The sequence below is a fragment of the Pipistrellus hanaki genome, assembly GCF_964339955.1.
Source record: "Pipistrellus hanaki genome assembly, chromosome: 6".
In the NCBI taxonomy this organism is placed as follows: domain Eukaryota; kingdom Metazoa; phylum Chordata; class Mammalia; order Chiroptera; family Vespertilionidae; genus Pipistrellus; species Pipistrellus hanaki.
Genome location: NC_140508.1, coordinates 59,257,419 through 60,248,065, shown reverse-complemented (window position 1 = coordinate 60,248,065; position 990,647 = coordinate 59,257,419). Strand labels below are relative to the sequence as shown.

Here is a 990,647-nt window from a genome sequence, read left to right as displayed (position 1 = left end):
GTAGGCTGAGAAATCTAAGATCAAGGTGCTGGCAGATTCAGTGAAGATCCATTTCCTGGTTCACAGACAGCCAACTTCTCACTGCATCCTTTCATGGTGGAGGGAGCAAGGGAGCTTTCTGAGGTCTCCTTCATAAGGGCATTGCTCCCTTTCCTGAAGGCTCCTCTCTCCTAACCCAGCCACCTTCCGAAGGCCTCATCCCCAAATACCACCTCCCTGAGGATTAGGATTTAACATATGAATGGGGGTGGGTTCACAAACATTCAGTCTGTAGCAGCCATAACGAAGAGAAGCCATGGGGAAAAAAAAGGGCCTCAAGGAAATGGGAGCTGGTGAGTAGCAGGGTGGAAAAAACTGAGCAGAGAAGGAGGAACACAAGTGCCGAGTCATGAACTGGAAGACAACTGGGGTTACTCATGGCACCCCAGAGCTGCCACGGAGAGCTGCCGAGCCCAGAGGGGTCGCATCCTGTTCTGGCAGCACAGTACACTGAGTTATCATGAGCCCTCCCACAATAAGCAGCTGGAAATGCTAGGGAAAGCGTAACAAGCAATAATTTATACACAGCTGAACTCACACAAAAAAAGGAAAATTCCCCAGTGTCAGAAATGCATAAGATATTGAAAACCAGAGCAATTAGCACAAGGGTATGTGTCAAGCATTGTGGGGTAGGAGGGAGTGATGGAAGTTACCAGACACAGAAATAGGCCCTCGTAGCCAGAAGTGTGACAAAAAGCTTTCATGAATGCAACCAGGCAGCCCACTGAAGAGATGCACCCCAACTGATAGCAAACTAAATACCACCAGGGGCTGGGGATGGGGAGAGTTAACTTCTTTTCAGGACACCAGATGGTGGAAAACAAAATATCCTCTGAAGTATTAAAATACCCTAACCTATGCTCCACGCAAGTTTAATTTCCCATTGGCACAACCGATTTGGTACACAGCTTCACAAGTCAAAAACTAAGACTTAAATTTGGACCAATGATAGTATCAAGGCCTTTGGAAAAGACCAATGCAAAAATCTCACTAGAAGGACATGTCAACAAACTTCATGGAATTCTCACTAAGAGAAGCTCATAATAAAATGCACGTTGAGTGAGTGTCAGCGGATATGATGAACAGAAGGATTAGTAACACCAAGAACTGAAAACAACAGAGCAAACTGGAGGAGACTATGACTGTAAGATGGTTAAAGATCTAAAAGAAGGAACAGATGAGGAACAAAGAAATATTTTGAAAAAGAACATGCAAAGTTGTGTGTGTGTGTGTGTGTGTGTGTGTGTGTGTGTTTTAATCCTCACCAGAGGACATGCTTACATAGAGGGAGGGAGAGAGACTGAAAGAGAAAAACATAAATGTGAGAATCATTGATTGGCTGCTCTCCACGTGGGTCCTGACCTTGGATCAAATCCGCAACCAGGCACATACCCTGTCCGAGAATCAACCCACAACTCCTCGGTGCACAGGATGACATCGAACTGAGTCATTCCGGCTGGGCAGAAGTAAATTTTTTGAAATTCCAGAAATGAAAGGTAAACTCATAGAAATGAAAACTTACTGGATAACTAAAAGAGTAATTTGGGGGGGGGGGGGCCCTTAAAAAAATGAGAATTAGTAACTTGGACAAGAAATGAAGAAATTATCCAGAATATAGCACACTCCCACAGTGTTCCCCCAAGAGTGGTCGCTTACCCCCAGGGGTACGGGAAGAGTTTGGTGGGGGTACGCGTTGCACCGGAGTTTGGTGGGGATGTGCACTGCACCGTGCTTAGCTGCGCCTAATTCTACGTTCTCATGAGTACGAGGGGTACTCAGCGTTACGAAAATTATAGAAGGGATACACATATGTCAAAAGTTTGGGAAACACTGGCACAGAGTGAGAAAAAGATTTTTTAAAGAGGTTAGGTAAGATGGAGGATGGACGAAGAATGGCCAACATAAGAAGATCCCACTTGTGACTAATAGGCATTCTGGAAGAAATGCAGAAACGAGGGCGGAAACGATACCATTGTAATTAGCCGGTTATTAATAAGCATGGTCCCTCTGGGCAGCTTCCCGGGGAGGCTGCAAGCTTCGGGCTCCCCAGGGAACCGCCGGTCCACGCCCTGCAGATCACTGGGGAAAGGATCAACAAAAGGGAACCCGGGCGCCTGTGCAGTGACGTTGGGGTGATGTAAGGAAGGGGCTTGCCTGTCAGTCTAACCTGGGAACAAGGATAACTGGCTAGAGGACAGAATCACTGCAAGCGTGTGAAATCCTGAGGGCTTCGGTGATTAAGCTCCTAGCTACAACCCCGAGACAAAGTGCTCTCCCTCTCTTGTTCCTCTTGTTTTGCTCCTGCTTCCTTGCGTTTGTTTACTCCGTGACCGGCACTGGCCTGCCCCTGTGACCCGAGAAGCTGCGCGATGGACTGCCCTGGGAACACAAGCTGAGCTGGCCAGACGCTGGACTGGACTGTGCTTTCACAGGGAGCACAGACTCTGGGCAGTGGCTGTGATCTCAGCCTAGTGAAGTGCAGGGCGGGATGAAGGGAGATGGGACCCTGGAGGGAAACTCCCTTAATGTTACCTCATCAATAAAGTTTCCCATGATGCCTCAGTCCTCCCGCGGAGGCCTCAGGAAATTCTTGTTCCCGCAGCCCCCCGAGAAGCCCCACCAGGTGGGGACACAGAGGGTACCCACTGATAACAGAGAGAACAGAGACAGTAAACGGTTTTAATGGAGGCTACAGTAAGCCATTACAGCCCTGGCTGGTGTGGCTCCGTTGGTTGGAGTGTGTGCCATACACCAAAAGGCAGCAGTTCCATTCCTGGTCAAGGCACATGCCAGATTGCAGGTTTGATTCCCTCTCAAGTCAATTTTTAAAAATTTAGCCATTGTAAAGTGTAGAATTCAGTGGCATTTAGTACACTCACAATGTTGTACAACCATCACTTCTATCTAGTTCCAAACATTTTCATTATTCAAAAGGAAACCCCACACCCACTAAGCAGACCGCCCCCCTTCTCCGCTCTCCTCAGGCCCTGGAAACAACTAAGTTTTTTTCTGACTCCGTGGGTTTACCTAGCCTGGGTACTTCCTATAAATGAAATCATACATGTCTGACTCCTTTTACTTAGCCTATTTCTGAGGTTCATCCATATTACAGCGTGTGTCAGGGAGAAAGAAAATGTCTAAGACTGCAAAAGCAAGGAACTGTCGAACCTTAAACACCTGGCAGGCAACTGAGGTTGGGAAGCAAGAGAAGTAAGAACAACAGCAATCACTTAAGCCCGAGTGACTAAAAGGACAGTCACACCACTAACCAACCCAACGGGGCGCCAACGTCACTTGCAGTGATTCTGTCCTCTAGCCAGTTATCCTTGTTCCCAGGTTAGACTGACAGGCAAGCCCCTTCCTTACATCACCCCAACGTCACTGCACAGGCTGCCCCAGAAGGAGGGGCAGATGGAGCGAGGGAGATAAGTCTGTTTCTGACACACTGAGTTTGAAGTGCTAGGAGAAATCCGTCTTGGACAAGTCCGCCAGGCAGCTGAAAATAGTCTGCAGCTTAGGCGAGAACAGCCCCAGCAGAGGCTACAGAGATGAAGAGGTACAAACAGGCGCTGTCTCACTGCCTGAGGCCAAGAGGGACATACACTTCTGTCGCCTAGAGACACACACGCACTGTCCTTGCCTTTTTTTCAAAAGTTGATGCGTCCATTTACAAAACTTCAGAGGTGAACAGAAGCGAGCAAGGCTCAGGAGAGAGAAATATTATCCTCACTCTAGAGCAAAACTCAGGGCGTATTTTGTTCCGGCTTTCATAAAAAGAGCCCATTCATGGAGACCACTGTTGGCATTTGCCAATAAATACCTCCTCCACCACTTTTGAACCTTATCACGGGCTCCATCATTTTCTGCTTCCAGCATAGAATACCAGCGTCTAACCCTCCCTCAGGCTCCTTTCAGTTTTAGGGTTTATTTAGAACAGCGGTGTTCAGACTTTTTCATCTTGTGGCACACATAAACTAATTAATTAAATTCTGTGGCACACCAAAAATATATATTGTCAATCTGACCAAAAAATAGGTGTAATTTTGATTCATTTACAATGAAAATAATAGTAATAGTAATTATCTATGCTTTTTGCTCCAAAGTGACCTTCGGGGGGGAAAAATCAGTTGCCTATACTTTTATATAAGGATTTCTGGTACCAAAAATAAACCAATCAGATTCAATTTTATTATGTGGCATGACCAATACACATGCTGTGCCCCCAAAATGTATGCACACTGTAACAGCTGATAGCTCAATTTTAAAAATGAAACGTATTTTAATAAACACTACCTTTACAATAATTCAAAGTGTGTGTTTACATTTTTTTTGAGACACCCGATATTAATGGTTCAAGAGAGGATATTCACACTAGATAGCTATTGTGTTGGCTGCTGTCATTTTTTTACTTGGCAATCTGAGAGAAATGAGGTCAGTGCCCTGAATTGAACAGTCGGGCATTGAATGTCTTAAAAATTCTTACGGCACACCTGTTGAAAATCACTGGTTTACAAGTTTGGTGTGAATACACAGCCCCATCAGCCTGACTGTAACTCTGGAGGCAAAATACTTATTGTGTCCCCATTGAGCAACCCCTCTTCAAACAGCTTTCACCCACAAAGGAGGAGGAGCTGACCCCTCTACCTTCTCCCCTCATATCCAGCCTGAGCCTACATCACAGCTCTGAGGATCCTTACCTCACACTTGCCTGGTTCTGAATCTTTCCCCAAAGAGTTTTGATCCTTGACTGAAAGCCAAATACTTGCACAAGCCATCAAATATGTGCAAAAGAATTCTTGCTTGTTTGAAATATATATATACACACACTTAGGTGCATATAATTTATATATGTACACACAAATATACACACATCAAATTTATAAATTAAACTTCTAATTTGTTTTCTATACCCACAAGGTCAGGATCAAATCAGAAGTTTTGAGGGGAAAAACCCATTATGGCATACCTTCTAGTAAACTTAGACAAAGGAAAGAGAGGAAAGAAAACGACTAGAACAACAAGTCAGAGATAAAAGACCCACAATCAGAGGAAATTCCTCCGGTCCTGGGCTAAGTATGTGCGCAAGGTAAGAGGCAGGGGTGACCCAGAATGAGAGAACTTTGTCAGCATCTACCTCTTCCTCTGGGAAGCCCACTGAGTCCCCCGGGCAAGTTGTAGTCACTACAGCTCCACATCCTCAGCCTCCTTCACCCGCTCACCCAGCGAGTCTCCACGATGCCCGTGGGCCAGGCACTGTTCTAGGCACAGAGACCCCACAGTGAACCAAGAAACAAGCCCCCCACACCTACTGAGCTTGAGTTCTAGAGGGGCATTAGTGAAGGGGAGACAAAATAAAACACACAGCATTTTAGATAAGTGGTGACAGTATACATGTAATTTACACAAATCCATGATGTATCAGATGGGAAGGCAGACGGGGATGGCCAGGGTAGAGACAACACTTAATGTGTAAGTGTTGAGAGGAGGCTGGATGAGGAGAGATGTCAGCAGAGACCTGCAGGTGAGGGACTGAGCCACAAGTGGCTGGATCTCTGGAAAGAGACCGAATCTGGGGAGGGCGAGCTCGAGGCTGGCATGGCTGTGAGGAGAGGGGTTGGGGGAGGAATCAGAGGTTGCATCACTGGCTCCTTTGCTGTGATTTTTGTTATCTGTGTGCCACACTGAACTGTAAACACCTTGAGAGCAGGGCCTGTGCTGCCATACTCTCCTCTGCATGCCCCGTGCCTGGTACAGGGCCTGAATTAAGTTGGGTGGATGGATGGGAATGGATGGTGAATCAGGAAGCTTAGCCAAGGGAAAACTAACCTGCTAAGTCAGGCAGGTAATATGCTGGCTTTAACAATCATCTTTTTTAAAAACCATTATCTTAAAGCCTTCCCCAAGTTTTTTATTTCATCAACATGCAGAATATTTTCTAAGAAAATACTCAGCTTATAATAGCAATCAATAACAGAAGAGGATTTACATGACTTTATGCAAATGAGTATATCTTTATATTTATACACTTATATTTATATAAATTCATATATATTCATTTTCTAGACCACTTTGCGAGGACATAGTCACTCCACAAAAATTTTTAAAATTTACATTTAAATCACATTGGCCAAATAACAGATGTAGGTTGCATACTCATATTACCTATTGACCCAGGCAACCATAACGTATTTTCCAGCTTGTTGGAAGACTTTTGAGAAAAAAGTTACCACTTAATGTTGTATTTCAGTAACAGTGCGCAACATTTTGACCCATAAAAACAATTAATAGCCAGCTCATCTGAATGGAAAGTATTAAAAATAGCTTCAGACCAGCGTTCAACCAGGTTTTTCTGTAAAGGACCAGAGAGCAAACACCAGGTTTGTGAAAGCAACATACAGTCTTTGTCACATCGTTTTTCTTGCTTATTAGTTTACTTGGTGTGGTGGTGGCTGTTTTCCCATGCTATAAAAAAAATGTGAAAACCATTCTTACTTCCCAGGCCATGCATACAGGCCATAGTTTGCCAACCACTACTTTCAACCATAATGATAATGGGATACTTGGAGTCCCAACTTCCTCACAATTAAACCCAAAAGAGAAATCCCCGCACATTTCCGGATTACCTCTTTCAGCCTCTCCAGCTCATTTTGGAGGGCCTGTTTGGATATTTCCACTTCAATCATCTGCTGTCGGAGGGCTTCATTTTCATCTTCGGCTTTCGCACGCTTCTCCTCCACAGTTTCAAGTTCATGGTGCAATCGGACAGACACGTCTTTGGCTACCTGCAGAGATAGTCATCCGGGTATGAAGCTTTCTGAGCGTCAAGGCTGCATCCAAACGACTTTTGAGGCAGAATCATTAAGAGATACGGTATTTACACTGAAAAGCGAAGACCTTAGCAATGTTAACAAGCCGATTTTTACAGGTGGGTATTAGTTTAAAATGTGACGTCCACATTATGAGGAAGAATACAACTTTTATCTGAATTAAAGCGCCACTCTGGATAGCCCTTCTTCCTTATAGGATATTACCAAGAATGTTAATTCTGCTCAAGTGCAGAAGCTTTAAATGCTAAATTAGAAATAATAACAACACACAACCAATTTTTCTGTTCCCTAAGGTAATATTAAACCTATTTGGTAAAAAATATATAATAATTCCGTAGTGATGTTTAATGTAGTCAAGTTTTAAGCTATCTCCTATGGTAAAATATTTGAATATTAAAAGCAGCTAAACGTTTTTACTTTCTAAAAGGAAATGAGGAAGAGATTTTGCAAAAGAAATATATATCACCCTTATGTCACACTAAATGACATTTTTAAGTGTTTTATAAATTTTATAGAAGTACAAAGATCTTTTTTTGTTATCATAATGAAAAGGCTAAATGAGACTTCATAAGTACTCCCATAATAAGGAAGATATTATGCATAGTTCATCTCTTGATAAATGATTTGATAATTGGGTGTGAGAGAAGCCAGGATTTAAAGTCTGGGATTTATTCACCTCATTCCCATTTCTGTCACTGGTTCTCAAAGACACTTTAACAATTAGCTATGACCTTATTTCTCGCCAGTTAAACCATCACTACACTATTCAAGTCTCACTTGGGTTATGGTAATTTCAGGTTTTCTACATCCTAGAAACTTAACAATAAAAATGTTAAGTGATTATGGTCAACTTTTAAGAGTGGTCTTTGACTATAACTGAATTGATAAGAGATTTTTTAAAAAAATATTTCAGATCTTTAGAAGGAGTTTCTGTATCAAATTACCAGGTATTTATTATTTTTTGTTATAGATCTATTACTATGGTTTCTTATCTTTCTTTTTTATTATGCTTGAAGATCCCATTTCCTATGACAGATTTAAATCTTGGACCACCAAAGCCATATGAATCTTCGTTCGTAAAGTGAACAAAGATGTTCACGCTGAAGTCTGTTGGGAGAAACATGACCAGGACATTGAGACCACATGTAAGTGGGACCCGAGGGCTGCATTTTCAGATCTGCGACCCCGTCCACCCCAGCTCTTTCCGGGAAGCTCACGCCCCATCAGCCCCCTCCCTCACCTTTAAGTCCTGTTCCAGACTGCGGATGAGCTCGCCATCCACTTGGCCCGTCTCGGCCACTTTCAGGCTCTTCTGCTCGGCTTTCCTGAGGCGGTACTGCAGGATCCGGCAGTTTTTGTTAGCACGGTCCAGTTCTCGCCGGAGCTCCTGCAGCTGGTACACATCTTCCTCCAAATAACTGTCCCTCATCTCTTCCATCTCAGCCCGGAGTTCATCCAACTCATCCTGCACAAGCCAGACGGAGTAGAGTTATAAGCCGAGCACCTCAGAAAAAGGACCATGCGCCCCCTCCCCGCCTTGTGATACGAAACATGCACTACCTGCACACTTACCCCCGAGCCTATGTGACATGGCACAGAGACCTCTGGGCATCCTTACACGAGTGAATATCACCAGATGTCTGTTCAAATAGTATGGACCCAGAAACTAAAACCCAGCTGAATTGTTCATTGTGGCTCCTTAATATTTATTCCATTTCCAATACTCCCTTACATAATCATAATAATAAATGAAATATAATAGCTCTGCAGATAACTAAACTTTAGATTCAGACTGAACATTGATTCCATTTCTAAGGCACAATCCAGGTGTCAAAGGTGAGTCAGACAGACCTTGCCTTCAAAGCACATAAACTTTAGCGGGATTATAACTGTGACCTACCCTGGAATCATAGCATACCTGCCAAGGTCCCTAAAACACAAATCTCAGCACTAACCAGGGGTCTGACCGTCTAAAGATAAAACCTTTACATTCTATCAAATACACATTCGGTTTGCTTCCCCCCATTCACCTATCCTTTATACAACACCTCCATTTCACTTTGCTGTCAATATGGAGACCCTAAGAATACAGGAAACCCCCAGACAGTGTCCCTGCCTCCCCTCCACCCCTCCAATCCCACAGCCAATCCAGTGCTGTCAGCTCAACATCAAAATACCTCAGGGGCTCTCTTCCCAAGGACCACATTCTCCATCCCTCTCAAGGAGCTACTGCACACACAGGTAGATTCATCACATGGGACCCCCTGCCTCTCCTCACTCTCTCTTCTCCACAGTCCATTCTCGGCCCAGACTGCTATTCTTTTTTAAAAAAATATATTTTATTGATTTTTTTACAGAGAGGAAGGGAGAGAGATAGAAAGCCAGAAACATCGATGAGAGTAACATTGATCAGCTGCCTCTTGCACACCCGCACTGGGGACGTGCCCGCAACTCAGGTACATGCCCTTGACCGGAATCGAACCCGGGACCCTGGAGTCCGCAGGCCGACGCTCTATCCATTGAGCCAAACCGGTTTTGGCAAGACTGCTATCCTTTTAATATGGAACTCGGACCGCCTCCCGTACTCAAACCCCCATCACACCCAGAAATCCTCCCAAGGCCTCCCCAGAGCCTCTGGGCTCCCCTTTCTCTTGTCCCAGGAGGTAGAGAACTGCTCCAGGCCTTTCACCTGTTACGGCCTCTCCTTAAATCGCTCCTCCCAGCACTCTGTGAGGCTCTGTTCTCAGTATCTGAAGGACACCTAATGCATTCTCTGACCCCCTTCCCTCCCCAACCCACTGTCTCTCCTCCCTGACTTGCTCTACATTCTTCCACCTCTTATCACTGTCAATTTATCACCTGTCACCCACACTAAAAGGTAAGTTCCATGGCAGACACCTTGAGTATCTTGTTCCTCTTTGCATTCACAGCACCCAGAGGAGTGAGGCAGCCATACAGCAGGTCCTCAATAAATATGTGTGGAATGAATACACAACACGTAGAAAGACCGAATCATAATGATGACCAATATCAGACATAATTGCAGCTTTGCTTTGTTCCAATCCTATAACCTAATTTTTATATATATATATATATATATATATATATATATATATATATATATTTCTCAATCCCCTAGACAGGGCTGCAATATGTGAGATATAAATTCTATTGAAGTATTACTAAAGATTTTAATAAGGAACTATTTAGAAGGAGGGAGATTAAGGAAAGCATGCTAAGAATTTTCTTGATTTGTTTGATAATTGATAGTTTAAATGCCTCCAGAATAAGATACACTTAGTCATTCCCATTTGTTTTGTTCAATTAATATCGAAGCTCAAGAAAAGAAAGAAAAAAAAGAACTTTACAAAACTTCATCCTAAGTTGTCATTTCAGGTTCTGCCATTCATTTTGCTTCTGGATTCTCCCCACTCTTGCTAATCCCTGCATTTGTTCTTAAAACTAGGGATTTACTTCCAATAAAGCACAAGAGTTTCCCAATTTAAAGCTTCAGGTAGATAAGAAATTGAACAGAAAGAAGCCTCCTGGAGAGGGTAAGATTAAATACAAAAGTGTAAAAAAAAAAAAATACATTGGGAATCTTTATGGAAAAACAGATTGGCATAAACAGGGTGAAGACAGGTCTTCAGCCATCCTCAACAGTATGAGTGGTCTACTGGGAAGCATAGAGGTGCCATTGCTGTCCCTCAACCCCAGCGGGTACTGGTAGATTCTCCCCACTCTGTCCACACTACCCTAATCAAGAGAATGGCCTACATTGAACATACATGAACAGAATGGGCTTGCTGAGCTCTTCAGAGCTGGAAAACTCAGCTCTTTCAAGAAGGTTCTTGCCAACCTTCAGCAAAGAGGTTGTGAATGATGCCCACTCCCCACACTGAGGCTTGGAGGATGCAGTGCCCCTGACTCAGCCCATGCTGGAGGAGACCAACCACAGACCAAAAGCTTGAAGTGGGCCTTGTGGATGTCATCCTTTTGATAAAGAGAGTATCTTCAAAATCAAGGTCAAGTTTCACCCAGGTTCCATCCATGAATATGATGAGTCAGACTATGAAAGAGTCTAGTCTTTACCCTTGTGTCTAAGGACACTTAAAGATATTTGTGTCACTGGGTAGAACTAATAAAAAAATAGTTAAAAAATAATCACCATATGTATATACACACACACACACACACACACACACACACACACAGACAGACAAATATACAGTGTCTGTGGCCATTCAGTTCACAGAAGAATTGTTTATGACTGCTTTTCCATCTGGAAAGCTTATCCCTAAAAGCCAAAGTCACTAACGCTTGTCATCACTTGGTACTCAAACCAAAGTTTTTAAAATGTGATATAGTCATGAGAAGATATAAGATACAACTTCCAGGCATAAAAATGTTCTCGAATTTTCAGACTTTGTAATAGGAGAGCTCTCGTCGGCCTAATGTCATATGCTGGATGTGTGCTGGATGTGTTATATAGATGTGTAAACAACCAATGAAAGGCTAAAAAAACTATTTAACATGTTAAGCCCCCAGCCTGTTTTGTCTTCCAGACGGAAAGTATAGTGTCCAGTCACCGGTGACTGACAGGGCACTTAACATGTTAAGGGCCAGAAGAACCCACACCTCCAAACCATGGAATAGGCCAGATATAAACAGCTAATATTCATGGCATAAATAATTAACAACATTAATTGCACTGAGGCTAAATTAGGAAGAGACCATAATTTCATGTATTTGAATCATTACTTTTATAACTCATATTTTACCTAAATTTGTAGAATAGAAGACATTCTTTATTAAGCACTTTGCCTTCATTAGTAAGCCTACAATAAACCTTCCAGGAACATATTAATCAATCCCATTGGATAGACAAGAAAAGCAAACCCACACTGGTTGGCATGTCTGAAATTCCAGCTAATAAATGGAAGTTAGACTGCAAACCCAGACTGTCTGATTCCAAACACACGATCTTTCCAATAAATACTATAAATTATTTGCAAAAACCAGAACAAATGAAATAATAATAGGCTTCATATTGCACTTTTAAAAGCCCACCGTCAGTGTGAAATAACAAAAGCAGGCTAACAGTTAGAGCTTGACAATTGTCAGTGTGCACGTATATCCATTATCACAACTGGTCCTCAGAAAAACCTTGTAATGTGCAACAAAGATATTAAGACACCCCCTTTTTTAAATGAGGAATTTGCTATTCTAAAAGTTTAATGGCTTCCCAACACTAGTCTGTTTCAGAGATGGGATAAAGCCAGTGTTTAAACTCTTTTCTTGGCGCCTTGAAAAAAAGCAATTTTTCAGGTTCAGTGAAAAGGAGTTACCAAAAAAAAAAAAAAAGTAAATTATAAACCCTGTAAGCGGCAGCAGACATTTGGAAAGCAAAAACTGTGATTATTCAAATTAGGGTCATGGTGGATAGTGATTTTCAAACTAACTACATTAATTTTCTGACAGCACGCTCTAATTTGTATTAAAGAACCATAAGATGTCTGTCATTTAAATGTTTAAGAAAATCAAATCAAGCAGAACATACAATGTTTCTGGCAGATGTACGTTAGACATAGTAAGTAAAGTGAAAAATTGCTGTTTTGTTTATACACAGAAACATATTGCTCTTAATCAACAGCTTTGTATTAAATTAGCATCAGGTCTGTCAGATACTTGAATGTTAGATCATTATCTCATTGAAAAGCTCATCTAGTTTTCCAATTAATTTTTCAAATTTTATATAATATATAAAATGAAATCATGAAGTGGTATAAATCTCTTCAACTATCCCCCTGTGCCTACAGATAACAAATTGAGCCTATTTTCTATATAAATTAGAGTAATAACCAGATACCATCGGAGCACTAGAGTAAAGCAAGATTAAAATGAAATGTTTCAATGAAAACCTCTATGAGAATAGCTTTAGCCACAAATATAAAGTAAAACCCAAATCCGTGGTTTCTTAGTATAACCGATACAAATTCTTGATCATACAGATAATTTTACCCAAGTCAACATCTCCTTTAAACAGCCCCAAATCAATAACTACTATTGATTTAATAACCCCTCCTTAAATAGGCCCAATTTGGACAGGAGGAGGAGTCCTCTGGCTACTGTTGCAATAATTCCATCTTCTGGGAGTTGTAGACAGAAACTATTGTCTGTTGTGATACACAAATAAACCCGCCTCATTTCCCTCCGGACAGCTGTAGCTCAGAAGGCGGAGGGGCTGCTACCATTGTTTACCAAGTGATAGTTCACCCAGCAGCTGATGGGCTGTTGGCCCTGGCCTACATTATCTTGCCACCCAAGACTGTTACAGCCGCCCTTTCACAGAGCAAATAAAGAATGGATGTGGAAAGTGGGATGTCAGGAAAGAATAGGAATGCTGTCCACTTTAACCCTGCCCACGGAAAGGGAGGAGGAGCAGGGTCCAGAAGAGGGACGGAGGAGCTGATTGCACTTCAGAACTGCTGGGCCCTGCCTCGTGGTGTGCCCGCCGCTGGGCCATGCTGAGCACTCAGAACCCAGGCAGCCAAATCTAACAAAACCATTTCAGAGCCTGAAACTCAGGAGACAACCTCAAGTGAGGAAACAGAATGGTCAGATCGGATCAGTGCATCGTAAAAACAAACAAACAACAAAAAGACCTTCCCAGTCATCTCCCTTGGGAAGTTGTTCCTCTCAAAGAATTCAATGTTATTTGTCCTTGTAGCTAGCACTGGCTTCTTTTGTTTCAACCAAAAGTAATTCTTATGAAATGACAGAAAGCAGAGCAGAAAGAGGCAGCCCTTCCCCACACCGATCCTTGTTCATCCCACAGGACAGGGCATTTAGGAGCACACTCTTTGGGAGCAAGAGTGAGGGTGTTATGAGTGCACCACCTGTAAGGAAAAAGACATGTTCAAAATAGGCCAATAAACTCAGGGCGATTTAATCACCCTGAAAAGCTTGTGGAAACAGTGAACATAATTAATATGTTCACAAGGAGCAGGAAGGCTGCCTGATTATCTCAGAGCGCTCAAGCAGAAACACAGCGGTGGCAGACAGGTGGGCAGGGGAAACACACCAGCAATACTTCATAAAGGTCCTCCTTATGAAACATGCTTGGGTTTGGTTTGAGAAAGAAGCGAAGGCCTTTGGGTACCTTGAACTCAACTGTTTACCTTAATTTCTGAACACTTCCAAATACATTCAAGCTCACCAGAGGTAAAGGGACAACAAGAATGCTTCTCTGACTGTGTTCATGAAAAATGGATTGAGTGATTTTTTCATTTTTTCTTTGAGTCGCCTTGCTGCCCTTTGATGAAGGTAGTGAAAGAACAGAAAGCAGGGTCAAGGACAGCCCCACCCAGCACAACAGAAGGCATGCACTTCTCTGTTGACATTTGCTATTAAAAAAAAAAAAAAAATACAGCAGTCTGGCTAAAAAACAAGAGCATTCCACTTGAATTTTCTGATCAATAAGACATTCTCCTATGATTTTGTAGGCCTGATTTTTCTGCTTTGTTACCCCATCGTCATTCTAGCTCTGAAAGTGTGAGTCTTGTACAGTGACGATGGCAAAACTGACTTGGAAAAGAATGTAATAATATTGTCACATTTCTCCAGAATATAGTGAAGTACAATTTACAGGCTGCGTCTCTTCTTGTTGGATAACATTTGAACAGAGAAATGTTCTATCCCAGAGGTCAGCAAACTGCGGTTCACGAGCCACATGCGGCTCTTTGGCCCCTTGAGTGTGGCTCTTCCACAAAACACCACAGGCGAACGCACACCTACGGTGAAATTGAAACTTCGTGGCGCCTGCCCGGAAGTTGGTTTTCAACTCTCAAAAGAAATTTCAATCGTACTGTTGATATTTGCCTCTGTTGACTAATGAGTTTGCCAACCACTGCTCTATCCAATCACCACGGTTCTGGGCAGCGGTCCCTGGGAAAGCAGTAGATGCACTTTTACCCACCATCTTAAAGAGTGCTGCTGAGCAACAAGAACAACCAAAAGAGAAGTTCCAACTGTGCATGCTCTCAGTACCACGTGCAAAGGCATGCCTACTGCCTCTGCTCCATGAGGTCATGGATGCTCCCCTTGCAGATTTGCATTACGTGGGCGGGTTCGCTGACCTTTGGAAAAGTCTACCAGAATTGCTGTGTTTCTTCCCCAAAGTTGAACTATTGTCATTTACTCTTGGGAATGACCACACATGTGACTCACACATACATTTGCGAGTGTTCTTCTGTCTGCTCTCCTCCTTCGAACCACCTCTACCCACTTCTCTCTCCTGCTGGGAGAGCAAGGCTGGGAGATGGACTCAGGCATAGTGAACAGTTGGCCGTGACATTTGCTCCACAGGAAATGGAGACTGAGCATTTCCCACAAATGAAGCATTGCCAGTGGGACTTATGTGACCATTTGCACACAGGCGAGGGGAGAGATGATCGTTACGGCCCTTTCACCTAAAAAAGAAAATGGAGCCCCTAGGAAAGCTAAGCCCTGGGAGCACTTGGAGCTAATACAACTCCAAAGCAAGCAGTGAACTCTGAGAAAAGCAGCCTTGCTGGAAAGAGGATGCAGCCTGGTGCAGGGGACAGAGTAGAGACTTTGAAAGTGGCCCCACTTACTAGCGGTGTGACCTTGGGGAAGTCATGTAAGTGGCCTGGGGTTAGGATAAACATACCAACGACCATGCCCTATGTTGTTGTGAAGATTCACTAAAATATCAAATATACCAGACAAGACTCCAGGGTCAGACATACATTCCATTCACCGAGAAGTTAACAATGTGAAAAGATAAAGCAAATAGCCAGTTCCTTAGGAATGAACCCTGAAATGAGGTCAGACTGCTTATCTTAAAAACAGAGATACAATGAGTAATATATTTTCTTTAATGTTTTTTTTTCTTGTTTAGCAGTCATAATTTGCATAAGCATCATTTAACCAGAAACACAGAGGGTCAGGGATGATGTCCAGAGTTGGGGCTCAACCCTGAACAAGATCATCTTTCTCCCCCTTAGGGAGATGGCGTTTGTTGAAGATCTACCAGCGTGCTGCTTTGAGGGAGCCACGCAATATCGGAGCCCTTTCTCTTCCGCACCTCTGGATTTCACCCTGGCGTCTGTTACATAAGAGGAGGTGACAAAAGCAAATGCACTGTTTGAAACGCCTCACTCCAAGCCCTAATCTACTCTTTTCTCAGGTCTCTCCCCTGCCTCATTGTTACTTCTTTGCACAAGATAAAACAACTCCTGGGTTCAGCTGGTCAAGAGCAGCTCCTGATAAAAGGGTTAGCTTTGGAACACTCAGCAGTGAGCCGATTCCAGTTTGCACTGTACACTTCACCGCCATTCCTCCTCAAAGCCCACACCTTTGGTCCTGTGGACCAGAAACTGGGCCTCAGTCGGGCAGGTTCAGCATTTGCTCAGAAAACAGTGCAAATCACATAACCAACTGGTAAAAGAGGGCTGCCCAAGTGGTTTGGGAGGAGATGTATACCATCTTTAAACAGAAGCACGAATTCATTTGTATCACTGGAGCTCTTTTACTAACCTGAGGATTACAATAAATTAAAACCATTGTCTCATTATAACCAATTACTCTTATTTTTTCTTAAGGCACCGCACACCTCAATTATCTTAACCCCCACTCACCACCCTACACTGTCTAAGCCCACTGTTGTGCAGCACCAGCCAGCTCTCCTTCTCCGAGAAAACATGGATTCAGGTTCCGTGCCCAAAGGCTAGCAAGACCAAGAGGCCATTGCTCGCCAGCCTGGCCGGAACACACAGCAGAAGTTGCAATTCCCTCGAAAGTGCTGGCCTGTGGAGGGAATCAAGTGGCCTCTCCTGACACGGAAAACCGGCTCATGGATGTGGGGCCTGGGAAGCAAAGCACTGTTGTCCCTCAAAGCAGGCCCCATGTCAAGGACCTCTCTGCCTGTGTGTCTGAACCCGGAGGGAGACACAGGGCGTCTGATCTTCTGTGATAACAAGAGCCTGGCCCACCGCAGCCTTGGGAGCCAGACACACCGGAGGTGCGGGGACCAGAAGTCCTGGAGGAAGGATAACCCGCTCTCCCAGGTGAGGGTGGGGCTCCATGTGCATGCAGAGTGTGGGTTCCATGTGCATGCACACTGTGATGAAAACCGCTTCTCCCACAGCACACGGACAGGGGAAAGGGCATCCGGAGAGGGAAGGAAGCCAGACTTCCAGAAACAAGAAAAGCTAAGTGGATTGAGCACCTGCCCGGAGGACCCACAGGTCTTGTGGCTCCTTCCACAAGTTTTGGCTTCAGTTCCAAACACCCAGCGCGTTCGGGGCCAGGAAAGTGCGAGGCCAAAGAGGAAAGCGCTCATTAGGACCCAGGAGGCTGGGCTCCTGGCAGGCAGACCTCGGGGGTCCCCTCGGAAGCCCAGCGCGGCCGCCAGCTGCTCACCTTGAGATAGTCGTTCTCTGAGCGCAGCTCCTCCATCTCCCGCAGCAGCTCCTCCTCCTCCGCCGGGGCCGGGGCCGGCGGGGACTGCTCGCCCGGACCGGGCTCCTTGGGGGTCCCGGGCACCCCTCGCTCTGGCGGCGCGCGCCCCCCGGCATCTTCTGCCCCGCTGGGCCCCGGGGACCCCGCGGGGACCCTGCCCGGGCTGCTCCGGCCCCCGAGGAGAGCGCCGGCGGCGGCGGGGGGCGCGGCGAGGAGCGCGGGGGGCTCGGGGCTGAGCAGCGGCGCCCCCCGAGCGGCGGGGTTGGTCGCCGACACCACCCGCAGGGACTCCCGGTCGCTCGATCCCGTGCCGGACTCGGCGTCGCTGCCGGCGGCGGGGAGCAGGCGCTGCTCGTCCGACAGCGGTTCGGAGGGGCAGTCCGAGAGGTCCGAGCTGCTGTCCGTGTGGCTGATGCGCGCGCCGGGGGCGGCGGGGAGGCCGGCCGCGGGGGTCACGGCGAGGATCACCGCGGGGACCGGGGCGTGGGGGGCCTGGGGCCCCGCGGCGCGGGCTGGGAGCGCCCCGGGGCCGCCGCGCTTGGCTTTGCGGTTCTTGGCAGCGGCGCACGGGGGCTCGGCCCCCGGCGGCGGCGGCGGTCTCCCCGCCCGGGGCAGCGGGTCCGCGCGCGCCGCCCTCCTGGGGCCCGGAGTGGCCTTCGCCCCGCCCGCAGCCCTGGCCCCCGGCGGCGGCGGCTTCTCCTTCGCGCCGGGGGTCCCCGCGCTGCGCCGGGAGAGGCGGCCGGGCGCGGCCGGGGTCCCCGACGAGGGCGGCGCCTTGCCCGCCAAGCTGGGCGAGCGCGGGGCGGCGGGGGCCGGGGAGCGGCCGGAGGGGCGGGCGGCCGGGGCCGGGCCGGGCGCCGCGGGCCGGCCGTGCAGGTCCTGGAGGAACGGTCTGGCGGGCGAGGGAGCGCGATGCAGCCGCCGCCGCTCCGCCAGCGGGTGGAGGTGGTGGTGGTGGCGGGGGTGGTGCTGGCCGGGCGGCTGCGGCTTGGCGTCCGGAGCGCCGCCCGCGGGGCCGTTCAGCGTCTCCATGGCCGGGGCCCGGCCCGCGAGCGGCAGCTCGGGCGGCGGATGCTCCAGGTGGCGGCGGCGGCGGCGTGCAGCCTCCCCGCGCGCCGGCTCATCCCGGTCCCCCGCCCCGCCCGGCCTGCGCCCCGCGCCCCCGCACCCCCGGCCCGAGGCTCCCGCGGAGCTCGCCACCGCCTCGCGCTCTCCTTGCTGAGGTCACTGCCGCCGGGGCTCTCCGGGGACAGCGGCGCCGTGGCTTCCCGCCGCTCGCATCCCCGGGGCGCGGCGCTCCGGGCTGGCGGGGGAGCTCCGCGTCCTCGCACACCCCGCTCCTCCCGCGGCGGCGCTGGGGGCGCGCTGCCCGCGCCCGCGTACCGCTCCGGCTCCCGGCGGGCCGGCTCCCCTCCGCGCCCGCCGCTCCGGCAGCGAGACTCTGCACGCGCGCTCCCCGGCCTCCCGGCGCCCGAGCCCGGCCTCCCCGTGCGCATGCCCCGCCCGCGGCCAGCCCGGGGGGGGGGGGGGTAGGGGGCGGGGCCTCGCTCCCCTCGGCTGGCTCCGGGGCAGCGTTCCCCCCAGCCCTCTCCGCCCTGGGACCCTATTTGCTCTTTGAGTTCCTGAGACACAGCACCTGGTTCTGGGAAGGGAGGGCAATAGGAGAGGTGAAGTGGGGGGGAGGGTGCCGGCACCGACCGCTTGGGGGAGACTGGGAGTCCGGGAGGCGTGGGTCCCCCCCCCCCCCCTGCCCCCGTGGAGTGTGCCTTCGGGTACCTCCTTCCCTCGATTGACCAACGTCTGCCAGAGTCCCCTCCACCCAACCCCTGCCTCCCAGGACCCCTTGTTTAGCTCCCCCTGCATCAGTGTCCTCTCCACGTGGTGCCTGCACACCCCATGAAGGATGGCTGGTACCCGATGCAAACCGGGCACAGTGCTTCGTGGTTGGCACCCTCGGTGGCCTCCGGGGCTCCGAGGAGGAGAGTTGCTGTAGACATAAGAGAAGCAGCTCGCCAAGCTTGGGGTTCAGAAAGGGGAATCAAGTGTGTAGTTCCCGCTGCGAACCCAGACATTGTTTTATTTCAGCCTCATCACAAGTGGGCATTAGGGTTACCTGAGACTCCGAGGACACGCGTGCTGTGAAGTGCAAGTCCGTGCCTTAGCCAGACCTTAGCTGCATGGGGATTCACACCCAGGTCCACAGGCTTCTCGGTGCTACCTGTGTGTGTGAGATTAAAGGGAGCGAGTATGGGATCACACTGTGTAAAGTGTGAAGTGCTTGGCAAATACCATCAACACGGTTTTGGTCCCAGGCGTTGGGTGCTGGGCAGTGCTCAGGGCAATAATGATGGCTGCTAGGGTGGCCGCTTACCTGGCCTGGGAGACTGGAGCTTTCCTAGAAGCATGGTTGACCTTGCAGGTGAGTGAGTGCCTAGGACTTGCCGGAGTGGGGACTGCAGGTGAGATGACAGCCTCAATTTCGCCCCTGGATTTTGATCATTATCCCAGAGGCTGGGGCGGCCATGGAAGGATCCTGAGTATGCAGGGCTGATCTTATTTGCTTAGCAATGTCCCACTGAGGAGAGGGAGGCCGGGAGGGGAGTGGTTAGTGGCTGTGGCAGTAAGCACAGATGAGGAGCACGGGTAGTAGGGGTAGAAAAAAAAGGAGACAGACTTGTGAAAAGGAAAACAGACTTCAAAGTTTGTGATCTTATCCCACATAGCCACCTCCTTCAAAAGCCGCAGGATAAAAAATTTTTTTAAAAAAATCTTGTAAATCAAGAGAGCCATCCTCCCAGAAGACGTCCTGTCTGCTTTCTCCTCAGATCCCCAGGAGCTGCCCGGCCACCTCCTGCTGCTGAGCTCTGAGCACACTGAAACTTCGCTGTTTTGGCAGCTGTCTCGTGTTTTCTTGTGAATCGTTAATCTGGCAATTCCTCTAAATGTGTGACAGCTCACACAAAATGTAATCTGAACTGAATCTCCTTTGACACAATATTTAATAACCAAGCCATATATTTCAGAGAGTATTTGGGAGCAGGGGAGCGGACAGGGGGCAGGACATTGCTCATGACAATACTGTAGAAAGGCTTGAAAGGTGCCCAGCCACCGCGCCAGCCGCGACCAGCTCTCCCCTAGAGGGCGCTCTAACCCTCCCCTTCTAAGACTGGACAGTTAATCAGAAAGTGGCAGCTGTCAGTCAGTCCCCAGAGCACCACGGACCTGAACCCAGGGTCCAGGAACTTCACCTGGAACTTCCTCCAGAGACCCAGAGAGAGTGGGAAGGAGGTGGGAGAGGGGCAAAGGGAGTGAGAGAGAGACATCAATTGGTTACCTCCTGCATAAGTCCCGATGGGGCGGGGGTAAGAGGGAGGGGGGGTTGGTAGGGAGTAGAACCTGCAGCCCTGCTATGTGCCCCGGACCGAATTGAACCCGGACTGAAGAGCCCCTTGGGTAGGGTCTCACCAATGAACAAATGGGACAGAGTGCATAATAGGTGTTTTTAAAGTCACATGTGACAAAAGATTTGTGTGTGTGTGTGGTTCAATGAAGTTAGTCTACAGGGGGCTTGCTATTTAAAGGAGCCTTAAAATGCATTTTTTTTCCTTGGAAAATAATAAAATCCAGCACGGGTGTGCCTGTTTCAGTCTGTCTGTCCTCAAACCCACTCCTTGTCCTTTCCTCGCTCAGTTCTGTAGAAAGGGGAACAAACAATCCATAAAGGTTGTTTTTTCAGGTTACTGGGTCTGGCCGGTAGTAGGAGATTAGAGCACCAGGAGATCTGAGTGTAACAGCAAAGGAGAAACCAGGGTGTTTCTTACCTTATTTCTCTGCCTCAAGTGGCCACTTCAGAGTGGCTGGGTGTCCTTTATGGACTGGCTTATTGGGGTCCCAGCTCCCACTGGAGGGCCTGCTCCCTCAGGTAACTTTACCGCCACCTGCTGTCTCTCGGTGAGGGGCGAGAGTGGCTTTCTGTGGTTGCAGAGCCCTGGGATACTTTACCATCCCCTGTTTGGCTCTGGATTCCTCTCCACCTTTTCTTCATTGTAAGCCCTTTGTCATAAATACTGCTCTGTCCTCCAATATTCCAATTTTCTCACTCACTTGCTGAGGCCTAAGTGTAGGCCCAGGAAACTACATGCAACAGCTTAGTTTAAGAAGTAATTTGATATAACATATCCATGACTTCCTTGCCAAAGAGCAGGGTAGTATGGTGACAAGGACTGAGGCTTAGATACCAGGTAAGTATGGGTTCAAATCCTGCCCTTGGGGAAGATACTATTATCAACATCATCATTATAATTTAATACCAGTGGAATAGCCGAAACCGGTTTGGCTCATTGGACAGAGCGTCGGCCTGCGGACTGAAAGGTCCCAGGTTCGATTCCAGTCAAGGGCATGTACCTTGGTTGCAGGCACATCCCCAGTAGGGGGTATGCAGGAGGCAGCTGATCGATGTCTCTCTCTCTCGTCGATGTTTCTAACTCTCTATCCCTCTCCCTTCCTCTCTGTAAAAAATCAATAAAAATATATATTTTTAATACCAGTGGAATAATCTTCAATATTCTTTAAATGTGCCCAAATCAAATTTAGAGGGAGAGTTAGAAATCTAGTCTGAGTCTATATCTATGATAATAAAAGTGCAACATGCTAATTAGACTGGATGTCCTCCTGGATGACCTTCCTGACTTAGTTGGGGCTGCGAGGGAAGCCTGGGTCCCGGGTGCCAGAGGGAAGCCGGTGCTGGCAGCTGGGGGAGGGAAGGCCTACTCTTGCATGAATTTCGTGCATCGGGCCCCTAGTAGTTATATAAAAAAAAGAAATATGTATTTTTTTTTACTTCAACTCATAGAAAAATATGATTTAGGACTACACTTTACTGCTCTATACTCACAGGCAGAATTATATGCAGAATTTCTGCATCCTCAAAACCTTATCCAAGCCTAGGCACATATCTATTTGCCAGTTTTCCCCCTTATTTTAACACAAAAGCACATTTAGAATATAAGATGTTTCCTGTTTTAAATAATAAGAAATCATCCACTTTGAGAAGAATGCAAAGAAGGGATTTTTAACAGAACGGGCAATTTTTGGGGTGCTTCAGGAAAATTAGGGTTTACAAGGGACAAACTGAAATCAGGTGACCCTCCGGAGGTACATTCAACCCTAGGGGGAGTGGGTGCCTCCCAGATCTTCTTGTAGGGTTACAGCCAAAATGCCATATAGAACCTAAAGCAGGCCAGTCCTAGAAGGACCCTCTGACTCCTCCTCATAGCCAGATTGACAGCTGTGGTAGTGGTGGTGGTGATAATGACGAGGACTTCAGAGGCTCTTAAACCTTGAATACATTAAATCACCTTGTGAACCTGTTAAAAATGCAGATTCTATGGCCACATCTTTACATACAAAATAAGAGAGGTTTATATGGACAGAAAAAAAATAGAACAATGACTTATAGAAGGTTCCATAGCAGATAGTACTTATGAAATAAGCTTCCTGATTAATTCAGGAGATGGGACACTGCCTAAGATCACACATAAAAATACATTTTAATTATTACTTCTCTGTAAAATTATTGTCAAGAAAATTTTACCAATGAGGAGATAGAACCATGTTGGACACAATGATTGTTCAATTACCTTGGACAAAATAGCTTAGTCTTTCTGTGAATGCCATTTGAATTATCAACATGGAAATATTCATAGTAAATTGTGGGTCAGCTCTCTTCATTCTCTAACAAAATATACTCTAGACATATAAATGAATTTTAATAGAATTACTATAATGGAATTAATGTGACAAATGTTAGTTATGTATATTCTTGATTTCCCTATTAGGGCAGACTGTAGACAGTGAATCATGTTTTTAAGTGGCTCTAAGTATTATTGCTTAGAAGAAGTCCATTTCCTACTTACCTCTTTAAATATTACCCACAGAGTCTAAAAATTGAGAGCAGAAAGCATTTACAGTCCTCTCATTTGTCACCCTCTATTTAGGGAGCCCCGTGACTGATACCCACAGGTTGTTACTCTGAAGCAGTCCTCCCTTCTGTGATTAGGGTGATCTATATTTTATCACCCAAATCACAGAAATATTGAGAATGAAAGGGGGCACTATTTATACTTGCATGTGACAATAGGCATGAACTGAACCTGGGCAAGTACATTCCTCAAGGTAACACTGTCTCCAAAGGAATCCGACTGACTCATCTTTATATCTGCCTACACTAAGAATACATGAACTCCTTTCCCTTTGTTTAACTCTTTTAAAAATAATTGAAATAAAAGACTGTTAAAGAATATCTACAGCCCATTCATTACTCATTCATTTGTATATTTATTCATTTAAAGATTCTTTGTTGAACACCTTCTAAAATCTAGGCTATCTATAAATATTTAATATAGCAGAAATGAAAAACAAAACAAAGCATGGCATCTGACCTTATGAGACTTATAATCTTGTATAAAAATATTATGAGAAGGGAAAAAGCTGTCTCTGATACCCGTAGCTGGCCTCCACTATCACCGAGACCTCCATGTTCCTGGGAGCTGGCCTGCTCTCAAAGCTAGGCCCTGGCGCTCTCCCTTACACATAAACAATGTTACAGAACCTCAACATCCGACAAGGCCACTCTAGGACTGGGATGAGTCAAGACAAAAACAAGACCACTCCATAGTCTTGTTTGAACACAGACAAAACACAAACATTTTCTAAACTCCAGATAGGACCGAACATCCCTCCCTCACAGCTAAGTTGAGTGGCTGCTGCTTCCTATCAATTCCAGCATTAACCTTGCCCCTGTTGTCCCTCCTTTCAAATAAGATTTATTAGGAATCCATTCGTAGAACTACCGTTGCTTCCTGACAACACCTGATCCACAGCACAGCCCCGCCTCATTGAACCCTCCCCCAAATCCTCTAATGCAAGCCCAAATCCATGGCCTTTCTAACACCCTCTTACTGAGGGCCCCGTGGTGTCATTCTCCCTCACTGCCCTGAGCAATAAGTCTTACCAACTCTGCCGCAGATGTGTGTGCTCCTGGAGAGGTGATAATTATAACTGTCGGCACCACAAGGCAAGATGAAACGGAACATAACACCTGTTCTCTGTTTTACAAATATACGAGTATCTGAAACATAAGGTGTTTTTGTTTTGTTTTGTTTTGTTTGTTTTTGCTTTGATGGGTCTTGTTTCTCCTTGAAAAAAAAAACTGCATGATTATTGAAAAACATTATCTATATATTTAAAAGGCTATAAGTCTCTGAGTAGCTAAGCCACTTTATTAGCTGCCCAGTGGAGGGTGAGAGAAATGGTAGCTGGCTGGAAGAGGTTAATGGGGGGAAAGGAGGACCTATGTGATACTTTCCACAATAAGGATTAAAAGGGGGAAAAAATAGTTGCCCAGATCAAAGCCTACTTTGGGGATGATGCTGAATAGAAAACCTTTAGCTCCATGAATTGCTTTTGTTCTACAGTGAAGCAAGGACCTTATCTTTTGTACCAACACAATGTCATTTTCTACTGTAGGCTACAGCATTCAGCTAGTTCAGCACTCCCAAGTCCTCTCTGCCAAGCAACTGAATTTGTGTTTACTTCTATTTTCTCTGTAGGATGCTTCTCGAATACAATCAGGCAGCTACTAATGTGAGTTTGGAAATGTATCAAGTAATGAAAAATGAAATAATCATAGAAGCATAGAAAGAGGAGATTATATAAAAAGTCATTGCTTATTCAATGTTCCAAACATTCTGCGTTCCATTAATATAGAATTTGAAGCCTATAATTGTTTTTGTCCCTAAAAAGATAAGTGACGTGGAATGGAATGACTGTCTCCCGACGTGTAATTGCAAGTGCTCTGGAACGGAGTTGGCAGGTGGCCATCTTTCAAGGATGCTATAGAGAAGGTTCTTATCTGGCCAAGGGGTTGTCTCAAGTCTATAGTTGTATCCTTCCTCTCTTCTGTAGAGTGTAACCTTCGCTGGTACAGAGCCACAAGGCAGTACAGAAATCTGCACACAGTAGCTAGTTAGTGTATCTTTACGTGTTATATAACTAATATAACTCACCAGTGGAGCCAGTATGTGTCAAGAAGGAAGACAGCTAGGACTTTGCAGAATTGAAGAGCTGCCAAAGCTGCCATTGTTTCTATGATTTTTCCTTCTGGTCTTTATTCTTAATGACAAGAGTAATATCTTTGTCCTTTCTGGCACTTCGAATGTTCCACACGCTCCACAATAAGAGTTGTTTTTCTCTTTCTTTCCTTGCTCCTACTCTTAAAAGTTTCTACAGATGTATCATCACATTCAAGCGAGTTATTATTTAGAACAATTTAGAGTTGTCTTCTGCTTAAATCTCTTCTTTGGGATGACTACCTTCCATCTATTCACTGCAAGATTCTAGAATCTTAGACAACATTCTATCAAGTAGAACATTCTGGATTTCACCTTTGCCTTATTCACTGAAAATTATGGAGACCAAGGCTTTCTTTTATACTACTTCCACATATACATCCAGGGGGAGAAGAGGGAGTAGAAATATAGTTATCTTCTACCTTTTTCATATAAATATATATATATGTATATGTATATATATATGTATATGTATATATATGTATATATATGTGTATATATATGTATAAATATATTTTTTTTCAGAGAGGAAGGAAGAGGGAGAGCTAGAAACATCAATAGTGAGAGAGAATCATTGATCATCTGCCTCCTGCATGCCCCACACTGGGGATTAAGCCCACAACCTGGGCATGTGGCTTGACTGGGATGTGAACTGTGACCTCCTGGTTCATGTATTGACCCTCAACCGCTGAGCCATGCTAGCCAGACTCTTATACCTTTTTCAAATAAGAACTAATTTTAATCTAAAAGGATGGAGTGTAGAAAAATCACCACCAAAAGTAGCAGCAGTTAATACCTTCTAGATGCCTGGAACTTTTCAAAGTGAACTACAAAACAGATTTGTACCCTTTTAAAAATTTGTAAATTCAGGAACTGCTGAGAGCAGACAAGTGCTCCTATCAATTTTGAGGGTTGTGAAAAATGCAGGGAGTTCATAGTGTGTAATTTTTATATGAATTTTGTGTCTTGTGCCTCCTCTTGTGAAATGGATATAAAGATGCAATCGAGATGTAACTTTCTTAACTACCACTTGGTCCTTTCTGTGAAATGTTAAGATGCTCCAAACACTTGCATTTCAACTGGGAATCCACCAACCAAGTTTTCCTCCTGGGCAAAATAAATAAATAGGTAAATAAAAATAAAAATACTCAGCCAAGTTAAAACCATTTAAATGCGCAAAAGCTGACTGAAGTGGAAAACACAGATACTAAACAAATCGCCCTGATGTGTGAATGTAATTAATTCTCAACTACATAGAGTATTGAGACTCATCAGCTGCTTTTTTTTTTTTTTTTTTTTTTTTTTTTTTTTTTTTTTTTCATGGCCTCTGAAGACTGCTGATTGGGAAAATAACTCAGAGGTGCTCTATAACTCATTCTCTAAATGTTTGTTACCTTTCATTCATTCATAGACATTTTTTTTCATTTATTCTTTCAAATGACATTATTGAGACAGATCCTGAATATAAAAGATAAAAAGGCCTGTGCCCTGCTCTTGAGAAGTTTAGGAGGAAACAGACATTTTAAAAATTAAAATATTGAAGGAAAGTTGCTATACTAGCAGTAACCAGGGCCAGCTACATAATTTACAGGGCTCAGTGCAAAAGGAAAATGCAGGTTTCCTTGCTCAAACAGCAGGGGGAAAGATGTGATCAAGTATAGTCTAAAACAGGAATCTTTTCTGTTCATTCATGGTCTCTCCGTGCACTTGTCATAGTGTTTTTATTTGCTATTTAATATTGCTCTAACGAAAAAAAAACAACAAACCAAGATTTAAAAATAATTAGTATGAATTTTGCCATAATATAGTGAGCAGTGCCATTTTTAAATGCAACAAAATGAATCACAAAGTTACCCAATTTGTATTTTGAATCTCATTCATTTGTATGTATTTTGTTCTTGCCAGAACAGTGGAAATGCTGCCCCAAATTAATTCAACAGTTTTTATGTTGCCTCTTGATATTTGCACATTACCTATAACTAGTGGAGATTAATGTGTGAGGCCACGAATCATTGCTTTGTTATACTGATATCTCTGAGTCCGTGCCCACCAACCGTCTTCTGACAGTAGTTCAACTTCCTGTATAAATCTGTTTACAGGCAAAGTATGTGCTTGATAGTTCATTTGTGATCGGAGAATAATAAATAGATATTCTCTTTTGCAAATTAAAAAAAAAAAAAAAAACATAGAGGGAACATATTAGATCTGGCAAGGCTTTGTAGTGGAGATGGCAAATGAGCCTTATCAAATGGAATAATGGGTCCTAGATATTATTGGTCTCTCTGTTTTACAGATGAAGAAACAAAGGCACAAGATAAACAAGCAATCCCCCACCCTCACAACACTGAAGTGGCAGGGCCAGGCTTTGCAGGGAGAAGTGTTATGTCAGTGCTCACCCACCGCCCTCCTCGGAACCCCCTCCCAGCACAGCTGCTGCCCTCCCCACCCTGGGTGTCAGGCACCCATCAGAGCTGCTGTCGACCTTGCCTAAGGTGAAACGAAGCCCACTGGGAAGGATGCACAGAGGAGAGAGCTGCTGGAGAGGCAGCTGGAAGGGAAGAACCAGTCATCAGGCAGATGTCTTGCTTCTTCATGGGAAATTTCACGCTAGATAGCTGCCCTCTGGGTTCAAATAGCCAGGAGCATTTTTGGAACTTGCATTTACAAGTGAGATGATGGGTGGGAGGGGTGTTTTATATTGATCTGGAGTCGGAGGCTTTGGTAGTACATGGAGTTGCTACAGAAAGGGAGAGTTGTGCTCAAACTAATTCTACATACATTAATATTTGAAAAGGTGGAGAAGCGGTTTTTTAATTAAAAAATGGATTGGGGCCATGGAGTGTGAAGCAGCATGAACCCATGGGGTGATCTAAGAAAAAGCTGGCCTTGAGCTCCTGAAAGAACTCGTTATCTTTAGATCCCTTCAGAAGTTCAAATGTCCTAGGAGAATGTTTTTTGAGAGGATCAAAAAAGGGAAGCAATTAGATTCCTTGAGATGTGGGAAAACAGAACCTACTTGTGCATCTCCAGTGTTCGTTCATTGGCACTAATGTGTTTGCACCAGCCTCCCTTTGTGCTGCACAATGAATAAACAGTGGACAAGGGCCAGCCCACCAAAAATGCTCTGGAATTGTGTTTATGTGCTATCGGGTAAATGAGAAGCATGCCTTTGATCCATGCTTTCAAACACTGTATCTCAGTCTCAGATATTCATTGAGCACTGAGACAGTGTGATGGGATCAAATGCTGATTTAACAAGAGGGTTTAGGAAAGGCCTTGGTATGACAATAAGAGCATCTTAAATATTATACAAAAACTATGTTATCAAGGTATATTAGGCTGTGGATGGTGATGATGATGATGATGATGATGATGTATGTGTGTGTGTGTGTCATGGATTTAGACTTAGCTTATTAGGTCATGGACTTAAACATTTTCAGCTCCTTATCTTCCATGGCAGTTTTTCCACATTAATGATTGGGAAGAGTTGCCACAATTCCATTCTTCCTGTTTGTCTGTTTGGGAGGTCATTGAGGTTTCACTGGAGCTATGTTCTGTCCGAAGATTGACCTAAGGAGGAAGAAAAAGGATGGCCAAGACTATGCTCCTGAAATTCTAACAGGAAGGCACTTTTGGAGGACAGGAGCAGTCTCAGAAGAGAAGCCCCTTCTCTGTGCTTCTTTGTTAGTTTGGCTCCAGAAATTCCAGAAGGTTCAATTTTCTCCTTATCTTTCTTCTTCTCAAAGACTTCTGAGCTATCCATCAGAGAGTACTTTGTTATTGAGCATCTACTCTATACCAGGCATGGCCATCACCCATCTCCTCCACCATCACCCTATCTCAGTCCCTCAGCTCCACCCCTGCACACCAACCAAGCACCTCTGGATCATGACTGACTTCCAATTTCCTATCGCAGCATGCTTGGCCAGCTCCAGGGCAGACCACGGGGAACGGAGTGTCTAAAGTGAGCTTGCAGCATATTAATCCCACCATTTCTGTCTTTATCCTGCATGGACAACCAGGACAAGACTATAAAACTTTTAGGATAAGCCTAAGAGAGGCCCTGCTAGTTGCTGAGAAATTTCTTGAATAAGGGGAAATCTATCTATCTATCTATCTATCTATCTATCTATCTATCTATCATCTAGCTAGCTATATCTATCTATCTTTGTCTATTTTATGTAAACCTGAATGTTTATTTTTTGAATTAAGAACAGAGAATATACCACATCTATAGCTGTTAGATACACTCAAATGAAGGAGAAAATGGAAAAAACACACTTTTACACTTTTTGTTTCTGACTTATACTGTTCTTTGCTGGTTTAAGATTTGGCACACACTGCAAATACCTCATTTTGGGACCAGACTGATCTCAATGGAAACCTCAATGGGCCTCAGTGGATCTCTCCCTGCTAGCAGAGAGGGTCTGGGCATGTTATGACTTAGCTTACCTTATCTCTCGATGTTTACCCTTCTTCACCAATAGCATGGCAATAATAGTCCTAAAAATTCACCCAAAAGTTGTTGAGAGAATTAAATGAAATATTCATGTAAGGCCTTTCGTACATTCAAAGGACACAGAAAATGTCCAATGTGTCAGCCATGTGACCTTTGAGCAAGTCACTTAACCTCACAGGTTTTTCTCCAATTCTAAATCCTCTTTCCAAACAGCCCACATAGATGATAAAGTATTATAATTAGCATAGCAAACACCACCCTAATGCAGGCTAGCTCCTGCTTTCACTGCAATTACACTGTTTATATGTAAATGACACTCCAAGTCCCAGAACAGTCACTCAACCAAGAAAACAGTGTCTCATCTTATTGACATTTCTTTCCTCAGCAAACTCTTGTTCACTGAAAACACAAAGGTACACTTCTGACCTGCCCCTAAGGAGCTGACAAGGTTGACAAAAGGCAATTTGAAACCTGAAGATTTTTTTTTGTTGTTCAGTGATGGGACTAGAAATGACTCTGCACGTGACTAGTACCTTCCTTTAAGAGACGTGTGTTGTCTGGAAGAAGACTGTAGAAGCCTTACTCTTTGAATTTTATTTGGATGAACTATTGCATTTAGCTCTGAGGGCCATTTAAAGCTTTTAAAAACTGAAACGGTGTTTTAACTGACCTGAAATAATCACCATTAAGATGTGTGTGTGTGTGTGTGTGTGTGTGTGTGTGTGTGTGTGTGTGTCCAATAGAGATCTGCAGAGTCAGGAGGTTTTATTGAATGGGTCTTAGGATCTGCTCACTGACTTCATTTCCCACCAAACATCTGGATCAGCCTAGTTAAGGCTCATTCATCCAGCAAATAAATTTTGCCGAACACAGAGAATACAAAAATGACTAATCCTTATTTTAGCCCTCAAAGAGGCCTGTTAAGGAGCCAGTACATAAGCAAGGATAGCATATTATGCTGTGTCTGCATGAGGCAGGAAAGTAAGAAGCTAGAAAAACTCCTTGACAAGTGGAATGGGGAACGGAGGCAGATAGCTGAACAAACTGGTCAAGCAATGTACAGCCAGATAATAAGTCACAAGGTCTTATCTTCCCTAACCAAAGACACTTAGGAGCAAATGGTTTACACATTCTGGACCATGCAAGGGCAGACCCTCTTTGGTGACATTCTTTGAAGGTGAAATTGACCAGAGAATGATCCTGACCCTTTTACACACTCATTTTGATGAATCAGCATATTGAAAGACACACCTGGAAAGCTGATGAATAGTCTATTGAGATTCTCCCCTGAGATCTCCCCTAAATTTCCCACCATTAGAAAACAGATAAAATCCCTGAAGATAAAGGAAGGCAGGTACTTTTTCTCTCTTTCTCCTAAACTGTAAAGTTCTCCAAAAGAATTGCAACAGGGGGAGCAGCAGGCAGTGGCAGATTGTCCCTGGCCAACTCCCTGAACCGGTCTCCAAGGGCCTCTTTTCCTTGACTTTTTAATGAGCTGATAGCAGTCTGCCTTGGCTCACTTCTGTCACTGTGACTTTTACTTCTCAGTGAGTCCACACAGCCCATGTGGCTCACTTTTCCCCCACAATTTTTCTGGAGAGCCAAAGCAGAGCACCGCGTAGGCTTTTTCTTGATATTCCTTCTATCCTAAGCCCTTCCTCAGTTTTGCTGTGCCCAGCCTTCATAGATGTACTCTCAAAACCACCAGGACTTGTGTTGTGAAATCTTTCCTGCATGAAGTCAAGAACCCACACACTACAGCTGGCTAGAGGCTTGGTTCCTTTCCGATGACAAGAGAAGATGGGTGCTGCACTGGGACACATGGCTATCCCTTGACGAAGGTGGGAGGAGTTGGTGAGAAATGTAAAGAATGGTCTAGAAAGGAGGTGACCATTTTTGTCTTTTCCAAATCAGTGTTCCCCCAATTATTAAGGCTCCTTCCCTGCTCCTTATTCTAAAGAAAGATGCCCTTGCTATCTGTCAGTTTTGAGGCCTCCTGTCTGAGGATATGACAATACCCCAGACCAGTGGACAGCAAACTCATTAGTCAAGAGAGCCAAATATCAATAGTACAACGATTGAAATTTCTTTTGAGAGCCAAGTTTTTTAAACTTAAACTTCTTCTAATGCCACTTCTTCAAAATAGACTCACCCAGGCCTTGGTATTTTGTGGAAGAGCCACACTCAAGGGGCCAAAGAGCCACTGTGGCTCGTGAGATGTAGTTTGCTGACCATGGACCCAGACTGAATGTGTCAATGGGGAATCAGAGTGGCTAATAACTGCAAGAAAATCAGAGTTTTGCTGAGTTGCTTGGGCATGTTTCCTGAGAGGAGAGCTCAGCTGTGCCTACTCATTAACCTCCTCCTGAGTGGGGAAACCAGGGCCAACCAACAGCTTGGGTTGCCATGAGACAGGCAACAATTAGTCATGTTCCTTAAACAAAGCCCCACAGTCCACAGTGTAAAAAGGAGATAGTCTCTGTCTTCAGGATAATTTATTTGTTGGAACAAGACCACCTTTGAACCAGAAAGGAAAAGAATATGGAGCTCTAACTGGTTTGGCTAGGTGGATAGAGCATTGGCCTGCAGACTGAAGGGTCCAGGTTGTGGGCTCTGTCCCTAGCAGGAGGGTGTGCAGGAGGCAGCTGAGCAATGATTCTCTGTTATCATTGATGTTTCTCTTTCCTTCTACTTTCCTCTCTGGAAAAGAAGAAGAAGAAGAAGAAGAAGAAGAAGAAGAAGAAGAAGAAGAAGAAGAAGAAGAAGAAGAAAAAAAAAAAAAAAGAAAAGAATATGGAAAAGTAGTTTCTGGAAGAGTCCTCTCCACTTCCTTACAAGGCAACCCAAAGGTATCTTTAAAGGTATTTAACCTTCATGACCTCTGGAGTCCTCAGAGCCCTGGTTCTTAAATAGCCCACATACAAGGTACAAGCACCACTGGCGCTCAGGTTGCTGGGCTTCCCTCCCCCCCCCCCCCCCCCAGAGTTTCCTACTCAGTAGGTCTGGGGCGGGACTTGAGAATCTGCTTTTCTAGAAAGTACCCAAAGGAGACCATGTTCGATCACCACTGCCTCAGAGAATGATTGCCCTTGCTCAAGCAAAATTTCAGACAGGTATGAGATTTAGGGAAATCTTGCATGCAGAGGTAAAGACCTTTAGTAGAACAATACAATTTACTCTTGGTAGGGGCATTTTACAAGAAAAAACACCCAACTGATTGGGTGGTTGGAAGACAGGTTTTCCAGAACAAGTCTTAATCCCATTAAATTTTTATCATTAAGTTGTTTTAATTTTTAAAATCAAGAATGCTAATTTCCTCCCAGAAGAAGACTGAGAATTGCATCTCACATAATTAGGTTTCCTCCCAGACTGATGAGTCCTTCTGTAAAGCTGTAGATAGGTCCTGTGTCTTTAAGCAGAAAGAGGTATATGAAACTAATTTTACCATGGACTACTAACTGATATAAACAAAATTTCCTGGGGTATCTCATTAAAACAAAACTACATTAAAGAAAGAAAATGATATTTTTTGAGGATATGCTGCATATTATTTACACCAGGAATACAAGCCACTTAATATAAATAAAAAGTGGTTTTAATAAGGCCTCACCATCTACTTCCGCATGCCTCTAAAAAAGGAATGGTTTTGCTCCACATTGCACTAGAAAATCAGAGAGTTTTGCCTTCTCCACAGCAATGGCGTTCCTTGTCTCCACTTCTCCCCACAAGTTATCTGTCTTGTGGCTTTTCTTCTCACCAGGACTTTCTCTGCACGTGGGGTGGTCTCCTGCAGGGATGTCTTGGGCCAGGTGTGATCCATGTGAGGTTTCTGTTCTGCTCCCCACAGCTCCCTCCTTTCCTCACTACCTGTGTTCCAGAACTCCCAGGAGAAAAAAGCTGATTGACCGGCTTGGGCCAGGTGTCTGCCCTGACCCACTGGAGAGCAGCTGTCAGCTGCCGGTGCAATGGCCAGCCTGGCATCCCTGAGAGAGGAGTCGGGGTGGTGAGGCAATGATAGATGGGTGTCATTCAGCTATATGCAGAGGAGACCACATACATTGTCATACCTGTGTAAAACACTTGTCATACCTGTGTAAAACACTGGCCAGACACACAGTAAACACTAGGTAAGATTAGTTTTTTTTCCACCTCATTCTACTTCCTGCAAATTCGCCAGGGACTTAGGGCATTGGGTAGAGGTTTCTGGTTATCTCTGTCTAGCAGGATAGCTAGGTCAGATGGTCTTCTGAACCCTTGATCCAGCCCCTTACAAGCTGCACAACTAGCATCCTCTCAGGACTAGGGCACATTCTCAGCCCCTCCCATCCCCCAACCCCCTTGGAGGGGGCATCTTCAGGTCTGGGAGCTTAGGACACCAAGAAATAGGCACACACCTCTCCTTTTTCACACTCCAGAGAAGTGCTGACCATTTGTCAAAGATTTGTTTTTTTCCCCCAGAAAAGGTGGCAAATATTGTGGATGTGTAAAATTGTACCTTGATCTCAAGGGTCTAAACCATATTGTTAACTGTGATCCAAATGCTTGGTTGTATGTGTGCACTTAATCCACATATATGTTATTTTGTGCCAATTTATGCGGGCTGGGGGATGGAAACACGTGTAATCCCAGTAGAGACGATGGCTTTTATGAATTAGCATGAAGGGCTTAAAGAGGTGTGGCGCTACTGCAGTTCCTGCTTGGCAGGTTCACTTCTAGGGGATTGCTTTTCCTTTCTGCTCATCCCTTTGCTCCCCTCCCTTTCTTTCTTCTTCTTCTGTTTGTGAACTTAAATTTTACCAATATGTTTAGGGCTTTTTGTTTACACAAGTCATGTTTTTATTGGTAGCATTTTGACCCGTTATAACATGGGTCAAAATACTACCTGGGGATTCAGTGCCACAGTACAAGGTCACACAGGGCACTCTTGTCCCATTGTGTACACTCGCAGCCCCTCACTACGTGTCTTGGGTAAGGCAATGTTGGAGGGATGACAACACCCAAGGACAGGAACTCAGGGGTCTGTTTACCAGGGCAGAGGGCAGGTTCTGTGGGAACAGGCAGCCTGATTTATTTTAACTTCAAAGTACTTGCATTTCTTAAAAATATTTTTTTTTTTATTGATTTCAGAGTTTGAGAGAGCTAGAAACATGAATCATGAGAGAGAACCATTGATCAACTGCCTATTGCACGCCTCTCCCCCCCTCCCCCCCACTGGGGTGGAGGAGCCAGCTGTGCCCTCCGCTGTCCACCACTCACTCTGGGGCAGGACAAACCCTGACACCTCTGCACCTGCGGGTTCGCAGGTCTACAGTCAGGACGCAAACAGTACCCATCCTTAGGCCGTTGTCAGAATGAAGGGCTTTCCTGCATATGAAGTGTTTAGGATAGCTCCCGGTAGCTAACTGTGTTACCTGTTGTAAGAGAAAGGGAGCGAAAGTCCAGGAAACTAGTGCCAGAGAAATAATGGCTCAGAGCCCCCCTGGGACCCGCACTTTGCATACAGCTGGAACTCGGCTTCTCCCCAGAAGTCACTGAGCCAAGGAGCACACAATGGGGCAGAGAAAGGAGCCGCAGTTGCCAAAGGCACAGAATAAAGACTTACTCTGCTGACAAAAGCAGGGGACCCCTATTGTCCAAGCACACTCTGCCCCGCCCTTTACGAAATTAACATAGCTCCCTGGGAATCCCGAGTCTTTGTCCTCCTCTGGTCCAGTCTCTAGTTCAATGCTAATCTGTGGTCTCTCTGGGGACGGGGTGAAAAGAAAGGTGGTCCGAGTTAGAGACCAGTGGCCCTGTGCACAGTTACAAGCCAGAGATTGCATTATTATTATTATTTTTTAAATCACTTACAAAACAAAAATACGTGGCAGACTCCTCTTAATGGGAAGAAATGGGTGTGTTTTACCGTTTAAAAAAGCTCTTGCCGAGCAGGGCCAGCCAGAGCGGATTAGCTTTCTGTCCTCAGGAAAGGTCACCCGGAGACCAGCTGCAAATGCAAACGTGCAGCGAGAAAGGGCGCTGCCTCCAATCTCCACCAGCCAGCTGAGAACCAGTTTCCTAGGTGACAGCGGGTCCATTTTCCTGGGTAAAATCACAGAGAGAAGGAAGCAAAAACAAGAATGAGCCTGAGTGATGAGCTAACCCTCTTAACTAGGAAAGGCTGACCTCCAGCAGTCACTGAGGACTGCAGGCCGTATTCTGATCTGCTCTACCTCCAATCAATACCATCCATGGCAAGTTGGATTATTCACTGTGTATTATTCAATTTGTGTTGATAGGCAAAAAGAAGCACCCAACAGTGCCACTTGTGTTTTCACAACTGGGTTGCATTTGCTTTTTTTGTAGCAATTGATGCTGAATGCTCGTCACAATATGATAATGAAGTTTGAATGGTTGTAAAGACTTCTCTTTATCTCAGAATTAAAAAGAAATTTGTGCATGGAGGGGAGGGGGTTCCCCTCAGCCCAGCCTGCACCCTCTCCAATCGGGGACCCCTTGGGGGATGTCCTACTGCTGGTTTAGGCCCGATACCAGAAAGGCAAGTGCTGATCAACAGCTGCCACCCAGGCTACAGATCAGACCCTGCTTCTCTCTTCAGGCCTCTCTCTGGGCCTGATTCACAACCCTCTCAGCAGTCAGTGGGTCGCCACGGCAACCCAGCATGGACTGCAGGACTGACTTCTGGTTGGTCAAGCCTCTGGTTGTGACGGACCCAGGATTTTTATATATTAGGATAGGAATCTTCAATAACTTGTACATTTTTGGTTTAAAGGTTATCTATGTATTCTTCCATACATCTACACAGGAACACACAGATATACACAAGCACATTGTGTTAAAGACAAAAACCACAGATTGACAAATCGCTTAAAGCCAATTAAACCTTCAAATTTACTATTAACCTGCTCCAGCTGGTTTGGCTCAGTGGGTAGAGCATCAGTCTGTGGACTAAAGGGTCATGGGTTCAATTGAGGTCAAAGGTGCATGCCAAGGTTGTGGGCTTGATCCCCAGTAGGAGGCTTGCAGTAAGTAGCTGATCAATGATTCTTTCTCATCATTGATGTCTCCATCTCTCTGTCCTTCTCCCTTCCCCTCTGAATCAACAAAAATATATTTTAAAATATTTTTTTACTAGGAACCTGGTAGTGACTCATTTTGCAAAGGGAGGGAATTACCATCACTTTATTTGGTTTGGAGTTCACATATGGATTTTTCTTAGAGTACACAGGTCTCACAATATCTAAGGCAGTGGTTCTCAACCTTTCTAATGCTGTGATCCTTTAATACAGTTCCTCATGTTGTGGTGACCCCCAGCCATAAAATTATTTTTGTTGCTACTTCATAACTGTAATTTTGCTACTGTTATGAATCATAATGTAAATATCTGTGCTTTCCAATGGTCTTAGGCGACCCTGCTAGTGGTACTTAACCTGTGGGCTATGCAAAACTGTGAAGCTGGTCTGCATTGGCAAAAGGCAGGCAGTGTCTGGAGGGCAGGGAAGAGCTATGCAGAGTAGACAGAGAAAAATGTTTTCAGAGGGGCACTAAGTACTGAAACCAGCCTTGGAGTGGGAAATAGGATGTGAGGTTAAGAAGGAGGGAAGCATTGCAGACGTTCCTTTGAGCTGGGACCCAAAGAAACACAGGAGTCTGGGCCTTCATGACCACAGGGCCCTGGGCATGAGTGTCCTCCTCTGGAAAGTGGGCTGTGACACCTATCCGCAAGGCTCTCTGGAGGACTCGGTGACAAGAGAGTGGCCGAGGGCCAGGGAGGCACTGAGAGCACTCACAGCTGTGCTCAAGGAGGCTCCAATTCAGGCTCCAGCAAAGTCACATATTGTTCCTCTTCTGGAACGTCAGAATCATCCTCCAAGAGCTTCCATGTAGCCAATAATGAATCCTTGAAAGCCAAGAATGACCCCAGTTTCTCCTTGAGGAGAGGGGGCAGCACTTGAGGAGGGAGGGGAAGGTGCTGAAGAGTCAGAGGCATGGAGTGGCAGGAAAAGGGCTTGTAGGGCAGCTGGACAGCAAGAATCAAACCTGGCTTCTGCAAATTTGCCTGGCTTTCAGGAAACAGGCATTATTATTATTATTACTAGAGGCCTGGTGCATGAAATTTGTGCACTGGGGTAGGGGGGTTGTCCCTCAGCCCAGCCTGTACCTTCTCCAATCTGGGACTGCTGGCTCCTGAACACTTGCCTGCCTGGCTGCCTGATTGTCCCTAACCACCTCTGCCTGCCAGCCTGATATCCCCCTAACTGCTTCCCTGCCAGCCTGATTGATACCAAACTGCTCCCCTGCAGGCTGGATCATCCCCAACTGCCCTCCCCTGCAGTCTGGGTTGCCCCCAACTGCCCTCCCCAGCTGGCCATCTTGTGTTGACGTGGGGGCGGCCATCTTGTGATGCAAGGGAGTGAGGCTCAATTTGCATATTACCTCTTTATTATATAGGATTATTTTTTGGCAACAAATGAGGGAAATTTGAATACTCTAGCCAGTGCTTGTCTCAGGACCTTATATATGCTCTTATCCTCCTCAGATTCTCATTTTAGAGATGAAAGAACATTGAAGCTAAAGAAAATCCACTGAATTTTCCAAATTCCCAGTGAGTGAGCTACAGACTTAAATCTGAAATTGAAATCTGTTGGCGTTCAGGGGCTCCTCCCAGTCGCAGCCAGCGGATGTCAGGGGCTGAGCTGGCTTTTCGCATCCCCAGGCAGACAAGCTGCGTCACAGCCTCCCTCTCCAGTGGCTACTTCTCCCATTTGCATCCTGTGAGGACATTGAGTTTCCGTTTGAGCATGGCTATTAATATCAGCATCATTAGCAGCAAAGTCACACAGGCAAAGAATAAGTCCTTTTTTACTTCAGGCGTGTGAGTGCTCAGCCAGCGGCCGATCAATAGGGTTTTCTCGTTAATGTCAGCCTGCCGGCTGCTTCTGCAGCTGAGGTCACACGCAGGACCAGCGCAGGGGTGGCAGCTCAGACAGCCAGTCTCGCTTCCCAGCTGCCCCTCCTCCCGCCCCTGCCTCAGGGAGTGAGTTGGCTCTCCAGGAGACTAGGGCCAGAGATGTTTTGCTACAAGGTGGCTTATAAATGATTGTGGATTCCTCCATGTTGTGTTCAAGCTAGTTTATAGAGAAGCATCCAGGAGAGGAATTCCAGAGGGCTGACATAGGAACCTTTCCCTACTCAAAGCTGAAGAAATGGCAAGATGTTAAAAATACAATAAAAAAAAACTGCCTCTGCAAATGAGATACAAAATTTCTCTGTTTTCCTCCCCTCCAGTGTTCTCTTCCCTGCTCCCAGCCACTAAGACCAAGTGGGGATGGTCATTTCAGCTTAAGACATTCATTTTTGATTTTCAGTATTGGATTTTTTAAAAAATTGATTTTTAGAGAGAGATGAAGAAGGGGAGGGGGAGAGAGAGAGAGAGAGAGAGAGAGAGAGAGAGAGAGAGAGAGAGAGAAAAGAAGAAGAAGAAGAAGAAGAAGAAGAAGAAGGAGGAGGAGGAGGAGGAGGAGGAGGAGGAGGAGGAGGAGGAGGAGGAGGAGGAGGAGAAGGAGGAAGAGGAGGAGGAGGAAGAGGAGGAGGAGGAGGAGGAGGAGGAGGAGGAGGAGGAGGAGGAGGAGGAGAAGAAGAAGAAGAAGAAGAAGAAGAAGAAGAAGAAGAAGAGGAAGAAGAAGAAGAAGAAGAAGAAGAAGAAGAGGAAGAAGAAGAAAACATTCACTGGTTGCCTCCAGCATGTGTTCCTCCCGAGGATCTAACCCTCACTCTGTGTATGTGGCCAGGAATTGAACTGGCCACCTTCTGGTATATGGGACGATGTTCCCACCAGCTGAACCACCCTGGCCAGGGCTATTCTTGTTTTTCAAATAAGCCTATTCTGAAGACAGAATGGGGACTGATTTCCTTGCAGAGAAAATACAATACTTAATTTTCTGTGGACCCTCAGCAGACATAAACTTCCTAAGTTACTGCCAAGTCAGGTGACCACAGAGAGCTAGGCGGTCAGGAGCTGCTGGGACTTGGAGGGTACCTTACAGAGTTGTTTCTGAAATGCTGAAGGAGGGTCTGCTGGCTGGGCCAGAGCCCAGCCCACAGCAAGCACACACCTTGCAGTAGCTGACTCAGCAGGTTGCTAGTTGCCATGGCAACAGGACAGGTAAGCCCTCCCCCCCCCCCCCCCTGCCCTCCTTCTCCCATGGAGTTCTAAAGGAAGGGAGGTCAGGGGCAGCTGTTAAACTTGCCCTTGGGGCCATGGTGGGTCCATCAGTTTGGGAAAGAGCTTCAAGCGTATGTGAGACTCGCAGCATCACCCCCCCAACCCTCACAATGAATGAAAAAATCTTAAAATGGCGACGATGAAGAAAATGGCACAAATTGCAAATTGGAAAACTGCGGAAAAGGAAAGATAACAGTAAAAACCTGAAAGGAACCTGCTGCTGGACGTTAAAAATTAAGGTGTGCGAGAGTGAGAAAACAGTGTCACGGCGGAGTTGAAAACCCTGCCCAGGGAGAAAAGGCCAAGGGGAAAAGGAACAACTTGGACCTTTTGTGCCAAGGGAGACACGACGTGAGAGCCTGAGGTGCCTCCCTCAGCCTGCAGCCTGGGACAGGGAGTGACCGGGGAGGGGCAGGGGATGACCTTGGCAATGACAAAGCCAGGCTTTGGTTGGAAATGCAATTGCTGCAGCCGCCCTCGGCATCCAGGAACAAACCGATAGTTTTCTTTCAGGGCTGGTAGATGGCTAGAGGTTTTGCAGAGCCTTGAACTTAAAGTATTTCTTCCTATAAAAGTACACATTTCTTGTAATATGAACCTGGATTTAATTTAAGTGGCAATTCCATCCACTTAAATTATGCCAGGCCAAACAAACAAACAAACAAAAACAACAAAAGTCAGGCTGGTTTTGAGCAGGAATGATTTATGGTTAGTTAGGCCAAAGCAGCAGGTGTTCACAGTTCTTATCAAATCTGTTCTCCAAGTGACCACCCTTATCCATCTGGTGAGAGATAAGATACCCCATTGGGCCAGTCTGGGTGGGTACTCGGCTCTTACTGCTGAAATAGGAGGACTCCTGGCACATCCCGCAAGGAGCTGCCGAGCCAGGCATTATATTATAACCTGCCCCCAGCCTTCCTGACTGGTGAAGGTGTGGATGAAACGGCGAGGCCTGCATGGAGGGGCTTCCAAACTCAAAGACAGAAAGCAACCACATGAGATGGTCTACACATAAGTAAAAGCGAGTCATGGCAGGTAGTCATGTCCTGGACATGACTAGACAAAGTCATCTTTAACTAAGGGAGCCTATTGCCTTTTTGCATCTAAGATAACATACCTTTTAAATGTCAGAGTAATCTTTTCCAGACCCCTCCTGGCACACCTACGGTACCAGAGCACAAAACCAGAGAATCCCTCATTGTTATATTGTTCCCTGAATCCACCTCTGTGAGCCATTAATGTTAATTATTATCTTAAAAAACCACATAGGATACAGTAAGGATACCAAGGGCAGGCCTGGGGAGGGTTGGTGAACACAAATATTAGGCATGGGGAGGGAAAGTATCCTCTTTTTTTTTTTTTTTAAGAATAGTTTATAGATGTTTAGAGAGAGAGGTGGGAGAAGGAGGGAGGTGACCAGCTGTCCCCTGTACGCCTGCTATAAGGGATTGAGTTCACAACCTGGGCATGTGCCCTGACCCAGAATCGAACCAGCAACCTTCCTGTGCACAGGATGGCCCCAACCAACCAACTGAGCCACACTGACAAGGGCCATTTTTTTTTTTTCATTTTGAGAAAACTATTTACTTTATTCCAAATAGTATTCCAAATATGTGTTTTACAAACAATGTAAGAGAAATATGTATCTTATTTTACTTTTTATCCAATCCCAAGTATTTCCCTACTTTTCTTTCTCCTAACCCCTCCATCTACCACTGTTAAAAATAAGGTGAGCCCCCAAAATCAGGGGTCCTGGTAGAACACAAAGCATACTCGGGAGCCAGACAGCAAGGCAAATATGTTTACTTCTGCAGAAAGGTGCTTACCAACACAAAGTGTGCAGTCTGCTCAGGCTTTTATGCCTGACCAATGTCATCTGTCCCTCACTCTTGATTGGTCAGAGCTTAGGCTCACACTGCACAATTGGCTAATTTAAAGAAAAAAGGGAGGGGTTGACTGACCTTTGCCCTTTCAAAATGGTGGCCCCCAGGGCAGCTGCAAGTCATGTGAGCCAAAATGGCAGTTTGTCTAAACTTCCTTTTTCTTTTTTTTTTTTTTAACTCCCTTTTTGACAGAAAAGATTATTTGTTTATTCTCACACCTTTCTCCCTTCCTTCCTCTTTCTAAAATCAGTAAAAACATATCCTTCAGTGAGGATTAAAAAAATAAATAACTATTATTACAGTCTGTTTACTTCTTTCACTTCTTTATGCTTAAAAATCTTCAGCCTTCTGTTTAGAAAATTCACCTGAGTTCAAACTGAATTCAGTAGGTCTTCTCAAATTACTGTTAAAATGTAGGGCATAATTTTAAAGATTTATATTACTCTTCTAAATTATACTATATATATATAGTTTAATGTATATATAATGTGTGTATATATAGTATGCATATATAGTATATATATCTAATGATACATTTAAATTATATGTACCTTTTATACATAATAAAAAGCATAGGAATTGCACAATTTGTAAATACTCTAACCTGCAGTTTTTATCATTAGTGCTCTGGCTCCTCCTAATGGCCAGTTCGAATTACTGCAGAAGCACTTTGGTGATTGTTCAAGGACCACTGAAATATTTCATTGTATTGCAGTCAGATAATTTCCCAAAGGAATTGAGTAAAAAATAAATAAGTAGGAATTTAGGCTTATAATTTAAGCCCTTACTAAAGGTAATAATGGATTCCACAAGAGTTTTCCTAAGGTCGTTCCATGTTAGTTAAAGGCATGACATCAAAGCATTAAGAAAACAATTCCTAGAAGTCAAGAACATGGGTTTCTTTTTTCTTTCTTTAAATTTTTTAAAATTAATTTTAGAGAGGAAGGGAGAGGGAGAGATAGAAACATCAATGATGAGAGAGAATCGTTGATCAGCTGGGGATTGAGCCCGGTATGTGCCCTCGACCAGAATGAACATGGGACCCTTCAGTCCACAGGTCAAGCTCTATCCACGGAGCCAAACCAACTGGGGCAAGACCGTGGGTTTCTTTATTCAGCTCTCCTCTGAGCTATCCTGACCTGGGGAACAATACTAAAGAAAGGAACAGAGAGTGACTTTTGGACTCTATACCCCAGGATTTCTGATAATTGAAGAGCAACTGATATTTGAAGCTTGTGTTCAATTTTAACAGTTTGGAATATGGGTAATTTGTGTAGCAGATTAAGAACAACCCATATGTTTTAAAAGTGCCAAGCAGATGGTCGGGCTGCCTTCATTTTTTCTGAAAAATAAAAAGGTTATGAAAATGTTAGACTGAATGAATGATCACCCAGGCTGCTCCATCCAGCATCATTCTTGGTATTCCGTTGATGCACGATCACTGAATGCTTCTATTGGCTTTCTAATGGGATACGATAATTTGGGATTAGTCATGGGGAAGATGGAGAAGTGACGAAGGAACCAATATGTAAAGAGCCCAGGGTCAGATCATCAAGTTTCTCATTAAGTTTGATCACGTGAGAAATGACTGCTGAGCAGAAGTAGGAAGGATGGGAGTGGAAGACAGCCACACAACCATCAGCCGGCCTCCTGGGAAGAGATGCTGCACCGAGAAGGAAGCAGCAGCTACATGTTCCTATCAGTGGTGATGAACGAGGGACGGGCTGTTACATGCGGAGTAAGAAGTACATGCTGTGAAGGTTCCTACAAATGAAACGAATACATTTTAAAAAAAACCTCAAATAAACTTCAAGGTGATCTTGAAGAAAACAAAGACTGTGGCCACATGCTCATCCCCAATCAGCAGCAAACGGATGGAACTATCATGGTGGGCATGTCCACTCCATAGCTGCAGAGGGAGCCTGTCATGAAGCACCTGGCCATTCCCGACCTCAACAAACTGAAGGAAGTGAGATGAATGGGACAGAAGCCAAGAGGCCTGCCCCTGCCTAGGGAGCTTAGCACCTGAAAGACAAGCAGAGGAAGAGATGCTTACAAATATTCTGAGGACACTGACATCAGAGGCCACAGCAGCCGAAAGGAAGGAGAGATGCAAGAAAGAGAATGTGATTATTATTAATTTATTTATTACTTTAATTTAATTTTATTTATTTTTTAGGGTGGGGGTAAGGGGGAGAGATCAACCAAAGGACTTGTATGCATGCATATAAGCCTAACCAATGGACACAGACACTAGGGGGGTGAGGACATGAGTGGGGGTGGGGGGCAATGGAGGGATAAGGACACATATGTAATACCTTAATCAATAATATATGTATATATATTATATACAATATATATAAATTAATTGATTTCAGAGAGGAAGGGAGAGGGAGAGAGAAACATCATTGAGAGTCATTGATCGGCTGCCTCCTGTATGCCCCCTATTTGGGATCAAGCCCCAAAACTGGGCATGTGCCCTTGACTGGAATTGAACCCGGGACCCTTCAGACCACAGGCCATCATTCTATCTACTGAGCCAAACTGGGTATTGCTTATTTTATTAATTTACAGTTTACATTCAATATTATATTAGTTTCAGGTGTAGAGCATGGTGGTTAGACAATCACATAAAGTATTCTACAAAGTGTTCCACTGGTATTTCCAATACCCACCAGGCACCTTACTTAGTTATTACAATATCATTGACTATATTTCCTATGCTGTACTTTAGATCACCATGACTATTTTGTAACTAGCAATTTCTACTTCTCAATCCCTTCAGTCCCCTAGTCCCCCATCCCTTTGGTAACTAAGAACAATTAAGAAAAAAAAATTAACTGGTGACATTAGAATAAGGTCTGCACCTTAGTTAATAGTGTTGTACTAATGTCAATTTGCTGATTTTGATAATTTTATTATAGTTATATAAAATGTTATCATTAGGGAAACAAGGGGAAGAGTACATAGTAACTTGACTATTTTTGCAATTTCCTGTCAATCTAGAATTAATTGAAAATATAATGTTTAAAAATTTGCCACAGTAATATTAGGTCTAGTAATAATTAATGTCGTTTTCTAATACTTTTTTTTAAATCGAATTTATTTAAACAATACAACAAAATTTAATCAACAATATAGTTGCCGTTGTTTTCTACTACTTGTGCCCAACGCTCAGGAAGCATTTTAATCCCTCTGTTGTGAAATTCTTGTGATTTTGATGCAAAAAATTCGGTCCATGCATTTTTGAGGCATTCTTCATTATTAAATTTTTTTCCAAGAAGAAAGTTTTGCAAAGAACGAAACAAATGGTAATCGGAAGGGGCAATATCAGGAGAATATGCAGGTTGAGGGAGAACTTCCCATTCCAACTGGCGCAGTTTTTCAGCAGTGATTCTTGCAGTATGCGGTCGTGCGTTATCGTGGTGAAGAATTACGCCCTTCCGATTAATCAGCGCGGGTTCTTTTTCTCTTAAAGCTTGGGCTAACCATTCCAATTGGGCACTATACACTGCACTTGTAATGGTTTGGTTAGATGGTAAAAGTTCATAATGAAGAATTCCTTTAAAATTCCACCAAACACACAACATCACTTTTTTCGCATGCAAGTCAGGTTTTGGCGTGGGCTGGGGAGCCTCATTTTTGTCCAACCATTGAGGCCGCCTTTTCAAATTAACATACAGCACCCATTCTTCATCTGCTGTAACAATTTGCTCTAAAAACGGCAAACGGTTTTGACGAGAGAGGAGCGAACTGCAAATTGTGACTCTTTGATTACGGTTGTTGTCGGTCAACTCATGAGGAACCCATTTTCCAAACTTTTGGACTTTGCCAAGTGCACGCAATTGATTGGAAATTGTTTTTTGTGAACAATTTAAAGTTGTCGCAAGCTCTTGTTGGGTTATTTGAGGATTTTGCACCAAAAGAGCTTGAAGAGCTTCTTGATCAAAATTGGACACACGGCCTCGACCACTCTTGTCATCTAACGAAAAATTTCCCTCGCGAAATTTCTCAAACCAACGCTGGCATTTTCTGGCGCTAACTGCATCTTGACCAAGAGCACTACAGATGTTTTTTGCAGCCTCACTTGCTTTTCTTCCTAATTGGAACTCGTAAAGCATGCAGTGCCGAATATGCTCTTCATCCGCCATCTTCTTAGCCCTAGTTTTGCAACAAAAACCAAACCAAACACAAACTTTTTCAAGCAAAACTTGTTAATTGCACTTCACACGTTCTGTAGATACCACGTGTTTGAAGGTTATGTCAATACAAGTCAACGCCAAGCAAGATTTTAAACGAATGTTTAAAAACGACATTAATTATTACTAGACCCGATAGTTAATTACTGTGTACTAGCTATGTGCCAGAATTGTTACAGGAAGTGTACAGATACTCATGTAATCCTCACAACAACCCTATGAAGTAGTTAGCATCCAATATTATCCTCACTTCTCAAATAGAGAAACCCACCAAATGAGCACAGAGCTGGGAAACGGTCAGGCCAGGATTTTAACTGGTACAATCTGGCTTTAAGGACCATATTCCTGCCCACTATTGAGACAATCCGTACTGTTGCTCATGAGACAGTCTCATTTTGAGGGCCAGCTAGACACTGAGGGCTATTTCAGGGTTCCCTGGGCCCCAAAGACTCTCTCAGCGCCTTGGAGATGCATGCTGATGCTCATCCACCCACTGGGCTTTATTTAGCATGATGGGTTGTTGGTGACTTTGGCGAGCAGAGGAGCAGAGTCGTTGTGGTTAGGAGCCAGGCAGCAGTGAACTGAGAAATGACCTGAGGAGTGAGGGGAGATAGCAAGTGTGAAAGGATCCTTCAAAAAGGCTAGAGGAGAGGGTGGGCTCTAGCAGGGGGTCAGAGGAGAGCGTTCCCAACATGTGGAAATCGGAGCTAATTTAGGTCCAGGGAAGGGGCCTAAGCTAAGGGAACAACTTGAGCATACAGGAGCAAGAAGGGAGAAATCGGATGGACCACGTCTGGGGTGGCCAACAGGGACTTCCATCCAGGGCACACTTAGGGCAGTCATCCCCCGCGGTGCCTGATGCTGTGTGTGGTGGAGGCGGCATCTGAGAGTGAGCAGCAGCAGCAGGGCCGTGAGGAGATGGCCTGTTGTGTGAATGTCTCAGTTCTGTCCCAGCCTGGCGGGAGGCAGATAGATGCAAATGGAGGCCGGCCCTGCTATCTTTGGCTTCATTTTCTTTCTAAACCATTTGCTTACCTTATTTTATGATTCCCCTTCAGGTACCCAATGCCCTCCTGCTCCCAGTTCTCTCCTGCTCAATCCAAGGCAAGACCTAACATCCAGTTATTTGTGAATGACTGATTATAAATTGATGGGAACCCAAAGTTAGTTATACTGAAACCCTTTTTGAATTATGGATTAAAAAGCTGTTTTCTGAGTTAAATTTTAACAAGTTGGTTGTGGAGACCCTAAGGTAACCATGAGCTTAACTAGCTGACCATCTAGGGTAAAGCTGATGACCTCGTAAGGACAGACAGATCAAGGCGCAGAGACCATAGTCTTCCTCGGAGCCCAGAACTAGAGTCGGCCGAAGGGTAGCATTCTTTGTCTTTAAAAAAAATCTACGTTCTTCTTTAATATAATGGAATGCCAGAGTGTTTAATCACAAGCATTTGTTGAACTGTATTTGGAGTGGCATCAGAAAGGTTTACAATTTTTTTTTTTTTTTTAAAGAAAGAGATCTAGTAAAATTAGGGTTTTTATTGCTAAGCCCGTGGAACAGAGATAACTGGTTCACAAGTAGATCTTTAACCAGTTCATCCTTGCTAAAAATAGAAAGGCAGGTTTTCAGACCCCTTTTCAGTGACAATGCATTGGAATGAGACATGTTTTAGGTTTGTGTTTGCAGTCAGGCAGTTCAACATTTCCAGTGATTGCCTGTCACTCTCAGACGTTTACAAGAGGCAGCCAAGGGTGTAGGAAGCTGTAACTGATGGGGCCAGCCAGCAATGCATGCTTCACTATCTACAGTCCGCGCCTGCCAGCGGGTCCTTTAGGCTTTCGAATACACTGCTCCTCAGGTCTGCCTTGCCACCAGTCAATAGCCTACTCATTCCTGGAGGCCAAGGGAGAAGATGCCTCCACTTTCCAGTTTCCCCAACTGGCCTTGGCTCTACCTCCTCTGCTCCCCCAGCCTGGGCATCATCTGTTCTTTCATGACAGAAGCTCTGTCTTGTACTCCAGGTATGGGCCTGTTTCTGGCACTTGATGAACTTCTTTTTAAAAAATAATATATTTTTAATTCATTTCAGAGAGGAAGGGAGATGGAAGATAGAAACATCAATGATGAAAGAGAATAACTGTTCGGCTGCCTCCTGCATGCCCCACACTGGGATTGAGCCTGCAACCCGGGCATGTGCCCAAGAGTGGAATTGAACCTAGGACCCTTCAGTCTGCAGGCCAATGCTCTATCCATTGAGGCAAACAGACTAGGGCTTGATGAATTTCTTAAGGGCAGTGACTGGAGTATTTATCTTGGTTGTATCCCCTACAGCACCTAAACAAGGAGCCTTGAATAGAGCAACCATGCAATACATTTCAACTCTGTTGACTATATGTCATGTCCTGTCCAAATGTATCTGCAGTCTGTGGGCCTAGTTGTAACTTCCAGGCAATAAGTAATCTATATGACAAGCATTTTCTCTCTCCCTGGTCATGTCAGTCACTCATGAAGAAAACAAACAAACAAACAAACAAAAAAACAACTAATATTAGGCAGTTTGTTTTATAACTAGAAACAAATAAGACTAATCTCTTTGCTTTGTTGTCATCAACTAACATTCACTCCTCAATTACAAAATGCAGAACTTCAAAACCATTAAACTAAACTGCCTACCAACTTGAAATCATACTTTAAGATCTATATCTATATCTATCTATCTATCTATCTATCTATCTATCTATTTGTATATAACCCTGTTATATCCCCACTATATTCAAAGTCACCGAATCCACTATTAATTCTCCATGAAGGTGAGTTTCAACTAAGTTTATTATCAAGTTCACAGACTGAAAATATGATTTTTAGCTATAACAAAAAATCTCAGATCTTGGGGTGTTCAGGGGTTTTTATTTGTACTTCCTTGGATTTTGTTCCTCTCCTTCTACATGGATAATCAACATTCATTTTAAACCTCTATCTACTCACCTTGGTTTCTGAGAATGAGATGAAACACTAATCTAAGACAATTAGCTATAAAAACATAATGTATATTTACAATTGTTTAATGGAGTTCCCTTTAAAATTCAAGAGAAAAGACATTAAGTTTCAGCTTATCACACAATAGGCTATTTGGGGCCATGATATACATAAGACAGGCCACCAGTCATGAGAACCATACACAAAATTGCTATTGAATAGCCAGCCCCTAAAAAATTATAGAGGACAATAGTATAGAGACTAAAAATCCTAGTCCTACTGTCACAAAATCCTAATTAGAGAAAAAACATACAAGTACACTGGAAAAACCAGAGAACAAAAATGTAATCAAATTCAAAAGCCATATAAACCACACTACTACTTCTTGCAAAGCCCCACCTTTAATCCCCAAACTACTCTACTGAACAAGGTGGTACTTTTGTTAACACCACAGCCAACAGGCACTGATGCAGGAGCTAAGATTGAGTCTAAATATGAAACAGACCACAGATTACTGAACTAGCCACAAATGCCCATGGCAAACTTTTCTTTTCTTCTTAAACTCATCTTTGAGGATGTTTCCTGAGACCACTCCTGATACCAAGTACTCTAGTAGTCAGGAAAAAGTATCATTAACCTGTTAACCGGGGAGTTCCCTTTTTAATTACGCAACGTACAACGGGCGCATACTCTTTCACTAGGACGTGTCAGTACGTCATGCCCAGTGGACGTAATTTTATATTATTATTTTATTTATTTATACTTAATTAAAATAAATGAAATATATATTTTTTCATTTATTTATATATAAAGCACAAAGGAAAATACAAAATTACAAATAGAAAAGAATACCAACAAAAAAAATGAAAACATCAAATTAAAAAATTATAAATTTTACAATTATAAAGATTACAAAAAATATATACCGACCCTCTCAGGGCGCAACATATATTTCAAGGATGTATTCATATGTCCTACCCGTTCCCAATATTGTTTACATTTGACGTATTTATAGATCCCTCTCGGTTAACAGGTTAAAGAGGGATTAGATACAGAGAACTAGTCACGGAGTTGTTAAAATGCTAAACCGACAAAGGGAGAATACTAAGGTAACTCAGTGATCAACAACTAAAGGAAGCAAATGATACTCCTAGGGCTGGGGGACAAAAGGGGAGTGTTGCCAAAACGTAGGAGTGAAGGAGGATCCAGCATGCTGGCCTACGCTCTGAGGAGGGGTGTGGCATGGCAGGTGCTCAGATCTTGAGCTGGAGCAGGACCTGGAGGGGACATGGACTACAGAGAGCTAACAGGTGCCGGGATGGCCCGGATGTGTGGCAGGTAACACGCTGACCAGCTCCAATGCTCTGGTGTGTCCAGTGGGGTGCAGGGAAGCTGGAAGCTGGAGCAGGGGGTTCTATGGGAAGCTGGAAGCTGGAGCCAGCTGTATGTAGGGTGTTACCACAGGGGCTAACGGAAAGGAAAAATGGCAAGCAAATTTCTTCTTTTTCTCCTCCCCAGTCCTTGGTTTCTCCAATCAGCAGGTCTAAGAGGAAGAGCAGGAGGGCCTGGAAAATCCTTAGCCCCAACCCTGAGAGCAGACAGCAGAGCCTAGAGGTAGGCGTGGAGGTGAGATAACAGGTAAACAAACCATCGGCACAACCCACGGCTAACTGTTAGATGATAAAAGGTACAGACATCAGAAATTTTGTGCTCACTTTGGTGGCACATATACTAAAAATTTTTTTCTGGAGGACATTTTATGTATTTGACTATTTAAAAATGTACAATTCAGTGGCATTAGTACATCCACACTGTTGTGAAACTATCACCATCCTCCAGCTCCAGAAGTTTTTAATCTTCCCGAACTAAATCTCTGTGCCAATTAACCACTAATTCCTCACCACCTTTTAGCTATTATGAATAATGCTGTATGAACACAGGTGTATAAGTAGGTTTGTGTTACTGCTCTCAATTTGCAGGGGGGGATATACCCAAAAGCAGAAATGCTGGGTCATAATCTATCCTGTTAAATATTTTGAGAAACTACCAAATAATTTTTTCACAGTGAAGGGCACTGTATTTGTCTTATCTTAAACACTCAAAAGATTAAGAAGTGGAGTATATGAAAAATATTATCTGATATTCAAATTATAATTACATACACACACAGTAATAATTACACAATAAATGTGGCAACTCAACCATCATTCATAAATACAAAAGTTTATTTGTACTTCATTAGTGTAGAAAGACCACAATGCTTTTCATATCACAACACTCAAGACACGCCAAGTTATTCAAATACATAATTACTTATTTATCTCGACTAACAAAACAGTGCAGTTTAATAAAAGATATACCAAAGATAGAGTTCACAAATTCATTACCAGACCAAAAAGGAAAAAAAAAAGAAAAAAAAAAAAAGAACACAGTCTAGGATTAACAGGAATAAGCTTTATCATAAGGGAAAGTTTCATCATTATAAAGGTATAGAATGTTTAAGCAAATACGTGTATGTTCTTTGATATAGTAAAATGTATCTCTTTAAAATTCCTTTAAACAGGATTTGTTCAGGACAGCAGCGTTTTCTTTCTTTATTGGATCTTCATAGTTCTTAAAAGCATAAGGGATATCCACTCAGAAACTATGAGAGACTGCAGCCTCAGGACCAAGTCAAATCCTACCCTCTACCTAGTAATATTCTACCATTATATAACAATAAATAACCTTCCATGTCGGCTATGAATGAAGCTTCGCTTTGTGGTAGAAACACTCCCGATACTTTAAAAATTGCCACAGCTAGGGAAATGTCTTGTAAATAAAGAAAAAGCACTTAAGATGGCTTTTTTTTTTCTTCTTCAAAAAGTCTCTGGTTTTTATAAATTTTCTTTAAAACAGTAAGCAAAGCACCACGTTCTTTCTTCTTATCAGAATATCTTCTGTCCTCATAATATAATTAACAAGGACAATTATATTATTTATTTCAAGAAACATTATAACTTTCATTTCTCCCATTCTTCATATTAGAAGTACTAATACATGTCCCAGTGTATGCACACTAGACACTGGGATAATGAGTGAAATATAATAATTTGGAGGGATATATGTAATTGGTAACCAAAACTTACCCAGGATTGCATATTTGCATATTTACAAGTTAGTGTATAGCTCTGACCTGCATTACAAAGTGCGAAAGGAAATTTTCAGAATGATTGTAGTGCAGAATAGAACGTTTCCCCCTTTCTAGGAATCATTCCCACTTTGTCTCCAAGGTAGCAAATCAACAGCATCTGATGTGTGGTCTCGGTGGAGGCAATTCTGGTGGAATCTCAGGTTCTGGTTGTAAGGAGAGGATACTATTGGACAGCTCATTCCTTAAAATATCCAGGGGCATCTTCAGGACAAACAAAAGACAAAAACGCATTTTAACTACCCAATGTATAGGTAAGTGCTCTGCAAGTCGTACAATTATATAAGAGCAAAGTGTTTTTAAATAAAACTTTCTAATCATCAAAGTTTAATTAGACATTCAAATACTAAGCCAAAAGACAAAGCAGGTTCAGGATGCATCATGTCCCTTTATACCTGAGGAGGAAGAGACCAGACGGACCTCATAACCATGTCTTTTTCATGGCCCAGAATAACGGGAACTCAGTGCATTAATACATGAAAAAGCGGTTCTGCATTCTCAGGGGGTATAGCATCACTGAAGAAAGAAATAACCCTACTAATAAAACAGCCATTTTATTAGAAGCTTCTGAATTATGTTTGAACCGAGCAGATAACATGTAATAATAACACAGTTCTTACTAAAAAATCTCTGAATGTAAGCTTCAAGACGCCTGAAGAAATTGCTGCTGCTCAGTGAAGCTGCCTAGCAATTCTCCTGGTGCTCAGCATGAGAAAGGCTTTGGTGAAAGAATCAGGCTCCTGCTAGAGCAGAGCACAAGGACCAGGCTTCCCAGCTCAGATCCCTGCACATCCCCCTGTCTCCTCCATCTGTACCTAACTTAGTCCTTGTGGAAAACAGGAACAGAAAAAAAGCAAATGCCAGATAAACATGGCACACTGTCATGCCAGCGCCAGTCACTCCACCAAACTGTATTTAAGGCTAAGTAAATACACTGGACATTAACTCCAAGGATACTGAAGACCACAGGATGGAAGGGCTGCTGCGATTGCAGGCTTGATGCCTCTGGCTGAGTTAACAACTTCACCTGCTCCTTAAGCCTGAGAGAAACTACTGCATTTCCATTTCGAAATAATAAATCCTCAACCAAAAAATAATAAAGGAAACAGTATGTTTCCGATGAAAAACTTTTATGTAGATTTTTTTTTTTTTTTTTTTTTTTTTTTTTTTACCTTTTTCAGAATGTCATCAACAAGTTTCAGAAATATTTCATCCACGTTGAAGTTATCCTTGGCACTTGCTTCACAGAACCGCATCCCAGTTATCTGCTGTGCGAACTAAGGAAACAAGTTATTTTTCCTCTGTGTGGGGTGCGATGTGGTCTAATGTATGAATATGAGGCCAACGATGGGGGAATCAAACCTTCTGGGCTTCAACTATACGGGAAGGGGAGGACTAAAGGTTTGTTAAGGCCCCTGTATGCTTAATTGTAAGCTCCTAAGTGCAGCAAATTCTTACATTATAAGTAAATAACAAAACCTAGGGATACCATGACCTTCAATTTAAATTATGTGACCAAATTTCTAAAGTTGTAATGTATCTGATATTGAAAATGTGATTATCTCTAATTCTCCAAGAAGATTAATATATATTAGAGTGAGAGATAATCATGAAAGCAATTTTATGCTTTTAAAAAATACTTCTTTGTATATAGTGTCAGGTTAGATAATAATGCAGCATATACTAATGTTGTTTTTTTCCCTTCAATTTTAAAATGAATCTAAGGAAGTAAGATTGCTTAAAAAAAAAAAGCAAACATATGAGAAGGATATGATTGAGTGGCAACTGTATAATTATTTCATAATTTTTAAAAATTAGCAATTTGTTGAAAGGAAAACCATATCAATTGCTAACATACAAAGTGTGGGAAGTAACTTCTCTCTTCTGCCCCAGGGGTTTCTCTCACCTTTTCACCCTGCTGTCTGGTGATTTCTCTGTCCGTTTCACAGTCCAATTTATTGCCAACTAAGAGAAGTTCTGCATCTTCTGAAGCATACTGTAAAATTTTAAAAAAAGCTGCATTTCAAAAATGGGCATTATCATATGCTGACAGGAAATGTAAAACAATCCAATATTTTTCACTTATTTGTACATTCACTCTACAAATCTTTAAGCATCTTCTCTGTCCCAGGGAGACCTGGTTACTGTGGCATAGAAGACAGCTCAAAGACAGCTCACAGTGTTTTAGAAAGAAACGTGGTCATAGGTACTATGGCCAGTAATTCCTTAGAATCTACCTCAAGAAAATTATTCAAAATAACAGCAAAGCTTTGTATTTAAAAATGATCATTAATAAAAAAATGTAAAAATCCAACAAAATAGATAAAGAATGAAGTTAAGGTACGTAAAAGAATGAAGCCATTAAAAACAAACACACAGCCCGACCAGTGTGGCTCAATGGTTGAGCATCAACCTAGGATATAGGAGGCCAAAGTTTGATTCCTGGTCAGGGCACATGCCTAGACTTTGGCCTGATCCCTAATAGGGGGCATACAGGAGGCAGCCAATCAAAAATCCTCATCATTGGAGTTTCTATCTCTCTTTCCCTCTCTCTTCTCTCTGAAATCAGTAATATATATCAAAACAAACATGCTTTGGAAGAATAGTTAATGACATAGAAGGCCATCATAACAGAATATTTAGTGAAATAAGCAGGATGTAACATGGAATGAAGTATAAATTCAATTTGGTTTTTCAGGATGGCAGAACTACAGATTTGGGCTCCGAGTTCAAACAGCCCAGGATATCAGAATAAAAAATATAAAAATTCTGGTTTTATTACTTATAATAATAAAACTTTGATTATTGCAATATGGATTAAAGACCTTTATAATATAAAAGTATGATTCCTAAATGTTTTCTTTTATAAGGATTAACACCCATGAGCAAAGAGTTCATAATTGGAAAAAAAAAAAAAAAAAAAAAAAAAAGGCAACACTTACCTTATCAATCATCTTCATCCATTTTGGCAAATCATCAAATGTCTCCTTCTTAGTAATATCATATACTAATATGATCCCCTTGGCACTTCTGTAATAAGCTGAGGTAATGCTGTTGAATCTCTCTTGACCTGCTGTGTCCCTAAGAAATAGCAGCCAAAAAAAAATCAGTTCCCAAACCATAACCATAGTAAGTAACTCCATATTCCAACGCACACAGGGCGAGGGGTGGCCCCACCAGGCTGGCTCCTTCTAGTCACCAGGCCACTCCTCACGTCTGTGCATGTTCACTATTAGTGGGCATAGCTTTTCTGAGCTAGTTACATTCAAACAAAAACATAAAGGAATCCCAATGTCTTTCAAACCTATCTTTTGAAAATAGAAAAAAAAAAAAAAAAAAGAGCATTTTTATGGCAAAAAGTTGTAATAAAAAGAGGGAGAAGGCAGATCCCAGATAATTTAACTAAAGATGCTAAAATCTATATATAACAAAAATTTTAATTAAAAAACAACACTTTCCAACGTGAAAGCTCATGCAAAAATACCATCCTATATAATAAAAGGCTAATATGCAAATAGACTGAACGGCAGAACAACCAACCAGTTACCATGATGTGCCCACCGCAGCCTTGTGGCCCCCAGTTCCTTTCGAGGTGCATGAATTTGTGCACTGGGCCCCTAGTTAAATATAAAAGTGATTTCTGATTTCTTAACTCATACTCAAGTGACTCACTTAAGCTAACATTAGCTTCGGAATGAATTTTTTGACATTCAAGAATAAAATTATGAAAGCATGAGGTAACTTAATACTACAAATTACGTAAGTACACTTGACACACTTTTCTCCCCCACAAAGCCATAAACTTTGCTCTAGATTGATTCTAAATTTTTAATCGACTACACTGTGAGGAAAATTGTTTTGGAAGGAGTAAGAGAAATAGCAAAAATGAACAAGGAGTTAGGTGGTGGGCTGATATTCAACTTTTATTTTGTAGTCATAAAGTATTATGGTCAAGTCAGCTTTTTTAGGTATTTCACCTCTAACAATTGGTGTATTCATAGGTATAAATGCTGTTATTCCCCCAGTTTCCTCAAAGCCTGTCTGGGGTGCACAGTAGCTGTTCCTGGAAAGCTCTGCTCCAGCAGGCAGGCCCTGGGCATTCACTGTGGGTGCCAGGTACCTGGGCACCAGTCTTGCTTCTTTAGAGAACTCAGCCTTTCTGAAATGAGCTCAGTTTCTAAGGTGCAAAATGGTAGAAAGTTAACACCCTCTATGGGAGGCAGTCATCAACTAGGAGAAAACGAGGGATAATAATTTAAACTATTTAAGTCTAAAACTCTCCTTTAACCAATCTCAATGGCTAATATCTTATCTTGTTGATAGGAATACCCACTAATGAAAAATGCTATAGAACCCTTTTAAACAGAGTAAGTGATCAAAGGGAAAGAGGCGAGTTACCAAATAGCTTTACAGATACAGCAACGTTCATTATTCTCTGACTGCTACTTTGAAATCTAAGAACTATTTATTTTGCTGAAGTTGAGCACTTCAACGTGAGGAAGGACATAAGCACACTAGTAGTGTAGGGAAGCTGGCTGTGACCTAGTTTCTCCATCTAAGAAGCCAAAAACTGCTTGAGACAAATGTGGATCAGCAGAGCAGGGCTTCTGATGAGGGAAACAATGTCTCTAAAGATGGTGTAGAGTTTAGCTTTCCGCAAAGCCTACTGCTGGCATACGCCCAGGGGCCACGGTGGGTCACAGGGGCGTAAGCTGGGCAATGGAGTAACAACAATAAGGTTCCTCACTGCAAAGCTATTCAAAGCCTGTAGCATGACAGGTCTCAGTGGGAGAGTGTGCAACGCTTTCCTGGTCGAGGTGCAGCTTGTGGGGACTGTGTCCCTAAAACACCCCTTGGCAGAGGCTACAATTTATGGCTTCATCTAGATTGAACTCACCACCAATTAGTTCACATTTCTGATGTTATGCCAAGCAAATGAAACTCGTTGGGAAATTTATTTCACATAAAAAACAAAGCCATTTGCTTGGTTCCAGAGGACACAAGAATCCCATACTGTCCTTGACTGAAGGCCCGAGAGGCAAGGCCGGTCTGTTCTCGTCCACCAGGGTCCCCCCAGAGCGGCTGTCAATAACATGTGCTGACCAAAACATACGTTTAAAATGTAGAAAGTTAAATTCAGTTCAACAAGTATTTAAGTACCTACTCTATGCCAGCACAAAATACCAACACAAGTCTCTCTTTTCAAAAATTAGATAAGGTACCAATCTGATCATGCTTTTATCTTTCTATAAAGATGCAGAATCCTAGTATTGCCCCCTCTTTATCACCATGACCCCAAATTGTCACTGCAATGACAAAGAGCTGATTTCTAGAGATTTGCAGATTATTAATGCCAGCCAAATCATCATTTACTAACAGCTAGCATGTGATCTTACTATTATTTCTCTCTTTGCTTTTGGTGTAAATTAAAAAATTCCTACAATTCTGTTTCCCCAATTCGGTGATACAATGATGTTTTAAAAATTAAAAAATTCTCATCTATAATATTTAATATATCAATTGAAATGACACAATTACTAATTTGAAGGGCAGGAACCGATTTCAGTATGGTTGTGACCTAGTTTCTCCATGCCGGAGAATGCTCTTCCTCTTCCAAGCACAGAATGAAAGAAAAGGAGTTTGGTGTTAACAGAAGAACGCTGATGAAAACCAAATTCCCCAACAGTGGAGACTGGCACGATGACAGAATGAGTCTTACACAGAGCATTTTAATTCTATGTTTGCCTAAAGTAGGAGACAAATTTCATGGTCAAGTCCATCTCAACACAATGACTCTAAGTCACCATGTATAACTTCCAGGATAGCATTTGGATATAAACTATATTCTAGCAGAAACATTTTCATTTTAGTTATATTTTAAGCTCACACACACACACACACACACACACACACACACACTAGAGGTCTGGTGCATGAATTCGTGCACAGGTGGAGCCCAGCCGGCTGCCTCTATCAGGTCCAATCAGGCCGGGCCAGTTGGCCCTCCATTGGGGTGATGAACTCCTTTACCTTTTTCTTCTGGGAAGCTCTTTATCTGGTCTTCCATTCTAAAGGAGCTTTGCTGGTAGAGAAGGGCATGGCAAGAAATATTCAAAGTGAAGAAGAGCAAGGACCTGCAGCAAGGGTGACTTCCTTTTGAAAGGATGTGCTGCTCCAGAGAGAGGGTTCGGTCTCAGTGAAACCCAGGTCAGTCTTTGCATCGGGCAAACGGAATCGCTGAGGCCTATTTGAGAGTCCCAAAGGTTGGGAGCCTGATCTCAGATCAGTTAAAAACACGTTCGTGAAGGGATGTTATAGGTTCTCTCTCATCAAAAAGCCCTTGCGTGTCTGTGCTACACCCACGGGGTTGCTTTAACTGAAGCCTCCACCTGCAAGCCCACCTGCCTCCAGGAGCTGGGGGAAGTTGAAAGTAGCCGCATAGATGAGGCCGGTGCCAGGTGACCTGGCAAGTGCCAGCAGTTTGGCCGCCTGAGCCCCGGGCGCAGGGAGACGGGCTCTGACATCACCGCCGCAGAGGATTTGACGGCACTGGCAGTAGCTTCAGAGCTTACTGCTATTTTATTTTTATCTCCTTTTCCCTTTAAACCTCTCCAAGTTGTGTGTGTTAGAGAGGAGCAGCCTTGCAGCCTCCTCAGCAGAGAACATGCCTTCAAACTGGGTTCACATGCAGCTGGACAGAGTCCTGTTTAGAAACACGTGTGGGTTTTGCATTATTTGTGCAATTACTGATAAAGAGAGTTTTAGATTCTGGCAGGTAAATATGTTTCCTGCTTATCCACGAGGGCAGGGGGCCGAACGCAGTTCTTCACTCACAGGCCTCCATCCCAGGGAGGCGATGCAGGTGCCTGGCACACGGGGAATGTGGGGGTGGCAGGGGTGGGAGGGGGCCAGGGATCAGGGTCGGGCAGCAAACTCAGAACATGGCCATCCACGCCTTCTGTCTCAGTCCTGATCTTCCTGCTCCAGGTCTGTGGGGTCTTCCTCTTGAGGCAGATTCAGGCCTCTGCGGGATATGATGTTTATCACATGCCGTTTCTCCGTGTGGGTGATCAGCATGGGGGTGTTTCTGCATCAGGCTTCTTTTGGCATTGTGGTGGTGGTGGAGGACAGCATACAGGTGCAAACACAACCTGTGGAAACTCCTTGTTGAGCACCTTCTGTATACCTGGTGGGCATCTCCCCTCAGAAGGCGAGCCAACAGCTCAGTCCCGTGCTCCCTGTGTCCGAGACCAGCAGGTGTGTGTGTGTGGGGGGGTGGCGGTCAGGGGTGGGATGGCCAGGAGTGGGGCCATGGGAGGTTGGGGGGGAGCTGATCGAGGCGGTTCAGGCTGGTTGGCTGCTGCAGTGCACGTCATAGCCACCAGTTGTTCCTCAATAAAGGTCGCTGGGCTTTTATAATATATAGTTACATATGAAAGACTAATAAGTGTCTGACTGACGGATTGGTCTCTATGATGTGCACTAACCTCCAGGGGGCAGATGCTCAACGCAGGAACTGCCAAGGCGCAGTGATTGGCAGCGGCGGTTCTCAGGTGACGCACCTGAGCCAGAGAGGAGGGAGCCGATTCCTCGATTCCTCCTGGGGCCGTGTGATTCCACCTTCGGCCGAGGGCTATGTCGTTGCTGGTTTACTGCACACTTGCGTTTGCATTCCATACCCTGTACGACAGCAACTTTGCAGAGTGCCCTCTCGCACTCCAGGACCCCTCAGGGGATGTCTGAGCCAGAGGGACCGCGCTCACTCCGCAAACACCAGGGGGGACTGCCGGAGGTTGGCTCCGGGGCGTGTCCAGCCCATCATGCCCAGTCCTGCCCCACCAGTCACCTTCTAATTAATTTCCTTTTAATGTGCACGAATCTGTGCACCGGATCATTAATATACATATATGTAGAAACACTCTAAGTACAGAGATGTGAAAATGAGTTCTTTGAAGAACTGAAAAATGTGACCTAAAAATGTAACAATGACACCTGTAGCTTTGGGTACTTTAAACCTTCAAGAATCCACAGTAAATAACATTTTCTTAGATGGACTATACTCAGACATCATCAAGAAAAAAAATGCATTTCGTCTGACAACACCTCTCTGTGAAGGTCGACTGGCAGTGCTTGCAGGGAGTGACAGTGTACAAAAGCGGAGCGGGGCTATTATTAGCAGCGTCTCTGAAGAGCTCCTTCCAACCAAACCAGATCCTCCTATGCCCTCAACTGGTGACAGCAAAGTGACGACAACATGTCCTTGACAAAGCAGATTACAGCAGCAACAGCACAAGGACTGCTGCCGACACCAAAGCAAGCCACGTGTTACTTTAAGTAATGAAACAGGACTCCATTGCTTCCTTCCTACCTACTGGATAACAATAATGTATTTTCCAAGGAAAAGACAAGTCCTACTTCCTAACTGAATCACTGGGATATTCCCCATAGAAAACTTGCAATCATCCTTTCAATAGATTCAGTGAATCTTGTTTTTCCTCTTATATTCTTGACCGATGTTGTACAGTTTTGAAAATTTTGAGAACTAAGTCTGAGGAGTGATGAGCGAAGGAGAAGCAGAGAAGGAATTATTTGGGGAAATGCTTTTACACCCAAGAGAGAAGTGCTTTCATCAGGGTGCCCTGTGCATTGCTTGGAACTGTAATATCACATGTTTCCCCGTGGACTGGGATTCATAAGGCAGGGCCACCTACAACAGGCTCAAAGCCACTGGAGTGAGATCCAGAAGTATCCAATGTCACCGGCTCAGACTCAGCGAGCAGAGCTCCCAGGGGGCACAGGGCATTTGGACACACGCTGTAAAACAGATTACTACTGCCCAAGATGAAACTAAAGTATTAATACATTAATCAATATGTTTTAATCATGCCATCATTTAGACACTGCTGCCACCCACTAAGCGAGCTTCACAAACATTCTAACATTAGCTGTATATCTCCTTTGCGAGGCAATCTCCATCAGAAAGTGTCTCACCTACAGGCACTAGGTACAGAGGAGGTGTCAGAGACAGCAAGAGATTGCACAGCACTGCTGCTCGAGTCCATGTATTCTTCTAAATTCTCCCCGAACACGCCAGAGTTAGTTTCTTTCTTGAATCCTACTCGCTACACTAACTGTTGGGAACTTAGTCCAAGTTTTACCTTTATCGTCTGATCACTAGTTACAGGTGTTGGGTCTGAGCCCTTCAGTCTAGGGACTGGACCTTCTTGGATGCTGGGTCTTAGATGGAGAAGCCATGAGAAATTGTGGGTTTATAAGAAGGAGATGTCATTGCAGAAGTCAGTGGCCATAGCCTTCAGACAAAACAGTTCTTCAAGCAAGTCCATAGAACAGGCAGCCGTACATACACCGGCTGGTGAATAGATACATCGTCCCACTCATCAGCAGTAATAGCCTCTGTGCCTGCAGCAGCTTCTGAGCAACGCAAGTTGCCTCCAGACCTAGAGCTTTCCATAGCAATAGTACCTGAGCTCCCTGTCTCAGCAGCTTCTCTCAGCCTCTCTCCTCTCCAGCGCACCCCTCTGACCAACTCACTGGCTGGTTAACATGGCAGCTATTTCTGAGCTCTCTATAAGCTCTTGGCCTTACTTTGTAGCAGAATCAGCTCTTAGCTCCATCTCTCCCTCTCCTCTCTCTAGCTCACGTAATATAACATGTATATTATTTCCAGAGACAAAGAGGGCTTCATGCCAATAGTTACACCAATCATATTTTGGCTACAGAAGAGCATGCATGTGCAGTATACCGTGGGATTATTGTGCGTGTGTCCTTGCACCTGCTTATGGTATCTTAGCCTAGGCGCAGAGTGGCCTTGGACATTCATTGTATTGACAACAAGACGTTTGTGCTTTAATTGGCCTTGACTTACAGGTGAACATACTCCAAATACTTTTAAAGGTGGTCTTTACCTTAAAGAGCTTATAAAATTAAAAATAGCAGCTCATGTGAAAGATACTTTGTTGCCATTTCCAGAGTTCCAAAAAAATGGGCAACAAGATACAAAACAGTTTGTTGCATTTCTGATCATGGGCCCATCTAGTAAGAAATATGCGTTATTTGGGGTATCAAGTATTTAGGCTAGACTGTTAATGTTTCATAATTAAGTTAAAACACCTTAGAGTGGGTTATAAAGCCACAGATGGCCAAATAAAGATATTACCTCAGACACCTCCGATGGGCAAGCAATGCTGGTTCGGCTGCAGCTGTATCCCAGACAGGGACACGGATGAAGAATGAAGGCATGGCACTAACATTCAAGCATTAGGTGACCGATGATGCCACAGATGAGGCAGCAATTAACGTAGATGAAAGCAAACACACACATGGTGGACAAACACTCAGAGCTGAGGATGACCTGCCGAGAGGAGTTAGTAAGCTGAGTTCACTACAGCTGTGTCCTTAAAACAAAAGGGCATTCTCAGAACAGCTCAGCGGTGACTTTTAAACCAACACCAGACCTGATCCTCTCTCCACAGATCGGTTTCCTAATGCTCCCTGTGGGCTGCTGGGAGCCAGCAGAGTTCTTAGAGCTGACACAGTGGCAGCACAGCTGGTTTGGTCTCTCATATGCCTACACTGCGAGAAAGGGGCCGTGGATTCATTTCTAGTTGGCATTAATGAGGGCTTTCTTCATGTGGCATCAGCAGGATGTGGCCAGAAGGAGTGCGTGAGTCCCACGGCGATACCCACACTGTGCCACCAAGAAGAGTCCCTGAACTGCAGAGGTTATCTGGCTTGAAACTGTGTAAATCTGGTCGGAAACACACTGAACTTTCTTTGAATACTATCAAACAAAATAACTTTAAAAACATGAATTCAAGCATATTAGCAATCATTTTAGTGATGACAGTTTTGTCAAGTGATTTGAAAATAGAGACAAAGACTTCAAATTTACTATCACTGGCCTCCTGCTTTGCACAACTGCCCATGTGCACATGGGAGTATGAAATAAGCAGACTCTTCTAAATTCTCTCTCACTGTTCATTTTATTTAAACATGAGCAAAGGAGAGGAAAAGTAGGAGAGCAAACCAGCTCAAATGGTTAATTGTATTAGACAAGCGTATGGACTGTTAAACATGAATGGCAATTACAGGTACAGATTGTCCACTTACCAGATCTGTAGTCTGATTTTCTTTCCTCTTAGCTCTACAGTTTTTATTTTAAAGTCAACACCTGTAAATAAAACAAATTAAGATGAAAAAAAGATGCAATTTGTTAAAAAAAAAAATCCCACTTATACATTTAATATATTATTATCAGAAAAACAAAAACAACATGAATAGTAGCAACTGTCAAAAGGGAATCATGCCAGTATCTGTAAGCACCCAGTAATTCCACACTTCAACATACAACTGTAAGCCAACTGCTGCTATTTTATCCTAGTTATGCAGCATTTACTATTCATAATATAATTTAACAATTTTTAAATTTCTAATTACTATAATTTATTACTACCATAATTTAACATAAAAATCAGTTAAATTATATTTAATGATTACATCAATAAATGTTAACTGGGTGGAAATTCTTATATAGAACACTGGAAACAATCTTGATTTCAAACAGCCTTACTCTGAATTCACAAATTATTGTATTTAATTTTTTTAGCATTTGCACAAAATTTAGTTAATACCGAAACAGTACTTCTTTACTATATGGTCAATAGTGTGGAAGAGGAATTATTTTTTTAAATTTACACATAAAACAATTTTTATTTATTTCAATATTAACAAGCAAATCATCATGTACCACTGTCCCTTTCCAATTCAGATGATTTTTAAACCAAAGTTTTATTTGTGTAGGTTGCCATCTCAGTTATAGAAAACTTAAATATTTAAGACAGTATTTTTCACACAATTTTCAAAACTAAAAAAAAAAGTAAACCAAAGGAATGCTGGCTAAATTTGAGAACCAGAAACATATTTCCCACAGGAACTACTTCTCGCCTGCTCTGTAGGATGCAGGGTGCTCATGCTGCCTGACCTCCAATAAGCAGTGGGGGACACAAACGACCCCTGAGTGCCATGTGGCCACAGAGAGCAGGGACCCCTTCCCGGCTCTCCATTTCAGAGAACTGAAGCAGCACTTCTATGTCAGGTGATGTTCTTGAGGTGAAGGGAAAGGCACATGTCTGGCTTTTATAATTAGTAACACCCCGTGGACACCAATGTAATACCAGAAAACATGTTTACAGCCCTGCGCAGAGGTGGGGCAGTAGCCCTCATCTGTACAATACAGAGAAATTGCATGGATATAAAATGTCACAAGAAAACAAAGCTATTTGTAATCTCTTATACCAGATATAATTTCAAATGTCACCAAGTGAAAGCTGGTCAATTCAATTTCACTTTCGGTTCTGGAATAAATTTGCTTTCCAGAGTCAAATGACACTGAAACCACCTTAAAACGCGAAGCATGTTTGTGCATCAACAGTATCCTCAGAGTTCCTTAATGGCTCAACCCCAGGGGAAGAGTGTGGCTTAAAGTGATATTCTTCAAGGCACAAAAAGCAGCCTGGAGGTATCTGCTATGTTCTGACTTTAAACAGACAAAACAGTCTTCCTTACATTAGCATCAAGCTGGGACCTCGCTATGTAACTCTGTGATGGCAATTTATAAATTAAATTCGTGTTTTGTTACGACTACTATTGTTTTACTTTTATTTCCAGTTATTTTTATTTTTAAAGATTCAGGTAAGGGAACTAACTTTTAAAATACATGCCACAGCGGGTACTACTTTATCACACTTGTGAGCTCTACTTCAAATCAACTAAAAGAATCCTCTGAAACAAACAGCTAATGCAAATAATTTTTGTTTCGATTAGGCTGTTTTCTCTGCTAAGAATTGCTCTGAGCCTGAACATGTCAGACACTCTTTTTCAACCAACTTGAGTAATTTATCAACTTTAGCAGCCCTACACTAGGACTATTTTGTAAAAACAAAGTTCAATACGTAAAGTAAAAGGAAGATGTACTAATATTCAAAATCAAGAAGTAAGTGGTAAGGTTATGATAATTTAAACAAGAAAACAAAGTAGCCGAAACCGGTTTGGCTCAATGGAAAGAGCCTCGGCTTGGGGACTGAAGGGTCCCAGGTTCGATTCCGGTCAAGGGCATGTACCTTGGTTGCGGGCATATCCCCAGTAGGGGGTGTGCAAGAGGCAACTGATCAATGACTCTCTCTCATCAATGTTTCTAAATCTCTATCCCTCTCCCTTCCTCTCTGTACAAAATCAATAAAATATATTAAAAAAAGAAAAAGAAAAAGAAAACAAAGATGACAGTGAACATGGTTCATTATCTGTTTAGCCAAAATGAAAACTGTCTAGTTCAGTGGTTGGCAAACTCATTAGTCAAGAGAGCCAAATATCAACAATACAACGATTGAAATTTGAGAGTCGAAAACCGACTTCTGCGCATGGGCCACAAAGTTTCAATCGCACTGTACGTGCACCTGTATGTGGTATTTTGTGGAAGAGCCACACTCAAGGGGCCAAAGAGCTGCATGTGGCTTGCCAACCACTGGTCTAGTTTTAGTGAATAGATTGACGACAAAGGAACTAACAACAACAGAAAAATACCCAGGGCTAAACACAAAACTCCATAAAAGAAACAGCTGATTGAAAGGGTCTCCTCTCTTAGATGAAATATCCTTTACATCTAACAGACACACACTAGGTGGCTTGCAAAGAATTGGGAACTCACTCCAATTTAAGGCTTAGAAACACATCCTTGTTCAAAGCCTACGAGTAAACATTCTTAGAAACCTTCGTACATTAAGTCAAAGTATTTCTTAATGCTGTCTATTTATAATATTTACATGCTATAGAAATGGTAAAGATCCCTAATAAAAGGCAGCAAATCACTGAAGCCTTAAATATTCATATTATAATAGTTTGGAAGAACTTTCCTCTCACTAAGGAGGAATGCCTACAAACAATGCTTATAAACAAACAGGGACAAAAGGGGGAGCACCTTCATTTCCATCCACAGCACTTGCCCAAAACCCAGTTTTCTAAAGGTCTCCTGACTAACAGGAAGTGATCAGCCCTACTCCTCCATCAGCTGATGGGGACAGTCCCTGCCCTCAAAGAGCTTAGTCATACCGACCTAACCAACAAACACCCCAGGCACTTGGCAAAGAAACGCTTTTCCCTGCTGTTCTCTCTTGGACAGCCTCGTCTGCCCAGAATGTAGGTCCCAGTGATTCCTGTCTGAACCTTATGGCGGTCCCACCCTCACCCTCAATTCCTCATGTGCTCCCAGTTGTTGGCCTGAACTCTTTTAGCCCTTACCACCTTGCTCCTTCTTTGTTGGGGTCCTCTCTGAGGACACAGTCTTCGACTCCTGAAAGCCTAGGATAATGCCTGGCAACTCAATAAATCTGATGAGTGGAGCCCCTCCCGTAATCAAATGCTGGATATGTAAGGAGGAATGATGTTATTTGGGGGAAAAGTTAGGGAAATTCAGGACTTAGGATTTTAAAGCCCAAACAAACAAAACACTTTAGTAAAAAGAAGGGGCAACTGTCCTGTGTCTGGTGGGCAGAGCAGAGGGATTCTTACCATTCGTATTATTGATGTAAATCCTTAGTAGGGGTATCGAACTCAATCAGAGAAGGGGCCAAAATCTAAAATCCAGCCTAAATCGCGGGCCGAATGGTTTACTGAACAGTCATAAACTGACAATGTCATAAACTGACAGCGGAGTGCAGTGATGACAGCGCGGTGCGGGCCACATTGCAAGGCCTGGAGGGCTGGATTTGGCCCACGGGCCTTGTGTTTGACACATGTGCCTTAGAGGATGGAGCAGTCTTAATATACTCATGTGCTCCCCCTACATACAGCCATCCCAGGAATTATGGTAACTATTTATTCAGTTGCTTAGATGGGAGTGGTCCACTAAGGGTATTATTCTGACAATAGGAGCTTACCTTTCTTTCTTGTTTTAAACCCTCACTTGAGGATATGCTTTTATTAATTTTAGAGAGAGAAAGAGAAGCATTGATGTGAGAGACACATCGATTGGTTGCCTCACACACACACCGTGACCAGGGCTGGAAAACATACTTGCAACCCAGGAGCCTTGTCCGGGAATCAAACCTGAGACCCTTTGGTCCACATGTTGGTGCTCTAACCATTGAGCAACTGGCTAGGGCTGTCTTCTTCTTTTTTTTTTTTTTATCTCAATGACCTTTAATAGCAACAATAGTGGGCATTTGTCAAACATGCTGTGCCTGACATCCAACACATGAAATCCTGCAGCAACCCAACGAGAAATGCATTATCCTCATTTTGCAGAGGAAAACAGTAGAATGGAGAGAGGAAAAGGTGATTTGCATCAAGGTCATAGCACATGCTAGTTCAGTGGCAGATATTTGATTCAAAATTTGTAACATTGCCTACAAATGAAAGTCAAATGCTTAAAAAAAAGTGTGAAATGTTCTGTAAATGACCCAGAATCACCACATCAAGCTGTTGAAGAACAGAGCTTAACTTTGCAATTTGCTTTTTTCTTTGTGTTTGTCTTTCATAAACCTTAGCAATAGCATAAATAATTTGTATACTTAGTGTTGATAAAATTTCTAAGTTCCTCTCCCTTAAGGCAAAACATTTCCATAAACATTAGTGTATTTCTTTTGCTGGGCCACAGAAGTTACAAAAGGGAAAATAAAATAATAAACAGAAGCTTCTTCCTGCACATTCCTTTCCGGTAAAAGCTTAAAAAAAAAAAAAAAAAAAAGGCAGCCAAAATAACACCATGGTTCATGCCTATAATTACAGCTGAATGGATGTCCTCTCCTTTCTCTTCTCTGCCCGGTCCCACCATCAAAGATTTGATTTTGTCTTACTGAACACCTTCAGGAAATTGAAGGGTTTCAGACTTTGAAATATGCCTCAGTTCAAATAGTGGTTGCGATTTTAATGACACTTTATAATATCTATCTTAAATCTGTATAGCTTTTCTTCCAAGGATATATACCTTATAAAGTGTCGCCCAATTTTCGATGTAATATTTCTACCAAGGGAGAGTATTTCTAGCATTTTCACCAAGAGCGAGAAAATAAATTCAGAAATGCATAAAGGTCACATAATGTAAATTTATCATTAAAAAACAAGTCGCACCTAAGCCTGTTTGGCTCAGTGGATAGAGTGTCTGCCTGTGGACTAAAGGGTCACAGGTTCGATCCGGATGCCGAGGGAGGTTGGTCACTACCACCCACCCTCAGTTCCCCATCCCAGCCTGGAGCCTGGCCCCAATTGGGCAATGGGGGCCTGCCGGCCAGGGAAGAGACCTGGGAGGTTGGCTGCTGGTCCCTAGGAGGGAGCCAGTCCTTGGGCCCCCTGGGAAAGGGGCTCATCGCCGCCACCATCCCCAGTTCCCTGTCCCAGCCCGAAGCCTGGCCCTAATTGGGCGATGGGGGCCTGCTGGGCGGGGGGGGGGGGTGGGGGGGGTGGGGGTGGGGGTGGGGGTGGGGAGATTGCAGGAGATTGGCCAACAGGTCCTATTTGGTGATTGGGGTCTACGGAGCAGGAACAGCTCCTGTGTTGAGTGTCTGCCCCCTGGTGGTCAGTGTGTGGTGTGTGTCATAGTGATTGGTCATTCCATCATAACTGTCGCTTAGGCATATATATATATTATATTACTTAGTGAGTGTTCTTTTCTAGTGGATTTCTAATTTCTTGAGCACATTCTCAGCAATTTTCACTAAACATTCATGGATGGTTCTTGTAGGTAGTCACCAAGAAAGTGGTGCTTAATTCACTGCCAAAGCTACTTCTCTGGAATTCTGGTGGCTGTCTGGGGAAGGTGGGCCTCCTGGCTCTTGTCAGAGGGGAGTGCAGGGCTTTTCAGAATGAAACTACACAGCAACTGATAGACAGAGGCAACCTTAAGTGGCATCCAGTCACATACTGAGAAGGCCTTTCCTTTCTCTCTTTCACTCCTGCCTGTATTATCAGGCATTTCACTTACTAATATCACTAAGCAGAAATGGTCCCAGAGTCTTCCTCCTTAGAATTTAACATTGTTTCTTAATTCTGTTTATGTTTGTATTTTTTTAATGTTAAGTGGTACAAGTTTTCAATTTTTCAAAATTTTCCTACTTTCACTATTATGCATCTTCGATGAAATAGAAACTAAGTACTATAACTAAAATAGTCTGATGATTCTCAGAAGTAGATACCATTAAAATAGTAAAATAATTGCATGTCATTTAAAAATGCTTATCAGGCCTGAGGATATCAAAAATATATCCCAAGTTTAAGAACATCTGCCTCTCTTTCATTCCAGGTTGATATGCCTCCACTCCAGCACGTGAAGACTACAAGGAGACAGCCTTGCACTTGGCTGGAACACACACACAATGACACCACAAACTACATCAGGCAGGGACAGAAGAAAGAGCCCGAGGTCTTCAGAGAAGAGGCTTGGAGAAACTGTGGACCACCTGGGAGTCCATCAGAAGAGGCTGTGGACCACCTGGGAGTCCATCAGAACAGGTGAGTGGTTCCATGTCCATGAACCATCCTTTATAATAAAAGGCTAATATGCAAATCGGCCGAAACGTAGAACAACTGGTCACTGACACGCACTGACCACTAGGGGGCAGATATCAGGCTCACAGCTGGCAAGTGCAGCGGCAGAATTCTGCGTTATTAGGGAAATATTGCAAAGTGAAAATGAGGGATGCTGACTGGCTTAGACAGACTGCTCCTGCATCCGTAGGCCTTCCTCGGCTCACAGACCCTTATCAGAAAAAGCAGTCATTTTGACCTCTTGATGGGGGAAGGGGAAGGAGAGAGAGGAAGAATCTGGAAAATTAAAAACAAAAAACCCAGATATCAAATAATGGATCAGTAATATTTTCTTCTTATGCAAAAAGTATTATTAACTTTACTACTGTTTAGGTTGAGTCCATAAAAATATAAGTAGATTTTGTACTTTACACAGGCCATCTGTTTACATTTTACTTCCTATTCTCCTATGTATATTTCAGGATGCATCTCTAAAAGATAAGAATTATTTATTGGAGTGTTTCAGAATTTTGGCATCTGTAATATAAATTAGAAGGAGAAGGAAACATAACTGGCCTTTTGTAGGCCAGGTACATTAGATATTTTATCCCCACTAACTCCTGTACCAAAAGATAGAAAAAGGTATTTATTTATTTATTTATTTATTTATTTATTTATTTATTTATTACTTCCTTTTATAAGTGAGGAAAATGGAGTTAAAAGTCACTTGCCTAAAGACACACTGATAGCTGTGGTAGGGCTGGGACGTAAATCCAGGATTTTGGGCCCACTCTGAACTCCACACTCTTCCCCCAATATGCCACCCTGGGAGCTCCTAGAATGAGTAATGGCCAAGGAGAAGGCCAAGTGCTTTTCTTAAGAGAAAAATTAAGTGAAAAATTTGGTGGTAGGTGTGTTTCATTCTTTTTCAGTAACTGAGAACAGAGTTCTGCTGGGTAACATGCCGGAGTAACACAGCTCCTCGTTCAGAAGGGGCCTGTTCCTTCCCCTGAGAGCCGGTTCAGGGGGACTGAGGCTCTGGTGTTAAATTAAGCCTGGAAAACCAAGAGGGTTCTATTCATCAGCTATTTCCATCCTAGGTCTGCCTGAGGTGGAAATGCAGGTTGTTGTTTTGTAAGCTAAGAAGGCATTATGTAAGCACGAGAAACCAAGCAGTGGAGGCTGTCAGGTTTGGTGGGAAAATGTTTTCTATGGAATCTAGTGTTCTGTTAGGCCTGTGTTTTCTGATTTCAAAGGAGAAGCATTTAAAAAACAAACAAAAGAACCCCACAATCACATTCAATTAAGGGCACTATTTTAGATCTGTAGCTTTGGTTTTCCAAATATTTTCCCAATGTCAGAAATGTGCAACCACAGAACAAAGGAGAACAATCAATTTCTTCCTCTGCTGAATGCAACAGCACAGCACTTCAGCTCTTTTCTGACATTTTGTTATGACTGTTTCCATGACTCACCGCTTCTGAAAAGGACAAGCCAGGTGAGCAGGCCCCAGTGTTGCATCCAATAAATGGTGAGCAGAATGGCACCTGGGATGAATATGAACAGCCTCTCAGAAATAGCTGCTGACTACTGTACAGAGCTGTTTTCTTAGAACAATGTATGTGAAACCCAAGGCTGGAGAATAATTTGAACCTGTCAGAAGAACCAACTCTGCCTCCTCAAGCCAGTTCCAAGATCTGCACCAGATTGCTCCTGGCTGACTCCTCAGGCTGGAGGAGAGAAGCAATCTCTAAGAATCTGGATTTCTGTCATGCATAATGAAACCTTTCTTCCTCAGTGCCAGCGAACAGGGGAAGGCGGAGTGCACTTGAGCCAGGTCTTTAAATAGAGTTTCGTTCAACCTAAACAACCCCACTGCGATACATTTCCATACTTTCTTTGAAAGATAGCTCCATTATTTCACAAAAACAGTCACACTGCACAAGCCCATTAGTGTGCATTGACTAAGTCCATTAATAAACCTGACCACACAATACATGGCATAGGCTGGTATAAAAACTAAATGATAACCAAGAGCACTGGGTCCTTTCACACGCACATCTCCCTGAGCCATCATGTTACATCATTCTGGCAGGGAAGTGTTGGGCTTTCGCAGTGGGAATTCTCGACAACTTTTCCTAATTCTCTTTTAAGTGAAACACATAGGCTGATCAGCGATGGCTCGGAAGATTACATATAAACACAGAAGAGCAAACTAAAACAGTTTAAAATCTGAATCCCGTTGATGTTCATTCTTTGTTTTCTAAAACTCTCTAAGTTCCCAGAATAAAGTACGAGTAATCAATACTTGACTCTGGGAATAAAGTATTGACCACTCATACTTAACCAGCGGTTCCACTGCTTCTAGAAGTTGGCCAGACACTCGTGAACTGCATTTCATCTGTCATGTCTCCTGATAGGAGACATTCAAGGCCAGACCCAGAGAGAGCCATTTCTGCCAGGGATTTGTATCCACCTGTTTCTTGGACCCCTCAATTCGGCTTCCAGTCCTTGGTCCTGATAGCATGCGGCCAGCTGCACCACCAGGTTTCCCCAACCTAGGAACAGGACCTTCCTCTCAACACAGGACTCAAGAAAGATGCTTTCTCACAGGAGACACAGGACTACTGCCAGCAACTGGGTGAAACCAGGGTTTCAGTAAAGCGCCATCATCTTCTAAGACCAGCCCCTCTCAGGTGCCAGTCTGGAAAGTTTCACGCACTGCTACAAAATTAGAAAAATGAAGACGGAGTAGGGAGGGTCTCAGAACTTTTTAATTAGGATATTCTGAAATAAACTTTTTAATTAGGATATTCTGAATTTCTTAATTTGGGGAGAGACAACTTGATTTTAAATCTTTTTTAAACTGGCAATTTGTTTTTATTTTTATTAAATATCTTTACTTGGCAAAATAAAAGAACTGGCAATCCCTATGCTGGTCTCCAGCACTCTGGGGGAAATTTTACTGCCCAGGAAAACCAGAATTCTGGTTTTGATGACCCTACTCCTACTTTCTATTTAAAATGTCAAATCTTGGAAGATTTTTATAAATATGTAGAAGGCTTAAGATATGTAAATGAATGAATATTTAGATAAGGAATCCAATTCTTAGAGCATTATTTTAATACTCAGAAGACAGGTGAGGAAAGTAAGCTAAGGAACACAGAAAGAACGCTCTGTAGCCCTGCCCCTGACCACTTGCTGACCATGGTGCCACAGTGGCTAAGTTTATCTCTCTTATCTGTAAAATGGGGAAAACTTTCAGGACTGGTATGAGGATCATAAAGAGTGTACTTTTACTGATACATAGTAAATACTCAACAAATTGTAGCTATTACTAAAAGAATGCTGTATTTTATATGTAAAGACAACTAAATTACTTATCCAAAGCCTAAACAAAGAGCCCAGGCTCTTTAATCTTGCTCTAATGTTTTTTCTAGAATGCAATGTTCTTGAAGTGGGGGTGGGTTTTGCCTGATAAAACCATTTCAGTCAAAGCAAAATTAAGAGGTAGCAATGAAATAAAACGAAAGTTGACAAACATATAATTTTGTGGTTTTTTTTAAAACATTAGATAGTTGCAAATTTCTACAGCCAACTAGTTTCTTTTCCTATTTCTGAAACTTTAAAAAGCTGCTCCTGTACTTTTAAAAATCTGATATGCTAGCTATATCAGACTAAATAATTCAATTCCATAAATACAAGATACCATTATCCTATCCTATATAACAAAAGCCTAATATGCAATTGTCCCCTCGGGCAGTTGTTCCACTGGGAGACTAGGAGTTTGACCGCTTGCTATGACGTATGCTGACCACCAGGAGGCAGTGTTAAACATGGCAGGCATTGGCGATGTAGAGCTGGCAGTTGGTAAAAGTGGAGGTGGAGCAGGTGGTGCCAGACCAAGGTGGGTGCGAGCTGGGGCCCGACTGCCCCGCTGATGGAGCTAGGTGTGGGTGGCCGCCTGGCTCCCAGGCACTGAAGGAGCTGGGCAGCGCAGGGGTGGGGGGCCCCATCAACCGCCCTGCAGGCAGAATGGTAGAGCAGGTGAGAGGGCAGCACCAGGCCAAGGTGGGGTGCCAGGCGGGGCTGGGAGTGAAAGCTGGGGCCTGATCTCTGCAGGCCATCCCAAGAGACCCCGCTCTTGCATAAACTTGTACACCAGGCATCCAGTTTGAAAATAATCCTTCACTTGGACAATTTCCACTAAACAGTCAAATATTAAAAAGTCTTTTTAGCTTTTCATACCCTGGTGAATTTTCTGTCTTTAAACCAAGTCAATTTCTGATTTAAATTTTTTTTTTAAAAAAAATCAACATTTGCTCACTTAAAATAGCTTATTTAAAATCCCCAAGTCCTTCCACAATGCTCTTTTATAGGAAGTCCAGGGATCCTGATTCACTTTTAAAAGGCACTTTGGAGGCAGGCTCTTCTAGCCTGTGAATTACACAGGCCCCTTGGTCTGTGCACGCTCAGACTCCTCCCCCGTGGTGGGGCCACGGTCTTCTCCAGACTCTGCTGTCAGGAGCAGACCACGTCTGCAAGTCTGGACAGGTCGAGGGGAAAATGCTACGGTGGAGGAGAACCTTTCTCTGTGTGGAGCTGACTACATGGAGATGACAGTTGACAAGCTGGCCCCAGAAAGACCTATGAGCTAACTGCTCAGACAGCAGGCATTCAGGTGAGGCAATCACAATTCTACACCACACCCAACGCCACATTTAAATAGCATTTTTCTAAAGGAACTCTAGGAATGAATTTATATTTATGCATTCCAATGGGAAAGAAACTTCCCCTGACAAGTCCTCTCCTACCCAACTGGAGGGTCTTCCTCTACGTTCCTCAACTATTCTGTACGCATCTCGGCCGCTGCCCTATCAACCTGGACCATCGTTCCCCAGGGCTCTGGCCACATCTGGATAGACTATGTCCTGTTCACCGCTCAGTGCCCAGGGGACAGCATATCACCTGACACACAGTGTAAACGCTCAGTAAGTAATTTGATAAATGGAAGGAGAAAGCCACTCAGAAGCAGAGCTTAGAGAGAGAGGTTAATTAGCTTTCTTCGTGTCTTCACACGCCGGGTCAGAACAGAAACGATCACCTTTCTCTGAACTCCCCACAATTAATTAACATGCACCAAGCCAAGGACTATAGGCCATGTGTGCAAGAAACAAAAATGAGCAAGACAAGAATCCACGTACATAAGGGACCTCACAGTGTATGCGCACGTGTAGGTGTATGTACTTAGGATTGTTAAGGGGACAGAGGAACAAACTCCCTGGTCTCCTTACCTGCCACTTTCTCATTCCCAAATATCCTACGGAATCCTGCCCTATGAGTTTCACTGTCTTCACGCCAAGACTCCATTGCTATAGAATAAGATCCACCCTCTTCAGCATGGCATCCAGGTCTCGAAGATGCCACATTCCTAATGTTCCCAAGTCTTTCTCAGAATACAGGGGTGCTGCTCCACTACGGCCCCAGCTTAGAAAACCCTTCATCTCTCCTCTGCCTTAAAGCATACCTCTGCTCCTATCTCACCTCCATCCAGCCAAGCCCTGTTAGTCACCCACTAGTGCCTATGCTGATTTCGTAACACAGTATAGCTGTATTATCCTTCATTTATTTAAAACGAGAGGCCGGGTGCACAAAATTCGGGCAAGGGGCTCAGCCCTCACAGACCTGGCTTCGACCGAAGGTCGTCCAGCTGTCTGGTCTAATTAGCACATTATCCTTTTATTGTTATAGAAGACATATTTTTGTTGATTTTAGAGAGGGGGAAGAGGGATAGAAACATTGATGAAAACATCAATTGGCTGTCTCCTGTATGCCCCCTACTGGGGACAGAGCTGGAATCCTAGGCCTGTGCCCTGATTGGGAACAGAACCGGTGATCTCTTGGTTCATGGGTTGATGCTCAAACGCTGAGCCACACCAGCCGGGTTTATCTCTCATTTTTGCGTATTTTAAGTGTAGAATCATAAAAGATTGGTAATTCTGAATTGCTTTTAATTCAATTTCAGGTACTATACAGTAACAGTATAAACCCTCATTTAATAGTTTAATAAGTCCCAGTACTTTATATGATCCAAGATTAAATATATGAAACAGGTATAATTATGCTACAGAATTTTAAATAGCATGGTCCCAAGGCCAACACTTAAAAAACAAACAGGGTATAGAGAACACAAAAAATGATCCATTCCAAAGAAACATGAAGGGAAACAAATTCTCACAAAATGACAATACCAAGTTTGGGAATTACTTTCTTTTGTTACGGTAATTTAAAACAAATTCATCCCAAGTTGCATTGCCTTGGAACTGGCACTGGTTACAACACTAAATTTATACACAAGAATACAGAATACTTTTCATTCTGAATTTCAAACTTAAATATTACTCAATGTTCCTCGGACATCCCCTGGGGAAACCACTCGTTGCCTACCACTGAAGGTGAATACCCTTTACTTTGAAGAACCAGCTCTCTGTGGTTCGTTCCTCCGGCTTTGACAGCTCTTAAGGGGCTTTCCACCGAAATCTCTGCTACCCACACCGTCCCACGTGAAAGACCTCAATGCCAAGTCCTGCACATCTGACTTCATCAAAAAAATGTCCCTGCACTTTCAGTTTTAGGTCCCCAGGGCATTACACTTCCCGACCTGGAGAGCTACTGTATTTCCTTCATTGTTGTACTTCACCCACCGGGGTGGTGCTGGGTAACCTATCTCCTCCACTTCTGTCCCCGGGTTATTCGAGGTCACCAAGGAGTGGTGCGGCCGAAGTCCCTCTGCCCCGCATTTACGCTTAAAGAAATGGAGTGTAGTTGTAGTCCTTAGTCTCCACAGATCCTCCACAGGAAATATTAAGCGTCATCATTTCTGCACACCATAAAAGTGAGTTCAAACGTATAACATAAGCCTTGGCTCCCGGTGGGAGAACTCCTGGCGCGGTAAAGCGAAGGCACCAGCATCCGCTATCCTGGTGGATGACCACTTTAGGCCTCCGGCCAGGGGCCCAGCTTCAACCTCACTGCACTGTCCCCCCTGCAGCCCACCTCCCACCACCCCTTCCTCGGGCGAGTAACGTGAGGGTCCAGAGTTTCCGCAGAGATGCTCACCAAGGGCCCGAGGGCGGGACGGGACCGATGCATCACCCCAGCTCAGGACCGCCCTTTGGGGGTGCGGGCGGGGGCGCGGAGACGCCTGAGCTCCGTAACCCGCTCCCACCGGGACCTCGGGAGGGCCTGAGGGGTCTGTGCCGGGAGGAGAAGAGGCTCCCAGAGCAAGTCTGCGCGGAGCTACACCAAGTTCCTCCATCCGGCTCTGGGGATGGAATCGAGGGTTTCCATGGGTCCTCCAACCCCCTCCCATCCCCTTAGATGCTACCGACAGGCCCATCCGCCAAGTGCAAGCCCATCCAGTTGGAGAGGAAAAGCTCAGCGGAAAAGCGATGAGAAACGAGGCCGCCGGCGCAGTGAAGGGCACCAGCACCAGCCGGGGCCCTGGGGACCGAGGGGAGGCAGGAGAGCCCGGCCCCGGCGCGCCCGGCCGCGGAGCCCTGGCTTACCCACGGTGGACTTGCAGGCCTCGCAGAAGGTGTCGTCGGTGAAGCGCTCCATCAGGCTGGTCTTGCCCACGCCGCGGGAGCCGATGATGATGACCTGCAGCTTGAAGTCGGCCGGCCTGGGCGGCTGCTTCCTCCGGCGGCCCTGGCCCCCCGACAGCGCCGGGGAGCCCGTGCCCAGGCCGCCGCCGCCGACCCCTGCCCGCCTCTGCAGCGCGGCGCCCGGCTCCATGCACGCATACGGCCCCCGCTCGGCCCGCCGCCCGCCGCCGCCGCCGCCGCCCGCCCCCGGGCCGCGCGCCCCGGGCCCCGGCGCCCCCTCGGCCTCCGCCGCCGCCGCCGCGCGCCTGGGCTCGGCCCCGGGCTCGGCCCCGGGCTCGGCGGCCGCCCGCTCGAGCACCCCTGGCGGCCCGCGGGCCTCGCGCGGCAGCTGCGCCGCTGGTCGGCTGCCCGCGCCCGCGCCCAAGCCGCCGCTGCCGCCGCCGCCGCCGCCGCCGGGAGAGGAGGAAGGGAAACAGCTCCCCCGCAGCAGCGGCTGGAGCATTCCGGACGGGGAAGGGCAGGAAGCGCAGGCGCGGGGCGGCGGGTGGGAGTGGCGCGGGGCCCCGCGGCGGGCGGCAGGCCCGGCGCGCGCGCGCCCCCTGCTGGCGGGAGGACCGCTCGCCCTGCGCACCTCGTCCGCCCTTCACCTACTTTGCTTTCTCTGCTCCCACTGTTGTGTCCAGCTTGCCAGCTCTCTCTTCCCTCTCTTTTCTTTCCGTCGTCTGTTTCATCTTCTCCTTCTCTCCCATCTCCCCCCGCCCACCCACACACTTTCCTGTACACTTTTCCATTCCCTGCTCTCCCTGAGCACAGTCCTAAGACACCATGCCCATAGATTAGCCATCTCTCCCCCAAGCCTGTTACTCTCAAGATGAGTCTCCAGAATCGCTGCCGCCACTCATTGTTGTCGCTGCCAGGACGCTCGCAAGTCCCCGAGCCCCAGCCTCCGCCGTCACCCCCACCCCGGCCGACGCCCGCCTCCCCTGCAGACCTGCTCCCGCGCAGACCCCACTCACTGCTGGAAGCCCTGCGCTCTCCTCCTGGGAGGCCGACTTCATTCCTAGCCTGTGTGTCTTCCATTTCCCACAGGAAACACGAGAAATCGTTGTTTTTATTCCTAATTGCTGGCTCAATCAACGTTCGGAATTCCCCCCCCCCCACCCCGTTTAACTTTTAAAATAAGTGGGATGCTTCATTGGGGGAAGCGAGTGAGTTAGCTAGCACTCAAACAGTAGTAAGCTTTTCCAGATCGAAACTCCACAAATTTAGGAATTCTGGACTTGGGTATGTTCTGCCGTTTCTGTTCGAAAGGACTTAAGGACGCAGAAAATCGCTGCTCTGGTCCCCTGCCAGAGATTTGTTTAGCAAATTCCTCCGCGTTAACTTGAGCACCTCAGAACACAGGGTTCTGAATATGATAGGAGCTGGCACATTGGCCGAGGGTGATCGTGTAACCCACCCAAATTTCAGCTTTATTTAGAACTGGGTTTGGTAACGCAGAGTGCACGTGGATGTTCGCCTACCAATCGGATTTGTAAAAGTCTAGCCTTGCCCACAAAGCGCATTGGAAGTTCGCGTTTATAATTCTTAGCTTTCCAAAAACATCACAGTAGGGACCTTTTCGGTCGTTCTTGAGGTCATTTAAAATAAGATTCTTCTCATTATTTTAAGCACAAGCTCCATCACTTACAATCAGGGAACCATTCTCAGCTGTGCATTTCTCTGCTTTTCTTGCCATTGAACATTTTAAGGGGGGAAAACTCAACAAACAAAGCTATGCAACGTCTGGTATAAATAATAACTCACTGTGAAGTGTAAGGGATTGAAGAAACTGATTTATGCATGACTTTTGGGGATTACCATGATTTCACAAAGCAAGACACATCTGCTCAGGTAAGGTCAGGATTTTTTAATAAGGTCCATTCTGAATTGTAAATCCGCCTGTCCTAATAGGCAGATAGCTTGACATGGCTTGTGGGGCTGGATGCCCTCCTGCCCAGAATAAAATATCTTTCCCATAAAGTAGCTCTTCAGTTTCCTTCACCAGAGTGATCAACGGGTTAAATGGCAGAGGTTTGGGTAATACCTCCTAAGGGCACAACTAAAAAACCAAAGGTAGCCCAGATCATATACAAGAATCACCCAATGAATGAAACAACAAATTGATGTTTCTTTCTCTCCCCTCCCTCTCTCTTTCAAATAAATAATAATAATGCCAAATGTAATGCACTGCTTACACCAACCATCTGTCACTACCTTGTGGTCTAGTATATAGAACTATACTAGATATACAGTACAATCCAGCAAATATTTGCAAAATAATGAAAAACACTTTCACAGATACTCATATTGGTTTCTCTCGGGCTCTATCCTAAATCCAGATTATGAAATACAGGTGACACTCTGCCATCCTACTCCCCCTCCCCTACACCCACCTCGAATTCCTTCCTATCATTTTGCCAAGGCCCCCTCCCCCTTTTTTTTTTCTTTTTAAAATATATTTTATTGATTTTTTTACAGAGAGGAAGGGAGAGGGATAGAGAGTTAGAAACATCAATGACAGAGAAACATCAATCAGCTGCCTCCTGCACACTCCCTACTGGGGATGTGCCTGCAACCAAGGTACATGCCCTTGACCAGAATTGGACCTGGGACCCTTGAGTCCGAAGGCCAATGCTCTATCCACTGAGCCAAACCGGCTTCGGTCAAGCCCCCTTTCTTTATTATCACCTTAACACCACCATCACCACCTGTGACAGAGAAGTTGCAACGTTTACAAAAGACCCGAATTGAAAGAGGATGTAGAGTAAAAACAGAGTCAAGGACAGAATTCGGGATCACTGATACTAACAGAATAGGCAAAGGAAGAGGGGCTTCCTACGGGGAAGCGAGGAAGGAAGTCTCGAGATAATGGCGTCATGGGGAAACGGGAGGATTGTGGTTTACAAAGGAATGGCCAAAAGAGTCACACATTATATAATGGTCATATAAAAAAGCACAGGCACTACTCGCTTTACTTGGGCCATAACAATGAAGCTCAAAGGCTGAAAAATGACCTTCATAATCAATGGGACAAATATGATTGTTCCATGGCCTTTAACATTTTTGCCAAAACTTTGGCAACAGAACTGTAAGGTAATAAAGTAAGTGTATAAAGCAATGAAGAAAAAAAATAGTTAAACTAGGACATTAATGTAAAACAGCAGAACCATTGAGAACACAGGTGCATTATTTCTTTGCAGAAAACCTGGAGACTAGCTTGAGCAGGCAGGGCTTGTCTTCTTGCTGTATGACTTCCTCGGAGGAGCCGACTTCTTCTCTGTGCTGTTGTGAACTGTTTCCTCCTTTCTATTGATATTTTAAGTCTAGATCAGCCTCCAACGGTTTATTCTTTGAGCTTCCCGTGTTATGAAGCATCTCTGAGAGCTCATTTCATGTGAAATTTCTTGCTGGCACCACGTCCTCTGGCACCCTCCCTCTTTCGTCACAACCGCCTCGGCGCTGTGTGTGGCTAAGCTGGCCTTCACTGGGGTCCTGGTCCTCACCCCGAAAGCCACCAGTCCCTCAGCAGCCGCTTCCTCTGGAGCTCCACTTGCGTAGATTGGAATTTTACCTCCAGCATCGCCACTTCCTGTTTCTTTGCTTTACTTCACCTTCGTTGGCCAGTTTCCTCTTTTGACTATACTGTTTTTTACTTTTATTTTATTTTTTTACAGAGAGGAAGAGAGAGGGATAGAGAGTTAGAAACATCCATGAAAGAGAAACATGGATCAGCTGCCTTTTGCACACCCCGTACTGGGGATATGCCCGCAACCAAGGTACATGCCCTTGACCGGAATTGAACCTGGGACCTTTCAGTCCGCAGGCCGACGCTCTATCCACTGAGCCAAACCGGTTTCGGCTATTTTTATTTTTATTTTTATTTTTATAAAATGTCCTGTGAGGTTAGCAATGGGAGATGTGGAGGTGACGCAAGGACACACTTTGCTCTCTGTGTGGGAATTGAATAACACACCGTGACCAGTCACCCAGAGACTCGGAAAGAAGTGATGTTATAATAAAGAATCTGACTTTATTTTTTTATGTTCGGCACTGATATCTTTTAAGCCCCCACCTCTCTTCACCCCTTTGTGTCCCCCATCTGGGCAAGCTGACAGGGAAGCCTGGTGCTCCGCTTTTGGCACTGCTGGGAGAGTCAAACCATGCAGGCCCTTCTGGCCTCCCTGCAAACGCTCTCATCCAAGCCCCGCCCTTCAGCACAGTAAGCCCCTGAGCCAGACTCCATCCCTCTGCTCCTAAGCCATTTGGGAACTGGCTTGGGAGGTCCATCCTGTTCTCCCCAGAAAGCTTCCATTATGTTCGCAACAACCACACCCTCTTGACTTGTGCATGGCGTCATCGGGCTTGACATTCATCCTGAAATTTGGTGGAAGGCCATCCCATTCTTGTGTGTCCAGGACAGACATGGTGCTCACTGGTTAAGATGCACACACACCTGGTGTTTATGGAGTGATCTGGGGACTGAAGTCTGTACTTCATGCAATTACTCATAGTTAATACACCATGGTAAGGGGAATGTGAGCTGCTGGGGAGACGGTATTATTTAGCTACCCTGTGCTTAATTTGAAATCTCTGTTTACCAGAACCATGCAGAGAGAGGACTGTGTTGAAAAGCATTCATTACAATGAGGTGGGGAACCGATTGCATTATTCTTCTCTGCTAACAGAACTCTGAGATTTGTCCACATACTCAGACTGCTCTGTGAAGTCCTGTGCTGCAGGTAAAGCTCGCCCAAGCATCAGGACCAGGGTGGGAGGGGGAGGGGCGTGGTTTGTTTATGTCCGTCACTCAGATTCCAGATCCTTGTCAGCAGGGGGCTTTGGAAGAGGCATATGACTACACTCTGGTCAATGAGACATGCAGGAACATCTTTGGGAGACAGGCTGGGAAGGTCTGAGCTCCTCAAAAAAGACCTTTTCTGCCTCTGACTCTTCGTGTGAAGGGGATGATGCTTCTAGGAGTTGCTGCCATCTTGCCATCTGAGAGGAGATTAATAGACCTGTGCCTCTGATGTGGCTAGGAAGCCACCAAATCAACCACACCCCCTCGCCCCCACACCAAGGGACATCTTCCTAGGAAAGACAACACATTCTCTTGTTGTGTAAGCATTTGAGTTAGGCGTTTTCATATTTGAAGTGAAAGACTCCTAATAGATATAGGAATACATCCTTATGAATACGATGTTATGGAGATAAGCTTGAATCAGCCTTCATCTTTTTTTTTTTTTTAAAAAGACAGAACATTATTATTTATTTATTTATTTCCCCCATCACCTTTTATCCCTTCTCTGCCCTCTCCTAATCGTTTTTTAAGGAATGAGTTTTTGCAGACTTTGATACTTTAATCATCAGGAACACATTACCCGTGATGTGCCTGACAACTGGTCACACACACACACGTGCTCTGTGGGGCTGCAGTTCAGAAGGAAAGTCAGCAGATAGGAGAAGCCAGAAAAGAACGCCAAACTCAACATGTTTTGGCATTGGAAATGCTAAATGTTGGAAATCAAAGTAAGGTTCTGTTGGCTATGGAGACTGATATAAAAATGCATCATCTATAAGCTCAGACTGGATCCAGCTTTTGTGGGGCTTAAAGCTTTTTCAGCTTTGAGATCCCTCTTCAAGAAACTTCAACATTACAAATGCGAAACTATCAAGAACTGTGAAGGGTTTGAGATGTTATCTAATCTAACTTGCAAGCTAGCAAGTTAGCCTGCCCCAGTTTCATGGCTGCTGGCAGAAGGCAGAGGATCCTGGAGCAGAGTCTTGTTCCTGCCAAGGCACATTTTCCCCGGATTATTGGGTATAGCTGACATATAACACTCCAGTAGTCCAAGGTGTACAGCATAGTGATTTGGTATATGCATATATTGCCAAAGGATTATAGCAGTAAATTTAGTTAACATGAGTTGTCTCATATAGTTCTGATTTTTTTTTCTTGTGAAAAGAACATTTAAGATCTACTCTCTTAACAACTTTCAAATATACAACACAGTACAGTTAACTGTACTGTACATTACACCCCCAGGACTTATAACTGGAAGTTTGTGTCTTTTTATAAGTGAGATAATTCAGTACTTGTCTATTTCCGACTATTTCACTGAGTATAATGCCTCAAGGTCCATCCATGTTGTTGCAAATTGGCAGGATTTCCTTCTTTTAAAAGGCTGAATAATATTCCAGTGTGTGTGTGTGTATGTGTGTATCACGTTTTCTTAATTGGTGCATCCATCAATGGACACTTAGGTTGTTTCATGTAATGCTGCAATGAACATGGGTGCAGATATTTATTCATGACAGTGACTTCATTTCTTTTGGATAAATATCCAGAAGTGGAATTGCTGTTTCATATAGTTACATTTTTTATATTTTAAAGAACCTCCATACCTTTTTTTCTATAGAAGTTGCACCAGTTTACATTCCTTCCAACAGAGGAACACATAACACGTTTTATTAGTTTATTTTATTACTACATTATGCCACAGTGGGCACCATGAGCTTCATGTTCACCTCAGTTTCTTTTGTCCCCAAGTCCCACAGATGCTGTGGAGTGGCCCCGGGTGGATGCTGCACACTGCTGGAATTGCATTGCAGCTAGGAAACTTCAAGCGTGGGAAGCCCAGTCTTCAGTGGGGCTGCCAGGAAATTTATCGTGAGGGAGTCCTAGTCTATATTATACTGGTCAATAGACAAATCTCTCTGCCCTGAAGGGAGATGGGATCGCCATCTCCCAAAGTTGTTTATTTTACAAACATTCCTGAAAAGATCATCCTGGCCGTAGCCAGTTTTGCTCAGTCGTTAGAACACCAGCTTGTGTGCTAAAGGTTCCTAGGTTTGATTCCGGTCAAGGCACATACTTCTGTTGGAGATTTCCAGCCTTGGTAGGGGGCATGGAGGAGGCAACCAGTTATGTGTCTCTCTCACATCCGTGTTTCTCTCTGTTTCTCTTCCTTCCACTCTCTCAAAAAACCAATGGGAAAAAATATCCTCAGGTGAGGATTAAAAAATAAAATAAAATGAAATGTGCATGAGTGTTGGTATTTACATATAATTTTTTTTTTTAAAAGATCATCCTGAACTAAAGTTGTCAGTGTCCTGTTCACAGGTGTGCAGAAATATGAGCAGCCCATGGAGAATCGTCTCCCAACAAAAAGTAAGTAGAAAGTGAATGTTTCAAATGATAACAGAAATACACAATTTATAAATTTGAAAAAGCTAATAAAAGCTCTGAACATAATTTCAGTACTTGGTATTATTTTTAGTGGCAGGGTGTGGGGAAGGGGCAGCAGACGCCATGTCCAGCACTGTAGGTGGCATGAAGCAGCCCTGGTGCAGGCCAAGGAGTTGGACGGGGATGCTGGAGCAGAAGCAAAAAGAGGAGCAGAAGGAACTAGAGGAGCTGAAAGCCAAGCCCCCTGGGAAGGGCTCCTGGCCACAGGTGGAATTAAGAAATCTGACAAAAAGTGAGCTGTTCCTTGCATCTGGGCATTGGTGATCCCTAATTCCACTCCTGTTTTAACACCTGGATTCCCTGCCATACCTTGCCACCTACAGCTAGAATGGAGAGTTGTCTTGGAGGCTGTTGTACATTTAAGAATAAACTTTTACAAATAATAATCCTATATAATAAAATCCTAATATGCAAATCAACTGAACAGTGGAACGATTGGTCACTATGATGTGCACTGACCACCAGGGAAAGGCACTCAACGTAGGAGCTGCCCTCAGCCCACAGGTCCCAGGCTGGCCAAGGAGGGTGCCACGGGGCCCCCTCCCCCAATCGCCCTGCTGTCACTCCACAGGTCAGCCCTGATCGTTGGCCAGGCCTAGGTACCCTACCCATGCACAGATGCTGTGCATTAGGCCTCTAATCATCATCATCATCATCATCATCATCATCATGCAGTGGCTCATTTCTTTAGTTCTCCTCACTCTGACACTGTGACCTGCGCTGTGAGGCTAGAAAAAAACCCAGCCCAGAATCCTGCCAAACTGTGTTCTTTAGTTTTGTTCTGTCCTTAATAATGTGCTGCCTGGAATTTAACCAACTCATTTGGAAAAATAAAATTGCATTTATATTAATTAATTTCCTGGATCACTTCTGTAACTTTTTAAAAATTATATTTGTTGGCTACATACATTTGATTACATGACAATAATTTTGTAACATCGTCTTTTATGGAGAAAATTGAAATGCAGTCTTCCCTTTAGCATGGTCGTTGGAATTTTCAGCTAGGCCTCTCTCTGGTGTCAGTTCCATTGCTTATCTCTCGTTATCACGGTTTCCCAGTTCCAAGAAAAGGAAAAGGCTGTACTCTGCAGCCTCCAGAAAGAAAGAATATAAACTTATATTCTTTATTCTATTGCCAAGTTCCCAGGGAAGGCCCCTGATTGGCCTGGCGTGGATCCACGCTCCAGCCTTAGACCATTGATGAGGGACAATGCAAGGGGTGACATCAAAGAGCCTGGCCGTTTTCCGATGACCAGAGCCATCCGATGACCAGGGGCGGCCGACTCCAGGGAAGTTGGAAGTGCAGCCAGGCGGTTGGAATGGCGTGGGCCATGAGCTGGGAGACAAAATTACAGCTGTCTGCTTCCAGCAAAAAGAGGGGGAAAGCCTGTAATCACACCATATAAAAATAATTGTTGGGACATTTGAATACCTTTCTTGTTTTTCACTATTAAAGGACACTTTATGTTCACACTTTAAGATAGAAATAGTGCTAGGATTGTGTGGGTGTTTTAAGTTTTCTTTTAATATTTTTACCCAATTTCTAAATTCTCATACAAGTCTGCTTTTATTATCTGAAAAAATAAACTATTATTAAAAGGCAATAAGAGAGGTATTTCAGGAGACATCAAGTTTTTCAAAATATTTCTTTCTTCTGGACACTTGTAACCTTTGCATTAAACAGACATGATTCATGGGGTATCATTATGGAATACTTTTATTGTGTCTGTCACTGTAGCAAGAGCAAAGCATGTCACTATTCTTTTAAATTTACTCAATGGGGCTGGGGTTTTTTCTGTACCTATATGCCAACAAAATGGACAACCTGGATGAAATGGACAATTTCCTAGAAACATGCAATCTTCCAAAACTCAGTCAGGAAACATCAGAAAAACAGGATAGACTGAAAACAACTAATCAAATTGAAGTAATAGTAGTAATAATAATAATAATAATACTAAAAACTCCCAGCAAAATAAAGTCCTGGATTGGATGACTTCACAGGTGAACTTTACCAAACATTCAAAGAAGAACTAAAACGTATTATTTCCAAACTTCTCCAAAAATATTTAACAGGGAGAAGACTTCCAAACTCTTTTATGAGGCCAGCATTATCCTAATTCCAAAACCAGATAAAGACCCTACAAAGAAAGAAAATTATTGGCCAATATCCCTGATGAACATAGATGCTAAAATCCTCAACAAAATATTAGCAAACTAAATCTACATAAAAATGCATTCACCATGACCAAGTGGGGTTTATTCTGGGGATTCAAGGCAGGTATAATAACAGCAAATCAGTAAGTGTGATACATCACTTCAACAAAATGAAGGATAAAAATCATATGATCATATCAATAGGTGCAGAAATAATATTCGATAAAATCCAGCAGCCATTTAGGATAAAAACTCAGTGAGTGGGAATAGAGGGGTCATACCTCAACATACGAAAGGTCATACATAAAAAAACTATATCCAATGGGCAAAAACTGAAAACATTTTCCTTAAGATCAGGAACAGGACAGGGGTGTTCACTTCTACCCCTCTTATTCAACATAATGCTGGAAGCCCTGGCCATAGAGATCAGACAAGGAGAAATAAAAGCATTCAAATTTCAAAGGAGGAAATAAAACTGTTATTATTTGCAGATGTCATGATATTGTACATTAAAAAACCCTAGACTCACTCCACCAAAAAACTCCTAGATTTAATAAATGAATTCAGAAAAGTAGCAGGATACAAAATTAATATCCAGAAATAGGTGGCATTTTTATGAACTAATAACAAACTCTCTGAAAGAGATGCTGGAAAATAGTCCCATATACTATTGCAACAACAATAACAAAATAAGGTACCTAGGAATAAACTTAACTGGAGGTAAATGCCCTGTACTTGGAAAACTATAGGACACTGAAGAAAGAAATAGAAAAAGAGGCAAACAAGTGTTCATGGATTGAATGAATTAACATTATCAAAATGTTCATACTACCCAAAGCATTCTATAGATTCAACACAATTTCTATTAAAATACCAATGGCACATTTCACATATCTAGAACAAGTATTCTAAAAATTTACATGGAACCAAAAAGACCCCAAGTAGTCTCAGCAATGTTGAGAAAAAAAACAAACAAAGTTGAAGGGATCACAATATCTGATATCAAACTATACTACAAAACCACTGTAATCAAAACAATCTGGTACTGGCACAAGAATGAGCATATATATCAATGGAACAGGATAGAGAGTCCAAAAAAACAATTCATGCTTTTATGGTCAATTAATATTTGACAAAAGAGGCAACAGCATACAATGACACAAAAACATTTTATTTTTTTTTCAATAAAAGGTGTTGGGAAAATTAGACAGGTACAGGCAAAAAAAAAAAAAAAAAGAGAGAGAAGAAACTAGACCATCAACTTATATCATACACAAGAATAAACTCAAAATGGATAAAGGATTTAAATGTGAGTCACAAAACCATAAAAATCCTAGAAGAGAACATAGGCAGTGTAATCTGAGACATCTCTCATAGCAATATGTTTGTTGGTACATGTCCTTGGGCAAGGGAAACAAAGGAAAAAGAAGCAAATGGGACCACATGAAGCTAAAAAGTTTCTGCACAGCAAAAGACACCATCAATAAAATTAAAAGGAACCCTATGGTACTGGAGAAAATATTTGCTAAAGATTCATCTGACAAGTGGTTAATCTCCAAAATATATTATAAAAAGAACGAATACAGCTCAACACCAGAAAGATAAACAATCCAATTTAACAAAAAGGCAAAGGACCTGAACAGACACTTCTCCAAAGAGGACATACAGATGGCCAATGGACATATGAAAAAATGCTCAAGGCCGCTAATGAGAGAGATGCAAATTAAAACTATAATGAGATTTAGCTGAAGAACATACATGAGTAGTCCATGGACACAGGCAATCATGTGGGGAGGGGGCTGGATTGAGGAGGGCAAAGGAAGGGAAAATGGGGGACATGTGCAATAGTGTCAACAACACAAACTGTAAATAAAAAAATAAATAAGCCTTGATTCATCTCTCAATGCTGTTTTTTTGTTAGAAAATTTTAAAATGGAACCATTTTGTTCTCAGTACATCTATTCTTAAGCCCTAGACACACCTTAGAATTTTACATCACACTCTGCTTTGGAGTTAAAACTGGAAGTGACAATACCTTTAATTTATATAGCACTTTGGAGCTTAAAAAGGAGTGCTTCCAAATTGCTTATTTCTACACTCAATTGTTCGGAATTAGGAGACATAAAAGAACTCAAAGAACAAAGAGGGAGCCATGAATAATGTATCCCTCTGAGTACTTGCTCGCTTGCATGAAGGATTGTACAACTTTGGAAGATTTGTGCCTCAATTGAGATGACCGTTTTATTGTTGTTTCAAAAATCCTGGATTTATTCATTAATGGTTATGCTGCTAAAATAAATAAATAAATAAATAAATAAATAAATAAATAAATAGATAAAATCAGGTTTTTCTGTTCTTCCTTGAAAGGAGACATTCACACTTGAAGGTTAAACTCAACGATACTGTATTTCATATTGAACATGCTTGCTTGTGTTAATGGCGTGAAGTGACTGCTCTCCAGGCGATGCCGTCCTTCAGGGAATGTTTCTCACATGCTGCCCAAGCAGGGTGCTTGCAGGAAGATCAGAGCCTGAGCCACTTCTTCCCCAGACAGCACACGCTGCTTTTACCGCTGCCTCAGTTCCATTTCCACAGTCTAAGGTACTGTTCCCCACTGGGACTGTTCCCCACTGGGACTAGTCATTTTCTCTGGAATAAAGGTTTGTTAATGAGGGAACTAAGGCTGCTGCACACACACACACACACACACACACACACACACACACACGGCCAATTAAAAAAAAAAATTCTCTCTAGTCTTCTTTACCTTTTCCTCCCCACCACTGCCGATTCCTATCCTGTCTATTTTGTTCTCAACAACCATCCATTCAAACTTCAGCCCAGCTGAAGACGTCTATCCGAGCTTTTGCCTGGTGACTGAGCCTCTATTTTTCTCCCTGTTGGAAAAAAGCATCACAAATCAAGATCTGCCTTCTCTTCTGATTATCCTTCCTCCTGTGCCTGGGCAGGAAACACAGAAAGTCCCTTAAGCCCCACTGGACACCCCAGACGTGGTCCCTCACCACAGGAGCCACCAGCCTTTTTGAGGAAGTGGGCTAACCTTCATCTTTATCTCCTGATGACTTCTTCAGTTTCTCAGCTCTGACAACATATTTAGGAAATTGGGTGAGAGAAAATGGGTTTCTCTATCAGTAACGTGGGGCCTATGAAAATCTCTTCGTCCTGGCAGCCTGAGTGCTGGTACTGTATTCTTTCGTCTGCGTCAGGACAGACATCACCATCACCTGTCACCTCTAACCTGTGCCCAGGTGGACTCAAGCAAGCCTGAGTTAGCAGTACTGACTTCAGTACTTTTCCTGTCAGGGTTGCCACACATTTTTGTTGTTGTTGTTGTTGTTGTTGTTAATCCTCACCCGAGGATATTTTTTTTCATTGCTTTTCAGAGAGAGTGGAAAGGTGGGAGGGAGGGAGGGAGGGAAAAGGAGGGAGGAGGAGAGAGGGAGAGAGAGAGAGAGAGAGAGAGAGAGAGAGAAGAGAGAGAGAGAGAGAGAGAGAGAGAGAGAGAGAGAGAGAGAGAGAGAGAGAGAGAAAGAGAGAGAAAGAAACATTGATGTGAGAGAGACACATCAATTGGTTGTCTTCTGCATGTGCCCCCACTGGGGCCAGGGGTCGAACCTGCAACCCAGGTACATGCCCTTGACTGGGAATCAAACCCGTGACACTTAGGTGCACAGGCCACACTCTAACTGCTGAGTATACCGGCCTGAGTGCCACACCTTTGAATGTGACCTGGATCTTTTCATTCAATGTTGTTTTATCATTTAATTATTTAGCGTATGCAGCCAGCAGATGTTATGGAGACGTCTGTCTACCTGACACCCCTGTGTCAGCTGATAAGGGGGGTTTAGAGAAGGATTCCTGCCTCTAAAGACTGTCAATCCAGTAGAGAACATACCTCTCTCTGTATCTGCCTCCTAGCACGCCAAGAATTCAATGTATTGAATACCTCCGGAGCCACTTCAGGTCTTTCTGTTCCAACTGCAGCTGCAGCCATCTGCACAGCGCAGGCTCTGAACAGCCGGAAGGAGCAACCTGACAGCGTCTTGCCTCTTGACAGGCCCATGTCAACAGCCTCTCACTTCCTACCCCAGGGATTCTTGAATGTGGGCTTGGGCCCCTCCATGGGCACCTGCTTAGTACCTATGCATGTGTAACCAGGATGTACGGGAGTTAACTCTGGTAGGGTACCCTTGACCAATGGGCAACAGAAGCCTCCCCTTTTCATAGCCGGGCCAAGATAGTAAACCAGAAGCAATTCCACCTCTCGGGAGAGATTGCAGCCACTAGCACTGTTGTCAAGGACAAAAGATGTACAAGGTTGGGCCCCGCCATATTTTGTTCAATTCTCTGTTTGGTTCCTACACAATCTAGCTATATCATGGCAGAGGCCAGTGGGTTGCTGAAAATTACACAAATGGTAGCCAATGGCAATGGCTGTGATAGATAAATAAATAAATACATAGATGCCTTTACTTGTTTAGCAGATTAGCTCCTCTTTTGTCACCCGACATGCAGCTATTGATCTGGAAAATCAATTTCTCTCAATAGCCATCGATAAGAAGAATAAAATGCAACTGACTTTGATAGCGGTATACCAGTACTTTCTTGAGTGCTCCTATTCTTTTTTGATAATATAATCTATAGGATCATTGATTATCTTGACATTCCCCAAACCACCATGCTGGTCCACACTATTGATAATATTAATATTATGAAAATTAGACCTGGTGAGTATAAAGTGGCCAGAAACCTAGGTGCCCTAGTAAAATACAGTGTGGCCATGGGTGAGAGATCGATGGCATAAAGATGCAAGAATCTGCCACTTTGATAAAGATTTAGGGATCTAATGGTTTGGAGGAAAGAAGGGAAATCCCTTCTAAGTAAAAGGGGAAGTGGTTGCACCTTGCATCCAAAACCACTTTTTAAAGAAATGAAACATAAAGACAAGGCACTTGGTGCAATGGATTTTGGAGACAGCACATCACTTGGGAAAACTGCTCTGACCCACTCATTGGGTGACTCAGAAGGCTACCAGTTTTAAGTGGGTGTCAGAGCAAGAGAGGACTCCGAGGAGGTCCAGGCTACCTTCCATCAGGCCATTTTACCCAGCAGAGCTGATGCCCCTGGAGGTACCCATGGCGAGGGAGGGGGCTGTGTGGGAAGTCCTTGCAGTTCAGAAGTAATGTCATTCTGCAGGAAAGAAATACTCACCATTTGCTTTTTCAGATTTAAAAAATATTTATTTGAGAGGTGCTAATTTAATACATATGTTACTGAAATTCAACAATAATAGCAGTCATTTAGAATAGCAGTGTTCAAATACTTTGTTCTCAGGACTCTAGTGTACTTTTAAAATCTTTCTGAGCTCTAGCCCTGGCTGGTGTGGCACAGTTGGTTGGGTATCATCCTGTGCTCCAAAAAGTTGATTTAATTCATGGTCAGGGCACATATCGGGCTTTGAGCTCAATCCCTGGTAGGAGGTGTGCAGGAGGTAGTCCATCAATGTTTCTCTTTCTCTCTCCCTCTCCCTTCTTCTTCTCTCTCTAAAAAAATAAAAAGAAAAATTTCTGAGCTCTTTGATTTTGTTTATATCTGCTCATAGTCACCTATTAGAAATGTATATTTTTAAAATTAAATGTCTATCTTAAAAAATTTAAATCCACTGCATATTAATGCTTAATAAATCCACTACATGTTAACATATATAATATACATTTACAAAAATGATTTCCCAAAACAAAACAAAAGTTAGTGATAAGAGTAATGTGGTTTTACATTTATACAGAGGAGTCTCATATGTGCTTCTACATTCAGTTGATGGCAAGATACTTGCCATGTGAAATACTCTTGGTGTGCTGCCAGATCCTGTTAGAGACAGACTTCTGAACCAGAGGCACTAGTGCCCACATGACCAGAGCTGACCATCATGAGCTGGTATGAACAGACCGACCACATTATAAGCAAAGAAGATAATGCTACACTCAGGACGAGCCCACGCAAGCGTAGAAGACCCATATATTTCATCACATGGCCCCAAACCTCCTGCTAACAATCTCTGTGACAGCAATGCCTCTGCCCCAACTCAAATGTGTGGCTTAGTGGGGCTGGGGTGGGAAGGGTTCCTACCACTAGCTGGTGGAGGAGGAAAAAATTCAGGTTTTATTTACTGACTAGAGGCCTGATGCATGAAAATTTGTGCACTGTGGGGGGGCGGTGAGGGTAGTGTCCTTCAACCTGGCCTGCTCCCTCTCACAGTCCAGGAGCCCTCAGGGGATCTCCTACTGATGGCTTATGCCTGCTCCCTCTGTAGGAGGCGACAGGGCTGATCAGGGGAAGGCGCCGCCTCCATTACTCCGCTGCTGCTGCCACTGCCAGCTGCTGGCTTTGTCTGAAGGAAGTTTGGAAGACATCCGGTCTAATTAGCATATTACCCTTTTATTAGCATAGATGGTTTATCAGGATGGTTTGGTGCTAGCCATAAATGGATTGGTGCTACACGACAGCCCTGCTTAGGAGTGGCCTTTGGGACTGTGGTGACAGAAATCTGCCTGGTGGGCAGATCTGCAGGTACTAGTCTTCATGGCTCACTGGTGTGGAGAAGTCGTCAGAGGTAAAGGTATCTGACCACATTAGTTTACAATGTTTGCAATTCATGTAACTGGACCAGGATTAGGATCTTGGGCTTGAAAGGGCCAAGGGGAGGGTGGGGGGCTGTCAGAGAAACTTGAGGAATCCAAACTATGCAGGGAAACTGGAGTTCATTAAGATTACTAGTCAAGACCTGCCCAAATTCCAAATTTACTATGTAAAATAAAACTGGTACAGGGATAGTCAAATAAACGGGACAGGAAAACAACCCCAGGAGCATACACATGGACATTTGGTTTGTGAGTGACGTTCACTATAGGACCATGAGGGAAGGACTGTGTTTTAAAAAAGCAGACCTAAGACAACTGAGCATTTATATGGCCATACAATGAAATGAGATCTCCACCTCAGACTATCCGTCAAAATAAAATCCAGGCGGATTATAGACTTAAATGAAAAGACAAATTACAATGGCTTTTACAAGTTTGTTTGGGAGAAAATCTTCATGACCTCAGAAAGAAAGATTTCTTATACAAAACACAAAAAGCTCTGTGCATACAGAAAAAAAAAATAGATACTTTGACATTTAAAATGAAGAATTTCTCCATCCAGGATATCAATAAGGAAAGGAATACCCAATAGAAAATGGGCAAAAGGCTGAACAAACATTTTACAGGAGAGGTATTCAAAATGCCAATGATCTTATGAAAAGTGCTCAACCTCCCTGTTAATCAGTGAAATGCAAATTAAAACCACAATAAAATATCACGACACACTGTGTCAGATGGGCAAAAGTGAACTGAAACGGCAATGCCTTCTCTCTCATAAATTCAAACACACACGTCTCTGTTTCTTTATTCTGTCCCTTAGACTCTCTGTTTTACCTGCTAAAGAATAGATCTGCCTCCTGTTGGTGTGGGTGAGGGAGAGTTTCTATTGCGCAGAAGTGGGAAGGGGTTGTCAATTTTTAAAATTAAACATACAACCAGTTCTCATTTATCCTTCACATACACTGCAATTCCTGAGTCCTTTGGAGATTCCTCACTCTACAGTTGGCTCTCCATATCCATGGGTCCCACATCAGTGGATTTATTTAACCAATCATGGATAAACGTATTTGAAAAAATGATGCTACACGGTTGATGACATGTACTACAAAGAAGACTGGCCTACGGCAGTTTTGTCTGTGCGTCTGTATGAAACAGGTTTGTCTTTTTCTTGTCATTATTTCCTAAACAATACAATAGAACAACGATCTGCATAGTATTTACACTATATTAGGTATTATAAGTGACCTAGAAATGATTTAAAGTATATGGGAGGGCTGGCTGGCGTGGCTCAGTGGTTGAATTTGATTCCTGGTCTGGCCACATGCCCTGGTTATGGGCTTGATTCCCAGTGTGGGGTGTGCTGGAGACAGCCGATCAATGATTCTCTCATTATTGAAATTTCTATTTCTCTTTCCCTCTCTGTTCCTCTTTGAAATCAATATGAATATATGTTTTTAAATGTATAAATAAATAAATAAGTATATGGGAGGATGTGCTAATGCATGCCATTTTATATAAGGGCTTGAGCATGTAGATTTTTATTTGTGTGTGGGAGGAGGGGTGCCATGTAAGTAATCCCCCATGAATATGGAGGGATGACTGTATGTCAGGTTGCTTCTCAGCTTTCTATGTTGTTGGCTTAAGATTCAATTTCCTTGGGTTTACTGACTCATTTATCACTCTTCCATCTGCTCCGAGCATCCAAAATTTGTTGTCTCTCTTTTCATCCTTAAGGGATTATTCCTTTACACACACACACACACGCACACACACACACACACACACACACACCCCACCCTGTCTTCCTGCTTCTCATCAGGGCCAGGGATCAAGGTGAAAAGGAGAGTCCTATTCAGGAGCTTCCCTTCTGAGAGCTCTGCCTCAACAACTGTGTGGGTGAGAGTGGAGACAGGCTGACCAGGCCCCACCTCGTGTTCTCCAAAGCCAGATGCACCGGCAGATCCTTTGGCATCAGGAAAAATGAAACCGTTTCCGTCCACGAGGTGAAAAAATCTTGGAGAAAAGTCTAAAGGTATGAGAGTAAGAGTTACTAAAAAATAACTTCTCAGACACTGGAAATTTAGGTTTTGGGATCCAGGAATAGACACATTTGGGCATCAAATATGGTCTCCAGAACCTGGATTTCTGTGTGGTGCTGGGTAGGCCAGGTCTCAGCATCACAAATAAGAAATGCAGGGCAGGCCGCACTGGGGCCAAACAGAATCAGCAAAGAGGAGGCCATGTGCTCATTTTAGCAGAAGGAGGGTGGGATCATCCTTTCTGGCAAATGCATTTTCGTTTCTCTCCAAAAGGCCGAAAACATGTGTTCAGTGAAATGGAAATAAAATAAAGCAAAACAACATTAAACCTTCATTATCATCTTAGTGAGATTTCAGAAAGAAGAGAATATCTATATGTATACTAATTAATTCTCCTTTTCCCTTTTGCTTCCCCTCTCTCTAAAAATCAATAAAAATATTTAAAAAATCCAATCTGTGCACTAATCCCAGTAGGGGATTTATAAAATTTTGAAGATATTCACAGATTAGTACATTGGTCTGAAAGACAGCTTTTTGTGTAAAGCACAGATTTATTTAGATGGGTTAGATCAACAGGTTTTGATTATTGACTGTCCTTCATTAGTGAAGAATCACACATATTCTACACTTGTGGAATAAGCCACTTTTCTTCTACTCATCAAAAATTATCAACACATACTGTCTTTGTTAAAACAAGACACATTACTGCCATCTCCTGGAAAACTGTAATAATAATAATAATAATAATAACATAAATTGCCCATCTATGAAGTATAGAAAAATTTAATACTACCCCCAAAACCCACCTTAGTCAAGACGCCTCTCACGTGAACAGTGCTGCCCTTGGATTTGGTGTCCTTGTGCAGTGCACAGCTTGAACAAGTGTCCTCTTCGTTACCTTCTGGGTTCAATCATACAGATTTTTCTGTGTACCTTCCTTGTCCAAGGAGAACTCTGGGGAGGAACTTGAGTTTTCTCTCTGGTGATTAGCGGAGGGGATGGTGAAGGAGAAGTTCCTCATGTGGTGGTGACCCCCAACCATAAAATTATTTTCGTTGCTACTTCATAACTGTAATTTTGCTATTGTTAATGAATTGTAATGTAAATATCTGTGTTTTCCAATCGTCTTAGGCTCTACAGCAGCGACTCTCAACGTGTGTGTGTGTGTGTGTGTGTGTGTGTGTGTATGTGTGTGTGTGTGTGTGTGTGTGTGTGTATGTGTGTATGTGGTGGAATATAACTTTTTGAATGCTTTCAAAACCATCCTCTACCTATCTATTATAAGGGTGTCCATTAATACTCTTAACGTCTAACAGATACCGAATGTGGATGTGTAGAAAATCCTCACCACTCTGCTGGTTTTGTTATGCATAAAAAAATGCAGATCACACACTAGCTGATTTTGCTCAGTGGATAGAGCTCCAGCCCTCAGAACAAAGAGTCACAGGTCCAATTCCAGTCAAGAGGTCAAGGGACATATCTTGGTTGCAAGCTCCATCCCCGTCTCTGGTCAGGGCCTGGCCCTGGTTGGGGCTCATGCAAAGGCAACCAATTGATGTGTCTCTCTCATATCAATGTTTCTCTCTCTTTGTCTCTCCCCCTCCCTCCTACCCTCCTTAAAAACAAATGGGAAAATATCCTCAGGTGAAGATTAACAACAACATCAAAAAAAAAAATGCAAATCACAATGATTGCTAAGTGTGCTTTGACTCTTTCAGTTACGTAAAATCAAGCGTAAATGGTTGATATTCCAGGTTGAAAATGTTGACAGAAGAGCAGAATATTTAAGAGCTCTGTTTAGATGTTTTCAACTTGCTTAGTGTTAAAACATGATCTCTGAATAAATTTAAATTGTGCTTATCCCAACATGTCAGAAATTTCAAAGAAAATGGAAAATTTTTAGCAGAAAATTGCTTTGCTTTGTGGAATCTCCCACCACACCATAAATGAGGTATAAATAGTTTTCTAATTTAGGAAAAACAATGAGAAGATTTTGCTGCTGCTTGAGACAAGCAGTTTACCTACTCTTAAAGTAATTGGAATGCCTGATTGAAAACATCATAGTAGGAGAACACACAGCTCAGAGAATTTCTGGAATGCCAAATTAGAGCTACAAATAGAAGACGTGTGTATTGGGCTCTACATATCACTGGAAAGAAAGAGGTGTGATTTAAAAAGTGAAATAGCCCTGCTGGGGTAGCTCTGTTTTATTGGGCATCATCCCATGCACCAAAAGGTTGCCAGTTTGACTCCCATTCAGGGCACATGCCTAGGTTTTGGGCTTGATCCCCATAAGTGGCACGCAGGAGGCATATTTTGCTGTCACATTGATGCTTCTCTCTCTCTCTCTCTCTCTCTCTCTCTCTCTCTCTCTCTCTCTCTCTCTCTCTCTCTCTTTCTTTCCCTTTTTCTCTCTTTAAAAATCAGTTAAAAAATCTTTTTAAAACAGTGAAATAATGTGCAGCTGCTGCAACTGTTTAGGGTAATATCTCGGGGCCAAATCTCCTTTCTGCTAGGCCCAGCCCTCCGGAGGGAACTTCACCAGGGCCCCATGAGTGTGCACTTTGGCCTTATCCCAGATGAGGCTCTCCCTGACATGCTGAAGCCAGGTTGGGCCATGTCCATTCATAGCCCTATAGCTCACCAGCCTGCAAAGAGCAGACTAGCAGAACCGGTAGGTCTGTCAAGCACAGTTTCATTATGTCAAAGCCTTCCCCTCCTCCACCTCCTTAAGGGACAAATTACCACCGAACTCCTCCCCCCATGTTCCTCCTGGTGGAGCGACTGGACCCCGTAGAGCCCTGCCTGTAATTACTGTTTACTCCGGTTTCTGTGGCTCACCTCATTATAGTTCATCAACATCATGAAAGGGTCTCATATGCAACCAGAGACCAGGGGTGGAACAGACTCAGTTTGGACTCTGACTCACTGGGCTTCATTGGGTCCAACTCCAGTTGTGTCTGCTCTTGGCTTACCTCACTTCTGTGGTCACAGGAACACAAACCACTTCACAGTCACCGGGCATTGTCCCTGCCTTCGCGCCCTCTCTGCCACTGCCTCTCCCACCCCAACTCCGGCCAACCCGTATAGTTTTCCCTGAGCCTAATGAAATTATGTAATGCAGTAGATCACCCCCTGCCCTCAATACTGTTCATTAGCATCTATTCCACATATTTCGGTGCCTTTCTAAATAGTTTTATCCCCTCTGAAAAATTTCTGACTTTTAAAATTTCTCTGGTCTCTTCATCTTGTTTAACATTCTTTGTGTGTGTGTGTGTATGTGTGTGTGTGTGTGTGTGTGTATATATATATATATATATATATATATATATATATATATCGATATATTATATATATATTTCCCCCCCCCCCCCACTTACCTCTTATATCATTCTTTGTCATCAGAAAAATGCTGTGTTGTGCCTGTTAGAAGGAGACCTGTTGTTAAGGTCACTGTCTCAACACCAGGAAGTGCTGTGAGAGGGCCTTCTCCTCTCCTCAGAGTTATTCAGATAAAAAGACTCGTCATTGGTACTCACACTCAGACCAGGCTGTGCTCTGCCTGCTTTCCCAAAGTTTCTCTCTCTCATCGATGTTTCCCTTTCTCTCCCTCCCTTCCCTTCTCCTTAAAATCAATGAACATGTCCTCTGGTGAGGGTTAAAAAAAAAAAAGTGAGAGTAATTGATTATTTTTTCCCCCTGAATTAACTTAATCAACCAGCCATTAGGTATCCTAGATGTAACCTCTAAATTTACAAAATAAGTTCCACAAAATAAAAGGAGCCAGCTTTTCTACTCAGTAATCACAGGAATCACCCTCAGAGACAAGCATACTCATCCCACTATTAATGACTTCGAAGGACAAATTATACCCTGTGATTTGGAAAGAAAAAAGGAGACTGATTTCTTTTCAGCTCTTATTGAGACCACTGACTTACAATTCAATCATCCATTCCTGGTCAGGCACATGCCTGGGTTCCTGGCTTGATCAATCCCCAGTAAGGGTAGTACAGGAGGTTGATTTATGTTTCACTCTCACATTGGTGGTCTCTCTCTCTCTCTCTCTCTCCAAAACAAAACAAAACAAAACAAAACAAAACACTTAAGTTCCTGCCTGTTCTGCTCCAGGTTACAACAGGCAATGTTCCAGATTTTTCAAAATAGTACAGATTTCAGCCCCACATTAGAAATTCCAACATTTTAGCTTATATTTTTGTCACTTCTCATTCAGAGAAAGACCACAAAATCATTTGCGGATCATTGTCCCCCACCCCCAACCCCCAGTGCAGGTCATTGCTACTGATCATAGGTTCGGAGAGCAGAGAAGCTGGGGGTGGAGAACGGAGTGGAAAGGAGCAGGGCTGGAGGTGAGGGTAACTATGAGGAGGCTGCTGCAGCTTGCCAGGCTGGGAAGGAGGGTGGTCTGAACAATGGGAATGACAGTGGGGACTGAGAAACAGTAAAAGGTGTGTGAGAGATAGAGGAAGTGGACATGGTGACTGACATTGGATGTGGGGAGGGAAAAGAGTGGAGACTGATGCCTGCTGGGTTTTGGCCCTGAGCAGCAAAGTGGATGAAGATGCCCCTCCCACCAGAGGAGGAGTCAGGAACTAGTAAACAGGCAGGAAATTTCTCAGCTGAGTGCTAGCAGGCCAAACTATGCGTTGGCAAATATTTATGAGTGGTTCTACCTGCCAGGCACTGCTTAGAGAGAGGGCAGTTGGAGAGGTGCGATTCCAAGGCTGGGAAATATGGAGGCAAGAATTGTGTCTGGTGACCCAGGAGTCTAGAACAAATAAATTCTTCTGCTTAATAAATAAAATCTAGCTTTAATTGGCAGAAGAGCACTGTGGCCATGTGACAACATTGTTACAGCACCGCTTAACAAGCATATCAAGGAGAAAACAAAAGTCTGTCACATTAAAACAGCCTTTGGGAAATGCAGAAAAGTGAAGAAAAATTGATCCTCTACTAACTCTTGAAGCAGTCAGGGGAGCTATTATGTTCTCCATGTATAGACAGAAAAATCAGGGGTCAGATGAATCCAGGAGGAATCAAATGGCACGTTCAAAAATGGGAAATTTGAGGATCATACAATAAAGGGATTTCTAAAATAAAAATCCTCACCCTAGAATATTCTTTCCACTGATTTTATTTGAGAGAGTGGAAGAGAGAGAAAAATATTGATGTGAGAGAAACACATCAACTGGTTGCCTCCTGCATTCACCCTGACCCGGGCCAGGGCTTGGGAGGAGCCTGTGACAGAAATACGTGCCCTTGACCGGAATTGAACCCACAGGCTGAGGCTCTATCCACCAAGCCAAACTGACCAGGGCAATAAAGGGCAGGTGGAAAGCAACTTCTGGGAGCTGCAACCCTGCTTCAGTCTGAAGCTGCCAAGGAGGCAGTTAGAATCCAGAGCAGGGAGCCTTGTGTGGGTGCTGCCTGATAGGCGTTTAGCAGAAGGACTCAGCCAATCACAAGAATTTGTTCCGAAATACAAGCCCCACCTCCATCTCCTGGCCTTTGACCTATGTTAACCTCCCTTTCTTGGCTGAAACTAATCAGAAGCCAGACCAGGTATCAGTGGGGTGAGAACGTGCTGGTAGGCTGGACGGAAGACAGCCTGCAGAGATGGTTAAGTGATTTGCTTCAGGGAAAGATAGGAAGGAGCAGACACCAGATAAAAACTCAGGTCTTAACACTTAGTTAAATGTCTTTCTGGAGTAAATGAGGTGACCAGAGTGTGAATTCTCTGTGAGGATGAAAATGACAATGCATTGCTAAGGTGTATCTTGACATGGCTATTTAAGCCTCAAGAATTCAAAATGGAAAATGGCTTTAAGCAAGTGATAAAAAGAATGAACATGTGTAGCACAATAAGCAGATGGCCCATCATCTCATCCTCTTTTTAGGCTTTCATTAAAAAATTCAAAGTTATCAAAAGGATCTTTAATTGTATGTGTAGTTTTTATGGACAACAGAGGCAATCATTCTCTCCTAGCTGGCTTGCATCTGAAGAATATAGGCTGAGCCAGACCCTTAAGTCTTCCTGAGCATAAAAGGACTTAATGAGATCAAGGTCAGCTGCTGCAATTTCTACCTCAATGTGACTGGGGAGGAGGACTTACCCTAAAGCAAAATCTTGGGAATCTTGATTGATTCCAGAAAACTGAGGTTGAAACCTATTCTTTTCAAAGGGATTCCTATATGCCCTGGCTGGCTTGGCTCAGTGGATAGAGCATTGGCCTGTGGACTGAAGGGTCCCTGGTTCAATTCTGGTCAAGGGCACATGCCCAGGTTTCAGGCTCGATCCCTAGTAGGAGCTGTGCAAGAGGCAGCTGCTCCATGATTCTCTCTCATCATTGATGTTTCTATCTCTCTCTCCTCCCTTTGTTGCAGAAGACCAGAGAAAAACCAAGCACCCCTTTAGAGAAATGGAGTTACACGGTTTATTACGCTAGTGGACTCAGCAGAATAACTTCCCAAGTCTGAGCAAAGTAACATGCAGGGAGCTTCTATTTTATATCTTTCTGGTGTCGTTGTCCCTCAAATATGGACTATGCTTCCGGTCCTTTCGTGGGCTTTGTAAAAATGGCCCCAGGTTTTGGGGGTCTTGACACCATATCTAATGGTCTGGCCTGGTGCTAATACCCAACCCCCCCTAGGGCTATGCACTGTTCATAGTTTATGGCCTTGTGAAATGTGAGCATTTAGGTAACAGATCCTGCAAGACCAATTTCTGGGAAAGAGGCAGTGCTTTAGTTGTAGGTTATCAAAAATGTTCACTGGGCTTGCTGGCCCCCCAAAATATCAGGGTTACATTGGAATTAGTCTTCTCACCTTCCTCTCTGAAATCAATAAAAATATATTAAAGAACTAAATAAAGTAAAAGGATTCCTATATGTGTTCATGCACAAAAAATGATTTTTGGTGCAATTGACTCAATCCATAATTTTTGGGAGATGGTTGAGCCACTGAGAAAAAGACAAACAATAAAACACCAGGTTTCTGGACGGGATACAGTGGAAATGAAGACCAGGTCCGACGCCTTAGGCAAGATTTTTGATTAATCAGGACTTTATTCTCTTCTATAAAATGAGAAAAATGGCTGTTAGCCAATCTCACTAGCAGTTGTGAGGATCGAATAAGATCAGAGATGTGAGAATGTTATGAAAATTGCTTTAAGCCTAAAAAATGAAGATGCCAATTTTGTTCAGCCCAAAACATTTCCCCCAGAATGTATAGAAATATGCACTGCAAATCTGAAGTCCCTTTGATCCTCTCTCATACCGTACCAATAATTGAATCCAAGATTTAAAAGCCTGGTTCAAATGCAATCAATGGTATGCTTTATCTGTCAATGTCATTAATCTAGAATCATATTTTAAACAATAAGTCTTACTAATTCTTCTGAGTCCAAATTATTGCAGCCCATATGATATAAAAGTCTGAAGATGCAGAAACTGTTCACCAAGGTTAGTTTTGGAGCATGGTCAGCAAACTGCGGCTCTTTGTCCCCTTGAGTGTGGTTCTTCCACAAAAATACCATGGCCTGGGAGAGTCTATTTTGAAGAAGTGGCGTTAGAAGAAGTTTACATTTAGGAAATTTGGCTCTCAAAAGAAATTTCCATCATTGTCCTGGATATTTGGCTCTGTTGACGAATGGGTTTGCCGACCACTGGTTTAGGAGAAAGAAATGAAATTCAAGTTTAGATCCACCTGGCCCTGCTCGAGATGCTTCTGGAGCCAGTGGTACACATAAAGCAGCTGAACACTGGTGGGTGTACACCCTCACCCTGAGGTCTCCTTGGAACTGTAGTGCCATTGACGGGTCACTTCTACTCACCCATCACTGCTGGCACCATTAGCAGGAGATGGAGCACAATGAGGATGGGACATGAGTATGAGATATTGAGAGCTGGCAGAATGAGGATTAGGAGGTACTTCGTATCATAGTTAGTTTGAATACAGATAATAAACAAAGACATAACAAAGCTAAGCAAGGTTTCCACTGGAAACTCCACAATTGGAAATACTAATAGTCTTGTCCTGAGGTGAAGCCAAATCCATTTTTTTTTTTTTTTTTTTTTTTTTTTTTACTAACATTGCTTCCCGGAAGAGATCTTTCAGGAAGCTAAATTGTAAGCCGGCTGTAAATTCATGCCTAATATAATATGGCATTTCTTTTCTGCAAAGGAAAATAAAACCATTCAGTCCATGAGGAGATAGAGAGTGAATTGGAGTTTGCACAAATAAAGTCGTAAAATTAATGTTCGGTAAGAGACTGGCCTTTATGACAGCATATAAGAAAAGGCACCGATAATAAATTTGCTCCAAGGATAAACTACTTTTTTTCTACCAAAGCCCATCTGGCTGTCATCTTGAAATGAATATTTAGTAAGGGAATAAAATAAAAGCATTTCAAACCCACTGTAGGAATGTGTTTAAGTAGATGAGACAAAAAAATATAATAACAGATGATGAGATGGACTGGATGTTTAAAATATTAGAATAAATCATATTCCTTAGGAAGAATGCCTTAAGAATATGTGTTTGGCATCTAGTGCACAATGCTTCTTCAGATGTGAAGTCAGCGGAGTAGGAGATGACTAAGTTTTGAAAACGGGAGCGCTGCAGCTACTTCTGAAGGACCTCAATCCATTAAGATGCCCACCTGGATGATGTGCTAGAAGTTCTCTATGCACATGCCCCTGCATGCCTTCTCCATGTTGCCCATGGCACTACTCCAAGCCAATCACCTTGTTCACCTGGCACAAGTGACATCACCCAGACACAGAGGTGCAAAACGAGATGCCCACTGACATATTCCGGAACAGAGGGACTGTGCCGCTTAGGTGGTGTGCTGCTGCCACCCTGATCTTGCGCTTCCTCTGGCAAGCAGCACTGCCTCCTGGTGGTGTCTGTGGAACAGGCCTGGTCACCCTGGCCCTCCTGGAACTGGCCTCACCGTCCATGGATAGGAGCGCTCTCAGCACCGCTTCTTCCTCAGGACCTTCCATCCTAGCATCTCAGCGTTCTCTTGCCTTGACTCCATTCAAAGCCAATTAAAGACAATTCTTCTCTTCTCCCCAGCACCATGGGGGATTCTGCTGTGGAGATGAGGACTGTGTGCTGGAAGCAGGAAGGGCTGAGTGGGTCATGGGCCCCTGGGCACCAGGGATGGATGGACCAAATCAGCCAGGGTTTTCAATGCAACAGGATCTGCAACCAGCTGGAAGGAACTTCCCTACAGAACACTACCAGGGAAAAGTGCTCAGTAAGTATGTGTTGGTAGTTTTTTCTATTAACACAGCTCCCTCGCTCCCCTACTAAATTCCAAGCACCCACCAGGACCCATTTGATTCTCATTCAGAATAAACCCTTCTCCCTAACCTGCCCCCCTCCCCACTCTAATTCAGGCCTTAGCTCTCTCCCTTCTGCTATGAAATGGTCTCTGAGTCTGTAGGCACATCCCCTTCCCAAAGACTGCCGCAGATCGCATGTCAGTCCTGTGTTCAAAACCTCCACTAGTTTCTTGTCACCAGCCAGGATCAGGCTCTGGTGAGCCGGCTCCATTTCCTCCTGTGGCTGTGTCTCCCATGGCTCTCCCAGCACCAGGTCCCACCCCCACGAACACCTACACAACAGTTGCCTCTTAACGTGCCTTCTTTCCCCGTTCCATGCTTAGAACATGCTCTTCCCTCCCCTCAGACTGTCAGAAATCTCGGGATACTGTCTGTTCTGGGAGGACTTCTCTCCACCCAGCAATCCCACTGCTCTGTGCTTGCACGACGATTTTCTCAACTTCTGCCGTTGAAACCTTTGCAGTTTCTGAGAATCAGTTTCTGAACCCAAACCCATGGTCTGAAGAGGACAGTGTTGAGGCTGCTGTCCTGAAGAGTGAGGGGTGTTAGCACCCATGGCGGTGGCCGCATATAGGTTTATTGGGAGTTTTAGAAGGCAGGAGGACAGCTCCTAGTCCCATAGTCATGACACAGCAGCTATTCATGAAAAGCTGGCTGTGTTAAACCAGACTCAAGGGGCTTCCCCTCCCTGCCCCTTGATTTTCACAGTGTGGAAGGGAGCGGGAGAGACAGAGAAACATCAATGTGAGGGAGGTGCATTGATTGGTTGCCTCTCGCATGTGCCCTGATCTGGGCCAGGGATCAAACCTGCAATTAAGATATGTGCGCTTGCCTAAACCGGTTTGGCTCAATGGATAGAGCATCGGCTTGGGGGCTGAAAGGTCCCAGGTTCAATTCTGGTCAAGGGCATGTACCTTGGTTGTGGGCATAACCCCAGTAGGGGGTGTGCAAGAGGCAGCTGATCTCTCTCGTCAGTGTTTCTAACTCTCTATCTCTCTCCCTCTCTGTACAAAATCAATAAAAATAAATAAATAAATAAATAAATAAATAAGATATGTGCGCTTGACTGGAATCAAACCCAAGATCATTCAGTCCTTGGGCTGATGCTCTATCCACTGAGCCAAATCAGCTAGGGCAAGGAGCTGATTTTTTAAAAACATGAAACATTATAGGTAAATATATTTGCCTCCTTCCCCTTAAGGAGGAAAGGGAGAAAACTATTGAGATCTAGCCCCTGGATCTAATCAAAACCATTGTTCTAGTTAACATTTTGATTACATGAGCCAGTAACCACCACTACCACCACAACCACCCCCTTTGTTTCCCTCCCTCCCTCCTTCTCTCCGTCCTTCCCTCCCTCCCTCCCTCCCTCCTTTTCTTTCTTCCTTCCTTTGTTCCTTTTCTTTTTGTGTCAGTTCTGTTCATTTGTCTGGAAAGAAAAAAATCCTTTTTCCTTAATTATTAATTTCATGTAATGGTGGCATGTCATGTCATTAGAGTATTAGGGAAATAAAATGGCTACTCATCAGGTAGTCACTTGCAACTGAAAGAGTTTCTACTAATACATATGCCTCTCACCCCACTTAGGACAGACAGCTTCAGAGCTGACAACCGCTTGCATCTCCTTCTCTGATTGTGCCTGACAAGTTGTCGGTGCATAATGAATATTCAGCAACAGCAAAGCCATTTAATGTGTACCACTCAGAGTGAACCCTAATGTCAACAATAGACTTTGGGTCATGTGCTGATGTGTCAACTGTAACAAATACACCACTCTGCTGAGGGATATTGATAATGGGGGAGGTTGTGCATGTGTGAGGGCAGGGAGTACTAGTATATGGCTAGTATATGGGGAAAGCTCTGTAAGTTCCTGTCAAGTTTTCTGTGAACCTAAAACTGGCCTAAAAAATAAAGTCTTATAATAAAAAAAATAATGTTTATAAATTACAATCATTCTACTCTTAGAAATTTATTAGAAGGAAGTCAGGAGAGGTGTAAACAATAATACACACACACACACACACACACACACATAAATATATATTTTTTTCATTGCGCCATTATTATTTTTTAAAATATATTTTATTGATTTTTTACAGAGAGGAAGGGAGAGAGATAGAGAGCCAGAAACGTCGATGAGAGAGAAACACTGACCAGCCGCCTCCTGCATACCTCCTACCGGGGATGTGCCCGCAACCAATGTACATGCCCTTGACCGGAATCGAACCTGAGACCTTTCAGTCTGCAGACCGATGCTCTACCACTGAGCCAAACCGGTTTCAGCTGCTCATTATTTTTAACTGGAAAAATATATACCTAATGTGCAATAATCTGAGAATTTTAAGTACATGTTGGTATGACTATATGATGAAATACTATATAGACATTAAAAACCATGAGCAGACCATTACAACATAAAAGAAATCGTCCATGCTATATTAATGCAAAAATCAGAGGGCAGGGTTAACAATATGACCTCAGTATGGGATGTAGTATGCATGTGGTATGGAGCACACAGGCACCTACAGAAAGAGATATTGGAAATATGCACAGGAACTATTAATCATAGCTATCTCTAGGCGACACAATTGCAAGAGGTCTGTATTCCCTTTTGTAGTTTTCTGTATTGTTTCCATTTCATTTGACAATGAGCATGCACTATCTCTTTCTCCTAACCAATAAAGCTAGCCAAATTATTCTCCATTGCATTAGTAATTTATGTAGAGCTTATGATATTCTAGTTTGGCAACAAACTAAAATAATGCTAAGTGATATTACACAACAGAAGTTGATATTTAAAATAAAGCATACCTCAGTCATTTACAGTAAAAGCACACATTAATGTGTTGGTGGAAAGCCTGAAAATCCTCATTGTGGAGAGGGAAACTATGCATTATTCCGATGGACATACTACAGCTGAGGTTATTTTTAAATAAAGAGTAGCAGCAATACTTAGAGTAGAAAAAAAAAATCTCAGTTTTAATGTTGCATTGTTTTCAGTTACAAATGGTTAGTTGAGACTTAGTGAGAGGATTTTCCTGAGTTGGAACTTACCGGGTTGTGTTTTTTAAAAACATGCAATTTGAAAATTAAAATGATTTTGTTCATTTTAGTTTAGCGTTTTCAGAAATTCAATTGTTTAAGGTGAAAGTGTATGAGTAGGCACTGCATCTTCTTTTTAATCCTATGGTAGTTTCTAAATTTACTGCTAATATACAAAGAAGCTGGAAATTAGTCTGGTACCCAATGGGGCAGAAAACTGACTTCTCTTGATGAGAAACAGAAAGATATGAAAGCTGCCCAATGTTACATTACAAAATGAGCAAATTGCTTATTGTATGAGTTACTTATTTTGGACCTGTACTCACTGTTGTTTGGGTTTGCTGCATTTATTCACACTTTCTGCTGTTCACTGCATGTGGGCAAATTCACCATCAGCTGATGTTTGGTGCCTCCTGAAGGATTATTGAGGCACAAGTAACCTCCTGCAATTCTCTTCCTTAGAAACGATGATGTGTTCTATCATTAACTGTTTCCTCATGCTTCACTAACCCATTCCATCGTGGAATCAACGGTCAGACTGTTTTAAATCATATCCCCAGTGGTTTTAATAGAAATGTCTTTCTTTCAAAAATTCTTTCTTTGTGGTTTGGAGTCCCTTTAGATCAGCGATTTTTCAACTGGTGGGCCACAGCAGACACACTGGGTGTGCTGCAAGAACTTTTAAAACACGCAATACATGATTATTTAGTCAGGGGCATTGATTTCTTTCCCCTTAGATTGTCCAATAAAAAAATGACAACAGACAACACAACAATAGCTGTCCAATGTGAATGAATAAAAATTATGCTAATTTTCTGTTAAATCAGCAAAAAATCCTAATAAAGAGGGAATATGTTAATTGACGACTCCGCCCTCAAAGACGGCGGTGCCCACAGCTAACTGACTGACCTGCCCTCAAAGATGATGGCGTCCACAGCAACAAGATGGTGGCACCCAGTCCCCGCAGCCCCGCTGGGGCCTTGCTGCAAGCCTGCCTCCAGAGTCCCCCAGTCCCCTCAGTCCCCCAGCTGCCCAGGGTCATCCTGAGGTGCAGGCAAGCCTCGGCTGTCGGCTGACAGCTGCCCAGCTGCCCAGCTGCCCAGGGCCAGCCCCGAAGTGCAGGCAAGCCTCAGATGGAGGCTGCCCAACCGCCCAGGGCTGCCTGAGGCTCAGGTAACCAGGGCCGGCGGAGGCTTGTGCTGCCAGCAGTGGCAGCAGCAGAGGTGTGATGGGACCTCGCCTTCCCCTGATTGCCTGGCTGCCTCCTGCCTCTGAAGTCTCCCAGACTGTGAGAGAGAGCAGGCTGGGCTGAGGGACCCTCCTTCCAGTGCATGAATTTTCATGCACCGGGCCTCTAGTAGAATATACATTTTGGTGTGCCACAGAATTTTAGTGTTTAGTTCATTTGTGCCATGAGATGAAAAGGGTTGAAAATCACTGCTCTAGATTAGCTGGTCACAGTTCTTTCGTAGAGTAATTTCATGGTTTTAGCTAATAGTTGTGTTTGTCCCTACTCCAGAGCTGCAGGGAAAACATTTAAACAGGTTTTCTGTTGATTGGTTTGCCTTCTTTCAGAAATGCTGAGAGAACTGAAACGATCAGGGCCATTTTTCTCTGACCACTTGGGGCTCAGGCAGCGTGAAGCCATCTTCTCTTTTCTTTCCACTCTGTCTTCCCAGGTGATCATATAAGTTCTGAATTTAAGTACCGCCCCCTGTGGCTGTCCCCCCAGAGCACGCCTTTACCCTTGATTTCTCCTCTGAGATAGGAACCAACTTCTGTGGAGAGATGCCGCCCTAGACAAAGTGTCAGGTGAAGGGAAGGCTGTGGGGGTCCGTGGGGGCATGGGGGTTATTTTACTCTGTTTTCACTTCACAGAGGAACCTGGGACCAGGAAGGATTCCGGGTTATGTTACGTCGACTGGTACTTGGCATTTTCAGAGAACCTTTAGGTAGAGTTGTCTGACACGTGGCCACATTAACATGTCTGAGCAATCTCTTGATTTCCTCCCCGCTCCAAACCAGCTGTCTATTCTGTAGCTTTTCCTATGACACCACGAGTCCTCCAATTAAGCCAGAAACCAGGAATCAGACTGGATTCAGTTCTCCTTGCAAAATACGGCTCACATGTGCCCATTTCTGGCCATGGCCACCAGGGCCACCTCACCCAGGCTGCTGTCATCTAGGGTTTAGACCTCTACAGCAGCTTCCTTTAACTCTTGCCTGATGACAACCCATTTGCCAACAGACTGCAAAAGTGACCATCTTAAAGTGCAACTCAGGACCAAAGGGGACTGAACAGAAGGGCATCTCAAAGGCACAGAGCAAAGGCGATGGTGATTATGAAGGACCAAGGGGACCCTGGGAGATGGCAGGTTGACTGTGAGGAGCTGATGGGGCACAAAGTTGCAGCTGAGGGAGCCGGGCAGGTGTGTGGGGCCTCTCTCTGCAGCTCTCCTGTGCCTGTGATTGCTTTCGAGGGAGTCAGAGCTGGCAGTGGGGAAGGCTGGAGAAGGGGACTTAGGTTGTTGTTATAAGCCTTACAAGCCCTTCAGCTTTCTAAAGTGTTCATATACATAATACTCTGCTTAGAAGGGAGGAGAGGAAGAAAGAAAGAGGGAGGAGGGAAGGACCTGATTAATTAGTTCCTATTAAGATAATTATGATCCACAACAGTTTAACATATTACTGTTCCCAAGAGCACTTGCAGTTTTAAAGGTGACAAGAAAATCCATTTACACTATAACCCAAGAAAACGAACGAGGCCCCATAACGGGTGAATGGGGAATACACGCGGGAGGCATGTAACCGGAGGAGCTGCCCCAGCACCTCGCAAGCCACAAAGGGGACCATGGGTAGAAGAGGGAAGGCTGGAGAAAAAGGGTAAATGATTCCAGAAGGTGAGAGAACGAAGGATGCCCTATTAATTTTCACACCTCTAGAGCCTGGCGCACAGTGGGTGAGCGCTGAGAAGAAGGAGGTTTAGGGAAGGGGATTCAAGAATAGACAGAAAAAAGTTGGAAACTATGTTCGTTTACTTGTGTGTCCATGGTGTGTGTATGTGTGTGTTTGGGGCTGGGGGCAGCTACCTGTTATGAAAGGCCTGGGAATTCAAACTAGGAGCCAGAGGTTTTGCAGACTCACTGAGCACAGGATGATGATCTGGGGAGATTCCGAGTCCATCCCTAACTCATGCATCTGCTGAGAGGGTATGGGTACGGTAAGTCCTCTCAGATATTATTTGTGAAATTGCCAACGGGAACGTCCCTTTGGAAAGCAATGTGGTAATAGAGGCCTGTGAAAACGTTAATACCCTTTGATACAGTTCTTTTATTTTATTTCTGGGTCCGTATCCTGAAGCAATAATTATAAATCTAGACAGATTTCTGCACAAAGACTCACCCTGCAGGGACTTACGGCGGCAAGAAATAAGATATAATCCTGGTTTACATATTTGCTTCCTCTTTTTTGTGTGTCTTTAATAACAATGTAGATGTATATCTGTGTCTTTTGTCTATATGAGAATTGTTGCACTGTTATTAAAATGGTGTCTATAAAGAATTTGGTAACATGAAGATATGGGGTTAAATAATAGTAGGAAAATGAAACAATATATCTATTATTATCACAACCTATTTTTTTAAAAAACCTATATGACAAGACAGAACAACTGAAGGCAATACAATGGAATCTTAACAGCACTAGGTACATGAGTCATTTATTTTCTTTCTATATTTCTGCTTTTTTTTTTCTTCCAAACTTATGTAATAAACATGCATTGCTTTATAATTGGAAGTATAATAAATGTTCGCAAGCAAAACTCCTATAGCATTGACAGATTCCTAGCACAGAAATCAGGTAATATGCAACCTCCAGAAATATTCAAAGATTATAAGTCCTTAACATACTTAGCTACTTTTGTTTCTGAGCAATTATATCCAATCCTGGATTTTTAAAAAATTAATCACAAAATCCTTGTAATGGCCTTCTATCTACAGTTATTCTGCATATTCTCTGCTAGAAGTCTCAAGCTTATTCCAAGTGGGTTCAAGAAATTACTGTACGATTCCTTTTAAGTGACTTGATAAAGATTTTCATTAGATTTTCTCCAGGCTACACAGCGGCCATAATTAAAAAGCCCAGCTGTCACTCAAACCGGAACGCATCAGACCCAAAGGCCACGGAGCGTGTTGGCAGGCAGGAAAATGTCAGGCGGGGGGGAGGGAGGGCTATAGACACTGCATTCTGGAGAGCCGGCATTGACCGACACTGTTTGACAGAAACATTAAAACACGGAGAGATCTGACACATTCCGCTGAAATGTCTTTCCCAAAGGTGGAGCCAGCCGGGCTCCAGGCCTCGAGAACGGCTGAGAACTCTGAAATGTCTCATATCTGTTGTTACTGTTTTCTTGTCACTCAGAAAAGGCCACTGGCTTTTTCTCCTGGCCTCGCAGTCAATTGGCTGTGCAGGATCCGGGTAGATAGATGAATATGTCATTCCTACAGCTTTAGAGAGTTGCCAGGGCTCACATTCTTATCAGCTTCAAGCCTGCCCTCCTCTCTACCTGGCCTTTCCGTGTTAGTCACGCTCCCCTACTCAGAAAGGGTCTGCAAACACGCAAGCGCTGTGTGAAGGAACGGTTTCCATTGATTCCAAACGAGGTTTTGTCCCAAGCTGCATTTTAGCAGCGCTGAGACACTGAGGAGGCTGGGCACCCTGCATGTCCCTGCAACTGATACCGCAGGGAGCCACAAGGTGGCTCTGTCGCTACAGCAAAGGTTGTGTTACATCCCAGCCACTTTCCCTGTCAGGGGTTCTTCAGCTTGGGGCAAGCACTCACCAGGCCTGTAGGTGGCGCTGTGGATGGTGATAACTACCACCTCCTGGCTAAGTTCTAGAGCAGATTTTTCCTTCTTGAATGATTTCTTCATTTGATCCTTGGGTAACTTTAACGGACTAACAAACTGGATACTGACATTATATAAAAGCACACCTTTCAATAGACATTTTTAAACATGGCTATTCCAGGCACCACCATATTTTTCATACACATTTTGTTGAAATGGGGGAAAAGATGTGCTTAAATATAACAGGACTTTTTTTTTTTGTTTTTTTTTTGTTTTTTTGTTCTCATTGCACTTTTCAAAACGGGTTGGTTTCTGCTATTAAGGCAAGGAGCACATGGTTCCTTATAATCCCATTCAATTGAAAAGCACTAAATTCAAGGGCTCAAGGGACAAAGGCAGTGTATGAGGGCTCAGGTAGCTCTCTGTTCCACTTATGGAAAACAGCGTGTTCCAGAACAAACTAGGTGCAGTGCTGCGGTAACACAGCAGCCATGCTTGTGTGGGCTGTTCTTGGCCGAGGCACCTTTTCTCTAAGGCATGCTCTCCTAGCCCAGGAGGGCTGCAGAGCGTGAAGCATGAACCCAGGGTACTTTCAGGCTGAGGGGGTGGGTGAGCATCTCTGCAGTGGCTGTGATGAGAGAAGTTCTGAAAGGACCCATCAGACCCATCGTATCTTCTCCACCATCCTGCCCTGGCAATGACTTCCAGCAAGGTGTTCAGAGCCAGCTGAGAGAGGTGCAAGCTGGGAGCACCTTAGAATCACATCAAGTGGTTCATAGTGTAGGGTGGGGACAGAGTGATGTTTGAAAGCCCTCAGCCCCCGGACACCTCTCACCTTCCTGATGATTTTCTTACGCAGACAAGGTAAACAACCAATGGGTTCCTGAGCTAACGGGACAGTAGGTACTGGAGTAGGCGACACACCTGCCATCCTCCCCTTACCCCTAGCACCTTGCCAGTATTTGAGAGATTGCCCCACAGCGCCTTAGACCTTCTGGGAGGCAGAGGAAAGGATTTGTGCTAGCAGCTGGGGGTCCTTAGAGACAGGCAGGATAACTCCACAGGAAGTGTTGGACCCCATCCAGCCCTGAATGTGGGGCAAGGGAGAGACGGAAACAGCGCCAACGCCAGGATCCTCAGTGGATGAGATGCCTGCATTGGTGCTGCTGTGGCAAATCTCACCACTGCCCTGCAAGGTGAGTATAGCCCCGTTTACCACAGATGAAGATAAGCATTTCTTGATTCTCCGTTCTGCCCAGAGTCACAAGGAAGTAAGTGAGAGGTGAGGGCACAGCAGACAGGGAGGTCCCGGATGAAAGGAGGAGGGCGCCGGGGGCACAGACAGGTGGCGCTGTGACAGGCCAACCAGCAAAGAGGCCTGGGCTCCAGCAACACCCACCTCAGTGCACAGACTTAGAAGTAACCTGATCCCAGAGACCAGCGACCTCCACTGTGCCTGGAGCCAGGGCCTACTCCTATTATCCAGGTCCCCTTTTTACAGACGCAGAGACTGGGCCTCCATGAGGTTAAGTTGTTACAGAAAACCGAAGAAGAACAAAGCAGTACTTAGAGAGATGGAGTTACATTTATTACTCGAGGGTCCAGAGGAAAATGTATAATCTCAAATTCTGGGCCCCAACATGCAGGAATTCTCCCTATTTATATAATTTTACCTTCTTTGTCTCCCAAATATGGAGTGTTTCCGGCCCCCTTTTGCAAGTTCTTAAAGAGCCAGTGAGACCTCAACCAGAAGCCTGGCCTGGCGCCAGCACTGATAACCTTGTCTGGGGAAGGTTTAATTTACAGAGGCCAAATAGCAGGGTTGGAATTTCAAACAGCAGTTTTCATACAAGATGGATGCTTCACAGCCACTCCCCCAAGGTCTCACCAGGAGAGTAGTGGGGCCCGATTGGGGCTCCAGGCACCGCGTTGTGCTACTCCCTCCCTCCCAGGAGGACGCTGGGCTCTTTCCCCTCTGGGAGCCTTTCTCTTAACCCCTGGAACCTTTGCTTGCATACTCCTAGCACCCTCCACCTCTGCCTCTCCACCTGATGGCAACCTGCACCTGGACCCCACGCAGGGCCTCTAAGAGGAGCACCTGCCCACCCTGTACCCAGTGGACCACCGGGCCCAGAGGCAAGGTCAGCATCCACCTGCTCCCCAAGCTGCTTCTGAGGAATTACCAACCTCCCAGTTCAAAAACCTCTGCTCACAGAGCCTGACATTCACTTTTCTTTTTCACTTGCCTGCACCCCTTGTTGTTCTCACCAAGGCTCCTGCACTCTTTGATGACCCAACTCCCACATTCCCTGAGTGAGCTCACTGTCCCAGAATGACAAACCCACTCCCCAGCGTCCCTGTACCCTGAACGCCACTGACCGTGATTCCACATCAGCCACACACAATATCCCGGATCTTTCCAACTCTGCAGGTCTTAAACTCCATGGGTCCCTCTCAGATCCTTTAAGCCATTGATTCCCAAACTTTAGGGTATATCAGAGTCTCCCAGAGAATGGTAAAACACAGCTGGAGGGGGTTACACACTGTTGGAGAGAGTTACACACAGCTGGAGGGGGTTACACAGAACTGGAGGGGGTTACACAGAGCTGGTGGGGGTTACACACAGCTGGAGGGGGTTACACAGAGCTGGAGGGGGTTACACAGAGCTGGTGGGGGTTACACACAGCTGGAGGGGGTTACACACAGCTGGAGGGGGTTACACACAGCTGGAGGGGTTACACACAGCTGGAGGGGGTTACACACAGCTTGAGGGGGTTACACACTGCTGGAGGGGGTTACACACAGCCGGTAAGGTCTTACCCCCAGAGGTTTTCATTCAGGAGGTCTGGGATGGAGCCTGTGAGTTTGCATTTCCGAGAAGCAGCCAGGTGATGCTGTAGCTGCTGACACTTGAGAAGCTCTGCAGCAAGCTTTCAGCCCCGAGAGCATATTCCCATCACCTGGGAGCTGTACCAGCCAGCTCTGCCCACCCCTCCCCCGGCTAATTAAACCAGCATCTCTGGAGAAGGGGCATTCCTGCGCTTTAAAAACTCCCGGGGAATCTGAGGTACAGTCAGCTCTACGTGTCTCCACCCACATCTGTTTCCTCAGTCCTGGCCTTGCTCAGCAAAATCGCAATCCTCGATCAGCCCAACTTCCTGCTGTTTCTGCTTCTAAACCTGGGCTGCTGAGCTGGCACCATCAGGCGGATCCGGGCCATTTCAAGCGTAGTTTCTGGTCTCCGTTGGGTAATCAGCGCTGCTCAGCAGTCTTTGGATGGGTCCCTCGTCAGCTCTCTCTCAGTCCTCAGGACGCCACTCTCTCCCCCGGGCTCCTCGGGTCCCATTCCTCAGCAGCAGGACCCCACCAGGTGCGGAACCGCTGAGCCTCAGTTGTCCTGTCTGTCAGAGGCAACAACAACCACCTGGCATTGCGTGTTCCAAATGACGGCGCAATGGCAGGATCCGAGGAACTCACCGCAGTGTTGTCAGTGCTGGGTGATGGATGGTGGCTGTTGCTTATTCTCCATAAAGGGTTCCACCACCAGCTGAATAGCTCTGAGCCCCTCAGAGAGGCATTTACTAGTTACTCATTCACCCATCAACATACTTGAGAACCGAGAGATAAAAAATGGCGGCAGAGTAAGTGGATGCTGGACGAACATTCTCAAGTACCACATTACAGGAATTATTTAGCAAAAATAAAACATAATTCAAACTCACAGGCTGTTTTGGATGAATCCAGATACTTCTTTTTTCCTTGGGCCTTTGCTTTATTTCCCTGTTGCTTTGACTCTTGCCCTCAAAACACTCAACCTGATTTTCTGAGATGATGACCATGAGCTTGAAGATGCAAATAATCAGAACTAGGCTACCCTAGCTGACTAACTTGCACATTTGAAGATATAATATCACAGCCCGCAGTCTCTGATTAGTGTAATGAATCTAGTCTTCTGATGATGCTGAAGGAAAAGGTATTCCTGAGTGCAAAGGATGGTCAGGTTTTCATTACCTCCTGGAAGCTGGCGCCCATTGAGGAAGGCTGCAGCCAACTGAAGATTTCACCAACGAAGAAATGAGGTTTAAAATGACATGACACCATATTTGTGAACAAAGACTCCAGAAAAAGAAAACATAATACATAGCCCCACCCTCAAAATAAGTGCCTCCATTTTTATCAGCTCATTCCTGACCCACTTAGAAAGGTCCCTGAACAATAGGTAACTGCACTGGCCTCTTTCTCTGCTACTTAGTCTACTGCTGAAATAGACCTGGATGGCCAGAGTTGAACAAACTCAAAGTGCAAATATCATCCATCTAAGAGGAAAGCCAGAGAAGGGTGTGGGTTTTGTATCAGGAAAGAAGTAATTTTTAATGTAAAACACTGAATAGTGTTTCCTGACATATCGAAGCCGACCAGAACACACTACTTTGGTAAGAAACTCCAAAGAAATGGAAAATGAGCCCCCACCTTTTATCGAACAGCAGGACCCCACAGAACTGTGCTGGGAGAGCCACATCAGATGGGCTGAGACGTGAGCCAAAGGGAGGAGAGTGTCTGAGGGGGGTGTCAGCTGAGCAGAGACCAGCCCCGGTTTTTATAAAAGGCACATTACAGGGCTTTCCTGTTGGCCAGCCAGAGCATCAGTGGTGGCCGAGTTTCCCCGAGGCTTCAGGGCCCGCAGTGACTCATTTGATCCCTCAGATCTGCTGATGGGAACTCTCAGGCTGCCAGCCCTGGTCATGGGAATTGCCCATGTGGTTTCTTTGAGGATGGGAAGGCTCCTCAAGCTTGGCAAGTCCTACGGATGGCATGGGTCCACTAGAATAGTGGTATTTTTCCCTCTGGAGAGAACAGGGTTTTTGAAAATCATGCTCTGAAGCAATCTTCTTTAGACCCTGGGAAAGGATCCCTTCACAGATATAGAACAATGAGCCACCCTGCCAGTGCGTGCCTTCACTGCCTTCTATTCTGCGGACCATGTATTTAGCTAGACCTGCCCGTGTGCTGGCCACATGCGTTTTCTCACTTACTCCTCTGAACAAACCGGTGTCATGATCTGGATTAACAGACAAGGAAACTGAGGCTTTGAGAGGCCTCGTGGCTCAACCAGTGATGTGTAAACATGGAAAAATACACACTAAAACAAGATACCCGGATGTGCAGTCTTTTGTGCATTTCTGTGGTATAATATTTCTTCTGTGGCCAGTTTCAGGGTACCAAGAGTTTACCACTGGCTCACAGAACTCCTGCATTTTAACCATCAGCTCCCCAAGCCAAGGGAGCCAGCTCCAGTACAGCCCTCGCTGCAGCATGCAGGCACTTCTGAATAATCCTAGGGCCCACCACACTGCACTGCCCCTTACACAAACAGATGCGGGCTTGGTGAGGGCAAGGCCAATATTCAGAGCAGTTCCCTTGGATGTAGAGATGAAGGCTTAGTGATTCACTAATTCATAGAGCAAACATCCATTCTGTTTCTGCAGGTTCACCTGACAACCAAGGAGAACAGGATTTTATTTCCAGTGAGAGGATTTTGTCTCATGTAAGAATGACAGGTTTCAGTGCCTCATAGAGGGCACCCCTCAGCCAGCTACAATGATGCACAGCACAGGGGAACAGAGGAGACCCATCAATAAGCCCTCTCTATGCTATGTCTTAGCCACCTTCTCTCCCAAGGATGTGTTTTTATTGATTTTGAGAGGGAGGAGAGAGAGAACGAGAGAGAGAGAGAGAGAGAGAGAGAGAGAGAGAGAGAGAGAGAGAGAGAGAGAAACAATGACGTGAGAGAGAAACATCGACGGTTGCTTCCCACATGCACCCAAACATCGACGGTTGCTTCCCACATGCACCCCAACCCACATGCACCCCTTCCCACATGATTCCCAATTAGGGCACATACCTGGGTTGTAGGTTTAATCCTACAACCCAGGTATGTGCCCTAATTGGGAATCACACCTGCCACCTTTTGATGTTTGGGACAACACTTCAACCAACTGAGCCACCTGGCAGGGCATGCCTTTACTTCCTTCTATCCTGCCGTCCATGTGTTATTTTCTCCTTCACTCTATTAGTGTCCTCTCCCAGTGTTGAAGGCTTATCCTTCTATCCGACCCACTTTCCTTGGCAGGACTCATAGAATAAACCCTCTGAGCACCAAGCTCAGCATCTTGCACAAAGTATAAGCCCTAAAAATGGATTTGGACTTCAAAGTACACATACTTATTTCAACAGTGCACTTCTGGTTCTGACGGTGCCCCAGATGGTTTTGTGATGTTCTCAACTTTCCAGTTGAAAAGCACCATGCACAGAGAAGTCTCTCTCCATTGCAATTAGAGGCAGATCACAGCATGCAGAGATCGTCCTGGCCAGATGTGAGCTTGGGTCAAGGCAACTACAGTGTTTACAAGTCTCATGCCCAGGCCTGCCCCCCAGGCTCAGACGTCCTTCTTTAGGAAATACTCAGGTTAGAGTCCAAGTATTCTTTATGACAAAGCAATGTTCTGAAACTTGAAAGAAGTCTGCAGCAATGAGGACTGAAAAAAGCTGGGAGGCCCTGGCTGGTTTGGCTCAGTGGGTAGAGCGTTGGCCTGTGGACTGAAGGGTCTCAGGTTTGATTCCGGTCACGGGCACATGTCTTGGTTGTGTGCTTGATTCTGAATAGGGGGCATGCAGGAGGCAGCCAATCAATGATTCTCTCTCATCATCGATGTTTCTATCTCTCTCTCCCTCTCCTTTCCTCTCTGAAATCAATAAAAATATATTAAAAAAAAAAAAAAAAGCGCCAGGGATGGGGACTAGCAAAGCTCTGTAGATCAAGCATGTCAAACTCACAGCCCATGAGCCATATGCCTCATTTATTTGGTTCATGTTAGCCTTTGAGTTTGACATATTTGCTCTAGACCAGTGGTTGGCAAACTTATTAGTCAGCAGAGCCAAATATCAACAGTACAGCGATTGAAATTTCTTTTGAGAGCCCAATTTTTTAAACTTAAACTTTTTCTAACGCCATTTCTTCAAAATAGACTTGCCCAGGCAGTGGTATTTTGTGAAAGAGCCACACTCAAGGGGCCAAAGAGCCGCATGTGGCTTGAGAGTCACAGTTTGCCGACCACGGCTCTAGACCTTCTGCCAACTGCTAGCTCGAATGAGCCTGGTGTCAAGATAGGAGACCTGTTTAAAAAAAAAGTCAAGTGCCTGCAACTGGTCTCCGAGGAGATCAGGGCAGGGATTCCACTCCTGGATCAGAAGAGAGTCTGGGAAAGGGATGCAAACCTTGACATTGACTAAGCCCTGACACCCCTCTGTCTCTGTGGCCAAGCCCAGGCTGTGTGGGTTGATTTTTGCATCCTGTCTTACACAGAATATTCACATCCCTTCTTCTGCTCAGATGACGAGGCTGAGCCCATTTTGTTTTGGTGACGGCATCCAGAGTGGTGGCCAGGAGCACAGAGCTGAGAGCATAGATGCCAAAGCATGCTTGTCCAGGAGACACTGTGATTGGGGGAAGGTCAGTGAAGCCCACAGACCAGTGGGCTTTAGTGCAGTACAAGCAGCAGCACTTCCAGAGAGAGCCTGGCCTCAGATCCAGCAATGGTCACTCTCTCCCCAGCACTTTATTTGGCTCAGAGCCCAGCAGACAGAAACGTGAGAAAGACAGGTGTTTCCATGCACACCGAGTCTCCTGGGCATTTAGCAAACAGGATGGAGAAAGTGGCTGCAGCAGCCCTTCCTTAGGAAAGATTCAGGGCAGAGGAATTGAGGGCAAAGCGGAGCCGTTCTGTTCCCTGTTTGCTCTAGTTAATGTAGTTAGCCCACCCTGACCCCAAGAGGGAACTAAACTGGGTAAGACACGTCAGAGCTGGTGGGAAGGAACACACAGCTGCGAGTCCATTTGAGGTGACTATGACCCACTATCTAGTCCGTGTCCTGCCTGCCTCCGTCAGGGAAGCTGACAGGGCGCCTCCTGCAAGCTTCTAGTCCTTTCTGGAGAACCTTCAGGCTGTCGGTCTACACCCTGGTGATTCCACCTTTTCTTTAGCCAGCAGAGAAACAGATCCTCCGGGACCCCACTCCCCGCTTACTGCATCCCCTCCACTTTGAACGGAAAGGAGCACGTTCAGCGAAGAGCTCATCACCAGCGCTTCCCACAATCTGGAGTCACCTTAAAGCCATTAACGACCGTGCGGACCCGCTGCTGCGAGGTGTGTCCCTTTAAGAATAAAGTTATAGCTCTGCTCCCCGGCACAGGTTTCCAGGCCTGACGCTTTGCTTCTGGTGCCGTGAGAGTAAAGCCGCTGCACCCAGACCCGTGGCGGTCACATCCCCCGTGGCCTGCTCCCTGCAACCGTGTCCCTAATGTGTGCTCTGGGCAGAAAACTGCCCTGTTATCGCGAGGAGGCTGTTCCAGCGGTAATGCTAATATCCAGTGTGCTGGGAGGAACCGTTTAGTCGTTTCCCTGCAGGGCGTCCTTTCACCTGCTGTCCTATTTTACAGGCCACTTACAGCCCATTGCAATCGATAGACACATCAGCACGTTCTGCTGCAGCCAGGCACGTCGGCAATCCGGGAGGCGGGCTCCCACCGGTCCCCGGCATGGCGCATTAGGCAGGGGGCCAGCAGGTTCACATCCGAGAGAGCTCTCCATCTCATTAGTTTCTCCCCGTACAGCAGAAAGCATGGTCATCTAGGTTAGAGCAATCAGGGCAGAATTGCTTGCAACTGTAATGGGAGATGCACTAGATTTTGGAGACTTTTAGACAATGCCGTCCCGTGATCTGTTGAGTTTTAAAACAGAGCTAACGTGGGGAAGGAAAGGGAATTTCTCCAGCCCAAAGGTTCTGGTTCCTGTTACCGTGTTCTGAAAGGGAAGCCGAGGAATGCTTCTAGGTGTCCGCCTTAGATCGTCAGTAATCTCAAGGAAGCTCTTGGCTTAACAGCAACACAGAACACATTCCACACACACACACAAAAAAAATTAAAAATAAATAAATAAATAAATCAGAAAATATATTTTGCTCTGCCAAGAATCCTAATAGGAGCTTTAAAAGTCAAATAGGGGGGGAGGGGGGGGGCAGAAATCTTTTTATCTATAAGTTAAACTGGCCTGAGACTAATGCTGAAATGCCCATAAAGTGCCTGGACATAAATGGATGGACAAGGAATACACCGTTCCACAAGGCGATTATTGATCCTACCATTCACCTAATTTTCAGTGGGCCATTCATTTTCTTAACTGAAAGAAAGCTAGGGAACGAAACGGGTAGACGGCAGTTAGATTTAACATTCACGAACACAGTATTTGAGTTCAGTTCTGTTCAATGCATTGAGAATTTGTTAAATTTCAGTCACCGAGCAGGGCTTGAGATTGGTTCTTGAAGCCTCCTGGTTTATGGGTTGATGTGGGAAGGGTAAACAGACACTTAAAAACCTAACTTCAATAAAATGAAAACAGCGAGGACTCTCACTGGTGGCAGAGACAACGCCCTCAGGTGCTTAGCCCAGCTGGGTGGAGCCAGGTGTTGTGGGTCTCTGGAACTGACTGGGAGATCTAGGGTCTGGGGCTGGGTGAAAGAGTTCTGGAGAAATCTGCAGGGAGGAATAGAACTATGACTAGCTATGGGGAAAGTCACAACATCAAGATGAGACACCCACTATGCAACCGTGAGCTTGCCTTCCTCCTGATAGGAGCTTCTACCCTCAGGGATACAAGTGAACAGTTTAGAACAGTTTATCCCCACACAGCGACTTTGGAAGCAGTTGACCTTTGAGCTTTTGAAAAAGATGCAGGATTCCCTGGGCCTCTCTCTTAGGCCTTCCAGGCTCCTGGATGGGCTGTGAGTTGGGCTCTCTGTGTGAGGAGGTTGGTGGGTGGATGCACACCAGTCCAGGCTTGGCTTCCTTCTGCCTTCTCTCGGATGGCTTTCCTGCAGAGACAGCTCCTGGGATGCAAACCTCACCCTGGGAAGCCGGAAGGAAGGGGCCTGGGCCAAGGAGAGGCGATACCAGACCCGACTCACTACCCGGGGCTGCGAAGCACAGCAGACTGTCATGGGGCAGCCAGAATCCCAGAGGCCTGCTTTCTGCTTATTCCTCCCCATCAATCTCTAAATCCAATGACCACTAATATCCTCCATTGTGCCCTGTACTACTTCTCTGTTTGTCTGGTGGTGGGCATGCTGGTGCCCATGCGTTCCTTCTCAGCGCATGCCCAGTTCTGTTCAGGTTTCTGCCCGCCCACCTGGCAGGCCATGTGCTTAAGGGAAAGTCAGCCTAGTTGACCCAAGGGTCAGTGAGCGCCTCTTGCCTGGAACCATTGCCTCCTGGCCACTCAGTGGTTCAGAATGGCCAACAAGACTCCAGGGCACTTGAAGGAAAGAATCATCCTTGTTCTTAAGAGGAAGCCACAGGAAGCATGTTCCTTCTCCTTGAAGACTTAGCTAGGGGGTGAGGCCTGAATCCATGGCAGCCTCCCAGCTGATCAGCATCCCGGCTGAGTACAGGTCCCAGTGAGGCCACAAGGAGGCAGAGCCTGAAAACCCACAGGGTGGAGGGAGGCCAGAGCCTCTGCAGGTTTCTCTTTCCCTGATGTGGGCCAGTAAAACCCAGATATGGGTTAGGCTGATCCTAGGCTGCCAGCATTTTTTGCTACAAAGCATTCTAACAAAAGCCATCATTTGCTCACTGAGCCTGCCAGAGCTTCATTTCAGGTGTTGCCATTCGACTTACCTGAACCAGTCTGGCCTCCCATGCACCCTCCACACAGGGCCAGAGGGAGGCGCCAATGTGCACAAGTACACTGCCTCTCCCCTTCCCACAGCCACCTTGCCCACCTACAAAAGTGCAAGCTCTCCCAGTCTGTCCCCTGCCTCCAGCACCACCTGCCACCACCCAGCTTCTGCCAGGAAAGCTTGGGATGAACCCAGGCTGCAGGGTTCATCCTGGAATTCTGTCCACACTCACTGCTTGTGGGGTGACTACCTGTGCCCGCTTTCCCTGGCCTGAGAGCCTGGACAAGTGCCTCTTATTACTAATACCCAGAAAGCCCCGGACTATTAGGATGACTTGGTTGCCCTACCTCTCTGTCCCTCGAACCTCTAACACCAGGCTCAGAGGTCCCTTCTTCCATGGAGCCTGGATAGTGGCCGGCCAAAAATTCAAACACTTGTCTTTCTGATTCCCAAATCCCTTATCTTTCACTTCTTGAAAGATAATCATTTCAAATGACTTGCAATTTAAGATGAATTACACATTCTAACATACTTGAAATCCAGCCTCTTGATGAAAGGTATAGAATTACCCCAATTAGTGTTCTTGTGCTGGTTTTGTTTCTGAGAACTAGAGGAATGAAAGGAGATGCTGGAAGTAAATCTATGTTTAGAAAATCTTATACATTGGAAGGTGTTCAAAACTCCTTTATCATGGACTTAACTGTGGCCTTGCTCAAAATGTGGTCTGATTTTCACCATATTGTTAAATCCATCCATTTTCTGCGTGTTAAGGAAAAATGCTACATATTACAACTAGCAAGAGACCAGTGGGGTTGGTTCTCTGATTTACATATAGGCAACTCTGTGGTTGGTTGGCAACAGTCGTCTGCCCAGTAGTTCTAACACCTCCTAATTAGCAGAATGGTCATGCCACATCAGCAAGTTCTGTTTGCACGCCCCGACATGGTGACTGATGTCGGGGGTACAGGTCTATTAAAAAGCACCTGAGCTGTTGGCCAAGAAAATATAAGGACATAAATCACATGTTGCTTTACACAGAAATTGCATGTTAAAAATTTAATAGCTACACAGCCCTCCTTAAGTTTTCCATTACATGGTAAGAACATTCCCTCCTCCCAGCCAGCGGCTGCCTTCCCTAGAAGGGACTGGAGGTTTGTCTGTCCCATTCCCCTGAAGTGTGTAAAAATAGCAAAGGCCGTCAATAGTGATTGATTAATTTCAATAACGTAAATAATGACTGTAATTGCAATCGAGAGAAATGCTTACCTCTCTGATTAATCTGACCCTCTGGGCCACCATTAACACGTGCACATTAGAATGCTAATCAGGAGGTAAATGCAGTCTAGCTCTGCTGGTCTTCCCCAGCCCTGTCCCATGCTCTCCATTCTCCTTTTAGCTTGTGCATGCCACCCGGCGCTTCCCTCTATGGGATAGGAAACACTTCATCTTTGAAGCTGGCTCCTGTCTCAGAGCCATTCTAACTAGAGAAGCATCCTGGTTGCCCTTCAGTGTTGCTCTTGGTGATTTTTAAGCTCTGTGTGACCATCAGCAGGTGGGTGAGTTGGCTAACTGGCTGGATGGTTAGGCCCATTTTCCAGTGACTGGGTAGAGACACTAAAAGGTTAGGTGACAGCCCCAAACAGCCAGCAGGTGGGAGGCAATAACAGAAACAAATGTGTCCCTCCACATCCTACATTCTGGCTGAGTCTCTCTGATAATCCACTATAAGTGCACCGGGGCCACCTCCCCTGCTGACTGACTCTGCTGTCCCCTATCCAGGTCACCCTCAGGGCCCCTGGGCCACTCGATGACTCCTCTCACCCCCTCTACTTGCCACACCCAAGCGTGCAGAGCCACTGCTTTTGATCAGCCATTTGGAGCTTTTCAAGTGCCTCTTTCTATGACAGTGGGCAGGTCTGAAGGCCTGGGGACTGATCCTTAGGGCTGGTGATTCGGGCCCTTTGTCCTTCAGATCTGTGTCCCTACAGAACATGCATCTGTTGCTTCTTTCCCCACTAAGCCAGGCTCTGGCTGGCACTCTAGGGAGCTTACTTTCACAAGAGCTGACTCTACCTGGCAAAACTAGCCACAAAGTACCCTTCCCCACACACTCACACACATACTCATGCACTGTGTAAAAGTTCTCAAAATTTAAAAAGGACATTGTATCCTTTACCTTCACACCCCAAAACACAGAGAGTATCCTGAGTCTGCTCACCATTGTTCACTTCTGCTCCGAGGTCCGAGGCTGCAAGGTCGGCCTCCGTTATTATGTTATAAAATGAAAGAGAGTAATTTGATGGAAGAGTTTTCCAAGGTTGATGTTATTTATTTTCAGAGATTTGTATCTAGTATTTCTATTGGTAAATGGAGACATTATATATATATATATATATATATATATATATATATATATATATATATATGGGTTTATTCAAATGTGTTCAATATAACTTAGAGGACAGATGGATTCTTCTCAAAAACAAAGCCAATACAAGAACACTAATTGGGGTAATTCTATACCTTTCATCAAGAGGCAGGATTTTAAGCATGTCAGAATGTATAATTCATCTTAAATTGAAAGGCATTTGAAATGATTTTCTTTCAAGAAGTGACAGCCAGGATTTGCTTGCCCGAGGGGCCGCGTGGTCGCGCGGTCACTCCCAGCAGTGAGCCCCATTTCTCCTGCTATCACAGCGCCGACAAAGTGCCTCTCGGTTTTCGGCTGCACAGGCCGAATCCTCACTCAACCGCGGGGAAATGCCTATCGCATTGACATTTTCTTTTTGTTCCCATCAAGCCAACAAAAGACAATTTTTCAAGATCACACTTCTCTGTGCCTTAGATTCCATGTGTCAAATTGCAGTAATTTCTTAGAAGAGTCAAAAATAACTTGAGTGTGTTCTTTTTTTTTTTTCCTTTCTGGGCAATTACTAAACTTCAAATAGCCACTGGTGAATAGTCTCCCTCCCCATCCTCCTGTTAGATTAAAAAAAAAAAAAACCCCACAAAAAACAACCTTCAACTAGCAGGAAATATGACAACACATACTGCCTTTAAATTCAAGCAAAGAGAAAATCTATATTGTATATTTTATTCTGCCCACGGCTAAGGAAAATACATTAGCAAAAAAGGTATCTCCTATAAACGGACCATTTTTTCTTTCTTTTCCAAGTCTACCTTCTTGGGAAAGAAGTTATTTCCTCAGGGTCTCCTCAGATGACCACATCACACCCTGGACCAGCCTGAGCCAACCCCAGGCCCGGGATCACGGAGCCAGGCCCCCGTGTAGGCCTGGCCCTGGCCACAGGCAGCTGACTCCAGGACCTTAGTTCCAGGTGAGTGTAAGTTGAGTGTGGGTGTGTGTAAGTGGCAATTTAGATATTTTTCCTCTTAGTGGATGTTGCCCCATAGAGGAGTGTGCAAGGCTTGGTGAGAGGACAGGACTTGGTTTCAGCCACCACATACCTGTTGACCAGATGTCCTCCTACAGGGTCTACCTGCACAGTGCGAGAAGGCAGCCCCAAGGATGAAGCGCTCTGAAGAGTCTTCAAGAAACCGCCTCATTTGATTTGAGAGAGAAAAGTACTTCCTCTCTCCCGCAATGCCAGCAGTGTCTCTCTACATGGGTCCTTTTCTCTAATCTTTACATTACAACAACTCTCACCTTTGAAGTGGGTATTGAGCCAAGGACTGCAGAGTATAGTTTGTTCTTTTACTTTTTTTTGGAATGAGGAAGGTACGGAGACAGACACTCAATTTAACTTCCCGCTACACATGTTTATTATCTATTTGTTCTTTTCATTCTGAAGCTAGTCTTCCAGCTGACATTGTCTTGAATGCCTCCTCCTCCCCGCTTCTCTCAGCTGTTGCTTATGGCCTTGGAGAAAGAAATGGCTGTCACAGCATGGTGTATGCAGGTTTCTACTTTGAGCCCCAAAAGAAAGATAGGGAGGATGGAGTGGGCATGCTGGCTTAGGGAGAAGAGCGACTGGTGAAGAGACTCTACCTGTCTTGGACAGTGGAGAAGCTGCAGGCCATCAGATCTAAATGACAGCCACCTAGGAGAGGAATGCAGTGGCTGCTTTTTCCTGCTGTTAAAGTTCGTTAGAGAGAAACAGAAGTGACAGTCCATGCTCCAACCCTGCTGCTCTCATACCTGCATGAGAGGCTTGCTTCTGAGAGTCCAACAAGGATCTAGCAGCTGTGATGTCGATTTTACTGCCACTGGAAGCTACAAGCAATACAGAAAATTGTTAGGGTTGCCCTGGTTGGTGTGACTTAGTTGGTTGAGCTTCGAAGGGTCTTGTGCACCAAAGGGTCACTGGTTTGATTCCTGGTTAGGACACATACCCAGGTTGTGGGTTCTATCCCTGGTGGCCAGTTGGTGTTTTTTTTCTCTCTCTCTCCCTCTTCCTTCCTCTCTCTATAAATCTATAAAAAAATTTTTTAGGATTATGCTTTGTTCTATAAGTTAGTTTCTAAATAACTCTCCATATTGTAAATTGTGAATGAGATTTTTTTTTTTAGTTTCCCTTTCTGATAGTTCATTATTAGTGTATAAAAATGCAACTGATTTCTGAATATTTATTTTGTATCTTGCTACTTTACTGAATTTATCAGTTCTAGTAGTTTGTTTGTTTTTTTTTTTTTTTGGTGTGGAATCTTTAGGGTTATCTATATATAGTATCATATAACCTACAAATAGTGACAGATTTACTTCTTCCTTTCCAATTTAGATGCCTTTTATTTCCTTTTCTTGTCTGATTTCTGTAATTAGGACTTCTAGCAATATGTTGAATAAGAGAAGTGAAAATGGATATCCCTTAAGAAAAATGCATTTAGTTTTTTCCATTGATTATGATTGTTAGCTGTGAATTTGTTATAGATAGCCTTTATTATGTTGAGACTAGAGGCCCAGTGCATGAAATTCATGCATGAGCAGGGTCCCTAGTAACTGCTGGCTGCTGGCCAGGGCCTTCCTTAATTCCATGCCACCCCCTGGTGGTCAGCACATGTTATAGTGAATGATTGAACTCCCTGTCAGTCAAACTCCTAAGAGGACACTTTACATATTAGGCTTTTATATACATATAGACTAGAGGCCTGGTCACAAAATTTGTGCATGGGGAAGGGGGGTATCCCTCAGCCCAGCCCATACCCTCTCTAATCTGGGATCCCTCAGGGGATGTCTGACTGCTGGTTTAGGCCTGATCCCGGGGATAGGGCCTAAACCAATAGTCAGACATCCTTCTCACAATCCAGGACTGCTGGCTCCTAACTGCTCACCTGCCTGCCTGCCCGATCACCCCTAACTGTCTCTGCTTGCTGGCCTGGTTGCCTCTCATTGTCCCTCCCCCCCCCCCCCCCCCCCCGCCCCTGCCAGCCTGGTCGCCCCTTACTTCCCCCCTCAGCCAGCCTGGTTGCCCCAACTGCCCCCCTGCCAGCATGGTTGCCCCTCAGTGCCCCCCCTGCCAGCCTGGTTGCTACACGAAGCTTGCTGTTTGGTTGTGAGTGCGTCCTGACCAATTTGCATATTACCTTTTGCATATTACTTTATTCCCACTTTACTGAAGGTTTTATTCTTTTTCTTTTATCATAAATGGGTACTGGATTTTGTCAATTTTTTTCTGCATCTATTGATATGATCATATGATTTTTATCCTTCATCCTTTTTATGTGATATATCACATTAATTGATTTGTGGCTATTGTACCAGCCTTGCATCCTAGAATAAGTCCCACTTGGTCTTGGTGTCTGATCTATTGGTGAATTTGGTTTGCCAATATTTTGTGAAGGATTTTTGGCCTATAATTGGCCTATAATTTTCTTTCTTTATAGTGTCTTTGTCTGGTTTTGGAATTAGGAGAATGCAGCCTTATAAAATGAGCTTGGGAGTCTTCCCTCCTCTTGAATGTATTAGAATAGGTATTAGTTCTTCTTTGAATGTTTGGTAAAATTCAGCCATGAAACCATCTGGTTCAAAGCTTTTGTTCGTTGGGAGTTTTTTTTAATTTTAATTTTTTATTTTTTATTACTTCTTTAACTTTATTAGTTGCAATTGATCTGTTCAGATTTTCTGTTTCTTTTTGATTCAGTTTTGGGAGATTTGTACATTTCTAGAAATCGATCCATTTGTGGGTGTCTTTACAATCTATCCAAATATCAACCATATAGTGGTGGTACAAAGATTCAATGATAGAAAAAAAAAATGCAAAGGCCTGAGCACAGAGCTGGGCATATAGGATATGCAATAAGTTTTGGCCTTCCTCACCCATGACATTTTATCACCTTCGAAGGGGAGGACTCCACAAACCCCAACTTCACAGAACCTGCCGGCCAGGAGTGCTGCTGGGATTAATTAGATTTAAAATTGCCTGGTGAAACTCTCTTAGTTCTTTAGAGATATGCAGGATGTACATTTAAGGTGTTATGACATTATTATAGTTTTCCCATCCTGGCTGGGGCCGCAAAGTCAAGACTATCAAATATTATAGGCTTCTCATTCTATTTTTTTACTACGGGAGCACTGGATAATAAATTTAAATGGGAGAGTCTGAAAGTGAGACGACCTCTTTCCTACTAATTGTATCAATTGAGAATTCAGGTCTGAACCTTGAGAACTTTGTATCTTTTTCAAAGGAGGAGAATGACTTCATAGTTTGGGTCCATGCATAAGGGTTTTTGCGAAGGTGACAAAAATAGCCCGCAGAGCTGACCCCTCCTTGGGAAATGCTATTGAATGACATTTCATGGCGTTCAGTCTTAGCCGAACTAGACTTGTTTCTCCTATCTTTTTACATCGTGCCTAAGTCCGTATCTTTCTTTTTCTCATGTATTTCAAAACATGATTTTAAAATATTGAAGTAATGTTTCTTTTTCCTTTAAAAGATGTTTGTTCCAAGCTAAGAACCTAAGGCTCCTCCTCTCCCTCCATCCCCCCTCCCCCCAGCATTTAATCTATAATTTTGTAGGTTACACTCACTTGTAGATTTTTTAGAAAGTGCCTTTTATTCTGCTCTAAGTGTTAGAGCAATTTAGATTAATGGGCCTTGGACTCTTTGATACCCGTTTTTTTAAAGGCATTTCAAAATGCGTGGAAGACGACACCCTTTCATGTGTGATAAGTAAAAATCTTGGCAGATGAAAGACTTTTTTTCTTTTTCTTTTTGTTTTTGCACAAAAGAAATCTTCGGTACTGCAGAAAAACCGCAGAAGAGGAGAGCTCTTCATTATTGTGGTTTTCCCCTCCTCCCCGCCTCTACACCCTCCCTCGCCCAAACCTGCTTGAGAACTCAGCTGCGCGGGAGATGGGAAAGGATGCAGGGTGAGCCAGCTGCGTGGAGAGGGGGCAAGCGGAGGGCGAGGCTGATGTTCACCTTGGGCCTCCCCCAAGCGTTGCACCTCAGGCTCATCACTTGTTCCTGAAAAAATTGTTTTTACAGAGCCTGATATTCTCCTCCTGCTCCTTGCACCAGTGCATGACCACTCTGAGGACCAATGCTCTCTAGTCAAGATCGCGGCCCAGTTCCCCGGGTGTGTGTGTGTGTGTGTGTGTGTGTGTGTGTGTATGTGTGTGTGTGTGAGTTGGTTGTTAGTCGCCCTGAGCGGTGCGGACAGACCTTTGTCTCCCTGGTTCCTCAGCAGCAGCGCCATGAGCTGGGGCCACCGCTGTGCAGGGCAGGAGCGGTGCCCACAGTTGGCTTATTCACTCCCCTTTGAATAAGGACTATCAGGTCCCAGGACCCCACTGCATTTGAAGGGGGCTTAAGGGAGGCCCAGCGAGACTGCTGGCATAACTTCAGCTTGCTGTTCTGCCTGTCTGCTTGTCTGTCCGGTGGGAAGGAGGGGTAAAGGTGAGGAGGAAAAGGCCAAGAAATCACCCAGCTGTTTCCTGCAGTTGTTCGCCGCCTCGTTCTCGATAAGCAGCTCTGCACACAGGCGTGGCGCTGCTCAGCACTCTCCCGGCTTACTGCTCCCAAGGGTTTGACTTCCTTAGGCCATGCTGAGATGCTGAACTTTGGTTGATTTCAGGAGAATCAGGGATCTCAGACTGTGAGCCGTGGTCAGTTCCCTTGCTCTCAGATGGAGACACAGAGGGTCTGCTCCTGTCCTGGAGTCAGCCCCCCTGTAGTGACAGACCGGCTGACACCATGGGGTGTGAGGAAAGGACAGTGCAGGGCTGGCCACTCTCAGTGTTATCGAGCTTTATGACTGGAGTGGCTTGAGCACCCTTTTCCGTCCTGGGCTCAGGCCCACCCTGAATTGGCCTAATTCCACATGGAGTGTGAGGGCAGGGCTAGCAGACGCACAGGCTTCCTGAATGAGAAAGTCCTCGATTGCAGCTATTCTGCGGGGCCACTGGGCAGCACTGACGTATTATTAGGGAGCAAGCACACGTTTCTCATGTCAGTAGTGATGGTCAGCACCCCACGCATGCATTTGTCACTTCCTCCTTCTGCCCCGTGATATTCACTCATCACCTTCTTTGCATTTTCCTCTTTCTCTCTGAACTTGCTGCACAACAGAGGTGATGACAGGGGGAGTTTTTGGACCCATTTACCAAGAAATGGTGCAAAGCCCAGTGAATCTGTTTGGCTTTATCCCTTGCAAACATAACAGGCATTTTTATATTCAGAACCTGGACTTTCCCCAACTCCTTCCTCCCCCTCCCACTGATCCTTCCCCACAGGGAATGTTGCGGGTGCTGAAAAGGAGCCACATTTTCAGGCCTTGGCCTGGTGCCCCGAGGGCGAGGGTGGCCCTGGGTGGCCTTGGATAGGAGTGCTCCTGTGCAGGGGAGTGGGGGTGGGGGGACAATAATTTTGGAAAACAAGCCAGGGAAACCCAGAGCAGCACCTTTCCACTATGAGAGGGCTGGTTCCACAGCGACATGTTCCCGGCTTGCAGAGATGGGTGGGTGTGTGGGGGACATGCTGGTAACATGTTTATGAGGCATTGGGGCTGTGGACAGTAGAGACCTCGTGCAGCCCCTCCTCTCCTCTGTGGGGGGACGGAGCCTCACTCCCACGTTCTCCTCCTGCCAGGTGAGGTCAGCAGAATTCGAAAGATGTTCCCCCAAGATTCCCATCCGTGGTTATCCAACCGAACACTAATCTAGATACGGCTCTAATGGGCCTTTGCAGTTGCAATGAAATCAGCTGACTTTAAGATGGGAAGGTTATCCTGGATTTTCCAGATGGGGCCCATGTGACCCAGTGGGGCCCTTAAAAGCAGAGAAGTCTTTTTTCGGCTGGAGTCCACGAAATGTGGCGAAACAGGACAGGAGGAGAGATGAGGCGGATGGGTGGTCAATGAGATGCAAAGCTTGAGAGAGACTCATTTGCTCTTGCTGGCTCAAAAGGGGTCAGAGACCAGGGAAAGCGGCGGCCTCTGGAATCCGCATCACCTCTGGCTGCAGGCGGGGAAGCACCCAGGCCAGCCAGGAAACAGTCTTCCAATGACATGCAGTTGAGTTCTGGCAACAGACTAAGTGACCTTGGAGATGTGTTCTCCCCTAGTGCCTCCAGGGAAGGATAGCCACCGGAGACACTTTGCTTTTGGCCCTGTGAGAGCACTGGGGCACCTACACCACGCCTGGCACATGATAGACACTCAAAGGTCAGCCTGAAACGGCCTCATAGCCAGTCCAACCCAGTTTACCTCCATTGCGGGGGGAGGGAGCCCAGTTCTGGAGTGCGAGAGGGAGTTACCCTCCCGGCTCGGCCAAGTGAGGGTGGATTGGCCACAGGAGGTTTTGCTCCCTGCAAGACCCAGTGAGGCCCCTGCTCCACCCCACAGTCCATTCTTTCATTCCATCCCCCAACACCACCACTGTGCACGCAAGTGCCAGGCCACGTTAGAAGTAAGGTCGTCTGGGAATGAGAAACAGGTGGAAGGGTAGTCAGTGGGGAACAGCAGTCAATGTCAGAAATGGCAACAAGAGTGAGAGGTCACAGAATGGGAGGAGAGAAGGAGATGAGGAGGTAAAGGAGGAAGAGAAGGAAGGCCCGACAGGCAGCCACGACAGCCAGTGCTGCTCTGGGAAAGGCACCGTAAGTTCAACGGAATCCCTGGCGCCCACACCTGGTGGCCATGTCTCACTTAGGAGTGTCCATTGGACCCATCCTGTTCACCTCCGAGGCCCAGGGGACGGGCCACGTCTGTTCACTTCTCCTTGTCTCCTGATGTCTCTTCAGGGAGAACTTGTCATTGGCCATGGGCTCGGCCACGCCAGGGAGTTGAGGATGCCCGTCTGGGCCTGCACTTGGGGAAACTGAGGCTCTGATTTCCCTAATGAGCAATGTTAGGGAGGAGAAGGCTGGAAACAGCTTCTGGTCTTGTTCCTCGCACGTGAGCCATTACCTGAAGAAGTACTTTCCTTGCTTCCTTTTTTCTTTTGTCACTTAGAATCCTAATATATAAAAAGCCAGGGGCCATCACGAAGGAAACAACCAGATGGATGACTAAATAGCAGCCTGCACGGGGTGACCAGGCCGGCAGAGGGGAGCAGTTGCGGCAACCAGGCTGGTGGTGGTGGTGGGGGGTGACCAGGTTGGCAGGGGTGACAGTAAGGGGCAACCAGGCCTGCAAGGGGGGGGGGTGGGACGCAGTTAGGGGTGATCAGGCAGGCAGGTGAGCAGTTAGGAGCCAGCAGTCCCGGATTGTGAGAGGGATGTCTGAGTGCTGGGTTAGGCCCAGTCCCTGGGAGCGGCCTACCCCAGCAGTCAGACATCCCCCAAGGGGTCCAGGATTGGAGAGGGTGCAGGCTGGGATGAGGGTCCCCCTATGCACAAATTTCATGCACCGGGCCTCTAGTACAATTATAAGAGCAAATGTGGAATGCCAGCCACAGTTCTAGACTCCCTGCACATGTTAGTTCTTTTACTCCTCTGCACACCACTGTGTGGCAGCATGATGGTCATCCCTCTCCACAGAGGAGGTGGAGGCCCAGTGAGATGAAGGAGCCGTTAGGGTCACTCAGAGGGGGGCAGACTGGACTTCAAGCCTGCACTGCCTCCTATGCCCACCTGTGGGGCAGGTGCTCCATACGTAGGGACACGGCACCTGTGGCTTTGTTATTGTTAAGGCTGTTTACTGGTTTATTGAGATTTAATGAGTGGAAATAAACAATACTTTCATATAAACAATATTATCAGGTGATATATATTCAAAGCAGGATACTCAAACATTAACCATCTGCTGAGATACATCCCTTTGTGTGGGAATGTGATTGCCTCATTCTGTAATAGATTTACTGACAAAACCCATCAGACTGTACATACACAGTGGCTCTCCAGCTCTGGGCAGAGGCCTCCCCCTGGGTGAGGGAAGTGTGCTTTGTGGCATCAGGAGGCTGACAGACAGACAGGAACTGTAGAGGAGTGCTGGCCCAATGGCAGAGCTATGAGCGCGTCGTGCGCTGGCTGACAGAAGAGTTTATATATTGGTAAGTGTCCTTCCTAGAGGCTACAGTCGCTGGGCTCCTGCTCTTGCCCCCGCCCCAGCTCGTTCCCCCACCCTGAGGACCTGGATTTCAAATCACACCAGGACACCTTGATAACTGCTGAACACACACTACCTGCTGTAAGAGGTTCCTCAAAGCAGGCGACTTCATGACTGCGAAGGGGGCTGCCCATGCATCACCCCCAGGACAGCAGGCTGGGCCAGGGGGTGCCGGCTCCTGCTGTGGGGGCTGCACCCCACTCTGAAGGCTGAGGGGGTCAGAGCACTCAGCCTCCAAGCAGGGGCGTGAGCAACCTGTGGAGAGCAAAGAGAGGTCCCCCAGGGCTCTTCTCTCCTACCAAGGGCGGCAAACCGCGGCCAGACTGGGAGCTAGGGAAGTAGGTCCTGGGCCTCCTGCTTCCGGGTCCTGGACCTCTGTGCTTCCCTGAGAAAACGGACTCTCACTTCCTGTTGTGGACACCAAGACCAGGCTCGTGCTCTAACAGCGGGGTGGGGGACGGGGTGTGTGAGCTGCCCAGTGTTGAGTCTGTGAGGAGCCCTGGTACCCCAGGGCTTTATGGAGGAGCAGAGAACTCCTCCCTACATTTGATTTAGGAGAGAGACGATTTAGGGGTAGTCAATTTTTTATGTTATCATATTACAAGTTTGCCTCATTCAATGAGAAACCAATTACCAAAAAGATGCTGGGTGCTTATTACATGCCAAGCATCCTACTAGGCTCCCTGGGAAATTAAAAATGAACTCAGCATGTTCCCGACTGTGAGGAGTCCCAGGACGCACACATATGAACAGTGAAGACACACCACCAGCTGTGCACAGGCAATACACAGGGAAAGGTGGGAGTGTCTGCCCAGTGGCGGGTGGTGGAAGTTGCGAGGGGCAGGAGGTGATGGCCGGGGTGAGCTGGAGGACCTCCTGGAAGAGGTGGGACATCCATGCGCCTTGAGATGTGGGCAGGCTCTGTGCCCACTGTCGCTGGCCTCCTGCATCTGGGAGGGAACTGTGTGTTCTGCCCCTGACCCTGAAGGGCCTTTGGAGATGCTTTGTAAAAGCCCACGGTCGTTCTTGTGTTCCATGCCAGGTAAGTTCCACATACGGACATCTAGCTTCATATCATTGTCAAACCAGAGCGAGCATTGGCTTTACACAAGTATTTCAACCATGCTCTGTTTTGAAAATCTTTGATTTACAACTTTTGGGGGGAAAAACTAATTATCTGGAGCAGAGATAGACCGAAGGACTAACAATAGAGTTCAGGGGTGTCCATGGAATCAGAGAGTATTTGTGGAAGTGCATGCACCTTCTTCAATGGGACAGGGCTCAAAACTTTTTTAGAGTCTCCTAGGGATTGGTGGTCCTGAAAATGGCGAAGACTCCTTTCGTAGTTTGGAATTTTGTCTCTCTCTTGGCTGTTAGTACTCATGTTACTTTAGAAGGTTAACAGAATGTACTGAGGAGCCACAGTGGGATCTCCTGTCAATCACAGGGAGGCGCAACTTAGAAGGGGTTGAGGGAGAAAAAGGAAAACACAGGGATTGGAGCATAAGTCAAAACTGAGACTCTTGAGGCCAATACCAGCATTATTCCCAGTAGCCAAGAGGCGGAAACAAGCCGCATCCATCGGTAGATGAATACGCAAACAAAACGTGGCAAATGCACACAACGGAACATCATTTGGCCTTAAAAAGGAAGGAGGTTCTGACACATGCTCCAACATGGATCTTGAAGACGTTGTGCTGAGTGGAATAAGCCGGATAAAGAAAGGCAAATGCTGTATGATTCCCCTTCAATGAGGCACCCAGAGAAGTCAAAGTCATGGAGGTAGAAGGGGAATGGCGGTTGTCATGGGCAGGGGGAGGGGAGACTGAGTTGCTGTTAAAAGATGCAGATCTTCGCTCTAGCTGGTCTGGCTCAGTGGACAGAGCGTCCGCCCGTGGACTGAAGGGTCCCAGGTTCGATTCCAGTCAAGGGCATGTACCTTGGTTGTGGGCACATCCCCAATAGGGGGTGTGTAGGAGGCAGCTGATCCATGTTTCTCTCTTATCAATGTTTCCAACTTTCTATCCCTCTCCCTTCTTGTCTGTGAAAATCAATAAAACATATTTAAAAAAAATAAATGCAGACCTTCAATCTGGGAGGATGAAAAAGTTCTGGAGATGGTTGGTGATAGTGGTTGCTCAACAACATGATTGTATTTAACGCTACAGAACTGTACATTTAAAATGATTAAAATGGCCGAAACCGGTTTGGCTCAGTGGTAGAGCATTGCTCTGCGGACTGAAGGGTCCCGGGTTCGATTCCGGTCAAGGGCATGTACCTTGGTTGCGTGCAATCCCCAGTGGGGAGTGTGCAAGAGGCAGCTGGTCGATGCTTCTCTCTCATCGACGTTTCTAGCTCTCTGTCTCTCTCCCTTCCTCTCTGTAAAAAATCAATAAAAATATATTTAAAAATAAATAAATAAAATGATTAAAATGATACATTTTACCACAATAAATAGAATAAAACAAAGTAAAAAGACTCTAGAGGCCAATGTCAAACTTCCAGCATCCTGCACGCGTGTTGCCTGTGGATTACGAAGTTGGCTCTCAGCTTTTCAGCAGCCAAGTCTCAAGCGTTTTTCCTCGGAGAGGCAGGGGCTTACCTGACTTATGAAGCAAAACACTTTGTTATAATGGCCACTTAAGTACCGACAATTAAAACCGATACCTATTACACGGTCATTTAAACGCGTGACAATGTGCTAATGCTTTTATAAGCTAATGGGATAGGAAAGAGGTGAATTATGTTTAAACTGATCTATGTAATTTAAAATGAGGGTAATATCCGAGAAATTGGTGCTTTACCAAATAGATGGAGACACTGAGATAGTGTGAGGGAGACGGGGAGCCTTGGGTGGATGGACACAGACCCCTCATTAAATCAGCAGATGAGCCGAAAATCAAGCATGCTGCCTGGGGTTGGGAGGGAGAGCCAGTCCGTGGGTCACGCACACCCGAAATCCAATAGGTTTTCAGTGCCAGTGAAATCTCTTCAGCCTGGGGAAGGCTGCCCCTAACGTCTCTGTTTTGCTAACCAGCCAGGAGTGATGAGTCTGATGATCCTGGAAGGACGCAGAAGCCCGATCGCACAGGCTGGAGCCAACTGCCAGGACCACGCGGCTGCCCTGCTGGCCTGGACTCTCTGCTGGCCCGGCTCCAGCTGAGGTGCCTGAAGTGTGTGTGTGTGTGTGTGTGTGTGTGGGGGGGGGGGGGGGGGGTCCCCTGGGAATTGCTAGTCATATAGTCCTGGTCCCCAGCTGGCATCACCTCTTGGGGGAGTTCCACGCTGACTTCTCTTGTTGCCAGCTCACAATCCTTGGAGGTGGCAAGTGGGCTCGAAATGCCATCCTGAAGCAGCGTACCTGCTCTCCCAGCGAGGCCAGGGCGCTCCCTGTGCTCCTGCACTCTGCCCGACTCTCAGGAAAGGACCCCTCCATCTCCTCCAAGAGACGGCTTCCTGAATCCCCACCTCCCAGCTGGGCCCAGTGTGGTCCAGTGTATGCCTGGGACCGCTCAGTCAAAACACACACCTGCAGGTGCCATGACAAGGCCAAGGCAAGGGTTTCCCTGACTCACAGGCTCTGCATTCCACTGGCCTGTGGGTAGCAGGCCCCAACCTGCCACCCCTGGGCATCCCTCTAGGGAGCAGGCATGCGCCCCAATCCGTTCACCAGCCCCTGGAGCAGTGAGGCAGGAGGCCTCAGGCCCAGCACTCCCCCCAGGCCCGCACTTCTCCATTCTTCCCCAGGCTAGTGGGGAGAGAGGGGAGGGTGTGGGGATAGGGAGGAGGGAGCAGAGGGCAGCCCAGGCTGTGGGTGCAAGAGGGGAAGCTGCTACTCAACCTTTCCGCCCAGGCGGCCTCTGTGTGCTGCAGGGCTGTGGCCGGAGAGGGCAAAGCTGGGTGGTCTGGAGATGCCAGTCCTCTTTCCAGTGGCCAGGGGCTCTGCTCAGAGGCTCAGGAGCGCATGGGCACAGCTGTGTGCCTTTCCTTGTGGCGGGATCTGAGCTGGCCCGAGAAGCCCAGAGCAGCCTTTAACTCAGCTCCCATTCTGGGCACTTCTGAGTCTTTGCATCAGGGCTTGGGTATCCCATGGGGGAACTCAGTCCTCAGCAGTTTCTGTCTGGTCTGCTTTCTAAGGCCTCTCCGAGAGATGCTACAGCAAAGCGATTTTCTGGCCTTCGTCGCGTGTTCACAGGCTCACGGATGTGCCTGCGTTTCTCTTCATTCTGTGACGTAGCTGCACACCGTCCGTCTCCCACGTGGGAGTGAGTGAAAGGAGGCTCGAACACCCCGGGGTATGACTGCCAAGTCCAGATTATTCACAAGACTCAGGCTCCTTTTCAATAAGGGAGAAAAACGAAGGGAAGGAAAGGACCCGTGTATTTTCCAGAAATATGCCAGTTGCAAGGAAGCACCTGATTGAGTTGTCCAGATGAGGAAATTAAGACAGAGGTTGCCCAAGATCCAACAGCCAGGGAGCTGGTGGCTGTGGCTGGAACCCAGCAGGGTCGCTCCAGAGCTCAGACCCTCCAGTGAGGGCCTGTGGGGCCTGTGAGCACAGCTGGCTCTGAGTTCAAGTCCTGCAGCCGCCCTGTTGGCGACGGTGCTACATCAGGGAAGCCGCGTCCCCTTAGCCCCATCCCTAACAGGTTCTTTGCCTGGATATGAAACAGTCTCCCAGGATTGCTTTGGGGGAGGAAACGGTACAGCTGGCAAGGACAAATGACTCCAAATCATCTTTTCTACACCAGGAAGAAGGGGCAACTTTCAAAGGGTTCTTAATTAAGTTAGCCGTGGTAATTAAGTTTCCGCTCTATTATTTATATTAACATAGAGGGAAAAGGGGCATCTTAATGTTGCTTTAATGAACCAAGAGACAGCCTCCATGGCCTGCCAACCTGAGCATCTGCGCCCTGGAGGCATTATCTTTGTTTATGGCCCAGCAAGCTGCTCTCCCAGCTCAGGGCCTGGGGGCCTAGCTCGGGGTCTGGGGGCCCATCTCGGTCATGAAGACCGAGAGTCCACACTGGCAGGGCTGCCCCGAAGCAGCAATGAAGAGCAAGTTCTTTGTATGCCTGCCCCTTGTAGTTAGTAATGCCAATTAACGTGTTATTTACCACAATTTTTACTTTTCCCATGCGAAATCTCTTTTTGGTAGATAGGATTTCTTACATCTGATACCCGTGGTATCTGGATTTTACATTTGCATGGCTCTTGGTGTTACCCACCACACCGTCCCATTTCTTTATGTGGTGGCACATCCTTGCAGGAAACCAAGGAAAACCCTACTGTCAGCCGGTGGCCAGGCGGGAAGGGGCTGGCCAGGCAGGCCCCCAGGTGGCTGGGGGAGTTCAGCTTTATTTCCATCTGACAGGGGAGTGGGGCTTTAGAATACAGTCTCTGCTCTGTAATGGGAAGAGAACATAGAGCTGATCACCACCCTGTTCTTTTTCCAAACACACTTTATAAGCACCCAAAGACATCGAGTTTCTAAGATCACCTGCGATTTATTTAAATGGTGCACTGAAATTTCAACCACCAGAGAGGGCTGAGGGGGCTGCACTGTTCCTGTTACATGAGGGTGTTAAATGGTTGACCCCCTCCACCCCCATGATTAGGCAATCATAATAGAACTAGAGGCCTGGTGCATGAAATTTATGCACTGCGGGGTTGGGGGTCCCTCAGCCCAGCCTTCCCCCTCTCACATACCTGGGAACTCCCAGGGGATGTCCTATGGACAGCTTAGGCTGCAGTCTGGCCTTCCTCTGCGGGAGGCAACTGGCTGATCAGGGGAAGGTGCCACCCCCATCACTCTACTGCTGCTGCCACTGCCAGCCACTGCAGCTGCCAGTGTTTTCATAAACACAGACTCCAGTCCCTTCACCATGAAAAAAATGACAACTTTCATTAGGCATTTTTAAGATGTGTCTTTCATAGGCTATGACCTTCCTTCCTTCCTTCCTTCCTTCCTCACCTGAGGATATTTTCCCATTGATTTTTAGAGAATGTGGAAGAGAGGGGAAGACAGAGAGAAACATCAATGTGAGAGGGACACTTCGATTGGCTGCCTACTGCATGAGCCCTGACCTGAACCCTGGCCAGGGAGGAGCCTACAACCTAGGTACATACCCTTGACCAGAATCAAACCCAGATCCTGCAGTCCACAGGCTGAGGCTCTATCCACTGAGCCAACTAGCTAGGGCAGGACATGATATTTTTTAGCCCCTCCAGCAGCTGACCTTTATTTTTTCCTCCAGGAATGAAGTAAAAAAAAACATAGATCATCTCCTTGGATTCTTATTACCCAAGTTATCCAAGTGGCGTATTGGGAGCTTAGCCAATGAGCCGTCAGGAAAGATGTTTCCTCTTCAGCTCACACACAGAGGCAGGACAGCTGGTACACTGTGGCTGGAGCAGCCTCAGGCCCCCCTGTCGGTGTTGGCTCTGGAGTGGCCCCCTGTCAGTGTCTGCTCTGGAGTGACCCAAGCTGGTGCGGCAGCTCAGGCAAGCCCCCGTCTCTGTGTCCGCTCTGGGCCTCACCTGCATGCATAACCTCCTCCTGACCGGTCATGACTGTTACGGTGTCCCAGCCTAATTTGCATATTACCTCTTTTATATATAGATGACTCTGATAAGCTGCATCTTTATTTAGTGGGTTCCAGCTCAGCACTAGCACACTAATAAGAACTCAAAGTTCAAGGTGGGGTCAGAGACAGGGATCTGGACCAGCCCTTCCCTTGCAGAAGCTCCCCACCCTTCCTGAAGAAGGGAGGCATGGGAGAGAAGGCCCGCAGAGACAGGAAGCATTGGTCATAAGACCTATCATCCAGTCTATTTAGGGCCGATGCTCACATCTGCTGCCTGACGTGGGTGTTTCTTGAGGGACGGCATCCCACTGAGAGACACAGTGAGGGCCGGGGCGCTGTGGGCTGCAGTGAGCGGAAGGATTCAGGCTGGTCAGCATTGCTTAGCGTTTATACAAGCAAATGTTCTGTCACTGTTCTGTGAGTCATCTGCCTTTGCCACTTCATGCTGCTGGCAAAAAAGTAAAAACTCTGATTCCCATTTGAAATCTTAGGAAGGCAAACCTAAAACCCACGGGAGTTAATGCAGAGAGGAAATCTAAGGCTAGGGTTTCCTCTCCTCCCTTCCTCTCTCCTTCCTTCTCTCCCCCTCCCCTCCCCTTCTCTCCAAGTATTTATCAGGTATCCCATTGGTGTTACCTTAATTACTTGACGTTCAGTGTCCTAAAACGATTTAAAAATACATATATCTTCCTCAGTTATTTTAGTTGTTTCAGTTAGGAGGATAAACAGGCTCTTTGTTATTCTAGCATGTATGGGACTGGAAGTCACTCAGAGAATGGACTGGACATTTTCATAAATCCCAAGAATGAGGATGGCAGGAATAAAGCAGAGAAAGCTAGCAGTTAATGAAACTAAGGTTCCCAGCTGTAAGACGGCTCCATAACGAAACCTACTGTGGGGAGGATCTGCTGCCACTCGGGAAAGCGCCCTGCACGGTTTCTGGCACAGAACTGGTGTCTGATAAAGGTTGTCCCCACCAGCTACTGGTCGTCACTTAGCACAGCCCGGAACTCCGTTTATTCCTGGTGGAAGTTCACGGCCCAGCGTCTCCCTCCGACAGAGGTGGGGCCGGGCCCTGGACCTGCGCAGAGCAGAGCAGGCTGCCCGCAGTGATTTCCCTTTCCAGCAACTCTTTAGCTTAGTGTTTTGCTTAAGGGCACTCCGATCTCATAACCCTTAAAAAATGTTCCTTCAGCAAGTTTCAGGTGTGAACGATGCTTGGCGAGGACAGATATTACCCAGGGAACAGGTGAAAGAGAGGAGGAGGAGAGGGGGCTCCGAGTCAGAAAGTCTCCGCCCTGGAACTGCCTGCCCCCCAGGTGAGAATTCATGGCGCGGGCAGACTCTGGGCTGTGTTTTCTCAGCGCCAGGGGAGGCTCCCCGGATGGGCCTAGGTTTCTCACTGCCAAAAGTTCTGTCCCCAAAATTTTAACTCAACCTGCTCCAGGCAACAGTTTCCAAGTACAATCTCTCCGCCAGTGACCTGCAGGGACCGGAGCTGCTTCCGCCGGGCGCTGGGACGCTAGCAATACACCACGACTGGTCGCTGGTCTGTCTTTATTGAGCTGAGAATTCACACAAGGGAGCATCATACAGTCAGCCATTTCCTGGGCCTCATAAAAATGATTGTCACTCACTGCGCTTCACAAAAATTTCTTTTTAATGAATAAATAATTTGATGAAATCAAAAGTATTTACAATATAAACACGCGGAAAAGCTTTCGATCTGTGAATCTGATCGCTGAGCTTTGCACTTTTGGACTGAATTCCTCCCGAGCGTCTCCCTTAGAAACAATATAAATCTGATAGAAACAACAACTCATACAACATGTCTTTGTTCATTATATGTTTATCTGTTAGTCTTGGAAAGCTACATTAAGCTTATATTATGCAACATATTAAAATACAAATATTAACTAAAAATAATATATTATCATAATGCCAGGTAGCATTCTCCACGGAACAAAAAATGTACACTCAGCTGTAACAATAACAAAGGTTCACGGGTCACAAAATAATACCCCAAAGGTACAAATTCCTTCATAAGAATATAATTGTGCTCTTCAAGGCGCCAGCTGTCTGTGCTGCTCTAACAGGCGGGCGCCCAGGGGTACAGCCTCGGACGACCGTAGCTGTGTGTGCTTTCCGCCCGGCAGCAGCATCGCTAGGACGTGGGCAGTGCAAGCGGTTTTATACATCCTCTGGCTCTTAAAAAGAGCCAAATGCTGCAAAGCAAAATAAGCACATCTCGAGTCCTGATCTCATCTTCACAAACGCCTGGGGAGCTCTCGGCTTTGTGGGATGACAGGTCGGTCTGCAGGGCTGAGATGCCGTCAGCCAGAATTCAAGTATTCCAGGGCCACCTCGTAGCAGAACTTGTACTGGTCCTGGAACAGGGAAGGGAAAACACGTCAGCTCTGCGGTACCTGAACGCTGCTTCTAGTTAAGCAATGATGCCAGATGAGGGGTTTAATTGGAAGACGTCAAACTGAGAAGAAGGATCTGAATCGGCAATAAATGAGAAAGTCGTGGTTCTGAACCACAGATGTATCCACTGTTGGTATATGTTCCCACGAGGTCTGATGAAAGGTATTTTGATATCCACACTCACTAGAATTCCTGGGAAGTTCTAGATAACTGGAACACACATATATATGTGTTTGTCCATACATGCATGTTTACCTGTACATCAACATGCTGAGCACAAAGCAAGGGAAGATCACGAGGTAGAAGGGAAGATAATGAGTGCTGGAGGCAATGCCTCATGGCTTGCTCACAGAAGGCCCCAGTAAATAAACGTGGCTTCACTCCTGGCCCAGCTTAACCTTTGCTGTTCGGTCAGCTGGATTCCCTCCGTTTCATGAGGAGTTTTTAAGTACCTCTTAAGGACCAAGCACCTTGACCTGGGCTCTGACTTTGAGAAGTCCATGGTCCAATGAGGAGGATGAGACAAGCGACCCATGACAACCCATGAGGCAGAGCTGAGCAGGGCCCGTGAATGGTCCTCCAATGTGGAGGAGAGAGTGGAACCTCTTAGGGAAGATCTGGCGAGAGGCAGTAGGTAACAGGAGGGAGAGGGTGAGCTTGTAGAGCTGGGACAGGAGTTAATGTGCCTTGGTTTGCCCCAGACAGAACTGGCTTTTGCCTGTTGTCTGGGCATAAGCATTAGCAGCGTTCTCTTTTACTCTGAAAAGTGTCCCGGTGTGAGCGATTACATGACCATCCTAACTGGCATTAAGACAGGCATTCCAGGTAGACGTGACAGGATAAAGAAGGGCACCCTCTGGGAACCACATGCCAGCTCTCCATCAGGCAGTGACTTCATTTTTGTGAGCACTGCGCTCTCAGGTCATGGACTTGAGGTCCTGGCCCACGCACGTGGGGTCTCAGGTGGCGGGGAGGGCATCCAGCTCCTGTGTTGGTGCACAGTGCTGATGGATGCTCCCTGGGTGAGGCCTCTGAACAGAGCAGAGGGACCCAGGGGTTGAGGATGCAGCGGCCCAGTGTCGGGGGGCAGAGGGGCTGGCAATTGTAAGGCTCTCTTCACAGCTCAGGAAGAGGCAAACTTTTGTGAGTTCTGAGAGTCAACACCACTGTCTCATGGCTCAACACAATGGTCACAACCAAGGACATGGGTCTTTTATTTGCCAAATTCATTACAAATACATTTCTACCTTTTAAAAAAAACATGTCTCTGATTAGTCACTGCAATGTCCTTTTCCTCACCCATTATTTGTTCTCTAAAGGCCCCAACTAGTCCAACCTGTTTATTGGAAGACAAGAGCCAGCATACCAGTCTTTGGTGCAGAACCTGACATACAGTTGTGGGGGGGGTGGCACATGTTGGTCTTCTATGTAAATGATGACAAAGGACTCAGCAGCACTTTATACAGCTGAGCAAACAGGAAAGACTAGAGACCGGGGATTTCCAAGCACAGCCTCGGACCACAGAGAGTTTACAATCTAGAGATCATTTCCATACACTGACGGTGCCACAAGATCAAACACCAGTGGCAGCAACACCTGCCAGGATGGCTCACAGAAGAAGAGAAAGACAGGAACACACACTGGGGAGGATGTGGGGAAGCGGGAGCCCTCACACGCTGCTGGTGGGCATGCCAACTGGCATAGTCACTTTGGAAAGCAGTCTGGCCGCTCCTCAAAAGGCCGTAGAATCACTCTATAGTCCCAAGGAATATGCCCAAGAGAACTGAAAATAGTGTCTAAACAAATCCATGTGACTCACAACACAGTATTTTTAATTTCAGAATATTGAAAAGAAATCACTTGAATTTCAAAATTCTGATGTTGGCAGATCACTGAGCTGGCCTATTGGCTATAAAGTGCTCCAATGAGTTCTCTGTGTGTGTGTGTGTGTGTGTGTGTGTGTGTGTCATAGTGACACCCCTGTCCCCCCCCAATGAAATTCCCCAATGAAATTTTAAGAGATCCAATTTCTTATTGGATAAAACAGGATTTTGTACACACCTAATTGTGCAACTAACGCCAGTGCCTATTATGAACCCATTTCTTTTAACATGAAGATGTTAACATTTCTGGCCTCCAGGCACGCACTGGGAGGAAAGGGCTTTGGGCTCTGCTGCCAGGGGCTGCTGTGTAGGTCACGGAGGGGATGCTAATTTTCAAAATGAATTCTCTCTCTCTCATCTTCTCCCTCCCAACCAAGCGGTTAACCCCCACCGATCCTGTGACGACTGGCGTCTGAATCACAAAAATAAGAGGAAGGAGGGCAATCATCCTACATTGTTGCGTCCCCTCCCCGGAGCACCTTGGGAAATGCCTGAAATCTTCCTCCCATGGAAACTGATTTCATTTGATCACCAGGTTCAGGCCTGTCTTCCAAGGTTTCTCTCAACTCCCTTGCTTTTGAACAGTATAATTAAACCACAGGAGTGAGCCCTGTGCTTCAGGGGAAAAATGCTTATGCCTTGGTCCCCAGCTCTCCCGACTGGGGCGGCTTTGGCTGGCTTCGGGCACGAAGAAGGGATGTGAGTGGGGGTCTATCCTTGTGCAGGACGGTACCAGGGAGACCCGCTATTCCTCTCCAAGGCCCTACCCCACTGTCACTCCAGATCACATCTCTTGTTCCCGGGAAGAAAGTGACATCTGAAGAGGCACCTAAAAGTCAGGCTCTGTTTCAAAAGTCCCCACTCACTCTGAGGGCTCTGAGGCCGCCCTGCAGGGCCTGGGCTGTGCCTTTGTCACTCAGGCTGCTGTGTCTGAGGAACTGGGGGCCCTATGGGCAGCCTTCCACTTCAAACACCCCAGCCCTGCCTGCCTGGGGAGATTCAAAGAGAAGAGTCTGCTGGCTCATCTGCTGCAAAGCTCCCCTCTGGTGCTCCTGCTTTTTGAAACTGAGACAAGTTTCCTAGCTTCAGTTGATCCTGTGCTGACAGATCCTTCCGCGTGGAAAGAATCCTGACCGATGCCCCTGCCAGGAGGTGACAAAGTTCCCAGATTGGGTTCATTGTTCCCCGGGTCAATGGGGCAACCAGCCACCATGCCAAGGAGACCGCCCCCTCACCCCCCATAAGACAGCTGCGTGTCTCTGACAATGAGCGGGAAGGGTCCCTACTCTCATCTACATCTTTGAAAATGTATGGAGAACCTTCTGCCCGCAGAGCCCCAAGCAGTGTGTGTGGGTTCCCTCGTCAGCCCTGTGGGCATGTAGCCACAGCCTTCTCCAGGTTCCAGAGGGCAGCCAGGGCTGCCAGGATGGATGGCGGTCTGGGTACTGGGCAGAAATACCCAGTCACTCAGCAAATATTTATCGGGTACCCCCTTGGAGCTAGGAGCCCTGCTGATGCTGAGGGGGGTTGACCAGCCTCTGCCTCAAGGAGATCAGAGTCTTGGGCAGAGAGGGGACACAGGGCATCAACAGAGATTCCCCCAAATGCTTCCTTAAGATGCGGGAAAACCGACCCTGAGAGGACTTACGGAGAGGCTGCTCTCCAGGGCTGTGAGACTGGGCTGTGGGACAATGACTGGGCAGGCCTGAGAGAGGTGGAATGCCACTCAGACTGGCAGCCACAGCCGGCTGGGGCACAGCTCAGGGGCCTGAGTGCACATCTCTGATTCCTCACCTGAGTCCTATACCTTTCACTGCAACACACACACACACACACACACACACACACACACACACCCCTACATACTCCCACATCCACGTACATACACCTCGACCTCTACACACACCCACTCTCACATCCATACCTACACATACACATATGCACATATATCTGTACATACTGCATACCTATAACCACATCACACATCCACACATATACCTGTGTATACACACCCCTACATATATACCTATACATACCCCCCAGCTATTATCTATATACATACACCTACACATACACCTATGTACACCCCACATACCCACATCTATACACTCAAATGCGCCTATACCTACACACACAGCCCCACACCTATATCCCTACACATGCACAGCCCCTCACATACCCATGCCCACACATTCACATCCACTCATACACCTACCTTCACACCTCCACACAACACCTTTCAAATAGTCTGCTGATTTTACACAAGTTCACAGCATATCATATGTATGACTCTGAAGAGGAAAGAGGGCTGAACCTGGGTGGCCAGCTCTGCATTACAGGTGGGGGATACTGGCAGAGCTGGACCAAACAGGAGCTAGGGAGGTGGGCCTGGGCGGGCAGTCTGCTTGGCAGGAAAAGGAAGCCTGTCACCCAGCTGAACCCTGCTTCTCGCCTGCAGCCCTTTAGAGTCCCCAGGCCCCAGGCCAATTGGGTCTGAGTCTCTGGGGTGGGCTGCGGGATTGGAATGTCTAAAGTTCCCATTAAAGAGATGGAATGGCGGTTGCCAATGGTGGCTGAGGGGAGGGGGGAATGGGATGCTGTTGGTCAAGGGTATAAACTTCCAGTTATAAGAAGTTTGAGAATAGTTAGTAATACAGTATTACATACGTGCAAGTTGCTGAGACTAGGTATTCTCGACACACACACACACACACACACACACACACACACTGTATTAACTATGTGTCAATCACCTTGATCTTGGTAACTTTGGCCAAAGTTCCCACCACATCCCAGGCGATAATATATATCTCTAGGCAAGATCTGTCCCTGGAGGCTGTTTTTTTGCTAAAACAGAGCCCTAGAACTTCAAAAGCCCAAGTGAGGAGGACAAAGGTGAGAGGGGTGCTACTCGCTGAAGCACCCGTTTTCCCACAGCTATCAGGGCTTCAAAGGAGCTCAGTATTCAGGCTGTGGGGTCCCGCCTGCCCCTGGGACCCAGGCCTTTGGTTAGGACTGGAGGCTGGCGAAGCGGTAGATAATGTAGAAGCTGGGCTGAAGGGGGTGAGGGAAAGCACCCTGCTCCTCTGGGTAAAACACACACCTCACTGAGTGTTATAAATTATTTTGCTTCCTTGCAATCCATTGGCTTTTCTCCTGAGCCCCAAAACTAAGAATTTGAAGAAATAAATATTTTAGGGCTTCCTAGATCTCTCTTCAAAGTGCCATGCTTCAAAGCAGATGGATGGGTTTTCAAACTTGGAAGCAATTTGGAGAAATCAGGGCCTCAAAGGGAGGTAGAGACGGGACTCCCCTCTGCATGCTCCTCCATGCTGGCATGGAGGGGGCGGTGGTTTTGAATGGAGGGGACCTCTGTGGATTCAGCCTCCACATTTGATACATGAGCAGGTCTAGAGGGGCCCAGGCCAAGGCTCTCCCGACCCCATCCACCTGGCTCCCCCGTGCCAGCACAAGTGCACTCCAAAGCCTTCTGGCGCACACATCGCCGTTCCATGAAGATGCAGCTAAGAAGACTCCGCACTCTGTACGTTTCAATTGCGGGCACAATATCCAGTGCTTAGGAGAAACTCAGTCTCCGATGGCCTTTTATGCCCAATAGAATTGTAGCCGATTTTATCACCCTGACCTGAATTAATCCCCTTAGCCAATATATACACAGGTACAAGGACCACTCTCACAGAAATTGTACTTAAAGGCAAAAACAAACAAATGACAAGGGCCCTTATTTAGTTCAGGAAGCTTCAAGCCCACTGCCAAGAGCACTGTGACATTTTTTTGCCGGTCACCAGGTATTACCTTGCGAATATTCACTGTGGACAAACTTATCAGACATTCTTCTCAGGAAATTGCAAAACTGTCCTATTATTTCTCAGCCCTTGACTTTATCCTAAAGCTGGTCCCGACCCTCTGAGTTCTGGGCACGCAAGAATCCTGTTTTCTCTAGTCCAGTGGTCGGCAAACTCATGAGCCCACAGAGCCAAATATCAACAAATGTACAACGATTGACATTTCTTTCAAGAGCCACATTTTTAAAACTTAAACGTCTTCTAACGCCACTTCTTCCAAATAGACTCGCCCAGGCCATGGTATTTTGTGGAAGAGCCACACTCAAGGGGCCAAAGAGCCACATGTGGCTCGTGACCCGCAGTTTACCGACCGGGGCTCTACTCTAATCTTACACAATGACAGTAAGTAGTGAGTTGGGTCAGAGGCTCCCTTCTGGTCCAACCACCCAGGTCCCATTCATTTCGGGGAGAAGCAGCACCACTGATTTGGGAAAAGCCACCTTGCTTCTGCCCATAAAAATGTGAGAGTGATGTGAGTGATGGAAGCTGCAGCCAGAGCTTAGAGGAAAGGCCTGGGAGGATCTATCCTAATCCTCTGCTTAATGTAGGCTGCACACAGAGGGAAATGACTTTTTTTTTTTTAAAGCAAGGTCAGCTTTGCCCAGGTACCAACCAAAGTTTGGAAGGTACACATCTGTCCGTGAATCAGGGAGATCAAATACAAAATGAAGGCACAGCAAGTTTTAATTGATGCCTTTGTTTTCAGCCTCTGTCAGCCTTCTTGTCTGTGTTCAATCCAGGCCACTCCTGACTACCAGACTGCCCTCTGGTCACTTGCTTCCCAGGAGACTGAGAATTCTGTGGTGGGAGACCCTACCCTTCCCTCTGGTTCCAGTGACCATGGCAAACTCCTCAGCCTCTCGGCCCCTCCCCAGGAGATCTGTGACCCGTGAAAGGCGTTAGGAGTGTCACCTACTAGCTTCTAGCCGCCACCTCCTGCGTCTCACCCAACACTTCCCATAGCTACTTCAGGCAGGCTGCTGGCTGCCCCGTGCCCTGTGGACACCTGCACTATCAAGAACCACCATTCTCACCTCCACAGTTTCCAAAAAACACTTTCACGTACATCATCACGTGGGATCCCTTCTATAAGCCAATACATCCCTCGTTTACCCAACTCAGACCCAAGGGAGTAAAGTGTCTTTCTTGCCCAAGGAGACTTACATCGACAAGTTAGTCACTCTGTTGTTTCTCATCAGAGCATACACATTGACAAGTTGTCTGAGGCCATAACTTGAATCAATGGCAGAGCTGAGACTAGAATTTGGGTTTTCATGGGCTTCCCCAGGGCAGGAATGAGGGGAGCGGTGCGGGTGGCGACACACAGTCCTTCTTCCACAGAAGCCAATGTGATGCCTTCTGATGGCTGTGTGGGCCCGCACCTGGCCAAACAGGTGGCCTTGTACCAAACCCTCTGCCCTGCACCATGCTTCTTGGAAGCAGAACAGCTCATCCAACATGGGACACACCGCTGGGGAGACCAGATACTCTGGGGAGTGACTTGGATTCAGTGTCACAGGCCACTGTCATTACCCAGTTTCGTGTTCTGCTGTAATGAATGAGGGCAACGGCTACTTCCGCAACCTTATCGTAAATCTCAGCTCTCTCTTCAGTCTCTTTGTGATATTTAGAATGTTAACCCCCCTGCTCCAGCGCTGTGGCCTCTCTTCCTCCCTCTCCGCAGGCGCTCCTCCCCACCTCGGGATTAGTCCTTCTTTTCCTCCAGACCCTGCTTCTGCCCACAGAGGAGCACAAAGACCCAACCTGGAAGCTCGCTCCTCTAAGCTGGCTCGGCTGTTCTTGAGTCACAGTGGTTGGCATTTCAACAGCTCCACACACAAAAGAGAGATTTCACGAAACACTCTGCGAAAATAATTGCACGGAGTCCTTTGTTTCTCAACTCCTCTCTAATCCCTTTTCGCAGCGATGGCCACCATAATTAAGTGCAATATTCCGGTGTCAAACTAAATCCACAGCTTTGATAAATATTAGGCGATTAAGCTATTTATAAGATATGCAATTTGAAAAATCTGGCGTTTCACGTGCTATGATTATGTCTTCTCCTGAAGACTAAGTGCTTAGCCACACGGAAGCCTCTGCCAGGAGCGGGGATTAAATAAGGATGTTCACTTGTGAGTTTCAACTGTTTTCACATCTCAGATGCGCTGAGAGGAAGTCTCTCTCTGTGGCAAAGCGAAGAGGGAGAACAGCCTTTGCAAGTGGAGTGACCACATGATGTTTTCGAAACAATGAGCCTATCCCATTGTGATCAGTTTCCCTGCAGACCTGAGACTGGAGGCCTCCTCCTCCCGACCCAGCTACCCCCCCCCCCCCCCCCCCCCGCCGGCAGCGCCCCCTGCGGCGCGGAGGCCTACCAGCAGGTCCACCATGTTGGGCTTGTTGTTCCGCAGCGTCTTCACCGCGTGGAACACGTCCACGGTGCGCTGGTGCCGCAGCATTTCACACACGATGCTGATGGCGCAGAAGGTCCCGCTGCGGCCGCCCCCATTCCTGTGAGGACAGAAGCCAGAGAGTTGGACCTTTGTCTGCCTTACATCGCGCCCCTTAAACCCTGAGAACCCGTGGTGGTGCAGCTCCCGGCTGGGACCCTCCACCTGGGCCAACCTGCTAAGGAGAGGGGATGCAGCCCCTGCTGTGCTGGAGGCAGGAACTGGAACCCCTGTTCTCCCAGCCTCAACGCAGCCCTAGATGACAGAACTTACAATAATACAGCACCTTGTCAATTTCTACAGGGAGGGCCTAGCTCGGAGATGTTTCAATGATTCAGTGCTTCAGTTAAAACTGGTGACAAGTGTGGGTTCTGCTCTACGATGGACTTGGCCTTACAAATACCCAGTAGCATTCCATTATTTACTTCTAAGACGTAAGGGCTCTTTTTAAGTAAAGCTTTTAATTTTGAACTAAGTTTAGACCTACAACATTGCTGCAAAAAGAGCAGCGAGCGTCCCGCCCTCCCCCTCTGTGGGCTTCTTACATAGCTACTACCCATCATCAAGCCAGGAGGTTAATGCTGTGGCATGACTATTGCTACCCTGTGGGCCTCAGTCATGGCACCGGCTTTTGGATGCGTGTTCTTTTCCTGGTCCAGGATCCCGCCTTGCATTTCATTGTCATGTCTCCTTACTCTCCTCCCATCTGTGACTGCTCCTCCTTGTCTTTCTTGACCTTGGCACCTTTGAAGAAGACTGGTCAGTGATTTTTTTTTTTTTTTAAACCAAAACAGAGAATGTAGATGTGGAAAGTAGCCATGATCCCTATCCGTAATTGGAGAAGTCATTATGAAATACAAACTGTAGACTGACATTCATTTGGGTTTGTCTGATTTTTTTTTTTAATGATTGGAAATGGAGTTACACATTTTGGCAAGAAAAGCCACAGAAGGGGCTGTTGCATTCTTCAAGGGATTCATGTTGAACTCACAGCTGCTGCTGATACACCTGATCACTTATTAAGGTGGTAGGTGTCTGGCAGATTTATTTTCACTGTGTAGGTGTTACCTTTCTCTTTGTAATTAGTGAACATAATGGGAAAGATACTCTGGGATTACGCAAATATGTTGTTTCACCTCAAACTTTCACCTACTCATTTTAGCTTATATTGGCAGATCACATTGATGGATCCCGTCTGCAACAATGATTACTGTGGTGCTTGCCTAATTGATTTTCTACCTCCCTCTCTCCTTCAACATTCTTCTTCTCCCCTGTTTAAGATTGTTATTTAGCTTATTTTTTTTTATCATTTGTCAATTTAGACCTATTAATTCTATTTTATGAGCTAAAATCCAGTAGTCTACATATTTTGTTGCTGAAATTGTTCTAGCTCAGGCCACTAGCCGCTCCATCAGATTGCTTTCGTGTTCTTTCGGCAGTTTCTTTCTTCCTTTCTTTCTTTCTTTCTTTCTTTCTTTCTTTCTTTCTTTTTACAGAGAGGAAGAGAGAGGGATAGAGAGTTAGAAACATCGATGAGAGAGAATAATCGATCAGCTGCCTCTTGCACACTTCCTACTGGGGATGTGCCCGCAACCAAGGTACATGCCCTTGACCGAATCGAACCTGGGACCTTTCAGTCCGCAGACCCAACGACGCTCTATCCACTGAGCCAAACCGGTTTCGGCTTGACAGCTTCTGTCATTTTTTTTTTTTTTTGAGTATGTCCTTACTTTCTGCAACCACAGATGTTCCAGACTCATTCTATATGGTCCCTATACCAGCTCTAGAATCAACCAATCTAGGGATCTTTTAAAAAATAAATACAGGATCATTATTGCAGCTAACATTATTACACATTACTCTTTTAATGTAATCAAGTTTCTAGTCACTGTTTAAATTTCTCAGGAAATTTAAACAGTGACTACTACAAATAGTAGTTGTCTATTTCAAATCTACATCCAAGCAAAGTCCATGCATTGCATTTAGTTGAAATGTCTTGCAAATTTATTTTAATCTATAGTTTTCTTTTCATTCTCTCTTTTTTTCTTGGTAATTTATTTCTTGAGGACAAAGGGCCATTTTTCCGTAGAGAGCTCATGTTCTGGGTTGTTCTCATTCATTGTGTCTCTGAATATAATTTAACATGTTACTCTCTAATCCTGTATTTTCTATAAATTTGGAGTTAGTTTCATAAGAATTTTAATTTTTTTGGATAAGGATGCCTTATAAGTATACTGTCATTAGGAAGTAGGCACAGATATAAAATTGTTCCTTGATTTGTGATTTTAAGATTTATCATTGTGTTCAAATGTCAGCTTGATCAGTCCATTACTAAGTTTCAAAGCAGTTTTTAAAATAAAGTATAACATACCTTAAATTAAGTCCATGAATGCTAAGTATATATATCAGTTAATTTTTATAAATGCATATGCCATGTAAACACCATTCAGATAAAAATATAGACTATTATCAGCTCCTGAACCCCCTCTTACTCCTTCCTGTCAATACCATCAATACTCCAAAGATAATCTCTGTTCTCACTTTTATCATAAAAAATTTATTTTGGCCCTGGACTTGTGGCTGTTGGTTAAGCATCGTCTTGTGCACTAAAAGGTCACCAGTTCGATTCCGAGTCGATTCCACTTAATATTATCTGTGAGAGAATCATCCATATTGTATCAGTAATTTACTTTTTTTTATGTTGCTAAAAATAATTACATTGATTGGATATACTACTGTATAATTTATTTCTCTAACAGCTGATGAATGTTTGGCTGTTTCTAGTTTCCGGTACTATGAGTAAATCTGCTGTAAACATGCCTCATGGTTGCATATATGACTCACTTCTGTAGTCATGCCTAGGAGCAGAAGAACTCAGATAATGTATGTGCATTTAGCTTTAGTTAACAGCTCCAAAACAGCTATAGCATATTTACCTCCTACCAACAGCGTATGGGAGTTCCAGTTATTCCACAGCTTCACCAACACTTGGTATTTTAATTTATGTGTTTGTCTTCTAAATTCTAGACATTCTGTTGAGTATGCACTGCCATCCGACTCTGATTTTAATGTGTATTTTCCCGACAACAAATGGCACTTAAGACCTGTTCTATGCTTATCAGCCTCTTGGACATTCTTTTCTTTCTTTCTTTTTTAAATCAAGTTTTTGTCAAGTGTTATGCCCAAACAACCGGGCTGTCTAGCCTTTTCCTATTGACTTGCAGTAGTTCTTCATCATTCTGGCTATGAGTCCTTTGTCGGATGGATGTATCACAAAACTCTTTACCAGCTCCGTGTCTTGCTTTTGCACTCTGACTGGTGTTGTAGGTGAACTTAAATACTTAACTTCAATGAAATCCAACACATCAATGTTTCCTTCGTGGCTAGTGTTCTTTATCTTGTGTAACACATCTTTGGTAACCTCATGGTCATAAAGATTTACTCCTGGGAATGTCACTTCTTTTCTTCTTCACATTTTGGTCTACAATCCATCTGGATGTGATTTTTGTATATAGTGTGAGGAGAGACACCAGGTATGTAGGCAGTCTTTTCCCACTCCCTTGAAGTAGGTATGCTGCGGGATCTTTGTTGTACATCAGGTGACCCTGAGGTGTGGCTCAGTTCATGGATTTTCTCTTGTGTGCCATTAGTCTATTTTCTACCTTTGCACTGACACCACACTGCTTTTCCTCCATTAGCTTTTCACCCAGTGCTCTCAGCAACTGTCAGAGACATTGTCTAAATCCATCATTTTCATTAAGGATTGCAAAGTGGTGATATCTTACATTTCTTTTGGTTTTATTAGCTGGGAGATATGTATAAAGAAAAAAATCCCCTATTTGCTTATCGTGAGTATATGTGGCTTAAAGAACCATCCTTGGGCAGGGATGCTCTGCCCACAGCCATTAGGTGGCGCTACATTATGCTAAAACAATGTCCTTACCTCAGAATAATAGCAGGGAGCTGTTTGGATCAAAGCATTCTTTGCTGGCTTATACTGGAGGATACCAATTTAACCTAAAAGTCTCACAACTAAAAGTCTTAGATTTAGATTTAAAAGCCTAAACAACAATAAACATTCTCACCAGGCCTGTGTCTCTTGGCCACCCCAATGTTAAGAGAGCAAGAGGCAGCCCCATGGGAACCACAAGGACTTTGTAATGGAGAATGCCCTCCTCCCCCCAAAAAAGCAAGGTTTTTTTTTTCATCAGAAGAAGGGGAAGAACAGCGGATGTCCACCACCATCCACTACAGTTAGGTAACAGCCCTCTGTTTTAGATGTCACGTGGAAAGGTGACATAACTGCTTAGTTCTAGGGCCACAGCTGTGTCCCGGAAGGTCATAGTCGGTGGTTGTCTCTGAGGTACAGTGATGTAAGGGAACCTTGTATCTTCCCCTCAGGCTTGTCTAGTGCCTCAACTTCCCCCACTGTGACTTAGTCCTTTGTATTACGGCACTTGCCCTTGTAAGGAAGCTACTCATCAAATTCGGTACCATGCATTATGCTCCTAGTTCTAAATGCTGGCAGATGCTAGATGCAGAAATGGATATCTGCAAACTACTTTTAGGGTTTTTTTTTTTTTTTTTTTTAACTTAATAGATATAATACAAACTCTAACTAAAATGTTAATTTTCCTTGCCAGGATTGTATCAACTCACTCTGGTGACCCTCTGATCTTATTCTGATCAGAGGTTATATCTGGACTTGAAAGATATAAAAATGGGTCTGTGAGTTGTTCATCATTCCTTTTGGCATTTTCTTGGTAGAGATGTTTTTAATGAAGTGGGTCCATGAAAAGGAAGGAGAAAGTAGTAAAAGGTGATGGCTTATGAACAGCTTTTCCGGGGGCAAAGGATGAGGGTTAAGTGTGAGTAGGTTCATAAGGTTCTTTCCAAGGGAATACCAGTTTCCTACAGGCTGACAGGCCACATTTTGACTTGAGAGGCAAGGCAGAGTTCTAGGTGGTCACAAGGAGTCCTAGGGCCCTGAGTGGGAGTGGCATGGCATGAGATATGGGCAAAAGGTGGAGAGTAACCCAGGCCCTTAGCCAAGCTTTTAATTAGGGTTCGTGGGCCCAGAGTAAAACTTTATTTTCCCTTCAATTTGAGAGAGATCTCATTGTGTACTTCTAATGACATTCCACTGGATGAGACATAAGCTTAACACCTTAAGTTTCCACAAATTCTCTAAACATTTTCCCTAATTGCCATGACTTTCTAATTGCCTGCTCCATTAAGCCAATTCCAGCTGGCTGATTAGCTACATATCATCACCAATGAGAAAGTGCAGGTGAAAGTGCTTCGAAAAGCACGGAAGTCTCTTTTCAGCAGCTCTTCATTTTGGCCGAATGTTAAAATTACCTAGGAGTTTAAAAACACACCAATGTGTGGGCCTCACCCCCAGCGATTTTGATTGAATTTGGCTTGGGTGTGGCCAGGGCACAGACATTTCCCAAATGACTGTCAATGAGCAGCTAAGGTGGGAGTCACTGCTCTGTGGCAAAGGTCCTCCCATTTCAGCACCGGCTAAAACTGGTGGCCTGGAGACCACACTCTGGAGACAATGGCTCTAACCAAATCTTCCCAATGTATATATTCCCAGGCCAAAACCAAAATAAAACAACAAAAAACTCTCTTAAAACCACAAAGAAAACCCCCCACACAGTTCCTTTGGAGCTTCTGACATGATTTCCAATAGCATCACCCGCTATACTATTGTAGTATGATGGCAAGCTAGCCCTGATTTGTAGTATTGGCTGATTTCTGTGATGTAGATTCTTTCACTTGGATGGTTTATCAAGTAATCAACAGTTTAGAAAGTTCAACCAGCTCAAAAAGTCCCCCAAATGTTAACAACTGGATCTCAAGAGCTGGTAGGAGCCTACTGGGCTAACCCATGTTTTTTTTTTTTTTTTGGGGGGGGGGAGGGGAGGGGTTCCCAATCACAAGGTCGGGCTTGTTTTTATAGCAGTCACAGTCTGTGCAAATGCAGAATCAAAACATGCATATCTTGTTTTCTGCAAAGCAAACCAAACCTTCATCAAGTAGATCATCTTTCACTCACATCTACTTATTTCTTCCCCAACTGTAGTGAAACAAGAGAGAGTGAAATGGCAGGTAATGGAAGGTGGCTGGTCATTCCCAGACGCAGAGCGCTATCTCACACTTACAAGCAGTGCACAACCGTGCGGCCTTCCCCACCATTGTATTCCTCCTGCCACTTGTCCACTTGGCGAATGAGCTTCAAGAAGGAGCGCTTGGACACCGGCGTGTCTCTGTACATCGGCCAGCCCAGGAACTGGAATTGCTGCACCATCCGATATCCATCTTGGGGCTGGAGGATCAGGCAATAAGCAGGGAGTGAAAAAGAAAACAGGCATTATTTACTTTATTGAATTCCAGTGGGCAGGTTCCACCTACTTGGTCTTCTCATCAAAGGAGGGCAATATTAAAGGAGAGGCTGACCTATAAATAACAGAGGAAGCTTCTACTGGCCTGAGAGTTATGAGTTTTAATATTGAGGTGTTATAAAAAAACCAGGTGTTTGAAATGACAGACCAGGCAAATCAAAGTGAAGCCAAAGGCTTGCGATTTTGCAAAAACCAAGTGAAAAATAACACACAACACGAACATTGACCACGTTGTGTAGCAAATGGTAAAACCGCTCTACTTTAATTACAGGTAAATTACAGGTAGAGGATAAGTTACAATCAGGAGATGCTCGTGAGCTCAGGGTGTTATAGATTGCACTGCATTTCCTGTGAATATGATATGGTTTTGCTTATTGGTATGAATCTCCTGAGATACCAGTAGTTAATTAATCTTTACTCATAGTTAAATAGAATTGCACTATTCAAGAAAATGTTAGAAAAGGCTACCGTTTTAATCCACCATGGCTACACCATTGGCGCTACATGTTCCATGGCCCCCAGCAGTCTTGGACACAGGTGGTCACGCTTTTTTCATTGACACACTTTCTTCGTCTGGCTGTTCCTTGTCCCTGACTGCTCTCTCCCCTCTGTAGTGGCCTCCCCTTCTGATGGACTACGGCTCAGTCCATGGGTCCCTTTCGCTTTTGTCTCTTATTTGATGATTTCATGGCTTTAAATATTCCAGTAAGCCATCAATTCATATCTCCAGAGCAGACCTCTGTCCTCATAGATCCAAATGCCAACTCAATATTTCCTCATAGATGTCTAATGGTCATCTCAAACCTAGTATGCTTCAAATTGAACTCCTGACTCTCTCTCCATTTATGACCCTCTTCTCTCCTGAAATTGTCCTGTTTATATCCACCATCTTCCCTAAATTGGTTCATGTCAATTCCATCATTCTAGTTCTCAGAACCAAAATCTGGAGAGTCACCCTCAGCTCCCTAGAAGCCAAACTGCCAGCAAATCCTATCGATTCTGCTGTCAGAATATACCAGAATCTCTCTATTTCTTACTACCTCCAACTGCTACCACTCTGTCCTGCCATTGTCATTTCTCACCTAGACTGTTATGATCGTCTCCCGATGGACCTCTCTTAAAATCTGTTCTCAACACAGAAGCCAGAGTACTCCTTTTCTAAGGTAAATTATATCATGCGATTATTCTCAAACCATGTAATGGCTCCTGATTTCCTTCAGAGCAAATGCTCAAATCTTTGCAGTGGACTGCAAGACCCTGCATGATCCCTGCCATGCCTCACGGCTGCCTCTCCTAGTCCATTCCCTGCCATGCCTCACGGCTGCCTCTCCTAGTCCATGGTGATCATAGCTTACTGTGCTCAAGCCACATCAGCCTCTTTACTGTTCCAGAAACCCTCCCTCAGGGCCTTTGCACTGACCAGTACTTCTGCCTGGAAAGCTGACTCTGCAGAACATCGGATGGTTGCTCCCTCACTTCCATCAGGTGTTTGTTCACACTGTACATCTACTTAAGACAGAGCCTTGCTCTCCCTCCTGTTAATGCCCTAGCACTTTCTACATTTCAGATTTTTTTCTATAGCATTTATCAATTTCTAACATATCTCATTATGTCTAATATATCCATTATTTATTGTTTATCACCTCCTATTAAAATGTAAGTTTCATAAGGTCAGGGAGCTTTGTTTTGTTTACTGATATAGTCTATGATCCTGGAACAGCGACTGTCACAGAGTGGCACCCTAAATATGCAGTGAATGAGAAAATAATGAAACCCCAATGTGATATTGGCTGTGGTTCTTACTCTGGATGCATTATAAATACGGAATATCCTGCTGATGATGTCTTCTTCTAAATCAGCAGAAACAAATTCCACTTGGATCGGGCCATGTCTGTGAACTCCGTTCTCTGGCCAGTACTGTGGACACAACTGAATTCAAAACAAAGAAACACGAGGTTATTTTAAGAATAAGTTTACTCCAAGCAGTTTGGATATGGTCAGTATTGACATTCAGTGGGTCTTAATACATCCGTGATTCACTAAGTTTTATTTCCTTTCTCTCCCTTCAAGAAAGTAGACTTGCAGACTTTCTTGTTGGCTGATTCCTCAGCTCCACCTGTCCTTCTTCTAGTCCTTTTCCCTGCATTTTTTCAGAAAGCATAATTAAACTATGAGCAATTCTGTTTTCTAAGGACATGTGGATGCTATTTTACACATCCCATAGTAAGATTCCTTTTGCTGCTGACAGGAACTCTTACAAGGCCCTGGGAAGATGCCACTAGCTGCCATTAGAAGAGCTACGGTTCTTAAGATGACACACATACCTACAAACACCCAAATCTCCATCTTCCCCTGGGCTTGCTTTGCAATTTGTAATCACTTTGGGGAATAAGGTTATTCCGTGACAAGATACTGATAACAGCGTTGCATTGCATTCTTATGCTCTGGTCCAAACCCTCCCGCTCTGTTCTAGAAAACCTGGTGTAATAAGAGTAAATGCTTTACCTGGAGGTGGCTTTAATAAAAACCACAATTTCCTAGAGTCTCACACTCTAGCTTTGGTGACACTAGGTTACTGGAACTTTTGTATGAATAGGATATGATGCACAGTTCTAGTGGAGAAGTGCAGCTGGGCATGCTGTCTTATGAAACTGGGACTTTCATTCAGTGAGCCACCATTCTATTAGCCACAGTGTTAGAATACCCAAGATAGGTGAGAGAATACCCAAGATCTTTCCTTCTCACAAAGCTTTTCTAGCCCTAAGACTCCAAAAGGCATTTAAAGTTGGAAATTAAACTTCTTTTGGGACATGATATTCCAGTGACACACTGGGTAGTATCATGTAACTTTTATCTTTCTGATTTACCAGAGGGACAAATAGCTGTGATGAGACAAAAAAGAACTACTTCATTACTTTATAACCAGTTGCTATTGGGCTAAGAGCAGATGAAAAACATATCAGCTAATTTTAAGCAGAAGGAAGAACCACAACAAGAGAATCTACTAGCTGAATTTCCTTTCTGATGACTTATTTTCCAAAGGATCTTAGTGTCAAAGGTTGCAATTTATATATCTTGCATATAAATTGATTTATATGCAAGATAATTTTCAGTTAATGGCGGGTTGACCTAAAGAGCAATCTTCCTCCTTTATAAAGAAGTTAGAGGTTTGGACTTTATGATTAAGATTGAAAGTAAGGTAACTAAGAATACTTAATAGTATCTTAGAAAGTACATTTATTTATTTTTAAAATGTATATTATATTAGTTTCAGGTGTACAGTCCAGTGATTAGACAATATATAACACTAAGTGATTATCCAGAATAAAAATATGGTACCCAAGTTGGTGGGGCAGGGTCTAAGGGAATCACCAGGGCAGGGTGAACAGTCATAGCCAGGTTGATGGAAACTCAGATATGGCACCCCCTGCTGGTTCTGTGGGGGAAGGACTCAGAAAGGGAACAATGGCCTTTGCCAGCACTTCTGTCTGGGAGAAAGCTGCCCCTCCAGCTCTCATCTGATGCCAGACATTTTAGTTTCTACCCTTATGTCTCTGGTACTTTTCAAGGTACTGACAAAGCACTGGAGTTCAGAGGGAGAGAGACTGAGTAAGTCTGTGTGGGGCCTTTTAAGAGGAACTGCCTGGGACTCCAGCAGCCTCCATCACACTCAGCCACAATCCCTGCTGGTTTTTATAATCCAAAGCTATGGGGACTTCTCTTCCTGGCATTGGAACCCTGGGCTGGGAGGCCTGGTTTGGGGATGGAACCCCTTGTCCGTCAGGGGGAATCTCCATAGCCAAGATATTCCTCCTACTTTTTTTTTTTTAAAATATATTTTATTGACTTTTTTTACAGAGAGGAAGAGAGAGTTAGAAACATCGATGAGAGAGAATCATCGATCAGCTGCCTCTTGCACATCCATCCCCTACTGGGGATGTGCCCGCAACTAAGGTACATGCCCTTGACCGGAACCGAATCCGGGACTTTTCAGTCTGCAGGCTGATGCTCTATCCACTGAACCAAACTGGTTTCGGCTCCTCCTACTTTTTATCTTCTACATCTCTGCCCCTCCTACCAGTCTTGATGTGGCTTCTGTTTTTAAATAGTTAGTTGTAGGACTTTCATTGAGCTAGATTTCAGGTGGTTCTGAATAATGGTTATTGTGTAATTTAGTTGTATTTTTGATGTGGTTGTAGGAGGATGCGAGTAGAACATTTCCCTATACCTCTATCTTGACCAGCTGTTTATTTATTTTTAAATAATGCTCTCATGAAATCTTCCCTTCCTCACCAGCACTTCCCGGCAACAAGTTATAAAATTGCCTTATCAAACTATAGCATGCTAATATCTATTTTCTTTTTGATATCCAAATGTACCCACTGTTAAAATTAATAGTCATTGTGATAGGAAGCAGAGATGGTAATAAAATCCGAACATGCACAGTTGAACTGTTCTGCCCATTTTACTCCTGGCTGAGCTAGCTTTGCTTTTAGCTTGTTCTCTCAGTTCAAAACCAGATCAAAAGCTTGTCATTTATACCAAAGAAATATGAATGGCCTAGGCTGACATTTGGCTCTTGGCACACTGCATTCTGCACTTTGCCCAAGTAAACGATATATAAAATGGCTTAAATGGTGTATAACACATCCATGAACTGGACCTATAAATACTTAAAATAGTTGAGTGCTATTCTCGTACAATTGCAAAGCCTTTAAGTTCAAATGCTTAGTTTAGTGTTCTCTAAAAGACCGACTCCCAGGAGCCTCTTTTCTCTCACTCTGAAAATCAGCTCTGTCTGCTGAATGGAATTACTGTCTCTTTGTCTCTCCTCCCCTTGGCCAGGCAAGGCTTGGTTTCAGTCCAGACAGTTTGGGTTTAGAATGCAGCTTCGGAATTCAAACACTGCTGTTTAAAGAGAACACACAGAAATAACTAATGCCTGGCTCACTAATATGAACAAAACGGTACATCACTACATTTCAGGATTCACATTAGGGAGGGGGGAAAGAATGATTCTGAAGAGGGATCAAGCCCTTTATTCTAGAACTGTCTATGACTAAGGACTCCTGAATTAGGGAAATTTAACCTTGGACACTGTGCGTTAGAAAACCAGGATCCGTGGTTCTATTTTGAGTTGTGTCTTTGAAGCTCCCTTAGCTGCGACTGTGTTTTTAAATGGCTGCAATCTGTCCTCTGGAGGGGGCCAATGGGGGAAGACCTGAAACATTTAGCCTTCTTAAACAAAAAGGACTAGATGAGGACAAGGATTGTCATTATCATTTCATAAACATTCAGGCTACAGCTAATAATATAATCTAGTATCTCAAACATAATTAAAAACGTTACAGCATTAAAGAGAATTCCATATCATTTACGGCAGATTGATGGCAATAAAGTAGATTTTAGGAAGGGATGCTGAAATAGTCAGGCCTTTTTATCTTATTTATTTATTTTTTAAAAGAATTTGTCTCTATTAAATAGGAAATAAATTCAGTTCCAGAACAAGTTTTTTCTTAAAACACGCTAAGTTCAAGTTTAGCATAACTGTCTTGACAGTTAAGCCTGTGATTGGTATGGCTGTATCCTAAAGCAATAAATTCAGCTCCTAAATGGCCACTGTGCTAATGCTCGCCTGACAAGTCTCTTGAAGAAAATGTTTTTAAACCCCATTACTAATATCGAGTCATTACTGTCCATTCTATCTTTTTTTTATGTTTAAGAAGAGGAGCTATGAAAATGTCCCATTTATCATTCTGAGCTTCTCTTATCTTCCAGTCCCAGTTTTATTTCTTTTTAATATCTTTATCAAAGAGTTGACACAACTAATTGCTCTCCCTTAAAATTGACTGCCACAGCATCATGGTACTATCCCTGATGGGACTGAGAGCTGGGTTCGATGCTGACATCTACCACAGCTTCTGGCTTGCTTGCTCTGATTTTGGTGTTGTGGCATTCCTGTTCCTGTTCTACTCTGACTCTGCCCATTACCTTGATCTCCCTCCAGTCAGTATTTCCATCCTTTCTGACTCCATCTTGCCCTCTCACTTCCACCATCTGTAATTCCAGCCTGTCTTTGGGTTTCAGATGACTTTCTGCCCCAATCCCTAATTCCATCTGATTTTTAACGTTTGTGTTTCAGCATCTCCTGTTCTCAGTCCTCACCTGACTTTTGTGACCTGGCACTGGAGGCCACACTTTTCAATGTGCAAACAAAGCAAACACAGATTTAACCGTGGGCAAGAGCTCTGGCTGTAATAACTCATGAGTCTCACCTGGGCCGGATCCACATCATTCAGCATAACTACAGACGTGCAGTGATAATCCAGGACCAGCCTCCAGAAGTCTTTCACTGTGTTTGGCAAAGGATGCTGGGTGACTATAAAAGCGGAAGGCTGTTTATAGCTCTGCAAACACATAAGAAAGATCCAAATATATCAGAAAATATGAAGGGAAGAAGCTAAGGTTATTTTATATGCATACAAATTTGTGACATAAAACACTGAGCATATTTAACAACTGTTGAATTCTATCACCATTGTCAATGCCAAAACAGATTAAATATAAACTTATCTACAGAATAGTAATGATAAAATATTCTCACTTTGACATTAAGAACACAAGAGCATTTCATAAAATGTTTGCTGTCTCTAGTAGAAAAGCAATATTGGCCTTATACATAATCGGTCCCCCTGCCCCACTCTCCCCTCCCCCCTCCCCTGCCCGAGGAATAAGCTTTTGTCTTGTTTAGGGCAGTGGTCGGCAAACTCATTAGTCAACAGAGCCAAATATCAAGAGTACAATGACTGAAATTTTTTTTGAGAGCCAATTTTTTTTTAAACTTAAACTTCTTCTAATACCACTTCTTCAAAATAGACTCACCTTATTTGGTGGAAGAGCCACACTCAAGGGGCCAAAGAGCCACATGTGGCTCTCGAACGACAGTTTGCTGACCATGGGTCTAGGGCTTGGGAGTTGGATCTCAAAGAATTTAAAAAATTTAACCGTTTTTTGTCAGCAACTACTAGGAAGATAGCACATAAATGTTTTGCTCCCAGGCTGACCTTCAGTGTATTCATTGTTCAGTTCAATGCTTTACTTCTGTCTTAGGTCTAGCTTACTCCTTACTTAACTGATTTTTTTGGCTGTTTCCTTGACTAGGCTCTGAAAGAAGCATGGTACTGTCTCCTTATATGATGATGAATTTTTCCATCTCACTCTGTATTTCAATTTCTATTTTATATATTTTTGAAGCCATAATTTTAGTGTAGCACTGTTATTTCTTCTGAGTGCATCAAACATTATTTCTTATGAAATGACTCCATAAAATAAGTCATCCTATCTTTTTTAAAGTTACCTTTAAAGTCTTTTTTTTTTTTTTACCTTAAAGCCTATTTTGCTTGCTAACAATATAGCTACTTTCACTTCCTTTTAGCTAGAACATAATCATATATTTCTAGTTCTTCTTTTTCTTTCAAATTTTAGTATCCTTTTAGCCAATTCTCCTATATTATCAAGTAAGATTTTAATAATCCTTTTAATAAGGAAAATGTAAATTTATTTTAAAAATATGTGTAATTAAGCCTTGGACAGTGTGCTCAGTTAGTTGAGCATTGTCCCATGCACCAAAAGGTCTCAGGCTCAATTCCGTCAGGGCACATGCACCGATTGCGGGGTTGTAGGCTCAACCCCAAAGGCAGCAGACTGATGTTTTTCTCTCTCACATCGATGTTTCTCTCTCTCTCTCCCCCCTCCCTTTCTCTCTAAAATCAATAAAAACTCAATTAAAAACATGCATAATTAAAATAGCTCTGCTTTTCCTAAAAATCTTTCCTTGTCATGTATGTGTGCGATGGTGCTACTTATTTTTGCCAAAAAAGGATGTATATGCTTTTTACTGCTCTGGAGAGCCTCAAACAAGTTTTTACTGATATCACACCAACAGAATTAAAACTTCCATGTTAGCACTAAAAATATCCATTCACATTTCCCACCAATTGAATAGCAAATGCTCATTCAGTTAGAAGGAAACAGACTGACAGGAAGTAATGAGCTGTGTACTATCTGTACTGACAGGTGATTCCCCCCCCCCCCCCCCCATGTTAATTACTGCCTGAATTAGGAAGAAAGGGCACTAAAATAATGTTGCAAACCATATTATCCCACTTGAATTGCCGCAGTGACCTAAGAGCTGTCTCTTGCTCTCTGGCCAGCAGGTTAAAACTGCAAGTGCTCAGAGAGTAAATGGGACATGATTTATTTATCAGTACGTTAGGACTAGTGGTTTCCGAGAGATCAAGAATGTTTGCATCGACGGGAAAACATATATGGAGTCTGAAATGCACTTTTCAGAAAAAAATAGTTTCTGTCTTTAAAAAAACAACACCTCGAAGAGCAAGGGCAGATGAGTCTAAGGAGACCCAGGCTGCACTTAGTCACTTCCCAGTTGCTGCCCCTGGAGAAACATCTCCCCGTTTCCTTCCGAGGGGAGGTGGGTGGGCTTACATCCATGAGAGCGGCGTTGATGTAGTTGCTGCTCTCCCCGTCGATGGTGATGAGGAAAGGCAGGCAGCGGTCCGGAGGCAGGACGTCCATGCACCGGTTTTTCTCATGGTTCCGGGGCAGAAGCGCGATGCTACAGTCTTCCACACGCAGAGTTGGCGTGACCATGTTCAGGGTCTGTGTGACAGAATGCAGGCAGTGGAGAAGACACTGGATAGTACACCGTCTTAATGCAGACTGCAGCACAGCCAAGTTTCCTACAGCTGAGTACAAGATCAACCCCTCCTCCACCTCCGCCATCACCCCACTCACAGTTACATTTTTATTTCTCTTTCTCTCCTTGGATTTTGTCTATAGAGTGTGCCCATCAGACATAAGGACCATTAAGGGTAATGAGGGCTAGACATCTGGGCACTTGGGAGTAGAAGGTTGGGTAGAATTGGTCTAGAGCCAGGTACATTTAGACCAAATGTGAGGATGAGGAACTCTTGCCTGAATATAGTATCTTGCTTGTTTTCGCTGCACCCCGGGGCATTATGGGATTACCAGGTGTCTGCCTTTGAAGTGGGGAAATGGCACTGCCTTTGAAGTGGGGAAATACCAATGGTTCTCAAAAAGTAACTTTGCCCCCATGGGACACAGGCAATGCCCGCCCACATTTCTGGTTGTCACAACTGATGTGGCATCCAGTTGGTAGAGTCCAAGGATCCTACATGACAGCCCCACAGCAGAGAATTCCCCAAACCCAAATATCAACATTGCTGAGGTTCAGGAACCCTGTGCTGCCTCAATGATTCACGATCTGACTTAGATATATTTCTTGAGGAGCAAAGTCACAGCCACTCGCCTCTCCCTCTAGCGCGACTTACCCGGAACTCCTCCTTAATCTGGCTTGAATTTGTCTGTGGGTCCAGTTTGTTCATGTCATAATACAGAGACCGAACTTGGGAAGCAGGGATGGAGGTGTCTCCACAAAGACAGGCTTCTAGGATGGCGTCATGGATAAACACATATTGCTCCTGGTGAAGCAGAGGGGACTGGTTAGTAATGGAGAAACCAAGATGCCTGAGAGATTGAGGCAGAGAAAGAGGGAAGGCAGCCCCACGTGGTCAAGGAAATGGACCAGTGTTCTGAGGAGAAAGATCCCGTGTGAGGACCTGACAGCTGGGAGAGGGGTATTCCCCACGTGGCACACCTGGCATGGTTACTAAAAGGCCACACATGACAGCTTAATGGGAGAAAGAGACAAATGGGCTCAACCCGTTCACATGGAGTGATTAAAGTCTTATATGGACAGATTAAAACCAATCAGATGCTGATAAATGCTACAGCAAGCACTGTGATACTGTGGCTAAAGTACTTGGGTAATTCTGATCCCATGGGTTTGAAACTCAGTATTTCAGATGAGGAAATGAGCAGAATCTTATCCATCTATGATAAAAAAAAGAATTTGCTGACCAAATTAATAATGCAGAGAAGGTGAAGGGAAATTTGACATCACAGTGAAAAACCAGTTCTGAGCACTTAGAACTATTTACTTTGAAATATTAATGAATGTGATAATTACAAAACTCTTTATGTGTCCAGAGAAGGGCTCCTGTTTGTAGGTTACAAGTCCACAGTTTAAAGATGGGTCTTTAGACTGGCCAGCATAACTCAGTGGCAACCTATGAACCAGAAGGTCATGGTTCAATTCCTGATCATGGCATATGCCCAGGTTGCTGGCTCGATCTCCAGTGTGGGCATGCAGGAGGGAGCCAATCAATTATTCTTTCTCTTTTCACTGATGTTTCCATCTTTCTCTCCCTCTCCCTTCCTCTTACAGATAAAAAAAAAGTATTTTAAAAATATTAATAAGAATGGGTCCTCTAATTCAGAACTGGCACTGACTTTATCTACAATTACTTAACCATATTTATTATCAACTTTTAATTACTTGAGATGCAAACCAGTCTCATTACTTTTTACTTTAATTTCTATAAATAACCAGGACTCTTAATTCTCAAAACTGCCACTGCTATTCAACATCACCTCAAAAAAGAGGAGCAAGTGGGAAAATGGATAAGACAACATTTGATCAATTGTAAAGTACGTTAAAAATACATTATCGCCCTAGCCGGTTTGTTCAGTGGATAGTGTTAGCCTGCAGACTGAAGGGTTCCAGGTTTGATTCTGGTCAAGGGCACATGCCTTGGTTGCAGGCTTGATTCCCAGAAGGGGGCATGCAGGAGGCAGCCTATCAATGCTTCTCTCTCATAGATGTTTCTATCTCTCTCTCTCCCTCTCCCTTCCTCTCTGAAATCAATAAAAATTTATTTAAAAAACACATCATCATTATTATCTTTAAAACAAAGAATTCCTACTCTAAAGAGAAAAAGACCAGGAAAATAGCATTTAAAGTTTCTGCTATTATCACTTCTTGGCCTTTTGGCTAAGATCAAGTGTAAAGTTTCTGCTATTTTTCTTTGTTAGCTAAAAATAAATAAATAAATAAATAAACGAATAAATAAATAAATTAGGGTTTCCAGTGCCTTGTGTAAGCTTTATGCACAAAAAAAATGTACTGGATTGTTTTTAGTTCTTCTATTTTACAGATAATTTTCCAGGTGGCGAGTGTAATGCTTACTTAAAACAATCACATATTAGTAAAAAATATGAATTTCCTATGAGTAGGATCTAATTATTTTCCTCAAAAACTCAACTTCCTGATACACTTCGAATTCTAGTTGATGGAAGTACTGGTTGGTACATAGTGCTTCTATAAAATGGGCAAATTCCCATGATACTAAGTCATTGGGAGGAATTTTTAGGGACCAGGAAAGGAACAAAATGTACAGATATGACACTTGAATCATTTGGCAACTGCCTGGCTATTCTGAGGCGTGACCTTGCCCTGGTTACCAGCTAGTTTGAAGGCATAAGAAGAAGAAATGGAATTGGAAGCCTGAAGCGTTAATGCAGAGACTCCACTGGGCTCCTTGACCCGGACACTCGCGAAGATTTAGGCTCATGGCTATGGATTCCGTTACCTGCGAGACTTGTGGCCTTTGTGTTTGTTTATGAAAGGAAAAACAAAAGGAAGCAGGGAGGAAGGAAGAAAGGCTGCCAGGTGTATCACTTTTTCTTTTAGGGAGTTTAGGAGGGAGAATTGCCTGCGCTTCTTTTCTCCTTGGCTCTCTGGGGGATAGGGACACACCAGAGGCCCCAGGGGACCAGCTCAGTAGCTGATGGGGACCGATGGGGAGCACAGTACCTCCGTTTGCACCATGTTCACTCTCCGCGACCGCAGCTCCCGGACACAGTTATAGATGTCCACCACGCCTTCTCTTTCCGCCATGTCCAACATGATGTCGATAACGATGAAACAGCCGGTCCTCCCAGCACCAGCACTGAGTGGAGAGAGATGTCTATTAGAGGAGGAGAAGGACCCCTGTGTAGCTGCTTCTTTAAAAAAAAAAAAACTTATCGTATGATGGCGAGATTCACATCACCTCACATAAAATGAACCATTTAAAGTGTGTAACTCAGTGGCATTTCACACCTTCACAATGGTGTGCAACCTTCACCTCCACTGATTTCCAAAGCATTTTCCCCACCCAAAGGAGACCCACACCCACTGCCCTCTGTGCGTCCTCCCAGAGGCTCTGGGTGTGCTCCTCACCTGCAGTGCACCACCAACGGGCCTGAGTTGGGTGGGCTCTTCGATTTGACCTGCCGGACGAATCCCAGCAGCCCTGTGGCATGGTAAGGGACCCCGTGATCAGGCCAGCCAGTGAAGTGAAACTGTCTGATCTCTCGGATTTCATGAACGCCCCTCTGCCATTCCAAGTCAGCACAATGCAGGAAGAGAACAAAGGGAAACACATGATGAGCAACCAGGAGAGCCTCGGGTACCCCTCGGCAGTCAGAAAGTCTAGGGATAGAAACCTTGGGTCCCTGGGAAGAAGGTGATTCTTAAATGTTATACGCACTTTGAAAACCTTACCACAGGCAGGAAGGTACTCGGGTGGAAGGGGAGGTGATGTCTGGGGACAATACTAACTGACAGGTGCAATTCCAGCAAATGAATGGATGGATCTCTTTGAGTCCTTGAAATTCCTTTCTAAAAAGTAGATTCAATGAAGAGTTTGTGTGACACTTAGATCCTAAAGGTGAGGTGTGAGTTCACAGAGAAAGAGGCACAGAACAGGAACCTGTGTGTTCAAGAGATCAGCCACTAAAATACAAAATCCCTTGTTCTCTCTCCTCTATGTTCTGGTTCCTTTGTCTGGGGCCCTTGAGCAGTGTACACACTGTGGATGCGAAGAGAATGTCACTGGAAGAATGAATGAGGACTACTTTCCAACTACAATACATAGGCCAGAGAACTAATTTTCATTTGCCATTCATTTTGTTAGATTTCTCTTTTTTAATCTGGGTAAACAGTTAATCCATTCATCCATTCAGTGACCATCTGAGTGAATGCAATGCTTCCTTCAGGTATGACCCTAGGTGCTGGGGACACAGAGGTATTCAGACAGTGCCTCCTGTGTTCGGGTGTTGCAGCTGGCTTTTGGAAAACAGGTATGTAAGCAAATATATATTTGCTAAAATTCTTTGTTGGATCAGTAAGCTGAAGTGGGAGAGTTGCCTGCCACTGAAGTGAAGGGAAGGCAGAAGAAAAGAACCTTAAGGTTTTGTTTTGAAAAAACTTATTCTTGTTTTGAGAATATTTTAGTTGATATATATCCAACAATTTTTTTCCTAACCATGAGCCTATGTTATAAGACTGTGTCTTAAAACCAAAGTCTGTTTTGAAAACAACCATTACTTATAGAATCAAGGCTGGATGTAAATTTGAGGTTAAACTGAATTTTCTCCTGTCTCATTTAGTGACTATTTACCATTTCTGTGTTAATCCCTGAGTGTGGTTTTATTTATCATAACACTAAGAACTCACTAACCTTATCACATTTACCATCAGTCATTGTTCACACATACTTATGAGCAGAGAAATTCAGAATTTTATGTGCTTTGAAAGATTGGAAGAGGCCGACAATTATAGATTTTAAGATAAGACTTGCTTGCTGTAAGTGTATTAACATGTCTTAGTTTAATAACCCACAAAAGTTGAAGCTTTAGCTCTCTTTGAAAATCATGCTATTCTTTAATGCCGTTTAGGCATTAAGGTATTAAAACTATCAGAGAGTCATGAATAAAAATCAACACTGTTATCTGCTACAGATGCTCTGTGACCCCCAAAGTAACATTACAAGGTGGTTGGGAGCCCACACTCCTTATAGCTGACACTGTAGCCAGTCCCAAAGTCTCTATTAGAAGACAGAGGGTTGAGCTGGGTCACCCTCCAAATCCCTAGAGAGTTCCCCTAGCTTTAGGTGGTCAGTCGTGGTCCCACACAGTGGAAATGTCTATAATACATATTTATTTATTCCAAGGACCACTGAAGGGCATTTCCCCCCATATATTGATTTTCCTCTTAATTTTTATTTTTTGAGAACTTCCCCTTCTAGCTTTGTTAGATTTCAGCCCCAGCATTCCCAAGTCCCAAACTTCATCCATCATGAGATGGGCCCCCAACCGTTCTCTTTAAGACTCACTTTCAGAGCAAGATAAATGCCTTTTTCCCAAAAGAAACCTCCACCCTCTTCCATGTTCAAGATTAGCAAAGGGAATTGTTTCTGAGTCAGTTCATTTGGGGGGAGGGGGTGTTTGAATCGTGGATGTGATTAATGATCACAGTTACAAATACTTCCCAATTTGATTCCATTATATTTTTGTTTATTTTTCATTATAACAAGTATTAATGCAATATAAAAAAGTAATATTCACTTAATTTTTCCCATGTAATTTAATGGGAAAGAAGAACTCAAGATATACAATAAGTGCCTAGAACAAAGAATGCACTTAATAGATATCTGTGCATGCTTTGTCTTTGAGGCAGTCAGTTCATATTCCCACTGCCTTCTCTGAACCCCACACACCTCCTAGGTAGAGAGAATTTGGTAGCCATTATCAGCTTTCTTTCTGCCAGGTTAGACTGGGATAGATTCACCAGGCAGACGAGATCCACCGGGACTTTTAAGCTGTCTTCCTCCTGACACAGTGGGCACTTTACCTTACTTAATATCTGTTTAGCTTTGAGTCATTAGCTACATGGGAAAGGAAAGATGACAGTCCCATGCAAAACAGGGCTTCATCAGTTTCAGATTGCAATGTGTTTGCTTGTTCTGCAGAGTGGAGCCCAAATCCATTTTTCACCTTCAGTCCCTTGATGCAACATATTCTCAGAATTGCAGGGCTCGCACAGTATATGATTGACTGTTTCCCCTGCTTCTAATGAGAAAGTTTAAAATCCACAAGGAGTGCTCCGTAGAAGTGCTAATGATTTGTTTTCCTCAAAGTTTCCAATTGCCCAGTTGGAAAATCACAAACAGGTCATTTTAATTTCCCTTAGAGCCTAAAAAAGCTCCCCTTCCCTCCCTTCCACCACCTCTTCACTAGTTGTCTGGTGACTAAAATAACTGGGTATTTCTAAAACATTTCTGTGTACCTGGGGATGCTGGAGAGTATAATAAGAGGTTAAAAAAAGAGCAAGGAAACAAACAAACCCTTCCTTTAGCATCAGAGACACATTTTCAGCTTATTAGAGAGCTGACTACTGTTCAAAGAACTCTATGTTTAAGCGATGGCTTTGGATGATTTTTTTTAAAAAAGAAAAAATATTGAGGATCTTTTATCGCTGTTTTAATGTAATTCACGAGCGCTTTTGCTAAGAGCTGTTCAGAAATCCTCCCCCAAACCTGCTTAAGATGGGAAAAAAAAAATCGAAGTGTGAGGTTCAGAACTTGAAGAATTGAGGCAACTAGAACTCCACAATCTTTGAAGTCCCCAAGTCTCCTGCCTGCTTATTAAAAATGACAGGCTAAAAAAATAGTATTAGAAACAGACTAAAATAAAATCTTTTCAGTCTTGTGATTCTCTGACAAATATGAATTTGAAACCCAGAGAGGTAGTTCAAAACAGAAGAGTTAAATTAACCAATAAACAACTTCCTTAACACTGGTCTTGCTAACCCAAAAAGTACAAATATAGAGTAGAGGAGAAGGCCAAGAGCCAACTACCCAGCAGCCCACGGATAATCCAGGTCCTCTAAGAGGACCTGACAGTGTAAATGAGCACCAGCCTGCACTGAACAAATTCACAACAAAACTGCTCTGCCCAGTGTAACCGTGCAGGGCGGAGTTCTGGAGAAGCAGCTCTTGACACAAAGTCTGTGGACCCCAGACACGATATCATGTGTCCCCCTCATCGGAGGTAAGATGAGGACTGACTGGCAGGCAGAGTGTTTCTCAGCCACGTCACCTCCACTGTCCCACAGCCTACCTGTGACACTTCTCTGGGTGGACTGCAGTTTGCTTCACTTTGGGCCCTTCCCTATGTCAGCAGAAAGAGGGGGAATAAGGAAATTCCCTGTTATGCCCTACAGTGCTTCCCGGAGAAGCCCCATCCATGCACATGGGATGAGGCAGAGGAGAGCGAAGGCAGAGCATTCACCACCAGCAAGTACAAAAGGCTGAGACCAGTATGGGAGTGAGTATGAATGGGGTGTTGGTTCATGCAAGGGTGACCTAGGTTTCCAGGTAAGTCACTTCTACCTGGAAAATCCATCAGTCCATGTGAAACCAGAGGCCTGAAAAGCCTCAGGAAGCAGAGGGATTCCAGAAGGAGTTAGGACTTGGGTCTCAACTCATTACAGGAAACCCACATGGACATACAACATGAAGGCATTTATTAAACTGCCAGTGAATGGAGAGAGAGAGAGAGAGAGAGAGAGAGAGAGAGAGAGAGAGAGAGAGAGAGCGAGGGAGGGAGGGAGGGAGGGAGGGAGGGAGAGAGAGAGAGAGAGAGAGAGAGAGAGAGAGAGAGAGAGAGGGAAAGAAGAAGAAGAAGAAGAAGAAGAAGAAGAAGAAGAAGAAGAAGAAGAAGAAGAAGAAGAAGAAGAAGAAGAAGAAGGAGAAGAAGGAGAAGAAGGAGAAGAAGAAGAAGAAGAGAAAGAAGAAGAAGGAGAAGAAGAAGGAGGAGAAGAAGAAGGAGAAGCAGCAGTAGGAGCTGAACAATATCAACCAGGTTAAAAAGAAAAAGGAAACAGACAGGTAGGCATTATCTTTTGGTGTAACTGCAAAATATAGGCTCTTATGAAATGGGAATGATTTGCTTCAAAGATGGAACTGAGCTGTTACAGAATCAAAGGGCAAGATGCAATCTTGAGAAATTACTAGGTAGAGTCTACCTGCATTCAGGTGTGACCATGTACGGATTAGCTTAGTAAGTTAATAAGGCTAGCACCACTAATGTCTGGCCATGGCTTTTCAAAGTGTGCAGTGTGAAAACTTACCTTTTCAACAGCAAATGTTCTTATTACATATTCTGCCAGTAGTTCTGTTTCTATTAAGGTGACTTTAATGTCTTTATATATCTCTGTGTCATCTGGCCAGTATTTGCAGCATTTGACCTTTAGAAAACAAAAAAGGAAATAAAGGGTTTAGAGTTTATTTTGTAGTTTCCCAAATGATGGGTCACAGAATGATTTACAGGATAAAATTTGCATGAAGACCAGAAGTTAAGCTGCACACTACAGAGCAAGGTTTATTTTTTTAGATCATGTACGCTTTTCTTCTCTCCCCAGAAGAAGACAAAACGTGAGCTATAAAAGGAACAAAGCTAGGAAAATGGGTCTAAAGTTAACAGATCGTGTTTATACTGCAAATATCCCAGCTACATAACCATTCATTTCCTGTTTATCTCAACTTAGGGAATGGCCTGGAAAAATCAACTATAAAAGGTAGTTTGCAATATTTAGCTCCTCTGAATTTTAAATTACTTCCAATTTCAGGAATCGATTGAACATTTTTGAGACGGAGTGAGCAGGAAATAAAAGCCAACAGTAAGATCAGAATTAAAAAAATTTTTTTTTTCTGAGAAAGAAAGTAGCCATGTGTTTTTCCCAATTTAGAACTACAGGTTCATTTACATCCAAGTAAAGTCAATACACAAACCTTGGCAAAATCTGAACACAGTCTTTCCATATTATTGGAAGCCTCTAATCTGAGGATTTTTCAGGTGGAAGGAATTTGTTAGATTTGACTTCTCCAAGTAAGTTTTTTTGGGTCCTGTAGCTCTTGCAGACTTCAGCAAAAGCTTGGGATGAGGAAAGAGCAGGAGGAGTGAGCAGGAAATCAAAGCCAACAGTCAGATTAGATTTTTTTCCCCTGAAAAAGGAAGTAATTGTGTGGTTTTCCCAACTTAGAGTTACAGTCATCCAGGTGTCCTCTGGGCTCCGTCTGAGCCTCTGCGAGTCTGTGTTGCATTCCTGGCGGCTTCATCCATGCTTGTCACCACTCCTGTGCCTCTGGCCCCACTCTCCAAGTGCCGAATTCCATTTCTAACCTCTTTTGTGGGCATCTCTCTCGGAGGTCCTGCCAGCACCTCAAAGGCAATATGCCTAAAAGAGAATTCTTTGTCCCCCATCAGCTACACTCATGATTCCCTATGTTAACGAGGCTACAATTTCCCCAGTTACCCAGGCACAAAATCAGTGATTCCGTCTCTAAGACCCAACCAACTGCGAGGTGGAAGACATTTTTGAAATTCCTCTCCAATATGTTTTCCAACTTTTTATTCACTTTGCCATAATCTTGGTTTAGGATCTGGCAACTTCCCGCAGGAACATTCTATTCATACCAGCACCAGGAAAAACCTGCCAGAGGGTACAGCCAATGGCATTTACTTGCTCTGCTCAATAAGCATCTATTTCCAATAGAAATTACATGTAATAGAAGTTGCACGTGGACCTAGCATTTAAGGTACTTTTTCCTTTGGCCACAACTACTGGGCTTATCCTTAGCTTTTACTACTCTCCTTTCTAGCCACTATGTTCAGAGAGAAGTAATTTGCATGAACCCCAAACAGATCTCATGATCCAGATTCCTATCCATGCCATTCCTTCCGTTTAGAATGTTCTGCTCACACCCATACTCCCAGCTGAAAATTTTATCCTTTCCTCCCAGCTGAAAATTTTATCCTTTCTTCAAAGATTATCTCAAATGCCACACCGCTTCAAAGTCTAGATGTGAGTGTCTCTCTTTTTGGTCCTCTGATGAAATGTGCATATTTTACTAGAATGCTTGATACCTGCCTATTACATGCCACCATGTAAAGGCATCTTATTGCTTATTTCTGTAAATCCTGCAATATCTCACATCGTGTCCCATAGACACTGGATATCAATAGATAGGTGTAGAACTGAATTTTATGGAGACAATGATAGGGTCAGTGTAGGAAGGAAAATCCCAGATTGGGGAAGTTTACAAAAAGAAATATGGACTGAGGTGACCTCTCCCAGAATGCCAAGCACCTTGGTACTCTAATGCTTCCAGAGTGGTACCTGCTGGCTGTTATCTTAGCTGCTTCCTATGAAACTTCCTGGCTGCTGATTCAGTGAGGTTTTAGATAGGCCTTACTACCTTTACTTGGCAAGAGGTAGGCCAGACATACCAGGAGTTGCAGATATAGTGCAGCAGAAGACAAAGATAGTCTCTGCCTTCAATACATTTTTAGTTCCCATTTTTAGTCCCCCCTGCCTCACCCCCCACAATGGGAACATAATCTGTGACTTTACAAAGTATAAATACTTACACATATTATGGTTTACCCATAATATTTCAAAGATTTATATCTCAAATATTCCAGGATACGAGGGAGCTATAGCCAGGAGATCCAGAGGTTGCCCAAGGACCAGCCACGCCCGTATGGGTCAGATGCCACTGTTTTCTCCACAAAGAGAGTGAACTACGGAAAGAAACCTGATCTGCTCCAACACCCTTGGTCAGAGGCTAACTCAGGCCCCTGCCGGTTGCTCTATAATGAGCAGTAATTAGGAGAAAGGCAGCCTTGGGGTTGCTTCCTTCCAGAACCAGTTTGTGGACAGAGCCTTCTCCGGTGCGGAGCACCTGTGCAGGCGGACCCAGAAGAGGCGGACCAGCCACTTCCAACCCCGCCCTCTCCATCTCCTCTCCCGGAACATCCTGAAATGGTGCGCCGCATCTGTTTTTAGCCTACAAAAACCTTTCTAAATTGGGTTCCTTTTAGTATCTTTTCAACTGTTTGGATTTGTGTCAAGTTATAATTTTGCTTTTTAAAAAGAAAAAGAGGAGGAGGAGGAGGAGGAGGAGGATGAGGAGGAGGGGGAGGAGGAAAGTATGCTTCTTTCTGGATGCAGACTTTCCATGCCTGGCTGTGAAGACCAGTGGTTTTGTGGCACCTGTAGGAGCAGAACCAGACACTCCTCTCCTCAGATGGAGGCTGGGCTTGACTGCCTTCTGCAGCCCAGTGTTACCTGCACAAAGTCCAGGAGAGGCTGTGCCTCCACACACCCTAATCCTAAGGCAACAGACTTCAGCCCAGAAGGGAGGCTCTGACCAGGTTCAGTAGTGGGGTGCCCCGGAGCTGGGTCCATTGAGGCACCTGCTACCGAGCCCTGCTGTGTGCCTCACAATGGGAGGCTGCAGGGTAGCAGGATGTGGTCCCTGCCTCCAAAGGGGTCACTGTTGGCTTTAAAATGCACAAACATGAAACAGCACAGAAAGCAGAGTAACTGCAGGATTTCTGGCCTGAAAAAGTTCTCCAAGGTGGGAAATTTTAAACGGCAGCCCAGATGACCCCCAGGTACAGTAAGGTCAGATAACCCCTGGCCGGCTGGAGCTGGAGCTCCCCAGGCTGCAGCACATGACCGTGACCTTCAGAGCATTCTGACTGGCTAGAGCTGTGGTTGTCAGGCTTCAGCAGGCAGCAGAATGCTCTGCAGGGCATGTTACCACACCCCAGTGCCCACTCCAGGAGCACAGATTCGGTAGGTCTGAGGATGTGGGGCCCCGGGTTTGCATTTCAACCCAGCTGCCAGGTGATGCCGCTGGTCTTCGGACCTCACTTTGAATAGCAAGGACTCAGACAACACAACTGGACTGCAGAGTCTGGCCCTCCCTAAGGCTGATGTGAGCTCAAGCAAGTTACTCAGGTTTGCTTAAGGCTCTTCTTCTGTAAAGAGGGGGTGATTTTAGTTCTTACCTCAAAGTGATCTATGATTAAGTCAGGGGTTACCAAATTTGTCTGCACGCAGAATCACATAGGTGGGTGGGTGGGAGTGTATTAAATCCCAAAGCCCAGGACACACGCTAGGCCAATTAAATCATACGTTCTTGGGTGAGACAGAGGTGTCCATAGTTTCTTGTAGCTCCTCAGGCGACTCCCAAGAGCAGATGAGTTTGGGAACCACTGGATCAAGGGACACGATGCAATTAAAACATCTGCCCCAGTGTAAGTGCTCACACAATGGAAATTCTTATTCTTCTTAAAGGATAACTTTGTGATTGGGACTCTAGGTGGCCACAGAACTTCAGAGGGCTAGGGGCCACTAAGGGGGTGGAGACATGGAGCAGGGTTTTCTGGAGAAGGAAGAGGTTAACTGAGCATTGCAAACTGTGCATGGTTTATGGGAGAGGAGGGACCGCAACTGAAAATAAAACAAGGGGAAACTCCAACTTTCCCTCTAAACCAGTCGGCAAACTGTTGCTTACTAGCCACATGCGGCTCTTTGGCCCCTTGAGTGTGGCTCTTCCACAAAATACCACGGCCTGGGCGAGTCTATTTTGAAGAAGTGGCGTTAGAAGAAGTTTAAGTTAAAAAAAAAATTGGCTCTCAAAAGAAATTTCAATCGTTGTACTGTTGATATTGGGCTCTGTTAATTAATGAGTTTGCCGACGACTGGGTTAAACCTCTTTCCTGCAAGCCTTCTTCCAGGGGCTGAGAAGACTAGGGAGAGTGGCCAGAAGGTCTGTTCTCCCATTAGGGAGGTTTGAAGAGCATCCAGCAGAAATTAGGAAATGGTGTTTGCGATTTGTGGGGAGGAAATTCATATCAAGTGAAGCTGTGAGGCATCACAGAGACAGTCAGTTTCCAAACACTTGTTTTCAAGGTCATGACAACTGCCACACATTAGCCTTTAATGCTTGGATTTCACCACTTGGAATCACTGCATTTGCACAACCGGGGCCTCACTGAGTGGCTCAGGGAGCCAAGGGACAGGCTGAGAAAGGAGAGCTGGCTCTGGCCAGGGCTGCTCACCATCCCCTTCATTCCTTCCATTTCCCCAGGGTCCTCAAATGAAAAAACGAAAAGACAGGACCAGGGAGGGTGAGTGACTTGTTTCAGGGAATAAATTACTAGTGTGGAAGACCAGGTTGCAGGGCCAGGCATGGCTCCGAGCACTGGGCATTTTGGGAGGATGGCACTCAAGGTGTATCATCCTTTCTGCAATCTTGCTAAGGAACAGATGCTAAGCAGGAAGCCTTAAAATGACTTTAGCTTCCTCGCCTTTTTGGGGGTGAGAGTCAGTATGTGGGGTGGGGGAGAGAGAAGAGTAGAAGCACAGTGAAACCATCACTCATTTTTTTTTTTTTTTTTTTTTTTGTCACTGGTCATAAATTGCTGTTTCTGCTGGTGTCTCCCCTCCTCCCCCCATCACTAACTCCATCAGTTGCAGGGAGGAGCCTGGGGCAGATCGTGAAGATCTGTTTATGTGCAGGGGTCCAAAGACTCAGAAACCAAAGATTAAGAAGGATTAAGGAGCTGAATATTAGCTCTTTGGTTGGGGCCACCATAGTGTGATCTAATAAACATTACTTCCTCTAAAGGGGTAGAAGGGAGAGGGAGGGAAAGAAAGGCACTGTTAGGAGTTTTAATTCCTTAAGCGGTTTCTCTCTCTCTCTCTCTCTCTCTCTCTCTCTCTCTCTCTCTCTCTCTCTCTCTCTCTCTTTCTTTCTAAAAAGAGATACCCAGAAGGAGTGGCTACAGTTCTATTAATAGTTGTGTTCAGGAGCTGAGTACAGCGTTGATGGAGATACTGGATAGCAAGAGCAAAGAGGCTGTTTGCTACTAAGTAAAGTTACCCCAAGAACCCCAGCCAAGAGCAGCTGCCAGTGAGGTTTCCAAGAGAACAGATTTATTGTATCCAAACTCTTTTATTTTTTGCTGAGCTCTCACAGCAATAAAAACACTTCCTCTCTTACATATCCTGAAAATATAGACTGCTTTGGTCTCTGTGCATCTGTGCAATAAAGATGGAAGTGCATTTGCTCTTTTTTTCTTTTTCTAACTTTTGAGTCATACCCCTGAGCCTCAGTTTTGACATATATAATATGGGTGGCATCACTGATTTCTTAGGGAGGTTGTAGAGATTAAATGAGATAAGATGAATAAAGACTTTGTGTAAAGGCCTGGCTTATAATAGGTTTCCCAGCTCCTCCTTCCAAGCCTGTTTCATTTGGCCCTGGGGTCTCTCTTGGGCATCATCCTTGAAGCCTATTTCAAACTTGCACAAAATCAAGAACTTCTTCTAAAGGTCTGGATAGCTTGGATTTGGGAAAATGCCATAGAGCCCAAGTAAATCAGCTTCACACTACCAGGCTCCTGTTCCTGCTCCTGCCTGAAGTTTCTCCCACATGGTGTCTGGTTTTCTATCTGGTCTTCCAATTCCTATTGACTAATATTATTAATTGATGGACATATAATACTTCCCATATATACAATATATTGAATAATATTTATAATACACACAAGATCACATCCATCCTATATAATAAAAGCCTAAAGTGCTAAGTGTCCGGTCATCCATTCAACCAATCAAAGTGTAATATGCTAATGATATGCTAAGGCCTCTCAATCACTAGCTATGAAGTGCATTGACCACCAGGGGGCAGTCGACTGGTCGACCAGTAGCTATGATATGCACTGACAACCAAAGAGAACAGGCTCCCACTGGTAGGTAAGGGGTAGGTAAGCTTGCTGCTGGGGTCCAGCCTACTGGGACTGAGCAAGACAGGTTGGACATGCCCTGGAGTCCTCCTGTGGTCCTTGCCCATCTGGCCAACCTTCTGCTTCCCTCTCCAGCCCAGATTACGCACCGGTAGGGTCCTTTGGCCTGGCCTGTGCCCTCTCACAATCTGAGACCCCTCAGAAACTGTCAGAGAGCTGGTTTTGGCCCGATCCTGCAGGCCAGGCTGAGGGACCCTACCTGTGCATGAATCTATAATATTTATTTTCATTACTGCAAAGAAACATGCAGCCTGATGCCTCTTGTGGAATTTAAACATCATGGTACAGGCCACCCAAGAAGTTTATCTTGTTACTTTTCTCTCTCCTACCCAGGGAGGTCAGAGAGCATCAGCACTTCCAGGAAATACATTTATCTAGACAGCTGTTTCCCACCTCAGTCAATAGATTTGGCTTTGACTTTTAGCCATTCCTCAAACGTAAGTCCTCTTGCCAAGGGAGGGAGATTTGCCAACCACCGAGGACAATAAAACATGTGTCACGTATTCTAAAGATTATTCTGAAAGAAAAGTTTCAGAAATCTTTTGTGCAATGACAGCATTATTAGTATATGTAGATATATATTTCCTTAGGTACATCAGAGGGACTTAAGTGATAAGGGTGCAGTTTCTATCTTATGGCAGACAGCCTGAAGTGAAAAGTTATAAACCCCATGTTGGTTCTGAAATACCTATTTCCCCTTTACTTTTCACATTCCTTCTGTGGACAGTGTTCTCCACTGCATGGCATAGGTCTCCTTTAGCTTTTCCCTGGCGGACTCTGTTTCTTTTTAGTAAGTTCCAGCAGGTAATCCAGTGACATCCTTGGTCGTTACTTCATCTCATTACTATACTCACTCCTGGCTATGTGAGTGGTCCATTTCTGTAATCCAGCAGCACCCCCACCATTTTCCAATCAGGCTGCCCAAATGCATACTCTTTGATCCTGAGTTTTATAGGACGAGGAAGCAATCTAAGTACTGGACACCTTCTTATCAGGTGTGAAGAAGGCTCTTGGATTTTTCATCAGAGAAGTATCCAAATTCTCACATTCTCACTGCTAGAAACCCTGTCCCAGAGAAATGGGGCAGCTTACACCATAAGATGTGGTCCTACCCTGCTCTTCAACATATGGCAGAGACTTCCAGAAAAAACATTCTGAGGCAGGGAATTCTGTTTGCCTGTTAGCCTACCCAGTTAAATTCTTCTTTACTTAAATTCCTTAATTAGTGAAACTAGAGTAGGGATACTGATATCCTGCCACTTGGCTAATCTGAAAGGTGTTGTAAAAAGACTATAAAGCTACTTACTGGATTACTGTAACTCTTTGGCCCTCTTCTCCTGGGAAGCCCCAGCATTTTCTCACATACTTACTTAGCCAGATAGCCCCACGCCTTCAGGGAGAGGCAGAGCAAGGCCAAGGAAGTGAATTTAGCAGATTTGCAAAGTAGAGAAGGAAAAACAGAATTCCACACCAAGATGATACATCATTTATTGTTTTCCAACAAATTATTCAAGGAAATACCTATAGTGTGCAAAGTGAGGGGAAATTCTTCAATTTTCAAGAGCTCATGTGAGCAGAACAAAGAACATACCATATTGCATCCAATTACACCTCCAAGAAACTATTGATGTGTTCAGCCCGAGTGGGTCCCAGTGTGACCGGGGCTATGCTTTAAAAGCTCTCAGGCTATGGCACATTTGTCCCAGGTTCACCTGTCCATCTGCTACACATGTGGACCTCCTACTCTCTTAAGGGCTTTATAGACACTAGGGCAAGTGACCTCCTATATGCACCCCAAAGACAATGGCAGATAAAGTTAGAGGTGACAGAGTGGGACAACCGAGGATCCAAGCCCAGGCCAGTAAAACAGCAAATACACAGGAAGTCCAGATGGAGATGAACATGAGGATTTTTCTAGGGCCAGGCAACTGCGGCAAAGCAGCAAGAGTGTCTGAGGGCAAGCAGCAGGCCTTCCAATGGTGACCATAAAAGTGGGTGATCCATGGGTTCAGCTAGAGACTACTGCAGAGCTGACCTGCCTGCAGCTCAAAGCTACCTAGGAGCCAGGAGAGCATGGTCGGAGAAACACTTGTTATTCAGACCCGCAAATCTGCTTCGATGTTGCGATACCCCACCACTGTGGCACTATTAGAGATGGCTGATACGAAAGTGACAGATGACTTACAGCACATACAGAATTGTCTCTGGAGCCGATTTTATAATTCATCAATATTTGCGGGGAAATGACAGCTTTTTAAAAAAAACTGCCAAGAACTTAATGCATAAGGGTTCATTAGGTGGGCTAACTTTAAAGAGGTTTCCGTCATATCAAGCACAGCTGTAGTAACTTCACCCATACCCATAATGACCATGTTGTACATACACGTGTGACTTTAGATTCCAGTCTTTCACCCAATGAATCAGAAATCCAGGGAAGGAGAGTGCTCAACAGGAATTTCCCTTGTATAAAACATAAGGTGTTTCGTTAGCTCATGAGCTCTTTTGTAATTATTCTTCCAACTCTTTAGAAACAGTCACAGAACACTCTCTCATCCTTCCTATGTGTCCAGCCTTCTGGGAGTCACAGATGAAAGAACCTAGTCTTGACTCACAGAGGCCTGCAATCTGGGAGAATGAAATAATTCCCAAAGGTGTTTTGTCCCTTTTTGTTTGCAAACTGTAAGTCCTGCCTCTATATTTGGGTTGTAAATGTCTTGAAGGCAGGGATCCCCTCTTCTGTTTTTCTGGCCTTCACCGATAGAAGGTCAGAAGGTCACCTGATAGCTAGCTAACTAGTTTCATGTGTACCGGAAAAGCCATAGAGAAAGGAACAGACTCCAATGGGTTAAGGTCTCTAGCACTGACAACAGCAGTGAAACAAGAGGTGTGAGGAAAAGCTATGAGCCTGATGCTGTCTTCCCCTAGGAAATGCTTTACTTCACAGTAACAACTCATGCGGAATTCAGAAAAGGAGACAATGGTCTGCACTCAGAACAAATAGCACTTCCCTGTTCCCAACAAGGAAAGAGCATTTCTGAGTGCCCAAGGATGTGTGAGCAAGGGAGCTCAAGTATGTGTGTGATGCACATATATGGTAAGAACCTTTTATCAGGTACAGAAAATGTGGAAATTGGAAAGAATCTAGTCTGGTTACCCATGTGAGAAAATGTGAGGCAGGGGAATAATTAGCCTTAACAAATGCATGTATGTTACACACACACACCCACCACATTTATTTGCAAGGACACTATGAGAACATTTTGCAGAAGCTGGGATTAGCATTACAGATACAGAATTTTACATAAGAAACCCCATTACTTTAAGCTTTAAAATGCATTTCTTAGTAATTAATTTAAAACACTCAATTAAGCCTTCAGAAAGATTAAAGAATAAAGTTATGTGGTTTTCTCTTTGCTTTATTTTGAAAGTATTTGTTCGCCTTTAGTCTCACATTTTTTCAAAATCACCACCCAATAAAGTGTTTCCTACTCCAATAAACTTGTTTACTGTGTCTGTTTTTGCATGTTTTTCACCCCACAGTTTACCTTTCAATGAAATAGATTTGCTATCCAAATTGGCTTAATGGACATTAGGTGATGATGACGACTCCATTGATTTTGGGGTGTGTGTAAAAGAAGTTTTCTGTGCACAAGGAGGTCTTCTAGATGCAAAAGCCACACTTGCCGTTACACAGAACACGACGGGCATACAGAGCCATGCTATTAGATGATTGGGAGAGTTCTCCCAAGGGACCCTGTTCTCCCCACAGACCCTCCCAGCAGCAGGCAGGAAGCAGGTGCGGGACTGCTGATCCTCGCTTCCAGACACAGAAAAGTGCTGGGAAGGTAAGATTGCTCTGTGGTGCCAGCTGATAAACCAGTGAATTGTGATAAGCAATTTTGAGAACTTTGGAAAAGAAGATATTTTTCTCAAAATCATAATTTACTGTAGTCAGATTAGCTCATTTTCAAAGGAAGGTCTATAAATTAGGGACTGAGCATCTTTTACAGTCCTATAAGTGAAATGTAGATAGGACACCGACAGAATTCATCTCGTTGGTACCTAATCACACACTGCAATAGTCTGCTCTAGATTTTCTATAAAATGTGTTTAGTGCAGAAGAAATAAAAGTGGACGGCCTTCTCGCGAGGAAAAGGGCACACATGTCTTTTTACTGACTTATTCCTTTTAGAAAATCCAGGCTCCATGCTTTTTTCCCACGGCTGATATTCAGAACAGACACAGTCAGTGCCAGGAGGGTCCGGAGGCCTGTGCATTAAGACGTGACTGGGCTGCAGATGCGCTTGTTATTTAAATGGAAATAACAAACAGAAATTCTCCATATAAACATGGGATTTTAGGGTTCATTCAGTCAATTTCCCTTCATTTTAGGGATGTGCAAACGAAGGCTCAGAGGTGAGAGTTCACTTAGAAATGCTCACATTCAGCTGGAGCTGAGCTGTGGTGACCTGTCCCCCTGAGTCAGTTCTGTGAGGACTCTGGCTACCGTTGTCCCAGGACTCCCATCCCCCAGGTCCGGCTGCCATTGACTGAGTCTGGGTTGCATCTTCCCCTCCTCTTAAAAAAAAAAATTATATATATATAATAAGAGAGTTAGAAACATTGATGAGAGAGAATCATCCATCAGCTGCCTCTTGCACACCCCCTATTGGGGATGTGCCCACAACCAAGGTACATGCTCTTGACCGGAATCGAACCCGGGACCTTTCAGTCTGCAGGCTGACACTCTATCCACTGAGCCAAACCGGTTTAGGCTCTTCCCCTATTCTTATCTCTTAAGAGAGGAGCAGGCTAGCTCCCGCTCCTGCTAACCCTTCACCCGTGCTCTTGACGCCTCCATAACATAGCTATCTCCCCAAGTCTCCGGCCACGGCACTGCTTGTTCTTTTCCAGGAAACTGAGGTTGTCAGGAGAGGGTGCCATTCTAAGTGTGTTGTTCATTTGGTTTGGTTACATTGATTTCACTGCATCCTCACCTGTCTCTGTTCTCCAGGTCAGAAAGATGTTTCCCTTCTAAGGCTTAACTACAGATTTGCACTCTGCCTCCATGGAAAACTTCCCCTCAGTGGTCTGCCTTCTAAAGTGTTCATCTCCCTTTCTCCTGATTCTTTCTGTAGCACATACAATTTTCAAAGGTCTCTCACCTTAAAAATATCCTTGGATTGTAAATGCTTCTCTGTTTATTTCTTTCTCTTCCTTTCTCAGCTAAACTTCTGATAAGATTGAACTCAGCCTACTCATTTGTGTTTTCTACTCTTGCCTTGACCCTACAGACTGCTTTCCGTCCCACCATTCCTAGTGAATGCTGGTCACTCAACATCCCTGTATCCATTCATCCTTCCAAATATGTCCTTGTTGTCCTTTTGGGGACTACTTCTTCCCCAAGGGGTAGCTTATCAATTAGGGGCCCTGGAGAGCAAGGGATGAGCACATGAACCAATCTGGGGAGTCAGATGCTCTGTTCTGAACCCTGAACACAGTGAGAAAGCCTGGAAATTGTTGGTGCTCATCCTCGCTGCATCAGCACCATGACCAGGCTGCCTGGCTGTGAGGCCCGCCCCCTCACTGGCCCCCTGGAGTTGGTGTCTTTCCCCTGTCTGTGTGTAAGCCTTATTCTTCACATCAACACCCTGAGCTCCCAATTTTCTTCTAGTAAATGTCCCTTTGCACACCCCCTACTGGGGATGTACCCGCAACCAAGGTACATACCCTTGTCTGGAATCAAACCTGGGACCCTTTAGTCTGCAGGCCGACGCTCTACCCACTGAGCCAAACTGGTCAGGGCCTTTCATTACTCTTTTAGTGACAAATGTTAGGAAAGGAATTATGCCAACCTCTCTGGGTGGGTAATAATCTTTAAAGCATCCATTTAGGTGGTTCCCGCCAATCCTCTATCTATTATTGATAGGGGTTAACATTTCAGTCCCTGCTTCTTTTAGCTCCAAAAAACACTGCGTCACCTGTTATAAAAACTACTCAGAGCAACGCCACAATAATTTCCCTACATGACTATGAGATCTTATTTGGATTTTTAACACACAGTCACACTCTAATGAGGTCTTCATAAAACTGACTAAATATGTTTAGAAATCATTAGCTTAAATTACCGGCGCAAAACCTCCTCGGGGAGTCCCCCAGATTTGGTTAGAAGACTTTTGGCAGATGGATTAGTTCAACACAACAGAGCTTGTGCATCTCCACACCCGCAGTGTAAGTGGGAGTGCCTGGGAAACTGGCGCCTGGATGAGAAGTTACACGTCCCTCAGGTGGGTTCATTAAAGAGGGAAAACAATCACAGCACATTCCAGTGCAGCTCACATGCCAGGTGTGCAGCCTTCGGGCAGGTGCCAGGGAACCTGACAAGGGTCCCATCCCAGAACACGCGGGCTGAAAGGGGATGCTCAGTGGTGACAAGGAAGTCTCAGATAATGACAGGTCCTGGCAGATGCGCCGGGGACCCTGCTGGAGGGAAGTGCAGCGTCTGTGTCTTCTGCACCAGGTGCTGCGACAGGGAAGGGCTCCCAGTGGTTCCAACACCGGCAATTACAGCCGCCTGCTGTAGACCGCTTCAGGGCAGAAATCAGGGGGAAGCGGTTCCCAGCGCTGACTAATGAATGGCAGCAAGCCTGTGTAAACAAACGGGCAGCCAGCTCGCTCATGCCTAATTCATGAAGGACGCACCATGTGCAGTAAACATGCAAGCAGGTAGTTGCTGCCCTGGAAAACCATGTCATTTTGATTTCTTCGGTGGTTTTCTTGCTGCTGTTTGTAAGCATGGAAAATGGGAAGGCATCTCTAGAGAAGTGGGCAGCATGAACAATGGGAAAAGGTCAGCGCCTCGTCCTAGAGGGGATGTGCCCTCCTGTCAAAACCTCCCAATCATGCCAGACATCTCAAGGGCAGATGCCATTACATTCATGACTAATTGAAGACAGACCCCCATCCAAGGGGCTGATGGTAATGAGGCGGGGACTCTTCAGAGCTTACCACATCTCCACAGACCTGGTAAGGATTTATAATAGAAGGATTAAAAAAAAAAAAGGGTATGGGGTTCCATTTATGGATAAAGCTGAAACCTAGTCACTCTCTTCCCTTCAGTTGCACCCTTTTAGCTGGAGTTACTATGTTTATTTGTCAGAAGGAATAGTTTCCATAAAAAAAAAAAAAAAATCAACAGTCATCACCCTGCATGGGACCGCCTAAGTGCCAGATGGAAGGAACAGAGACACCACTGCTTCATGGCCTTTTTTGTTTCTTAGATTTAAAAAATTTATTCTTGATATTAGAGAGGGAAGAAAGGAGAGAGAGAGAGAGAGAGAGAGAGAGAGAGAGAGAGAGAAGAGATTGAGAGGTGAGAGTTACATCTATCAATTGCCTCCTTACGTGCCCTGACTAGGAATCAGACCCACGATGAGCTTCCCATGCATGGGACAGTGCTCCAACCAACTGCATACAAGATCCAGCACTGTACACCATATCTAGAGTCAGTTTTCCTGAATTAAGGAATGCAGTTATGTCTAATGCAGCACCCGGGGGTTTTGATACCCAACAGCCAACATTCATGCGTAGAGGTGTTTTTGTGTGCTCAACAGAGCCAGATAACAACTGCTTTTAAATCTTGATTGCCTTTCCTGTCGCTCTTGCGACAAATGAAAACAATTCAGACTATGTTTACTGATAATTTATAAGCTAATGCAGCAAGCAGTAGGAGGAGCTGTAGTAGTTGATGTTTTCTGGAGTGCACCAAATACTGCTCCAGAAGCTTGCTCTGGCCTTACTTTATGTTACCAACAAAGCAAGGAACAAATGGATATGCTGGTGTCTCACTTACCCTGCCCACTTCCACGAGGTTGGTCACCATTATTATGCTCGCCGTGTTTTCATGCCACACCATCCTCCAGAAGTCGTAGATGGTCTCTTGCATGGGTCCTGCAGCAGAACAACAGAAACTTTTCTTTTCCCTTTGTCAGTTTCCAAGTAGAAAATTTCTGGGCTTGCAAAGAAATCACATGCAGTTCTCTCACTGTTATAGATATGTGGGAAGCCACCACTTGCCAATACTGTCAGTGCACCAAGGAACATGGAAAGCCCATGGACCTTGGGTGTTAGCAGGGCTGAAGCTAAGCACTGATTGTTCCTGTTAAGATAGTGGTTTCTCAAAGCAATTCCTCAACCTGATAATCCTTTTACTGTTTACCAAACTCTACCTTTGATATGCCTGTATGCGTTGTTAAAGGTCAAATGTGTTTTCAAGTAAATAAATAGCAGACCAGGCCAGGAGTCAGTGTGTCTCTTCAAGAAAGAGGCTCCAGGTGGCCCCCAATATCTTTTAAATTCATATTTCTTGTATATCATTTTCATTTGTGTGTCGGCCCCTCCTTAGGATCCTTGAACCACGCTGTGAAGGTCATGGCATAGATGGACATAGCTCTCCTTTCTAGTGTTGATGCAAAAGGGTACTCTTTTTAAGAGTACCTATAGAAATATAGAATTTTTCACTCATAGTTGAAATGATTTTTCACTCATAGTTGATATGATTTTTCTCATATCATCCAACATATCTGTATTTGAGCTTTTTCTACCCCTAAACTATTGACTCGAACGAAAGGTATTTTCCATCATTTAGCTATTTATCTCCATAATACTCAAGAGTGATATTTTACAACATGGATAACATTACTCTTCTTGCTAACAATTGGCAGATATCCCAGGGAAATGGTATATAGAATGAAATGAGCCTCTACAGGAAAATGTCCTTTTCTTGTGTCTAATGTTTTTCCTATTCTGTCAAATTAACCCATTCTGGGGTGTCTGACTTCCTAAAGTGAGAGAGAAGTTAGAGTTTTAAGCAGTTATACTTCTTATCACTGAACATGATAAGCACCTTCTTTCTTATCTCTTGGGAGATCTAAGAATTGAAAACTCTAATGGACTGGGGTAAAAAACGTGGGAAAATGTGTATTTCAGAATGTCAGTGCTGTAGGTATCAGCAGGTATAGAGAGTTGAAATTCAGTATTTCTTTTAATCCAGATTTTAGAAAATCCCCAAACTCCATTTGATGATCATTCATATTTGGGAGAATAAATGTACCATTATAAGTCTTTATAAGACAAGCAGAAGTGCAGGAAATGTGAGGAATACAACTTCAAAGGCACAGAGAGACACATGCTATGTGTGGAATCAGATACCCGTTCAGGTATGTGCTGGGATCGGGATCCAGTTGTGCTGTAATATCTTGACAACATAGTCTAATGGATTTGGAGCTCAATATCCGAACTGGAGATTGACCTCAGCTTTTTCACTGGCTGTATGATTTGGGGCATGTCATTCAGCCACTGTGAGCTTTAGTGTCTTCATCTTTCCTTATCTACATATTGATTCAGTAACATTTGTTGGGGTTATTTTGAGAATTCATGGAGTCAATGAACACTCAGGCATTTTATAAACAGCAAAGCACTAGAACAAAAGCAAGGTACACTGAAAGATATTTATTCCATGGCTGAGGCTTGGATCCTGAGCAATGGTGGCTCATCCAAGGGGACCCTTCAGGCATCTCCCATTTCTCTTGACCAACTGGTTTTGTGTAATTTTTTTCCTCTTTCCTCACTATCAAAGCCTCCCTCCTTTCTTTCCCCAATTCAAACCTCCACCATCCCTCCTTGTGCTTCTGACTATACATTCTTACCCTCCCCATGAAAACCAACTCGACTCCCTGATATCACTGAGTCTAGTCACTTTATGGAACTTTGTATACCACCTCCCAAAAAACTGCACTTGCCATTTTGGCCCCTGTCCCTTGGCACATGCATGCCATTCTCCTGATGTATAGGCTGAAATTTTCAGTGACTTCAATCTAAGGTAACAGAGGAGGCAAGTAAACATCAGATCCATCAATGACTATGTTTCCAGTTTGCAGAGAAGTACATCCATTGTGTACATAACAGCTTGTTACTCACAAGAAATGAAATACCAAGTCCATCTTTGTGCAAACAGATAGTCTTCCCAATGTGACCCGCAAAATAAAGGAGTGGCCCAGACACTTTTTGCATCCTTCATTAGATACACAGGCCTGTGCCACATGTTCTGAAACTTCTAGGAATAATGTTGATGACAATGGCTACAGTGGATGCATCGATGTTCTGGCATCATGGGTGGTGTGTGCCGGCAGGAAGAAAGCTACCTCTCCCCTGAAGGCCCAACAGGAGTCTGCCCAGAGACATTGTAGCCTATAGGGCCAAGTTCCAAAGTGCAGCTCACATGCCCTTCCTTAGGTTTAGACCCCATTGTGATTACTTTCAACTTCCCCCTGGCGGGGAGCATGCTGTTATGGTTTATGGCCCACAGCAGGGGCTCAGTGAACAAATGAATGAGTGAATAAGTCTGTATGCATATTCATAAACTGTACTACTTATTATGAAGGTATATTAAATATATAAGTATTTAAAAGTATTAACATACAATATTTGCATGGTTCCTTTTCCTGACTTATATTTCAGAGGTTATCTGCAGAAACTTAAAAGCACTTCGCCTTTACTTTTCCCCAATTCATTACATGGGGGCATCTTCTAGCTTTTCCTGCCCTAAGGCTTTGCTCCCTAACTTAACTCATTCCATTCCCCTAGGTCACCAGTAGGTGTTCATTCCATTCACCCTAGCCTCCCAGTAGCTGTTCTCTATTGAGGGCAGAGGTTCTCAACTCTGGCTGCATATTACCATGGCTGTGGAGCTTTGAAAAAAATCCTGATGTCCTAATCCAAGAGACTCTGATTCAATTGACTGGGGGTGGGGTTTGGGTCTGGGTGTGTTTTTGAATCTTTCCTGGTGGAAAACCAGAGATCTACAGCATTAGGGGCGTTGGGACCCTACCTTCTGACCTAACTACCAGGTGGTCTCCTATGAAGTGTTTGTTTTGAATCTACTGCTTAGCCAAACCCTAATACAAGGTCTCAGAATCCAGGAATCCCGTTATTTCTGATTTAGAGAAAATCTTCACTTACAAAATGTCATCTCAGGACACAGCTGTCCCACCTCAGCATTGGGCTGAGCATCTGTTAAGGTGACACCAGTTATAAATATTTACATAACTAAATCTGGGTTATTCTTCAAATAAAGGGCGCTTATAAGCATTAGTGGCTCACGTGTACACCTTAGTCTTGATGATTTTCTTACCCACTGACTTGAACAATGAAAAAAAAAATTAGGATAGAAAAATGAATAAGGGAGAGTTCTTTTCAATGCTAAAATTAGGCACCGGTATCCAGAAGAAATAAACCAGTTTGGGGTTAAGATCTGAAAATGTATTTGAACACAAAGCTTATTCTAAGTTGACCCCAGAAAGAAAAAAGAAGTGTCAGGAAAGGGCCCCCACCTCCCTGGTGCAGTGTTGCCCTTTCTCCCGTCTCTCCCCTCCTTTACCCTTGGGGCTCTGTGCACTGTTAGCTTATGAGAGTGGCCCCTTCTCCACCCCACAGGCCTCTCCCTGACCTGTCACTGTGGCAGCTCAACAATGAAACTGCTCAGGGCTGGGCCTGGTTGTCTCTTCTCTTTGACATACTTTAGATTTTTTCCTGAGATAGGAATACACTATGAGACAGAGATACATGTCTCCTGACAACATTGAGAAAGCACAATGCAGGTTGGGCGGGCAGACTTTATCGACATGGAGGCCACTCCACTTGATTTAGCAGCTCCTAGTGGGTCTGCTGGGTGACTGGCCCTCGTGAGCCCACACTGAGTCTACAGTTCCATGCCTGGTACACAAGGTGGTTACTGAAAGGGTTGAAATTGGGGTAGAAAAACCATGAGAAGGCCGGTACTCTTTTGCCCTCCATGTCTGTCTCCCAAATGCTGGTGTGGCAAGCGCCTTACCATGAGGAGAATCATTGTTAATGTGGTCACTGGGGACTGCTCACAGAAAACAGAATTATAGGCTGGCTGGTGCGGCTTAGTAATTGAGCATGGACCTATAAACCAGGAGGTCACTGGTTTGATTCCTGGTCAGGACACATGCCCAGGCTGTGGGCTTGATCCCCAACCAGTAGGGGGCAGCCGATTAATGGATTAATGTGTTTCTATCAATTCTCCTCTCTTCCTCTCCCTATAAAATCAATACAAAGAAAACAAGAAAACAGACAAACAACTCCCAAGACAAGGAATGCAAAATGCAAAACAGCAGGCACAGGACTGAAAGATCTCCCTCCCTACAGGTGTGAACAGCTGCAATCCAGCCCCAGTATTGGATTTCTGCAGTTTCTGGCTGGGTGGGAACTGCCACAATTGCTGTGTCTGTGCATTTACAGATGTTTGCACAGTAGGCAAGAAGGTTATTCTCAGCAGTCCTCCCCCTGAGGGACTAAAGCATTTAAAAGGTAAGGCCTTGAAATTTCAATAATATCAGGCCGGTAATACATTCCATTTCCCTCACAATAGTTGGCACACACAGACCTCTGCTGAGAAGGAAAGGTGTGGCGGGGCCATTCTTACCACTACCAATGCCTGAAGGAACAACAACAAAAAAAGGGCAGAAAGAACTAGAGCACAATAAAGAATAATTAAAAGCAATGAGAAGCATGAAGTGAAAGACAGTCAAGGATAGACTCTATTGTGTAAGATGAATTCTCTAGTTCATGAGGAGTGAGACATATTAAAAATTATCACTTCAAACCTTGATAGATGACTTGTACCCCTTATTTTCACATTCTAATTTCTATGCAGTATGTTTTGTGTGTTAACTAGAGCTGCGGGGAAGTCAAGGTCCTTTAAGCTCACAGTGGTATATTCGAGCTTTCTGAAGGGAAGAGAGATAGTACAAATGTGAACTTGTATTCAATCACAAATACAATACCCAACTCCTTTTGTGCACTTACTATTTCACAGTTCCTGTTTGAAGTGTTTTATACGAATCCACTCTCTGAATTTAAAAAGCACAATCCTATGTAATAGGTGCTATTGTTTCTCCCATTTTACTGAAAAGTCAGGTAAGCTTCCCAAGGTCACAGGGCTCGTGAGTACGGAGCTGAGTGCTGAAGCCTCACCCCATGGGTGCCACTGCCTCCATTTGAACATAAAGCAACTCAAAAGGGTTCTACTTGATAGGCCTGTGTGTGTAGAGTTATCACGGGCCTGGCGAAAATGAAGTGGAAGAAAACCCATGTTAATCACTGAAATCAACCTCTCAAGGTCCTACTGCTACTGAATACCATCCAACAGAATAAAATCTGCCCAGTCCAACTTCTCTGCCCATCCAGAACACAGCAAGTTCAATTCCCTCCACCGGCCTTGCCCAAGCTACATAATCTCCCCCCGAATACCAGGCGAGCCTCATAACCCACGAGAGCTCCTCTCTGAAAAACATCGTTTTTTTCACTTAAAGATCTTCTATCTAAGGGGTCTCCACTGCTCATAGAGTAAAACCTGTTTCCTTTAATAAGGCAGATGTGGCCCCATACACCTGGGCCTGGTTTGGGTCCCACGTGCCACCCGTCCTTGGCATTTTCCTGAGATCTCCTCTGCCACGAGCCCTCCTCCCACTCATGTTGCAGTTCAAGCCCGTGTTTCCTGCTGATCTCAGCTCGGCAGACTGAACGTCACTTCCTCAGGCAAGTTTTCCAAGACCCGAGTCATGACTCCCATTCCTTCATGACACTTGATGTTGTGGTGCCTGTGTGTTTTTTATGTCTGTCATCCTCAGAGGTCTGTGAACATGGATCTGCCCATCTAGATCACACAGTCTCTCCACGCCCTCAGGTCTCATACCAAGCTTGTTTTGCTCATTCAAATCCCCCTCCTGGCCCCAGTGGGAATGGCAAGCTGGGCCTCTTTTAAAATTTCTAAATGACCTGAAGAGACTGGGGGTCATGTTTGTGCACATCAGTCCTCTGACCAGCTGATGTGACTAGTCCCCCGAGTGGGAGGACAGACTGTGTGTAGTGGGGCACACACAGAGCGGTGGGAGTATAGAGGGAAGGAGAGGGATCCTGGGGGCAAAGTCGCTGTAGAAAACCCAGAAGTCATTGCTTTGGGCACTGGCCTGCCTTGGCACCCAGTTCACTCCATCAGAACTGGAGATCATGAAAGGTGGAATGTGGATGTGGAAAAAGATGAGCCTAGGATTTATGCATTTTATTTTAAAGCTCTTGCTCATAAATAAAAAATGGCCCTATATTTTTGATCCATTATTGTTCCTGTTGCTGCTGGCGATAATCTAGAGTGGGGATTATGAAGTCAGTTATTCAGCATTCAGGGCATTAGATGTCCCTTCAGTGGTTTCTGAATAAGTTTTTATTAAAAAAACTTTATGCTATTTTTCAATATGATGCTTCCATAAGACCCCCGTCTATAATTTTACATTAAGTAGCTTTTCATTTTTGCGAGAGTGAAATCTACAAGGTAAAGTACGCCATCCTGCTTTTACGGACTGCATCTGCCTCGTGTGTCACAGAAGCCATAATGGTGACACAGAGAACAGCTGGCTTCTGCATTAATAAGCCTTAACAGCACCTATCTGATAGGTGCATTTGCTCTCCCCTGAGGCTACTGATGTTAAAATCATGGATTTTTGTGTGAATAATTTTTGGTTTCAGCTGCAGAAAAAGAAAACCCAAGTTGAGATGGGCGCATGGGATGTGATTTCATCATTTTTCTGACTTGCTAAGAACATCTTCCCCTCCCCATTAAAGAAACAATAAAATCAACTAAGAAAATTAGAAGCAAACACGGAGAATCATTCCATGATGAAAGACACTTGGGAATACTTTATTTAACCTAAATTCAAAAATATAACTGGCAGCATGTTACAATAGCATTTCTAAGGATAGCTCTCTATGTCCAGAATTACTACTTGGAAATGCTTGCCAGGCCGCTAGAATTTTCATTTAGTGGCAGTAAAAGAGGAGACAGTAGACACTGGAGCTATAATAAAAGGCACCTTTTAGAAGTAGCGTAAAAAGTGGTGACTAAAATAATGATGTTAAATATTAGTAGTGTTTTCAGTTAATAAATTGCAGTGGTTCCCACCACACAATGATGAATCTCTTCTTACACTGGAGTAGGCTTTCCCATGGCATGAGTCATTTTCCTTCACCTGGCTTGCTCTGGATAGGAGCGACTTGCTGACTACTCTATTGCATGCATGTCAGACTTGCAGCTCACAGGCCGCATGCGGCCCACAACGAATATTTTTGTAGCCCAGCCAAAATAATGGTGTGTAAGAAACATTTTAATAAAAATGTTGTAACTTAATTTTTACACTATTCTGTTATATATAATTATTAATAGTGAACTACAATGCTCAATAATGACTGTTACTATAGTCGTGTTGCATTCATTTGCCTTAAGTGCAGGCGCACTATTTCTCCCCGTTAATACTAGCAGTGAATATTTTAGCAGCTGGTTGCCACATCATTAGTCTTGGACTGACCTGTTTGGTGCTCCCAATAGGAAATATTTCACTTTCGGAGAACAAGAAAAATAGGTTTATTTGCATTACGCTTATTTATTTGTGCAGTTATTCAATGTCTGGTAAGTTAATGTTCAAGAAAAAATGTTAATTTTTATTAAAATGTTCCATTACTTTGTTAACAATTACTCATTTAGTTCAGCCCTTTGTATTCAGTATGTCTCTATTGAAATAAACCTATGTTTCTATGAAAATTGAAGCTTTTGGTTTTTTGTGGCCCACATAAACTTAATCCTTGTTTATTTGGCCCATGTTAGCCTTTGAGTTTGACATGCATGCTGTACTTTGTCTAAATTGGCTCACAGGTGTGTGTGCTCTTATAACCTAAAAGTAGGCATACACTTTCTGCTCTATCCATGAATAACATTTCCTCTCAAACACATAATCCACATGTTGCTATTTATATTTCATTCATACCATTCCTAAATTTCCCCTTTCAGACTGAAATAAAAAAGTGTGCCAAAGTTAACTGCAAATATTTGTGGCTTTCTCCAGGTAATAAGTTGCATGGAATGTGGGTTTCCAGGTGCATTAGAGAACTTATGAAGTGCTGGCTGGACACCGAAAGGTCATGTCTGATTGAGTTAGGAGAAAATTGGTGTACACCAAACATTAATGAACAGGCTGCATATAAATTCTAAAATTGCTTCAAAAAACAGTAAGTGTTGGTGAGGATATGGAGAAAAGGGAATCCCTGTTCACTGTTGGTGGGAATCCAGATTTGTGCAGCCACTGTGGAAGAGAGTATAAAGTTACCTCAAAAAATTAAAAAAGGAACTGCCTCATGGCCCAGGGATTCCACTTCTGGGAATATATTCTAAGAATCCAGAAACACTAATTCAAAAGAATATATGTACCCCTATGTTCACTGCAGGATTATTGGGAAGCAGCCCAAGTATCCATCTATAGACGAGTGACTAAAAAAGCTGTGGAACAATTACACAATGGAATGCTACTTGGCCTTAAAAAGGACCTTTGTGACAGCATGGATGGACCCGGAGAACATTATGCTAAGTGAAATAAGCCCATCAGAGCAAGACAAATGCCATATGATTTCACTCATATATGGAATCTGATGAATAAAGCAAATGAAACAGAAACAGTCTCAAAGACAGAGAAAAGACTAACAGCTCTTAGAGGGGACAAGGGTTGCAGGGCTGGGTGAAAAAAGTGAAAGGATTAAGCAAAACCAAAAACAAACAAACAAACCAAAACACACGCACAAAAAGCAACCCAAACCATGATACCACTATTTCACTTTAAAAAGAATAATAATTATTCAAAATCATGGTTATACCCATTAACTATTACACTGTGGTCCTTTTCCTAAGCTGACATGCAGTGCTTGGGGGACACCTGATTTTCCTGGGATGCCATGTGTGAAACTGACCTCAGAAGTGGTCTGGAGGAATTCCTTTGAGGTAAGAACTACTCCATCTACTGATTCCTTGATACAGATTAAGGTTGGCAATTTTTAGGCATCTGGTCAACCTGTAGCCAAGCAGAAGATAGTGCCTGCCTAACCATCCTCACCCAACACAAACAGGCTGCAGAGGCAGGCCAAGAGCGCACACCTTTCTCTTTACTTCCCCTTCTGGTCAGGTCATTATTTTTTTCTCTTTCCCAGAAAATCATTTCTCAGCCCCATTTAGTTCTCCAGTGGTTTCTTATCCTTCTAAACCTCTGCTCTAAAATATCCTTGTGCAATTCTCACAAATGGATTTGGACGGAGCCTTTTGGAAGGATCCTATCTGGTCTGCAGAATTAAGCTGTTTTCACTTACCTGTAATCCAACCTTAAGTGTGCATCAGGGAAGCTTCAGACACCGCCAAGGCTGGTGTCCTATGCTGCTCTCAGAGCTGCTCAATTTCTGCAAGACTTTAAAAACTGAAAGAAAATCTGCTTCTCCCTGTTTATAATATAGTTTGTTGTCTTTCTAACCCATGCTTGCTTTTTGTTAAAACGTTTAGGACAATGATGATAATCTTTGTACTTTGGAGAAAGACGAAGTATGTTGGTGAAAACGTAAGTGGTTCCCTTTGATACATTTTTCTGGAAGGAGGCATTAATATGTGTAGAATGTATTAGCTTTTATGAGAGCTACGAGTATACACTATCCTTGGGTTAAAGCCTGAACTGCCTATGTGCTATTGAGATATGTGTCTTTTGGAACCCAGATAATTATAATGATAATAAGAATATAGCTAAAATTTATTGAGAGGGCACTTCCAGAGCTCGCATCTGAGCCCAGCCAGTCTAACTCTGTAGTCTATACTCTCATCAACCATTCTTCTCTACTGACTCTTGGAGGGAAAAGATCTTGTCCATATTACTGACATAAAACATGTTTGTATATGGAAGGAATTTTAGGGCCAAGTCTCAAAGACTTGATTGTGACCATGTCGCATAAGCAAATAAATATTTGTAAATAAAAACCAGGGGTGACTCCTGGCAGGACTTGAAAGTGTAATGTTCTAAAGCAGTGTTTCCCAAAGTGTGGTACTCGTACCCCCAGGGGCACAGGAAGAGTTTGGTGGGGGTAGCGTTGCACCAGAGTTTGGTGGGGATATGCACTGCACTGTGCTTAGCTGCGCCTAATTCTATGTTCTCATGAGTACGAGGGGTACTCAGCGTTACAAAAATTATAGAAGGGGTACACATATGTCAAAAGTTTGGGAAACACTGTTCTAAAGCATTTCTGGAAACACCATCTACCTAAAGGAACCATTATTTGGAGTGCATTCTTTTTGGGTTCTATTCCGCCCTCCCTAGCAGTTAATCAACATTTCCAGCTTGCAGAGGCATCACTGTGAGCGGGAGTGCAAAGGCTGCTATTATTTTTGACAGAGAAAGCAGAATAATAAAGGCAGACAAATCAGATTTGAGTGACAGGGGTAAAGATTAGGGATCCAAAGAGAAACGCTTGTATAGAAAAGAATGAAAGAGTTGGTAGGCAGTGTGTGGCAACAATCTGCTCTACGATGATGAGAGAAAGACACCACTACCAGAGGGACCTTTGGTCCTTGATCCCTGAGACAGGTTGTACAGCAATATTGCATGAAGAGCTGGGAAGAGGCGCGCAAGGAAGTGTTTGTAGCCGTGGAAGGGAGGAATGTGACAGATGTTCACACCACAAGAGCCTCCTGCTGGCTGAGTCACAGAGCATTCATCAGGCCTGTCTCCAAAGAGAATCATCATAAACCCATCCCGAGTATGTGTTCCCACTGTAAGGAGGGGAACAGAGAGAAGGCAATCAAGGAGAAAAAGAAAGAACGGCACCCGTCCGAACGAAGGGGTTTGTTGACCCAAAGGATCTGGCTGCCTTCTGTTGAGGAGAAGAAAAGTGAAGGGAAAAGCCTATATTCATATGCTTCGGGGCCACTGCCAGAGAAAGAAAAGCTTTCATTAGTCTCTACCTTCTTTAATTAAGCTTTTCCCATGATACAAGCGGGGTCTCTTTTATTTAAGAAAAAAGAGAATAAATCTCATAAATGGTAAAATAGAGATAAGTTGACTCCCTAGACATAGCTCAGTGCAGGCAATCTCAATTTTTTAGTGGCAGCATGGGGCATTACATCAGGACATTCTCAGGAGCATCCTCTGAGTGAGAAGGCAAGAAAAAGAAGTAACTTGTAATGACCAGAACTTGTTGTTTGCTGCCTTGACAAACTTGTACAAAGTGGTGTCCGTGTGTGATAAAAGAACCTGGTCAAGAGAGTCAAGAAGGTAAGCTTCAGGGCTTTCTTTTTCACCTGCTGAATGGGGTAGGGATGGGGAGAAAAACAGCCTAAAGTAATTCCAAAATCTGGTGTTGCAGCAAATTCACAAATTATAAGAGCTGGTTATTTTATTTTTTATTTTTAATTTTTTAAAATATATTTTATTGATTTTTTACAGAGGGGAAGAGTTAGAAACATCGATGAGAGAGAGTCACCGATCAGCTGCCTCTTGCACACGCCCTACTGGGGATGTGCCCGCAACCAAGGTACATGCCCTTGACCGGAATCGAACCTGGGACCTTTCAATCTGCAGGCTGACGCTCAATCCACTGAGCCAAACCGGTCTTGGCAGAGCTGGTTATTTATACAGATACCAGCGCTGTGTAATTCCTGAGGTCATGCTGTATTCCTGACGCTTTACTCAGCCAGTCACTTGGTGGTGACAGAGGTGTTTGTTTAATTTTGGGTGAACTAGGCCTGAACGATATGGCTTTGCTTTACAAGGGTCTATAGTGCTGAGGCCTGGGGAAGCCAGCACCAGGGAAACTACATAGGTACTTACTAGCTCCAGCTCTATCCTTTCAAAGGCCTGACCCTGGAAGAAAGATGTGACCTCATTTTTCCTTGCTGTTGAACAAAAGGCCCCTTAGGAGACACATGATGTTTCTCCTAGGTTGAACATAGCATGCGTTCTATTAAATATGCATGTTAGTCCATACGGTTTGCAAATACTTTTGTGTGCATGATTCATTTGAGCATAGATGAAGATCACTTAAATCAATTTGTGCTTTAAGTTTCAACTGTTTCAAAGACAAAACAGGCAAGTTGGGCTTAAAGATTCTGACATTTCTACCAGCTTAAAAAGATTTTATACTTTTCCACTTCCAATGAGGAACGCCTGTAAAGTACTATTAAATATTTTAGAAGTATTTGTTTTAAGACAGTCTAAAACCGGGTGCCTACTTAACCACAGAACATCATTCATCTTCAAATCGTTCTGTATTAATTTAAGTTCCATTACTCCAAGGATGTATTTCCAATGAGGCATCTATAACAGCATGGGTGAATGTTAACTAATGTGATCTATTTTTGGTTTTAACTTTTATTTATGTATTTCTTTTTCCAATCTGCACCCAAGGATATGTTTTTCATTGGTTCTAGAGAGAAAGACAGTGAGAGGAAGAGGGAAAGGTAGAGAGGAAGGGAAGAAGAGGGAGAGGGGGAGAAAAAAAGGGGGGAGGAAAGGGAGAGAGAGAGAAACATTAATCAGGGTTCAAATCTGAAACCTGGGTATGTGCCCTGACTGCGAATCAAACCCGAGACTCCTCAATATGTGGGACAACACTGTGACCAACTGAGCTACACCGATAAGGGCAATTTTTGGATTTATATTCTAACCTGCTACCTGACTTTAAACATTCTCACCAGTAACGAGCAAGTTTATTAAGAGCACAGGGATGAGGAATGTATATGATCTGACCTTCTAGCTTATTGGCCAGGATCTTCTAAAATTAATCTGGTGAAGAGAAACTATTATTTCAAAGGAAGTTTGTAGATAAGCTGTTAATTGCAACTGTTCATTTTTCCTTGGGAAAGTAGAGATGGAGAGTGAAATGCAGGCAGGCCCTGCATGGAGATCTGGGCACTGTTATTTAGAACACTTCGACCTCATGAGGGTCGCTGTTTGCCTATGTTTATAAAGCATACTTCCCCACAGACTCCCTATTTAAATCTGGACCCTAGAGAATACTCTACTTTATCGGGCAATACTTTAAAAAAATATATTTTATTGATTTTTCACAGAGAGGAAGGGAGAGAGATAGAGAGCTAGAAACATCGATGAGAGAGATACATCGATGAGAGAGATACATCGACCAGCTGCCTCCTACACCCCCCACACCGGGGATGTGCCCGCAACCAATGTACATGCCCTTGACTGGAATCGAATCTGGGACCTTTCAATTTGCAGGCTGATGCTCTATCCACTGAGCCAAACCGGTTTTTGCTATGGGGCAATACTTTTAAATCAATCTCAAATAGTACGGAGTAAGGGAATCCAAACATAACCTGCCACACCCTGACAATGTGGGGACCACATAGCCGGGAAGAGCGATGCCAGCTGACCCGGAACCTGTACTTGAGGAGTGAGCGTCACTGGAGCTTGGAGGAATAAAAACAAAAGTTGTTTATGGAAGGCTTAGCTTTTGATTAAAAAAAATTTTTTTTCCCTCCCAATTCTACTGAGAAATAATATCAAGTGTTCACCTCGGATTGGAGGCCAATATGCAGGAGACAAAAGCTTCTTCATAAAGTATGGAGGACTAGTATAGATGTTCTGACAAGTCTTGGCTACAGGCATGAGGAAAGTGTCTTATTCTAAGCATGTTGTTTACTGCTTCAGAGGCCTGAAGGGGAATTTTGAGTTATGAAAATATAAACCATATTGCTCTCTCTGAAAATCCTTATTAAAAGTTTTCGTACCACACAGAGCATGTGGAAGACAAACAGAAGAAAAACAGATGAACAGCAAACAGAAGGAAGTCACTTAAGCACAGTTGCAGCTCCTGTGCGGGAGGGGAGGTTCTGGAGCCATTTCCACTATAAACCTTCGTTCTGCATTTTTATTATCTTCACATAAAAGTTTGCTTCTAGCTCAAAGTCCCTACACAAATGTCTTTTAGGTTTCTCTTTTTCAAATTACAGGCAAATTATAATTATGAACAAATACAACTGATTATATAAGGTATATATGGGGTGGTGGTGGGGATAAGCATGAAGAGGTAGGTCAGTGCAAAGATTAGCATTTAGTTTAACAAGATGAACTATCTCCAAAAACTGTGCTTTGATTTACTGACAAGTCTAAAGAAAGAATGTTAGTGGGAATAGGAGTTGACTAGCCCTTAACTTAGAAAAGAAAACAATCACAGGTATTGGCGATGACAATCCTCAAATTCATGCAGGTAGGTAGATGCTTTGTTGGGCCAACATGAAATAACCTTCTTGCCAAGTTGGAATATTCTACTGCTTAATTGGTGTCTGGCCCACAGTAACTCCCGATTCATTCATTCATTTATTCACTCATCCACTCACTCATTCTTGTATTCTCATTCAGCATCTGCTTCTAGCCAGCTTTCTACCACATGGTTGGTCGGTAGGTACTTGTTGAATCCATGAATGTGCTCTGGGGCATTTTTCTGGTGTGAGGTCATGAGGCAACATTCTGCCCAGGCATCTCCCTCTTTAGCTGGCCTGTGACACAAAATGTCCTTGCGAGGCTGAGGGCAGTTCTGTCTTATGGACAATGACATTTCTCATTCTCATTGTAAACAACTGTCTGGATCTGGTTTTCCATCTCAGTCCCCGTAGCCTATGCCAGTGTGACCTGAAGTCCTGAAACATGCCACACAGCACCCAGAGTTTCTTAGCATAACAGATGTAACTTTAACTCTGCACTGTTAACATTCATGCATGGTTCTCTTCTTGAGTATAGTGCCTTGGGTATAGTCCACTTCATTTTTTCTTTTGTCTGAATTGTGCTAACTTGACAGGGCTGGCTACTGGATTGGAGCTCTGAGCTTAGTCTTGATTGCCCCATGTAAGGTCTCTTTTTGTGCAGGACAGGACTAATGGGTATCCACATAGATTCTCAGACACCTGTGTGGGAACAGGGAGGTCCCGGATGCTCCGTGTCATATTTGAGGACAGCTAAGACAATTTTAATTAAGAGGCATTTTCAGATATGACTGTATCATAGAAAAATTGTTTCTTTGAGAAGCATAACTTAGAAGGAAGAAGGAAGGGGTTGCGCTATAGATTCGTTTTATTAAAGACTAAACATGATATCTTGAGGGGTGTATTTTATAAAGCCTGTGCAAGAGGCAGCATGCTATACATGGGAAGGAGCATAAGCTCTGAGCCTCTTCTCAGGGGGAGAAGCACGTCATCATGCATTACTAGCATCCCTGTCCACACACGGCAGCACACAGCTACACGCTAGTTCTGTTTCCGACCCCTGCTTCTCCCCTCATGGGTCTCAATTCTGATACTCATGAAATGGGATGAGTAATCATAAAGTAGTCAGAGGATAGAAAATACATTACATTGGTTATAGCACAGAGCCTGGTACAAAATAGGCTCTTAATATTTATTGAATGAATAGACAAATAAAAATGCTGAGTTTCAGAAAGAAAAGTATTCTATCAACCCAAATTACTAATATGGAAAGAAAATATATTTATCACTTTTCATTAAATGAGAAGGAAACACACTTAAAATCAACAGTTTTTGACACTATAATATATTCATATTAGAAAACTTATTTAATCACATGCAACCTAGATTATTGAATAAAATAAAACCCACAACTGCCCTGCTGCTATTATTGTCTGAATTACTCATTTCTATCCCAGATTTTTCTGTGATTACTCCCTATTATCTCTGTTTCCAGTTTCTATCCGGGATAATTCCACACCAATTAATCTACTTAAAGCACTGTTTTCACCCCTTGTCTCCCTGCCTTTCATCAAATAACACGCCTTATTCAAAGCCTCTTAACAAGTCCTCACTTTACCTCAGTCCTTTGTTCTTAGCCCCTCTAGCTCAGGGTTTTTATCTGGGTGTGCAGATTTTTCAGTCTGGGTTTTATTAATTCTGTGAGTGCCTAAACAGCTATGTAAAATTGTGTGTACCTGTGAATTTTTCCAGCGAGAAGATGCATTTCAATAAATGATTAAGGAAACTCAAGAAGCCACAGAGGCGAAGACCTTTCTGTGGTGGCGGTGTGCCTCCCAAACCTCAGTAGTCCTCCCATTTAGTGAGTCCTCTGATAAGTGAACTCATCCTTCAAAGCCCGCTGAAGTCTTGCCCTGTCTCCTTCCTCCCATCCCCCAAACAGGTCCTCCATCACCTTTTCAGCTCCCAGATATCCCAGCCAAGTACTGGGGCATTGCCACCTGACTATGACATGCCCTTCAGATTTCATGATCTCAGCTGCTCCCCCTGAAGGAGTTTCAGGGAGGTTCCTCGGGCAGGATCCTCCGATATTTGTGTGTCTAACCCACAGATGAGCTTAGACGTGAGGAAGAGGGACTTGGTGCTGGGAGGGCCCTGTCCATCAAAGACTTATTGAGTTCCCTCCACAACAACCTGGCACCATCTTTTCTGAGTTATTTAAAGCAACAGTCTTGAAGACAGTTTGAAAATAAAAGTAAACAATAATAAAAAGAACACTTCTGCAGGGCTCCCTCGCTTGCACACCATGTGGCTGGCAGGTGTTCTCCCGAATCATTTTGGAGTGGTTCTAAATGTGTTCTAAATGTGTTCCTTCAGCTCAAGGCCCACACGGACTCTGTGGGGGTATCCGGGTACCTTTTCATTGTGAAATATGGTAAGTTCTCAGCAATCCTACCCAGCTGCGTGCTCATCTGCCCCTCACAGTGAACTGTGCTTTTGAAATCCTAAGTCTGCCCTGGCTCTGAGTACGGCCATGGAGTAACACACGTGCTTCCTCTCCTTTGATCCCTGGTGTGCTCAATCATAAATCCTGAATGCTACAGCTGTATTAATGGCTGGTCAGGCAGATGTGATGAAGTGTAGACTGGGTCATCAAAGTGTTAGCTACCAGACGGAAAACAATTAAATGGAGGGGAAATAGGAAGAACATACTAAAAAAAGCCAAAGATCTGGCTTGAACGAGGAGGGGGAGAGGCTAAATAGATAAATTCATGACATGCCCTCTATATTGAAGGAACTTGTTGAAAATACAATATATATATTTCCAACTCTTGGGAATGAAAGTGGTTGTCAGTTTCATGGGTTCCTGATGTGAATAGGTTTTAAAGAATTATATCAGTGCAAAACAGAGGGGAAAAGAGGGAGCAGAGATTGAAACATTGCATTTGTCTGTTAGACTTTATCATCCATTTTGTTGGACTCTTAGGTGTTTGTGTTTTTATTTGAATGAAGGTGATCCATGTGCATGTTCTACCTCTCCATGCCAATCACTGCAGATGATCAGAAATCTTTATTACTGGCAATTTGTGATCACAGTTATGCTTGTAGCATACCATACAAGTATACCTTGTCTTAATGTCCTTTGCTTTATTGTATTTTGCAGATGGTATGTTTTTTACAAAATGAAAGTTTGGGGCAGCCCTGCATCAGGTGAATCTATTGGCCCTATTTTTCTTTTTCTTTTTTTGGCCCTATTTTTCCCACAGCATTTGCTCACTTCATGTCTGTGCCACATTTTGGGAATTCTCTCAGTATTTTAAAAGTTTTAATTATTATATTTTTATGGTGATCTATGATCAGTGATCTTTGATGTTAATACTGTAATTTGGGGAGCCATCATCATCATCATCATCGGAACTTGATGATGTGACGGAATTGCTACAATATCAAAACCACAAAGAGTGGTTTTCTGTATGGAATCTACCAGTGAACATGCCATGAAAACTGTTATTACAACATCAGTGGATTCAGAATATTACATGCATTTAGTTGATAAACCACAGAAGACTTTGAAGGGATGGACAGCGTAGTGGACAGCACAGATAGACAATTTCCACCACTGCAGGAAGTCTCCTGGACAGTGTTGCAAGAAGTGTTGGGATTCAGCTCTCTGGCTACAACGGCCTTTTCTCCTATTCTGTGACTCTTTAACTGAACCTGGCCTCCTTCCCTCTTCTTGCAGTCCATTGGACATCTATGACTCCCTGCCACCAAGCCTAGACCTTCCAACCATGATTTTGTTTTTGGCATCTTTGACTTCCATGCATCTTGACGTTATGTGTACAGCCTCCTGCTAACCCCTAATCATTGGCAGGTCATATCCTTTTGATTTTCCTGCTCTTGTTTATTGGATATAATGAATTACTGGAAACAATGATAAAATAATAAAATGGAGAGAACATATGCTCTTTAACCCTAACTGGATCCTCTCTGCTTCTTAGCACCTCAATTCATCTTTCATTGACTCACTAATTCATCCTTTATGATATCTTGTTCCTGAAAACCTCAGAATTCTCATGATCCTCATTCTCCACAGATGACTTACCTCATAATTGGTGGGAAAGATGATAAAAAACCAGGCCCTGAACTTCCTCAACATGTCCTTAGAGCTTTATTTCAGTTTTCCTTTAGCCAAAGTGACCAATCATCTGCTTTCCACTCAGGAGCACAAATTTCTTGAATTCAGATCTTTGCTCATGATATTTCTGCCATTTAGAAGTTCTCCCAATCTCACCTCTGCCACAAAACTGTTTTCAGATCATTACATCTGATCTAAAATATATTTTCTTCTCCAAGTTCCCCTAACATTTTCTCTGTACCTCTCACACAAGTTTTCAATTGATTTTGTATGTACTAATATATAGATCATTTCACATCTTCCCCACTGAACTGCAAATGGTATGAGAAAGAGAGCTTGCTAGAGTCAGCTTGCATCTCTGGTGGCAACTGGCACAGGTCCTTGCACAGAGGATGTTCAGTACATATACATTTAATGAATATATATGTTTGTAGATGTCAGATTAATTCCTAAGGTATAGAGATTTAACTCAATAATGAACAGATGAATACAATTATTCTAATGATCTCAACATTAACTTCTAACTAAACCATTACATACCAGAACTTCTGCTGATAAAACAGGGTGTATGTGTTGGTGACTAGAACTGCAATAAATGATGCTATAGCAGTGTGAAAATATCCAAGGGAGGGTGAAGTAGGCACACAATGATAGAGAATGGGCAAATAACTAAAGAAAGACATTAAAGCTGAAATAAACTTACCTTGGGTAGCAATATAATGATTGGGTCGATGATAGCCCTAAAAATAAATGAGAAAGAATATTTCACAAACCTAAAATTGGTAAGCAGCACAGAGGTCACATGCTAAGTTTGCCAAAATGAACGCATCAACAAATACCAACAGTTGCATCACTTGAAAGGTAATTATCAGATTAAGTGCCATTGAGTTTCTCTTAATAAGCAAAGGTGTATCAAATATTACAGTCTGATGCTTGCAGAGGGGGTGTGAGTAACTGAACTGTACACTGGCTGTGAGATGATAGACGAGCAATAAACACCAACAATGTATGGATTCTCTGAAATAACATGACCATGACTCTTAGTAGAGTGCAAACAGTCTGAGAATGTACAATAGAATTTCATTTATGGTTGGGCGTTATTGGCAACGTGCCAAGTCTTTAACACATATTCTGTTATATTGGTATAGGCAGTTATAGCAATAGAAATAGTAAACATCATTCTTAAACACGGCTAATACCATGACGTGACGTTGTAGCAAAGACCAGGAATTTAAAGAGGCAGCAATTAGACAAGACCCCCTTCCTTTCACTGTGACCCTATAGGAAGGGGAAAGATGAAAACTGAGACCGCATAAAGAAGGGGGCAAAGAACACCACAGGATCAATATCTGGGAAAGATAAAGTCAACTTAGAGAAAATTACACACAGGAAACATAATGTCACCACTTAATACTTTCCATCTCTGCCCCCTGAGATGATCTAAAATACCACACCCAAAGCCACGTGGAAAACAGAGTCAAGAGACTTAAAGAAGAAATAGGGATTTTTTTTTTTAGTCAACTTAAATGCATATCTGTTATATTGTTTTGCTCTTAAAAACAGGCTGAACAACGAAATAACTAACAACAAAAGCAAACACATTCTTTTGTACAACTGACCCACAATGGGTTTCAAACATAGAATCATGGCACAGTTTAAATACGATTATTTAGATGATCCCTCACTTCTTGCCAGCCGATAAGCTCCACCTGGCAAGATCCTGGTCTCACTCATTTGCTATATATGTCAGTGCTAGCAAGGTGCTAGGAGGTAGGAGGAACTTATTTGTTAAACTGAAATAATCCACACAGTCCATTAATGACCTATATCGCTAAACACAATGGCCATTTCCCAACCCTCATCTAATTGATCTATCAGTAGCATGAAAGCAATTAAGCCCCTTGAAATACTTTCTTCATTGGCTTCCAGGATATAACACTCTCCTGGTCTTCCTACCTCCCTGGCTTATCCATTTATTTGTTGGTTCCTCCCCTTCACCTTGATGTGAGGTAGGAAGACCAGGAGAGTCCTATATCATAGAAGCCAATGAAGAAAGTATTTCAAGGAGATTAACTGCATTCATGATGCTGATAGATCAATTAGATGAGGACTGAAAAATGGCCATTGATTCAGAGAGAATCACTGATCAGCTGCCTCTTGCATGCTGCTCACCTAGGACCAAGCCCCCAACCTGGGCTTGTGCCCTGACCAGGAATCAAACCATGACCTCTTGGTTCATAGGCCGATGCTTAATCACTGGGCCACATGGGATAAAAAAATTCTTATAGTTATTTTTAGGTAACTCCTGGAGATTGTAACGCTAGGACTTTTTATAGCATCTGAGTAATACTTAACCAAGAAAATAAAAGAATACATACATAAAACCTGTCCATGGAAGTATTGGTGGACTAGGAAATAGTGTGACAGCCAAACAGAGAATGGCTTGGGAACTGTAAGAGGGCTGAAATCTGCTTCATGTAAACTTGGGCTGTAGAGGTAACAGCAACTTTTCCCTTGATTTTCAGTCTACTTTTGATTTCATTCATTCTTTCAACTGGAAATATGCTGTCGCCTAAAGAATTTATTCTAATGTAAGACATTAAGTTAACACGATGCAGAAATGAACAAAGAAGCAGTCTTCAATAATTAAACAGCTTGCATATTTAAGGGCATGTCTTGCGTGCATCAGAAGTCCTGGTTAACAGCTGCAGACTACTTTGAAGGCAACTTAAAAGTGCAGTGATGACAAGAGATGGCAAATCATTGAATTAGGAATTAGAGAGTTTTGTCCTCTTAATATGAACACAGATTTTTTTTTTTAAACAATCAAAGTTGTTGACAAAAAATGGAAATAACATTTTCTGAGTCCCCATTGACATGGGATGGCAAAAAGGCACTGAATGTTACAGAGAAGTTACCAGCAAAGAGGCTGATTTGAGAAAAGGAGTGGCCAAACCCTCACTGTAAAGCTCTGTGGTGTAGGGGGCAATGTTGATGTGAGTGCTTCAGGAACGGGACCAACATATGTCCACCAGTCCTGTGGCATGCACACCATGTGGTCTGTGTCAAAACAGGCAGGCTTATTGACAGTTTCAAGGTACATACATCGATATAATTCCCATTGATGTAGTCTGAGTTGTTGTCTCCTTCTAAGGTCTGCAGCCTCACCCTGGAATGATCATCTGAAAAGGAAAAGGAAAACCATTAACAAAAGCAATCTGTTGAGATGCTCAGAGCCCTGGATTAAAAGAGCATTACATGGAGACCATCAACATCCATACTGCTTTATTTCCTATTTTGCTATTAAGACTGGTAAGAACTTACAATTCTTTGCATTTCACAGCAGATCTCATTAACTGATTCTTTGATCATTTAAGGACATTATGTAGAGTTGGGGGAAGTTTGAAACATCCGCATAAGAGTCCTCTGAATCACAACAGGATTTTTTTTTCTTGGATTGAAAGTTTAGTAGCTTCACTAAATCACATATAAGCCCTGAGATTTTGAAGGTTGCCTATGACATCCACCTTGACAAATGATGGTTATAAACCACAGCCAACCCTTCTGGGAGGTGAGGACATGGTTTTAACTTCAGTCATCGCCTATGATTTCTCTAAGCCCTCCTTCTGCACCGGAGGGCAGATAGGCAGGTAGAGCCAGGCTCTCCCCATCAGTCATGGGACTGCATGAGACTCAATTATGCCAGCAAGCCTGAGCAATGCATCTGGAGAAGGGAATGACAGCACATGCCTCAAACTGGGCCACTTTAAGGATTAAATGAAAACACATCGTGCCACGCTTGATGTCTGGCACACAAGTACTGGATAGCTGTGTTTATGGTGTTAGTCAACCTTATTTATTTATTTATTTATTTATTTAATTTTTAAAATAAATCTTTGTTGTTCAGATTATTACAATTGTTTCTCCTCCCCCCCGACTAATTATCTATATTTAAATTATTTTCTGAATGAAAATTTTTCTCCACAAATACCATTGAGAAACATGAATTATTTCCTTGAAAATCTATAATTTAAAAAGAAAAGTTCAAAAAACTCTAAGGCCAGATGTTTTCCTTTTTTGCTCACTGTTCTATTCCTGACCCTGAGATTAAGGTCTGGCACATACCTGGTTTCCCCCCAATTTGTGTGTTTTTTTTTAAATGAATAAAAGTGAAACTTCTAATGTGTGAAAAATAGGTGATGTAAAAATCATTTTCCTAAATGAATTCTGTTTTTAGCAGAGAAACATTTCCTTCCAAATAGATGACAGTAACCCAGGAATGGATGCAAATGCAGTCAGAATGTTTCTCATGGTGACCTGCTTTACTGTATTTTGCTTAAAACTAGAGACTCCCTGTCCATAGACTGCTAGTGTTGCGGGGGAGGTGAGCCAGTGAGACACAGGGTATGTGTGGACTGTTATGGCTTTTGTATTTGTTAGGAGAGCTGGTGCCCACACACAGCTATTCCAGGGTGGAGCTATAAGCATTCCTCAGGTAAAGCCACTTGAGCCTCCCGGATGAAGGATGCTACAATAGAACTGAATCATGGCCGTTCTACACACATCGGGTTTTTAGTCAGCTCCTCTGGAGGGAGATTAGGTTTGCCTCCCTGTAGTCCTCGACTTTCCCTGGGCAGTTTTTTAAAAGGCAAGCCCTGCATTTACAGCCACCCAATCTTTAGAAGCAGGGCTGTCTTAGGATCTATTGCACCTCCTTGTCAGAATCCCCATCCACAGTTTATTTCTCTTAGACCATCGGGATAAATGCTGCCCATTCCCCGTGATTTACCACCCTTGGGCTTCTCAAATTGTTCACAATGTTCTCATTAAGGACTTCAATCTCTGACAAGACTGCGCTCTCATCTCCCATAAGCAGCACCTTTGAAAGAGTTTTCCCACCATCCCTACTATTCTGTCAGTTAACTCCTCAATTAAAAAAAAAAAATTGGCTGCCACTTCTCCAAATTTCATTGCTCTATTCCTCTGATGATGGAGCAAGATACGTGTACAGAGTATTTCTCGAGCAGACTGAGATTGTTTTTATTTCTCTTTATATGCCTAGTAGTATCTTCTCTTATTGTAAAGTTGATTCTACTAGATTATAACCTCTTACGGTCAGAGACCACATAGTGTCCATTCTAAACATCCCCAAGAGGCTTGGCTGGCATGGCTCAGTGGTTGAACATCGACCTATGAACCAGGAGGTCACAGTTCAATTCCTGGCCAGGGCACATGCTCTGGTTGCAGGCTCAATCTCCAGTGTGAGTTGTGTAGAGGGAAGCTGATCAATGATTCTCTCTCATCACTAATATTTCTATTTCTCTCCATCTCCCTTCCTCTCTGAAATAAAAAAATATATATATTAAAAAATATTCCCAAGAGCACCTTTGCCAAGGCCACAAAGCCTAATCTCAGCCTGGGCCACATGTAGCGGTCCCAGCCAACACACAGCTGGTAAGCATAAAGCATTGAACTCTGCCCCACTAAGGAACATGGTGTCATGATGGTCACAGATCCACCCTTAGAGCAGCTAAGATGTGATCAGGCGAGTTTCACTGGGGCTCCCAGGGTGTTGGCAAGGATCTTGCTCTGATTTTATGAGTGTTTGCTTTACAACAATCTATTAAACTCTCTGTGGATGCTTTATACCATTTCCTGTACCTATATTTCATTATCTTACCTAAGGAAAAAGTAATATGCAAAATAACCATCACTCCATCACAAAGATGGCAGTGCCCATAGCCACAAGATGGTGGTGCCTAGTCCCCTCTGAGAGCGGGCAGTGTGAGCCGGCTGGTAGAATGCTTGCTTCATCGCTGTGGCGACGAGGCAAGTGTCCCACCCTAGCATGGAGGGCCTCTGGGCAGCAGGTGCAGAGCGGCCAGGCCCTGCAGAGAGCAGAGAACCACAGGGAGTGGGCCTAAGTCATCATGGCTCCTGGATTATAGAGGGCTCCCCTGAGGGCTCCAAAATTGGAGAGGGTGCAGGTCGGGCTGAAGGACCCCCCCACCCCATGTATGAATTTCGTACGCCGGGCCTCTAGTTTAAAAATTAAGTGTTCACATGGAGGGCATTATGCTAAGTTAAGTCAGCCAGTCCCAAAAGGATGAGTACTGTATCACCCCTTATATGAGATTTTAGAGTGTTCAGAATCACAGAGACAGAGAGTAGAATGGTGGGTGGCAGGGCTAGGAGGAGGGATAGTGAGTTGTTGTTTAAGAGTTGCAGTTTGGGAAGATGAAAAGTTCTGGAGAAGGATGGTGGTGGCAACTGCACAACAATGCTAATGAACTTGATTAATACATTAATGAACTGAATCATTGATCAGTACATTAATGAACTAAAATGGACACCTAACAATACTTAGGATGGTAAGGTTTATATTACATGCATTTTACCACAAGAAATTGAGAGTTCACTCTCTCCATCCCTCCCTTGTAGAATACCTCTTCATGTTCTCCTCGAACCCCAGATATCCTAGGAAACAGATCTTTCAAAGGAGGGAAGGGAGCCTCATGGACTTGCAGTCTGAGAGGCCTCAGGAGTCCCTCTGTTGGGCAGCCTCTCCTCATACGGGCTAGTCCCCTTTCCCTGATGACATAGAGGTGGAGGTAGCAGTGATTCTATAGCTTGCTACTAGGGGAGAGATGTCCTATGTTATTCATGTGTACTTAGTAGATATGTTTAAGAATTACTGAAATGAGGTTTATGGAGCATTTTTTCTTTCAGTGATAAAAATGTGTGGTTCATAGTAAGAATTAAGTAAAAGTTAGCTTGTATCATTACTGCCAATGACTTCATTCAAGACCTGATAATTTTTCACCTGGACTATTTCATTCTTGCCTCTAGCTCTTCCCTCTCCAGTGAATCCATGCTGAGATCATCTTTTCTAAACCAGAATTTATTCTCTCCCCACCTATTATAGTTTAAACCATTCAATATCAACAGGGAACTAATGACCAGTAATGACAAGGTCTTATAAAACAATGGACAGTGATGCAATCGTAAAAAGGCTTACTCTGCCTTTACCTGGAAAGACCCTTGTGGCCTATTGTAGATTGGAGTAGAGCAGGTTACACAGCAGCATGTCTCAGGGAGTCTACTAATTTGTACATGTGTGTAGGGATGATGTTGGGATGACTGAAAGGATAGATTTTCTGCTGGGTGGGAAAATTTGGGGTGATATTTACTTCCATCTTTGTGATTTTATGTACTACAATTTTCTACACAGTTTTTTTTTTTTTTTTTTTTTTTTTTTTTTTTTTTTTTTTACTAATTTTATAATCAGAAAGAAAACAACAGCCCTATCTTTATTTAATAAAAATAAAGCAATCAACTTCAAGTCATAGAACAAAAGAGATTTGAAGGAAATAGAAAACAGAAAGTTAGCAAGGTTTGAATTTTATTGGTGAGGTTCTGGGTAATTTTCCCCAAGTTTTCATTACTGCACAATTTTTTCTTTAATGTGTATGAATGGCATTTATAATTGAGGAAGAAAAAGAACCTATTTAGCCAGGGATGACTGGAATATGATCAAAAGTCAACTAAAATTTATGTTATAATTATAACTCAATGCTATTCATCAAGAAAGGTAACAAATCTGACATTTTGAGATACAATCTGCTGAAAGGCCTTATTGCCATTCCTCTCATTTATTTTTAAAAAGCCTTTATTACCGTATTTTTCAGACCATAAGATGCACTTTTCCTCCCCCAGAAGTGGGGGGAAAAAGTCCCTGCGTCTTATGGTCCAAATATAGCCTACACATATACTGTAAAAAAAAAGTTTTTTTACTTGCCCGGCTCTGTGTGGTCTCTGTGTGCTTGCCCGGCTCTAAAATGGTTCTAAATGCTGCTGTTTACTTTACAGGGTTGATTACATGTGTTTATGACTGTGATGTTGGGTTTTAATGCACATAAAATATTTTAGGACACTATTTGTTTCAGAATCTTTTTTTCTTCATTTCCCTTCTCTAAAAACTGGTGTGTCTTATGGTCCGGTGCGTCTTATAGTCCGAAAAATACGGTATATGAAATAGGGCAAACATTATATTTTTGGGGTAAGAAATAGGCACATAAAGACCTTTTAAAAAGCATAACAAACAGCAGCCACATAGATCTGTGGGCCTCTCTTCCCAAAACAAATACAAGTTATGAAATTCCTCAAGCTCAGAGATGGCTTGTGTTGTGGGGCATCCCAGGCACTTGTTTTGTGAAGTGGCCCCTCCACATTGCGGGAGGTGAGGAATGCCATGGAGAGTTCCTTCAGGAAAACGCCTTTCTCCAGCCACTCTCATGGGCCGTGCAGGAAGGTATGATTTCAGGAGGTCAAGTGCTCCCTGCAGCCCAAGGTCACCCATGTTTAAGCCCCATTTAGGGGAAAAAACTAACAGACCATGAAATGTTTCTTGTTCTTTTTAGTTTTACTAATCACAAAATGAAGTAACTATTCTTGAAAGTACAATTTAAAATCTGTAACTGCAGCTTTTGAAATATTGGAGTCTTTTATATATGATATAAATACAATGATAATCAGCTAGGGAGAAATTCTAGCACTCTTTACAGATTGTGAAAAGCATTTGTAAATATAAATTAATAAGTACTGTGATGAATAACTACATGTTAAAATTACAAATAGAATTTAAGCTATATAAATATAGATTGATAGAAGTGGGTAACTATTCATACTGTTACCAAATTGATATCATTTTATGTCATATGCAGATAATGCGCTTAATATAGCTCAAGTTTTTCTGTCATGAAAGTAGGAGATGTGTATATCTTAACTTGGCAAAAGAAACAATTAAATGGATGTTTTCAGCATAAATATAAAAGCATAACAAACCACTGATCACTGATGAATAATTATAATCTGCTGGTTACCATGCATGCATGTATTTATGCATGCATATGTATGTATTAATTAATGAGTATACATGCATATTTTCATATATGCAAGTGTGTATGCATGCATGTATTTATGAATTAACATGCATTATGCATTTGTGTGTTCATGTATGTATGTATTTTTGGATGTGCATGTTTGTATGTTTGCATTCATACAGAAGTGGGATAATGTGATATTTATTGTAAAACAGGTCTCTGTGCTTTAAGCCCCTGAAACATGTTACTGATGCCCTTTAAAACATGCTAAGTAGCTTCAAATATTTTATGATTTTCATACTAAACACAACAGATATGGGTAACAGGCTTGCTTGCATGTGATTAGACATTACTATAGCAGCAGAAGTGGATCATGTCATTGATAAACTTTCACCTCCAACCAATTCGCTCTTTCTGCTAAATATTGATGATATATTTAAGGTAAATTGGAATCACAGTGATCTAAGTAAACTTTGCCCTTTGAGAGGAGACTGGAAATTAATTTTAATTATGATTGATCTTCAAATAATGGCTTTGCTCCTTCTGTGGTTATATTCTTGCAGAAAAGCAAGTACCTTAAGGAATTGCCTGGTGCCTCACCCCTCGGTGAGCCTGACTCCAGCCTGTTGTCCCTGCTTGTGCCCACATGGGTGCTCAGGCCATGAAGGTTCTGAGCATGAGGCAAACAAGGAAACGCTGAGTGTAGTGGTGGGTGGCTAGTGTTAAGCTTCAGTCTTGGTTTTAGGTGTTACTAATTTCATCTTGCCTTGTTTCTTTTTTTTTTATTTAGACATTTTCAGGGATTCATATACATTATTTTTCAGAATATTGGCAGAACCCCTAACTTCTATTTTGCCTGATTTTTCTAGATTTTCATTTTGCCTTCTTAAACCCAGTGTAACAATCAATGTTTCTCCCGTTCTCTCATCCACCTGAATTTTCCTCTCCCAAAGCTCTCCCTGCTAGTCCATTTTTATGTAACTAAACTCTAGTTCCCTGATCCTCCCTTCACCTGCCTTTATAGCAAAGCCAGGCCATGACAGGGGTAGCGTCCTCAAAAGTGACACCGTAGGAGTCATGCATGTAGCAGAGAGAAGCACGTGGCTATTAAAATTAAACCCTAGAAGAGAGGTCTTCAGCAGGAGCCCTCAAGATTGGTTGAGAGAATGAGGTGGACAGACTGGGTCACAGCTTTCACTCTCTTCCTGGCCATGTCACAATTAGCTGGGAAAATAGATAAAAGGGCATTGGTAACCCAATCAAAATGGAGACCAAACTCAGAAGGGACCCCCTCTCTTCCCCTTCATAAAGCTGTCTATCCTCTCTCTTCACTCACTGGCCTCAACTTTCACCCACTCCATTCATAGCAGCTTCTGCTATGTTTATGAACTATCTGCTCCAGTGGTTATATCACAGTCTTCTCTGCACTACATCTCCTGCAGGACATTGTGCCATGCCCTTTGCTCCATGGTGCAGTGCTCCTTTGTTATATGGCTTTGTCTGAGTATTTTTCATTGTTAAAGCCCCTCTAGACTCTCAATGCCCTCCATGCTCCCTCCACACATAATCTTCCCATGCCAATGGCTTCAACTTCCACCTGAATAACCAAGATTCATTAATTTGTATTCAAGCTCAGACGTTTCTCTTAGGGGTTTCAGAGCAGTTTATATAACCACCTACTTGGTATTTCATCTAAATCTTTCAAAGGCATCTCAATATGTCCCCAGATTCAACTAATAAGTTTTCCCTGCTGCCACCAACATCATGCCCACCCGAGCTCCCCTCCCATCTGAGTAAACAGTTGTCCTTCCATTTTTCCATCCACCCAACTGTCCTTCTATCCACCCACTAATCCATCCTCCTGCAAACCAGGAACATAGGAGTCACCTCTGACTCTTGACTTCCCTACCCTACATGCTATCCATTCAGTTTGACCAATTATGTCTCTTGAATCCATCTACTTCTCCTCTTTCTAGTCCACATTATCATTGCTTCCCACCTGGGTTACTGAATCTCAATAGTGTCCACTTCCATTTACCCATTTTACATTATAGTTAGGTTAAGTTTTCCAAAGGCAAATTTAATTAACCTCACCCCTTCTCCTAAAAAAATCCTTTAATGAGGTTTTCCACATTCTTATCATAATACTAACATCCCTAATCTCCCCTGGAAGGCCCTGCAGGTCTGACATCTGCTTTCCTTGCTTTCTGGCCACTTGTCCACTCTCACCCCTCCCAGCTCCAGCCACCATCTGACCTTCCTTCCGGTCCTCAAACAAAACAGTTTCCTCACGTGAAGGGTCTGGTCTGCTCTCAGTGAAAATGGTGGAAGCCTTCTCGCACTTCCTGAACAAGTCTACCCCCCACTATGGGCTTCACAGTACCATGTACCTCTCTTTGTGGCCCTTGATTTCACTTATTTGTATAATCACATAGTTCATTTGTAAAATCATTTAATTTTCTCCTCCCACCTGTAGGAATGGCAGTTTCCTGAGGGTGGGGGGCGGGGGGCTGTGTCTGTTGGGGCTCACTGCGGTCACCCAGCATATTCACACTTCCCACCTCCCACCTCTCCCTTCAGTCTAGCTCACTCGGCTCCAGTGACATGATGGCTCCTTGTTGGCCCCAACACCAAGTTGAGGTGAACCACCCCTTTGGGGTCTCTGCCTGGACCGGCTCCCTTCCTCACCTGCATCACGTACTGCCTGTATCTTCTCCTCTCAGGGACTGCATTGACCACAAGGCTGTATTTTTGTTACATGTCTCACTTTCTAATATACACATTATATAGGCTACTTAGGGGTTGTTTCTCTGTCTGCCCCATAGGCATGTTGAGTGCTATGTGGGTGAAGAATTCTGTTTTGTTTCCTGCTCTCTCTTTGACACCTAGGACAGTGCCTGGCATGTAACAAGCACTCAATAAATATCTGCTGAAAGAATTCCTTTGGCTTGGCATGGAGCCTGGCACATGTCAGATCAATATGTCTTTATTGACTGGACCACAGGAAGTAGGAGGGAGCCTTGGTAGGGCCTGTAGGTTCTGGCTATGACCTCTAATTCCTGCCCCCAGAAAAGAGGACCCTTGGATGTGAGGGGCTGCCATTAGCTGGGAGATTTGCTATATGTCTTAAGCTCCGACTTAATTATAATTAAGGGAGTATCAGGAGGGCTATGCTTATGTGTGTGGTATACTAATGGTGGACTGGGTATTAGTCTGTATTTGGAAAGGGCTAGCTCAGCACATTTATTGTGTAAATAAGCAAAAGTTTAACTTACTTAAGAGCAAAAGCCAATAAACACTTTTAAAGCATCATTAAAAGCATTTTAGATTCAAACACGTTTGCAAAAACAATGAATGTGATCATTACTAGTACTTCTTATATTCTCAGAAAAGCACTAATGAGAATCTCTAAGATGTGTTGACGGAATCCTCCCATTGCTCATCTTAGTGAGTGGTATTATTCCCAAGGCCTAGGTGCTCTGCAGCAGGCTCCCCAGTTAATGAAATCGTCTTCCCACAATTACATACTTTTGTGTGTGTGCCTGTGTGGGAGGTGGTAATAGTGCTCTTCTCTATGAGCAGCCAATACGGTATACAGATAAGCATGATTGAGATACATACTTTGACTCTTTTTATTCCTCAAATCCTTCCACAACCTTAACAATTCTGAAGATGATTTCACACTGCCATAAGTAAAGACACACAGACAGTCTCAGATAAATGATGGTTCTCAGAGTGCCCTTGGCACTGCAGTGGCCTCATCAGATGGACCTGGGTAGCTCACACCTGACTGGGACACCCCCTTAGTGAATAACTCAGCCTGCGAGGTCAGCATGGAGAGTGGGCAAGGGCTGGGGCCCTGCAGTTCTGGTATTTAAGCCAACAGTAGTGGTATTTTGGCGGCCATATGCGGTAGTGAACTCACCCTAGTTAGCTGGGATGGGTTAACAGTAGTATCTAAGCATTTGGATCCCCTATTTTGAAAGTATGCATAGTGGCGTGGCAGGTGGTCTAAGTGGTATCTCAGGACATGCCAGCACAGAGCCTTACCTGGAATCATACTCATGACCACAGACAGCTCAAAAGGGACTTTAGAAAACAGACACTAGAAAAAAAGATAACCATTGGAAACAACACAGATAAACCAGGAAGGCCTTATGTGAAGTGAAATAAAATGGGCATCACAAAGAACAAGCGCACGATCTCATATGTGTAATCTACAAAGAATACATAGAAGCAGAGAGCAGAACAGTGGTCACCAGGAGCTGGGAGTGGGGGAAATGGGGAGATGTTGGTCTAGGGTACAAAGTTACAGTTATGGGGATGGGTAACTCTAGACATGTAATGTGCAGCCTGATGACTGTGGCCAATAACAATGGGCTGAACCCGGAAAGATGCTGAGAGAGGAGTTCCTCAGTTGCACCAGCCACATTTCAAGCCCTCACCCGGCGAGTGGCGACCGCACGGGAGAGCACAGACAGGTCATTTCCACAATCCCAGAACATTCCATTTCCTGTGCTGCCACCGAATCTCTACTGTCCTACTAAGCAATGTGAACACAGGCAAGGAAAGCATAATTGCACTTCCGTAATCAATAGAGCTAACATATTGCTTCCCTAGACTATGCAAACCTTTCAAATTTGTTCTTTTGTAAGTAATAAGACAAGAGGAGCTAGATGCTCTCTGGGTCTATTCCTGCTTTTTTTTTTGTTTTTTATTTATGTCTATTTAGAAATAGTACTAATTCTGTGAATACCTTGTGCACACTTGGCGCAGACGGTGTGATTTAGAGCAGTTTAACGCAGGGGATGGATGGCTTCAGCCCTGGGAGAGGGAGGCTCATCCATCTACCACGTGTCCCGGCATCGTTACGGAACATTAATGAGGTTGGGCTCAATTTAAAACCCGTCGGGGGCATTATGGATGGGTAACATTCAGTTGCACAGGAACTGGGAATTTCTGAGATAGAATCCTCACTCTTTGGCTAATGAGTGTTGTGATACGGGGACTATCATTTAACTTCTGCGTTTCAGTTTCCTGTCCTTAAAACGGGGCCATTACTGACCTACCTAACCCAAGTGTCCGGAGGATTAATGAGTTAATGTTTGCGCGGAACTCGGAGCTCCTGGCAGCGAGGCGCGCTGGGGCGTCATTATTTCTAGTCATTCCCACGCAGCAGCTGGGTACCATTAGGACCGTTATGTGTTTACTCCGAAAACGCGTTTTCTTTCTCAGCATTTGAACATTACCGATGTTCCCCAAACCTTAAATCTCACAGCGAAACTAGCCCCATAGCAAGACGCGCTGACATAGTGGGGGTATTTAGGTAGTTTTCCCCTTCCTTTAATAGGAACGCGACGCCAGCGTCCCAGCAGGATGGAGCGGTAATTGCACTGTAAATTCTCCCTGCTGGAGGCTGCTGGTCAATCTTCGCAGGCGCGGGAGGAAGTTACAGCCCAGCACAATTACACCGTCAATACTTACATGCAATGATATTCCCATATCTGTTCTTCATTCTGTTCTCATCCTTCTTAGCAGAGTCCCATGGCGCTGACTGCCCTTCAAAGAAGCTCTGGAAAGAAAGAAAAGTGACACCAGGAATTACAATGTGGCGCAGTAAACACGGTGTTTCAATGACAGAGGATGGTCTGAAAAAAAGGTGCAAGGGTACAGAAGGAAAAAGAATGTTCATGCAACTGAGATAACTGACGGAAGCATTTTATATCTTAAACATTTCATTTAGCTTCTTGTTTTCTTTTAGTTAAATGTTACAAACGGGGGCGAAAGGATGAGCCCACAATTGATGGGTACAATCCATTAAAAATGGCTGTGTATTCATCTCTATTCCACTTTACTATTTGATACAGGAAAGTGGGACATTTTTCTCAGTTTCTGAATTCTATTACCATTTTCCAATATTCTCCTAAGAGATATAGAAATATTGTTTTTCTTCCCAATGTCTAACTGAAAGAAGGCTATGTTTGGTTAAGACTGTGAAAGTAGGCAAGCTGAGACATGACGTCAAGGCTAAAATTCTTGAATAAATTCTGCTAGAGCTTAGATGTCCATTTATTTAAGGATTTGGTATTATTATACCCAGGGACTTTGATCTTCATGTTATTAATCATATGTATGTCTATTTTTTTCTTTTTTTCTGTTCAAGTTACGATAAAAATGTCCTCTGCTGTCAGTTGACAAGGGAAAGAAACATCTGGGACTTTTATTTCCACCCCAGCTCACACTCATTTTACCTTCATGTGGTCAACTCTATAAGGAGGTAATGAGAAGAAAGATGGTAGCAAGTAGCATTTAGTAAAACTGATTTCCTGTCTTTGCCTCGAGCTATTCTTATACTTCTTGGCACCAACTGGGAAAGGCGAGAAGGAAGAAGACAGGAAGACAGAGCAGATAAATGAGCACCATTCTGAAATGTGTCAGGTCCCAGAACTCACATCCTCTAACATGCCCCAGATGGCTTCCCAAACACTCTCCTTAGAACTGAAGCTCTTTGAAATATATATTTGTGTTGATTTCAGAGAGGGAGAGGGATAGAGAGATAGAAACATCAATGATGAGAGAGAATCATTGACTGGCTACCTCCTGCACACCCTGTACTGGGGATGGGACCGCAACTGGAGCATGTGTCCTGACCAGAAATTGAACTGTGACCGCCTGGTTTATAGGCCAGCACTCAACCACAGACAGAGCCACTGAGGCTGGGATGAAGCTCTTTTTTACTCCCTAATCTCCACCCCACCTATGGTGTTTGACCACCATGGCTATTTTCACCAATTACCAATAATTAGTGATTTGTCTGTGGTTATTATTCCTTTTCATGAGTCCAGTTATATCTTATTAGTTAAACTGCTCTCTAATACTGCTGTGTTAGGGAGGACTCACCTGCTCACAGACCCCACAGTGAGCCCTGCCCGCCTGCATGTCACCCAGACCTGACCACTCGGTGGATGGTGCTCAGCACATTTGGCTGTGGACTCCCTGAGGACAGGGACTGTATAGTCATCATTATGTTTGCACAGAGCCTCTGCCTCACAGCAAGATTCCAGCCATTAGTTACTAAATGAATGACTGTGAAAAACTTGGTGTTTTAAAAAATTCCTTATTGTTTAAACTTTAAAGTATTACATATGAATTCTTTCCCCCCAATTGACCTCTTCCCTCTATTTCCACCCCCCACCACATGCCTTCACCCCCGTCTGCATCCATGGATGTTATGCTTATATGTATACATAAAGTCCTTTGGTGGATCTCTCATACTTTCCCTCACCCCCGTGTCTTCCCCCTGAAGTTGGATGGTCTGTTTGATGCTTCTGTGCCTCTGGATCTATTTTAGTTCATCAGTTTATGTTGTTCATTATATTCCACAAATGAGTGAGATCATATGATATTTATCTTTCTCTGACTGGCTTATTTCGCTTAGCATAATGCTCTCCAGTTCCATCCATGCTGAACAACTTGGTGCTTTGGTGATAGTTTCTGTGGCTTTGATTTCAAAATAAGGCCTCACTTCTGTGGCATGAGTGTGTGTGTGTGGGGTTCGAATGCTTGGAAAACCTGAATATGCACAGTTTGCAAATTTCATTCAGCTGCAGTTGGGGCCCTGTTTGTGACCTGCTGTATAGATAATACTGCTGTCACCTTGGAGTTGAGCCCTATTCAGAGGTTGGCTGGAAAAGAGCACTGTCCCTGAGACCAGTACCTCCCCACAACAGCAGGACACACCCCTTTTATCGTGCAAGAGTGAAAAGCTAACACCACAAATGTGAGAGTGAGAGTTTTAAACTGTCCATCTTAATTTAGAGTATCTTAGTAATGATCATCATAAATTACCTTATTAGTGTAATAGGTTTTACACTATATTTATCATTTAGAAAAAAAGCATGGGGGCATACCAGGATTCCATATACTATATACCTACAGCTATATTAGTATATCCACACATCCATTTGCTAACTGAAGGGTAAAATACTGCATAATACAGGACAAATACAAGTAAAACATTTCCAGGTTACTAATAAATAAATAGAAATACTAGCATTAAAGCACGAGTTAATTTCATCTAGAACAAGACCATGATGTCATCAGGGGATTTATTAAAAAATGTAACTTTTATTCTGCTATAAAATATGCATTTAAAAATTGCTTCAGGGATTTTAAATTTATGCTCTCTTTCTGAAGAGTGTCTTTGTTATTCTATGAATGACTATGTCACAGTTGAGTAATAACTATTATTTAACTTCCCTTATAACAATTTAATTCTACTTTGAGCTTGTCGTGATGTAAGTACCAATTTTGTCTCCCTCAGTCTTTCCCATCCATCTAAAAGTTTTCAAATTTTGTCTTTTTGTAGAAAGATGAGAAAGGTCAGTGACTTTGAGGGAAATCACAACATCTTCCTACAGATCCCTGGCCGCTAGTTAACAGTATCTCGGAGTGTGTGTGTGTGTGTGTGTGTGTGTGTGTGTGTTTGGGGGGGCAGTGATGAATTAGGAAAAAAGGCACGTGTTAAACTAGTGAGAAAATACTCTTAGGTCACCTGAGGCAAAGCCACAAGTCACACGCAGATGCTCTCCTGTGGTAGACTGTGCTCACATCACAGCTGTGTTCCTTTAGCATCTGTGGTAATCACCGGGTTTCTAAGAGCCCTGGTTTTTAAAAACAGTTATTTTAATTCGATTGTTTTCATTTAACTGATAATCAGGAAACAGACACACTTCAACAATGAAATGATCCAATCTCCTTACTTTTGGGCTCTACCTGTAGCTCCTGGCATGTGGTTATAAGGGCGGGGCCCACGTGCAGTCTATCTCCAGCAATAGCTATGGTGATCACCAGGAAGTGCTTGCAGAATGAACCAGTCCATCTACTCAATTAATCCTCACGAGCAGCCAGGCACAGAGGGACTGCCTCCTTGCTTTACATGAAGGACATGACAGGTGGACAGACCACAACCAGCTCATAACAGGCCAACTTGGGTCAGACTCAACAGTCTGACTCTTAATCCACTGCTCTTCCTGTGCCACCCTGACCCTGACAAGGAGTTTGAAGGGGAAAGCAGTGTTAAACCTTCTTAGAAACACATAGCTAACTAACACTTTCCACCTCATCTCCTTGAAGCTTCGTGATAAGAAATATAAAAGATGTCCAGTGAACTGTTGAACTGTTGATCCCTTTTAATCAAAATAGGAAATTTCTTCTCCCACAAGATAACGTGATCACTGCAGGGAAGCCGCAGCACGAGGGCAAGCAGAAGGGGCAGCTCTTGCCAGGCGCATCACCAGCTTCCTGCCCAGGAATTATGTGAATAACTTTAAGTGGCAAAATGCATTTTTTTTTTCTTAAACAAAAGCAAAACGAGCCATCAGAAAAAGCTGCCAAGAAAAGATCAGACAACTAGTGCCATCCATCGTCTCCCTACAGATATCATGACCTGGTCGTTCATTGTCTGGAACAGCTCTGCTTCCAATTGTATTGGCCAGTCTCCCCATAAAGATATTTGCATTGTCAAGCCCATGTTTCTTTGTCCTTGGCTTGCAAAATAAGTAATGTGCCTATGGGGAGCCCAGGGAGAGGAAAAATGAACTTCTGAATCGGGTAACTTGGCTTTTGTTTCCTTTTGATATGGAGATTACAATATTTTTTTTTCAAAGGTGGACCCAGCTTTAAATGCTATGAATTTTTGTTTGCATATTTTTAAAGCATCTGAGGAAATATTTACCTTAGACTTTAGATTCCCCCTCATGCCCGAACTACTACAAAGTTAACTGTTTACATACCTAGTTAGGAAAAAAACTTTACCGGTAGCTCTAGAACCACTAGGCATGCAGAGAAGCTGTGATGTGACATGCGGGTCTTTAGCAGTGTGAACCTCTGGTGGCGTTCCTGGCTTGGGAGTTCTGAGCAAGAACAGTCATCAGGACAGGAAGGCAGCTCATCAGTGCTGTGGGACTCTGCTTCCTGTGAGGCCTGCACCGGTGTGTGCGACCCCAGAGGTAACCAAGGCACTTCCTCCACCCCTGCCTTCCCGAGACCCTGAAAAGATGGAACCTTTTCTGGCTACCCTGTGACCCACCTCCTGATGATTTTTTTTTTTTTGTAGATCATGAGATAAACCTACATGCAATATATGCCTGAGGGAAATTAGGTAATTTTGTTAGGCAATCAGCCTACTAGGTCCTATTTCACATCCTTGTTAGCTTTTGAATATCTTTTAACGAATTAGGCAAACCAACACACATTTATGTGATTTTTATCCTGTGCATTTTTTCTTTGGGAAAGAACAAAAGCTTCTTTAGCTATTCTTTTCATCTTCAAGAAAACCAAAAGTTATCTCTGTTCCTTGAAAACTATGGACACTGACTTACTGAATGCTTTGAAAAGAATTCTACTCTGAACCAGTTTTCTTGGGAAATACATTTACTGCCACCTCATTTACGTGGTATCTAGAGAAGGGTCGGTCCTATCACATATTGTGGAAGGAAAGCCAACCCGGTTTTGAATCCTCCTCCTGAGAAGAAAGCGAGAACTCTGCTCCCAAAAGACACCAGAGGGCGGATTCCCGAGCATATGCCAACGCTGGCTTCTGGCCACTGGGAGACACTCTGCTTCTCTGCCCTTACAGTCCCTCCGCCCCAAACAAAGTTTCATGTTCAAGTTTACTGGTAAGTACAACCTCCAACTCCGCCTTCATTTCTCAGTTTTTGCTTGACAGAACTATGAGCAGGTTCACTGAAATCAAATTCAAACAACGCACAGGCATGACTTCGAAAAAGAGGCCCCAGGAGAGCCGGCAGCGGAGGTGACTGAGAGAAGTGAGGCTGAGGCCACCCCTCAGCAGCTGCTGACTCCCCACCTGGGAGCCGCCGCACAAGGGCCAGCTGGGGAGAAGGACCAGGATGGCCCACACTCCCAGCACACTGTGTACGGGAGGGGTTTTAAACCCAATATGCACAGTTAGGTAATATTTAGTGTTTAGGGCAGATTTTTAATATGCAGATACAATTTAACACACCAACTATGGACTTTTATTATTAAAAAACCCACTTTATGTATTTTGGGGATTTGAGCTAATGGTCTCACTGTAGCTTCTGCTAGAATTTTCATAAATATACTTATGGTTTGATTCTACTTAACATGTAATTAAAGTGTTTCCTCGGACTCCTTTAGCTCATCCGTACTGAGCAAAGGCAGCAAACCCGGGACATCTCTGAAAGAGCAATAAGTCCCTGAAACAATAAAAATGAAGTCAGGCAAGCTCCAGTGAATACCAATGACTGCTCCGCTTCAGGATGCTGCTCTCCACGGGCACAGAGCAGAAGGAAATCGAACATCCTGCACACAGAGTCATTTTTTTTCTGAACAGAAAACATGTTTTCGTGATTCAATAACCTCCTCCCCCATTCCTCCTACCACCGTCATTTTCCACAGCATATAATTATACATCTCAGTTGCCCACCTCAAGAGAACATTACTCCAAAACGATGCAGTCTGTTAAAAAACACCACAGCTCCCAGATATAAAAAAACAACACAAAACAAAAAACCCAAAAAAAAAAAAAAAAAAATGAGACAACAATTCTATGCCACAGAGAAGCGGCCGGGAAGACAAGGATGCAGGTCAAGGCTGAACGTAACGTGTGCTGTGTGTCTTCAGGCCGTGCAGGGTCAAGTTAGAGAAGCTCCTGAAGTGGAATTTTCCCTCCCTTTCTCATATGAATAAAACTGCACGGAAAAAGGCTGAATCTTCACCCGGAAAAAGGAAGATGAACTCACTGGGGCATGCAAAGCCTCTGAACTGTCTTTGTTTTCTGCTCATCCTTCTCCTTTGGTTCTTCCGAGAGCTGCATTTTATTAGGTCCATATCAACTACTGATTGCTGTCGTCTCACATGGCCTGGCAGGCCACAGAGGGGCGTGCCCATGGGAAGGTGGCCCCAGGAGCTCAGGCACCGGGGCAGCAGTGGTCACCAGACACTGTCAGTAATCAATGTCCTGGGAGGAGGCAGTCACAGGGAGCAGGTGGTGCTTTAAGGGCCAAAGAAGTGCGGACTGGGCAAAACAAGGTGGAAGACACACACACTGTATTGTTTTTACTGAAATCTAATTGGGATATTCTGATATATTTATTTTTTATATTTTTATTGATTGCAGAGAGGAAGGAAGAGGGAGAGATAGAAACATCAATGATGAGAGAGAATCATTGATCAGCTGCTTCCTGCACAACCCCTACGAGGCATCAAACATGCAACCCGAGCATGTGCCCTGACTGGGAATTGAACTTTGACCTCTTAGTTCATAGGTTGATGCTCAACCACTGAGCCTCGCCTGCCAAGCATTATTCTGGTTATTTTAGAAAAGTTGCTAATCCATTCAGCATTTCAAATGGCCACATCTTATTGCAACTTAATCCAACTCCAAATTTTGCAGAATATATCTGTTTTGCAGGATGAAGGCAGATGATGACATCAGCAATAGTTGTCACACTGCCTTCTTTTACCTAACATCTCTTTCTCTTTTGAAGACTGAACTGAGGTTTGCAGTATAAAAAAATATTATATGATGTTTTTGAGCCCAGAAACATCCCCCGCCCCCATGCTTGGCTGAGCTTTAGAACATGGTTTATATCCTGTTGAATATTACTCAGAATGAATGACTTTTCACAGCAATATCGTATTCTTCCTCTTTAGTAATATATGCTTATGGGGTTTTTGAAGCTTTATCACTTAAGGCCTTTTATTCCTATCACATAGTTATGGAGATTTCAGATCAGAGGCAGGAATGGCTGGCCTGAGATGATGCAGACCGTAAGCAGGAGAGCTGGGATCTGAACTTAGTGTTCCTCTAGGCCAGCTCCACAAAGCTGGCCAAGAGCACATGGCTTTGTGCCCACTGTATGACATCATGCACACAGCATTCTGAGATCGCCCTTGCCACAGGTCATAAGCCACCACTCATTTCTGGTTTCCACATTTAATAGAACAAGCGCACTCAATTACTGTCTGCACAGTGATTTTACTGGGGATGTAAAGACCTGTGAACCTTGGAGGGACCCTCAATCCACCTGCTTTTCTTTACATTTGCCCAATTTCAAAGCCCCCTTTTTCCACCTGCAGAATCACTGCAGTAGTAAGCTCTTGTAATGACATGACATATCCCTCAAGTGTACAAAGCAGAAACATCTGCAAACCATGATCACGTGGCCAGAGAGAGAGAGAAAAAAATTCTTTACCCGAGTGATAGAAGAAAAAGTGATGAAGATGGTCACTGCGGAGCATGGGCTGATGCTGAGCTTTCCTGAGACAAGACCCATAATCTGAGCAACTGAGACTGATGCACAGTAAGGTGGCTTTGAAAGGGGGGCTATTTTGATATAATTGGAGTGAGTTCTGGTCAAGGAGAGTGGCTGCTCAGGGACACTCAATGCTTTCCTGGCCTACATTTCTCTCCCCTGTTCCCTAAAAGAGAGCTTAATGATAACTATTCCCCAGTTCCAGCAGGGCTAGCCTCCTCGTGTTTAGAATGTATTCTCAGGGCTGGACATCTCTGTCTCCCTACATGTGGCAAAGTTCTTACCCACCAATGCTGCTTAGAGTTTTGGGGAGTCCTTGGTTCCTTGGCACTTGCCCCTGAAGGGGATTACAAAGGCCCATCACAAGAAGCATTTTGCTCAGTTTGAAACTCCAAGGCTGCATGTGCAGAGTCATCCTGACAGTCCCTACTGCTCATTACGCAGTGAGGATGGGCAGAGGGGGGCTGGACTGCAAGGCTGACACAGTGTTCATATTCATTATATAAAACTTGAAGTTTACTTTTTGGGGTTGGGCATTGCCCATCTCATGATCATGGTGTACATCATCAGATTAACCAATCTTGTAAAGCTGCGGGAACTTCGACCTTCCCTTTATTATTGCATTACCCAGACAACTCCAACAAGGCCACAGTGTTAAAACAGTGATGTTAATGAGCAACTTGTCACAAATGGTATAAAAAGGGGACTGCTCTATTTAAAAGAAAGAGAAAATATCTGATTCAATTGCTTTGCAGTTTCTTTAAATTACTCTGGATTTCAGTCCTACCTCCAGGATTGCCATCTACATTTCAGAGAGATAGTAATATTCATTTCCCCTCAGATGCAGATATTGCCAGGGTTTGAGATGTTAGTACCACTCAAGGACTGTAATTTCCCCCACTTCTGCATCTGCTTTGGAAGAGTGATTTGTCAGTAAGCTTGTGCTAAATGTGCCCAGATATGTAGAGATGAGCAGGAGTCCCTCCATGGAAATAGGCTCCCCTAAAACATCTAGAGAACAAATGGATGTTTTTTGCAGCAATGTAGCTGCTCCTTTCCTTTGGAGAGCAGCCAGAATAATTGATCTTACTTATCATTATTGAAATAGCTTTCTACCTGGTTGCTTCACTGCTCTCCAGTATACACACTTCTCCCAGAGCTTTCCAACACACCTGGGCACTCTGACCAGTGTTGCTAAGTTGGTTGGAGCATCTTGTTATACCAAAAGGTCATTGGTTCCAATCCAGTCAGGGCACATACTTAGGTCATGAGCTCGGTTCCCAGTCAGGGTATGTGGGAGAGGCAACCAATCAATGTTTCACTCTCACATTGATGTTTTTTTCTCTCTCTTCCTATAAAAAAAAAAGTATGTCCTTTGAATGAGGATAAAAAAAACAAAAAAACCACACACCTGGTCACCTGTCACATACGTATTTGAAAACCTAGCAAGTCTCCCTACTGACAACAAGGCTGTCACAAGGACTGGGGGGCAGAACTTATGCAGCCACATAGTGTACAGTTAAGTCTCCTCAGAACCAGCAAGTACTGTTCTCATTCTCATATGAAAGCTTGAGATTTTGATGACATCCTATTGACTTGGCTGCCATGTTTGTCACTGTTTCTTGGCAATAATCCCTGTCATTTTTTCCTCTCTGGTTCTATATTTTCCCTCTACTGATTCTACCTAGTGTTTAGAAGTGGGGTTATTATTGTTTTGTTCTTGCCCTTCTCTTGAAAAATCAAATATCCTTTCCAAGGTATTTCTTGGAGATTTGTGGGTTTTTAAATGTCCTTACCTCAGAAATCACAGTATATAAGCTCCATCTAATATGATTGAAAATCCAAGGATACTTTTTTTAGACATGACTTGGAAATGAATAAGTGTACCAGAAAAAGGAATTTTAATGAGAGATTTGTGACACTCTTTTAATTTATAAAATCTACCAGCATAATTCCCAGAACTAAGTCATAATGATTAAAGATAAAAATTCAGAAGGAAGAATTATTTTATAAATTTGGACATCAAGGTTAGAGATACTTTTCAAACAGCTTAGTGAAGAATATTGCATCTCCACTTACTGTGTCAGAAAGTTCAATTTCTACTCTTAAAAGCAAACATTTTTTATGGAAAATTAGACCCACGATGAAATTAGAGTCACAGCTGATCTCCTTTATTGACCGATTCTTAGCCAAACATTTCTATCGAAGGTTTTGGACACCATCACTTCACTTCAGAGGTCCATAGAGGAAAGTCTAGGCTCTTAACCTTAGTCTCCAGGCATGAGAAAGAAATTCTGAACAGAATCAAAACCATAAGCCTCCACCCAGCACAGAGCAGAAATCTTAGCATCGTGGACATTCTAAGAGTGGCAGGTGATCACTCCTCCAGAAAGACAGAGCTACTCACAGCCTCCGTGGAGAGTCCTAAAAGGACTAACTCACCCATCAAAAACAGATGGAGCGCTATTGGTTAAAATCATCTTGCTTCTTGGGTGGACTGCCTTATTCATCTGAGTGTGCTCCCTATAAACTGCTACCACCTTATTAAGATATTTTTGGACTGGGAAGTTGCAAGTAGGTGAAGGAAAAGAGGAAACAAGAATCTAAAAGGCAAGTAAAAATGACTGAGGCCCCAGCAGCAACACACAAGTTCTCCCCAAATTTTACCACTTGTGTACCACCTTCACCATTTCCCACAGCCCCTTACTGTTTCCCTTTATTTTGTCTAGGGATTTAAATTTCACTATTGTGCATTTAAATACAACTATTTGGCAGTGAAATTTCATCTCACTATAGAAAATGGAAAGCCAAAACATTTATCACAGTAAAGATAATAGAAAAGGTAAATAAAAAAAACAAAATAAAACAATGATATTAATTCCAGCCCAGCTATACTGCTTGGCTATGTTCTGAGTGCAAGGCCTCTTCTTTGCTGGGTGAGAGGGATGCAAAAGACATTCTAAAGCCAAACCAAGGCTCACTGATGAACCAAAGGACTGAAAGAACTAACCAGATAAGCGATCGCTTTCTTGCCCTGTAATTCAGTGCTGTTTATTCCTTGATAGTGGATCTCCTTTAAAGTCACTAGGCATCACCAGTTGTTTGCATAGCCTGCTTGAGGAGAACTCTGAATTCATAATCAGTGTTGGCTCACAAAACAGGTTACAGGAGAGGGGAGAAGAGCATGGGGGTACTTAGGACCTGGTTCTTAAAGAGGGTTTAAAAAAAGATATGATTGTATCTCGTGTTAAATAAATTGCTGTCATGATTGAGGGAGAATGAAAAAAAAAGAGGCACATTTTATGTGAAGTGTATTCTACTCAGAATTTAAAAAATTCCTCTCATGTTCTACAGTACAGTTTTTGTTGTTGTTTTTTACAATCACAATCTGATGAAAGAATAACAATTAGTTTAAGTGAATGAAGGTCAGATGCTAAAAGGAAATAGCCAACAGTTGTATTTAGAATCTGCTGATACTTTAAAAAATGAAGAGTTGGCCCTCGTTCAAGGAACCAGACATTAGATTAAAACCTTGGGGGCACATGGTTCAATTTTTTATTTAGAATTACAAGGTTTGGAACTAAACTAAAATAAGATGCTATTAGACGCACTGCCTTAAAACATTTTAGTCCAGGCAAGAGAGTGGAAAGTAAATTAAAGTAAACTTCAGGGTCAGTTTTCAAATGCAAACAACAAAGACCCAGTGCCCTCGGAGGACCTATTTTACTGGCTCTATCATAACAGAATGAACTTTCACACAATGTCCTGAGCGTGTTGTTTCAGCAAAGAAAATTCCTGAAAGGAGATGTGAATTTTTGCCAAGAAGGATAATAAGGAAAAAACTCTGGCACAAAAGATTTTGATTACATATGAATTCTCTTCGTGAAATCACAATAAGCTATCAGTTCAGAAGTATTTATAACAACAGATAATATTAACAATAGATGACATTAACATAAGCACAGCATGCTTGCTTCCTTCTAAAGATTACTCTAAATATAGATTCCAAATAATATTCTACCTATGCTAAATACAAATGCTAAATACTATTACACACAATTGCGTATCTGTAACTTATCCATAATAGTGATTGCATGGATGTCTTGATAGACATGAATCCTTCAATTATTTTCCTGTTATAGCTGTAACGTATGCTCAGGTAAATGATTCCAGCATATTTATAAATAAATGTCAATCTTATGATTATTACCACCACCTTACAATATTTATTATCTCAACGTGTTAAGGACCATTGTTAACCAATGTGTTTGGAATGAATTTTTAAATTATACTGAGGAATAACTTTAAAAGAAAACCTTTTTATTTTGAAACATTATAGGTTCATAGGAAGCTGCAAAGATAGTACCGAGAGATTCCATGTTCTCTTCAGTTTTCCGCAATGGTTACTAATGATACATGTTGTAGTACAGTACTGAAATCAGGAAATGGAATTAGGTACAACTCATTTGAATGGTTCTATGCTCTTTTATGGGGGGAGGGATGGACATTTTCATTCCTCTGGGATAACAGCTGGGGAGTGTGATTGCTAGGTTGTACAGTAAATGCATATTTAGTTTTTAAAGAAATTTCCAAACTATTTTCCAGAGTGGGAGTGGCTCTATATTTTTACCAGCAATTTATGAGCAATCCAGTGTCTCTGTGTTATCACCGGAATTGACTATTGCCCCTATTTTTTACTTTAGTGCTCTAATATTTATGTAGTAATAACTCATTGCAGTCTTAATTTGCATTTCTTAATAGCTAATTACGTTGACTCTCTTTTCTTGTGTTTATTTGCTTTTCCTATACCCTATCCTTTGGTGAAGTCTTTTGTCAGATATCTGGATTGCAAATATTTTCCCCAGTTTAGGGCTTGTTTTCTCATCCTTTAAATACAATATTTCACAGAGTAAATATTTTTAATTTGATGAACTCCAATTTCTTGATTTTAAAAATTATATCATGTTTTTGGTGTGATGCCTAAAAATTCTTCACTACACATTAACCCCCCTCTCCCCAGTAGCTTTTATTTAATTTATAACACTATAAAAGTCTATAAGGTCTTATAGTTAATAAATTGGATACTAATTATAATAAAATAATCAACACTGTATCAGTGATTGCAGTGTATCAGCACTTCAGACATTAGGAGACATGCTCATAAATATATATGTGGACCCCCATCACACAGGCTCTCCAAGGTGACTCTTAGATGCTCTTCTTCTCTCACTCCACTTCTACTTGAATGAATTGGGATGTGGCCCTTCATTCAGACAGTAGAATGAAGAAAACCTTTGTGGATCTTCCAGGATACATGAGAGCACAAGGTTGTACTAGCGAATGAACAGAAAACAAGTGAGAAAGAAACAAGAGAAGCTAAAAAGTAAAAAGGAAAGAATGAAAGTATCAACATGAATGTAGGTCCAAGATGAAGGGCATAATGACAGTTTTCTTCTAGGACTTCCTTTGTTCCAATGTCTGTGGGATATGATGTTGTTCTAGCCAGATGGACCTTCCTTCTCTTGTCTTGCCTTGAAAAATTGATCTATTATGACTCAACTCAAACCTACTACTTCCATGCATTTTCTTCTCCAGTTTCCATTGCTTGATTTTTCCCTTCAAAATTCTATTGTACTTATATGTGCCACTTACGTTTTTGTTACAGATCCGATATGTAACATCCTCTGTTATTTTTATCACCACAATTAAATTATGTGCTGCTTAAAAAGAGGCCCATGTTCCCACTTAACACCTGCACAGCAGAGAGCTGAGTATAAAGCAGGCGGCAGTAGGATGCTCATTGCAGGAACTACCTCAATGATTGCCAAAGCCATTGTGTGTGACCTTCCAGAGCATAAAAGGTAATGATAGTTCTGGAATAATGGGAATGTCTTACATCTGCATTTTCCAATACAATGACCACTGGCCACTGGCCACTATGGCTATTGAGCACTTGTATTAAGGCTAGGGTGGCTGAGAAACAGAATTTTCAATTTTGTTTAAATTAATTTAGATTTAGATAGCCACATGTGGCTAGCAGCTACCATATTGGACAACTCAGGTTATGACTTACAGTGGACACACCCACAGGGCTGATGGACAGGAGCTGACAGAGGATTGCCTAGCCCAGCCTCTCCGGGAAAGCCCCGAGGTTGGGTCTCAAATTGGAAAATGTCTCAGTCTTCTTGAATAAAAAATATGATTTTCTCAGTGTTAGGGGATGAATTGTGTCCCATCCTTTGCCCCCCCTGCCAAGCTCTTATGCTAAAGACTTAACTCCCTGGTATCTCAGAATGTGGTATGTGACTGTATTTGGAGACACTGCTGTTAAAAAAGGTATTTCAGTTAAATAAGGCCAAATGGGTGAGATCTAATCCAATATGACTGTGTCCTTATAAGGGGAGATTTACACTAACGGATGACCATATCCAATATGACGGTGTCTTTATAAGGGGAGACTTACATAAGGGATGACCATATAAAGCGGCACCATGAGGGTGGCCATCTGCAAGCCAAGGAAAGAGGCCTCAGAGGAATCTCACCCTTTGTTACCATGATCACAGACTTCAACCTCCAGAACTGGGAGAAAATATCTGTTATGTAAGTTGCCCAGTCTGTGGTATTTTTATCACGGCAGCCCTAGCAAACTAATACATATGTAGCACACATAGAGACGAACTGTTCCCAGTCATAGATGCACAAATATTAAATTGAAGTGATTCTGATGTGTAACAGAGGATGCTAATGAACTAACTTACAGTGGGGATGTTTTCTCCCCCATGTCCATTTTGCCCATGGTGCAGTATGCAGTGGCACTGCCGAAAGCCAAGTCGTCAAGGTGACGCTAGTTGGTAGACACTGGGTTGGAGTAAACAAAGTGGAATGTTTTGTGGGAATGAGTCACTTAAGTGTGGAAACACAAAGGCTGGCCCTGGCAGACCCAGCTCTCCTTCTGCAGGCTGACGTTCAGTGTTGGATATACACAGACAATTTCTGCTCCTCTGAAGAACTTTCCATAGTGAAAATTCAATCTTTCATTGCTTGAGGTATGATTATCACTGAATTCTTAGTCAAGCCATAGTTCATGCAAGCAGAAAGACTTTCTGTCTCAATGCTACAGTCCTGTGATGTGTTCATGAAACAAACCCACACAGAGGCAGACAACCCCACTGCCAAAGCCTTCAAGACACAGCATCGGATGAAAGAAAATCTGGTTCATGGGGCTTGCCATGGCCATTAACCCACTCCTCAGGTAGGGCTGATTTCGTAATGATTTAGTGTGGGCAACCCCGGCAGCCGGAATTAATTAAGAACTATTCGGGGATGCTGAAGCACCAGCAGCAATCTGCAGAGTCTTGGCAGTTAATTAAGGGTCAGAGCAGGGTCTTCCTGCTTTCTCCAGCTCTGCCTGCTCTGCCGGGCCTCAGAGCTATGAAATCGTATGTGTATTCTGACTTTATGCCTTTTCCTTTTCACATCGCTAGTGGTAGAAGACGACCTCCAGAGAGGTCATTATTGCATTGCCATCCTTTCAAAATACTTATATTTAGATCATCCTTGACAGAAGAGAATATTTTCCAGGCAGGATAAATGACCTCTGAAAAAGGGGAATTCACAAGCATCCTAAAGAGATTGTCTATGTAGACTTGCTTTTAAAAGCAGGTAGTTATAATAAAAATACTTTGAAAAATAGTAAAAGGCGCATGTTATCTACATGAATATATTACTGGGTGGAAAACCAGGTCAAGAAAAAGAGTGAATTATTTTTTTTTTCTTACTGTGGCGACTTTATTACAGCTAGAAACACGATTCTGCCCAAGAAGGCCATCAGACCAGCAGATAACCATTAAATTCTACTAATAAAAAAGATTAACAGAGAAGCTTTTATTTATTAACACAGAATGGTCCAAACTATGAGGGAAGGTGGAGGGTGAGGGAGTAAGAGATCAACCAAAGGACTTGTATGCATGCATTGAGCATAATCAATGGACATGGGGCAGGGAGGGGAGAGGTGGTGGGCATGTGCTGGGGGGTGAGGGCAGCCGGAAAGAGGTCAATGAGGCAAAAAGGAGGCTTATGTAATACTTTAAACTATAAAGATTTTACATTTTTAAAAAAGAAAAAGAGTGAATATTTCAATAGATGGAGAGTTTGGGGCTCAGCAGCACATGAGGAGTTAGACATCAGCAATGATGACTACTTCTTCCCGCCTACCCCCTCACATTTGAGGGTGCTATTTAAAGTTCACAAGGATGCTGTGTGGCATGGCCCCTTTCTTAATTTCAGTAGTTACATGCAATTTTGCACGTACCCAAGAACTTCAAGTAAACTTATAGGCAATTACATATCCACTGAAATGTATAATGTGATCAGGTCTTTCATTTATTTATGTTTTCATTTTGCCTCTCCTCTCACCGACTCCTGCAGCAATCCCTCAATCAGAAGTGGAGATTGAGGTTTAATGACTTATGTATAATTTAGTTTTCTGCAAGATGCCTCTTCACTTTTGGTTTTGCATAAGCTTAGAAAAGTATGTCTGTTTATCAGATCGACAAGGACACCAAAGATATATATATTTCAGCTCTACCTTTTTATACTACAACTTCTTTCATTAGAATTGTTATCTTAAGTTAAATTAGCCACCGCAATGTATAACAAAACTTCAAACCAGGAGATAGCAGACACTTTTTCTGTTTGCCTTTCTCCCCAAATAAATTTTTTAGGAAACTTTGGCTGCTATATCAATATTATCTTTACAAAGACAATAGGCTTTTCTTTTTCATTAGATCCATTATAGATTGAGCTAGGTAGTTTATTAGATTTTGTATAGGTTATATACTAAGAAGCAGATATAGGGGGTTGGCAAAAAGAAGAGCTAAAGAAACACTGTGGGCCACCCATTCAGAATACCAAAGTGAAACATTATGCATTAAGAAACCAAAATCCTACTGTGCAGAAATGCTCATGTTTCCCATAGTTCCTTTTTTCTATCCTAGTTTCTTCCTACTTACATGAAGTTACAGGCACACAAAACATATTGGCTTTCATGTTTAAATCATTATTACCTGAATTCTTTAACAGCACCCATTGTGCTAGAAACAGAAAAAATTGAAAATGTGTAGCTCTTCTGTAGCATACTTATAAAATCAGTGGAATACTGTCCAGCTTACCATGCAAAGAGAACTTTAAACACATAAAGATCCATATAAACACAAAAACACACACATAAACAAGCTTTGTCATTGCCCTGAGGATTTTAATTAGATTCTGAAAGTTTGTATAATCAGGAGATTAACTACTAAAAAAATCCTCACCTGAGATGTGTTATCTTTTAAATTAATTTTTAGAGAGAAAAATATCGATTGGTTGCCTCCCTATATGCCCTAACCAGGGATTGAACCCACAACCTAGGTATGTGCCCTGACTGGCTCTTAAACCCATGACCTTTCCGTGTGTTAGACAATGTTCCAACCCAGTCACCCGGCCTGGTCTGGGAGATTGACTTTTTGAAAAACGTTTATTTCTACATATTGAACACTGCCCAGATTCATCTCACATATTCTACACTTATTGCAAAAAATAAAAAAAATAAAAAAATCCAATTTTTAAGTGCAATATGGCATTCCATTGGTGCCAATGTCAAAGGACAAATACACTTTGCTCTTCTTAGCCTTCTTCCACTACGCCTCCCCAGTGTTAATAGGAGCAAATCACTTTCAAATAAAGTAAAAATTGTACACAAAACACCTAAAACAAGGTCAGTTGATCAGATTAAAGTCCTCACATCAAAACCTTATATAACCATGCTGTCAATAAACTTAATTTCCAACATTCCTCACATTTCTTGTTTTGGAAAATTGTGATCTGTCATTTACAGGTAGGAGCAAGTTGTTAAGCCTACTGGGTATCTGATATACATGGAATCCCTTTTCCCATCATCACATCTTTTCCACTCCTTTAGCTTTCATAGGCTCAAAATATGGAGTAATGATGGGAAAGATCCTACTTCTTCTTTATACTCAGAAGGTGGTATGGGCCCTGGAGTCAGATGTCATGGGTTCAAACTCCAGCACCCCACATAAACTTCCTGACCTTGGTAAGAGATTAAACTCTCTAAACTTTGGTTTCCTCATGTCTACAATGGGGTGTGTGGCAAGATTCAAATGAGAGAATGAATGGAAGTGTTCAGCCCAGTGCCTGGCCCAGGACTGACTCAATCAATATTAGTGGCTATTTTGATAAAAATGTTGACTGTTCTTACTACACCATGAAGAGGCCCACCATTGGTCTCTAACAATTTTCAAAACCATGAAATTATAATAATTGGTTGTTGAAATTCAGCATCACTGGCTAGGTTCTAAGCAGAGTGCTAGACACTGCAGAAACTACAATAAAGGCCTTCTCCTTGAAGAAGACACAATTTAGTTGAAACACTCAGGAAACAGTAAATGGTACACAGAGCCTAAAGCAAGCAGCATGGACTCTCAGGTGCTGTAAAGGTCTGAAGAAGGGAGAGATCAGTGAGGGTTTGATGGGTGAAGAGGGGAAGGCTTCATGGAGACAAGACTTGACCTGGTCCTTGAAGAACCAACCAAAAAAACCTGGAAATGGAGAGGGAGACACAAATGGGCTCCCAGCAGAGGCAAACGATGCCTGCTACTAAGACAGAGGCTGGGAATGAGGGAAGGGGAGGAGATAATTTGATCTGAGTGAGTTTTTATGACAGAAGAAGGGACCACAAAGGGAGATGAGATGAAGTTTACCAATGGGAAGGATGGTCATAATCACCCAGTGCTTTAGACACTATGTGTTTCTAATCACATTAAATAAGATTTCAATGTGATGTGAAAAAGCAAAGCCTGGGGGTGGTATAACAACTGATTGGATCAGAGATTTTTGTTTTGATGTCTCTGGCAGTGATCCAAGGATAGAGAGATCAGTTCTGCAACACGGTGAAAAAAAAAATCTATCTATCTATCTATTATCTATCAATCATCTATGCATAGACATAGATGTACACACACAGAATATCACTCCCACAAGAATCCTGTGATGCAGACCTTAACCCCCTTTTCTAAAGGACTTGGACATCTTAAGAGACACATCAGAAGGGGCAGCCATAGTGTGTCCTCATGTCAAGCAGCACAAGGGCCCAAGGAAATTTTTTTTTTAATGGTTATGACTTGTGTTTAGTAACCATCATAGCAAACTTGATTTGAATGAGAGACTTGGGTGATAAAGGGCCCGAACAGAAATAACAAGGTCCTCTTTTCAAATGTCTTGAGATTTTAAGACGTTCTGCCCAAATCATCTCACCTGAAAAACAGAACAACTCCTTTACTTATCTGCTTTTGTAGTTGTTTTCTGCAAAGGTCTCAACACAAGAGATTCTCTCAGAACCAGTGAAGCTTTTCACCATTAGCCTCTCATAAATCAAAAGGATATATTTGAAAGAGGATTCTTTCATTTTTTATTATCCATTTAATCACAAATTTAAAACCTTGTACTAATTTTTTATGCAGTCACTCTCTGACAGCACCTACCAGTGTCAAGTTGCAGAAGAAACAATGACTACGGGCTGAAGGATAATCACATGCGTCCCATAAGTTAAGGGTGATCCCACCAGTCATCCCTCAACATGCGATGTTGGAATGGTGTCTGATGTCAGTCAACATCCCAGGGAGCTCTTCCCTGAATAATTGTGTATGCGAGCTTTTGACAATGATAATGCAGGAATGTTTCTAAGGACAGATAACTCTGATTCTTATTCACCTTCACTAAATTATTTCTTTCCTGAATAGGGTGTTCTGGCACTTACAGTGGTGAACAGGCTTTGTCCCCAAGGCTAGAAACATCCAACAGTACTTCTGAGGGTTCGTGTGGGGAAAGTGTTTAGAGATCTAATTATTTAACAAATGCTTACAGGGATGTCATTCTGAAAAATAGTCTTCCAAGAGCAATGCCAGCACAGCTCAAGCACTGATTAAATTGTTTTGACATAATTGTCAGTTCATAAGAATCATGACAGCCACTACTCGGACAATTTTGGAGGGAAAGCTATTGGAAAGAGTCACATGGGGAAAGCATCAGAAAAGCAATTATGAAGAACCATTTATTTATTTGATGGGAACTCTGATGTCACATATTGGTATTAAAAAAAAAGATTAAAGTTATCTGACCAATGCAGTAATCATGGCTAGAACTAAAAAACATACATGAAAATTTTCAGATAGGGCAAAGTAGATCAAATCCCATGTTCTGCAATCTTGCCAATGCTCTTTAAAGTGGTGAAGGGGTCAATAATATTAATGAGATCTGTGCCAACCTATAAACAAGATGTTAGACAAGGAAATTGGACATCAAGACCCTAAACAAAGCATGAACCACTAAAGACTCCATGAAAGATTTACTCCCCACCAATAAAGCACGGAGCAGCATAACAATGAGTCATGCCAGCCAGCTCCATCCGCCAGTGCAACCCGATGACCGAGTGTAGTGACAAGGTTTAGAGCACACTGGGAACGGGTCAGCTGCCACCCGCTGTCGAAGTGCTGAGGACTAAACGGGAAACAGTACAGGACGGCCTGCTGACAGAATTCACATTCAGAGGAATTTCTAAAGGGCAGAGGAAATGGGCAAACGGGCTTCTCAGCAAAGTGCTTTCCTCTTGGCTTTAAACTGTTCAGCCAGCTCCATTTCTTACTTTCTGTCCATCAGACTTACAGTACAAGTGGCATTGTTTCTGAATACAGGCAGCCTTGAATAGTAAGTACTACTTATCAAAGACCCATTTATATATTAACTATCACCACTGATACCCTCCAACCATCCACACGGGTAAGATGTTCTCACTGGGACAATCTTGTTTAAAAATTAGAGCTTTTAGACAAAGATCCAAAGGCTCATCAGTGGAAAGAACAGAAGAAAAAAAAGGGAGCTGCAATGGGTGATATGTGAGCCTAGCTGAAGTCCAGGCTTCAGAGCAGTGGTGAGACAGAGGGAGATGACTGATGAAAGAAGAGGTAAATGAGCACTGGAACACAGAATTCCATTTTTAAAAACAATTACAATTCAGAGAGGAAAATCAAACTACCAAGGGACTCACACCTATGATCAAGACTAGAGAGATCCGCGTAGCAAAGGGAACGTAGATAGGAATGTTCATTCCATTTTACATGCACATCCTATGTGGAAACGCAAAGAGCAAAACTGGAGGGCAAGGACAGAGGTAAGCAGTCTGCTACTGGGTTAGAGACATGCAATACCAGGCTACTGCAGAAAGCGTCTCCAATAATGGGAGGATGGTGGCCGAGAGTGACAACTGTCATCAGTCTCAACACCAAAGGGTAGTAGAGGCCCATGTTGCAAGGAAAGCATGGCCACCATTGTTATAAGTCTGCCACCACTGGAACTATGTGACAACCAGGTTGAAAACATGGTTTCTCCATAGCAAACACCAGGAAAATCTACAGATAAATGATTGTAATAAAGATCGCTGAAAAATTGGTTCTGGACAAAGGAGCAACATATAAAAGGCAATAGCGAATGTGTGTGTATATGTACTCTATATCCTTGCAATAAAGAGAAAATGTAACTTTTAAATATACTATCACCATATCAAAAAAGTACACATAACTAAAAGATGTGCAAGGTTTTATGGAGGACATTTTGAAACTTTATTGAAAAATATAAAAGAAGAACCAAATAAATGGAAGCAGAAACTAGGAACGAATAGGAAGATCCAGGGTTACCCAGAAGTAATTCCCCCAAGTTTTATAAACGGGTCCTATGAAATTCCAGACAAAATTACACAGTTTTTCATGAAGCTGGCTGTCTAGGATGTCCACACTTTCCACGTGCACGGATTTTTAAAAATTATGGCAGCACGAAGCCTAAGGACAGCCAACACATTTTTAAAGAAGAGCAAGATAGGCCCATGGAAGAGGCCATCCAAGCCAATCAGAGACATTAACACCCTCATGAAAAGTAAACAAGAGGCAAAGCACATAAGAAACATTTCCCATGGCTAGTAAACATATGAAGACTGTCTAGTTGCAAATGGAACAATGATGAGATACTTTGTTTTTTTTTGCCTATAAAACTGGCAAAGACTAAAAAATAATGAATGCTGATTTTGGTGCCAGTGTTAAGGGTGCTCATCAAGGGCGCTGATGGTGAATATGAATTGGTCTCTTTCCAGAAAGCAAGTTGTCAATATGCATAAAGGACCTTAAACACTTGATACATTTTGAACCATTAATTCCACCTCTTGAAATCCACCCATACAAAATAATGAAGGCAAATCCAAAGAATTATTCGTAGCAGTGTTCATGGCAAAGACATAAGAAACACCCGTGATATAATATTAAATGGGAAAACAAGATATAAAACTATTTATATTAACATTCCAATGCATTAAAATATTGGATGGAAATTTAATAAAAGTTGACAACAGGTGTATGGGTGATTTTTATCTTTTTCTTCATAGTTTGCTTAAAATTTTCAAATTTCTATTGCTTTTAAAGGAAAACAACAATAAATCAGGACTTGCAAACCTTAAAAAACATATTTTGTTACCCTCTATCCTTACGATTGTTTCTCATTATTAAAATAGAGAAAAAGCCTGGCTGGTGTGGCTCAGTGATTAAGCATTGACCTATGAACCAGGAGGTCACAGTTCCATTCCTGGTCAGGGCATGCCTGAGTTACATGCGGGTTCAATCCCAAGTGTTGGGTGAGTAGGAGGCAACTGATCAATGATTCTCTCGTATCATTTAGGTTTCCATCTCTCTCTCTCCCTCTGAAATTAATAAAAATAAATATTTAAAAAGATAGAGAAAAAAATAAAAGCAAGCTCTCTTTAGGCAGACAAATTATGTTAATTGAATTTATAACATATTCTCTTCATAAGTACACTTAATAATCAGCCAACTAAAATATTTTGGCCATAAAATTGGCAAGGAATTAAAATGCATAATTACCTAAAGCACAAAAAATACAATACATATAAAAACATATGCTGTGTTTTTATAATTAACACTGAGCGCATAATTATTCAGTATCTCTTATATAGTTTCCCTGAAGTAAACAGATAAAAAGGTTTTCCATGAATCCCTAATGGGCAACAATAGAATATAAAGGGAATGAAGAAGTTTTTTTTAAATTTATAAGATATTGAGTAATATGGATGAATTCCATCATGGATTTAAAAATACTTTTATTTCAGAAGATGCAATAGAAGAAATAGAAAAAGTTAGCATATTCTCTTTCTTTTCAGTGATATGCTAGGTCCAAAAGAATATGGGTTCTGATTAAATATTATTTTTGTTTGAATAATACATGTGACAATTTATCCTATCTAATAAAAAAGAAACATGCAAATTGCTACCTTTGCTACGCCCTCAAACCATGCCCACCAGCCAATCAGGGTGAGTATGCAAATTAACCCAACCAAGATGGCAGTTAATTTGATGTCTAGGCCAGAGTGAAGATTGAAGACAGCCTAGAAGGAAGCCAAGCACCGGGGTGGGGAGAAGGGAGGGAAGCAGGCAGGCTGGGGGAGAAGGAAGAGAAGCAGGCAGGCCTGTGGAGAAGGGAGGAAAGCAGGCGGAAAGAAGGGGAAGCAGGGGGGGCTGGCGACCGCAGCAGAAAGAGCTATTGCAGGAATCTTCCTGCAATGGACCTCTAGTGTAATATAAAATATGAAATAAATTAGTTTGAAACATTTAGTGCATATATTTCTTATTATTCATGATCCTTAAAAACTAGGATAGTGGGGATTAGAAATATAATGCAACTATGATCATAAACACATTTCAGACACTTGAAGGCTTGTTACAAATATGTATTAATATCATCACCATATCCTCTCAACTCGAGTTCCCAGTGTTTGGAGATGGGTGAGAAAGGTAAAGGGAATGGGGGAAGAGAGAGGATGAAAAGATAAAAAGGGCATTATCAGGATAGAAACCACCTCATTGAGAAATGCTGAATAAACTCAAAAGTGCAAGAGGAAAGGCCAGAGAACAGCCCGAGGATCCTAGGTGACGACACTCTACCGGGCAATGACCGCCACCCACTGGAAAACCTCCCATCCATGGAAATGTGTCAATCAAACAGGAAGTCTGGCCCCACTGAGGTGGCAGCCCCACTGAGGCAGCGGCACCACTGCTATCAGAGACACTCAGTGAGCACCTGGCCTTCACAGCTGACAGTGATTTGCTCAAGGGTCCAGTGTTAGGGTCTCAGCAGAGATTCTTCAGCAACATTACAGGTCTGAGACATGGGATACAAGTCTTCTGAGTAATCTATTGTCCTTTCTACTACACACACTATTATTTGGAAAAAATAACAGACTTTTCAACTGGCTATTTTTTTTGTATCGTTATTAAAGGTATTATCTTGGGTTCTGCTGGAGATTAGGAATCCAGTTAACGTGATCCAATTAAGAGAGAATATGCTGTTATCACATATAACAGAGGTCCAGGTACTTAACAGTCACCATCATGTTGCATGATCTCACTGAATAAAGAGTCAACATCTTCCAGAGAGGATCTTTTTAGAAAACCCTGGATTTCACACACAACTCAAATTTACACATCCAGTTTTCTCCCTCCCTTCTCCCTTCCTCCCTGTACTGGGTTGATTGGCAATAATAATCCAGGGAGGTGGCATGTAGAATCCATGCTCTCAAGACATGTAGCTTGATTTTAGCTCCTGGTGGGTTTTGATGAAACAGGCTAGAGGATATCCACAGAATGATTTTCCTGCAACTCTCAACAATGAAAAACCTGAGCAGGAGAGGAGCAATGCTGGAGTGACCTCACTTTCAGAGCTGGGACTGAGCGATGTTAATGGGCAGCATCTGCTGCTGCGGAGATGTTAAAATACCAGAGTTGGCACTGTCAACGGGGGCTCCAGGGCTGGATGGGTCTTCTGCCAAAGGACAGAGCACTTCAAAGCGAACAAAACCACACAGAGGAAAAATAACACTCTTGCAATGGAACCACAAGTCAAATAAAAACCCCAAGGTTAATTTCCATAGGTTTATATCCCTGCGGTGTTGCTTGTAGATATAAACATGTGTCGGAGAGAATATGAACTTTAAAGTCAATAGATTATGGGATAAAGTCTATCACACCATAGCAGAATAGCTGGGCAAGCTACCTAAATTCTGAGTAATTTCCTCATCTGTAAAATGGGTATAATAATGTAATAGCCTTGAGGTTAGAGATACATCTGTGTGTGTGTGTATCTTTGTACAGTGCTGACACATTAGATGTTAGACAAAGATAGGTACTACCAACATCATCATCAAAATTCTAGAAGACAAGCAAGAGCATGAAAAGTTTACTCCTCAACACCTTGTTCCCACTAAAATAGGTCTATGATAAGACAAATTACCTTCATGAGCTTAGAAACTGTGTATGAAGATATACTATAATTTCTCTCTTGGAATAGTCATGTTATGAAATGCACTGGAGTTTCACCTAGATAATTTATTATTACTTTTATTAGTGGTTACATAAGAAATTTAAAACAAACAAGGATTACAAATGTTTATCCTAAAATGTTTAAACATTTGGTTGGCATTCAATGGGTAAAATAATCAAAGAACCATGTCCATGCTTGCTATTTTTATTTTTGTTTTTTAAAAAATATTTTTATTGATTTCAGAGAGGAAGAGAGAAGAAGAGAGAGATAGAAACATCAATGATGAGAGAGCAAAGCCAGCAACCTGAGCATGTACCCTAACAGGGAAAAGAACTGTGAACCTCCTGGTTCATAGGCCGATGCTCAACCACTGAGTCATGACAGCCAGGCATGTTTGCTATTTTCAAACGATCAATATTGCTAAGGTTCAAGTTGGTCAGCACAGTTTTTTGTGTTTTTTTTTCTGGTCAAATGCCACTAACTAATTTGATCCTATGTGATGACTTGTATCATTTGAGCATATGTTTTTAATAGTTTTATCCATTTTTAATTTCATTTCTATTTCTAGGAGTATATTTTTAATTTTATTTCTATTTCAAACACATAGAAATCAATTCAGCAAATATAAAGTAACTTAATAGTGTTTGTCAAATATATATGGAATAAATCGATAAATTAATATATATCTTACTGTATATGTTAATGTACTGCCTACTATAATATAAATACATTGCCCACTGCATTATCAATGAATATAATGTTCACTGCATTATCAATTGATGTGCTGCCTGCTATGTTATTCAAACACAGTGTCATGAGACTGTGAAGGGAATGGTTGACCCTGGTTGGGAGGTCAGGGGAAGTATCAGGAGGAGGTGATGTATGAGTTGGATCTGAAAGGACTTGGCGAGTGCAGAAGCAGCCAGAAGTCACCCTAGGCAGAGCCACAACCCGAAGCACAGCTCTGAGACAAGAAGGTGTTAGGAGTGTGAGAGACGGCAAGCCACCGAGAAGAGCCAGACCATCAGGTGCCTGGTGCAAAGTATCTGTGATTAAAATGAAAGCCTGGGATACAGGCTGAGGCCACATCATGGAGGGCTGAGCATGCCATCCACCGGAGTCTTTATTTCTGGAAAGGACTCACGGCAGCTATTTGAGCCTTAGTCAAACGTGATGAAACGTCTATGTTTTAGGAAGAAAATTGGTAGCAGAGTGGAGGACCGATTTGAAGAGGAAAACTGAATGTCAAGAAGCATGTTAGGAGACTTACCATGGTGCAGGCCAGAGATGAGGGCCAGGGCCAGAGAATGAGAGGAAGGGATGGAACTAAAAACTGTGGGCAGAAAAAGCAGTCAGGACTTGTGACCTGCTGATGGAGGTGAGGGAGAGGGAGGGGCAGTGACAACTGTGCTGGAACTCACTAGACCAAGTCAGTGGGAGGTGACACCATCCAAGTGGTACCACATATTCCTGAGGTCAGCAGGTGCTAGGACATCGGTGCATTTACAGTCCCCTGTGGGCTGGGTCCTGTGACCAATGGCATCTGACACTGAAAGCATGTTAACAAGTGAGAAAAGCGCTTGAGTCTCCAGGGCAGAAAAACATTCTAGTACCCAACTTCAAAATAAAAGCCAGGCAGCTTTGGCTCAGTGGATAGAGCATCGGCCTGTAAGGGTCCCAGGTTCAATTCAGGTCAAGCGCATGTGCCTTGGTTGCGGGCACATCTCCAGTAGGAGGTATGCAGGAGGCAGCTGATCAATGTTTTTCTCTCATCGATGTTTCTAACTCTCTAGCCCTCTCCGTTCTTCTCTGTAAAAGATCAATAAAATATATTTAAAAAAATAAAAATAAAAGCCAGGCATCAGACTAGAAGTGCCTCAGACAAACTGGGAAATGTCTACCATCGTGAACTATCATCAGAGGGAGGATAGACAGTCATAGGAAATAACAATTTTTAATCAAATTTTCTGAAGTTTATGCTTACACATGATATTACCAGAGGCATAGGCAAGAGGAAACTATATTTAAAACAATCAACTAACACCTAAGAGGTCCTGAAAGCTACCATGACAAAGTAGAGCAGGCAACAAATAAGACACTTTGATAATTATCGGTTAGAAAATAAATAAACCAGGTATTCATGGTATAATCCACCCTCTCTACTGCACTATTTAAAAACACGCAGAAACGCTTATCTACGAGAAAGTGAGCCTAAACCCATACACTTGACTTGCCCCAGAGAGCTTGAAGCAACCTCAAAATTCAGATCGAAGTTTTTTTGTCATTTCGTTATGGGCCTGGCTCTGCATCACCATCATAATTATAGGAAAAAACACATCAAAACTCACTTGGCTGCTGCAGCCACTGGAGGCGCAGCTGTGTGATTCTTAATGCGCGCTCAGTGCCTGCCAAACGCTCCCCACTCCCGTCCTCAGCTTTCAATGGCTTTGTTTGTGTGGTTTCCTGTGGGATGGAAAATAACCTGCACTGATTGTGGCAATTGATTGACTCAGCTGGTGCCCGAGAACATGAAATAGGAACTGAAAAGCACATCTGAAGAGTGTGTGGGCTGGAGGTGAGCAAGGCGGGTGCCTCCACCCCTGGCCGCGCGGACGCAGGGAACCAGCTGTGTCAGGCCACGGTTCTATCAGCTGAGTAACACACAGGACCTATTATTCCACCTGCCCTCTCTCTGTTTTCGAAACTCAACAAAGGGGCCGATATGCTCCGCTCTGAACATTTTTTCCAAAGGTACATGCCACTCTCCCTCTGCCAATAACCTCCCTCAGGGGAGAGACAAGGCACCTGGCTCCTCTCCTCTGGTTCTGAGATGGGGCCCTGTCTTCCCAGTCAAGGGCCTGCCCAGTCAAAGGGCATCTGAACGGGCAATTGTAACCACAACCTCCACAGAGAGGGGGTGGCTTTCAGGATTTTTTTGACGGCTTCTTTGGCTTGCCTGGGAGGCAAGTAAATATAAAACAGATTTTGGAGGACAAGTGAGATTTTAAAAAAAAAATTATCGATTTTTCACAGAGAGGAAGAGAGAGGGATAGAGAGTCAGAACATCAATGAGAGAGAATCATCGATCAGCCGCCTCCTGCACACCCCCCGACTGGGGAAGTGCCCGCAACCAAGGCACATGCCCCTGACCAGAATTGAACCCAGGACCCTTCAGTCTGCAGGCCGATGCTCCATCCACTGAGCCAAACCGGCCTAGGCTAAGTGAGATGTTTTAAGGCTAAGTCCTTGTTAACTTGTCACAGCTTTGTCAAATACATACTAGTCCTTCCCTTACCCATGGTTTCACTTTCCAGTTTGTTACCTGTGGCTAACCATGGTCCATAAATATGAAAGGGAAAATGACAGAAATAAACAAAAGTTTTAAATGGAATGTCATTCTACGTAATGTGATGAAATCCAGCGCATTCCCGCTCCATCCCGCCTGGGACAGTGTCTCCTTTGTGTATGCTTCCCTCTCATTGGTCACTTAGTGGCCCTTAGTTATCGTACTGACTATGTGCTATCTGAGTGCTTGTGTTCAGGTTACCCTAATTTTGCTTAATAATGGTCCCAGAGCCATTCATATAATTTCTATTATATTGTTAATTGTTCTATTTTATGATTAGCTACTATTGTTAATCTCTTAATGTGCCTAATTTATACATTAAATTGTATTATAGGTATGGAGGTAGTGCCATTTGTGTTTTTCAGGCTGCCCTATCTAGGAGCAGTTTTAATTACATTGCTGTCCTTCCTTTCTCTTAATTTTACAATAAGAGAAAAATGTACTCTTTCAGAATCACATGACTATTTTCATACTGAAGGTTGATCTTTTTTTGCTTAGATCCACAGAGATGGAGGATGAGTTAAAAACAAAACAAAACCGAGGACCAAAGGCCTTTTGGGGACCAGAGATGGGGAGAAACTCACTCTCCAGCCCTGCAGGGCCACCAGGAAGCGGGGGAGGAGGGGCACCCCTCCTGTCTCACTCCTATGGCATGTGGGGCTCTGCAGTTGGAATGCTGTAGGGGCAGAGAGCAGTGGAGGGCACAGGTTGCCATGTCTAGGACTGCCTGGTGGGGGCAGGGTGTAGCTGCTGCTGTGTCCTGGGGCCTATCACCCTCTTGACCCAGGTCTTACAGGCCCAGAAGTCTGTAGGTGCGTGACAGTTCAGTCCTCACTGCTTCTCTTCAGAGCAGCTACCTCCGTTTTTTCATTCTTTGAAAACCCACAGACTTTCCCAAGGGGTTAGCACACACCACTCTACTTGTTGGGAAAAAGAACCCGCTCCTCTTTCATAGCAAAGCAGATAAACTTGCCCTTTCCCCTCCGTCTTTCTCCAGAGATCCCCATCCACCCTCCACAGACAATATGCCATTTTCTGTTCAATTCAACCTGTTTACTTTGCTATTGTGATTCATGTCTGAGTTTCTTTTGAATCAAATTATTGCATTTCCCTAGTGAGACGTGCCAGACGATGATCTTGTTAGAACAAAATCAAATACAAAATTTGCACAGAGCACCGTGCCGTCTCATCCCCACCACGTGTTTTCCCTTTTGTATGGACATACTTCTGTTGCCTACTTGAACAGTAATAAATCCTTCTCGTGTTTAGGCCAATTTTCAGACATGTCTGTCTTGGAGAAGATAAAGATGAATTGGTTGAATCACTGTCAGCAGAGAAAAAGTCACTGTTTCAAAACTATTTACAATCTAGTTGGCTGGTTTTCCCAATGTACATGGGTTGAAGAAAATCAGGAAGACCAACTGGATGATTACTCTGAGTCACAGTAGCAACTGGGGACTCTCTTGACATTTATCCCCACGCATGCTCCAGTGCTGAAGTAATTCATAGCTTCAACAAGTGTCCAAGCCAAGCATGCCATAGCTTTTCTAAACAGGGGCAGAGAGATGTAGTTCTTATGCTTTCTCCATGATATATTTTCCTCTCCCTTTTCTTTCTTGGGTGTTGCTTATTATCTTTCGATCAACTCCTGTGTGCCCTGTGCAGATAATGTTTAACAATTAAGCTGTGTGTACTAAATAGATCTTCGTCCAAGTACAGGAATGAAACTCACATTATCTGTGTCTTTCTTCTTTTCCCATGCTTCCAGAATAATGTCCAAGTCCAAGCTCTCCACTATGACACAAGTGTCCTTCATGATTGGATTCCTGACTCCTGTACCCACCAGTCTCCCCTAGGATTAAGGCCTGTTTCCCAGTGCACCCTGTTCTCTACTTTGTGTATTCCTGAGATCTGCCCTCTTTTTACCTTCTCCTTGCCAACTCCCACTCACCCTTTATGGAAAAGGTCACCCCAGACTGGCTCAGATGTCCCCAGTGGCCTTAAAAGCACCACTGCAAGTCTCTCTTGTGAGGTTTAACCCACTGCATTCGCTATGTGGCTGCTTTCTCCTGCAGAGTGAGCTTCGGGAGGGTAGGCACCCAGTACCCAGAAGTGTCAGATTCACAGCATCTGTTCAGTGTTCTATTGTAAATTAAGTGCAATTTATTAAATTAAACTTTCTCCTAAACCCTGCCTTGCCACAAACATCAGTAGGACCTTTCTTTCTGAAAAGAGTATTCCATGGTCTCCAGTTATAACATTCCTTAGGACTTTCCTAACAGATATGAAAATACTATTTTAGCAATTACATGAGATAGCATAGATTTAAAAATACTTATTTTCTCAATTCTCAAACTTTATTCACATAATCGAACCTACCTACTTATGTAAGTTACTTTTTAATGGGAGCTTTTGATGATATATGATAAATAGAAGGGAAATTACTTAGCTCTAAAGCTAAAGCGAAAATGTACTGAGCCCTTTCCATAAAGTGACTGGCTCACTGTATCCTCAGAGTGCCGAACACAAGAGATGACAGATGTGTACTGAACCACAGTGTGTCACAGTTCCTCTATAAAGGACACTGTGTGAACTTCTGCTTTTGAATCTTATACAGGGTAGGGCAAAAGTAGGTTTACAGTTGTAAATATGCAAAAACAGTTTATTCTTGTATTCTTATTTATTAGTGTACTGTTTTCCAGATGAACATTTTAAAATCTACTTTTGTCCCACCATGTGTTAGTATTCTCCTCTTTTACTAGCTAAGACTTCAAATGAATGTCATGATACATTAAGTGGGTTAATTCTCATACAACCTTATGAGGTTGATACCATAGTTACTTTATTTTAAGGATGAGGAAATTGAGGCACAGAGAGGTTAGACAACTTCCTCAAGGTAACACAGCTAGTAGTTGAGTTGCCATACAGGCAGTCTGGAGCCAGAGCCCAGGCCCACACCATGGCCTCTCAGTATTTGCCCTGAGGGAATTACACTAAGCCAGGCCGCACAACACTCCTGACTCCTGGGACATGTTAAAGGGAAGATGTACACTTCACTGCACCATTCAAAGAGGTACCTCTGGTTAGAGTTCTAAAGCTAAATAAACATAAAAAGTAATAGCCTGAGGGCTTCTAGATTCATCCTAGGATAAATATTCCCTAAGATTAGAGAATGTAGAGCACAGTAAATACAGCCTGGACAGCTCCTTTAATTCCCATCAGCCTGGTTGTGCCTCTAAAAAGACCTGGTCATGTGATTCAGTGACACATGCAGGCAAGGATGACAAAGGTAGGACTCCAGGCTTGAGGTGAGACATAGCTTAGCAGGCATCCCTGTCTCCCTGCAGCCACTGCACAGTTTTCCCTACCCATCAGCATCCGTCATATGTCCCATTTACTCTGTCTCACCAGGTTCTTCCTGCCAACATCAGCACCTTGTCCTCCCCTGACCCCCAGGAGGGGCATTTAATCATCTGAAAATCACTCAGTGCTAGGATTCTTCTTAACAGAATATTCCATTTCATATTTCTCCCAATAGCACCTTCTTATTTGTTCCTGCTTTCCTCTCTAGCATATGTTCTCCGTCCCCCCCCACCCCATTTTCCTTCTTTCTTTTTCTTTGTTTTAAAATGGTTTTGGTGTTTAAGTATTTACTTCTGTCCACAGCTTTATGGAGATATGATTGATATGTAACATTAAGTAAATTTAAGATTTTTAATGTGATGATTTGGCACCCTTGCCCATATTATTTTTAAGCAGTCCTTTCTGATCTACTGACTAGCTAGAATGAGAAAAGGGTATTTAAAATGTAATTAATTAGTAAAGCATTTTATTTCAAAGTACAACTACTCAGTGAATCATGAATTATAATATGCTTAAAATGAATATCATTGTTGGCACTTACAAGTCATATTTCTGCAGGATATCTGAATAGAAAATACGTTTTTGCACACTTTCAAATATGTATCACCTATAGTGTGTTATAGGAAGTGAAAAGGTAGGTATTTTTTAAATAGTCCATGAAAAATTATCAGGTTACTTTATGAATTATTATTTGAGCCTATAACTAATCTCTTTGACATTAATATCTTTAATAAACATTTGAGTAATATTTGCATTCAGAATATTGGATAGAACTCAGACATCACTTCTATTCATTAGGCTTATATTTTCTCAATAACCTAATTTTGTCTTTCATAAGATATTAATGCTTTTGGAAGTCTTACTCTTAATCCCATTAATTCCTAAGCTAGCTTTTAAAAGTGCATGAGGAAATATGCAGGCAGTCAATTTCACTGAATTATAAATCACTAAAGGTAAAACTAAAATAGCCACTAAATAAGAATTTCAGGGTTGCTAAAATGCAGTACTTGATCTGAAAATATTTCCTGGACTTAAATGAGACCCTTGGGGTTTGGTTTGAGTTCATTTCTTTGGCTTTGTTGTCTTTGAACACAGGTCCACTGGCAACATACAAGGATGCACATGTCAGCAGACAAAGTGTGTCTATTTGTCTGCATTGGAGCGGAGAACTGGACTTAAAAGATCAGCCATTGCAGTGGTATGGCTCTCACTGCTATAATGAGCCTGGCCAGCAAGCTTGGAAATGGAGTTAAATCTAAGACAACACAGCTCCTGGAGCATAATATGAAGTATCAAGTGCTCCCTAAGAGGAGATGAAGCAGTTTGAAACTTGTAGGATATGTAGATGATAGGAACTGATTTAAAAATACTCTCATTCCAGACAAAATGTTCTCCAACTGTGGGCTGATCAGGTCGATACGGCACCAGAAACACATTCTAAGATTAAAAAAACCACATAACTATATAATCCTATTTTTTTTTTTCTATTTCAGAGTGGAAAGGAGAGGGAGAGATAGAGAGAGAAACATCGATGTGAGAGATACATTGATTGGTTGCCTCCGAATGCCCTTACCAGGGCTAGGGATCAAGCCTGCAACAGAGGTACATACCCTTGATGAAAATCAAACCCGGGACCCTTCCATCTTTGGGATGATGATATATCTACTCTATTTTTACTATAAGCATGCTACCTTTTCTTCACTAGTGACTGTGACCTAATTTTAACAAGGTAAAAAGAGAAACCTACTCCCCTGACTCAGACACTCAAGTAGCATGGGCTTCTTTGAATCACACTTCTTAAAATAAATTCATTCTTTTCAGTTCTTGAATGACTTTCCAAAAGAACTGGTCAATGACAGAGGCTGTGAAAGAGATGAGCCCCACATTTTACACAGGATCAGAGAATACTGCCACTCCTGGAAATACCCTGAATGCTGTCACACTAGATCCTGGGTCAGCAACGTGCTCCAGGGCTGGCTGGACAATCCCAGCTGTCACGAGGATGACACTAGCCAGTCTTCTAATCTCCACCACATGACATGACTTCGGTTGTCTATAATTGTTTTAAGTGAGTAGGTTCTTCCTGGGTTAACTACACAAAATCATCAGGATCTAACATCATATTTAATTACAGGAAAAGCCAACGAAGTGATCACGAATGGGGATGAGAGCCTGGTGGGCCTCTGTTTTCATTGCATTTAATGCACACTCACTACCTAGTAATGCATCTCCCTACCAGATGGAAATGGAACCATGGCTGGAATACCTGTTCTCTTTCTGGCAGCCCTCATGGGGCCCACCGGCTGGCTGAGTGAGCTGGGAGCACAGAGCCTGGCATGATTCTCAGGAAGGCTGAGAGGGGCCCTGGTGCTGAGCTCATGCTCACCTCGTATTCCTCCTTGAAGCCGTAGCCCTCCGCACACTTCATCTGCGTGATGTGTTGGAGCAGGTCTGCTACGCGGATGGCGGGGTGCAGCTGCCCCGTCTGGTAGGGCACTTCGGCCGCCTCGCGCTTCTTGTACGTGTGCGACTGCACCAAGCTGCTGGTGTCACTGGCCATCGTGTGGGTCTCGTCTAGGAGAGGAAGGGAAGGAGAAAGTGAGGGTGAGCCAGCAGGCGATGTCAAAGTCACTGAAAATGCTAAGAACTGGTGCTGGCATTCCCCTCAACCTATAGCTGCAATAATCCCTACAATGGCTCAGCAAAAAAAGAAAAGTTAAATGTTTAGAAATTTAAATGGGATTGGCAACACTGATAGGGATGAGGCAGAAATCCTGCTTTTGACAAAGCAGTCCAAACGATCCATTTCTTTCACAAAGCTGGTTGGTAAGAACCCTTTAGCCTCCGGGTGCTAAGTTTATAGAAGTTTCAGTCTGAAACTTCATCAAGGCTTGGTATTAAACCAGTCTTGGATTTCTTCTGAAGATTTGTCACCTAATTTGTATGATGGAGAAAATGAAGTCTGTACAAATGTTCTGTGAGCAAAATAAAAGTGCACAAAATGGTGTGGCTTACAAAGCTAGCAATGAGGATGGCCTTGATAGGTGAAATCAAAGCAAAGTGGAAAAGGAAAGGGAAGTGATGAGTCACTTTGCATGCTCCAGGATCAGAAAGCTTGACAAAATACTGTGGACCAGCACATCACACATGGAATGTTCTACAGGAGCTAACATGCAGGCCGACACGCAGCAGAGCCAGCTGGCTTTGTCAGGGTCTACAGATGAGAAACACCCCCCCATTCCCTCCACACCTTCTCCATGGGGCGAATGGGGGAACTTACCATTTATTGGCACTTTTAAGAAGGTACATATCAGGAGAAAAGAGGAGAAAAAGGAAACAGGGCATAAGCAATAATACTGTGTGAATAATTACAGGTAGTTTTTATTTTGTGCTTTAATTTGACAGTTAAGTTTTCCATACAGAGGTGGTCAGGGGGCAAAGCCTCCAGTCTCCCATCTCGTCAGGATGGAGATGTTCATGTACTCTGTTCAAAAAGGAGTGAAAGAAGTATCACAATTGCTTCTCATCCCCCAAGAACCCAAGTAAGGACTAAGGCTTCTTATGTGAATTTCTTAAATAGGTCAACCAAATTGTATTACAAAATTAATGTGAAAATTTGGTCAAATAAGCCTAAAGAGGCTGTGTTTTGATGGAAGGCTACTAGTAAATTAGATGAGTGAACTGCAGAAATTGTAGCTATTAAAAAATGTCTTATGTAGGAAAGTGCTATTAGATTAAGAGTTTCATAGTCTACAGGTTAAAGCATAATAATGCTGAATACCTTTAGCTGTTTTATAATTGAGGATGTGTCTCATCAAAATATAATGCAAAGTCACTTAAAATGAGGATAGTCAATAAGAATCTATTTCAGGTATAAAAAATTTGTTCTTTTCTTTTTTTTTTTTAAATTATCAGATTGTGTATCAACAGGGAGTTCAGTTATGGGGTTTGGTTTTTAAACTGAGAAGTTCAGGTCCAAAGGAAATTTAGCTCAAGGGTGCCTGATCAGCTGGGCCTGGTTTTGAAACCTCCCTTCTCTCTGCATTGCAAAGCACCTGGGAATGCATGGTATGAAAGGTGGTACACAAGTGTGTAGCTATGTCGCTGTTGCTGAAATGGCACCTGGATCACTACAAGGTGGCTAAAGACACAAAGACAAAATAAAAAGGGTGGTAAGTTGATTTTATGATTTTTTCCCCCCATCTGGAATTACTTTGAAATTTAGAAATCCCTATGTTCTCATTTTATTAGAACTGTCACAAATCAACCGGGAGATTTTCATGTCAGGTTTGCTTGCTGGCGACTGCCAAGCTCATAAAGTGGGATACAGGATTGCTCCGGAAGTACTGAATCCATGGAGCTTTAGCTACCCCAGTAGAAAGTTTCTTCTTGATACTAAAATAAATGGCACATTAATTAGTTCCTGCCTGTGCCTCTCTCGTTCCCTCACTTTTGCACCTTTTGGGATGAACATAATTAAATGCCCTCCATTGTGGACTGACCTTCTAAACTTCCCCTAAATTAATCATCTGGGTCTCTTAAGTGGATAAGCTGGTGACCGAGCAGCGTTGTGATCCAGGGCTGGGACATTCTTGGAAGTTTTAATCACGTGGTTAAAACCACTGTTACCATCGTATGCATCATCTCCCGGCACTGTGACATCTCGGCCTCATTACCAGTGTGGATGTGTCCTGAAGCATTTAAACACTACTGAGACCATCTAAGAAAAGAGTACTTTTATCTAGCATTTAGATCTCAAAGAGAAAATAGAACGTTCCTTGCGCAATAGCTGTTATGAAATTGGGTCACCTAAACTGGTAGAAATTCTTGGTTCCACCCACGTTAGTGAGAAATCAGTGTCCACAACCTCTTAAAAAAGAATTATTACTGATAAAAACATACAATTTGACATTAATTTCCTACGTTTGTTAAAATTTACCCACTGACATATGTTTACATTTAAAAGAATACATAAAAGGAAATCAGAAATAAAACTTATCACTAACAGTTCTGATCTTAGAGAACCAGAGAATGAATGCTACCTATATCTTTTAATATCTTGAATTTTCAACAAGCTAGCTAAAAAAACCTTGAAATAAATGCTATGTTTTTGAGGTCAGGGAGAATCGATCAATTGATCAACCCATCCATCTATTTATCTTATTTGTTTTTGCTAGAGAAGGATGTACAGGCATACTAAAACGCTATACATCAGGACTGGGGACCTTAACCTGTGAGATTAAAAGGTGGAGGAACTAGAAGACTTAATTGTGCCAAGCTCCGAGTCACAACAAACATTTCTTCTAAACTGATTCTAGTTCTACTCTCAAAAGGTACCAGAGTGGATATACAGCTTATCTTCCCTCAGGCGATAACCTCACTAATCCTTAGTATACGCCAGATTCACATTTGCACCAAATAATGTGGAAGAACAGCTCCCAAGCAGCACCCTTTGTTATGGTGGTCCGTGTATAAGCTAGACATGGCTGACTTATTTTTCACAATGTGCATCATTTTTGCTCCTTGAATTATCTGTTCAAATGATTCTCTTTCAGTCAAGAAGCCTAACCAACTTTAAAAGATGTCATTAGTGTTCATAATAACGAAGCAGTGACTTTAAAAAATGATATTTGTTTAATAAGCTTATCTAAATCCTGCTGTGAAACCTGAACATTTTCTTCCCTCTGACAGCTCAGCCCTCCCCACGCACAGCTCCCCCCAAGGTCAGCATGTCTACCGGAGGAGCCGGGAATGAATGGCACAGCACACAAAGATATGCAAATCTTTGCCTATCCAAAGATGCTGCAAATGTCATCCGCATGTAGATGGCATTGTTCAGGAGCCTAAAATTAGCCCACGCCCCTTCACTTATGAAAAGAATAAAAATGCAGCTTTCCCCCTCTTGATAGTCGGTATTAAAAGGTGAGAGCTTTAGTGGGTTTCGTTTGTTAGTCACCAAAATCATGCAAATTCAAAAATTCTGATTTATGCCCATTCTTATACTTCTGAGTTCATTTTTTCCCCCTCAGGCAATGAATTTGCTTAAGCCCAGAAACGACCATAAGAAAAAAAAAAAAATAATCACCCTCTTTACAAAAATCATAACAACTTAGAGGAAAGAGAAGCACGGGGGGGGAAAAGTTATGTTGTAAAGACATAAACCCATGTAAAGAGAGTCAGGAGGCATCACGGCTGAGGATGGAGCTCCGGCTAAATGACTTGCTATGTACTTTGAAGCCGTTAGAGCTGGGCTCCTTGGCAAGGTCAGTGGTAGAAAGAGGACACAGCCGTGCTACATGCGGGTTGTATGCAGTAGCAGCTCCTCCTGGTTTGGTCATGCCATTTCATAGCCAGGCAGTGCTATTTCCCCTCACCCTTCTCATACCCGACAGAAGGGATGTTGTCCCCTCTCGTTCCCCACAGGGAACAGTTCTGCCCCATGTTTTATTTCTAACTTTTTATTTCATTTCCAGTGACATCTGACACATAGTAAACCATGTGATTATAAAGTGCCATCTTGTCCTTTTGCTGTTGGGAACATCAGCTCCTTTGAAATTCCGCTGTGAGCAGACACTTTGGAACGCAGGGTGCCCCGAGTGTCTCTGAGGAGGGGTAAGGGGCCAAAACGCTATTGTAATCATTTTTTCTGCATGACGTTCGGCATACTGTAATTACAAAAATGCTATTTTTGAAATCGAAGATGTTAGTGCTTAGCAGTAAGTGAATGTAACAAGCTATTTTCACTTTTACAACTGTCACGTTGGACAGAATTCAGCTCTTGGAAGTAAACAGCTGAGCAATTGCATACTGTGCTTTTTTTTTCTTTCTTTTTTTTCTGGGATTAGACTTGACTTTACATTTGGAACACAGAAAGGGACACTATTGGAGCTGGGATTGTTCATTTGAGCCTTCTGGTATCATTTCCAACATGCATGAGGCAATAGAGACTATCTGGAGAAAGTCTTTTTATTCTCTACGTCCCCACTCCCCATCCCCCACCCCAGACCACCCACTACCCCTGTGTCCTACTTGCAATCACTGCCTCATACAGAATTAAAACTCCCTTCTCCCAGAGACTGGCCACTGACTCTCTAAATTACTCCTGCAATAAACTGTGATAAAGGGAAATGTTCTCACCTAAAATTGCAGTTGGCACAAATGGGTCTGTCATACATCATAAGCAGGTCAATGCAGAGAAAGTAAAAAGAGAAAGAACAGTAAATGATTGATGAAAGGCCCCCCGATATTCCCCCAGAAAGCCATAGAAAGCACCGGGTTATAAGACATCAGACACATCAAGCTCCTAAAGCATCATGGACAGCAAGGCGAGCACTGATTGAGTCCGACTGCTAGGGCTTATGAAAGGCGAAACCATGGAAAAATCTGTTACCTGGGTAATAGGAATTAGGCACCGACGTGCTCAGTGTGTTTGTCTTCATTGTAAAGGATGATGGCGAAGACACAGCTGTAAGTAAGAGAAAGGCTAGTCAGCAGATGCAGAGGCAATGGCACCTGGAAGCGTGGCTCTCGGATCACTTCCAGGGACGCCAGCTGGAGTAGACATGGCTGCGGAAACACACAGGTTTACTGAAGTCCCCATGGTAGATGTTACCATTTCTGCTCTCTCCGGGGAACTAGTCTTTTAGAGAATAAGCACCCTCTTATTCCGTAAGCTTTTCTTACCCCACAGATGAAGAAAAGCCAATAACCACAGCTGCCATTTTTATGAAATTCATTAGGTTTCTATTGTACTTTGACTCCTAGCCTTTGCCTGTAAATGCTACTATCAAGTTGAACTGATTTTTCTCAACTAAGAGTACGAGCATGTGTCCACACACGATTTTTATAACTTGCAAAATCCCCTCCTTCCTCATCTTTTGGGTACGCAGAGAGCTGCCAGCCCTGGTGTATGGAAAATAAAGGGGAGGTTTCCTGTGTGCTGCATGTCAGGTCAACTCTGCAGGCCCACATATTGTCCTACTTGTCTTTTCAATCCATATAAAATGCTCTTTTTATTTGAAATAGTCCTCTAAAACTCTCAAGATTCAACCTCTTCCTCTCTATCATTAAGAGGAAAGTCAATCCCATCTAATTTAGCTGAGATTCCACTGTAATTGGGTATTTTTCGTTTTTAGTTTGCTAATTCCCTTCAATGTCTTAATTGATTAGTGCTTTAAAAACACTTTAATCTCATTAAAGTGTTCAGATAAATAATTTGAATGTGCCCAAGCAGGTTAATGTAAGTCTAAATTTTAACTCCTGTGATGAAGCCATATGATTTCTTAGGTGTTGAGTTCCTACCCAGGTACATCATTGTATTATGGGAACCAATACCAAATCCCGATGGTATTGTGTGTTACCTTTATTCTGATGACATGCTAATATAGTTAGCTCTCCTGGAGAAGTTCCTTTAAGGTTGGTGTTTTACCTGCGTTTCTGTTTTTAAAGGGTAGAATTAGTGAACAACAGAGCAGCAACCAGAACCCAGGCTGCCTATTATTTACAATGTATTTTTCTAAAATAGAAAAGTATCACATTTATAATGCATGTTTATGGTAAGCTGCCAGGAAAAAAGAGAGCAATTGATGAAAATAAGAACAAAATGCCTGAGTACCTATAAAATATGCGAGGGTCAGCAAGAATAATGCCTATTACCCGCAGACATTTTTACATGGTTGGTAAATGTGCAAAGCAGACACAAAATAATCACGTTTATTTTCACTTTTAAATAAAAGGTATTTTAAATACTTTAGGTTTTTAGTACACAAATTAATCTCATTCCCACTATGCCTATCTATTTTCTTCCTTTTTATGTACAACTCCCTTTTACTTTGGTGGATAGATAATACTTGTGCTGATTTTTAAATTGTCCAATCTCATTTTTCGCTGTTGCATTTCCAAAAGGTACTCCTTTCCCAACTGCTAGCACTTTCTCCCAAACCTAAAAGATCTCAAACATTCTCACATTTGTAATAAATTTGGGGCTGGAACCTCAGTGGCCTAATGAACCCTTTTCCTCCCTCAGTAACTGCTCTCTTATTTTAAAGGCATTAAGAGAGAGAGCATTATGATAAAGTTTACTATTAGAGTCACTCCTGATAGATGGAATTTGATGAGATCTATTCATTGCTCAAAGAGCGGGAAGAAAATGGAATGCCTATTGCGTTGTTTCTTCTATTGGCTACGTTGATGGGAGGCCCACAGTAATGCCTAATAGCAAACGAGCTGGCTTGGGAGCTGACGCTGGCCTCTGCAGCAGTCCTCTGTGCATGAGCATTTTTGGATTGCCACAGATACATTCACTTTTGAAAAAGTAATATCAAATTAAATTTCATGTCCAGAGGCAAATATCCCCTGTTGTTCAAACTTCACAAGCCTAGAAAATATTAATGTAGGTCCTCTGCTCTTCGGGCAGGTAATTCCAAGTAAATTTATGCATGAGGAATTGCACCATGAAATAGAAAATTTGGGACATTAATGGGTTATCCTGGAAAGTGAGAACATGTGGCCTCCTATATAGTATCATTTGAGAAATAACTGCCACTACAAAAATTCTAAGCTTGTCTTGGGTGGGAAGGGCTTCTCCCATACCAGCCCACAACTGATGAATCATAAAGTGAAAAATGCAATATATAGCTTATGATATACCACCGATTCTGTCACCTACATTGAAGCTGACAGGGCAGGGCTAAGGACAATTACTAAGGACAAGGAGTGATGGGCTGCCCACAGGGGTCAAAGTTGTTTCTGCTGAACTCCTGCTCCACCAGGCTAGAGCGTTATGATAAAGTTTATTGTGCATAAATGTAGCACCTCTAAGTAGGAACAGGTGGACAACCGTAGCCACCACACAGAGAAGAAGGCAACGGAATTCTATGAAGCTTTGCTGAATGTAGGAGAAAGGCAAGGCCTGAGAGAAGGCAGGTGTGGTGACAGGATGGTGACTGGAGAGAGACGTGGATGAGGGGAGCTGCAGAATCAGAACAGGCCAGATGGGTGGTCAGGACACAAGCACACACTGTCCACCCTGCTATATGCCCTCTCCCCGCAGAGACCAGATTCCTGTGCCTCTAAGCCATGAGGTCCCCAGCCTTGACACACTTTTATTAGTGCACTTTTATTCTATCCCCATGCTGTCCTACAACCTGATCATGCAACCACGGTGAGCAGCCGCCTGTGGCATGGATTTCACATGGTAAAGAAACCTCTGACCTTGAACCCAACAGGGCCGTGAACCACAGAGTCAGGCATACACCATGGGATTTATTTCTGATTTCTGAGAGGATCTCCAGGGACACAGCAACTGCTCATTTTGTATTTCGTATAATCAACATAATTGTTGGCTTCCCGAAATAATGCCTGTACCTGGATCACAGGTGTTAGTATGGGGAGGTATGAGCTGAGCTCGGCTACCCCACCTGGTGTGAAATGTAAGACTTGTGAAATGGAAATACAGTTTAACTTATTGATTGCCGCTGATAGCCCTATAATAAAGGCAGAGCTTGTCAGCTAAAAAAAATCAACAATTAACTGGTTACTGGCATTTAGTGAACTGTTTTTTTTTTTTTTTAAACAGGCTTCCCATGTGTAATTCAACACCTGATTAGCTTACAAATGGCATCTAAACAACAAAATAATGATGAGAAGCATGTGCCTTCTCGAAGAGGAGAGAAGCCCTTGCTCTCTAAGTCTTTCCAGAACTGCAATGGGATAATGGAAAACCACAGAGATGGATGAGAAGCCAAGACACATGTGCACTTACACCTCCCGTTCAGATTGTGGGTGTCCATGAAGGAGAAGGCCTCGTCGCAGTTTGTGCCTTGCTCAGCATAGCTCTTGTCCATGGAGTTCACCATCACGGTCATCTCCTGCCGCGTGCTGCTCATTGTCTCCTTCCGCTTCTTGGCCAGTTTCCTTGGGACAAAGAGTTCATTATGTAGACATGCATCTGAATAACAAATGGGATGCTGACATGTGTATTGACAAATGATCAGGAATAACTTATATTGAATTAATCGTATTCATTCATAACATTGATTTGTTGTGCCTTCTAGCTATCAGGTTCTCTGTCAGCTGCAGAGAGATGGAGGTGAAAAATCAGCCACTGCCTAGCCTTAAACATTCCCACAGTGATGCTAGGACTGGATGGCCTAAAACATTCGTTTCTGTTCTCGCTATTATAAGCTAAATTAAAAAGGACAATGCCCATTTTAACGTAGTGCAACATAATCATTTTCTATTTACTGATATGCTTCTAGTTACTAACCTTTTGCTAAATTTTTGTCTTCATTTCCATATTCGGTGCCACAGAGCAGACCCCCCCCCCCCCCAGTACGTATATTTGCCAGTCACAACTCTCACAGTCTAAAAATTAATCTAAGAGGCATATGGTAGAACTAATGAGCAAAGTGAGGTGAGGAGTGCACAAAGGGAGCAGGAGTGATGCAGAGCCACACGGGGGAGAGGAGCTCAGGCCGTGGGAGCCCTAGAGGGCAGCCCTCAATTCCCAGATAGCTATGGCACTGGACCAAACCCCAAAGGAACCCAAATTAGTTTCCCACCAAGGTTTCTTAACAGAGCAGAAAGTAAAAAATTCTCAACCTGGTGGCTACCCTGGAAAGTTGAGTAGCAATGGAAGAGGAGGCAAAGGGCTGAGGAAAGCAGAGATATTCCCAGTTCTTCTGGAGGCACAGTTTAACACTGGCCTCTACAACAAGGATGTCAAATTCTCACACATCATTTATTTGGCCCGAGTTAGCCTTTGAATTTGACATGCTTACTCTACATCCTTCTCACTGACCACCAAAAGCTCCTAGAGTTACAGATACCTAGACAAAAGCCATAAACTTAAGGGGAACTGACATACAAATAAACAGATCAAACATGTCTTTATAGCTGTTACTGCCGGAGCTGGTTTTATGCACCAAAGATAGACAAAAATAGAATTAGAGATGGTAAAAAGTGAAGTTTTAAGAGGACCATGGCACCATAATACCTAAAATTTTATGTCCCAACATATTCTAATTGTGCCCAAGCACCTAGCAACATTTACCAAAGAAAATGGCAGCTATTGACTCTGATTGATCTAGGACACAGCAGAATTTAAAATAAGCCAAATAATCAAAATTATTCCCAAATTAGGTGATTGCTAATGCAGTGTAAGGCAGTGACAACATTAGACCATATGGATAATCTTTATCATCATTTCCAAATGCCACATAACCCAAATGCTTTCTTGCCTGTAGTTATAATAATCTTTTAATATCGTACTTTGAGAGCAGAACTGTTTCATTAATAAGTTACCCTTTTTTAGTTCTAAACGTTGTTGGGGGAAAAATCACCTATAACTTCTATGAGAGCATTCAAATTGTGAAGATTTTGAAAAGTAAGCCAGTGTCACTCCTCTGGGCACTGGCATTCCTCTCTCACCAGCGTGCAGAGCATGATCACCTTCTCCAGAGCCAGGCTGTTCTAGGCAGCCATGCTCCTCTGAGAGGCAGGCTGGACTCAGATGTTCTCCAGCGGTGTTCTGGACAGAGGCAGCACCAGGCTCCAGTTGTGGTTACAATAACACATTTTCTCTCCCTTTCTAAATTTGCCAGCTCATTGGAAGAGCATTCTCAGGCCAGGTCTCCCCAGGAACACTCGAATAGAGGACTGAGATAATTAGCCCCATAATTCAGGCAAAACATCCCTATTTTGCTGGAATTTCTTTGACTTTGGAATAATTTATGCTGATGATTGCCACAATATTTTCCTTTGTTCCGCCTATGAAGAAAGCTATAGCCAAGTTCATCTGACTTCCCTTTTTGTCTTTTTTTGCTTGCATCCCTCTGATCCTTACAGGTTAGGGAATGACAGTGAATGAACTTCTGGTGTTGTTGGTGGGAAGTGGTGGTGGATGGGGGATGTGTGCACCAATGATATGCTTATACGGGTAAAGCCCTTTTTCTGCTATAATCCTCTCCCCACGTGTGAACTAATTTCAGTGATGTCACACTATACACTTTAATGGTGATCTTCTTTAAGCACAAAAATAGCCTTTTAAGGACTCAAGAGAACATGCTCAAATCAAACAGAGATCTTCACACGAGAGACCTAGAGCTTTAAGCTCATATCCATTAAACACATCCTTTGTCTCCATGAACCTTCTTCAAGACCCAGCTCACAATGTGCACAGCAAGGCTTCCTGCATTAGTCTGTCTCATCAAATGTCACAAGCACAAATACCTCACAAGGGCCAGGCAAGTGGCATAAGTAGGTGAAGTAGGCACAAGACAACAAGGAGAACTGGAGACTAGAGTAATGGAAGGGGGTAACTGCCACTTGGCTCCAAAAGCGATATCTCATGGAGGTCCCCAGACATTGTAAATTTCAGGAAAAACTAGAAATCCAGACTTTTGTGAACTTAAAAATATTTAAAGTGTCATCAGATACTAGTAATTCAAATTAAAAAATAAAATAATATGAGGCCCAAACAAAGCATATTTGTGGACACTTCTGCCCTCTGTTAATAATTGCACTTAGAGGATTATACTGGAATGAAAGGGAATGGAAACTAACCTATGGTGCACAAGTGGTATCTCTCAGTGTCATCTCACTTAATCCTAGTAACCTTATAAGAACTATTCTTACCTCCCATTTACAGATGATACAACCCCGCAACTAAATATGAGGTTTTGAAAGGTAGGATTAATTTACTAGCATCTAACTAAGGCTTTATACAAAGCAGGTGGTACCAAATATTCTTGTTAATTGAAGTAGTCATTGTCATACCAAACCCTTAGAAAGGAGAGTTGTTCTATAGCCTAATTATCAAAGTACCTTGCCTGGTTATGAAGGATGCAAGTTGTTGCTTGGGGTTTCATATGTTCTTTCTTATACACAGCCTGATGCAGTACCATATATATATATATATATATATATATATATATATATATATATGCAAAGTGTTCCCTCAGGAGTTCAACCAGAGACTGCAGTTCGATCACTCACTATGACGTGTGGGAATACCAGGTGTGAAATGAAGGAAGGCTCAAGCGAGCAGCCAGCAAGGGAAGGCCCTGCCAGCCAGCTGGAAGGCCCCGATCAGCCCTGATAGCCGGCCAGGCTAAGAACCCTGCCTGTGCACAAATTTCATGCACTGGGCCCCTAGTAATTACATAATGGCTGAGGAAGGCTAGATTTGGAATTGAGGCTTGGGAATGTCTGTAGATAAACTGAACTTTTCTCTTTCTCTTTTACTCTCCTTTATAGGCTTTGAGTTTCCATTCTGTTTTTTTGTTTTGTTTTTTTTTTTCAAGTGAAACTCCGAAAACTGCAAGGAAAACTTTGTAAACAATGAAATAAAGTGTTTTGTGCAGGGGAAACTCATAAAGTGGAAGCAATTTTCTTTGCAATCTTATCTAAAGACACAAGTCAATTTATTTCCCATTTGATTTTTAACAAATGGTTTGCCTGAAATATTTTAATCTCAACTCTTCAAACTTGAACTGCATGAATCTCAAAGACCCCTGTAACAACAACAACAAAAAACTTTCTACCGACATGAAAAACGAATCTTAAAGAATCAGATTTTACAGTTCAGCATGCAAGAAGCTTGGAAATCACCACTCTGTCCTAACAAGTAAAAAGTTGAACAAAATGAAATCAACAACTCTTCTTAGACAACTCATCAGATAATTGAGGTACCAGGACAAACAGGTAGATACAGAGAATTACAACTCACCAGAGCAGAAATCTCAGTGAGAACCGGCAATAGGGTAGAAAAATCTAAACCCTAATTGACACATTATTGGAGGTTCAGTGTGAACAAGTCTGAATCTTAATTGTTAGGTGCCTCCATACTTTTGTGAATCTTACCTCCAGGAGCCCTATCAGGTCCTCACAGTAAAGAATGAACAACCCTCCTGCCCCCTAGTCTCTGGCACAAAGAGTAGGAAAATATCCATTTTGAAATACAGATAGTGAAAGATATTCTAATATTAATTGAAAGAAATCAGGAGTAGCTATATTAATTTCAGACATAGCAGACATCAGAACAAGAAAAGTTATCAGGGCAAAGGAAGGCATTCCATAATTATAAAGGGGTCAATTCTCCAAGAAGACTTAACATTCTTTAACAATGTGTGTGTCTAACAGCAGAGCATCCAACTATGTGAGGCAAAAACTGATAGCACTGCAAGGAGAAATAGATGAATCCACTACAATAGCTGGAGACTTCAACACCCTATCAGTAATGGACAGATCCATAAGGCAGAAAAATCAGTAAGAACATAGTTGAACTGCACAGCTCCATCAATCATCCTGATATAACTGACATCTGCAGAACACTTCATCTGATAATACTAGAATACACATTCTTCTCAAGTTCACAGAGAACATTCACAAACATAGATCACATTCTGGGCATAAAAAACACTTTAAAATAGAAATAAAAACAGAAATCATGCAAGGTATGCTCTCAGCAGACCACAGTGGAATTAAACTACAAATTAGTAAGAGAAAGCTAACTGGAAAATCCCACAATACTAGTATGTGGAGACTAAACCAAACACTTCTTCTTATTTATTTATTTAATCAGGTGCATTTGCCTAAGACTTTGAATTAAAAGCTAATGACACAAAGACATAGGGTGTCCTAGCATTTCTTTTTTTCACCTCTTAAAATTATATTTATTATTGAAAGTATTATAGATGTTCCCCTTTCCCCCTCCATCCTGCTTCAAGCTCCTCCCAGGCCTTCGCTGCATTATTGTCTGCATAAAAATCCTGGAAGAAACCACAGGCAGCAAAATCTCAAACATCTCTCATAGCAATATATTTGCTGATCTATCTCCTAGGGCAAGGGAAACAAAAGGAAAAAAATAAACAAATGAGACTACATCAAAACAAAAAGCTCTGCACAGCAAAAAAGCCCAACAACAAAATGAAAAGGGATCCCACTATATGACAGCATATATTTGCCATTGATACATCTGATAAGGGCTTAATTTCTAAAATGTATACATAACTCATTCAACTTAACAAAATGAAGATAAATAATCCAATTTAAAAAATAGGCAAAGGATCTAAACAGACACTTCTCCGAAGAGGACATAAAGATGACCAAGAGACATATGAAAAAATGCTCAAAGTCACTAACCATCAGAGAGTTCAAAATTAAAATGACAATGAGATATCACCTCATACCTGTCACAATGGCTACTATCAACAAATGACCAGTGCTGGCAAGGATGTGGAGAAAAAAGAACCCTAATACACTGCTGATGGGAATGCAGACTGTGCAGCATATGGAAAGAAATATGGAGTATCCTCAAAACATTAAAAATGGAACTGCCATTTGACCCAGTGATCCCACTTCTAGGAATATACTCTAAGAATCCCAACATTCCAGTCAGAAAGAATATATGCACTCCTATGTTCTTAGCAACACTATATACAATAGCTAAGATCTAGAAAGAGTCCAAGTGCCCATCAGTAGATGAGTGGATAAAAGAGATATGGTACCATGCAGCTATAAAAAAGAATCTCCTACCCTTTGAGACAGGATGGAGAGACTTGGAGAGTATTAGACTAAGCAAAATAATCCAGTCAGAGAAAGACAAGTATCACATGATCTCACTTACATGTGGAATCTAATGAACAAAATAAACTAACGAGCAAAATAAATCCAGAGACTTTGAAGCATGGAACAGACTGACAGATCTCAGAGGGAGGTGGTGAGGTGAAGATTAACCAAATAACTTATATGCATGTATGCATAAGCCACGGATAAACCATGCACTTGAGTAAAAAAATAAATCTCAGGAGAAATTTAAAAGGTATTTTAAAATACATGAAGTTTATAAACACAGTTTATTAGTCATTTTTAAACTTCTCATGCTCTCTGCCTTCGTGAAAAAAAGCTGCACTGAGTTAGCTGCATATTGCACTGCGTCCTGCCACCAGAGCTGACCCTTGCAAAGGAGCTGCTAGGCTCATAAATCAACCAATGGGCTGAAGACCTGCCTAGGCCAATAGAGGTGACATAGCTATGTTCTTGTTTGCATCTTTACCGACCAATCAGAGCGGCTCCATTCTGACCAATCAAGATGATGCTATTTGGACCACCTGAACTGTGACGATTTGGATTCCTCCTTTGCATAGAAATGGACCAATCATGTATTAGGGGGCCAGGGGCAGGCACTTTAATCTGTCAGCTTTAATTCTGCCTCAAGGAAGTACGTATTTAGTTTCCATTGAAGACTGAGTTTTCCCAGCTGGAGCTGTAACACCTGAACTGAGCTGCCTGGCCCTGGCCACTGCAACTGTCTCACAGTTGAGTTGTTCCTCAGTCAAGCTGCTCCACAATTGAGCTGTATCACAACTGTGCTGTTTTCAGCTGAGCTGTTTGATAGCTGAGCTACAGCCACTGAATAAAGTCTCTCCCCACCCAAACCCACCCCAAATTGGTTACTCCTGTTGGTGGTGAATTTGGGATGATGACCTTTGATTGACACTAATCGCATTCCCTGTTTATTGTAACTCAAGGTTATAGAACATGGTTCACCAAAAAGCATTACTGCCCCCTCTCTGACCTCTATCAGAGACTCTGACACATTGGGTTTTGTCAACAAAGATCATGTCTGGAAAATGACTTAGTAGCACTGAACTGAAGGTCAGTTATTGACCTCAGAAAAGGTGTCTTCATTTTTAAGTTATGTCATTTAAAATTCTACAGAGATGAAAAAACTTGAAGATGTGTGAATCCCAAGTAGACTTACGTATGAAAAGACTTTATGGTCTTGGGTTCTAAAATTAAATGTGTGCTTACACTTGATTAAGGATTGGGGCAGATGCTGGAACCAAGAAAAAATATTTAATTTTTCTCACAATAGGGATAAAATAGATATTGGTTGAGTCAAAGAATTATACATTATACCAAATTTCCAATCCTGCGGAATAATCCTAAATGAATAAGGAAGAGGTAACTGCCTTAAAGATGGCTCTGTGATAATTACCAGATAATTTTGTTTTTAAAGTGATGAAGAATTAAATAAAAAACAAAAAAACAACTCACACCACACAACTTTTTTCTATTTTGGTAGTAACTTGAATTTAATATTATTCACGTAACAGTCTTAGAGGAGAAGGCTTTGGGTCAATCCTGAAATGCACTTATCACCCTCCTTCATTTCTACTATGTGCTTGGGCACCTTCCTCACTTCCTTAGGTTATCTTTCCTGCCAAGGAGAAATCCCTTGTGAGCCCCACTTTTCCCCATCCACCCCCTCATTCTACATTTGGCTCATGTCCCTAAGGGTGAGAACTATGTCTTATAACTTTTTTTAAATTTTTTTTTAAATTGGGCTCCTTCAAACACTTGCTGCAGAAAGAACCAAGAAAAACACACATATTCTGCTCTCTCAAGATTCACCTGATAATAGAGCCCTGGGGAATAACCCAGCTCACATTAGCACCTAAAGTAATCTCCCCAACCAGCCCAAGATTTTAAAACACTAAAAAAAGGCAGCAATAAAAAGAACAGACACAGTATCTGTCCTCCTTGGTAATACTTCGTTTAGTTTTATTTCTCCTACCAGGGCAATATAAACCCAGAGGGACTGGAACAGCAATGGCACAAAATATATGAAACAGGTAAAATCCATAGCAGAGCAATGGGAATAAAGTGACATTAGTGATAGCGGGTCTCGTTTACAGTCGGCTTATGTTGCTGAATTCCATGTGTGCACATTATCTTGAATTTAATGGTTTCAAAAAATGTCACTCAGCAGCAAGACTAAATTGGTGTAGTACTGTTGATCCTCTATCAGACTATAAATATAAGTGAGAAAGAGAGGACTTTTTAATGCATGTCATATTGGAATAGTATCTCTAGTTTCTCTTGACAAAGTTTGTTAATCTCACTAAAAAACTGAAATGCCTCTGTCTAATAAAAACAGAGCCAGCTATTGGTGTTGGCACAGAGGGAAATTGGAGCTCAATAAACAAGAAAACTGCATATTCTGTATCTTAATGTAAGCATGACATTATCATAAAATCCAGGTGACCCCTTAGATATTGCAGAGCTAATTAACCAGAAAGCTCTATTCTACCCAGGGTAGATTAAAAAAAAATGTGGTACATCTACACAATGGAATACTACGCTGCTGTAAAAAAGAAAGAACTCTTAACCCATTCGCAACAGCATGGATGGAACTGCAGAGCATTATGCTAAGCGAAATAAGCCAGTTGGAGAAAGATAAATATCACACGATCTCACTCATTTGTGGAACATAATGAACAACATAAACCGATGAACAAAATTAGACCCAGAGACAGAGAAGCACTAAGCAGACCACCAAACTTCAGAGGGAAGGAAGGAGAGGGCGAGGGGGAAGTAAGTGATCAACCAAAGGACTAGTATGCATGCATATAAGCATAATTCATGGACACAGACACGGGGGGAGGGGGGTGAGGGCATGTGCCAAAGAGGTCAATGGGGGAAAAAGAAGACATATGTTAATACTTTAAACAATAAAAAAATTAAAAAAAGAATCACCAATTTATAGTTGCAGAATAGTTACGGCATGTCAAGTACAGCATAGGGAATATAGTCAATAATACTGCCATCACTATGTCTGGTGCCAGGTGGGTACTAGAAAGATTAGGTGGAACACTTTGTGAAGTATGTGACTAACCCTTATGCTGTACACCTGAAGCCAATACAAAAGAACATTGAAAGTAAACTGTAATTGAAAAAGAAAAAAACACAATAAAAAGCCATCCGTTTAAACTGGGCTTCTAGTAATATATAAGGGAATATATTTATGACCTCAAAGTAGAGAATTCCCTAAAATCTTAATACACATAATTGATGAATTTGAACACATCAAAATTACAAACCTCTGTATAATTAAAGACAGAAGACAAAAGGAGAATTAAAAAAAAAACTATAAAAGAATAATTCTATTCAAAGTTTAAAATATAGCTGCGGATTAATGTATCCAGGAACAAATAGAAGCTATTTCCTTAGGGGCTCTAACAACCTGCATGGAGCATAGCATCTAGAGGGGAGCGCTCCAGAAGCACCGGTGTTATCTCAGGAAGGGAAGTCCTCTGTGCTGGGGCCCAGACCTCATTTGCTAGGCAGAATGGCCCATTGAAGATGTCTGCCTCCTAATCTCAGAAACAGTGGAATATATGGGAGGTCAGATGGCGAAGGAAGTTAAGGCTACAGATGGAAATGAGATTGCTAATCAGCTGATCTTAAAATAAGATTATTCTAAATTCTCAGGGTGGTGCAGTGTAATCATAGGATATCTTAAACAGTGGAAGAGTAGCAGGTCAGGGAAATGTGGTGTGAGAAGGACTCAGTCCACCCTGGCTGACTGTGAAGATGGAGCAGGGGCCACAAGCCAAAGAATGTGGGCTACTTCTAGAAGCTGAAAAAGGCAAAGAAAGACATTTCCCCCTTGACTTTCCAAAATGGAACACAGCCTGCTGACACCTTGATTTGAGCCCAGTGAGACCTGGGTCAGACTTCTAACTTATTGAACTATAGGATAATAACCTGTGCTATTTTAACCAGTACGCTTATAGAAATTATTATAGCAGCAATAGGAAACTAATACAACTGCATTTAATCAGTGTCCAGAATTTTAACATTTTAGCACTTACAGGCATTCTTAATGACATCTGACTGATTATTTAGTCTTTCTAAAACACCTATTTATCTATCAACCATTTTCCCCAACACAGGTTTAGATTTTCTTACTAATTTATCCTAAATGAGTGTAGTGTTTCATTGTCAAAAATGCCATTTTCTCTCTGTGAAAAAAAATAAAAAATCACACTTTAAAAGTCTTTACCTCTGATTTTGAATTTGAAAATTTCTCTTTTTTTACAGACAAAAGTATCAAAAGCAAATTAGATTTACTTTAGATTTTTGGTACACTGGCAATGAAAGGTTCTTTTTAAAGAAAATGTGAAAAGCATTTGACTATTCGCAGTTGACATACTGTGTTTTTGTATATACCTGAGGATGTGTGAGGTTGAATAGTTTTTCAAGTGTTACTTAGCTACACATTACTATTCTATAAATTGCCTATGCATGCTTTATATCAAGTTTTTGATTTAGCTTGTTTATCTTGCACTCTCGATATTTTTTTTTTATAACTATAGGCCCCTAATACTTTGACATATAAGCATCAAAAATATTTTATCCTAATTTATAGCTTTTTTTAAAAAAATTCTTATCTCTTCTGTTTTTAGGTATATAGAAGTTTATAATTTTGATATATTCAAATTCATCAATTATGTGTATTAAGATTTTAGGGAGTTCTCTACTTTGAGATCATAAATATATTCCCTTATATATTTATATTACTAGAGGCCCAGTGCACAAAATTGTGCACTGGGGGGGGGGGGGTCCCCTCAACCCATCCTGCACCCTCCTATAGTCTGGAAGCCCTTGGGGGATGTCTGACTGATGGCTTAGGGAAGGGGCCCTAAGTCATTAGTCAGACATCCTTAGCGCTGCCATGAAGGTGGGAGAGGCTCCAGCCTCCACTACTGCACTTGCCAGCCATGAGTCTGGCTTCTGGCTGAGTGATGCTTCCCCTGTGGGAGTGCACTGACCACCAGGGGGCAGCTCCTGCATTGAGTGTCTGCCCCCTGGTGGTCAGTGCACAACATAGTGACTGGTCATTCTGCTGTAGGGCTGAAATTGGCTCTAAGACATCCCCTGAGGGGTCCTGGATTGGAAGAGGGCACAGGCTAGGCCGAGGGATCCCACTGGTGTACTACCTGGGCTGGGGAGGGATGTGGAAGGATGGCCAGCTGGGGAGGGACTGTGGGAGGGCTCTAGGGCATGTCTGGCCCATCTTGCTCAGTCCCAATTGGCTGGACTCCAGCAGCAACCTAACCTAACAGTTGGAGCATCTGCCCCTTGGTGGTCAGTGCAAGTCATAGTGATTGGTCAGCAGGTCAACTGTCTGTCACCTGGTGGTCAGTGCACATCATAGTGAGCAGTTGAGCAGCCTTAGCATATCATTAGCATATTAGAGGTTTGATGCAAGAGTAGGCCTTCCTTCCCCCAACTGCTAGCACTGACTTCCCTCTGGCATTTAGGACCCAGGCTTCCCTTGCAACCCTAGCTTCGGTCTGGAAGGATGTCTGGTCTAATTAGCATATTGCGTTTTTATTGTTAGAGATTGATTTGATTGGTTGAATGGTCTACTGGATGACCAGACACTTAGCATATTAAGCTTTTATTGTATAGGATTATGTACCAATGCCCTTTCTCTTCCTAGTGACAGAGACAAAGGGGATAAGTTAGGTGCTGGTTTGTTAGATATGGGAGAGAGAGAAGCAGACAATTGAGTAGAGATGGTAGTGAAAGTATTGACAAATCCAGAGGCAGTGGCTGACCTGGTTCAATGATTACCCCTGTCAGCCAGACTGTGGTCTCTAAATGCCATTTCCCACTAAAAACAACCAGTTTCTTAGAGAAATGGCTAATTCTAGTCATGGGGAAGACACTGCACAAGCTGAGTTGAGAACATCCTGGGCATATGGAAAAGGGAAGAAATTCTCAACGAGTTCTGGAATCAAAAGAAACAAGAGACAATGCAAAAGGGGCTTCTATTGGCCAAAGATGAGATATTCTGAAAATCCAAACATGAATTACTGTGGAGTGTTCAAAGGTATCAACTATATTGAAAACCCGAGTCTATAATGACACTACTGGTCACTGTATAAAGACATTATAGCACTAATTCATTCCAAAACTGGAAAATAAAGGAATAAAATAAAATAAAATGAACTAAACATTTATCTCAGGGTTCCAACATGAACTGTTTCAGGGTAAGCAAACAGTGGAGAAGAGGATGGCAGTTAATAAATACAGAAGAATGACAGAATTAGGATGTTACTATTTTGAAACACCTAATAAAATAAGAGATCTATTCTGGGGTATCATCTTTAGTGGTTTAAAAAACAATTAAGCAATAGGCTGATGTGGAACTTTATAATGTATCAGGTTGGCAAAACCCCCATCCACTAATCAGTCAGCATTATGTGCTTCCCAATGCAGTGCTATTGGGTCGGCAGCTAAGTAATTGCGGGTTTCACACATATATGGCTTCAGTTGAATTTTTAGGTTTGCAGACGTAGTACAAATGTAAAACACATTTTGTTATTTGATAGTTGGCTATTCAGCTGTTAATCAGTAAAAAAAGTTTTTTGATCTGTTTTGTAGTTTTCGTTTGGCGTTCGTTGAAAAATGGAAAATCAAAAGGAACATTTTCGTCATATTTTGCTTTTTTATTTCTGCAAAGGGAAAAACGCATCGCAAGCTCATAAAAAGTTATGTGCTGTTTATGGTGACGAAGCCTTAAAAGAACGGCAGTGTCAAAATTGGTTTGCCAAATTTCGTTCTGGTGATTTTTCACTCAAAGATGAAAAACGCTCTGGTCGTCCAGTTGAAGTTGATGATGCCCTAATCAAAGCAATAATCAATTCGGACTGTCACAGTACAACACGTGAGATTGCAGAGAAGCTTCATGTATCACATACATGCATTGAAAATCACTTAAAACAACTTGGCTATGTTCAAAAACTCGATACATGGGTTCCTTACGAACTGAAAGAATCACAGTTAACGCAACGCATTAGCAGCTGCGATTTGCTAAAGAAACGTAATGAAAATGATCCATTTTTAAAACGACTGATAACTGGCGATGAAAAATGGGTTGTTTACAACAATATCAAGCGGAAAAGATCGTGGAGCAGGCCAGGTGAACCAACTCAAACAACATCAAAAGCTGATATTCATCAAAAGAAGGTTTTGTTATCAGTTTGGTGGGATTACAAAGGAATTGTCTACTTTGAACTCTTACCACCCAACCGAACGATCAATTCTGATGTCTACATTGAACAACTAACAAAATTAAACAATGCAGTTGAAGAAAAGCGGCCCGAATTGACAAACCGAAAAGGTGTTGTATTCCATCATGACAATGCAAGGCCACACACATCTTTGGTCACTCGGCAAAAATTAATGGAGCTTGGTTGGGATGTTTTGCCACATCCACCATATAGTCCTGACCTTGCACCATCTGATTACTTTTTGTTTCGATCTTTACAAAACTCCTTGAATGGTAAAAATTTCAATAATGATGATGATGTCAAATCGTACCTGATTCAGTTTTTTGCTAATAAAAACCAGAAGTTTTTTGAACGTGGGATTATGATGCTGCCTGAAAGATGGCAAAAGGTCATTGATCAAAATGGGCAATACATTACAGAATAAAGTTATTTAGTTCCATGAAAAAATTGTCTTTGATTTTTTTAAAAATCCGCAATTACTTAGTTGCCGACCCAATATAAAGAGAACAAAGCATTACCTATGAATGAGTCTTACCAAAATAAGACACCTGAATCTGATTAGGCCTCTAGGTCTTGCCCTAGTTCACAGAAAATATAGATGATAAAGGACACGGTAATATCACGTCCTTTATTAAAATATAGATAATAAAGAACTTGATATTACAAGAATGCATCATCCAAGTTTAGAATGTGGGGACTTCTATAGGATGAAATGGTTTATTTAATAAATGCAGGAGATATGGATCGAACACATTATTCAAGGCTACAAATGAGGAATCGTTGATCAAGGGTTAGGTGACCTGTTGTAGAACCAGAACAAAAATCCAGGTTTCTATGACTTTTACTTCATTTTTTCCAGGACACTGACCGAGAACTCTATAGTTTGACAAGTTGATAGTAAGAAGTAAGGATCGCATGAACAATTTGGTTTTCCTTGTTCCAATGAAAATTTGTAGAAAAAGGGATTGAAATGCACATGCCCTATGAAGCCATTGGAAAGACTGTTCCAAGTGCATAGTTCAAAAAGCACCAATAAAGCAGATTTTCGAAAATAAAAAAAATAGCTTTCTTTTTAATTGAGCGCTTCATGCTGAAAAAGGGTTCTTCTTTTCCTCATTGACGCTCTTTTATCCTTTCTTGTGATTAAAGAGTCACGTGATTTAAATAAAAGGAAAGAAACTGAACCTACTCAAGTGATAGCCCTGTGATTTTTCGGAGCAAAAAACACAGACATGAAAGACTTTTTTCTGCAATGTATGACAGACTTTCACATTATCTTTCTCAAACTAATTAGCATTTTAGAAAAATTGGGTTTAATGATTAAAGAAGCCATCTGCTTATCTGGGAGCTGCCTGGTGAATAATGCTGGCAAATTTCAGAGGATATGTATCCTGCAGGTACTGCATTTTTGATTTCTGAAGTAAAGAGAAAAACTCTACTATCCCCTTGCACACCACCAACTAATTCAAACATATGACTTGATTGTGTCATGCTATGGTGCCCTTCACTCACATCAAAGAGGTTAAAGGGGAACAGGTACTGGGTAGAAGGTATTTGAAAGCTTCTCAAATACTATTTACAGTCCTCCCTCAGTATCCAAGGAGGTAGACCTCTCATGGATACTAACATCTTTGGATGGTCTCAGGTCTCTTATATAAAATGACGCAGTGTTTGCATATAACCTACACGATTCTTCGATATACTTTAAATAATCTCTAGATTACTTATAATACCCAATATAGGGTAAATGCTACATAAATAGTTATTACACTATATTGTTTAAGAAATAATGACAAGAAAAGAATGTCTGTATATAGCATGACAAACATAGCCATTGTAGATCTAACTACACAGTACATGCCAGCAAACAGGATAACATATTTTCCCAAGTATTTTTGATCTGAAATGGCTTGAAACTGTGGATGTGGATCCCACAGATATGGAAGGTCTACTGTGTATATAGAGAAGAGATTTATGGCTTTGCTTACTTTCGAAAACACTGCTCTTCCCCACCATATTAAATGGTATGACAGCAGACATATATTGATAGTTGACATAAATCTCAATTCCTAGATTCTGTGAGGTGTTGTCTTCAGCAGTTTGAGTAGTCAAGACTCCTGGGGGTGGGGAGACAGCATAACTGGGCCCAAATCATCCTCAATAACAGGCAGGTTCCCCACCCCCCTCCCACCAATTGTGTAACTTTGAGTTGTTTTGGTGGCTGTGCAGGGGATGTCTTATCGTGAAAGGTCTGCTTCCTGGATTACAAGGAGAAAGCTCAGCACATCATTCTGCTACTGATGTTTAGAACTAAAATGATGAAAAATATCTAATATTTGAGACTGTCTTATATTAAGATTAATAGAGTTGAAAGTCTTTCCTTAAACTATGCTTTGGGAAATAGGTTTATTTTCTATCCACCCACTCTAGGCCCCCATATAATTTTATTCTGACTAGATACAATAACCAATTTTTACATTTACTACTCTATGGCTATACCTTTCAGAGTTCATTTAAATTAGTCAACCAACTTTTAGAAATACACATCAGGTATGAGCTGCCTATAGCGAAGCCCAGGTGTCCTTCTGTGGAAGGCTTTGGAATTGAGGGTGAGAAGCTGGGACTTAAGGCTTAGAGAAGAAAAGTTATACTGAGCAGTAAATACTATATTAGGGATTACTAGGAAAACAAATTTTCCATTTTCTCTTATCTCCTTATACTTCCATCAGCCCCTCCCTCTCTTCTGTCAGATGAATACTTCTTCTTCTTCCTTTTTTTTTTTTTTTTAAATATATTTTATTGATTTTTTACAGAGAGGAAGGGAGAGGGACAGAAAGTCAGAAACATCGATGAGAGAGAAACATCAACCAGCTGCCTCCTGCACACTCTCCACTGGGGATGTACACACAACCAAGGTACATGCCCTTGACCAGAATCGAACCTGGGATCTTTCAGTCCAGAGGCCAATGCTCTATCTACTGAGCCAAACCGGTTCTGGCCAGATGAATACTTCTTAAGTCACCAACTAAAGAGCAGCAATCAGAGGGATCCCTACCCCTCCCACAGTCAGTTCTGGCTTTGTATATAAAAGACAATGTTTCCTCATGTGTATAAAGGGGAGAGCAAATTACTTATTTTGTAGTTTGATTATGGGGATTAAATGAGAACATAGGTAAAGTACATTTGGTGATCCTTGGTAAAGACTCAGAAGATATGAGGGAAAAGTTAGAACCCTTTCTAACAGCTGAATGTTGTTTTATTTTATTTTTTATTTATTTAAAAAATATATATATTTTATTGATTTTTTACAGAGAGGAAGGGAGAGAGATAGAGAGCTAGAAACATCGATGAGAAACATTGACCAGCTGCCTCTTGCACACCCCCTACCAGGGATGTGCCCACAACCAACGTACATACCCCTGACGGGAATTGAACCTGGGACCTTTCAGTCCACAGACTGATGCTCTACCACTGAGCCAAACCCGTTTCGGCTGAATGTTGTTTTAAACAATAGTTCCATTTCATCTTCGATATTTGTGCATCCATAAAAGATGTTGTTAGGACTATAGGCAATATAATTTTTCAGTATTCATTCATTCAGCATTTCATACGTATCTTCTGTGAGCCCAGCACTGTGCTAGCAGCTTGGGATACAGGATGAAGACTACTTGCTTCTGAGAAACTCATAGCTACTAGGATAAATGGGAGTATAAAAACAACTATAGAAGCAACAACAAAGCTCACCAGGCTCTGTAGAGTACCAGGGAACACAGGCAAAAGAGAAAATAAACTCTGGATTATCATTTGGGTAATGCTTTTCTTCTTATCTATTTCTATCCTACTGCTCTGACTGTGGTTTGCAAAATAAATGCCCTCTCAAATCAGCTGGGTGAGGGGATAAATAGAAGAAAAAGAGTTCATGCATAAGTTAAACAAACTATTTTTCCAGGGAAAGCACTTGACTATTATTTCACTTGATTATTATCACTTTGTTCATTGGGATCTTATCTCCTAAGGATTTTATGATGTACTTAGTGAGTAAATTGCCCTCACTCCAGGGTTCTCATTAATAATTATAAAGGAGATGTTGTGTTTACTAGTACTAATATTCATCAGCATATAAATGCTTACATTTTGTCCAAAGTAAAATTTGATATTAAAAAAATCAATTATCTTTGAATAGGTAATTCAATGGATGGTCAAAGAAAAACAGTCTGATTATAAAGTCAACAGTTAGTCACAAGTATCAAAGGAGATATCCCCAGGTCTGGTCTGACCCCCCTAGGTCTTACACCTGGTACTATGCCCACTGCCTACCACAGAGCCATGTTAAGACTTTGGCTCTTTTCCCCAAGGAGTCTTCCTTATTACAGAGAAACTATGGCTTTCCTAACTCAGAAAAAATAATGTGGATTTAGTGTGCCAATCCAGTACAATTTTTTTTTTCCTGGTTCTTTCTTGACAGTTGCTTCTACTAAATTAATTCAACATGGGGAATGCACCAGCCTAGACAATGAGAGCATCAAGTGTAAATTTCTTAGCCATTCCAAAAGAGAGGAGAGAAAAAATAATCATTGGTCATTTATGTGTGTATCTGTGGTGTGTAATGAAAAGCAGTATTTAAAAAAAAAAAATCCTCAGCCGAGCATAGATCTAGCCTGCGACCTAGGTATGTGCCCTGACTGGGAACTGAACCTGCAACCTTTTGCTGTACAGGGCGATGCTCCAACCAACTGAGCCACAAGGCCAGGGTGAAAAGCAGTATTTTTTACTTGCTCTGCTAAATGGCTAGAATTATGTAGTATCTGCATGCCCCCCAAAAGCAAGTTGGGATGCATATATGAAAGAGATAAGTTCAGAACCAGCAGAAATACCTTCAAGTTTCTAAAATCACCACAGATTCTATATATTCTTGTTCTTTTTTCCCCCAGCCTCTCTACATTTTTATATTCTTCTTCTCACTATTTAAAAAATAACTTCCTATTAACTTTCGCAGTTCTTCTTTATAATAATCTAATGCTCTTGCTATGCAATGCTTCCTCAGTGCAGTGCAAGGTGAGCACCAGAAGAGTAGAATTTGTGAAGCAATGCCTTCTCTGAAAGCAGGTACCCTGTGAGGGTAGCATTGCTGCCTCTGAGGGAAGGAACTCTATTGCTCAGGACCCCTTCCACACCCTCAATACGCTGGAGGACATGTGGCTTTTATCATCGATGGGAAGTTTTCTCTTCCTCCATCCTCAGAACTATGAGTCAATTCTCTTCCCAAGGATAGGCTCACAGCGCCGTGGATTCTACTGATCCTCTGGAGAGCAGCGCACCACTGTTCCAGGCAAAGAGCAGCCAGGAGATATGGCAGGGTGTGTGTCCCTCCACTCTTTCCTTTAAAACGGCAGCAGGCTAAGACCCCCATGACCAATTCTTCAGGTAAAGCATGGTGACAGAGGAAGGCAGAGAAGAAGGAGAATTAGAACATGTTTCTTGCCATCGAGTGCCACACTGCCCCTTTGCCGTGGGCTCCCCGAGTCCCCCACCAAAGCAACAGTTAATCTGCTGTTTATTCCAAACCACCTACGGAAGTTAATGGACAGTTATAAACTAATTGAATGCGGCTGTGGCGCTCATTCATCTTGCTTATTCAATTTAGCTCCCTCTGTCTTCCATAAGGCACGGGGTCCCTGCTGCTCACTCAAAACAGTCTCTTGCTGCAAGAAAGGCAGTGGAACAACAGGAAGCTAATAGTTTAACTGTTCCTCTAAACGTGTTTGACAAAACTGACGTTTAGTGCATTATGTCACATTGTGGGTAATCTGCAATTTACCCCCGGGCGTGCGGTGGATGTTCGCTTTATTTACCTCTCATAGTTAAAAGCATAATTAATATTCCACCCTGTAACGAAGATTAGAGATTTGACAAACATTGCAATTTAAATTCTCCATTATAGCAAACATTAAAATCCAACGTCTTCCACACGCCCCACTGCATAAAGGACACGTGTAGCTGTAATTTAACTTTTTTGTTTTTAATACCGCAAACTAATTTCTGCTGTCAGTTTAATGAGCTGGAAAACACAAATCTTGCCACTCTCCGTGAGGGCGCGGGCTGTGAGAGATGAGCCAACGGGGACGAGAGCACCGATGATGTCTTTCAAAACATGTTTCTGAAGGCACCGAGCACACTGGGTACGTGTCAGCTAGTAAATTGCAACATGATACCATGGGTCCCTGAAACGAGTTTAAAGTCTGAAAAACATAGCTGCGAAAAGAAAGCAATTCAAGAGAGAGAAACAAACAAACAAAAAAAATTACTCTGGTATTTTTTTTTTTTTTTTGAAGTAATGGTGTGTATGTGTAAGGGATATAGGAAGTGACATGCAGATACTAACCACAAAGAAAACAAACCAACAAAGCCACATGTCTGCCTCTTGAGACAAGCGAGGGATCTTCTAGAACACGGAAGCTGGAACATGGTGGCCGGGCCTGCTGAAGGAGCTCTCCAAGGAGCATTACCAGGACTCTAATACATGCTAATTTCGCTGGCATCTCAGGTTCATAAATTTTATGTGACTGATTAAAATGATTGTATCTGGAATACCTTCAGGCAGCTACAACGGCTCATTAAACAAGGAAGCTAGCTGGGAATTATCAGTAATGTAACAAATTTGTATACATAACTGCGACGTCTTCGGGAAGAACAGAGGAGGAATATTTAAGCGCCCCTCCCCCACTGGCCCTGGGCTCAGGAGGGATGGGAAGAAACGCCTCCATCTCAGAGCTTCTGGCTACTTCCGCTCCTCCTCCCCGACATGCAGACACCCACTGACATGTCGACTTGAGCAGGAGACTTCATTAGTCACTGCCAACCTCAATCTGTTCCCGTTATTTTACATTCACGTCCCAGGAGGAAACACACTCTCCTGCTGCAATTTCGGGTTAAACCAAAGATAAACGGATTCGCTTTAGAAAACGACAAGCCAGCAAGTTTCAGCTTATACTAACATCATCCAACACAGAGGAGAGTATGTGTAAATATCATTAACCTCGCCACAGCAATCAAAGGAAAGATACAGATAAATCTCCAAGGCATAGGTTTCCAAAGGGCCCCAGAGTCAAACACTCTCCACAAAGATGTTTCCATAAGCAACACAGTTCTAGAGTTGAGCACATCCATTTCCTCTTACCCACGATGCACGCAAGAGCCCTTCTAGATCGATTTTCAAGCGGGAAGTCGGTTATTCACCCAAACATCCCATCCCAGCAGCACTGGAGGCGTTACTTGATTATCCTTGATGAACATCCATAAGTCTGTACCATCTATAATAAAAGTCTTTGCCAGTTCTTTGTCAAAAAGAGCATCCATTTCTGTGGGATGCCTATGCTAGTAATTGTCCACAAAATGCTTGGGCATGATCCATGGAGATTATAGGTCACTATGTGACTTAGAGATGGTTTGTTGGGCAAAAAGTGAAGTAAACATATACCTGGATTTTGCCCTGGCCTGTGAGTGTCAATGGTTAGAGCACTGGCTCATGAACCTGGGTTGTAGGTGCAGGTTCAATCCCTGGTTGGTTGGGGCATGTGTTTCTCTCACATCGATGTTTCTCTCTCTCTCTCTCTCTCTCTCTCTCTCTCTCTCTCTCTCTCTCTCTCTCTCTCTCTCTCTTCTCCCCTTTTAATCCCCTTTAAAAATCAATAGAAAAATATGCTCAGGTGAAGATTAACAAAATCAAAACAAAACAAATAAACTTGGTAATCAAAAATTTGTTACCAATTTTTCCTCTCAACAGAAAATGCATGAGGATACCCTTCTCGTTAAACCCTACTGGATTTTAAAAGTAGTTGTGAATTTGATGTGAAAAAGGAAGGGTATTTTACTTTCTAAATTTGCATTTCCTTGCTTATTAATGAAACTGAACAACTTTAAATACATATATTTACCATTTGCATTTCCCCTTCTATAAAACGACTGTTGATATCCTTTGCCCATTTATCTACTACAATCTTAGTGGGCCATTCATGGATTTGAATGGATTACATTAAGAATATCAATATAACATTTGTTACTCAACACTTGTTGCCTTTACTGTTTTCTCTCCATCATCTCATATTGCAGTTGCTCTCTTTTTCCACATCCACAACCACGTCTTTCCCATCCTTCAAGGCTCAGTTCCTTGCCACATCTCACCTTTGGGTCAATAGCGACCTCACTTTTCTCTGCACATTAAAGCAATCATTATCCTCACTTCCTCCTGTCTTAATTATCTTTCAATATGTATAATGTCCTATGAGATCCCGGAGGTAAGCAACTATTTCTCACACTTTCTATCCTTAGCATATTGCCACAAAACAATAGTGATCTTAATCAAACATAGTGTTATGCTAAAAAAAAGAACAGTTTTAAAAAATCTTTGCAATTTTCTTTTCCCTGAAATATAGTTTCTAAGAGAAGAAAAGTGTCATGAAATACAAACAACTCTTAGATAATAGAAATTCATTATGCACCTAGATGAGATTATTTTTGTTACATACTACAAGCTGACATTATGTCCTGAGATGAACGAGTAAGTAATTATGTATAAAAGCTAACAGTGTGCAAATGAAAATATTTTTGGCAGACATGAGATCCACTGAACATAGTGGATGTGTCAAATTATTTTTATACTTCAAGCATAGCATGTTCCAAACATAACTATATAAGAATCACAGCAACACAGCATATTTCTGTATTCTAAAATGTCAAAATATTTAAAGTTATAAAGTACATGACAAAGTAAACATATAATACAGAAAGCAAATCCAAAGAACTTAGTGTAGTTTATTCTTAGCAATGCAAACCATATGAATATTTGGAAAACATTTCTAAAAATGATATCATATAATCATAACATAAGGCCATACATGATTGGAGGAATAATAGGGCTGTTTATTTTGAAGAACCCACAAGCAGCCAATTGGAAATTTAATTTTTTTAGTATAAGTGATTGAACTTGATATAGAGTGAGGCAAAGGTAGGTTTTGTGAGTATACAAAACAGTTTCTTCTTATATTATTATTCATTAATTATTATATTATTTTCCATATGAACAACTGTAAACTTAACCTTCCCCCCCCATATTTTCCTTTTATAATAGGATCATAAATTACAGCTGTGAGAAAGGATGGTTTCTTTGCATATTAAATGCATAGTTCTTAAAGCTTTCTACTACCTAAATGGTTTAATATTTCATATTTGAACTTTAGATAACATTCTTAATTTTATGATGGACATAATTTATTTCCAAGGTTAGAATGGTTGTCTAATTGTCAAGCAAGTTAGATAAAATGAAATAATTTGGCCATAAAGTACTTTGGCTAATAACAATGTAAGATCAACCTTGTAAAAAATAATCTAAGCACTTAGAAACTTAAACAGTCAATTATCATTCTGTGCTTGCAAATGCATAGGAAACAAACAGAAGATGATACAGGTGGATAACTCAAACTTTTTCCATACTCTGACCACAACCGATAGATGTGAAAGAAATTTTTTTTCTCAAAAAAAAAAAAAAACCCCAAACATTCTGCTCTTATTATGAGAAATATTTGGTTTTGATTTTTTGTGTTGCTATTGTTAGTTACCATGAAGGGGGGTTCTCAGTCCAGTCATTCTTTGTATCAAGTCCAAATACAGCTTGGACAACTTGTAAGTGAAGCAAGGTGCAGGCAAAATGGCTCTCCGCTCACCCTGCTTCCACGCTGGTGCATTAGTGCTGCCCTGCTATGAGGCTGTGCCATTTCCCTCATTTCCTCCCCAATGCTGCAACTCCCAGCAAGGTGTAGGTTTAATTTTTTTCTTTTCCTTTTGGTATTTTCTACAATGGCATTATACTTCCAAAACTAATCTTCCTTCTATTTATATTCCAATAATAAAACAGCCTTACTGGAGTATTTCACTAACTACTAGAGGGATTTAAAAAAACAACAACGCACAAACCAAGCCTATTTTACTTTAAAATGCCATCACTCAATTCACGTCCCCACACAATTCCACACACATATAAAGGAGAGGGTCAAATACATCCTCAATAAAAAGGCGTCACATTTGGGGCTGGTGGGTTGCTATTGCCAAAAGTGCAAGAATAAAAAGTGTTCAATAATGAATGCAATTTTTCTTCCCCTGTTCCATTCCTCTTGCAAGCAGATGACATGCAAAAGTTAGCAATCCTTTTGAGATCATTTGACATCAAGTGATTTAAATTTCTTGGGGTCATTCTTTCAAGAAATGGCCAAGAAAACCCTGTGCAGTTAGCATGTGGTTTGGTTCAATTGTACACACAAGGAACAAATGGCTCCACGGAAAACACCATTAGGATGTATTTTCCACCCCACACCTGGAAAGAAAAGCTCTTAGGTGTTTTGGCCTCTTCCACTGCCCGCATTCTTCAGTGTGCTTCAGTTACCAGTAGGAAACTTAATTGAAAAACCTATCTTTTACTCACTTAGAAGAAATAAGGAATGGCAAGAATGAATCTTTGCAACTTATACTTCTCTCTGTCTCCATGTAAATGTGCGCGCGCGCGCGCACACACACACACACACACACACACACACACACACATATATATATATATATAGCGAAATCATTTGAAAGTTGGTTGTAGACATTATGATAACTCATCCTTTAACATGTATCACCCAAGAACAAGGAATTATACATAACCACAGTATTATTATTACCCATTTACTTAAGAAATATAACAATAAAACAAAAGTATTAGCTAACATACATATAAGCATATTTAAACCTTCCAATTTGTCCCAATAATGTCCTTCATAGGGATTTGCTTTCTTTTCTAAAGAATCATACACTACATTTACTTGTGAGGTTTCTTTAGACTTTTTAATCTAGAACGGTCCTCTAAATTTTTTCCTTTCATGATATTGACCTTTTAAACTTCCCAAAACCTGTATTTTGGAGTATGAAATACATTGAGGAATTCACACCCTAGTAGTTTGTACCGTACTTCTCTAAGTTCCAGTTATTTTAAAGTGCACAGGAATTCTATGAGTATTAATATATACAATATCAGTTACATTAGGTTGCCTTCAAAAACTAGAATGATGTGATATGAAGAGCTGTACCAAATAATTGAATCAGATAGGAATCCAGTCTTGCATTTCCCAAGAATAGTCTGAACTAGCAGTGATTCCACTCAGATGCTCATTCAGATTAATTAATTGTATATGAACACATATATTTTATATTTGCAATGGAATAATGTGCTACTTTAACTGTATTTTATCAAGAGAAGGTGACTGATGAGAAGAAGGGGGAAGAGAAGGACAACCGAGACAGACTCAAGGAGCAGAGTACGTAACATAATAAGAGGATGGCCTGAGCTGGGACAAGGAACTGACATGTAGACATGGTTACATGAATTACCAGCAGCGTGCTCAATATAAGGAGCTTGGCAAAACGTCTGCCAATTTCTTACCATTCCTCCCAAATTAAGAGGAGAGCAAATGAAAAAGGGAAGGAAGAACTATAAACTCTTAAAGGACAGGATTATTCTAGATATATACAAATCTGTGGGTAGGTTATTGTTTTTTCCATATAGACAAATTCTGAATCTGAGCCAAAAAGTAGATAAGAAAATTGAGGTATTTAATTACTAAATGTATATTATCCAGTCCTTTTTGGAGCCAAATTGAATACAGAATAAGCAGAATATGATAAATATATTAGAACTTAGAGAAGCACCTCCTCTTTCTAGAATCACTGTAAAATATAGTTATTTATAATCCAGCTGGTGTGGCTCAGGGGTTGAATGTCAACCTATAAACCAGAAGGTCATGGTTTGATTATGGTTAAGGCACATGTCCAGTTGCAGGCTCAATCTTCAGTGTGGGGTGGGCAGGAGGCAGCAAATCAATGATTCTCTCTTATCACTGATGTTTCTATCTTTCCCTCTCTGAAATAAATAAAATATATTTAAAAATAGCTGTTTATTTTCAAATAGGTTTTATAATATTTTAAAATTAGAGGCCTAGTGCACGAGATTCAGGGGAGAGGGGTTCCTCAGTTCGGCCTGTGGCCTCTCACAGTCCAGAGGCCCTCGGGGGATGTCCACATCCCTTTCTCAGAGACCCTTTGTTCCTTTCCGCCAGGCTGCTCTCTGCTTCTTAGCGGTGCCACTGAGGCAGAAGAGGCACCAGCCAGGGCTGGCTGTGGCGCTTGCCAGCCATGAGCCTGGCTTCTGGCTGAACAGCCCTCCCCCTGTGGGAGCGCACTAACCACTAGGAAGCAGCTCCTGCATTGAGTATCTGCCCCCTGGTGGTCAATGCGTGTCACAGCGATTAGTCATTCTGCTATTTGGTTGACTTGCCTACTAGGCTTTTATTTGTACAGAAAGAGGACCACTAGGTGTTACCGTAGAAGGGTTGAGAAAATGAAATTATTATTATTATTATTAATATATTAGAAAATCAAGAGAGAATGAAGGAGTTGTGGGAGAAGATGAGGTGGCTGGGACAGGAGCCAGTCTGATTTGATCTTTATCTTGAAGCAGCCATACATTTGAAGGAGGGCAGGGCTAGGGTCCTGTTCCCTCCAGGTTGGCTCTGGAGCACCTGCCTCAGATCCTCTTTTGCTGTCATCATTACACAACCCAATAATATCAGTGATTTGGACAAGTCAATCCAGCCAGCCCAGTTAAATACATCATCTTAATGATCTAGCTACTTAATTGATCTAGAATCCATCATTCTTAGGGGAAATCAGTATTCAGCCCATCTAACTGGGAAGATTATGTTTAATAGAGACTATGAGCAGGCTGTTGAAGCGGTTATAGCCACAAGGGCCAGATAGAAAGAACTCCTCTCACTGTTTAGGACAACAGATGTAACCCTTTGGACTAATTTATGTTTAGATTGCTCCTCTCACCACTACTGAACCAGCACTGAGTAGAGTTCCCAGTAAGAGTTGGTTGCTTAGAATATACTTATTGAAGGAATAATTATTGCAGCTGACTTATTATAAATCTGGGGGAATATCTTTAAGAAGACCCAACTTCAGTTTAAACTTATATGAAATTTCTAACTATCAATGGCACAATTTTACTTTACTGAAATGCATGCACCTGTGTTCTTAGTTCACTTTAGCCAAAGGAACTGATTGCCAATAGATACCCATTACTACAAATTCCAGAAGCAGAGGGCACACATAGGAAAATGTGGTCCAAGAGCAGGGATGACCTGTTTCCACCCACTGGACTTGGAATGCTCCCATTCTACCGGGCTTCTTGGTGATTCCATAGGAGCTAGAATTCCTGGAATGAGCTTCTAGCAATTGGTGAAGTCCTGTGTGACGTTTCAGCGAGAATATGTTTGACAGCCAAATAACTTGGCTTTCTCTATTTTCCTATCTTACAGTCAAAGAACATTATCTTGTTCACCAACCATAACAGAAAAGCTGAACTTCATCTTTAATTATGTCTGAACAGTTGCCTGTTAGGACAGCTTACATACTGCTCTGTAAGGCTTTTTGTGGTGTGAAAGAGAAAACGCTGATGTATCTGAAAACTATATTAGTGAAACCACAGGACAGCATGTGGCCTGATTAATCTTATGAACTCAGCATTAACATATTGCTGGAACATAATGCAGATTATAAATTTATGAATGTACAATCCCAGCTCCCAATAAACAGAAAAGCTTACTCCTAAGTAACTTCTTAATTCTATTTCTCTTAACTTTGTCCTGTGAACAGAAGCTAAAGCCAAAGTAGCTTCTTATGAAATTCCACCTAAAAGTAACTTATTTTTTAGTTTCCCCATCTTTTCACTATAAATACATCTTTTCAATAATTTTAGTATTGACCACATTACATTCTGTATGTAACAGTCAAGTGAGTCAATTATCAGTGATACCCAATTGACACTTTCTTAGCTACACAGCATCTGTGTAACATATTTTCCATGAAAACATACACTGGGTAAATAGAAACATGATTACCTAAAATATTACATGGTAAGAACCTTGAAGGATTTGCCTTTTTACATAGAACATTGGCCTAAAACTCATTAAGAAGACCATGACTGTAACATTATCTAGTGCCTTGATATTCACTCAAATACTCTACAAATAGTTTTGAGCACTGACTGTGCCTACAAACTATTATAGTCTCTCAAAACAAGCCAGAATCAAATACTGTCCTTATCTCAAATTGCTTGAAATGAATATTTATTTGGCTTTCTACACAATATAGTGTAGAAAAGACACTCCCAATTAACTACTCAGAGATGATCAAAATGTAGTGACTAATGGCCCTCCAGTTTGCCTTTTTCCATACCTCAGGTCAGATATTTGCCTAAGGTGTGGTACAGATACACAGGCTACTTTTATTGCACCACATAAGTGGAGTCATGGTTCAGAAGGATTGTGGCTTCTAACCCAAGCTCGAGTCAGGGGAGGCCAGGACCTGTATTAGACCATGACAACACAGCACACCATTTGGAAACATTAGTGCTGGAGTCCCTCCAACTTCAACTGTTTCTCCAAACTGCTTTCTTGATGTACTCTAAGATCTTTCTTAACATAGTGGCTGTCAAATGTGAGAAAATACGTGAAAGCCAAGTACAATGAGCACTTTGCCAGCACCCATACTGGGTGCTGATTCTAAATAGAGGGACAATGCAGGCGCATGCTGCATGTTCACGGGACATTTTCAGAGGACTGCAGAACCTGTATCAGCACAACTTCCCCTGGTATCAACACCGAACCTTCTTCAAGGAAATGCACCCTGCTTATCTCACTGCCTCCTACGCCCATCTCCCTGCAGTAATAGCACCCGGGAGCAGAGGTATGACTTTACCTGAAAAACAGAGATGATATTTGACAGCTTTCGTTCCATTTGTGCTAAAAACCTGGACTGACCTGAGGTGCTTAAGGCAGGCTCACCTGCACACTGTAGAAAAAATACCCCAGAGTTCTTGAGAGATGTCAATGCAAGGTAATCCCGCCAAGCTACCTGTCCACCTGTTATATCCAACCCCAATTAACGGCTCAAATCCTAGAAGACAGATAATGGAAGTGAGGCTCAGTAATTCTAGCTCCTGAAGACCTTCCTAAACGTCTGCCACCAGCTGCTCAAACTGCTTCACTGAAGAGGAACACTAACTAGTAAAGAGATCTTGCTCAAGTTTAAGTGAAGATTTAAATGGGCCCTTTACATTTTTTCTTGTACATATCAGTCAGATTGATTTCACATTTCTTTTCTATATCCTTTGCTCATTCAAAATGGATAGTAGGGTGTGGTGCTGGCAGTTATAACAACTGCGGAGTGTTGTGAAAGGAACTGGTCACTTAATAACCTCACGCTGGGTTTGCATGCACTGGAGCCACAAAGCAAATCCGTGAGCCAGAGATCAGAATCTGCCCCGTGGAGTCCACACGAAGGCCCCTGCTTTGGCTTCTCCAGAACACGCAGAAAAGGAAATTCTAAGTTCAGAATTTGACTCATTTCCAGCCTGGCGACATCCCAGCGCCCTGGTCCATGTGTGGACCACGGTTCTGCAGCTTCTGAGAGGTTTGTGTACAGGGATGTCCGTGAGGATGGAATGTGCTCCCAGGCCAGCGCTGCCGTGGGCAGCTGTGCTCGCAGGTGCCAGAGAGGCAGTTTCCCGGGAGATCTTGGCCTCCCAGAGGAAGGCTCTGTATGCCTGAGAAGTCCAGCCCTAAAAAGGACTCTGACAGCTCAGATCTAAGGAGCCAGAGAAAACAGCCCACATCTCGAGCTGACTGACACTATTTCACTCTAAGTGTGTGGCATTCCCAAACAGAGGTGTCCAGTACCACACACTATTTCAAAAGCAAGAAAAATAGAAAAGTAGCACGAAATTGAGAGGTGAATTTCTACCTTTGCTTTAAACAGACAGGATATTTTGGATACTGCAGCTTGCAGCATTTTCAGGGGTTAGGTCAGTGGTGGGAAAACCGCAGCTCGTGAGCCACATGGGGCTTTCTAGCTGCGGTTTGTCACTCTGTTGACTGAGTTTGCCAACCACTGTCATATACTACCCTTTACCTCTTTGCACACAATATGCCACAATTGCCTAATCCTCACAGCTTCCAACTACATGGTAACATTTACTCTAGTCGATTTTTCATCCACTGGCCTAGGCCATAAATCGCTCTGATCCCGCAATCACATAATAATAAGGCCTAATGAAGGACTACCCAGTGTGACCACAGATGGGGCCATAAAGGGCTTGGTTGTTTCCAATCTGGAGTTCAGTGTGCTTGTTGTTGCTCATGCAGGGCCCCAAACTTCCCCCCACAGAACTTTCTAGAGACAAATAGAACCTTGTTGTTTTAATTTTTATTAATTTTCACGTTATCTCTTTGTTTTGAACAATTTTATCATACTTCTCTCACCATCTCAAACTTCTGTGAGCTAAAACGACGTTTTAAAACCCTGGGGGACCAGAGGTTATCACATGGACTATGTAACTATCATGGGTGCCACTAGCTTTTAAAAACAGGAACAAATGTCTGGCCATATGCTAGCATATGCTTGTTTGGTTTAAAAAATGGCCTTTCACAACAAGCACGATTTCTATAGGAATGTGACATTACACATAATCACTAAGAGAAAATATTCAACGTCAATACAAACCATTCTTGCCAAATCAATATGACCTGATGTTTTTCTTCATATGGCATGCTTCTATAATAATTCAAAATTTAAGACGCGATGTGTCTGAAAGAATTTAAAAAAAACCCCGCAGCTCTTTTGTAAGACAGGCCAAGATACAGAGCGTGGGTCATAGGCTGAAAGCCTTGTCCTTATGGCCCTTGAACTTGAAAACTTGAAATGGAGACAGCTCAGTGCTATCCCTATAAACTTTGGCATGCAGCCCTGATTGCTGACCTCCCCGCCGTTCTGCATGTTAATCAAAGCAGAGGTTCTGCTCCCTGCCTTCCTGCTCCCCACATGTTGGGCCCTACTGAAAAGAGCACCCTGAGACTACACGAGGGGTTGCTCTAGGGCGGGATCTGGTCACAGGCTGTAGGACGGCAGCCCTGGGCCATTATACTCTTCACCACTGACCATAACTCACTGGGGTAAGGAGACCCTTATCCTGTCATCTAATCATAGTTTTTAAAGAGCTTTGGGAGTTACACACATTTTGTTGACATAACTTTTATACTGGAGAGCATAAAACTGGAAGGGAGAGTAAAAATAATATGAAATCAATTTATAAGCATCTGGAAGAGAAGATGCAGCTGTGCTACTGTCCTACTCGATAGCTTTCTTCCCCACAACTTCTCATTTTGAGCATTCTCAAGTCTACAGTAAAGGCAAAAGAACAGTACAGTACACATCCAAATACCTTCCACCCGGACTCCGCAATTGTAAGCATTTGCTTTCTCTTTTGAGAAATAATATCTAAAATTCACTACCAAATATTTCTGGGGGGAAATAGATACCTGACATGTTTTCCCCGCAGAAGTATTGGATAGTGAGTTTTAGATATTATTTCTATCCCCAAATGCCATGTCAGTGTGCGTCTCCTACAATACCGTTTTCACAACTGAGAAAAATAATGACTCTACAGCAGCGGTCGCCAACCTTTCGGACCTCATGGACTGCCAGTGGTCTACGGACCACCATTTGGCAACGGTGCTCTACCATGTCATTTGTCATGCAGTCCGTATTCATTCAATATTCTCAGTTTTTGTTGTTGTTTGTTCTACTTTGCACACAGGTTCAAACACTTCTTAGGGTTGTCTTTTTAGTCTTCTATAATTTATAACAGTCTACCTGCTTTCAAAACAACAACAACATTGACTTTTTGAAGAGCCTAAGCTAGTTATATCGCAGAATGTCTCACAGTCTAGGTAGATATTTCTGATTGTTCCAGGATAAACATTTTTATCACCACTACTATAAGCTGATCCCATGCCCTTCTATTTGGAGCGCATGAGCAGGCACACAATGTTAACTTGTGCACTCTTGGCTTTGCTAAATTTGATGAGGAAGGCATTGACCACCAGATCCTTCCATTATAAAGTCTCAGTTTTTCTTCATAGTAAGATAATCTGTGGGGTGACAATTTAAGAATGAGTGAATATTCTGACTTCCAGACTATTTCTTACCCAGGCTTTAAACAGTGATCATTCTTATCGGAATCAATTATTATATTGGGTTTTGCAAAAATGGTGATTTTTCTAATCCTCTCATTTACACCTTTACTCACTGTATTACTCTGTAAACAAAAAACATCCTTTCTCTTTCTAATTTTAACTTTTATTGATTTCAGAGAGGAAGGGAGAGGAACAGAGAGATAGAAACATCAATGATGAGAGAGAATCATTGATCGGCTGCCTCCTGCACGTCTCCTACTGGGGATCAAGCCTGCAACCCAGGCATGTGCTCTTGACCAAAATCGAACATAGGACCCTTCAGTTCACATGCCGATGCTCTGAACTGAACCACCTAGGACCTAACTTTTATTTTTATAAGTTTAAGCTATTTTGCCCTGGCCTGTGTAGCTCAGTTGGTTGGAGTGTCGTTCCCTATCCTGAAAAGTTGCTGGGAAGAAACAAGTGAAGACCTCACATATCAGCTCTGAAGGATGCAAATAAATAGTTACCAAAAATGTCTTTGTCATTATCTCACTCTGGGCTCAGGATACAATAAGAAAGCCAGCTTACTTAGCAGCAGGAATGCTTCAGCTTTTATAAGAACTGTGCTGACGAGATACTGTCCACAGTGATGTCCTGCAGAGCAGGCTCAGTATGTCCTTGCCTTCACCACTTAGAAATCACAGTAGCCACCCTGAGTTGATTTCTCCAAAACAGGGAATGCTGTTTATCTTTCCACCCCGAGATCTCCGACTGAACACAACAAAAAGAATTTATACCTGCCAATCTTCAGAAAGGCATTTTCTGAAAAATTGGTTGAATGTGGCCACTACTCTTGTCTTAGTCCAATGGCTTTTAGTTGAAAGGAGTGTGACTTTTTTTCTTCTTCATGTTACAAATTTTTAAAGTAAACATGTAGTAATTCATCCTTGAAGATTCTTCATAGATGTGAGGTGGAGTCTGAGTCGTCAAATGAACTAAGAAACTAAGGAGATTTTACGGTAAAGACAGTCAACTTAACGATCTTCATTGCTATCTGTTGCTTACCAAATGTAAACAGATAGAGCATTACCCCCTTATTGTCTTCTAAGGGCTGAATGTAAACAGCATATGCAAACTATGATGGCTGAGACTCCTTCAGATGGACATTTTCCTTGGCGTTATGGTAATGCACTGCTTGTTACACACCACACAGTAAGCGTCCGGCACTCACTTCATTAGAGAACAGCATTAGTTATTTAAATCTTCCCTACAGAGTTTGCTTCAAAACGATGAGTTGTTTCAGTGTTACAGTGTTCAGAGAAAGGTTGGCTGCTGCTACAAGGAAGGAGTGTACCAATTCCAGCTGTGCACACTCTTTGTGTGAAGCGCAGAGGGATCCTTCCTCCAACTACACAGTGTTCAAATCTTGTGCACAACTGCGGCTAGTTTTATGCTGAACCGCATGCCTTCTAGACTTATTTTTGTTTTGTTTTACCCTTTAAAAATGAGACACTGCTGCACATTTCCTTTCCACCACTCCATCAATATCTGAGAAACAATGTTAGTGAGTTTATTTATTTTTTTGGATTTAAAAACCTACACTTTTAGATAGAGTTTCTTTGGTTATGGAATGGAATATATTTTTAGCTCATGGAATGAAAAGCTTGTTTGCTTTTAAGAATGGATGAAAAGAAATAGAAAAAAAGATGATGTTAAATACAATCATCTGGCCGAAACCGGTTTGGCTCAGTGGATAGAGCGTCGGCCTGTGGACTGAAAGGTCCCGGGTTGGATTCCGGTCAAGGGCATGTATCGATATCTTGGTTGTGGGCACATCCCCAATAGGGGGTATGCAAGAGGCAGCTGATCGATGATTCTCTCTCATCGATGTTTCTAACTCTCTATCCCTCTCTCTTCCTCTCTGTAAAAAAATCAATAAAATATATTTAAAAATAAATAAATAAAATAAGGTAAAAAAAAGAAAAAAATATAATAATCTGAACTTAAAATCTGCATATAGATTTCCCAAAGGCAAGTGGAGTAAAGCATGACGCACTGTTCAATACGCACAGGTGAGCTGCTTCTATGGTAAAGGGGCTCTGGGAGAAACACACGTGGATCCACGACAGCTGCCTGAGTCCACACCTGGTGTCCCACACTGCATTTTGGCCAACTTGGTGAACAGCGAACGCTACCACGCCTCCTGTACTTCTGCCTTACTCTAACCTCCTAATCCCTAAGTCCTGCTCACTCACTGCATAAATCTGTCCACTTCCTCTGTTTTCTTACTGCCAACTCGTCTAGGTTTCTGCTTCCTCTTGCAGTTGCCTCCCTGCAGGTCTCTGGAAGGCACACTGGCCTCTCTCCAACAGCTCTCCACACTGTCGCCACAGAGAGCTTTTAAAACACAAATCTGATCACATCATGCTCTTACAGCACATCAGTGGTTTTTAGTCTCTTCCAATGAGATTTACACTCTTTCCCTGACCTAGAAGGCACCCTGTGGTCTGGTTCCAGCCACGTCTCCAGCCTCCTAGCCCATCAGGCTCTGTCTCCTGCCTGAGAATCCTTCCTCTACCGGCATTTTCCTAGTCACTCACACTGGCCACGTTCCCTCCTGTGGAGAGCGGCTACAGTGTTTGGACAGATTCAAACCTAGGACTAATTTAAGGCACAGTCCTCTCATTGCCACGTGCAAATCCTAGCTTGCAGGGCAAGTGCCTAATTGATATAGGCTGCAAGTAAACAAAGCTAAATCAGGTGCATGCAATTGAGTAAGATCAAAACCCCTGAGAATGTTGCAAACATCTTGACCACACCCTTACTTTGCCTCGTGGCATTAGGCTATAGAATAAAGACACGGCTTGTAGTCCCTGGTGCTGTCGCTATCTCTCCATCAGAGAAGTTCTCCATCAGAGAGGACAGTGTCCCACCAAGACCCAGCTTTATTCTCTTGTCTGTCTTTTCTCAATCCTTCACTGTCCCCACTCAGGTTCACCCTTGGCCGTGCTGGCACGGCATACCCTCCTGCCACAGGGCTCACTGCAGCTGTTGCTTCCACCGCGAGTATGCTCTGCCTTCAACTTCATCTCATCTCCTTTTGGCCCGTGGGTCTCACTGACATCTCTTCCCTCGGGAAGCCTCTTTGGACCATGCTATGTCACTCCCTATAATGGCTTGTAGAGACAGAACACCTGTACCCTACCGTCCCTTACACCTGCCACAGAGCATATGCATATGCATCTTGTGATTATTTTAGTAGCACCTGTGAAAGACCATGAATGCAGGCACCAGACCACCTTAGGTTTTCACTGTTTTTCACCTAGCAACTGTGCTTGGCCCATTGAGTGTAATATGGAGGCTAAACAGATATTCTAGCCTCAGTTCAAATCTTAGCACCACCAATTGCTAAGTGTGTTACTTTGGGAAGTTATTTAACCTTCTTGCACCCAAGTTTCTCTAACTATGGAATGGAAAAAAAAGAATTGTTGTGGGGATTAAATGAATTCATTGCACAGAGGACTTAGAATGCTGCCTGATTCACAGTCATATATGTGTTTGCTAATACTGTCACCACCACCACCACTCTACTACAGATATTATTGATAAAGGCAATTTTTAGGGAATTCTAAAAGAGAACATAATATACATTGGTCCATATTCGTTCAGAGGGATCAAATATCACTACCATGGAAATGTATAGCAGAGTTGTCCACAGAAAGCAGATCTGAGGGCAGTTGTTGGTATGAAAACAAAAAGGAAGCCAAAGACCCTGGAAACCATTTGCATTTCCACTAATAAAAGAATGTTAAAATGCTGAGAATGGTTTAAAAGAATAATATAATCTATCCTGCTTCATACGGAAAAAGCCTTAACACATATTAAAGTAACTAAAAAGTCATATACTTCAGGTATAGAACAATTCAATTTATGACAAGTATAAAATAGTACACTATAATTTTCATATTTAGGGACCAAATTCCCTCTCTAGAGAATGGATCTGTGTATGCAGCAGGTAAAGGGATAACTTGGGGAGATGTTTTATTATTTTACTTTATGGGATTAAAAAGCCTGAACTTGCTGGTTAATTGAATTAATTGATTTGATTAATTATTATTATTGTTTTACAAATGAGCCAATATTTATATATTGGATATTATTGTCAAATATTTAGCTATTTTTTATGTTAGTTTGATCCCAAGTAATTCTGGTAAAGAGAACAAAACAAAAAAAAATTAATAATCATTCCATTTCTTTAAAATAAAGGAGATAAATGAGATTGGTTAATATATTTACCAAGTATAAATATATTCACACCCTTGTTCAATTTTGCTTTATAGCGAACTATGTGAGGTGTGCAGGTTGGATGAGTCTGAGAGGGGACGGTGAAGGATTTAGAAAAGACAGAAAAGAGAATAAAGCTGGGGCTAAGTAGGATGCTGCTTCTCTGATGGAGAGACAGCACCATAGCCTGCAAGCTGAATTTTATAGCTAGGTTCCATGATGCAAAGTAGGGGCATGGTTAAGATGTTTACAACGTTCTTGCGGGTTTCGAATCTGCTCTATTACACGCACCTGATCAAGCTTTGTTTCCCTGCTGCACCTCCCACAGCCCATATCACTCAGCCACATGGGGCTACAGGTTCAGACCATAAGGTCAAGTTCACAACTATAGCCTTTGGCAATAATTGTGCTGGGACTTGCACGTGGCTTTGCCATGAGAGGATCGTGCCATTTCATTAGTCCCAGGCTTGAACCTGTCCAAATGCTGCAGCCGCTTTCCACAGTGAGGAATTCCCTTTCAGGATGTAATCCTGTCACATGCAAATAATTAAATCAGCATTCAGAACTGAAAACAACAAAGGCAGCTCATAAGGGGAGCCAGAGACCTTCTACAGTTAAGGCCCCCAAACTAATGCTACTCATCTTTGTCCTAAAATCAACCCAAATAATTAAAGGAACAGGCTCCTGTTGAAGTCCAGCTTTTCCTTTTCAGAAGTTAAAAGGCTGACCTACTTTTAGGATGACCAACAACAGAGAACTGTCTTTGCCAAGTTGCCAGCACTGATGAAGGAAAATGGGTTCTGAACTAGTAACCTGGGGAAAGCCTGACGTAGGTTCATATCCCCTGAGAGGCCCTCAGTTTGTCTGATTCAGTCCGATGTCATGAGAAGCACCAATGGAGATACTTCAGAGTACAGTTTTAGTCCAATGTGCACAGCAGCAGAAAAGACCATTAACTTGGGCAAAAGTCCAGCTGTCCAAGACAGTCAGTGACCTTTCTCATGTTAGGCTACTTGCCTTCTCCACTTAGCCAAGTTCAGCCTCATTTCCTTTCACTGGCCCTGTCCAGGCATGCATGCGCTTGGGAAGGACAAACATGTTCCAATGGACAGCCCGTCCTCTGTGAGACCACATCTTTCAGTGAAGCCCTGGGTCTCCCTGCACCTAGGACCCTGTCTGGAGAGGTCACTACCCACTTGCAATAGGCTGCAGGCTTAGGGGGTGGAAGCTCTTCCAGAGGACACTGCCTGCTCCTCATGCTTCCACCATTCCTGTGCTCCTTCCCAACCCTGCAGAGGCTCTGATTCATCTTTGCCTCTAGCAACCGCCATGTCTTCTACAGTCCAGTTTCAGTAGACTAGTCTTTTACTCAGCATTAGCCAAACAAGGAAGAATGGGGCTCACTAGGACAAAGGCAAAAAGCACTCCGGCGCTCATGTTTCCTCCTGGATTTTTGCTCACAGAGTAAGACTTCTGAGGTCATTTTGGAATCCCCAGGAAGGTCACAATTTGTTTATTTTGTTCATTTCCATATTCACAATGTCTAGAACAGGCTCTACATGTAATGGGGTCTCAAAAAGTTGTTGGGTGAATACATGAGTAAATGCAGAGGCATGGAAAACTTTGTAAAGAATTATTACAGAAACTACCTAGTGTGTAGGTGGATGATGGGCTGAAAAAGTATACATGGTATAAGCCTCAGAAAAAGCTCCTCATACTTTTAGAAAGTAAAACAAAACACTTAAAATCATTTAGCTGGTTCCAAAGGCCATCAGTGTTTGAGTGACTAGAAAGGCAGGAGAAAATGGAGTTGATAGAAAAACGCAAAAAGAAGTAAAATATAATTAAGAAAAGAATGCACACATAAACAAATGAGGGAAAAAATAAAGGAAGGGCAAAAGAAAGGATGGAGAAGAAACAGATGCATTTCTGTTCACCCTGATCCACAAATAATTAGAAATGAAACTGTCAACAGGGCTGTCGAGCCCCAGTGAAGGAGATCATTAATCCATTCTGCCTGGGTTCGGAGGACTGATAGACAGTGGCAGCCTTTGTTTATTACCGAGGTTGACTTCCCTTTCAGAAGGTTACTGGCCTTGATCTTATTTCCCTGACTGGCTGTTGGTGCCTTGCTAATCGGAGCAAAACCCATCTTGAGTAACTACTGTGAATGTCTGGAACTAATCTTCGGATGACCTTTCTCTCAGCCATTCATGCAATAGCCATTTGGACGTTCAGAGGACCTCACAAATTACCATCGTGTTGGTGATGATGGGCACTTTGGTTCCCTTTATTAATAGAGATACTGCTTCGGTGTTAAGCTGCATAATTGACAGCAATGTTCTATAATGGGAGTGCTGAATTCTAGATGTTTCTTTTTCTCACAAGGAAAACTGGAATAAAGAAAATCACGTTGCCTGTATTTATATTTGTGTGAATAATTATGGAAACATTACAGAAGTGGAAGGGGCTTAAGAAGTCACCAGCTCCAACTCCCTGCCTCCAGGCACACCACTTTGAAATCTTTGAAGATAGATGGTTATTGGACCTATTTTTAGAGACTGAAATGGATAGAGATTACACAGGCTCCCTTGTTAGATGGTTTCCAAAGAGAACTTCTAGATTCTATCTCACTGTACTCTTTTTCTCTATTATACTGACATACAAAAAGCAATTCATTAATCGCTCAAGATACTGGACTAATTAGCCCTCAGGAAATTATTAATGGCATAAGCTCATAAATTTTTAAATTTCCCAATTTGACCCTTGGGTGGACTAAATTTTTAATTTTTAATACTTTGTGAATATCTTAATTAACATGCAAAATCCTTAACTGTTAAAAATGCTACTTTCCCCATTTTTAGTCATAAGAACATATGCTTGCTCTGTAGTCTTGAGCATCACAGCAATAAGAAACAAGTAAGAAAGCCTGAAGCAACATGGGTGGACAGCTCACAAATACATCTGTGTTCCTTTTTCAGTGAGAAAATGTAATTCTCTGCCTGTGAAACAGCGGTCGTGCTAAAACATGTAATGTTTCAAAGTAGGAATCCTTGCAATTGAAATTCTAAACTATGTGCAACCAACAAAATTACCTTAAAGATACCTATTTGACTCAGCATGCTAATGCCAGGTCACCTTTGCTCAAGGCTATTACCGCCACAGAAGCTGAATATATAACCAGTCCCAGTTTACTGGCTTTAAACATTTGGCCTGAAGCATTAATAGGTGCAGACCTTAAGACAAGAAAATTATATACTGTCTAATTAAACTCCCAGTTGCAAATGCTGCGAGTTAGTATGGGAAATGGGTATTTATAGATTGCTAGTGTGATTATGCTACAACACTGGCAGAGTAAAATTCAGCACCTTCTGGGAAGAGAACAAGAATAAAAACAAAGGAAATATACATGAAAGCTTTTATAGAATTTTAAAACCTTTTTTTTTTGGTCTAAAATTTCAAATATATAGCTTTTATCCCCAATTTCCTCACGGGGTGAATATTTATAAACTCCAATAGCATATCTTACATTAGATTTCTGCAAGTCACTGGGAAATTGAAAAAGGTTAGTATAGATAAATTTTTCTTGAATATGGTATAGAAACTATCATTAGCAGCAAGTGCTTTTGCCCTATTTGCATGTGCTGAATTTTGCTTAATTACCCCGCAGTTTAATTATGAAGTTCAATCTAGAGAAAAACTCACAAAAGCCAGCGATGCAGAGAGCCGGCCGCTCATTACACCTCGTGGATTTACTGCTTTGGAATCCTAGCGCAAGCCGGCTGGAACAGACTCCATTTGTGAGGGCATTAACATGTAAACAGTGTCAGAGGGAAGACGCATGGCACCGACTGGCCATGCTAATGGAAAGGGATATTGAGTTTACTAATTCAGATAAGGGCACACAGATTGCCTTTTCTCCAAAGCACAGGAGCTGTCAGAGAAACAAATGCGTGGCCCATGTTGCAATTAATTTGATTCTTGTTCTTTTAAGGCTCTACTTGTAGATTTAATTAAAGCTCTCACACACTGGGCACATTCAGGAAGTGCGTGAATTTAATGGCTTCTTTTGAATGAAAGCAGCAGTGGAAGTTGTGACTTAAACAATAAGAGGCAATCATAAGACGGAGATGTTTCTAATGAGAAAGTACGCTCATTCTTCCTCATGGTGCACTTCAATTTATTTTAATAAGAGACAGAAAATTGTACTTTTTCTATAGGTGTTACCCCTCCCCCCCTTCTTACTGCTGTATTATTCCTGAGGTAAATGCTGCTCCACACTCCATCAGTACTGTACTTCTACCATTAGGTTAATAACTTCATATATTTTTTCTATATTTTATTTATTTTTTACAGAGAGGAAGGGAGAGAGATAGTTAGAAACATCAATGAGCCGGGACCGGTTTGGCTCAGTGGATAGAGCATCGGCCTGGGGACTGAAAGGTCCCGGGTTCGATTCTGGTCAAGGGCATGTACCTTGGTTGCGGGCGCATCCCCAGTAGGGGGTGTGCAAGAGGCAGCTGATCGATGATTCTCTCTCATCGATGTTTCTAACTCTCTATCCCCCTCTCTTCCTCTCTGTGACAAATCAATAAAAATATATTAAAAAAAAAAGAAAAAGAAACATCAATGAGAGAGAAACATTGATCAGCTGCCTCCTGTACGCCCCCCATCGGGGATGTGCCCGCAACCAACGTACATGCCTTTGACCAGAATCGAACTTGGGACCTTTCAGTCTGCAGGCTGACGCTCTATCCACTGAGCCAAACCTGTTTCGGCAATAACTTCTTTAAGTTGATCAAAAAAACTATAATATATTGCCAATTTTTATGTTGTGAAACCTCAAATCCATCTGTTTTTGTTTTATCTTTAAGATTACTTCCAAAATTACGCTTATTTTGCTTGCTTTGTACACACACCAATATCCGTTGTTGAAAAGCAGTTTTTTTCTGCCCTGCCCCGTTTCCATCACTCAGGACATACTGACATGAAATGAGTAAGCTAGGTGCTCTGTTAAAGCAAACACTATGAAATATTTTATGAATATAATAATACTTTATCTAACAACACATATATCATGTTTGACATTTTTTTATAGCTGAAAATTTCAACAGAATTGCCACCTCCTCTTTGATGTTTTCCCAGTTCCTCCAGCTGAAAGCAAGTTTTCCCTCTGAACATACACAGCCTTTATCCGTACATTCTCTCATATTTTATCATTTCCAGCTTAATATTGTCTTTGTGTGCTTGGCTTCAGTTTCCTACTGGACTATAAAGCTCTTGAGATCCTTGAGTTAGTCTAATATGTGTGGTCCCAGTGGCACCTAACTTAGTGCCTTGATTCATTCTGCAATTATTGAATGAATCAATGTGTCACTCTGCCACTCCTAACCCCTGAACTGAGCACAGTCATTTACTAAGAATGATGAAATAAATACATCAGAAATTAAAGAAAAAGCATGTGCTTCTGTGTATATTGACACACATGTGCACACATCCACACATTGCTTCGTTTGATCTACCATCACACTCTGGTACAATAAATTATAGCGCCAGTGAGTGTATCCTGGGAGCCATTCAGGATTAGACAACACCACACCCAAAAGTGTTTGCTACAGAATGGTCACAGGGTACAGGCAGAATCAGGACCACAGAATGCGTTCCCCTTGAATTTTTCCCTCTGTTCCAATGCGTTACCCTGAGGTTAAGCATCTGGTTCTCGTGGTGATTAAGCCAACATGCTGAGGTTGAGAACCTTCCTCACCATTAGTATTTTACCAAGTTACATACACAGGAATTTCAGCAGCTGGCCCCATCTTTGAGGGCAGTGGTTCTGAATGTCCGTACTGATCACTGTATCTCCTAAAAACTTGTTATACATGTTCTGCCTCCACCACGATACCTGGGGTCTGACTTGGAAATATCACTATCATAAGTACTCTAGGTGATTCTGAGGTAGAACACGGAGGAACACAGCTCTGTGTCCTGAAACAGCTCTGACCTGCACAACACTAAATTTCCCATGGCTGAAGACGTAGCTACTAATTGGCCATAAACAGCAGCATAAAACAAGGCTGGGATAATCTACACCTGACACTTGTTGCGTGAGAGAGTGAGTCTATAAGGTAAGAAAGGGTCAACTTTGAAGTGGTACACAGGAAGAGCCAGGTGTATCTGCACCACCTGCCCATCATATAAATCCGAGTGACATGAGCAAAAATGCCTGGAAAATATAGTTGCCAATCTGTTTTTTCTTTTTAAAATTTAATTAACTAAATTAATTAAATTAATAAATAAATTGCCCCCTGTAAGCCGATGAAGTGCTGTGCTGGGGCAACAGTTAGTCCTTAAATGGAAGAGCCAAGGGCAAGATGATGTGTATGAGAACATACTATTAATAAGTTTCAAACTTTATTTGTAACCATCACATAGAATAAATATGACAGGAAACAAGTTTCCCTATTCATTTGAGGCTGCAGATCTGATAGACTAGAGTGACTGTCATAGAAATAAGTAAATCCAATAATTGGACAAGAGTTATTGCAGAAGCAATCTGAGTTTTAGTTTATCCAATTTATTGCTTTGTTGTAAAGGTCAGGCTGGTAATATAGAATCACACATCAGGGCTAAGGAACCTGAAGTGTTATCTGGCAGAGCCTGAAATGATCAAACAGGGAGGCACAGAGAGGTCCCAGGACGTGCCAAAGGTCACAGACTGACTCAGTGGCCCTGCTGGGGCCAATGCCTACCCATCCAGACCGGGATGCGCTTAATCTTTGTTAGGCTCATCTTACCATTTTCACTCCTCTAGGATTCCCTTGAGTGGACTGCAAGAAGGAACTACTGTCCCAGGAAATGGGCACAAATCAATATGTATAGAGCAGTCACCATCGTTTTGACAGAGAACTTGACAAGAAGAGGTATCTTCTTTCCTTTAGCTTCCAACCTCTTTTCTAGGATCAGCTACTAAGGACTGACCTAGGACCAAACCTCACAATTGCATAAGTAAGGTTTCCAACTACATTGTCCACTTCTACCCAAAAGTATTTAGAGAAAACTGATGGCTTTGAGTTTTACATTGTTAAAAACTAATGCAGGCTACATCAGAAAGACATTTAGTAGCTTAGACAGAGAATGTCCCCATGGACACGAATCCTTATGGACTTGACGATCTCTCAAGCCAGGATTTTTGCTTTACTGGGCCAGTACATTTGTGAATTTGACATAACTGTGTCAGGACGCTTCCGTTGCACATGTCCTCTGCCAGGGCTTGCAGGCACTGCTGTAGGATGGGCCATGCAGAAACAAGAAGGCTCCCCCAGACTAAGACAACTAGAGATACATTTTTAAATGCCAACTTTTAAAACCGTAAGCAAAATAAACAGGATGCTGCTCAAAAAAGTGCTCGAAGTTGAAGTAATTGCATATAAAGAAGAGAAAATAGCTAACAATACTTGTCTTCCTTAAATGTAAAAGTCAGACTTTGAATTCACAAGTTGAATATTTTTTTTTAAAGAAATAACCTCTTATCCTGATGTTGACAATTGAAAAAAAAATAAAAAAAGAAGAAATAGTTTTGAAATGTTGGGGGAAGAGTTTAATTGCCAGGGTTCTCAGAATGACATATAAAAACGTCATTCTGAAGAGACTGTTTTCTTTGCAAAAACCCTGTAGTTCAATCCTGATGTCGAATATTGTTGAAACTGGGAGTATGGCAAAAGCCTGTCCAGTGGAATTAGAGGGATGTTCACAGAATTAATACAAGACGACAAAGACACAGGAAAACCACAGCCCCTATTACCTACCTCCAGGTTGAGACAATTGTGCTGACAATCCAAATTACCTTGGGCTAGACACAACCTCTCACTCTAAATTCGCATGGGACAGAGATGCAAACATATTTAAACGTAACCTGCTAGGCTTTCTCTTGGCTGCGATTCTCTCTCACTGAGGCCCCAACTGGTTTCGCCGGCAAAAGGCCTGAGATGTTTACTAAGCAACGTTTCCTCATTTCTCACAGTCCCACGTCCATGGCAGACCAGTGGCATCTGGTTCAATATTTCATTAAATCCTCCTGAAAACTAACAGTTCAATCTATTAGAAAACTACGGTCCCTAAGCAACATAAATTACCTAGCAGGCTGTGGCTGGAGTGTGCAGCACAGCCCATTTGCTGTGGAGACACTGATAGCTGTAGACTTCCTGCACATTCTAGATGCAAGAAGCATAACCTTCCTAAGCCTTTCTTCAGACAGTAAATACTGAAACTTAAAAAAAAAAAAAGTTTTTAGCAGGAAATAGTTATTTAGGTCTAGGATGAATTATTTTTACGTTTTGCCTTAATTGTCCAGGAATTTAACATAGAATCTTTTCTTGGAAATATGGTGTGTGTGTGTGTATGTGTGTGTGTGTGTGTGTTGCCACTTATGTAGCCTGTTGTCACCCTCAGCAAAATGACTCAAGTGCATTCACACGAGGGCCTCTGCAGAAGGCTTTGCTCAACCGAGAATTTAGAGCTAATGTATTTTGGCTGCAGGGCACCTGCAAGTTATGTGACTTAGAAGTAAGTGTGGGTGAGCAGCGGTTTCGTTCTGGACTCGTTTCGACAATCAGTGGTCAGTCTGCACAACCTTCAAATGCAGTTGTCACTTTAAAAGTGACAGAAGCGTGGACATCTCTGATGGCTATTGGGAGGGATGGAAAGGCCTTCCCCTCCAGCTACAATAATGCCGGGGGAGACAGAAAGTGCCCGGACTGGTCTAGAGATCAATTCTTCAGGAAAATTCCTGTAATTTGCTCCTTTAATGAGTTTCTTCTCTTGCCCCAGGCCATAAGTCTAAACTTTTATTTGTAATAATAAACAGGTAGGCAAATCTTTGTATATTACTTTTGAGGGCCCCGAATAAACCAGCTACAGACCAAAGACTGCCTATAAATAATTTTCAGGGCTGCTTTTTTCTTTTTTCTTGAGTTCAATGTTCAATGTTTATTGCACAAAGAAAATATTAAAATGAAGCTTTAATCACAACGAATGCTCAGCTCATTTACAAATTTACTGCTTGGTAGTAGTTGGAGGGAGCCAAGACTGTAACGGACTATAATTGTGTGGCTAGCACAGCAATCAATCACACAGCCCGGGGGCCTTTTCTGGGTTGAGCCCTTTTCCCAAGCACCTGGGGCCTATCACAGATTAAGACTTCTTGCTCCGTGGATCTCACCTTGCTGTACTAGAAGAATGTAGACGTTCTCAAATTAATTGTGTGGCCCTTGCATTGTCAGTGGCATGTCAGGAAATTAGCTTCGCTGACATCATTCAGTTAAGCAGTCACCAGAAAAGTCACATGAAAGCAATCTGTGCAGAAAGCACAAATGGGGATTTGCAGCTGTGGGCTCCAACTCCCCCCATCAAAGCATTTCCCTTATCCGGGCTTCTGTTTTTTCATCTACAAAATGAGAGGTTAGGACTGGATGAACTCCGAGGCTCCTTGCAGCTCTTGAAATTCTATGCATCATTTAGTCTGAACAATCTTGTGCATTAGATGCATTCCAAATGACAGGAGTGTAAAGTGAATACTTGCATACTAAATCGTCTTTCCAAATACTGTTGTTTCAGGAATATGTATTTGCAGAAAACAAAACAAAAAAAGTGGACTCAATGTAGAAAAAAAAATCATTTCAATGAAGTAATATCCATTCAGCCTATATAAATATATACATGCTTTGCAGAACAAAAAAAAAGATAATTAGCAATCAACATGCAATTCCTCAAGACTAAGGAAATGTACACACATATGCCACACTAGATTCCTGTCTTGGGTAAAAATCTTACTAATACTGTGATGTATATGGAAGCTTAACCGAGCTTATACAGTTAAGTTTTTCTTCTCTATTTTTTATAATGATTTATGTATAAATCAAGGGTAACAGAAATAGTAGCATTGAGGTATACTTTATAAAGTGTTTAGTAGCCCTAGTTGGTTTGGCTCAGTGGATAGAGCGTCAGCCTGTGAACTGAAGGTTCCCGGGTTTGATTCCTGTCAAGGGCACATGCCTTCTTTGAGGGCTCAATCCCCAGTAGGGGCCTGCAGGAGGCAGCTGGTCAATGATTCTTTCTAATCATTGATGTTTCTATCTCTCTTCCCCTCTCCCTTCCTCTTTGGAGTCAATAAAAATATTTTAAAAAGATAGGAGAAACAGGCCTCTTGTCTTATTTCTCACTGTGGCCTATCAGTGACATTTAGTCTTCATTTTCCTTCTATATACTCACAATATTTCTTTAAGAAAATGATTTCTAAGGGGCTTGATATAATATCTATAAAGAAATTTAATTCAAAAGTCAAACAGGGATGCAATATATTTTATTTAACTTCTTCCCTTGAGTCTAGGCAGAGCTTATGTGTTTATTAGAGTGGATCTGAATTATGCAGGAGCAAATGTTCCTGTTTATGACCTGACTATGGTGACAGGGGCCGTGCTATGTGAGGTTGTGCATAAAACTGTAAGGACCTACTGAGCATAATTCCAATGCCACAGTATTTGCTTGCATTGGTTTAATCCTGCTCCAAGAAAGTTAATGAGAGGAGTAAGTGGTCAGCATTTTCCCACTATATAAACAATTTGTGATTACCTATTGTTTTATCTGGATGTTTTCTGTCTTCCATTGATAATAATTAATTGTTGATTCTACTTAAAAAGGGAACTTTATAAAATAGTTATTTTAGGAATTATGAATGGAACTAAGTTGTTTTTATCACAAATAAAAAAAAACACCTCTGTAAATTACCAAATTTAGCAAATTTTCTACTGAGAGAAGAAAAAAAATTAAAACAAAGATTACGGTGGGCATTAAATGTAGTCTATGCATTATTTCTAGCTAAGTTTAATTTACTATATTAATGATGATTCTTATTTTGTAAGGATTACAAAATATGTTATAAGATCCTACCATAGTTTCCTATGGCAGTCTCAGCTATAACGTGGTCTGGGCTGCCAGGTTCAATATGAAAACCAAAAGTTTGGCATAAAATTGAGATTTGATATGATCAAAAACTGAAAATATGTCTTTGTCAAATTCATTTGAAAATATTTAATAATTCTCAAGAAATAACATAGATTAAGATTAAAGATTAAGATTAAAGATTTCAACTATAAAATAATGTTGAAATAGATTTTAAAAAAAGCATACAGATGCCAGTAAGTATTTTTAGCCAGAAATATACTCAGTGTTCTCCAGAGCTGAGAAGCTGAGGCCATTTCCTGCATGGCAGAAGATAATAGGAACGGGAAATGCCTACAGCTTGGAATAAGCAAGCCAGAGCAGAAAGCTGGTATGAAAATCAGCCCAGAGGCCTCATGCCAGCCAAAATGGCAAGGCATAAATCACATTAAAGGTTAACATCCAGTCCTTGCTGGGTAGCTTAGTTGCTTATTGTCATCCCAATAAACCAGCATTTGAATTCTAGTTAGGCTACATACAAAAAGCAACCAATGAATGCATGGATGGGTGGAACAAAATCAATGTCTTTCTGACTCTTTCTCTCTAAAATCCTATATAATAAAGAGCTAATATTGCTAATTAGACTGAAGAGCAGAATGGCCATCCAGACAACCTTCCCGACAAACCCAGGGCTGTGAGGGCCAAGCCCCTTACATGAATTTCATGCATTGGGTCTCTAGTCAATATATAAAAATTAAAAAAAAAAAAAAGCTTAACATCCGTTTCCCTGAATCATTGAAAGGTAATATTTATCTTGCATCAGATGACATACTATGTTAACAGAGACCAAAAAAAAAAAAAAAAAAAAAAAAAAAAGAGCTGCTGTATTACATTCCTCTTACCCAAACTTTCCATATATCAGAAACACAAGCCTGTGTGTTCCTGAAAGTAGGGTTTGCAAGCCCCGCTGAGAGCCTGGATCTGACTTGCTAAAGTTCAAACCTCATACTGCATTGCATCTTTTCACTCCAGACACTGGACTTCTTGCCTTTGAACTACAGATGCTTCTACCAACACAAGCAAACTCCCCTCCTCGTTAGTCCCTTGGAGGCGCAACAGTGATGGCACGCAGAGCAGGGTACACCGCACAAAGACTGGCAGCCTTGCACTCTGCTCTCTGAGTCTAACAAGTGAGAGGGTAGGAAATGAGAACACAGTTAGAGTTTCAAGTTCCAGTATTTTCTGTGGGTTGGAAACAGGGTATTAACTATGGACTTCTGAGGCACAGAGGTGAGCCCAGCTGATCGGGGGGATCCTGAGAGGCAGCAGGCCTGGCCTATCAGATAAGGCAGTGTACATAAAGCAACAACTGGGTTTGTCCAAGTCACAGGGCTAAAGCCGAATGGTGTTAGGAGGAGAATGGAAATCAAGCATTCATTCATTGCATTTTGGATGAGCAAGGCTGCCGAACTAACTTGGAATTTTACAATGGTGTAATGTCTTACCATGTGGATTGAAAATTATTTATGCATAAAGGTGGCCATTCATTTGTAGCCTATTTCAAGTTTCCTGAGATGCTTGATTTGTCAAAGACTTCTGGAGGAGCCTGAGTTACCCAGGACCTCTCTGCCTCTTGCCCTTCAGGCCACAGAGCTGATGTCCTGTGGCAGTTTTCAGACAGCCTGGCTGGCGTGGTAGGGTTCCTTTTTCACATGGGGCACCCTTTTTTCTTTCATACACTCCTTGAGGTGAGATCTATGGGAATGCTGGTCACAATATAGGTCATGGGATTTTCTCTTGGCTTCTTTCCATCTTTTTCTATTTCTATTAATTTCAATGAAAGAACCATATTGGTTCAGAATGCAGCTCTGGCGGTAAGCTGGCTTCACCTCAGTCCTGTCGCTTATTGACTGTGCTTCTTTATTATTTTTTATTCAACTGAATTCAGAAAATTTTTGAAAAATTAAATGTATTGGGTGACATTGGTCAACATGATCATATAGGTTTCAGGTGTGGGTCTCTATGTTATAAGATCTGTGTATTGCCCCATGTGCCCACCACCTAGAGTCAAATCTCCTGTCAACATATCTTAGGGAATGAACATAGAGTGTGCTTCTTTAAACAACTTACTTTTCTACGTCTTAGCTTCCTTGACTAAAAACAAGGTCTCAGTACATATATCATAAAGTTGTTACAAGGCCTACCTGTGATTATACTCATAAAAGACTTATAGCAGTGCCTCATAGAAGGCAGATGCTTATACATAAGCTATCATTATCATCATCATTGATGTTACAAAACAATGAAAAGACTATTTAGAAGAGTCAATTCACATTCATTCATGGATGTCTTATCAGTCATTTAGATTATTCAAGGTAAATCTTGCTTTTATCCTTTTTTGAGTCATTACCATCCCTATTTGGAGGAAAAATAGGCCCTGTGAGAAGCTTGCTATACATAATATATTTAAACACACAGTGCCTCAATATAGGGTGGTGAAGCAGACCTCCCTTCACGGGACACTTCCTCCACAAGTTGACTCCAATTACAGGAGTCAAGAAGGCCACAGTTCAGGCAAAGGGGTTTTGCAAGAAGAGAAGGAAGCAAGAACAGGCTTTGTTCCTTGCCTCCGTGATGACATGAATCAAAGAGTCTGGGGTGAGCAGCTGAGGGGGAAGAGCACAGGGTCTCACGTATGGTAAAGACCTGCTGTTTATCCACTCATTTATTCAATGGTCCACAAATAGTTATCTCGTCTGGATGAGGAATCTGACAGACAAAAGTGATTAGGCCATGGTTCCTGCCCTCCATAAGTTTCTAGTCTAGCCACCAAGTCTACTCTACAAAAGCTACTTAGAAACAGGCAACCCAGAAAGTAATTCAGAACTCACTAACCGGAGCTTTATTTAACTGAGAGAAACTCTAGCTGCAAGCTTTAGGGGGCATATACTGAATTAATTTTTTTAATTTTAATTTTTAAAATTAAACCCACAAGACTGAACCTGCACACACTCTGAGGCCTGCATCTGGGGAGCTATGTGGATTTCACTTGAAGCCCTGGGAGCTTCTGGAATGCTGGGCATATTCCTATTCGATTTGCAGGCGATCTGATTCACAGTCACCGTTACTAGTTGAGAAAATAAAAACTTGACATGTGGGAGAGCCATGGGCCTCATGCTTCCAGTATTCCTCTCACTGGTGTCTGAAAATAATGGCAGCAGAACCCATTGTTTTCTTCACTTATGACTGAAATAAGTGCATCACAAGTAATGTGAGTGCATAGTTCACTGACTCCAGGTAGGCGCACATTCCTGCTTTGCTTCTGGGTATATGGTAACAATTTAGGAGGTGCTTTCCTGAGCAGGTTCGATTTTTGCACTGTCATCATTGTCAGTTACAATGCTGGGATATTTCAGGCTGCAAGCTCCAAATGAGGCTTGGTGTATTTTTGTGGAACCTCCTAGCCTCAGGCAACTGTGTCTCAAACTCATCAGTATGCCCTTGCTGTGAGCTGGACAAAGTAACTCTCTGGGCCAGCTCAGGCCTAACAGTCCAAAAGGCAAACACTCCATTACAAGGCTATTCTACAATTACCATGGCTGGTCTGATGCTCTAGCTGACAAATGACTAGAATGATGAGGGCAGCAACAATGGTTCGAAACCTGTCTAAACATTCTGTCCATCAACATCAGCACAGTTTTTAAAACTGCAAAATATACATAATAACATTTACTGACTTCACATTTTTTGGGTGTACAGTTCAGTGGCATTCAGTGCATCCACACTGCTGTACAGCCATCACCACCATTCAGCTCCATTAAATGCTCACTCCCCATTCCACCATTCCCCAGCCTCTGCCGTCCACCATTCTACTTTCTGTGTCTATGCATGTGACTACACTAGGTATTTCATATACTGTATTTGCCCTTTTGTGAATGGCTTATTTCACAAAGTATAATGGCCTTAAGGTTCATCCATGTTGTACTACGTGTCAGAATTTCATTTTTAAGGCAATAATATTCTGTTGAATATAAATACCCCATTTTGTTTATCCTTTCCTCCATCAATGGGCACTTTGGTAGCTCCCACCTTTTGGTTATTGTGAGTAACATTGCTATGAACATTGGTATACAAATGTCTCTCAAGACCCTGCTTTCAATTTCCTTTAGGTAAACACTTAGAAATACATTTTTGCAAATAAAACCAGTAGTGCTTCATTTCTGAGCCCTAGTGTAGTATGGTTTTCATTTCAAAGGGATTGCAGGTTGCTAGAGAAAGAAGTTTAACAGACTGCGTTTGCCAAATCACAAAAATGAACTAAGCAGGAGACTTCTTGGCTAACAACATCTTCTCCAGTAGGCCCCTTAAGACATCATAATAAACAACATTTTAGAAACCAAAAATCTGCCTTAATTAGTTTTTCCAAATTCTGCTTAGTTTCTCTCTTAATTTACGGATCTTCCATATGGCTATATCATTTACTTCAGCTTAGCTTGATTGTAATTTGTTCAGAGCTCCAGTTTAATTGTTGTAAGTTCTTCACTTATTCTCACTAAAATTAGCAGTGTAACATCTGAAAGAGAAATGATGGCTGAGTACCCTCAATTTAAACTAAAAAAAATAAATACTAATGCTAATTCAGTGGTCAGAATAGTAATTAAAATATATTTTGAGAATTCAAATTTTTGTAAGTCATAGAACACATAGTATTAAAATAATTGTTGGTGATTTCTTTCAACTTTCTGTGTTAGAAAAGGGACTTGAGCGTCAGTGAAGAGTGTTGCATTATACCATACATCATCAGATCAATAATTTTGACCTCTGAAGCTGTGAATTTGTTAATGATGCTCATTAATCAACCACATTCTTCCTAGAGTTGGTCTCCCCGCTCACATAATGAATTATCATTTTAGTTAATGACTTATAACTGCGGTTCAATGGTGTGGCCATTGTTATTCTTTACATCAGTGTCAATCATACAAATAAAAAGGCACACAGCATAAGAACCATTTACTTACGTTCTGTCCTGGGCTCTGTGTTTGGCAGGTTTCCCTGGGAAGCGATCACTAACTGGTATCAGCTCTGGACAGTGGAGGGACATGCACTAATTAAGGGGTGAAGAGCCTGGACCTCACCCTCGCAACACTGACAGCACGCAGCTACCTAAGGGAACATTCCCTACACTAGACTTCATCCAGACATAGGCAAGGTTACAGAAGCAGCCCTGCACTCAAAGTTCCGGGTTATAAAAACCCACAATTTTAGAATTTAGGGAGAAGTTTTGGATCAAGAGTTAAAAGCTGTTTGGAGATCCAAATGGATGGGTCATTTCAGCCCAGGCACCAGCCCAGCAATTAGGATAGCGGAAAAGCATACTGCTCTTGAAGGGAAGCCTGCTGTGCTCAGGCACCTGAGCCATTTCCTGCCATGGAGTGAAAGCAGTGGGCCTGGCCCTGGGGAGGGAGCCACAGTGAGGCTGGGAAGTGGCTCCTAGGAGTCTGTGGGCTCCTAAGAAGGTGCTAGATGCCACTGTGGAGAGGGTGGTAGGGCTGTGGTGTCTGGTGTGTTAGATGTGCCCATAGGACTCCAGTATTCATTGCAGCAAAAGCATCAGGGCATTTTCTTAACTGCAGCTGATGTCAAGTGGGGTCACCAGGCCGTGAATTGGACAATGGGGCACGTCAGGAGATTATTTAAATTTGAATTCTCATAGATAGTATGTGTGTGTGCGTGTGCATGTGTGTATGCATGTGTTAGGGTGGAGGCTAAAGAATCTATAGGGAAATATATTGTCTGCTTATTTTCAGATTACAGCAGATTGATAAATCTTACTCCTTCTCAAACCCTGCCAAAAGAAATCAACAGCCACAGTGTCAGCAAAGAGCCTGTTCTCACAACAATCTCCAGGTTTCCTGCTTTTGTTTCCTGCTCTGCACTAAGCAGCAGGAGAACCTACAGCCCTCAGGGCTCTGACTTGGTCAGCCAGGCACAATCCTTCAGAAAGTCAGCTCTGGACAGAGGGCCGCGCTAGTGTGGGCCAGCGTCCTTTGGAACATGGCCATCCACAAAGGTGAACATTGCTGGGGCAGCCCGGTACTCTCTCCTACAGTGGGGAAACCATTTTAACGGACCAGAAATATGAATACTGTAAACAAAATTTTAAACATTTAATGTTACTCCTATGAGGAATGCAATCTTATAGATGTTAGTTACTAGCTGAGACCCATCTGCTGTCTAGAGATTCCCAGCTTGGATTAGAGAGAGAAATCCAGGAGTCAGTAGCAATTTTAGTGGCCCCAGAGGCAGTTCTGGCTGTGTCTCTTAAGATGAATCTTAGAATCGGAATTCTGAGTCAACCCTAGCTCAACCAATTATAGAAGGAAAATCTTGACTACTGGAGCAACATAGCTATACAGTCAACAAACACAATATAATGAAGCCATTTTCAGCAAGACACTCTCACGCATTTTCAAGTGTCCCCTAAGTGGGCAACACCACTCCCAGATGATAGCCATTGGGTTAAGAATTTCATTTAATGCTATGTCACCACTTCATTTTTAAGATCATAACATATTTCCGAGATTTTCCACTCTTCCCTTTGGTAAAGGGTAAGACAGTGCCTAAGAATTGGGCATTAAAGCTGACCATTCTCTTGGAGAAATGGCCAATTTCTTCAAAAAACTGACTGCTGACTCAAACCCACAACTCACAGGCTTTAGACAAAAAAAGTAAAAAGATAAAGGGCAGTGTGTTAGCTCCCAATAACTATACAGTGAACCATTACTTATCATAAATTCTTATCAAAATCACACTCGAAGGAACAATTCCATGCAAGGATGCAGGGAAGAGCTATTAGCAGTCTAGCCAGGAAATGAGAAGACCTGGGTGAGTTACAAAGAGTCCTGGCATAGCTAGACATCAGCCTGAACATTTCCATTATAAACCCACTGCATGGAAGACCTGAAAAATTGGTTATTCTAATTTATTTAGGACCAATGCTCATGCCATGAAGAAAAATTCATCCTGAGGCTGATTGTTCATTTTTGAATATAACAATTTTTATCCAAATTGATGTTACTAGTGAAAAATATGCAACAGAGTACTCTATATATCTAAAAGATTCAAAGGGGTTTTAAAAATAAATGATAATTATGAGCATATTTTTCTTTTAATTAAGCTGCATCTGAATTTAAATATATCTCTGTTCATCTTCTGATATCTCAAATTAAAAACTTAAGAAATTCAAATTTTAAAAAAATCATTTAATTAAAACAGGGAATCTGTCCATGGACTGCCTGCACTTCAGAAAAATTAATAAAATATATTATGATATTATACAATTTACATCCCTGTAAATAAAAAGCCAAAACAATTCAAAGTCTAGTGTTGCACTGAAGGGCTTGTATTAAAGAAGTATATTTTGTCTTTAATTATTAAATATATTACATATCTACGACGGGAAAAGTACTGTACTATATGTGGGAAGGAGTCAAAGATGATTAAAAAGGATCACATCGCAGCCTTTAACATGCTATAATTTAATAGGAAAGACAGGTGGCTCCTGCATTCAAGAGCTTGAATGCAATGAGAGTGTGCTGTGAGCTCTGAAATGAGGGGCAAGTAAGTGAAGTACCAAATTTGTGGGTCCAAATTAGAATTCTGCTATCCAGAAAGGCGCTGCTTCAAGCCATCTCAGAAACATAATTAACTTTAGAAAGGTGTATTCATGCCTTTGCATGTGCAGGAGAGAGAAAAATGGGCCATTCTTGGATAGGATAACCTGGACTATATTTTTGCCAATTTTCTGTTTTTATAAGTAGAAGTATGTTGATTTTACAAATAGAAGTATTTGATAAATTTAGTATTTGAATTTAATAAATGAGTCAATTTTTATTAGTTGCCATAAAAAATAGCTTTACTTTAGTTCCACCATTGCAGAGCTAATAAAGAAACAGCACGTGCGAAAATAACAAAAGCTGCATCCAGTAGGTCTAGTGAAGCATTAATCGCTTTGAAGCCCACTTAGGGAGGATACTGGGCAAAAACATGCCTTTCCTATTCAAGTCATTATATTATTTAATACAGTATTACATCTTGTAATGCTGAGATCCACCAAAACAAACAAACAAACAAACAAACAAACAAAACAAAGCATTCCTTCCTCCGGTCTCTTCTAGTTAACAATTAATTTTATGTGAATTCCTATAAATGAACCTAGTTTAAAGATTCCAGATACAATTCTTTTTATTAAAAAGAAATTTAGACTTATGTTAGTAGAAGAAGGATCACAAACCTTGCTCAAAGAAGTCAGGTTAGAAATTCGCATATATATATAAAATTCCCCCTCCCCCCATATAATCGAAGTATTTTTCAATACTGTTTTAGTCATTAATATAAAACAAAAGTAATAAGAATTGAAGAAATGATACTGGTAAGTTTGAATTCCTGGATTCACTAAGATGACAGGTTTGGACTATGATCCCAAGTAAAATATCAGGCCTTGTGTTTTTCCCACTCTATGAACCACAGGTAGTGCCAAAGTAGGTTTATAGTCATTCAGATGGAAAATACAATATAAATAAATAATAACACAAGAATAACTCTGTTTTGTGCACTCACAACTATGCCTATATCTCCCCACACTCTTTTTAAAATAAAACCTTCCTTATAAAGAGTTCCCAAAGAACCTCCAATGGAATATAATTCAACCTTTTGGTTGAGTCCAAAATAGTGGCTCATGTAGGAGCTATTCAGGTAATCATATGAAGTCCAGGTTAGAGGAGACTTTAAAAAAGGTCATTTTGATTAACTTATCTCTGTACAACATGTTGTTTCAATCATCATCTAGAAAACTGAAGGGCCATGAGCTAGTTGACAAATTAGTATGCCATATCCATGTTCATTTGTGTGTACGCCTGTTTCATGCATGCCAACGCATGCGCTAGAGTAGAACAGTCTCGGCATCTGGCTATTATTTATATGGCTGCATATGAAGTATTCACATTCTAAATAACAATCACAAAGAAATGTCTACTTTCCTTAATGCAGATTCTGAAAATGTGACTTTGAAACAGGACACTGAATAAAACTTCCAGGCTTAAAATATTTTCCACATACAATGCACACTTGGTTAGAGTGGAACAGAAATTCTTATCTCGGGGGTAAACCGGTATAGTGGGAGAACTGCATTTAATGTCAGCTTGCCTCCAGCCACATGCTGCAGGCATCTCTTTGAAAATAGGGCTTTCATCAGTTTCTCTCTTATTCTTTTTGTTTCATGATGTCTTCAGAAATACTTCCTATTTTTACTGAGACTTTTTTTCTTGGAAGTAGCAGTACTGTTTAGATATAATATAATGGGTGCTAAATGTTTAACGAGATATGCAGCATTTGCATTTAATGACAAATATACATCTGTTAAAATGTGTTGAGGAAAGAAGGTAGAGGTATAGTGCTTCAGAATTAAAATAGTCATATTTACCTAGAACAAATGTTCATGTAGTTGAATTGCCAACATTTGCTATTTTGACCATGAATGCATATTTCTTTGATTATTTCCATAGAGCCACAACCTCTGTCATTTCTACTTACCACATCAGCTGAGACTGGAATTTTACTGTAATTAATATAAATGTTCTCAAAATTTTAAAAGATCTATAGAAATTTTAGAACAATAGTAAATATAATTTATCAGCATAAAACTGATGGTGCTTGTATGCTACATTCTGTCAAACATGTTATTGAGATAAATCATTGCTATGGAAACTGTTGAAAATGTAGATATTTTAACAATACTCAATGAAACATGATAAAGCTACATATCTCCTACTCAGAGTATATTATCATGTATGAAGCTTTTATTCACCTCATACCTTTTCTTTCTTAACACTTGTGGCATCTAACACTGCACCTCAAAAGAAAGCATGTTTTTGGGAAAGATAAAGATAATAAAAATTTGCTTTACTTAGGGAACAAACAGGTAATAAATGTAAGGGTTTTGTATCAGTTTTTAAGGAAAATATTTCAAATTAGTCCCGGAAAGTCTCAAATGAATTAATATTTATAAACAAATTAACAATTAGTCATTAATATGTGAAAGGTTTATAAAACATTCTAGCTAAATATAACTGATGATCACTTCTGTTTTTAGTCATCATTGCCTAAGAATCTCATCAGTTAGTATGAGTTGAACAGACTTTCCATGTTTACTAGAGGTCTCCCTTCAGCAACTATTTTTAAAAATATGTTTTTGTTAATTTTTAGAGAGAGAGGGGAGAGGGATCGAGAGATAGAAACATTGATAAGATCGAAACATCATTGACTAGCTGCCTCCTACACACCCCCTACTTGGATATCAAGCCTGCAACCTGGGAATGTGCCCTGATCAGGAATCAAACTGGCAACCTCTTGATTCACAGATCCATGCTGACTCACAGAGCCACACTGGATGGGCCAGTAACTATTTTTTATAGGAGGTTTGTCTTTCAGAAGGTAATGCAAACTTAGTTAAGCTAATAACGGAAAATGCCTCCCAATAATATTTGCTGTTCCTCCTCTCAAGATCTCAGACCTGGCCTGGCCTGCTAACAAACACAGACAGTAACTACTGACTTCCTCAGGAGAAAGACAACAGATTGTATTTCAAGAAATTTTAATGAATTTGTTTCACCCATACTTTCTCTTGGGCCCAGTCTGTCTTTATACCAATGGCCAACTCAATACTGTGGGTAGAAGAAAAATAGGCTAACTAGCTCTCACAGGACTGGAAGTCAAAATCGGATTAGCATTAGGCTCTAACCAGCAAAATGACCAATACTATACTTAATCCCAGGTAATTCTTTTTCCTTTCTTCTCTTTCCTTCCCTTGTGGCTAAAAGATAAACCACTCATCAACTAACACTTCTAGACTTGAATTGACTGAGCAAAGAGAGCCTTTGAAAGAAACACTGGGTATGTTTAAATAATGAAATACAGTAAGAGCCACGCACTGTACTTCTAGAATAGCAAATGTATAGTACTCTCACCATAGGCTGCTACATAATAGAAAACCTGATACTTTGAAATTGGGAGGAACTTCAGAGATCATATAGTGCAAGTCTCTCAATTCACAAATGAGAAAACTAAGGCCCCGAAAAGTTCAGAAACACAACGTTAGTTAACATACAGATCTAGGAATTCCAAGTCTGGATTCAGTGTTCCTCTTGGGGTCGGGAATGGGTTTGGGGGGTAGGGGAGCCGCTGAAATGAGAGAAGGAGGTCAAAAGGTGTAAACTCCCAGCTACAAAGTGATGGGAATGTAATGTACAGCATGGTGACTTAAGGTAGAAATACTGCATTGCATAATTGAAAATTGTTAAGAGAGTACATTTAAAAAGTCCTCATCACAAGAAAAAGTATTTTTGTAACTATGTAATTGGTAATAGACAGTGACTAGATATATTGTGGTGATAATTTTTAAATGTATGCTTTACTGAAACTATAAAATGTTAGATGTCAAGTGTTCCTCAATAAAAAATATATTCAGCCAAAACCGGTTTGGCTCAGTGGTAGAGCGTCGGTCTGAGGACTGAAAGGTCCCGGGTTCAATTCCAGTCAAGGGCATGTACCTTGGTTGCGGGCACATGCCCGGTAGGGGGTGTGCAAGAGGCAGCTGGTTGATGTTTCTCTCTCATCGACGTTTCTAGCTCTCTATCTCTCTCCCTTCCTCTCTGTAAAATATCAATAAAATATATTTTAAAAAAATATATATTCAGTGTTCCTGATAACCAAACCATGTAGCTTATTACACATCAATAGCATTCCAGCAACTTATCCATGATCAATATCATGTTTTAACTATTATGTTTAAACACAAAACTTTTAAAACATTTTTTGGGTAAAACCCTGAACAATTGGAAATTTTAAGAATTTCTGTTAAGCCGAAACCGGTTTGGCTCAATGGATAGAGCGTAGGCTTGGGGACTGAAAGGTCCCGGGTTCGATTCCAGTCAAGGGCATGTACCTTGGTTGCGGGCATATCCCCAGTAGGGGGTGTGCAAGAGGCAGCTGATCGATGACTCTCTCTCATCGATGTTTCTAACTCTCTATCTCTCTCCCTTCCTCTCTGTACAAAATCAATAAAATATATTTTAAAAAAAAGGAATTTCTGTTAAATATGATAGTTTGTACAACATGACTACTGTTCAGGTCTAAATCATAAGTTTTGTACTTATAGGCACGGTAAATTGCCTTATAAAACATATCCTATATTTGAAAAAAAAAAAGCAAATACAAAAGTGGCACATGCTTTGAAAACAAACCTTTTAAGATTATGTAGTATATAATCATTTAAATTTAATATGAGTTATTGGTATTTAGTCTAAAGTTGTATCAAGGGCATATGTTACCACAGGCAATATCTTCAAATGCATAATTTATGACATCACCTCCATGACTACCTGAGAGAACCAGCAGAGCTAGACCCTGGGAGGGTGAGTTCACACTTTGCTAAGGTCACAAGGGCAACTGCTTGCCAGATGACACAAAACTCCATGTATTTCCACATCTGATATGAATCTCTCCAAAATGTTTAATTTTAATATGCAGGCATAGAAGGCCTAGTGTTAGAATTTATACAGAATCATACTAAAAAAACCCTATACCCAACAGTACAGAACATTGGTACAATATACTTAAACATCGAGGTGGAGAGAGAGAAAGTACATACAGGAGAAAAAATATGAGAGGTAAGACAGAAGTAAAGTAGAAAAAAAGAAAAAGAAAAAATATATGGGAGGAAGAAATAAAGAGATAAATAGCCCAAAAAGAAGAAAAGAAGTGTAAAGAAAAGAGGTACAGATAAGTGAAATGAAACAAAAAAAAAGAATTAAAAATAAGAAGAGAAATAAAATGATGTGAAAAAAGAGAGAAAGGAATATAGATGTATGACTGTGAAAAGGAAGAGTTCAAGTGATGGGGACCCATTAGTGATAAAAATAGCTGGAAGAGAGCAATATTTTGTCTTGAGGCCTGACTATCAAATAAGAAAGAAGTAATAAAAAAAAAAGTGCATACACACACACACACACACACACACACACACACACATTTGGATACTAACTTACCCCTTAAAAACTGTTGTTACCCAAGGTTTTAACTTCTTCCTTGACTTCCTTCTCCTCATTCTACACTTACCTTTGAGTGACCTCATCCAAACCTATGGCTTCCACTCCAGGACATACTATAACTTTAACTATGGCAACTGGCATGTCCAATGGCCTAGTGGGTATGTCCACGACTTTACAGGGAGAGTGAACTTAACAAAGTGCCAAGATGAACTCTCCATTTTCACTCCCCAAATATGTTCTATTGTATTTTCTATATTTCACATTTTGGTCACAGTAAACTAGATTCTTTCTGCATTATTCCATCATCCTCAGCTTCTGCTTACAGATGGCTACAGAAACTTACCTTCTCTCCTAATTTTTCTAAAGGTTCTCCCTCTTCATTCAACTGGTCTTTCTGACTCCAGTTCTTTTCCTCCCCACACTGTGCTCAACCCTAACATCAGAGTTCTCTTTCTAAGATAAAAATTGTATCAAACTACTACCTGCTTAAAGGCCAACAGCTGATTTTAGGGCCATCTCCAGTCTCCTTAGATGACCAGATAAAACTTCCAAGACCTCATTTTCCCACCTTCTCCATCCTCACCCTCAACCATCCATGACTTTACTCCACACTATAATTATTTTAAAACTATAAAGAAACAAGATCCGAGTATTCCCTGTTTGGGAAAATTTATCTAGTAGTTCCTTTACCATCTATATTTTTATGTTGATAATTTTTATATAAATTAAACATTGTATTATTACTAAACAAGTTTTTGCTTATTTTCACAAAACAGAAGGCACTGTATATTTTTCAAGCATCAGAGGTAAGGATCACTTACTATAGCTGTATCTGTTTTCCTCCTCCCTGAGACCACCCCTTGGCTAGACAGTGCAGTTTCATAACATGCCATGTGCTCTAGTTCTTGTCTTTAAGCACGTTATGCCCGGTGTTTCTGCCAGGCTGTTCTTTGAGAGTCTCTTTCTCATGGGGTCTCTTTCTCATGGGGTGTTGTGCTGATTCACCCCAAACATGGTGCCTGCACATAACGTGGGCTCCATCCTGTCACCCTGATCTTCATTATAATGATTAGGAAGTCTTCTTTCTCGTATCCCCAAGAACATCAAATATGTTAGCACATCAAAAATCAGTACTAAATATTTCCTGGTGAATAAATGTTTTTAAAGATTATGTAGAGCTTTACATACTGACTTGTGGGAAAGCACATGACTTTTATGTTAACTTGGCATGATTTGCTTTGCATATTCATACAAAGTAACCACTTATTCTAAATGTTGTCCCATAACCTTGAATGCTACATGATGAAAAATATCAACAATCAGAGTCACAGATGTGTCTTGGTCATCAAAGCCAATTCAATAACGGACTATTTTTACACACATGAAGCAACTTGGCAACAATGGAATAGCACCACATCTTTAGCAATAGTGAGGAGCTCACCTTTTCTTCATTACCAACACAACTCCAAGAAATATAATAACAAACAGCAAGATGCCAGCAATGACTCCAGCAATTTTAACTGTATGGTCTGGTTCCTCAGGCTCTGGGACAGGTTTTGGAGTAGCAGCTCCTAAAGATGAAAGGAAATGAGAAAGAAAAGAGGGTGAGTAAGAGAGAATAGAGATGTTACATTAATTTTTTCCCCCTGCTGCATGTAGCACAGTAATAAGACTTATCAGAGCCTGCAGACAGACAAGCTTTGACTTTTTCAACAGCTTTCAAAATCACTGGAAGGAGTGTAATTGTTCACATTGTTCTTCAGCATTTTACTAAATTATAACATGAGCTGGATAGCACACCCAGAACTGACCCTTTTACAAGAAACTCTTCTCAAACACAGTTTTTTATATTTTTATTATCTCTATTGGCTCCCTGCTCTTTCTGCCATTTTAAAACTTGCTAACAACACAATTGCTATCCTAAGCCTTTATCCAAATTTGATTTGCTGGAATAGTTTCCTCAATTATTTTTCATAAATGAACCAGTAATTCTATAACATATTAAACCACACACCTGGAAAAGTGAGATAAGCTCATTTACCATGCATTTTACCAGCAATTGTTGTTGTTTTTTTTTTTTTTTAACACAATAGAGATTTTTCCCCTCTGTCTTTGGAAATCTAAATCTAGGTCACATCTGGTAGGCAAAAGACTCCTTCTAAGCAATTTATACAACGTAGGAAGCAGCTGATGATCACACTACTGGCACCCACATTTAATATCTGTTGAAATGAGATAACCAAAGCCTTACAATGGTGGCTGTCTTAGCTCTCCTGCTTTCTCATTTCCAAAACACCGTTTGTCCTGTTTATGGTATAATGTGATGGAATGTCACATCAACGTCAGATGAAATATCCATTTCCTCTGCTAAATGAGCTCAGGATGAAAAATATTAGGAAGGTAATGTTCAATTCACTAAACAGAATCCATTTTTTAAGGGCTTCTAACGTTTTAATCAAAACGAGATAGTGCTCAGCATCTGAGCCATCACGCCACCCTCGCTAGGTTGACAAATCATCCTGAAAGGAGGAATGTCATCTGTTCAAATTTCTCACCTTAGATTTTCCTTCTTGTTTCATTGGTAAAAATGTAATTAAAATTGAATGTTGGTACCACCCCTTCCTACCATTGCATTGTGTTTTCCATTCATCCTTCAACTGGTACTTGACAACCTTAACCCTCGTTGTGTGTGGTGCATTTTAGAATGGGTTTGTTCTAAGATGAGTCATGTCAGAGAAGTAGGGAGTGTCAAGATGTAATTTTTCATCTGTTTCCATTGGGAGCATACTAACAACGTTTCTTTCAAAAGGCATCCACATTAAGATTTTATAGATGATTCTGCAGCCTGAACATAGCTGTGGACATCGGACTGTAGAAGATAGTCAAGGTCAGGGAGAAACACGAAGTGCACAGAGGCCATGTTGATCTGAGTTGCACTCCGTGTGTACATTCCAATCAAAGTGACAATCGTACAGAAAGCAGTGCTGTACAACAGATACCTTATTAAATGCAAAACCTTATAGGTAATTCTTGATAGGTCATTTTTATTTCTGACCACTTCCAAAGGATGCCCTGTTATTTTGTTTGAATGGATATCTCTCAAACTAGTTGTCTAGATAAACCTTGAAATCATTATTGTTTTCTCCTTTTATTATAATTACAATCTTAAGTATACTACTCCAATATGCCACTGGAACAAACAACCAAGTGGGATATTTGGAGGACATTATTACACTAAATACGTTGCTGGGGAAAATTTAAAGATAAAACGTATATGTCATAACCCTGGCTGGGTAGCACAGTTGGTTGGAGCATCATCCTGTACACCAAGAGGTTGCAGGTTCAATCCCCGGTCAGGGCACATGCGGGGGGCAACAGATGATGTTTCTTTCTCACATCAGTGTTTCTCCTCTCTCTTTCCCTCCTTCTCTCTCTAAAACAAACTAAAAACATACCTTCACGTGAGAATTAAAAAATGTGTATGTTGTAAAAGGATAAATGAAAAGTTAAAAAAGTAATCTATGTAAAAACAATGTTTCAAATTCACAAAACTGAAAAAAGGTTCAGTGTTTCTAGTTTTGAATTTTTCTACCCAATTACAAAATCTTAACTTAAAAATAGTAAAATAAATTTAGTTTTATTCTTCCAAATGTTGGCATATTGGGGCTCATTCCTTGCATCTTACAAACCTAGTTATAGATTGCAAGTTCTCCAAATATATTTTCTATATAGATGATTAACTAAGTTTTTTTGTTTTTGTTTTTGTTTTGTTTTTTTTGTAACCAAAGTATGCCAGTATATACAAAACTTGGGAAAGGAACTTTAGCTCAGAAAATTGTAATATAAAAATACATGGCTACAACCCATATGTTGTAAACATTCAGTAAGAGTTTGTCCTGATAATGGCCATGCATTTGCTTCAGTTAACCAGGCAACTACTGTGTGTTCCTTTAGCTTTGGGCCTGTGTCCTGTGAGAATTGGCGAATGACTCTATACATCTTCGGGTCAGGAAGAGAGATCGCCCCTGCAGCCTTTCATTCCCTACAGGAAGCAGGCAAGCACATTGCTATGCAGCCACCGTAACCTCAGTATTATCATTCTTTAGCACTTACTTTTAACTCATTTCACATTGCAGGTCAAGAAAATGAAATGTTCTATCTCTGCAGGACACAGCTGCAATGTGGTTAGGGTGGCAATCATACAAAATGGAGGGCAAACTAGAGAAGGACAAGGAGGCTGCCTGGTGCTGCCTGGGAGCCACCCACCCTCTGCCTGCAACAGGGCACAGCCGCTGGATCCCTGCGATGTGCCTGAGTGACGAGGGTGAGTCCCACATCCGTGCTTAGCGCTACTCTGGGGAAGCATGAACGCAGATACAAGTTGGGATGAAATAAATTACGGCCCTGAGGTGTGTGTCGTTAATTCCAGGTTCACTCGAGATACGTGTCATTCCTGTCTTTCTCTGCCTGCCCTCCAGCCCTCCCTGAAATGAGTACCTCCATCTTCTCCTTCCATAGAGAGGATGCTCCTCTCTCTACTTTGTTTCTTTGGAAACATGTGTTGGCGAGCTGTCAGTCAGCCTCGGACAGAATGTCATTGCAAATGACAGCTTGTTCCCTGCCCTCCACCCAAATCTCTGAATTTAACAGTATACTTTACAAACTGCTTGGCAAAGGGCTGTTTTCATAATATTTCCCCCTCTGTCTTGTTATTTTCTTGCCAGGTTTTTAATGGCATAAACTTTCATTCATTTTTTAGGGGATATATAAATTCTAATTATTCATGGAAAGGCATTTCCCCCCCCCCCCCCATGCTGTGCATTCTGCTTGGAGTTTACTGCACATTTAGATCTTTATAAAAAAGAATAGATTCAAATATATACATTTATCAATGGGCAGTATCTAGGCCTAAACATGCTCATTAAAATGATGAATAAGCTAAAAGGTCTCTGAGAGATGGAGGAGAAGGAGCTACGAAAGTCATGGTGCACAATCTTCACAGATGCCCGTTCCACTTGACGCCTAGTGACAGCTATGGGTTTGTTTTGTTTTGTTTTGTTTTGTTCTGATGACTGAGAAAATTTCTAAAAAAGTGGTATTCCAGGGAACTTGCATTATTTAAGGTTTCAGCTATAATGTCTAATGTAAAAAAAACAATAAATTCTAAAACTAAAACAAAAACCCAAACCCAATTACCCAATGCAGTATTTGGTTGGTTTTTAAATTGGCAGAAAACAGCCAGTTTTGGCCCAGTGACTGATGTTAGATGGCATAACAGCAGCATGGCAGCCTGAGAACATGATGCCTCAGCCTCAGGCTTGAGGTCTGGGCCCAGTTCTGATTACTGATCAGGATGCACAAAACTTCGCCGAAGAGGTCAGGCTGCGAGGCCAGAAGGCAAGGGAGGCATCACTGTGGCCTGGAGCTAGTGACCCTCCCACAGCATCGAGATAGGCTCACCTGGAGGAAACAGGAAGCCTTCCAAAGGGAGGGAGAGGAAGGTGAGAAGCACCTGGGGCGCCAGAACCTCTGCTGAAGGGTGGGTACATGCTTGCAGGGAAAGAGACTCGGATGGAAACCAATCCCCTGTGCAGGATGTGAATGGGTGATGGATGCTACAGAGAAACATGCGCAATAGAGTGGGAACTAGGAGGGCAGGCAGGTGCTAGTAAGATCTGAGATGGGGGTTATTTATTGAGAAAATAAAACTTGAGCAGAGACAGGAAAGAGGAAGGGGAGTGAGAGAGGATGGCATTCAGGAAGGAGCACTGAGGCAGTGGGAAGAAAAAGTTCAAAGGTACAAGATGAGACTGTGAAATACGGAGGTGTGCCTGGAGTAGAGTAAGCTGGGGAGAGTGGCGGGGAAATGCCAGCGTGGGGGCACCTCCATAGATCATTATAAAGACTTGGCTTTGTCTTTGCATGATGGGAGCTATGGGAGGATTGTGAGTGGAGGAGTGATGTGGTCTGGTTTATGTTTTAACAGGATCGCACTGGCAGTGGTGTTTAGAATTGGCTGGGGGAGGGTGTCAATTGTAGAAACAGGAATATCAGGGGTGAGGCTATTGCAATAAACCAACAAGAGATTAGGATGCTTTGGAATAAGACAGTAGCAGTGGAGGTCAAACTTGAGATACATTTGCCCGTGAACAGGGTGCAGGTGTGTTGGTATAACATCCGGGCTTCTGGCACGAGTAGCTGGCAAGATGGAGTTGCTGTTTGCTGAAATGTAGAGAACTGAAGAGGCAGGTAGCGGGGAGAGTCAGGAATTTGGTTTGAGACAAGTTAGTTTTGAGACATTAGACATCCACAGGAGATAAAAGTAGGTAGGCAGTTGGAAATAGTGGGGAGACATCTAAATTTAGAATCTACGTTTAGATCATACGTTTTGGGGTTGGCAGCAAAAAAGATGGTATTTAAAACCATAAGACTGCATAAGGATACTTAGGAGGTGAAGAGAGAGAGAGTGAGAGGGGGTGAGATGGGGGGGAGCAGGAGGGAGGGAAAGAAAGAGAGGAGGAAGGAAAGAGAGGAGGGAGAGAGAGAATAAGAGCGAGAGAGCGAGAGAGCGAGAGACAGAGATATTAATGTAGAGGAGCCGTTGATGAGAATACCTGGGCAGTACTCAACATCCAGGCTCACTGAAGAGTGGAAAGGAAGTGCAGTCAGAGAGCCATGGGAAGGCTACTGCCTCACCTTGGCCAGGAGCCTCCAATGTCTGATCTAAGGGGGCAAACTGAAAGGACAGGAGGGACTAGCACAGGCTCCCCACTGGCTGCACACAGGTGAGCTCAGGTGTCGGAGTGCAAAGGCCTGTGTGGATGCCGGGGCCATGGAAATACATGGCCAGCTTCCTCCTGGGGAAACGTGCTTTGTTTGGTTCAATGCTTGAACTGACTCCAAGCAACAAAATACTTCATCTTGCTACGTACAAAACGCTTCAGTGGCTCAACAAATACCAAACACTCCTGGTATATGGGAGGTTGGGGGGAAGAGACCCTGGGGACAGCAACCATGGAGGCTACTGCTGCTGAAAAGAGAAACTGAGGAGTTCAAGAAAACTTATGAAATGAAACTCAAGAAAAAAGTAGAAAATAAAGTAGAAGCTATGGCAATATATAAAAAGTATTGTTACTTCAAGTGTGGCTCAAAGAGCACTGTTCCCAAAAGATACTGTAAAATTTCAATTAAGGAAGCCTTATACATTTTATGCTAACATTTTTATGACTTTATAGAGGGAAAATTTATTTTAATGAATTCTCCTGGCTTTTTCTTTTTACCGTTTGCAGAGGTGGATTACTTTTCTCTTTCTTAAAAATAGCAACAACCTGGTTTTAAAGATTATGTGAGACAGTTCATTCATGTCTTGTGCTCAGAGAGTTTGAATTCTTTGCTGTCTGTGCTTAGGTTTTTCAGTTGGACCTTAACATTATACATAATACAAAACATCTCCCCGATTTTTCATTTAAATTAGATAGGGTTTTTCTTCCTAGGAATAATCTTCATTCACACTTTATGTATTGTTTGTAACCTGATTATGCTTTTGAATTTGTAATTCTTCCTTTGTACCTAATTTCCACCGTAGGGCATGCAGAGTGTGTATGACTTACAAATAATAATCAGAATAATAATTTTTCATATAAAATTGAGATATTGGATTGTTTGATATATGCCATCTTTAGAAAATCAATCTACTTCTTTATTTTTGCTTTAATTTCATGACAGTTACTGTCTCAGTTATTGATGTGGCCAACACCCAGTGGGAAAGATGATCTATCAAAGCCTGATATCACTTACTATCTAGGCACTAAAAGTTTCAAGAGAATTATTAGTGCTGTTACTATTCTGATGAAATAGCTTTATGTTTTTCATTTGCATTTCTCAAATCATGGTCAAGTAATAAAATGAAAAAAGAATTTGTCAATAATAAGGTATCAACTGTGTTAGCCTCTCATATAAAGTGAGTAATCAGAGAGGCAACGCGAGTAGATGTTTTCCAGGTTGCACCAGTTAAGAGTGGACATTTCAAACAGTTTGTCTGAAACTGAGTTTGAAGGCATTCAAATAAAAACCACTACCCCTCAAATTTTCTTATAGACTTTGTGCCTTTGGGTTATGACCTAGCTTATGTTTAGTTCTTAAAAATCATTCCTGTGGGACAAAGAATCACCACAGCTTCCTGAATAAAGTTGTAGGCGTTTGCAAAACCTATTGAACTTTTATCTGCTGCCTGGAATTTGTCATTTACTATCTTTTTTATAAAAATACATTTTATTGATTTTTTTTTACAGAGAGGAAGAGAGAGGGAAAGAGAGATAGAATCATCGACGAGAGAGAAGCATCGATCAGCTGCCTCCTGCACGCCCCCCACTGGGGATGTGCCCACACAACCAGAATCAAGCCTGGGACCCCTCAGTCCCGAGGCCAACACTCTACCCACTGAGCCAAACAGGTTAGGGATATCATTTACTATCTTATCAAAAAATAAGTGCATATACCTAAAAAATTCTCTGCTTGCTAGAATAATCAGTATTTCTGAGGTTCAAAAATATAGTCTCGCAAAATCATGCAGAAGTGTGAAGTGCCTCACAGGCCAGTAAGCCACATGCACACAAGGTACGTACACACAATGTACGAAGGATTCTTGGAGTCTTAGGAGAAAATGGGGTCACACAATCCCCAAACTCTGACTTAGTAAACAGGCAATTTTCCCTCAAACAATGAAATTCTTTAATAAATAAGAATGATATTAATTGTGTCATTCTGTTCAATATATTTTAGAACAAAGACTCTCCAATGAAAGAGACTTTAAGAGTTATTTGTAGAGTTTTCGAAACCTGCAGATGGCTGGGTTTCCCACTGACTGGATCCAGGGTCTGAGGTAGAACCCAGGAATCTATATGTAACACCTCATTCCCTACAAATATGAAAAAAAATCCAACTCAAGACCTGTTGTTCAAAAAAATCTGTGAAAGAGGTTTTCCCAGACTAATATATTGCTATTGTTTATCAGTTAGCCTATTTCTTTCAATGCCTTATTTTAAAATATCCTTTTACACAATGAAGAGACAAACCTGATAGAATAAAATCCTAGTTTTAAAATTAACCACAAGTATGGACTAGAATATATTTTTAAGTGTAAAAGAATTTAAAGCATGCTGACTTGATGTTATTAAATTAGACAGGAAGAAGGCTGATATTTTGGAAGACCTACTTTAAATGCCAGGTACCTTACACAACTCCTACTTAATATTACACCAGAAGGTATAGTTACTACCATTTTACAAGTGAGGAAACCAAGGCAGCAGAAGCAGTCAGGATAGCTTGCCCTAACTCACTAAGAAGGTAAGTGAGAAGGCTATACACTCTAGATCAGTGGTCTGCAAACTCATTAGTCAACAGAGCCAAATATCAACAGTACAATGGTTGAAATTTCTTTGGAGAGCCAAATTTTTTTAAACTTAAACTATATAGGTACGTACATTGCTGTTAACTTAATTAGGGTACTCCTAAGCTGGCCTTTGCTAAAAACTCAAGGGGCCAAAGAGCTGCATGGGCTCTCGAGCTGCAGTTTGCCAACCACTGCTCTAGATCTAAGTATGTCTATGAAGTCCACTCTTGTTGATCTGCATCACAACTTTCTCCAATAATATAGTAAACTCAGGTGATTACTGCCAACACTTCGGAAGAAAAGATTCAAATTCAAAATCATCTTGATCCTTTGTAAAGAGGAGAGCCTAACACAAGAAAAAACCAAACCAAACAAGCAAACAGAAATGCAGAACAATGCAATAAGAAAATTAAAATCCTGAAGGAAATGAGGAAGAAGGACTTTCTGGGCCTAAGTACAGAGAAGAAAGGGCTGGCAATTCAGTCAATGTGATTCTGAAATGTCCGAGAGGAATGACATGCACACAATAATCCTTCCAGGTTATAAAAGGCTGTTCCAAGTAGAAATGCTGAAAAGGAATCAAATAAAAAAAAAAATACGGGTGATCCACAGCACAGAAAAAAGGACTATAAATAAAGGGAAAAGAAATTGAGGTCACTTATCTAACCAAGGAAAAGACCAGGAGGTGCCATGCCACTGTCTTCCACTGGAGCTTTTCACGAGTGCACCTTTGACTTCCTGAGATTAACACAATGTCTTTGACATAGTGGTCACTTTATAAATCTTTCCTGAATGAATGTCTTCAGATATGCAGGATACATTTATAAAGAGAACAACTGTCATGTGTGACCTGTGTATGAATGTGGCCTATTTTTTTTTAACATTCACACAGAGGCTTGAATGAGCAGGAGTTCAAGTTCTTATAGAGAAAAGCTGCACCTTTTCCTTCTCTGTGTCCTTAGTGCTTAGAATATACTAGGTACACAATAAAGATAAGAACAAGTAAATACTTTTTGTTGTATATAAAGGACACGTTGACCCTCAGCACATAAAAATGAAACCTATTAAAAGGGGGGTTTTCTCAGTCTCTCTTTGGGTTGAAGAGTAGTCACAAGATATTAGAGAGGTCAGTTCTCACCACCCTGCCCAATCTCAAAAAAAGTCAAAGAATGCTATTCTTTCTCCATTCCTTCTCCATTCCCTCTGCCACAAACAAGTTTACATCTCTTCTGAACTTTTGACCTTGACTCCCAAGTAGATATCACATCCAGTCTTTTACATACTGCAGCCCCACTGATCTTCTTAAAGAGCAACTCTAACCAGGTCACTCTTTCATTTCAGAAACAAAAACAAAACAAAACAAAGGCTTTCTAATGCTTATTTCAAAAGGCAATCAAGGTCTTCCCTGACTTTATGCTTGTCCTCTTTCTACTTTCCTTCATCCACTTGTGTTCCAACCAAATAGAAATGCTCTGTTTTCCTCATTCAGCCAACATTTCCTCTTCCCGATGCTCCTTCTGCATGGAAGCACTCCCCTACTCATTTTTTGAAAGTTTAAATACCTCTTACCTTCAAAGGGTACTTAGCCCAAACACTGTTGTAGAAAGTATTCTCTTTCCTACTGGACTTCAAGAGCACCTTGCCTCACCCCTCTTGCATAGAGCTTTCTATTTTCAACCTTGTCTGCAGTTGTTTTGGTGAATCCCTTGTGCCACACATACTCTAACATAAGCCCTTTGGGACAAAGTTGCTTTTACTTTCTGACCCTCACAGATCTTGCTTAGTATCTTATCATGTGTCCATAGTATATGCAAAGACGTGTTTGCTGAATCCAAGATTTTTCACAATAAATCTCATTTAAATGTTTCTGTCTTTTTCATTTGTGTTGTTTTCACAGCCTACTTATCCATTTCTCATTTATGTTAAAGTTCTCAGACATAGGACAATGGGTATAAGTGAAAAGAAAAAGGAAGAAAAGGTAGAAGTGGAAAATAAAGACAACAGATTGCATTTTGTGTCTCCCTCTCCACCCCCCACTAATGACCATTATTTGGTGAGGGGTTATTAAGAAGATAGGCATTTGCAGAAATTTTTGAATCATCTCACATGGGCACTCAGGCAATATGCTGAGGGAGAAGGAAAATGTCTGCACCCTGAACATGCCTAGAGAGTGCACAGAGGACGGGTTTTTCTCAGAATGTTGCTGACAGATAAAAGTCTTTACCAATAAATTTACTGACCAAAGTTTCATCAATGGGAAAATGAGATTAATAGAAAGAAAGAGCATAAAAATAAATACCAGTGGCAAAATGTTATATTTCCACCACCAAAGCAGTGAAATACGTATCTATCAATGACAGGAAAGTTAACTGGGTACATATCAGAGAAGACATGAAATGAGTATCCATCAAGAATAAAGTGTTATGAACTCAATACTTGTAATGATTAAATGGCTATGGGCCATTTTTCATGATCACATCTGGAATTTGTTTCAGAAGTCTTCAAACTAGCTCAAGTTTTTGCTGCAGAGTAATTACAATGGTCTGGGGCTCTTTAGAAAAAAAAAGAGAGAAACTTTAATAAGGTGATGCTAATATAATTCAAGTTATTTAGAAACATTTCATTTAATAAAATGATTGCATCATTTACAGGACTGCTTTGAAATCATTTTCTAACTTCTTACTCATGAAATAAGGTAGAAATCTGAAAATTCTTTTTATTAGGCCCCCAACTGGCTAAAAGACATGCAACTCACTCTGATGTGGTCTTTACCCATGTGCATGTACATAAATATGCACCATTTGGTAAAGAAAATATTTAAAGACTTAGGAGAAGAACCTGCCTAGTTGGTTAATAATTTTGAGTAAATAAGACAGCACCTAGGCAAATTCCCAGACACAAAAACTGATCTGCCAAAATGTGTTTTGACTAAGAGAGCTCCAACTTGAAGAATTAACTGTTATAATTAATAATAAACCAGAATTAATAATTGCATCGTTAGCAATACCAATAAGTAAGTTATACATATTAAACTGAACATCAATTACATCGCTGAGTGATGTATTGCTTCGATGTTCAGCAGAGCAAATGGGAAAGCTCATCAGAGATACTGATAGATGTGCTGAGCAGATGCCATTTATTAGGCCCAAGGCAGGTGCCGGGCTTATTTTCAAAGACTGTTTCTCAGGGATAGTTTTTCACTCTCCCAAATGAAAACAACATGTTGAAGAAATTGTGATGCTTCTCATTCCCTTACACACCACTATATTTTTCCAACTTCAGACCCAGGGTCTGAAAAAATTATTTAATGAGATCATCTATAATCCTTCTGAATAGAGCTCTATTACAGTGCATCCTCTTAGGTTCTCTTGAGAACCGATGTTACTGAAGGACAAACACAAAGAATGGCGTCCACATTTAAACCAAGAACAGTGAGAACAAAGGAACCCCGGATGGCCAGGACAACAAAGGGAGCCAGGTGTTTTGTTCCCCTGTGCTGGCTACAGAAAGCACAGAATAGTTTATACACTGCTTTCGGCTATTTCCTGCTTCAAATAAAGTAGTTGTTTTTGAAAATGTGGTAACTTTTTTCATCATTATCATCATCACCATCACTGCCAGCAGCAAGATCATAGCCTGGGTCATGCTGCTCTGTTTATATCCCAAAAACTGGCAAATGGAAAATATTTGCCCGTGGGGGACTCATTGCAGATTTTGACATATGAAAGAATAATAATATTCCTCTCATGCTCTAGTGCTTCTGGAGACCCTGCCATCCACATTGTGTTCATGTAAATAACACCCTCTGCAGCATCAAGAAATCCATTCATTTTTCTGGAAGTTCAATATTGCACCTCTCTGAAGGCCTGAGAAATTCAAAAACTTGGGACTAGTGGTGGCCTAGGGTAATTTCCTACTTATCTTGAAAGCCCTAAGGGCCATAAAATAATCCTTGATTAGAATAACAACTCCAAAGCTCCAAATTCTGCCTTTAGCCTGGGCCAGCTTTGTGTGAGGTCTTTTACATGCATATGTTATTGTAGTCATTCCCTCATTGCCCACCATGAAATTAAAAAAAAAAATAGTATTCTCCTTGTTTTCCAAATGTGGAAGCTGATATTGAGAGTTTAAGCGATTTCCCCAAAGAACTGGACTTGAACTCACTATCTTCCATGTAAAGTAAATAAATGCTTTCTAAATTATATACACTGGGATGCAGAGTCCATGTAAACCACCCTATCAACATTTGGTGCAGAGAATCCTGAGGCCCCGATTCCTCTCAGACATGTTTGAAAACAGCCCTAGGAAGTGTGCCATGTGGTTTAGAGAATGCTCTGCAGTCTGAACTTCACTGTCCCTATGAGCTGGTCACCCGGCCCCCTAAGAGCACAAGAGAGACCAGTACCAGCACTAATCTGAGGTTTATCCCCAGTGGCCTACAACTACATTGAAATTTCATTGACGTTGTTCCTTTCAGCTTTGCAAATAAAGCATGCAAATGTTGCGCTTAATTCCATGATATATTGATTTAAAAAAATAAAAATAAAAATAACATTCTAAATCATTTCCCTCAAGGAGAGAGAAACTCCCTCTTGAAGGCCTGGATGTGTCTGCCAAGTACTAGGATAAGGAAAGGGAAAGCAAATGGAGAAGGGCTACAGTTCCACAAAAGACAGCCGCTGGCCCTTGTCCTTAGGACAGCTCTCCCAGAGAGAGGGGCAGGGGGCATTTGCTTGTGAAGATATCATAACTAAGCTGGAAAAGTCATGGTTTGCGAACAAGTCAGACATGAAAAGCTAAACCCCAGATCCTCTCACATTGAAGACTGACAATTCTACAAGCAGTATGTATGTCAGGCAGGCATGAGGGTGGGAGGATGGAGGTGTTTGTAAATTGAACATGCTAGAATTTTATAAGCCAATATTTTAAAAAATCTTCGGGCCTCCCTCTCAGCACACTGAAGACATCGATGAACGTGTCTGGACACTGATAGTGCCAAAAGGGCAAATAAAATGAGGTATTTCTGTTGAGAAGATTGTGGGTTTTTTTCTTTTTCCTTCAACTCACAGGTCCTGGTTTTCCCTTGATTCTTTTACAAAGCCAGAAAGTATTTAAGAGCAGAATTCTTTGTTCAAAAGGGAGTTTTGTTTATTCTAGATCTATCCTTGATATTTTTTTGATTTGCTGCCTTTTCAACATACGGCTGAGTTAAGATAATGAAGGAAATTCTGACTTCCTTTCCATTCTGATGAAATATATTTGATCACACCCATGAATACTTTTTAAAAACCTCTCACAAATACTAAGTTGTTTATAATATCTACAAGAGAGACTAGGTCAAAGTCAACGAAACAAGTACACACAGAAGTATAACATGGCCCTTTGCCTACAAATTCACCTTATATCCTAAAACATAGTAACAGTTTTCTAAAGTAAGAGAAGGGATGAAAAGCAAATGATCACAGCTGGTATCTAACAACAGTAGGGTGGAGTTTCCTAATAGCCAATGGAGTAAAGAGAAAGACTTAGTAAAATGATATTGTCACTAAGTTTAGGTAAATGTCTTTAAAATATCCATGACTTTTCCATGCTTATTAATATAAAAAATAAATTAATTTTATTTTATTATAAGATTGAAATGTATTTCCTATATATTCTATAGGAAATGATGATTAAACTCATTGAAATTGTTTCATGCAAAAACTTAAACTATTTTTTGAAAGTATAGATACTTTCTTTTCCCAATATTCTGCATCTTTTACTGAAATTTTGGTTTTGAGCTCAGCTATTTAGTCTCAGCATTCTTCTTAAGTATGCAGGAGGCACTATATTGTTAACAAAATTAAAAGGTAGATATCCTAAAGTACAGAATTTCAATTTATGCTCTGCAAGCCAGAAAGCTCTATGCCTAAGCAAACAGAAGACTGTTAAATATATTGTTTTATTTTCCTTTCTTCTTGCTGATAGAAAGAGAAAAGACAAAATAATATTGAAAAATTAAATTGTTGTCTTTCACTGAAAAGCTTTCTCATAGACACCCTACAGTTTATGTAATGAAATGAAAACAAAACTATTTGGTGGCAGTATACATGTTTTAAAAGATATTAATTCTGAAATCCAAATCTTGACATTTGACTCAGTATTTCCTTCCACAAAATGACAAAGAGAAAGGGACAGAATCTCCCCTGGCACTCCTGTATCCTCTTACCATTTTCTTGTAACTATACTGTTTTATAGATGAAACTGCCATAGCAGAATGACAAATATAACACGTAAAAGAACAAAAAAGGGCAATAAATCACCAGTGACACTACAGCCCATTAAAATGCATTCAGCTGCTGTTGCAGGAAGAATAAAAAATTCCCCTCACTTTACATTCTTTCTAGCCAAAAAGGAAGTTTTAGCTATCCTTATAAGAAATCCTAATAAGAAATTCCAACCAAATTCTCCTCACACTAACTTTCTATATTGGATTCCATGGTCAAAATATATAGCATTGATACCATGCTCACTGTTTAATAAGAAATGCCCAAGATGGGGCATAGGAATTGTTAATTCTCCATCTATATATAACACTGCATTTGATAAAACCAGTTGGAAATGGTAGTTCCAATTCAGCCACCATTTCCAATAAACTTATCAGCTTAAATAAAGAGTTTGGCTATTATTACTTGTAAAAAAGTCTAAAAGAGAGACTGGTGCTGGGCGCCAGTAGAGGGTGTGAGCGGTGGCTGTTGGCCCCAATTGCCCTTGAGGGCTTCTCCACCTTGTCCTGCTCCTGAGGAGCAATCAAGGCAGCAGCCACCGCTCTCACCTGCTGACAGTGTTGACCCCATTCACATTCACTGTTGGCACTGGCCCTAATAGTTCCATGCCCTCAATGAGTATGAGTGGCAGTGGTGGGAACAGGGCTGCCGGCAGACAGGGGACTGGGGATGCGGTGGGAGGGTCTGGGTGGGGGTGCAGAGGATGGGCCAAGACCTGCCTCTATGCCCACCACAGCCTCTTGGCCCACAGTTTCAACACTGCAATTGGGGGCAGGGCCGGCCGGCCGGCCAAACTCCCGTGGCCCCTCCCCTCACCAGCCTGGCCTGATGGGCCCCATCAGGGTGGGCTGGCCAGGCCCCACACATGTCGAATTCATGCACCGGGCCTCTAGTTGTATATAAAGGTCTTTAAGGACACGAGGAGTTCTATACTCACAGGATGACCAAGTGAACCTTTCCCTCCTATAGTAGGGGCCAGAAATACCCTTGGAACAGTGTAGAGCAGAGCTCCCTACAGCTAATCATTTCAAAGATCAAAAGGTTGCAACTTGTATTTCTATCAGAGCTGAACTGTATGCACTTCCTGAAAGTATCTGATGGGAGGCCTAAGTGGCCATCGGAGGACTAAGTGACACTGGGCCCTGTGCACCTCCAGGAGTCCCACTCTCCCTGAGGCAGAGACTGTTGGGAGCTACTGTGGTTTTTTTTAAGTGGTGTGAAAATTAGTCCACACCGTAAAGGCAATTTTATCTTTTTACAAATGACTTCATTCCATTGGAAATTTATAGCTGGCCTCTGAATGCCTTTTAAGTGCGAGGGCTGACTGGCAGGTTGTGAAAAGTATAACAGTATGTAAAATATGGCACTGTAGTAGTTAGGAGATAAAAATACTTCTACACACATTTCATAGTTGACTCAATTAACAGTCTCTAATACAACACTTTATGAATATAATCACTGAATGATTGAAAGGGCAAATATAACTGCCTGCAGCTAAAGGTGGTCATATTTTATCTCAGAGCCCATATATTCAAACAATATGCCTGAGTTTTATTGTTTATGCTCTTTGTCACTTTTGATTCCTATGCATATCACGGTAAATAGCTCTCAAAATAAATGAAGTGGATCTCGCAGGCAAGAAGTTGAATGAAGTCATTCCATCTCTAAGGTACTCAGGGTCCTTTGATAGGTTTGAACCTCCCCTATAATTCCCTATCAAGTGCTCTTCCATTCAGATGGCAGATACTACATAAACCAGGGCCAGTACTTCAACTTTATTAATTTCCCGGCATTTGGCTCTTCTATTCTTGTCCAATCCCTCTGTGTTTTTCTAGGCTGGGACATCCAGGGGGATGCAGGAGTCTATTTCAGTCAGTGCCAGTTAGCAAATTCAGATGCATTTCACAGGCACCAACACGCCCTTCCAGCTTCCCTGACTCGGAGTCCCTGTTTGCCACCCCCCCTTCTCCACCATTCCCTCCTTAAAATGCCCAGTCACCTCTATAAAACTTGGAATGAAACTCAGCTCTGTCACCTGTCAGCAGTTATTGAGTAAAATCTCCTTTCACAACTTTAACAAACATCCGGCAGTGCTTACCTTTGATAATGCAGACATAAGCTGCTTGTATCTTTTACAAAACTTGGAACTTTATGTGGGAATAATGGTTGGCTAGTTCTGTATTTTTTAAGGCACTAATTATATTTAGCAAGCAATTCTCATGCTCTGATATATCTGATTTGTACTTGAATTCCAGGAGTCACTTTATGCAAACTCTAGGACATAGATCTTATCGTATTAGATGTATGGGTTAACCAAAACAGACGATAAGTTTAGGAAATCGTTCTTGATAATACCCCAGAGCTGGCTAGGTCATTAAATCATAAATAGAAATATCTTAATATAAAACAAATAGCTTACACATATTTATAAAATTATCTAGAAAATCTTAAAGAGAATTTCTAGCACAGTGGTCGGCAAATTGCAGTTCCTGAGCCACATGCGGCTCTTTGGCCCCCTGAGTTTTTAGTAAAGGCCAGTTTAGGAGTACCCTAATTAAGTTAATAACAATGTACCTACCTATATAGTTTAAGTTTAAAAAATTTGGCTCTCCAAAGAAATTTCAATAGTGTACTGTTGATATTTGGCTCTGCTGACTCATGAGTTTGCTGACCACTGTTCTAGCATGTACAGCTTTTAATTTTCTTCCTAAAACAGTTTTATTTTACATGCAATTTATCACAAAATAAAAGGAATAAAGTAGAAACCAGAAGCATTTCCAGTTTCTAGAATTTACTCTGTGTGCACTTGAGAGTAGGATTTTTGAGGTAGATAGAATTTTCATTCCAAGCATTATTCTGTTCTCTCTTTCATCATCTTCTAAAACTAGTGATTTAGTAAAGCATTTTTAAACCTGTGGGTTATATTCATTAGCTGCTAGAATTTAAAAAAAGAATTAGAATAAAATGGATCGAGATAGAATAATATTCATCTATTCAGGGATTAGAACTGCTAGTAGAGTGTCTAAAGCTTTTTCTTCAGTTAAATTTATGTGTGTGTGTATGTGTGCATGGGTGAATTGGGTGTTGATGTATTCTTACTGTTGCTTGAGGACAAAATAGCTTAAGAAACACTCCCGATGCAATGATTGGTCTGCTAACCAAACATGCTAGCATTTTGTAGTCTGAGCTGCCTTCATTCAGTGAATTAAATCAGCCAATATTTATGAACACTTCTTGTTTTATCCAGCCCAGTTTTGTGCTGAGGTCAGCTCACCAGGGTGCTTGTTCTCTTTGGTGTTAGACAAGAAAGGAAGGTCCCACCTATAACAAGGTGAACAGCAGGCACTGCATTCTGAGCCAGAAGAAACTACAGAGTTCTCATTATCTTTTCAAAGTTTCCTAGTATAAGTATAGCCTCAACTAGCATTTGTAGGAGCATGATGCCAGCACAATTAAAACAAGAAGTATTATGTATACATTCAAGGATACATACCTTGAATGTATCCCTCAGGTATCTCCTATTTGCTTCTAGGAGGAACTGTGTTGATCTAGTAAACAAAACTACAAATGTTCAATGGGTCAAGTATTCAGACCTGTCCCACTGACCACGTCTAAGCTGCTGGACACAATGAGATAGGTTTTGAAATATATGTCCTTTCCCCCCTCTTAGCTATATAACTGTTGTCTCTTCTTAACTGCTACAGGACAAATATAATAGTACTTTTTAATTCATAAGAGCATGTGTACGTGTATGTTTTGACACCATTGATGCAAATATGCTTGATATCAAGAAACTGGAACCACAGAATAAAACTCTTTTTAAGAATAGAAGCTCTATACCTGGCACACAGAAGGTGCTCAATAAATGTCAAATCAGTGATTGAATGGATTAAGTGCCAAGCTTGCAGTATGACTCATGAATAAATCTATTAAAAAAGAGAATGTTACTGCTATCAAAGTTGATGGCTGATGCAAACGGAAAATGCAAAAGAAATATTACCCGAGTTTGGATTTATCTGGGTAAGATTAACCATCATTAAAACCAGCAGTAAATACTGGGGGGGAAAAAGAATGGGTCATTTTTTTTTCTTTACTGGGTTTTGAGGCTTATTCTAACACTCTATCATTTTAATCCCTAATAAAACAAAGTAAATGAGGGAGATTATCTGCAGCCTGTACAGGATTGGCAGCCATATATTCAGCTATGTATGTGTCCTTCATAGACTAGTTCCAAAATAATAACTCACCCTAGACCCAAAAGCCTTATGAAGGAGGCTTATTTATGAGGTACCTTCTTAATCATGCAAGTTTTAGAGAAAATGCTATATTCAGAAGTTTCACTTACATCACATCTCATAAACAGCATGCTTAATTTGAAGGTAGCCGATTACAGGTAAGTCCTGAGAAAGATATTTAGCTATATATCTCATAAGCACTCATTTTATGATAGTGAGGACAACCCATTTTTAATGACTGGGTGGGAAGACTGGTGCCAGCTCAGACATCATGGGTTCAGACTTGCTGAAGGACCCAGATTACCTTCAAGGTCAACACCTAACTCTATGGTACACAGCATGCCATGGGCCTGCCCCGGAATGTAAAGGGCTTAAAGGGGAGGACTTAGGTGAGAAAGACACTATCACTTAAGTGCTTCCTCTGGGAAGAACACTTCAGAAGTTCAGGATAAGAAAGAATCTGTAACAAGCAGAACTTCAATCAATAAAAGAAATGTGCTTAAAAGAAACTTGAAAGCAGGAGAAGCAGAGCTGTTAATAATAAGTTTATAGCCTGCAGGCCTGACACAGAGGACAGAAAATATGTAGAGAATTCCAGCCGAGAAAGAAGTGGAGTTATTCTACATTTCTTTACCTTATAAAGATTAGTCTATAATTTTCCTGAGTCTCACTTACATTACTTTTCAAAGTAATAAGCTCACAGAACCTAAATATTTATGAATTTTTACCATGAGTTAAGCTTTACATCCTTCCCCCCTCCAATTAAATGTCAGAGTATATTCATTAGTTTCATACATACAAAACCGTTTTATGGAAAGCAGTTGTGTGTTTATTACTCAGCCTTAATCATGGCTATACTACATGCAACAAAACTATGACATCAATGATCCTTTGGAACCCAGGATTTGGTTCCTGACCTTGTAATTATGTTAGAAATGTTGGCAATGGCTTGCTTTTGTTGCAGGACCAAAGTTTGTCTTCTGGGGTTTTCTGACCACTCACCTTCAGTCTGGAGTAATTTACTAGACTTCTTTCCTATATGAGTTTATCTCAATGGCCACATGCCTTTAGAGGCAGCATGAATGGGCACACTGATTTCTCTTGGTATAAATAAGCACACAGTTCAACTCCATGACTCTAAGCCATTTGTTTTCTTAAAAACTTCCCTAAATTATTCCATGCATTTGACTTGCAGATGCACCACTTATGTAAACACTTAGCTTTGAAACAAGGATCTAAAAGGAATGCAACCAGCTCTGCTCCAGTTGTATGTACATGATGAGCTATTTGCACAGCATTACCCCAAAAAGCTTTGAGTGGTTTTCAATTCATAACTCTGGCAGACAAGCCCGTGTATTGCTAACTGTGTGTACAAACAAGACCCTACAATGTGAAAAATGAACCTCTCTCATTCTCAAACCACAACACCTTTTTGGCTTAATTTGGATTACTGTGGATCCATTTTTATGGATTTTGTTTGAAATCCTGTTTGATGTCATTGCTATTGCAAGCCCAGCAAATTTCATTTCTATATAACATTAGGCTAGAGAGGAACATACCAACAGACAAACACACAATGGAGACATGCAGTGGAGTTGTGCTTAATGCATGGGTATCATGTGCACAGAGTAGAGGCCAAGCACATCACTTCATTTAATGCGGGCACATGTTTGTACCAAGAGTTTGAAACATTGTAAACAAGCCTTAAGCAAAGGAGGAAATGTAGAGGGGAAACGAAGCTGAGAAAAATGAGCGGGAAATGGGCAAGATGACTCATCTATACTTGAACATCTGACCTGTCAGCTGGTCGTCGCCTGCGGCAGGGGCGATGCGAATGTAAGGTGTTGTAAGCTGAGTCACGATTATCGCAGCTATGGCAAAGGAAGATCCCCAGGTCAGCATGCATGAGGGAAGAAAAAGCCAGACTGAAGCTAGGCTAGCAAGGAGAATCGCGATCAGTATATCACATTGTCTCTACTTTGTCCCAAAACAACAAAAAGAGAAGGAAAGAAAAGAAAAAAAACAACAACTCATAGCAAGGTGTTGAATTTTCTGAATTAAACAAGCTTTAGCCAGGCAGTTAGAGTTCTAAGTACGACACAGTTGTAAACTTTGGCTGAGATTTTGGATAGATCAATTGAATAAATAAGTGCAAACAAACACATTGGTCCCAAGTAAGGCTCTAGACTGGACAATTATTTCCAAATGCTATTGAGTATAACGTTTAAAGATTCATTGCTAATTCTGACAATCTAAATGTTAGGCTTTTTGAATTTATTAGATTATTTAAAATTCTGCTGCTTAAGTCACAATATTTTCTCTTCTTGCTAAAATCACCTTTGTGAAAAACATTATCCTCTTTCACTAAAAAAGGAAAATATGTAGAGAAACTTCTCTGATAACTAAATTTCATGTAGAGTATTTCTATTTAGAAATCTCATTCTGTCACATTAAGGGAATGAAAAAATGTATCTCACAGCATTGGTGAGGAAAATAAAAACTAACCATTGCCTTTGCTATAGTTGTCATTGTTAACTTGTGACCAAAGAAATCATTTAGATTCTTGAAGTGGACCAGGCAGACTCCTGGTTTGCCTGGAGAGCTCAGTAGCTGTGTTTAAATGGTTAACAGTTATGACACACAGATATTAAAAAGTAAGAAATTAAAACATCAGTTCTAACATGATACAGCTGAAAAATGATGCAAAGAAAAAATACTGAAAAATTAAGGACGGGCTTACATGAAAGATTACTAATTTACATGGAACAGCCTGGGTGCTATTAGAAATGTGGCAGCAAGTAAGGAAAATAGATCATCTACCATCTGCAGACAATTAAACCCAAAACTGCTGCTGCATAATATTTTGAAATATCCCTCTGCATCGTTCAAACAGCGCTGCTCCTTATAACTAGACAACTGCCACAACTGGGTTTAAAAGTAGTGTAATTGGCTCTCAGACATTATTAATGAAAACTTTCTAATCTTGCTAAGTGAGATGAATAAACTAACAGTTTGGTCAAAGAATAGAGAACTCCCAGGGTATTACAAAGATAATTTTCTTGATATGACATAGTATGCGATTTTGCAAACTGATATAATAAGTTGTGAACAGTAAAATGCTATTTCTCAGGCTCATAACAAAGTTGGTACCGATTTCAAGTTTATACATATAATATTTGTTTGGTCAGTGACTACTGTTGTTCAACCAACATTCCTGTGTGGTATTTCATTACCTACAGGAAAATCGCACCTACCCTATTTTTGAGAAAAATTATATTGCCTTATACAAAAACAAAGCAACTCTACAATACTGATAGAAGTAAGCAATATGAACAAAATGTTATTTGAAAATGGCTAAGCTGGGAAGCCATGTCTTCACCACTGAAAGGAAAGCTAACTGCAATCTGAGGTTCAATACGCCCATGGGAAAAAGTACCTTACAGATAAGATATCACAAGAAGTTTTATATGATCTTTCTAACCCGCATTGTAAAGGGTTCAATTGTTATTATTTTTAGTTAAAAGGGAAAACTGGATTATGCTAGCAATTATTTAAAAATAGTGGTCAGCTAGCCACTGCCTGCTTTTGCAAATAAAGTTTTATTGAACACAGGCATGTTTATTTGTTTACGCACTGCAGACAGCTGCTCTTGCACAGCGATGGCAGAGCTGAGCCATTGTGAAAGAGACCATCTAGCTCACCAAGCCTCAAATATTTACCATGTGCCTTTTACATAAAAATCTCTTGTTCTCTGTCTTAGAACCATGGTCAGCAAACTGAGGCTCGCGAGCCACATACGACTCTTTGGCCCCTTGAGTGTGGCTCTTCCACAAAATACCATGGCCTGGAGAGTCCATTTTGAAGAATTGGCATTAAAAGAAGTTTAAGTTTTAAAAATTTGGCTCTCAAAGAAATTTCAATGGTTGTACTGTTGATATTTGGCTCTGTTGACTGATGAGTTTGCCGACCACTGTCTTAGAATATCAATAAGAATGTATCAGGAAGACAATCACTAACTTCAGTAAAATAAAGTCAGGAGATTTCCAATTCGTAGGCATTGAAGATACTTCTGGTGCTTTTAGGGTCTCCCTTAAATACAAAGGTAAGTATGGAAGAGTGAAAAATACAATTTGAACATAGGGGTGCATATATCCTTTCTGATTGGTGTTTCTATCTGACTTCCAAAGTAACACTTCAGTTGAATTTTGTGGGATCTTCTGGTATTGTTATGTGCTCAATTGTGTTTTACCTGACTCTAATGTTCCTTTAAAAATGAATCTGGGTCAAATAAATGTGGGCAAAATATAGGACACAATAAAGTTAAACAGGTGTTTTTCCTTAGGAACTTTCCAGGGGCTCTAATGCACTGATGACGTACATTATGAAGACTATTTCAAATCGAGCAAAGAAAATACTGTCTCTAGAAGATGCTGAATGACAAATCTATGTCATATTTATGTTTCTATTTCTAAATCCATAGCTCAGTGACAGCAGATTAGCATATGTAAGTGGTCTTACTATGTAATTTGTTTTCTCCTGCATTGAATATGAGTAATTAAGAGGAATCTTAATTAGCTTTACATCTCTACAGACATTCTTTTCGGTTCTCTTGTCAGAGTACTTTCATTCGGTAGCATTGTGTCCTAGAAAGGACGGTATTTCTTTGAGCAAAACTGTGAATAGAAAAACAGTCTACAGAAACTTCTCAAAGAGCCTGGTGATTTAAATAAGAAACATTCAAATTTCTGAATATAGTTAGAAATTATATCAGGACAATGAAAATCCTTCAAAGTTTCCTGAAGGTCTTCCAGCACATTCCAGTACAAATATAAATTGAATAAAATATTAAACTTAAAAACAGTGAAGAAATTTTGCACAGAAAATTCACTTTTAGACACATTGGAATCATGATTTGTGTTTTTTTTGTTTTGTTTAAGGTTTATGGTCTGACTATTATAATACTTTTGGAAAGAATTTAGCATACGTTCTCATGCAGTTTTTGTTTTGATTTCTAGCTACAATGCTCTTTGCCAAGTCTTAGCAATGGAAGAATTATCATATATAACCTCACTCCCCATACACTAAAAACACAAACAAACAAAAATCCTCAACACCTTTATGAACTATAAATCCTCAAAATTTAAAAAGTGACATATTTATGTATCTGTACTTGAAAGTCTCAGATTATACTTCACTTAACATATTAAGCACCCAGGTACGTTTTTTTAATATCCAGATAATTTAAAAAATAAATTTATAATAAGAAAACACCCAAATACTATATTCTCAAGGAGAAACACAGCTGGCACCATGCTATGAGACATATTATTATATTGAAATTAATGAAAAGTATACATTTTAACTGATTGCTATATCAATTAGAGTGAATATAGCCCACTTAATATAAATAATCTAATTTTCTAACAAGATGGATTTTGATTTCTAAATATATTTTGTCAATTTAGAATTTTCACTGACAAAGTCTAACGAAACTAGCATAGAAACCATTTCAAGCCTACCCGTTATCATAAGGCAGCCATAAGGTATGTAAGAGCGAAAGGAAACATATATACTCATTGCTAAGACATATAGTTGGACCAACTATAAAAATGTGAATGTGTTTTAAAATAAAAAGAAAAATTTGGAGAATTAGGAAAATAAAAATTAGGAGAAAAGCTACTGTTTACTGTTTAGATAAAAAAGAATCCTATAATTGGGTGGAGAACATCCAAACATCATGTATATTCTGTGGTTTGGTGTCTTTATCTTTTAATTCAAGAGACAGAATGCTGTCATGAGTTTGCCTACAGTAGACAAAAATAAAAATACAGTAACATATATCTATGAGGACTCTAGATGTATAAATTAAAGAAGGACACATAAAAATATAGGCAATTTCCCATACATGAAGATATGAAATAACATACCTTGGGTTTGTTTTCCTGTGCCTATTTTTCAAGAGGCTTTATATTTGAGATGATTAGTGTCAAAATATACCCTTGGTATATGATTAAAATAAGCAAAACATTAAATTTATAAATAGTATGAAATATATCTTTAAGAGATATACCCATACTTGGAATTATAAATTATAGTTCTGTGTGAAGAAATGTCCACCTCCATACTTTTTTTTAAAAACTTTTAGTAGATTTTTATTGATTTAGGAGAGGAAGAAGAAGGAGAGAGAGATAGAAACATCAACAATGAGAATCACTGATCAGCTGCCTCCTGCATGCATCCCACTGCAACCAGGCTTGTGCCCTTGACTGGAATCAAACCTAGGACCCTTTAGTCTGCAGACCGATGCTCCATCCATCGAGCCAAACCATCTAGGGCAACCTCCATACTTTTAATATAAAGATACTTGTCAATAGTTGTTTCTTGAGAACATTGAAGTCTTTATAAATTCAAAACATGGCTTGGGAAAATGGCTTAGTATCTGAAAATTTAATTAAGCCACCATACTGTCAGCAATATGTGGCCAAAAAAAAAAAAAAAGTATTTGAATTGTTTTAAATTTCAAACATCTTTATTATGTGGTGCCAATAAAGTTAATAGACCTGACTATTTCTCTGATATGACTAAGTAGTCAAGATGGAAATGCTTCCCACACTGCAAAAATAATTTTTAGTGTGAATAAGGAAAAATGATGTGATTATGAAGGTGGTAAAACATTAAACTGTGCTGGAAAGGGAGGTTGCTGCACCTGTACATGTAGAAATTAATAAAATGAAATAGTACCAAATAGTGTAGTTTTGCCTTTAAGGCAATCCCCAGATTTCCTCCTGTATTAGGATTTTATGACTAGAAATGACAATGTTATGTAATGAATATTAAAATTTCTTTCCCTCCTACACCTAAACAGATTATTTGGATAGAGTTTGTTGCTCTGTAAATTTTTGCAAATGGTTCAGAAAATATGAGAAGGGACTATTTAGTCAATTAGGTCATCTGATTGCCTAATCATCCTTTGGTGAATTGAAAAACAAATTACAATATTGATTAAATCTAGCTGATGGAAGAAAATGCTCCAAAATCACCATCTAATTCAATCTATTGTGAAAACAGCAATCCTCGGGTTTCTATATTTACTAGTGTGTTCTTTATATAATTATTTAAATATGTAGATGGACATGCCAGATATTTCATTGTTTTCAGAGTAAACTAACTGGTCAGTGACAATTATAAGAGGAGGACAGATACTTATACAATGCAAGACTATAATTGGCGAGAGGATCTGCTGGCTGAAAGCCATGAGCTACAGTGGAACATCAGGGGTAGGAGTCCAAACACTTGGGATCAAGCCCATAACCATTGGTTATTAGCTGAGTGATCTCGGTAAGTCAACTTGTCTCCCAAAATACACATTTTTTTTACCTTAAAAATAAAAATAGCAATATCTGTGTCCTTTTCACAGTAATGTTAAATAAATAAAGGAGGGCAATTAAAGTGATTTTCAGCTCTGATGTTAAACATAAGGCATATAAATTAGGCACTGTGGAAATGGATTTACTTTTTGAGACCTCAATGATATAGAATTCAACAAAGCAATTTGAGCATGGGCAATGACCTGGAGGTCTAAGAACATTAATACCCCACTCACAGGCCCTATCATACTGTAAAAGGTAATAGTTAATAGCATATTACAGTTTACAAAACTCATCAATATCTTTAATTTCATTAATTGCTAATTTATTCCTGTAAACAAAGGCACTAATCACATATAACAAATAAAGAATTTAATATTTAAAAATCAATATAGATTCTTGGAAATAAAACTATGAACCCATGAGGACAAAGAAAATATAAATGGGGTGAGTACCTCACACAATGCCTGGAATATAATATGAAACCCTGAAATATTTGTCATGCAAGCTGAATAAAAAGTCATGTATCTTCATAAATAAGAATTCAATGAGAATTTTGAAAATGCAGATGGACATCCATAATATACTCAAACTATGTTGCCTGACAGTTAAACAATGGAAACAAAATATTTTTATCCAACAGAACTCATCAAGTGACTACTACCCATGATCTGAGGAAATCTAGTGCCACAGACCCAGTGACGCCTTCTTGCTGTCATACCTAAATTAAACCACACAGAACGTGCTCATTGTCACATGGTTACTCTAATGTCTGAAGGAGTGTATTTAACTATAAGTGTTAATTTATAATGCCTCATTTTAATGCAGCATTTTACATTTCTCCAAATTTTGTTGTCATACATTGCCACATGTGATGGTTAAAATCCCACTGCAAGATGGACACAAGGACATGACAGCTCTGGCACACACACAATGGGGCTTTCTTATTTAGGAGGTGCCATGTGGTGAGCTTGGGTGGTGGCCCTAGCCATTTCTACAGCTCATCCTTGATCACATTGTCCAAGATTTGAACCAGGCATGGGAAACAAAAGTTCTACAATAATATCACCTGGTTACTAATATGTCAAGGAGACACATATCATCAGGAAAAAAAACAAAAACAAAAACAAAAAAACATGCAGACTCTATAGGATCACTATAACTAGATAATGCTTTAAAAATAGGCAGTATTTTACTAATTTGTGTATGAAGAGTCACTAGTTACAGTAGTACTACATGTAGTACTATGGTTTAAGAAGTATACTGATATCAGATAAAATTTTAAGTTTTTAAAAAATGACCATTGAAAACTACTTTGACCATTTATTTTAAGAAGCATTTCAATGTTAATGTTAATGTTAACTGCCAGTCAATATTAACTGCCATTGGTTCCTATACATACAGGCACATACACATGCACACATTTTAATGAATTTAATAATCAAAGAAGTTTGGAAATACCCTCTATAATCTTAAAGGAAATACATTCAGAGAGCATTCCACAATTTCAACTTACCTTTTGTGGCCACTCGAACACAGTCTATTTTGGTTTCCTGTGTCAAAGAAAGAAGGGGGAAAATCACTATTCATGTTTTATTTAAAACAAATGAAAGTACCTGCAGTTCTATGTAAATACTGTTAATGAAAGGTCTCATTGGTCCTAGAGTAGCATTAATCACATGATGGCCACTCCTTGAACCAAGATCAGATACACCTGGCTTCAGCCCAGATGGTGGTGGGCTTTCCTGGAGCAGATAAGGAGCCAGGAGCAACTCCAAAATGTCTCTGCCTGGTGGGCCCTGGCCTCCTTCTGCAGACTCTCACTTGCTCCCTGTGCAAGCACTCCTGAAGACCTCTGTCCCAGATGCCCTCTGTCTTCACAGGCAAGGTCAAGTCAGGGAGAACACCCAGGCCCTTGCTGTGCAGGAGGCAAACCACTGTCACATCTGGGAAGCCTGCCTTCTAGGAGACTTTACTGTCTTATCAGAGTTCTGCATTGGTCTGAACAGGAAAGGGAAACTTTTCACAATAACTCGACAGATTTTATTTTGTTAACATCTCATCTTTTTAAAGCTGTTTTCTCTTTGGGAAAAAAAGATACCTAATTTAGTCACAGTTATAGGAAACATAAACTCTTGGGGATTCGAAGAAACGGGACAGAATATGCTGAAAAGACAGATGTTGTGAATCTCACAAAAGTTTAAATGAGTTGAATGTATGTGTTGTAGCTATACTATTTTCCTGTAAAATAGTATGCTAAGCAGAATTACTAGCCAGCTTTTCATAAGTAAAATCTGAAAATAAAAATCATCATGTTGACAATATATTCTTTTTTTTACCAAAACAAATATGAATATATTCATTTCTTTCCATACATTTCTGTAGGTAAAAATGACTTTAAAAAGTGGGAGGGCCGGGGGGAGAATCCCACATTTGTTTCAATAAAAGCACAGAAAAGCATAACTATTTCTTACTACTTTCTTATTTAATCTATGTTCACATTCATAACCCTAAATAGCCTAAGTAAACAGCCATCTATATAACTTACCCCATTGGCTCTGCTAGCAGCTTGGAAGTAAATTCTGTAGCTTTTATGGGGGAGAAGAGGCGTGTTCCAGTATCCGTTGTATGTCTTGTTATCACCAATTGTAAAAGGCTGAGCTGCCTGCAGGCTGTTTGCTGGGAATTCTGCAGCAAAGTAGTACTGTGAGTTCAGGATAGAGGCGTTCTGGAAGTGAATTGGCACTGGGTAGCACTTTAAGATCTCTGTTGTCTTTTTAGTTCTTCGAGAACGTTCTTCCTCAACAACTATTTGGTAGACACTAAAAAAAGAAGAGAATTATCTGTGATAATTTATAATAACTGAGCTTATGCCCTTTGCCTCTGATTGTGTAGACCCACAGGATATCCAAAATAAAGAATATACAGGATAGAATCAATAATAAGTGCTAAGTACATAACGGACACTCACACAGAACTCTCTCTTCCCAAATAATACAATCTATTGAGGGAAACAAAATTCACACAATTACTGAAGTTCTATACTGTGTAATGATCTCGGCTGTTTATGGGAGCTGGACACTAAAATACTATTTTTCTTACATGAGATCGAAGATGAATGTGTAGACCAAGCATTTCAAATGCAAAGGCTAACAAGGGCCAAAAAAACCAGGCATGAGGCCCACAAACCATGAGTTGGACATGCCTGGTATAGACAATTAATTCAGTTTACCTAATAAACAGATTTATATTAACAGTAAGTCTATTTTTAAAGGAAATGTATTATTTTCATCAATGACACTTGTATAAATTCATGTGAAGTTTTAACAAGTCACAAAATATAATGTGTACTGACTCATATTAACTAAGGTTTGACTTCGATATTTTCTTATATTCCTTTGCCCTTTCCCATATTCAGGCAGAGGAAAGAGAAGGCACAAGAAAAGCAGATAAAAAGAATTGGAATTTCAAATGCCGAGGCCTTGGAGTTATAAGCAGTTTCTGAGAGTAAGTGATGAACAGGGCTACTTGAATTATATATAAAGATGGGAATGATCATCCTTCGAAGATGCCTGCAAGGATAGACACCTCACGGAGGAATGGATTTCACACCTTCCCTTCCCTGCCCCTTCAATGTCTTTGAACTCTGAAATAACCTGAAGAGAATGGAAAAAAGCTGGAAAGGACGAACTTAATAAGACATATACATTTACTAGAATGATGAATAACTGTGTGTTTTGTTGAAAAAAAAGTTTCTAATACTGAGAAAAACTAAACCTTGATAACAACTTTCAAAAACTGAATCCAATAAGCCAGTCAGAGAAAGAAAAATACCACATGGCCTCCCTTATATGTGGAATCCAATGAGCGAAATAAACTGATAAACAAAATAGATCCAGAGATGTGGCAGGGTGCAACAGACTGATGAATCTCAGAGGGAAGAGAGGAGGGGGCAAGAGATCAACCAAGGAACTTGTATTCAAATATGCAGAACCCATGGACACAGATAATAGTGTGGTGAAGGTCTGGCTGGAGAGGGGGCTGGAGCAGAGTGAAGGAGGTTAATGGGGGAAAAATGGAACATCTATTAATACTTCAACAATAAAAATAAATTAAAACAAATTAAAAAAACAAACAAAACTGAATCCAAATTCAATTCAAGTCCTTCCGGCAAAAAGATGTATCTTTTTCTTACCATACCAGAAAAGCATGGCTTCTCCATTGAACAATGCTACAAGGCTGGAGTTGCTCAGTATTGAGAACTCAGTAATGCCTACCATGCCTGCAGGCCAGGAAAGGCCTGGAGAGGTCCCTTTTTGGGCTCTCGTCCCCTGTGAACTCTGAGTTTGGACTCAGTGAAATTACCTGTTTCTGGAGTACAACCACTTCGCGCATTAGTGTAATGCAATGCAGCTGCCCTTCAGTTTGTAATTCTGTCTAAACAAAAATCAATTGTTGTAGATGTAGAACATCGAAATGATTGCTCAGAACACAAATAGTCGAGCATGTTTCCAGTGTAATGATACGGTGAATTCTGAGCAGTGATGTAAACTTAAAAAAAAAAAAAAATACAACTCTCACTTCCTAACATCAGATACTTTTGGCTATATAACATGCTTACCAAATGTAATAGAATTTTAACTGCATAATATATATATCCAACACAAAAGGAACACAAAAGAAGTAAAGTGGACTTTGATTTCTTACAATTTCTTCCTGGCTTCTTACAGCTACAGTCAGATGTGGCTACTTTAAAATATATCTGCAGCTCAGCCAGTGGCTCAATTAGTTGGTATGTTGTCCAATCCAAAAAAAGGTTGTGGGTTTGATTCCTGATCAGGGCACAGACCTAGTTTGCAGGTTTGATCACCAATCAGGGAGAAAATTGGAGGCAACTGATCGATATTCCTCCCTCCCTCCTTCCTTCTCTCCCTCCCTCCCTTCTTTTCTCTCTAAAAACAATAAAACATATCCTTATGTTTAAAAAAATCTATCTATCTATATCTATCTATCTATCTATCTATCTACCTATCTATCTGCAAATTTTTTTTTGAAATTTCTCCCATCAAGAATTGGGTTGGGTAATCTTAATGACTATATTCAGCCAACAGAGTATAACAGTATAACAGAGGGACAATGTGTAAATCTCAAGCTTTGGTCAGAGAAAACCAAGTATCTTCAGTCTGGTTCCCCAGGGAAGCTAGCTGGGAAACATAGCCAGGGACCATGAAGGTGGTCCAATGACCCTGGACCTCCCACCCCAGGGAGGCCACATGCAGGCACTCTGCGTGGCAGTCCATGGCACATACATCAATCTAGGCTTTAACCCTAATTCTGCCAACAACTGAGGTTTTAAATTAATTTCTTTGGATCTTATTTTTTTCCTACGAAATGAGATAATTAGAGGGATTTTTATGGTGTATTTTATATTCATAATTTTTATGCAGCATACAAGAACTATTACCACAAAAATTATACATCAAAGGAATCAACTGCTTTGCAAAGAGATTATCCATTAAATAAGATAATTGAAAGCATTAGCTCCTTCTACCAGTCAGTTTTCCCGATTTATTTGCAATACTTCATGAATTTCAAAATGTCATTTTAAGAACTTCTGGGAAGTGGAAATATGAATATACCTGGGAAATAATTCTATACAAGAAATACTAAGCCACTTTTTTTTTTAAAGTTTATAAAATTATTTATTGCTTTTAGAGAAAGAGAAGAAATGCGGAAAGAGGAAGAGAGAGAGTGAGAGAGAAAGAGAGAGAGAAAAACATAAATTTGTTTCACTTATTGATGCACTGGTCTGTTAATTCTCCTATATGCCCTGACTGGGGATGGAGCCCACAACCTTGGCATCATGGGAGATGCTCTAACCAACAGAGCTCCCCAGCCAGGGTTCCCATATGCAGGTTTTATTTTCCCATTTTATGATGAGAAAACTGAAATTCAAAGGTGAAGTGCTCATTCATTGGGGGCACGAAGCTAATTAAGTAGATGTCATTTCTTGACCATACTAGCATGGCCTGCTAAAAACTCCTGGTTAAGACAGGAATTTTCTACTTCCCCATAACCAATTTGAGTATTGTATAGAGAGCTCCTCTCTCATTTATCAAATCAAGGGAGCCATAGATGGTAATTATACCTTTGACCTCAATTTCTTCTCCCATCTGTACTAATCGTGACATTAACGATTTCCACCATCCAGACTCCTGGATCTGCAGTGACAGGCTGGTGTCTTCTCCAACTCTTGCTCCCTCCCAGAAACCTCGTCAATGGCACATGGGACAGTGATCACTCACTTCTCCACCTGCAGGGATCTGCCCCCTGGTTCTAACTGCTAGATAAAAGATTAGCAGAGCCACTTCTGGGCCTTTCAAAGATCCCGAGTCTGGAATTCTCCTACCACAAACAACTTTCCTCTATTCCTTCACCCTGGCCTGGTCCTGAGTTTGTTATTTAAATGCTGTTTTCCCCAACACACTGAAATCTTTTGTTGCTCTCAGCAGATGACCTTATCTCATAAAAAGTCTGAGGTCCACTCATGACCTCTCTCAGGGATTTACAATCTCTTACCCCATTTCTATGCACTCGTGCTCTGGGCCAAACTCCCAGAATCATGCTTTCTGTAAAGTCTTAAAGCTATTTGTGTCATTTTTATCAATATTTCCAAAAGTCTTATAAGTTTCTAGAGAAAGAGGTCTATGATTTGGTCATGCTTGAATCTCATGACAATGAAGTGGTCATGAAATACATTTTTTTTTCAATTCTTTTTTATTTTATTTTATTGATTTTTTACAGAGAGGAAGAGAGAGGGATAGAGAGTTAGAAACAGCGATGAGAGAAAATCATTGATCAGCTGCCTCTTGCACACCCCCTACTGGAGATGTGCCCTCAATCAAGGTACATGCCCTTGACTGGAATCGAACCTGGGACCTTTCAGTCCCCAGGCTGACGCTCTATCCACTGAACCAAACTGGTTTGGGCTGAAATACATATTTTTGAAAGCATAATATAATCCCGAAGTAATTTCTATTCTCTCTATATTATATGTAATAGTAAGGAGGAAATACATTGGTATTCAAAAATATGCTTTGCTTAACTACAACCTAACACTGTTTATTTTTTATTAATTTCCTGAATACCAAAGAGCTAATAGATGATGAAATTTCCATGAGAAAAGTTTTGTGATATGAGGATGTGGTATGATTATAAGTTTATCTTGGATAGCCCACAATGAACTAACGAACCTTGAGAGCATCAAAAGCTGTATTTCTGCTTTCTCTATCCTCTTTGCTCACCTCCATCTCTCACTTCCCATCATCTTTTCCCTAACTTTGCTAGTATGTGTGCTGTGTATCTGTTTACTAATGTATTAACTAACTATTTTTGAGCACCTATTATGTACCTGGCTCTGATCTACTTTAACTAGAACACTGTAACATTTGACGTTCTCTAATAAAAGAAAAATTTGTCTTTTAACTTAAATGCCATCATATTATGGATGAATAAAATTAACTTTTCTAAGCAATGATTTTATGAAGGTTAGATGAAATTTTAAGAATTAAATGATCATGTAATGGGCCTCCATTTTAGCCAGCTGGTATGTTACACTATGTACTGTATTCCAGATATATTACTTTTTAAATGGCTACCATCTACTCATCTTCAGATATATTAGAGGAAGAACTAAGTTGACTAGAGCAATTTCAAACTCAAAATGTCTTTTCATCCTTGCTCGCAAGACAAATTCGATTTGCAAGCATCCCGACCTCAAATCTATTTGCTCTTTAATAATTTAAGCCCTGAAAGGTCAAGAAGCTCTTTTCTATTTCCCTTTATCAAAGTTCAAGCGCTAATGAAAAATAGCTAAATCTTATCTGCTGACCAACTGCCACACACTGCTGTCTCTCTGATGGAGATTAACACATTATTGGCACCTAGGTCAATGGAACCTTGCCAGACTTTATGATGGATAGGTTTTTCATTTGTACAATTATCATCATTTGACTAATGAACTTTATGAAAGCTTTGCAACCATAATTGTAATCTCAAAAGTAGATTAAAAAATCTCACCTTTTTTTCTTAAAAAGGTGATTAAAACCCCTCACAAATCCTCAATAATAAAAACCAAGCAGACGTTTCTAGCTTAGAATTCTATTATCCTTTTACTGTTGCTCATCCTCCTGTTGTTTGTTAAAATCACATCATTCCTAGCCTGGTTCCACCATTATTCTGGAATTTAAAGTAACATAAAATCTTCCTAAGGCATTTGCAATATGAAGGCACAATCCACAGTGAAGATAAATCTGCCAAATATGTGACATCACTATATCATAACTTTCTTAGGGAGTGAAATTTAACTTAAAGTTTAATTTATGCTATGCTTTTCTATAACAACACTTTAAGGCTTCTGCAAGGAGAATAGGAAATCTCCATTTATATAGAACTAAAGGCCTGGTGCACGGATTCATGCACCGGTGGGATCCCTGTGCTCTCTTGTAATCTGGGGCCCCTCGGGGATTTGGACTGCTGGTTTTGACCCAAACCCTGCAGGCCAGGCTGAAGGACCCCACGGGTGCACGAATCCCTGCACAGGGCCTATAGTATGTGTATAAGATCTTTGGTTAATCTCTTCCCGTCCTCCCCCCACACTCCCCTCTGAGATTCATCAGTCTGTTTCATGTTCCCATGGCTTTGCATTGAGCGTCTGCCCCCCCGCCCCCCCCGGCCGGTGGTCAGTTCACATCATAGCTACAGGTTGAAAGGTCGATTAGTTATATATATATATATAAAATACATGAAGTATAACCTATAAAAGAACATCTTTCATGTACTCTGTTAAACTTGAAAGTTCAAATGTGATAAAATGTTTTTGGTCTTTTCAAACTTTGAAGACTCTGAGGGAGAACTTGCTGCAGATTTGAAGTTGACTTAAAAACTTCTGTTCTAATTAATTTCCAGATTAAACCCTTATTTGTAAGTCAATTTTTCTTACCCACTTATTCTACTTATTATCAGCATAAACTATTGGAGGGTTATCCCACTGGATAACAAAACAGGTGGCAGAGTCAGAGAGAAAAGTAGTAATCCATTTTGTTGTTGCTTTTGCTAAAACTTTACAGTGGGAACTTCTGACTATTTCAAGGATTTAGAATAGTGTTCATTTCATGGTACCTAATAGTGACTTTTTTGCTTGATTTGCAATTTTTGGTAAAAAAAAAATCTATTCTAAAAAAATAGAGATTCGTGTTAATATCATCTTAAAGATATTTGGGGATGAGAGCAAATGAAAGTATAAACTATATGCAATGCATGTGAAATAAATGCTTAATTAAGGTTCGCTGCCATGTAACACACAGAATTTACTTTTTTCTTGTTCTATTCCTAAACCTGTCAGCATTTATTGAAATGACAACCTATTTACTACAAAAACCTGGTACAATTGAACTAATTTTTAAGTTTTGCCACCAGTTTATAATTATAAGGAAAAGAAGTTGTTTGTTTTCATGACTAGGATTCCTTGGAGTACTTCATGTAACACTGGAGCTGAGAGGGGCTGACCCGACATAGTCCTGTTCACTGAACCATAAACAAGGACTGATAATGTGTTTCCCACAGACAATGGGTACTGCATAGCAGACACAGCATAAATAGATCTGTGGGATTGAATATTCTGTGTTAGCAACTTAAATTTCTCTTTGTCCTGCTTTTTTTTTATTGCTTTTTTTTTTTTTTTAAATATGATTGGCTAAAAATTGCTGCAGAATATTTGCAGGGCACCACAAATATACTTTATGTTCTCTCAGCCATAATTCATCACAAGGAGCTTGCCTAGCATCTGTAAGTTACAACTGTGTGTGTGTATGTGTGTGTGTGTGTGTGTGTGTGTGTGTGTGAAGCATGCCTGAATATGCAGGCCAATATCCTGCTGCTCTGCTAGTTAGTGATAAAATCTGATGTAATAAAATATTAATTATAGCTGAAAGGTTGGGCAAGAAATATGAACTCAATTATAGTTCCATATTGTGAACAAAAGGCAGGAAGAAAAAATCCTTTAGTTATGGAGGTTTGGGATAATAAAAGAGCAACTAGGACATTAGACTCAGGCTGAGAAACTCCGTAAAAGGCCACCTGTTATTAATCTTCACAACAGGCACCACATTTCTAGTAAATTAGTCCTAATGGAACATCTTTAAGAGTGACTTCTCCCCTGTTTAACAAGTAAAGACATTTTTCTTTGCATATTTTATTTCACTAAAGTTTATTCTAATTTATTCATCACAATTGCATAGAAATTATAATTCAAGGTCAGCTACTATTATTAAAGCATTTTCTCTTTTTTTAAAAAATTTAACTTTCTTTTAATTGTTGACACAAAGCATTTTCTCTTAAATAGTGCTAGTGATTTGAATAAAAAGAGAAATTGAATACTATTGAAGCCACATTACATATCTTAATTATTATATGTTTGTATCATGTTCAATTCAGAATATTTTTGTTCCTAAAAGTAGTGATACTGCAGACCAGGTGAGCTGACATGAAAATGCCACCATCAAAGAGGCAGGTGCATCAAAGCAGGTGCGTGGAGAGAATGCTGAACTGGAGCCACACCACAGGAAACTAATTCCAGTTTTGCCACCATATTGTAGACTGACCACTAATGTCCTTTCCAGGTCTAATATTTTATAAGTCCTGGTACAAGATCAGGCAAGTTGTAAGATCAACAAATGAAAATTATTTCATTCTTGTTTCTTCCCTAATTCTATTCTACATTATTTATCAGGTATCAAGCCCTGTGCCAACACAGGGAAGAATTAAAAGAGCAATAAGGCACAGATTGTCCTTATCCTCCAGTAGCACAGCCTGAGGGTGTTAGAAACATGTCACTCAAAGAACTATTGTGGTAAGGATCTCAGAAAGATTGCACAAAGTGTGACTGTACAAACGGGAAGTGTCAATGTCTACAACAAAATCTCTTGCAGCATCATCTTCATTGAGGACATCTGTCCTGAACTTCATGCTTAAACATTCCTACTGCTGGGAATATCTGAAGGCTGCTCCTGCACTGCCTACAGACACCAACTTTCTCCCCAAAATAAAGAGGTTTTACTTTATTTTATTTTTTTGTTAATCCTTACCTGAGGATACTTTTCAATTGATTTTTAGAGAGAATAGAAGGGAGAGGGAGAGACACACAGAGAGAAACATCTGAGAGAGAAACATTGATTGGTTGTCTCTCCGGCACATGCCCCGAGTGGGGCCAGGGTTTGAGCCTGCACTGAGGCACATGCCCTTGACATGAATCCAAACTGGGACCCATCATTCCATAGGCCGACACTCTATCTATTGAGCCAAACCAGTTAGGGCTAAAGGATCTTTATATTCCCAGTGTAGCTTTGATTCATTCCACCACTTATACAACAAAAACCCCTCCAAGTTCCAAATTTTCCCCATCAGATTCACCAAAAACAGCTGAGCTTCCAAGAACCCATGATGATGCTATTGTTATAATAATAATTAAAAAAAATATATTTTATTGATTTTTACAGAGAGGAAGAAAGAGGGACAGAGAGCCAGAAACATCGATGAGAGACAAACATCGATCAGTTGCCTCTTGCACACCCCCTACTGGGAATGTGCCAGCAACCAAGGTACATGCCCTTTGACCAGAATCGAACCTGGGACCTTTCAGTCCGCAGGCTGAGCTCTGCTCTATCCACTGAGCCAAATATTATTATTTCGGCTATAATAATGATTGTTATTATTATAGCATCATCATGGGTTCTTGGAGAAAACTGAAGGTATTGGAGTGTCAGCTCAGGAAGTCCTAGCAGGCCCCTGGATAACCATAAGAGGAACCCTAAAGTAGCAAGATTTTTCCTCACAATTTCCATACTGCCCAGCTCCTGGCAGAACTACACTGTAGGGCAAGAGAACCAGGGGGATTTACGGTGATTTCCACCACCACCGTGTGATGCCTGAAGTGAGGAGCAAGAATGGAGGCATTGCTGCTCGTTGGGACACGCAGGGAGAGCAGCCTACAAACACTCAAGTGTCCTGGTCTCTGGTCCCCTCTCCCTCTCTCTGAATTTCTGCCAGGCAAATTGAGAACTAATCTTTCTACCTCCTGTAATCACTCCTCTATACAATGACTCATAATTTCTTAATTTTAGCATTTTATTTGATATCCATCTTAATCATTAAGGAAGGGCAAATCAAAATATTGCAGACGTGTTTTGTTATTTCTTGGGAGAGGTGGTCATTTCTTGCCTCCCCTGTCCACAGGCAGCCGCGCTGCTGGGCTTTCTCCACAGGATGCCTGGCTGGTGTGCCCCTGAGTTTGGGGGTCTGGGCTCCCTGTGAACCTGACCTGGTGATAACACTGCTGCTCTGGCCTCAAACACTGAATCCTTCAGAGGACATTATGTGGAAGAATTTTTTTTTTTTTTAATTAGCAAAGAAAAGCTATGCACTGTATTTTTATGAACAAAAGCTAGTCTGAGATGGAGTTAGAGGGAAAGTTAAATTAAGTTTCATTGTATAAAAGCTCAAATACATCTACTCTATTATTATTATCTTCCCCTGCCATTTTAAAGTTTCTTTTGAAGGGTCTTGAAGAACAAACTTAGTTTCCAAAATGAATTTTCAAAGAGATGACTGACATTATCATCCTAAAAGCAACATTAATAAAAATGATCTTTGTTTCTTGTCAGTAAAGGAATCCAGAGTATTATTTTTTAATACAATAAAATTCACCTAAAATCAGGTGGGGGAAGGGAGGCAGTGATGGTAATAAGGGACTCAGTGCCCTTTGTTAATGCTCGTTGTAGCAACTCAGCTACAATAAGTAAGAAAAAACCCAAGCCAATGTATAATATAAAACTGAAATTTCACCACGGAATGACATTCAGGTCTTTGTGATTATGTGTACCTTAATGAAAAAAGGAAAAAAAAATTAGGTTGGAAGTCAGCTATTTAGACCTCCTTTCCTTAAATAATTTTAGCTGTGGATAGAACCTTTCCAAAAAGTTCAAGAATTGTGACAAAATAACATTTAGCCCAAAAGGTTAGGGCTAAATGCTCATATGGTTTGCAGCTCCTGGGAGGGAACCAGCTCCTGCTGGCTAATGTGACCTTCTAGGCCAGTGGTCAGCAAACGGCGGCTCACGAGCCACATGCGGCTCTTTGGCCCTTTGAATGTAGCTCTTCCACAAAATACCATGGCCTTGGCGAGTCTATTTTGAAAAAGTGGCAGTAGAAGAAGTTTGAGTTTAAAAAGTTTGGCTCTCAAAATAAATTTCAATCGTTGTACTGTTGATACTTGGCTCTGTTGACTAATGAGTTTGCCGACCGCTGTCCTAGGCCACATAAGGTTGCACAGAGAGAGCACAGCTGTGGGGTCAGAGCAGGATGCCTGTTAACCTCCCCAGGTCTGAGTTCCTTCATCAGTGCTTGGCTGCTGCACCCGACGAAGCGTCTGCTCTGGATGGCCACAAATCGTTTCATAAAGGACCAGGCATGGGCCTGGCACTTAGAGCCCCTCAATCCAAGCAACAATGATGATTACTGTAGTTATTACTCCTCTACTGTAAGCTGCTCAGAAGATCATAACGGAAGTTCAAAAAAACTGTACTAGAACTTAAAATATTTCCTGAGACACGAATGGAAGAAAGGAGACACCATGTTATTACAAGTTGTTTTATTGTTACAGACCTGAATAGTGCCAATGATAGGTAAGAAAAGCTTTCCTACAGTGATCAGGTAGTATCTGTGTTAATGCTGTCCTGAAAACCTTCTTACCTGTCATTAATTCTCCTGGCCACCCTTTAAGGCAGATACTAGTATTAGTATTACCCTCATCTACTTGATGAGGAGAACGAGACTCAGGCAAGTTTCACAGCTTGTCCAAGGTTACAGAGAAAGTAAGGGCCAGGATTTAAATGCTGGCTCACCAAGCTCCATGCGGAGGTTAGTTTCGCTTTTATGGTCTTAACATCTCTGTACCGTATTTCCCAGGGCAGAACTATTTTTTTCTAATTAGTCCAATCATCAATGTTTTCTCATCTCTGTGATGTTTGGATGGAAAGAAAGATCTTCTAAAATAGGGGTGTCGAACTCAATCAGAGAAGGGGCCAAAATCTAAAATCCAGCCTAAATCGCGGGCCGAATGGTTTACTGAACAGTCATAAACTGACAATGTCATAAACTGACAGCGGAGTGCAGTGATGATAGCGCGGTGCGGGCCACATTGCAAGGCCTGGCGGGCTGGATTTGGCCCGCGGGCCTTGTGTTTGACACATGTGTTCTAAAACTTTAATTTTACAGAATGAATATACATTATTAATACCAAACACATTTCTTGCATTAAATTATTGCTTCCATAAAATTATTGCTGCCCTGGATGGCATATGGCTTAGTTGGTTGGAGTGTCATCTCGAAGAGCATGGCCAGTTCATTTCCCAGTCAGGGCACCTAACTAGGTTGCGGATTTGATCTCCAGTTGGGATGTGTATGGGAGGTGACTGATCAATGTCTGTCTCTCTCTCTCTCTCTCTCTCTCTCTCTCTCTCTCTCTCTCCTTCCCTCCCTTCCTCCCTCCCTAAATACTAATTAAAAATTTACTGTCAAAATATGGGTTACTGTACTGTTAGAACATGGATCCTATTAAAGTGATAATCACAGTGTATTGGCATAAATTTGAAGGGTAGTAATGATTAGAAATTTTAAGCATCTAACAAAAAGCAAGAAATAAATGGAATAAAGACTGAATAGCAATCTAGTCAACATATTTTGTTAAGCAAATCTGATATTACAGTTTTGCCCTTTAAAAAAAATTAAATTCTTTAATGTTTGAAGTATTACATGAGTCTCCTTTTTCCCTCCACTGACCTCTCCATGGCCGGCCCCACCCCTAGCACATGCCCTCCCCCCTACCCCCCACTGTCTGTGTCCATTGGTTATGCCCATATGCATGCATATAAGTCCTTTGGTTGATCTCTTACCCGCTCATTCCCTGCCTTCCCTCATAGGTTGGACAGTCTGTTCAATAGTTTTGCCCTTTTTTAGCACTTCAGTTTAAAAAGAACTTTCACTTATAGTAATCTCCATGACGACACTGAGATATGTGAACTGCATATAAACTCCCATTATAGAAAGACTCTGAGTCCACAGGATGGCCTAGACCACACAAGGCAAACAAGATGCCACCCGAGGCTTTTGGTTCCCGCTATATGCTCTTTTAAATTGTTATACCATCTTCCTAAGACATTGTGTCCTGTGAATCATTTATACCAGAGAGATAAGATTCCACTCAGTCTAAGTAAACTGCAGTCCTCTGGAGAGAGCTCAGAGAGAGCCACACAGAACTACCTGCCAGCCTTCTTCCCACCTACACCCCTGGGTTTCTGTGGGCCATGCCGGAGCCCCCACCTGAAACGACTCATTAACCTTCCACCCAGAAGCACACGGACCCATTTACTTCCTCCAGGTTCCTGCCCCAATGACTGACCTAAGATGGAAATGCAATCATGTTGGTGCCATTAAAAATCTGTTTATAGCCGAAACCGGTCTGACTCAGTGCTTAGAGCGTCAGTCTGTGGACTGAAAGGTCCCAGGTTCGATTCCGGTCAAGGGCATGTACCTTGGTTGCAGGCACATCCCCAGTAGCAGGTATGCGAGAGGCAGCCGGTCGATGTTTCTCTCTCATCAATGTTTCTAGCTCTCTATCTCTCTCCCTTCCTCTCTGTAAAAAAAAAAAAAATCAATAAAATATATATTTAAAAAAATCTGTTTACAGTCCAATAATTTCTCAAAAAAAAAAAAAAATAAAATAAAACATAAACTGAGGGCTGTGCCCAGTGCGGAACCAGGGTTGGAAAGTCAGATGTTAAATTACAGAGGGCAGTGCCTGCCCTAAGGGCACTTGCCGTTTAGCAGGGCAAGCAGTCACCACACAGCCAGGTGAAGGAGTCTGAGGTGGCCAAGGAGCAGCAAGGCCAGAGGAGGCTCTCCCAGGAAGTAGGCATCTGGGCTATACCTCAGAGGGTGACTGAGTAAGTGAGAGAGAGGAGTAGGTGCCTGTGAATGTGTGTGTGAGTATGCATGTATGCATGTGTGTTGGGGGTCGGAGGTGGGGTATAGGAGCGAAGAAGAGAGAAGACTGCATGCTCAGGAAGCACCAAATGCAGCCTGGCACATTCACAGTCCTGACCATATATTTACGTGACTGAAGCTGGCAGGCGGCTTGAAGGGGAGGCTGACCCAGGTAGTGACTAGATGATGGACACCTTCCATTAGAGATGAAGCAGTCTGAGTCTGGATTTTCCTTAAGGGCGAAGGTAAAACTGATGGACTGTTAAAGAGAATGAAAGATCCTTGCAGCCCCAGTGTTAGCAGGAACCGGAGAGCTAAAAAAGCAGCAGTAAGAATGAAGGCAGCAGAGGGGTGATGGAAAGAAAAGGAGAAAAGGGGGGGATGGTTAGTGACCCTGAGAGGTGAGAAGAAAGGAGTCAGTACTGGTACACAAGATTCCCGTCACCTTCCTGATGGAATGGGAATTTGTAGCAATGGCTTATTTGAAGGAGTGTTTCTGAATTTCTCTTCTCACTTAACAAAACAGAAGAGATTGACTCAAGGATAAAGGCAGGGTATTCTTTTATGCATATGCATTATATGGAAGGGTCAATGTATTTAACTTATATTTAGAGATGAAAATGCAAATTAAAACCCTTCTTGTTCCAGATATTGACTTGTTAAAAAGCAGTTTTAGACTTCCAGCTTCTTACCTTTGAAAGTTTCAGTGATAATTACTTCTGCTAAGAAAGAGGTTCGATTCAATAAACATTTATTGCACACTTAATTAGGTATGAGCTACTGAATGATAGAGACTAAATTATGAAAATCATTTTGCGTTTCCTATTCTATTTACATACATTTTACATAATGATTAACCTAGGAAAATACTCACTTGCAGAGTTAAATGCATAAATCCAATACTCCTGCATGCTGGTCAAACCTCATTTACCATGAGTGTGTTTTAAATGAATTTACCAGGATGGCCACTCTTTGCCTCCCTTTACCTTCTCTTAGGCTTTCTTATAGGTTGCTCCTCTCCTTGGTGGGCCTATACTGACTTCCAGCTCCTGACTGGCTACTTCTCCTTAGGGTCTCAGCTGAAACTGCATACTCTGACTCCCTTGTTGAGATATCACCCTTGTGTCAGATGCTGTTACAGTGCCCTGGACGTTCCTCTGCAGCACTGATCATCATCCTAGCACAATGACCTGGACAAAAAAATATTCAATAGACATTTGGTGACTGGATGAAGAATCCTATCTAACAAAAAGGTAATATGCAAATTAACCATCACTCCATCACAAAGATGGCAGTACCCATAGCCACAAGATGGTGGTGCCCAGTCCTCTCAGCCCCACCGGAGTCCTCCAGTCCTGGAGGGGTGGCCACTGTGAGCAGGCAGCATGAGCAGCCTAACAGAATGCTTGCTTTGTCGCTGTGATGACGAGGTAAGCGTTCCTCCCTGCCAGAGCGCAGATAGGCCTCTGGGCCACAGAGAGCCTCTGGGCAGCGGGCGCAGAGCAGCCAGGCACCACAGAGAGCTATGCGCGCAGGGCTACTAGTGAATGAATAATAGCCACATGTCAACCCTAACACTCCCAATAACACTTTTCACTATTATAAAGGAACAGATTTTAATGAGATGCTCATAATGCATAGAGCTCTTAGCATGTCTAATTGAGCAGAGGGGAAAAAAAACAACACTGACACCAGACAGGAAAATACTTTAAGGTGAAAGCAGACAAGTGAAAAATCTGGGACATAGAGAACAACTCAAAAGGGTTATGGTGATATGGAAAAAAGCTAACATCTCGTCCTAATCCTTTTACTATTTTCAGGTTGAAGAATGGAGTGTTCATTAAGTAACTGAAAACTAAATATAAGTAACCATCACAAGGATAATGTAATAATATCATATATGTGTGTGTATATTATATTTTATAACATAAATTATAAAGCATGATATACACTTAAATCATTTTTGATGAAACAGAAGGTGAATTACTATATATATATATTTATATTCGTGTTTCCCCGAAAATAAGACCTAGCGCATGGAAAGATAAGACACCCCCTGAAAAAATAAGACCTAGCATAACTTTGGGAGAAAAAATTAATATAAGACACTGTCTTATTTTTGGGGAAATAGGGTATGTGTATATGTGTATATATATATATATATATATATATATATATATATTTTTTTTTTTATTTTTTATTTTTTTTTTAATTTTTATTTTTATTTTTTATTTTTTTTTATTATTATTTATTAATTTTTTTTTGTGTGTGTTGTGTGTGTGTGTAAGTGCTGGCTGAGAAAATGTTCTGCTGAAGAGAATGATACAAAACAGAGGTCATTATATGACTGTGCCCCTCTCCCTGAAATAGGGCCACGAAGCAGTGTCATGGCTCAGGTGCCCTCTGAGTGGTTCCTGGGCTCCGAAAGGTTGTGCCTCTAAGCAGCGCAATGGGCTAACTTTCACTCTCTGCCCCATAAGTGACTTTATCATTCTCCTAGAACTTACAAGGTTTTCTTGCATATTTATGTGATTTTAACAACCTAAAAAAAGTGAAGAGATTTGACCTAAACAGTCAAATCAATCTTTGTCAAAATTTCCAAGATCCTCTCTCCCAAATATTACCAGTCTTGGAACACTGCTAGAAATGTATCCCTTACACTCCCTGGGATCAATCCCAGTGATTGGGAAGACCCAACAGTTCCTGAGAGAAATGGCAGAGCAGCTCTGAGAGTCATAAGGCAATGCGTTGTTCAGTTCCAGGCATTTGCAACCTTTTGGTGTTTAAAATTGTTCCACTGTTAACATGTATAGAGCGATTGGGGGGAAAGCAACAGCATGGAACTCTCTCTGTTGTCCATGGAAAATGGAAATCAATTTGCATGTCCACCTTCCTCACCTGATGGATGGTTTCTGGGCTGCTGGTCAGTGTGATGGGAATGCGCAGCACTACCTGCTTGACCGCTACGGAGGCAGTTGTGTATAATGTATGGCCTCCACTGGAAATGACACTCAAGGGCATCCGGGTAATCTCTAGTTCCAATCGCGGGCATTTATCTTTTCAGAGACGAGCATAAGTTCCTTTGGGCATAGTAGGAATGAGAAATTGCATGATCGAAACCTTGGTTCTTCCCTGGCTCTGCTCAGGAATTAGTCACATCATCCACGGAGTGCCCTGGTGACATTCCTTTAGGGGCTGAGAGAAGCTCTGGCATGCTGGATTTCAACACTCAAGACCCTGCCACATCCATTCTATGGGCCTTGCTCACATACCCCAGCACATCTGATAATCACTGCAAAGGTGACCAGCACAGGATCAGGGCAAAGCAGTTAGGGCAATGCAGTGGAAGGAAGGAAGAGAGAAACAAAAAGACAAAGATCCAGAAGGTCGTTTTCAGCAAGAGGGACAAATAATGCCACATATTTACTGCTTATAAAAATGTGGACTTAAAAATAGTCACACAATTTGTAAATTATCAGAGTCATTGATATGCTAGATTGTCAATTCCTAGTGTTCTAGTATTCACTTTAACAGTACTTTAAATGGTTACCAATCACTTTGGTTAGTAGACATAGTAAATCTATTTTCTTTTTTTTCCCCTATAAAGGACTAAATGGTTTTGATTTCTTTAAATCTTGTTTCTAGCCGAAACCAGTTTGGCTCAGTGGTAGAGCATCGGTCTGCGGACTGAAAGGTCCCAGGTTTGATTCTGGTCAAGGGCATGTACATTGGTTGCGGGCATATCCTCAGTAGGCGGTGTGCAAGAGGCAGCTGGTCGATGTTTCTCTCTCATCGACGTTTCTAGCTCTCTATCCCTCTCTCCTCCTCTCTCTAAAAAAATCAATAAAATATATTTTAAAAAAATCTTGTTTCTAATAAAAATTAGCATTTGGCATTTACAAGGCCCCTTCCCTTTGTGACCTAAGAGGAACTATATACTAATTAGGTCCAATGGGAAAGGGAGGCTGGGAGGGCTACCCAACCTGCAGACTGTGCCTCCTTGCTCCCTCCAGTGCCGTGTCTCTGATCCGCCCTGCACTGCCGCAGCTGAGTCACTCATGCTTACCCTCTTCCTTACCTAGAGCCTTGGAATGCCTTACCAAGTGCCATCACAAGCTCCTCTGCATCCCCAGAGCCTTTCACAGTGCTTGGACCCTAGTATCTGGTAAATGTAATCCTAGCAACTTCATGACATGAAATGCATTAGTCCTGCTTTGGAAGATGAGGAACCCAAGGCTCAGGGGTGTTGGGAAATCTATAATGATCACACAGCTAATGTGAGAGAGCTGAAATTTAAAACTAGGTTTAACTACAAAGAGGATATTTCTTTCCTATTCATGAGTCTCATTTCAAAGTTTAGTCCACAAATCATGTGGCCCAGAGTAATTATCTGAATGTCAGAATAGTTTTTTTCCTTAGAATATGCCAAAGGAAGAAAGGGTAACTCTGCCTTGTCTAAAAGGGTACATGTGACACCTGACACTATATTGTTGATTAGGCCATAATGAAATTATTAATTATTGATAAATACAGTAGTTTCTAATTTATTGAGAGCATACCATTGTTTAGATCAGGAAATTATCAATTTCTAATAGGTGAATGTAAAATGAAGCTACTTTTATATGCATATAACAGAATCTTTGCATCTGAAGGCGAACTTTTTGTTGTAAGGTTTTACACTGTAGTTTTTTCTTTCTCAAAAATAGTATTGTTGCCGGGACTGGTTTGGCTCAGTGGATAGAATGTCGGCCTGCAGACTGAAAGGTCCCGGGTTTGATTCCGGTTAGGGGCATATACCTTGGTTGCGAGCACATCCCCAGTAGGGGGTGTGCAAGAGGCAGCTGATCGATGATTCTCTCTCATCGATGTTTCTAACTATCCCTCTCTCTTCCTCTCTGTGAAAAATCAATAAAATATATTAAAAAAATAGTATTGTCATTACAACAATAAATTAAATTAAGGGATAAACTATTTTCAAACCATTATTTAACTGGCTCCTCTGAGCCAGGATCAAACTCTTAGACAAATCTATTCTGATTAAAAAGATAATCTGTGGATTGTATTCTAACATAACCATGAGTTGGAACTTGAATCACAAATATCTTTCTCAGAAGAAAGTGAAGGAAGATGCAGATTATTCAGGGGTGAAGAGAACACTGGACTTCATGGAGACAAGCCAAGAAAATGTCACACTGGGCCTTCATGAGAAGCCACACTGGGAACTTTCCTTTTAGAGTAATTATATGCAGAATATAAGTTTCCTTTTTATTTATGCTTTTCCCCCCCAACAGATCTGATGATAGCCATAATTAGCTAACGATTCAGGGTCAACAGCGAAACACCTAACCTTTTCAAAGAGTTGTTTTACAGAACTGAGGTTTAGTAAAGTGGAAGTTTATTACCTATTTATTATAGCAGTTCCTAAAAACTTGAAAATGCATAAATAAAGGTAGTCAGATGCAATCAAAATTTAAAATGCAGGAAATATATCAGAAATTACAGAAATTCTATTTATTATTTTATTGGTAGAGACAATTGTTAAATCCTTATTTTCCATTTGTCATTTACAATTAGATTTTTCATTATATCAGATTTGACTAAAATGAGACACACAGAGGAAAAGTTAAGAGGATCAGAAACAACACAAACCACCTACTGACCTAGCATGAAGAACGCCACACAAGAAAATAACACTTCCATAGTATATATTGTATTTAGTGTGATTTGACATATTTTTTAAAAAAATACTTCATACTTTTAAAAAAATATGTTTTTATTGATTTCAGGGAGGAGGGGAGAGGAAGAGATACATAGACACATCAATGGTCAGAATCATTGATTGGCTTCTTCCTACATGACCCCTACTGGGGATTGAGCCTGCAATTGGGGCATGTGTCCTGACCAGGAATCACACCTATGACCTCTTGGTTACTGGGTCAATGCTCAACCCCTGATCCACACCAGCTGAGCAACCTCATTATCTTCCCAAGAACCATATATAGCTGATAACTCAAAGGTATCTTGCAAGAAGCAGAAGAGAATGAGATATCCAAAAAGGTAGTGCTAATGGAGTGAACATGTGTTTCCTTACACTTACAGGTGGCAGACAATCAAAAAGATTGTTACTGCTTTAAAAATATTTTTGGTCTATACCTTATAACATCCAACTTCTAAAACATATTAAATCATATGCCAACAATTTTAATTCCTAACATAGGAAACTTCTTATACCAAAAATGCTTATCTCTACCTTTCATTAATAACAATGATCTCTTTTCTTGCTTTTATTGTCAAAAGATTTGTTTTGCAGTCCCATCTGAGGTGACACATTTTACTCACTTTCTGACTCCCACTCTGGTGCTGAGTCCCCTTAACAAAATCTGCTGTGTGACACCGCCTGGGGATAAGAGTGCAGGCTGATGGTCCAAAAGAATAAATCTCATTCCCCACATAGCCCCGGGATCAAATAAAACATTTTTAGGAAGTGTAATACATTACCTTAAAATAAACACAATTGCTTTAGACTTCCTATTTATCTTCAATGGAATGAAAACTTGTCCTTCACCTTGTCCTCAGAAAACAGTATGGGTTTTTCAAAGGACAAATAACTTGATAATGAGAAAAAATAGCATATTTCAACACACTTCTCATTATCTGTCTAATTTGTTACAAAAGAATATTTGATTAAGTAGTTTGAGTAAATCAGGTGCTGGAAGTTAACAGTGAGGCTTTACTATGTGCTCACATTTTCCTAGTTAAGTACGTAAGGCAAAGCAGGTTAAGGAAAGACAAGATAGAATTAAATGAAAATAGAAAACATTTGAGAAGTCTATCAAAATAATGTGTTCAAGCGAAAAATCAATTAAATAAAAATCTGGACATATTATATAAAAATAATTCTTTTAAAAATGTATTTTATTGGGCTTTTACAGAGAGGAAGAGAGAGGGATAGAAAGCTAGAAACATCAATGAGAGAGAAACAGTGATCAGCTGCCTCCTGTACGCCCCCCACCGGGGATGTGCCCGCATCCAACGTACATGCCTTTGACCAGAATCAAATCTGGGACCTTTCAGTCTGCAGGCCGACGCTCTATCCACTGAGCCAAACCGGTTTCGGTATAATTCTTGATTTACATATAAAACTGATGTTATATGACACACATCTTTTTAAAGATCAGAAGTACTGCCTGGCTGATGATGTTCAGTGGTTAGAGTGTCTGCTCAAGCACTGAAGGGTCAAGGATTCAATTTCCAGTTGAGGACATGTACCTGGATTGCTGGTTCAATCCCTGGTCCTGATTGGGGTATGTGCAGGAAGCAACCAATCAATCTGTCTCTCTCACATCGATGTCTCTCTCTCTCTCTCTATGTGTCTGCCTTTCTCCCCCTTCCAACATTCCATTCTCTCTAAAAGTCAATGGGGAAAATATCCTTGAGTGAGGATTAACAAAAAAATAAAAATAAATAAAACCAGAAGTGTTTTGAATGAATAAAATATTTATGCTTGTCATAATAGAAAATATTTCTTATCTTGTTTGAAATCGTAAGTAGAACACAACTTTTAAAAAGTAAGGCAAATGTTTCTTCCATTCCTTATGCTCTTATCTCTTCTCTATTCATAAAGTAGTGAGGTTCCTATTTGCTGCCCGGATTCTCAGCTACAAAAAAAGTATTTATAAGTTTCTTTTTTTATATTTTTAAAATGTATTTTATTGATTTTTTACAGAGAAGAAGGGAGAAAAATAGAGAGTTAGAAACATTGATCAGCTGCCTCCTACACACCTCCCACTGGGGATGTGCCTGCAACCAAGGCACATGCCCTTGACCAGAATCGAACCTGGGATCCCTCAGTCTGCAGGCTGACGCTCTATCCACTGAGCCAACCTGGTTTTGGCGTAAGTTTCTTTTAAATATAACCACTGAGGAAACATTTGGTTGCAAAGACAACCATAATATAAGTTACCAATAACAATAAAAGCACAACATTAAAATAATTGGGGCTCCATTTATTAGAAGGACAATAGAATGGGTGCCATAAATTAAATTTACATTCACATGTTTAGGCATTGGTTTTTTAAAATATATATTTTTATTGATTTCAGAGAGGAAGGGAGAGGGAGAGAGAGATAGAAACGTCAGTGCATGCCCCCTATTGGGGATCAAGCCCACAACCGGGGCATGTGCCCTTGACCAGAATTGAACCTGGGACCCTTCAGTCCATAGGCCGACTCTCTATCCATTGAGCCAAACTAGCCAGCGCTAGGCATCGATTTTAATGTTTGGGTTGTGGGTGTGATTATTTTCCACCTCCATCCCATGCACAGACAAATCTGTAACAGATGTTTCCCCCCATTTAATAATATCTCCTGGATGAATGAATAAAAAAAAAACTTAATCTTTAAACTTTTCACTGAAATATCAGAATGTTTAAATAATAAACATTTTCAAGTATTGAGTTTTAATTAAGAAGACATGTAGCTCCAAAACATTATTTATAAACAAATTCAAGCAACAGAGTTGTGAGAACCAAAGTGAGTCATTTGGAAACATCATCATCTAAAGCTAAAAAATATGATTCTCAAGCATATAGACCATTACAAGGTCTAACATATTATTAACGAGGAATATTGCAGTCATATCTATATCATAAATAAAGTCACAGAGGGAATTTTTGTTGTGTAAAGACTGTGTTAAATTCATTCTTGATTTAGAGCTGCTCTTTTATGCCAAAGTACAAGGGTTTTCACTGTTTCTCTGCATGTAATGGAGAGACGAGAGAGAAAAGAGGTGGTTCTAAATGAGTTTCTCTCTGTCTTATTAAAGAAAACAAATTGCATCTATGAACAGACATTAAAATTCTGTCCTAGGTGCTAGTTTACCAGCTGGAATGATGGAATTTGTGTTCTTCCTAGCCACCTACAGATTTAAATAATTGTATGTGACAGAGCTGAAGTGTTGATCAATAAAAAGACAACAGTCATTTACAGTGAGACTTTAGTGCAATTTCAAGAATCTGCACTAACCAAGCCGAGCGCTTGCAGCGGAATCAATACCTTACTTAGGGAAGATCACCAATGAAGTACGACTGAATTTTAAAACCAATGGATATGGATTAAAGAAAAATCAAATCAATTGAAAGAATGGGTTTTGGAAATCACACAATGACAGTATTTTTGAACACACAATACTGTAGAAAATCCAGGGAAGCCAACAGATGTTCACTTTCATCTCCCCTCTTTCTTCTAGTAGTTATCATTTGGGAAAAGCTTTCTTGTATTGCAGTTTGATTACATGTGCGTTTTGCAAATTTCCAGATGTGTTCAAATGTTTTAATCTACATTATGGCTTTATATTTTAGGGCCCTATGATTCCCTAATCAGAGTTCTTATTTCTCTAAACACCAAATGCAATGGAACATTTTCATATACCCCATTTAGTTTGAAAGTATTATAGACTTTTTCCCCCACTCCAAACGAGTTTTTCTAGCTACCTTGGTCTTCTATTTACTCAATAGATAATCAGTCCCATTTTGTTGTACTATAATAATGAATTCCTTGAAGAGAATATTTACTTTTCTGCACAACATTAAATCTTTGACAGGTGAGATTGAGATAATTTCCTCTCTCAAATTTGTGCAATAAAACTTACCCATTCAAGACAAGCATCCTTGCAATAAAAGTAGTGTCCACAGTGGATTTTCCTGTAATACTTACTGAATATTTTCCCATAAGAAATGAAACTGATTGGAGCATTATGGATTTAGATAATGAACATGGATCATACATTTATTAATGTTAAGATGTTAACATGGTGGATGAAGGTAAAATAGGGGGCAGAATACATAGTTGACCTTGTCAAATTCCAGGGATATTTTGCTAATAACAGGATTATGTTTACTAGTAATCAAAGAAGAGCAGTTATGAACTTGGAACATAAAACAATAGGACAATTGTGAAGGAAATGCCACAACCTAAACTAAAATCTTAGAAAAAATAAAGTCAGGCATGATAAAATGAAGTGAGATCTGGGGAGAAAGCTATATATTTTGCATATTTGACAAGCCTTTGAATCTGTATTGTTACAGGCATAAGAATAAGAAGAAGTCTGAGGATATCTATAATTAATGAACTAGCAAGGCTTCAAAAATCTCCAAAACCAACTAGAAAGGTTTAAATGAAAACAACAATAAAACAATGCTTTAGCAACACATATGACAGAAAATAGGAAGAGTGGTTTGAAATACAAGTGGCAATTTAAAAAGATAAGGGAAGGAGGACTGGAAAGAGGACTAAGGTGAATTGCCCTAAGGAATATTTTTGGAAACTAAGACTTGGAAAGATCTGTACAAAGACGTGGATGGAAGTCTGACAGAAAGGGTTTGAAGGAACAATGCAATAGGAATAGAAATATGTAAAATGAGTTTATATAGAAATAAAGTAGAATAGAGACTAGCTGGCTGTTTGGAGAAATGGCTAGGACTTCAGCTTCCTTCAGTTTGGAGGTCCTGGACATCAGTGACCTTTACCCTTTCATTTTATCATGATGCTTTTATTGTAGAACACAGACTCCCGTACTAATGGCCCATTGTTCATGAGTCTGGGCAATTGTTAAATTGGTTAGAAAAAAATGATGTCCTGAAAGCCATGGTCAGAAGCATCAACTTCCATTTAATAATAATTCAGCCTTCCAGAGTGAAAAAGGAATGACCCATGGCCAAGTACCCCTGGGTCTTGGACAGCCATCTAATGAGTGTGTGCCTTGGGTCATTCAGATGAGTGCAACCAGTTATCACCACACACAGATCAATGGGTGGTGTCAGTGGCATCACGTTCTAGCAATAATAATATTCAAAATTTGCAATAGAGCTTTTACATATTCCATAGTGTTTTCACAAACTACACCTATGAATGGCAATACCAAATCCTTTATATGAGTTATGTTGAGTCAGTCAAGAGAATAAGTTATTTCCTACAATATTGTAGGTTTTTCAAGTTGTGATTCTACCTTAATGTGATTTCACTATCACATTTTATTCTGTTCTTATCCCTGCCTCTGTGGACTAAAATTAATATACATATCTCACCAGTGGTAAAAAAAAAAAAAAAAAAAAAAAAAATCCAACTAATCACTGTATGATGCTATATGAAAACATGATTAAAAAAAAAGCCAGGTTTCAAAGGGTTAATGAAATAAAATTCTACAACAGGAACATGGAAACAAATCTGATATACTCTTAATTGTGACTGTAAATGTTTCCTTAGTGTATGCTATTGAATGTAATAGATTATTTTGAAGGGAATCACTTCTGATAGTACAGGATATCTGAATCCCTCTGAAACAAGTAGAAATTTCATTTATATAGATTAATGAGCTTATGACAAGTTCATATTCAAGAATTATTCAGGCATTCCCTTGCTCCTTCCTGGGAAGAATAAATTTATTTTATTCATCCACTGTAAAAGTTACACTTTATAATTTCTTAGCTAAATAAATCATCATGGAATGAGAAATGAGACCCTACATGTTGGTAATAAACTTAAATCTGTTCAAATAAAGACTTCACCATTCTCTTTCCACGAGTCTATTGCAGTGACTTTCAACTATTTCACCTCATGGCACACACAAACTAATTACTAAAATTTTGCAGCACACCAAAAAATGTGTTACATATTTTTCCGACCTGACAAAAATAGGTATTATTTTGATTCATTCATATTAAATGACGATTGTTGTGTTGGCTTTTGTCATTTTTTAATCTTACAATCTACAAAAGAGGTCAGTGTCCCAGACTAAATAGGCAGGTATTTCGTTTTTAAAAAATTTTTGCAGCACATAGGTTGAAAATTGCTGGTCTATTTCTTAAAAAAAAAAAATGTACAACACATAGTCCACTGAGAAATTAGCCAATTTATGAAATTTAGCCAAACTTAAACCCCAGGTAAACAAACAAACAAACAAACAAACAAAAGATCCACTTAAGGAATAGAGCTCAGGATGAAAAGGCCAAGTGCCCCTGGGTAACTAAATTGCTGCAAGCAATTGTAAAGCCACCTTGCAACAGACTGGGGCTTTTGTTCCTCATCTTCAAAGAACAACCCCCTTGCAGCCGAGTCAAACTTTACACAGTACTTGATCACTGCACATCAAAGCACTTTCCTTTTCCTCAGTCATATCTTCTAATTAGAACTAACACAAATAGGGGTTTACATGCTGACTGAGGTTAGTTGCAAATCCCTGGAAAATGCATTCAAGAAATTAACCAATCTGATTTTGGTTTTCATGTCTCTGGAGCCAGCCCATCCCTTCCCTGCTCAATACCTGACAGGCGCGCCTCTGCTGTGTGCAGGTTTCAGCATGACTGTCACTGTATTGTCAGTTTGATTCAAAGGGGTCTCGAGTTCATAAGCCGGCATAGAGGGTGCTGGAGAAAAATGCATAAGATGGGAGACTCATTATTTCTGCTTTCCCCCCCCCAGTTTTTTTGTCTACTTTCATTTACAAAAACAAACACCACAAAACATTAAGAATACTATACACTTAGATTAAATTGCAGCTACCAACTGACCATGAGCAGCCTTTATGTACATACCTTACACAAAATATCAGGGACAACTGTTAAAACCACCACATTACCTTTTTTGACCTCAGAGATCAAAGTTGGGAGAGAGCATTCACAGGACTTGTTAGTTGTTCTGTTTCTCTATATTCTGTTTCTCAAATTTGTTTGGACTCTTGCTAAATGGGTGTGGTGAGCTTGTGAAATTTGTGTTCTTTCCTTCAAAAAATATACTTTAAATGCACATTTAAGAAATAATTACTAGGATCATAGCACTGAACTTTACAGTTCTTCCAGGTAAGTCAAGGTTTTTTGTACCAAAGATTCACCAGGGGATCTGAAGATGACAGTAGGAGCCAGAGAGTCTTGCTGAAATTAGCGACTACTGGTGGGCTCTCAGGGAAGCACGGAGTAAAAAAGATATGGGGATTGAGCTAAGAAAATCAGGGGTTTGACTTTTCCTGGTGCCTTGTTTTAACCAACGTAAGAGCTGGGGCACAATATCTCTGGAGCTTTAGTTTACTCATCTTTAAAAGTAGAAAATTACCCTCTAGGGTTGTTATAGGAATTTAAAGAGATAGAGATAAAGAGAGACAGACAAATGTAATTCTACAAATGTTAGTTCTCTTCCTAATGTAAATCCTATTTCCAAGGCCATTTCCTGGCATTTTTTCCCCCCCTAGATTGTTAGCTCTCATTATGAGAAGATAACAGAGCTGTTGGGTAATTCTGTCATCCCCATGGACAAGGGAAATCACCTCATAAACGCTGGGATGTGAGTGTGCACCTGGTCTTTTACAACCACAGGTATAGGGACCCGATGAGAACACTAGAGATCAGTTTTGACAAATATAGTTTTAAAATCTCTGAAATATAAAAAGCTCTTACATAAAAGACATGGGTTATATCTCAGTTCCATTTATTGGATTTCCTCAGTATTAAAAATTAACTCCAATTCTCTGAAAATTAACTTGAATTCATAATACAAAATTACATTTTGTATAGAGAGTAGCTCTCTCTCTGAGATCCATGAAAGTAGAAAATAGGGGCCCATAATTTGTAATTTTTTTGAACTATAAAAATTACATAGTTATTCTTGATGAGCCTGGGTAGGCTAATTAAAATGTCAACTACCTTTTCTTTCGAATAGAATTGTATGAACTTGATGGGCTAACAGTGCTTTGGACTCATATCAAGCAGATTTTTTATTTAATAAACATGGTAACAATGAATTATTTTCCTATATGAACACATCCTTTAAGATAATAATCTTTTTAAAGTGGTATCCATGCGGGAAAGTTACAAAAAAAAAAAGAGGAAAAAAAGGGCTTGGAGGTATACACATTGGTACATGTTTCTTCTTTAAATCTTCACGATAAATTTCATGCAGCAGCCAATATCTTAAATTACATTTGGGGGAAAATTCCTTGATCAAAGTCAGAAAAGGAGTACATAGCAAAATTATAACTAGAACCCATACTTTAGATTGCAAGTCTAGTGCCCTTTCTACTCACTCATCTGTACAACCCATGTCATTTTCCTAACCTCCCAAGGCCTTCTTCCTCTTTTCCAACTCTCCATGTTGTTCTAATAACCTAAGACTTCAGGTCAAATACCAAGAATATATTAAATATCAATTCAAGTTTATGCTCACAACTAAAATCTTACACAATAAAAATTTTCCCTTTAAGTTACAATTGCTTAAAAACAAAGTTCCAAATCTTCTCCCTCAAAACCCAGTAGAATACTTACAGTACTCTAGTTGTATTTCCCTTCCTTAATTTCCAAACAAAAACTTTTATAAAACAAGGGATGAGGGACAATATATATGAAAACCAGGCTAATTATTATATAGCTACCCCTGAGTATGTTATCTCCCTCACCCGCCTTCTGCTCATCTACCCCCAACCAAAACAATCAAAGCCCAAACTCAAATATTTCCCCTCTCATACCCAAGGGGGGGAAAATGGTAAAAGAAAATGCCCATGGAATGTGTTTATTGCTGTTACATATCCCATACCAGATGGCAACTCCATTTCCTCTAGTCTGAAGCACTAAGGAATTTTTTGCACAGTTGCATATGCCCAGAAATATTTCTCAAATTATATCTTTTGTTGGATGGCATAATTGAAGTAACAAACAAAAAGCTGGAGGCCCTAAGTGCCGGGAGCAACTTCTCTGTTGCCCCTTGTCTCTTTAGGACCTGAAACTTCCAATAGCGAAGGTCCCAAGGAAGGCTGACCCTCTGGCACTGAGCTCCATATAGCGCTGCCTTTCTTCTGAGCACTCAATCATTCATGGCTCATTACAGAGATTTTTTCCAGCACTGCTGCTCTGGTAATTTGGGGCTAAGAGTGAACAGAACAGAACTTTCTGTTCATGTCCAAGTGCTCCAATGCAAACTGTGGATCACACAGAAGGAACTTAAGCTCCAAAATAATAACATCTGTAATATTTCATTTAATTCCATAATTTTGATTTTCAGATATCTGAAAGCATTTGAATACAAGGTATCATTTTGGGTGAGCTTTGCATACTTGACAATGGGGATGACAAAGTACAAAATATCACTTCTGATAAACGACATAACTGATAAAATACCTGATATTCTCGTGGTAAACTGATTTGTTGCTGGAGGTCCAAAACCCTTAGCGGTGCTAGCTCGGATGGTGAAGGAGTATGTTGTCCCCGGATAAAGTCCAAAAAACAGGAAATGGGTTTCATTTCCCAGTTTTGAAACTCTGCCACTTTGATTGGATAAGTCTATTTCCGGGTCAAAGGAACTGACTGCTTTGTAAGTAATCTGCAAGAGAATGAGGATGCGATTAAATATCTGGAGCAGGGAGTTCAAGATTGCATCTATTTTATCCAATAAAGCCTTCTGATGTATGCACTGTCAGGCACTGTGGGATAAGCTCTCTGATCCCTTTAGACTCTTCAAATCCTGGACCCAGCGAAGGGGCGCAGGTACTCAGCCAAAACTCTTATGAGTTACTACTTTTATAGACAGAGGAACTTAACGCCAGTAAATTAGAACATAAAGGATGAAGTCAGGTTTAATCTAATGCCATGAAGTTGTTTGCTTTCAAGATGTCATTTTGGAAAACAACACTAAAAAATACAAAAAAACAAAATATGATTCAATACAAAATAATAAAATATACAGCGAGCTCACACAAGTAGGACCATGACAAGGGTAAGGCCTCATCTCTTTTGCAGTGGCCGCAGTTTGATTTAGTACGGAATAGGATTACAGTCCCCTAGAAACAAGGACACTTCTCATTTTTTATCAATGTGGTCAAAGGTAAAATGGCCAAAGGTGTCTGCTTCAAAAATAAATCCTAAACACGTGTCAACAGCTGCAGATGCTATGAAGGCAGTCCTCATGACAGGTCATATTTGCGTCTTTTCTTGATTGCTCTTCAATAGATGGCAGGCTGGAAGTATTTTGTTCTGTACCATTGAGTATGGTAGCGACCAGTTACAAATGGTTATGGAACACTTGGAATGTGGCTAGGGAGACGGAAAAACTTAAAATGTAATGTAATTTAATTTAAATTAACTAAAGTTCAAATTTAAATTGCCACTTGTGACTAGGAGCTGCCATTTCCAACAGTGCAGCACTAGAAGCTTTCGCTACCTAACAGGTGTTTGAAGCACGCTGGGTGGGTCTGATGTGTGTGGAAATAAATATAACTATAACATAGGTGGCTTTAAATTTTTCCCTTTCAAATGAATTTTAAAAGAATTTCACTCTAAGTAGTTCATCAACTATTCAAGAACATACATTTGGGTGGTGATTACTAACTTCTACCAGTTGTAATGACATAATTTTTAAAGGTGGCATATTCAAAGTTTTAAATTACAAAACTGAGCACTCTTCTTGTTTTTAAATAGGTAAACTGACGTATAATTTATGTGCATGAATGCTAACACTGTTATTACACGAAGTGATAGCTCACATTCTTTCTTCCTGGATTCGTACCATGTCATTATAATTAAGGAGACCGCTCTGAAAGAATATTTAGATTGAGTCAACTGAGCTTTGGAAAGAAACTGTTTGCTATATATATATTAGTCTCTGCAGGGACTGGCACTCTCAGAGTCAGGAAGCTTGTCTGTTGTTAACCCTCTAGCTTATTTCCCTCACAAGGCTACTCTGAATCAAGAGCCAAGACCATGGCTCCACCCGCGTGGATCAGTAGTTGAGCGTCGACCTATGATCCAGGAAGTCACAGTTTGATTTCAGCATATGCCTGGATTGTGGGCTTGATCCCCCGTGTGGGGTGTGCAGGAGGCAGCCGATAGTTCTCTCTCACCACTGATGCTTCTGTTTCTCTCTCCTTCTCCCTTCTTCTCTGAAATCAATAAAGTATATATTTTAAGAGAGAGAGAGAGAGAGAGAGAGAGAGAGAGAGAGAGAGAGAGAGAGAGAGAGAGAGAGAGAGAGAGAGAACCATATCTACCACCCAGCTGCTGTGGGAGATACACAGCAATATCCCTGCTGTGTGCTCAAGTGCTTATTTTAGTCCTCCATTCTAACAGCCCCAGAGAACGAGCTAAGCTATGGCAGCATAATTGCTCCCCCAAAGTTTATTTATTCATCAGTCAGCCATTTGAAACATATTAACTGCATGCCTCCTTATGTACCAAGCACTGTGCCCTGAGCTGGGGTCTCACGTGGAGGTCCAGACTTGGTAGCTCCCCTGGAGGAGGTAACTGTCTGATGGGGAACGGGATAAAAATTCAGCAATGATGATACAGTATAATTAAAATAAGGGCTAGCACTGCCCACCAGGACTAGGTTAATCATCTTGTTAATTTTACTACCTTGTTGAAAACTTTAATGGGACATAAATGTATATGGGACAAAGTCCAAGCTCCCTAATATGTATTTAAGACCTACCCTCCCCAGGTTTTATTTCTGAATACTTGACATGATGACATTATATTACCTTCTGTCATGGTGTACTCTTCTAGGAGCACTTTCTGGGCTTTCCTCACCCTACTTTTGCTCACTAACTTTAGCCTGTCTAGAACACCAGAGTAGCTCTGTCCTGATTTCTCTCCTTACTCAGATTCATACATCCCATTCAAAAAGACATGGCCCTGATTTCAGGTAAGAATCTGGACTAGGATGGGTGGACTGGAATGGGTAGAGAGCAATAAGTAAATAATTTAAAAAACACTAGGTTCTATAGAAGAAAAAGAGGGTATCAAGATAAAGAATATTGGGCAGGGGGTTGAAGAGGAGTTTTGCTTTCTGTAGTTTCATTATCTAGGGTTAACTAAAGTCTGAAAAGATTAAATGGAAAAATCCAGAAATAAATAATTCTTAATTTTTAAACTGCATGCTCTTCTAAGGAGCATCCCATCCCACTCCATCCTGCCCAGGGACGTGAATCATCCATTTGTGCAGGGTTCTCCACTCTGAATACAATCTCCACCTCCTGGTCACTTAGCGTTCTCTCAGTTATCAGATCCACTGTCCTGGTATTGCAGAGCTTGTGCTCAAATGATCCTTACTTTCCTTAATAAAGCACAGGAGTAGTGCAACTGGCAATTTGGCTATGTCAAAGAGAAGCCGTGAAGTGCTTCCTTTATGTGAGAAGATATGTGTGTATAGGAAAAAATATATAAGGTTTGATACTCTCCACAGTTTCAGGCATCCACTGGGGGTCATGGGGTGTATTCATTACAGATAAGAGGGGACTCCTGAATAGGAAAATGCAGCATGATGTAATACTTCAGAAGGTTTTTGGAGAGAAAAAAAAATCCCATATATATGGTTTATTAAATTCCAGTAGAAAAATAATGGGAGATGTGGTAATAAATATAAACTGGGATTAGCTCATGGGAGGTCCTGACTATCACAATGAAACTTCATAACATGGCCTATAGATTCTACTTCTTTCTATACTACTACCTATCTCAGTCAATAGTGATTATCTGAGCCCAGTTATCCAGGTGGGATCTTTAAGTGTCTTCCTTCAACATTTAATCCATCAATGCCCCACTCAGTTGACACTGTGCTCTATACTCTAGCCACACACTAAGTTCATTTGCATTTGGTACTTATTCTCTTTGTAATTAGCTGCTGTTAGAACTGTTGCTTCTAGTATAGAAGGGGCAATACTTTTTATACTTTTGTCTTCTTCTAATACCTTACATATACTAAATTAAAAAAACAAACAAACCAGTTTATGTATTGCTCTAATGACCAGGTGTCTGGAGTTTCCTCACTAGGCAATCAAGAGCTATATATATTTAGTGAGTTAGAATTAAAATACTTGGATATATATTCTTGTTCATTTGGGAGTATTATTGACTGATGAACTTCTAGAAATAGGCTTAATATATAATGTTTACATTTTGATAAGATATTTCATAAATCTACAAATGTAGAGGGCCAACTGTATGCCATTTTATATAAGGAATTTGAGAATCTGAGGTTTTTGTTATCTACAGAAGGTCCTGGAACCAATCCACTGTGGATACCAAGGAATGACTAGTGTTAAGATTTTTGGAGTCAAAAGTTACATGTTGATTTTCAATTGCAGAGGGTTGGCACCTCAATCCTCATATTGAGTGTTCAGCTATACACAAAAATGTTTTCCCTATTTTCATAATATATTCTTATTATTTAATTTTTGTGTTTAGATCATGCATATATTTGGTATTTATTTTTGTAGGGTGTGAAGTGGGGATTTTATAAGGCATATTATTTTTGTATTCATAAGTAAACTTGCACTACAATTTCTATCTTGTATAATTTTGCAAGGACATGCATATAGCTGTTAACAGTAGTTATCTCTGAAATGGAAAATGGGGAAGCAAGGATATTTTATTTTGAATACTTCTGTACTAAAATATCCTTTCAATAAAAATAATCCCATAAAAATGAGAAAGACTGCAATTATCAGTCCAGGTTTTAGGAAGATGACTGATAAAATTAAGTGGCTGATTGGGACAAAGTGGGAAGAAGGGTAAGGAAAGTAGGAAGAAGGGTAAGGAAAGGCTAGTTCCAGAGGCTAAAGATAGATGTCAAGGGACTATAAAGGAGAGGGCAAAGAATAACAGCAAAAGAATATTTGAACTCTGCTAATTGCCATAATTCCTGGCAAAAATGACATTGTCAGCATTTTCCAATCAAAGGTTGGTGTGCCTTTCATAAAATGAAAGTAAAGAGTAGACATGAGAATAACCTGAACTTACAGCGTATTCATGTATAACATCTACATCATTCAATCTGTTTTTCTTCACTCCTAAAATTATCCAAATGTGCATCCTACCTAAGAAATACCTGTATCATTTTTTCTTTTGCTAAGCTTTTTTCCAACTATGATAATTAAGCTCTCTTTTACCTGTAGTCAAATGTGTTTCTATGATAGAATACACTGTTCTTAAAGCCCCTGCTTCTCTTTGGACTATCATTCTACTTCTTTAGCATGATATCTGTCCCAGGAGCCTGTAGTCCTCCAGAGTGGGGACCGAGTCTGGTTCAACACCAGCCCTTGGCTCCAGGAGGAAGCTCAGTCTATCGTTGACTCTGGCACAGGCTGAGTGAATCACAGTGTGCAAAGCTTCTTAGATAAACAAGAGCTCCCTCCTGAGACCTCATCTATGGCCTACCTTGAGGAACCTAGAACTCTCTCCTTCCTACTTCTAGAAAACATGGACAAAGGAGAGAAAGATAGAGGCCCGATGCACAAATTCATGCACTAGTGGGGTTCATTGGCCTGGCCTGTGTGGGGATAGGGCTGAAATTAGCTCTTCGATATCCCCAAGGGGTCCCAGATTGCAAGAAGGCCAATTGTCCCCCAACTGCCCTCCCCTGCTAGCCTGGTCACCCCTAACTGCCATCCCCTGCCAGCCCAGTCACCCCCCAACTGACCTCTCCTGCCAGTTTGATCGTCCACAACTCTCCTCTCCTGCCGACCATCTTGTGACTACTTTACACAAGGGCATCACACAACGCCACCTAGGCTTGTATTATATAGGATTACTTAAGCCTGGTTCACATGTTTGACATTTTCTCTTTGGTATCCACAAAATAAACCAACCTGCTTTACTTGCCAACATCTGATTCTTAAAACTCTGATTTATGACACATTCACATATCACCAGTGTAGTAGCATTTAGATCAGTGTTCAACTGGGAGATCCTTGCTGCTAAAGTCAGGGAGATTAATGGGTTCTTCTTTTGAATTATTATTCCTTTTAATGTTTCCACATTAAAGTTACTTTATTACACAAAGATACATGTCTACTGAGATCAGTCCATCTAGATAACAACATAGGCTAGGTGGAGTTACTTCTTAGAACTTTAGTTGATTTTAAAGCCTAACTTTCTGTATCTTTTCTGGCAAAAAATAAAATAAAATAAAATAAATAAATAAATAAATTAATTAATTAATTAAAAAAAAAATCTGAGACTTGAAAATGGCCATGGCCAAAAATATTAGCTAAAAGATTCTGTTAACTCAGAACTAAAGTACGAACTTGTTTGATTTAATTATAAACCTTAGTTCTTTGGATCTAGCCATAATTTTCATACCTGATTCATTTACAGTGAAGCAGCCAATAAAAAGCATCAATAACTTAACATGATAGCCATTTTCTTTTATCCTTTATCTTACTTTCTTTAGCTTCCTACTAACAATAATTTTTTTTTTTTTGCATTTCAATACCAAATTTCAAAAGTTATAAGGAAACATCAATGGGAGGCTATTTGGGTCAGGAAAGGGGCTCAGCAGTGATTACTGTCTGACAGCTCTTCTGCTCAGGCTTTTGTCAGTAGTTCTAATAGGTATTCAAGCAGAGATGTTGTAGGAGGAACTGTCGCAATTTTCAGAAGCTGAACAACATATAATTTTGTTGAATTTGCATTCAAATAAATGCTTGCTTCAAAAATGCACCTGCTTGTTTCTATGACAATAGGCATCGTAAAATGATGCTCATATAGATTGATGACGACTGTCATCCCATTATTGCTATTATTTTCTTCCTTGAACAATTCATCAAATTCTTCTATTACCTATTACTCAACCATTTGATATGCCTCAGTAGACAAAACCATGTCACAGAAGTTTTAATGTGTGTTTTGCTAATACTAAAAAGCCAAGAGACATTCTCCTATTATTAGTTCTGAGACAACATCCATTGATTTTGCTAATTGGATAATCAACATTCTTCTGTGATTCAGTAGTAAAATATTTTATAGTAAGTAAGAATAGGATTGAGTGTGTACCTCTTAATGTATACTTCAAAATACTGTTTTTAAGAAAGTTGATTCAAAAATATGTTAATATTTTTATGCATATTATATAACCTGGAAACATTCACATCATTATAAATATGCATCCTAAAATATATATAATTAAAAAACTCGTTTTTAATTTTTTGCTTTTATATAGTAACCACTATAACTATTCAAAGACTTAAACTTCTTTTTTTACATTTTTTCTCATTTTTTATTAAAATATTATATGTGTACATATCTTACCATTGCCCCCCACCCTACTCCTATACATGCCCTCACCCCCCAATGTTTTGCATCCATTGGTTATTCTTATATGCATACATATAAGTCCTTCTGTTGATCTCTTATCTCCCCCACCTCTCTCTAACCTTCCCGCTGTAATTTGACAGTCTGTTTAATGCTTTACTGCCTCTGTATCTATCAAAACATGATGCCATTATGCATTTCTATGACAGCCTAGTTATCATAGAAATTATAATAAAAATTAAATTACCAAAAATATATATATACTACCTCATATAAAGTGATGACACCATATGTTTGAATTGGTTCTCGCCATTGAAGAAATATCTTCTCTTCAAAGGTACTTCCTTGAATGGATTCAGTAGGAACAGCACCTGGCACTGTAAGGGGGGAAAACCAATAGATGTTTAAGTAACAAACCAAAAAAAGAGAGTTTTTTAGACTTGAGTAAACTCTCTATTGAGGCACAATATTTTAATAATCTGTATACACATTGAATTAAAAAAATCTAAAATTCAAAACCATTTTGACTATACTGTGGTTAATAAAAACATTCCCTCATTTTTTCTTTAAAGTTTGAGTCAATTAGATGAACCCCAATAATAATCTTTCATATGAGCTTTTTAATTCTTCAAAAATAAATTAAGGCGTCCATGGAGAAATCAGAATTCCCACACATCTCTTATAAGAGTACAGACTGGTACAGCCATTGCATAAAATAATGGTAGTATTTAAGTAAATTTAAGGAGGCAGCTATCATACAACATTAATAATTCAAACTCCAGGTATATTCCCTAGTAATATTTTTATACATAGTACCAGGAGACATACACTAGGATGTCAACATAGCAGCATTTTAAAACAAAACAAATAAAACTGAGTTAAACCAAATAGTTTAATTATTTCATATTCACACAATACAACACAAAAATGATTGAAAATGATGATAGCTTTATGAAGGACCTGATACTTGAGGAGAACTGGGTAGCAGAGGAGATGGAATTGAGAGGCAGCCATGTAGAAATGCAGGTGGTGGATGACAACGGGAGATGAGGAAGAGCCCAGGATAAAAAGTGTGGCATAAAGGGCCAATGCTGAGGGGACATTTTTTCAGAATGAACTGCAGTGAGAAAGTCAGTAGTTCTAGAGCATAAGTCAAGAATACAGAAGACCTTGAAAGTCAAGACTTGGATAAAGAGAGTCATTGAAAGTTCTTGTGTAGAGAGAAAAAAGATGCAAATATATTTCAAAGGTCAGTTTAGTGAGTGAGTAGGGTGGCATTAGAAGGACAAAAAGCTGGGACCACAAAGAAAGGGCAGAAATTATTATAGAAATTTCAGTACAAAATAATGAAGATCTGAATATAGGTTGTGGAAGATGGGAGACAAGAGCAATCTAATATCATGAAAGTAGAAACAACAGGAGTCAAGACCAAATTAAAAATTGAAATGCAGGGAGAAAGGGTCAAGAGATGACCTGTTGACCATGCTGACACCTTCATTCTTATTTCATGGGAGATGAAGAAGACTTGGAGAAATAGAAATAGGACTTCCAGTCTCAGCCCTGACTACTATACACTAATAATCTTAACAAAAATCCTATATAATAAAAGGCAACTATGGAAATTGACTGAACTGATGAATAACCAGTCACTATGACACACCCTGACCACCAGGGGGTAGATGCTCAATGCAGGAGCTGCCCCCTGGTGGTCAATGTGTACCCACAGGGGAGTGCTGCTCAGCCAGAAGCCAGGCTCACAGCTGGCAAGTGCAATAGCAGTGGTGGGATCCTTTCCTGCCTCTGTGACAGCACTAAGGATGTCCAACTGTTGGACATCTCCCGAGGGCTCCTGGACTGCAAAAGGGCACAGGCCAGGCTGAGGGACCTCCTCCCACCTGACTGCGCGAATTTCATGCACCGGACCACTAGTAATTGTAATAAAACAACTATTTGACAGCAACCAACTATTTTAAGTAGAGAAGTACTTTATGGGGATATAAAAGATAAGAATGTGGGTGAATGACTCATTTCCACGTTTTTCTTCTTTAGCAATATGCATGGTATTGTATAGGCAATAAATAATTCAAGCACCTTTAGCTCTTTACATGAAATAATAAAGTGTCATAAAATTTTAATTTGTTATAATTAATGATCAAGCTCATAATCAGCTACATGAAAAAACAAAAAAGGAAACATGTATTTCCCCCCAGGAATAAGTAAGTATATTCATTTAATGAGCTTTCCAAGTTCTTTTGAAACTTATTCTGATGCCTGACAAATTAACTCTAGGTCAAATATATGACATACTACCACTGTATTTTATGTGCTGTATGACACGTGATTGTATATGATATTGTATATAATCAGTATAAGAGCACATTTACATCCATGCTATGAGATTCAAGGTATACTTTTACTATTTTAAATTATTTTAGAGATTAATTGTGTATTTACTTTATTGATGAGTTTCTACTAATGTGCATAGTATATTAGTTAAATTCTTGTTTATTAAGGTAATATCCAATTACAACATTGTTCCTATGGGAAAATATGATCTATTTCATGACCGAAAACCTAATGAGGTAATTTCTCAGCACTACACCGAAAAGCAAGGGCAGCCTCTCTTTTGGGCTAAATTTTTATCTGAAATATGAAAAGTGTTTCAGAATGCCTTTTAAATATACTTAAATAAGCATTTCATATAAGTAATAGTACCCAAAATAATAACTCTTTAGTTCAACATGATAATAAACCTTGAATAAAGAGCAATATAGAATTATTTTACACAGAAATGTGACTATCTGACTCATAAAGAATTAAAATATACTCCTACTTCTTTATTTCCTATACCCTTTTTTATCAGTGCTTAAGTATGCAGAAGCATAGACATGTTTATATTTTATTATTCAACACACTAAATAGTTATTCCTTCTATTTTCACTATAAAGATCTCAATTTAAAAGAAACAGAAGCTGCTTTCTTGAGAGGGTATAGATTTCAAATAAACATATTTAAAAGTACTCACGATCTTCATCCGTCTGCACTATGAGTTCTTGACTTTCCTTCCTTCCTTCCGGATTCATGAGGATGAGTTTCACACTAACATTGGTGTATGGTGAGAGGTTAGTGATCGTATGCTGAGGGTGTGAATTATCTGTGTCCCAGCTTACTTCTTCTCGCACCTGTTCTTGTCCTCCTACTTGGTAACAGTAGTGGACTGTGAGATTGTAACTATGGCAACGAGTCACATTATATCCAAATGGCTCCCAGCGGATAGTGATTTGTCGAGATTTGACTTCTACCACTTCCAGTTTCCTTGGGCCTCGCATGGGATCTATTTACAAAAGAAAATAAGGAAAAAGAAAATGTAAGAGAAATGAATTTTAAAAGATATGGTGAAGCCCAGATGTCACAGATTGTCATACGTGTCCCCAATATCTGTTCTCCTCTTCCGGAATAATAAAACCCTTCAATCTTATCACTCAGACTAAAGGCTAAGTAACATTTCCAGCTTCTTCTGCAGATGTGGCCATGTGCCTGCATTCTGGTGAAGGATGAAAAGATTAGAAGTTAAGAAGAGTTTCTGGGAAGGTGCTCATAAAGAAGGGGCTCAGCATCTGTGTTCTGTCTTCCTTCCTATTATTCTGGACTGAGGACAGGGTATTTGTTGCTCATGAAGCTACGATGCAACATGAGGCTCTTCCACATTAGAATTCAAAGCAATAAAGAAAAATGAGCTACAGTTCCTGATAATCTCTGAGTTACCATTACTAGATTTGAGTTGCCTACTTCCAAATTTTTCATTAGAGATAAATAAAATGCTTTTATTTAAGTCTCTTTTCCTCTGGGACTCTGATATAAGAAATCATTTTTTTAAATTAAATTTATTGGGGGTGACCTTGGTTAATAAACTTATACAGGTTTCAAGTATATAATTCTATATCATTTGTCCATTACATTGTGTACCACTACCCAAAGTCAAATCTTTTTTTCATCGCCATATATTTGATCCTTTTTATCCTTTACTACTTCCCACCCCCCTCTGATCACCACCATACTGCTATCTGTGTCTATACATTTTTGTTTGTTTCTTTTCCATATTTGTTATTTGTTACTTTCAGTTTTATATCCCATATATAAGTGGAAAAATCCAATCTGAATGTAAAGATATATATACATTATATATACTTGTAAAAATTAATAGAGTAAATTCTTGAGAATTCACAACGAAATAATATGATGGTGAAAAAGCATCAACTTCTGAGCAGAACTCCAGGTCCCTTGAGTTTTGATTTGTATATAATTCATGCAGTTAATACTGAAGTTTTTCTTTCCCATCCCCCACAAAGTCTTAGCATTATTTCTTAGTCTGAGCTCCAGACACAGAGTTTCAAGCTTAGAAATCTAAATGACATGCCGGGAATAAAAGCATTTTGAATGGGTTTAAAGAAAGAACTATACAGAGAAAGCTTAAACTTGTTTGTGAAATGAAGATGAAGATAGAATAATACTAAGCATGTAATATTTATTGAGTGCCATATGCTATAGATTTTTCTAAAAACATTTACTTTTTATGGTTTTGGGAAGAACCTAATCTAAAATGAGGTGCTTTGGTATATTCATAAATACATTTGATGCATATATTTTGATTTTTCTTTTCCTGAATTGTGGTCATCATATATGAATTTAAAGTAATCTGCAACAGGTAAGGAATCTATAATAATAAAAGCATACTATGATAATTAGACTAGACAGCCGAACGACCTTCCAGACGTCATTCCAGATGTCCATCTGGATGAAGCCACAGTGACGAGGGCAAAGGCAAAGGCATTTAGGGGCGATCAGGCAGTAAGGTAGGGTGGTTAGGGATGATCAGGCAGGCAGGCCAACGGTGAGGAGCCAGCGGTCCCAGATTGTGAGAGGAATGTCCGACTGTAGGTTTAGGTCTGATCCCGCAGTGATTTCTGTGAGATCAGGCCTAAACCAGCAGTTAGACATCCCCTGAGGAGTCCCTGTTTGCAAGAGGGTGCAGGCTGGGCTGAGGTTACACCTCTTCCCCCCTTCCCTTTCATGAATTTCATGCACTGGGCCTCTAATATTAAATAAGCATGAAAACTTGAGAAATACTGTGTGTGCTCTTCTAAAGTAAGTTCATTTATATATATTCTATGTTCCTCAAAGCAATCCTGTGGACTAAGTACTATTGCCCCCAATACACAGATTAAAAAAAAAAATCATGGCAATGGCAGTTTAATAGTTTGACCAGGATCAAGATTTGAAACTGAATTCGTATCTGTCTGACAACTAAACAGATGTGTTGCTTTGACTCTACTGCAGAGGTTCTACTAAAAATGAAGAAGATAATAAAAAAATTATGATGGTAAAGATACCTAAAACATGACCAAAGAATATAAAATACAATGAATACCCTATGTGTAATCTTGGGATAAATGCTGAAAATAATCCTTCTCCCTTTTCCTAATTCTAGACAAGAGGCTCCTAGGACATGTGCCCTAGCTCAGCTTTCCCAGACAACCCTCCCTATCTTTGCAGCCACTGGAAATTTGCCTGGACAATTACTGATTTCCATTCGTGTATACATTCCTTGTTATCTCCTTATTTAGAACCTAGAGAGAACTTTGAACCACCCTCTTTCTTTGCAACCTCTAACAAATAAAAATACGAAAAGTGAAACAATGTTTTGGTTTTATATGTGCTATTTGGGATTCATCGGCCAAGTAGCTGCTAAAACCACAAAATGAATTTAATAATGATTGTTCATGTTACTCCACCCTGTATTAACTTGAGAAACCAAGGCCAACTGAGATGAAAACAGCCCCAGAGAAACTGGAATGGTATTCTCACGGAATATTTCTTATTACAAAATTCATTTTTTATACTTAAGTTACTACCCCGTATTTTCCGGCGTATAAGACGACTTCTGAAACAAAAAAAAAAAGTCAACCGAAAATCGGGGGCAAAAGACCAAAATTGCACAAAAATTACCAGCAGATCTTGACGGCAAAGTAAGTCTTTTCTTTGAAGTGGGGGGTAGTCTTATACAGCGAATATAGGCCTAACCCTATGTTTTAACTGTAAAATTAGGGGGTCGTCTTATACGCCGGAAAATATGGTAGTGATAGGGAAAATATCATAAGTAAGCTATTCAGAAATAACCTTGAAGGTTTTTTTTTTCCAGTCCAGAGACTTTTTCACAGTGTAAAGGAAATGTCTAATTTTATATAATGCTTCATTAGTTGAATGTTTATAAAAAATTTTTAATAAGCTCTAGATCCCATATACATAAACAGATTATCATGCATCTCTTTGCCTCTTTCCTTATTAATCACAGTCTCCTTAAGGACCATTCTTAAGCATTTTCCCAAGGTTTTCATCAATTTTACTGACTAATAAAATGACTAAGTGCTTCAAATATCAATTTAAACAAGCAATGCAGTTCTAACTTAATTTCAATAGAAAACTACTTTCCACTGTATAAATAAGCCTGTATCATTTCGGTATTCCTTAGCCAAGAGAATACACACATGAATTAATACTAGGATTTAAAAAAACAAGGGTTCTGTCTGTCTACTGGTCTTTTTTTTTCTTTTAAACCATACTCTCTTCCTTTCTGTTATTATCTCTTAGGATTAGATCACGGTAAAATTATGAAAGAAACTTCCCATAAATTTGCCAAGTATAATAGCTAAACCTAGCACAAAATAACCCTCTCTGTGACAAAGGCTCCAGGTCCCTAATGTCATGAGTGTTCATTTACAGATTTGATGAAAAGAGGCTTGTGCTCACAAGCCTGCATCTTTAAATGCTCAGTTAACCAAAATGAATGATTTTACCAAAGCTTTTCTAAACCTAATATTTCCACTGTGCCCTTCATGGGCTTTTTCCTATAGTACAATTCTGTTGCATTGCCAAACAGGTCAATATCAATATGGCAGGATCCAATCATATAAACAAGAGAAGGGATAAATACTATTTTGACTCAGATTCTTCTTCTTCTTCTTCTTCTTCTTCTTCTTCTTCTTCTTCTTCTTCTTCTTCTTCTTCTTCTTTTCTTCTTCTTTTCTCCTCCTTCTCCTCCTCCTCCTCCTCCTCCTCCTCCTCCTCCTCCTCCTCCTTCTTTTTACATTTATTACTATATTCTACCATTTACTTTTTTATTGTTTAGTATTAAATATGTCTCCTTCTTCCCCAATCAACCCACCCCCTGCCATTCCTACCCCCCAGGACAAGCCCCCACCACCCCCGTGTCCATATCCATTGGTTATGCTAATATGCATGTATACAAGTCCTTTGGTTGCTCTCTTACCCCTCCTCCCCACTCCCCTGTCTTCCCTCTGAGGTTGGAAGGTCTGTTCAGTGTTTCTTTGTCTCTGGATCTATTTTTGTTAATCAGTTTAATAAATGGTTCTGGGAAAATTGATCAGATACATGCACGAAAAATGAAACTAGATTACCCACTCACACCATACACAAAAATAAACTCCGATTCTTAAACACTCCTCCCATTAGTCAAAAGCTTAAGCGAGAAGTTGATGCAATACCACCCTGTGGATAATAGCCCACATTAGATGAAGAGCTGTCATTTTTATTGTCAGCGCCCAAAGGCTAGAATTAAATGAGTTGGGAAAATGGCATCTGATAACTTAAACTGCGTGGCCAAGTACCTGTGACAACATCCTCCTTTGGTGATAGCATTGATAGGCTAAGTTCAATGACTAAGGGAATCTGACAATCCTTTCAACTCATCCTTAGCAAACTGCCTGATTTCATTGCTGCTCTTTTTAAAGCTTCTCTCCTGCCATTCTAGAAAATTGAGCTCTGATCCAGCAATGGTTTACAATGGCTACATCTTAAGTTAGTGTTTTATAATACCTGTACCTTCTGTCGGAACCATTTCTATTAGTGTACTGCTAAATGTGAATGAGGCATTCCACAGGGACAATTTACTCTAGTGACTCAGACTGATGATCGCTGAAGACTTTGAGGGACATCGTTGTAGAAATATATCCCTATTGTAGGGAATGAATGGCAACTTCTTAATCAGAAATGGGTAATTTCAGTGGGCTGATTACAACTCATGCTGCATTTCGGGGAGTAGGGTACACACTGCCCAAAAAACCTTGGCATTCTATTACTACCATTCTATGCATGCAAAGTAAGTCTCTTGGAGTTAGGTAAAAGGGTAAAAAATTACATTCATAGGACCACTACTTGTAGAATATTTGCTTCTCTTTCCTCACAATCCTGAAGATGTTAAAAAGATGTGAGTCTATTCCAAGGACGTGTCTCTTCACACGTGCACCCTTGGCCAAACTGGAATGGGCATCGTGACAGGCCCCACTGGCACGGAGCATGTGGCCTAAACTGGGCGCACTGGCTAGGATAAGAGACTAGAGCATCCTCTCGAAGGAGAACAATGGCTGTCATGCCTGAGCTTAGTCAGGAACTTTTTCCCGATTCCCCCGCTGGCCAGCAGCATTTTTCATTCTGTTCTATTTCTGTGAGTTTGAGTCAGGTTTCAAGCACAGCAATCTGACAGTTTTGCAGCCCTAACCCCAGGGAACCAGCACGCCAGGTCCTAGCCTCCAGCACTGTAGCATCCTATTTAATCAGTGATCCTGGCTCCTTCTACACTCACCCCTGCTTTTTCTATAAATCAGGGGAGAAACTGACAGATAGGATCAATTTCCATTGCAAGTTCAATTCGCAGCTCATTTCTCCGGAACCCTGCACTTTTACCTTCTATTACTACTTGAGTGCTTTTTCTGAAACTCAATTCAGAACTTGGGAGAGATATTTGGGTGTAATTTTAGGATCCTGTCATTAATAATAAAAAAACACAGACTGCAACCAAGGTGCCCACTAACAGGTTTCTCTTTTGTCCTTCTTCATGAATTATCTGGAAGTCTATTACAATAAAAGGAATAACCAGCAGATTGGCCTTTGACCCCTGCAGCTACTGTATTTCTGCCTTACCAGTTACACAAAAGAGAGTGACAAAATAATAAAATGATAGTTTTAGTTTCTTTACTGTTCAATTAAATCAAAGAAAATACCTGATTAACCAAATATTATAGCGGCCTATCCAATCATTCAATATTCCTAAGCAGCAAGGAATTACATTAAATTCCAGGTACATGATGGCACCTTTTTTTTTTTTTTTAAAGTGAAATAGCTGTAGTTTTGTCTGTTTTCCAGGTTTTAAAAAGTGCCCTTTGTCAGAAAAGTTGAACATTCTGAAATATACTGATTCTTTTTCTTTAAATTTTTATTGTTGAAAGTATTACATATGTTCCTTCTTCTCCCCATTGATCTCTTCTAGGCCACCCCTGACCCCCAGCTCAGGTCTTCACCATCCGATTGTCTATGTCCATGGGTTATGCATAGATGCATACAAATTCTTTGGTTGATTTCTTCCCTCCCACCCACCCTCTCCAGCCTTCCCTCTGAGATTCCACATGCTACTCTAAAGGCATCTATAGTCTTGACATAATAGAATACATTAAAACTTGTCATAATAATTATATAAATTTGAATAGTCCCTCCCACAAAAATATTTTTACAAATATAACATGAATAGTTTTTATATTAACTATTGTATCATAGAATCAATAAATGTACTTGAAAAGTCTTAACTGTATCGCCCAATCTTACATCAATGAATAATTTATTCCTAAACAACAAATTGAAATTTCAAAACTAATACTACTTTACAATATGGAAAAAAAAACCTTATTAAGTGAATGAAAGTGCAGCAGCTCCAAGCCTTATACAATAGAAAATCAAACATTCTACTTTATTTCTTGATTTAAGGTGGACATATTCTCCGCAATATCTTTCATGTGTTCCAGGTGCTGGTGTGAACTTTTTTTAAATCAGAAAGATAAGTAATCTACTACCCCTGTGGTTGGGAAATGGACTGTCCACATCTGAGTTATGTTGATGGTTTAAATTTTGATCATAGTAGAAAGCTGGAACTCCCATTCACCTTTTATGGGAAATGTAAAGGATTACCTTACATAACACAATGACTAACACACACACCATGGTGAGAATGCAGACCCTCTCAGGCAAGAGTCTCAGGAGGCACACACTCTACACCTGAGTGACCAGTGAGGCCCCGGAGGAAGGTTCTCCCGTGGTGCTGGGAGACCCTGGAAGAGCAGTGTGCACAGACAAATACTGTGCTTAGTTCAGTTTGTCCACTTAAACTAAAAAATAAAGAACTTTAAAAAATAAAGTACAGGAATACATTTTTGTTTCAGGGGATTCACCAAGGTGCCTAATTTCAGCAAGTCTTTCGGGATAACTTTTAAAAAGAATGTTCTACTTTAATGTTCTTACTAAAGAGTTTGTTGAATGGCAGCTGGAAAAAAGAGGCAGTAAAAATGTTACTATTGGTATCTTCTGAAATAAAGAAATATGAGTATTGATAAAGTACCCAATGGTAGTAACATTTGTCACATTGTATTCTGCCTGAATTGATTAAATGTACAAAGTAAGGCTAGGATGCCGCAATGGTTGAAAGATATTACTCTGCAGAACATGAAATATCCTTTTTTTTTTTTTGGTTTTAATGTAAGGTCTCTAAAGTTTTAAGTAATAAAACTTTAAAATACATTGAAAAGTACAAAATCAATCACTGTTGTACATACTAATATCAAATGTTAACATTTTTGTGTTTTGCTTCAGATAACTTTTTTATTAAAGAAATAAAATATTGCTAATGTAAATCCTTTCCACATTCCTGCAGGCTATCTCAAGGTTATCATGTATCATTCCCAGACATGTTTTTGTACTTTTATTACATATATCTGGGATGGTTAAAAATTTAGGTAATTGCTACCATTTTTTTGCAACTTGAGGTTTCATTCAACATCAGCCATGCTGAAACATAGATCTTGTTTAGATTTATAGATAGGTCAGATGGATCATTTAACTAGTGTATAGAATGCCATTAATATATGAACCATAGCATACACATCATTTACCAGAAATACTCTCCACTTCAAAACAACTAGGTCTTGAGTATGATTTTATATATATATATATATATATATATATATATATATATATATGTGTGTGTGTGTGTGTGTGTGTGTGTGTGTGTGTGTGTGTATGTACTATATACACACATCCATAAACATATATATATATATATATATATATATATATATATATATATAAACGCACACATATACACACATACACATACACATTACACAAACAAAAAGTTCTTAGAGAAGACATTTTTAATGAACAAAAACTTAGGATAAACCAGTTCAGAAGTAAATGTGCTGTGAGATAGGCATGTTGAGAGAGGTTAAGGGATATTCTTTTTCAGCAATCTAATATCATTCACTAATTTACCAGACTTCAATATTCAGACACGCATATAAAATACTTAAATTGCATTTTCACAAAGTTTTCAAATGTAGGTATTCCTCCCTAATCTTATCATTCCCTCATGCTGTAGCCAGACTTTCCTATGTGGCACTGATCTGAATCTAAGGATTTTTAATTATTGCCCCTTTATAATACAAACCAAATAAAAAGCACTTCCATCAAAACTATCAAACAGATCGCATATCATTCTTACTTTCTGCACAAGTTGGGCGAATCTATCTGCTGTATCCTATATATACTCTCCCTCCCAAATTAACATCTCTGCTCTCACTGACCTATACACATGCAGCAATAGTCACCTTTCACTTGCCAAAAAGTAGCTTTTAATTTATTTTAATATTACATCAAGATCAATCTATGACTGTGTCTTTTTAGTTAAAATAAAAACTCAGAGACTTTTATAGACCCACATGGTCAAAACCCTAATGTTCATATATTGATAGTGTTTCTATATGATTTATTGAGTTCTGTAACAATCAAGTTCATTGAATATAGACACCAGGTCTAATAGAAATGCTTTACAAGATGTCTACATCTGCTAATCAACACATTTAATAAAAGGATACTAGCACAAAATAACAAATATCCTCTGTTTAGCTCAGCTCCTCTCTTCTCATAAGTCAATTCTGAAAACATCTCATTTTCTCCAGTATTTACCAGTGTTCTGTGCTGTGACTTGCATCGGTTTTACTTTATCACTTTAAAGGAGTCACAGTAAAAATGGGACTTCCACTAACCAAGGAAATGGTCCATTTTTGCGTGAGCTCCTTGGTGACATTTCCGAAGTGTAAAGGTCATCGCTGTAGAAGAAACACTACTGCTATACAGCAAAATTAGAATCTTCAATTGTTTCAATGCATTGGGATGAACAAACCACAATTCATCCTATAGATGAACTTTACATGAAAACTGTTGTATGACATAAAAATAAGTCTGCAGCAAAAGGCTTCGTTGGTATTTATTTCAGACTATATAAAAATAGGAGGAGGCAAAATGATTTCCAGAGTACTCCAGAAGTGTCAGAAATAGCAGAGAAGCATCAATCAGACCATCAAACCTCAGAGGGAAGACAGGGAAGAGTAGGGGTAAGGGGGAGAGATCAACCAAAGGACTTGTATGCATGCATATAAGCCTAACCAATAAACACAGACATCAGGGGGGTGAGGGCATGAGTGGGGGGGTCAATAGAGAGATAAGAACACATATGTAATACCTTAATCAATTTTTAAAAATTTTAATAAGAAAAATTAAGATGGCAACCCTAAAAAAAGTGTCAGAAATTGGACTGGAATGGGTTTTGCCCTTTCCTAACCCTCATAAAACTGTGATGCCCACAAAAAGCCTTAGATGTTTGGATCTGAGATTTTACCCAGAGCAATAGTTTACCCAAAACATTCACTCTTCATTACAGAAGTCAGGTGATTAGTGTTGGAGAAGAGCAAATCAAATACACTTTAGTTTTTTTCTTTATTGATTAAGGTATTATATATGTGTCCTTATTGCTCTACTGCCCCCCTCACCCTTCTACCCATGCCCTCACCCCCTGGTCTCTGTGTCCATTCGTTATGCTTATATGCATGCATACAAATCCTTTGGTTGATCTCTCCCCCTTACACTCCCTCCCCTACCTTCCCTCTGAGGTCGGACAGTCTGATCAATGCTTCTCTGTCTCTAGATCTAGTTTTATTCATCAGTTTATGTTGTTCATTATATTCCATAAATGAATGAGATAATATGATATTTATCTTTCTCTGACTGGGTTATTTCGCTTAGCATAATGCTCTCCAGTTCCATCCATGCTGTTGCAAACTAAGAATTCCTTCTTTTTTTACCACAGCTTAGTATTGCATTGTGTATATGTACCACCATTTTTTATCCACTCATCTGCTGATGGGCACTTAGGCTGTTTCCAAATCTTAGCTATGGTAAATTGTACTGCTATGAACATCGGGGTACATATATCCTTTCTGATTGGTGTTTCTAGTTTCTTGGGATATTTTCCTAGAAGTGGGATTGCTGGGTCAAATGGGAGTTTCATTTTTTAGTTTTTTGAGGAAACTCCATACTGTTCTCCACAGTACAATTTAGTTTTACCTAAACTAACCATTCTCTCTAGTTAACACTAAGCAGGTAAATTTTATTTAAAAATTTAAACCTGTTTAGAGCCTCCTATTTTTGGTATTTATAATCTTTTTATGATTGCCTAGTCTTCCATTTTAAGTTATTTATGAGTTTGGGCAAATGGTACCACAAAATGCCACACTAAACTATGCTAAAATTATTCTTCTGTGTTTTCACCAACAACTCGTATTAGAAAGAGCTTTCCTCAATGTAAAATTGCATATGATTGATAAGATTATGTTTAAACTCCTATGTTTTCCATCATTCATATCTAGGGAAGCATGGAGAATGGAGGGTAGAAAATACAGTTCCAGAAGGTTAGATAACATGTTGCTTGCATCCCACTGAGAACTTCAAGATCGGGACACAAAAAGGAATGGACAGTTTCCTTTATTTTAAAAAGATAAGAAAAAAAAGAAACAAAAGTTCTAACTTAAAATTAAAAAAAAAGTTTGATCTTTTAATCAAGAGTAATAAAAAGCTGTGGTATATTTATACCATGGAATATTATGCAGCAGTAAAAAGAAGGATTTCTTACCCTTTGAGACAGCATGGAGGGACTTGGCAAGTATTATGCTAAACAAAATAAACCAGTCGGAGAAAGACAGGTATCACATGATCTCACTCATATGTGGAATCTAATGAACAAAATAAACTGCTGAACAAAATAGAGCCAGAGACATAGAAGCATGGAACAGAATGATGAATCTCAGAAAGAAGGTGGGAATAGGTGGGTGGGTGGGGAGAGATTAACCAAAGAGTTTATATGCATATATTAGTATGTATAACCCATGGACACAGGCGTTAGTGTGGTGAAGGCCTGGGGGTGGGGCATGTGTGGCATGGAAGAGGACGATTGGAATAAAAGTATTTCAACAATAAAGATAAATTTAGAAAAATCTTAAACAAACAAACAAACAAAAAAAAAAAAGAGTAGTTTGCTTCACTGTTAAATTAGCTCCAGATTTTTCTACTAAATTAGCACTGGCTTACAGAAATACCTTAAAAGTAGTTTTTTAGTGGGATCGAGTCAATTTTTCCACCTTTCTGACTTTGCTATGTTACTTTTCAAACCCTTTCAAATATTAAGCCTTAGCTTTCTATGAGGAAGCTCAATTTTCTATTTAGAAAATGGAAAGGCGATATGAATTTTTTTTTTCCTAGATGCCAGAAAATCGATCAATTATTTATTGAAGATGTACTGATTCACAGCCATTTATTCCAACACTCCTGGAGGCCTGTCATCTGCTTCATGTCCCTTAGAGAACAGTCTATTACATTTATTTATGAGCAACTACCCCAAACTTCTCCTTTGAATGAACTTTTGTCTCCTGATTTCATAGCACCCGGAAAAAGTTCTAGACATCACCTTCTCCACTGTCCACAAAAATGAGGAGTGGGTGTGGTCACAAGTTCCCCAAGATGCCCTTGCCATTTCATGCACTGACCTTATTGCTCCCCCAACCTCAGAGATTCTGACATTCAGCTCTGGGTGGGGGGAAGGGGCGGGCTAGGAATTGGGATAAAGTAGAGTTTTAAAAGCTCCCCCTGAAGTAATCTGGAGACCACCTTCACCCCTCCTGGTAAAGAATGCCTGAAATACAAAAATGAACACATATCATACCATGCCACCTGGAAAAGTACACGGTGTGATGGATATACTACAGCACACTTTTGTTCTTAGGTTGTTTGGTACTCTCTTTTTTTTTTCTTAACTTTCTATGTTTTTTCCAGGTATTGCTTACTTGAATAAAATCACAAGGGAACTATAACAAATAAGGATTGTTATAATAGCTAATTCCTGCCGAAACCAGTTTGGCTCAGTGGATAGAGCATTGGCTTGTGAACTAAAAGGTCCCAGGTTTGATTCTGGTCAAGAGCATGTACCTTGGTTGCGGGCAATGGTAGATTCAGCCTGTACCTGGAAAATGGCAACGTGAGAAATATCTCAGAAACACAAATCATGGGATATGGTTAGTTAAATAGTTGGAATGGGACAGTGGGGGTGGGACAAGGGACAGGAAAGGCTGAAAAAGTGACATACTGAAGACAGTCTTGCCAAGACACAGCACAAAGGGAGAAGAGCTTGGGTTGAAATGCTTGTGCAATATCCATAAAAGGAAATCGGGATGCCACTTAACATGAATCTGCAGCTCAAGGTCACGGTGGAAGATTTGGAGTTCATGTGACTGTTCAAGCTTCTGGTGTAGATGATGATTTCAAGAAAAAAAGCATTTTAAAAGAAGAGAGGAATAATGAAAAAGACCACATTAGCTGAACTTAATTTTACTTGGATTTTATGGTTTTAAAAAAAAGATATTTCAAGGCATTTGTCCTTTCATATGAAACTGACAGTAATATTAAAAGTTATAATTTTAAGCTATTCATTCTTTGATATATATGCCATTTTCAATATGTAATTTTACAATAGGTTTTCCTTGAATTTTTTAAAAAAAGATAAATAAGTTTTAGTCAAGTGAGGAATTTTCAGCTTTGCACAAGAGCCAACTGGTATTTGAATTTTTATATGTGATACATATTAATAGCTATACATTTTAGAGAATGCTTCATTTAAATTCTAATGTATTTTAATAAGGAATGAAAGAATATCACCCAGTATTTTTTTTTCTTAAATTACTCCCAGTGCTTGATTACTCCTCCACAATCAAAATCATGTCTTACATATGAATGATACAAAACAAGGCTACAGCCTGCATGTCTACGAGAGAGATTTTAGCTGCTTGTTTAAAATGACATACCTAGCTATTCAGTAATCACTTTCTAATAACCCCTTTCATTTCCAAATCTACTTAGCCATCAGGCAGCAGTAAGGAGCAAGCTGGCAGCAGTTTTTACAACTGCACATTAGTTTTACATTTCATGACAAGCTAATTCTAGAGAGTTCCAAAGAGAGACAAGCATGGGCTCTTGTGATTTTCTTTCCTTTGCATGAAGGAAACATGTGACTTGCTGCTAAACGAAAGATAAAAGGCTCCAGACATATACTTTTCACATCATCCTTATGTCAGTGACAATGTGCCCCACTTGTACCCCAGGTGCTACGTTACATATCTAAGTCAACAAAAAGTAACTAGCTGACAATTACTCCTCAGCCCAAACCAGAGAGTTATAATGCAGAGGTTCAGAATCCCAATCACAACTGGAAGTGAACATGGTATGATGATGGGATCCTCACAAGAGGTCATGGGTTTAAATGCTGTGCAGACATAATGCAGAACTTCAGTATTCACTTCTTTATTTTATTTTTTAAAAATAGTTTTTATTGATTTCACAGATGAAGGAAGAGGGAGGGAGAAATAGAAACATCAATGATGAGAGAGAATCATTGACTGGCTCTATATTGAGGATGGAGCCCACAACCTGGGCATGTGCCCTGACCGGACTCTAACCCTCTCCTCCTGGTTTATAGGTTGATGCTCAGTCACTGGGCCATGCCAGCCAGGTAGCTTACACATTTTATAATGCAAAAATATAACCACACTGTATTATAGAAATGACAAATATGCTTGGTCATGGCAATCTGGTCACAAAAGGGGATTTCTGATGCAGACAAACTCAAGCCAAGCTTTATACCTGGTATTAAATTCAAAACCCTATTAAGTGTCAAGTGTGTGAATATAAAGCACCGAATAGCTGAAAAGGGTAAACTGACTTTCAAGGCATTTTTTTTTTAGCCAATCCATGGTTCACACCTGAGCAATATTTTACTCTCTTGATTTAAGCTTTTAAAGTTGCCATGAAAATCACCTGGTAAAATGATAAACCATGATATAAATATTCTCAGATTTTAGCAGCTCCATCCTCCCAGGAAAGCACAGGCACACAACTAATAAAAGAGTAATATGCTAATTAGACTGGGAGACCTTCTGGATATCCTTCTGGACAAAGTGGGGGACTTGGCTGGCTTGCAAACTGCCCCCAAAGGCCCTCAGCCCCTCACCCAGGCTGACTATGCCAGAGTGTTTAGGGGTGATCAGGCAGGCAGGCAGGCAAATGAGCAGTTAGGAGCCAACAGTCCCAGATTGTGAGAGGGATGTCAGATTGCCAGTGAGCAGGCCCGCATGGGGGACAGTCGGACATCTCCGGAGGAGTCCCAGATTGGAGAGAGTGCAGTGCAAGCTGAGGGACCCCCCATGTACGAATTTCATGTACTGGGGCCTCTAGTGTTGTTTATAATGCTTTACAAAAATAAATGGGTCTGCTATTTCATATATCATTCTGAAGAAGATGTAGCAGGATGTTCTCGCTATCACTGCAGTCTATAGCTGCTGACAAACTGCATTAATTCTAAGTCATTATCCCCAACAATGTTAGCTAAATCAAGACTTTAAGACAGGACTTCACTGAACAAAAATGACAACACTGGTGGCCATATAAATCTATACTAGAGAAATGTTATCAATTAATGCTACATGGCTAAATAGCAGAGTTAATTTTTTCAACATGAATACAGTCTGATATGTGTAACCAACCTGAACCAAGTGATATAGAATGAAATCAATTTTGGCAAATTAATTTTCAAATGCAAGAACTGATAAATTAACACTATTCTCCAGTTCAACTGGTGAAAAAAAAACTTTGAACTGCTCAATGCATTCAGGCCTGGAATGAACAGAAATAGCTCTTTCACTGAGCAATTATGTATTAACCACTTTAAATATCTGGCAACAAGACCGAATAAATGACAGATGTGAAAACGGAGAAACTTGAGATGAAAAGGAAACAAATGAAAAGAAATATCCTTTTAATTTCTGACTGACTCATATTCTCTCATTATTTCTCCACACAAATTATCCACATCACTGTTTTCAAAAAGTTTTCTTCTAAATTCTACCACCACCAATGACCTTGAATTTTATCTTATTCCTTCAACTCCAAGCCAGCTTTTGGTTGACTTGCTTTTTGATTAAAAGCACACACACTGCTAGCCCAATGCAACTGTACACAATACAGGGAGCAGTCATTGGCTCTGGACCTGGGGCCTAACCCAAGTACAAAAATAATTCTGAATGGGAATTCTATTTGGGTGAGAATGTGGAGCGCAAGAATCATACTTGGCTACCATACATCAAAACGCATGGTGCATATTCAGAGAATGCATGCCAGCCAGCACCTGTTCACTTTTCACAAACTGAAACACACTCCCCTGAGTTACTGCTGAAATCTGGAAGCTTGGGATGGTCACTCATGAGGCCAACGTGAGAAGAAGTGATAGTAGTGAGTAGCTAAGTCACCACATCGTCACTTCTAAGGGCAAAAGGAAATAGAATCTAGTTGGAGAGAGAGGTGTCAGAGCCTGAGAAAGCTGTAAGTGGGGGGAATGAGTGGTCAAGCTGGGAAGGGGTACCCAAAATATATGCATCCAACTCTCTGCTTAAGGGGAAATTACCCAACAAAGATTTCATCTAAAAAATGTTTACTTCTTCTCTAGAGCTATGAATACAAATGATTTAAATTACCAACCCTACTATTCTACCAGTTTGTAATATATACAATTTGAAATATAGCCAATAAGTGTTTTGTTTTGTTTTCAATTGAGGCCTTCAGTTATGATTTTTGACCAGAGTATGGGTATCCACACTATTGGAAAATCCTTTCAATAATCTCAAAGCCTCAAAACCTTTGTTAGTCTCATCTCAGTTGCCTGCTAGCTCTGAAAATCTTCAGTCCTGGAAAAGAATAAATATGGATCCAATCATGTATCAAATACCACATTATAAACAATAACATAAAAGATGATAGCTACTATTTTTAAATTCTTATGTTCCAAGCAGTATTCTATATGTGTGTGTGTGTGTGTGTGTGTGTGTAAATGTGTGTGTGCATATGTGTGTATTAGAAAATACATTAGTTAAATATAGAAGAAATGATTCAAAAATTATACTTTAAACTTTGTGAAAATATAAGATTAAGACTAAACCTCTTTTAATTTAAATAATAAAGCAGAACTGAATAAGTATCAAATTGCTGAGGACAGAATTATAGTAATCTTAAAAGTTCCCAGAACTTCTTATGAGGCTTCATTTCCTCATGATGGTTTATATGCACACAAAATAATATACAAGATTTAACGGGTATTTGCAACACTGACAACTGCATTTTATTAACTTCAAAGGCTAGCTTATAGACAATAAATCTGGTGTGTTCTAATAATGTAGGTATTAAAAATCTGCTACTTACAGAATTATGAATTTGGTAATTACTTCTGAGTTGCATGAAACCATAAAATGTATCAGGCTCTCTCTAAATAATTCTGGTAAAAATAAACTAAAAAAAGTAGTTTCAGTTATTTATGAATATTAAAACCTTTTCAAGATGTGATAAAGACATGTTTTCAACCACGGATTATGTCACTAGAACTAACTCTAGCAAAGGCCCTAATTCTGGCTAAGTGGTTAACTTGAATCACCTTGCAGTTTCTCAGAATTCAAAGTGGGGAGGAAGGCTGGCCTGACTAAATGGCTACTGAAAATGCTGACACTGGGGCAATGTTACTAGTATGATTAGAAATCTGGCTACCTGCTAGACACTCAAGAAGCTGACTGCAGATGGGAAAAAGCAGAAAGCTAAGGTGTATTTTCACAACCATGCAGGCTCCTTCCTTCCTTCTATCCAACCAGCCTTTCCACTCCTGCTAAAACAAACACACATTTGATTAACATGACAATGAAACTTATTCTGAATTTCAGAGATGTTATCAAGCTTGACTAGCCTGGAAAGGACTGTAACTGTAACTTCCAGATTCACAGCACTCTTACCACCACTCTCCACATCTTCACTATATGCCCCACACTTGATATAGTCCCATTGATGGCAAGGCCACCTATTAATTCTTTGCCTACATTTCCTACAGCACTGCCAATGTGCCTCCACCCCCCTTCAAAACACTATCTTTCTAGAATGCATTCACTTCAGATGCAAGAGGAAGACATTTTTTCCCCCTGACTTTTTTGCAGAACTGGCTTGCTGACCAGACTGCCTTGTTTCTGGCATTTTCATTAATTCCACGCATATTGCATCTGACAGAATTACTGCTATGTTTGTTGACAGAGCCCTCTGGCCTCCAAATATCAAATGCATGATGTTCCTATCAAAGTTGACACCTGTTTTTCATTCCCAGGCATTGATTTTTCCAGCCATAAGCCAACATATTTCATAGAAAAACGTGTTAGCACTATCAGCAAAGTATTGATTGCAGTACCACTGAAATCCCTACCTGAAAATTTACGGCCTTAATTTCTAGCAGGTTATATCAGTTATCTTCAAGTGGGTGATGATTTAAGAATGTAATCAGCATGTGCTACCTAAAATGTTTACTACTGAGCAGGCTACACAACCTGAAACTTATGACAAAATTCAGAGAGAGAAATAAATTTGAATTGTTTGATTAAGTTGCTCCAAGATCAGATGAAATGGCCGCTGTTTTTCAAGGAAAGAATCAAAATTAAAAAGATATAAACAAAAAGAAAATGCAAGTATTCAGTGTTGCAATTTAGGAACAAAAGACTGGGTAGTTTACAGGTAATTTATTCAAAGATTAAGGAAAAAAGCCTGTTGCAACATGTTATGGAACAGAATTTATCACTTTATATATAAAACATATACAGACTTATCTAGATTTAAGGATCTCATTTATCATTCCACAATAATGCTCCTCAATAATAATATATTGAGGAACTGTATGCTAGTTACTGTGTTAAGAATTTCATTTGAGTCATCTCATATTGTCCTCAGATTATTTGTAAGGTTGATACTATTCTCCATACTATTTGAAAATGAAGAACTCACTTGGGAATTCTCTCTGTTCTACACAGAGGACACACACAGAACAAGTTTTCAATAATGGTATTGAAAGACATAATATTTCCAAATTTATTATATTAAAAGAGACAAATAAGCTGTAAGAGTGCCCCAGAGTCAGCATGCTAACCTGTTACTATAAGTATGTGCAATACAGCCCTGGCCAGGTGGTTCAGTTAGTTGGAGCATCATTTTGTACACCAAAAAGGTTGCAGGTTCGATTCCTAGTCAGGGCACATACCCAGGTTGCGGTTCAGTCTCAGGTTATAGGCAACTAATCAAAGTTTCTCTCTCACATCGATTTCTCTCTCTCCCTTCTTCTGTCTCAGAAACCAATAAAAAAACATATCCTTGGTGAAGATAAAAAAAAAAAAAAAGGAAAAGAATGTGCACTACAGAAACACCGCTAAGCAGAAAGTGTTCTATATATGTGGTTTTTAGTAAGTTCTCACTTTAAGGAAACATGAGTAGAGAAGAATTATTTGGTACTTACTTAGAAGTGACTTTGATAAGCCAATGTATCAGGTTCCAGGCCTTCAAATCACCTTCTACTCTATTCTATAGAAACAATTACTAAGTACCCAACCAGTTAGATTCAGGCAAGCAAGGCTGAGAGGGCAAACATGTTGGAAAAGTAGGGGTGGACTTAAAGTGAGAGAAACCATATGAATGAAACCTATCACTAACCCTTGCTTCTACTTTGTTGAGTCTTCCATACTAATTCAGAATTATGTTACCCTTTTAAAATCAAAGGTTATACTCCTTCCTATTTAGACTGCTTTGATTTTGTTATTGTTATTTTGTTTTATTTTTCTATTAGAGGCCTGATGCACGAAATTCATGCAAGAGTAGGCCTTCTATCACCTGGCTGCTGGCACCGGCTTCCCTCTGGCACCTGGGACCCAGGTTTCCCTCTGGCCTTCTGGAAGGCCATCCAGAGGATGTCTGGTCTAATTAGCATATTACTCTTTTATTATTATAGATGTGGGAAGTCGCTTTAATATTTGACTAATAAACATTATTATACATATATATTTAGCTATGAAATGTTAACAGAAACATGCAGAATCTAATTAAATAGAAATTTCAAAATGATTTACAAAGGTTAGTACCTCACAAGAGTACACATTTCTATAAAAAAAGGTATTCCTAAGGAATGTAAAATCCTATTAACTAATATGTCAAAGCTGCAGGGACTTCCATTTTCTTAAGAGATAAATTTTCTCATTCTAGAAATAAGAGAGTTAATTATCAAGCCATCTCTCAAGTAAAAATTGATGTAACTATGAACACAATATAATTGTCTATCTAACTAATTTACATTAGGATAATAAAAAGATTGAATTATATGTCAGTCAAATATTTAAAGACCTATCCTTACATGGATAGATCAAAACTTAATCAACTTTAAGAATATTTTATAGCAAATTGCAAGAAGTAATTTTTTTATGAAGAAATGAGCATTAGCAAACTCAGGCAAAGGTTCTTTATTTCATATACATATTGCAGAAGAATATAAATCGGTACCAAATGAATATCTGTCTGTGCACTAATAAGCATCAATAATTTTGGCATTTGGTACTTATATTTTTAGAAGTTTTTTTGATAGGGAAATAATTTGTTTATGAATATATCACCAGTCCCAGGAGTTTAATGCCCTTTGATATAAGACACTCAGCAAAGACTGTAAGTCCTATTTTTAAATGGCATGCTTTGATTTTAAGTATGCCAACTTTTGGAAATATGATAACAAATACTGGTTAAGTATGTTCCATATATTAGAAAGTTAGCTTTAAATTAAGTAACATAACTACTATTATTGTTCTTTTTACTTCTCATGAGACAATTAATATGTGGACAATTTAGAGCTTTGAACAGGAAGATGATTACCTATAAATAGAGTATTCATCTGTCCTGCTTTAAATGGATAGTCCCGGGCTTATGCCTGTTCTGGCATAATTAATATTGAGGTTTGGAATACAAAGCAGATGGTTACCTTGCCTATCAGCCATGAAACTAAACTCACAGTTATCTTTGGCAGAAATGCCCTGAGCCATGGGACAATAAGAATGATAGCCAAAATTGTGGACTATCAGATCAGACCCCAATAGAAACTAATGAATGGAGATCAACCAAATGGTGAGACTGTCAGAGACCTGCCATTTAAATATTTAATTAAGATATTTACCTGAAATAAAATATCTACTAACAATGTTCAAAATCATTAAATAATATCACTAATGTTAAAAAGAGGCAGAAATTAAAACCAAAGAAATTAATCAAAAAGAGCTCATCTAATATCACATATGGAAATCATTTCTCTCCTTATAATACACAAGACCGACATGAGGTTTTCTAAGACCAAAGTACAGCATCTCGCATGCTTTTATTTTTTTTCATAGGGACCCATAGTGCCAACATAAAGCATGCATTTAGCCCTATGATTTTCAATCTTTTTCATCTCATAGCACATATAAATTAATTACTAAAATTCTGGTTCATTCACACTAGACAGCTATTATTGTGCTGGCTATTGTAATTTTTTTATTTGACAATTTAAGGGAAAAGTGGTCAGTGCCTCTGACTAAACAGTCAGGAATTGAACTTAAAAAAAATATTGTGTGGTATACCAGTGTGCTCTTGCACACTGGTTGAAAATAGCTGATCTAGCCTATTGATTAATGAGCACATAATAAGCTGAAACAGTCATACTGATTACTGACTTAGATTTCATTCTATTAATGAAAATAAGTATTAAAAAATGCCTTCACTAAAGATGAGATAAACCCAAATTCAGAAAACAGTTCACTTGAAGAGACTTGTAGGAGATGTGTACATGTGTGCATGTGTGGATGCATTCTGATAATTACCATTATAAACTGGCAAATATTTATTAATTATTCACTTTGTACATTATCCATTACAGTTTATTAATGCAGTGCCCATGAGTATGTTCAACAGTTGGGCAGGGTTGCTAGCTTAACTCTTTGCTTGGGTGGGTGGGCCACAGGATATACTCCAAGACTTCTGTAGTGCATTGGCTAGGGACCCAAAGCAGGTAGCACTGAGCTACCTGGCCAGAAAGGGCCACCAACTCAGCTCTGTAGATGGGTGTAGCCACTGGCTGGGATCTCTGCTCAGGTGCAACAGTAGGCAGGAACACAGTTTGCCAAGAACTGACTATTGGTTGCTATAAGTTCCAGCCCCTATCTGCTATCTATCTGATCCTGAGGGCTCATGCTCCACTGATTCCCCCAATGATCCTTGGGAAGTGAGACTCCTGGAAAGCATCCCATCATTCTTGGAAAGTTGGATGTCCACCCTGGTTCCCCTTTTATCACTGGATGAACTGTGGTGTGGGGAGAGCCCTCTGGGTGTGGCACACACTGGCCTGAGGGAGAAGTGTTGTGGTCAGTCTTACCCTTCCACTACAGTCTTTTTGAGGGTCTGTTTTCCAGGGAGGTGCTTCAGCCTCACCCCTGGGGTCCTCAGATTTTCACAGTGATGTCTCATCTATGGATACTGGCTAGTTGGTCTTTTGGTGACGGGCACTGAACTTGGGAATGACCTATGTCCCCATCTTGATGATGTTACTCCCCTTAAGATTTTCATTTAATTTTCTAAGACTCTACTCACATCACTTAGTTCAATTCTGAGAAAAACATCGGAATCCTCTAAAACTACTCATTTATTTTAGTAGTTTCTTAGAATAAAATCCTTTGTGTCAAAGTATGAATGCAAACTTATATACCAGCTTTATTCAAAATAAAACTATACCTACCATTATCTTTAGTTAAACATAGATAATAATATAGTCTGTCTTGAAAGCAATCAAAAGACACTATAGGTCTTTTACATTAGTGTGTAATTCCAGTAATCCATACTCCTGAGAACATCTAAGTACTTTATGATTACCTGGAATTAATGTCCCTTCCAAATCCAAACTTGACAGAATCTTCCATTTATCTATTCATCCCAGGCTATCCATCACTTTCCTTTGTTACTTTTCCTGATTTCACTCACCAGTTGGCAAGTCCTGGTTGATCCCCGCAATGAGTCTTCCTGTCACTTACAACCTTTGTCCTTCCATTACCTCACACAGCAGACCCTGCATTCCTGTGTTGGACTTTCATATTCTGACTCTCGTTCCTACGCTGAGGACTTTGTAAATTGCTACCTAATTCTGAATAAGAGGATGGTCCTACCTAAGACTAGTGATGTCCAACCTCCACGGGGCCGAGATGTTATTGGAAAACTTCCACTTAGGTTATCTTACATTCTCTCAGAAACTCATCAGTTTCTTTTCCGAATGTCTGCCAAACAGTTTACATCCATAGCACTTACACAATATTCAGTAAACTGAGCACTTAAATATCATTAACACGGTAACTTCTTACATATTGAAGTATTTGAAGGTCACTTATATGACAGAAGGACAATGACTGATTTCTATTGCCCCAAGAGAAAGTGTAGGTCTTGAGAGGAAGCTACAGAGAAACAAACTTCAGATCAAAAATGCATTTAAGCACTATCTAAGTGTTACTAACTTCATCAGGTGTGGCCTTCCTACCCGTACATGTCCTTTCGTAGTGATGGGTGGACACCTGTTATGTTTTTGGCTGGTGCCTGTGGCTGCGGTAAGAATATGGTCTTTGAAGATCCCTTCAAGCCTCAGACTCAAGAGCCAGGCCATGAGCTGTGAAATGGTAAGGTTTATGTATGGAGAGTAAAGAGCATTCGTAGTAACAGAACACAATTTTATGCTTCCTCTGAATTGCTGCCCCAAGTAGCTCAGTCCCCAGCTCTTGCTTGTTTAGCGGAAGCAGGGAAGAAGAATGAGAACCATCAGGAGCAACATATCACCCTAGGAAGATGGCTTTTGGGGTATTTTCCCAGCTTACAATTAATCTTTTTAACTGGTGCTTTCCTCAAGGGAAGTCAATCCTAGAAGTAATTTTTCTTAGAGCATCCCTGTCCCTGGGAACACATAGCGGGAGCGCTGGGCAGCCTCTCCATCTTCCAGGAGACACACAGGGAGAGGGTGGTGGCCTTCAGAGAGAAAGGAAAATAAAGGGAGGAAGCAGAGACACAAGGCTGAGAGAACACTGACTTACATTTCAGACTGGGTTACAGTCCTCCTTAGAGGCAGGTCTGTAGTCTTGCCACCTGTGTCTGAAGCATGTATCGCTTCACTTCTGTCACTTGGAAACAAAGCAGCTTAGCCAGTATACCACAAGCTCTGCAGGTAGCAGCCTCCTCACATCAACCAAGGCCTAGGTCAGACACGCTTAACTCCCCAGGTACAGAAAGTAAGTACGTCCCATTGCCCAATGCAATTCTCCAACATGGCGTGGAGCGGGACGGTCACTATGCATAGCTTCTCAGAAGACTGCCAGCCTCTAACAATGTTTTCTCAAAGACCTACTGACAGGTGTTTCTGGCCAGGATCTCTATACATTCATTACCAGGATGTATGTAGCTACAATCGAGTCCCACTACTACTGCACTGAAAACAAAGGCTCGAAGAAAGCCACTGGAACTGTGCCCAGGAGGCTTCAGTGATCACAAGTGCCGGAGCTTTAGAAAAGCCGGAGTCCTGTAGGGAACTATTGCAGATAACACTTTGTTGAGCACATTCAGATTCTGTGCTCATCTGCGGCACAGAAGCAATATGCAAAAATGGGTGTTTACTGTGTTGGGTGATTGTCATCTTTTTCTTTTAATACCACCAGTCCTCAAAAACATCCCGCAAGGCTGCAAGAAAAACACCCTGAAAGCATAGTGTGCAGCATAGTATAAATATACCTTAATTGGGCTGTCAGTGTACCAAGTAAGTAGTAGGAGACCAAGAGGCAATTCAGCTGCTTGGGCAAAGAACCCACAACTCTATATAGGCACAGAGAATGCTCTATGTTCTAAAACATTTTAAATAATTCTCATGGGATCTATAAATATTTTCTAAAAGTATTTTCATCTTGCTAAAAATGTTACTGTTTTAAAAAGCATAATGTGAAGCATGGCATAAGTCTCAGACTTTTCCCCTCGAATATGAAATATTTATAGGACTAGAAACATTCTTTTTAATCACATGCATTATCCTTCAGACACATAATTTATAATGCTGATAAGACTATCTCCCTTTTCGTTCCATGAAGATGTGCAAACCTACAAACAATGGAAACCCCAATAGTGTGCTTCAAATTAAAAGAATGGTTAGTTGGACAGGGGATTCAGATGACTCTGCCAGGCATGAAACACAGGGTGAGGTGGGGTGCGGTTTCTTTAACTTGAGAGCCATGAGCAGATGTCTCAGGTACTTTTTGTCACAGATAAATTAATAAAAATAGTTAATGAGAATCAGTGTTAACAGTTAATTACAAATGATTCATATGTATTGAAATTTGTCTTCAAGGTTTTTCCTTGATAAGATTTTAAAAAGTATTAATTCTTATTGAAAAAAAGCAATAATGCTCCCTTACAAAATAATAATAAAGTTTCTTGGGAGAATCTTTTCTTCAGTTATTCTGAGCTGCAGGGATTTAACTCATGAAAACAATCTCAATGGCTGGGCATTTAGCTATATAATAAATGTTAGGTCGTTTTTATAATGGTAAGACGTGGCGTCTAATCCTCCTTTAATTCCACTGATAGCATGGAATAAGAAATGGAAGGAGGGAAAAAGGTATTTTCTTTTTCACTCTTGCATAGTTTAAGAATATTGAATGACTGGAGAGATGGTGCAATTATTAGAAATAATGACCAAATTAGAAATATAACCAAAGCATCCTATGTACTATCACATTTTGTCAACTATACAGGGTGATACTGCTTTTTATGTATTTCCCACATAGGCCAAAACTCAAGAGAGACATTTAAGTAGACTTTCCTGATTGTGAATGCTACTCAACATTTAATATATCAACTCATTTAATTCTTCCAAGTCTGAATTATGCATGGTATCTCTAATTATAGGGCATGAAACAGACTCAATCAAAATAGTAACTTGTCCAAAGTAATACAAATAATGAGTAGCAAAATCAGTCCACTTTAACTTCTACTGTATTTCCCCCTTCACTAACTCATCTTTACAAATGGAATTTATCCTGTAGAACAGAGTGTAAGTGTGCTTCCAAGAAGGATGAAGAGAATTGATGATATGCTCTCTGGAAACCTTTTCTATTGTGTTCTTTTTCAGTGCTGTTCTAAGAAGCCTAAAGCCTGTCATAGATATCACCCTATTCATCTTTACCATTTATCTGGCTACACTGGTTTCTGATGTTATTACTATTGTTCTTACGGATGGGGAAATTAAAGTGAGCATTGGTGAGCAAGAATGTCAGCAAGTGAATGGCAGTTTGGACTAGAAGTCTTGCCACCTAATACATAATCCAGAGCCCTAGCCACTAAATCTTACTTTTTGCGATATGGTAAAACACACAAGACCATGCTGCCATTAATCTTTAATGAAACCAAATGTCAACTATACTATTCTGAATCATCATTCAGTTTCTAGCCTAATATCCAGTATATATCCAATCTTAAGACCACACATTCATATATAAAGGTTGAAAGAAAATCCAATTTCCTTCGATAATTACATAAATTACTTTTTATGTCACAACAATTTCACATGAGAAAGGAAAGTGAATTTCTCTATCACTTTGCACTCAGATATTTTTGCTCTCCTTAAGGAGTCGATCCCCCTATAATGTCGATTAACTATTTAAATTCTTAAAAAATGATGTCATTCTGATAAACATTTCCTTTCTTATTTATCAGTAGCAGATGTCTCCTTCTGCCTGGAGGACAAGTCTAATGCTCTGTGACAATGTGGAAGCATAACAAAACCATAAACAACCTGTGTCTCTGCTTAAACTGGGTTCACCATGCTGATTCTTCCTTTTACAAATACAAAGCAAATACAAAAACTGCCTAAAAAGGCACCTATAGGTTTCCCAATATCCCTTAACATTATTATTTATCAGTCTCCTACTTCAGTTGGATCTTACCCGAAAAGTTATTTTTAAGATGTCCCTTAGCAAAAATAAAAATGATTTCAGAAAGACACATGAAAGTTAGGCTGTAAATCCTCAACATAGGACACATACATTTCACTTAGCGAATTCACTTGAATGGTTCAAAGATAAAATAAAATATAAAAAATATGTTAACCCTCTGTGTCTCCATGAGTGCTTTTCCCTCAGGCTACAATACTCTGCTGCTTTTCTTCTCTATCAAGGTCAATCTTAGTTATGCTTTAAGGCTTGACAAAAAGTTTACCTCTTGAGGCCCACCTTTGCCTGCACACTTTGGGCTTGAACATAGCCTCCTCTTGGATCATACAAGGTTTTAGAGTTTCCTTCACTAATCAAGCATTTCCAGTTTGCTACCTAAGAGTTTATAGGCCTGTCCTTTTCAAGGCTGTGAACTTTTTAGGAGGTGGGGCCAGGCTTGCTTTAGCTCCGTACTTTGCTCTGTACATTTCTCTATTTCTCAAATAGCTGAGCCATGGATGTTTGGCAAATGTAGTACAGAAACCTCTTGAGCTATAAAATGCTTGGATCTAGTCAGAGTCCCAGTGGCCTTGAAAATATGATACCACCCACCTCAGGTACTTGGCTGTAAAATGAGTCAATAACCCCCTATTTCTGGGAACCTGTTTTCCAGACCCAGAGAGCATAATTAAAAATCATGCAAAGCTTAATTGCAATACGCTTTGTGAGTTGTGTTTTACTATACAAGTATAAAGTAGCATACCTGTGTGTGTGTGTGCTTTTGTAAGAATAAGATGGCATATTCTGTGTAAAACATTTGAAATATTGAATACATTTTCAATCTGATAACATATTTGAGTGACTGCAATTAAAAACATGCTTGAAGAGAATACTCCAGAAATTAGTAGGAGACAGAGCTACACAATTAGTATCTAACTCATAGATGAATGTACCAAAAATAGTCTTTATATATTAGTTCATACAGTGAACATCCAAGCACTTTACCATAACTACTACGCCAACTGTGCACATTTGGGAAACAGAAAGTAACCATACTTTAAATGCACTAGTGGCCCGGCATACGAAATTTGTGCACATTAAAAGGGAATTAATTAGAGGAAATACTTTAATATTGCTATCTGCCCTTTCTCTATAATAGAAATGCCAGAGATGAAAGAAAATTAGTAAAATGTATATGAAAACCTTCCTCCTCTCAGTGTCTGGGGAGTGCCTCACAACCTAGAATCAAGTCCCCACCCACCACTCTCACTCTCTTCGAAAATGCAGGAGAGCCAGACCAGCTGGCCCCACCTCATTGGGTAAGACTCAGACCTGGCTGTCCTCAATCCCATCAAGCTACTCCAGACAGCCCCAGGTCCCCCAGCCTAGTGCTGGGGTGGGGGGCATGGCCTGATGTCTCCTGGCCTGGTGCTGGGGCGTAACCTGAGGTCCCCTGTCGGGGATGTGGGGGAAAACCTGAGGTCCCCTGTCAAGCCCCATGGGGCAGGGGGCATGGCCTGAGGTCCCCCACCCAGGCCAAGAGCCATGCAGCCTCAGGAACCTATTGTTCAGACATGATGTTAAGGTGTCTCAGCTAATTTGCATATTCCCTTAATATATATCGATAGATAGATGAATACTGGGCCAGCAACATAGATAAAAGAAAATGAAGAAAGGCTGAGTCATTATGTAAAGCTCTCATATACACTTTGTTTAAAATGTCTGATAATCTGCAGATTATTTGGATGAACAGAGTCTTTTAAAATGGGTATAATTTCTAGTGATAAAATGGTATCAACAGCTACATTGTTTGTCTAAGTGACCCTGTTGTCAATTCTCATATTATTCTCTAGCTTCTGGGACCACATCTTTAACTTCTATTTTATCCTGTATTGACCAAATGTAGCAATCAGTACTTTTAGGGTGGGCCAGGAAGAACTTGCTTATTAAAGGAACTAATAACCTTTTAACATTATTGTTAAACATTTTTTTTATGTGTGAAGCAAATCAGGGTGTTTATATCAAACACTCAAGATACAAATCTAACCATCTGTTTTCTTTCATCCATCAGTAGAGTTCTTGTGCTCTCTTTTTTTCCCCTGTCTCTGGCCCCATAGATTATTTTTTTTGCTGGTAATAGCATATCTGGATCATCTCAAGTTTACTTTAAAATCTCATTTCAGTGTTGACACACAAAACAGGAACCTCAGTTAATAGCTGTATTTCTTAGATGACATTCCGGGCACCATCTGGGGTCGTATCCACCTCCGCAGCTTTTCCAACCAACTTTAGTACTTATTCTGAGATTAATTCTGAATAATTCAAAAATTTCCTATCCCTAGGCACCTAAAAAGTTTTTTTAGGGAATGGCATTTTCAATTATAATTCCAATTAAAAATGCTTTAAAATGATAAATGCTCCGTGTTATACTTATCTTTAAAATAATTAGTAATAATCTTTTCAAAGCTTAGAGACATCTATATAAAGATTACTTTTTTTGTGACACTTAAACATTTAAGGATTCCTGTCACAGACCCATTGGAAAGTTTGTTCTAAATTAATTTTACAACTATCATATCAAATGGTGTAAACTACCAAAGTAAGTTAGGTTGTCAATGACAGTGGTCAGAACGCCCCACATTCAAGTTTTAATGTGTTATTCAAAGGGCTAGGCACACTTATCTCATGAATTTGAAGCTCTGTTTCATATTTTAAATGGAATATGAACAACTTCAAATGAGAAGAGGACTTTCTTTTAAATCACACAGGTTTTAGAAGCATATTTAATTCTGTCATTTTATTTTTTTATTTTATTTTATTTTTTTAATTCTGTCATTTTAAAATACAATAAAAAACATGTAACTACAGACCTACTATAAGAGCAAATTTTAATGTTGTCATACTTGTTCTTTGTATAGGGCCTTTGTGTTTGGGCAGAAACTAGAGTCAGTGTTGGACAATGTGTTCCCCCGCTACTTGTCATGCAGAAATGTGATATTCTTTCTTGATAAGATTGAGTCAGTGACAGGTTCTCTCAACCACACGTATAGGTATGGATTCATTGAAAAGGGCCATTTCAGAAATTCAGGGAGTTTATCAAGAATAAGTTCAGCTGATAAACCCCAACATCATTCCCAGACATCAAAGTAAGGGGCAGAGATGAGCAAAGATCTTGTCTCTGTGACACCAGGTAAATACTGGAGCATGAAAAAGGAATTCTGTACTTGACAAATCTCCTCTGTATTCACAGCAATGCATTCCTGGAATGCATCTGAAAGGAAAAGTTATTAGAAAGGATAAATCCCTGTTTTTCACTACACATTTTTGTCACTAAGTATAGACTTGTTTCAGTCTGCTTGGTGTGTATAAGGTAAGTCTATGTGCATGTATATCTATATGCCTCACAACATTCATATATATATATATATATATATATATATATATGTGTGTGTGTGTGTGTGTGTGTGTGTGTGTGTATTCTTCCTTACCACAACTTTTCCAAGAAAACACAATTTCTCTTTTTTTAGATCTATTTTGTGCATTATTCTTAAGTCTAATATACAGTTTTACATTTCATTTAGCAGTAAACAACTGAAGCATAATGCATCCAGAAAAGGCAATTACTCTAACAGTTCTAATTATCTTGTAACACTTGCTCTTTTCCTTAAGTGTGTGGGTACACATTCTTTGATTTCTTAAAAAAAGAAAACAATAGAGAAAATGTTCTTTTTAAAAATTCACTAATCCAGGAGACATAACCTCTTCAAAATAAAAATATCTTTGAAATGACAAAACATGAAAAAATTTCCAGTCAAAAGACTGCTTAATTACCATAAATAACTGATTACTTGAACTTTTACATATTTTTTTTTCAAAGTTTGTGTAAATTCCTGGTGGTAGGTAATTTTTTTATATTGGCCCAATATTAATTTATTTATTCCAACGGTTTGGAAAAAGGTTCCTTAATTTCCTCAAAATCTAATTAAATAATCTACAAATAAAATCTTGTTCTTACATAGCCCTTGTTAAAGAAGAAGATAAACTGGAAGTGATACTAAATACCTCAGTGTTTTTTGGTTTGTTTTTTTTTCATTTTAACTTGAATTTGTTTATGAGAAAATCTTTAATTTCAGGATGATATATTTAGAGATATTTTTCACTAATGGATGTAAAAGAACTTTGCGCCTAAAACACGTATTTGTATTCTTTTCTTGAAAGCCTAAATTTTTAAAGCTAAGAAGTACAATCTCCATAAGTAGTGATATAATTCATACGGTTTGATATTTCTGAAACTATAGAAAAACTTTTAGATGCCCAAATGGATTTTCTCCTTCAAATGAATCCCTGTTATTCATGAACTAACATCACTCCTCTGTCAGGTGCCCTAACAAAAGGAGGTACCCCAAGGGGCAGTCATTTCTAAACTAAAAGAGACATAGCTAGGGTTCTAGTTGCTACAAACTAAAATATTCTGTTACTTAAAACTATTTTAGTGCTGCTTTCTGAAGGTGTACATGCTGTTGGAAAGGGAACCAGTAAACATAAACACAATGAGAATATTGTTTATACCTTCATCTTCCCTGCCCAAAAGGAGCAGTGGGAGACATCTCCCATTTACCCTTGAGTGGTTCAGCTCTTATGTGTGTTTCCCCTAACCTTCCCTCTGGGTAAAAAACCAGCATACTTTATTTGAGAGAAACAACATTCAATAAATCATGATTCCCTTTGTTAACTGACAGCATTTCCAAATACGACAGAGGTGCTCATGCAAAGAGCAAAGATAATATGATTGGAAGGCTGTAGAATGCCAGAGGGACAACCTGGCAGAAGCAAAGTAACCATTCTAGAGAAATTCCCCATTAGTCCATCTATCACAGAAATGGATATCCTTTAGAGTTTCAGGAAACAACAACAAAAAAGTATTTCTAAAATAACTTTTAACTTTAAAATAAAAGCAAATGTACTATTTCCCTGAGTTGTATGGAATCAATAGAGAAAACTACGTGTCTAAACAAATAAACTACCAGAGGTCTTATTACTACTTTGAAGGAGGTGAGAATTCACTATAGTGCTGTAAATTGCATAGATTAACGTTGCTCACAGTCAAGTTTCCTCATCCAGGGCAACCATGATCACACACAGACTGATCCACTAGAGTAGCAGAAATACAGAAAAAGAAACCAGAGCAACAATAAATCCTGATTTTCTTCTCAAGGAAGGAAGGATTGAAGTATGAGAATGAAAAATGTACAAAAAAACCTCTACATTTTACACCTATTCCTATACCTATAATTTGGTCATCCTAATATATAAAAACCCTGGGTCTGTCACCACCGGAGGCTTGACCAACTGGAAGTTAATCCTGCAGTCAGCACCGGGTTGCTGGAGCGACCCGGCACTGACTGCTACAGCAGCAGGTGCAGTGACCCAGCACTAACTGTTGAGGGGGCTGCAAATCAGGCCCAGAGAGAGGTCTGAAGAGAGAAGCAGGGTCTGATCCATAGCCTCTGTGGCAGCTGCTGATCATCACTTGCCTCTCTTTTTCTCTCCAGGCCTGGCCAGCAGTCATGCTTCCATTTCTCTCCAGGCCTCCACCAGGGTTGCTGATCAGGCCCGCCTTTCTGATCAGGCCCCATTGATTGTCCCAGAGGTGATGACTGTCATAGAAACTGATCAATCAGAACCAAATCTGGGTCAACTGTGAGGAGCCAATGGCTGCCTAGGAGGTGAAGCTTTTGACACTGACTGGCATAGAAACTGACCAATCAGAACCAAATTGGCCTACAGAGGTGGACAGTTGGGGGTGAGATCAGGCCTGCAGGGGAGTGCAGTTGGGGGCCAGGTCAGGCCAGCAGGGGAGGGCAGTTAGGGGTGATCAGGCAGGCAGAAGTGATTAGGGGAGGGCAGTTAGGCTCGACCAGGCCAGGAGGGGAGGGCAGTGGGGGGCGATTGGGCCTGCAGGGGAGCGGTTAGGGGGTGATCAGGCTGGTAGGCAGATGTGGTTAGGGGAAATCAGGCAGGCAAGCAGGCAAGTGGTTAAGAGCTAGCAGTACTGGATTGTGAGAGGGATGGCATTGGGCCTAACCAGCAGTCAGACATTCCCTGAGGGGTCCCAGATTGGAGAGAATGCAGGCTGGGCTGAGGGACACCCCATCTCCCCCGTGCATGAATTTCATGCACTGGCCTTCTAGTCTTACTATAAATAAATACTAATAAATGTATATTTCTCCTTTTAGAAGTGAAGGTGGTATTCTTTTGAAAACCAACTGTTAATGTTAAATTGTTAGTGTGTTACCAACATAGTACTTTCAGTTTGTACCTGATATTCCAGTTGAGATCATCAGCCACCAAAAATCCTATCACCTATAATAATTTTACTAATAGCTGAAGTTTGTCTTTATATTTAAAAGTTAGAATGGAGGAACCATACCAGGCAGTTGTCCAGAGAAGTTTTATATTTCTGCAAATGTTCCCTCCAAGTACAATCACTTGCTTTGGGCAAAGCGTGATTCTGAGTAACGAATTAATAGTAGAATTCAATAGAAATGATCAAATCTGTAAATGAGTCTGAAAATTGGTTAAGAGAAATTTAGTGGGATGAAGTAAAACCCTACAAGTGGTGCTCTAGGCTACAGATGCGTGGGCCTGTAGAATTGAATATCAGAAAATGTCCCAGTCAGCCTTTCCCTTAGAAGGGAAAAGTCATCTGCTTCCTTCCTATCAGCCACACTTGGTTCTAGAGGTTTGGAATGCCAACATTTATCTTCAACCTACTGTCAGTGGGAGCGTACATGATCTATTATCTACTCCCTTCTATCTCTCCTTATACAATTTCAATCCAGCAAGTCTGGTACCGCCCTACAGGCCCAATACTCCACTTGTCCTTTCTGGAAAGGCAGTTGTATTGGGAGCAGACGTTCCCTTTATTTCTATCTGGATTTTCCTAAATGAAAATACTTTCTTCCTTCTAAATATTCTGAATTATTGGAGATGATCTGGGGTTGGGCTTTTGATTGACTCTCTGGCCTTTACTTTTTATTGACACAATTTTCCTCATATTGGAGGTACTATGACCAAATTGCCTTCATAGCATCCATGCATCTTCCCCCAGTCTCACCTTTAGCTCACAGCGTTCTCCTGCTCCTTATCTCTGTAATATCTGTATTTATATGAGACACTTGAGAAAATAATTGGCTCAAAGAACCCCAAGCTCTTACTGCCTATTCCTTTTGATCTTCCAAAAATTTATGTGATATCACAAAACACCCCAAATACCAACAGTGATACTGAGAAAGAAGAACAAAGTTGGACGAATCACACTCCCTGATATCAAACTATTCTACAAGACCATAGTAATCAAATCAGCATGGCACTGGCATAAAAGCAGACATATAGAATAATGGAAAGCCCAGAAATAAACTAATGCCTTTAGTCACTTAATATTTGGCAAAGGAGGCAAGAACATACAGTGGACTAACCATAGTCTAGTCAATAAATGGTTGGGAAAATTGGACAGATATGTTCAATAAAATGAACTACACCACTTTCTTTCACTATACACAATAATAAACTCAAAGTAGATGAAATATTTATATGTTAGACTCAAAACCATAAAAACCCCAGAAGTAAACATAGTAAAATCTCAAACATTTCTCTTGAGAATATTTTTTTCTGATATATTTCCTTGGGCAAGAGAAACAAACAAACAAACAAAAATAAACAAATGGGACTACATCAAACTGAAAAGTTTTTGCAAAGCAAAGGAAACCATCAACAAAATGAAAAGATGGGAGAAAATGTTTGCCAATGATACATCTGGTAAGGGGTTAATATCCAAAATTTATAAAGAAATTATATTACTAAACACCAAAATAATAAAACAATTCAAAATAAAAATGGGCAAAGGACCTAAATAAACATTTCTCCAAAGAAGACATACAGATTGCTAATAAACATATGAAAAGATGCTCAAGATCACTAATCATCAGATATTGCAAATTAAAACCACAATGAGATATCACCTCATAGCTGTCAGAATAGCTATCCTCAATAAGACAATAAACAATAAGTGTTGGTGGGGATGTGGAGAAAAGGGAACCTCATGTACTGTTGATGGGAATGCAGATTGGTATAGTCACTGTGGAAAGCAGTATAGTGTTACCTAAAAAAATTAAAAATGGAACTGCCTTATGATCCAGCAATACCATTACTTGGAATTTACTTAAGAAACCTCAAATAGTAATTTGACAAAATATATGTTCTTTTCAGCATTATTTACTATAGCCAAAATTTGGAAGCAGCCCTGGTTTCCATCAGCAGGTGAGTTGCTAAAAGAGCAGTGGTACATTTACACAATGGAATAGTACTTGGTTGTAAAAAAAAGAAGGAAATTTTACCCTTTGTGACAGCATGGACGGATCTAGAGAGCATTATGCTAAGTGAAATAAGCCAGTCAGAGAAAGACAAGTACCATATGATTTCATTCATATGTGGAATCTAATGAACAAAATGAGCTAACAACCAATAAAGACAGACTCAGAGAGCAGGCTAACAGCTGTCAGAAGGCAGGGGTGTGGAGGGATTGAGCAAAAAAGAAAAAGAAAAGAGAAAAAAAACTCATGAACACAGACAACAGTGTGGCGACTACTGGGAGGAGCAGGGGAGAAATGGAGAGGAGGGTTTAGGGTAGATAAATAGTGATGGATAGAGACTTGACATGGGGTGGTGAACACACAATATAGTGTACAGATGATGGGGTATGGAATTGTGCACCTGAAACTTGTGTAATTTCCCTACCCAATGTCACCCTAAAAAACTCAATAAAAAAAAGAAGAAAAAGGAAAAAATAGTTCATATTTGAGGCCTGGGAACTAATTAGGCGAGTAGGAACAGAAATTCTATAAAGGAAAATAGTGAAAGGTAAAACTACAAAAGTTGAACCTGGACAAAAAAGACTAACACTTTTGTCATTGGCTTAGACAAAGTAACTCAAAGCTTCTGAGCAGGAACTGACTTGACCAAAGAGATATTTGACCAGGAAAATTATTTTGGTAATAGCATTGAGAAACACACACATATAGGAATCGTGATATAAATAATAAAGTGGCCCTAAAAGGTCAGTTAGTCTAGAATGTCCTCCATGTCTGCATAACTTGCTATTATAGGCAGCATGTCTGTGGTAAAAATGGACATTGTCTGATTTCCTACACTGTTTATTTCAGGATAGAACAGATGCTTATGTATAAGAAATATAAAGCCAACTCTAATCTACCTGTTCTTAAAGGTTAATTCCCAAATAATTTAACATTTTACTAATAGTAATAAGGTAAAGTAAGTTTTCATTCAAACAAAAAATTATACTTTAAATGAAAAATATAGATCAGGAAACCAATAGACAAAACATTTTACCTAATGTCTCCAGTTTTAGTTTCCTTTGCTCATTATAGCAAAATAAATTTGCTATATTTTAAAATGAAATGTATAGTGGATATTATTTAGTTCAACTGACTCACTTTACATGGAAGAAAGGTGATGCTTACAACATTATTTAATTAAAACTTCTTCACAGCAAAATCAGGAATCTAACTAGAATAGGAAAAGACAGGATTTTTTTTAAAGGTACAGAAGAAAAGGAAATACAACTGAATGCTCCAGGATTATTTTTTTTAAAGGTACAGAAGAAAAGGAAATACAATTGCTTTTTTTCATTATCTCATAATTTCTCATCTTTTAATCACAATTCTTCAAAGCAATATTTTATATTTATTGAACATACTATGGTCAGGCACCATGCTTTAAACACTTCATGGAATCTCACCCGTGCACACGATCAGCTTATAAATAAGCAAGGCCACTGGAGACATTCCCTTGTTTAAGATGTCCTTGCTTCCTCCTTCCATAACTTTCCAAGCATTGCCTATCTTTCAAAATTCAGCCTGAGTCCCCAAACCTCTGGGAAGCCTTTTTCTTTGGCCATTGCCAACCTAAGCATGTCTTCTGAAGGCCTAGTACCCCAAATCTGTGTGTAGAACAGTACCATTCATCCATTTGATTTGAAGCCTCCTTCCATGGTTATTAAGCATTTAATTTTACTCCTTGCTTTTCCCTCTAGACTTGCAAGTCTAAGTGGAAAGGATTTAGCTCTTGTATCTTTTCATATTCCCAGCGCCTGCCGAGTAATATACAGTAAGCACAGAAACTACGGCCATGGAGGGGGGTGATGTCAGTGCTAATCTCTAAGCACGTGCTCGTTTCCATGGAGTTAACACGAAGGAGAAGGGGCTTCCAGCAACAACGCTTTCTTCTATGGAGCCTCCAAAATTCAGAGGAAAGATAAAACAACATTCACACCCAAAGCTATTGGAATCAAAGGAAAAAAATACATTTTTTTTTCTTTTCTGTCAACCAACCACATTATTAAACCCTGAAATACCCAAAATACAAAGAATAACATGACTAGTTATTTGAGTTTTGAACCAAGGCATTCAAGTACTAGGATAGAAAAGACTTTCTTCTCTGATTCTTTAATTATCTATTCCTAAAAGCTGTAAGTAAAGACATTTTATTTAAAAAATAAAATAAAACTTAATTTGTTTTCAAAGAAAAGGTGGCTTGTCTTTTAAGATTTTTAAGCTGAAAGATCTAACCTTTCACCAACCTTCTTCGACAGCCTTTAATTTTTCCATCGTTAGTCTTGTCAGCTGCTATTTATTGATTTCTCAGAAATTTATTCTGTGTAGTACAGGCCTGAACTGCTGACCTCCCACTGTACACATTTGATACTCAGCTACTTCAGGGGGAGTGGAAGGGGGAGGGTCTGAGATTGGCTGGTAGCAGGACAGCTATATTAGCATGTGATTAAGCAGGCACTGTCTCTAACACAATGCCGCTTCAGCTGATTTTCCATTCTTCAAACAATAGTCAAACTGTAAATGCTTCATATGCAGTTCAGGGATAATTTCCATAGAAATATTTCTTAGGTATTAAGTGGGTCCTAATAAATACGCAAAATTGTGCTGTCACTTTAAAGGTGAGGACAGCCACACAAAAGGGAAGGCACCTGGCATTCTAGGTATCAGATGTCACTTCAGGAAATTCAAATGAATAAAAAGGTCCAGGATCAACTATCCTCTTGACAGCCTTAACCATTAGACAAGAATCTACCACTAGAAATAATCACAATGTATAAAATAATTTAAGGTATAGTTTCCCCCTCAATGTTAACATTACAAGTTTTATAATTAAGACTCTCAGTGGCCAATGGCAGATTATTAAATCTCAAATTCTGTGTCCACACCATTATTTTATCTTGTTAGGTTGTTCCATCCTCCACAATTGTGGACCTCAACCTTGAGGTCTCAATTACTTGACTAGTTCCTACTTGTTGAGTCAGGATGAGCCCCCTTCGGAGTCTGTTCTCATCTGATGGCTTGCTGGGGGCACTCATAGGCAAGTCACTCAAATTTACTGAGTTTTAATATCACTTGAAAGAGAGATTAACTATTTACTTGAATCACTCAGGAATGTTCCAGTATCAGAGACTGAAGGCAGTGGCAAGTGCTTTGAAAAGAGTAAGTTAGTAGGTAAAATTAAAGGTAGTATTTAAGTAACAAGTACTCATTCAAGAAACAGGTTTCTTGATCCAAACTTATCTCATAGTAAGGCTCACTCCCACTTGTGGCTATGCAGTCCTAGATTCTAGCCCTGAGATCTGCAACAGGCATGTCAGATCCTGATCAGGGTAACTGCAAAGGGGATAGAAGGACAAATACTGTTTATGTTTAGTTTCCTGGTCCTCATGGAATTTATTGTAATATACAGTCCTTCAGTTGAAGTGATATTGTTTATTTTGGGGTGGGAGATGGCAGGATCCAGTTTTCTATTTGGGTAAAGTTGAAAAGTACCTGATAGAGAAGTGAAATGGAAATTAAACTCTTCAGGCATTTCGAGGACAAAATTACACATATTTTATCTGAGGTGAGTTCCCCTCAATAAAACACAACAGATAAGAGAGAGAAGTAGGAGGAAAACCATCTCCACCACATGATCTTTGGACCTATACTTACAATGATGTTTTTGATGCAAGGGCTTTCCAAAATAATTTGTAGTAAATCAAGTATAGAAAGGCCATACAGGAAGCCTCATAATATAATATGCAAATATTTTCTGTTAAATATTCATTATGCCAACAGGACCTGGGCACTCATGTGCACCACACTCATAGAATCAGTGATCCTGGTTATGAATTTTTTTTCTTTTGCACAACCTAATATCCTTAAGATGAAGTTTTATAAAGAAGTTTAAATTACCCTGACATCTCTTCAAAATATTTATAAATGTTTGCTTGAGAGAAAGGACATGAGCTAGTAATTCACAGAGCAGGAGCTATTAGCCATGTAAAACTAATAGCAGAAGCTATTAGCCATGTAAAACTAATTTTTCTAATTAATAATCAAAACACACATAAACCTGTTGGCAGCAGGCCCAGCAGGACCAAGTTCAGAAGGTCTGGAGTTCATTTGCTCCAACAGACCCCCAGCTGGGTCTTCATCAGCCACAGGCAGCCATTGGAAGAAGAGATCATGAATCCTTGTACCTCACATCCCTCTAAGTCACCCTAACACCCAATATATTAGGCAAGCTCCACAGATCTGGTGTGATTTCGGGGACTCTTTGAAGGATATCCCTTCTCCAAACAGGCTTATCCACTGCCAGTCATGAAATAACTTTTAATAAGGAAAAAAACCCCACTTAATTAGAAATTAAAAGGCTTAAAATACCAAAGGCTGATTGTGGCAGTGTTTAAGTACAAATGAGTTTCAGCTGTATAATAGCAATAATAAGAATAATAATGAAATTATTGAGAACTGCAATTAGAGGACAGGAAGAAAGGAATACCCTCAGAAGTACGAGGCTACTGAAATAGGAGAGGCAACCCCTTGAGATGACAAGATGGCACGTGTCTACAATGACAAGTGCCACCAGAGGTGGGAGCAGGAGTCTTGAATACACAAACATGTGTCTGTTCATTTGCTGTAAAATACCAGGAGTCTTAAATTTGCTGAACCACAGTTTACCCATTTATAAAATGGAAGTGATGTCAACCTTGACCATTGCTCTGGGTTTAGATGTGATCACTTATGCAAAAACATGTGGAGCATATATTGCCATGTATGAAAGTAAAGCCATATCTGTGCAGCAAAAGCCGGTGCCAGAAAAGAAACACCTAGAAACATGACTCTGTCCAAAGTAAAGCTGTTCATATTTTTAACGGGAGAAAGACCAAGAGACACAGTATGTAAAGCTGTTTTGGTTATGCAGCTATGACATCAGGTGGCTCTCCTGGAGAGGATTTCTGAATCATTCGTATTGTTTATAGAACAGTTGGCTTGGTTATCAAAGGGGCTTCCCCGACTTCGATCTGCGTTTCCCAGCGTTGTTGCCCTGACTTTAGATATTATATTTCCCTGCAACAACTCACCAGCAATGCCCAAAGGACCATTCTTTAAACAAGCTAGGAAATAAATTTAACACTCAGCTATACAAGCTGCAAACGTGCTTTTAGGAAATACAATATAGTGTATGCTTACCATTTACATAACCAGACAGCTGGAGTCTACAGAAATGCAAATTTTGTCATCACTCAAATGCACTGAAAAAATATTCTTCACTGAAACGCCAGGGTGAGGGGAAACCATTTGGGAGAAAAGAGATACCAACAAATCCAAACCTTAAGCAAATAAAATAAAAAGTCCAAGTTTTCTATAAAAGTAGAACGGGAACTGATTTCTTTTTATGGTTTTCTGTTTACAGAGCCATGAGTTCTCCTTATGGTTCTTCCCAGTTGTGTGAAGCCCATGCTAATGAGCAGTCCAAGTGCCTTTCTGTTTCCTGGTGCTACACGCTTTTTCTCATTATGATGTTCTCCTGTCATACCAGAGGTCAGCCATTTTCTGAAATGAATTATGGGGGCTGCAAAGGTTACTAACTCAGGCACACACCCAACTTATCTTTGCTTCACTCAGCTCCAAGCCTGTTAGAATACCTTTTACTCTTTCTTTTTTTTTAAGTCACTAGATAGGCAGGCAAACCATACTAACTAGTGAGAAATACTATCAGTATGAACTGCGTAAGCAATTTTTCTATACAATTCCCTACAGGATAGACTACTCCCATGGCATACACACACACACACACACACACACACACACACACTACATAAAAATAGGAAAAATCCACAAACTGCAAATGTTTAGATATTCTGTGGATCTCTTTCTTTATTTCAAAACTATCCAACATGCAACCTCTCAACCCTCACTCTACACGAGTGGCTGCTTTCCATTTAAAGCCTAACTCACTGTTAGCCTTCAAAACAATCCTCACTTCATCCTCAAAGCAGAGAAGGTGATTTGGATTAGAGAAATTCAGTTCCTTTCTCTCCAGCCCTCAGAGACTCATGGAGGTTAATAGGTCAGTCCAGGAAGAAAGAATTTCCGTATCTTTCAAGAGGTCTGCACCTTCTGCACCCGCAACACCCAGCCATCAGGAAAGTGAAGGTAAGTGCTTTTCGAGGCTGGAAGAATCCACTTAGCTCCCATTTGCCAGAACTAAAATTGCACTCTTGGAGCTTCTGGCAGGAAATGAGTAACTGGACTTGGTACTCCTATGGAGAGAAAAGGAAAGGAACTATTTCTCTTCCTTCAGTTTCCTGAAATAGAAGGGTCCCAGGAAGAAGGCCCACAGGCAGCACAAGGAGAGCATCATTAAGTGATGCTACCTCCTATCTAGTATTAAACGAAGCTGTTAAAGTAACGGTGCAATTATATAAAAGCAAAGAAATACATAATCGCCTAAACTCGTTAATGTATAGAATGTAATTAATTCCCACAGATTCAGGTTAGGGCTTTGAGCCACAGGTATGACTACGTTGCAGAAGTTAACATTTTGCTTTGCCTCTGTGACTTCAAGATGGCATAAGGGAAGGGCTGATCCCTTATTTATTCAGCAGATGCAAGAAGGCTCGGACAACACCTTCTGCAAGCATGGAAACCATGTGCTCTGAGGAGCATTCTTCCCTCTTTGTTATCTGGAGGACACAGTTCTGTCACGTACACATGAAGTGGGATGCCACTTTGCCAACTCTCTCTCTGGGCAATATAGCACAAAGGCAAACCTCATACTGTTCTGAATAGTTCAGTTTATTTTTAGTCCTCAGAGAGAATGTTTAGAGGACTTTTAAATATTTTTAATAGAAGAGAAAAATTTGGAATTACAAAATAACTACTGCCCCAAACTGTTAGTCTCTTGAGTTGCACATTAAGTTTATGAGCAGAGATGTATCAATATTTCTTACCCCTCACCTCAGCCTGAGGGTTGCGATCATGGGGAGACCAAAAAGAAATTTATTTTATGTCTGTTAGGAGATGATTAGTTATTGGTTCTCAAACTTTAGAACACACCAGAATCACCTTTAGAGCTTGTTAAAGCAAGATTATTGGGCCCTACCATGCAGAGTTCCTGACTCAATATTTGTAAGCTAGAGCCTAAGAATTTGCATTTCTAGCAAGTTCTCACACACTGCTGATGCTGCTGGTCCCGAGATAAGACTTTGTGCACCTGACATATTACCGTATATACGCTGGTCCGCACAAGCACTGAGAAACAAGTATCCGGCTTCTCCCAGACTCACTGCTCTTTCTTACCAGAAGTTTTCACCCCAATGATGATGTTGTATCTTTTCTGCCAGTGGCTCTGACTTCTCTCTAACCAACAGTGGGTAGGTGGTAATGAGTTAACATATGTCTAGGTCAAATCATACCTGGTAAGAAATTAGTCGCTGTGCTACCTGAATGTATCTCCCTGAGAGCAGGATATTAATTCCTTTCTAATATTTGCTTTCACTGTTATCAAGGTTTTTAGAAGCCAACCTCAAAAAAGAAAAGAGGACAGAAACTATGTGTACATATGTATACTCAGCATCCAGTCACCTAAATGTCTATTGCCACCTATTCTGGGAGTGTGGTTTTTCTGCCTTGGGGTAGAGTTTCATAAATCTAAATACAGTTTGAATAGATTAGCTGATAAAGGGCAAATCAAAAACCACACCTTTCATCCAGGCTTCTTACCAGAAAACTTTTGGCCTTGAGTACAATTTCAGTAGTTTTTGTTGTTCGTTTCCAGTAGAGCTTCCAGTAAACCACACACACACACACACACACACACACACACACACACACATACACATACACACACATACACACACACAATTTCACTATGGCTTTTGGTCAATGATGAGGGCCACTCAACACTGAGAAAGTAGCAGTAATTATCCCAGCAGCCAGGTGCCAGCACCTACAGGCAGAAGCAGAGCTCCATCCTGGGGTTTCTGCAGAGTCTACAACTGCATCCCTCTTACTAGTAGAGGACACAGGATGGAAGGGGGCATCCATGCGCAGCACAGAGTTTTGATGATCCACTCCCACACCAGTCCTGTCAAAGGCAGTGAGTGATTGATATGGCGGCTGGCTGACTATTTCAAGCACATGCTGGATCCAGTACGTTTGTCTGCTCTCTTTCAAAGCTTCGGCTGCTCACTCTTCTGCCCCAGAACAGCCATTTTCAGTTTGTTCTAAAATACAATTTTTCACTACACGTTTTGGAAATGCCTAGGACCCCACCATGTTTCACCAATTTATCCCAACCACCATTTTTTTGTATGTCCCGAAGTCATTTGCCGTGTTCCAACGTGAGTCGTTTATTCCAGTGCCTGAACAAGTCTTTGGAAAAGGTGAACAAGTCTTTGGAAAAGCACAAAGAAACGTTAACAAAGAAACGCTTCCATCGCTGATTTCTTATAAGGGAACTTTTAGCATATACTGTACTGCCATCTGGAACAGACTGTTCTCTTCTTGTGGCTTCACGGTATATAATTTGCAATGCAGCCTTTGTAAGGTACACCTCTATGTTTCTATCAAACTCGGTCCAAAAAAGTAGGTCTAAGATCCCACTCCAGACTAATGTCCATAAACACAAGTATTTATTCCTAAAGGTCCTATTTTCAGCTCAATTATAGAGGTTGATCATTTCTTTGCTTAACTAAGGTTTGTGCCATTATCAATAATTATTGTTGCATCAAAAAGTGAAATGAGGCGAAGTCTCACAAGAAATGAGAATTCTATTATTCAAGTACAAGTGTCCCCCAAAATGTATACAAACATTGAATAATTATATCAGTTCAATGGGTTAAATCTGAAAAGAAAGAAACATCAATTGAGCTACCAGTTGTTAATAGTATGCATTTTTTGAGAATACCCTATATACCTGTAAAACTCTAATTGTATTATTTCTTATCCACATATCATATGACCATAATAAATAAAAGAGAATGGCATAAACAAATGAACTTGATTAATAACACACATATGACAGTCTCTCATGGACTTTTGCCTAAGCACAATTTTTTAGCTATCTACAAATGAAATTTAAATTTCTAGGATTCATGATTATGATGGTGAATTTTTTATGTCAACTTGACTGGACCATGAGATGACCATGCATTTAGCAAAAAATTACATTTCTAAAAGTAAATCATTAATCCCGAGAATTTAAGACCTCACCCATATATCTCAAAACGGGTTCCTTCTTACATAATTCCCACAAGTTATGAACTTCCTACACACATCCCATAAGTTATGAGCCTTTATACCATTCATTGCTCATGTTTTTCTGGGAACCACATGAACCATCAGCAAAAGCTTCAGAATCAAAACAATTACTAATGAAAACAAGCTCTCCTAAATCAGACATCTAATACTTTATTACTTTAAAACTGAACCAAACCAAAGATGTTTCATATAAAGTTGCTAGAATGGGTTGCTACTAAAAATATAAATCTACCTGGTATAGCTGGTTTTCTTTTCTTTTTCTTTGAGGAAAATTATTTGTTGAAAAGATGTTAATGATATTAAGGCCCTGGGATTCCATTATGTGCTATTGCCTTGCAAACAAATATTTCTGTTTCACTTTAATAATTACTTCTGCAGTCTGCTTTAGATTTGCCTCTGTCCCCTTCTTCCCTCCCTCTCTTCCTCCTGTCCTTCCATTTCTTCCTCCTCCTCCTCCATCTCAGTTGTGGGTCATTTTCTAGTCACAAAGAACAGTCTTTCCATTAACATTAAGCTAATGTCACCACAATCCTCAAAAGAGTAAAAGTACTGTGTTACCAGACTAAAACCCACACCCTCTATTTTGCATTAGTCCTCACTTAAGAAAGGTGACCAGTGAACATGCTGCTTAAGTTTAATTGTGGGTGGGGTGAGAAGGAGTTTTGAAGAAGATTCTTTTTATTTTGTTTTATTATATTTTTATTTCTTTATTGATTAAGGTATCACATATTTGTCCTCAATTCTTTTTATTTATTTATTTTCAATTTCCACAATGCTTTTGTGATATTCTCCCTGAGATCAGGACATAAGTAGAAAAACAAATTAGGAACTTCATTCATGTTTTTTTCATTCTCAAGAATATATTGATATTAACTGTAGGAATATAAATCCACTGATTCCACTGAATTACACTCAATTATACAGTACTGGGTCAGTAAGCTTCAAGCAAACCAGAAGCTTAATCTTAATCATTTCCACAAGGCCTCCATTAGCTGCAACAATCCTTCATGTAAGAAACCATGAAAAACGCCCTGTCACCTGTGAAACCTGGCACACTGAGACAGGCTTCCTGCAATCCACCCATCCCCTCGCCCCCAAGGTCTCACCATCATTTATGTACATGGAACTGGGCTGACATGAACACAGAGCATATTCCTGAGGGGAAATCAGCCTATGAGAGGCAGTGGAGGAATAAGGAACTCTTCTGTCTGGGGATCAGAGTAGTTTGTCTACGCGTGAGCATTCTTCCTTTTTTCTTCAAGGACAGAAGGTTAACACCTTCAAATTCATGAATCAGTGCTGGTCAGCACTGCCAATTGTCTCAGAAGAATTAGTGAATCCTGAAATAACCCAACTGCAGCTTTACTACTACGATATTCTGGCTGGATGTTACATAATTTTATATTAATGTTTTTAATAATTATAAGTAGTTATCACTTAGATATACCATCATAGAAACCATTTACTAGATAGCAATCTATATGTTACATTATCCAAAGAAAGTCAATATGTCCCTCCTTATTAGCAGACTATAACCTAAGATAAAGTGGCTGCAAAGAAATATCTAAAAAACAAACAACAAAACACACGTACCATACGCACAATCACACACATACACAACTCTTCACACTGTTAAAATGCAAAGTCACTGGTGCATTTTGAATGATGGTTAGTAAGAGAACAAATGTGAAATGATTTAGAAAATGTAAGATCAGAAGAAAATACCATCTTGAAAATCAGAGAGGGCTGAAGAGCTGCATGAAGGAGACGAGAGTTGGGAGGCCTGTGTGAGGGAAGGGGAGGATCAAGAGAAAGTAGCTAGTATACCATATAGAAATGTAGCTTTACATATGCCATGTTATTCAGCTGCGAGAAAGAAGGACACTCTCCATGTGCAACAACATGAGTGGGATTTGAAGGAATATGCTAAGTGAAATAAGCCAGACAAAGACAAGAATGGTATCACTTAGATGTATATCTTTAAAAAACAAAAACAAAAACAAAAAAAATATCCAATTCATAAAAACAGAGAGTAGAAATATTGTTTCCAGGGCGTTGGGATGCGGGAATTAGGGAGAATTTTCAGCTTTCAGGTAATTAAGATTTGAGGATCTAATGTAAAACATGGTGGCTATAATTGATAACTCTGTATTGAAGAATTGAAATTTGGTAACAGAGTAAAATTTAAATGTTCTAATTTAAAAAAAGAATGAAAAATAAATACATGAGATAATGACTGTGTTAATTAACCAGATATTTTTTTTGGGAGGGGGGCAGAATTCTTTCATAATGTATACATATAGCAAATCATCACAATGTACACTTTAAATATCTTACAATTTTATATGCCAATTAAAGCTGAAATGTAAAAAAAAAAAAAAAAAAAGTGTTGACCAAGAAGAATTGAGTGGATATAGTGGAAAGGTTGAAACCAACAAGAGGACAGGAGGTTACCCAGTAGGATGCAGTGAAGGGACGCACATGCATAAGGGGTTGAGAGGAACTTGCAGCTTCTCCCAGGAGATGAGCAGGTAAGAGGGGCTCTTTAATTCTTGAAATCAGGTACAAGGAGAGTCATGGTTAAACTTTAACAAGCAAAAAATTTATTAATATGCATTATTAAGATAAGATGAATCAAGAGGGGTTCGTTTTGGAATAAAAAGAGCAATGCCTAAGCAAGATGGTATAGATTTCAGCTGAGCCCACTGGCCTGTGGCATGCTGGCCATGATTCAGCACAACAGTGCTGTTCACCGGAGACATTAATTTTTTTCCTGTTACTTAGCTTGCAGTGAGGATAAGCTGGCTACATCAAACCATACTGTTCTCTCAGGTTTGTGTTAACAGTATTATTATAATAAACTCAATAATTACAAAACAAAAATGCTGTGATGAGTAGTTGTGTGTCTGCTATGATCCAGACTATACCAGAAGCTCTACATTCACCATCTTACTAGGCTTTTCAGGATCCCAATAAGGAGGAATTATTTTTAATTCCATTTGATGGGTTAGGAAACTAAGGCCCAGAGTAGTTTAACAATTTGTTCAAGGTCAGGGCTTGGAAAACTTTTTTCTGTAGGGGGACAATGAGTAAATGCTTTAGGCTTTGAGGGCCAATCTCTGTCAAAACAATTTTGCAAGTACAAAAACAGTCAGACACTATATAAAAGAATAAGTGGAACTATGTTCTAATAAAACTTCATTTATGAGCACTGACTTGATGTAATTTCCTGTGTCACAAAATATCCTTGCCCTTTTGAATTGTTTTTAAGCATTATATGGTTCTCAGGGATTACAGAATGAGGAGGGAGCCTGACTTCAGCCTAAGGACCATGTTTACTGACTTCTGTTCAAGGTTATCCATTAAGGTAAGTGGCAGAGTCAGAATTCAAAGCAAGTTTCTCAAAAATTGTGCCACCTCCTATATGCTTAACATCAAATTAGTATAGGCTAGTACAATATTGTAGACAGATTAGTCTATTATTACCATTTACTTCATTTGGTGTATGAGAAAGATTACTTTATAAAATTGGCTAGCCCAAACACTACCTAACTAGAGGCCCAGTGCACAAAATTCATGCACTGGGGACAGAAGGGCTCCCCTCAGCCCAGCCTGTACCCTCTCCAATCCGGGATCCTTCTCATAATCTGGGACCATTGGCTCCTAACTGCTCATCTGCCTGCCTGCCTGATCACCCCTAACTGCCCCCCTCCCCCCCGCTGGCCTGGTCACCCCCAACTTCCCCCCCTGCTAGCCTAGTCACCCCTAACTGCCCTCCCCATCGGTTTAGTCACCCCAAATTGCCCCCCTACTGGCCTGGTTGCCCCTTACTGCCCCCCCTGGTGGCCTGGTCACCCCCAATTACTCCTTCCACCAGTTGGCTCCTAACTGCCCCCCCACCACTGGCCTAATTGCCCTAATTGCCCACCCTGTGGGCCTGGTCACCCCACACAGCCTGCTGCTCGGTTATTTGGTCACCTCTGCCGGCCTAGTCACCGTATGCAGACTGTTCAGTCATCCATTAGGTTGCGATGGTTGCTTAGGCTTTTATGTAAATAGATATTAACATCTATAATAATAAAAATGTAATATGCTAATTAGACCAGACATCCTTCCTGACGAAGCTGAGCTGTGAGGGCTGAGCCCCTTGCAGGAATTTCATGCATCAGACCTCTAATATATAATAATTGATAAACAAATCAAGTGAACTTTCAATTTATTTAAATCTAACAATATTTATTGAATGCATATTAACATAATAGGCAAGGCATACATAACCATCTAAGAAAAGGTGCCATTTTCTCTAAACTAGGTGTTAGCAATGGTTATTTACTCTGGCTGATTTTCCCCGTGCTTCCACTGAACTCTTCCTCCAACTAAATCCAACTTGTGTCAGAATCCCTTAGGATTTTAATGGATGCTTTTATGTGAATGTTCATAACAGCTTCGGAAACAACTCAGATAACCACCAACAGGTGAATAGATAAATAAAATGTGATATTATATATATATATATATATATATATATATATATATATATATATATATATATTGAATATTAGCCATAAAAATGAATGAAATTTGGATATATACTACAACATGGATAGATTTTTAAACATTGTGCTTAGTGAAATTAGTCAGGCACAGAAGTGCAAATATTATATGATTCCACTTATATGAAATACCCAGAATAGGCAAATTCACAGAGATATAAAATAGTCTAGAAGTTACCAGGGTCTGGGATGGAAGGGAGTTCTTATTTAATAGGTACAGAATTTTATTTGGGGGATGATAAAAGTGTATTCAGTATAGACAGTGTTGATGTTTATACAACATTATTAGTATATACAATGGCACTGAGTTGTACCCTTAAGAATGGTTCATATGATAACTATTATGATGCATGTTTACCACAATAAAAAAATTAAAGCCCTCACTATGACTTTGCTTTTCTTAAAAATAGAAAGGTTCTATTCATTCTTGCCAAACAATAAACTAATGAAAAAAATTCATTTATTTTCCAAAAATTTCAGATTGCTGTATTTCTAAATATGTTATTTTCAAATTACCTTTATGCTTTTTAAGGCTGTCAAAGAAAAAAAAATGAAGTTTTTGTTTACTTAACATTTCAAAATAAATCAATATGCATTGTGAACAAAAATGAATCATGACAATGTTGACTCTGAATGTTTTTAATCCTTAATGATATGTTTTAAAAATTAGATAGCATGGTATTAAATAGAACATTAAATGTATTCACTTTTTATATGTTTTTATAAGCCAGGTAAAATAAATCAAAAGATCACCCTCCATTTGAACAGCAGCCATGTGTCCTCGAGTCAAGTGGTCCCCACTCTCCCCATTCTTTGTTCCTCAGAGTCACTGACAGCTTTAGGCTGTTCCTCTGTCCTCCGCTCAATACACAGTGGAATGACAGATAGGCTGCCAAGAAACACACATGACTGCTCTTCCCTAATTACTGTTTCTCATATCTTTTATATATTAAGTATTTTGATGGGAGGGCTTATGCTATTAATAACTTAAGAACAATTAAAGACAGTAAACATTTCTCTACTTGTTTTGCTTTTACCAATGCCTTAGTCAGCTTCAAGTGACTCACATAAACTGAACTAAGTTAACCTGCTTCTAATTATAATGTAAAAATAACCTCTAAAAATCATATTTAAACACAACCCCACAAGGGTTTACATAAATTTTAACACATTTCTTAGGAAACATCTGTGGAGAGTAGGGAAATAAAAATGATTTTTGGGGTCAGCCTTAGCTTGAAAAAGCTGTGTTTGGCTGTCAGTCTCTATGTTGGGGTTAAGAACTGTATTTATTTTCTGTTGCTGCCATAGCAAAGTGCCATAGACTGGGTGGTCGAGACAACAGCAATTTATTTTCTTACAGTCCTAAGATCAAGGTAAAAGCATGGTTGGTTCCTTCTGAGGCCTCTCACCTTGCTTTGCAGCTGGCCATCTTCCCATGTTTTTGCATGGTCTTCCTTCGGTGTGGATGTGGGCTCATCTCCAATTTTCAGAAGAACATCAGTCATATTGGGTTAGGGCCCAACCTACTTGTCTCATTTTACTTTAATTACTTCTTTCAAGACCTTATGTGCAAATATAATCACAGTCTGGGGACTGGGGATTTGAACTTCAACATCTGACTTTTGGGAGAACATAATTCTACTTATGACACTAATTTAGAACACTGCTTTTTTTTAAAAAAAAAAAAATTATTGATATCAGAGAAGAAGGGAGAGGAACAGAGAGAGGCATCAATGATGAGTGTGAATCATTGACTGGCTGCCTCCTGCACGCCTTCTATTGGGGATCAAGCCTGAAACCCAGGCATGTGCCCTGACCAGGAATCGAACTGTAATTCTTGATCCACAAGTCGATGTTCAACCACTGAGCTATGTCAGCCGGGCATTAGACCACTATTAATTACTGTGCATGAAGATATTTTCCAAAGTTAACAATGTTGGCTCAACTTGGACCATGCCAGTACACACTTAACTGCCACTGATTACTGATGCTGACTTAACTCCAGCCCCTGCTGCTTCCCAAATCACAGCCCTTTCATGCAGGGACTGTGGCTGGGGATGCAGGTCCCCAGTTCTCAATGTCTCTTGAGCTTCTGTGTCCCCGAAACAATGCTCACTCTTTCTGGCACACAGCAGCGAGGCAAAACACTGCCCTGCAGTGGCTGGCCAATCACAGATTTGAATATGTGCCATTGTGTTTCTCTCTGTCCATGCTCAAAAAATGAACCTGAACTGAACCACAGAATATAAAACATTCCTTGGCAACCAGGTACATAAAAGTAAGGAATCTGCTTTTCTCTTCCCTGAAAAAATGAAAACACATTTCAAAAACCCTCCAAAAGTCTTTGATTCTGTGTGTTAGGCTTAGCTAAGCTTCTTTAAACCCCGTTACACAGAACTGAAGGCTTGAACTATAGGGGATCTGTTACCACATTCATTTCAAATTCTGATAAGCATTCTTGAATTTTTAAAAATGTTTTTAGTCCATCTATTTGAGCATCGGGCCTCAGACAGCTCTCCTTTTTATCTTTCAAGTTCAAAGTACAATTTTGAAATAAAGGTTTAAACTTTCTTGTGAATTCTGTGAGTTTTATACTCTCAGGAGCAGTGGGCCCAATGTGTTAGACATGTGTCCCCACTCTGAAGGAACTTTCCTTTGCCTTCCTCATCTCCCCCTTCGAAGACCACCTAGGCCCAGGACACCACATACATTTTATTTGGAATTATAATGGTAGGTCTTCTAAATATACTCTACATTTTATTTGGAATTATAATGGTAGGTCTTCTAAATATACTCTACATTTGCAATTTGAATTGGTACAAACATTGTATCAGTTTTCAGTTGCCTAGCAATGAAGTGACATGCTGTAACAGAAAGAACCCCATGTGGAATTGTACCTCAGTTCGGTGTGACCTCTGAATGTCCCTTAACCATCTTGGAATCCTGTTACCTACCTCCCAATCATTTTGGGGTTAGGTGAGAAAATGGATGTGGCAGTACCTTATAACTTAGATGTACTGATGATGGTATCACAGGGGCATTTTTTGTTTTCCTTGATTCTTCCATGACTGCTTGCTGATCAGCAGCCATCACTGCCCTTTGTTTAAAAACACGAGGTGGCTTTGTGGCATGGGGCTGCTTCACATCCTGCCTTTTTCCAGGGACTGTTCCATGTGGAACACTGCAGCACACTACACCATAGTCTAACAATTGACATTTTTATTCATCAAGTTCACAGTATCTCAAGGCAAACTGCCTACCAACCTTGATAATGCCGTTTTACTATTATGGATGAAAATCGGAAATGCCTCCTGCTCTTTAGCATTAAATACTGAGTGGAAGTGGAACTTTTATTGACAGTTTTATTGCTTTATTTTACTACCACACGTTTTAATGTGACAGTAAAGCAGCGAAACACACATTAAATAAGTGCTGCGATGACTTGATAATGACCTTCCGCAGATTATTTTCCCCAAGAAGGCTGGTGGCAAAGAAGACAGGGAAATGTGTTAAAGAAGAAAGCAGGCGGACTCAGACAGAACCAGGGACAGTTCTTTAACTGCCTGACACACACCTGAGCCCGCAGCATGTGCTGGTACTGGTGGGCACAAAATGAAAAGGTCGGTTTTTGTCTTCTTTATCTTACAGACTGATGTGGAGCCAGAGACACACCGTGTCCATGCAGAGTAAATGAGACAAATGCCATTATTAAGATCTACCCCAAGTGTGATGGACAGGGCCCCGATTCGGTGTGGTGAGTAAGACAAAGCCTGACACACACACAGGAGGTGCTGACCAGCAGAAGAGAGGAGGAAAGGAAGTTTGAGAAAGGGAACAGCATGCGAAAAGGCGTGGAGGTATGACAGAAGGATTTGCTCAGGGGAGCGTAAAGGGTCCCATGTGAGTGAAATATAAGCTGGTGAAGGAAGAGTGGGTCAGGAGTGTTTCATCGGGGATGTGAAGACCTTCCCAGGCCTTGCTAATGCCCCTGAGTCTAACAACTCGGAGAGCACTGTGTGTATACTGGATACTCATTTGCACTTAAGTGCTGTGCCATGATGTTCCCCAGGGGCGTGCCTGGGAGGCACAGGCCTTCAGCTGGCAGCTCAGGTGGGAAGAGAAAAGGATGCCTGGAGGTGCGTTTTAGATTGACTTCCTCAAGCTTCAACTGATGGAAAGGCTCCTTTGAGGAAAAACCTTGTAATTCCTCTCTCACTCAGACTCTGAATGCCATGGATCCGTTGACTAAATATTTGTCAAGAGCCCATAGATATTATTACTGAAGACTTGAGGCTTCCAGGGTAAGGGAGAGGTCTGATGTTTAAAGTGACAGGGGAACGCATGGTTCTCTTGCTTAGAGGTAGTTTAGGGACAACCTCCAGGGGAAGGGATATGTAAGCAGGGATCTGAAGAGAAGGCAAGAGCAGGAGAGCGCTGTTCCTTAGGCAGGAAGGAGAAGCTGAGCCAAGGAAAGGGAAAGAAGTACAATAAAAGCTGAAGCCGAGACAGCACAGGAGCCAGCGTGGAGAGCTGATAGAGAGGGAGGTCAGGGCTGGGCAGCGGGGGACAGACACCTGCCATTCATCCCTTCCATGGTGCGGGCACTGCATTAAGACAGACAAAGGCATTGCCCTCGGTAGCTTATGTTCCAGTGGAGGGAGATAGACAAACATGCAAAACCCATACCGGGTATGTCAGGCTGTGAGAGCAGTGATGCGGCCTGGGAGCTAGATACCCCTGTGGCCAGCCTGCTGTGGCATTTAGATTGTTCTATTCATGGCCTGCAAGTGCCATGGAGTGTATTATCATGGGTCTAAATGTCTACCTTGAGTCTTGAAAACACTCTATTTTTAAAGTATTAAATACAATTTTTACCCCTTTTTTAAAAAAAAGGAAAGGGGACACAAAGTGCTGGCAGCAGCTATATGGGGAGGAGTCTGTATTTTATGGTGTGTTTTTTATTAGATATAGGATGCTTGAATTTGCATTTTAAAAAGATCTCTGTCTCTGGGACAGAAAGTCTGGAGGGGAGAGAAGGATAGTGGGACAATGAGCTGGAAGGATGCACAGTGAAGCATGGTGGGCAGTTAAGGTTCATGCACGGCACTGCAGATACACTGCCTAAACACCCAGGCATTTGGGGGGGGGGGGGGGATGGGTCCGACTCAGTAAATGATTCAAGTGTAGGGATGAAATAGTGGAAAGAATCAAGGGTGAGTACTAGATTCTGGCTGGGATGAGTCGGAAATTTGTAGAAATATTTATTGAGCTAAGGGACACTGCAGACCAATACTTATCTCGAGAACATGGGGCAGGGAAGGCTGTGGGGAAAGATGTTTAGTTGCATCTTAGAGATGAAGACTCAGAGCTACACACAGGTAATCTAAATAAAGACATCAAATAGGTAGCACACCTGGTATGGCCGCAGATCTAGCAGATAGAGCCCGAAGCTCCTCTGAGCTGGGCTGAGGACAGGGACATGGAGATGTAGGAGCACACCCTTGGAGTGATCAGACCCTGCTGCTTACTTCTCAGTCCTCAGTCAGAAAGCAAAATGGGTCCAAAGCTGCTACAATTGAAATTCCGGTGCAGCCCCTCACAGCCTCTCCTGGGTACCCTCCCCACTGTCAGCAAACCTGAGGGTTACCAGGGGATCTTAACCACAACACCAAGACACCAGAGTCTATGGCTTCCAATTCTGTGTGTGTTTTTTTAATTCTGCTATTAATTATTTTAAAAATATGTCATTTTTTCTGAGCATAACTGCTGGATAAAGATACATAATGCAAATATATTATGAGCTCTATACTCTCTTTGGGAAATGGAAGTTTAACTTATTTTTCATTGGGACTAATAAATATATTACCACAGAACATGTTAACCAGTTATCTCAGCTAAATCATCTTAGATCCATAATCTGTCCAAAAGAATAGCTTAGATCCACCTTTCTAAACCTGGTATTAAAATGTTACCAAAGGTGTCCAACTGATGAACTTACCGGGAAGAATTATAAATTGCTAACTTGGAATTTCTACTTCCCCAAACCCTCTCTAATTTTACCAGTATATACAGATTAACCTACATTGCTCCTTTCTTTAAAAATCATCATTAGACAGTCCAGTATTCTATCCTAGAATGGAATGTGTGTATGTTTTACACACCCAGGTGGGGTTAGACAAAGGTGGCCCGCGAAGGCAGTTGCATGGAGGGTCAATGATTTCCTCTGTGGGCTGGATACAGGTCACCTGCAGCAATCATTTCTCTGCCCTCGCTTCCTTTTTCTTTTTGACTACAGTGAGAGCTCCAATAGCCACAATGAAATTAAAGAGCCAGCTCACGGATAGGTCACCTAGGTAACATTCAATTTTCTTTGACATGGGTGGATGACAGGTGTGGCGCCCAGAGCCATGTTCTCTTAACTTCCATAGAAAAGTGTTATTTTTCAAAAGTCGATATAGGCAATTCTGAGGGTGAGAAGGTATGTCTTTGTTTTCAAATAATTTATAAACTTTAAAAATAATTAAAGCTGATATGTGATCAGTATGGTATGTATGGGTCAGATAAAATATTGATAAAACAAGGAACAAGTGTTATAATTTCAAAGTACTAAGAAATTATTTTTAAAGAGGAAAAGATACATTTAATGCGTCAAAACAAAAATGTCTTTAAAATGTCCACCTAATAAGCGAGTAGGGTGGACTTGAAAATATGAGAGCGTAACTGAGGACAAAACTGTTAAAGTGGCCATTTTCTAAGTCAACATATCCTTTTAACAAGAGGCATATTAATATCTGCTGGTCAAGCGGAGTTCTGCTTTATAATTTAATTGCTACATAGCTTCAGAATTAGGGCAACAAGCAAACACAAATTGAGAAATAGAGAAGGTTTACTAATCCCACATTGTACTTAGTAGAGTTACACCTAAATGACTCTGACAGATAATTATCTTTTATTCTTTTTTTTTTCTTTTTTTTAAAATATATTTTATTGATTTTCCCCCCCTCCCTCCCTCCCATACATACCCTCCCTCCCCAGAGTTTTATTCTTTCAAGTACCTCTTAGGGCTGAATAACCCTGTCAGGTTATTTCTATATACTATATACAACCAACTGCCCCACTCAATTTATGTCCATTTTATCTGGTTTTATCTTGAAATGAGAAATTCTTATTGTCTAACCACATCCTTTAATTGACTTAAACGAGGACTACAGGTTTTACTCACAGAGCCAGGTTTTATAGTGAGGCAAAAAGCAAAGTGCGCTGAGCGCCTCCAGTGCCAGCTCTGAGGGCTGCTTCTGCAGCAGGAAACTTGTTCACTGTGCACGTGTGTGACACGGACTTGCTGTGCTCTCATACAAACAGACGCGCTGTGCACTTGTGCAAACAGACTGTTCACTTGTGCAAACACTTGCTGTACATTTGTGAAAGTAGACTTGCTGTGCACTTGTGGAAACAGACTCACTGTGCACTCGTGGACACAGACTTGCTGTACTCTCATACAAACAGACTCGCTGTGCACTTGCGCAAATAGTCCGTGCACTTGTGCAGACTGGATGTTCACTTGTGCAAACGCTTGCTGTATATTTGTGTAAGTAGACTGGATGTGCACCTGTACAAATAGGCTGTGTACACATGTAAATAGACTGGCTGTGTACTTGTGCAAAAAGATTCGCTGTTCACATGTGCAAACAGACAAGCTGTGCACTGTGCGACTTACTATTATCCAGGTCTCAACTTTCCAGTCAATAATAGTATGAGTCAGATAAAATGATAGAGAACTCAATTTTTTTTTCTCGTAAATATATTCTGTCAAGAACTGAAGGGACCAAAAAAGAACTGTGAAGGGTCTGGGATTTTACTCAATTTTCACATTAACAAGTTACCTGCCCTAGTTTCACAGATGTTGGTAGAAGATGTGTGACACATAGATCAGAGATAAAGGAGTTCATTAGTAACAACTCAGCATGTAGCATGAGCTTCAAGTTGCTGTTGGGTCGAATGTATAAAGACATGTATCCACCATTATATCATACAGAGTATTTTCACTACCTTAAAAATCCTGTGTTCTTCCTATTCATCCCCCTCTTCCTGCTAGCAACCACTGATCCTTTCACTGTCTATATAGTTTTGCCTTTTCCAGAATCTCATCTGGTTGGAATTATTCAGACTGTACTTAGCCTTTTCAGGTTGGTATCTCTCACTTAGTAATATGCATTTCTTCCATGTATTTTCATGGATTGATAGCTTTCTTTTAGCACTGAATACTTATCCATTGTCTGGATATACGTACCACAGTTTATTTGTCCCACTGACTGAAGAACAACTTGGTGCTTCCAAGTTTTGGTAATTATGAATAAGCATCCACGTGCAGATGTTTGTGTGGACATAAGTTTTATTCCCAGTGCGTACGCACGAAGGAGCACTATGGCTGGATCGTATGTTAAGAGCATATTTAGTTTAGTAAGAAACTACCGAGCTGTCTTGATAAGTGAATGTACTGTTTTGTATTCCTATCAGGAATGAAGAGTTCCTATTGCTACACAGACTCACCAACAAGTGGTGTTGTTAGGGTCCTGGATTTTGGCCATTTTAATATGTTTGTAGTGCAAGGGTACGTATTCATTACTCCAAGTCATTATTTCTGAATTAGCAACACTACCATCACTTGGAATTATTTTTAGAAATATGTATTACTGAACCCAACCCCAAACCTATTAGATCATGAACTCTGGGGTGGGGTGGTGAAGGCAGCGACCTATCAAGTCTCCCAGGTGATTCCGATGTAAACCAACAGCACTGAAGTTCAGTGAAGTTTGAGAATAAGGACACTAAGTCAATCAATTCATAAAAATTTCCCAGGTATCATTACTGGTCCTTAATTGGCCTAACAGATTGAAAGAAAAGAGTTATATTCTATGTCTGAGAAAATGTTTCTCTCTCCGTTCTGTCATATTTGAACAAGTACCTTTTCCTAGTTAATCTTATGACTATGAAGTGGACCAGCCTTGGGTTAAAGCCAATGCAAGAGAGATTTAGAAAAAACTAAAGTCCCTGATAATATTACTGAGCCACTAAACCAACAAACTGCAAAGTGTGATTTATCCATGGACTTCCTGTTACTACAAGTTAATAAATTTCCTTGTTGTTTAGTCTATGAACTGGCTTTCTGGTCCTTGCATCTAAAACATCCTGAGTAAAACAGTTTATTTGTGGTCTGCCCTAATGTTTATGCTTACTTGTAGAACTTCCGCCCTACACTGTTCTACGAATCTCTTCAAGCTTTGCTTCATGTAAATATGCCTTACATTGCAAAGCAATGGGGAGATACAATTAGAAAGCGATGTCCATGCGACCAGAGAACTTACCACTGTGTCCCCTAAGCCTAGGATAGTTACTCTCAAATAATAGAGTATCAATAAATATTTGTTGAATAGATTAATAAATGAAGCAAACAAAGATTAGATGTGGGGTTATTTTAATTTAATTAAGTCTACTCAGCTTCCATACCACTGTTCTTCCAGATGGCTGCTCTGTGGTCACTTGATGCCCCCTCATTCCTGTATACCACATCACATGCCATCCCAGAACAAAAGTGATCAAGGGCAATTTTCTTGGCTCATCATTAAAGAGTGAAAAACCTTGCTCAGAGGTCTTCCCAGACCTGTAAACATCTGCACAATATTTTTTACCAGAATTTTACTGAACAAAGAACTAGGAAAAAATAAATTCTTTAAAAGTTATTCAAAAAGAATGTTGAAAAATACCTTCTAAAACAAGATTGTAAAGTGAGAAACGACAAGGAAAAACAATGATTTAATATGCTACTACATATCTGGCCATCTACCTAGACTGAATAAATTTATGTTTGGGTTGAATTAAAGTCTAATGAAACTTTTATCATATATTAATATATATGGATAGTCCTAAAGGATAAGACTGATTTAACTACATACAAGTTAAACATTTCTTCTTAAAATGTACCACAAATAAAGTCAAAAGGCAAATGGTGAAATGAGGGAAAATATTTATAAAATATATATGACAAACAAATGATTAATAACCTTACTAATAAAAACCATTCCTATAAACTGAAAAAGAAAAGACTGGAAAATCATCCTAAAGAAAAAATAGTATTTTGATGGTGAAAAAAAAACAAAAAACTCCACACAAAATGTCAATAAACACATGAAAGAAAATGAAATACAAATTAAAATAGTAACATACCATTTCTAAATCAATAAACTGACAACCAATTTCAAATAAGCTTTAATATTCAGGGCTCAAAAGCATGCACAGAAAGTTCTGTTCTCACACCTTGTGGGAGTTTACTAGTAGCCTGCAAGCCTACTGGAAAGTAATGTGGGTTCTAGTACTATCTTAAATGCACTTTGGCCCACCAATTCTACCTTAAAAATGTAATCTATAGAAATAAAATGTTTTATTATAAGGACATATCCATATCGATTTTTATTTATATGTCACTTTTTATAGAAATTAATAAGAACATATCCATCAAAAAAGGAGGGCTAAATAATTAGGTTATAGATACTACAGGATAATAAATAGTTACTGCTAAGAATAAGTTAATTCTGTATATATTGCATTAGACTTTAGCAACTAAAGATATGGTTGGAAAATATTTAGAGATGTAAAGTAAGTTTGCAGAATACTACTATATACAATATGACCTCCTTTTGTTATAATTAGTAAGGAGTAGACCTGGGACATATTGACATTTATATGCCTACATGAGCATAGAGAGAGATGCCGAAGGATAAACACGTATGAATTATCTACAGGCAAGGGACTGAAAGAAAGATGAGGTAATCTATTAATAACTATTTTATCATATATTTCTGTATTTTTGCCTCGTATAGCATCTGTGATTTTAGTATTTAAAATGGATACTTAACCAGATATAAACATTAACATATCAAATGTTATTTGTGATAAATTCATAATCCAAATTAATAGCAAGATAGCCTATCCAAAGAGAAGTGAAGTAACAACATATACTATTTAATGAAAAAATATATTAATTTTTTTTATTTTATTGGTTTTTAGAAAGGGAGATAGGGAGAAAAACATCAATGTGGAACAGATACATTGATCTGTTGCCTCCATGACTGGGGATAGAACCCACAACCTAAGCTGTGTGTCCTGACAGGAAATGGAACCCCTGACCTTCCTGTGTATAAGACAGCACTCCAACCAACTGAGCCACATGGGCCAGGACAAATGGAAATATATTTTATCACCTGTATATTCTCTCCTGATTATTTACAATAGAAATGGTTTTCAATACCAATTATAAATATGTATCTATAGTCACTTGTTTAGATGTATCGATATATGAAAGAAATATAGCTGTTTGTTTGGTAGAAATATATTTTACATAGTTATATTACTTTTATTTTTCATTCTACAAGGGTAATAACATGGATGAAAGATCAGCAATTTTGACATCAAACAGTGCTATTATCTTTCTTGTTTTAATAATAGGTATAACCTTACTTTCTAATAAAATGTCTTGTATTTGTAGTTTTAATTTCATATATATGCATTAATTCATTTTTAAAGCTTTCTATTCACTTATAATTTATTCTAATAGATAATGTAATCACCAGTTCTTTATATTCTTAAAATTAATTTATAAAAAATATTATACAAACAAAGGAACATGGTTAACCTTTATAAACTAAAATTTTGACATATCATCAAGCTTTTATAATCTGTTGTTATTACTATGGAGGTTTTAGCTCTCATCTATTTTACCTAGTTTGAACAACATAAGCAGCATTATCCTTACAGATGAAGCAGGCAAGTTCTATTTTGGAGGCCAAATATCATTGCATGTGTTAGGATAAGTTATCTGTGCACATTAATGGGGACAAATAAGCCAAGAGCAGGTTTGATAAGAGAGTGCATCTGAAAATGCTTAGGGAACAATGGACAGAGGTACACAGCATGTATAAGGTCAAAGATAAAATCCACCTATTTCCTAATTCATGAAATTGGTTCTGAACAAGCTGAGTTTGTGATTCCAGGCACAAGCAAATAGCATAGCTGGCTGGTTAAGAGTGAGTGAACTTTTCCTAATATGTTCTGAAGACAAAGGCCATTCTGGAACTGGCTCTTCCACCCTTGCGTCAGAGGCGCAGAATACAAGCCTGCCTCAGAAACAGCCTTCATAGCGAAAAATTTTACCCATGTATTTCAATTCCTTAGAACCACAGCATCATCACCCCATCAGCAATCTCATTCAATAAGGATCTTCTACCTTCCTGAGATCTGTAGGCAAATGAGCAAAAGGAAAGATAACCCCTGAGACAGTTGGGTCATATGCCATAAAGTGCCTTACTACTCAAATTAAATGATGGTTGTCAAGCTTTGTATGCTCAGGCAAACTTAGAGGAGTTAGGGTACTGGGCAGTATCCCTCACTCTTCAAAGAGTTAAAGTGTTCAAAATGTTCAAGTCGCTAATAATTGTAATACGTCCTATACCACAGACTAACAAGATTTCACAGGTCAGTGAAATATTCATATTCTGTTATCTTTGCCACTCAAGGTCACTATGTTGTTCTATCCTGATAACACTTGAAGAGTCAAAATGTTCTCCTAGCCGAAACCGGTTTGGCTCAGTGCCCACAACCAAGGTTCATGTCTTTGACCGGATTCAAACCTGGGACCCTTCAGTCCACAGGCCAACGCTCTATCCACTGAGCCAAACCAGTTAGGGCCAAAGTTTATTCTTGGATTATTTATTAATTATTGTTTTGGTTCCATATGAACAACTGTAAGCCTACTTTTGTCCCATCTTGTAAAAAAATGTGGACTCAAACAGTTCTGTGATATTTTTCAGGGTTCGATGACCCATCAGAAGCACAGCTGGGTGAGGTAACTGATAATCTCCAGATCTTTTCATTTTCTCAAACGCCCCAGCTTATTCAAAGCTACCCAGGAAGCCGGCTAAGAAGACTTCCGAATAGGGCCTGGAAGAAGTACTGATGGTGTGCTCATCCTTCACAGCCAAGGACCCTGCCTGGCACCTTTCTGGGAACCATCTCTGCACTCAATTAAAGTCAGTGGACTAAAAGCAACTGTGTTCTTTTGTCTGACCTTTTTTTTTTTTTTTTTTAAGGGAATTTTTATTTATCTATTGATTTTATTAGGGTAACACTGTTTAAGCACTTCTAAACTTCTCACACAGATTTCTCAGAGTGGCCAAAGAGTTTAGATGGGAGAAAGTGCTGGATTTAGGTTCAGGTATTACAAAGCCTGTGGGGCATGAAGATCTGTAAGGAAGGAAAAGAATATGTTATAATAAATAATAATTGCTACTATGTTATTGTCCTCTGCCCAATTCAATGCTACCCAATGCGATGTCTTTATCTCTGAAGTCTAATAGGGAAGATACTTTTTATGCCCTTCTAATGTTTATAATTAAAAAAGGTTCCTAATGGCTCAATGTGTTGGAAATGCATTAAAAACATATTGCCCTTTGGCAGAGCTATTTTAGCATTAGAATTAGAACACTTTAATTTTTCCCCTGGTAAATACACTTCTATAAAAAAATAAATCCTTTCAATGAGGTCCTTGGCCTGTATTCCTTCTGAATAACAGCCTTTGTTAGATCTTAGACGAGTTCCTAGCTGCTCCTGAGGGCCCATGGGTCAGCCCTGTGAGTCAAAACACATGTTGTAAAGCCAGTAGCTGCTTTGTACAGAAAAGATAAGTCTGACTATCCTTGATTTAGAAAGAAAACAAATCCAGTCTTGGCAGTGTTTAATTTCAGATCAGCACCACGAAAACCAGACTGTTTTTTGTGTTTTTTTTCCCCTCTCACAAGAGGAACTAAGAGTAATACATAAATAGACATGGACCGGCCTTCAGTGGAAAGCAGGCATCATGCAGTTTGGGCTTTGTATAAGGCACACCCCCCCGCCCTCCCCCCCCCCCCCGCCAACAAACTTACTCACCAGTCATTTCCATTATGTGAGTCTCTTTCAGATGTACTTAAAAATTAGCCACATTTCACAAACAGGGTGAATTAAACTTTAAAAAACAATATTAGCCTAAATCTCATGTGGTTTAGACTGGACCTGGTGGGGACGAGTATGCTTCTATGTAAACCACACTAAAAGGCTTTCTTAGGTATATATAACACAATACAGAACTTCAGCTTTGTAGTTAGCAGAACATTCCCACAGGCAAGGATGCAGGACCTCTGCCCTGCAGGGCTGCTGATCCCTTGCTCATGTTTAGACGTGTTCATCAAAGTGCATGGGCAAGATAGGAGAGGGCTACACAGGTACATTTGTTCCAATGCAACAGTACAACTACCATGTTGGAAACAAGAACAGGTGATACAGGAAAATTTACATCATAACAGGATGGCACAAACAGTCTCTCTCAGACCAAGGAGCATTGGAAAATGAGTGATTGGGAGGAGATGAAACATATGTCCCACCTCTTGTGTCACTAAAAGTACTACAAATGGAATGGCTATAACTGCATATCACCAAAGCAACTGAGTAGGACAAAATCAAATGTTAATGTAGCACATATTCAATCTTTTGATTTTAGTTATGTAAAAGGTTCTAATTGGCATATATAAAACAAATACACACCTCTATAAATAGGTATTGAACTCACTCATCCTTACTAGTTTAAAATAATGGCATATTATTTTAAGAACACTCTAATTTCTTATATCACTCTTTATTATTGGCCTATAGAAACCTTATTGCTGATGGAATGGCTATAACATTCTGACATAGTACTTCTAGGTACTTCTTCGTAATTCGGCTCTCTGGAAACACAGCAGCACTACCTTCTTCAGTCGGCAAGATTTCCATAAGTCATAAAGATAAAGGATTTTTAAACTTTAAGAATTATTAATTTAATTGAAAGCCAAAATTGGTGCTTAAAGTCTCAAGAATTCCATAAGCTAAGCATATGTAACACAATTATCAGAGTAATTAAAAGGTTACAGTTACACATGCTATAATATGAATGCATCTTGAGGACATATGCTATACAATATGCTAGACACAAAAGGACAAATTCTGTATGACTCCATCTATATGTGGTACATGGAGTAGTTGAATTCATAGACACAGAAAATAGAGTAGCGGCTGACAGAACCCAAAGGAGGAATTACGGTAAGTTAGTATATGTACAGAGTTCCAGTTCTGCAAGATAAAAAAGTTGTAGATATCGGTTGACTTAACATTCTTGAACTATACACTTAGATAGTTAAGATAGTAAATTTTGTTATTTTACCACAATTAAAATTTTAAGGTAATATTTTAATAATCTCCTGCCTGTCCACTCTCTATCACTTTATCTATTTTTCAGAGCATTTATCATATTATATATTCATGGATAGATATTTGTTTATCCCTCCAATACTCCCAAATTTATCAGTTCTGAATGCAGGATCTTGTCTTGTTTTTATACCTTTAAGGCCAGCGAATGTACCTTGCAAATACGGGTGTTCAATAAATATTTTAGGAATACATTTTTAAAAGTTGTAATCATTTGTTTTTCAAAGATTTTTAGTTATATTAATTCTAAAGAACACATTCAGTTCAGCTTTTTTTTTTTTTTCACTCTCACTAGTCTTAATTGTTAAGTCTTTAGTTTATCATCATCATCCTTCTTTGACTCCTGGGGCCAATTATTAGCAAGCCACTTAACCACAGTTAAACAATAACTAGGATACATAAAAAGCAATATCCCAAAATAAAACACATAAAAAGTCCACTGTGAAAATTAATCTAACTGCATTATCCGTTTCTCTTTTTCAATTAGCTACTACTTAATGACTTGTGATATACAGGCTGCACATAATTATAAAAATAGAAGATGTAATAGAAAACACAAACTAAATTGCATTTTGCTTAACTGAATACTGAAGTAATTTCAACTCTCTGAGGTTACCCAACCATAGCTGAACTGCGAAGTTGGAAAATTACTAGATATGTGTTTAACTCTTGAAACTAGTTCCTGACTATAATCATAAAAAGAAAAAAATACACCATATAGGCAGAGCACTTTTATAACTTGTAAAGTACCTTTATAGATAATATGTAATATAATATTCCAGAGAACTTCTGACGGGGCAGATGTCACTGCCCTTATTTAAAGATGAGGAAGTACACCTGGACTGTGTGGCTCAGTGGTTGAGTGTAGACTTATGAACCAGGAGGCTGCAGAATCAATCTCCAGTAGGGAGCATGCAAAAGGCAGCAGATCAATGATTCTCTCTTATCATAGATGCTTCTAACTCTCTCTCCCTCTCCCTTCCTCTCTGAAATCAATAAAAATATATTTAAAAAAATAAAGATGAGGAGGGACATTGATACATGGAACAGACTGATGATTTCAGAGGGAATGGGGGGCAGGAGGGCGGGAAGAGATTAACCAAAGATATATATATATATATATATATATATATATATATATATATATATATATATATATATATATCTCCCATGGACACAGACAATAGTTCCATGAAGGGGAAAATATTTTCAACAATTAGGATAAATTAAAATAAAAAATATGAGGAGGTAAAACCAGAGAAGTTAAATGATTTGATGAAGGTCGGAATTTTCAGATGCACAAGAAGCGAGAACTCTGGAACTGTGCTACAATACAATTCTTGCAAGAATTCAGAGCAGATAATGAGATTGTATCTATTAGCCACACATGAAAATCAATTCCACTGCACAGAGTTAAGACAATAAATAGTGATCTGGCCATTTTAACGCAAGAAGTAAAATAGATTTTCATGGATGTCACCAAAACATGACAGGACAGATCTCATTGGTTCAGCACAAAAGTGAAAAGAAAGCTTGTCCCAAAGAAACAGATTTAATTTAAAAGAACGAAAGAATGATGTCTGTCATCAAGTCAATGCTCAACTGCAGAAAATTCTATGAGATCATATTAGAAAACAGTGCTCCTCAGATTTTCAGTGTATCAGATAAATTTCTAAAACATCTAAGATAATGAGATCAGGTTGCCAACATCTAACTCCTTTGATTGAAAATGTTAAATAATTTTAAATGGCAATTAACTTTTACTAACTGCTAGCTATATGTAAAATACTCTTCTGAGCACCTTCTTTCCATTATGTATTAAAGCGTCATGGCCACACTATAAGACACATATTACTATTATCTACAACACGTATATTATGATTATCACCCCTGCTTTATAGATAAGGCAACAGAGGGCCAAAGAAGGATAGCAGTTTTCCCAGGTCACAAATATAGTTCCGGGCAGAGCCAGAACTCAATCTGAGCAGCCTGGTCTCAGAGCCTGTGTTTTCAATTGCTGACTCTGGCTCTAGTACTCTTTGACATTATCATTTCATAAAAGGGATATTTTTCCCTGACCAGTTTGGCTCAGTGGATAGAGCATCGGCTTGCAGACTGAAGGGTCCCGGGTTCAATTCCAGTCAAGGGCATGTACCATGGTTGTGGGCACATCCCCAGTAGGGGGTATGCAGGAGGCAGCTGATCAATGTTTCTCCCTCATCAATGTTTCTAACTCTCCATCCCTTTCCCTTCCTCTCTGTAAAAAAATCAATAAAATACATTTTAAAAAATAAAATAAAAAAGGATATTTTAGCATAAAACCCAGGCAGGGCATCAGAATAAAAGTTACATCTTAAACTTTAATCTGTTTAGCAGTATTAAAAATTTACTATGTTTCTCCTCTTTTGCTCAGATTTTTGTAAGCCTCCACTGCCTGGCAAAGCAGAACTTGATAAGCATAATTATAGAGTTCTTGGGCAAGAATAACATAGGAGCAAAATTCAGACTATCAGGGAAGAAACATATGATGCACCATCTCATTAGAAAGAGAACAGCACAAGAATTGTAAAATCTTCATACTGAGGTTCTTCAGGTTCCACCAGCTCAATCCTCTTCAAAGTACAGGTTCCCTTCTACACTGTCAGATTCTGCTGGAATGGATAGGCCATTGGAAAGCCACTATTCATGATTCAATCCTAGACAGATTTATACAGACACTGTTCTTCTCCACTACCTTCCTAATTTCTTCTTCACTAGTTGAGCAAGGTTCCAGAACCATTCCTATTCTAGGTGCTATCTCTTGAGCACAGTCCATTTTATGTTCTCTTTCTTAAAATGCAGGAATAGAAATAAACACAATAGTTAAAGGGAAGCTAAGTAGACTGGTAGAATAAGACTATGACCTCATTTTGCTTTGTTAATACTACCTAGGATTATATTAGATGTATAGATTCATAAACATTGAAGCCAAACCCTCAGTCTCTTTTTTATGTCTGATGTTGCTAAATTTTTATTACTCTAGTTCTATACTTGTACTCTTGGCTTTTTAAAACACACCAGATGGATGTGGAATTATTCCTCCACAAGTTCAAGCTGGCCAAGGACATTTCCACCGACTCTGCAGAATGTGTAGATTCCCTCCCAGCTTTTGAGACCCATGACTTGCTCTTTATGAATCCTAAGTGCTTACAAACCATCTGAGCAATAGTCTGAGGCCACTATCCAATTTTTCAGTCTATAGTTTGCAGCAGCTGTCTTTTGCCTTATAACTCAGTTTGCTTTCAACAATGTCCCACTGCTCACCAACAGCAGTAACCAGTCTTATCTTCAGACTTTCTCAAAGGCCTCAGGTCGAGAGAGGGTGAAAACCTATTTCTTCCTCCAGTAAAAAGTCTCATTTGACTTCACTTCCTGCACCCATATATTGTGCCTCTTATTTGAGTTCTGATTCTCTCACCTAACAATTCCCAGGCCTGACTTGTTCAACTACAGCCATTTCAAAAACATTTAATGCCAGTGCACCAAGAATAGTGTCAACTGCAGGTTGCAATGGTAACAGGAACAGAGTACTGTATCATTGGGCTCCCTTGCCTAAGTGAGGCTTAGTACTTCAAGATACAGTGTTGGCATGCAAATATCCATTCAAAATTGGTTTTAGTTTTTTAACAAAGGACTGTCAAGCTGTTATGAAAGCTCACTGTCTCTTTGAGAGTTATATGTTTACACATCATGCAGCAATAACAAGAGGCTTCCTGAAAACAGAAATGCAGGCATTGTACTCTAGGGAAATGTGTATAGTAATTGTGTCACTAACTGAGGTATACAGGCAGCAAACCAAGAGAAAAGACAAAATATGTAAAAACAAGGGAATTAGAAATATAAAGTAGGTGGGGTTGTAGGTGGCTAGAATCAAACATTGTATCCTCTCCCCAGTCTTTCTTTTTTTAAAAAATATATTTTATTGATTTTTCATAAAGAGGAATGGAGAGGAATAGAGAGTTAGAAACATCAATGAGAGAGAAACATGGATAAGCTGCCTCTTGCACACCCCCCACTGGGGATGTGCCCCCAACCAATGCACATGCCCTTGACCAAAACCGAACCTGGGACCTTTCAGTCCGTAGGCTGACGCTCTATCCACTGAGCCAAACCAGTTTTGGCCTCTCCCCAGTCTTGAGAAGTGAAATTTTAACCTTCTTTGAGAAAGAGAGAGAAACTTCACTATATTGGCACACCCCAAACAGGATTCCTCAAAATAACACTGAATGTACTGCTTACAAAGCATGCTTAGAGAAGGACAGAGATTATGAAGGCTCTCAGCCCACCCGTACTAAGGAGATTACAGTATCTACCCTGGATACTATATAAGCAGTTATAAAATAAATTACAGATTTGGAAGAAATCCCTATATTATAAAATCACATGTACAATGTTCTCCACAGCTATTGTTTGCATTACAACAGGTAAGAAATTATTTCACAAAAAGGAAGGGCCATTTATTTATCTAAAGAGAACGAGGAAACAACATGGCTTACAGAGTTGAGGAGGAGAAAGAGTTATCAAACTCCTTCCTCCTTGGACCCACCAATCAGGTCTGTGGAGACAACCAGTCCAAATAGCAGTTCTTATTCCAGAGATCCTGCACTGAGGGTGACGTAAGCATGCTGGTGTGGATCTGGCAAACATACTCAGGCCCATCACCTATCTTCAGAAGAAAAATGTTCTTGCTCCCCTCTCTAAGAAAATCCTTAAAACGGGGAGAGATGCATGCAATAGGCCTAACCAATGAACACAGTCAATAGGGGGAGTGAGGGCATGAGTCGGGGGGATGGAGGGGTAATGGGGGATAAGGACACATATGTAATAACTTAATCAATAAAGAAATTGACAAAAAACCTTAAAACAACACAATCAAACTAACAAAAAAAACGAAACAGAATTTTCCCCATGAGTTTTGAACTTGTGGAAACAGTATACTCCAAATTATAAAGAAAAAAAATGAAACATCTACAACTGTTAAGGTTTAATTATGTCTCCTACCAGTCAGGGTCAAACTGTACTCTCAGTGTTTTTAAAACTAAAAACAAACAAACAAACAAACAAAACGAAACAGTGATATGTGTCTTCTTAAATAACGCTATCTGAATAATCAATTAACTCCATAAAATTTATGGAATCTCTTTACCTGAACCCACAATTGAGTATAAAGGGGCTGTCCATTTTAATAATCAAAGAACACTTCAGTATCCCAATACACAATGTCTCTCTACTTCTGGTGAGAGAGGAGCCACACAGAAACAATACCATCTTCTCTGATGGGAGCTACCTTCAGTCTTTGATTATAACAGGACTCGCCATTTCTCTGTCCATCAACCCTACTTTTATTTAAGCTGTGAAGCCGTTTCAGCAGTCAATTAGAATTCTATAATCTAAACTCGAAGACAGCATGCAGCCCACAAATCACACCTGCTTACTTAACAAACGGGCTTCATGTCATTGGCAAGCAGCCCTCCATTAAATATCCATCAATAAAAACACAGCTTTAAAGCTATCTCTTAGATGAAATCTATTATTCCAAAGCTCCTCTAGGCTATAAACCTATTAACTGTGAACATAAAACAAAGGGACCAGGAGGAGAGTATCTAACTTATAAACAGACATCATTAAAGCAGATATCTGTCAATTTTAGCGATAATTCCTACTTGAACTTTGTGATACTCACGGGAAGGTGTAAATAAAGAATGGTAAGAGAAAGGAGTGGAAACTGCCTGAGAGGTACTCCGCGCCTTGAGGTCCCCAAATCCACAGGTAGTTGGGCCACTGTGGCCAGGCAAAGGGGATTATCTGTTCCTGTTCAGGATGCTACCAGAACAGGGGAACGTTAGGCGCCTGATGAACACCAGTGCTGCAGGTCAACACCCATAAAGACAATGACAAGAGTCCCGCTTCCCACACTCACCAGCACACTTGGTTCTCGTTCTGAGGGCTGGCCCAGGAGATCCAGTGCCACCCTCCCCTGGCCTGGTGAGGAGCACGCTGATCTCGTACTCTGTATCCGGGTCCAGGTGCCCAATCTTATAACTCGGGGAGTCCACTGGCTGCCGGTCATTCCAGCTCCCACTTGCCGTGCAGTATTCCACCTCTCGGGCAATGATGGGCCCATCCCCGTTGATGGAGTTGGCATTGAGTTGTATCCACAGGTAGGTTGCCCCCACTGAGGCCAGCTGAGGTGGAGCAATTGGAACTGGTGGTTCTGAAAAGCAAACCCAAGAACCATTTTTCAGACACTCTGGTCTTCAGTTTTCAAAGAGTTAAGCACAAATCAATTATGAAAATATAGAAGACATAAACATTTCTGGAATAAATGGATTAAAACTGTTTTTACTTTTTAAAATATATATATTTTTACTTGTTTCAGAGATGAAGTGGGGGGGGGGAGAGAAAGAGAGAGGAAGAGAGAGAAATTGAGAGAAAGAGAGAGAGCAAGAAACATCAATGATGAAACAGAATCATTGATTGGTTGCCTCATGTATGCCCCCTATTGAGGACAGAGCCTGCAACCAGGACATGTGCCCTTAACTGGAATGGAACCTGGGATCCTTCAGTCCACAGGCTGGTGCTCTATCCACTGAGCCAAGCAGGCTAGGGCTTATTTAGGTTATTAACAAAAAGCATACTGATACAGGTTCTCACAATGTTCAAATGTGTGAAATAAACCATTTTTAAAATCTAAGCTTGCTCGAGTTGGTATATCTCCAGTTTTTTTAAAAACACTTCTCATTTTTTCTCAGCTACACAGACTTCAAAGGATCTTTTCCACTAAAAGTAACTTCTTAAAGCTCTCACAAGTGGTAGTATTTAAGCTCTATAAGGTACTCTATTGTCAACCTCCTCACTGAGAATGTCTTTGGAATCATCAAAGGTGCTAGTTATCTTTATCATTAAATTCCACTTCCTTATATTTATAGTCACAATATCATCACTTTAAAAACAGGGCTGAAATTATAATTTATTTCATCATAAATGCACGACCAGGAAGACTCGTTCCCAAGAAATGATCACAGTGGATTCATTTAGCTTCAGGAGAAGCCAATAGTGTAGACAATGAAGTCCACCCTGCTGCTGTTCTGGGTGCTTCCAGTAATGGGTCTTATTAAATCAGTGAATGGAACGGAAAGCTCTGAAGCAAAGCACAAGCTATGCCCACTTGATGTAACTCTAAGTAATCAGCAGCAAACACTCTTTACAACCCAAGAAAGTCTCTCATTAAAACCTGAGACCAACTCTTTTTCCATATGATTGTCTGAAGAGAAGAGAAGAGACAGATAACCTTGTTTTAAATAGGTTATATTATTCAGGGACTAGTTGAATGGCTCTTCAGGCAGGCACCAGTGAAGGCATTCCATAGGCCAATGTCATTATGAGTGGTATCACACATCATATTAGGAAAGAAGGTAATTGCATAAAATACTATATTAATAAGTCTCCATATTAAAAAAAAAATAAAGACCCAATGATTTATTTTTAAAAATATTTCTGAAGATTGTTTGTGTCTCTTTGGTGTAGTTTTTGCTTTCAACTATGAATGCATGGAAAATAAAGCATGCTACATTCCATTACACTATGCAGGCTTGCATGACACAACTTCTCTCTGCTCTGTGGCACATGCACCTAATCGATCACAGTCATGTTTCCTGCTGAATGAAACTTCAGGGCAGCTAGTACCATCTGACCGTGGCTTCTGAGATGATACCAGGCTATCCCCAGACTGACTAAAACACCAGCAACATCAGCTCCCTTTGCTGGGATGGGGTGTCTTTGTTCTTTTCCGTATTCAAGGTGCAATAAGTCATACTGATTTTCTAAAAGAGCTAGGGAATCTCAGTAGATGGAATCAAAATAAGACACTAAAGGATTAATTTTATTTGGTGGAATACCAAGTTAGTGTAATTTACTAAAATATTGTTCCTATTGTTTATAAATTACAAGTTTGTGCTAACTTTTCATTTTTTTAATGGTTCTGACTCAACTCATAATGACTTAATATCAGTTTATTTCATTAGGGTGATTCATTGAAACAGGACATGAAACGGGCCTTTTATTGTAGATCATAAGACATTTATTCAGCTAGATTGAAAGAACAGTTAATTACTCCAATGTTGCAAATGCTAGCAAGGATAGTTGAACTGCCATTCAAAATACAATTCAGGGGCAAGGCTACAAAGGTTAGTGAGCACACCAATTCACTTAGGATATTATTATTTTGTAGCCTAAAATAGACATATCTTTAATGCTGGTCCTGAGAATATTTTCTCCATTAATTCCCTATTAAGAAAAGTACCAAATATGTTAAATGAGAGATTTAACTAGAACCTGGAAATAATTGAAATAGATATTCAAAAGGAATTGTGGGTTGCTGGAAGCATCAGTACAAGAATGTCAATATTTAAATTTGAATGCATTTCCCAAAGGGAAGGAAATAAGGAAGGGAAGGAGGGAAATCTATACTAAGGAATAAAAAGCAATTTAAGATATTTGATTCAAATAAAAGTGAAAAGACATCATAAATAATTCTAAATCATACCAGCAATAAAAGAATTTATATACACATAGATACATGTACATATTTCTAATTGATATATATGTGAATGTCTAATATATATCTCATATAATGAAATAAGATATTTATATATGTGATATATACATGCATTTTGAAAATTACATAAAATATTTTTTGCTGTTGATTACCAAAAGCAATGTTACTAGAGGGAAACGAGGGTGGAGGGAGGTTGAAGAGGGAATAAATGGTGATGGAAAGGAAACTTGACTTGGGATGGTGAACACACAATATAATATACAGATGATGTATATAGAATTGTACACCTGAGACCTACATAATTTTATTAACCAATGTTACCTCAATATATTCAAGAAAAAAGAAAACAGAGCAATGGTAGACACAAATAAGATAAAATGTGACCCGGGCTTCATTTGGGAAGTTGGCACCAAATAAGTGTGTGGCATAAGAAAGTTATACACTCTATGGATTTTAGTTTTTCCCATAAAAAAAAAGCTAGTACTCCAAATATTACTTGCCTATAAAAAATTGTTAAGATAGATACAGGTGACCTAAAAATGTCATTGTATCTTTTAAAGTAATCATCTCAAGGTAATACTTTATTGAACTAGTAGAATCCAGCATGGTATCTCATCCTATATAATAAAAGCATAATATGCAAACTCTCCCCTTGACCAGGAATTCATTTGGAACTTTGACCAGCGGGCAGGGCCAGCTGGTAGAAGGGAGGGTGGCCCTGGCCAGCAGAGGGGGCAGGAGGCCTTAGCCAGTGGGTGAAGACAGCAGCAGGAGGCTGGGGGAAGGGAGGGAGTATCCAGCTGGCAGCTGGCAGTTGCTAGGCACCCTACCAGTGCAGGAATTTTATGCACTGGGCTTCTAGTTTTAAAATAAAATATATGCAAAATATGGGTATAAAATAGTAAATGGGGGGAAAGTCAAGTTTCAGATATGAGCCATGACTACAAGCCCATTGTCACAGGCTTCCCCAGTCTGCAGGGGTTGAAACAAGTGCCAGGATATGTGTATCACAATGAGCCAAAGTGCCCCTGTGCTATCTTAAGACAAGAAAGCTTATGCTGCATACGGGTGACCAGGAACCCTCCCACTCTGTGGGTTTGTTTGATCTATCAGACTAGAAATTTCTAATTCACTTATAACTTCCAACAAATTAGCTTTTCCACAGAGGCAGTTTTTAGAGATGTGACTTGACTCGCATCATACTGATCCCAAAGCATGATGCCTTAAAAACACGGGCTGTGGCTGGTCACTGGGACTCTAATGTAACAACCATAAATCAGGACCAACCACAGGGAGCTAAACCAAGATGAAAATTATGGAATAACAATGACAAAGAGAACTGAGCCGTGGAAACCCAGTGGCTGCTCTACTGCATGGGTTGGTAAACGGTGTCCATTTTCTACAGGAGACACCTCGCCTCCCAGATGCTCCGCAGAGTCTGGTGAGCATGCCTAGGAAGCGTCTCGGTTTCCTAACAGATATCTTACCTAAACTCAAACACTAGCCAGAGCAGCTCGTAAAAGATTCTCTAGAAACTAAAACACAAAATTCAGGATCCGCTGTGGCAAATAATTTTCAAGCAGATATTCGGAATGTACTTCCTGAACACTGAACACTCTGGCTGCCGATTAAGAATGCTGGAGGGAGGCTCGCCTGTAAATGTTCCTCTCATAAGCCAGTGGTGACTGGTACCGGACTATCACCCTCAAGCTTCTGATTTAACATGGATGCTGTGGGGGAGGGGTGGGCAGGCATTTATATATATTTTTTAAATTTGGAAAAGTCCTGCTGACATCTGTTCCCAATTGAAGAGCTCTCAAGTACTGGAGCAGAGAGGAAGAGTCATCCTGTATCTTCCCCTCCCGGTCAGGCACCAGCAGGGGCTGGCTGCTTATGAGGCACCCTGATCTAAGTGCTGTTCACAGACTTTGCTTGCAGTCCTTCTAATAAAACAGGTAATATTTTATACATGAAGGAACAGAAACATAGAGAGAATAAGCTACTGGCCCACGCCCACATGGCTAGTGCAGCCTTTAAAACTGTCTGTATAAAGAAATTTCCTGGCAAAAGCAATAGCTCATTTAAAAGATATTAATGGTATGTTCCATATTTAGCAAACTCGGGGGGGCGGGAAGAGTTTAAAAAACAGGCATCATTATATTCTGCTGGGATGAAACAGTAATGGTCTGCCGCACGTCATCTGAATATCTCTCGTGGTACATCTAGAAGTCCAAATTATCCTGTCTTGGACCAAGACTTGCCTTAGCAGTTTAATAATATAAAGTCCTCAGCTCACATACAAAAAAGCATTAAACAAGATAAAGAAAACTTATCCATTCCCCCTTTTTTCCCCTCTTTCCCAACCTTCCTGAATATAATGGCTCAATTTTTCAGTCATGCAAAATATGGTAATAGAACCTAACTGCAACATTATAAATGTTAACTCAGAATTATCAATATGGCTTGTGTGATATGACTGAGCATTTTTATACTGACACTGCTTCATTTTATTAACCACCCTACTATCATAAACACCCTGGCTGGTGAATATTTGCATTTTAAGTGATTTTCTATCAGTAAAAAAATTTTTATTCCTTAAAAAAATTTATAGGTTGTAATTTCTGTATACAGTGTTGGAAGAAGAACTTGCCAAGAGCACATTCATTGCTTCATATGCAACTAAACCGACGTGAACAAAATACATTTTTCAAAAATATTGCTCACGTGCAAAATTTGTACTTAAAATGCAATCCATCAATATAGCCTGTCAACAAAAAAAACTGTTCAGAAACATACAAGGATCAGTTTGAGCTTAAAACAAATAATGAACTCACTACCGTGTAAAATATCTATTTTAACAGACTATTTGGGGGTATAAAAACACATTAAATACCTTTAACTACCAATTCAGCATAGTTTGATAGGCCGACACCTCCTTCTGTGCGAATCATGCAGCGGTACTTTCCGGCATCTCGTTTTGTCGTATTCACAACATTAAAGGAAGCTATGAATCGCCGGGAGCTAGTCACCTTTATTTCCTTCAGAGGAGCATCTCGTACATCAATGCCCTGTATACATGGGGGTAGAGAAGGAAAAAAGAAACAATATCAATTGTCATATCAAAACAGCAAGACACCTGATGACGACATAGCATTGATGTGAATTCCATACAGATCTTGGTTCCATTGTTTATTGCTCACTGGCAGTTGTTCCAGGAGAACAGATGTCAGGAAACCAAAATTCTGCTGTATCAACAATTTCAAGATTGAGGGATGCAAAATTAAGTCTCCAGACATGTCTTGTTTTTGCCCCTTCAAGATATTAATTATGTTAAATTAGCTCAACAGGAGGAGAGAAAAAGCATATGGAAAAAATCTTTATTTTTCTCCCAAACTATCAATAGTTTTTTCATAATATGTTATCATTTTCTTGCTTGGCTAGGAAAGAAAATTAACTCACATGTTACCCTATGACTGTCCTCATTTTATATATGAACAAATAAACAATTTATAAAGAATTACATTAAAAACCTAAATAGACATTAGCATATTCCTTCTTGTCTAGGTTTGTAGGACTAGGCCAAGCTTTATGGTATCACTCCTGAATGCACACAATCCAAGTGGAAGTATATGCTTAACATTACCTGATACTGAAATACAACAAGAACAGCTCCTTTTTGCATCCCATAGTCTCAGGACCACATAAAGCAGGTCCCACCACTGGGGCAGCTTCATTGTATACTATCCCTGATACATTAAGTGTTTCATTTGCATACTTGGAAATCCATTCTATACTAAAGCCCAAAAGAAGTTTACCAATTTTAGTTCTATTTTTTTTTTTTTTACAATTATCAGGAAAGAGACTATATTTAAAATGCTATTTGTGAGTGCTAAGAGAAAACAATGCACAAAGACCTTAAAGCTAATGCATGATGCCACACACTATATCCATTTACTCACCTGGCAACCATTTTGTGGTGCCAATCCCACGCTATCATTCTGTTAAGACACTATTAGGCTCACAACAATGAACTAAAGAAAAGTGGGTTCAGTCAGAGGGAAGTATAGGCCTGAATACATAATCACCAACGATGGCTTAAGTATTGAAGGAACAGATCATGTGGCAGCCAGAGATCACAATGTGACCCAACTTTAGGGATGGTGGCCATGGGAGGTCAGTTTGAGGAAGTGACAAGGAACTGAGATCTGAAGTAGGCAAAGGGGGAGGGGACAGGAGCAGGTGAAAAAGAGCTGAAGGCCTTGGATGTAGGTAAGGCAGCCTGTAGAACCAAGGATGGAAGCAAGCATGTTTGCATTCAGGGACTTGCAGGCTATATTAAAATGCTTGTGTTTATAGTTTACAAAACAACAAAACTCATCTGTGTTACTTGGTGATTTAAATTATACAAAGTCCTGTCCTAACTGGTTTGGCTGGGCTGATAGAGCGAAGGCCTGTGGACCAAAGCGTCTTGGGTTCAATTCCAGCCAAGGGCACACACCTTGGTTGCAGTCTCCTCCCAGTCCGGGCTCCTGCAGGAGGCAACCGATCTGTGTTTCTCTCTCATTGATATTTCTCACTGTCTTTCCCTCTCTCTAAAAAATCAATGGCAAAAATGTCCTCAGGTGAGGATTAAAAAATAATAATAATAATAAAAGAAAAATGAACTACTTAAAAATTTTAAAAAATTAATTATGCAAAGCCCTTAAAAGCTTTTATTTGTGATATTTTCCTTGACAGAATGTCCTAATAGATATGATTTTGGGAGTTAGACTGACCAGGGTGTCAAACCTAACTTCAAAGTGATTTATCTTCCTAGAGCCTCCCTTTGCTCATTTGTAACAAGCACATGAAACAACTCGCTTTCAGAGTTGTCATGAGAATTTAAATGTGCATTCAAGAACACTGGCATACTCACTGGCACTACAGATGAGTTCAAGAAAAAAGGCAGACAAACTCTCAAAATACCACCTTTTTACTGATGCTGCAGAATATGGCTGATGTGCAGTAACAATGGGCTCACTGATACTGAAAGCACAGAATTAAAACGACTCACCCACACAGGCACAGACCGCATTAGAAAATCACAAGGCCTCCTCTATGTTGGGAGCTGCTGTAAAAACCACGGGATGGAGGAACAGGGTTCAAACAGGGAGTTAGCTCCCAAAGAAAGGGTTGGGCTGTGCATGCTCAGAGCTTCCTTCCTAAGCAGCTCCTGCCTGGCAGAGAAAAGGCATCAGGAGTGCTGCACAAGTACAGTTCCTGCCACAGGGAAGGAAACGTCAGGAGTGGAGAAAAAGAGTTCCACCAACATCATGTTCAATATTATCTGTCAAAACATCGTTAGTAATAGCTTTAAAATCATAAATCAGAATGTGAAGTTATATATATGCCTTATATGACTTATGTTTGTCTCCTAAATTTGGTCTGAAGAAGGTACCAAAAAGTTAGAAAAACAAAACAAAAAACAAAATTAGGCCAAGCCAGTGTACAGAGCCTCCGTCTGCGAACTGAAGGGTCCCTGGTTCAGTTCCTGTCAAGGGCACATATGCCTGAGTGCCTGCTGGAGCAGCTTATCAATGATTCTCTCTCATCATTGGTGTTTCTATCTCTCTTTCCCTCTACCTTCCCCTCTGAAATCAATATACATATAAAAAAATTATCTAGCATTATTAATTGCACCATTCTTCCATGAATTCCACTCATCCAATCTATCATCCTCTCCACCAAATAAGTAAATAATCAAATTCTACCCGTAAGAGTAATATTAGACCTACTACACTATAAAATTAATTTGTCTTTCTTCAAACTGAAAAAAATAAATCTAATCTCCAGTTTTGAGGGGAGGGGGAGAGAATTAAGCCCTAAGGATGTAGGCAGATTTCATATCTGTAACTATTTGTTTTGTTTACTAATAACAATAACAAAAAGTGCTATCTACTTATTTATTTACTTACTTGTGGCATGGATCTTGTCAGAATATACTTCTATAGTAATCCTGTAGCATTTTTCCTAATGAATAAGTCTATCTCAAAAGAATGTTTATTCAAAAGATTTTAAAGTATATGCTCATTGATCCCTCACAAATATTCAAACTGTACTGAGGGCACTCAAGTTTAATAAAACCTCCTTTTTGAATTTATTCATATGTAGAGAGGAGTATTGCTTCATAGTTATTATCTTCATGCCACAGATTTATCCTTTAAAATAAAAAGCTTCCAACTAACAACTCCATATTACTCTAACGAGTCACCATAATTCTCAGGAATAAGCTTTTTTTTTATTTCTTTTAAAAATCCCATGCATTTAATCACACAGAAAGTTAGATTAAGCTTCTTGGGGGAAAAAGTACATAGGAAGGAGAAATCAAATGCTTACTAGTGATCATTCAAATTTAGGATCCATACCAAATCATAAATCTTGCTCAAATCTGCAGATCATTTTCTATTAAATCATTCAGATGTACAAGGATCCAAGCATTCATTCAATCAACAAATAGTAAACATGTTTTAAGATGCACATACTTGGTTAATATAAGGGGAGCACAGAGTTAAAAGAGCAATTCCTTACCTAACTGAATTTACAGTCTTATTAGAAAAACAGAAAAAGTAAGGCAATAGTTATAGTACAGAGCAATGAACTGCCTAAAACAGTAAACCTAGGAAAAGAGGACCTTGCTGGAAACTAAGATCAACAGTAATTAATATAAATGCAAGAAGTCCACCAGAAGGCTGAGTTTGGACTTCTTCTATAACCACAGGGTGAATTTGCATTTTATTACCTACTACTGACTCAGTGGCCTAAAGCAAACTCCCCCAAACCTGATAATCTTACTGTTTACTAAATATTACCACTGATGTCTGTTTGCATTCCTAAAAGGCAATTGTGTATTCTAGTAAATAAAAGCAGCTGGGAAAGGAGACTCAGTGGAACTTTACTGCAGTTAAACTTTCTCTGGCTTATCCCCATAATTTCAAAATTAATTTTTCTTGTTTTGTGTGTCAATTTGCAAGTCAGCTCTTTCTGCAAGCCTTTGAACCCAAAAGCCATGCTGTCCTTGGCTTTTCACAGGGGTGTGAGGGTTGGCTTTGCAGAAAAGCTACTTGAGGCCAGGCTTAAGGATAAATCGGTTTATCAGACACTGGCAGCGGAGAATAGAGCCCAGTGAATGAAAAATAAGCTCTTCAAGAGTCAAGACAAGAGATCATGGGGGAAGTATAATTTATTCCACATGACTAGACCAAAAGTGCTTCTAGGAATAGCATGTTGTGGGGTCAAACCCTGGGTTCAAAATAAGACCACCAGAGGCTGATTGATTAAAAAAGCAGGCAAGGATTTATTGAACTGGCCAGGATGGCCGAGAGAGCAATACACGCAGGTGGAGTCCACATGACTGCACTGTTCCAGGTGTAGGCAGTTCTTTTAAAGGTCTAAACCACAAGAATTTTCGTTTGTTCTAAATTCTAAATTCTAAAGGCTAGGAACAGCCCGAAGGATCATTCCCAGCCACATCCTGCTGGACTTTGGAATGTGGCCCTATCTTGCAATAGCAGATAGTACAGAAGCAGAGCTGAACAGTTAGTCTCTCAAGTTTATCTACAGTTTCTACTCCTGAAGCTACTGAGTCAGTGGGAATCAATCTCCTGTGGTCCTGATCCACAGGCACAGGAAAATTACCTTAGCCTCCAGATCTCAATCTGGAAGCTGAGGCAACTACTCTATTGTTTAAGCAAGTAAACAAGTGCTGAAGTCAGAATAGAAGGGTTAATATTCAAACAGCAGTTTTTAACTAAGTATGATTGCTACCATACTTCAAGCAGATAATGAAACTAGAAAGATGAGCATAAGAGAAACCACATCAAGAAATATAACATGTTGAGGATTATCATTTATTGTGATGCCAGGAAAGGAAGGATTTTAGGCAAAAGGGTGACATGACACATGGGTATGGTAATGAACTGAAGGAAAGAATGTGGGTGCCCAACTGATACCAAGGGAAATTGGTTATATATTTTCAGAAATCAGTAACAAATGACAGAATTAGAGACGAGAAGAAAAGGATTCTAAAGATATTTAAGAAATAAAATCAACAAAATATGTATTGTACTGCAGAACCATCTTTCTAATCTAGTAAACTATGAGGTTCACAAGTCAAGAATCACAGTTCACTCATTACATGGGTGCACAAGAAACAGAACCCAACAAATACTTGCTGACTCTATGAATAATAATAGCCTCAGTGGAAAAAATGTGGCATTGGTAGAACAGAAATATGAGGTTGTTAAATGAACAGATTTATATTCCAGGCCCTAAAACTGGACAACTAATCTTTCAAAGGGAAACCAATAGGGAAAAGAAAAGAATATTTTAAGCCCAGCATGTCCCTCGTTAGCAACATTGCCCACTATGGTGGGAGGCAGAATAATGGCCCTCAAAGACACATCTTTCCTAGTTTCTAGAACCTATGAATATGTTCCCTTACATAGCACAATGGTGTTTGCAGAGCAGATTAAAATAATGAGCTGGAGATGGGAAAATTAAGCTAGATTAACCAGGTAAGTCTAATGTCATCACAATGTAAGAGGAAGGTAGGAGAATCAAATGCAGTAGAAGATGTGACCACAGAAGCAAAGGCTGGAGTGATTGATGAGTGTGAAGATGGAGGCTGAGAAATGCATTGCTAGTCAATTTCATCCTTGTGTGAACATCACAGAGTGTACTTGCACAAACCTAGATGGTGTAGCCTACTACACACCTACAGTATATGGTACAGCCTAGGCTAAAAGCCTGTCTGTACACCATATTACTATACTGAATACTGTAGGCCAGTGTTTCCCAAAGTGTGGTACGCGTACCTCCAGGGGTACGGGAAGAGTTTGGTGGAGGTACACGTTGCACGGGAGTTTGGTGGGGATATGCACTGCATCGTGCTTAGCTGCGCCTAATTCTACGTTCTCATGAGTACGAGGGGTACTTAGCGTTATGAAAATTATAGAAGGGGTACACATATGTCAAAAGTTTGGGAAACACTGCTAGGCCATTGCAATACAATGACAATATTTGTGTAGCTAAATATAGAAAAGGTCTAGTAAAATGTGGTAAAAAGGTAATAAATGATACACCTGTATAAGTCATTTACATGAATGGGTTAATGGAGGAAAAATGAGAGAATGTCCTCAGAGCACTGGGAGGGGCGAGAGATTTCACTCTTCACTTTGTAATTACTATGGATGAGAGGAGAGTAATAGGGGACTAATGACAGGCAAGTGGTGTGGATGAGAAACCTGTGAACCACCAGAGTCCATAGGGGCTCATCAGCGTGGGGGTGGATGTTACCTTTCTGGAGCTTTGGCTCAGGTTATTTCCTTCTCTCCTCCAACGTGTACTAGAATGCCTTTGACAATCAACAGGAGTGAATAAGGTGGGATTAAAGAAAGACTTCAACAAAGCCAAACGATACATTTAACAAGATAATCATTCATCTAAATAAATGTAAATCAATAGTGTACTTCCTTCTTATTAAATCAGACTTTGCAAGTGTATACTGGAGATGTGACTTAGGAACACCTTCATCACTTAAAGGTATATGAATATTTCAAGGTGGGTGGAAAGAGATTAACCAAAGAACTTATTTGCATACATGCAAAACTCATGGACACAGACAATAGTGTGGTGAAGGCCTGGGGAGATAAAGGAGACCATTTGAGGAAAAATGGGGACATCTTCAATACTTTCAACATAAAGATAAATCAGAAATTAAATATATATATATATATATATATATATATATATATATATATATATATAATTCACTTTTCAGGTGTATTAATATAAATTATCTGTAGAAGCAGTGCCAGGAGACACTCCCAGAAGACAGCATATGCTCCTGGCATCCCGCACTCTGAGAAGCAAATGAGAAGTAGGCTTGCTCAGAGGAACGTGAGCAGGACACTGAAGGGCTCGTCTTCTCCACGGTGAAGAGCTGGTCAGTGTGAGAAACAGAACTCAAGAGGGAGAGGACAGCTTATTTCAGGAGCTCTAAACCACCAGCAGGCCTGTGTGAAATAGGAACTGTACTTGAACGTCACGGCCATGGGGCTCTATCACTTACCGGAAACTCTTGCTGTAAAATGGACCTCTGAATTCAGTATATTTTTAATTTTATAAAGGTGCATATACTGTATATTATGTGATGTCCTCAGGAGAACCTGAGTCAGCCAGCACCCTCTAACCAGACATTGACGTTTCTATATCAAAAGATATGAATATTGACTATACGAAGGACAAAGAGAGGTCATCAGTAGCTTCACATCAGTTCAGGTCACGTTTGTCACCATATGAATTACAAAAATGGGCAGGTTTTGCTATTAAATATGAAGAACATTCAGTTTTTAGATTTGGGAATAAAAGAGTGACCTCCATGAATGTACATAGCCAGTCTTACCCACCCGCACCCACCATCACACGCCCCCCCCCCCAACTCCACTATCACTTTGCCATGTCCCCCACTGCTCTATTGCCTCAGCTGCAGCCATAGCCGGGCTCCTAGGTCTCTTTACCACCTGGTACAATCCTCCTTAGGGCCTCTGCCTTGGTCCTCCTAGAATATTCTCCCCAACGTAAACAGGCAGTTAATTCCATCTCCTTCCAATCACAGCTCAGGGAGGCCTGCCCAGACCCTGGATTTAACACTGAACTGCTCTGCATGGCAACAGCTTACCCCTATGTCCTGACTAGCTTTTCCTGAATGCAACTGACCACTTGCTAACAAACTACTTTCTCACTTGTTGTAGTCATTGTCTATTTCCTCCTACAGGAATACAGTTCCACAAAGGCAGGGATCTTTGCCAGGTTTTTTATTGCTGTTTCTCCAGTATGAACACCATGTCTGGTGCATCCTAGGGAGAGCTGATGGTAATATTAAAAGGGAGTTAGGCACTGAAAGGATGACTGACCACGTTGATTTTTTTTCAATGCCTTTTGGTCCCCAGGTAGTCTTCCTCTGGTCAGAATTAAACAGGGAATCGTGGGTAATAGTGGCCGTCAGTTTTCTCTGATGCAAGGAGGTGTGAAACAGCACATGAGTCCCTTCCCCGTGTGCCTTTCCACCTGACAGGCATGATTGGAGAGGACAATGTGCTCAGAACCTCCAGTACTCCTGAGCATCCAGGAGCCTAGGGGAAATGCTTTATTATTCTGGCAGAATAAAATGATGAAAATATACATTTGGGTAGAGAGAGCAAATCTGTCAGCCAGTTTTAGCCATTTTCACTGTTAGAAGGAGGCAGTCATGTTAAGGACTGCAGCACTATGTTCTTAATACCATTAGAGCAGGACAATGAGAAATCAGGAAGGATGGGCATTCCTTTTGTTCTCTACAATCTCAGAGGTCACTAGAAGACAGAGCCGAGGACCTGATTGTTGAGAACAAAATCCCCATGCTCAGTGCAAAGCGTGGCATCTGAATGTCCAGGGTTGTAAAAAAAAAAAAAAAATTAAAAAAAATTGCTGACTGATTGTTAACTTAATGAAACCATCATAATGGTCATATATGAGAGGAAATGATCTTGGTGGGTTAAATACAGCTTTTTAGAAACACAAGAGAATCTTCAGCCGTGCATGCATTTCAATCTGAGCAAATTAGGGGGAAAAAGTACTTATAGTTATTTAAATTAGACTTAGAACCTTCTTTGTGCAGTGGACTAACTCTAGGACTTCTAAATGAGCAGTAATTTACCAGCAAAAAAGATACATATTACGTCTTTCCGAAATAGTTCTGCAATAATCAGGGCAATGATTGAGAGAAATTGAGGTCTGAGACGTTAGCAGCACTTGGAGAAAATTAATCAATCCCAGGCAATTTGTAGCCCCTCTGAGTGCAGAGCTTAGAGCAGATATGGGCCAGTCACCCTTCCTTAGCCATACAGGTGGGGATTAAATTGCACTCTCATTTATTCAATAGGGAAAGTAGTCTCTATTATTCCACTTTACAATATGCTCATTTGTAAGATACTGATTGAAATTCTTAACACTGGGATCACAAATAATACCAACAGGGCCTGGAATAATTTTGTTTAAAACATTTTATGTAATCTAAATCCAACAATAATTGGATACCTCAGCAAATCTACTTTCTGGAGCCCATATGTTTTTTATTTTAATAAAAAAAATAAAGATAGCGGCGACCTTTGATTTCTAGGCCATAACCAAGCTAACCCAAATATTTATCAATTTAGAATATCATAATCAGAAGTCCTTACTTATATGATCATGTACTACAAATATATATTCGCAAGCGTACTTTAATTGGCTAATGGATATTGCTAAAATAATATGCAGATATCCAAAGTGATAAAGTATTTTAACATATCGCCTTTATAGGTGTGTTTGAGTAAAAAAATTGATTATAGAAACGTAGAACCTCATTTTGATAGCTATACATAGTTTATTCCATTATATGTTTGTAATATTTGAGTAATATTATTTAGACAACTTGTGTTTAAGTTTCATTTAGAAGTTTACCCAAATAATATAGGATATACATAATAAGTGCAGTATTGATGAATATCAATGAAATTAGAAATTCTTTAGTATTAAAGTAAACATTCAGTTCTTTTTTAAAAATAAATTTTTATTAACTTCAGAGAAGAGGGGAGAGGGAGAGAGATAGAAATGTCAATGATGAGAGAGAATCATAGATCAGCCGCCTCCTGCCTGCTCCCGAGTGGGGAATCAAGCCCACAATCCAGGCATGTGCCCTTGACTGGAATCAAACCCAGGACCTTCAGTCTGCAGGCCAACTCTCTACCCACTGAATGAAACCAGACAGGGCAATATTCAACTCTTGACTGAATTAACCCAGCCTCATCAGACTAAGGAGCCTAACACTGACTGACATTTCCTTTTGGGCTAAATATTTGGGTGCGGAAGGCAAGGACTTGACCCTGTTTATTTCAAAACTTCAATAATGGCTCCCTAATATGAGGAAGATGGAAGTGCCTGAGTAACCATCCATGATTAAAACACTAGGCTAGTCATAAACATGGCCTGCAAAGAACATCACTTTTCCTCAATCAATAGGCATTAAAACACACAACTCTTTCAGAAAACATAGCTGAGAAAAGATAAAGTACAAGATAATGGAGGCTGAAAGCCCTGTGGCTCTGAATTGGAATTGTCAGAATTATCTCAGGACATAGATTTTATTTTGAAATGTGTGAATGTGTGCATGTGTATATATTCTAGCTCTGTTTGATGGGAAGATCCAGAAAAATTACATAGCAGTAATCAATACCTCTATGGTCAGATTATAATTTCTAATGACCAATTCCCATTGAAAAAGAATCAAGACTCCCTAAAGAAATAGCTTATTCTAGGTCATTAAGGTGGAAAATGTAAAAACATAAGCCTGGAATATACTGTCACACCCTGGCCCAGGACAGGGATCATCCATGCTGAGTATGCCCCACTGTTTAGGTGTGGAAGATTTGAGCAGCAATCCTATCTAATAGAAGAGTAATATGCAAATTGATCATCACTCCAACACATAAGATGGTTGCCCCCATGTGGTCAAAGTTGGATGCCCCCATGTGGACACAAGATGGGCAGCAGGGGAAGTCAGTTGGGAGGGACAGGCCTGCAAGGAAGGGCAATTGGGGGCAATCAGGCCAGCAGGGGAGGGCAGATGGGAGAAACCAGGCCTGCAAGGGAGGGCAGTTGGGTGAAATCAAGCCTACAGGAGAGGGCAGTTGGGGTGACCAGGCCAGCAGAGGAGGGAAGCTGGGGGCAACCGGGCCAACAGGGAAGAGCAGTTAGTGGTGGTGGTGGGGGGACCCAGGCCTGTGGGGGAGAGCAGTTGGGGGGGACCAGGCATGCAGGGGAGGGCAGATGGGGGAACCAGACCTGCAGGGGAGGGTAGTTAGGAGTAACCAGGCCAGCAGAGAAGGGCAGTTAGGGGTGACCAGGCCTGCAGGGGTGGGCAGTTAGGGGCAAACAGGCTGGTACGGGAGCAGGTAGGCATCAATCAGGCTGGCAGGGGAGTAGTTAGTGGGTGATTAGGCTGGCAGGTAGAAGCAGTTAGGGGCAATCAGAAAGGCAGGCAGACAAGCAGTTGGGAGCCAGCAATCCTGGATTGTGAGAGGATGTTAGACTGTCTCTTTAGGCCTGATCCTACCCTTGAGGGGCCCCAGATTGGAGAGGGTGCAGGCTGGGCTGAGGGACACACACCCTATGCACAAATTTCATACACTGGGCCTCTAGTAAAGATAATAAGTATGATGGATCAAAATACATCAAATGTGTTCAATCTACAAGTTGATGATAATGCCAATGAAAACAATGATAATCTTACCTAATAATAGACAAACATGTAAATTGACTGTACCTCTGCTATGCCACCAGCCAATTAGGAGTGGTATACAAATTAACAAAGATGTATGTTTATTTGCATATTCCACCACTGAGTGACTGGGGTGGGATGCTTGTGTCATTGCCATGGCGACGGCACAGGTGTTCTGCCCCACCCCTGGTTTCTCATGGCTTGGCCTCTAGTAGCCAGTGTGGAAAGGAGCAGCCAGAGCCGAAAGAGGCAGCTCCAGGACCTGAGCAAAAAAGGGTTGGGCCATAGTGGAAAGTCAGTGCCAGCAGCCAGGGAAAGGAAAGTCCATTCTAGCATGAATCTTTGTGCATCAGCCTTCTAGTAATATTAATAACCCACTTGATCACTTTTAGGTGATGTCAGTGAATTACATCATTATTTTGGAAACTTGCTAAAAAAGACAAAGTATCAAGTATGTATGCCATCTTCCCTTTATGATTTATATATCAGGGTAACTGAATGATATGAAAGAGTTCTTTTTAGAAGTATTCCAGCTGCTAAACAAACAAAAAAAAAAACTGATATAATTGAGCCATTCTGTAGCACAGCCCTCAATGAATTAATAAAGCTAGGAATAATCAGCAATGAACTGATAATATCATAAAAGGAGCCATAATTTGCTAGAAGTATAATATTAATCAGAAGAATAGATTAAATGACACAACCAGAAGGCAATGAGCAAAATTCAAGATATGGAAAACTGTACAGGACAAACACAGTTTCAACAACAATAACAACCACTATCAATAAGGGGAAATGGATGGAGAACCTAAGATAAAAAGGACTTAGGGGATAATCATCCAGTTGCAAAGCATAAAATTCATTGCAATCACAATGCATTGCAATCACAATGCAATGCAATCACAATGCAAAAAAAAAAAAAAAAAGCTGCTAAAAGAAATAAAGTTATAAGACAGACGACTGTCAAGGAAATGTGAATGCTTTATCTAAGGCTTACATAGTGACTAATATTATTTTTATCTTATGGGTTCTTATCTTTTAGAGCAGGGGTCTGAGCCAAATCTGTGCCCCACACCCCCCATCACTGCCCTGCTTTGAACAACTCACAAATTAAGCACAGTTTTTACATTTTTAATGGTAGAAGAAAATCAAAAGAATAATTTTGTGACAATGAAACTTATATGACACTTGAATTTCAGTGTCTACACATAAAGCTGTACTGAACTCAGTCACACTCATTCTTTATATCGATATGTTGTTTTTCGCTGCTTTCCTGCTACAATGGAAGAATTGAATAGCTGCAGCAAAGACTGGCCTGCAAAATTTGCTATCTGGTCTTTTACAGAAAAAGTTTGCCAACTCCTGTTTTAGAGAAACATTTACAAGTTAAATGCAAGACAACTGAGACTGCTTCAAAATAATCAGACGGGAAGCAGGTGAAAATATAGATGAAGCAATTGGCCACATATTGTTACTTGTTAAAATTGGATGCTGAATATATTATTCTCTCTACCTCTGAATGTATTTAAAATTTCTATAATAAAAGTGAAAAGTGTGCTGAGCCAGCTCAGCCAGGTTCGATGAGCCTGAGAGGCGGCGGTGAAGGAATGGGAAAACACAAACAAGCGAAGAAAGCTAGGTCTAAATGGGAAGCTGCTCTCTGATGGAGAGACAGCGCCACAGCCTGCAAGCCAAGTCTTTATTTTATAGTCTGATTCCATGAGGCAAAGTCAGGGTGTGGTCAAGATGTTTACAACATTCTCTCGGGTTCATCCGAATCTACTCTATTACATGCACCTGATCAAGCTTTGTTTATTTTGCTACACCTCCCACAGCCCATATCACCACCCGTGGGACCACAGGTTCAGACCATAGGTTCAAGCTTACAACCATAGCCTTTGGCTATCATTATACTGGGGGGGGGGCTTTGCCTTCCAAGCTAGGACTTGCACGTGGCTTTTTAAAAAAATATATTTTGTTGATTTTTTTACATGGAAGAGAGGGACAGAGAGTTAGAAACATCAATGAGAGTTATCGATCAGGTGTCTTTTGCACACCCCCTACCGAGGATGTGCCCGCAACCAAGGTACATGCCCTTGACTGGAATCTAACCTGGGATCTTTCAATCCGCAGGCCAATGCTCTATCCACTGAGCCAAACCGGTTTCTGCTGCATATGGCTTTGCCATGAGAGGACCTTGCCTCTCATTAGTCAGAGGCTTGAATCTATCCATACACTGTAGCTGCTCTCCACAAAAAAGAAACTTTTCTTCAAAGAAGCAATTAGAAAGTAATCTCCCATGTTTGTATTTTTTTGAATGACTATTTTAACCATGATTATTTCTCCAGAAAAAAAAAATGATGCTTTTGCTGCTGTCTTATACATACTCCAGTGCTACGTGAATCAAAGAACCATTCTTTCAAGGTATCATTTACTTCCTGCAAAAGAATCAAGCCATTTGTATGGTAAAGGTTCCACCTCAATACAAGTGAAAAGACAGTCTGGCAAAGGAGACAGTATCCCAGGGTAGGTAGTTGCCTTATTCTGCAGCAGCGCTTTCATAAGTAACAATCACATAGATAGCACAAGGAATGTGTATCACATTCATTTCTTGAATGAAAGTCATAATTAGCTTCCACATTTTAAAAATAAACAGAAACTACGTAATTTGCCACTTTTCCTTTGTGGTTAGCGGACATCACTTCTTAGAACAGAAACGAACATAATTTTATTACACTTGGGCAAGAGCCAACTCTCTTTCCTTTGAATGGAGGGAATGAAGGATGGCATTTTTATAAGCAGGAGAGATGCAGAAGAGAACCATGGACTGCTTCATGATTTCAAAGCTCATCCTCTGTAGAAACATCCTGGCTGCGACTGGGTGCCACTCAGAGATGTCGATGGCCTTGTCTCAAACTGGGTCACACTTGGAGCATGATTTGTTCTCTAGTCTATGTCTAGGTTCTAAGGAGATTTTTTAAATGAAAACCCATAAAAAGTTGTCAAATTTTCTTTCCATCTCAAGGAAGGACCTAAATAAACTCCCCTCCCTCTTTACTTAGTACACACTTCCAGATTTCCAGACTGAAAATCTAGGACTTTCAAGACCACCTAAGACAGATTCATAAACCTCCCAGCTGAAACATTATCCATTTTCCCCTCCTCTTCCCGAAAGAAGAGACAGAGAAAAACAACCTAGAGATCCTAACAATGTCCAAACTCTTCAGGACCCTTTCTCCAAGGCCTGGATCTCTAAAAGGAGACAGAAGAGGCTGGGCAGTGTTAGGATCCTGGACTCTGGATCAGGGGAATTCTGAAGCATGACCATTTCCAACTTTCCTTCTCATGACAGAACTGCAGATTCTTGAAAGCAAGATGCACAAATGAACTTTTTATTTTTTTTAAATGATTTTTTACAGAGAGGAAGGGAGATAGTTAGAAACATCAATGAGAGAGTCTTCGATCAGCTGCTTCTTGCACACCCACTACTGGGGATGTGCCCGCAACCAAGGTACATGCCCTTGACCGGAATCAAACCCGGGACCCTTCAGTCCGCAGGCTGAAGCTCTAGCCACTGAGCCAAACCGGTCTCGGCCACAAATGAAACTTTTGATAAAATAAGAAAAAAAAAAGAATAAATGCTTTTATGGTTCTTGGGTCAAAAACAAACTGAATTAGCCTGACCTGCAATTTTCCAAGTTCAATTTCATATCCTGGCCCAGAGACCTTCAGGTTGCCTTGGAGGAGAAATCCCAATGCTCCTCCTGCTGTACCTGGTGTATCCTGCTCAAAACACCAGCTGCTTATATCCCCTCTGACTAAGTCAGGTAATATCACAAAGTAAAATTCATTTCTCCTAGAATCTCCCTACACATGTCATACTGTTTCATCAATGTAAAATAAATCTTAACCTTCAAATTAAGGTAATCCAAAATCATACTACATTAAAACACATAATAAGGCTTTGATGTTTTCAGTCTGAATGCTCAATATTGTATCATATATATGAGCAATCATGGGTGAGATTTCAACAACTCATAACTTTAAGGAGCAAATGGTTCCTATAGCACCCAGAGACAATCCTTTTTATGCATTCCTCATATTTCCTATGATGGTAAGTGACGTTAAATTTATGCTTTAATATATATGGTATAAAATACTCAAGTTATGTGGAAACCAGTTTGGCTCAGCGGTAGAGCGTAGGTCTGCGGACTGAAAGGTCCCAGGTTCGATTCCGGTCAAGGGCATGTACGTTGGTTGCGGGCACATCGCCAGTAGGGGGTGTGCAAGAGGCAGCTGGTCGATGTTTCTCTCTCATCGACGTTTCTAGCTCTCTATCTCTCTCTCCCTTTTTCTCTGTAAAAAAAAATCAATAAAATATATATATTAAATACTCAAGTTAAGCTTGCCCAGGGAACTGTAATTTTACTTCCTTTCAGATAACTTTAAGGCTTTTATTTGGAACTAGAGTCCCAGTAAATGAATTCATGCACGGGTGGAGTCTGGCAGGGGGCAGGGATTCCGGAAGTTGAATGGCTGCCCTCCCCCCCCCCCAATTCCAGCCTCTCAATTGGGGGTGAGGCAGGCTGGGGGGAGGGGCTGAGGGCTGTTGGGCCAGGCCTGCCTCCTGGTCAAACTCCCAATCCAGGGGACAATTTGCATAATACCCTTTTATTATATAGGATAGCAAAATTGCTCTCATATACAGTTGTAACTTCTTCCCTGATTATCTATAAATGAAACTGAAAGCCACCAAGAAAAGTTGACCAAATGTATACATTCCTTAACACAAAAGCCAAGGCAAAATTCCACACATGAGAATATAACTTTAAATTCTGATAAAGAGTATCACTTAAATCAATCACAACATGAAGCTTAGGAAATACTTGTGTCTTTGTACTATGCAAGAGGCAGTATGGTCAAGAATGTAGATTCTGGACTTGCATGGCCTGGTTCAAATCCCAGCTCCCGTTATTAGCAATGGGCCACGGGGGGGGGGGGGGGGGGGGGGTTTGACGGAAACTTCCTGAGCCTAAATTTCTTCTATAAATGAGCATTTAAGAAAGAGAGTTCTCCTAGGGATCAATTCTGGGGGGTGGAGGGGAGGGCGGTGGGAGAATAGAAGCCTGAACATAGCCTATCAGAGCACCTAGCACACAGTGGTATCCAGTAAATGGAATTGTAATTCTTTTATTTCAAACATATCTGTTGAAGTTAGTAATGTAAATGGTATTAATTCAATTTATAATTTACTCATTTTTTAAAATCAAAATCCTATAGGTCAGAGTAGCTATTCTTATGGGAATAATTTTAAGTTACAAAAATTTCAAGATTTTCCTTTTCTCTCAAAAACAGTTCCACAATGATCTGAGCTCAGAAAATTAATGAAACTTATTAGGCTAGTGAAAATACTTTTTTCACAATTGGGTAGCTATATTCACTTAAGTGGATTTATATTGATATATCAAACTCCCCAAAAATATCTCTGGGGCAACAATTAAAATGTTTTGATCCCAAGTAAATATTATTTTTAGAAAAAGAAGCGTCTAAAATTAAGGGCTCATATCGAATTACATGTCATACAAAAAAAATGAGTGAGGTAGGTTTCAATCATCAATTACTGTGACAAAGATCTGTTGTCATGGTGAGAATTTAAATTATTCTTAATAGATGTTTATTGCTATTACACTTAACTGAGGTCCTATGGCAAGAAAATTTTTTAGAAGGGGAATTAGAGAAGAAACTTTTATAATAAGAGAATTAAAGTGCCTAGGGAAAGGGCACATAAAAAAGGGAAGATGGTGTATTATTGAACCCATTTGCTTCCAAAATTACTCCAACTTTGAATGATATTTGCCCTATATTCTGAAATAGAAGGAAGTACCACTATGTTCTATATGGCCCTCTCTCCTCAAAGACCATTCCTCTGGAAATGAACCCAAAACAAGTGCCCCAGAAAGTCAGCAGAGTTTGTGCCTGTTCCTTATGCCTGTTTTCCTGGTCAAATATGGGCCTTTGATATTCACCTGGAGGAGAGACACATGATTTTTTTCAGGCAGTCAGTAGCCAAGTGCCATGAGCTGGTATTTACTGAGTACATGTTATGTGACAGGTATTATTCTAGATGCTGTGTTGCAACCAACATTTTTAACGAGTACTTCACAGTAATGCCACCTGGGTTTCTCTTCTATTCCTACAAATAGATGCGTGTTATGAGATTATTTTGAAATACTACTCTGATGCCTTACTTCTAATAAATACCAACCTGTCTCCAAAAGGGAAAAAGTCAAATATATTGTGCTATGAAGATTCTGAAGTTAATAAAGATATTTTCACAGTAAATCTGAGAATATTTGGTTCAAAGGCCAATTTTACTTGAAATACAAGGTTGAGCAATAAAGAAAAATGTCCAAGTGACCAAAATTTACTAATCTGTAAATAATAAAAAAACACTTATAATTGATGTTAACTAGCAAATACATATCATGATAAATACAGAATGTATGACTGTGTTAAAGTTTCCAACATTTTCTGGGCTTCTGTTTCTCATTAATCAAATGAAGTACTTAATGTAAAGTCTGTTCCGTTAAATTCAGGTGTTATATAATTTTGTGATTCTAAAAAGTAAGCCAGTTAATAATGATAGGGGCCCCTAAGATCTGTCAGGAGAAAATGATTATTTTCAAGGTTTCCTTCACCCAACATGCACATGTAAATCCCTGGTTGGAGGAAAGAGGCCATTCGTCTTCTATTGAAAAGGCATCATCACTGCTCCCATCTCCACTGCTTCCCTGCTTTCTGCCATTGTTCTGGATGCTGAACCACTTTCATGTCCCACCCACTTCTGAGTTTGATGTTGTAGCTGAAGGCTGTAGACAGACTATTTGTGTCCTCCCAAGATTCTTATGATGTAACCTAAGCCTCAATATGATGACATTGGAGATTGGGCCTTTGGAAGATAATTAGGTTTAGATGAAGTCATGAGAATGGCGCTCCTATCATGATGAGATTAGTGCCTTTAGACGGGCATGACAAGCCCAGATCTTTCTCTCTCTCTTTCTCCCCCCCACCCTCTGTGTGTGTGCGTGTGTGTGAGTGTGCGTGTGTGTGTGTGTGTGTGTGTGTGTGTGTGTGTGTGTATGTGTGTGTGTGTAAAGATACTGCGAGAATAAGGCTATCTACCATCCAGGGAGTGGTCCCCACTAAGAATCCTGCATGCATGCTGGCATCCTGATCTTGCACTTACACTCTCCAGAACTGTGAGATATAAATGCCAGCTGTTTAAGCAACTAGTTTATGGGAGTTTGTTTTAGCAGCCCAAGCTGACTAAGACACTAAAAAACAGTGGAGACTCTTTAATGTAATGAGAAATGAATTAAATAGAAGTTATAAAAAATGCCCACACTGGACAGATACAGAAGAAGAGGCAGAGGTGCCTGTGTTTCCTGGAAAAGAATGTGCACAGGTTGCAGATTTACAGACATCAGCACTGTCTTTGGTGATCATCTTTATTTATTAAAATGCTGAAATAGGTATTATAAATATTAATTCTCAGCAAAAGAAAGCATATGTAGGAAAATAAAATTTAAATACTTAAGAAAGAACATAGCAACTTAATACAATCATATATGGCTTAAAGGGACAAGGACTACATAAAAATTTATAAACTAAGAAATTGTACATCAGCAAATAATCTATACGTATAAAAAAGAGCATCTAAAATTCCATTTTTCTATTTTCAGTGATATATATATATATATATCACTGAAAATAGAAAAAATATATATATTTTTTAAAATATAAGCTTCACAAGTGATCAGAAAGTTGATAATAATAAGAAATATGGTCATACTTTGGGTGTTTGAATGATTTTGCAAATACATTTCATTTTACTATCTCCCATGGTTGCATCAATATTGTATGCATAGACTGTCATATCTGATAGCATACAGCAAGTATCTTCAACAAATCCACTGCATATCAGTTTTGTACTATAAAAAATAGTTTAATAGATACTGTCTTCCTACTGCAATTGTCTGCAAGATGTTTTAAGTACTTTGCAGCTATAATAATAGATGTTCATGTACTATGTTTTATTCTGTTGTTCTGTATTCTACAAATACTGATACCAGTTTGGCAATAACTTGTGTGGCCCATAGATACAACAAAGAAAATGTAAGCAGATTGGCTGCATCTGTTCACCATAAACATTTCTTCATTAGTGTCATCATCAGATTTATTTGTGTTATATTTTTGTGAAAGACTCTGACAGTGATCATATTTAATCTCTATTTTAAGACAATCAAACCATTGACCATTTTTCTTAGTTGTGGCTCAATATATGTACATGAAATACATATGGGCTTCTTAATTTTGTCAGATGTTAATCATGGAATGCCGGTCACATTCAAATTCTAGTAATAAAGTGGTAAGTGAATATGGCCTATTCACCTAGCATAGGGGTATGAGAAGACAGCAGAGTGGAGTGTAATTAATCAGTAGCACAGTAAATGTAAGACACAGAGATGTACTGTTCCAAGGTCTGCCATTTACCTTTGTGACCTCAGACAATCCTGCCCCTCAACCCCCTCATCTACAAAAGAAGTTTAAGATCATGCAACACACCCATGAAACTCTATGCAAAATGCCTGTGGCAGAACTCCAAAGATGGTAGCACAAGTAACACAAATTATTGCAAATGGTGATATCCAAAAACATTGATGTACCCCAAATAAAGATGCATGATTAATTTCTAAATCTTGACTTACTATTGGGAAGATTCAAATTATAAAATGACTGAAAAAAATTGTATTCAATTTTTCCCTGGATCTGAGAATTATTTTGAGGAGGTACGTGAATTTATATGCAGGAAAGCATTTTGTTAAACTGTTATGGCATTAGTGTAATAAGGAAGAAATGTCGATAGTCATATCTACAGACTACACAGACCTGGTCCATGATTCCAGGTTTGCTTCTCTCCACAACATCTAGAGAACGGCCTGAGGCAACGGACTGGGACACAGCACCAGGAGGGCAGGAGGGCCATGAGAGATCATCACCTGCTGAAAATCTTCATGGCTACTGGATGCCACTCCTCATGCACAGCTTATTAGAAACCATGATTGCAAGCAAAGGACACTAGTCTCATGTCATCAGCTATTAAAGAATAAACATCTCTCTACAAAATGCCTGTCTTACCACAGGAAATAAGTCATTTAACAGTAAAATTACTCTAACATCGCAATGATAGCACACTGAGTCCAGGACAAGCTAAGTTTCTCTCAGAATTTCAAAGCTACAACAGTTCTATGTTTGTCACCCCTTTCTAAACACAATCATGTGGAAATCTGCAGGCAATCAGCAGTCACTGATGATAAGAAGGGCAAAGAAGGATTGGGCAATAGGCAACAACATTAATGGACTAATAATAAAAACAATTCACCAATACAATGATAAAATTTAATAGAACAAAAGCAGGCGAGACCCTGTACATGAGAAATTCATCATGAGAGTCAGAGAGGAATACAGGTGCCAATTATAATTTATGCCACCTTTTCCTTTCCTAACTTCCGACACGTGTCGCACTTTGCTTCAGACCAGTGATTGTCAATCCTGGGCACACACTGGAATCACATGGGAGATCTTAACAAAATATTGGATGCAGATCCTACTCCAGACCAAACTAAATCAGAATCCTTGTATAGACCGGGTATAAACAAACAAAGAAAAACAAACAAACCTCACCATGCGGAGTAGTGGAATCAGGGTTGAGAATTCTGCACTAAGCCCACCCCCCTCTTTTTAAAAATAGCAGCTAGCTTTCTCCCTACAACATGAGAGATTCTCTTTAAAACAACTCCCTACTTTGTAAAAATTGAAGATCTCCAATCCCCAAGGAAATGCTCAAGTTTAAGCATGAGCATCCCAAGTCCAGTTTGCAAAAAGAACAAATTGACTCCCTCAACTTGCATGTAAATTCTTGAAAATATATAAGACTCTGTTGAGGTGAGAGTTTAGACTTTATATTGTATTCTCTCAAGTAACATTAATATAAATATCAGAAGAAAATTCCATAAAAACTAAGATTTCTAGAGATAAATGAAAGATGACAAGGATATTTTCAAATGGTCATTAATGCATTGTGGAAAATGCAATTAAAAATGTCTCATCTGTTACCATAAATAGCTAATCTTGACAGAATTTAATACTAAACAACCACTAAGAAAATAATTCTCAATCACTAACATCAAGAATCTAAGATAACTGGAAAGTGGGATAAAAAGGAAAAGGTCAAATACTGAAGAACAGGGTTAGGCACAGTTTTCACATACTGCAAAAGCTTTTAAAATAATGATTGTACAACTTTTAGAGAAAAGGAAATAGTAAAGATGATTTTGGTAGATACAATTTCAGTCCTCTGCCCACATTCCTCCTTCCTGGCCAGGGGACACTAACAGGGACAGAAGGATATGAGAAAAAAGACTGACATCATGGTACAAGGGTGAGGAATTGTCCAGAGGACCCAGCTATACTTAAGAAGATTCCTCCATGATATATTACCCATTTGTCAACACATTATTGACTAATCTTGGATAGCACATTTGGCTATCTTCAATTTTCCCCAGAAATTGAGGACTATCAATGGCCATTTACTGCAGTTGTAATGATTAAAAGGGATAAGGGATTGGATATTATAGAGTGCCATGCAAATGTAACACATCACAATCATTATTACAGTGCAGAAGAGGTATAATAGAAGTTGGAGAGGTGATGTGCACAAAAGAAAAGTCAGTTTGCAGGAAGTGGAAACCAAGGTGAATAGGAATAGGGCTTTGAGCATAAAACAGCCCAGTAGCAAACACCAATCTATAACAATAAAAAGCATAATATGCAAATGGACCAAGCCGCTGAACAGTGGAACAACTGTCCAGAGAGCCTTCCAGACAACCTTCAGGATGAAGCCTGGGCTGGGAGGGCCGAGGCAGCCAGGGCTGCGAAGGCCTACCCTTACACGAATGTCGTGCCTCGGGCCTCTAGTAAGTAAATAATTAACCAAAAAGGAAAGGAGGAAAGTCAGCACTACTCAAAGTGAAGAATGAGCAGCCTGCACATCCATGTTTGAAAGGAAGAGAAAGAATGAAATGAGAGAATTGCATGGGAGGATAAATGACACCTAGAGTCTAAAATGGGTAACACTCTGGTTAGAAGGGGGCAGGTCACTCATTCTCAGAATTATTGAGACCAAGGATCTACTCTTGAAACAATTTGCCATGCAAAATACACAGAGAAATTTGAGGATTGTAAAACCCAAAAATTATGATTACCCTGGAAAATGTCTACTTAGCATTCTTAAAGGTAAAAGATGTGTTATTAATGTTTTCTAAGTTTGGGCTTATTGCTATCTAAATTCACATTAAAACAAGGTCTATAAATGTGTATGTGGGTGTGTGTATGTGTGAGGGGTGGGGAGGGAAAGGGAAAGAAGGGGATAGACAATGTTTTGGGTTTTTCTCTAAAGGAAAAGTAGGAAAAGGGTACTACTATTTGTACTTTAATATAAGCTCTTAAAGTAATTTGACAATCAGCTCTTCAAAACAAGATAGCTAAGCACAAGTAAATGGGGGGAAACAAATTCAAAACAAGGTCTGTGACAAACAATAATTAGTGTATCTAGAACTCTTAATATTCTGGCCAGTTAGTGAGAAGGAAAGGAACGGGAAAACTCCCCACACCATCCATCTTCCATTAGGACCTGGCACTGATCCAGTTCTCTGGGCCCCTCCCCAGAGGGCAGGTCTTCTTCCCCCTGGACTTTCAATAAATTGGTGAAATGAGTTACTGTACCTGCAACCAGAGCCTGTCCCCTGCCATGGTCCTGCCGATGGCACTGCACTGGAACGTGGCAAACTGGCCGGCATTCACTTCCACATTCTGAATCCTCAGGAAGTGGGGGGTTCTGGCTACATGGAGAAAACAATGAAAGATATTTAAAGTGGGGATCTGGAATTAATATTAGTACGTGTATTTTTTAATCTGTCTGTAAATTCAGGCCTTCCCATTGTTTACGCTTGAAGAAAACAGTGCTTTTGGCTTATCAGACCTATAAAGATTTCATTGTAAATGTTAAAAGAGATTCTGGAAGGCTCTGTTAAAAAAAAAAAATTAAAAAGCCAAGTGTTTTGGGATAGAACCAAGCAGAAAAAATATATTTTATTGTTCCTGCTGTGCAAATTATCACAGCTCAGCAGTCTTCTTGTAATAACAGATCTGTATTAATAAAGCTTATACTGAAGCCTAATTGATGTTTTGAACAGAAACATATTAGATATTTATACTAGCAACATGAAAAGAACAGTAAGAAGTTAAATGATGTTGTCAAGGAAACTTTTTAAGCCAAGTCAGAGCTGTGCATAATATATATTTTAATAAAACTAATTGGTATGCAGCATTGCCTGTATTAATATTTCCCTGTTACCAAAAATACTGTCCCTATAGACAGACTCTGAAATTATGCTGGGACGCCATAACATGGTAATTTTTGCTGATTCCTATTTCCAATTCGAGAAAAAAGAACAATTCCAAATACTAAATGGCATTAAGTCTCATAACACACACTGTCCATAGGGAACAGCTGCTTTAAAAAAAGGATAATTCTATTTGATCTGAGACGTACACACCAATTTCCACAGCACACTGAAAATGTGTGTTCAAGGAATGGAAGGATAGGTCAGGAATTATATTTTATGATAACTTTTACTTTTAGGGAAAAATTTCTTATCCCAGTGAGAGAGTGAAAGAGAAGCAATGGTGGGGATGGGAGAGGTTAAGGAGTAGAAAAGGAAGAGAACAAGGACACTAGTATTTTCTGGGAAGTATGGATGGAGCTGGATAATGACTACAGTGACTTTTGTGCCATGCCAGCTTTCCCTCATGGGACACAAGTCTTTAGGTCACGTCTAGACACTTTTAAATAATGGTCCCAACTACGGGGTACCTAAAGATGAACTAGCACTAATATTAGCCTGTGAAGAACATAATTAAGAATCTAAGTGGTTACTATCCAAGAACAAAGAAAACATTAATTTTAATATCAACAACACACAGGGGACCCCATTGCTAATTTAGAGATCACTAATAATTTAGACAATGTATTCTTGATGCTTAGCTTTCAAAATACCCCTAAGAACTTCTAAAATAGTGGCATAACTACAGATCACTCTTTTTCATACTAATATTTTAAATCCTTATGAACTATTTTTTTTTTCAGCAAATTAATCAAATTAGATGTGGTCAAGAATAACATGATTTTGCCAAGACCGGTTTGGCTCAATGGATTGAGCGTTGGCTTGGGGACTGAAAGGTCCCGGGTTCGATTCCGGTCAAGGGTATGTACCTTGGTTGCGGGCATATCCCCAGTAGGGGGTGTGTAAGAGGCAGCTGATCGATGTCTATCTCTCATCGATGTTTCTAACTCTCTATCTCTCTCCCTTCCTCTCTGTACAAAATCAATAAAATATATATTTTTAAAAATAATAATAACATGATTTTATGGCTTTTATCGATTTCTATTTAAAAAGCTCCAAAATAAAATTTTGTTTCTATTCTCTGTTACCCCAATACGGAAAGACCCATTGTTTTTAGAAAATAGAAAAAAAGTAACCTCTTTTTATTTTTTCTTATTTTTTAGCAATTCTGGGCCAGAAACTTTCCCATGGAACACTCACCAATATCCTATGAAGTAGGTATTTTTTCCCTTTTACAGATGGGGTGGGAAAGTTGTGGGCACTTGGTAAGCATCAGAACCAGAGTTCCAAAGCTCAGACAAGGCTCACTGTACCACACTCCCTCTGCCACACCCCCTCTGCTAGGTCTGCCCTTCCTGTGCTCTTCAGCCCACTGCCAATGGCTCCTATTTGACTCTTGGGATTTTAAGTTCTTTCAAGGCCCTTTGCAAATGCTATTTCTTCCATGAAGCTCTCCATGGACTTCCTTGTCTTGCTGTTAAGTTTTTCCAATGTCACTTATCTTCTCTCCTATATACAGTAGTTGGCCTTCATCTGTGGTTCCTAGACCCCCAGAATCTGAATGGCTTCATTTATATAGTCCTCCTACTATACATTAATAAAATATACTATTTTTTATATTAGGGCTAATATATTAAAAGCTGTCTATCACTTATAAAATCAATTTAATTCTTTTCCCTAAGAATTATGATTTAAATAATTTATTTTTCTCTTTTAGAAAATAGCTTCAATAATAAACATTAAAACTAAAGTGCTTATTTTTCAAATCACATATAAAGTTATCTCCAAGAAGTAACTTTTACAATATATATGCATTTTTGCACACTTAAACATTTTTAAGGGAAAGCATAATGAATTTGTTAACCGCTTGAGAAGACACAGAGCACACTGACCTAAAGTTTGGGCCTCTTGAGGGAGGCTGGAAATTGAAACTTTGATTCATCTAGACTCAGAGTGAATTCAGAAATATTCATACAGACTATGTATTTGCACTAGGTGAGGAGGTAGATGAAAAGCCAAATTCTAGGAAAAGCTGAAAATAGGGAGGGCCTAGGAGGAGGGGTTAAGGTAAAAAAAATTCCTAAAATCCTATTGGAACCACAAAAGGGAAGCTTCCAGGACCTGGCAGGATCCTCTCACGTGGACAATTATGGGAGTCTGTGTTATTCAGGGCTGCTCTGACAGATCCTTTGGGAATATCTGGCTTTGCACAGAACCATCAGAGCAACCTTTGCCATTAAAGAAACTTTACATCCTCTAAACTGGTCTACTGGTATCTTACTCTTTTGTGGCAACCATTCACTTTTTTGTTTTGTTTTTTTTTATTTAAGAAGATATTCAGTATTTCCCCTTTAAAAATATTCATTTAAAACTATTTAAAAATCTGCCTACTATACATTAATGATTCCCACTCAGAGGCAACGTCACTCCCAGGACAATGTCTGAAGACATTTTTGGTTTTCAAAGGGTGAGGAAGGTAGGGTGTACCACTGGTATCTAGTGGACAGAAGCCAGCGATGGTGTTGAACATCCTACAATGCACAACACAGCGCCCACGGAAAAGAATTACCAGGTTCAAAATATCCATCGTGCCAAAGTTGAGAAATTCTGACATACATTATATGGACACAGAAAACTTCACTGTTGAACATTTGAGTTTCTTATACATAATGCCAAGATAAAAGCTTTCATAATTAAATTGTCATGTGGACTTTTTTGTTTTTTCCTTAGGATAAAATTCTAGAAATCAAATTACTAAGACAAAAAGTACGCATTTATAAAATCCTTTTGACACAAATTGCTAAATTACTTTCCTTAAAGCATGTAACAGTTGTATTTCTTTGAGCAGGATATACAGAAGGGCTCATTTCGATGCCTGGTCAAAAATACTAGGGATTACTGAAACAGGTTTGGCTCAATGGATAGAGCGTTGGCTTGGCGACTGAAAGGTCCCAGATTAGATTCCGGTCAAGGGCATGTACCTTGGTTGTGGGCATATCCCCAGTAGGGGGTGTGCAAGAGGCAGCTGATGGATGACTCTCTCACATAGATATTTCTAACTCTCTCTCTCTCTCTCTTCCTCTCTGTACAAAATCAATAAAATATATTTAAAAAAATACTAGGGATTAATTTCTGTAGTTTTTTTGATAAGCTTATTAAATATATATACTCTTCTCTATCAGCTAAGCAAATAATAATAAAAAATTGGAATATCAGTATGGTCACTGGCTCTGCCCTCAGCCTGCTCATGCACAGGAAGTGTGCCCTGGAGAGACTACGTGCCAAGGGTCCTGTTTCTAACCACAGCTGCCTATGCCACAAGAGAATGGCACAGCCAAACTCATTTACCAACACAGCCTCCTAATACTTACTGTCTGCAGGGAGTTTTCGGTTAGGATATAACTTGCATTTTTAATTTGGAGGCCAAAGATATGATTGTATTATACTCTTTCTTTGTTCACCCCATTCTTAATAAAGATATGTCACACAGAATGAAAGTTATCACATTTCCTTTAAAATTGTGGGGTTTTTTTTTGTTTGTTTTTTCTTTTCCTTCCAATATGGCTTTCTCAGAGAGTGCCAGTGCATATTCCTTGCACAGTGAGGTTCAGGGTCTGAGGAATTTCTTTCTCTTTTCAAATTGTATTTTGGGGAGGGCCTCTCTTTGAAAACAGATTGACTGTTTTGGTTTGAAAAAAAACAAGGCTGCTTGGTTGAGAAGAGATTGCCAGGAAAAATAATAATTTGATGTATAACAAATGAACAAACATATTAAGCGTGAACACTTCTATAATCAAATTATCCCTTTCAAATGAAAGGGGATTTCTGATCTGAATAGAAGCTAGTAACTCATTTGTCAGGATGAATAAGACAAAGGGACTGTGGGATTCTATTTCCCAGGTCAGTTTCCATCAAGAGCCTGAAAGTCAGAATTTCTACTAATGGCATTTGTAAGTTTTTACAATAAACATTAAAGGCTTATATAATCCTTCCAAAGTTTTAGGATTCCTGGATCCTCCCTGTCTAGTTCAGTAAATCCTATAACTGTTTTCAGCCGGATCATTTTTAAATTAGGATTTCAGCACTTGTGTATTCAAGCATCAATAGTTCAGCCCCTTACTACCTCCGAATAGAAGTAAAAGTTCCTAAACTGATGCCCTAGAGCAGTGGTCGGCAAACTCATTAGTCAACAGAGCCAAATATCAACAGTACAACGATTGAAATTTATTTTGAGAGCCAAAATTTTTAAACTTAAACTTCTTCTAATGCCACTTCTTCAAAATAGACTCACTCAGGCCGTGGTATTTTGTGGAAGAGCCACATTCAAGGGGCTGAAGATCCACATGTGGCTCACAAGCCGCGGTTTGCCTTAGAGGGATTTTATTTTTTTAATTTGTAAAATAGGGATTTAGAAAAAGTAACTATATCAGAGAGTTGGGATGAGGATTAAACAAGATGATGTAGGGAAGGCATACAATATGCCTGGTACTTAGCCTAAAAAACATTCATTACTATTTGAAAGAATTGATTTATCACTGGATGCTGGAAAAGATCCCAAGCAAAAGAGTTCCACAGCCAGAAAAGTTTTGATTCCATGCTGAGCTGTATGCTCTGAACCTCGCCAAACTACCTTAATTGTAACACTAGGTAGAGCACCATTAGAGTAGAAAATTTCAATATCTCAGTATTCAAAAAGACAGATTCTCTCTCTCCAGATTTATAGGCCCATTTGTCTCCTGGATACCCTTTCAAAATGCTATGCCAGCTTTCTTCTAAAATCTGCAGGAGTTCTAAAAACAATCATGCATGAATTTCAAACAGTTTTTTAGTACACCTCTCCTACTTTCTCATCTCTGCCATATCCTGTTGCTTGTCGCTAAGAAAACAATGATTTGAGATAAATTAGTATCCCCAAACATCTACTCTTTGAAAACAATATTTCAAAGGATAGATGTTTGGGGGTATTAATTTATCTCAAATTAGCCTTTCATTACTAAAGTCAGGAATTATCACTGACAAAGGTACAATTTTTTTCTAAATGTTTCATATTATTGATTTTTCAAAGACTTTATCAAAATACTAACAAAGACAGAGAACAGTAATTTGTGAGATCAAAGTGCAAACTGAAGTGGGACAATAGAGGACTGTGCACTAACCCCTTTTATTTTCATTTGCATTCTGATGTAATGGCATAGGTTGAAATAAACTGGAGGCATGCCCAACAGCCAAAATAAAAAGCCAATGTTTCTCGCTATTTGTCTAGCATATCATCATAAGCAAGAAAAACAAGTTCTACCTAAAGAACAGCCTGGTACTGCCTACTCTAAAACTGAAAAATAACTTATTTTACAAACTTAATTTTTTTTTAAATGGACACTGATAAATTATCCCACTCAAAAACTCAATCAATTGAGTTAGTTAGGGTGACAATCTGCAGCTAACTCATTCTAGAGGACCTGTCAAGATGTAGTGTACAATAATAACAATAATAATAATAATAACCAGCTAACATTTATTGAGCTCTTAGAATGTACTAAGCACTTCTCTAAGTTCTTCATTATATATTAACTCATATAATTTGTACATTTACCCTGTGAGGAAAGCCTTATTGTTATTATTCCCTTATACGAATAAGGTTATGGAGCCAAAGAAGTCAAGTAACTCTTATGATAGAAGAAGCTTTGCTCTTATCATGTTTCAGGACAAATATTTACTTTTTCCTTGAAAGTTAAAATGGATCTTAATGGAATAATTTGTCAAGTGGAAAAATAGGCTCAACATTCTTATCATAGAAAAATAAGTTAGCCTTTGTATACAGATATGTTTTATAAGTCCCTTGTATCCTAAAGAAGAATGATATTCCTTTGAGAAAAAAAAAAATCCAAGTTAAGTACCTACATGTTTAAAATGAAATGTCTGTTTTAAGTCTATGCATTTCTCACCAAAGCATATGAATCTATCTTTATTTAACAGAGCATAATTCATAAAACAATTCTAATTTTTATTTTTCACTGTTAGTCTTATTTTAATCACATTGTTTAATGTCTTCAAAACAAAAACTAATTTTGAAATAGGTAAGCAATGTTTGGGTATGCAAATACTAGTAGCCTTGCACACTAATTCGTGCATGAGTAGCTTGCTGCGGCTTGCCTCAGCTGGCTGCTCAGTCCACTGCCACTCATAGCTCTCTGCCACACATAGCTCACTGTCCTGCCCTCTTGTAGCTCTCCACCCACTGCCCCGTCCTCCTGCTGTTGGTCAATTCATTATGGTGTAACAACCATTTGCATATTACCTTTTTATTATATAAGATATCAATGAGTAAAAAATTTTATTTTTGAACCATATTTTGAACACAGCATTTATTCAATATTTAAACAAACTACCAAGTTATTTTATATTGCAAAAGAGTATTACAGAATAGTCTTGCATTTTGTATTTACTTTATATAATATATGGCACACAAAGGATTTTTTCATTTTTTTATTATATTATTTTGTTTCTTTAAAAGTTTATTGAGCCGAAACCAGTTTGGCTCAGTGGTAGAGCGTGGGTCTGCGGACTGAGGGGTCCCAGGTTCCATTCCAGTCAAGGGCATGTACATTGGTTGCGGGCACATCCCCAGTAGGGGGTGTGCAAGAGGCAGCTGGTTAATGTTTCTCTTCAATGTTTCTAGCTCTCTATCTCTCTCCCTTCCTCTATGTAAAAAATCAATAAAATATATTTTAAAAAAATAAAAAATAAAAAAATAAAAGTTTATTGAATTTATTGGGGTGATATTGGTTAATAAAATTACATAGATTTCAGGTATACAATTCTGCAATACATCTTTTTTAATTATTAAATTCAAAATATATTTCTAGTGGACATCCCAAATATAAAAATTATCTGTGTTCCTTAGAAGTGTTCTTAAGCCAGAGAGCTGCCGTCTGCACAGCCATTTCTACATTTCCCAGCCAATCCGCATCTGACTGTACACTAAAATCAATATTATACTGTATACAAGCAACTGTACACTTATAACAGAACAGCTACTTTTTAAAAAGTGTTGTACTTTTTCTCATGAACCCCTGTGAATCCAAAAAGGAGCCTGCAGAGTGAAGTCAATAAAGTTTTGCATCTTTTGAGAAACACAGTTTTGGATATGAAATAAGGAGTATTATCTATAAATCTTGATAGGAAATTCCTTAAAAATATTACCTGTAAAGATTTCCATTTAATGACTATACTTTTGCCTTCTTTTAAATATTTATTTGCATGTTTTCCCCATAAACTTAGAGCACATATGTCAAACACAAGGCCCGCGGGCCAAATCCAGCCCGCCAGGCCTTGCAATGTGGCCCGCACCGCGCTGTCATCACTGCACTCCGCTGTCAGTTTATGACATTGTCAGTTTATGACTGTTCAGTAAACCATTCGGCCCGCGATTTAGGCTGGATTTTAGATTTTGGCCCCTTCTCTGATTGAGTTCGATACCCCTAACTTAGAGGTTTGGAAAAAATTACAGAAGGGCTAGCATCAAGACAACTTAAAGCTTACAGTTCAAAATGCTGTTGTACCACAGCTCACCTTGTTTTCAATGCGTCTCCTCACAGCAGTCTGCAAAGCCAATTAGATATTAGCCCCAGCATTCTCCAAAGGAGAGACCATAAACACCTTTATCTGACCATAGATAGGCAGCTGGGCTTGGAAGGAATGAACAAAACTGCAGGAGACACGTTTCAGGAAGGTTCTGATGGAAGGACAAGCATTAAGCCTTCTTGTATGACTGAAGGCAGAGACTCAAACCCCACGGAATGACAGGGGCTGTTTTGTTGGTGAGCTGCCAGATATACTAGTAGAAGGAACCTACGATACAATACAATAAAGACTTGTGCACGGCAAAACTGGTTTGGCTCAGTGGATAGAGTGTAAGCCTGTGGACTGAAGGGTCCCAGGTTCCATTCTGGTCAAGGGCATGTACATTGGTTGCAGGCACATCCCCGGTAGGGGGTGTGCAGGAGGCAGCTGGTAGATGTTTCTCTCTCATGGATGTTTCTAGCTCTCTATCCCTCTTCCTTCCTCTCTATAAAAAAAATCAATAAAATATATTTAAAAAAAAAAAAAAAAAAAAAGACCTGTGCAAACTTGGCCTTGGCCACTGCATATGCGCCCAGGGCAGCAATAAAATCTGCCCTGTGGCAAGATTTGCTCTGAGAAACAAGGAGCACTCAGCACATAGTAGGCATTCAGTATTACTGTCTCTGATTTTTACTTCCTGGTCAGAGGTGAGTCAAATGCTGCAACATTTATGCACATTAGAACTGTCCAGGTGTGTTCCCCAAGCCCGAGGCGATTACTCCAAGGATTTGGCCAAGTTCCAACTCAGGTAATTATGAGCAGCTCAATTGGCCCTTATGTTTCAATTAGGTACAGCATTGTTCGTGTTTTTCTATCCTTTCAGGAAAAAGAGGAAGGCAATTCTTCTTACATTCACTGATTTCCCTGACAGATGAAAAGGCGAATGCAATGTGCTACAAGAGTAACTTCTGCCTTAGTAATGAACGAGATGATTGCTGTGCTTAAACTGCAGTGCTGTGACCAGATAAAGATCTCTGAGAGAGCAAAACCCCTCTGGATGGACCAGGAAGATTCTGTCATGATGTTCATATCATGTGACAGCCACACAGGGGTTCTCTGTAACTAGTACAGGGAGTGAGCTCGTGATCTATCCAATCCATGCACTAAAGCAGTGTTTATGTTTCTCATACCACTGTAGATATAACCTTTCTTTTGTGAAATTGGGTAGGACCGTCAGCAGAGTTCCAGGAATGTATGAATAGCCAATTTCTCTTTAATGCCGGGAACCATAAGAATAAAGCAGGCTTCTATCCCTCAGCTGGCCAAAGATTTAAAGTCTGACAATATCAATTTGGGGCAAGGATATTAGGAAAATAAAACTTCCATGCATTGCTAGTGGGAATATAAACTCGCTCAGGCACTTTTCATAGCAATTTGACAGCATGTAGTAAAAACTAAAACTGTTTCTACCCTACATCCCAGCAATTCTGCTTCCAAGAACATAACCTGCTCTCCCATCCAAGTACTAACCAGGCCCGACCCTGCTTAGCTTCCGAGATCAGGCGCGTTCAGGGTGGTATGGCCTTAGACATACCCTGCTCTCTCACAGGGCACCCAGAGACACACACATTAATGTTCACTGCCACAATATTTGTCATGGAGAAAAACTGGGGGGAAACTAAATGTTGGTAGAAGAATAAAAAAATAAAATGTAAAATATTCACATGATAGAATATCATAGATTGACTTAAAAATGTAATGTCAAGGAAGGTAGGGGTGGGGGAGGAGGGATAATACAGACTAATTTGTGCAGTTGAATACCATTCATTAGAATTTAAATAGGCAAACAGTACTTCCTTATTTTTTATGAATACATCATGATTATGAGAAACACAGCATGCGTACATGCAAGCACACACACGCACGCGAACACACAGACAGACATTTTCAGATTTCTAGGTACCCAGCTCTTAAATCTCTTTCCTAAAACTGAGAAATGCCCCCTGTATGTTGCCAGCTGAGGCCTGGATTCCCTGATAGAAGCTGTAGAAGCCACAGCTTCCTTTTCTAGGTCACCCTATGGTGGTGGGAGAATGAGAACATGATTGAGCTGGTCTACCGTGACAATCGCACTCTGTTTTCTGTGCCGAAGGCTGAGGGTGCAAAGGCACCGAGACAGGGATGAATGTTCAGGCATGTGGCAAAGGTTGCCCTTCAAAAGTCAGGAGGCACAGGAGGGGGCAGCAGTCCCCTTATCTTCATGGGCATAGCAGTCACAGTGGTCCCTTCCTCTCCTGCCTATTATGTTAGCCTAGTGTTCCCAGGGATTCTGTTTGCCACCCAGGTCCCTTTCCATGCAAAGCTTTCCTGCTAAAATCAGCTGCATCTGTTTCACCTGCTAGTGGACCAGAAGCCTTCCAGATGGAGAGGGCCAGCAGCAAGCTCCCTGCTGGGGGCCCCTGGGGAGGGGAGGGAGAAACAGGACTGGCGACCTGCAATATTTTATTGATTAAGGACAGGGTTCAGGTGCCAACATGACAATCAAAAGCTGTTCGTTCATACTGGGTGATAGAAACAAAAGTGTGTTATTTTCACTGGATTTTTTTTAAAAGAACTAATTTATCAAAGATGAAGGAGAGGCCATTTCTAGGGCCCCCAGGTGGTTTAGGTAGGTTTTGTCTATTCACCAGATCCCAGGCCTGTTTGGGGCTATATTGTTTGGAATTATGCCAAAAACATACTAGATTTAGGGACAAAATGCACAGATTTTCAATGTTTAATTTGTAGTACTCTTCAAAATGGAAATCTAAACATCATTGCAAAGACATCCCTGGTTTTTATTTTAAAGACACTTTGATACATTCGATGCCATTATACACAGAATACATGTTTTTGGACTTCTGGGCTGGCAAAGCAGCCGCCAGAGACTTGTCAGGGAAGTCTCGCAGCAGAACTACTGCTCCCCAGGTTTCAGTGCCTTCTCTTCATCTCTAATGTAAACATGACCCTCACAATGTACCCGGATGTTTAAAAGTTGAGACAACTTACTACATGGATGTCCTAACACCTTCACTTCATCAATAGCGAGGTAGCCTTGATGTCCAGAAGTTATTACTTCAAAAACCACCTGGAAATTTAAAAAAAAAAAAAAAATACATTATTTACTCAATTTGTCAGACTTTTACCAAATGTCTCTTATAAAAAGGTAGGTAGTTTCTCTCATTCATAGATTCATTCATTCATTCATTCATTCATTCATTCATGTTTCTGACAAACATTAACGGAGCACCTAACATCTTCAGCCGATGTTCAGGTTCTAAGAATAGAAAGATAAACAAGACCCAGTTTTCAGGGAGGTTAATGGGAATGGGCGGTCAGACAGCACCCTACCTCAAGGACTCACCTGGCAAGGAGGGAATGCCATGCTAAGAGCCAGTATGTGGGAGACAAAGGCTTCAAGTCCCTCGAGGAAGCAAGGTTTAGATTCAAACTGCTTTAAGATATCACACTTTCTGGTTAACTCCTTCGAGTGGGCTCTATGACCAGACTGAACCATGTGGAGCCCTAGGTTTTAAACAAGTAAACCTTTAAAGCTACGAAAGAAAAGTACAGATGCTAGAAGAGCCCCTCATGAGGAGGTGGCATTTGAGCTGACAGCTGAATGTGAACAGTGAGAACAGGGTCAGACTCACAGTGTGAACAGGGCCAGACTCACAGTGTGAACAGGGTCAGATTCACAGTGTGAACAGGGCATGTGCAAAAACTGAGGCCAATGTGGCCATGGCCACCAAGAGGAGAACGGGGACCTTCGGCCTTGAGGTTCTGCTGTGACCAAATTACAGAGGCTCTGCTCACAGTGAAGAGTGTGCAGAAAAGACACCGTATTGAGAACAGAGAGAAGGCTGTGGGGCTGAAATTCAGATGGCGGAGAAGAATGTATAAAGGTCGCCGCAGCGGTGAAATCCAGTGGGCATGAGCCACTGCCTGATTGACGGAGAAGCAGGCAAGAGAAGAAGGGCAACATGCTCTGAGCATCTCAGGATGCATGGCACTTTTCACATGGTGGAGCCACTTCAGAGAAATAGAGGCTGAATGAGAAAAAATGACCAGTAAGAAGGTTATCATATATCTCACCACAATTGTCTAAGATATCTATTGTCAGGCTATTATTAAAAAGGTCCACATGACATTGTTTTAACCTCATTTACAGATGGCAGGAACCTGTATCACTGGGAACACCATGGTGCCCGACCAGGGATTGAACCCACGACCTTTCAGTGCATGGACTACCCTCCAACCTACGTCACTACCAGCCGGGGCTGAAGATGATGTCTTAAAACACTTCTTGGAGAAATGACATTTTTCACTTATATAAAGCCTGCACACAGATGTTTACAGAAGTTTTATTCATAACAGCCCAGACTGGAAACAGCCTAGATGTCATTCAAATGATAAATGATCAAACAGACTGGTACATGTATAGATGGATTACTACTCAGCAATAAAAGGAACTAATTATTGATATACCCAACAACTTGGATGAATCTCTAGAAAGTTATGCTAAGTGAAAAAAAAAATCACAAAAAATTACAAAGTATATGATCCCATTTATGTAACATCGTGTAATGTCTAAATTTTAGAAACAAAGGACAGTGATTGCCAGGGTTAAGAATGAAGCGAGAAGGCACAGGAGGGAGATGGCATGGTTACAAAGAACAAAATGGACAATCTTCATGATGTTAGAACTGTTAAGATCTTCATTAGGTTGGTGGATATACAAATCTATTCAGTAATAGAATTGTGTGTTTTTTATAGCAGCATGATTCACAATAGATAAAACATGGAAACAATCCAAGTATCCATTGAAGAATGAATGGATAAGGAAAAGATGATGCATACTTACAATGGCATATTAGTCTTAAAAAGGAAGGAAATTCTGATATACTACAACATGGCTGAAGCTTGAGGGCATTATGCTAAGTGAAATAACTCACAGAAGGGCAATTACTATATGATCCCATGTAAATGAGACACCAAGAGTAGTCCAATTCATAGAGACCAAAAATATAATGGTGGTTTCCAGGAACTAAGGAGAAGAGGAAATAGTTTTCCTCTTCTCCTTAGTTTTATGTGGTGTAGAGTTTCAGTCTTAAAAAACTAAAAAGCATTTTGGAAATGGATGGTGGCAAAGGTTGCACAGCATTATGTAGGCATGTATTTAATACAACTTAAAATTATTAAGATGATAAAATTTACAATATTTGCATTTTACCACGTGAAAACAATTGTATATAACTAAATACACACACATATGCATGCATAAGTAAGGGTAAAATGAGAAACTTGAAAAAGCTCTGTAGATTTTAACAATGCCAGTATTCTGGTTGTGATAATATATACATTGTTAGCAAAATATTAGCATAAGTGTACACAGAAACCTGCATTATTTCTTACTATTGCATCTGACTCCACAACTATCTCAATAAAAATTAAAAACTATATAGATAAGTTACCATTTACATAATATATTACATACACTGGACCCATATCATGCCATTATTTTATGTATTAGTTTATCAAAGATCCTTCAAGGAATGAATATATCAAGAATGTGCCATGAGTGTATTGTAGATACAATTTTAAAACCCAATTTTTCTGATTCCAAATATCAAGATAGTTTTGCTAGTACACATTGCCTGAACAAACGCTTCAATTCCAGCACTATTTGTTTGTGCAACAGATACAGAAGTGGAGAAAGCAATCAGCAAAGCCTCAAATGGAAAAGCTCAGGTGGCCTCCTAGATAAGAAGTCATCCCAGATACACCTGCTAGACTAGGTGACACTGCCACAGTGCCGCCTCACTGAAAGACAAACCACACAGAGAAGAGAAGAGGCCCATTGGTTGAACAGAAATGAAATAAAACTTTGTCCTGCTCATAAATTTAATTATTTTTTCACTGACAATATGCAGGAAGAAAGAGATGCAGGGATATTCCTGCAAATTAATCTGTCTACTTTTAGTCTATAAGAAGACACATAGTTGATGAACATTGAAAGCAAGTAGAGGAAAAAGACTTCCCAAGGCCCTCAAGACAGAGCCCCTTGGAAACAGTCATACTCTACCTAGCCAGGGACAGCAACAGGGGGCAGAGCAGGGACCAGCTAGCTGTTCTGGTCAGAATGGCCACTTCACTGACTGATGTCTATGACCACCAGCTATCTGAGAATAGCACTGCTCTGATCATGAAATGATATTTTGAAAGTTGAACCCAAAAACTTTTATCCATTATTCCTTCCTCTCATCTGTCCTCCCTTTATTATTTCTTCCCTCTCGCTCATTTATTCATTCACTACCCCAAGTGTCATCTCCATTCCAGGCACTCAGATAAGCACTTAGAACAAATATAAAGAGAACAAATGAAAACCCCTTTCCTTATCAAAATTTTCCTTATAGAAAGTTATATTTTTGCTTTATCAACTACAAGGGCTGAAGTGTCTCATAAAAGCACAATAATTTTTATAGTGTCCAGATAAAACATGATCATGTGGATTTATTTTTGAAGTTGACATGTGTGCATATAATGCACAATATTTTATTTAAATCAGAACGGAGCCATGACCTTACCAAAGAAACAGAGAAAGGAAGAAATTACAGATCTAGAAAAGACACTTGAAAACCGCTGAATCTCTTTTTCATCCTCCACTAAAAGCTCAAAGATTAAGTCTTATTATCCCCAAATATTCCCAAATATTTACAGAATATTTAATATGCTCTGGGGGATCCATAAAAATGAAATGATTTTATGCAATTTAAGCTTTAGTTGGTGAAAAAAAATGGAAGATCAGAAGATAACGGTAGCCAAATTATAGATGAGAGCAATAAGGAGCTCCGGTGGCTGTGACCCCTCTCCACCACAGGACTGCATCCTCCTTCCCACACCAACCAGCCCAATTTCCCAGCCTGTAAGTACAAACTCACAGATGCCCCAGCAAGGCCTTAACAAGTGTCCCTCCTAGACTAGAAAGAGAGACCTTGCTACAAGGTCCCTTTCCCAGCCAGAGGACTCCCAACGAGGCCTCCTTGAACGAATTATCGATAAGCACATGCTTATTCCTGAAACTGTTTCTGCTCCCCTTAGTCCTCCAACTAAAACACCAACAAGCAAAGAAAGATAGCTTCTGATTATTAATACACTAAGAGAATAATGGACTTGCCTTTTAGTTCATTAAAAACTTTGTAAAGTAAATTTCAGGAACTTGACAGTTTTGAGCGCTAACTTTCAGCTAATTGTAGTGACAAAAATAGGAAAACAAATTTTATAGACATGTTTATGTATGTGTCTAAATATACTTATATGTGATGTGTAAAGTGAAATTTTATATGACACACTTAGGTGTTTTACATAAGAAGGTTATAAATTTGAAGCAACGGCCAACGTTTCTTTCAAAGCAAATTTTTCAAACAACCACTTTCCAACTCTTTCCTCATAATGACATTTAAGGGCTTATTAGTTCAAGTTTTTTTTAGCTGTTTAATCAAGTTTATCATTTAGTATATAAATGTTTCAACACAGCCCTAGTTAGCATGGCTCAATTGGGTAGGCATCATCCCCTGCACCTAAGGGATGCTGGTTCAATTCCTGGTCAGGGCACGTGTCCTGGTTGCACCCTCAATCACCAGTAGGGGGCATGTTTAGTTCTCAAGATGATGTTTCTCTCCCTCTCCCTTCCTCCCATTCAGATTCTCTCTCTCTCTCTCTCTCTCTCTCTCTCTCTCTCTATATATATATATATATATATATATATATATATATATATATATATATATATTTATATATATATATATAAAGGTAAATAAAAAATTTCTTCAAAAAAACATAATGTTTCAATACATACCACAGAAACTTAAGTATCATTTGTACTGAAAAGGTTGCTATTTTGAAACAACTATGAGTAAATGAAGAGATCTGAATTTAGGTGCTGTAGAACACTTTTGAATTGACTTCTAACTTGATTTTAACACCTGGCCCTTAGAATATTAACTTAATGAAGAAGAGGGTGAAAATGCAGCTCAAAAGATGAGGCCTATCTGAAATAGGTTTCCCAACAACAGATTTTAGCATCTTATACATAGATTTTATTGTCAAAAATTCTTGTTATATGACAAGGTTTCCATTTTGTACTTTTCTCTAGCCAGTGCACTTACCAAGAAAGCTTCAAAAGCAAAAATATTTTTGTCTTTTGTCAATAAAAGACTACTCATTGAAAGTGCAGGTATTGCCCTAGTGAAGTATAACAAGTATATACAGGACCCAGTGGGAGACCCTGGAATGTCTGAAAATGCCAGCATCTAGGGCCAAAATGATTGAGGTCAAAGGAAACAATAACACGAGAATACTGACAGCACCACTGGAAAATAAAAAAGAAAGGTTTAACAAATTGATTTGGGATGTGGCTGTGCTTATCAAACAGAACAGAATACACTGAAAATCTGTTTTAGATGTGAGGCTTGGTCTCCTTAGGTTGTCACACAAAGTATTTTCTTTAAAAAAATTCAAATAAAAATTTTTTATATATTTTACAGATCCATGTCCCAAATACCTTTTGTATATATTATTTCATTTGCCCTAGTTGACCATATGAAACAGGCAATATTAACTGCCTTTTAGGATGACTAGGCTGATTTAGAATGGTTAAGTAATTTTTCTGAGGTCACACAATTAGCACATTGCAGAGTCAGGGTATAATTCTAGGTCTATTTTACTTCCAACTGTGGACTCTTTGTTAACAAAGTGCCTGAACCATTAGGTATAACAAGGTCTATATATGTAAAATACATATGCACATACATATATACAAACAAACACACACACACACACACACACACACACACACACACATATATATATATCCTATATAATAAAAGCATAATATGCAAACTGGCCAACAGAGGAATGACCAGTGGGCAACACCAGGCCAGCCAAGACACGTGGCAGCGGCAGAGGGAGGGGACAGCAATGCGGGGGGCAGCAGTGACCAGTGGTGGGAGGGGCAATAAAGAGGGCAGGGCCACCTGCTTATTGACCAGCGCTGGTCCCTGACTGGCCTGCCCCATCACCTTCTGCAGAGGGAGGCCACTGGTGGGGTGATGGGAGGGTGGGGCTGGCTGATCACCAGCTGGTTGCCTCTCACAGAGGGAGGCCAGACTGCTGCTTAGGCCCACTCCCTACCTAAGCCTTCAGTCGGATATCCCCTGAGGGCCCCCGTACTGTGAGAGGTCACAGGCTCGGCTGAGGAATACCCCAGGCCCCCCAGCCTGTGTGCACAAATGTTCATGCACCAGGACTTTAGTGTGTGTTTGTGTGTGTGTGTGTGTGTGTGTGTGTATAATGCAAAACTATATGTATACAGAAGTATATTCATTCTTTAATGCATAATTTTTTACTTCCAGATTTTAGTAAGAAATGCAATTATCTACTCAACCTAAAAATATAGATGCAAGATACATAGTTTTAACTACATATTAAGACAAGGATAAGCAAACTGCAGCCAACTACAGATTTGGCCCCAACTTCTGTTTTTGTATTGCCCACAAACTAAAGATGGCTTTTATCATTTTTAATTGGTGAAAGAGTATTAAAAAAGAATAGTACTTTCTATTATATGAGAATTTTATGAAATTCAATTTTTAATGCTCATAAATAAGATTTTATTGGAACACAGCCATGCTCATCCATTTCCCTGTTGTCTAGGATGACTCTCACACAACAACAGAGTTGAGTAGTTGCCACAGAGACCATCTGGCCCACAAAGACTGAAATATTTACTACCCAGCCTCCTGCTTTAAGAGAAAACATTCCTGCTTGGCTCACCAACAAAGTGCCATTACTCTGGATAACAAGAAAGTACTTATCAAGTGCAATAGTTTGTCACAACCAAATTATTGCACTTCCTGTGGAAACCTGTGTTCCAGCAATAGCAGGGAGGAAAAACCCTGCTTACCTGACTTGTTTCAACTGTATTACACGGGTGTGGTTTTAAATGCCCACTTAAGTATGTAGTGGCATTATTAATTAAAAAAAAAAAAAGCATAATTGCAATATACCAAAATAAAACCATAGACAAGAATTGTATTATAAATCTCAAAACTCTATATAAAATACATTTAAAGTAACACACACACACACACACACACACACACACAACTCACTTAACAGACAAATCTATAAATACATGAACTACTGAAATTTTATAACTCTTTACTATTAAAACCTAATCCTTAGGTCTCATTCTATACAATATTCTTTGGTGTTAGCAAGATTTCAGTGAAATGTTTTTGTTTTTTTACTAAAACACACACATTTTTAGAAAAAATGTCTTTGCTTTCTAACCTAATCTAACTTGTGATTTCAGTAGTTCCTCCCTTACATATTCCAAGCTGGAAATTGGAGATAATACTGAACCCTATATATATATTTTGTTCCTATACATACACATCTGAAGTTTATTTTATAAATCAGGCATGGTAAGTGATTAACAACAATAATTAATACTAAAATAAAACATTATAACAATACTAGAGGCCCAATGCACGAAATTCATAAAGAGAGGGTGCCCAGCTTGCATCCTCTCCATTCTAGGACCCCTCAAGGGATGTCTGACACCAGGTCTGGCCTAAATGGGCAATGGGACATTCCTCTCACAATCCAGGACTGCTGGCTCCCAACCGCTCACCTGCCTGCCTGCCTGCCTGATTGCCCCTAACCACTTCCCAGCCAGCCTGATTGACACCTAACTACTTTCCTGCCAGCCCGGTTACCCCTAACTGCCCTCCCCTACCGGCCTGGTAACCACTAACTGTCCTCCCCTACAGGCCTGGTCACCCCCAACTGCCCTCCCCTGCATGCCTGGTTGCCCTTAATTGTCCTCCCCTGCAGGCCGGGTTACCCCCAACTGCCCTCCCCTGCAGGCCTGGTTACCCCCAGCTGCCCTTCCCTGCTGGCCTGGTTGCCCCCCCTAACTGCCCCCTGCTTCATGCCAGATCACCCCCAAAGGCCCTCCCTTGCAGGCCTGGTCCTTCTCAACTGCCCTCCTCTGCTGGCCATCTTATTGTGTCCACATAGGGGTGGCCATTATTGACCACATGGGGGCAGCCATTTTGTGTGTTGGAGTGATGGTCAATGTGCATATTATTTTTTTTTATTAGATAGGATATTATAATCAAAGTTGAATTTGCTGACCTTCTCTCTCACCCCTCCCCCTGATAACTGATCTAATAACTAAGCAGCTTCTAACAAGTGGGTAAGAGGTGTCTTTAGTGTGGAGACACTGCACAGAGGGTGATTCTTGTCTCAGGTGGGACCAAGTGACAAGCTTTCAGATGTCATCACGCTACTCAGAACTGCACACTATTTAAAACCTGTGAATTCTTTAGCTCTGGAATTTTTCATCTAATATTTTCAGACCACAGATGACATGGGTAAATGAAATCTCAAAAGGTGAAATTGCAGATAAGGGGGATATAACCATTATATTTGAAAAGTTGAAAGCTAAAGTGGTGGCTAAAGTAGTGGCTCGGTATGACAAACCACAAAGTCACCCTATCTTATTCGGGAGTAATTTGCCACAACACAGTATTTAATCTTACAAAGCTTTTGTTGGATCTAACTTATTTGGAAAATATCATTAATCTTCATTATTTGCATTAATCTTCTGTATTTGTGAATTTGCCTACTCATTAATTTATTCGAAACTCACAAGTCAATGCTTGCAAAGCTTTCATGGTCATTTGTAAATGTGCACAGTGTGGAAAAAACTTGAGTTGTCGACCATACTCATGCCAACTGAGACTGAAGACGGTAACTCACTGCCTTCCTGTCTCAGCTCTTACTGTAAACACGTGTTCTTATTTTAGCCTATGTAATGCCATGTTTTTCACATTTTCTGCCTTTTATTGGCGATGTTGCTGTTTACAATGGCCCCAAGTGAAGTGTTGAGTGCTATTTAATGTTGTTCCTCAGCGCAAGAATGCTGTCACGTGCCTTATGGAGAAAATATGCATGAGATAAGCTTCATTCAGGTCTGAGCCATAGCGCTGTTGGCTGAGTTCAATGTTAAGAATCAACAATAAATGTTAATTTAAAAAGGTGTCTTTAAGAGAAACACACACACACAAAAAAAATAAGGTTATGTATTGACTTGCTGATGAAAATGTTTTGACAAGGGGGTTGCAAAATTAATCCTATATTTTCCACAGAAGCAACAATTTGGTATTCATTCATCCATTGATGGCTGTGACTTTATTCACATAATAACTGAGAAGTGTTTGTTCATTCTGAGCCCCCGTTTCTATCAAAGTACTTAGATGTAAGAAAGACTCAATATTCATTTTGCTAATGATTCCAAGATATTATCTGTAGCCATGGGATGTAAACAAATGCAAAACTGAGAGGACCAACATTTACTCAATTAGTCAACAAATAACAACCCAGAAGATAAGATACTGTATCTCCATGGCCTTTGCGAAAAGCTATTTGCTCTCAGGTAGGAAATGTGAATGAAAACAGGGCTATGTAATACACCCAACAAGACCAAGTGGGCCACAAGACAGGCCTGACAAGCTCAGTGAACAAAACTAAACCCATGGGATGGTCTGATCATAAATTGCTAACTGGGGTGACCATGGCAGGTAGTCACATACCAGGCCTACAACTTCCTTAGCAAAGGTCAACCTTTACCTTAAATGAGCCCTGTCCGCTCGTCTTATACATCTAAGAAAACATATCTTTGCAATGCCAGAATAATGTTCTTTTATAGACCCCTTAAAGGCTCAACTTCAGGCACTGGAGCACATGACCACAGAACCCTCATAGTTATCTTGTTGCCTGCACACCATCTCCATGTGCTGTACATGCTAATTATTAATTGTCCTGAACCCACCGATGTAAAAGAAGTATGCATTTCTCCATTTTGCTTTTTATTCCGTCCTAGATATTTCTCTGTTCTGCTTTCTCCTACCTCCTCAATCTACCACCAACAGATTTCATATACTTCCTTACATTTCCTCCTTTGATTCTAAAAAAATATATAAAAGGAATGGAAAAACAAACAGTAATTTTCCACTATTTCCTCGATTCACTGAGGTCTTGTTTCTAGGCATGTCCTCAAACATGTGGTTCAAATAAACTCTCATAAAACGTTCCAATAGGTTTGTACATTCGTTAGTCGACAGAAATAACCAGTTAAGGACGGACTCTCATTGCTCAGGAAAAGCCATCCTGGATGTCAGCCTATGAGAGGTTTGACATCAGGCTCTTCTTCAGAGACCTGCCAAACAGGAGACCAGGAAGCAATCTAAAGCTGCAGCATCTCTGATCCTCCTTGCTTCAGTGAAGAGCAAAATTAGCTTTCCATGCTGCTACTTTCCTTTGCTATGTGTGAGCAAAGAAGTTTGCTTACCAACCCAAATACTCACCATGAATAGTATGTTAGTGGGAGTCTTTTGTTGGTTCCTTAGAACAAAGGAGATTAAGTGGCCCATACATAATCTAGTAGATCCTTCCTGGTTTTGATTTGAATAAAGAGCTAAGGTGGATCACACCCATTTACAAAGCCATTACTCTCATTTCTTTTTCAAATGAGTTAAATAAACACCAAAAACATATAAGGTAAAGTAAGTGTTTCTATAATGATAAAGAGTCAAAGCAAAACCACAAATAGTGTATCTTAAAAAAATCAGGAATAAAATATTAAAGCATTGGTTTATATGGACATGTTATTAAAGTAAAGTAAAAACCTACTACTTTCCCAAAGGTATAGGCATTCAAAGGAGAAGATTCACAGAGCAGTGAACTACCAATGCTTTCTCATGTCTGTTCATTAAAGTGGTTCTTAAATGACTTCATCTGTTTTTTTAACCAATAAACATGACTTCCTCGGTTTTCTTTTTATTTTCCCTTCAAAATTTGAAAACCCCTAATGTTCTTTTCAAATCATTTCTAATCATAGCTCAAATACGCATTGTATAAAATGAAATATGGAATAAAATTAAGGCAGAGCGGAGAAAAGAAAAACACAAGAAATAACAGAACCACAAGGAAGTTAACCCAGAAGAACTAATTTTTCTTGATCTTTAAATAATAAGCACAAGCTAAGAATAAAACTTAGAGATGAGGTTAAATTTAAAATATATAGATTTAAAAATATTACCTTTGGAGATGAAAAACCATCATGTGAATCCATGCACCTCTTAAATGCAGCTGTGGGTCCATCTTAAAGTGACAGCCTGTTGTCCCCACTGATTTCTTAAAACAGACTGCTCATCTTTTTTAAGCACAAAATGCAGAGGACAGGGCAACTGCTTAGAATTGCTTTCCTGCTCCAGACCCAGTTATATTTCATGGCCACATCTAATTCCCCGTGTCAGCCTCAAGAAGTGATGCAATTCAATTGTCTTGCACTTGGAATAAAGGGCCATAAGGCATGAAATTTATGGAGTCGGGGAATGCTCTATTTTTCCATTAGTACATATCAGTATTTCCCAAGTGTGCTCCAGGGAACACTAGACTCAAGAGATGCTTTGCAAAAGCATAAATTGATGCCCAAAACTCCAGCTGGGCACCTGTACCTGCCATTTGTCCCTCCTGGAGATTTGGAAACATACCCGAACTCCGAAATGACTTGCAATACCGAGTGTGTTCAACTTTGTTTAAATCAGTGCTTCTTCTCATTTTGTCTACTAATATGCTTCAACGTTCCTCCTATTTGTGGACCACGATTTGGAAAACTCCTATTCAGATCTAAAACACTGGCTCTGAGCAGCACATTTGTGAGGCACTGCTCCCTTTCAGGGTGGGCTTTACATGAAGTTCTGGTGAAATAAGTGAGCTGGAGGCAAACACAGCAAAGAAATGGAGGTGGCTGTGTGGGGAGTAAAAGTTAGAGCTAAATGTGAAGAGATGGGTAAGATCAAGTCGTTCCTATTATCTCAGATGCTCCTGTACCAGGGAAGATGTCAGATTGATAAAGGTAAATCTGGGTTTAGCATCCCTAAAGGGCAAACTCCTTCCATCCTCCCTGCACAGAGAATTTTGAGCAGACATCAGCTGGAATCCACTCCTCATTTTCTCCCAGGACCTTAGTACCTAAGGGATTTGTTTTAATAGGGAGGTTAAAAAGACTGTCATCCTCCCAAGACTTTACCCTCACATTTCCTCCTGTCGGTGCCCACTGTCCCCAGCTCAGCCCCTTTATTAAGAGGCACAGGAGAGGAGGTTTCTAGGCCACCTGAGCATTTTTCTATTTGGAGAGTAATCATTTGCATTAATGATTTAGCCTCTGGCTAAACTCAGAAAAACTGTACTCCAAAGCAGGGAGAAATAGTGAGAATAGTGAGTATGGGATTCCAGCAGCCTCTCTGGGTGCATGCAGGGTAAGGAACCCACAGAAGTATATGGGTGGGGCCCAGAGAAAAGCAGAGGGGAAGAAGTGGAATCAAAGCAGAATCTTTGTGTGTTTATGTGTGTGTGCATGTGTGTGTGTGTGTGTGTGTATGTGTGTGTTTTGTTTTTTTTTAAACAAGCACAATAAAGCAAGAGGGTGCTTATGAGAGTAAAACGCTATTTTCAAACTGGTAGGAAGTCAATGCCTCAATCAAAGGAAGCAGGTGCTGCAGCCCAGGTGCCCTGATGAAAACAGGTAGCAGGTACTTCTCTCTTCCCACTGCTGCCACCCAACAGAGGGGCAGGTTGTAAGTAGCAGTAATCAAGACAAACATTAATTAAGGAATTAAATATGTGTTAATCACCAAATAGTTGACAGTTCAGGTTTTAATGAATAGTAATTAACCCAAAATTAGCTGTAATCTGTGCAGGTTATCATTGGGATTTGTACCTGTAGAATACTACTCTCCTATAAGTAAGAAAAGTAACATAAAATAACTACTGTGGCAAGAACACTTTACTCCACTAAGAAATGTTTTTGAAACTCTATAAATGCATAATGAGGATATTATTGGGGAGGAAACTACAAAGAACAAAAGATGACCAAAACATCCTACTATGATTATCAAAAGTACATAGGGTGGTTGTGTCTCCTTTTATTGGAAACATCCCCCAATCGAGTATCTGCAAAACTCAGATTCGTACAAGATAAAAAACAACTAAGTCTTTTGTAAGGAGTGATATAGTAGGAACTAAAGTGCTCCACTATTAGCTGATTCCCTTTTTATTGTCTTCCACAAATCTTAATCTCAATAAACTACCACCATTTATTGAGAGGTTAGAATGTCCCAAATGTGCTTTTTCTTTCCTCTTTATACCCTGCACAGCCTTTATATTTAGTCCCATAATTAGGGAAATAAGTTTATATCAGTTGCCTGAGTTTAGAGGTAAACAGGGCTGATATTCAAATCCAGTTCTATCTGACCCAAAACATATGTTCTTTTAGTACACTCTGATGGTGCCCAATTTCAAGCAATATGAAATTACTCTAAAGAGTTAATTCAGCTTAGACAGTATATCTCAGTGGTTGAGTGTCAACTCATGCACCAAATGGTAGATAGTTTGGTTTCTGGATAGGGCACATGCCCAGGTACTGGCTCAATCCCCAGTGGGAGGCGTGCAAGTGGCAGCCTATTGATGTTTCTCTCTCATCAATGTTTCTATATCTCTCTCCCATTCTCTCTGTCTAAAAATCTACAAAGGTATATATTTTTAAAAAGAGTTAATTTATCAATATTAACTCATTATAACAAAACTACTTTTAAAAGTGTAAAATGCATGTTTTGGAAGCAAAATACTATATGAGTAAAATAAATAATTATTTATTCACTTTACATTAATTTGTTTAGAATCTAAACTTTAGATCTCAATAGTGTGTCTTGGCTAACTATAAACAGCCTAACTACTAGTGCAGAGGTGATGTCTGGGAGGGGAGTTGAGTCCCTGTGCACCCTATATAAAAAGAGATAATATGCAAATTGACCATCGTGCCATCACAAGATGGAGACACCCACAGTGGGGAGCAGGGCCAGGACTAGAGGCTCTGTGTGCCTGCCACTAGAGTCCCTGAAGCCCCCCGGGGGCTCAGGTCCTCCTGTAACCCCCACTAGCTGACAGCTCTCCCATGCTCCTCCAACAAGCTGCTTATCTCTCTCTTCCTCCCTCTCCTAAAGCTGAAATCTGACTGTAGTGTCCTACAAATTGAAAGTTATAACTCATGTCTTTGAGAGTATCCTCCATTCCCCAGGGCTGGCTCCTCTACGTGCCTGCTGCCAGAGTCCCCCCAGCCCCGCCAGGGGTCCTCCTGCACTCCCCACTGATTGAGACTCAGGCAAGTAGCAGTTGGCAGTAGCCACTGCCCAGGGCTGGCCCAAGGTGCAGGCAAATCTTGAATGGTGACTGTCCAGCAGCCCAGGGCTGGCCCAAGGCTCAGGTAACCAGGGCCAGCAGAGACTTGCTCTGCTGGCAGTGGCAGCAGCAAAGGTGTGATGGGGGCATCACCTTCCCCTGATCACCGGGTAACCTCCCACATCTGAGGGCTCCTGGACTGTGAGAGGGGGCAGGCCAGGCTGAGGGACCCCTGCTCCAGTGAATGAATTTTCATGCACCAGGCCTCTAGTAGAAATATAATAGCTACATAAAATAGACTCACTTCCTCAGGCTAGTGCAGAACTTCATATAGAAAACTCTATATAGGAAATCAATTCAAAGGCAGACAGGCTCATCCAAGTTTCATGTTTCTAAGAGCATTAGGATATGACAGCCTGTCTCCTCAGTAAGGGCATCAGGGCACAGGCTAGGGACTGCAGGGTGTGTAGCAGGGAAGCCCCATCCCAGGGCACTGCTGCCTGAACACAGACAACTTAAGTTTCTGCCTTTATCCTGATCATTTCCTATTAGGATAAGTAGGCCAGGGTGGAAATAGGATTTGGTAGATATTTTCCTTCTTCACCTCTGTTAATACAGCTTGTCTTCCTCATCCCAATCGGGAAATATTGCTGAGAGTTTGTAAGTTTCCTGCTGACATTCCTCTTGTATCATCTACAGAGTACCATTTACCTTATAGCTTATGTTACCATTAGGTTAATGACTTCAGTATGTTTACCAGCCAGCAGATAAAGCAAAAATACAAGGGAAGTACTACCTTAACTATGCCTTTGAAACTTTAAAGGCTGATGCTCAGTTGGAGACCTCAGGAATTAAATGAGCAAATGTATTTTTTAGTGGATCCAAGGCCTTTAGCGATGTTGATTACCAGGTTCATCAACACTGAGCAACACTATATTAAAGAGTCTCTACAAATCCACCATTAAATTCAAAGTATGAAGCTATTCCTAATGAATTTTCCAGTGAATAAAAAAGCTAGACTGAGAATTCAGTCCCAATTTATGATGAAAAATCACATACAGTTCAGTAAAGTGAGACAAGTCAGAGGGAAAGGAGGGGAGGTAGATGGGGGGGGCGGGTGGTGAGTGTCTGAGGTTTACAATTAGAAGGCAGAATATTTTATTCCAAAGAAATCAGTAAAAAAGAAGAATTCATTGAAATTAATAATAGTTTAATTTATAGTACTACCTTTCTTTCAGTGTAGCTGATAATTCCTTTTAAAAGACTAAACTCCTAAGACTTTATAAATTAAAGTCTTGAATTTTGATGGTCTAAACTTAGTATGTTAAAGGCTGTTATGAACTGAATGCTGTACTTCCCCACCCCAAATTTATATGTAAAAGCTGTCACCTCCAATGTGATGGTAGAGATGGAGCCTTAGGAGGTAATTAGGTTTACATGAGGTCATGAACGTGGAGCCCTCATAATGAGATTAGTGTATTTAGAAGAAGAGGAGAGAGACCAGGGCAAACTCTCCCTACATGTGAAGGGAGGACCTTCTGAGCACACAACAGAGCATGGGAAGGCAGACATCTATCAGCCAGAGAGGGCCCTCATCAAAAAGGGAGAAAACCAGGCACACATGAGCAGGACATACCCTCTGACCTTGTCCAGAATTGTGTCCCATTGGCCTTTATCCACCAGAAGCCTAAGAAAGAGCTTATCAGTGCAGGTTCCAGGAGGCAGTGGGAACGTCACAAAACCAAGCCTTCTCCACTTTTAGACAGTCTCCTCCAAAATGAGTTTCTAAAGACACTCAGCTCTTTGCCTTGTCCACCAGACAAAAGCATTTTGAGGCCAGGCCTAGTCAAATTCATTTCCCTGCTTCCATTTTAATCCTATGAAAGATAAAATTTTTCCCCAGAGGCTATCTCTTTTGAATTATATCACAGATAATAATATGCTTATAAAAAATAAGGTATTCATTAAATATGATATTTTCCTCAGGAAGAAAAATTAGATTTTTTTCTCTTTTTGTTTTATAAGTAAAATAATACATGTACATTGGGGAAAATTTAGAATATGACAGATGACAGGGGGGAAAAAATCAAAACACTAGCTGGGGAGATACCATTTTAAAATATATTTATTTCACCATACATTGTAGAATATATATTTAGTGCAAGATTCATGCACTGTGTCTGTGTGTGGGGAGGGGGAGGGTTCCTCAGCCTGGCCTGCACCCTCTCACAGTATAGTCTGCGACCCCCTGGGAGATGTCCACCTGCCAGCTTAAGCCCGGTCCCCCGGGTATTGGGCCAAAGCCAGCAGCCAGACATCCCTCTTGCAGTCCGGTGCTCTAGCAGTCCGGGACCCCTCACTCCTTACCACCCATCTAGTATATATACTAAAGGCTGGTGCAAGAAATTTGTGCACTGGACGGGCATCCTTCAGCCTGACCTGCACCCTCTCCAATCCAGGAGCCCCCAGGGGATGTTCCATGGGAGCAGGCCTAAGCCACAGTCTGGCATTCCTCTGCAGGAAGCTACTGGACTAATCAGGGGAGGGCACCACCCCATCACCCCACTGCTGCTGCCACTGCTGGCAGTGGCAGCTGCCAAGGTGTTTTTATCAATATGGATTCCAGTCCCTTCACTACGAAAAAAATGACAACTTTCTTTAGTCATTTTCAAGATGTCTCTTTCATAGGATATGCCATTTCTCCCTTCCTTCCTTCCTTCCTTCCTTCCTTCCTTCCTTCCTTCCTTCTTTCCTTCCTTCCTTCTTTCCTTCCTTCCTTTCTTTCTTTTCCCACACCTGAGGATATTTTTCCATTGATTTTTAGAGAGCATGGAAGAGAGAGGAGAGACACAGAGAAACATCAATGTGAGAGGGACACTTTGATTGGTTTCCTCCTGCATGAGCCCTGACCTGGGCCCCATCCAGGGAGGAGCCTGCAACCTAGGTACATGCCCTTGACCAGAATCAAGCCCAGAATCTGCGATTGGCAGGCCAAGGTTCTATCCACTGAGCAGGATATGACATTTCTTAGACCCTCCAGCAGTAGACCGTTGTTTTTTTCCTCTAGGATTGAGGTGGAAAAAACCTAGATCATTTTTTAAAATATATATTATTGATTTTTTACAGAGAGGAAGGGAGAAAGATACAGAGTTAGAAACATTGATGAGAGAGAGTCATCAATCAGCTGCCTCTTGCATGCCCCCTACTGGGGATGTGCCTGAAACCAAGGTACATGCCCTTGACTGGAATCCAACCCAGGACCCTTCAGTCCGCAGGCTGATGCTCTATCCACTGAGCCAAACCGGTTTTGGCTCTAGATCACCTTTTTGGATTCTTATACCCAAGTTACCAAGAACACTGAGAGTGGCATATGGGAAGCCTAGCCAATGGGCGGTCAGAAAAGGTGTTTCCTCTGCAGCTCTTGTGCAGAGGCGGGACTGCCAGTGCACAGTGCTAGCAGACCCTGTTCTCTTCGGGCCTGCACCATCCGTGGCTTACCTCACCACACACAGTCCTCTCCTGTCCACCTGCTTGCACAGCCTCTTCTGGTGTCCCGGCTAATTTGCATATTACCTGCTTATATACAAAGGTGTGTGTGTGTGTGTGTGTGTGTGTGTGTGTGTGTGTGTATGTGTGTGTGACCCTAACCTTAACCCTAATTTAAACAACTAGATTTAATATACTGATTTACATAGGGTTTTTCCATTTAAAAACATAAGCTCAAATTTATCATGAAATGGTTCTCTACAATATTATTCTTAATGGTTGCAAAATAAATTTTTGTGTTGAACTAGCACAAATTAATCTCTATTATAAATAATACTATTTATGATTTTTCATTATTACAAATAAACAGCTCTGAATATCCTTATAGTTAATTATTTGCAACCACTCTTCATTATTTCCTTAAAATGAATTCGTAACACTAGATTGCTAAATCTAAAATTTTAACACCTTTAAAAGTGTACTCCAAATAAAAATTTTAACAATTTATATGTGAACTAACAGCTTTCACTAGCCCTTCATTTCCATTTAAGAAACATTTATCACTCATTAAATACCAGAAATTGTTACAGGTATAGGGCACAAAAATAAATAAAGTAATACATTTATAGCCCATTTATTCCCATGATCAAATCCAAAGATAGAGGAATGGATGCATCTTCTCGATTAAAAACCAAACCTGTGGAATGAATTCAGGCCATTCAGGTGAAAAGCAGGCAGGAGATGACCGACTTTTCCCTCCCTGAGTCTACTGAGCAAACATGAGAGATGATCTTGGATCCAGGATGCATTTGGCTCCTCAGTGAGCCAAAGGAATTAAGAGAAAAGCAAAATATCACAATCCTCTTAATGTGTCCTCGTAGCTTGAAATTGAGTTATTTTTAAATATCAGGTTGTTTGGAAAGGCGCCGTGGACCAAAGGAGAGAGAGCACCCAATGACATGTTATTAATTTCCTGCTCTTGACAACGTCAGGATGCACGTGGGTTACAGGAACTCTCCCACAGTCAGGATGTGACATCAAGATTGCTTTTGTGCCATTTCTTAACTTCTCCTAGATCTCCACCCTCGTTACATTAAATGAGAACTCAGAGTGGCCTCAGGAGAACATCCCAAATGACAGCAGCAAGGACAGCAGTTCCCGGCCAGACGAAGACTCCGCCTACATATGGCATTTTCTTACCATTGCTTATGAGGTTGGAGCAGGGACCTGCATCTCACCAGCTCTTCTCCATGGGGCTCACTTCTTAATGACTCATTTACCCCTGAGAGCCACTGATGCAAGAAGGGCTGCTTCTTTTAGAATCTAGTGCTCTGTCTCCCTGAGTCAGATAAGGCTTACTTAATATAGAAAGTACAATATCCTTGCAGAGAGCACTTCCTGCCCTGCTGCAGGTGACTGCTAATATATGTATAAGCAAGTTTGAGTTGTGTCCTTTACTCCTTTCTCAAGGTAATATTACAAACAAAGTTTTAATACACTTCCTATCAAATAGCATAAGCTTTCCTTATGTTGGTATAACGATCACATCACTTCTTATACATTCCCTGATGATACGATTTAAAGTAGATTTTTAGAAGTTAGAGGATGCATCAAAAACATGAAATGAAAACTAAGAGCATACCTGATAAAAGTTAGGCCAAAAAGTACTAATGGCCAGTTCTGCCCTGTTCCATGTGCGTGTCGGCTCTCCGGATATATTCCAGATCGGGTTCCCCAAAGGCCCGTTGTTGACCTTCACGTAGACATTCAGTAACCCGGGAGCAGAGTTACTCTTGCTGGACACGAAATAGTGAAAATCAATGCAGTGGGTATCGTTTTCTTTGAGCTGCGGTAAAAGGAGGTGGGCTCTCTGCCCCTCGGATCTGCCAGATGTGTTCACCAACATGAAAGAACCTGAGAAAAGAAAAATCAAAGGAGAGTCACAATCTGAAACACAGCTTTCTGGTCACTTCTGAAAAGCCACCATCATTGACATGCCTTGACTCTGAAATTCCGCACCTACCATACCTTTTCACCCCCAAAGTATTCTCAATATCAGTGAATGGAAAATTCCTTTGATGTCACTGAAATGAGTCTCCTAAGTAACAGAAATGTGCATCATTTGCAAACATGCGCTGGTCAATCTGGTAGCCACTAAGCCACAAGTAGCTATTTACATTAAAATTAATTAAAATTCCATAACATTCAAAGTTTAGTTCCTGAGTCACCTTCACCACACCCACTTCAAGAACTCAATAGCCACATGTGGCTAGTTGCTTCCATATTGGGCAGCAGAAATATTGAACTTTTCCATCATCTCAGAAAGCTCTATTGAACAATACATTATATAATGGTACCACCACTTGGGAATCACATGTACTTTAAGATTCTCACATAACCTAGAGAAAGAGAACAGATGGGTCTGATGTGTGGAATGTTAGAGAACCTGATTGGCTTTTATGATGTTCCTTGTAGTCAATGTAATAAAATTCATGCAATTCAGTCCCACCACCCCGCTCCCATTGCTATAACAATGGACTTCCTGATAGTGGGTGTTTTCATGACTGGGCATACTAAGGCCATCTTGAGGATGGTCATTTTCAGAAGTCTCCATGAGCTTTTTCTATCTTTGCATTCATGGCATGAAAGCACCCATGAAAGTGTTTCCACATGGAATCAAGCTTGCCAGATACCCCGGCATCAACTGTGCCATGTGGGCCCTCCCCAGGTTTAAGATTAACAGAAAAAAAAATCAACTAAAATAATTACAGGAATTTTATATATCACATAAAGACGGGTAAAAGCAAAATGTTCTAAAATGAAAGGAAAAAATAGATCATTCTAAGTCTTCTTTAGCAGAGAGAAAAATATACGGAAACTCTGAGGAGAAACACCTAAACTCTGAGGAGAAACACCTAAACTTGGGAGTATAAAGATAAAAAGTAAAATACTACTCAGGTGTGCTTGAACTCATGATTTCTACTGGGTGAGGAGACTATTGCCCTTGTGTATTCTTTTTTAATTTTGTTAAACATATTTTTATTGATTTCAGAGAGGAAGGGAGAAGAAGAAAGACAGAAACATCAATGATGAGAGAGAATTATCATTTGGCTGCTTCCTGCATGCCCCCACTGGAGATTGAGCCTGCAATTTGGGCACATGCCCCAACCTAGAACTGGACTGCAACCTCCCGGTTCATAGGTCATGCTCAACCACTGAGCAACACCAGCCAAATGTGTATTCCTTTTTAAATGCTCCTCTTGTGATGCACAATTTTCAAGGAGCTATGTATATGTACATTTTTGTGTACATATATATGTTTTACTATACACCACACATATATACACACACAATACTAGAAAAAGCGTGGGATTTCTATATTGTCTACGAGCTGTGACTTCCTAAACAGAAAAATGAGAAGACTACCTTTCCCAGAGAATTATGAGGACTAAATAAGAAAACAAATGTAGATTAATCCTTTACAAATTAAAGGATAAGTATTAGAAAATGTTTGCTTATGGCTGTTACCCTGCCAGTATCCCTAGAGGAGGTGAACTAGTGTTAATGCCATTTCAGATAGGAATTATCTCATAAAGAAATTAAAAAGCACCTTACCCAGACTTTAGGATGAGTTAGTGGCAAAACCAGAACTTTGAGCCTCTGAGTTTCCAGCCCATTACTCATCCTGCCACACTCCAATAACCCTGTGTTTCTCTATGTGCTGCTTGAGCATATACGAGGCAAACAAACCCCTTCATAACAGTGAAGGAAAATTACAGACGCTATTTGAAAATGGAGCAGTTTTTCAAGAGATGAATGTTATGTACCTGTAAATGTGAAAGCTAAGCCACAAGGGAAGGGTTATCTATGGAACATATATTCCAGTAATAAGGAAAAACTGAAATGTGATTTAAGAAAGAGTTGGGGACAGAGAAAGGGAACAAGTGGCAAGAAAATGCCATTGAAATGATTTGGGCTAGCTATATACTACAGAAGGTAGAAATATCGTCAACATACAAAGGATTGACCAACCCTGTAAGAAATCTAAAGCAGGCTTTTGTACATTTCTGCTCTTGGTAAAACTATACTTTTCTGCCCTTAGCAAAATATAAGAAATTTTATTTCATATTCGATCATCTGGGGCTCTGCTACCTGCAACGTAGCTACAATGTGTACTGAGGCATGACATGGCCTTGAGACCATCATCAAATCACCAAAACCTTTAGTGTTCCACACTGCCTACATCATTTTCTGGAATGTTTCCATCATTTAAACTTGGGCAGCCATGGGCGGCAAACATGACAACATGCAAAGGATGGCAAACTTCCACATTTCCCAAATCCCGTGAAGTCTCCTTTAGATGGCTTGGGTGAAGCTGAACCATACAAATCTCGTTTCACAGCTTGGCATAAACTTGGTAACTTCCTAACATTCTGTTCAGTAAATGACCAGGGCTCTCTAAATTGCTGTGGGTTTTTTTTAAGCTACACAGCCTTTCCTCCAAGACTTGAATATGCTCCATCCCAGCACAAAAGGCTCTGTTCAGCTTTCTGAGCTGTTGAAAGCATACAGAAATGTTCATGTTGATGCCAGGGTGACAGTCTATGTTACATACTCAAGTGATTCTAATTTTCATACTCCTTCTCTCCACCCCCCCTTTTTTTGAGCCAGAATCCAGTCTGTTTGTCATAGGCATCTTCTGAATTACAGATGACATAGGATTAGCATATAGGGGAGTGACATCCATGTAAGACCAAAGTATGTTTGGTTCATGTGTGAACTTTTTGTAGGACATTATAGTTTTAGAGAGATCAGGGGAAGCTTTTCTCTTAAATAGAAGGCTATGTGGTAGCTTTTGAGGAACAAAAAAAAAATCCTGAGCAGTGCCTTTGCATAGTCTAAGAAGTGGCAAGAAGACTAGTGGTTTCCAGAGCCATTCCTCTTTCTCCTCTGCTAAGTTGTCTGGGAAACCATGAGAACGGATGAAGAAACTCTACTCCCTCCTGAGTGTAAAAAGGAAAGAGCATGGGCTGATGAAGTGGAAAAACCCTGGATCTGATTTTTAAGTTGGCATTCAAGGGTCTCTATTAGAAGGGAATGACTTCCAGGACCGGTTAGTGAGAAGGAGCCCTCGGGTATAGGGCTAAGAATGGATTCAAAGGGATTCTAACTGCCAGAGTGAATGGGAGTCAATGGGCCAGTGTTTTGATTAGGGTTGTTACTATTTTTATTGGTTCTCTGGATACAAAACTGCATAGACTGTGAGTGATCTGTCTCAACCCCATTTTCCTCACTGGACCTATCACTGCGTGTGATTTTATAAGCACACATGTATAGAGCTGGTGAAAACACCTGCTCCACACTGTCTTTTTCCTTCACTTGTTCTTGTCCACAGAAAGCAATTCTGTCTGGGCTATCTCCATAGTCACAGGCAAGAGACCTCTCCTCCCATGGTCCAGAAACCAGGTGAGCATCACTCTGATGTCACACACACAGCCTTTTAGAGGAAGAGTCTCTCTTTACTGAGAACTTATCCCCTGGGACATTCCCCTGAGAGGCCCCCTTTTTTCTTCCTCTGGAGTCTCTCAAGTGGTATTTCTATGCAGCCCAGATAATTAATGATTAATGCATATAAAGGCACCTAGGACAATGCTTGCCATGTAGCATAAGCTCAAAATATGTTTGTGATTAGCATTATGATTATTTTGTTTCCTCATAGTTTCGCTAAATGCATGACTTCTCTGAATTTTCTGCAATTCTTTAGTATTTAGCTCTATAGATTTCTACCTGTCCACATCAAAATCTTCCTGATCCTATCCTATTTCAGGTCAATGATTTTTAAATTTCCTTTCTTTATGAGAGAGGACCATTAGTATTACAAATGGCATTACAAAACTCAATGAAATTGAATATTGAACTCAGTCTTGCCCCTACATTTAAGCTTTGGGAAGGGGAAGCTTTATTTCTGTGTGACGATGAGAATTTACTTCATGGTTTCAAAGTATAAAAGGTGACATTTCAGCCAATACTGTATTTCTGCCAGTGCTATACTACTGTCTTATGGCGAGTTTAGAGAAGAAAATTGAACATTTATGTTTAGCAGAGTCTAGCAACCCAGAATCCTTGGGGAAGTTCACAATTGTGCATAGAGAATGGGAAATGGGAAGAACGAGATGCCTTTTCATTGTTTGAATGTGTCACCTATATGATATGAAAGAAAAGTCAACTCACCAACCAGATATTTAAAAAATTCAAAACATTTATATTCAATTGTAGACTAAGAGGGTGATTTTTCTTAAATATCCCTATATGGCTGAAGGTTTAATTTTCACCTTCTACTTCAGTGTTTTGACTTGAGGAAATGAATTCTTAAGGAGTAATTGGGTCTCCCTTGGTAAGCATTTCCTTACCTCAACTTTTTTCCCCTACAAAAAAACACTCCAACTGGGCAAATAAAAGAAATCAGAATTCAAATTAGCACAGAAGTTCTGTTTGTGTTTAGATAACAAAACACTCTTAAATCCTAGTTTGGAAGTAGAGAATTTAACACTGCAGGCAAATGAAAAAAGTTCCTCATAATGGAGTGGGCTTCAAAAGGAACAGTCTTTCCATGCAGACTTTGAAGGTCCGTTAAGAATAATTATTTTCATGTTTTTGAAAAGGAAAACACTGTTATGAGAACATGCAGTGTTTGCATTCTTGAGACTTTGGGTAAATTAAATTTAGCTTAATCATATCCACTGGCAAATGCTTTTGATAAGGCTATCTTCCATCATTGTTTACTACAGCAGCAATAACTACGTATAATTAGCTATTCCCTTCTACACCATCATTAACATTTGCATTGGTATGGTAAAGACTCTAGATTTTTAAAGGCTGAGGAAAACTGGCTGAATTATCTTGCTATATTTGAGAAACTTTGTGCACACAACAAAAAAGGGAGCATTTTCAGTCAGCCATCAGGAAGAGAGAATGATAGGTGTTATCGAATACTTTGGCTGACAGAGAAAAGGCATTTATAAACTTGAAAGCCATTATAAAATTCACCTTTTAAGCCTCTTAGTTTTAATAAAAGTGCACAGATCCTTAGTCTTTCACTCCCTTTGGCTGTTTCATCTTCATTTTTTATCCTCAATGACCATGCCTTCACATTTATGAACTTAAGGTCCAAAAGCCATAAAAAGTTTACAAGTCCCATTTGTGTTAGCACATATCCTGACTCTAGTTTACATGGCCTGTGGGCTTCCTCTCACCTACTTAGATACTCCACTTATAACAATGAAGGTATCTAGAGCAGTGCTGCTCAAACAATCTATGATAAAGGAGCAGTTTTAAAATTAATAATGCATTTCAGACCAAGTTTATGTAAAGCATAATAAACATGGATTTTTTTTAGAAAAATAAAATAAAAAGACATGCAACATGCAAGCACAAGTTTGTTATTAAATAAACATAAGATTAATCTGCCAAATTCCTCTAAAAATTTCTAAAGACTTTCTCTCAATTTCTGTACTGCCCATGGACCAGGAACAATGTGCGGTCCAGCTCTCATCTCAAGAGCACGCTGAGGGGCACAGCCTTGAAGTTATAGGGGTATGGCACTCTTGGTACCCAATCTATGTATTTTTCTCAACAGTGGAAGAAGAACACTGATATATGCTAATTGAAAAAAAAAGGAATGAAAAAATTTTCTCTAGTTTAATAACCCAGTGATAATGGTTATAAAGTCAAGCAAGCTCCTTGCCTATGATAAGAAGTGGTGGAGATGAAGTGTCGGAAGCAGGTAGACACACAGGGAAGAGGCAATCACAGTCTTGGTAAGTGTAAAGACTGCACTGAGACTCGATTCAGGAAAGAACTGGCTTCTAGGCAAGGAGCAAAGGAAGAGAGCTCAGTGGGCCAGGGCACCGGGATCACAGTATTCGTGGCTGGTCTTAAGGAAAAGGGGAAAATGCAACAAAGTAAAGTATGCCACCCAGTGCCTAGGCGAGGTGCTCCATAAGCTCCATCTCGTTAATTCTCCCCAACAAGAATGACCTGAGGAAACACAGAGAATAATTACCTCACCAAAGGGTTCCCATGTCTGATAGGGAAAGAGGAATTTAATTTTTTTATATTTAACTCCAAAGGCAAAGCTCTACAACCAATTATATTTCAAACATTCTATTACTCATAATACAAAATATATTGCACATTGCAACCCAATATACATGTGTGATGCTACGTGTGCATACATAACACTTATACAAATGGACACATATTCAGACAAAAATTTTTATGAAAAAAAAAATGTGTCATGCCCTAACTGGTTTGGCTCAGTGGATAGAGTGTTGGCCTGCAGACTGAAAGGTCCCAGGTTCGATTCAGGTCAAGAGCATATACCTTGGTTGTAGGCACATCCCCAATAGGAGGCGTGCAAGTGGCAGCTGATTGATGTTTCTCTCTCATCAATGTTTCTAGCTCTCTATCCCTTTTCCTTCCTCTCTGTAAAAAAAACAATAAAATATATTTTAAAAAATGTGTCACTATGTTTCTTACCATGTGCCTGTGTATTATATTCACATCTCCTATTCTACTATATTTCATTTTGCAACATAAATAAGTAAATAAATGCTGGGTGCAACCCACAATTGATTTCACAGCCTGAGTGCTTTAAGGCCAGACTGCAACTCCTCCCCAGCAACCAAAACCAACAACATCTAAAGTGGGCTCTGCCTCCTTAGTAAGAAGGCTTTTCATTTTTAATTTGCAATTTCAAATTGATCTCATCCCTCAGCTATCAAGATGCCATGTGACATCCCTCCTCCTGCTCCCTCAGCCAGTACTAACAATGGTCCTAAAAATATATATATTTTCTGATGTGAAACAGGGAAGATGAAACCTGTGGAGAAATAAATGAACTCTGGGAGCAAAGCTCAAAGGGAACAAAGCCTCTGCAGGGAGCAGCCACTATCGCTTTAAAAATACTTATTAGCACCCACTGCAGCCTGAGGAGAGGCTGTCCCCACAGCCACACTTATGTTCTGTAGACCAGATGTCACACATCCTTCTGAAGCTACTGCCTCTCCTATGCCCTTTCAAACATTTCACCCTCGTACAGATACGTACTTTGCAACTACCAGAGAAGAAAACTCTAATAAAAAAAAAATTCCCTTCACCCAAATGTCCTATCCTCCCTTTTTATTTTACCCTCCATCTTCTTGCCTTTCTTGTCCTTTCTCAACAATTCCTGGGCAAGACCATTTGTTTTTTGCACCAATTTTTGCCATGTTCCTAATATCCTCATGGAAATACAGGAGGAGAGCAAAGAATTAACACCACATCACCAGGAAGCCCAAGTGAGACTCTCTATGCAACTGCACGGCCTCTTCCCTCTTAGAGTCCAGTTGCTGCTCTCACTGGGAGAGCACTGATGGGCTCATCGGATGAGGACTTCTTACAAGTCATACTAGTTGGTACATGTGCTCTGTTTCCCCCTGAGGGCATTCCACATCCATCTAAGTGCTATACAAGTAATAATAGGCATAATTCATATGCCTAAATGTTCATAAAACACTCGCATTAAAACATTCATATTAAATAGCCATTGTCAGTTTAGTGATTCACATGATAACTGAATGGGTATTGTTAATTATTCATAAAATACTGAGCTGAACCAATAGATTCATTCATCTTAAGTAGTCATGTTTAGCCATGACAGGGCTCATCTGAGCGCCCCTATGTGCTGGGTATTTTGAGAACCACAAACTGTAAAACTTGGATCAATTCCTCCAGCAAGAACCTCACAGATTAGATGTATATCATACACTATTCTGTATTCAGCATAGTTAGGAAAAAAAACAATCTCAAATTAGCAAATCAGACCCATTAAATTTAGTAACGCTTATATATATATATAACTACAATCTGGAGTGCCTGCCAATTTTGTGAATTTAGAACTATCAACTAACAACTCTTAAAAAAAAAAAAAAAAAAAAAGAGTTTCCTGACACAGGTATTATGTTGAAGAGGCTCATTGAAAATGGAAGAAACCCCCAGGGGGTTTGCTCCATTGAGAAAAGTAATGTGCTCTCTTCTCATAAGAAAAGTAAAGCTTTAATGAAAACTGACTATATTATAGTGTGTCATCTAGAGAAACTGCTTCAGTGACTTAGCTAGAAAATACTGTCTGTTCTATGATTTCTTCATTAAAAAAAACAAACAACAAAAAACAAAACAAAACAAAACAAAAAAAAAAAACAAAGAAGAGCAAACACAACCTTTTAACCAGGTTTCATCTTCCCTGTTTCACATCTGATGATGCTAATGAATATATCCAGCAATGGAGAAGTGACAGGTAGACTGTTTAGAAAGTTCTTAAGATACTGACTCATTTCCCCTGACAGGCTTTTTATTGCTTGACATCTTTAGAAACTAGTTTGTTTTTGTTCCAAATCTCAGAATGACACAAGTCATCACAATATAGCTTTCTACTCCCCCCTTCCCTAAATTATTGTCAATTGAGAAATGATTTCTTTTTCACATATATAACAGGTGATAGTCCATCAGCTAAACTATGTCTTTCTTTAAGAAAAAAAAAATGAAGCAACTAGCTTCTATATAAATAAAAAACAAACAAATATTTTAATAGTGCATCATTTACATTTTCAGCTTAGCAAAAGCATAATAGTGGTGCTTTGTCACACACAATAACATAGTTCTCCAGAAAACTCCAAGGGTTTGTTAACAACCCTGTTTGAGCTCCCCATCTTCTAAGAGGAAACCAAAAATCTTCCTTAAGATGTTTCATTAGCCTGGCTGGGGTCAGAGGCTAGAGCCACACAGAGATTGCACTGCTGGGTCAAAATGCAGAAAGACTGAATTATCAAAAGTTAAAAAGTTTTTTTTCTTAATTTCTCTTTTTAATAATTATCTACAATAATAAAAGCATAATATGCTAATTAGTCCAGACAACCTTCCTGACCAAGCCCAGCAGCAGGGGCTGCAGTGGCAGGCAGGAGCAGAGGCAGAGGAAGCTGCCGCAGAGGAGGAGGCCAAGCCCTTGCACAAATTTTGTGCACAGGCCTCTAGATGACATAAAAATTCAACTAATCTGATTATTAAGTTTGTATCCTACTGACTGTTGTGGCTAGGACTTCCAATTCTATGTTGAACAGAAGTGGTGAAAGTGAATACCCTTGTCTTGTTCCTGATCTTAATGAAAACATGTTTAGCTTTTTACCATTGAGTATGATGTACATAGGCTTATTATGTTGAGGTATCTTCCCACTAATTTCACTTTGCTGAGAGTTCTTATCATGAATGTGTGCTTAGCAATATTTTTTGGATATGTGTCCTTGGGCAAAGGAAAGAAAGAAAAAATAAACAAATGGAACTCCATCAACCTAAAAAGATTTTTCATAACAAAGAAAACCATTAACAAAACAAAAAGACAATCTCTTGATTGACTGGTGGTATGGTCAATTTGCATCTTTCTCTTTTATTAGTGTAGATTTGCTATGAACCACTCTCTATTAAACACTGCATATCTAGTCTTTCATTTGACCCCCTCAATAACCCATTGAGAAAGTATTATCATCATTTCATAGAAGAGTTAAAAATCTTCCCCAAAGTCACATAGAAAACTAAGATTTAAATCCAGTCAGTCTCATTTGAGGGTTAATATTTTAACCCAACACATAATCAGGATTTTATAGCATATCACAAAGGCATGTAACCATATATTTGTGTCATATGCTCTCTAACAAATTAAAAAGAGAGGAACAAAAAATGCACTAGAAGCTGTTAGGGTCATCTTCAGCTTTGAATTACAACTCTTAAAAAATGACTTTATTCTCAAGTCCCATGAGACTTTATTCTCAAGTCTCTTACTTAAAAATAAAAATGAAAAGCCACCATGCTTAGGCCACAGTGTGGAGCTGAAAGAAGTTTTATTGTTTATTTCTTTAGTAAACAAAATTGTTAGTGACAAAGTACAAGATAAAGAGATACGAATACATCTATTTCTTTCACAACTACCAAGGTTCACGGAGAAAGATGAATTTAAAATGAGCCATTTAATATCGTATAAACAATTAGATCAACCTCTGGATCTTTCAGAAGCCCAGAGGATATTGTTTATTCCTGTTGTTTCCTAATGCAATAAGATGACATAAAAACACTCATGTGGCTTTTCTTAAAAAATGTGATTTAAGGTCAAATTATTCAAAACAGATGTCCTATTTCCTTGGCTTACACAACCCTAGGGAAGACAAACATTATCTGATAAGTACTGATGTAGCTGGGGGTCAGAAACATTTGTGATGAATTACAGAGGTAGTCAAGGATGCTAAGTACACTACGTTTTTTTCCTCAAAAAAAAAAAAAAAAAAAAGAGTGCTCCATTCACATGTTTTGTCAAGAGTCACCACAAGAATCATTCCAAACATTTATTACTGTACAATTAACACATTCATAACTTACTAGCAGTGAAATGGGATGAAATGTAGAAAAGAAAAATATTGATTATTACAGATTTTTACTTAAATCAAGACTACTTTCCCTTTAATTAACCAATAGTCAGGTGACTAATTTATTCAAAGCATTGCTCTTAATCCACATAGAGAAACAGATAAAAACACATTGAATAGGATTACCAAGCAACATAAATTATAAATGCACAATCATACAGATTTTATGTTAACTCTTACATATTAGGAATAGTAGAGCAATCTAGAGCAGTGATATTAAAGAAGCAGAGAAAGATAAACGGGACATTTCAAGTTACAATCAAATACATTTTTGTCAGGCTGGTGTTCTATATGGTTCTTAGCCCACATGAAGCAGAAGAACAGTGATTTCATATTATTCTGACAATTGAGTTTTACCTGACAAAAAAGCAAAATAGTAAATTTTGTACTCCTGTATTCCCAACTTTGTGTGTTATTTGGCATATGGCAGGTTGTGGACTGAACTACCTGAATGTGTTACAAACAAGAAATGGCAATGTATATATTTTTAAATCACTGTATATATCTTACTGGTCGGGGTATTTTTTCATTCATTTTTGCTCTTTATCATTTATACTAGAGGCCCAATCCACAAAGTTCATGCAAGAGTAGGCCTTTGCAGCTCCAGCTGCCTGGGCCCTCACAGCCCAGGCTTCATTCAGAAGGTCGTCCGGGAAGGTTATCCATAAAGTCATTCAGATCCGCCATTAGGTCAATTTGCATATTACATTTTTATTATTATAAATAATTAAAACCCTAGGAAAAAAGAGCAAACTCTGTATTTTGCAAGTATCTCCATAATGCATTCCAATTTTTTAAAAAAATATATTTTATTGATTTTCCACAGAGAGGAAGGGAGAGGGATAGAGAGCTAGAAATGTCGATGAGAGAGAAACATCGACCAGCTGCCTCCTGCACACTGCCCATCAGGGATGTGCCCACAACCAAAGTATATGCCCTTGACCGGAATCAAACTTGGGACCCTTCAGTCAGCAGACCGACACTCTATCCACTGAGCCAAACCGGTTTCGGCTGCATTCCAAATTTTAATCCTATCTTCTTTTACTCTTTAAATCTATAAACATGTATGGAGTAACTACTGTGTGCCAGGGTCTGCTTTAGGCAACATTAATTCAAAGCTGAATAAGACTTAATCCCCATTCTTAATTCTAGAGGGGGAGGCCAATAGTTATAATGGAATGGTATAAGCAGTGATAAAGCTATTCCAACAGTCATTTAGGGCAGTGTTTTTCAACCTTTTTTGGGCAAAGGCACACTTGTTTCATGAAAAAAATCACGAGGCACACCACCATTAGAAAATGTTAAAAAATTTAACTCTGTGCCTATATTGACTATATATAAAGTAATACTCTTGAATAGGAATCAAATAAACACAAAGAAAGTATTTTATAATTACTTTATTATGAAATATTAAGTAAACAAAATAGTGAAAAATTATAAAATTCTTGTCTTGTCTGCACCTACGGCACACCAGGCAACATCTCGCGGCACACTAGTGTGCCGCGGAACAGCGGTTGGAAAACGCTGATTTAGGGCATGGAGAAAGGAGCACTAAAGCTAGTTTGGGAAGGTGGGTTTTAGTGATGGCTCTTTAGAGGAAGTGATCTCTAAGCTGAGTCTCTCAGAATGAGCAGTTAGCCAGGCTAGCAGTGGGAGGAAATGGATTAGTGGTTCAGCATTTACTCATCCAGCAAGTATTTATGAGGTGCCGTGTAAGTAAAAGACACTAATATTGAGCATGAGGAAGACAAGCTCATGGCCCTTCAAGTCTAACAGGGAAGGCACCATATAATCAAAGACTTAGAATATGAAGTTGTAAGTATACTAGGGGCCTAGTGCATGAATTGGTGCATGGGTGAGGGCCAGCAGGCCCACCCTGATGGGGGTCCATCTGGCCCCTCCCTCAATTTGGGGAGGCAATCAGGGGCGTTATAGTCTTCATGATGACTTTCATTTACTGCCAGCAGGGCAGAGTATGCTCAGCGAAGCAGAGGGGTACCTGATAGAGTTCAAAATGAGTATCATCTAAACGAGATTAGGTAATTCCTGCTACTAAAGGAGGTCCAATGCCAGCCACCTTAAAAATTCAGCTCTCCAGACAACTACATACTAAGGACACCCATACTGTGTTGTAACTTGAACTTCAGTTTCACTTTTAATTTCAAAATTTTCACTTTCATGATGACATGGCAAAGATGAGCTTTCACATGGCTCAATCTCTAGTCTATGGGAAGACACTGGGTGCTTCGCTTTCAGACTATTCCTGATGCTAATTCTAGTAAGAAGCTTATAGAACAGCCACACATGGTCAGACACCAGGTGAGCTGACGTTCATGTCCTCATAAGTCCTCCAGCTGCTCACGAGTCATTCCAATTCTTGGTCTTATCCAAGCAAACAACCTCGCAAAGGTTTCTAGAGAGTTTTATACTGAAAATTAATTTCCCTGAATAGAATGTAGAGTACTAACTAGTTCCCTTATGCTTTGGATGGCTCTGGACAAAAGATTCAAAATAAAAGGATATCGTCACTTTTAGATTGCTGTAAGTCATATGGTCCCAAGAGGTACTGGTAAAAGCTCCATTACTGATACCAAAGGCTAGATGTTGTTAAAATCTGGCACTCAAAAGGGAGTCCTAGGCACAGGGTAAAAAGTCTTTATACAAAGCAATGTAATTCCCACCTTCAAATTAAAGAATGCCAGACAGGGTGACTACTTTATCCTTTAAGAAGATAAAGTCATAGTCCAATTTTAAACTGGATTTAGGACATATATAACTTCTATTGTAAAAAAAAAATGGCAAGAAATACCATTTGCTTCTTCCTTCATAACCTTCAACTGGAAAGGTTTTGTTGAAAGACCTTATTTCTTTTGAAACAGGTAGGTTCTGGGGTAATCTGCTAACTACTAACGTATAAAATGTTAATATTTTGTTGGCAAATATTCATCTTTACACTATACAGAATGTTATAGAATGGCACCTATCGTTCAACACTGGTATAATAAAAAGAATAGGTCTAGTCTCTGTCCAGGGTTCCTGGCACAGAGCTTCAAAATCCCTTGGAATTTCCTGAATGACAGGTGTGTTTTTGTGATGTTCATGACTTAACTCAGGGAGGGACCCCTAAATAGCTTCTGGATGGAGCCTAGCCTGACCACAAAAAAAGACAAACCACCTAATTAAAGGATTGACATTTTTAGAAATGTTGGCAACTGAATTCAATCTCACAGCCAATGAAGTAATTGATCATTCTTATGTAACAAAACCTCAATTGAAAGTATGGGTGCCAAAGCTCAGTGGGGCTTCCCAGTTGGTGTCCACAGAATGTGCTAGAAAGTGGCATGGCCGATATTATGAGGAGAGGGTATGGAAGCTCTGTGTGCCCTGCCACCTTTCCCCAAACCTTCCCTAGCACTTCTCCTATTTGACTGTTCCTGAGTTGTATCCTTTATAATAAAACTAGTTGCAAGAACAGTGTTTTTGTTGTTGTTGTTGTTTGTTTTTTGTTTTGTTTTTGTTGTTGTTCTATGAGTCATTCCAGTCAATTACTAAGCCTGAAGTAAGGTCATGGGAATCCTCAAATTTCTAGCCAAGTTGAGCAGAAATGTGGATGACCCGGAAACCCTATTTGCAGCTGGGATCTGAAGTAAAGGCAGTCTTTTTCGGGAGCTCGTTCTTTAACTCCTGGAATCTGATGTTAACCATGGTTAGTTAGTTTCAGAATCAAAGGATTTTGTCCCTAATCTGTGGGGTCTGTGCCGACTCTGGGGAGTCAGAGCCACTCTGAACCAAACTTGAGGACACCCAGCTGGTGTTAGAGAGTTGATGTTAGAATGTAATTAGCAGGCCCTCCCTTCCAAGCTTATATTTTCTGGAACCATTCACTCTCCCCATGTGACACTACAAACCACTGCAGTCCTCCCCCACACATTCAGCTCACACATGCTACAAGATTTTGCACATCACATTCTGGAACTTTCTCCTTGTTTTACATGAGACAAACTCCTTCAAAACTCACCTAAAGGGCCATACATATATTTATATTTCATACAGATCGAAAAGGTATGTATGCTTGAGATGCATGAACCAAGAAAAAAAAGGTGCACTTTTCCCAACCCAGCCTCAGCTTCTGGTAATCCTCCTTCAAATGTTATGTTCCACCAACAAAAATCATTTGTCGTTGCCTAACACACTGCACCTTCAAGGTCCTGTACAACTTGTTCCTTCCTCACATCTCTATCCCAATCCTCTGGAGAACTCCTCCTCTTGCCTCACCGCACCCTCTGGATGATCTCTGGAGGTCTTCTGATTCATCTGCTCTTCCCAACTGGTGCCACACAGTCCGCGCCATAGCCCCCACTAGCACGTACCACTCACCCTGCTTGTCTGTATGCCTCCGAGGCAGAGCACTCTCTCTCACCATCCATATCTATCCCATTGGCCACAGTCCAAGAATATAGTACATGTGGAGTAATCATGGGATGAATGACATCTGAGTCTCTCAGCTTATTCCCAAGAAGGGAGTAGTGCTAAAAGCATAACTGGCTGAAAGCCACAGCACTCTGTTCCAGGTCCAGTTTGTCACAAAATTATCATACAACCCTGAACAAATATGGGTCTGGATATTAGGCAATTAATAATCTGAAGTCTCTCTTAGATGTGTATATACAGATACATGCAATTAGTAAGGAAGAAAGCAAATAATTAGGGCATAAGTAAATCAAGAGTTAGAAACAATTTCTATTACATATCTGTGAGATTTTAACTAAAAGGTTTCCTAGATCCATAGTCATGAAATGTTACCAGTGTTAGGATAACCAAAATGTCAAAATGTTAAGCCATAGAGAGCATACAATAAATATTTTCAGTAGAACATGCTCAAAGAAATGAAAACTCCTAAAAAGGCCACCAGTTTAATAATTGCCACTTACCAGCCATTTTAGGAAGAAAAGATAATTTCTTACCTTGGGAAGCTTAAAAATCTAAAAAATGTTAAATCTCATCATACATCTACTCACATAAAACTACTTTAAACCCACACTTTATATTAAATTTTTACACTTAAAAGAAAGACAAGCACTTAAGTAAAAGGGGGTAAAATTCTGATTACTAATGCTATTGACAAACTTTTCCCCATTGCAAACCAAACAGCAGAAAGATAAATATAGTTGTAGAAAGCTGAACAGAGTTTTCATAGAAATTTCCCTGAGCAAGTACCAATGTGCATGTTTCAATTTTTTCTGGCTAGTTTCTGCTTTCATGACTTTTGATAACCTAATAATGTACTTAGAGAGGTTGTAGGTCCTGCCTCCCTAATCCCCAGGCAATTTACCCAGGCCAGCTGTACACCGTGGCCTGTGCCTGGGCATATCATGATTCTCTATTTAATGAAAGAGGGATCTTTTTTCTCTTATATTCAAATAAAGGTGAAATTATTCAGAGACTTAGACACACATGCTAAGTTCACTCAGCCTGTTCATAGCGTAAGGGCAGCATTAACAGTCTTAGCAGAACTAGCCCAGCGCAAGAGTCAACTACATCTTTCACCTTCCTCACCCATTTTATTTTCTCACCCTCTCTACCTCCTTGCCACTCCATTCATTTGCTTAAGAATATCTTCAACTAAGCCAGAAAAATCCCTGGGAGGAGCTCATGGATAAAATTCATGGGGTCTATGAACTTGGATGAAAACAAAATTAGTTTCTAATTTTTAATACTTCCTAACTGAATATTTCCTTCAAACACAGTGTAGGCAACAAACCACAACTTTATAAGCAGTACTTGCAACTTTGTCACTAGAAAATCACACAGATTTTCATATCATATTATCATGTTATAGTAACTACTTTGAAATTACCAAACTTAATAGAGGCACTCCTTATTACTTTAGTCATATATAAGTCAATGTTATGTCATAGTTTTTAAAATATTTAGATTCTTCCATTTCTATTTAATTGGTTCCATTAAAATCTTCTGGATTTTCTGCACTTAAAAATATCAGTCTGAGAAGCAGTCTGCTAAGGATGTCCATGGTCCCAAAACAATTAAGAACCCATGTTCTAAATGTGCATGCCTTTCTAGGATTCCCGTTCCCTTAAGACCACTGCCTTTCAAAGATGTCTTCAGAAAACACAGAATTCCAAGAACCCAGATATAAATTAGAAGGAGATGTTTGCTCCCTAATATTCAATCAAACATACAGTCTACAAATTCCGTTTTGCTTTTTTTCTGGTTAGTATTACTATTTAAATCAGGACTTTGGCTTCCTGGATACATGAAGCTTCTCTCTCTCTCTCTTTCTCTCTCTCTCTCTCCACCCACCCACCTCCTCTGTGGAAGAAGGGTGCAGGGTTGTAAGTGAAGGATAGATGACCTTTATGTGTAGGCTCTCTGTCCACCAGACGATCTATGTGTGTATCCTCCTTGTGTCTTGACCTCACCAAAGCAGGCCACGTGCTCAGAAGGAGAATCCAGTCTCACCTCAACATGAGTGAGCTCACAGGAGCATTCAAAGTGTGTTGGTTTGTACACTTGTATTGCAGATATTTTGTAGAGTTTTTAGCCTCATTTCAATTTAGTAAGCTGCAGAAAATGCTTATTATGTGCATGCATAAATATTTTAAAATATTACACTGTCACTTGCAAGCCTAGCTGCAATAAGCCAGATTGCATTCAAATATTAAAGACGTGAAAATTCTCAATGAATAATTGTTAATCTCACTCGGTTTTCATATTACTATAAATACTGAGTGTGTTTCATTGTAATCATTATTCTGTTTACTTTATAAGCAAAAACTTAAAAGCACAAAGCATAAATATTTTAGGGGAGTTTTTCAGAACTAGAAAGCTTCAGTTAAAAAAAATGCAGGGAAGGCTGAGCGGCTAAGAAATCAGACATTCAATCACTTAGCACACATTTCTTAATGGTATAGACACTGAGCTAAGGGTCGGATTCAAAGCTAAAGAGGATAGGGACATGGGCCTTGGGGAGCACAGTTCATGCTGTGGGGGATGCAGATGTGTCTAAGGTGTAGCTAGGAATCCAGAATGAATGTAGGGAGTAATTGAGGAAGGATGGAATTGGAAAGTCAGGTCAGAAATGGCTTCTTTCTCAGAGGAGATATTTGTAAAGGATGCGTTTACCATCTGAGCCAGAGATTAATAAGAAAGAGGATTCAAGTGGAACACAATTGAGAACACTGGTCAGCTTAATTCCTTTGAAGTAGCAGGGGTAGGGACAGAGAGATCCTGTAAAATAAAGACTGGCCACTGAGACAGAGTATAAGGCATGGGCCTCCCAGGCTTAAGGGCATCATGACCCATGGGCAAATATGGTACAAATTATTGATCCATATGTGCCAAGTACAATGATTCCTCTATAGTACGTATCTCAGACAATTTCCCAGGATAGTGGGTAAACATTGTCTCTATTAAATACAAGTGTTCCAGGGAACAAAATAGACACCGGAAAAGACAGGGAAAGAGGCTGAGTAGGCGATGCTGGTTTAAAAAAGCTCACGGGCTCTATGACTTTAGCAGTTGGGTTTCCCAAGTTGCATGTACCAGGTACTTTGCCTAGGACCTGAGGCTGAATGAGGCAGACCCCGGTTCTGCCCTCACTGAGCACTTAAACCCATCTGTTTATCTGAATCTGCTGTTTTTCTCAAGCTAAAAGAAGAAAACATAAGATATAGGATAGAAATGCTAGCAATGCAACAAGAATGGGAAAATTATCAAATGTGAAACAATTTCACCAGTCCACCACCTCTACCTTGCCCAGGGTCCCCTCAAAAGCAGGGCCTTAGAAAAAACGTTTCCCACCCAGCCTGAATGTAAACACAGGCAGAGCCTCATTCCTCTTTTAGCAAATTAACCATGCATTTGTTGTAATCATTCTTTTATATAATGTTCCACCGTTGCATGAAGGTTTACTTCACGCAGAATACTTGAAGTTGGTGTCCCAGTTGTAAGTGTACCTGCTGGTATGATTATTATATCACAGTGCCAAACAGACCCAGGCTGTTTATTTTAACAATTTAATTTGGTTGTCCGGTTGGTGTGTCTCAATTGATTGGCAGCCTCCCATGCACCAGGAGGTCACTTGTTCCATTCCCAGTCAGGGCACATATCTGGGTTGCAGGCTCAATTCCCAGTAGGGAGCATTCCGAGGCAGCCTCTCAATGTTTCTCTCTCTCCCTCTATCCTCCTCTCTCTGAAACCAATAAAAACATATTTTAAAAATAATTTAATTTGGTCAAAACTTTATTTTGAGGGGCATCTGCTTTCCAAATCTGTACATTTTCTACAGTGACCTTCTCACTGTGGGGATGACACTTTCAACCACATTCCTGGGGAGTGCGAAACATTTGGATTGTGTCACTAATTCTCCTTACTCTGAATCTGTGTTCCTAAATTACGCAATTTCTCTCCCAGCAGTCAAGATGTTAGCCAGATGAACTTAGTCTTCTTTGATTTATGGTTATATATTTTTTTCATTGCAAAATAATAAACTGGAATTTAACTTTACACAAATCTTTTTGGGAGCTTGGTTATTAAGAAGGTGATCCATTCTCTATTTACTGACAAAAATTCACCTGGTCCCAAAAAACTTCAGGGTGAGTTGAGTATTATTATTCCCATTTCACAAATGATACAGTAAGATTTAGTGAGGGAAAGGATGCTGCCCAAAGTTATTCAGACACAGGACAGTGGAGATGGGATACAAAGGCAAGCCAATTACTGAGACTTTGTAACCAGGACCATACCATGGCCACCTTCCTTTCTGTGTGGGTCTCACCTCACCCCCCCAAATATGAAAGACACAAAAGGAAATGAGTGAGGGGACCTTTGTGGGTATAAGCAACCCCATAAGACAAAGGGATACTGGGTGGAGATGTAGATGAGGCACATTTCTCAAGCCACGGGGCCTGAACCCCATGCCTGCACAGCTACAGGGGACCAGATCTCATTAATCACTGTTTGCCACACATGACACGTAATGTTTGGGACAATACTCAGGCCAGCTGAACTTTAAGTGAAAACCCAATGCACAGCATTCTAACACTTTAAGAGGCTATGCATACACAGGCAAGTAGTCAGCTCTTCTCTTTCTTCATTAAAATGCTGCATTGCCCAGGGAAGTTGGTGGGCACACTGGTACCTGAAGGCAAAGGGTATTGTGATGCCACCCTCAGGGACATGCATGTAAAATGGTTACTTATTAAAGATTACTTCCTTGGCAACAAATCTGTCAAACCAAGATCAAAGGTCTGGTCTGCTGAATGAAGCATTAAGAAATGAGGCTTTTCTTCCACGCTCCTTATATAATAATGTGATGCTTACAAAGGAAAACTTCTAGGTCATTAAAAATCCCTTCTTAAAAATTATATACTAGCGTAAAATTTCTAACATTTCCAAAGATTAAAGAGTAAAATATTAAAAGTCTCCCATTCTTACAAACCTTTAATTCCATGCCTCAGAGGTGAACAAAGGCTAACAATTTCATGCATGCACTCCCAGATATTAGCTTCATCTCTAAATAGTATTTTAAGGTTACGAAGTAAATCAAGGACTATTTCTGTTCTAGTACCTGCTTTTTCAAGTAGTTGCCAGTATCTCCTGCTGCAAACTTTTATTTTGTAATGGGATTTCAAGTAAAATGAAATTAGGCTCCATCACATGTTTTACACTAAAATTTTTGAAAAGATATATCAAGATTATACATGGAAATTTCACTTATTCTTATAAAGTTAAGCAGAAACTTTGCAGAAATATAAGAAGTAATATGCTAGGTCTTCATTATTTCTACTTGAGCCAAGAGAGGAAAAAAGAAGCATGAGACCAAAATGGAAAGTTCATAGAATTCTTTCCCTATCATACTCTTATTTCTCCTGTATCTCAGCAATAAACACCAGAACTTGAAAAAGAACACAGTAAAAGAATGAAAATTACTGAGAAATGGTAGACAACAATTTCTTCAAAAGCATCTATATCCATTATTGCCTTTAGCTAAAGGAATGATTTTCCTTCACCCTCTTATGGTGCATAAAAACAAATATGGCTGTTTAAATTTTCTGTTTTGCGGAACGTCAGGAGGAAATCCTGAAATGCATCCTAACAAACGGCCAATTCAGCAGTCTAGGTCCAACAGCCTCCGAGAGAGAATTTTATGGCTCCTTTTCCCTCCAGCACCTGCTCTCATTAGCGAGGCTTCTTGGAATGAAAAGACAACCAGACAGAAGAAGTAATCCCACTGACTAACAATTTACAAAATCAGTTTTCATTGATGTTCAAAGCTGTAAACCTGGTTAGAAATAACTGCTCCCTGATTGAAACTATTTTATCTAGGCGGACAAAGGCCGTTCTAACAAGAATGGTCTTGGTGAAGAAGACTATTTTCATCTCTTTCAATATTTATTTTTCAAGTTCTATTTTTCCCTTCCAAAGGCACACCCATGGCTCCATCACTTCTTGTCAGTGGAGATGTTTCAGTGGGCAATGGAGCACTGGAATATGGGAAACAAAATGAAGGCAAGGTTCGGAAATCCAGTAGTATTTTCTTGACACTTAACGTTTTCAATGCCCTGGATGAAATGCCAAGGGAAGAGGGAAGGTGAAATTCTCATTTGCCTAGGGTGCTTTAGCCTTTTACTTCTAGACTCATTACTTCTACTAATGTCACAAAAGCCCACAGCCTTACCACCAATTCTTGACTTTACCTGAAGCTCCCAAGGGTGGCCCAACCAAGCATCAACTTCAACCCTGGGGAAAGGCAGAACAAGTCTGTTCTCTCCCAACTCACACAGCGACTTATGGTCCATTTCCTCAACTACACGATTGAGACGACAGAAAACATCACGCTCCTTTCAAAGGGATTGTGGGAAGGAATGGCTATGAAAGCCATGTAATGATGGAGTCTGTATCAACATTTTCCTAATGCCCTGGCAGCTATCTGTTCTGCCTTTGCCAAATTCTGTTTTTTATAGTCAAGCCGCCAGATTTTTACGTAATATGCTATCTTTTGTACATTTTGAAGTTATTCTTTTAGGTAGACAATACTTAGAAGGGTAATGTTTTCCTGTTACAATCCTTTAGCAGTGTGGAGTAGTAATACTTCTTGCCTTGCCTTTTTCTAACTTCAGTTTAGTATAACAGCTTTTTTTTTTTTTATTTTTTTATTTAGGGGCTGCAGCCTTTTATTTTCACACTTACTATTTATATTTAAGATTCATAAGCAGCAAATAGGCCTTTTTTCTTCCCCCGCCCTTTTAGTCCAATCTGACAATCTCTGCCTTGGAAAAGAAGCTCTACTTTGTGCATATTTAAGACAATATAGCTATATTTGGGCCTGAATTTTCTATGGAGCCACTTGTTATTTGTATGTGGGTTTTTTTTTCTCTCTTCTGGATTGATTTTATTACTTTAATTTTCATGACAGTATTTTGTTATTTACACATTCTTTCTGCATTAGTTTCATGATTACCCCAGAGATTACCATATGGCTCCCTGAATTACTGAAGTTCAAGATCAATTTGTACTTATACCACTTCTGAAAAACTCAAGAAACTTAAAACACTTTTAACTCCTGATGTATGTGCTACTGCTGTCATGCATTGTAAATGTCCAGGTGAGACCCCAAAAGCTACTACTTCTTTTGTTTCTCACAGTCAGTTTTTATTTAGATTTACCCTTGCAGCTAACTCCTTATTGCTTCTTCCACCTTCATCAAAATGATCTAGGATCATTTTCATTTTGCCTAAACTTTGCAGGGGTCCTCAAACTTTTTAAAGTGGGGGCCAGATCACGGTCCCTCAGAGAGCTGGAGGGCCGGACTATATGAACTACTAATTCCTACTGTAACACCTTGGCTGCGCTCACTGCCCAAAAAACCTGGCGGGCAGAATCAGACTCCCCTGGGGGCTGCATATGGCCCGCGGGCCGTAGTTTGAAGACCCCTGGCCAAAAGAATTCCTTTAAGCATTTGTGCAATTATGTGGTAATTAATTTAATGCAATTGTGTGGTAATTAATTTTTCTCAGCCTTTTCTTTATTTTGGTATACAAATAAATTTGTTTTGGAGATGTCAATCCAATGGCTTTAGCTTCTGTCATTGCTGCTGAGAGGCAGCTGTCCATGTTATTATTGCTCCTTTGAAGGTGGCATGCCTCTCCTTCATGGCTGTTTTTAGGACTTTCTTGTCTTTGGTTTTTAGTCATTTGACCACAGTGTGCTTAAAATTTCTTGCATTTATCATGCTTAGGTTCATAAATCTTCTTCACAATTGTAGTTTGAAGTTGTTTGTTAATTTTGGATAAACTTTGACATTTTCTCTTTAAATATTACTTCTGCCCCTTTACCTATCTTCTTTCCTTCTGGGACCTCCAATTCTGGAAATTAGAGCTTCTATTTCTCATGTCTTGTGTTTTCCACCCTTTTTTCCTTCTGCACTTCCAGATATATTAAAGTCTTTTATTAATGCTAGGTTAAAGTTAAAATGCTCCAATATCTGGGTCACCAAAGGGTTAATATTGTTATGCTTTTTGTCCTGTTGATTTTCAGTTAAATCCTGTGCTTTGGAGTACCCGATTACTTTTAATTGCATAACAGTGTAAATGACAAATTACAGAGAAAATTTGAAGCTGCAATTTATGTTACTTTCCTCCAGAGAGAATTTACTTTTGCTTCTGGAAGATGAATGGGTTAGAAAGAGATTACTTTATTAAATCACTGTGAGAACTGGTCTCCTTCAGATTCACTCTTATTCCCTCTGTGTAACCCGTGGGGTTCCCAATGGGGGGCTTAGGTTGTTTACCAGGGCTTCTCTTCTTTAGCAGGACCTGGACTCCAAAACTTCAGGGTCTTGCATAAGACCCAGTTCTCTTTTCAGCCTCTCAGATGACACTTTCGATTCAGTAAATGCTTTAAGGAGAAAAGTTTCACCAAAGGCGGAGGTCATCTCTTATGGGGGCTGCCTTCTGACTGGGGTATTAGCACTACAAATACTCGCTGTCTCACAAATCGCAATGGTTTCAAACTGATGACTCTCAACCCTTCCAGATTGTCTAGTTGTAAGTCGGTGGTCGGCAAACTCATTAGTCAACAGAGCCAAATATCAAAGGTACAACGACTGAAATTTCTTTTGAGAGCCAACATTTTTAAACTTAAAAGTTCTTCTAATGCCACTTCTTCAAAATAGACTCACCCAGGCCGTGGTATTTTGTGGAAGAGCCACACTCAAAGGGCCAAAGAGCCGCATGTGGCTCGCGAGGCGCAGTTTACAGACCACTGTTCTGAGTGAGTAATGGCCCCAAACAAGACAACTGGCCACTGCTGGAAATGCAATCCCATGCTCTCATTTAACGGCTCAAGAACAAACCACTTAAGTTCCCATTTCATTTTCTCCCATATTGCATACAATTTAAAATGTACGTTGGGGCAAACTTATTATAAACATCAATATATAATGCAAGTTCTTACTTAGGATGATGCAAGGGTATGGGAATTATCTGTATATGAACGATGGCCTGTGTGCAAATCTTGGCTGCTAGTCCTTGGGCAAGGCATTCAACGTGTGCCTCCATTTTACTATTTGTCAAATGGGGATAATTTTACTACCTATGTCATAGGTACTTGAAAGTATTTAGGAAAGTTCATTCTACTATATTATTTAAAACCTCAATAAGCCTTTGCAAACTATTATTATTAAAATCAATATTAATGTTAGTAGTATTTTTTTTCATACCATGCATTCCTAAAGACATTTCTGTGGTTTATACTGGAAGTTTCTTGAATCTGTCACCTTTCATGATCACATTTTTCTTTCAACCTTTTCTGGGTAAAAGACACAACTCAGTGCCGATTTCTGCATTGTGGTCAGTCTGTTCTTTTAAGTTATTTCCCCACAGTTTGCAATGGCACCTCATTATGTTAAAGTGTTTCAAAAAAGTCTCCATATCATAGCCACAAGGAAACATGTTAACAGACAACTCAATTCAATTCATTTCATTTAAGCTGAGAAAGACTGAAAGCTCCAAAAACCACCTTGCAGTTGGTACCAACATGCCCAGAAGAATGGATCAGACAGCATCAACTTTTATTTCCTACTCAAGAATAGGAGCTAGAGTTATGGATATTTTTTAGAGATCTATTGGATCTGAATATTTCAATGATACTTCTTATGTCTAAAACAGACAAATCTAGGATTTATTCTCTTTGCTTAATAAAGATTGCAAGGGCAGAAAGGGAGCATGGGGTACATGGGGAAGCATGGAGAGAATTTCATTAAAACACACAGCAGACTGCTCCATGAGAAGAGCACTTTCTTGATAACCTAAAGCACTCTATCCCCTCTGAAATCTCTGAGACTTTCTGCATGCAACCCTAAACATATGGTCTTCGCCCAATATGAAATGGGCAAAACATAACAGTCAACCACTGGAGGAAAATTCATTTCACAGGTAAGAGGGGAAAGTCAGAATCACTCTGGGTACAATATAGTCCATAAAAATGTAAATATTAATGAGGCAGATGCCATCTCAGATCAAGTGAATCAGCCATATGCTCCCCTGTGGCAATGGAGAGGAAAAGAACCTTCAAATTTCTAAACCAGAATCAGGGCTGAATCATACTTAATAGTTTATTTATAAGGAAATTACCACATTTACAATGAAAGCTATTTAACTTCCAGAAGTTAATGTGCTATTTCACATAATAAAATTACTACAGTCTTAAAAGAAAATGAAAATATTTCATGTTAGAAATTCTTATGGTTTATTCTTATGGTGTAAAGTGGTAACATTCGAAAGCAAATTTTATCTGTAAAGCAATTCCTTGTAATTCAGAACTTAATGTAAATAAAGACATTAGATGACAGCAAACCACATCTCTTTTCCGTGGGAAATATGATGGTTTGGCTATTACTGCATGAGTAAGGCCTATCAGTAGCAAGATGACCTGCATCATTAAACTAAATAAAGCATTTTTCACACCGTTGCTTCTGGCTACAGAAAGAGCAAGTCTCTCAGATATGCCAGGCCAATCTTACTTGGAAATATTCTACTTATTTAGGTAGGGAAGCAAATATAAACCTTGATACTCTGGTTCCAGTTTACTCCAGCAGATCATTATGTAATGCCTCCTATAGGCTGGGCATGTTGACAAGTGGGAAGGGACTGGGAGGAGGAAACAATGAAGCATGAGGGTGCAACAGAGGGTATTGGTTGCTACAAATAATATCCTAATGTGCTACAGAAAAACCGTTCTTACTAGTTATAGAAAATACAGAAAAACAATAAAAAGCATGTCCAGATATCTATGATTCTTGAGGAAAAGAGGTAATTATTTTCTTCACTGCATGGTGATATAAAATAACTATTCCTTGATTTAACAATGTAAACAAATAAACCAAAAAGACCATGTGTTCTATCTTTGGTTGATGCTCAGTAACAATGGAATCTGGCAGTAATAACAAAGACACTCAGAAAGAGAGAAAGCCCGTGGAAACAAGAATCACGTTAGGGTTTTTCATTGTTTTATTTTTGTTTTTAAGAGGCCAGAACATTTAACAGTCAAAACCATAAGCCCTAGAATCTAAAAATCCAGGTTCCAATCTCATGTTTCCCATGTATGAACTGTGTGACTTGACTTTAGATGAGTTAAATCTGTAAAGTGGGGATTGTATGAGTCAGAATGCTCCAGAGGAGCAAAAAAGCAGTGTATACTGGTTTTACAATAGCATGATTTGGAGAGAGATATTAAGGGATTGTCTCATGCAATGGTGGGGGGCTGGCAAATCTGAACTGCACTAGGCAGCAGAGTGGAAACTGGCAGGGTTTCTGTGGTGCAGTCTTGAGGAGGATTCCTCATTCAGGACAGCTCAGTTTCTTAAGGCCTTCAATGGAGTGGATGAAGCCCACCATATTCTGGAAGGTAATTTGTCTAACTCAAAGTCTACTGATTTCAACATTTATTTACTCAAAGTCCCACAATTTGAATGTCAATCACATCTAAAGATGTCTTTACAGAAATAGCTAGACTGGTTATGACCAAACAACTGGCACCATTGCCTACTCAACTTGACCTTAACCGTCCCCAGGATAAAAAGGAGCATCTGACTCATCAGGCTGTTGTGTTACGTGAGTTTATGCCCATACGTGCTTAGCACAATGCTGAACAAGGAGTAAATGATCCATAGTTGCTAATTCTTAAGTGTTAAACTCATTATAGGGAATCCTTTCTCAGATTCTAGAAAGCTTAAGTAGTATAAACTCTGATAACATCAGACACAGTTTAAATTAACCTAAGGGTAGGAAAACAAAACAAAACAAAAAAGAGTGCACATGTCTGGTTTTACTATGCCCAAAGGATAAGACTTTTAAAGTATAAGTTATATACATTTCATTTTTGGTGCTGCTCTTTTCCCAGCTCCCACTTATAAGCCAAGGGGAGCTCCCTTTACAAATTTTCTGAACCTAGAGTTCAATCTGACAACGTACAGCATTCTCAAATCACCCAGCAAAGGCCATTCACAGCATCAACAGCATGAAGTCACTTCCCTTTCTAGGCAACTAGCTATTTTCATGATTATACTAATGCCAGAGTATTTTAAGCAACTCTGGTGCTGGGTAATCTGCAAATTGCTCTCTGAATAATCAAGTGCTGACCATGCCTCTCATTAGACAATGATTTGAGCCCCAAATGCCCTAATCTGTCTGACCTAAAGTTAGAAATATTGTACAACTGTTTTGTTCTTGGAATGAAGCACTAAGCAGAACAGAAGCTCCAGAATAGCCCCTATTTCTCTTCTAAATTACACATTTTTGGTTATATTATGATCACTTACAACTGGCCAGGAGCTTCAGTGATGACAGAAATTATTTCTATATGGAAGAATTCAGCTCAAGGAACTAAATATAATGCCATGTGGCTGATATGAGCCTGTATGAGCCTGATTTCTGCACGTAGCTTCTCCAATTACTTTCATTGTGGTACTTTACAAATTGCATCCTGTCCTTTCATAGCAGATCAATTTAAAATGTAAAGAAAGCCTGTCTTATGTAACAAAAATCCCAATAAAATTTACATTAAGTTTAATACAATAAACGCACTGACCAAAGCATCTTGGACTTTCAAGGGCATGTCAAAGCCAAATAATAGCAGCTTCTGGAATTCCAACAAAACAAACAAAGTCTGCAGCCAACTGCTGCACCATATGCTTCTAATGGCTTCCCACTATCTAAAGCCAATTTATCCTTTGAACAAAACACACCATCACAGAGGCACATCACTAAGGGCATATTTTTGACCATTTGTCAGTTTCTTGCCACAGCAAGCTTTGAAGTCTGAATAAGAAGCTGAATCCTGCCTGACTATAATGGATGCATTGCCAGTGGCTTTTCCAATGCAGACCCCGACAGAATAGTAATCTGGATTACTTTCCTCTGAGTTTCTGGAGACAGACTTACCTAGTGATTCTCTCTGCCCCCGGGCATCTTCCCCAAGAGCCTCAAGATTTAAACCATCAAAGGAAGAAGTTGCCTAATGACCATCTGTGGATATGTGTTTTCTGATGAGTAATTTATTTCTTAATAATCACAATTTCTTTCCCTTGTAAAAAATTTAAAACTAGAGGAAGCTTTCCTCCGTCCGTCAGTGATCCTACTGGACAGTTAATTGAAATGTTTGGGAAACAAATATATCTCTTGATGTTTAAGACTGACATAAAAAAAGGTAGACTTGCTCCTCAAGGATTTTATTTCAAAGTAAAATATAAATATCTTTTGACAGCATTTAAGACCATTGTTCCACTTTCCAGTATAGATAATCAATAGCTGACAACTAAAATCCAGCCCTTGTTGAAAATGAAAGGAGTATGTATTTTCCTCAAAACAAACTATGGTAACATTGAAGACTGTGATTGTCCAGAACTTTCAAAAAACTTGAATTCTCGCACCTGATAGTACACGTCTACCTAAATGCTAGTCTGGAACTTCACAAAATACTAGTGCATTCAAATAAATTCCTTATAATTCCTACTACTATACTTAAGTTTTTCTTGTTTAAATTTATTATATCTTTATTATTGAAAGTATTACAAACATCCCCCCATTTGTTTTTTCCCCATTGATCCCCTCCACCCTGCACCCAACCCTCCCAGGCTTTCATCACACTATGGTCTGTGCCCATAGACCATGCATATAGGCATATAAATTCCCCAGTTAATCTCTCTCCTCCACCTCCTCATCCCTACCTTCCCTCTGAAAGTCTTCAGTCTGTTCCTGGCTTCCATGTCTGTGAATTTATTTTGTTCAACAGTTTATTATGTTCATTAGATTCCACATATGAGTGACATGAGAGATTCAAAATAAACTCCACAACCTATCCTATAAACAAACAAAATGCAGAGTCTATTCTGTTTCATGGTGACAGAAAACTCAAGTCAAACTAGGCTAATTCTAAAGGGAAATATATTGGTATATGTAACTAACAGATCAGGGGTAAAAATGCTCTCAGATGCAGAGTGAAAAGCAGGCCTCAAAGGATGCCTTCACTCAAGTATCCCCGTCCATCAGCACCACCCTCCAATGGCTGCCTTCTTATCAGCCAGGAAATTGGCAGCAGCAATGGGACTGTATCCTGACATAAATCTCACCATGCACTCTCACTGGATGATCTATGTCTCTAAATAAGTAAAGATGGCCAGGGATATGAGACTACATGGACTTACAATAGTGAAGTCAGATTACCGCTTCTGTCTAATCTTTATGGCTGAGGAAGCTGAGGTTCTGGGCAGCCCTGTGTGACATGTTCTACTCTTGCCACTGGCATGGAGCCCCACCTGCGGCACAAGAAGGGTGGGGCCCAAAGGAAATGTGGGTTTTATTACTGAAAGGAAGAGGAATGGAGATGGGGATTTCCATCTTTTCCAAAAAACACAACATTTGCCACATCCTTTTATATTAAATGTAATAAAACAATAAAGTGCTTTGAACTATATTCATGAGATTCAACTCACAGCAGTCAAAAGAAAAGAGGTTTAAGTAAACTAGAACATTCATTCTTTAAAGTACAGGCAATATTTGTTAAATAATTTTATCACCACCTAAACATAAAAATGAAGATAATCAATACTCAATTATTAAAATGATCCACACCAACTTAAAGGGAAAAAGTGGAAAGCTATGTAGGTAAGTAAATTAATACATATATAGAAAGAAAAGAAGAAAAATACGAACTTTCAAGGGGGAAAGGACCCTGGTTAGGCAGTCTAGTTTCCACTAAAAATAGAAAAAATTTTGCAAGTTAACACATGGAAGTTTTATTCTTCTTTTCTATAACCAAATGAAAGGATTCTACTTCATGAGACCCATCGTCACATCTGCTAAAGAGCCTTGCAACTGATCTTGCAGATCCTTTAAGATACTCTGAGAGTTACATGCCACATTCACTTTAGATACCTTTAGTATCTCAGTCCTGATGTTAAAATTCCAAGAACATACTAGAAACCAAACATGAGTTTTGGTTAAAATTCCAAGAACATACTAGTAACACAAACATGTGTTTTCGTTACTTATACTTTTTCAATTGACATTCTACATTATATACAAATCCATGATATAAAAATGCCACTTTACATTAGCATGTAGTTTTAACCACCTATCTCTGGAATACAAATACCTTGATTAAAGTAGAATATAGGAATATTTTCCTGGAATAAAACATTCTTCTATTGTCTTGAATGTGAAAAGAGTGTCATCTTGAATGTTAAGGCAGGTAAATATATAATTATTACTAGTATGTACTCTGGTTTTCAGAATTCCTGAAAATATTATGAACGAAAGTAAATGTCTCTAACATGTATTTATATTGTTTTGTTTGTTCTTCTCAACATAGACATGATTTGAACCATACACACTGTCACAAAGATATCACTATAATTATCACCTATATTCAGGTTTTCATTATTTATCATTAAAATATTTCAGATAATCCAAATGGCAAGCAATCTGAAAACATTTTCATTTTGGTTTCAAAATAAATTTGTTCATTGCACATCCTTGATACTGACTGAGGACTGAGCAACACTGAATGTGAACTGCTAGGCCAAAAAAGAGATGAAAAGTGGTTCTTTATTTGTGTAACAATTTTTCTTTCACAAATATTTTCATAACTATTACTTCATTTATCTTCTCAAGAACTCAATTAGGACATGTGTTATATCAAGTGCAGTACCAGCAGGGCTGGGTCCACAACCCATTTTCCTGTATAGTTTCTAAAACATAGTCTCTCCATCAGACTGTGATAAACCCTTTCACTGTAGTCTTTCCGACTTCTTCCTCATCTAGAAAAACAGCATCCTTGCCAACAGACATGTGGTCCAGAGAGTTTCTATCACTCTCAGCCACACAAAACCAAGAGGATGAGTGACTTAAGCCCACCTATAAACATTTAGTCATGGATACCTTTATTTTATTATAACATTATTCTACTATTGTCAAAATTATAAATATAACTCTATAAATACACAGTTTATAAAGAACTGTTCAGAAGTGAAACTTCCAAGTCAAACACAACTTGATGAATTCTATTACTGATGCTGCTTTTTTTTTTTTTTTTGGTCACTAGAAATTAAAATATTGTAGCTGGAGATTATTATTAGTTAAATCAATCTCAATGGGAGAAAATAATGTTTCTACATTATAGTCCAGGCCAGGCATTTTAAAACACATGAAATATTTTTGAGTTTACCTTAATAGCTCTGGATATACTAGGTATTCAAAAGGAAACTGAGTGGGGACAAAATAGTACTGAGGTTTATAGAAAGAGAAAATATAGTTAAAAGTACAGATCACATCCAGGGTGATGTTAATAAATATGAATTAAATAAGTTACCTGTTGAAGAAAATGTAAGTGCAATCACATCCGAAGCTAATATATCACAAAATAGCAATACTCTGAAATGCGCCTATCCATTTTCCCCATAAATAAGCAAAGGGCGACTTTATATCACCACTCACACAGGCTGATTTAACACATTAGCCTGCTGGGTAACACGGAGGCCTTCTTTGTGTTTCCCGTGGCATTTTTCTAAATTATAATGGAGACAGTGTGAAAAGGAACTGCTCCTGCTTGGCACAGCCCACCTTGGACTGACTGCTCATACATCTCACAGGTACTGTTTAACTTCAAAGAACCCTGACTGTGGGAACTATGTCCATGCAGCTCTATTATTACAGAATTGCACTGCTGGGGCCACGGAGCTAGACCGAGGTATCAGAGTGGGGAGAACCTCTTCCGGTGGATTTTCTGCCCACTGTTTAGTCTAAGATCAGTCCTAGTACGAAATATGGAGGTAGAACTTCTCCTTTCTAGAGCCAACAGTCCCTGGATATGGACGGAGGACAGAGGCTGCCTTGTGGAGGGCTCCCAGGCATGGAGGGAAGCCGGACCCTGGGCCTGGAGGCAGGCTGGCACCAGCAGGAGTCCCAGGAGCAGGTCCTAGCCAGCTGCTTGCTTCCCATGCACTCCCCTCCTCTACAGCTGAACTCTGGCAAAGTCAGGTTGGAAATGAATCTCTGCCAAGAACCAGTGCGAAGGTCTTAACTGCACTTGATAATGGAGTAGCCGGAGGGAACTCGCTTGCCCTTCCCACAGGCCACAGTGGCTCTCGTGACAGAAGCCAGTGATGCTGGCTGTGCCCAGAGGATCAGCAGCCTGGGAACATGGAGTCTCAGAGGGAAAGTGTCTGCACCGAGGTGGCAGGGCTCCCCGGGGAAGCAACTCTCGACCTGGGAGATACCCTGAAGGGGTGAGTTTCCAGCAGGAAACCTGGGGACCTTGTCTTCATAATTCCCTCTACATACAATAGTAGTGTCTGTCGCAGACAGATCTTAAGTGCTCTTTCCTCAGGAATCATACAAAAATAAGAGCAAAGCAGGTTCAACTGTGCAGAGTGAGTAGCTTTATTGGTTACTGTTCAAAGAAGCAGAGAGTCTGCATTCTAAGATAGCTCCCTTTGATTAAGTTGGGGATACTGGCTGGCAGGAGTGGGCTGGGGCAGCCTAAATCCAGTCTTTCATTACTATCCCAGCAGGGGTTCCCCAGCCTGGCTCTGGCAGAGCAGCAGGGAGCTCACCCAGGGAGAGAGCAGGAGGCACACAGAGAACTCCTGGAGACACACTGCATTGGGAGCCTCAGGCTACAAAGAGGTCTAACCAGAGGAGAACACTTCCTGCTACCATGCCTCAGGGCATCTGGATGTGCGTGGATGGGGCAGTCCTGGTGGGTTTAGGGGAGCAGGGGAGCATACCAAAGGGTCCTATAGGAGACCCACCATTTCTCTTCCAACAAGACCCTGCACAGCCTCACCACCGCACTTTAAGGGACAGTGATAAGCATAAAGTAGCAATGTCCTTGGTCAACAGAGATGGAGATTCATCTGGTATGAGTTTTTCACAAATTCATACCTGGCCATGACCCTCTACTTTACAGAACCTTTCAGTGACTGGAGCCACGGCCACTCTAATCCCCTCTCCCAGCACTTCACAGCCCCTCTCCCTTCTCGATGTCACACCCTAGAAGTACTAACCCATTTGAAATCCCTCAAACGTATTTCCACTACTGTACCATACTGACTGTCTAGAAAACTGCATTCCTTTCTCAAATCACTGTCCAGGCCTTATCTCTCCTGTGACACTTCCTCAGTCCTAACATCTAAATGAATGAAACCCTTCTCTGCTGACTCTTCTTGGGTTCCTAATAGAGGCCTTCACCCTGCTGTACTTTGGCCATGGATCTCCGCATGTGTCTCTATTGGAACATGGATTCCCTGTGGGCAGGAGATCTGCTCGCCTCTCCAGCAGTCAATGCCAGTAAGGACACATGTGTGGGTTTCTGCATTCACTCCACCTATAGCAATAAGAATGGCAGTGATGTCAAAACCGGTTTGGCTCAATGGATAGAGCATTGGCCTGCGGACTGAAAGGTTCCAGGTTCGATTCAGGTAGGGGAGGTGTACCTTGGTTGTGTACAGGGGCATGTACCCTGGTTGCGGGCACATCCCCAGTAGGGGGTGTGCAGGAGGCAGCTGATCGATGATTCTCTCTCATTGATGTATCTCTCTATCCCTCTCTCTTCCTCTCTGAGAAAAATCAATAAAATATATTAAAAGAAAGAAAGAAAGAAAGAAAGAAAGAAAGAAAGAAAGAAAGAAAAGAATGGCAGTTATTTAAGCACTCATGAGCACAGGCATCAAGTAAGCACTTCATAGGCATTTAATTTTGACAAAAATTCTGCATGTAGAGGTTATGATTATTTCCTTTTCGGGGCAGAGAAACCTGGACCAGAGAGGAAGACAACTGCCCCCAAGACATCACAGCTAGTGAGTGTAAGCATGATATCAGATGTGCTTGGGACAATTCTTTATTCATTCTCTCCCAGAATCCACTGTGTGTCAGGTTCTGTGGAAAATAATAAAGATGAAGAGAGCCCAGAGCCCAGGGTGCCAAGACAAGATATGTAAGCGTTTAATTAAGTGTCTTAGGGACTACGATGTCATTCGGTGCCGGAAGGATGAGACACAAAGAATTTTATCTCAGGACAGATAGAGTCAAAACTGCTCTTGAATAATTGAATGAAGTTAAAGAAGTGAAGGTGCCTGGGTGAATTTTAAAGCTCTCATCCAGATGCTATAATATGCAGATCTAGCCAATTAGTAATGCTTCCTTTACTCTTTCAGCTACTTTTCACCAAGTCCCTTAAAAAAAACATCTAAGTTCATGTAGAAGAAACAGTGTTGTTCTATGAAATCATATTTCCTAGGAATTAAGTTACATCTTTCCTTGACAACTTTGGTTAAAAGCTCCCTCCAAGGAGGGTGTGGGCCAAGATAAAAGCAAACTGGTTTCGCTCCAGGGGAAGGAGTGGATAACTCATAAAATCCCCCAGCCAATTTGACTAGGTGGCATAAGGTTACGGACAGACACCAGTTTCTGCCCATACCATCTGCCTGGCGGAGCATTCCTTTCTGGCATGAAGCCTTTTTTGTCCTCAAAGCACTCAAATAGAGAGATCAGTAGCCTCGGTCCCTACTGGCTTCCCGGAAACTCATTCCAAGTGAAGACCAGCAGTGTGATTAACACTGCTCAGAGGAGCGCGTGACAGGCTGCCCTGGACCTCAGCCCAAATTCCGAGACTTCTGAGCATCGCATGGTGCGAGGACAAGTCCAATTTTACAATGTGACCCCAATTATCCTGCCAGAGACGTTTCTATCCATCATCCTGCTACAGGACAACAGAAGAGCCAAAGTATATCCCCGTATATGTATTATTTCACAGAGTAGATAGAAAAAACAGCAGGGAAATAATTTCATAAATTGAACCAGTCATTTAGAATCCCTCACAAAGCTAAAAATACTTTTTTTTATAATAAAAAAACCATATGTTATGTTTTATCCATTGTGCAAGTTTAGCATGTAGTAGTCAACTGTCAATTATTAAAAATGAGCAGAGGTAGTACAAAAATAGCCCTCACTAGCACTGAATGCTCTGTTGCTGATCCACCTCCATGCAAAAAGTTCAGTTGTTTCTGAAATTTATGAAACTTCAAATAAATTGAGTACAGGAGTCAGATGTCATTATATTTATACATGTAGCCCATCGCGAGATACCATGCACAGTAGGCCACCCGTGGCTTAAGAGGGAGCTGGTGAGAACCGCAGGGAGCCACACTGCTTCCTCGGGAAGCAGGCCCACCGTCTCCTTTCCAGGCCTGTGCTCAGCTGCAGAGGCTGCAGGCCGGCCACCTGTCTCTGTCTCCATCTCCACTCCAGGCCTCACCTGAGCACGCAACCTCCTCCTGTCTGGTCTTGATCCTTTATGGAGTCCTGGCCTAATTTGCATATGCCCTTTTTATATATATAGATAAACTTAATTTACACAATCCAGAAATATTTCAGGTCTTACCGCTATGTGTTTGCCTACTGTCATAATTACCTTGGATTTTCAATATGACCTATTTATCTGGTCTTATTCTAGAAATAATTATCATCATAGTTAAATAGACAAGAAAAATAATATACCTTTTCCTCTTAAGGAGAGGCATTTCAAATGAAATTTCAATTATTATGCTGAAATAGGATTTTTTTAAAAATTACTTTTAGAGAGAGAAGAAAAGAGAAAGTGAGAGGCATTGATTTGTATATGCATTCATTGGTTGATTCTTGTATGTGCCCTGACTGGGGACCAAACCCGCAATCTTGGTGTATAGGGATGATGCTCTAATCAACTTAGCTATCCAGCCAGGAAGTATTGCTGAATTATTATTTATCTGTGTTTTATATATTTTTGCTGTTTGGAACAACTGCATGCTACTGAGAATTACAATACTAAGTCAATCAAAATGAATTTTATTTTAAAACAGAATTTTTATGATCATAAGAAGTTTTTTAAAGCATGGAATTAATTTATAATTTTATTTTTGATATAGATAAGCAAGGGTGATTGATAAATGTGTCAAAGAAGCAAACACATAACATTAAAAATAAATTCAGTGAGCGAAGTGGAATGAAAATATGACATCAAGAAGGAAGAGAAATAATGTACAATTTCTAAATGTTAAAGAAAAATTTCCTCATGATTTAAAATGAAAAATATGGGCCTGAAGTTACTATGGTATTTAGATTCCAGATGATAAAGAGAATAATCATAACATGTCAGAATATCAATATCTATCACTTATTGGAAATTACATTCTTTATACATATTGCAACTTATGATGGAAAACTTTGCATGTCAGATTATAACTGCATGAGAAGAGTATATTACTGTTTTAAAAATTCTTCTGGTTTTAAGATAATCAGAGTTGTGATCTCTCTGTCAACTCTCAATGCCATGCCAACTTTGAGACTCCAGCTTCTAAGGAGTAACACATAAGAGAAATATTCCTTAACTAACAGAACACAACTTCCTCTTTTATTACAATGGCATTTTCTAAACCCAATACTAGTTCAATCAGACACTCTTTGGAAAAGGGGCTCCATATTCAAAATCTGAAAAACAATGCAGAGGAAACTCTGCTTGCACACCAATGGGGTGAGTGATGACAGCCAGATTTACCACTTCATGTGAAACAGAAAAAGTACAGACAAAATAAAGGTCCCGGGTTCGATTCCTGTCAAGAACTGGAGCTGTATGCAGTCCAGGATTATTTATTGGTTGCGGGCACATCCCCAGTGGGGGGGTGTGCAAGAGGCAGCTGGTCGATGACTCTCTCTCATCGACATTTCTAACTCTCCATCTCTCTTAATTCCTCTCTGTGTAAAATCAATAATTAATATATATTATTATAAATTATTATAAATATTAATATATATATATATATACATACACACACACACACACACACACACACACACACACCCCAAATAACAGTTTGGAAGAAACTGGATTCCAGGAACTGAAGAACAACAATCCTTGAAAGATGGGAAACAGATGAAGTGAGCCCTAGAATTCCCCCAGATTACTCCTTGAGAGAGTCTCCAGGCTGTGAACAGTAGGGAGAATTCAGGCACAGCCCAGCAGATTCCCTGGGTGGATGGGACTAAGCAGAGAAAGTGTAGAGAGGCCAAGGAGGCTCCAGATTGCAGGAGAGGGTATTGGCAGAAAGCCAGCTGCACAGAGAGAAAGCTCTGGAGATCCACAGCACAGTACCCCTTAGCACAAGCATGTAAGAAAACTACCTACATCTGGAAAGAGGTTTACACAAGAGGACTAGAGACGACAAGGTCCACATGGGGCAGGAACAGTGCCTGTTCCCACCAGCCATTCTGAAAAAACTCCTAGTGCACAGAGTATTGGGAGGACCTAGGAGAATCTGGCCTCACTGGTGGGGAATAAATAATCCTGGACTGCATACAGCTCCAGTTCTGCCCAAGGAATCTTAACAGCAAGATGAAAAAGAATCAACTTGTTTCCAAATAACACATCCCATAACAAAGTTGAAGAATTTACAGAAATACCCAACAATGTAAATTTCACCATGTCTGGCATCTGATCAAATGTTACCAACCATGTGGTCTTCCAGCACTTCCTACAGGCTGTGTTCTTACATTGACTGTCCATAAAAAAGAAGGCGGAGTAAATCCACCCCATATATTCCTCAGCCCTGGTCCTTTGCCTGATCTATATTCTGATTGGGAAAACATGGTGGAGGAGTTATCAACCATGCAAACAAATAGGAAAACAGGACTCATAATAAGGAGATAAATCAATCAATATAAACCCAGAAATTACATAGATATTGGAGCTAGTTGATAAGGACATTAAAATAATTATTATAACTATATATGTGCAAAAGGTTAAGTAGAGACATGAAAGACATTTAAAAAAAGCAAACAGAAATTTTAGAGCTAAAACCCACAATGTGTGAGAAGAAAACTACATTAGATTGGGATAATTACAGTTTAAACATTGCAGAATAAAAGATCAATGAACTTTAAAACATAACAATAGACATGCAAAATGAAACATAGAAAATATTTTTTTTTAATTAAGAGAGTATCAATGTGTGGAACATTTTCAAGAGACATAATAAATATGTAACTGGAGTCCCCAAAGAAGAAGAGAAAGAGGGCAGACAGAAAAATTATTCCAAGAAATAAAAGCAAAAGTTTTCAAACTTGATGAAAATTATAAGCTGACAGATCCAAGAAGCTCATGAACCCCAAACATAAGAAATCTGGAAATAAATAAAGAAAATCCATGTCAAGGTACATTATAATCAAATTGCATCAAGCTGATGATGAACAGAAAAATCTCAAAGACAGCCATAGGCAAAAAGAGGCAATACTTATAGAGAATGAAAGATAAATATGAAAGCTGACTTCCCATCAAATACAGTACAAGAGAGAAGAAAGTAGAGCAACATATTTAAAATACCGAGAGAAAAACCTCTCAAACTAGAATTCCACATTCAGCAAAAATATTTTTCAAAAATAATGAAGGGAAAATAAAGACATTTTCAGACATACAAAAGCTGAAAGTGCTCATCACAAATACAAACTATAACATATAAATAAAGTACTTTAGGCAGAAAAAAATACCAGATGGAACTATGAATCTACATAAAGCAATGAATAGAAATGCTTAACTGTATGAGTAAATATTTAAGATTGTGTCCTATTATTTAAGTTTCTTTAAAAGAAAATTGTATAATCCAAGTAGTAACAATGTACCTGGAGTTTACAAAAGATGTAAAAGTAAAATATATGACAACAGTAAAAGCTGAGGGTAGAGCCCTGGCCAATGTTTAGGTGGGCCGAGTGTCTTCTAGTACACCAAAAGTTTTCCAGTTCAATTCCCAGTCAGGGCGCATGCCCAGGTTGCTGGTTCAGTCTCTATGGTCAGGGGGTGTACAGGAGGGAACCGGTCAAATGTTTCTCTCTCAACATCAATGTTTCTCTCTCCCTCACCTTCTTCTCTCTCTAAAATCAATAAAAAAATTTTAAAGGCTGAGGTTAGAGAAATGGAAGTTCACTATGGAAGATTCTCATTCTGTACTTAAACTGGTATACTATCACTTGAAGGTAGCCTTAATATGTTAATTATGTGTATCAATATTATAAAATTTATAGCTAATAAAGCCATCAAAGAAAAATAATAAAAAATATTCAATATAGATGAAAGCAGAAAGAGAGGAAAGTCAACAAAAAATAGATGGAACAAACAAAAACAAACAACAATAACCATATCAATATTTACATTAAATGTAAATGGTCTATATATGTCCATTAAAAAGCAGAGTGCCAGATCATATTTTTTTTAAAAGCAAGTCTTAACTACATACTATCTATAATGTACTTAAAATATAAAGATATAAGTAGGATAAAAGAGGATAAAAATATGTAACTACTACAAACTAACAGAAAACTACAGTATCTATAAAATAGATTTCACAGTATGAAAAATATTATCAGGGATAAAGCAAGACATTTCATAATTATAAAAGAGCCAATTCATTAAGAGCATATAATAACTTTAAACATTTTTACACCCCAAAATAGAGCTTCCAAACATATAAAGCTATAAGATGGTAGTCCTACAAAGAGAAATAAATCCACAATTACATTTAGCATTCCAATACCCCTTACTCAATAAACATAGCAAGTACACAGAAAATCAGTACTAATAAGTAAGATTTTAAAACATTATTAATCAACTTAACCTAATTGACATTAATAGGACACTACACCCAACAACATCAAAATGTACCTTCTTTCCAATTATACACAGAATATTTGCCAAAATAGCACATATTCTGATTTATGAATAAACCTAAATAAATTTAAAGAGGACTAAAAAAAAATCAAAATGTTTTCTGACCACAATGGAGTTCAATTTGTAATCAATGATATAAGATATCTGAAAAATACTTAAATATTTATGTGTTTCTAATACATTAAAAACACTACAAAATAACTCAGTGTCAAAGAAACATCAAAAGGAAAATTATAAAGTGTTTTTAACTGAGAAAATATTAAAGTACACTTATCAAAATTTGCAGAATACCACTAAATTGGGAAGCAGGGGTCATATATATATTCAGACAAATTTTATTTGGGAAATCCTAGAATAAGCAAATGGTCAAACTATTTTGTCACAGAATTCTCTGGTTTTGACAAAACTATTAAATCTTAAAGAACATAACTTGGGACCCAAAAGTACCTATCACTCATTTTGCACTAGTCATGTCTTATATCACTTGTTAAATGAGAATTTCTTCAAAGTGAGAGAACATAACATACATTGACATCTTTCCAACAATGTAGCAACGCAGATGCTCCTGTATATTTAAGTGTTTTCGATGGTTTTGGACTAAAATTTAATTTTACTTCTCTGTATTGATTTTCCTCCAAGCATTAAGTCTATTCCCATACTTACAACTATAACTTCTTCCAAATCTACTGCCTTCACTATGAACTATTTCTCAAATACTAGTTCTCTATTTAAACCACACACTGGACATCACTAGGAAGAAAATTTACCATCAGTAAGACAGAAACATGCCCTCAACCAATTGTATCAGTTTACCCCACAAACTATTTTTCTGTCTTCATAGAACAGAAGTATAATTTAGCAGCTATTTCATCAATAACTGAGAAAAGCAATGGTATAATAGAAGTGGAGATATAGAGAAGTAGATGGCTTTGGAGGATATTTAGAAAGAAGGAAGTTTGAACTACTAATGGCCTGGATGAGGAAAAAGCTGGGACCTCTCTTTAATTTCCCATTTGAACAAGTAGATAAATGGTGGCACACTGTATGGAGTGAAAAAGCTTCTCTATGCTTGATACATGTAAGTCTCAACTGATTTCATTCCCTATCACTATTATTTTATTATCATTATTATCCCTCTCTATGGAAGTAAATAATGCATGTTTCCCTTCTGTCCATTCAGTTGCCTGCACTTCCATTGCATTTCGTTACATCCATTCTTCTAGGTTTGTCTCTGAATCCCACAAAGAGAACCCATTTGGCACAGCACATGCCCATGGCAGGTCTTAGCCAGTTTGCCAGAGGAGGCTGCTGATATCCTGGAGGAACAGGGATCTGCAGAGCCACTATTAAATACCGCTCCCAGTACCCATCCCCACAATCTCTGGATAAATATTGCCTTTTGAATTGGGTAATATCAAACTTCAAGTAGAGATATGCAGAGAAAACCCCAAGTTATTAAACATTTGAAGAAAACAAACACCAAGAAAGAAAAGTAGTCACACAACAAATAGTGAAAGTAGCACTAAAACGGTTATTTAGAAAATATTAAAAATATCCTTTAAATGAAAAACACAATATTTGGTCTAAAGGGAAAAAAGGATACAGCTGAAAAATACATTAGTAATCTAGCAGATAGAGCCAAGAATTATCCTACATGGCAACTCCCTCTCACCAGAGAGAGAAGGAGGGAGGGAGACAATGAGAGAGAGAGAAAAGTTAAGATAACCAAGAAGTTTAAAAATAAGTATAATATGGATTTTGAGCCGGGATCGGTTTGGCTCAGTGGTAGAGCGTTGGCCTGCAGACTGAAGGGTCCTGGGTTCGATTCCGGTCAAGGGCATGTACCATGGTTGCGGGCACATCCCCAGTAGGGGGTGTGCAAGAGGCAGCTAATCGATGATTCTCTCTCATCGATGTTTCTAGCTCTCTATCCCTCTCTCCTCCTCTCTGTGAAAAATCAATAAAATATATTTTTTTAAAAAATAAGTATAATATGGATTTTGAAAGAAGAAAATAAAAAAGTAACAGAAAAGACCAAATAAATAATAGAAAAAAGTGTACAGCCCTGGCCAGTGGCTCAGTTGATTGAGTGTTGTCCCATGAACCAAAAGATCTCAGATTCAATTCCTGGCCAGGGCATATGCTGAGGTCGCCTCTTGGATCCCCAGTAAGGGACATGCAAGAGGCAGCTGATCAATGTTTCTCTCTCTTTAGCTCCCTCTCTCATCAATAAAAAACTTATTTTTAAAATGTGCAGAGTTGAAGGCACTTATCTTCCATCAAGGGGGCTTATGAAGTTCCAATAGCCCATAGGTGGATAAGAAGCTCCTTGGAGCCTAGTCCTCTGTCTTAAACTGTTGACTGTTTCTTTTGTGGCTCTAGAAACATTGCAGTTAAAGGACTCTGACTACTTAAACTGTGGAATGGAAGGAGAGCCCATAAATGAATGACTGGTTCTGGTTACTGAAACCAAGCTTTTGATCTTTTTTGATCTTTGTAAATCTCAGCAAAGTGTTTTGTTGTTGTTTTATTATTAATCCTCACCAGAGGATATTTTTTCCAATGATTTTTAGAGCGAGTGGACGGGAGGAAGAGGAGGGAGAGAGAGGGAGAGAGAGAGAGAGAGAGGGTTCCCTCTAGCATAGGGGTGTCGAACTCAATCAGAGAAGGGGCCAAAATCTAAAATCCAGCCTAAATCGCGGGCCGAATGGTTTACTGAACAGTCATAAACTGACAATGTCAAACTGACAGCGGAGTGCAGTGATGACAGCGCGGTGCGGGCCACATTGCAAAGCCTAGCGGGCTGGATTTGGCCCGTGGGCCTTGTGTTTGACACATGTGCGTCTAGCACATGCCCCTATTGAGCCAAGGAACCAACCTGCAACAGAGGTGAGTGGGCCATCAGTCCAACCACTGAGAAACACTGGCTGGGGCCTGAGCAAAGTTTTTGATGCAAAATTCCTCTTCGAGATCATAACCCACAGGTCTTTACATTCACTTTCATTCTCATTCTTTCTCTATCCCCTCCTCCAACTCCTTACTCCTTTCGACGTTCATGCCCATGCAAAACCATGGCAACCTGATGTTGGAATATGATTATTTAATGGGGAAATTGAGTAAGAAACCCTCTTATAGAGAAGCCTAACTGAAATGGGCATAATCTGCAATCACATGTAAATCACAGGGATTAATTCGTCAGCATAATGTCTTAGAAAGAGGGGGCTAAAACACTGTTAGTGGCATTCTACAAATAAGCTCCATCAAGCTTTAGAAACAACTGTTCTCAGCTCTAGTCCAGCTTCAGGCTGACAAGTTTTCCCATGGGCCTCTGCACTCCTGCTGCTCCTTATCAGCTCACACCCCATTCACACCCTGTGGTACTTCAAGCTCCCTCTTCAAAGAGCTAGTGTGTCAAACACAAGGCCCGCCAGGCCTTGCAATGTGGCCCGCACCGCGCTGTCATCACTGCACTCCGCTGTCAGTTTATGACATTGTCAGTTTATGACTGTTCAGTAAACCATTCGGCCCGCGATTTAGGCTGGATTTTAGATTTTGGCCCCTTCTCTGATTGAGTTCGACACCCCTAAGCTAGACCATCTAGACTCAATTTCTCCTTCCTAAGCAGGTTCACTTTGAGTAAGTATTACTGTAACTAGATAAAAGAACCTTTTCAAGACTCAGTTTTTAACCATCAGTAGTAAGTTGGCAACTGGAAATTTTACATTCCAGGCAGATCACACAGCTCTCCCATACTGCTCTGTAGAGATTTATTTTCATACACGGCCATGACAATTCATCATATTCTGTCCCCGAAGGGAAGGGAAAGAGCCCACCATTTCATAAATAGCTGCAGAAGATTTCTGGGCAGCTCAGGCCTCTCCTGCACTAAACCCCTGGAGCGGAAGATCTAAGAGGCTCCCTTCCCACTGTGAAAGATCATTCTTCACCTTTGGTCACGCAAATATTAATGGGCCACTAGGTACCTCAACTGGAAAGAGAAAAGCAGCTGATAAGATATGCTCCTGCTATGGAAAGGAGAGTTAGAAGAGAGCAATAAGAGCACACAGTGGACTAGAAAGAACCTACAACCTCATTAAGTAGTTTTTACAAAGGTTAAAAGTCGCCAGAATAGTTGAAATAAGAAAAAAAAAGCAATCCTTAATGAAAGTAAAAGATGTCCTCCACCAAACTTCAGAGACAGTACCTTCCAAATGTCTATTCAAATCACAACCTCTCCCTCCCTCCCTCCCTCCCTCCCTCCGTCTTTCTCTTACACACACACACACACACACACACACACACACACACCCTGCTAAATAGATGTCTTTCAGGCTAATGAGGCACTTAGTTCACACTATTTCCACTGCACCTCTAATGCTTTGTGAGTCAAGTGCAACAAACAGGCTTTGCTCAAGAATTAATTTGTAAGCAGGCTACCTAGAAATCATAATGACTGTTCTTATGGAAACTATGCACTTCCTGTAATTCGCATCCCCAGGCTATTCATAATGAGTCCACCCAGTGCACTGTGTCCCATGGTTAGCGCGGTAATGAGCGTGCTCCTGAACCTGACTACTAGATTACGATTCCACCAGGGGAAATACAGTTTTCTTACATTTTGGGGACCTATTTATACCTCTATCCCAACTTGCCAAAGGGCAGTTTTTGAGGATAAGAGGAACAGGGACTGGAGACAAGGAAAGGCAGGAAGCGGTAAGAAAGGGGGAAGGCACATGGTGGGGTCTTTTGTTCCTGTAGATCAGTGTTTCCCAAACTTCTCTCATGATGAGAATCACCTGGTGGAGTTGTTAAAACACAGATTCCCGAATCCCAACTAAGAAGTGCTAAACTAGAATTTTTGAGAACATATAGGTAAAATTGCATACCTAACTTAGTGCTCTGTATATAAAATCTGTCTTAGAGCACTAGTTAAGTATACAATTTTACCTATATGTTCCCAAAAATCTAGTTTAGCACTTCTTAGTTGGGATTCGGGAATCTGTGTTTTAACAACTCCACCAGGTGATTCTCATCATGAGAGAAGTTTGGGAAACACTGCTGTAGATGATGAAGAATAGATATTACTGATTCCAGTTGGTTCTCCACTTGCCTCAGACTCCAACTGCCTCCTATTATTCCAAAGTCACCATGTCCTAAGCTCAGGACTACTGAATTTCTCTGGACAACTCACTGCCAAGAATGTACTATCATAGGTCTGTCCCTGGAACCAGCCTCCAGGAATTCCTAGGAAATGCATGGATAGTGCTTAGGTGCTTTCCTCTTCTGTTCTAACCCCCATTCTTCCCTTTCTCTCCCGTCCTAATACAAAAATACAAAATTCCTACATAGGGCTCTAGTAAAACTTATCTTCATTGCAAAAATGACATGCACTCAGATTTTCTAGTATTTAGTCATAACAGGGATTGTTGGGGGCGGGAAGTATGACAGGGATGATGAAGAAGAAGGGAAGGATTTGGGACCTGAGCCAATGTGCTGTGGCCACAAGGACATGGGTGTGGTTCAGACTGAAATAAGCTGGCCGCATCTGGGACAGAGGGCTGCAGATAGTCATCCCCTCTTCAATGCATCCTACACCCTGACTGACCCAGGAGTGGTGTCAGTGGGGCCAAGAGCCAGTGGGAGCAAAGGGCTGCCAGCAGCTGTCCATAGTGCTTCCTAGGTGGCCTTTCCAGCTTGCATTGACTCACTGCACCCGAATTTAGAGACAGTTCTATTATTATTTACAGATGGGTGATGGGTAACAGCCTGAGCCCCAGAGGAGAAACTTGAACCCAGGCCTACTTGAGAGGGAGTTTGCTCTCTCACCCACCCCCTCCTCACAGTGCCCCGGGGAATACAGGTGATTATGGGAAGCTGAAGTCAGGTAAAGCTAGAAGCCTTGACATACATTTCCTTGCCCTCCTAAGTCCCAGGGTCCTTAACTGTCCATTAGCAGTTCATGAGCTGGTAATGATCACTATGAAGTAAATGCATGGAAAAACTTAACAGCAGTCAGATTGGAGCAGATAGCCATCCCTGGAAGCTGTTATTATTATTACTAATATTTAAATCTGGGAGTTTCAGTATTGTTTCAATTTCTTCCAATCAGGAACATACTACTAGTCAGATGTCAATATCTTTATACTCAGTTTATATTCACTTTTAATATTATAGACTATTAGAGACTTACATTTTGAAGAAAACTTAGTTGACAGTTATGACATAATACTAACAAAGATAATAAAATATTCTGTATTCAAAGAAATCCCTCCTTTCTCATACTTAGAATTTAACTGTACATCCAATTGATCAAAAACATTTTTTAAGATTAGCTGAAATCTTTTGCTACTACACATATAATTTCAACAATTCAATCTCAGTTCTTTGTCAAGCAGTAAGATTGAACATGGCAGGAAAGAAATCTAAAGTCACCAAATTCAGACTCATTTTCTACTAGTTTCCTTGGGATATGCAGGTTGTGCTTTCTCCAGGTGGTTAGATTTTTGTCCAGGATTCACTGCTCAGAATCCCCAATGAATCTTTCACCGCTGGTGCCAGATCCCTCTCTGGTTTCAAGGATGGGGGCCTCCTAAGCCAGCGTGCCCACTCTCTGCTTCTCCCCTCTGCCTTTTGTTGTCTGCTTTTGAACCACTTCATCACCCATCTCTAATTCTTCAAGGGAGTGTGAAAAGACATAAAAAGGGAAAATTAAATTCCACTCTGTCAATTTTGTTTCTATTCACAAATTTAATGAAATAGAAACGAAGGAAGAAATACTAGCAAATATGAGGTTTGGGAAATGCCTTTCTTTACTCAAGCTCCTCCCAACCCACTTGGCAGACAGACTTCAGTATGTTATGAATATGCATAAGATGCCGGAGCACAGGAAAACACATCTTTTCCTGGGATAGCTGGGAAGACTTACTACTTTATCTTTAAACTTACAAAAGAATGTTAAGAATCTGAGTTGAAAAATAAAAGGCCATACTTGTACCTCAAGAGTAATTATTGGAGGCAAAACCTATAGTACCCATGTAACAAACAGTAAAATTGCATAGATACCACCCGTATGAGTCAAGTGTAAAAATTAAGTAAAACATTACATATATCCAAATATTTATACCTATTTCTTTAAACACATAAAGCTACCAAAAACTAATAACCAGAGTCTCAACAGATTATGCTGTGTGTTTTTCATTTCTCAATGTAGTGATGCACTTTTTTGTTCCTTTGGGGAGGAAGGGGCAGTTCTTGTCTGTTAAAATCACAAAAATACCTAGGTTTACTATGAAAAAGAACAAATGCAAGCAATTACTTTGCAGGGAGATGCCTTTTTCCCCAGATCCCTTTACAATCTATAATAATAAAAGTGTATTATGCTAATTAGACTAGATGTCCTTCTGGACATCCTTCCGGATGAGGCCAGGGCTGCAAGGAAAGCTCAGTCCCAGGTGCCTGCCAGCAGCCAATGGAAAGCTCAGGTCCCAGGTGCCTGCCTGTGGCCAGAGGGAAGGCCAGGTCCCGAGTGCCAGAGGGAAGCTGGTGCCGGCAGCTGGAGGAAAGAAGGCCTACTCTTGCACGGATTTCGTACATTGAGCCTCTAGTACATAAATAACTTAACTCAGGCATCCAGAAACTCTTAATGGTGGAATACATAAAATGTGAAGCCTAAGATTAGACATCACAGTTCAGTGGTGTTAAATATGTCTATATTGTTATACAACCAACCTCAGTGATTTTTTTTTTTAAACTATAAACCTTCATTGGTATTTTATTATCCCCTTGTTTGCTAAGATAGCACATCTCAGCTCCTGCATTTATATCACTCTAGAAAGGAAGTTCTAACCTTGGAGTAAATATAACTGGCAGACAACAAGATGACCTTTTTATGAATCTAACTGGAGTCCTAAATTGAATAGTGGAGTCCACACCTGCTTTAGTGAAAGTAGACCCAGACATCTGCAGGCAGTCAGACAGCAATGTCAAAATCAAGTTCTGGTGGCAAAGCTAAGAATACACAGTTGGAGAGTGTCCTTGTCAGTGGAAGGGTTGATAGCTGTGGCAATAGCAGCTGTTGACCCTGCACTTGGGACTAGCCACTTCCAAAACTATAGTTAACAAACCCACTGGGTTGTACGGAATATTGCAGGAGCCACTAGGCTCTTGTCAGGCAAAAAGGCTTCTTAGGGGGCTAAGTCCCAGGAATTCTGTTGCTCCTGAGATGTATTCAATCTCCTTGGTGTTGCTTCCTTAGATCTGAAGGACAAAGGACATAAGGGTTATGCGCAATTAAGTACTTACTTTCCTAGGCACCAGACAATAGCCTAAACACCTACCATAGTTCACATACTGTTAAGTAGCTGGTAAGCCACAGAGGATGATCTGTGTAATTAACTCTTCTCAAAGCTGTCATCTTCAATTACAGAGGAACTCTGCCTGTTAAACTACCAAACCTACAGGCCAAAGATGTGGCTTCTCTGAGTGGAAGTATACTCTGGGTCTTCGGGAAAAACCACATAAGATGTGAGAACATTACAGACAACAAAGAAGGAAGGACAGTAACACAGGAATCTCCACAGGAAGTAGCAGGAGCACAGAGTGCACAGAACACACATGTAGGGACATTAGGAGAGGAGAAGGGTCTTCACAGGGGAGGTAGCAAAGATGTTGGAGACAGGCCAGACCAGGTACCTGCAAGGAGTTCGGGCCAGCTAAAAGGGCGATGGGGGAGGAGGCTACCTACACTGATTAAAGCCCAGCCCTGGGCACTTCACTGGAGTTTGAGACATTTCATCTTCTTTTTAGAGAACCTAAATACCAAGAGACTCAGGTTAGCAAAAGGTCAGAGAGATGAATGGCAACCCTTCTATCCATGACAGTTAGCCTCATGAATCTTTTACCTCTCTGGGGATCCCCCCAATGAGGAATCCTCCTACGTGATCCATGGTGATGTGTCAACAGCAAAGGAGAGGGGCCTGAAGCCATTTTATTTACATAAATTTATTTACATACATTTCACAGATTTAAAATAGAAGAATAATGATGTTGCTTACAGTTATTCTGTGAGTATACTATCTGGTTTCTGAGAATAATACATGTGTGCTATGTAAGTTCATCCAGAGGAGAATGACAGGAGCACTGCCCTCATGATGGTCACCAAATGGGAAACCATGATGGCCGTGTTACCATAATACTGGTGTGGGTCTGGATTTGGATAACCTTATTTGACTGGAGGTTGACAGTAGCATCCAGAGATGCCTGGCCTCTAACATAATAAGAGCAGCTACACCGATTAGCTCCATGGAAGGCAATGCCTCTGGTCTGATCCCCTCTCCTGCAAATGGCCCAGTGCATCAAAGACACTCCATTTGGTGGGTGACACCCTTGTCCCTGATAGGACTTCCTGGAGGAAGTGACATAAACTCTGAATTCCCCTCTCCTGACTTAGCTCCCCTAGTACTTTCTGAGCAATATGCTGAATGTACACATGGGCATGGAAGCCTGTGCTTCATCTGAAAGGTAATGCACATGTATGTTTCTCTTCCCTGGAAACTCAAAGGGACCTGTCATCTGATCTGCAGTCCTGTCTGGGACTTGAATGACCACTGCATGCACCTGCCACCCACAAGCTCTAAGACAGCTCATTCTGCCAAGTTTAGTGAAGTCTGCAATTCAGAGTGGTGAATGTGCATTTGTATCATCATCATGTTACTAATCACACCTGTTAAATCTATCATCGTTACTATTATCTAATAATGGGTCCAGGTTTCAAAAGTATTTATTTAAACAAAAAGTAGTGACAAAAATAGTAACAGAATTTATCATTCAAAATGGTAATATCTTGATGAACAAAACCTATAATGCAAATATGCAATGTAAGTTAGTATGTGCTGGAACAATAGCATCAGAAATTGTGATGGTTTCAGACAATTTGCCAAAATAGAATAAGTGAAAATAGGAAGAATGATGATGAGTATCTGAAAGTCAGGTTTGACTTATCCTGTGTGTGATGCACTTGCCTCTAATTCTCAGTAAGTGGACATCATAAAACTTTCACAAACAGTAGCACAATAAGAAGTTTGAAAAAATGTCCAAGTGGTATCTCTGAGTAACCCAGTAGGGATTTTCCAGAAAAAGTGCATTAAATGTCTCCTATAAACCTAAAGAATGTTGTCATGAAATAAAGAGAAATGGCCCTCAGTCACAGCAGCACCGTTCAGAATTGTTCCCAAAAGAAAAAAGAATGTACAAATCACACTTTAAGACCCTCCTGAAGCTGGCTGCAAGGTTGATGGATGCTATTATGCAAAGGGAGAAAGCAGAAGACTCTCCTAGCAGAATTCCTATATCAGCGACCTTCTGGCCATCAATCTAATACCAAAACACAATGTCAAAAGAAAGTTGAAACCTATATGATTTTAGTAACCAATGCCATCCCAATAAATTCAATAAAAATTGAAAATAAATAAAAGTAGCTGGGACCGGTTTGGCTCAGCGGATAGAGCGTCGGCCTGCGGACTGAAAGGTCCCGGGTTCGATTCCGGTCAAGGGCATGTACCTTGGTTGCGGGCACATCCCCAGTGGGGGGTGTGCAAGAGGCAGCTGGTCGGTGTTTCTCTCTCATCGATGTTTTTAACTCTCTATCTCTCTCAATTCCTCTCTGTGTAAAATCAATAAAATATATTTTTAAAAAAGAAGAAAATAAATAAAAGTAAATACAAAGAAAAAAAACGAAATCGGTCATATGAAGGGGAATGTCAATTGCTCTCCACCAGACCTGTCAGATGACCACTGAATGTAATCTATTAATCAGCTCTTAGAACAGGTGGGGTAAGAAGGGAGAATAGCTCCACAGCTTTTGGTGTTTTGACAGGAATAGAGAATTTGAAGCTTTAGTTAAGCCAGGATGCAGACCTGGAAGAGTGCTCTGAGGTCATCTTCCTGGAGCCTTGGCCAGGCTTCCATCAGAGGAGTTCAGAGCTGCACCTGGAACCACCCCACACTAGGATTTGGCCATGGCCAACAGCTGGCACAGAGCAACTCAGAGTCAAAGGGTTCCATGCCAATGCTATTTTTGAGATCTCTGGCACATTAAAAATGCAGAGATGCCAAGATATAATTTTAAATTGTATTGTTTTACATGTTTAACATATGGACACTTTAAACATAAAATATTACAATGCATTCTAGTTATGTCATTCATAAGATAATAAAATAGAGTAAATATACTAATTTCTGGTACACTATAAGCAATGTCATCTAGCAATGAGACATATTTTGGCCATATGATGAACACTTTCTACTCTAAACATTGTCCATGTGTCTCTATGCCCTAAAGTTGATCTTTTCGTGATGATAATGTTGAAAGTCCAAGTATGAGACTTCAGCTGAGGGCCCTCTAGTCTCTTCACCCCTCAGCCCATGACACACCGGGCAGACATAATATCATAAACCTCCTGATCTTGATCCACCATTAAGTAAAACAGTGAGAATAGGAAAATTACCAAATTCCAGACAAATTTCCAGCACACTGTACAGGGAGAAAGAGAGCTGCTTGCTACAATGACATAGCCTGGTTGGCACAGACCATACTAGTAAAGAGAGTCTAATGATTTCCCGTGACCAACTCAATTCATGTATAATATTCAGCAACATACACAGTATGGTGAACCACTTGTCCCTGTATAACTGGGAGATAAAAATAATAATTGTCATGATAATTCAGAAGGAAAAGGATCCCAACACTTCGTTGGAATAAAAAGAGTATTTTCTAAAGCTTTTTGAACAATGCAGCCAAATTTTGATTTAGGAATCTATTTATTATTATCTCCAAGTTGAAATAACCAAAAGTTCAACATTCAGTTGTGAGATGTTCCTTGACATGGTCCTTGCACAATCTGCAAGGAGAAATCACAAGGCCCGGCTATGTAGATAACTTAAAAATAAAATTTAAAAAAATTATGTCATGTTAAAGAAACTATTTTTATTTTTACCACTTTCTAAAACAACCTTTCGAATTTTACTTTAAAATTTGTTGACTGACCTTTTAAAAAAAAAAAACTATCATGGTCTCGCTGGTGTGGCCCCGAGGTTGAGCTTCAACCTCTGAACCAAGAGACAGCCAGTTCGATTCCCGTCAGGGAACATGCCTGGTTGCAGGCTTGGTCCTCAGTGTGGGGTGCACAGGGAGCAGTGAATCAATTATTCTCTCTCATCATTGATGTTTTGGGTTTTTTTTCTCTCTCTCTCTCCCTCCCTCTTTCTCTCTCTCTAAAATCAACAAAAATATTTTTTAAAAATGTACTCTGTGTCAGTTATATAATCAGTGGGCACCAAAGGTTTGAGAAATACAGGCCCATATAATGAAAGGTATGGGTCCAGGAAGTTGAGTACAGATGTTTTCAGAGGGATGTAAGATAGGAGAGAAGCGAACTAAAAAGCACTAAACAGAAAAGACAGGAAGAAAGCAGAAGTGCTATGGGCTCTGCCCCCTCTGGAGTTTCCCTGGATAGAAAGAGAAGCCAAAGTGATCTCTCACACCTCTACAATAAACTACTTCAGCCTGGCCCAAGGTTGAAATTGAAGTTGATATATCATATCAAACCACTGTGAAGAATTATCTACAAAAGTTATTATGATGTCATCTGTAAATACCTATTGATATCAATAGCTTTAAATTATGTGGTGGCATTTTGGTTTATTAGGAAACTTCTTCAAATGCATTAAAAAATCTGTTTACTCTTAGTATTGATTTTTTGATAAATATATTATCCAGAGAGGTTATATGCAGTGATTTCCCTGGAAAAGCTGACATTTATTCAATGATATTTACTTTACTGAATTAAATAGAAATATATACTCATATATCTTTGCTATATTTGGGAAATTATCTTCTTAGAGTTAAGGTAAGAGACTATCTGTTTTATAGAAATATTAGGGCATAGTTTATTAGCATGAAGATCAGCAAAGGCTCTGGATGTGAAAGATCTGCCAGCTATGGATTAATTCTTCACTGACTTTTATATCAATATATTATACTATAAAGTTAACTCTCAAAACTTATTTTAGTCAATTGACTGAACTTTTTAAAGATGGTACTCCTTTAAATTAACAAAAAGCCATCATTATATTCAATTTCAAGCATTTTTCTTTTACAATAATTTACCAGGACTGACTGACCTTTCCTTAAATAAACTTCTCTAGAGCCAAGTGTGGCTGAGGCTGCAAGCTGGTCATTAAATGTTCTTTTCCTCTTCCTCCCGGGCATCCAAGTAAACTATCCAGCTGCCCTTGCAGGCTGCAGGTACCATAGGACTTTGTTCTCTCTACTTCAGAATCTGGCAGAAACCTCCCACAGATCCTCTACAGATTTTCTCTTTTGCCATGTAGATGTCCACGAGGACAATTCATGGTGTAGATGGCAGATTTCTTTTCATCCTGGTGTCTGTGTAGAATAGAGTTCCTAAACCCCAAACCTCTAACCTTGGCAAGAAGTTGATGACTGCTGTTTCAAAGGTTACCTTAAACCAGCGATCACCAACCTTTTAGGCTTCATGGACCACCAGTGGCCCATGGACCACCAGTTGGCGACCACTGGATATGAATAGAAAATAAATGTATCCAGTGCTAAATCACTGAAATTTTGGGATTTGTCACACTATTTTTTAATATATTTTTATTGATTTCAGAGAGGAAGGAAGAGGGAAGGAGGGAGGGAGGGGGAGGGGAGAGGGAGGGAGAGGGAGAGGGAGAGGAAGAGGGAGAGGGAGAGGGAGAAGGAGAGGGAGAGGGAGAGGGAGAAGGAGAGGAAGAGGGAGAGGGAGAGGGAGAGGGAGAGGGAGAGGGAGAGGGAGAGGGAGAGGGAGAGGGAGAGGGAGAGGGAGAGGGAGAGGGAGAGGGAGAGGGAGAGGGAGAGGGAGAGGGAGAGGGAGAGGGGAAAAAAATATATATATATATATCCCGAAGTTCATTGCAGCATTATTTACAATAGCCAAGGTATAGAAGCGACCCATGTATCCATCAGTAAATGAGTGGATAAAAAAACAAACTGTGATACATGTACACAATGGAACAGTACTTGGCCATATAAAAGAGGGAAATCTTACCCTTTGCAACAGCATGGATGGACCTGAAGAGAATTAAGCTAGGGAAATAAGCCAGTCAGAGAAAGACAGTACCATATGATTTCACTTATATGTGGAACTTAATGAATGAAATACACTAACAAACAAAATAGAAACTGACTCATAGATACAGGGAACAGACTGACAATGGTCAGAGAGGAAGGATGTGGGGGACTGGGTGAAAAAAGTGAAGGGATTAAGAAAAAAAAAGAAGAAGAAAAGAAAAAGAAAGAAAGAAAGAAAGAAAGAAAGAAAGAAAGAAAGAAAGAAAGAAAGAAAGAAAGAAATCTTTATAGACACAGATAGCAACATGTTGACTGCCAGAGGGAAAGTAAGTAGAAGGAGGTAGAAAAAGGTAAATGGGGATAAATGATGATATGCAAGGAAACTAGACTTGGGGTGATAAACACACACCACAATATACAGATGCTGTATTATAGAATTGTACACCTGAATCCTATATAATTTTATTAACCAGTGTCACCCCAATAAATTTAGATTAGGAAAATAAATTAAAATTCCCATTTTTGGGGGGATAGGCATGTAAAGAGGCAAATGAGGAGAGAGACCCTCTTTCTACTTCTGTTAACCTCAGAAAATCTGTGGTTGAAAATGATCTGACTTCAGGGATTTACTCAGAATCAAAACATGGGCAGGTTGTGGCCTGTGAAATGATCACATTGGATTGAAATCTGCTTCCCTGGAGTGCAGGAAGTTCTCTGCTCTTTGCTTTGTGGTGGTTATGTCATTAAAGAAAATATTATTCTTATCTACTAGGGAAGGTCATTAATGATTACCCTTTGTGACAGCATGAATGGACCTGGAGAACATTATGCTAAGTGCAATAAGCCACTTAGAGAAAGACAAGTACCATATGATTTCACTCATATGTGGAATTGAATGAACAAATTGAACTATCAAGCAAATTACAGACAGACTCACAGATAGAGAGCAGGCAGGTAGATCTGGTGTGTGTATGCCTGTGTGTGTGTGGGGGGGGGGGGGGGGGAGAAGGAGCCTGAAAGAGGAGGAATGGAGCAAAACAGGAAAAAAGAGAGAACTCATGGTCATGGACAACAGTGTAGTGATTGTGGGGTGAGGAGGGAGTGGGTGGAAGTGGAAGATGGTACAGAGGGAATAAATGTTGACAGGAAAAGTTTAATTTAATTTTTAAAAAAGACTTCATTAGAAACACAAAAATAAATGAGAAACCTTAATTGGACCAAAGGAGAGGAGGGAGAAAAGTGCAGAAGGCATATTCATCTGCAAAACCTGTCATACATCTTTTTATTTTTCTTCCAAAGGATTATTATGATGATTATATTTTTAGAGAGAAAAAGTACAGCAATGTCACCTGGGGCAAGAAGATGGCCATCCAAATAAATAAGCAAAAATTACAGGTCTCCATCTGCTGGGGGACTGAAGGAATTACTCAAATTAGAAAGTGTGACTTGGCTTATTGCTTGTTAAAAATTATTATTACAGATAAATTAAAGAAGAAAAGTCTACTTCATTTAAAGAAAATCTGGCTGGCCATCCCAGTGACAACTATATGGTTTTGTTACTGAAAAGTTGAAATGAAGCAAATTACATGGCGTTTCTCTTTTCAGTGTCAGGGTAAAAATGTATGAACCAAATATAGGCATTTTAGAAAGATATCCTCTCTCAGTGGAGGCAGTTTCTCCCTCCATTCAATTCTACTTGAAAAAGGAGAAGGATGCATCTTCAGCCTCCTGGGCAAAGCTGTGGATGCCAGTGACAGCTGGGCAGATGGCCACTTCCAATTCCTGATTGTATCTATCAAATATCCTTAGGAGACTAAAGTGTTTTCAGCCTGTAGGGGTCTCCTAATAACAAGGACTTTCAAAAGTGTTCTCCAGGCTTTAAAAGCCACCATAATTGGTAGGAAATTGGCAGATGAAATTAATCCTTACTAAATCTTTGTCACTCACAGATTTAATTTTCTTTTATTCCTTTCAGTGCATTATTCTACCTTAATAATTGTGCTATCACCTCCTCATACTGTAATATTCTGTGATGTTCTTTATCTCATGGATTAAAAAAACCTGTGTGCACCCATAGCAGGTGCTTCATAAATATTTATTGAAAAGGAGAGAAGGTCCTAGCACTAGAAAGAGCTAGAAAGGTCATCCACTTCTTTCTTCTTCCGTAAGCTTAAGTATTTACTATAATAGCTGGACAAATCTCTAAAGATCGCCAGATCTCTTTGATAATTGTTTCCATGGCTGTATAATATTAAATTCAGAAAATATTTATCTAACATGCCTTTCAAATACTAGCAAATTCTGTTAGAACTCATATCTTTGGAAATAAATGTGTGATCTTACATAATGGGGTTACTGAAGGAAGATGTGTGAATGGCAAGTTCATCTATAGGATTTGTTATCACATCACAGGCAATTTCTATCAAGCACAATTTCCAAGTCTCCCTGAACAAGGTTCAGTCATTTTTATATCATTTTGTCACTATACTTCATAATAAAAGTTTAAATTATTTTATCATGACAATATATGTAACAATTCCACAGTTAAAATCTCAGAAGTAGCACTAATGAATGAATTTATACAGGCTCAGCCATTTATGAATAAAGTTTAAATAATTCAATTTGTCCAAAACTCTGCTTTCCAAAAAGCCTATACCCAAACAATTTCACATATTAATCCTACTTACAAATGTTTTTGGAACGTGAAAGTTCATAAATCCAACTTTCCGAGTTAGTAATATTCACAGTTGCATGGCTTCATACAATGTAATTTTATGTGTATTATTTAATTTAAAATGGGTATTTATTATTATAAAGAAGGAATAGCTTTCAAAATAGGAATGAACTATTTACAATTGTCTGTGTGTGAAAATAGAAAGTTAATTATAACATTCAGATATATCCTGTTTGCAATATTTCTAAAATCTTTTTCCTTTATTTATTTGTGTTCTAGACTTCTCCAAGCCTTTTTTAACTATATAACATCATGACTGGCATATCATTTAAGAGGACCTGGATCAGTAGTTGATAAAGTGTCTTCTAAGAATGCATGAAATCCCCAAGACCCTTTCAGGAAGTCTATAAGGTCAAAACCATCTTCATGACAATGACTTGACATAATTTGATTTTATCATTCCCATTTAACTCTCAATTACTAACAGATGTACCACATTGCTCTGATGGCTAAAGGAATGTATGCTATGTATACTGTTCTCAAAAATTCTCAGTTTTAATTTCTAACCCAGAATACACAGATATTACACACATCAACAAAAACTCTTAGGATGTTTCAAAAATATTTTTTCAAGAGTGTAAATGGGTCCAAACACTGAAGACTGAGAACCAATCACCAAATAACCTCACCCCCCAAATCTGGCATAATACAAGGAAGTTCCTCCCTCAGGCACATGCCCCTGCAGTCAGCTGAGTGTGCATACAAGTGGGGAGTGGGGTCTAGAGAAGTCAGTTCAGCATTTCCTCACTCAGGTAACCTGGCTAAGTAACAGCATCCCCATGCTTCCCTAATTATCAAGGCCGGAAAAGGGAAAGAGAATGTGAGGAATCTCATGCTGGCTATGGAAACCACTGCCTGGCAGTGACACAAGTCACTTCCACTCACATTTTACCTGCCAAATCTAGTTTGGCCACGTCCAAATCAAGGGGACAGAGACACACAACCCTCCCGTTTTCTGGAAGGTGACAGCTAAAAGCAGTTCTTCACCAGCACTGCCAATTACCACCAGGGCTATCTCCCTGAGCAGCTAGTCTCTTCCCAGCCTCTGTTCCCAAAGTTATTCTCCCTTTGTAACCGTAGATTCCTGGGGCCTCGGAAAACACGCTTTTTTGAAACATGTGGAAGGATAGTATTTAAATATGACATGTGCAAATTCACATTTTTAATTTTTTTCAAAACAATAGACTCATCAAATCTGAACAAAATATATCATGGTAAAATCTTGCCAAAGATAGTGTGTAGCACTATTGAGTAAAATATGCTTTCTAAAAGCCTTTGACTGGCATGTAAAACCAATTATTTCTAATAATTTCAAATGAACAAGTGTCCAACACTGTTTTATAAGAGCAAGATCCAGATCAATTCAAATAATTAACATTCCTGTCCGAAATGACTCGTCCAGCCCAAGTAACAAATTCACATGTCAATGATGGGTTGACCCAATGACCCATCTGCTAAAAAATACAAATTGTGTCTTTTTGTTTTCCAAATAATGAGCATTGATTGCAGTGTTAGAAAGGTCACTTGTCATCAGTTCAGTAGTTGACCTGCTTACAAATTGCTACCTGTCACTCCACAGAGAGCCTGGACCATCCGGAGGAACTAAGGCACCCTGTGTCTATAAAGTACAACCGGGGAGGTGACTACCATTTTCATAAGACGTGCGCTTAACAGGACAAGTGTCCTATTCAACAGAGATGAAAAGAGGAAGCAGCATGAAAAGGAATGACTAAAGAGATATTTCATAATGCCCCAGGATCACTACCAGAAGCCTCATTGATTTATATTTGCTTTAAATAGCAATGCATCAAACCCTGTCTCTAAGACTTATGCTGAAGATTTCAATATTTTGCACATTTTCTATGGTTAGCGGAATGAATACAAAAGATGTCTCAAGTTCCCTAGAAGGAACCAGGGAAAATAAAATTAAGAAACAACCATTATGGCTTGTCTCAGTTTCGGTTCTTATAAGGGAATTCCTTCTATCACATGATCTAACGCATCTAGGGGAAATAATGAACAACATAAATTGATTAACAGAAACAGACCTGGAGACAGAGAAGCAGCGATCAGACTGTCAAACCTCAGATGGAAGGTAGGGGACGGTGAGGGCAAGGGGAAGAGATCAACCAAAGGACTTGTGTGCATGCTTAATCAGTGGTCATGGACAAAGGAGGGAGGGGGGAATACATGGGGAGGAGTTTGGGATGGGAATGGGGGGATGAGGACAATTATGTGATACCATGATCAATAAAGAAATAAAAAAATAAAAAGAAACAACCCAGTATTAGATAACCCAAAGCATATAAATAAAGACAGGTCATTCAAAAATTTTTTCGTGATGTCCTCTCTAAGAGTAGCACTATATTCATATGCTAGCTCGCATATCTGATTCAGACACTGACTGCCACTTAATCAGTTGTCTCAATCTGCCTGCCAGCCAGAGAGAGGCGTTGTGATTGTCCAGCCGACAATTAATTTAATAGCTGTATTTATTTCTCTTTCAACCACTTTAGCTTTTAAATATCGCTTTGAGATGTGATTTATCATAATCTCCTGGAATAAAATATCAGTCTAAGCATTAAAGGCCAATTATTTAAAATAATGATCTGCACAATCATTTCATGGAATTTGCCAAGAAATTCTGTATGATTTTTTTCTATATTCAGTCCCATACTATGGACTGGATGCAAATGAATGCAAGCATGAATCCAAAAATAAAATTTAATGATTCCTTATGCATCTTCTTATAAAGTTTCAGTTAGTCACCAAAATATCTCCCAATAGGACAAAGGTTTTTTTTATATCTGATACACCCACTGAGGCATAAGACCACAGCATGAAGCACTTGTCTTATTTTAGAAAGGCCTAAAATTATATCCCCGAAGTTAGTCATTGTAAATCAGTCCATCAGCTCCACTAAACCTCTGCAGTAAAGACCAAGGAATCATTCTGATATGCTCAGAAAAGGAAGACATGGGTCAACCCAGGTTTTTAAATACAAATATTTTCAATGTGATTTGACAGGATGGCATTTTGCCTAAAATGCATCCATAGATAGGAATTGCACTGGCCTGGCACTAAGTCAGTCATGTGTCTTGTTTTCCCTGTTTTCATACATATATAGCAGATTTTGCTTAGTTTCAAAACTATAGAAAAGTTGAAAGAGTAATATAATAAATGCTTATATATACTTCAAATTAGACTTAATTATTAACATCTTATTCTCTCAACACACATACACACTTTTTTCTGTACAAACATCCAGGCACCTACCCATAAATAATTTAGCATGAATCTCCTAAGAGCATGGGCATTCCCTTACATATTTATATGCTTTATGGTACTTATTTACTAACCAACTCTCCTTATAATCACTTTCCCCTATATCCTTTTACAAGAAACTGATTCTCACTATATGCATACACAGTCAAATAATTTCTTTTTTCCTCTCTTTGCCAGAAATCAACAGTCAAAATGACCTCTCGGCTTCACATTCTACATCAGCTCCACAAGGCCTAGGCAAGTCCTCCAGCTTGCCTCTCACTGCTCCCTTCCCCAGGCTGGGCTGTTTGTAGTTCACTGATTCTCAGTAGCTTCCAGTGCAGCCTTTCCAGTATCTCTGCTCTACCACACTTCACTCACTGCTTCAGGATAAAATGTTCCTTCCCTCTTCCTGGCATGCCCATCTGCTCTGGCCTCATCCTCACTCAGAATCTCATGGCCTTCTCAAGAGCCGCCTCCTCCAAGAGACTTTCCGCTTGCCCCCGGTCTCTGTGTGGGCAGCAGCCTGGCCCCACTGGAGCACGGGCCACACGGCTTATATGTCTCCTGGAAGACTGAACGCAGTCCACCACATCACCAGTGCCTGGATCACACCTCACCAGCACCTCACACACAGCTGGTGCTCCAAAATAGGACTTTCCGTTCTTTCTGGTCTAAAGGGCAAAGAATAAGCCAGACTTCACTCTTTCTTATTTAAATGTGTTCAGCTCTTCCATTTCTTGGATCATGGAAAGTCCCAAAGGGGCTTAAAGGGGAGGGAACCCGGGCCAGTGATGACTAGGCCTGACTCACACAGGAGAATTGGGAAACCGGAGCCCTCGGGCGGCACAGAATTCCCAAGGTCTTCCCCATGTGGGTGTCTGTGCTACTGTGATGCCACCATTAACCTGCCAGTGGCCATACAAGCTGGTAGTATATCAGTGGTCACCAAAAACTCAATCTGACCCCAAAAACCTGCCCTCCATAGGAGAAGCTACTGCTGGGAAGCCCCAGACCCAAGTGGTAAGTCTTCCTCAGCCTTAGGCTCTCTGGTCTTTCAATACATTATCTTCAAATCATCCTGTTCCACCTCAAGGCCCCTCTGGAGTCCAATGAGGAATTTGTGCCCAGAAGACTCAAAGACTGTCCCTGAGTTTCACATTAAAGCCCAATGTCTCCTCTCTTGACTTTTATTGCCAAAGGGGGTTTCTCCATTCCAACAACCTGACTAGATTCAGCTGGAAGTGCCTTGCACTGGGGGAGCAATACACAGAACACAGAATTTGTGAGTACTGACCAAGTCCTCAGTGCGATCTTCTCCGGCTGGCCATCCTAACCACTGCATTGGCCCACTGCCCTGGACCTCCCTCTTGCACATCTCACCCCTTCCTCAACTCAGATTCTGAGAGATTTACAACTCTGTTGTGAATGGCCTGCCTGTTTATACCATTACTGGCCTTCACATAACTCTTATGTGTGATTTTACGGGAAATTAAGCAAGAAATAAACCTATCTTAAAAATGTATTTATATATACAGGATAAGTTGTATACTTTTGAGCAAATATTTAAAAATAGCTAGCCACTGTTCTTAACTTTTTGTAACAGTTTTCCAATCAGACAAGATAAGAATTTAGACCATATTTAAAGGAGAACATTTGTTGGACACTGAATATAAACTATTGAAATAAGGGTCATACATAATACACTGGGACCCTTGAAACACTTAGCTATTCAAAATCAAGATGCTTTAAAAAAAAAAATGACTACCCTGATTGTGGAAGTTTTGCATGCAAAAACTGAATTACTGAAAAAAATTACTTATGCCAAGTGAAGTAAGCCATGTACGGATAGACAAATAGTATACGAGTCCACTTTCTGGGGTACCTAGCATGGTCAAATTCATAGAGACAGAAAGTAGAATTGTGGTAGTTAAGGGTTGGGAAGAGTGGGGAATGGGTAGTTAGTATGTTAATGGGTGCAGGGTTTCAGCTGGGGAAGATGGAAGAGTTCTGAGCTGGATGGTAGAAATGGTTGCACAACAGTGTGAATGTACTAAATGCCACTGAACTGCACATTTTAAAATGGTTAAGATGGTAAATTTTATAATTTTTTTTAACCTTTGAGTGGAGCAAATTGTTTACAGTCATATTAAAATGAGGCTACCCAGAGCATGGTGCTGGTTAATTAAGAACTACCCTGATCTTAATTTTTTCTTTCATTATCATCTACATTTATTTTTCTAAATTTGTGGCTTAGAAACTGCTGTCAGAATATAATGTCAGTTCCATTTTTTTCAGTGTGATCATTGCTCACTGTTTAAAAGCTAACTGGAAACCCAGGGTAAGCCTCGCCAAAGTGATTCACATAAGGTGCAGGGAAGGAGTGCGTTTGTCAATGACTGTCTCACAAGTGCATGCCAGGCTGCACCTCACTGTGGGACACTTGAATGAGATATTAAATCATCACTAAACTCTTTTCAATTCTTGACTTCAGTTCCTGGAAATATTCAGAATCAACTAGAATAACGCCAAATCAATGATAACCCTCTCCAAATTTTTAAGTGTTAGTTTTTATTATAAAGTTATTCCTAATCATAAAGGAAATATTTAAAATAGAAATGACAGTGCAATTACCCCAAGTCCTACCATGATGACAAAACATCGTATTTAAATGGACTTCTTTCAGCTTACTTTTTTAATCTTTCAAACATTATGTAAAGATCTGTCTCTTCTGTTTATTTGGTATCATTTAGAAGAGAAAAATATGACCTCTCTATGAACTGCCCACCTCGCAGAGAGTACTAACGAGGCTACTCCAAATTATTCTGAAGATTACTTCATAACGATAAAAGGAGGACATTTCCCGAACAGTGTGCTGGGCCAGGTTCAAAACTAAGTTCCCGAAGTGGATTCTTTTGTCTCACTTGGTCAGCAACCTATGAGGTAAGTTCTAATGCCCTTCCACAACTTCTCACTGACCACCCTCCCACAGAGTTCATCCTGCCTCAGTCTTCGCTCCTGCTCTTCTCCACCCTGTAACTCACCTCCATGGCCAAGGTGTCCCGAACTGGATTCCAGGCTCTGCTCAGAGAGGCTGTTCCTGTCTACAGCTCCCAACGCTCACTAGCCTTTATCCTGATTTAGGTTTTCTTCACAGTCTTTAGCAACTCCCCCCCCCCCCCCCGCCCCATGGCATCTGTCCCCACATGTCTCTGCTTATTACCTGACTGCCTGCCTCCTCCGTGGGACAGAACTGGTAGGTGGACAGAGACTACTGCGGCAGCTCCATCACTCCACAGACATATATAATATTACTAATAGCTCACGGATGAGGAGCCTGATAAACTGGGACCTGCAGCACTTGCCCAAGTTCCATAGCTATGAAGCGAGAGAGCCAGCATCTGACCTGGCAGCCTTCATGTGCATTTCAAGATCTGAATAGTTGCCACCTAACCTGCTTCACCAGATGATTGCTCCCATGGGAAGATCATTGTATGGCATTCGAGAAGCAGGTATGGGGGCTGCTTCTCTCAAGTGATGCCTGGGGCAAGTTTAATTTCCCTGAACTTCAGTCTCCCAGGGTATAAAATAGAGATAATGCCACCCAATCTCCCAGGGTCATCATGAGGATTAAATTATATACAGCAAAAAAAGCAAACTTTGTCAACTGCTAATTGTCATTTACATATACAAGCTCAGTTTGCTTTATAAAAGAGAATTACTACAACATACTATACTGCCCCATGCCTGTGACTTAGATGTTTTTGCTCTTTTTTAAAGAACAAAGCATACAAGAAAGCTGAATTTGATGATATAATGTGCTGAGTCTGATGCACTAAAGTTTGTGTTATTTTTTTGAATACCAATTTCCAGAAAGTCAATCATAAGTGCTGGAAAACATGGTCTTATAGGATGTGATTCTTTGGCAATCCGAGAACAATCTCACCAGATTGGGAGTGTGGGATGCACTCAGTGATGACTCCCCAGCATCTCCAGCAATGCCTGGCACATAGCAGGTGTTCAATAAATATTTGTTGAATGGTGACAAGATTAAAAAAATGAATGAGATAATTAGACAACTGTCTGACTATTCTGTGCCAAAAATATCACTCACTACATACACACTGAAATTTAGTAAGGAAATAAATATCATTTCATGCCCTTTTTAGTCTTCTCTTCACTCACTAAGCCCTGCATAAGTCCTAAGTGTAGGTAAGCAGAGAAGCCTTCCCTAGCAGGAGCAAAACACACCTGATGAATGCACCCAAAAAGAAAACTTCAATTCCTTTGTCTGTCCATCCATCATGTTCCCAAATGTGAAACTAACTCTACACAAATACAGAGTCATTTTTTTTCTATTTTCTGGGTCATCACACTAAGAGTGCATATTGCTCCTCCAGCCTGGCACTTCCCTCTCTCTTTCTTTCATATGAACACCCAGAGAAACGATCCAATCCTCAGTCACTGCATCTCCATAAAGATCAGAAACAACACGGTTCTCAATTTGCAATATGTGAAGCTTGGATGTGGGAAACTAAATGAGCTTCCCGCTAGATGCATGGTCTGCTACTTAGAAAAGCACTAAGCATAATGTTTTGTTTTCCCAGCACTAGGACCCAAATTCACTTAAGTATAGGCTTTTTAGAGGCATGGTATCTTAAGGAGACCATGTTGTGTAGAAATAAAAACCAGCTTTATGACTATCAAATGCCTGTGGCTATAAACTACCCTTATATTTCTTACAAATGGATTTAGTGTTTATCTTTTAGAATATAAAACAGGGTCACATATTCTTATTCATAAACTATGGAACTTGTAAACTATTTTATAGAACTGGAACACTGAGTTACACGTTATATTCTAATGAAATATAAAAACATCAACCATCTCATAGCAAATGAACATAAACTTGGTGGCTTAAAACACCAAAAATGTATTATCTTTCAGTCTGTATGTTAGAGGTTTGAAAAGGATCTCTCACTGGGCTAAAACCCATCTTTTTCAGTAGACTGTAAGGTCTCTGAAATAAGGACCTATACATTGTCTTCACTCATCCTGGAAACATCAAAGTTCTAAAAATTGTTCTATGCATTGAGGATACAAAGACAGCCCCAGGAAACATATGGTCTGGTACAAAATCAGATCTATCAGAATCTCTCAATAAATGTGAATTGGATTAAGTTATGTCAAAGGTTCAGGAATCTCAACACAATAGGAAGATTCAGAGTAATATAATTGTAAATTCTGCTTTTTATTTATAGATCATGCAAAGTAAAATGACAGGCCTTTTTATTAGAGGAAAACAGTACTGATTTTAATACATTAGGTTTTGAATTTTGAAGCGTCTATAATTTTGTAAGATAAAAAAAATCTTTTTAACTAATATAAATAAAGAACTTGAGAACATTAAAGAAACCATCAACCACTGTCAAACTATGTAGGTGTTTTTATATCATAAAATGCTTAATCAATAATTCTTACTCTATGTTTATAATTACGCATATACTACAGTATATAGAGTGATAGCATGAACCAGTGTAACTAGATGCCTGATTATTATTTGGTTATTTAATCAAAGTTTCTTGTGCTCAAAGTGGCAATCCTTATGACAAAGTTTAAGAAAGTTCCCAACCATCAGAAAAACTGCCTGATTCAAAGACTATAATCCATTATAACGCAACTGTCAACTTTAAGCAAAAACATATAAATTATTTGGTATTTATTTGCCCTAAATATGTATTTCCAAAGTCAATGTCAGAGCCTCAAAGTAGTTATTATGTCAGCATGTATAAAGCTCTAGACTGTATTTAAAATTTTTTAATGTGGCTAAAAATAACCTCACACCTGAAGAGAAAGAAAAGCAAACCCTACACACTAGCAGGGGTCCTCAAACTTTTTAAAGTGGGGGCCAGATCACGGTCCCTCAGAGAGCTTGAGGGCCGGACTATATGAACTACTAATTCCTACTGTAACACCTCGGCTGCGCTCACTGCCCAAAAAACCTGGCGGGCCGGATCAGACTCCTCTGCGGGCCGCATGTGGCCCGCGGGCCGTAGTTTGAAGACCCCTGCTAGAGCATCTATTTCAAAGAAGACAAAGTAATATTTTAATTAGAGTAAATTTTAAAATTAGAATAAAAATTTTAGTCTCTCACTGTCATAATTTTTAAACTCATCTTGATCGATTATTTGCTTCTTTTTTTTTAATATATTTTATTGATTTTTAACAGAGAGAAAGGGAGAGAGATAGAGAGCTAGAAACGTCGATGAGAGAGAAACATCGACCAGCTGCCTCTTGCACACCCCCTACCAGGGATGTGCCCGAAACCAAGTACATGCCCTTGACTGGAATCGAACCTGGGACCTTTCAGTCCTCAGACGGACGCTCTACCACTGAGCCAAACCGGCTTCGGCGATCATTTGCTTCTTAGACTCACAATAGTCCCACGAGGATTATGTTACTAAACAATAAAGAAAATCACAATGCTTTTAATGGGCAGCAAATTTATGGGAAAGATAGAAAAATCCCACTCATCAAGCTTTTTTTCTCACTGATTTTAATAGCCCAAATGTTTGGAAAACATACAAACTGAAAGTGAAACAAAATGTGAAATAATGTATGTTAATAAATATGAGTATAGAAAACAATAACAATATAAATTAAGAGTCCAAAGCCACAATTATATGCTGGTACCCAAATGGTTTAAGAGGGATACACACATCTTTTTTTTTTTTTTTCTGAAAAGAACAAAACAGGAAATATCCAGGCTTTGTGGAGACTACTGTGTCTGCTGCAACTACACACCTGCCGTGGTAGCTTAAAACCAGCCACAGACAATAATTAACAAACTAGAGTCCTGGTGCACAAAATACATAAGGGGAGGAAGGGGATCCCCTCAGCCCAGCCTACACCCTCTCCAATCCGGGACCACTCAGGGGATGTCCACCTGACAGTTTAGGCCCAATCCCGGGGATCCCTGGCTCACTGGTTCCTAATCATTCACCTGCCTGCCTGCCTAGTAACCCCAACTTCCCCCTCCATGTCAAAATGGTTGCTCCTAATTGCCAGCCCCGCCAGCCTGATGGTCAAGTGTGTTCCCACAGGGGGAGCACCACTCAGTCAGAAGCCCAGCTTATGGCTGGTGAGCACAGTGGCGGTGGCAGGAGCCTCTCCAGCCTTCATGGCAGTCAGACAGCCCCCAAAGGCTCCCGGATTGCAAGAGGATGCAGGCCGGGCTGAGGGGACTCCCCTCCTAAGTGCACGAATTTCGTGCACTGGGCATCTAGTTTATAATATGAATTTCCAATCTAAAATTTTAAAGACGTCCAACATCACAGCCTGAAAAGGGTGTCCATTAAAATGATCAAGCTCCAATGAGATTAGAGTTCACTAATAATGATCTTCCCACTCTTCCTTCTGAATATAAGGTAGAATTCTTGCTGGTGTTCAGTGGAGCAAATGTCCTTTACTCATCAGAAAATATATGAAGCACTTTTACAGAGGACAAAGCATCCACATGTGTGCATCACTATTTCATCTGAAGAATGCTTTCAAGATCACTGGCATCCTCACAGATCACCCAGGTGCCAGGTGAACCCCTGAGGACAAGGTTTATGCTACCTCCCAAGGTCTCCAATTCTCCAATTCGTGACCAAGACTGTAATTTCGATTCCTCAGCTACAGTTCCATTCACTAGTCACATTTGCCAGAAGAGACATCAATCCATTCCCTATATCTGCTGCTTGGGAAGGATTAATTGGGAAGTGCCCATTAATCTAGCTCAGATGCATCCAAAGGTAAAGGAAGTAAACTTTAACTAGACTTTAAATAAAAAGAGACAAAGATAAACTCTTTGTAACTGGTCTTCTTAATTGTAGTAGCGCTCTCACTAGTTAACCGGTCCTTGGCTGCCACTCAGAGACCTACACCCTCACTCATTCAACCAATACCCAGTGAATATTTACTGCGATTAAGACTCTTGTGAACATTTGATTTAAAACAAAAACAAATAAACAAACAAAAAAACCTTAAAACAAAAAGCAAACCTGATGGCATCCATGGATCAGAAGTTGGTTTGGCCAAGGTGTTCACTTGCTCCCAATTGAAGTCATCATCATCAGCTTGCTTATATCCACACGTGCTATATGGCTCATCAAAGAGGCAACCTCCTGAAACACAGCAGAATGGAAAGTAATGTAGATAACACTAGACCTCAGGAAAAGTCTTTGATGATTATAGGTTACCATAAACCTTCTTGATGCTCCTTAAATTTGATTTGAATTTAGTGCTGAGGAACTCCGGATATTGACCCAATTGAACCCTTGCTAGCAGAGTATTAACCATGTCTTGCCAAAATGCTATATTATATTGCTTCCCAAAAAGAACCATTATTTTAAAAATTCAATTAAAAGTAAGAGCTATACAAATGTATAATTACTATTTTGCAGATGCACAGGAATTTGCAATAACTGATCTTGTGTTCAAAACTTTAATAGAACCACCCAAAGTGTTCAATGTGTTTTCTATAGAAAAACAATTATAATTTGTACCAACAAAATTAAAAGAAGAACTTTCACCACAACACTGGCAGGATGGCAGGAGACAAAATGCAATATAGATCATGGACATAGCTTGCAAATTATTTTCCTAAGGATTATTCTAAATTTACCATAGAAACTGGTTTTATTTTACTAGTAATACTTTAGATATATTAGGTATCAAAATTAAAACAGGTTATAGATTTGTTTATAGTTCACTATTTTTAAAGTCAAGAATAAATTAAAACTAAACATGTGATAAACATATGCTTAATTTTGGTGCTAGAAAAAAAGACTACTTAAAAAACAAACAAACAAACAAACAAAAAAAACGTAGTATATGCAAAGCACTTAAGCTATTTTAGCATCCTGGGTCACAGAGACAATGTTCAGTCCCCTTCAACATCCTTAAATGTCTCCTGTTACTTTGAATTACTATAGTATCAAGTCTTTTCTCCAATGTTTCACATTTCAAAAGTTATTGATTGTATTGACCAAATAAATTATTATGAACTCTAGAGGCCAGGTGAACAAAATTTGTGCACTTGGGTGGTAGAGTGGGGATCCCCTCAGCCCAGCCTGAGCCCTCTCACAGTCCGGGAGCCCTTGGGGATGTTCAACTGCTGGCAGTCAGGCATGCTTAACACTGCTGTGGAGGCATGAGAGGTTCCTGCCACCACTGTTTTGCTAGCCAGCCATGAGCCCAACTTCTGGCTGAGTGCGCGCCCCTGTGGAAGTGCACTGACCATCAGGGGCAATCCTATTGAGCGGGATTGGAGTGAAACTGGCTCTCCGACATCCCCCAAGAGGTTCTGGATTGCAAGAGGGCACAGGCCAGACCAAGGAACCCCACCAGTGCACAATCAGGGCTGAGGAAGGACCATGCATGGTAAGGCTCCAAGGCATGGCTGACCTGTCTCGCTCAGTCCTGATTGGCAGGACCCCAACAGCAAGCTAATGTACCAGTCAGCTGTCTGCCACTGGTGGCCAGTGCAAATCATAGCTATTGCTCAATGGGTCAACTGTCTGCCCCCTGGTGGTCAGTGCATGTTGTAGCAAGCAGTTGAATGGCCTTAGAATATAATTAACATATTATATTATGCTTTGATTGGCTGAACGAACTACTGGACGACCGGACACTTATCATATTAGGCTTTTATTATATAGGATTCTATTAACCATTAGATAATGTCATTAATTACATTAATTTAAAATTATAATTATAATTATAATTATTGTCAATGATAAAAATTAAGTATTCTAATCAATAACACATAAAAATGAGAATATTACTACACTATGTATGCACTGTATGCCCTGGCAGCAATAAGTAAAACAGCAACTGTACAACCTCAAAGATAAAACAGATGTTAAGCGGTTACCTGGTCCAATTTCCATCCAAATGTTTAACAACATTCTAGACAGACAGACAGACAGCTTATGAACATGTGAGGCTCTGAGAATTTTAAAAAGCACCTTTACCAGGTAAATAATCCCCCCGTATAACAGTCTACACTCTGCTTCCTGCATGTCTACTCACTTATCTTAGCTCTACCCTCTGCAGAAATAGTAAAAAGTCTCAGCTTTTACTCAGGAAAGCTGATCATTTGAAAAGAATTGTCATGTTCTAAGTATTCTCTTTTCCGGGCAAAACATGCTTTCCTCCCTCCAGTTCTTCCTACTAGAAGCTAGTAAAACTTTCACCATCCTGGTAAACCCCTGAACTCTCCCAGGTTATCAGCACTTTTCCAAAAGGAGGCCTCCAAGTCCTAAATTCCAATGTCTACCTCCCTGGACCTCATACTCTTTCAGCAGTCTGAACAGAGTGCTGGTCCATTCTGAGCTGCTCGGACTCTGAATTTCCATAGGAGCGTGAAATTAAAACCACTGCTGTTGAGCCGATCCTCCTCTCTACTAAGTAAGGTAAGCGACTTTCTGAATGAAAATATAGGATGTACTTTTACCCTCACTAACCTCTGTCTCTTTGTTTTCAGTGCATCACTCCAGTGTATCGAGAGCTACTGGAGTCCTGATTTTACATTTGGGTATTAGTTATCTTACGTAGACTTGGGTATGTGCTAATTGGATAAGCATGCTTTGTATGTCTGCCCCCAGATCACTGATTAAAAACAAACACACACAAAAGTTAAAACAGGGCAGAATGAAGGAGCTCAGACCCTTTTAAAAGGCCTGTGCTAGCTTTCTAACTTTCTCTTAGTTGTGCTCTCCAGGCATGATGGTGAAATTAGTGGCTTCGGATGCTGTGTTTTGTAACACATTTAACAGAACTGGGCAATTAAACAATCCACTGGGAACAGAAATACATTACAAAAATACACCATCAAATTAATATTTCAGCTTGACAAGTGGTAATTTATACTGCCCTCTCACTCAGTTTTAACAAGTTCAAAGAAACAAAATAGATTTGTTTAACGCATGTAATACTAACAACTTTCGACTTTGGAGTGAGAAATGTTACAAGACAATGCAAACACGTATGATAAATATGTTCCCTTGGCTGCAAAGCCCAATTCTGATGTAGAAAATAGATTCTATACTCAGGCCATAGCCCAAACAGTGTGTAGCACTAATAATGTTCAAAAAGAAAAAAAAAATAACCATGGAAACACAGACAGCACACTGATGATGAAAGTCCTGCAGTGCGCTCTTAAGCAGGGAGAGTTAGCTATGGGCATCCACAAAACAACTCAAGGCTGGTTAAAGATCTGCTTTATGATGCAACTGGTGGCACTAAAGATATAACCAAACGTAAAGGGAAGAGAATGCACAGCTGACAGCAACCCCAAAGACTAATGCAATGCTGGTGCAAGGATATAATTTTCCTATTACATAAAGCTACTTTTATCACTTGAAAGGAAACATAAAAAGATGATATGGTTCTTTCTGGACTCATGTATGATTATCAAGCCACTGGAAAATAGGACAGATGAGGAATTTCCTATGGCAGGAAGATATATCCCCCTGCACACCGATTTTCCAACAGATGAGAGACCCTAAAATACCAAAGGTGGTGGATGGAACTAAAATGAGAGGAGATTAAGGTAAACAACATCATAATTGAAACGGCCATTTTGAGAATGAACAAATTAAACTTTTGGTGTGTATTATTATTATTATTATTATTATTATTTTGGTAAAACTTCTGGTTTTTTAAGGCAGCTCCGTGTAGTTGTGGAAGTGAACAGGTTCCAGGGTCAAACACCTGGCATATCCACAGTCTTCCGCCTCTAGCTTTGTGACTGAAGACAAAGCACCTGGTACTCCGCACTCTGATTCCCCTACCTGTAGAATGGAGATAACATGCACCTGATGTGGTATTTCTAATCATTCAATTACACAGCAAGTGTAAAGTTAATGCAACAGTGTCAGGCATGTTCAACCATATCAGTTATTATTAATTCTTAAATCCTTCTTACCATATATACCTCATACAACAATTAGTCTCCTAAGTTCATTTCACTGCAAATGGTTGGACTGTATCATTGGAAATTTAGTAAGAAAGTATAGAGTTGTAAGCAATCCTGCAGCACACTCTGAAGTATGGTACAATAGTAATCATACTTAGGTAAAAACTGCTGTTTGCATTTTAACCCTGCTATTCTGGCTTCTGCACGCACTTACTTGCTTAAACAATAGGATAGCTGCCTCAGTTTCCAGATTGAGACCTGGAGGCTAAGGCAGTTTTCCTGTGCCTGTGGACCAGGACCACAGGAGATTGATTCCCACTGACTTGGTAGTTTCAGGAGTAGAAACTGTAGATAACCTTTAGAGATTAACTGCTCAGCTCTGCTCTGTACTATCTGCTTTCGCAAGATAGGGTCACATTCCAATGTCCAGCAGGATGTGGCTGGGAATGACCCTGCGAGCTGTTCCTAGCATTTAGAATTTAGAATTTAGAATAAAGGAAATTTTTGTGGTTTAGACCTTTAAAAGGACTGCCTACACCTGGAACAGCGCGGTCGTGAGTGTGGACTCCACCTGCATGTGCTCTCGCGGCCATCCTAGCCAATTCAATAAATCCTTGCCTGTTTTTTTAATTAGCAGCCTCCAGTGGTCTTATTTTGACTCCAGGGTTCAACCCCACAACACACTCCAGTGGGCTCCTCCATGGAGCATGTGTGATTTGTAAATGCTTTGGGGCCTGTGAAGAGTATGAGAAGGAAGCAAAGCCCGCTGAAACTCAGTGAAATGAATGAGCATTTCCAAAAATATGTCTCCTTGATTTTCAGAATAACACAGACAGTTGGCCATCGTGTACAGGAATGTGGTCAGCAGCAGACTTTGGCAAGGTTTGTCCAGAATTGTCTTGCTTGGACTAATGCCCAATCTCTGATGGCTGGACTTCATTCCTCTGTCAAATCAAAGTAAATTATTTCTCTTTCATGGAGGGAAATTGAGACTGAGCCACATCAAAAATAAGATGGAGGAAAGGTGATGCAAGACAGTTGGGGCAGTGGCCTGCATCATTCATATTCTCTCTCACAACACATATAATCACACGTATGTACATGCCCACATGCCTACATCAGACCTTACTGAGAAAGAGCAGTTTTTCCTTAGCAAAGGTTAAGACTACACACTAAAATACTACATGTGCTGAATCAATAATAAATTTTCTTGCAAAATGAAGTGTCTACGGGTGTCAAATACTTAGGTTATCATCATTGCTGATTCCTATGCAAAAATGATGATTCCATGGCCTACTCCATGACATACCTTGCTACACAATGACATAGAAGTTAACAAAATTAAAGAAAAGTTAAAATTAAAAAGCAAGGAAAATGAGCAAAGAGAGAGAGAGAGAGAGAGACAGAGAGAGACAGAGAGAGAGAGAGAAAGAGAGATTATACTAGGAAATAGTGAGGACTCCACTTCACCACCAAGTAATAAAACAATGCCACCAGGTTTCATTTCCCACTAGCAGTTTAATGTAACAAACACCTACACAATGAAAACAATCTTAATATAACCCCACAAAACACCCAGCCCTGCTAAAAATGTGACTAAATCATTTACCATGTTCATGTTTTTATTATGGTTGAAAAATATAATCCAGTTAAATGTTAATGAAGTCTACACAAATTATAGTTTTCACTTTATAAAAGTTGAACTCTACTTTTTCTGGCAATAATTAGATAGCGAGGCTAGTTGTCTATAAAGGTCATTCTTGACTTATGAAAATAAAATATTGTCATTTGCATACTGGAGGGAATTTATCTTTCTTCTTGCTTTAGAGTAGCAGGGAATTATTCAGTAGATCCAAGAACATTATACCATCATTAACATAGAAGCTATAAAGGAGAGGATGGTCTGCTTTCCCCCCAAAGGAAACCTTGTAAGAGCTTTCACATGACCATTCTCTATCCTACTGAAGAAAAGACAAAGAAAAATAGACATGGATGAGAACTCATCATTTAGGGCAGTGCTTAACGTTTTTTAAATTGTGACCCATTGTCTTCATGCAGGACATGTACTAGTATATGTACATTATACAAACCAAATTTACCTCCACTGGCATAGCATACACTGATCTTTTTTAATTTCTCTCCTGTTCAGTTTTGTGAAGGGTGAGTCTAGATCCACTAAACTGACTTCACAATTCTGCCAATAGTGTTGTCTGTGGTACTTAAGATTTGGGGATAGAAACATTATCTGGGACTGTTTGTTCAGCTTGAAGGTATCAATCAAAACTACTATGTGATTGTCTTACTCCCCCCCCCCCCCCCCAGCATTGTACTGCCAGTTGCGAGTGTACACCCCCACACACCTCCCGAGTGGTTTAGGGTTCAGGTTCAGGGTTTGGGTTCTGGAGGAGGCCGCACACAAATGAAAGAGACTAGACAAGAAAAATACTAATTTGGGAATTGGGGGCCAGGCAGAAGCCCAAGAGAGGACTATGCTTTGCTCTGGCCTGGCAATCCTTTTTATTCAGGTCTGGAATACACCTATAGCCCTTAGGCAGGCAATTTCCAGTAACAGCTGGAAGACAGCCCATCAGCAAAGATTTACATAAGACTAAAAGATGGGAGTTGCTTCAGCTCTCTTTTATCTCCACCAGACAGTGGGTGTATGGCTCTGACCTTTGCCAGAGTCTCAAGGTTGACCAGCCTTCTGGGTTCCTTGTCCACACCTCTCTGCTAGTGAAGATAATGAGCAGCTTCCAACAGTTTACTCCTCACAACCTGTATAAGACCATTGTGTCAATAGGTCTGATTCAAAGATACGTGTTACATAGCAAAAACCATGCAAACGTCTACATGTATTATTTAAACTTAAAAACTCTAAAGGCAACTGTCAATATCATCTGTGCCAGTTACCAACACTCAGCTCTAAATTCACATTTCATTGCTTTCTCTGCAAAAAAACGTATCTGGGCCGACTAAGTAGGTTTCCTGTCCCAGATGCTAAGATGTTCAGCTCTGACAGTGGTGGGTCTGGAGAGGCACCGCAGGGGGAGGAGTGGGCCCCAGGGCCTCCCTGGAAGGCTCTCAGCACTGAGGCTCCTCCAGCAAAAGCTTGCAGCGCAGGGGCCTTCCCGGTGCTCGGCTGCCCTGGTGCACCGTGGCTGGCAGAGAGCAGCGTACCCCAGAAACCACTCCCCTAGTGGTTTTGTAGCACCTCCAAAGGGTCAGGGCCCATGAACAGCTGCCCCAGCCACCCTAGAGGACACATCTCTTCTATATTGTATCAGTGTTTCTCCACAATGACTTCCATGTCATCCACTGAGCCACACTCACGCCCTGGATCTCAGCTCTAGAGGATCTCCTCCCCAGACCTCTATTTCCATCCCGGACCAGTGGCTGTTCTTCACAATGGCTACTCCTTTATTCTTTAGAACTCAATTCACTTCCCACTAGCTAATCTCTTGTATTCTAATCCGCTGTTAATTATTCTTTACAAAATAAATAAATAAATAAATAAAAATTCCCCTTTCAAATCACTGTGTGGTTTCTGTCTCCTGACTAGACCTTAATTGACACATTCCTATTTTTACAAATGGCTATTTGGAATGGTCAAATGTCTTGCCCATAGTCATGTAGGGCCAGCAGTTAAACCGAGGCCTGAGTCCAAAATTCAGACTCTTTCCAAGCTACACATCACCCTTAAGCCACCTTTATAAAATAAACAACACAATAATGTGTACTATTTATATACTGATTGTTGCATGAATTGCATTGCAAATAAATTCCTGATTCTAAGAAGCCAGTGGAGGACAAATGTTAATTTCATAAACTTATTTATGACATACATACACATTTTGAGTTCTGCCTTTACCAGGTTTAAATGGATTTATATACTCTAACAATGGTTCTTGTCATAATTACAGTCCATTTGCAGCTATTTCATAAAAAGGCTGTAACACTCCTTGAGGAGATTTCTGGAACATTTTTCTCACTTGTTCTAAATACAGAATGACCCCTTTTAAGGCAGCCTTTACCAATTGCACAAAGTATTAAAGGAGTCTCTAGAAAAAGGGCAGATCAAAAACAAGTGCTAAAGTACCCCCCAAAAGAACTGATGTTATATGTTTTATTTTCCTAAATTACATGTAATCTCAGGTGGTCCCCTCTATTTTTTTTTCCATTTTAAAATAGTGAGATAAAAGGTTATAAACTACACATTTCAAAGGATAAACAGAAAGGGAGCTATAATATACATCATTGTGTTAAGAGTTGTAAAAACAAACCTGCCCCAACATAGCAAAGCCACTGCTTTCTTCCTGTAAATCAACCCAGTGACAGCGACATTTAATTGCCTGCCAACAATGAATGTATATAATGCTTCTTAAACTTTGAGTTCCCCAGTGATGGTTAGTGAATCAGACACTAAGCATTGTAGAAATGCTCTTCTACATAATTTAATCAAGCAAGCAGTTTTTACACATTGCACGGGCATTTAAATGGCTAATGTTATGCACTATTGTAAAAATGCTATTTGCCAATGGATATATTTTATATAATTCACAGGAAATAAGCTGTCTTGTTCTTAAATTTTCTGTGGCATTTACACTCACTGCATTCTTCATTTTATATCAATTTACAATTCCTAATCATAGAAAGACCTGACTGTAATAAGCAAGCATATATTTTTCTCATTGATTTAAAATTTAAAATACATTTTAATAAGTAACACTATTATTACTTACTTTCCAAAATATTATACAGATACAGCCAAATCATTAGAGACCTGTCTCCTTTTCCATCCTATATAATAAAAGGCTAATATGAAAATCCATGAAACGGCTAATGCACACTAACGCAGGAGCTGCCCCCTGGTGGACAGTGCGTTCCCACAGGGGGAGCACCACCCAGCCAGAAGCCCTGAGCAGGGCTCACAACAGGAGCTTTTCTTGCCTCTGTGGCAGTGCTAAGGAAAAGCTAAACCGGCAATTAACATCCCCTGAGAGTTCCCAGACTGCAACCCCCGGACAGGCAAAGCTGAGGGCCCCCACCCCATGCATAAATGTCATGCACTGGGCCTCTAGTATACAAATAAGTACCTCAAAGAGTTGATACAGGATTTATATAAACCATATATATATATATATATATATATATATATATATATATATATATATATATATTTATTTATATATATATATATTCCCTGTAAATTTGAATCTGCCTGAATATAACACCAATGCTCTTATCCTCCACCAATATTGAAAACTATAGTGTGAAAAAAACAAGACAGTTGTTTGCCTCTATCAGAGCAATAGGAGTAAAAAGGGAGAAAATTGACAATATCTGCAAGAATTGTCTGGGGGAGAACATGAGCACGCCTAGAACAGTACTTATTACTGGATCTCAGAGAGGCCTGTGTCCTGAGACCCACACTGGACCAGTGGGTCTCAAAGTGGGTCCCTGAACCAGCATTCTCACCTGGGCACTTGTTAGAAATGCAAATTCTCCCCACTCCCCGAACTATAAAATTAGAAACTCCCAGATGGGGTTCAGCAATCTGAGTTTTAACAAGTCAGACCTCCAGGTGATTCTGAAATGTATACTGATGTTTGACAACTGCTATTGCAGACTGACCCATTTAACCAGAATCTTCTGGGAGCAGCCCCAGGAATCTGTGGTTTATAAAAAGTTCCCAGAATAATCTAATCATCGGCCTATTTTAGAAAAGTGCTCTAGATCAGTAGTTTCAAATATTAAAAGAAGGAAGCAGGTTTTTAAAAAATACACAACCTACTATATTTATTTATAAACTCTATAATGTAGTACACTACATATGCAGATTATTACTATACATACACATGTATAATTGACCTTTAAAAGTACAAACTAGAAAATAAATTAGAATTAATGTCCAAATATTTTCTTCCATAGGTCAGTGGATTGTATTATACTCTTCAAAGGGTGTGGGGAAAACCTTTGGGTATCACTGGTCTAAATAACTCTTGTTAATCATAAACATCTCTTAGGTAAATAAGGGCAAAGAAGAGCACTGGCAGATCAAAGTGTTCCAGGCTGTACTTCCTCTACAAGTGCAACTACTCAAGAGATACCCTAGGTCCGTGGTCGGCAAACTGCAGCTCGCAAGCCACATGCGGCTCTTTGGCCCCTTGAGTGTTGCTCTTTCACAAAATACCACTTCCATTTTGAAGTGGGGTTAGAAGAAGATTAAGTTTAAAAATTTGGCTCTCAAAGAAATTTCAATCGTTGTACTGTTGATATTTGGCTCTGTTAACTAATGAGTTTGCTGACCACTGCTCTAGGTAGAACATGATCCTGGCTTTTGGTCAGAGATACCCCCAAAACATTAATTTAAAAAAAAGAATTTAATTTTATACCCAGGAGCACACCTGCCACTAAGTATGATTTTCAGAAACCTACCTCCTGATGATTTTATTGGTATAAAATCACTATCTGGGACAGCTGATAAAATAAACTCCTGAAATTACCAATATGCAGTAGAGTCAAGCTATGCTCTTCAGCTTATATTAACCAACTGATGGTTTATTTTCACTGGATACTGATTAACCTAAACTCAACTAAATGTATTTCCTTCAATGAACATTTTTTCTACATATCACATTCATTGCGTAGAAGCTAATGAAAATGAAATGTAATTTCCCATGTCCTCTTGGGTAAAACATGCATTCCAATTCCATATCATTAGGAATACTTACTCTAAAATGAAAATTGGTAAGAATATACTTAATTGGAATCTGAGACATGGGTGCATTAAGTCATAGATCTACCAGCTAACTAGTCTATCTTTGGGCAGTTTAAACAGTGAGCATAAGAAGGGGATATTCAGTGCTCAGATCATAGGTGCAATTAACATGCCTGACTTCAACAATGAAAGTGGATGGTATGAGAGGGAAGTCTTTCATTTAGTCCAGGAGTCTAACAATCATATGCCCCAATGAGCTGGAACTGAGAAATGAGAGAAATGAATTGATTCTCCCCCATACCAATCCATCATCACTGCTCCGTCTTCCTTCAGGCCTCTCTTAGTGAGCATATCTCATTGGGTTCAGTATACTTCTTTTGCTTAAAGATCTAATTTTTATTAATTAATTAATTTATTTATTTATTTAGAAAAAAGTAAGCTAGTCTTCAACCCAGAACTTCCCTACAGGATTTTCAGGGGGCAATTCTGAACAAAAGGATCAATGCCCTATACAAGGTATGACTTTTGTAATACTTACTACAAGTTTCCCAGGGAGATGGTAAAGGCTGAACTTGGTGAAAGTGTACTCACTGTTTCAGGATGATACATTTCTAACACTGCTACAACTGTATTTGGTGCATGCTATCTGAAGTAGGAAATTAAAGGGATAGGCATCTCTTTATCAATGTTGCCTATATTGGTTGACAACATCACAAACCAGAGTCTCAAAGACAAAAACCTGTGAGCTGACTGGCCTCTTTGTTTAACACCTTACCCCACCCCCCAAACAACTTTCTAAATGGTTCTCCTATCAGTTTTCTATTCTTTCCGTACCGCAGTTTGAGTTTCCTCTCATGTCCCCACTGAACTTGACCCATCCCCTCACATCTACAGTATATCCCACACACTAACAGAAAGCTGAGATTTTATAAAACACATAGCTGAAAATAGTCTCTCCCTACTTAAGGCTATTCATCAGCCCCTCACTGCTCATGGGATAATGTTTAAATAGTATCATGTGATATGAAGTTTTTCTGATTTGATCCTTTCCTACCTCTTTATCTTAATTTTCTACCATCACTTTCCTCTCATTGTACTACCGTGTTTCCCCGAAAATAAGACATCCTCCAAAAATAAGACATCCCCTGAAAATAAGACCTAGCGCAACTTTGGGAGGAAAAATTAATATAAGACACTGTCTTATATTCGGGAAAACAGGGTAGTATACTCTGGTAATTCCTGAACATTTGCAGATTCACCCCAATGGCCATGCTGCCCACATGCCACCATCTGCCAGTGCTGTCCCGGCACCCACACCCCAGAGTCAGCCTGGCAGACTCCTGATCACTGTTCAAATCTCACCTCACACACCGCCATTCCTGGGTACCTATTGTTGATTTCTTTTCACAGACAAAGTCAATCATTTATTCCTTTGCACCCTAACTGCAACATGTGCATGCCTTCTAGATGTCCTTCTCATCCCACACAGCACTCTGGCCATGGGTATGGGCATATTGTCTTCTCCACTGCACCATGAGCTCTGGGGACTTGGGCACTGTTCCCTTCACCTGTCCTGGAAAGGTGCTGCTACTCATTAAATAACCTACTTGAAAGTGTTTTGTAACAAAGGTAAAAACAAAAGCCATTGACTACTCTATGTTAGAAAAGAACACCGGGGAAGAAATAATTATGGGCTTTACGCACTAAACACTCTGGCTACACCAAGGGATGAAGAAATCCTGATGCTGGGGTGCCTGCCTTTTTGACTGAGCCATGGCATCTCCTCTCTTCCCTCCCTCACTCGGTGCCAGGCGTTATGTCAGCACTGAGGAGGAAGAGGGGAGGAACACTAAAGGATACACAGAGGATTAAAAAGAAGCCCTTGTTCTCTGGAAGAAATCCTGAGGGACAGGAAGAAATTAAAAAGAATATAAAAAAATGATACAGGAGCCAAGAGAGAGGGGGGAAAAAATAAAAAAATAAAAAAAACTCATCCTGAATATCTGTCCCTAACTGGTCCAGATTAAAAAAAGACAAAACAAAAAAACAAAACAAAGCAAACAAAAACTAGAGTGTCAGCAACTGGAGGCAAGAATCTAAGATATCCATGGCCTGTTATTCTAAAAATCTGCATAATAAGGCTGTTATTTGGCAGACCTCAGCATAAGTCAACAAAAAGCAAACTGATTTTCTGTGTATCTACTGGAACTCTGCTTTAATGTCTCAGTTGGTTATGTTTAATTTTATGTTCCAAATGTAAAAGGAATGTTAGTGATTACATATTATGTATCTTTCAAATTTATGAAACATAAAAATAGTGAATACTTATTCAATGTCAAACTTCAATTCTCAGATCATTAAGAAAGTATGCTTTGAGAGAAAAAAAATGTATTATGTAATTTTTTTGAATTAGGAAGCTGATTCTCTAAGTTATCAGCATCTGCTTATGAATGTCTGTAATTATTGAAATCAGTTTACATTTTTCAGTCTATAACAAAGAGGATCAAAACCCAATAGACAAAAAACACTAAATTAAAATGGATTCATACAATCTGTCCTCTAGCATCTTCCACTCCAAACAAATATTTATTTAGACCTATCATGTGCAGGCCCATGCAAGCAAGACACTGGTCCAAGTAACTAGATATTAGATTGTTCCTATTTTGATAAACTTAAGAACAGTAGACACAGGAATGTTGATGGGGAACAGTTTCAAAGCAAGGAAATATCAAATTCAAGATTTCATACTATGCCTGGCATGAGTCCTGTTCACTGAGATATTTTAAATATAAAGTCAGGAAAGTGGAGAGCTTTGCTCCCCAGGGAGCTTTGTTTCCCCCATATTGCTGACTTGTTGTAAGAAGCTGTAGTCATCGGCTTAGTTAATCAAAGTGTCACCATAAAGTTGGTTTTCATCATCTGAGTGTGCAATTTTATAATTTTATACTTGGTTATACATGGCCTGGATCTCTCTTTCTTATAGGATGATTTTTCAGCGAGTTATTGTTGGTCCTTGGTCATATTGAGTACTTACTCTTTTTAAAGATTTCAACCCATTCAAGTAATTTTTTATTGATTTCAGAAAGAGGGAGAGAGAAACATCAATGATGAGAGATAATCATCAACTAGCTACCTCCTGCATGCCCCCCACTTGGGATCGAACCCACAACTAGGGTACGTATCCTGATCAGCAATGGAACTAGTGACCTCCTGGTTCATGGGTTCATGCTCAACCATCACACCAGCCAGGCAGACACTTAACTTCTAACAATACCTAACCTAGCACTGGGTACCTAGTAAATTGAGAATAACTCCTTGTGAATCAATATACTATTGGCTGGGCTTAAGAATTAACTTCTTGTGGATCAATATAATTGGCTGGGCTTAAGTAAACCTTCATAGGTTTACTTAAGCCCAGGTTTACTTAAGTAAACCTTCATAGGGCCAGAAATCTGCCTAGAAGAAACCTTAGAGGCCAGCTAAATTCTGTAATATTAAAGCCAAAATCCAAAGTGAACTCTGGGGCCTAAACCCCAATGCTGTACAAGCCGTGGTTCCCAGAGGCCTCAGCCATGCAGGGAAACACATCTCAGATCAGAGCCCTCCTGTAGAGTTAGTACATCCGGTTTGCGGTACTGACTTTGCCAGTATAAACAATGTGCCCACTCTCCCTGGGCTTAGGAAAATGAGGGAGCAGGCACCACTTTTCAGCAGTACACTTGATGACATGAAAGTTCTTGAGCAAGGGATAAAAACCAAATAACACCAATATCAGTTTTTCTTCTTTAAATTTCAGAAAATGTCTATCACAAAAATGCAGACAGGACCTTAACCACAGGAGAGAAAAACGTGGCACTGCTACTAATAGTTCTCAATAAAGACCTTCATTATGCTGAACTTTTATACATTGCTAACTTCAAAATTAAAAAATGAAACCCAGGGGAAACCAGAAGATTTAATTAGGTCAGGGGAAAAAAATTGTTTAAAAATATCCTATAATAGATAAATTGTTAAATCTCTAGATCTGCCAAACATTGTACTATCTCCTTTAAACATTGAGATATTAACACAAACATAAATCCTGATTTACAAACGGAGTGACAAGACTTTACCTTCATAACATGTTTGGCTCCTGAAAACACCAATTTTCTTACATCACTAAAGGGTTCTTTAAAGGGAATTGTTCTCCAGGATTCCTGCCAGAGCACTGCTCTCATTCTGTTCTACATTCTTTTCTTCTAGCTCCCTGATTCTTAAACTTTTGCAAATTGAAGGATTCTTGTGAGATTCTGAACAGATCTATCCATGGTCTGTCTCCCGGGGACAAATGAATAACGTACACATTTTATAACTCCTTGGGTTTATAAAACTCTTAGGGATAATTCAGCATTTAGTCAAAGGGCAGTTCACTGACCACCTGCACCAGAATCACCCAGATAATTTCTTAAAACAGATCTTGAGCCCTATCCTACACATATGGAATCAGAATTGTTGGAAGTGGGGTTGTGGTTCTGAGGTTCAGATTGTCTCCCGGTGTCTCTGCTCCTGGGTGAAGGGCAGGTATGTTTCTCTGCTATGGCCATTTTCCTATCCGGCATTGGCTGGTTCTAAAATAGATGCTCCTCTGGCATCGCTCCCCTCTCTCCTGAGGAGCCCAAGATCTCCAAGGTCATTTCCACATGATCAGAGGGCACCTCTGCCTGCATCCCCACCTGCTCTGTACATGGGATTCCGAACTTCACAACCACCCCGGGCTCACATGCACAACAGGTTCTCGGGCTCCTCCCTACCTTAACTACAGGCACTTCCCTCCCACCCTCCCAAACAAACTCTTGCTCACTCATCCCTTAAGACCCATTTCCACAGAACAGGATAGCTCCTCTTTATTCCTGGGTTATTAGTTCTTCCCTGAGTGCCATTCATTCTCACATGAATGAAATGCTCTCTCTGCTCCCTCTGGACAGGGTACATGTGAGCACTGGCCTTCCTGACTACATGGTGCGAACCCAGATTTTATTGCAGAATCAACACCTGGTGCCTGGCTGCCCAGGATAGAGGCTTCTTCATTGTTTGTAAGAAGATTGAAAGATGTCCGATTTGTGTTTCTACCTGGGAACAGAAATTATTTTAAGTACTATGCAAGTAATAAAGCTGAGGCTGGAGCATTTGCCTGATTTATCAAAAGCATGCTATTCAGCATCCAATAACTGTGGATCCATACAAGGGCAGAGTTGCCTCCAATACCAAATCACGGGTTTTAATCTAGTTAGCAATTCAGGACACATATGCGACCAACTATAATTCAGCCTCGTGATGACAAGGTGATGTAGTGCCAGATATTACTAAAAGGCTACTGCAGATTAGGAAGAACAAGCCGGGATTTCTAGGGGAGAAGGAATTTAGGTGTGACTGGGGAGACAGGTCAAGTCTTTGAGGGGCAGGTAGGGTTAGAAGGCTACTATGTGTGCACAGAATCAAAGTTCATTGCCATTTGGAAGAATATAAAGAAGGGCTGAAGACAAGGATGCAAAGGCAGACAGAGAGAGCAGGATAATGCCAGGCAAGAATGGGATTATCACACTGCCACCTTCCTGATTCCACATGGCCATCCACAAGAGTCTGGAGACAAAGGAGGGCAAAAATGTTATCCCATCTCACAGACAAGGTCAGAGGTCAGAAACGTGGTCTGACCTGCCTACAGTCCAGAGGTAAATGACAGCAGAGGTGGAACCTGACCCTTAGTTTCCTAAGCCCTAGGAGGCCCATTTTCCTCTTAGTATAATTGGTATACATCATTACAGTAAGATGACTAGTCTGTGGGTGCTCCCTGCATTTGTACTACTGAAGCAAATTTCATCTTTACTAAAACGAATAGGGTAGATGTCATCCTTGAATTTTATCCCCAAACAGTATTAGCATCTTAACACTACTGTGTACAAAAGCACAAATATGGAAGATCTGATGACAACAAAAATAACAACTTTAAAAAGGCATGGAGAAGTAAGATTTACTTTCTCAAACAGATTCCCAAGAAAATGTACTCCTAGAATCAACTACCAATAATCCTGCCGAAACAAATCAATCTTTTACAAACAAAACTGTTAAGCAAGAGTGCTGAGAGAGGTAACACTACTGTGCTGGGCATGTTTACAGGAAAATACAAGGATGCACTGAATTAACTGCTTGTTTGCTTTTCTATGTGCTGCAGAAACCTGACCTTAACTGAAAGCAGCCACAATGAATCATCCAGAAAACACAGACACTGTGACAGGGTTCTGGGAGATCAAATCTCCTTTCAAAATTGAAAAGAAATGCTAATGAACTCCAGCTCAGAACTGCTGCACTAGAAAGGAAATTAATATCTAAGCTGGAACAGCATCCACTGTTCCACCCAGTAAGATAAAAACAATGGTGTTTGGCCACAGAGTACAAGGAAATATAGGGGTCTGATAGGAACAGAGGAAATGAAAACAGATCTTACAAAGAATCCAAAATGAACAAAGTTGTACAAGTGAAACTCGAGAGGGAGAAAAGATTTGCATCGGAAAGGATAGGACCATAGCAGTCTCTCAGCTTAAAACTCGGTATTCTTTAAACTCATACCTCAGTCCCCCACACAGAGGGTGGCAGATAATTGAAAAGAAAACCAGTATGAATTTTTTTTAAATGTGTAGAAGAGCACAAATATAATTACGTGTATCCTATCTTTTTTTTTTGGAAAGCAGGATTTATATATAAAAAGGCTTGGTCACACACCAGGCCGACAATATTTAAGAAAAAAGAGCAAAGAGATGGAGGTAGATTATTTCCATCTCATTTTATTTTGAGTTGGTTATAAAACCAAATGACACACTCTGCATAGAATAAAATTCTTGCACTGTCTTCAGATCCTATTTTCGCTTTGGACCGAAATTCAATCAGCTCCTAAGCATTTCAAGGGCTCCTCCACGTGGACCACACATGCTCCTCTCAGCCATTGCGGAAAGATAGCCTTACCATACTCTCAAAGGGGGTGCTGACATTTGCTTATCCCCCCTCTCACGTCTGCTCCTCCTCACTACGAATAAAGCCATGCTGACTGCACAGATCACAACATCCAACTCCTCCAGGGGCTTGGAATGAGCTTGTTTTCTTCTTTGCATGATCTCTAGCTTCCAGCTCTTCCTCCCATTTTCCCCTCACATACATCTACCTTGGCTCCTCTGGGCTGGTCTTTTTTTTTTTCCAGGCCCATCTCTGGTTTGCCTGTTTTTTTTTTTCCACTAGTAATTCTACCCCTTCCTGTAGGGGTACATGTCCCTACTAGTAGTTGTTTGATTTGTCTGATTATTATTGTCTTCACATTTCTGTCTCCAAATATCACAGAGTGTACCTTGGTAAATTTATGTACAAGAGCAATTCATCAGGAGGGTAGCCAAAGAGAGTGGGAGACTAGAGAACGTGCTCTGGCAGTGACCTTGAGAGGAAAGACAGGGACAGGACCAGGCCAGGAGAGCAGTCTGTTTAGGAACACCGGATACTCGTGTCACCCTGCCCTCTGCGAAAGTCACACAGTGAATTATCTCTAACTACTCCCACTGCTCATTCCCTCAGGCTTCTCATTTCTGGCATTAAGCTTCCAGTGCCGGCTGCTTGTAGTCACAGATCCACATCACAACTGCCAGGAGAAGACAGAGGGACAACCCCATGTCTCTTCAACCTACTCAGAGAGGGAGGTCCTGCCTCCCACTTGTCCTAAGATTCCCTGGACCATTTGCTGCCTGTCCCTGTGGATGATTTCTCGAGAGAACACAACGTGAAGAGAATAAAGCAACACTGCTGCAAAGATGTTCTCACAGGTAGTGCACCTGCCAGTCCAATTAAAGGACTTGTTGCCTCATTCTCAGTGGCACAAATGCCTAGCAATTATTCCAGGCAATGTGGAAAAGAGCCTGACATTTCAATTCCTTGAAAACATGAAGACAGTAAAGGGAGGCTGCATTTTGGGGGCCAGAAGTCTACTCTATGGTAAAGGATGCTCATTTCTACTTGTTTATTAGTCATACACTCTCTCATTCAAATATTTGCTTGGACTATTCATATTTGTTTTAGATTCAAGCACCTAAGGATGATAATTTGTATCCTATAAAATTCTGCCTGAAATATGCACACAGAAACGGGGGTGGGGGGGGTGACTTCACAGGATCTCTTTAAACTGCTCCATGCAAGTTCCAGCACAGTGCTATTAGGATCCTTAGTTATCATTCATTGAGGACAAACACTATAACGAGTATGAATAAAGGGTACAAAAGAAATAGAAACACAACTACACAACCCTGGCCCAGATTTAAAACGTTAACCAATCTATACCCAACAAGAAGTTCTAAAGCATTTTCACATACTTGAGATATAAGCTTGTAAATATGAAAAATAAAAAAGAATACTGCACCATGAAAGACATATTTGGTAGACTTACAGCACACACATGAACAGTTATTTTAGCAATGCCAAAATGAAATAGGAGGAGATGGGCCAAAGAGGAAAAGGGTGGAGGGGAGGGAGTGTGAGGAGTAAAGGCAAAAATCCAACAGTGTAATGGGTCTCAAAATGAAACAGCATGCATAACAGCCAAAAATAAAGTAAAATTATAAATTAAGCCAACAGAAAGTGGTGTGATGCCACTAAAAACATTAGCAAACAGCCAAAACAAAATGACATGAACATGATAAAAATTGCATTTTTAAAGAGAAACAGATTTAATCATTTGAATCTTTTTAAAGGCAGCAAAGCAAAGCTAGTCTGTAGTTGTAACTAACCCACTTTGTTGATTTAAACTCTGGTTATATTACTTATAGGAAATTTGATTCTTATTAATCCTCGGCTATTTAGTAGTACCTCACTTAATACTCATACTCAAAACCTGATCATGTAGGAAGCTCTGTTCTCATTTAATTGATGAGCAAACTAAAGTTTCTTAAGATAATATAAGCAAGTTAATATAACAGCAACTAGCACTCACCTCAAGATGAGCCAGCTTTCAAAACATAACCACCTCAATTTTTCCCCTCTCACAAATATTGGGTGTGATACAGAGATTACTGGCTACTTCTCCATAAAAATTTACTAATTTTGCCAAACATCCTCAATGAGCTTCATATGGCTACAGAAAGGTCTGTACCACCTTCCCAACTGGCTTCAATGCTCTACTAAACCAAAGATTTTAAGACTGTTCCTCAAGTCTCAGCCATCATAACATTTCCAGAACCCAGCCCTTCCCAATCATTAAATCTTTAAATGACATTTTACTTTAAAGGGGGCTTAATCAATTAAGAATTCTTACAAAAAATAAACAATAGATTTTAAGTTAAGAACATCAATCAACTTAACTAATAAAATTGTAAAACAAATTATTTGCCAACTGGCAACAACTAAGAAGTCAGGGGACATCTGAGTATCTTTTTTCATGGCTCACAAGTAACATATCCAGTACAAATAAAATCTAAAATGAACCATTCTTATCACTTTTCTTACTTGTAGAAATCACATAAATATTTAAAAAGAAGAAAGTACTCGAGGCCTATAAGATGTACTTTTCTAGAGTGCCATATAGTCCAAGCATAAATTGACAGAATTACACCACAAAGATTATAAGATCCAGAAAACACAGAAATGCATTCAGCATTATTCACCTTGGCTTATTAATTTAGGCAGGAAACTTGGCTAATCGTTACAAGGTGAGATTTTCATTAGGACTTGAAAATAAAAATCATTTCATTCATTTGATTATGAATACACAGTGTGAAGGTTGGATGGGACGCCAGAGGGAGGAGAGGAATTTTTAAAGGGGACATCAGGCTTGGTAAATAGTAGATAAAAATGTCACTCATTCAACAAATATGCAGGAGCACTGAATGTGTGTGGTCTGTGTACTGAGTGTTGGGATATGATGGTAGACACAACAAAAGTGTCTGCTGTCATGGAGCTCAATAGTTAAAATCAAGAATCTACCACTTCAAGGACAGGTTTGGACTTCCCTCTAAAGTTCAAACATGAAACATACTTCATCAGTCTCTTTTGAAAGGTTCATACTCTTATGAAGAAACAAGATATAACACAGGGGTGGTGCTCTGGCCAAAGGATAATCCAAGACAAACAAGTTCAAAGAAGTGAGAGAACACGGCAATCTCCTTTGTTCTTCCTTCTGGCAGCAACTATGTGGGCTGTGATGGTTAATGTAATGTGTCAACCTCACTGGATCATAAATGGGAGTATCCGTGGGAGGGTTTCTAGAAGAGACTAGCATTGAACAGTAGACTGATTTGAGCAGATGTGGGTGGGCATCATCCAATCCACTAAGGGCCTGAATAGAACAAAATAATGGAGGGACAGAGAATTTGCTCTCTGTGCTTTACTGTTGAGCTAGGACTTCAGTCTTCTCCTGCCTTCAGATTGGGACTTACACATTCGACCCTCTGGTTCTCAGAAATACACCACCAGTTTTCCTAGGTCCATATTTACAGACAGGTAGCAGATTATGGAGTTTGCAAGACTCCATAATCACATATAACAATTCCTTATAATAAATCTAGATAGATAGATAGATAGATAGATAGATAGATAGATAGATGATAGATAGATAGATAGATAGATAGATAGATCTTATTGGTTATTTTTCTCTGGGGAGCATTGACTAATTCTCTGGCCTTTTGCTGTCCCACACTATGTCACAACTGCTACTCCAGAAGTTTGTGCATTCCTTTGCATATCCCCCCTCCTGGAATAAATATTCTTAAAACCTCAATCACAGAGGAAACTCCTCCAACCTTAAGGTCTCAGCTTCCTCAGTGACAGGGACCCTGCTCAACCCCCATCCCCTCCCCCCCCCCAACTAAGTTCTCCCTGTGCTCCCACAGAATTTACACTTCACACTGGTAGCACACAATAAAGGTGTGGTTATTTATTCGGTGTAAAAGAAGGACAAACAGTTAAGTAAAGATAACCATTAGCTGAAGAGGCAGGTGTGAGGAAATTCTTCACAGAGAGAGAATCATATACTGGAGAGTGAAATGGCCAGATTAGAGGCATTGTGATCATTCATGTATCTACCAGATGCATTCTTGGTGCCTGGCAATGTGCAAGTCACCATACAAAGAGAATCTCATTTCATGCTCAAGCAACTATATTAGGAGCAAGTATATATGCATTGCACAAATGAAGAAACAGTGGTTTGAAGCAAATACATCTTCTACCCAACATAAATAAAATAAACTTATAAATAAATAAAAATTATCTTTTCAGACACTAGTTTGATTCCAAAATTACATGTAAAAAAACAAACCCAATTCCTGATTCCCTTCACTTCTAGATGAGAAAATCAAGACCCCAGGCCATGAAATCACTTACCAGAGTGGCAGGGCCAATAAGGGCACATATGGCAGGGGCAATGTATAGAAAGGAACAGAAGTGACTACCGAAGAGGATGAAAATTCAACCATGGTGACTTTCATTATGCTGGAGGCATAATGAAAAGCCCAATGTGACTCTAACATTCCAGGCTATTTACAAGACTAAATGAGTCAGGGGAGGTGTCTTGGAAAACAGCATTAGACACATCCAGCTGACAATTAGCAATGTCAGATCCATCTCAAAAGTGTGTGAGGACAAGTGTAAGCCAGAGAGCACAGGCATTCTTGGGGTCAGCAGATCAAGAAGAAACTGTCTTTGCTCCTGCTCTAAGGGGACTTGCTTCTATCTTATCATTTCAGGCTTAGGATGCTAAAGCCTGGATGTTTAAAGTCTCAGTCTGCTGGGAGGTCAGTTACGCTGGAGACAGGCTTCTAGGTGGATTTACACTTCTCTAACAATGAAGAAATCAGATGGTCATGAGATGGCACACATATTATCCAGCTTTGTGGAGAAAAGACCTGCTCTGGAAGTGACCAACAGGTGGGTAGGAAAATAGAGGGTGTGGCACAGGCCATGTAAGAATGTTAGGTGTTAGAGTGATGGAGGGTCTAAAGTGTCAAACAGGAAAGTTTTACTTGCAATAATGGCCAATAAAGACCCATTCTGGCTCAAAGAATAGTATTCAATTTGCAGCTGTGCAGTATAAACAAGAACAAGGGAAAAAAAAACCTAGCTATCACTAACAAGCACATAGGCAGCTTCAAAATCAGGAGAGAGGGTCAAATCTACAAAGTATTTTGGAGATAGTCTTGGCAATATAAAAGATGGAATGTTAAAAATAGCCTATAACAAGCTTGTTTCACTGAGAGGCATAGAAAGCATTTGAATGCTCTTGAAATAAATAAATAAAACAGAATGTAAAAGTGAACCAAGGATATAAATTTAAATTTAGCTTTATCAGAACAAAACATATCCCCACGGTATATCCTTAACTGTTATGGAAGTGATAACTGAGAAAAATATCCTTTAGTCAAAAACTATTCTGTAATTCCAACTTTCTTAGCAAAACCTAAAAAAGATTATTATGTGTTCAGGGATTTATATGGAAATTCTTATCAAGTAGTATACCAGATCCTAAAATATAAAGTGAATAAAGAATCTTGCTTAAGAAGAAGAAGAAGAAAAAAAAAAGCAACAGTTAAACGATATTAACTGTTATTTTAACACTAGCTACTGAACTTCTTAAGACATCTGTAAACACGGGCTTTTATCCAACTTGCTTTAAATTTTTTAAATGCTTGACAAAGCAGAGGATATCTGGTCTTGCAAAGCAAACAACTTCACTTGAAAACAGAATTGTTTAACCCTAGGGATTTCTGCAAAGATTTTTTTTTTTTTTAATATTCCTAACATGGGGCTTGAGATTATATATTCATGCTTTATAAATCACAAAGCACTTGATGCAGGTAAATCATCGTTCAAGTTAGTGAATCTCCCAACAAGCCCATCTTCCTGCCCATGCCCCTGTAAGCACAAACCATATGCCACCTCATTATGATGGCTACTATGAGCAAATGGGGTCAGACTGTAATTGCACATAATAGGGCTCTGAGTCCTACCGCAGTCATGCATTTTACCCACATGGTCTCAAGGAAGGTTTTTGTGTTTTTTTGCCTTTTCTTTTTTCTTAACACACCTATAATCTCAGTAAAAATAAAAACATATTGTTTTACATCTTTGTATATTCCAAAATGTACAGGGAGACGAGGCAAGTTCTGGTTTGTAGGGAGAGATGCAATTAATGAGCAATTACTATTTAAAGACCAAATCCCTGTCAAAACAGTTCGACAAAAAATGGTGGTTTTTACACACACACAGCTCGCAGTAGTGCTGCCAACAGAAACAGCAGGTGGTAACTGCCAGTTAAAAGGGTTCTGCAATGGAGGTAGGGGGAGAACCACTCTGCCCCTCCCACATTCTCTCTTTCCAAAGGGACTAACCATGCCCCAGTCCTGTTCCTGCAGAGCTCCCTGGTCCTTACCAAGGCCATCTGGGAGGCCTATTGCAGCTAGTAACTCCAAAGACAAATACTAGCAGGGCTAGTGGAACGTCAAAGCATGATGCACTGAGTGAAATTGCTCCTCAAATACAAGTTGTCTCATCCTAAGCAAACTTAGACCGACTGAGGAATTCTAAAATTAACCTAGAGAGAAACACTGGCAAACTGCCTCTAAACGTTTTACTGAACAGAAATTTCTGGGACATCTCATCAATGTTGAGAGTTGCTTCCCATGGGCTGGGACTTCCTTAACAGCCTAGTCTCCCATCATTGGACTAGGAAGCTGAGGGGTCACTAAATCAAGAAGTCTGCCTCCTGCTTCCAAAGTGTTTCATTTTAATGATGACAGCAAGGATTTGGGTGCTATGCAATATTAATCAATCACCATCACTAATGATGCTGGGAAATTATATTTGGCTTTTAATTAGGATTAGATTAGTCCAAAAGGGCAGGAAAACTCAAATGTCAGTGGGTTAAACAAGACACCAGAGTATTTCCCGAATAGATGAAGTCTGTGTAAGTAGCCTGAGGCTCCTATGGCAGCTGTGTTTCAGAAGTCCACAGAGACCCTGAATCCCTTCAGCCCATGGCCCCACAGTCTGAAGGGGTAGCCTTGAACCTCACTGTCAATATGGGGCTCCTTCCAGCATACTCACAGTCCATACAGAAGAATGGAGGGGGGAAGGGAAAGGGTGTGTCCCTACCCTGAAGATGGCTGGTGGAACTTGTGCACAGCACTTCCACACATAGCTCACTGTCTAGAGCCCAGCCATTCAATTCAGCACTACTGGCCATGTGCAGCTATGCCAACTGAGGGCTCATGCTTGCAAGAGACTCTGGAGCCACAGAAGTCTTCATTGTCTTCCTTCTTTCATAATCTTCTTTCTCTTCTGTGAATATACACATACAGACCCTGATGTCTACCTACCTCCTCCATCCTTACTCACTACAACATGGAAAATGGATATAATCCAGACATTCACCATAAAGGTGGTAAAAGAAATACAAGAAGGGGGCTTACCCTAATGTCAAGGCTATTGCAGGGTGAAAAGGCAGAGGAAAGAGGTGCTCTAGGTATGCCAAATTGAAACTCTGAATACATGAGTTTACAGAAAGATCACTGTACACAGTTTACATCTTTGTATATTCCAAAATGTACAGGGAGTTCTGGTTTGTAGGGAGAAATGCAATATAGTTCTTTGGATATTCTACTGGTGGCTCTAAAGAATTTAGTGGGTTGGTAAAATTTTATGTGTTTAAAAATATCTGACTTGTGTTTTCATGATCCTCATTGGATGCAGAATTCAAATTTGAAAGAATTCTTCCAGGACTTCAAAATACCACGTCAGTACCTTCCGGATGCCATTGTTTCTGTTGAGAAATCAACTCAAAATATTGTTGCTTCTTTGAGAATCACGTATTTTGTTCTCTGACTGCCTCTAGCACGTTCTTGTTGTCTTTGATTTTCAGCAATTTGACCATTATGTGCAAAGGTGTAGTATTCTTTGTGTTTCTCTTGTTGAGGTTTGTAATTTTCCCAAACTCTGATGTCTTTTATCAATTTTGGAATTTCTCAGGCAGCATCTCTTCAAACATTTCTTTTATCCCATTCTTTTCTCTGCTTTGTTGGACCTCTACATTCATGAACTGCTGGAGTTCAGAGCATTCTGACTTCAAAATTCCATCTATCTGATGGTCTTTCTACTGGAGTTTGGAACAAAATACACTTAGCTTATATTTTTTCCTATGGGAAAATAAATAAATTTAAACTTCAAACAAATGGCATTTGGAGAGCAATCATCTCAATTAAAAATAAGATAATGTCTATAATCATAATTATCCTTATAGTTGCATTGGGGAAATATTGGGGGAGTTCCAATATAGTATTCATTTTTTTTTTTTACACAAAAGAAAGCTGAAACCAAAAAGATAAAGACCCTGACTTTTGATTCCTTTATTCATTCAAAAATATTTATCTGTTAGAGACCTGATGCATGAAATTCATGCAAGGGCCTTGGCCTCGGACCCTGCCTGCCATGACCACTGCAGCCGGGGGCCTCTGCCACTTCTGCCTCGGCCCCCGCCCACTCAGGCTTTGTCCAAAAGGAAGGGTGTCTGGAAGGGCATCCAGTCTAATTAGTATATTACCCTTTTATTATTATAGATTGCCTACTATATTCCAGGTACTGTCGTAGGCATGTGAACTATATTTTAATAGGTGAAATAAAATATGTATAAATATAAACATCATGAATAAGTCAATTAATAAAGGTCCTAAACCTTATAGAAGAAAACAAAACTATAAAAGGATGGGGAGGGCAGAACAGGGTGATAAAGGGCAGAATACAATATTTTACTTTAATATAAGATTTTCTAAAATATCGTTGATAATGACTCCACCTCACCCCTACTCTATTCATCATAAAGACATGCCTCTTTACAGAATAATTTATACCTACCGATTCAGTTTCTTTTCCCCTTTAACACGATAAGTGCCCAGTCAGTCACCGGTGACTGACACTATATGGTGACTGACACTATACTTTCCATCCGGAAGACAAAACAGGATGGGCACTTAACGTGTTAAATGCCCTGGAACAAAAACCTTAGCACTCAATATTCATTCTAACTATTATGCCTTTATGACTTACAGGAAAACCAACACATTAATTACTCTTTTGCCCAGAATCTGGTATTCTCCACACTGTGACCTCTGGACCCAAAATCTACAGACAAAAAGGGCTGATAATTTCAACCTGATTTCACTTATTTCTCACAAGACTTTTTAAAGAGGCTCTATTGGATAATTGTAGAAACTATATAGTCTGGTTTAGGCTTTAAACAGGATTTACCCAGTCAATCTAAATAACATAAATCCAAGTGTGATGCTTTCCCACTAATTGCAGAAAAATCTTAGTCAGAAGCTGATTTCACGGTAATCATTGCCATTTGTGTGATGAGTTTTAGAGTTATTTCAAAATACTCTCGAAGCCTCTCAGATAAGAACACACTAAGCCCAAAATAAAAGCTACTGAATAATGTATTCCTACTTTTACATAAATAAAAGTATTATTAATTTTGATAGCTTCTACAGATATTCTTAAATCTTAACCAGTATGCAAATCAAAACATATGTAAAGGATAATTTATACTACATATATACCCCTTTTTTAGTTTATGTACAAAATATTCAAGGGAAACTTCATGGACAGTAATTATCCAGCTACATACTTAGTCATATGGTGATCAAGCCCCACATCTACTTTTAAATAAGGCAGGAATTACATTTGACTAGTTCGTTCAAATACCAGGTTTTAGCCAGTTTCTCCCTTTTTATTTTAAGAAGATATTATTCAAAAAATGTCAAGCAATTGTCTTTATCTCTACGACTCCAGCATTCCACAGCAATCCCCCAATAAACACTCAAGAACAAATTGACAACTCACTGATATTAGCTAAAACAAAAGACTTTCTTAGACTGTTGTGAAAGATGTGATGAAATAAGAATAATAACTTTCCCTACAGAACATAACCTATCACACCAAATATTTTACACGTATTCTTCTATGACATTGTCACCTAGAGTATTGAATTTGATAAGGCAGGTATTACAATTCCTATGGACGCATGTGATGAAAATTAAGCCAAGAAAAGTTGGGAGACAATCAGTGGCCACACAAGGTGGTGACATAGAATTGGATATTTGGACCCTTTACCTTTCTATTCAGAACAACTTAAGGCTTAATTACATACTGGACTCTAATAATTCCAACCCAGATGTGAATGCTTATGACTAGGTGTCAGGTGGACACGCTACTTAACACCGTTGCCTCTCTCTCAGCATATCTGATGGGAATATTGGGTGGTTTCCCCACACTGTTATCAGAATTAAATCAGGAAAGGTACATGCAACATTGTGATTGGTGCCTAGGTAATGGGCAAACACTCTCCTATATCAATCAATGCAGTGTGATTTCCAATTTTTAAGTAAAATTTCAAAATTCAGTAGGAATTATTAGCAATTTTATAAATTTAGACTTACTATGATCTATCTCTGGCCATTTCTCACAAGTATGCTTCAGAGTCTTGTTGCATACCTGAAGTGTGATCTGCTACACAGAATCCCACGTCTCCTTCAAACCAAAAGTTCTTTAGAAAGACAGAACTACATTTTTCAAATATACATCTTCTTATCCCTCTACTTTCTTAGAACAATGCCTTCAATAGAAATGATGAATAGACAGTTGAGGGAATAGATGTACTGAGGAATGGAAAGATACATTATTGGGTAGGAAAATTCCGTAACTCAACCATTTTGCACAATCCAACTAAGAAAATCCCGGGAGCCTATGCACTGTATAAAAAAAGAAATTAAAAGCCCAGTTCCACATCCGTATATCCAAAATTCTGTGTGAGATTTTTTTTTCTTAAAGTTGTCGGAAATAGCCAACATATTTTTCGCTCACTACAACTCAAAATAAATTCTGCTTTAAATGTCCACAATACCTTAAAAATGGGAAGATGAAAAATGTATGTGGATTCCCTTAGTTTTAGACATTTAGAGGTGTCTATCTGTGGCTTCCCACACGCCCATATCTTGTCTTCCTTCAAACACTAGGAAACTTCAGTGGGGAACAATGTGTTAATGATGTAGGTAATTAGGTTCTAAAAGTTGTCATGATTTTTATAGAACTGGGGGGCATTGGAGGTGGCGCATCAGAATAGCAATTGCTCTTGACAAATGGGTGCACAGTCCTTCCTGTAAACAGGAACTTCCCTGCAGGAGAACCTCCCCTCCCCTGGATCTGTCATTTGGCTGTTGCCTTAGAGAACTGAGGAAAGCAATTACAGGACAAAAAGGCTGATTACCCCTGCATCTGTAGAAGCTAAGCCAGGGATGGGGTTTCATTTAGACGGAAGGAATTCTTGGCTTCTTTCAGAGCAGCACCCTGAAAGACGAAACCAATCTCATCACAGGCAGAGGTAACTTGTTGAGATGGAAACCCTTAAGATTTAGTTTCCTCTGCCTAAAAGGTCAAGCCACTTATTAAGAGTTATAACAGTTTTGCCAAAAATGACCACCTTCTGGGCTTCACAGAAGCCATAAGGGAAACACACAGTTATTCCTGTGCATTTCATTCACTGGAAGTATTAATGACCAACAAATATAACATTTTATTAAAACTCACAAGGGAAACTGGGCGCAAGAATATTAATTTCTTGCTGTCAATGTTTTAAAATGCTTTCTTCTGGGAGCCCTTTCTCAGTGGCAACAACAAGTATTTGCTCCACATACATGAAGTGAGTCTGGCATGGCAGCTGATAGAATACCTGCTGTTGCCCAGTAAAACTGAGTGCCACCCTCAGCTACAGATGTGGGGCTGCACTCCTCCTGATGGCAGCCTGAGCACAACCAAGGTGGGGAGTGCCCTCTCACATGTGATGCCCGCTGAACACCTCCTGTAATGCAAGGAACAGTCACTGAACACCAACGCATGGCCACCACCATGCTATGTATGAACTTTTCATGGAGCATCTCATTCTGTACTCAGAACAATACAGTGCATTCCATATGCTGTGATCGCTCTCACTTACTGTCACTTGTCCCTCGCCCAAGTCATCTGAGTGTGTGTCCCTTGCCATGAAACATTAGGTGTTCGTGCTATATATAAAACAGTACTGCCACTCAGACAGCCTGACTGGAGCAAAAATAAATACCCAGAGGGAGATAGGTAATTTCTGTCCTAATGAATTTGGAACCATCACGCTCCAGAGAATTAAGTTTTTTCTTGAGTATGCCAATGGGACTACCACAGACTAATTTTAATTGAACTTGAACACTGTCTTAGTGCTTCCCATAGCACTAATGCCAATAATGCTTTCTTCAAGCAGTAGTAATATTCCACACCATCTCCTCCCCTTTTCAAATTAATGCATATAATAGATCTGTGGTCTACATTCTTTAAGAAAGAAACTACATTCCCAATAAACTTTAAATATCTACTCTACTAGAATACAGACTAGCCTGCCCTTTTCCCCAATTTGTTATCTGTTCACAGGATTACATGATATTTTTGATTTAGGACCATGAACAGTAGTAGTGATTTAATTATAAAATTAAACTCAAGTATACATAAATCACAATTATATAAACATATTACAACTTCATTGGATTAGCCAACACCAAATTTAAAGGTGAAATATCACAGAATGTGGGGAAATGCACAAAATGTATACTGCAACCTCATTTTCACACCAAGTTCCTACTTTCCTTTGGAAGCTTTTCGAATCCCCTCCCAAAACTACACTTGCCCTGACACATACAGATTGAGGGTAGCCCAGCCTCTGTCCTTCAGAGTGCTTGAGATTATACTGATCATTTGTCCACTAGGCCATTGGCACAGCTGGCTCAGAAAAGGCGTTGGTTGGATTAGCATAGAGCTGAAGTGGGCCTCCTCTGGCTTAGCATAAAGGTATGGGAGCTCTTCATTGATGTGAACTATTCAGTGTAGAGAGGTGTTTTGTTTTTTTGGGTTTTTTTTTTTGGTGGGATGGGCGGGTATATCTAACCCCTGTATTATATATAGCACAACGATTCCTAAATGCAGCAGGAAACTGGCTGCCTAAGGAGCCCTGGAAAAGCTTGTTAGAAACCAACCCACAAGCTTTATCACCAGAGATTTTGATTCAGTGGTTCGGGTATGGGGCCCAAGAGTCCACACTGTGAATATGTTCCCCAGGAGTTTCCAAAGAGTAAGTAGATTAAAGAATCAATGTTCCCTACCGGTTTGAACTGCACTGAACCTCCTCTCTCTAGGATGCAAGCAAGGTTAAGGCTATCGCAGAGGCCAGAAGTATATTCGAAAGCTGATGCATGAAAAGAGAGGAAGAAGAACTCAAGCGTCTGGTTGGGGAGCAAAGCAGCCTGAAGATACATTTCATAACAAATCAAAACCTCAAAAATCCTTCCCCTATATTGATTGCCCCGCGCATAAGTCTATTTGGTGGGAAAGCATGGACCTAGAAATCCTTCCCAAGCTGACTTATCATGGAAATCTTTCATTCATTCCAAATAATAGACATCAAAGAGAACTGAAATATACAGGTACTCAAAAAAAATACCCAGAAGGTTCGACGGTATTTGCAAAATACTTTTCATTCTTTAGGCTCATGAGAAAGTAACAAAGGCCTGGTCGAGGGAGAATGCATTACTACAAACATGGAAGATGGAGAGGATGGTTAACAGTTACATCTTTAATGAAATTAACTACTGGGTACAAATGGCCATGCCCATATGGCACTCCAAACTTATGCCAATAAAAAATCAGATCTATATAATTTTATTAAGCAACACCACCCCCAATAAATTCAATTTTAAAATATTTTTTAAACCTCAAATGTTAAAAACAAGGAAGCCTACATTTATGAAAGTCGTTTTCATGAAGGAGCAGGTGTGTATTTGTTTTATGTTGTAACTAAAACAGAGACTTTTCTTTCCTAAAGCAAATCCCCCATCTTAATTGTTATGCCACAAGCTAGTTCTAGGGTAAGATTTCCACTGATTATAATTATTCTAGATATCACTTATTTCTCTGTGTATATCAGCTCAAATTTAACAGTCTCTTTCTTATCCTGATTTGCTTACCAATTTTAACTGTCACTATTGTCACACCTATAATCATGAGAGATCTCTTTGGGGAGCTTTTATGGGCTACCTTAGATAAATGAATGCATTTCAACCTTTTTTTTTTTGTTTTAAGGCAAACTAAAACTTCAAATTCAAATACTGCAATTTATCCAAATAAAATATAGTAATGCAGTCTGGATTTAACTGAACTCCTTGACACCAAAACTATAAACTACATTTTTCAAAATCAGTACACATTTTCCAGTCTTCCTTGAAGCTTGCAATAAGTATTTTCATAACTAAATACTAACCAATAAAAACGAGATGTAAGTTTAAGTATATGGTTGCCTCTACAGGGATTATGTGGCTTCTCTTTGGCATAACCAAACTGCCAGTATCACTACTGTGGTAAGTTGAGGCCTTGATCAAGTAAAATAAGGATTACTTGAACACAAGCACTGAGACATGTGATAGCCAAGATAGCTGATCACCAAAGTGGCTACTAAGTGAGCAAGGGGCCAGGAGCCTATACATTGTGGAGAAGCTGGATAAAGGTATAATTCACATCCTGTGTGGGATGTAACAGTGGTGCAAGATTTCATCATGCTACTCAGAATGCAACTGAAACTTACAAATTTGCTTATTTCTGGAATTTTCCATGTAATATTTTTGAAGCAAGGTAAATCATATAAACTGAAACCACAAGTAAGGGGGTACTACAGAACTACAGAAAATCTAGAGGACCTTTTTGTGACAGTCAATTACCTCTCCAGGTCCAGTGTATAGCCAAGAATGAGATCTTTAGCTGGATGAGATCTCTAGCTGCTCTTCTAACTCCAGGATTCATTCAACAGTCTTAAAATGGTACCACTTAGAGTTTCATAAAAGGCTCCAAATTAATCATTTCAATGCCAACCAAGTTCATTTCAATTCAGAAAGTTTATATTTTAAAATAAGCCACTATTTTTTATATCGTTGTATCATTAGAATACGTTTTCATTGCTATTCTATTGAGTTTATATTCACTGTTATTGTCAAAAAATTAGGGAGAAATAAGGATCATAAATAACTTTGAAAATAATGTATTAAATATTGAATGTTTTGGAACAAACTTCAAAATGTCAAATTGATAAACAGAAAGCAAAATCTTGATGAAGAAATGCTACTCCTTTTTAAAGTGTAAATCCTGTAAGATCAGAATTGTTCAATACAATTTAGTCCACTCTGGAGTACAGTAAAATAGACTTGATGGATGGCAGGCTGTCTTGATCTTTTCTATTTGTTAGATGATGATAGATGAGTGATGCTCACTGCTGAGTTTCCAGGCAGAGCTTGTGTTTGAACTCCCTGTCTCTATCCAGAGCTTCTAATCAACAACTGTTCTAAATCTGTCTCCATCAGACAATGTGACACTCCACAATTATGATAAAGGGAAGGCCAGAAACCTCACAGACCAAGTCCCTAGATATTGTGTATAACATGGGTGCAATCAACATGTCAGTGAAGCAAAACTGTCTCAACAAATCTGCAGTATTTGAGACTTTAAGTAAGCTTGAACCCCCTTTTACACCCCAGGGGGAAAAAAATGCTTCTGGCTCCATAATCACTTGTACAGTCATTTTATACACCCTGTTTACTGAGTCATGTAATCAAAGATAAGGGACTTTTAACTAACTTTGAATGAAGAATGATGCAAAACTGCTAAACGGTAGCTAATCCAAAAATAATCATTTGGACTTTAGATATAAATACAGATACAGATACAGATACAGATACAGATACAGATACAGATACAGATACAGACACAGATACAGATACAGATACAGATATGTGTTCAGTCTGTGTGCATTAAGTACATTTATATGTCTACTAGAGGCCTGGTGCATGAAATTCATGCATGGGGTAAGGGGTGTCCCTCAACCCAGTCTGCACCCTCTTCAATGTGGGACCCCTTGAGGGATGTCTGTCTGCCCACTGAGATTGGGCCTAAATGGGCATCTGGACATCCCTCTCACAATCCAGGACCACTGGCTCCCAACCACTCGCCTGCCTCTGCCTGATTGCCCCTAATCACTTCTGCCTGCCAGTCTGGTCACCCCCTAACCATTTCCTTGCCAGCCTGATCGACACCTAACTGCTCCACAGCTGGCTCAATTGGCCCTAACTGCCCTCCCCTGCCAGTCTGGTCACCCCAATCTGTCCTCCCCTACAGGCCTGGTCATCCCCCAACTGCCCTATCTTGCTGGCCTGATCACCCCTAAATGCCCTCCCATGCTGGCCTGGTCATCCCTAACTGTCCCCCCTGCTGTCCTGATCCCCACAAACTGCCCTCCCTACAGGCCTGATCCCCACAACTGTCCCTCCTGCTGTCCTGATCCCCACAAACTGCCCTCCCTACAGGCCTGATCCCCACCATCAGCCCTCCTCTGCAGGCATGGTACCCCCCACAACTGCTCTCCTCTGCAGGCATGGGTCCCCCCCCAAAATGCCCTCCCTTTAGGCCTGGTCTCCCCAGTTCCCCTCCCCTATAGGTCTGGTCTCCTCCAACTGCCCTCTTTTGCTGGCCTGGTCACCCCCAACTGCCCACAACTGCCCTTCCCTGCTAGCCATCTTGTGGCAGCCATCTTGTGTCCACATGGAGGCAGCCATGTTTGGCCACATGGGGGTGGCCGTCTTGTATCTTGGAGTGACGGTCAATCTGCATATTACTCTTTTATTATATAAGATAGTAATTATGTGTGGTTTTGAGGAAATAAAGACACTTGTCTGCCGCCCCGTGAAAACACAAAATTACAACACGAGTGGTAATGTAGTAACCATTTGACTAGTGGTCAAATACTCAAATAGCTAAGAGAATTATTTAGAAATCACATTTCTAAATATACAGCTTTTAAATGCTCAACAGAGAACAGGTGAACATGCTGTGGCTCACGGTTGGCATCAATTATCCTGAAGACATACTCTCAAAAACCTAGAATAAACTTCTTTAAAGTTATGTTTTGGCATGACACTAGGAGTTCACATTCATTTACAAAAGTCCCTCTTAGACCTTATAAAACTGATCTTATTAAATAAGTGGCAAACAATTATAATAATGGGGCCTCTACAACTACACAACCTAAAGATAAAGCTACAGTAAGGTTTCAGGCATAATAAAGACTTAGGGTCAAAGCGGAATTTTTTCCATAAATATTTTACACTTGGGAAGATATTTAATATAAGCATTAAAGTATATGTAGAGTCTATATTTTTCATTAATGGAGTATATAAATTTCATTATATATTAGAGAAAACTTCAACAAGACAGAATGCCCAAAAGCTTGATTTAAGTTCATTTTTTCTCTTAAGGGAAAAATGAGACTAGAATTTAAATTTAGCTTAGCTTTACATGGTTCTATAGGATTAGAGGTTTTAAAATTCCTTGAAGTTAGAGGTGTTTAGGACACTAAAACAGCTAATAAGGACAACAATGTAAGAAATAAATTCAAATGTGTGCTTTGGGATGATAAGGAAAAAAAACACCTAAGTATGGTTTTAAAACAAACAATATGACAAGAAAAACTAAGAGCCCCAAGACCATTTTTAATTGCTTTAACTTCAGTGAATGCCACAATGTCCTTCTGACATGAACTCTGCTACATTCTTTTGAATATTTTTACATTTGTTTTTCTTTCTTTGCCTTACTACAAAATAAATGCTGTTTTCAAATACAATAGAAATTCTGCTTAAGCAGAAAATTAAAGTATAAGGAAAAAACAGGGTAGATATTATGTTTCACCCATGAAGAGCCTCAAGCATGATTCTATATCTCATGATTATCACTTCATTCCTGCACCCTAATTCAGGGATACACAAGCATCCTTGCAAAGTCCTCTGGAAACAAAACGTAAGTGGGGAACAAATCTCAATTTCTCTGATGTACAATAAAGGTTAAGGCATTTCATTCAGGAATGCCACACACAGATAGTTGGAGGTAAATCAATTTTCAAACCGATTAAAAGTTTCTTAATGATCCTTCAGTTATCTTTTAAACCTATCAATATATATTTAAACTGAGGAAGAATTCACAAATAGTACAGGACAGAGGTTAATTATTTCTGTTTTTATCAACTGCAACACAGAATTGCTGCTATTTTAGACTTCAGGTAGCATGAAAAAAAAATGAATTACTAAACATACTCAAATAGTGTAAAATGAGTCCTAATATTCTTTTTTTTTAATATATTATATTGATTTTTTACAGAGAGGAAGGGAGAGAGATAGAGAGCTAGAAACGTCAATGAGAGAGAAACATCGACCAGCTGCCTCTTGCGCACCCCCTACCGGGGATGTGCCCGCAACCAATGTACATGCCCTTGACCGGAATCGAACCTGGGACCTTTCAGTCCGCAGACCGACGCTCTACCACTGAGCCAAACCGGCTTCGGCCTAATATTCTTTTAAATATATTTTATTGATTTTTTTTTTACAGAGAGGAAGGGTGAGGGATAAAGATTTAGAAAAACATCCATCCATGAGAGAGAAACATTGATCAGCTGCCTCCTGCATACCTCCTACTAGGGATGTGCCTGCAATGCCTGCAACCATGGTACATGCCCTTGACAGGCCGACACCCTATCCATTGAGCCAAACTGGTTAGAGCTAAAGTAATATTAATATTTTTAAGTGTCAAAGTATCCAGATGTTAAGTATCATCTCATATTATGGTAGCAAAGAATTGAAAGAACTGGAGACACCATAAAAGAAAAAGCCTGAGACTGAAGCCAAGATTTGGGTCTAATCCCAAATTTGTGATTCATACTTAACTAATGCTGTGACCTTGATCAAAAATACCTAAACTCTGATGCTCTCGATTTTACTGCCTATAGCATAGAATTGACTGTAATGCCTACATTGCTATTTGGGGGATTATGGGAAATAACATTTGTAAAACACCTGGCACCCAGGAAATGATCCTAAGTAATTGGTATCTTTCAACCACTTAACATAATTCTTTGGGGTTAAATTTCTCACATTTGGATTTGCCGCAAAATTGTAAATGTTTAACACAGCATACAGGAAAGTGCATTCATCCAGAAATAAAAGCCAAACACATACTCTCCCACATCCAAACTGGGGAGAAATGATAATTTGGCTGTTTACTTGGACCCTTATGTCTACAAAACAGCTTTCCAACATAAATTCCAATCTGACACAATTGGCTTGCCTCAAAAAAACCAGTCACTCAGCTGTCTCTCAAAAGACTTTACTAAATAGGATCTGTTTTAAAAAAATAAATTGAAAATATAATCTCAGAATGCACACACATACAGAAAGAGGTGATCTCTCTTGTAAGTATCTTTGGCACATACTAGAATTAGAAGAGAAAGAGGCTGGTCTTAAAAAAGTTACTTGGTCCACAGTACTTTTCAATCCAGAGTCTCCTCTATCATATCTCTGACCACTGTTCATCTAGCCTCTGCATAAATACTGTCAAACATAGGGAAGTCAGTACTTTTCAGATCACCCACTCCCTTGTTTCACCTCTCTGACTGATAAGAAGCTCTTCATTAAAAATGCAACGACTAGGAAATCCCAAACAACAAAAACAAAACAAAATAAAGAAAGAAAGAAAAAAAAAAAAACACTTGATCCTACCAGTGAATCTTTCTATATAATAATATAATAATAAAAGGGTAATAAAATGCTAATTAGACCAGACGTCTTCCGGACATCATTGGGATGTCCTTCCTGGCCAAGCTGAGGCCCTAGGGAGAGACATAAGTCAATTGTTGAGGAAAAATTAAAAGGAAGATATCCTCAATTCCCCAACTGCAACAGTAACTTGCTCCAGGCTCACTTCCCTGGAGTGTCTAGGAGAACATGCAATGCGTCCGCGACCAGAACTGCTATTCCCAGCATTCTTGGTGCTCCACATGCTCTCAGCTTCTGCTGGCGGTTTGAGGCTCCTCCCCTCCAGCTGTGTGACCTCAGGTGGGACGCTGGGCTCTTCTCCTTGAGCCTAGCATCCTTGGCTCTGGCCCCAGACTCCTTCCCTACCACTGCTTGACCAGGGTGCAACATTGGGCTCACTTCACTGAGAGCCCAGCATTCCTAACTCCGACCCAAGGCCCCTCCTTCAACAGCCAGCCTGGGCGGACAGGAAGCTTGCCTTCCTCCATTGCCAGGAGCGACACAAGCCTCCAGCTTGCTTTGGCTGGCTCCGTGGCCCCTACCAGCTTTATCCCACTAATTTTCATACTCACTCCTAATAGGCTGGTGGGTGTTGCAAAGTGACAGTTGATTTACATATTTCTCTTTTATCATTGTAGATGTGGAATCCATGCATTAGATTATTAAGCTATCAAAAGAACTGAAATATTGACATGAACATGACATGGATGAACCCTGAAAACATATGCCAAGTTAAAAAAAAAAATCCAGTCTTAAAAGATCATATAATTCCATTCAAATAAAATTTCACAATAAGCAAATCAATAGAGGCAGAACAAAGATTCATAATTGCCTAGGGCAAGGGTTAGGGGGTAGAAATAGGAATTGACTGCTAATGGGTTCAGAACTGGATAATGGGCCTGGCCAGCATGGCTTAGTGGTTGAGCACTGATTAACTTATGAACCAGGAGGTCATGGTTCAAATCCTAGTCAGGGCAGGTGCCCAGGTTGCTGGATCCCTAGTTGGGGACATGCAGGAGGCAGTTTATCAAAGATTCTCATCATTGATGTTTCTACCTCTCTCTCCCTCTCCCTTCCTCTCTGAAATCAATAAAAATGTATTTTTTTTAAAAAAAGAACTAAGGAATGAAAATGCTATAAAATTAGATTGTAGTAATGGTTGTACAACTCTGAATATACAAAAGCCACTGAATTTTACATTTTAAGCCATTAAATTATTTGTGTGTGGTTTATATATCAATTAAGCTGTTAAAAAAAAAAAAAGAACAAAAAAATGGATACACTATCATTTCAGAAGAGAGACCTAAAAGTCAATGCTTAAAAGAATGAGAGAGTTAAATCTGTGGACAGAATTAAGGGAGACAATCCATCATTTAGGTGAGCCACTAATCAGAAGGAGCTACTCCTGAAGACTGCAAGTTTAGGGAGACACTGAAAAAGCTTCTGAACTAGCTGCCATGGATGGAATGCCTGCATTTAAGATTAATTCTTTGGATCTTTTAAAACCCAGGGTCAAATGCAACTCTATCAAAATACTACCAGTATTATGTAACTGATAAATGCATGAAAAAATAAAAACATGCACATCTTAATTCAAAACTTATTTTTCAAGCACAATACTATAATTATAATCTAAAATAAAAATTATATTAAGGAACAGTTTATTCCAAATATATGTAGGTATCAGTAGCTGCCAACAAAATTTTAATACTGCTTTCTTAATCATTGCTAATCTCCCTGTCTTGAATTGAATGGTACTAGTAAACTGCCTTTGGTCTTACTGTGAAGTTTATCTGAGTGTATGTGCTCTGACCACTGGGAACTATTGTATATGAGTCCTCTGTACCCTAAAGGTATTAAAGAAATTATAAAAGTTCACAGCTAGATTCTGAACCATATTTGCAGTGATGGTCAAGTAATTGATCCTTGCCGAAAACCATGTTTCAGGGGAAAATACAATGCATCAGTAGTCTACAGGTGTGATGGTGGTGTAAAATGAATCAGTCTCCTTTTTTTTTTGTCAAAGGTTGGGTTTCTTATAGGTTTGGTCTAATTCCATAAGGTGTCACTGGGTCAATATTGCTTTTAATTTTTTTTATTTTAAAAGTAGAAGTGAAAAAAATAGTTTATCATATTTTTCCAACAACAGAAATTATCATGATTTTATTTTTTTCAGCAAACCCTAACATTATGGCTGATTAAAAGAGAAACCATGTAAGATAAAGCTTTATATATGTCCCACTAGTGTATACAAAAATGATGTTAAAAAAAAAAAAAGCAGTAGAGTCCTACTGCTCTTTTCAGCAGATATGCACTGAGAGGTAGCTATGTGCAAGGAGCAATACCAGATCCATGGAGGGTCCCAATTTTGTCCTCCAGAAATTTACACCACCCCTTTAAAAAAGAAAAATAAATTACTAGGATACATAAAGGAGATATTAGAGTACGTTTCACAAAAATAAATAGGCAATCAATAAAAAATATCTTTCTGGGTAAACAATAGAAATTCAAAAACAATGCACGTAGAGGGAGGGAGGAGCAGAGTCTTGAGGCAGGGAACATTCGTTTCAGTCGCTAGAAGGTACATGTAATGAAACTCTAATGTATACATTGCTTTTTTGATTTTCAGAGAGGAAGGCAGAGAGAGAAACATCTATGTGAGAGTGAATCATGAATCAAGTTCAGATCTTGTGACCAGGAAGCAACTGCAAGTGCCTATTTGAGAAACGCAGGGAGCACTGGTGACACAGGAAGAAAATCCAGCCAAGAAAGCATGCTATATGTTTCCTGCTGCCCTCGTGGAGTCAAGCTTAATCCTGAAGGGTCATGCTAATTAATGATGCAAAGATCAAGCCTCCCAATGATTCTATTTGAGGTATCATATCAATGCTTAAGAATCACTGTTTGAGAGCTTCCCCTGAGAATGCTAATTCCAAGGCATCCCCAGCCTTTCCTGCTGATGGGCAGAAGACAATTCCAAGGTTCTGGGGAGGAACTCCCAGAGCACACTGCAAGATCAGATGGAAGTGAGGGCTATGGACAGAGCCACCCAAGGTGATTCGCTGCAGCTTTGACAAGTATCTCTCCACCAGGCAGGGGTCATCTTGTACCCATACTAGCAATGTCCATGAGGGTCTGTGTCATCTCAGCTTTGCCAATAGAATGTGTCACGATTCTGAATGCTTGCCAATTTACTGGGTAATACAAGGCACTTTGGAACCAGTGCTGTTTTAATTTGCATTTCTCTTACTCTGAGTGAACTTAAACATCTATACCTAGGTCTAAGAGTCATTTCCATAATCATTTAAATGAACTGTCTATTCATGCATTTTACCCATTTTTCCTCTGAGTTCTTGGTCTTTAATTTTTTAAGAATTATTTCATTTTAGAAAGCCTATAGGTTTCTAATACATGTTATAGGTATTTCCCCCCAGTGGGTCATTTCTCTTTTGATTCTGCTTATGGTATTTCTGTCATGCAAAGTTCAATCTTTAATTTTTTATGCTGTTTAAGACAAATTTATCTATTTTTTTGTTCCATCTGGATTTGAATCACAGAAAGGCTTTTTTAAATGCAGTTGGTAAGTGAATTTACCCTTTTTTATTTTAGTTTTTGCTGGCTTCATTATTCCCTTGAATTCCACCCCTTCTCCCCTGCCTTTATATTAGCTCTCTGACCCACTTTAAGTTTTCTTTTTCCAGTGTATGATGTGAGGTATGAAAACTATTTTATACTTTCCAAATGATTATCCAATTGTGACACTGCCACATATTAAAAGTTATCTCTTCTAATAAAAATAAATGAACTATCAAACCCCCAAAAGACATGGAAAACCTTAAATGCACACTAAATAAAACAAACCACTTTGAAAAGATAAGCTACAGTATGATTACAACTATATCACATTCTGGAAAAGGAAAAACTATTGAAATGACAGAAAGATCAGTGGTTGCCAAAGAGCATGGGTGCAAGAGTGGGATAAATAAATGGAGCACAGGAGACTTTTAGGGGAAAGAAACTATCATTCTAATATGATTACATAATGGTAATGCATGTCATACGTTCATCAGAACCCATAAAATACACAACACAAAAAGCCAATCCTAACATAAACAATGAACTTATGTTAACAGTATTCTATCAATATTGGCTGGTCAATTGCAATATATGCACCACACAAATGCAAAATGTTAAAAAATAGGGGAAATAGGAAGAGGAGGGGTATATGGGAATTTTTTGTATTTCTTGCTTAATTCTTTCTACAAACCTAAAACTACTCAAAAATAATTTAAATTAAAACAGTGTGAAACTGGCATAAAGACAGACATATGGAATAGAATAGACAGCCCAGAAATAAACTCACATATATTGTCAAATTATTTTTGACAATGGTACCATCACCATTAAATGGGAAAGGAAAATCTATTCAACAAACAGCGTTGGGAAAATTGTACATACACATGGAAAAGTGAATGAAGTTGGACCCTTACGTCAAACCACACACACAAATTAATTCAAAATGTATCAAAGACCTAAACATAAGATCTAAACAATAAAACTCCTAAAAGAAAACATGGGAAAAGCTTCATGATATTATATTTGGCAATGATTTCGTGGATAGGACATCAAAAGCATAGGCAACAAAATATAGACAAACTGGACTACTTCAAAATTTAAAATGCCTGTGGATAAAGGCAACAGAGAGAAACAAACAAAACAAAACAAAACAAAAACCCACTAAATGAAAATCAATTTTCAAAGCATAAATTCCATAAGGAAATAATACACAGAATATATAATAACAGAATTACCATATGAGTCAGCAATTCTATTTCTAGAAATTTATCCTCCAAAACTTAAACCAAGGGCTCAAAGCGAAAATTTTTATACCCATATTTATTACAGCATTATTCACAATAGACAGTAGTGGAAGCAACCCAAGTGGTAAGCAAATGGATAAACAAAATGTGATATGTAAATACAACAGAGTACCAGTCAGCCTTAAAGAGGAAGGGAGTTCTCATACATGCTACAAAATGAATGAACTTGGAGGACATTATGTCAGATGAAATAAACCAGACACAGAAGGACAAGTACTGTACAATTCCACTTATATGAGGTACACAGAGTAGTAAAATTCATAGAGACAGAGAGTTGAATGGCAGGTGCCAGGAGCTAGGAGGAAAGATGGGAGAAATGAGGAATTTGTGTTTAATGGGTACAAAGTTTCAGTTTTGCAAGTTTAAAAGAGTTCTGGAAATTGGTTATTCAACAATGTGAAAGTACTTAACAGTACTGAACTTTATATCTAAAAAATGGTTTACATGGTAGCATTTGTTTTGTGTATTTTACCAGTATCTATACAAATAAAAGCCTAAGTGGTTATAATGCCCTCACATGGTGAAGCCCTCCTTTCAGGTTTTTCAAGATACCCTTGTAGGTTTATTTTCTATAGAAACATTAGAGTCTAATTGCCAAGCTAAAATAAAAACTTGTCACTTTTACTGGTTACATTAAATTTATTAACTTGAAGATAAATGATATCTTTATCATGTTGGACATCCCATACAAGAATAAGTTATGACCATCCAATTGTTCAACTCTACCTTTGGACTTTTTAGGAAAGGTTTCGAATTTTTCTTCTATAGATTTGGTACCTATATGCTTACTCCCAAGTGTTGGTGGTTTTTTTTTTGTTTTTGTTTTTGTTGTTGTTTTTTTTTTTTTTTTTTTGTGTGTGTGTGTGTGTGATTATTGTTACTGCCATATATAGAATTTTCTATTCAATTTTGTTTTCTGATCAGTTAATGTTAGATTTTTAAGTTAATTTCATATCCTAGTACTTTACTTAATTCCTTTACTGTTTGTGTTCATTTTCTTGTTAATTCTTTTGGAATTTCTGCGTATCACCTGCAAAGAGATCATTTCACTCCCTCTTGTACAATTCTTAGGTTTCTAATGATCTTCCCTTGTCTGGTTTCATTGACAAACACCTCCAATGTAACCTTAAACAGAAGTGAGGATAATGCCATCCTAGCCTCGTTTGAAGGCTTGTGGGAATGTTTCTCATATTTCAACATAAAGCAAAATGCTAACCTCATTTCTGCAGTCTAAAATTTTCAGCTATCATTAAAAGAATTGTTCACCAACTCCTATTTTACTGAGTGTAATTTTTCACACCAGGAATGGGTGTTGACTTTTGTTAAGGATCGTCTCAACTCCTATAAAGAGAGCCACAATGAAGATCTTGTCCATAATCCCACACTCCATGAAGGCAGGAAACTCATCTGCATCTTTCCAACAATCTATCTACAGAATGTTAACACATAAATTTTAGTATTGTTTTTGATAAAGCAATAAATAAGCAATTTTAAGTTGCTAATTCTTCTATATAACATAATGTTATTATATTGTTTTCTGGTGCCTTTTATGTTTGTTATGTTAATAATACATAACAGACATAAAATGCAAATTTTAACTGTTAAGAGTGTTAATACTTGTTCATCTAATAAATGGACCCAACATATAAAGAAAAGCTAGCAGTGAAAAGCTACAGACTTTGCCAGTACAATTTAAGCTTGAATGCATTTGGTAAAAATTCCACCTCTGTACTAAGGAACAAACATGGTTCTCTTCTCTCTCCGGGGGTCAAAAGCATCAACAGAGAGCTAATCTAAGACTATTTTAAATAATCTATACTAGTTTCAACATTCATTATGCTCTCATTATAAAAGTGTTCAGGTGAAAAGCTCAGGGCATCCAACAGCAGGTTGAAAGCTTTAATTCAGTCGGAGGAGGGGATACCGTAAGCCAATAATAGAAAAGCCTTTTTAACAAAGGCTGTTATTCTCTTAAAGTAGTAATCTATAGCAAATTACACAGAAAGTACTTGATTATAGTTTTCAGTCTTTTAGAAAAAGGATAATTTAATATGAAGTTAAAAGCCGATTCATTTTCTCAAGGGTTTTACCACCTGTCAATTATACTCTTTATGAATCGTCCACTGCGCTGATGTATAGTTAAAAACAGACTGGGAAATGTTATTTTGTTGTAATTAAGGCTCTCACTATGACATTGTAGAAGTTGGATCTACTACCAAAAATATATATTCTTGATTCCCTGTTTAATTTATATTTCCATAGCCCAGATATTTACTTTATTTAAAATACTTTAACTGTATGCATTCTGAAAGCCAGCTCAAGAGCAGAATAAAGCAGTTGGGTATAAGTAATAAAAAACTCTTAAATAGCATATTCTGAAGTATGCTACTGGTAAAGTAATTCTTGATAGAACACTGGAAAAAGTCAATAAACAAGGCATTAACTTTTGGAATCATTATGTCTGAAGCCACAAATAGAATAGTGTAGTAACAAGGATTTTGAAGTTCACCTACTAATAAATTCAAGGACTTCTTTAATAGAGAAAAAAAAAAAAAACTGAACTCAAAAAGGTTAAGTGATTTTTCCAAGCCAGATATTCCTCTGCTAAAGCCAAAAGTAGTTTTAGGTTTTCCATTCAAATATAAACTATACTTTTTCTATGTTTTTCCTCCTCTAAACCAGAGTTGCCATAGAAAATATGGGGCATGTCTTATGAAGCATTACACAGTATATTTCTAGGTAGAAGTAGAAGCAAGAAAGACAGGATATGGACATATTTTCACCACAATCTCTACAGATAACTTGTAAACACCAACAAAGCAAGATATTCAGAAAATTCAAAAGTCCCTATTTTATGCTCAACCATCCCATCTGATGTAACTAGCTACTTATGGCTACAAGGGATACACCAAGGAAGAAGTTATTTTGTAAGGAATCCTAATGCTCTTTCACTTACTAAAATCAAAGCACAAATAATGGGCAAAAGACATTGAAAATAAAGAATACAAATGAACAATAAAAGGTTAGGCGATGTTCAAATTCACTGTTAATAAGTAAGTAAGTAAATAAATAAATAAATAAATAAATAAATAATATAAACCTCTTTCCACCAAACCACTCCAAGAACATTCAGTGGTAGATGCAGCCTGAGCTAGTGCTCTGGTTTCCCTGGAGACATTCCTACTTTCCACAATCCCTGATCTGTAGGTCCATAGGTAACCTTGGGACACAAAAGGAGCACTAGACTCTGAAGGAGGAGGCTCTGTGACCTACAAGCTAACCTGTGAATCCCTGGCCTTCATTTTGAAGGCTAACGGGAAATTCACCAGAGAAAGGCAGAGAGCCTTCCAGGTGGAAGGAAAGGCAGAGGGCAAGTCACAGAAAGGGTGAATATCCATGGCCGGCTATGAGAATGTGAAAGGAATGGCTGGAGGTCACAGGGTCTTCCCAGCAAGTGTGGTTTTTCTGTAAGGGGCGCTGTGTGCACTGTAATATGGCTGATGACCTAGAGCAAAGGCTGACTGAAGCAAAGGGCCAGTTAGAGCTGACTTCCAGAGCCAGGTAGGGAGGGGGCTGCCCTGACTGGCAGTGGAAGAGAGAGGCTCCTCTGGGAAGTGGAAGTTGTTTTCAGTTCAGACTTTGTAAAGGATTAGCCAAACAAGCTGAAGGAATAACACTGGGGGTGGGGGTAGGGGATGGCTAAGAGAGGGTTTGCTGCCATTGTTTCCAGAGGAAGTGATATGGTTTTATTGTAGATATTTTATCCAACAAGCCCATTACATCACTCATCTCTTCCACAGTGTTCCCCCTGTCCTTGCATGTACCTTCATCTACACCTCAGGAACCATCTGCAGATATTAATTTATCCACACTATCAGCCATCCAGATTACAACAGGACTAAAGGTTCTTACTTATTTATAGTCTTTAGCACCCACAGTGACTGGCACAGAAGAGAAACCAGATGCATTTTGGTGCACTACTTTTTTCTCCATTCTATCCAAAATTACCCAAGTACGATTTTTGAAGATCTATGTCTTCTCACTCCATTCCCACGTTTAGAATGCAGATGGGCCTGATACCCTCTACTCCTGCCTAAGGAGGACAACATGTGAAGTGGGGAGCAGCCTGTCCAGATTACTATTTACATACACTGGTTGGAATATTATTAGAAAGACAGTATTCCCAAGAATTGAAGCTCTTCTATTTTGATGAGGACCAATCTGTTGACTTAGTACCCTCTATTCAGCTGCGGAGCTGTCTGCTAAGGAAAAGTGTGAACAGTAATTCAGTGCTACTCCAAGAAATGTGGAAATCACCAGGCAGTGTGGTTCCATAGCTGAGCATTGACCTAGGAACCAGGAGGTGTCTCAGTTTGGTTCCTGGTCAGGGCACATGCCCAGGTTATAGATTGCAAGGGATCCCCAATAGAGGGTGTACAGGAGGCAGCAGATCAATGATTCCCTCTCATCATTGATGCTTCTAACACTCCCTCTCCCTTCCTTTCTGAACATTTTTTTTAAAAAAAGGAATGTGGAAATCACACCATAGTGCTCTTTTATCACCCTACTGGAAAAGATTCCTATTCAACTCCCAAAGTGTGTGTAGCAAGATTTCCATAAGACTGAACACATAGTTGGCACTCAGTACCTGTTAATATTTTTATTTGATAATAATAGTCTTTTAATTCATTCTAGGATTTAGAGAACATTAAAAAAATAAATAAAAGAACTTGGTAGGACTTTAATGAAGGGTGCATTTTAATTCTAGTAAGACAGGTACCTGACTAGCTAGAGACCTTCCAGATGGGCAAGTTCATGATCTTGAAAATCCCCAGCAAACTGCTTCATTCAGCCAAACAAAAGTCAGCTCTAGATAGATCATGTGTCAGCGGTGGTCCTTTCCTGGATTGTACCCATTTCCCTTTATAGGGACACACCCCAACATTCTACAGTGATTAGACCGCACATACGGATAATGCTGCCTGGTAGATGCTAACAATCTTGGCAGGTTTCCCTTTAATAAACCGCTCCAGATGTTAGCCTCCGTAATTATGCCTGCCATCGTTCAGCTTTAGGAATGAAATACTAGTGCCATGACTCCTTGTTTGTGTTTCCATGGATCATCTGCAAACATAAAGCCTGTTCAGCCCTACACACTGTCTCTGCATAGAAACGTGCATAAACAGAGACCCAGCCATAAGACCGCCAGCGTGAATTTGTAACTATAAAAACTGAGATGCTCTCGGAACTTTTCAAATGATTCTTATGTCCTTGTACCTCTAGAGTTAATGAAACATTTATACAATCCTTTGCATTACTGTTTCAAAATATGCCAGAAAAATGACAGACCTGATTCAAACAATTATCTGTAATACCGATAAAACAGACTGCTATACATGAAGAGGAATCTACTCTGGAAATCTTTTCCTAGGAAAATTTTAAATGTGATGCCATGATGTTCAACTTTAACAGTGTTGTTAGAATCAAAAAAACATGTGAATGTTTTCATTTTCCAAAAGCCTCATTTGCAAAAATATTTTTTGGTGATCCCATTAAAAAATAAAGTTAGTCATAATAGGTCTAAAGTAAGTGTCAGAACAAGTTATGGCAATATGATTTTAAGAAAAACACCTGAAAAGGCATATCTAATGATACAAATGATGCAATTTTTTCAACATTAAAATGAATCTATTTGGTGAGAAATAATCAACGGGATCTTTTGGGACATTAAAACAACCATGCTAAAAAGCCAACATTAAGCAGAAACATGATTAAATGATAGGAAATGATTGCTGACATTAAAATATTGATGGTGCATGCAATGCTGTCAGTACCACCAAGGTATGGAGAAAATAACTTTTATAAGAACTAATTTTTTATTAAAGAACATAAGCAACATATTTACCCTTCTAGAATGGAAGGACATTAGAAAATAGTAAGAAGGTTAATCTTTGGGATCAGAACCTAGTTCTGTCAGATATTAGTTGGGGTTCTGTGGACAAGTTACTCTGAATAAATGGGTGTATGTAAAAGTGGATGGTAACAGCCCATACCTTCACAGGATCCCATAGGAAGTAGAATAAGATCATGCATGTGGAGGATAGACCTTTCAATTATTAGTTAGTTAATAGTAGTAATCCCTCCAATGTTAGATATTAAATTTTTTATGAAAACACATTTTTCTCACATAAGACTAAAATAAGCAATGTCAAGGCAAGCTAGTCCGCAACCCACCTCAGGCTGCCAGCACAGTCCTCCTCACCTATCTTCAAAATGAGCAGAGTTCTAGAATCCGCACTCGGCAGTGTGTATCTGATGAGATGTTGGTGTGAACTCAGAACCCCAGAAATATTACTCCCAAAATATAAGAAAACGAATTCCAGAAAATCTCATTTCTTCAGATGCGTCTGTAACTTTCAAGGTTTTGTTCTGCAACTCTCTCTTTCTTATTGGCAAGTTAATCGAGGAAGGATAAGTATACCTCCTCCCACCCAAATCTCTTGTGTATGTATACTATACATAATGACATTTCTAGAGTCACTGCATTTCTTTCTAATGATCTGGTAATGTGTTTATTTTGATGGACACAGTGAGGACCTGTTTCTGGTATCATTAAGAAATCAAGACGATTTTGTTTTACTCAACAAAAATAGCGGAAGATAGAACTAATAGGACTAGCTGCACTCATCTGTGACACCCATCCATGAAACACAAGGACAAGTATGGTTGACTTCACAAATCTCTTAAAAGTTTCTAATTACTCAACTGCATCTAGATAATTATTCAAAATGAAAATGTCTTTAATAATGCCATTATAGCAATACATCTTCTGCCCTCATTAAATTGCTCGCCTACCTACAGTCTGATTTTTAAAAACCAATACCCTCAGGCTTAATCAAAGTTACTATAATAATTTTAATACGGGCATTTTATTGCACTTTGCTTTCTTGTGCTCCACATATGTTGCTTTAAAAAAAACAAACAAATTCAAGGTAAGACCCTCCATCACCAAAGGATTATAACGTACTGAAGGTTCAGACAATAGTTAGCATTTTTTTTTTTTAGCAATAAAGACTTCTTAATTAAGGTGTACACTTTTTAGACATAATGCTATTGCACTCATTAGACTATAACATAAACATAACTTTTATATACACTGAAAAAACAAAAAAGGCCTGTGACTTGCTTTATTGAGCCATTCGCTTTCCTGTAATGGTCCAGAGCTGAACCTGCGATGTCTCTGAGGTATGCCTATATAGTTGGAACTGCAGGGGGCATAGTGTCCCAGAAAGAGAAGGCAGAAACACTTCTTAACATTGTCTTTAACATGTCTGAGTCAATTTTTAGTAATTCATTTATTCCACACACATCAGTTTATATCACGTGCAAGGCTCTGGGAAAGTCAGATGGGTACAAAGAAAATTAAGACCGAGTCTCTCCTTCAGGGACTTGCAGCCAGAAAGGGATCTAGTCTAACAGAGACTGAAATCTCAAAATCTAAACAGACCAATTCAGGTTTTATTTAAAACACTGCTTGAAAAGGTCCATTTTGTTCCCATATGTCCAACAACAATATCTTAGAACTTTTGCTTCCACTATGTCCAAACATAAAAGCGCTCTGGTTTTTATATTTTCCCTTTGAGGAAGTTGGTGAAGTAATTAGAAGTCTTAAAAATACAAAAATATACAATCAAAACATTTGCTGAACAGTTCTCTTTTTGAAATTAAGTAATCAACTGAGATGTGAAATCTAAGAAATATTTATCCCCAAAGTGAAAAAGGATAAATATTTTTCTGGGTCATAGAACTACACTTTTGAGATCCATTGTGATAACATTATTCACACCATTAAAATTCCTGAAAACAAAGAACTCAACATAAAATCATAATGCAAATTCCCTTTGAATTAGAAAACAATTATCAAGTTGCAGAAGGCCTGTGCTGCACCAGTACTAACAGTATTTCTGATCACTATGCGGCTGAAGAAATGGTAGGCTTTTCCTGAAGGGTTTCATCAAGGCCAGCAGAATTAATGAAGTTTAGGTAAGAACCATAATTTTAAAATTCTGGGCTACATTGCTTGCAGACATTTCTTCAATTTACCTATTCCCGGGAGTATATTTCCTTGCATCTGGACTTGGAATTCTGAATAGATTTCTCTTGAAAACACCGAAGACATGGAGTTCCTTAGAACGAATTAAAGGTTACACTTTCTTTCACACAAAAACACACCTCATAATAAATCATATGTGCTGGAGCACTTTCCAAGACACACCATCCCTGGTCATAGGAAACTCTCAGCCCAGTCAACAATACCAACAAATAAAAGCAGGTATAATATAATATAACTATATAAATAATGTACAAGGCAAAGCAATGAAAGAATACACAATAGTGTTTTAATATGCACTTTGGGAGCTGACCTCAGAGCCTCACTACGGTTTAAAAGATGATTTTTCTACAAGCCAAACAACTAACAAATCATGTTCGAAAATGCAGCCTTCCGCTTCACACTGGGGACCGCCTAAGATCAGAAGGCCATTAAATCCGTGTCTACTTACATGCGCTGTTCCAGATAGGAACAGTCAGAGAGACACCTGGCCGCCAGGAGCATCCGCCAAATAGAGTCCATCCATCACAATTCAGGGTTTGCAACTGTACTATATTAATTTCTACAGCTATTAATAAAAGATCTGATTGCATGCACTTGGCACAAGACTCAATCCCTCCCTCTGATTTCTACCAATGTTTGAGCAACAAAATGCAATACAATAGTCTCTTCATTCAAGTATATGATAGATATGTGTGTGTGTGTGTGTGTGTGTGTGTGTGTGTGTGTGTGTATATATATATATATATATATATATATATATATATATATATATGCCTCATACATGCCTCACATACCTGAATGTGGAAGATAATATAAATGGAACTGTTTGACAATTATTTACTTGGGCTTTGTGGTATAATGATTTATCACCTTCAAGGTAAATAAACTCTTTTTAAGAAGGCATATTTTTTCATTAAAAACCCGGAGTATTAACTTCCAATTAAAAATTATTCTTAAAAATTAAAATTAACTTAATACTAATTAAAACTTTAATGAGTACAATAAATAAGGATAAAGTCAGGGATGTCAACTGATAAGGAGAGCTTAGAAATGCAATGAAAGTGTGCTTATATTTCATCATTCCTGTTCCATAGTTCTCAGTCATGACCTCTCAGGTTTTTGCACTTTTAAAAAATATATATTTTTTATTGATTTCAGGAAGGAAGGGAGAGGGAGAGATAGAAACATCAATGATGAGAAAGAATCTTTGATTGGCTGCCTCCTGCATGCTCCACTCTGGAGATCAATCCCTCAGTCTGGACATGTGCCCTGACCAGGAATCTAACCATGACCTCCTGGTTCATGGGTCAATGTTCAACCACTGAGCTGTGCCAACTGGGCAGGTTCTTCAACTTTTAGAAAAAAACTATATTAGTTTCAGGTGTACACCCCAGTCATTAGGTATTTATATAACTTATAAAGTGGTCACTCCCATAAATCTAGTATCCATCTGACACCATACATAGTTATTAAATATCATTGACTATATTCCCTGTGCTGTACTTTATATCCCTGTGACTATTCTCTAACTACCGGTTTGTACTTCTTAATTCCTTCACCTTTTTCACCCATCCCCTCAGGTTCCTGCACTTTGTACAACCACTGCTCCATCATTTGGTAAGAATAAAAGATGGAAGCTGGCCAGTGTCTGGTCAATGAATGTAAGTCATTTCTGAATCCCATTGAAAGCTGAACCAAATCCAATCATGCTGGGTCCACCAGTGAATAAAGAGAAACAATTTTCTCCCTCTAAAAATTAAATCAGTTGTCTTTCAATTTGCCAGTCTCTTTTTGGCATCTATTATTTCTCAATGAGCAGTTATCCCAGAAACTCAACAAATAAAGCAAAATTTAAATAAAATGAAGTTAATTCAATAACACACATTGTCTCATTGAAGCCTGATTCATGTAAACCTCCTATCTAATAAAGAGGGAATATGCTAATTGACCATCAGGCCCTCAAAAAGATGGTGACACCCACAGCCAAAAAGAAGGGGATATGCTAATTGACTGTCACTCCATCAAAGATGGCAGCACCCACAGCTACAAGATGACTGCACCCAGTCCCCTCAGCCCCGGTGGGATGGCAGGTGCATGGCATGGCCAGGCCCGCCCCAGGCATACCCAGCTGTTCCGTGCACCTGCCTACAGAGGCCCCAGTCCCCTCAGCGCCCCAAGCTGCCCAGGGCCAGCCCAAGGTGCAGACAAGCCTCGGATGTTGGCTGCCCAGCTGCCCAGGGCTGGCCCGAGGCAGGAAACCAGGGTCTGCTGAGGCTTGAGCTGCAGGCTGTGGCAGCAGCAGAGGTGTCACCTTCCCCTGATCACCAGGTCACCTCCTGCCTCTGAGGGCTCCTGGACTGTGAGCAGGGCAAGCCAGGCTGAGGGCCCTCACCTCCGGTGTATGAATATTCATGCACCTGGCCCCTAGTACTTACATAAAAATGTATACCATGTCAATTACTTACCTTTAAACAGGAAAGTTACTCTGATCATTATATTTTGTTCGCACTGAGAATTATAAAATTTACTTTATGCTTACAGAAGATAACAGCATGAACAACTAAAAGAGAGAGTTTGTGGAGTTTATTTTTCTTCAGAAATGTTTTCCTATTTCATAATCTGTACCGAATGAATTAGATGGCCATGACCCTCAGAGCACTAACGTGTGTTCTCCATTCACCTGGACCTCCCAGGGAGAGCAAAATGAGAGCAAGATAATACAAGACCTCTTCTATATCTGCATGCTTAGACTTATCAAAAATAATGTCTGATATAAATAGACTGTAGAAAAAGCAGTGGAAGCACACACACTATTGTTGAACCTGCTTTGACTTAAGATGAAATCAGAAAATACTCCAAAGAAATTATAATGGGTTCACTTTGTTAAAATACACACAAACACACACACACACACACACACACAGCCCTAGCCCATTGGGCTTAGTGGATAAAATGTTGGCCTGGGAATTGAAGGATCCCTGGTTTGATTCTGGCCAAAGGCACATGCTTGGGTTGATCAATGATTCTCATCATTGATGTTTCTATCACTTTCCCTCTTACTTCTTCTCTGAAATCAATAATAACGTATTTTTTTAAAGAACAAAAAAATATACATACTTACATACATAGAGAATTTTTAAAAAGTAATTACTTGACAGCTTATCTGACAAGTATGGCACAAGTTTGTGTTCTTTAATATATTTTATAATCTTTTTCATCAAAAGAAGAAGATAAATGGACCTCAGATCTCATCCACACCTTAGTAACTTTTTACTAAATCTACATAATGCAACAATAATTTCAGCTTCAGATTACCAATATGTAAGAAGCTAAACAGCGTATACTTTCCTTTTTAAGATTTCTCTACTTAACTCAAATACCTGATGAGTGCACACATTTTCTTTAACTTTAATCAAAAGTATATTTTATAACTTTTTATTTTTAGGATAAAGGTGTCCTTCCTCTGTAACAGTCTTCCTTATCCCTAAAACCAAGTAACTGTTTTCATTATACCCTCTTGGCATCAGTATTTGTTGGATTCACTTCACTTGAAAGTATAATGCTTTCCTCCATGATTCCTCACTAGCTTCATTTCCTTTGTAATATATTTTTAAAAGGTCATCTTTTTTGTTATTGTGCATTTAAAAGACAAAAATTTTATTCACGAGTTATTCTGAATACCAAAAATGTCCTTCTAGATTCTGGCAGCAGCAGAGGTGGGATGAGGGCATCACCTTCCTCTGATAGCCAGGTCGCCTCCCTTTCTAAGAATCTAGAACCTTAAACCATTCTCACATGTTCTCAGGCATTTTCTTGTTTCTTACATTAAAACTGTTTACTGCAGCACCTCTGAAATTTGAAGTCACCCATAATATTCTACCCCGTAGTATACTAAAACTCTGAGTTAAACATGTGCCTAGGAAACTCAGCCCAGTCAACAATACCAACAAATAAAAGTAGGTAAAAAGGGTAAAAAAAAATTCTTTATTGTGAACAATCCGATGAGGCAGACAAACTGTGTATCCACACACAAAGAGTAAACTTATAAACATCTTGAGTTAGGGGGTCTGTATCTCTCTGTCTCCATCTCTAGGCCTTCAATTCTCCATTCATATGCTCCATGTCTACAAGATCCCTTTGCATTTCTAAAGCTCAGCATGGGTCGCTTCTAGTAATGTCAAACCTTTTGAAAGTACAGTGCCAAAAGGGGAAGAAGGAAAGTTATCACAGCTCAGTGTCTCCAGAGCTAGTTCAGTAACCTTTCCTCTTCCCTACACAAAGGGGTGTCAACAGACTTCTACCTTGTGTTGGATTCTTTATGTGCTCAGTACCCCTACCCCTCTCACAGTGCTTTGGAGTGGCAGGAATAAAGCTCCCTGTAGAAGCCATAGTCATGGGCAGGAGGGGATTTGTCTCTCATGTGTGTGGTATGGGTCTGGAAGCATGGCATCTGGACTCTGAGGACGAACCAATACTGCCCAGGAAAAAAGCCAGATACAGCTCTTCAAATGTGACATCATGCTGGAACATTAACTCAAACTGGAGTACATGCAAGAACTAACAAAATATGACATCATAATCTCAGTTTGCCCCAATAAAGGTACTTTTAGGGAATATTCTTAATGTTATAAATTCTTATACCTCCTCGTTTATACTACATATGAACACAGAAGGTACATGTAGTAAAAGTAATTTCAATCCATCTCCATTACCATAAAATAGAAAACATAATATTGATGTCCATTAAGAAAATTATCATTCTACATAAACATAAACATCTTCTGTTGCCAATACAGACTTTATCGTGTTTAGATGTGCATTTTAAATGGGAAGTTAAATTATTCTAGGGAATAAAATCATCACTAGGAAGGCTTCCTAAAGCAATTGCTGCAAATTTTTAAATTATCATCTAACAGGCAGCTGATATCAGATAAATTAGAGTAAATCAAAATAAGACTAAATGTGTAAATAATGTGTTGATTCAATTCCACTATAGGGGTAAGTCATTACGCAGAAATGTTTTTATTTAAAATGGAGAACACTCACCAAAAGTATCATTTTTCATTTCCTTGGTAGTTGTATCCCATTATTTTATTTCCTTGCCAGAATACAATTAAATATTATATATTATCTAACTAAGACCCAGTGCACAAAATTCGTGCATGGCCAGCAATCAGGGCTAATTGGGGCCTTCCAGCTGCTAGCAGGGAACTTCCTGCCAGCTGCCAGGTGCTGGCCAGGGCCTTCCTGCTGGTTGCTGGCTGCTGTCTGGCTACAGGAAGTTGGCTATAGGAACGCACTGACCACCAGGGGGCAGCTCCTGCATTGATTGTCTGCCCCCTGGTGGTCAGTGCACATCATAGCAACCGGTCATTCCAGTCATTCCAGTCACTTAGGCTTTTATATAGATTCACCAACAACCCCCCATTTGCCTATTTATCCATTAAGAAATCTCCTCTGTTGAAAATAAAAATTATATGCTATAAAAAGTAATGATTTCCTCTTGTTAAAGTTATATCATCAATATTTAAGATACTTTATATAGGATATAAACCTTGTCAGTGTTATTTCTAATGCTCACATTAAAATTTTACTTCAAAATATTTATTATAAGATTAGTTGAGGTTAAAAACTAGAAAATGTCATTTTGAATAAGTCAGAATCAATATCCTTACTTTACACTAATTCTTTCTAGAGCAGATTATATTTGTTTCATAAAAATAGTAAAAAAATCTTTTTGAAACTATTACTTCTTTCAAGAGCTTTCTCTTTGATGTTATTAACTTTGGCCTCTTTCTTTTTTAATCTTCAATCTTAAATTAAATCCCTGGGAAGCATGTAGCTTGTTGGCTGGTTGGAGGGATTAAATATAAGGGTTTATAAAGAAAAGCAGCTTTTGATACAATGCTATTACAACATGATCACTTACCCATAAATTGTCAGATACAGAGGGTTTTTTATGTTAGACACAAATGTTCATTTTAAAAGCTATTATCATCCAACAAATGGAATGAGGATTACTTTTGTAGTTTGTATTCACTTTACAAATAAATAATCAGTTAACATGACTGCAGGACAACAAGCAATGCTTTTTGCTCCTTTGTTATTTGCTGGCAGATTTTTTTTTTCTACCACAGGTTTTCATTGTGGTATACTAAATGGGCCCTCTTTATCACCTAGTCAAAGGATTTCATTGGTATTATGAAAGAAAGGGGATATGTCTGATTAAACATTCTAATTTGCAGATAGTAGACTATTGGGTTTCCATGATTTGAGATAGCAATTGTGTAACATAAAACACTATTTTGTTTAAGGCAAAAGTGTGTTTTTCAAATCACCACCCAATACATTTTTTTTTTTTTTTTTTTTTTTAGCAGACAGATCCCACAGTGAAAGTTTTAGAGTTTTCCCAGCATCTATTCCCTTCTTGCTTGCTAACTGCGCCCTGAGTCCCTTCTAGGTACATATGTATTCCTCAATCAGTGGATGCAGACCTGAGTCCCTGCCTTTCTGTAGACAGGCCCATGGGATGGTTTGTTCTGGGCTTTGAGTATTGAAAGAGAAAAGGATTCTGCCTTGTTCCTACAGCATATCCTGAAAATGCAGGGTATAGTTAGGTAATAAATCTTGCTCCTTAAAACTACGCTGGGCCTCTCCTAATCTTTATAGTGAGCCCAGCTTTCTGACCTGCTGCTAGATTCTGTGAGCATCCCAATGTCTTACAATAAATTCCTTTTCTGCTTTAAATTATCTGTGCTCCAATTTTATTGCTTGCAACTGAAGAACTCTGATACAGGTGCCCTTTTGTGAGATTATCTCTGCGATAAAGTAATGAACATCAGGTGCTCTTTCCAGAAATGAATAATGGCCTGACCTTGTCTGATGGCCCTGAGGAGTCCTTAGGAGGTAAACTCAAAAAAAAAAAAAAAATCAATAGCTTTAGGGGAACTACTTTTTGTTTTGCTGTTGCTGTATCTCCCTAGGACTTGGTAACTGATCAACATGGTAATGCTACATTTGCCCATTTATATAATGGCCTTTCTGATTTATGACCTAAAATCTCAATTACATTTATAGAAACCCCAAGAGATACATTTCCACAGATTCATTCCCGCAATTAAATGAACATTGAACTGACCCATAATATGTCTTTCGCTCACCTGTAAGCACATAAAAACTTGGACAATACTTTCTCCTTTTCTAATATGTTTACTATCATCTTTAGGAACCTCTAAGACACCTTGAGGAATCAAGCTATAATGATCATACTGCGGCTAAAATCTCTTCCCACAGATTTCTTCACAATCAAATGAAATTCGCCATCTCCACTGAAATAAGATGTTTGCCAGGCCACTGAGCAATGGTCTAGCAGCCTTCAGGCAGACCCAGGGATGCTCGCAGGCATTCTGAGATATCCCTATGATTTATGGAATTCTAAACACAAATCACTCCTGGGATTATGTTCATTATTATGCTTATCATTATATGCATAATTATGATAATGACAGAATGGTTTTGCCATATTATTATATAGCAGAGTTGACCTTAAGAGTAGGGCATTCTAATCTCTGGATCTGATCCAATCTCTTAAGCTCTCACAAATGCAGCACTGTCTCAGGCCAGTGGCAAACGGGGAAGTCAGAGAGATTTGACTGAATGAGCCCTGAAGTTGGAGGGGACCAGGAGAAGGGATGCAGACAGCTTTACAGGAGCTGAGAAAGACCCCTGCTGAATGCCAGCAAGGATTTGGACGATCTCAGAGGACAGCCACAAGCAATTGGATTCCACCTGCAATCAGAATGAGCCTAGAAGTGAATTCTTCCCCAGACACTCCCATATAAGCACTCAGCCAAGGCACACCTATATTTTAGCATAACAAGACAGTCCAGCCTTCTAACTGAGAGGACTCTGAGCCAAGTGCCTGTTGTCTTAATCTGCTAAATCTGTGGCAACCTTAGGCAACAGTAGAAAGCAAATGCATCCCTCCTCAAGAAACTCCTGGTCACACCAAGGAATCTAGGTATCCTCCCATGGAACAGAGGGTGTCTTTAGAACATTACTCTCCACATTCTTTTACAACTTCGCCTGCCCAATATGATCCTCCAGTAGTCAGTGAAGGGGAAGAAAGGTGAAGGGAAAGGAGAGAAACAATTAGTAAGGAGTAAGTGTCATGGATGTCATCGGGGGTTTTCTTTTAATGTACCCCACAATCCTGGTGGCAAAGGGTACATCCTCATTTCATAGAAGGAGACATTAAGCCCTACAGACATTAGGATACAGAGAAGCTCAAACTTACACAACAGCAGGCAAGAGCAAACAAGAAACAGGATGTTTTCTAAACTGAGTTTTTCCTGTTAAATATATGCCAAGTTACATATACCCAAAAAGTACTGCAGGGCACTAAACCCCAAGGATGCTAAACAAACCCAAACAGGACCCTTTGGCCAACATAACTCACACCTCCCAATGCCTGAGACAGGAGAAAAACTGCCATTTAAAAATGAAAAATTCTAAACAACTTCCCCAAAATCCCTTAAGCAAGTTATTTTTGAGCCTTAAAAAAATGTGATTTCTTATAAATAAGTAATGTCTAATTTTAAGCTACAATTTAAAACTAACTTGAAGAGATCATATATTTATTTAATCATACAATTAATCACACCACAATGGGTCTTTTTGTTGTTGTTTTGGCATCTCTAACAAATAGAGCTGTTTCAATACTTTCAGCCAAAATGCAAACTAAGTAGACACTGTGATAATCAAGTAACAGTTGTCCCACAATCATCAAAAAGCTAGACTAAATCAGGTAGAGACTAATGAAAGTTAGAGAGCAGAGTTAAGTGAAATGTAAAACATTCTTTATCTCTTTTCCCCCAAAGAACACTGATAATCTTAATGACATAGAATACATAGCCAAATTGTTTTACATAAAATTGCCAGTTAATACTTTTTAATGCCAGTTTCTCAACCAAGAGATGTTTCATATACCTTCTTAGACATTCCCTCTAGCTGAGGCACCTTCCAACTAGAATATTAAACACACATGAACCAGAATAAGGTTAACATCTAGCATGTTGATGACAAACTGGGACTCACAAATCTGACCCACTGAATTGACACCCCATCTCTGCCACTTATTAGCTGTCTGGCCTTAAGAACCATACATAGCCTCAATACCCAAATCATAATACTAGCAACCATGTGGAGTGGTAGAGGTGAAATGAATTCACACACACAAAGTATTTCCATCATACTAACCAGGTACCAGACACAGTTATAAATATCAGTTGTAACAAATGTTTTGTCTCCTCTATATCCATTGTCAATACATGTGGAACAAGCAAGAGAGATTTCTTGGAACTTCTCTTCCGGTCCCCTGGTCTCCTCTCCCTACATCTGCCCAATTATCACAAAAATACAGATCTCCAGCCAGAGGTAGGAGAGGACCACATTTTTAGTACATAAATGAAAATTAAAATTATGTAAAATAAACGTAAACATTTCAGAGTTGTTATTCAGGAAAAACTAATCAAGAATTGTATGGGTAATGTGGCTAGTGACATGTTTCAACTATCTAGAAGTAAAAATTAGCAATATTTACTAGTTAAACAAGCAATGCATTTGGGAACCATTTTTAAACACAGAGAAGGATTTTTCTTAAGAATATAACAGTATTTTGATTCCAAAACACAGGAAGTAAGAATGGTGAACAGAGATATGCATCATCAAACTGATGCTAAAAACAAAATTATAAGGAGAGAAATTGATGGCATAGGCCAAAAGGTTCAGCTCACCCATTAACCATCAGTTACAAATTTGCTCATTAAGAGAAACTGCTTTTAGTAAAGTCGTGTAAAATATGGGCTTTATAGGCAAACAGACCCTCTATTTTCTAGCTATGCTTAACCTTGGCAAGCTAGTTTACATTTTTCTTTTTAAACACATTTGTCATTGATAGTATTACAGCTATTTCCCATTTTCCCCTTCTTTACTTGGCAAGCATCTTTAAGCACAATAAATATCAATTTCTTCAAAAACAAAAAGGATAGAAGAAAGGAAGATGGCAGTGTAGGTAAATGCCTGTGTAGGTGACCTCAGACAGTGGCTGACTCTGCACCTCCTTGGAGACCCAAGAGCCAATGTACCCAGTGGTCAGGATCAGACCATTCCAGATTACAACTCTTCACATCCATAATCAACACACTCAAGGGAGTACCAAAGCCCCACTAAATAAGTCCTGCTCCATAGGAATGTCTCCTGCACAGCAGCTCTCCTACTGTAGTCGCTGGTCCTCAAAGCCATTTGGCCTGGAGGCTAATTCCTCCCAGTAACACCAAGAGCAATCAAGTCTCAACTACAACAAAACTGTCCTCACAGCTCACAAAGGGATGCACCTAGAGTGCCCAGCTCAGGTGACTGGGGAGGGTGAGCCACTGGGTCCTACTACACAATGCCACTCTACCATCTTAAGGAGACATAGCAGCTCTACCTAATATATAGAAACAAACCCAGGGAAGCAGCCAAAATGCAGAGACAAAGAAACACATTACAAATTAAAGAACTGGAAGAAAACAAACTACTGGTTGTAGAGTTAAAAACCACAGTCACAAGGTCACTCAAGAATCTTCTAGAAATCTCAAAAAGAAATGGAAAAGGATCAGTCAGAAATTAAGCATACACTGACTGAAATAAAGCATAATATACAGGGATTCAACAGTAAAGGATTCTGAGAATCAAATCAATGGTTTGAAATATGAAGAGACAAAAAAAAACACCCAATCAGAAGAACAGAAAAAAAAAATTGAAAAATATAGAGATAGTGTAAGGAGCCTCTGGGACAACTTCAAGCATACCAACATTTGGATTATGGGAGTGCCAGAAGAAGAGAGAGAGCAAGATATTGAAAATGTATTTGAAGAAATAATGACAGAAAACTACTTCTACCTGGTGAAAGAAATAGACTTGCAAGTCCAGGAAGCACAGAGAGTCCCAAACAAGAGGAAGCCAAAGAGGACCACATCAAGACACATCATAATTAAAATGCCAGGGGCTAAAGACAGAGAATCTTAAAAGCAGCAAGAGAAAAGCAGTTAATTACCTAAAAGGGGATGCCTATACAACTCGGCTGATTTTTCAGCAGAAACTATGAAGACCAGAAGGGAGTGGCAAGAAATATTCAAAGTGATGAATAGTAAAGACCTACAAGCAAGATTATGCTGCCCAGCAAAGCTATCATTTAGAACTGAAAGTCAGATAAAGAGCTTCACAGATAAGAAAAAGCTAAAGAAGTTCACCATGACAACACCAGTATTATATGAAATGTTGAAGGGTATTCTTTAAGAAGATGAATAAGAAAAAGATAAACGTATATATATGAACAACAAAGGGACAACAAATAGATACCTATTAACAAGTGAATCTAAAAATCAAAATAAATAAGGAAATATAATGAACAGAATAAACTGGTAAATAAAAAATAGAATCAGAGGCACGGGAATGGAACAGACTGATGATTCTCTAAGGGAAGGGGGGTAGGATGCAGGAAGAGATTAAACAAAGATCTTATATGTATATATGCATTACCTATGGGCACAGACAATAGGGGATGAAGGCCTGGGGTGGGGTGGGAAGTGGGTGGAGGAGGGCTCTGGAGCGGGTGGGGGGAGATGGCCATCTGTAAAAATCTCAACAATAAAGATTAGAAACAAAACAAAAAGGATAATAAGATTACCTTCTCACAGTTATCTGAGGATTAAATGAGATAATGTATAACAGTTGATAAGAAAAGCTCTTTAAGTTTGCTCATTATTACCATTTCCCCGAAAATAAGACAGTGTCTTATATTAACTTTTTCTCCCAAAATTGCGCTAGGTCTTATTTTCAGGGGATGTCTTATCTTTCCATGAGCTAGGTCTTATTTTTGGAGGATGTCTTATTTTCGGGGAAACACGGGTAGTATTATTCAGGCCATTCTGAGTTTCATATTAAAAAAAAACAAAAAAAAAAACACCACAACATCACAAAAGTGAGAATAAAAATCCCTCAAGCTAAATTACTTATTTCCTACGACTATTAATCTTAAGAAAGTTAAGGGTTTCCAAAGCACAGAGTCCAACTACTCCTCTAAGTACACGGATGACTTCTACACTCAGTTCACACAATTTCTCCTTGACTCCATCAAGCCTCCTACCTTGGATTCCAGGATCCTAATAGGTCTTTCTGCACCCATTAGAGATCAGGGGAAATAGGCAGGTTCTCTATGGACTGAGCAACATGCTGAGCCAGTCTCCCAGGGCAGACTTGAAATCAAGGGTGGCTATTTTTAGGGGGTGCAGGAAGGAAGAGTGATGCCCTACACAGCAGCCAGTTTGAAGAGGTCATGGTCAGTGTAGGATGTGAAGACCAAAGAGAGTAATATATTTCATTATGCTCAGACACTACTTACACTATCAAGCTGTAAAAATACTGGTGTTTTCAGTAATTCCTATGCAAGGAAAAAGTGTCCAATCCCCCAAGTAAAGCAGTTCAGAAGCATTTTCCACACACAGTCCATTTTCTATACCCATTTGGCCAGAGTAAAAGTACACAGCAGTTCTAACACATGGGAACATTTTTTTTTCATACGTGCACTCTCAAAAATGTCACCTCTCAGAAGCATGAGGTGCAGGAACACAATTCCCTTCATCGCTGGTTGACAACAATGTATTTTTATTTTGGGCATCAATCAATGAGGTTTTCACAGTATACTAAGGCCAGTAGAGATGGAAGCTTGCCACTATGAATACAGCACTTTGCTGTAAGCAAGATGCTATATACATAAGTGCCTTTGGCTTAAGGGACAGAAACGTGGCCATAGTGTACCACCACTCATTAACATACCTCTTTCCATCACAGTTGCTCCTTTCTGACATGAAATATATGGTGCACAAAATTCATGCACTGGGGAGGGGTGGGGAGGGAGAGAATTCCCTCAGTCAGGCCTGTGCCCTCTCACAATCTGGGACCCCACGGGCCTAAACTGCAATCTGACATCCCCCGAGGGATGTAGCAGTGCTCCAAGTGGCAGACAGCTAGGGAGGAGCTAGAACCGAATTCGGGCATCACACCACTTGTGCTCATCCTGGCCTGCTGCTCCTGCTGCTGCTGCTCAGTAGTGCTGCCACGGAATTGGGAGAGGCTCTCACTGCTACAGCTGCTCCCACCAGCCATGAGCCCAGCTTATGGCTGGGCAGTGCTCCCCCTGTGGGAGTGCACTGACCACCAGAGGGCGCCTCTTGTGTTGAGCGTCTGCCCCCTGATGTTCAGTACACACCATAGTGATTGGTTGACCGGTTGTTCCAGTCATTCTTGTCATTCCGTCCTAAAGGTTGCTTTAGGCTTTTATATAGATAAGGAATGTGTAATCCTTGGCTGCCTCAAAGCAATTCTATAACTAGCATGCAGTTTCTACACAACCCCTTTATCTGATTGGAGATGGTATGACCTTAAGAGGAAAACAGCAGGTTATTTGGAATGAATAGGATATTAAATGTATCCTGTCTAGTAAGGGTCACTATAATAAAATTAAGAGAAAACACCACTCTTTAAATTAAATTCCTAAATAATTTATATGGTTGGCCCTAGAGTTGGCTTATCAGTGACTTTGTAGACAAACTGTCAAAGCACAGAAAATTAGTATTAGTTCAGAAACTTGTAAGTGCCTCTCAAAGAACTAAAAAAAAATGTATTTGCAAAAAAATATTTTCATGTCCTCAGGGCTTAACAAAAATCATCTATTTTACATTTGTTCTAGTTTTTAAATAACCTGACAAATTCAAATCAGTAAATCAATTATCAATAATATTTGTGCAGTAGAATCTTTAGCTTTCAGCGGTCTCTTAACACTAAACCTTCACACACACTAGGCCGGAATAAGCATCTCCTAGATGATGAGAAACTTGCCCAGGTGAGACATCGATTGACTATTTTGGGATATGAAATTTTACTGAGGGGAGGATGACAGTTTAGTCATGAAAACAAACAATACTGATTTTGGCCCCATATTAATCCTTTACAGATGGTCTTTGTAAGTTAACTCAGACTAAAGGACAAGGATGAGCTAGAAAATCTAACCTCAGCAAAGCACTGGAAACAGAGGCTACTACACCCCGATAATTGGAACTGATCAGAAATCACCAAACCTATTTCCTTTATGCCAGGCTCCCAGGTGACCAAGAGGTTAGTCTACACACTGTCACACAGAAGCTAATGAGGAAACTAAAGGATTTTTCCAACAATTGCAATACTAACTTCTGTTTTTTAATAGACAAGAATGCTATAGTAACACTGAAAAAGTAAGCCAAGAAAAATTTATCTGCCTCACTGAGCTTCTAAAAGCTTAGGATATGTGTTATGAGAACAAGAGACAATTCTGAATTATGTCTTTACTCCTAGATGCCTAGCACAGTGCCACATGTATAGCAATTGCACATTTTGAAAAATGTGTTGAATGAAATAGTAAACAATATTTCTCCCATCAACTGCCAGGTTTCATATACTGCTCTCTGTAGAGATTACTGTGTGAACGAGGGTCTACTGCAGGGTAAATGGTGTCAGGAATTCTTCACCAAGTAAAAAGAGGCCCAGGAAGTGGTTCTGAAAACATGCCCAAGCAGTCGGGGTTTATCCTGTCCTCACCACTGGAATGAAAAGAAACTGTAACATTAGTAAACTCCAGAGATTTTTAGACTGCGCACTTTGGATGTAGTATTTTATGCATGCTTGTTTTCTCTGTGGGCTCTTCATGAATTTAAGCCCAGGGTCCTTCCAGTGTGTCCTGTGAGTATTCTGTTTTCCCTTAAAATGTCACAATGTCCCAAGCATCGATTTCAGCTTCCAGCAAGTTATCTGAGATTATTTAAAAAAACAAACTATATCCACAACTGAAATAGAGGTTTAAAAAACTAAACTAAAAGAAATAAGGTACTAACATATAACAAAAACCTCTAATCCAAGGACCCCACCAATAACACCCAAAAAGAAGAAACTTCTACTTGCAGTATTTACAGTGAGATTATTTTATTAAATCTGATTTAGCTTATATTTGCCTCCAAGTTGATAAAAATTGTATTTCAAGATGCAAACTTGGGAATGCACATTGTTAATTATAACCATGCCACCACACAACTCTTTTTACTGAAAACTCACTTCGGATCTAGAATAAATGCTTCACTTATGGCAGCAATTTTCAACTGGTGTGTGCAAGAATTTTTGAAACATGCGATACCTGGCTATTTAGCCAGGGGCAATGGCTCCTTTTCCCTTTAAGTGGTCAAGTAAAAAATATAACAAGAGCCAACACAACAATAGTCATCTGGTGTGAATAAATCAGAATTATACCCTTTTTTCCAATTTGGCAAAAAAATTATTTTTCGGTATGTTGCAGAAATTCAGTAATTAGTGTAGTAACTTGTTTACTAATGCCATGAGATGAAAAAGGTTGAAAATCGCTGCTTTAGGGAGACAGATTAGGCCTTTGCCACTTCCTACTTGTGTTTGTAACTACTAGGATTAAAAATCATTTATTTTCCACTTAAGTGAGCAAAATGATCCTGTTTGGTTTAATTTATCTGTCTCCACAAAAATAAAAACACAAAAAAATGAAGTCTACCAAGTAGGCACAGACAAAATTTGTTCTTGATGTCCTTGACCACTCAGCAGCATATTTCTTTTTACTCATTTCTTAATAAATAGTTTTGTTTTTTTTCCCCCCACACAATGTGGCCTTTTGACTTGCATACATAATCTTTCTTTTTCTTTATCAGTAAGGTTTTCTCCTATTATGCTTTAAATATTTTTTTTGTTCTCATTTCTTATTCTCTCCCTTTGGAAATACAGATAATTCTTTGCCTTTCAATGTATCAACTTCATAGAAACCTTTTTATTTCATCTTTTTCCCTTTTTTGTAAGAATTTCACAAGTTTGAATTCCTTGCTTTCACCATGTTTCTTATTTTTTTTTTATGGCTTTATATATAACTTTCAGCTTTCTAAAAGTTATTTTTTTTATTTTTTAATTGAGATTCATCAGCTCACTTTCCATCTTCTTTTTCTTTTCTTTCATCATATGTATCATTTTTTTAAAAAAAATTGCAGAAAACCCAGTTATATTAATCCTTGGAGGTCATGAAGAACTATGAGTGAATTTTTCTTATGTTTGTGGGATGACTTGCCTTCTGATATGTAGTCTTCCTCTAACTTTTTGTTCCTTTCTTCTATTAATTTGCACCATCTACACCAGGGTATGGTATAAGCCAGAAGGCATTTGACATGAAATGAAGACAATCAGTCAGGTGCTGAAGAACTGTGCAGGAAGAATAAGTGTAGGAAAAGCAGGGACCCTCAAAAGACAAGTATTGATCTCTAACGTTCTCTCCACCTCTGTTAAATCCTTGTGACACGGGGGTATTTCATAGGAAGTTTCGGTGTGACTCTCTCTTCAGCGGAAGCAGAGAGTCAATGTAGGTTAGAGAAAAGCCACTCATGTCACAAGCTCTCTGTATGGTGACCTCATGATTACCACGATCTGACTAGTATTCCAGCCTTACCTTGGCCAGATCCCTACTTTTAGGATCTTGTACTAGGCATTAAGTGGCATTCACTCAGCATGTTGGCTTGGATAGGCACACAGGTGGGGACTCACTCCCAGGGAACCCCTCACATAAACTTTACTAGTAACGGGTCCTGAGAGTTGTTTAGTTCACACCCTGCCCAACCATACACAGTGCCTCTGCTCCTCCAGCAGTTCCACGTCCTGCAGGTTTCTGGGAGATATGACAGACATGCTACAGGAGAGTCCTGCCACAACTGTCTTATCACTTCAGTGAAGCCATTTAATTTCTATAGGCCATTTAATTTCTATAGGCCGGACTACCTGAGAAACCTGTATCCACCCAATGCTGAGGACTGTGTCCACACAGAGCATTTTCTCTCCTTTGGTCCAAATACCACATTTGGCAGATTTTCCTTCTAGTTTTTGCTTTGAGAATGTAGCTATGTAACTAAAGAGAGCATTTTCTCCTTTGTTTTTTTGTTTGTTTGTTTGTTGTTGTTGTTTTTTTGTTTTTGTTTTTATTCTTACTCCTGTTAGGGCCTCAGGGCAGAAAAATTGAATGAACATGCCTTTATCATCTTTGTTTAATTTTTAAGCTAAGGCCGATAAACTTTTTTTTTACTGTAGAGATGAAATAGTAACTATCCCAAAAAACTTTCTAAGTTGATTAAAATATGGAAAAAAAAATGCTTAATCTTCAGGTGCTATTCTGAATATTGCCAAAGACTGGACTCATCTATAAAAGAAAACATTTTTTTCCCGTTTCACTGTATTCTTATGCTTCCTACTTACTAATAATCCCCATAAAAGGCTACTCCACCAATTTCAATAACAAAGAAGTCCAACACTCACTGAGCTCATGAACTGTGATTTAAAACTTGGGTCCTTGAAAGACATGCCTGAAGAAATTATGATTCTTACCAAAGCCAAGGATTAATTCTCATTTAACTTAATCCTGAATAAATTCAGGTTGAGTGCTTGAAAGAGGGAGGTTCTTCCCTGAAAACGTACATTTGAAAACTAACAATGTTTATTATGGATGACCACCTTCCTCTCTTAACCTTGCCAAGTCTGAATGGAGCTTTTATAAAACTTCACGTCTAGTGCAGGCTGGAACACCAGCCAAAAAAGAGGTTACTATATAAAACTCTAGTCTCATCTCCATTTATGTTTGAAGTGTTTTATTTGCTTATTTATTTGCAAATTAAGAAAAAAAAGCACTGAAACTACAGCGACTGCACAGGCTTTAAAAGACTTTTAAAAAGCCTAGCTTTCTCTTCCACTCCCAACTCTCGCCTCCCCACCGCGCCCCTCTCCCAAATACACAACTATCACAACCTCAAAGGCAAACCAAGGTCAACTGCAATGGCCAAGGACACATTTCTGTGACGGAGAAATGGTCACTAGTTTTATCCAACTCCCTTTACTTTCTTTTGGGAGGGTACTTTACAAATAATCATTATTTTATATTTCCTATATTCATTTACATAACCAATGAAACATTCCTCTATTTTATATGTAAATAGTTTCTTCATAAAAAGAGTTGTCTGGGAATAAAACAAATACACATTTTTGTTAGGCTAATTTTTTTTCCTAACTCAGTGGCAAAATGAAGAACTGCTAGATCGTCAGCCCTCAGAAGCTGGAGGCAGGAGATAGGAAGGTGTGTGTGGGGGGGGGGGGGGGGGGAGGAGGGGGCGCCAGGGGGGGAGGGGGCGGGAAGGGGGAGGGAAAGGCAGGGCAGAAGGCATCTCTCAGGACCAGGCACATGTCCTTCGAACACAGGCAAGGCGGGAAATGCAATCCGACAAGCTGTCGGAGACTGGAGCAATGTACCATCAAGTATTTTTAAATTCAGTTCCACACAAGTCCATTCAGTTTTGCCCTGAGATGTTACCAGGCGTTTAGCTGTTGTGTATATAATTATCTGTCCCTCTGAATTTGGAGTGGAATACAGCACCAGGAGGGGCAGGGCGTTTACAGAAGAGAATGAACTAAAAGACCTGATGTGAAAGAGAACTGAGCCCTGGGGACTCGTTCCAACGTAAAAAAAGTTTTCAATCGCTTCCCATCTTCCTGGCCTTGCTTCCTCAGATTTCTGTGATAACTGGACATGCCTGTTGGCCATGGAGCCTTCACAACACAGAGCTTGGGCACTCTCTGATAGACTTTGGGGGCAGCAGATACAGCATTTTCATGGAACAGTTTGGGGACATACACATATATATATATATATTTTCATTCATCCATTCCACAAATATTTATAGAGCTCCCACTATGTGCCAGGTGTGGTATGAAGCACTTGCCACACATCATTGAACAAAACAAAGCAAACAAACAAAAATAAAGGTCCCCTGTTCAAGGAGGTAGGCGAACAATAAACAAGGAATAATTAACGAAGGTGGTTAAGTGCTGAGCAGAGAGAAGCAGGGCCAGGCAGGAGACCGGAAGGCCTGGGATTGAGGGGGCACAGAGCAGTAGGTATGGGGAGCGGTCAGGGTGAGCCTCACTGAGAAGGTGGCGGACCTTCCAGGGTGAGGAATAGGCAGAGGCGGCATCCTGGAGGGCGACTGAGGCAGCTGGGGCCTGAGTGCGGAGCATGGCTGGATGAGGGGACAGGGACAGGAGGGCACCGAGGCAGGGCCAGACCAGGCAAGGCTCAGAGGCCTTTGTGAGGACTTCAGTTTTCACTCTGACATGAGACCCTGCTAGAAGATTTTAAGCAGAGGAGTGATGTGCTCTGGAGTCTGCTTTGAAATAACCACCCTGTCTACTGTTGTGGATTCTGTGGGAGTCAAGGGGAGAGGCAGGAACTATTTAACTAAAATGTGTTAAGAACTGTGACAACTGAAAGTGAAACAATAACAATGAAATCAAAGAAGAATAAGAATCATGGTTCCTGATCTGGATTGAGGGACTGGCTTCCAGCATTAAAAGGGAGAAGGAGGGGGATCCCACGTTGCCGGGACACAAAAAGGTGTCTTTCCAACTCTTCACTCAAGACCAGGGGTGGGAGGAACTCGGCGAGGCTTGCAGCACGCTTGCGGTGCAATTCCTGACTGCTCTTGGCCTTTGCAAAAGGACTGCTTTCACCAGAGTTTGACTTTCCTTTTTATATGAAAGAAACTCTTTCTCTAAAAGCAAACAAATTACAAAAACAACAGAAATAGAAAGGGATGAACACAGTTGACTCTGGGAATTCCAACCTGATTCAACATTTTTTGTGGACTGCCTTCAGGTTCCCTTCTAGCAGGAAAGTGGAAGCAAGTAAAGGGGAAAAAAAATTTAACAGTATAAATAAACATTAATACAGAACTAATTTTCTTAGTTCTCATTTCACTGAATAATTATACCTTTGGGCTACCATGAATAATTTATTAAGTAGCATGCAGTTTATATGCAGTCCTGCAACTTTTACCCTCATTATGCAATTATTTGAAATCATTCCAGGGCAAACCCTAGGTAAAAAGTGACTTCCATGCAAATGTCCTTTTCCTATCAGTACGTGGATAGTTTGCTAAGTGTCTCTTTAGATTAATAAGAACTATTCAAAATCCTATTTAAAAAATCTGTCTGAAATACGGCCAATAATTCATTAAACTTCTAAGATGCCAAACCTCACTCTTTTTTTTAAATTATACATACTGATCTTTAACTCAAGCTTTTTTTTAATTTCTTTATTGATTAAGGTATCACATATTTGTCCTCAACCCCCCATTCCATCTCCCCCACACTCATGTCCTACCCCGCTATTGTCCTTGTCCACTGGTTAGGCTCATATGTGTGCACATAAGTCCTTCGGTTGATCTCTCCCTTTTATCCCCACCCTCCCTTTGAGGTCCAACAGTCTGAGCCATGTCTCCTTATTTCTGGGTCTGTTCTTGTTCATCGGTCTATGTTGTTCACCATTTCCCCTAGGTGAGTGAGATCATGTCCTACTGGAAATATAAGAATCAAGCTTCTAAGCCTTAGAAGGAATATAACACCATATATTTACTTCCTGGTTTCTCTAGTTAATCAAATTCAACTAGAATCATTGTTGCAAAATTATCCTCTTAAAACAATTCCATTTTGGTAGTTTGAGACTAAAGGCCCTAGAAGAGTTCCACCTCACGTGAGAATTGTCTTCATTTTTAACTGTTAGAATGGGCCTATACAAGCATGTCAAACTCGCCAAGGCAGTGAATTTGACATACTTGGGCCACACAAGGAGGTACCAATACATTAATCCTTATAAAGGGCCTGTTGTGGTAAGTCTCACATGGTGAAGAGCCCTGATTACATATATGTGCATGGTCCTCCTCTTTTTTCGAGCTGCTTCATGATCTCTGTCTCATTGCAGATGATCACAAAATGGCAATCTAATTACTTAAGCTATTAATTATGCTTGTGATTAATTTGAAATACCTGACACCATGTAAATGGCACAGTGAGAAACAACAGTCTTAATGAATCCTAACACCTGAAACTGTTTGGTATCATTACCAGTCAAGTAGCTGTGCTTAATTTCCTCTCAGCTGGGCATATTCACAGAGTCGGGGCCTAGGATGATTTACTAAAAATGTGCTTCCACACAAAGCGGTTAGGGTGCACCTGAATTTGGCCTGGAACTGTGAATGGCTTCCCCTACCAGCCTCCCAGGCCAACCTTAAAATAAAACCATTAGTCCCTGCATTTGATTTCCCCTTAATGCCTTCCTATTCATCCTGCCCAACAGCCAATCCCCTCAAAAAGTCTGTTGATCATCTTGGAACCTCCAAACATAGTAAGATTTGCAAGCCTTTTGTGAATTGGAAATAGTTGGGGGAAGGCTGGCTGAGGGGGAGAAATGAGACAAGCATGCTGAGCCAAAAACACAGGGCCTCATCTGAAGGCAGTTCCTGAGATGTGGGACCAAGGAGTGGAGGGGCCAGGACAGGACTACCTGCCGGGTTTCAGAAGACTGGGCCTAGAACTACCTACAGGGGGCAGAAGGGTCTACCCCACAGCCTGGATGCTGGCACAGAGTGTTGTGAAGGTTCTTTGGGCACTGGAGCCTTCCCTTAATTAAGCTAAAATTGAAGGAAAATTGAGTGGCTGACTGAATATCATTTCTATCCAAACATACAGGTTGAGGAAATGTAATAACACCTACTTAATCATCAGTTTAAATGTAAAAGAAATATTCACTTTCAATGGTAAATCAAATGAATGCATACAGGGACTCCTACCAGGAAATATATTCACTCTCTTATTAATGTCTTGGTGACAACTTCAAAATTTTTATCTGCAAGCTAGACTTCTTCCACAGCCACCAGCCTACCTGTCCAATTTTTTTTTTAATATTTCCACTTCTATATATTGGACACCTCAAACATTACATGTCCAAGACAAAGTTGATAATCCTCCTCACACCTCATCTCCCAAACCTACCCCCCCCCCGAGACTTCAATATCTCTGTGTCGATGGTAACATCATCAATTCAAATGCCCTAGCCAAAAAACTATGTAGTCAGCTTTGACCTGTCTCCTCCTAACTAAATCTAACCTGTCACCAAATCCTCATGGTCCTACCTTTAAAATATACCCAGAGACTGATCCCTCCTCATCACATCACCTCCATGATTATTACTGAGTCCAAGCCACCTCTGAATCTTGCATTGAATATTTCCATGGCCTCCCAATGCTTCCCTCTCTGACCCATACAATCTATCTATAAAACACAGATAGCATGTTCTTGTAAAAAAGTGAATCAGATCATATGACACTGGCTCAGAAACCTTCAATGGCTTCCCATATTCAATTAAAAACCTCCTCGAGTCCTACTAAACTGGACATGACTGAGCCCTGTCTCCCTTTCTGAGCCCTTAGGACTCTCCTCCGCGTTCACTTTGCTTCTGCATCTCCGCTTTCACAATCCACTGGAGACAGACTTGCTCCTCTGCCCAGAGCACTCCTTCCCCAGGCATCTACATGGCTCCTTCTCCAACATTCTTCAAATGTCAAGGGGCACGGCCTGACCATAGTATTTCACGTCAAAAACCATCTCCTCCCCACCAACGCTCCTTTTCTGCACTATCCCCATCTCTATGCTAGCTTACTAGTATGAAGGCAGGGCATGTCTTCTCAGAGTACATCTCCAGCAGTATGTCCAGACCCAGAGGTTCCTCAGGAACCTTGCCACTCCCAAAACAAAGGGGAAGTCTATATGCTCTCCCCTTGAACCTGGGAGATCGCCTCCACTCATAAAGTATGGTGGAAGCCACTCTATGTGATTTCCAAAGCCAGACCATAAAATGCAATGCAACTTCCGCCTGGCTCTCTCAGGACACGCATTCTTGGAATCCAGCCTCTATGCTACATGGAAAGCCGAGCCACGTCAAGAGGCCTGTGCAGAGAAAAACCAGTCTTCGCTCCGCCCATCTCAGCCTGCACGGAGCTCCCAGCCCAGAGCCAGCTGAGTCCCCAGCACCCCGAATAGTGCCCTGCTCATAGCAGCTGCCCAATAAACATTGGTTCAATGAACTGAAAAGTCCATTCTGGTCAAACGTTATTTTTTTTTTTATGAGGCTACAAATAAGCGATAAAAGAAAATGTTAAAATGCTGAGGGGTAAATAGTTGGAAAGTGTGCAATGCAGGCCTGCTGATGGCCAGTGCACTCTGGAAGGGCGTGATTTTCCCGCTGGTATCAGTGGCCTGGTCATTCTGGAAAGACGGCTCTGTGTGGACAGGACTGCCCTCTCAGGGGTCTTCAAACTACGGCCCACGGGCCACATGCGGCCCGCAGAGGAGTCTGATCCGGGACGCCAGGTTTTTTGGGCAGTGAGCGCAGCCGAGGTGTTACAGTAGGAATTAGTAGTTCATATAGTCCGGCCCTCCAGCTCTCTGAGGGACCGTGATCTGGCCCCCACTTTAAAAAGTTTGAGGACCCCTGCCACCCTGACCAGCCGCTTACCCCTCAGAAAACACTGCCCTGGCCTGGCACCGCCATGCCTGCCACACAGGCCTACTGAGAGAAGTGGAGGAGGGCAAAATGCACTTCTTCTGCAAACATGCACACAATATCTCCTGGATGCGAAGAAGTATTCCAGGCCATTAAAGGGGGTGCAAACACGAACAAGACATCGTTGTTAGCATTAATATTTTATTAAGATTATAGATGTGAACATGCTTGGCAAACTATATTGCCACTTGCAAAGAAAACCATTGATGGCAGTAATGATTATTATACAGGCTCTTTCCAGGATTCTTCAGATGTCAGCTGGTATTCCTCAACCAGGACAAAAAAGGCATAAACCGGGAGTCCACCGGCTCGCAGTGTGAGCGGTTTTCCATGTAGTAGAAGCTATTGATACATGTCTGCAGCAGAAACACGCTCACCTTTCTGCAGGGCCACTGGATCGTTCTGAACATCCCAGTTTGTTTTTATCCATGACTTCATTTTCATGAATGGTTGGGTGAAAGATATTCTTCTGACCTCGTGTGGATGATGTTTCCATTTACTAGCTTGGAAATTGGCTAGAGCCAGATTTCCTCCTCTCTTGGCACATTCAGTGTAGCTGCCTTCCCAACTTTCCCCTATTGAGAACCCGGTCAGGGCCAAGATCTTCAGAGCAACAAACTCCCTGGCAGGAATCCATGTGGGCCGTGTGCGTGCCCCACAGATGCAGCTGATGCAAGAACAGAACCAACGGCCAATCTCGGGCCTTCTTCTCTCTCGGTGGAATCAGAAACTGAACCACATGTCTCTGAAAGTCACATTGGTGCTGCATTAGCTGCTATTATGAATATTCTGAGTGTCAGGAAACTAAATGAAGATGGATGCTAATTGCCATTTCTCACGAAAAGAAAAACAGCTTTTTAAAAATAAAATGTTGCCAAATGCAGCAATGGTTCCTTAAAGAGATCTTTCCCTTCTCCTCTCCATCCCGCTGCCCTATGCAAAGACACTCCAAGTCTCCTGTACAAATTCCTCCTGTTGCCTGTGATTCATCCTGCCAGTAACTAGACAGAAACGTGTTACAAAGTGTGTCTAACTGTGGTCTCAGGAAAGCCAGTGGGATCCCCTTTGGGGGGTGGGGGAGGGTTTATGGGAGGGGGACACAGAGCTCCAGGTTTCTGTGGACGTTGATCTAAGTGTTGTGCATAAGAAGTCTGCCTGTCCCTGTACAATCCTGCTATTTACTGAGCACCTACTGTAAGTAACTATAAGTAAAACATTATGCACTCGCCCTTTCTCTGTAAGTCACATCATGCTTCAGGGATCACCTCCAATCCTACCAATAAAAAGTCTTCATCAGGAATAGAAAGCATCAGGAATGAAATAGAATAAACAGCCTAAATGAAATAGAATAAACAGCCTAAATGTACAATCCCTAATGTGACTGATTACAATGTTGAAGATAGGGCGGGGTGGCCAGCTGATTCGACCCAAGTCTGAAGGTGAAATCCCTGAGAAGTGCATCAGTCATGGAGCGTTCTGCTACCCTCTGCTCTTAACTTGTTCATTTCTTAGGTATATATGCGGGGTTGGGCAAAAGTAGGTTTACAGCTGTTTATATGGAACGAAATACAATTAATAAATACAAAAATAAACTCGGCTTCGTGCACTCACAGCTGTAAACCTATTTTTACCCCACCATGGATTTATGAAAGGAAGCTACCTTTTTATTTATTTATTTATTTATTTATTTATTTATTTTCCCCCCAAGGAGGCTTCAGTATTATAAGTAGATTCTCAGGCCTCATAGAGATGATGGTTCTGGAGATAAAAAGGCAAATTCTGTGCGGCTGCATTGTGTCTTCTCACAGCCCAGAACGGCATTCAATGATGAAGAGCAGACATCAGGGGTCTCTTCCCAAAGGAATGGGACTAAAAATCCTCATTGTTCTTTTCTGGGGAAAAAGGCTTCCTGACAAACAAGCAAGCCCAAGGCAGCACGAGCGAGGCCTGAAAGAAACACCTTTCATTTTACCACTGCTTTGGAGCAGCAGCATTTCAGGAACATTTCAGCCCATCTTGCACGCTGCCCTGCACGAGGCCAGCCCACAATTAAAACTCTAATTGCGCCCCTCCCGTGGCTCAGCATGGCTAAAACCCACTGTGTAATTTGACCAGAAATGAATAATGGAGCCTGGATGTGCGGCCTGTCGTTTTGCATTACTGTGGTGGAGGAGAGAAAAAGATGCAAACAGTTAGTGATGAGCGAGGTGAAGGAGGGAAATGAAAATGTCAAGAGCGCAAGGAAACTGTTAAATGGCACCAAACGCCTGGGCGGGGAGTTTGCCTGCCCGTGTGCTGCTTGTCTCCCTCAATCCATCACCAGCGAGGACGAGCCACCTCGGGAGGCATGAATGTCCTCAGTCAGGAGGCCGGGGAGGCCTGCAGTCCCTGACCGCCTACGGCAACAGCAAGCCTGGCCTGAACTGTCAGTGTACGGGCTTCACTGGAATCTGGCTGCTGTCACCGGGAGATCCAGAAATAGCAGCACACAGGCGCTCCTGGCCTGCGATCCCTGCCCACGATGCGGCAAACGCTAAAATCAGAAGTTAAGGGTGGTGATGTTAAGCAGCTTTTAAAGGAAAAATAGGCAGACAGGGACACAGCTGTCTCCTCTCCGTCTTTTCAAAGAAAGCAATACAGGATCAGCTCTGTATTTTAAAAGAGAGAGAAAGGAAGATCAGGAGGGCGCCACAATTAGCAAAGAGAGGATGAAGGGAGCAGGACATCACCCTGCCAGGAGAGAAGAAGCCTGAGAATGGGAGGTGTGGCAGATGAGGCTACTACCGCTAAGTCAAAACTTCACAGTGCAACACCATGGATCACAATGACAGATAAGGTAACTATATATATACAATATATATATATATATATATATATATATATATATATACACATATATATATGTAGCCCTGCACACAAATGCATGCCCCAGTAGGTCACTGCTGCCCTCCTATAGCTCTCTACCCATTGCCCCCACCCTCTTGCAGATCCGAGATCAGGTCATTACACAGTTGGTAGTTATGCTGCAGAGCATAACAGATAATTAACATATTCCTCTCTTATTATATAGGATATATATTTCATTGATTTTTTACAGAGAGGAAGAAAGAGCGATAGAGAGTCAGAAACATTGATAAAAAAGAAACATCAATCAGCTGCCTCCTGCACACCCCGTACTGGGGATGTGCCCACAACCAAGGTACATGCCCCTGACCAGAATAGAACCTGGGACCCCTTCAGTCTGCAGGCTGACACTCCATCCACTGAGCCAAATTGGCTAGGGCCAGATAAGGTGACCTTTTAAAGAAATATATTTGTTAAAAAAGGCCACGCCGAGCCACTATTGTCATTTTGTTCTCCATGGAGAGCCTCAGAGCAAACCTCAGCAGTGCCCATCAAGGCAGTGGAAAGGGGTGATGCCCAGGCCCCCAGCTGCACCTGGCCTGCAAGGGAACACAGGTGTGTCCCACTCTGGCAATGGAAGCATGAGACCATCCTCACAAAGATCCCCGCTGCAACCAAAGCCATGCTTCCCCCTCTACCACCAAGGTTTTAAAGTGGGTTGATGGGGTAGCCCCGTGGTCAGCAAACTGCAGCTCGTGAGTCACATGTGGCTCTTTGGCCCCTTGAGTGTGGCTCTTCCACAGAATACCACGGCCTGGGCGAGTTTACTTTGAAGAAGTGGCATTCAAAGAAGTTTAAGAAATTTGGCTCTCAAAAGAAATTTCAATTGTTATACTGTTAATATTTGGCTCTGTTGGCTAATGAGTTTGCTGACCATTGGGGTAGTCCATCTGAAATGCACTTGCATAAAAAAAAATGAGGATTCCATAGGGAGGCTGAAGAATGAAGAAATGGCAATGGCACCTTCATCATCACGACTGAGACAGTTCTCATACTATCACACGGCTGCTAAGACGTGCCTCCTGGTCCAGTCCCCGATCACTCACAGCCGAGCTCTACGTAGAGGAATTCTAAAGTGAAATACAGACTGTGCCACTGACAACTCTGGCCACCAACATGTCAGATTGGGAACCTCTCTTGTGGAAAGGGACACTAGGAAGAAGGCTGCAGCCCTCACTTGGACACACAGGCAACCACTGAGGAGATGCAGTACCAAGCAGACACCAAGGCAGGGCACCGGGACATCTAGGTGGGCGATGGCCACTGGCTGCCTCTCCAGCCCTGCCCGCTCTCCCCTTCCTCACTTCACTCTCTTGCACTGGCCTTGTCCCCTCTCGGGAATCTGCTCCTCTCGCCTCAGGACCTCTGCACACAGGTTTTCTCTCCCTGCCATGCTCTGTGTCCCTAATTCCATGAGTAACCCCAATCTTTCTTCTGGTTTCAGGTGAATGTCAGGTCCTGGTTTGACCCCCAGACCTGGTTTGACCCCAGACCTAGTTTGACCCCCCTCTGTCCCTTGTCATGCTCTTACAGAGCCTCAGCATGTGTGCATGATGCCTCCTCTCCAGACTGTAAGCTCCGTAAAGACAAGACTGATGCCTGCACAGCAGACCGGTATACTAGTATCAGGGCACAGGCAGGGTCAAGAATGCATTGCTGCTAATGTTAACGTGGCCTAAGTGTAAAACCTCAGCTAATTGTCACGAAAGACACTGAAATCTTCTACTACATTCCATTCCCTGCTTCTAGGCCTACCAAGAGCAGTGTGACTATAATGGGTTCCCCAAGAACTTGCCAACAATGAAAAGCTGTCCTGGCTAAAGGTTATGGGTGCACGGTTCTTTGCAGTCTGTCTTATTTTCTCATCCTATATAATAAAAGGGTAATATGCAAATTTAATGGATGGTGTAACAACCGGTCACTATGATGCACCCTGACCACCAGGGGGAAGATGCTTAATGCAGGAGCTGCCTCCTGATGGTCAGTGTGCTCCCACAGAGGGAGAGCTGCTCAAGCACAAGCGGGGCTGACAGCTGGCAAGCACAGCGGCAGAAGTGGGAGCCTCTTCCAGCTCTGAAGCAGTGCTAAGGATGTCCAACTACTGCTTAGGCTCACTCCTTGTTGGGGAGCAGGCCTAAGCCGTCAGTCAGACATCCCCTAAGGGCTCCTGGACTACTAAAGGGTGCAGGCCAGGCTGAGGCCTTCCTACCCCCAGAATGTCGTGCACTGGGCCTCTAATTATAAATAACAAAATGACAATATGACGCTCTCATTCAGGAGATACCCAATCCTGGTGAACATACTGCTTCTTCAAACCTAAGGCCAGACTCTTAGCAAATTCATAAAGGAGCCTTGCCCTCTTGGGATTACCTGGGCAGCTAAAAACTCTATTCCTTTATAATGTCATTCCCTAGATGTATTCGTCTTTCCATTTCCACAGACATTATAAATTCAAGAGAACAGCATCATGGGCTGGTCACTACCTGTGTGGTAATACTGAATTCTGATTGGTCGGACAGCCAAAATGAGCAGCATTCTATAGTAACAGAGAAGACAGCTCAAGCATTTAGTGCCTTTGAGACTTTATGGTTTCTATTAGCATTTGTGCTTATGGTGCTTTGCAGCAATCAAGACGCATTTCAGCATTCTACTACTAAAAATGGCTTCAAGTTCTGTTTCTACATGCTTTCTCAAAATGTCTTTTATTTTCACATGATTATAAGTGATCTACACATACACACACAAAAAAATGAAAGCTGACCATTTTGATAAAATAGGAGGGTCATGAGTCCATTTCATTTCTAACCACAAAATTTTCCTGGAATTGTTAAAATGGTTACACAAGTAGAACGGCAACTTGATTAACTCATAGGCATACAAATGCACCTGATTCTGAATTATTCTCCTAATAAATATTGTCAAAAGGGTTAGTGCTAAAATTTGACTTCATGTAATTAAGTTAAAAACTGGGTTTATTTCAATTAAATATTTAATGTTTATTAAATGTTTGTTGAGTTTAACCTAAAAACCTACCATTTCTGCAGACTACTCCAAAGTTTATGTTTTTAAAGAGTTCTGGGGAAAACCAAATTACTTTTCTATTTACTTTTACACAACAGAAGATACATATTTGCTTGAAACAGCTGAAGAAAGTTTTACACAGACATATACTGCAGAAACTGAAATGAAATCTGTGAAGCAAAGACATACTGAATATTTAGTAATAATCATTAGAGTAGAAGGCCTCATTCAACCTCAAAGAAAAGTTTTTAGTTAATTGAAAAGAAGTTTCAAAATGAGAGTTAAAAACAATAAAAAAATTAAATGATTTATTGTGAATGTGAGATAAGCGTATATCATTCACCAATATAATGTCGGTCAGTCTTTTCTCAAAGTCATAGCTCTGCTGGTCAGAGATCCGGGTCATCTGTCTAGAATAAACCTCAACCATTTATGCTTTTTCTCAGCTCTTCGGTTTAAAGTTTCCTCTCATACTTTCCTAAAACTTTTTAGCTGGCTTGCTTACTTTAATGCAATAGTATCGTTTTCCCCTAAAGCAGCTCACCTATAGTCTTTCCAAAAGATTCACCTAAGTTTTTATAGGACAACTCTCTTTCCATCCCCTATTCACTTTCATTAATTTCCTGATAGGATAATTTTGAGGGTTAATGAAGCTACAAATACCATCAGCATAGACAGGGTTGAGAAGATATGTAACTGACACTTCTACACATACAATTCTGCTGTGTTTAGCACGGAGTGGACATTAATTAGCATGCTTTACAGAAGTAATAACGGGTATTATTTGATCAACTATGTCAGTTAAAAATGTTTCCCCATGAAATCAAGATTGTCTGATATGAAAAACAAAAAAATTCAAATGCCCTTCACTTTGAGAAAGAATACAGTATACAACAAATAAATCTATGAACACAAATAAAAGTGTTTACTGTTAAAACTCCCTCCTCATTTTGCAAAAGAATTAATATCTGTGTTTTTTTGTTTTGTTTTGTTTTGTTTTGTTTTGTTATTTCAATGGACTTGATATCCAAATTACATTCTTTAAATAGTAAAGCACAAATTACATTCTTTAAATAGTAAAGCACAATAGTAAATAACAAAACAAAACAAAACAAAACAAAAAAACATGGATTTTAATATAATAACATATTTAGTAAGTGGAAACCTTCAAAGTATTATAAATACTGTATTTATGACATTTAAGTTAGAAAAATATTCTTATTACAAGTAATACTAGTGCACCTGAAATTTGTTTAAAGTATTTCTCTAGTTATTATGTTTCAATATGTGCTGCCTGATTATTAAAAGTGTTTTTGCCTTTTAACATTTCAACTGACTTCATAGGTATTAAATTCTTTTAATAGAATGAAGTTTAAATTAATCAATGGATTATCCAGTTCATGAATTGTGTTTATATGTACGAATTTAATTTTAAAAAAATGATAATATAGTAAAAAGTAACAACTTTTTGCTGTGCTTCTTTAAAAAAAATCCCAGGTTATTTAAATTGCATATTTGCTTTACTATTTAAAGAATGTAATTTGGATATCAAGTCCATTGAAATAACAAAACAAAACAAAACAAAACAAAAAAACATGGATTCACACTAAAAATAGAGTAATGTAGCTTTGAGCCTTATTAAAAGACAGAGGTCTTCAGTAATGGCTTTTATTTCATGCCATGTCAGCATATAAAGTCTTATTTTATAAAGAACTGTACTAGGAAAAACAAAGCATAAGTAATTGAAAGTGAGCACTCAGCCAACATTCATGAGAAACATGTGTTTTGTTGTGAATGCTGCCATCTCTTAATTTCACCAAGAAATCTTATGCCTTTGCTCTTGTAACAGAGCATACAGAAGAGCTATTTTAAAATAATAGTCAATTTAAATTTAAAAAAATATTATACTAAATTTTTAAATATTGTGAAACAATATGCTTTATAAAACCAGCAAGTAAAGTTCATTCCCTATATGCTATCAAGGCCCCAAATATGGAAAATTTATTACAATATCAGTGTTAAATATAATACAAAGAAGACAGTTTTTTAAGTAATAAAACAATGAGAGACTGTTACTGAAGTCTCAGACCCCTTTACCTTTCAAATGTTTTCAGGTTCATTTGCCTTCAGGTAATTGAGCCAGAAGGGTAAAAATCACCTACGATTTTCATGATAAATGTTCAAATAAGCAGACCAAATGGTAACAAACATCATCACAGTTTCTCACAAAGAAAGTCAACACATAAACTTTCTGTACTCTGGACATGACCAAGCTGGAAAAAGAAAAAAACAACAGAAACAAAATAAGGGCTCACTGCAGTTTTTTATTTCCCACACTGGAGAATAATTTTTTCCATCCCTAAGATGATCTGAGCTGACAAATTGCTTCTTCTGGTTACTTAGCTTCCTAACCTCAAAGTCCATTTTCTAACTTCTGCCTCATCCAGCTGTTGACAGGCTAATGCCACCGACCAATGTAATAAACTCTCTGAGGGGTTTAGGATTATGGTAGGAAATTATAATGACAGAAGAATCCAATGTGAAAACACCAGTGTTTAAGCCCAAATCACATCTCCAAAGGAGAATAAACAGTTCTCTGGAAGGGGGCTACTGTACATGCCATTCCTTCCAGGGGACAATGCTATGGAGCTTTTTGCAGGGGGGGAAAAAAATGGAAACTCTTCTTGCCTAAAACACTTCTCGAAAAGTCAATAAAACTTTAGGGCACCCAGTATGTTGGTTCAATTTTTCTCAGAAACAAATGTTCAATTTCCTCTTCTTCACAGAACTATGAGTCAATAACCTAGTATAACTATTACAGATATGACAAGGTTGCAGGTTTGGGGATACATTCCAAGACCCCCACTGAATGCCTGAAACCACACACAGTACTGAGCTCTGTATATACTACGTTTTTGTTTTTTTTTTCGTTATACGTACATACCTTTCCACTTCAAAAAAGCACATTACAGCTTCTCTGTGGCATATATGGATTGCCAGCATCACGATTCTTGTGCTTTGGGGCCAAGATGAAGTAAAATAAGGGTCCCCTGAGCACAAGCACTGAAATACCTCTCAGCTGATCTGATAACCTAGCAGGCTACTGAGTGACTAATGGGCAGGGGATGTTTACAGTGTAGAGACGCTGGACAAAAGGATGATTCCCATCCCAGGCGGGATGGAGCAGGACAGTGCAAAATTTCATCATGCTGCTCAGAAAGGTGCACGATTGAAAACTAATGAATTGTTTCCTTTTTGGAATTTTCCATTTAGTATTTTCAGACCACAGGTAAGTATAGGTAACTGAAACCGCAGAAAATAAAGCCACAGATACGAGGGGCTGCTTTTAGATCCTAGGATATTTGGGGCAATGTCTGCCAGGGATGCGGCAGAACGGATGGCGAGAAAATCCCATATCTGCCTTTCCCCGGCACCTTATGGAGACAATGCTCCTTGACGTGTTTTTTCACACCCAGAAGTATCCAAGGGCTCGGGCTCAGACCCAGACTTGCCTTGGATTATTTACTGACTTTTCAAAGCCTCAGTTTCCTCATCTGAGCAGTGATATGTTATCTGCAATAGTATTCACCTCATGGATATAAGGGATGTTTAAATAGAATGTACTTAAAGCATAGTGCTGGACCCATAGAACGTTTTCAAGCTTTCAATAAAATTTTCACCTATTCATCACTGCCCTGTTCTCTGATCCTAACCAATTAATGCCTATAAATAAAAGTCTTTCATCTTAAAATTACCTTTGATTAATCCCTGTGTTCTCAGCATCATGACAAATCCTGTAAGAAAGCTTCCTGATTGTCATTACCCATCAGATGCAGAAATACAGCTTTGTAATTAACCTCTTATCAGCGCTCATGCTCTCCCTCAGGGTTTATATATAGGGCATATGAAAGCATATAGATTTGCGTTGTTCACAGTTAGAATATATATATATATATATATATATATATATATATATATATATATATATATATATATATATATATAAAATTGATTTGAAAGAGAGAAGCAGAAAGATATTTGTTACTCCACTGCTTATGCACTCATTGGTTGGTTCTTGTATGTGTCCTGACTGGATTTCAAACCTGCAACCTTGTCATATCTGGATGACACTCCAACAACTAAGCTACTTAATCAGGGCTGTGTGCAATGTTACTAAGTGAGAGAAGTAAAATATTCTGTGATGTGGTAGCAATCATTTCTGGGTATACTACAGAGCGTTTTGGATTAACTGTTTTCTTGTTTCTTCCTTTTCTTCCTCGTACAATGGGGTAATTTTTATCCCACTTATAACAAATCACCAAGGACAATAAGGAAAAAAATCAAATGTAAAACTTAAATACTCTCTCATCCATCTATACACACACTAATTTAGTAATCAGACAAATTAAATGCACTGAGGTGAAATTCATACCTCAGGCACCCTCTCTCCTTCGTAATACATGGGACTACATTATAGCCACGTGGATATGACTAAGGAAATCAAGAACTAGTTAAATATAATTGAGCCTAGCATAAGCCAGAGAATGCAAAATATGCTTCTGAGAGAAAATAAAATGAATGGCACAATATATACTTAATAAAAATCTACTCAGCACCTTACTTGAAAAAAAATGAGGAATGCAGAAAAAATCAACGTGGGCCCTGGGCTCAAGGAACTGAAACACAGTGAGGGAAACGGGGCACCTTCTGAGATGAACAGAAAGTGGCTCAGATGACAAGTGGTTCCTGGAGGAGGAAAGCGTGGGCTGGCTGGCCCAGGTGCAGATGTGTTCCATCAAAGGGCCAGTACTAGGGGCCCCAGGTAAGATGCAGAGGGCCAAGGCCAGGGTGGGGAAGGCTGATGGGGCCTGCATGTTGAACAGATCACAATGTATGTGCTTTCAGGAGTTATTTCTACTCTTAAAACATATACACACAAACGTGTAAGTTTTATCAGGACCACGCTTTTTCCGGACTATATGTATCACATCACCAGCACTGAATCCGGTTTATAAAAGCCCTAACGTCCAAAAGACGGTAGCTATAAGCTTTCATTGGCTTCAGGTCAAGGCTTTGTAACCCAAACTTCTGGGCACCTTAAAGAGAGAACAGTGTTCTCAACTAAGAGGAAGGCATCCTCCTCATAAAACTACCCAACTCAGAATATACTAAGGTTTTGATGAAAATGACATTAGCTTGGGACTTGGAAGGCCAGACTCCATCAGCAGTTCTACCACTGTACTAGCAGGGTTTGCTTCCTCTCTCAGATACCAGCTTCTCCCCTTCCAAATGGTATTTGTGGGGCCACCATCACATGTCCTTCCTCCATCCCATCCTAGAGAATAGGGGCACGACCAAAAATAATGGTACCCAACCCCTAGGCACAGCAATTGGCTGGAAGGCCTGCAAATGAACCATGGCAGGAGAATCAGGTTATTTCCTGATAGTTCTAATATAGCTACAATATAACGGAGAAAGGAGAACTCCTTCTTCACGGGATCACTAATCTGGAATAGGCTCAATGGCCATATTAATAAAACTCATAATTGCCTCAGAGTCCTGGCATAGGAAACACAAAGAACTACACAGTTACTGTTGTATAATTTTCTTTCCTCATTTCAGGAGAAAATAGAGGAAACCCTGATGGAACAGTTCTGCCAAGAGTTGGAGGGACATGTCCTGGCAATAGTTCAGTACCACTTTTTCAAGTTTTCTTTAACTATTTTCTTCCCCCTCTTTACAATTTTTTAAATTTTGTTTCGAATAGTTTCAATTGGGAATTCTTTCGCTTGCAACTGAAAGCATTCTGACTAACGTACAATGACCTGTAACATGTAATGATCTTCCTTGCACCTTAATTTTCCTCATTATCACAAGACTCCTCCCAATAAGATAATCTCTAAAGCTCCTTCCATATAATTATTAGTTTCAAATTACGTAATGGTCTGATAATTTGGAATGACATAATGCTTTCTGCACTGAGTTCTGGCTCTCACACTGCACTGGTGCAGAAGAGACAGCCCGAATGCTAACCATCCATCAATATTAGAAAACTAGAGGCCCAGTGCACAATATTCGTGCACCAGGGGAGAGGGTGTCCTCTCAGTCTGAGACATCCCTCTCACAGTTCAGGACCCCTCAAGGGATGTAGCAGTGAGCCAAGTGGCAGGCAGCCAGGGAGGAGGAGCCCGAATCAGGGACCAGGGACGGGTTCCTCACCAATCGCTCTCATCCCAGCCCGCTGCGCCTGCTGTTGCTGCTGCTGGGTAGTGCTGCTGCAGAGTCGAGAGAAGCTCCTCCATCGCAGCTGCCCTCACCAGCCATGAGCCCAGCTTCTGGCTGAGCCGTACTCCCCTTGTGGGAGCACACTGACCATCAGTGGGCAGCTCCTGCACTGAACATCTGCCCCTGGTGTTTAGTGTACATCATAGCAACTGGTCATTCCAATAGTCCCACCTTAATGGTCGCTTAGGCTTTTATTATATAGATATAAAGCATATAACATTTTATTAACCTTCTAAGATATTAAAAAAAAAAAACAGTATACATATAATTCTCCTATCTTAGGTCAATATTTGTCCCTGCCAATTATTCTCCCATACCACCATTCAATTTTAACTATAGACTACAGCTACCACAATTATTCCCACCAAATAATAAATTATCTAGAAAAGACTAGTTATTAACTGCCTTTAAATGACTTAGGAAGTTGGATCTGGTTACAAGTAAAATAAAGCATGAAATAAGCACTCTACCTGTGTTACTACTGTACTTACAAAGATGTGGCAACATACTTTGGGTAATTTTCAAGCACAGATATATAAGAGAAGAAAACTGACATAAAGATATTCTATTTGTTCACAGAAAAAGAGTCAGTGACACAGCAAAAAACAAAAATGCATGCTCTATAGCACAAGGACAGTATCTGCTTGCTCAACATATATAAGAAAAATAAAAAGCATTTAGAATAATACAAGTCGATCAAATCAGGAAAAAAATGCTTTAAAAGTAGAAATGAGATACCTAGTTTAAATGCATCACCTGGAAACCAAGAAAACTTACTAGGTGAAATACTATAGATTTAGAGAAACAAACATGGTTAATTTAGGTTTATTTAAGAAGCCCAATTTTTCCACTGTGAGAAAAGAGTTTATAATGATTATTGCCCATGGAATAATTTAATATTTAATTTAATTTAGAAGTGCTATTAATGAAATGTCTTGTACCGAGTGATTAAATCAAAGGAAAGTCATTTTCTAAAAGACCATTAAAAATACATTTGCATTTTGAACTATAAAATGAATGCTGAAACAAGAGAAAAATTAATAATTGGCAGATTCAAGCATATCTGTTAAAAATCTAAAATTAACATAATACTCAAGTAACAAATGCATTAAAACTGCAATTCTAATGTAAATAACTTAACACTGTAATGTACTACTCTATGACTTTTGCCTCAGAAGATAGTGTACACAATAATCTCACCCCCCAAAAAATAAACTTAAAATAATTAGAGGGGACACAAAAGGTAGATGCTTGCAAGAAACTGCAATTAGATCAATGTTTAAAAGCATTATATGCCATTGAGAAGCTTATATAACACAGGGAAGGCAGAAACATTGGCAGTTTTTAAACAACAGAATTTAAACTTTAATCATAGTCTTACACTGTCTTCGGCCATTTCCAAAAATTTTAGAATATTGAAAAGAAGAATTTTAAAATGAAACAAATTAGATTTGTTTCCAATAAATCTAATAAAGTCAAAATTACAATATTAACCTTCAACTTCTATAATCCAAAAGATTCTCCTCCTATACCCTTAATGCTCTTCATCAGACATTTTATTCTGAACCACTTTCTATTAATCTGGCTTTGCCTGATAACTCTAGGAAGTGTGATTAATTAGAAGGGTAAGGTAGAGAGGTCAAATATACTGTGAGGTTTTAACTAATCAATCTTTAGTTTTCTGTTTGGTTAATTGAATGGTTTCTTGCTCACCTTCAAGAAGACTGAAATAGGATAAAGAAATGTTTAGCATTAATAAAGTATAAGGCCCTAACTGGTTTCGCTCAGTGGATAGAGCGTCAGCCTGTGGACCGACGAGGTTCGAGCACAAAATCTAGTAGGAGGTGTGTAGGAGACAGCTGATCGATGTTTTTCTCTCTCATCAATGTTTCTAACCCTTCCTCCCTGTAATAAGTCAATAAAATATATTTAAATAAATAAATGTATAAAGAACTTTAAATATCTATTCTCCTAGCCAAAGCCAATAAAAAGTCCTTCATGCTTAAATCACTACTGAAATTCCATTATATGATAAGGTAGTCAAAATGCTAAATTAAATTTTGAACACTGATCTGATTTATCTATGAAATTAGGTTCAATAAATGCAAAACACCAGGACATTTTCAAAAGTAATAAACAATAAATATGGTCTGTTCTAATGAAAGTCTACGAAATTGTGTTTATATTTGTACTCAAGTCCAAAACGAATGGCATGTCCAACAAGATCATCTTGCTATCAATGCTCTAATTCCCTTCTGAGATTTTTTCCACCTGCACTAATTTGATGATTATTAAAAATCTACTATATCCCCAAAATAAATTTTAACAGAAGGTGAGAAAGAGAACGAATGTAAAGCATGCCATAAGTCACACAAGCACAGTTTAAAAACACTAGACAGTGCTGGCATGTAGCGGGTGTCTAAGGAACACTGCTGAGTGAGTGAATGAGGCGGCCCCAATGTCAGCTGCAAAGAGGCAGCACGCTATCATTACTGAGTAAATTTCACCTTCCCTACTTCGACCAGTGATACTGTCCAAGACAACTTCACAGGAGAGCACAACATATGACTATACTTTTTTAAATTTCGATTATGAAGCATCTCAGTACTATAAAGAAATAAAACATTTTTAAAAAACTGAACCTAACAAAACTTTATTCAGAAATGTCACGTATCAGGAGATAAAAGAGAAACTTCAAATTTATCTTCAATTTGACAAAATATGCCATTTTACTTAGACACATACACTTGCATGAATAAATTAAAATTTTAATTACCATAACTTCACTATTATGGCCACGGAATTACTAACTGCCACGCTTGCTTCTTTCTCTGACTTGTAATGTCCTCACTCTGAACCTCCCACTAGTCCTCTTCTTTAAATCCACAGTATTCTTCAAAGCCTCGTTCAAAATGCAACATCTCTGGAGTCCTTCGGATTTCTCCAGTTAAATATAAAACTCCCCTTCTCCTAAGTCTCTCAGCCAATGGCAGGCCTTCTGCCCTGTACTGACCTGTGTGAGCAGATCACCCCTCCTGCAAGGCTGCAAGCACCTCCAGAAGGTGCGTGCCTTGCTTATATGTTAGCTTCACTGTGGCCCAGTAGAGACAATTCTGTACACAGTGTTTTTGAATAATCCTATGTAATAAGAGAGGAATATGCTAATTATCCATTACGCCCTGAGGCGTAACCACCAACCCTGTAAAGACTGGATCAGGGATCTGCAGGAGGGTGGGGCAGTGAACTACAAGTGGGCCAGCTAAGAGCTACAGGAGGGGGCAGGACAGCAAGCTATGGGGGGAGCGGAGTGGGGGTGCTACAGGCAAGCAGGGCAGTGGGGAACTACAGGAGGGTGGCAGCGACCTACTGGCGCAGGGATTCGTGCTCAGGGCTACTAGTTAAGAGAATAAATAAGTTAATATGATCATGACAGGGAAGACTGTAAATGGAATAATATAATGATAATGTAATGACTGATTCCATCCACTGATCTGAAAATTATTAAACTTCAGGCAAACACAAAGCCTTGGGACACCCAAATGAGGCTTAGGATTGCATTGTCTCCAACAATTGAGTTCTCTCCTCTACCTGGACTACTGCCTCCAGCTTGTCATCTAGCCTTCCAAGAATTCCTTGGAAGCCTACTATATCTCAGGTGCTACAATGGTTAATGGGTATACAAAAATAATATGTTCCAGGCAAGGTCCCAGCTCTCAGAGATCAACTCTCATCTTACATGTGAGGCACCCTAGCAAATGCTTTTAGAAAGGCTTTCTTTCATGTGACTACAGCAGAAAACAGAAGCAGTTGTTTCCTGTACCGTCTCTGACATTCTATCCATTGCTTTCCTACCTTTCTTTAACAAATGGAAGCCAAATGAGCCATTAACCATAAATAAACTGAGTAACTAAACTTAATCAAATGGGTAACTCCATCAAATTTAGTCGAAGTGGGCATTCTGTGGGTTTTACGGTGCCTTAGAGGTCTCTGAACAGTGTAATATATCCCCTGCTAATTTAGTCAAACTGCCTCAGCCAGGAAGCTGTAGACTGGCAATGCGACTTCGGGTTAGTCCCCAGGGCTCCTGCTGTCTCCAGTGGCTTTTCTGGGATCATTTAGGCATTAACTTGTCTGTGTTTCTGCTATGTTTGGGCTCAGTGGTACGGAACATCAAATAATCAAAGCTGCTTAAATTTGAAAAGAATGTTCACCAGTCTATTATTTATTCAATGGATAAATAATGTATTAATCCCCTAAAATGTACAAAATTTTCTACAATCTTAAAACACAGTGAGCTAGAAAAGACACATAAAAATGAGTATAACGTAAGACAATATATGATGAATGATAGGTCAAGGAGGAGAATAAAAGGGAAGGCCACTTCTTTGTGAATAATAAAAGCTAACATTTATTTAGCGCTTACTGTATAGTAAGCAGAGTACTGCACTAAGCACTTTATACAAAATACTGTGCTTTGCATCATAAAGTACTTATGTGGTTTTAAGTTAAATAGGAAGAAAATGAGATTTGTGTCCTGCATTATGAAATTGCTTTATCCATTAAAATCAGAAGAACTTTAAAATTGTTATATAAAATTAATGTTGATGTAAAAATAAACAGAAGTTCTTTTTTCCTATAATATGTTTCAATACTTTGTAAAAATATTTAAAACCCTAACATACATGAAATACTCATTCCAAATTCACTTTGAGCCTATATTCCAAATATATGGCACATTTTTAGAGGACTCAATGCAAACTTAAGGTGTTGTGTGTGTGGTTTTTTTTTGTTTGTTTGTTTGTTTGTTTGTTTTACCTTTAGCTAGTAATTTCTTTTCAAGTAAAAATATTCATTTTCCTGAAATCCTAAAAACAATCTATTGCGACCAATTTAGTAACCAATTTATAAAACAAAAAGAAGATGTATACCTGTGTGCTACATTAATATTTTATTATTATCTTAGGAACATTTAATATTAAAATAACACATTATGATTTATTATATGCATGTTATTTCTTGTTCATGTAAATAATTCATACAATTTCCACACTAATTGAGATCATTTGAAACACGAACTTAGAGCTGTTTCTATCAGTAAGTTGGGTAAACATAGTTCACAAGGTGACAACTAAGGATACAATAATCAAAATCAACAGTAGAAAGTCAATCCATCAGGAGTTTTTAAGGATAAAGAGGAGAAAGGTGTCCCCATATAACTTACATGAGGCCAAATATGATTGATGCTGTATTCGTGACAGCAAATTCAGAGGACAGAAGGATAACATTTTTACTTGGAGGAATCTAAGACACTTCTCTGAGGATGGCAATTCAGTTGGGCATTAAAGACTGGAACAGGCTTTCAACAGGTAAGAATGCGAGAGAGCTTCTTTCACATGCTACCTTCACAGTCACAGGAGCAAAGACACGGCCAAGACAAACCTGGGTCAAGTACACACTTGGTGTAGCTAGGGCACTAACTGCAGTAGCCTACATTGTGGAGATGATCGGATGCTCTGGTGAGATGTTTCAACTTTATTCCACAGATATGCATTTCTCAAATTGCACAACAGAGGGAGAGAAGGAGATGAATGTAGCAGAAAAAAATGAAAAAAATCCTGCTCTTTGTGGATGAACATGCTTGTGGTGGCTATAGATAACTAAAAATTAAAAATATAAAAATATGTCATTTTAATGTATAATATAAAGGTAGGTATTTAATTTAGGATGACATTTGACCTGAGGAATCGAGAGAAGCCATGAGAGATATTGGGGATGTGTATGCCAGGCCTGGGAAGCAGCAAGAACAAGCCTTCCAGGAGGAAGTGGATGATGTGTGAAGTACAGAAGGACCATATGATGAGAGGAAGGATTAGGGAAGAACAGTAGGGGATGAAATCAGAGAGATGTTGGGAGATCATACAGCCCCCGAAGGCCTTGACAAGGAACCTATATTTGGCCAAGTGAAACAGTGAGCCACTGAGTATTACACAATTTGTTCATATGTTGGAAGTATCTGTGTAGACCAGCATAGGGCAATGTGGAAAGCAGGAAGGCCAGTTAGTAGTGCAAGTATCCCCCAAAAGAATCATGCCAATGAAGACCCATAAGATGGAAGGGAATGTAGTTAGAAATTCCAAAGGTAGAATCAACAGGATTTGCTAACAGGTTAATGGTGGGTGTGAGAGAAACCAAGAAAGTAAGGATGACACTACCTTTGGCCTGAGAACTATTAATAGACAAAAGGCGCTGTCATTTACTGAGATGGGAAAGACACAGGAGGAGCGTTTGGAAAGAAAGGGTTCCAAGCACCTGGTCACTCTGCCAGGATGATATATAAAGCAGGTCAGATTTGAAACTGGATCTGTCAAATCCAACACCTACACACTCCCCCTTCAGCTTGGAGAAAAGCCAGGATGCAGTACAACAGGGGGAATTCTGAGCAGGAAGGTGGGGGAGTTGACAAGAATGGGGAAGTAAATAGAAGGCAGAGCCAGGGGGAAAAAAAAAAAAAGGCAGAGAGGCCATTTGGGGACCTTTCGACACCGGAGAAAATGTGAAATATCTGCTGAGTGATTCTGATCAAGAACCAACAAAAGATGAATTACCGGAGGAACAGGAGCATGGAGCTCGCTGCTCAGATTAGGTGACATGGACCTGGAATAGGTGAAGGAGAGCCCATTTCATTCAGCAAGGAACGCTTGCACAATCTGAACTCTCTGAATTTAGCAGCAAGGCTCTTCTTTCCAGGAGGCGCTTGGAATGTCTTGTTTTTACAAGATCTTATTAATCCAATAACTACAAGGCCCACTTACCTTCAAAGAGCGTAAGAGGTCATGGTACAGATGACTGCTTGGTCATGTGCCCATGTTACTTAGCACCCTGAATCGACGGAAGCAGAGGAATACACTGCCGCTTTTAGAGCATTATTGCCCTAGTGTTTTTCTGCTTCTGTGTGCTGTCTCGACACCACTGCTGTAATGACACGCTGTAGTGTGATGCATGGACGGCTAATCCTGGGGATTCTCCATTATCTCTCGCTTTAGGATGTGCAGCATCAGAAATCCGATGGATTAATGAAAGACTGTTAATGCTAATTGCTGACATAAGACTATTAAGGGCACTGAGGCAATTACTGAATTTTTTTTTTTTTTAGATGTCTTCACAGCTTTCCACAGCACTCTACTAAACAGTCATGCTAATTCCAACAGTAAACAGCACACAGCTTTGGGAAGAGACCATTCCATCCCTAAATCAAGATAGTTTGCCTCAGATCATGTATCAGATGCTGTTCACTCTACCTGGACCCCAGGCACAGTGGGCAATTAGGATTTCACACACCCTGAATGGGAAGAGATGTGCCCCAGTGGCAGCCAGGGAGCCTTTTTCAGCCGAGGGAACCGGTGCTCTGATCATGGGAAGGCGCTGAGGTGCTTGCAGGTGACCTGTGCCACCAAAGACCTGTGAGCCACCAAATCTTAACAGTATAGCACGTGAGTAGAGTTAAATATGAGCTCAAATTCTAATTCTGACCCTTATCACCTGTGCGATTTATAGGTCAGTTAGACCACCTATAAAGTGAGGATGCCATGCTTCATGTCTTTGCATATGAAATGTGTAAGAGGAGAAATGGCCCAGCCACTGATTCAGAAAACAACATGGTCTTGTTCTTTCCACAGGTGTGTCGCTATCTTGGACCTGGATATACCAGTTCAACAACTTAAGGACAACTGACATAATTGGCCATTGACCATCTTCTTGTGCTGATTCCACAGGCAGCCAATTTACTAACTTGGCTTCCCCTTAGATTGTTTAGATCTGAGCATGGTGTATCCATTACAGCAGTGTTTCCCAACCTTCTCTCATGATGAGAATCACCTGGTGGAGTTGTTAAAACACAGATTCCTGAATCCCAACTAAGAAGTGCTAAACTAGAATTTTTGGGAACATATAGGTAAAATTGTATACTTTACTAGTGCTCTAAGACAGATTTTATATACAGAGCACTAAGTTAGGTATGCAATTTTACCTATATGTTCTCAAAAATTCTAGTTTAGCACTTCTTAGTTGGGATTCAGGAATCTGTGTTTTAACAACTCCACCAGGTGATTCTCATCATGAGAGAAGGTTGGGAAACACTGCATTACAGATATTATATCACAATCTCAATGGAGACTGATAAACTAGCATTTGTCACTTGGGTCTTTATACATCTACACTTTGTGATTTTGTTGAACTTGAGTACAGTGAGCACAGGATATAGGGACGTTCAAATTTCATTCACATGCAAAATCTGGAGGACATCGTGTTGAGTGCAATAAGCCAGACACACACAAAAAAGCAAATATTGCGTGATCTCACTAATATATGGAATCATAAAAAGTCAAACTCATAGAAGCAGAGAGTAGAATAGTGATTTCCAGGGGCTGGGAAGGATGGGGAGATGTTGGTCAAAAGACCAAAAGACGCTAAGTTGCAGTTGTGCACGCTGGAGATCCAATGTGCAGCATGATAACGATAGTTAATAATACTATATACTGTGTGCTTGCTGAGCCTAAACCTTAAATGTTCTCACCACAAACATAAAAAGGTCACTGTATGAGGTGATGGATCATGGTAATTGATTCACAATTTATGCACATACCAAATGCATATGCATATGTATACTTTAAATATATACATTTTTTATTTGTCAATTATACCTCAGTATGTCCAGAAACATATTTAATTAAGACCCATTGCTAGTGTTACTGCCTCATCCCTGATGGATCTGTAGCACAAGAACCATCGAAAGGAAAAGCCCAGACTCAGGAGAAAGGAGCAATGTTAAGGAACCACCCATCTATGCATAAAATAGTTCTGTCTCTCTGAACCATTATCTAACTCTAAAATTGGACTCTGCAATCCTCAGGAGCACCCCCAATGAATCCCCTGGTCTATTATGAAAATGAAAGGTCAGCCTTGTGTTAGTTAACTCCCTTTTGAATACAAATGTGTTATTACAGCCAAGTTAATGGGAATAAATATATCTTATCACAGTTACTAAAGTTGAGAATCACTGCTGCAGAAAATCGAGTGTATTGATTATTTAAGAAGGGAAGGGTAAAAACAAAGGAAGACATTAGCATAGGTTTTGATGAGGCTGAGTAATATCTTCTCAGTGGGATTCAGTTTCAATTTGAAGCTGAAAGGACTCTTTGAGCTTCAGGATATTGGGTGATTTGGTTAAAATTCCAGAGGATTGGATTCAAGATTACTTTGTAATCTCATGACTTTAAAACCTTCTTAATTAAAGACTTACATTTGTTTTAAATGAAACAGGACATAGATTTGCAGACCAGAAAAGCAGATCAGTGTGAGGCGGGAAAAAAAAGGATCTGAATGGTAGTCCCCGAGGCTCCTGAATTTAATGTGATACTCAATTAAAGAGAAAAAGCAGATCCTGGCCGCAGGCTATCACATTCACATGGCAGGTAAAGTAAGCTGACCTCAGGCCCCAGAACAAAACCACAGGCTCATATGAATACCACAATATCCATCTGGAACTGTCCTCCCTTCTTAGATAACAAGGCAACACCTAGTATTAATGGTGTGCTCATTTTATCTCAAGGAGAGGAAAACAAAGCTTTGGTCTCCCTTCACAAGGGCCTGGGTCAGACATGGCCCTGGAAATCCATCACTGAATCAAAGATTTCTTCAAGTTCATGATAAGAAGAAATATACTTTAAAATAAAAAAGATGAAACTTTGAAAGCATCACTCCAATTTTTTTTTCTTTATTTCTCTCACAAGAAATTCCAAAATAAATCTTCAAATAAGTTAAAAGTCTATTCCTTTTTTTTTTTTTTTTTTTTTTAATGTTTCAAAACCTCCCCTCCACATTTCCTGGGAGTGACTGTCCTCCTTCTCTGCTCCTCTTCACAGGCCAGTTTGTCAGGAGCAGTATCTGTAATCGCTCTCTGTCTCTTGCCCTCTAGCTGATTTCAGCTTCCACCACCACACAAAGTTCTCCCACTAACGTCCCAGTCTCCCCCCACCCCCGCCAGTCTGATCCCCCTCAACTGCCCTCTCTCCTGGTCTGATTGCCCCTAACCACATCTGCCTTGGCCCCGCCACCATGGCTTTGTCTGGAAGGTCTCCCAGTCTAATTAGCATATTACCCTTTTATTAGTACAGATTTATAAAAGATGGTTATTAGCTAAACCTATTGTGGTAAGCATTTTACAATACATGTAAATCAAACCATTAGGCTGTATGCCTTAAAGTTATGCAGAGAAGTATGTCAATTGTTTCTCAAAAAATGGAAAAAAATCTATATGATCACAGATAAATACAATGTAGTATTATTCACCCATAAAAAATGAAATATTGCCTTCTGCAACAGTAAGGTTAGACCTCAGAGGCATTTTGCTAAGTTAAATAAGTCAGACATAGAAGGATAAAAATTTATAATCTATCTTATATGTGGAATCTTAAGCAAACAAACAAATACAAGCTCACAGAGAGAGAACAGATTAGTTATTACCAGAGGCAGGGGTTGGGAGATGAGAATGATGGGTGAAGAGGGTCAAAAAGATAAAATAATAAAATAAAATAATGCCCCAAATCGCTCAGTTTCTACTGTAAACCTCATGAGTCAAAACATCTCAGGTAGCCCTGACTGGTTAGGCTCAGTGGATAGAGCATCGGCCTATGGACTCAAGGGTCCCGGGTTCAATTCCAGTCAAGGGCATGTACCTTGGTTGCGGGCACATCCCCAGTAGGGGGTGTGCAGGAGGCAGCTGATTGATATTTCTCTTTCATCAATGTTTCTATCTCTCTGTCACTCTCCCTTCCTCTCTGTAAAAAATCAATAAAATATTTTTTAAAAGGCTCAGGTACTTTCAGAACAAAAGTATCCATCCTTCAACAAGTGGATAATTCTGATGAGCAGGTTTGGGACCTGATATAAATAGTCATCCATCTAAACACTTGAATCTTAATCCTCTTGACCACATGCACAAGCCCAAGATATGCAGTCACCACTCATCCCTAATGAGGCAATCCATTCCTCCCGAGGACAGGATGGACAGCTCTTCCTTATATTGACCTGGAACCTGCCTCCCGGAACCTTGTACCCATTGATCTTAGTTCAATAATTCCTTTAAATCTTCCCCAGAGGGCATGGTTGGCATCCCCACTGTCTTGATGGATTTCCTCTGAGGATGCTTCCATATGTCTGCACCATTTTTTTTAAACGACTTTCATCTTTTTAGTGCAGTTTTAGGCTCATAGCAAAATTGAGGGAAAAGTATCGTACAAAGATTTCCCATACAAACATGGATCACCTCCCCTTTCCCACATCAACATTCACCATGAGCAGGTACATTTGTTGCAATTGGTAAACTTCCACTGACACATCATTATTGTCCTTTAGTCTACCACCATTTTTAAAAAATGTTTTTATTGATTTCAGAGAGAGGAAGGGAGAGGGAGAGAGAGATAGAAGCAGCAGTGAGAGAGAAACATTGATTGGCTGCCTCCTGCACACTCTCTATGGGGGAATCATGCCTGCATCAAACTGGCAACCTCCTGGTACAAGAAGGAATGCTCAACCAACTGAGCAACACTGGCCAGGCTACCAATATTTTTACTGAGCCAAGTTCTTAATGCCAAATTTAGATGGATCTAGGCCATTTCCTCATTAAAGCTAACTCGATGACTCAAACGGATTGAACTTCACAGTGGTCATGAAACCAGCATTGGGGCAGATGGAGCTGGGCTGGAGAGCTAGCCAGTCACTTATGAGGCTCAGGATTAGAAACCACAATGAAGCCTCAGCTTCCTCATTTGTTAAGTTTAGATATCAATGCCTTCCTCTTTGAGCTAGCATAAGAATTATAATCGCTCCTGCGTGGAAAGCTCACAGCCTGGCACCGGTGCACAGAAGTACACATAAATAAAATGCGAGTCAGTTCTGTTTAGCACCGCTAGCATTCAGATCAGCACCGGACAGAGTGGGCATTCAATTACTTGTTAAATGATTGAGTTACCAATAGTCTTGGAAAAAAACTAGAATTTAAAATAACAGGAGTAAGATGAAAATCTATTCTAATTTCATTCTCTTTTTGGTTCAAATTAAAATACATTCTTCAAGTGACTCTTAAAATGCCAACTAATGGTTTTGAAATCATGCAGTGATTTAAATTTTAAATAAAATGGATAAAACTGTCTGATCTAGAGTCAAATTTTGTACAATATTTGCAATGTTCAGAACGTTATATTATCTTTTTCAACTCTCATTTCAAAGATAATAACTATCATGTAACAATAGTACACTAGGGAATAAAAGAAACACATTAAAACAGTTGCATACATTTTAAGTAGAATCATTAAACTACTTTACAGGCTTTGTTTCTGAATTATTTTAATGTTTTGGTATTAAAGTGAAAAACAGTGAGTGCTTCAGACACTTACAAAAATCCAATCTGATATACAGAAGCCTAATTAGTATCCTGACATATGCATTACTATTGAAATATATTTCACACATCTATCATATGGCCATTTGAAAATTCCTCAAATTATTTTAGAAAAAAACTAAGATCACTGTTTTGTTTTCAAACCAAGGTCCAAGGGGAGCTACACACACACCAGGATGTCAATCTGCTCAGTGCCTCTTATTTGGCATAAATGGAACTCTGCTCACTTTCGCATCCCAGAAACAACCCATTTCCTAACTAACCTGAACTGTGGGTTTCCTTCCTGCTTCTTTTAGAGGAAAAATAACTGGGTTAAAGTTCAGTTCTATTCCCTACCACAAAAACTCCCCATCTGCAATGCTTCAGATGGCATTAAGGTAAGCACTGCCAAGCACTCAATACCCACCCAGAAGCTCTTTATAATCCTTTAGGGTCCAGCACAGAGCCTACCAGGGAGCAGGTACTTCTTACATACTTGCTGGAATGAACTGAGCATTCATTATCGAGGCCCCTGGGCATTCTACTATGTCCCAAAGTCTCCCTTCCATGGCACCCCAAGACCTGGAGTCCAGCCTTGAAACATGTGGATAAAGAACTTCACCCTGAACTACACTGGGAGGGGTTGGTGCCCTGGGAAGACAGGATCTCATTCCCAGGGACCAGAAGGCCAACCACAGGACACAGGACCTCATTAGCCAGGAGTAAACAAACTGCTTCCCAGACTGTATTCTGGGCTTAATCAAGCCCTTGGGGGAGGCAGCTATCACCCTGACAAGGGAAAGACCAATGTCCGAGGCACAAAACAACTGTAATGTTTGGTGGCCAAAAATTAAAAAGAAAAAAATGTGTCTTGCGGAAAATGGGGTCAGAGTGGCTGCTTGTGCAAGTCAGTGGTGTCAGGAGGGAGTCAGAAACAGTGGGGGATGGAGGCGATCGAAGGAATCCTAACTCCCTCGCTATTTTAGTGTGAGTCATAAAGATCCTTGGGCAGAGGAGACCAGAAATCCCCCTGCAGAGAGGAAGAACACTGTGCCGCCTGCATAGGGTGCTGAGGCCTGGACTCTGGCGTCCAAGTGAAGGGAAGCCACGTGTAATTAATTCCAATGGGGGGTGTGATCAGACAGAGTGTAAGAGTGTGTCACAAACCTCACAGCTAAAACCCAAGCAACTCCTAATCTGGATGAGACCCTGAGAAAGGTGCTGGGTTTATACACATTACACAGTCATAACGAGCAGGCCTTTCATGTCCATGAACCCACTAGCTTAACTGCAGGGTCGGGGTGGAGTGGGGAGGCTAGGCCAGACGTTATCAGTATGCTCCCTTCTATTCTACACACACATTTTATTCCCCTCACACATGTCCTGGTCAGCCACCACCAGGCTGACAGCTGAAGTTTCTGAATGCACTTTATAGGTCTCTATGTAGGAGATTGTGGAATAAAAAAATTTTTTTCTGCCTAAACTCTGTGTATCAGGCATATGCTATGTGAACCCAGCTAATGTCCAAAGGTTGTTAAGCCCTTTTAAAAGGTGGGAACAACAGCATTTTCCAAAGTGGAGTGGTAGTCACCAGAACGCATGCCCTTTCCTGTGTCACATCACCTGACTGGACAGGGTAAGAAAATAACCTAGTTTAAAAACAAACCTAGAACATAGTCCTAGTTTGAAGAATTTAGTTCTGAGGATCCATCTCCTTTTTCCAGTGAACATCATCATCAGAAGAAAAGGTGCAAAATCATGGGAGCCTTGCATTAATTAGAGGCTTTTGTAAATGTTAATTCACTCAATATGCACAGAAGAAATTATTCTACAAAAACAAAACAAAACAAACAAACAAAACAACAACAAAAAACAAGGAGCTGGGAGGCATGGATGTGACCTGCACACTGTAGACCTGGGTTTCAAATCCACGCCTGTGACTGCCAACGTTACACATTGACCACTGTCACTAGTCTTACTATGACTTCACTGGTGACTGACAAAGACAGAATAAGTACAACTTGATGACACCCCCTTCACCTCCCTGTTACTGTCTCCCTGTGGTTTTTATTCAGGAAGGCATGGAGTTCTAATGAAAGCTTTATTTTCTATTATTTTACCTCACAATATAAGTTCATCATAGGGCAAGAATTAAGCCATATTCTTTCTTCATTTTTAAACCAAAAATAGCAAACTGATTCGAACAGTGTGGGAAACTAGACTTTTAAAAGATCTATTTGCATTTAATGTGATAAGAGCTGGAAAATTACTAGTAGGTGAAATCAAATCAGGAAATATCTGGCTTATTGATATGCTATTAGGATGTGCTGTTTTGTTTTTTTCCAATAACTTTCATATCAGAAAACAAAGGAAACACATTTGAGATGGCATTCTAAATGCCTGTCTAAAAAGATATTTGAACTTGGAGTTTTCTTAGTTTTCTACAAGCCTTTATCACACACTTTTTTTTATCTTATTCCTTTCCTTAAATATATACTCAATGATAGCTATACATATATTTCAAGCTCTTAGAGAATGTCTACAAATTTTGCCCTGAAGGGCTGATTAAAGCTCAATCTGAAGATTCCTTATGAGATTCCAGCAAAACAAATTTAAAGAGCCTATATGATCAATTGCTATTCTTATTGTGTTTATGCAAATAATTAGGCCAAATTAAAACTGGACTTAATGCAGACTCTATGATTTAAAAAAAAAAAAAAAAGTAACGGTAATTTTAGGGAGGAAAAAAATGTGTTTTAATGGAAATAACAATACCCAAAATATGAATATTGGACTCTAGTGCAGGTAATTATCCTCAAAATTTTGTTTTTCACCTGTGGACTAGACTGATTCCTGAATTTTTCTAGTTGTCTTCAACCCTCCAAATTAATGTTTCATTTTTTTCCTCCCATCTTTTGGCAATGAATTATTGAGAACTAAAAGTGTTTTTTCTAAGTCTGTATCAGTGCACACCATACAGAATTTAGTACCTCATGACATCACCAAAGATATTCAAACTACAGACAGGATCTATCAGACTATCCTGCTTGCTTTCATTCCAGCAAAAGCCTTGCATTCGAAAGTTTTCTCAACTGACAATCTTGCAGACTCACAAACTGGTTTATGATTTGAGTTTTCTTCCTTCTGTTTTCATAGGGTGTATGCCATGCCTGTACTTACCTGATGGCTTGTTTACACCACACAGGCCTCACTTTAGGAGCCCATCTGCATGGCTACCTCTTGAAATGAAACTCAGCAGTTAGACTGGATTGGTTTGTTGTCAGGACTAGATGGTTGAGTCCCTGAAGTATTAAGGGGTCTAATGACTTCACTTGAAACTGCTTTTCCTTTTCTGCCTCAATGAGTCAGACAGAAAAGGCCCAACGTTCGTCAAGGGCAGTGGGGGGAGGGGGGTAGATCTTAAAATGTTCCCCTAAGCTTAATTTGAATTAAATGCGATAAACCAAAACTCTTCAGACAAGGGTGACACACCTTCTTTCAAGGAAACCATTCCTTCGGCCTAATCTGGGTTACTGTCAAGTTAGTCCCTCCCTCTACCACCTGGTTTCTACCTCTCATCAGCTCTTTAGTTGCTCTATTTCTCCTCATTTTTGGACTATGCCTTTTAACCTTCTTGTCTAATGTGTCACCTCAAGAATGCAACAGGATGTCAGCTTGTCCAGGAGTGCCATCATCTAGACATGGCCATCCTCTCAACACTGAGTATGCCGCTTCCCAAGGGCAGCACAAGACTGACCGGCCTTTGCAAAATCTGTTTCCTGTAAAGACTCCCCTTCTCTCTTTTGCTCCGTTCTTCCTTTGGCAAATAGGAAGCATCTCTGGGCCTGGAAATGGGCAGGGCTATATCCCTTGGCAGCAAGAAGAAGCTGCAGAAGATCAGACCTTCATCCATTCATTCTTGTAAGACTATAAGGCCCAAGGTTCTTCAGGGGAGAAATACGTTAGAGTAGGTAGGTAGATATTAATAAAGGAAGAGAGCAAAGGAAATCACATATTATTTAGCATAATCAACTAGGGAGCATACACTTGCTTCCATGGGAAGCTACAGTTTCACACACTGTTCAGGGAACCACCAGTCCATTTCCTGCAGATCGCTAGGGAAGGGAGAGAACAATAAAATGGGAGGCAAGCACAATCAGAGTAGGAGCCAAAATGGTGACCACAGAGGCCTCTAGCGTAGGCAAAGGATCACATTGGATGAGAGACACAAAGATCTAGGAAATAGATTAGTTAAGGAGTGAACCCACCAGAAGCCCACAAAATCTTGGGAATTTGATTGGTTAGTTTGAAAAGGGCACCTGGTCCCTCCCAAGCTCAAGATACTATCCCCTGAGCCTAACAAAGACAAAGCCCCCCTCTCCCTCTCTCTTGCCCGCTAGCACCTGCTTGCCCCGAGTGTTCATGAGTTCTCTCTCCACAGAAACCACGTGGCCCTAGCAGCTGCCTGGCGCCCAAGGACCATGCAGGCTCCAAGTGTAAGCCCTGACACATCTCCAGCTCAAGCACTGCCAGGAACACAGACTTAGATAGTCGGAAGGAGAGAAAGGCTGGACTGGAACAGCCTTGGCCTGGCACAGAATCTAGGAACATCGGCCCTAGTTCTGAGCCTGATGAAGACAAGATTCTACTTTTTCCATGGCAGAACAGACGGAGATGGGACATTGGAAACCTGGGGGAAGCCTTCTACAATATTTTCACCCAATAAGTTTTATTATCAGACTTCATCCTCCCTGTAGGTCCCCGAAAATGGTTTCCTTGTGACACCACAAGGACCCTATTTCCACCGGCAACAGTAGCAACCTAAATATCCAACACTGGAAAAAATAAATATAAATTATGAGTAGTATTAAATCACATGCAGATATTAAAAATCATATTTTCCAAGATTATTGCTCAGCATGAAAAGTAATTATCTTGATCACTGAAAAAAATTGCATATATAGTATATATTCACTATCATGCACAGAAGTACACATCTATAATGCCTATATATATGTAACCATGGAAAGCTGAAAAAAAATACAACAAATTATTATCAGTGTTTCTTTGAATCACTGGATTGTGTTTTGTTTTTGTTATTGTTGTTACTTTCTAGCATTTTCTAGTTTTCCCTACAATGATGATATGTGATTCATAAAATCAGAAAAAGGATTGAAAACATAGTGATTTTTAACAAAGAACAAATATACTTTCTTAAATAAAGGTAAATTTTACACTAAAAGCAAAACCTTTTTTATGTAACTAAATTATAACATACTAGTGACCTGGTGCACAAAATTTGTGCCCATTAAAAGGGGATTAATTAGAAAAAATTATTTAATATTGCTATTTGCCCTTTCTCTATAATAGAATTGTCAGAGATGAAAGAAACTTAGTAAAATGTATATGAAAACCTTCCCCAAGTCTGGGGCTCACCATGGGACCCAGAGTCAAGTCCCCACCCATCCACATCCACCTAAAAATCCTGTAAGACCCAGACCTGGCTACTCTCCCACACACACACACCCACTTCCGAATTGGGCTAGATCCAGACCCTGCCAATCCCACCTCTGTCAAGCCCTGCCAGGCAGGGGGCATGGTCTGAGGTCTCCCAGCCCAGACCAGGGTTGGGGGCATGCCTTGACGTCCTCTGTCAAGCCCCACCAGGTGGGGGACATGGCCTGAGATGCCCTGTCAAGCCCCACTGGAAGGGGGCATGGCCTGAGGTCCGTGCTCAAGCCCCACCAGGCAGGGGGCTGCAGCCTCAGGCCTGAGTTCCCCTGACCCAGCACAGGGGGTGAATCAGGCCACGCAGGGTTGGGGGCAAGGCCTGATGTCCCCCAGGCTGGTGCTGGGGCAAGGGGAACAGCCTGAGGTCCCCTAGCCCAGCACCAGGACGGGAAGTGAACCTTGTGATCCCCTGTCAAGTCCCACCAGGTGGGAGGAGTGAGGCCTGAAGACTTCTGTCAAGCCCTGCCGGGTGGGTGGCATGGCCTGAGGTCCCCTGTCAAGCCCCACAGGGGCAGGGGAGGGTATAGCCTCAGGTCCCTGCTGATTGTTCAAGGCTCCTTATGGGAATCTGGACTCAGCTGTGGGTGCAGCCATCTTTGTGATTGAGTGATGGTCAATTAGCATATTCCCTCTTCATTAGATAGGATTGCCCACACTAGAAATCACCTTATATCAAAAAGAAAATTAGAACATAATAGTTTTCAGAAATTCAAATTTCATTAAAATAAATAAGGTTATCATACTTAGGATTTAAAAATAAAAATGTATAATAAAAATGTTATACAAGTGCCTGCCTGAAATCACCAAAAAATCAGAAATGGAAAAACTTAGAAAATGACTTTTCCTCTTATGCCTGGAAAAAATATCTTGAAGGAATTACAGGTTCAGCAAAGAACTTGGCCGAACTTTGGCTTGTTTCAACAACCCCATTTTTCTTTTTTCTGTTCTCTTTCTCTCTTCGTCAATACAGATATATACACACACAAAGATAGGCTTAGTCAAGTATTTAACCCTGTTCTCAGATTAAAAGAATCACACCCTCTGACACCCTCTGCCCGCCTAAGAGCCTCCCCTGTAGCAGAAGAGGGTTCTGTCCTCCTCAACACTGAAGCGGACATAGGTCGGATATGGAGAAGAGAGAAGTTGCTTTTCACTTTGGGGATGACATAGAATTGAGAATTCCTGCCAGGAAACCATCCAAAGGATAACAAGAGGGTTAACTGAGGGAGGAAAAAAATAGAAAGACTGTTGGAGGCAACCTATGGGAGGAAAAATAAAAGAAACTAAAGAGAAAGGCAGATAGCTGTTCTAGATTAGCAGCCAGGAAATTGTCTGCCCCCTGCTCTACGCCAAGAAGGAGCCAGAAATTGCGTGACTCTTCATGCATAAGAGGCTCCCAATACCTGTCTTCTCACCTGCTCGTTGGAGAATACTTGGAAAGCATCTTCACCAAGCTTCAAACAGGCTGACCAGAGGGTAAAGCAGAAGCCTCAATCAGCTCCCATCAGACAAATTGTGACTGCATCTCTCCCACCTCTTCAACAAGTGTTTACTTAAAATCTAACTATTAAATAGTACAGAGCTTAAAAGGTTATTTAAGACTCTAAGCAATCATCCCTATCCTGTATTTTAAATATACATACACAACATACATACATACACAAGCAGTAACTGCCAACCATCTGTACTAAAAATAAACGAAACTGTCTTTTTCTTTTTCTTTTTTTTTTTTTTATGAATAACGTTTCTAAGATTGGAGTCCCCAGTGACAAGCTGCTTTACAAAGCCCAATCAATTCCAAGTGAAATTATTATTTTGTTGTTGTTTTTTTTTAGAAAATGTCATCCTCTGTAAGTGGTCCCTGAGGCCAAGCTCAGTGCTCCCGAGTCTCTCCCAGACTATGCCTTCTGTGAATCAAGCTGTTAGAGAGTCTGCACACTTTTGGCATCCAGACATTCATATGACCCTGAATTATTTATTCTTCTACCTTTGCACAACTTCCTAAGCACCAGTGGAGACCAGGATGGCTTCAGCTATTTGGTGTTACATCTTCTCAAGTGGCTAAAGAGGCTATAAAGCACCCCATTGCTTAAGCCTGCCATCTCAGTTCCATTAGCGGTAAAGACCTCTCTATTCAAACTGCTAAGTAAATCCTCCTGAGAGCCCAGGGACTGTTTCATGCTTGAAAGCAACTGTTAAGGATTTGACAACAACCAAACTGTTCCTATTTAATCCTTCTCCCAAGGTAAAGAAGAATTATAGGTAAACATATGCCTTCATTATTTGCTTTGCTGCATTTCAATACCCAATCCCATACAAAATTGCCAGCCAAGGATTTAATGCAATCACTTCTGTATTTCAGAGCTATTGCCTTTGCAGAATGGAAAAAGCTTAACAAGGGCTATGAACCTCGTTAGCTAGCTACTGTATTTTGTGTGGCATACATCTTAAATATCACAGGGGTGAAGTCTAATCTTAGTGAGGCTTTTCTTAAGACTTTTTATTATGTTGGGAGAGGAGAGAGAGAGAGAGAGAGAGAGAGAGAGAGAGAGAGAGAGAGAGAGAGAGAGAGAGAGAGAGAGAGAGAGAGAGGTAAGAGATAAACATTGATCTGCTGCCTCCTGCATGACCCCACTGGGCATCAAGCTCAAAACCGGGCATGTGCCCTGAAGGGAACTGAATCAACAATCCTGTGATGCCTGGGTGCATGGCCTGGTGCATGAGACAACACCCAACTTAACTGAGCTATACTGACCAGGGCCAGTGAGGCTAGTCACAAGTATTTTTAAAAATATATTTTTTATTGATTTCAGAGAAGAATGAAGAGGGAGAGAGAGTCAGAAACATCAATGAATCATTGATCAGATGTCTCCTGCATGCTCCACATTGGGAATCGAGCCTTCAACCCGGACATGTGCCCAGACTGGAATAGAAGCATGCCCTCCTACTTCATAGGCTCATGCTCAACCACTGAGCCAAACTGGCCAGGCTTAAGTTTTTGTTTTCTTAAGGTGACTCAAAGTAACAGTTCCAGGTGTTGTTTTTGAAGCTGGCACCAAATATTTGTTTTGAACTCAAATCAAAGGTCACACCAAAGTGTGAAAAGAATTTATAAAGATTGTACTAGAACAGAAATTTTTATCATTTGTTTTTTGGATGATAGTAGGCATGGAGTCCTTATGGATTTATTTTTGGACATTTTCTTTTAAGTTGTTTAGTTTTGCATTGTTCTTAGCCTTGAGTACTGTATCTATAATATTTAGGCCAATTTCTCCAGGAGAAGATGCAAAACCAATGCATTAAAGCAATTTTTCAACTGGCCTAAGATCTCCAATATTCCCCCCACCATGACCACAAACCACCAACACACGTACAGCCATCATGATACTAGTTCCATCACAGAAAACCAGGGAGAATTTGTTTGCTTTGTCTACCTGTAACATCCTAGATATACGACTCCATTCCTATTGGTAGTAATTTTATTAATAATATTCAACAGAAGTTCCAAAATGTGTTAAGTCAGAGTAAATGCAGGTAGAAAAATGCACTTTAAATAATTATTATTCATGTAGCATAAATTATCAAAAACAGGAAAAAGGTAACAGAAATGAGAAGGACAGGCAGAGGCATGAAAATTTACTGGACTGTTATCCCTTTATATATTTAAGCCTGTTAACCCAGCTCATTTCCCTCAGGGAAGGAAGGACAACTTTATTTTAGTGTATTAGATCAACTGTTATTTGAAATGTGCACTATTAAATAATCACTTCCAGAAAAGTTTCTGTGAGAGTTTTTTGTTTTTTTTGAGTTTTGTTTTTGTTTTTTATTTGAGGGGGAGATGGGGGGAGGGGAGTAAGGTAGGAGGGAAAGAGTTGTTTTGTTTCAGGAATTTTTGAGTTTCGTGTGAAAATGAAATACTTTTATTAACAGTGGGAGATTATTTCCAACATGGGGCTGTCATCAGCAAGTCAGACACAAAGCAACATCTCAGAGAACAGATTCCAGTCCATTCACTTCTCATGATCCCATGCCCTGAAGCTCAGAATTTCAACAGCCACTTCCAGCGTGCCTCCTCCTCAGAGCCAATTCTCAGAAAACCGAAGTCCAGGGCAGTGTTCCAGATCTTCCAGACTGAGAGTAGGTAACCAAATTGAAACCAGAAATGTTCACAATTTATTCAATGATGCTGCATTCCTGAACCTCCCTCCCACTTCCCAGACATTCCACCACACCACAACTCCTGTGGCTAACAATTATTATCTTTGAAAGGCTCAGAATGAAATGTGCATACACAGTATATACATATATGAATATACATATATCTGTATACACACACACACATAGGGGTTGGCAAAGTAGGTTTACAGTGTAAGTATAAAACACAGAGTTTATTCTTGTATCAATTCATTAATTGTTGTATTATTTATTTGAGCACTTACCAGACTGTACCTAAGTGTACCTTGTCCCTGTGACTCTGAGTTACTAAACTACTATAATAAATCATAACTTGCATGTCTTTTTTCCACACAAACAACTATAAATCTACTTTTGCCCACCCCATGTGATCAAGCTTGATGAAAACCCTCTTTAAAATTAAGTTTTTAAATTAGAGCTTTTTTTTTTTCATTTAAGCAAATAACTCCTAAATTTGCTCAGGAAAACTATATTTGTACCCTAAACAGAAAGAGAAAGACTATCTTATATATTTTAATTCAATTTAATAAATCTTTATTGAGTATGTAATTTTGCTCCAGGGAAACAGAATGGAAAAGGAAGAGGTTATGCCTTCAAAGAGCTTATAGATTAATAGAGGAGAAAGTCAATTTGTAATCACACAGGAACTTCATTTCTTTAATATAATTTTCTCCTTAAATAAAGCTAGCCTTCTCCAGTCCAATCGCACCAGGACTCACTTGCTTCTTTTCGAACAGGTACTTCCATCTTGACAGGTAGTGCAGACCCCATTCCCTTAGGACATTAGGTTCTGGTCCCCATCAAACTGTCTGAAGAATAAAGCCTCAGGTCCACTCACCATGAGAACCCAGGTTTGGGCCAAACGAAAAATAACGTCTTAACCTCAGTTATATTTCAGCCCCAGACCCATGAAAGCAGAAGGACCCAACCAACCACCGCCTCATAAAACAAGACAGGACGACAGCATGGCCGACATCAGGACCTGATGCAATGATCCACTACTCCCTGCCTGACTCTGACCAATCCGGAGCCACAGCCCACACGCCCTTGGCTACCATGACTAATGACTTGTTCCCTATATAATCTACCACCTGGAGGCCATCAGGGAGCCAGGCCTCAGAGCACCAGCGCACCTCTGACTCTGGGCTTGGGGCCAATTCCTTAAATACACCGTTACTTTTTTTGCTGAAAGCTCCTAGTCACAACTTGGGCTTTGATATATGCAGGTAACAAGCCCCTTGATCCGTTAATGATTCAAACAAATAACTAATTTCTGCAATGCATGATGGTTATATATTCTGGGAATTAGAACAACATCAAACGGCGATATTAGTTCTGGTCAAGAAGAATCTGGGGAAGCTGCAGAGAACAGGTGACACTGAAGCAAGAATTTGAACATTGAGACGGATTTTGATTATTCAAGCTACAAATAAAAATGTCTGTCCTATCACTTTAAGTCTCCTGAATTTCCCTTTTTAAATTCACCCTAAAGTTATAAAATACCCTCAGAATCATAACTTCCACACATCCAGTGAGAGGGCTTGAATGCCCTTCAAGCATGCCATACCATGACATGATATAAAATCTAGATAATTTGTACTGGAAAGAATTCCATTCAGCTGTGAACTCTAGTTCTAAGGCATCTACTCGAATATATTATTTTAAATTCCCTCCTGCTTTTTGAGAATGCAGAACACCTCCCTCTCCACGCTTCTTTTAATCAAGAGGTGGTGATGGTGAGAACAATGGCAAATGACCCAGCACAGCACAGCCACTTACATGTGGAAACACTAAGAAACCCACTTCTTGGACATGGGCCAGGAAAGCAGGCCAGACAAATGAGAGACACCAGGATCAGCTTGGCCTTGTGAGTGCTGCAGACGGGCGGGTCTCCTCAGGCCTCTCATAAATCCTGGCCCTAGAGGCCACCAGTAGTTCTGCTCTCCTGGGAGGGCAGGCAGGAAGGGAAACGGGAGGAGGAGACTCTGACAGCCATGTACTTCCAAGCACAAACTGGCTGTGGGCCCTGGAGTTGGAGGCGTCTAGGAAGCCAGCGCTGGGACAGAGGAAAGGGGGAAAGGAGGCCCAAAGAGGGAGGGAGGTGCTGGGGCTGGCCACTCCTCCCCTGTCCCTGCCTGGCTGGAATCTGGTGAATGGATGAAAGCTCTGCAGAGCAACTCAAGGCCTTTCTGAGAACCAGAACCAAAGTGACTAAGCTTAGAGAAGGAGTCTCAACCAAAAGAAAGCAGCAAGTAATCCCTAAGGCTTTGAAGCTGATTTTTTGAGTCAAGTCTGTGGATACCTGGTTATCTGCAGAAGGGCACACTACGCATGTAATGCCAGCAGAGTCCTACACAGAAATCCAGGTTTCCTGAAGTCCCTCACAAGGAAGAGGCTTCCTCAAGAGCACCTCAGGGAAGAGAACTGGCACCATCTCCTTTCTAGTCCTGCCTCTCTGGACCCAAAATGGCCGGTGGAAGCCTTCTGCACTTGTTTCTGACATGGAGCCTACACTTCTGCCGAGGCTCCCCTTCGCTGAGGTGTTAAGATGCAATGTTGAGGGCATGAGTCTGGCGCACCTCCAATACTTGGCTACTTTTTGATTACACAAAATCCTTCTTCTTTTGTCTCCCTGTGGCATCAAAGCACACATTTGACTTTAGAAAGGGCTCCATCCTTATCCCTCCAGGCACACAACTCAAGAGCCCGCCAGCCTACCAGTGGCAGCATCAGTTACTGTTCTCCAGCGCATTCCTGAGAGTGGCCCCAAGGGCATCAGCCGATCCAGAGGCTCCATGAGTGAGTACACTCAGGATATTCTGCAAACCATCAGGACGTTGGCCATTCATAAAGAACGCTGTTCAGCTCTGCTAAACTCAGGTTTCCAACGTCTCTTTAACAGCAACAATCAATGATCTTCTCGTGAAAAACATTACTATGCCCTACATAAGGTATTGGGGAAAAGAGCCCATTCCACTGACAGAATGTACTGCAAGAAAATTCTTGCTCCCTTGAGCACAACCCAATCCCTTTTTACCTTCACCTGTGAAACCAGCTATCCCTCTGAAACCACAAAGAACAGACTCCCTCTTGAAAATGGCAGCCTGGAGCACTCTGAGGGACTACCATGTCATCTCTTAACTTTGATTGTGGTGAGGTCTTACTGATGGTGTTTAATATGTGCGATGAGTAATTGAATAGAGAGAAGCTTGTTAAGGACAGACTTTTTTGATATATTTATGTCAAGTCATATTTATGAATTTCATTTGTTAACGCTAGAAAACACAGGGATGAGGGATCAAGAATTAAGCTTAAGTCCAAGAAGACCAGGTCACCTCAAACTATATCCTACTCCCCCACATAAGCAGCATGTGGAGAGTTTAGTCATTAGGGAAGTCTAATGGTCTTTCAGCGGGAGGTCCCTATACTTGGGGGAGGGGAGCCGTCAAAGCCTTTTTGGAAAGTGCTCAGTCGCAGTGGGCTCTTCCTAATGCTGGTCTGCCCAAAGACACATCTGTCCTTGGTCTGCACTTCCCCCATCCCCCCACCCTGTGCGTACCCCTCTCACTGCCTCCCCATCAGCTATTCTGAAGGGCCCTACCACAGGATATATAATCTTTCAGAGCATCTGCTACCCAGAGCGAAGATATCTTAGGGTCCTGCACTATTGCACCCTCATCCGACCACATTAGAGGAAGGAGCTCTCTCACCCTCCCTCAGATCCTGACCTTGAACACCAAGCCAGTCACCCCTCTGCAATATGTGAAGGAATAATCACAGAAAATCCACAAGGCCAGAGTCATCTCCCTGCACTTGACATCCAGCTGTTGAGTGCTTTATAGCCACACTAAGAACAAATTAACCCAGAGAACAGAGTATATAAAATAAATTGAGCTTCTAAAAAATGGGCATTTATCAATAAAGTCAGTGACTTTATTTGTGATAAGATAGTAGTAATTTTCCCCATAGAATTCCCAAGTTTTCACTATTGTTACATTAAGATTATAATTTTTAATAAGATTTATTTAAGCAAGGGAGGTTTTTTTTTAATTTTTTTAAGCAAAATCAAACCAGCTCCCTTTCCAAGTTGAAAAATTGTCAAAAGCAAAACAAGAGATTTTGAAGATAACCTTCCTTAAAATTATCAATGTTAATCTCCTGGAACATCAACATAAAATTGAAAACACAGGAAAAAGCCACTTGTTGAATCTTTATATTCTACTGTGTATATTGCTGAGGGGGAGGGAGGAGGAGGACAAGAAGGGTCACAATTAAATTCTCCACCGCCATCTCATCCTGATATGGAAAACAGTTAAAAACTCATCATTCACTTGAAAAGTTTATAATACTTCTAAAAACAGTTGTTAGAATGCCATATATATATATAATGCCTTATATATATATATATATATATATATATATATATATATATATATATATATTTTCATCCCTTGGATTAGAAAACAACTCTTTAAGCCCATGCTTTAAGAAGCCACAGTTTGGGCAAACAAATGCCTGTGCTAAGGACTGATGGCAATATTGATCCTGTGTCAAACTCATTATCTGTTTGTCAACAGCAGCTGAAAAGTTCTTCATTACAAATGAAAGATACTCTGAAATAGTAGTTCACATTAGGCAGGAAGGCAAGAGAAATTCAACCAGATGATTTGGTTGGAACAGATAAAATTCAAATTACTAACTGGATCAATTACCTATAAATGATCCAATTTTCTCTAATAAAAGACATCCCGTCAGAGTGACAACAAGCTATTTTTTTCTTTTCTAGTATCACTTACTATTCACTCCCTACTTCTAAGCTTACAAGAAGCTCTAATTACTTCAAACAGGAACATTCAAACATGAACATTTAATATTCCTTCAGTTTCTTAGCTTTGAAATGATCTTTGATAGCACAAAATCAAACTTCTAGCATCTTTTTTTTTTTGCTTCAGAAACCAGCATTCCAGATGTACTCTATTGCCTTACATATACCACAGGTGAATGAGCCTGTGTGTACTTTATTACTATGGCAACATCAGCTTTGCCTCTTGCTTATTCTGTTCTATGCTGAGTTAGCAGTTTAAGTAAATTTCCACAATAACCCTTAGATCATTTGCACAATTAATAGCCTTGACTTGGATTCTATTTAAAACACTAGAGGCCTGGTGTACGAAATTCGTGCATGGAGTGGGGGGTTTCCCTCAGCCCAGACTGCATCCTCTCCAATCTGGGACCCCTCAAGGGAGATTAAACAGCCTGTTTAGACCTGATACTACCAGACATCCCTCTCACAATCCAGGACTGCTGGCTCCCAACTGCTCACCTACCTGCCTTCCTGATTGCCCCTAACCACTTCTGCCTGCCAGCCTGATCACCCCTAACCACTCGTATGCCAGCCTGATGGATTCTAATTGCTCCCCTGTCAGCCTGTTTGCCCCCAACTGCCCTTCTCTGCCGGCCTGGCCACCCCTAACTGTCCTCCTCTACAGGGTTGATCGCCTCCAAATGCCCTCCCTTGCAGGCCTGGTCCCTCTCAACTGCCCTCCCTTGCAGGCCTGGAGCCTCTCAACTGCCCTCCCCTACATAGGGGTAGGATCTTTGACCACATGGGGGCAGCTATTGTGTGTTGGAGTGATGGTCAATCTGCAGGTTACCAAGGAAAATTCATTAAAAGACCGGCACTTTCATAAAGGGGTCCATATATATTTTAGACATTTGCTCAGAACAGAGAATGAAAGTAAATCATAGCATGAGAACAGGCCACTCTATGTCTCTCTCTCTCTCTCTCTCTCTCTCTCTCTCTCTCTCTCTCTCCCTCCCTCCCTCCCTCCCTCCCTCCCTCTCTCTCTCTCTCTCCCTCTCTCTCTCTCTCTCTCTCTCTCTCTCTCTCTCTCTCTCTCTCTCTCACACACACACACACACACACACACACAGACACATAATATTCGGTCTCAGTTACCTTATATCTTCCTTTATGTCAGTGTTTCTCAAATTTGTTTAAGGTTCAGAAACCTTTTGAAGAAAAATTATCATCAAGGATGACCCAAAGAAGGTCTTACTAAAGGGTTTTTGGAACCCTGGTTTGAGAAACACTGACTTAAAACTAAAAAAAAAAAAAAAAACTTTTTAAAAAACTACATAAATGACAAAATACATTAAAATAAAGTTTATAAATTACATAGAACATAGGATGACTGCAAATTATTATAGGAACTCATGTTTGATAACCCCCATCTAGAACTATTGTGCAAAGCCCAGTGATTACTTCTGAATAAGTTGCTCTTGTCAGCCTGCCCTAATTTCACCGTTAGTATAAGAAATTTCCCAGTTAAAGAAGTCTTTTAGACATTTCCAAAATGACCATTCACTTTATCAATTTCTCAAACTGCCCAACAGAATTTGTCTTGTGTCTCTTGCATCCTCTTATAACTATCTAATGGGCCTCCCTGTTGCTGTTTGTAATCTGATTACACCTTTATTAAAACGTCTCCCAATCCCCAGTATTAAATAACAGTGTAAGTCATTGTATAGCCCCTCCCCAGGGAAACAAGGCTGGCATAACACTTATCACCAAAAACATGGGCAACATCTTCAGTAGCGGTTTTCATTAGTAAAATTCTCACAATCTGATCATGCCAGTTCCCTCTAACCAGTGGTCAGCAAACTGCGGCTGGTGAGCCACATGCGGCTCGCGAGCCGTGGTTTGCTGCTCTGTTGATTAATGAGTTTGCCAACCACTGCCCTAAACCATTAGAACTGCCTGTTCACCTCTGAGGAAATATTATCCCTAACTTAAATATTATCCCTAACAGCCACAACTGGGCAATAATCAGAAATCCCATAACTGACAGAGTTTGGGAGATCCTCTAATTCCAGGAGATAAAAAGTATTTGTCCACAGTTGGGGGTTGTGCCTGATGGAGGCACAATAGTAACTGAAGGGGGAGTAAAGTGGGGTGGCTATCAATTATATGTCTAAATCGAATTCAATATAAATCTATTTGAAAATAGGACTTCAGTGCTATTGAAAGAGATGGACACGTTTTGAGGATGCAATGCTATTCCATGATCTCATTTTACAGATGATTCTGGGTCTCTTTAAGGTGAGAGGGCATCCCAAGTTTATAGGCATCGAGTGGCAGCAGCTGGGGCAGAACACTTAGGTCTGTCTCCAAGCCAACCCTTCACTCCACGACCTACCTGTGCCCTGTCATACACAGGTTGGGGCTCCTTAATGAACTGACAACTCAGTCTCATCACCAACCATCCCCCACCATTTACAGCAATGCAAAAAAGAACATGTGGGCAAATTCACTATGATTTTAAAAGACCAAAATCTCAGCAGAAAGAAAGGGCTGGGCAGAAAAAATCTCAGAAACTCTAAAGACTACAAAATTATGTTTAGTTTTAAATGGCAGTAGCTAGAAAGTATACACTAGGAAGGAATGAACTAGTATGGGTAATCATTTAATAACAGCATAAACATAACCCTGGGAGAGAAACAAGAATTACAAAACAATCCCAAATAGCTAACCTTGACATCTGCCTCCCTAGACTCTGATCACTTGACCTTCTGGAGCACAAAGGGACTCAGCACTTCCAGAGTTTTCCAGATGTTCCTGCAGTTGCTCTCATTTTTATTCTTACATATGTTCTAAGAGGGTGAGGTTACTCTTTTTAAATTCCTAACCCAGAGAGATATATTTTTTATTTTTTATCTTTATTGTTGAAAGTATTAAATATGTCCTTTTTTCTCCATTGACCCCTTCAGCTGGCCCCACTCCCCCAGGCCTTCACCACACTGTTGTATGTGACCCTGGGTTATGCATATATGCCAATAAATTCTTTGGTTAATCTCTCCACACCCAAACCCCACCTTCCCTCTGAGATTCCACAGTCTGTTTCATGCTTCTATGTCTCTGGATCTATTTTGTTCATCGCTTTATTTTCTTCATTAGATTCCACATATGAGTGAGATGATGTAATATTTGTCTTTCTCTGCCTTATTTCGCTTAGAGAAAGGAAGGTGAAGAGAGAGAGAAACATTTATGTGAGAGAGATACGACTGGTTGCCTCCCTTACACCCCATGACTGGGGATCAAACCCACACCTTGGCTATGTGCCCTGACCAGGGGGAGTCAAATCCACAACCTGGCTATGGGCCCTGACCAGGAATCGAACTCACAACATTTTGGTGTGCAGGACAATGCTCCAACAAACTGAGCCACCTGGCTAGGGTTGGAGAAGCTAACCTTTAATCAGATTGTCCCCATCTCCAGGCATTCAGCAGTTCCCAAGAGAATTCTAAAAGTTCTTTAAGCTGTTTCAGAGCTAACAACACTATTACAATTTTTGAAGCTCCATTCCACCCCCAGATCTGTGGGGTTCATGAATGGAACCCAAGAATGGAAATATCGCTCCATGAAAAAAAAAATTGAGTGCCTTTATCCCAAGGCTGAATGGGTTAAATGAACTCTACAGATCATACATCAACTTCAGTCACCTCTCAGGAATGAAAGAAAGCCAGGTCCTTCCATCCTCATTTTAGAAACCTCAAAAGCTCACCGACACTAATTCCAGAGATCAATGTGGAGCTTCAAAGGAAAAACAGAACTCAGACAACCAATACCCTGCATCGGGGTTTGTTAATGTAATATCACAAATCAACAGGAATGTCTTTTACAGAGAACTCTGAGATTTTTCACAAAAAAATAAAATGTAGAAAATTAGTGGAAACTTTTCTCATCTTGGACAGGCTGTATTTAAATTCAGGTGATGCCAGGAGTGTGCAGAAGCATGCTAGCCTGAAATAAAACCTGCATCAGGAAAAAATGTTCTTCGTGTCTGCAGACTCTGCTGGCCTCCCTTCCCATTGAATCTCAATATCCTCACAGCACTTCCCTCCTGTCATCTCCACAGGAGCCTTCTCAGAAGCAAAGGGAATTTCTTCCTTTGATGTGAGTCCCAGGACTCACCCTGGCAGACTCCTCTCTAACTAGGGAATGGAAGGTCTCATGGTTTCACTCATTACAGAACAGGTGGGAGAGCGACCCTGCAGAGCAGCTCTACAAGGACAGCGTGGGCAGCTGGTAAGGCTAGAATGGCAATAAGCCAGCTACTGAGTTGCTCCCCACCTCTTTACCGCCTTGGCATTGGGGCTTAAATATCAGACAATGGGGCAGAAGAAAATCACATGTGGAGGTGGGTGCGGGGGCTGGAGGACACACAGGACTTTGATATATGTAGAGAGGAAGATCAGTTCTCTGAGGACAGCAAAGAGAGGAATGAGTAGCTTCCCTATGGCATCCAGGATTCTTATTTTAGAAAGGTGACATCTTAGCGTTCAGCAGGCAGTCAGCAACTTGAAACTTAACAGCCTAGAGCCTAACCCTATCCTCAAGCATATTAAGCTGGCAAATGCATCAGAAAACTTTGCACACACACAGACACAAACACACACACACACACTAGAGGCCCGGTGCACGAATTTGCACACAAGTGGGATCCAGCTGGCCTGCCCTGATCAGGGTGTTGGGGGCCTATCAGGGATCAGGCAGGCAGGTGGGGGGATGGGGGTGGTGTGATCAGGGCCCAGATCAGGCTGGTTGGCTGCCACAGTGTGCATCATAGCCACTGGTCATTCCGCTGTTCTGGTCACTAGGCTTTTATGTACATAGATTACAGCCCTGGCCAGTGTTTCTAAGTGGCTAGAGAGTCAGCCTGTGCACCGAGGACTTGTGGGTTCAATTTCCAATCAAAGGTACATACCTGGGTTGCAAGTTGAATCCCCAACCCTAGCTGGGGCATGTGGTGAAGGCAACCAATCAATGTGTCCCTCTCACATGTCTCTGTCTCTTCTCTCTCTCTCTCTCTCTGTCTCTCTCTGTCTCTCTCTCTCTCCACCCACCCCCCCCACCCCCCCGCCCATCCTTCCCTCCTTTATACTCTCTAAAAATCAATGGAAAAAATCTCAGGTGAGGATTAACAAAACAACTCAAAAAATTAAAACATTAGAATCATACTCAAATACTTAGTGTATTTAACCAATATCAGGAAAAGCGAAGCACAGAGAGGCTGAGTCATTTTCCCAAGGTCACACAAGTCATGAAGCCAGAAATCTGGCTCCAGAGTGTAAGCTCTGATCTAAACCCTACGCTGGGCTGCCTCCCTCGGGTGGGAGAAGCATGTAGAGGAGACAATCAGCACAGCCAAGCATATCAGTCACTCTGAACACGATTCATCTACAACCTTCTCCATATGCAATGAGTGAGGAAAGAGCATCAGCTGGTCGCAGTGTGAATTTCTGCAGTAAATATGTGTAAGATGTCTCCATTCCTTGCAGCTCTGAATCTCAGTTTTTGCATCATTTAAATGGTGAGAACGGCAGCATCTCCCTTGAGAAGCAGGTGTGAACATTTAATGAGGTAACGCCTGCACAACACTGCACACCCAGGACCTGGCACCCACCCAGCTCCCTTCCCTGCCTTTCAGGAGACACTTGTGAAGTTCAAATGGAAGGCTTCAGGTGTGGGTTAGGGACCCCAAGGCAAGATGTAAACAGCAGAAAGGAACGCCTGTGATAAAGAGAAATAAAATTCAGGGCGTTACTGGAGGAGCTGCTGAGTCAGGAGCCTCCGGCAGAGCACTTTCTATCAAAACAGGGTGGGGGGATCACAGAGAACCCTTCAGAGGGAACCCAAGGACCTGAAACTGCGGGCATTTTCCCAGCATCTACTGGGCAGAGTGAAGGAAGCAAAACAAACGTCTCCCCTCCCGTTCAACCAAAGCCAGTTTATCTGGAGAAAAATGTTAGGAATTAGGAAGGTCACACGGGCCAAAGAGCCCCAACAGCCTCTTCATGTTTAAGTTTAAACCAATAAAACTAGCCAAGTAACATAGCACTACCTTGCTCACCTCCACAAAGCAGGAAGTGTAAAATGCCATCACAGTCTGCTGGCACATGGCATGCATGACTATGCACATATGGCATGCATAGGAAGGGTAACCCTTGGGCGAATTCCACAATTTAAAGTGATCCATGAAAAAATAAAATCACTTCAAAAATGCGCCCCAGGAAAAACCCCTGAGAGAGTCCCTCTTCTCTCTGGCAGACCCAAAGGGCCTCCTAAGGTACCTGTGCCCAGGAACTCGGGTGGTGGCCACTTCATTCTCCACCTTCCACACCATCAGCCAGAGGGGTGTCCCTCCAAACACCCGGAGTAGGCCCTAGACCCTCAGGAGTTTTAAAGCTGGTCTCAGCCTTCAGTTCAGAAAGAGGGCAACTAGCAAGGCTCAGGGCAGCCACCCTGCACTTCAATCATGGAAGGAGCTCAGGTCCCCTCATCTCCCCTCCCCACGCTGCTCTAACCAGGAGGACAATGATGGGAATGGGTTACTCTGGGTAGGAGGGGAGAGTTGCTGGCCTCCCCCACTTCTGAGGTCCTGTTCGTGGCTACACACATTTCCTGTTCCAAATTGCAGAATCTCTGTCTGTTCTGCTTTACAAAGGCCTCTCCCAGAGTTAGAACCAGATCCCCCCACAGACCACCTAACCCATATCATTTATCTATAACTAGTAGGCCTTGGGCAGGCTGGGTTAGCCACACAGCAGACTCCTCCCCGATTCATAACCACAGGCCTCAGGTGGCCTGCAACTCACAACCTAAACAAAATTGAAGTTGTCTGGAAGCAGTGACATCAGAATAAGCTGTTAGCATCAACTCCATACAATCCAACTCCACAAAGTAACCAAGGAACTAATCCTCAACATAACATAAAACAGCGGTCACCAACCTCTCAGACCCCACAGACCACTAGTTGTCCGAGTACCACCAGTTGGCGACCATGATCCAAAAGATCTGGCCTGATCCCCTGTAAGGTCTTGAAAAGATAAGCTGATTTTCACCTTGACTTCTTTATATTTCTATTGGAGAAAAGAATGTTGATTTGTTGGCAACAAGGATAAGTTTCTATTCCTAAACTTTTTTATATGAAACATGCTACCACAAAAAGGGAGGGTTTGTGTGACATTGTTTTCTGACTTCTTTTTTTTTTTTTTAAATATATTTTATTGATTTTTTACAGAGAGGAAGGGAGAGAGATAGAGAGCTAGAAACGTCGATGAGAGAGAAACATCGACCAGCTGCCTCTTACACACTCCCTACCAGGGATGTGCCCACAACCAATGTACATGCCCGAGACCGGAATCAAACCTGGGACCCTTCAGTCCACAGACCGACGCTCTACCACTGAGCCAAACCGGTTTTGGCTTTTGCTGACTTCTTAAACACACACACACACACACACACACACATACACACACAGTAAAAAAGGCATTTAATTTCTTAAGGCTTTAATTTTAACATAAGCACAGCCTTTCTGCTACACAAAATTTATTAATATTCCAGTGAGTACAACTGACTTAGTCAATCACATTAAAAATTCATCTGTGTTATACTGGAAGTTTTTCTCAGTATTTCAAATTGCACCGAGTGCCAGCATCAAAAGAGAAAAGACAAAACCCCATTTTAGGGGCCTCTGACAGCTTTAATGTACTGTAAATTGAAAGTTACTGTGCTATACCACTGAGAAATAGAGTATTAGAACTGTTCTATCATTCCGTCTGAAACTAAATTAGAAGCACTGGTTCTCTTCCAACCACAGCCGAAGGAAACCTTGACTGGCTGCTCCATTCCCTCCCGCATTTCCATGGAAATGAACGTGAACAGGACACCCCTCTGACCTCTTCCAGGGGAAAACCCCTCCATGCTTCTACCTTTGTTTACAGTCACAGGTAGATCTTGCATGTCACAGACAGTAATGTCAAAATAGAATTTAAGATTCCTTTTAATTCCCCCCTCCTGAGTGCATACATGCCTTCAATATTCATACATCTGTCATCACTCTCAACCCTTCATATGCTCCCCCCAAAAAATACCACTTGCAAATTTCCCCCAGCAGCCCATATAGAGCCCACTTTAAACTAATTTGAATTGATGTTAGAATTTCCAGGTGCCATCATTAATGTTGGGAACTGCATCACAAGATTTCTCACACCAAAGAATCTCCCTTTTCCAGATCATTAACACATAGTCCACTTGAATCAAGATGACTTCCTGTTTTGTTTTAACAAAGCAGCAGCTATGTCCAAATCCCATCACGAACTCCAGTGTTACCCCCTGGCATGCGGCATGTGGCCAGGCAGCCACCGTGTCTCACTCTTAACTCTCCGGATCCTAATGCTGTCTCCTGAGGTCCCAAATTTAGCACAGAGCCTTGCTAGACATGAAGAGAATTGGAACAATTCATTCAAAATCTGCATTAGTTTTGGTCTCCCAAAGACAGAAACAATTTTAGTACATCTCAAATAAATGAAGAAATCAATCAATTTGCAATCACTACATCAACTTAAAATAATTTCTTTTTAAAAATATATTTTATTGATTTTTTACAGAGAGAGAGAGGGATAGAGAGTTAAAAACATCGATGAGAGAGAAACATTGACTAGCTGCCTTCTGCACCCCCCCCCCACCACCACCACCACTGGGGATGAGCCCACAACCAAGGTACATGCCCTTGACCAGAATCGAACTTGGGACCCTTCAGTCGGCAGGCCGACACTCTATACACTGAGCCAAACGGTTTCGGCTGAAAATAATTTCTTGAATGAGAAAAAAAAAATCCAGCATGTTTAATCTGATTATTCCATAAATTATCATGTGGACATCAGAAGGCTATAAGGCAGCAGAACACCAGTTTCTAAGGAATGAAGATAAAGGGGAAGCATGCCCCAGATTTAACTCTAACAAAAGCCAACATGTCCGATCTGAACACCCACGGAAAGTGCGCTCTGCCGGGAGCCCACACTGCGCTGCAGAAGCCGGGTGCCACTCAGCCCGGGATCAATGCTCCATTGTGAACCCGCAGGCTCAGCACAAACTCAACAGGCTACTGTGTGTTTCGCAGCAAGATCCTGAAAGGATAAAAATCGCTAATTCTGAACCAGGGAAACAGGAGGTTTGTCCATTTTAAAGCCAAATCTACCAACTGGCAGTAGAAAGAGATGAAGGTGCGGGAACAGAGATAACAGGCAGGCCTCAGACAGACAGTCCAAGAGCAAAGAAGAGCGGGAGAGGGGAAGGGGAGGTTCTGGCACCCTCAGGACCTGTCCACCATGCTCTCTGGGTGGCAGGCATCTGGCCTCATGGTTGATTTCACAGGCTGCAGCCCTTGGTTAGGAGAAAAAAACTGTGCCTGACAGGTAAAGGCCTGGCAGATGTGAACAGGCAGGAGCCCTAAGCAAAAAGTAGCTTACCATCCAAATCAGACACAACCAGAAAACTCAAAAGTTACTCTCCTAAAATGGAGTTCCCAGGAGGTATTTTCAGAATTTTGCAATTAAATCTCAATAAAACAAATTCTACAGTTAAGGGGAAAAAAACAACATAATGATTTCTTTACCATAAAGTTAAAGGATAGCATGAACAAAAAATCATGAAAATGGTTCTAATTTTGTTTTTAGATGTTTTCATAGTACCATCTTTTTTTCTCCTAATATTTTAGTGGCAAATATTGATGCATATAGTTAAACTCATTAAAGCATTAAAGGCATTTTCCTTATTCTTAACAGGTTTATTTTTAAGGCACCATGGTCACATAGTACAAGGAGAAATGTGACAAACAGAATAACAGTATCGTTTAACATTCAACCTAAGCCCACCTATTCTTTGTCTAAAGCTTCTCCTTGGCTTTCTTTTAATTTTTCCCTCCTTAATAATTCCCTATTCATGTTATTTTACTGGGCAAGACTGAAAACCAAGTTCACAGAGGTGGATTAGCTTGCCATTGACCTTATCACCATGTTAGTGGACCCTAGAACACCAAGACCCCTGCCCAGACCTGATTTACAGCCACCTCTCTGCAACCCTGAATCCTCAAGATCACAGACTCTGAAGGGGACCAGGAGGAGTGCTTTGCCGACTCTGCCACCAACCCGCCAAGCAGACCTTAACAGGTTGCTGAAATGTTCCATGCCTCAGTCACCTCATCAGGAAGATGGGGGTAATGGGAGCACCTATCTGCCAGGGAAGTGTGGGCTGGTGCATGCTACAGTACTTGGCACTTACTAAGGGCTCACAAAAAAAAAAAAAAAAAAAAAAAAATATATATATATATATATATATATATATATATATATATATATATATATATAAATAAAATTCCAGGCAGCAACCAAATCACCAAAGTTAACTTGACACAACCAATTTATGAAATTGGGATGATGTAACAATGTATGATCATGTAAACTCTTATCACTTATATCTAGTAGACTAAATAATGGCCATGCAGCTCAGCCTGCATGGCTCAGTGGTTGAGCATCAACCTATGAACCAGGAGGTCATGTTTCAATTCCTGGACAGGGCACATGTCAGAGTTGTGGCCTTGATCCCCAGTTGGGGTGTGGGAAGGATATGCAGAAGGCAGTCGATCAAGGAGTCTCTCTCATCATTGATGTTTCTCTCTCTCTCTCCCTCTCACTCTCCCTTCTTCTCTGATATCAATAAAAATATTTATTGATGGCCATGCAAAGATAGAAAATCCTAATCCTTGGGAAGTTGTACATGTTATCTTATTTGGAAAAAGGATCTCTTCAAATATAATTAAAGATCTTGGGATGATTAGACAATCCTGGATTATCCAGGTGGGACCCAAATCCAATAACAAGGATCCTGGAAAGAAACGCACAGAGAAGACACACAGAGGAGAAGGCCGCCTGTAAGTGAAGGAAGGCAGAGGCTGGAGCAATACCGCTACAAGCAAGGGCTGCTGCAGTCACTAGAAACTGCAGGGCTGGCCCCCGGAGCCTCTGGAGGAAATGTGGCCCCGCTGACACCTTGCATTTGGACTTCCAGTCACCGGAACTCAGAGAATAAATATTTGTTGTTTTAAGTCATCAAGTTTGAGCTACTTTGTTATGGCAGCACCGGGAAACGAATACACCACGGGAAACAAACATAGCGATTTGTCAAGCAAGAAACAAAAAGGGGAAGAGAAACTTCCACAGCTGGGATGGTACTTCTTGCCAAAAGAGAAAAACCTGATTGGAACTTGGACTCGAGGTCTGTGAAACTGTTTAGAAACCATACAGTCTGCAAAAACAACCATTTGGATACTTCGGTCAGTTTTCTATCTTGTAAGAGGCAGGAATGTGGACACTGCCCCCATGCAGGGCGGAGCCACGGCGCCTGGGAGCAGTGGCTCTGAGCACAAGTGCGCTGCACAAGCTCACTGCCTTTGGAGGACTGTGGCCTTTTCCAAGTGCAAACTCAGGCTCTGCCCTGTTTCTGAGGAGAGGAGCTTGTTCCCAGGCAAAGGAAGGAGAGTCTCCTCCGAGGCAGCACAGGGAGGTCCAGGAGACCCAAGTGCAGTGTCTGAAAGCTGCAGGCACTTTGGAGGTGTCAGGAAGGACATCTGGGTGCAGACATCAATGGCCCATAGTGTACACAGCCAGGTGCTCCTCCCTGCCCTTTGCCAGGACCCAGAGGAAAAGCGGGGCCAGTGGTGGGGACTGCTTCAGGAGAAAGGGAAGTGCAGTCGTTTCCCTGTATCTGGAGGGGATATGGCCCAAGACCCCCAGTAGATGCTTGAAACCACAGACAGTATGAATCCTGTATTATACTATGCTTTTCCCTACACATACATAACTTTTCCCTATACATAAATAACTCTGATAAAGTTTAGTTTATAAATAAGGCATAGGAAGAGATTAACAATGAGAGTAAAAATATTGAACAATTATCTACACTGATAAAAGAGAAAGATGCAAATTGACCGTATGTTCAAGACGCCCACCAGCCAATCAGGAGTATGAAAATTAAACCAACAAAGATGGCGGGTTAATTTGCATATGCACACACTGAGCGTCTAGGAGCAAGGTGGGACGCTTGCCATAGTGACAACACAGGCATTCCACACAGCCCCAGCAGCTCCAGGCCTCTGGGCAGCATGGGAAGGCGGAAAGACGGCTCCAGGCCAGAGGGAAGGCAGAAAGGCAGCTCCAGGAGGGAGGGAAGTCAGTGCAGGCAGCCAGGGGAAGGAAGGCCCATTCTTGTACAAATCTTCATGCGTCGGGCCTCTAGTAATAATATATTGTAATAAAAGTTACACTATAGGTGACCTCTCTCTCCCCCAAATATGTTATTGTATTTACTCACCCTTTCACATAAAGGAAGCATTTTACGGCTTCTCTGTGGCATATCTGAATTGCCAGCACCACTACTCTTGCGCTTTGGTCATTATTAAGTCAAATAAGGGTTACCTGAACACAAGCACTGCGGTATCTGGACAGGTGACCTGATAACCAAGACAGCTATCCAATGACTAACCGCCTTCCACAGTGGAGAAGCTGGAGAAAGGGAGGAGTCCTGTCCACAGTGGGACAGAGCAGGAAGGCTCCAGATGTCATCATGCTACTCAGAACGGCAGATATTTTAAAATGGATGAACTGTTTATTTCTGGAAGTTTCCATTTAATATTTTCAGACTGTGGTCTGACTGTAGGTAATTAAAACCTCAGAAAGCAAAACTTCAGATAAGGGGGACTACTGCATGTCCTTAGCAGAGGCTCTGAGGGAAGCAATGAAGAGTTGTGTTCTGCAGCCACAGTCTGGTGAGGTGCGGCCACATCCGAGGCAGGAAAGGCATTTACAAGTAAAGCCAATTTAATTCAACATTTGCAGGGCACTTTGGGGAGCAAGCAGTGTGTTAGGTGTTGGAAATCCCTGTGTTGCAGGACAAAGAGCAGTGGAGAGGTGACATGAAATCTGACTAGGAAAGACGAGAAGATGGCCATGAGGAAGGTGGGTGTGGGCCTCACACCGGAACCTGAGCAAGAGAACGAGGGTGAGAGTGAAAGCCAACCCTTCATGAGGATTAGCCTCGCCATCTGTTAGGGGTTCCCCGTAAATGGACCAAGTGCAATGAGGAAGGAGGCCAAGATCAGCTTTGGCCCACAAAAAAAGGCCTTTGGTCTCTCCCAAGAGGGCTTTAAAAACACTCAACTTGCTTTTTTAAATTGCAGATTCTCCTAGGCCTCATTCCAGCCTTCTGAATCAAAATTATTCAGTGTGGTCCAGGTCTTCAGGCTGCAGTAAGCCCCCAGATGATGGTGTGAACCCCAAACTGTGGCAAATAGGACTACTGTAGCAATCGTCCAGGCAAAAGATGGAAGGGTCCCAGTTAGACAAGGGAATTTTCATATAGTACTTCTTATTAAACTTAAATTTACACAGAAAAAAAAAAAAAGAAGAATCATTGGAGACTAATTAGACCTGCATTAATTCTAAGACAATCCACATGCTAACTTTAGAAGTTCAGCTCCTAATCATAAATTCAGTCTGTCTAGTAGAGCCATTTTTTTATTCAAGTTTGAACACCACCCTACAGCAATGAAAAATGTGTATGTTAGCTATATCTCAGGACATAAAGCACAATGAGGGCATCTTATTTTCTAATCAAGACTCTAAAATTATTTTTTTCTTTAATAGCAGTTAACAAAAGTTTAGTAGTGACTGAAGAATGATTTCTTCGCAACAATAGCTGAGCTAAACTCTAAATCAGGATGCAGCCAAGAAATTCTAAAGACATGATTAGACTACGCAAGTCACAGAAGGCCACTGTGTTTTTGAGTGGGAAAAATTAAAATGATACAAAATAATTTTTTGGTCTAAAACTTGATGATAACACTTTAACATGTATAAAGTTTCAACAACTCAAGGGTCCTTACAAATAATATAGAGTTTATACCCTTTGGGAATGAGATTTTACTGTGAAGTGAGTGGGTATAAATCATATAAAAATGGCTACTGTACCAAGCAATACACAATCGCTTGATTACTCTTAGTTGATTTTTAAAAAAATTGAAAACTGAATTCTTATGCTAAATACCCAGTAAACAAAAAAAGACCAAAAAAAAAATGCTAAGATAACAGCAACATTTACCCGAAAAATATCTAACATGAGGCAAAAGTTGAATAAGCAAAAAAAAACCCTTTCTTCCAAGAAAATGCTGACATCAACAATGCTATTAATACAGCAAAACTCAACTATGTTTGGGAACCCTGTTATAAAAGGATGCCAGATTAGCACTATTTTATATCTGCCTAAAAAATAATGTTAATTAATTCTGGACAGTTCTCTCCAAGTACCTAACTTCCTCCCTCTAATCCCCAAGAACTAAGCACTGAATTGAGCATATAGCAGATGATCAATAAACACTTGTAGACCTGATCGATAGAGTTCAGTAAATACCAAACAGGTTTATCTTAACCTCAGAATTATGTTTTGTGTTTACTCATATAAAAGTATGTATAACTTCAAATACAATCACAAACATCTAACTCAGATTTCAGTTAGATAAGCATAGGATCATAATTTTGAACCACACTGTTTACCAGAAGATTGTAAACAGTGGCTTTTGGCAATAAACATTTTGAGTTTTGGTAAACCAAAGATTTTCTTAGTGATTCTGAGCTCAGAAACAAGAATATCAACCCATATATATTTTGGGATAAAATTCCATTTTGTTTTAGTATTAGATGAGTCGACTTTTTAAAAATGCAGGTCTTTGTTTAAATCAAGAATCGACTTTGTTATATATGAAACTTATTAATTTCAATAGGGTTCTTTCTATACAGGCCATTTTTGAACATGTAAAATAACCCATTTTGAACATGCAATGCATTTTTTGAAAGCATTTTTCCACATTTGAACATTTCAATGTTCATCATGCTAACATGGGTGAATTATAAATGTTCTGACACTTGATCCTAAACTGCCCAGGTCTGGACAGTTTTAGGGAAGATTCTTTTCACCTATCAGTTAGTTGCATTTCTATTCTTTTCAAATGTTCATTCTCTTTCAAATAGCGTAGCTTCTGAAATCCTTGCAGAAAAGCTAATGCTTATGTACATCTAAATTAGCATTCTACATAAATCTGTAATACAGGACACTAACAAATACTTTAATTCTACATCTTCCAGGTACACTGGAATACCACAATCCACTCGAATTCCCCTCTCCTTCCTGCCTGGCCAGAATAGTGTAGCCAAAAAAAAAAAAAAAAAAAAAGAATAAATATAGGGAGGAAAGCAGAAACTTCAGTACAAAAACAACTTTTTTAGGAACCCGCAGCTGACTCAGGATTGGGACATAGGCTAACCACCTTATCTAATTTCATTCTATCTGTATTTTCCCACTAAAACACAGAAATTCCCAACCATAGATAGTAACAAATAACTAGAGTAAATCAATAATCTCTCTTTAGGGGCAAGACTTACCTCTAATTACAACATTGACAGAATGAGTAAAGAAATGATTAGCATTCAAGTCTAAGAGCAAATGGACAAGAAGGGAAAGGCCAGGGGAGCAGCTTTTAGCCCACTTAGCATCTCCCCATCAGTGACTCAAGGCCTCTAATTCAGATCCAAAAAGCAGTTACCCCCCTTTTCTATACTCACATGTTACACACACAATTAAATTTCGTATGTTAAGAAAATGCTATGAATTAAAAATAAATGAAATGAGAAAAATACTTTGAAGAGAAGGATTATTGACATTCCTAAAAGAATTTAAAAATAAAAAAATGACAACGCCAGTAGAAAAAACAAGCAATAGACAAGTTAATAAATAAACACAAAGGGCCAATAAATCTTACCAATGTATTTCCAAAGAAAACCATCAGCTGTCAAACAATTTGGCAAAGACTAAAATATTTCTGCTGTGTTTTGGGGGTCTAGGGAATATATATATAAATAAACATATATACCTTTTTTGAGGGCAGTTTGTTAAAAATTCATTAATAAATTTTTGGTGATTTGTCGTATGTAAACAATCAAGGATGTGCAAAAATTGATATGTATAGAAACACGCTAATCGCAGCACAATTTAGCATTTTGCATAATAGCCATAGCTTGGAAACAATATCCAGCCTACGGGAAAGTTGCATTAAAAAAACAAAAAACAAACTTTACATCTATAGTAAGGAATATTATGCAGCCAAGAAAAGCATGCACTTGAATAATTTCCTAAGTTTTAGAAATATATGAAAATATAATTAAATAGTATTTAAGATTAATTTAATTTAAGGTCACAATTTCAGGTTAAGTTTAAATAGAAAAATATAAAATTACATATGTATGATTCTAATTTGTAACTACATGAATAGATAAATTGCAAACAAACTGCAAGGAAATGTATCGAACTATGGTAATGACAACAAGTAGCAGCATTATAAACTTTTTCTCTTCTTTATATTTTTATTATTTTCTGAACTTGCTCTATGAAAAATATTATTTTTAACAAAAAAGAGTTAAAGAGGAAAGAAACTATACAATATATTAAAAATAAATAAATCAGCCAAAGCCGGTTTGGCTCAGTGGTAGAGCGTTGGTCTTTGGACTAAAAGGTCCCAGGTTCGATTCCGGTCAAGGGCATGTATATTGGTTGTGGGCACATCCCCGGTAAGGGGTGTTCAAGAGGCAGCTGGTAGATGTTTCTCTCTCATCGATGTTTCTAGCTCTTTATCTCTCTCCCTTCCTCTCTGTAAAATATCAATAAAATATATATTTAAAAAATAAATAAATAAATCAACTAGAATAATGTTTCTATTAAATATTCCTAAAATATTTGAATATAAAACATGCCAAAAGTAGTTTTAAAAGGTTATATACATAATGGAATTTTTACTAGAGCTGTGTAGGGTAAAGGAAAATGACACAATGTAGTAATTTATGAACGTATTCACTTATTGAAAAGAAGGAGTGTCTGATATTTCACACTACTCTAGGCATGGGATCACTGAGTGATCAATCTCAATTAAAAATAATTAATCTAACTATAAACCAGGCATCTGTAGTGAGAACCTTCAATGGGGTAGTTGAGGGACACCCACCTACTTACCCGAGATAAGTAGGAGATATAACACTTTGAAAAAATTATGTGAATGGAAAGAAAAAAAAAAAAGAATACTCTAGTAGCTACATCCAAAATAAGAATGAGAAGCTATGCCATTATCTAAAAATGGCAAATGGAGTTTTAACTGAGCAAACTTTATTGATTTTTTAAATAAAAACAAACTCACCTACTTTAAACAAGTTTACACATTTAGTTCCAATTTAGGATAAATTTTTTAGTGCAAAAGTATTCAATAAATAGAAATCTAGAAGAAAAATGTAAGACATTTTTAGAAATAACTGTGAAAATAATTTATTATACATTTCAATATGCTTTGATTGTTTTGGTTATGCATTTCAATGTCTTTAATCCTTTCAAAATAAAATAGCTGAATTTGACATTTTAATACATGAGTATTTATTTTCCTAGCATCTCAATCAAGAATACATACGGGGGAAATTTTTCTGTGATTTTTTTCCCCCCCAGACATTCTTCTTATGACAAGAATAAGCAGCTCAAGTTCAAGTCACTTCCTCAAAGAAGCCTTCACTAGTCAGCTTAAGTCTCCCCCCTTACATTTGCTCCCAGGTCATGGTGTGCCATTCTACATGTTTGTGTGTCCTGTCAACTAAAATCTAAGCCAATAAAGACAAGGACCAGGCCTTTTTGTTTAGACCTTGATCCCCAATACTGAGCACAGTATTAACATTCAGGTATCAAATGATCGGGTAAGTAAAAGCCACATTACCTTGTTCTGGGTGTGAGAACACTCAGATATACCTTATTAAAACATAAAGATGATTAGTTCCCAAGTTTTTCATGAATTAGATTACCTCATTCAAGCCAAAACATGCTCCTCTGCTCCAGGCCAGCTGGGGAAAGGGCAATTAGAAAAATCTCATATCCTATTCTACATTGGGGCGGCTGGGAAAGGGGGACACTGTGAGGCCATGGGAAAAATATTTAGTATGAACCCTGATGGCCAATGTTCACAGCCTGGGCTCTGCTACTTACTAGCTAAGCCAGGCCTAAGCATATTTTCCTATCTCTAAAATGTGAGTGCTATTACAGATATCATGGAATTATTTATAAGGCAAAATAAATTTCTGGAGACTAAACAAAATAAAAACTGCAAAAACTATATAAATGTTAGGTTGTATTGTTATTTTATTGATTGATTTTAGAAAGAGAGGAAGAGGGAGAGAGAGAGAGAAGGAGTTAACAGAGAGGGAGGGAGAAAGGGAAGGAGGGAGAGGGAGGGAGAGAGAGAGAGACATATCAGTTTGTTGTTCCACTTATTTATGCATTCATTGGTTGATTCTTGTATGTGTCCTAACCAGGGATCAAACCCAGAACCTTGGTGTATACAAACGATCCTCTAACCAACTGAGCAACCTGGCCAGGGCCTATTATTGATAAGTGAAGACTTTACTGCTTCAACCTCAAGTGGTCTCAGCACAGATGTGCTCTGAATTCAAATATTTCCAGATAAATAACAGCAGAGTGGGGCAGAGACCCAAGAATAGGACAGAACTAATCATTATACAGAGTGGGGCAAAAGTAACTTTTTGAGTATGAGTATGGAAAGTAATACAACAATTCTCTAATAAAAGAGTAATATGCAAATTGACTCCAACACACAAGATGGCCACCTCCATGTGGTCAAAGATGGCTGCCCCCATGTGGACACAAGATGGCCGCCACAAGATGGCCAACAGGGGAGGGCAGTTGTGGGCAGTCAGGGGTGACCAGGGCAGCAGAGGAGGATAGTTGGGGGGACCTGGCCTGCCAGGTAGGGCAGTTGGGGGGGACCAGGCCTCCAGGGGAGGACATTTGAGGGAGGGGGAGGGGAATCAGGCCTACAGGGGAGGACATCACTCAAGGGGTCCCAGATTGGAGAGGGTGCAGGCTGGGCTGAGGGGGAACCCCACCCCATGCTCCAATTTTGTGCACTGGTCCCCTAGTTAATTAATAATAATACAAGAATAAACTGGTTTTGCATACTCACAACTGTGAACCTACTTTTGCCCCACTCTATGGAATCAACAGGAAGATCTTCATCTACTACTGACAGTAAACATGTTAAGACTACAGACAGAGTAACATTATCCATTTTCTTCTTTTCAGGTAATGACCTGCAACTTCACAGCAGGATAAACTATATCTGACATGAAGACCCTTCCTTTCAATGTTGCACGTCCTAGGATGACACTAGGTTGAACCAGTGCTACCAAACAACCTCCCCCCTAAATACTGCCCCTCAAAAGTAGGCGCACATTAAGTATGTCAGAAAAAAAATCACTGAGATAGATATCCCCACTTACGCTGCAGTGTAAAAGCCACTGCATAATCAGGACAATGGAGGGGCTTTTTTTGCAGCCAATTCCTCCTCAGAGGCACATGGGGATGGCACCGATGTTGCTTAGGTCTTGATAATTCATGAGTGCCTTCCTGAGGTTTTCCCAGAGCCAGAGAGACTCCCTGGGTACTACCAGCTCCAAAACTCTCCAGGCAAAAACCACCTCTGCCCTCATCCCAGTGGAGCACTCTGGGGTCACTTCTACCAAGCCCTGTCTGAGTCTGAAGAGTACCTGGCTCCGGCCCACGTCCATCCTGGCCTACGTCATTGAATGAGACATTCAGAGAGACCTTCAACTCCAAGGTCCTGCGAGAGCACTGCTGTGGCCCTGTCAGAGCTCTGCATGGCAGTGGGCTTTGAGGATGGTAATTTACTCTGCTAGGTGTACTGATTTCTCTCCCTAAATCAAATCAGCTATCCATCATCTTTGCCTCCCATAGAGTTGCCTGAACGGAACTGTTTTCAAATTATTCCTTCAATTTAGAGGTCAGCCTTTAAAAAAAAAAAAAAAAAAAAAAAAGAAACTACACTCAACCTGCCGGTATGGAGCCCTCAGAGAGAACAGTAAGCAGGAAAAACTATTTCTGGCTCTCGGAGAAATTCCCCTGTCCCCATGATTTCAGGGAGCTTAAAACCAATAGCTAACGGTATATACCTCTTTGTATTCCACACTTACATTAATAATGTTCTTATTCCTCTATGCCTCACTTCAAATAAATTAAATGGAACTCACTACTATTTCTTCTATAAATTTGTTTTTTTGTTTCTTTTGACAATCAAAAATGTCAATTGTTTGCCTAACATCCACAGACGAGAAGGAGGAGTTGATGGGGTAGGGGTGTATAGAGAAAAAGTTGAGGCTCAATTCTATCTTCCAAAAGCTTTATTGGAAAAGGCACTTAGGAAAAAGAGCATCACAGCTGATTGAAGCGTTCTGGGTTCAAATCCCAGCTCCACCACTTAGATACCATGAAACCTAAACAAGACATGCAGGTTTTCTGAATCTTAGCCTCCGCCTTTGTGATAGGTGGATAAATGGCCTACCTCACCAAGCTCTTGAGATTCACCACTGCCAGAGTAGGTACAGGCAGGTTATAATCTGCAAAGCTTTATATCTACATAAGCTCTTTATGTTAGGAGCACAGAGGCTCAAGGTTAAAGGCTTGCAAGTAAAATTCCTGCAATGCTATTTCCCCCTAGCAAGGGACTTGTGGCTAGAGAGTGGACTTAAGTGATCGCTAATGCATTAATGACTGGCATGTGGCAGCGACAATGGGACACACAGATGCAATTTGACATTAATGGGGAGATTTGCCTGTGGTCATGTTCCTGGCGGGGAGGAGCACACCCACGGCCTCTCGCCTTTCACGTGGGTATGAAATCAGACGTCGGCCAAGATTAATTAGAAGCCTGCAGTTCCATTCTCTGCTGCTGGTAGGAAAAGTGCATTTCCATAATGTGAGGAAACGTTTACGTGGGACAAAAGTCTGGCTGACATTGAGGGAAGGGCTGCTTCATTGTGAATGCTGCCTGTGTGGTGCTTGTCAGGACAATTACTTTCTGCTCAAGTAGCTTGCTTTTTAACATTTTATTATCTTAACAACAAAAAGCCCTGGAAGCAATAATTATTTATTATGTTAATTCTTTAGCTTTCTTTCTGAAATTTCAGTAAGACCATTAAAAACTAGCTGTGCCCTTGAAACAAACCAGGAGTTTATTAATACTCAACCAATTAAGGGGGGGGAAGCAAAGGAACAGAATGCTCTACACCAGCAATTATTAACTAAGCAATCAGTTTGCACACTTTCCTTGCCACAAGTTTTGTTCCAGAAAGCATCCTGTATAATGAACTGACTGCAGAACGATGTGAGGGGTGTTTACATCATTATAAGGGTCTACAAACTCTCAAAAGGAATGGATGAAACCTGCTCTGCAGGTCAAAAAAAAATGTTCCGATCCAGGTTATAATGGACACCACATTCCCTTTTCCCCTCTCACAAGAATGGAAAGAATCGCCAGAGTCTTTTTTCAACTCACCATGAAGGCCTCCAAATCAAAGGACAACGTTATCTTCACAGGTCAGCTCCCTTTCCCAGCAAGCAAGTGCACACACTGGCATACACACAGAACCTTGGTATTTAATTTGTTTGTTTGTTTTAATCCTCACTGGAGGATATGGTTATTGATTACTGATTTGAGAGAGAGAGAAGAAAGGAGAGATTATAGAGATAGAGATAGAGATAGAGATAGAGATAGAGATAGAGATAGAGATAGAGATAGAGATAGAGATAGAGATAGAGATGGGAGATGGGAGATGGGAGATGGGAGATGGGAGATGGGAGATGGGAGATGGGAGATGGGAGATGAGATGGGAGATGGGAGATGGGAGATGGGAGATGGGAGATGGGAGATGGGAGAGGAAGAGGGAGAGGGAGAGGGAGAGGGAGAGGGAGAGGGAGAGGGAGAGGGAGAGGGAGAGGGAGACTGATTGCTATTCAGGGATTGAACCCATAACCTAGGCATGTGCCCTGACTGGGAATCGAACCCTCAACCTTTGGGTCCACCGGACAGGGACAGTGCTCCAAAGAAAAGAGCCACACCAGCCAGCTGGTATTTAAGGAATTTATTAATTAAACCTTAACAATGTATCTCTTTCTAGAACTGTATGAACACCACCCCTTTTTATACCACATATACTCCAATCTTTTAAAACTCTCCAATGCTAGGACCTCGCTGACCGTAAAGGCCAGGCCGATTCACTGCGAGCTCCGGAGCAGGGCCACTAAATAAAGCGCCCCTCCCACGCCACTGAGACAGCACAGGAGGCTGGGGCAGTAACCACGTGTCAGCTCAGCTCAAGAGCAAGAACAGTGCAGAATATGTGGGACACAGCAGCCCACAGGCCAAAAGACCAGTCTATGTCCACATCCATGAGACAGGGCCACACCCGGAGGCACTAGGGGCATAAGACCCTGCCTGGTAGAGGAAAGGAAAGCTTTGGGGACACTACTGGGACATCACACAGCTTTCCTGGCCTGACGGGTGGAATCCATGATGAGCTGGAGCTCCAGGGACCTGAGGAGTTAGGTCTCCTTACTGTTCCATCTGCCTTACTTTACCTGCCACGCCCATATTGCCTGGACAAACACCAACTGTATAAAGCTTCAAAAGTTCACTGTAGCCTTTGTTTTTCTATTTTCCAGATGGCTCTCAAAACATCTGGTGCCATCCAATTTCAAACTACAAGAGAAACACTCTTAGAAAGGGTTAGTGGAAATATTTAAAAAGTAAAAATTCTGATGGCTTTTGGTTTTGAATCGGTTTTCCTTCTCAATGGTACTTCAGTATTTCTTACTTGGAAAGGGTTACAATACATAATACAAAGAATCAATAACTTTAAAAAAAAAAAAAAAACAAGCTGCTGAGAATGTTTACAGATAAGCAACCGGAGGCACAGAGTACCCAGAGGTCAGTGCTAATGTGTCCTCATCCCCACTTCTCCAAGGCATGACGCACATTCTCAGGGGCTGAATTCATCGCCCTCACTTACAGAAGAAAGCAGCTGCCAGGCGTGGTTTTTTAAATACCAGTTATTTCAGGCTATTATCTTTAGTTTTCAAAATAGACATGGTCCAGTTATATTTTCTGAAATCGTTTCTCTCTCTTTACGCACAGGATACCTGTCCTGTGGTCTGGTGTCTAACTATAAACATAGGCAACCAGAATTTAAAATTCAAGCACCGGAGATTTTTTTTAATTCTTTTTTTATTTTATTTATTTATTTATTTATTTTATTAATTTTGTACAGAGAGGAAGGGAGAGAGATAGAGAGTTAGAAACATCGATGAGAGAGAGTCATCGATCAGCTGCCTCTTGCACACCCCCTACTGGGGATATGCCCGCAACCAAGGTACATGCCCTTGACCTGAATCGAACCCGGGACCTTTCAGTCCCCAAGCCGACGCTCTATCCATTGAGCCAAACCGGTTTCCGTGATTCTTCTTAATTCTTGCTCATTGCTTTCCCTCAAAATAAAAGTAAATCCTAACAGATCTAAGTAAAAATAACACGCCTCTCCTTCCTACTCTCCCTGCAACGATTTGTAAACATACAGCAAGGAAGCCGCGGTCCGCCTGTAGAATACGTCTGAGTGTTCAGCAGCAGGGTGTTCCATCTGCGCGGTTTTATGATGTGGAGGGTGGTGATGGGGCTCATTTAGAACAGACTCACTTGTCGGCCTCATTCATCCTTCCTCCCCCCCTTTATACGACTACTGGCACGCTGCTTCCCCAATCTCTCTAATCGAATTCTGCACAAATGCTTAATAAGGTTGTGGAGATTTAATGCAATTAGGAATGTTGCTCACAAATTAACCAATCCATTAACACTCCAGCAAAGAAACAATTCCCGAGGAAAAGCAGCCAAAGGAGGATTAGAAGGCAACTGGCTATGGGGACAACAATCTGTTTAAAAAATCACATTGCAATGCACCGTCACACCTACATATCTATGTTTTGTGTTTTACACATTTCAGAGCGAGCAAAAAAAAAAATATATAGAAGTAAATTGTTTCATCTGAAAATTTTCCTCTTTCATTCAATTTCTAAAAGTAGGGGATGACCATCAGTTTTTGCCAATTCAAACTCACAAAATCATCACAGCTCTTTATTGACTTATGAATCTTCAGGGATTCAACTCTTACACAGCCATTATTTCAAGTAACTTTCATCATAAGATGGATATATAAACACACAGAAGGAAATCTGGTAAACACAGAAAAGTTAAAAAAAAAAATACCAATAAAACCACTCTCCAGAAATAACCACATATTTTGACTTCTATTTCATGCATTTCCAGTTTTTTAAGTAAACATTTTTAAAAATTAAACAAAATTGACTTACCCTATACACATGATTCTGTCACTAGTTTTTGACCCGCATCACTCTATTGTGATCGTCTCGGATCATTAAACATTCTTCTTTGCAATCATTCTCAGTGGCTGCATGACATTCTATTACATGAATATACCATGACTTAGCCTATTCTCTATTGTTGAATGTTGGTTTTCCCAATTTTTCATTTCTATAATGCTTTAGTGAATATGCTTTCAGGTTAGCCTCTGTACATTTCTACTCTTATTTCCCTGGCATGGATCTATCGTATCTGGACAAAGTCCAACTCTTCCTGCACTCCAGTGCACCATCTTTCTAGGCTCCAGGTGTGTACATGTTGCTTTAGAGATTCTTTCAGGTCAAATTGATTCTTCCAGGTAAAATGAGGAATTGACACCACTGTTTAGTTTTCATATAATTAATGGTGACTCCTAAGCTAAAATTTTAACATCAAAATCATTTTTAAATCATAATGACCTGTTTTAATTTCAGAAGGGGTAACTGAGAATAAAATATCCGCCAAAGGCACAGAGTAAGTCAAGACCAGGCTTGAACTGAGCTCACCGGCTCGGTTTCTGCCTCTTCTTGTTGGGGGAGAGGAGATGTGTAGGACCATGAAAATACTCTGTATGATGCTAGAATGGTGGATACAGATCTTTCTACATTTGTGCAAATCCATGCACCGCACAACACCCAGGAGGGCGCTAATTTAAACTATGGGCTTTGGGTAGTAATGTGTGCCCATGAAGGTTCAGTCATTGTAACAAATGCACCACTGTGTTGGAGAATGCTGACAACTGGAAGAGGTTATGCATGTGTGGGGGCAGGGAGTAGATGGGAAATCTATGTACCTTCTTTTTAACTTTGCTGTGAACCTAAAACTGCCCCAAAAATTAAATCTTTTCATCTAAATTGAGGTCTCTATCTGGAAAGATAAAAGCTATAGACCCCCAGACACAGGGTCCTGCTCCGTCATTTCAGGTGTCCGTGTGAAGGTCCAGACAAAACCACAGGACAGGGGACTTCTGCAGCTGCAGGAACATTAAGAGGAACACAACACTGAAAGGGAAAGGCCACCAAGTTCCATCCTAGCACCAGGTATGCTCTCCTTTCCTGTCTGCTCTTTCTTAACAGGCCTCATACCCTACAAAAGGAAGGCACACTTCTCATGTACAAAAACATCCATGGCATCAAAGAAACCCTGTGACGTTTTGCTCCCAAAAAGCCTTCTTTAATGATTAATCAAATACCAGATACTCACTGTAGGGCTTCATGTCTTTCTCTGTCAGAGCCATATGTCATTTAAGGGTAAAACAATGTTCTAGAGATGGAATATTTTACCCCTTGTGGGATGTTATAAAATCAGATAAATTATACAATTTAATGACCACACATCACTCTTCCCTTGACCATAAAGAATATATGTCATAGAAGAATTGGTGAAATTTAAAAAATATATGACACAGATAAATGTTAATGCAAAAATTGACTTTTAAATGTATCCAAATATATTGATTAGTTTTAGCATATATATGCACTCAACACTCAAACATGACATTAACTGGAAAGGAAAAACCTTCAAATAACTAAAAATCTGGATAATCCTGACACTGATTACTTTATTTTATTTTTTTAATTTTTGGCAAGTTCAACCAATCTTATATTTTAAAATACAATATTACATAATAGACACTACATTAGAGCAATAAATGTTTGAATTCTAAAACCAGGATGATATATTTTTGGCAAATAGCTGAGCCTAATAAGCCTAAACATTATTCTTAGTATTGCATCTTATTTTATTTTTTGTTGAATTTATTGAGATAACATTGTTTCACAAAACCGTACATGTTTTAAGTGTACAACTCAACAAAACATCATCTGCATACTACATTATGTGCCTGACACTGATTTTGTTGTTGTTAATCCTCACCATAGAATATTTTTTTCATTGCTTTTCAGAATAGAAGAGAGGGGGAAGGGAGAGAGAGAAAGAGAGAGAAAGAGACATCCTTGTGAGAAAGACACATTGACTGGTTGCCTTCTGCAAGAGCGCCAACTGGGGACAGGTAGCAAACCACGATCCAGGTACGGGCCCTTGACCAGTAAACAAACCTGTGACCCTTCTCTGTATGGGATGGTGCTCTAACCACTGAACATACTAGCCAAGACAAGAAATCTGTAAACTGGCTGTGCGACCAGTTAATTGTAGGTACCAACAGTACTCAATCCAGCCTGATTCTTTTGAATATAATTGCACTGCTTTCCAAATTTTTCAAATTATACAGGAAAATTTCACAAATAAAATACATGAGATTTAGTTTAGATTAAGTGTGTATTTTACAGTAAGTTAGTGAAAAATCCACTGTATTAACATTTACTTATGATATAATTTTTGCAGGAAAAGTCAATCCTCATAAAATCTTTAATATATTCTACCTCTTAACAAAAAATATGCTATACTAATTTGCCACTGTGTCCATTTATTTTGAGTAGCATATACCTCTCTTTTAGTAAATATTAGAGGCCCAATGCACGAAATCTGGCACCGGGACCCAGGCTTCCCTCACAGCCCCAGCTTTGTCCAGAGGGTCATCCAGAAGGAAGTCCGGTCTAATTAGCATATTATGTTTTTATTATTATAGAAGACTAGAGGCCTGGTGCACAAAATTCGTGCACGGGGGAGAGGGGTCCTCTTCAGCCCAGCCTTCTCCAATACGGGACCTCTTGGAGGATGTCCAATTGCTGGTTTAGGCCCCATCTAAACTGCCCGCGCCCCCACTGGCCTAGTCACCCTCAATTTCCCCCTCCCTACTGGCCTGGTCGCTCCATGTAGCCTGCTGTTCAGTCCTTTGGTCATCCCTCACTAACCCCCCTGCCTACCTGGTCATAGGCAGCCATCTTGTGAGGGTGTGATGGTCAATTTGCATATTACCTATTTATTATATAGGATAATAGGAATGCCCAGCTGGCTTGGCTCAGTGATTGAGCATAGATCTATGAACTAGGAGATCGTGGTCCGATTCCTGGTCAGGGCACATGCAGGCTTGATCCCCACTGTGGGGCGTGCAAGAGGCAACTATCAATGATTCTCTCCTCATTGCTGTTTCTATCTCTCTCCCCCACACTTCCTCTCTAAAATCAATTAAAAAATATTTTTTTAAAACAAATATAATAGGAAACCTTGAATTTTTATATCTTCAGAAATTGACAGTTACTTCTGAAAGTATGCCTATTATTTTTAATTATTCCCAAAAGTCAAATACATTCACACACATTTACCAGAAAAACAGTATGCTTTTTCATTTTAATCCTCACTTTATAATTCCTCATAATTTGGGTGCCCATTATATTATATTACTATAAATTAATATAAAACAGATAGATTTTCCATAGTTTTATAACTTATTACAAAATATAGTTGAATCTACCAAATTACATCATTTTAAACTTGACTAAACTACTTTAATAATGTCATCTCATTTCTTTATACTTGTTAAAGAAAATCCTCAAAATGCAAATTAACACTTATTTTAAATTGAAAACTAAGTTAGACCTTTTCTGATAGAAAGTATGACTGATTTGACTGACAACTTTGATGAGAAGTTCTGTGCTAACCAGATCATATGATAAATATTTTTCATTCACTGATTAGTCTTAATCTTTCATCTTCAATGTTTGACAAAAATGTTTATATATATAAACTTAATTTTTCTCCTTCAACTGGTATTTACTATATATATATTGTAAATACCAGTTGAAGGAGAAAAATTATATATATATATATATATATATATATATATATATATATATAATGCATTGGCTAAATTATATTAATATTATTTTTGTTTTCTCAACTCTTTCTGTATATTTCTGTATTTCTGGGATAAACAAGGTATCTTTAAAAATAACAGGTGTACTTAACAGTTATTGGTGACTCTTGGTTTACTTGGTTTCTTTTCCAGTAAATGGGAAAGTGAATGATGGACATTAAATCTTTAAGGACTCGTTGGTTTTCAATTTTTTGTTTCGAACAATTTTGAGAATGAAACTAATCAAACTGTTCAGCTTACGGGTCATTAAAAATAATTTCTGATGCTGAATCTCGATGTGAACTGTGGCATGTAACTTGAAAACAACTCCAAGTTGCACTGCTCTAACAAAAACCCTCTACTCCTGTCTACCTCTTTATATGAACAACTTTCTTGTTCCATATGGAGACAGAATTGGTGTTTTACCTGTTTGATAGTAATATATATCCGCAGCTACATGAACTAATTTTTTAAAGCCCTGTTCATTTCTGAACTACTTTCCCAATAAAATTTAACAATGATTCAATTATATACTAATAATTTTAGTGAGACTTCAACAAGATAAAATTCATCAATAAGAGCTTTATAGTCCCATAAAGTTAAAATAGAATTAAAATTTCAATGTAAACACAGAAGTTTAACAAATAATCAGGAAAAGACTTTCAGGCTTAAATATGCTATAATTGGATAAATAAAATATAAATACCAGTTAAAGGAGAAAAATTAAGGAGGTCAAATTTATCTCAACAGAAAAAACGCTTTTTCATATACTTTTAAATGGAGTGTATTAAAAATCCCTTTGATATTTGAATTCTGTCCCTGAGATATGAGTTTAAAAGAATTTTATAAAAGTTTTATTTTAAAATGTGAACATAGGGCATAAATTTCCTCTCTCTCAAGTTTATAAACATATGTTGCAAAATTTTAGATATAAACATCAATCTACAAGGAAGTGCCCAGTTTATAAAATTCTTTAACTGGATATACAAGCATAAAAGTCGGACGGCTGTCCAGGGTCAATGCCTCACAGACCTTGGAACTTACCAGCATCAGCTCCTTGCTCAGGGAAACCATTTCACTAAAGCAGGATCTCATAAAACAGTATCTATCCTTTGTTTTGTTCCTCATCCTGACAGCTTTGCTACAATATACCCTCCAGAATGAGTAAACTAATCTAGTGACTCTGTTTTGAAAATCATCCCACCAAAGTAAAAAGCCCAGCCTGATAAGCGCCCTGAGAGTCTTGTTCTCCTCCCCTTCATCCTGTTATTCAGGGGCCAATGCCCTTTACAACCGAGCCATCTGCACAGCCCTCCCTGGACTCCTAGCTCACCAGTCAAAAGGATACAGATACAAAGATCCAGAGTTTTGAAACAGAAGCAAGCTAAGTTCATGGCGTATGCAGAGTGAGTCTAACTGTGTCTGATACAAAGAACTGGCAGGAACGATATTAGTGGCTTCAGATTCAGGTTGGTCAAGTTCAAATCTCAGCTGTCCCCTTACAACTTACCTGAGCTTGGTCAGTTTGCTTAGCCTGAGAGCTTATTACCAAGCCTGTGAAATGGGGGTAATTTGGGTCATACATAGGAAAAAAGCACTTAGAATAATGCTCAGACATTTTAAGTATTCTATAAGCATTAATTTCCTTTGGTTATATTATAATAGTTTTATCCATAAGTACTCTGCCGATTTGATATAAGACTGATAAATCCCCAGCCGGTGCCTGAAACAGACATGATAGTGGTTATGCCTCACTTACCATTTCTCTCCATTTAACCAGCACGCACTCTCATCCACATTTTTCAAAGGAGAAACAGGATGCCATAGCCTGTCCAATGATAATTCTATTGGGATAGGAATGGTGATGGTCCAATGGCATGCAGATACCTGCTTAGTTCTCCGTTTTCTTTTAAAGCACACTCATTACTCAAGATGAAAATTCAGGAAGGAAAGGATGAAAGAAGAAAAAGGGAAAAGAGAAAGTTTAGGTCCATGATAGCAGGCATGAGAATAAAAGAAGCCAAGATTCTGATTCCTGAAATTTCCCTGATCCCACACACTTTTTTAGCTTTTGGCCAAATTCCTCACCAGCTCAGTTATCCTTAAATACAGCAGCAAACACACGCTACTGCAAGGAGACAGAAGGGAAAGAGGCCAAGTCACTAACAGCATCTTCCAATTAAAAAAAAAAACAAAAATAAAACTATTAATTTTTTTTTCCTTTCTTCCATTTCCCAGGCCTTTTCCCTTCTGCATATCTCTAAGTAGATGACACAACCTTCAAACACTAGGTTGATTAGGAGGCATTCCATTTCAAGAGAGAGAAAAAAACATTCAAAGAAAATATTTAGAGGTCTCTTCCCTCCCTTCCCTCCATGCAGTGTCCACATGATCCTTGGCATCTCCTAATTGCCAGGGGCACACTGCCACTCCTCACCCCGCCCCTGTGGGCTGACCCCTGCAGGGCCCTGCCTCAGGCCTTCCTTGCTATAGACTTGGCTTCCAGCACGCTTGCCAGGCCAGCCCTCGGCTCATCTATGTGCCCCTCAGGATTGTCTGAGAGCTCCTGTGAGCAGATCCTCATCTTGGACTCGCTCACGTCCAGCCCAGCCAGGCCACAGGGCCTCACAGAGCTCAGCCCGGAGTCCTCGCCCACAGACGGTGCAGAAACCTCCTAAGGCAGGAGTCCATGCTGCCTCATCCCACTCCAGTTCTACAGAACTTTTTATTTCTGGAAAAGACCATGCCTTGCAAACAACCCTGGACTGTTCTTCCAATCTCTGATGATCCCTCACCCCTGTGTTCACATTTAGTGTATGGATGCATGAAAGATGAACCCTGGAGTAGGAGGGTGGCCCAGAATAGAAAAACAAAACAAAACAAACAACAACAACAACAAAAACAGTATACATTCAGAAAGCATCCTAAGAGGAAAAAAAAAATGCCAACTTAATAACAATTTCCCATTTATAGAGAGATACAGAACAACCACCTGGTGGCGGGTAGCTTTGTTCTTTTCACTAAAAGCAAGCATAGGAGAGCCAGGGTTGAAGAGTGATGAGCACAGCTCCACAGAATGTCCTGCTCCAACTGAAACCCTCAGAAACAACCCCAAACAAGGGTGTGTGACAGCAAGACAGTGCACATGTAGCAAAGACTTCATAGCTATGGAATCAATTTTCAAAATCATTTAATCTGACCCACATGATCCTTTTAGATACTCGAGGTATTATAACACCCATTTTATTCTTCAGGGACTTGAGTCACAATGAGAAGGCCTGACCCAAATGACATGCCAGATGGGAGCAGAACCAAACATTAGAACCTACAGGTCCAGTCCTGGGGTCCTCGTCATCCTTAACAACGAGCAAACCACCCCATTTTCTCTCCAGCTGCTCAGGAATCTTTCCAAATAAGTTCTTATGTATAAATCTGCATCTGTTAAATGATCATCATTTTGTAAAAATTAATGTAAACCTATGTTTTAAAAAAATCACTCTGAAAGATACCATTCCTCTCTTAACATTCACTTATCCTAACTTTCATTAATGTTCCATTTATTTTGGTATAAATCTCCCCAACAACACTGCAAAAAATAAAAAATAAAAAAATTTAAATAAGCAAAGTACACAAAGTGATATTAAATAAGCAAAGTACAAGAATCTATTTACTGCAGACGATTACACATCAGATGGTTATTTTCCAATGCGATTAATTAGACCCGCTCATTGGATTGTTTTAAATCCTCCAAATATGGATCTACATGCTTTCTTTGCCTCTGTTCAACCTCAAAAGAAAAAACAATTTGTTCTAAAGAAGGTGATTAGCATCAGTCTCCAAAGGCCTGCCCACTTCCACCTGAAGTGAGTCTTAAAATAAATTAGCTCTGACCTCAGAGGCACTTCGCCCCTGAGAACACCGAGGCACACAGATAAGAGATTTACAAAGGATTTTACACGTTTCACCCCAATCAGATATCCAGATGCCAAACACAAGAAATTACAAAAACAATTCTATCCAGAGGATTTGAGGTGACACCGAAGACAACATTCTGCCCTCTTCTGCTCATAAAAAATGTGGGTAATGTCTCTAATCAATTAATTTCCTTCAAGTTGCTTAGAAGCTAAGTACTTTTACTTTTAATTTACCATTTCAGAGGGCTGTGAAATAGCAGGAGTTACACTGCAATGCTGGGCTCCACCAAATTTACAATTGTTTTAAATGTCAAAATGAGAAACTGTACCAAATACTTAAACATATGTTGGGCCCAACAGGCAGGGGCAAGAACACAGGTTTTGGGCCCAAGAGGCCCTAGAGGAAAGGAACACTCTGGGGCTCATAAAGAGATACACCAGCCAAAACTGGTTTGGCTCAGTGGATAGAGCGTCCATCTGCTAACTGAAGGGTCCCAGGTTCAATTCTGGTCAAGGGCATGTATAATACATTGGTTGAGGGCACATCCCTAGTGGGGGGTGTGCAAGAGGCAGCTGGTCGATGTTTCTCATCGATGTTTCTAGCTCTCTATCCCTCTCCCTTCCTCTCTGTAAAAAAATCAATAAAATATATATTTTTTTTTAAAAAGAGAGATGCACCCCTATCTGTGTACCATTCAAAACTGTGTTGGGGCCTCAGTTCCATAAATCGTAAAATGACAGTGCCATGTAAGGACCCAACACCTAGGTGGCATACAATATTCAAATTTCCTCTGCCCCTGCTCCTGGGAAACCAGAGGAAATAGAGTTAAGTCTATCAACATGACCACTAATGGAAGACAATTTGAGACTGGGGAACCACAACCTACGGAGTTTGAAGACATAAAGGAAGCACACCAGGCAATGGTTGAAGGGTATTCCATAATCTAGGGGCTCCAACAATGACAGCAGCTATCATAGACCAGGCGCTGTGTTTTCCATAGGATAACCGAGGAGATAAGCATCATCCCCTTTTCACAGATGAAGAAACTGGCCTTGGAAAGGCAATGTGACTTTCACAGCTGATACATGATACAGTCAGGAGGAAAAACTCGCATTAAATCAGGCGGTAATCGCCTTCAGAACACACCTGGAAACACAGAAGATTGATTTATTTATTTAACTATTTATTTAACTATTTATTTATATATTTATTTATTTATTTATTTATTTATTTATTTATTTATTTATTTCTAATTGTCAGTTAGCTGATGTGACCTCTGAAGCAAACCTATAAATCAGAATGCCACTTTTTATAGATAAGGATATGAGTTCCCTGAAGTTAAATAACTTTCTTCTCAGATGGCAGTAAGTGGCAGGGTAGGACCTCAAATGCAGATCTTTCCATCCTAAATTCCTTTTTTTTTTTTTTTTTCATGGCTGCCAGTGACTTCCCAACTATGTTTTTCAAAGCAGAGGCGTCTCGGAGCGGAGCAGGGACCCTGGGTTATTCCTGGCAGAGCCCTGTACCGGACCCAGTCTGCCACCTCTCCTTGGATCCTCTATAATGTGGCCCTGCAGTCCCACACAGCAAGATGGGAGGCCTATTTCTCCATCTGTGATGGGAGGCTTGCCCTGTGACTGGCTTTTACCAGAATGTGCCCTTAGAATGAGCTTGCCATTAGGCCTTGGCCCGCTTCTGCCCTCCCTTTGGAAACGGCCAGTTCGGTAATGAAGGACCACATGGAGGAGAGCCCAGCTGTGGCAGGTGAGGCCATCCTAAACTAATGGATAGCCAGTCAACCCCAAAATACCAGGAGAGCCCAGCCATATACATAAAGACATATACATAAAGTATACCAAGTCTAGCATGGATCTACAGACCACCCACGGAACATGAAAAAATTAGTTAACGGTGTTGTTTTGAAGCCTTCACGTTTTGCAAGATTTGTTTCATAGCATTAGCTAACCATTAAACTTGTTCCCCAATTTGTAGAGTCATTTTTTAAATCTGTCCACAAAAATTTTGTTTAACCAAAAGAGTTTTACACTTTCTTACCTATGTAAAATTTTGCTTAACCAAAAGATTTTGAGGCTCTAAAAAAGAGCTGATAAGTACTGAACTTGGCTATAACTTCTATACTATCTTCCCACTCCACCGTGCTTCACCTTTAGTGAGCTGTGAATGAGTTCCATGGTGTCACTAGAAAATAAAAGAAATGCACAGACACAAACGTTATAGTTAGAGCATACCTGTGAATGGCAACTACATCCTCAAGTGCGAAGGAAAAGAGTGAGCTTCCTTTATGCAAATCTTCCTCTGTGCAGAGGCAGCAAAAGACAAGTGTGGGAAGCATCTAAAATCCTTTAGACATCGCTTCAACACCAACTACCTTTTAATAAGCAACTGCAGGCTATATCAGGCAAGCTCTCAGATCAGACGCAATGTTCTAGATATTTTCTCCTACCCTCATCTATCAAAAACGACCCATTGATCCAAATCTCACTCTTACACCATGGTATCTGACAAACTAATTTGAGCTAAGATATGGTAGATGACAAGCCTCATGCTCTTTGAGTGATTGGAGAGACCTCATAGATCCTTGACTCAAATGTCTTCATTTCACGAATGAGAAGTCTGACATCTAAGGATGTCAACTTATTGAGGTGACAGCTGGTTGAGGATGTCATATTTAAGATGACTTAATAATAAGCCACCTCTCCCAGAGATGACACTTCAACAAGCACCTTTCTTCTTTGGTCAAAATGATGAGCTGGTGGAAATTTCAAGTGCTGTAACAGACTGGCGTGCCCATTTTAGGTTTGTAAGTATGTGAAGAATGACTATAATCAAAATGTCAAAAGATTGTGGCCTATGCTTCTGGGGTCACTTAAGGCCAATAATTTTACAATGTTCATATGTTTCCATGCAGATGAGATGAAGGAATAAGTGCTGGAAAAATAATCTTCCCAATATCATCTTGTCTCATACTCTTCTTTAAATGAGACATCTCAAAAGGCAGCTATTATCTATAAATTTAAAGGTCTAAAATCATCTGTGTTATTATTGTTCTAAAATGCCTTTAATTCTTTCACTAGAACACCCTAAAAATTCCAGACTGGTATCACATTTACCAGAGGCCACCAAATTGGAAGATGGGTATGAAGCAGATAAGTTCTTATAAAATACCTTGTTTCATAATTCATTTTCTCTTCTGACACCAGAAAGCCTCCGCTTCATAAAAGAAATTCTCTCCAGTCAGTTATAGTTTGGCATGTAAAACTTCATGTAATGATCCTCAGATTCTTTCTTAGCACTAGTCAAGAAAATGTAATAGATTATCCAAAGGGTAGAATCATGACTAATTTCAGTAGCCATTAAACTTCAATGAACACCAAACTCCTCTGAGGTGTTCACCAATTTCTGTGACTTGACTCCAGAGATTTCTGACTCAGTAGGTCTGTGGGGCCAGGAACATGCATTTTTAAGGAGAGCCTCAGAGTGAGTCAGATGCAGGTGCCCCACAATGCCTTCCATGGCACTGAGAAGTGCTGGCTTTTCATGGTGTCAAGTCTGAAATGATCACTTGGTTATTTTCAGTGTTTTTTCTTCTTTTAAATTAAAACATAATAATATTGGCCATATATTAATGACATATATGTGTATATAACTGCATCTACATATATATCACCTATACGGTCTCCAGGCAGAAATATAAAAACTTTGAACCAAGAAAGGGTATCTCTTAGTTTGAACCATATGAAATTGCCAATACTCTGTCTTTTCTGACTGATACAAACAGTGATTTCATATGATTAAAGCTACAATGGACATGGACAACAGCCGAACAGACTGATGCCCCCTTTTCCTCATGATTGAACTGAGATAGCCCTGTCACCTCAAGAGGCCTCCTAACATCATGGCATTGGTTTAGTCTTTATAATAATCCAACAAGGCATTTTTCCAGAAAAGAAAACTGGGGCTCAGAAAAATTACATAACATGCCCGAGGCCACATGGGAATTCAGTGGTAAAAACAGAATTCAAAACTAGAATACCTGATCTGCCCTGGTGGTGAGAGGAGGGACGGGGAATAGAGAGGGGGACTCTGACCTTCTTTCCACACCCCAGCAGACCCCCCTCCGCCCAGCTGAATTCAGGGCCTTAACACCCTCCACTTTCCCACGTGCCTCGGTGACTGGGCAGGCTTCCACCCCAAACCTTCTGAGAGTCAGTAACACAGAACTGTCAACAAGCTGCCCACAGTGGCTCCCCGCCCATTGACCAGTCCTGCAAAGAAAGGGAGGAAGGGGCTCGCTAAAAAGCCATACAAACCACCAACAGGAAGAATACGGTAACTGGTAAACTGAGAAGATAAGGCAAGAAGCCCCTTAATATACACACGTAACATAATCCCAGTCAGTAGAAATCGGGGAGATTTACACCACACTCAGTGGTCCACATTTCAAAAGTCAAGGAGGTGAAGATCACAATTTATGAGACGTGTCCAAGCAGCCTCTTTTTATTAAGCTTCATCTCCTCAGAATGTGCCAGGCTGGAAGGAAAAGGGAGGAGAGGATGCCAGCTGTACTACAGATGAGCCCGGGATAAGGTGCGTAAGTCTGAGCTCTGTGTAGGTATAATTGATTTCATTCTGTATCAGATGTAAAACTGCACAGACAGTATGTATTTTTCCCTGTCATGGTACCTTCTTACTAGTGAACCATGGTTTTTTTTAATACAACAATGACTCACACCCCCCCAAGAGGGATGATAAACCTACTGCATAATAAATTTTGTTTTTTAGTGATCAGTATTATAGCAGAATTCTATGTTCTGGCAATGACTGATTTATAAATTTTGATTATATATGATAAAATTACAGGCTTAATTTTACATAATTAACAAAGGTAACACTCTTCCCCTTAAATTTGTGAACTGAAACTTTCCACACCTATAAATTGCTAAGGTAACCAATCACAAAACCCACCACCTGGGCCTCTGGTTAAGGTTATTATAATACAAATGCTTTAATTAAGGTTATTACAAATGCTTTAAAAAGTCAAATTTTATAGAAAGAAAAAAAACAGCAATAAGCATAAGTAATGTGATATATTTTTCTTCCACAAGGGAACTTCATTCAGTCATTTGTTTATTCAACAAGTGTTTACAAAGTGATTACTACATGCTAAAAACACTGTTCAGTAATTTGAATTACACATTTTCAGCATTTATTTTAAAAGGAAGGCTTCAGATCACTTTATAATTTTGTATCAAGATAGAAAATAGTGAGCCAATTTCAAGCATGTGGTTATGGCATGATTTAAAATACCTCAAAGTACTCCAACTGAGAAGAGAGAGCAAATAGGATCATCAAAACTGGATTGTGGAACAGACGGATGTACCTCGATGTGAGGGTGGGGGGATGAGAAGAGATAATCAAAAAACTTATATACTTATATGCATAGCCCTGGATGCTGGCAATAGGATAGGAAGACCTGGGGGGAGGTATGGGGACTGGGAGGAGGAAGGATGGGAAGAAAATGGGAAATATCTGTAATACTATCAACAATAAAAATATATTTAAGAAATAATAATCCAGGCAATGAAAAAAAAAAAAAAACTGGATTGTGAAATGGGTGTGGTCTAGGTCCCTTCATGGTGTCAGAGGCCATCTCGGAACCTGCTCTGATTCTATCTCTGGAAGCAGAGGAAAATGGGGCCTCAGGAACCCAAACGGAAACATATTCTTTTCATTCTATGCAACAACCCTGCTTTCTGCATACTGAATAGGAATGAGAGATTAAAATGAATATTCACCCATCTGAAAACAAACCGATGCTCTGTGAATGTAGCCCATAAAAAGTAAATGCTTTGCTTCTGCTCAAGCTGCCGCTGCATTTGGAAATAAATCATTCTGTTAAACGGTGGCCTTTTCCTCCAGGGAAGAGTCTAAAGTCGCATCCACTGTAACAGGCCTCTGACAACACAGCTCTCATCACTCTCTCCTGTACCCCTGACAATCCTGGCTCTCTGGCCTGCGAGGTTGTCCCCCTCCCCCACTCACCCCAGTTCTCAGGTAAGTGACACAGCCTCCTTCCAGCACATCCTCCATCCTCTCCTTGCTTTCCACTCAGGGCCCAGCACACTTGTGCGTCACATAAAAAGTTTGTAATGACTCATGGTCTTCTGAGCTGACAAACTTACTGAATCAGATTTCCATATAAATGTTAATGACTTCCTGATAATGACACCTAAACTGACAGTGTTGTAGAAGAAATCTCTTGCAGATGTAAGCACAGTACACAGGCCCCTTCATAGGAATGTTACACACACACTCCACCGCCTTTTCTAGTCTGTTACTGAAATGCCTGAGGGAGAAGGCCCAGAAGGTGAGCATGAACTCTTACTTAGTTTGCACATGTGTACTACTTCTTTTAGTCCCACTGCTATCCATGGAATCACAACCTAGCTTACAGCCAAGAAAAAGAAAGTATGAGGAAGGTTATCACAGAGATGAACCTAAATTATCTTGGGGTTGGTGCTAACAACAGCAAACTAAACTACAATGACCGCTAGTGGAACTTCCACTAAAGAACTACATTTCACAATCAAGAGTCCGAGAAACGTGTACAGGAAGATGAATTTCCACTAACCAGCAGGCCTTCCTCCAGCTGTGAGTGAGCGCAGGAAGCCTGCTGGGGAAGCCTGGGCCCTGGGCTCCTGCAGGTGGGGTTAGGGAAGTAGCTACACCTAGTGATCAGCTGTGGATAGCAGCAGCAGGAGCAGGCAGCAGGAGGCTGGGCCGCCCCGTGAAAAGCACTCTCCCAGCCACTGGTTCTCTCTCTCCACGTCTGGTGACAACGTTTTCAAGGCAAATTTGTCACATGACATCACAATCACGCCTATCTGCGTGGAGTATGAAATGACAGAGATGCAATGATTGTCTTTTTGTGAACAACAGAAAAACAAGGCTCGATTTTTGGATACACATTGTCAGTGTTTGAAAGAGGTGTATGATGAAAAGCTCTCATTTTCTATTTGAAAGTTGAGTTCATTTCCAAAGGCAAAATTTCACATTTCCACATGACAACTCCAACGTCTATGTTTATGAACTCCCAGTTCTCTACTAAGAGAGTCCTTGTTCCTTTGCTATTTCAGCTGATCTTGAAACTTTTAAAAGATGGATGATTTTTCAAAATAGGGAAACTATATCTTTCTTGCCTCTGCTCATTGCCATCCCAGGGTTCCCTCACCAACAAGGGGCCTCGCAGAGTAAGTGCTCAAGAAATATTTACTTGAATTAAAGGAATTGTTTTAATAGGCACATCGGGCTCTCTGCTTATTACAACAAGCCAATAAATGTCTTCTTCTATACACGGTATCAACCCAGAAAAATTTCCAGTGGCTAATCATCACTGCAAAACTTAATTAAAACTTTACATTGTGGTAAGTAAAATTGTAGAAAACTTTTTTTTTTTTTTTTTACAACTGGCTGGATCCAATATCTTCCCCAAATAAGACTATTATTTGAAACGTCATGCTGGCAGTTTCACCTAACAGTCACATCAGCCTGTGCATAGTCTTGGCTGTGTTCACCAAGAGGCTAATAGGTGCATGTGAATTATATTTTCTCCCCTAGTTCTCTTTCAGCTCTCGTCCAGGGAGGCTGGAAATGCAGGGCGGGGGTGCCAGTGCTTTTAGAACAGCAGCTATCACACTTCGGCAAATAGCAGAATCCCCGGAGCCTGCTGCCTGCCTGCCTCCCTGCCCAGACTTTCTGATTCAGGAGGCCTGGGCGTGGCCCCAGAGTCTGGGCGTTTAACAAGCTGCCCAGATGCTCAGACTGCTGGTCTAAGGAAACACTTGGGAAACTACTCTTGTGGAACAACGTTTCTCAGAAATGTGGCTACCAACCAGTATCACGTGGGGATGCAGTGGGAGCCTCCAGGGACCTTCCACGTTAGCATCACCACGGCTCACCATAGTAACCAACGTTGGGAAGGACCACCTTCTAGGGCTAGGCGGTCCTGGTCACGCTAAGTTTTGAGGAGCAAAGGCTTAAACAAGTTCACTGCCAACACTGGCTCAGCACGCCCGAGTCCTTCCCGAAACCACCGAAGCTGCTGAGGGATAGATCTATCTGCACATTTTGCCACTCTTTTATCTTTTTAAATATTTTTAATTGATTTTTTACAGAGAGGAAAGGAGAGGGATAGAGAGTTAGAAACATAAACGAGAATCATCGATCAGCTGCCTCTTGCACACCTCCTACTGGGGACATGCCCGCAACCCAGGTACATACATGCTCTTGACCTGGAATTGAACCCAGGACCTTTCAGTCCACAGGCTGATGCTCTATCCACTGAGCCAAACCAGTTTCGGCGATTTTGTCACTCTTGATTGCCCTCCCTTCCTTATGTTCCACCCTTAACAGCAAAGAGAGTGCAAGGACAGCCAGCCGCCCCTGGTAGGATGTCAAGAACTTACGTTGCTTACACCTGAGCCCACAACCCTTTCCTTCTCATGTATGGTCCTCTTTGTTTTTCTCTCACACAGTCCCACCCTTTCATTATGTCCGGGCCTTGCCAGCCACCCCACTGGTGGTGGGACTACAAACGACCAAGGTTGATGACTAAAGCTTTCCTGCTCCCCACCCAACTCCAAGCCCTACTACTTATCTTCCCCAGCAGGTTTTGGGAGCTGCGCAGTGTACACTCAGGCTTTCTGGTGACTAAACTGAAAACCGCGGCAGTATTTTAGGAGCCTGAGAAGCTGCCTCTTCCTATGATGTGAAGTTTCCATTATTTTGTATCTTTTTAAAATTTATCATGAGTGAGCTTAAAACTTTTGTAAAAAAAAAATTCTATAATATAAACTTATATACAGTTTATATAATCTGAACACATAATACAATTTAATTTGTCATTAAGTTCATTTAGAATTACTCACTAATAATATATATGTTACTTTTCCACATATCAGTATGTATAAGTAACTTCTCTTCTGAAAACCTTTAGACTAGCCCTTTGAAAACAGGAGAGACTAAATCCTTTAATTTTCCAGATCAGAATAATTTGCTGCACTCACACAATACTTTACATACACACAATACTAAAAATGTTATAGTAATTTCTGGGCATATTTCTTTCATGCCCATTGATTTCAATTTTAAGTATTTTCATCACATCAATGATCAATCTGGTGAAAGCACCATAAAAATATAAAATGTCATGACTCTAGTTATCTGAAAAAGAAAAAGTCAAACAGCTAACCAAATCTATCGCCACTCTTTATAAATTTAAATATGTCTAATTGTTGTATTTTGAAATAATGTTGGACATATATAAAAATTTGCAAAATATAGTACAAATATTTTTAGTACACACTTTACCTGCCTTCCACAGCACAGCATAACCACAGACTTAACCAAAACTAAGAAATTAAACATTGGTACAATATTACTAGCTAAATCCTACTGTTTCCCAACAAACGTCCTTAAAAGAATATTTTGAAAAATGAATTTCTCAACAAGAGTCCCAAATTCATAGTTATGTTAAGATTTAATCTATTCAAAATACTTACAATAGTGAAACAAAGGGCCCAATCTGTCTGTATTTCTATTTCTGCAAAGTTTGCTTACCAGAAGTTAGCACACCAGCCCCATTATAATGTAAAACGAGGCACTTTGTTGTATAATATATATTATAACTTGGTTCTTTGAAAAACTGGATGAAAGAGGAATAACTCGCCAGCTGTTTGGCTTTCACTATGGAAAAGAATTTCAAGCAAAAGTAAAATGATTTAACTTTCTTCCTCACAGCTTACTTGTATTTTTTTTTACATAAGTTATTTTTAGTGATCATTAAAAGTCTAGAAGGCAGAAAGTGAGCCTCCAATATTTTGCCTAACAAATTAAAAATTACCAAAATAATAATTTTTAAATGGAAATGTTTACAAGTAGATGAAGTCATCGTGGACCAAAAACCTCTTTCTTTTCTTTTTCCTTGCCATAAGTTTAGCACTTTATTTCTGATGTCTGGCATGCAATTACATGTAGTTGACTTCCAGAAACCATTAATTAACAATTATATAAATTCCAAACCCATTCCACAAGAGGATATGAGAATGAGGAGTACTGCATAAGGGGAGCAGCCAAGTACCTGTGTATAAATCTTAGTTACATAAAAACACCTCACTGATTACATAGAACCTCGTAAGTCAGTCCTTTGGGGGGCCTAGAGGACCTCTCAGGAACACGTTCCTTTCATAGGAGGAAAAATGCAAGCCATTTCTAACAATCACTTCTCTCCCTCCCTTTCGTGTCAGTCAATTCAAGTATGGCTTGCATGTTTGCAAATGATCAGGATTGGTAACTTATTCAACACACAGTAAGTTAAGTCTAAGACTCTACCCTAAGTGTTTTATGGAGAACAAAGGGAAAATAATTGGCTTGGCCCTCAACAAGCTCACAGTCTAGCTTCTCTATCTTTACAATGGATTCCCATGTCAGGTGAAAATTAATACAATTTCCAAAAGAATCATAAAAAGAAATTGTCGTGTCTCTCATAATATCATAATTAGCTTTCTCAACATACATGACTTTTCCAATGGAGGAATGTGCTGCAACATAACTGAAACTTGGGCACACAAAACTTGCCAACTTCAAATTTTTAAAATGTCAATATTTCTAAGCAATCTCTCAGATACTGTCCTTCATTTCCCCTTTACCCATGAATATATTAAGATAACTCTGGCTTTCCAAATATAGAGAAAATACACTTTAAGTCATGGTATGGTAAGTCAGACAAATAGAATGATATATTTCCTCCAAAAGAGAAAAAAAAATCTGGCTAAATTTTAGTAAAGATCTGTTTCAGTTCGACTGATAATTTAAAGCAGCCATAACACAGACACAGGTCAGTACTACCCAAGCTGAAATACTTTTTAATGATGAGGAACTAAATTATGTACAAAAGCTAGATAAATATCTGTTTCCAAACTCTTGCACACAACTTAAAAATCCATCCAAATGCTATGTGACACAGCCTAACTTTAAACAGATCCCAGGCAGGGGAGTAATAGTTTTAAGGTCCTCATGCTTGCCTTCTAATACCAAGGAGTTGTAAAGCCCTAAAACTGGCCAATCTGCTCCCTGTCTCACTAATAAAGAACGCAGGCCAAAATCTCCATCAATCTGATATCTGACGTCAGCGTGTCATCTTGTTAAACCCTCTGGAGCAAGTGCAATTACCAGGCAGCTAAGAAAGTATTAAAGTTGGGGAAAGGGTATTTCTCTACTGAAGTTGGTTTGGTTTTCACAGCACTGAGCCCATCAGGCAAGTAACTACAAGCTCAGCTTCTCCTCTGCCACCAGCTGTGGTCAAGGGTCCTGCAGCTCAGAATATATATGTTGTGCCCGTATATGCCTCGGATGCCAAGGTGTAAAAATGTACGTCTCCACAGGCCGGGGAGCCAAATGTCATTTTCAGTGTTCAAAATGTGCGTTTACTACTAGTGAAAATCTCCATCAAATTAAAATATATATATATATATCCAACTTATTCATTCCTCCAGAATGGAAACCTACTTCGCAACCCAAGTTTAAGGCCAAACAGCAGGCTTTTTACGAAAAGAAAAGCCAGATGCCCAGTGCCACGACTGTATCTGGACCTTAATGAAACTAACACACATGAGAAATAAAGTGTGAAATGTGCAAGAGTTTGCTGCCCATCCAGGCGTGTGCTGCTCCAGGTACTACTGGCGATACAGAGGTAACCCTGTAACACTGACCCCCCCACTCAGAGCACTCCTCGCTTGCAAGCAGGCACACGTGTACACACACACACACACACACACACACACACACACACTCACATGCACTGTTAGTCCCTTCCCTGCCCACCTGGGACCCCCGGGGAGGCGCGGCGCGGGCTGGGCTAACAGGTTGCCACTGGCCAGCGGCGCTCTGCTGGGGATCCAGGATGGGAAAGTGGAGCTCGAGGCCTGGGGTCCCGGCCATTCCCTCCCTCCTGGCCGCTGAGTCTCCCTCTGGCACCGAGGAGGAATGCCCGCTTTGGCTTTCCGGAGCTGCCACGCGCCTGCCTGAGGATCCCTGGCCACCACCGGGAGGACCGGCCGGGGCGGCGGCGGCAGGAGCGGCGGGGCGCTGGGCGGCCGTCCCGGTCCTCGGAGCTGCTGCGGGCGGGACGGTCGCCGGGGGCGCAGCCCAGCCCCGGAGATCCAGCCCGGCCGCAGCCGCCGCTGCTTCTCCGGGTCCGCGGCACCGCGCAGCGCCCACGCCCGGCGGCTGGCGGCTGCAGCTCCCAACTTCAGGCAAAGTTTTCCGCCGTTCGCTCCTCCTGGAACCGGCCGGCCGGGACTCGGAGGGATGGCCGTCCGCCCGGATCATCGCGAGCCCAGGCAGCGGAGCAGCGGAGCGGGGGCCAAGAAGGGGGTACTGGCTCCGGGGCTGGTGCTCCCGGCCAGTCCGCTCCGCCAGCCCGAGTTCTAGGTGCCCGCCCTCCCCCCAAAGGCCCCTCACCCACCCGGTGCCGGCTAACGGGCAGGATCGGTGCCCGGCCCGCCGCGCCCCCCTCCCCGGACGCTTCGATCGCCTAAAACTCTCCCACCGGGAGCTGCCCGCGTCCCGGGCTCCCGCTCCGGCCCGCCAGCCCCGGGCGATGGCCAGAGCGGCCCCGCTTACCTGAAAACGCCTCCCCGGCGGCAGTCAGCAAAAGTCCGGCCAAAGTCGCCAGGCCAATCCCAAGTCTCATGGTGCAGAGCGCGCGCCGGGCCGCTCCCGGGCGGCGGAGGGTGGGCGCGCTGGGGAGGAGGGCGGTCGGCCGGGGATCTCTGGGTTCCAGGCGGCGGCGAGAAAGAGAACCGGGCTCCCCAAAGTGCCAACCGCTGCACAAGTCCGAACTCCAGCGGCTCCCAGGGCCAGGGGACAGGGTCCTGGTCCTCAGGCCGGGCCGCTGACCCCACGAGGCTTCTGGTGCTGCTGCAAGAGGGAAGCGGAGGGCGCGTCCGCCGAGCCCAAATCCGCCCTCCGTTCCGGCGGGTGCCGCCACCGCTGTCCTTCCCCTGCTCGGGTCCGAGCCGCCGGCCGTGGCCGTGGCCGTGGCCGCGCGCGTCCCGCCGGCTGCCTGCCTCTCCTCCGCCCGCCCGGCAGCCCCGAGAGCCCAGCCCCCGGGAGGCGGCGCGCCAGCAGCAGAGCCCGCGCCGGCTCCGCGCGGGGCGCTTGCTCCCGGACTGACTGGCGGTGCCCCGCAGGCCGGCTGGAGGGAGCGCCCACGTCACGGCCGCCAGCGCCGCCGCCGCGCTCCGCTAGGGGGCGTGAGCGCCTCCCCGCCGGCCCGCGCTGGGCGGCAGCGGCGCCTCCGGGGGGAGCGCGGCCGGGGGCTGGGGCGGCTGCTGCTGCTGCTGCTGCCACCGCCGCGCGGATGCGGCGCTCCCGGGGCGCAGAGGAAGGGCGCGGAGGCTTTCCACCCGGCCCCAGGCGCGGCTACCGCTCCTGGCTGAGCGGGCGGGGAGCTGCGCCTCGGCCAGAAGTTTGTCCCGGGTCCGGAGCCGCTAGGAGTTTGTGGGAGTGGCGATGGGACCGGCGGCCTGCGGCCCCGCGACCGGGCGGGGGAGCTTCGAACCGGCGGCGGGCATCGGTGTTGCCGAGCGGGGCCAGCTTCACCCCCTTTGCAGGGCCAGCTTCAGCCCCTCTGCAGGGCCCGCTCTCCCCTGAGGCTGCGGGAAAGCCGAGCCCGGAGGTCGGGGAGGCTCCGAAGCGCCCCTGGCTGCTCTTCGCCCGGGGCAGAGCGAAGTTGGCCGGCGCCAGGGAAGGAGCGGGACCGGCGAGCGCTTAGCTCGCCCGCGGGCTCCGCGGACCGACGGGCTGCTGTCCCCAGTCCAGCGCCCGCGAGGCGGGAGGCGCCTGCTGCTTCCCTGTGCCTCCTCCATCCCAGCGGGCCGGAGCCGGCCCCGGGCAGGGCACGCGTGGAGAGCGGCGTCTCACCGAAAAGAGGGTTTGGACATAGCCAGTGATTTCTGTATCTAGTGCAAAGTGTTGAGAAAAAGGGGGAGGGGAGGTGTGGGTAATAAATAATGTCTTGAAATATTTCATTTAACATTTGGGGTATGGGATGATTATAAGAAGTGGATAAAAAAAAAAAAGCTTCAGATGTTTCAGAAAAGAGTTCCACTTTGTAAAATTACCAAAAACAAATAACTCCAAAACTTCCATCTCCCTGGGGATATGCATAATAAGCCAGCGCTAAGCAGCTATAGATGCCCGGGCCTAACTGAACACAATATAAGGCCTGGGGAGAGGTTAAATTACAAACCAAAGTAACCAGGAGTAACACCGTGTTCTAGCACAGGCAATGGCATGGGCAGGAAGGCAAATCCATGATACAGAGGTGCCCAGGGCTTCTCTGCACGACCTTCCCCTAGTGCTTATACAGGTTCCTAAAGTGCATTGATCCCACGCTCACCTCCATCCTGTCCCCAGTGAACCCCAGAACCAACCAGCAAGAATATGCTACCACTGCCACCTCCTGGGTCACATTCAGTTGCTAGACAACTTCGCATCTGGAGTGCCAACCACTCCCAAGTCCTCTCTCTTCAGGAATTCTACTTATTAGGTCCTTTTTAGAAGTGTCTTTAAAAGGCTCTATGTTAATAATTTACTTCTTAATATAACTTTACATCATCCTGCCACCTCTCCCAAATATGTGCTTGTTGAGCCTTACCTTTAATTAGAAAAATGAACATTTGAAGTATCAAAGAGGAAGGGGAGTCACATGCTCTTAAGGATCAGCAAGTGAGGATGGTCCAATCTGCTACCTGGGTTTTTCATTTAATTGAGGTTGTGTGTGCGCTATGATGGTGGCTAATTTCCTTTTTGTTTTGTTTTTTGTGTTGTTTTTTTTTTTTTGAGTGGTCACGTGCTTTCCATTGTAGCTTTTATGCTAGAAGATACATGGAGGATCCAGAGGAGAAGGAAGTCAATCTAGTTAACTTTAATTCTGAGTAACTTCTTTGCATCATGAGAGGAAGTTAATATTAGGGTAGGGTTTCATTTGCAAAGTGTTAATTCTTCCAGCCAATAGCTACTAAGGCCATACTATATGCCAGGCAGTGTGTTATGTGCTGGAGGTTGTCTTAGGCTGGGCTCCCCAGAAACAAACTTGGAAGTAAGGATTTAAGGGCAAGTGGGTTTTAGTGAGGAAATAATGCCAGGAAGCAGTATTGAGAGGAATGGGAAACAGACAGAGGGGGGAAAAGAAGTCTATATAGGGTGTATTAATGAGCAGATTACCACTGTGGGCAGCGGGGACTCAATCCCCTGGTGACCGCAGTGAAAAGGTGTGGAAGAGCCTTAGAAGTGGACCACTCAGAAACAGGGAAATGTGTAAGGTGGGGTGGCATGGGGAAGGGGGGAATGCAGGGGGGCGTGTAGGAAGTGGCTGCCCCAGTGGAGGAAAAGCTCTGCAGGGACTGTTGCTACCCTGGTAATCGGGGATACCCTGTCCCTTCCTTCTGCTACCTAAAGCTTAGTGGGAGCCTCTCTGTCCTCTAACAGTACAATGTTAAGTTGACTCTACCCTTATTAACCTACAATCCCCAATCACTTTTGCAAACATTGATGCGGTTTTGCCAGCAGCTCCTGCTCTCACAATTCACAACAACTACTGTTTCATTACTCCCTCTTACAAGTAATCCGCCAAGGCAGTGCTGACACCAAATGGAAGGTTTCTATTGAAAATGAATGGAACGGACTTCCTCTAAATGAAAATGAATGTATTGGAATTCCTGTTGGAATCCTTCCAGGGAGACATTTGCTTTAACTTCTTTTTTCAGGAGAGGAGATTTTTTATTTTAACCCAACCACATGGCACTCCTGGCTCTCAGAGACAGTGTGACATTAGCAGAGTGGCTGGTCAGAGTTGTGGTGATGTCAGGTCAACCCCTGACTTCGGTGGGCTTGGGATATGGGTACAAATGGAGACCCATCATATGTCTAAATACTACAAGGTTATTAATTAAGCTAACAAATATTACAAATCTTCCTACCTTGACACTTGACAAATATAACAAAATTGAAATATAAGAAAACCTATAGTTTTTATATGATAAAAGACAGCAAAATATCAAAGACAACTGGATATAACAATTATGAATATCTAGATTTTCTGTTGATAGCCTGTATGAATAAATAATAAAATAAAGACATACATAATGCATTCATTATTATATTCCACAAAATTGATTTTCCCTTTATTTCACTAAAATCACCAATTATAATGAAGATTATCACATAATTTGTGTTCCAATGACAGCTGTGACCTGAAGCTATGCTATTCTGTATGGCATACCCAGTGGCCTTGCCTATATAGCAAGTGCTCAGTAGCCACATGTAACTCATTGCCTCTGTATTGGATGGCACAAACGTAAAACATTTCCATCATCATAGGAAGTTCTGCTGGACCAGTGGTCAGCAAACTGCCACATGTGGCTCTCGAGCCGCGGTTTGCCGCTCAGTTGACTAATGAGTTTGCCAACTACTGGGATAGGGTCTTAATCACAAGGAATAACAACATCCTGTAATTATTGGAATCGAGAGTCTAGGTCAGTGGTCAGCAAACTCATTAGTCAAAAGAGCGGCAAACCGCGCTCAAGAGTTGCATGTGGCTCAAGAGCCGCAGTTTGCCGACCACTGTAGTAGACAATATTGATAAAGGATTTGTATATTCAGATTATTCAAAAGGTGTATATACATTTTCATAAAAATGTAAATTAAAAATTTTAATCAGAAAATTAAAGTTAATTTTCTATAGTTATTGAAAGCTATTTTCTTCCAAATGGTTCAGTTATCTATTGGACAAAATGTAAACTACAAATTATCATTGTTCATAAAAAGTTTTAAAAATTATTAGTTAAAAATGAAAATTTAATCTTGCCTTAATTTTAATAAAATGGGAACCTATTAACAAATCTAGCATTCAAAGTTCACCTAGTTGTCAAGGTAACTTATCAGATATCATGTTTCACATATGTTAAAACTGTTGATCTATTATTTTAACAGTAATATTAATCATTTAATTTTGCAAAATATTCCTTGATCACCATGTTCGACTACCTGTAAATACTATAGTACAGTGGTCGGCAAACTGTGGCTCCCAAGCCCATGCAACTTACGAACCGCAATTTGCCTCTCTGTTGACTAATGAGTTTGCCGACCACTGGCCTAGACACTTGAGTCCAGTAATTACAGGCTGTTGTTGATCCTTGTGATTAAGCCCCTATCCCAGTGGTTGGCAAACTCATTAGTCAGCAGAGCGGCAAACCACGGTTCGCAAGCCGCATGTGGCTTGAAAGTCACAGTTTTCAGACCACTGCTATAGTAATGTGTGACTTTTAGCAGAACCACGGATTAGAACATGAAGAGAAGCAAGAAAATGGACAGTTGGCACTCCTAGTGTGGAGAGCAGCTATAGCATTTGGACAGGTTCAAGCCTCGGACTTGAGAGAGCACAGTCCTCCCATGGCAAAGCCACATGTAAGTCCCAGCTTAAAGGGCAAAGCCCTCCCAGCACAATTACAGCCAAAGGCTATAGTTGTAAGTTTGACTTTATGGTCTGAACCTGTGGTCCCACGTGACTGAGTGATATAGGCTGTGGGAGGTGCAGCAAGGAAAACAAAGCTTGGTCTGGCTCATGTAATTGAGTAGATTCGAAGCCCACGAGAACCTTGTAATCACGCCCTTACTTTGCCTCGTGGAATCTGACTATAAAATAAAGGCTCCGCTTGCAGGCTGTGGCACTGTCTCTCCATCGGAGAGCAGCGTCCCATCTAGACACAGCTTTGTTCTCTTGTCTGTGTTTTCTCATTCCTTCACCGCCCCCTCTCAGGCTCACCAATGGCCGTGTCAGCTCGGCACATCCTAGAACAGTAATCATTTGAAAAGACTGTTTAATATTCTTGCTATCTGAAAGGAAGGATTTGGTTTTTAATTAATTTGACTCTTCTTCTAAACTAAGTTTCATTATCCGCACACTGAGAAGGGCCCATATGCCATATCAGCAGCAGCACACCCCAATCACTGCTCAGTGCTGTTTCAAGGACAGAAATTATGGTGAAGCATTTTTCTGGGGCCTGCTCAGAGATCATCTGAAGAGTGGATGTTTTGGCCCTAGACTGTTTGGCTCAGTGGACAGATCATCGGCCTGTGGACTGAAGGGTCCCAGGTTTGATTCTGCACATGCCCAGTTTCAGGCTCGATCCCCAGTGGGGGGCGTGCCGAAAGCAGCCAATCAATGATTCTCCCTCATCATTGATGTTTCTCTCTCTCCCTCTCCTTTCCTCTCTGAAATCAATAATGTCTCTCTCTGTGTGTGTGTGTGTATATATATATATATATATATATATATATATATATATATATTTTTTTTTTTTTTTTTTTTTTAAAGAGTGGATGTTTTGGGTTATGTTTCAGGCACTCAGCACTGAGCATCAGATCCCTTATTACAGAGGTGACCATGTGTCCCTTAATAAACTTATTTTTGTATGTTTATGATACTCAGGTCCCCGAAAGGCATAGGCCCAGAGCAGGAGCCCGCCTTGCCAGATCTGTGGGCAGAATGGCTGACTGTCCTGATGCAGCAATGCTATCTCTGGCAGCAGTGATTCCGTGAAACTTGTTTAATCCCCGTTCATGTCAAATGTAAATTTAAAAAGAAGAAAACTGATCCCGCCATAACCCATTTCTACCTGCCTGAAATGTTATGTTGAATTTGGAGGTGAACCACATGCAGAAACTTCCTAATTTATCCAAAGAATCGCCACATCTGCCAAAAATCATAGACAGCAAGACCATTTAAACACCCCTAAGTTTGCTTAATTGGGGCTTTGGTCACCCAGCAGAAAAGACTGTCATTTTTGTTGTTCGTGTTTTCTTCTCTAGGCCTTGCTGCAATGATTATTTCCCATTTTTAGAGGCACGTTGAGATCCTGAAAGTGTATTTTTAGATAATAAATGGAAAATGTAAATAAGCACCCTTGTATAAGTTTCCATAATGATGTATTCTCTTTAGGTGATCAAAGATAGCACGTCCTTGAAAAGAGAGAAAGGAAGAAAGGAAGGGAGGACATGTGACGAGAAAGAAGAGAGGGAAGAATAAGAAGAAAGGAGAAAGCATTGGACTCCACAGCTAGGAATGTGGAGTCCAACTTGACTGAGTCCCAACTGTGAAGGTTACATTAGTTAATTTCCAATTCCTGGCTTGTAGAAATAGCATTCCATGCGAACTCTATGTGAACTCAGACACACTGAGCAAACCTGATCCTGTATTACATTGGTCTCTGATTAAGCAGAGCTTTAAGTGAGCATGCGTCCTTTTCTCTGCCTCAGAGAAGTGTGTGAGCCAGGGGCAGCAGAGGGGAACCTGGGCCCGGTGGCATGCAGATCCCAGCGCTGCACACCCACCCACCACTGGAGTTGTCTACTCTCCTTGGAATCAAACAAGAGAGAAGCCAACAGAATTTTTCAGGCAGAACTTCATAGCTTCGCTCACCTTTTGAAAGTGTATCCATGAAACCAGGTGAATGGAATGAAGATGAAAAATGCATCATTAGGTGTTAACAGGGGCCAGATGAAACCCGGTCATTTTAAACTTGACCTGTTCTCACATGAACAGAAGGAAGAATTCAGGACAGGCGCCCTTTTTTGTAGCTGTTCATATCTTACCTAAGGTCAGAATCTGTCACTGACAAAAGGCAAAGCTCACTCAGGCATAATTCAAAGCTGCTTTCATACAAAGGCTTACATCGCCAGGATAACGTACTGGTGGCCCCGGAATTCTTTCTGGTGGGGTAATTAAAGCGGGGAGAGGTAATATGTTTCGTTCTCTCCTTTGCTCACGTTACTCTCAGAATAGTAGTTCAACTCCTAAACTACTATTGTTGATACTAGGGTACTACATCTGTATAGTCTTTTTAAAAATCTTGACCCTAACACTGTTAGTCTGTGTGGCATTGGGCAAGTCACTTAACCTCTCAGTGCTTCAGTTCTCAGTAAAATGAAAGTAATAATTGTACCAAATTACAGAGCTGCTGTGAAGATTAAAGAGATAATGTAACATGTTGTGAACACTTTTTGGTGCAATTTAGATATCCTATTGTGATATATAAATTGTTGTTGTTAGCCACTGATTTTAAAATCAAATACTGTTCTAAAGAGAGTCTGCTATGCACAAAGTCCTATGCTTAGGTTCCACACAGGTAGAAATGGGATAGAAAAATGTAGTTGGGCCCAGTCACCATTTAGATGGGAAGACCTTCAACAAATTTTCTGTCCTTTCTCATGAGGTTTTCTTTCCACTGCCGGACCCATCACCAGACCATGTCCGTAAAACCACAGGGTTTATTATGGCAGGCCCTTCTTGCTTGCACATCTGCAAAATGAAAATAATACTTTCTGTCCTGTCTACACCATTGCATTGGAAGAGAATAAATGACAGCGCGCATGAAAGTTTGTTACAATGAACTCCACCAGACTTGGAGTTCATTACGTAGCTCTTCTATTTTACCAGATAGGACTAAAAGTTCTCGATTTGCAAATAGGTTATATCTTAACAAAAAAAAAATTCTGATTGGAACTTGAACCTTTTTGCTATTTTAGTTGAACACTTTAGGGAGGTTAATATTTTTAAAAATCCATATTTAGTCATGGGGCCAGTAGCAAAGTGGATCCTACATGGAGATCTCAATATACAATACTAGAGCCATGGTCGGCAAACTGTGGCTCGCAAACCACATGCGGCTCTTTGGCCCCTTGAGTGTGGCTCTTCCACAAAATACCACGTGAAACTTCGTGGCCCATGCACAGAAAGTGGTTTTTGGCTATCCAAAGAAACTTCAATCGTTGTACTGTTGATATTTGGCTCTGTTGACTAATGAGTTTGCCGACCACTGGGCTAGAGAATATAATTATTGCCGCTTTGTCTGGACCTGTGTTCCCAGGAACAGGAATTATAGGAAGTGACCTGTCGGCGAGTCCCCAGCAGTAGTCTGACCTCCAGGATGTGTGTCTCCTCTGCGGGTTGTTACATGAGCTCTGCAGGGAAGGACACAGATCTCTGGGTGACTCGCCTGCCCTGTGCGGGCAGGACACCAGAGCTGCCTCACACCCAGGGCCTCTGGGGACACACAAGCCATGCTGTGTACCCTTTCCTTCCGCTCCTGCATCCTGGACCGGGGGAAGCAACTGCCCACACAAAAGCACTGCTCCGACCAGAATAGCCTGCTGGCCCTGCTCCCCCGGGGCAGGGGAGCCAGCACAGGCTTTTTCCTGTCTGGAAGCAGAGCTCCATCTACACGACCAGCTGTGGCAACATCACAGACATCACCCCCCTCCCCCACACACATCAGTGGCAGTTTTCAGGCGGCTTCATTGAGCATGAAAAAAGACAAAGAGGGAAAAAACCTGATTTATGAAGATTTTATCAGAGCCCTCTGGCGGTCAGTCACTTTAGAATCCCTCCTCTTTTAAGTCACCAAGAAGTCCTAGAAGAAAATGCTGCTGCAACCTCTTTGGAGCTGGGGCCTGTGAGAGGTCTGCTGGCTCGCTCATGGAGCGAGGAAATGACACCTCACTGTCTGCCTCACCCTCAGTTCAAAGGCACAGGCACCAGCTGCCCAGCAGCAGCTACTTCCACGCGGGGTTCATTAAAAGAGAGAGCGACCGTCTTTGTGCCCCCTTTTTCCCCAGGCATTTTGAACTAACCTTTTATATTAGTTCTTATGCCTTTGTCGGAGACAACTGTTTCTCTCAGAACACAGTTTGCAGGCTAGTCAGATTTTCCAAAACTCATGGTGGAAATCATGGTTCCCATGGATACTTATCTACTTTTTATTTTGCTTTTTTACAAAGCGCATCCTTTGAAGTCAATAGGTGTGTTCCTTAAAGCTTGGCTTGACTAATATTGTTAAGAAACACTTACAATGTCGGTCCTACCTCAGATTAAATTACTGCAACAGCGGTGTCCTGGGTCCTGTGATCTGCAATGAGGCTGAGTCCCCACTAAAACATGAAAAAACATTTCACTAACATCAAAGAAAATATCATCTTTACTTTCTCTTCATCTTTGATGTTTTCAAGTTGCCGATTGTTGCATTTTTGCATTGAAGATTTCTAGACAGCCGTTACTGTCAAGATGAGACAAACCATAGAAGAAAAGATTAGAACTTACCTCAGTATGTTTTGGAGCTAACGCTCACGGAAGTCTTCCTATGAGTAAAGCTTTCCACTAGGGCAGAGGTCGGCAAACTCATTAGTCAACAGAGCCAACTATCAACAGTTGAAATTTCTTTTCAGAGCCAAATTTTTAAACTTAAACTTCTTCTAATGCCACTTCTTCAAAATAGACTCGCCCAGGCCGTGGTATTTTGTGGAAGAGCCATACTCAAGGGGCCAAAAAGCCTCATATGGCTCGTGAGCCGCAGTTTACCTACCACAGCACTAGGGCATTAAAACTGTGAAAGACGTGCATGATTATTATGCCCATTTCAGAGGTGAGGAAAATGAGGCTTAAAGACAGAATGACTTTAATCTTATAAAGGCAGGGCAATATATTAGACCATGGTCACTCAGCTAGTAGTAACTGGTAGAGCTGTGATTTGAAGGCAGATATTCTCATTTCCAACGTTCCTTTTCTTGATAACTCTGATGTATTTTCTATCTTCATATTTGTCTCATTTCTTATTACAAATTCATCAAATTATTGTCTATCTGGCCATCTCTGTCCACACACGGCAGTGATCTTTGCTTATATGATGACCTGGAAGTCCCTCTCTAAATTTTTCCACCCCCTCAAGGATGTATTAGTTAGGATTATGATCATCCACGGATAACAGGGAACCCCGCCAAGACTGACGTACAGAACGATGGTTAGGGGCATAGGAACACTGCCTGTGTTCAAAATCCAGCTTCCCCACTTACTGAGTAACTTGGGCATATTATTCAACCTCTTCATGCCTCAACTTCCTCATCTAAAAATTGGGATAATAATGGTACTCACTTTTGTAAGACTTACGAGGATTAGCTAAGAATTCAAATGAATTGCTTAAAACCGTGATCGGCAAACTGCGGCTCCAGAGCCACATGCAGCTCTTTGGCCCTTTGAGTGTGGCTCTTCTACAAAATACCACGGCCTGGGTGAGTCTATTTTGAAGAAGTGGCATTAGAAGGAGTTGAACTTTTAAAAATTTGGCTCTCAAAAGAAATTTCAATCATACCGTTGATATTTGGCTCTGTTGACTAATGAGTTTGCCGACCACTGGCTTAAAATAAAGATAAGCTGCCATGAGATATAGTTCCTCACATGAAGGTAGGCCGCTCCGGTGGTGCAGCCTCGTCGTCCTTGCCTCTGAGGACCAGCTTCCTCCTGCCTTACTGCTCACCAGTCTTGCAAAGCCAAAGTGCCACCGTCTGTGTTCCAGGCAGAGGGAAGAGGAAGGGCCAGGGCAAAATGACTTCTTGTGAACTTCTGTCTGTTAGTTGAGAAGGGAAGGCCCCCCTAAAGGACTTGCCCCTACAGATCCTCAGTACAAATAGTGATGTATGGCCAGGCTTCACTTAAGGGTGCAGGGACTTTACTTCCTCTGTTTTCCAGCCTCTCTCATGGAGGAAGGCAGGGGACGTGTGGTTGGGAATGGACTGAGTGAACTGACCTCTAGTAGCACCTGAAAGAGCCAGCTCATAACCACCTGCTTGTCTTTTCTAATCACTAAATGAAAGGACATGACATACTATTTCTTTGGAACTAATTTATGGTCCTGTATTTCTTGGAACCATACTTTTCCTTTAAAAAGAAAAAAAAAATGTCCTCAGGTCCCAGTTAATGCCTTCTCCTTGGAAAATAATCTCTAACCACCCCCAATGAATACCAAACTCTCCTCATAGCCTCCGTTTTAACACTCTGCTTATTTCCTTCATAAGGCTTAATGTACTTGGCAAGATGGGATGGAGAATATTTTTTATATCCCTGATAAGCAAGGTTTTCTTCCCTGTCCTTGGTGCACCACGATGACCCTGACTAAGAGAACAGAATGCTGTCACCTCAGGAAGGAGGAGGGTATACTGTGGAAGTTCATGTCAAAGAGAACGGAAGGTGGACAGCCATCCACTACATGCTGCAGTGGACACGGGAAGAAAAAGGAAATGAAAGCAGCACTCAGAGGCCAGACATCAAGGCAGAGGGGCCCAAGAACATGGGGTCAGTGACCTAGTTTCAGAGAATAGGCTGAAAGCTGGCATGCCCCTCACAGAAATCCCAAGCTTAACATGGCACTAGCCTAACCAGGTCAGCCACGATCACTCAATAGCTGCACAGGAAAGTAGCTTGATTTTTTTTTTTTTTAATGAGTGAATGATTTTGAATATCTTTTGACAGGATGTGTGTATCTCATATTGTGATGGGATCTGAGATCTTGCCCTCACTAAATTATAGCTATAATGTGGCATTCTATCTCCTCCAAAGATGATGACTTCAGGGCAGAGATCACCTTTTTCTTCTTTGTGTCTCCTTCCGGGCCTCCTTCCAAAGTACTCCGGGGGTATTTGCTAATTAATGACATGAGGGGCTGAAGAGAAAAATGACAGAATTAGAAAATAACAAATGATTTTAAGTTCCGAGGTTACCTATATTTTTCTTCATAATGGGCCTTATAATTCAGTGGAAACGAGAGATGCGAGTAGATGGGAATAGCAGATACTGTCTGCTCACTGTTTCAGCGATACTTTAATATAAAGGAATGGCCATGATAGTAATATTCCCAGAGGACCTGTGAGATACAAAAATCAGTATTTAACCTTAAGAAAAAGGGCTTTGTGCTTAGGTAATGACTGGTGTCATATGCATCTTTACCAGGGAAACTAATTTGTTGTTTTGAAATTCTGATTAAATTTCTAGGTTTCATTCTGTTTTCCTAACCACTTTTTTTTTTTTTTTTAACTGTTTGCTTGGTAGAAACTGGGATCTTTTATTTTGACTTAATACTCTCATTTTTCGTCAAATTAAATAGACAATCAGCTCCCAGAATCAACTCAAGTATTCTCCTGCTCTATGTTTATTCAAATAACTCCATTTGACCAAGTGGGCACAAAAGAGCTTTAATTCCATTCTACCCATTGCTGGCAGAGTGCCCTCTGGGCACATGAACCTCTATGAGCCTCAGTTTTCACTTAAAAACACTAACAATATATTTCCTGACAGACTTATAAAAATACATGCACTTGGGGGGGAAGGGGGAGAAGGTCCCTCAGCCCAGATTGCGAGAGGACGCAGGCCAGTCTAAGGGACCCCACCAATGCACGATTGGGGCAGGAGAGGAATTCGGAAAGTTGACCAGCCAGGAAGGGACCATGGGAGGGCATGTCAGCCCATCTCACTCAGTCCTGATTGGTGGGACCCCAGCAGCAAGCTAACCTACCAGTTGGAGCGTCTATCCCCTTGTGGTCAGTGCACATCATAGCAAGCAGTTGAGTGGCCTTAGTATGTCATTAGCATATTACACTTTGATTGCTTGAATGGCCAACCACATGACCGGACACCTAGCATATTAGGCTTTTATTATATAGGATCAGGAGGATGAAATTGTAGAGAGCGGCTACAGCTTTTGGACAGGTTCAATTCTGGTACTAATGAGAGGGCACAATCCTCTCATGGCAAAGCCACGTGCAAGTTCCAGCACAATTATAGCCAAAGGCTATGGTTGTAAGCTTGACCTTACAACTGTGGTCCTACATGGCTATGGGAGGTGCAGCAAGAAAAAAAAGCTTGATCAGGTGAATGTAATTGAGTAGATTTGTAACCACGCCCTGGTGGAAACTGGCTATAAGATAAAGACTCAGCTTGAAGGTTATGGCATGTCTTTCCATCAGAGAGGGCAGCATCCTACCAAGCCCCAGCTTTATTCTCTTGTCTGTCTTTTCTAAATCCTTCACCGCCCCCTCTCAGGTTCATTCATGGCCGTGCTGGCTCTGCACATGAAATGAGATCTATGTAAAATACTTTGTAATGTGTAAAGTGATACACAAATGGAAGTTATTATATTTTTAAATAGTATCATGAGCCTGAATTTCATTCTCTGCTTAAGCCTTAGAGGAAAACACACTGATAGCAGACAGGTCAACAAATTGTCAGTGTTTTGGGTTAAAAATGGTACATTGAACCACACTTTTGCCTTTTCGTCTGCCTCCTCCTGAAAGTCCAAAATAATGATATAAAGAGATAAGGCAAAAAAAAAAATGGAATTAAACCACAAAGACAATACATGGAAGAGGAGGCAATGGCAACAAAATTTAGAAGGTGGTAAAGCATAAAGAAGAGTGGCAACTTGCCTGGCAGAACAAGGAAAAATGAATCCTACGCTGGCTTTTGAGAAACTCAAGTATCTGTACCACTAAAGTTCCAAAGGCTTCAGGGAATGGGGGTCTAAGTGGGCTGCTACAAAAGGATTTGTTAAAACATTTGTTTAAATTCACTTAACAACCCCCTAGCAAAGTCATCCTTTTTTCACTTAGCCAAGGTGACTGCCAATTACTTGCTCTTGCTGAAAATTAGAGGTTAACTGGCAAAGTCATGACAGTCAGTGTCTGCACTGCGTAGGGACCTCAAACACAACTGAGGCTGGGAATAGCATGTTGAAGATGAAGCTTACATGGCAATCTAAGTAATGAATTTTGAAACACTTCAACCTTTTTATCCCACTAGCTTCCAGAACATTGACAACCAGGTTTCCCCCCTCCAAATAGAAGATGGGAAGAGTCTTCTCTGAGGAATACGACCAGTCCCAGAGACAAGACGTAGATTCTGACATAGGGATTTTCCCAATAAAACTATACAGTAGCTAAATGAAGTTCATATGCTTCAAACAAATCCTTGGAACTCCCCATCAGCTTTATAACGCCCCATTTCCCCCTTTTATCTGTTTAGAGCTCTATTGGGCTATAATTTACAACCATAAAATAACGCCCCATGCGGAAACCAGTTTGGCTCAGTGGATAGAGCTTCGGCCTGCGGACTGAAGGGTCCCAGGTTCGATTCTAGTCAAAGCGTGTACCTTGGTTGCAGGAACATCTCCAGTGGGAGGTGTGCAGGAAGCAGCTGATCGATGTTTCTCTCTCATCCATGTTTCTGGCTCTCTGTCCCCCTCCCTTCCTCTCTGTAAAAAAGCAATAAAATATATATATATATATATATATTTTTTTTTTTTTTTAAAAAAATAATGCCCCAATTTTAAAGATAAATAGAGATCCAGAGCCCACCAGAAAGCTGAGGAAAATCTTTAATATGGAAACATAAATAATAAAAAAGAAGGAAAGAACACCAGATATTGAACAGAGACAAACTTCATAAGAAAAAACTATCAATAATATTGTTAGAAAAATGATACAGAATCTCTTTAAAAATAAGAATAGGATGACCAGTGTGTCTCAGTTGATTGGTCCTTCTCCCCTGCACCAGGAGGTTGCTGGTTGGATTCCCAGACAAGGGCATGTGCCAGAGTACAGAAGGCAGCCTATTGATGTTACACTCTCACATCAACATCTTTCTTTCTCTCTTTTTTTTTCTCTCTAAAAATCAATAAACAGTTCTTTAAAAAACAAAAATAAAATAGGATGCTGTAGAAAGGAATATTCAAAGGACAAAAATGAATTATTAGAGATTAAAACTATAATAGCAGAGATTAAAAACTAAACTAGAAAAGATGAAAAATAAAGTTGATGAATTTATTCATTAAAGTAGAATAACTTTAATTTTCCTTAAAGTAGAACATAAAGATAAGAAGATGAAATATAGAAGAGAAAAGAAAGATGAGAAAATCAGATTAGGCCAGTAACATTTATCATCCAGAAAATAAAGTTCCAATGGGGATTGGGAAGGGGCATGGGGAGAGAGAACAGTGGGAAAAAATCAGGAAATAAACCAAGACAATTTCCCAGAAATGAAGGACATGGATTTCTAGTTTGAAAGGGCCGAGTGCTCAATATAATAGATGGAAATAGACCCAGATTGTGGCATATCACTGAAATTTCAGAGCACCGAGGCAAAGAAATGATAATGCAAGCTTCTAGAAAGGAAGACTGATTTCAGTGTAGATTGTGAAGCATCATGCCTTCAGACTTCTCACAGCAACCCGCAGGCTGGAACACCACAGAACAAGCCTCGACATCCTAAAAAACAGCCATGACAATGAAAAGAAACCATGTCCTATCTGGTATTGTATTCTCAGCCACACTATAATAAAACGTGAAGGTAAAATGAAAGCATGTTCAAATATAGAACATTGGAGAAAAATTAACCCTTTCTAAGGAAACTACTAACAGATATGTTGAAATGAGAAAGCAAACCAAGAATTAAAAAGGCATACAAGAGATTCAATGCAAGAAAGACAGAATTCTTAGCATTTTTAGCATAAGATCTTTTCATAGAATGAAGCCGTGCAGGAGACCCAGAGAAGACTGGATTGGGTGAGAAGGTCCATGAGAGACGTCTTCAGGAAGATGAAAGTAATAGAATGCTTAATATGTTTAAACATATTGAGAGGAGAATTTAGGTATCTATAGAGCTTGGATTGCATTTGTGATAGCAGTTAGATGAAATAAAGATAGAAATTAAGCTAAAGTTAGGTAGAAATTAAGCCAGCAAATACAATTTTATTATTAACTCCAGAAAAATGTGAAGGAAAGATAATGTGATCATAGCATACAATATGTCTCAGATGTGAACAGCATTTGGTTGTTATAATAAAGTTAACAATAAGTAGTTATTTGACCAAGATTATGACATAATTAACTGTGTTGAGAAGATGGCAGCATAGAGTGTGGTGCTTCTGCTATGTGAAGACAGAGGGTGGTGGTAAGAGAGCAGAATCTTCACCTTTGAAAGTGGCAGCTCAATGGGAAGTCTTAAATTAGCATAATTAAACATGATATTTAGATATGTTAAGGTAAATATAAAAAGAAATGGCCAACAGATTGGACAATGATTACCCCTAAGAATAGGAAATGTGTATATGTGTGCTATAATGTGCTCATTATGACAAATTGTATGCATATGTAACTGTAATGGAACTATAAAATAAAATTCTCAAAAATAAAAATCAACCAGTTTTACAAACCTAATTTTTCTTTGTTCATTGGACTATACAACTTGCCCCATTTGTAAGCACTTGAGACACTTAATTTACAAATGGACAATGGGCAAGACAAATATAAAAATATAACTCTGACTTGCAATCTAAAGTAAGTGGCCCCCCAAAAAACAACCTATTATCTATGTAACTGACCCAACAAGCTAATCTGCTATAAATCAGAGTTGTAGGAAATCAGACCATAATCCCTTGTAACAATCATTCCCCAAATCGTCAGAATTTGATTAATAACTGACAGCTTTCCTAATCTTGTCTCTTCTTCCAACTTAGGACCAACCAGTAAAGACCAAATATGCACCTAACCAATCACATAAAATGCTCCTCCTCTAGTTAACTTCCTTACAGCTCCCCCATTGCCACCTTCCTCTGACAAGGTCATACCTAAAGCCTTCTCTCTTTCCACCATAAAGCTTTCCTCTGCCTTTGAGTCCTGGCCAAATACTAGTGATGGTGGCTGACTCCCTTGGCCAGCTCTTAATAAAAACCCTTTGCTTGTTCCCACTTGATTGGTCTTCATTTATTTTCACTCATTATTTTGAGGACTTGAAAATTTTCAAAGATAGAAAACCACTTGATTGGTCAAGAATTGATATTAGCTAAATGAATAATCCCAGTTCAAGAAGACAATAATTTCTTGACAGATCCTTACATTTATTCACTCACATATTGTACTCTATTTCCACTTGCCAAATACTACACTAGGTGCTGTGGGAGATGAAAAGATAAAATTGATAAGTTGGAACATAACATGTCATTGAATTTAATAATTTTAGATTTTCTTAAATTCAGATATTCAAAATTATCTTAAGTTTTGATAACTTAATTAAAGCTGTATTCATACTTTTTAGAAAATGAACATACTTTAAAAAACCAAGTTTCTGGAAAGAAAAACCAGGTTAGTGTCATACTGTTATACTTTTTTTGAATTTTACATTTTTTCTCAAATTGCCCAATTTAAATTTCCTTACTTAACTATCTTGGCATATGTCTCAAGTATGCTTCTTTATTTTTACCCCCTTGAAATCTTCTCTTAGGTTCACTACTGCAAATATAAATGTTAACTGTATATTTTATTCATGCACATTTTTTTCTTTGTGCTTAGAATGGAATTGCCAATGTCCTGTGAAGGGACAACAGATATAATTATGGAAAATTATTCTATTGAAAATAAGAGTAGTTTTTTATAATGATGTAAATCTGAGAAAGATTGAGGTTGGGAAAACAGATGTATTCATAAAAAAACTACTATGTGCATGTGATGAGCTAGTTTCAACAAGATTCAAATAATGCAATCAGTGGGGATTTGACTAGTCCATAGAGTTGTCAAAGGCCTGTGAGAAGCACGAATAATAGCTGGAAATTTGTTGTGGACACGAGGCTATTAAGCTTGTCTCCGGCTGCATTCAATATGATGGTAAAGACTGTTATTAAATAACTGATTTTATAGCAACGGTTAAAATTATTTGGCCAAAGTATAAATTAAAGTTTATGATGGATGCAAATGTTTGCCTTAAAATGTATAATACTAATTTAAGTTCCTTTCCCATTTAAAAAACAACAACACTCAGAATAGTGATTACCACAATAATGGCAAATTAATAAGGCTGCCAAGAAGACTTCACAAAAGTATGGAACATTAAATGTGACTTTTTCAAACACAGAATCACACCATTATCAGTGATCTCTTCCCTAGCTGAGTACACATAGCTGGCATGGACAGTAATGAGGGTGACACATAGGCAATCTTAAGGACCAATTAAGGAGAACAAATGATGAATCTGATCCCCTGGAGCCTTCTGTGTTACATGCAGATGTGGGGAGGATCAGTCAACACCTACCATATCTGGAATTCATTTCTACCTGCATAATTTCTTTACTCACACTCCCTGAAATAAAACTTGTCAACTTATAAAAGGCAATTTTTTTCTTTGTTCATCCTCACCCAAGGATATTTTTTTCCATTGATTTTTAGAGAGAGTGGAAAAGAGAGGAGGAGGAGGAGAGAGAGAGACATCCCTGTGAGAGAGAAGCAACCAGTTCGATTCCCAGTCAAGGACACGCACCTGGTTGCAGGTTACAATCCTGGCCCTTGTCCCACTGCTTCTCTCTGTGCAGGCAGACTCTCTAACTGCTGAACAACACCAGCCAGGGAAAGGGGAAAAAATTAGCAAATGAAATGTCTCATTTAATGTAGCCTTGAAGCTTTTTAGAAATGAGTTTTCTAGCCCCACCCTGTATTTTCCATTTCTGAGTCTGCATGTTAGGGTGTTATTTCCTGGAGCTCCTGGGCAAGGTTTGTGAAACAATAGCACTACCCTGTAATATCTAACTCAATATCTGACACAAAGTGAACACATAATACATATTTGAGGATAGATCAACTTTAAGAAATATTTTAATACATATTTTTATTTATTTCAGAGAGGAAGGGAGAAAGAGAGAGAGATAGAAACTTCAATGATGAGAGGAAATATTTGATTGGCTGCCTCCTGCACGCCCCTTACTGGGGATGAAGCCCACAACCTAGGCATGTGCCCTTGACTGGAATCAAACCAGGGACCTTTCAGTCCACAGGTCGAAGCTCTGTCCACTGAACCAGAAATATTTTTAAATAAAGTAATATTTGGAAAGAGGAAATTCTTAGCAGTATAAAATGAGTTGAAGGCTGCTGCAAAAGTCATATAACCTGTGTTTTAAAAATTAATCTCATCAACAGCGGAGGTTTGTGAAAACCCCCTAAAGTCTTCTGCCTAACAATTAAATCTAAATTTCTGAAAATATGGCCATTCACCACCTGGTCAGTACTCTCTGGACCAAACTCAGTTTGCCTGCTACTCACTGAAAGTGCAATGCCTGATACAGGACTAAGAGGCATTAACATTCCCCCAGTTCTGGATTCTGTTGGTCGGCCAAAATTCAGCTAGTACATATTTGGCTTATATTGATTTAGCAGTTAATAAAAATTTAAAAAATTTATTCAAAAATGCTGACTATGAACCTAATAAAGAGGCCACTTAAATTTGGTCTCCTTAGATTTAATTTAAGATCCAGCTTGTCAGGTTCATTTTGGATACTATCATTCAATATATTAATCTCTGTCTCTCCCAGCTCATGTCATGCTTGAATTTGATAAACATGTTGTTTCTGATGGTGGCCTAATGGTGTTACTAATAAACACATAAAATGAAAGAAAGTCTTTGGCAGATCTCCTACAGACCTCCCTCTGGTTAAACAATCTAGTTTTCACCTGGTCACACACCTGCTACCTGCCTGTTAAGCCCAGGTTTCCTCATCTTATTAATTAGAAACAGCATAAGGAGCTTTTAAAAGCCACCTTCTTGATAAATCTTATTTTCCATTATCTTAAGTCTCTGCTTCTGCAACATATATTTTATTTTTTATGCTCAGAGTATTTCATATAAAAAATACAGTGCCCATTTTATAACTTAACTCGTTTTTAAAATTTTCTCATTATAGGAAGAACTTTAACAATATGGAATTTCTTATGATTTATTTTTCTAAACTTCCACCAATGTGCACTGTCTCCTCTCAAGAAGACAATTCTTGCTCATCCAAAAGCTACAGTGTCTGAGAGCCATTTGCTGAGGTACCACATTTCAATTGCTTTAGTACGTTTCATTTAGGAGAACTCTGAAGTGAGAAAGACAAAGAAATAGAGTGGGAGTCGGTGATGAGAAAAGAAAAACAGTATGTAAGAAGACGATAAGAAACATTTCTGGACAATGGAAAAAGAAACAAAAAAACTAACAGGAATTCTCAGGAACAATTTGATTTTACCTTTGACTCAAAGTAAACATTCATGAAATGCACAGATGGGTATTCCAAAAGTATTGGGTTTAAGTAGACAATTTTTAAACCCCTGCAATTATGAAAAGGGCTTGATGGAGGGATTCTTTTCCAGAGATATATTCTAAAGTGGAGATGTCTAGTCTTACACTAGATAAAGAAAAAAAAAAATCTGGTTTAAGGGAAAAGGAAATTTACTGGCTTAGATAATTTGTAACCCAGAGGCTTGGCCCAGTTTGGGTCAGGCTGAATCCTAAAAGGGTGTGGTCAGAACCCCATCTCTCTCTGGGTTCTGCTGGTCTCATTCTCCAGAAGGTATTCTCCTCTTGGTGACGATATTTGCAGGTTCACACACTTGAAGCCCAAGTCCAGACAAAAAGTTAATGTTTCCTCTTATTAAATCTGCCCAGGTGTAGTAGGCTGCATAACAGCCACCCAAAGGTATAAGGTTCTAATCCCTAAAACCAATAAATGTTATAAGGAAAAAAATGTCTTTGAAGATATGATTACAGTGAGAGTCTTGACGTGGGGAAATTATCCTAGATTTTCCAAGTGAACCTCAAATCCAATCACAGTATCCTTTTATCCTCCCAAAGTTTTTTTTTTTAATTTATCTAATTGAACCATTGTTTTATTTATTTAGTTAGCTAATTAGTTAGTTATAGAAGAAGAGAGAGGGAGAAAGAGATAATAACATAAATGATGAGAGAGGATCATTGATCGCTGCCTCCTGGATACTACTTACTGGGGATTAAGCCTGCAACCCAGGCATGTGTCCTGACTGGGAATCAAACTTGTGACCTCCTGCTTCCTGGGTTGACCACTGAGTAATACTGCCCTGACACAGTGTCCTTGTTTTAAAATTAAAATTATTGGAGTGATATTGACCAATAAGATTATATAGGTTTCAAGTGTATAAATCTATGATACATCATCAATCTTCTATCACTAGATACTTGACCCCCTTTACCCTTTACTACCCTGCCACTCCCTTCCTTTTGGTAACCACCATACTGTTGTCTATATCTGAGTTTTTGTTTGTTTTCTTTTTGGTTTATTTGTTGCTTTCAGTTTTATATCTCACATATGGCTGAAAGCATATAGTTCTTAATTTTTTTTCTGTCTGATTTATTTTTTTTGCATGATATTCTCAAGATCCATCCGTATTATTGCAAATGGCAATATTTCATCTTTCCTTATGGCTGAGTAATATTCCATTGAATATAAGCACCACATCTTCTTTACCAATCATCTTGTTTCCTTGTCTTACCCACCATGAATAATGCTGCAATCAACATGGGGATGCATGTGAGTTTGTGGATAAATGTTTTGAAATTTTTGAGATACATACATAGAAGAGGGTTGCTGGGTCATATGGTAACTCTATTCTTAATATTTTGAAGAGCCTCCATAATGTTTTCCACAGTACCTGTACCGATTTACATTCCCACTAGCAGTGAATAGGGGTTTCTTTTTCTCCACAACTTCTCCAACACGTGTTATTATTTGTCTTGTTGATAATAGCCATTCTAACAGGTGTTAAGTGGTATCTCATTGTAATTTTAATTTGAATCTCCATAATAGCTAGTGAAGTTGACCATCATTTTATATATCTGTTGACCATTTTTATGTCTTCTTGGGAGAAGTATCTGTTCAAGTCCTCTGCCCATTTTTGCTTCCATCTACAAAATTTAACTCAAAATGGATCAAAGAACTAAATATAGGACCTGAAATAATCAATTACATAGAATAAAACACAGGTGCTGAGCTTATGGACCTTGGCCTTAGAGAGGATTTTATCAATTTGACCCCAAAGGCAAGGGAAGTAAAGGCAAAATAAATAAATGGAACTACATCAAACTAAAAAGCTTCAGCATAGCGAAAGGAACTGACAACAAAACAAAAAGTCAATCCACTGAAGGGCAGACTATTGGCAAAGAGCAGCTCTGAGAAAGGGTTAATATCTAAAATATATAAAGAACTCATACAACTCAACACCAAACAAACAATCCAATTTAAAAATGGGCAGAGGACCTGAACAGACAGTGTCCTTATAGGAAGATAGAGGGAGACTGCACACACACAGAAGAGGAGGAAGTAATGTAGTTATACAGAAGCAGAGATGGCAGAGATGTGGCCACAAATCTAGGAATGCAGGCCACCACCAGAACCAGGAAGAGAAGAGGAATATATTTTCTCCTAGGGCCTCCAGAGGGAGCAAGCTCTGCTGACACTCTGATTTCGACCCAGTGAAACAGATTTCAGACTCTGGCCTCCAGAACACTGAGAGAACATGCTTCTATTGTTTCAGCCACCAGGTTTGAGGTAAGTTGTTAGAGCAGCCACAGATAACTAATACATAGGAAATGTGGTTCACTCTGATTTGACCACCCTGAATCACATGACCAAATCTGAACCAATCAAAGAGTACTGACAAGCTGAGATACTTGTTTTATTGTTTGAGCATGTGCAAAACTTTTCATGAGGTAAACAAACTCCAGGTGCACGAGGGGTTGGTGCCCCCAAACAAAACATAACTGGAAATAGAAGCTAGTTGAGGAGAAAAGGCCCAAACAGCAGATAACCCTTTCATGTTTGAAAGGAGAAAACAGAGGAAAGTACAAAGTTAATATTTATATGCCAGAATGTTGTGACAGTAGTGCACTTGAACTTGTTTTTTTGTTTGTTTGTTTGTTTGTTTTTGTTTTTCCTGTGGTGATGCTGATAAACAGCATATTATAAGGGAAACAATGTGTTGAACAGGCACCACTTACTAAGAACAGATTTGTTTTTATTGCTGATCACATAACACCTCCTTCATCTCTGACATGTCTCCTTTCTGAAAAGTTATACATTAAGATCACACATATTATTCCATATAGAGATGCATGATGATAGTAAGATAGGATATTGTTCTGTATTTATTTTTAAGTTCTTTCTGATTGTGTCTAAAATGCTTTGCTAACAATGTTGGCTGTAGGAAGAGTTTGCACCACAGTCTGCAGTCTGATGTCTATCATAGTTTCCACATCTCTTCTTCTTTTCAAATATATTTTTATTGATTTCAGAGAGGAAGAAAAAGACCGAAACATCAATCTTAAGAGAGAATTGTTGATCAGCTCCCATCTGCACACCCCCTACTTGGGATCGAGCCCACATCCCAGGCATATGCCCTCACCAGCAATCAAACCATGACCTCCTAGTTCAAAGGTCCACACTCAACCACTGAGCCATGCCAGCCAGGATCCAAGTCTCTTCTTGAATTACAACTACTAACTGACCTGTGAAGACTTTTCGAGGATGCTCTAGCTCTGCCTCTTTTGTGCTGTTGGACTGGATAAGTTACTTACATTTCCCAGTGTCAGTTTCTTCATACGTAAAATGAGGATACATATTTTCACAGGATTTGTTTTTAGGATTATTTAAAGATTTGTGTAAAAGATTCTAGCAGGGTGAGCCCCACAAGGGAAGATGCTAATATCATTCCATGATGAACCTGTAATCCAAAAGGCAGAGTTAAATCATCATTCCTAAAATTATTCCTATCATTCGTCCTCTTCTCACCCACCCTGGAGCTCTTCTAATGACACATTTCCGCTTCAGAAGATCCGCACGTGGTTTCCATTGGGCTTAGCATGTCACATTCTCCCCCTGTTGAAAACTTCGTAACATTTAAAATAAGATCCGTTCCCATGCTGAACCATGCAGAGCTGTACCTGCTTATTTATTCCCAAACTGTGTTTTTTTTTATGCTAACAAAATTTCTTTGATGGGGCAGAATATCACAGCCCGCCTCTTCAGACTGAGATGGCTCATTTGCCTTTGTTTTGAAACTGTCAGATTTTATTTTGAAGTTTTAAATTAATTGGCTCTATTAGTTTTCCCTTAGCTTTTTCATTATTTACTCTCAAAAGCTCCAGTAGATAAGTCAGGCATAATTTCCCTTTATGTACATTTTGCTAGAGGGAAAAGGGAAACTGGCACTGTTTGATCTGGAGGGAAGAGAAGTCCCCAGTTAAAGCGCAGATTAGCCCCGAGGTCCCACGTCTCTCCTAGTGAGCAATGCCGCAGCAGCTCTGCGTTCCCTGGGGCGTGTGGGAAATCTATGGCCAGATTGAACAGGTTTTGGGGGGTTTGTAGTACTCCATCTTTGCCCAGGAAATGTTGGAACACAGTTGCAGGACCCTCGTAGGCACTTGATTGATTATCTCCTTATATTAAAGGTAGTTGTCATGAATATCTCATTATTTCATGAATAATCTCCTTATATTAAGGGTAGTTGTCATTCCTAATATAAACCACATCTAAAATAACTAAATTCAATTAGTCTTCAAAGTCTGGAAGAGAGAGAGAAAGAGAGAGAGAGATGAAATAGACAGGTGACTTTTATTGATATAATTTAAATGTTTGATAACATTTAAATAATGGAAGCTTACTCTTTAACAAGCAATTTTATCTACCTTGTATTTATTATTTACACTTTGCTGGTTATCACAAGATTTCACCTGTTAATACCATGCATTCTGGAAATAAGTGTGCCAGAACACCAAATCCTAAATGTGGTGTGATTATGAGCAGTCTTTAATTTCTTCTTTTTTCCTAGGTGCATTTCCCAAGAAAATTTCTGTATCTTAACAAATGTCACATTAATAATATGATTTTTTTACTAATATTTTTAAAGCATTTTTATTTTGTAACAAAATTTATTGGGGTGACGTTGGTTAATGAGATTATATGTGCTTTGAGTGTACAATTCTATGAAGCATCATCTGTATATTGTATTGGGGGCCACCACCTAAAGTCAGATCTTCTTTCATTATCACTTATTTGACTCCCTTTACCCTTTACCACTCCTACCTCCCTTCATATCTGATGTCTGTGTGTACACATTTTTGTTTTTCTTGCTTGTTTATGTGTTGCTTTCTCTTTTATATCCCACACATGAGTGAAATCATATGGTTCTTAATTTTTTCTGCCTGACATACTTTGTTTAGTATGAGATGTGATCCACATGTACAATGGAATACTACTTGGCCATTAGTGACATCATTGATGGATCTTAGGAAGAATTTTTATTTTTTATATTTTAAATATGTTTTTATTGACTTCAGAGAGAGGAAAGGAGAGGAAAAGAAGGACAGAAATATTGATGATGAGAGAGAATCATTGTTTGGCTGTCTTCTACACACCTCACTGGGGTCAAGCCTGCAACCAACCTGGGAATGTCTCCTGATGGGGAATTGAACCATGAACTCCTGGTTCATGGGTTGATAGTCAACAACTAAGCCACACTGGCTGGGCAAAAAAGAAGTTTCAAAAGAACATGATCAATATCCACCACAGTGTTAGTTTTACAGATTAAAGCTGTAAATATATTCAATAACAGAAATTGTTTAATAAAGTTTTATACTCATACAATAGAATACAATTATTTCTTACTTAATAAACACTTGCAAGCATTGGTGGGTGGTTGGAGAGCATAAACTTAAGACATTTATACACTTTTCCCCAATTATCTATTTTTTTTATTGTTTGGCCAACAAGCCATCTTTCCTGACCCAATTCTAGTCTTCACCAAAAACCTTTGTATTCTAGCACTCTGATGAAAGGCTTATATCAGTGAGAAGCAAAAATGGCATTAATTAAAAGAACACTAATTTACATTTTCACTCTGCTCTTCTGAAAGTCTGACTTGACTGCTAATGGCCAACTTGAGACTGAGATGAAGGGGTCCTCTAAATCAGGGGTCTTCAAACTACGGCCCGCGGGCCACATGCGACCCGCAGAGGAGTCTGATCCTGCCCGCCAGGTTTTTTGGGCAGTGAGCGCAGCCGAGGTGTTATAGTAGGAATTAGTAGTTCATATAGTCCGGCCCTCCAGCTCTCTGAGGGACCGTGATCTGGCCCCCACTTTAAAAAGTTTGAAGACCCCTGCTCTAAATGGTGGGGAATTAATATCATGAACATAGGGACATGCAGAATTTAGGTAAGAGTGTCTGGAATTCACAAATGAATATAAATATGAGAGGGTAGAATATTTGTAAGTATTTTATTTCTAAGGTTGGACTGTAGAAATATGGTTCAAATTTAGAAGAAGCAAAACTCTCTTGGGATTCAAAGTATTGTATAAAACATTGTGAATGAATATAAAATATAGAAACTCAGAATTCAGTGAAGCAATTCCCATGGTTAAATCCATTTCTAGTGAATGAGGTACACGGATATGGTTGCCACATAAACAACCCAATTAGAAGGAGAGTATCATTTTCATGGGGGGAGTCTCCTGGTGTTGCTGCTCTCCTAGCTGGGGAGATGAATTCTAGGTCCTAGAAAAAAGATATTTGGTATCATCTAGTGTCATCCAATACCATGACTAGAGGGACAGGATCAGCCAGTTACAATCCACAGAGAAGGACCTATCCACAGTAATTAAAGTTAAAAGATAATGCAGGCTTTGTCATTAGAAGACAGAATAGACCAAAATGCCAACTATTTATATTCTATTGGGTCGGCAACTAAGTAATTGCGGGTTTCACACATATATGGCTTCAGTTGAATTTTTAGGTTTGCAGACGTAGTACAAATGTAAAACACATTTTGTATTTGATAGTTGGCTATTCAGCTGTTAATCAGTAAAAAAAGTTTTTTGATCTGTTTTGTAGTTTTTGTTTGGCGTTCGTTGAAAAATGGAAAATCAAAAGGAACATTTTCGTCATATTTTGCTTTTTTATTTCCGCAAGGGAAAAACGCATCACAAGCTCATAAAAAGTTATGTGCTGTTTATGGTGACGAAGCCTTAAAAGAACGGCAGTGTCAAAATTGGTTTGCCAAATTTCGTTCTGGTGATTTTTCACTCAAAGATGAAAGACGCTCTGGTCGTCCAGTTGAAGTTGATGACGCCCTAATCAAAGCAATAATCAATTCGGACTGTCACAGTACAACACGTGAGATTGCAGAGAAGCTTCATGTATCACATACATGCATTGAAAATCACTTAAAACAACTTGGCTATGTTCAAAAACTCGATACATGGGTTCCTCACGAACTGAAAGAATCACAGTTAACGCAACGCATTAGCAGCTGCGATTTGCTAAAGAAACGTAATGAAAATGATCCATTTTTAAAACGACTGATAACTGGCGATGAAAAATGGGTTGTTTACAACAATATCAAGCGGAAAAGATCGTGGAGCAGGCCAGGTGAACCAACTCAAACAACATCAAAAGCTGAGATTCATCAAAAGAAGGTTTTGTTATCAGTTTGGTGGGATTACAAAGGAATTGTCTACTTTGAACTCTTACCACCCAACCGAACGATCAATTCTGATGTCTACATTGAACAACTAATGAAATTAAACAATGCAGTTGAAGAAAAGTGGCCCGAATTGACAAATAGAAAAGGTGTTGTATTCCATCATGACAATGCAAGGCCACACACATCTTTGGTCACTCGGCAAAAATTAATGGAGCTTGGTTGGGATGTTTTGCCACATCCACCATATAGTCCTGACCTTGCACCATCTGATTACTTTTTGTTTCGATCTTTACAAAACTCCTTGAATGGTAAAAATTTCAATAATGATGATGATGTCAAATCGTACCTGATTCAGTTTTTTGCTAATAAAAAACAGAAGTTTTTTGAACGTGGGATTATGATGCTGCCTGAAAGATGGCAAAAGGTCATTGATCAAAATGGGCAATACATTAAAGAATAAAGTTATTTAGTTCCATGAAAAAATTGTCTTTGATTTTCTTTAAAAAATCCGCAATTACTTAGCTGCCGACCCAATATTTATCTAAAGCAGGGGTCTTCAAACTACGGCCCGCGGGCTACATGCAGCCCCCAGGGGAGTCTGATCCTGCCCGCCAGGTTTTTTGGGCAGTGAGCGCAGCCAAGGTGTTACAGTAGGAATTAGTAGTTCATATAGTCCGGCCCTCCAGCTCTCTGAGGGACCGTGATCTGGCCCCCACTTTAAAAAGTTTGAGGACCCCTGAAAAGCCTTCAAATACTATGCATAATAAGTGAGCAGGACTGAAAGTTCCTGAGCCTAGAGCCTCAAAGAGAATGGAATATTTATTGTCTATTTAGCCTAGGTAAGAAAAGTAAATTTATATTAACTGCACTGATGGTAGGTATAGTAGGCAATTAAACAAGCATGCACAGAGTAGGAAAGATAGGGGCTAGGTATGGAGCATCTCCAGGGTGGGAAGCCTAACAGTGGACAATTGTGGGATGGGACCTCACCCCCAAGATGACCTTTCATGTTCTAGCTTAACACTGGTCATGTGGTTTAGACCACCTAACCTTTCTTATCATTGGCCATGTGGCTTGGACCCTCCCCTGACCTTTCTTCCCTCATAGGTTATTCTCACAAGCCTTTGCATGACCACTCCATTAAGCATCAAAAACCTAGCGTGAACATCTAGGCCTCAGGTGTATTTCAGCTCCAGGCCCAGAAATGCAACAAGGCCAGCCAGGGCAGCACCATGGCTGACATCAGAACCAGCTGCATTGACCAATGATACCCTGGCACCACCCAATCAGTAGAGACCATGATCCTGAAAGGACACATCTTGAAACCTGATGAATATTCTATTGAGGTCCTCCCCATTATCTATTAACTTTAATTACTGTGGATAGGTCCTTCCCCAGAGGACCTCAAGAGAATATCTTTACTTTTTATTCTTTAAGCTCCCAGAGCCTTTCTTTTGCCTCTTGCTTCCTGAGCCCATACAGCCCAGCTAGCTCACTTCCATGGCTACCTCTGTGACTTTCTAAATAAAGTTTTGTTTGTATTTGAGTCTTGGATGGAAATTCTTTTTTTTAAAAAAATATATTTTATTGATTTTGTACAGAGAGGAAGGGAGAGAGATAGAGAGTTAGAAACATCGATGAGAGAGAGTCATCGATCAGCTGCCTCTTGCACACCCCCTACTGGGGATATGCCCACAACCAAGGTACATGCCCCTGACTGGAATCGAACCTGGGACCCTTCAGTCCCCAAGCTCTATCCATTGAGCCAAATCGGTCTCGGCGGAAATTCTTTATTAACTAAAGCTTAAGTACCAATGTTGCTGAATCGAGGTAACATTCTGGTGTGATACGCTGTTAACAAAGGCAGTCAAAATTTAATAATTATATACTTGACTTTGCCTTGGTATAAGTACTTTTTTAAAAAAAGTTTTTCCACATTTAATCCCAAGGAATTAAAGATAATGTTTAAATATTTATTCCATTATTTCATTGAGTTACATACATAAAAATCACAATTAGTTACATGATATTCAGGCTTTTTTTTTATAACAATCATATCTTGTGTATGGAGGATATGTTCTGAGACACCCAGTGGATGCCTGAAGCCAAGGATGGTAATGAACACTATATATACTATGTTTTTTTTAAAATATATTTTTATATTTTTTACAGAGAGGAAGGGAGAGGAATAGAGAGTTAGAAACATTGGTGAGAGAGAAACATCGATGAGGTGCTTCCTGTACATTCCCTACTGGGGATGTGCCCACAACCAAGGCCTTTGACCAGAATCGAACCTGGGATCCTTGAGTCAGCAGGCTGATGCTCTATCCACTGAGCCAAACTATGTTTTTTTCTATACATACATATCTATAATAAAGCTTAATTTATAAGTTAGGCACAAGAGATTAATCACAATAGCTAATACTAAATTAGAATAATTATAACAATGTACAATAGTAGAAGTTATGTGAATGGCTTTGAGGTCATTATTAAGGGACATAAGGGTTACTTGTACATAAATACTTTGATGTCATGTCAGTGGATCAGATAACAAAGAAGGCCACCAAGTGACTAAGGGATGGGTAGTGTATGCACTGTGGACACATTGGGCAAAGGGATGTTTTGGACAGAACCGAGGGTGTTGGTGTAAGATTTCATCAGAATGGCATGCAAATTAAAATGTATACATTGTCTATTTCTGGAATTTTCCACTTAATATTTTGACCATGGGTAACTGAAATCAGGGCAAGACGAACCACAAAGAAGAGAGGACTGCTGTAGCTTTCCCCACCTGAAAAATCTAATCAGTGATCTGTGTAACCAAGCCAGGCCTTATCATTCACCCAAGGGAATATGGGCCACATATCAGAAATGGAATGTAGTTAATCTTTTTTGTTTTATCAATTTGGTCTCTTAAGCCAGCAAGCCCCTTAGGAAGGGATCTAAGTAATTCCTTCTCTGTGATCTTTTTAATCAAAACTAAAAAAACCTAAGCTTGAAGAGAATGGCACAAAATTTTTAACCCACTCTTTCTATTCTGTACATTGTTCTTGCGACTTTTGTACCCTAACTCGGAATCTATTTCTTTCCACTCAATCAAAGTTGCAAACCACTAGAATGTGTATGTACAGTAAGAGTCCATTGCAGCATGGAGAAAATTTTCCAAGAGTAGCAGATTTCCATGAAACATATGACTAAGGGATCACTTCTTGGCAGGGCTTCAGCTTTTTGCCTCCTTCTGTTTACTGAGTACAGAGTGTAATGAAAATAAAAAAGTCTGTAGCAGCCATACTTACTATTGTCTATAGTAAACAGAATGGCCCCCCCTAAAGAAGTTCATGCCAATAAAATTGGATTCTGTGAATGTTACATTACATAGCAAAAGGGAATTTGTAGGTATAATGGAAACTGTGGGCCTTAAGAAAGTGCGGGCCTTGTCCTGAATTATCTTGGTAACAGGAAGTCAGATTTTAATTATCGAAGCCCTGTTTTAGCTTTTACAGGTAGAAGCTCACCAGCAAGGGCCAGAAAAGGGGCAGTTAAAAGCTAAGGGCAGCCCAAACCGGTTTGGCTCAATGGATAGAGCGTCGGCTTGGGACTGAAGGGACCTGGATTCGATTCCGGTCAAGGGCATGTACCTTTGTTGCGGGCATATCCATAGTGGGGGGTGTGCAAGAGGCAGCTGATCGATGACTCTCATCGATGTTTCTAACTATCTCTCTCCTTTCCTCTCTGTACAAAATCAATAAAATATATTTAAAAAAAAAAAAAAAAGAGCTAAGGGCAGCCCACACCTGACAGTCAAAAAGGAAATGAGGACCTTGCCTTATATCTGTAAGGAACTGGATTCTGCCCACCATCCAGTGGGCTGGATTCATTTCTGAGCTTCTAGATAAGAATCCAGCTGGCTGACACACTGATTTTCACCTGTACTTCTGACCTATGTAACTATAAAATAACACACTTTTGTTGTATTAAGCTACTAATTTTTGTGTATTGGTTAGCACAGAAGTAGGAAAAAATACTTTAGTTGAATCCTTTATAATAAAAGGCTAATATGCAAATTGTCCCCTTGACTGGGAGTTCAACAGGGAGTTTGACCAGGAAGCTGGGCCAGCCGGTTGGCCAGCCACCCTCAATCCCTCCCCCGAGCCAGACCCACCCCTGATTGCCTTGATCAGGGCACGCTGGCTGGACCCCACCCATGCATGAGTTTGTGCACCGGACTTCTAGTAAATTAAAAAAAAAAAAAACACAAGTAAATGAGTAAAAATGAATGAATGAAAGAATCAAATGTGATTTAAGAGTGGAAATGTTATATATACATTTCCCCAAAAGAGTTGAAGAATTACAGATCCAATTTATTTCCAAGGTCCTTTGATGCTTTTCTTTCACTTTGCTGATCCATGTCAAAATCGCATCCCATTTATGGCTCCAAGAGGACACAATTACATGCTGAAACCACAATCTCTGTCCTGCTGGGATGAGATTTATTATCATTTTTAGTGTATAATAACTATTTTGTGCTTGTGATTCCTCAAAATTATTGCTTGAAGAATGGGAGCATTTTCCATCCAGCACATAAACCATTACTCTTCTTACCCAATGAATTCAGATTTAAGTGCCTGCATACATTTGTGGGGGTTTTTCCCCAGCAGGTATTTACTAGCCTCCAGTTCTGACAGTAGTTTTCTGCTAGGCTCTGAAACTATTACCAAAAACAAACAAACAAACAAATAAACACAGATAGTTCCAAAATTAAAAACTGATTTATGTTCTAGAAATGTATGTCTAAGTTAGGGCTTTGTCATTCAGAATGCAGTTCTATATGAAACAATATTAAAACATGTATTTTTTATCTAAAGCAGCTCACAAAAGTCCATTTAATTAAAAAATTATTTGAACTAATCCTAAAAAATTTAACTGAATTTAAACACTACTCATTTTTTTTTTCTATGAAAAAAACTTCAGTTCTCCAATTTGTAATGTTAGAAGTTCAAATTCCCCTGGCCAGTTTGGCTCAGTGGATAGAGCTTTGGCCTGTGGACTCAAGGGTCCCAGGTTCAATTCTGGTCAAGGGCATGTACCTTGGTTGCGGGCACATCCCCAGTTTGCGGTGTGCAGGAGGCAGCTGATAAATGTTTCTCTCTAATTGATGTTTCTGACTCACTCTACTTCTCTCTTCCTCTCTGAAAAAAATCAATAAAATATATTTTAAATAAATAAATAAATAAATAAATGAACAATTAATTAATTAATTAAAGTTTAAATTCTACCTAGATTAGGGGTGTCGAACTCAATCAGAGAAGGGGCCAAAATCTAAAATCCAGCCTAAATCGCGGGCCGAATGGTTTACTGAACAGTCATAAACTGACAATGTCATAAACTGACAGCGGAGTGCAGTGATGACAGCGCGGTGCAGGCCACATTGCAAGGCCTGGCGGGCTGGATTTGGCCCGGGGGCCTTGTGTTTGACACATGTGACCTAGATGAATTGGCTCTGATATTGGGATCAAAGTTTCCATTGAGTAATGGAGCATATAGTTCTGAATTTAAGAAAATCTTTTTTAAGGAGGAACCAATATGGCGGCCTAGGTAAGCACCTAAGCTGCCGACTCACACAACAATTTAAAAAACAACAACTAAAATCAGAACGATTTCATTCAAAAACACAGGAAAGCTGGCGGAGTGGGAAATCTACAACTAGAAAGAAGGAGAGAAGCTTATGAATTGGACTGGTAGCCGCAAAGCGCTGAGGTAGAGAGACGCTAGCACGCAGAGAGGAAGTGCTGCCGAATACCTGGCTGGCTGGAGGGGAGGAATTCCCGATTGCACTGAACCCTTTCTGACTGTACTAAACCCCAACCCCAGCCGAAACCCCAGGACCCAGGCTCATACGGATGGAGTCTGGACTGTAGAGAAAGGCACCCAGAGACTCAGAGGCTGGGAGACCAGGGAGCTGGGAGCCACAGCGGGAGGGTCTACAGTCACATGCACTCGAGTGAGTACGCACAGAAGGTCTGACCACAGAGGTTGCTGCAGCCTCTCCATAGCAGAAGGTGTCAGAAGCTGCAGAATACAGAGACCCAACCCAATTCCTGGGCAAGTCACTGGGGCACCCACAGTCTTGCACGGGGGATCTGGGACACTCAGGCGGAAAAATCTTTTTTATATGCTTGAACCATCTTATTTTGTTTAGTTTTGTTTTATTTCTTTGTATCAGAAACCCCAGTTCTCCTTATGTTGGATGGTCTTGTTCCTCTTTCATGTCTACTACCCTGTTTCCCCAAAAATAAGACAGTGTCTTATATTAATTTTTGCTCCCAAAGATGCGCTAGGTCTTATTTTCAGGGGATGCCTTATTTTTCCATGAAGAAGAATATGGTACACATTTATTGTTAAATGAAAATAAAGGAAATTTATTACCTGTATATGGTACGGTAGTACGGTAGTTGTCAACACAAACCAGAAAAACTTTGAATCCTACAGTATCAAGAATTTACTCATTTATTCAATGACATTCATGTCATCATCTTCTGGAACATCATCATAACAATCCAATTCCTGAATTTCCTGGTGAACTTCTTGTGACTCCATTTCTTTCAGAATCAGAGGACCAAATCTCTCATGTTTAGCAATAGCATTCTGAGATAGAGCCTAGGGGGGCCTTATTTTCAGGGGATGCCTTATATTTCACTCAGAAGGAAACCTGTAAGTAGGTCTTATTTTTGGAGTATGTCTTATTTTCGGGGAAACACGGTAGTTGCTTTTATTATATCCAGATTCTTTAATCACCATGGTAAACTCTAGCATCTGTATGTGTCACCTTATACATTTCATTTTCTAGAAACACTAAATGAAAAATAAATGGGAATAGCTCCTCAGAGAAGTTAGTGCTCAGATCTATAATTTGTTTCCCTAACTTTCCATGCAGTACCTTTAATAAAGTTGGTGCTACTCAGTAATAAGTTATCTGTGATCTTTAGGACGTGTAACACACACCCAGGGATGTTTTTCTACTTGGAGGTAACAATGTATAGGAACCATTTCAATAGGTAAATAATGTGCTTAAGAAAAGAAAGTGGTAGAGACAATACATATTTTACGAGTTAAGAAGATGAAACTCAGTTTGTGCTTGATTTGACCATTTAGCAACCCTAAATGTACCGATAATTTTCTTATACATAGTTTTATTTGTTTTAGAGTCCTCTGCCAGCACCTTCCCCATCTCTGGGTACCTGAATCTTCCCCACATTCATGGTGTGGCACATGTGCACACTTTCTAGTCCCATCTCCAGGTAATCTGCCTTTCCTCTCATTTCCCATGTCAATTCATCACTATTTTTTCTTAGGACCTAGTGGAATAAAAATGGATAGATGCATTTTTTTAAACTATTTTTTAAACGTGTAGTTTTAAAAACCACACTTCATTAAGCAAATGACAAGGTAAAATGAGATTTACTGTATATGAAAAGAAGCAGGGAGAACATGTCAGCGATGGTAAAGGTGGCCAGAGAAGTTGATGAACAAAGGCCTGAAGCTGGACGACAAAAGGATGGCTCTCTAGAAACAAAGAATTCGTATTGAAAATGGCAGAAGGTAAAATGGTAAAAAGTAGTTGGGGAGCAGATGGTGTAGGGCCTTGCACAATGCTTCAGGGATGGGGAGTTTGGACTTCATCCTGAAAGCCACAGGAAGCCACCAAATGCACTGTTAAAACAGGTATTAAGGAAGATTAATTTGGCAGCAGTATGTAAGACAGAAGGGGGAGGCTTATTAAAAACTAGGAGCCCAGCGCGTGAAATTGTGCAGGCCCCTGTCCACCCACCCTCTGCCCTGTCTTGACACCTGAACCTCTCTACACAGAGCTCCAGTGTGTCTGGCCTACCCCCGGACCCCTCTGGCCTTCTCTGGCTGCTTTAAGCTCAGTCCTCAGTCCCTCAAGTGGTCTTGGGCTGGTCCTGCCTTCTCCGGGTACCTGCTGGTTTCTGCCAGGTCTCCAGAGCAATGCGGTGGCTCTGCGCCATCATGGTGCCAGAGGAGAGCTGGAAGCCTTCAGCCTGCTGTGCTGTGCTTCTTCCCCTAGCAAGTGGGCCGCAGGGCGTTCTGAGTGCGAGCAGTGGGTGGCAAAGAACTGGTGAGGGGGGTGCTATGGGCTCTCACCCTGCCCTCTCTGGCACAGGATGGTCCCACTTCTTCTGGGTGCCTCCCTGCTTCCGCCTTGTCTCTGGAGCAAAGGCCCACCACACAGACGCAGGCAGCCTCTTGTGATAGGTAGTTATACATTATGGTGTCCCGACCATTAGCTTATTAGCTCTTACTTATTATGGTATATGTTAGTAGTCTAAGGGTAGCAGGCACAAATCTTAAGGGTCCTAGTCAAGTGGGCAGCAACCCCATAAACAAAACTGGTAACTCTTCTCATTTTCTGTAATTTACCTTAATTTCTGGGGCTAAGTCTCCATTTTACTTGCTGAAGAAAACTTACTCTAGTCACACTCAGGTAAAATAAGTCCATGTCTGTATTTTCTCAGGGTTTTTAACTCCAATCATTTCAGGAGGGGCTGGGAGGAATGAGAAGGTGGATGTGGAAGATACTCATTTTCGCCTTCTCCTCACTGTGTTGGAGTCTATTCCCAATGTCACTCAGCTCATTTGTCCTCCCAGACAAAGGGTGAATGGTCATTGGGAGCACAGATTGTGCACACAAATCCTCCTTATGAGAAGTGCCTTCATTCTCACATGAAACCCCTGTAGGCCCCTCTCTTGGATAATGTTAATCTCTAGAATTGGAGCACCCTGAGAGGATTCAGAGACTATCAACACCACTCCAGTCCATAAGGCAGTAGGAGAATTTCCTCCAGCTGTTATCCACCAGTTTCACCTTGCAGCTTCTTCTCAATGATGGTTATGAAACAGGAATTTTAGGGGTAAAATGGGTTTAGGAAATTTTAGAAATTTTGGAAATTAAGGGGACCACAGAGGAAGCACAGGGCTGCAGAGCAGCAGAAGGTATTACAGTATTTCCATAGAATAGGGAAGCTGAAAAGCTGCAACAGGTACATTTCCATAGAATGAGGGAGCTGGGAACAGCAAAAGGTCTATATTTATAAAATATAGAGAAGGAAGCCCTTTATCCAGAAGGAGAAGAAGAAAGCCCAAAGGAAATAGGAAAACAATAAGGAATGGGGGGGGGGGGGGGTGGATGTGGAGAACCTCACATGTCCCATGCAAGGTTTGACCTTTGAGCCCAGGAGTAACTATGATAATCGGTTTAAGGGACTAGTGACCAATCAGAGGGGATATCAAGGCACCTGGATCTGCAGCCTTTATACGCCATAGGAAAAGGAACCCAGTGGGACCTTTTCCCCCTCCCTATTTGAGAGTCCATTCTGTGGGACTCTTTCCCTCTCCCCATGTGGGAGTCTGTACTTGTTCTTCAATAAATCTCCTTCTTTGCTATACCATTCTGTCCATGGATTCATTCTTTAATTCCAGTGGACAAAGAATCCAGGTTGCAGTCCAAAAATTCTGTTTCAGTAAGAAGGTGGGATAGGAAAGGGAGATTTGTCACCTGGGTATGCTGTCTTCTGTCTCTCAGGTCCACTCTTTCAGAACAACTTTCTATCCATAGATTCCCAAACTTAACTAAGAGAGCCTATTATGTTCTCTTTTAGAATTCATCACACTTATGTTTAACTCTTTTTTTCTCTGCCAGCCTCTCTCCCCTTATTTCCTTCTTTTTCAGTTTGGATTTGTGGTTGTTATCTTTGTTTTTTAGTTTTGTTTTTCTTTTAGTCTATATAGCAAGTCATATATGTGCATCTGAACCTTTCATATTACTTAAAGCCCAGAGGATTTTGAACTTAAGAATCAAACATCTACATTTTTTCCCTTGGTTCTTTAGTGAGTTCCACAGTGACCATGGATGTTCCTATTTAACTTTGATCTGGAGGGGACTCTTAGGAAACAAACAGATGGCAGGTGGAATTACATGGGAAATCACATCAATTAGCACTCTAAACATTGTGCCACCATATAAATAATGATGTCCTCATGACCTAGAATTAGGCAGAAAAAAGTATAAGAAGGAAAAATCCATTGATTAGTGTTAAAATAAGATGTAGATTGAGAATTTAAAGCAAGTTTTGAGATTTTGAGCCTGGGTGAATGGGAAATGAAGGGAGTCGAGGTAATTAAGAAAAATGAGATGGACAAGTTATTTATGCCCCGTGTTTTAATATTCCTGAACCTGAACGAACACAACAATTATAGAATACATATTAATTGTATTAATGATCTAATAAGCCTACTCTAGATAATCAATTTCCTTGATCAAACTCACTGAGAGTGGTTTAGAAATGAGTATGTGCACTCATTTATATACCTTGGGAATCATATCAATTGGACCAGCAGGTGGTTAGTAAACATGGAATAAGAATAGACAGACCCAGTTATATTTAGGGCCTATCCAATTACTGAGCAAGATGAATAGCTCCTCTTGGTTTAGGACTATTTCTGTCTAAGATAATAACCCCCAGGAATCTTTGGTAGCAGCATGTTCCCTTCCCTAGAAGTTGTGAGGACACGCTGAAAAATTCTATACTGTTCATTTTCTATATTTTGTATCTGTCATTTCAAACCTCTATCATTTCCTTACGCCAGTTTGCAATTTCTTAAATTACTGCTAATCTTCTACCAGTTACCTTTTAAATAGATGACTTCCATTTTAGGGATGCATGCTGGACCCCTGGTGAGACTTAGAAAGCACCCTCAAATTGCTAGCAGTATGTTCATGAATTATCTCTTGGGTGGCTTATTTCCTGAGATGATCTTGCAGATGGCTAATGTTTTCCATTTTATGTTGATTCCTGATAGTGCTAACCTCTGAGTATTATAATATCTGACTCTGTCCTAATTTTAGGTTATGTCTTTGCTTTTGTTATCCTTTAGCCTTCCTTTCTAAATTTCCATATTTCTGGCATTCGTCAACATTTGTAAAGGAAAATGGACAAGGAGGACTGACTTTTATGTAGGGTATAGTGAGAGTTTAGGGTATACTGAGTTAATTAGAATAAGAATGTTAATTGTAGAGGTTTTAATTAGGTCAATACATAATATCTTGTTCTTTCCTTCCCCAAGGAAACATTAAGACCCAGGAATTAGGCAGCTAGAGATAAAAGTACTGGCTTTATTACTACTTCTCAGGTGCTTAGAAGAGTGACTAGAACATGTAAATAATAAGTATTTGGACACAGGAACAAAAATAAGATTGAAAAAACATAGTTCAATGTACAACTACATTAGCTGCCTAACACACTTCTGAATTAAAATAACTTATCTGGTTCCACGAGAGTCTGGACAACCCAAAACCTCTTAGGTAGAGATGGAAAGGCTTCCATCCATGTAGATTCCTCCAGGCAGGCTAGTCCTAAGAGGGTGAGCAAGCTAGACCTTGCCTTGCAGAGCAGGTCAACTTTCCCCTCAGGGAAAGGAAGGAGTGAGAGAGTGGAGAAAGGCCAGAATGTTATTCTCAGGGGAACTCCCCTCATAGAAAGAAAGACCATGGGATGAAGTCTCTTTTAGAACATTTCCAGCTTATGATTCCTTTAAGTCATTGAAACTAGCAGTTAAATATACGATCAAACAAAACCTATTAGCCCTGGGGAACAAAGGCAAAAGAATTTGAAGATTTTTTTTTTCTAATTTATTTTATTGTGGTAAAATATTCATAACATGAAATTTGCCATATTAACCATTTTAAGTGTATAGTTCAGTGGTATTAAGTACATAAGTACATTCGTTGTGTAATTGTCACACCATGCATCTCCAGAACCCATTTCATCTTGCAAACCTGAAAACTATACACCCTATAAACAGTAACTCCATAACGTCTCATCCCCAAGACCCTGGCAACCACCATCCTACTTTCTGTTTCTATGAATTTGATTATGGCAGAAGGAGATTTTTTTTAAAAAATCAGCATTATCACAGATGCTGGATTGGAAGATGAAGCTTAGATACATAGTCACAATAAGCTTCCTAGTTCTAAATAACTCTCCAGATCTAAACTCAGGCAACTACTTGCACCTGCAGACTCCTTCCATCCTCTTGGCCTTTCCCACAGTGGGACACTGGCCAGGAAGCTTGGGTGCAGGCTAGAACACCCTGTGGGCAGGCAGACCCTGAAGAGGTGCCCTGAACGGCTTGGCCTGTTCATGTTCAATCTTTCCATTAAGGTGTCCAGAAAGATGGGAAAATCCTCCCATAGGAAAAAAGGAGTGGGGATGAAGGTGGGAGAGGACAGGAGACTCACTATGACTGAAGAAGGGTCTGTTAACATAAAAACATTCAAACCTGTAAAGAATTTTTGTGAGTTTATTTGGGCCAAACTGTTGACAATGGCCAGAAAGCAGAATCTCAACCAATTGGGATAATGCTCCCAGAGAATGGCAGTTTTCCACCTTGTTCTATACATTACGATCAAAGGATGAGAAGTAAGTGGGTTACATGAACTCCATTGGAGATAGATTAGGGAGGTGGGAGAAAAGGGGGGGGAGGGGCAGCTCTGGGATTGGATAAAAAGTAAAATGATAGACACATACTTCCTTTACTTAGGTGGGTGCAGGATAGTTAACAGTTAACAATTGTTAATGAAAAAAACATTGAAACCTGTAAAGAATTTTTTGTGACTGTATTTGAGCCTTATTGTTGACAAATACCGGGAAGCAGAACCTCAACGGATTGAAATAATGCTCCAAAGAATGGTGGGTTACATTTCTCTATTTATACACTGAAATCGAAGGAGGGACATAGGTGGGTTGCATGAAATTCATTGGTGGTGGAGTAAAAAGGCAGGAGAAAGCAAAGCGGTGGGAAACTCCTGGGATTGGATAAAAAGTAAAATGATGGACCTGTACTCAGGTGAATGCAGAAACAATTAACATGATAACGAAGGAATTTGAGGCATCTGTCCTGGCGCTCACCACATTTGGTTGTGCCCCAGGGGCTCCGGAAAAAGGGAAGTTACAAGTTACCCAGACATCTCACAGATATGTTATCTTAGAGGCAAAAAGGCAAATGGGCTCAGTAAAAAGATCAAAGTTGATCTTTGTCTGGGAAAATATCTCAGACATGACTACCTACTATAACCTGTTAGATATTTAATTTTAAAACCGTCTTTTGTGGTTATCTTAGGTCTCTGACTGCCACACAGGCCTTCCCTGAGTTTGTCAGGTTAGCATGTGGCTCTTTTCTTTCACACAATGAACATGACAACAACAGCAATGAAGGAATTTATGATCTCAGTCCTGGTGCCAGGGGCATTTGCTTGTGCCCTGAGGGACGTTATTTTATTGTAAACAGACCATTGGCTCAGTTAAGGTAAAGATTGACCTTTACCATGGAAGATACTGGCCTACCACATGACTACCCACTATAATCTGCTTTTAGTTACAGCTTTTCATTTCAGACCATTCTTTGTGGTTACTTTAGGTCTTGGAGTTTGCAAAACCTCCATAAAGACCTTCCTTGAGCTAGTCAGGTTAGCCTGTGGCCTTTTTTTCATCCACAGGTCAAAGAAGATCAGAACATGTGGAAAGAAGGCCTCAAAACTTAATCTCACTCTCACACTCATCACTGTCCAACACAAAAGAGGAAAGCCAAAGTGAGGAGGAATTGGGAGGACCACAGGCATGAGCTGGAAGCTCTCTCGCCCTATCATCAAATCATGTTTACTTATCTCAAATTAGAAGTGAAAAACCCGACTGCCTCAGAAGTTTATTACTGACAATGTTCATATATATATTTTTGTTTCTAAGTTGATTTTTTTTGTATTACAGAAAGAGTGAGTCATAATTCTACAATCACAGGCTAAAGAGATTGCTGTCCTCAAGAGATCACGTTTTTCAACCCAGAGTGAAGAAGTGGCCTGTGTTAGCTATGGTCTAGATAAGCTATGCTAAAACATTTGCTGAAAACAGAGTTAGGGAAGAGAGGGAGTGAGCCAAGAAGGTTTCTCGTTCACTATTAGAGTTTTCAGGCATTCCATTCCCAGCAAGAATGGTCCCTGTCTTGTCTCTGAGTAATGGATACCTGAAGGGCTTCCTAGGACATCTTTTCTCCTAATGTTATTCAAAACTGTGGCTGAAGCTGAAGCCTTCAGAAGTTGTGGCTATAATGAAGCAGGCATTTGCACTGCGGAAAGTATTGTCTCTGCTTTAGAAAAACCCTGATTGCTTCTGTTACCAACACAATGACAAAAGCAGATAACCTGGGCATTTGGATTTTGGTTCATTTAACTGGTGGTGAATTTTTTTTCTGAATACTTTCAGGGCCTTAAAGCTTTTTTTTTTTTTTTTTTTTTTTTTTTTCTTCTTTTTTTTTTATCCTTGCATAAATTGGAATTGAGAGATAGTCTGAAGTTGGAAATCTGACAAGCCAGCAACTGAAGAACTGACTTTCCTGGGAAAATGCCAAATGACCCTAAACCTCTCAGGCAATGCTTGCCCAGGTATTTATTCAGCTCTCCTGCGGTTTTCCTTCCCTCTTCTCAGAAGATTGTATTACGTTTGGCATCCCAAGAATCTTAAAGAGAATAGGTACCTTGCTGAAGGGATGATGTAAAAAAAATATTTTGCACACAAGTGTGGACCAAAAGGGGCCACATGCTAACCTGACAAGCTCAGGGAAGGCCTGGTGGCCACCTTGCAAACTCAGAGGCCTAAGGTAACCACAAAGGATGGTCTGAAATGAAAACTTTTTAAACTAAAAAGCAGCTTATGGAGGGTGGTCATGCCCTAGGCTGGCATCTCCCCTGACAAAGGTCAATTTTTACTTTAAACTGAGCCTGTCTATTGCCTTTTTGCACCTAAGATAACATATCCATGGAATATAAAAGCATTCTCCTTTTTTTCTGGACTCCTCAAAGCACAAGACCCATCAAAACACAGGCACCACTCTGTGGAGACCACAAATAACCACTTGTTATTGAGTTAATTGTTGACTGTAAACTATCCTGCACCCACCTAAGTAAAACAAGCATGTGTCTATCATTCTACTTTTTATCCAATCTCAGAGGTTCCCCAGCTTTGCTTTTTCCCGTCTCCCTAATCTATCACCAACGAATTTCATGCAACACACTTAAGTCTCCTCTTTTGATTGGAATGTAAAAAAGAAGGTGCAAAACTGCCGTTCTCTGGAGGAGCATTATTTCAATCCGTTGGGATTCTGCTGCCTGGCCATTGTTGACAGTTTGGCTCAAATAAACTCACAAAAATTCTTCACAGGTTTGAATATTTGTTATGTTATCACAAGGGAAGCTGCTTCCATGAAATCTACCCTTGTAGGTTACCCAGGGTGTCACAGAAAGATGTGTCTCACTGGTAGCCCTTCAATATCAGTCTTATACTCTTCTATAGAAACATGATATTTAAGCAGAAACCAGTGCTTTATATCTTGAACAATAACCTGGGGCAATGAGAGTTCTTGCCCAAGATTTGACTTTAGGAAGAATCCAGTGGAATTTGAAGCTTCTGTGCTCTTAGAACCTTCTGTGCAGGTTCTGTTCTCTTCCTGCAGGGTGATGCTATCTGCCTTTTTGGTATTTCCCAGGATGGGGAGGGAGGAGAGAGCATAAAGAGATCATGAAGGTCCCTCTGTGTATCCTTCCTTCTATCCCAGAAATAGTTTCCTTCTGCTCATCACCCCCTTTATTTCCAGTCTAAGGATCTGCTTATTTGTTGTTCTTTGAGTTGTTCTTGGGAAAACTCTAGAAAGCTGCAAGAGAGCTGACCTGGTGGATCCCGCCAACAGATGTGCATGGCCCAAATTTCAGAAATGTCTGCAGACAAGTTTTCTTAATGAGCATTTTATTCTCTATAAAAGTAATAGCACATTTTGTGCAATTGACCTCTTGAAAGAGGTTATATCACTGTTAATGGACTTTTTAAGCTGATCTGCAATTCAGCTAAATAAATAAGTGGTGATAGAATGCAGGCTCAAAACACGTTACTCTTGCATCAAATTAATGCATTGAAAAATTTGGCTTCTACAAGGGTGATCTTTACATTTATGTGGTCTAAACAAAGACCAAAAATCATAAGTAAATTAAAGTAATACATTGATGACATTGTTTCACCTTCAGAAGCATTTTCTAGGCTTGGACCTATTTTTTTTTTTTTTTTTTTTGCATGTAGTTAAAGGTTCCATTTAATATGAGTATTACACTTAAAGTGTCTGAGTACTTGGGTCTCAGCTACTTCCTGCTAAACTTTGTGGAGGCTACTGACCTTTAGCTCTGGTGAGCTGTAGTAAGCATGGGACTTTCAGCAAAATGAATGGCTTTGGAATATTGCCAATTTACACAGTTTTGGTGAATATCAATTTCCTTATTTCTAAAGTAAGGAAAGTATAATATTTATACCTCAGCAAGTGTTTTAAGAATTTAATGGTACAACACATGGAAACATAGTTTGTTCTTCCACTTAGCATCATTTTGTCTCTCTTCTAGCTGAATAATATTTCATTATCTGAAAAGTTTTTGTGGGAACTTTTGTTTTCATTTCTCTTGGGTATATACCTAGCAGTGGAGTTTTGAGGTCATATAGTAAATGTGATTAACAGGTGAAAGAACTGTTAGGATGTTTTCCAAACACTGCAACCCAGTATGTTCCCTGATGGGGAATCAACCGGAGACCTCTTGGTTCAGGGATCTACACTCAACCATTGAGTCTCACCAGATGAGCTAATTCTTTTAATGACATTGTCAGTACATTTTTTAGTTATTCCGGTGGTTGCTCTAGAGTTTATCATATACATCTTAATTTATACAGTGACACAGGTTGGCAGTGGTTTTATTAGGTCTCTATTCCCCTCCCCCTTTTTTTTGGATCACACCAGATTGTTAAATCTAGCAATTGCTTATTTATTGCTCTAGTATTTTCAGCAGAGTTCTGTGGCATAAAAAATTTTTTAGCTAATATCTTGAATCTCCTCTTAATTTCCTTTCACCATAATCTCTACTATTCCTGAGAGCTCTTTAGGTTTAAATGTATCCATGCTTTGTTGTAATTGAAGGCAATACATTTGGGAAGAGATTGAGAGCTATGGGTTTTACAACTGCTTCTTCTCCCAGGATAAATCTCTAAACCAGGCCTCTGGAGCTGGGAGCAGAGATAATGGCAACCTTCTCTCTGATGCTGCTGCTCTAGGGGCTGAGTGCTTGGTGGACTGTGAGGTATGGAAGGGGCAACAGCCTGGGGGTGTCTCTTGGCTATTTCTCTAAGCATGCGACCAAAGGTTATCGTGGACCGTGTTCTCAGTGAGCTGTGCCCAAGGGAGAGCTTCCATCCCATGAGTCAGAGCTCTGCAGAGGAAGAGAGCCCCCAGCTTTCAACCCTGGCAGGCAGGACGAGAAATACTGAGGAGAAATACTGAGGTCTTGTTCTTCAGTAGAAAGCCATTCTATTGGAGCTGGGGGGAACACCACAGACTCTCATCTTTAAAACTTCTGTAGATTTTATTGAATAAATGTTTTCTTTATTTTCTCTTTGCCCTGAGGGCCATTTAAAGAGGCTTTAAATGTTGTCTTTTTTACGGTAAGTACTTAATAAATGCCAGCCTTTCTTTTACCTCTGTTTTCTCACAAAACACCGAAAACATTGTGAAAGCCTCTTCTAGCCAATAATTTTTATTTTAGTGTCTTATAATCATTAGTTGCCTTAAAAAGACTTCTTTAATCACCCCCCTATTTTTTCTGTGATGCAATGAGGGGTCAGCTTCTTTCTATATACCAGGTAAAATCACAAAGCACTAATAGATAAGGAGGAGGGGTAATTTAACACTATCTCTTCATATGGTCCTTCACTCTCCTCTTAGCCTTTACATTTTACCCAGTTCCTGAGGGTATTTCTAAATAAATAATGACTCAATATTGCTCCTGGATTCTCTCAAGAGCAATGCTGGTTAAGTTATTTATTTATAATGTCATATTTTCAAGAATCTTCCTGAACTGTACTAAAGTTCCATAAGCCCTTTTTTGCCTACTTCACTATCATATTTCCCACCAACATTATAATTAGTACAACTCCTTCCCCACCATTCAGGAGTTCTGCTGACATTATAGTAACCTATCAAAGTGTACTCAAGCTCCTTATATAATTTTCCTGCACTCTGGCTTAGTGGGTTTGAGTCCTGGCCACACTTTAGTCCTTAAATCAGCTTTCTACATAAGCACAGGGCCCTATTATCCTGGTATCCGGACATAGCTCAGAGCAGCAGTGTAGTACATATAAAATCACCTCAGTGGCACTCTGTATTTGGGGCCTCTTCTGATATTAAGCACTTTAAAGTCTATAATAGCTCAAACTGGGTTATTGTTAATATCACCTTTCTCACTTCCATATCTGACCATTTACCATATTGTTACTTCAGAATATCATGAAGACTAACTGGTATTATGGACCAATGAACCTTATTTCCCAAAAGATTACAAATACAAGGGGGGGAAAACATAGACAGTAGATTTATGTCCAACTCATAGAGATGCAGTTTCACAAAACAAAGGTGATTCAAAGAACAAATATGAGAAAGAAAAGTCGTGAGAATAGAAAAAGGAAATACTATATTCAGTTAAGGGAGTTAAATTAAAAACAAAAATACTTCCAAAATTTTATAATAAATTTTAAAATATTGCAAAGCAATACCTCTTGCCAGGTCAAAATGAAATCCCTTATAATATATACTGTATGAACGCTGATCTCTGTTTATGACATTTATATTTATAAATTGATTGAGTTTAGTAAGCAGAAAGGCTAAAATAGCATTGCCATTATCTTGCTTTTCTTCATGAAAAGAAATTCCATTTTCAAAATAAATATGAGGTATCTTTTACAGATTTATAATCCTTTCATATTATATAGTGAAATTATATATTTTAAAGATCAGCCTCATTTTTTAGATATCTTGATTAATAAAAGCATGTGGAAGAATATATACATTTTTATTGAAAGATATTCAAGCTTATTTCTATTTGTCTTTGGAAAATAAATATTGGGCTACAATATGAATTTGGGCATGTTTATTTTTTCAGGGGATTCATAGAAAATTAAATATTGAGGCCATGTTTTGAGGGTCCACTCAGGAGGAATTAATAACATCTCCATATTTTAATAACCTCTGGTTCTCTGAACCTCTCCAGTCTGCAAGTCCATATTCACAACAGTTGCCATCACCATAGCCCATTTGCCTTTCTAAACTTGCTTGTCTGTCAAGCTCTCAGTTCTCCTTGGGGCTAGAAGAGATAAATAAATGTTGTTGTTTTTTTTTTGTTTTATTTTGTCTTGTTTTGAAAATAGTTTTCTGGTAGTTGGGAGTCAAAACCTGGAATATCTTTCCTTCTAGATTCTGCAGGCTGCATATGTGATCAGGGAAGGTGATAAGTGAGTAAAGACTTCAGAAGAGAACAGAGGACCTCTGGGAGAGAGCTTCCTGTTTTTCCAAGAATAAACAGTAGATCATTATTCCCCAAGCTGGTTTGCAACCATTTGCTAAGCTGCCATTATACGTAGACTCAAAACCACATTTCTGATTATATATCCATTTGTCTTTATCCCAACTATAGCTATAGATTCTCCTCAACAATCAGAGAAAGAAACAGATGGAAACGGACATAGTGACCTGCACAGAATGGCAAGATCTTTCACCACGGGGTCAACCTTCTAGAGGCGATGTTGCAGAAGTACTGTTCTGACTTGAGCTAGCTGAACTCTCATTTCTTGTTAATGACCAAAAAATATGATATATTTTCCATTTGTCTGAGGCACACTCAAAATTAATGCATAAATCCAAAGGCATTAAATCAAGGACACATTTTAGTATTCTGAGAAAGCTTAGTATTGTTATGATATCAAAACAATGAGAATAACATTATTCCTACTGGTGGGTAACTTACCAGATTTTTTCAGGCTATTTTCTACAAGCATATGCTTTTCATTTGCATCAGAAGTTCCCTCATTAAGATGAGCGAGTCCAGCGTTCACGCCAGCTGGTATTGAGCAACCGACCCACTGACTAACTGCATGAGTAAGGCTTCACTCGGGCGGAAAGATAGTTTACTTTTATTTTTTTTCTGCTTTTGTGACTTAAGCAGGGAAACTGTGATATACAGCGTATGTTCCTGGTGATTTGAAATTGAAGCACATAACCCAGAGAGAAGCCGAGTCTGAGAACAGAGACCAACGGCCTGTAAAACATAAAAGGATCAAAGGAAAATGTCAGCGTGAAGTAGGTTGAGAATAAAGAACAGGGCCAAGTGGGAAGAAGAAGAGACTGTGAAGGAGAGAGAAAGCAACCTGCCTTCAGCAGTGGAGGGTGGAATGGTGGGGGCAGCAGGTGATATGGATAGGAGGGAGACTGAGGACTTAAAGCAATCAGACAGAGGGTTAGGGCAACAACCACCCTTCTATTGTAATAGCCCCTTGAGCAAATAGTTCATTGACTTAGACTTGCCAAATGAACACCATATATCATATTATAGTAAGGAAGAAAATGTATTAAAACTGAGGCTGGATTATGAGATGAAGGGGGAACTATTTAAGATTGCAAATAGTTAACTCAGAGAGACAGAGCAAAAATCAGCATTTCCTGACTGTCACTTTCAGAACTTGTCCACACGAAGTTAAGATGGTTACGTTATCTCATAACAAATGTGGGAAAGTGATTTACCATCTTCAGTTCCTGAGAACAGATGGACATAGATCATACAGCAAGCATGATGTGGAGGTAAAGTAAGAGGTACCTGCACAGCTCAGCTTGACAAACTAATGCCTACTGATTCCTGCTCTAGTACCTCATTTCAAAACTTACTTGAATCCATTCCATTCTCAATACAATACTTCCCTACTCTGGTGCATGACATATTGTCCTTGGCTGTTAGCAGGAGTTGGTGGACAGTCTATTAGAATAAAGTCCTAAGCAGCAAAGAAGAAGGAAGAGGAAAAAAAAAATATAAAGGAAGCAACTTAAAAAAGTGCATGAAGTTTCCTAGGACTTAGGAAGGCTTCCAGATGTTAAACATTTTCCTTCTTGACCTGAATTATATCATTGCCACTATGCTTTTCTTAATGCATATTTTATAGGAAAACTTGGAAAGTGCCTCAACCAGGGATATCTCCCCCACCTTCCAAGGAATACTCGACAATCTCTGAAAACATTTTTGGTTGTCACACTCAGAAAGGGGTGCTACTATCATCAATTGGGCAGAGGCCAGTGATGCTGCTAAACATCCAGAAATGTCCAGGAAAGTCCCTACCACAAAGAGTTATCTGGAAAAATATGTCAGAAGCACCAAGGTTGAGAGACACAGTCACACATCAGCAAACATTCAGGGTGTGTGTTCAGGGTAGCTTGCCAGGTTCTAGGATGTAAAGATGAGAGGCACGGAGTCTTTTCCTTTAAGAATTTGGCATCGTATATGATATAACTATTTGGAGCAAAGAGAGATATTCCCAGGTGTTCCATCAGAGAAAGCTTTGGGAAATGGCAATGTTTAAATGTGAGGGGAAGGGGTGCATGCTCTGAAGGAAGGAAAGAAAGGAACAACGAGGCAGAACAGGAGCAAACCCATGGATGGGATCAGAGGTAAGTAGAGTGGAAAGAGTGTTGGAAGAATAATTGAGGCCAGACCTCATACAGCCAGGCTGAGAAGGTTTTGTTGCTGCTTGTTCCTCTATTTGTTGTTATAGCATCTTTCAGTAAAGGGAATCCATTAAAGGTTTTTGAACAGGAATGTGCGATGATCAGAGACCTGAAATTGGAAGATTTTATAGCGGAAGTGTGTGAGTGGCGACCTGAAAAGCCACCGTGTCTTCACTGCTTCCTGCATCAGTCTTCTAGTGAAAAAATGGAGTGCATGCTCTGCTCAAGGCCTTGCCTCTGACAATCCTCCCTAGCCTGCTCTGTCAACCTCAGGCTGCCTTTCCCACATACAGATCTTGCTGCTTCTCTCCCAGGTCCTTCCTTCTTCACTGTTAGCATTTCATTTTTATTACTTTTTTTTTTTTTTGAGCCACGATCCTACGTCCTTCTAATGACAGAATATGTTTCAATACCCGAGTGGTTCTCATGCATTCACATCAGACTCACTTGAGAGATGTCGGGGGTGGGGAGATGGGAGGGAGGGACTACCGAGGGATGGTGAATATGTTAACATGGTGATAGTTTTATGGTGTGTACATTTGTCAAAACTGACCAAATTGTATATTTTAAATATATGTAATTTACTGTTTGTCAATTTTATGTCAACAAAGCTGTTTTTAAAAATAATCAACTGGAGGGCTTGAGATTTTGCATTTCTAATGTTCTTTGAGAAACACTGGTCTATACCGACCTTGGCTAAACCAATTTCCTTCCCATTTCTGCATGATTTCCAGATTTTTTTTTGTCAGGATCCCTCTAGAAGGGCTATTGGGCACATGCTGACCTTACTTCATCAGCTGCTCTTTATCTTTGCTCATTGCAGCCTGGCTTCTGTCATCTACCACTCTAACAAAATTGCTGCTTCAAGGATCACAGATGATAATGATAATCAGCGCTTATATAGTTCTTTTCTGCCAGTTTTGTTCTAAATACTTTACATGTATATTAACTCATAAGTCCTCAGAACAAGCCAATGAGATAGATATGATTAAACGTTTCACTCTAAATTGAGTAAACTAAAGGACAGGATGGTTTACCAATGGACCCAAGTTTCATAGCTAGTTGGTGGCAATGAAGTCGGGACTTGAATTAGGGCAGTCTGCCTCCAGAATCATGTTCTCAGCCCCTGCTTGTCTTAATTACACTATCAATGGCTTCTTTTAACTTGACCATTGAGGAAGGGGAAAGAGCAGGTGCTGATATGCTGAATGAAGCTGGCCTGGCACTCATGGCTAGGTCATGCTATTCTTCCATTAAATGCAAACAACTTCAGAGAACAACCTCAGACAAGGGTGCCCTTAGACCATGGGAAATGAGCCAAAGTGAGACCACTTCACAGTTTTGTCTAAGAATAGACAACTTTACCCTTTCTCTAATTCTCCCTCCCTGTAGATAAGATTTATTGAGATACCCAGTCATAGAATTTGCTCCTGCTCCTTGACAGAAACTGCTTCACAGTGAGCCTCTGCTTCCTTAGATTCCCCCCAAACCACTCAACCAAAGCCCAGATCTTACTGTAGGTTCCAATGCCACCTTATAGACACCCTGAGGTTCACTGTGTGTGTGCCTTCACACCTGCAACAAGCAATATACCCAAATTGTTCAACTCCTAATAGGGTCCTTCAGGCTTTGGCTGGAGTGCATTGACATCTCTAAGTTTGACTTCCCACTCCTTGAAATCCTCCTCTTCGTTAACTTCTAAATGCCGTTCACTATCTCCTCATTCTCCTTCATTTTTTATGATTTCTACCTCTTGGTATTCATGTCCTTGTGTAATTCTTTTCTTCTTGAGTATAGGCTGAGCCTAACAACTTCCTTCAAATGAATAGAATGCACAAAAAAATAATAGGATATCCTCTGTAAGATTAGGTTACAAAAATACACTAGCTTTTATCTTACTTGGCTTCTTTTGCTCTATCTTGCACTCACTGATGGAGCCAGGTACCGTATTGTGAGTGGCTCTATGGAGAAACCCACAGGAAGTGGGCTTCACATAGAGAAATCCATAGAAGAGTATCATAGATCTAAGACTGACCTCCAAACAATAACCAGTGAAGAACTGAGTCCTGCCAACAACCACTTGGGTTATTTTGGAACTGCATCCTCACCTAGTCAGCCTTGAGAGGACTGCCATCCTGGCTGACTTCTTGACTGCAACCTCAGAGAGACTTTGAAGAGAGGCATCTAGCTAAGCCATGCTACAGAAACTATAAGGTAGTAAACTTTTATTATTTGAAGTCTTTAAATTTTGGGATAATTTGTTACACAGCCATAGATAACTGTTGTAGACTCCCAAAATTGGAAGATGAATTATTCTATAGCATAGAACGCATTATATCACTGGCATAGAATCTTTCATGGCTGGCCACTGCCTCCAGGATAAAGGTTCACAGTCCAACCCAAGCTTTAACATATCCTTGGCTTTAGCTTCAATAAACTGCTCATATGTCCCAGAACATACCAACGGACTTTGTAGTTTCCTTTCCCTAGAGTGTTACATGTTTTTGGAAGTCTTCTTAAGAGCACCTATTGCCCAGCTGGTGCAGCTCAGTGGTTGAGCATCGATCTATGAACTGGAAGTCACGATTCGATTCCCAACAGAGAACATGGCTGGGTTGAGGGCTCAGTCCCCGGTGGGGGACATGCTGAAGGCAGCTGATCAAGGATTCTCTCTCATTGTTGATGTTTCTTTATCTTTCCCTCTCCCTTCCTCTCTGAAATCAATAAAAATGTATTTTTTTAAAAAAAGATCACCCATATTGGAATTAATCATTTTTTCCTCTGGTGTTTCAAGGCCCACAAAGATAGGTAGAAATGAAGGCAGGAAAAGTAAAGAAAGCACATAGCAGCGAGGAAGTAAAGAAAAGTAAGTGTAATAACACAAGAGACAGCAGCTGGAAAAAATGATAATGGAAATTCATAGGCTTCAAAGAGAATGGACTGTGCACTGCAGCAAAATGCCGACTTGCTCATGATGGAACACATTTTTTTTGTAAGTGAGTCAGTCTGGCTCTCAGGTTGGGAGTTACATTTGTAGCTAGGGGGGATGTTGGTAGAAACCTTAGGTGAAACCTTGCTGTTGCTATTTTTGGCCAATCAACATAAGCAGCCTGAGGCATAAGCAGATGCCTAGGGCCCGGCTCCTGTGGGTGCCCATCATGCAATAGCCTCTGGGTACATTTACAAAAATTATTTTTAGATGTCATGTCTGGCTCTCAGAACTTCTGGTTATCAGAGTTACTCCACTCCCCACCGTTAAATTAGGTTTCTTCCCTGTGGAATGTCAGGGATTCTATAATGAAACAAGATCAACTTGGCTCAGACTTGCTATTAAATCTTCTATTGAGAACCTCGTTTTTATTTTTCCTGTTAGGGGTAGCCATTTGGTCTAAGAGAGTTTAGAAGGAAAAAATGTTTGCTAAAGGCAGCAAAGCTGAGAAATATTTAACAGTATGCAAATCCAGTAGGCAGCTCTTGGATTAAAAAAAAAAAAAAAAAAAAAAAAAAAAAAAAAAAAAAAAAAAAGGAACGGAGGCTATTCTACTCTTATAAAAAGGGGATGTATTTAAATGCAGTCATTAACTGGTGGAGTGTTCCAGAATAGGAAGTTTCCTACAGGGAATTTGGGTTAAGTTTCTCTGGGGTATAACAAACCTGTACATCCTCATGAGAAGCCGGAAAAGAGGAGAATTTGAAGTAGTTGGGCATGGATCTTAGCAGGCAGAGTAGGACTGATTTGGGAGAAAAAAATGCCTTCCTCGTCTTTATTATGACTGAGGTGAGAAAGGGTGCCTGTGGCGGAGCCAGGTAGAAGTTGTTAGCTGTGGGAAAGCAGTCTCGCCCGGGCTAGCCAGGGGCTGTGTGTTACTTATTTATCCAGCTAAAAGTCCAGGTGAATTTAAAAGAAGCACTCTGACCACTGTTTAGAGCGGCAAGTAGCTGATTAGAAAGAAGGATAATAAATTGAAGGAGAACAAATTACACAGTGCATCTTGCTGGCACTGAACCATGGAGTCCTTAGGATTCCGAAGAGACCTTAGCACTAATAATAGGATTTCTTACTTGGGTTGTCTAAGCCTTAGACTCTAAGGTCATAAAGAGACTTTTTAGCATGAAAAGTATGCCAGTATTTATTTTTCTGCTTTATGATTTTTTAGAACTAATATGTGTAATCCAGAGCTGTCATTTTATCATTTATGAGCTTGTCTGTTTCCCTTCTGCCTCTCTCTCTCCCTTTCTCCTTCTCCTTTCTTCTTTTTCTCCTCCTCTTCCTCTTCTTCCTCCTCCTCTTTTTCATCCACCTCTTCCTCCTCCTTATTCCCTCCCTTTCCTTTATATTCCAGAAACAACTTTAGGAATCAAGCAGTGACTGCACTCAAAGACCTGCCCCAGACCAGATGCTGACAAGACTAGTCCCCAGAGATATTCACTGCTGCATGTCCCCTGCATTAGCCAAGGGCAAACCCACCTTCCAAGGTCTTCAGTTGCTGTAAGCTCCTCCAGCTGCCTCAGCACCTCCACCCACATGGAGCTCCCCCAACCTGGAGGGTGCAGCTCATTAAACTTCTCACCACCCAGGTTGCCTCAGTCACCATTAGAGGTCCAAGCCTCAAGATCATCATAGTTGTCCAGGTTGTCCCAAATATGTCCTCATCTCATCATCCACCCTTCTCCATCCTCCCAAATAATCCCAGAAGGTCCCTTTGAAATTCATAGACCTTTATCGACAAAGACCCAATGTATCTTTAACCTCTTGCCTGAACATTCCATTCCCCTTCTTGCATCTAACTCAGGAGTCAGAAAACATTTTGTGTGTAGGGCCAAGTAGTATATATTTTATGCATTGCGGGCAATATACTAGTAGTCTTTGTTCCAGCTACTTAACTTGGCCATGCTGGCACACAAGCAGCCATAGAAATAAGTGAGCATAGCTGGTTCCAGTAATACCTTATTCACATAATCAAGGGCCAGACTTGGCCAAGGGGTAGTAGTAGTTGCTGATCCATGTTTTAACAGAAAGCTGGCTACACACATGGGAATTCACTTTCCTCTGGCTTCAGGTGAAGGCTGTTTATTCCCTCTTCAGCTTTCCAGGTCAGGGCTGTCGATTGCCAGTCTCTCTATGATCCCTTATTCTTTGATGACTTGAACACTTGACTCACTTCCCTCTCAGTTCTGCCATCATTTTTGGAGACTTCAGAATTTAATAACTGGCTCATCCAATACTCTGATCTTACAGTTCTTTAATTTTTTTTTTTTTTTTATAGCCAATAGTCCCTTATTCCACCTCACCTCAGCCATCTATTCACAAAGCCCATCCTAAACCTTGTTATCTCTAAGTACATTTTCAGGATCTCAATTTCTAACATCTCCTGTCCAACACTTGCTAAATCCAAAATATCAGCCAGTAGATTGCCTTTTAACTTTGTTGATGGTTCCTTTGCTATGTCTTTTTAGTTTTATGTAGCCCCACTTATTTATGCTTGCTTTTGTTGTCTTTGTTTATGGTATCAAATCCAAAGAATCATTGACAAGAGTATTTTCTTCTAGGAGTTTTATGATCTCAGGTCATATGTTTAAGTTTTTAATATATTTTAAGTTTATTCTTCTGTATGGTATAAGATGGTTCACTTTCATTATTTTGCATGTGGCTATTCATTTTCCATACACCATTTATTGAAAGGACTGTTCTTTCCCCATTGTATATACTTGGCATTTGTGTCCTTAATTAATTGATCAGCCTCCCATTTTTGTTCAGTAGGGCTGAGCTTCAGGTGTCTGGAGCAGTAACCAACTCAATGACACACATTATAGTGACGTTTACTCTCCCATCTCTTCCATGTTTCCTCCCTTGCCGCTGTTTCTAAGAGTCATCTCCAAAGTAAACTATTGTATCCAAATCCAGTCTAAGCAACCCACCCCCCTGCCAGCAGTGTGTGCTGTCCAGCTGACCCCTGTAGTAAGGAGCTTATGCTACATGAGTCTTCACTAAAGGAGGGAGGCCTGCAGCCCCTGAATCTGTCAAAGAAGTTCAGGCAAGTACCCCAAGGGCAAATCACAGGGCTCTGGCCTTCACTAAGTTCTAATCACTTCCTTGTTTCTAAGAAAAAATAATCATGAACCTTTTCTCGGGTGGTAATTTCAAATGTAGGCTTATATTAGGCATACAAACAGCTACATTTGGGTACACAAGCACCTACATTTAGGTACACCAGACCTAGTCAAGAATTCAGAACTATAGCCACAGCCAAGAAAATTTAGGAAAATTTCTGTATTGATTAGAAAGAGTTTAAAATTTCTCTTTCCTGACTAGTTCCACCAACCTTTCTCTAGTCCTAACTCAGATAGACTATTTTTTTTTTATAATCACTATCTTTAAATCATTTTGACTTGAATTTGATGTAAATAAGGCACCTCATATTTATGCATTGGTTTGTTCTTTCAAGCCCAACTTCCCGTTTCATTTACACGATTTTAACTTGGAATGTGCAGTTATTGAAAGGCAGGAAATAAGACTGTGCACATCTCTTTGACATGCAGTTAGGTGATTATCTATATCTATATCTATATCTATATCTATATCTATATTTATATCTATCTATATCATCTATATCTATATCAATCTGTCCACTACGTATCTACTTATCTATAGTGCTAATGGTAACAGTGTTTCCTCACTTGAGAATGAATGTTTCTTCTTCTGCTCATGCAGTTATGACTATGGCTAGATACAATATATCATGAATGGAAAAGAATTATTTTTAAATTACATGTGTCTTTTCTTAACTAAATCAGCTCAGAATATCATTTTGACAAATGTCCTCAAGTATGACCTAATTTTCCAAAAGGTCAGCATGTGATGGGAAGAAGAATGGTATGAGGGACATTTGATGAGTGGCTTCCTAGGCTTGAGTGGGAAAATGGAGCACATCATATACTGTGATGACGCAGGGAGGCCCATCTTCCTACACTTCATCCTAGCTCAGATGCTATAAAAAACGTCAACTTTTATTAGATTTCTAATGGATTGTTATTAGTTCTAGCAACATAGTGTCCCTTCTCATGATCTTTCTTTCAAAGGGTGTTTATTTTCTTTCTAATTGTGCTTTCTTGTAAGAATGAAAGCAGTGGTTCACAGAGCAGTGTATCTCCTGACCAAATGAAATCAATAAAGAATCAGAAGATTTCCCTAGCCATTCCAGTAGCTTGCCAACTAAAACAACCCCTTCTGCTACCTGACAATGGTTGCACAAATTATGAGCATAATCCTCTATTCTAACTCTGAGCTTCTTCTGATGTCTTTGAGATGTCATGCTGATGTGTGAGAAGTGAGAATAGCACTGGGGATCCTATACAGATGGTTCTTTTGTCCACTTGTAAGCCCTGATTCTCTGAACTGAAAATGCTATATAGCTATTAGAAATGTGTTTGTTTATTTTTACTATGCAGCACCCTTAATTGGGGTAATTAAAAGACAACTATAAAAAGTACTGTTTGTGTCTACTTTTTCTTTTTTAGTTTAATGATACAGATTTATTACCTAGCAGCCATATATGTATAATAAATATTAGGTTAATTTATTAATCAACAAGAATGTTCCATTTGTCTTTTCTTAGTTTTGGCTGATACATTTAAAAAAAGACAAAGATAAGATGAATAAAACAAGGCACTATATTTTATTATAAATATCAAGGCAAATTAATGAATCGAGTTTTCCTGACTGTACAAGTGAGAAAATCTTATTAAGACCAGGATCTCTGTACCCTTGCTGAGCTTAGGTCATATTTGTGCTGGATAGAAGATTGCCTGTGTGGAGCCTGGGACGAGGAAAATAACAGAAACTCTATAGGAGATGTTTGAAAGAATGGATGAATGAGGAAAGAGTGCATGAGAGAGACTGAGAGATGGGTGACAAAGTTTTGTAGTGATTTGATTTGGCCACTTCAGAGATATTTATTGAGTTACCCTGGAATGAATGGTTTAGAGCAGTGGTCAGCAAACTCCTTAGTCAACAGAGCAAAATATCAACAGCACAACAATTGAAATTTCTTTTGAGAGCCAATTTTTTTAAACCTAAACATCTTCTAATGCCACTTCTTCAAAATAGAATCACCCAGGCCAAGATATTTTGTGAAAGAACCACACTCAATGGGCCAAAGAGCCGCATGTGGCTAATGAGCTGCAGTTTGCCGACCACAGGTTTAGAGGGCTCTGTGCTTTGAGGCCATTGGCAATTAGGAAGATACAATACAGCAGATAGCTTATTGTCTTATTATTGTGTTAAAGGGACACACATTTAGCATGCTGTTAAAATGAAATCTACGTAATCATTAAAGGAAACAGACTGATTAATTTTTTTTCCAATTTGGAAAACAAATAATATGCATAAGATTTTCCTATTGTATTCCTCATCTTTTTAAAGGGTGAAATAAAATTGAAACAAGCCAGAGTTCAGACATCAGCACTCACTTTCTCCCAAGGCATCACAGCACACTTGAGAACACTTAATGTGTAGCCCAACCATTCTGTTACTTGCAGCTTTATTGAATTTGGTTCGTGAATTCAAAGTGTCTATTTTTTGGGAATCACTTTGGTCAAAAGTTCAGTCCTTTAAAGAGTAGTTCTCAGTATCAATTTCAAATTCCTATCGTTCTCTTTGCTTTCCCTAGTGAAATAAGTGTGGCTTAAAGTGCACAACATCCTCCTAATCAAATGTCATAATTATAAAAATTATTTTATTAAAAGGTGAGAAACATATTTTTAATAAGTAAATATTAAATAAAACATTTACATAGCACTTGTTAATACTAACCTCTGGATTTTTGTTTGTAAGAGATAATATGGATTGTTAATGAAGTTGTGGTCCCCTCCATCTCTGGTTCTGGTTCCATTACCTCCAATACTCCTGACTAAACCATTAGGAGTTTAAAAGTGATTTATAAACCTTTATAGTGAAATTTATGTATTTTGAGGTTTGGTTATTTGGTGAGAAACATTAAGTATTCACCATATTATTATGATGAATACCTATCAAAGGCAGCCCTTTGCTACATTAATGCTAGTTCCATCAGTTGTTACTCAGCTTCAGCCACCACATTCATTGTGCTTCAGGGAACTGCAGAGTATGGGGTCTGGGTCTGGCCCACAGTCTGTTTTGTGTGCTAAGTGAGCTAAGAAAAATGTTTACATTTTTAAATATCCAAAGAATAATATTTTGTGAGAGTCAAAAATTATATAAAATTCAAATTTCAGCGTCAGCAAATAAAGTTTTATTGGAACAAAACCATGCTCATCCATTTATCATCTATGACTGCTTTCACACTGGTAAAATAATTGTTACAGAGACCGTATGGCCTACGATGCTGGAAGTGCTTATTATCTGGATCTTTCCAAAAGGAGTTTGACAACTTCTGCTCTATTCTGTTAGCTAGTTCAGGGAGTTAACTCTGCCCACTTCCCTTAATTTGCTGGCTCCTAGCAGTAGTAGTTACCTTTGAGCCTGACCTGACTCCTAACACTCTGTGAAGTCTCTGTTCATATTAAAAGTCCACACTGAGTTTTCCATTCCTTAACACCAAAAAAAGGCATCCCCAAACTGATGGGCTACAAGGTGGGACTTATAGTAACCAGCCTTTAAAGATGGTCCCAATGATCCTGGTTTTCGCACAACTGCATGATCTCCTTTCACATTGTCCTAGATTTGGGTGTATGACCAGGAGAATATGGTGGAGCTGACTGTCATTTCTGAGATTACATTATTAAAGACACTGTTATTTCATTTTGATCTATTTCTTGCCCTCTCACTCTTAGATCACTTGGCTTGGGAAAATCAGGTTATGTGCACCTCTAAGGAAAAGTCTATGGAAAGAAAATCTCCTGCCATTGCCATATAAATGAACTTGGAAGAGGATCCACCAGCCCTCATCAAGAATTCAGAAATATAGCCCCAGCCAAGAGCTTGATTACAACCTCATGAGATACCCTGAGCCAGACCACCCAGCTAAATCATTCGCAGCTCCCTGATGCTTACTTAGAAAGCATATGAGAAAAATAAATGTTTGTTGCTTTAAGCAGCTAACTTTGAAGGAAATTGTTGTGCAGCAATAGATAACCAATATGAAACTGAAAAAGCTTTATTTTGTCAACCATGGAGCTACCTTTTCCCCACTCTTCTATTTAGTCTATTTATGGTCGTTCTTTGAAATGTGAATTTCTTCTCCTTTCTGGCTGTGCGTCATGGGTGAAACTTGATTTTTTTTTTTTTTTAATTTTTCTTAACTTTGAACTTATGCTTTTTCTCAAACTAGAATTCAGCCTCTCCCTTTGGCAGATGCCCTCCAGGGACTTTGTAGTTCAGTGCATGTTCCTTGGTTCTCTGTGCTCACAGAATAGGAATGATTTCTCCATTGTTAATGTCAAGGTCTCTCAACTGGAATTTTAAATAGAAAAAATAAGGAGAAAAAATCCTCAGTAAAAAAAATACTTGCCGTATTTTCTTGGAATATTCTTGCGAAGATCATCATCTTAATTTTGGCCTCTCATTTGAAAAAAATAAAGGATATAAAAGAATTTAGAAGCAAGATGAAAATTTATAAATGGCACAATCTGACTACCTGATTTATACATGATAAAAATGAGGCCCTGGAGGTTATGGGATGTTCCCAAGGTCACTCAGCTAGTTACTAGGTCCTTTAATGCCATGAAAGGCCATTTAAATGTAATAGGTCTGTGAAGGGTAATTGAAGCTAAATCAAGATTTTGTGGGGGAGGAGGAGGTGGTTTGCTGAGGATACCTGTCAAGCTCTCTGCCTGGGTGAGTCCTGGTTCAATTACCAGACTGGACACTGAATACATTGGGCCATTGGCATGACACAAGATGGCTGGGTTACAATGCAGCTGCTGGGCAATCTTATGTCTTAAGGAGACAGAAGCATCTCCTTTCTATTGATGAATAATGTATTTTGATTCAATCTGTAGTTCTTCTATTTAAAAAAAATATATTTTTATCGATTTTTTTACAGAGAGAAAGAGAGAGGGATAGAGAGTTAGAAACTTCGATGAGAGAGAATCATCCATCAGCTGCCTCACTGGGGATGTGCCTGCAACCAAGGTACATGCCCTTGACCGAAATTGAACCCGGGACCTTTCAGTCTGCAGGCCGATGCTCTATCCACTGAGCCAAACCGGTTTTGGCAGTTCTTCTATTGTTATATAAACATATAAAATAAGCCCCAGTTGAGTTTTGGGGGTGGGGAATCACAACAGGCTGACACAACGCCTAAGAACTTGGCTGAACATGTACACAGTAAGAGGGCTGGACAGGAAATCGGTAGGGGAGGGGAAGGATTAGTATTTTACTATGTGTATGCCCATGGTTTTGAATCTTTTACAATAGGCATTTGTTTGGCATTTCTTGTGTAATTTCACAAGGTTTTACAAATTTGTAGCAAAAAAGTAGCCCCATAGGTCATGACCATTTTAGAAATTGAGTTTGAAAGTAGAATTTGCCATTGTGTGTCAACATGTACACAACTCAAACAGTTATCCTTGCCAACCAATAAGCACAAGTGAATTATAAGCAAGACAAAGATTTGAAATCAGGACGCATGCTGTGATAGGAGTGAAAGTTACAGGCAAGAGATTCTAACACAGCTGATCCCATGAGAAGAAATGGGGTAATTTATGGCTTTAGGAATTGGAATGAACTGAAATGAAGAGCTTCTTTATGGTAGAGCTATTCATAGCAGGAAGGAAATTTAGGAACAGGTTATCATTCAAACTGAGAGTCTTTTCCCTTGAGTATTTTAAAAATGGAATTAAAAATCACTTGTTTCTGCCCTCATCAGTTTGGCTCAGTGGATAGAGCACTGGCCTGTGGAATGAAGAGTCCTGGGTTCGATTCCAGTCAAGGGGACGTACCTGGGTTGTAGGCTCATCCCTGCCATGGTCCTGGTTGGGGCTCCTACAGGAGGCAACCAATCAATGTGTTTCTCTTACATCGGTGTTTCTGTCTTTCCCTCTCTCTTCCACTCTCTCTAAAAATCAATGCAGGTGAGGAATTAAAAAACAAAACAACTTGAAATAAAAAGCCCTTGTTTCTGATTAGTTAGGTTTGAATTAGCTAACATCTCTATTTGGTTAGTAGAGAAAAAATTGAGGGTAATATCAGTCACAGTGGCCATGCAATCATTTCTTTCTTTTGCTTTTGTTTAATCCTTGCCTTCATTTTTAGAGGAATGGAGAGGGGGAGAAGGGAGAGGAGAGAGAGAGAAGAGAGAAATGTCATTGGATCAGGAATCAAACCCAGAATCTGTGTATGTACCCTGAGAGAGACTCAAACTTGTGACCCTTTGGTGCACAGGACAATGTTCCAAGCAACTGAGGCACACTGGCCAGTGTTGCCATCCTTTATAAATAAAATAAAATAAATGTGGGTGATAAATCTGAGTGTCCTAAGTGTCCAACTTAATCTTGAAAAATGAACTCAAATCAAATCTAATTTTACTAAGTCTTATAAATATCTTCACATTATTATTCACCTATGGTTCAAGTTCAGACCTTCATTTTTTTAAACTGTCTTAAAACTTATATATGTCCTAATTTTTGTAGAATGGGTGCATATTTTGTGTAATTAAAAATACATAAAAACTACAAAAAAGGCAAATTCCTGGAAAATATATCATAGTAAAATGCCATTATTTTGGACTTGTGAATAAATATTTTATTTTAAATTATTTTAATACATTAAGATAAATATACATACATAAACGAGGGTAAAAATAGTGTTTCATGGATAAATAAGAATTATCTGATGCCAAAAATATGTAAGACAAACTTGTTATTATAAATATTTTAAACACTTTATCTTAATTAAGCTATTAATTTATACTAGCAGTAACAGGAGACTGACTTGTTTGGGAAGTCAGCTTCTGACTATCTTTAGTCACGATTTTCAAATAGAATCTGTTTAGCTTTCCTCCCTTCTGTTCTTTCTCTCTGTGAAGTGACAATCTTAGTTTCTGATTGCTGAATGGAAAGAAGGAAACCAAGAGCAATCACCATGCATCACTTCTGGAAACCAGAGCAAACCAAAATGCAAGCAATTAAGTATTGAGGCTAGCTTTTACACATGATAAATTATTTGGCATAGTAGAATTGCTTTAAAATTTACCCCTTAAGGAGTATATTTATCACTCTCAAATGCTTACATCCTAGTCAAGAAGAGATAGAGGGTAAGGGAAACTTAAGTTAATCCAAATGCCATATAGAAAATCTGGCTTATTAAAAAAATGTTAGAAATTCTTAAAACAATGATGGTTTTCATTAGAGATATTTTCAACCTCCCTTTTTTGTATTGTGATTTCAAGATGTGATAATAACTTTTCTGTTTAGTTTGCTTTCATTTATTTCCCATTATTAGCTTGGTAGCCATATTAACATTAGAGGATTAAACAACAATATAAATGGTAGAATTATAGCTATTTAAAATTTATTTTTTGTCTTTCATACCTTTATATGTTTGCTACCTTTTGATTCTAATGAGCATGTAGTACTTTTCACAATAAGAAAGACACTCCTGTTATGGGTTAATAAACACACAGTTGATCCAGAACCTAGTATCTTTCAGGGGAAGTAGCTCACTAGCTGTGCCACCCTGAAATCCTGTCCAATGATCTCCCTGAAATCATGAAGTCTGGAATGACTCCACACCAGTGATCCCTCACCCATTTTAGGAGATGCCTAGAAAAGCCAGAGACCACCTGCTTTTCTCAAAGACTCCATGAGCCAGGAAGAGGAAAGAGCTGCTCAGATTTGTTTTCACTTCCCCCACCTTCTCCCCTTGCCCCTCCTCTTCCTTCTCAATGAAGAAATGAGTATAATTTTTAAAAATTCATTAGGAAAATATTGTAAACCAAAAAAAGCGTATGTGTGCATTTGTTTACTCATTCAGTCATTCATTTATATTGTAAATATCTTCACATTATTATTCACCTATGGGGAGGAAAGACTTTGCCATGTATACCTTTGAGACCTTTTGACTTTTTGAGCATGTATATGTAATTACCAAAATAAATTAGGTAGTCTATAAAACTCTCTCTCCTAAATGCTCTTCCCCAGATAGTCACATGCTTCCCCCACACACACTTTAGGCAGATTCTGCTCAATTATAACCTTCTCAGTGAGACCTGCCCATTCCCCCAACCTCTGACTTTCATTACCCTTCCCAAGTTCCTTTTTCTTCACCTGACATAATCTCTAGTACCTCTTTGTTTATTGTCTGCCTGTCCTGACTAGTATTTTTAAATTCTGTGATAGCAGGGATTTTGTTTTGTTTTCTGCTATTTTCCAGGAGCTCAAGATAGTGTCTGGCATGTGATAGCTACATAATATGTATTTGCGGGTGAATGAATGAATGACTTGATACTCATTTTTTGCCTTTGCTTTCTGAGTCTACTCGGTCACTAATATCTGTAATTCTTCATAATGACTTTCATAGTTTTCCTTCCTTCTCATTATCAGAACCTCAGTCTGCTCCTCAAATCAACCCTGAACACTGATGTCAGTTAATATTCCTAAAACCACTTTTCCTTGCAGATAAAAGAGAATAATTAAATTTACTTCTCTCTCTCTCTCTCTCTCTCTCTCTCTCTCTCTCTCTCATATATATATATATATATATATATATATATATGTATATATATATATATCACAGAATTTATATGTGTGTGTTTGTCTGTGTGTGTGTCTGTGTGTGTGTGTGTGTTCAGGCTAATAGTAGAAACACCAAGTTACTCTTTATTGCATTTAATATAAATACAAATTATTAGCTTAATTTTCAATGGACTTCATATAATGATATTAACATATTTTCAAACTTTATTTCCAATTATTCTAAATAAATCCCTCTTTCTGTTCTCTTTTGACTGTTCTAGGTGCATTCTTAATTACAGATCCTTATATTCTTGCTCCAGCCTCTTCAAATTTGGCCTAAATTACAAGGATTAGCTCAAAGCCCACTTCTTTTGTTAACCTTTACTCCAGCCCTGCAGTCCAGAGCCCTGCTCTGAATTTGGAGCACTTGCTCTCTACATCACTCACTTTTCATCTAATTACATGATATACCCTCAAGAAATTTTTCTTCTGTATTTTTAAATTGCTGCTTGACTTTCCAATAGCAGTTATGTTTTTTATTTTGAGTTTTTCTTTTTGTTCTTTTCATACCAAGGTGAGATAAATTATATTAACCACGTCACTCAATATTAATGTCAGTCAGTATAGATTAGGTTATGCTGCAGTAACCAACTAGCCTCAGATCTCAGTGGTATAGTAGAGAAGAGGTTCCTTTCTTATCCATGCAGCTCACCTAGTGCAGGTGGGTTGAGAGTTTGTTCCCCAAAATCTGTTAGGGACCAAACAGTAATATCGATGGTCACTACAATGAGAAGTTGAGAAGGGGAAACTTACTCACAAGGTCTTAAATTCCTCAGACCAGATGAGATACTCACTCCCACTCACAGCCTGGTAACCAGAGCAACTCACAGGACTCCATCTAACTGCCAGGGGACTATAAAATGTGGGAGGGCACATAGATATTGAAGCAAAATATATCATGAATAACTCACAGATACCTACACAAATTGGTTGAGTTTATGTAGGATGAACCAGAGAGTAGATAAGTTTCAAGAGAATAGCTGTTTTATACAGCTAAGAGATATCATATGATTTATTTGCATAATTCAGAGAATAAGTACCTTATCACTGTGATTTAATTTTAGGTGAAAGTTCAACACAACACCAAGTCATAACAAGCTTATTTTTATGCCTTGGAGTTAAGAATCAGTTGGTGTTGATTCTTGTGTACACAAAGCCACTGTCTTGAAAACTCATTTGCAAAGTCTTAATGGATTTTCATATATCCTGAAATGACTATGGAAATTGTCTCCTTATTTAATATGTGGTTGATGCCTGGTTAGAAAGAAATGTCACTTTCTTAGCATCTCTTACTATCAATTGGATGGGGAGTTGTAACACTTGGTATGTCACTCCATCTCTGCCCAAGGATTTTCAGGTCAGAAGTGCACTTCTCAGTTCCCCCACTGAAGCGACAAGATCTATAATCAGTTAATGAAATGTTTTCATGAATCATGACTAGGGTATTTCATTCAAATGTAACTGAAATAACACAACCTATTCTGACTTGAAAAGATAAAGCTATGTGCAAACTTATTATGCAATAAAGAATAGCTTCATGTTCATTATGTGCAAATCACGTGTGGTAGACTTGCATTTAGATAAGTCAGAGTCAGAGTAATGGCTGGGTTGCTTCTTAAGATGTAGATTTGTGGGACACAAAGCCGGCTTTTGGTAGGCACTGCTGCAGTCCTAATAACTGTTCCTTACTCTTTATACAGTGATATGTCCATTGCCTTTTAAAGCCTGATTTTCTAATTGCAACATTCAAAATATATTTTCTCATCGTGTGAAATAAGATTTAAAAAAAAATCTTTATAATTTGCATGTGTGTCAGATGCCTGTAGTATCCTTTTCTTCCCTCCTCCCTCCTTCCTCCTCTTACCCTCCCCTTGTCTCTTTTTTGTCTTGGGTACAGAGAGTTGACTTCAGCATTTATGAAGCATTAATACTCATGGACATTATCATTGGTCCATACAGGGCTTTTCTCTCATTTGTTAGTGAGTTTTAATGTTTTTACATTTGGTCTCTTTTATCAGCATACTTCACTACCTTGCCTGTTTCACTCTCACAAGGAAATATTTAAATGTGATATGCATCTTTATATTTGCATGCCCTCTTGAAAAATGTATATTGTTTTAGTAGGTATCTTTTTAGTTTCTATGAATAGTATTTTTGAACCTCATTTTATTTCTTAGGTTCATGTAAGTTGATATGTGAACTTATTGTCCTGATTGTTGCATAGTAGATGATGGTGTGTATCTGCCATGGCTCACTTTCCCAGTGAAACCATATTGCCTCTAACCCCGTGCCACTACAAACATTGCTTTGGATAACATCCTCATGCATGTCTGCTGATAGGCATGCATCACAATTTCCATGGCATTTATGCCAAAATTGAAATGTTGGGTACATGGGACTTAGCCATGTCATATTATCCCCTGAAATGGATGTCCAGCACTGTACTGTGACCCCTCCCCCATGCCCATCCTCATGAATGCTTGTGCCATTTGATCATGCCTCCTGGCCTCAGTTGGATTGGTTGACCCAGGGCCAACACTGACTTCATTCTGGGTCAGTGTGTTCAATCCCAGAGTGTTGAAGCTCAATTAAAGAGGAATTGATTTGAGGAAAGAAGGAATTTAAGTGCGAATCAAGGCAATAAGACAAAAGCCCAGCTATCTGGAAAGGATAATCTTGTTACAAATTCCAGGGAAGTTGTAATGAGATGAATATGAGGGTGCCTAGGGCTCAGCACATTATAGCATAGGGGGCTGCAGATAGGCCACCCCACTTAGCAACCCCTTGTGCCTCAGCAGTTGGTGCCAGAGCCATGTGGTGAGCAATGATCCAGTTTCAGCAAAACATCATCATCTCTCACATTAAATTAATGATGTTAATTTGAATGTTATTGCTTTTGTAAGCCTGCTTATAATTAATTTGTAAATTTGTTTTGGTTTTATAACTGTAAACGAGTCCTGATCATAAGGAGTTTATATCTAATTTTATGTTTCTTTATATTTGAGTAGCAATGTGATAAAAAAAAAAATTAGGATCAACGCTGAGGGGGTCCCTTTGTTTTTTAAAAGCATCTGTATTTTCCAATTCAGGCTGGAGAAATGTTGCTCAAGTTTTATCTCACTGAGTTGGCTCTTGGGCCCCCAAGAGTGTACACACACACACACACACACACACACACACACACACACACCCTGGTGCCCTGACTGACCTCATCTTATTAGGCTCCAGTCCTAATGATCCATTTCATTTCAATTCTGTCATCCAAAAGATTGCCTCCCTGCAAGTTTCATGCCTTGGTAGATTTGAAAAGCATGCCACCAGTCGATGTTCGTAGTTGCAAGCAACCAAATCAACTTTTGCTGAGTTCAGTAGAGAAGTCATTGCAGAGATTGGGGAAGGAGGTGTGCCTCATAGGCTCATGGGGAAGGCCACGAGACCCTGGGCTGAGTCAGGGACAGAGCAATCCGAGCTGCAGGAAAGATGCCATTCCAAAGCAGCCTACAAATCCTGAATGTGGAGGATGCCATTGCCTCTTGTGCCTGGATGGCACAGCCTTCCAGGCCTCTAGTCCTGGACTGGGGACACCTGCCCTACAGTGCCTGCCCTGCCCGGAAACACAGAGCTGCTGTGTTAGCCCATCTCCTGCCACCAGAGGGATTTGTCCCATCACTTTTCTAGTTCCCTTCTTCTGGTCATAAGTTGGTTGTGTGTGAGACTTACTAGCTGCGCCAAGGTCACCTGCCCACACCTTAGCCGCAAGGAAAGTTGGGAACGCAGTGTTTGGTACTTACTAGATCTAGTGGTGGAGGCAGGCTCTGTCCCCCATCATGGTGTATTATGTCAGCAATTCTTTAAACATGAGGAGGAGGTCTGGCTGCCAAGCAAGGGGAAAAAATTTACACTAGCCACGTGTTTTATGTTTGTATCCAAGTCATTGTCAAAAGTGTAAAATAAGACCAGGATGAGGATGGCTGGGTTTGGCAAGAGGCAACAGCAACTGTAATCTATGCCCATATCAGTGACTAACAGGATGAATCCATGGGGTGGGACCTGATGTCTAACACTGTTCTCTGCCTCGTCTGAAAATCATAGTTTCTTCTAAACCCACATTCATGAAGGGTGGAGGAGGAAGGGGATGGGAGAGCCTGTTAATTCTTGTTTCCTTGTGTTCTTTCATCTGGGTAGACACATTTTCAGAATGAGGTAAGTTTCAGAATGGTTTTTCTCATTATTGCAATAAAATTTGTCTTTGTACCTGACTCTCCAAGGAGTTGGAACAGAAGCAGTTTCCACGTTCATACTTTGCCATACCAGGGCGCAACATCTTTGTTAAGACTGTTTGATCATTTCTCTTTTGATCTGCCATCCAAGTCTGCTGGGCCCTTCTATGGCACCTCTTCCTCCCCCCGCTGGGAAAGCCCTCTTAGGACCCAGAACAGTTCCCCTGAAAGTATTTTTTTTTTTTTTAGCCAACTTTGGCTCATAACTCAATCATGCTTTGCTCTGTGGCAAATATGCCAGACTTTACAAAGCCAAAATGCGCTGAAAGTCCAGGGGATGTTTGTCAACACACTTGGGCTCGAGCAACTGGGTGTAAGGCAAAGGCGGGAGGTTAGAGGATAATGAGGGGGAGGGAAATTATATCAGCAATTCCTGGTGGCCAGAAGCTGATCAACTAGCACCAAGTTAGATTCCCCTTTGGACAAGAGAGAGATGGGAAGCCCAGGAAATGCTATTTTCCTTCATGTTCAGGGAGATATGTTCAAGTAACAGATGTAAAGGGATCCCAACAAGTGTTAATCAAATAAATGTATCTAGCAAGCTCTCTCTATATTTTACAAACAGTAATAGATCAATGAGATTTATAAACAGCAACTGTAATCTTAGACCAAAATCCAGGCAGTTGCTTACTTTCACATGGAATGAGTTATAAAGGCCAAAGTCTACATATGGTGGAGGAGGATCCTGAGAGAGCTAAATGATGCCATAAAAATGCTTGAAATATAGCTCTTCTGGGGCAGCTGCCAGTACCTATGGCTTGGGCACGCCCAGATGGGCATCCTCCCTTCTCAAGGAGTGGTCTCATTCTATCAATGGTAGCCCACAGAGCTCAACCGTCAAGCCGAGATGCTCTGGCTCCCAAATACAAAAATAAGGGAATGGGTCTGCCCCACCTCTTCCCACCCCAATCAGTTCTACTCACCCTGGAATGAATGAAGAGTCAGCACGTGTCACTCAATGGATAAGACAAGGCAACTTCTAAGGCTAGGTGGACCTCAGTCTTTAGTGAGATGCCTTATGGTGGCTAGTAAGTAATTATTTGTGAATGTTAAAATGCTAGCCCTAAAATATGATTTCTTAATTATTTTATATAGAAACTATATTTTTTTATTAGTCCTTTCAGTGGGAACAGAGGCTTTACTGGAAATTGCCTGGCCTTGTAAGCTGGATGCAAAGGCACTCATCATCAAACAGCAAGATACTTTGATAAGAAAGCTTTTTATCCATTCTTGCTTAATGGAATTGGAAGCAGAGAGATAGGAGAGCTAAGCCTACTCAGGGTCACAACTATCTGGTGTCTGGAAACTTGGATAATTAGAATGATGATTATTAAACACACTATGGGCAAATTAATCATGTGTAAGTGAAAACACATTTGTCTTCTCCTCAGGGAGAAGCAAAATGGAAAAGTTCGACATTAGATGATAAGAAGCCGAGCCAGAATTCTTTCTCCTAGTTATTTGGGTAACTGTCTGTCCTGGGTCTCTGTGTGTGTATGTGGCTTTGTGCCTCTCATTCATTGGAGGCAGTGGAGATGAAGCTCAGAAGAACCCATCCAGTGCAGGGTTAGTGAGATCTAGGCCCCTTTCCCTGGTTTTTATTCTCAACTGATCATGAACTTGCAGTCAGGGCATTTCCCCTCTTTAGAGGATTCATGGCATCCTGCCTAAGGCAGTCTCAGATTGGAGTCCCATTTACTACTGAGTGACTGTGGACCCTGGAAAAGTTAGCTCCAAGTTTCCTTTATTATATTATGAGAACAGAAACAGTACCTACCCCATAGTGTTAATAAGAGAATTTATTTAGAACACTGGCCAGAGTGCAGGGCACATACTAAATTCTTAATAAATATAACTTATTTTTATTTAAGTAATCCTCCTTAGTGTGCTCCTTCCTTGGCAAAATGATTGACAATACATAGGTATATTAATGATCATTCATTTAAAAGGAATATTCAGTGCTGTCTTTTATATCCTTTATCCTTATAATATAGGGATAAGTAGCATATTCTTCTTTAAAGCAATGCATGTTATATGATCACTGCAGAGCATGTGTTTATGATGGCGCTGAACTCTAGTTGTGTTGTTTAGGAGACTACTTTGTTACTTTAATTTATCACAAATTCCAGTCAGTAATTTCCAGATAATACTTATGTTCTATATCTGGGTATATTCTAGTCTGGATCTTCACATTTTAATTCCAAAACATTTATTTTTCTTTCTTTATTAAGTCTGGTACCATTACATTATAATTTTGAGTGGAAAGTTATCTTATAGTTTTCCATAATACTTTTTTTTTTATTTTAGAAGTATTATTTTACCCCCAAAATACATTTTGATTAAAACAAAGAAAATAAGGATGAAAGTGTTTTAAGGGGTGAGATGTTTTTACTAATTTATTCCTTAATTTAGAAGTTGTTTTCAACTGCAGAAATCATGCTAAATGTGGAAATGGTGAGAACTTTATCAATGTGATGGTTTTAGAAACATGCAATTAAATAATTTTTTTTAGCAATCACCATCAAAACAATTGAACCCTCTGCTTAAAAAACAAAGTGATGTGTTTTCATTTCTCAGTCTTTAGAACATGAGTTCATAACTTCAGGCACACTATTTTTTTTAGTCTTTCACTATACTCCAGAAATGTGTCTACCAAATTTCTAAATCTAAGGTCAAGTCTGTGGAGCATAAATCTTTGTAAGGATATCTTCCCAGATGGATCCTCTTAGCATGGATGTTAGGTTATGCATTTTTAAGATCTATTCAAAGGGTTGGGGGTTCTGAACAGGTATTTCCCCCAGTTAATAGAAGATATTTTTCTAATTCATTCCCCCAAAATATTTTGATGGCTTCCAAAAAGCTTTTATTAGAGGTATAATTAGGAAAAAGAAAAGATTACCATAAGATCGAGCTTAACAGCTTCTAATGGTATTGATCTGAGTCTCCTCACAGAGCAAACAGAGAGGGAAATAAAATTAGTTACAATATTCGCATTGTTTTAAAGCCTAATGCCCACTCATTGCTTTAAAGGAGAACATTTTGTCCTGGCCCTGAGGCCCGAGAGAAATTTCTCCTGTTGAGTCTCATAAAGACTCATAAAGAAATTTCTCCTGTTGAGTCTATGCAATAAAATTGTTTTAAAATGTTCAAAAAAATCCCTAAAACTAATGCAATACTGGATTTTATATAATTGTCCTCATGATACAAAACCACAATTCAATAAAAATAATTCTACAAAAGGCCAAACTCCAGATGAGTAATATAAGATCCAGGGACAATGTAGGCCTGCCTTTTTTCCATTAGGAATCAAAATCTAATTCCAGGAAGCCCTCACAGGTAAAGGGATGAGTACCAAATCCATAACAGGTTGGCATCAGTCAGAATAAGGTGGGGCTTTCTTCCATTCACAGTGACTTAACAGAACTCCTGGCCGGACTCATCAGCTTCAGGGAACATGACACTTGCTAAAACAGCACCGGCCAAATAAATCTCTGCGATGACAAGATCTATGTTATGTGCTGTCTGATATGACAGTCATGAGCCATATGAGACTATGAAGTATGTGACATAGTGAAACTGAGGAACTGAGTTTTAAATTTTACTCGCATTTAATTACTTTGAAAACCCACAGTGACTCCTGGCTGCTTTATCAGATGATGTGGCTCTACAGTACCATGAGGTGGGCACCAAACTCAGCTTATCCCTGCCCTGAGTCTGGGCCTCCTGTGTTGCCAGGTCTGGCAAAGAAAGGAAGACAAAAATACTGGGTTTGTCTGGAGGGTGGTTGGAACATGACCTGGTAATTATCTCAGGCAGGGGTGATGTGGAAGAGATGCCCTGACTGCCCCAAAGTCTGCAGTGGTGACTGGGTGCTGGAGCACCTGGAGCCCTCCAAGCCTTCAAGAATGGCTACTCTTGCTGCACCCATCTTGATGTCTACACCTGGGGGAAGTGGCATGGAGATGGGTCTGGGATTGAGGGGACTGAGGAGAGCCAGGGTGAGGTCCAACATGGAGGGTCTGGTGACTAGTCCAGGCTCAGCTGTGCACTTCTTGCCCTTTAGCCTTCTTAGGCAGCTGAGGGGCCACAGTGCCAATGAGTAATTATATGTTAACTTAGTCTACTTATGCTGATTATACTATAACTAGAGGCCCGGTGCACAAAATTCATGCAAAGGGGGTGAGGTGTCTGTCCATCAGCCCAGCCTGCACCCTCTCCAATCTGGGACCGTTCGAGGGATGTCTGACTGCCCTCTTACAATCCAGGACTGCTTGATCCCAACCCTAACTTGCCTGTCTGCCTGATTGCCCCTAACCGCTTATGCCTGCCAGCCTGATCACCCCTTAACCACTTCCCTGCCAGCCTGATTGATGCCTAACTGCTCCCCTGCAAGCCCAATTGCTCTTATCTGCCTTCCCTGTTGACCTGGTCACCCCTAACTTCCCTCCCCTGCAGGCCTGGTCCCTCCAATCACCCTCCCTTGCAGGCCTGGTTACCACCAACTGTCCTCCCCTGTAGGCCTGATAGCTCCCAACTGCCCTCCCCTGCAGGCCTGGCTCCCCCCAATTGCCCTCTCCTGCAGACCTAATCACACACAACTGCCCTCCCTTGCAGGCCATCTTGTGGTAGCCATTTTGTAGCCACATGAGGGAAGCCATCTTTGACCACATGGGGAGGCCATCTTGTGTGTCGGAGTGGTCAATTTGGTTATTTTTTATCTAATAAAGGAGTAATATGGTCAATTTGCATATTACTCTTTTATTAGATAGGATTCATAAGCTTAAAATATAAAAAGTTAAAAGAATACAATAGAGGCAATAAGAAGCAAATCTTATTTCTATAAGGCCAGTTAAGGAAAGTAAAAATAGACACATTCCACTGTATCTTACTCAACAATGAAATGTGTTTAAAGAGCAATGATATGACAAGTTGCTCCAGAATGTGACAGCATTTTCTGAAACTTTAACCTCCAAAATGTTACTCTTTGGTGCTACAGAAATAATGAGGTCATATTTTGGAATGATAGCAGATGTTGCATTCATTATTTGAAAACTATAAATTTAAAATAAAAAAGAATGAAGCTTGTAACGTTTTATTATTTTCTTCAAAAAGTTTTTCATGTGTAAGAAAAATTATGAGCTCAGAAATGGACCAGTATAATGCAGTTCAAGTAGAATGCTTCTATTCACTAGTTTAAACCACGGTTTTCTCTAAATATTTTTCTGTGTTTTTTATAATGATTGTAAAAATTAAGGTAAATGAAAAACCATTACTCTCTCCTTTGTATTAATATATTGTGTTAGCTATATAAGAGGATTTCAGATTCAAGTCTAATTATTTCTGTTTCAATTCTGCTCTTTTTCTATTCTCTTTATTGGTTTGTTGTCTGAGCTTTCAACCATTTCTTAAAAGATGTAATATTTCTTTATCAAGTAGCAGCAGAAAGGATGTAAATAAATAATTCCCTACAAATTAAATGAAACCAGTCATAGAGTAGTGTAAAACAAATTATTGCTCTGTTCTAACAGCAAGCTTATGGGGTAAATAAAAAGATGTTAAATAACAATAAGATTTACAGTCTGGTCTTTCTGACTCTAAGTCCTCCTGTTGATGATTGCATTCTCACATGGAAAAAATATGTTCAGGGCACTAGATTCCTCAAAGTGTCCAAGCAGTGTGATTCTATTTATATTTCTTACCATCTTCACTATTTATATTTCTTACCACCTTCACTTTTTGGATAAGAGTTATGCAGGTTTATCATAGAGAAGAGCCCTTTCTGTTAATTTTCTTCTTAAATATACTTGATATACAGTATTGTGTAAGGTTAAGGTGTAAACGTGTTGATTTGATACAGGTATATGTTGCAATATAATTACCACCAAAGCATTAGGTGACACCTTTATCCCATCACTTAATGACATCTTCTTTTTTGTGGTTGGAGCAATTAAGATCTAGTCTCTTAGCAACTTTGAAGTTTCTAATACAGTATTGTTGCCTCTAATCACTCTGCTCTTGGGACTTATTCATCTACCCATTCAAAGTCTGTACATTTAATATCGTCTCAATTCCCCCACCCCTTTACCCCCCAACCTCGGACAACCATTGATCTACTTTATCCATAGCACTCACAACATTTAAGTTTTTATTCATGGTGTCCTTTATTCATAGTTTCTTTTCCAGATGGAAAGTCCTAATCTTCCAAAGAGAAGGTACTTTGGCTTCTGACATTTCTTGAGTAGTTGGAACATCGGAGAAATAACGATTTGGAAACTATTTTTGCATGATGGAGGTCTCAGCTTTAAAAGAAGGCCAATAGGTGCTGTTTGCCTAGTAGTTTGATAGGTACCAGATTAATGTTTATAAATTCGTATAGTGCAGGCCTGGATTTGAATCCTGGTTCTGCCACTGCATACTTTGGGGAGAAAATTAATCCTGCCCTTCTTCCAATTCCTAAAGGGGTTCTTTAGGAAGACGAAGAAGATATAAATAAAAATTATGATCAACAAATACGTAACTATCAACAAGTAAAACTAAAAGCCAATGGAATTAAAAAACCTGATGAACAATATTAACTAGTGAATATAATAGAATCAGAGGTATGGAAGGGGAGTGGACTGATGATTCTTGGGGAAAAGGGGAGTAGGGGTGCGGGAAGAGCCTGAACAAAAACTGTGCACCTATGGATGAGGACAATGAGGGGTGGGAAAGGGCAGAGGATGGGGTGAGAACCTGGGGGAGGGGAGCAATGGAGGGGGGAAAAATGAGGAACATTTGTAATAATATGAACAATAAAGATTTATTTAAAAAAAAAAAGAAGAAGAATCTATCTGCCTCATCAATGAGAGTGCGAGGTGTTCATTGGGCAGGACATGAACAGCCCTGGCCCGTAGTAATTGCTCACTCAGTAAATGACAACCCTGTGGTCTGGGGCTGAAGTGAGGTGACCACTCCAGGGGAGCAGAGCAGCACAGGGCAAAGAGGGTGGCCTCCCCTTCCCAAGCGCAGTTCTGAGCAGACTGGTTCAGAAAGCGATGGCTGGGTGGCTGTAGCGTCCCTGGGTGTTTTGCCTGGTTGCGACAGTCTGTTGCCTTTTTACATGAAGAATGCTTGGCTTCTTATATAATCCTGCTGCCATGCTCTCTCTCCTTCAAAATGCCACAGGCATTGCCCACTAGAGTCTGATACTGATGGCGGAGAACATGTCAATGCTTCCTCACCCCACCCCTCCCCTATATAACATATTTTCTTCTTCTGCCTGGATCCCTATGTGATTCTTTAGCTGAGATTGAGGTCCTGTAAATTTACCCAAATGTGTCTTGGTGTTGACCATTCTCTGTCACACATGTTTTTGCAAGATAGAGGTCTCAGTGTTAAGTGTTGTGTGGGATGATTGAATTCATTCAGCAAATATATATTAAGTACCTACCATGTGCCAGGCAGTATTCTGGGTGCTGTGGATATGTCAGTGAACAAAACAGACAAAAGCCTTGCCCTAATAGGCATTACATTCTCATGGAGGGAGATGACTAGTAAACATAATATGAAGAATCAGTTACAAAGTGTTTTTGAGAGATAATCAGTGTTCTGGAAGGGGTTGAAGCACCTGTAGAAGAGAGGTGGGTTGCAATTTTAAATAGGCTGCTTTGGTTAAAGCCTGAATTGGAAGAGACATTTGAGCAGAGTTGAAGGAGGAGGGAGGGTCTAGCAGAAGAAGGCCAGTGCAGTGGGGACGGCTGTGTGAGAGGGGAGAGGAGGAGAGGTGAGGCTGGAGAATGCTGGGGGCCAGATCTTGCAGTACCCTGGAACCACGGGGGGCCTTTGGCTGTTCTCTGAGTGACGTGGGAGCCAATGCAGGGTTTTGAGTGAAGAATAGACATGAACTGACTTATGCTGTGAGAGGAGCATTTTGGCAGCTATATTAAGAACAGACAGGGTGGAGGAAAATCCTGTTTTGTTTCCTTCAGAAATACTTCAGAAATAAATAAGTCCACATATCTTTGGTTGCTTTTGTTCAATTTATCCTGGTATTTTCTTCAGAAATAAGAGTTGCACTTATCTTGGGTCTCTGGCTCCATACCCCACATGTACCATCTATCACTTTTACAGATCTCTGCTTCCCATCATTTTGGTAAGAGTTCCTCAAATGTGTTCTCTATTTACTTATTCAACAGATAGTTATTAACTATTTTGAGTGTGTTAGTCACTGTTCCAAGTTTGAAGGTACAGAGCGGAGCAGATGGCAAAAGCCCCTGCTTCACAGACACTGACAGACTAGTGAGGAAACAGACAGCACACCAGGTGCACAAATAAACACACGTAGTGATTTCATACAGCAACACTGCTATAAAGAGCATCACATGGGCGTCTTCGAGATGGGGTAGAAAGGGGCACTAGCTACTTGGGTCAAAGGAGGTCTTCCTGAAGTGAACTCTGAACTGAGACCTGAGTGATAAAGAGAAACCAGCCAGGTTCCCAGTCAGGCAGAGATCCACATAGAAAGCAGCAGGTGCCAGGACGAGAGACCTGGGAAGGAGCTCAGCATGTTCGAGGAAGGAAGAGAAGGTGGCCTGGAGAGAGCGAGGGAGCAGGTGGGCAGGAAGGTCAGAGCCGTAGGCAAGGAAGGAAATTGGATTTCGTATTCCAGGCAGAGAGAGTCATGGGAGGCTTTGGAGCAGAACATGGATGTCTCTGATTTACATTGCTCAAAGGCCAGAGTAGGGCAGGATTTCTTAAACAAGACAAAAAGAAAAGCACAAAGGAGATAGATAAATCTCCCACTGAAACAAAAATTCTATTATAAAAAAAACACCCCACATGATTTAAAAAGTGAAGCAACAAACAAGCACAAAACCAGCCAATGCTTTGTATTCAGAAGGTATAATCCCCGCCCTCCTCCTAAAACCAATAGGAAGGAAAAAAAGCCAATAGAAAAATGAAGGGAAGCGATGAATGGAAAAATAGAAATCAAGCATGTAACATGTGCTCACTATAACTGGTATTCAGATTTAAAGTTACAAGTACTATTTCACATTCATCATATTAAAACACAAAAATTACATATTGTTTAAAAAAGTGGACAGAAGGTTAAATATACATAGAAACACATTTTAATGACAAACAAAATTCAATTAATACTTACCTCTGATCGGGAGAAAAGAAAACATAATGAGGAAAGACTGCCCAAAGGCTTTAACTAGTTTGTAATATATTATTTCTTAAACTCCATTGTGAGTATATGGGTATAAATTTGTTTTTGTTTTTTGTCACTGTTGTTTTCACATTACAAAATATTATTATGAAATATTTAAGATTTAGAAACAGGCATTAAAAAGATCCCTTAATCTGCTTAATGAAAATGACAAACAAAAATGAAAGCAGAGCTTCCCAGTGGAGGCTTGACTAAGGCATTGATCCAGACAAAAGATGGTGGAGGTGGAAAAGTCATGTGGTGGTGTCAACCAGACTTGGAGACAAATCCATGGAGTGATTTGTCTTGTTAAAGAGAGGAACCAAGTATGACTCCTGGAATACTGACTTGAGGAATATAATGAATGTAGGACCATTTGTGAAATGAAGAAGACCATGAAATATATATGTTTGGAAGTAGGAGGAGATCATGAAGTTTAGTTCAGAATATTTTAATTTGAGATTATTAGACGTCCAAGTCAAAATGTCAAGTTGACAGTTAGAAATGAATAAAGTGTTTAAGGAAAGAGATATGAATTTAAAACATCAATAACAGGTAAATGGCATGAGAATATCTGGAGAAAGAAGGTAGGTAAAATAGACAAAACCCAGGCATGTTCCACAGGCATTCTGCTACTGGCTGAGGAGGAACTAAGATGGAAACCTCAAAAGGAGTGAAGTGACATCAGAAGCCAAGTGACAGAATGATTTCAATAAGAGAGGGCTTATTCCTGCTGAAGTCAAGTAACCTGTGGATGGAAGAGTGGCAATACAGAAGTTGTTGGATATCATGACAAGAGATGTTTTAGTGTTGTAGTTAGGGCAAAATACAGATTGGATTAAGCTCATGAGTAAATGGGAGGAATAGGAATGGATTAGTGAACCTATAAAAAGTAGATAAAATACAACTATAACTGAGGCCCCTTTTTATTGTTGACAGAATTACAAATTACCCCCAACCTTCCTCATTTCCCTCCCATCTCAGAGTGAATCACAGTTTCGATGTTGGTAAATATCCTCTCCATCATGTTTATATTTCCACTACATATGCATATTTGCCTAATTAAAATGCTTTATGTTCTTAAAGTTTGTACAAATGCTGTCATATTTGATATGTCAATGGTTTGGGAATGACACAGATGACATAGATGAAGAGATCTCCAGAAGCAGAGAAAAACAGTAACAGTGGGATACAGAGTGTTCATCTTCAAGAACATGAGCCAGGAAAGTCAATGGCATTGGGCAGATCTGTGAAGAGAGCAGCCCCTTCCCCCTCTGGGGCTCAGGGAAGCTCCAGAGACTCAGGCCTTGGGAATGGAGGAGGAAAATAAGCCAGAGCTCCAGAACCCAGAGGAGCTGAGTCAGCTTACCAGGATCCCAATGCTAGGTTTAAGAGTGGGAGGCACAGACAGATAGCTGGCCTGGGCCAGGAAGGACCTCAGTGCTTATTAGAGCCAGAGCACCCTGGCGCAGAGTGACTCAAGTGTAGCCCCCAAGTCTAACTTACAACCTTTTTGGTTTTGGACTGGTCATGGGAAAATGAGGATGGCCTTTCTTTCAGGTGGCAGTCTGCAGATCGCTGCTGTGTCTGGGAAGGGATGCCACGGCTGACAGGTGTCAAGTGGAGAATGACTCAGCTCCAGGGCCTCCCAGACCTACATCCCAATCCTCTGTCCTGCCCATGAAAAAAGGCGTTTTTGGAGTTGAGAGAAGCAGTAAAAGGAGACAAATGTGAGTAAGAAGAGCAAATATGTTGGTATATATGATTGAAGGTAGCTAAGTAGGAAATGTTGGAAGGCAAATTAATTTTAAAAACAGTTTTCACTGTTTGTATATGCTGCCACCTCTTGTGATTGTTTCCCAAATATTGTTTTTTGGCCAATGTAGATCTAAGTATTCTTAAAATGTAAAAAGAGGGATGTTATGTAGGATCTGTTGTTGACAATTGCACAAATGTAGTGAAATACTGACAAGTTCTTTGTTCTTGTCAGCTGGCCATGCTGCCTTGCATAGTCATTTCAAGATTTTAATTGACCTTAGAGCAAACTAAATTGAGGACACTTAAATAAACAGCTTACTAAAGGAATACTGTCTAAGGGTTGTATCAGCCACAGCCTTCTTAGAGATCCTGGCAGCTTCTTTTACCAGCATCCCGTAAAGGCTGGAATAGAGCCATATCCAATGGGGAATGTTTGCTGGGGATTATAATAGGGTTTTTAGCATATATGGGCCCCTTTGCTTCTTTCTGCAGTTCAGGCATTTCAATGACTTTAAATAATAATAGTAATTATAGTATATGTCTAGACAGCAACTTTCCCCCTTTGTGTGATGATAGCTATAAAAGTCTTTTGGCTCACAATTTTTCCAGAAATAAGAGGAACTATTGGTTGCCATGCAGAGGTTCTCATTTCCCTGGGGGGAGGGGAGGAGGGAGGAGAGAGAGAGAGAGAGAGAGAGAGAGAGAGAGAGAGAGAGAGAGAGAGAGAGAGAGGTGGCTTGTCTCCCAACTGGACAGCTGTGTTGGGGTCTTCATACCTGTACCAGTGATGTGAGGCACTGCCCCTTTGCCCGCGCATTTCTTTGCATCTGCAAAGTGCTTAAGATGCTACCAATTGTAGAATGCACTGTTATTTTATGCGCCAGCTTAAAAAGTTGCTGTCAGTTCTAATTGAAACAATCCATTGACGCTAAAGCACATCCTGCTTTCAGAGATGTGACCATGTGAAAATGGGAAAAAGTGAAAATGCATCTTAGAGGAGATGAAAAATAGTACTTATGTTATTCTATAGTGCCTCTGAAAGAAAATGGGCAGGGACTTTAGCACAGCCCAAGCAATCAAAAACAAAAATAAAAATTGCTTGAAAAGGCATATTTCTGTAAAAGCCCATAAGACCCCCAAGGAAGGACTCACTAGGTGGAATGGAGAAATGCCCTAAGAAGGCTCCAGGGTCAGTGCAGGGGCCTGGTGCCTCGCAGGGCACATGGGCAGATAAACCTGTGTGAACTGAAAGTGATGCAGTGCTGGGGCTGGGGCTGACCAGCATGCCACCGGACTCTCTAGAGGACTTGGAAGAATGGCCTTCGTAAGGCTGGGTAGGAAGGGAGATCAACCACATGCCTGGGCTAGTGGCACAGCTTGTCCCTTCCTAGGCAGGGGTGGGAGGCCACATGTTTGAGAACCTTGGATTTATTTGGCTGGATTATTTGCTACTCCAGGAAAAACTGGGATTCTTGCTTAAGGGTGGATACAGAACTGGCCATTTGAAGACACATGGAAATCCATCTGCATCTATGCTTATACGAGATGAGGAAGAAACCAACTAGTCACATTCTGATAAAGGAGGAGCCATACAGATGTTGGAATAAACCCAAGGGCATAGGCAATGATATTAGTAATAGAATTTGGCCAGCAGCAACAGTCTACCCAGGATTCTGATTGCTGAGATGGAACAAGGGGAAAGCACTCCAAGTTTCCTTCCCCAAGGTATTGGCAGAGTTCATTAGGCAAGGGGGAGTCTTCTCACACAAGGACAGTATTACTGCATTTGGAGGTGGTCTGGCTCCCTCAGTGGCTCACCATGCTGTCTAATCCTGTTGAGCTGTGAATTCGTCTGCACTTATGCTTGTGTAGTGAGAACAGAGATCTTACAGACATGGCAAGAAGTCCTCTTTCCTGGGGGCAGTGGGTTTTCTTGGTAAAATTGGGTTCTGTTGGTAGAATTCAAGAAATGCTAAGGGGAGAGAAAGAAGCCTGATATACCTCTCAGTGGAATTCCAAATGAGTTGATGAATTAAATGGGGGAAAGGAAATATCTAAAAAATCATTGATGGGTAATTTTTCAAAAGCGATAAAGCTGCATATAAATTAGAATGTGTAAACTAATAGAAAAACAAAAATGAGGGGAGAATACTCTCTAACAATGCAAAAGCCAGAAAGGGGGAAAAAAGCAATCTAGAAAGTTGAGACAAACAGAATGTACAAAATAAAATGGTAGCAATGCATCCAAATATGCTAAGTATTCACCATCAACGAGAATGTACTACATTTCTGCCAGATTAAAATCCCCAGCTATATTTTACTTACAGGTCCATATCTATTAGACAAGCCTTCAGAAAGATTAAATGAACCGGAGCATTTCACACCGATCTGAACAAAACACAGACGAGGGAAACAATGTGCATGGTTTGGGGAAGTACGTGCACTTCGGTATCACTTTGCACGAAGTGCAGTGGAATGTCTGAGAACTGGTTTTGCAGTCAAAGTACCCTAGTGTGCCAGGTTATAATGAGTAAACCTTGTTATGTTGGAATTATGTTTCCCAGAAGATTCTCTTTATCCTAGACTATGGCTTTGAATTTTTAAATACCCTATTTTTTTTCCCTGTAGTCCTGTCTTAATATTCTCCACTAACTTACATCAATAGCTGAGCAGCATGAGATCTCAGGTTTCTAATTGTTAGACAGCACTGTGTTCTGCCTGAGTTTTCTGCTCCCCACAAAGGACCTGGGCAAGCAAGCCTCCCACCACCAGAGAGAAGCAGGGGAAGATGTGCAGCTTCCCAAGAGTAAGTCTGGGGTTTAAGGCTAATGGTTAGCACACTTACTTTCTTTGGTCTTTCAGCCCAGGAAGGTTATCTCAACACTCAAGGGCTCCTTCATGCTACTCATTTCATTGGCAATCTTATTCTGGAAGTTTTTCTGCCTATTTCCTCTGTCTGGCCCCAGGTATTCATCTCCACATGCAGCTCCTGAAGATATTACCCTAGCTTTCTTTTTTTATTTATTCGCCTTTGTTTTCTGCCTCAAGTTTGGCAAGATGTGAACTGGTTAAGAGGGTACACTCCAAATACCTCATAATTTTTCATAAGGAGACAACATTTCTCCAACTACAGAACAACAATTCAATCAATTTTGGTTGAGAATCTACTATGTAGAGAACAACATGCCAGATGTTGCTGATTGAAAGATAAATGAGACACTCTGGCCTCTGTTGTGGAGGGCCTGGAGCCGAATGGATGAGACAAACAAGTAAACACATGATTTCACCATCATCCTGTTATCCTGACAGTAAAGCAGACACAGGCATCCCTGACGCAGCAGGATCAGGGAAGGTTTCTGGAAGAAATAATCCCGAGGAAGATTCCCAAAGGATGAGTAGGAATTAAATGGAGATGAAGGGCATTTCACACAGATCTGAACAAAACACAGATGAGGGAATCAATCAATGTGCATGGTTTGGGGAAGTACATGCACTTTGGTAACACTTTGCACGAAGAACAGAGGAAGTGTCTGAGAACTAGTTTTGAAGACCTTGAATGTATTGAGAATGTATAAAGTTGGGGTAAAAATAACCAAGAGCTGGCAATTGAAGAGAGATTCTCTTCTGAGGATGTTGAGGTGTCCTGGGTCCTTTAGACACCCTTGGGAGGGACATGATGTACTCTTCCTCACTTCAAACCCAGAGGACAATGCTAAATTGAAGCCTTCTAGAGAACTTGCATGACAGTGGAACTTGAATGTTTGTTTAGTCCACTGGTTTCTGACTCAGGCCTGAAAAACCTAAAGGATGAGCAGCTTTGGCTGGCCAGCTGACATGATGGCAGAGCCAAGTGGTGTGAGTTCACTGGCTCTGTCCCTATGTGGCTGCAAGTCCAGAGATTGTCAGGGTTGGGGGCCATGAGACTTTCTCTTGGGTCAGTTGTGAGAAGAGAGAGAGGGAGGGAGTGGAGGGGAGAGAGAGAGAGAGAGAGAGAGAGAGAGAGAGAGAGAGAGAGAGAGAGAGAGAGAGAGAGAGAGAAAGAAAGAGAAAGAGACTAAGAGAGAGCACTAAATCGGGTTTGTCAGTTTCAGATCTGTTCAGAGTTCTTCCTGGAGAGGTGACATCAGCCCAGCAGAGAAGCTGACGATGGCTGAGAGATTCCCCAGCAATGCTAGGTGGGGGAGGCAGGTTCTCTGAAGAGCCCATAAAAATGCCCCATGAAAAAGAGTCAAACCAAAACAGCAAGGATACTGGCCCATCCTAGTAGTCATCCGATAAGACTTCTTTTGCAACTTTCTTTATGGCCTTTTTTGCACAGTGGCCCTGTGCTATCATTTAGCACCGAGGCCTGGCAAGGTGATGCCTCACTACTAAGTCAAGGTGAAAACAAACATCAACCCCCAAACAACAAACCTCTTATCCCCAAATGAGAACCCCAGGGCTCTGTCTCTTTGAGGTTCCATTAGTTCTTTCTCAAGGAGTCAGTGCTCTGAACCTGAAAGGAGCTGTGTGGACTCCTAGAAAGAGAATGAGAAAGGGCCATAGCCTGCAGAGAGCCAGGCGGGGCCCCATAGTTTGAGTGGTGATTTTGAGGTCAGAAAGGCTTGGCTTCAGACATGAACTCTGCAATCTCCTACCTGAAAAGTGGTTGGCAAGCTACTTTAATCTCTACACACCTTAGTTTCTCCTACTGTAGGGATAATACTAGATAACTTATTCTGAGAGCTGACTGTGGCCAGATGTTATGCTGAAATATAAGTATTATCATTGCTCTCATTTTAAAAGGAGGATCTGAGGCACAGGGGAGATCAATAACTACCCAAGTCACTAGTTATTCTGACTTGGTTACTCGACAGGAACTGGTCCTGGAGCAGGTCTGCCTCAGGCTGGCCGGTAGTGCGGGTTCTCAATTTTATGCAGAAAGGATTTCACAGTACGAGTCCAGGTGATTTTGAGGATATGTTTATTAAAGTTGGAGACAGTGAAATAAAGGAAGGACTTGGGTAGAAGAAGCAACAGGAGAGAGCACTGCCTAGGCTCCCTAGAAATGATATAGGAGAGAAGTGAGCCATGTGGGGCTGCTGTTAGCTCACTGGGAAGTCAGAGAAAAAGAGGGCCTTGGAGATAGGATTGGGGTAAGCCCCAGATGAGGAGACACTGCCTGCTGCTCCCCTGGTTATAAGTCTCATGGGGACCCTTACAGCTTAGGAAGAAGTAAAGAGTTCATGCCTGAGAAGGCAAGGGTGTGCTCTACAGCATGCCAACCCAGGTCTTTGTCATGAGTGTTTTTATCTTTCTTCTGTGAGTGAGAATCTTATTGGGGGAGGGGGGTTCAATAGAATATTCATTAGGTGTGTTTTTAATATGTTGGTACATCAAAATGAGCATATAGGGGAGTTTGGGATTATTACTTGGTCTGCTTTACTGTTTTACTTTTATCTTGGGTCTTTCTGGCTCTAATTAGATTTTTGTTATTTATTCCCCTGGCTTCATTTGTCCTTAGGTTTGGCTGGCACAAATGGCATTAACTGGGTCTCTGCCCTCTATCTCCCTGAGCAGGGTGATTTAATCTATACAGTCTCTGGTTAGGGAGGAGAGGTATAAATCATTTGCTTTCAAGTGTCCTTAGTTAGAGAAGATAACATTTTGTGATTCACTAGCTGACTGAAACTTCTTCAAATTGTTTGGCCTTGTTTAATTATTTAGTATCAGTTTCCCCATTCTACTTTCCTTAGTTATTACTACCCTGCCTCACCCAGTCTGTGCTTTGGAAGGCCACATAGGGCTGCAGTGAAATGGATACCAGCAGGTAACCAAGAGAGAGTATGACCCATACCAAAAGCTGTCCCCATCTCCACCAGTGACCAGTGACCAGTCCCTTCTTTTGAGTGATGGTGGTGTTTGAGGGAAGTGAGGAGTTATGAATCTGTTAGCAATGGACATCAGAATAGCTTTCTTTTGATTATCTATGATGAATCAAAGGTGTCACTGAGTTATGGCATGCAGTTTAGATTCCATTTACACTGCTGAAAACTATGCATTGTGAAGCTGTTCAGTCACATTCTCTCTTGTACGAATAAGAAGTTATTAATTTTCTTATCCTGTCTGGTACTCACACACTGGATATACTATTGTACTTCGGCCATATAGAAAGCATCTTTGAGAGACAGGTATTTCCTTCTTCTGATAGAAGCTGACACTCTATTTTGTCTTTAAAAATTATTTTCCTGGTGAGTAGCTCTTAAGAGTATGATGTGAAATGAAGCTAGGCAGCAGCAAGACTGGCAGCCCAGATATCTGTAGAGAATTAACTTGTCAAAATACAATCCAATTATTAGACACACTCCTTTGTTTCCCTCCTTTGTCTTTAAGTCATTACAAATTTAGACCAAATCAGGAAACATGAGAGGGAGATGACGGGTGATATGAAGCTAAGTCAGGAAAGGAAAAAGTCTATCTTACCCATTGATAAACATTTGGAACTCTATTTTTTTTTTTTTACTAAATAGCTAAAATAAAACAATCACTTTTATTTTGGGTGCATGCTCTGTGTAAGAACAAAATAAAATAATACAAATATGTAGAAAGCATATGACACTCAACTAAAGTATAGTCTTTGTTCTTTGGGTCGTTTTGACAACACACAATGGGAAGGATATTTCCTGAATTTAAAAATTATAACTGCCTAGCTGGCATGGCTCAGTGATTGAGCATTGACCTATGCACCAGGAGATCATGATTTGATTCCTGGTAAGGGCACATGCCTGGGTGGGGTGTGCAGGAGGCAGCCGAACAATGATCCTTTCTCATCATTGATGTTTCTCTCTCTCTCTCCCTCTTCTTTCCTCTCTGAAATCAATAAAAATATACTTGTAAAATTATAACCAACTATGTTCATATGATTATATCTTCAAATAAACAATTACTTGATTCAATTTGATTTCTGTGAGCTTAAGAATTTTTTCATCAGCTTTTAGATGTTTATTCTTGTAAGTCAAACATCACTTATTCTTTATATATTCCTATCAATATATTCTGCTAAAATTTTTATTGAGGTATAATCTATATATATAAAAGCCTAAGCGACTGAACAACCAAATGACTGGTCGACTGGTTGCTATGATGCACACTGACCACCAGGGGGCAGATGTTCAATGCAGGAGCTGCCCCCTGGTGGTCAGTGCACTCCCACAGCCAACCTCCCCCAGCCAGCCACACTCCCCACCCCCATCATTGGCCCTGATCATTGGCCAGACCAAGGGACCCCACCTGTGCACAAATTCATGCACTGGGCCTCTAGTTGACATATAAAGAAACTCTTTAACTCTTGCTGCAAGTGTACATTGGTCATACCTGGGCCCTGCCTCCAGCCTCCTGATGGAATCTCAGAGCTCAGCCAAACCAAGCTGCCCCTCTCCATAGCATGTGTGTGTTTCCTAGCTCTGGGCTGGCGTTCAGCTCATTGACTGGGCCCCTGGTAAATGCACTGGGCCAGGGGGACTTGTGCTCAGCAATGTCACCACAGAATGTGAACGCCTGTGATTTCCCAAGCTAGAAACCAATCATGTCACTAAATTCCCTGGAGAAAATCACATTTACTCAACCACGTGTCTTCCATCTGACAAAATAAATATCACCAACTTCATCTAATTACTTAAACATGAATCACTTGTTGAACTTGAATAATTTAAAACCAGCCCTAACAAAAGGATACCATTCTCCAATAAGTTTATTGTTAGTATTATATAAACAGAAGGGGGAAATGGAATATGCTGCAATCATGGAGAACATCACAACCACATAGTTATAGAAATTGTGTCTGATGGTTTGGTTTTGGTTTTGGTTTTCAAACCCTTTGGTATTTAAACACCTTGTCCAAAATTCAAGTCCCTTTTCTACTTCCTGGAGGCATGAACATATACTTCCTCAGCCTTGCTTCCCAGGAATGAGAAAACTGGTCAGCATCTAAACAAAATATAAAATAATAAGGATTTCAGATAAAAGAATAGCATGAACCATCCTGATTGCGTTGAAGATGTCAACTGTGAAGGTGCTAACAGGAGGCAAAAGCACTGGAGAGTCCCTCCTCCTTGCAAAGGTGCCTGCAGAAGCCACGTGTCCCAGCCTGGGCCTCTCAGTTCCGCCAAAAACAAACAACAAAGATTCTTCTGCATTGCAAGGTTGACAGGCAAGTGAGCTCCAGCAAAGAAGGCTTCCTCCTGTGATCCTGTTTTTGCTCACTCTTCCTCTCAAACCATAGGACAGGAAGCAAAAAGTTCCAGCACATCCCTTCCAGGAAGAGCATTCTCCTTCCTGCCCCCAGCTCCAGCCCCTGAGTATCACCTCATTTTATCACCATCTGTTTGGACAAAATGTATTCCTCTGCTACGTGGCAGGATCTTTCCCCACGCGCTGCAGATGAGTACGCGAGATTTCTCTGTGCCCACAGGTACTCTCGGAGGAGACGGAGAAAAGAGCCTTGTACAGATTTGGGAGAGCCGTCCCCTTTTGCCCACCTGGGAGACTGATGACCTGTTCATAGCTGAAATCCGAGAGGAGCATTTTTCATTATGGAACAAGCAGCTGACATTGCGCTACTGCTGTTTGCACAGGGAAATAAGAAGGTAGCAGAAGAGACTGTCACATCAGATACAATCCTGCTTTTGCTTTTATCTCTTGGCAAAAATGTCCTGCTGAAAGCCCTCTCTGTGCTGCTTTAGAAACTCTGAATAATGGCATATCTGGGAATTCTGGTACCATTTCTGTGGTTGAATCCAGTTTGTATTATCTTTCAATCTATTCACACTGACTTTGTGTGCCACTTCCCTCCTGCAAAGTGTTCCAAAACTTGTATTTATTCCTCTCATTTCTAAAACCCAGTTTGAATGTCTTTGTAGGAGCTTTAGGATTTGGAGTCTGGCTGAAGCAAAATGAAACTGCACCATGCTGGCTAGAGTTCAGCATTTAACATTTTAGAAAAAAAGTCTTTAAAGAGAGCACAGCTGAAAATGACAGGAATCTACATTCATATGGCCAGAGTGAGCCAGAGGGCTAGGACAGCCCCCATGTGCTTACTGGGCCTCAGAAGAAATACTAATGATCCACAGGAACGCGGGCAGGGGCCCCAGAGGGAAAAGCTTTCTGAGAGCTACTGTTCCAGAATTTTTCACTGGTGTAGAAAGGGACAAGAGAAGCTGATCACCAACAGGGACATTGCTACAGCGAACCCAGCTTCAGGAGGCTACTTCCAGTGGTCTCTGCTGCTCCTTGTGGCCTGGAGCACATGCAGGGTGGTGGGAGGGAGCGTGGAGATGGCTCCAGCCCAGTTCCAGCCTGAAGTGCTGGAACAGAACAAGCAATAGACGTCTAGGGTCTCAGAAAAGGAAAATGGTGCCTATGTGGTCCACGCCAGTGAAATGCCAGGACGCCTGGCACGCATAACAGAGCAATGGAACAGTGAAGGGCACTCCATCCAGGTGCCCCAGCTGCTGAGGCTGCCTGTTTGCCTGCTGCCTGTCCACCACTGGGCAGGTGGTGAGCTCTCAGCTCTGAGAAGGCTAATGAGGAGTGGGCCTCCCTGCTGCTGTGCTGCCGCACAGGCCTGTGGCTGGCACACTGAGGAAGGGCACAAAGGCTACAGGCTGATGACACCGGCAACATTCAGCTCCCACACACGTCTGCAGGGAGCAGGTGAGGCAGAGCAAACATAGCCCAGCAACAGAGCGAAACACAGGGGCTGCCAGGGAGGATGCCCGGCTCCCCAGTGGGGATGATACAGGACAGTTGCCTCCTTTCAGGAGGCAAGGACATTGTTACCGATGTGCTCAAGAAGAGGTTTGACAATTCCTGGCAAGTAACTAAATATTAAAGAAAGAGAATTTAAATATCAATTATTTTAAAAGGTAACATTGGCTGACCTCTTAGGAAGGAATTGAGATGAGATAAGGAAGATGCCCACCTATTTAAGAGAATGTGCTGGAAAATATTTCAAAGAACTGTTGTTGTGTTTTTGTTTCCAGTAATAACAGCTCCAACAAAAGCAATGTAGACCATGAATAGAACTAATCATTGTGTGTAGTAATCCAGCCGCAGGAGAATGTTGAAAGCTCATAGTCCCTTTTTCTTTTTATTTCTTTTGTGTGTGTGTGTGTGTGTGCAATTTAAATTTTCCTATAAAAGAGAAAGAACAGGGATTGTGGCAAAAACTGTTTTTCTCTCCTCTTTTTACAAACATTTACTCCATAATTAGAATGTTTGATCCATGTTAATGAAGTTATACGGATGCAGGGATGTTTGAAATTCACAGCTAATTCATAAATATTATCTTGCCAAGAATTTCAGCCTCTCCCCCAGTAGAACTTTCTATATAGACCACTGGAAGTAAGCACACCTGTTTGAGGTTTGGATAGGTTAACGTCTTGGTGTCTAATTTCTGCTGAACTGATGCAGAGGCAAATTCAGCAGGGTCAAGGCTGGCACAGGCTCAGCTGGGGATTGTTCTGGGTGTTGAAGTGTTTGCTGGGCCTAACTAGAAGCTGAGGCCTAGCGCCAGTTGCTGGGAAACCTGGGAGTGTGGAGCTGTAGGCAAGTCTAAAGAGGTCAGCAATATTCTAATTAAACACCTATTCCCAAAGGAGGTTGTAATCAAAGGGGAAGTAGGGCAGTGGCCTTAAGAGTTCTGACATAAGGCTCAGTGTGCACAGGTGTATTGACCATGTTTTCTAATTTATTCTTAATGCTCTACCATTTGGGGCCTTCATAGAGATAGCAAACAACGCCCTGGCAAGCACACATTTGCTTTGTTAACTATGCAATCCAGAGTCCATATCCTCAACTACCTCTTTCATCAAACTCTCACCAGTACAATTCACCAAGCCAGTGTTCCCTCTTCCCTAAATCACTCAGGGTCAAGTTCAAAATAACTAGGGACCACCCTATAGCTCAGAACCCACCAACATTGTTCAGACTATTCAAAGCTAAATTCACTCCATGTACCTACCCTGCCTTGCCCCCTTTGCCTGAGAAAACCCTAATGAAGGCTTTGGATCATGATATTTTCCTCTTCTCCTGTATCCTGATGTGCCCTGGTGCTTTCCCCGGTAGCCATGCATGGCTTGGTGTGAGTCTTGATTCTAGGGATCTGTGTGAATAAATATATTTATTCATGCCACTCATTTCCATGTCTGCTGTCTTATTATACCTGGTTAATACAAATCCTAGTATATGTTTAACACAACAGGGTTACTGACCCTATGGGTCTGAGTGGTGGCTCATGACTTGCCCATTCCTGAGCATTGTCTGTAGAGAGGGTTAGGTTTACAGACCCTTGAGCTGCAGCTCCAACCATAAGGGGTGGGGGACTGGGACAACCAAGAATATGAATGCAATTTTGTTGCAGAGGGTCCGATATCAGAACTGACAAACACAGGACTTAGAAAATCTAGCTATGGGCAGTACAACTGGTAGAGCCAAGGTAAGAAGAGACCTCTCACTCTAAAATGTACTTTCTTTTTGATGCAATATTTCTAATTCTGGAAATTAGTTATCACAAAATAACAAGATATTCACAAATATCCTTGGAAATCTTTTTATATCGTACCTTATTTATATATAAAAAAAGCAATCATCCTAAATAGAAAGGTTTAAGTATGTAACGATACTATCATATGATGGATCACTTGGCAGTCATCTGGCATAGTGTTTCATAGCATGTGAAATAATAAGATATCATTAATTTTAAAAATAAGTTAATAAAACAGCATCTACACTAATAAAAGGGAAATATGTAAATTGACCATACCTTCGTGATGCCCACCATCCAATCAGGTGTAAGTATGTAAAATAACCCAACAAAGATGGAAGGTTAATTTGCATACACAAGCTCCAAGATGCCAGGGAAAAAGGCACAGACCTCCTGCACAGCCCAGCTACTCCAGGCCTCTGGGCAGCATGGGAAGGCAGAAAGGCGGCTCCAGGCAGAGTGAAGGCACAAAGGTGGCTCTGGGCTGGAGCAAAGGTGGTGCCAGCAGCCAGGGGAAGGAAGATCCATTCTTGCACGAATTTTTGTGCATGGGGCCTCTAGTTATGATATAAATAAAATAGACATTGACATGTATGTAGAGATTAAAAACGGGTTTTCTCTGGGTCATGCCATTACATTTGTTGTATGTGCTTGTTTACTTTTCTGCATTTTTCAAATTCTATACAGTGAACATGTATTAATGATTTAATTTGGTGATTCTCTGGCATAGAAGCTGGGTTGAGCCCAGAGCAGGATGGAGAAACCCTGAGTAGCCCGGAGATTCCTGTAGAAGGCTTTGTAAGTAGTCAGGGTTCAATCAGCCCCAGGCAGTTTGACCTCAGCACAAAGGATTGCAGACATTTATTTCCAAGCCCTCAACTGCTAGTGTATCTGAGTTTCTGATACTGAGTGCCCTGGCTCTGAGATGCAGCCTGGTGTCTCCAAGTGACAGGAGGCTCCCCAGCCACAGGGGTGTTATTAGACCTGGGCAGGGACGGTGATGCTGTGGTGATGCTCCAGTTGGTGTAGAGAACTCATAATTAGCAACAGCAGGAACCTGAAAGAGAACGGAAGAGAAATAACCTGCCAGCAAAAGTGAAGAATAATTTCCCCATGAGATCATCAATCCCTTAATAACCAAGGGATGATAGTAATTACATTAAATGCACATAAGAAGAATGAATGCAAAGACTATGACCACAATACAATAATGTGCCAAAAGAATAAACATAAGAGCATACAATAGTTAATCCCTCTACAAGGGAAGAAAATCAATATTGATCAATTCATTTCAGGATTGCTATTTTTATTAAGAAGCCATTATTTCTTAAAGTAAGGATGAGGATAACAGCACCTGTCACTTTTCAATCCCTCAGGGACTCTCAGAGGAAAAACAAAATCTGGGAAACACACGTGCACGTGCATTTGAAATAAATGCTCAGAAAATACTTGTTGCATATAATTAAAATCAGGTAGTGTTTTTATAATTTTAAAAAATTATAATTAAAATGCACATCCCCCAAATTTTAAGCCTGCAATCTTCATAAAGCAACCTCTTTCTGACAAATAACCTGTGACAATTTCATAATAGAGGGTTCAGAAACCTCATTAGACCACACGCTTGGTGCAGCTGAAGCACTCAACGGTTTCCGAGGGTTTGTCAAAATCTAATTAGGCAAACCACAGGCATCTGCAAACGTGGCGCTTCTGCTCCAGACGGCTGGACTCTCAGGGTGTCCCAGAGCTCTCACGGGGTCGGTTTGCTCTCAGTGTCAGTGACTGGAACACTCACCTAGGATGATCTTTTTGCTCCTGCAGGAGAAAGTATTGCCCAATGCGTGTATTCACTGATGTGTAACTCCCAAGTTTGGTTATATCCCTATGGGTGCTACCAATTGTCGATGGGAGTTGAGACACTTTTTGACCTACAAAACGGGTTCATGATCCTGGGCTCTTGTAAGAGATGTCTATAGGATTGGCTACAGGTCCCAAGCAGACAGTACCTCTGTTCCCAGTGGAACTAAATCTCACTGCTCCACCCCATGCATGCTCCTCCGTGGAAGCAGCGAGTTGGCCACTCTAAAAGCAGCAGTAGTGAGCCCTTCAGTGGATGTTAAATCTGCAAGCTGGTGAAGAAAATGGTGACGAGAGAAGGTAGATGAGATCTGGAAAGAAAAATGTCCTATCAAGGAAACCATTGGGATGTGCTATAGTGGGGAAAACACAGGCTTTGGAATCTGGCAGATCTGAGCCTGGGCTCTGGATGTACCATCTATATCATTGTGATCTTTAACATGCTATTTAGTTTTCCAAGCATTAGTTTCTCTTCCACTGCACTTCTATATCCTGGGGGTCTGGATTTCTGGTCGGAGGGGGTGCCACTGTCCCTCAGGAGTCCTGCTTCACCCCAAACTTCTTTCCCTTCAGCTTCTCTCTGCTAACCATGAGACATGGTCCTTATCTTGCATCCTGCGCAGCACAGCACACACAAGAGGATGTGAGCTTCATAGGCACAACGTGTGTAAAAAGGAAACTTTACTCCTCTATAACTCACCTTAGTTCTCGAGCTTCTATTTCTGCTGAAGGCAGAGAACTTGTTATTGCCAATTGAATTATAAACTATGTTACTAAGTAGTTCTTGCTCTATTTTGGGTAAATAGTTCAGGATGTTTTCCTTTCCCTTCTCATTACCTCTCCCCATGGGTAATCTAAGAATCAACTAGGCATCAGTAGAAGGGAGCATCTATCTCTCTTTACCTGGCTCAGTGCAATGTTGTCTCTACTGCTGATTTTCATTGAATTCAACCATGCTCATCTACTGCTGAATGCCCCATGTTCCTGTAGTGCTTTGGTCGTTAGATCTACTGAAGTCACCTGGTGTTCTCCTAGCCCTGCGTAACCACAAGGCCTTTTCAAGGTCCCCTGCCCATCAGTCCTTTCCTGGCCTTCTCCAGGGCTTGGAATGCTTTTAGATGGGCATCCCCTAACAGCTTCCGACAAACAACCTCTTCTCTAAAATCTCAATGGCTTACGATAATTTAGGTTCATTCCCACATTACAATCAGCTGTGGCTTTGCTCAGTGACCTGTTATTATAGGGATCCAGGTAGAAACAGAAGCTTCTATGGGAACAAATATTTGGAACAAATAATACAGTCTACTGTGCTCACTCACCACTCAGGAGTTGGGAGAGACTTGGCGCAGAAAATGAGTAGATGTTCAGTTTCTCTCTGCTAAAAACACCCTGCTCCCATTTCTACAATACACCTCCTGTTTTTGGTAGGCTGATAAATGGGTGGTCCTTTACTTCCAGACCAGCTACCCAGCTGATTTCTCGGGCTCTGCCTCTGTGCCCATCTCCACCTTAGAGGGCTGGCCATTCTCTTTTCCCATGGAGCTTAGTCCAGGGGTTTCAGAGAGTAGGGACCTTCCTTGGGCACACATAAACATATGTGCTGGGGTCATAATTCCTCTAGAACTTTTCCCTTCATCAACTTCTTGAACTTTTGTTCTTTTGGGTGAGAACCCTGGGAAGATATCATCATGGGTTTTGTCCCACTCATCCCAGCCTTTGGGGTTCACAAACCCTTCTCTACCTCTAAAAACCTAACTCTTGCAATAGAAATCATCAGCTTTCAGCATATTGGTTGCCAGTGTTTAAAAAAACTATATTCAAACATTCAGTTGACACTTTTGTTCTTGCTGTGTCTGTCCTTCCCTGAAGCAATGGGGATCACTGATGTAATGGGTAGAGGGTCTATACAACACAAGATGATGTGGGGAAAACAGTTCAGATTTTTAAAAAAATATATTTTATTGATTTTTTTTTACATAGAGGAAGAGAGAGGGATAGAGAGTTAGAAACATCGATGAGAGAAACATCGATCAGCTGCCTTCTGCACACTCTCTACTGAGTATGTGCCCACAACCAAGGTACATGTCCTTGACTGGAATCGAATCTGGGACCCTTGAGTCCGCAGGCCGACACTCCATCTACTGAGCCAAACAGTGGATATGGCAACAGTTCAGATTTTTTCAGAATTTTATCCTGCCACACTTTTGATCAGGCTTTATTGAAAAATAAAAGAAGAGAATAAAATTAAGAGAATAACTTATACCAGACTCCATCTTCCTCTACCCTCACTGCCCAGTCATAGTTTCCCTGCCTCTCCTCACCACCTGAAGTGTCCCACACAACTGCTCACTTCATCAAAATATCAGATTGCTCCTGGCACCAGAGATGAGAATTTTATCTTTTCCTTTAATCCTGTGTTTACTTCTCCAATCCACATTTTCTGCCCTGGGATGGGGTAGGCCCCTTCCAGGGTGAATGACTGCAAGACCATCAATTCTGTTAAGTGAAAACCCTTCAGTGCTCCCCCTCCCCAACTCCTCACGCCAGTTTGTTTGGCTCCTATGGTGCTAACGACAGTCACACTAATCTAATAGAAGGACTGGGTTCAAAGTCTGGGTTGTTAAGTTTTAAGTAAGTAGCAACACATAAAAGACATCTACACCTCAGTCGACTTTAGCTGCACAAGGCTCAGACTAGTTTCTTTTAAATTTTGCTCCATTAGCATTTCAATAAACCTCAGAATCTAGCCTCACCTAGAGGTGTTTTGTTACTATTTTTTAAAGCTTCATAACCACCTCTGGACCAAGTCCACGTACTGTGACCCCAGTCATTTATTTTCCCTCACCTGCTGTACTCATCCAAAAGGTCTTGTCTTCTTAAAAATTATGTTGTAGTTGTGGTGCTGTCGTGGCTGTTTTCAGTGTACTGTGTGTGATGACCCCTTTGTAAATGTCCTCATCTATAAACACTGACATTTGTAAAGACCCCTAACTATTCTTCATAAAACTATGGTAGAGAACATTTTTTTCTCTCTTCTGAGAAAAGGGGAAAAAAAAAAAAAAAGGCAACTAAGAAATAATTAGTGGGAAATTAGCCAAGCAAGTGACCTCTGGGGCTAAGCATAATTTTTCTGTCCTCATGGGTTTCCAACAGCAATTGAATAAGAATTATCCTAATTATCATTCTGGAGAGGCCATAGCCCTTGGATGAGGAATCAGAAGATAACATCTGATGCCTGGACTGCTACTGCATGCGAATTCCCTGGAAGCTAACAACAGATGAGATGGTTTTTGACTCCTACCCAAGGGTTTCATGAGGAATAATCAATTACCTTTGCACTAGTAATGGGGTGATGGCACTGGCATGCTCAGCCACCAGTGGTTAACCCTCAACCTGTATACCCATTCCTCTTCCTATATACCCATTTTACAGAGTTATGTGAGCCTTCGGTTCTTAATCACAAGTGAGATGTAACTCACCTATAATTTTTTACAGATTCATGTCAGAGTACTTTTATTCTACTCAAATCCAATGAAAGGGACAAAGAAATAGTCATTCATTGTTAGCTTATTTTATTACATCTTAGAAAGACTTCTTTTTGGAACACCAATAACTGGTTTTGAATACGCCTGCTCTACTGGACCGTATAGAGGAAATTAATGTCAAGTATGACAACCAATCCCTGGGCCATTTCCGTTTTTAATATTCTCCAAGTGTAATCATTTTTCAAGATTCTATTCATAAAGAAGATTTTAGAGTGCTGATGCCCATGTAATTCTTATAGACTAGTAGTCTTTAAAGTGTCACTCAGCAGTCTCTCATCTGTTCCTGTAGCTTTCTTGTGACACAGGTAGAAGTATTCTTCCTGTCACCCAGCTAGGCCACACTGAGCTGATTCACAGACACTATAAAGTTTAATGAAGGGCTAGAACATCAACTAGAACTCAGCTCTTTGAATTATAGTCCAATTACTTTATCATGCGTGCTGAAAAGAGCATCGGATTTGGTGTCAGATTTTCTTTAGACCTGGATTTACACATGTGACTGCTTATTTCACTGGATGGTTGTACACTAAGTGAGCATATGCATGTAATAATGTCACACAAATGTGGATTCATATTCACTTGTGAATATAGATAGTCTGGTCACATGGAGGGCATGGAAAACTTCCTTCCACATGGGAGATGATGTCATAGTTTTAGTGTAGTGCCTCAACTCCAGTGGTTCCCAGCTGGGAGGGGCGATTTCTGATGGCAGCTCTGATTGTCATAAATGGAGGGGACTAAGTGCTACTGGCATCTAGTGAGTAAAGGCTGGCATGACAATGAACATTCTGCAATTCACAGGACAGCCCCACAACAAAGAATTTTCCAGCCTTTAAGTCAATAGCCAATGTTGAGAACTCTTGCTATAGAGTAGGACTTCTTAACCTGACATTCGTAGATTCACAGATAAGCTGTGAGGATCTCAGAACCCACCCTGGTTTACTTGGGGAAAGTGAGCCTATTTCTGGGAATGGTTCAAGACTTGTCAGTCAATAGGTTTTCATAGAGGTCTGTAATTTCAGCACGGCCGTCATCCTTGCTCTGGCTGCGCTTTAACATCCAGAGAAACTGCTGCTTTCACAAAGTTTTGAGTCTTCAAATCTTTTGGGGGAGCAGAAATGACATATCACATAAATAAATAAATAAATAAACAAATAAATAAATAAATAAATAAATAATGTTGTTTTGCCCTCAACTAAGTAAAGAAAGATACAAAGAAAGATGCACTGGTAGATCTAGTAGATGATGGGCCACCATTGCTGCGACCAGGCAGAACGTGGGTAGTGCTGGGAGGAGAACATCATTTTCTTCTGTGTGCTTCACAATTCCATGAGAAGTTTACTTATGTTGCCTCTCTAGAGCTTATTCTATGCCCACGGTATAAATTATTCACCTCAGGTCCAGGTCTGAGTGTCTTCCTAGAAGAATTTGGAAACTCTAATGAAATCTGATTGTCACATTCAGACATCCTGGCTGTGACCACCGGCACATGTTACCATAGTGTGAAAAATTCAACCGCTGGCTAGAGCAATGATTCATGACTGAATTATAACCATTGGCATGAGTCTGATGAAGCTATAAACCCTCTTCTCAGAAAATTTCTCATGTGCCTCAAACACACCTGATATTGACTTTTCAAAATTACAAGGGTTCTATTCCCTTTGATACACAAACAATGACATCTTGATTGGAGCTCATACACACTTCTCTGTCCCTGTGCCCTGTAATATTTATTCCATAAGGTCTTGAATCAACGTTAGTCCTCCTCTAGCTTAACTTTCTAAATTACCCTCCTCAATTTTTTGGCAGTCCTGGGAAATAAGATAGAGGAGATAGTTGAGACCGACTTTCAGACAGAATACTTTATTTTAATGGCTATGAACTGCTAAATTGTAATACATTTTTCTTCTCTAATCTCTATGCATTGAACATGTCCAAAATACAAATAGTTATTGCTGGTGTTATTGCCCAGTTCATATTGTTTCCAGCGGAGCATGAATTCTGCGGGAGAAAATAACCTGTTCGTCTTTCTCTATATCTTGACCATTACTCAAAAAAATTCCTGGAGGTAGATTATAATCCTTACCTTCTATTTTCTTCTGGATTATTTTGCTGTAAATCCAAACCTCGTTTCCAGGACAGAAATGAAGTTTACTGCAAATCAGTTATAAAACTTTTTTTAAAAGACAGTCTTAATGTGAAGGTGATTTTTTAAGGAAAAATAAAAAAGCTAACCATACCCTCATAAGGAAAATGGAAAAAATAGAGGAGCACTGATGTGTTATAGAATTTATCACCTGGTCCAATCCTAGCATAGCTGAAAGTAATCGCATTGTTTTATCACCACTCTGCTGCCTGTATGGTCTCAGCCCAGCTCCTAATTCAAGTGCCTGTGTTACAAAAGCTATTGTGAGTGGCCATTGGCTCAGGAGGGAGCAGTTAGGAAGCTGAGCCCTCTCCCTTTCTCTGAGTGAGCACTTCAGGGCAGGGCTTTGGCTCATTAGCTGTAACGGAGTATGGCTCAAGCCACACAGTCCCCCTGTAAGTGTAAATTGAAGAAACTTGTTTCTCCAGAGGTTTCAATATAGCACCTATCTTCGGAGCCAAACTCATTCACAGACTCAGAAAGGAAAGCAAGTCATCTTCCATTAGTATGAGTCCGTAATCTAGGTAAAAATAAGGGCTCCCAATAGCATGAGAAATGTGGCTACAGCCTGAAGTGTAGCATTAGTTGTCTTTTACAGTCTAACTTCTTCAGATTGATGGTTTTAAACTTTGCTGAAGACTCAGACAAAGACAGTTAAAGGAGCAGACAGAGAACTGGCATTCTGAAAATTTCCAAAGTATCAGAGCATTTGCAATAAACATTCTGGAAGCAGGGAAAACAGTCTGATCATGAACTATGTGGAACAGAATAAGATTATTTATGTTTTAACTAGAATTCTGGTGCATGGAATCCATGCATGGGTAGGGTCCCTAGGCCTGGCCAGCCATCAGGGCCAATCTGTGGGGCAACCATTGGGGTGATGGGAAGGGGGGAGCTTGCACCCACCTTGGCTGGCCTGGGGCCTGCGGGCTGGGGGCAGCTCCTGCATTGGGCATCTGCCCCTTGGTGGTCAGTGCATGTCATAGCAACTGTCGTTCCACCAGTTGTTCCTCCATTCAGTAGATTTGAATATTAGGCTTTTATTATATAGAATATATAATAAGTATGAAGTATTGCCTTTCTGAGATGAGTGTTAGTGTACCTATGATTAAGTGTACATGTTCTGAACGCAGACCAGTGAGGTTTGAATACTGGGTCTTTCACCTCTGGATGTATGATCTAGAGCAAATTACTCCTCTCTGACTATTGTTTTCATCTGTGCACTGGGTTGTACTCAATATCTGTGTTATTCTAATTGTTGAAACTTAAATAATATATATATATAAAGTATTAGAACCTATGAACAGTGCTGGAAACAATCACTCAATCACCAAGTATTTACTGTGTGCCAATTATGGGCCAGGTGCTGTTCTTGGCACTCGGGCAACAGCAATAGACAAAAATTACAAACACAAACACATCCTGAAAATTCACAGAGATTATATTTCACAGAAAACACTCAATAATTAGTGCTGTGAAAAGTCTAATTGACTGTTTTCATCACAAATGGAACATGCATTCCAGAAAGCCCAAATCCTGTTTATCCAGGCACATTGCTCAGAGAACACTGCCACCCCAGGAGAATTTTCCTGGTTTTTTAATGAATGCCTCTCTTCCTTGGTATTTCTTTTCTTTTCTTTTCTTTCTTTTTTTTTTTTAATATATTTTATTGATTTTGTACAGAGAGGAAGGGAGAGAGATAGAGAGTTAGAAACATCGATGAGAGAGAGTCATCAATCAGCTGCCTCTTGCACACCCCCTACTGGGGATATGCCCGCAACCAAGGTACATGCCCTTGACCGGAATCGAACCCGGGATCCTTCAGTCCCCAAGCCGACACTCTATCCATTGAGCCAAACCGGTCTCGGCTCTTCCTTGGTATTTCTAATAATTGCTTACAATATGGCCTCCCCTGTGGCCAAGGAGCTGAGATTGTGCACAGAGCTTCTCAGCCATCCCTCTCAGCACAGAGCCTGGCTGCTCGGGGCAGGGAGGCCCTGCCAGCATGGCGATCTGCTCTGATTACTGTTGTTGTAGCAGGTACAAGTTTTTGGCTTCAGTGTGACACTTGAGCCCATCTGTCTTGATAGCCACAGCCCCTGTTGACCTTTAGCGTGTCCTCACCCCCTACTTAGTGTGTGGAAGCTGTGAATAAAGGCATTGTTGGTGCTTCTGTCTGTCTGGCTTAGAGCATGCTGGCTGGTGCAGGCTCAGCCCATTGTCTGTATCCAACAAATCACAGAGGTAAGAGGTGTTGGTTAAAGAGACCCGACACTTGAGACATCGCCATCCCTCGTCCCCTGGGTAATGGACCTAGCAAAGTTGCTGACCTCTCTTTCAGTACGTGTCCTTTCACCACAGTTAATCTTTTCCACATTTAAGATTGCATGTACAACTCTGCAAATTAGCAGAGGCTTATAAACTCAGGATTTGAAAGAAACTGAGCTGATCTAAGATGAATTAATGGACAAGTAAGGGCTTAACTAAAAACTTAGAACATATTCCACAGCCCTGGAGGAATATTTCTGCTTGCCATCAGGTAAAGAACTGTTAAACAAAGATGATAGATGATAGATAGATAGATAGATAAAAAGATGTAGATGTATCTATATCTTGTATAAAATATAGTTTTAAGCCACCTGTAAAGTATAGCAATATTACATTATAGTATATATTATATTCCATTATATCTGCATCTATACACATATATACATTATATATATATATATATATATATAGTCCCAAAAATGTATAAACACAGTATTTAGTAATTACATTTCATTCTCAAAAATTGAACCATCAGCTGTTATAAAGTATGTATACATTTTTGGGACACCCTGTGTGTGTGTGTGTATCATGTAACTTACTGAAATGATGCACAACTTTGCTACATGAGCTCAATCTGTACTAATATGAGCTTTTTCAAAACAAAATATATGTGGCTAACTTTTGAGGGTGGTGTATTCATGGTAACTTGGAAATGAGATAAAAATAAATAAAATTGCAGATTTGTAGAGCTGAGATACAAATCAAATAATTATCAGGAGAGCGGAGTGGTAGCCAGTCTGGTGAGGTTTCACACACCTAAAGAGAAGGTCAAGATGCAGCGTTTACAAACTAAGAGGTAGCCCCAGCCAGACTGATTCCCCACAAGAAGCCCGGATAATTCAGGCCAAGATGAGAATAGCCTGGGATGTCAAAAAAAGAAAAGAGAAGGTCTCCAGGAAGCATGAGCATGAGATTAGGAATTGTTGGCACCTGTATAATCTAGGGAAAATCATTCCTTGTATCATCACTGAAAACACCCACAAACAAATAGGACAAGAGACTTCTTTTGTGATTTTTAAATTACAGATTTAAAAATCTTTGTATTAATCTGAGGTAAGCTGGGGATGTTCAAAGGATGTTTGGCTCAACATGTTAAAGAAAGAGCCCCAATACATTCACGACAAACATGTTGAAGTCCCGCGTTCTGACTTGGAACCACAGATGAGGCCAGTGCTTCTGGACTGGTTTTAGAGGTATGTGAAGTATGCGCACTTCAAAGGCAAACATTTTATCCCGGGCAAGACTTTCTGTTGAGTTTAGGTTGATATAAAGAGATGTAAATAAACACGTTTCAACCCATTGGAATGACCTCCTGACTTATTGTTTCCAAACTTGAGGAAAACTATGCTCCTAAACTCTAAGAGTTTGCTTATGTCACAGATGGTGCTTCCAGGGAAGAGGTTATGCTAAGGATGAAACTCAGTAAAGGCCTTAAAATAGGGACTTTGTCCTGTAACAATCCTCTCTTGGCTAAATCTCTTCCTCCAAGCTGATGCTCCTAAAGATGCCCCTAAGGTTCTTCCGCCTCAGTATTCATTTGAGTTCCAGGGCAGAATTCTGGCTGCGATTGCCTCGGGCAATGTTTCCTCATTGAGGTCCCTTAAGAAAGCCTCAGGTTTGGAACAGGACAGCATTTCTGAATGTATAGATTGGATGGTGTAGTAAAAAGTATATCATCCGATAAGTCCAGGGAAGCTGAAGATTTTCAAGATTTCTATGGAAGACAGACACAGTATCCAGATTCATACAAATGATCTGGCTCTGCTGGGTGGAGTAAATTACATAAGTACCTTCAGGAGGGGGGCACAGTTGTCACCAGTGTGCAATGGAGCATTATGACACCACCAAAGGACGCTGAAAAGCCACTAGGGAACACTGAGGACATTCACTAGGCATTCAAGTAGTCACCGAGTACTGGATAGAATTTCCTAAAAATGAACTACTGAAGTTTTACAGGAAGATAATGCTGGCTGTCCTAGCCAATTCAGAAATCCCACTGCCATTCCTTGATTTAAAAAAAAATCCAATACTTAAAATTGGCACTATGGAGTGATTTATTTCATTCCTATGTGAGCTGCTTAAAGAAACCGCAGGACTTGTTTACAGAGATGAATTCATTCCCAAGGTGACTAGATAGAAGCCAGCCGTGATTTACACCATATATTTTTTTTTAATCTGGTGTTACAACATCTGGATAAAGCAGAAATTTTATCATTTAAGTTTCACACTAGATAAGTGCTACTTTAAAGGGTGCATTAAGTGATATAGTACTTTGAAACTAGCTTTCAGATTCTCAAAATTCATATCCTCTTGCTTAGTGCAATTTGGTTCTTGAAAATAAAATTTAAACTTGTTTACAACGGTTTCGTTTTGTAATAAAGTGGCTAATTTATCTGCAGTTGCAGTAGCAAGCTATTTTAAAACTTGAATTTTCACAAATGGTGAACTTTAATCTGTTTTTCTACTAGTTTATTTGCCTTGCCATACATAACTTTTTAACCAGGAAGACTTAGGAAAACATGGTGTTTAAACTGTGCTCTAAACAGTGGAAATACTAAAAAAATTTATAAACAGGATAAAGGCAGTGGCTCTTAAGTGGGGCTTTGACATATAGGTTGCTTTATAATCATTTTTGTGCATTATGATTTGGTGAAAAATCTTGAGTACCCTTTCAAAATATTTATGTAAGAAAGTCATTTCATTGCTCTAAGGTAGCCCTAAGAATATTTTTTTAATTTAGTGTGACTAAAGCTTTATTTGTTTGCAACACTTTTAAAAAATTCTTTATTGATTATGGTATTGCATATGGGTCCTTATTCCCCCATTACCCCTCCCCATACATGCCTTTACCCCCTGTTGTCTGTGTCCATTGGTTAGGCTTATATGCATGCATATAAGTCCTTTGGTTGATCTCTTCCCCTTACCCCCACTCTCCCATACATTCCCTGAGGTTTGACGTTCTGATCAATGCTTCCCTGTCTCTGGATTTGTTGTTAAGCTCCTTTTAAAATTTTCTACATGAGTTAAGGATATTATCAAAGTGACAAAGCTTTAACACCTGACCTAAGCTTCTAATAAGGTGGAAAAGTATTAAATGTATACTAACTCCCAGCAATCTCTTTAAAAAAAATGTAAACTTCACATAGCTTCCTCTAGCCCTGGCTGGTGTTTGTCAGTGGTTAGAGTGCCAGCTCTCAGGTTCGAATCCAGGTCAAGGGTACTTACCTGGGTAGTATGTTAATTCCCCACCCTGTAGGGAAGGGAGGCAACCAGTCCATGTGTGTCTCTCTCATCAATGTTTCTCTTTTTCTCCCCCTCTCTTCCATGCTCTCTGAAAAGCAATTGAAAAAATATCCTCAGGAAGAGAAGATTAACAACAAAAAGAGCTTGCTCTATATAGACTAGCTAATTCTACATAAATATATATTTAAAAAAAAAAAAGAAAATTTCAGCCTCAGAAGTGGATTTCATTAGAAAACAAATCATACTAGATTGTTAGCTTATTCTCTTACTAAACATGACATGAAGTCTTCTGAATAGTTTTTGTTTTTAAACTGTTTCAGTATTTTAGCTGAAAACACCACTAAATGTGAACATATGTGTTATATATAAATTTTATCTTTTAATACTGTTTATATTTAACCTATTGTTTAAAAATAAATGTTAAAGAATTTTAACTAAATACTGGAAAGTATTGCCATTGCTTGAATGGGAAACAATCAGTTTGTTTCAGATTCAGAAATTATTCACATGTTCCAAAATCATGTTAGAAAATATTCATCATTGGCCCTGGCTGATGTAGCTCAGTTGATTGAAGAGTCATCCCATACACTGAAAGTTTGCAGGTTCGATTCCCTGTCAGGGCACATGCTTAGGTTTCAGGTTCAGTCTCCAGTCAGGTCTCATTTTGGAGGCAACTGATCGGTGTTTCTCTCTCTCCCTCTCCCGTCCACTCTTTCTCAAATCAATTTTTAAAACTCTTTAAAAATTAAAATATCCAACTTCGTTTTCTGTTAAAATATATTTTCACATTGTCTTTGTTTGCTGAATGGGTAAAATAAAAATTAAAAGAAAAACATTGTGTCATTTAGATTTGGTTTATACAGAGACCAAAAAACTTATATGACTTCTTTTGGTTCCATTACAAAATGCCAAAAATCCACAAAGCCTGTTATAATGAAAAGAGTCAAGATGTAAAATGGACTTCCTTGGTCTTCATTTGCAGTATCATTGGTTAATTGTAAAAAAGGGGGGGAGGGATGATGTAATCCACAAACTGGGTCAGAAACCCCCAAAGAGCTGAGTTGAATATTTGCAAGATTCAAGACTCCAAAGTTAGAAACGGTGTAAGAGCTAGAAGAAAATGTAGAATTATCTTTGTAAAAGCAGAAAAGTGCTTTTGAAGTTTGGCTTACCCCTCCTCTGAATATTGTTCTTATGAAAAGAAAAGTAGACACTATAACCTTAGTTATAACTTTAATTATAACTCAACTTGAAAAATGCTACTACAATTACCTGTATGGGTAATCTGCTTGGAATAGATATTCAGAAAGGGCTCAATTTTTTTCTGGCTTTTATTTCTAGTTGCTAAGATAAGTGTTAAAAATTATAATTTTTCATATTAATTGGTTTCAAAGTCTTCTTAAGTAAAGGTAACCTAGCAGCTGAGTTAAAATATTATAGTCTCACCTGGCCAGTGTGTCTCAGTAGTTAGAGCATCAGGTACTGAAGGGTCTTGGGTTCTATTCCCAGTCAAGAGTACATACTGGAGTTGCAGATTCTATGGCCGGCTCTGGTTGGGGCATGTGAGGGAAGCAGACAATTGATCTCTCTCTCTCTCTCTCTCTCTCTCTCTCTCTCTCTCTCTCTCTCTCTCTTCCTCTTCTTTCCCTTTCAATCTCTCTAAAAATTGATGGGGAAAAAATCAATGGGTAAGAATTAACAACAATAACAAAAATTAAAGTCTGAAAGGAAAAGTAAACATAATACTTCCTCCAAGAAAATAGCATTTTTCTAAGTACAGAGACATTAATGTTGTTTGCCTTTTATGTATTGTTTTCCTTATTCTCAAAGTGATGTCACATGATAGAATTATTAAAATGAAGGTTAAAAAGAGCCACGAAAGACAATTGAACTAAGAGTTGTGCCAGACAATTCAGGTAAACGATCATTTCTGCAAGAGATATGGAGTGTTATAAAATATTTCTTTTATATATTTTTGGCTCTCTGTTTTCATTCCCATTGCCTAACTTGAATTATAACAACCCACAGTCACTTGTTTATGGTTCATCATGGATTTGTAGACGTGGGAAATCTCTTTAGACATCAGTTAGTCCTGCTTTCTCACTTTACCTGAGAAGTGAGAGAGATTGGGAAAGCAGAAACACTTGTCTGAAACCACACAGGTAGAAACCCCCTGACTCAGCCCAATGTTTTCCCAAACCCACCCAATACACACACTTACACTGACTCTTCTAGCTACCAAATGTGCCTTGTCCAATAGACCAGAGAGGAGATATTGGTTGTACCTGGTCTACCCATTGCACCTCTTTTCTCAAATGCTCAGCTCTAACTCTCCTATCTGTCCCTATCTGGCATTAGAAAAATGAAAACAACAGAGTATACCTTTGTGAATTAGTACTTGTAAATGACACAGGTACTGGAACGTCTATCAAAATATCCCCCAAAGTTCTTCACCCCAGTGGCCATCTTTCACGCATTACCAGAAGTAGAAACAAATTTCTGGCTTGAAAATTTTGTGGGAAAAACGTGTGAGTGAGGGCTGCAGGTCGGGGGAAGAAGGGGCTACAGGCAGGAGGAATCCTTGAGGGGATGAAAATGTTCCGTATCTTAGTTGTGTTGGTGGTTTCTCGGATGTATATAATTGTCAAAACTCACAGAATGGTACATTTTAAATGGATTCCGTTTTTATACATAAATATTTTCTCCATGAAAGTGAGTTTAAGAAAACTATGTCAGGAATCCTATGATAAAAATATCTAAAACATTATTTCTCTTGATATTTAATGAATAAAAAAGACTCTATTCTTGTTTTATAAGATTATCATAAGGTACTTTTAAGAAAGCAAAACTAAGATTTCTGAGTATCAACACAATTTGAAATACAAGATTATGTAAAAAAAAAAAAAAAAAGGTGAATTTCTTCTCTTCCTTGCCTAGGATAGGACTGGAAACTGAACTCCTTGGATGTGAGAAGGAAGAAGCCCTATCTTTTTACCTCTTTGCTGACCGGGGCGTCCACCTCAGTTTACAGGCAAAGGAGAAATACCTTTTAAAAGGTGACTACTTTCTTTACTTACTTTCCATTTGACCTAATATCTAAAAATATACAGCTATGCAATAGGCTCCCTTTCTCCATCACAGCAGATAATAAATCTACAATTCTGGTCAACTCTCTTAAGTCTGCCAATTAACTTCTATCTTTAAGCAGGCCATTTCACATTGCCTCTGCCAGAGTCTCCAGGGAGAATGTCTAAATGCAGTGCCCTATTTTCATGCAACTTAATGCTCTTAAACCTGATACTATCACTTGGATCTTGAATGAGGGCTGGTGGAGGAGGCCCAGAGTCAGAGCAGCTGAAAAGGCCTAAATACTTCTGTAATGCCAAGGGAAGTAGATGGTGCGATCTCTGCCCTGTGACACAAAAGAAAGAATTAGAGGTTTAGTGCATTAACTGGGTGAAATGTTGCACAGCATATTGTTAAGTAAGGCCAATTAGGCCCTTTGCCAATGAAGTTGAATCTTTAAATAACAGGGCAGAATGCGCTCTGGGGAAGATGCTGCATGCATAAATAGCCTTGGGATGGGCAAGGAAGAGGGTCTCGCTCACCTGACACATTCCTGAGAGTCCCCACACCTCATGCTCTGGTTTCCTCAGCTCTTCTGTTGGCCAGAGAGGCCTTGCCTTCTGTCCTTGCTCACTTCCTTTTCCTTTTCCTCTAGAGCAGTGGATCTCAACCCTTCGAATGCCGCAACCCTTTATTACAGTTCCTCATGTTGTGGTGACCCCCAACCATAAAATTATTTTCTTTGCTACTTCATGACTGTAATTTTGCTCCTGTTATGAATCATAATGTAAATATCTGTGTTTTCCTATGGTCTTAGGCGACCCTGCTAGTGGTTCTTACAGATCAAGACCCACAGGTTGAAAACCGCTGCTGTAGAGCCTAAGACCATTGGAAAACACAGATATTTACATTATGATTCATGACAGTAGCAAAATTACAGTCATGAAGTAGCAACGAAAATAATTTTATGGTTTGGGGTCACCACAACATGAGGAACTATATTAAAGTATCTCGACATTAGAAAGTTTGAGAACCACTGCTATAGAGGCTTACCTATTTGTAAATGTGACCCATGAAAATTCAGGATGATAAGTAATTTAATGATCAAAAATTAGGAAAACAAGCTAGATATTTCCCTCTCGGAAGTCCTTCCTCTAAGGTTATTGATTCTTTGTAGAATGGTTCTATCTTCTCCTTTGATCTGGTATCTTTTTGATGGAGCCTGAAAGAAACTGCATGGCTTTGGAGTCAAAAGACCTGGTTCCAAGAAAAAGTACACCTTACTAGGGGGGTGATGGAAGAAAAGAGGTTTTCTGCTTTGCTTTTAATAATAAGATTGTGTGTTCCTAACCTACATTATATAAAAACAGAACTTTAAAGTACAAGTTTGGTTTTTAAGCAACCATTCATTTCGAACTAGACAATAACAGCTGTTTATAATTCAGTGACATCTGAGCTTGACAACAACTTAGAATCAGGAGCTAACATCTGAAAGTGGAAAGAGGGGTGAAGATGTCATAGGAGGAAGATCAGAGATGCAACCTGGAGGAAAAGAGAAGTGGGGAAACAATGCACATCCCTGAAAAGGAAAGTGACTATGGGTGAGGCGTGTGTAAAAATAAAAAGACCTGGTTTAAGTAAACAGAGATTCTGCAAATGAAACATAAAGGTGTGTGGTTGACCCAGGGCCACAGTGAAGCCTGGAGTGCTGGGCCAGTGACACCACTTGTAAAATTCACGAGAGGGTAACAAATTGGCTGAATGTTTGGGATTTAAAATGTTTGCTTTACAATTGAAAAACCAAACCAAGCAATATTCAATGATTGTAAATAGGTCCCAATGAACATGAAACACATGAACAATGGAGTCATGTGATGGGAAGACTCCGGCTAATGAGCCTGGTTTCCCTCAGCGAGCCTGTGTGCTCAGGGCTGTAGCTTCATATTAACTGCATATAATATAATCACATTTTCTGCCGCAAGGACTATGGTAGTTAACATTTGTGGAATGCTGACTATGCGCCCAGCACTGGACTAAGTGCTTTCTGTGCAAACTTCATGAGCATCCAAAGATAAAGACAGAGTTTGATTTTCATTTCAGAAAGGAAGACCTTGAACGGGCTGTGGTCTGGTAATGTGCACAAGTCACACAACAGGCAGGTGTTGGTGGTTTGAGCCCAGGCCTCTCATTCCAAAGCCTGGGCTCTTCATTTCTCTCCAGCTTTTTACATCCAAACTGGGAATGGTAAGGCCAGACTCTTCTAACTCATGGGTGTATTTGGGGAGCAGTATATAAAAGGAGATATGTGGAAATACAATGCTAAACATAAACTACCTGACCAATGCGCATCACCGGCTAACTAGAGCTAATTATATGCCCACTAAAAACAATTTCAAACCTTTTTGGAAATTCAAACACATTATCATTTTTAAACATTAATTAAAATATATCCATACATTTGTACCGGCCTAAGGTAGCTTATTTAACTCAAACAAATAATTAACATTGATGAACTGTGAACATTTACCAGTGTGAATAGATCTCAAAGATATACTGTTGAACACACACACACACACACCAAAAAAAATAAGATGTGAAATGTTATATACAGGGTGTCTCAAAAAAATGTATATACATTTTAACTGCTGGTAGATCAATTTTGAAAATAAAATGTATTTTAATAAATATTGCTTTTGTAATTATTTTGTAATTATTTAAATGTATATGTGTGCATATACATTTTAGGGGGACACAGTGTATTATTTTTTAACCATTGTTCAAATTTTCAAAATTTTGAAATACATAGTGATACTATGTATTACATATAAATAAATATGCATTTAGTAAAATTATAAAATCATGGATCATATTGAAAATCATATACCACCAGCCACTCTATCAGATAAACCCTGATATTTAATGGCTTTAATGCAATAAATGTTTATTTATTCTCATCTACATCACAGTCTAATATAGGTGTTCCTGGTTTTACGTGGCCACTCAAGGAACCTGGCTATTTCCATTGTGTGAATCTTGGTTCCTCTTTCTTCAGGAGTGAAGATGAATCATATACAAGGCATAGCTACAAGTCCCTACTTGGGCAAGGAAGTGACATAGCTCCACCCATGGTCCAGGGGCAGCATTCGGTCACATGCCCACACCTAAATGCACGAATGTCTGGGAAGTGTAGCTTCACCTCAGTTCTGAGAAGAAAGAACTGATTTTGGTAAGTGGCCATGGGTATGGGGTTGAGAGTACACACTAACTTCAGGAAAAGAGGAAAACTAAATATATAAAATTTGATATTTTTATGGCTGGGTGAAAACTACGTAAGTATTATATCACCATTCATACTTTTCTTCATGTTTAAATGTTTTACACTTTTAAAAAGAAAAATGTGGTGCAAATGGGAAACTTTTCTTAATGCTCTATATTAAACTATTGGTCTTTAACAAAAACAGAGGTGGCAAACTAAGGTCCATAAGCTAAGTTTTTACATTTTTCAAGACTTATAAAAACAAACAAACAAATAAATAAGAAGGAGAAGAATAAATAACAGAGACTGTGTATGGTCCACAAAGCCTACATTATTTACTATCTGGCCTGCAATAAATAAATAGTCAATCACTGTGTTAGAACAAAAGAAAATGAGATTTATATCTGAAAAACTTAAGTTAAAACTCATATATGCCAGGCACTGTGCTCACACATGAATTTTTTTTAATAAAAAGAATTTTTATAACAGTCCTATCAAGTGGGTAAACAAGAATTTGAAGTACAGAGAGCTGAGGTAATTTGCACAAATTCATACAGCTATTGAATGAAATCTTGTGGAATTGAAACCCTGGCAGTCTGATTCTAGTCTATGTTCTTCACTCCTATACCATTCTTTCTTTCTAGTTTACACCTTGATCTCTCATATTTAAAATATCTCTATCTTAATAATGAACTGATGAAATTACAGTTTACATTTAAAGTCACATGTTTACATTGTAGTTGACATTTAAACATACATATGCATACAAACATATATAGAAGGTATCTTCAAGATAATAAAGAGAGCATTATGAAATACTTGTTATTAAAGGAATGTCAGTCTACTAGTTTGGGAACCGCTGCTGTGGAGTGGGAAAGAGAACTGAGTTTGCCACTCCAGGAAACACTAAGAATTACAGGATGGGAAACAGGAGGAGAATGTAGTAACAAGGAAGTCAAGGAGGCGGAGATTTGCAAGGCACAAAGTATCCTAGTTGGTTCCCTAGAAACAGCCTGAGATGGAGCTTCTTAGGAAGGTTTATTGAGAAAGTCCTCTTAAGAAAAAAAACTATAAAAATGTGAGGGGCAAATGAATGAACAGAGAAGAAGCTAAGTGAAGATGGGGGGTTAGTTGGCCATGGGACACGCTGGAGCATAACCAGCCCCACAGCATTGAGGCAGGTGTCACCTGTGAGCTCCCATCAGCTGAAGGTTGTTCTCTGAATAGAGGCTGTGCTGTGAGCCCTCAGCAATCAATTCTTGAAGCACCTAGAAAATGGATATATGCCCTGATGAAGGGGGTTTGGGGACATGAACAAAATTACTTCTGCTTCAGCCCTGTCACCTGGGAAGGTTTAGTCTTCAGAGTGTTCACCAGATTAACCAAGCACAAGCCTTGGTGAGAATGAGCAAGCTCTCCAGCGGTTGAGAGGGAGCCTGATTGAACTGGGTTGAAGGATGGAGGTGGGGACAGCAAGTTTCAATCAGTCTTTTGAATAATTTGGATTGAAAAGAGAATCTGAAAAATCAGCCAGAGGCAGATGTGAAGATAAATTCATGAAGTTATAAATACCTCCCAAGCCTTTCCTGAGTCTATTCTCTACCTACTCTAAGACTCCATGTCTTACCCCAGCTCTGGCCACATGTGATTGGATCTGAAATGAGTTGGTGTCTAATTTATATAAGCAATCAATAGCCTGGCAAAAGAGTCTTGCTGATGGCGAAGTGATGAATGGCCAAACCGATCGGATCTTTCCTTTCAGGGAGCTTGAATGTGAGGCTCACTTTGTCGAAGCAGAGAGGGGGCAGCTGAGTCATGCGCTGGCACCAGAGTTGCTCCGGGCCATCAGCATCCACACTGTGTGGAATCATTAGAGCTCCTGCCGCTCACCAATGAGCCACAACTTGCAGTTCCGTGGGCAGGGGAATCGCTGAGGCCCTTTCCTCTGTCTGTGGCAGCTTATACTAAATCCTCATTAACTAACATATCCAAGTGATCCTATTTTTCTGACAATCTCAAAGAGCCTACCCCAAGGCAGGTGGTATGGTGGTGGTGGTGGTGGTAGGGAGGGGGGTAAAAAAAGGGCCTTGCTTTGTATTGTTTCTGATCTAAGATGTCATCAGCTGTAAAAAACACCTCTGTTTATGTTCCAAGAAAGAAGAAAAAAACGTTCAATGGAATTATCAAGGGCCTTCCTTGTAAAAAACATCCTGATTTTAGAGATGTTAAATGTGAAAAAATGTAAGTCTTAGGATTGATGAAATACAGTATATTTGGAAAGTGAGAGTGGGAGACGTTTCTAGATTGAGTGGAGGAAACAATTGGGCAGACAGAAAAATGAAGATACATCAGGAGGGAGAGTGGGATGATAATGGAGCTAGGTCCTGGCAGAGGCAGGAGGGACCAGCTCAAGGACACAGAGGAAAGATTCATCCTCATGAACTGGACGGTGGGCCATCCTAAAGCACATAAAAATACATATTCTAGGAGAGAGAAGAGGTGGTGAAAAAGCTCAGGCCTTGGGCCTCACTTTCCTCAGTTATTAGGTGGCAATTTTGTGTTTCATTTCAGAATTATTTTTTTTTTATGAGTTCCTTTATAAGCTCAGGCTTTTGTTTCTGGGTGTTAACTGCATTTACCAATGATTTTTAAAAGCTGGCTGAGAGCATAAGGGGGCAGAATTTAGAGTTTAATAAAAGGGCCAATAAGATCCAATTCAAGAGTGCTACTTCTGGGATCACACTACACTTCAGCAGGATTGCAGACAACTCACTTCTTATGAGGTTGCCAAGTGATGCCACCTCAGACTAGGATGTTAACGAACATATTGCAAGCTTGAAAGTACGATGCCAGAAAAGCCTGAGTGTGAGTAAGGTGCTTATTACCAAAAGCCCATGTTTATCGACAAAGGCCTGCAAGTTCAGGGGAAGCCATCACTGAACTTACAGATGAGACAGTGGGTCCAGCAGGTGACATTCTTCCCAGAGTCACACAGGTGTGTGGAAGCAGGACTTCAGAGCTTCTCTGCCTGCAATGGGGAGGTCTCTCCACATCACTCTCTTACTCACTTGGCAGTTTTGTAAATTCTCTCTCCAGATTAGATGTTTTCATTTGTTTTGAAACAAATTTAGTGTGTTTATGGTTTGCTTTTCACAAAAACAACCATTTCCCTAACTCCAGATGAAGAGATTCTTGATCTTGGGATTTGGCATTCAGTGCCATGATGCAGCATGTCCTCCATGGACATGAGCACATCAAGGGCAAAGGTTGTTCTGTGCAGTTTTTAACTGTGTTTTGTGTGGGGTCTTCACTCAGGGCCCCCCCCTGTGCTGTGTGAGCACATCAAAGGGTTCAGTGAGTCTGAGGAGGGGCAGTAAAGGATTAAAGACAAACAGACAAGAGAATACAGCTAGGGCTCAGCAGATATCCTGCACCTGTATGAGAACACAGAAAGACCCAGCCTGGGAGCCGAGGCTCTATTTTATAGTGAGATCAAAACAAGGGTAGTGGTCAACATGTTTACAATGTTCTTGTGAGTTTCACTTTATTTTGGCAGCTCTTGCTGCACCTCCCACAGCCCATTAGCTACCTAGGAAGGAACTAGGGAAGGCTATAAGGTTAAGCTTTTAATCTAAGAGGGCTCTGCCCTCCCAGCTGAGACTTGTTTGTGGCCCACCACAGGTCAGTCTGAGGCTTAGCCCTATAACTGCTTCCTGTAAGCATCCATGAGAGCTGCTTTCTACAAGGATGAGCATTCAGATGTCCCACCATCTCAGGTGTGACCAGCCTTCCCAGGGAGCGTTGGAGGACCTCAGAACTGGACTCGGATGAGCTTTCCTCCATGTTCTCCACCGGCTGTACCCACTGCTCAGGTTACTCTATGGTGTGTTGTTACATGGACCTCTCTGTTTTTGTTCATGCTAATCTCTCAGGCTGGAAGCAGTTCTACCTGTCAACCATTTCAAATGCATCTCCAGAACCATGGTCAGTGTCTAGCTCCTATCCTTTCCAGCTGGGGCCTAGGGCAAGTGATTCTACCCCTCTGTGCCTCACACTCAGTATCTGTTTTTTATCACATGGCTTGTTTTTTTATAGCCATTAGGCAAATAATCAGGTGCATCAATTGAGTCTAGGTATATATTTAGAGGTGAAAGGATTATGCCTTTCATTTAGATTCTATTCCTTTGTAAATTTTAACATACGTAATAACTGTGTTTCACAACCAGAAAGTACTGGACTTCACAGCAGAGCATTGGAGGGGCTCTAAGGAGGGGGTTGCAACTCTGCTCCCTGAGAGCCCTGGATCTGAGGCCAGGACGCAGGGCTTGTGGGCTGCCTGAGATTTCAGTGTCATGGCTGTGGTCCCAGCTAGGCTCTTCCACCTTTCTGATTGATGCAAGCACCTCAGCCCCCATAATCGACTCTCTGGGGAATGGCCCCTTCTTGTCATAAAGCCATCATGTTCTTGTATGCTTATGCATTTCCTCAACATTCCAATTGCTTTCCCCAGGGCTGGCTTGAATGTGCACGGCAAAATGTTGTTTGCTTATTTAACTTATTAACCTCACCCTGTCAGCTTCTGCCTGGCCTCTCCAGCAGGGGCCTTCAGTGGCCTGGTTGTGTGCATAGTGTATCAACGTTCTGTAGATCTGGAGGACTCTCCCCATCTCCCCCCTGAATCCCATTTGGTGAAAGTGCCATTCTTGAACCAGAGACTAAGCTGGAAATAACCAGGACATGGATGCAGGGGCATCAGCAGTGAAGGCTCGGTGTGTGGTGGGCCGTGTTAAACTACACCATGCTCAGTGTCTGGTGGACCACAGGAAGACATATGACCATTATTCTACCCACACAGTAGGAATTTGGTTACATTTATTTTTCTACAATTAATGCAGCTGGGTTGAGAGTTTTAGTAAATGTTAAGTATGTGTAATTAATGGCAAATATTTTGCTCTGAGACTCAACAGATAATTTGCAATTAATCAGTTGATTCTGAAGGTTAATCAAATAAAATAGCCACATTTTTCTAGTCTATATCCTCAAAGCACACACACACACGTGCACACACTCCTGGGCACGCATTCATAGGCACACACTGGCATATCACACATGAAGTCCTAAAGGGAATAATGCTTGCCAACTTTGCCACTTGAGATGTTTCTTGAAATTGTAGTTATTTCCACCTTCTCCATCCCCTCTTACCAAACTCCCCATGTTCTCCTCTTTCAAATAAACATATTTGAAAATGCAGTTTTATGTTACTCATAACTTGCACATCCCACCAATATGTGTCAGGCCTCAGTGCAGGGATGTCTTTGGCCCTGACACACAGTGCTCTTGTCTGGGCCAAAGTCAGGCTGTGAGGAGGTGGAGAGGATGGAAAGCACCATTGACCCTGTTTGGATGATTAAAACAATAGGATCCATCTTAAGCCAACAGTTTTTGCTGGCCCAGGGATGTGACCATAAACTCACAGCCCCGAAATTACTGTACAAATACGTTAGACTCAGAAATAAAAATTACTAAATTAGTCTTTTTACTTTAGTAAAAGTTAAAAGTCTCTTTTAAAAGTAGGTTCATACATTTTAGCAAATGTGCCCTTCCCTTTTGTAAGGCACCTATGTATAGGGACCTTTAGGGAGAGCCTCAGAGCTCTGGCTGTGGGGGTTGGCAGACCTGGGAAGATTTGGCTCACAGCAGCAGAATAATAAACCCCACTATTCTTCTCTGCTTCCACCTCCAGCCTGGTCCCTGAAGCAGCCAGTGAAGTCACGTGCTGCTTACAAACTGAGTGCTCTCAGACATCCAATCATATTTAAGGTTTCCGAAAAACACCTTAGAGTTTGTGGTTGGTTTTAAAAAGTGGACTTTTAAACTAAGCAGAAAAATAATTTTCTTTGGAGCTTTGAAAGCTTTGAAAGCTTTGAAATAAAATATAAATACTTGGGCTTTGAACTAAATATCTATGACAAAAATGACAACTATAAAGCTCTCCATCCTTATCTGATTGTTCTGGCAAATTTTGGAAGCATTGTCAACAATTTTTACCTTATATAATAGCCTTTCAGTATAATTTCACCTCTTTTAATATTGAAGCCAAAATAAAAATTAAAATAGCAATAAAATAAGATAAAAATATGAATCATAAAATGTCAATAGGTACTATACATACTGATCAATAATTACTTTAAATGTAAATAGATTAAATGTTCTAAAAGACATCAGGTGGCCAAATGAGTAAGAAAAAAAGACACATACATATCTATATATATCTATATATCTATATCTACATCTATATATATATATATATATATATATATATATGTGTGTGTGTGTGTGTGTGTGTGTGTGTGTGTGTGTATGTATGTATGTATGTATCTAACCCTAATATGCAAATAGACCGAATGGCTGAACAACTAAAAACTGGACAAACAACCAGTCACTATGACATGCGCTGACCTCCAGGGGGTGCACACAGAACATGGCAGACATCAGCAGCAGGTGTCAGAGTGGGGAACATGGCGGGCATTGACTGTAGCAGGATGGTGGAGCAGGTGAGCAGGGGTGTCAGACCAAGGTGGGGTGCTGGTGGCTGTCATCAGGGAGAGCTTCTGGTGGTTACTGAAAATTCTTTGCTCCCACGCACCGTAGTCCCTCCTGCTGCCTACGCCAGCCCTACTCAGACCCGCTGCCAGCACCAGAGCCACCACTCACACCTGTTACTGGTACCCGGCAAAGCCCCTGATCATCTGGCACTGTCACTGAGCCCCAATCACCCCTCGGGGCTTTTCCACCTCCCCCTGCTTCTTGGAGGCAATTGGGGCCAGCAGCCACCTCTAACACCCACTTCCGGCAATGGCCCTGCTTACACCCACTGCCAGTGTCAACCCTGCTCGCACCCACTGCTGGTGCCAGCCCCAATCACTTTGTACCATCATCAGGTGTGAGCAGGGCTGTTGCTGTCAGCAAGTTGGAGCGGCTGCAGGTACAGGGTTGCCTGCAGATAGGGGACTGGGGGCTGCAGCGGGAGGGACCAGGTGGGGGTGTGGAAGATGAGCCAAGACCCACCCCTGTTCCCACAGCAGCCTCTTGGCCCACAGTTCCTTTCAAGGTGCACGAATTCATGCACTAGGTCCCTAGTTCTTTCTATAAGAGATCCACTTCAGGTTGAAAGTGAGATGTTATGGAGGTGGAGTTAGATTAGCTGGGGGTGGTTACCAAATAGTGAGGGTTTTATAGGCTATCATAAGTAGTATTTTTTTTTCCTCATAGTGAATTGGGATACTTTAGAGTACAGAGAGCAGAAAGCGTGTGATCTGATTTGATCTTTAAAAGGGCCCTCCTGGTCATAGTGCTGAATATACTAGTAAATAGGGTTTTGTGTGTGTGCAATTTTGCAAACACAGTAACCAACTAAAAGGAAGGGTATTGCAATAATCCAGGAGAGAAATAATGGTATCTGAGGAGGAGGTGGAGAGAGATGGGAAGATGCTGGATGGAATTGAGAGTTTCCTAGAAGCTCTTCCTTTTGGGAACTGGTATACTCCCTCTGGGACTCCTTTTGGTCTTCATAGAAGAAACCAAAGATGGTACTTAATGCAGAAACACAGAGGCCAGCTGTAGAGGAACAGGGAGAAGGAGATCTCTGGTTCTGTGAAAGAGTGCATTTCAATATTTATAAGGCCAGCAAATGAATTCCATTTTTCAACCCTGAGTCCCACATGCTGATCAAGACCAAGTGGCTGCTGCACCCACCCGCCCTCTCGAGCCTCCTGCTCATGCCCTTGTGCAGGTCCAAGTGACAGCGGACCTTCCTGAGAGGGGCTACCTATCCTCCCACCAATGTGCCATGGCAAACTCATTTTCCCAGACATTACCTCCCCTCAGACTGTGTGCTTTTGATCTTGTAATTCTGAACAATCTTTGCGAAGGCTCCTGTCGGAGGGTCCCCTCAGTATTTTTTCGTGTACCGTAAATCACTGCATCTCTATGCTGCCTGATGGTTTCTAATAAGATCTTCTCTGAGGCCTCCAGATGACTCTCTTGGGAAGAAGTCAGCATCTGCTCATCTTTTGTCTTCCCAGAGCCTCAGGGACACCAGGTTTGCTGTGAGGGGGGCATGTCTTGTTCTTTCTATATCAGCCAAAAAGGATAGGATGAGAGGGCTTGGAAACGCCACAAGCACAGTTCTGGTAGTTGCATCCCTGAGAGTTTACAAGGTGAAGAGACAAACCTGTGGGCTCAGGTGGGGAGTGTTTCCGCAGAGGACGTGTGGATGTGTGAAGCCCCTCTTTGTAATATAAAAACATGTGCTCTGTACAGAGTTTGGGTGATATTGTATTTCCTCAGGGAACTGTTTCTAGGGATAAATGCTTTGTTTTTCTTTATTCTCCTCTGCTCCTCCTTCTCTCATCCTTCACCCCTTGCCGTTTCCCTCACTCTTCCTTCTTCTTTCTCCTTCTTTTCACCAGATATTTCCCGAGTGCCTCCCATGTGCCATCCACCCTTCTGGCCTCTTAGATACAATAGTGAATAAAACATCAAAATAAAAATATTCATGCAGTGCAAAACTTTGTTAAGGGGACAAAAAGACAAGCTATAGACCTGAGGAAAACAATTGGAAACCACTAACTGGCAAAGGGCTCAGAATGCATAAAGAACACCCAAATTTTCCCAGTGAAAAAGCAAGCAGCCCAGTTAGAAAAGGGGCAAAAGATATAAACTGACATTTCACCAAAGAAGCTTTCCAGATGGTAAATATGTTCAATATCACTATTACGGAAATGCAAATTCCAGCTATGATGAGATACCCCTACCTCTACTCGAACATGTCAAATAGAGTGACAATCCCAAATGCTGGTGAAGATGCAGAGAAACTGGTTCTCTCATGCATTGCTGGTAAACTGGTACTGCCCCTCTGAAAAAGCATTTGACAATTTCTTTTTTTATTTGTTTTTATTTTATTTTATTTGTATCTTTATTGTTAAAGTATTACTTATGTCCTCCTTTCCCCCCATTAACCTCTTCCAGCTGCTCCCATCTGCCCCGCACACTCCCCTCAGGCCCTTACCACCCATTGTCTGTGTCCATGGGTTTTGCATATATACATACAAGTTCATTGTTGATCTCTTCCTACCCATCCTCCCCTGCCTTCCCTCTGAGGTTCAACAGTCTGTTCATGCTTCTATGTTTCTGGGTCTATTTTTGATCATCAGTTAATTCAGTTAATTTAGTTCATTAGATTCCACATATTAGTGAGATCATGTGATACTTGTCTTTCTCTGACTGGATTATTTCTCTCAGCATAATACTCTCTAGGTCCATCCATGCTGTTGTAATTGGTAAAAGTTCTTTCTTTTTTATTGCCACATAGTATTTCATTGTGTAAATGTACCACAGTTTTGTTTTTTTGTTTTTTTTTATCCACTCATCTGCTGATGTGCACTTAGGCTGTTTCAAGTCTAAGCTATTGTAAATTGTGCTGCTGAGAACATAGGGGTGCATATATTGGCAATTTCTTTACAAAGTAAACATATTTAGCATAAGAATCAGAAATCCAATGTCTGATAATTTATCCCAGAGAAATGAAAATGTATGTCCACACATACACACACAAAAAATAATATTTCATGAATATTCTCAGTATCTTTATCTATAATAAAGACTATAGATTTGGAAATAACCCGCATTTCATTCAATGAGTGACTGGCAAAATAAACTGTGGTACAGCTATATCCATTGGCAATAAAAAAGGAACAAGTTGTAAACACAATTTGAGTGGAACTCGAGGGAATTATGCCAAATGGAAAAAAAAGCCAGACTCAAAAGGCTCCATGCTATTATTCCATGTATATAACATTCTTGAAATGACCATACCACAGAGATGGGAAAAGAGAATTGATCTAAGTTGGAAACAACGCTGGGGTGCTGACTATTAAAATAAAGTATGAGGGCCCCGACTGGTGTGGCTTAGTTGGAACATCATCCCACACATCAAAAGGTGGCAGGTTCAATTCCTGGTCAGGACACCTACCCAGGTTGTGGGTTCCATCCCTGCTTGGGGCATGTGAGGGAAGCAGTTGATTGATGTTTCTCTCTCTCTCCCTTTCTCTTTCTAAAATCAGTTAAAAATTTTAAAAAGAGTCTGAGGAATATTTGTGGTGATGAAATTGTTTTATAGTCTGCATGTGATAAAATCACATAGAACTTTGTACACACACTCAAATAAGTGCATGTAAAATTGGAGAACTCTGAATAAGGTCTGTGAGTTGTATCAATGTTAATTTCCTGGTCTTGATATCATCCTATAATTATGTTACTATTCCTATTGCTATTGGAGGAATGATGTCAAGGGTGCATAGGACCTCTCTGTACTATTTTCACAACTTCATGGAAATCTAGAATTATTTCAAAACAAAACATTAAAAAAAATGCTAAGCAAAAATCATGAAATAAAGTAACTCACTCCCCAATACTCTGCTCTCAGTATGAGTTAGTTTTTTATTTAATCATTGTGTGTGTGTGTGTGTATGAAATGATTATATTTCCAAAAAGGGCTTATAATGTTCATAGTGTATTGCTATCAATTTTTAAATTTAAAAATATGTCACAAATTGGTTTCTATGTTTTAAATTGTTTCTGTAATATTCTTTAATGTCTTATTGATATTAAGTAGATGAAAATAGCCCATTCATTTGCAAACTCCTTTCAATAGCAGAAGCTTCTTTCTTTAAACCTGAGGTTATGGAGAAATGATGTGGGGCAGGAGGCTCAGTGATGTTTCCTGTGGCCTGCCAGCCGTTCACTGTGCTATAACGATCCCTGACACATCTCCAGCAGATCGTCAGGCTCTGCAGGTGGAAAATTGTGTCTATTTTTTAAAAGACAATGATGAAAATGCTATATCAAATATGTTCAATGAGAAATTTTTCTTTGTACTCAACGCTGTTCCTAGCCTTTTTCAGAAGTGGCAATTACCTCAGCTTCACATTTTGACTTTGTGAGGAAATGGAAAACATAAATATTTGAGAGGTTTGCTTTGGTGATAAACAGAGTGAGGAGAATGGGCTACTTGACCTTTCCCACACCTCCCAGAAATTTTCATTGAGAATTCCTACTTTCCAAAGGAATGTCACTGTAGACACAGGCTATCCGTTTTGACAGCTAAGGTTTATACAGTCATGTATTTTCATCTATAGAAATTAGTTATTGGCATACCACTCCTAGCAATGCTGAGTTTTCTTACTGAAATTGAAAATATGTCAACCCCTCCAAAATTCTTCCAGCAGTAATTAACCTAAACATGCCCTATATAGTTTGTGCCAGTATAGATAATATATAAATATTGCACAATGTGTCTTTAAAAGTTTAAGCACTTAATAATAATAGTCAACTCTGATATATAGATTCAGCTACATATCATACTAAAAATTATATGTACACTGCCACTTCCTAAGAAAACAATTAATGCTTCATATCCAGTAACACGTACTTCTGCCAAAATTGAATGAAAGGCAATGTTACCTCAGTGAGACATGCCTTTGGCAATTCACCCCATTTGTAGAAGTCTCAGGTGCCAAATTTATTGCTAATCAGGTTTTCTATCTCAGTTGACAGTCCTGGTAGAGAGCCATGCTTTTATTTTCTTGTGATATTTAATATTATGAGTGAGAACTTCAGAGAAAGTGGATTGTCCCTTTGCCAGTGTACAATGTAAAAAGGCGGCCAGGTTATTGATGTCCCCCATTTTCTGGGAAAACAATTATTGATACAAATCTTAAAACTCATTCCCAGTCCTACTGACATGGCTCAGTGGTTGAGTGTTGACCTATGAACCAGGAGGTCACAGTTTCTTATCCAGTCAGGGCACAAGCTCAGGTTGCGGGCTCAAGCCCTAGTGTGGGGTTTGCTGGAGGCAGCCAATTAATCATTCTCATCTGTGAGAACTCTCTCTCTCGTCTCTCTCTCTTCCTCTCCTTTTCTCTCTGAAATCAATAAAAATATATCTAAAAAAAAAAATCCATTCCCAAAGAACTCTAACAATCAGGCAAATTTCAGAGTAATCACAGCAATCATTACCCTACCTACACAAACTTATTGGAACCATTAGTCGCTGTGAAAAGCTCAAGTACCTTGCAACCTGCACTATAATAAAATGCAGTTCCACTGTGGTCCCAGAGTTCCCGGATGGACGCAAAGGCATTTCAACCTCATCAGTGTTCCTGGTGAATTTCCATGAATCGTGCTCCATTTCAAGGACTATCACAAATGTTTTCTGAGAAGTAGCCGTAATGCAATGAACAACACTGAAGCTTTGATGCAGCATCTTTCTGTGAGATCATGACTGGTAAAAAGCAGCGGACGAGGAAAGGAGACGTGACTGAGCTTGGATGAAATTGTAGTTGATTCTCATGTGCACATCATGCTTTTTTTTCCTTGTGAAAATACTAGAAAAAGACACTATACCCTTCTGTATGAGGTATTAGAAGCCTACCTCTTAATGCATAGGTACCTTCATTTTCTCATAAGGCAGACAGCAATGGAGCTGTTTTCCTTTTGAGAGATATGGATTCCTGGGATATAGTTTCATTTATAAGCAAGACTCATGCTGGGTAATCTGGTTTACACAAACCAAGCTCAGATTTGCTTGTTGGGGGCCAGGTCATATCGTATGAATGTGATTCAGATTGTTGCCTCCTGCCTCTGAGCTCTCCATGATCTACAATACATGGTTATCAATTGGGAAGCAGGGCTGGCTATCTCTCTATAAACACTAATAACTCTCTTCCCTGAACACTGGCCATAGCGTGTGATTTCTGTGCAAGAAAGGGCACAGAGGAAAGTTTGCCTGCTTTAAATCAGGACCTCAGAGAACTCTCAATGTTGCAGCTTTCTTTTTCTTAACTATGATATATTTTCATAATGGAGAGGATGCCTGGAAAAAAAGAGTTGTGAAGAGCATAAAAGGTAACACAGGGGCCTTCTCTACAACTAAATCCTTTTCATCTGCCAGGTATTTTCTGGTGCTAGTTCTCTGCAAGAGACAGGCATGACCCAGGTGAGACAACTTGGCTTGAAAATGGCTGCCTCCTGGGCAGTCCATGTGTTATTTAAAAGTTAAATGACTTGTAAGGCCCAAGTGAATCAACTAGGATTTGGGTGACAAATGTTCACCCAAGGGCAGTGATACATGCTCACAGGGCATCTGAAAAGTGCCTAGATTCTTAGAGGTGGTGGAGGATTCATTAAAAGAGGAAAGTCACTGCCCATGTTACTGCCTGCAGACCCTGTGCTGGGTGAGTTTTGAGTGAGCTGCAGTCCTGGGCTGATGATACTCAGGCCCCAGAAGACCTTCTGGAGAACCTGCCCCTCCATATGGACCACAGGGCCCAGGCCTGCTTCCTTCACACCTGAGCACTGGATAGGCAACTTTCAGAGATGATCTTTACCTGCAGTAGGAGCACATTCTATCTTCCCATCAGACCCCAAATCCCATTAATTCTGAGAGGCCTATCCCACCTACTTTGCATGTACATTAAGTTAGAAACATGAAAAAAATAGGTATCCTCCAGGCACTGCTTGACAGCTGATGAGTAAATTGTCTTTATTTATAAGAGAAGATCAGGGGACATGTCATTGTGACTGGCATGTAACAACTGCAAGGTCAAAAGAATAAGCTGCCTGAATAACAGCGTCCCAGTTCCAGGAACATAATTCCCAAGGTGGTGATCTGTCAGGGATTGGAGAGGATAAGCGTGCTAAGTGCGGAGGGTGTGTGTGCCTGTGCACGTCTTCCTCCTAAACCACTTGCTTAGGGAACTCCCTTGGAGACTATTCAGCATTTATTTCTCAATGTAATCAAATGCTGAATCCACAGTTTCCCCCACCTCCCTCTCTCACCTTTAGAACACCCTGGGAAGTAACTCACGCCTTGCTTACTGGAAGAAGCAGTAAGATGTTTATTGAATGTCATCACATTCAGGTCTTTCTCTTCCCGCATATATTTGTTCACAAGATGGAACAAGCCATCTAATCAGGATCATACGCTTCTAGTTTACGTTCTATATTTATAGATTTACATTTCTTCCTTTCACTTTTCTTCAGTTACAATGCCATGCCAAAGTTAAACAGGAAACGGGGTAGTCTCATTCACTTCATACAAATCAGATTGTTGTCTCCCATCCAGTTACTAGTAAACACATCAACTCAGCATCAGCTATAATAAAAGAACAAACCTCAAGCGGGTCACTATTGCACTGGGAAAACAGAGGCCCGTGGGAGCACTTTCACCCGCTCCCACCACATCTTCTGGTCTGTGCCCACCCACTCCTCCTTCCCATCACTACCGCTGAGCGACCCAGGATCCTTTCTAAAGCCGGGCCTTCCTCATGATTCTGACTTGTCTTCTCAAAGGCACCTCACCAGGTTGTTCCTTCTGTTCCTTTGACCACACACAGAAAAATTTTCCTCAAAAAATATTTTTCATCCATTTACTAGTAAAAAAAATATATTTGAGATAGGATAGAAAAAAAAAAAGTTAGGGAAATCTTCTAACAAGTGGAATGAGGACATAGGAACAAACATCACAGGCCCATGAGGTTAAGTCCTCACACCAGAGCCCCCACCTCCATGCATGATCCAAGGGAAACACTTTAGAGTGGCTGTCACAGAAGGAAGCAATAAGAACTGCTAAAACCATATCAATTCAAGATCATTTCAAAATTTGACCTGAAAAAAAAAGGGGGGGTCTCAAAGCTCATTATACCATCATTACAATGAAAACTGACATCACAAGTAAAAGGGAGGCGAGAGGGATGAGCACCATGACACTTCCGGAATGGACAATCTTAAATCTCATTCATTTGAACTTTGGTCCCTAGCCCTACACCAAAAATTACTCTTGCAAAGGTCACCAATGACCCAAGTGTTGTTTACTTGGCCTGTCAGTAGCGTCTGGCACAGTTTTCCTCCTTCTGGAAACTATCCACTTAACTTTCTAGATAACACAGTCTGCTGGTTTCCTTTCAAATTCTCTGCTGGCTTTTTTTTCTGCCTTTTATCAGTTTTCTTTGCTGGATCTTTTCCATCTTGCTGACCTCTGGATTAAAGTGCCCAGGGCTCCAATCTCATCTATGCTCATGACTTTAAAGACTGTTAGAATAACTCAGTCTTTTATTTTCTGGATGCCCATGCATTGACATTTGGGGCCTTCCTGGCCCCTGAGGGACTCGCCTGCCAGAGCTAGATAATTCCTAGAGATAGTAAACAACTTGCCTGCCTGTGAGCACGCATTTCAGATGCAAACCAACTGCTCCAGAGCCACTAAGCATCTGCCCTCATCATCTCTAATCTTCCTGTTGCCATATGTATGGATCCAATCATTAGGCCCCAGAGCTTGTTGAAAGTAGTCCAATCAGCCAGTCCTTCAACAAGTCTGTTTACCCTCCCTTGCCCATTCCTTCCCATGGAAACCATATGAAAGGCTCTTGCCCACTATTTCCCTCTCTTTCAGTCTGCCTGCCCGTCTCACCGTGGCACTTCCCTGTGTGGTCCTATATGCCATGCCTCTTGTTTCTAGGGAACTGAGAGAATAATAAACTTTCCCTTCATCATGGCCATTCCCATGTCCCTAATTAAAATAAGCTCCAGTTACCCTTAACCCATCTATAACCAACACACACGCCCCTAACTTAGGTCTCTATTCTAGACTTTTCCTGTAACTCCTGATTCATATATTCATCTATCTTCTAAATATCTCCTCTAGATGTCAAATAGTACCTCACATTTAATGTGTACAGACCCTAATCTTCTATTAATCTTCTCAAGCCTGCCCCTCTCATAGTCATTCCCGTATCAGTGAAGAACAACTAAGGCCTTCCTGGCAGTCAAGCCAAAAATTCTAGTGTCATCATTAACCCCTCTTTTTCTCTTGAATCTCATATTTAATCCATCAATAAATTCTTTTGGCACTATCTTCAGGTGATTTTAAAAACCTATTCTCTTGCAATCATGCCAAAATAAAACTCACTGCCACTACATCGGTCTTCAGCTCATAAACAATATCTGACACACTGCTTATGTTCAATAAATGTGTTGAATGACTGACACAGTAAATGAATTCTACTTATTTCATTATCCCATTAATAAATTAATGTATACTTACATTGTTGATACAAAAAGGGCAATATCACACTTTATTTCAATCTTCTTAGACCTGAGGAAAGGTGGAAATATATTGCCTCAATATAAGTTTAGCCATTAACATCAAGATGAGATTGCTTCAAGTCTCTGTAAAAGTTCAAAAACTTCCCAAAGGTTTCCAGGGTTGTCTAAGGAACCTGATTCTTATGATCACCTTGGAGTCTGGCTTTCATGGAGATGAGAAAATGTATGGGTTGTCTTGCCATCTTATATCCTTCACTCTCCTGCAACATGGAACTTGACACTTGACTCATTTTCCACGTTCACAAATAATTTTGAGTGTAGCACAATTTAATGGATAATTGTGTCTCACAAAGAAGGGAATTACAATTCAGAAACACAACAATTTCTGCCGAAAACCGGTTTTGCTCAGTGGATAGAGATTCAGCCTGCAGACTGGAGGGTCCCGGGTTTGATTCTGGTCAAGGGCATGTACATTGGTTGTGGGCACATCCCCAGATGGGGTGTGCAGGAGGCGGCTGGTCAATGATTCTCTCTCATCAGTGTTTCTAACTCTCTATCTCTCTCCCTTCCTCTCTGTAAAAAAAAATCAATAAAAAAGAAAAGAAAAGAAACACAACAATTTCAAACTGAAGGCCACGACTCATTAGTCACTCAACACTGTGGACTTTTTAATGGCCAGTACACTCCATCCAGTCCTCAGTATCACACTTTTTCTTTCCCTGCCTCACCCACCTCATTCCTCCTAGATTGTTACTCTACTCTCCCTTCCTTAAAAATTCTTTTCATTCTTTCTAGAAGCAGAAAACACGGGCCTTCCATGTCACAAGATTTTTCCTCCTAAGGTAATAGTTGTGTGTTGGTTGGTTTGTTTCTATTCTGAATTACTTTATGAAAAATCTTAGATACATAAAAACTATAAAGAAAAGGACAGTTACCATTCACATACCATACAGTCTAGATATAATAATTGCTAATAATTTGTCATATTTGCTCAATTGACATTTTTTGTGAAAACTTTATAAAGTAATGTGCAGATATTATGACACTTTGTACCTTTACTGTGATCTGCAAAAAATAAGGACAGTCTTGCATATAACCACAATGTGCCATCCACCTCTAACATATTAACCATATCCCTTAATAGCACCAAATGCCTCGTTCATTTTCAAATTCCTCTGCTTGCTCCCAAACAGTTGTGTTTTGAAGTAGCAATTTTATTTATTTGTTTATTTACTTACTTACTCAGTTAAACCTGTATAGTTAAAACAGCATCTATTGCTATGAAACATTTGAATATGGTTGCATGCATTTCCTGAACATCACTCTTTATACGAAGTGGAGACAAATGCTCTTTATTAAATTACTTGAACCCATACCATGATAGTGGGGTCTCCGTTTTACACAGCTGGTTAACGGAAGAAGATGTATGAGCTCATTTGTTAAGTTGGGGGTCTGTAAACAAAAACAAATGGGAGGAAGAGCAACGGAGACAATGAGTAATGGAAACAGTTTCCAGATCAGACACTGGGGCTTCAATAGAGAATATGTACAGCTAGAGGAGACTTTCTGGGGTCCCTATGTCTGTTACCTAGCAACAAGCCCATTACACAAGCGCACTGAAGTCCAGTTAGCAGGGCTCAGGGAGAGCAGGTGGGTAAGAGGACCAAATTTCTTCTTTAATACGATATTAGTAACTCAGGAATACAGCAGTCTTTGGCAGGGGTGATTACCTGGAGAAATGGTGTCTGTAAATGCTTTCCCCAGGTTAAACTCCTGAAGAAAGAAGATGGCTATAGCTTAATTTACTGTGCACTCGTCATTATTTGTCCATACATCCATCAGGTCAAAGTTAAATATACTATATGAAAAAGAAAATCATCCAAATTCAAATTTAGTTTTGACTCAGTGTCTAAGGCTCTAAGAACCATCCAAATTCACCCCTAATGGCAAGTGAAGTGCGTGTCACGAATTTACTGTCATTATTTTTTATTATTTTTTGCTTTTAAATAAATTACTACATTTTTTTCAGGTTTGCCCCTTCTTCTATTAGGGTGTTGCTATGAGCTGACAGGGGAGCGTCTCTGCCATCAGTTTTGCCTAAAATTTGTCAGGTAAAATGTTCCTTCACAGTATAGTGTTTTAATAATGTAATTATGTCAATAGTCAATACCATCCTTTAAAAAAAAATGCTCAAAGTGATGCTTCTCATTTATCAACAAGTCCAAGCTAAGATTCGCACTAACCAAAGTTAGAACAGCAACCCAATATTATGATCCCTGCTCTAGCATCCTATCAATTAATTTGTGTGTTTTTCACATTTTTGTGTGTTTTTAAATTGTGGTAAACTACACATAAACAATTTACCATTTTAAACTGTACAATACAATAGTGATAAGTGCTTTCACATTATTATACACCAAATGTTCATAACATCTTCATATTCCCACACTGAAACTCTGTACCCATTAAATAACAACTCCCATTCCCTCCTCCCTCTAGCCCTGGGAACCACCATTCTACTTTCTGACTCTATGAATTTCACTTTGGTATCTCATATAAGTGTAATTACACAGTATTCATCTTTTTGTGATTGGTTTATTTCGTTCAGCATAATGTCTTCCAGTTTCATTTATGTTGTAGTATGTGTTAGAATGCCCTTCCATTTTAAGACTGAGTTATATTCAGTTGTAGTATATACCGCATTTTGTTTCTCCACTTAATAACCAATGGGCACTTGATTGCTTCTGTGAATAATGCTTGAACATAGTGTATAAATATCTCTTCAAGACTCTGCTTTCAATTCTTTCGAGAATATACTCAGAAGTAAAATTGCTGGATCATATGATGATACTGTTTAATATTTTAAGGAACCATCATACTGCTTTCTGTAATGGCTATGCCATTTCACATTTCCCCCAGCAGTGCACAAGAGTTGCAATTTCTCCACATGCTCGCCAGCAATTATTATTTTTTGTTTTTTTACTTGTTTATTTATTTGTTTTTTAAAGTAGCCACTGTAATGTGTGTAAGGTGGCATCTCATGATGGTTTTGAATTGTATTTACTTAATGATTAATGATGTTGAACAGCTTTTCATGTACTTATTGGCTATATGTATATCTTCTTTGTAGAAATGTCTATTCAAGTTCTTTGCCTATTTTTAAATCACATTGTTTGTTTTTGTTGTTGGATTGTAGGAGATATTAATGTATCCTAAATATGATTCACAAATATTCCTCCTATTCTGTGGGTTACCCTTTCACTCTTGTGTTTTTAAGTTTTTAGATTGTGTTAAAAACACATAAAAACTTACCATTTTAAACTCTACAATACAATAGTGTTAAGTACATTCAGACTAGAGAAGAATTCAGATGTATTGTGTTAGTAAATCACGGAAAATGGCAAGCATCTGAATATAGGAATGATTGAAAAGTGGTGGGAGAGGCAAAGTTTACAGAGTAAAAGGGAAATTGACAAGAGGGGAAGGAGGAGCTGGGGGGTGGGGGAGGACCCAAACATGTTTTCCATCTGCTTTGCTGCTCTGCATTTGACCTCTCTGCTGGGAAGCCAAAAGAGGAAGAGGAAAAAACACAGATAATTGAACAGCTCTGATACCACCATGGATGGCCGTCCCAGGCCCCTCAGAGGACCTTCTGAATCACTCCTATAGCACTTCAAGCCTTCTGAAAGTCACTGCTTAATAATTACACTCTGGTTTTTGTGCCTCATCACATTCCTCACAAATTGACAGTGTCAAAATCAGAGTGTGTTTTAGACTCTAGGTTTATTAAGTGCTTGCTTGAAGTTTTCTTAGGAAATGGGAAGTAGCCACGGCTAGCATTTTGGCTCTATCTTACAATTACATTATTTTCTATATTTTGCTATCTCTTTTTTTCCCCTCTCTGGGCTGGAAGACGACAAAAAAATGAGCTTTATACCCTTACTCTTTTGAGTATTCTTTACCCCAAAATAGCGAACTGTAGCAAAGCAAAATGCTTTCTTGTTTTCAAAGTTGCAGGCATCCCACCATCGAGGGAAGTCCATTTTATCAGCCTGAAACCAAAGTTCCACAGAAGCACATTACCAACGGCACGGGTGCTGGCACAGGATGAAAGCTGAGGATCCTGTCTGGCATTTCTGCAGGCCTTCAGCCCTCAGAGACACACCAGCCTCTTGGTCTGCTTCTCACCTGGTCTCAGGAGGGGTGGGAGAGTAACAGCCAGGACCACAAATAATGCACAGCCCCTGCGAATCTGTGAGAGGAACATTCAGCCTAGAGACAGGGATAAACGCTGTGGAAATTGCCCTGAGACATTAAATGTCCACAAAGAGCAGATGGGAGATCTGATCCTCAGAGGTCTTGTTCCAAAGGCCCCTCCACTCCCAGCGGCTGGGGGTCAGCCCCACCTCTCGAGGAAGCAGGAGAGGCTGAGTTGCTGTTGTTGCTTGGGTTCAGTCTGAGGTTTTGGCTCAGGCTTTTTAAGAAAGAGGGCAGCTGCCTGGGTGGAGGAGAAGGTCCTATTCATCGTCCCACTGCCGGGGCGGGCTGCTCTTGTCATGCATGGACCTCTCCCCTCATCTGTAAAATGGGTGAGGGGGCTGGCCTCTGATGAATGTTGGAGGAGTAATGGATGTGGGCAGGGCTTTCACGTAAAAAACAAAAGGTGTGATTTGACCATACATCGTTGTTATTATGTCTCCCCCACACAGCCAGTGCTCTATTGTTCCTCTTAAGAGACCCATTGCTGCTTAGCCCACAACGCCCACAGCCCACACCGCCGAGCTCTGGCTCCTGTTGTTCAATGGGTGGCTGCCCTTACAGCACAGGATCACCTTGGTAGGCGCTCTGACATTTTTGCTCCTTAATTAAATGAAAACGTTAAAATGCACACCAAGATGGTGATTTTTCCTTAAACCCTTGAAACTTTTCTGCTTTACATGAAAGCAAAAGTCCTCCTTCACCTTCTGTCCTAACACAATGCATGCACACGGGTCGTTTCACCTGTCTTAAAGGAACCCAAAGCGTGGGGGGTGTGGGGCAAGACACTGCTGGGCACAGACATAAAGGTGCTGGAGTTCTGAGGCTGGAAGGCTGCCAGGTACTCGGGACCAGAGACCTCTGGGACTGACGAGGGGGTGGGAGGCTCTTTACTGCTCTTTCTCTTACATTGCCTCCATAAATATTTTCTTTTTATTATTGTTTTTGCTGTTTTCAGGTTTAGTTTATGGATGCAGTGAATGCTGTATCTGGATGTTAAAGGATTTACTATCCTTGTTAAGATTCTGGCCACTTGGGGAGATTTTCTCCGGCTTTTTCTCCCCTGAAGTAAACACATTGAGTGGATAGTGAGAGGGGTTGGTTTATTTTTTCCTGGATGCCCTGATGTGCATTCGTTGGGAGTGATTTTTAAGCACTAAAGAGAGCATTCCTTCAAACATGTGATGTGCTTTAAAGGTGGCTGAGAAAGGTGGTCATCCCTGTATGTAGTTATGGGGGAAAGTACCCAGCTGCAGACCTGAGCTTGTCTGCGTGTTCATCCCCTAAGATGGATGAAGGAGCAACAAAGGCAAAGCCGATGGGAGGCCCACCCACCACGTGGGGGGCACCCACTCTCAGAGCACATCAGCTGCTGAGCCCTATCCCTGTTCCCGTCTGGTCCTGAGTGATGAGCTGTGGGTGAGAGATTACTCACTGTGGGGCTCTCAGTCAGAGTGTGTGGGGTCAGGTATGGGGATCAAAATCCGGATTCCTGAGAGAAAGTGATCCAGTTGTTTGAGCTGTTAGTCCCTTTGAAGAGGTGCTTTGGAGGGAAGAGGTCCTTCCTGAGAATCATCGTCCCAATGGCTGCTCTCTGTGCCCTTGATAACAATATTTCATAGAGTCATGTGAACAGAGCCAGGGTGTGTGTGTGTGTGTGTGTGTGTGTGTGTGTGTGTGTGTATAACTTTCAGCCAAAACTCTTTCCTGCACTTCTGAACCATATATCTAACGGCTTACAGCTCATCTCTACTTGGATGTCTATAAGCATCTTTAGCACAACATCTACAAAACCCATTCTGTATTGTTTCCCTCCTAATCCATTCTTTCTTTTTTCTTATTTAAGAAAACAATATGCTCATCTGCCCAAACCAGATGCATTGATGTTCACCTCACCTCCTTCATTTTCCTTTGTCCCAGTTCAGTTCCATTGAATTGCCAAGTCATTTTGTGACTCACATACAAATATATATATTTTTCAAATCCTTCTGTTCTTTATTCCAATTGCCACCTCCTTGCCTTAGGCTACTATTCCCTGCTAATCTGGCCCATCCCATTGGGACCATCCAACCCATTCTCCTGGTGCAATAAAGACTAGCATTTAAATGTCATACCACCTTCACTGGCTCCCTATCCATAACATACCTCAGAAAACTCTTTGTGATCTGATTCCTATTACTGTCCCCTGGCACCTCCAATAACCTGGCCATATTGAATTACTTGCAGTTCCTAAAACTGCACCTACCTCTTACTAGGCCCTGCATGTTTTTCTTTCTGCCCAGAGCAATCTTCCATCTTCACACCTAATTCTAATTAAGTCTTCCATTCTTCGCTTGGATGTTACTTCTTTTGAGAAGCTCTTTCTGCTCAAAGATTGGGCCAAATAACCTTCCAATATACTTCTCATACAATGCCCACACAGTACTCCTGAACCAGAGATAAAGCCAATCAGAAGGTAATGGATGGAGGGCAAGACCTTCAACAAATGAAGACTTTTCTAAAACCCTTCTCACCACAGCTGATCCCCCAACCTGAAGGGACCTGAGAAGTCTTTCTTAGCAAGCTAGCATCTACTTTTCACCGCGCACTGGCATCGCTGTGTTGTGCTATGCTGAATGGCTGGCCTGCTGAGCCATGTGTCCCCTAGACAAGGTGATGAGCTCTGCATTTTGTTCTTCTTCTTATTATTATTATAATCAGCTCTTATTGTTTCAAGCACCTACTCAGCATTTACATATTTGTTCTAGATTTTAAAAAGAGTATTTTTATACCCAGTTCAATGGTTTTCAACTATGTGATGGTTTCCTTTCCTGGATTCTACTTTAAAATGTTACATTTAACTGTCCAAGGCAGTACATTATATAGACCCACGGTTTTGTACTCTATGCAAAACTATGGTTCATCTTACCCAACTGGAAAATAGTTTGCTGCTGCAGTTGGAGCAGTAGCAGCAACAACAACAGTGATAGGCAACATGATTGAGCACTTGTGAGGCACTGTCCTGAGCTTACATTTTTTAATTTTACTTAATTATCACCAGAATCCTATGGAGGAGGTAGTATTAGCATTTTCATTCCAAAGATAATGTAACCAAGGTGTAGAGAAGTGAAATTATTTCATAATTAAAATTTGGAAGAGTCGGGATACATATCCAGGCAGACAGACTTTAAAATTAAGCCTTTGAATCAGTAACTATGCATTATATGGTTTAAATTGAGTTAAAGTTGTGAATGTTTTCTCCTTGGAGTTTTTTTTCCAGTGAGAACCAAATAGTCCCATTGGATTTATATCATTAATAATACATGGGAGTGACTGAGTTTTATTTTTTAATCACTTTGACATGTTTATTAATATGTTTCATGTAGCCATTTGGCCTCTACCAATCTTTAGCTCCTGTGCCTTCTCTACAGCAGGAATAGTTAGTCTCTGAGGCAGGGCTGCCCCTGGGGTCCAGCCGCTCACTTTTTGCCATCACATGACTGAACCTGTTAGTCACCAATAAAAGGTTCTTTCTCAGGAAGCCAAACAGAGGTGGTAAAATATTCCAAACTTTGATGTATGTATGCCTAAAGGGGAGCTAATAAGTTCCATTCAGGCCTCAAACTAAAGCCAAAAGCTCTCTCCATGCACCATGAGGTACTGCCCAAATCTCCTCTCTCCCTAACTTCAAGTGGATGTTAGGGATTCCTTCCCTTCAGGGAAATGCTCTCTTTCCTCTGAGGATCTGCAACTAGAGAGGCAGTTGTGTCTTATGAACAAAGACCCTTTTAGGATGGGGGCAGTCAGCATGGTGGGGAGGAAAGCCCTCACCTATAGGAGATTCTTCACTCTTTCTAGCTATGACCCTTTGGTTTTCTCTTTGGAGAGCTATGCAAACATTATAAATATAGACTATTGAGTGTGACGATTAGGAGAACTTTAGAGAACTTCACCTCTGTTTACTACACACATGTTGGCAGAGAGAAGCATTAGATCAAAATGTTAAACTTAACTTGGGGTCCAAAGCAGTGCCCAGAGACAACTGCCTGAAACACTGAGGACCAGGGTACATAGCAGATGAGCAGAGTGACCCCATGGGAAGGAGAGGCACAAATTATATCAGTCCTCTGGCTGCCTTTGTCCACATCAGAATTATACTCCTTTGAGTGCATAGAGGCATTGAGAAGGCCATTCTGAGATGGAGCTGCTCCAGGAAGCTTCTACATAGGGGCTGATGAGGAGTCCTACTGCTTGCCCATCTTCTCATGAGTTGAGAGACTTATCAGAGATGCCCTGTCTTATATATCAATTCCTTCCTTCACCAATTTCAGGATGTTCACCAGTGGGCCTGACTCAAAGAGGAATTAATAGGCTTATCTGATTGCTGGTGCTTTAAATGCCAAAGTACTGAGCCAACATTTCTACCAGGGAAAGATGGCTCTCAGATAGAGCCATTAAGTTCCCATGAGTGTATGTGTTTACTGTGTCCAGATAAGTCAACACATTTATTGGGCACCTACCCTGTGCCCAAAACTAGACTAAATTAACTCTGTTTGGCTATAGCAATGCATGTTTGCCTTTATCCTAGGGAGAACAGAATGACAGAGGGGAGAGAAGGCAGTCATCTTGACAAGGTTGAGTTCTGAAAATTTCTTCCAGTGTATACACTTGTCTCACCCATTGGTAAAGTTTCTTCCTTTGGTGTATTTTTAGTAAAAAAAAAAAAAAAAAATCTTACTTCTGCCTCCTCCACAGATTAGCCAGATGAACCTAATAGGACAAAGCAAATGGGTAGCATGAAGCCTGGGATGAGACTGTGTTAAAAGTGGGCAGCCTCTGGACATGTAGCTGGAAGAAATTTACTTATTTCTTCATTGTCAACACACATTGTTTTTAATATGTGTAAGGTCTCTGTTAAACACTAAGCCTTTACTGATTAGCCCATAACAGCCCTATGAAGTAGTATTATTATTATCTCCATTCAATGGATAAGAAAATGGGGATACAGAGAGGTTCAGCAACTGCCCAAGGTTACACATATGTGGATTCTATTTGTCCAACAACGTGGGGCAAGTTGACTTACCAACATTTACAAATTGGAATATTTTGCACAAAAAGATTCAGATTTTGGAGGGATTGAGAAAAAAGTGAAATTTAAAAAAACAACAACAAGAGATAGAACTCATTGACAGGATATGGACAACAGTGTGGTGATTGTGAGGGGTAAGAGAGGGGGAGGAGGTAGAAGAGGATATAGAGGGATAAACGGTGATGAAAAAATAAAATAAAGAAAAAAAATATCCAGATTTGTGGTGTTTCTTTCAAAACTGGAAGATATTATGACACTGGGCCCTATGGCAAGCAGAACTAAGCTATAAAATGTCAACGTTTACTAGAAATACACATAAAACATATCTGTTTGGTAGATTCTGCCAAGTCCCCACTCCTGTCTCTATAGGAACTCTGAAAAACAATGTTTCTGAATGATTCACTCTGAGATAAAAATGGGACAGTGTTCTAATCTTCTGATGAAGTTGGGCAATATTACTATTCAATAACTTCTGAGACAAAGGACCAAGCACAATTCCAGACCAAAGATGCCACTCCCAAGATACTGAGATTGCAAGATTCTCAAGTCCTACTCATGAAAGAATAGAAATGCATGAAAAAAAAAATGAACTCATTCCATCTCTAAGAAATTATTCCTAAGAATCCTTATGATCTGGATAACTATATAATCTACTATCTAAACCAGGATATTTGTAAGTAAAAGATGGTTGTTCTGTTCCTCAGTATATTGTACCTCATCTCCAAATCCACCCTCCATTGCTTACTCCACTGTAAATAGATAAAGTCTATGAATATTTCTCCTTAGCCAGCTGGAATGTGGTGATACTTTGTCAGTATAGAACACTGGAGGGACATTGGAGGAGGTGAGGTTTCCCTTCCTGATTCTGGAATGTTCCTCTCTAGGATATTATACATGTGTTTTCTCCAGCACCTGGCTCTGGTAGCACATGGTAGCCAGCAATGCCAAGCAGCAGCAGCTTCCCCCAGAAGCCTCTTGAACAGTCTTTCAGCCCAATGCCACCAGGGAGATACCTCTTCTTGCATGACTTCCCTGAAACCCCCTAATGACTTTGCAGCAAAGTTCTGAGATACAACACCTCCTAGTGGAGAGCTTCCCTCAGTGCTCTGGAAGGCAGAATAAAAGTTCCACCTGTGTGGCACTAAAATGATAGATTTCCCCAGTGAACCATAACCATATCCTCTCCTAGGAAGCCTGGAACTCATGCCTACACGTGTGGGAGAATGTTGCTTCCATGGGTGCTATATCTTATCCTCGGGGGCAAGGCTGTACCTTATATATGCAATCCTATAATTCTTCAGAATTCTTTTTAACTCTTACCAGTCAATTCCCTATCCTAATATCCTGTGACAAATTCTTTATATTAAACTTCCCCTATACAAATTTCTGTGTTTCCTGTCTTCTGATTGGACCCTGACTGATAAACAATTGGTACATAGAATGAGTGGTTCCAGGAGATAGAATTGCAAAAGAGGCATTTGGGGATTGGTTAGGTGCTGCCTTTGGTTTAAGCACAATGCTGAGCTCATTGACAATAGGAGATGGGATACTGGTAAGCCATGGCACAAGTGACATCACAGCTAACCAGGTTATTACCTGTGGTGAGTTGTGATGAAGCACATGCCTTGACAGCCAAGTGGCTGGTACACTTGGCCATTCTGACACTCACTAAAGATCTGCAGTGTGAGATGAATCCTTTTGAGTGCACTTGAGCACATCCAGAAAGAAAATGACAAGCTTGGGTCCTTTTTCTCTCAGTTCAAGTCATGCTCTGAGCTTCCATGACAGCCCTAAAATAATTTCTTATTTCTTGTTGTCATAGGGCTCACATTGCTGAAAATTGGATACAAAATTTAATTTGTTGATTTTGACAGTTGGATTCATAATCTCATCAAGTTTCTCATGTAAAAGCTAGGGCATTGAATGGGGAAAAACAGGTTCCTGAAACTTAGAATGGGAACATCTGGTTGGATGGATTGTCACCTAACACTGACATTAAAGTCTCACCTACCAGTGGAAGTGTCTTGCTCTCCCAATCTGGGGAGACTAGCCATGTTTGCTTGTGATAATCTCACCCCAGTGGGGCAGATGTCTTGAAGTGGTCTATCCATTCTCCTCAACACCATCCAAGATCCACCCCATGTTGTCACTAACCCACAGCTTGGCTCACATCTCAGTTTGCTGCAGGGGTACAGGCACACACTATGGCCCAGGGAGAAATGAACTGCAAGAAAAAAGGATTGCAAGACTTTTCAAATATACATTCATAGAAACCAGGGGAACACATGTGTGGGTGGATTCTAAGTGTAATAGACTAGCTGAGAGTAACTAGTGGATAGGACCAAATTCCTTAGTATCAATGCATTTACTAGTTTTGGGATTTCATGTGTTGGCTTCTGCCATTGGAGGTGGCACTAATAATAAACTTGCTGGGTTAACTGAAACTGTGACTCCACGGTGGCCTACATACAGTAAAGGTGAGGTGCCAGAGTATCCCTGGCATAATGTAGAGACAATCTGAAGACTTAGGAAGAAAGGAATTTGAAACTGAGTTTATCATGTGTGTCTTATATATCCACTCGCTCCACAGCTACTACAGAGGTCTGGAAGACCTTCCCTTCACTAAGGCATTGAAAAATCTAATAATGAGGGGAGCACCGATACCCCCAAAAATATCTGGAGTTGCTCTCCTTTACAGGCCCGGTATGGCCTTAGAAATTGGTCATCCAAAAGGGCTCCCTGATTTCAGTGGAGCTGATAGGATCCTGGAGTTGCAGAGGGCAAGGTGGGCTCATACTGTGTGTGGTTGAGCCTGAACAGCATGTGTACATCGGTGACATTGGGAGGTATAGTCACCCTTCTTAGGATTATTATGAACCATTTAGTGCAGATTTAGAAAGCAATATTTGAAGTGTTTGTGTCTGAAATGTAGACCTTTGATTAGGGTCTTTGCAATGGTAACTAACCACCCCTGGAGTGTGGATTTCTAATTTGGAGGATGCTTCAGCTGTTACCTGCACCTAGGGCATAGATTAAAATTAAATCGTATACACTCATGGACCATATTGAATGTGCTGGAGTATTTTAAAGTAAATTATAGCCGATATAATCAACAGTGTTTCTCACGTGATAATAATCGGCTCCAGCTGAGTGCCAGCCACTTGTTAGATGGGCCACGCATGCTCCCTTTCACCACAGTCCCTACTTCTCCCTGATTTCCCTGTGATAATATGAGCTCCCATTTGTCATCATGTTTGCACTGTCATTTTTTCATAGATGTGTTAGAAGGAAATTGGAATATTTATTGTACTCTGTCTCTATCAAAAGAAGGAAAATGAAAAATAGACCTGGGAGGGTTGTCTATGTCAAGAAAAATAGGAGACAGTATAGTTATTATTTTTGAAGAATGTGTCTGTGTAATTAATGTGCAAAGTGAAGTGAATCCATTCGGAAAGAAAGCTTTCCCAAAGAAGGCTGTGGCCTGGCCTCCCATCTCTTGTGCTTTTCTGTAATGTGACTGGCCACCCCACAACAGCAGGTAAGATTCACAGGTGAAGAAATACAGATGGAATGTGTTGTTCTGAGGTAATCTGCAGCACAGCCAGGTCCCAGGTCCAGTCCTCTGACTCCCAGTACAGTGCTCATGGAAAACTAAAAGTCAGTTGAGTAACAGGGAGTCCTGGACACAGGCTCTATTTCTAAAATGTGGTTCCTGGTGGATGAATGCAAGTTTGGAGAGAAAGAGAAAGAGAGAGAATTGGAGATAAAAGCCAGAAGGTCAGATGAAAGAATATAGAGAGTAAGGAACAAATATACTTGGATCTGGGCTAACAGTGATGTACTTGACCAATAAAATGTGGAAATTACATGCTAGGGCTTCTGGAGCTAGGTCCCTTCTGTGTCAAATCAACCCATGGAAGCACACCAATAATAATAAACTGTTGTTTTAAGCCTTTAAGTGTGGGCATGGTTGTTATGTAGCAATTGGTAACCCAAATAGATACTTTATGAAGTAATCTTGTTTTCTACTTATTGCTTTTCTGCCTGGATCCCGTAGGCATTGAAGTTGAGACCTTGTTTTTGTTTAGTTTTGTCCTTGTTGGAGACTGATGTCAAGCACCTATATTTACTAGCATTTATCCATCATGAATATTCATGGTGCATAACACATATTCAGTTGGTTTCTATTGAACAAATTGTTTTGCTGGTTTGTTTTTTCCCCTGGGAGAAGAAGAATCCCGAGCCCTTCCAAATAATTTTCTACCTTAGAGATAGGTTCCTGTTCTTGAGCACTATAGATGCCCCTCACACAGGTATGCAATTTACACTTAAAAATAGTAGTGAATTTGTTTTTGACCTTAGCAAGTAGGCTTGCTACCTTCCTCCAAGAGATTTTAAAAAGACGTAAATGATGCTGTTTTATGTAAGGTATAGTGGCTTCACCATGGCCATACTGTAGTGGAAAAAAATCTAACCCTTGACACTGTGACCTTGGGTAACTCACTATGAATCATCTTGCTGCTAGAACCTTCTCCCAGTCCTGCATCCCTTCTGATTTCTCCTGGCTTTGTTCTTTACTCTGCATATTCTTGCATTTGATCCTTTTTTCTTCATCTCCAATCTGCCCTTTTAATTTGACCATCAATTCAGTCTCTATCTCTGTCTCCGTCTCTCTCTCCAAGACTGTCCTCACCCACTAGGCATCTCCCTGAGACCTCAGTCGTCTCCAGAAGTCCCTGTTGCCGCTCCTAGTTTTCCGTGAGCACTGTACTGGGAGTCAGAAGAACTAGACTGTGACCTCTTCATGGCTCAATAAGCTCTTTGGCTCTAAGCAAACACTTCACCAATGCTTCCTCACCTGGAAAAGATGAAGGAGTGAGCGCCTTCTAGCTCCACGTTCTTACTCTCACATTCTAACTCAACTTTTGGCCTTCTTCATCAGGCAAAGTGTTTCTCTTTCTAACACTTGCAGGCTCTTTGAGCACTTCCTTAAGTATAGGGATGGGGTTGCAACCACTAATATATTCTATCCCCCTTTCCTTAATATATTATTTTGCACTTTGCCCTTAACTGTTTTTGAAATCCCAGCGAATATCTGCAAAGATTAAATCCAAGCTTATTGTGGTTTTCGCATTTCAGAAAAGCAATTGCATCATCCATCATTTAACCCAGCTACACAATAATCAGATCGGGATCACATAATAACCTTTTTCATAACACAACAAAACAGTGGAGTTCAAATAACGCCTTTACCGAGACCCTAATCTATTGTTCCAAACAATTAAGCAGCATTCCTATCAGAGAGGCCATCTTTTTCCTGCCTAGGCCAGCAGGCCCTACTTTGGGAAAGATACACACAGACAGGAAACCACTCCTCTTCCTCTTCTTCCACCTGGCCTCAATGCCAGGAGCTGGCTCCGGAAAAGGCCTAGGGTGGTCCGTACTGCACTGGCCCCTCCACTCCAAGGGCCCTCAGGGGAGCCCAGAGCTGGGATGTCATCTGAGGTCTAGTCTGTGCACAGAATCCAGCCACAGAAGGGGCCTCCCACTCCGGCATTTATCTCATTCTATTTCCTGAGAGCCAGCCCGGCCAACACAGCTCACAAAAGCTATCAGCATTCTGCTCCTTCCCCTGCAGATATGCTTGGGAACAACTTCGGAATATAAGGACTTTAAACAATGAACAGCGTTTGAGATAGAATTAGGGCTAAGTCCCGAGCAAACAGCTGGTTGAAATATTATATCTTTATCTGTGACTGTCTCTAATTTAAATAACCCGTAAGATGTTTGTTCAAAACACTGGCCATATCTGCCTGTGCTGCCTTGTTGAATTCCCTCCCTCTTCCTCCCCGCAACTTTCAGCTTCTGGGAGAAAATGACATCTTTTCCTGCAAGACAATAACTTTTCCCTCCTCACAGGACGCACTCCCATCGGAGTCAGCCCTGGGTCAGTTTTCCGAGGCCGGTTGCTGCGCCCTGCTCAAAGTTGCCCCAGCAGCCGTCCCTGGGCTGGACTGGCCTTCAGGCCAGCACTTTTGGGGTGTTACCATGTGGGGAATGCTGCTTTCCCCTAATCAGGAGTACTTGGCATTCAGCTGCCTGTCTGCCCAGGGTCTCTCTGATCTTCAGTTCAGTTCTCACTGAGTCCTTTGCAGACTATGCCACCAGGGGACAAATCACATGGAGAAAGGCATCCGTGTGAAATGTACATGTCACCAACAAGGTGAGTGAGGGGTCATGTGGAAAGCTGTAGAAGGAGGAGCAGAGAGGAGGGCAGCCCTGAGCTCTTGCAGCAACAAGGGCTGCGGGAGCAGCCCAGGGCAGGTGTGAACTTGAACCTCAGGTTTCCATCTGCAGTGGGTTCCACACACACACTCCCTCACGGAAGGTGATGGTTCTTTGATGGTGAGATTCCTGTTGACCCCCTTCCCCGTTTGTCTCCCCCACCCTCAGTAGCAGGAGATTCTCAGAGTTCTCTGGCTGACATTTCCTTGTATCTCCCTGACAAAGGGACCAGCTGTGCCTGTGCTTGTCTGTCAGCCTGTTGTCCTCATGGCCTCCCTGTAGACACCTAGATCCATGTGTCATTAAAAGGGTGTTGTCCACCTGCCTGGGCCTATGCAATTCACTCCCAGTGACTGTCTGTAAACGCCACCGCAGGGATAAAATGAGAAAAAGTTCCTATGAGCCCTTGGAGCTGGGGATGATGCAGGCAGGCCTTCTCACGGACTCTGGTTTCCATGTCCTCCTTGGGGCTGGTGCGTGAAGAGGCCTGACCAGGAACACCCCGCTGGCCTGCTCACCCTGGGAGTCAAGAGAAGGACCAACCTTTCCAGGGGTTTCTTTCACCAGATGTGAAGAGCCCCACTGTGCTCCAGCTTCTTCTCTTTTCTACCCCCAGAGTCCAAAGTATTTTAAGGAAATGGATTTTGCTGGGGGGCACAGAATAATAAGTGCATAACTAAAAGGCACCTAAGATGGTGTTGTCAATACGCCAAGCTTCCTCATGCCTCATGACGCCTGCCTGTCTTGGTAACTCTGCTAACCCTGATGAGTAAGCTGTACAGGGCACCTTTTCGCTTTCCCAATAGGGATAGATGCTTGACTCTATACAAATAGCTGTAATTATCAAGAAGCCTGCTTACCATATAGCAGTGCAGCACAAATATGCAAGTTCCATTCAGAGCCCCCTGGAAATCGTCACATTGCTAATTATAAATGTGTCCGCCAGGACCCCGGCTTCCTTCTATTCTTCTCACATCCTGCAGATGGCCAAACTTAGGACCTGATCATCAGAGTCCCCTGGAATGGCAGCTGGTGGCTTGACAAGGCAGTGTTTGGGCTTTGGGCGGTGGCAAACCCCGTGAGAGACTTCGCCTCGTCACAGGGCGGGTTCTGTCTACTTGGTCAGGATCCACGCCTGGCATGGAGCCCTCACTAGGGCAATCCAGTGGGGAACACATGCCGCCTTCTTGATTGCCGGGCAACCCGGGCTCAGCTATAGTTTTATCCAAAGGACCTGCCCTGCTTCCAGGGTGACTTTCCAGAATTGGGAGGGTGGCATGGAAATTGTATTATTTCATCAGCCCCAAGACAGGATTTGATTATAGCATGTAGACTTGCTCTACCACAGTCTTCTTTAAAAGTAAAGCTTGGGACTACATTTCAAGGAATACAATGTTGCCTCCATCGGGTGCCCACAGTGACAACTTGGCTTCTCCCCTCCTCCCGGGGTACAGAGCAATGTCGTAGTGTCCTACTAGCCCTGAGGTTTCTAGGTAGTGAATGGTTCTGGATTTTCTCATTATTATTATTTTTAATACTGGAGGCCCAGTGCACGAATTCGTACATGGGTAGGGTCCCTCAGCTGGCCAGTGATCGGGCTGATCAGGGCAGTGAGAGGTTGGCTGCTGGCCAAAGGGAGAGGCTGCAGGAGGTTGGCTGTGGAAGCGCATTGACCACCAGAGGACAGCTCCTGCATTGAGTGGTCTGCCCCCTGGTGGTCAGTGTACATCCTAGTGACCAGTCAACTAGCCATTTGGTCATTTGGTCGCTTAGGCTTTTATATACATAGATGGCTGGGAGTCTGCTGGCTGTGTCTATCCAGCAGAGAATCAACATGAGAAAATGTGTATTACTACCAGTCCATCTTCTGAGAGCAGTGGGAGGATCAGGGACTCAGTGTCCACACCCTGGATTAGCAGTGCCTCTGCCCCTTCCTGGCTGCATGACCTTGGGCAGGTCACTTAATCACGCTGGACTCCAGCTGTTTATTTCTTTAAAATGAAGGATGTACTAGGAGCTTTTCTAATTACTGATATCAAACATTAAATCGTTTAACAACTATTGGTGGTTCCCTGGTGCCAGGCAACCTGCGGGTTGTTGAAGACCAGGTCCCCGCCCTCAAGAGGCTCTCCCTGCACACCGGGGACCAGACAAGCTCAGAGCAAGCAGCACCATCCCACAGGACTGCAGACATAGAGGCCAGGTCTCCACATTGGAAGGACTTGCTGCCCAGGAGCACAGAGCCTGGAGTCCAAGGCTACACCCTTCCTGGGCAGCCACGTCTCATGATGCAGAGATGCCAGGGGGATAAAGGCCCGAACACAGTGCCATGTTTATTTTAGAGCCTGCAATTGGGCTGAGGCTTTGTAGGGCCTGAGTTGCATTTGATTTCTCCTTGTTCCTGATCATGTTTTGCCTTTCCCCTCACAGGTGCACATCTCTAATCCACATCTTTCCTTCCAAACTCCATTTCAGCATCAACTTCCAGAGATCAGACTGCAGTAGACTCAGAAGTAGTTTGGGCCATGGAGATGATTGAGTGGATGGAGGAACACAGGGCAAAGCTCAGAGTCGATTCTTGTACTTTCTCCCTTGCTGCCATTGCTGTGGAAGGGTTGCACCCTGAATACCGCCTGCCTGTCTTAGTTTGCTCCCCTCCCTCCACCACTCCCCACCCAAAAAAAAAAAAGAAAAGAAAAAAAAAGAAAAAAAAAAGCAGATCCTGAAACAAAGCCTGAGGTTTCAGGGGTTTGTTAGGTGACATCAGGAAGCAGAAGTAAGAAGTGAGGAAAGCAAGGAGGAGGAAGAGGAAGAAAACCACATGGTGAGCATTGTTGAGCTGTGTAGAGGGCCACCTGGGAAAGCATATGGGCATTTCTTTTAATTATTGCCAGCTGAGACAGAGACGATTGGCAGAGCTGCATCTAGGATACACATTTCCCCAAGATGGCAGAAAGTGTAATTACTTGACCTTCATATCAGCCCTGATGTCAGCAGGGGCGAGACTAGATATGTAAATCCAGGAATGGTAAGGCCTACTTAAGAATGCAAATAAGCTGGGACAATGGATAGAGCCTCGGCTTGGGGACTGAAGGGTCCCGGGTTCGATTCCAGTCAAGGGCATGTACCTTGGTTGCGGGCATATCCCCAGTAGGGGGTGTGCAAGAGGCAGCTGATTGATGACTCTCTCTCATCGATGTTTCTAACTCTCTATCTCTCTCCCTTCCTCTCGGTACAAAATCAATAAAATATATTTCTTTAAAAAATTAAAAAAAAAAAAGAATGCAAATAAGTTGGTGTTATTTCCTGGTATTGGGGATATAAATGTGCTGGGAGAGGTCACTTCGTCTTCCTTCCTCTCCAGCAGACAGAATGATGGCCCACCCAGCTCCCAGTTTAAAATCTTTCTCTGTGTCTTCTCTCTTTATTTCTATTATTTCTCAATCCCTGGCCACCTCCACTGAGAACCAGTTCATTCATCTCTCTTTAGGCACCGGACACAGAAAAGGGAGATCCCCGCCATGTTTGGCCCCCACCTCATCAGGCCCCTTAAGAGCTGCCTCACCCCATGGATAATTGGGCTCAGTCCTTCTGGGGACTCTTTAAGGAACAAAAGTGCCTCAGAATTTTTTTCTCTTCACTGACTTCCAGTCTTGTTGGCTGAGGGCTGTCTGCCCTTCCACACACACCCTCCCCCCACCTGCCAGGCTGCTTTGCTCTTAGACGGAAGGAGCTCTGAGGGCTTTGGACAAAGACCTGAGGCTGAAATGATAGAAGACACGGTGGAGTGGCCCCACAGGCAGCATGACAAAGACCGCCTCTCACAACAGCAGCTGCAATGGGAGGAGGCCAACGGGGTGGTGTGGGGCCTGTGGTCTCTGCAGCCTACTCACTTGGGCCCCTATATTGTGTGGCTGCCATTCCTTAATCTTGCCATGGGAGACTGAAGCCCAGCTGGGCCATAGACATGCTTTGGACATGGCATAGGGACTAACAGAGGTGCCTTGCACTGACCTGAAACCCCAGGGCAGTGCCAGGCCCACAGTGCCTGGGTCTCACAGCACAGAGTCTGTGTTTGGGCTCAGGAGCCAAATGACACGGGCTTTAGCACTTAGCAGTGAGATGGGGTCCTCACAGTGATGGTCCGAAAGGATGGTCCTGAGGCTCACATGCACAGGGCCCAGCATGGAGTCTACGGTCAACACTTTGGTAGGGGTCAGTGTTATTAGATCTTTAACTGAGTGTCTTTCTTGCAATGGGAGTCTGAACACCGCTTCCTCAGCCCACAGTACAGCTGTGGGATATTGCTCTATTGTCCACTGTAATAACCCCGCCACAATTGCAAGCACAGGAATGCAGACACATTTCCCCAGCTGCATGAGAAGTATTTCCTTCTCATTTAATGTACAAACGAGAGCAAAAGAGGCATTGTTGACATTAAGAATGGACGTCACCCCTTTTCCACCTCAAGCTTCTTGGGCAAGGTCTGTTGCTAACTCAGAGCTTCGCTGAGGTCACTAAAGTGCTTCAGGATAGCTCTGTTAATGCTTGAACCCTTTATGCTTCATGAAACAAACTGCTTTTTCAGCAGTTTTGTTTTATGTTTATTGAATTGTTTGTTCTACAATAAACCTGATGAGAAGCATGCTTCATTATGCTTGAGTCCTACCCCAGCAGAAATATAATAATAGTGGATTTAAGCACTTCTGGTTGCTTGTACTAGTGTGTTTCATTCATCCTTTAATTCCTTCCCTCCCTCTCAGCATCGTGTGGCACACCCCATCCTGCTGTGACTGGGGTCAGTTTTTGGAAGGGGGATCCCTCACTGGTCTCAATGCTATGAAGGATATAAAATCAGGACAATATAAGGGTAAATAGTAGCACAAAGCACTTACAGCCAAGGACTCCAAACTCCCGCCAAGGTTCCGGAACTGACTCTGCCACTTAGGAAGGAATTTTATTGGGATCAATAATATCCATCCCTCCATGTAAAACACTTAGCACAGTGCCTGGCACATATAAAACTGAAGACAAGTCCTGTTGGAACTGTAGCACGATATACTGGAACTACCAAAGGTTTTGAATCTGGACCCATGTGGTTGAAATATTGGATGCAACGTAGGTTTGATTTTCAAAGCCCCAATTAAAGTTTTTAAACTTTTCACCCTAGCTGGTTTGGCTCAACAAATAGAGCCTAGGCCTGTGGACTGAAAGGTCCTGGGTTAATTCAATTCCAATTCCATTGAAGGGCATGTACCTCAGTTGCAGGCTTGATCCTCAGTCTGGTTGGGGAACATGGGGGAGGCAACCAATCGATGTTTCTCTCTCTCTGTCTCTCCCCTCCCTTCCACTCTCTCTAAAAAATCAATGGAAAAATACCCTCAGGTGAGGATTAATAAGCAAACAAGAAAGCTTTTAAACTTTTCTTTATAGCAAGTATTTTTACCCCTAGGGTATTTAAAGGTAAATCTGGAACATAGTCAAAGGCCTCTTAAAATATTGTTTAACATTTATTATTGTAATTATTCATTACTGTGATCAGGCACAAAGAGAAAGAGAAGAAGAGAAATGTGTACATTGAACTGGGGGTTGGGAGACTAGGAAGGAGGGAGGGCCCACAGCCTCTCCGCTGGCACTGACTGAGTGGGATCGTGGAAAGAACCTCCCACAGGAGAAAGGACACTCTGGAGGGACCCCATTGATCCAGACCATGGGAGACATTAAGGAAATGGATATGTAAGCAGGATCTTTGGCTGAGAGCTGGGATAGGAGTGGGAGGTAGAGGAAGACATGCCATGGTTCTGCAGGGAGTGTGAGCTGTGTAGGATGAGGTGGCTGATGGGCTTATGCTGAGTCTCAGGTCTGAGCAGATATGAATTAGTTCAGGAACTTGGCCTTGCAATGATTATTTTCTAAGCCATGGCTGGAACGAGGTATAAAATAGAATATGTCTAATGCAACTGAACCTATTTAAAGCACTAAACTTCATTTAGTTTTTATTATGATGTTTTTCAATCCATTTTCAAGAAACCAAAGAGGTGTTGTCTGAAGATAGATGATAAGGTGCAATCATACTGGGCTCCCGGACTTTCTGAATGCTGGGGTGGAGAGGCAGTCAGGTCTTATCTGGGTGTGAACAGAACTCCAGGGAGAATAGTCAGGGAAGAAAGAAAATGAGATCACTAACACTTTTTTTAGTATTTACTCCCTCTAGGACTAGGTGCTGCTTCTGCATATGTAATATGTTTAATCCTATACGATCCTGAAAAGAAGTTTACTTTTTAAATGAGGATGTGCAGGCTGAGTCATGTGCACTATCTCGGAGCCAGCATCTAGCAAAGCTGGCTGGGAGGAGGCTTCCTCTGACCAGCAGCCATAACTCCCAGGGAACAGTGTCTCAGAGCAGACACGCCTGTCTCTCTGACCTCCACCCCATTTGCAGATGCCTGAAATTCTATGATAGAAACTCATACACTTGTAATAAAAAGAAAAATTCCATTAGATTTCTCTCTCTCTCTCTCTCTCTCTCTCTCTCTCTCTCTCTCTCTCTCTCTCTCTCTCTCTATTAGATTTTGAATGAAAGAAAGTAAAAAAATCAGGAAGGCTTGTGTTTCTGGTGATAGGTTTCCTCCATTTCATAACTTTGTGGCTGGTGATAGCAAGTCACAGGTCAAGGGCCGGGTATCAGAGTGGCTGAAGGAGGAGTAAGGTGTGAGTCAGCCAAGGAACTTGCAGTCCTTCTTGTGGGTCAACAATGACGTGTACACAAATGAGGGAACTGTGATAAAAGTCTGGGCTTTCATTTCTACTTCTATGTGTAAAATGATAGAGAATGAAGAGGGGAGGGTAGCAGATAACGCAAAAGGGTACTAGAAGAGCAACAAAACCAACATGCACTGAACAGTAGTTTACAAAGTTAACATTGGAGAAGATAGTACATACTCTGGAATTATGGGGGTGGAAATGAGTGGGAGATACTAAACATCTTCTGGCTTTACACAGGAAATTAAATGTGAGAGATGAATTTGGAGAAGAGCAAGTTCGGTGGGAAATCATACAATAAGAGCTACAAGTAGCCACATAGAAAAATCTCAAATATATAATGTTGAGAAAAGGTTACATGTTGTATTGTACGTTACATAAGCTTAAAAATGGTGCAAAACAGTTAGTTCTATATGTTGTTTAAAGGTACATGCACATTCATAGTCATTCACAGGATAGATAAATACCAAATCCAGGATGGCAGTTAACTCTGAGTAGGGAGGGAATATTTGGGATAAGAATCAATACAGGGGGTGCCCATTGCTTTTGTGCTGTTCACTGGGTAAGCTGAGTAGGGACAAATTAATACTTGATAAATTAGTCTTTATGTGTTTTTTATATTTGAAATATATCCTAATAAATAAGAGAGAAGTATGTGAAAAAGATTAATTTAGCACAATAATATAAAGGGCAAGAGGGCCATACAGCTGGGGAAAGATTCTAAGATCCCTTTAGAATGGTTTGAACAAATGTAGGATCCTATTGTACTACTTATTTGGCTAACTGTAAAAGACAGCTTAAATGTGACATTTGGAAATTGTTTTTGCTGATGAATCAAACACTTTATATGGCCTAACCTCTCACTTTATGCAAATATAATGCCAGTTACACAGTAGAAAAACCTCTTGTGGGTGATTCATTATACGGAACTGATGTTTTCTTTACTAGTCTTTTTATCTTGGTAAATTTTAAATGTCAAAAAGGAGGAAGAGCAATACTATGTACTGACCTTTGGGGCAAGATAGCTAATTCAACAAGAGGAGGCAGGATTCAGGATGAATAGAGATAGTATACTCACTTGTAGCCAATCCTCATCCTGTAGAGTTGTCAAATCAGAAACGTGTATTATTATAAAATTAGGAAATAAAATGGGACATCAAATTAATATTTTATTTATAACTTTAGACCTTTTTCTATTAAAATATCATAATAACCTTTATAACGCAAAGAGCTTTTATAAATTCAAAGGAAGGAAAATACACTTTAAAAATGGAAAGGGAATATGAAAAGACAATTTACAGAAAGAAGCATAGATAACCAAAGACAGCTTTAATTTGTATCTCTTTAATAATTAGTAACACTGAAGATTTTACATATGTTTATTGGCCATCTGTATGTCCTCTTTGGAGGAGTGTCTATTTATGTCCTTTGCCCATTTTTAATTGGATTGTTTGTCTTCCTGGTGTTGAGTTGTGTAAGTTCTTTATATATTTTGGAAATTAACCCCTTGTCATAAGTATTATTGGCGATTATGTTCTCCCGTACAATGGGGTTGACTTTTCATTTTGTTGATGGTTTCTTTTGCTGTGCAGAAGCTTTTTAATTTGATGTAGTCCCATTTGTTTATTTTTTTTTCTTTGTTTTCCTTGTCCTAGGAGATCTTTTAGCAAATTATTGCTATGCAAGATGCCTGAGATTTTACTGCCTATGTCTTCTTCCAGGATTTTTATGACTTTGTGATGTACATTTAAGTATTTTATGCAATTTGAGTTTATTCTTATGTATGATGTAAGTTGGTGGTCTAGTTTCTTTCTTTATTTTTTGAATGTACCTGTCCAATTTTCCCAACATCATTTGTTAAAGAGACTTTTTATTCCATTGTACTAGTATGCTCTTGTCTCCTTTGTCAAATATTATTTGACCATAAAGATGTGGGTTAATTTCTGGACTCTGTGCTGTTCCATTGATCTATATGTCCATCTTATGCCAGCACAAGGCTATTTAGATTACAATGGCTTTCATTAGTAGTCAAAGATATGCAAGGAAAAATATGGGGGTTTCATTTGCATTTTAAACCTTTGTATATTTATCAGATTGCAAAATGTTAGAAATGTTGAAAAGATCATGAGGTTGGTTCAGTTGCATTCTATAAATACTGTGTTTCTTAGGATAAGAACCAGTTCCATATGGAGAGGGAAATATGTCTGCCTTCTGAATTGTCATTGTAATATAACAAAGTATGCTGATATAAGAAATTAAATTAAGCTGATATATGTAATTTAATTTCTTCTGCTGATCAATCTTTAGATAAAGAGTTTATTAAAATATAGCATATTATCTACTTGTGGCAAGCCATTAGCCATTACCAACTATAAAATCATCACTAAATTTAGTTTATCAGATTAGCTAATTAGTCACACACTCTTTTTCTTCAAAACTTTTAATATTTTGAGCAAAAAATACATTGGCAGTTTGTATATAGACTTATATATTTACTAGTGACCCAGTGCACGGACTTGTGCACATTGAAAGGAAATTAATTAGAAGGTGGCCTGCAGGGTGGAACTGGGTGAGATGGGTTAGACATGCACTGGAGCCAACCTACCTCAGTCCCTCCCCAACATCTGCAGAGTGAGCAGGGTCCCTCTGACAGGTGGGATCCCTTGGCCTGGCCTGCAGAGATTGGGCAGAAAGCGGCTCTCCGACGTCCCCCACGGGGTCCTGGAGTGTGAGAGGGCACTCTGCAAAGATGCTGTCCTACATGGTGTAGAACGCAAATGCAAGTGTGCAGTGAACCAGTTTAGGCCGACAGTGCCCCAGCAACAACATAACCCATGGCCATAGGTGGAATCATGCAGCAAGGAATCAGGCTCCCTCCTCTCTGGTTTTGGGGTGCATCACCTGAGAACCACCACTGCCAAGTCACTGCAGCTCAGCAGTTTTGAGTGTCTGCCCCCTAGTGGTCAGTGCACATCATAGCGACCAGTCATATGGATGGAGGAAAACTTAGCATACTATATATATATATATATATATATATATATATATATATATATATATATATATACATACACACACACACACACACACACACACACACACACACACACTAAAGGCCTGATGCATGAAATTTGTGCAAGGGCCTTGGCCCAAGCCCCCACCTGCTGTGGCTTTGTCCAGAGGAAGGATGTCCAGTCTAATTAGCATGTTATTATTATAGATATTATACATATATGATACAATATTGTATAAATGTATTACCTTTAGTGCTCTCTCCATAACAAATTCTCCTTTACTTTCTTTTGTAATATAATAAAACTTAAAATAAAGTTAATTTCTCAAATTCAAATTTGCATGCCATGTAGTAATTAAGCATAAGTAGTGGGAAGCCCATTAAAAATAAAATAAATACCCACATTTTAGTTTTATCCTTTCTTATTTTACAAGTTTAAAATATCTACAATCAGAATCAAGTTAACATGTTTTCCTAATGGGATTGGGAAATAGAATATTTGCCCTTCATACACATTATATCACTCATTCTTATTAGAATGACTTAGAGAATAGACAAGTTCCTGCATACTTGTAACTGGAGGGGAAAGGAGTCCAAACTGTCTGCTGCCAGAGAGATTTAGTCTAAAAAAAACATTTTCATGCCATCAATTTAATTATTATTTAAAAAGAAAGCCCCCAGTGACTTAGAATTATATTGCCTTAAGAAACTTAAAGTAAATTAAAAGCCCTAAAACAATCCACATTATTTCAAGGTCCCAATGGCACATAAATTATGCCTTCGGCTCTATTCATTTTATCTCTTTTGTAAATATGGGCAGTCTCAGAATTAAACCACTTCACTAATAAAAGGCTGTTGCATAGAAACATCCATTGATCCTCTATTCTCTTATAAGGTCACAGAGCATCAAAGTTCCTGGCTACCCCTGACCCAACCAATGCCCCAGACCCATTGCTTGCTGAGGCTCTGTGCTAATTTCCCATTTCAACTTCTCTTAACGCCTTAAGGCTTTCAGCCCTGGGTCTTTGGAGTACTCCAGTAGTGATCCAACTGTATTGATTCCAACTGTGATGAATTAGGCTTTGGGGGCTAGGCTGAGACTCTGCCCAATACTGAGAGCATTTGGGTCAACTATGAGTCCTTATCATATAATGATCAGGTATGCAGCTCTGGCCTGGCTGGCATGGCTCAGTGGCTGAGCATCAACCCGCAAATCATGAGGTCGCAGCCTGGTCAAGGCACATGACTGGGTTGTGGGCCCCATCCTCAGTAGGGGATGTGCAGGAGGAAGCTGGTCAATGATTCTCTCTCATCATTGATGTTTCTATCTCTCTCTTCCTCTCCCTTTCTCTCAGAAATCAATAAATGTATATATTTAAGAAAAATGCAGTTCTGGAGTGTTCAGACCTCCTGTTTTAGTTTCCAGGCTCTGACATTTGTTAAAGACACAGCCTTGGAGAGTGCAGCTACTCTTTGCCTTGTTTTTTCTCATCTGTAAAATGAGAACAATAGTTATAACTGAACTTACAGGTACTGTTATGGACTGAATTGTGTCCCCTTAAAATCCATATGTTGAATAGAGCCTTCATTAGAGTAACTGAGTTAAAATGAGACCCCATGGGTGAGCCCTATTTCAATCTGACTAGTGTCTTTACAAGAAGAAGAAATTAGGACATAGACACACATAGAGGGAAGACCATGTGAAGACACAGGAAGAAGATGGGCAATTGCAAGCCAGTGAAAGAGGTTTCAGGATAAATTAGCTCTGCTGATGCCTTGATCTTGGACTTCTAGCCTCTAGAGTCGTGTGAAATAAATGCCTGTTGTTTAAGCTATCCTTAAAAAAACAAAGCGTGGCACTTTGTTTTGGTGGATCTGGCGAGCTAATACAGGTGCTTGTGAGGATTCCAGGGGGCAATGCAGAATGAAATGCCTAGAAAAGTGCCTCACAGTAGCACATGATAAATGTTAGCCATCATTATTCTGTAGGCAAATATGTCGCTAATTCTAAATAACTTTCTTAAGAATTAAGATTTACATCACAACCTGTTTATCATGTATTATTACATATTAGGATTACCTTGAACATTGTCTTTTTTTTTTAATAATAAACATTCATTTGTTCATTCGTTCATAAAATAAACATGCATTCACGGCTGACTTTGGTTCAGGAACTATATTTGGTGTGGAGGGCACAAAATGAATAGGTCACAGCTCGTAAGCCTTCCTTGAGGAGCTTATGGCATCTGGAACTGGTCCAACATGGTGCCTGGCCATCATTAGAGTGACTGAGTGGTGGCTGGAGGCCGGTAAGGTTGAACATAGCAATAAAGGAGAACAATCGCCTGTCTGCAGGGCAGGCGGAAGAGGGGTTCTCTGGACCAGTTGAAAACTAGCCTCGCTCTCTGATAATGATGTGAGTTTTCCAGAGGAAGCTCTGCAGTCACCTGGTGCTGACCTGTAACATCCAGAGAAAGATGGCTCAGTCTAAGCAAAAGTTTTTAATTCTGTGCTGCAGGTTAAAAGGTTGCAAACAAAGGCCAGCTCTGCTGGTGCAACGGTAGTCAGGGCACAAGGGCTGAGCAGGTGCATATCTAATGTGGGGGTGGGGAAGGGATGCTGATGCCTGTCCCTTTACCTCACACTTTCTGGCAGAGAAAGACTGGAATAATGTATATGTGTTCCTTAGCGAGACTGCTTACAAAGCCAGATCAGATTTATTGGAAATTATAATGTCACTAACCACTTTCACAAAATATTTTTATTACTTTATTCAGGTATAATTGATATACAATCAAATGTATATATTTAAATTATAATATTTGATGTCTTGAAATATGAATACTCCTGTGAAAAATTTGCCATGATCAACATAGTAAACATATCCATCACCTCCCAACATCTCCTCCTGCCCCTTAGTGATCCTGCCTGCTTGCTCTTCCTCTCTCCCTGCCTGCAAGCAACTGCTGACATACTTTTATTCACTATAAATTAGCTGGCATTTCCTATAATTTTATATGAATAAAAATCATACAGTTTCTATCCTTTGCATATGTTTTCTGTCCAGCATAATTATTCTGATATTTGCCTGTGTTGTTGGTATATATAAAAAAGTCTGTCCTTTTTTGTTGCTAAGTAGCATTCCATTGTATGCATATGCTGCAGTTTTGTTTATCCATCCACCTGCCGAGGAACATGTAGGTTGTTTCCTGGACTGGGCTTTTGCAAATAAAGCTACTGTGAGTATTTGTGTACAAGTCTTTGTGTGGGTATATCTTTTTTTTCTCAAGTAAATATAGGGTGTTACCCAAAAATGTACTGGTATGCACACACTTTGAATGATTATGAAGGCTGTGTTTATTGAAATACATTTAATTTTCCAAGTTGAGCTATAAGCTGTTAAAGTGTGTACACAATTTTTGGGACACCCTGGATATGAAGAATGGTTGGATCTATGTACTGGGCCTTTGTATACTTTTTTAAGAAACTGAAAACTGTTTTTCAAAATGTTTGTATTGTTTTATATTTCCACCAGCGGTGAGTAAGATTTCTAGTTCCTCCATAGCTTCCTCATTATGTCCAATTTTTGCTTAGGTTTCTACTCTCTAAACAGCATTATTTAAAAAGCAATCTTTAATTTTAATAAAGTCTAATTAATCATTCTTTTATGGTTCATGCTTCCCATCTAGAAAATCTTTGCCTCACCAGACTTACAGCTTTTCTCCTATCTTCCCTTCTAGAAACTATATTTTTAGATTTTACATTAAAGCATATGATCTATTTTGAATCAATATAAATTAGGTCAAGTTGGTTCATAAATGTATTCAAGTCTTCTATTTCCTTACTGGTTTTCTGTGTAATTTTTTTAAATCGTTTTTTGAGCGAGGGATACTGAAATATGTGACTATAATTGTTTGTTTTTCCTGTACTTCTACCAGTTGTTGTTCTATATATTTTGAAACTCTATTATTAGGTGCATGTTGAAGATTGCTATGTCTTATTGATGAATTGACCTCTTTATCATTATGAAATGAACTTCTTTATCCTAGTAATATTCCGTGCTCTGAAATCTAGTTTGTCTGAAATTAATATAGCTACCACAACTTTCTTTTGACTAATGTTAACATGAAATATATTTATCTTCATTTATTTTTAATCTATCTGTGTCTTTGCATTTAAATTGTATTCTTTGTAGGCAACATACAGCTATGTTGCTTTTTTATACAATCTGACAATCTTAGCCTTTTAATTGAAATGTTTAGAGCAATAATGTTTACTATGAATATGGATATGTTCTGGTTTATATCTACCGTCTTACTGTTTATTCTCTACTTGTTTTATATTTTCTTTATTTCATCATTCTTCCTGCTCTGCCCCCTTTTTTAACTAACTGAATATTTTTTTATTATTTCATTTTATCTCCATCGTTGATTTATTAGCTCCAACAACTTATTTTGCTATTTAACTGGTTTCTTAGGGTTGATAGTAAACATCGTTAACTTATCCTAGTAGACCTTCAAAAGATATCACACCACTTCACATTTTGTCTTACATAATTTGGGCTACTATAACAGAATACCATAGGCTGGGTGGCTGAAATAACACATATTTATTTCTCACAGTTCTGGAAGCTGTGAAGTCCAAGATCAAGGTGCTGGTAAATTTAGTAACTGGTGAAGACCCACTTTTTGATTTTTATGTGTCCTTACTGTTGTGTTCCTACGTGGTGGACAGTGGAGACTGAGAACAAGTCTCCTGTCTCTTCTTATAAGAGCACAAACCCTCACATCTGCGATAGTGGCTTTCATCAGTAAGTCAACAGACAGCAAGTGTTGGCAAGGACATGGAGAAAAGGGAACCCTCATGCACTGTTTGTGGGAATGCAGATTGGTACAGCCATTATGGCAAGCAATATAGAGTTACCTCAAAAAATTAAAAATAGAACTTCCTTATGACCCAATGATTCCACTTCAGGGAATTTATTGGAAAAAACTCAAAACCCTAATTTGAAAGGAAATATGCATCCCTATGTTCGTTGCAGTATTATCTGATATATCCAAGATTTAGAAGCAGCGTGTGTCTATCAATAGATGAATGGATTAAAAAAGCCGTGGTACATTTACACAGTGGAATACTGCCCTTTGCAACAGCATAGATTAACCTGGAGAGCATCATGCTAAGTCCGTGGTTGGCAAACTGCGGCTCGAGAGCCACATGCGGCTCTTTGGCCCCTTGAGGGTGGCTCTTTCACAAAATACCATGGCCTGGATGAGTCTATTTTGAAGAAGTGGCGTTATAAAAAGTTTAAGTTTAAAAATTTTGGCTCTCAAAAGAAATTTCAATTGTTGTGCTGTTGATATTTGGCTCTGTTGACTAACGAGTTTGCTGACCACTGTGCTAAGTGAACTAAGCCAGTTAGAGAAAGATAAATTACCATATGGTTTCACTCATATGTGGAATCTAATGAACCAAATGAACTAACAAGCAAAATAGAGATAGACTCATAGATAGAGAGCAGCCAGCCAGCTCTCTGGGTATCGAGGGATTGGAAGGATTGATGTGAGAGTGAAACGGTGATTGGCTGCCTTCTGCATGCCCCACACTGGGGATCAAGTCCCCAACCCTGGGCATGTGCCCTGACAGGAAACTGAAGTGGCAACTTTCAGGTACACAGTACAATGCCCAACCAACTGAGCTACACAGACCATCTGGGTCAGTTTTAATTATTTTCTTATACTCATTAGTCATATATCTCTGCTATTTTGCATGCTTGATTTTTTTATTGGATTCAGAAATTTTGAATTTTATGTTTTAGGGTATTGAATAGTTTTGTATTCCTATCAATATTTTGTTCTGGGATGAAATAAAGTTACTTGGAAGTATTCAGGTCTTTAATTTTAAGATTTGTTATGTGGGACAAAAATTCACTACTGAAGTAAGACCCTTCTGAATGCTTTACTCAGTGTTCTGTGAATAAGTTTTTCAGTCTGACTAGTGGGAACAGGCACTGCTTCCGGCTCTGTGTGAGGGTTGAATACTATTCCTTCTTATCCTTTAAGATAAGAAAGCATGGTTTTCTGTCCATCTTTGGGTTGTTTTCCTCACCTACTTGTGCTCATTAGCACACAGTGGAACACACAAGGATGATTTTCTGCAGATCTCTGGAGTTCTTTCTCCTCTCTAATATTTTGACCTGCAAATACTAGCCACCTTCTTCTCTCTAGATTCTCAACTTGGTGAGTCTTCTCTTCCTGGTCTCCCGTTCCTGTGCTGTGCCCTGGAAACTCTCACGGCAATAAAATCAGAAAGTCACCATCTGCTTCCCACCTTTCAGCAATTACTCTCCTTCATTACAGATGTCCGGTGTCTTAAAACCCAGGTGTCATATATTTTAGTCACATAAAATAAAAGGTCTTACAGCCTAGCCCTAGAACTTACACTTCATCATTTCCACAATAACCTGATGGTTAGAGAAAGTATCCCTCTCCAATACATGTGTGTTGGGGAGTGGGGTAAGGAGAGACCACACAGAGCATATATATCTGAAGTGAAGGATCATTAAAGGCTGGTTTCCACCCACAGGCAGTGAATACACCAACCTGGGGAGAGGGAAAATTAGAACAGATGAGCAGGGTGGAGCTAGATGATAGAACATTGGAAAAAGTTGATAACCATCAGAAAGAATCTGGACAGAAATGATTCCTTTGTACCCTGTGCTCTATAAAAACCTCTGTCTCAATTGAGCTTTCGTCACACTATTTCACTATTATTTAAGTATTAGTCTCCTACTAAATTGAAAATTCCCAGAAGTCAGAGACTATCTCTTACATTGGATCCCCAAGCTCCTACTCTTATGCCTAGATTATAGTAGCAGTTCAAGCAGCATGTCTTAAATGGAATAAAGATGAATGGGCTGGAACAACAAGTTTACCAATCTCTATTACATGGCTCTAAACTTTGTGATATGCTACGCTGGAAAGTAGCATAATGAAAATGGTTCTTTAGGGAAGCTGTTTGGAACCAAGAGGTTGGGAACAGAGGCCAAAAGGGTTCATTCCAAAGCTGATGTGGCAATTTAGACATCAAACAGTAAGACTTGGAATAGATCAGAGTAAGAAGTAGCAAATAAGGTAGAAGGCTTGCATCCCAGATCCATATGGAAAAGAAAATAGATAAAACTTACTGACAATTGAGTTTGAAATGAAGAAAAGGCCAAGATGACTCCAGAGTTTCAAACCAAGGAAACCTGAAAACGCTGATGTCACTAACAAATTAAGACAGTGCTAAGTATGGAGGCAGTGCTCCCCTTCCAAAATTGTTCTTCTTCCTTTATTTCCTATCTGAATTACCTAAGATAGAAATCTTGGGATTGTTATTGATTTCTCCCCCTTCCTTATCTATGAATCCAGTTGCAACTTGAGTTCCCTAGGAAGCAGACTCAGATGGAGTGTAGTGTGCAGGATGTTTACAAGGTTGTGCGCCTGCGATCAGCCCTGTGGAAGGGAAGAGAATGAAGCAGGAGTGGGCAGAGAGGATGTGGAGCAGCGCACAGCTTTGTGTCATTCCACAGGGAGCAGTGGAGCCTGAATGACCCTTCCAAGTGGCCCTGAATTGGACCAAGTTGGCCAAACCTTCATGCCCACACATTACTCAGTCATTGGACCACACTGAGCTGGGAAGTGACCTCAGGTGAGGAACTCTATGAAATTCCAGCTTCCAAATCCTGGAAGGGCTTGGAAGCTGAATAACTGGGCAGCAAGTGCTTCACTGATGGGGCATTTGAGTGGCACATCAGTGTTCCCAAATGTTCTTCATCCTGGCAGGTTAGTTATTTGGGGTTCCCATGACGTTTTTCCTGAACTGCTGTAACAGAGTCTTATTTTATCTCTCTGCTTATTGTCTTCACCTCTTCCCCATCCATTTCCATGCTGCTGCTATGATGACCATTCTAAACTGAGGCATACTCATGCAATTCTTTATCCTAAAACCATTCCATGGCTTCTTGTCATCTGTGCGATTCAGTCCGGACCTCCAGCCACCCTGCACTCTGACCCTGACAAGGCTTTCACATGCCTCTGGCTCTTTCTCTGCCAGACACCTTCCTTCTCTGACCTGGTGTTTTGCTTAGCTCACCCCTGCCCTGCCCTGCAGGACTCACCTATCTTTTGTACCTGTCCTGGTTTTGCGAACCAGGGTTAAGTGGCATTTCACCCTTTTGTAGCATTATGACATGAAACTCCAATTGTTTGGTCCCAGATTTTCATCTCCTTAAGAGCACAGACAGACAGCTTGCTCTTTTTAATTCAGCACCTAGCACATGGCCTGGCATGTACAAGGCTTTCAAATGTTTGAGCAATAGATGAATTGATCTGAGAATTTTTTTAAAAATACAGTTATTCTTCTGATTACCAGCCATCTTCTTTTAGACACCCGGGACAGTTTTCAAAGGCAGGAATCAGTCTCTAAAACGAGGTTTATTTATGGATCAGCTCTGAACTCCCCGGTAAAAATGTTACAGTCTGTGAAGTTTAGCCAAGGAGCTACTTTGGCTCATTATTGAAGATCTTCCCTGTGGCTGCTGAGTAAGTTATTGTAGGGAAGAAAATTGTTCACTGCATAATCCCACTCTCTAATTTTCCCTGTTCTCTTCCTCTCACACCCCATGGGTTATCCCAGGAACAAAGGAGGAGAGAGGGTATCCCTCCCCCTCCTCAGGGGATGCAGAGCTGTGTCGTTTCTTCTTCTTCTTCTTCTTCTTTTTTTTAAATGTATTTTTATTGTTTTTTTACCGAGAGGAAGAGAGATGGATAGAGAGTTAGAAACATCGATGAGAGAGAATCATCAATCAGCTGCCTCTTGCACACCCCCTACTGGGGATGTGCCCACAACCAAGGTACATGCTCTTGACCAGAATCGAACCCGGGACCTTTCAGTCCGCAGGCCAATGCTCTATCCACTGAGCCAAACTGGTTCCAGCGATGCATCGTGTCTTCTTGTCCCAGATTTCTAGACTGGATGAGACCAGATGGTCGCTCTTGAAGAATCTCTCCTGCCCCCACCCCCAGCCCAGTGTTGTCCAGGCCCTACCCTCTCACATGCCTTCTATCCCTGGAGTGAGAGAAAATCCAGAATCTTCCAAGCCATTAATTGTTGTCAACAGACAGTTCACTTCCACAACACTGAGCTCTAGATGAGATTTATACTGAGATCCTGCTCTCCTGGAACCTTCTAGATTTCCTGTGAGACCTAACGCAGGAGTTTAGAGATGGTTGTATGGATGACAGTGAGCTGTCAATAAATTATCATACCTTTTTCATTTGTATTAGTTTATGATTCTTTCTAAAAGAACCTTTAAACAGAATTTCATATTTCTTCTAATACCAATGGCTTTGGGGGAGTCACAGAGACTCGTTGGGAAACTTTATTTTACAAGGCCATGTCTTATCCTCAAAGGTTTTCATGTTAAATTCTATTAACAGCCTTTGTCTTTTGTTATAATGCATATATTAGCAATTAAAAACCACTTAAAATAATTGATTCAATTTACTAAAGCCAACAAATTAATTAACTGATGCATAATTAATTAGAGCAGCAAGGCACCCCTTCTTAACGGTCCAGATAGGAAAGCTGTGATTTGTGTGCTCCTGGACAGAGTAGATAACAGTCAGCTGAGCTCTTGAACCAGATACTGACACAATCAGGGTCATAATTTAAGAGCCAATGGCTGTTCAGCCCACAGAAGGAGCACTTGACCTGAGCTACATGAAGTGGTGCTGTCTGCACAGGCTGAATTTTAAGATAGAAATAGGACTTTGGCTATCAGAGCAGGGAGGCAGGGGTTTGGGATGAGGGTTCTGAGAGAGCATCCTTGTCCATTGCTCAACACGTAGAGTACATTCAAATTGCCTGTGCAATTTGTTTCAGGTCCATGAGGAGATGAGTCCAGAAATTGAAAGTAAGCATTTAGAAACTATTATAGGAATTTGATAGAGTCATTTATATCGTCTGAATCTAAAATTTAATTTTGGAGGCTTATATTTTTATGTCTTTTTCCATTTAATTTTCTAATAATTCATTTTTATTGTATTTAAAATGAGTATCAGTATGCAATAGATTATAAATTATTAAAAAAGAATAGAACTATTCCTTTAACACATATATTTCTAGAACCACTTCCTTGGATCATTCCAATGAGTCTAACCCCAGACCTTGAAAAATACTGTTTGACCTGACCATGTTCTAGAGAGGTTAGGCGAACTCTAACATCCCTTTGCAGCTGAGTTGAAAGTGAGATTTGAGATGTTTGCGTTTCCCTATGCTTCTGAGCTCTGCAGAAATGCTATCCAGCTGAACGGATGGACAAAAACAAATTCAAAGCCATGGAGGCTGTGAATAATATAGCTGCATTGATATTCATTCTGCACATGTGCCTTCTAAGGGGGTCACGAGTTGACTGTGAAAGGTAATATCATTGTACAATCTCAGCCACAGCATGAGAATACACCACACTGAATCAATGGTCCCAGCTCCCACAACAGTGGGGGAGAGACCTAAGGGCCTGCATCATAGCGCTTTTAGCAAGTTAACAACAGAAAAGAAACCTAAGAGTCATACTTTGGGAGAGTGGGATATGGATGAACCAGTTAGAAGAGAATAGTTAGCCATACACAGACTTTACTAATAAAAGTGAAATGGGTAAGCCACTTACTTGAAGTGGAACTGACAGTCCCTGGGCCTGACTTTAAATTGTCCTTGGGTGTGGTAATGGGAAATAGTGCCTAAAGCCAGTGCATATGTTTGTGTGTGTGTGTGTGTGTGTATGTGTGTGTGTGTGTGTGTGTGTACGTGTGCACGCGTGCGTGGGCATGAGTAGCTGCAATAGCTTTTGTAGACCCTTCAATGGGATTCAAGGTGGGTCTGTCTGGGCAATCGGTAGGTTATTGCATGTGCTCATACAGACCACAAAGGATGACTCCCCACAAACCTCCATGGCAATCTCATTCCTTGAACTACCATATACAAGAGCCCTGACTTGGGAATGAAGAGGGCTTGTGGTTTGGTTTTGGTACATGAGTGATCTTGGCAATAAGATCTCAAGCTTTTAAATGGTGCAATTTCTATTTTGAAAATAAAAGTTGCTTACTGTAAAACAGTTCCATATTGCCTTACCGGAATAGGAAAGTCCCTCATCTGAGAATGGAGCACACCAGTAGTGGAGAAATTAGGTAGGTTTGGACTTGAAGTCTAACTTCTCTACTTTCTAGCTGTATAATTTTTAACATAGTACATGACCTCTCTGAGCCTCAGGTTCCAAATTAGTACAAGAGAGATAATAAATCCTACCCTTAAAGACTGACACTTGCAGAATACTTCTTACGCACTAATTTCTGTGATAAGTAGTTATATAATGTATTTTCACTTGTCTTTACAGCAAATCTTTAATGTTGTGTACTATGATTACATGATATGCAAATCCAAACACTCAACAATCACGGCTTTACAAAAAATAGTGTACAAAGGACTGAGCATAGCCCTAACACATATTAGGTCCTGACTAGATGGAGTCTATTATTACTGCCACAACTGCCAGGAAGGCAGAGGCAACATGGGAAGTGGAAATGCATACTTGGTATTTGCTGTGAATCCTCCCCTCTCCTCTGCTCTGCTTTACTGGTACAGAGCAGCTGGGAGGTGGCCCCGGCTCTGGGTTTCTTGGGCCCCAGCCACATCAGTCAGGGAAGCTGGTTTATCTCACGGCAGGCCTGAGGAAGAATACAATTTTAGGGACAACTAGAAGACTCCATGACCCCCCAAGCCTCTCCCTTAAGGCCTGGATGTTGCCTAAAATTCATTTGAGGGGAGTCACGCCATTTATTTTGCTGGGATAGCCAGAAGCTAAAATGTACGAATGCTTAGGAGAGCTTGCACAAAAGAGTGAATAAATTTCCAGCAAGCAGTATAAAATGACATCAGTTCTTAATAGCTGTGATAGAGGAAAATGTAGAAAGCAATGGTCACCTGGCATGGGTTAGAAAAAGGTGCTATTGAGAGGAAAGGAAGGACAAAAACAATTTGGAGAGCATCTGGGTTTTATTCCTGGCTGGCCCTGCTTCTGCTCATCTGAGTGCAGACAAATTGCATATTGTGAGCAAAGGGAAGAAGCCTCTGGAGGAAGGGTGCCTACACTTCAAGTGGACCTCTCTGAGGGAGCCAGGCTGGCCACTTTGGCCCAGCCAAGCTCTCCTCTTGGGCTACGGGCCTGGGTTTGTGTGTGTGTGATTATGAAATTTTCTCTCCACTCCTCTCCTCCTCAAGTTCTTATTGCACTTAGCTAACCTGACTGCTATGTGCAGTAAGTTATTAAAATTAGGCTTCCTGATTTCAAATCCCAACTCCCCACTTACCTGCCTTTGGGTAAGTACTTAATCTCCGTGAACAGGGAGCTCATGGGGGTGTGTGAGGAGGAGATGAGGTGCTGAGCTGACGTGCTCTGAGCTGTGCCTGGAATGTGGGAAGCAACACCGTTCCAGTTTGTGTCCCACAGGAAGTGACTAGCCCGTCAGGCATGTGCCAGGCCACCCAGTCTCCTCAGACCAACGATGCCATTGGCAGTTGCACACATTTTACTATATGAGAAGTTATTCATTTACAGAAATTATAGTTTCTAAATGTTTCCTTTCTGCTTCACAAGATACAAAACAGTGACTCATCCATCTCTTTCATGAGAATGGAAGTCTTTAAAGATACAAACCATCTGGGGCAGGCAATAAGGGCTCTGACTGTCACGTGTCTCTGGGAGTGATGGGGAGTCACCTCACCTCTTTCCCCTGAGGTAAATGGAGGAGGTGGCTGAGACAGCTCCCAGCAATAATGCTACCTGGATGTTGGTCAGCATTGTCTTTTGAAGCCTGATTATACTTCCTGAGCCTATCTACAAACCCGAATTGCCATTGCCTATGACACTTTACTTAGCATAAATAGTAATGAGCTTCATATTTTCTCTCCAGCTCTCTCTAAGCATCCCTCATGTCATGTTTCACACACACACACACACACACACACACACACACACAGAAAGGAAATGAGAGCTCGAGCTAGCTTCTGAGAACTGAATCCATTGAATGACAAAACCAGTATATTCAATATACTTTCATATGCAGTCAATAAAAAATATTCCAAAGAGCCTAATGAAATATCACACGGTCAACAAATATCTACTGAGTATCTACCAAGTGCTAAAATGAAGTCCTTTAGATAAATTATTGAATTCACATCCTTGTTCTGAAGGAATTTTCAATATATTATTAGAAAATAAATACATGGATCCAACTACTTTCAGGTTGGAGGGGATAAATGCCATAAAAGAAATAAAAATTAAATATGATATGCGTTCAAGGGAGAGAATGTTGTAGTTAGGAAGTCAGGGCCCCTTACCTGATAAACGCTTGTTGTAGAAAGGCTTGTGCAGATAGGCAGGGGAGATGAGCTCTTAGGGTAGGTAGAATGCGAATCTATGAAGATGGGATGAGGGTGAGAGGTCTTGAGAAAAAGGAGGTAAAAGAACATTCCAGAACAAAAAGGAAGAAGGAGAATTCCAGGGTGAACCTGTATTCAATAGGCCTATTTCTGAGCAATGAATGTATAGATGTTGTTGCCTGAGATCCTAGAAAGCCTTGAACTGGGTAAATAATGTATGCCCTATTCCTTATTAGGAAACTGAAAGTTTTACAGCAGGAAAGGATATGTTGGGTGAAACAGAAGGGGAGAGGGAGGTCTGCGAGGAGAATGAGGTGCTAATCCAAATGAGAAGTGATTGTGGTCCGGGTAAGGGCCTGTCCCATCGGTGATGGAGAGAAGAGGCTTAAAGGTAGAAGGACCACACATCTAGTTTGCCAGGGACTGTTGTGACTTAGACCTGGTATAATTTTTTTTAAAATATATTTTGTTGATTTTTTACAGAGAGGAAGAGAGGGATAGAGAGCCAGAAACATCGATGAGAGAGAATCATCGATCAGCTGCCTCTTGCACACCCCCCCCCACTGGGGATGTGCCTGCAACCAAGGTACATGCCCTTGACTGGAATCGAACCTGGGATCTTTTAGTCCACAGGCCGACGCTCTATCCACTGAGCCAAACTGGTTTCAGCGGCCTGGTATAATTATTAATAGTATTCTCTTTACAAGTACACCAGTTTGGACAATAAACTATGTGATCACCTTAGTTAGAAGTGATATGAGGTGAGTAACTTGAAGAGTAAAACTGAAAAAGAAACAGGTTTTGATTAAATACAGTGCCCACTGATACCCATAGTTTTTTTATATCTTCAGCTGGCTGCCCATAGGTAATGCCTCCTGGTTCAGATCTATTTTCCAAATTGGGCTTGTCATTTTGTTTGTTATTATAGAAAATTTTGCTGCTATAAAACTCTGTTTTGCATATCTTGATGTTCCTAGTGTCAAGACCCCACAGATAATGGTGGCTACTTAATGTTTTTAGATTATTATTAAGGCCTATGGGACCTCATCTGAGAAACCTCAAAAAAATTACAGAAGATATTTGTCCTTAAAGGTTCATGATGATAAAGCCCATGTGCCCTGACGAGGAGTTGAATCCTCAAACTTTCGGTGTGCAGGATGGCATTCCAACCAACTGAGCCACGGGCCAGGCCTGCTCTGGCATTCTCATTGCTCAAATGTGGCCCAAGGCTCCTAAGGAAAGGTCTTTCCCTCTGACGCAAATCACGACCTAACAAGAATGAGACTTCCTAGCAATGGAGCACTAGTGATACTGTACTTCTCATAACTGATCAGTGTTGCTTTCCAATAGTTGAAGAGATGCTTTCAAGGAAAGATCATCAAACAGAAGAAATGTGAAAAATAACATAAATGGATCACCTCAACATGGAGTCAGAGCTGCCACCCCAGAACTGCCTGACCTGTCTTATGTCTCAAAGTCTTTGGAATAACAACTCTTTGTAAAGCTAACAGGAAAGCAGACTGAACATTAAAGTCATTCTTTAGAATTAGCACCATTATGTGTAGCTAAAGAATAACTAAGCCTATTTGCATCTATTGAAATTCTTTTCTTGACTTTTTTTTAACACCAATAGAAGTTCCTGCCTTCTATTCAGGTAATTATTACCCTTCCCTTTCTCATAAAATCTCCTTGCCTTCACCCCCTGGTGGAAACACTATTTGGGTTTGTTTCTACCTGGATCAGTGTTTCTCAAATAAATATTCTTTTGGTTAGCAAATAATGCTTGTTGCCTTTTTTTTTTTTTTTTTTTTTTTTTTAAAGAAAGAAACAGATTTTTGGAGGAAGATGAATCTACTTGTGTTCATAACTTTGAAGTAGCATTTGGGCTTCTAAGTAGAAAAATATAACTAATAATAATAGCCAACATTTCTTGAGTGCTTACTGTATGTCAAGCAGAGTATTACCTCATATATTCTTCAATAACCCTGTGACATAGGCACTACTATTATCCTCATTTTAGTGGTGATAAAACTGGACAGAGGGAGTTATGTGATTAGTAAACAGTTGAAAATCCGGGCCTTGACCTCAGGAAAGAATTATAAATAGAGAATATCAAGGGGTCCAGGTTAGTTGCCAAAATAGAGATTGAAGTAAAGGAGCAGAGAAAAGAATAAAATGGAAACAGCAGGAAGAAGAGACTATCAGGAAGACCCAAAGGGAGCAATCAGTGAGAGAGGAAGAGATATCAACACGACAGCCTCACAAAACCTATGGCCATCATAGAGGGGATGGCCAGCCCATTCCTTCAGAATGCTGCAGAGACATGGGGGAGAAGGGGGATGGAAAAGTCTGTTGGACTGCTGACTTCTGACCGAACAGCAAGATTGCTCATTTCTCCATTGTCAAAAATGTTTCACTTCTACCAGATAAAGGACAGATGTCAAGCTCCTCCGCCATTCTGTATGGTGTGGAGATGGCCCCCTAGCCTCATGCTCTTGGGGAAGGAACCCATTTGGAAGTTGCTGTTGGCTCTAGGAGGCAGGATGGCTGAAGCATGAGTGAGAAAGGCTGGTGTGTGTGTGTGTGTGTGTGTGTGTGTGTGTGTGTGTGTGTGTGTGTGGTCATTTCTGCCTGGAGCTAACACTAAACTAGGCTTTTGAAAAGTGACCAAACAATTTCCTCAGCATAGGTGTAGTATATAAAAGTAGGTGAGAAAGAACTATAAGGCTTACCTTGCCTTTGATGACTGAACAAAGTTTACTAACTTCCAAGGATAGACTTTCACTAATCTGTAAGCCTAACTTGGCTTGACTCTCACAAAACTCAACGTGAGAAGTGTTTGTTATGCATGCCAGATGGTGATGAAATAAAATCTTAGTGTTTTTGTTGTATTGTGTGGCTGTTAGTATTTTGAGTGTTTGTTTTGTGTACTATTGGAAGAAGGATGCAATTAGCTGTAAAGTTCTTTTTCTCTGGGTATTAGATACCATAAATTATCACGCTGAAACTACTAGTACTTCGGAATCTGGAATAAGCTAGGATTTATTTTCTCCCTGCTTCAATTTATATTCTTCCTCCATCTGTACCAACTTCCTTCTTGAGGAATTTGGTGTTTTTGTGATGAACTTATCTTTTGATTCTGGAGAGAAATTGAGGGTTTCTTAACCTCAGTAGTATTGACATTGGGGGCTGGAAAATTCTTTGTTGTGGAGGTCTGACCTATGCATTGTAGGCTGTTCAACAGCCTTCCTGGGCTCTTCCCACCAGATGCCAGGAGCAACCAATCCCTTGCCCCATCCTGTGACGGTCAAAAATTTCTCCAGACATGGCCTAAGTCCCCAGGAGCAAAATCTTCCACATTTGAGAGCCACTGTGATAAGATCATTCATACTAGGATGTTAGTTACGTAGGATGTTATTTCTTCAATGAACATTTCCATTTTGTAAGTGGTCCTAATGAGAAACAATGCATATGGATAGAAAAATGAATTTCTCTATTTTTTCTGTATTCCAATGAATCTCTAATTGTATTTCTCCTGATGAAAGAAATACAATGTATGTAATGAATACACTTGGTCATCTTCAGATTGGATTCAGGAAGTTCAATTCAGGGATTCTCAACCAGTCCTGGCTTATTTACAAAGTGCTGCAATATCCCTTAGGAGGGATCAGCATTGGATGCTGAGACTTGGCCTGTGTGTGCTGGCACTCACGGCATCTTGCAAGCGTCCTCTCTGATCCTCCTGTGGAGTCATTCCTACTGCATGTCCTGGAGTCCTACTATCACCTCAAATGAGCTGTCTCCACTTTGTGTCTTCCTTGTCCTGACCACAGGCTCCTCCTGGACTCAGGGAATGTGAGAAAGCTATCCCTGACTTCTCTGAGACTGAGGTAGACTCTCCGAGCCCCGGACCCACTTTGTTATAGTCCTATGTTTCTGCTGTCGATAAGCGCTGGTATGATTTCCCTGTGTCACTGGGTCGTCAGCCCTCTGGGTTTCTACTCCTTTTTACTACCCCAATACAGCTAGAGATTGGGGTGGGGGTGTGGGGCAATCCATGTCTATCTCTCTTACTTGGGGGAGGTAGGGGAAAAGAGAAAACTCTTGAAACAAAAAGCTAAGAATTTATTGCCTTTGGTTCTGCAAAGTGACTTCCCTCTAAGACAGTGATGAATCATTGCTAGCTGCCGGGCTGGAGGGAGGCCCCTGGGGCCTGTGGAGAAATTGACTGGAAAGAGAACACATGGCTTAATATCCTCCCTACCCTCCTCACTTGGCACTCCTCTGTCTATAGGTACTATAGCTCTGGATGTGTGTACACGGCAGAGTTTTCCAGGCACGTCCTCAATAAACTGCATGAAATTACACAGGGCTACTTAATCTCTCTAATTCCACCAGGCTTTTTGGTGGGTAACTATGAGCCAGAGGTATGAACCCATTTTTCATCTTTAGTCATCAAAACTACATTAAAATTCAGTGTCTCCTCGCCGGAACCGGTTTTGCTCAGTGGATAGAGCGTCGGCCTGCGGACTGAAAGGTCCCAGGTTTGATTCCGGGCATGGGCATGTACCTGGTTGCGGGCACATCCCCAGTAGGGGGTGTGCAAGAGGCAGCTGATCGATGATTCTCTCTCATTGATGTTTCTAACTCTCTATCCCTCTCTCTTCCTCTCTGTGAATAAAATATATTTAAAATTCAGTGTCTCCTCAACATCTCCATAGATCTGAGGATTACAGTGGGAAATATGGGAGAGTGTCCATAGGAAGACAAATCTTACTAAATGTGTGCATTCGACCAATAGAAAATAATGATACCCTTATACTGGGGATACATAAGACTCAGTGAAAAATAGCACTGCCTTCCCAAATCTATAGTTAAGAATAAATAACACCAAGCATTTATCCAGAACTAAAGAATATGTCATGTGGTCTTACAACTACCATATCTCACACATTCTTTTTGTTGTTGTTAAGTTGCATCACCTCCTACCCTAGCCTAACTCTCAATGATGTGCTTGCCTTTGATTTCACTGAGGAAACAGAAGCAGAGAAAAGGGAACTGGCTCATACTCCATCCTCCTGCACTGGCATCCATGTTCTCTATCTCCCTCCTATCACTCTGGGCAAGGCCAACTCCTTTACTTCTCACTAGACCCCATCCTCTCTCCTTCCTAAGAATTCCTTTATGCAACTAATTCTCCAGGCTCTTTTCTGTCTTGTCAAAGCATGCTTTTCTACTCTTTTATTTACTTGAAAAGTTTGAAAATACCCGTGTTTCCCCGAAAATAAGACATCCTCCGAAAATAAGACCTAGAGCATGGAAAGATAAGACATCCCCTGAAAATAAGACCTAGCGCAACTTTGGTAGAAAAAATTAATATAAGACACTGTCTTATTTTCGGGGAAACAGGGTACTTATTAATGTACCACTATATTCATTGCCACATTTTTCATAATAAGCCAAGACATGAAAACAACCTAACTGTCCTTCAACAGATGATTGGATAAAGAATATGTGATATATGTACATTGGAATACTACTCAGCCAAAACAAAAATATGAAATACAGCCATTTGCGACAACATGGAGGGATCTTGACAGTATCATGCTAAGTGAAATAAGCCAGATGGAAATGGACAAGAACCATATGTTTTCATTCATATGTGGGATAGAAAACTAAAATCTGCAAATGAACAAATAAAACAAGCACACAAACAAAAGGAGAAACTCATAGACACAGACAACTGAATGATAGTTACCAGAGGAGAAAGGATTGGGGAAGGACAGAGACAGTAAAGAAGGTCAAACATATGATGACAGAAGGAAACTAAGCTTCAGGTGGTGGGCAGACAATAGAGCACACAGATGTTGTGTTATTAGTTGTACACCTGAAATTAATATAATGTTAATAACCAATATTACCCCAGTACATTTAACAATTTAAAAACAAGAATAAGAATACTGTTTCCTCCTCTCTATCACAAAAGAAAATAAATTAGATATGCTCTTTGGACTTTGCTTTCCCTCTACTAACACTTGATTTCTCTCCTTCCTGTTACAGCAAACAACAGAATTGTCCATCCTCATCTTCTCCATTCTGTCACCAACTCACTCCAGTCAACTTTCTTCCACTCACCCACAGAAACGTCTGACCAAAGGCAACACTGACCTCCAACAGTACTAGTTAACTCAGTAGTCAGTACTCACTGTTCAAGGTTGTAACCACTTTTCCTTCTTAACGTGCTTTCTTCACTTGGCATCTGGACCCCCACCCTTCTTCTCTTTCTCCCACTCCTTCTCGGTATCCTCCTCTCTTTTCTCTTCTCCCCAATGCTGGATGTGGCAGCATCTTTGAATGTGTTACCCTTTATACAGGGAACACACTCCCTCTAACCACACTCACTCCCTGAAGGCCTCAGCCAGTTGCATGACTTTAAATGCCTCTAAATGGTGGTGATACCCCAAAGGTGTATCTCCAGCCTGATTCCCTCTCTTCAGTCTTGTAGGTGTATCCACCTACTTGAAATCTCTGAACACCTAAGATTTATCATGTTCAAAACCGAGCTTCTGATCTCCTTGCCCATCCTCTCCTTACCACCTTGAGCTTACTCCCCGAGTCTTCCTCATCTCAGTGAACAATTTGATCCTTCTGGTTAATCAGACCTAAACCAAGGCGTAATTCTCAACTCTTTTTCTCAGGTTGACATAGGGTCATCAGTCATTTCTGTCAGTTTTACCTTCAAAATATATCCAGAACCTAAGCACTTCACAGCCTCCCCAGTGCCACCACTTCAGTCACCACCATCCTTTCGTCGATATGCTTCCCCAGTCTCCGCTCAACACCTGCAGCCCCATCAAACCTTTGTGATAGCAGCAGTGCTCACGCGTTTGGTCTCAGAACACTTTAAACCCTTGGGAGAAATTGAGGACCCCGAAAAGCTTTTGCTATGTAAATTAATATCTATTGAGATTTATAAATTAAAACTGAAAGTTTAAACGTAATGAATTTATTTAAAATAATAACAAACCTATTGCATATCAGCATAAATAAAACAGTTTTCTGAAAAAATAACATTTTCTAAAACAAAGCAATAAAGTGAGAAAAGTAACTGTGCATTTTGGAAAGTGTATGTATTTTGAAAAGCACCTTAATAGCTCACTTAACAGAATATAGATGGATACTCCTATCTGCTTCTGCTTTCAATCTATTAACCATTATGCATTGTGCCGCCTTTAGAAACGCCACTGTATACTCGTGAGAAGACGAGAATGAAAAGAGCACATTATGTATTATATTTCTGTGAAGATATTTTGACTGCGTGAGGAGTCCCCAGACTATGCTTTGAAAAATGCTGAGTGAGATCATATCATGCTTTTCCTCAGACCCTGTCACTGGCTTCCAGACGCAGGGAGAATAAAAAGCAAGTGCTTGCAACATGAACTGCCCCGTTCCCTGGCGGGCCTTAGCCTCCTCACCCACTCTGTTCCTGCCATACAGGTGTCCTTTCTAAAGCATTCCAGGCATGGTGTGCCTCAGGACCTCCGCGCTGTTTCCTTAGCCCAGAACACGCCTCCTCTGGATGTCCTCATGCGCATTCCCACGTCTCCTTCAGGATGTCACTGAAATGTCATCTTTTCAGTCTTACCTGGCTGCCTCCTTAAAACTGCAACACTGTCCCCTTTCTCACTGCCCTTTTGTACTCCCTGTCCCCACCTCCCACTTTATTTTTCTTTTGTCATTTAAATCCATTTTACCCTTTATTGTTTTTTAATCCCTTTCCTCTACCACTATCCACACCCTATAACTGTTTGTGACCATAAACATAGAAAATATTCTGAATACCCAACAAAAAGCGCAAGTCAAATAAATGATGTTGGGGCTGAGCTATGTGTTTCCATTAAGATGCGGGCAGGGATTTTGGTTGTTGCGTTCACTGCTGTTTTCTCAGCAACTAGGACAGTCCTTTGTAGGTTTTCAATAAGATTCAAAGAATGAATGGGAGAAATGAGGGGGTAAACGAATGAATAACCCTGTGATGTAGGCATTATTACATCTCAGTTCCAGTTGAGGAAGCAGAAATGCAGTGAGGGTGAGACTTTCTCTGAGTCACGGAGTTAGTGAATAATGAATAATAAGCCTTGAATAACACAGGTCGACTGGCCGTAAAGCCTGTGCTCCCTTTATTCCTTTTTATTGAATTGACTGGGGTGACACTGGTTAACAAAATTATACATGTCTTAAGTGCACAGTTCTACAACTCAGCATCTGTACATGGTACTGTGTGTTCAGCACCCCAAATCAAGTCTCCGTGTACCACCATTGACACGCCTATGCTCTCCTCCACCCAAACCCTCCCACCCAACAATAACCACACAGTTGTCTATGTCCCTGAGATATGTTTTTTCTCTCTTTTTTCTTCTTTGCTCAATTCCTTCATCTCCTCCACCTGTACCCTCCTCTGACAGCTGGTACATTTGTCAAATATGTCAAAACTCTCGGCCAGTGGGCCACATGCCTTGTTTATTTAATTAAACAAGACATGCTTGATACAATGGAATACTACACAACATGAGAAAAGAAGGAACCTTTATCCTTTGAGACAGCATGAATGGAGCTGGAGATTATTATGGTAAGTGAAGTAAGCCAGTCAGAGAAAGACAAATACCATATGATATCACTTGTATCTGGAGTCTAATGAACAAAATAAAGCGAGGAACAAAATAGGAACGGTGGCATGGATACAGGGAACAGACTGACAGCGGTCAGAGGGGAGAGCTGAGGGACACTGGATGAAAGAAGGTGAAGGGATTAACCAAAGAATGTATATGCCTAACCTAAGGACACAGACAGTGTGGAGATGGCCAGAGGGAAGGAGGGGCCCAAGCTGGGTGGACAGGGCCAAGGAGGTGATAATAGGGGACATCTGTTATAGTGTCGACAATATAAATAACAGGAAAAACACTTTTTGGTTTGCTGTTGTTCTATTTGTTTATTTATTTTTTGTTTTCCTTGTCCAAGGCGATATATCAGAAAAAATATTACGATGAGAAATGTCTGTGATTTTATTGCCTATGTTTTCTTCTAGGATTCTTATGATTTTTAGCCCAACATTCAAGTCTTTAATCCATTTTTAGTTTATGGTTGTATGTATGGTCCAGTTTCATTTTTCTGGCCTGTATCTGTCCAATATTTCAACACTATTTATCGAGTACACTATTGAGAGGAATTAGATTGACACACAAGCTCACAGGCAGGGGTCCAGTGGAAAACAAAGGCAGGTTGAACATAGGAAGGGGCAGACACAGTAGTTTGAGCAAGCCTAGCCACAGGAACCAACCAAGCAGGAATAACAAAATGTTTTTGGACTCAAAGAGGGAGCCATAGGAAACGAGGGAGAGTCTGCAATAGTAAGGTGAACTGAGGCATAGAAACAAGGAAAGTTCAGGTCCGTTGCTGAGCAAGAACAATTGAGGGAATCAATCAGTGATGACAAGGGTAGATATAGAGCAGACTTGTATCAAATATGTACCCTAGATTACAAGGCTACACACAATGCCCATTATTGGGCTCCCTCCCCTTGTGGAGAGTCTGAATCTGCTTGTAATAAATTTTTCACACTTTTGCTTAAATCTTCTGGTCCACAGAGCTTATTCTTCAGCATCACAAGACACGACACCAGGGAAAAACCTCGGCTCACCATACTGGTTATCACTATCTTTACCTTATCATATATTTTGCTTCTTTTGTCAAATATTAATTGACCATAAAGTGTGGGCTGATTCCTGGGCTCTCTGTTTTGTTCCATTGATCTATATGTCTGTTTTTATGCCAGTACCATGCTGTTTTGATTACTATGGCCTTTTGGTAGAGTTTGATATCAGTTATGGTAATACCTCCAATGTTGTTCTTTCTCAAGATCACTGCTGCTATTTAGGGTATTGTTTGGTTCCAGACACATTTTTGGAATATTTGTTCTGGTTCTTGAAATATGCTGTTGGCATCCTGAAACCTGTCCTCTTTCAACTACACAATTCCATAGGCGATCACATTATCAGGTTCAAGCCAATGTGGAGATCAGTGATTTTCTGTTCTAACTGTGCCTTCTTCACTGGAATAGTGGACTCCAATGGCCTCATTCCACAGGTGATGAAAATAGGTTCAGAGATGTGACATGACCTACCTGGAGTCACAGGCCCCAGAGTAGGAAATAAAAACTTGCATCAAGAAAATGCAAGTTATGGATGACTCCGTTTAATCACTTACAGCTTGGTTAGGCAATGTACCTTTAGAGCAATTCATAGCTAACTTGCCCAGTAGTCTTGGATTGATGATAACGTAGTCACAATTGGCTGCCTGGTATGGTTCTGCGATAGAGACACACAATAGAGTATTTATTTTCATGCCTTAGTGACAAGTCAGGATATATACTTGAGCTGCAAAGCCACCTTCCTCAAGGTCAGGGCTTGGCTGCTGGACTCAGGTGCCTGGAGTCTCTGCTTGAGCTACTTTCTTCAGGGCAGGAGGCTAACATGGGCCACATGTTTCCCTTCTGTGTCAGGAACTGTGATTTTGGTGCTTCACTCACATTCATGTTCTCATTTACCCCCAGAACAGCTTTGTGAGCTAGTGGTTCTTACTATTATTCCAAGTCTAGGGCTCAGAAAGGCTAAGTAACTTGATTAAATTCAGAAAGCCAGTGGCTGAGAAAGGCAAGAGCAGAACACACATCTTACTGATTCTGCAGTGCATGCTACTGCCACCTTATAAAGTAGGTGTACCACAAGCCTGGCATTCTAATTACATAGGGCAGTGGTTGGCAAACTCATTAGTCAACAGAGCCAAATATCAACAGTACAACGATTGAAATTTCTTTTGAGAGCCAATTTTTTTAAACTTAAACTTCTAACGCCACTTCTTCAAAATAGACTGGCTCAGGCCGTGGTATTTTGTGGAAGAGCCACACTCAAGGAGCCAAAGAGCTACATGTGGCTCGAGAGTCACAGTTTGCCAACCACTGGCATAGGGAAAGCAGGGGCCCCTCAAGGAGGTTGAGTGAGGCAGAGGAGAGGAGGACTTAGGTTTTACCTGGTCCTTTCATATACTTCCCTTTCTGTCCCATAGAAAGGGTCAGATTTGTTTTAAAATACTCTAGGGGGGAAAAAGTGTGTGTGTGTATGTGTGCGCGCGTGTGTGTGAATATGTATGTGGTTTTGTGCTGGGGAAGGGGAGATAAATAAAACAAGGTTGACAATATATTGATAATTTTGAAGCCAGATATTGATAATTTTGAAGCTAAGTCATAGAGAGGTAAGGTTTCATTATATTATTGTCTTTATTTTGTGTTTGTTTAAATTTTTCATCACAAAAAAGAAAAAGATTCAGCTAAAAAATGTTCATCTTATTGTTTTTATTATAAAACATGGGAAATAGTCTAAATATGTAATATCTGACCTTTGCCTCTACAATAATGCAGACATAATTTATTGATGTGGAAGATATATCCATAATGTGCGAAATAAAAACAAGAAGTAATTTCCAGGAAACACTGCATATTAAATTTTTATTTTAAGCATGTATTCATATTTTAATGCTTGCATTTACATTTGTACTGAAAATAATCTGGAAATACTCTTTGGAAGCTTATTACTGAAGTAACATAGGAACTTCTGAAGTAAAGAGGTATCACCATAGCAATTTAAAAGTCTTTTACATTTTTGAAAAGCAGATCATAAAACAGCCCATATAATATGACCATATTTTCATTAAAAGGGAAAAAAGGAAGGAAAAAGAAAAAATTCAGAAGCAGAGCCTGGATGTAGGATACAGACTATATTTTAAAATAACAGGACCAAAGCTAAGCAGCTGGAAGGCACATTTGGGAGAAAATCATGGAACAGACACATTGAGGGTGGCACAGAACCGAAAAACTCTCCCACCCTATGTGCCAAGTGCAATACGGGGCTCAGCCAATACTTGCTAAATTTCTAAAGGTCCTCTCTCTCTGCTCTGGGAATGTGCTTTCCCTGAACAGAGAAGGAGAATTGAGTTCATTATTCTTTAGGTTGGAAAGTTTTGATGAAAGAAAGTCTCCTTTGAAGAGGGAAAGGCAGCAATGAACAGATTGGCAGGGGAAGTCGCTGGCCTCTGTCTGGTGACAGCTCTGCCAAGGGCCTAGGTGCAGCACCTTCCATGAGCAAGGGAGTGGGTTTTGCCCATGTGAACTCCAAGAAAAGGCAGAAGCTAAAGTAAACAAGGGCATTAGAATGCTGCGGGCACTCAAGAGTGCTGAAAGTAGCAGCACATTCACGTTGTCCAGCTGAATGGAAAATCTGTAATTCAGACCATGCAGGAGGCAGCTGGGTTTGCTGCTGTACCAGTAGATAACATAAATCTAAGGTCAGAAATCGTACCCTGGATGTGCCACAGGGCAAGGCTCTCTTCTGTATCTTTTAGCCATCAAGTACAAAGATTAGCTGATATGTCAACACAATACTAACGGGACTCCATGGATCCTATTTCTCAAGTGTCTTTAATCAATTAGGGGTTGTAACTTCGTCTTCCCAACATAAATAACCTTTAATACTGATTAAGGCCACAGTTCATCAACATGATGGCTTTATCCTGGTATGTAGGGTGTTTTTCCTTCTTTTTCTTTTCTTTTCTTTTCTCTTCTCTCTCTCTCTCTCTCTCTCTCTCTCTCTCTCTCTCTCTCTCTCTCTCTCTCTCTCTCTCTCTCTCTCTCTCTCTCTCTTTTTCTGTTGAAATTTTAACAGGGAAGACAAGAGCCTCGGGACTAAATAGATTTCCTAGCCCCGTGACCCACACTGGTGTTGGAATAGGATCACGCCTGTGCAGTGGGTGTTCCATGTTCAAGTGTTCCTTGAGCTCTGGGGAGGGCAGGCAGTCAATAGAACAAATGTTTTTCCATCGCCTGTATTGAGTGAGAAACTCTGCTAAGCGCTGGACTTTATTTGCCACGCTGGATAATTAAAGAAATCGAAGCTCATCATCTTCTGACAAGGTTTTCAAAGCGAAATAAAATCAGTAAATGTCTAAAGGCTAAAGAAATGCTAATTGATATTAAGCATCACCACCTCTGATTTAGGATTAAATTGCATTTATGGCAAAGAGGGGGAAAAAGCAATTCTACAATTATTTCCCCATTATTTCTATTGTCACACTCCTTTCCCATCTTCTCCATATAAAAATCTAAAGTAGAAGGCCTTTTCTGTTCCAATCACGCTCCCATAGTATAATTGTTACATGAACCATTATAATCAATAAAATGATCTAAGGAATAAAATGCTTTTAAACATCTTGAATTACATTATATCATTAAAAATCTAAACATTTCCCCCAATTTTTAACCTTGATCTTTTAGGGGGATGTTTTGTGCAACTTTAGAAGGTTGTCAGAATCCCTGTTATCCATGTTAAAGTAAATATAAGCAATCACTGTCTGTCTTTTCATCCTTCTGCCTACCCACCTACCCGTTCATCTTTGAAATACATGTTTACCCATCTTAAGAAGAGAAAATGGCTCTGAGACTGGGAAGAACCATTGGCAAGTCACAACTGACATAATAGATATACGTAAATATGTACTAATACTCATTCAGAAGTTATATACAACTCAGATGCAGTATATAAATATTCAGATCAACACTTTCCAAACATTTGCATTGTAGCCTTCTCTACAATAAATTTTAAGCATTCTCAGTATATACACACTAGTAAGTCTGTACACAAATCCATGCACCAGTAGCTCGCCAGTAGCTTGCTGCCAACCTCCTGTAACTTTCCACTCACTGCCCCACCCTTCTGTAGCTCCCCTTACTCTCTTCTTTCTCCCACCCCCCTCATAGCTTGCTACCCTGCTAAACCTAACCCAAATCCTATTGCTAGCCCTAATCACAATCCTAATCCTAACCCTAACCCCAATCCAGATCCAACCCTAAAACCTAACACTAACCCTATCCCTCACCATAACCTTAACCCTAGCCCTGGCCCTAGCCCTAACACTAACACTAACACTAACACTAACACTAACACTAACACTAACACTAACACTAACACTAACACTAACTCTAACCTAACCCTAATCCTAGTCCTAGCCCTGACCCTCACCTTGTCCCTAGCCATAGCCCTAATCTTAACCCTAACCCTAACCCTAGTCCTAACCATAACACTAACCCTAACCCTAAAACCTAAACCTAAACCTACCCAAAGCTTTAGCCATAACACTAGCCTTCACATACCCCTAATCCTAATCCTAGCCCTAATCCAAACCCTAACTCTCTAGGTGTATTCAATGTGCAACCAAGGACCCAGACACTAACCCTAACCCTAGCACTAACACTACACTTACCCTAACTCTCCAGATGAATCCAATGTGCTTCCAAAGACCCAGATGCTAACCCTAATCCTAAACCTAGCCCTAGCTCTTGAAGTGGTGAGAAAACTACAAATGAGACAATTTCCCTTTCTTCTAAGACTATCTTTGCTGTCTGGTTACACAGCTTTATGCAGATTTTTTTGGATTCTCCACACACTGCCAGGAAGTTAGGATGGCATAACACACAGAAATTCCCCTCCATTCATCATGCACACCTAGTAAAGCCATGCATCCAGGCCAATTGCATTTCTTAGAATGCGTCAGCCACAGGAGAAAGAGCAGTGTTTCTTCTGAAGGTATTTTCAATACAACAAAATGATCTGATTGTATCTGAATATGTTTTATTCAATTTCATCTTTGCAGTATTCAATGATAGAAATATTTGGGGCTGTTCAATGACATGGTAGTCAGCCTGCTTAGAGAGCAAGCCAATCAGATTTTATTCTCCTTTTGTTTTTCTGGAGTGGATCAACATGGATTTTTATAGCTCCTGCTGGATTGATTTGTAACCACCTTTGAATGCCAGTTTACGCACATGTGGTGACTTTTTTATTTTTGAGAAAATGAAATCTGTTTGCTTCCTTGTCATGGGCTCTTAGGCCTGAAACTCAGCTTCTTTTTTGTTTATTTCTTTACTTTATGTTCCCAGGGAATGGTACATGAAGTGACCATCGCAGACAGCTGAGCCCTGCCTTCCATCCTTGGGTAAAAGTGTTCAGCATACAGGGAAAGGACCAAGACTGGGGCCAGCATGGTGGTTCATCCCCTTTCTCAAGCCCACAGAAGTCGCAACACACAGCTGCTTGGAGAAATCCATGTCATCTGCAATCCTGGCTATTGGTAGAGTCTTCTTTCCCACTGTTGTTCTCCATCCTCACCCTCCTTTGCTCCCCAGGATACCTCAGTTCTTTTTGTGAACCCGTTTTCCAGCAGTGCCATGTTCTCGCAAAACAGATGTCATTTGGTGGGACAGAGGGAAGCGCTGGGAGTTATCCTTAGAGTTAGAATGCTATGGTGCTGAGAGCAGAGACTGTGGGCAAAGACCCAATCCCAGTCTCAGCTCTGACCCTCTCAGTGTGGGGCCTTGGGCAAGTCACCTCTCTGAACTTCAGTGTCTTCATCTGCAAAATCACAATCATGCTAGCTCTATGGGGTGGTCAGGTCCCCTTCTGTTGCAAGTGAGAGAGACTCAGCTTGTAACCAAAACCATCCTAAGTGGTTGATGCTGTTCTTGCTACCTTGGATCTTCCCATCGCTCACTTATTATCATGATCCAAAATCCCTTTTTCAGACAGATTAACTCCATTGGTCTTTGAAACAGCAGCTCTGCCCTCCCTCCCCTCCACCGCCCCCCACAACTCCCACCACAGAAATTACTCTGAGACTTCTCTTTATGCTCTTCATAGCTCCTATCACCACCTTAAATTACATTACTTATGACTGTGCAGTGTTTGTCTCACCTAAATATGAACTCCATACGGGTAGATACTTTCTTCTGTTTACCACTAAAACTGTGGTTGGCACATAGTAGACATTCAATTCATATTAGTTGGGTCCTTTCTAAATAAACAGCATTCTTCCCGGTATTCCACTGTAGGCCAGGGCAAGATGAAATCCAGCAGGTATCTCTTTAATGTTTTGGAGGGTATTCATAAGATTGATTGGTTATTTAATAAATATTGGTGGGGGGAAGAAAAATAATCTATAGCGTATGCTATAAAATGTCAATTAGTATTTATTCAACTTTAAAATTATGATTCCTTTCATTAACATAGAAATCTCTCAGCACTAACTACCCTCTCTGGGAACACCAGGGTAGGGATGGGGGAGTGGGTTGGCAGGTGTTTGGGCCCTTCCTAGGAACCTCTGTCCCCTGCACGTTCAAGGAGGAGGATGTTGAGCTTTGCTTTGCTTGTTTGTATTATGAATTTAATAGAGATCCCCTTCTCTTTCCTTCCCTGCTCCAGATCTATAACTGGAGAATCCGTTTTTTAAGCAAACCAAGGTTTGGGTGCATTTTAGGAACAATCTGGTCTTCCAGTTTGGATGGGGACCACGCCTGCCTTCGCATCGCAGGGCAGGGCACATTGTCATCAGGTGCTAGCATGACAAGGACCCTTTTGGGTAATTTACAACTTCCTTGGCTCCGTCCCTGCTTAATCCAATTTCGTCCTTCATGAGAGACAGGTAGTAATATTCCAGATGCAGATGGTGTCAGGCTTAGACAGATGCTGACTAAATTAGCCAAGGCCAGGCCTGCCCCAGCCCCGAACCCATGCTCTGAGCCATTTCTCTGTTCCTCGGAGGGCCCTAGCGGAGCCCTCGTGGCCTCAGTGTCCACTGGGGCTGAGCAGAAGCACTCCCTGGAGGAGGAGTGACCGATGCGGCTGCTCTCCATCCATCTCGCACCTGACGCACGGCCCACCTCAGGGGGCAGCTACCAGGGCACAGCAGCCTCAGCAGCCTTGCGATGGGAGGTCTCCAGGGAGCCATGGTGCAGGGCCACTTTGAGAGTGACAGCAGTGTCGTTGAGATAAGAAATAATGCAATTCTCCAGGAGAACTGCAGTCTTCCAGCCCATATAAATGATTCCTTTAGTAATTTTGCCAAGGATTATGTGTTATGTGTGCTCGGGGAACCAACACAGCCTGAGGATCCGTCAATATTTCTAGGGGAGGGTGTGTGCAATCAGTCAAGGGTTCGGGTGGGGGGGGGGAAGTAGTCGATTTTTAATGGCAAGTGCTTTTAACAGCAAGTGGTTTTGAATGAAAAAGTTTCAACGATAGTTTTTAAATTTGTTTTCTTTTTCCCCAAGAATCAGCCTGAGCAATTTCTTACAGAATTAAAATGAAATGTTTCTGGGGTAACAAATCATCCCGTCTTAAGGCTTAGAGCTTTGCGTCTCTCCAGCTAATGTGTCTGAAGAAGGACTTCGGAGGATTCTCGAGTGAGAAGAAAACCCAGGGAGATGCTGTCAGGACATAATTGTCTGGGGCACAGTTACCGCTTTATGAGCCCCTGGGAGCAACCAGGAGGAGGGACGTGCACGGAAGGGGCTGTTGGGTTAAAGTGGGGTACCAGGGCAGCAAGGACCCCTGAGCAGGCGTGACTGGGGAGCACTCAGTTCATGTCATCCACTAACCTCTCTCTGGGCTGTGCATCAGGATCTGGTGTGGCTTATGTAACGGCTGTCTCGGGATGGGGCCATTTGTCATTTTGTGAAGAACCAAAAGTGGATATCTGTCCTGGAAGTGCCATTTTCTTTGGAAAAAGCAGGTCTAATGATTTATAACCAGGTTATGTATTGTGGAGACTGGCTCAAATTTGCAGCTCTGCAGGAAATGTTACTGACAGAGCTTTAGTGGTTTCTGAAAAGTATCCATTAACGCCTTTGTGAAGGGAATTATCTTTGAGGGAAAAGAAGAGAAGGGTTACCAAAGTCTAAGAACAGGGCCAAATGACACCCTCTGGGACCGAGATGAAGTTATTACAAGCCCACCAAGGTTTGAAAGCAGAAGAGGGATGGCCTTGATCTTTACAGAACTGTCGTAGGCACCCCTGAGAGAGTAACCCATTGTGGGCCCTGCTGGAAGGGGCTCTGGCTTCCAGGGCTTCTCAGTGCTTATGTCTCTTCTCCTTCGATCCTGAAATCAACGGACCAGATTTCTGTCCTCCACAGCGTCTAGGCCTTCACACACTACGCATGCCGACCCCTGTGTACCATTGACCCACCATCCCCCCAGCTTTCTGTCTCTCTCTGGGCCTCCCCTCTTCCCACTCTAGTCTGGACTCCATGGCTGATTATGTAACCGCTCTTTCCTCAAGACCGCCCACCCTACCACCCTGCCCTGCTGAGTTCCAATCTGGAGCAGTCCCACATGTTTTCCCTCCTGTATCAGCTGACATTGTGTTTGGTTGTTTGTGATAAAACCTGACGCTGGTGGCTTAATCACATAGAGGCTTTACTTTCCCCCCATAAAGAAATCAGAACAGGCTCTTTCTCTCCTCTTTCAGTCATTGTTAGCATATAGCTTTTGTCCCCATGTTTGTTGTCTTATGGTTCCAACAATCTGACATTATGTCTGCATTCCAGAAAGGAAAAGGGTCAAAGGGTAGAAGGCATGTGCCAGCTGAATGTGCCCACAAGCAAGTAATTTTTTTTAAAAAAACCTTCATGAAAGAACCACCTAGGGCCAGGCCACCCCTGGATACAAAGGAGGCTGATGAATGTGTTTTCACTCATCACATTGCCTTTCTAAACAGAATAGGGTTCTGTTAGTAAGGACAGTGGGGAGTGGATCTGGGCTGACAACCAGCTGTCTCTGTGTCCCTCCACTCCCTTCCTGCTGTACAGGACAGCTACATGGTCTCCTGTTCAGCTTGACCTTCCACCCTCAGAGGCTGTCACACACCTGCTACTGTTCTCAGTCCCTCTGACCAGCCCCACCCAACTCATCCCTCACTTCATAAGATGCTAAACAGCATGAGTCAAATGCAAGTCAAAATCACTATGAGGTACTATTTCATACCTACTAGGATGACTATCATGAAAAAGACAGACACTAGCAAGTGTTTTCCAATGGCCATGACCCACAGGTTGAAAACTGCTGCTGTAGAGCCTAAGACCATCGGAAAACACAGATATTTACCTTACAATTCATTAATAGTAGCAAAATTACAGTTATGAAGTAGCAATGAAAATAATTTTATGGTTGGGGTCTCCACAACATGAGGAACTGTATTAAAGGGTTGCGGCATTAAAAAGGTTGAGAACCACTGCTTTAGAGAGATAATGATGGATGATATGAAAATGCTTGCATATATTCAGCATGCTATTAAGCATGTTTCTGGATTCCTCATTTAATTCTCCTATCAATGCTGTAAGGTAAGTACAATTATATTGCCATTTTAGAGATGAGAAAGTTGAGACAGACAAAGGTACTCTGGTTCACTCAGCTGGTAGGTGCGGAGCTGGAGGTGCAGGCCAAGTGCTACTCAAGGAGGGAGGAGTTTGCAGGGAGACCAGCAACCGAGGGTCCCTCTCCTGATATGGGAAGTATTGATGTAGATGAAGGGTATGTCTAAAATGGCAGCACCAGGCTTATTTCTGGGTCTTGCTTAGTTTAGGTTTTGAATCTCTGTCTTGTATTTCCAGCCACAAGCTCTGGATTTGTCAGGGCACAGGGGAAACAAGGTTGGAGTAGGTGTGGCACCAAACCTGCATTTTATTTCACTGTGATTAAGGACAGAAAATAATAGCCTGTAAGAAGTCTGTTTTGAAAACTCAAAGTGCTTGGCCATCCAGAAACACGGAGCTTTAAAATTCAAAACAAGATGAATTAAATGTTTTAGAGCCAAAATGGAGAAAATAAGTCAGCTTTTATTACAGTATGCCCCAAAGCACCTGCAGTGTAAAAAGGAAGGGGAAAATAACAGATGGAATTGACCCTACAATACCTGTAATTCTGATAGATGTGTCTAAAAAGAATTATTTGGAATCTGTTTTGCCTTTTTCTTGCAGAGAAAGAAGAGAGAGAGAGAAAGAGAGAGAGAGAAAGAGAGAGAGAGAGATTGTAGTCATAAACATATGAAAAGCTCTTTGGAGATGATGGGAATCAGGGATCTATTTTCCTTGTATTCTTGGTCTGTCTCCCCAAAGCCTATGTGGAAAGTGTGGCAGGGACCAGGAATGGCTGGGGGAGATCTGTGGCACTCAAATGATTTCTTTATAATAACTTCTTCCAAATGCACATATCAGTGTTCATGCTATAAAACTAGAAGCAGGTAATCCATTTTATACTGATGTTTATATTAAGGTACCACAATATTGGAATAACAGGGACAGGCTACATTATTTAATAATTAAATGATACAAATTTCACAGTGTAGAATTTATTTTCAGATTCTGATCAGAATCAAAATGGACTGGGTGAATTCTTGTTAACTCCCATGGATTACCTCATCTATTACAATATTAATGAAACTCTTCATGTTGTTTTTAAAAGAGTTAAGTAACCAAGATGGGCCATCAGAGAGAGAGGCCGTCTTCCCTGAGTCCCCAGTCCTGGGGCTTGTGAACACGCCTGTGTGTGATGCAACCGATGGTCCCTGGAGATCTCCACAGGACGCTGCGGACCAGCCATCAGATAGGAGCTGGAGAGATGACCTCCAATTCCCTTATGGGAGGCCCATGACCCTAGGAATCTATTGTTATTAAAGAGGAACCTCTGTGACCTCCTCCCAGGGCAACTCCCTGTTCCACAAGGAGGGGAGAGACAGGACTTGCTGCTTCTGCCAACAGAGAGGATCCCTTCCAGGCATTGGAAATGTGCGCTCATCAGAACTGCTATTTGCTTAGGTAATCTGTATCTCAGCCATGGGGATTTTCTGGTTTACTATTCAGACAATTGTATTTAAGCTCCTAGATAAAGTACCCTGGTGCCAAAACAAACCAGAGCTTCAGCTAATGAAGTGCACAGATTTAACCAGGTTACTCGAGCCATTGGCACTCACCAGCCTCCTTTCCTCTGAGGCCCGCTTCTTTGTGAGGAAGACACAGGCCACCTTGGCTGTGGCTGTGAATCAGAAAGACAGGTTGGCCCCATCCACCTGACTCTTGGACGTTGACCAAGACATAAGTCTTCACTTCAACCAGAGAAAGAAGAAGAGACAAGTTGTAGTGATTTTTTTGTTGACTGGTGAGGCCTGTGCCTCTTGTACATATGTCCTCTCATCTAGTTCTCATGAAATGCTGAAAGCATTGACATCTGTACTTTACAGATGCAGAAACTGAGCCCAGGGTTGTTAAGTAACAGGCCTATGGTCACAGAGCTCTAATTCAGAGCTGAATTAGAGAGCGGGACCTCCATTTTGCACAGGTCTTCAGCAAGGTGGTGTGGCTATCTGAAGTCATCATCTCCCATCTCTCCCAAGTAAGGCATCTAGCTCCCCAAATCCTGACAGAGTGGGCCACTCACACTAGAAGGAAGCTCCAGCCAAAGGCACATGTCAGGGATGGCCAGGAGCAGGAGAGCTGGCAGGCTTGTGTTGCAGAGACCTTCTCAGTTCCTTCTCCCCTGCCACCTCCTTCCCCATCTTTGCCAACCTTCCAGATGTAAATAAATAACTGAGAAAAAAGACATGTATCTTAACGTTTGCTTAGTTTCCTGCCTCTGCTTATTATGAGAACATGTGCATTTTTCCTCTCTGCTGAAGACAGTTTTCATATAAATAAGGGTTTCACTGTGACTCCTTTCACCAATGCTAAAATTCCATTTAAAAGTAAATTGATTTCCTAAAATATATGTATTGGCAACAGTGGCCACCACAGCTGGTATTACAGTTTACATTTAACATAGTGCTGTTTGCCTTGACAGATTCCATATTTTTCATACATAAATCGATAGAGTGATGTTTAAAAAGCTTGAATCTTTCATCTTTCCCCCCACTCCACCTCTGCCTTCTGAAAACCATAAAGAAGTAACTTTCCAGTGGGTGTCATTTAATTGGAGAGTATTATTTACAGCATTTGACTATAACACAATCACTGTAAACTCAAAGAGGAAATGCTAGGATGGAGAGCCAGGAATTTGCTTCAAAAAGGATGCATTCTGACAAATTTTTTTAAAAATCATGTGTGTATATATGTGTTGTGCATATGTGTGTGCATATGTGATGCATGTATGTACATGCAAATATGTGGGGGGTATGTTTGTGCATGTGTGTGTGTATATGTGTTTGTGTGTTGTAATATCAATTACACACACACACACACACACACACACACACACACACATACACACCCCTTCTGACCTGGTGGACATGGTATGAAAGAATAGCTATCTGAGGCAAAGACCCTTAGGCTGAGGCCTGGGAGAAAATGGAAATGAGCAGTTGTGAGAGATGAGTAGGTGGATGGAAGTCCAAGTACATGTGAGTTTGCCTTTGCTTGTGCTCTGAGATTAACATTTGGCCTTGGAAAGGAAGAAATCCACTTAGGCCTCTAGCCTCTACCTCAGCTCTTTCAGTCAACCTTCCAGGAGGTCTGATCAGATAATCACATTCCACACTGGAGATCTGCTTTCTTTTCCAGAGGACAGAAGCTGTGCAAATGAACATCTCACTGGCTCTTGTGTTCTTGTTTTTTGTTGTTGTTGTTGTTGTTTTGTTTTGGGGTTTGTTTGTTTTTTTGTTTTTGTTTTTTAATGTATCAGAAAGGTAAAACCTTGTCTAGTTTTTTTGTTTTTGTTTTTTAATGTATCAGAAAGGTAAAACCTTGTCTAGAATCTTTTTAGACTATTTTAGACTAATGACTCATAATTTTTTGTTACCATAGAATGAAATGATTTGTAGCCTTATTTTTAGTAGCTGGTTGATCAATTTAAAACAAAGAGTAAGAACTCTCTGGGATCTTTTACTATTTAATATTTCAGACAAAGTCAGAGATGCTGGGTCATAATGGTTGTAGGTGAGGGTTATAAGTGAAAGTGAGGGTCTGAAGGATATCGAGTTGGCATTTCAAGCCAGGAGCTGACCCAGTTGTCCACATTTGGATGGCTCAAAAGGTGCAAAGTACAGAGATACTATAATAATTCTGATATTGCAGGGGGTCTCCGTTGTTCCCCTCTCCAACTTGCTTTTGAAGAGAAGGTTTTTACATTTTTTAAAATGTGAGATATTCTGGAATGTTTTACCTCTTTCTCTGGTCTTTATAGCACCTAGATTTTCATACCATTTATTCTTTTCAGTGTTCATTAGAAACAGAATCATATGTAATTTAAGTTTTATTCTTTTGCCAGGCACTGTAATCTGGAGTGATTTGGGGGTCAGGAATAAGGATCACTTCCCTGACTCCCTAGGGGAGAGTTGTCTCTGTCCTCTTGACTCCACTGTCAAAGAGGAGAGGCTGGCCCACCCAGTAAGGTCACATTTTCAGGTGGGTTGAGCTTGGAGTTAGGCCTTATCTATTACTAAGAAATAATAACTCTGTTCCTTTTCTTTTCTGTCATGGCAGTATATGTTTGACCTTTCTTTGTGAAGCAGTATAATCTTAAATTTAGGTTTAAACAAAGAGAAAAGTGGCTGCTTAAGCATCAATCCTGGACAAATGAGTCTTTGCCAGGACCCAGTCCAGCCTATTGGAGTTCTCCAGGGGGACTTGGGTCAAAGCCAAAGGCAACTCAAACATTTCTTAGGCCTTGATTTGCTAATCACTGTCCTAGATCCTCAGAGACTTAGGAGGAAATTGTGATCAAGGGTGTGTTTTAGTAGTCCTGGCTTCTTGACTAAGTGCTCTCAAAATACCATGGGGTAGTTTCCAATCTGACTACACAACAACTTTACCAATAGATCCCATGATACTGGTAGTTGTGGCATAAAGAGAATTCAATTAAACAGGATGCATGGCTAAGAATTGAGTTAGAAGAACTTCATTCAGATTTACTGGCCAGAAGATCATGAGAGAAGCAATCTGGTGAAGATAGAAGAAACCAAACCAGTCTACTCCCTGTGCCTTTGATTCTGTAGCTGTTTTCTCTAATGAAGTTTGTATAGTAGTGGATAAGCAACCAGCTGGCTCAGGAGGTCTAAGATGTATTTTCACATCAGAGCACTTTGCTCTTTCCCCTCCTAGTAGAACACAGAACTCCTATCAACACTGTCCATGTCTTACCTATTCCTTAAGATACTGTTCAAGTCCACAGTCTCCCCTGTGATGCCAGGCCATAGCAATCTTTCCAGAATCACTTGGAACATTATACAAGATGGGGCAAAAGTGGGTTTATAATTGTGAGTACTTAAAACACAGTTAATTCTTGTATTATTATCATTTATTTATTATTGTATTATTTTCTATACAAATAACTATAAACCTACTTTTACCCCACCCTGTATAATGGCTTCCTCTGTTAAGTTTTTATTTTATATGATTTCTCATCCTAACTAAGTTATAAACATCTTACTAGTTGTTACCACAGTTTATATTTATCTGTACTCTCCATCAAGCCTAGCACACTAACTTGTATATCGTGTATTCTCACACATGATGAGTGGATTTTTGTCTGAACAGTTTAAGGTGCCCAGGAATAGGGAAATCTGCTTTGATTTTTTAGTAGAATTTAATAAAATAAAATAAAAAAAACTAACTCTGAATCTTCACCTGTAAGGCTACTCCTGAACTGCAATAAGAGATTCCTTTGACACCTTCTTGGCATATGTTCACTCTTTCCTACCCATTTCAAACTGAAGTTAAGTTAGTTAGAAAATTATCTAATTTTGGAAAGAATGTATGTACTGTATCCTGTCAATTCTAAAATGCACTTTTCCCCCCCATTTTTACCACTGATGACTCTTATAATTGGCAGTATTTTTCCTTTCTTGGTGTTATATAAAATAATGTGTCTTACAATGGATGATGATTTATAGCTAATGGAATACTGTGCGTTTATATCTATCATCCGTCACATACCTATCTAGTAATTCATCTATAACTCCATGCAGTGACCTTTACTTGATGGATGTATGTGGAAGGAGTCTATAACTTACATCAAAATGTGACAGTCCCCTACCCTGTTCCTTCCCTCTGCTGCCATTGCCATGCATGTTTTCAGGTGTCCCCTTAGAGCTTGTAGAGTATTAGTGAACTCAGAATTAGGGAAAGAAAAGATTGCATAAATAGAAGTAAATAAGGAAAGTGTATCTAGAGAAAGACACCTAGATATAGCCGGACCCAGACACAGCTGGTTTGCTTGTCATCTCTACTTGTGTTTCGTCCTCCCTTTATCATTTCTCTATGTTTATGCAGCCCAAAATATCACCTATAAGGTGGTTTATTGAGATGTTGGGGGTATAAATAATCATCTACTTTAAAAAAAATATCTGAGTTAGTGACTTATCAACTTCAGTATGTCTAGCTTCTATTTAGTTTCTTCTTACTAATTAAGTGAGATCAGCGACACCAATGGGGATTGGGGGTTTGGAAGAGAGAAATGGATGACACGAAGAACTCAGGGGAATTGAACAGGTTATTCTTTTGATGTGGATTACTTTGGCCTCAGTGTGAGCCTGGGTGTGCTGAAAAGAGGGATTTAGTGAGGACAGGTGAAGTTCAAGGATCATAACCTGAGCTTGTATAAGGAACAAAAGAGAAAACACTTCCTCTTGCTTCTTTCCATAGCACACATGTAGTGGATAGGATGTTGCATTTGGCTGTCCAACATCCTCCCTTCTTTTCCTGTTTTAATCAGTTATTAGTCCTTTCACCTTTTAGTCCCAGAATTTCAGGGAGACCTGACATCACTCCCACCCCCATGACTCCCAGATGGCTGAAGTCAATGAACACACACCATCCCCAGAGGAAGTGTTTAGAAATAGACATATGACCCAATTTGGGGCATTGAGTGTTTCTGAGAAAGAAACTTCTATCTGCTTCTGAGAAAGCCACTAAAAGAAATACTTTCACTTGCTTTGGACTGGGTGGTGTAAGGCTGTGGTGTCCCATTCTCTTTTAGAGTTATATTAGTTTTTGTAAATTTTCCTGGAAACCTAACCAACAGGTATATAATTTTTGTGATAGAAAATTTACATCTTGGGGGGTAAAAGCAGCAGTTGACTTCACACAAACTTTGGTAAAACAATCTGTTCATCAATCCAAGAGTAATAGTGGCAATTTTTAAATCATATGAGTCATTGATTTGTATCAAAGAAGTGGATAATCTTTTCTATAATATTTCAAAAATTTTAGAATGACATTGTGTCCTGAAGTGATATATTAGATTACAATGACATCCTGCTATAAAAATGCAAGAAACTAAAGTAATTTATGAAGTGTTAGCAGCTACCTTCATGTGAACTCTCCCTGTGTGGGCTCTAACTTACTCTGGAGGCGGTGGTAAATGCTTCAGTACATCATGCTGTGAAAGTACCGAGTTCAAGGTCCAATGGTTGAAGGTGGGAAGCTCTTGGGAAGGGTGTCTGCTCAACATATTGGAGATTGGGTCTATTTTAGCCCAGTCTGGTTTGAGGAAGGGGGCCCCAGGACATCTGAAGGTAGAGATTCATTTGGATCCAAGGTGGTCCTGAGGATCTGCTTTATCCATGGGTAATCTTCATATTCATAATAAATATGTGAAATAATAATGACAGCCAGTGATTTTAGCAGACTTCTCAGTGTGCAAAATGCCTTCACATCCACATCGTAGTTGTGCTCAGGGGAGGTAGCATTCCTGCTTTAGACAGCAGCAAACAGGTAAAGAAAGGCATGCTCAGGATCCTGCAGTAGAGCTGGGCCTCCAACAGCTTTTCTGACTCCCAAACATAAAGTCGAGTTGAACTCACCCAGATGTTTCTACTACATTTTGCCCTGAGCTTTACCAAAAAAAAATGAGATCACCAGGTGTGAGTTCCTTTGTTTTCCATCTTCTACATTTTAATATATATTGGCAGTCATTTGTACTTTCTCCATTTTCTCTTCTCTTAACTAAAAGATTACACCTCCTACCTTAGCCAGGTAGCTCAGTTGGTTAGAGCATCATCCTGATAGGCCAAGCTTGGGGTTGCATGCCCAGTCAGGGCACATACAAGAATCAACCAATAAGTTCATAAATAAGTGGAACAACAAATCAACGTTTCTATCTCTACCTTCCTCTCTCTCTAAAAATCAATAAATAAATTTAAAATAAGTAAATAAATAATAGCCTGTCCATATTTGGAAGGCATTTCTTTGCCTGTTTCATTCTTTCTTTGTGCTTCCCTGAATCATCTTGGTTTTCTTTGTCTTCTGCCTCCTTCCCCTTTGTCTCTAAATGTGTTGAGTTCTGATCTATATAAAAACAAAATAAAGCTTTTATCTCTGGGCACTATATTTATACTATTTTTTTTCCTTCCCCTTCGTCCCTTACCTTTTAGAAATAGCAACCTTTGCCTATTGGGCATCCTTCTCCCTTCCCCACACCTTTCACCAAGAGTCATTCCAGGACCCCCATTGTTTGCCTGAAACCATGAATAGTACCAAACCCTACATATAGTATATTTTTTCCAATACCTATATACATTTCACTTAAAGGAAGCACCATCAGGCTTCTCATTGGCATATCTGAATTCCCAGCATCACTACTTTTGCAGTTTGAGACCACAGTTAAATAAAATAGGGTCACTTGAACACAAGCATTGTGATATTATGACAGTTGATCAGGACAAATGGCACCTCCAACAAGTTATGCCCTAATTTCTCTTTTCTTCTAAATTCCAGAAGAAAATAGAATGTATTCTATTCATAGGATATATTACCCACCTCACCTAAGTTTATAGTTTTGTGTCCCTGGACATAACTCCTCGACTAGGATCTAATCTCCTGAAAGACAAGGACCAATGTTTTATACTTTGTTTGGTATGCACCATATTCTTGCAAGAATGTTTTATATGTAGCAAGTGATAAGTAACTATTAGTAATAAATACTTCCAAGTACAGGTTACAGTGAGTATTTATTACTTCCTTATTCCTAAGTTATATATATATATATATATATATATATATATATATATATATATTATTTTGAGGGTTATAGTGTGGGGTCTAGCTCAATGTTCAAAGGTGGCCTTATTTATTTTTGCATACTTATTGTCTTGGTTTTCATTTCTCTTTTCTCCTGTGTTGTTCTTGTGGATTTTTTTTTAATTCTGTTGTGAAGAAGGGTTGGTATAGAACACTGCTTGACTTCATTGAGTTCTCCCTTAATTACTTTTGTAATGTATTCATTGCATTATTTGAAGTAAGCAGCTCCCCTCTAACTTCCATGATTGAGTGTATTCATTTCGTGAAGATTAAAAATGGATAGCAAACCATTTTTATTATCATACATGTGTTATTAAAGAAAGTATGCAATTGCTTTGTAACTTTCAATTCAGAGAGAATTTCCTTTTGTTTACTGTGAATAATTCTCCTGCTCCCCACCCTCTCCAGAATAGCTCTGACTTTGGCAGCACTTGCTGGCTAGACAAATATATCACTGCGATTGGAAAAATATCACAAGAGGGACAGTTCCAGGTTTGAAAATAGGGCAATTAGCTCTCAGCATGAAAAGGTGTGTCGGATGTTCCTGAAACTGAGTGACAGATAATGTTGGATTGAGCCAGGCATAATACCCAGAACCACCACGTAGGATGCTTCCCTTGCATGTTTCTGTCAGAGAGGATGACTTCTGAACTGAATTCTACTGCTCACCCCAAGAGATCTTGCCAGTGTGTGTGTGTGTGTGTGTGTGTGTGTGTGTGTGTGTGAGAGAGAGAGAGAGAGAGAGAGAGAGAGAGAGAGAGAGACCTGCCCCTTTTGTGGGGAGCTGCTTTTCCTCAGCTCTGTTTGGTTCCTGATAGCCGGCCTGGAGATTGATAGCACCAGCCCCACACTCAATGACTGGCCACAGCAGGGAGTGGGCCACCTGTGCCAGGCCACTGAGAGACCTTCCCTGGGAATCATGTATACACTGCAGCAGAAGAGAGAGGCTCCTTTCCTCTGGTGTTGCTTAATTGACATGACCTAAGCCTGGTTTTACTAGTAGTAGTGCTCTATACCAGGTGGATATAATCTGCTTCAATTAGTAGGGAAAGAAGAAGCCAGCTTACCAAGATAAGACCAACTGGGGAGAGAGTAAAAGGGAGAGAGCAAAAAAGGAGAGATAATGATGATGTTATTTGCATCACTCTGTCCACCATTCCTTAGGCCATTTCTCCTTCTGTCTTCCCAGTTCCATGCGCTCACCACCCTCCTTTATTGGGTTGAAGAGGGTGGTTGTTAAACTGGGACACTGCTTCACAAGGGGGGGTTGCATTTTTGCCCTTCTTGTGAAGTTGTGCTTGGGTATGCCAGGGAAGGCTGCCGGGGAGTCAGAAGTAGTCACATGGTGTCCTGGGTCCATCTCATGTGAACTGAGTTGCCTGGTGGGGGGAGGGGGGAGGTAGCCACAGTGCTGCGTATGGCTCTCCAGCACATAGTTTGTGTCCAGATTCTTTCTGTCTAGTTAGGAGATATGACAAGACACTGAAAGAAATAGAGAACTATCTGGGGCACCCTGTGTCAGCCCACCAACATTCATGGCATATTCATTGGTGCTGTAGGGCCATGAAGAGTAGCAGACAGGTAGGGCTTGTAGGGTCACTGAAGGGTCTTGGTGACTATTGTCCTTGATCAAGGGCTGGGAAGGCTGGCTAAAGTGTGTAGTTTAAGAGAGAATCTCAGATCTTTGAGTGACAAGATAAAAATTAATCTCTTCAACCTTTAGGGTTTTAAAATAGCTAAAAGTGTTTGATTCCTACTTTTATTGAAGGTTTTAGATTTTTCTTTTTGTCTTACTCTTTAATTGACTCAAGAATCCTCTGGGCAATGCCAAAATTTGAGGGCATGACCCAGGTAATTTGGTTGATGGCCACACCGGGCACCAAGCTCTCGCAGCTGTAGTGAAGTGTGTCTCCTTTCAGTGGGATTAGATGGGAGCCTGCTACTACTTGTTCTACCCACTTCACAGTGCCATCATGACCGACCCACAGGACAACCTGTGATAACACTTCAGAAAAGTAATTACTGAGTATTATCAACCAATGTCTCTCAGCTCTGACACCAAATATACTGCTCAAAGGAACAGACTGTAGCTTTGCAGAGTCAATCTGCATAGTTCAGCATGCTCCCTTCTCAGAAACGCCATGGCCAGTGGCTTCCCTTCAGTCTGCTTTTCTGGCCAATGAACAATCCTGTAACTTTTCATTGTTTCCAAGGAAAGAAGTTATTTAAGAAATTATGAGTAGAACTAATAATAATAAAGTATGTATTTAACCAGCTACAATTTACATTATCTTACAACTATAAACTCATAAGATGATGCATATTTATGACAGATTTTTTAAAAAGATAAAGAGTGGACCCTGACTGGTTTGGCTCAGTGGATAGAGTGTTGGCCTGTGGACTGAAATGCCCCAGGTTCGATTCCGGTCAAGGACATGTACCATGGTTGCGGGCACATCCCCAAAAAGGGATGTGCATGAGGCAGTTGATTGATGTTTCTCTCTTATCAATGTTTCTAACTCTCTGTCCCTCTCCCTTCCTCTCTGTAAAAAAATCAATAAAATATATATATTTTTTTAAAAGAAAAAGAAAGTTAAGAGGGGATGCTGCTCCGAATCAGGAACCTACAGACAATTGCTGCAGGTCCCTCAGTTGATCCCCTATTAGCCTGAGGTGAACTAGATATAAGAGCTCAAGCTGCTTGATAACTCCTGTCTGGCAAGACCACACCTGACTTCCAGAGGAAGAAACACAACGGCTCCTGTTACCATTTCACCTGCCAAATATCAAGTGAATTCAACTCACCGATGGAATGTTAAATGCGTACAGAACATTCCTGGCAAGGGAGAAGGAGACACGTGGCACCCAAGTATCTGGCCTGTGGAACATTAGAAAAACATAGATATATACTTCTCCATTCACTTCTGTTTTCTCTTCTTTGGGCCCATACCTCCCTAATCCTTTCCACTTCTATTTTTCCTGGAAAAAATAAAATAGCATAAGTCAACATCTTAACGAAGAATGGGAATGCCAATACATGTCAAATTTATTAGGTCTGACAAGAGGTGTTAGCATGATAATGAAAGCTGTTGAAAGTGTAGTCACTCTGTCTAGTTTTAAAGTGCATTAATTCAATTCACCACGTCCATTTACATTTAACAAAAGACACACGATGACATTTTGACATACTTTTCCTCCTCTTGGATCTGATTTGTGTGAAAAGTAAAACCCATGCTAAGAACATATGAGGATGTAATGGGGGAGGGGGAAAAGATACACTGAGGAAATTTTATCTTAGAAAATAAAAAATAAAAAAAGAGAGAGGAGTTATGGTGTGCTGCTTTAGTAAAATTTTAAGTCCCATTGATGCAATTAAAGGAAAATGAGTCAACTGATGACATGCTCCTTTCCAGGCGAGGAACCACATCACAGAGCAGAGGACCTGTCCTCCAGTCCCATGGCCTTGGTCCTGGTGGAACTCCGTGGGAGTGGGGGAGGACTGTGAGTGTGTCTTAGTTGGTGGTGACTCATCTATTGTCTCCACACCCTGCCCTGTGTGGCCTGCTCTGGCACCATCAGCCACCTCACTGCTGTACTGCCAGCCTCTGTCAGGCTTGGCCAAGTGGAGGTGCTGGAGGGAGGAGGAAGGATGAACTGATCCCCCCATTTCCCCCAGCCTCAATTCTTCATCCCAACAATGGCAATGCCTCTCCATAGCAGCAGCTGAATGAATCCAACGTGCAGTTTTTCTAATGCCAGCAGAAGCATCCTCATCCCGTGGGCTCAGAGGCCAGCACCAGCTGAGCAGAGCCTTCTTCCCAGAGACCCAGACCCAACACCAGGAACTCCTGAGCTTCCTGGAGGATGCCCAGCCACAGGGGGTAGCTGCTGCTCCAGTCACCACCCTGGATACCTGTGCCTAGTTAACAACTTAATGCATTGCTTATAATTCTTTTCTTTTCTTTTCTTTTTCTTTTCTTTTCTTTCTTTCTTTCTTTTTCTTTTCTTTTCTTTTTTTTTTTTTGAAAGGGAGGGGGCAGGGAAAGCTAAGAATATATTCCTCTCCCCCCCCCCTTTTTTTTAGCACTTACAATTCTTTACATTAAATTCTCTCAGAATAGCTATGCAGTTTCTGTCTCCTGATTGGCACCACTCACAAACAGCACTTTTAGGATTTAGGAGGCCTGGACTTGCTGAATGAATGATTGAACGGATGAACCAATGCTCACAGTGCTGTTTGGGAGCTGACCATAAGCCATGTTCATTGCACGCACAACAGGAGTGAACAAAGGTGCTTGCTGGGAGGTCAGCAAGGACTGAGCCCAGTGCACTCCCATCCCCATCCCCCAGATCACCACCCAGCTTTCTAGGCAAGCCCTTTTCTCACTCCCTCCTCTGGGCTCCCTTGCTTTAGCCAGAGAAGGGCAATCACAGTCTTACCACCTGGGGTAAGCATGTCCCCTACCACGTGGGTGTCTGCAGGGGACCCCTTGGAGTTACGCGAGGGACACCAGTTGTGCATGTAGAAACAGCATTTCTGCCAGATCTGCACTAAGGCCCAAACTCCAGCAAATCCAAACCTCATGCCCGACTCTAGGAAAGAACACAGCCAGAGGAGTCAGGTAGACTATTACCCGATTGGAATAACACAGCAGGAAGCAAATGAACATGATTAAAGAAAATGGACTACATTTCTGGCTTGGCAGAGGAAAAAAAAAATATGTAAATAAATTTTTAAATGCACCTGAAATTTTCCCTGGTTACTGTTTACTTAAGAGTGGGAATCCTAAGACAAGAGTGCCACCTGCTGTCCATTGTCAGACCTGAACATCACGGTTACTTCAAAGCTAATGCCCAAAGTGGGGCAACTGTGGACAAAAACATTCCATGTTTACGTTGTATGAAGGCGCACAGGCATGACGGCTCCCATCCTTTAGTTTCCACAAGACATTTGGCCCTTCCTGGTTATTTCCATATGTCCAGAGATACCCAGAGAGGCATGCTGGCTGGTGTGGCTCAGCAGTTGAGGGTGGACCAAGAACCAAGAAGTTGCCAGTTTGATTATTGGTCAGGGCACATGCCCAGGTTGTTGCTTGATCTCCAATAGGGGGGCTTATCCATGTTTCTATTGATGCCTCTTCCATCCTCTCTCAAAAAAAAAAACAATAAAAGCATATTTTTTAAAAGAAAAGAGCAGGCCCTAATTGGTTTGGCTCAGTGGATAGAATGTCAGTCTGCAGACTGAAGGGTCCCAGGTTCCATTCCAGTCAAGAGCATGTACCTTGGTTGTGGGCACATCCTCAGTAGGGGGTATGCAGGAGGAAGCTGATCAATGTTTCTCTATCATTGATGTTTCTAACTCTCTATCCCTCTCTCTTCCTCTCTGTAAAAAAAAATGCAATAAAATTTTTTAAAAAGAAAGAAAAGGTAATTCATCTGAAGATTAGAAGTATGCCAATTTCCTGGCACAACTCCTGGCAGATAGAACCAAAACCGAACAGTTAACATAAGGAAATAAATACTTGTGGCTGCGGATTAGATAAAATAATAAGGTTATAGAAACCTGTTCCCTGGAATCAGGGAACCGCAGGATGCTAGAACTAGAAAGGGTCTTTGAATATTTTGTACAAGAGCCAAAGCAAGACTTAAGAGTCGGTGGAGTGGCTGGCAGGTTCCAGGTGCCATTTTAGGGCACTGGAGAAAATGCACATGAAAAGCTTGGAAGGTATAGAGTGGTGATGACGACCATGATGATGGTGACAATATTATGTGTTAACTCCCTCTCTGGATGGGGGTGGGAATCTAACGTTCCCAATCATTTTCTGAAACTTCAACAAGAGACCTAAGTAAAAATTAAGTTGATATGCAAATACCGCAGAAAGAAGAAAGCACAGACTCGCATGCATTACTCCCAAAAGCAAAGGGTTCTACATTAAATTCTTTCTGGAAACAAGTTTTGGAGCTGCGTATATGCACGAGGAGTGTGACTAGCCTGAGTGAGCTAGAGACAACATAAACCAGAATGGATCAGCAATGGCGGTCAGACAAGTGGGACAGAGGGAAGCAGAAAAAGCAAGGGCATCAGACCCCGCACAGTGCACCAGGCTGTGGTCCGGACAGCCAATCTCAGGCATGCCTCTTCCTTTCTCTGCCAGTGCAGCCTCTCCACCCACAGCGGGAAAGTGTGAGGACCGGTCCGTGGCCGCTGACATCCTGCTTACAACGCCAGCGATGTACATAGCCTCCAGGAAAACTTGATACTTTGTCTTTAATAGAGAGGGTTTTGTTTTCTCCTTTCAGCTTTTTACTGCTTCATTTTTATTTCACATGGAACTTACTTCACAGCTTTGGGATAGATATGGAATGTATCCCCTGTCCTACCACCGATAGCATTCCCCACTATGATCCGAATGTGTTCACGCCATCTGTCTCTGCTACCCACCATATAATTCTCTACCCATCTACTCACTGGCACGTGAGCAGAATGAAGTGATAGTCACAGGAGACACCACAAGCCTGTTGTTTTCCTCTGATGCAATTTCCTAAAAATGCAACATCAACATTGCTAACTGTGGCATTCGGTGGCTCACTGTTAACCGGGATATCAATGACCAGAATTCCTCTTCCAAGTATGTGCTCACACATCTTTTGCAATAGAAGCCAATAAAGTCAAATTCGTTTCTATGGTGATTTAGCATTTTCATTTCAATAATTGAAGGCTTCCTGGGCAAGGGAAAAGTATCGTAAGGTAAATCCCCCCCCCCCAAAAAAAAATTATTAAAGAATATCAAAGTATGCCAGTCATAATAGATATTTTCATGATATTGATAACATTGACTTAAAAAAAAAAAAACTGTATGGGGAGATGACAGTGCCTGTGGCTTTGCCCTTAGCACCACTGGGAGAAAGAGTGAGAATGATATAATCTTGCCTTCTCTGAACATTTGGTCAAAAATTGCCTCCTCTGCAACCCCTCCACCCAAATGACTCTATACTATTCACCTGGATTTATTTTTCTCCACAGCAGTGAACACTATTTGAAGTAGCATATGATGGTTATAATGCATAATGATGTAATGAACACTCTGAAACCCCATATGTTACCAATAAATTTTTTTTAATTTTGTTTGGGGATCTTGAAACAAACAAATAGACATGCAAACAAACATTCAAGTGTCCAAGTGGATACCTTGTTTGACCGTTTCCCCAATTCCAGAAAGCCTTGAGGATCCCAGAAGCAACAAGGCGGCTGATTGTTTGCCATCATCTGCTATTCCAGAAGAACATCTTAAAACAGTTGTTTTAGCCACTTCTGCAAAGTAAGGGAACATGGTTCTTGCCAGATCCTGGTCAAAACAGAAACATTTCAGTGACACAGCCAGGAAAACTGTTAGTTGCTCTCCTCTGGAGGCTGTGACAAAACCCTGCATTGCCTGCAAATATCAGGATTGACTATTTTCCAGCCATTGATGGATATTTGGCTGCTGTCCCAAACATGTAATTGGCATCCCCTATTTTTATCAGCCAGAAAGATTGTAGATGAAACTCCAGAACTACCACACAGGCAGATATATGCTATCTGGGTCTGGTTAATTAGATAATTTGTATCACTCGAATGCATTAACCAATAACCCCAAATTCATCCCAGGCATGAAAACAGATCAATGAATGATTTGTGCCAAGAGTCATCTCTCCAGCCTCCCATTTGGTTTCTAGCTTTCTCTGACACTGGGAGGCAAAAGTAGTGAGTTCAGAGAGGTGGTGGGGAGGGAGGGCCGAAGTATCCTAGAGTGACTGGCAGGTGGCAGGAGCAACATCCCTCCATGTCACACACAGTAAGCAGGCCCTCGGTAAGTTCACAATTGTCCTGTGGAAGGCGTTAGCAGCCAGCACAGGGGTCCGAGGGGACACAGTGACAGGTCAGTCGTCTCTGTCTCCCTTAGAAGTAGTACTGCTTAATTATCGAATGAAAACAATCCAGAAATGGACACCAGCTACTTAATACATAAATTAATAACAGTGCTGTGAGTCAATTATCAAAGCTGTTTGGTCTTGGAATAAAATTCTATTTTTATGTGAGCCTGGGGATTCTGATTGAAGGCTTCTTTTCTCTTTTCCTCTCTTTTTTTGTCTTTCATGCTTCTAAATAGAAACCTGAAAGTTGACAGAGCCTCGGCTGGTCCCAGTTTTGTGAACAAGCAGACCAACCACCAGGCTGGAGCATGTCTATTGTGTGTCTCCTCGGTTCAGATACCAACTTACAAGGCGGAAGATAAGCAGAGGAACTTCACCAACCTTTTCCACCAGAGCAAGGAGCATGCAGGGAGCACATTGCAAATTCTGTCCAAGAGGGAGAGAGCAAGAGAGTATTTTACTAAACTCCTTCTTTGTTCATCACAGAAAAGCATTCTGGACTGAAGGGTAAATCCTACCCCCCTGAGAAGACCATGAAAGAGGATCTCCCTTCCCTAACTCTGGGGGATCCATGAATTAATAGAGAATCCTTCTAGCATGTTCAATTCTTCTAGCAAATACTCTCTTGCTCTCTCCCTCTTGGACAGAATTTGCAATGTGCTCCCTGCATGCTCCTTGCTCTGGTGGAAAAGGTTGGTGAAGTTCCTCTGCTTATCTTCCACCTTGTAAGTTGGTATCTGAACCGAGGAGACACACAATAGACATGCTCCATTCACCTCATCGGGGAGTGCTTTAGATTAATAAATGCAAGCATTCTAACATTACTGGTGGGATTATTACATCGTGTTGAATATTTAATTTATCTGACATCACCCTACTGACTCACTGCTATAATTGATTAAATCTGCTTCCCGGTAACACAATCTGATCGTTTTTTCACAGCTGGGCTCCACGTTCAATGTCCTCTTCTGCCACACCTGCAAACACATTGCCTCCTTCTGCATCCATCTGTTTCCTATTTCCCATGAGTGGGAGCTGGTGAATCCTGGCTACAGGAATGGAGCGGGTGGATATGCTGAGAAGTCAATGGGGAGGGGGTTAAAAGGGATGGGGGCATCAAAAACTGGGATAGATGGATGTCTGGTCAATCTGTTGGACAGAGTCAGGCCTCAGGCAACAAGCATGGAAACAAGGTGCCACCACCAACTCCAGATGCCTGAGGATGCAGCAGGCAGAGACGTGACTACTTTCATCCTTGCAGTAGCTGGCACACCCAGTCTGAAATCACCAACAAGGTTGGTCCCACTGAGAGCTTGTTAATAGACAGAGCAATGGACCTTTTGCCTATCTTCCAAGATTGATTCATTCTAAGCCAGATTAGAATGAATCCTGTGAATAGTCACTTTATTCATTCAGTGACTATTCACAGGATAACTCTGACATGACAGCTATTTTAGAAGCAATGATGATCTAGGAATGGTTCCAGAAATCATAGACTTGTATAGACAGATCGAATCAGTGCCTTTTACCTTGTGCCAGGTGCATTAGAGAGATCATTTGTAATCCTTCCAGCAACCCTGCAACAATAGGTATTATCATCGCTATGCGATAGATGAGATGTTAAACACCACTTGTGAGTTCACACAGCCAGGACGTTGCTGACTCAGGTCTGTGCTTTCTGTAATAGAAGGAGATCCTACTCACCCTAAATAAAATGTAATGGCTGTTATCCTTCATAAAGAGTCAGAGAGTAGCACATACCTACCTAGGACTTCTTGTTGAAGGAGTTTTTTGTTTTTGTTTTTTTAATTATTTTATGGATCACTGAGTTATAAAGGGAGGGGTTGACATTTGTGTCCTTAGGTTCCTTTGTTGGAATCCTCTTTCACTGCATTCACACCCCTTGCACCTCCACCCATAAGGATATTGGGTCTCTTTCAGGCTTTAGTGGACAGGAAAATATGGTTATGGATCAAAATATTTCAGATCAATTGGAGACTTTTGTCATTTTTCAGAAATTTTGGTTACTTGGACATAAAGCCCGTTTCTACCACAGGGAGCCAAGATGGGCATGTTCAGGGCTTTGCATGCAGTGTGAGGTGGGTGCAATTCTATACCCATCTCAGAGATGAGCCCGCAGAGGTCTGAGCTTATGTGAAATTTTGTAATTGTAATTGGAGTATTATATTGAAGCATTTTTATTTGTAAAAAATAGAACATCCTTTCAAGCCCAGTCTTAATTTCATCAGAAGCCCCTTTCTGCTTAATGGAGACCAAGCACAGCCTGCAGCAGCATTTAAATGATGGCAAGGTCATTGCTGGGTGGCCTTAGTTTTTTATAGCTAGACACATTACCACCCCTCACCAGTGGCACTGTTTCTTCAATTACAACTCCCTCATGGTTTTCTGAGTGAATTCTTTTGATTAGATCCAGCAGGGTAGATTACACTGAGAAATGAGGAATATCTTACAAGCAGTTAACTGATCTGATCTGACCTCAGAATAGAAAAGGAGAGAAACAATGCTATTCTGTAACTTACATATCAAAAAAGAATCATCATCTTACAATTAAATAAATATACGTAAAGCAATGTGTTCTGAACTACTTAAAAACAGGATAGCATACCAAAAGCTGGATAAAAGTAAATATAACAAAATATGAGTAGTGTGTTTTTCTGGATGTTGGGAGTAGGGCTGATATCGTTCTTATTGATACTTCCTCATTTTATTTAATGTATGTAGTGAGCATGTAATAATATTATAATCAGGAAAAAACACAATAAATTTATGCTGAATATTAAATTATGAAATTTTACCAAAAAACATTCCCATTTAAATTTATGTTATGGCCGGGACCAGTTTGGCTCAATGGATAGAGCGTCGGCTTGGGGACTGAAGGGTCCCGGGTTCGATTCCGGTCAAGGGCATGTACCTTGGTTGCGGGCATATCCCAGTAGGGGGTGTGCAAGAGGCAACTGATCGATGACTCTCTCTCATCGATGTTTCTAGCTCTCTATCTCTCTCCCTTCCTCTCTGTTCAAAAATCAATAAAATATATTAAAAAAAAAATTATGTTATGCCCAAATAAAGTTACTTAAAAGCTAGATGAATATGTAAGTCTACATTCTCATAACATCTCAATTACAGGCTTCTGTCTCTAGCCAGAATATGAGTGGCAAAATATGAGTGATGGTCCCACATAAAACAAATAAAAAATATTGGTATTGTATTTTTTTAAAATATTTTATTTTAATTGATTGATTTGAGAGAGAGAGAGAGAGAGAGAGAGAGAGAGAGAGAGAGAGAGAGAGAGAAGAAACATCATTGGTTGATTGTGTATCTTGACTAAGGATTGAACCTGCAACCATGGCATATCTGGATGACACTCTAACCAACTGAGCTGCTCAGCTAGGGCCTAAAATTTATTTTAAAGACATTCATCAGTGACCTGACAAGTGGGAATTCAGAAAAAGGAGGGAACCAACGAGACTTGTATTTTCCAACCAAAGTATTTGCCAGACCTAGATAAACCTGAGGTTAAATTTCTATAGCTTTTCGGACAGAGCCTGGTGTCCGCCCTAGGTGAGAAGCATGTCCCCTTTTCTGCAAAAAACAAAACAAAACAAAACAAAACAAAACAAAACACCCTCAACTGTAACCAAATGGCTAACCATCAAAATAAATGTGAATTGGGAAGAAACCTACTTTCCTCTCTTCTGTGGATAATATAGAAATGTTCAGTCTTAAAGATTTGGGCTGGGTAGAGAAAATAATCTCCACCTAGAATTTATACAACATGCTGGGCCTCAAGCAAGTATGCAGCCCAAATTTGCACCAAATGGGCAATCCAAAGCTTTAATCCTATACACCACTTTAAAGCCATCCCTGATAGGTGAGGGACCCAGGAGGGAGCAGAAGCAGATGCAGATCCTTTGGATAAACCCTTCTCCCCCTTCAACCTGGATGTCAAAGGATTCCTTTAGTTTCTTCAGAGAAAGCTCATAATAAAAAAAGTAACAATGATGATTATTGTGGTTGCAACAGGCAGCAGAAACAAAAAATTAGCAGAACAGAGATAAAACATTAGATATTGGAATTATCTGACAATGGATTATAAAATAAATATGTTTAAAAGACATGTAAAGAAAAAGGATCAAAAATAGTAATGAGAAAAATATTAGAAAGAAGTGCCTAGGAGCCTGGACTAAAAACCAAGAAGGATATCTAGACATTAAAAACATGACTAGTGAATTTAAAAATTCAACAATTGTGGTTTAATTGATCAAAACTTAGCTGTAGAGAAATTATTGAACTAGAAGATATACCTGAAAAAACTTTCCAGAATTCAGCCTAGAAAGAAGAAAGTGATTTAAAAAATAAGAAAGAAAAGAGATTAAGATCTATGATAGAATGAGAAAAATCTAACACTGAATTGGAGTTGAAACCAGTGTGATTAGAATTGAGAAAAACAATCATATAACTGCTGAGAATTTTACAAAACTGAGGAAAAAAACATCAATCTACAAATTTAAGAAGCTAGTGAATCCCAATCAAGCATGATAAATAAAATACTAAGACACACCACAATGAAAGTGAAGACAACAGAAGCAAAGTTGAAAAAAATCATGAAATCAATCACAGATAAAATAGGAGTTGCCTAAAAAGACAGCAATTAGACTGACAGTTGATTTGTCAAAAACAGCAGTGGAAGACAACATGCAGTGATAAAAGTTTTCAATGTGATAAAAGAAAATAAGTCAGCCTATAATAATTATAATTCAGTTATAAAATATGTTTAGATGAATAAAAACTGATATCATTTTTCAATAACTACTAATATACTTTAACGAAAAGAAATTCAAAAGGATGTACACTAGATAAAGAAAAAAATGTGATTCCTAGCTCAAATGTCTAAGATAGAAGATAGAATGATAAGACAAAAGTCGGGTAAATATGTGGGCAAAACTAAAACACAAATTGTAGTAAACAATAATAAAAATTTCTGGTGTCATTTATCTTAAAAAGAAAGAGAATGCATTCACAATATATAAAGTACATATATGTACTAAAGTGTGAGAAAAAGTGTAATAATTAGAAGGGAAAGAAATAATCATAATTATTTTAAAGATCTTTTAAAAGACTAGAGAAATAGATTAACTTTAGACTCTGGCAAGTACACACTAGAAAAATATATTGCATAATTAACCAACTAATATGGAGGAAAATAAATGATAAAAATATTTAAATACACAATAGGGAAAGAAAAAAAAATGAAATGTATAGATGGCAGGACAAATAGGACAAAATAGCAGAAAAAATATCTCAATTCCATATGGATTTAGAACACCAGTTCTGGGACACTATGATCATTAACCTTAGATATGTACACAAAAGGAAAAATCAGAAGTTGATTAGCTTCTTTCCTCAAGCCACTGCTGTGATAGATGGAATGTCTACCTCTTTTGGGATAAATCACTCTTCTTCATGACCACAACATCATCAAAACTCTACTGAAGAAACAGTCACATTCTCAAACACTAAGGAAGTCCTGCATTCATAAAGGAACAAATCTTAGAATAAATGATCCAGTTCAAGGATCTGTGTTGCAACTATTCGACTCTGTTGTTGTAATGTGGACCCAGCCAGAAATAACTTAGAAAGAAATGAGCATGCCTGTGTTCCAATAAAACTTTATTTACATAAATAGGCAGTGAGTCCGAATTGGTGTGCAGGCCATAATTTGCTGACTCTGATTTAGTTCAATAGGAACAATAAGAGGAGACAGTATTAATTCTAGCTTTTAAACAGACTTGGAAAGTTCCTTCTATAGTATGGTTTCTGTGACCCTGTTGACCACATGTAGGGAACTATTTTAGGCAATAAATTTCCTGGGGTGGTGCCAGGAAATTCACTCATTGCCATATGGCATCCATGATGCCACAGAGCTACTATCACCAACAGAAGGCATTAAAAGATCTGGTCACTTTATTAGGTGCCATCTTTTGACAAGTGTCCCTCACAGGCACATGCCTACAGCTGTGCCTTGGCAATGGCTGTGATGTCAGCCCCAGAGACGATAGACACCGCAGTACAGTAGAGGGATTAGCCTTGTCTAAATATATTGACAAATATAGTAGAGGACAGGTGGCTCTACCTCATGACTCTTGAAATGAGAGGCCCAATAAAAGGATAAGAAGCAAGTGACACTAATCTCCTCCAATCACTTAAGAAATGCCAGAACAGCCTTTCAAACTTGCCCCAGAACCACATCCTATAAAGGGGTGGAGGGAATCTCATGTAGTGTCCTAGGATGAGAGCAGGCAGTGGCTAACTTGGACTTCGACAACAAAGGATTTACACAACCGAGTGAAATAACTTTCAGAGGAATCTGGATAGAAAGCAGACCCAGAAACAGAAGTTGGAGACACTGCAGTGGGGAAATGAAACCCTGCCCAAGGAGCCTTAGGAAACAGGAAGGAAGGTCTGGAAGAAAAGGGTCCTGAGATTGAGAAAACGGCTGGTGAATGAGGCTGTTATGAAACAACAGTGAGGGGTAGAATCAGTCTCTCTGAGAGTTGGGGTTGGCCCATGAGGATTCTACAGTGGTCCAGCCCCAGGAACCCTGGTAGAGCTGATGACCTCTTCCTTCTTCATTGCTGCTCTCTCCCAGTGAGGGGCAAACTGAGGAATGGTGTGTCTGGACATGCTCATCTTTACAAGGATGTCTCAGGGCACGCAGATTCCCATGGGATGAGATTAAACGTTGCCATACATTTAATTTAATTTTTTATTTACTCAGAATACATAGTGCAAAAAGCATTCTCTATGTCACCAGCCAGAATAACCCATCTGGGACAGGCAAGCATCATCCATCACATTTGGCGTTTTGATTCAGTGTTCTGTCTGAGACTTGCAATGACAGAGCTGCCACCATATGTGAAATCTGCCGTCGCTCTGCTTACTGTTTCATTTCATCCTTGATTTACTGTCGCTTTCAGAAGTATTGAACGCATTAGTGTAGGGTTGAGTTGATGTCTACAACACTTCTTAAACTGTCTTCGATTTTCACAGCTAAATATTTTAAGAGTTGGGGCATTTGAAACTGGAGTGTAAAAATGTTTGTATGTGTTCATTGGGAAAGATAATCAGTAAAAATATCACTACAATGCTTGAAGACCTCTTTGAGTCACAAATGATGATTTTGGATTGGGACAGGCTGGCGTGACTAAAGCTATGGAGCCTGGATTGCAATGGACTTAATGCAATTAACCACACCGTCGGACGTGGACTGTAGACTGGAAGGGTGTTGCAGACAGCTCCTTAAACCTGGGCTTCAGCCCAAAGAGTCAAACAGAAGATGCCTGTGAGAGATAGAGAGGCAAGGAGAGGAGAGGCTGCCTAAGTCAATGGCAGAGGTCTCTCTGCCAGCACGCAACCAGAATGGAAATTTCTTTCCCAGCAAACAACAACCAAGACTGGGAATGTGCCCACAAAACCAGCGGAGGCTCTGGAGCCTGGGGTGGGAGGTTCACATCAGAGTCTCCCTGACTCCAGAGAGGTATGAGTTTGGGCATCTACGCCTAGGAACTCAAAGGTCATGCTGGGAGGCATATGACCAGGGAGGATGCACTGGGTGCATCTCAAGTGCAAATTCTAATATTCCTGGAGGATTGAACTGCAGGCCTTCGTGACACAAAAACTAAGGACTCTCTTAGAGGAGCATGCTGGTTTTATTGTAGGAGGGGCCCGCTCGAACAGGGAGAGCAGGCACAGGGACGGTGCAAGCGAGAAGAATCAAAGCCAAATGTCAAAGGAAGAGGCCTGCCCTGAAGAGGGGCCCCAGACTGCCCCCAAAGCTCTTGTTCGGGTGGAATGAAGATGGGGCAGAGATCTCCCCACTGCCGGGTCCTTCGTTTACCAGTCCTGACTCCTTCCTGGAAGCTTGTAAAGTCCAACCCACTTCAGGTGTCACCATCTCCCATGCACCTCCTTTCTCTTCTTTTCTCCAGCTTTGACTCACACTGACTTCTTCCCCTTGGGTTCCTGTCCTAGATGTTCAAGTGCATCCTGAAATTTCCCGCAGGCAGTATCATGGTGGTGCTCCTGAGATGAGCGCAGTGCTGCCTCTGGCAGGCTGGAAGAGGCATCACCCCCTCCTGGCTCACTGTTCCTGACCCAGAACTGTGGGCACCCTTTGTGTCCCACTCTCTATATTTATAGAGAAGAACCAATTAATAGGGTTCATGCAGAGACTGATTGGAAGATATAAATCACTAGACGGTTACTCAGTGTAAATCAGTTCCTACATGAGGATTTACCAACACCAATTTTTGGGGAACTGGTAGTAATACCCCAAACTACCATATTGTTGGTTGATTGTTAATGATCTCTTTCTTAAATACACATTCAGATGTACAAACTGAATTTAGTCATCAATAAACTACATAGTTCTCTGTAATTCAATTGTTTCTTGTAAAATTCTGAGTTAAATCTTTTGTGTGCTATTAAGGGGATATATCTAAGCAAAATGAGGGGGTCCCTATATTCACAATACCAATGCCCTCCCTGGGTAGATCAGAGAAACACACCTGAGAGACCACATAGAACAGTGGAATCAGATAGACTTGTGGCCATTGCCAAGCTAGCTTCCCTTACTAGATTGACAAGTAATTTAAGCTCTCCAAGGCTCAGTTTTCCAATCTGTAAAATAGGGTAATAATCATGTAAAAATTAAGTACATCTGACTCATGGTACTAAATTAATGGTATCTATGTTTGTGTTATCATATTTAATCATTATTTTATTTATTTCCACCAACTAGAAAACAAAGAAGCTAAATTGCAGCAACTAAATAATGCCCTCTGACAAAGAGTAAATGAGATGATACTGACAATGCTGACCATTCTGTCCCCAAGCTAATCATTTATTTATTTGATTCATGACTGTGAGTTTAATTATGTATGCATTGTTAATGTTAAAGTTAACCTAAATAAGTGATGAGTGTTTTCATATGTTGAGTTTCTTCTCAAGTACAATATATTTTAACAAAAGTAACTTTGTTTTATACTAAAAGGTACTTCCTACACAGGTATCAGTTGATTGATTTAAGAAAATTTCAACTATGGCACAATTTCCAAATCAATGATTTCTAATATTTAGAAATCAATGAATTTTATACAATGTATTAAGTATTTAATGTGGACCAGGAAAAAAAGTTATCTGCAGAGTAATACAGCAGTGAAATAAGGTGTTGCTTATTGTCATGCATTGGGAAACAGATATTATATGAGTTGTACGTCTGTATCACTATATGTGTAATTACATATACATTAATTAAATGTATTCACAAGCACATGCATATAATTTAAGTTATGATAAGTACTATGAAGGAAAAGTGGAAAGTCAGAGAAAGTTTTTCTGAGAAAGTATATTTGAACTGAACCTTAATGGATAACTAGGCTTTGGCCATGCAAGATCATTCCAGGGAGAGGGAGCAGTGTGTTTGAAAGTCTGAAGATAGAACCAGTGCTCAGAAATATTCAGGAACTAAAGAAGGCTGATATGGGTGCACATTTGTGAGAGAACAGAGCAGTGGGCAATGGGTCAGAAGAAAGAGAACTTGAGTTTGCAAAGCCTTGTGGAGCATGTTAAGGATCTGGATTTTATTGTAAGAACATATTGAGGGACTTCAAGCAGGGGTCCAACATGATCCCATTTGCATTTTTAAATCATTCTTTGTGCCTGTGTGGAGAATGGATGAAAAGGAGCTGAGAGGAAGAATTAGGGAAATCAGAAAGAGACATGATGGTGGCTTAGGCAGGCCAATAGGAGAAATGGAAAGAAGTATTTTGGAGGTAGAATATCAGAATTGGGTAACAAATTAGATGAAAGGATTAGAGAGGGAGATGGCTAGAATAAATTCCAGGTTCCTGAGTGGGAAACAAGGAGGAAGAATAATATTTAAGAGAAAATTATCAATAAATCAATTGACTAGACTGTTTTTATGGGTAAGCCCCTGTTATTAAAAGTACTTGAGCATAATTTTTTTAAATATGTATGGAGAAATTTAGATTAGATGAATTTTAAGATCTGTTTATTTTAATCGTAAAGTTTGCAACCATTGCATGGATGTTAGTTTGATAATATTAAGAAAAGAAAAGAAAAAATAAATGTTTAGCTATCCCTTGACCTATGGAATTGGGTACAGCTTATAATTTTTAATATATTTGATATCAAATTACTTGCCACTTCTCTGTGTTACACAATATTGTTACATTATGTAAAAATTAGAGTTTTGAAAAGATGTGAAGTAGTGTGGAAACATTCTCATAAAGCCTTAGTTTTGCACAAAATTCAAAATAATGTCAATTCTGTAAGTAAAAAAAAAATAAAATTTGTGTTTTCAAAGCTGATAAATTTTATGAATTTTGAATTGTGTTTATGTTACCTTCCTTTGATTGTATTTCATTTTATTTGGTAAACAGAAATACTGATCACTCTTTTCTTGAATTAATGATGAACTATGATAGTTTTGAATTAAGAAAGGTATAGAGGGAAATATCCTCACTTAGAGTGAAGCTTTATATGTGGCGGAATTATAGGACTTTACCTATAAGTCACCTCCCCAGCCCCCACAGATGTAGATCTATACAAATGTTATACATTCAATAGAATTAGTGAATCATCTTTTCCTCCGAATATTTTATATATATTCACAGATGTATTATTTTAAGAGGTTCTTATTTATCTTCCTCTTTGTCTCTCGTTTTCCCAAAGTATAGATTGAAAGTAAGTTGTTTGCAAGTTTGTAGACAATTTTTAAACTGTAGCGATATGTGGGTAGGAAGACAAATATTAAATCAGAAATTATTCCCTACATTTCTATTCCCTGAAGGAGGAGGAACTGCAAGAAGGGAAAAAGCCTGTCATCATCAAAACACATGTGGGAAAAATAATTTCCCAGTGTGGAGATAAAATTCTGTGAGCTGTCTCTGCAGTTCAAGGTCGGAGTATCAAATCTATTCAAAAGCCCTTGAATTAGCAGAACATAAGTGACAATGGATTATCTGACCAATGTGTGGGAGAAATATGTGCACGTACATACCAATAGAACTTTTTCTTTGTTTCTAAAAACTATTTGACATTGTGTTTTACCTTTTTTCAAATATCCTGTGCCAAAAAAAAAAAAAAAAAAAAGAAAGAAAGGAAGGAAGGAAGGAAGGAAAGAAGGAAGGAAGGAAGGAAGCAAGGAAGCAAGGAAGGAAGGAAGAGAAAAGAAAGAAACAATGACTCACATCCTGCATTGATCCCAGAAAGGGAGACCTCTCTCAGTGACTTGTGTGAAAACAGACCATCATGTATAATGCATGAGGCAGTTTCTTCCCCACATGTAAGAGTAAGAATGGGAAGCTCCATAATTCCTCCTTGTGCATGACTTTATGGTGCTTCTATGCCTCGGGAGAGAATATGAGATGAAGCCAAAATAAAGGATATTATTTAATTAGTTTTGAAAGAAAGCTGTTTGCTTCTGCTTAAATCGGAGAGAAATGAGTGATTCGGATCAAGAGCTCAACTCACTCTTTGGAACACGTTATGCTCTTTATTTATTTATTTATTTTTTAAACAGGAAAGATTAAAACTCTATGTTCCCAAATAATATTATTGAATCAAATCCAATGAGGTTTTTTTAAAAAAAAATAAAAATAAAAATAAAAAATAATTAGGAATTCCTTCTCTTCCAAAAACATAGGAGTTTTAAATCAATCAATCAACGAAGTCAAACAGCTTATGCAACTGTTAAGGCAGTTGTAACCATGGAATTGCATTATGTTTAGCTGAGCCTCGTTTTCTTCGTCCATGGACTTAAGGCCCTATGGAGGATGGGAGCTAGTTCCCAAGCCAAGTCCCCAAAACCTGCACCGTCTTAGGATGCACAGATACTCGGGGAATGCTATGCTGGAAGCTTTTCATGCCATCCCATAGGGCTCTTACCTCATGCATGATGTTCCAGAGACAGAAAATAGACTTCCCCAAGGCATGTCCCGGCACCCTGACTTCTAGGAAACTCAAATCACTCAAAAGCAAAGAAGGTGGGCGATTATGTGGTGTTCCACTGGCAGCTGTAGCTCATACCATCACAGTCAATAGTCTTCTAGCTTTCATAATGCATGTTTCTCACAAGGGTATCGGGAAATACTTCGACACTTTTCAAATGGACTCCAGTTCATCTTTTATTTTCTGTCTTGTGCTGAAATAAGGAATAAGTCTAGATGCAGTAGGAAATTAGGAAATAAGCACTCTCCTTGCAAGGAGATTCCTATGGCACTACTAAAAAAAAAAAAAAAAAAAAAAAAAAAAAAAAAAAAAAAAAAACCTGCATAGCAAGCTGCATGCTAATAGCTTTCAGTTATGTGTTCCTAATGATGCCCCGCTCTGACGGATTTGTTAAAAGCCCTCTTTGCTTCCCTTTTATTACTATGCTGTCCTTTTCTTTTTAAATTAGTAATGCTTTGGATTCAGCATGTAACTTGACAGGTAACTTAAAAGGAACACTTGTAAGAAGTTCTTTTCTCAACAAGGTCAAAATTGTTCCCATTACTGTTACAATAGCTTTATTCTTTCTCTGTATTTTATTTTGTATTCTTTTTTTTCTTTTTTTTAATATATTTTATTGATTTTTTTTTTGCCCCCCACCCTCCCTCCCATACATACCCTCCCTCCCCAGAGTTTTATGTCCATTGGTTGTACTTATATGCATGTATGCAAGTCCTTCGGTTGATCTATTGTATTATCTCCCCCCCCGATCTTCCTCCCCTCCCCATTGTAATTTGACAGTCTGCCTGTTGCTTTACTTTCTCTATATCTGTCTCTTGGTTCATCAGTTTATAATGTTCTTTATCATCCACAAATGAGTGAGGTCATGTGGTGTTTCTCTTTCATTGATTGGCTTATTTCACTTTTTAAAATATCTGGTGGAGTTGTATTTTGCTGTTCTTGGATGAATTATAACTATTATAGTACTAGTACTTAGTTGCACCATCAAGGGTACTGTTACCTAGATACACATTTAATCTAGGCTGGATATTTTGTTTCTCAAGTATAAGTTACACAGAACTGAAAATCATTCTTCGATGGAGTAAGAAGATAGAGCACATGTGGTTACTGAAGTAGATATAGATGGAATCATCGAGTATTTAGTAACTTCATATTGGCCAAATCTAACAGGTCAGATTTTTTCCTGAACTCATCTTCTGTTTTTCACCATTTGTAATGGAATATCAGTGACTCCATTCAGACTCCCCCTAGTCTCAGTATATTACTGAAATGAATCAACCCAGTCCACAGTTCTTTAATCTTCCTCATTTTTAATGTACAGCCATCAAATGCATATTTGTTAGGTGCTTTGAAGCATGGGAATTTTAAAATGCAATAAGCCATTACCAAAAGAAAAGGATTTTGTTTAATGTATCCTTGCAAATAGTGGCAGCATTCCCTCTGTATCTCTTTTCAGCCCAAACATGACATCGTTGTGAAGTACAGGTGCAGAGTCCTGAAGCCACTCTATCTTTGGTTGTTACAGAAAGGCAGGCTATTAACTGAAGCCTGAGAATGGAGTCCATTTCTTTATTAACCGTTTATTAAGTCGACAAGATAAGTAATGACTACATTTTTCTTTCTAATATGCATCAGTTTTATGCATTTAGCAGTATTATTCCTGGAACAGATGTGTCTTTTCAAAGTCGTCTTTCTTTCCTAGGAACATAGGATTTCTTCTTAATTGTGTGCTTGTAAGCTGCCACCGCGTTAAGCAGTGCTTATGAACACACCACTGAGATTGCTCTGTCCCGAGAGCCAAGTGACATGAAAACCACAGAATCATCAAGATTGCGAGCAGCTAGCTCCCACATCAAGCTCCCAATTAGCTGGTATTCTTTGGGTAAATTTATTCCTCAGCCGATGCAGTCATCTCCAGCGCTTCGGTTTCAGAAGCCTTAGAAATACCTGGGAGTTATTTCAACGTGGCAGGATGTGAACTGCGACAAGATACAAAAGAAGCACCTCAGTCAATCAGCAAACTATAGAGTTTGACAGCGAAACACTGAAGGCAGTCTCAAACTCCATCCGTGTTACTGTTTTGCATCACTAAGCAGATTATACTCAGCACTTCCCCTTATCAATAAAAAGGGCCATTCCCAAAGAATCAATATCTACAGAACATTAGGCAACGACTATTGCCTTTAAGATTCCCTCAATGCTAAGTATCAACAAAGAAAACTTTGCTGCTATACTTTTGAAAAGCGCCAATGGAAGCCTGACACTAACTTGATAACACTTTTTTTTTCCTTTTTCACATAAAGAGTATAATGAGCTCTTGGGTCGCTTTCAATACATGGTTAGGTTCTTTTTCTGGAGTAAAGTTACTGCAGCGTCAAGTGACTGGAAAAGCAAGGAGAAGAAATTAAATGATTGCTCAGCAGGAGAAGTGCGGTGCCGCTGTCCCGGCCAGCCTCTCCGCCCACAGCAAGATCATGGAAATTCGGCGGGAGCCCAAGCGGTTCTTCAGCAGCGACCACGAACAGGCGTGATCTGGCACCCGCCAGTGTCTGTCTGACAGCTGCCTGCGCTTCAGCCAGCGCTCAGAAAGTGATCCGCCGGGTTCTGCACTGCAATTTCCCTCTGAGTCATGAGGTCAAGTGAAAACTCCACTGATGTCTTTAATGTCTTTAAATAGTCTTGGCTCTAGCAAGCTAACGTGGGTGAAGATCCGGCAGTGTGCCCGTGTGTGCCTGGCAGGGAGAGCCAGGGCTCCGGTTGCTGCTGGAGGGGGAACTTAAGAGGGGACTTCAGCTGCCGCCCGGTGACATGGTAAGCTCTGTTTGCAACGGTCTGACAGAGAGCTCCTGCGCAAATGTGCTAATGACCTATAGTATCTGATGATAGCTACGGGAATTGACTTGCGTCTTTTATGAGTGGGAAATGGACTTGGAAGTCTGTTTGGAAAATCACCTGTGATATTAATAAATGATCTGGACCCTCTTTGAACAGCTCTTAGAAAATGGCAGCTCCCTACTAAACCTGCCTATGCTCGGACCCAGTGCCCCAGCCCTTTGCTCCACTTTCCCACAGGGAATAAAGGGAGGAGGGGAAGGAATTAGGATGCAATGGCTGCAGGGGATAAGGGTTTGACTGATTTCTCCCAGTCCTGTTTTTTTGTTGTTGTTGCTGTTGTTGTTGTTGTTGTTTTAGTTATTGTTCTTTGTTTATTGAGATCTTGGAGCTTGGTCTAGTCTACACCATCCAGTGTGTTGCCCTCCCTCCAGCCCATCACTTCCATTTCTCTTGAGGGGGATCTCGGCTTGCTGCACATCACAGGATCCCACGTGGGTTTCTGTCCCTTTCACCACATTGTGGGCTCCTTGGTAGAAGGAGCAGGGCTTTTCTCCTCTCGGGTTCCCGGTGAAGGGGAGCGAAAAGAAGGTGCTAAGGAATATAAGTTTAACAGAATTAAGCCAACGGTATTAAGAAGTTAGACAGGTCTTGGCAGCAAACTCAAATTCTGTCTCAAAATGGTTAGCCATATTCTACAGTTCAAAAGTGCCAAGACACTTGAACAGTGGGCTCGCCATTGATCTGTGGATGCTGTACTTCCTTCACTGCCACCTCTTCGTTCTAATCCTTTAGCTCTCAATACATCATAGATGTTTCAAGGGCTCTCGGCTACTGTGACAACAGGAAGACCCAATGACCCTTGTGGCAGGGACTCTAACATTGCTCGTCCTGCTATCACATTTAACTAACAGCCGTACATGTTTATAATTAAAAGCAAATGTAATATTTTACAGCCTTTTGTCCAAAGAGCTTTTAAAAATGTCACCGAAGTCATTTTTAAATGCCCATAAGTGAAAGCCAAGTGGCAAATATCGCCCTCCCCTGAATGTTAGAAAAGCAATTATATTTTTTGTGTGACTTGTCTATGCCTTACCTTCTTTTTCCTGCCTTTAGACCATTCCCCCCCCCCCCCCCTCAATTATTAGCTCATCTCTGAGAGGGCAGATCCAGTAAGGAAGGAGAAGGGAAGTTAGAAAGGATGACAAGCATTGGCTGGCATCTATAGAAAAGCTCAGGGGCATGACTATGGTCAAGAGGATTGGGAAAGAAGGTTGAAACTGCAGGTTAAAATCGGGTTGTTTTTATTATCTAAAAGCCATCATGAGCCAGTCACTCAGCACCACACATAAATGAGCAGCTTGATTGTTACTCTACAGTCATGTTAGAGACAATTTTCTTCCAATTATCCCTCCCCTGCCTCATGCTGCCCCCGAACTTGAGGGGAAAGCTCTGTCTAACTTGGTCATTGCCAGAAGGGCAGGGCTCCAGCTTGCCCTTTGGTCCCAAGTAAGGCTTGGTCCAGGCTGGTGCAGGACCGTGTCTTGCTGTTGCCACCTGGCCTCAGGTTGCCAATTCCAGGGTTGACACCAGATGTTGCCAATGCCTCATACCATACTTGGCACGTACTTAGTAAATGTTTAACTTCTGAATCCCATTGAATCAGACCTGCTGACCATTGTTCCCAGGGTCGAATCCCATTGCTCCTCAGGAAAATTCAAGCAATTATTTCTCTTTGGAGAACACCAAAGTCCTGTTTCCATGTATGCTACGACCAGATTATGGGGGTTATTAGGAACATATTGTGGGGGTTATTAGGAACATACAGAGTTCACACCAAACCCCTGCCTAGAAATCCCTGCCTAGAATGCCATTCAACTACAAATTAGCAAATATTAACACACACCTTGACCAACCAAACAGTAAGAGGAGAAAGCTCAGGCTAGAGAAGTACCCAATGGGCAGCATCCGGGGGAGCTGGCTGCTGTTCCTGCCTCTCTCCACGGGCTCTCAGTTGTGCTTTTTGTCCTTCAGGTAGCTGACCAGCATCTCCAGGCCCCCCTCCACCAGCTCGGGCAGAGGCCTGGCTAACGGGTTATGGGAAATGTGCAGCCCCTTGTCCATGGGGTTCCAGGCGATCCTCGCCAGCCTGCCCAGCAGGTAGAGCTCCTCGGGGAGGGTCTGGATGTCGTTGTTGTTCAGGTTCAGCACCTCCAGGCCGGCGAGGAGGCAGAGCGAGCGCGGGAAGGAGTGGATGCTGTTGTTCTCGGCGATGAAGATCTGCAGGCTGCCCAGGCACTGGATGCTCTCGGCGATGTTCTCCAGGCGGTTGGAGCCCACGTGCAGGAAATCCAGCTCCCTCAGGGCAAACACGCAGACGGGGATGTGCACGAAGCAGTTGTTGCTGAGGTTCAGCTTCCTGAGCCGGGAGAGGTCAGCGAGGCCGGCGGGCAGCTGGGAGAGGCGGTTGTGGGACAGGCTCAGGACCTCCAGGCTCCGGCAGGCGCCCAGCTCGGCCGGCAGCTCGCTCAGGCGGTTCATGTTGAGGAACAGCACCCGCAGGCCCTGCAGGAGGCTGAGCTCCGGGGGCAGGCTCTTCAGGTGGTTCCCGCACAGGTTCAGCACCACCAGCCTGCTCAGCCTGCCCACGTCGGGGGGCAGCACCCGCAGCTGGTTGTGAGACAGGTTGAGCTTCTGCACCTCGGACAGGCCCCACAGGAAGTCGGGGACGTCAGTCATCCCCTTGGTGACCAGGCTGAAGCTGATGTGGCGCATGCCCCGCTTCAGCAGGGCCCGGGGGTCCCTCCCCGAGAGCAGGGCATCATCCCACGCCGACAGCTTCTGCCTCCTCCGCAGGCACCCCGTCCTCCTGGGGCCCTTGTCCTTGGAACCGGCGCTGGACTGTCTGGCCCCCATTTGGTTTTTGCTCCTCACCCTCTCCCCACACCCCGGTGCCCAAAGGTTGGGATGAGTCCTACCCCAGCTGCTGAAAGCCTGGCTGGCAGCGGGCGGGGAGCGCAGGCCGAGGTGAGGAAAGGCCGGCGGCGGGCGGTCAAGGGCGGAGGGAGCTCCCGGAGGGTCTGGGTCAGATGTCCTCTGAGACGCCCCACCGTGGCCCCGGGACAGGCGGTGAGGTTAGATGGTGTCTCTCGGAGCGGCGGGCTGTAATGATATACTCCGTCCCTGCGGCTGCTGCGGAACTGAACCCTGCACTCCCTCTGTTTGTGGAAGGCAGCTGTCCCTGTCACTCTGCCCGGGGTGAACCAGGCTTTGGTGTGTGCACACAGGTCACAGGGAGGCTTTATGTAACTCTCTCCTCTCTCAGCTTAGCTTGGGTACCACAGCTGAGCGGGGTGATCAACAAGCCCATCTCCAAATAAAAGAAGCAAAGAGGAAAAAGGAAGCAGGCCACGCAAGCCCAGGCTCCATGGTGGCCTGACTCATCGGGGCTCCAGAGGGACACTGGACTAAATCCTGGTGACAGAGTTTGTCTCCAAAGCTAAGGATCCTCAGATGATGTACTCACTCATTTCAACTTTGGTGAGTTGTGGAAAAGGAAGGAAGGGGCCCGGACATCTGGAATCCTCCAGGCAGGAGGTCTTACAGGATGCTGGTCAGTGAGGAGAAAAGAAAGGGGGTCCAGACCCCCACTCCCATTTCAACTAGATTTCTCTGGGGACCTCTGTCATACAGGGGCTTCTGAGTTTTGTGGGGTGCACTTTAAGTGTCTGAACAGCCTCTCAAGTGGCTGCCTTGGTAAGGTAAGCATGGGGTGCCCACTGTTTTGGAAAAATATAAAAACAAAACAGTATAGAGAGACCTCCCTGGGTATACACCTCTTTCTCGTTCCCTCCCCTTCTCTCCCTCTCCACCTACTCGCCTTCTCCCCATCTTGAATTTAAAAAATAAAAAGTTAACTTGTACCCTAAGTAAAGGGAGGTAATAGTTGGTGTTATATTCTGAATTGTGTCTCCTCCAAATTTCAAATGTTGAAGGCCTAACCCACAGGACTTCAGAATTTAGAGATTGGGCCCTGTGAGAACACAGGGAGAAACCTGCCACCTGCAGGCCAAGGAGAGAAGTCTCAGAAGCAACCTGTCCAGTGGACATCTTGGTCTTGGGCATGTTCCCTGCAGATCCATGTTCTTTAAGCCATCCCCTTCTGCAGTGCTTTGTCCCCACAGCTGATGCAGCTGGGGAGGAGGCAGAGATGAGGCATAAGTAAATAATAAATAAACAAACAAATAATGAAAATAGGCGGTGATTAAAGGGAGAAGTGATATCCTGTGGATGACCCAGGTTCTAAGAAAAGGGCTTGCCGTCTGTAACGAGGGCTGGGTTGGCCAGAAAGCATGTGGCTTTTGCAGGCAGCAGCCCATGAGCACAGCCCCCCGCACAGCAGGTGTGTGTCCTGGAGAGCGATGCTGGTCCTATGACCTTGGTCACAGAGTCCAATCACCAGGCCAGAAGCCGGAGCTGGGCCCTGACTGGGTGCTGCCTGCGGCATCTGCAGGCCCAGCCACTGAGCGGCCAGTGTCTGGGCAGGAGCAGCAACAAGAGGTATAAAGCAATGCAAGGTCATTTCTCACTCCACTTGGCATTGGAAAGAGATCTGACCCCTTTTCACCAAGTAAACCCCTGGACGAAGGCGGAGAGTGGATTTTTTAAATGGATACTTACATGTTCTATTAATTGGGGGAGGGAGGTAAGAAGCTTAATTTGTGTGCTAAGTTTTTGGAGCAAACCATGCCTTATTATGTATATGACAGTAGGGTTCTGCTGTTTTATAAAAAGTTAGCTAGGCTTCTTTTTTCCCTCATGAGCAGGAGAAATTATGCTATAATAGAATTCCTGACATGTGGGAAATAACAGGAGCTGGGATGGTTTGAACAAGAATCAACGGCTTTCTTCTTTATGGCAATTCTTTCTTTTTCTCTTAACACATCTCTCCAATGATAACTTTTTTGAGCATTTATCAATAGTCAACATCTATTGAATGTTTACTATGTGAAAGGCATTGCACTAGGTACTTTACAATGCAGGATAGAAGTATTAAAATTATCTTTACTTTACAGATAAGGAAACAAAGATAGGATGAGATTAAGTAATTTATGCAAAATTAATTCACTTGCCCAAGTTCAAGTATCTATCTAGTCAGTGTCAGACACAGAATTCAAACCCAGTTAATCCAGCTCCACCACCTGCTGGAACTATAAGAAGACTCTGGGGTTATCCCTGTAGAAAGATGGATTAACTATGGCTAGATTGTGTGTTTTGTTTTCAAGTAGCCGAAAGCTAGGTCTGGAGAGAACATAGTTAAATAAATGACTTACATTAACTGCATACATAGAAATAACTATAGAATTAGGCATTAATCCTGCTTTCTGTACCCCATCACAACAGGGAAAGCAAAAGTTAAAATATCATCCCAGAAGACTTTGACATAATGGATTTAATCCCCTCCAAAAATAGTTCAGTTCTTCTCTAGTGAGGTTCTCATATATCAAAAGGATGAGCTGTGTGAATAGCTGACTTTATTTCTCTAACTTTTTGAAAGGCAGATACTGGCCGCTTAGTTAACCATGGGTTTGCAGTCAGAGCATGGGTCACCTAGAGCAGGATCATGGACTTAGTCTCTGTCCTCATCTCTGAGTCAGGCCTTTCAGGCGGATGACTGCCCAGCGCCACTTCTCACTCTGTGAGTTGAATTCTCACTACACATGAGACCACTGCAGGGAAGTGTAAGTCACATAGCTTCTTTTCTGGTGAAAGCATGCAAATTCAAGGAAGCTTTTATTTTGCTTAATTTGTTATTGTCCCTGGGGAATAAACAGTAACAGTACTGTCTTCTTCCCTCCCTCCCTTTTTTCCTTCTCCATTCCTTTTTAAATAATCTTTTTATTAAAAGAGAGAGAGAGAGAGAGAGAGAGAGAGAGAGAGAGAGTAAGAAGTAATGCTGTTGGCTTTATGATTCACTATGGAGACCACACATCTGACTTTTTCCAAAAGAGATTTTTCAAGACCCTCCGAGAGGCTTACAGTTTGGAGGAAGTCTCATTGTTGGACAAAATTTTGAAGTTCCAGGGCATGGTAAGTAATGTGGCTGTCTTTAAAACCTAAAGAAGTTATATAATAATTGAAATGCATTTAGCATGCTCCATATATTTACTACATTTTTGTGTATTCCAATTGATAATTATCCCAATGTATAAAAATCGACATTTATTATTTTTTAATCCCACTTCAAATAAATCTGAAATGATGAGAATATAAAATAGTAGGTTATAAAAAAATCCAAAGCTACTTCTGAACTCACACTAACGGAATATCTATTAAAAACAACTTCTTTTATTCTCACGATGGTTTTTCAGCTTAACAGGTATATCATGCCTGATAATTCCGGGGGGGAATAAATGTGTGTGTTTAAATAATTTATTAAAATAACAATTTTACTGATTTAAAAAATTTTAATAGAAAAGTATGAAGAGATAATCCAGTTAACATTTTGCATATGTAAATCTATGTCTTTTTCCTATGCATACCTTCTTCAATGTATTTTTTTTTCATACACAAAATTTTTTTTCATTGTTGCACCAAGCACAGCCTGATGCTGGGTTTCATAGGAATCAGCAGAGAGGCTCCATTAAACCACCGTGTCCTTGGAACAGCCATGGTTAAGCATCTGTAAAATGCATGCAGTGATGAAACCCAAAGTACATAACAAAATCCCCTAAACCTCAAACTCACTAGTCAACAGAGCCAAATATCAACAGTACAATGATTGAAATTTCTTTTGAGAGCCAAATTTTTTAAACTTAAACTTCTTCTAACCCCACTTCTTCGAAATAGACTCACCCAGGCCGTGGTATTTTGTGGAAGAGCCACACTCAAGAGCCCAAAGAGCCGCATGTGGCTCGCAAGCCACGGTTTGCCGACCACTGCCCTAAACCATGGTTAGTGATGCCGTGTGATCCACAGTATAGTGATGGTACATGGTGATACCCCAGTAAATGATAGCTTTTACATAAATGGTGGGTATTATACACAAATACCCAACACATACACATGCCCCTGGATGCACTTACTGAATATTCTCCGTGCCTTTGATTTTACTTTGTCCTTGTTCATGAACTTGACACTCTCTTCAGGGCCAATCAATACTGTATCTGTGAAGCATCTCTTATCTATCTTTCATTCACCTAACATTTGCAGAGAATTTACTTAGTGTCAAGAGCTGTTTTAGACACTGTTATATGGGCTCTCTGATTTTCATAAGACTCATGAGGTCAATATTGTTAACCTCATTTAAATATGGTGCAGCCAACCTTCAGTGGGGTTAATTGATGCTCCAATTACAAACCTCATTAGTATCAGCATTATTATGAACACCTAGTCTTCTGCTCTAACTCCTGTTCTCTTTTTACCATGCAAATACCTGGCTTTCCTCTGCACAGATTATTTTTCTTAGTAAAGTGGCTTATTATTAATCTGATTAGAAAATGCCCTAGCCTTACAGCTCACAGCGACCTCATTGAAAGGTAGCAACAGCCTGGCGGTCAATGTCATAAGCTCGGGTTACTGTGGCTGGCCATCTTGGATTTTAGTCTGAGTTTATTACTGAAAGTGGTGTGACCTTGGGCAGGTTACTTAGCTTGTCTGGATTTCCATTGCCAGTGTTTTTACCTGAACTCAAAGAAGAGCTGAGATGGGCATCTGGAGAGGGAGGCAGCATGTGCAGACAGACACCTGGGTTATTCCTGAGCGAAGCTCTGTCTGTGAGCCACTGCTCCGGCACTCAGCAGTCACATGAAGCTGCATATTCTGGCCTCAGCCTCAGAGAGGAGACAGGCAAGGTATGAAGAACAAGAAATACAACTGAGGGTCACTGCAGCCCAGTGTGAACAGATGGAGAAGAGTTTTCTTCTTTGTGCCCTCAGTCCGTGCACTGTGTGGGTTCTCGCTAACTACAGTGATCGTCTCCACACCAACAACTTCTTGGGTTTCCCTTTCACACCAGGGGCATGGTTGGGTAGCATGCCTATCCTTATGGGGAATATAGAACCTTTTATTTTTATTTTTATTTTTATTTTTATTTTTATTTTAGCTAGGCTGATAGTAAGGAAAATTTACTGTTTGATTCAGTTGGCAATTCAAAAATAGTCCAATGTCTAAGAATTAGATCATATTTGGATTCTTCAGAGATTGCCATGTCCCCATAAAAGCTGGTAGCACCCTCTAATGAAATATTTATTAGAGCTGTGGTTTTGCAAATGACACATCAGTTTAAAGTAACGTGTTTTTTTATGAAAGCTAGAGCAGCATGGCTGAGTTTCACAGCTATCACAAGCTGCCATTTCCTGAAGCTCCTAGCACCAGCCTTTCATTGTGGAGTGCATGGGTGACACAAATGTAGCAGAATGTCTGCTCCCACAAGGGCACACATTGCTCTAAGAGGCCAGCACAGCAACCCATGTGCCAACATTAATAAAGCATGGGCAAATTCAGGAAAACAGAACTGAGATGAGGAGGAGAGTCGGGTTTTGTAAGATCATCCCTAAGTGGATGCAGCTAATGGTTTATTGTTTCTTCTCAAATCAGGGCTAAATGGTTGAGTAGGCAGCCTCAGGAAACCTGTGGCCATGAGGGAGGAACCACAGACACACAGAACTTCCAACCCTGTTTCCCCGAAAATAAGACAGTGTCTTATATTAATTTTTTCTCCCAAAGTTGCGCTAGGTCTTATTTTCAGGGGATGTCTTATTTTCGGGGAAACACGGTAGTAGCAAACATAACTGTCTTGGTGGGGAAATACTTTTTTTTTTTTTTTTTTTTTTTTTTAAGAAACTTGGGACATAAATGGAGGAAGAAACAAAGAGCAAAAGACCTCTTCCAGAGAAATCCTGAAGTCTCATAAAAGCTGTTTTTGTTTGTTTGGTTTTGTAATGTGCTGTACAAGTAGAAGGAACCCAGTAAAAATGTACTGAGCTATCTTTTCTTTCACTTTATTAATTACCTACTCCTTTATTCCTCCAAATCCTGGATGCCCTTTAGCCTGCCTTTGCTTTAATGAAATCCTAACATGTGATAAGAAGTGAAAAGGCAAGCAGAAAAGACAAAATCATAGATATCAAAATTGGTGTAAGTAGTGAATTTGAGACTTTTGCTTGTCGTGAAGATGGGATGTCTGAAAAACAGGACAAAATACATGGCATCTGACATCAGTGCAATGACTCCAAAGACAGGAAGAACAAACAAGGTTGCCCTGCCACTGCCTGCTGACTGCCTGGAGGGAAGCACCACGAGGAAAGCTGGGCTGTCTGCCCGAGTTCAAGAGATCAGTAACCCCGACAGCAAGTGGGAAATCATTTGAGGTTCAGCTTAATGCAATGAGGCCTCCTAGTAGAGTCTTCTTCTTGGACCAGCCATACCAAAGACCAAGGCGCCGGATTTGGCAAATGTACTCAGTGTTAACACCTGCCTCCTATCTACTTTCAATTTCAGGTTCTACTTTCACTTAACTTTCTGCACCTGTATGTATGAGTTAACTTCTTATTGTTTCATCAGTATGTAATACGAGTTATTATTTTGCAGCCTAACATATTTAGTTCATGTAAGCAGAATTGGTCAGGATATCTATACCCAGACGGTTGGAATCACAAGCGCTCTTGTCTTTTTATCTTAATCTTTTATTGTTTCTTAATTGTCATATTATGGCAATATCGTTTAATTTATAATGATTGAAAAGATGCTACTTTTGGAAAACATGTTTCCTTTTCTTGTCCTCATAGCTAAGTTTTGAGAGGAGACATATAGATAGAGAAGAAATAAAAAACAGAATTAAAAAACCAAGGTCATCAAGGAGGCACAGAGGGTTTTAAAAGCAGGCCAATGGGTGATAAGCTATATTCACTCCCACGCCAGAAACAATGAGCTCCTCTCATGCCTTGCATTTCTGTGGTCAGGATAGGTGCATTTGAACAGGTTAGGGCAGGATGGAGAGGCCTCGGTAACCACTGTTGGGCATAACCAGGACTCCAGATTTAGATCCCATTCTAGCAATCACACACATTATAATGTTGTGTGTTTTTTTTAATTCATCAGTTTGTTCATTAAAACTAATTTCTTTGAAACTAATTTTCTGGGTGTATATCAGATACTCTGTAGCTAAGCAGGCATGACTTATTAGATTTGTATTTCTGCCTGAAAACCCAAAACAACTTTGAATGTCTCACTTCCTAGTTTTAAGCTTGATCTTCTCTTCATGCACTTTATTGACTGCAAAAAAGAAAAAAAAAGGGGGGGGGTGCTAATATTAAATGTTAACCAACTCTATGTGGCTTATGTTTTTAGATTTAATTTAATGGTAGCTTGCCTCTAACCTATTAAGTGAATGCAGTTAGGTTATAGATAAATGTCATTAACACACATTTATATTCAATGACTAATAGAGTCTGAAATAAGTTATTTCTTCTCTATCAAGCCTTATCCATCAGATGATCAAATCTTATTGATTTGATTTCTTTGTGCAATTTGTAGCTCCATATAATTTTAGCCTTTTGGTCTTTTCCATTTAATTTTCAAAGTCTCCTAAGAATCTTTTCTCTCTTGTTGCACATTAATTTAGAATTAGGCAGAAATTTTTTATATTTAGATGAATGAAGCTGTTAAGGAAAAATGTCATCAATATTAACTAAGCATCATTCACACTTAAAGAAATTTTTGAAAAGAAAAATTGAATATGTGATGTGTGTTTTTTTTGTTGTTGTTGTGTGTGTGTTTTTTTTGTTTGTTTGTTTGTTTTTTGGTATTTTATAAATTTTCCCAAACTTATTAGTGGAGGTTACTTAACTATATTTCTAATTTCTCATTAAAATCTAGTCAAAACTATTTGGGTCTTACCAGAAATATATCAATATTTGCTGTTCTAATATATCTTTATGATTATGTTTTGATAAGTCACTATGAATGATTGTTCTGAGATAATTAACTAGTAAGTCTTTTCAGATTTAAGACAATTTAAATAAATTCAAAAAATAATTGAAATAGTGTTTAACTCATTTATAACTGACAATTAGAATTTTCACTTACAGTTTTTTATTCTATTAGTGAAAATCTGAAGTAAACTGGTTTAAAGCTGGATTTGTGCTGATTTAATGGGGTTCCTGATTTAGCTAGTATAAATGTTTATACCCTGTAACTGCACTAGGGGGAGCTGTTAGTCCTTCGTTGCTCAGTAAACCAGCAATCATTTCTGCATGTCTGTTCAGCCACTTTCTGATTAGGAGTGTTTCATTATCACTTCATGCTTGCTGCAATTATGAAAGCATTCTCTAATCATTCAGAGAGGCAGTAAAGAAACTCTGAGAAGGAAGATGATAAATGCAATCAGCTGCCTTGAAAATCTAAAGAAAGTTCAGCTGGTTTCATGCTCATCATCAAATACTAACAAAATAGAAAGTAAAATTATAAAAATTGCATATAAGAAACACATTTCATTAAAGTTGAAAGGGATAGTAAGTCAAAAGTTATGTGGTAGGTGGTGTTAAACCTGCTTACTCGAGAACAAATGGCCATGAAAATGTCAATTAACCAGGCGTCCTTTTTTCTTAACTTTTTAAAAATCCAGTTCAAAGAAACAGGATATTCCTAGCCCTCACAGCCGGAGGTTACAAAGAGGTCATAATATCTCTGAGATCAGAATTCTTTTAACTTGCTACACCACTTTGTTACTGCATCCCTCCACTCTTGCCCCTTTCCTTTGCTAGTCCCTCCCCCCCTCCCACACCCACACCCACACCCACACTGTTCTGCTGGTGCCTCTGATTACCCTGTCTGTGTACCTTGGCTTCTTTTTAGAATAAACCTTTATTCCAGACCTGCATCTGTCTAGTTTCCACTGGTGACACTAAATACACTTACCATATGCTACAGGAATTCTACGGGGGTCACAAAAAGATCTTGGCTCTAAAGCAGAATCTGGGTTCAAACCCTGGCCCACCCACTGTGTAAACTGAGGCAAAGTGCCTAATGTCGCTGGATCTGTTTACAAAGCTATAAAATGAGTATAGTAAAAATAAATTTTTTTCTTTAAATGAACATAATGTAGGTCATGTGAGATGTATTTTTCAGATGCAGACAAATACGTGCTTTTTTTCACAAGGTCTTCTGGGACAATGGGAACCATCACAAGGTTGGCTCAACACTCTTTCCCCTCCACTCCTTGTAGAGAAAGGTGAGTTCACTGCTTGAGAGCACATGGTTAGGGTTAGGCTGTGTGTGTGTGTTCAAATCCAGGCTCCTCCATTCAGGACGGGACTATGGTAAAAAAAAGTGAGGCATGCAGCTTGAACACAAAATTTAAGAAGCCACCAAACAGCTCAGTCATTAACAGACAATATTTTAGACAGTTTTTAAAGAAAAACCATATTAACAAACTATGGCAGAGTTCCCTTTTTTGTAAATAATGAGTGTGTTTTTTTCAGAGATGAGATTAGGGTGAGGCGAGTGAAGCCAGGTTGTAGAAGTACAGGGTCAAATCTGGTCTTTAGCTAAAAGTTTAATATTTTATTCATCATAAATTTTTGTGTTAATTTTGACTTTTAATATATTATATTAAGACATTTTTTCTTGATTAAGTGTTTTTGCTTCCCTTTAATTTAGCACCAGGGTTTGTTACTTCATGAATCAAATGGGGATGATAATAATAGCACCTATCTCATAAAATCAAACAAATTGATGGGTAAAGGATTTATATGAGTGACTGTATCATAATAATTGTTATTTTTTTCTCCTGTGGCATCATGCATAGACATGATCTTTTCCCACTTCCTTGTATCATGCCTGTCATACTCTCTCTTTCACTTACTTATCAATGCAACCAACATGTCATTAGCACTAATCTGCAAAAGACAATCCATTAGGTGCAGTAAAGGATTAAAAAAATGTATAAGACATCCTATAAATTTATAATCTGTTCACAGATTTGTTTGGCTGATTTCAGCTGCAAATAGAAGAATGCATGATTAAAATATTACTTAGGAAACAGAGCTTTATTTTCTTATAGAACAGGAAGTGTAGAGGTGGATGGGTCCGGAATTGTCTAACCTAGCAGACTAATAGCATGGGGAGTGGATGCAGCTTCCTTGTGCCTCCCTGGGCTGTCTCCTCAGGGCTGCAACGTGGCAGTGAAGCCTCTAATCGCAGCTCCCAAAACCAGGAGGACGGTTGGAGGCCTGGGATGGGAAAGGCTGAGGGCAGCAGGACACTGGGTCATCATCCCCTGAGCTCAATACAGGCCAAGAGTCTGTGTCCCCTGCAAACCAAGGATAAGGTGACCAGACATCCCGCCAAAAGCGGGACATCTGGTCACCTTACCCAAGGAACCTCCTCAGGGACAGCACCTGAAGGGCAGCACCCATCAAGAATCAGCCTGAGGCCGGAGATTCCCACCAACACCTCCTATCTGTATCCCCTGTACCCAGATTAGCTCAATTTTTTCTTAGGTGAGTCCCCAAAATGATACCCAACCTGAAGGAGTTCTGGAAAGGGCAGGCTGGAAAGATAGGATGGTCTTAAACTTGTGAAGCTAAATAATCTTAATTTAGTCATTTGGATCTGCCTTAAGACCAGGTAAAGATACTATCTGGTCCCTCCCAGGCCCTACAAAAGACGTGAGTGCAGACCCTGGTTTCATTAGTCTCTAGGAAGTCTTCTGCTGCTGAAAGGGACTAGAGCATACAGAGAAAGGAGGAGATACGGTCTCTATTTAGAGAAAGGGTTCACTACTTTCTTTGAAAGATAGATAGTAAAAAGCCACATATTAATGAATTTAAACTTGCTTATAAAATCTTCATCACCAAAAACTAGATTTTAAGCAAGTAAAATGTTCCTCAAATGTTCCCTTGGAATTGATGTGGGCAGAATATTGAACATTGACCTCTGCAGCCTTGGAACCTTACATTTTAGTCTAGTTATTGCCTATTTCCTTTCGTCTTTATACCCTCTAATTGCTGAGTAGTCTGTAGCTATAGGAAATTGCTTTATGGTGTAGCTTTTTTGTGTGTGTGTGTGTGTGTGTTTTTGTTTTGTTTTGTTTTGTTTTTAACTACTCTGGGATAGCATGTAGAGAATATCTCGTAATGGTTTCAAAGCACAATCTTTGGCAAAATAAAGTCACTTCAGGTTAATTAAGAAATTTAGAAAATTCTTCCATAGACAACTCTGTTCTCTGAGAGGAAAGGTTATAATTAAGATAGATTTGATGTCATTAAGATCACTTAAAACGCCAACTCTTCAAAAAATGAAGGTAATAAAGTCAGTAGGAATAAAAATTCCATATATTTAACTCGTTTTTGGATGAACTCACCTTGCTAGAAACAAGAAGGTAACTTTTCCCCCTCTACTGCCATCCTACCTGGGCTGTCTGGTCTCTATTTCCAAGGCCTGAAAGATGTCCCTAAGCTTTCACTGTCACTTTCAAGGATTAGAGCTGTCTCATTTTCAGTCCTTCAAATGTCCAGAACCTTTATGACTCAAAATGTAAGTCTCTCATTCAAATCACTGTTCCCTACAGCTCAGGCCTGATGTGGGTCTGGTAACACCAGACAGCTGTGAGAGGGATGGTGGAGATGGACAAGTGAAAGCTATTTGTGTGACTTCATTATCTGATATCCGAGTGACAGTGGTCCCATGGTGACTGCTCTTGTGGGTTCTTCAGGTACACAGACAGCTGGGGCATCTGACACCAGAGGGATGAGAAGAACATTGAATCAGTCCTCGAGGCAAGGATAAGAGGACATGGAGGAGGTGAGGACCAGAGTGTGCCCTGCAGGCCAAGCTCTGGTGGCTTGTGGGAGACAAGCAGGATCATGAGAAAGACCTTTTTTACTTTCCAAGGGCTGCTGTAACAAGGCACCACAGTCTTGGGGGCTTAAAAACCAGAAATCTATTGTCTCAAAGATCTGCTGGCCAGAAATCTAAATCAAGGTATCAGTAGGGCTGTGCTCTCTCTGAAAGGTGTAGGGGATCTTTACTTGCCTCTTGTGACTTCTGGTGGTTTCCACAACCTGATCCAGGGCATGCATCTGGGTAACTCCAGTCTCTGCCTCTCCTCACATGGCATTCTCTCCTCATGTGCTTGTGTCTGTTCTCTTATGAGGCCACCAGTTATGTTACGTTAGAGACCACCTGCCCAACATGAACTCATCTTACCTGAACCAATTACATCTGCAATGACCTTCCTTTCAAAGAAGGTCACATTCACAGGCACTAGGGTTAAGACTCCTCTATCTGTTAGGCCTGATCAAATAATTGAATCAATATCCCCTCCCCTGGGAACTGACCTTTAGACCACTTCACAACTGACATTCCCTTTCACTTAGACCACATTCCACTTGCTAAGACCACATTCCACTTCCTAAGACCATTATCCTTCTCCTGCAGACCTTCCCAGGATCCTGACTCGCCCAGAGAATTCTCTGCCCAGAAAAAGCGCACCTAGAGTCCATTAAAATCTCTGACTCCCCATCCCTGGGTGCTGGTACCACTTGGGGGCTCAGCCCATCTGGGCTTCCAGTGGACCCAATAAATTTCTAATCCCTTCACCACTTTTGGCCTCATGCGTTCCTCCTTCGGTGACCCATTATCTTTTTGTGAGGAGGCACAGTACAACCTCTGATAGACCTGGGCAACCTCTGCTGGCTCCTCATAGCTTAGTACTTCAGGTACATATAAGTATCAGAAGGGCATTCATAGTCTCTCAGTCTGTCCTCACTTCTCTTCCAGTCCTGTGTTTGGCCAATCTTCTCATTAGTCTACATTCAAGCATTGTGAAGTTCTCCACCCAGCAGCAGACAATGGACTCTGCGGGCTTCCCCCATGCCTCCCCACACCTCCACGGAGCAAACTCTCCGGATTTCAAACTCAGTGTCACTGCCTCTGCAACGCCTTCCCACAGCATTTTCTTCAGTGCCCTAGTACAGCACTCAATATGGAATATGGAATATGTACTATTTTAACCAGTTTTGATCCCCTTTTAATTTTGTCAATCACCCCCTTTGAATTTTGCACTCTTTAACTGGCAGGATTGTTAGGGTTGGTGGTTAGATTTTCCACCCATTGTCTTGTGGAAGTAAAATGCTGCATTTGACAACTGGCTAAACAATGTTTGTCCCCAGGAAGACTTGAGAAGCCAGATAGAGGGGAGGAGCTGAAGTCTGACTCCAATTTCTGATGGAGGTCTGCAACCAGCAGATGAAGTGTTAGGGGTGGATCTGATGCATGCCCTGGGCAAAGAAAGCCTGGAGATCAAGGGCTTTGGCTATTTTAGGACAGGAATAGGGTTTTGAGGAAGATGGAGGTAGAACTGAAAGAAGGAAAAGGACATTCTAGGCATCTACTACTGGAGGAAAAGGGAGAAGAGGTGAGTTTTTTGTTTGTTTGCTTGTTTTAGTGGGGTTTTTTGTTTGTTTGTTTTGTTTGTTTGTTTTTGCTCTCACTTTTCTGGTGAAAACCTTAGGAGAAGGACCCAAAATAGGAATGGGGTTTGATAGCTGAGTGTGTTCTAAGTGTGCTACTCATTATCAGAGGGTAGCATTTTTGGTTAGTGATAGAGCCAAGTGAAATAGTACACTCACCCTATGATTTCATACAGGAATTCAGACTTGGCACATTTGAGTATGTTTGGAAATTAACTCCAGGGACTACTGGTTTATCTGGTAGCATGAATAAGCAGCACCATCTAGTGGCACTCTAAACAAATTATTCATGGTCTGAATATCTGAAGACATGTCCTCTTCCACATGAAAATCTCTATTATTCCATTTGCATATTTTCAAATATAATTTATTTCAGAATGGGATAAACATTTAATGGCAAAGACTTTTTCATTGCCATAATGCCTATTCATTTAAAACTGAGTGAAGGGAAGAAACAGTAACTTTTATCTCAAACATTTTATTATTTTGCAAATATTGAGTGCTAGGGTTCACCAGGTCCTGGCAGACAGTGGGGTCAATACTGGCATAACCTGCTCTCGTGGGACATAGTATGGGAAGGTCATAGTCATCTGTGCACACTTCAATATTTTAGAGAATCTGCTTCACACACTATTCATCCTAAGAAATTATAGGGAGAGAATCTTGACTTTATACAATTTTCTAGACTTGATATTTAATTGAACTATTATAAATTACAATTTAATTTAATTAAAATAAAATTTTAGTTCCCCATCACACTAGCCATGTTTCAAGTGCTCAATAGCTGTCCACATAAAATTGTGGTTACTTTATTGGATAGCACCGTTCTAGAAGATAAAAAGAATTTGATAAACATAAGCCTATATTCTTCATTTTTAAAATCTCTGTCTACCTCCTAAAGATTTCAAAGCAGTTCTTTTTAGGGGCATCCAATGTTAACTGAGGGAAACCCAGAGGAATATTTTCCACTATGTACAATTTTTTTCCTCTAATTTTTTTTTTTTTTTTTACTATGTCATGAAAACAAAATAATCACTTTTATTTTTTCATACAAAATTCTAAAATAATATTTCAGTCTTGGTCAAGAATAAAATACATGTTAATTTTTTTCATGGTTATTTTGAGTTAATACTATCAACTATAAACGATTATATTTCAGAATTTTTTTAAGTTGGGCTGCAAAGAAAGCTAATTTTACTTCTGTAGGCCATTAAAGTTGACTATTAAAATCAACTAAAACAAATGAACTTCATTTGCTATTTTGAATTACAAAACATAAAAGGGGTAACTATCTTTCTTAAAAACAGTTTTTTATATTAAGTCCAGATCCCATTTCAGCTTAAAGATTTTTGGTTTTATTTTAGCAGATATAGCATGAGTCACATCACTATTTAATTTTTCCATCAACCAATTTTCATGGAGACTGAGCTTTCGAGGGGAATGGGCATTGTGTTAAGTGTGACAGATGGAAGGTGATGCAATCCCAGTTTTGAGCCCCTATCTGCATTTCACAAAAAAACTGCTTCCTAGGAATATCTATATATTTTGACAAAATTTGACACTTCAGTAGATCACTCCAATTTCATTCTTTCTGAATTTAATGTTACAGAAAAATTAACAAATAATCATTAAATATTGAAATTTATTCATCATTATTACATGTTGAGTTGGTTATTCTTCATTTGTTCCAGGTCCATTCTCTGCCTTTCCCTGCTCAGCTCCATGCCCCAGGAGCTGATCCCTGTGACCACACCCAACTCCCTGTCTGGTCTGCTTCTAGTGGATTCAGCCATTCAGAGACAACAATCAGAGATAAAAAATAAAAAAATAAAAAGGAGAGGGGGAAAAGGTCATGTTATGCCTTCCTTGTTCCTTCCCTCCTTTGGCACTGTGTATCTGCCATTAGCTGTGTCTTCCTATGACTTTGGCACCTCTTTTAAAAAGATGGATAGGATTTCACCAGATGGCATCAGTAATAGGGGCTTTCCACACAAAGCAAAATAGGATAGAAAGGCAAATTGTGTTTGGAGAAAAGCAGAAGTTGACTTTAAAATTAGTGCTGCACAGAGAGCCGGGAAAGGACATTGAAAGGAGATCAGGCTGGTTGTAGATAGATGGACAGAGTCTTAGCAGGGAGCTGGAGCTTGCCTGATAGGCAATGGAGAGCATTGAGTGGGAACTTCGGGGGAATTGAACTTGGCAGTATTTTACAGGAGAGATTGAAAGTGATACCAGTGACAGGCTGTCAAAGAGGTAATTGCTGATATCTATCTTGGTTAAAAATACTGAAGAGCAGGGTGCTGAGAAAGGGAAGGGAGAAAGGTTGGAGAAAGATCCTTAGGTAAGTCCTGTGTCTATTTGGGGATGGGATGATGTAATAGAGTTGTGGCAGACAACAATCTCTGTACCTTGCAATTATTCACCCTGAAATTATTCCTTAGTTAAGGAACTTTGATTTTACTTGGGGTGAAACTGTACCCTGCCTAAAAGATGCCATGTCCCAGCCTTTCTTGCTTCTAGGCTTTTTCTCTATTATGTGATTCTTTTCTCCTTCCTTCCTTCCTTCCTTCCTTCTTTCCTTCCTTCCTTCCTTCCTTCCTTCCTTCCTTCCTTCCTTCCTTCCTTCCTTCCTTCCTTCCTTCCTTCCTTCCTTCTTTTGTTCCATTTGGTATTGGCTTCAACTGTGAGTTACTTGATGTAGGGAGTATTCCTTTAACTCTTTGGGCCCTTTATAATGAAGTGATGTAATAGCTCAAGTTTTCAACAATATAAATAACCATCGTTACAAACTTTAGATCATCTAGGAATCAATGTACTCTGGTTTAAATATAAACCCTAGGATCTGTTTGTCAATCTAGAACAAAAACAAGGAATCTTCACTTTTAATGGATATACCAGAACTTTGATACAAATGGTTTGAAGACTACACTTTGAAAAATGTTGGAAAAGGATGAATAATTAGGCCTTTGGTTCAAATGAATTATCAAATTTTGTTGTTGTTGTTGTTAATCCTCACTTAAGGATGTTTTTCCACTGATTTTTTAGGAATAGTGAAAGAGAGAGGGAAAGACAGAGAGAAACATTAACGTGACAGAGAGAAACACATGGATTGGTTATACCTCCTGCAGGAGCCCAGACCAGGTCCGGGGCAGGGAAGGAGCCTTCAACCAAGCTCCATGCCCTTGGCTGGAATCGAACCCAGGACTCTTTGGTCTGCAGGCTGACATTCTATCCACTGAGCCAAACTGGCTAGGGCTGAATTAGCAATTTGATATATGGATGTACTAAACATGAATTTATTCCCCAACTCTTATGTGACAGACTTCTAAGTTCTTAGATAGATTAGTGAACTTATAGACAAAATCCATATCTTCTATCAACTTACATTTGACAGGGTTGACTAGAGGGGGGAATAAACTAATTACTAAATGTTATGAAGGAAGTAAAAGTATAATATGGTAAGTGGAATTGTGGGGAGGGGACTACTACTGCAGACAGGATTCACAAAGAAGGATGTTTTTTTAGTTGAGACCTGAAATTTAAGGATGTGATATAAAAATACTTGGTTGCTTAAGAAATATAAAAAGACTAGTGTGGATAGAGTATAGTTTGAGGGGCCAGAGTCATATGAGAAAACTCTTTTCAAGGAAGGCATGGTCTACCTTATTAGAGCCCAGTAGGCAATACTAAGGTATATGGATTATATTCATAGTAAAGTATGAAGAAGCTGTAATGCATATCTTAAGATTTTGCCCAACGCAGCTGAAGTGGCTCAATGGTTGAGCATTGACCTATGAACCAGGAGATCATGGTTTGATTCCCAGTCAAAGTTGGGGGCATGCAGGAGGCAGCAGATCAATGAGTTTCTCTCATCATTGATATTTCTATCTTTCTCTCCCTCTCCCATCCTCTCTCAAGTCAATAAAATATATAATTTAAAAAAAAGGATTTTGCCCACCCAGATTCCATGCCCTCTTTCTTCAGAAATGGAACCTTGATAGTTCTTTTCAGAAAATCTCATTGAATGCAGTCTGGGAAAACCAAAGTATCCTAATCTTTCCCAGCAATCATACAATTTCCCAAATTTGAAAATTGAGTCCAACTAATATATACAATTTATAAGTTTATATATACTATATATACTATATACAGATCATTATATATAGCTGTATATCTATAATAATAAAAGTGTAATATTAGACTGGACATCCTTCTGGATGACCTTCCAGATTAAGCCGGGGCTACAAAGGAAGTCCAGGATCCTGGTGCCAGAGGAAAGCCAGTGCTGGCAGCTGGGAGAAGGAAGGCCTACTCTTGCATGAATTTCATGCATTGGGCCTCTAGTCTATACTAATAAAAGTGTATTATGCTAATTAGACCAGATGTCCTTCTAAACGATCTTCCAGATAAAGCAGGGGCTGCAAAGGCTGAGCCCCTTGCATGAATTTTATGCATTAGGCCTCTGTTATACATATAAAAGCTCAATACATTTAAAAATACACAGTAAAAGTCTTGAGTAATATTTCAGATATAGTTGGCAAAACATTAGCATCTTGTAAAGACATTTTGAAAAGCAAGCTGAGTATCAACAAAGGAGATTTTACTTCAGATATTGGGCTAACTGAGGCATCAGAGAAACACAAGACAATTATATGCTTAACTCATCATCAGAACCTGGTGTTTTAAGCTTTTCACATCTGACCAAATGTGTGATAAGGAATTTGGCTGGCCTTTGTCTTGTGTTCCTAGGAGGTAACCTTTAAACTTCTGGAATTTCCACAGTGATTGAAGTTTCTTTGTCATTTGTTGTAGGCCCTGGGAACCACGCCTGACAATTTATGCTAACAAGGTGACTCAAGGGGGCCCCCCTTCCAAGCCATATCAGAAAGACCACACGAGAGATTAGAGGGTTGGAGCTTTGAGCCACCTATTATTAGTCCAATATCTGGGGAAGGGACTAGGGCTAGAGATTGAGTCACATGGGCGATAATGCAATCAAACATGCCTACATTAATGAGCTTCCCTAGTTAATAATACACTTTCTTTATTGCCATACATCGATGGGTAGGGGCATAACACATCCCAAATTCACAAGATCCCATTTGAAACCTGCCCAAACCTCTTCCTATGTGTCTTTCTCTTTGGCTGGTTTTGATTCATTTCCTTTCATGAGAATATAACTATAATTGTAAATAAAGACTTTTCCTAAGAGTCATTCTAGTGAATTATCAAACCTGAGGTTATGTTGAAACCCCTGAATTTGTAGCCAGCTGGTCAGAGGGTGACTTTGGGGAACTCTAAAGTTGTGGCTGGCATGTGAAGTCAAGACATGTACACATATAATGCCTTAATAAAAAATTTTTAAAAATGAGTGTTAGCATTGATCAGACTGTCAAACCTCAGAGGAAAGGTAGGGGAGGGTGGGGGTAAAGGGGAGAGATCAACCAAGAGATTTGTATGCATGCATATAAGCCTAACCCAGTGGTCTGCAAACTCATTAGTCAACAGAGCTGCAAACCGGGGCTTGCAAGCCACAGTTTGCCGACCACTGGCTTAACCAATGGACAGAGATACCAGGGGGATGAGGGCATGAGTGTGTGTGTTGGGGGAGGGGGCACTGGAGGGATAAGGATACATATGTAATACCTCAATCAATAAAGGGAGGGGGGGGGCAAGTATACAGAAAAAAAAAGAAAGAAATAGTGTCATGCCCTGGCCCGTGGTGTGACTCAGTGGTTGAGTATTGATGGTTGAATCAGGAAGTCACAGTTTCATTCCCAGGTTGTGGGCTCGATCCCCAGTGTGGGGTGTGCAGGAGGCAGCTGACTAATGATTCTCTCTCATCATTGATGTTTCCATTTCTCTCTCCCTCTCCCCTCCTCTCTGAAATCAGTAAAAATTATGTTAAAAAAATAAATGTGTTGTTTTAAGCTTCTAATATTTGTGATACTTAGTTACACAACAATAGAAAACTAATAGAATGATCTTAGCATCTAAAGAGCATAAGCTAGTGAAATTCCCCTGAGCCTCTGTTTTCTCAACTATAAAGTAGGGACAATAATGCCAGGCATGTTTGTTGTATGCCTTAACTTAGATAATAAATGTGGAAAAACTTTGTAAGAGTGCCAAAGAAAAGTGTGAAATGTTTATGTTGACATTACTGGGCATGCATTTGAACTGGACCCAGTTGCCTGGTGTTAACAATATTTCCAATGAAGTGTGTGGTAGTATGGAGATTTTAGTTGAGGTGGAGGACAAGGAGGAGGAAAATGGGCAGTGAGAGGTCTTCAGATCTTTATTTGAGATTGTATTAGAATGTACTATCAGCAGACAAGACTAAGCCTCCTGTCTTTATCACTCTAATTGTGTCCAAGGGCCTTTAATCAGAGGATTAAAGCATCTTTGGAAAGTACACAATTCTCAAATGTTTAATTATCTCCACTCCCCCCAAATATGTAGGAGGGAGGTTGTCCTCTCCCTTTTTTTAATTGTGTGTTGGAAATTATCTTTTACTGCCCTTTACTCTCTTTGACATTATTGCCAAAATGTCTTCTTTCTGCCACCACCAAGGGTTCTGTATCTCAATTCAAGTCTTTCTGAATTTCATGGCTATTGGTTACTCTTCTTTCTCTTGGATGTTGACAGTGGCACTAAATTCATAATGCTGGTGATTTTTCCATCACATTTTTCTACATCATCTAAAGCACATTTGTAGACATGTTTCAACCAGTTATACACATAATGGAAAAAGAAGTAGCATTGTTCAGGTTAGGCTCTTAGGATAAGCAAAGTCCAACTTCATGTTTTATCAAGCAGAACTTTTTCCCCTATAAAGATTTAATTATATTCTTGACCATGCCTAATTTGGAAGACAATAGAGCAACTGTAATCACTTCCAAAACAAGTCTTTTTTATACTTGTTTCCAAAAAGTGAGGATTTCTTTAAGATTTTTATATCAATAAAAAAATAAATAAATAAAAAGGTAGCTGAAACTGGTTTGGCTCAGTGGATAGAGTATCGGTCTGTGGACTGAAAGGTCCCAGGTCCTATTCCAGTCAAGGGCATGTACCTTGGTTGAGAGCACATCCCCAGTGGGGGGTGTGCAGGAGGCAGTTGATGGATGTTTCTCTCTCATCGATGTTTATAACTCTCTATCTCTCTCCCTTCCTCTCTGTATTTTATTTTAATTTTATTGATTTTTCACAGAGAAGAAGAGAGAGAAATAGAGAGCTAGAAACGTCGATGAGAGAAACATCAACCAGCTACCTCTTGCACACCCCCTACTGGGGATGTGCCCACAACCAATGTACATGCCCTTAACAGGAATCGAACCTGGGACCTTTCAGTCCACAGACGCTCTACCACTGAGCCAAACTGGTTTCAGCCCTTCCTCTCTGTAAAAAAACAATAAAATGTATTTTTTTAAAAATGGTAGAAATAAATGTATATATATTTATTTAATTTCTATAATTTATTAAATATATATAGTTTATTAAATATATATATTTATATTTCAATCTATTATTAGGCCAATGTTTAAAATGAAAATATGTTATTATCATGGCTAAATATATTATTTGGGAAGGGTTTGCTCTTTTGTTTCATTTTGCTCCTTCATTTACCTTAAATATATGTAATACTTAATATTATGCAAGACATACCAAAGTAGGGTCTTGTTAAGAGTGAGGTCACTTATGTCACCTAATGTTTTGACCCAGACATACATTATTAAAGATTCAACTAGATTCATCCAATTGTTTATTAACCTTATTTTCTCCTTTTATGACATTTATTTTCCTGTTCCTTTAGCATAGATATTATTTTACTTTATTTACAAGAATATAAGTACCTGAAACTCAAAGAAAGACCAGGTAATACTTAGCTCTTCATCTCCCATAATTGTTGGCCCAGATCTCACTCAATAATTTTTATTCAATGCAACTTAAAAACATAATGAGAATGACCAAACAACCTAGAATAACCAAGCTGGCAAAAAGCTGATAATACGTATATTTAAAAGAATGAGTCAATTAGGGTGGTTTTGGCTGCAAGTAATGTAAAATACAATTTAATTCATTTAAATATTGTAAAAAATATTTCCAATATAACAAGAAGTCTGAAAGTACCTGGCTCAAGGTTGTATAATTCAATAGTTCAGCAACATCATCAAGGACCCAAATTCTTTGCCTATTTCTATCTGTTATCCTCAGGGTGTCAACCACCACCCTTGTGGTCACAGCTATGTGGTCATAGCTATGTAACCCGAAATAGCATATTCTCACATGATTCTTATTAGCCAGAATTATATCCTAGGATTACTCTTCTGGCTATGATCTAGAACAGAGACAAAATATAATCTCTCATATCAACTAGAAAACTGGTCAAGGCCAAAACCGGTTTGGCTCAGTGGATAGAGTGTTGGCCTGCGGACTGAAAGGTCCCGGGTTTGATTCTGGTCAAGGGCATGTACCTTGGTTGCGGGCACATCCCCAGTAGCTGATCGATGTATCTCTCTCATAGATGTTTCTAACTCTCTATCCCTCTCTCTTCCTCTCTGTAAAAATAAATAAATAAATAAATAAATAAATAAATAAATAAGTAAATAAATAAATAAATAAATAAATAAAATATATTTTTTAAAAATGAATAAGCTTGGGTTTTCTTTAAAAAAAAAAAGAAAAGAAAACTGGTCAAAATATATAAAACAATAGTTTTCAGACATTGGACAGTGCAGAACTGGACTTCATGAGAGAAGTGAAGTAAAAGAGGCATACATATGCTCAAGATTAGTGCCTGCAGCCCCGCCAACATGACTCAGTAGTTCAGTGTTGACCTATGAACCAGAAGGTCATGGTTGGATTCCTAGTCAGGCACATTCCTGGGTTGTGGCTTCCATCCCAGAGTGGGGCATGCAGGAGGCTGCTGATCCAAGATTCTCTCTCATCATTGATGTTTGTATCTCTTTCTCCATCTCCTTTTCTCTCTGAAATCAATGAAAAAAATATTTTAAAAAATAAAAAG

At 40.7% G+C, this 990,647-nt stretch overlaps 4 protein-coding genes and 1 pseudogene across 7 annotated transcripts in view; 1 reads left to right on the top strand and 4 right to left on the bottom strand.

Annotated features, from left to right (window-relative positions):
• The window catches only part of MTCL1 (microtubule crosslinking factor 1), a 113,812-nt gene extending 94,978 nt beyond the window's left edge, over positions 1–18,834 (bottom strand). For both annotated transcript variants that reach the window (XM_084887749.1, XM_084887750.1), the window contains exons 1-3: positions 17,313–18,834; positions 8,107–8,331; positions 6,663–6,821 (exon numbers count right to left, since the gene is read on the bottom strand). In XM_084887749.1, the coding sequence (XP_084743875.1) occupies positions 6,663–6,821; positions 8,107–8,331; positions 17,313–18,383 (1,455 nt within the window). In that variant the 5' untranslated portion in view covers positions 18,384–18,834. The remainder of the gene's footprint in view (positions 1–6,662; positions 6,822–8,106; positions 8,332–17,312) is intronic.
• A 32,596-nt stretch (positions 18,835–51,430) lies between these two features.
• RAB12 (RAB12, member RAS oncogene family) lies at positions 51,431–78,076 on the bottom strand. The gene is made up of 6 exons (XM_084887769.1): positions 77,517–78,076; positions 63,544–63,604; positions 55,356–55,494; positions 54,320–54,409; positions 53,586–53,690; positions 51,431–52,617 (listed from the first exon to the last, which is right to left on the bottom strand). The coding sequence occupies exons 1-6, from the start codon at positions 78,055–78,057 to the stop codon at positions 52,504–52,506; spliced, it is 1,050 nt and encodes a 349-aa protein (XP_084743895.1). The 5' UTR covers positions 78,058–78,076; the 3' UTR covers positions 51,431–52,503.
• A 65,354-nt stretch (positions 78,077–143,430) lies between these two features.
• Positions 143,431–749,801, bottom strand: PTPRM (protein tyrosine phosphatase receptor type M). Of its 2 annotated transcripts, XM_084887751.1 has the most exons (32): positions 749,223–749,801; positions 591,296–591,418; positions 522,987–523,258; positions 503,558–503,636; positions 492,270–492,385; positions 468,984–469,158; positions 463,454–463,747; positions 393,611–393,919; positions 390,853–390,962; positions 383,680–383,881; positions 380,841–380,943; positions 354,973–355,246; positions 353,941–353,977; positions 346,854–346,928; positions 326,607–326,736; positions 265,629–265,780; positions 262,257–262,331; positions 257,253–257,440; positions 222,905–222,992; positions 211,644–211,720; positions 209,242–209,278; positions 190,103–190,200; positions 175,718–175,834; positions 170,984–171,138; positions 170,576–170,711; positions 168,192–168,341; positions 167,326–167,499; positions 165,096–165,227; positions 160,624–160,749; positions 158,581–158,744; positions 152,336–152,471; positions 143,431–144,171 (listed from the first exon to the last, which is right to left on the bottom strand). In XM_084887751.1, exons 1-32 carry the CDS (start codon positions 749,290–749,292, stop codon positions 144,118–144,120), a joined length of 4,428 nt encoding a protein of 1,475 aa, XP_084743877.1. In that variant the 5' UTR covers positions 749,293–749,801; the 3' UTR covers positions 143,431–144,117. The 2 variants fall into 2 exon arrangements, with proteins under 2 accessions (XP_084743877.1, XP_084743878.1); XM_084887752.1 differs by lacking the exon at positions 346,854–346,928 and having other exon boundaries at positions 749,223–749,800.
• Positions 749,802–847,859: 98,058 nt separating this feature from the next.
• Positions 847,860–851,709, top strand: LOC311624849 (G1/S-specific cyclin-E2-like; annotated as a pseudogene). Its single transcript has 2 exons — positions 847,860–847,884; positions 850,614–851,709. The product of its transcript is annotated as a G1/S-specific cyclin-E2-like (transcript).
• A 111,905-nt stretch (positions 851,710–963,614) lies between these two features.
• Positions 963,615–968,087, bottom strand: LRRC30 (leucine rich repeat containing 30). Its single transcript, XM_084888533.1, has 2 exons — positions 967,057–968,087; positions 963,615–964,297 (listed from the first exon to the last, which is right to left on the bottom strand). Exon 1 carries the CDS (start codon positions 968,064–968,066, stop codon positions 967,161–967,163), a length of 906 nt encoding a protein of 301 aa, XP_084744659.1. The 5' UTR covers positions 968,067–968,087; the 3' UTR covers positions 963,615–964,297; positions 967,057–967,160.
• Positions 968,088–990,647: the final 22,560 nt, after the last annotated feature.

What these genes read in the sequence shown, in the direction of transcription:
- RAB12 (XM_084887769.1), bottom strand. Translation starts at nt 78,057, where the DNA reads ATGCTCCAGCCGCTGCTGCGGGGGAGCTGTTTCCCTTCCTCCTCTCCC. An exon ending in GGATGAAGATGATTGATAAG is followed by an intron (nt 54,410 to 55,355) that starts GTAAGTGTTGCC and finishes AAAATTTTACAG; the next exon opens with TATGCTTCAGAAGATGCAGA. An exon ending in TTGATGACATTCTGAAAAAG is followed by an intron (nt 52,618 to 53,585) that starts GTAAAAAAAAAA and finishes TTTGTCCTGAAG; the next exon opens with ATGCCCCTGGATATTTTAAG.
- PTPRM (XM_084887751.1), bottom strand. Translation starts at nt 749,292, where the DNA reads ATGAGACTTGGGATTGGCCTGGCGACTTTGGCCGGACTTTTGCTGACT. An exon ending in TGATCCATGGATGCCATCAG is followed by an intron (nt 523,259 to 591,295) that starts GTTTGCTTTTTG and finishes TTCTTTTCTCAG; the next exon opens with GTTCTTTCATGTTGGTGAAC. An exon ending in TGTTCGAGTGGCCACAAAAG is followed by an intron (nt 346,929 to 353,940) that starts GTAAGTTGAAAT and finishes CCTTTGCCATAG; the next exon opens with CTGCGATAATCGTGACTCAG.
- LRRC30 (XM_084888533.1), bottom strand. Translation starts at nt 968,066, where the DNA reads ATGGGGGCCAGACAGTCCAGCGCCGGTTCCAAGGACAAGGGCCCCAGG.